The sequence below is a fragment of the Triturus cristatus genome, chromosome 7, assembly GCF_964204655.1.
Source record: "Triturus cristatus chromosome 7, aTriCri1.1, whole genome shotgun sequence".
Taxonomy (NCBI): domain Eukaryota; kingdom Metazoa; phylum Chordata; class Amphibia; order Caudata; family Salamandridae; genus Triturus; species Triturus cristatus.
The window spans coordinates 1,765,848,654-1,767,002,086 of record NC_140590.1 but is presented as its reverse complement, the minus strand read 5'-3'; the positions used below and the strand labels follow the sequence as shown (position 1 = coordinate 1,767,002,086).

Sequence of the window (1,153,433 nt, the reverse complement as noted above, 5' to 3'; positions counted from 1 at the left end):
AACCACCTACAAGAACGCCGTGACAGAATACCACCAACTCATCAGATCCACCAAAAGGACCTTCATTCGGAACAAAATACTCACCAACTCCAGCAACTCAAAAGAACTCTTCAACATCATCCAGGAATTCACTAAAACCCCCAGCGAAACCACGGACATCCAACCCTCCTAGGACCTCTGCAACAAGCTTGGCTCCTATTTCCTTTTGAAACTCAATGCCCTCTACAACAACTTTAGCGAACAGACTTCAGAAATCACCTCCTCCCCTAGCGACGACAGCCAGCCTACCATAGTCGCCTGGACCCCGGTCACCACCGAAATTACCGCCACGACCATGATGAGCACTCATCAGGAGCCCCCACGGACCCCTGCCCGCTGCACATCTTCCACAGAAGCGCCGCCACCATAGCGCTCGAGCTACGATACACCACCTTCGAATCCGGCACATTCCCCGATGACTGGAAATGCGCAGCAGTCAATTCCCTCATTAGGAAACCCTCTGCAGACCCAACGGACCTGAAAAACTACCGACCCATCTCTCACCTTCCCTTCGCGGCCAAAGTCACCGAGAAGATTGTCAACACCCAGCTGACTAACTTCATAGAGGAGAACGCCATCATTGACCCTTCCCAATCCTGATTCCTCAGCAACCACAGAACTGAGACCACCCTCCTCGCCACCACAGACGACATCCGCACGCTCCTCTACCAATGCCACACTGCAGCCCTCATCCTACTAGACCTCTCTGCATCAACTGCGGAGTACCCCAAGGATCGTTGCTCAGTTCCACTTTCTTCAACATCTACATGGCCCCCGTCGCCGCCATCGTCAGACAGCATGGAGTCAGCATAGTATCCTACTCTGACAACACCCAGCGTACGCTCTCCCTCACAAAGGAACGTTGCATCCTTGATAAGAAGCAGCTGTCTGAATCTCAACTCGGAGAAGACAGAAGTCTTCATCCTCAGACCCACCCCCTCAGCTTAGGAGAACACCTGGTGGCCCACGGCCCTCGGCAACCTCCCCACCCCCAAAGACCATGCCCGGAACCTCAGCATCATTCTCAACTCCTCCCTCACCACGGTCAGCCAAATCAACACCGTCACGTCTACCTGCTTCAACACCCTTGCATCCTTTGCAAGACCTTCAAATGGATCCCACCAAATCCAGAAAGACCATCACCCATGCACTCATAACAAGCAGACTGGACTACAGAAATTCCCTCTACGCTGGAATCAACAAATCCCTGCAACGCAAACTCCAGACCATCCAGAATACTGCGGCCAGAGTCATCCTTGCCATCCCATGACATGAAAACATCACCCAACACCTGCAAGACCTCCACTGGCTCCCCGTTGAGAAGAGAGTAACTTTCAAGCTACTCATCCACACCTACAACTCCCTCCACAATGCCGGACCCAAATACCTCAACGAAAGAGTCTACTTTCAACTAACCCATGAGAAATCTATGCTCTGCCGACCTCGACCTTGCAGAAACCCCACGCATATGGAGGACCAGAGCGGGTGGAAGAGCCTCCTCCTACTTTCTGGCAAAGGCCTGGAACGAGCTCCAGATCAACATCAGACGCTCCCCCACTCCACACACCTTCAGGAAGAGCCTCAAGACCTGGCTCTTCGGATGACCCGAAGCTGCACCCCTCTCAGCGCCTTGAGACCCTCTCGGGTGAGCAGCACACTTCACAATTCCCTGATTGATTGATTTATTACAGTAAAATGTGCTTATTATATCATGATTGAATTTGCATATTTTAGTCAGGCTTTTTGTGACGCACTAGCATGGTCATTCCAGAATAAAGTTGAATCTATTTCTAATAAATTCTCTATCAACTCAGTGAAAAATTCAAGTAGTAAGAACAAAGATGGTATGTCTTTTACTGAATTTGAGCAAGTCTCCGAGGAACAAGTTAAACAAGCCATCCTAAGCACTAAGTCAGCGTTTCCTGCGGCCCCGAGTCCCCCAACGATTATACAGCTCGTGCCTGCCCTAGTAGCCACCCAGTTAAAGATGAGCTTTAACACCATGTTTTGGTCAGGCTGTTTTCCTAATCAGTGGAAATCAGCATTAATTCTTCTCTTGTTGAAGAAACCTAACTTGAATCCGCTCGATCCAAGCAACCATCAACCAATATCGAGGCTGCCTTTTCCTGCCAAGCTTGTCGAAAGGTTCATGATCTTGCAGCTGTCTGCTTTTTTGTACAACAACCATCTGCTAGATGATACGCAATTTGGGTTTCGCAAAGGTCACAGTTGACAGGGTTGCTCCATGTCTGATTGCATATGGGGTGGAGTGGAGCAAGCCTGAAATAAAGAGGGTGGGACTAGAAGGGCAGAGCACTTTGTGATCTTGTGTACGCGTGTGCGTCTTCCTTCGCCCCTTGAACCTGCCTGTCACTTCCGGGTCCTGTTGGCAGGCGAAGTCAGCGTTCAGCTTTGGGTTGCTCCTCGTTGTGTTGTCTTCTTCCAGGAGGATTTCCATGTTGTGGCTAGCCTCTCTTCCCCTTCGTGTCCTCCCCAAACCTGAAATCAACAAAAGAACATTAAGACAACAGTTACAGAGCCGCATTTCTCATTTTTTACTCATCTGATGTATCTCCACCGTGTTGGAGATTCCGTTTTCTTTGTACACGACTGTTAGCTGTAAAACTAAAAACTAAAAGTGATATTCCTGTGGTGATAGGGGATTGTAAATACGCCCCTATATTTGGTATTCCCTAAAGGAACCGGATGTGAAAGCTTGTTGAATAAAATCATAATTGCGAAAAATACTGTAGTCTGCTATCATTTGAAAGGCAACTTAAATTGGTCAATATCTAAAAGGTAACCCTTTGAAAAGTATGGGATACAAGATATTACAGCAATGCAGGAGCTGTAATATGTGGTATTCCAACAGTAAACGATGTTGGAAAACACAGGGAAGGGTGATATTTAGCAGGAAAATACTGTGTTCACCCAGCCAACAGACGGCCATGTCAAACAGAAACATGCTAAGTTCTAACTTGAGAGACGTAGGGGATATAAAACCTTCTGGCTGTGGAGAGACTGCCACCCAGATCCTCCTCAATCTCTCCATAGTGTTCTACACTGTGTTCCACCACGCTCTCCTGCATGGTCTCCACCAAATGGGTATTCAAGGAAAAGCCCTTGAATGGTTTCTTCCTTCCTCTCCGTACCAACCTAAAGCGACTGCCTCCCACCTTTCACCTCAGGACCAAAAAACATAACCTGTGGCATCCCACAAGGAACCTCTCAAAGCCCGACCCTCTTCAACTCTTACATGGCACCTCTGGCCATCTTAGCCAGATCCCTCTGAATTAATATTTTCTCCTATGCGGATGACACTCAGCTCATCCTCTCACTCTTCTCAGACCAGCCTAACCCCAAATCCAACTTCCACAGGGTCATGACCAGCGTCTCAAGCTGGATGCAAAGTAGAGGCCTCAAACTCAACACAGACAAAACAGTAATTCTTATCTTCTGGGGCAACTACTCCCTGTGGGAAGACTCCTGGTGGCCAACAGAGCTCGGCTCTGCAACCACACCCACATAGCACGCAAAATAATAAGTGGTATATCCTTAGTAAAAGATGGTGCAATACTCAAAGATTCTGTTTGGCAGAAAAACTAATGTGTTCGCCCAATGAACATAGGGCTAGGTCTAATTGTTTCTTGGTAAGTTGCAGCCCTCGAAAAATAGGGGATAACAAATAATATAGGCCATACAGGCCATTATATGTGATATACTCCAAAGCAACCAGATGTGACAACTTGTGCAATTATATAAAAAATGCTAAACAAGTCTGTAAACGTCTAACAAATAAAAGGGCATTACACTGGTCAGTGGCTAAAAGTAAACCTTTGAAAAGTGTGTACTAAGATATATCAATGCATGAGCAGTTACGTTTGGTTTCCCCATACAAAAAGGGATTTGAAAACAGAGAATGGTGCACAATGTTAGAAACAAATATTGTGTTCACTTAACCAACATGAACTTGTTGGGTTACTTACCCATTTAAAAAAAATTCAGAATGTGAAATACAAAATGCTATAGAACAAGGGGAGCATGTGCTGTAACCGATGGCACCATAGTTTGGCTGCTGACACCTGGTATACTAACCAAACCAAGGAAAGGGTGTATCCATCACCAAAACCAAATAACATTTTGAAGCTAAGGATATTTTGTTGTTTTAAGTTTTTTTAAATTTGAAAGTGTTTCCTTGTATTTGGCATGCCATTCACTTGGCACCTGAAGCAAACACCTAGTACACTTATGTCTGTAACTATAAACCCTGACAGTAACTTTTATGTGTTAAAGTAAACTGTATGCTGCAGGTGCCGGAAAGTCTGGATTCTTTGTTAGTTGTTGACTAATGCACTATTGATTTCCACACAGCACTTTAGTGTTTCCAAGCAAGCTAGTCTTATCTTTTTAGTCACAAGAGCGTTTTGCTTGCTAATGTTTTTCATATTAAATAACAACAAGAGCACCCAGAAAAGGTCTACCAGGGACCCTGGGAATTAAGTATTTGCGAGCAACAATGGTCCCTAGAGAGAAAGGATTAGAAGTGTCGGTAAATAAGGACCCAATCAGTACTTATTTTATGAGACTTGTCCAGCCGGACAGAGGTCAGGAATTTTACTAGTGTATTCAAAATATCAGAATTTCAAAGATTTCATAAAGTGGGACACAAGCCTGTGTCCAGTACATACATCAAAGCACAGAAAACAAACAACAGAAGGTTCAGGCATGAAGCAAAGTTTGTTATACGTAATGATAAATGAAAAAACAAACAATTCAACCAATACCCTTATGTATCACAATTAATATTTTACAACATATAGGGTATTTGTAGGTGTCGACGGCGTTTGGTTCAGGCATGAAGCAAAGTTTGTTATACGTAATGAAACATGAAAAAACAAACAATTCAACCAATACCCTAATGTATCACAATTAATACTTTACAACATATAGGGTATTTGTAGGTGTCGACGGCGTTTCGATACTATTAGAGAAATGCATGAATCATCATCAGGACAGAGACAATAATGCCTGTAAGGTGTAACTTGAATAACCTTGGGGAGGAAGGGGAAGGAAGAGGTAGAAGATATTCAAGTTAGGACATAGGGGACTCATATGAGTGAGGATTTAAAAAGGGGGGGTGACAACTTAACCTATACTTAATTCACAAAATATGCAAAGTGCTAATAGTAATTTCAATGCCGGAGAAATAAAAGGCTGACAACCTAAAGCATGTGCATGAGAAATCAAGGAGGATTAGATGGTTGCAAAGGTTTTCCTGTAAATCAAGACTTAAATTTCTAAACAATGTAAATTCTATTACAGAATAGCTGTTTGCAACGAAGGTATTTTTAAAAAAATATTTCAAAAGCTTATCAATGTTGAATTGGAATCAGCCACATGCCAATATACCGGGTGTGTGAATATATTGTGATATATTAATGACAAGTAGTGTGCTATAGGACACATGCTGGTCATTGTGGACAGGGTTGCTGGGACGACGAGTGAAAGGTGCCTATAGCATGCTCGTGACAGCCTTAGAGCGGAGAGCAGTGAGAATTAACCACATAAGAAAACGGACCGTTTTGCTGACCGCAGCAGCGGTAGAGTCAAGGACAGTATCTGGAAGTGAACCAAGGGGTAAAATTAGAGCCAGGATGGGTTGATCGGTAAGAAAATTAACCGTGTAGGGAAAAAGGGGAAACTTACTGTAAAATGCAACCGTGTGGCATTGCAGATGGGAGAAGGCGTAAATTGCAGCGTCTTATTCCTTGAAAGTTACAAGAAGGAGGTCGGAGGAGACTCCTAGGATAATCTACAAGGGAGGGAATGGTGCATAAGTATTGGAGGGCGTGCGAGTAATTACCACAAAGCGAACCAAGAGTGGAAAAACTCACCAGTGTAGTTCAATAATGTAGATTTCCGGCAGTGCGGAGAGCAGTGTTCCGTTAGTACGGCAGCTAGCGAATGCCGACTAAGGTGGTGTGTTATGAAGTGGGAAAGCGCAATGGTGGGACGTGCACGGGCTGAATCATAGAGAGAGTAGAAGGACAAATTATGGGGAACATGGCGGCCATCTTAAGAAGGCGAATTATGCATTGTATAATTGGAAGAACAGTCATACTTAGATAGTTATGGCTTTATAATAGACAAAAGGCATAAAATAGCATAATTATAACATGTGTAGCAACTAATAAAGCAATGTGCGTATAATTATAATTATAACATGCTAAATGTGGTAACTGTGTTGTATGTTCATTGACTATTGAAGGTAAAGCGTTTGTATTTGGGAACATCAGAAATGAACTAAAAATGTTTTCCAACTGTAACTCTGCAAATGTCATCTATGCGATCGTTTGCCCATGTAACAAAATCTACATCAGTCAGACTACACAAAAGATCAGTTTGCGAATTTCTCAACACCGGAGTAGGATTAGATGCAAAATCCTCACAGCCCCCTTGGTGGAACATTTCTTAGAAAAGAAACACTCCGAGGACCAAATCCGCTGGACTGTGATCTCTGTTGTAAAACTACCACCAAGAGGTGGGGATATTACGAAAATTCTAATCAAAGAAGAACTCAAATGGATTCTGAAAACCGATAGCCTCAATACGGGACTGAACCGACTTGAGGATTGGACTACAATTATCTGATTCCCTAGGTACCTAATCCCTCTTCGTCTCTCTGAGCCATATGTGATTCCACCGTGCCTATCGTCTGTACAAATTATATGCTAATGTAATTTTAATTCTCATCCTTCCTCTGTCTTTTACTGTCTTTATCTCCCCCTTTTATACTATAATGCTTTAAAGTCAATTTTCCCTTCATTTATTATATCTTGTCTTATCACCCACCAGTATATGCTTAAGCATTATCACCCTTATTCCTTAACCTTGTCTTCATCTTCCCTGCCGTCTATACTATAATCCCTAGGAAGTTAACTCTTCCTCTTCGACCACTATACCACACTTTCCCACGTGCAGAGGCTTTTCTTCTATACCTTCATCACTCACTTTAACTTTAGAATCTACAGCTCATTTATCCTTTTCAGTAATTAAATTTCTATTATGTTCATTCCTTTTCCTTCATCCTCTGCAATTATAATTATACGCACATTGCTTTATTAGTTGCTACACATGTTATAATTATGCTATTTTATGCCTTTTGTCTATTATAAAGCCATAACTATCTAAGTATGACTGTTCTTCCAATTATACAATGCATAATTCGCCTTCTTAAGATGGCCGCCATGTTCCCCATAATTTGTCCTTCTACTCTCTCTATGATTCAGCCCGCGCACGTCCCACCATTGTGCTTTCCCACTTCATAACACACCACTTTAGTCGGCATTCGTTAGCTGCTGTACTAACGGAACACTGCTCTCCGCACTGCCGGAAATCTACATTATTGAACTACACTGGTGAGTTTTTCCTCCCTCGGTTCGCTTTGCAGTAATTACTCGCACGCCCTCCAATACTTATGCACCATTCCCTCCCTTGTAGATTATCCTAGGAGTCTCCTCCGACCTCCTTCTTGTAACTTTCAAGGAATAAGACGCGGCAATTTACGCCTTCTCCCATCTGCAACGCCACATGGTTGCATTTTACAGTAAGTTTCCCCTTTTTCCCTACACGGTTAATTTTCCTACCGATCAACCCGTCCTGGCTCTAATTTTACCCCTTGGTTCACTTCCAGATACTGTCCTTGACTCTACCGCTGCTGCGGTAAGCAAAACGGTCTGTTTTCTTATGTGGTTAATTCTCACTGCTCTCCGCTCTAAGGCTGTCACAAGCATGCTATAGGCATCTTTCACTCGTCGTCCCAGCAACCCTGTCCACAATGACCAGCATGTGTCCTATAGCACACTACTTGTCGTTAATATATCACTATATATTCACACGCCCAGTATATTGGCAAGTGGCTGATTCCAATTCAACATTGATAAGCTTTTGAAATATTTTTTTAAAAATACCTTCGTTACAAACAGCTATTCTGTAATAGAATTTACATTGTTTAGAAATTTAAGTCTTGATTTACAGGAAAACCTTTGCAACCATCTAATCCTCCTTGATTTCTCATGTACATGCTTTATGTTGTCAGCCTTTTATTTCTCCGGCATTGAAATTACTATTAGCACTTTGTATATTTTGCTTATTAAGTATAGGTTAAGTTGTCACCCCCCTTTTTAAATTCTCACTCATATGAGTCCTCTATGTCCTAACTTGAATATCTTCTACCTCTTCCTTCCCCTTCCTCCCCAAGGTTATTCAGGTTACACCTTACAGGCATTATTGTCTCTGTCCTGATGATGATCCTTGCATTTCTCTAATAGGATCGAAACGCCGTTGACACCAACAAATACCCTATATGTTGTAAAATATTAATTGTGATACATAAGGGTATTGGTTGAATTGGTTTTTTTTCATTTTTCATTACGTATAACAAACTTTGCTTCATGCCAGAACCTTCTGTTGTTTGTTTTCTGTGCTTTGATGTATGTACTGGACACAGGCTTGTGTCCCACTTTATGAAATCTTTGAAATTCTGATATTTTGAATACACTAGTAAAATTCCTGACCTCTGTCCGGCTGGACAAGTCTCATAAAATAAGTACTGATTGGGTCCTTATTTACCAACACTTCTAATCCTTTCTCTCTAGGGACCATTGTTGCTCGCAAATGCTACTGTTTTTCAGCCACACTGTCAATCTTAAAAGATAAACTACAAGTCCCAGAATGCTTGATTTAGAATAACAAGAGAAGATTGACATCTCTGATAATATAGAGCCACTTGACCCTGGGGTTGAACCAGAACAAAATACCATTTGGTTATGTCTCCTATTCTGAAACAGACAAAAGTTGGCATGTGAAAAGGTATTTGTGTGAAATGCCTTATATTCATGTGTAAGAATCATGTTTTCTATGAACAATCATTGTAGGAAATGACCATATTGTGTGTGGCTTCCCTCCAGATTATTTCCATATCTGCTTTGCTGGTTTTATTACTCTGTACATGTTACCCCAGCTAGAGGAGTGTGTGTGCTCCCTTTCAGATATGGTTCATTTGGCTTATTTCTCATTGGAACTGTAGTGTAGTTCCTATTTCCCTAATAGGCTCAGCGCATTGGAATAATATACACTATAGGTTTGGCATAGGACTGAGGTCAGTATGCCCTATCCAGTATATTAAACTTAATTACTTGTACCAGCTAAATCAGAGGCCACTAGAAACTCCTTGCAAGCAAGAAGGAAGTAGTTTCTGGCAACCGCATAAACATGACAACTTTGTTTCCCTTTAGAATCGGAACAGTCTCAGAATTGTGGAAACAATAGCTAATAGTTTCATTTAGTCAATCATGCATGCTTAGTTTCTTCAGAGTTACACAGAAATCATAGACAGGCTTTTCAATAAAAGGATTTATTGAACAGTCTTGTTTCTTGTGCAAGAGATATGTGCTGTTACAATCATAAGACAGGATGCGAGATATATTATGTACAGCGTAAGCAGTAGAAAGAAATAATACTGCTCTAGCATTGTTTTTTAGTTATGATTAATATTCATATACATAAATAACACAAGCTAAAATATGGATGCTCATAAGATGCTTCTCTATCTAGTTCTACCCCAGTGTACCTAACCTAAGTGTAGTACAAGGTAAGAAGTAGGTGCTGAATTCTGTAGTATAGTAGGCTATAGTATGGTATGGTATTCTATAGTCTAGCATACCAAGAGTATGACAAGAGTTTAGTATGCCAAGAGTCTCTCTAGGTTCTAGTCAGCTCCATACTTTACAATGAGAGAGGTGGGAATCTCTTTCCTGGTGTCTCTAACACCCCACGAAGGGAGTCAGAACACTGGAAGCTGGATTCTCTGCGAGCAGGGATGACAGCGTCTTGGTCAGTGGGTCAGGCCGGGTTACAAGTTCCTTACGTCTCCTCCGTTACTGGATCTTAGCTACCATCTCCGTACTTGCTTGAGCAAGGGAAGGTATATTTATACCTGGAGGGTGCTATGGAGAGTCGTACAGAGAAGACTTCAGGAAATAACACTAAGGGAACAGCGGTTTATGCATAATAAATGAGTTCTAGGAGAAATCAATAGTCCTGGGCTAGGGAAACTCCCAACACCTTAAGGTTCTGAATTCTTAGAACTCGTCGTGACGTTAGGGTGGACAGATGTATGTTGCCATGCCTGTATTTGGGTAGCATGGGTAATGCCTAGATAAGGAATGGGATTCTATGCCTATATATGGGCAATGCGAATTGTGCCTATATAAGGGTATGTTTCAGGGAACCTTATATATGGACACCTAAAACGGAATACAACACCCACTCCATCTTCAAATGAACATGTAAACACTAAATGCTAAACATGAAATGCTAAACATTATATGCTAAACATTAAAACTGAGTACGATACATTGCTAATAAAAGCAAAATAATAGCCGTTGTTTAAAATGAAACTTTTGCTAAACATGTAAAACATGTAAAAACATTTGTACTGTACATTCTAAAGCATTTTTGCATTCTAAGCATAAATTGAAAACGAATGCAAAGTAAATATATTACAAATATATACATATGATGAAATGGTAGACAATCAAAAAAACCTATGATGAAATGGTAGACAATCAAAAAAACGAAGCCATTTCATAACATGGTACTAAAAAGGTGTATGAATAGGGTGACAACGTGTCCCTGGAAGTATACAAAGAAGTCTGTTGAATAAGACTAGTTCTACTGTAAGTAGATTGAGATGCCACTTAATTTAGAATTTAGGAAAAAAAGTCAATTTGTAGGAAGAGTTACAAGTTTTCAGACTATTTTGAAAATATGAGCTGGACCCGGTACACTGTGAGTCAAATCAAAAGTCAGTGTATGGGTCTGGTGTAAACATGAAATCCTTTGTTCCTGTAGACAAAAAATCATCTACTGATGTAGGTGACAGGTCAAATACCTCATTCAGAAGGCTGACTGCACAGAGATGTGAAGCATCACTCTCAGCATGGAATGCAGTAGCAATGTTTGCGTCCGTTGTTACCTGTGTGCCTGTTGATCCATCTCGTACCTCAGCAGTAGCATGGTGCATCTGTGAGAGCTCAACGAATGCCGTCTTCAGGATTGGTAGCCTCTGGGGATAACACAGAGCATGGGCCATTATCGGGTCCAGCAGAGTATCGGTATCCGTTGGCATGACTGATAGGAGTGCTAGACAGATGTCTAGCACTCATTCTTCACCACAAAGCAGTCAGCATAGAACAGGTACGATGCAATCTTGCCAGATTGGTCTGAATGACAGAAACCAAGTTGTATTTAGTTCCCGCAGGCGAGGCATGCCAAAAAGTTGCACTATGCACTCACGGCACTTCCGTTCTAGGAGAGCTTTCTCCAAGTCGCTGGGAGTGACGCTGGTGGATAGGCTTGCCATAGCGTAGTAGCAGGAACAAAAAAAGGATTCCTGCAATGAGTACTAGAATTAAGGGTAGACCACCAAACACCAAATTCATGAAGTTTGGAATGATTCCGAGGACCACCTGAAAAGGTGTTAACAGTCCTGAACATATGGTCTTAAATACATGTACAATGCCGCGCGTATCAGACATGTTAAAGATAGGTCCCATCATTTCTGTGAAATGTATAGGGCAGTTTGTACTTAACAGCGCCTGTATCTCAGCAGAAGTCCTTGCAATTTGTAGATCATAGGTTTCTTTGGCAGAGATCAAAGGCACAGTCTGTTGCAAAAGCATGGCTTTCATTCTGCACTTGCCAATCATTTGAACCCCAGACAGATTTTGTGTCGATTGTGTCTTTCCAAAAGTCAAACCCTGTCTAGACAGTTGGGCAAGAAAGGCTGCAGAATTATTCTATTTCGTATTAGTTAACATATTTTTCTGTCTTGTTATATTTACATTCTTATAGTAAAAACTTTCTGGATCAGATGTATTGTATCCTGAAAAATATGGAAACTTATTTGCAAATGTTTTTGAGCTACCCTTTGGTGGCGTCGGACAATGTTCCCATTGGTTAAACATAAATACATTTCTAGGTGTTGCAGATTTATGCATGAAATGATGACCATAGTGGTTGTAACAATATAGCTGCTCATAGTCTGATGAGCCCTCTAAGTTTTTATTATTAGAAAATGCAGCAGACATTTCTAGATCAGATATCATGTTATTAACAGTTTCAAAGTCCCAATCATCAGAATAGGTACTAGAGGTAATAAAGTCACTTAATGAAATTTTAAATAAGTGTGGAATCTTCAAAAGTTCCGACGGGCCGAATATATTATAATCCGTTTTGTCCCAAACTATACCATCTTGGATAGGAACGGCTGTGATGTTCACTGCTGACAAGTCTCTTGCTTCATGATGGGATGATTTGTGTGGCTTTAAAAGTAAGTTCACATTATTACTTTCATTGTCCAAATTAATGCATCTGCCATTTCTCAGCACACTAGTAGTCTTTACTAAAGCTAGCCAAAGCAGAAAGAAGAATATTCTGGAGATTATCCATAGTTCAATCCATGGTGAAAGCAGATAAGTCTTTTTCAGAAAATGACAAAGTCTCGTACTGTTTGTTTGAAAGTTTTTAAAGCTGGCGTCATTTCAGGCTCACTTGGATCCTCAGAAAACATATCAAAGGTAATGAAATAGCCAGAAGCAGTTCGGTCAATTGTTGGAATTGCATCAGGATTCGTTGAAATCACTGGAACCAGTTGATCATGTGTTACATTGGTGTAGACAGGTGTATCTGGACGAACTGTTACTTGAGTTTCAAGAGGGACGAATTCCATAGCATTGTCGCTTAGTCCTTCATTCCTTACAGCTGAATTCTCGATGGTGATCAGTCTTTCAGTCCGAACCTCTTGAATAGTAGCGAGAGGAGTGCATCTGCTACTCGGTCAGAGTCCACGAGGCCTACTATTTAGTATCGGCCACATAGTGTGGTTTGATGAGGTTAATTCACACAAATCTTTTTTCCTTTTTACCAGCAAGGAGCGGCAGTAGTACTGTTCATGTACCGTGGACGGCTAGGACAGGTACTGGTTGTCTGCAGGAAGGTCGAAATTCCTTCTTGTCCGCAATCTTCTCACATTCCAAAACATAGTTTTTGGTCTGTTTCCTAATGCCGGGCCACCAATATCTTTGTTTTAGTAAAGATACTGTGGCGGAAACACCTGCATGGGCAGAGGCTATCCCTTCATGTGCTGCTAGGATTAGTCCTAATCTACGTTCCTTGTTTGGAATTACAGTATTCCCCACTCCAGGGATTGGAGCAAATGGAACGTTGTTCGCATCAATTACATATGAGTACTTGAGTGGAAATTTCTTAGGTAATGCTGCACCACTGCATTTGCTTGAAGAATTGACAGCCAACAATATCTCACTGTCTATTCCCGTTTTTGAATGAGTGATCGCAGCTATGGAAGCCGTTTGTACAGCCCCCTTCGTAGTTTCATCAGCCAATGAATTCCCTGCAACGTGAACGCCATCACGTTGATGACTCAGTGTGTTTATCACGTGAGTCTTTTGTAGTTCTTTTCTCAATTGAACTACTTGTTCGCAAAGCATTTTATGCTTTATTGTGCCACCCTTTGCATCTTTGAAACCGTTGTGAAGCCAGCTCTGCAAGTATTCATTATATGACTGAACACAGTAAAAAGAATCGCACACTATAAGTGTGGGGAATTCGTGATCCGTATTTTCGCTGAGCTGTACAATCTCCTAGAGATTGAGTTTCAGTGACCATTGGTCGGAATTTACCATCACGCATTCACCTATAACGATTGCGCATGCTGCGGGTTGTGCAGATCCGTCAGTATAAATTCTAAATACGTACTGATCGAGAGGCAGAATTTCAGAGGGCAGAGGACATTCATGTTCATATTGCAGGAATGCTTGTGTTTTTAGATAAGGATCAAAAACATATTCAACACCTGTTGCAGTAAGAGAATTAACCCATTGTATCAATCTTGGATGTAAAGATTTTGCATTTGGAATGCTCGCTTTTGTGACCGCCTCTAAGGCTGGTACTGGAGTCACGACAATATTGAGTTTCTCCTGAGCTAGAGCGCTTTCTTTTACTACAGCGGTTTGAACTGCTGTCAGAATTTTTTCGGTTGAAGTGAAGCGCATTTCTGCTTGTGTGTACAAATGTGATTTGTATGCAAATGGTACTTTTCACCTTCATTATATGTTAGATAAGTGAATCCGCATTGACCCGAAATTATTCAGGTAACTAAATTGCATTCATATACGCATGTTTGTAAGTGATTTGTTGCTAACATGTTAGCTTGGAGTGAATGCAGGATGTCTGTGTGTTCCTGTGTCCAATTATTTGTTGAAAAATCAGGTTTGATTAATTCGTAGATAGGTTTAAACCTTTCTGCGTAATTTAGAATGTATGTTCTTCCAAAATTTAGAAAACCTAGAATCAACGAAGTTTTTCAGCGTTTTTGGAGGTTGGAGCAGCACACATTTTTCTAAAAAGTTAGCTGCTAGGCTTTTGCCTTCACTTGAAAGTTCATATCCTAGGAAAAGGATGTTGGGATGAGCAATTCTGGATTTTTTAAAGTTGAATTCATAGCCCTCAGAGGCGAAGCACAATATAATGGTGTTCACCCTGTTCAAGTGCCTATCTAGGTCATCGTCAGTCAGACAGATGTCAATGCCTCGTCATCATAAATTTGTAGTAAGTCTGTTACTCTTGCTGAGAATAACCCCGGGCTGTTCTTGAAACCCTGTGAGAGTCGACAAAAGTGACGCTGGGTCCCCATTATTGAGAAAGCTGTCAAATACCTGCTTCAGGTGCTATGTTGTGACAAAAGAAACCATTTGAGATGTCTAATGTGGTTTTATATTTTTTACGCACAATGTTATTCATTAATGCTGTACTATGTGCATTTTGCACTGCAAATGTTTTAGAACAAGTGTTCAGGTGTCTGTAATCCAAAACTAGACGATATATATTGTCTGATTTGGATACAGGAAACAAAGGATTGTTCATTGAGGAGGTGCATGTTTCAATCACCCCTTGGTATTCAAGTTGATCTAAGATCTCCCAGACCTGTTTTTTTAGCTTCTTGCTTAATTGGTTACTGCCTTTGTGCAGTGGGTTGACATTTTAGTTGGATTTTATGGTGAAGTGAGTCCTCATCCCATCCCACATGATTTTTGTATAATGCTGGGGCCTGGGCAACTGGCCATTTCCTGCATAAGTATATTTCAAATTAATTGGAATATGGTCGGAGAAGGCTGGCATAATGATGTCTTCGCCATGTGGGCCCTCCCTGACAAATTGTGGTGGCCAGTCCTGTTCTGCTAGAAGTATATCATAGCCCTTTGAACGCTTCTCCCAAAAGAGTGCTTTCACTTTTCTTGGTATGTCTCCCTCCATCCAGAGTGTTATTTCATATAACCTTTGTGGAGTACTAACCCTGGCATCTACAGTCTGTACTGTGATGAACTCATTCAAGTCCACTATCTCCAGAATTCCCTTCAGGTTCTGGCGAGCTATTGTTACTTCTGCTGCACTGTCCAGCATTGTCTGAGCCCATTCTCTGTTCTTGAGTTGTGTTCTCAGTATCCCCGGCATGTCTGATCTTCAGACCTGCTACCTTCTTTTTTGAAAATTGAGGTTTTGATTTGTTTTTCTGAACGTGTTGATCGTCTCTGGACTTCACACGTTCTTCTTTGTGATCTGACCGTCCTCTTCTTTCGGATGTCTGTGAAGATATCTGAAAGGTACTAGAGGAACGTGTATCAGTATCCAGATACCTGTCAAGTTTTCTCAAATTATCCCCATTCCTGAGGTTGTACCTCCTTTCAGAGGGCTCCTTTTGCGGAGACCTACCTCGGAATTGAGAACATTTCTCTTTTTAATTTTGAGTAATAGTTTCCTGTACGAAGGTGGAATCTGACTATATGGTTGCCACCACTTTTTGCCTGGTGTTTTGCTGGTTTATGACTTAGTTGGACTGGGATCCTGCTATTCAGGGCCCCAGTCTATTTGCTTTCTCTGTAAAATGGTTTCCATGTACATTAGGTACATTTCTAATTGGATTCTGGAGTGCCTTATAAGCCCCTAGTATATGGTATACTATGTACCTAGGGCATAGGTACCTGAGAGGCCTACCAGGGGCTGAAGCATGTATTATTCCACGCCTGGGAAGCACTCCAAAATGACACCACAGGTCTGCTACTGCAGCCTGGGTAAGGTGGTGCTTGCACCCCTTACAGTGGTATAGGCTACCAATATCACTACCATTGCACACACATATAAAACCTACAAGTCATTCCTATGGCAGGCCTTGACAATACTGAAGGCAGAGTGCTTGGTTTTTATGCAAGAGGGTGCCCCTGCATGAGCAGAGCCCCTCTGCAGCGTTCGGAGTACCTCCTCTGCTGCTGTTTGTGGATCAGCCTGACCACATACTCTTAAGTGCATTATAACCTCACGGTAAATGCTAACTTTGGGATGGCTGCACGGAAACATGTCATGTTTGGTGTCAATCGCTTTGGAATACTACAACCCCTGCCAGTTCTGGCGGCGGGGGTTGCATTCCACCCTTCTAGAGGGAGAGACATGTTCCCACTGGTCTAACCCGGTAGGACTTTCTACAGCCCTGGCATCACAAAATGGATGCCACTGCAACAGACACGGGTCTGGCCTCCTGCTGCTGACCAAAACACCGTCAGGGGAGGCCTGGACAATAGGTTTCCTGTCCCAGGGAGGTGTAACCACCTCCCTAGACAGAAAGATGTGTATTGGGGCTGGGCGGGAGCACTCTCTGGTGCTTTGAAGTCCTGCACTGGGGCCACACTTGGTGTCCCTGTGCATAGTCCAGTTCAAACCGGTTGCAGGGGCTACCTGCCCCTGCTCTGGCGTGAAACTGGAAAAAGAAATGGGTGTAACCACCCCTCTTTCCAAACCCTCCCATAGGTGGGTCCCTAGAGTATGTCCAACCCCCAAACTTTGTATAAGTATGGGAACCCAGTCCTTGCGACTTTAGATTACCCTGGATGAAACTCTGCAATATATATCCTGGACCTTCGACGTTCTATTTCGACTAGAAGACTGAAGAAATCTCCCTTGAGGTCAAGGAGTGACTCCCCTGCATGGCAGGCACCAAAGAAGCAACTGTCCGGTCTGCAATTCTGAAACACTCGCCAGACGGCGAAGTCTCTGCATCCCCAGAGGGGGATTTCCAGACTTTCCCGAGGCTACCCTGAGTCCACAGGAAAGCTGAGGCCCGTGGCTATCGTGGGTGATGTGGAACTGTGACCCCTGGACACCGTGATCTTTTGCAGCAACATCACCTTCCTGATCTTCCTCGAAATTGTGCTTTGGGCTCTGAGTAGCCCCAGCCTTGAGCATTTCCTGCACCGAAGATTGCTGGCCTCCACTCCATGAGTGACCCGTGGGCAAGTTTCCAGTGCGACCGCTCGAGGCTCCTTCGCGATCGCTAGCCCGTTGGCTAGTAGGTCCCCACAAAGGCAACTCCTCTTTCAATTGGGCTTTCCTGGTTGCTCCAGATGTGCCCCAACTTACCCTTGCTGGGTGAGTCCCCCTGACCTTGATGGTCTGCACCGCCATCCTTTCTCTGATTCCAAGTGACTTGCCGTTGCCAAGGCTTGTTGGGTCCAATCTGGTTGCTGACACCGCAGCACTCGACAGATTTTGTGGGACAGCTCGAGTCCAGTTCGAAGGTTATCATCGGCACCTCCTGGACCTCGTGGTTGAAGAGTCAAGACACCCGTCAACTCACCTGAAGCACTCGACATCTGTGGGCATTGGTCAATCATGCACTTGGTCACTGATAAGTGACCCAGACTCTGTCCCCTCTGCTTTCAGGTTCCTTCCATCCTAGATCCAGGCTTGGATTGCTTCGGACACTTCTCTCCACGGCAGCAGCACTTCTTCGCCAGCTTCCACTGAAATCGACGACGCGACCCGACACCAAAAGACACCTATGCACCCGGCTTCCCTGGGTGAGGTAACATGAGTACTCTGGTGCTACCGTGGGTGCTAGCCCTAGAACTTCCTAAGTCCAAAAGGGTTTGGTCCTGACTCATTTCTAAGTGTCCCTAATCTTTAAATTTCCAACCGCGACATTGCCCATAGAAGTTAACGGGAACCCGTGGCTGTGTTTACACACTGCACACGGCCCCCGTGGGTCCCCTGTGTCACTACCTTGGGTGGTTCCTTGGGGTCCCAGCGATTCTACAGGCTCTAGGCCTTGTGTCTGTTTCAGTCGTGGTTCTTATACCACTTTATTGGTATATGGTTTAGTACGCCCCTAGGGCCCAACCGTGTATTTGTGCTTACTGATGATTGCTATCTTGCAAACTAAGTACTTCGAACTCCAGCCTCATAAAGAGACTAGAGGGGTGTGTTTTATCTTAAATACATATATTTTAAATATATACCTGGTGTGGTTGTCCTTTCATTTGATCATTCAAGAGATTATAGACTGGTAAAACAAGCTGCTTTACATTCCTTCAAGACTTAGCCTGAAGGCTGCTGTCCTTAGCTACCACTCGGACAGCTTTCAATAAAAGTTGTCTTTAACCTATCACCATAAGGGGTTGTTTGGACTGATACAAGGTGCCCACTATAATTAGTGGACAACATATATCAGACCAATTTCTCACATTTCCCACTTCTTTTTAGAAGATGTAGGATTTAGTTTAATAGAGTCCTTTTCAGGACCTTCAGACAGTTTTGGTTTTAATTGTTTTCCATCTAAACAGTCTCAGCCTAATTCAGCATAAGATTTTTATAATATTCCGGGTAGTTCTTGCTGATGTTCTGTTACATCAAATTCCCTTAAACGTTGGCGGATCGCCACTGATGCTGCCTCCCCTTTAATATTAGATAATATTATTGTTGAGACCGGGTCAAAATGTTTCAGTAATTTCATATCTAAATTCAGAGCAGGCTCTGCCCTGTATTCATTTTGAATTTGTTTCAAGACGTCAGGTATTGCCGCCATTGTCGGAACACCATGTGTTTTAGTATAGAGGGCAGCAAATACTGTGCCCCAAGTGGTGCAGTCTTCCAGTTGTGGTGTGATCCCTATCGGTAAACAGATTGTTAGTGTTCTGTGTTTCTCATAAGGGCTAGTATTAGGAAATGCTGCTTCGATGTGAGTAATTATTTGGGCTAACCAGAATGGAATTTTCTCACGTTTTGTGGGCATTTTACCGATGACTGCGTGTAAAGTCTGTGGAGTAATTTTTTGTGTATTACCCTGTTGAGGGGCATGAGTTGGAATGGTTAATGGTGGTTGGACTGTGAAAGTCCGCATGACATATTAGACTAATTGTCTGTAAATTTTTATTGACTCTTGTAGTTGAGTAAGTAATTCCTCATCGGACATTTCTTCAATGTCAGGATGAGGTGTGGAGCCAGCTAAAATCGGCCATGTTGCTCCTGGTCTACCTAGTGGACCGAGCCTGTTAAGGTTTTTGTGATGTTTTAAGGCGCCTTTAAACCAGAGATTATGCTCCTGGTATGTGAGTGGAATATCAATATCCTCTAAAGGAACATATTCGTCAGGTAGTTCATCTTCTTTAAAGAAGTTAAACACTTGTGTTACTGGATTTGATTCTGGGAATACAATCCATGAATAGCATACCTCTCTCTAAAAGGATTTATGTGCCTCTATCACGCAGACTGCTCTACCACGTCTAGGTGTTAGGCCATTTTTTATAAGTTTAAGAGTGATGACTCTCCTTAAATTTGGATGGATGTGTATGACCCTCCTCTGTTTCATTTAAACCTGTATTGTTTAAAGCTGGTATGACTGGGTCAACCTCAGCTTCAGTGTACCCGTTATTGGACATTGTGTTTGATAAAATGCAGAGCAAGTTTCAAGGAAACAAAGATAAGGTGCACAATATTTTGGAACACTGTATCCTTCAACGTTGAACAAACCAAACAGCTAATATATAGGATTGTCGTCCTATTCAGCTATGGCGGATATGAACCCTACCCACTCCAGACGTCTTAGAATCAGAACAGTCTCAGAATCGTGGAAACAATAGATAACAGTTTCACTCAGTCAATCGTGCATGCTTAGTTTCTTCAGAGTTACACAGAAAGCATAGATGGGCTTTTCAATAAAAGGATTTATTGAACAGTCTTGTTTCTTGTGCAAGAAATATGTGTTGTTACAATCATAAGACAGTATGCGCGATATATTATGTACAGCGTAAGCAGTAGAAATAAATAATACTCCGCTAGCATTGTCTTTTAGTTACGATGCATATTCATATACATAAATACCACAAGCTAAAATATGGATACTCATAAGATGCTTCTCTATCTATTTCTACCCCAGTGTACCTAACCTAATTGTAGTAAAGGGTAAGAAGCAGGTGCTGTATTCGGTAGTATAGTAGGCTATAGTATGGTATGGTATTCTATAGTCTAGTATACCAAGAGTCTAGTATGACGAGAGCTTAGTATGCCAAGAGTCTCTCTAGGTTCTAGTCAACGCCATACCTTAGAATGAGAGAGGTGGGAATCTCTTTCCTGGAGTCTCGAACTTAAACACCCCGCGAAGGGAGTCAGAACACTGGAAGCTGGATTCTCTGCGAGCAGGGATGGCAGCGTCTTGGTTCGTGCGTCAGGCCAGGGTACGGGTTCCTTACGTCTTCTCAGTTACCAGATCTCAGCTTCCATCTCCGTACTTGCTGGAGCAAGGGAAGGTATATTTATACCTGGAGGGTGCTTTGGAATGTTAGCATTGATGTAAAGTCAGGCAGAGAAGACGTCAGGAATGAACCCTAAGGGAATAGCGGTTCATGCATCATTAATGAGTTCTAGGAGAAATCAATAGTCCTGGGCTAGGGAAACACCCAACAGCTTAAGGGTCTGAATTCTAAGAACTCGTTGTGACGTTAGGGTGGACGGATGTATGTGACCATGCCTGTATTTGGGTAGCATGGCTAATGCGTAAAAAAGGACTGGGATTCTATGCCTATATATGGGCAATGCGAATTGTGCCTATATAAGGGTATGTTTCAGGGAACCTTATATACGGACACCTAAAACAGAATACAACAAAACATTTAACTTGCCTGGAAGTCCCTACTGTTGGTGTAGAAAGTGAACACAGAGTCTAGAAATTTAAAGGCACTAGATGACTGCAGTATCTATAGTGCCATCAAATACAGCAGCAGGGTAAACATGGCATCAGGCCTACCCTGTGTACCGTGACTATTGCACTGTAAAACCTACTGTGCAGTGTTTCAACATAACCTTTTTTGACAGGTAGAAACATTCCTTTTAAATATCAAAAAGTCACCCCTATGTAGGCCTTGTAGCCCACAAGGCAGTGTGCATGATATATACAAGCAGAACATTAGAAATGTAAAGTTAACATGCCCTATAGTCACTATCACCCAAAAACTATTTTCACTGTAATAAGGCTCTTGCTATCCCAAGGAGAAACACTGGGAAGTGATACTAAATATGAATGTTGGTATCTACGTTAGGGTCCAGCTAGAAAAATGAGGAAACAACTAGTTTTAATAGTAATTAAAATCCCAACACAAATGGTGCGATGTTGCACTTTTAATAATTATTAGGGCAAGGTATATTTTGGAAAGTTACCTTTTCCCTACTTGAAGCTGCTGGGGTCTAATTTGCAATCACTCTTAAGCAGTGGCACAGCCAGGAATTAGCTGTGATGAATTGTATGAGAACTGATCCCAAGCAAGTAAAATGGCTTGGGTGTCGGGAGGTGTTTTTCTCTTTCCCTGACAGGAAGACCAATGGAGTGGGCCCAGGAAATTAATTTACTTCAAAGTAATCAGCAAATGTTTGGGGACACATGGAAAGGCCCCGTCCTTTGTCCTCTAATCAGGATGGCACCAAACGTAGTGGCGGGAAAGCTGCCTCCAGAACTGGTTTAGGGTGACCTCAGAGAAGGATAGTGTTTATTACCTTGGTCACTTCTCTGGGTGGGTGGGTGTTGCACAAGCTTGGCACAAACAGAACAAGATTTCCCTCATTTTCAATTGAGGGGGCACTGTGGGATGGTTTAAAGAAGGGCAAACAGGAACAGTTTCAAAAGCAGGTAGTGTTACCACTGGAAACTTTTACCCATTCATTTTGGGAGGCGCCAGGAGTAATACACTACTTGGTGACAGGCATAAATATGGTAGCTCCAGACACCTTATTTCAGAACCCTTTATGGACCTGTGGAAGAAGAGAAGAGAATTGGGCCTGCTTCTCCTTGTAACCAGGAAAAAACAGTGGACTCTAATTGTCAGTTGGCTGACCTGTTGCTACATCACCACAACAAGCTGCAAGAGGTCTTTTCCTTGAAGTGTCCAGCTAACTAGTAACAACTTGACCTGACTTGAAACCTGTTGACGGCCTCTGCTGAAGTGAGGCTTGACACTCAAATGCTGTTCATCAGGTCCTGGAAACCTTGGCTGTGTCTAACTGCACTTGTCATGCCTCCTCTGAAAAGCTGAGACTTACAAACTTTTGGATTTTCAGACCTCTGGAGAACCAGCACAAACAAACCCAGTCTATCATCCAAGGCATGGCCTCGTTGGTTTGAAGAAAGACATTTCTTCCCATTGGCATTTCTCCGCAGCAGCAAATCAGTGGGCCCTGTGCAATAAGGTACCGGCCTCATGGAACACATCGTCAGACACAGCCTGGCGACTTGACCCACTGAAGGATTTTGACTTCAATTTCACAGACTGAATCACAAGGTAAAACTCTATTGTGACCATTGACTATTATTGGTGCGTAATCGTTTTCAGTGCTATTATCACTTTAATCTTTAGAAAATCATGTTTGGTTCCCCTTAATGGATTATACTTGGTTTGGTGTCATTTTACTTATAACATGTTTCTCTATTTTTCTAATTCAGTTTGGGATTTTTATTGCTCAGTGTTTTGACTTTATTACTGTTCTGACAGTGGATAAATATGTCACCCATTGCCCTAAGTGAAACCTGTATGCTCTGTGGCTTTGCTATCAGGGGATGGAGTGTACATTAAATATTGACTTTGAATGTTCAGCCTGTTTCAAGTTGTGATTATTCTTTGAGATGGACAGATGTCCACCCCAAATAATAATGCAATTTCTAATAATCATGAAAGAAATTGATATTGTTAAAGATTTTTTTGTCTTTCTTGTTTTCGGTTTATCTATTAAAAGGAATATATATATATATATATATATATATATATATATATATATCTATATATATAATGACATACACAAAAAAAAATGTATTCCCCGTTTTAATATCTTGCTTTTTCTCAGTGCCTATTTTTACCTTCACCCTTTATTCTATCGCCTTTTTGATATTTTAGCTCCTGTCGTTGTTTCTGTTCTCTTTCATTCTCTTCCTCATGCGTTTATTTCGATATGATTTCATGTGATCCAGCAAATATTTCCCTTGCTTTCACTATGTATATTAACTTAGTTGTCCTTTTTATCACGGTTAATTAATTATATTTATCGTGCTTTCTGTCTGGCTCTGCTCGTGCAGAATTGACCTGTTGGAGTAGCCGACAAGTTCCAGGTGATTATTCGGCAGAGCGGAGTTTGGCATCCAGTTGAATCGTGTATCCCCTAGCTCAGCCCGAGGAGAGATCGGCTGCTTCTGTCTGAATCTGCCTGGGATGAGTTTTGTTTCTGAGAAGTGGCGAAAAACAGGGGATACACAATAAGATGGGACACCAGAGATCACACAGCACTGTTGCTGAATCAAGCAATCTGAGTAAAACATGAGCTTCAATTGGAATTCCATAGAGCATATTACCAAGCCCATTATCGCCGTTTTAGCGGCAGTTTTCTGCTGCTAAAGCGGCGATAATTTTATCGCCTGTCTTGATAATATGCCCCCTAGATTTCAGTTTTTTAAGTTATGTATAACTTTTGTTAGGACTACATTGTTAACATACAGGAAGTTTCAAAATGACATGGCACAATCCTGTTGTGTACAAAACGTGCGTTGAAAAGTGTTTTAGGGTAAAAATCGTGAAGAATAATTAAAAACAGAAAGATAATTTAGGGGAAAAAAAATCTTTAATATGGACTTAAGTAGGTAATAAACTCGAGCCGCTGAAATCCACTCGACCCCACTCCTGGGATTTTCATTGAATCGATGGAAAACACATGTAACTGTTTTGATACTTTGATGGAGTCTATAAAGCAACAATATAAAATTAACGTACACATGAAAAGCAGCACACTTATTTCGACTTCCTTGAGTCTCATCAGCACAGTGCAACTTGTGAGAGATCCAACTGCTCTCCAAAGGCAGCTTTTGGGAGAGGCAGAGTCACAAATAACTGCGTATAAGTATTCATTTAAACTTTCTGTCAATGTCCCATGGTCAGTCATTAAAGTTAAGGATCTTTTTTGGCGCTTTTGTTCATATGCTCCAACTTTGGTGCAGATCCAGTTGCGTTTGCTGTAACACTCTCCACCCCTAAGGTCCTTGTAACTCAAGAAGGCGCATTCCGAGTGATCTTCTACTGGAAACCTACAACATAAAGAGAACAATTTCAGAATTAAATTTTCTGCAAGTCTCAGCTTGGTGTGGATTCAATGCTGCTAAAGGGCTTAAACACTGATATATTTTTGAAATACAATAGTATACAAGTGCACCAGCCTGGGGATAGGAGCCTGGCTGGACACACTCTAGACAGACACTTGATGGAGACGACTGAATGTACTGCTGGTGCCACGTGGGCTTCCAGGGAAACAAGTCTCAGTCTAGGCATCCTCTGGATTCATATGTAACATTGTGAGGCAGTGGACAAGAACTGCACGGCTACTTGATGGCACAAGCATCCGCAATGCCAACAGTTCTCTCCTACACGAGCTATTGACTTTAGCCATAGTTCTGTGCAGCATGGCTAAATATAATTTTTAAGAGTGCCATGACATGGCTATCACAGCTGGGGTAGCAAGCCGACAACAGAGGTTGGGTGGAAGAGGCTGTGGCCACAAGGTGACAATGGAGGAGGGACAGGAGGGAATGGAGCGGCGAGCTGACAATAGTAGGCAGATGGATGGGGCTGGGGAAGCAAGCTGACAGATGGGCAGGCCGGAGGGGTTGGGAAAAAAAATGGAGAAGGGGCTCTTGGGGAACATAAGAATAACAACTGAGAGAGGGCGTGAAAGAGGAACTTGGGTGAGATCGAAAAAAACAAACAAAAAAAGCATATGATTTTAACCATGACAATTTGCGAACAGCAAAGCGACAACTAAATGAAACCAGCATTGGCAAACCCAATAGGTCACACCTATGCAAGAGCTATAGGCTTTGGCAATGTGTTTTAGCCATCATGTACACCAGTGTGGCCAATGTTCAGCATGGCTAAAAGTTACTGTCGTGGAGTTGGGTGAAGTAGGCTGGAGAGGGGTAGACTGGAGTAGAGTGGAATGGGGTAGATTGGGGTAAAGTGGAATGGGGTAGATTGGCATAGAGTGGAGCGGATGTAGAGTGGGGTAGAATGGAGTGGAGTGGATTGGGGATGATTGGATTGGAGTGGATTTGAGGAAAGTGGAGTGGGGGAGTTGGGCAGATTAGCGTGGTAGATTGCACTGGGGTAGATTGCACTGGGGTAGATTGCACTGGGGTAGATTGCACTAGGGTAGATTGGGGTAGACTGAAGTGAAGTAGATTTGGGTATATTGAAGTGAGGTAGATTGGAGTGGGGTAGATTGGAGTGTAGTAGATTGGGGTAGTGAGGAATGGGATAAATTGGGGTATATTGGAGTGGAGTAGATTGGGAAAGAGTGGAGTGGGGGGTTTGGAGTAGATTGGAGTGGAGTGAGGTAGTCGGGAGAGTAGTTGATTGGGTGGCTTAGTAGGGTACAATGGAATTTCGACGGAATAGATTGGGGTAGCTTGGAACGGGGTAGATTGGTGTAGAGTGATGGGGAGGATTGGCGTGGGGTTGATTAGACTGGAGTGGGGTGGAGTAGAATGGGGTATACTGGAGTAGAGTGTGGTACAGTGGGGTAGAATGGATACACTGGAGTGGAACAGATTGGGGCAGATTGAACTGGGGAAGATTGGGGTGCAGTGGGGTAGACGAGTTGATTTGAGTGGAGTTGGATAGAGTGGTGTGGGGTAGATTGGGATGGGGTGGGGTAAATTGGGTTAGGGTGAGGTAGATTGTAGTGAAGTAGACTGGGATAGATTGGATTGGTATAGATTTAAGTGGGGTGGACTGAATGGGGTAGACTGGAGAAGGGTAGTTTGGGATCAAGTGTGGTAGGGTAGATTCCAGTAGCATGGAGTAGGGTGGAATGGGTTGGAGTGGGTTAGGTTGTATTGCAATGGGGTTGATTTGAATGTCATGTGGTAGACTGGAGTGAAGTGGCATAGGGTAGGGTAGAGTGGAATGGATTGTGATAAATTGGGGTTGAGTGGAGTGGGGTATATTGGGGTCGAGTGGAGTTGAGTAGATTGGGGTGGAGTTGGATAGATTGGAGTGGAGTTGAGACAAGAGTGAAGTGAAGTGAGATAAACTGGGAAAGACTGGAGTAGAGTGGGTATAGATTGGAGTGGAGAGTGGTGGGGTAGTTTAGGGTGGAATGTCGTAGGTTGGGTGAATTAAAGCACTGTAGATTGGTGAGGGGTAGTCTGCCGTGGAGTGGGGTAGATTGTGATGGGGAAGATTGGAGTAAGGTAGATTGGAGTTGGTTGGGGTAGTCTGGAGTGGGGTGGGGTGGGTTGGGCTGGATTTGGTGGCTTAGACTGGAGTATAGTGTAGTGAAGTAGATTTGAGTGGAGTGAGTAGATTGGAGTGAAGCGAATCTGGGTAGGTTTGGGTAGAGTAAAGTATGGTAGACTGGAGTGGAGTGGAATTGATTGTGGTAGATTGGAGTGGTGAGGTGGATAGATTAGAGTAGAGAGGAGTTGGATAGATTGCAGTGGAGTTAGGAGTGCAGTGGTGTAAATTAGAATGGGGTAAATTGGACTGGGTTATATTGAAGTGGGGTGCGGTAGACGAGAGTGGAGTAAGATAGATTGGAGTGGGTTGGATTAGGGGTTAATTGGAGTGGAGAGGAATGGGGTAGATTGAAGTAGTTTGGGATAGACTGGGGTAGATTGGAGCAGAGCTGGATAGATTTGACTGAAGGGTAGTAGATTGGGTTAGAATGGGGCAGATTGGAGTGAAGTGAGATAGATTGGAGTGGGATAGATTGTAGTGGAGTGGGGTAGATTGGACCGTAGTAGGGTAGACTAGATTAAAGTGGGGTAGACTGGGTTTGAGTGGGATAGATTGAAGTGGGGTAGATTGAGGTGGGATGGACTGGAGTGGGGTAGATTGCAGTGGGGTAGATTGGAGTGGGGTGGGAAAATTGGGGTGGGGTAGATTGGAGTGGAGAAGCATAGATTAGAGTGAATTGGGGCATAGTGGGTCAAATGGAGTGAGGTAGATTGGAGTGGGGTAGAGGAGAGTGGGGTAAGTGGTGTGGAGTGGCATAGGTTGGAATGGCATGGAGTTGAGTAGCATGGTGTGTTGTAGGGTGTCTTAGAGTGGAAGGGTGGAGTGGCATGTTGTAGTTTGGAGTGGAGTGTCGTAGAATGGAGTGGTGAGGCATAGAATGAAGTAGATTGAGGTAGTGTGGAGTATGCATCGTGTGGTTGTGCACTATTACAGACAACACGTTTTCAATTGAAATGACCATTACAGTTGCACAGAAATACGGATTTATACAAACAATAATGTGTGCAAGTCAACTCCCAGTTTGTTGATGAGTTTTGATGATATTCAAATATTTGTTTCAACCCCTCTTCAGGTTAACAAAAAGAATATGATTCATTTGTGATAATTCTAATATATTCTGAAACATCAGCACAGTTCACTTTTTTCATGTGCAAGAAAAATAAAAACATCCCACAGCCTCTCCTCTTACACAGATAATCAGCAGGATTGTCACATAAATGCTCTCACTTTGAAGTTAGAGAAAGAAAAGTGAACACCCCCTCTGTCTTTAAATGCATAACAAACGCGCAAAGATAAGAACAACATATAAAGGCCTGTTTACAGAAAGCTAATTTGTGGAAGACTACAGTAAACAAGGTTTGTGCAACGGGAGGGATTAAGTCAAGCTGGACAGCTAAAAGCACATAAAGCCAGCAAATAGCAAGTAAATGTGTTATAAACCACAAAGCCAATGGTAAACAATAGGCGGAATGGATTCATAGATCAGATTTCTGAATGCCCCCAAGATGTCTTTAGCAAAGCCGACAGTTGTAGGCTGTGACCCACAAAACAGGGGTCATCCTGTAAGGCAGACAAATACGTGAACCATTTTCATTCATAACCTTTACATTAACTCCTTAACCGCGGCGCAAATTCCGCCGCGGTGCAGGAGTTTTAAACAGTGGGCGGGGCTGCGTCAGCCAACGGACATACGCAGCACTAGCGAAGTAGTGCTCGCGATGGCCGTTGGCCGACAAGTGCACGGAACGGGTCAAAATAGAAAACCCTGTCTCGGGTCAATGTTAGTATTGATTTTCCCATGCTAGACACCTCTACTCTGTCAGGAAGTGATGAGGAGGAGAACAATGTCATGAATGCCAGATTATGGCACATTTCCTACATTTCATAGCACACAGATGTGAAGCACATTTGCATATATGTAGGAAATGCCACAATTAAGAGTAAGTCTGCGAAGCATTTTTGTCAATATAGATCACTAGTAATCCTCTTAATTGAGCCAGTGCATCCCACTAGGCCTAATAACTGCATCTTCAAAATATGGGAGCCAGAGTGCTGTGAATGAAAGCAATAATGTAGAAAACACACTTGACTCCAGCTGTCTGAGAGGCATCCTCCATGTTGCTCTTTAAAAAGGTGCCTATATAAAACAAGCATTGGCAAAGCCAATAGGTATCGCCCATGCAAGATCTATTGGCTTTGTCAATGTTCTGTTAGCTATGCAGATTTGTGGAGCGCACTGTCACCCAGGAGGGTATCCTGGCTAATGTGAAGATGTTGTTTGCTAAGGTAAGCAGACACTCAAATAGTGTTCTTTGGTTTTTGTTGCTGCAGAACTTCAGTAAACTTTTGAGGGTTGGAGAAACAAGTGCTTCAGTCACCTTTTGTTTGAAGGCGAGTGCTTCAGAAACTTTTACGTATCCTTAAACATTCTATCTTGGAAATATGGTGTAATAATAAGGGTTCACTGTTGGCATTTAGTGATCTACCGACAACATCAATTGATAGGCAGAACATAGGAAACTGGAAGAATATATCTTAATTTCAGTTCCTGATATCTGAGCCTAGACAGTGTTTATTCCTGTACACCAACAGTGTTAAAATTCATTAGAGTATGTATTCAATGCATTAAAGAGCGAATCTACTCGTTGGACCCTTTTGAGATTAAACATCAAACCTGTTGCCAACTTTTGCACTTTCATAAGAGGATAAATCTTGTACTTGGTACAGTCATGCTTGTGGACTGTCATCTCTGGAAACTAGGACCCTGCAGAGAAGGGAGGGAAAGAAGAGAGAGAGAGAGAGAGAGAGAGAGACAGAGAGAGAGAGAGAGAGAGAGAGAGACAGAGAGAGAGAGAGAGAGACAGAGAGAGAGAGAGAGAGAGAGAGAGAGAGATAGAGAGAGAGAGAGAGAGACAGAGAGAGATAGAGAGAGAGAGAGAGACAGAGAGAGAGAGAGAGAGAGAGACAGAGAGAGAGACAGAGAGAGAGAGAGAGACAGAGAGACAGAGAGAGAGAGAGAGAGAGACAGAGAGAGATAGAGAGAGAGAGAGAGAGACAGAGAGAGATAGAGAGAGAGAGAGAGAGAGACAGAGAGAGAGAGAGAGAGAGAGAGAGAGAGAGAGAGAGAGACAGAGAGAGATAGAGAGAGAGAGAGAGACAGAGAGAGAGAGAGAGAGAGAGAGAGACAGAGAGAGAGACAGAGAGAGAGAGACGAGAGAGAGAGACAGAGAGAGACAGACAGAGACAGAGAGAGAGGACACTGGACACCATGTCCTGCTCCCAGTGAAAGGGAGGACAGGAACAGGGACGAGTGAGGGAGAGCAGAGACAAGTTCCGGTCATGACTAGTATAGTATTAGTGAGGGAATTAAGAATATTTAGAAGTAACTCGTAGTGTGGCGTCTGGTATATACTTTATGACATGACTTCTGGAGATGAATGGGATATAAAACTCTGCGCTGCAGTCCCAAAGTCCAAATGTGGAGAAGCCTTGCAAGATGTGGGAGCCATCTTGGAGTCAAGCCCAAAAAACAGGCTAAAGAAAGCTCCACAATATACCAGTGCTCATTTCAACAGCCTGAAATAAAGGAAACACAAGTACACTAGTGATAAATAAATGCTGCACATTAATAAGTGAACAAAGCATAAAAAGGGGCCAGAGTCGATGTAGTAGTATAGACTGCATCACACAAAGGCAGAATGTGCACAAACTCAAACACACAATAGTGAGAAAACACTGCCCTGTTAACAAATACTTGAGCAAGTGTAGGAACAGATGAGAAGGCAGGGGGAGAAGAGGTTCAACAAGGACCTGGGACACACACGGCTATTCCAAATGCCTTCTTTCAAGCATCCGCATAAGGTTCAAAGCCTGGTAAAGGAGAAGTTAAAGGCATCATTCTGCTCAAAACTCTCCAAAGAATTGGCGAAAAGACTTCAGAAAAAAAAGTCCCAATAAAAATCCTTCAACTAAAGTGAACGAAAGGCAAAAATTGAGAAATCATATTACACACGGCGAGTCCCAAGCGGGAATTGGAACTAAAAAAAATGTAGCAAACAAAATGAACAGAGCACCCATCTCTTCTGAAGCCCAGTGAATTCAGTCGCGCTGTTTCAGAATGGAAGAACTCGGGAAGGGTTCACCTGCACTGGCACCGGGCGAAGGATTGAGTCTCATCAGAGCCCCAGGCACAAATACTCGAGGCAGTGATTGGGAAAAATGGAACTCTTACGTCCATCTTATCATGATATGAGTGTTAATGGGGGGAGGGGGGGTGCCCATTAGGGAAAACGCAGCTCTAATGTACATTTATTTCATCCTTTTGGAAATCAACAGAGTGGGAGGGGGTAGATGTTCGAAAACACTATTGAGAGCGGGAGGAGTTTGAAACAACTAGAGTGTGGGAGGGGGTAGGGGAGAGTACTTGAACACACTACAGAGAGGAGAAAGTAGGTGCTTGAAAACACTACAGAGAGCGAGTGGGGGGCTTAGGTGTTTGAAAACACTACAGAGAGTGGGAGGGGATGGGGTAGGAGTTTTAAAGCACTACAGAAAGCGGGAGGCGGTACGGACTTGATAACACTACAGAGAACGGGAGAGGGTAGTGTAGTGTCCTGCAGGACATGTTCTAGTGTTCAGCAGGCAGCTGTCTTCCCAGCCACTCCCTTGAGGGCTGGACACATTTGCAGCCCCACTCATCCATCCCGGGTGTCACGAGTGACGTGGCCCCACCAATAAAAGGGCCCGGATGCACGTGCTCGTGGCCAGTTACTGTACCATACCACCTGGTGTCCGTCTCAGTCATTGCCATCATGTGGGCCTGAGGCCCGACACCACATTGGCGACGAGGCAGGCAGCCAACCACGCATACCTGCTGCTCTGCGCTTCATCATCCCTCGTGGCGGAGAAAATGAGCCCGGCAGGCGGTAACTTCCACTGAGCTATCTACGGCCACCTGTGACGGCAGTGATGCTCGGACGTGATACCGATCTCCGCATCCAAGAGCAACGACTGGAGACCAGCCGTGCCTCATCCCCACTGGCGTCTGAGGTGGAGGAGAGGTCATGCAACCCTGGTGAGGGCGAGTGCCCTGCGATGCCAGCAATGCATCCGCTGCCAAGCTCACCGGCGATAAGGAGACGCTTAAGCCCCCGCCCTGCTCCCTCTTACCGTACAGTCTGAGGAGCTGGACGGTTCTTGCACACTGACGGCTGCGCAGTGCAGCGCAGAGGTGCCATGGAGGGAGGAGGAATCAATGTCCAAGGGAGGCCCTGCACCGGCTGCTCGCAGCGTGCCTCATAGCTCGCGAGTGCAAGGGAGGCCACCACAGCCGTTGAGGAGGAGATCGCCTTTCAGCAGCCCACCATGTGGTAAGCCAGAGAACTGTGCACAAGGGTGGGAGAGGCCACCCCACCATGAATGTGTGCCTCTACCGCCATCCCATGCCTTCATGACACTCACCCTGTGGGGGGCTGTGAGCGAGAAGCCGTGCATGCGGAGCCTTCAGTTCCTCTCTGCATCTGCTCCCGTGAGGCTCATGGGGACCGGACAACCCGCGACATCTGAGCAGCCACCGGAACGCTGAAGGAGAGGGCCCAGCAAACTCAGTGCCCACAGTGCAAGGCCCGTGGCGTCAGGAATGCTTTGGAGGCCTCCGTTCAACAAGGTAGTGCCACCTAGCGGTCAACTGTGGATACCGCACCCCCACGGTCGCATCAAGTCAAGCTGCCCAGCCAGCCTGCCTGCAGAAACGCAGAGGATGTCCTGAACCCGCATGGATGGCGTGCAGGAGGAGAAGCGTTTCTGAAGCCTATGGGGAACGCCCCTAGTGGCCGTATGCCTGCACTGCCGTTTGTGAACAGAGCACCAGCATTAGAGTCCCCAAAAATTGCCAGCATCCTCAGCACACTGTGAGGCCCGAAGCGCACCCTCTGTAGTGTCAAAGGCAAACGCCTACAGTAAGAAAACTCACCACACCTCAGCCCCAGCCCAAAGTTCAGCTCGACCGGAGGCCCCCTGAGAGGAGAACACGGGGGTATCAACACAATTTATCAGGAGCACAGGAAATCACAAAACAGAAGCAGAGCCCCAAGTGCCCCTGCTTACCTCGAAATGCCTGCACCAGCAAGAGCAGCCTTCTCTCTCTGCAAAGGAGAGCCTCCCGGCCGGAGTCTCAGGAATCAGCTGGGACCGGTGAAAAAGAACTGTGACAGTGCCACCTGGTGGCTAGTAGTTGCATCACACCCTGCCCAGGAAGCAGCACTCCGCGGGAAGCCCTGCAACAGAATGCAGTAACCACACTCCCAGCACAGACTCGCTAACAGGAGAGTGGTAGTTTTGAAATGTCTTCCAGCTCCCATGCTGCTGTCATGGTGGGAACTACCTAATTGAAATTAATTACAGCCAGCGCTGGAAGAGGGGAGCAGTAGCACCACGGCAAACGCAGCACTGCTGCTACACGCACTGGTAGCAGGACGGACACAGTAGCCAGGTCCGAGAGAAGAGAAACTTTACACCCCAGCAGGGCATAGTTTCATTTCGCCACCAGCGGAACTCAGGAGCCCCTGAACACTGACAAGATGCGTTAGTCAGTCTGCAAGGCCCCAAAGCAACAAGCCTAGGAAAGGGAGAAGAAGGCTTTGAGAGACACAGCCAGGACGGATGATAAGTTCACCACATGCCCCACTGGGCTGCCTAGATTTTCAAAGGAGAAAGACTGTTGCACGTCACCAAGGGCCACCAAGAAGCCCGAAGGCCCTCCAGCCCAGGCAAGCGCAGACGAAACACAAGCAGCAACACCCAAGACAGTTGCCACCAGCAAGGGTGGGCGACCAGCCAGACAACAAAATCTAAAGGTAGCTGTCCTCACCAACAGCACAAGAAAGACTGGTGCAGAGCGCACACTGCAAGCGGCTGCCCAACGCCAACGCCAGTAAGGAGATCACTACTCGCTCCTGCTGGTGTACAGACAACTGCAAGCTACAACACAGGGACACTTAGTGCCAGAAGAGAGCGCTCAAGAAGAGGACGGAGCGCACCAAGTCAGAGATGCGCAGAGGGCCGCGCCAGCGAATCTCACAGCACGGGCAGGCACCCGGGAGATAGAGACATCTCCATACAGAAGCACTGCTGAACGCAGCACAGAGAGAAACTACATCTCTACTGCTCCAGCGAAGCCCGGTAGTGTGCCAAAGACAACGCAGAGTGTCCTCCCTCACACTGCCTCAAGACGGAGTCGTCGGTGACCCAAGACAGGCAAGAACGGTGTCGCGCACTTCATGCTAGCAGGCCGCCACAGCAGCATGTGCTCCAAAGACAGGCGATACGTGACCAGACGTCACGTCGCACAGCATGCAAGGAGCATGTCACACAAAGTGACCAGTCCCGTCAAGCATACCAGACTGAAGGAAGAAGCAGGTGCCACGACAGTGCCGCTTCGAGGTCCAAGCGCAACGCCCTCGAGGGGAGAAGAGTGATAGCCCTGTCACCCCAAAGAACCGGATGAACACAGGTGCGCTGAACAGACCAACAAGAGGAGAAGACCGAGGACTCGCACCGCAAGCCAAGAGCACACCCAGACACACCAGACAGCCACCAAGGCGGACCGACGTCCCTGGACACAGCCTCACAGAAGAACCGAACATAAGCTGTAGCAAGCGCAAACCGAGTCTCTCCCCAATGCTTTCCCAGGCGGCCGTCCATCCCCGAGTGTCGGCAGTCTAAGTTAAACAGCATCCCTGCTCCTAACCGCAGATACCACGGGTGAAGATCAGCACCGAGTGTCCTTCCTCACACTGCCTAAAGATGGAGTCAGCAGTGGCTCACCAACATGCAAGAGAGGAGTCGCACACTCTCTGTGGCATGCCGCCACCGAAGATCAACCTCGGCAAGGCTGAGACACATGGCTGTTAAGTCCCTCCAGACATCCAACTCTACCAGCAAGTCACCACCACCTGTTATTCCAACTCAACATATGGCTGGCAACTGCCATCACGCCAGCCCTCATCACATGCGTCAAAAAAATACCATCCCCAGCGTACCGATGGACTGGAGTCCTACACTGTTGCCACATCAGCCGACAAAAGAAACCAGAGGCTACCTGCGAACCTGGCCTACACCTGAACCGCAGCAGCGAGAGCATGTCTTGACCAAGACTCATCTACCCTCGAGGGTTGTGTGTGCGACTAAGTATCGGTTCCTCTGTGGTCCTGCAGCTGCCCGCAGTCGGCACACAAGCGGCCCCAGTGCAGCCCTCCTGTAGTCCCGTAGCAATCCCAACAACGAGCCTCTACAGGCAGGAGAGTGAGAATAGACATTGCCCCCACGACAGGTTATCAGTTACAGGCATGGGGTTCAACAGAGACAATCGATCAGGCAACACCTCCGTGAACTCTCATCATGGACTCCATCCGTACTCATGACGCAGCCCATTGTATGAACTGTTAGACCTCACCACAGACCATCTTCGACATCAGCAGAGCGGAGCCACGCAAGACTGTAAGACATGTCATCATCAGTGAGCTGACGGTATGCAGGGGACGTCTCCAAGCCAGCGGTCGTGTCCTGAACCCCTCAGGTCTAACTACGAGTGCCCGCTGAGATGGTCCTGCTGCAGGCAGAGTCAGCAGCCCATGTCTGACGTCTTCCCGCCACCTGACTCGTAAGGCTGATGGACCCTGTGGTGTTTAGTTGACTGTTTGTCCCCACAGCTTGGACTAATGTTTGTTGTTGTTCTTCAATAAAGTTGGGGCGGATTGTAATGTCCTGCAGGACACGGTCTAGTTTTCAGCAGGCAGGTGTCTTCCCAGCCACTCCCTTGAGGGCTGGACACTTGCACCCCCACATATCCATCACGGGTGTCACGAGTGATGTGGCCCCGCCAATAAAAGGGCCCGGGTGCACATGCTCATGGCCAGTCACTGTACCAAACCACCTGGTGTCCGTGTCAGTCATTGCCATCATGTGGTCCTGAGGTCCGACACCACAGGTAGGTGTTTGAAAACACTACAGAGAGCGGGAGGGGTAGGTGTTTAAAAAACACTACAGAGAGCTGGAGAGGGTAGGTTTTTGAAAACACTACGGAGAGCGGGAGTGGGTGACGGAGGATGTTTGCAAACACTAGAGAGAGCGGGAGGGGATTCAGGAGGGTGATTGAAAACACTACAGCGCGGGGGAAGGTGCCTGAAAAAACATCAGAGAGCGGGTGGGGATGGGCTTAGATGTTCGAAAACACTTCAGAGAGTTGAAGGGGATGTGGTAGGTGTTTGAAAGAACTACAGCGAGCGGGAGGGGGTAGGTGTTTGAAAACACTACAGAGGGCCGGAGAGGGTAGGTGTTTGAAAAGACTGCAAAGAGCGGGAGGGGGTAGGTGTTTGAAAACACTACAGACAGCAGGAGGAGGGAGGTGCATGAAAACATTACAGAGGGCGGGAGAGGGTAGGTGTTGGAAAACACTGCAAAGAGTAGGAGGGGGTAGGTGTTTGAAAAATGTACAGAAAGCGGGAGGGGTAGGTGTTTGAAATGACTACAGGGGACAGGAGAGGGTAGGTATTTGAAAAATGTACAGAAAGCATGAGGGGTAGGTGTTTGAAAACACTACAGGGAGCAGGAGGGGTGGTGGAGGGTGTTTGAAAACATTGGGAGAGTGGGAGGGGGTGGAGGAGCATGATTGAAAACACTACAAAGAGAGGGAGGGGGTGGGGAAGGGTGTTTGCAAACACCATTGAGAGTGGGAGGGGGTAGGTGTTTGAAAATACTACAGAGAGCGGGAGAGGGTAGGTGTTTGAAAACACTATGGAGAGGGGTGTAGTGATCACTGTTCTAGTTGTTGCCAGCACCAGCCACTCCCTGAGGGCTGGCTTACACTCACCCCATACCTATCCAGCACAGGCATCACTGGACATTTGACCCTGGCAATAAAAGGGGCCAGGTGCACGTGCCCTGAGCCAGTTCTACCATGTAACCATCTGTGTCTGTGTCCAGTGATTCTAGAGTGCATGAGGGCATAGGGCCCTGCGCTAGACATTACATTGGGGATGAGCGGGCTAATCCCGCGTATGCAGCCGCCTTGTTTGGTGGTGAAAGGGGGAGAGTACTGCCAGGGTTGAGGGCACCCCCTGGAAGCCGGTGCAGTACACGCCGGCGGCCAGCGGGGCATAAGAAGAGCCCCGAGGTGAAAGAGGTGCTCAGGAGCCTACCCCACACCTGCGATGCCCGTGAAAATATAGCAGCATCCGCTCCGACCGCAGTGAGACTGGTGTGGGGGAAAGTGAGAGCCCTGTGCGGCGAGCCAAGGAGCGGGTGGCAACCCCCTGCCAGCAGCCTGATCGCCTGCAAGGCATGTGAGGAGCCTATTGCAAGAACCCTACCGCCTACGACTGAAGACCAAGAGGAGTGGGTGCCCACCCCGCATCAGCAGAGCCCGCCAAGGTTTGCGCAAGAGGTGAGCCTGTGAGTGTAGCCGAATGAGAGGAAGGGCCGACCAAGCTTCAGTACCCGAGTGCCGGAGTGACCCAGTCCCGAGGAAATACCTATCCACAGCCCCGACTGTCATTGTGTAATGGCTGAGGCAGAAAGGCAGCAGAGCGGAAAAGCAGCCCGCTGGTGGAGCAGAAACGGCACGCAGCTGGTAAAGAAGAGGTTGACCAGAGTAGGTGCCCGTGTGAGGAGAAACCGCCCGTGACCATCCTGCTGCAGACCGCAGGTGTGCTAGGTAGCCCGGCGATGTGAAGAGCCCTGGGGAGGAAGGAACATGGGGGCCGGAATACAGGAGAAGCGGCGTGGTCCGCAGCGTATGCGAAGCCACTGCGGCTGCCTGGAGCAACCTGATCCTCAAGTGTCCCCTCTGCCCTAGAGTAGGCGTGGTGTGAGGACTGCGTTTTCACTCACCTGCTGTAAAGACGGGCGCTGTACACCACGCGTGCACGCGTCGAAGAATGGAGAGTTCCAGTCAGCAAGTCTAGCCCCCTGTAGTGGCAGGGAATGAGGGAGTCGAGGCAGCGACACTGGATAGGAATGACTTTATTGGAAGTATAATTGCAAAGGCCCACGAGGAGCAGGCGGGGAGACAACCGCCCGTTACAATCTCCGCGCTCTTCTCCCGATCCTCTCCCCACCCCCTGACGTCACGGCCGCCCAAGATAGCTGATTGGCCACGACGTCAGGAGGCTTGACAAACACGGAGAAAAGACTACTCCCTTCTAGTGCGACACGAGTTACATTACACTCATGTACGACATCTCCCCCCTTAACAATACAAAGAATTAACAAAATTTCATCTCATAACAAAATCGTCGAATCTCTTGGGTGCTCTGATATGCCTTGCCGGCCTACTTGGGGTAACTTACTGAGGGTGTCCCACCCAGCCAGTGCCAGTATCACCTTGGCCAGAGCTTCGATCATTTTGACTGTCACCCCTCACATGTTTGGGGCTTGTTCCATTCCGCCCTTCGGCACCACCCGTGACACACCGCATACTCCCACTCTTATCTGCACTGCCACGTCCGGTCCACCCTTGGACGGGGGAATTATCCCCATTCTCATCATCGCACATACTTCCGTAAGCGACCTCATTATCCTGCCATTCAAGCACACTGTCATCGCCCACGGTCTCACGCACACGACCGCCCCTCATGATGATTTCCTCCTGACCAGTTTTGAGCTTGACTATGTCGTCCTTACTACGCCATCCACCTCCTTCCAGACATACTGCCCCTCTTGTCGCTTCTTGCACACGTACAGGGGTTTGAAACACTGATTCCCCCTTCATCACTTTGTGTGGCTTCTTCACCAGTACCCAATCTCCCTGCTCTATTTCTTTTGCTTTGGCTCTGTTCACCATATCAGCGTACCGATTGTTGCTCTCTTGCTTAGCCACAATTCGTTCCTTGACTCTCAACATCTCATCCTGTATAGTCTCAGTTTCATCCCCCATGTCATACTATTTGTTGAATTTGGGGGTAAGCTCGTTCATGCACCTTCTCCCTCTCATCAAATAGAACGGTGTGTGACCTGTGACTTCATTAGGCGTATTATGAAAGGTCTGTACTTTATCCGCTATAAACGCCTTCACATCCATGTGGGACGCAACTGCCTGTTGAAGACCCTCTTTGAGGAATCTATTCATCCGCTCAACCTGCCCATTACTCTTCGGGCTGTACAGTGGAGTCTTCTCCTGCTTGATTCCCAACTTGGCCAGGAACTCCGTCATCTGCCTGGACACCAGCTGAGTGCCATTGTCAGAAACCATGATCTTCGGCTGCCCCTCTAACGCAAAGACTTTCTTCAGCACCTTGATTACCCGCTCCGTGGTAACCTCCCGAACAAACTTGTAGTGAATCCACTTGGAGAAGTAATCGGTGAGAACTATGAGGTGTCTGCAGTCGTCCGATAGCAGGGCAAACGGACCCGCGAAATCAATAGCAATCTTGCTCCAGGAGCCGACCGGTATGTCCACCAGTTGCAGCTCCCCTTTGCCTGTCTTCCAATGTTTGTCGGCTCTCAAGCACTGCTCGCATCGATCTATAAAGCTGCATACGTCGCTGCACATCCCTGGCCACCAGTAGTATTGTTTAAGAAGATTTTTGGTAGAGGTGCTACCTGGGTGGCCCCTGTGGGCAATCCTGATTAGCTTGTCCCTGAGCCCTTCCGGAGGCACAAACAGCTCATGCCTCTTCAAGAAACCGTTTTCAAGAGTAAGTTCAGCGCTTATCTGCTGGAAACATCTGAGCGCTCCGTGCAAGTTCCAGACCGGAGGCCAATGAGATGTCATGTGGTCCATCACTCTGCAAATGGTCATGTCTTTTTCCTGGGTTGCCAGCCACTCTTCTTCAGAGATGGATCCTTCGCAAATGGCCGTTGCGTCCACCATAGCCACCACACATTCCGTGTCATCCAGGGAACAGCCCTCCTCTCCGTTCACTGGCATGCGCGATAGGCATTCCGCCCTGCTGTTGAGGCCGCCTTTGATGTGTCTGATGACAAAGTGGTACTCTTGCAGCTTGGACAGTAAGCGCAGGAGCCTCGAGCTGGCTTTCCCATTACCGCGGCCTTCACCATCCATCATGTATATCAGGGGTTTGTGATCCGTGACAATTTCGAACAACTTGCCCCACAGATAGTTCTTTAATTTTTCCACTGCCCAGTGCAAGCGAGCGTCTCACGCTCGATGGTGCTGTAGTGTTTCTCTGCATCGCTCAAAGACCGGGATATAAACGCTATGGTATTCTCCTTCTTCCCTTGGAATTGGCAGAACACAGAGCCGATACCTTTAGCGCTGGCGTCGACCGTGATCACATTCCGGAGGTCCTTGTTGTATGGTTGCAACACTGGAGCTGCAACAATGGCGCGCTTGACGGATTCGAAGGCTGCGCTTTGTTCCGATGCCCACACGTACTTTTCGTTCTTCCGCAGCAGTTTCCTCAGAGGTTCCACCGTGGCTGCGTATCCCTGCATGAACTTCGAATAATACTCGCTGAGCCCCAGAAACGATCGTAAGGCGTCCTTATCTCCGGGACATGGGGCATCTCGTATGGCCTTCACCAAGTCATCCTTGGGCGCAATACCATCCAGGGTCAGAACGTGCCCCAAGTATTCGATCTTGCTCTCCATGAACTTGCATTTGTCTTTGGAGACCGTCATCCCTTTCTCCCGCAAGACCTCCAGTACCTTGCCCAGCAGCGCCAGGTGCCCCTTCTCATCTTCCGTGTGGACCAGGATGTCGTCCTGGAACGCTTCGACACCCTCCATGTCGCAGAAGAGCAGATCCATCAGCTTCTGAAAGACGCCCGACGCCGATGCAAGGCCGAACGGAAGACGGACGTACCTGTACGCTCCGAACGGGGTGATGAAGGTCGTCAGTTTCTTGGAATCCTCCGTGAGGCACACCTGGTGGTACGCTGACTTCAGATCTATCAGAGTGAAGAACCTCGACCCTGATGTGGATGACAAAATCTCTTGAATGTTGGGTAGCGGATGACAGTTCACCAGGATATTTTTGTTCAAGGACCGCAGGTCCACACACAGCCGAATGTCCCCTGTCCTCTTCTTTTTGGACACTACGATCGCGGACACCCATTCCGATGCGCCTGCTTCCTCTATCACTCCTTCCTGTTTCAATCTATCTAGGACAGCCTTCAGCTCCCCCCTGACAGAGAGAGGAACTGTTCTAACCTTATGTTTTATCGGCACCGCACCTTCCTTCAACTGTATAGCGTGCACAAATCCTCTCACACACCCTACCTCGTTTTTAAAAACGGCATCGAATTTGTCAGTGACCTCAGACAACCCATCATGCACATCATCTGGCTGGATATAGTTGACCCAGTCGTCACGCAGAACTATGGGATCGGCAGCCCCAGGGACCAGGATCACACCCAACTTCGCTAGGTCCTTCCACCCCACAAGGTTCTTCCCTTTCTCAGCCACGTAAATTTTTGTCCTCACTGTCCGCCCTCTAAAGGTGAGGGTATCACAAAAGTACCCTTTCATCACTATGTCTTGTTCCCCAAAGGCCTTCGGATTCACATCCGTCTCACGCAATCGCACACCCTGCCACTTCACATCAAATGTCGTGTCGGAAATCAAGGTAATAGGGGAACCAGAATCAGCCGTAAACGGCAACTCTACAGCACCAATCAGGACGGAGCCGATGGACCCCTTCACTCTGCCATCCTCCGCATCAATGGACAGCACGATGTCCGCATTCGTATCCAAATCGCTATCGCTCACCGAGCTCACTCTCACACTCCCCCCAGTTTTCCTGGTTTTACACACTGCCGCGAAGTGGCCCACTTTCTTGCATTTGGTGCAGCTTTTGGTCAGAGCCGGGCAAGCCCTGCTGTCCGCCAAGTGATCCCGTGCCCCACACCTAAAGCAAGCGAGCGGTCTCCTGCCTCCCCCTCTATCGCTCGCCGCCTTGTCTGGAGTCTTAGGCGCACTTTTATGTTTGTCCTGCACGTAGAACACATTCGAAGCCTGGCTCGTGCTCGCAAGCTCCCTAGTGGACACCAAGGATCTTTCTATGGCCTTTGCAATGGCCACCACATCATTCAGTGAAGGGTTCCTACAAGCCAAAACCGTTCCTGCACCTTCTTAGAATGGCAGTAAAACACCACCTGGTCCCTGATGTATGTATCAGTCATCTCAGCAAATTCACAGTCTTGGGCCAAAACGCGTAAACATGCAATGTACTCTTCCATAGTCTCTCCCTCATCCTGTTTCCGCAACGCAAACTTGTGGCGCCCCACCATGATGTTACATTCCTCGGAAAACTGCAGTTCAAGCCGCTTAACCGCCTCCTGGTACTCATTCAGAGGAGCGAGGGCCCCCGGGGGGTTCACATATTCTGGTAAGCTGTCGAAAACCTCTTGGCCAGCCTTCCCCAGCAGTCTGAATAAGAGCGCCTTCTTGCGCTCGGCGTCATACTTCTTGCCGTCTATGGAAACTATATAGTTTTCAAAAGTGCGCAACCACCCCTTCCACTTCATGCACGGCTTACCAGGGGATTCGAGGAAGAGAGGAGGCATGCAGATATTGTTAGGCTGCGCCATCACCGGAGGAACAGGCACCACAAGCGGGAGCGGGGCCGCCGAGATCAGATTCAGCTGCAACCCTGGTCTTGCCACGGACTGCGCAATTGAACACCCCAGCACGAAGAAATGGGCCACACCACACCGATGCAGACGGCAGGCAAAGGCACTTCACCCACCGGGGCACACCAGCGTTGCGGGGTTACCTGGGCCTCGCGATGCACCGCCTGGGCTCCACGTGTCGATAGGATCAGCAGCGATACACAGGAGATCACAGCACCGTATTGGCAGCTCGCAGGGATAGTCGCACGTGGTCAGGCAGGGATGAGGCACACCATCGGGGACTGCAGGCAGCAGTCATCAGTAGCGGAAACCCGCCGGTAGGACTGGCAGCACACGGCATTCACTAGCAGGAAGGAGACGACGTCCGTGTGGAAGTCTCCGCAGGATCACAGGTGGGGACACATCCGCGCCCCACACCGCAGCGGGCATAAGAGCGCTTGGGGCGTCGGAACTCGCTCGTGGGCCGTAATTCAAGCTTTAACCCTCGTCGCCATTTGTAGTGGCAGGGAATGAGGGAGTCGAGGCAGCAACACTGGATAGGAATGACTTTATTGGAAGTATAATTGCAAAGGCCCACGAGGAGCAGGCGGGGAGACAACTGCCCGTTACAATCTCCGCGCTCTTCTCCCGATTCTCTCCCCACCCCCTGACGTCATGGCCGCCCACGATAGCTGATTGGCCATGACGTCAGGAAGCTTGACAAACACGGAGAAAAGACTACTCCCTTCTAGTGCGACACGAGTTACATTACACTCATGTACGACACCCCCGCGCAGCCCATGAAGCAAGAGGGCCTGCTGCGAGGGGCGGAGCACAGAAAGTGACTGTGCGGCTGGCACCACTAAGAAAAAAAAAAGTAACATAAACTGATGAGATGTTCGGCACGGCCCCAAAATAAAAATAAAATAAATACCTACCGCGGTGAAGGGGTAGTAGTCTTGCGGGATCTGGCTGCAGTTATGTGTTAAGGGCGGCAGCTATCAGGAAAGGTGCACTGCCCAGGAATGTGGGAGTCTTGTGAGCAATCCTGAATGGGGCTGGCGAGGAAGAGATGTGTGGAGGTGCTAGCGCTCCGCCATGCTGGCACCCCGCGCTGCACAACCGGGTGTAAATGAGACTGGTGATCGGCCCATAAGAAAGAGTTGAGCCTGCAGCGTGGCGAAGCTGCCGAGGCTACAGAAAGTTCTACTCTAGTTCGAACAGTGCCATCTAGCAGTACTACACCTAGCTAAATGGAGAAAAGGGTGACAGTAAAGGCTGTCTGGACATAGAAACAATGCTAAGAGTGTAGAAACAATACAAAGGTGCGCAGAAGGACAGTTTGCATGCATGCTGCCCCAGTCTGAAGGCCAAGGGAAGTAAAGGTGAAGGTAACTGGGCAACAGGAGGAAGTGAAACAGGAGAGACCTGGGGTGTCAAGTGACACAAGAAGGGAACCCCAGGAAGAAAGGCAGTGACACCGGTTGGCCATAGGTGGTCACTGCAGCAGTGAGGATAGCCCTGAGATACTAACGCTGAATGGCCAGGCGCAGCGGGGAAGCAGAGAATGCACGGTGTGTTGCCTGGAAGGAGAAGCGGTGAACAAACTGTGTTCCCTGGAAGGAAAAACACAAGTTAGCCAAGGCAGAGGTAAATATGCAGCAAGCAAGGACACTGGAAGTTTGCCACCAGGAGAGAAGGCGGCAAGGTCCTGGAGAACAGAGGAATTGCGCAGCATGTGTGCCCAGTGGCAAAAGGATGCCACCGCAAGCGGAGCAAGAAAGAGCGCAAGGAGAGAAGTTGCGCCGAAGATGTACCCCAGATACGGACGGTACAGGCTGGAGCCCGAGAGCAGTGAAGATGACCTACCAGAGGGTCGCAGAGAAGACGACCTGCCAGAGAGTCGCAGAGAAGATGACCTGCCAGAGGGTCGCAGAGAAGACGAGCTTCCAGAGGGTCGCAGAGAAGACGAGCTGCCAGAGGGTGGCAGAGAAGATGACCGGCCAGAAGGTCACATAGAAGATGACCTGTCAGCAGGTCACGGAGAAGATGACATCACCGAGAAGATGACCAGTCAGAAGGTGAAAGAGATGATGTCCGAGTGGTCTGACAAGATGACCAAGTACAGGTCCGTGGAGAGGACCGAAGAAGAGGTCAGAGACGAAAGACCTGGAATCCAAGAATGAAGACCGAGAATGAGTATTGACCCGGAAGGTCGCAACGACAGGTCTGGTCACCGAAGGGAAAGAATCCATTCTCCTAGGGGTAGGACAAGACCAAGGAGACACGTGTGGAGTGCACGTCACACGGAGAGACCTGGTCAGTGAAGACGAGCAAGAAGATGGGACTAGACCGCGTTGCGAAGAAAAGAACAAGAAGGAGGAAGTTGAGTGACATGACGCCACCGCAAAGAACATAGAAGAAATATCAACAAGAAGAAAGACGACGAGAGGGGTGTGTAATCTACCAACCCGCACCCCAGAAGGCGAAGGTGCCAAGTGCAAGAACATCGAAGCACAGTGCCTGGAGAAAATCGGTGGCACTTGGAGAAAATACCTATCTCCGAGTCTTCAGAACACCTGGTGATTGCAGAGGCAAGCAGGCTGGACCATTTGTGACACCCACCTTTGGAGTTGAATGGGAGACTGGATGGCGAGAGTGCTCGGACGTCCTGAAGAAGAGGAACTGACCACTCCACACCAGACCATGGATATCCAAGGGGCAAAGGTCTCAGGGACGCCGGTGGCAGCGTATCCCGACACGAGAGATGGATCCACAGCTGCTCTTCTGCAGGTCTCAGGAGGACGTAGATCTTGTGTGAGAGGACAGGAGCCAACAACAACCCTTCAGGTGGAGCTAAGGACCCAAATGTGGGACTCGTAGCGCTTCCTCCACACATCTGGAGGGTTGTATTGGAGCGACACGGTGAAAGGCACCTGTCCAGTGGAAACCTGGCAAGGAGGGCCTCCGGGACATCCCATGAGAGGGGAATACCTGCGAGAGGGGCATCTTAGTGAGAGGAATGTCTTGCAACTACTTCCCCATTTTGAAAGAGAAGCAAGGCTGCCCATGTGGTAATGCCACGACAACCAGGACTGATTGGTGGAAAGTTACATTTACCCGATCCACCATCACTCCACCTGCACCTTCACAGAGAACAGAACAGAAAGAGAGACTTTGGCATCCACTTCCACATTGTGAGTCCAAGGAGGACTAGATCTGGAGGGCACCCTTACACTTTGCCAAATAGAAAACACTACAAAGAGTGGGAAGGGGTGAGGGAGGGTGTTTGTAAAAAACTACAGAGAACGTGAGGGAGGTGGGAGTAGGTGTTTGAAAACTCTACTGGGCACGGGAGGAGTTAGGTGTTTCGAAACACTACGCAGAGACGGGTGGGCTTAGGTGTTTGAAAACAGAGAGTAGGAGGGTGTAGGTGTTTAAAAACCCTACCGAGAGCGGGAGGGAGAGTGTTTGAAAACACTTCAGCGAATGTGAGGGAGGTGGGGCTAGGTGTTGGAATCCTCTACTGAGTGTGGGATGGGGTAGGTGTTCGAAAACACTAAGGAGAGGGGGAGTGGGTGGGCTTAGGTGTTTGAAAACACTATGGAAAGGGGGAGGAGGTGGGGGGAAGGTGCTTGAAAAAACTGTGGAGGGCAGGAGTGGGTGTGCTTATGTATTTGAAAACAGTGGGAGGTATGGGGGAGGGTGTTTTAAAACACTACAAAGAGCAGGAGGGGGTAGGTGTATGAAAACAATACAGAGAGGGAAAGTGGGTAGGCCTAGGTGTTCGAAAACACTACAGAAAGTGGGAGGGGGTGAGGGAGGGTGTGTGAAAACACTACAGAGAGTGGGAGTGGGTGGGCTTAGGTATTGTAAAACATTACAGAGAGTGGGAGGGATGTGCGAGGGTGTTTGAAAACAGTTTGGAGAGTGGGAGTGGATGGGCTTTTGTTTCTGAAAACACTTCAGAGAGCAGGAGGGGGTAGATGTTTGAAAATACTACAGTGAGCGGGAGGGGGTAGGCATTTGAAAACACTGTGGAGAGTGGGAGGGTGGTGGGTATCGGAAAACACAACAGAGAGCATGTGGAGGGCGGATGGTGAGTTTCTAAACACAACTAGATTTGGATATGTTTCAAAACACAGAGTGGGCTGGGTAAGAACACAACGGAGAGCAGGAGGAGGTGGGGTGGATCATTAGCTTGCCTCATCTCCACAACGGCCCCCCACATTCGCCGGAGATGCCTGGTTTCACCTTGGAGATACCCTGGAGGTACCATCTCACAGCGATAGCCAGGACGGGTTCCCCAGCGGTCTACAGCGCCACGACGCCTCAGGGCAGCAGTGCGCTTTACAAGACGCATACATTTACATTCATTTACAAGTGTGTATTGTTATTACTACAGATTGGAAATTATTTAAATAAAATGTCACAAATTATGTTTGTATGGAATGATTTCGATTTTGGTTACCACCTCGAACAAGCCCTTTGGGGAGAAGATCTGCACTATAATTTGTGCTAAAATCTCTTATTAGCTGTCTGCCTGAATATTGCAACAAAACAAAATCATTAAATACAACCTCATGCATATCTATAAATGTATATCCATTGAGATACATAGCAGGCATGTGGGTGCACCCTTTTCTGCCATTGGTTTGTCGGAGTATCATTTACACTATGCTTCCTTGACAGAGAACTGCATGGGGTAATGGTTCATTTCTCGCCAGTCATTAGCTGTCTTACCCTGTGAATGACAGCAATTTATGATTATATGAAAATTAGTGCCCTTCGGTTTCAGAGCTGGTTGGACTGGACAGTCCTTTAGTTAAGAATTTGTTGATTCTAGTTCCTCTTTCATTTCTTTGCTTCTCCTCTTTTTATGTTAACCCCTTGGCAGCGGCGCAAATTCTGCCGCGGCGCTGGAGGAGTGTGGGGTGAGCACGGCGCCGCCATGCTCGTGACGGAACCACTCCGTCATGAGTCACGGGCAAGCTGTGCTCATGACGGAGTGGTTCCGTCACGACTCCGCCCACTCGTTAATTCGCCCGCACAGGCGGGGAATCAGCGACGCGTGGGCGGAGCGGCCGCAGCATGACGGAACCACTCCGTCATGAGCACACGCCGCCCGTGGCTCATGACGGAGTGGTTCCGTCATGGGCACGCAAGGGGTTAATGTTTAAAGGATGCCACAGCTCTCCAGGCATTGCTAACTGGTCACTTGCTTACTGCTAATTTTATCTGCAGTGCACTATCTGCCACATGCTCGGAACCAGAAGACCATTATGGACTGCTATTGTCCACAGGTTATCATTGTTTTACCATTCCAAGATGGACAACATTTTGGTTCTTAATGTGGCGGCTGTACTTTATCTTTAAAACAATGCTACACTAGTTACAATATCTTAGCAAGACGGACACCCACTGCTATTTTTAGTTGTATTATTGCAAGCATAGGCCCATTGGGTTTAGAAAGCAGCAGGTTTTATTTTTTGTACTTTTGAGTTTGAATGTGGTTTATTATGGTTGTGTCAGTGCGAAAATGCAAGAATGAATAAGTGAATGGATGCATGGATGTGTGAGTGAGAGCATGTATGTGGGCTTACTGAGTGTCTAAACCTATCAATAACACAAAAGACACGTTTGTTCATAAGCCAGATCTATTGCCACTGCCAATACTTCTTTCTCGTTTTAGAAAAAGACCAATTTCTCTAATGCTACATTTCACAAAGTCAAACAGGCACGCCAAGGCTTTTCTGAGGATTCCCATCTCTTAAGAATGGTGGCTGCCTAAATACTTTCTTTGTAATCAGCGTTGCATCCATTACAGTTGTAATTAAGTATATTACTGTGGCACTTCATCTGTTCTTATTTTAGTGTCCCTCTCATGTGTGAGTTTGGTTTGTGCTTGAGTGTATCTAGTTTAGTTTACTTAAGCAACTCAAATGTTATCTCAGGATAGCCTTGAGACAGTAACATATCAAACCGTCACAGGCAGTGCATAAAAACTACAATATAATATGAATTATACATGCAATCAGAATGCAAAATTTGAGATTCTCTAGCTTGTGTCTGTCTGCTTGTGAGTGAGTGTATGTGGGGAATGTTTTGTCTTCTTATGTAACCATTATATATAGCCATCTTTCATTCATCACTACACTAACACACTCTCAATACACACATTTGCCATGTCCCTCAAAACAATGTTCTTCAACAAACAAACAAGGAGACCACTCCTGATTAGTCTTCCATTGTTGCCTCTTGAACTGGAATCTTTAAATAATATGGTGGGTGGATATCAAGTTCTTTTAACCACCTTCTTCAGGACCTGTCACCCACAATTGTTCTACTTTGACCCAACACAACTAGTGGGGTAAATTACAATGTTGGTCCTACATTAAAACTTTATAGCAAGCTTTGAGTAGCGTTTTTTTCTGTATTACTAAATTACTCATCACTTGTCCAGTGAGTCGCAATATGTTCATGTTATGTTAATTAGTTTTCTAAAGCGCTCGATTACCCGAGGGTGACTTGGCACTGGCTATATGTGCAGTAGAGAGGAAACCTAGAAATAACAGAGACCCTAAACAGTCCTTACAAGTCATGTCTTAGAGGGAGAATAATTTCCCAAATCAGCAGAATATCTGCTCCACCTTCCCAATATGGCATTACTCGAATGCCATATTACACCAACAAAAATAGTTGCACCTCTTTCCCCTTTAGATTGTCACGATGAGTACATTGGATATCTTCCGAACCTGAAGACACCGGTCGGGAACACAGTTTAGAGCTATACATCAGCACCAGGAAGCTCAGTATACGTTTTGCTGGTTGTGACCATGACTGGGGACTAAGGGTCTGCCAGTCTCCCATGCAGGCTAAGGTGATGTTACCCCCGCGAGAATCAAGAACACCTGCCTGGAGCAGGAGCTAAAGCCTGACCCGACACCACAGAACCCTGCAAGAGGAAAATTGCCTGCTACCTAGAATAGTGGAAATCATGCTGAGTGAGACTTTGAGCAGAGTATGAGATTTTGGTCCATCAGGACAGCCACACTGATTGGCTCATCCAACCGTGTGCGTTGTTCATGATCGCCATTTGCCAGGTGGGGGCCACAGTAAATCTTAAGGGCTGTCATCCAGGTACAGCACTGGAGTGAAGATAGGAGAAACTCCCTGTGCAGTCCTGTGACCTGAAAAGGGATGCCACCATGAGTGAAGGGACATGACCCCTGTATGCCAGGAGGGGGGACGTGGAGGAAGCGGAGGGCAGTTGCCAGTGAACAATGTGCAACAATGAACTCATAACTTTGAAACTTGAGTAGTACTCTGGGTCTGCCATTGGAGACAGATAGTACTTACTGCAACAAAGGAAGAGCACCGTAGAGGTCGAGACCCCGTGCCACCTGCAACGAGTCTACCGATCATCGCTAGCACCGGCCAAATTAAACCATGACCCAGGACAGCTGAATGCTCCCCGGTCTTCTGTCTCATCTCCAGCAGAAGTGGGTAAGACTGCACCTCGAATCACAAAATCTTTGTGGGGGGAATCTGCTCTGACTAGAGCGCCAAAGGCACAGGAACACTTGACTTTGAATAGCCACTGTGGGACTTTTACAATTCGTATTCTCCAGCTGGGCCTAACCTGGTTGTTGCCGCAAGGCAACGCAGAAAAACCCTAATCTGCAGTTAAAAAAGCAAGGCACTGATGTCCGCACAGACATTGTTAGAATATAGATCTTATGAAGAGTATGTTATTATTTAGTGTGTACTGTATTTCACTTTTTGGACATAGAGGTATTGAGGTTGCTGAACGTACGTTCAGTTGTGAGCCTGTGTTCATGTTTCACTTACCTTATCCCCAACAAGCCTTGAGCTGCTCAGCGAATGGTACTACAGAGAGTCAAGTGCTGAAGGGGTACTTGGCCCAGTTGCTCAGGATCCATAGTGGGTCGAGCTCTGGGAAATCAGGAGTAAGAGGCCTCAATCACCATGGGAGTGCCAAGTAGCTCCTGCTTGCCCCATGAACCTCTGAAAAGGGTTCCGGCAATGACACCATTTACTTGGTTTTGCCATACCGTCATTGGTCCTGAGCATTAGGGGAGATAGATGGGTGCTTTGCGGCGCAAGCGCCACTGATGACCTCTGCCTTCTCCAGTCTTTATTAAGTCAATTTTGAATAAAAATGCAGCCCCAGTCTCTTTATTCAAGACAGATACTGGTCTCTTTCGTGCAGGCAGTCAACCTGGAACTGGTGACTCAGCCATCAGAAAGTACGCAATTTGAGTAAGTTGTTTCTGTGATCAGGTCATCATATGGCATTAGGGACTTAAACATGTCAGGCAGTGAGTTAAGGTAAAGACTGATTACTTGCCAGTTGCTGAATTCTGTGCCATTGACCCATTTCCACTGTTGATCAGTTTCCCTCTGCAGACCGATCCAGTGATCACGCTCCCCTTTGTAACGGAGCATTAAATCCTGTAAACAACAAAAAAAAGGAACATTCAGAAATGCCCAGATTAAAGTTCAACGCCGTTGTTTGTGGAGTTGCAGAGTGCAGACTGAGATTTCCAAAATGAATTAAGAATACATCTAGGAGACATTTGTGACTTCCGAAGAGAAAAACAAAACAGCAACCTGAATTTGAACATTCATTGTTTGACGCACTCATTTGGCCAACTTGATTCATACACAATATTAGTTGGTCACTGGAAAATTAGCCAATTTGATTCACATAACTGCCCTAGAGTGTTTATATTCCTCTGCAAAAGACTGGTTAACTAATTTGATATGGATTTGCATAGCAAACTGTCGAGAGGTAGCGGTAAAATTCAACGTTTATCTCTACACACATGTAGGACAGCCACTTTGCCCTGTAGCTGTAACAACCTATTACCACAAAAAAAGAAGATGTTGTGAATGCAATCGTAGAAAGGAACCACCACAGGCTGGCGTTACAAATAGATTTCAATGGCTGTCCATGGATACCTACGTTCCATGAACCACTACTTCTCTAGGCAAGCAGCCGTAGAATTTTTTTTCCTCTACTTTAGGAAATCATGGACTTGCTTATGTCCTGCTCAACACCGTTACCTGCCGTCAGAACATTGTAGGTGTTCTGTTCGCTGAATGACAAGTGAATTATAGTCACCACACTGCACATAATGGTGGACGGAACATAAGCCACATTGTCAAGGAGTACACAGTGAGGCAAAAACACAAAAGTCTTGACTAGTTTTTGAAAGGCTATTTAGTCAACTTATGTATAAAACACGAGGACCACCCTGATTGCCTACGAGAACCAGTGAAAGTGTAATAAGCCAAACAAATGTCCCATGGGACTCATTCACCAACACTTCTACTATTGCTTTAGAAGGGGTCAAACTCAAATATTAGCGTGTATCATAATCAATGTTATTGAAAAAGTGTACAGGACACAATATATTGTGTGATGATGATTTTCAAATTTTTAGTATAAGGACAATATACATACCATTATGTAACAATTTCTTTACCGCATCAGAATTGTCAGAGTAACTGAGCAGCTCGATATACATCGGCATCCTCTCCCTACGCGACTTTCAAAACATGTTATGGTTCACCAGGAGCCATCATATATGAACAGACAAGATCTCCGCTTATGTTGGACATAAAATCATATGCAACCTTGGAATCTGTTCAGTGTCTTGTTCTATGTTGTTGTATATATATTTGTCCACTGCCTGAGCACTGCGTTGTCAGCAATAATGTTGATACACAATTAAATGTATATTATCCTCATACTAAAAGTGTGAAAGGCATCAACGTACAAGATATTGTGTCCTGTTCCTTTTATTACTTTAGGGAACTTAGGCAATATTCCCCTTCTGTTTGCCTTAGTTTCAAAGATAGATATGCTCACTCAGTTCGAGGACTGTGTGCCTTGCAAAGCAGCCTTGGATATCATCAACTTGCAGCCACAAACTGTAAGGAGTTGCATTTAGCACAGTGAGTGCATTGAAGGCGCAAGAAAGGCACATTTTCTTGAGCTTCAAGTAGCTACCAACGGAAGGGGTTAGTAAAGGATCACTTAGCAAGTATACGGGATTAGTCAGTACTTTGAAGGAGAAAGATACATGAACTGGTAGGAAAAGCCTAGGCTAGGGGTGATTTTACAGGGTTATCACATAAGCAGAAGGTGGTTTGTCAAGGTAGTACCTTGCGGACACAGTGTGCAAGATGGGACCCAATGATGAAGCAGGTCACCTCGGTGAGTGAGGGCTCTCATCTTTATAAATATTTTTTCCATCATCTGAATCATTTTTTTAAACCCTTGTCTTTGCACTTACATTTAGGTATAGTGTACATACCATCCGGTTACTTGTTGTGAGATTGAGTACAGATACATGCCATCACTTCATCTTCACCAATGGACATAACCCTACTGACACCGCACTCGCCCCGATATCGAAGTACAACTGCAGCAATGCGTGACGTTAGCACTGACAGATACGTCAGGATTCCAGACGTATTTGCCATTAATTGCAACATGGAGCGCTGTACAGTGAATACAGCGCATCCATGGTGTTGCAAGAAGGGCTTAGTTAAAAGTGGTGCAACTCTTTTGTCGCAGCGATGCAACACTTTCCGTGAATGAGGCCCAGGAATGCGCCCTATCTTATTGATGGTGCGCATTCCTGCCCTGTAGTTTTGTCGCAGGGCAACACAGCAACATTCCTTGCAGCGCTGTCCAGCACCAAAACCTTCTGAAATGAGGCCCCACGTGTCTGCACCATTTTTAAGACCAGCTGTTTTTTGGTCTTAAAAATTGCCTCCAACTGCAGTTAGAGGCAGTTTTTTTGGTTTTGCACCATACAAAGGGTTCCTTATAAATATCGCGAAGTTGGGTTAGCGGCTGTTTTTGCACGGAAACGCCTAACTTGCATCTCATTTTCATTAACTCTCGCTAACAGAAGTGGCAATCTTAAAAATTCACGTTTTAGCCAGAAAACTGCTGCTAATTGAGGTTACCGGCAACTTGTAAATAAGGCGATAAAAAAAGCTGCCGTAACGTCAAAAACTTGATGCTACAGTGGCGTTAACTCCTTGTACATATGCCCCATTGTTCGTTTATACACTTTTTAACAGGATTATCAGATAAAAGGTGACGGTTAATGAAAGCACATTTGAGCACATTTCACCGAAATAAAATTCAGACACAGAAGATGTGACAGGACAAAGGAGGTGTGAGAGAGAAGGGATTTGAACAAAGGGAGGGAGGACAATTCATTGTTTCTTTTTTTTGCATATTTATATAGCGCGAACTCGACCCGAAGGTATTGGAGCGCTTTACATAGCACCATATTTACATTACACAATCAGGCACGGGGAGATTACGTGATTTGCCCAGAATCACAGGATGTGGACGCGACCTCGAGGCTCGAACGCTGGTTTCCTGCACCAGAGGAGGCAGCGCAGCCGACGGACCACATCCTCTCCACATCTTTCTTGGATAAAAGAAAGCAGGATAAGACAGTGAGAGTTTCACAGCTCTTACCAGTTCCTGCTGGGTGTCAATCAGAGCCAGGGAGGAGTCCAGTGCAGCGCACGAGTCTTTGGCCTCCGTCCAGTTTCCTTCAGCGTCAGAGAAATAGAAACACTTGTTCCGGTACCAGATCCAGCCGTCGTCACAAGGGGGCAGCACCTCACCGTCCTTTCCATCAGCAGCAGCGCTGCTTCGTGAGTCTTTTGCGTGGGGCTGTTCGGAGCACTGTCTTCCCTTTAGAACTGGCAAAAACAGAAATTGAAGTAATAAAAAATGTTCCTAAGACCCGTGGTAAGATACAGAGAGCCCGGCTATAAAACATGGGCAAGGATGCTGTACTCGAATAGTCTGGGTGTGGGCAGGGTCGGTCTGGCCTATCGGTCGGTCAGGCAGTGCAAGAAGGGCTAGTCCTGCATTCTGTGTGTGGGCCGTTTTTTTCGTCTGTTCGGGAGCTTGTTTTATGGTCTCCTGGGCTGGTTGGTACTGTTCATTTCCCAGATATTAAATTACACATTGCACCCAATAAGCGCAAATCCATGCAGTCTAACAGACCGTGCTAAACATTTATAAAGCATCTTTACAAGTTCAAAACGCTGGCTCGGGCTCGACCTAAAAAACACAACAATGTGATGTGAAATTAGACGTTTGCCGTGGTGGAAATGTAAATACTATTTCCATCAAAGGCGCAGTAAAGGTCGTGCGAATGGGTTACGTTCCGATCACAGTTCACAAGTATTTTCCTGCTCGTTCATATTCAAGGTAGGGTTTGCTTGGGATGTGAGGATAGCATACTATTATGACTTACTTTTTTGGAGGACGAGGCAGAAAAGGGGCGTTTTGCTATTATTTAAACACCAATTTAACAAAATATTGTGCACACGTCTGTAACAATATTTCCAGATATTTAAAGGAAACAGACGGTCTGTTTCCTTATGGAAATATTATCCAGGAACAATGTTCACACTTATATTCCATAAATTGAAAGCAAAGCCAGCAACGACCAGTAGGTGTCGCACGTCCTCCATCAACGATGTCCGCTTACCGGGGGCGAACCAAGAACTGAAGTGATGGATACTCACCTCCGATGTACACTGCGAGACCCGCTATGACGATGAGCAGAGCAGCTGCCAGCCCCAGCGCCGCCTGGAATCGGGACACTTTGTTCAGCGCTTTTCTCGCACCGCCGGGCCTCTCGTGATCTACAATAGAAACAGATGTTCATCCAGTTAACGCAACGCAATATCCAGTTTTCCCAGCCATTTTGCGGTGTGGCCTGAAGAGAGCTCGGAGCTGCCTGTTCTTTAAGACCTGGCCATGCTGTGTGGTCCACGCGCACACAAGACTGCCTTGATGGGATCGCAAGCACGCAGACAGGTGGGACATTAGTTATGAAACTTTCATGCTGCTAAGAGTACTGCGCCCGCGAGGACAAACAATCTACCCCCCAATATTTTGTCTACTCTTTGATTCAGCGATGTTGAGGTCTTCGGGCTAAACTCAGTGGCGCCCTTTTATTGGACTCGTTGGGCGCCAGCAAACGCGCTACATTAAATTACAATGTGCGAGTATAACACATGACGAGTCAAACATTTAAAAATGATCATACACAGTAGTTCATGCATGTTATACTTAGACATCTTTATGGACGTGTTGCACCTGCTTGTTCAGCATATATGAAAAGGCCACAGTTCACATCCTTCATGTCATTGATAAAATGCAGTTTCTAAATAATGTGCCCTGAGCTGCATAAAGAGTGAAAATACACCTTTTACCTCTACGGTTTGCCCCCGTAAGGCTGGCCCCGAGCTCCGGGTCTCCAGCGGGTGCGCGCTCTTCGGGTGGCGCCATGACCATGCAGAGCCTCTGACAACGGCGGCGGCGGCCTGTGAGGGACGGGCTGGAGCCCCCGCGCGGAGTGGGCGAGCTGCGGATCTGTGCCGTACCCTCTGCGGGGGCCACGCGGACCAACGGGTAAACAACAGCTCCAGAGTGCCCGCTCAGACTCTGTTTATATATAAATACGAGGGGGAAATCCAGGGCCCGTTACCAGGGGAGCACTCCGCACACGCCCTCCTCACCCTCCAACGCACGCGAGGCACGCGCGGGTCACGCCCGCCCCGTCTGCACGAGTCTGACCCGTGATTACACATCACGACATCTCCTGGCACGCACCGAAACAGAAAACAGAATCAATGGCCGCTATTTTCAACTCAAATAGGTGGCAACGCTAGGAACAAGCAAAGCCAATTGGTCTCGCCTATGGCACAGCTGTGCCAATGTGTTTTCTTTTCTTTAAGCCATGTTGTACACTCGAGTGGCTGCTGTACAGCATGGCTAAAAATGTGTGGGGCACAGGAGAGAGGGGTGGAGTGCAGCAGCATATAGGGGCGTAGCTTGGGCGGTATGAGGAGCGAAGAGTGTGTGGGGGGATTCAGGTTTCACAACAATCACGCTGAGACATCTTTTTAAAACACATTATATGAAAAGCAGGGCCACATGCGGGGTCTAAGTGGCAGTGGAAGGTAGAGTAGGGGGGATTGTAGGGGCACTTAAAACCCCATATTTTTCAAACGAATCAACATTGTTTGAGGCCTTCAAGACATAAATTAGAGAGTGTGTAGTTTTCTCAGTGTGAGCATTTGAAAATCCAAGGTGACATCTAACAGACACTTCACAATACCCGACTGAAAGCTCTTGTACCAAACTATTTAATACAGAATACATATTTTAGGGGGCTGTAATACCCCCAAACACCCCCTCCCCCCCCCAGAGCTACACCCCTGAGCATAGAGTAGCATAGAGTGGAGTGCCGTTTGAGATGCATACCAGTTGCACTGTGCACATCTCAACCAAGGCTGTCAAACTGTTTTATACCATTTTATCTCAAATCAACACGATATGTGGAAAGAAAACCTGCTTCTGGCCACACTAGCTCTGCTTTGAAGTGTTTTTCTTGGTTTGGAAGCTACCCTCACTTCTACTGGATGTAAAAGTAAGTGAATTGAGCATAATTACAGATGTGCTCCGTTTTCTCCAAAAGAAGTGGTACCATCCCCATAGGATATCCACACAAAATCGTCAACAACAGGCCTTCTGCCCTAACTTGACTTCACGTCATAAGCAGAGGTCTCCTGTCTAGCCAAGCCTACCACGAGGAACAGTTTAATCTTAATTTCAGGTCTGAGTTATAAACTGAAACCCCAGGTAAATAACAGACTGCAAAGTAGATGTTATAGCCTTATAGTCCGCCGTAGCGGGCTATACCGGCTATTAAAGGCCCGCTGCATTGTTAAAGGCCCGAGCCGTAGGCGAGGGACCTTAACAAGGTAGGGGGACTTTAATTGCCGGTATAGCCCTGCTACGAAGGGCTATAAGGCTATTAGAACATTCTGCCACTAGAGGGCAGAATGTTCTAACAAATAAAACAAACACTTCCGGGAGCGCGAGGGGATTGGAATCCCCTCAGGCTCCCTGAAGCCTTTGTTCACAGCCCAAGCTGTGAACAAAGAAGAATTGGAATGTTGGAGCTCCGGGCTTCTACCAGCCATTATAAGCCCGGAGCACTCCATTGTTTTCAATGTAGCTACCAACATTCCAATGTTCTAATTATCAATAATGCATATCAATGAGCACAACATAATGCAAAGAGGAAGTCTAAAGAGTCAAACCTTAAATCAAAAATGAAAAGTAATAAAAAGTAAAAATGTAAAAATACATGATCCATAGAAATTAGTGCAAAAGATAGAAAGGTGAGAAGAGATGGGATGTAAATGCCAGTACATGGATGAAAGCTTTTTTTAATTGTGCTAGTTCAGTGCTTAATTTGAGCTGGTGGTTTCTGGTGCTAAGAACGGGCACTTATTTGTCCGCATCAGCTCTTCTGATAGTCTGCCACAAGGTGGCTCTGTCTGTTTTATTTAGAAATTAGCCCAGTAGATAATTATCAATTCAATATACATTAAAAATTACTGTTACCTTCTGCCCAAGCCATTCATATAGCTTTGGGGGCCTGGAATACTTGGTTCGTAGGTGTGTTGTTACTATCATTGGCAGCAGTGGCAATGTGTGGTGCAAGCGGCAGTGGCATCCTGACGAGAGCTCTGGCACTTATTTTTTTTAAAAAGTAAGCACTGCGTTAGTTATCAAACATCATTGCAAATGTTTGCATGCCAGCAGTGCAAAATTATTCATATGATTTTTCTGAGAAGTGATCCGAGGCCCTAACATACCAGAAATTAAATAATGATTGATCACCATTTTGTTAACCGTAAGCAAGAGCAAAGAGCAGCAAGCTCATGAATACACAACCAGAAGATTAGCCCGCCGCCACTGAGCCCGGGCCTATTTTGGAACCAAATCCAACCCTGGTGCTACTCCCTTCATACCGCTTTTTAGGTCGAGCATTCGAGACCTTTTGTATGTACTTTAGTATATACTTATATGTGTAGTGTATGCACTTTGTGGGCTGTGGAGATCAGCCCTAGGACTTGTCTGATTCCGCTTAGGGACTTTTTTTTCTGTTCAACTGCCTCTATTTAACTGTTTAATAGAAAACGACCACTGGAGGTCAGTAAAATACCAGAATTGCTTTCAGCTTAGGGACTTTTTCTTTCTTTTTTTTCTGGCAACTGCCTCTATTTAACTTTCTTGATAGAAAACGACCAGCAGAGGTCAGTAAAATACCAGATTCACTTTAGCATTCTCTAGATTCCAGTCGAAAGTAGCAGTCTTCCACAAGCACCCGTAGACAATAATTTTTTTTTTCAAATCTTATATTTTCAGTGATATGACCACCGAAGGCCCTGATTTTATATTAAAAACAGAGTTTTGGACTATACCATTTCCTGCTGAAAGGCACTATTTCTCTCCATGTGTTCCCATACCTGGTGTGTCACACAGTTTGGTGCTTGCTTTCCCTCCATGTTAAAGAACAGTAGATGTTTCAGCACCCAGGCTAATGTGCTGCGGCTAATGTGCTGCATAGCTAAATACATAGAAGGTCTCACATGCGAGACCAATTGCATTGCAAATGCTTGGTTTCCTTTGTTATTTTCAGCTGGTTGCACATGCAGATACATTTATGCTTACCTGCAGCACAGAGCCATCCACCAGGGCTTGCAACAGTATGAAGATTCCTATTAGAGAAAGCATGCCGCAGCTGCACCGAGCATTACCTTTTCTCGTGCAACCCCTACCCTGTCCCAGGCAGTTCCTTACTCTGCATTTTAGCTGGGCGTCTGTGTCATGTACGCTGGACTTTGAGTGCCCCACTGATTTGTAAACTCTGATGAGGGGGCCTGTGAGGTGAATTTGATTTACGTGCAATAGCCAGCTGGGCATGCCGTCTGGATAATTAAGCATATTTAAACATTTTGCTGATAATGATCTTTTGATGCAGACAAATACCTAAATGTGCACCCCATAGGCGTTTGAGCACTCCTTATTGCATAAATAAACATGTTTGTCTTTGAGGTTTCTTTCAGGTTTCTGCCCTGAAAGATCTGTGCACCGTGTCCTTCATGCTGCAGTGTCCGCATCATCCATATCAATAGTGGTGGCTGGCTTGTACAGACGGTGTGGGGCGTGGGGGTTCACTTACCTTGAAGCGCGACGCCCTCCTTCCTTGGGTGTCTTCAGGGCCGGACTGGGAACAGCAACCAGCCCTCTGCTCAAATGGAGGAGCCGCCCCTGCCAATGCTAGATCTCTTGGCTTTTCCAATGCTTGTAATTCTAGGCTGTTGGCCCTTTGCTGGAGTTGTCAATCTTGTGTTCTCATGGTTTCATTTGTAGTGTTCAGAGGCTTCTGGATAGAAGGAAGTACAGGACACATCATAAAAAAAAATACAAACTAACTTCTTCACTGCACTGACTCGGTAAGCTGACCCTCCCACTCATTATTCTTTGATAGAATTAAGCACTTTGAGGCACTTACACTTACCAGTCTGGCTGTTTCAACAATTGTTAAGCTGGCCCTAGGCAGGTAGGTAATGATAAAGGCAGGGCTTTAAGTGGCCCGGGTCTTACCGGTGCTGAGCACCGGCAGTTTTTTAAAGGATGTCTCGAAACGGGTCTCTACCGGGCTCTGTTTTGTGCCCTAGCACAGGCGGTGCGTTTTTTTCTGGACTTCAGTGACAGCAGGCACATCGATGTGCGCTCCTCACGCTGCTCACCTCTCACTAGTGGAGAAGTTACGGCGTGACGTCATGCCAGGTGAGCGTTGTAGGAGATGGGAAATCCTGTAAAGAGAGTCATTTTCTCTCTGGATTTCCCTTCTCTTTTTGAAACTCAGAAGCAGCAACATCGTCGTGGTGTCACAGTGGAAGCTTTTTCAATATATATACTAGCCATAGTTGCTGCTTATTTATCTTATGCAAATAACAACCATTGACAAAGCCAATAGTCATGATTTGTTGTAGGTATGATGTTACTTGTTGTATCATATATCTGGATGCAATGACAGAAACCGCAATATACAAGTTGAGTGGCACACTATGCTAAGCACAGATATTTCACTTATGTGTTTTTAAGCCATGCCCTTAATTACATTGGCCACACCCCTTTGAGAGACCCCCCAGTTTTTTCATCCCACTTAAAGCCCTGGATAAAGGTATGGTTGGTTGGTGGAGAATGAAACCAGCCATAGAATGTAGACACACTGGTTAGCACCTGTCACTTTGAGAAATAACTTTACAAAAATCTACATTTTATTGCATATCTACAAGTAAATAAAAACAAACAGACTTAAGCAGAGAGACTCCTGAACAATAACTTGATTTTGAAGCTCCATACGGTCAGTTTCAGCTGTCAATGTCACAGGTCCTTGTACTGGACAAGAAAGTGTCTGTACAATTGAATTTTTCGATTGGGCCACAGAGTCGGTGTGATCTCTCAGTGCTGCACCTCCCACAGTTCATCATGATGATTCCATCTAGTAGCACACACGGTTTCCTTGGAGACACAAGGAAGAGTGTGGTAAGAAGAGGACCTTGGCCAGGGGGGTAAGAAGTGTCCTTCTCTGCTCAGGTACTTTGGTGGTGGGTGCGAGGACTTAAAGTGTGGGGGTAATAAAGGGGCTAGAGGGACTCTTGGAGATCTGTAACAATGGACCATGTGCACGCCGACCAGCAGGTCTAGGGGGAGGGAGAACTAGTAGGCCTGGAAGAGAAAGGGAAGGGATATAGGACAGGTACAGGAGCGGTAGGCCAGACATGCTGAGATTATGAAATGTTGGGGGATGGATGGGCGAGGAGGCCCTGCAGCATGTTGTGAGCTGTACACCCCCTGCGAATCAAGTATTCAAAGCAGGTCTGGGTGGTTTCCGGCCGCTTTCCAAGTAAAACAAGAAAGGAGAGCAGTGGTACAGGGAGGATTGAATTTGTCGCCCGACAATGAGAAATAACCCGATTCTGCCTCTCTGCATCACCGAATTTGTAAAAAGTATAAAAAATGTAGAGGTATGAATGCACAGGTGAGGGCCCCATTTGATGAGCAGGCACATGTAAGGGGCCCATCGTATGAGAATACATAGGGCCCATCAGAATGTGAATGCATAGGTAAGGGGCCCATCAGATGAGAATATACAGGTATGGGGCCCATCAGATGAGAATGTACAGGTAAGGGGACCATCTGATGAGAATGTACAGGTATGGGGCCCATCAGATGAGAATGTACAGGTAAGGGGACCATCTGATGAGAATGTACATGTATGGGGCCCATCAGATGAGAATGTACAGGTAAGGGGACCATCTGATGAGAATGTACGGGTATGGGGCCCATCAGATGAGAATGTACAGGTGAGGTGTCCCTTAAATGAGAATGCGCAGGTAAGGGGGCCCATCATATGAGAGTTCACAGATAAGGGTATATAGGATGAGAATATACAGGTAAGGGTCCCTCAGATGAGAATGCACTGATAAGGGGGCCATCGGATGAGAATGCACAAGCAAGAGGCTGATCGCATGAGTACGCACAGGTAAAAGCCCATAGGATGAGAATATACATGTAAGGGTCCATTGGATGAGAGCGCAGAGATAAGGGCTCCATCTGATGAGAATGCACAGGTAAAGGCCCATAGGATGAGAATATACATGTAAGGGTCCATCTGATGAGAACGCACAGATAAAGGCCCATAGGATGAGAATATACATGTAAGGGTCCATCTGATGAGAACGCACAGGTAAAGGCCCATAGGATGAGAATATACATGTAAGGGTCCATCTGATGAGAACGCACAGGTAAAGGCCCATAGGATGAGAATATACATGTAAGGGTCCATCTGATGAGAACGCACAGGTAAAGGCCCATAGGATGAGAATATACATGTAAGGGTCCATCTGATGAGAACGCACAGGTAAAGGCCCATAGGATGAGAATATACATGTAAGGGTCCATCTGATGAGAACGCACAGGTAAAGGCCGTTAGGATGAGATTATACATGTAAGGGTCCATCTGATGAGAACGCACAGGTAAAGGCCCATAGGATGAGATTATACATGTAAGGGTCCATCTGATGAGAACGCACAGGTAAAGGCCCATAGGATGAGAATATACATGTAAGGGTCCATCTGATGAGAATGCACAGGTAAAGGTCCATAGGATGAGAATATACATGTAAGGGTCCATTGGATGAGAGCGCAGAGATAAGGGTTCTATCTGACGACAACGCACAGGTAAGGGGGCCGATTGGATAAGAATGTACAGGTAATGGGCCCATCTGTTGAGAACGCACAGGTAAGGGGCCCTTCGGATGAGAATGCACAGGTAAGGGGTGCTTCGGATGAGAATGCACAGGTAAGGGGTGCTTCGGATGAGAATGCAAAGGTAAGAGAGTCATCAGTGAAGATCTGACGCATAGCAGCATTTGCATACCAAGCTCCGCTGTGTTTCAGTTACACAACCCTGAATTTATTTCCCAAGAACACTTTGTTTACCATCAAAGTCGTCAGAGCACCGGTAAACAGCCCCACAGGCTGGAACCATTGTTTGGCTGCAGGATATGAAGTAAGTGCCAGTTTGCTTTTCAAAACTCAGACAAGCTGGTACTTGCTCAGTGCGCACGGAAAGGGGCGGGGTCATCGCTAACAAAACAAACATTACAGGAGCCTTTGTTGGCAGAGCAAAACTACCAGAAGCAGCCGGGGTTCAAGTGACATTCCCTTCCTATAGCTACGACCTCTGCTTCACTTTCACTCTGAGGAGGTTTACTGATGCAACCTCTTGTAAGTTAGTTAATGTGTCACTAGGCACTTCCTGCCAAATAAAGAAAAGATGTTCTCTTGTGACCTCCTTGGAAGCACCTCTCTTTACTGTTACCTATTCTCCACCAGGCCTGAGGTGGATGGGATGCGATAAAGTCCTCCAGTAGACCCAGCGTGCTCTAGGTCCCACGCATACATTTGCTAATATAGGGGCATATCAACAACAACCGGCGATAATTATCGCTGAGCGCACTTAGTGCTCGGATAATTATCGCCGGCTAGCGCCGATTTTTATCGCTGGGATAGCGTGCTATTAGCAACACTTATCTCATCGGCGATAAAAATCCTAGCGCTAACTGGCTAACGTGAGATTATCGCTGGAAACCCAGCGATAATCTCACGTTAGCTAGTTGATAGGGACTCACAAACTTAGCCATGATATCCACCTTCCATAGGATATCATGGCTAAGTCAGTCCTGAAGCAGGTGTTAGGAAAGTAGCAATAACAGGTGTTATCGCTACTTTTCCTGACGCTATGCTTCATAGCGTGGGGCTTGATGATAGGAGAAATGTCGCTTAGCGACATTTCTCCTGTCATGTCAGGTCAGGAACGCCCACTTTGCATCTCATTAGAGATGCAAAGCTGGGCGTTAGAAATCCCCACGCTAGAGCAAGGTTTCACGCGTCAGCGTGACCTTGCTAATATAGCGATACAATTATCGCCGCTTTTTGGCCGAAAACGGCCGCTAAAGCGGCGATAATTCTTTATCGCCACGTTGTAAATATGCCCCATAGTCTTGAATATAAATTCTTTGTTATATTTGCCCTATTTTGGACTCGTGGGTGTTTTTTTCCAAAATGGCCGTGCATTATTTACCTGTCGAATGGCGCAATACTACAGCCAGAATATTGTCTATATCATGACAGAACATCGACTATAAAAAATATTGTCAAGGTAAGTGTGTAGCACTGTTAACTCAGCCGTGATATCTGCAGGTCCATATCCTGACGGCAATATTGCGATTGATATTGGCAGTGTTGTGGCCTGTGCTCAAAAAGATGTCCAGCTGTAATTTGTCCCAGCTGAAATGTGCCCGAGCTGTAATTTACCCCAGTAATTTTAGGTACATCAGGAATGATGTTTGATAATGGGAAGATGGATCCAGGCAGTGCATGAATCCTCATTTCTAATGGTGCAGTCAAGCGTATGTTTGCCATATGTTGTATCAAGTCTGTAACCACAGACCTGCTCCAAAAACAAAGTCTAGGGGGCGTATACGCCACCACACATCCTCCCAAAGTAAAGACCCAAAACACATAAAGGTAGTATGGCTCTGCAGTGCTATTTTTATCAGTGTTATGGTACAAATCACTGATGCATAAATGACCAAGATTCTGGCATGGATAGGGGTAAACACAGGAGGAGAAGCAAGACCAATCTTATTGGAAGAGGAAGCCTTCCTCACATGATGTGACAAGCGTCATCATTGGCAACCTCTCTCCACCCTGGTAGGATGATACCACTAGGAAATGATATTATTTAAGAACTCCCTCCATTAGGTTCACTAGGAGTTCGAGTCACCCTGATGGTATTGTTCCACATACCTGCTATTGAGAAGGCTGAATTCAATTATTTGGGGTCTCAGCTGGACCCTAGCAGGTGTCCTGTCAGTTCAAACCACCACTTGCCTCTGTCTCCACATGCTCTTCTGCATCTTTTTAAGATGGCCCACCTGCCTTCATTGAATCGGCTGGTACAGCACATGTGTTTGTACGCAGAGCAGAATGCTGGGCTGGAAACCATGTGTTTTTTTGCCCTACTCAACGTACGTTTTTCTTTTTCACAAAAAAATGTCCCAAAGTGAGACTTTGTGAAAAACAAAAATACTTATGTACTGATGTGTAGGATTTTTTTCTCCAAAATGTGTGGGTCACTGTGACATGGCAAATGCGGGCAGGGAAATCCAATGATGGTCACTCTGCCCTAAATACAGTGGGAGATAGTTACAGGGAGGCCTATTATCAGACTGGATGTTTGGCCAAGGGTTTCCGATGGTGGCAAAAGCTGAGGCTTCACCATAAGAAATCCTTCAGTTTCACTAGTTCCACATGGGTTAGGGTAGCCCTGACATCTAAAGACGGGGTATCTGCCTTTTTTGGGAAAAATGTACTATATCCACCAACCTCTAAATGAATGCCTTAACTTATTGTAGAAAAGGTTGCTCTGTATATGATAAGGAGAGGGTAAATTTGGGGACATCCGAGGCACATTACCTGATGATATGAGATTGGAGTAAGGAATGCCAGAAAAAATCCTAAAATTGGAGTTAGTGGTAAACCTTACTAGAGCACATTGATGTTTTAACTGGGTGATACTTTTGATGGTGCCAGTTGGTGGCTGCTCTCTGTAAGAAATTGGAGTATTATTTGAGGGGGGTGAGAACCTACCTCAAATATGAATTCCAATCCTTGTCAGGGTGAGCCACTGAAGTCACTAAATAAACCTGTGCTTATCCCTTTACTAGTTTGGCACAAAAAAGTCAGGCTTAACTTATCGGCAATATGTAAAGTATTCATGCAGCAGTCAACAGTAATAAAGTGACAACACAACACAAGAAAACCCCAAACCAATTTAAAAAATAGAGTAATTTTTAGTAAAAAAAATAAAACCAAAATGGCAAAAATCTCATAAGCAGAAGTGGAGATATGCATTTTAAAACTTAAAATAGTGCCTAAAAACACAAAGCGCCACCCGAAGTTATCTGGTCGCCCTACACCGGGTCAAAGTCGGAAGTTAAGGCTGATCTCGATGTAGCGAGAATCGAATACAGGGACCAGGTTCATCCTGGAGGAAAGTTTACATTCTAACTTAAAAACATTTATGGAGGAAAAGTCGTCATGGAGGAGTCGTCCATGGGGCAAGCTCGAACCACACAGGGCTCGACAACAGCGGCGGGTTGCTGTAGAGCTGGGTCCTGGTGTGGTCATGGACAAAGGTGGGAAAGCTCCTAGTTGGTGAAGTCCTGAGTCTGTGCACGGGAGTGCCTCAATGTCGATTGGATGCTGCACGGCGTCGTTCCCAATGACGCCCTCTATATTCAGAATGGAAGTCACATCTCCTTCAGCGAGGCAAACCTGCAAGCTGAGGCCAAGTAGCAAATCATCCTTGATGGCTGCAGCTATGACAGCAATCTCAGTCTCTGCCAGTTCTCCAGGCAGAAAGTTGGCAAAACGTTTCTGAGTCTTACTTCTTGCAGATTAGGGACAGGTGGAGTACACTCTAACACCAGCCAATGGTCCAGAACTTGGGAGGCATATCTTTGGGTTAGGACTCACTCCAGCAGAGGCAAGGTGCAGGGTCCAGAGCAGAACCAGTTGGAACTGGTCAATGGGGCAGTTGCAGGGAGAGTGGCCTCTGTAACTCATATGGGAGGTTAGTCACTGACCCTTAGAGTCACGTGTGCGGTCCTAGGTTCTAGGCAAGTGTGTGTCCTGACTTCCTTCAGGGTCTTTAGACTTCCTTCAGGGTCTCTAGACTGCAGGGCAGTTCTTCTGATACTTTATAAATCCAGGAGTGTTATATGGAAAAGTCTGTGGGGTCCACTTTTATGTCCAGTGCTACCCTGTGGGTAAAGAGCAAGTCTTGATCCACACACTAAACCAGTTCTAGTTAGTTCCCCACCTTCCACCGGTCTTGCTGCCAGCCTGATTAGATAGAGAAAGAGCAGGTAGGCCTTAGTATGAACTTCATCTGCTGTTGACATGGTAGGCATCCTTTAAAGCTCTTGAAGGGATAGGCGCCACCTCCCCTGGACCATCTTGCCAAAGAGAGGATTACCTCTCCCCCTTCCAGGGCTCTTTAACCACTGCCTGGACCAATATACATCTCACCACAGGGATCCACCAAGGGTCCGGTGACAGATGGACAGTGGCAAGAAAGCATTTTGGTGTTAGGCAGGAAAATTAAAATTTTCTGAAAGTGTCATTTTCAAAATAGTAATATAAAGTCTGACTTGACTATAACATTGAATTCTAAATTGCTGTTAAAATGAGCCCTCGAAGCATTTTTCTAGCTACTCCCAATCTGAATTTATAACTTATGAAAGGTAATAGTCTAACCTGTTGGAGAGTCAGCCTTGCCACAGGGAAAAACGACTTTGTGTTTTTTTTTACTGGCCGGACATGTAAAACATGAATTATACATGTACTACTTTTTAGAAACTATGCAACATAACTTTGGGCGTTCAGAGCCAACCTTAGGGGGAACTTACAAGTATAAACAAGCATTTGCAATGCAATAGGTCTCGCATTTGCGTGAGTTTTTGCTATTGGCATTGTAAATGACAATGCCTTTTATTTATGTGTTTTAAAACCTGCAAGTGGTGCATAAACACGCCCTTTGTACTTGTAGTTGTTGCTCCCAAGAAGGAAGGATGGCAGTAACCACGCCTCTTTTATTGCCAGCCTTGCTTCTTGTAAGCAAGGACTATAAAATGAATGAATAAATCAATAAATTAGTACTATAAGCACAAAGTGCATGTTTACTCACAGCTTGCAGTTTTTCAAAATGCATAAATAAAAGGCTTTGTCATTTAAAATGCAATACCCACACTCTTGCAAATGCAAGATGTATTGAATTGCAAATGCTTATATTACTGATGATGGACTGTGAGAATAACGGAACGGCATTGAAGAGACAATCAGCCGCTGCTAATAGGGGTCACCTGCTGAGAGCAATGAGGCGGCTGAAATACACAAAGTGCTTCAGTATTTGACCACCTCAATGGAGAGCTGAAGAAGTGCCAGGATTTCGCACGGGCAGAAAGACTTCCAAAGAGAAAGATGTGCACAATGCTGGGTTCTCTGCAGAGTCCACAAATTCGTACCTTGGTCACCGATGGCAGCTCGGTGTAGACTGATTATGTGCTCTCTCATTGCATAATGTAAAAAAAGCATCTATCAAGAGGGGGAATGGATGCATTAGGAAGGAAGGGTGTGCAAGAGTAAGGGCGGTAAACCCAGGTGTTGTAGAATAGAGGGATGGTGTGAATGTGAACTGGAAAGAATAGGAGTGCAGGGGAGGGAGGGCTCGTGTTACAGTGGAGGGGGAGGGACGCTGCAGGGATAGCACCAGCATCCAGCTGACAGACTTCAAATCCCGGCAGCGTGTGCTAACAGATGTCTCTGTACAGGATGGTGATGTGGTGATTGTGATGAGACCCGAGTAAGCCCCGCAGAGTAACCAGACACCACGGTGGGATAAGTGAACGAGTGGCGCACTCTGTGAGTGCAGGGAAGGGGGGGCTCGTATTACAGTGGAGGGGTTCTGCACGGATAGCACCACTGTCCAGCTGGCAGACTGCAAATCCCGGCAGCATGTGCTAACACTTATCCCACTGCTGTGTCTGGTTACTCCGCGGTGCTTGCTCGGCTCTCGCCCTCTACTGGCGTCAAGTGTCACTGTGGCTTGGCGTGCACTCAGCCATGAGCAGCCCCCTCGGGTAACTGGGGGCTCCAGTACTAATAACACAATACACCATCTCTTCTGGATACCCTAGTTCCTGACCAGGCTAAACACCAGACATCTCAAGCTTGTCCCTCGTTACTCTCTCCGCTTACTGGCACAGTAACCACAAAGCTACCCCTGTTACCCTGGTACATGTCCCTTCTAACCGGGCAAGGGCAGAGACTGGCAGATGCTAGGCAGATGACAGGATTCACATTAGTAACTGCTGGTGAATGCCCTGTCGTGTCCTCTCCAAAACCACCCTCTGTGCGCGCCCCGCTAATGGTGACTGGCCTGTGGTGCACTCTCCTGGCCGTCCGGAACAATCGTCCAGATACTTTAGAGTTCCCCTTTACTCTGCAAGTGTCGGGCTTTTCAAGCTGTTACATAAAGAGTCAGAGCCCCTCCCTTGTACTCTGCTGCTCACAGTTAACCGGTCCACGGCTCTAGCACTCACTGGCTCTTAAGGTGCCTCACGTCTCTTTAATTAGAAGCTCCCGGCAGTGATACTTTAGCGCTCACTGTTACTCTGCTCGCAGAGAGGTCTGCTTGGATTTTCGATGGGAGCCCATCCATAACACTCTATTGATTCTTTGTTCCTCAGGAGGGGGTCATCCTGACTGTTCCATTTAGTGTCAGCAACCTCTCTCAAAACTCTTGTGCTCCCTGTTACTCCGGTGGGTGCCGGTCAATAGCCTGGCTGTACCAGTACACGTCAGCGACAACCATCCCCAGATACTCAAGTGCACACTCCAGTGCGTACTGACAGATATCCTGGCAGTACCTTTACGTGTTAGAGCTCCCCACCCCTGATACTAGCTCACTCGTACTTGGTGGGTACCGGCAAGTACAGGCAAAGTCGCACCGCTGAATTCGAGGACATGGACACATCCAATCACGGATTGTGTATACAAATAACGCATGCCATTGTCCTGCGAGTGCTGGGGGTGGGAGAGGGGTGTTGTCTACTAACGTAAACAAGTCAAGAACAGAGAAATGAAAAGCGCGTCAGCCATTGTTGAAGGCAAACGGGGTAATACAAAATAAGAAGTACTTAGCAACTAATTAAGAGACACTGTCTCCCACCGCAAGTAAACGATCGAATCCCGGTGGGCGGGGCCAAAAGCAGACAGGGTGGCAACCCTCAGTGTAATGATTGCCTCCGGTGAAATCATTACACAGTGTTTTGCATCCTCCATGACGCAAAACGACGTGCACCAATCAAAATTGTAGGCGGACCAGCGACACGACTTCTGGAATCGTATCGATTCCAAGAAGCCCTCGCAATGTGCGCTGCTAACGCTAGTCGAGACCTAACAAGGAAGTTTTACATCTGGAAAAGGTTTGTTTTCCCTTATAGAAATGGCAGTTTAAAAAATGCACACACAGGCTGCCATGGCAGGTCTGGAGACATGTTTTACAGAGCTACTTTAGTGTTTGACAGAATAAGTGCTGTAGCCCACCAGTAGTAGCATTCTATTTACAGACCCAGGGTACAGGTAGTACCATATAGTTGGTACTTATAAGTAAAGTAAATGTTCCAATTATGTATATGCCAATTTTACCATGTTTAAAAGAGAGAGCACAAGCATCTTAGAGCTGGTTGGCAGGAGAAAAGTGTGCAGAGTCCTATAGCTAACAAAAACGGGTTCACCAAAAGAAGGAAATAAAGGGTTGTATGTTCCTATACAGCGCTCCCTAAAACAACCCTCCAACAACATCACCTCCTGATAACACCTATCAATGTATGAGCCAAGTATGTATGATATTTGTTCTCTCTCAGGGGATCGTCACTGATAGTCATAAGCACTGAATAGTCCCGCTCACATGCGGGGATCCCGGATCACTTCTTTGCAATATTCCATCTCAAGTGTAGATATTCACCTTTCTTCAGCACGTTTTGCAGCCCATAAGGAAGGCTACATTGGCCAATTGGTTCCGATTGCATTTAGAAAAGTGTAACATCTATATCAAACAATACAGGCAGTTAATTGGATTGTTAAATTTAGCGTTGGAGTCTCATTCATAAAACGTTTTATCTTTAAAGGAAAAAAACTGAAAGAGGAGAGGATAATGTAGCCCTATAGGATGCCATTATGTAAATATGAAAAGGGTGTCTGTGCCTTTAAAAGATCCCAGGCCACTAGTATCTCCTCATGCCCTACATTTATAGCAAAGAGACCTCCACCCATACAATTAACGGTCTGCTGATGAATGCACACAGAGGAGCGAAATACACATCCATAAATGCAAAATACACAAACATGGGACAAAATTCACAAAAGGGTCAGTAGACTGGACATATGGATGGGTAAAATACATGAAGGAATAAAATGTATCAAAGGGTGAGTAAATTGTAGAAGTAGTTGAGTATAATTCAAAAAGAAAAACCAATGAGTAAAATAGAAATTGGAGGAGCATAATACATGATTGGCTGAAGCAAAATCATTAAAAGAGGAGGAAACTACGTAAACGGATGAGTAAAATACACAAACAAATGTATCAAAATCATGAAAAGATGAGCACATTTTTGAAGGACATTCTTGGGCAAGGTGATCCACTCCACATCAGGAAACGCCTCATGCAGTGAGGCTTAGAGTGTCCTGGGACCTCTTTTTCCTATAGATACTGTTAAAGATGGGTCTAGAGAAAACATTCTGTAGAAAGTTAAACAAGTCACCCGGTAGACAATCCAGCAAACACCAGAGGACGGTATGCTTTATTCTCTCTATGAAGGCGTTGTGCGTTCGTCTTTATCATGTTGAACATTATGATGCGAAAATTAACATAAATGCTCCGAAGTCGAAGTGATGAAGTGCCAAAAGAGGTGACATTGTCCTGGAGTATAGATCACATTAGGTAAGTATCCACATCCCCTTACCAAATATTTCTTACTCTACAACATACGTAATCCACCACATTTACAATATTTTGATGCACGGCAGTGAACCAAGCATTCCTGCTGCGCTGCCATGCGTCAAAATGAAAGGGCAGGAATGAGCCGTATCTACAAGGTATGGCGCATTCCTGTCCTTTTCCTCTACGCTGGCACACAAACAGCACAGTAAAACATCGAAGCGTGGCTAGGTTGATCTTGCGCAAAATAAATGATTTTATGAGAAGAGCGGAAAAGATGCTCAAGGGAACAGAAAGGGAAACGGCCACCCACGTCCCAATACTCCTCCGGCACTGCAGGCACACAGAGGATAAGCACAAAGCAAGATCTTGTTCCTGAGCACAAACAGATAAGTATTAAACAAATAATATTTGTATTTCGAAGAAACTTCAGTCCATATATTCAGAAGATAATCTTCTTATTCATATTCTCTTATTCATTCCTCAGGATCTCCCCTTGTGGTCATAACACAATGGTTCGTGATAACAGGTAAACATAGATGTTGCAGCCAACACGTGTTTCGTCTTGGGTAAATGGCCCAACGAATTCCTCAGGGCTACAAAAATAATAAAAATTCTATTCAAAACAGTATATCATTTAAATTATAAAAATTATCATAAAAATGATACTTAGTACCAGAAGAGCAAACTAAATTTGTGTATCTAGCTTAAAAACCATCTCAAAAGAGGAACCCGAAATGCTCAGAGTAAAAAATAAATCAGATTTACACCCAGTGACAGGAGACACCAATTAAACAGTGCAACCAAAAAGTGAATGGAAAGAGAAAAACCAAACAAGAGTGAAGCAGAATGCCTCATCGAAGTAAATCAAAATAGAACAAAAATTAGGTTCTTTGTCTTGAGAAATCTATCCAGACAAGTCAAGGACAGTTGGATCTACAATTTTTAAGAAGTGTAGAAACACCACAGAAAGAACCAATATTGTTCAGTTGAGAACAGACATGCGACAGACTATCACTGCCAAAACTGCAGAAAAAACAGCCTATTCGTGCAAGATAAGAGAAACAAAGATAACATTCTTGATATGATTATTATTACTCACCAAAAGCAATCTTTAAAAGAACAACACGCCACACATTAGGTAAAACCTAAATGTGGTCCCATATAGTATGGGTTTAAATATAGATTGTATCCATCGTAAATCAAAAATGCAATATATGCACGTATCTAAAAGAAAAGCATGGAATGGCATTAACATATATATTTTTGCGAAGATGCCAGAATCCACAATTGATTAAATATATAACAATTGTCACGGAATAAATATCCCCACGTCTGATTAGGTGTGCCCCTTATTAACAACCTATAAGCGCACACCCACACACTTATAGTATACAGAAAGAACAAACTCGAAAAGAGCATAACGCCAGCCTTCATTTTAATACATTATACCATGAAAAGACCTCAACTCTCAAACCGTATTCTGTGAGCCAATATTAAAATAATTTCCCACATAAGTGAATATATTAAGGAGTTACCTCAGTCAACAAATTAATCTAGTCGGCGCATCTTGTGAAAGGTAAAATTGTATATCTAAAGTCAAAAAGATATACAGTGAAAAATCACCCCAATGTCCATTAAAACTGCAGACATCCTGAATATATGTCACAAGGAAGTAACTTGCATATTTTACATCATAAGCTAGGAGCATATCTCCAGCCATTCGTCAGATCCTCAGTTGAAACAAAATTATGTATACATAAACTTTATAAAGACGGCCTATACATTCTTTCAAGACTGAATCCAGCTCATTAAATAATTGCTAAATACTCGCTAAATATTCTCCTAATGTAGAAAAGTAAGGAAATACACAACATTAATAAATCCACGGGCGGGCAAATGGTGCCCCAATCTAATTACTAGCCTCCATATTAGTGGAACATGATAATAAAGTCAAGTTCAATAATAAGATAATAAAGCTCACAAGGACTCTTACCAGAAAATGGAGAGTACTCCGATCGTAATTGACGCCAAATATTTGTGTGAACCCGGGCGCCATTCATTTCCCGTATTTATACACCCATACGTAAGCGCTAACGTCTCTATTCAGTGGTTAGAAGAAGGACTCCGTATCGAGCTCAAGTGCAATCGCCGCCATCTTAGAGTGGTCAATACTAACAAAAACAGTCCTCATTATAGCATTTATCTAGAAATATCAATTGCAAACCACCGCAAACATTAGAACTATCGTAGAGGCCAATAAAAGTAAATTAAAAAAGGAATATATGTCCCAATTAAGAAACACAAGTAACCTATAAATATAAAGGTCTCATATTTACCACAGCCTCAAGGGGCATGTTTAAACCGCTCATACATATCGTTGTCATACAGTGAGTAGAAGCTTTGTAAAATATCGGCACTTGACCAACGTAGCGCTATTATTGTCTAATAAAGCGCTCGAGTTACTGATCCAACTAAATAGAGGCATTGTATCATAATTTCATTATTTAATTCTGATGTCTCAAAGCTAATCCGAACATATATAACTACCTTCAAGGCCCAGGTAGATTAGATTAGTAATTCGCAAAAAGCGCCAGTAAGACCTTACTTGAAAGAACACACCAGAGAACAAAAATTGTAGTAAATCATGCAAAGTAAAGAAATACTATATCCAATGGAATCATGACAAAAAGAGCCAAACGACCCAAATAGTATAAAACCATATCATTTAAATAATAAATGAATGAAGGTTTTTGAGTAGTTAATAAGCTAGATAAATGAGTTTCAAAAATGTGACGAGAAAACAAACCACAATCCACAAGCATAGATCTAGGAATTTACAAAACTCACAAAAAGCACAAATTCAATTTTCATAATAATGCAATGGAATTGCTAGAATGGTGAAAAAGAGAGAGATATTTAGTCTCCTCCAAAGAATTTGGGTAAATTTACAAAATTGCTTACATAATTCATATTTTCAATTCAGCAGAGTTCAAGAAAAATGAAGGGTTAACAATGGAATCTCAGACATACATGTAAAGACGCCACAGAGCAAAAGTGTAATCATCATAACATGATAGTTATTCAGACATCTAAGAAATAATGCAGTTCATGATCGACATTAATTCCAAATTCCACTGCCCGTAGTTTAGAAATCCAACGTGCCTCACTCTGTCGTAATCTTAACTCTCTATCCCCTCCTCTAGGTTCAATCTTAACAACTTCAATTCCATGAAATTGGAATCCAAGTGATGTTCCCTGTTCCTGACACATTATAGCATGGCTACCTATTGGGTATCTAGTATCCAGATTCTTCAGTGCACGAAAATGTTCAGCCATATGTTCTTTAAGTGGGCGAATGGTACTGCCCACATAAATGTACTTACACTTACACTGAATCACATAAACTATGAATTTTGTCAGGCAATCCATATGATCATAAATCTGGAATCTGAGTGAAACGTTATATTCAAAGTCTTTTGTCCCCGGCTTGGCAAACTTTCACATGCTACAATTGCCGCATGCATAGGATTCAATATTCAGTTGTCTAAGCCACGTCACTTTGGTTGGTGACTGTTTTGGATAGCTGGGACTAATAATGCTCTGATTGTTTTACCCCTCTTGTATGTGATACTTGGAGATTTGGAAATATATATTTCCAAAGATCTATCCGCAGTAAGTAGTGACCAATTATCTTTGAGTATCCCATAAAGTTTGTGTGACCATGGATGGTAGTGTGTCACCAGTCTTAAAGCAGGACTTTTTTCTTTATGCTTTTTGGGGGTATTTTTCAGAGTGTCAGAACGTTGAAGTCACATGGCTCTATCTTTTGCCTTACGGATCGTTTCCTCTGGGTAACCCCTAGCTAGAAACCTCATTTCAATATCTCTCAAATTTTTGTTGAAATCATCATCTCTGCTGCAATTCCTGCGGGCCCTCAGCATTTCGCCAAAGGGTATAGCATTAATCTGACTCTTCGGATGAGCACTACTTGCGTGTAATAAGGAATTACACGCCGTAGTTTTTTGATACATCTTAGTCTGTATCTTACCTCCATGATGAAACAATTCAAGATCGAGAAAGATGATCCTCTCCAGATCCGATGTCATAGTAAAAGACATATTATGAATATTAGTGTTCATATGTTCAAAAACGTCTGCAAGATCCCCACAACTGCCAGTCCAAATAAGCAGGCTGTCATCAATATATCGACCATAGTACAAGATATATTCGTGCCACCTGGCCCCTGATGGGCCCCAGATATGCTCCGCCTCGAAGCATCCCATAAAGAGACAGGCAAAAGACGGAGCAAACCTGGAACCCATCACCATGCCACAAATCTGTAAGTACCATTCCTCATTAAAGCTAAAGGCATTATTCTTGAGGATAAGAAGGGACATTTCGATCAACATCTCTGAATGCTCCAATAACTCAACCGGACGTCGATACAAAAAATGTTTCAGTGCCTGAATGCCATGTTCATGTAATATGTTGGTATAGAATGAGACAACGTCCATTGTAACAAATCTCATACCATGATCCCATGTAAGATCATTAAGAATGTTAAGTACATGTTTAGTATCCCTGATATAAGAGGGAAGGTTATTCACATATATTTGTAAGAATGTATCTACAAATTCTGCGATCTTCTCTGTATGGCCTCCAATACCAGATATTATGGGCCTACCTGAAGGGGTGGTAAAGTTTTTGTGAATTTTTGGAAGCGTATATATACAAAAATATCTAGGTTTCTCTGTCTTAAGAAATGAATATTCCTCAAGGGATAGAAGGCCCCGTTCACGCCATATAAGCAGTTCTGAATTAACCAATCTCACTATAGCAAACATAGGGTTATTGTCAAATTTTCTGTACCAAGTCTGATTGTTCAACTGTGATAAAATCTCCATGTCATATTTAGATTTGTCCATTACGACCATATTGCCTCCCTTGTCGGCTTTTCTTACTATAAGGTCCGTATTCTTAGCTAGGTCGTTAAGTGCCTCACGTTCCTTAAAAGTCAGATTATGTGATCTAGGTGTATATTTACTTGTTATCATGTGTTTGTCCCACTTATCAATCTCTATATTGACCATTTTATGAAAGAGGTCAATATTGATCCCACTAGTAAGTTGAGGGGTCCAGCGAGACTTATTCCTAAAAACACTATCTATACTCAGATTAGTATGATGGTCTAATTCAGAAGCCACATTAAGAACATTAACAGGTGCATCTGCGTCCTCATTCAGAGATAACAGCGTAGTCACATTATGTACATCATGAATTGACAAATACCCAAAAACGTGTTCACAAGCTTGAGGTACAGTAGGCTTGGCGTTGTTTGATTAATAACCAATATCCATTCCAGACCATAAATTCAACGTATCAGAACAATTATGCCCAGTCACAACAGAGGTTTAATATACCTACCTATAACCGTTTTTCGGTGCTGGGTGGCTTGGATAACATAGATTGACTTAATTTAGAACAGGTCCGTACACAAAATTCTATTGTGGGAATTCAAACCATCTCTAATGATATTATTCCCCCAAGTGAAAATATAGTTACACAAGGAATGGGAAGTAGCAATCTCTCCCCAGTTCCAACTTTAACATCAGCTAGAGGAGCCGATACCCCTACCCCTGGGAATAGCTGTAGTAATCAACCCATGCAGACGATCGATGAAGTGCAAAACCCCCCAGAGTATGTACCAGCAGTAGAGACAGCCTGTTTGAACAAATGTTCAGACTCTAGAAAGGATGACATCACAATACGAATTATGTCATGGAATATCGCAGGCTTACGAACCAAAGTAATGAACGGAAGTCTGCTGGATTTCACTCAAGATTACCATGTAATCTGTTTACAGGAGACATGGTCTACTAACGAGCAGCATATAACGGGATATAAAACCTATTTCTCAGCGGCAGTGGCAGCCCCTCATGGTAGGGCAAAGGGGGGTTTGATGGTATACATAAAAAATACAATATCTGGACTAAAAGTAACACCGCTTAGCCTATGCTCTAACTATCAGATATTGAAACTCTCATTTCCAAAGAACGGGACAATAGTTCTAGTGAACACATATGACAACGTCCCGGAGAGCGAGAGAGTAAATTTACTTGGAACTATTCGTAATAAGCTGTCCATCCTGACAAAAAAAATGCAAGGATCAGATGTCCCAAGCATTGTTTGGGGCGGTGATTTTAATCATCACCCCTGTGAAGTAAAAGATAGTAATATCTGTGGTATGGCTGAAGAATCAGATAAATATATGACCCACTTTTGTCACACTAAAGTGGGTGACTTACTTTAGTGTGTCAAGCTACATATTTAGGTAGAGGATGGGAGTCAACGATTGACTACATATTGGTCTCATTAACACTTGAAAATAAAGCTCAGAGCTTTAGACTGATAGTCAACACATTGAGCGATCATGCTGCATTGGCTTTTGATTTGGTCATTGATCAGGGACAATATACACTGCACCCGATAATGGCCACACTCACCCAGAACAATATTTATCTTACAAAAATAAATGGTTATACCATAGGGTGGGGAACGATAGACCCTGTGGCCATGACAAACAAGGTGGTCCACGCGGTATATCCAGCTATCATGAAGTGCCTTGACAACGATACCAGTGACGAAGACCTTTTATATAATTTTAGTTTAATCATGGAGAAGGCAAAAGACTTTTTAACTCGAAATATGAAAGGGAATAAGCCTAGGGTGTACTACGGCCCATAAATCCCTAAAAAAAGCACTGATGAAATCCGTAAGAGATCAGGAGGAAATACGTAGATTAAGGAGGTCCTATCGTCTAGCCTGCAAACTAAGAAAACAAGAATTGAAAAAAGCGCTCTGGGACCAACTATATGAGAGCTCCCGAAATCGAAATAGCGAGCAGTTCTGGAAGGTAGTAAAGACCCCCTTTTTGACAGATATCAGCGACATGCCAAGAGTAGAAGTAACGATTGAGGGCCCAACATGGGCAAACCATTTCTCCAAAGTTTTTGGCAAAGAAATAGGAGTAGATCTATTAGAGGAGAACAATCAGAGTCCACAAGAAAGTTTATTTCCGATACTTCTGGATTTTGAATTAAACGAAGTCACAAATGCGGTTAAAAAGAGCAAAAGCGGAAAAGCCCCTGGTCCAGACGGCGTACCAGTCGATTTTTTTAAGTCCAAACTAGACCTGTGGGCTCCAATTTTAAAAAAAGTGTTTGATGCAACAATGAAGTGTGGTCTAATTAAAACTTGGACCCAATCGATTATGGTTCCCATTTTCAAAAAGGGAAATAGAGAAGATGTGACCTGTTACCGGCCAATTTCATTATTGGACTCGCTTGGCAAAGCCCTGGGCAGAGTGGTCCTCCAGCGCCTACAGGACTGGGTAGATGACCGTAATATATTATCTGATATCCAGTTTGGCTTCCGAGAGGGTTTTGGAACAACTGAACAGGCTCTGAACCTAGCCCTATTAATGGGTAAATATGTTTCAGCAAAGCAAGGAAGGCTATACATGGCTTATGTTGACCTTTTCACGGCTTTCGACTGCGTCTCCCACTCGAAGCTGTGGTCAGTGCTCACTCATATGGGCATAGACTCAGCCCTTGCACACCTTCTTCGGGCACTATATTCCAATGCGTCATCTAGGGTCCGCTTCGGAATGCAGGGTGAATTATCTGACCCCTTTAATGTGGAGAGGGGAGTGAGGCAGGGGTGTGTCCTGGCCCCTTTTCTCTTCTCCCTTTATACTAACGGTCTCGAGGTTGAGATGTTGAAAGGGGCCCAGGACCTTTTAAGAGTGAAAAACCGCCCCGTCCCTGCCCTTCTCTACGCGGATGACGCAGTAATACTGGCACGTACTCTGCGAGAGTTGGAGAAAGCCTTAGATAGATATCCAAAATTCATGGGTAGCTTGGACCTCAAAATAAATATCAAAAAAACATACGTGATGGAGGCAGGCAAGGGGAAGAAAAGGGGTAGGTCTATCTATCTTGATAAAGAGAGAGTGGATCTGACTACACAATATCCATATCTTGGCATCATGATAGATGACAAACTTAACTGGAAAGCGGCCATTGAAGCACGCAAGCATCAACTCTTGCGAGCAATCATTGCCCTTATAAAATTCTCCCAGAAGCTTGGCAAGAGGCCACCAGTTGAGCTCCTCCGCATCTACAAAGCAAAGTGCCATTCCATTGCACTTTATGGGGCGGGATTGTGGGGACATAAAAACATCAATGTTCTCCAGGTAGCAGAGAATACATTTATGAGATTCCTACTGATGGCACCTAAGCGAGCATCTACCTTTGCTTGCCACTCAGAACTTGGCTTTCCCCATATTGAAGATTTGGCCAAAATCCAACCTCTTTTGTTGTGGCGCCGTATTTGGACGTCAACAAAAAACTCACTCACAAAAGAGATAGTGGCCGATTGCATGTCCTTGGAACATGCGGGGAAAATCGAGTGGCTGCGCTATGTGAAAAACCTCCTTAAAGATTTGGGGCTCAATAAATATTATGTCAACCCCGAACAAATTGCTGAAATCTCAAAGAAAGACCTAAAAATAAGGGCTCTCAGCCACATGGAAGAATTACGGTTGAGCAAGGAGATAAATAAAAAATCTGCTCAACACTCCTTGATAGTCATGACTACACTGGAAATAGAACCATATTTAACCTACGTCGAATCACAATTTGAGCGTTTTTTGCTGACACGATTTAGGTTGAATGTTTTCCATAGGCTTGTAGCCTTTCCAAAGAATCATGACTGGAAAGAGGGTTTAACGGGTTTCTGCAAATTCTACTCTATACACCGTAAACTATGGCTAAATCCATTGCTGAGAACTCTTGGTCTTAGAAGGTGTCGTCCCGCCATGTTGCATCTGCAATATTTGAATAATGTACTGACCACGAAATATGTTAGTACGTTTTTAAAATGTATTTTTAAACATAGAGTAAATCTTGACTGATTTAATTTTTGTCTTAAGGAGTTTTTCCGAAATGTGTATATTGTATTTAATGTGTTTTATATGTACTTTAATGGTTATTATTGTTTTTATAACCGAATAAAGATTTACTTATTTACAGTAGGCTTAGGGTATTGCTCAAAAAACTTTTTTAATTTCAATTGTCTCAAAAATTTAAATACATCAATCTTAACATCAGTAACATCATATATCCAAGTTGGACAATAATTCATCCCCTTTTGTAAAGCTGTAATTAAATCCTTAGATAGAGTTTTACTTGATAAATTGACTACCTATACCTCTTCCACCTGCTCAAAATTCATTATCTGTTCTTGTTCTATGATCTTGTATGTACCCTCTCTCTTTCCTTTGCTTCTTCTTCCACCCCTTTTCCCTCTCCTGGTTTCCTTTGGTATCCTGTCTTGGTCTCATCTTGTTCCCCTTGTTGCCCATTCTGATTCGTTGCACCTCCTTTAAAAAAGAATTGTCAGGTAGTGCCACCATTGGTCCGCTACTAGGGCCCTCGTCCCCACTACTGAATATATTGCCAGAAGAAATGGCACTAGTTCCACTCACTGTAGGTGTGTTATTACCTGATTCCGGTTGATCTTTCCTAATGATATCATCAATTTCTTTTTTGCAAAAGTGAATATCTTACCATTAGTATAATCAATCTCATCCCGCCTCAACTTACGGGCTTTACGTTGTTTGATATCCTCCTCATATCACAAACAGCATAGACACCCTTGCATCAGTTGCAACGGTGCCTGCGCTGAGGGGATGATTGTTTTTGTGAAGGAAGGGACACTTTCCTGCACAAAAACAATAATTAAGAATGCAGAATGCAGCGCACATTGAAAGAGGAAAAACTTGGAGAAATAAAAGTATTTGTCCTCATTGCGCCTCTTTATGCCTTACCTGGGAGGTGTAGGATTCCGGCGCATTCCCAGGTTTACAAAATGTTTTAAATCGGGAAATGCGTCAAGCTCCATAGATGTTGAGTGGGAACACCCACAGCAACTCAAACGGAAAGCCCCTTTCAATTAGAGTTATGCATGAAATGGAAACATATTTACAAGGCCATGAAAAGTAAGGCAGGGAGGCCTTAACGGCCTTGTAAATGTGAGCAGGGACACTTCGCCGTTGCTGCATCAATAAAAGTGACGCATCTGCGGTGCAATGAGCTTGTAAATAAGCCCCAATGTTCGTCTGAGTGTGAGTGCTCAACATCCCGAGGTGAAGTTCTTTTAAAATTGCTGAACCAAAGGTTACTAAGAGGAGACTGAGAGCAAGAGGGTTTTTTTGTACAGAAAAGTCGTGCTGGAGACAGCTTGATCCACTTGTTCTGTCTGAAGATAATGTGATTTTCTGTTCAGGAAAATAAGAGGAAGGAAAGTCCACCAGAATATTCAATGAAATATTAATTTGGCTTTTGAGCTCTATCATGTCTCAGTTTCAAGTTCTCTTATTTTACTTCCTGGTTTAGTTTATCCATAATGATTATTGGTATGTAATCTGCTGGTAGGGGTCACTTTTTTTGCCAGTTTTCCCATTTTTCCTCATATTCTGAATTTATAGCATCACCTTTTTCTGTCTGTATTACCTATTTTCACACACGTGCATGAGGCTACAACTTTGTATTTCTGTTATTTCGCGTTCATGGATTTTGATGCTCCTCTCTCAGCTCTATCCTTGACTCATCCCTTCTCTTGGGTCCGTCCTAGTGTCGCCGCCCCGTCATTGGTCACTTTCTGCACATTATGGTCCTTTGTAAGTTCCTGTCATTGTATTTCAGCTGATGTACCACATTCCTGCAAATTTAGACGTGCAAAATGGTCATAACAGTAGGAGGTTGAAAATAGTTTTTGTTGCTTTCGCTGTAATAGACATAGGAATTAAGAAAGTAACGTCGGAATTGACACCGATTAAAGGGCCTCTAGTGTACAGAAAAAAAAGTTTCTCTTGTCAAGTCCTGCAGCTGTCCACATCAGCAGGAATAGGCATACCAGCCTAGTTGGGCTTGGATGTGTTGTGACATCACTCGCCGGATGACCCCTTTAAGTGACTGCAGAGGTAAGTATTAAGTGTCCCATTAAAACCCACTGAATTGTATTGTCGCATTGTGTAGCACTACACAAACCTGGCAAAGCCGCGAAGAGCTCTGATTGGCACCAGTACCGGGGCATCTGTTCCCAGTGGATTCCTGATGGGTGTGGGATGCAGGTTGTCCTACAAGGGAGATGTTCTTTGAGGTGCTTGAGTGCTGGGTACATGCTACACATATGAGGCAGCCTTCATTAGCATCGCATGCATGTGTGTCTCATATTTGCCCCATTGCTGAAAGCTGTAGGTAGTGTCGGATGGCTGTCCTAATAGTGCAAATAATCAATGAATGTAATATTGACAGCAGTTGTTGATCATCAGCACTGTGTGAGGGGAATTTATTCCCCCCCCCCGCCCAGAAAAAAAGGTACAGGGTGCAGAATGCAGGTTCCTGGGCACCTTCCAGCACTCACCTTCTTTGCCAGGCCTTGTTAAAATCCTAGAGTACCGCCACCTAAATCTAGCATGGCAGGTGATTTTATCACTCATAATTAAGGCTCCCAGTTTACCGTTTTTACAGATTTTTACAGATAAATACAGACAGAAAACATCTATTTTCCTGTCTGTATTTATTTTTAAATGTGGATACAAATGGAAATTGGGTTGTTTTTGAGTGATTCTAAATTGCTGTCAATCATGACTGATAGGCCAATAGCTTTACAGATTGACAGACAAGGGGATTAAAAAAAAAATACTAAAATCCCTAAAGAGCCTTAAACAGCAGTAGATTTGCACAACCTTGATACTAAAAATTATATATTTTCTTACAAGTTCATTTTTTACCACCTGAGTGTGTATATATCATTGAAACCTCTAAGGCGTTCAGGCACGAGTGCATATTAACTAGTTAAACGCAGAAATATACACATTTCAGCTAAATTTTTTCGCAAAACCGAAAATAAATATGGATAAATACAGGTAAAACTTTCAAAAAATAAATATGGATAAATACAGACGAAAATGACAAAAATATAAATACCATTAAACCGGGAGCTCTACTCATAATTCACTTGTCAATTCTCTTGCCATATTTGTGAATGAATACCATGGAGGTGAAAGCAGAGAGTGGCGAGCCCACCATCTGCCCATTGTTCATAACAAGAGATTTACCTGTGCCAGAATTTATTGTATTACCCTTTTTAGTGCATTTTATTAAAAATCCAACTACCATGAGTAGTCTGATTTTTGTTTTATTTTATGACTGAGTAAACGTTTTAAGGTTAGAGCCTGGCTCTGATGTGATAGTATTTGTATAGTTTAAACTGCTCCTAGCACACGTGGAAAGTCATTTTAGTTTTCGTGCATTGACACTTTAACATAAACTCGGTGCAAACTATTGCATTGGTATTAAAGAAATGGGAGATGGTGCTTGAAAACACCATAGTTTTCATATTTTCTGTCTCCAAATAAGAGTGAGCCCATTCATTCTCATCCTGCCACAGTGCATGTTTTAGTATGTCCTAAGCGTGTGTTTTTTCGAATCTGTGCTTAGCTAAAAGTAGAAATGATTGGACCATATCAGCAGGCATATGTACAACAGCTCTGTCGTGGTTCGCTTCTTTATTACAAAACGATACCCACCAAGTCATCCTGGACCCATCGCTTCCAGAACAGCTGACATAGGACCTGAGTTAGACATTGGCGATGCGGTACTCCATCACAAACGTGATGGATATCCCGTCCACCGTATTGTAAGTGCCATAGGATATGGAGCACTTGCAATACAGCTCATGGGATATCCGTCACAATGGAGTATCCTATAAGCCAAAGTTTAAAACAGGCCCATAGTTTGTTGCCTCCCTCAGGGCTCAGCGGTGTCTCCACCGCCATTCAAGCTCTAGGAGGCTCACCGGTGGCCATCTTAGACTCTCACAAAATTGGATGAAGCTGCAGATGACACACACAAGCTTCAAGCTTAAAGATAAGCCTGGTGATCCTTGAAGCTTCTCTCACTCCCTTTCACAGGTGCATCAATGGATGCAGACTACAGTAATCAGCTCTGCCTAAAGGGTGAAAAACTGAAATCCTCCTACTGGCTTTATCAATGTAGTATATAGATATCTCTTGATTTGAGGGACTGGGGTACCCCCATGGATAGATCGCACAACTTGGGGGGCCTCTTTGGTAGTCACCTACCATTTAACCCTCCAATTAAATGTTGTCTCCCTCTATAACTACTGAGTGGGATCCTGACACTCCTCCTTTGCTCTCTGAATACCACCCTTATTTTCTCTGTGGCAACACCTTGCATGGTTTAGTGCAACAGCCTATAAACTGGTCTCCTCAGTGTATCTCACTAAAATCTCCAAAGAATACAAAACTGGGCAGCTCGCCTGCTGTTTGCTTGAAACAATACAATCACATTCTCCCCTCAATCCCAGGAAAAGAATAAACAACCTTTAAAACACTTTTCCCCAATATATGAGGCACACCATGGCTGCTGACAGAACTATATGGCTAATCTGCTTGTCTCTCAGCAACCGACAAGGAGGTTCACCAACTGATGCCTAGCGTTGGCCCAGCTCTTTAAATATAAGAAATATGTCAGTCAGTCTCCCAAAAACAGGGCTCAAACCCGTGGAATTACTTACCTCGAGATCCGACACCACGCATTAAAGAAGTTCCTTAAACACCCAACTCTCACTTGCATTTGCATAATTAGATCCTCTCTATAATCCTTATGTCTACTGGTCATGAACCTGAAGCTGACTTTCTTAACAGAGGGCCTCTGATTCTTTTGCAGCCCTTCAGGGCTCTGTCATCAAGTTTGGAACTTACTAAATGTTGGGTACCAGGCAATGCCCATCACGCCAGATGGCACTTCAGCTCTTCTGCATTGCAAATTTGCAGTTGCAATATATTGCAGCTCACATCACCATTCCCTCATGTATATCCCTGTTGGAAATGGGGGTCCCTAGTTGGCAGAGGTAGGTTACTTTGTCCAAATAGGGACCCTTGTGCCTAGTCAGGGTAAGGGGGATACGCACTTTAGATAACCCCTGCTCACCTCATGGGTAGCTTGGCACGATTAGACAGACTTATCCTGAAGGCAATGTGCAAAGTATTCGTACTCAAAGCACACAGTAATACAGTGATAACACCACAAATGGGCACCACACAAGTTTAGAAAAATAAAGTATCTTTATCTAAACGCACTAGACCAAAACGACAAAACTCCAACATGCAAGTAATAAGATATGACTTTAGTTCAGTTATTGCAAAAAGAAAGGGTGTAGAAAACAAATAGCTCCACCTGGGGCTATTGCAAAGTCGTGACAGCAATAAATCCAAAGTACGGCGCCGACCATGAGGAGCGCGGTGTGGGGCACGGAGTCACACGGACCCCAAAACAAACAGTACCTTGGAAACAAAGTCTATGACGATGCACGGCATCGTGGAGGTGAGGCGTCGTGTCCGCGAGGACAGGAGAAGGCAGCTGCGTCGGCCGAGAGGCGTCGGTTCCAGTGATGATGCAAAGTCAGCGAGTTCGTGGATTCTCCCTCGGTGGATATCAGCACCGCAATAACAGGATGCAGGCGCTGTGATGACGGAGTCGGTGCGAGTGTCGGCGTCGGGCACTGCCGATGACTGCAGCTATCGAAGGGCTTCAGAGCTGGGATGTTCCCACTCATCATCTATGGTGGTGCATCGTTTAATTCCCAAGCGGTGAGCGGTGCCCCGGGCCGAGTGCACCTTGTCACATGACCATCTCACATTGACTTGAATTGAATGAAATGCATATATAGTGGATCAAAACGTTTTAGCGCCCGGCTCCCACAGACCACTTTCTACCGTGAGACCTGTTCAGTTGCCTGGCTCCTACCTAGGCTCTGCTTATCATTATTACCACAGTAGTCATTCGCCCTAGGCTACAAGGCGCCTGTACACAGCTCACTGAAGAATGGCCGTACACTTCCAAGGCAACTCTGTTTTAAACAAAACAAACCCCGTCAACCAATGGTCAACAAAATGTGCTCTCAGAACAATGAAAGGCGGGGAAAACAATGTGTTTTGTCACCGTCAGCTGCTGGGCCACGTGACTAAGCACCAGCATGAATACTTTCAGTATGTTTGCAGCACACTTGCAGTGTCATGCTCATGTCTCAGGACAATAAGATAACCTCGGATTTGAATTTAGGGTCAGATTTAACAAAGTCTTGCAATGCAGCAAGACAACTTACGGCGCTGCCTGACAGAGAGAGAGCAGGTATGAGCGAATTGTACTAAGATATGGCGCATTCCTGCACTCTCCCTTCGCTGGTGCACTGTCTGCTGCCTTTAGTCAATGCAGCCACTATTCTGCCATGGTCTGCGTTAGAAGCCGGATTGTTTTTGTACAGAAAGGGAGACTTTCATACACAAAAATAATCCTTTTGCAGAATGCAGCACACGTAAAAAGAGGAAATAATGAGGAGAAATGAAGATATGTACGCCTCTGTTGGGAAGGCCTACCATTTTGACGCATTCCCAGGTTTACAAGTCTTAGTAAATCTGGGAATGCACCAAAATCTATTGTTGGATGCATGCGAATGTCCATGATCAACCCATGGAATGCCTTCCCAACACAGATTACTGCAAGACAGCGATTTGCACTACCTTGTGTTTCTCTGGATTTACTAAGCCACGCAGAGCCACGCAAGGTGCTTCCCATGGGAAAAGTTCCAGAAAACTGCATGCTAGATAAGTTTTGGCAGAAATTAATTGTCACTAACCTTCTCCCGTTGACTCTTAGTAGATGAAAATGTATATATTCTGTATATCCCGGATCAACTTGCACAAGTTCTAGCGCACTGCTCCAACTTACCACTTTCTAGCATGAGGCCTTGTCAGGAAATGACAATTGTCTTTGATATTCTTCTTTACGACACGCTGTTTTGTAATAAACGCTGTTTGGAGTTAGGGTTGTCTCCATGTTTCATTTCATATTTAACATTTTTATTCACAAACCTGACCGTATCTCTGTTCTATATGTAGCAGCCTTTGCATGTGTTTGCAATGTATGCAACTATTTTTTGTTTAATATCACACTTATGCTTACTCGTGAATGAGGTACAGGGGCTCCACAGAATAGTGACCCCTCCTGGAGGAGATATGCTGATTGCAGTGTTATACTTGCCACTGATTCAAGTATGTTATATCTGTTTGTCTGCCTCACTCCTTCTCATTGAATCTGCCTCTTTGAATCCGTCTGCAAGTGCTCTGGCTCTCTGTGTCTGCTTGTTTCTCTCTCAATCATGCTCCCTTTAATTCTGCATCTTTCTCTCATTCTCCCTTCACTATGTACCCTGTTTCCTCTGTCTCTACGTCTTTCTGTTCCCTCCCTGCTGTTTCTAGCTTATGTTTCCCTATCTCACACTCTGTCACTCAGCTTCTTTCCTCTTGTTCTCCTCCGCCCACTATTCCTGTCTCATCTGCTTCACTGTTTCTCTTCTTCTACTGTTACCGTCCCTCTCACGTCGACCCTTTTATTATACAATTTAATTTCACTCTTTCTGTCTTTCTTGCTCTATCCTCTGTCACCTGCTGTCTTTCTCTCTCTTACTACCCCCCTGCCTGTGTTCCCTTTCTTCATCTCTCTTGCAGTTTCATTCCCTCCTATCCCAAACCCCAGCTGCAGTTCTCCATCCCTAGCTGTTAGAGAGGCCCTTCTTAGGGGAATTTCCCCAATACTCTTTTCTTTTTGTCCTCCTGGTTTTTGATCACTTTCTTTTCCTGACCTTAGGAATCTAGGCACTTTCCCACTGTACTGTAGTTGAAAAGTGCGTACACCCCTCCTACACATGCCTGGACAGAGTGCTTACTTGATTGGTTTAGGTGTCATACCTGTAGGTGCCCAGAGAAAGGGTAAACCACATACCCAGGGAAGGGGCGACACAGGCTGATAAGGGGAACATAGCACTGATTGTGCCACCCCTGGGGTAGGTTGGGGGCTGAATAGGTGCATCTGCATGTGTACTGCTCTTGTTGGGACGAACCCCATTTAGCTTTTCCCTACCTAGGGGGTCGGCTGTCCCCATGGAGGACACATCTAGGGTTTGGCTGATGCCCTTGGTATGGTCATAAGGCCTAGGGCAGTTTCACATTGTCAAGGCAACATGGACGTGCTCACGCTCTTCCTACATGCATTAGGAAGGGGTGCTTGTCCACAGTTTCCAAACATAGATCAGATCAGTCAGGGCAGCCCGGTGTGTGTTAACACTGGCACCTAGGGTGGTGGTAATCCAGTGCCTAGTCTGGCAGTGCAGGCTGGTGTGCGCACTGGCCCATGTGATGTTGTAAAGCCTGTGTCCAGCCTGCCACTGCAGGCTGGGGGGTGCATGTGCATCGATGCTGTCCCTGACTATGTGGCAGGCCTGCCATTGCAGGCTGGGGTGGGTAGTTGCTCCGATGGTGTTGGTAAGTGTGTGTATAGCCTGCCATTGCAGTCTGAGGTGCACTGTTGCACCGAATGTGTCACAAAGAATTTTGCAGCTCACCATTTTGGGATTTGGTATGAAGTTTTCTACATGCGTGGCCAGCCTGCATTTGCAGACTGGTGTGCGCATTGCCCCGCTATTGTCTCTGAACACGTGTCCAGGCTGCCACTGCAGGCTGGGGTGCGCCTTGCACAGATGGTGCCCTTGCATACGTGACCGCCTGCCATCCCAGACTGGGGTGTGTGTGGCACCGCTGGTATTGCTAAATATGGGGCCAGCCTTCCAGAGTAGACTGGTGTGTGTGTTGTGCCGATGGTGTGCCTAAACCTGTGTCTAGCTTGCCATTGCAGGCTGATGGGCGCACTGGCAGCAATGGTGTCTCTGAATACATGTCCAGCCTGCCATTGCAGACTTGTACCCTGAGCTGCAACATTGGATTGCAGTGGGGCAGCCACATCATGTTTCCTATCATTGGATTCGGAGTGATAACCCCTTTGCAGTGGTAAAGCTGACTTTGTCATGATTTGCTTAGAAATGCCACTACTAATATTCTTTTGTTTTCCTTTGTGCTTGGCCCCATTCCACACTGGAGGTTGGGGGAGCACATCTGGGCTTTCCAGAGCAACAACTATAAAACACTGGGCAACAGGAACAACAAACCTCTGCCATTTGCGGGCCTAGATGTAGAGATCGGAGGGAGAGGTTTTGACACTTGGCATCTGGACTTAGCCCTATTAAAGATTAGGATCTGCATTCCACGGCCTCATGGCAGACAGGATTGAAATTTAGGGGAGACATCTGTAGTTCAATGGGAGACCCGTTGAACCACCCCCAACTTCAAAGACACACTGTATTCTAACTACTGGTCCCGCACTTCAGCAATGGGTGATATACGCTTCTGGGTGCCAGAGAACCTGGAACTACATGGTGCACACTGCCAGAGGAATCTGGGGTACACAAAGAGGATTACTGCCATTGAAAGGGACCGCGTGCCCTTCCTGAATAGTGGCTGGCTGGACCTACTACCTGCTGCTGTAAGGCACCCTGAAGTGTGCTCTCCAAGAGCTTGTCAAGCTTGCCCCCATCACCTACAAGGGACCCCCACCATCTACCTGTGACACCTGAAGAGCGGTGCCCTCTCAAGTCCCCACATCACCAGTTGGAATCTAACTGGTAGTGCGGCATGAGCGTAGAACTAAGAATAGTGTCTGGATACTGGATTGCCTCATGCGGAGCCCGAAGTCTTGCCCATGGGAGAGGCTAGAGGATCACACCTGGGTATCAGCCAAAGTGAAATGTGTATAAAAAGTTACCCCAGAGCCTCAGCCCTACTCTTTATGCTTCTCTTATCAGCCCCTTCTACGTCCTGAGAAGTACCTCTGACCCTTACTTGTGACCCAACTATGAATCAAACAGCAACCTTTGAAGTGTTCTCTAGAGTCTGTTTCTCTGTTCCTCTAGAGTGTCCTACCCAGCTTGCCACTTTTCAGCACCAGGTAAACTATGTTCTCACAGGGCTGGAAGAGTCATGTGTGTGGCATTCCTGGATTTCATTGTGGTGTTAAGAAATTCATGGCCGTATCACCTGAGACACCTACGGTTGGTGTTAGGATCCAGGAGACAAAACTGATCATCAAAGGGTCCAAGTGTCAGGTGGGGCTGTCCTCTACAGTCTACCTTAGGCATGAGGTGAGAAATGGGAACATTTGCCCTTTGGATGCCAAGCTTCAGTATGTGCTGGAGCAATACACACATATGTCTCTGAGGATTCGTCTACCTCCTCATGTTTCACCATGCAGCCATGTGTCTCCCAAAATGGACCACAGTGTCTTCCATGTGATATACCATTCACAGGCACACATACACCCAAAATGTACATATTACATACCGGCACTACACAGTACAGCATTACCTCTGCACTGTACTATTCACAAGTACACGTACGCCCAGCACATGGACTATGCACATGCACTGCGCAGCACTACACACCAACCTGAATTAGGCCAATGGTGAGTTAAGCACACAGCAGCAGAACTTCAGATGAGTGAGCCTGTAGGCTTCACTTAGGCGACACAGGTAAAAAAGGACCTGTTCACTCCTACTGATCAAACACGTTATGCTGCCATCACTACGCTGCTTAACTCCTGCTGAAAGCAGTAATCTTACACCCCTTTGAGGGTAGCGCTTTGAGCTCCCCTCCCGGTCCAGGAAGACTGCAAGCCGTGAGACAGGCCTATGCCATGGTGTGAACGCAATATCCATGTTTGTGCCCATGAAAAGAAAACTCGGCATTAAATATCCAGTCATGAAGGTCTCTCTAGTACAGCATTTTTTGTGCAAACAGAATAATTTTGTTTAACATTTTTTCACAAAATGTTACATTGTTGTTACGTTTCTCCTGAGAAGAAATCCACAACATGGCCAGTGGGAACTTAGAAATCATTTGTTCCTTCCAGATTCTTTTTATTTTAATAAAATGTGGTCAATTGAAATTAACAGCGTTAAGCAATGAATCAATTTTTTGTTGCTTCCTTTTATTGACTATAAGCCAGGTAACACTCAACATCTGGCAAGCTGTTCCTTATCACGTGTAACACACTCTTCCAGGCACAGCTTTTTAACCAACATTTGGAAGGAAGGTCGGACAGCTTACCTTGGAACCTTGTCATCTGTGCTACCACAAGTCTCTCAGAGCAGCTGCTCTACACTGACTCCCATCAGTGCTGGAGAAATGCCGAGCTGTAGAGGAATGTTCAAGCTGAAAAGCCATCATCAGGGTCTCGAAGCACAAATTGCGGTCCTAGAGCACCTATGGTTTCAGCCGACAGAGAAAGAAAAGAAACAGGACATACAAGTCTAACAGCATGTGAGATGGCTCAGCAGGGGTCCCGGGTCTCAGAAACTTTACTTCATGTAGTTGAGTCAGATCAACCTCTTCACATGTCGAGGTACAAATTAGTAGGGGTGGGCGGAATTTGCGGAAGCCACTTTCGCAAATTATCGCGAAAATGCTAAAAATCTCCGCAAACAAGCGGAAATATCGCGAAGATGCGGAAGTTTTTTTTTTCCAGTTCGCGATATTTTCTGCATGGTTGCGGGTCGCTAACTTACCCCTGCGGTTGCTCGCGGGCGCGGCCATCTTGTTTTCAGTTGTCTCGCGGTGCATGATCGCGAGAAGAAAGACGTGATCGCGCGACGCATGACGTCACTGCAGACGCGAACTGTCGCGAGACAGCGCAAATGGCTAAAACAATACAACATCTCATGGAGAACGCGACCGGATCGGGAAAACTTGTCGGCGAACGCGGGGATTCAGGTAAGGCGATCACGCGCGCGCGAGAATGTATTATTTTACAGCGCGAGCAAGAACCAAATTATCGCAAAGCTGCGGAATGCGGAAATTTTGACATTTCCGCGCTCTCCGCGGAACGCGGAAATGCCAAATTATCGCAAATTCCGCGAACGGAACGGAAATTTTGCCCAGGCCTACAAATTAGACTATCGCTCCCTTCCAGGACCGCAGTTGCCCAATGAATCTTACATGTCATAGAACAGGGCTACATGTTACCTTCACGCAGGTGCTTCTGGGGGGCTGACGTTATGCTCCAGTCCTAGCACAGGACACTTCAAGGGGGGGAGCTAGAGTAGATTGGACGTGGCTAGTCTCCTGATTGGCTAAATAAGGCAGGGAGGAAGGGAATGTCTGCAATACATCGAGACACGATAACAAACACTCTTTGAGACTGTCCTTGAGCTCTACTGACCTGTGATAAATTTAGACCTGGCAGCGATGCGGAGAATTTGACAGTATGCTGTAATCCAACCCGAGATGCGTGGTAATTGGTTGTGCTGCTGGCAGTCTTTGGTAGCTTTCATAGGCTGCACCTGCATGTTCGTGACTTCACCTTATCTAAAGCAGCTGTAACATGGGTTGCAGTGTTACAGCCGCGAGGGTAACCAGTCTGCTGGTGAGTCCCTGTGGCAGCTGCTATACCTCAAAAACTAGTCTCCACAGTGAATATCCCGATGTCATGAATGGCAAGTCTGGCCATAGGTTCTGGGTTTTTCTCTCAGTTTCAAACAACGGAAACTTTACATGTTACAGTTGTGAAACAGGATGTATGCACCTCTCTGTACCTCTTACTCTTCTCATGTGACATGCGTGAAGTGCACTGCCAACAGTCTAAAAAACCACCCAGTTGACCTCAACATTAAGACTAATTATTCTCAGTTTGACCCATTTAGGAGCTCTACAAATATGTATTTTTTTAAAGTTAGTAGGTATGATTTAGTTTGCAGTCTGTGATTTACCAAAAATATGAGCATTCCTGGTATCACTCTCCTAGACCTGCCATCCTTGCCATGGTTTTCCCTGGCTTTTTGCCTTCAGTCCTCCTGTTTTTGCTGACTTCGTTTTTCGCCGCCTTAGGATTTTGTGCCAGTTCTGCTAACCAGTGCTAAAGTGCATGTGCTCGCTCCTCTAAACATGGTAATACGGGCTTATCCACAATTGGCATATTTAATTTACTTATAAGTACCTAGTAAAGTGCACTACTAATTGTGCCACCCACTCAAAAATGTCTCAGGCCTGCCAATTCAGAGCCTGTGTGTGCAGTATCAAACTTCCCAGTAAATGCAACAGGAGGGAAAGTGCTGGTTAGCGGAGGGGGAAAAATGACTACTCCCACTAGGGAAAGTGTTGGATAGCGGAGCGGTTAAATTACTATTCTCACTCTATTGAGTGCAACAGTAGGGAAAGTGCTGGATAGCGGAAGGGTAAAAATTACTAACCAAACACACAAAAAAAATGTAATTAAAAAAATCATAAAAATAAATAAACAATATATAAAAAATGAAAAATATAATATATAAAATATATAAAAACAAAACATATTATAATATGAATTACATATAACAAAAACCTACAAATATTAATAAATAAATACATTAAACAAAATTATTATTTTAAACTAGAAAATATTTACAAAATAAAAATAATCAATACATAAATCTATTGATTTTATTTCCTATCCTGTAACACCACATCAAAAACAAAACACTGCAACATTTTAAATTAAATTTACTTCCATGTTATGTTATTTTATACGCACTTGTAGAGTGCATGGCTGCCCCAGCAACAGGGCATCCCAGCGCTAAATCTAACAGAGCAGACAGGCGAGGAAGCTAGAGGTTGGAGAAAAGCCATGTCTTGATCATTTTCCTGAAAGCCCAATGGTCTTGCATGCTGCGGGCAGCAAGAGGGATGGAATTACAAAGGGCAGGTGCCAGTTCCCTGAATGAGCGCCCCCCTGCTCTTGTCCTGTGCACCTGCAGGACACAGGCCAAATGCAGGTCCGCGGAGTGCAAGGCTCAGCCCGGGACATACAGCAAGAACAGCTCGCTCAAAATTTGTGGACCCAGGCCATACAGGATCTTGTGTGTCATACACAGAGCCTTAAAGTAGACTCTCTGCTCTATAGGCAGCCAGTGGAGCCAGTGAAGAAGGCCTGAGACATGGCAATACTTAGGTAGTGCAAAGAGCGTGCGGGCAACCTCATTCCAGGCCCATTTAAGGTTTTTGGTCACAGCTCCTGACTAGACATTGATGCCCCTTTTTCAGCAAGTAGCATGTTACTCCAGAGCTCAAGAATTTAGGAGGTTAGTCTAAATGATTTTTTTGTTTTTCTTGTGCATTACTTGTGTTATGTTTATGCTTTTGGTTTCTTATGTGTTTTGTAGAGTTGGAAGAGGGATATAATGATGGAGGTGTATTTGGAAAAGGGAAGTATTAATATTGTTTTTGTAAGTTGTGGTTGTGTGTGCCTTTTAGTTGTGTAACATGGCTAAGAAGCAGGGGTGAAAGTTTGAGAAGGAATTATGAGAGTGAGAGTTCACAGTAGACAGAACGTTTTGAGGTGAGTCAGACAGAGGAGGGATGGAAAGGACAAAAGTTATTTTTTTATAGCAAACTGTAAATAATTTATAGATAAAAATATACATACACATGATGTTTGTTAATGTTTTATTTGCATGATGAAACCTCTCTCTATATAAATACCCATATTTACGTTGAAGCAAAAATATTTACATGATCTCTTGTCCACATTTTTCATGCAGTGATTTTTTTAATGGTTTTAATAACTATGCACTAAACATGTTTCCTCCCCCTACAGCACACAGGGTTGTGAAATGGGTCAAGCTCCTTAAGCTAACTTCATTGTGAGTGACAGCATTATGCTTTTTCACAATCAGCACATACACACACAAAGTAGTTACCTTTATTGCCATGGACGTCTATGTGAATGTGTGTGTGTTTAGGACAAAACATTTTTTGGTATTGGCTAATTGTGTTATGTATTGGTGAAAGCCCAGCCCTTTCCCTAAAAAGACCGTTTTTCAAAAGCTATGATAAAACAATCACTGAGAAAGCAAAAATGTATTTTAATAAATACAAATCACTACAGCCTCATTGAGGAATACTTTCTAAATTAAAAATGTTTAATAAACATAGGGTGACCACATTTTGCTGGCCTCATTGTTTCCTATTTTCTTTCTGTGGCGCTTTCTTTCAATTAAAAATGAGAAAAAAAACTAACCATCTCACCAGCCAGCCACGGCCAAACCTATTGGCATTGCCAATGCTTATTATATGATGCTGACGCAACGGTAACAGCTGTCTCCAGAGTTGTCCCACATTTCATAACTGCTGCACTAGACAATGGATTGGGTGAATTGGATGAATGTTGTGTGTTTATCTTCATATACCCTATATGCAAAGTTGTTATTCAATATCATACAGATCCATGCAAATCAGTGATTGGTACAGGGGTATAACCCAAGCCCCTGCAAAGCCCAGGTCACTGGTGGGGGGGAACTTATCAGGATGGCCCCCATTCTGTCTGAGTCCTTTGAATGTCTGTGAGATATGGGAGTCTCAGGGGGCCCGCATCACATTTTGAGGTGCAGGGAGGCATTGTTTTGTTTTACGTCACTGGATTAATAGGAGCCTTTCTTGTTGCATGATCAGCAGACATTTCTGATAAAGGCACAGGGCAAGGCTTGCATAAATGATATGATAATCTTGGGGATGTGTTTGCTATTATTTGTTTATACTGTTATGATCCCCAATGTACCCCAATATAGGCCTAGGTAGCTGCACAACCTTTTACCTACATTTGTCCTACCTTGCCCTACATAACGGTTCTGGCACTGACCTTTTACATAGTCATGTGCTGAATAAACGTCATGTGGTTATCTTCTAAAACTTACCTGAGTTATTATGCATGAGGATTCTTAGTATCATATCTTAATCACCTGCCTAGGACATGCACAGCAGGATTACCATTTTATGTATAAACACTCTGTACAAATGTCACCACTTTCGTCATCCTTGAACGACCGACCCACAGTATCTTTACAAATCTAGGTAAAACCCCTGAGGTTACCCTTCAGGTATAAAAGAACAACATCTTCACTGGGCAATCAGAGGAGAAGCTTTCATGCTCACAATAGACGCTGAATTCCCAGCCTGCAGAAGTTCCAGCACGCAGTAGTCTGACATCCCTGCGGGGTGTCCAACTCGTGACCAAGACGGGGTTCTTTTTTCTCTCCCATCAGGTAATGGGGTTGGCTCTTTCCTAGGGGGATTCTTGGCTTTACAACTACATACATGCCAGGTACACTTAGACAGGGTTTGCATCTAATGAGTGCGCTTGAATACTGCCATGTATCGATATGCCTGCATATATTTACAGTATTAGCACCATGGTAGAATTCTACCTTTTATTTACTCTGTTGGTCCTTGTGATTTTATAGATCTGTTTTTGGCCAATGATTGTTGCAACAAACATGTTTTACACCTAAATGACGCTGGTTCAATAAATACTTTTTGAAAACGTCCCCATCGTGTATTCGGTATGCCTCTCTGAGACTAAGTGAGCACGATTGATTGAGCAAAAAGTACTGTACTGCTCCCACGATCCCTGAAGGATCAAGGGTTGTCATGTTCTATAGTTGTGAGACACTTTTCACTGCTTGGTAAGGTTAGGGGGCTTACGCTAGCTGGTCGAAAGACCGATATATCCTTTGGGCGTGTCTGGAATCAGTCTTTACACCAATCCCTTAGTTTATGTTGTCTAAATGCGCAGATCCTATATATTTTTGTAGGAACTACATGACAAAACAGCAACAAAAATCTACTTGATGATATATTTCTGAGAAATTATTCACTTACTCCAAATGCCAGATCCCACCACACTGAGTGAGTCAATCATCCACAGAGCAGGTCTTTGGAACCTTGTCAGTCAGCTGTATAATTAATGAAGTAATATTCCATCAATCATCCACAGATCTGCAACATTTCAACCACGGTCTTACGAAGATCTGGAGAATGCCAGCTACAGACATAGATATTGGGTCATCCATTAGTTCGTCACACTTGTATTACCACTTACCCATTTCTACACAGTTGGCAGTAAAGGCTAAATTCTGCTCTAGCAAAAGGTCTCTTAAAACTAATCTACGCTGATCTACTTCATAGGATAACAAAATCTATACTCTGAGCAATTGCTTTCCCTACAACCCAGCCTCCTTGTTAAATGCCATATTGTTTCAAGAGCTGCATATTATAAGCCATCTGCACAGGATCCGTGTATCGCTCATTCCATTGTTCCAGGTTCTAATCTAAGCGCGTGTGCACTTTTTGTGCTGGAATACATAGAAGATTACATCAACATTGTCAGTGGATATGTACCAAACGGTCCGTCCAGACTCTAGGGGCCATATTCTCAAGGAGTTATCGCCGCTTCAGCTGCACTTTTCTGCCGCTAATGCGGCAGTAATTTTATCACTCTATTACCAAGCTGTCGCTAACAGCCATTAGCAACAGTTTCTAGGCGAAAGCGACCGTTGTAAAGATCGCCAACTTCTGTTAGCGATAATAATATGCAGGAGAGGCGTTCCCATGCAAAAATGGCCGCAAACGGTGTTGTATTCTGTTCTATTCTGTTTCCTTGCTCCCTGCGGCTCAGCATGTGTGCGTGATGTAATCAGAATGTTCGTGAATGCATGGTTTGAATGAGTGGTCAGTTTGAGTGAGTGGGGCTGAGCAGTAGGACGCTGCTCCCGGTGGGGTCACCTTTACCGTTCTACTTGTAATGAATAAACCTACTTAATACAACTTTGGCTACTGGATTACTTACTTTCTTCGTTGTAAAAGTGGCGACGATCTGATGTGAACAACGTGTGCAGAGAAAAGAAATGAAATAAGAAACTTCAAAGATGATTGCCAGCCAAGCCTGATGATAAGTTTGTCAATGCCCTCGATGCCCCACCGGTGTCTTCTCCAACAGACAGCATCCAAAGGTATGTTTCGGGCGTTGGACATTGTGTGGCCTATTTGGCTTGAAACCTGCTGCCAACCTGTTGATATTTTGGATTACAGCCAACCTCCAGATACTTTGAATGCTTAGACCGTTGCTTTTTTCATGCTGTTATACTTTATGTGACCTAATTGTGGCCTGGCGTGAAGTTGTTGGGTTGCTTCGAAAACATAGGGGCATATCAACAAGGGCTTTCTCTCTGCTTTTTGGCTTTAAAAGCCAAAAAAGCAGAGATAAAACTATCGCCCTATCAACAACAGGGTGCTAACACGCAAATTCGCATGTTAGCACCCTTTTACTCTACGCTTCCCCTTGCACCGCTAATGAGATGCAAAGGAGGCGTTCCAGAGTAAAATAATAGGAGAAATGTTGCTAAGCGACATTTCTCCTATTATCAAGAATATCGCTAACCCTGTTAGAGACAAAAAAAGCAGCGCTAACCGCGGTTAACGCTGCTTTTTTACGTCTGGTATTTTTCTGACTTAGCCATGATATCCTATGGAAGGAGGATATCATGGCTAAGTTTGTCTGTCCCTATCAACAAGCTAACGTGAGATTATCGCTGGGTTTCCACCGATAATCTCACGTTAGCCACTTAGCGTGAGGATTTTTATCGCTATTGAGATAAGCGTTGCTAATAGCACGCTATCTCAGCGATAAAAATCCACGCTAGCCGGCGATAATTATCCTAGCGCAAAGTGCGCTTAGCGATAATTATCGCCGGTTGTTGTTGATATGCCCCAATGTATGACAGTTAAGATCAATTAAATTCAGTCCCAGTACGCGTTAAAAAGTTTTCAGTCTGTGTGAGCTCTACTTGGACTGGGAATGATTCCATGTTTGGAGTAATGGATTTTGTGTTTATTCTGCCTCAAGAGTTGTGCTCATTTCCCAAAAAATGACAATGTGTGCATCTATTTCAATTTGAAACTTACAATATGTGCCAAAGGATTGACTTTCGAAACCTCTTTCTATAAGGATTGGCCTTGTAGCCTGTATTTATGGCATGGCAATAATCAACAGTAAGCATTTTCTTTAATATTGGAGGCCTGCCTGGCACTTTCATGGATTAACGGTTTGGGTGGTAGTTTTCAAACCAGTCAAGCTCGAGCAGATTACCTCGAGCCTTGGAACCGCGTTGGAGACTGGATTCCTTTTCCTGGCACTCCATGTACCTTAGTGACGTCTTCTCCTGGTTACCTCACTTCGATTCTGTGTTCCATGTGCTGCGCACCAGCTTTGTTCTGGATATTGTGATGTTCCTTCCTGACCTTACCTGTGATGCGCAAGCTGCGGACGCGTCATTTCAACGCAACGTCGCTTTCCTGATGACGTACTTCTTTACACAGAAAGTGCAAGTGACTAGGACGATTATCTTTCACTGTTTGGACTGCATCTGACTCCTGCAAATTGTTTCCAACATTAGAAGCTTACCGGTACTTTTGTCTAACCTCATTCACCCTGTGACATTTGGCAATTTTCACATCGTTAATGGTGTGGTCACACGTTTCAATTTCAGATATGTGGTTTCTCTCCAATGGAAGTTACTCCTTGTTGTGCACTTTCATAGCGCATGGATTAACCCTGTTCCCATCTCAATCTTGAACAATCTGTGACGTGCTTGGAGGTATCGTATTAACCCTGTTCCTATCTCGTTCTTGAACAATCTGTTTCCAAGTCAATCTTGAAAAACGCATCTGAGCGGTGCCAAGGACGAATCTTACTGCGCTTTTGTGACAACAGTGTCTACTTTAATTATTTATGCTTATAATTCTGCCTGCCATGTGTTTTGCCTAAATTAATGAGCTGTTATCTGCAGTAAGGAGTTATTCACTTATATTTTGTTGATACAAAGACTAGCTTTCAACATGTTATGTGTACCATGTTTGCTGACTACTTGTAGTAATGAATTTACGCGCTTTGTTCAATTTGTTAGTGTTGGAAGGCGGGCCCCGAGGAGTCGGCGAGACCACCAAGGGGGGCCCTCACACTGCACGAAGTAGCCGAGCGCTGCCGAGAAGTCCCCTGAGAGATCCTTCTCCTATCACGTACTAGCACAGTAACACTACCACACAGGACTCAAGGAGGTTGTCTCAAGACAAGTAATTCTTTATCAGCAATAAAAAGGTTACGAGGTCAATATTTACACGAAGGGATCGAGGGATCCGCCAAAAGTCTCAGTGTCTCTTTGGAAGGGTTGGGGTAGCGGGACAGTCTTTGGCAGAGGTGCGGTACGAGGGTACCTGGGGCCCAGTTCTTATCCTCAAGCTGGAGGACCTCCGGATCTCGGAGGGGTCGAGCCGCGACAGCGTCAGCAGGGCTCCGGCGTACAGTTCGTGGAGAGCCGCGATCCAATCAGCAGGGCTCTCAAGATGGTTTCTGCTCAGCTCGTGCCGCGACGTCGTCAGCAGGGCTCCGAGGGAGGTTTCAGCGAGGTTGGGCCGCGACAGCGTCAGCAGGGCTCCGATGTTCCAGGTGGCTTCAAAGTGTTCACAAGAAGGAGCCGCGACGCAGTCCGCAGGGCTCGTGATGGTTCCGACAAAAGTTCTTCTCCGTAGGTCAGCCGCGATTCAATCAGCAGGGCTCTCGACTCCGGGATACAACTGCCGATCTGTGGCGGGGTCGCCCCAGATATAGGTCTTGAGCCCTTTGATGTCCGGACCCAGGCGCCCGAGGGGGGCGGAGCGGCCGGGTGGAGGTGGCCAGACACCCAGCAGGAGAGGCGCCAGGCCCAAGGGAGTTGCAGGGCGATCACACCTTGAGAGGGGAGGACAGTTGGGGGTCCCATCGATACTGTTCTCCGCCGGGGGTGATGAATGGTTCCTGCGGCACCCCCTGGCCAGTTCGTGGTGCCTCGATGTCGGGGCTTCGCTGGGGTCGAGGCTGGGTTGAGCGGGGTCGTGCTGGCCGGTGCCCAGAGTCACGTGGATGCCAACAAGATGGCGGGGCCACGAGGGGTATGCGACCTCGTGCAGCTCAGGATGAAGGGCCTCGGTGTAGTTCAGAAGGGTGGCCCGTGAAGGCCGGGGCGGGGAACGGGCACAATCCACGGGGGTAAGGACCACGCCACGAGGCCGGGTCCAACAGGCGTCCCCCCCAGCCGAAGGCATGGAGAGTCACCCATCTCCTTGGGGATTCTCCTCGTCAAGGCGGAAGAAGCGGGACAGGCCGTCGGCGTTGGCGTGGTCATTGCCGGGCCGGTGCTCAACGTCAAAGTCCATCCCTTGCAGCGAGATGGACCACCGCAGCAGCTTGGGGTTCTCGCCCCGCATTTGCATCAACCACCGCAGGGGCCGGTGGTCGGTCTGGACCCGGAAGTGGGTACCGAAGAGGTAGGCCCGGAGCTTCTTGAGGGCCCACACTACGGCGAAGGCCTCACTCTCGATGGTGCTCCATCGTTGCTCCCGGGGCAGTAGCCGTCGGCTGATGAAGGCCACTGGTCGGTCGAGACCCTTTTCATCGGCCTGGGACAGGACGGCCCGATCCCATACTCGGAGGCATCCGTCTGCACCACGAACTCCTCATTGTAGTCAGGGGCCTGCAGCACCGGGGCAGTACACATTGCTGTCTTTAGGGTGTCGAAGGCTACTTGGCAGCGGGGGGTCCAGTGCACTTTCTTGGGCTGCTTTTTGGACGTTAGTTCTGTGAGGGGGCCAACAATGCTCCCATAGTCCCGGATAAATCGCCGGTAGTATCCGGTGAGACCCAGGAAGGCCCGGACAGCGGTCTGGGTGGTGGGGGGTTCCCAAGCCTGGATGGCGTCTATCTTTGGTTGGAGAGGGGCCACCTGCCCGCTCCCCACTTGATGGCCCAGGTAGGTCACGGAGCCGTGGCCGATCTGGCATTTGCTGGCCTTGATTGTGAGCCCGGCCCGCTGGAGGGCGGCCAGGACGGCTTTAATGTGAAGGAGGTGCTGTGCCCAGTGGTTGCTGTACACGGCAATGTCATCTAGATAGGCCGCGCTGAAGGCCTCAAGCCCGGCCAAAACCTTGTTCACCAGTCTTTGGAAAGTGGCCGGGGCGTTCTTCATTCCGAAGGGCATCACCCGAAAGTGGTAATGCCCATCCGGGGTCGAAAAGGCGGATCTTTCTTGGGCGCCGGGGGTGAGCTGGATCTGCCAGTACCTGGCGGTGAGGTCCAGTGTGCTCAAGTAGCGAGCGGCCCCTAAGCGGTCGATGAGTTCGTCGGCCCGGGGTATAGGGTGGGCGTCTGTCTTGGTCACGGCATTCAGGGCTCGGTAGTCCACGCAGAAGCGCAACTCCGGGGGGTGGCCGGGAGCTGCGGCCTTTGGCACCAGGACGACAGGACTGGCCCACGGGCTGTCGGAGGGTTCGATGACCCCCAGGGCCAGCATCTTTGTTACTTCGGCCTGGATGCATGCCCGCACTCGGTCGGGTACCCAGTAGGCTCTGTGTCGCACGGGGGGGGGGGGCTCTCCCCGGTGTCGACGTCGTGGACGCACCAGTGGGTCACCCCCGGGGTGAGGGAGAAGAGGGCTGCGTAGTCCTGAAGCAGCTGCTGGCAGTCGTTGCGCTGTTCCGGAGTCAGGGAAGAGGCGAGTTGGACGCCTTTGATCGATCCATCATGGACGTTGGACTGCAAGAGGTCGGGCAGGGGCTCGAAGTCGTCCTCGCCCCCCTCGTCGGTCGCCAGTAGCAGGCTCAGTTCGGTCCGGGCGAAGTGGGGTTTTCGCCTGTTAGCATGTAGGACTCGGAGGGGGTTCCGGGGGGACTCCAGGTCGACCAGGTAGGTGACGGGACTTTTCTTCTCCACTACCTTGAAGGGCCCGGTCCACTTGTCCTGGAGGGCTCCGGGTTCAACCGGGGCCATGACCCATACTTTCTGTCCTGGTTCGAATTCTACGGTCGAGGAGTTCCGATCGTACCACCGCTTCATGTCCTCCTGGCTGGCCTCGAGGTTGGCTTCGGCCATGGCTCGGAACTTGCGGGTCTGGTTTCGGAGGGTCAGGAGGTATCGGTAGACGTCAGGAGGGGCGCCTTGGGGCTTCGTCTCCCAGCCCTCCTTGACCAGGCTGAGCGGTCCGCGGACCGGGTGTCCGTACAATAGTTCAAACGGGCTGAACCCCAGGGATTTCTGCGGGACCTCCCGATAGGCAAACAGGAGGCACGGCAGCAGGACATCCCATCTCCGCCTGAGGGGCTCCAGGCCCTGGATCCTCCCCTTTAATGTTCGGTTGAACCGCTCAACCAGTCCGTTCCCCTGATGGTGATAAGGGGTCGTGAACTTGTATGTGACCCCGCACTGCTGCCATAGGGACCGCATGTACTTGGAAATAAAGTTAGTGCCTCTGTCGCTCACCACTTCGCGGGGGAATCCCACTCGGGAGAAGATCCCCATTAGGGCCCGGCCTACCACGGGGGCCGTTATAGTTCTTAGCGGGACTGCCTCCGGGTACCTGGTGGCGTGGTCCACGAGGACCAGGATGAAGCGGTGGCCCAGGGCGGTCTGGGGGTCCAGGGGCCCCACGATATCGATTCCGACCCGTTCGAACGGGGTGCTGACGGCTGGAAAGGGTTGAAGGGGGGCCTTGACCCGACCCCCCGTCTTCCCGCTGGCTTGGCAGGTCTGGCAGGACCGGCAGTGGTTGTCCACGTCCCTCCGCATCCGGGGCCAGTAGAAGTGGGTCACCAGATGGCTGTACGTTTTGTCTTGTCCCAAGTGTCCGGCGAGGGGCACATCGTGTGCTAGGTTGAGCAGGAACCCCCGGAAGCGGAGGGGGACCACCAACACTCGGCTGGCCCCGAGTTCTGCCACTTTCTGCTCACTGTATAGCAGGCCCTCGGCCCAGTAGACCCAGTGGGTGCCGGTCTGGTCCCCGTTGGTTTGGGCGGATGCTTGTTGGCGGACCCCTTCGAGAGTGGGGCAGGACTGCTGCTCTTGTTGGAACTGCTCCCGGGTGGGGCCCCCTTCGTGTCGCCATTGGGTCAGTTCTGGTAGGGCGCACGGGGAAGCCATCTCCTCGGGGGAGGATTCACTAGGTTCAGGGTCGGTGTCCGCCTCCCCCTCGCTGATGGCGGGAGGGGGTGCGCGCCCCTCGGGCTGGGCGGCCCCGGAGTCCGAGGATGAGCTGGGGGCCCGGGCGGTCATGGACCGGGTGATGGCGCAGGCCCAGTCGGATAGTCCCAGCATTCGGAGGTGCTCTCGTCGCTCTACTTGAGCCCAGGGGGAACTCTCCAAGTCGTTCCCCAGGAGGCAGTCTACGGGGGCGTCGTCGCGTACCGTCACCTTCAGCAGGCCCGTCACCCCTCCCCATTCGAAGGGGACCAGGGCCATCTGGCACAGGCTTTCGCTGTTGTCGGCCGTCCGGACGGGGCACAGCACATTCGGTAGAATCTGTTCGGGGGTCACCAGGTGGCAGCGGACAGCGGTGATACTGGCACCGGTGTCACGAAGGGCTTCGGCCCGTTGTCCATTGACCGTGACCTGCTGCCGGTACTTCTGGGTGTTGCTTGGGATGGGGGTGCAGGGTACCATTTCTCGGCTACCCAGGCAGACCAGGGACATGGCTGCCGGCTCCCATTCAGTGGTCCCTCGGTCGAGGGTCTCCTCTTCCTCTTCTCCTTCTCCCAGGGCGGCGGCCGCCAGCTGTCGGGCGGGGGCTCGCCGGCCCCGTTTCTTCGGTTCAGAGGGCAGACCGGATCGCTGGCATAGTGTCCGGTTTGTTGGCAGCCGTAGCAGGTTACTGGTGGCCGTGGTCCGGGTCTGGCCGGGGGCGCCCCCCTTCGGGCCAGGCTCGGGGAGAGTTGTTGCTGCGGTGGCCCTCGAGGGGGGCTCGTGGGGGCCCTGGCGGGAGGGTCTCGGTTCCTGTTCGGCCCTCCCCCTCCACCGCGTTGGCGGGGGGTCCGGTGGGGTTCCTCTGGTACTCCCCCATTGAGTTCCGGGGGACCCGAGAGTTGACCCATCGATCGGCCTCGACGGCGAGTTTTCGCGGGTCGGTCATTTTGCTGTCGAGGAGGTGCTGTCTCAGTTCCACGAAGCAATTGTTGGAGAGATGTTCCCACACGATGAGGTCGACCAGCTGCCCGTAGGTTGTTACTTTGCTACCTTTGATCCATCCTTCTAGGGCCCGACTGAAAAAGTCCACATACTCCACCCAGGTGGTACCCGGGATTTTCTTGCAGTCTCTGAACCGCTGGTGGTACATTTCCGCTGTTAGCCCGTAGCGGGTGAGCAGGGCCTCCTTCATGTGATCGTAGGAGGTCATCACCTCCTCCGGCAGCTGGAGCTGTGTGTCTCGGCCCTCACTCAGGAACCGCCCCCACCGGCCCGCGCCCCAGTCTTTTCGGGGCACCCGATGAGAGGTCATGGCCACCTCATAGGCCTTGAACCATTGCTGGATGTCGTCATTCTTGTAGTACTCCTTGACGACCTCTTTCGGGATATGTACCTTGGTCTCGGAAGGCGGTAGGGTGTCTCTAGTACTGGAGGCGTTGGACCCTCCGTTCTTGGCCTTGATCTCGAGCTCCTTGAGACTGCGCTCGTGCTCAAGGGTCAGTTTCTTTTCCTCCAACTCCCGGTGTCGTCTCTTCTCCTCTATCTCCTCTTGCAGCCGTAGCTGCTCTAGGGCCAGTTTCTTTTCCGCCAGCTGGAGTTCGCTGTCCAGCCGCAGTCGTGCGAGCTCTAGCTCGTGGCTCCGGACCTTCTCCCGCTCTCGCATTTCTTCTTCGGAGAGGCCGATTTCTAGGCTCTTTCTTCCTCCGGTTGCCGGAGTCAGTGCGGTTGATGTGGTCTCAGTCAGGGGTAGGGGACCCTCTTCCTGGGAGGGGCCCACCGCGGCCTCCAGCCATGTCCTCAGAGCTTTCTGCATCTCCTCTTTGGTACCTAGGCCGGTGGTTGCAATGCCTTTGTCTTTGCAGAACTGTTTTAACTCTTTGTGCGTATATTCTTCCAGCCGTTCGGGCTGGAACTCCATTGTCGCGTTGTTTTCCTGGCTGCTCATGATTACTGTTCGTTTGGTTGGGTCGCAAGTGGGTACTGGCTGGTACGTACTGCGTTCGGCTCGGATCCCGTCGCTGGCCACCAAATGTTGGAAGGCGGACCCCGAGGAGTCGGCGAGACCACCAAAGGGGGCCCTCACACTGCACGAAGTAGCCGAGCGCTGCCGAGAAGTCCCCTGAGAGATCCTTCTCCTATCACGTACTAGCACAGTAACACCACCACACAGGACTCAAGGAGGTTGTCTCAAGACAAGTAATTCTTTATCAGCAATAAAAAGGTTACGAGGTCAATATTTACACGAAGGGATCGAGGGATCCGCCAAAAGTCTCAGTGTCTCTTTGGAAGGGTTGGGGTAGCGGGACAGTCTTTGGCAGAGGTGCGGTACGAGGGTACCTGGGGCCCAGTTCTTATCCTCAAGCTGGAGGACCTCCGGATCTCGGAGGGGTCGAGCCGCGACGGCGTCAGCAGGGCTCCGGCGTACAGTTCGTGGAGAGCCGTGATCCAATCAGCAGGGCTCTCAAGATGGTTTCTGCTCAGCTCGTGCCGCGACGTCGTCAGCAGGGCTCCGAGGGAGGTTTCAGCGAGGTTGGGCCGCGACAGCGTCAGCAGGGCTCCGATGTTCCAGGTGGCTTCAAAGTGTTCACAAGAAGGAGCCGCGACGCAGTCCGCAGGGCTCGTGATGGTTCCGACAAAAGTTCTTCTCCGTAGGTCAGCCGCGATTCAATCAGCAGGGCTCTCGACTCCGGGATACAACTGCCGATCTGTGGCGGGGTCGCCCCAGATATAGGTCTGGGGCCCTTTGATGTCTGGACCCAGGGGCCCGAGGGGGGCGGAGCGGCCGGGTGGAGGTGGCCAGACGCCCAGCAGGAGAGGCGCCAGGCCCAAGGGAGTTGCAGGGCAATCACACCTTGAGAGGGGAGGACAGTTGGGGGTCCCATCGATACTGTCCTCCGCCGGGGGCGATGAATGGTTCCTGCGGCACCCCCTGGCCAGTTCGTGGTGCCTCGATGTCGGGGCTTCGCTGGGGTCGAGGCTGGGTTGAGCGGGGTCGCGCTGGCCGGTGCCCAGAGTCACGTGGATGCCAACAAGATGGCGGGGCCACGAGGGGTATGCGACCTCGTGCAGCTCAGGATGAAGGGCCTCGGTGTAGTTCAGAAGGGTGGCCCGTGAAGGCCGGGGCGGGGAACGGGCACAATCCACGGGGGTAAGGACCACGCCGCGAGGCCGGGTCCAACAGTTAGCGTACGCATGTGCATTTTTGGGGGTCACATTCTCTGTGCTGTGTGTTTTACCTTGGTGTGCATTTCGGGGAGTCTTGTACCCCGTGTGCTGGGGAGTCATGTACCCCATGCTGTGTGTTTTACCTTGGTGTGCGTTTCGGGGAGTCATGTACCCCATGCGCTGGGGAGTCATGTACCCCGTGTTGTGTGTTTTACCTTGGTGTGCGTTTCGGGGAGTCATGTACCCTGTGCGCTGGGGAGTCATGTACCCCGTGCTGCATGTTGTCGCTTGATATGCGTTATACTGGGGAGTCATCTACCCCGTGTACTGCATTTCAGGAAATCATGTACCCGGTGCACTGGGAGTCATGTACCCCGTGCTGTGTGTTTTACCTTAGTGTGCATTTCGGGGAGTCATGTACCCCATGCGCTGGGTGTCACGTACCCTTTGCAGTGTGTTTTGCCTTGGTGTGTGCTTGAAGAGTTATGTATCCCGCGTGTTTTGGGGAGTTATGTACCCTGTGTTGTGTGTTTTGCCTTGGTGTGTGTTTTATAGGGAGTCATGCACCCCGTTCTGTATACCGTGTTGTTTTGCTGCGCTTCTGCGTTTGTGTTTCTGGGGGCGCCACTTTTAAGTTTTGGTTCTCTGTTTGTTGCTTTTCGTGCCAGTCTGGCCAACTGACATGATCTGTGACATTCGGGGTTTGGTTTGTGATGAAGGATGGTGGTTTATGTGTGGTACATTGTCAGGTGATATCTCTGTGATGTCTAACATTTTTCTTATATTTAGTACAAGTGCGAGTTGTGGTGTGATGGTGTATTGTTGGTGTCTCTGAGACGTCTGACATTTCTCTTATGTTTAGTGAGAGTGCGAGTTCTGGTGTGATGTTGATGTTTTTGTTATCTGTAAGTGTGATGTTTTATCATCATTCTGTTTTTATCTTCATTCTATTCTATTTTAACACAGTATTGTCACCGTACAATTTCCAGTCATTTTATTCTGCATTGTTTCAAAGCTGTTCTGATTTCTCTCCTTTGTTTATTCAGCTTACAGTTTAGATTTGTGATCATCCTATCCTGTACTACTCCATATTCACAAGGTGATCCTTGAACTTCTGAAGACCAAAACAACTGGCTCTAACTGCAGTTAGAGCCAGTTACTTAAGACCAGAAAATAGCTGGTCCTAAAAATGTGGATAACACTTGGGGCCACATCTCAGAAGGTTTTGGTGCTGGACAGCGCTGCCAGCAATGTTGCAGCGCTGCTCTGCGACGAAACTACAGTTAAGGAATGCGCACCATCAATAAGATAGTGTGCATTCCTGGGCTCTAGTCATGAAAAGTGTTGCAGCGCTGCAACAAGACAGTGTTGCAACACTTCTCACTACGACCTGCTTGCAACAGCATGGATGCGCTGTATTTACTGGACAGAGCTCCATGGCGCAAATATTGACAGATATGTCAGGAATCCTGACGTATCTGTCTGCGCTAAAGTCACGCATTACTGCAGTTGTGTCACAACCATGACGCAACTCCAGCAATGCATGGGGCCAGTCTATCCCTGTGGCACTGCGTCACCCTCACGCCTGTCATCAGGCAGGCGTAAGGTACTGACACAGTCCTGTCCATGAGGGGTGCTCGAATGCCGGAGCTGTTGGAGATCCATCGGTGGTGCTTGCGTGCTGCGGTGTCATCGTTTGGAAGCACTGGTGGAGTGTTGGTGTTTAGGGAGTTGATGAGACGTTCTTCTGTGGCCTTGATCCAGCTGAGAAGGGGTGCGATGATGGCGGTGGCGTCCGGTGGGTAAGGTGAAGACGAGATGTTACCAATGATGGTCGGTCCAGGCGAATCCGGTGTTGTGGCTGTAGTTGAAGTTCCTGCTGGCGGAGGTGACGCGCTTGACTGTGTGGCCTGCTATGTGGCTTGTTGAGGTGATTTGCTGCTTGCATCTGATGTAGGGGACCTTCCTCAGGAGGGTGTGGTGTTCTAGTCACTAGGGTTGTCCAGGTGGAATTTGAGTTCACCGAGTAGGATGTCATTCGTGGATGGGAGACCCGGGGGTGCAATGAGGTCTACAATGGTATTGGAGAATGGGGGGCCATGGCCCAGGGGGCCTGTTCATGAGGGTGCCGCAGAGGATGTGCTTGGGCTTGGTCTGGATCTGGGAGTTGAGGTGGTCCATGGTCACCCTGGGGTGATTAGAGTGCGTGGTCAGTCGGAGTGTGCTTCTCTAGGTGATGACAATGCCTCCTCCTTGCGTGTAATACTGCAGCCGTCAGTGATGGTGATGTCCTGTCCGGAGCAGAGGTTGGTCCTGGCAGGCGAGGCGGCATCCAGGTTTGATGGTGAGGAGGGTGTTGGCGTCGTAGCGGTGGAGTGTCCAAGAGGAGGTCTCCTTGGTGCTGAGCGCGGTCCAGGGGCAGACAGACACGAACGGTGTAGCCTATGGGTTGCCTTTGGCACGGAGACGACCATTACAATGCACGCAGTACATCGTTAACAACGAAACTCCGACAACGCAGGTGCCTTTACATCTCATTTGATTACAACGGATTGTGAGGTCAGTAATGATGTAATTTAAAGTATTTCGGTGGGTATGTATTTCAGATGTAAATTGGAGTGTGCCTTTGGGTCAAATTTGATTTTTAGGTGTGTTATGGGGGCTCAAAAAGGAATTCCAGGGTTCGCGGTTGGGTTTGGGGTGCAAAGGTTAGTTTTGGGTTGCAATCACGGAAGTGGGAATAGTGATATTAATGTCTCCACTATGCAACACCTACTCTACTGTTGCAATGTGCCTAGTATTAGTATGCATTGGAATGGAATGTGATGCATCACAACCACGTATGTGCCTTTGGCACACGGGTGGTACGCCCGCTGTGCATCGGCACACAGCGGCCCCCATTGAGAAGTGCTGGGGGGCTGGACATCTGTGAGGCGGTAAACGCTGTAAAGAACACGGGATGGGGCATGGATGCGGGATGTGTGTGTGAGCTGGTTTTGTAAATATGTTAGTAAGGGAAGACTTACCTCGAAGCCCGGTCCTGTGTCATCGTTGCTCCTGCTCTCCTGCATCTGCTTCCAGGAACAAGAAGTAGACAGCCAGGCTCCCTCCCCTGATCCAATCACAACGCTGTGATGCGGCGGTGGGATTGGTACTTTGCAATGGGACAAGGCATGCAGCCAGGGGTTGGAGGGGTAGGCATGTTCTCCATGCAGGCTGTAATGCAGCCTCCATTACGAACAGGGAAGTCAGCATGACTGGTTTAGACAGCCTAAGTGGGCTGACCAGTCATTGTGCACTTGAGTGGGTATGCCAATCTGCCCATGCCTTGCCCTGTGCTTGGAGCAGTCCTACCCACCCTCCCACCCGCAAAGGAAACATAGCATGGTTACATCAGTAAGTTAACATCATGTGATGATTGTTCCTCTTCTGCACTGCTTGAAAGCAGTGGAGCGACGCTCTTCCGCCGGATGAGCCGCCACAGGGGGTGCGTCATCTACATGTGCTAGGCCTCGGGGACTCCACCCCAGGCATTCTGCACTACGCGTTCCCCCTTCTCCTTACCCGGACAGTGACACCGTGGCGCAATCCGCTGCACTCTCTCCAAATCTGTGACTCAGCCAGCAGGTGCCTCAGCCAGGTGGGATTTCACAAGCCTGGGTACAACAGTGGCCGCCAAGTCCGCTGGTGAATCTCCCCATGCAGTTGATGCAGCAGGGCCCCCTTAGGCGTGAAGTTACAGTGCTCCCACCAAACAAGTTCAGCGCAGCTCACGGGCCTCACCCTCCACAGCGTCCGGCCAGCCCAACATCATCCAGCCTGTGATGCAGAGAGGTGGCACCCACCATTGGTAATCCCCTCCATGCACCCCGGTGTAGTGGTGGATCGTAGTATGCGATGTAGACCTCCCTACTTTGGGGCACAGAAGCGCCTCTACTATTAACAGCTCCAAGATGTGCAAGGCGATCTTCTCACACAGGTCAGCAAAGTCTCTCCATGAAACCTGCCAGACTCCATCACCAGGTACGGGCAATCGTCGCCCCTCAATGTCTACCGCCACGGCTCATCAACTTCACAGCTCCTCCGCATCCCACTCCACGCTCCAGATGCAGGTCCAGAGAGGCATCCAGGCTCCAAGCGCAGGTCCAGCGAGGCATCCAGGCTCCAGACACAGGTCCAGTGAGGCATCCAGGCTCCAGACACAGGTCCAGCGAGGCATGCAGGCTCCAGACACATGTCCAGTGAGGCATGTAGGCTCCAGGCCCAGGTCCAGCGAGGCATCCAGGCTCCAGGAATGGGTCCAGCAAGGCATCAAGGCTCTCATCCTGGTCATCCTGGATGTTGGCTGGCTTGCAGGGGTTGTTGATGTTGTAGGAGAGTAGGATCTGCTTCACATGGGTACCCCCACTTTTTGCTGGTGTTTCACTGTTTTTCGACCTTAGTCTGGCTGTGGCCCTGCTAATCAGGAAAACAGCCTTGCTGCTTCCTCTCTAAAATGGTTTCCATGTACATTAGGTACATCTCTAATTGGATTCTGGAGTGCCTTATAAGCCCCTAGTATATGGTATACTATGTACCTAGGGCATAGGTACCCCAGAGGTCTACCAGGGGCTGCAGCATATATTATGCCACCCCTGGGAAGCACTCCAAAATGACGCCACAGGTCTGCTACTGCAGCCTGGGTAAGGGTGTGCTTGCACCCCTTACTCTGGTATTGGCTACCTATATCACTACCCTATACAGACATATAAACCTATAAGCTACTCCTATGGCAGGCCTTGACAATCCTGAAGGCAGAGTGCTTGGTTTTATGTGAGAGGGTGCCCAAGCATGAGCTGAGCCCCCTGCAGCTTTCAGAAATACTTCCTTATGGCTGTTCTGTGATACAGACATACCATATACTCTTAAGTGCATTATAACCTTGCGGTAAATGCTAACTTTGGGATGGCTGCTTCAAAACATGTCGTGTTTGGTGTCAAACGCTTTGGAATACTACCCCCCCCCCCCCGCCAGTTCTGGTGGCGCGGGTAGCATTCCACCCTTCTAGAGGGAAAGACTTGTTCACACTGGCTAAACCCGGTAGGCCTTTCCTGAGCCCTAGCATCACAAAATGGATGCCTCTGCCACAGACACAGGTCTGGCCTCCTGCTGCTGACCAAATCTCCGGCAGGGGAGGCCTGGACAATAGGTTTCCTGTTGAGGGGAGTTGTCCCCACCTCCCCAGACAGGCTGATGTGTTTTGGGGCTGGGCGGGAGCACTCTCTGGTGGTTTGAAGTCCTGCACTGGGGGCACACTTGGTGTCCCTGTGCATACTCCAGTTCAAACCGGTTGCAGGGGCTGCCTGCCCCTGCTCTGGCGTGAAACTGGACAAAGGAAATGGGTGTAACCACCCCTCTTTCCTGGCCCACCCATAGGTGGGGCCTTAGAGTTAGTCCATCCCCTAAACTTAGTATAAGTATAGAAACCCTGTCCCTAGGACTTTAGATTACCCTGGACGAAACTCTGCAATGTACATACTGGACCTTCAATGTTCTATCCTGACTAGAAGACTGAAGAGATCTCCCTTGGGGTCAAGGAGTGACTCCTCTGCTTGGCAGGCACCAAAGAAGCAACTGATTGGTCTGCAATTCTGAAGCTCCTGCTGGACGCAGAAGTCTCTGCATCCCCAGAGGTGGATTCCCAGACTTCCCCAAGGCTACCCTGAGTCCACAGCCAAGCTGAGGCCCATGGCTATCGTGGGTGACGTGGAACCGTGACCCCTGGACACCGTAAACCTTTGCAGCAACACTATCTTCCTGGTCCTCCTCGAAGTTGTGCTTTGGGCTCCGAGTAGCCCCAGCCTTGAGCACCTCCTGCACTGAAGATTATTGGCCTCCACTCCACGAGTGACCCATGGGCCAGCTTCAAGTGCGATCACTTGAGGCTCCTTCGCAATCACTAGCCCGTTGGCTAGCAGGCCCCCACAAAGGCAACTCCTTTTCTGATTGGGTGTTCCAGGTTGCTCCAGAAGTTCCCTGACTTACCCTCGCTGGGTGAGTCCCTTTGACCTTGCTGGTCTGCACCGCAGTCCTTTCTCTGCATTCCTGTGACTTGCCGTTGCCAAGGCTTGTTGGGTCCATTCTGGTCGCTGACACCGCAGAACACGACAAACTTTGTGGGACAGCTCGAATCTGGCTCATTGACTTCGTCGACACCTCCTGTACCTCGTGGCTGAAGAGTCAAGACACCCATCAACTCACCTGAAGCACCCGACATCTGTGGGCATTGGTCCATCCTGCCCTAGGTCACTGGCAAGTGACCCAGACTCTGTCCCCTCTGCTTTCAGGTTCCTTACATCCCTGATCCAGGCTTGGATCTCTCCGGACATTTCTCCTCTTCACAGCAGCAGCAGTTCTTTGCAGGCTTCCATCGGAATCGACGACGCGACCCAACACCAAAAGACAACAATGCACCCGGCTTCCCTGGGTGAGGTAACTCGAGTACTCCAGTGCTCTCGTGGGTGCTAGCCCTAGAACTTCTTAAGTCCAAAAGGGTTTGGTCCTAACTCGATTAGAAGTGTCCCTAATCTTTAAAATTCCAACCGCGACATTGCCCATAGAAGATAATAGGAACCCGCGGTTGTGTTTTCACACTGCATACAGCTCCCTTGAGTCCCCTGTGTCACTACCTTGGGTGGTTTTTTGGGGTCCCAGCGATTCTAGAGGCAATAGGCCTAGTGCCTATTCCAGTTGTGGTTCTTATACCACTTTTTTGGTATATGGTTTGGTACGCCCCTCACTTGTAAACTAAGTACTTCGAACTCCAGTCTCACAAAGAGACTAGAGGGGTGTGTTTAATCCTAAATACATATATTTTGAATATATACCTGGTGTGGTTGTCTTTTCATTTGATCATTCAAGAGATTATAAACTGGTAAAACAAGCTGCTTTACATTCCTTCAAGACTTAGTCTGAAGGCTGCTCTCCATAGCTACCACTAGGATAGCTTTCACAGAAGGTTGTTTTTAACCATTCACCATAAGGGGTTGTTTGGACTGATACAAGGTGCCCACTAGAACTAGTGGACAGCATATATCAGGTCACCTTCTCATAAATGTGTGCTGCACTTTGCCCTGGCTGCTCCATTCTGCATTTTATTGGTTTTTATGCCTCTTTTATAATGGAGGTTGACTGATTGGCTATTTTTTGCATTAGAGACAAATAAAACTCATGTTAGGCTGACTAGCATGAGTTTTTTTGCCGCTAATGGGCCCATCGGGGATTATCGTCCACTAACGCCGGATTTCCTAGCGCCATCGCGGTCATGTTAGCCGCAGTTTTCACCGCTGATCCCTGATACTATCACCATGTAGCGACGGCTATAGTATTCAGGGTTAGGCGGCATTTTCTGGTGTCAACATGGGCTTCTATGGGAATTCACATCGGCATATTTTCAAGCCCATTATTGCCACTTTAGCGGCAGTTTTCTGCCGATAAAGAGGCGATAATTTTAACGCCGGACTTTGATAATATGCCCCCTAATCCTGCGGCACTTACCTGTGGATGTGAAATGGCTGAGTAGGTAGAACAATACTCCTCCTACTAAAGTTGATGGGATAAGTCGTAAAGAAAATGGGGCATATCATCGAGGAAGAGCGGTAAACATCGCTAAGTGCACTTAGCGCGATTCTGTTTATCGCCGTCTAACGCTGAATTACATCGCCGTGTTAGCGGCCTATTATCAACGCTTTGCGTACTGGCGATGTAATTCCAGCGATAGATGGCGAGAAACAGAAACATCGCCTGAAATCCAGCGATGATTATGGAGATGCATGCTGATAGGAGAGTGTGGTCGTAACATGGCGATCCACCTCTCATTATCAGCATAGCTAAGTAGAAGAAAAAGCAGACGTAAAATACATGCGAAAACCGCGGTTAGCGCGGTTTTTTTACGTCGCTAGGGCAGCATTGTTAATAGTGCGAAGGTCTGTCTGCCACCTAAATCATGCAGACATTGTGAGGAACGCCATTTTGCATGTTATTAGCGATAATAATCGCTGACATGCAAAATGGAGGGGAAACAGCTAATGCATCAAGGAAACACGCGTTAGCGTGTCCTTGAAAATAGAGAGATGTTTATTTCGCCGCTTTTCGGCCGAAATCGGCGGCTAAAGCGGCGAAAATATGCTTGTAAATATGCCCCAATTTTCTTTATTTTTTGCATGGGTCACGGTATATGTCCTTTTATGAAGTTGACTATCAGTTGTAGTTTGTGGCCCTTAGAATAGTCCATCGTATGCTCTGAAGTGGTCTCTTACAATCTTGTGCTATTCTAGTTGTTGTTTTTGAAATGTATTTTCCTTGCTATATTGTTATGGTTTTAAAGAACTGGAAATAATACATTTTATTTCCGTTTCCTGTCTCAAGGTTATGTGGGTTCCTGCGCCTCAGCCAGTTGGGCAAAGGGGAGATGACCCCGTCCTTCGTTGCTGTTGGTTACGTAGCCCTCGGCACGAGGCCTGTGAGGTGGTTCGAGGGTAAGGCGACCCGGGAGGAAGAAACAAACACCTTATCATATAATTATGCATCCAAATCCTGTGAAGTAGAAGGCCTAGAGGAGACCAATTCACCTGTTCCACTGATGCGCGTGCTGTCTCATTAAAAACCAGGAGGCGGCGCTGTTGTACCGCTTGTGGCCACCACTTCTCAAATTGAAGCAGCAGAAGTTGTATTAGGTCTTTGTGTGAAAAGTTCTCCACTTCAGACAGATTCTATCACCTGTAGGCGGATGTGGAACTCACTCGGTGAAGCGGGTTGGTTATTATTTCGGCGTGAGAGCTATACATGGCATTTTTCGTGCTTCGGGTGTCAAATAAACCACATTGCTTCCGGACAGTAAGAGTAGAACCAGTAAGTAATTTTATATCTGTCAACATGCACCAGACATTGTGGCTGGTTCTGTCAAAGTATATCTACTCCTTCTCTAGTGAGGAGGGGAATCCTTCTTTACTGTAGCAGTATATTACTCGGATGAAACTGTCAATTCGAACTAGCTGGCACATTTCCCAGGTCCATGTGTAATGTACTATTCCATTCCAGGTTTTTTTCCCTTTGGATTCTGGGACTTGTAGTCCTGTTTTGTAATGAACTGATCAAGGCTTCAGGTCCCATAGTTGAAGGAAAAAGCTGGCAGTATAGGGTTTGCGAGGCAAGGCCTACCAACTCATCAGGGCGAAATCCCTGCTTTTATCAACTCTGGACCAATGGATCTTTGTCCTTAGTTTAGATTAACCTAGAGCTGTTCACATTAATTTATCATCACAATTTCAACAGTACCTTCAGTCAATAATGAAAGTCGGTGTGAGCTTGAAAGCTTTATTATTCAGAACTTTTAGTACCTCATCTTTATTGAGTCAGCATTTGAATTCATCAATATTAGTCAGCAGTTTAATCAATGATCAAAAATAAGTAATCAATAATTTATAATCAATGCATAAAGCGTGTTCCATTAAGGAAATAATCCTTATACTAGGAATGAGGATGGTCAGAGTAAAAGGTGTCAGTCAGAACCAGAGTTACAATAAGAGAGGCCATAATCATAAAACTTCACTAATAATGTCAGTCCAGATGCAATAAGCAATCAAAGCAGAACTTCCCATAAGGAGAGGTTGAAGAGACTCAGGCGAGTCTCAGAATGTGCAACTTAGATATTATGGACAGGGGAAAGTATTAAATGCATGAGGTAACCTACTCTAGGAACATGCATCATTGTAGACAGCATAATCTAAGCTTTTGCAACATATTGCTTCTCCTTTCTTTAGTCGGCCACTCAGCTTTCAATGTCTTCATGGGACCCGGATCACTCCTTCCTCTTCTCACCAGGAATAGAATAGCCCATCAACAGCAACATCGAATAAAACATTTTAATCAAATACAAAGTATAGGTTTCTGTCCATTTTCACCGTTCATTTAGCTTTAGGAAATTGCATATCAAGTATTAGCGACTACATTACCTCACTAAAAGATAAGTTGTGTATTCTTTATTATTAAAGCTCCCAGTTTTCCATTTTTACAGATAAATACAGATAGAAATCAATGTTTCTTCTGTCTGTACACATTTTTCAAAGCAGACAAAATACAGAAAATGATGCTTCTTGTGTGTGACTCTCCCTGCTGTCTTTCGTGCTTGTCAGGACAGCAGCGGAGCAGATAGACAGCAAGAGAAGCTAATAAACCGGTTCACTTTTCCCTAAATACAGGCATATGTTAACATATGTGTGTATTATAATGCTGATATTTACCCGTGGGCTGTATTTGGTTGCTTCATTTGCTAAAATGCAGCAGATGGCAAAGTTTGAGTGTGTGGTTATCAGTTAAATAAATGTGTTACTATAACAATTTATGACTCCGTTTATTCTAAGAACACAAAATAAATATTGATAAATACCAATAAGGAGGTCAAAAAATGAATATGGATAAATACAGATGGAAATGTCAAAAAAATTAACACCATAAAACTGGAAGCCCTATTTATTATACAGTGTTCTATGCGTAAGTAGAAATATTTGCAGAGATAAAAGGAAGCATTTTAATTCAGCTATTGCACATTATGAAACATTTGCCTATGGGAAGGTCAGAAAACACAAAATTTCACATCTGTTATACCAGGTCCACTTGTTAGAAAATGCTGCTTCAGCTATTCAAGCATATGTAAATAGGGCAGCCTACTACATTTCTTTGCATTTTAAAGCACTTATTTTCTTTTTAGGCCTACACATTTATTCTGCATATTATTGTATTGATTTTCTCGACATTAAAAGTAATTCTGCAACTACAAGTCCCATAATTGAAGTAAAAAAAACAGCAGTATTGCGATGCGACTTTAGCAGTCAATGCAACCAACAGAATTAACTATATATAAACAAGTTATTCTAAATGTCTTAGTAATATAAGCTGTCAAGTGCAGAAAAGAGGGTTTTACAAAATACCAAAATAAGTAAAAATAGACATAATGATAAGGGCTTGTCTTATACATCACCCATCCAATAGCACAATGAACCAGACAATGCCCCAAAGAAGCCCCATGGAAAACTACACAGAAAATTAAAATAATCCCGACTTCACAGTTCACCAGCCAAGTAAAGCTCGTAAGGAGTCTAGAAACTGCCAATGACACAGCTTGTGGTTGACCACTGTCAACAGAAGATGCCTCAGTAAGTCAGTGCGTGATGCCAACCGCGCCTGGGCGTGATTCCAGGTACTGCCGAAGATAGCGCTCTGGGTGGATGAATCTGTAAGTTAGCAGAGCAGACCTTTGTATGAGCTCAGGAGCAACTCTGAGGGAAGTCTGCATCTTTCTTTTTAATGTTTTATGAAAGTAAACTGAAATCATTGGCTATAATATTTAACATGAACTAAACAATTTTGAAACTCAGTGAGTGCACTTTATCAAGATCAGAACACCTACTGAATGAATGATGTTGTCAAGAATGTAGCCCTTAATAACGGGTGCCTTTAGCAGGACTGATTTTAGTGACTCTGGGTTTGAAGCAGAACTAAGTGTATCTATGTATTATGAAAAGCCGAGCTCTGAGTTTCTCTGGTTCTCTCGAGAGCAGATGTCTGGCTTCTTTCAGACTGAGTATTCTCCAGAACATGGCTCTGAGTGATTTTGTATTCTCTAGGACAGACCTCTGAGTGAATGAGTATTCTCTAGGACAGAGCTCTGAGTGAATGAGTATTCTCTGGAACAGAGCTCTGAGTGATTGAGTATTCAGTAGAGCAGAGCTCTGAGTGTTTGAGTATTCAGGAGAGCAGAGCTCTGAGTGATTGAGTATTCTCTAGGACAGAGCTCTGGGTGAATGAGTATTCACTAGAACAGAGCTCTGAGTGATTGAGTATTCAGTAGAGCAGAGCTCTGAGTGATTGAGTATTCACTAGAACAGAGCTCTGATTGATTGAGTATTCAGTAGAGCAGAGCTCTGAGTGATTGAGTATTCAGTAGAGCAGAGCTCTGACTGAATGAGTATTCACTAGAACAGAGCTCTGAGTGAATGAGTATTCAGTAGAGCAGAGCTCTGAGTGAATGAGTATTCACTAGACCAGAGCTCTGATTGATTGAGTATTCAGTAGAGCAGAGCTCTGAGTGATTGAGTATTCAGTAGAGCAGAGCTCTGAGTGATTGAGTATTCACTAGAACAGAGCTCTGATTGATTGAGTATTCAGTAGAGCAGAGCTCTGAGTGAATGAGTATTCACTAGAACAGAGCTCTGATTGATTGAGTATTCAGTAGAGCAGAGCTCTGAGTGATTGAGTATTCAGTAGAGCAGAGCTCTGAGTGATTGAGTATTCACTAGAACAGAGCTCTGATTGATTGAGTATTCAGTAGAGCAGAGCTCTGAGTGAATGAGTATTCACTAGAACAGAGCTCTGAGTGAATGAGTATTCAGTAGAGCAGAGCTCTGAGTGAATGAGTATTCACTAGACCAGAGCTCTGAGTGATTGAGTATTCAGTAGAGCAGAGCTCTGAGTGATTGAGTATTCAGTAGAGCAGAGCTCTAAGTGATTGAGTATTAAGTAGAGCAGAGCTCTGAGTGATTGAGTATTCTTTAGGATAAAGGTCTGAGTGAATGAGTATTCACTAGAACAGAGCTCTGAGTGATTGAATATTCAGTAGAGCAGAGCTCTGAGTGATTGAGTATTCTGTAGAACTGAGGTTTGAGTGAGCCTGCACACTATCAAGAGAGCAGGTGTGTGAATGTATCTCAGTATTACCAAGCTATGAGCATCTCTGCATTGTCAAATCTGTGAAAAGTTTATGGCCATTATAAATGCATGGTACAAACCCTTGCAGAGTCTGTTACTTTTACTTCACCTTACATAAAAAAACAGACAAAAAGTTGTACAAAATATTACTTAACAACAGCCACTTATGAATATTAATCTCGATACTCACAGAAAACGTTAGACCTACTGTGATTTATGAAAAATATGGCTAAAAATGCATTATGCCATTTTATTACAAGGCCCATGAATATATTTGACTGTATATTGTAAGGTCATATTTTATAGCACAACATCCTTTAAGCCGAACTTGAGTCTGATATTATAAGTGGTCTTGTTCCATCCACAATATGCTGAAGAACATTATACCAATGCACAGCACTAATATAGGACATTGTCTTCAAAAGATGTGCACGGTCCTTCTTGTTGTTTTTATGCAGCACATATGATTGGTATTACTTTTTGGGTCGAGCATTCGAGTCCTTGGGTATGTACTTTAGTATATACTTCTTATATACTTTAGTATATACTGGGGTTACAGCTCGCCCATAGGCTTCCCATTTTCTGGCTCCATTGTCACTCTCATATTCTTTCTCCCCATTTGTCCATGGCATGTTTTTTGTCATGCCTCTTCATGTGATTAGCCGTCCCCCAAGAGCAGGGACTAAGTACAATATAAGTACACTGGTCACCATTTTAACATCTGTTCAGGAACTCCTTTCTTCTTTCTAGAAAAGTAATTCACAGGATTGGTCCCGTTTTTACTCGCTCACTCCATTTGTGCAAACAGGCCTGTAAAGCTTGTCGTCTAATCACATTTGCTGTGCATTAAAAGACTGAGGTCAAATGTCAGATGCTGTTTTCCAGCGCTTATTTTCTTTCTCTGAAGTTAAAGGATTTCCCAGACTTGCTTGCGTGTCCCTAAGCGCCTAGCCCGCCCTCCCCCTTCTGCGTGAGCCTCGCAGTGTTGCCTGTTTGTCCTTTGTCTCTGTCTATTTAGCCATGCCCTTCCGATCTCATCTCTCACTGCTCTGCTTTGAGTTAGAGCATCTATGGAAACAGCATGGTGTTGGGTCAGACACTCGCTGCCCCCAGGAAGCCAAACACATTTCCTCATTTTACAACTTGTGCCCTGGTCGCTTGTTTAGCTTTACGACTGACTGACTGTAGCTCTCCCGGCTCAGGCAATGCTTTCCTGTAACTGTAGTAAAAGTAAATGTAGATTACTAGGACCCTTAGCTGCGCTGGGACACAAGCGCTTCACATCGCGCCAGCCCTTGTGGATGAATGTCACAAGGGTAACTAAGTTAGTTATCCTTTGTGACATTCATCCACAAGCCTAGCTAACCTTTCACGAACAAAGAGGTGGTTTTGATGTAAATGATGCGCGGCACCGAGCATCGGGAGCCCTACTACTCCTGAGCATGCAGCTTTTGAACCTTCCCTGTAATACAGCCTGAGGTTTTCAGACACGCATTTTAAGTTTTATGGACTCTTCCTTTAAGATGCAATAAATCTCTCCTTTCCCTTCCTTTTGATTGTTGTAAAATGTCCATTTTTAATGGGAACATAAAAGCTCATTATAGCCCATGTCCTTCTTAATTGTTCATAAGCACGTTTTCGTGAGAGGCGTAGAAAGTAATTGTTTCTAGGTCGAGCCTAGCGCAGCGCGCATGCGCTACTCTAGGAGACGGCCTCTTGGAATCACTTAAGACTTCCAAGCGACTTCTCCGTGTGGGTCAACCCTCCTCCCAGCACATTCCATAGGCCTTTGCGTGTGGTTTTAAAAAATGAAAGCACGCAAATGGCCAACGGCGGGGGTAAGGCCTGTGTTTTCTGTGAACATTCACTCCCATGGCCTATGGTCTCGGGAGCAAGCGAAGCGAGCAGCGGCACACAGTGTACCAGCTGCATTCCTTAAAATCCTTGCAGCGCGCACCACTCGTGGGCTTGTTTACAAATGACTTTTCGCGTGGACTCACGCCAAATGGTTAAATTTGCCCCGGGGAAGTGGAGACAAAGGACAGCCACTCCCAAGGCAGGCACATCACCACATGTCAGTTCCCAGAATGCCTCTTGCCAAAGGGGCAATAAGTAGGTGAATTGTCTAACTCCGGCCTTTGCTCACAGATCAGTGCATCATCAAACTGGCGAGATCAGGCATTTTCTTTATTTTATTTTTTTATAAGGGAACACTTTCTATACATTGCTGTATTAAAAGTCGGCCTTTATATTGAAGTAAGGATTTGGGAAATTTGCATAATTTGCTTATCGCTATTATGCAAAATTTCAGGGAAATTAAGCTAAAATTATGGTTAAGTGCACAAAATGAAAAAATCTGGTAGTTTGAATGAGAGGATGCATTTCCAGCTTAGAAAAAAAGTGCCCGGCCAAAACATGTGTCTCGAAAAACAACCACTCACGTTTTGGTCCTTTGCATTACTCCCGCACCCCCAGGCTGGCTATAAGGTAGCTGTAACTGCGGCACCGGCAAGCGGAATCCCGCAACGGCGTAATTTCATGAATTTCGCATAACGGGCGTAATACAAAATGTCTGTTACTCAAATGTGCCATTCTAACTGAAATTTTGCCTCAGCTTAACTAAAACCATACTTAATTACTGGTTGCAAAAAGGTTCAATGATGTAACATGGAGCATAAATGCGGACTCCTATCGCAAGCAAATGGATGAGTGTCACCATCTTTTTCTACTGGTTCTTATATAGCACAATCTTGACCCAATTCAAGGGTGCCAAATCGCTTCATATAACTACAAAAACAAACTTTAAAAGCAGGATAAATCTATAGGCAGGTGCGTAGGAACACAATCTTGGGGCATATTATCAAGAAACGGCGTTACAATTATCGCACTGCCGCTAAAGCGGCGATAATGGGCTTGATAATATGCAGGAGAGAATTCCAATAGAAGCCCAGGTTCTGGTGTGAACATGGGCTTCTATTGGAATTCTGTGCGGCATATTATCAAGCTTATTATCGCCGCTTTAGCGGCAGATTTCTGCCGCTAAAGCAGCGATAATTGTAATGCCTTGCTTGATAATATGCCCCTAGGTTTCATTAGCAGACAATAGGCACAAAAACAAGAAGGAGAAAATGATCTTTAACGTGGCCGAGGGATTGCCAGTGGCTGAGATTTATTCAAGCATTCCTCCCATCACCTCGTTGTTTTTGCTGTTCATGCTACAGGGCACCTGCGACACTCACAACGTATCCCTGGACAAACAGAAGTCTAGCAAGTAAGGAGGGCCTTCAACTACACTACACTATAACAGTAGACTGCTACAAGTGGGTACTTACAGGACAATTTGCAATGTATTACTTATGGAGTCCTCATATTTAGCAAAACTACTTACACCTCCAAAAGCCAAGACCTATTGGCTATGCCAATGCTTGTTTATTATGCCTGCAATGTTGTGTGGTACAGAAGCAGTGTAACGTTCAAATTGTGGATTTTTTCCGTTTTGCTGACTTCTTTTGAAATTCAAGCAAACATTCTGAAACAAATGTGCCACCTAGTGGAGAAATATAGCACATATTAATATATTCTGTAAAGCGAGGTGAATGTGCCATTAAAATGGCTCTTGATGATCCTTGTTTATTATGCATTCGAATACTACCTTCTTTAAAAACCAGTCACATTTACAAAGATGAGCATTTAACAGGAAGACTGGTGTCACATCTTCCAAAGTATCCAGAGATGTCTGCCTAAATGAGATGACTTCCCCCAAAATAAGAGTTTTCCTGCTCGGAATAAGGTCTTTACTTTGGTGTGTGACCTACTTAATAAAATATAAGACCTGCCAGTTTAATGGAGCCAGTATTATACCAAGTTTGGTAGTTGGTCAACACTGACGCTTTCCTTTCATGTTGATTAATGCAGCCATCCAGGTTTGGCGCTTTTCACTTCTACCTATATTTGGTTTCAACTTTTGCCCTTTACATTGTCCTGTCCCTTTTATGAAAATTCAGCCTCTAGTTAATTTCCTCAATATTTGTTTGCTAACTATATTTTTTAGTCGGTGTGTTGTTACAAAGGAACATTCAACACAGAGGTAATCGCAAAGGTGTTATGGACTTTATTTCTCGTAGAGCTATTTAAATGGTCGGAGGTTTGAATCCCGACGAGTCAACTCATGAACCTTTCTAGGCTGATGTTAAGTACTATAAACCTCTTTTATTCAGCTTCAGGAACCCAGCGGTGATGTGCATTTTCAGAAATATACGTTAAGTCTGTCAGTATTACCTAATTATTTTTTTGTTTGCATATCAGTGATGTGAGGAATTAATAAAAACAAAATTCTCGGTGTAGCCGACATGTCAGAGAAACAGCCTGATATGGCCATAAGATACCCTATAATTTAAAATTTGAACACAAGAGAGAAGAACCCAATAAACCCATGAAGATTAACATGTTGCCATCTCTGCCTACGTAGACATTTTTGTTTTCATTTCAATAGCAAAACAGATCTTAACCCCCTTCAGTGCCCGCCCCTTTCCCCGCCCTGTGCCGGCCGTTTCATTAGCGGGCGGGGTTTATGACGAGCTGGTCTCGTCATGGGCACAGCGCAACCGCGGCCCATGACGAGACCAGCTCGTCACGGGCATTGAAGAGGTTAAGTTCAGCAGTTTTTGTATTTTTTTATACTAACGATGATACCAAATAGTGATAGTTGATAACTGAGATTTGGGATGAGATGTGCTGGTCACAGTGTACATGAAGAAGCATGGATAGCACTTTAGACTGCTTGAGGGACAGACATGCAGCATGTTTTGAAGCATGAAAAGATCTTTTATGGATCAGTCTCCGTGCAGCTATAGCCCTTGCTACTTTTGATTTGAATGAGCTTTTATGGAGGCAGTTCATAATGGGTAACCTAGATTTTACTGTTCTTCAAAAACAAGGCAGTAAGCAAAAGCCTTAAATATCATATGGATACTACTATTACTTTTGGAAAGACCTTAGAGATTGGGGTTCTCACACAATTACAGGTCTGCAGCGCAGCAAAACCCCATGGCCTACTAGTGACCATTGTGCAATCTTATGTGTGGAAACATTGACTTTGTAGCTTAATGAATAATGACGACTGGGCCCGATTCAGAAACATTCTGCTGTGACTTATGTTTTAGAGTACTTATGGCTTACTGTTGACTAAGCCAGGAGTACTCCTGACTTGCCCCTTCATTGCAGGAGAAAGTCAAGAGTACTTGCTACCAGGGCAAGTCATACCCACTACGCACAATCTTTATGGATCAAGTCTATTTAGTAGCTGAACAGTCAATGGAAATATAGGTCCGGCCTTGTGTGTCTTTTTCTGGTCTGATTTTGTCATTGAGTTATGTTGGTGGGTTCATAGTTGCCGGTCCTCATTGCTTTTTAGCGTTCCGTAGGTGCCAGGTCTCTGTCTGCTTTATATCGGTGCCAAATTTAGTGAAGTTGTATCTCCTTTGCGTAAAAGCAGTGTCCAGCCTTGAAATGGAATGTTTCCAATTGAGCATTTGGAAGATCAATAACCATTGGAATTCTGTACCGCCCTTCGCTTTGGCCTAGCTCAGTCTTTTTATAGCGGATGCTCCCACTCTTATAACATATTTATTAACGGTAGGAAAACACTTTCATTAATGATTGCAAATTTAATGTGTGCAGTTAGATGTACAAGACTGCCAACCAAGGCCCTTTTAAAAATATTCTGGATTCACTAACATAAGCAACCTCTTTGAAGGGTTTACACAGGCTTGTCATTCAAGTTTGTAAAGCAGGAGGTCATGTATGAACCATAAAGGTAGTACTGCTAAAACATAATAGAGCTTGTACTAAAACAGCTAAACACCCGTGAGGGTATCCAGGTGTGCTTCAGTACACGGTTCAATCTGTACAATATATATATATATATATACAACCACTTGACAAAAGAGCTTCCCTTGAGTTTAGCTTGCCACCAGTTGCCAATATATTTAACAAATGCTTAAGGTGTATGATGACTCCTCATTTGCTGTTCTAAGGGAAATCCATTTTCAGTGGTAGATTGTGTTTCCTTACAACTTATGGATGATGGTTTTTTTTAACTTTCTAGTCATCAGTCATGTGTCCATGGTTCAAAATTAGATTCAGTCTTGTAGCGCATACTCATTGGTTACATGTATCCTAGTTCTGCATCTGGAGGTAGCTCAGAAGGTGCTTCCATTTCTGAATCCCAAATGTTGTCAAGTTGTGGTGGGCCCTTCAGTGATTAAGTACCACTCAACAATGCTTGTAGCACTTTCCTGTGGTTATTTTTTCATGTAGTGAAATGAACAGGGTAAAGCAGCCTAATACTTCCTCCTAACCAAACACACTGGCTGAGAGCAGTAAAGTAGAAGGAAATTACATTTTAGGTCGAGCCTACTAGAGCACTGGCTATTGTGAGGCTTACCAAATATATGGAGGGGCTTGTAAGCTTACACATTGCTTGCCTTTGGTTGGCTTTCTAGTCACTTATTTGCCTGCTTCTTATGCGTGCCCCAGTCGTCAGTCTTGTATTTGTCCCTCCGGTGGTGCATTCCTGCTTTACCTTCTTTCCGATTGGCTAATCTCTGCTTTTAATTCAAACACTATTTGTTTCTTCTATTGAGTACTTCATGAGTGTTTTCAAGCTGTCTCCTTTGTCTACTTCTCTCCCTGTGCACTCTGTGTTTCTGTCTGTCGCTATAGTGCTTCACCCCACCCTTCAGTGTTGTTTTCTCCCCACCTGCGTCCTTCTTCTCCCCTCTTCATAGTACAACTCCCCTCCCACACACTGGTACTGCTTTACCCCAATACCCATTTTGTTTTCTACCTCTCCCATCCTCCCCGTGTGTTATTGGTCTAGCCCCCTCCCTCTATGTGTTGCTTTGGCATCCCCTTCACTCCATTGTATTAATTTGGTGTCCTCCCCCCACCCCACCCTCCATCATATTGCTTAGGCACCCCCTTGTGTTGCTTCTGTGTTTCCCTTCCTCCTCTGTGTTGCTTCTGCTGCCACCCCTACTATTTCCCTGAACCCGATCAACTCAAACTAAGTTCCTCTATTTGTACTCTGCTGTCCGAATAGTCCAAAGTGTGAGTGTTCTTCTGTCAGCTGTATGTGCTATAGACGCTGTTGTGAACTCACTGCTTGTCGTCATTATACCTTACTTCTAGTCCTTGGCACGTGTGGTACTTCTATTGATTTAATACGCTTGCCGCCACTTCACAGGTTGAACCAGACCAGAAATTACTTTTTCAAAAACTTTAGAAAAATCAAGCATTTAAAAGGAAAAATTAAGAATATGTCTGTGAAACTAGCATAATAATGTGGAACAGCTGAAATTAAAGGAAAGATATGTTGTGTTGTGTTTTCTAATTAATATAGGCCAAAAATTGCATGACTTTTTAGTACACTTTTTATGTAATGTAGTGACACAGTTTTCAAGTACGCCACAAAATCATTACATGCTCCAGGCAAATCCAGAAGCTAGCTGATGATTAGCAGACAGTTTTCATTGAATTATGTTGGGTTTTGTGATGCATTGAGTATTCTGATTTATTAATTAAGTACTCAATGGCACACTATGGTGTCGATTCCGATCCGGTAAAAAAAAAAAACGTACGTCGCACATCCGTACTTTTTTACGTATGAGTCGCACAAGTACCGTACAAACTGGCAAGTACGAATGGGACGTGAAAAATAACTACAAATAGTGTTGGTAAAAGTCTACGAGCGTGCGTCGGAAAGTGACCACGTCCGAATATCGACTGGAAAAGTGTACGAAAGTGATCCGGACAGTTCCACTTACAAATCGTAAAACACTAGTCCGAGCACGCAAGTACGATCCCGACCGCCCGTCCGAAAACCCAATCACACGGAAAAAGGCCCGTACGGAGCCAACGCTGAAGCACACAAGTACACGGGCAAATTCATGCCCGTGTACGAGCCGCACAGCCCCCCCCAATAGGTCTGCACCGTACACCACCCTGTCCGCACTGTACCCCCAGCCCCCCCACCGCATTAACTTGCCGTACACCAACCACGAACCCAGCACCCTCACACACCATCGTGAATGTACTGCGCCCACCAATGCGAAAATCACACATACAGAACCAGGACAGTGGAAAACAGCACAAGGAGGTCCTAAGCGACTCGCACAAACACACAAAACACGTTCACACTAAAAAACACAACTCAATGACTGACCTGCCACATCCAAACTGCCCAACAGAGGCCCGAAACACAACCACCTCTTATAACACACCCACCAAAATTCAAACACAGCCACACCCAACAATGGACCACACACACAAACCATGAGCCTTTGCAACAGACCTACTACGGACAGAGCACACACACAAACCAACCCACAGAACTCATACCTTTGCCACCCCACCACTCACACACCTTCACACAACCTCCCCCACAAACATCCCCCTCTTCACAGTCACACACACACACATTCACACCCACACACCCACAACCGCCCACACCCCACACCATGCCCACAGACAAGAATCCAAAGTTCACTACGGCGGAGCTGGAGCTCCTCGTCGACGAAGTCATCAGAGTCGAGCCACAGCTGTTTGGAACAATGGTCAGACAGACCAGCATATCTGAAAAATCTGACATGTGGCAGAGGATCGTCGACAAGGTGAATGCTGTTGCGCCCGTTCGAAGGACCAGGCATGAATGCCAAGCCAGGTGGTACGATCTACGCAGGGCGGTCAAGAGGAAGATGAATGAAGAACATGCCCAGGCCAACATCACTGGAGGTGGGCCGCCCCGCAGACGCGTACAGTACCATCCCTGGGAGGAGAAGGTGATGGCCATGCTACCGCCGTTGGGAGTACACGGAGTGGACGGAGTCGCAGAGCCTGGTGAGTACACAAACAACTCATGTAACTTGGGGGAATGGCACCCACACCCCAACCACCAGAGGCTCAACTATAGCAAAATTTCGGGGGAGGCCAAGAAAAATTGCCGTGGGGGGGATGCATCCTGTAAGCCATAGGCAGAGTGGAGCTGCAGGGGCTGTCAAAGGGGTGAAACAACCGCAAGGCCTCATTAACACGCAAATGGCCCCTGAAAGACCTGTGAAGTGTTCGGGTGCGGCTGTGAGTGCACCGGGAAGCTGTCTCATCCCGAGCTGCCACACACGACGGGGGTGGGGCTGATGCCCTGTGAGTCCAATGGGTGTTGCGCGCCTGCCAACGACAACAAATGCACGCACCCACCCCCAAGCACCCACCGCACACAACCACACGCAATAACCATGGCCATGCGACGAACGTCAACATTCACCCTTCACAAATCAAGGCAAGGCCATGTCCAAGGCCACAACAACCACAAACACAAGACAGGATGTCCGGGAGGCTGGGAGGGTGGGCCCCACACAACACATCATGAAAATGAGACGCAGACACCAATGTCCCAGCCCATATGGCAGAGGTACATACCCATGCACAATGCACAGGGACTGGCAAACTACTAACAAGGTCGCTGACACTGGGCCCTGCTGTATGCAGCACAAGGCCCTCCTGGGACCACTGTACACTCAAACACCAAATCCACAAGCACAGGCATCCAGCACAGGAACCCACAGACACTGTCATGCCAGCACACACCATGAGGGGACACACACATCACCTGGGAGACCCAATGACGACTCACACAACACTCCACAGCACGCCATGTCACCACCCCCCCCCCCACAAGCACACCCCCCCGGGGCAGGCAACTGATACACCCACTCCCACAATGGACATGTGCCACAACAAGACCAATCCGGAGCCAAGTAAGCATCAGAGCCAGGCGGGCAACTACAGCCAACTTCCGGGGGGGGCATTAAAAGATTGGGGGGGGGGCAAATCAACCAGCCCTAGGCAGAGTGGCTGTAAGAATGGGTGAAAACACAACAAAAGCAGAATGTCCGAGTAAATGGTCTACCATACACCTGTGAAGTCCTCGGATCCGGATGCAATTAGACGGACGCCAGCCCGCGAGGCTGCCTCAGCCGGGCTGACACACATGACGGGGGGGGGCTCAAGCCCGGTTAGCCCAATGGGTGTTGCGCGCCTGATCAGAGCCAACTATCTACAGGCCACAGACTCAGGAGAACATCCCAATCTGACCCCCGCAACATACCCATCCCAAAGTGGACACTGAGAGGAATGCCAGGGACATCCAAATACCTGGGGGAACTGTGTCAACTTGAATATGTATGAAACATGGATGTGGCATGAAACAGCATTAACATTGTCCCTCTCTCATACACAGGGCGACGTCGACGATCTCCCCCCAACACTGGGGGGGAAGATTCACAGTCCCAGGCACCGCGTGACGACGATCCCACCGGCAGAGACGACTCTCACCACTCTGTGGATGACTCTGACCAACCTGGCCCCTCTGGTGTACAAGCTCCTGCAGCACCTGCGTCAGGCACATCTGTGCCAACCACCACCCCTATTCCCGCCACATCCCAGGACACACCCAGGATCCCTGCTCGCACTGAACAACACAGCCAGTCTGACCGGGAGGGACAACGTTCCGCGGGCACCCAGGAGGAGGCAGACAACCCTGCCGATGCCATCCCTCAGGGGTCCCGTAGACCAGATGTGCCCACAACGGCAGGCCAGGCACGTGTGGGCAGGGGTGGTGGGAGTGGAGGCAGGCGGAGGCGCAAACCTGACCAGCCAGCTCAGGAGCCCGGTATGGCCCACCTACGCAACATCCTGGACTCATACCGGCGTGACACCAGAGGCATCGACCAGGTCGTGGTCATACTTTCCGGGATGCAGGGGACCCTCGATGAGATCAAGAACCTGCAGGTCGAGCATCATGCCAGTCACCAACAACTACAAGGACGGATGGAGGCAAGACAGGCTGAGCTCCTGGCGGTGCACAGGGACGTGAGCCAATCACTCCGTCAGATCGCCCAAAGTCTGGCAAACCCTCCCTGTGCCTCCAGGCGTAGACCAGCACCAGACACAGGGAGGGAGGAGGAGGAGGATTCATCTGACGGAGCGTCCCTAGCATCGTCAAGGCCTGCATCTGAGGGTCCCCGGAGGAAAGTGGGTCGTCCACGTAAGAGACCGTGAGAGGCGCAACAGCAGCACCTCACCCAATGACATTCTCTGCCACATGGACTTGCTGGTCCCAGTCTGACCAATGACGACCAACACTGTGGTCTGGACTCTGATGACTTCCAATGAACTTTGGATTCTATTCCCCCGACAGTGCACCTTAGCACATCTACCAAAAGACGCACCCCACCAAAAATAAAGTCACATTGTTCTGCACATGAGATGTTGCTGTCATTTTGCATTATTCTACGACATATGTGTGTGGAAATGTCTAACCATGCGTGAGTGTTGACCCAACTCCAGCCATCCATCCCCTGGGAACAGAGTCTGGTACAGGACACACATGGGTCACAAGTATCAGTCAATGTAGGCATGGAGCACAACACTCACCTGTGATGGCCCCTGGCTGCTGAGGGGGGGATTGCTAAATTGTGCGGACAGACCTATTTGGGAGATCATCATCAAGGCGTAGAGGTCATGGCCCATGTGGAGGTACCCTGGGAGGGAGTCCCAGGGATTTGTGGCCAGGTGGGAGAACTATGTCCTGTATGCTGGAGTATGGTGGATGAGAAGAACGGGGGACAGGGAAAGGTTGGATGCACGGAGATGGACCAACGGGATCTAGGATGTCAGACGTACGTACAAGGTTGGTGTGGGGTCGGGTTTGTGGACTGCCTCCTGAGTGTGGGTGGGGTGTGCGGAGGACATCCTGCAGCAGACAGTGATCCATTGCAGCCAGCTATGGTGGACGATGAGGTGGCTGGGGCGCAGGGCGTAGAAGCTGAGGTGTGCAGATGCCCCCTGGAAGTGGACCAGTGTCCTTGGAGTGTGGATGTACTTGCTCCGCAGAGGGCAGGGCAGTATATGAGATGGATGTCGTCATGGACCTGGGGGATGGCCTGTCGTAACATGGAGTGGATCCATCTGTGGATCATGTGCATGATGCAGAGTGCGTTGCAGCATGGGGTACAGATGCTGTGGACTAGCATGGCAAATGTGAGCAAGCAAAACATTATGCACAACGTCCTGTGAGTGTGCCCACTGTGTGCCTGTGCAGGGCCTGCAGCAGCAGGCGCCATCCCCCTGCCAAATGGCCCATCTTGCACACAAACACTAGGATGTCAGAAGGGCAACTGCAACAGGCGGGTGTGTAAAGTGAGGAATGTCCAGTGTCACATGGCACACCCAGAGACAATGCATGCCCAATCCCCAAAGAACCATTACACAGGATCAGGAAACTGAAGGTCGACCTGCGCACTGGAGACACACCCTCAGCAACTGGTGATGGCCCATTGTGTGTTTGACCTCGCTACAAACAAAAAAGAATAAAAAAAATAGACCATGTACTACATGCCCAATAGGGAGCCAAATCCATGAGCAACTGCATGCATGTCGCTAAACTACACAAGGTCTCCTATGCATTATCTATAGCAAGTATGCCAGAGATGCCGCATGCCAAGTGGCAAGAGACCAGCATTGACAGAGACGAGGCACCTTGAAATATGACGAACACCTTTATTACTCAGCCTCACACTAATGGAGTTGCATCCATTGGAACAGAATCACAGGTCATTCGGCTGAACATGTGTGACCCACACTGGACACCCCCTGCAACACACAGATGTGGTAAATCATACTGAGCTGGCACACAAGTGAAGGGGTTGATCTCACACCCCTTGCTGCACACGGCGAGTCTACAATTCCACATTAAGCCTCATATGGGGATGTCCCACACCATGGCCAGCATGACCATCCCGTATGTTCCTGAGGGACGTTAGACACACATTGATGCCTTCATCAGAATCCACAATCCATGACAGATGACTGCCAGGAAGGTTGACTATCAATTAATGGGGGCCATGCAACACGTCACGTGGCCAATGGTGAGTCGACATGTATGCATGGTAACACAACATGCACAGGAGCAGTACCCACATATCACAAACTCGTACCACCCACAAAAGGCCTTGCTGCACTCCTTACCAAAAACAGACTTCTCACCATCTCTTTGCATGTAACTCTGATCCAGTACATGTTGGAAAAATCATGAGGAATAGCAGGAGTGCAATGATGACATGAGCAGACGACAGCCGCAGGAACCTGGGGAGGACAGACACACAACAAGTCAGCGAGGAGCTAGTAATCCGCACACATGTACATGCACCCTACAGGATTGATGTTGTCACCATGGGAATAATGATTTATGTGCACCTGCACAAATATGGGGAATGACATTTGCACTTGTATGACACATCAGAACACACCTCCAAGTTACTTGGCACACAGTCAGCTCGACACACACATTGCAACAAATGCCACAAAAGGCACTAGGCGTGCACACTCAGACACCGGAACTCACCATTATGAGAAGAAGTTGCGGATCAGCTGACTCCGGATGTCCTCATCCTCATCCTCATCTTCATCCTCACTTGCCCCGTGCCCAAGCCCTACATCCTCCACGGGTGGATGATCTTGCTCATCAGGATCCAGGATGAGTGGCACGGCCTTCTCCACTGCCATGTTGTGCAGCATGCAGCACACAAGGAAGATTTTGCAGACCTTCACCGGGGCATATGGGAGGGCGCCGCTGGTCTTGTGGAGGCACCTGAATCTGCTCTTCAGGAGTCCAAACGTCCTCTCAATCACGCGCCTCGTCTGCCCATGGGTGTCGTTGTACCGGTGTTCTGCGGCTGTTCTGGGGTGGCGGAGAGGCGTCATCAGCCATGGCATGTTGGGATAGCCAGCGTCCCCTACATGGAAACATCATGGACAGAAGTGGGTCAGGAGAGGCAGTAAGACATGAAGAAACGGCTAAATACAGGACTAACAGATCATACCCACCAACAAGACATGCACGTTCGTTGCGCAGCTGCAGCATCATTTCGGGCACCCTGCTACGCCTCATGATGTAGGCATCGTGTGCTGATCCTGGAAAACGTGAACAGACATGGGATATCATCATGTTGGCAAGACATACCACAAGGGCATTGATGGAGTGGTAATGCTTGCGGTTACGGAAGGCTACCTCCTGTGCGTGTGGTGGCACCAAAGCCACATGTGTCCCATCAATGGCCCCAATGACATGGGGCATCCCTCCCAGGGCATAGAACTCATCCTTGACACCTGTCAACTGCTGACGAGTTGGAAAGGCAATGAATTCATCAAGGTGTACCAACATGGCCTCTAACACATCATGCAGGACACGGCTGAACATGGTCTGGGACATGCCACCTACATCAGCTATAGTCAATTGAAACGTACCGGTGGCAAAGAAATGTAGGGCTGCCATCACCTTCATCTTGGGTGTCAGTGCAGTAGGATACCTGTGTAGCGGTTGGAGGTGTGGCTCGAGCCTTGTGGTCAAGTCGTCAATCAACGGTTGGGTAAAGCGGTAGCGGCGTATACAGTCACGTTCCCTCATGGCAGCCAAGTCTGGCATTGGTCGGGGGAGAGGCGGTGCCCTGCAGAAATTTGAAGGAATGACGAAGATTGAGTACAGCAATACACCACTGTCAATGAACTGAGCACATGTTCAACAGCTAATACACATATGCTACATACAGAGTCTGTACTGTGCAATGCATCCAGGACACGTATGCCAGCCAGGTAACACCCCTAACAACAGTCAGCTACACACGTGGGTGCGCTAGGTCAACATTACATGACATGGAACTAGCTGTGGGCCAGTGTAAGTGAAGAGGCTGACGCAAAACAGGAGTGACAGACATCCACATATGTGCATTAGAAGGATGTATTATCACACAGACCGGTTGCGGGACACTAGAGGCACAGGTCGCATGTCCTTGAAACAGGACAGTCCACACACCATGGCAGGGAGGGGGACATGTCAGGTATGATGACACATACATTGAGACTACGCAGAATAGTCCTAGTCTCGCAAGTGCATGTGCGATGCACACATGCAGACGTTACGTCTGATTCCACATGTGGCCTGGTGTGCGTAATAGTGTGCCATGCCCATCGACACGCACACACCTGTTGGATGCAGCAAATGCAGATGCATGTCACGGAAGTCATACAGCTGGCTCATGAGATCACATGACACTCACATGACATAGTAACAACGTGCAACGCCGGTAGTAACATTTGAGGTGTCATTAACCGTGTCCCTGGCATCGGTGGACAGTTGCGGGTGTAGGTGACCGTGGCATGCCAGTGATGCAGTGCTCGACTGTCCCCAGTGAGTAGCACCTCTGTATCGATTTCGGAAAAGTAAATTTCTGTTGTGTCATGCTCTCCATTGTTTCCCAGTGGCATGGTGGGTAAACCAACTGTGTGGTGCAGGGCCTACTTATGTTAGTAGTTTTGTAGATGTCACCCATGTTGGCGTTAATCCTATGCGCTGTGTCCTATGTAGATTGGACTCATGGGTCATGTGTATACAGGTGTCTGGTCATTTCCTGTCTCTTCGCCTTGGCCACAGCATCGTCGGGGGTAACAGAGGGAGACACTGGCACGGACGTGGGGGAGGTAGCCAGCACCGGGGCCACCAGTGCTGGGGAGTCTGGCGCAGCATGTGGCACGGCGTCCGAGGGGAGTCAGGCGGAAGACCCGTCCAGTCCCAACACCGACTATGACGCTGACCGCGCTGGGGCTGATCCCCCAGAGGGGGCGGGGGCTGCCACCAGTGCTGAAGGCAGCACTCCAACCCTCGGCGCACCCTCCATTCTCATCACCGCCCCCCCAGTTGCTCGGGTCCCTTGAGTCCGTGCTAGGCGACAACAGGTGCGTGAGAGACGGCAAGGAGGTGTATTCAAGGGTTGAAGGGTGCACTTCCACTCCGGATCATTCTGTGGTGTGTAGGCACATTCAAGTGCATGGTGCATGTTACATGCACGCTCATGATGTAGCTTGTATTCTGTAAGGGATTCGTGTGCCTGTCATGACCCCTTCTTGTGCGCTGCTTGCTAACGGTAATTATGTGCTATTCAATGCAGTAGCTTGCTGTGGGATGCTTCCGGCAATTCCTAACATCGTGACTGTATCACTACGAGTGCTTTTCTGTCATTACGACCTTTTCCCACCCCCGCATGGCCGGCTGGATGTATCCATCTGGCCTCCATTCCAACCTTGAAAGCGGAGTACAACAAGATGAGCAGTGTAAGGGCTCCATTGTCTCAAAAACAAGTCGTGTTGACTTCATCCCGAGAAACATTTGGCCTTCACGTAGATCACACGCGCACAGAGGTGCTTGCGCTTTTTAACACTGATCTCCCACTACATATTTGGGACTCGGATTCAGACTATCTTTCATGCCTCGTCAACAAGTGGGCTGGCTGTTTTTTTTCGACATTGACCTCCTTCCAAACTCTGTTTGGTGTGATCCCCGAATTTCATCATTCAATTTTGGCTACCGTCTTCGGAGGTGTCCCTTTGCTTCTCGCCCTTGTAGCTGGGGTGCCATAATTGATCTGCGTACTACGCTGTGGCTTCACAACTTGCGTTGCAAGACAGCATGCACCGGCTGCTGCATCTTCGGAACATGATGCTTCAATTCTACGGCACTCTGCCGCTGGCGACCTTAAGCAGTGCCTATGGATTGTCCTTCCGGTTTCCCTTCTTTACCTGCGTGCAACCTGTCTTCCATTGCCTAGATTGTCCATTCAAATGGGCTCTGGATTTGTGCCTGTCTAACTCGGTGGCTCCTGAGCCGGATTTTGATTGACTGATGAGCCCCTTAGTGGCTCATGAGTTGGACTGTTCTGGCGTCAGTGTCATGGCCTGTGCTGCTGCACATGGAGTCCTGGGGAATTGGGACATCCGAACAGCAGCAAATGAGTTCTTAACCAGAAGTTATCTTGATGTCCCCACCTGTTGTCCACAAGTTGTGCTGGATGGCCCGATTGTTGAGGAACACGTGTGTTCTTTCCCCCTGCTTAACTGGATGGCAGACAATTTTTCGGAACGTGCAGATGATTTCCTCTTGGAAGCTGTTGCAACTTATAATGCCTATGCCTTGATGGATTGACTTTAGCCCTGCTCATTTCATGGTGCATCCGTCGATGTGATATTTTTCTCCCCTTTTACATGGTTAATTGCCCTTCAACATCGTTCATAATTGACATTTCTTTTCAGACTTTTTCGCTTCCCTTCTATGGACTTCCATTTCATGCCCTTGGTTCCGTTCTATCAAACTTGAACTCTGCGTTCTCGAATTGGCGCCCCTAATGGATGGAGGACTTTTGCAGGAGATGGGACTAGATGATCCTGTGATGTGATACCACTGAGCTGATCTGTGCGGGGGGGGGTCCCCCCTTCTAGCTTAGGGACCTGCTATTAGTCGAATGATACTACTATTAGTTTACTGGCGACAGGACGATTGCTGTTTCCACTGTCAGTTTCTTAAGATTGCTCCTATCAATGTCTATGATATTGCAACAATGCTGATGTTACTGGCCTTGACCATTTGTCTGCTTATGTTGACCACAGTCCTGCATCTTAGGACGCGAGGTTCATTGAGTGTACTCATTAAACTTTACCTTGTCTGTGTCTATTCTGTTGTGGACTGATCTGTGAAGCATGACGCACAGCTATGTCTGATTCACACCATTCATGGGGATGTTGTAAGTCGCTTGTTCTGGCTTGTCTATACATTGGGACTGCCGGGCCCAACCTCGGATATCGAATGGGACACTTGGCTTGTCGGATGTGGGGTTCTGGGTTATGAGGGGAGTTTGTGGTACGCCAAACATGTCTCCCCCTGTGGTGGGGTCGTCCGTCCCTGCAGCCACGACACCTACCCGTGCCCCTCCTGTCCCTGCGGTGTCTGGTTCTTCCCCCCACATGATGCCCCCACTTCTGTGGATAATATGGTACAGTGTACTGTGCAGGTGAGCCTGGGTAGACGCATCCCTACGTGTCCCCCCCCGGTGCTTCGCATCTGGTGTGGCCTATGGGCTTGTGGAATGGTGTACTGTGGCTACTTTGCTTCGAGATGCTGCATGTGGTTGTTATTTTCTCGTTTGCACACTATTTCTATTCTGCTGTTGCTGCTGGTGCTGCTGCTCCCTGGGTTGGGGTGGTGATGATGTGTTGGGTGTCTGGTAAATGTTGTTGTGTCCTGCTCACGGGGTGGACCCTGGTATCTGCATGCCGTCACATGGTGTCTGCATATATTCGTGGGTCACGTTGGCTCTTACTGCATGGTGACATTGTCCCAAGGTCTGTTCCTTCCTCTGTGGCACCTGTCATCTTCCCTGCATGGTGTTTCCCAATTGTTGTGCTGAGCTGTGTCAACATTGCCTCGGTGTGTGACACATCCCTTCGACTTTGGCCATGCATGCTCTGCAATGTCTCCACCTGCATCGTTTGTGGCATCCTTGCTGGTCACTGTACTTGTGTATGGCGTATGTTGACATGACTTCATGTGGACATTTTCCGTTTTCCGCACTTTGCATGTGTGTACTCCCTGCCTCACACACATGTGTTGCGTGTTCTGCAGAGTATTTGGGCGCCTGCCTGACATTTGTGGGCATTGTATCTGTGTGTACTCCACTCTTTCACTTCCATGGGGGCCAACTGCTTGTTGGCTGCCCCGGCACCTGTGCATTCCGCTCATTCGTGGACTGTGCGTGGCAGTGTGTGTTCCCTTTGGCTCGCATTGTTTAGTGGTGTTTGACATGAGGGTGCAGTCTTGTGGCAAAATCTCAGTGTGTGTATTGTGCTGCCTCCGCCAGGGGTGGGTATGCATGTATAATTTGTCCTCACACCCACATGTGGTGTGTCATGCAGTGGGGGTAGGCCGACCATCCTCCTGGGAGTGGGACACTGCTGTCAGTGATGTGTTGTTATGGCACTATCGTCATTGTCCTGAGTTGGGGATACGTACATTCACCCATGGAGCTGTGGTCATCTGATAATGATGTTGGCCCCCCATGTCTCTGTCCACTGCTGGGGCTCCTCGGCACCCACCCCTCATATGTCTGGGCACTGCTGGGAGTGATAGGCACACACCCCTATGTATCTGTCCACTGTCGTGGTATGTGCCGTAACCACGCGCTGTTGGCCTGGGTGGGGCCCGTGCCCCTAGGGCGCCCATACTTTGGGGGTGCGACCCGTACACATGCCTTTGGGACGTGGGTGCGGCTGTACCGGCGTGGTTCGTGTGACGTAGGGGTGGGCGTGGTATGTGCCGTAACCACGCGCAGATGGCCTGGGTGGGGCCCGTGCCTCTAGGGCACCCATACTTTGGGGGTGCGGCCCATACACATGCCTTAGGGACGTGGGTGCGGCCGTACTGGCGTGGTTCGTGTGACGTAGGGGTGGGCGTGGTATGTGCCGTAACCACGCGCAGATGGCCTGGGTGGGGCCCGTGCCCCTAGGGCGCCCATACTTTGGGGCTGCGGCCCGTACACATGCCTTTGGGACGTGGGTGCGGCCGTACCGGCATGGTTCGTGTGACGTAGGGCTGGGCGTGGTATGTGCCGTAACCACACGCAGATGGCCTGGGTGGGGCCCGTGCCCCTAGGGCGCCCATACTTTGGGGGTGCGGCCCGTACACATGCCTTTGGGATGTGGGTGCGGCCGTACCGGCGTGGTTCGTGTGACGTAGAGGTGGGCGTGGTATGTGCTGTAACCACGCGCAGATGGCCTGGGTGGGGCCCGTGCCCCTACGGCGCCCATACTTTGGGGGTGCGGCCCGTACACATGCCTTTGGGACGTGGGTGCGGCCGTACCGGCGTAGTTCGTGTGACATAGGGGTGGGCGTGGTATGTGCCGTGTCACCATTGTGGTGGTGACGGGTACGCGTCCACGTCCACTTCCGTTGTGGCGGGACGTGGGATTGGTGGACACGCACCCCGAAGTGACCAGTCCATGGTGGCAATTGCTGTGCATGCTGTTGTAGTTATTTGTGGGGTGTGGGTTATGATTCCTTTGCCCCTGGGGGTTGTTCTGACCTTCTGCGGCGTCTGCGGCGTCTGCGTCGGTTTCTGTATACGAGGTGGTAGGCTATGAGGGCCGGGACGACACGTAGGTTGGGGTCCATCGCTGTCCCTGGCGTGCCGGGGCTCCTTGTTCGCGGCGTCCTCACTTTCCCGGCAGTTTTTGGCTCCCGTAAAAACTGCAGCGTGCGGAGTGACGTCGGCACGATTGGTACTTGCTGGTCCGTGAAAAGCTGCCTGACTCCGTCCGGACGTCGCATGTGCGCCGTCCCAACAGTGATTCGTATGTACAATTTTTGCCGATCGGTGTTTTTTCCGACTCGGCGGTGATGGTATTTCTGTGCGAATGGTACTTGCGAGTTTGTAAGGTGTTTTTCCCGGGTACCATTCGGACGGGAAAAACGCTCTGTCCGACCATTCGTACCCGCTTTTTCCAGGATTGGAATCGGCACCTATACGTTGAAAAGATCACCTTTAGGCTCCATCTAGACACTGCACATTGTAAACCCTGGTTAATGACGACTATTAACCACAATGCGAAATTATAGTAAGCAGGTTGAAACTATAAAAATAAGACAAATTCATACCTCATTTACTTGCACATTTCAGAAAGAAGCTGCAAAAATAATCAAGCAACATGCATCATGTCACTCCTGCCATTAATCAATATATATGTTTTTTTATTGCATCACTGACCGGTGCAGTTACTAAAGGTATTACTTCAATAACATTACTTTTATTCATCATTTAATTTCTTTTAGGTTGCGGACTTGCCCTTTTTGGTCATGAATTGCATTCCCAGTGTTCATCAACTAGCACGAAAGCCCAAACTTTGGACTGTGTGGCCGTCCACTAGTGGCACATGAAGTAACAGTAGTTGTTTTAGTACCCAGGATAAAGTGCTGAATGGCTAAACACTATATAGGACCCAAAGGCGAGACCTATTGGCTATTCCAATGCTTGTTCACTTCAGCAGCTGTTCTACTTTTAAGCTACAATTCTCATGCAGGTTGTTCAGGTTCCTACTGGCCACATATTGGGGATTATTGTGAAGCCCATTGCACTGCCGGTGCGTCACTTTTGTCTGTTGGAGCCAAGACTGTCTCGCTCTCAACAATTCATCACAACCAAATGTCAATTTGTTTCTAACATTCCAAAAAGGTTTCACCAGGGGATCAATAGCCAACCATTTTCCATGTGATCTTTAAGTTTAAAAAAGACTCTATCATTTTCCTTACCGTTCTCCCACTCTTCCTTTGACAAAGCACATTCTCTCATCCAACATACTTTAATAATGTCATTTACTTCCCGAACATTCCTCCTTTCTACAGAGAACTTGGAAAAGCAGTCTGATGTTTTCTTAATAAGACCAGATAAGTATTGCAACTGGAAATAAATTCCTCTACTGCCTGAGTTGTGGGAATGATTGTTTATGTGCAGGTGTCCCTTCCTGCACATAAACAATCATGCATGACGTTTTGCTGTTTCTATGTGTGATGCACAATGCAGTACACATCGAAACAGCAAAAATGAGGAGAAATTAAGAATTTCTCCTCATTGCACCATGGTAAGACCACGGTCTGTTTGGTATTAATTTTGGCACTGCCCCATTTTTATTCCCCCCTTTTAAATAGGGGGCAGCGTCAAAATCAGTGGGTATTGCTGCGGAATGCCCACTTCAACACCGATTGCCCACCCCTTTCAGTCTAAGTATAGCGTGAAAGGGTGCCTTATTTACAAGGTGGCGTTAAGCCACGTTAAGTGAATTAACGCTGCCTTGTAAGTAAGGCAAAGGTGTCGTCAGAGGATTGTGAAAAAAAGTGACATTCCTGTAGCGATAGGGGCTTGTAAATATGCCCCTAATTATTTCATCATTTTTCTTTTCATCCTTATCAAAAAACAAAATATCTTCTTGGTAAAACAATGTGCGAGGAACACCCTCTAGTGCTGTCTTCCTAACCCTCTAAATGCATGCAGCAGCAAGCTCCGAGCCAAAAGGCATTATCACTAACCTGTATGATCCCAGAGGTGTTACAAAAGATGTTTGGGCTTCTCATGAAGCACCGCCTGATGACAGGCCGACAATAGGTCCATCACACTGAATATGTTTACCGCCAATCAGCATGGTGAGTTTCCCAGAAACATGTAGCTGAGGTTGACAATCTACCCATATACACTTATTTACATCCCGAAGGTCAACACACATGTTTATAGGCTAACCTCCATCCTAGGTGCTAGAACTACAGGTGTCAACCATTTAGAGGACTCTATCTCCTCAGTAAAATTCAGTTGCAGCAATCTATCCAACTCAGTCTTAAGTCTACGACCCCTCTTTAAAAACATCCTGGATGTGGGGAGAATTCCAAATTCCAGGACAGGATCTATTATTTCCCCTATTTACAAAAAAGGCAGAAAAAATCAGGCAAAGAATTATAGGTTAATAGCCCTTATTGACATAGATGCAAAATGTGTTGCAGGGCTCCTATTAGAAGAACTCTCCGAATGGGCCTCAGCAAAGGGATTAATTCCTATTCACCAAACAGGCTTTCAAAGAACCACAGGGACGACTACAAATATTCTAGCCCTTTCTCTATTAACAGACGCCTCAGTAAAGATCAAGAAACCACTATTCGCCTGTTTTATTGACTATACGTCTGCCTTCGATAGCATCAACAGGGGTAAACTCTGGTCCAAGCTATCAGGCTGGAAAATCGATCCGCAGCTTTTAACCCCTTGAGTGCCCATGACGAGATGGTCTCGTCATGGGCCGCGGTTGCGCTGTGCCCATGACGAGACTATCTCGTCATGAGCCCCGCCCGCTAATGAAACGCCCGGCACAGGGCGTGGAAAGGGCGGGGCACTCAAGGGGTTAAACCAACTAATTGCACTTTATTCTGACACATGGACCCAAATAAAACTAGGAACCGGTGACATCCTGTCGAGAAAAATAGTGACCACCAAGGGGCTGAAGCAGGGATGTGTCCTCGCCCCGACCTTGTTTACCTCTTCCTGTCTGAACTTTCAGCAGAGCTCGACAGCTGCGTCCACCATGCCCCAAATTTAGGAGGCCTATCATTATCAAACTTACTGTACGGGGAACGACTTGATACTGATCAGTGGAACTCCAGTTGCCCTTCAGCATCTTATAGATTCTACAAGCAGCTTCTCAGACAGAAACGAGCTAACAATAAACTTGGAGAAGTCAAAAGTGATGATCCTGAATCAAAGGAAATCAGGGCAACCTCAGTGGGTACTACAGGGCAAACAGTTGGAGGTAGTCGACGAGTATAGATATCTGGGCATCATTTTCGATCAAAAGGGATCCTTTGGACAACACAAAGCAACTATTAGAACAAGAGGAACTGCACTGGCAGTAGCACTAAAAAGAGTTAAGCAAAAAATATCAGGCCCTGACCTATCGCCTCTCTTAGAAGGCTTTCGAGCAAAATTGCTTCCAACGATCACCCACATAAGTGAATGCATGAGAGGAGGAGACGAGTTAGTTCTGGATAAAACAGTGTCGAAATCAATTTTTAACCTCCCTCAATACACTTCACCAGCCCAGCTAAAGCTAGAATTTGGCCTTCAAAAGCAACAAGTAGCTTGGAAGGGGGCCTTCATAAAATGCTGGTACAAAATAAATCGGCCTGGGCGAAAATTTCGTTCCGTTCGCGGAAATTGCGATAATTTGACATTTTCGCGTTCCGCAGAGAGCGCGAAAATGTCAAAAATTCCGGTTTCCGCAGCTTGGCGATAATTTGTTTCTTGCTCGCGCTGTAAAATAATACATTCTCGCGCGCGCTCGATCGCCTTACCTGAATCCCTGCGTTCGCCGACAAGTTTTCTTGATCCGGTCGCGTTCTCCATGAGATGTTGTATTGTTTTTAGCCATTTGCGCTGTCTCGCAACAGTTCGCGCCCGCAGTGACGTCATGCGTCACGCAATCACGTCTTTCTTCTCGCGATCATGCACCGCGAGACAACTCAAAACAAGATGGCCACGCCCGCAAGCAACCACATGGGTAAGTTGGCGACCCGCAACCATGCAGAAAATCTTGCGAACATGCCGGAAAAAAACTTCCACATCTTCGCGATATTTCCGCTTGTTTGCGATAATTTTAAACATTTTCGCGATAATTTGCGAAAGTTAATTTCGCAAATTCCGTCCACCCCTAAAAATAAAGGGAGCAGAGAACTGCTCTATGAATTCATATCTATGGAAAGAGCTGAACAAAAATAAAAACAATCCATCTGCGATCTATCTACAAATGGCACTAAACTATTTAGGATTACAAGAACTCTGGGAAATTAATGGCCCACAAAAAACTTTCAAACAAATAGTAAACAAAACAGTAAAGTTACTGTCTTTGGAAGAAGACAAATCTACCCTATCAAAAAGAGCACACGGGTGGTTTGTTATTCAAAGTTACATAAGAGCCGCCCCGCAAACCTATTTGGGAACAGGATTTTCAAAGATTGCAAAGGAAACATACCTGAAACTGAGAATGGGAGTTCTACCGGTTAACCAACATCTACCCCCTTGGCAAAGGCTAGATTCAATTACAAACAGTAAAATCTGTGGCGAATCCAAAGACGACATGCTCCATCTGCTGTGCAGCTGCAGAGGCTTAGACAAAGAACGCAAACTGCTATTAAAACCAGCCTGGAATGTGAGATTCGAACCCGCAGGCAAGCATTAAAATCCTGCTTTGATGGAAGAAACATTCAATTAGCATGCAGATTGGTTAAATGTGTTAATATTGCAAAAGCTATGTCAAATCTAACTGTAACTTAACAGAATAAACCATGAGATCCATTTTTAAAACAGCAGAAATCGCAAAACTGCTACTTACTGTTATAACCGGACATCAAAATCGGACACCAATGGAGCACAATGCAGAGTACTGCTCCTCAGACATAGACAAGAATTAAAATAGCTAAACCAGGATTTTTTTTTTTTATCTGATTTTAATCCAGTTAATTCTTCGATAAAATTTGTGATTTACAACTAATTATTCTTCTTGTAATATATATTGAGGTTTTTTTTAGTGTTTTTTTTTAACAAACGTATTGGTATATGTGACCTAATTTAATTGTGCTATCTTGCAAAGATTTTAATTAATCATGCAATAAAGATTTTACTTACTTGCTTACTTAACTCAGTCTTAAGAGGATCCAGCAACAAATTAGGAACCTTAAACAGCTTATGGACACTAGGTTTCACATTGTAGAGCAATTTTGTGCTCAAGGTTCTTCCACAAACACAGGTTATTTGTAAAATACTTAATGAAACTCTTGATAAAAATGTTCGCCATCACCTTCAACATCCACCAACAGCACTTGTTCAAGAGCATTAGAATTCAAATTCATACCCATATCTCTGTGGTGACCTCAACCCAACAAATTGTCTCCCTTTTTGACAACATACCACAACCTGTTGTAGTTCTGTCGTTATGAGAAAGTTTCATTACTACATAGTCACTGACCATGTCATGAATGATGTAATATGTGACGTCATCAGCAGTGCATTGCGGGGGCGTGAGTTATAGTTAGCTGAACTAACTATAATGGGGGAATATCTATGGTTTTGTATGAGTGAAATGTCCAACTAACTATAACGTCCCTATCGCCAGTTTTCCATCGATAGCTTCTCCTGAAAAAATTGTCACAAATGAGAGCGACACCTAACGCTAATGATATGCAGAGTAGGCGTTCCCGTGTAAAAAAACCCGAAAACACCACTTCCCCATATATTCAATGACCAGCCAGATCTGCGATGCGATCCAAAAACAGGCGATAAGCCACGTTAGCAGTAAGAATTTAACATCAGCCTTTTACTGGTGTAAAGCAGGACAACTACCTACAGTATACAAGGGAGCCCAGCGCAGAGCCACATCTAAAGACCAACATGTTATAGAGCTACTGATCATGCAACTCCGACACTCAAGAAGGCCATAACACCCACCGCCATCACCCATAGGACCTCCCCCCGGACCACACCACCACTACTACCACTGATGCAGTGCAGAACAGGACAGCGGATCTTCCCAAAACGACATGTCCCCTCAGCCACACAATAGCTGAATGTTGGTAGATGTGGGAACCAAGTATGTGTGAAGAATGCAAGTCACCCATCAACAACAATGCACACAATGCCAAGTGTAGCGGTGATGTGCTTGACAGACCTCGCTATGCACAGCACAGACCTCTCCATGTGTGCTTGCAGTGTTGTGGACAGTGGACGTAACCATGTTACCTCAGGCAATGGGGAAGGTCTCGATCATGTAGCTGTGTCGTTCCTCCCTGTAAGCGGAAGCGGAAGTGGAAGCGGAAGTGGAAGCGGAGTGGGCTGGTCCAACGTACGCCATTCCAGCGTAGGAGTGTGAATAAATAGGCCGGGATATGGGTGTGGTTTACCCTGCCATGAGGCCGCCGCCGTGACCGCTGGCCTCCTCGACACAAGCCCCCTGTGAACCCAGCGGCACAGCACCGCAGCGTTATGTCTGTACAGACTACTGCCTTCGATGTACACTGCGGACAGCAGGGCTCACAATTCAGATCGAGTCGCTATTGCAGATGATGCAGTCCAGTAGGGAAGAGACATTGCTCTCAGTGCGGCCTGCCCGGACTACCCCTCATTGCAGAGTGCCCACACACTAAGTGCTTCAGCTGCCACTAACTGTGCAGCTCAACTCAACGTCACGTGGCTGTGGGCCCTTGCTGACCACTGCCTCCGGCGTACACTGCGGATAGCAGGGCTCATAATTCAGATCTAGTCGCAATTGCAGATGACGCAGTCCAGAAGGCAACAGACATTGCTCCCATTGCGTCTCGCACGCACCACGCATCATCGCATGCTGCACACACGCTGAGTGCTTCAGGTGCCACTAACTCAGTGCACCACAAGTCATCACCACGTAGCCTTATTAAGGCAGAATTCATTAGACAAAACACATTACTACTAGTGCGGCCTGCCCGGACCACGCATCATCGCAGGGTGCGCACACGCTGAGTACTTCAGGTGCCACTAACTCAGTGCACCACAAGTCATCGCCACGTAGCCTTATTAAGGCAAAATTCATTACACAAAAGACATTGCTACCAGTGCGGCCCGCCCGGACCATGCATCATCGCAGGGTGCGCACATGCTGGTTGCTTCAAGTGCCACTAACTCAGTGCACCACAAGTCATCGCCACGTAGCCTTATTAAGGCAAAATTCATTACACAAAAGACATTGCTACCAGTGCGGCCCGCCCGGTCCATGCATCATCGCAGGGTGTGCACACGCTGAGTGCTTCAGGTGCCACTAACTCAGTGCACCACAAGTCATCGCCACGTAGCCTTATTAAGGCAGAATTAATTAGACAAAAGACATTGCTACCAGTGCAACCCGCCCGGAGCACGCATCATCTCAGGCTCCGCACATGCTGGTTGCTTCAGGTGCCACTAACTGTGCAGCTCAACTCAACGCCACGTGTCTGTGGGCCCTTGCTGAGCTCTGCCTCCTGCCTACACTGCGGTCATCAGGGCTCACAATTAAAATTGAGTCTTGATTCATTAATTGCAGAGTCCAGTAGGCAACTAAGTATAACATCCCTAAAACCTACATAATATCCTTTTAGTATCCTTGCTTCAAGAACTTGTTTTATATCAGATATAGCTTTACTACAATGACCAAATTCATCTTGCAAGTCCAAAGGAACACTGAATGGCAGTCTACACTGCAGACAGCAGAGCTCACAATTTGAACTATAACGTCCCTGAAACCTACATATTTCGACAATGTATTCCGTACATATTTCATGTTTTCTTCCATACGCCTACACTGCGGTCAGCTGAGCTCACAATTTGAATTCAGTCTTGATTTATTAATTGCAGAGAGAATTGTACTCTATGTCCTTGGATTTTGTTAAGAGGATGTGACAAAAAGCATTCCTCGATGTCTGTGCTGACTAGTACCTTCGATCTACATTGCGTACGGCAGGGCTCACAATTCAGATCCAGTCACTATTGCAGATGACGCAGTCCAGCAGACAAGAAACATTGCTCCCAGTGCGGCCCGCCTGGACCATGTATCATCGCTGGCTGTGCACACTCTGGATGCTTCTGATGCCCCAACCTCAGTGCACCACAACTCATGGACCCTTTAAGATATAATTTTGTGTGTATGATTTCAGATCTGCTGCCCCAACCTCAGTGCACCACAAGTCATGGACCCTTTAGAATAGAATCTTTTGTGTATTATTTCACATCTAGTGCCCCTATCTTAGTACAGCACAAGTCATAGACCCTTTATGATTGAATCTCTGTGAATGATCCGATAATTTCTGTTGTACTTGTTGCCAGCACCAACCATTCCCTGAAATCTGGCTTACACTCACTCCACACTCATCCAGCACAGAAGTCACTGGACATGTGACCCTGGTAATAAAAAGGGGGCGAGCACACGTACCCGTACCCAGTTCCACTATCTATCTAACCTTGTCCGCGTGTTCATTATGCATGCATGATGCTGCTCCTGGGCCCTACCACATTCCATTGTGCTGTGGATAGCGCACGCAACCATGTTACCTCTGGCAGTGGGGAAAACATCGGTTATCTAACTTTGTCTTGGTCATTCTATAAGTACATAGATAGAGACTGGATCATTGTAGTACTACAAGGAGAGTGTATAGTGAATGTATAAGTGCTTAGGGATTGGCGGAGTGATTGCATAAGTACATATGTTGGTGGAGCCTAACCCCCGAGCACAAGCTTGGCTCTAATTGGCTGCCCTTCATGTGCCAAAAACGGCAATTTGGGCTTTGCATGGCCCTGTATTGCTGCAGCTGCAACACTCCACTGAATGTGCAATAAACATTCATATCCACACAGATATCTCATATACATGATCTTTTATGTCTGGAAGTATGGATCAATGTAGGGTCAGTGATTCCCCCTACCTTCCATTTTGGCCATATTGTGGGACTTGTGTCACAGGGTGACACATTGACGCTTGCGGCCCACATGGCGGTAAGACTACAACAGAGACACCCGCATCAGTTGATGCCTCATACAGCCCAGGACGGAACCATGCCCACAGCTCCGGAGTCTACAGCCTCATGCAGAACTGGCATACGCCAGGCCAGCCCACTTGGCAAATGCTTACAGAGGGGAATGACAATGCTACATGTCCGAGGTCTTCCCTCTAGTGATCTGCTGATCAAAGGTCTAGTTTTCAGCATGCCACAGCCACTCCCTCACAGCTGGTTTACACCCACACCACACCCATGCAGCACAGGCATCACAGAACATGTGACCCTGCCAATAAAAAGGGCCGGGCGCATGTGCTGGAGGCCTTTTCTATTCTCTCCCATGACTTGAAGTACACAGAGGTGGTGGCAGCCGAGGCACTTTGACTGACACGGGGCACCTGCCACGTGGTGATGACTTGAGTTCCACTGAGTTAGTGCCACCAGAACTGAGCTGGTGTGCAGCCTGCGATGATGTGTGGCCTCTATATACCATCCTGGCAATCAAGACAGGATTTGAATTATGAGCTCGGCTCGACCGCATGTACGCCACGGCTGAGGAGATTGTTTTGGCACGTTGTGTGCCCTCTTCCACACACGCCGTTGGCGGAAGGTGAGCAGAGAGGCTTGTTTGTGCAACGGCGGGCAGTCACCTCTGGGCGGTAAGTGTGGATGGTGTGCAGAAGCCTGAGTGTGCAGTGGCGGGCAGACACCTCTGGGCGGCGGGAGTGGATGGGGTGCAGCAGCCTGGGTGCGCAGGGACGGGCAGAGACCTCTGGGCAGCGGGAGTGGATGGGGTGCAGCAGCCTGGGTGCACTGGGGAAGGCAGACACCTCTGGGCGGCGGGAGTGAAAGCCGTGCAGCAGCCTCGGTGCGCTGTGGTGGGACAGCGATTTAGGCGTGTGCAGTTCTATGTACTCTGCCAATACTAATTCTATACTATGTTTCAGATGAGTGAGCTTAAGGACTGCACTATGTCCAAGCACGTGGTTGGAGACACAACAGTGGTGGAAAGGTGAGCTGCGAGGGTTTTGTCCACAGTGTCAGCACTCACTCTCCCTCTTCATCTCTTCCTTTCTCTCTCTCACACTCTCTCTCTTCCTCTCTCTCTAACTCTTTCTCTATCTCTTCCTCTCTCTCACACTGGTTCCCTCTTTCTCTTTTCCTCTCTCTCACTCTTTCTCACTTTCTCTCTCTCTCTTCCTCTCTCTCTCACTTTCTCTCTGTCTTCATCTCTCACACTCTTTCTCTCTCTCCTCCTCTGAGGAAATGGAAAATTTGCGAGACCTATATGTCCCCTATGTCCCCCTCAAAAGCTTTATGTATACATACATGTAACTTATACATATCCCCTCCATGGCCTGTCTATCACCATGGCCTGTCTACCATGATGCTTATGTTATAAACGTGGCCTGTCACCATCCAGTCTCCCATGAGAGAAACGACAATTCTGTATTGAGGCCTACACGTTTTGCATCATGTTTTCCTGCACCACATTAAAACCCGTGTTTTGTGGCTCAGCCAGACCCGAAAAGAGGTTTCAGGCCTCAGACACTCAGAAAGCTGCAGCTGCGTATCCTTGGCCATGCACACTTGGGCCTCAGCCAAAGGGGCCCTGTCCGAGACAGTATTGAGCACGGTTATCTGCTTACTCCTACCGAGCCGCATTCCTGCCTGGTGAAGGAGGAATGAACGCAACCCATCTACAAGGAGGGAGCCCAGCCTTACTGTCTCTCTTTGTGAGATTGGAAAGCTCACATCAGTGAAAAGCCCATAGCCCCCATGTAAGGATTCTACAGTAAATGAAGAAATAGATGCCACATTGGCTCTTGGTGATGGGCAACCTATGTCACAAATCAGTCCCTGCTCCAGACATTAGATATCAGATAAAACAAGATGTGCTGGTCGTCCTGACACTGAAGGCCTCACTGAAGGCCTCACTTCCAGACTCCCCGGTTGCACAGCAACCCCTCCCCACGTCAGCTATACGTCATGCCCGAGTCGAGCACAAGTAAGGCAAGGTTCCAGTACAATTCCAGCAGATCACGCAACCCCCTCTAGGTATCCACCCACCTATGACAAATCACCTGCTATCATCAAGTGGACGCCCACATGGATGCCCACCTTCACGCCTACCTACACACCCACATGCTCTTATCTCATTCTCTCTTGCTCTTTTGCTTACGTATAATTGATAAATGTATATATACTGTACTCTGTGAATAATGTTTCGAGAATACTTTTGAGACCCTTCCAGATCCCTTTTGGTGATGGTAATATTCTCCCTATGACTCGAGTTATTGGAATAAAGCCCTTATTGAACCTGATACCACAGACTCAGCCTCTTGCTTTATGCATGATCGTATTGATATCAAGAAATTATGAGTGCGTAATATGTTATTTACGACATTAAATGGCGCCCGAACAGGGACAATTCTCTTTCCCCATGCGCCGGAGATGAAGGTCCAGTATTGCCCCCTTCCACAGCCGTGAAGGACTTCAAGTGTACACGTCGCGGGTTTTCCCGCCAACTCCCTCAGGCCAACGAAGGAGACGGACTGCGACCAGGCATCCATACGAGGCGGTGAGGAATGCAGATTGTCCCGACCCAGAGCCCACCCTGCGAGAGAGCTGTGTCCGAGGTTTCTGGAGATCCACCTAAGATACGCCCTCCCCTGCGCAGCGTCAAGTTTCAGAGGCCTTCAAGTTCAAGTTCAAGTTCAAGTTCTGCTTCCCGGTGAGTTTCTCATGGGGGTTGCAATAATGACGGGTTCATTTAATGAACACGGTAAAGACGTGTCTCACTTGTGAGACCGGTATGTTCAAGTGCATGCTTCAAGAGTTAAAGAAAATAGAGTTATCAAAGTATTCAAGGTGCACCGATATAACTGTATGAATGTCATTGTCCTAGTCAGGTTCAGTTAGGTTTGAATGTGTCAGGTTTTTATGTAAGTTTGTTTCATTATAGTTTTTGTTTTTATAGCACTATTGTGATTTTTGTTTTCGGTTACATTCCAACATGCCGTTATTTTCGAAACTGCGCAAGATATGTACCAGAAAAGGTGTACTAGAGGAACCAGTTAACATTCCGCCTAGGGACACACCTGGACATTTCATGTACTGTAAGCATGGTTTAGATGCCGTGTTGTTTTTAGAACTATGGGTGGATTACACGAAGGATTTAGAGACAAAATATAGATGGCCTATCACGGGAACGTGGGATGCGGAAAGCATTATGAAAGTAGAGGAAGAAATATGGAAGAGAAAATCTAGACCTGCTCAGAAGGATGCCATTGAGTTGTGGCGCAAGGAGTCACATAGGAGAACAGAAAAAGAGTTCCACAAAATAGAGAGAAGTAAAGAAGAATCTGAAAAAGCCAAAGAAAAGAAATTACGGGAGGAAGGGGAACGGGTAAAAAGAGAGCAGACTGAAAGAAAAAAGAATACTGTCGTTGCTGGTATTTACCCCGTCCTTTCAGAGGAACTAGCAAGAGTGACTCCAGTAGAAAGACCCATTAGAGAGCCTCCGCCAGTACCCCGAAAAATTAAACAAACAGCATCCGAAAGGTTTATTGACACCTATCTAGAGGAATCCCCACCAGCCTACGTGGACGGATCTTTCCCTGCACCCCCAACGCCAGAACAGCTCCAGGAGCTCGATGACGGCGGGGAGGGGGGATCCGGGACAGCGTCAGGAGGGGTGTCGACAGTAAAAGTAGACATCCCCGAATGTATATATGATCCAGATCCAGGAAAGGGCAAGATGCTCGTGTTTTCATTACAGCTTAGACGAGCAGTCACAGATTTGGAAAAATTACCAGATATGGATAAACATCTAAAGAAAATGTACACATTCATAAGAACAGGGGAAGGTCCTGAGAGCATAGCAGATGCTATTGTCAAGTTAATTATACCATCACGGAGAAGGAGTTGTTGGCCATCAAGGATGCCTTCAAGGACTGGAGACACTACTTAATGGGGGCCAGACACGTGGTAACCGTCTACACGGATCATCGAAATCTGAAATTCTTGAAGTCTGCGAGAACTTTGACACCAAGACAGTTGAGATGGTCATTATATTTTGCGGACTATGACTTCATAATTACTTACCGTCCAGGGGCTCAGAATGGTAAGGCGGATGCCCTATCTAGGAGGGGAACTGAAGAAGTCAAGGAGGAGGTTAAGGATCAGACCATCATCCCTTCCGAGAAAATAATTGGAGCAGTTTTGCGAGAATCACAGGACAAGAAGAAGCAATTCTCTATGACCAAAGAGGAATTGGAAGAATGGGTGAGAGAAGATTCTGGTCGAGAGGTTCGGGAAGGTTTACCATATCATCATGGGGTCCTTTACTTGCCGACAACCGAAATGCAGCAACAGGCCTTGAAGGAAAGTCACGATGATCTGTTGGCAGGCCATAAAGGAATAACTAAGACTGAAGATCTTGTGAGGCGACGTTTTTGGTGGCCCAGTTTGGCAAAGGATGTGCGACAATATGTGGCCACTTGTGACATTTGCGCTAGAGGAAAGCCGGAAAGACAAGCTCCGCAAGGGTTACTGCAACCTTTGCCTACACCACCACACCCATGGCACACGATAACCTTGGATTTAATAGTAGATTTACCATCCAGTAAAGGTTATGATACTATTTTGGTGTGTGTAGACGCATTTACTAAGATGGCACATTTTGTACCATTGAAGGGAGTACCCACGGCAGTAATTCTGGCGCATGCCTTTAGCCAACACATAGTTCGAGCCCATGGCATACCCAGGGTGGTGATATCCGATAGGGGATCCCAATTTTTATCCCATTTCTGGAAGGCCTTCACTAAAAAATTAAGTATTGACTCTAGGTACACGACTAGTTATCACCCAGAGACAGATGGCCAAACGGAGCGCACAAACCAAGAGTTAGAGCAGTATCTAAGACTCTGCTTATTAGAACAGGAAGGAGACTGGCCGGATTATCTGTGGGCAGCGGAGTTTGCCCACAATAATGCAAAAAACATGTCCACAGGAAGACATCCCCATCAAGCTGTAGATTTTCAAGAGGTAGATGTTCCAGCAGTAACAAATTTAGTTGATCACATGACGAGAGTGCATTCACTAGCCACAGACAATTTAACCAAGGCAAAGGCGACTTACAAATTCTATTCTGATAAAAGAAGAAGGAAGGAACCTGACTTACTAGTTGGAGAAAAGGTTTGGCTAAACACAAAGAACCTTAGGCTCAAGGGGGTTAGGAAGTTCCAACCCAGATTTGTAGGGTCATATGAGATTGAGAAAAAACTAAGTACTGTAAACTATCAGTTGAAGTTACCCAAAGGATTGCGGGTGCATCCCGTTTTTCATGTCTCCTTATTGAAAAAGGTTTCAAGAGGCCTACGAGTTAAAATACCCCCAAAACCAATCCAAACTGAATTGGGGGAAGAATTTGAGGTACAGCGAGTCTTGGATTCCAAGATACGAAATGGCCAAATGTACTATTTATTGGATTGGAAAGGTTATGGGCCCGAAGAAAGAGCGTGGGAAGTTTCTTCAAACATCCATGCTCCTCGTTTGATTAGGGAATTTCACAGGAGATTTCCTAATAAGCCCAGGGTGGGAGGACGCCCTTTGAGAGGGGGTACTGTCAGGACCAGCAGAGCAGGCGCTACAGTGATCCCCAAGCTAAAAGGAGTAAGACTGGAATCTAAGATGGCCGCCGCTGTTGGAACGCTTGAGCAGCAAGTTAGCGCTCCAGCGTTCCAGGACAATCAATAGGATCCAGGTGTCAGCCCGGTGGAGAGGCGCACTTCACCGGAGTCGTGAGGAGAGAGAGTCGTAGTTTGTGCCACTCGTCTGAGAAGAGAATTCGTCGTCAAGTTTGAGAGGAGAATAAGTCCAAGTTTCCAGAGCACTAAGTAAGACTGTTCCGTAACTCCCCTCGGAGTATATTAGTGAGAGTTACTTACCTACAAGAATGAACTTAGCGGAGAAAGACGAACTCATGTTTATCTCGTTATCCTAGAATAATCAGTATAGTATCAGTACCTGTTTCTGAAAAGAAGTTTGTGAGGAGAATTTTCAGTGACAACGAGAAATGTAATTCTTATGTACCTCAGTAAGAAATCCAGTCAGCAGTCTGAGAAGGAACCCGACTTTCAACCCACAGGGAATTGCCATTTGAACTGATATTACCTCAGGGTAGTGATAAAAGACTCCCAAGAAGCCTCTTAGGAATCCTTCCAGTTGAGCAGAAATAAGAGCAACTTCACGAGGAGGAAATAAAGAAAAGAAAAAACATGGTAGCTGTACTCAATAAGTAGAAGAAGAAGAAGTACTCCCAAACAGAATCCAGTTAGAGGCGCCGTCAGTGGTATCTAGGGTAAGCGAGTCTGTAGTAGCAAGAAATAAAAGCCAAGTAGAGGGAGAGAGTAGGATAACTAAGAAAGATCATTTGTATTGCAGAAAAGCTACACCACAAGGCGACACACCACCACACAACAGAAGAGGAGCATCGGTCACTAACGTTAGGGTGGGTATAACCTAAGAAAGGTCACTTAGGGCATAGTAGAGAAGAGAGTAGAGTAGGGCGCTAAATTAATTATTATTCTTTTCCTCACAGTACGTCCGCTTCTACCACAGCAGTGGAAGATAGGAAGAGCGACAACACTCAAGAAAGAAAAAGACGTAGTGACTGTCTCTTCTCTGTCCAATTCCCCTTTCCCCCCACCGGTTCACTTGGGCTTACTTGTATCAATCGGCGAGTGGCCCAGAGAGCTGGGAAGGGGCGTTGGGAACTTTCTGCTCCCGAGCGAAACCGAAGAGCACTGAACCTGACAGCTATACAAAATAGAAAGGTGGTTGTTAAGAACTATATCCTTCGCTTCCTAATTAATTGTCTGATCAGGGAAAAAGACGAAGGAAACGGGGATGTAGACCATCGTTATACTGGTTGGAGTGATCGCATAGATGCCGGACAGCATGATAAATCAGGACAGACAGACAACATGTTGACCAAAATCCGAAAGGCAATAATAGCGTCACACGATGCAGGACCACACGAAAAAGCTGCGTTATCATCTGATGATGAAGCAGGGGACCAAGATAAAATACAATATGTGGGCCATGCCCGACGATTCGAGAAGCCCAAGGGCCTGAATTACCATAAACAGGGAACGGCTATAAAAAAAAGATTTTCCCTTGAAAGTTTGTTCCAAATCACCGACAAAGCTGTGAATGAATGGTTAGGTAATGAACAGCCCTTAACACCGACCAAACTTGAATTAGCGCGATCAGCCACCCTGTGGGTATCCCAATACGATTTATATAATAATGATATCGTAGCACAGACGTTTTTGAGCCTTCCACCGAACGAACAGCGCTTAGCTGGTGTTTACATCGTCCAACATTTCATAACGTTATATGAAAGTCAGTACTCTGGTCCTGGTATATTGTATAGGTTGCTGGACGACATAATACTAGACAGATGGATGAACTTGGGTACTGAACTGATTAATGTCATCTTGGATCAGCGACACAAATATATAGTATATGTAACTAGATCCCTGCTTCCCGCTCCACCCCAGGTTAAGGGGCAGGCATACGACAAGCTGAACCCCCTACGAGAGGTACATCCTGTAAAGGATGCAAACAATGCACTGCAACGGGTGTATGTCTACACCCCTCTGTCAAAATTAGAGATACTGGAAATGAAAAAAATGTTGCCCTCCCATGATAAAGACCCGGGGGGTTTTCACAGAGAACTAAAAGACATTCTCCGCTTAGGGGAATATACATATGCGGACATTCTAAAGTTATTAAAAGTACTATTGCCTGCTGGTATTTACGAGAAGCTTAAAGAAAAAGACTGGGAGGTGGGAGAGAACAAGATTGGCTGGGATGTGTTGCAAGCAGAAGAAGACGCAAGAGGCCCGGGGGTTGGTCTGGGTCCCCGAGCTAAAGAATTACCTGAACTCCTTGTACAAGTTTTGCCAAGATTATTAATTACCAAGAAAGAAGACTGGGATGCTATTTCAGCTTGTAAACAGAAGCCAGACGAGGACACTAGCGATTTTTATTCTAGGTTTGAGAAATGTTTTACTATCAATAGTGGCCTTAAGCCCGGTAGTGATTCGTATCCCCATCTTTTTGTGAGCAAATTAGTAGAAAATTCCATACCTGAGGTAAAGTATAGAGTACTGAAGGTTGAAAGTACTTGGCAAGCAAGCAGCCCTTCCCAAATGTTACAGATGTTACAGTATCACCAGAATAGGATTAGAGAGGAACATGACCAAGAAAAGAGATGCATGAAAGACACAAAGATGAAGATGCTGGTGGCCCAATCGACACCGGCAAACACAAATGCAAACACGAACAAGAATAGCACGAAACAAAATAGTGGGACTTGTAATTATTGCAAGAAGCCAGGCCACTTCGTAAATGAGTGTGCAGTACTGAAACACAATATAGCGATAGGTAAAACAAAGCCTCGTCAGTATCCTCCCAAAGACAGTAACACACATCAGACATCAGATACGTTTCCACCGCCGCCACCGTCTGTCCATGCACCTGCACCAGCCCGAGCTACAACACAAATGTATGAGCACGCTCAAAATAACTATCCAGAATACCAGGCATATTCATGAAGCTGCCCAGAGAGGGAATTCGACCTGCCCCTTATTCCAGTTCCTGTGGACCAAGCAGGTCCCTATGTACATGCACGGTTACTGGGACAAAATAAAAAGTTTTTGATTGACACTGGGGCTAGTAGAACTACCATTAGTCATTCCGAGGTGCCCGGGGCACCCCTCTCGGGCTCAAAGAGTGTATCCCTGGGTTTTTCAGGTAGACCTATTGTTAATGAGGTCTCAGAACCAATATCCTTAGGAGTTGGTCCACTGATACATACTACAGACTTACTGCTTACTAAATCATGTCCAGAAAACTTGCTCGGTATAAAAACATTAAAAGAACTAGGAGCAGTTATCTGTTGCTCACCAGAAGGAGTGCGACTGTATTTACGTGATTTCAAGGGACATTTTGTAATGAAAGATATTGACATCAGGCTCCGAGACGTACCACAGCACCTATGGGCACAAGGCACGACTGACGTAGGTTTCATGAACATTACACCACACCAGGTCACCATAAAGGAAGGTGTAGTGCTGCCGCGGATTAGACAATACAAAATACCACCTGAGGCTGAAGTAGGTTTACTAAAAATAATAGATGACCTGATTGCACAAGGGGTGGTGATTGAGACTGATTCAAACATATGCAATTTGCCCGTCCTTCCTATTCTTAAAAGAACTGACCCCAATACACCACCTGTATATAGATTAGTTGTGGACCTGCGAGAATTAAACAAATGTGTGGTGCCACAGTACCCTGTGGTCCCGGACATCTCTTCGTTATTGACTGCCATTGATGCAAATGCTACGTTCTTTACAGTGATCGATCTGAAGAACGCATTTTTTAGTATTCCAATACATCCGGACAGCCAATATCTTTTCGGTTTCAGTTTAAAAGGTCGCAGCTTCAGATTCACAAGAGCACCACAGGGCTTCACGGAAAGTCCTAGCATTTATAGTCAGGCACTAAAAAGACAACTTAACCGTATTCATATGCCTAGCTCTACAGCACTGATACAGTATGTCGATGACATTCTCATCACTGCACGTTCGGACCATGATTGTGAAGATGCTTCCCTGATGGTTTTACACTTCCTGGCTGACAAGGGGCACAAAGTGTCCCCTTCGAAGTTACAATTCTGTGAACAGCAAGTGGCGTACCTTGGGCACTTGCTATCCAAGGAGGGTAGGAGACTGACACCTGAGCGTATACAATTGATTTCAGGCCTTTCACGGCCCAAGACACAAAAGGAGGTACGTGCATTCATTGGCCTCACTTCATATTGTAGACAGTGGATTCCCCAGTATGCTTACATAGCCAAACCCCCTCATACAGTTGACGACACAGGAGGCAGCTTCTACTAAAGTCCTCCCTTGGACACAAGAACACACTGTGGCATTTGAAGGATTAAAGAGAGCTTTATATCAAGCACCAGTTTTAGCAATCCCTGATTACAACAAATCTTTTATGCTTTTTGTGACAGAACGGGATGGAACAGCACTATCTGTCCTCACACAAGATCATGCAGGAAAACACAAGCCCTGTGCTTATTTTTCTAGTACATTGGACCCAGTAGCAAAGGCTTTGCCTGCGTGCTTAAAATCTGTTGCAGCAACGGCCTTGGCCATAAGACAAAGTGACTCGATAGTGCTGGGCCACCCTCTGACAGTACAAGTACCACACGCAGTGGAGGTTCTTTTGAACCGAACACAAACACAACACCTAACTGTAGCGAGACTGACAGGCTATGAGCTGACGTTATTTCAACCACACATAGAGATCAGACGATGCAACATACTGAATCCTGCTACTCTATTGCCCTCCAGTACAGAAAGCCTTTCTCCACATGACTGTGTAGAAGTAATACATACCGTGACTAAACCAAGACAAGACTTGACAGATGTTGCACTCCCAGACCCCGACCTAACACTATATGTTGACGGCTCATGCATGAGGAAGGGGGCGGGAGAATTAGTGGCAGCATATGCAGTGACTACTGATACTGAAATAATAGAGACTAAAAGAATAGACATACTGTCAGCACAAGCAGCAGAGCTCATCGCCCTAACACAAGCATGCATAAGAGCTGAGCACCTGAGAGTAAACATTTACACCGACTCCCAATATGCATATGGGGTAGTTCATGACTTCGGGGTGCTATGGCGAGAAAGAGGTTTCTTGACCTCTCATGGGGCCAAGATACAGCATGGCCCCCTTATTCAAGCCCTTCTGGAAGCGATACATTTACCAACAGCCATAGCTATCCTAAAATGCAAAGCACATACTAGAGCCACAGATACCATTTCTCAAGGCAATGATCTGGCAGACCGAACTGCTAAACAGACCGCTCAGACCCCACTAGACATGACAAAGTCGCAGGTACCATCAGTGTCCAAAGCCATGACAGTTAGGGACCCTTCCAAGGATGTACAAGACATACAGACACATGCCACTCTAGACGAATTAAAGAAATGGTCGGAACAAGGAGGGGTACTGACTGATCAGGGTTGGATGACTAAGGGCAAAACAACATGGTTTCTTCCTGATTCGATGGTACAAGTGATCATAAATACCGCACATAGTCCTGCACACTTAGGAGAGAAAGCAATGCTAGACAGCCTACAGAATATATGGTTCAACAAGCACCTGCGTGCAGCAGCGAAACAAAAGGTCAGAACATGTATGATCTGTTGCCACTTCAATCCAGGTAAAGGCATTCCGATGGAACAAGGTGGATTCCATCCACCTGACCATCCTTTTGAGGTCCTCCAACTGGATTATATCCAAATGGACAGATGTAGAGGTTACAAATATGTCCTGGTAGTAGTATGTTCACTATCAAGGTGGACCGAAGCCTATCCAGTCCCTGATTATACTGCTGTAACTACCGCCAAACAATTGGTACGAGAGTTTTTCCCACGTTATGGATTACCGCGTGTCGTATATTCCGACAACGGTCAGCCTTTCTCCTCTGAACTCATGAAACAAGTATCCCTTCTATTAGGGTATACATGGAAGTTCCATTGTGTACGACATCCTGAGGCAGCAGGCCTTGTAGAAAGACATATTCAGACCCTAAAAATAAAACTAGCAAAGATTTGCGCAGACAAAGGTGTAGATTGGATGGTAGCCCTGCCGGTTGCCCTCTTTTACATGCGAATGGTAGCACATTCCAGAACAGGCCTATCTCCCTATGAAGTGGTCTTTGGTAGACCACTGAATATGTGGGGCAGTCCAATACCTAAAAAGATTACTGATGTTGATAGTAACATGCTGACAGATTACCTGGCTTCCTTGATGTCTGCACTACTCTCTTGTCATTCGCAGGTTGCCGCCGCTTTCCCTGACCACACCCAGGTCAAAGAACACTCGATTGCTCCTGGGGATTATATACTCATAAGGAACTTTGACAGATCAAGCCCTCTTGAGCCGAGGTGGAAGTCACCGAAATTGGTGTTGTTGACCACAAGGACCGCCGTTAAAGTCGAAGGATGGAAAGGATGGGTACATCTTCATCATTGTAAACGCTACTTCGGGAATAACTGTACTTTCAAAAAGAACACTGACTGCTCGGACTTTGAGCCCCCTCTTTTAGAGGAGACTCCGCAGCAGAAATATAAAGCTAAACTTAGATCTCATAAGTCGGAACCCATTTGATCAATTAAGTCCACTAGGTGGTGAAGCGGTTGAACATGTATTCTGGCTTGCCTAAGATCTCGAACGAAACGAATGAGAGAAAGAGCAAGATGAAAAGCAAATACTGTAAAATATTACGTGGTAGATGTATAGTTACTTTGATTTTTCTATCTCTTCTGTGTATCACGATAATATGTATCAGCTTAATACTACATGCTATTTTTCCTCCTATTGCTTCACTCTTACACTCCTCCACTAATGATACCATAATACACACATTTAGTGATCTGCCATCCCATGAGTTATTGTATCGACTTGCTTTGCGCAACAATACCTTTATTCAGATGCTGCACCGTTCACATCAGACTAGTAATGCTACAGACTGTTGGGTCTGTGGCCGACTTCCCCCATATCAGAAGGTGAAGGGAGTGTTGCCTCTTTTCCCTTTTCCGTTCTCCCATAATGGATCTTGCGGAGCATGGTTTGCCTTAATGACATCCATCAACGGTGATGCCAACGAATGTCGAGACAAGGAGTGTAGGGGCAAGTGGGTATGGGGTAACTTGAATAAAGTCATGAATGAAGCATGTTTTCCAGATGAAGAAGGTCTTCCCCAAAGGAAAGGTACAGATCTAGAAAATGAAGAATATTTGCAAGGAAATGCAACCCTGGACTTTATAGTGTTGAATGTCAAGCCCATACACAAGTTAGGTCCATCCTCGATTACAGTCCTACCAGTAAAAGGGAACCTGTGTGTCAGAAAAGAAGGCTCAGTACAGTTGGGGCACAGCGAGTGTAATACCATAATAGTGTTTTAAGACAAAGGAAAGTCCTATTTCAGAGCATCACGACACACCTACTTTATTTGCGGCCAGACAGCCTGTGTGCAACTGCCCTTAGACTGGGGTGGTACGTGTTACATATCATTTCTTTTGCCACCCGTTTTCTTGGCCCCATCAAATTATCATCAGGACCTCCAACTAGCACTTGTCAGACACAGACGAGGGCTCGATGCCTCTGGCATTGACCAGACTGAGACAGCTTGGGAGCAATATACAGATTTCAACAAAGGATTCTTTATCTTCATAGGTCCCGTCCAGAATAGTAAACTCATCCGCAGACTAACAAGAATTCTAGAAACAGTTGCTAATGAGACTGCATCAGCCCTGGGGAACTTGACCCAGGAGCAGTCTGCTATGAGACTTGTCGTTCTTCAGAATCGACTTGTTCTTGACGTCATCCTGGCGGATAGGGGCGGGGCTTGTAGGTCATCGGTTCTAGCTGTTGCGTATTCATTCACGCACCGTCTGTATACAAAGCAATAACGAGGCTCCACAAGATTGCCCAAAACATACATCAAGACCCAGGCACGTGGACTTGGTCCGGTTGGCTCTGGGGATTAATATCGGCATGGGGATGGAAAGTGTTGACCATCTGTGGATTACTGCTACTAATGATATTCAGTTGTTGTCTATGTCTGCAGTGTGGCCCGGCCATTTGCGGCCTGTGTGCTACTGCATGTATTCCACATCCCCATTTACAAAGAATTGAAAACGGAAAAATAATGCTGCAAGAACAAATAGACTGTCTCATGAGAATAGATGTGACATGAAGAGTCCACTAGGGTACAAGGAGGGAATGAGGAAATGGAAAATTTGCGAGACCTATATGTCCCCTATGTCCCCCTCAAAAGCTTTATGTATACATACATGTAACTTATACATATCCCCTCCATGGCCTGTCTATCACCATGGCCTGTCTACCATGATGCTTATGTTATAAACGTGGCCTGTCACCATCCAGTCTCCCATTAGAGAAACGACAATTCTGTATTGAGGCCTACACGTTTTGCATCATGTTTTCCTGCACCACATGAAAACCCGTGTTTTGTGGCTCAGCCAGACCCGAAAAGAGGTTTCAGGCCTCAGACACTCAGAAAGCTGCAGCTGCGTATCCTTGGCCTTGCACACTTGGGCCTCAGCCAAAGGGGCCCTGTCCGAGACAGTATTGAGCACGGTTATCTGCTTACTCCTACCGAGCCGCATTCCTGCCTGGTGAAGGAGGAATGAACGCGACCCATCTGCAAGGAGGGAGCCCAGCCTTACTGTCTCTCTTTGTGAGATTGGAAAGCTCACATCAGTGAAAAGCCCATAGCCCCCATGTAAGGATTCTACAGTAAATGAAGAAATAGATGCCACATTGGCTCTTGGTGATGGGCAACCTATGTCACAAATCAGTCCCTGCTCCAGACATTAGATATCAGATAAAACAAGATGTGCTGGTCGTCCTGACACTGAAGGCCTCACTGAAGGCCTCACTTCCAGACTCCCCGGTTGCACAGCAACCCCTCCCCACGTCAGCTATACGTCATGCCCGAGTCGAGCACAAGTAAGGCAAGGTTCCAGTACAATTCCAGCAGATCACGCAACCCCCTCTAGGTATCCACCCACCTATGACAAATCACCTGCTATCATCAAGTGGACGCCCACATGGACGCCCACCTTCACGCCTACCTACACACCCACATGCTCTTATCTCATTCTCTCTTGCTCTTTTGCTTACGTATAATTGAGAAATGTATATATACTGTACTCTGTGAATAATGTTTCGAGAATACTTTTGAGACCCTTCCAGATCCCTTGTGGTGATGGTAATATTCTCCCTATGACTCGAGTTATTGGAATAAAGCCCTTATTGAACCTGATACCACAGACTCAGCCTCTTGCTTTATGCATGATCGTATTGATATCAAGAAATTATGAGTGCGTAATATGTTATTTACGACACCTCTCCTTCACTCTTCCTCTCTTTCTCTCTCTTTCTCTCCTTTGATGGGCGCATGACGCACAATCTTATTTTGCGTTTTGCCTAGCAGGCTGTTATTCACAAATGGTCCAGGGATGACACGCCATGGCTGTACCTAGTTTTATTTGTTGTTGTTTTGTTTAAATAAAATGTTTTATATGTAAATCCATACATGACTGTGATTCTCATTTGTCCAACCTCACATGCATCTTTTTTATTATAATTGTGCAACATCAGCCCATTTGCTACATTCCAGATTTCTTAAGGTTGCTGTCACATTTGTTTGTCTGGGGGGTTCAAGGGGGTGGCGGACACGGGGTTAGTGGCGGGGGTGTCCGGGCACTGTTGGGTGTCCGAGCTGCATGATCGTTGGGTCCATGGCATCTGTTGTCGTTCAGGTGTGGCTGTGTGCTGGGCTCCCTTTCATATTGCAGGTTGTAGTCCGACTGTACACCAGGTCAGAGCAGGTGTAAACTTCCTGCTGCTAACGCACCTTATCGCCTGTTTTGTATAATCTTTGCCGATCTTGCTGGTGGTTGAAAAAGTTGCGAAGTGGTGTGTTCGCTGCTTTTTGCGCGGGAACACCTAGTCTGCATCTCATTAGCGATATTTGCTGGGGTCATCAGTGACGATCTTTTTTGAGGCTGCTATCACTGGTAAACTGGTGCTATGGACTGTTTGCACCAGCTTGTGAATGGTGTGTTAAATTTATCACCATTTTTGCTGCGATAAAGTGCAGTTAACTCGGTGATGTGTCCATAAGAATATGCCCTTTGGTGTTTTAAAGCCCTGAGAAGTACTCGTGGGCCGTGCACCGAGCGCATTCACACTAGGGGGCCATGCTGAGAGCACCCTTCGTATTCACACCAAGGGTCCGAGCTGAGAGCCACGCACCCTTCGTGTTCACACAAGGGGGCCGCGCTGAAAGCCACTCTAGGGTTGCGACTCCAAACTTTCTTGAGAAATAAAAAGCGTTCACTTTCATTAATTTACATTCGCCTCGGGGACCCAGACCCCCGAGCCATGCCCACATCTACATATTTTTTTTTCTTCAAAGGGGAGGAGTGCCGTGTGTTGGGGACCGTGCGGGGAGCCCCAATGCCCCCACAGTCCCGCTGGCTCCCCGCCTCCTGTGGGAGCCGGCATTGCTTTTCTACACGGGGAGCTGCTGACATGCAGCTCCCCATGTGGAAAAGCAATAGGCTTTGGATTTTGGAAGAGAGAGCAGGTTTCCCTGCTCTCGCTTCCAAAATCCAAAGCAAGTTTGCTATGATCCCTGTCATAGCAAACAGCAGTGTCCCGGAGGTGGGCACCCCGGGACACTGCAGGAGCTGGCCCTGGGAGGTGGTGGTCCCCAGGGCCATCACGGGCTCCAGGAGGGGGGCCGCGCTGCCCCCCTCCCGACATGAGTGAAGCCCCGGGGAGGTGGTGGTCCCCGGGGCTGCGGAGGTCCCAGCGGGCCCCCACTATTATTTTTTAAGAACTGCCCCGGTACATACCCGACCCGGGGGCCTCATTAAAATAAAACGCGGGAACACTTAATTTTTATTTTTTTATTTTTGAGGGATTCGCGACCCCAGCGCGAATTGCGCCGAAATTTTAAAAAAAATAAATGCTTTTTTTGGCCCTTGGGGTCCTTCTGGGACCCCCTGAGCAGGCCTAGTGGGTCAGGGTGTTTCTACCCTGCCCCCTTCTCTTGTTTTATATCTTTGTTTCTCTGTTTTCTGGTGACTCGCTTCTACCCAGTGTTCTTTCGATCTTTTAGCGGACGGGCAATTACTTCTTTTATGTAACTGTAAGTTATTGTGGCTGTGTTAGGAGCAGTTACTTGGTTTAATAGCTTTTGGATATACAGTTACTTCTAGTACAAATGTGTGTGAGAGAGTCTGTGGTGGAAGTGTAAAGGAGGTTGAGCCGCTGCAAGGAGTGAGCAGTGATGTCAGAATACGCTGCGCTGGGATAGGTCAGTTGGTGTAACGCTGCGCTGGGATTGGTGGAAGTTCGTTCACAGTGGAATTTTGAACTTTGGGTTTGCAAATAATCAATTTTCACGATGAGATGTTTTAAGGTGTTGCGAGATTTGTGTAGAGGTGACACTGGGGTGGTGACTCGGATAGGAGAAGAAGCTCCGCCAGAGGATACACCGTCACATTAGATGGCAACAAATGTAGGACTCCACTCTATAGTGTGGCTTCAAAATTGACATAAAATTACTGAGAAAGAGGGAGAATTGGCTTTCACTTGGTATGGGTCATTTCCTATGAAGGTGCTGTACCAGCTGAGGGGAGTAATGTCTTCTCTGAAACCTCCGCCTAGACACACACAATTTGAGGCATTAGATGCCTGGATGAGAGCAGCACTAGAGAAGAGAGGCTTCACAGGGAAGAATGAAGAAAGCAATGAAGGCATATCAGGATGCCAGGTGGGATGCACAGCTGAAGAGATGGAGAGTAGACACCATAGAGGGAGAACGATTGTACCCATTTCGGTTGTTAGAAGGTGGATCTGAAGGAAAGAGTAAGACGGAAGGAAGTTATACAGATGACAGTTTTCTTGATAGACTCTTAGCAGAACGTCCTCCACCTTGTGACTCTAGGTCAGATACGGAGAGGACGCAGCAAACAGAAGAAACTCTAGGAGTGGGATGAATGGGTTCAGAGGAACAGACAACATGAGTAAGAGGGAGGATTTCAGTGGGAAGAAGAATCCCAGGAGGGTCTGAAGGAATAGGATACCCAAAGCCTGAGCCAGGAGAACCTGCATGTAACATGCAGTTACCAGAAGCTCTTATGGTACCAGTTACTATTGGACCAGTGGTTTTGATATATAACCCTAGAGGGAGAAAAAGTGGAAGTCAACAGCAAACAGGAGAAGGGGAAGAGACTATATCTGGAGCGAGTCTTACAATGAGTGGGACAGGCATGGCTCAGGTGCCAGTGGAAGCTAGTACTCCACTGCCAGCTGTGGCTGATCCATCGAGGATGGACAGTGGGTCGGGACGAAAACGGACAGGAGCTTTGGAAAATTCCAGGTCAGACATCAGAATGTGGGTTCCACCGGTGAGGGAGTGAATGATACACAGAGAGGAAATGGGGATGAGACTAGAAGCACCTAGGGTACTGTTCGAGCCACACTATGTGTGTGAGGGTAACCATTGGAGAAGTCGAAGCTGGGAGAGGGACAGTCGCCCAGTTTTGAGTATTGAGGAGAGTGGAAGTCCAAGGAGAACACAAAGTTGTGACAGGGAGGAATCAGGAAGTGAAATAAGTCAAAAGGTTTTACAGGTTGCAATGAAGGCACCATTGTTAGATATGGTAAGATTAAAAACAGAATTAGATGAGGTGATTGAAGGGAACCTGCCATTAGACAGAATAGAGACATATGACCCAAGCAAGTTGCTATTTGTAGCTAAGGATATTACTAGAAAGGCAAAGCGTGTTCATGATGCATTGTCAAAACTAGCACGAAGGTATGAAGTGGATTTGACAAAGACCAAAATGATGCAGGGACTCTGCAGATTGAATAATACGAATAAGGAACTGGATGTGAAGTGAACAATAGGACTAAAGGCGCATATTATAGAATTGGTGATAGGGATGCGAGCGTGGAAAGAATTAGACAGATGGGAAGAGAGATTGCCCAAAAAGAAAAGCGCCAGGAACAGGACAGGAAATACTCCGCTTCCGGGTGGAGGGATGGGAGCTGCAGGATTTCCATCTGAGGGAATCTCAGAATAGGGAGTATGTACATGTGCCATGGAGCAGGGGGGATTTGGCGGCATTCACTAATGATTTTCCTTGGCTGAGGGAGAAACCGGCCGAGTGGTACAAACAAATAGACCGGTTTGTCAAGATTTCGAAGGTGTTATGGATTGATTTGAACACCTTGTATGATATAGTGGTCCCAGGTGATTTATGGGCGGCATGTAAAGTTGCCATTGATTGGCCCGCTGCAGAACCAACTAGAGATCCAGTGAATCATGGTCCGTCACCCGAGGTAATGAAGAAATATGAGCAAATGATTACATGTTTACAATCCAAGCTAGCTCCTCAGACTGTTGATTGGCTTAAGAACAATCGTACTACTTAAGAGCCCAAGGAGACGGTCATGATTACTATGAGAGACTGTTATTGGCTTTTAAACAGCATAGTGGATTGGACACTATTGATCAGAAAGATATGGGGCAGTGTGTCTCGATATTTGTGTTGGGATTTAAATCTGATATTAATCTGATGATACAGTAACATTTGATATGTTGTCAAAATAAAACAGTGGACGAAATTCTGCTTTATGCGAAATACTGCAGTGATCAGGTGGAATCGGCACAGAAGAAAATGAAAGACAAGTTGATGTTGGTGTAGTTGAGGAATGCCGAAAGGCCCAATCTGATACAAGGAGTTGGAGGAGTGATGGGTTGAGGTAGAGGAAGTGGTAGAGGAATGGGTCAACAGATGGTGACCCAACCTGCACAGGGAAGAGGAAGGGGAATGGATGTAGGTATGGGGAGTGATAGGGTGGCAAATCAAAAGAAGGTAATTGCTTGTCATTATTATCACAAAATCAGGCATTGGAAGTGCGAGTGTCAATTGAATCCCGCAAATCAATTACAGAATGAGGGAGAGGGACAGATGTCCGAGACTTTGAACATCATGACTAGACCTAGGTCCATGTATGGGAGAGGATATGAGCCGCAAGTGCAGATACCTAAGCCTCCAAGAATACCTATGCATAATCAGGTGTTTCATCAGATGCCCTATTTTGAAATACAAGATAGATTTGACCAAACTGAGGATCCTCATGATTGTCAGAGGGGGGTACAGGAAGAATGCACTTTAGGCATGGCCCGGAAAGTAGATCAGAGTGGACTGTTTGTAGATACAGAGGTGAATGGATATCCTGTTACCTTCTTGTTAGACACTGGAGCTGAGTGCTCCACAGTAAGAACAGTAAGAACAGAAGTGGTTCCAAATGTATCCCTTTCAGGACAATCGATTCAAGTGGTGGGAGTTACCAATCAGAAAATGACAAACCCGTTGGTAAACAAATTACCTGTAAGAATTGGACCGATCCGAGATAGACATCAATTTGTAGTGTGCAATTCAAGTCGAGTCTGTCTATTAGGGTGAGACCTTTTGTGTAAACTAAATTGTACTATATCGTGCACTCCAAGAGGTGTGGAGTTGCAAACCCGTGATGACGATGACGATTTTAAAATGGCTAACACGAGCATGTGTGCAGAAATGTTCGTGGTTCTCACGATAGAGAAATTGCCACATGACTTGAGAGACTCGGTTTCTCCAAAAGTGTGGGATTTCATGGGTGAGCAGATAGGTCTGATCCGAGGGATTGAACCTGTTAAGATACAGGTCAAACCAAATGCTGAATTTCCATGAACCCTGCAGTATAAATTGACTCCAGAAACTGTGGCTGGAATAAGACCTGTAATTGAGTCTATGATTGCACAAGGCATTCTCAAAGAGATAAGAAGAAGTCCCTGCAACTCATCTATTATGGGACTGCAGAAGCCTAGTGGCAAGTACAGAATAGTGCAGGATTTGCACAGGGTTAATGAAATCGTAATTCCATGTTGTCATGTGGTACCGAATCCAGCTGTTATCTTATTTCAGATACCATGTGAGGCAGAATGTTTTACAGTCATAGATTTATGTCAGGCATTTTTCTCCATATCGTTACATGAGGACAGCCAATTTGTATTTGCATTTAGGATGGATGACTGTGTGTTAACATGGTGTCAAATCCCTCAAGGGTATACAGAAAGTCCCTCTTTCTTTAGTAAGAGTATGAAAAAGAATCTTGAAGGGGTGGCGATGCCTCAGAACTCATTCCTAGTCCAGTATATTGACAACCTTTTGGTAGCTTTGGAGACTGAGGATGTTTGTAGGATTGACACTGTGGCTTTGTTGAATCACCTGGCAGAGAATGGACACAAAGTGTCCCCAACCAAACTTCAGTATTGTTTGCCTGAAGCTCAGTATCTAGGTCACAGAAATGAGAAGGGAAAACGAAGACTGTCACCAGATCGCATAGAGACGATTCTGCAAATGGGAACTCCAAAAACACAAAAAGAAGTCTGCATGCTTTTGGGAATGGTCGGCTATTGTCGACAGTGGATCCCAAATGTTTCCTTGCAAGCAAAGCCACAGATTGACTCGAAAGGACATTAGTGATCCAGTACCATGGGATTGCTTGAGAGCCTTCCGCGAGCTGAGAGAGAGCCTATGTCTTGCTCCAGCTCTGGGAATGCCGGACTATAACAAAGCGTTTTCGCCATTCTGCTGTGAGAAGGAGGGATGTGTGTTAGCAGTCCTTGTACAGAAACATGGGGTGCCTGTAGACCAGTGGCTTACTTCTCAGCTACATTAGATCCAGTAGCTTCTGCATTACCCGGATGTCTCAGATCCATTGCAGCAACAGGTGTCAGCATTGAGAGATGTGAAAGCATAGTGATGGGTCACCCACTTATTGTTTATGTGCCACATTCAGTAAAACTGTTAATGACAAGAACCAAGACACAGTACTTAACGAATAACAGACTTCCAAAGCATGAGCAGGTTATACTGGCTTCTGAAAATGTTACTCTGAAATGCTGTACCACCTTGACCCCTGCCACATTGTTACCTCTCCTGCAAGAGGAAGACGAGGAGGATTGTGAAGAGCATGACTGCCTAGATGTTACTGAGCTAGCTACCAAACCCAGACCTGACATTGTTGATGTACCTCTGCCTGAATCTGATTTGATCCTTTTTGTTGATGGTTCATGTTTAAGAGAAAATGAAGGGTATTTGAGAGCAGCGTTTGATGTGTGCACCATCTTGGGAGTGGTAGAAGCTGCCTGTTTGAATAGAGTATACTCTGCTCAGGTGGCCAAGATTATTCCTCTAATACGTGCCTGGACCATCTCAAATGGAGTCCGAGTGACTATCTATACGAACAGCCAATACGGGTTTGGAGTGGTTCACGATTTCAGGCAGTTATGGTCACAGAGGGGATTTTTTGATGTCCTCAGGGTCCCCAATCCATAATGGAGAATTTGTGCGCCAATTGTTGGAAGCTTTGCAGAAACCTAAAGAGATCGCAGTAGTCAAATGTGCAGCCCATGGGAAGGGAGAGGATTTTGTTACAAAAGGAAACAACTACGCTGATGAAGTAGCCTGTTTTTGTGCTATTCATGCTTGTGTTTTCAATTGAGAATATATAGGAGAAAGCACAGAAGAGACCGAGTTCAGCATGATGTTAGCTGTAGCCGATACTTGGGATGAGGTGAAGCGGCTGCAGGATGAGGTCTCAGAGGAGGAAGCTGCATCATGGGTTAGAGCAGGCTGTGAGAAGAGAGACAATGACATTTGGGTGTCAACAGATGACAGAGCAGTACTATCCAACTGTCTATTGAGCCCAATGGCAAGACAGATTCACTGAGCAGTTCATCTTGGGAGAGATGCTGTGGTGCGAGTGTTTAGGCAAACTTGGTTTAACCCACATGTGTGTGCTGAAGCAGTCTGTCACAGGTAAACAAATGAATGTTGGAAAGAGAACTGTGGTTGCGATGAGTCATATTGAAAGATTAGGAGGTCCTATCAATAGAATACAATTGGACCTTATTGAAATGCCAAGGTGCAATAGGCTAAGAGATGTTTTGGTGGTGGTATGTATCTTTTCGCGTTGAGGCATATCCAACTAGACGATGTGACAGTCTCACAGTGGCAAAGCTGCTATTAAGGAAACTGAAACGGCGCTTTGGATTTCCGACCTCAGTGGAGATAGATAGAGGAACACACTGTTACGAAGTCACTCACCAGTGTTCCGGTTGTTTCCTTCTTGATGCTGCACGTTCCTAGTTCCTCCTTGATCCAATCAGATTAGCAAGGAAGAATAACTCTTGCCAACCTGACTCGTCCCTGGGGGAAAGGGGAGTTGGAATGAGAAAACAAGAAAACACTGGACTCGATCTCTAATCAGATGGGAGTCGTGTAGTTGTCTGTCTCTCAGGTTGAAGTGACTCTGGACCTTTCTTTCTTGTTCTTGGGAATTCAATCTGTATTCGAACTGCACATCTGTGAAATGATATTACACCCAAATAAAACAATGAATTCTTATGCGTCTTTCTGAACTTTCAAAATAAATATACTTTTAAAACTTTGAATTATTAACCTACCCCAATCCAGAAAGCCCATGCATACACTTCGTAAGTAATTATGTATCTCGGTTTCTCAATAATGGTTTTGATCACCTTAAAATACAAGAATCTGTATTAGTATATACATATATAAATATATACCTCTCTTTAGAAACCAGTTAGTTTGGTTAGTTTTTGCTTAAAACCTTTAGTATTGACTCATACCTTAGATCTCTTGAGAATCTTGCCCAAAAAGGCATTCTGAAAAACAATATAAAAAGAAAGAAATACAAATACACAGAACAATCGTGCTTGTAATTGCTCCAGCACACTATTTAAATAGGAAACCCTTCATCTAAAAGGGAATTCTTTGTACACACAGAAGCGATGATGAAACAATAATCAAATTGGTTTTTTTGCAAGTACAAGTATTGTAGAGTCCTCAAAAACGCTTATTACAATGACTTCCTTTAAGCGCTTTAAAGCAAGACAGATTTGTCCCTGTCTTTTAATGAGCTCCAGTTGTATGCTCGAGCCTTTCCCAGGCTTGGATTCTAAATTATAAAAGCCTTACCGGTTTATTAGCTTGGCAGAAAGAAATATTACCCATTGTGAGCTGGGGCTGGATTGCTAGGTAACGTAACCTTCTCTGTTTTCTTTTTCAGGAGTCGCCCGGAAGCTACGGAAGAAGGCGCCGGAACAGGAAGAAGGCAACTGGCTTCAGGAGGGGAACCGAAGATGACTGGAGCCCAAGAGGGAGATACGGGACAGGAAACCGGTCCGGAAACAGATCCAGAATTCAGGTAAGGGGGCAGCCTGTTTCTGAAAGCGGGTCCGGAGCACTAGCGGTGATGCTGTGAAGCGAAGCACCGTTAATCGAGTGGGTGGGGTTTTTATAGTTGCTGCACGCGGAACGTTACAGGTGCACGTTTCCGTACCCGTGTTCTTCTCAAAGTATCGCGCGTGGATTTGGCCTGACAGTTGAAAAGGTGTGTAGATCTAAAGCCCACGTGAGTCTAGCTTCGTGACATGATGTTCAATGAGCAACTCTAAAGAACAACAAGCACTGCTACCTTCAAATGCAGTAAGAACATAATACAGACAATGTTTTAAGAAATAGGAATACAGGGATTATACAGAGAAAATAATCATAAACATGAAATGAGCAGATGTTAGCTACTTCACTTTTTAAAATATGGACTAAATAATGTAATCAGAATGACATACATGATGCTGATCCTGTATTACCTCTAACACACACTTCCATAGTGAAATCATGAAACTGTTGCGTACCGCTTTGAACATTGATCAAAGATTGCATTGTAGCTACAGGCCTGAGGCATCTGGTCTTGTGGAGCAGATAAATGGCACAATCAAGATGAGGGTGTCAAAGGTTTGTTCGTCGACTTAATTGAAATGGCCAGATGTGCTGCCATTGGTATTGATGAGTCTGCGTAGTACTCCTGATAGGAGGACAGGGCTCTCTCCCCATGAGATATTGACAGAAAGAGCTATGCGATTGCCTATGGTGCCAGCTACAGCATTCATAAACATCACAGACGATTTGGTGTTGGATTATTGTAGGGGACTGACTGATGTAGTTAATTCTGTGTCCCACCAGGTCGAGGCTGTGACTGCATCCACTTCGAGAGACTTGCTGCATGATATTAACCCTGGTGACTGGGTGCTTGTTCGAAAGCAAGTGAGGAAGAGCTGCCTTGATGCTCGCTGGCGAGGACCATACCAGGTGATATTGGTCACAAGTACAGCTGTGAAGTGTGGAGGATTGCCAAACTGGATTCACGCTTCGCATACTCGCCGTTTTCCAGAGCCTGTGGAGGAAACGACTCCCCTTGTTCCGAGATGTGCAACTGAGAGTGCAACAGAAAACAAAGGAACAGGTCAAGTCGTAAGAATTCCTGATGCGACTGAACAATCAACTGAGCAAGAAAGAGGAGGACAAGCTGCTCCAGAGTTTTTTTTTTTTTTTTAATTAATTAATTTTTTCAGCAGCCGCATTTATTCTAACATTTTTTATTTTTTTATTTTATTTGTGCATTTTCAGAAGTAAAAAAAAGTAAATGTATACAATTCATAGCATTGGCATGTCATAGACACAATGTACAACATATTTGGCTTGCCTAAATAATACATAACTCGGCTTTACAGGCATTCGCAATCATGACAGTAATTAAAAAGTGCATTTCATGACAGTACAGGGCAAGGCATTCTCGTGAAAGTACAGGACATCAGACAGTAGTTACAGTCAGCAGATAAGCAGTAAGGGGACCCCGGATATCACGCGGTTTCGATAATGTGGGCAATTCCTCTGCATAACATGTGAACTGATCCCGACAGTAGATCAGGTCTTGCAACCATAGTTTAGTGGTGGGTGCAGGTCTGCCCCCAACCCATAGAGACTCTACGTTTGGCCATTAGTAATGCTATAGCCACAAACCTCCTATGGGATGCCTTAATATTAGTGACCAAGCCCAGCTGGCATAGTTGGGGAGTACAGGCTATGGGCATACCCACCATCAAGTATAGAATATGTGTGACTGACCCCCAATAAATGATACAAATCAGCATCAGACGCCCCACAGTGCCTACATTGTCAGCATCTTGCAATCCATATTTATATAGCTGAGCCAGTGTGTAATATAATTGATGTAAATATTTAAAGTGCACCAATCTAAGGTTACCATTTGCCGTCAACTGCCCCATCAGGCGGCAACATCCAAACCACTCGTCTTCTGAGATTGGGTCTGGAGAAATGGCATTCCATTTGGTTAGTGCAGACATGCCTAGTGCGACCTCATCCCTCTGCGAAGCCTGATATAGTCTTGTGACCAGCCTGGCTCGTGACGTATATAAAAGCTGCAGCGCCTCAAGTGCAGGCGGTTCTGTAGGAAATTGCGGATAGACCGCACGCATAGCGAAGCACAGCCTAGTGTAGACAAACAGCTGCATGGCAGTGACGCTGCCTCCGGCAACCATAGTCGCTGATGCTATAAATTGACCACCTGGAAACACATCCTCCATTTTTGTCATATCCATGTCTTTGAGGGCCTTTAGTGCACCGGGCTCTTCAGTAACAGAGAGTTCCGTATGGTATAGCAGCAGCATACTGGGCGCATATAGTGGCAGTTTCTGTGCCCGTTTCCCCAGTTCCTGCCAGGCTTTGGCTGTAGTTTGTAGAGTGTCAAACTCCCCTTTCTCAATTACTGTGTGTTTATTTACTATCATGGCTTTAAGCGGTATTGGGTGTACAGCGCCTACCTCTACTGCTACATGGGGAATATAAGCCGGGTCCTGCTGCCAGTAGTAGGCATAATGCGTCTGTGCACAAAGGTAGTATAGATGAAAATTGGGCGCTGTGAACCCCCCTTGGTCGTAAGGGAGAGTTAATGTTTCCCAGTGAAGCCGAGGTTTCTTATCTCTCCATGCCAGCGTAATTGAGAGGGAGCGGAGCGTATTAAAAAAGTGGCCTGTTAACTGTACAGGGATATTTAAAAATAAATACAGAAAGCGCGGATGAATTACCATCTTCATTAGCGCTATGCGATTATGCGAAGGACAAGGGCAACTTGATCCAGCTAGCTACTTGTCCTTCGAGGTGCGTGATAGCTGTGCCATAATTGGATTGTATGACAATCTGCGGATCTCTATGGAGCCATATTCCCAAGTATTTCACAGTGCCAGTACACCATTCTAGGGGATAATCCAGGCTAATTTGTGGCACGCTGTCTGTGAGAGGCAAGATGACCAATTTAGACCAATTTATTTCCAGTCCTGAGAACCATTCAAACCAGATATATTCCCTGATGAGTGGTGCCAGGTGTGTAGTGGGGTCACAAACGTACAACACCATGTCGTCTGCATACATAGAGACTGCTAGAGGGCGTTGGCACAATCGTAATGCAGCCTGCGCATAGCGCTGCCTAAGAATACAAGCTAGCGGTTCAAATATGAGTGTAAATAGCAAGGGTGATAGTGGACACCCTTGCCGTGTGCCGCACTGTATACGAAATTCCTCCGACAGCTGACCATTGACCCTCACACGCACAATGGGATTGTGTAAAGCAATTTAATCCAGTTGGTAAAAATGAATGGCACACCCATACGATGTAAAATTGCAAACATATATGACCAAGAGATAGAATCAAAGGCTTTTGCAGCGTCAAGGAGCACCGCAACTGCCAGCAGTGCAGGCTCAAGTATATGCATTACCGCAAAGAGTGTCCACAAATTATGGGACGTAGAACGAGTTGGGACAAACCCCGATTGATTAGGAAGTACCATAACTGGAAGGAGTAGCTTCAACCTAAGTTGCTAACATCTTTGCTAGAATTTTTACATCTGTATTTATTAATGATAGGGGCCGATAGGAATTACACCTGTCTGGAGGTTTCTCAGGTTTTAATAATGTGACCACAAGCGCCTCACGCAAGGTCGAAGGCAGACACTAAGTCTCATATGCTTCTACATATAACTGGAGGAGACAAGGAGCTAGTATATCTATATATTTCTTATTAAATTCTGCTGGCCTCCCGTATTTTGTCTAGAGTAATAGGATGCATTAGAAACTCTTGTTGTCCACGTGAGAGCCGTACTAGCGCTATATCATCAAGATATTGTGTTAGTTCTGCTTCATCTGCAGCTTGGCGATGGGCATACATTGCAGCATAATAATTTGCAAAGGTTTTAAGTATATTGGGTGTGTCATAATGCATTGTATCATCTGCAATAATTGCTTTAACTAGGTAGGCCTTGTCTCGGGGCTCCCTTATACGGCTGGCCAGTGCTCTACCAGGCCTGCCACCTTCACCATAGTACCGAGCTTTACTCTGCCGTGGCATATGTTGTATCTCCTGATCAGCCACGTCATTATATTCTGTGATTTTAGTTTTAATGAGTGCCAGTGTGGCGAGATCTGCCGTGTCACCATACCTACGCTCAAGGTCACTCATCTCTCGCTCAAGCGTAGCCATAGTGCCGCGTAACGATTTCAGAACCCCGCCTGAAGATCTATACAGGACCCCCGAATGGTCACTTTAAAAGCTTCCCAAAGCATCTCCACAGTCTGAACAGACCCAGTGTTATGTGAGAAATAGTCAGAGATAGCTTCACGAATCCTTTCACAAATACCTGGTCTAGTAAGGAGGAGGACTGCAGTCACCATTGAAATTGGGAGGGGATAAAAGATGGTAATGTCATGCTGAGAAATACAGGGGAGTGATCTGACAGTGTCCGAGGTAGGTGCCTAATCTGTACTGTCCATGTATTGACATCCTGTGTGACTAGCCAGTAGTCTATGCGGGACAATGTGTGACGTGCATACGAGTGACATGTACCTTCCCGAGAGCTCGGGTGTCGCAGTCGCCAGATATCCGTAAGCCCCAGTGTCAGCATGCCGTTGTGAACTGACGCTGCAGCCTTCTTGGGAGAGGGGTCAGCTGTAGATAACCTATCCATTACAGAGTCTAAAATAACATTAAAATCACCCCCGCATATAAGAGTTGAGGGAGGCATGTTATAAAGCCTTCCCCATAGCGTATCATAAAATGCAGGGTCGTCAACATTTGGTCCATATAAATTCACAATAACCATCTGCGTACCATATAGTGTTCCCTATACTATGATATATCTACCCCTTCATCCTCTTCTACGTGTATCGGTACAAAGGGGACCCGTTTCTTAATGAGAATCATCACTCCCCACGCATAGGAAGAGTAAGATCAGGCAACTGCACACCCGCCCACCTGGTGGCTATGGTTGAAATCGCCCACTTGGTGAGGTGAGTCTCTTGTACAAGAGCTATCTGAATATGATGGCAATCCAGGTACGAGAGTACCTGTCACACTTTTTTAGGGTTGTTAAGCCCTCTGATGTTCCAGCTTAACCACAAAATCATGGAGACTTTTGGTTCTGTCATATCTGATGGTGGCGATATACCTGACTGTGTTGCTGCTTATAAATGAGTGTTGTGTAAGCCGAGCTCGGCTGATGTGATGTGACCAATGCTATTGCAATGAAACACATCTCCTCAACATCCCTTCCCACCCACTTCAGCAATGGAAACTTGCTGTGACAACCTCCTCCCCCTTAACAAGAAAACAAATAGGCAGTTGCATACCTGAATCAGAGAAGAAAAAAGAAGAAAAAACAGGAATCAATACAACAAAGGCACCAAGAGGCGCCCTAACATAATGAAAATCTTTGTGGGGAATTGCCATACAGTGGGTCGCTAGTAGTCATTACCCCCCGATTGAAAAAGGGTGGGTCAAGACATAAAGTAACAGTCTAACCATTCATGGGCAAGGTGACAATTACCGAGCCCTAGTCCATAATATCTCATATATTCCATCGTGACATAACAGGCACTGTAAAGTAGTAGGAACGTGAGCAACATGCAGTTTACATAGGACATTCGTAACATATAGGAAAGTGCAAATAGGACCTAATATGGCGTAAGAACTGCATAACGTGTGGAGAATAGCAAGAGAAAAATATATGAGCGAGAACTGTAATCCAGAGTGCTCCGATCAATCAATCAGTGACACTTATAGAGCGCGCTACATACCCGTAGGGTCTCAAGGCGCTGGGGGGGGGGGTGCCGCTACTGCTCGAACAGCCAGGTCTTCAGCTTCTTTCTGAAGGAGAGGTGGTCTTGGGTCAGGCGCAGGTCGGACGGGAGGGAGTTCCAGGTCTTGGCGGCCAGGTAGGAGAAGGACCTTCCTCCTGTAGTCGCTCTTCGGATGCGGGGGACGGCGGCGAGGGCGTGGTTGGCTGATCGGAGGTGGCGTCTGGGAGCGTAGAAGTTGACTCGGCTGTTGAGGTAGCTCGGGCCTTGGTCGTGCAGGGCTTTGTGTGCGTGGGTGAGGAGGCGGAAGGTGATTCTCTTGTTGACGGGGAGCCAGTGAAGGTCTCTCAGATGTCCGGAGATGTAGCTGGATCGTGGGATGTCGAGGATGAGTCTGGCTGAGGCGTTTTGGATCCGCTGGAGTCTCTTCTGGAGCTTGGCGGTGGTACCGGCGTAGAGGGCGTTACCGTAGTCCAGTCGGCTGGTGACGAGGGCCTGGGTGACGGTCTTCCTGGTCTCTGTGGGGATCCACCAGAAGATCTTCCGTAGCATGCGTAGGATGTTGAAGCACGCCGAGGAGACGGTGTTGACTTGCCTGGTCATGGAGAGGGAGGAGTCCAGGATGAAGCCCAGGTTTCGTGCATGGTCTGTTGGTTTGGGTGCGGTGCCCAGGGCGGGAGGCCACCAGGAGTCGTCCCAGGCGGAGGGTGAGGAGCCCAGGATGAGGACCTCCGTCTTGTCCGAGTTCAGTTTCAGGCGGCTGGTCGTCATCCACTCAGCTACCTCTTTCATCCCTTCGTGCAGGTTGGCTCTGGCGGCGGTGGGGTCGTTGGTCAGGGAGAGGATCAGCTGGGTGTCGTCGGCGTAGGAGATTATGCTGAGGTGGTGTTTGCGTACGATGGCCGCGAGGGGGCTCATGTAGACGTTGAAGAGGGTGGGGCTCAGGGATGATCCTTGGGGGACGCCGCAGATGACTTCGGAGGCCTCTGACTTGTACGGTGGTAGGCGGACTCTCTGTGTTCTTCCGTCGAGGAAGGAGATGATCCATTCCAGCGCCTTGTCCTGGATTCCGATGTTGCAGAGGCGCCGTACTAGGGTGCGGTGGCAGACCGTGTCGAAAGCCGCGGAGAGGTCTAGGAGGATGAGGGCCGCTGTTTCTCCATTGTCCATCAGGGCTCGGATGTCATCGGTGGCGGCGATGAGGGCGGTCTCGGTGCTGTGTTTGGCTCGGAAGCCGGACTGTGAGGGGTCGAGGGATCCGTTCGTCTCGAGGAAGGCGGCCATCTGCTTGTTGACGGTCTTCTCGATGACTTTGGCTGGAAACGGGAGAAGCGAGATGGGGCGGTAATTCTTGAGGTTGGTGGGGTCCGCTGTAGGTTTCTTGAGTAGAGCGCTGAGTTCGGCGTGTTTCCAGCTCTCAGGGAAGATGGCGGTGTCGAAGGAGGTGTTGATGATGTCTTGCAGGTGGGGTGCGATGACAGCGTCGGCCCTGTTGAAGACGTGGTGAGGGCAGGGGTCGGTCGGTGATCCGGAGTGGATGGAGTTCATCGTGCGGATGGTGTCTTCGGTGCTGATCGGGGTCCAGGCGTGGAGGGTGGTGGTGGGGGGGGGTGGTTGGTCGGTCATGGTGTGCGTTGGTTGGTTGTTGAAACTGCTGTGTATGTCCGTGATCTTGTTGTGGAAGTATGAGGCGAGGGAGTTGCAGAGGTCTTGCGATGGGGTGATGTCGTTGTTTCCTGCGCTGGGGTTGGAAAGCTCTTTCACGATGTTGAAGAGTTCCTTGCAGTTGTGTGCGTTGTTGTCCAACCGGTCCTTGAATGCTGTTTTCTTGGCGGCGCGGATCAGCTGGTGGTGTTTCCGGGTGGCAAGTTTGTAGGAGGTCCTGTTGTCCGGTGTCGGTTCCCTTTTCCAGATTTTCTCGAGGGCTCGGCAGTTCTTCTTGGAGCTCTTGAGTTCGTCGGTGAACCATGGGGCCTTCTTGCTGCCGGGTCTGCTAGGCGGGGTCCTCAGCGGGGCGAGTTCGTCCGCGCAGTTGCTGATCCACTTCGTGAGGTTGTCGGCGGCCTGGCTGGGGTTCGCTGAGCTGGCAGGAGGGTGCTGGCTCAGGGAGGTGGCGAGCTGGTCTGCTGTGATCTTGTTCCAGCTTCTGCGGGCGGTCTGTTGCTGGTGATGGTGGGACGTCGTTCTCTTGAAGGTGAAGTGGACGCAGCTGTGGTCCGTCCATTGAAGCTCTGTGGCGTGGCTGAAGTCGATGTCTGTGCTGGATGAGAAGACGGCGTCGAGTGTGTGTCCGGCGAGGTGGGTGGGGGTGGACACCAGTTGCTTGAGTCCCAGGTTGGCGAGGTTGTCGAGCAGGGTGCTGGTGTTGTGGTCGTTGTTGTTCTCCAGATGGAAGTTGAGGTCTCCCAGGAGGATGTAGTCGGCGGAGGGGAGGGCATGCGGGCTGATAAAGTCGGCGATGTCCTCGCTGAATTGCGTGCGTGGTCCAGGGGGACGGTAGATCAGGGTGCCTCTGAGGGTGGTGTTCGGGTTGGTGTGGATCTGGAAATGTAGGTGTTCGGCGCTGGTCAGGGTGTTGTCGGTGCTGGTCGTGAGACGGATGGTGCTCCTGTGGATGATGGCGATGCCTCCTCCCATCTGGTTGGCGTTTCGGTCCCTCCGGACGATCTTGTAGCCCTCTGGGATGGCGATGGCGATGTCGGGAGCTGAAGAGGCGTTCATCCAGGTCTCCGTGAGGAAGGCAACGTCTGGAGCTGTGGTGTCAAGGAGGTTCCAGAGTTCGATGGCATGTCTGTGGACGGAGCGGGTGTTGATCAGGATGCACTTGAGGTGGGTGCTGCTGGTGTTCGGCTTGGCGGGTGCTGGTGCGAGGCAGGTCCGGATGCAGGTGAACTTGCAGGCGTGGCAGCTGAAGGGTCCGTGGGTGCGTCTTGGGGTGGCTTGGTGGCATTCTGGGAGTCGGCCGGTGTTGAGTGCGATGAGGGTGGCGGCGGAGTACGTCAGGCGGGTCGGTCGGGGTCTTCGGGGGCCAGGGGTCCTGGCGCTGGTCGCGATCCGGTCGCGGACGGGCGCAGACGGGCTTGCCTTTGGCGCGCCTTCGGCGCACAATCGGCGCGCCCGCTGCGCGTTACCGCTGCGCATTCGCACGGTCGCCATTTAAGGCGAAGTGCGCGGGTGGGCGGGGCAGCTGGGAGGCGGGAGCGGGGAGGGTTACAGAAGTCAAAAAGGGGCGGGGACAAGCGGCGGTGGCGGGAAGGGAGGGCGGGGGGCGACGAGGTAGGCGGACAACAAGGAAGGAGAGCAAACACGGAGAATACAATAAAACAGGCACAAATAAACGTTACAACAGGGGAAAAAAGAAGGTTAAACTAAGCAAGCACAATATACCGTCAAAACAAGGCAAAAAACACTCGCAGCGGCGGCAGCCGGCAAACGAGGCAGCAGCGAGGCAGAGGGCAGGCAGGGGGCACACGCAGCAGCTGGTGGCCGTGCGGCGCGGGGGTGTCCCACAAGTGGGTCACACTCACCTGCGTCGCACGGTCGCCATTTAAGGCCAAGTGCGCGGGTGGGCGGGGCAGCTGGGAGGCGGGAGCGGGGAGGGTTACAGAAGTCAAAGAGGGGCGGGGACAAGCGGCGGTGGCGGGAAGGGAGGGCGGGGGGCGATGAGGTAGGCGGACAACAAGGAAGGAGAGCAAACACGGAGAATACAATAAAACAGACACAAATAAACGTTACAACAGGGGAAAAAAAGAGGTTAAACTAAGCAAGCACAATATACCGTCAAAACAAGGCAAAAAACACTCGCAGCGGCGGCAGCCGGCAAACGAGGCAGCAGCGAGGCAGAGGGCAGGCAGGGGGCACACGCAGCAGCTGGTGGCCGTGCGGCGCGGGGGTGTCCCGAGCATTCCCCATCCCCGCAGCAGCAGATCGGGCAGGTGCAACAGCGCAGATGCCTCATCTCAGTACGCCCGATCGCGTAATGGCAGCCGAGCTTCCCGATGCAGGGGATGTGCGAGCGTGAAACCCAGTCCTTCGGCGGCACAGCGATGTTAATTTGGTTGCCGGGCAGTTCCACAACACCGGCCTGCCGCCACTAGCTCAGTCCACAACACCAGGGCAGGAGATACTCCCATTTGGAGAGTTTAGTGGCGATTTCCCACTGGGCCCGCCATCTTGCGCCGAGCGAGGTCCAGATGCAGAAAGGCGTTTACAGGCACTTTACAGCAAGACCAACGGCCCCAAAGTGTTCCTCTACAGTGCAGGAGTCAGAACACACTTGGTATAGCCATGGATGGTGCCGAAAAAGCAGGATAATAGGCGGATGGTGATCTCGACCAGCAGAGCAGCACTAAAGTGCGGCCATCTTGCTCCGGGCTCTCTAGCGCCCCCCAAGCTGCTCCAGAGTTGAGTTCAGATACTGAGATAGACGAAATTGCAGATGCGAACTTTGAACCAGACCAGAGTAAACGGCCTGGTGTAGAAGGATCAGACCAAGAGGAAGACAGAGGAGCAGGTGCTAGAGCAGAAAAGTGGCCAGCAAGAGAAGAAAGGCTGAACATAAGGCTTGCATCTGAGGAAAATCTCGCTCCGATTCCTGAAGCGTCTGAATCAGATCAAAGTGAAACTGTAGAGAGACCAGATGGTCTAAGATGATCCAGAAGAGAGAGGGTACTGTATCAAAAGTATGCATCTCCGTAGTGGATGTGCCTGGCTGCACATGCAGAGGCCAGCGAGATCTGGGAGGTTGGGGACCGGTATGGTGAGTTACGGAGGGGACACCCTCTCAATTGATATTCAGTTGCTGGTCCCTGTAGTTGAAGCCTTCGGCACCCTCACTCTGACAATCCCTAATCCACCAAGGTTGAGTGGGTTGCGATTTTCGATCATTAACCAGGTTGTTTTTCCTACCTTTGGTCGACAGCTCACTGCACAGGAACTAGGAGAAATTCATGCAGAGATTCTGCAGCTTGTTCTTACCATACTTGGATATAATATCATTACTGATGAAGCTTGAACTGTGAAAGAAGAACGCATTAGGCAGACCCCCCAGGATTTCGCGATTTCGCGATTTGCAAAAAAATCGCGAAATCGGCACTTTTGTAAAAATGCCGCGATTTTTACAAAAGTGCCCGCGAAATCCTGGCATCCTGGCGGCATCCCACCCCCATCCAGCAGCAGACAGCAGATCACGCGCCTCTCTTCCTCTTCTATTGTTCTATTGGGCCAGTGGCTCTTGCCACGGGTCCAATAGACCAATAGAAGGGGGTTAAGGGGGGGTCCTCACAGCAGGCAGTGCTGACGACTGGATGACGACGCGACTCACCTGGTCTGGAGCGGCGCTGCTGGTCTGGATCGTCATTGTATCGTTGTCTGGCTGGTGGTGGATCGTCGGATCGTCGTCGTCGTCGTCGTCTCGGGAGGCCCAGAGGCCCAGGTAAGCTGCTGTGAGCTGGGAGGCGTCTCTCGCCCTTAACATTTGCTTCCACAGGCAATAAAAGTGAAGGATCGACCCGTGCTGGCCGCCGCAGCAGAAGGGCTATAGATTGTATAATATAGTTATACGTTGCACTCTGATTCAGGGCCGGCTTTAGGGTGCTGGCTTCCTGGGGGCTCCGTCAATTAAAGTTTATTAAGCTTTTGAAGCACCTGCCATAGCGTTTTCTTTCCGCGGGCAATGGCCAGGCCTCACATAAATGTCAAGATAACTCCTGTGATTAATTATCTTCCTGGATAGAGATCAGCATTTTGTGTAGTTCAGGGTTTGACTTGGGTGAAGTTAGTGCAGAGGGTTAATGTGCCTGCTGCTAAGAACGTGTACCAAGTAGATTACAGAATGCGTAGGATGTAAACAGATCTGCAGGTTACTGCTTTCAAAAGAGACAGCCTTTTGTTACTTGCAATTTATAACTTAAAGTCCTAATATAGAACAGCGAGCTATTACCTTTCATCCCAGAACTGCATACACACCGCAAAGTATACATTATTAGAACATTGATTGATCCACTTATTTTAACTTTACAAATATCTTTAAAATATCTGTGTGTATATAAACATGGACCTGACCCATTAAGGCTACCTGACCAGCATGTAAACCCCCCACTTTTAATCAGCATCACCACAAAAGGCCCTAAGCCATGCCCATTTCTTATAGCCATTTACAAAAACCTAAGGCCTACCAACAGGTCTGGCTCGCTACGCACCTTTCGCTGAAGAGGCCCTATATCCTCTTGGCCTAGCCCTAAATGTCACTTTACCCTGCCCCGTCTTAAACCACAACCAATCAAACCCTGTTTTAATCTGGCACCCAGGGCCGGCTCTAGGGCGGTGCGAGCGGTGCTACCGCACCGGGTGCTGGCTTCCTGGGGGCACCATACTTGCAAGTTTATTATGTTTTTAAAGCACCTGCTGCCGGGTTCCTTTTCTCCGGCAATGACCAGGCCTCACAAAAATGTAAAGTTAACTCTTGTGATTAATGTTCTTCGTGGAGAGAGATTAAAGTTTTGTATAGTTAATGTTTTGACTTATGTGAAGGTAGTGCAGAGTGTTAATATGCCTGCTGCAGGAACGTGTACCATGTAGATTACAGAGTGCATATAATGTAAATAGATCAGCAGGTTTTCTGCTTTTAAAAGAGATGTCTTTTTGCTCTTTGCAATTGATAACTTAAAGTCCTAATATAGAACAACGAGGTATTAACTTTCATCAAAGAGCTGCATACACACTGCAAAGCAAACATACCAAACAATGCAGCCTTCTACCTAACAATATCTATTAATTTGTATACACCATTTGTTAAGAAACTGGAAGAGATGCATGGAATGGTTTCTTTGAGAGCATAAAACGAATCCCAATATAAGCAATGAATGGACTAACCGCTACATTTTGGATCTGGAGTAGCTTGGTACTTGCCGCAAAGCACTTAAATGCCTGGTATGGGGCAGTAAGCGCTGTATACATGCAATTTCAATTTCAAGGAGAAAAAATAATCAGGAAAGAGAGAAGCCGCCCTAAACGGGCTGCGCCTTTTCAAAACTTAAATTTTAATTAATACAGTATAATAAGACTAATGGCCCTCTTGCACCCTACGCTGACTTATGACTTCCATGAAGTTTCACTTGGCTTGTGTTTTTATGACCTGGGAGTGTTTTTGCCCTCTCTGACGCAGGTGCAAGAGACAGCGAAGAGCGAGTGAGGTCGTGTGAGAACAAAGACGGACAGAAGCAGCCGCAGGTGAGATGAGATGCGACCTCTTTTTAGAACATTTCAAATGATGACTAGTTTTTCTCTTTCCTATATTCATAATAAATCATGTTTATATATTTATGGGCTTATGCAGTTATGTATATAGATGTCAGTAAAAAGTCGCCAGTGGTCACGGGCAGTGGCGGCTGGTGACATTTGAAAGTGGTGTGGCGTAAAACAATTGTTGTATTTTATTGCGGCCAGCGAGAATAGCGAGCGCGCCTGACCCACCTAAGGAGGGCTGGGGGGGGAGAAGTGGGCATTTTTGTCGTTGGGGGCCCGCCGCCAACAAGGTGTGCGGCAGGTCCAGGTGCCATTCTTTTGAGGCCAGCTGGTTATGCGGGCCCAGGGGCACAAGGGGGTGCTGTGGTTTTCAGAGCAGCGTAGTGGGGGGTGTGCCATGGGAAGGGCTAGCAAATCCAGCTGTAACTCCCTTTTCTTCTTTTGTAGAGTCCCGGAGGCACGGAGCTGCTGGTTCAAGAGTCATTGGGCAGTCTGGCAACTAACATCTGCTTCCTGCTGCACAGAACTGGTAAGACTACGTTTTGGTTTCTGTATACTTCCGGGGAGATGCTCCTGCAACTAAACTTGTACAAATTTGTTTCGCGCGGTTAGGTTTCACTTTCTTTGCAGGTGGCTCCTTCCCCTTCTTCCCATTTTTGCCCAACAGTGATACTTATGTTTTTTATGTTTACCTCGCACCCCCACTGCCCTCCACAGACTAAAAGTTGCCGAGCGGGACCACACAAGTGTGCCATTTCCCTTCGAAGGACCTCTGCCTACCTGTATGTTAACGCGCCATGTATGCAACTTTGCTTCAGAGTCCCATGCATTTCTAACCACGTTTACCCTATGCTTGCTTAACTTTCCACCCAACAACTGCAATGTCGTTTTCCCCTTGGGGACACATCTAGTAACAACAAATATATTTGTAGGTGAGTAACGCGAGTGTGCCACAAGCCAGAGATCTTTTGCATTCCAAGCGGCCAGGAAGCCACCACAACAAAAGCCCGATGGAGAAGTTTATGCAGCCTTTGAAGAATGTGAAGCACCGATCACATCTACCCACCCATATAACTGCAGCAGATCGGGCCAAAGAGTACAGCGCTGTGATGCATGCGGATGGTGGTGTGCTGTTTTGCAGTGTGTGCAATGTGGCGGTGGATCACATCCGGAAACACACTGTTGATATGCATGTGAAGTCCCAAAAACACTTGAAGCGCTGTTCAGATGATCCAGACCCTCACTCTTCGCCTAAACGTGCCCGTCAGATGACTGTCAACGCACTTTTCACAAAGAGTACAGCTGCCGGTGCCTCAAACCAGGAAATTATAGGTGAGTGGGTCAATGTCTGCACAGCGCTGAACATTCCGCTGAGCAAAACCGACCACCCTGTGCTGCGCAAGTTTCTCCATGAGCGAGTGCGAAATGGTGGAGCAATACCTGGAAGTCATCAGCTTCAAGAACGTTATCTTCCAGAGAGATATATAGTAGCCAAGAACGAGCTGAAAGAACACTTGCAAGATCAGAAGATCAGTGTTATATTTGATGAAACACCTGATGTTGAAGGGCGGTGTGTATTGAATGTGTTATTTGCAGTGGTCTCTGCGCAGGGTGGCCGTAAGATCCACACCCACCTAGCAGACACAGTGTTCCTCTCACAGTGCAACCATGGGACTGTAGCGCAAGCAGTTGTGAAGGTGCTCACAGAGTACAACATAGCCTTTCAGGACGTTATTTCCTTTAACACTGACAATGCGGCATACATGCTCAAGGCATACAACACTGTTTTGAGAAATCTGTACACAAACTCCATACATATCACCTGCTTGGCACACATAATGAACCTTATTGGAGAGTCATTTAGGAAGCCTTTTGTGGAGCTAAATGCTTTCCTCCTGTACTTCTCGCGCATCTTTTACATGGCCGGGAGCAGAAAGAGAAGGTACCTGCACCATCTTGCTGAGAACCATGGGATGAAACCACGGATGGCACCTGATCCTTGCAGTACCCGGTGGAATTCTTGGTTTGCTGCTGTCCAGTACCATTGCAAGCATTTTGAGGCCTATGCTGGGTTTGTTGAGTCTGAGATGCAACTCAGCAAGTCCCCCCCAGATTCCCTTGAAAATCTGCAAAGGATTTTGAACAGCGACGAAAGAAACTGCATAAAAGTGCAATTGGACATTGTGGCCGAAAAATGCCAAAACATTTTGCATTTGATGGACTTATTCCAGAGTCAGACACCAGTGACAATGAAGGTGTATGATTATTTGGAGGACCTTCACATAGACCTAACAAACAATTCAGTCCTCACTTTGGAGTCACTACAACCATTTCTGCAGACTACTGCAGGGGCTAAATTAACTCTGACACAGAAAAAAAAGATAACAGCCCAGCTCAATGAAGCTTTTGAAAATTCTCTGGAAAAGGCGGGCAAATACATGGGGGAGGCCCAACCGGGCATTGGGTTCTTGAAGCAAGTGCGCCTTTTCAATCCTGCACGACTCTGCATCCTGCCTAAGGACAAGAGTGCATATTCTGCCATCCCTGGTTTCAGCGAAGTCCCCGATCAGGAGCTTTGCCTCTACTTTGAACATGTAGGCCCAGAAGCAGTACAGGCATCTGTTTCTGGGGTGATTGACACTGACCTTTTTTGGTGTGGGATGGCTGACCGCATTCCAGTCCTTTCACAGCTTGCAGCTGTGTACAAGGACTGTGTGACCAGTTCTGCAGATGCTGAAAGGAGCAACAGCATCTACAAAATTATTTTGTCAGCCAGACGACGGTCCCTCTCAGAGCAATCCATCCGGGCATTATTGTTCCTGCATTATAATCAGCAGCACAATATTGGGCTGCATTTGGACTGCTCAGAAGAACTGCAAGATTAACACGACAATCATACAGGTACCCTGGGCATTTATTCAGTAACAGGTTTATGTCCTATTTGTAGTCTTGAAGACAAACAAAGTCTCTACATTGTAAATAAACCAAATATACATAGCTTCATGGTGTTAAATAACTCAAAAAACAAAGAGATCTGTGTTTGTTGTAGGATAAACTGCCAAATAAAACGCCGCTAAATTGCCGCTAAATTCCCATATTTGTGCCGCTAAATTTCCATATTTGTGCCGCTAAATTTGCTAATCCATGCCGCTATATCCTGGGGGGTCTGTTAGGCCTTAGAAAGAAGATAACATAAGCCCAAGTGGTAGAAGATTTAAATTAGGGACTTTCAATAGAAGAAGAACTGAGGGCTAGGACTGACTACATCTCTACAATAGGTTTAGTTCTTTTGGACTGAATATTGCAATAATTGAATGGAAAAGGCAAAATAAAAAGACATTGTAAATAACAGGTTAAGGCAAAGAAAAGAAGAAAGCGACTTTGTTGATTTCATTTGCGCTTCAGAACCAAACCAAAACAGTGGAAAATATGGAATCTAGAAATTCAGGACGCAAGCAGAAGTGCATAATTGGTACTCTTGTTGTTGGGTTGCTTATTGTCATAGCTGTGGTGATTGTTACATCTTTGGTTGGGTCCCCCGATGCTGTAAATAATGGGGAACAGGTGACACTTACACCCCCTGCCACAGATTTAGAAGAGGGTGCATCCACAAAAGATAGAGCGATGATCAAGGAAACTAGTCGAAAGTTACACATAGATTTGTCAAAAGGTTATTTCCCGCTGAATGCATATGCTTGTTTGTTGTATGAGTATGTTGATACAATGGAAGCGAAAGACTGCTATGTGTGTATGCCACTGCCAGCATCATTTGCCTTTGACATATGGCATTACATGTAGTGTAATGTTGAGCATGTTTTATAGTAAGGCACACTTTGAGTACTACATCTCAAATTATGATGAAGTTCCAGTTCTCAAGTACATGAATAAATATGATTATTATAAGGAGGTAGAGCGGATGTCTACGTATTTTGTGCCTACTATTACCTTAGATACATCTTACGCCTATAGACACAATTTGACCTGCATGTTAACGACATCGAAAATAAGTTTGTGGACCAGATAAAAGATCGGCATAGGCAGACCTTATTTAGACCAGATCCAAAGCATAAGGTTATTCCATGGACGTAGGAAGAATTAGATCATAAGGCAAAGGGAAGTTCTGGACCAATAGCTTTAGCCTTGCAGCAGAAAGGGAAACTGTGCATAAGACACTCATCAACATGTTATGACAAGATATTTGTGGGTGAGAGTGATTGTGAACACATTTTCTTGATTGAAGAATCAATCAGAAAAGCGCTATTGGATAAATTAACCATAGTGCCAAATGTATATTTCGTGTGTGGAAAAAGTGCCTATGTGAAGTTGCCTACAAATTGGTATGGTACATGTTATATGGCTGTAGTATTTCCCAAAATCTTCCATGTGAATGATTTATGGTCCTTGGAAGGACAAAGACCTCACAGATGTAAAATGTCAAAATAGAAAGTTGGCAACGCTAGTCGATAAGCTCTCCGTGAATACGGCCCAAATTCTATTACTTTTTAATGGGTAGATGGTTTCGATAAGGGCTATGGTTATTCAAAATAGTCTTGCTTTAGATGTGTTACTAGCAAAAGCCAAAGGGATCTGTAAATTATTGAAAGTTCAACAGTGCTGTACCTATATTCCTGACAACAGTTGGGATATAAGGAAGTACATTAGTAACATTTCAGAAATACATCAAGATTTACGTGATCTGGACGCTGACGGACTCTGGAAACAAATTGGTAAGGGATTTGGAAAGATTGGAAGCTGGTACGGAAGTCTGGGGCAAGGAATAATGGGATACATCTTGAAACCTATCATAATAGCTGTCATTTGTATAATTGTATTATTGGCAGCCATCAAGGCTTACAAATGGCAAAGGGCACGACATCATGAGAATTCTTTGAAAAAGCAAGATCAGCAATTGGAACGACTGCAGGACAGTCATTATCAGCACCTTAAGGGGTTAGAAAGATTTAGACAGGGACGGCAAGCTACAACTTCTGTTTAGGTCGGTCTTTTCTACAAGAAGAAAACTGTAAGAGGTAGAATGTTGGTGTTATGACACCAGTCATAATGGGGAACTGATAGAGCGCTTACAGAACTCCATATCGTATGGGTGCACTATACTCATTGTTTAAACGCACTCACATGTATTCTTGTCATTTGAAGAGTTTTATGATTATTAAGATACATTTATTCTAATCGTTTTAACATTGCAATGTATTGAACACATTTAAGTAGGGCTTTGCACGTATTAGAATTTCTGTATGTGTAATGTGCAGGATGAAATTATATTCGTACAATGTAATTGTGTTTAGTTTAAGTTGCCTGAGTTGTAGGCCCAAATCGTAGGTTGCTTTGAGTTTCATTTCTCCTTGGTTGCTCAAGAATTAATTAAATAAATCCTTTTTGTGCTCGAAGACAGTGTGCTCTCATCCTACTGCAGGTGCAGGAATTCGACCTCGTTATTCTTAGATTTAAGGAGATACCTGGATGTCTTTGACGAAGGCTGGAAGGGGAGAAGGGAGGACGCCTTTCGTGTCTGGCCTATCTGGGAACCAAGGCCACTGGAAGAAGTGTTGAATTAATTAGAGCTTTTGTGGAAACTTACTGCATAAAGTTGCAATGGAAAAGTTTTAACAATGACGAAGTGTGGGTCGAACATTGTCTTTTTGTATGATGCGCAGGGACAGAGTCGAGAGACTTCTGCTAGCTTTCGGAGGAGAAGGAGCATCTTAGAGTGAGCTCCATAGATTTAATCTAACAGACCCATTTGACGTGAGTACATCTTAGGAAGTCAACACGTGCTGACACCTTTGGGATATGATGAAAGGGAGATAGGTAGGACCCTCATTTAGAACAGTGTAGGGAAAGCCATTTTGTTTCCTGCTCAATGAAAAGAGAACTCTGCGTCTATTCTTTGTTGCATTTTGATTTTGGAGTTCATCATATGATGCCTTCTGTGCCGAATGAACTATATTCGGAGAGTCTGCTCTGTATTGATTTTTATGTACCTATATACTCTGATTTTAAGGTTTATATTAAATTATTTTTGGCCTTATAATCAACAAAACTGAAGTTGGGGTCTGTGGTCCTTTAAAGCATGACTAAATTGAAAGTATAATCTTAAATTGTTTACTCCCCTCCACCACTTTTAGCAGGCAAATAAAAGACCATGGGGCATATTATCAAAAACGAGCGAGAAATATCGCTAAACGCGTCTAGCGCATTTTCATTATCGCCGTATATCGCCGGATCACATCGCCATGTTAGCAGCGTATTTTCAACGATTTGCTAACAGGCGATGTGAAATCCGGCGATATACGGCGATTTTCATCAACATTGCATGGAAACCAGCAATGTTTGAACAGCGCTTAGGAAAATGTTGTTAATAGGGAGAAGTGGATGTAACCTTACAATCCACCTCCCATTATGTACATGGCGAAGTCGAGAATTTAGCAGATGTTAACATTAGGCGATATCCGCGCTTAGCGCGGATTTTTACATCGCTAAGCATTTTCAAGGCCGGCTTGTAAATACAACGATGTGCGGTCAGCAATCATTTTCCTGTTGTTTCCTGAAGGTACGCCTACTTTGCATCTCATTAGCGATGCAAAGCGAGGCGTTACTAAAAAGGCAGCAAACATGCGCTAATGCATGTTTGCACTGCCTTGTTAATAGGGCGATGGCATAATCTCTGCGAAAAGTGTTTCTAAAGCGGAGATAAAGCCCTTGATAATATGCCCCTATCTGCGCTAAATCTAGTAGGGAAGACATAGAGTAATATTTAGCATATTCAACCCCGAGCGCATGCCCAGTCTGGCACAATCCGTATAATATCCTGACAGAAGCACAGCATCTGAAGCTGTAACAGGCACATACACAGCGGCAACATTAACCTTCACTCCAAGAAGCTGGGAGACAGTTTCAGGGTGCTACATGCCTAGAGGACTGCCCATCCCCCACCAGAAGATCTCCTGCATGTAACAGTTTATATCCAAGATTTACAACCACATCATCAAGGTACAGAAACTGAGGATATTGTAGCAAGTCAGCTGCCTGGAGCCTACATTGTCTCTAAGAAATGTCATCAACTTTCTTGAATTGAAGGTGTCATTGCGAAACACTGAAACACATGGACAGATTGAGAGTGAATAATGACCAGGGAGGCACCACAGGACAACTTGACTGGGACCCGGAAGCACAAGGAAATATGATAGAAGCCTCACACTGATAAATGGAAGGAGAGTAGGAGAAAACGACTCCACTGGAGAAATTTATAAACATTCTTGAAGCCATAACTGCCACCAGAAGGCGTTGGGGTTTATTTGATGATTGACACATCCTTACTGCCAGTTGAACAACGCAAACTGAAAGCCAGAGTAACAGAAGAGGAAGTAGAAAGAGCGGCAGTCATTTATTTGCCAAGCTGAGTAGTGTTTCTGTCAAACAACCCCGTACTTATTGAAAAACAACACGCCGTCACCATGCACGCCATCACACATAGGAAAGTCGTCATGGCAGCCGTACACAGAGGCACGTGCTGGACCCTGGGAGCCAGCATTGTCTGACAGAAGGAGGTGACTGACGTAAGCGCTAATTTGTTTGTCAGTAGGTGAAAACCGTTCGTGTGTTTTAACAGGAAGCTTTCTTCTTAACAGCAAAACGAAACCAACCCGGCGGGGGGCGCAAGTCATTTTCATCTCCCACAGGTACGAGCTCTGATCTACTGTCACTTTGAGATTTCCTGTTCCTTCCAACCAGAGGCGCAACTAGAGCCAAATTTCGGGGGGGGGCTCAGCAAAAATTTCGGGGGGGGCTGAACTTTAAGCAATAGGCAGAGTGGAGCTGCAGGGGCTCTTAGAAGGGGCGAAACAACAGCAAGGCCTCATTAACATGCAAATGGTCTTTTAAAGACCTGTGAAGTGCTCGGGTGCGGCTGCTTTTTTGCCCGGGAAGGTGTCTCAACCCGGGCTGCCACACGCGACGAAGGGGGGGGGGGGCTGAAGCCCTTTCAGTCCAATGGGTGTTGCGCGCCTGCTTCCAACCCACCTAAGTTAGGTAATGTGTCACCAGACACTTCCTCCAAATGATATAAGACGTTTTCCCTCTTGTGAGCACTTTGGAAGCATCTCTCTTTCACAGTTAGGTATCACCAGTGCTTAATTTGTAAAATATTAAGTGCAGGTGCTAAACTTTTTGTAGAAGGCCACACCCACTTCCCCAGCTCCACCCACTTCTTACACTGGCTCCACCCACTTACTATTTTGGCTCCACATCCGTCCTCAACTGGTACTGCTGAAGACATGCATGCATCCAAACAGGCGGTGGAAGGGGCAGGTAGGTATATTACTTGGCCATTCACAAGGGATATAAATTCAATAGCCCTGGCTCCGTCAAGTAAGTGCCGATGCTTTGCACCGGAAACCACCTGCACAAATTGAGCACTGTTCAAAAATGCTGAAAGGCCTGAAGTATTTCTTTCTTCTCTAAGTATACAGCTTGCACTCTCCATAAAGCACTGACCTGTGATCTCTTACTCTGCTCAACATTCAATTCCATTATTTTAGCTCTTCTGTCCCATTACTGAAAGCAGATGACCCGATGTGAGGCAGCCTCGGCCCTGCCTCCAAGAAGCAGTTCATCTTGACTTGTTGGCACATTAACTCGGCATAGGAAGGCAAGCGACCCCAGATGCCATGCCTTGTACCCCTAGATACAGTGAGCTCGGGCACCTTTCACCAAGGGAGACCCCGAGACATCTAACAAGTGACTAACTGAACTGCTGCAGCCGGCGCTTCTAAGCACTCGGAGGCAGATTTACAAGCCCCTTGCGCCACTTTTGCGTCACTTTTCCCCATGTTAAAAGTGACGCAAAAGTGGCGCAAGGGGCTTGTAAATCTGCCTCTCGGACTCTCCATTAGTGGCATTCCATGCATTTGTTTTTGAGCTTGGTTGTGCTGCTGCACACCAGTCTTGACCCAACCCCTAAAGATCAGTCACCCTAACCTTCAGGCGCAGAGGATATCTACATTAAAATGATCAATTTCATGAACGGCAGTAGGGATAGCGGCGTCACTATGGGGGTGCGGGGGGTGCGGACCGCACCGGGTGACACCCTCACATGGGGTGACACCAACAGGGCCGGTGTGCGCAGAGCAACCTAACCTTTTAGGAGGAGGAGGTGCCTGTGCGCAGTGCGCACTGTCTCCTCTCCTTTCTTTTATTTGCTTCCCCGTGAAATGGATCCAAAAAAGAAAATCCCTTTTGCTGGAAATCAATGTCGTATTTTTCTGACATTTAATTCCAAAATGCATCATCGGGAATAAAAGTTTAAAAATATGAAAAATAAATAACTAAATAAAGTAAGACAGAGTGGTAGCAAACTGTCCAGATTGATTTTATTCACACCCAAACACATTAGCGCCACTTTTACAGAGTTTGCCAGTGAAGCGCTATTTTTGTTGTCTTGGCTTTGTTTTCCCTGGGCTTGGAACTAGTGCACCAATCCTGGAGGTACTGCAATGTGAGGATTGAAAAACAAAATTTGTACTGCTGCTCTGTATCTAGGGATGTTGTCTTTTTTTACCATACTGCTTACGTTTTGTAAGGATATAAGCAATGGCCATTGAAATGGGTCCATTCAGGGCCCTGTTGTCATGTCCTTAACTTTTCAGGCAAAAGCACTCACTGATTTCTGAACAGTGAGTGTAAAAGCGTTAAGGTAACCATGTTGTTCCGCTTACATTTCACATGGTTTGCAAAATTTTGCATTCCATATGATTGTTTGCTTTTTCCAGGATACTGGCACTTTTTTTTGTAGGCCACATATTGCTCTTGCCCAGTGCGTAATTTAAATTGAGCCGCAGCCAGGTGTTTATAGCTGGCAACAATTGTGTTGTAGTTGAAGGCAGTCTGAGTTTTTCTCAGTGGGGCAGTATGGTGTTCAGTGGGGGAGAGGATGTGGCACTATGGTCAGAGCTGCTGAATTCGGAACTGGGGAACCAGGTTCAGCCTTAATAACCAGTCCGCCAGACCACTCTCCTGAGAGAGCACTATCTCATGCTAGACCTTAGAAGGCTTCACAAGACATTAGAAGCCCCGGTGTCGTAGCACCAGCAGGTGGACCCTAGCATGACAAGTGTAGGTTAACCTTCAAGGCTTGTCCACCACTATTCATACTGAAGTTCACCTCCAGTCTTGCGGGCAGGCCTATGAAGCAGTACACCCTAGAACAGTGACCCTGTCACTGAGATCACAGGACCCTTGAGAAGGGCCAGCTCTAGGGCGGTGCAACCGGTTTGACCGCACCAGGTGCTCACTTTAGGTGGAGGCATCATTTTGGCAAGTATATTATGGTTTTAAAAGCGCTTGCTGCCTCCTTCCTGGCCTCCAGTAATTTTCGGTAATAATAAAAATGTCATGATGACTCTGGTGATTAATGTTCTTCCTAGAGAGAGATCGGAAATTTGTCTAATGGAAGATTTGACTCATGGAAAGGTAGCTCAGAGGGTTAATGTACCTGCTGCAAAGAACATGTACCATGCAGATCACAAAGTGCACATAATGTAAATAGGCCAGTGGGCTACTGCTTTTGTCAGAGAGATCCTTTTGTTACTTGCAGTTTATAAGTTAAAATCCTAACATAGAACAGTGAGCTATTAACTGTCATCTACTCCACAGCAACACAAGTCACATTTTTTATTAACTTTTGATACGTTTGAGCTACAAACAATTTATTAGTTTAAATGGTCAGATCATGCTGCAGATCTTGCATTATGAGGCAAATATGGAAGAGGCATTATTATTTAGAAAACATTTGCAAACTAGGATTTTTAGCCATTCATGTTTGAACTGCTGTTTTGGAAAAGGGAGAAGTGCTGATGACAGAAACTCCATGGCTCGGAGACAAATGGCTTGTGCTTCCACATTTTATCGTATTTGGGGACATTCTGTGATTAGAAGCATATCCCACTTTGTGCACACATTTTACTGTCAATAGCTCATTATAACCTTAAATAATCATGTGTATCCATTGGTTGATAAAACTGGGCAGTGAAACCAAACAAATACAAAAAATTGGGATGTTTGCGCATTCTGGCCACGCCTCTGGCTCTGGCCACTGATCCAATCCTTGGGTTATTCCCGCCCTCTGATTCTCCGCCCACAGTTCCCCTACTTTTTTTCCCCCACTTCGACCACTGATATATCGTGTTGCTGGATAGTGGGAACACCACACCAGTAAAAAGTACCATACCTATGATATTATAAATTCCAATAAACTGGTAGCCCACTGTACAACCTGATTAATGAGTCATTATCACACTGTTGTTAACAGGCACATTTTGTAAATATAGGACCTACATTTACAAACGTTACTAAGGATTCTGTATGGTCCCGTTATTTGCCAACTGTGTCCACTGGTGGACTCGGGCGGAGGAGGTCCATGCGGTAAGTCGTGAGGGGGTGACACCATGAGTTACCCGCACCGGGTGACACCAACCCTAGTGACGCCACTGAGTAGGGACGCAGTAGTCATAGTAGGACGTGGGGAAGGAAAGCCGGATCTTCTGTCCTTGAAGGCCCCGAGCACCTCTGAATTTCCAGGAGCCGTGACCACTAGGACAGGACAAAGTTACGAAAATGGACTTAACTAATAAATAGAGTAACTTTCAAACTCCGCCTTGCTTATCAATGTCACACATTTGGGAAAGTTTGTTATCAAAATCACTGCGCAGACAAGTGTTACACAAACCTGTTGTTGCTGGACATATTTCCAATAAAAATTGATTTGAAGGAAAACTCACCCACAGCAAAGTGACAATGTATAATTTGTTCCCCTCACGCTAGCGCAGTCACCACTACACACCACTACAGCCTTCTAGGCACAGGCACTTAAAAGCAGCGTTGGTTTTTATGGCAACTAGGCTATGATGGCATATTGGCATTGCTAGTAGCAGCTACTAGTACAGTAAAGTAAACCTGTGGTGGGCCGGCCGGCAGGGACTCACTCGAGACAGCGGGAGGCGAGAGGCACACTCACACCGGCTGCACGTTTATGCACGGCCTTTTCTTTACTGATTTTAGGCCTGCCTGGTGTTGCTTAGTAATATTAATTACTCCCAGTCAGACACTGGTCCTGCACAGAACTCTAGTCTAGTGGACCGATGTGGCTGATCGATGCCCGCCTCAACGCCACACTGGGTCGTTGTCGGGTCGGGCGTGACAGGCCGACTTGACGCGATGACACTCTTGTGGTGAGCTGCCTGCTGCGCGCTGCGGCGGTTATGCTGGGGCGTGGCAGCAATGTGAAAAAAACTGCGCACGTTGTCGCACAGCCCGCCCCTAACCTACCAAAATCCAGCCCAAACCAGTGTCCTCCAGTGTCCTCCGACCCGCCCACCACAGGCAAGCAGCTAAGGCTGCCGCGGCGCGCAGTGCGCTGCCGCCATTAACAGTTATATGAATAATGATGATCATGTGAATCTACTCAATCTGGGGGCGGGGCTCAGGGCAGGTTAAGTGTCCCACATGGCAGCACTGTTAACCGCCGGCACCGGCTGACTCACTCGGAACTAGAGATGTGATGTCAAACACACGATGCGGCTACACGATCCTCGAGGAGTTAAGTAGTAGTACAGCTAGCAAGTGTACAGTACGTTAAATTGAAAAATGTGACGAGCACGATGTGCCTCATGCGAGCAGATGCATGTAAAATCAGAGTCAGACTGTAGACCCCGCCCTGTCAAGTAAGTGCTGGTGCTAAGCACCGGAAAGCACCGGCACAAATTAAGCCCTGGGTATCACGATGAGCTCCGCCGAGACAAATGCAAACAATTAACACAGCTCAGAAGTCTCAGAAGAGCCAGGAACATAAACGACTAACTCCACAGGCTTTAGAAAATGGCTCTCACCTGTAATGTTCTAACGCATTCAGGGGCAGATTTACAAGCCCCCTGCGCCGCCGTTGCATCACTTCTGTGATGCAGCGGTTGCGTAAACCATGCGCCACGTTGCACCCTATTTACAGTGTGACGCATCTAGGGAGATGCGTCACGTTGTAAAGCCCTGCGCCACATGAAACCTGCGTCAGGTTTCATGTGGGCGTTGCGGCGCATGGGGGGGGTGCGCTTCATCACAGGAACGCCTCAGAAAAGTGCCTGAGTGAAATCTACAAGATTTCACTCAGTCACTTTTAAGACACCGCTGCGTCAATACCTTGCGCCTGCTTGAAGCAGGCGTAAGGCGTGACGCACCATGTTGACGATAGGCCAGGTTGGAACAGTGCTGGAGTTGCGCCACGCCCGCTACACAACTCCAGCACTGCACCAACCTCACGCCGGCAGATGCGACACGCATCTGTTTATCCTTGCGCAATGATGTGCCGCATTTACAATGCGGCGTATCTGTGGTGGCGCAAGGGTAAACTTGCATCCCACATCTTTCCTGGCTCATCCCTGCTGATTAGCAGAGATGCGCCAGGAAACGTAAACCTGCCCCTAATTTTTTATGAGCTAATATATTCTTGTTTATAATGTATTACATTTTCCTTGATTTAGACCTGTGGGTATCTTCTATAAAGGCCCTCATTACCTAGCGGCTGTGTGACACAATACTGCAGTCAGGATATTGACTATATCATGACATAATGTCGACTAAAAAATATCGTCAAGGTGACCTTTGATGCATTAACTCGACATAGATATCTGCAGATCCATATTTTCAATGCAAAATTGTGATTGATATTCACAAGGTTCTTGCTTCTGCTGAATAAGATGTCCAGCTGAATTTGCAGTCAAAAATCAAAGGGGGATGGATCACTTGTGCCTGCCACCAGGGTCCATTATGTTCTATCCGTCAGTACTTCTGAAAGTACTTAAAAACCCTCATTCACGCAGGTAGGTCGTATAGCGGTATATCTTGATTCTCCGCCTTTGTTAGGTGCGTGACAGCATCATCATAGGGTCTCTTTTCATGCTTCCTCCAGCTGGAGGGAACCACTGGTTTTACAGTAGTGATCAGAAATCAAATAGTGAGTGAAAAGTGAGGTGTGGTGCTCTTTAAAAAGGTGATCCTCATACTGCTCAAAAATAACATTTTATTCTGTCTGGTGTATGGGAAGACTGTATAAAAACATTTTGATAATCGTGCAGCGATGGTCTAGTTATGAGTCCACCGCACTATGGTCGACATGTTTCAGTCCGTAGATTGCCCGCAAGGGGTTGTTGGGCTTTCTTCAGGACCTTAGAACTGTGTAGAAATTGAATATTTTTCAATTCAGGTAGTCAGAGTAAATACCCTGTAATAAAGGTCAATAGTACCTAAAAAAGAGACAGAAAAAGAAGAATTTTCGCGAGTGATAAATTGTGTAAAAAAGAAGAATATAGGTGATGCTCGTCATGGTTCAATTAATAATGAACATATAAAATAGACAAGGAGGAAGGAGAGGAGGCTCCTATATCTCATTGTGCAAACAATAAAAATGACATTGTCATGATTCAAACAGAGATTGTGTAAAACAAAGAGAATGTAAAACAAAGCAATCCTTTATCTCATTGGGCAAGTATTAAAAATTGCAATTCTTTAAATGCTGTTTCTTATAATTGTAGCAACATGTGTAATGTCTTTTAACACCCATTAAAATGGCAAATCTTTAAATGCTGTTATACCTATGGTTATGACAAGCTCTCTTCATGATACAAATTTGTATGGTCCAGCTAGCGCTTGTAGAACTTAAAGTTCAAAATGGTCGCAGTCTGTATGGGGCTCGCGAGGCAATGTACAGTATGTTTAACCATGAATAATTCACGGGGGCAGTATTACTTCCCAACTCCCAATTGTGTGAATCAATGGCTATAGTGTTTATCAAATGCGTATTATACCTCCATCGTGATGCTTGGTTTAAGGCATTGCGCGTTAAGTTAACACGAACCAGCGTTTTTACGGTGCACGTTACGTTATGCAGGGGGGGGCGTTCCAACGCATGTAAGCCTCATAGAAGTGACGCATCTTTCACTGCGTCACTTCTAGGACACAAATGCATCAATATCTTACTGCAGGTATAAGACTGACGCAGGCACATTTCACATGGGACTTTCCCATGTGTAATGAGCCATTGCTGGAGTTGCGTCACTTTTGTGACACACTCCAGCAATGCGTCATTTTTGCACCTACAGATACGTCAGAAATACTGACGTATCTGTAACTCCTTGCGACATGATGCGTCAGACTGTAAATATGACGCATCATTGGTGTCGCAAGGAGGGCGCAATGAAAAGTGACGCATCGCTGTTTTCTCGCAGCGATGCGTCACTTTTCATAAATGAGGTCCACAATCCATGTCTTTTGCACCCAGATAGACTATGTAAATTGGATAACAGGGCCAATGCTTCAGTTGCACAATGCTGTCTACCTCAAGTTTTTATTATGTGTATTTTAATACCTTCACACTACCAACTCCTGGCAGATCATTTCATTTTTAGATACATCAGTATGATGGGGGTGGGGGTAAACCCCCATTAGGCTGATGTAGCAGAAATTATGTTTGATAATGTGAAGAACAATCAATGAGGATTTATAAAGCATAGCAGATCAACCGTGAGGGTCTCAAGGCCTGGAGTTGATAGCTGCTTCAGGGTGAGAAAGGAGAAAGCACTCTGAGAAATGGTGAGAAAGGAAGGAGAAATCATTAAAAAAAATGAGGCAAAAGCAGGAGAAAGCACTCCGAAAAACAGGGGCAAAGGAAACAGAAAGCAGTAAAAAAGCAAAGCAAAACCACGAGAAAGCACTCAGAATAATGGGGGAAAGGATAGAGAAAGCAGTAAAAAGAGACAAAAGCAGGAGAAAGCACTCAAAGACAGGGAAAAGGAATGAGAAAGGAAAATGAGGCAACAGCTGGAGAAAGCACGCAGAAAGAAGGAGTAAGCAGTAGAATCAAGAAAAAAGCAGGAGAAAGCACTCAAAGATGGGGAAAAGGAATGAGACAGGGTTCAAAACGAGGCAAAAGCATTAGAAAGCAGGAAATAGCACTCAGAAAAAACAGGGGGAGGAAGGAGAAAGCAGTAAAACATGAGGCAAAAGCAGACAAAAGCACTCAAAAAAGAGGGGAAAGGAAGGAGACAGGAGTAAAAAAAAGAGACATAAACAGGAGAAAGCACTTAGAAAGAAGTAGGGGAAAGGAAGGAGAAAGCATTAAAAAAACAAGGGAAAAGCAGGAGCAAGCACTCAGACAAACAGAGGAAGCAGAGCGATGCAGCAGCACAGGGAGCTGGGCCTGAGATCTGCTCAATGCGGTCATACTGCGGCCTCCATTAAGTAGGTCTGGGGAGGAGGGCGGGGCACAGAGAGGTGGTGGTCAGGGCTAGACAAGTTGCGGGAAAACAGGCAGGAGAGGCAAATGAGTGAAAATGAGTGAAAAGCAGGAGAATTCACTCAGAAAAATGGGTGGAAGAAGGAGAAACCAGTAAAAAACGAGACAAAAACTGAAGAAAGCACCCAGAAAAAATGGGGGAAAGGAAGGAGATAGCCGTAAAAATCGAGGCCAAAGCAGGAGAAAGCACTCAAAAATTGGGGTAAAGAAAGGAAAATGAGGAAAAATGAGGCAAAAGCAGCAAAAGGCACTCAGGAAACAGGGAGGAAGCAGAGCGGTGCAGCAGCAGAGAAGAGCTGGGCCTGAGACATGCTCCATGGGGTCAAGGAGAACGCAGTAAAAAATGATGCAAAAGCAGGAAAAAACACTCAGAAAAACAGGGGGGGAGAAAGCAGTAAATAAGTGAGGCAAAAGCACAAGAAAGCACTCCGAAAAACAGGGGCAAAGGAAACAGAAAGCAGTAAAAAAGCAAAGCAAAAGCACGAGAAAGCACTCAGAATAATGGGGGAAACGATAGAGAAAGCAGTAAAAAGAGACAAAAGCAGGAGAAAGCACTCAAAGACAGGGAAAAGGAATGAGAAAGGAAAATGAGGCAACAGCTGGAGAAAGCACGCAGAAAAATAGGGGCGAAAGAAGGAGTAAGCAGTAGAATCAAGAAAAAAGCAGGAGAAAGCACTCAAAGATGGGGAAAAGTAATGAGAAAGGGTTCAAAACGAGGCAAAAGCTTTAGAAAGCAGGAGAGAGCACTCAGAAAAAACAGGGGGAGGAAGGAGAAAGCAGTAAAACATGAGGCAAAAGCAGACAAAAGCACTCAAAAAAGAGGGGAAAGGAAGGAGACAGGAGTAAAAAAAAAAGAGACATAAACAGGAGAAAGCACTTAGAAAGAAGTGGGGGAAAGGAAGGAGAAAGCATTAAAAAAACAAAGGAAAAGCAGGAGCAAGCACTCAGACAAACTGAGAGGAAGCAGAGCGATGCAGCAGCACAGGGAGCTGGGCCTGAGATCTGCTCAATGCGGTCATACTGCGGCCTCCATTAAGTAGGTCTGGGGAGGAGGGCGGGGCACAGAGAGGTGGTGGTCAGGGCTAGACAAGTTGCGGGGAAAACAGGCAGGAGAGGCAAATGAGTGAAAATGAGTGAAAAGCAGGAGAATTCACTCAGAAAAATGGGTGGAAGAAGGAGAAACCAGTAAAAAACGAGACAAAAACTGAAGAAAGCACCCAGAAAAAATGGGGGAAAGGAAGGAGATAGCCGTAAAAATCCAGGCCAAAGCAGGAGAAAGCACTCAAAAATTAGGGTAAAGGAAGGAAAATGAGGAAAAATGAGGCAAAAGCAGCAAAAGGCACTCAGGAAACAGGGAGGAAGCAGAGCGGTGCAGCAGCAGAGAAGAGCTGGGCCTGAGACATGCTCCATGGGGTCAAGGAGAACGCAGTAAAAAATGATGCAAAAGCAGGAAAAAACACTCAGAAAAACAGGGGGGGAGAAAGCAGTAAATAAGTGAGGCAAAAGCACAAGAAAGCACTCCGAAAAACAGGGGCAAAGGAAACAGAAAGCAGTAAAAAAGCAAAGCAAAAGCACGAGAAAGCACTCAGAATAATGGGGGAAACGATAGAGAAAGCAGTAAAAAGAGACAAAAGCAGGAGAAAGCACTCAAAGACAGGGAAAAGGAATGAGAAAGGAAAATGAGGCAACAGCTGGAGAAAGCACGCAGAAAAATAGGGGCAAAAGAAGGAGTAAGCAGTAGAATCAAGAAAAAAGCAGGAGAAAGCACTCAAAGATGGGGAAAAGGAATGAGAAAGGGTTCAAAACGAGGCAAAAGCATTAGAAAGCAGAAGAGAGCACTCAGAAAAATCAGGGGGAGGAAAGAGAAAGCAGTAAAACATGAGGCAAAAGCAGACAAAAGCACTCAAAAAAGAGGGGAAAGGAAGGAGACAGGATTAAAAAAAAAGAGACATAAACAGGAGAAAGCACTTAGAAAGAAGTGGGGGAAAGGAAGGAGAAAGCATTAAAAAAACAAGGGAAAAGCAGGAGCAAGCACTCAGACAAACTGAGAGGAAGCAGAGCGATGCAGCAGCACAGGGAGCTGGGCCTGAGATCTGCTCAATGCGGTCATACTGTGGCCTCCATTAAGTAGGTCTGGGGAGGAGGGCGGGGCACAGAGAGGTGGTGGTCAGGGCTAGACAAGTTGCGGGGAAAACAGGCAGGAGAGGCAAATGAGTGAAAATGAGTGAAAAGCAGGAGAATTCACTCAGAAAAATGGGTGGAAGAAGGAGAAACCAGTAAAAAACGAGACAAAAACTGAAGAAAGCACCCAGAAAAAATGGGGGAAAGGAAGGAGATAGCCGTAAAAATCGAGGCCAAAGCAGGAGAAAGCACTCAAAAATTGGGGTAAAGGAAGGAAAATGAGGAAAAATGAGGCAAAAGCAGCAAAAGGCACTCAGGAAACAGGGAGGAAGCAGAGCGGGGCAGCAGCAGAGAAGAGCTGGGCCTGAGACATGCTCCATGGGGTCAAGGAGAACGCAGTAAAAAATGATGCAAAAGCAGGAAAAAACACTCAGAAAAACAGGGGGGGAGAAAGCAGTAAATAAGTGAGGCAAAAGCACAAGAAAGCACTCCGAAAAACAGGGGCAAAGGAAACAGAAAGCAGTAAAAAAGCAAAGCAAAAGCACGAGAAAGCACTCAGAATAATGGGGGAAGCGATAGAGAAAGCAGTAAAAAGAGACAAAAGCAGGAGAAAGCACTCAAAGACAGGGAAAAGGAATGAGAAAGGAAAATGAGGCAACAGCTGGAGAAAGCACGCAGAAAAATAGGGGCGAAAGAAGGAGTAAGCAGTAGAATCAAGAAAAAAGCAGGAGAAAGCACTCAAAGATGGGGAAAAGGAATGAGAAAGGGTTCAAAACGAGGCAAAAGCATTAGAAAGCAGAAGAGAGCACTCAGAAAAAACAGGGGGAGGAAGGAGAAAGCAGTAAAACATGAGGCAAAAGCAGACAAAAGCACTCAAAAAAGAGGGGAAAGGAAGGAGACAGGAGTAAAAAAAAAGAGACATAAACAGGAGAAAGCACTTAGAAAGAAGTGGGGGAAAGGAAGGAGAAAGCATTAAAAAAACAAGGGAAAAGCAGGAGCAAGCACTCAGACAAACTGAGAGGAAGCAGAGCGATGCAGCAGCACAGGGAGCTGGGCCTGAGATCTGCTCAATGCGGTCATACTGTGGCCTCCATTAAGTAGGTCTGGGGAGGAGGGCGGGGCACAGAGAGGTGGTGGTCAGGGCTAGACAAGTTGCGGGAAAACAGGCAGGAGAGGCAAATGAGTGAAAATGAGTGAAAAGCAGGAAAATTCACTCAGAAAAATGGGTGGAAGAAGGAGAAACCAGTAAAAAACGAGACAAAAACTGAAGAAACCACCCCGAAAAAATGGGGGAAAGGAAGGAGATAGCTGTAAAAATCGAGGCCAAAGCAGGAGAAAGCACTCAAATATTGGGGTAAAGGAAGGAAAATGAGGACAAATGAGGCAAAAGCAGGAAAAGGCACTCAGGAAACAGGGAGGAAGCAGAGCGGTGCAGCAGCAGAGAAGAGCTGGGCCTGAGACATGCTCCATGGGGTCACACTGGGGCCTCCATTAAGTTGGTCCTGGGAGGGGCACTGGGAGGGGCTAGGCGGGAAGCAAGTAAACAGGTGGGAGCAGCAGATAAGGACAAAATAAGGTGAAGCAGTGAAAAACGAGGGTAAAACAGGAGAAAGCATTCAAAAAAATGGGGGGAAAAGAAGGTGAAAGCAGTAAAAGAAACGAGATGAGCAGGAGAAAGCACTCAGAAAAAAGGAAGGGAAAGGAAGGAGAACGCAGTAAAAAATGATGCAAAAGCAGGAAAAAACACTCAGAAAAACAGGGAGAAAGGAAGGAAAAAGTAAAATACACGGCAAAAGCACTCAAAATCGGGGGGAAAGGCAGGAGAAGGCTGTATATTACAAGGCAAAATCAGGAGAAAGCACTTAGAAAAACGGGGAGGAAGCATAGCGATGCAGCAGCACGGTAGAGCTGTGCCCGGGACCTGCTCAATGGAATCACGCTGCACCCTCCAACAAGTAGTTCCTGGGAGGAGGGATGGGTGCTGGGAGGCAGTGGGCGGGGCTAGACAGGAGGTAGGAAAACAAGCAGGAGCGGCAAATGAGGGAAAAACAAGGAGAAGCAGTGAAAATTGAGGGAAAATCGGTGGATTCACTGGCGTAACACACGCCCCCAAGCTCCAGGGGGGCCCCTCAGCACAATTCTCTGGCTGGAGAGCTCCTGATTGAGTCCCCCCTGCAAGGTACGTGGAGGGTCCCCCTCAAGTTTCGTTCCGCCAGTGAGCAGAGGAAAAAGCCGCAGAAAGCACTCAAAAAATGGGGATGAGAGAGGAAAGAGAAAACAGTAAAAAACAAAACAGAAGCAGGAGAAAGCACTCAGAAAAATGGGGGAAAGGAAGGAGAAAGCAGTAAAAAACGAGGTAAAAGGAGGAGAAAGCACTCAAAAATGCGAGGAAAGGAAGGAGAAAGCAGGTAAAATCGACACAAAAGCAGAAGAAAGCACTAAAGAATGCAATTAAAAGGAAGGAGAAAGCAGTAAAAATAGAGGCAAAAGCAGGAGAAAGCAATCAGAAAAACGTGGTGAAAGCAGAGCGGTGCAGCAGCACGGGAGAGATGGGCCTGAGACCTGCTTAATGGGGTCATGCTGCAGCCTCCAATAAGTAGTTGCTGGGAGGAGGGAGGGTCACTGGGAGGCAGTGGGCAGGGCTAGACAGGATGCGGGAAAATGGGTGGGACCTGAAAATGAGGAAAAAACAAGAAGCAGTTAAAAACGAGGGAAAAGCAGGAGAAAGCACTTAAACAAATGGGGGCAAAGAAGGAGAAAGCAGTAAAAAACAAAACAGAAGCAGGAGAAATCACTCTGAAAAACAATGGGAAAGGATGGCGAAAGCAGTAAAAAACAAGGCAAAAGCAGGAGAAAGCACTCAAAAAAGGGGGAATGGTAGAAAAAATCAGGTAAAAATGAGGAGAAAGCACTAAAAACGCAGGCAAAGAAAGGAGAAAGTAGTAAATAAAAGAGGCAAAAGCAGGAGAACACACTCAGAAAAAACTGAGGAAAGGAAGGAGAAAGTTGTAAAAAAATGAGGCAAAAACAGTAGAAAGTTCTGAGAAAAATGGGGAGGGAGCAGAGCAATGCAGCAGCATGGGAGGGCTGGTCCTCAGACCTGTTCAATGGGGTCTCCCTGCAAACTCCATTATGTAGGTCCTGGGAGGAGGGAGGGGTGCTGGGAGGTGTTGGTAGGGGCTAGGCGAAGGTGTGAAAAAGGGCAGCAGGCGGAAGTGGCAAGTGAGTACAAAATAATGAGAAGCAGTGAAAATGAGGCAAAGCAGGAGACAGCACTCAGAAAAACAGGGGAAAGGAAGGAGAAAGCAGTACAAAACGAGTCAAAAGCAGTAGAAAACACTCAAAAATTGGGAGAAAGGAAGGAGAAACAAGTCAATTAAAATGAGGCAAAAGCAGGAAGGCACTAAGAAAAAATGGGAGAAAGGAAGGAGAAAGAAGTAAAAAACGAGGCAAAAGAAGGATAAAGTACTCAGAAAAACAGGGAGGAAGGTGAGCAGTGCAGAACCATGGGAGAGCTGGTCCTGGGATGGAGCCAAGCAGTGCATGAATTCTGATTCCCAACGGCGCAGTCATGCTTATGTTTGTCATATTTTGGTTTGAGTCCTATCTCACAGACCTGCTATTCGGAAATCAGAATTGATTTATTTTGGGTCTCAGTTGGACCCTTGCAGGCGTCCTACCAGTTCACGCTGCCACTTGTCTCTGTACCCCCCACCCCCTGCTCCCTCGTTTCAAGATTCCCCATCTTCCTTCAAAGCAACCGTTGGTACAGAGCATGTGTTGTACACGGAGCAGGTTGCCAAGTTGGGCTAGATGTGTTTTTTATCCCTATCATTGTGCGTTTTTGTTTGACACAACAAATATCCCAAAGTGAAAGTTTGAATAAAACAAAAATATCAATATACTGGAGCCTCGGGACTACATGTGTGGGTCACAGTCAGATGGCAATTCCGGCCAGGGAATCCAATGATGGTCACCCTGCCCGAAAAAGGGAGGGAGACAGTGACCGGAAGGCCCATTAGGGGACAGGGTGTCTGGTCAAGGGTTTCCAATGGTGGCACCAGCCGAGGCTTCACCCTCAGAATTCCTTCAGTTTCAATTGTTCTACATGGGTTGAGGTAAACTGAGCTTTGTAGACAGGGTATCTACCTTTTCTGTGGTAGAAATTCTGCATCCACCAACCTCTAAATGAGGCCCTTAACTTCCTGTAGAAAATGATGTTCTGTATGTAATAAGGAGATGGTAAATTCTGTGACATCTACGCTCATTACTTGCCAATATGAGACTGGAATAAGGAATGTCAGACGACGCATTAAAATTGGAGTTAGAGGTAAACCTTACTCGGGTGCATTGATATTTCCAATGGGTGATTCTTGTGATGGTGACAGGTACTGCTCCCAGTAAGATATTGGAGTATTATTTGAGGGGGGTGAGAACACACCTCAAATAATAATAGCAGTCCTTGTCTGGGTGATCCACTAAAGTCAATAGGTTAAACCTGTGCTTAACTCTCTGGTAGTTTGGCACAAAACAGTCAGACTTAAATTATAGGCAATGTGTAAAGTTTGTATGTAGCACTCCAACAGTAACGAAGTGAAAACACAACACACAAAAAAACAATTTAATTGAGTAAATTAATAAATAAAATGACACAAAAATCCAATAAGTAGAACCAGAGAGATGACATTTTTTTTATAGATCTTTTTATTCAAAAGTTGCTCAGTATACAACAATACATGTCAAATATGAATTACAAAGCGCAGGTCAATTGTGGGTGTCACAGGCCACACCCAACTGCGGCGATGAGTGCCACGTATAATATAAGAAGCATATATTGCCGCAAGAGTGCATTTCAACCCAAGCAGATTTAGCCCACCCACATCAAGCCTCCCTGTATTGTTTCCATTTGCGCCATACTTTCTAATACTTGCACGGGCAACCCCGGCCCCGGTAGACCTCTTGCTCGGATAGTTGACACCAATCTAAATCCTTCTGCCAGTCCCCGATACCTGGAGTTCTATTCGCACCCCATGCTTTAGCAATGTTTCTTCAGCCATCCCCGCTTCCAGTGTCAAACACAATCTGATGTAACTGGGCCACTTCTCTTCCCCAGAAATATCCCAAATCAGCCATCTAACATCTAGTGATACCTCCAGGTCCGTAACTTCAGTCATGAACACCGTGACCCCTCTGCCAGCATCCTTGGATCACAGGGCATTCCCAAATTGTTAGTAAAGAAGGAACCCACTGTTCCGCAATCCCAAATAAACTGGGCCGCATCGTTGCGCCCCATATGGTGTATCCTGGATTGGGAATAATAAGATCTCTGTAATATACACATTTGTATAAGATGGAAGTGAGCCCTTATGTCAATTTTCCTAAGGCTTTGGGTGGCCTCTTCCCAGTCGTCGTATTCTATCAGCCCTAAATCACGCTTCCAAATGCCCGAAGCGAGTGTAGGAGATCCGGTAAATTGTTCATTATCTTCTGGTAGACCTTGGAGAGCGCTATGGCCGGCATTGGGTCTAACAACATTCGGTCCTCCATGGGTGATTATTCCGGGAGCTGTTCCCCTTCGGATAGGACATGTTTTACAGTGCTTCAAAGCATGCCGCAAGTGTAGATATTGGAATCTCTCCCCCTGTGCCATATCATATTCCGCATGCAGGTCCTCAAAGGTCAGAAGCTCCTCGCCACTTCCAGACATCCCCTAGTTTATCTATCCCTATCAGACCCCACCTGATAAGACTTCTCAGCTTCTTTACTTCACCAAGGAGATCACTGTCCCACAGTGGGGGGCATGGCGGTTAGCCTTCCATCCCACCCCAAGTACCTATTGGCATTGTGCCAAGCCGCCACCACCGCCAGAGTATGGCACAGAAGTGTACCTATCTTTTTCAGAATAGCAGGGTATCCCCGGTCGCCCCTCATCGTATCACGGTTCACCTTATAAGCTGGTTCCTCCCTATTCCAAAATACTCACTCATTGATCAACATCAACTGGGCGGCCCAATAATATGCGCGGAGGTCCGGGATCGTCAATCCTCCCTCGAACACTCCTCGCTGTAGCTTCCCGAGAGAAATGCGCGAGCTGCCTCCATTCCAGAGGAGAATTTCGAAGCTCGCTGTTAACCCTAATGAAGACATTTTCTATCACCTTTTACAGGGTATTTTGGAGGACATATAGTGTACGGGACAGGGCCATCATTTTAAACAGGACGGCCCTGCCCAACAAGGAGATCGGCAGTGCCCTCCAACGGGCAACGTCCACCTGGAGGCGCACCAACTGAACTCACAGGCTCTGTTGAAGGAAGTCTTCCACGGTCCTGGTGATAAAAATTCCTAGATAACGGAATCACCACGTCACCACGGGTGCGAGGCAACCCGGTGGAAGGGTAGGGGTCCCTCCCGTGAGCAGGAAGACCAGGGATTCATCCCAGTTGATTTGATACCCCAAGTAATTCCCGAAAAGGTCAAGGATGTGTATAAGTCTATGCACTGAGGATGGGGTCCGCGATACATACAGTAGGATGTCGTCTGCATAGAGAGAGATTCTTTCTTCCCATGCACTACCGTTGTGGATCCCTCAAATCAAAGGGTCTTGACGGATCCAGGCTGCCTAGTGGTTCAAGGCCAGGGTGAAGATCAGGTTTAGACGGGTGCTCCTGCGCTGCATGAAGCCGGACTGGTCCGGATAGACGAATGAGGCTATGACCCTCATCAGTCTATTCGCCATAGCTTTGGCCAACACCTTGGCCTCCATATATAGTAAAGATATAGACCGGTATGAGCTGCATACTGTGAGTGTTTTGCCTTTCGTGGGGAGAACTACTATTGTAGCCATCCACTGATCTTCCGGAAGGGCCCTGGCCTTCTGCACTACGTGAAACATATTAAGAAGTTGGGGTTCGATTTTGTGGGCTACACATTTAAATAATTCAATTGGTAGGCCATTAGGCCCCGCTGCCTTGCCTGACTGTAACCCCCAGATGGCCCCTTCTAGCTCTTCCACTGTCAGGCCTTGTTCCAGTGCCTCCCTGTCCTCTTCTGAGAGGATGCTCAACAGCATATCTTTCATAAAATCTGTACAGTCATCCCCGGTCCTGCGAGTCTCTGAGGAGTATATGCCCTAGTAGTATGTTGCAAATGTTTCTGCTATATATCGTTTCCCTTGACATGTAATCACCCCCTAGGGTCGTGTATCTCAGTGACCCAGTGTCTGTCCCTATCTCTCTTGTCCAACCACGCATTCAACTTGCTGGCCTTGTCGCCCACGCCATAAAGCCGTCTCTTCACTGCCAGGACATGTGCCTGTGCAGCATTTTCTGCAAGATCTCTAAACTCTTGCTCTCACAGTGGGAGACTATGAACTATTTCTGCATATGGGGTGTTCCCACCTGTTATTTCTTCCTTCAAGGATCTAATTTCCCTTTCGAGAGATGAATTTTTGGAGTTTGAATTCAAAATATTGCCAAAAAGCCGCAACCAGGTTTATCTGGTAATCCTAGACCAGGTCAAAGTAAAATGTTAAGGCTGACAGCAGTGCAGCGCAGACCAGATACAGGTACCAGATTCGTACCAGTTAAAAGATTACTTTTTCAGTTAAAATCATTTATGGAGTAAAAGTAATTGTTGAGAAGTCGTCAGTGAGGCTGGCTGCAAGCAGGATCTGATGCAGGGCCTCATGACGGCAGGTTGCTGAAGAGTAGGGTCCTGGTGGGATCATCAATGAAGGGGGAAATGCTCTGCGTGGGCGAAGTCAAAAGTCCAAACCCAAAATGTTTTGGGGAAGTCTGTTCTCCATTAGTGAGTCAAACTAGAAAGCTAGGCAGACCAGCGATTTGACATCGACTGCTACAGCTTTCACGATGATGCTGGTCTCTGTCTGTTCTCAAGGCAGAATATTGGCAAAAAGTTTCTAAGTCCCAGTTCTTTAAGTTTAGGAACTGATAAGTACATCTTGCCACCAGCCAGTGGTCCAAGACCTGGGCCCTCCCACTTAAGGATTAGGACTCATTCCAGCATAAGCAAGCAGAAGGGTCCAGGACAAGTCTAGTTGGAACTGTCAGCTGCAGGGAGGCAGGCCTCTGGAAGCTTGTTGTGTTCCTCTAGCTCAAACAAGAGCTTCCGTGGTGTCACTTGGTGTCACTTCTGCGGCCCTGGGTTGAAGGCAAGCTGGTTCAGTCTTCCTTCAGGGTCGTCAGACAGCAGGGAAGTTCTTCTTCTGATTCCTCACAGGCCCAGGAATGTTCTGAGGAGAGGTCCTGGTTACCACTTGTATGGCTAGTGCCAACCTGTGGGTTCCTCTTCTCCCACTGGGTTTGGTGCCAGATTGACTAGAGAGACAAAGAGGAGGCAGGCCTAGGTATGAGCTCCCTCTGATTGTAACAAGGTACGCATCCTTTGAAGCTCAGGAAAGGGCTTTGTGCAGCTCCCTCAGGCCATCCTGTCATGGGAGAGTCTTGTTTTCCACTCCCCTAGCTCTTTGTCCACTGTCTGGGACCAATACACATATCAGCAGAGGGGAGCCTTCAGGGATCAGGTGGACACTTGCAGGAAAGCCATTTAGGTTGAGTCAGGAAAAAGATTGTTTTTAAGTGTCTATTACAAAATTGCACTATCAAATCAGTTGTGATTATTATGTTGATTTTAAATTGCTATTAAAATTAGTCCTTGAACCATTTTTGTAGATACTCCCAAACCGAATGTGGCACTTATTAAAGGTAATAATGTAAACCAGTGTTGACCTGTGGGTGAGCCTGCCTTGTCACAGTGAAAAACGACTTTGTAGAATTTTCACTGCCAGGTGATGTAAAACATAAATAATTAATGTCCTACGTTTTAAATACCATGCAGCCTGCCTATGAACATTTAGGGCCAGATGTATTAAAGGGTTTTTACCCATTCTGTGTTTATGGGAAAATGTGTTCGTACATATGGCTCTTAGTTCCTACCTTAGAGGTGACTTTTAGGTATAAAAAAGAAAGATTTAGGCCTGGGAAAAGGTTTGTTTTGCCTGATAGAAATTGTAGTTTTAGAACTGCACAAGGATTGCAATTGCAGGCCTAGAGTCATGTTTTACAGTGCTTATTTAGTGGTTGGGGAAATCAGTGCTGCAGTCCACTTCTACCATTTAATTTACAAGCCCTAAATACATGCAGTGCCATATAATGGGGATTTATATAAATTAAATGTGCCAATTAGGTATATATCAATTTTACCAATCTTAAAAGCAAGAACGCAAACGCCTTACCCTTGATTAGCAGGCGTAAAGTGTGCAGAGTCCGATGGCCAAAAAAATGGGTTCAGCAAACGAAGGCAAAATTCTGGGGGGAAGGCCACACAAGCAGTTCTCATTTTCAACACTAACTGTTTCAATAAAGGGTTTTATGTTACTATGCAGACCTCCCTAACATAGCCCTCCTATTACCTCACCCTCAGATTACACCAATGTCTGACCCAGATATATATTAATATTATTTTGTTCTATTGCATCTCATTGCATTATATTGTTCCTGTACTGTAATATTAAGTTTATGTTCAGTTTTTAATTCCGTTTTTATTTGTTGTTTTATGTTCAATTCTAAAAGAAGTTACTAGTTATTAGTTTTGTTAATGTTTTTGACAGTTGTTGACATGTTACGTATTATTTTGGTCATTAGCCTTAGCTTGTACTGATATTTAAATAGTTATGTATGTGTGTGTGTGTACACCCACTGAAAAAAATACAGATAATGCGACATTATTGTTCTAAAGCCAAACCTGGAAACCACTGATATTCACCAGTTATAGTATGATAGGCAAACTATAACTTGCTTCTTGACAATGCACTGCTGATGACCTCAGAACTGACATCACTGATGATATCACAAATAATTGATGACTTTGCAAATTACTTTTTTTGTCCTCATATCGCCATAGCATCTGCAAATCACAGACCACTCTATCTGTCCACTCCACAGTCCATTGCATTCACACTTGGCCCCTCCGCTCTGAACCACCCAAGCGGGGATTTCACCTAGGGCGGTTCCTCGGTGTAATCATAGGAGCTCATTGTTCTATCTGGTATTCTTCCCTAAATTCCACTTCATCTAGAGAAGTCTGCCCATATCCTGAATGATCTTCCAGTCTTATATTCCGAATCCATAGGCCAAGCCCAGTTAGCCACTTTGGTCCAGTCTGCGACCTTCAGAGGTGATGGATCCATCCACCATTTACGGATGTCCCTCCTCGCTATAAGTATCAAGTAGAACAAGAGGCCACTCTGCTCCCTGCTCATTAGACTGTGTGTGGTTTTATCTACTCCCAACAGGACTAATAATGAATTTAAGGATATTGTTACCCGTAAAAAAAGTATTTTAGGATGGTTTTGATGTCACGCTAGAACGCTTATATCCTAGGGCATGAGAAGAAAATATGTTCATCATTAGCGCTAAAGAATCCACGCCTTCTGCACCTGGGGGTGGGTAATGATGTGAACCTGGCAACAAATTACTTTACTGATGAAGTTACTGTAGGGCTCAGATATGAAATTACTAAAGGCATGATCAATGTAGCAAATTTTTATCTGTATTCCTTTTGTCCATTCAGGATTAAACTCACTACATGGACCATTAGAGAGGGGCACGGATACATGGTCACAAGAATAGAAATACACATACAATGGGGCTTGGAGACTTCATGACAGGAATACCTCAGGACACTGAAACAGGCACATACCGACAGGGATAGGTGGATGATGTGTAGATAGACACTGGACTGGGGATTAACAGGAAATGAGACAGGGATGCTCACATTTTGGAACAGGATGGAATGGAGCCTTAGATACGAAACCAATGACATCTGGGCACATTGACATTTGAACTGGTATTGTAAGGTACTGGCACAGAAACAGTGATGCACCAGGCAGACAGAAAGTGACACAAGGAGAGAAACAGACATTGGGAAGACCAACAGGACCTTAGAAATCATATGCAATCCGTAGGAAATCCCACATCCACGTGGAAGAGCACTTCATAACCCACATGCTACAAGGCCATGACAGCGGCATAGGTGAACTAGATAGAAAATAATATAACAAACCATGTGATGCAGAACTCATGTATCATTGGGTAGCCTTTTGACAGATGAGAAACAGTGTCGCCCTTGTGCTTGAACATTTTTTTACCAATCATTACTTTGTATTTCAGTTGTTCAGGTGCAAAAACGTCTTAGGGTAGGGACACGAGTACCCTGGCCACACTCACCCGAATGCGTTAGTAGTCCTCAGACATGTAAGGCACTCCATGTTATCTCCATACCCATCAATGTGTGGAGGGCACTCATTCTTGAATTGTAGCAAGAAACATGCTCAAACAACAGGGTGCACTGCTCCTTAACACTGTTCACACACTCTGTGGCATGGGAGCTGATGCAAAGCTGTTATATTTTTCTGTACTTTGAAGTTGGAAATGTAAGTTTATAAGAGAATAAATGTGAGAGTAACACCATTCTTGGTTCCATGAATTATGGGAGCCAATTAGTGGTTATCAAGGGTCCCAACTCCTATTTCCACACACAGTCATAACTGATTTGGTTTTTCTGGTCACAGAGGAATTAGAAGAGGAAATTCCTTTTATCTTCTGTAGTTCATGTTGCTTGTTATCAACCAAGCCGCAAACAGAAGTCTCCTGTTTGTTGAATGGGTGCCTACAGAGGGGTATTGGGTGTGAACCTTTGTTCCTGTCCTCCCTGTTAGGTGAATGCAGTGTTTTTATTACGCAAGCAATATCTGGCCAGCATCAGAATTATTAGCCTATGTTCTTCACAAATGGTCTAAATTTCCCTACATTTCCAACCTGGCATATTGTTTTTTTACACAGACTGATAATATTTTCTTGTGAATGTTATTAGGGCTAAAAATGGTTTGTAAGTTTAAAATTGGTTTCCTTTTGAATTTGAAACACTTGCTGCCAATATTTTTATTCAACTTAAGGGAGGTTCAAATACCTTAAATTTAATGTGAAAACTCACAAACAGGGACGTGGTCAGGCAAGATGGTGGACCGCTACCCCCTGAGTGATCCGGCGGCATTCAGAGCCCCTGCAGTTCAAATCAGGTCAAAATACAAACCCCACAGTCGTGAGAACCCCGTGCATCCATTATGGGGGTTGGGGGTTTAGCAGTCTGTGGTGGCAGGATAATTTGACAATTGGGGCCAGGCCGCAAGGGGCTGGTATAAATATAGCGGCCCCAGGGTGACTGGTAGCTGTGGAGGGTGAGTGCACTGGATGGCAAGGCTCATTGGCCCAAGGCTTGCTAGGATACAACGGCAGAGGAGAGCTACCCCGTCGGAAGCTCTGAGCAGGAGAAACCTGGCTGAATCGGCAATGCAGGACCCCTTTTATTGGTGCTGGGCAATAATGGGAAGAACAGCAACAACAAGGGCCAGGGTGCCCGGGAGGCTGACTGAGATTTCATCCCCAGCGAGAACAGTGACGGGGGAGTCGGACTGCTGGTGAGTGGTAAAGATATAGTCTGCCCAGTGCTGCCTGCTGCAGGGGTCGAGCCCTGCTCCTAGCCCCCACTTTTTTTCTTTGATGGAAGGAAGTGGATGACGGTAGCCCTGCGATACTGCTGTTGTTAAGTTTTTGCCTGCAGTGTGCTTGTGGAACCTATTGTATTTAAATATATCTTAAAAGGGACTTACATCCCACCTTCACTTCTTATTGGTCCTTGTTCTTGTCACTTTACTTTTCCTCGTTACTGTTCATTCTAGGGGTTCTCAAGTTCTTCCATGTGTGTTTCTCTTATCAGTTTTCCATCGGCAAAGTACCGTGTTCATCCCCTTTGGTGGAACTTCTTTTAAGCGTTTCAAGCAACAATAGAGAAAACAAAATAAAATCTAACAAGAACTACACCCTTGCCTGGAAAGGCCTGGAAATATCCTTCTATGGCTGGCGGTGCCTGCTACGCACTGCCTTCATATTGGAGCCCCTGCTCTGCCCGGCAGGCAATCGTAACGATTGCCTGCCGGCGGAAAAGTGGCGGACGGACTTTCCATCCACAGCGATACCCACCGCCATCATAATATGCGGGAGTATTTCACGGTACAATGGTATTTCACATTACGATGGCGTAACGTTTGCCACCGCCAGTTCGGCGGTGGCAATCGTTACGCCATCGGAATGAGCCCCTTGGTTTGTATTCTCTACTGCTTCAACGACTCTTCATTTCTTGGAAGGCTGAGAGGTGGTCACGAGTGACCCGGGTGGCCCGATTCGGTTCACTTCCTTCATTAGTGAGGAAAACAATCGTGTGAGGAAAGATAAATAATAATACAAACAGCACCAATTTGTGTATCAGGATAAGTCTGTTGAAAAACTGTATGGGAAAGAAGAAAGAGGTTAGGTTGTGTTGGTATCCAGCCTAAACACACATTGTCATGCCAAGTTATGGTAAAACACATCACCTTCTTGGAAAAAATTTGATATATATTGCTAGCAGTAATAGTGACCACTTCTAGTGCTACCAGAACCGATTTTTTGCTTAGAAAATAATTAAACACACAAGAGGCGTAGACAAGACAAACTCACAATTAACATAAATTGTGATCTAAAAACACATTCATATTAGTTGCTTCCAATTTGCAACATGAGACCGTATGGGGGAAGGGACGCCTGAGGTCACACTCTGCCTAAAAGGATAAGATAGAAAAATGAACCCAAGTATGAGTTTTAGGAGGAGCGGGAACTGCAACAAGGGTAGCAATACCTGTACGGTCTTCGATTATCAGACCTTACGTGTTAGGAGATGCTTTGCTGTGCTTAGGGGCTGGGACCCGCTTGTGGCTACTTTGGTGCCTGCCAGTCATTTCTGCAAACTATTTAGGTGGAGCCGCTGTGCTGAGATTTTAGCGTCCTCGTGTTTTGGAAAAGAGTGGGATGCTGACTTAACAAAATGCAAAAACAATAATTGATGGACAGAATGCAGAACAATGTCATACATTCACCCCAGTACAGAGATCTGGGACTAAATCCATCGTTTTTTTGCTCACCATGCCGTTCCAGTTTGAACCCAGCCATATGCAAATCAGTCTTGACCCTGTACCTCATGGGAACAGTCCAGCCCGAACTGCCAAGCCAGGTTCTCCCTGGACTGGAACCAAGCATCCTAGGACCGGTTTCTGGCATTTCAGCCGTCTTCAGCCAGGCTTGCTTGATTTCCAGTGGCATGGAGAGCAAGGGACAAGGGTCAAGACTGATTTGCATATGGCCATGTCTAAACTGGGGTGGCGTAGTGGGCAAAAGAACGATGGATTTAACCCAGATCTCTTGACTGGGGGAGAATGTCTGCATTGTCAGCATTCCGTCCATCATTTGTTTGTTGTAACGACTTAACAAAATGGCCACCGTGAGTGGAACCACTTCCTCCATGGAAAGAATAGATCATACATGTAGCTTCTAACCAAGGTGAGCAAACTGTGGTTGTGTGTAGGCAGAAGCCAAAGAAATAAAATGGTGTATAAAAAATATATATTATATCATGTATAGAAAATAAATCAAAAACAAATTATATATAAAAAAGGTTTACGCCCTGATGAAGCGTGTTGGTGTGGTGTAGGTTATGGAAAAGGGGAGGAAGGTGTGTGTCACATCTCCTTTTGTCATAATAGGAGTCTGAACAGGAAAAAATGAGTAAAAAATAAGTCACTTGTTACTTAATAAACTGGCCCCAGGGAAAATTTTCATTCAGCGCACTGATATGTGTTTTTAGATGGAACACCCAACATTGCTCCCTCTCAAAACGTTGCGATTCTCGGTTCCCTCGTTCGAGAATGACCCAGAAGAAATCACTCATGGTGTGTTTCTGTTCTATGAAGTGAGATGACAGTTTGGTGGTGGCGCGTCTGCATCTTAAATTACTACTGTGTTCCCCAGTATGGCAGCGTCCGATGAGGCTGTTCAGGAGGTGGATACGAAGCTGCCCTGACGTCGATTGGTGACGGGGATGCCGCTCATAGCTGTTATGGTTCCTGTGGCTTCTCCTTTGCATTCTGAGAACAAAGCTGTTTTGTTGCTGTTTTGCCAGCATTGCAAGGTGACGCCGTTGACCGCTTGGTTGGTCTGGTTCATCCTCTTGTGGGAGGTTCTTGGGCTACATTGGGTACGGATGGTAGTCTACAACCCTCTCCTAATTTTAAGAGGTTATAAAGAGAGCTACGGATGTTTTGAAACTTCACTTTCATTCAGTGTCTTTGTCATCTAATCCCTTGTTGGATCTGCTTCAACAGGGTGTGACAGGTGTTGAATCCTTACTGCCCTCTGGAGAATCTCTGTATGATATTCTCCTGGGAACTTTGCCCAGGCCAGTGACCACAGTCTCTGTTGACCGTGTCATTTCCCATTGCCATCGTCCTGCTCCGAAAGGCCCTGTCTCTCTTTCTAGAAAGCCTAGTGCTAAGGGGTTGTTTCATGCAAGCTGCAACATCTTCACCAGTTCCACATGTTCCACATGTTTTTCCTTTACTTCCACCAGGTAGAGAATCTAGGTGGTTGGATCTGTGTGGCTGGAATATGTTTGCTTCCGCTAGTTCAGCCTTCAGATCATTAACATGTCTTGTGTCTTAGGCATGGCTGCATATGCTTCATGGGACACTGTCGCCCATCTGCTTCCTTTCCTTCCTGAAGGGATCAGGGCTGAACTCTTTCATCTTGCGCAAAATGGCCGTGAGATGGCAAAGTTTAATATTAGGTTGGCGATGGACACCACTGATTCTATTGGCAGATCCATGGCTTGGCCTGTCGCACTTGGCAGACAAGCTTGGTTGCATGAGTCGATATTCCCCGATAATGTTTGGTAGAGTTTGAAAGATATGACCTTTGACGGTGTCAGTTTGTTTGACACTCATGCAGATTCAGCGATACTGCGCCTCATGGCTGGTCAGTTGTTGTATGGCCTTTTCAGGTCTTGTGTTTTTCATTTATATGACCACAGTAGTGGATCTTTAGCCTTACGGATTTTAAAATCCTGCCTTTGCTGTTGTTGCACTTTGTGGTGTCGAAGTATTAAGCACTATTCTTTTTTACTGCAAGAATGTTTGACTCTGGATTTGACTATTTAATCTCCGGATTGTCTTTGCAGGTGTATAGCTGGTTAGTTCCTTTATTTTACTCTGATGAGGAGCTTAGTCTCAAGATTTCATACCCTTTTTTGTGGTATATGCCTTACTTTCCATGGAGTATTGGGTTGCTATTGTATAGCTTTTTTGGTGCACTACTTACTTAGTCTATTTGTTTGCTATTAAGTAGTTTCACTGAAAGCCTTGACTTATGAGGTCATCTCTCGGCTTTGCAGCTTAGTCCTTTCTTGGACTCTGTTATACGTTCTTTTAAGAGCTTTTATTGTGAGCTAATAGCTGTTCTTTTCCTCTTGTGATACCTTTTTTGGGGTTCTGATATGTTTACATACCCCTCTGCGTTTTGTTACCCAGGGTAATCAGGGCAGTTCATTTGTCTTCTTGAGCGGACTGCATATTTATTATAAATGCTTCAATTTTTGAAGAGTTGTGCATGGTAATTCAGAGTTTATGGTTGTATTCTGTGGTGGACTCCATCCTTTGTGGGAGCGTATAGGTAATTCCTTTGTTCAAATTTGGAACATGTTAGTTTGAACTCTGAGTCTTAAGCTGTCTAGTAGGGGGTGTCTGAACAGTTAAGGCTGTTTTCAGTTGTGCATTGCAGGGTAGGAGGGTTTTAGGCTTTGAAGAAGGCTTCTTACTGTCAGACTTACGATCATATTTTATTTTGTATCACAAGTGTGGTCGTATTTTTTGCACTGGAAGGTGTGATTCCTTTTTCAATTGTATTGTACAGTAATTTTGGACTGATTTCTCCGTTCTGTTTAACTTCTATGTATACAGTGGATACATGGCTGTGTGCAATATGTGCAACTCATATTTGGGCTTCAATATTTTAAAAAAAAGAGAAAGAAAAAGAGAACCGAAAGAGGTTTTAATGTAAAATATGGTTGCTTCTCTTTTCTCGTTAGCTTGGATGCCTCGAGCTTGTCCACAACTCCAAGTCATGTTCAGAGTGTCAGTTCATGGCAATGAAGGTCATGGGGGAGGGCAAGTTTTTTAGATCCTTGTGGTCCTGCAGTAGACTCTGGCTGACTAAATTCGATGGGTTGTCGGTTCACTCTGAGTTTCTGATATATATGTCCATGTATACATCTGCGTGGACACATTTGATGCAGCTGGTATAATTGATGAGTATACGAGATTCAAATCTGTTTGGTTTTATTTTAGCTTCTTTATAGTACATTATGTAATCTTCAAGTGGTCATTTTTTTCAAACAAAATTCTTTATACCATGGAGGTATTATTGTTCATCTTTCTTGGTGTGTTGATATTATTTCATCTTGGTATAATGGGAATGAGTGCTAAGAGTCCTTCTGTTTGGAGTTTATCAGGACAGTGCTTTCTCTGATATTTCTTTCTTGTTGTGAAGAATGCGGATTGGATGGCTTTTGTCGCACTCGGCGATTTTGGTCAACGAGTTCTCTTTCCCCGTTGGGGCTATAGATTAATTTGTAATAATTGTCAGATGGTTCTTTAGGGGTCGAACCCTTTATCCTCAGGGCCCAATTCTTTCGGGCCTGTAGGGTTGCTTATTAGTTACATGTTCAGTGACAGTGATCATGGATTATATTAAGAGCCAAGCTGTGCTATTCCTACATGCATGTGGTCAGTTGTTAATTATGACCGGCCAGTTCTCTATGAGAACTTTCATAGCGTTAGTTTGCAGACCCTCCTCAAGGGGGGTAAGCTATGGTATTTAATTCAAAAGATAAGGAATCTGTGGCTAGATGTCTCTATCAGATTTACAAGTCACTTACCTTCAGTAACGTAATATCTGGTAGAGAAAAAGTCTAGCCTCAGATTCCCTAATGCCCTGCCCATCCTGCCAACTCTACAAATGACCTATGAGGTAAAGGTTATACCCTTTTTCAGTAATGGTTTTATATACCGGTGATCACTGTCTCAACTAATGTTGGAATTCTACAGACCACTTGGTCTTGCCACATAGGTTTTTTTTAAATGTTGCCATACCATCTGTTTCCAATGGTGGGTGATCGGTAGATGGGCGGTTGTTTTCTCTTTTACATGGTAGTAAACACCAGTGAGCAGTGTTGAATAATTTGGTCCTTTCTTTGAAGGTCTTTATCTAGCATCATCATACCTTGTATTGGCACTGTCCTATGTGACGTAATAGTGTGATTCAACAAACAGCTTGGTGTTGTTTTTGTAGGTTTTGTTTTGCTATTACCATTCCATTCATTACCATTGATGAATGGCCTGTAGAGAGTAAGGTTTTTCCTTAGAGCGTAAGGTTTTTCCTTGCATGCAGGTTATTCACCAGGGTGCAGGGATTCACGTTGCCCTGTGTTTTGTTGATTTTTGAGGGGTTTTCTTTAGAGTCCTTGTCTGGTATTAAGAGACCATTTGATGTTTCTTCTTTATTATTGTTTCAAAGATTTTTGATCTTTTTGACACACTGTTTCAACAACCAGTTTCTATAGTGTCTACGTGTTCTGGCACAGAAGATTTCACAGAAGAAACTGAATATGACACTGCTGACATCACATCAGGAGACAACGTCATTGTGGAGCCGTACAGCACCGTCCCCCGGCCACAGAGGTACTGCTGAAAAATTTCTGGATCCAGTCTAACGCCTGAGCAGTATTTACAAGTTAATGAATCTACGGCTAGACTGTGTCTCTACCAGATATTACATTACCGAAGGTAAGTAACTTGTACTTTTAGGCTGGATACCATGACAACCGTTTTCTTTCACATACAGTTTTTCAACAGATTTATCCTGATAAAAACACCAATTGGTGCTGTATGTATATATAGTATTATTTATCTTTCCTCACAAAATTGCTTTCCTGACTAAGAGAAGACAAACGAGTGGTATCAGGCAGCATTGATTTTTGGTCCTGAAGAATAGCCTTGTAGTAGGGATAGAAACATGTTGACCAGCTGAACTGAGGCACATTGTCCCCTCTAAGTTCCTTAATCATTCCCCACATTTTTAATCATACCGGCTAGAGGTACAAGTAAAGAATCTTTTCCAACTAGCCGGGTATTTTGCATTTTTCGTTCCCCCCCCCCCCCCCTCATGTTCACCTTTAACTTCATCCAATACATTGTTTTACCAATGACAAGTGCTCCCAAGTAACAAGTATGTCGCAGCATGCCCTGTTCCTCAGCGGAACTGGAAGAACCCAATGATTAAGCATGCCACCAAGGGGAAACCCTGGTGGGGAATGTATGATGTTACAAAGCATGTCATCACAACGCATTTTTAGAAACTACATTAACAACGCATGTCACTACAACGCATACCATTACAAAGCATACCATTACAACTCATATTACTTTTAGGGCAACAGTAGGGTAAGTGTTGGATAGTGTAGGGGTAAAAAGTACTGTTCCCACTCCAGTGAGTGCAACAGTAGAGTAAGTGTTGGACAGTGTAGGGGTAAAAATTACTATTCCCACTCCAGGGAGTGCAACAGTAGGATAAGTGTTGGATAGTGAAGGGTTAAAAAAACTATTCCCCATTGCTTACCTTATAATGCATTGTAATGGCATGCGTTGTAGTGACATGCGTTGTAATGACATGCGTTGTAGTGACATGCGTTGTAATGCCTGCGTTGTAATGGCATGCAATGTAAAGAATGTTGAATTGTAATGACTGCGTTGTAAAGGTTGTTTCCCCTTGGCGGGTGAGGATTATTTAAGGAAAACCCACAATTTTCCTAACAAACATCAGAGTAGGCAGTAAACCCTTTATGTGGCAGAAGGCGTCTCTTTGATTATAATTAGGGCTCCCGGTTTAATGGTATTTATATTTTTGTAATTTCCGTCTGTATTTATCCATATTTATTTTTTGCAAATTTTACCTGTATTTATCCATATTTATTTTAGGTTTTGTGAAAAAATGAAGCTGAAATGTGCATATTTCTGCGTTTATTTAACTAGTTAATGTGCACTCGTACCTGAACACCTGACAGGTTTCAATGATATATACGTACTCAGGTGGTAAAATATGAACTTGTAAGAAAATATGTAAATTTTAGTATCAAGGTTGTGGAAACTTACTGCTATTTAAGGCTCTTTACTAAAATCCCTATTTTTTTAATCCCCTTGTCTGTCAATCTGTAAAACTATTGGCCTCGCAGTCATGATTGACAGCAATTTAGAATCACTCAAAAACAACCCAATTTCCATTTGTATCCACATTTAAAAATACATACAGACAGGAAAATAGATGTTTTTCAGTCTGTATTTATCTGTAAAAATCAGTAAAAACGGAAAACAGGGAGCCTCAATTATAATATATCTACCTGGAGGATGAGCCCCTTTACTCTTTTTCGTCTAGCTCCCCCCTTTTGAATAGAGATGTGGTAGATTTTGTGTTGGTAGACCACCATGTGAGCGATCAAATTCCCTGTTTTCTGGGGGACTGATTATGAGCTTCGCTAAAGGCATCTGTGACGCAAGCTTAGCCTTAGGTGGGTGGCAAAGGCTGTGTTGCATGTTACTTTCCAGTTTTTAGATGGCACCAGAAGACTCTGACAAAGTACGAAAATGCGCGACACTGATTAGGGTAGATCGAAACATAAGTACAATATTTTACCACAACCTAAAATAGATCTTTTGTGTGCGTTCTTGGGGGCATATTATCAAGAAACGGCGTTACAATTATCGCCGATTTAGCGGCAGAAAACTGCCACTAAAGCGGCGATAATGGGCTTGATAATATGCCCTTGAGAATTCCCATAGAAGCCCATGTTCTGGTGTCAACATGGGCTTCTCTTGGAATTCTCTGCGGCATATTATCAAGCCCATTATCGCCGCTTCAGTGGCAGTTTTTTGCCGCTAAGGCGGCGATAATTTTAACGCCGTGCTTGATAATATGCTTCTTGGTCTTCGGTTTACGTTGGCTCTTTGCACCACAGCCCCCGCACCCAAATTATCAAAGTCACCAACACCCTCTGCCTTCCCCTGCAGCGACCTCGAAATAGCAGCTGCTCTTGGAACCAGACCAGTTATGACTGCTCTCGCTGAGGTCCCTGTACATTGTAAGTCAGTTGCCTTATGGTGGCTGCTGTACTCACCTTTGAGAGGCCCATGGTAATGCATGCAGTCTAAACAAGATTAAACAAACATCTATTTGTTCAGCATATCTGAGGGGATAAAGGACATGGGAGGGGAGGAAAAACCAAAAGACAGTATTTTGAAGGGTTATATGTTGTAAACATAAGAATGTACAGCAGTCACCAATAAAGTGTATTAAAAAAAAATCTATTTGTTCAGCATGAGCCTAGTTTATCATCATTATGTTATGTTATGTTATGTTATTAATACTTTTAGAGCGCACAATTACCCTAAGGTGTCCTGGCGCTAAGCACTGATTACCTGAGATAACAATTTTATTTATTTATTTATTTTACTCACTTATATTGCGCAAAAACGAATCATCCCCAAGGGGATCTCTCGGCGCATGGGAGAGGAACCTAAGTAATTAAAAAAATAAAACCGGATGCTCAGAATAACCAAGTTTTAAGAAGCTTCCTAAAGCTGCTGTGATTCGTACAAGCTCGGAGCTCATCTGGCAGGGAGTTCCAATGTGTAGGAGCAAGATAGGAGAAAGCTCTACCTCCCATCCTGACCTTCTTGATTCTTGAGACACAAAGCAGATTTTTATTGCTTGATCTAAGCAGTCGCGTGGGATGATACCACTTGAGCTTCTTGGCCAGGTAGGAGGGACCTAGACCATAAAGAGACTTATGGACCAGGCATAATAGTTTAAAGATGGATCTCTTTTTCATGGAAAGCCAGTGAAGTTGGTGCAGGAGAGGTGATGAGGGGGTCTGGGCCAGTTTATTGAGAATAAGGCGGGCCGCCGTGTTCTGGACTACCTGTAATTTGGTGGCCAGATCTTCTCTCAACCCGACCAGCAATGTGTTCCCATAGTCCAGTCGACTAATCAAAAGTGACTGGACAAGGGTCTGTCTGGCCGTAAGCGGGATCCAGGGGAAGATCGTACTAAGCATACGCATAGTTCCGAAGCAGGCCCCAGCCACAGAATTTACCTGTTCATCCATAGCAAGGTTATTATCAATTTTTATGCCCAGATTCTTCGCCCATGCAGTAGTGGAAGGGGCATCTCCCAGTTCAGATGGCCACCAGTCCGGGGTCCATAACTCCTTTGCCTTCCCATATAGAATAATCTCAGTCTTTGAGGAATTGAGTTGAAGAAAGTTCTTCCTCATCCACTCTGCTATGGTAATCATGCATTTACGAAATTTGGACCTGGTTGCTGCAGGGCTCTCTTCAATAGGGACTATTATCTGGGTGTCATCTGCGTATGATATGCATTCGAACCCAGACTCACGTATAATACCGGCCAGGGGGGCTACATATAGGTTAAACAAAGTGGGGCTCAGAACTGAGCCCTGCGGTACCCCCTTATCAATGATAATGGTCTGAGAGCTAAAAGGCCCGAGCTGGACACTTTGAGATCTTTCCCCCAGAAAGTTCAAGAGCTATTTAAAGGCCCTGCCTCCGACACCAATCTCTCGCAACCGGGCTAGAAGTATTTGGTGGGAGATGGTGTCGAAGGCGGCAGACAGGTCCAGTAGGACCAGTATCACTGGGACGTCCCTGTCCAGGGACATCCGGATGGTATCTGTTACCTCTACCAGTGCAGCCTCAGTGCTGTGCGAAGCACGAAAACCCGACTGGGAAACATCCAATATGTTATTATGCTCTAGATATTGGTAGAGGTGCCGGTTTACCCAGGTCTCCAAGATTTTTGCACAACAAGGCAAAAGCGAGATGGGTCGAAAATTCTGGAGATTACTAGGATCAGCCAGCGCCTTCTTAAGGAGGGGGTTAATATGCGCCTCCTTCCACTTACGCGGAACAATAGAGGATCTTAACGAAATATTACAAACGGATGTAAGAGGCTCGGCAAGGGCCGGGGACAGTACTGACATAACGGCAGGAGGCATTAGGTCTGATGGCGAGCCGGATTTGGCTTTAGCCATTAGAGAACATATTTCTTCCCTCGTTATATTGGGGATTGATTCTAAAGAGGGCTTGCTCGAGGACTCTAAGAGCAAAGATTTGTCATATAAACTCTCTTCGGGATCAAAAGAACTATAAGTTTTATCAATTTTGTTTATGAAGTGACTGCCTAAGTCGTCACAGAGTTCCTGGGTGGGCGGGGGGAGAGGGTTGTTGGCTCTAGGGTTTGTGAACTCTTTTACTATAGTGAAGAGTTCCTGAGAAGAATTCTTGGCATTCATAATACGAGCACCCAGATGCATTCTTCTAGCGGAGTTGCAGTTGTTCATATACGCCCTGTGGGCGCCTCGGTAAAGCAATTCGTCCTGTTTAAGCTTGGTTCGTCTCCATCTTCTCTCCTTGGACCTACAAATAGCTTTCTCCTTTCTGAGGTCGTCTGAGTACCAGGGAGCAGGGGCGGCCCGGGTCTGAATGCTGACCTTCTTAGGAGGAGCTATGAAATCTAAGGCATTGGTTATTGCAACTTCAAAGCGGTCCAACGCCGAGTCGCCATCATCCGCCTCAGTAAAGATAGGACAAATAAAAGCCTTGCTAAACAAGGATCTAAAACTGGGAAAAGAACCATGTCTTAAGATTTTTCCTAAAAGAGATAAAATCAGAAGCATTTCTCAAAGTGAGGGGGAGTTCATTCCAGGCCTTGGAGGCACAATACACAAAGCTTCTACCTCCCCAGTTTGTTTTCTTAAAAGAGGGAGATTTCACTAGCTTAGCACCTGTGTTAATTCCTGTGTAGAAGGTATCTCTTCAGCAAATTATTTATTGTCCCTTCATGGAACACAGCGGTGGCACCAACGCCATGTTGGTGTATTTGGTGGCTTATTAGAAGTATAAAGTCGAGATGCCGCCTTGCTTAAACCCTGCTTTGTGTCCGAGACTTTATTTATTATTGGGCCAAAAATGAAACCCCCCATTCCCTGAGTTTTTTAATCTAATAGATTTATTGATTGTCTGGATAATCCAATGGAAGAGTGAAGGTAAGAAGTAGGCGCGAGTGTTTTAAGTTTGATGAGATCCAACCTTGCCATACAGAATATTTGAGTTTAACATGGATGCCAAGTGTGATTAATTCATAGCATTTACTAAACTAAGTTTATATCCTGTATAGCATATTTGTTGAAGGGCCCTACAATACTGTATAGGCTCCTCAAATCACAGATTCACATAAGGCACCTGGTTTTAGCTTTTACATACAGTGCCAACAGCTGCCGACTTTGGAACTAGAGAAGCGGGTTTGAGTGTCTGCATCCGCTCAACATCCGGTGATTTGGGGCACATCACTTAATCTCCCCTTAAAAATGAACCTAAGTGAGGCCTGATTTCATACACTTATCAGGTCTGGCAGCACTTTAACCCTCTGCCTCCTCACCCCTATCAACAGAAATTGTATATATATATATTGCAGAGGATGCGCCTTTGGAACAATGGGAACAGCTGTGCAGAGACATCCCCAATACCTACAGCAGCATCGCACAACAAGAGACTGCATATAAAGTTATGACCTATTGGTATTACACTCCACTCCACTCCGCCTCTAGAAAATGTTCCCCACCCACACATCCCTGTGTTGGCGCTATAAATCTGACACAGGTTCATTCATTCATATTTGGTGGTCTTGCCCAATGCTGACACTCTTCTGGAAGGAGGTGTTGAGTCACATCAAAGATGTAGTGGGGTACCCCATCCCGAGTTCGCCAAAGATAATGATCCTTGGGCTCCGACCTCAAACTCTCGAAGCTATGACCCATTTAGATTGGCGTTTGATCCTCCATATGCTAGGGTTGGCAAAGCAGGTCAGTGCTCTACATTGGAAAAAAGCCCTGACCCCGTCGCCTCTGGTGTGGCTCGCTCGCCTCTGGTACACAATGGCGATGGAGCTCCTGTCCAGTCACCTTGCAGACTCTGATACTAAGGGGCATATTTACAAGCTGGCACTAAATAATTATCGCCACTTTTGCGGCCGTTTTCGGCCGAAAAGCGGCAATAATTTTATCGCCTAATTAGCAAGGCCATGCTAACGTGTGAAACCTTGCTTTAGCGTGGGGATTCTTAACGCCCAGCTTTGCATCTCTAATGAGATGCAAAGTGGGCGTTCCTGACCTAACATGACAGAAGAAATGTCGCTAAGCGACATTTCTCCTATCATCAAGCCCCGCGCTATGAAGCATAGCGTCAGGAAAAGTAGCGATAACCCCTGTTATCGCTACTTTCCTTACGCCTGCTTCAGGACTGGCTTAGCCATGATATCCTATGGAAGGTGGATATCATGGCTAAGTTTGTGAGTTCCTATCAGCAAGCTAACGCCACATTTTGTGAGATTATCGCTGGGTTTCCAGCGATAATCTCACGTTAGGCAGTTAGCGTGAGGATTTTTATCCCTGAGGAAATGAGCGTTGCTAATAGCACGCTTTCTCAGCAATAAAAATCCACGTTACCCGGCGTTAATTATCCTCACGCTAAGAGCGCTGAGCGGTAATTATCGCCGGGTGTTGCTGATATGCCCCTAAATTCGCACAAATATGCCACACCTATCTAAACTGGAGCACTCCCACTCCCTCCCCCCTCGTCTACGGGCCCTTCGACTATTCAAAGACCCTTTACTTACGCGAGGGGCAGACCTCACGGATTGAAGTAGGGCGGACCATGGACATACCAATCCCCCCCCCCCCCCCCCCCCGCCACTAACACGGACGCACAGGACAAATCAGGGTTAGGGCGTGTCTCCTAGCGATGTCTTTATGGGAACACTCCCCCTTCAACCTTTCCCCCACCCTTTGTTGTTCCCAGTTTTTTTCCTGTTGCATTATGGCAAAACAGTTCTTGACAGAAGAAGACATTCTATTTACCGATGCCAGTTAATTATCCGAAGCATGTTCACCCACGATCGAATTTAACACCTTAAGGCTATTGGTCCTTTGAGCATAGATAGGCACCATATTTGAGAAGTCAGGATGTGATATGTTTGTAAGATTATTTACTTCAATGTCAATATAGATTTTATAACTTTGTACACAAAAGTGAAAATAATAAAATCGACTTCGAACAAAAAAATGAACCTAAAATGAATGTTACCTAATGTAACTGGTGATCGTGTAAAGAGCCCCAATACCGTCGGGTCAAGATTGTGCTCTCTGAAACTACCTTCAGAGTACTTAACTTTACACATCTGTTGCCTTCTTTAAATAATAGTTTTTATTTTTTAATTTGACAGATAAATGCTTTAATACCTTTCTGGGTGCTTGCTTGGGGAGAACTGACAGCTTGTGTAGGAACTGTGTGCTGTGAAGTGTAGGTTTAGCGAAGAATATACTAATTTTCTAATATTATTCTCCTGTCTCATTTAACTCATTCACCTTCCTCTACAATTCTTTATTTTAAAGAGGTAATCATAGATGCACAGCACACACAAAATGTCACAGTTACAAGCTACAACTTACAACAAAACAGTTTATTATTAATCGCATAGGCGAATCTTGATGCATGCACCAATGCTTTTGTCTTTTGGGGCTGCGAATAGGAGGAAATGAACTGAAAGAGCCTTTTGGAGACTGTCACAAAGGGACAGAGTGGGTACTATTCTGGCAGGCAGACCTGGGTGCAAGGGAGCCATAGGCTGCCAGGTTCTGGAACTTGGGATTGAAAGCATGTTTGATGCCAAAAGGCCCTGGGACATGGAGGATGCTGGCTGTTGCCTTGCGTTTTCTTTTTCTTACATTTCACTTTTTACCCAGCCTTTGTTGGAGATTGCTCAGGGTTTTTGGGGGGATCTGGGGGCACGGGTAGGCTGCTAACTTCAGCCGGTGTGGGATCTGTGACCTCATTGGCTTCCCTGTGTGCTGTACTGTATTGTTTATTGTTATCTGAGTGTTGGCCGACATGGAATGGTAGATTCTATACTGAGAGAGTCGGGGAGGGATATTTAATGGCATCTCACATGGTAAAGCTTGTTTGAGGAGTACACTCCAATGTTTACCTGGGCGTGAGGGGGGTAAAACCACTTTGGTTTTTTAGATATTCTTGGCTAGAATTCGTTTTTGGAAAGAGTGAGTTCACAGACACAAGAGACACAGTAAAAATTCTTATTTGGAATGTTAGAGGCCTTCTGGACTTCATGAAATGATACAGGGTCCATGCCGACCTTAGAAGGCTGTGAGTGGGAATTTGTACTCCTCCAGGAGACACACTTGGCAGACCCATTTTGGACGGAGACATGGACAGGCTCCCTCGTAAACATAAACCAAAACTGGGTATATCAGAGACGCTGAAGATGGCAATGGGAAGGGTGGACAATGTGGATGCATGGAGAGCGACACATCAGATTGGTAGGAAGTGCAGGTACCACTCAGAAACACATGGCACGAGCAGCAGGTTGGACAGAATCCTTATAACGAGCAAATTGGCTAACTGGGTAGCCGCAGTTGACCACCTGGTGCAGGTTCTGTCAGATCATGCTCCAGTGCTCTGGACATACTCGTGGAGACAAAATGTTCTGCCTGTTCTCATGCGGCATTTGCACCTGGAGACCCTGCAAGATAGTGCATTCTGAGCAGATATCCGTGAAGCCTTTGAGTGCTTACTGGGGTCCCACTGGCACCAGGGCTAATGAGTCAGATACCCTAAAAGCTGTGTTGTGCAGCAAATGTCTCTCTCGGTTATATGGCATAAGGCAACAGCTGGAGAGAAAGTTTAAAGACCAGGAGGATGCACTGGATAATGCCCAACAAGGGGATCAGGGGAGTCCGTTATTGCAGGGTAGACTGGTAGCGGCCCAGTGAGTGCTGGTGAAGACCTGGGCCAGGCCTGATAAATTTACACAGAAGGAATATAAGCAATTGCTGCATAAGCAGGTTGAAAGGCCTGACTGCCTCCTGGATTGGCTACTTCACAGGGAGAGGCTGAATTCCCTGATTCTTTCACTGTGGCTGATGAAGGCAAGATTTGTCACCACCCAAGCCGTGAATAATAAGGAGTAGCAGCAGTACGATGTGTGATTATATCGGTGTCGCAGAGACCTGGAAATGCTGGAAGTTCAGGAGTTTGTGGTGGGATTACACATGCCCATATTGGAGACCGGGCAACAGGAGATGTTGGATCTGGCCCAAGCCAAGGAGGAGTTTCAGGAGGTGATCAAGGTTATGTTGAGATATAAAGCTCCAGGCCCCGGTTGGTTACCCACTACATTCTGTGCTCCCTATCCCGACTCCGTCTGCTTGAGGTCTATAATGAGGCAGGTGAGAGGGGTACACTCCCCCAGTCCACTCCTCATTACGCTCCCTAAGCCACGGCTGACCTGGAGAAATTAAGCTCTTACTGTCCACGATCAATGTAGACATAAAAGTCCTTTAAGATTGTAGCTACTAGATTTTAAGGCGGGTCATTTGTCAGCTTGCACATGAAGAGCAATGCAGGTTCATCCCCCAGGGAAGCACCTTTTTGAACGTCACACACATCATGCATTCAATGCAGGCCACATGGACGGAGATGGCAGTGGTAGCACTGGATATAGAGAAGGCATTTAACATGGTTGTTTGGAAATACCTGTGGGTGGTGCTGTCCCATTTCGGTTTTAGGGCACAAGTGCTAAAATGGATAGCCCTGCTGTACTATGAACCTTCATCCAGGGTTCCTAACCCTTTACTGTTCGCACTGGCTGTGGACCCAGGTGGTGCTGTATCTAAGAGTCATGCTGCATGGCTCGGGGATACAGGTGGGGGACACCAAGCATGTTGTCTCCTTATAGGTGGATGATTCCTTGATGTACTTAAAGAACACGACGGGTGTGGTGCCGCTTCTACTGGATGCACTGCATACATTTAAGAAACTTTCAAGCTTAGAGTGAACATGACCAAGTGCCTAAACTTTCCTATTGAGCTACGGGATGGGGACATTTGAGGTCCACTCCCAGACCTGGGCCTGCGCTGGGAAATGGACAACTTTTGCTACCTGGGTATTCAAGTGACACGTGCAGCTGAGAAGCAGTGCAGATACAAGATGGGTAAAGTCCTGACGGGCCTCGAGGCCTCTGTAGACTTTTTTTTAATAAACTACTGATATCAGTTGAAGGTGATATGGTGATTGCCAAAATGGTGTTACTGCCCGCTGCCTGTATGTGCTGCACAACACGCAGTGCCCTGTAGCTCACTCAATGTTTAAAAAATTTGATAGCCTCTTGGTGGCCGTAGTGTGGGACGGTAAACACAGTCAAGTAGCCATCCGGGTCCATAAACTGGACATAGAGGAGGGGGGCTTGGATTGCTGGACATGGAATTATATTACACAGAGTTACACATGCACCATGATGCACAGTGCTGTGCTGAGGGTCCTAAATGGGAAAAGAGGCATCTGGCAGGCACGGTGGGAGCAGATGAACTGCCCTTCTGTCCCTTAGTGGGGCTCGGGTAGATAAACATTGCCCGTACATAGGGCAGTAGACCATGCGCACATGGGATTCAGTTATCCGTTGAGTATTGCGCCGGCCCTTGTTCTATGCCGGGTGGTGGTTGAAACCATTTTTCTAGATTAAGGAGGTCATGTCCATGACAGTGTGGATTGAGGAAGGTTGGGAAACATTGGGGGACTTGTACTTGGGGGAGAAGTGCATCACATTTGGGGAGGCACAAGACGCATTCAGTGTGGGACCTGGCCATTTTCTACACTTGGCCAAACTCACAAAAATGGCCAGTGCCATCTGGACTTGCTCTCCCCAGACTCCACGGCCTACACTCATGTTGGAGGTACTACTAGATGGTGGAGCAACCTGAGTGGTAGTCATTAGATTATATGGGGTGTTGTGACCCGCAGCCCAGATGATGGCTAGGCAAAGTTGGGATGGAGAACTGGGGGAACCCTTGACTGACTGAAAGAGACTGGATGAAGTCTTGCACACTAGTGAGAGGAATCTCCAGTAAAGCAAGATTCGGATTGACACACTTTTATGTCTTGCACAAGCCTACCTCTCACCAAACAGATTTCATGTAATATATAAGGCCAGATTGGATGCTAGTCAAATGAGCGCTGGGGCTGAAGAAGACTTCCTGCACATGGCGTGGGGGTGTCCGCACCTGACAGCTTGCTGGAGCATGATTACCCGTAGACTCAGAGAGGTGACTGACGTACATATTGAGTGCACGGTGCAACACATTTTGCTACATCTAATACCAAGCAGAATGTGAGTTTGCTTTGTTGGGGCTTGTGTTGGCTAATATAGGAATCACTATTAGATGTCTGTTTTCTTAGGGACCTACCTATGGGACCTATGCTCAGTGGAGTAGGGGTGTGAGGAATGGGCACTGGCGGAAGAACACCAGATGCAAGAGGTTAGGAGTGACAACAAGATGGAAGGGGACTGTTTTGAGTGGACGGGGATGTGTCAAGAGTTGTTGGCCCCGGTCCTGCATATTATGGTTGTTAGATCTGGGGGTCTCTAGTTGGCAGAGGTAGGTACCAATGTCCAAATAGGGACTCCTGCTTGTAGTCAGGGTAAGGGGGATACACTCTTTAGATAACCCCTGCTCACCCCCTTGGTAGCTTGGCACGAGCAGAGAGGCTTATCAAAGGCAATGGGTAAAGTATTTGTACCAACACTCACAGTAACACAGTGAAAATACCACAAATGGACTCCACACCAGTTTAGAAAAATAAAGTATTTTTAACTAGACTACACAAAACCAAAACGACAAAAATCCAACATACACTTTAAAAATATGACTTTCAAAAGATTTCAAGGGTTTGCACATTTTTAGATAATGTGTGACATTTTCAAGTTTTCTGTGTGTCCATGTGTGACATTGTCATCCCATATGTGTGACACTTAGGGCCCGATTCGGATTTCGGACAGAAGGGCTCCGAATGATGGTCGGAGCCCTTTTGCCCGAATCGTAACGTTCCGGCCGGATTCCTTTCCGACCGAGCCATTCCGATGGGCTCGGTCAGAAAGGAATCTGACTCGGATTTCCGGATGGCTTACGACGGGCTCGGAGAGCCCGTCCGCCGTCCGGAAATCCTTCAGTACTGCCCCGGCCGCCTCTTTACGACCGAGAGAGTACGATGGCAGTTTTCCACTACCTTTTTGTGCTGGTCTTTCCGGCACGAAAAGGCAGTCGGAAAATGTCTTTGGGGGCCCTGGGTGTGAAGCTGCCGAGTGGCGGCCTGAGGGCTCCTATGGTGCCCCTCTGTTGATCCCTGCTCCCGGTGGCAGGCACCTTGGGGTGCCGGCCACAGGGTGCAGGGATGAACTGCACCACTGCTTTTCACAATGCAAGCATGCATTCCGCTCGGAATGCATGCTTCCATTGTGAAGTAAACGAGTGCGACCGAACAGGGTTCGGTCACATCGTACTTGCAGGGCCGTAACCCACGACAGCAAATTATTTCCTGAGCCATTCTGCCTTCCTGCACAGGGCCGGCTTTAGCATTGGTGGTGCCTGGTGCGACACTGTTTTATTGGCACCCCTCATTCATGGTGGAGGTTGTGACCACCTTCACCACTGATTCCCCCACTACCAGCTTTTAACAGTGGCCCTCAAGTCTTTATAACCACTCTTTTTCAGATGCATTTAATTAGTTATATAGCACCATTCATACCAGCATAGGGTGTTAGAGCACTTTGCATCACACACACATTACACGGAGACAATCAATCATACGTGTGTAAAACAGTGTATAGGCAACGTCACATAAGCCAGAGGACTACAAGGTGTAGGAGTCACATGTCATCCATACTGGTTGACAGTATAGTTTAAGAGTGCTTGGTCTGGAGAAGTAGAGGCTCAGAATTGAAAATGGACACCATAGTTGGGGGTTCTCTTTAATAATAAGAATCGATTTCTACCCAAATGAACCCTTTTTACAACATTAATCTATGCTCTGATCTACACTTTGCAGTGTGCATGCAGTTCCTTGATGACAGTTAATAATTCACTGTTCTATATTAGGATTTTAATTTATAAACTGTAGGTAACAAAAGTATGTCTCTTTTAAAAGTAGTAGCCCACTAACCTATTTACATTAAATGCACTTTGTTAATGCATGCATTGCAGCAGGCATATTAAGCCTCTATGCTATTTTACAATCTGTCAAAATCTGAGCTGCACAACACTCAGATCTCTCTCCAGAAAGAACATTAATCACTGGAGTTATGTTGACATTTAAACTGTTGGCTGGAAATTGCTGGAGGCAAGGAACGTTGCAGCAAGTGCTTTTAAAACCAAAATGATCGTGCAAAAACTACCTCAATTCAAAATGAGATTTATGAATCTCTTGGAGGGCTGCTCCATGGTGAGAAACTTCGGCAGCAAACCAACAACTCACAACCAAAGAGGTCTGATCGAGACAAGAGCTAGAGGTATTAGTGATCATGGAAGCGAGATAGCAGCGGCATCTCAAAGCGTGACGCGTGCTTTCTTGATCACTAATGTATTTAAAAAGCCACGCAAGCCCCTGCAGCTGCACTCCTATTACTGAAGGATGCAGCAAGTGGTATGTGCTTCCACTTGCTGCTTGCCGTGGAAGAGGAAAGCCCACTTTCCGCTCGTGTACTCCTCTTCCACGGTGATCTCCTCCTCCCACGAGATCACTGCCACTGCTCCCTCGCAACAAGCAAATTACCGTTTTTGCACCGCTCGCATTTCGAAGACACTAGCACGAAAGATCTCTCGCTGAATGTGGTTTGCAGTGAGGAGTGTGCGCGCTTCACACTAGATGTTGCGCGTTTAGGGTAGCGTGGATGCGCGCATGTGCACCCTAAAGAGAACACAGATCAGGACATGTTAAACTTAAAAGTATATGTCCCACTTTTTAAATATACCTCTCCCAGACCTCCGGACTATCCAGGGCCCACCGTAGGGGTGACTTGTATGCCTTAAAAAGGAATGTTTGAGCCTGGCAAAAGATTTAATTTGCCAGGTCGACATGGCAGTTTAAAACTGCACACATGGACTGTAAAGTCAGGCCTGAGACATATTTAAAGGGCTACTTAAGTGCGTGGTACATTCAGTGCTGCAGGCCTACATTGACCATTTAATTTACAGGCCCTGGGTACCTATAGTACCACTTTACCACTTATAAGTAAATTGAATGTGCTGATTGGGTACGAGCCAATTTTATCATGTTTAGAGGAGGGAGCACGTGCACTGTCAGAAGAGGTAAAGTGTGCAGAGTCCTAAGACCAGCAAAAATGAGATCAGCAAAAAGGGGAGGAGGAATGCAAAAAGTCAGAGGGAAGGCCACCCTGACAGGTCTAACAGACTTTGTGGTGTTTGTAGCATCTAATCTGCTCCTAGCACAGGTGGAAAGTGATTTTAATTTTAATGTGGAAACACATTGGCACAAACATGGTGCAAACTATTGCATTGGTATTAAAGAAATGAGAGATGGTGCTTGATATCACAATAGTTTTCATATTTTCTGCCTCCCAAAAGTGTGAGCTCATTCCTTTCCATCCTGCCATGGTTCATATTTGAGTACATGCTTAGCAAAAATTAGAAATGATTGAACTAAGCGAAACGTTTACCATATTAGCAGGTATAGTGCAAGAGCTCTCCTATGGTTTGCTTCTTTATTACAAAACGATACCCACCAAGTCAACCTGGACCCACTGCTTCCAGAATAGCTGACACAGGATCTGAGTTAGACATTTGCGGATGGGATACTCCGTCAGAAACGTGACGGATATCCCGTCCACTGTATTTATTACAAGTGCCATAAGATATAACACACTTGCAATACCGCTCACGGGATATTTGTCCCATTTGTGATGAAGCATCCTATTCGCCAAAGTCTAAATCAGGCCAATAGTTTGTTGCCTCCCTCAGGGCTCAGGCGTGTCTCCACCGCCATTCAATCTCTAGAAGGCCCACGGGGGGTCATCTTAGACTCTCACAAAATTGGATAAAACTGCCGATGACACTCACAAGCTTCTTAAAGCTTCTCTCACTTCCTTTCACAGGTGCATCTATGGATGCAGACTAAAGTAATTGGCTCTGCCTAAAGGGTGAAAAAATGAAATCCTCCTCCTGGCTTCATCAATATAGTCCCTTTTGTATATCTTAACTTGAGGAACTGGAGTGCCCCATGGATTATCCACATAACATGGAAATTCTTTTTGATAGTTATGAACTATTTTACTCCCTAAATAAATGTCATCTCCATTACTGCACTCCACCATCGATATCTGCTGAATGGGATCCTGACACTCCTCCTTTGCTCTCAGAACACCACCCTTACTTTCACTGTGGTAACATCATGCCCATTTAATTGCGACAACCTATAAACTGGTCTCCCCAGTATATCTTTCTCAAATCTCAAAAAAAGTCAAAACTGGGAAGCTTGCCTGTTTAGTTAAAAAAACACAGTCAAACCCTCCCCCCTGATCCCAGTAAAAGAAAGAACATCCTTTAAAACACTTTGCCCTATGTATGAGGCACACCCTCGCTGCTCAATGAACTGTCTGGCTAATCTGTTTGTTCCTCAGCAACCGACCAGAAATCTTGAGGTGCCTATTGTTGGCTCAACTGTTCAAATACAAAAAATATGGCAGTTAGTCTCCCTGACAACAAGGCTGCAAGCTACAGAATTACTTGCCTCTAGCTCTGATGCCACAAAATGATTACTTTAAATTCACAAGATCCTGGAACACCCACATCTCATAAGCATGTGTATAATTACATCTTCTCCATAACAGTGCATTGAAATGAAACCCTAACTCTACTGGTCAGGAGCCTCAGACCCGCTCCTTAACCCAGGCTCTCAGCATTCTTACTGTACTTTTGGACTTTGTCATCATTTTTGGGACTTATGCAATTGTGGGCATCAAGCAAATGCCTATGCCACCAGATGATCCTCCAGCTTCACTATGACATTTCTCAGCTCACCGCTTGTATGATTCTATACCCAAAGTGCTCTGAGGCTTCCACAGGGAATCCCTCTTGGCTGAAATGAAAGTTTCCATTGGTATTTTTGCACAAGTTTATTCCATTTACAAGATAACCCCACGGAATAGAGAATGACTATGTAGATCTGGATTTACTGGATGTAAATGTGCATGGAATTCCCAATTATGTTGGGTTTAATGATTCCATGTACTACCTGATCAAAACAGGTGGTAAATCAGAAAAGGGCTTCTGTGCAGGGCAGGGATGGTGAAAGTTGTGTTTGGAGAGTAGAGGAGTAATAATAATAGTAAAACATATTAGTTTATTTAGACCATAGTCTGTAAAATCAAATAAATACATCACAACATATTAATTAAAACAATATAAAATCATCTAAGATAACATCCCTTAAGCAAGAAAGACCTTTAGGACCCTTCCCACTGCACGTTGCATCAAAGAACTAAAGGAGGAAAAGGAGGGAAAGTGCCCCCAGTCAATGCTGCATCTCATACTTTATAAAAATCGGTTTTAAAATTAAACACCCGGCGGCTAAAAAAATGTGGACAATTAAGCATCAAATGTACATTAAAGTTGTCACTCCATAAACCACATGTGTAATGGCTGACCGCATCCAATAGACCTTGAAATTTACTATAATTTAAACACAAAAGATGAAAAGCCACATCGAATTACGATAACAGTTAACGCAGGAGAGGGTTGGCTAAATTAGACAGATAATGCTACACAAGATTTGCTTGCCATGGTAGCAACATAAAACTCTTCAATCTCTCCATTGTCAAATAGTGTAAATCCATGAGCCTTGATTCCCTTTCAGTAAGGGAGGCTCTACCACTTTATAATTTCCAATATTCAGGTTTGACTTGATTATGACTAATCTGTCTCTGCCCTTTCCAGCCCTGGACAGTTCACTGTTGAATATTTCCATAGCACAGAGAGCTGAATGCCTTTGTTCATCCTCACAGCGGAGTTTGCCCCAAAACTGCGGGCTAGATTTCCAAGCCAGGAAGTTCCAGGACTGTAAACAGGCTTCTACTCTTATATAGGTGGTCATTACACCATGGGGTAACCGGAGTAGTTTCTTCAAACATTTGCCTTCGCACTTGCCCCAGTGTAAATAAGGCTTTCCGCCCCATACACGCATTGTGGGGGGCCCTATAGCCTTATAAGCTGTAAATACTGGAGACAGCAAAAAGCCCCCAAAGTATTTTTCAAATATAACTATCCCCCCTGCGGTAGATAATCTCCTGCTTCCCGGTTCATAGTCTAATTTAGTTTCTCAATTTAGTTTCTACCTAAATACTTATACGAGGTGGTCACCTCTACAGGCTTGTCCCCCACTACCCATGTGTAGGGTCTGAATTTCTTACTAAATTTAACAATGTTAGTTTTATCTATATTAATGGCTAAGTCATTAGCCACACAATACTTGCTAGACATCTTAAGATTTCTTTGAAGCCAAACCTGCATCAAGTCAGCAATTGTCAAATCATCAGCATATTAAAGGCACAATATATGTCTTCCTCCCATTTTGAGTGGGAAAGCCTTGGCTTCCATAAGGGTCTGTGGCAGGTCAGCGATGTACATGGGAAATAGCGTTGGGGCCAACACACAACCCTGTCTCAAACTATTCTCCAAAGGAGTTTGCCTTGATACAGACTCCTTCAAATCTAATTCTACCTTTGCCCAATTATCTGCATGGATTTCTTCTAAAATCGCCGAAAGACATTTAAGAAAACCCATAGACCTCAACTGAGATCACAAAACCTTACGATTATCTAAGTTGAATGCAGAAGGAAAATCTACAGAACAACAAAATATGTTGCTTGTAGTTTCAATCACCTTCTGTCCCACAGCTCATAAACTAATGCAGTGACCAATCAGAGAATGGCCCTGTCTAAATCCTCCTTCTTCAATAGGAACCGAGGTAATATACTCAATCCACTTTTTCATATACAAATAAAATAGCTTTGGTGTACAGGTTGGTCCCAACATCTATTTAAGTTTATCAAATGATAGTTACTCAAATCAGCGGGGTCAGGTTTTTTTAAGGATTGGTTTGATTACTGCCCCTTACTGGCTAACTCGAAACAGTACAGATTTAGTTATAGAAATAAACATGTTTGAAAAGAAGCTAGGCTAGCCCACCAAGTTATCCAGGCCTGCCACTCTTGCCAAGTTAAGGGAAGCTACTATGTTTCAATACTGTTTTCAACTAATTTTCACTTAGCAAATTTGTCAGACACTTCTCTGGGAGTACCCAAGCACTTCTATCTATGGGCTCAGATGCCTTATAAATGCTACTTAAAACAGTAACCATCTCATTTTCGTGAATCGTACATTTTATTGTACCAATTTTTAATATGTTTTCATATCTTTTGCAATTAAAACATTTGCCATTTTTTCACAGTTTGCTGTATCATAGCTGTGTTTCTTTGCCTTTACCAAGGCATCATACTCCAATTTAGACTTGCACAAATCTCTCTCCCTTGTACCATTTGGTAAACCGTTTTTTATGGCACACTTTCTGTAACCTCCTTTTTAATCATTGGCACTGATGATCAAACCAGGGTTTATTTATTTACCGAAAGGGACTCTGATCTTTTAGAGGTGACATTACACTTAACAATGAGTGGGGTCAGGCACAACACCCACTCCACGATGGCCTGACTATACAACTGTAACACGTCAGCGGCCTCTTCCCCTATCTTTTAAAAAGCTTTAACTGAATGAGAATGCGCCAAACATGCCATATACCTTTCATCTATTCGAGTTGTCAGTCGTTTCGTTAAAGAGGTTTCCAGAGGAATCACGGTTTGCCTTTGTAAAACCAGAGCGTAAAATGCAAACTTTAGTCCCCAGTGACCACTTCCCATAATTTCTACAAATATAAAAGTTATGCACAGCTTTAAAAACCATGGGGCTCATTACGATGGCGGGCGGACATGAGTCTGTCCGCCATCGTTGCGGTAGTAGGGACCGCCCACCCGCCAGTAATGCGGCAGTCCCACCACATATATTATGATGCGCCCGCCAGTATGGCGGACGCATCTCTGTCTATTAACATTGCGGATGGTGCTGCTGGATGCAGCACCGTTTGCAATGTCAAAATGGCATACACTGCATTTTCTTGCACGTGGTGCCTGCCACGCAGTGCAGTGAAATGTGGGGGGGTACCGTGGGTACCCCTCCCAGTTCAGCAACACTTCCCCCTGGACAAGGGGGGCCCGCAATGGGCCCCCAAACCCCATCCCCTTCAGCCTTTCCATGGCGCCATGGAAAGGCCCTGTCCACACAACATCCTGATTTGGTGGACGGTGCCTGCTAGGCACTGCCACCATTTGAGGCACCGCGCACCACCCTCCAGGCAATCAGCACGAATACCAAACTAATTTGTTATGACTCAAGCCAGCATGTTTATTTAAGAAAGAATTGTTCCCCAGCGGTAACACAGTTTCCTCCTTTGGCAAAACGTAAACCAGTTCTATTAATGTCGGGTTCAGCATTCTGAATTTAATTACCAACCAAATGTGATTAGAACACTGGAATGTTGGAGGCTCCATTGAAAACAATGGAGTGTTCCTGGCTTCTAATGACTGGTAAAATCCTGAAGCTCCAACATTCCAATGTTGTTCTTCACAGCTGTTGCTGTGAACAAAGATCGTGGAACCTGAGGGGATTTCAACCCCCTTGGGCTCCATGAGGACATAGTTTTATTTGTTAGAACATTCTGCCCTCTAGTGGCAGAATGTTTTGATAGCTTTATAGCCATCAGTACTTGAGCTAAACTGGCATTAAAGTCCCGCTCCCTTGTCAAAGGCTCTCATCTTTAGCTCAGGCCTTTAACGCTGGAGCAGGCCTTTAATGGTTGATATTGCTTGCTACGGCGGGCTGTAAGGTTATAGTTAAACAACAGTTTTTTAACTTCCCTACTTTTTAGACTTTTCCGAAAAGCAACTTGAATAATATCTCTAGACATGATATCACTTAGGGCACTACAATTTTTAAAGGCCCTCAGCAAGTTAGATATTTTTAGGGGTTTCAATTTATTCATTTACTTACCAACCCTTTGAGTATCTAAATATAGGATGCTAGTTTTCTGTCTCAACCTCTTAGAATTTAACAATCCCTGAAGATGATCTTAGTCGAGGATTCTAGCACTTGGGACCTGGCTAGGAGTGAGTTGTTGAATTCTCACAGACTTGGGACCACCTTTCTCTGATTTTCTACCCAGGTCTTAGCGCTGTCTTCCAAACGTTACCACTTTCCATTTTTAAACCTTTTAAGTTGGGTCATCTTAGACTTCGACCCTTACCTTTATGTTGGGCTTCCTTCGACTCCAAATCCTTCCAGGATCATGAATTTTTCTCTTGTGGCATATTCTCCCTTCCTTTATTGCCATTCATCACTGAAATTTTACTAGCTACTGAGACTCCCCCCTAGGTTTCTTTACCTTCCTTGAACTATGTACAGCGTTTGTAACCCCTTTCTTATATGCTTCCTCCCCCATTATACCTTCTGTGTACTAACATAAGCCTCCTGGGGCCATATTATGTAAAAGGTGCAAACAGGGAGAGTGTGCCCTATTACATGGAATGCACTTCCCTAGAGCTGCGCAACCTCACGCTGCCCTGGGTGCAGCACATTTACGTGAAAAATGGAGCGGCTGCTTTGGAGCCGCTCTGTGTTTTCACAGTGCAGGCGGCAACCCGCCTGCCCTTTTAAAGGGGATTAGAGGTCCCCTTGCAGGTGGGTGCAGTGAGTGACTGCACCGGTGTGAATAGGGATGTCTAGGGGGGATCCATGAGACCCCCTTCACCCTCTCCAGGGGGCTGCTATCAGGGAGCGCACTGACAGAGTGCCTCCTGACAGCTTCTTTGCCTCTGCACCCATGTTAGTAATGCATCGTGGGCTAAGAGGCAAAGGGATTCCTTTATTTGCATGGGGCCACACTGCCGTGCAAATGAGGGAATGTCCTCTTGAGAAAGGGATAGCACTGTATGTTTGCCAGCACTTTCAGTGTTACTGAAGGGGATGCACAAGCATCTGCAGCCCCTTCTGTAATACCAAAGTGCCCTGATCACACAAAGCGAGCACAAACACAAGTTGAACCACAAGGGCACTTCCGTAATATGGTCCCTGCTTACAGATACAGAAGCATAATCCAACCCCTCGCCTTTTTGACCAATTCTTCCACTGTATCTCCCAATTACAGCAGGGATACTGGCCTTATTTATGATGGCATTCAGGAGTTAATAAATTGTAGCTCATCCACAAACACCTTTAATAGGATTGCCTAGGATTTCAAGCAATCATTTAATGTACCAATTAATTCCAGGATGCCATATAAGGTTTTTTGTATTAGGAAAAGATCTTCCAGCATTGGAGAGTGCTCCGTAACTAATGATTCTGAGTTCAAGGATGACAGGTTAGGTTCTAGTTGTGCATCCTTTAAGGGATTCCCTTCTCTAAAGGAAACATAATTTGCTTGCATACTACTGGAGGAATCATAGAGAGCAGGAGAAAGATCCCATCTAAGTTCACCCCCACACCTTCCTCCCACTGGCCAAACCGTTCTCACCTTCTAAATGGCCAGGACTTAATAGGGACAATTGCGAAAAACACAGCAAGAAGGGTAAGTGCAGATGATTAGTCGCTATATCATCCAGCACTTCTAGTCCCTCCAGCTTCTGCACCAAATTGTCCCATCCATCTCCTGAAAGTCCACTTTGATTCACTTCAACAGCGCTAGTCCTTTCATCTACATGAAATCATTCTTGCCCAACGCAGAGCAACACAGTTGGGCAGGGGCATCCCTTCATCAACAAATTTGACTTCGGAAATAGCTCATACAATCTCATGCCCCCCCTTGCTTCCCCCCGCCAAACCACTTCAGCTGAACCACTGTGGCGATAAATCCAAACTATTTTCCACCTCTTCTGGTTTCAGCATACCAGACCAACCATTTGACAAAGGAATGTCCACATATCTATGCCTCTATATGTCCTCTTCCAGGGCCCATAATACAGCATTGGATGAAAAACAGCAGCATTAATGCAAATCCTGAAAACCCACCCCAATCTTAAATTGCGCTGGTAACAATCTGACCTTCATCCCCTGACATACCTTATTTCCCCGCCGTTCATCCCCTGTGCTCTGCTTCCCTCGGCATCCCAATCCGTACCAAACTCCTGAGCCTGGTATCCCACTGCACCCAAAGCCTTTCTCAACACCTGTGATGCCTTAAATGTGGCTCCATCCATGTGCCTAAAGGCTTTCCTTTCATCTGCACCTTGCCTCCACAATGGCATCCACCAATCTCATGGGCAGACCAGCGCATCCGTGTGGAACCTCATCTTAACCTGGACCTAGAAAGCCGAGCTTGCATCGCCATGGGAACCAACCTTACATCCTCCCAGCAGACCCCCATCGTGGCTTTTGAACTACCTCCTTGTTCCCAACTGCCCTGAAGAACAACCAAACCATGATCACCAAAGAACGCAGGGTCACAAAATTATCCATACAAATGTGCATTAGCATGAGTATTACCTTTTTCAAAATGTCCAGCGTAACTGGGTACCTCACTCTTACCCACTGCCACTCTCTCTTGTCCATCCCTCTAAAATCCATGTACCCATTTCCCAAGCTGATGGCTTACCCAGCCAAATTTCCCGCTATGGTGATAGCTGGCAAACCCTTCTCAATAAAAGACATAATGAAATGTATCACCTCTGCTTTTCTGACACTACTCCTTCGAATCCACTCCGTCACACCGCCCCAGACTGCAAGAATTCTTCCCATGCGAGCCCATATGTAGGTAGACTCCAACAGGGAACTGAGGATAAACTGCATCACCCGGCCCACAAATTAACCAGCATCGCTGTCTTCCTCTCATTGGCCCATGGTACAAGCCCACAGAACCTCCTTCACTGGAAATGAGAAAGAGCATCGGCAATTTCCTTGTGCACCTTTGCAATGTTCTGGGTCTTGTAATTCACATTCACTCGCAGACATTCCAGCACATACATTCTCAGAAACTGACAAACCTTTGGATCGCTGGCTGATTGTCGTTTAACAATGCTCCCAGAGATAAAATGTCTCCACCAGTAAGAAAAATTCCAGGAAGTTATGCTCCGCCTCCTGCTCTTTCACTCTTCTGGCAATTCCTCCTCACACCACCGACCTTGCCAAAAAATACCAAAACTGTGGCCGTCTGCTGCATCCGATATCAGCTCGACCAGCCACTGCACCTGCTCTCCCAATCCATCTATGGGAATCGCATTGCATTCGCTCAAAAACACTCACCAAACTTGCAAATCTTACTTCATCCCAGCCTTGTGGCAGACCCTGGGGTGTGAGAGTGATGTCCCTGCCAACGACTACCCCAAACACAGACAGAAAGTTCTGCCTGCCCTCACCACTCAGCAGGTGAAATTTAGATGGCCTAGGAGTACCTGAATATCCTTCATGTGCACCTTCGCCAACATCCTGTCCAACAATTTCAAACCCTTCTGCTTCTTGTCCTCTGTCTGTCAATCTTATCTTCATGCATATCAAGTCCAGCTCAGTGCCCTACAAAGTAACCACCTGCCCTGGCCCTACCACTTTCTCCTGTGCCAAAGGACCCCAACAACGTGCATCAATTCTTGACCCAACAACAAACCCTCCTGACATTCCTGTGATGCTGGGGCACACACCAAGAAAAAGTCATCTAACTAGTGCTTCATGACCTCTTTTCTCACTATGTGTGTGAACAACTTCAACAAAAATGAACTAGAGACCTCAAACAATGAACAGGAAATCCTACAGTTCATTGGCAAAGCTGTCTACAAAAATATGTGCCTGCAAATTGCAAGCCCAACATCTCGTAATCATCATGGTGAACCGTAAGCAGCCGAGTAGTTAATTTGAGATCACATTTTGCCATCAAGGTGCCTGGGCCATACTTGTTTACCAGCTGTATGGCCGTGTCTATAGAGGCATAGTACACTCTACTGCATGCCTTCAGGACGAAATCATTGACTGACAGGCCCTCCAGGCCATGACAAATATTGAATCAATTGGAACTTACCTGGCTCCTTCACGGGATCCACCTCGATTGGTGATACTCGAAGGTTGGCAAATGGCCAGTCCTCAAATGGACGCTCCATCTGCCTTTTTCGCCTTCTTCAACAGTTAGCTTCACACCAATTCTTCATGCCCCTTAAATGACTGCTAATGTTCCACCTATCACCACACCCTGAGCCCGTCATAAAAAAACAGCAATCGCACTCAAAACCATGCAACAACTTCCTCTCCCTGTTTGCCCTAAACTGCCAAAGTCAGTGGTGCAGCCTCTCGATTCTTACTGGTATACGCATCCTTTCCCATCGGATTCTGTCCCCCTCTCCCCCTGCCTCTGTCACTGCTGCCATGCCACTGACCTCCTGCACTACCCTGTTATCCAAATATGCTCCCTTCAGGCCCACACTGTGTGGGCATGTGCTACCCACCACATTTGGAGCATTCATGCCTATATTTACTGTATTTCTGCAATCACCTATGCACCCACTCCTGCCTGGGTGGGACGCCCTAAAAAAGACTTCTAAATATCACTGGCCACCCGCTCCCCTTGTTTGTAGATGGGGCTGACCGCGCGGGTGTCATCGCCTGAAGGAACAACTCATAGGGGTCGATTCCGATCCTGGGCGGACAGTTCTCAGAGAGCTGTTCGTAGCCTTACCTTGCGACCGACCCGTACCCGGAGCCGGTCTGTCCTGTTGATGAAGTACGATGCGCATAACTCCCAAAAATCCGACCGACACGTAGGCTGTGATTCAAGCTTCATTCTCCGTCCGAGCCATAACTCCGAATGCCGGACCGAGTTGCCCGGAAGCAGTATCCATAGCAGTTTCCGGCCGGACAAGTACGATGCGTACTTCCCACGCGCCGGACGGGTCGCCACGTACGGCATGTCACAGCATCCGGAAAAAAAGCATATCAGGTACAATTCGCGCCAGAACTCAATCCACAGCTACGAGACGGAGCAACAAGCAGTGTGTATGAGACGAACACATCATGAATCCCATCGCGCAGGTCATACCAGTCCTGTACATCTATGACCGGATCAGGAACAGAGGCAGACGGCGCAGACGGTAAGCTAGACACCCACCACACAAACAAACGACACATACCCACAAAATGTCACACACACACAGGGGATCCATATCCTGGCCACTAGCAACAGGCCACCATAGGGGTTGCATGGCCAGCACCACTACCACCCCACCCATAGGGCTTATGTTGCCCATCACTCCTGCCACCCCCATCCATAGGGGACCTGTTGCCCATCACTCCTGCCACCCCACCCATAGAGGACCTGTTGCCCATCACTCCTGCCACCCCCACTCATAGGGCTTATGTTGCCCATCACTACTGCCAACCCCACCCATAGGGGTTATGTTGCCCATCACTCCTGCCACCCCCATCCATAGTGACTATGTTGCCCATCACTACTGCCACCCCCACTCATAGGGCTTATGTTGCCCAACACTACTGCCACCCCCACCCATAGGGGACCTGTTGCCCATCACTCCTGCCACCCCCACTCATAGGGCTCATGCCGCCCATCACTCCTGCCACCCCCACTCATAGGGCTTATGTTGCCCATCACTACTGCCACCCCCCCCATAGTGGTTATGTTGCCCATCACTCCTGCCACCCCCACCCATAGGGGTTATGTTGCCCATCACTCCTGCCACCCCCACCCATAGGGGGCCTGTTGGCCATCCCTACTGCCACCCTCACTCATAGGATGGGTGTTGCACCACACATCCATCATACACCAACATTAGGTATGTCAGCAAAATACATCCCCCCTAACATCATGACAACAGTGTGTAGTCTGTGACAAATGCCCACAGCAGTGATTATGACTTCGAATATACAATGTAACTACCATCACATGTGTGACCAAAAACTGAGTGTGGCCTACACAAGGCAAGCATCACTAGAACTGTGTTAATGTAAAAATAACACCCCCTTACTGTGTAGAACCAAAGTGTGTGGTTCCAAACTGCAGCAAATGTTGAGCATTGTGGTGATGGGGTCCAAAACCTCCCTCTTCACAGTGACCAAATGGTAGGTGTCATCATGGTCAAAGCTGCAAATGCCAAACAGCATGTATGATTTCTGGTCCCAACACATGAAACACTTTTGGGGCAAAGTAGTGGTTGTGTCCCATACCCACAGAGATGTGGTTAGGCTAACAGTGCTGAGAAAACCTAACATACTCTCGGCCATGTGCAGACAAGCACCACCCATGGGGGCTGACAATGCATACAGTGTACAATGACACAAAAGCAGAAGTGACCATCGCAAGGCATGCACACATCTCGAAAATAGACACACAAATCAAAACAACCTGTGTAGACTGTAGGTGTCAGGTCACAAAAACCCATTCCATGCCAGCAATGGGACCTAACAACCAGGATGAATGTGCAGAATGATGTGACATGACTCACAGGGACAGCAGGGTAAATCACAAAAACAACATCCAGACAATGGGCCACAACAGCAATACCAATGCACTGGTGCAGATGCACAAACACAAACAGGCAACCTCACACTGCACATCTGACACAACATGTGTGTGTGTCTCAGTATCCCCAGGCAACTACACAACACATGAGGGAGGCTGAACCACAGTGAGACAGATGTGGACACAGTGCCATACAAAAGTACACCATCAATGGTTCCCCCTTAGTGGGCAATCAGGCATTGTGAGATGAGAGGGAGCACAACAGACACATGTGACACAAGCTGGAATGAACAGCAACTAACACAGCAAGAGACTGACACACAACAGCACTAACCCCAGGGACCAGACATTGGGGTGACACAAGCATGCATGGCACGTCCACTGTGATGACAAAGGTAGATGTCGTACAAACTGTGAACCCCAGCCATGTGTCCTGTGCCACAAACGTACATCACACATACACAAACACAAATCACTCAGCATGGCCCGTCATCCATGGACTAACGGGAGCTAGGGGACCATCCATGCAAACATTTACACCAGTCCACCCTCAACACCACACACCCTGAACTGCACCAATGGGCATCTGTGAAGCCCACATGGACAGGTGACATTGCACATGCACCCCTGACAAACACAGTAATGTTGGGCGGAACTAAGGTGCACAGACTCATCACACAAGGACAGTTTACAACTCTGGTGAATGACAGACATACTGCACAGTATGCAGCACATGGCCATGACGTCAAAGCTCACATAACCTTCCGAATACCTGCCACAGTCCCAGGAAAATGCAGAAGCCAAGGAGAACCACAAGGCACACATGCTGACACCTGCAAACATTGCAGCCCTGAACCGGACAAGTGGGAGCAGTCACACACACATACACATGTCTCAATCATTGAAAGGTACCACCTAGGAACAACGACATGATGTTGCGAACAAACAAGTGCCCTGGGGACCACTGACTGTGTCCCATATGCGTCTGACAACATCAGAACAGACAAATCCCAATGATGAAACACCAATTAACTGTAGTGTGTCATGCACCCACACATCTGGTAGCCCATGGCAAAGTTGTGGGATGAACACAGTACCACTCAGCCAGCATCAACAACAGGAACATATCAAGGGAACACTGCCTGTGTATGAAAAGGGATGTGGACACACACCCACATGCCCACACAACACACAACATGGGCCCAGGCAATGTCACGGGACAACACACTAACTTGAGGGGACTCAACTTCTGTGGAAGCTCAGCTGTGCCAAACATAGTCCCAGCAGGTCTCAGTCATGTCAGTAGAACACTTGATCAGTCAGCCATCAGTTACCACACAAGGAAGGCTCTGGTCACAACAACCTGGGTACGGCGGTGTCACTTAAGTCATCTGCACACACTCAATGCATATGTCCAGCAAGTTGCATAGAGGACCCAGTTGCTCCTACACCAATGATGCCCAAACTTACATGACCAGTAGAGATGCACCCACAGTAAGGGAAATAGACAAATTGGACAATGGGAAGCACATCATATGTGCATGTGTGCAAGCTACAGATGTGACCATGCAAATGAAATGTTTACAGAGTTTCCACAAATTGTTAATCATGACACACCCAGTTAGCAGCAAAGGATGATATGGATAACGACCAGAATAGGATACATATTTCATGGACCACATGGAGTACCTCACATCAACACCTCAGTATTCAACATTTGAAATCCAGCATTACAACTGCAAGGTCATGCTAAACATCATCAACATAATGTACAGCTAAATCAAATTCACAAGGATAAAGAAAAAACCTTTATTCAGCAAATGAAACATGCAAAGTCCATTCAAAACAAAGGCCAATGGCCAGTCCATATCCAAATGACAAGAAGTTAACTTGAGTGACAACTGCCACACGTTGCTTGCCTGCACTGGTAAGGACAGGGGACATCCCCTCGGAGGGGCATACATGGGGGCCGGCCAGGCACCGCAGGGACAGGATCAGGGCGCAGCAGAAGGAGGCAGTGAAGGGGTGGTGGATGCAGGAGAGTCACTGGCAACTGCAGTGGAGCTGACTGAAGTAGTGGGTGCAGTCACAACTGTGTGGCACAAGTCAGATGGGGTGTGTGCCAGCACAACTGCAGTGGGCAGGTCAGATGGAGTGGACTGGGTCCCCACTGCAGTGCCCAAGTCAGGCGGGGTGGTCGTGGACTCCACTGCAGTGCCTAACTCAATGGGAGCGGAATGGGGTTCATGCAAGGTTGGCAGGACAGAGGGGGGGACACGGTCCCCACATCGGTGGCACAAACTGTCTGACTGGGGTGGAAGAGCAAGTGGCGGGGGTGAGGTCTTGCTCTTCCGGCTCCGGGGGGACTTGTGGGTGGGGGCCTCAGTCTGACTGCACCTGGGGGAGGGTGTCCGGGTGTGAGGGGCACTCCCCTCCCTGTGTGGGGACTTCCTCTTCCTCTTGTAAGATGGATCTGCTGGGTCGGTGAGGAAGAGGCCAAGGTCACAGAGGAAGAGCTTCTGTGGAGATCGGGTTGCAGGTGAGACAAGGGAATGGGGCTGGGAGGGAGAGGTATCAGAGGACTGTGGAGTGGTTGTGGATGACTGTGTGTGTGTCTGCAAACCATCCCCTGTGAGTGTGGTATCAGTCCCCTGCGCTTGCTTGTGTGCACGTCTAGACCTTGGTTTGGGTGTTTGTGTGCTGCCCGTGTCTGTGGGTTTGTGTGAATGTGCAGGTGTGTGTGTGCTTGGGACAGGTAGGGTGCTAGGGACCGTGAATGATGCATGGGTAGGAGGGGTGCGGGACTGTTGGAGGAGGGACACTGCTGCCATCAGGGAGGAGGCCACGGACTGATTGGTCCTCTGTAGGGCAGACATGCCCGATAAAATGCCCTCTGTGAATGACACCAGTTGTGTCAACAGACTGGTGTGCGCATGGAGGACACTCAGCATTGATGTCTGCCCTACATGGATCTGTCAAAGCAAATCCACAGACTCCTGACTCAGGGCAGCAGGGAACACAGGGGCAGGGGGTGCGGTGCCTGGCACAAAGGCGACATGCTCCCGAACACGGGAGCCTCCACGGACCTCTGGGATGGGAGCCGATGGGAGGGTGGTGATGGTGGTGGTGGGGGCGGTGGCAGGGACAGCCTCACTAGCTGGGGTTTGGTGGCTGCTGACACCCGCCTCCACAAGGGAGTCATCCTCAGAGCTGCTGTGGCCCTCAGCTGGGGTGGATGGTGCTGAGGACTCCTCGGTGTGGCTCCACTCGCCCTCCGTGCCACTGGGTCCCTCCGACTCCATGCCTTCTGTCCCAGTCAGGCTCTGTGGCTCCTCCTGGTCAGTGGAGCTGTCCCCTCCTGTGGCCGTCGATGTATCTGGATAGAATTAGGAAAAAAGAGAACAACATCAGTCACCTGCACTGACTGCACACACCACAGTGAGTACATCACATCACAGGGCAAGCCCTGGCATCATCAGCTGAACACTGCTCAAAGTGCTCGCACTGTTTAGAATAAGCCAATTGTCAGTCTCACCATCAACCATTGCACTCATACCCCTCCTGGACTTGCACCCATATGTCTGTTGCATGTTGGATGCTAATACCCCAATGTGCCGGCATGCACCACCCACACATTTGTTGGACATGCACGTGAACATGTAGGAGTATGTCACTATACACACAGCACATCTCTTGCTATTGACTCAGTACAGGTGTCAGGATGAAGAGATGGGCAGAGTCTCATTTCACATGCTTGTGATGCATGCCGGCAACACACACTATGATGTTCTCATGTCCTGATAGTGAATGCCACAATGGGGTGCATGGACCACACTTGAACACAAAGCAGGATCACTCATAGCAAGTTAAATGCCATGGCACTGGCATGCCTGGAAAGTCAATCTACACTGTCTCCTGTCACAGGGGCAGGGCATCCAGACAACAACAGTATGCACTGTGTTACAATCACAGCTCAGAGGTAAAGCAAACTCTACAGCTGATAAGTGCACTTTCCCATCCCCTGCAAACAACATATCCCTGACCCAGAAGACCCCACATCATACAAATCAGACATATGAGTCTCTGCGAACACAACTCCCTGTACATGAGCACATCACAGTCTGCTGTGCATGTAACCCAGCTGCCTGAAGTGCATATTTGCATACACCATTGGGCACTGTCAAGTGATCACACACCTATATGTCACACAGGTATTGTCTCTCTTAGTCACATCTCAGATGTCCTGCTGACCCTCAAACTCATGAACACCCCAGTTGTACGTAAAAGGAAGCCACACCACAATGACACAGAGGCAGACACCTGAAGGCACATGTCACTAAGCACAACCTGTAAGTTGATACACAGGAGTGGGATTACATAGTGTTTCAAAATGCCCTTGAGTAGGCATGACTGCCCAGGTCTATGTGAAACAGTGTTTAGCCCTGGACAGTAGTCAGGTGGCTAAGCAAGCGTGACACACTTGATATACATACTCCTGAGGCACACAAATTGGAGTCCCCTGCTGCATGTGTTTGTTTGAAATACCCCAGCCACATGTGGCGAGTCAGACTAGCAATTGGAACACATATAAAGGGCACACACATATCACATGTCAGATCTCAGGCATTGTGTAAACAATTGACCCACCCATGAAACACACAACAGAGTCACGGTAACAGATGCTGTCCGGAACCTGAAGCATAGCTGAATGCAGGGACACAGTGCCCTAGTGACACAAGCAACAGACTGTGGGGTCCACACCTGTGGATCAGATGAGGATGGTGCATCACACAATTGAGGGACATGAGTATTGGACTACAAGACCTAAGTAATGTGGAAGTGTGACCAGGCCAAAAGACTGCAATTAGCATGTCAGACATAGTACACAGATTAGGCATGGAATTACCCCCTCCTTGCTGCTGTCTGGCCTTCAGCTGACCATCCAGGTCCGGGAAGACCACCACCAGTATCCGGAGCATGTGGGGGGTCAGGGTCCGGTGTCCGCCCCTCCTGCGAGGAGGCGACAGCTTCAGCTGGACCCTTGCGATCCTCCGGGTCCAGCCCCGAAGGTCCTGTCACCAATTCAGGCAGTTGCAGATCCGGCGCATGTAGACCCCCACCGATCGAACTGCCCGGGCGATGGTCAGCAATATCTCCTGCTTCTGGTGGGCATCAACCTGTGAGGATGACAAAGTTAAAAGTACATTAACACACATGCCCCATATTTGTGCTGCACACAGTTGGATATACATGTTGTCATCACAAAGGAAAATGAGTTACACAGGTAGTGCACCCATGGAAAAGGACAAATGCCCTGCATGTCTGACATGTTAACAATGCCTGGGAAGTTGAAGCTTGCACAAATTACCTTTATCTGCAGAACACCTGTTCATTACATGAACCTACACACTTTGGGGGATGAAAGTACTCAGTGAGTATGCTTGCCACTGGTGTACACACTGCTAGTACTGCTAGTCAGACAACATGCACAATTAGGAAGGCAGTGGACTGCACACTCACCTGCTCCCCTGGTTTCCCATACAGCTTGTTGTACTGTGGAAGGAGCCCGATCAGCAGGGCTGGTTCTCCTCATCAGTGAAGGCTGGGGCCCTCTCCAGAGTACGTGCCATAGCAGTAGCCAGAGGATGCAGAGACAGCAGCAGTGGTAGCAGGGATGTGGTCCAGTAGCATGTAGTGCAGGCAAGTGAGCTCTATGGGGGCCAGCCAGCCATATATCTGTGCTGCAGAGGCAGACTCTGTGCCATGTGTCCCAAGTGATAGGTCCAACACGGTTGCATTCTATGAATCTGGCCAATCCATGGAAATGTACGACTCGTACACGTCTTCCGCATCGTTCAAATCTTCACCTTCATAAAACCTTAGGAATTGCAACATTGTTGTAGGCATCCAACTGAATTTCCAGCGCACAACTAGTACAAGTTTTTAATCTGCATCCGTCTCCATGACAGTCCAGAGCCACTGGGTGCGCCCGGCTCGGTCAACACGTAGTTTGAAAATACACATGCACCCGTCTCCATGCGATTCAATGGCCAAGGCGTACGCCGGTCTAGAACCATGCCTGCCCGATGCATATGCATATGCATGATAGTCACCCGCGTCAGGCCTCATTGCAGTCAATGGCAAAGCATACGCGCGGCTCGATCCTGAACTGTGCAATGCGTACCCATTGTCACCCGCGTCGGGCCTCATTGCAGTTAATGGCAAAGCGTACGCGCTGCTCGGTCCTGAACAGTGCAATGCGTACGCATTGTCACCTGCGTCGGGCCTCATTGCAATCAATGTCAAAGCGTACGCGCGGCTCGGTCCTGAACTGGGCAATGCGTACGCATTGTCACCCGCGTCCGGCCTCATTGCAGTCAATGGCAAAGCATACGCACGGCTCGGTCATGAACTGTGCACTGCTTACGCATTGTCACCCGCGTCGGGCCTCATTTCAGTCAATGGCAAAGTGTACGCACGGCTCGGTCATGAACTGTGCAATGCTTATGGATTGTCACCCGCGTCGGGCCTCATTGCAGTCAATGGCAAAGCGTACGCACGGCTCGGTCATGAACTGTGCAATGCGTACGCATTGTCACCCGCGTCGGGCCTCATTGCAGTCAATGGCAAAGCGTACGCACGGCTCGGTCATGAACTGTGCAATGCGTACGCATTGTCACCCGCGTCAGGCCTCATTGCAGTCAATGGCAAAGCGTACGCACGGCTCGGTCATGAACTGTGCAATGGGATGTATGATGATACAACGCGTACCATCACAACGCGGCATGTTACATCGCGGTTTTGACAACGCAAGTCGTTACATCGACTTGCGTTGGAGGGCGCTGGATTTAGGAATAGTGTGAATTACTATTCCAACTCCAGTCTACATACAGTAGGGAAGGTGTTGGAATAGTAATTCACACTATTCCTTAGTCTAGAGCGCCCTCCAGTGCAAGTCGGTGTAACGACTTTCGTTGTTAAAACCACGATGTAACCATACCGCGTTGTAATGGTTTCGTGGTAAAGGATGTTTCCCGTGCAATGCGTACGCATTGTCACCCGCGTCGGGCCTCATTGCAGTCAATGAACTGTGCAATGCGTACGTATTGTCACCCGCGTCGGATCTCATTGGTGTGACTATTTGACGGCTTCAACACACAATTACTTGTCAGGGACTCAGGTGCACACCTACCACACAGACGAAAGTCAAAGAGAAAATTCCCCTTTTGGAACAACAGAGTATCTATCCACACATTCACAACTCTACCCAATCTCTCACCAGGATAAGGCACCAAAGATAATCCCCAAACCAATCTTCATGTGAAAAATTCAATGTTTTTTATTAAAAATTTATAGTCATATGACTACACACAGTCAAAAGTTCATATAACACAAAATTAAAACAGTTAAAAATCTCCAAATAATATACAATGTAATAGATGAACACAAAAAAACAGTACACACACAACAATGCAAAACAATGGGAGACACAGTAAGAAAAATTGTTGTTTTCTTATCCACAGGAATACGGAGACATATGATCAAGATCAGCTATTTTCCTAGTTGATGGTGTCAACATTCAGTAGTTCGGAAAACAGGTGTCAGTACAATCTATAATCTCCCTCCTATGTTTGCGTCGACGCGTTTCGGTGGAAATCAGGGAATAAACGACCACCTTCTTCAGGACAAATATTCTACTCTCCCATGCAACCAATGTACAATCTAAATCAAATAACAAAATATACATATTAAAAACATATACAACACTCTATTTGTTAAAAAAAAAAAAAAAAAAAATTCTATTCCCAGGAGTAAAGTCAAATTCAGACCCCACCCTATTCCATCGTTTAAGCTATACACCTAAATCTTCAAAACACAAAATTGATTCCTCACATACATAATAACACTTGCATAAAAATGCATTTACTAACAAGGTGTTGTTCTCCTGGTGATTTCCCATTGACTCATTCATTCACACTTCAACCAATATTATCTTACACTCCTCCTGCTTTTATAGTGTCAAATCCATCTCCATATCATACATTTTTATACCTTATATATAGGATGTGTTCGAATGATGGATACTACAGGGATCTTAACCTCCTCGTGGCACCTCATCAATGTCACTCAATGGAGTCACACACTGATCGATTGACCCATCAATCTAAAAAAACTTTTTTTAAGACACTTAAGTTTTAACTGAAAACTAGAGTATACGGCATTTGAGCATTCAAAACCACCTAAGATTACCTGTCATCCTGTGTGTTTATGGTCACTATGTTCAAGTTTTTGTAGTCAAAAAATCTAAAGAAAGAACAAAGTTCATAATACATATTGTTCTGCTTTTAGATAAGCTCGTTTATATTCGGTCTTAAAGAACTCGGACTTAATCATGCATAGGAATTACCTTTAATAGTTCGATGAATTGATTAATTCTTGTTCCTTAAACAGAGACGTAGTGTAGGGGAGACCCTTTTCTTCCCTCACATATTTTTTAGCACGATCATCATATTCCTGAGTGCTGGAAAGACATGAATATCAAATCCCATAGATCTTTAATCAAATAAAAAGTGCGAGACAGTACTCGCAGCAGTCACTACAATGGTCCTGCTTCCTAACGAGACTCCTAATCCAACTAAACCCCTTCATTCAAATCACCTATGTACAAAACTAAATTGACCCAACCGTCTCCTATTTATTCAGTGAGCAGAGAACTCCCTCAAGCGCTGATAAAGCCCTGGATAGTAACTATCAGTCCTGCCTATTTCTATACTCTAATGTACTTAAACTAACACTCTACGAAGCGTCTATCTTCCAAACGCGCCAAACAGCTGACCTACAGTCCTCGTTATGCTCACCTTTGCAAAGCGCGTGTACGTCGTGTACAGTCTCCGGGTCCCAACGTCTCGACACCACACTCGAAACTGACTAACCTTATATACTCAGTGTAATTGAGTCCAACTAAGTGATTAAGGCCAGCTGTTATTTGATTTCAGTCACATGCATAGACCGCTTCTGGTGTGGCGGCCATATTGGACTTTCCTGTCCCACGACTAACGGTAGTCTCCTGGCTCAAAAAGAGCACAACAAACTCTGAAGATAAAACGGAAACTATGGCGGCCATCTTAGAATGCCAGTACGTCCGCCTCAACACAATGTAATACCCGGGTTAATGACTGGGTATTAAACATCCCACATCGCAGAATTTTATTTGGACTCAATTATATTTCCTTTTATTCAAACCCAACATAATCACGACAATTAAAAAAAACTCTCGTGAGACATCTGTATTGAAATCCAACCGGTACGCAAACAATGTATAATAGTGGGCATTATTTGGGAAACATGGTAAAGGTAAACCTACCATGTTTCCCACCTCGTTGGTGCCACTCCTGAAGCACACAGCTTCCACCTATGCACATGGATCTTTGGAGAAATATCATTCTCGAGCCCGATGAGTAATCACCTGAACGTATCACCTTACATCCTAGGTGGTACAGTTGTATAATAAGCCCACAAAAAAAACACATATGAGATGCAAGCTATATACTATCTGACATGGGCACATAAGCGGGATCAGTCTACTTATCTTATGGTCCATTTCTTAAGGTGTTCAAACACACGTTGTATGGTACCCTAGAATAATGCTATAAAGAGTGAGGTAAAAGGTACCCATCTGAGACTAGTAATTGACACAACATATAATGGGAATATTATCATCTTATTAAACGTTCCCATTCCTCCTTCGAATTCAGACCATTCCGCACTGTGTTGAACAGGGAAATATACCACTGTTCTCTTGCTTTCCTTTTCTTTTCCATATTGCCACCACGGCCACCCATCCAGATTTTCTCTAATATAAACCACTGTATATCAGAATCATTGTGGCCAGCTTCAATGTAATGGGTGACTAGGGGGGCATTTGCTTTTCTAGTACGGATCGCTGAGCGATGCTCTTGCAGTCTGATACGCAACTCCCTGCCCGTTTCCCCAACGTATCCTTTCCCACATGGACAGCGAAGAAAGTACACAATGTTCTTGCTCCTACAATTGTTCAAAGATCTAGAGGAGACCTTATGTCCATTGTGTTCCAGGGCATCAGATTCCAAACACAGGGGGCAAACATTGCATGTGCCACATCTCACGTTCCCGAGAGCCCAAGTTCTGTCTAGCGTGCTCTGTACTTTACCTTGATTCTCTCTGTACGTGTGAACTAACTCAATCCTTAGGTTCTTGTTTCTTTTAAATGCAAAGATGGGTTTCTCTAACTTCTTGTCCTCATCATTATTTATAATATGCCAGTTGCTGTTAATCACATTTTTGATTCGATTGCTAATGTGTGAGAACTGGCTAACAAAGACAATCTTCTCGAAATCTTTTTTGTCTTTCTTCGTTTTAGTAAGCATAGCTTCTCTATTATAGAATCTCGCACGCTTGAATGAATGCGTTATCAGTTTTTTAGGATATCCTCTATCTTTAAATTTATTTTTCATTATCTCAGCATGCTTATAGAAATCGTCCAATATCTGAGCAATTTCTCCGAAGCCGGAGAAACTGGCTAAAAGGTATATTGTCCTGTTGCGATTTAGGGTGGAAACTCGAATAGTGCAGCAAGGTATTTTTGGCTGTGGGCTTAGTGAACAATTCCACTGCCAGACACCCTTCTACATCTTTAATTGTAATGTCTAGAAATTCCACCCTACAATTACTCCACTGAGATGTAAACTTAAGATTAGGGTCTCCAAGATTAAGCCAAATTAAAAATTCTTCTAAGGTTTGAACCGCGCCATCCCAAATAAAGAAAATGTCGTCTATATAACGATACCAGCCCACCACATTCTCAAAGAAGGGGGCTAGTTCGTTAAAGATATGTTTCCTCTCAAATTCACCGACATAGAGGCATGCCAAGCTCGGCGCACAGGTGGCCCCCATGCTCGTGCCCTTCTTTTGTTTGTAAAGCTGATCCTTGAATAAAAAGATATTATTCATTAGAACCATCCTTGCGCACTCCACTATAAAATTCCTCTCAGCTCCTTCTAAATCAATATTCTCGATAGCTCTACAAACCACCTCTACCGTTTCACTCTGAGGGATGTTCGTGTAAAGAGACTCAATGTCCAGGGTGACTAGACACTGAGGGCCCGATTCACAGAATTAACTTAAGACAAAATCCTAAACTTAGTACAATTTTGGTATTCACAGAATGCACTTACTACTTCTGGTATTCACAGAATGAACTTACTACTTTTGCGATTCACAGAATAAACTTACTACTTTTGCTATTCACAGAATGGATTTACGACTACTAACTTTACGTCCGCACTCGGGCCGGAAATTCTGGCCCGGGGGCGGAGTTTCCGGCCCGGAGGCAGAGCTTCCGGCCCGGAGGCGGGGCTTCCGGCCCGGAGGCGGAGCTTTTGGCCCGGAGGTGGGGATTCTGGCCAGTGGCGGAGATTTAGCCATAGCCAAAATCTCCACCTCTGGGCCGGAAGCTCCGCCTCCGGGCCGGAAGCTCCGCCTCTGGGCCGGAATTTCCAGCCCGAGTGCGGACGTAAAGTTAGTAGTCGTAAATCCATTCTGTGAATAGCAAAAGTAGTAAGTTTATTCTGTGAATCGCAAAAGTAGTAAATTCATTCTGTGAATACCAGAAGTAGTAAGTGCATTCTGTGAATACCAAAATGGTACTAAGTTTAGGATTTTGTCTTAAGTTTGTTCTGTGAATCGGGCCCTGAGTCTCCCCACAGAAAGGCTTACCCTCAAGGAGAGATATTATATGCGCAGAATACCTGACATATGACTTCAGACCCATGACGATGGGACGAAGAAAACGGGCCACATATTTGCTTAATGGCTCGGTGAGAGAGTTGATACTACTTACAATTGGTCTCATCGGTGGGTTATCATGGTCCTTGTGAATTTTGGGGAGACCATACAGTGCGGGAATCCTGGGTTCCTCATTATTTAAAAAGTTGAATTCTTCATCACAGATCCATTCTTTTTCTTTGGCTTCATTCAGAAGAGATCTACAGTCCTTTGTGAGATTGGCTAGTTGGTTTCTAGAGACAGGCTCATAATGTTCCCTCATAGCCAGCATATTCAGCATCTTCTGTTCATAAACTAAGGTATTAAATACCACTACACCACCACCTTTATCGGCAGGCTTTATAGTCACCGTGGTATCATCTTTGAGAAGTTTCAGTGCATGCCTTTCATCTCTACTGAAATTACTGTCAAATTGCTTGGGGTTCTCTAACAGGATACATTGTATTCCACTTTCTACAGATTTTTCAAAAATCTCATGATTTTTATTTACCATAGCCAAGGTAGGGGTAAAGCTAGATTTAGGTTTAAAACCAGACACATTTATATGATCCCTCACAGGGCTGTCTTCAAAGAATCTTTTAAGTCTAATTTTCCTAAAGAAGGCTCGTAAATCCTTTTCCAATTGGTATTTATTAATGTTAGAAGATGGAATAAAACTAAGCCCTTTACTAAGGACCCTAATCTCTATCGCCGTGAGGGTTCTGTCAGATAGATTAATTACTGGTGTTCCGTTTGACGCCAGTACCGTTGGTTCCTCGTCCTCAAGTATTCCTGTTGCGGAGGAGGAGGGCCCCGGAATTGTTGTCCTCTTCCCTGATCCGAATTGAATCTTAGGCCCCTCCTTGGTCTTTGATCTAAAAAAGAAGGGGGACCCGAATCACCAATGTTGCCTCTACTACTATCGTCATCTTTTCAGGCATTCTCGTCCTCGCTACTTGAGCCTGACGTATCAGAAAAAGTGACCTGTTTTCTGCCACCTCTCCTGTAAATGGGTCTATTGTTGGGTCTTTCCCACCCCTGATCTTGTTTTTGTTGATAGTATTTATCGTTTAAGTATGGATAGGCCAGTTCAGCACTAAATCTCTCAATATCTTTTTTCAATTTATTCGTCTTTTTATTGATCAGATACTCACTGTAGCCTTCAATATCTTTGTTAATCTCCTCTAATCTTTTCTTTGCGTCTTCAACCCCTGTACTATCTTTGAGCTCTCTCTCTAGCTTTTCTATGGATTCTTTTTCAATAATAATCAACTCCTGTGCTGTCTCAATAATGAGAAGCAACCAATCCCTACTGCACCTATTTGCAATCTGTGTCCATACTTCTAAGAACCTCTTGTTTTCTATAAAAAGACCAGGTTGATTACGAACCTGTAGGCCAATAGGGATTGTGCCCGCCTTTACATATTCTATGAGGAAATCAGCATGCGCTTCTGTGTGTGTCAGCTTCTTTTTTAGACTAACAAGCCTCCCCCAGTTTTCTCCTCTACCTGACACAACTGTGATTTTGTTACCATTTTTTGTGTTAATAATTTTGTTAAATTGGTCTTCACTAAACTATTAATTACTTTCCACCCCATCCCCCAATAAACACCAAAACACACACCTAAAAAATATTTACACAATTTATAAAACTAATTTTACATTATTAAATTACTATCAATTAACAACAAATCATTAATTCATTTTAAAAACATCCACTTTCCACCATTTACCACTATAAACCCCACAACTCACACATCAAAATTATTACACAATTGACAATTTTTTTTTAATTAATTAGCATCAGTTAACAAAGAATTAATTAATTAAAATTAATTTACCTCCCACCATATTCCACTTTAAATGCCACAACCAATTTCGTAAAAAATTACACAATTTACATAATTAATTTACAATGAATTAATTAATAACAATTAACAATCAAAATATAAATATTTATTAATTGATTAATTCACACAATTAATGCTATAAAAGAATAATCAATAAATATTATATACAAAATATTAATACACAATTAACATTAAATTACTTCCCACCCTACTCCCCTATCAACCCACAACCCACTCTCAAACAAACTGACACAATTAACATAATTACTAATTAATTAATTAAAATTACTAACAAATGAATGAATAAATATTAATACATTATTTCCCATAATTAACCATATCAAATATTTAATAAAGAAATATTATTTATGAAAAGATATCAATAATGTAATTATAATTACATTAATTCCCACCCTATTCTCCCATAAACCAACAACCCGCTCCTGAAACAATGACACAATGAACATATTTACTAATGAATCAATCAATAAAATTAACAGCCAATTATAAAATACATTAATGACCATAATTAACACTATTAAATCTAAATTAAATAAATACTAATAAATAAAAATTGATATTCAATTTATTATAAATAAATTATTTCCCAACCTATTCCCCTATAAACCCACAACCCGCTACGGAACTAAAATGCAAAATTTTGTTAAAATAAAATTAATATTCAATTTATTATAATTAAATTACTTCCCACCCTGTTCCCCTATAAACTCACAACCCGCTACGGAATTAAAACACAAATTTAATTAAAATAAAATTAATATGCAATTTATTATAATTATACTACTTCCCACCCTGTTCCCCTATAAACCCACAACCCGCTACGGAACTGAATTTTTTTTTTTATTGAAATAAAATGAATAACTTCTGAACATTTAACACATACATTAAAAAAATGCAATACTTAGACAAAACAATATAGCACATACATTTAAAATAGACACTAAAATACAAAACACTAACTAAAACAACAATATTTTTAACAACTATATTTTTGCAAACGATATTAATGACTTCGATATTTTGGAAAACTATATTTCTTACCTTAAACTTGATATTCTTGACCAAGATATTCTGGCAGTCGATATAACTCTATCACAATATTTTGCACTCGATTTTAGTGCAAGTCAACATTTCCTACTCGATATTCTGAATGTTTACCCAATGCCATGCTCTATTTTGGATATTTTTAGCAATAAATGCTAGAATAAATGAGAAAAGTCTTAACTGGCACCTTAGGCTGGTGGGACAGCTCATACTCCTCTTCCTTTGTTCTCTCTTTCACCTGTATCTCCCTATGTAACAACTTGGACATCTCAATGTACTCTCCCTTCCAAATACACTCCTTCATTGCCAGCATTAAATGAACCCTCAACTGCTCGGAGCCCCATATACAGGAGTTTCTTGCATGTTATCTCCTTGTTCTCCTTCTTGTCTCTCCCACCTTTCTACTCATGTTTGTTCCTGGTCTCCTGTCCCTTCTCCTGTGGCTTCTCACTAACCCCTTCCTTTCCCTTTTCACTCGCCATCGCCTGTGATCATGCTCTGGTCCTGCACATACTTACCATTCAATGAGCAAGCCAATTGATCCTTCACCTCAACCCCAATGGACTGCATTCCCACCTCACTAACCCCAGCAGTGCTTGCAGTGCAAGGCTTCTTACCAAGCCACAAGGTCGGGGCCCGCACAAACGTTGTCCTTCCTGACACCGTCCTTGCCTTAGTTTGAATGGAGACTGCACTCTTAGATGCCAAAACAGATAATGACTTCTGCAAAACACCAATACTAACCCTCCGGTTACACTGCGCCCATGAAGCACGTTGTGAGGCACCGTCCACTAGGTACTTTTGCACACTTCATCCTCCACAACTTGTCCTTCCTCAAGATCATCGTCATCGTAGTCCAACTCCAGATCATTCTCACAATCAGCACCACCATGACCGACACCAGTAACAGGCACTTTACAATCACCAACATCACCATCTCCAAATTGTTATAAAGTTCCTGATAAAAGTCCTATGCAGGCAAGGTGGACACAGATCCCCATCTGCTCCAATACGAGGTCAAAACACCATCCAAGACCCTGCCACAAAGACACAAGCTCTGTCTTTGGGCCAGGACAGCCAGGTCACTATAGACCTTGCCAGCTGTATGACACCTCCGCCGACGCTGACTCTGCCTCACCCACCTAGCTGGCGTAAAACTGTCCCAGACCTTCCTGTCTTGTCTCGCTATGAAGCGAATCAGGGAACACATCCCCCTTCCAGCTCTCCCCTCATTAGTCTCCCCCCCAACCTCACTGGCAGGACGCATTTGCTGTTCGAACACCCTCCCTTGCCCACTGCCAGGGGCTGACATCATCTTCCTAACTTGGCCAACAAAAACATTCCTGCCTCCTGCCCGAGCAGTGCCTGCTCATAGGAGTCCCCCAAACCTATCCCCAGGCCCATAAAGATCCTCCAAAGCCATCCCCTTCACTCCTGCGAGAGCAGGCTGGACTCTTCCCCTTCTTGCCTCAGCTCTTCTTTGCCAGAGCCCAAAACGGGCTCCATGCCCTGCCTCTCACCTCGCACCCTGCCCCTCTGTCTCCTCATCCACTGCCTGCCTGCACGGACTAGACATCAAACGGCTGGCTCTGTGACTCTTCAGCCCCACCCCCTGACATCTTGAGTGCCGCCTCCCCCCTGTGGGAAAGAGATGTCACTGCACTCTCCATACTGTCAGGCACCACGGCCCAAAAGTAAGCAATCCCTGCATTCCGGCTCCTCGTCCGCACCCTGGCCAATCTGCACTGCCCCCGGCCTCACCAAAACACCGGCATGCCTACCATGACCACCCCCGACGGCTGGATCCTCCGGACATCATTAACACACTCCCATGTGGGCGTGCTTACTCCCTCTGCCCCACCAGTGTCTCCAGCACATTGCCTGCATTTATTTATGCATTTTTATATAGCACACACTTTACCCAGAGGTGTCAGAGCGCTTTACAATAGAGTAAATTAAATTACATAGGAAATGAGATTAGCATGGAAGTAGGTAAAACTACTTACAAGTACAATAGTTACTGGTGGTGAAAGTCACAGATTACTAAATTACAGATTCAATCAAGATTACATTTTAAGAAAAGGTGAGCGATTTGGGTTATACATGTACAGAAACATATTTACAAAATTGAGATGGAGGGTCGTAGTAACTCTCGTAAGTGACATGTGGCAATCAGGGTCATGACCTGTGAGGAGGGTGTGTGTGCCTGGTGGAAAGCTGGGCGAGGGGATTTATTGATAAAAGTGTCTTTCGAAGAGCAGAGTTTTAAGATCTGTTTTGATAAAAAGAAAAAGGCAGTGGTCCAAAGGTTTGAAGGTAGCGAAGATGCTGGAGCAAGGTCACCACCGAGCAGCTCACCACCTCACTGAGCCAGAACCCTCCCGCCAACACGACGGACCCAAACGAAGCAGCCCTCAACCTCACTCAGCGGCTAACCAACTGTGCAGACACCCTCGCTCCACTGAAGATTCCTCCCAACAGACCCGGCAGCAAGAAAGCCTGGTGGTTAACCTATTGGCCTCAAAAATCCCAAGAAATCCTGCCGCAGACTCGAGAAAACCTGGCGCCACGACCAGTCAACAGTAAACATGACAGCCCTCAAGAATGCCATCCGCAAACACCACCAGCTGATCCGCACCACCAAAAGGACATCATTCAGAGAACGACTTGACAACAACACCCACAACAGCAAGGAACTCTTCTGCATCGTCAAGGAACTCTCCAACCCCAGCGCCAACAACATCTCGCCCTCGCAAGACCTCTGTGACTCACTCGCCTCAATCTTCCACAACAAGATCGCCGACATACACAACAGCTTCGGCACCCACTCCACGCACCCAACCAGGCACCCTACAACAGAACCTACGCCCCCTACCACCACCACCCTCTGCACCTGGACCCCCGTCAGCACAGATGACACCGCCCACACGATGAACACCATCCACTCCGGCTCCCCATCCGACCCATGCCCCACCACATCTTCAACAAGGCCGACTCCATCATCGCTCCCCAACTCCGGAACATCATCAACAACTCCTTCGCATCGGCCACCTTCCCAGAGACCTGGAAACACGCGGAGATTAGCGCCCTCCTGAAGAAACCGACCGCGGACCCCACGGACCTCAAGAACTTCCGCCCCATCTCGCTCCTCCCCTTCCCCGCTAAAGTCATCGAAAAAACCATCAACAAGCAACTGACCGCCTTCCTCGAGTCAAGCGGCTCACTCGACCCATCGCAGTCCGGCTTCCAAGCAAACCACAGCACGGAGACCGCCCTCATCGCAGCCACCGACGACATCCGGTCCCTGCTCGACAATGGGGAAACCGCCGCCCTCATCCTCCTCGACCTATCAGCAGCTTTCGACACAGTCTGCCACCGCACCCTAACAGCCCGCCTCCACCACGCCGGGATCCAAGGAGAAGCTCTGAAATGGATCACATCCTTCCTCTCAGACAGAACTCAGAGAGTCAGCCTCCCTCCCTTCCGCTCTGCAGCCACGGAGATCATCTGCCGCGTCCCCCAGGGCTCCTCACTCAGCCCCACCCTCTTCAACGTCTACATGAGCCCCCTCGCAGCCATCGCACGCCAACACAACCTCAACATCGTCTCCTACGCTGATGACACCCAGCTGATCCTCTCCCTCACCAACGACCCCGCCACCACCAGAGCCAGCCTCCAGGAAGGAATGAAAGACGTCGTGGAATGGATGATGCTCAGCCATCTGAAGCTGAACTCGGACAAGACAGAAGTCCTCATCCTCGGACCATCTCCCTCCGCCTGGGATGACTCCTGGTGGCCCCCGGCACTGGGCACCGCCCCCATCCCCACAGACCACGCACACAACCTGGGTTTCATCCTGGACTCCTGCCTCACGATGACCAAGCAAGTCAAGGCCATCTCGTCTTCATTGTTCAACACCCTACGCATGCTCCGTAAGATCTTCCGGTGGATCCCCACGGAAACCAGAAGGACGGTCACCCAGGCCCTTGTCACCAGCCGTCTGGACTACGGGAACGCTCTCTACGCGGGAACCACAGCCAAACTACAGAAAAGACTTCAACGCATACAGAACGCCTCTGCACGACTCATCCTGGACATCCCCCGTCGCAGCCACATCTCCGCCCACCTGAGAGACCTGCACTGGCTCCCCGTCAGAAAGAGAATCACATTCAGGATGCTCACCCACGCACACAAGGCTCTTCACGACATGGGCCCCACATACCTCAACAAACGCCTCACGTTCTACACACCCACCCGCCAGCTCCGATCCGCCAGCCTCGCCCTCGCCACCGTCCCACGGATTCGCAGAACCACCATCGGGGGAAGATCCTTCTCCTACCTGGCGGCCACAACATGGAACTCCCTCCCCACCCACCTAGGACTGACCCAGGACCATCTCGCCTTCAGGAAGCAGCTCAAGACGTGGCTGTTCGAGCAGTAGCAGCACCATTCCCCCCCACCCAGCGCCTTGAGACCCTCACGGGTGAGTAGCGTGCTCTACAAATGCGATTGATTGATTGATTGATTGATTGATTGATTGATTGATAGCGAGTTCCAAATTAAAGTCGTATTACCTGAGAAGGATTGTGCCATAAGTATTTCCCTTTTGAAAGTTGAAAGTTCGAGCAGTACATTTTCTGCATTCCTTGAAGGTATGGAGCTGCATGACTTCTTGAGTTCATTGGCCAGGTAGCGAGGGCTGGAAGTGTATGTGGCTTTATGGGTGAAGCAAGCAGTCATATATATTGACTTAGCTTCAATGGGAAGACAGCGAAGAGAAATCGGTATGTGTGCAATACCATCATTTCTTTTGGGCCCATGGACGAAACTTGTCACTGAATGGAGGATGGATCTTAGAGGAGATTTTGGGGAGGCCAGCAAGGAGAGAATTATGGTAGTCCAGTCTGGAGAGTACCAAAGATTGAACCAGAGTTTGAGGTTGAGAAAAGAAGCAATTCCGTTTTAGAGGGATTCAGAATTAGATGATGAGTCATCCATTCTTAGATGAAGTTAAAGGTGGTGGTGAGGATTGAAATGTCGTGTGTGGAGGACACCTTTAGGTAGTGTTGGGTATTGTCAGCATAGAGGTGATAGTGGATCCCTGACTTTATTTACAAGGTTTCCCAGTGGATTTGCAGTCCTCAAGAGGGATAGGATCAGTAACATGGTCAAGGAGCAATTTCACCTTTGCATCGCTTTCTTTTTTTTTTTTTTTTTTTTTTGTCCTCAGCTCACCTATAAACTATTTGCAGGGCATAACTGGTCAGTTTAATGATGGAGCGCCCTCCGACCACCTGCACTTGTTTAGGTTATCCAACCAATCCCCTTATATCATTCGGGATTTAGGTGTTAATCATAGGACCATGGTATTTATCGACCCTTAACATCGGCAACAGGGGATCAGCAGAGTCTCAATTCCTGACCCATACGTATGAAGGGTGCCCACAATGTAGGGGGCCAGAGCTGGTGCTCAAAGATTCTAATCGGGCCATAGCAAGTGCGGATTTTAACCAGTCCTCAATTTTCGGAGGGAGGGGGTCCTTCCATCTTAGACAGATCTCCCTTCGGGCCAACAAAATCAGACATAGTAACAGCCCTCTATCGGATTGAGCCATACTGGCAGTGGACACCTGATCATTAGCAAAGAAAATCAGAGAGCCGTTCAACAGAATGTCAATTCCAAAGGACATACATAAATATCTGCACACCCCTTCCCAGTATGATCCTAATTTGGGACAATCAAAAAAGATATGTATGTCATTGGCTTTAGGGCGCAAGCACCTGGGACACCTTGGTTCGGGATTGGGGGCGAATTTCGAGATCTTCTCCGGAGTATAGTAGATTCGATTGGTGACAAAAAAATGATTTTTCTTCAGACTAGCTGATTTGGTGTATTTATAAAGCAGGGTCACAGAGGGTTCCAAGAGATTCCCGATATCGGCTTCAAATGGAGAATTGATCCAAGCTGACACCTGTTGGGGGATACCGACATCATCTGCGTTGATCAGTAGCCTATACCATATGGAGATCTCCTTTTTCCGATGCTGAATGTTTTTTAATGCAGCTTCAACCTCTCAATTTCCCCTTAAATTCTCCTTTTCTGTTTCAAACCAGGATTTTAGTTGGATAAACTTAAATCTTGAAAACCCCATACCAATTCTTGCTTTCAATACCTCCCAAGGATGTATGCCATTTTCATCCCCCAACTCAGACCAGATCTCGACCCCAGCTCTTTTAATTGGAAGGGCCAAACTATCCTGGAGGCAGGGGAGGTCCCCGGGGAGTCCCAAATCGGTGCCTGATCGGAGAAATAGCCTATCCCACATCTAGAGCGAATGAAATACCAGACCTCCAAAGCATTTTTGATCACCTTCAACCTTACTCGTTTAAAAAATGTTGGTGAACCAAACTTGTAGAGAAACCCAACTCTATTTCCACGGCATTCTGAGTTAACCAACTCCCCCAACAGCCTACCCCAAGAACATGCAGTCGGTTCAACTAGGAGCATCCTAATGGCCTTGAACTGAAAGGCGACCAGGTAGCACTGTATATCTGGGAGAGCCAATCTCCCTTTGGCTAGGCGACGTCTCAGTTTTTTCCAGGAGAGCCTAACACCTTTCTCACCCCAGATAAAGCTCCCGATTTTACTTTGCGCCTTCGAGATAGAGTGTTTAGGAAAACCTAGAGGTATTGCATTAAACAGGTAGCTTAATTTCGGGAGGATTGTCATTTTGACTAGATTCACCTTCCCAAAGATGGTCAAAGGGAGGTTCCTCCACCTTGCAAATAACTGATCAATTTCCCTTATTGTTTTTTCTATATTGATAGATGGAATTTTTTCAAGGTCTTTTACGATGACAATACCAAGATATTTAAATTTATTGCTGGTGGCCCCACTCCACTGATCTATGTTCCAGCACATAACCTCCGTCTTCGCGGAGTTAGCTAAATATCCGGAGATTGCCCCAAACTCTTCCAGCAGAGCCCCAACCTTTGGCAGTAATATCTCAGGGTTATCTGTATAGATAATTATATCGTCCGCATATAATGCGATTTTAGAACGATATTGTTGAGTCTTGAACGGGGTTATAGTCTCATCTAGTCTTATAGCCTGAGCGAGAGGTTCAATGTAAAGATCGAACAATAAAGGGGAGATAGGACAGCCCTGCCTAATCCCTCTTTGGATATTAAAACTAGGGGTAAGTTCGCCGTTGATGAGAATTCTAGCTGAGGCATCCTGATAGCACCTTTTCAGAGTGTGTATAAAAATTGGACCAAATCCCATCTCCTCGAGCACCTCCCAAAGATAGGCCCAACATACCCTGTCGAAAGCCTTGGCGGCATCTAACGCGACCACCGCCAAGGGTTCGAGTCTAGAGATCGCCAGATCAATGTTCCCAATAAGTAGCTGGGTTTGTTCCTGAATGTATCTCCCAGTAATGAACCCTTTCTGATCTGCATTGACCAATCCCGGGGCTAATTTTCCCAATCTCCCTGCCAAAATGCCCATGAAGATTTTATAATCTGCATTTAGCAGGGAGATTGGGCGATAAGAATCCGCTCTGGCTGGATCCTTCCCTGGCTTAAGGATCAAAACAATGATAGCCTCCCTCCATGAATTAGGGACAAGGCCTGTCAAGCTGTAAATTGAATGGAACAAGGAACCCAGAACCGGAATGACTTCCTCGGAGAGGGATTTATACACTTCATTTGGGAGGGCATCGATACCGGAGGCTTTACCATTTTTGGAGATCTTTATTTGGGTTCTTATTTCCTGCAACGTGATTGGGGAATCAAGGAGGTCTTTATTAGCCTGTGTTAGCGCTTTCTTGGGAGGGTCGTCAAATTTGATGGTTGAGGAAGACTTGGTCAAAGAGTTTTTTAGGTCTGTTCTCCGCAGAGTCGAGGTGGGTTCTGTAGTGATTCTCTTTTTTACTAAAGATGTGTTTGTGATAGTGTGATCTTGCGTAACAGAGATTTGCATGATTAATGGTGGAAGGGGACTGTCTCCATTTCTTCTCCAGGTATCTCAGGTTTTTTCCTTCTTCATAGAGAGACTTATTGAACAATAGGGCAGAATGTGTGGGCCTTTTCTTTTTGCTTTGTAGTGGAGCAACACTGTCTATCAAGACGGAAAGACTGGTGATACACTGGGTGGTCAAATCATTGACGTCAGAGTTGGGGCTGAAGACTGGTACTTCATGGCGGTGTTTCAGAGAGTGTCTAGGTCGATATTTTTGGTGTTGCGAAACCTGGCATTTGCCCTTGTTGGTTGGCCAAGGGTTACAGAATGAGATAGGTGCATTGAGAAATAGATGAGGAAGTGGTCAGACCAGTCTACTGGTATAGGATCATCAACTGTTAGCAGGTCTTCTTTGGAAATAATAAGTTATAGTGTGGAGCCCTTGGAATGTGTTGGTTTGCGCTGTGCTGTAAAAGATCATTTCCTGAGAGAAATGTTGCAAGCTGGTTGGCAGCTGAATCTTCCAAAATGCCCCAGTGAAGGTTAAAGTCTCCTAGAAAGATCAACTTATCACTGTGTGAGAATTGGTCATTTGCAAAGTCAGTAAATTCCTCAGTGAAGGCAGGGCTGTGACCTGGTAGGTGATAAATGCATGAAACCTGAAAATGGAGCTGTGTCTGTACATGAAGTTCCAGAGAAAGGCATTTAAATGTGAAGAAAGAGCTACTGGAAAGTTCCTTGAATTGAAGGGAGTTTGTGAAGATAGTTGCGACTCCTCCCTCGACTTTACCTACCCTATCATTCCTGATAATGAAATAGGCTGGGGGGAGCAGAAGATTGAGAAGAGTGTGAGAGGCGTCATTGAACCAGGTCTCAGTGAGGAAAAGTAGATCAAGATTGTAGTGCGTCATATATAGGATGTATAGAAGTCTTCAGGTGAGTTTCTATTCAGTGTTTTATTCAGCTAACATCAGTTGCGACCACCTCTCATGCTGGCCAGGGAAACTGCCTAACATGGAACAGCAGTATCAAACAATGTGTGGAATTCCACACACGTGAAATTCCACCAGCCTTATTTAAAGCTGCATTGCAATTTATAACACATACACTTTCCTTCTTGACATAGCATACAAAATAAACAAAGGAAAGAAAAACTTAAAAAGGAAATACAAAAAACCTAGATAAGAAAAAAGTTGCAAAGAAAGCACACCAACATAGTTACATAAACCAAATGTACATTTAAACATATAAACCGTTTGCACAGCCGAACAACTCACTCTACGTAATCTTTAAGAAAGGCTTGTGGCCAGCATTCTCTTCCAGATCTGCACTCACCAGCAATGCCTTGAACACCCGAAGTATCAGAATGTGATCTCTAGAAATCTTCATCACTCATTACCATAAAACCATTTCCACTGTCATTGTTCTTAAAAGAACACTCACCAACCTTTTGATACCAAGTCACTCTATGACAATTGCACCTTTCACCATTCTCTAGCAAAACATGAAATCTATGCATCTGTTTGATCCTATATGGACCCCTGAATTTTGGCAAACCCTTCACAAACCTCCCTACTTTGACCCAATCACCTGCACTCAAGTTATGATTCACACCATTGGCAGCAAACACACTAACCTAACGGCTAGGGCGCTCGACCTCAGTCCTGGGGAACTGGGTTCGAGTCTCGGTAATGACGCCGAACATCCTGTGATTCTGGCCAAATCACTTAATCTCTCCGTGCCTAACAAAAAATGAATGTGTGTCCTCATGTAACGTAACTGGTGCTTGTAAAGCGCTCTGATACCTGATTGGATTCGGGTCTATTTCACGCTATATAAAACTCTGCAAAAAAAAATCCCCCCAAAAAATCTCTGGCTTGCCTAGCATGCACCACCACCTCTTTCATCCAAGAAGGTACCATTTTAGAGCTCAGCATTCTACCCCTCAGGACCTCAAAGGGAGATTTGGAAGTGTATTCCTGAACCGTTGTGCGGTATGCCCACATCATCTCCTTGACTTGTCTCTCCACATTCTCACCACTCTCAACAACTATTTGAATAACACCCTTCACCAAGTGATTAGCCCTTTCCATGAAACCAGTTCCCTGGGGATTATAGAACGAAGTGCAGTGTTGACTAATACCACACATTATTAATATTTTTTCATTTCATCTGAAAAAAGCTGAGTGCCATTACACCTAATTATTACAGAAGGCACACCTCCCTTAAGGTAAATACTACTTAGACATTAAATGGCACTTTTAGTAGTGATTTCTTTCATGAACTTCACACAAATCCACTTTGAAAATGCATCGACCAATTCTAATGCACAACTCAATTCATTTCACAACTCATTCATCAGATCAATAACATCAACACAAACAGTGAGCCAAGCTATTCCTGGATTTGCACTGTGCTCCCCATTAGATTGTGCACCTACTTTTAATCTTTGTTTGCCTTCTTTGCACACTGGACATTTCTCAACCCACTCAGATACTGGATTACTTGAATATCAAGTCCAGGCCACCAAAATTGAGCTTTGAGTCTCTTTTGCGCAATTGTTTGGCCCAAGTGCCCCTCATGGACTATTCTCACCAATCTGGATCTCAACCCAAAAGGTGGTATGAATCTGTCACCTCTCATAAGTAAATCATTCCCACACAATGTCAACTCATCCATCAACTTGATGAAAGGACGCATGGCCAGAGACACACAACTTTCTCTTCTAACTTCCAAACTCAGTATTTGTATAACTTCTTTGAGCACCTGATCCTTTTCCATCTCTAAATTCCACTCATCAGCTGAGAAAGCACCATCTGCAGATTCCACTGCATCAAAAATGGAAGCAACAGCAGCATCATCCTGAACATCAACAACCCCCTTCTCCAATGGTAACCTAGACAGGCAATCAACTTGAATATCTTTCTACCCCGGAATGTATTAAACCTCATATTTGTATCCTTGGAGTCTCGCTGTCAATCTGGCCAGTCTTGCTCACCCTTTGCCTGCCCCAGCTGGGAGGAGTACTTTGATAAGAGGCCTGTGATCTGACCTCAATGTGAATTTGACGCCCTAAATGTATGTGCAAAAATACTCAACTGCTCAAGCAACTAGAGTCTCCCAATAATGGAGTAATTCCTCTCAGCTGTCGAAAGTGTCCTAGATGCAAACGCCACTGTCTATTCCCCATCACTATGCTTCTGGAACTAGATTGCCCCCAAACCTGTAGCACTGGCATCGATAGTTACAATAGATCTGATTGTTATATCAAAAGTAGACAATACACCTGCCTCACACATATCTCTTTTTATCGTCACAATGCTCTCTTCCTGTGCATGTTCTAACTTAAGCTCTCTGTCTTGTCAGCAAACCCCCTCATAAAGTTAGAATTGTATTTAATGAGACCCATAATCTCAGTTGATCTTCATTGCAATGGTTGGGGGCCAATTCAAACACTTCTAATAAATTTGCTTTGGGCTTGGCACCATTCGACGTGATAGTGATAGTGTATCCCTAATACTTGACCTGCTGCTCCAAAAATGTACACTTCACTCTCTCAACTCTATGAGAGTTAACCCCATTTCTGCGATTCTTCGTAGCGCTTGTCTCAAGATCATATTATGTTGTTCCACAGTCTCACCAAAGATCAAAATGTCATCCTGAAAAATAGTATATCTTAATCTCCTTGAGCAATTCACTGACAATACGCTGAAATACATTGGCAGCTGATGACAAACCAAATGGCTTGTGAGTGAATTTAAATGTACCTTCCAACGTGATCAATGCAGTAAGGGACCTGGAATCTTTATGCAGCTTAATCTGGTGGTAAGCACTCTTGATATCTACCTCCTAAAAGTACTTACTAGCCTTCAACATTAGTACCATGTCGTTTATATTGGAAAGAGGGTACAAATCTGCTATAACATTTTGATTAAGGGACCTCAAGTCAACATAAAATCTAAGACGTCCGTCAGGTTTCTTGGTAATGACCACGAGTGAATTCCATCTAGACACCTCAACTGGTTCTATGATGCCTTCATCTAGCATGTCCTGAATATGTTTTTGGACCTCCTCCCATACTACCACTGGCACCCTCCTCACTTTGTGCTGTACAGTTATGTCTCCCTTCTTCAGCTCAATCTTGTGTGCATAACCTTTGAGTTCTCCTAGACTAGCTCTTAAAATGTGCTTAACCCCCTCCAAAATATCAGCGATAGACTCATAATCAACTACCATTATCTGCTTGGGTGCTTTTGGATTTATTATGATGTGCAGATTGTATTGGTGAATCCAACCCAATGTAGGTGGACCTCGGTCTGCTATGTACACTTTGCCACGAATACTCCTCCCACTGAACTTAATATCTGCATCCACATAACAAAAGATGGCTATTCACTCACCCTGATAGCCTCCAGGGGAAATGTCTTTGGGTAATAACGTTCTATTATGCCATTTATGGTCAAATATATTTCTAGGAATCATAGTATACATCAACCCTGTATCAACCATTAATTGTACATCCCGACCATCAATTTCAAGCATGGCTTTGGGTCGACTGATTCTCTTGCACTCACAGTCAACTTCACCTTCCACACGCAAAATCCTATCACCTTCATGGTCACATTTTTGCACTTCAGCAGAAACCATAGACACTTTGTCATGTCCTGTTGACCTGCACATTTTAGCAAAGCGACCAACCCGACCACATTGTCGATACTTTTGTTGTTGGCCCAATAATACTTTGCTTCACTTGTATGGCTCATACTCCCACATTTGTTACAACACTTTGGTTGCTTAAGCCGACCAATACCTTGGGTATTTCCTTTCATGTAAGTTATTTGGGGGTCTCACAGTGAAAACAGATGTGCCACTTGGACTCATAAGAACTTTCCTCCCAGCCTCGGGTCCCGCATGATGACAGTGTTTCTGCAGTGCAGTTGGTGAGACACGGCTCTCCTGGCATGGCTGGCAGTGTTGTTACATTTTTCCCTTCTCCAGAGGATGCTATCTTCGTCAAAAGGAGGGGGTGCCCACCCTGAAGTGATGGGAAGGCTGTCTCGGCAAGCACCATTAAACATCAGTGCCCAGGGCGCCTGGCGTGTGGAGCTCTGGGGGGTGCTCAGGTATTCTCTCAGGAACCTTTGGAGGTGTTGTTCTGGGTCGGCTTGTTTAGCCACTGCGATGCGAAGGGCTTTGTTGATGGTCCTCATAAAGCGCTTGATCTCGCCGTTGGCTTGAGACCACTGCGGGATGATTCAAAGTTGTATGATACCATGGCGTTGGAGGAACTCCTTCAACTCATGTCCTTGAAACAGAGGCCCGTTGATGCTCCTAAGTTCTTCTGGACATCCAAACATTGTGAATATCTCTTCCAGCACTGGGCCGACATGCGAGAAGACAGTTGAATTGACAACCTCCAAGATAGGGTACTTGGAGTAGCTGTCGATCAGGGCTATGGTGACTCAGCCATCCGGGAAGCTTCCGAAGTCCACACTCAACTTCTCCCAAAGACTTCTCGCTTGCTCTTCCATGTGGATTGGTGCAGGCCTCTCGGGCCACTCGTCACTTGGCAGGATGGGCATCTTCGGACTATCTCATCTATCCATGCACCCATCCCCGGGAACCAGACCTTTTCCCGCATGCGGGCTTTCATTTTCTCCACGCCTTGGTGTCCTCCTTGGGCGAGTTGGGTCGCTCGTAGCTGGAAAGACATGGGGATCACCATCCGGGACCCCCGTAGCAGGATCGCCCCCTGGGTAGCGCTCAATTCATCTCTGACTCTCCACATATGTATCAGGCTTTCTTTTTCGGGGCCGGACCGCGAGTTGGATGACTGTCGGAATTGACGCCATTGCCCTCCTTGAACGACCATTCGGACCTTGGCGAGGACTGGGTCTGCTCCAGCGGAGACCGCCACAACCTCAAGGGTCAGCGCTTGGGGGCACGTGAGAGCTGAGATCATGTTCAGATGTGCCTCCGTGGTGTCGGTACCTGGTTCCACCCTCATGTCTTCTCTTGTGAGCAGATGTCTTGAGAGAAAATCGGCTGGATTTTTGGCACCCGGCCGATAGGCCAAGTCCATGTCATAATGTTGGAGTCCAATGGCCCACCGTTCTATGCGTGGTGGTGGGTGGGGTGCCGAGCCTTTAAACAGCGGCACTAGGGGTTGATGGTCTGTGATGATCGTGAATGGGTGTCTGCACATGTACAGATGGAAATGCCTGCATGCCCAGCGGATGGCCAGGGCTTCCATCTCAATCTGAGCGTATCTCTTTTCGGTCAGAGAGAGTGCTTTGCTGGCATAGGCTAGGGCGGCCCATTGTCTAGGCTCTTGCTCTTAGGTGAGGACGGCCCGAGGTCTACTGGGCTGGCATCCACGAGGATCTCTGTCCGCTTGGCGGGATTGAAGTACACCAGCGTGGTATGGTCAAGGAGCGCGTGCTTCACGGCTTGGAAGGCGGCTTCTTCACTCCGACCCCATTGCCACATGGCATCAGTTCGGGTGAGATTCCGAAGTGGCTCTGTGATGGTGGCTAGGTCCGGGATGAACCGGCCACAGTATGTGGCCATTCTGAGGAAACTGCATACTTCCGAAACTGTTTGGGGTGCTGCTGCGTTCTTGATAGTCTGGGATTTCCTGGGGTCGACTTGGATCCCTTCCTGTGTGAAAGTGTAGCCGAAGAATTCTATGCATTGCTGGAATAGTAAACATTTCTTCCTGTGTAGGGTGACCCCGTGGTCCTGAAACCTTTTCAACGTGGCTTTCACGTGCCGATAGTGTTCGTCTGCCGTTTGTGAGTGGATGAGAATATTATCACTTACGTTTTGTAAGCCTGGGAGCCTGACCAAGATCTCCTTGACTGCATTCTGGAAGATTTCGGCTGCTGATGATATGCTGAAGTTTAGGCGCTTGTATCTTCTCAGTCTCAGATGCGTGTTGAACATGGTTATGTATTGGCTCTCTTTTGCCAGCACTAATTGGTGGTATCCAGCGTTCAGATCCAACTTCGACAACCATCTGGACCCATTCAGGTTGGCCACAATGTCATCCATGGTCGGCGTTATGTGGCGTTCCTGCCAAATGGCCTTGTTGGGGAGGCGCATGGCAATGCAAAGTTTTATTTTCCCTGGTTGGCGAGGTTTTTCCGCTATCACCATGGGAGACACCCAGGTTGTAGGTCCAGATACCTTTTTGAGGACTTCCTGATCCTCTAGCTGCTGCAGCCCTTATTCCACTAATGGTCGGACGAGGAAGGGAATCCTCCTGTGCCTCAGTGCCATTGGTGCAACTGTCGGGTCTATGTGTAGTTTGATTGGGGCTTTCTTGATCTGACCTAGCCCTTTGATCAGTTGCTCAAACTGACTGAGCAATTCTTTGGTCTGGTCCGCTTGTACGCTCCTGGCGAATTTTACCAGTCCTAGGTCTTCTGCCGCATGACTGCTCAATAGAGTGTCAGCCTCCTGGTTGATGACGTGAATATCAATTGTGATCTCGGTGCCTTCCGACCACACTGGTACGGTCATTTTACCTCAGAGGGGCAAAGGTGTATCGATCCCATAGGCGAAGATCTTGTGCTTTGACGGCTGGAGCTCAGGTTTTGGCTTTAATTTGTTGTATTGTTGTATCCCCGTGATGGTGACCGAGGCACCTGTGTCGATCACGGTGTTTACTTCTGATCCCGCTATGTGTAACGTGCATTGGGGCTGAGGACGTTGTCGCTTTTTCAAAGCCTGAGTGAAAGAGACTAGGTATGTCTCCCTTTCCTCATCCGACGACGAGTTGTCTGCGCAGTATACGGGTTGTTCTTTCCTTTTCCCCTCTGACGAGAATGACAGCGAGATGTTCAACAGTTAGCAGACCATCCTTCGTACTTGCTTGGGTCTATTCCCCTCATTCCGCTGTGCCTTTTTCCTGCACATTGAGGAGAAGTGTTTCGCGATACCACAGTTGGTGCAAGTCTTTCCTTGCGCCAAGCATGATTGTTGAGGGTGTTCCTCATACCCACAATACCCACACTGGCCTTTTGGGCGTGGCAGTGGGCGGTCTCTCGAGCGGTAGGTCTCATATAGCGTCCTTACCGCATCAGAGCGTTCAGTTTTGACGGTGACGCCCTTCACCGTGTTGCGCATCAGGGCGAGGACCATTTCCTCTGCTCGCGCGGCCGACAGGTTGTGGGATCGTGCAAGCACTAGTACATCGTTCATTGGTATATTCGGCTGTTTTAGGATGAGGCCTCGCAGGACTTTGTTGCAGATTGCAAGTATTAGCTGAGCTCTGATTTCCTCTGTGGCTCTGTCTCCCACAAAGTGAGTACTGGCCAGCTCCCTCAGTCTTGCATGAAATGAGTCAACTGATTCTCCTTCCCTGCCTCAATTTAAAATGCTCAAAGTCCGGATTCAGTTCAGGGTTGAAATGAGCGTTTAGAGCAGTTACTGCAGCCGCATAGTCCTCAGGGGGGCCGGTGTTGGGGAGAAGTATAAAAAGCAAGTATATCTCCTCTCCTGCATAGTGGGGGAGCAGGGAGCGCTTGATGGTGCCGTCTGTTTCTCGGGTGGCAATGAAGTAATTCTCTAGACAGCTTAGTCAGACCTTCCATCTTGGAGACGCCGCAGCGAGGTCCGCCGACTCACTGAAAGGAGGCAGGACTCCCGTCGGGGGGGGGTTTGTATTGAGGCCTTCACCGGGGCTGGAGCCCCTCCATTCTGATCACCCATGGCGCTGTCAGGCGTTGTGGTCTGACACGTATAAGCGCTCGCTGTGCGTAGGCAAGTGATCAGGCCTCACCGAGCGGATGTGCGCTATGGTTGTGCCACCAAGCCTTGTGTGCGACTCACCCGTAGAGATGAGTGTGTTGTAAGCTGGGGCGTGGCTCTGCCAGGAGCTGGGAGGTGAGACCTGCACTTTCTTGATGGTCTTGTGCCTTAGAAGACCTTCTGCTGTGTCGAAAGTCTAGCACTGGCCTGGTGACGTATCCAGCGGCCCCCTGCTGTGCCACCGGGTCTGCTGATCATGCAGCTTGCATGGGCACGGGTGTGCACAGCGGGCACTGTGTACCGGGTGTAGCGAAGGGTGGGGGTTGCTCCATCCCTCGTTACCAGTCTTACCTCCCCTGGGCCCTTTCACAGTGGGTGGGCCCTGCCGCGTTGCGCAATGTCACCGCAGCAAAGAACTGACACAGACACAGTGGCGTGCTGAGCGCGGACTGCCTTCTGCAGCTCCGCCAACATTTACTTATATACGCGCGCTCCACCTTACGGCGCGAGCGCAAGGGAAACCTTTCCAGAGCATGCGCTGGAAAACAACTAGAACGCTAACTGTCACAAATAGGGCAATAGTTGCTCCAAAACTGCATTGTTGCTCTTGAGCTGGAGGCACTGTCAAATGCAAGTAGATTAACTTGCTTGCCACACATTCAGGGTAAAACACGAATACCCTGATCTCCAACCAGAAAATAGAAGAGGTTCATTGTTGAGAGAAAGCATCACGAACAAACAGCATCTGCAGCCCACAAATCAGGAAGGGGATGCCAGACCAGAGGCAAGCACCCCAGCCCAGGGGCCCTTGGTGGCAAGATGGCGGCGGGCTCAAACAAACAAAGGCAAATAAGTGTCACAAATCAAGCAACTGCAGCGTTCACATCCTTTGGGTCCAGAGCAGTGCAGCGCGCAGTGTGGAGAAGGAGAACCACAGAGAACCCAGATCAGGTGACAGTTGCTGGGCTCAGTCATGTGCTCCAGCCCACATGCTGGTCGGGGAGATGGGGGACACCTCTCCACCAACAGTAGACCCCAGGCCCTTACGGGGAAGGGTGCCACTCCTCACAGCGAATGTTTCTGGAGGGACACAGGAGACCAAGACAGATCCCCCCCTCCCCAAAGCTCAGCTAACCATCAACCACCACGGCCATGGATCGGTCTCCTGAGGTCTGGAAGAGTCGAATTATGAGCCACTGGATGTCGAAAAGGCAAGGCAATCAGGAATCAGAGTGTCAGCAGATGAGCGAGGAGCAGCAGGTAAGTATGTTGAGTGAATGCAATCGAGGGATGGTGGCACAGGCCGGCCAATAGAGGGATATTCACAGAGAAGTGATCCCAAGCTAGCAGCCACCTTAGCGCGGCATGACCATCCGGTGACCCATCTGGGGTGCTACCCATCTTGGTGAGCTATTTTCCCCCGTGACGGCAGTGCGGCGATGAACATCGGCCCATGAAGGCCAGCCACGCTAGACTCTGCATTGCCCCCCTTTAAACCTACTGCCTTCCCCAAACGTTTACGTTTGGGGTTTGGGAAGGAGTAAGTCTGCACCGCTTCTGAATCCCCGCTGACCTCACCTCAGCCTCGCATCGTGGGGCACCCCCGCCAACTGCAGGGCCCAAAGCAACAGTAGAACAACCCTGCCTGCTTGTTGCAGCATGTGCATGGACTGCCTTACGCACTGATTCAGAGACATTTTTACTGCCTAAACTTAACGACAATTGTGCCTGTTAATTAAAGCCGGCTAATTAAAATGGCACCTAGGGCCACATGTAATGCCAATATACGTGTAAATCCCACGCACCCATCAGCTGTTGTGTTGTGGGCTCTAGGCCCACATATTGCTTAAGGAACGACACAGACACCGTAGTTGTGATCACTCAACTGGCCCCGAGCACATGCACTTGGGCCCTTTTATTAACAGGCTTACGTCACTCGTGACGCCTGTGAGGGATACATGTGGGGTGCAAGTGTGCCCACTCCCATAGGGGGAGTGGCTCTAAACTCTATGCCTGTAGAGACACTAGAACGTGTCTCGCAGGACATAACATTCCTCCCAAATTTTAATAAAACAAAAGCTCCATAGTTCAACCTCTAGGGATAAACAGTAACAAAGTATACACCACAGGGTCCATCAGTTTCTAGGGGCCGGCTTCAGGAAGACAGTTGGTAAGGGCTGGGGAGTTTGACTAAGGCAGGACACTCTCAGCGGGTATTCATCACTTAACCTGATCGGTTCAGGGTACGAACGCTTGCTTGAAGATATCATCTGCGCACTAGGAACGTACCAGGGTAAGCATGTCCTTTAGTTCCACGTGACTTCTGTCCGTCGACCTGGATGATGGTATGTATGATACATTTTTCTGCACTCCGGGGCATCCCCCAAAGAGGTGAGACTGCATGTATATTATACCTACCTGCCTTAATTTTTATTTGCTTTAATTTTTATCCCACATGTTGCTTGGACCTCAGACAGCGTGCACCTCCTATATAATGTAACCTCCTTGTATATTTTATCTACCTGCTTTAATTTTTATCCCACATGTAGCTTTGACTTTGGACTGCGTGCTCCTCCCATATAATGTATCCCTATCTCTCCCAATTTGATCCCTCACATCCTTATGCCTTGTATTCCTCCCCCTCAATCCTGTAAAGCGCTCTGATACCCTCACGGGTCTGGTTTGCGCTCTATAAAACTATAAAATAAAAATAAATAAATAAAATGTGGTGTGTAACAACAGTTCAATAACTGGGTGCGTCAAGATCATGGTGGGAGTCCATGGTGAAAGTTCACTGGATTACTTCTGTATTGCCTGAAGTCTCTATTAGGCTGTCTTGCTTTGTCCGGTGACCTGTCGGTGGGGTAATTTCTCTTTCCGCACTCCCTCCTGGGGAGGCCCTTCGTCGGGCTTGCCACAGGACTGCTGGTAGGCTGCGCTAGGGCTGCATGTTTGCTGGCTGGGGGCAGCTGCAAACCACCGAGGAGCCAGTAGCCAGTCTCTCGCACAAACCTCAAGGGTGTATGGATCTTGGTCAGGACATGCTCTCGATGCCACAGTTCAGGTGCAGACCAGGTTAGCAGGTAGCCTCTGAGTTTTCTTGTTGGCTCGTTTGGCAATATTGTAGGACTCCATTCCATGTGTATTTGAGATGGTGCCGATAGACGCACGTGATTGAGGACTGGCATGGTAGCATTGCCATCTGTGTGGGAAATTGGGACACACGGGTGACGACTTGCCCTGAATGGGTGTAGGCGTCTAGTCTGGAGTCGCTCACCTGAGGCAGGGACTGGCCAGGTACCTTCATGTTTTCTGGGGAGATACTTGCATTCGTGTACATGGACTTCTTGGGCTGTTGGTACTTTGATGACGGAGGATTGATGAACGCGCTGAGAAACGTACGACTTGAGACTCGGTTCGTGCAGGCTCTGTTGCTTGCTCTCGGACTCCCGCTGTGCGGTTGCCAGTTCCTCTTCAGGTTATCCCCCTCTTCCCTTGCTGTCGCTGTATCAGGACTCACTCCTTTTGTAGCTTGGGGTCTCGTCCGGCCCTGCCACTCACGACCTCTCCTTTTGACCTCAGCTGGTTGTCAAATTCTTGGTGTAGACCCTCCAGTTTCACTTCCACGTTTCTTGCTGAGTGTGGTGTCACGTACATGGCACTGATGATGTAGCTGCCATTTAGCCTGGATGACAGGTGGCGATGATTAACTAGGAGAGGAAGTTTTGGGATGGACGTCGTAGCCACGTGACCACCTCTTCTGGATCTTCTCTGGCACCTCTGGAATTTGCGGTCAAGAGCAGGGATGCTACTCGACTCCAACTGCCGACACTCGGGCTGGACGGTCTCACTGTGAAGCAACGGAAGCAACGTGGTTTGCGCTTGCTGCGGCATACGTGTGGTTCTCCCTTGGTGCTTGTGTCGCCAGGGCTGTCGGTCCGCCTTGGTGGCTGTCTGGTGTCTTTGGAGGTGTTCCCGGCTTGTGGTGCTACGAGTCCTAGCGCTTCTCCTCTCGTTGTCTTTGACACACCTGCGTTTGTCCAGCTCTTCTGGGTGACATGATCTCCACTCTTCTACTTCTTCTCCGGGTGCAGTGACATGCATCATGTTCTAACAAGGCCAACGGGCCTTTGAACTTCCATGGTCACTGGACCACTCAGGCAAAACTTCAGTTGCTCTTCTCGGCTGCATGGCGAGCAGCCACTCATCTTGGGTGTCGCGGCTACAAGGGTGAGTACCTTCAATGCCCAGACAACCAAATATCCTCGGGAGCGAAGAGAGAGTCTCACCCCTTCAGAAAGGTATAGACACCCTGAGATAAGTTCCCTCAGTCGGCATCAAATACCCCTTAGAAGAGGAGAGACCTGAAAGGAACCACCAGGAAGTCAGGCTGGGCAGCAGTTTAAGGGTCGGGATGCTTCTGTATGGAGAGAACAAAAGGACACATAAGGGCATAAAGAAAAACACTTCACTAACCAACTACTCGTAATACATATATGCTTTCCCAATCTTACCACGATCACCGTCACTGATGCTTCTTAAGGACTGCAACAGCAGTCGCAGTCAGAAATATGAAGGAGTGAATTCAAAGTTCGTAGAAACAATTTCCCCGAAAATAATAAGAAGGTCCTTTCAGCAGAGGCCAGTATGTAGCAAGTTCAAATGCCTCTAGATCTCTCCATGAAAAACATAAAAGGATGAAAACCATATATGTGGAGGAACCATCGGCTCTGGGAAGTGGCTTGTAGACGCAGCAACGTGTCAAGTAACAGTTCCGAACAACAGAGCAACTCAAAAGTCGTGTTTTGTCTTCACCTCCAAAGTTATTTGTGCAAGTTCTGCTCACGTTGATACTTCGTCGAAACGCAAGCCAAATACTATGAGGAATCTCAGATAAAAATATGTCGCTCTCACCGAGCGAAGCAATGCAGCCACCGCTCAAAAACAAAGAAACGTATTAACGCGTTAATCCGCTCACGCGTTACTAAACAATTGAAAATACAAAACAGAAAAAACAGTCTTTGGTCTCGGCGTCTTACTTGTCAGACGCGGAATCAATGTTGTTTCCCGATCAGCAGGGCTCAGGAAATCGCCGAGTAGTTCAGCAGGGTTCAGGAAATCGTCGGGTAGAGACAAGCAGGATAATCTACCACAGCTGCGACCGCCTCCAAGGAAGTGAAGCAATCTGTTGAAGTAGCAGAGTCCAAGGGTAACGCACAAGGGGCGTGGTTCAACAGAGGAAGAAAGCCAAGCACCCGAGACCAGGTGAGGGCGGGCTTTATACCCTGGAATAGTCAGCTGACCAGTAATCACCGCAAGATGGGAAAGCATACAGGGTGATAGCCATTACACAGCATTGTGGGAGTGGTAGTGTCTAGCAGTTTAGGTGATTGGGAAAGGGTGCAGGAAGCCTGGAGGTTAACATTGGGTGCTCCTTCTTCTGGCAACTGCTTGACGCTCCTGCTCCGGGTGTTCCCTCTCCAGGGAATGGCTTCCACAGGCAGTAGAGATCTGTTCAAAACTCTTACTCCGGGTGTTCCCTCTCCAGGAAATGGCTTCTCCGGGCAGTGGTGAGCTGTTCACTCGTAGTGTACAACTCTCCTCTCGTCAGCCTTGGGTCACTGACGACGCCTGCTTGCAGTAGTGTGAGGGAGGACACGACACTGTGCTGTGTTTGGCCCCTTCTGGGCTCCATTGCTGTTGCTGCTGTGAAGATGGATGGGATCTCTCTACTGTTTCCATCAGTGCTTCTTTTCTTTTCTTGGGAGAGGTCTCTTGTCTTCCTGGGTATTCGTGCTTCTGGTGGTCTGCGCAACCACTTCTTCGTCTTCCCTCTGGTTGCATCGCTTCGGCGCGCTTCTGACTGCGCATGCTTCATCTTTTCTTGGGCGCCCTCTTCTGGCACCGGGTGTGCCTGCTCTTCCTCCTTGCAGTGGTATTCGTTCACCACCAGGGGGCGTGTGGAGCGCTCTTCTCACTTGTGATTATGTTGGGCCGCCGCTGGTGGCGCACTCTCTGCACCAGTCATTGTTGCTTGCTGCGCATTTACGTTTGCCTTGGCTTGTTTGAGCTTCTCCTTCCACACAACACACAGGGTTTTCTCTGCTTCCCCTCGTGCACATGGCAGTTCATCGTCATAGTGTTCCAGGGCTCTTTGCTGCTGATTTTGGCCACTGCGATGCTGTGGTTCTGCAGTAACTCCGTGAGCACTCTTTGTACTGGCGCGTCTCTCCACCCTCTTACTTGTGGTTGCGTCAGACAGCCACTGGGGTTAGAGCACTCTGCTCACATCTTTGTCCTTTACTTGGGGATTGTGCTCTTTTCCCTGGTGCTTCCCCTTTACAACGGTGCCTGGGAGACAGGTGGCAGGTCAGTATGTCAATGGGCCAGCGTCTGCACATCTCTCCTTTTGCTACAGGTCAGCTTTCTGGGTTGCAGGGGTGGCAGTGTACACCAGGAGACACCAGGGTGCGCAGTCTGCCCGCACTGTGGGTTGTCTTTCCTTGGGGTGATGACCATCAGGGGCCTTCCTGTGCTTACTTTCGCCTGGGATAGGGCAGGGTTGGAGACGCCGGTGGAGGGTTTTCCTCAGTGCAGGCGCACTGTGTCCTCATGGCACTAGGTGGTGCTGCAGCCACTTTCCACACGTTGCAGGCCGGCTACAGCCTCTCACCAGCTGTGCTGTGGGAGGGAGTCCTTGTGTTCCTACTCCCAGGCCGGGCTGGATCAGTAGACATGGGGACAGAGATGAAGGGTCTCACCTCTCATGTGGGTGGAGTGCTGCACTTCTCTGTTGGCCTTCCTTCCTATCATGTATGTGTTTATCTGCGGAATGAGTGAGTCACGCTTGCCACATGTGACAGTGTGGGTCGTGCTTTCCTTTGTGTGCTGTGATGAGGTTAGCTGCAGTATCACTGGTGGCCCCTCTGTGGCAGTACAATCACTCCTTTTCCTTTTGGGGATGACCCTTTCGTCTTTGTGCTTTTTACCACCTCCGGGACACTTCTCACGTGTTGTACACTTGTGCAGCCCCTCTGGCCGAAGTCGGGTGCGTATAGGCCAATCTGCGCTGGCGCAGGGTACTTTACCCATGGAGGAGCAGCACGAATTCTCCTTCACTCCGAGGGCCGCTTGATGTCCAGGACAGCCTCTGCGTTTCTGCATGCAGTCCGGCTGCCCAGCCTGCCTTGACTTGGGGTGCGGCATCTACAGTTGACTGCTAGGTGGCACTGTCTTGTTGAACGGAGGCCTCTGCAGCGCTCCTGACGCCACGGGCCTCGCTCTGTGGGCACTGAGTTTGCTGGACCCTCTCTGTCAACGTTGCAGTGGCTGCTCGGATGCCGTGGGTTGTCTGACCCCCATGGGCCTCACGGGAGCAGCTGCGGAGAGGAACCGATGGCTCGGCAGGCACGGCTCCTTGCCCTCCACCGGGTGAGTGCGAAGATGCGGCCAATCTGTATTATCCAGCGTGTGGGGCACAGCGCTTGTATGTGCAGCAACGTCGCGTCGGACCTGACCTTCAGTCTCGGGGGATGATGGCTGGAACACTGGGGCACGAGCACCACGGCGCTGTTGGGAAGCACACGCAGCCACCCCAATACAGGTGCACACCAGGAACACGCATGCCTCAGGCTGTGCCGTAAGAGGGAGCAGGGTGGGAGCCGAAACGTCTCCTTCTCGCCGCCCGTTGCAGTTTACGGATCTCTTAAGTGCGGAGGCGGCAGTGTAAGCGCAGCAGCGGGCATATTGCAGGCATTGTAGCGGGGGGTCTGGGTGCCCTCCCGGAACACAGGCAGTTGCTGGGTCACCGGGCTCCGTGGACGTACTGGTGAGCTGGGCAGCGGATGTAATATTGGCATCGCGGGGCATTGGCTCTCACCAGGGTTGCATGTCTTCTCCTCCACCTCAGACGCCGGCGGGGATGAGGCACAGCTGATCTCTGATCGTTGCTTCGTGCAAGCGGAGATCACTGCAGTCATTTGTGACCGTGGATAGCTCAGTGAGAGGTGCCACCTGCCGAGCTCATTTCCTCCCCCATGAGGGACGATGCAGCGCAGAGCAGCGGGCACGCGGGGTTGACTTGTCGCCAATGTTGTGTTGTTGGCTCTAGGCCCACATATTGCTTAAGGAACGACACAGACACCGTGGTTGTGATCACTCAACTTGCCACAGGCACGTGCACTCGGGCCCTTTTATTAACAGGCTCACGTCACTCATGACGCCTGTGACGGATGCATGTGGGGTGCAAGTGTGCCCACTCCCTTAGGGGGAGTGGCTCTAAACTCTATGCCTGTTGAGACGTTTACAGCATCTCTGTCCTTTGTGTCGGAGTCCTTGCATGTGTTTGCAATGTATGCAACTATCTGTAGTTTAATATCACATGTATGCCTACACATAAATGATGTACGGGGGCTCCAAAGAATAGTGACCCCTCCTGGAGGAGAGATAATGATTGCAGTATTATAATTGTTACTGATTCAAGTTTCTCATGCCTGTTTGTTGAGTTTGTCTGCCTAACTCCTTCTCACTGAATCTGTCTCATTACATGTAGATGCAATTGCTCTAGCTCTCTGTGTCTGCTTGTTTCTGTCATTTTCCCTTCAATACTCCACCTGTCTCTCATTCTCCCCGCTATGTACCTTTTAGGTTGAGCCTAGACAACGCAAATGTGTTGTCTTTGAAAAGGTGTGTCCGGGCTAGAGTTTTAGTTTCAGTTTTTGGGAATAAATTCCAATTGCGACATGCAGATCCGGGTGAGATAAGTATTTTTTATTCTTTTTTGGGTAGCTGCAAGAAAAAGGATGGCACAGCCAACACGTGTTTCGCCCCCTAATCGGCCATCAGGCCTGGGGCTTCCTCAGGGCGGGTTGTTAGGTAATTCAGTATTTAGTGACAAGGGTTTGATAACCCGAAGATTTCTTAAGTCTCGGCTAATGCCAGGTATTGCAGTTTCCAAGGTCGTGATGATATCATCACGACCTTGGAAACTGCACCCGGATCTGCATGTCGCAATTGGAATTTATTCCCAAAAACTGAAACTAAAACTCTAGCCCGGACACACCTTTTCAAAACCAGTTTCATTTCAGGGGGAAAGGGGTATCTCCCCCTGTCTCTGGGCAAGAACCATTACTTGAAAGCTTCATGCTTATTAGATGATGAGTAAGGGATGAGGATCTCTTTCCCCTCACACTCTTTCAGCAAATGTGTTGTCTGCAAGACCTGCTGTATTCAATAATACAAGTTTATTTCCTCCTGCTACTTACCATTGGTTGACCCCAGTGTCACTCTTCTTTGCTGACTCCTAACTGGTTCCAATAGCAGCAGTCAAGTATAGTTTCCTTACACCTTCAGGGCCTCATTTATGAAAAGTGTAATATCGCTGCGTGAAAACAGTGATACAACACTTTTCAGTGCACCCTCCTTGTGACACCATGGATACGCTGTATTTACTGTACGTCGTTCCATGTCGCAAGGAGTCTACAGTTACATCAGTATTCCTGACGTATCTGTTGGTGCAGTAATGACACATTGCTGGAGTGGGTCTGAGAACAGACGCATCTCCAGCAATGTGTCTTTTCACTTGGGTCAAGTCCCATGTGAAAGGGCCTGAGTCAGTCTTACGCCTGCTGTGAGGCAGGCATAAGATTTTGACACACTGGCGTCCTAGAAATGTGGCAGTGAAATCTCATGGATTTTACTACGACCCTTTTTGCGGAGGATCGCCCACCCTGCATACATTATACCTGACGGCGATATAATGCAGCGCGGTGCTTTACAAAGTGATACATTTGCTTAGATGTGTCACTGTATTAATTTTGCAATGTGGCGCATTTATTACACCACCATAGCGTCACAAAAGGTGATGCAGCGGTAACCCAAAGGGCTCATAAATAACCACCCTGTGTTCATCTGCTCTTTTGGGGAAACTCTTTATCCTCTGCTGCCCTTCACCCCAGATCGGAGCCATTGAAACGTGTGTATTATTTATTACGATGGCATATGTTGGGTGAATGCGCCAGCCTACAACACCTCCCGAATCGCAGCTTTATGTTCCTTCCTGTGCATTATTATTTTGGTTTCCATGCACAAGTGGTCTTAATGACTGCACCGCATTCCTTTGCCCTCTATGTGCCAGTGCGATCCGTGTTATAATATTTTTTTCTGCCACATGAGTTGTGTGAACATGCCGGCACACAACCCCTCTCCTGAATTGCGCTTGTTTTATGTTATTCCTAAGCATTATCATTTTTTTTGTTTTGCATACCCAAGCGACCTTAATACCTTCACCACATTCCTTCACCCAATGGGTTCGGTTCAACACTTGTTAGATTATTTTTACTCTGGCGGTCTTTGAGAATGTACTCAAATAACACACTTTTAAATAACAGCTTAGTGGATTAAGTGGCAATATTTGCATCAATCCGAGGCGGACATGTTACTGTTCCAAAAGGGCAGCCACAGCAGAAGGAAAACAAGCATTGGCATAGCCAATAGGTCTCGCCTTTGGAAACTTATAAGTGTTTAGCCATGCAACAGTTGATGTTGCACCAAGGATATTGTGCTGGGTAACTAAACACATAAGGTCCTGAAGGCGAGACCTATTGGCTATGACATTGCTTGTTTAAATTTGTGCATTTCCCTATCTATCCATATTCAGTTCAGTTCAAACAATTTATTGTCAGAAGCAAATCGCTGTTGCAACATGCTTTGGTCTCCGAATTTTCTTGTAAATCCATATCGCTTCCATTGTGGTGGTTCAGTTCATGTGCATATGTGCATACATATTGTGTTAGTGGCATTTGCTCAGAAGCACCCTTTGGCATGACCCCACCGCACTGGGGGCATGCTGGGTCATTTTTGGCATGCTTCAAATCTTTTGCAGCATGAGGAAACATTTTGAGAGAGAGCTATTTGCCCATTTATATTGATGTCAGCAAGATTAGTATTGCCATTTGCTCTTGATTTTGGCATAGTGTTCCCGGATGCTTCTCTATACATGCTGGTAATGTCTATGCCTCCTCTTGTGTTAGGAGTACTCAAATCCATAGATCGCAAGCCCTTACTCTGTGGCAAGAGCGCAAGTGTGCACCTCTTTCCGAATTAGCCACCTTTCCTCAGATCTACACACCGACCTTTCCAACCACTCATTTTCAGGCTCTAGGTGCTGTGACCACCCAACATTGTGGGCGCAGTACAAGGCGGCTCCATCCTTGGTTCTTAATTATTCTCACTCTATACTCTGGGTGCTACCATCTCCTCATTCGGCTTCTCATATCAATTGTAAGTGAATGACCGGCAGATTATTTCCTTCACTTCACTACCGTCCCAATAGCCATCAATCATCGGACGGCCCTGTACTCGCTTATGCTCTGCTCAGAAAATTTCCTGCTTCAAACAACCTTCCCACTCTGAGACCCTTGCACTTTCCCCAGCCTCCTCTACAGGCACAATACAAATAGTTTTGTTTTTTTCAATTCCCAGTTGAAGTTGAACTCCCTTACCCCCACCACAGCCACATACTATCAGGAACAAAAAACAATCGGTCCCAACTTTCCATTCAATACTGGAAAAAAGCTCCTAAACATGCTGTTGTGGCTCCTGCAACAGCTTGTTCAAGGGCACAATAGCTATGCCTTCTCTTCCACCAAACTTTGCAACCCATAGACTCTTTGCTATGCAATGAAGCACCCACACACCAAAATGCCTAAAATTGTTATCGCCCAGAAGCAAAGTCCATTTTAGGTTTTCAGCGTTGGTCAGCAAATAAATCATGGCATGCCGATTTCCATTTTTTTTTTTAAAGCAAACACTTACCTACCTCAAATGGATCTCTGTGATCCCTCAAACCAATTGAAGGACCTCACCCAGACACCTCCTCCCCCCAGTTTCAGATAACACGTGTAAATATGTAAAGCCCTCGCCTGAATATCCATTCACCCTCCCACAAAGTTATCCACAGGCCATATCTCACCGTTTGCCGTATAACAACGACAACTGATTACAAAGCATGTGGAAATTGTTCACTTCTGCAGGCTGAAACGCTGTTCCTGCGAAAATAAATGCATCCAATGAAATGGAAGCAAGTATTGCAGAGCTGGTAAAAGTAGTATTTCCACCCCCTTCAACAGGAGTGAATCGCACGGCAGAAATGAATCCTGCACCGCGCTGTCTCAGCAACACCACATCCGCTCCGAACGCCTTCCCCATTTCCCTTGGCTCCCATCTGCGTGCATCGGTGCTACTGATGGCGTCACAGTTAAGAGGCAAACTTGAACCCTTCCCAATTGTCCCCTCCCCCACCACAACACATGCACACTTCCGTCCTCTGAAAACAGTACAACGCACCCGACACACAAAAAAGTTTCTCGCTGCCCCATTTCACCGCAGCTTAGAAATGACAACGTAGAAAATTATTTCAAAGGTTCCATGCACTTGCCACAATATATTTTAATGTTTAGAGTTTGTCCAGTGCTCCGACCACGTTTTACAGGTCAGCGAGGAACGCAGGAGCAGAGCGGAGGGTGAGCACCCATGAGCGTTGAGTTCTGCAAAACGCCGCCGCCGCTGCTGGAGGGGCAGCCGGAAAGCCGCAGATGGTGAGCCGGGACTGGCTCGGCCCCCCACCTGGCCCCCCACCTAGCCTGAGGCTACAGGACTCTCTGTGCCATGGCAGGTGTTGCCCGGCTGCCCGCCGCGTTTGGAGCCGCGAAAGTTTGTTTAACGCCGCAGGAGCCGCAGATTACGTGCAAAGCATGCCAGAAGCCCCGGGTTATTTTATAACGCGGCAGGAGACGCAAGGCCTTCGCCTGGCGTGGCAGGAGCCGCGAGTCACTCTTCGGCGCTGCGGCAGCACGGCAAAACCGTTGCTCAACGTGGGAGGAGGCGCGGAACATTTGCAGAGGCCGCGAGGCGTTCTTCAATGCGGCAGGAGCTGCAAAACCATTTAGAGAATAGATCACAGGTGAGCTGTGGGAGATCATGGGAAAGATCGTGTGGGTTTGATAAGGCTTGCAGCAAACCCCCAGCCACCCTCAGCAACTTAGCAACTGCACCAACCCCGGCAGCCACCGCAATTGAGTAAACCTCCACTATTTCCCATCATTGTCCCATCTAGCCCCAGACTGCCTTGGTTTTCCCGGAAGTGTCCTCCAGTACTGGAAATACGCAGGAAAGTTTTCACTTAATCCTCCAGCAACTTTACCAACTCTATGTTCTTATAGTAATTTGAACAATTTGAACAAAGTGACAACTAACCACAGCAAGCCCCAGTAAACACAGCACAGTGTCTCTGGCAGTAAGAGTGGCAGAAGCCAGAGCTAGCGATATTGTGGGTCAAGGGACAATTAAGGATCAGCAAAGATGGCAGCAGCAGCAACTGCTTCAACAGCGCTAATACAGAGGTAAGCACCGGGTAGTGAGCGCGGCAGCCATTAGTGGCTGACGATAAGTGAGGCCCGGCGAGGCTGCGGAAGCAGTCCAACTAGGCTGGACTTCGCTAGCAGCTCGCCAGTGTACCCTGCTCTGGTGCACCCAAGGGGAAATGAGCTAAACAACGTAAACAAACCAATACTGCAACAAGGAGCATGAGATCTGGGAAAGTTTGTCAGACGACTATAGGCAAAAATAAAAACAAAAATAAAAAACTTACAGAACAAGGGCCAGTAACAAGCCAAAAAAGAAAGGCCCCCAGATGGAGAGAGAGGCTAGTCTCAGTGCTGACGCCCGGAAATACCATCCCTCAGTCCTGATAACAACACTGGGAGCCAGAAATTCTTCTTTTTAAAGGACCCGATGGCTGCCATTTATGCACCAACCGTAGAGACAGTTCGGCTGCCATGTCCAATAGCACCAGACACAAGGGCTAATAAAGTACACGTTAATTCAGGAACGACTGACCAACAGGAAAAGTGCGCATCTATTGCCATTAAAACAAGCTCTACTTCTACACAGCAACAGCCAAATATCATTAATGCGCTAAAAGTAAATTCAGCTTTACAGAAATCAATCGATCATAGAAATTCCTGCAAGTAGGTTGGTAACTGTAACAGCCCAGGTACACCAGATCAATCTCTCAACAAACAAAAATAAAGTAATTGGAAGAGGCGTAAACGAGGACAATAAAAACGAGCGCTAGGAAGGAAAAACAAACAAATCAGTTGAACAGGTAGTTCTTCTAGACGATGCCTGGTCAAGCTCATTTTCACTATCCAATGACCCCAACCTGTTACAAATATAGGAAATCAATACACAAACGCAGGAAACACCGAACAAAGCAATTCAAGGGAATGCATCATCACTGGCTATTGGGAAGGGAGCACCGGGAGGAGCAGTAATGGTGGTATCTACCCCATCAAATCCGACCCATAGAATCGACCAACAGGCGAACGCACAGGAGGAAGGAAGTTTTTCAACGAAAATAAATCAATTAAACTTGTCATCTCCAATAACAATTTCATCTGTTAGTAGGATTGATTATGGGTTTAGGGCATCAGGAAATTCCCTCGACGAGTTGCATACTACACCATGGAGTAATACTCTGCTAAGCACATTGGAACAAGCAATGAGGGTACTGAATTTTCAATCAGACAAAATGGAAGTCCAGATAGACCTTATAAACTTAATTGCCAGTCATATTGCAGGCATAAATACCAAGCTGGACTCAATTTCCTCCCTTTTAACGTGCAGGGGAAACCCGAAGCCACAAACAAGCTATCCTCAACTGCAGCTCAATTGCGGCTGTGGCAAAATAAAAGACAAATTGGTAAATCTGCCTGAAATATTAAGGGATATCTTAGGGGCAGTTCAATTAATAACATAGTCCAAACAAACAATGGAAACTCAAAAGGACGCAGAAAAAAAGGTACCAGCCAAAGACAAAAATACAACCAATGGGACAAGCGTTATTGATAAGGGAGAAGTAGAACAAGTGGAAATTTAGGAGTTATGTCCTGAAACAAGGGACCATCAAATCGAAGTTACTCAGAGCACCATTGACACCTCAAAAATTGCAAAACCCACAACAAGGCAAAGAAAACGTGCCAGAAAGGGTAGGGCTAAACGTAACAATCAACCAACCACAAAATCAGATTTTTTTCTCTCAATTTTCACAAACCAAAATATACAAAGGAAAGAAAATAAATCATTGAAAGAAGTCACTTTGGAAGACTCAATAATGGGTGCAGACCAATCAAACCTTACAACGGACTCTAATGGATTTAATACAAAGAAAAATGCATTGAGCCCTCTGGTCATCATTTATCAAGAGAAGATGAACCAGGTTCTGCATACAACACCTAACCATCAGTCAACAGGAGAATCTGCGCTAACCACTAGAATTGAAAAAAGGCGATTAGAACAAATCCGACTTACTGAAAAGGGAGAAGGGGCAGAAAAAACATTGCAGGTCCAAGTAAGAATTATACCCAAGGACGATAGAGGTACCAGTCCAGATAACGGGGCGCAAACAGTTAGTAGGAAAGAGGAGGGCAAAAAACGAGAAAAAACAGAAAGTAGGGAAATAACACCAAGTAATAGGGCATACGACAAAATAGATAACAAAGAACAAAGTTGCCAGATTTCAATAAAAGTTATAATAAATAGAAAAGGTAGAACATGTAGGCTGCCCTTTACCGACCAGCAAATCGAGCCAAAATGGTCATTAACATGTATAGAAGCTGGAAAATTAGAGCAAGATTTAAAGGAAGTAAGCAAGCCGGCTACACCACAGGAAAAGGTCAGCAAAAAACAAAGGGGACAAGAAATATATATTGACATAGTGAGATAGTGAGTCAATCAAACTTCGAACACCATACAGGTGATAGCATGAATTGGTCTTGGGTGCCAAAAGTACCAAGTAACACGCTTACCAAAGAACAGTCAAGCTCAAATATGAATGACAAAACGTGAGGGCATCTAGTTCTTGCTAACAGGCAGAATTTAATAGAAGTCCCAAGGTATGACCGTGTCCTTATGGATGGGAGCCAGGACATGATAAAGATCTGTTCGTGGAATGTCCATGGTTTTAAAAATATGGGTCATGACCATGAAACTCTGTCTTTCTTTGAACAACAAGACCTAATACAACTCCAAGAAGCGTGGGACATGAACCCAGCATCAGTAGTGGATTATATAGAACATCACATCCTAGCAGAAAGATTCTCAATATTTGGTCACCCAAGAGGAGGCTTATCAACATATATACCACAAAAATATGGTTGGCAAACAGAAGAATTAGACGCCGGGGTAAACTGGTTGCAAGTTATAAAACTTACCGGAAAGCTTCATTCTAACAAATAAGATTAGCAACTAATACTAGTCAACGTATATGTTCATCCTGCAAAAAAAAGCAGAAGGAAAAATTCACAATACTAATGAATTTGATTAATGCGCTGTAAAAATCACACAAACTCTGCCCTTCGATCATTTCAGGAGACTGTAATAGTAACCTAATAAACAAACAGAACAAAGGAAAGAGACAGGAGGACTGGGGATTCCAAATAATAACGCGAGAGTTAGAAAGCCATGGTCTGTCAATCCTGAATGGCAACACAACAGGGGATATGCCCGCGGCGATAACCCACTCAAGTGGAAAAAGCCGATCTACAATAGATTTCACCATCACCAGCAGTAATCTTGTCCCAAGAATCGTCCCATTCCAAGTTCGCCCACGCATAGAAATTGACCACTTCCCGCATATTACAAACATCAACATAACCCTTGCCCAGGCCGAAAAAATAAACACGTTTATATACAACACGCAGACAAGTTTAACCAGCGGAAATTAAAATGGCTAAGATTAAATATGACGACCATAATGGACACACTTAAGGAATACATGAGTCAAATAGGTCCCCAGATAGAAGAAAACGTACTAAAGAGTTGGGAAGATTTGTGCCTCGTCCTCATCCGAAAATTTCCAGCCATTAACGGAAACAAAAAAAGAATAGACACCGGGAAGGAGACATGGTTTAACCTCTCGCTACGAGAAGAAAAGAGAAGGATTGCAAGAGAGGTGAGAATTCAATTCCTGGCAGCAAAAATGGGTAAGAAAACAGACAAGGGCAAACTGAAGGAATTATGGAATAAATACGAGAAGATGCTGAGGAAAGCAAAAACATCATATAAAGAAAAAATCTGGACAAAACTACTATGAGCAAGTAAATTGCCAAATAGTAGGGAATTCTGGGGCATCATAAATAATGTGACAAAGTGTTTAAAATTACAAAAAAAAGCAGGAATCGGCAAACATGTGGATACGGCTCATACAAAATAGGTACAGCAGTAAGAAGTACGATTAAGTGCGATATGGCGACAGTTGCCTCAGAATTACTGCAAGATCAAAGACCAGATGTAGAAGAAAACACCAAATTGCTCCAGCCAGAATATAAAGACCTAGAACAAGCCGCAAGTTGCAATGATCCAAATGATCTGATCGACACTAAGCAATTAAGAGGAATAATAAAACGATTAAAAACTGAGGGGGCGGCAGGGCCGAATGGGCTCCCCAATGCACTATTTAAACACGCCCTGGATTTTTGGTCTGACTGTCTCACGCCGTTTTTTAATCAGATCTACAGACAGAACTACGTTCCCAAATCTTGGAAAGGGAGCATCATTCATCCAATATTTAAACAGGGAGATCATAATAAGCCTGAAAACTACAGCTTAATATCAGTGATTGACGTAGAGGCCAAATTATATGGATAATGCCTATTACTTCACCTTCAAGATTGGATGGATGAATTTAGCATAATCCCCACATTTCAAATGGGCTTTAGACCAGGGATGGGCACCTTAACAAATCTGGCCACTTTGGCATTTTTAATTGAAAAAGCGTCAAAAAAGAAAACACGGTTGTTTGCATCTTTTGTCAACTTGAAAGCCGCATTTGACAGAGTAAGCAGAAATCGTCTCTGGGAGAAACTAAGATCCTGGGGGTTGCTGAGTAAATTACTGGACGCAATAATAGCCCTATACAGTGAAACCTGGGCAAGAGTGAAATTAGGCGATGGACGTAGTACCACCGCCAGTATTTACACACAGCAAGGCCTAAAACAAGGCTGTGTCCTGCCCCCGAGCCTATTCAACTTATTTATGGCAGACATTAAATACATGCAAGCAGCCGATTGCCATCCGCCAAATCTGTCCAAAGAGCCAATACTCTTCTTACAGTATGCAGATGATATTGTGGTGCTGAGTGAAAGCCCTATCGGGCTACAAAGAGCGATCAATAACATAGTAACCTATTTGGACCAAGATAAGCTGGAACTAAATAAAGAGAAAACCAAGGTTGTACGTCTAATGGACTCTAAAAAAACCAAGTTCAAATGGTTTGTAAAAGGGACAATAGTAGAAGAGCAAGCATTCTATAAATATCTCGGCTTAAAACTGGGGCAAGGCTCAACACATAAGGAACACAAAATGGACTTAAAAGCAAAAACGCAATCGTAAATTTGCGCATATATATTACTGTATAAAAAATTGGGTTTCCCGAACCATGCCCATCTTTTAAAAGTGATGGCAGCACAAATTCTTCCCACATTGTCGTATGCCCTAGTAGTCTGGTGCAGTAAAGAGGTTGAACTGTTAAATGAACTCCAGACGAAGGTTTATAAAGCTGTTTTCAACTTACCAAAGTCCGCCTCCCCAGCTCAGGTTCGGCTGAAATTCGGCCTTCAGAAATCAGAAATTCCGGAGCATGAGTGGCTTCGTGAAGCTATTCCATAAATTTCACGCATCTGACCGGGGTCATTGAATAGTCTATGCTGGAAAGAAATTAAAATCCAGATGGATCAGGACATTCCAAACTCACGGGGCGCCCATCTGAGAAAATCATTGGTGAACTGGAAATACAAATTACATGGGACAGCGTGGCAGACCGGGCAGTATTTGGCAAATCGGTAAATAATATAGCAAAGAAGAAGTCTTTCTTAGAAGATAAAATAACAACTTTGAAACGCCGGCATGGGTGGACTGTGATCAACTCTCACATATCAACAAAGCCTCAGGCTTACTTAGTAACTCATTTCAGCGCTGAGTTGAAAAAGAGCTTTATTGATTACCGGTTGAGTATGCATGACTCGAAAGACCTACAGCCTTCTTGGTAAAGCAAACAACAAGCAACACACTGTCGCCTATGCGGTTTTTGTAATGAAACACTAACTCACCTGCTGTGCGCTTGCCCCGCAGTCAAGGATTTAAGGAATCTACTTTTAAAACCCATTTTTAACGAAATTCCCACATGCAGGCAAGCTGTGATATGTTGGATGGAAGGGTCCTCAATAATATTGGCTTGCCGGGGCGTAACATACCTGGCAAAAGTAAGGAAACTTTTAATGCAAAACGATTTAGAGGAAACCAAAAAAGCATGAATAAGGTCGGCATTGCACCACTTCTCAAGCCCAGGTAATAATCGGACTAAAAGCCTAACCAATCATGGGATAATTTGAATAACAGATAAATGGTAGTTGATCACATTTTAATGTAAAGTTCTGCATCTTTTATAGGCACATTTTACCTTAACAGGACCTAGTTGATTGATTTTGTGGACAATTTCAGTCACCTGAGTTCATTGAAAAATCTTAATAATAGAACTTTTGTAGATTGTTCAAACTGTTAGTAACATCTTATGCACAATATTATTTTTGTTCGGATTTTAAAAATTGCAAAGCTCGTTGCTATTGAGTGGTATTTAGTCAGAGGTTCATGTCTAAATATTTTATATTGTAAATTGTAACAATTTTAAGTAATCTTATGCAATAAACTATTTGCTACATTTTAATTCATTGTCCGAAATCCCTGCCTAGGTTGAGTTTTATCTATGCACCAGTTAGAAACCTCCTATCCACCCAAGCATCAGCTAGATAGAAACCCCCTACCCAGCCATCCAAGCACACCTCATGTGTCATAAAAGATTCAAATGAAGTGCTACCCTCTGGGATAACGTGGGTCCTAACCTCAACCATATACATACATATTTCGATGTAATGTATTCCGCCCGTGGGCACCAGTTACTCTGTTACACAGTTAATTTTACACATAATCTATGTCCACTCCCACCTATGACACCACAAACACTCAAGCTGATCACACCCTTCAGGAAAGAGAAGCGAGTCAACAAAGCAGATTCAGGCTGCGCAGGACTAATGGGAGCTACTCAGCTCACAACCACGCCCCCTTTCTTTACTAAGGGTTTTTAGCCTCACGTAGTATATCTATGTTGTCAAAAATAAGGAAAGTGTTTCCTCCTCGACCCCTGTGCAGCCCTGTCTGAAGCCATCCAGGGTTTTTCAGAGGCTTCTGCACCAGTGTTTAGCGTGCCTGCATGCCCCGTCCCGCCCACCGCGAACAAAGAACACTCTGGTTTACTACAGAGCTGTGTTCTTCTGGGGGTGGTTTAGCTGCATTATTGTTTTCTTCCACTTAAAAATGCACCGTCAGAAGGCAACATATAATATTTCTATAATTTACATGATTTTTGGTGTAGTGGCAAAGGTGACTTTGATTTCTTGAAACGTCATTTCCTGAGTTGGAGCATCAAATAAAAAAAAAAAAATATATATATATATATATATATAGTTTATAGATCCAAACGTTCTTGTTTACTGGTCCCCAAAGCCTTTGCATGCTTACTGCGACTCAAGCAAGCACCCCAGGGGTGGCACGCTGGAACTATATAAATTGCCTAAACCAAGCGTTAAACAATGGCGCCAGGCGGGTCCGAGAAGCAACAATGCATTTCTGTCACAATCGCCACCCAAGAAAACAAACGAGGCGTTCAAGCAAAAATACAATTGCCGCACAACGCATGTCCAATTAAAACTTTGTGGCGGGAAGAAGAATTTTGGGGCACTATAGTTGGGGGTGACTGAAGAGGTGCCAAAGATGCTGCGTATAATGATCAGACTTGTTTCATTTTGTAGTAATTTATTAAAGAAACAAAAAAGGTTTCTTGAAAAGAACGACAACTACCCCGGCATGTAGTGTAGCTGTCCAGCTGAGAGGTAGGCCAGGGGCGGTAGGAACCCCTCCCTCTCTCAGAGCATTAGGGCCTCTTTTAGGTATTTGGAATAAAAGTATGGAAATGCACCCTTCTTATCTAAAGGTTATTAGCAGTAAAGTAACGCTTTTAAAAAGTCCAAGTAAAAAAATACGTATAGAAATCAACCACATTAAGTAAACGTGGAAAACAGTGCATAAAAGTGGGCTCCAGACAGAATCCTGGCTGTGCTCGCAGCGTCACGCGAGTGGTGCGGGCGCGCTTGTGTGAAATCTGACACATAACAGATGGCACACTGCACGTCGCTGCTCATAACCGCAAGCCGTAGGCCGCGGGCAGATACATTTCCTGGGAAAGGTGAGACATGCACCCGCCTTTGCCCAATTGCGTGCTGACTTTGCACGCAAAGCCCAATAGAAAAAAAGCTAAAAAAAAAAACACGTGTGAAAACACTAGAGTGATTCCAAGAGGTCGTTTACCTAGAGCAACGCATGCGCGCTGCGATAGGCTCGACCTAAAAACAACTACACAAAAGTCGGTGTCCGTCTTCTATCTTCACCACTGCCTCCTTCTATTGTCGTACTTTAAAATTTGGGACCGCGTAGGAGGCAGGGCCCTACCCCTGTCTATCCCGGTATTCGCGAACCGCGAATGGTCAATGCGGTAAGTACAAGTGCTTTGTGTAACGTTTTAGCTCTGAATGCACTATGTATACGTTATTATACATTGACTCCGTGGGTTCCATCTTGGAGCGGTAGCCATCTTATAGTTGCCCTCACATAGGCTACACTTTACTTTGACTTCTCTGTGACCTGTGCAAACTGACTCCACTGCCCGAGGTCAGCCCTGTCCGGCCGGTTCCTTTTACTGCGGCCAAATGGGATTAGCATCAGGGCCCGAGGCATCATAAATTCCTTCTTCCCACACGAACCCTGACTAATCTCTTTCACACCTGACTCTTCCTGCTTTATGGCTTGTTTTACAAACAGGAGGTGCCCGTGTTTATTGAGGCCTGCTGATATCTGATGAGGGATCTGAGCCTTGCTGGGTAAATAATTGCGGGCTGGCTGAACTGAAATGTGGGATTGTAATCATGACTCTGCTTGTTCTTTGAAGTAAAATATGTGAATGACCAACTGCAAGAGAAGGGCGGTGTTGCCCAGAGCGTAACATTCTCCATAAAAGAGGAGACTGGTTTCTGTTCTGGAGACTGCCTCATTCAGTTGCTAAGGCTTCTGTGTGACGTAGTCTCACTCATTTGAGTTTAATAAAGATCTCTTTTCATATTTCAGCTTCTGTTGCCAAGTTCTTTGATATATTATCAAGATATGCAGAATTTTATAATACCACATCAGGAAGTACTCGAAGTCATAGGGTGCTACCCCTAGCACCTCTGGGGTCTCAAAAATTGGAGTACTTCAGTTGGCGCCCACCAGCGCGGCCTCATCAGAGAAGTGACTTTCTGTGGGAGTGATCTTGTCAGGAGACTGAAATCTACTGAGGAGGACAGAATGGGATTCTACCAAGAAGGTACTCTGTGCACAGGGATTCTGGAGATTCTTTGATTGTGTAGCCCGGTATATTTCTGCTCTTCCTGATTTTGATCCTCCACATGATGTCACTCAAAAGGTGAGAAAAAGAACCCTTTTGGCGTGACTATTATAGAAGACGTTTGCTCATGTAGAACTTGACAATTAGAATTTGGATAACCTTTTGATTATTAAAAATAAGAATTAAGTATAAGTGGGTCGCTCCCAGTCCTTTGGTTCTTTGGGTCTTTAATTTGGTTATCGCAATTACCAAAGCCGAGGGGTTGGTTTCTTGGTTTCTGATTTGGTCATTGCAATTACCAAAATCGAGGGTCTCGCATATTTGCGAGTGTATTGGTAGAGATAACCCCTTGAAGTTTGAAGCTAGATTAGTGAGCTATAAGATGCCTGATCTTAGCAAATTTGGAAATGTAGCTTTTGGTTTGTATAGGTTTGGATATGCGAATTGCAATTTGTGTAGGCAGGTAATGAGGAGATATTTCTCCATTTGGTTTTGATTATAATACTTGCGTTTTCCGCAGTATTTTTGGCATGCCTGTTTGTAAGCTCACATGGAAAAATGTGTTGCCTTTTGTTTTGAAAGGTACCATAGTGTGGGAAATATCTAAATAGGTTAAATTTAAAAACATATTTCTTCCTTGGTGATTTTGTATCCCCAGGGAATTAAAATATGACATAATACAAAACAAGGATCCTTCGTTCTGCGCAGTTTCATGAATGAAGATATGCAGAACGATTTTGTGTGGTGTTCTGCTAGGCAAAGCTAGTGAATTGAGCGCATTCACTACTTCTTGGACATGCATCTGTCTGTGGGGCTGTTTATGCAGCCTTTTGGAACACTATTGAAAAGCGTTGCTTGTAAATATGACCTACAACTAGTATTTGCAAATGGTTTGTTTAAAGTATAGTCTGTGAGCTGTTCTTTCTTTCTGTCATGCGTATTGATTTGTAAGTCAACTGTGTGTTTAAATGTCTGTGGTTTTTTTTTCATTAGTGCAACTTCTGTAAGTAAATTGCGACGGCGCTATTTATGAAAAATGGCTAAAGCACGCTGTATTGTCTGTTTAACCCCTTTCTGTTTATGTCTGAAATGAGCTCAATATGTGTTTGTGGGTCTTCTGATGTTTCCAGTCTGTTAAGTAAATTGTTGGTTAATTAATATCAAGTAGAAACTTAAAAAAGAAATCCAGAAACGAACCATGTGACGTGCTAAAATAGCTATATGGTGCTCTTTAATTTATAGAATGAGCAATTGTGCACATATACAAAACTGCCGTTAAATGCTTAAAGGATAAAATTAGAAACACATTCAATAGATATAAATCAGGCCCCAAAAACGAAATTATCTATTTTTGCAAAAGTAAATAAATGTACAGCATTTTCCTTAGATGCATTGTATTAGATGTTCACAGGCAAACTTTTCAGCTGCAGTATATTTGATAGAAATGTTCATTCAGCCAGCACCTTCCCAGTTGAACACGGGTGGAATTTTGCAGAACCGTCCTTTTAAATGAAAGTGGCGCAAAAATGTGACGCGTTTCAAGTTGGGCTTATGCGCTTAGGCGTATGAGTTAATGTGTCCAAAATGATAGGCAAGAGATGCAGCTTGTTTTGTATACATGGAATTATCACAAAAACGAATAATTGGGATTTTTTTTAAAGAAAATTATTAATCATGGAAAAATTATTTTAAAAAATAAGTGCTTTTCAAAATCGTTTTTTGATATTTATAAAGCTTAATACTCATACTATGACCTCCTAGCATTAAAATTTGATTTAAGTTGTGTTGCATCACTAAAATGACAAGCATTCGCGTGTACAATTTTCCCTTGGCGGAGGCGCAAACAAGCTCATTTTTATAAAGTATAAGTTAATATTTCCAATGCCTGACTCATGGGTTATGTAATAAACATTCTGGTAATGCATATTATGCAAAAAAATTGTAGGATATTCATTTTTTAATGCCAAAAAAATGAAAGTCGAATTTGGGTAGAAAACACTGTTTAAACTGCATTTTCTTCCATTCAGAGTACTTTTTAAAGTGTCTCAGACTTCAGTAAATGCATACGTTTAGGTTTGATATATATTTACAGGTTGTGCCTTCTTATGATTCAATGAGTCAATGTGCCAGTACAAAGGCTTGTTTTAATATCAGGGTTGAAGGTTCTAACTTTAGCTGTGTCTGTCACGATACTACTGAACACGCTATGAAAAACAGGACCTTTTTAAAACTTGGAGAAATTAAATAAAATATGGTGTCGCAACCCGCAACTATTTGATGTTAATAAAAACGGCCTTAATGGAGTTAGCACCCACATAGAGAAAGAGAAATGGAGAATTCTTTTTTGATGAAGGAAAAAGAGGATGTTTGTGAGCATGTACGTGATGAAGTCAGTAATGATAGAGGGGTGGAGAAATGTAGAATTACGGTTATAGGAACTAGGTAATACGTAGGAAGGAGAAGAACAATTGGGAATATAGAATGCCGTGGAGGGAAGAGAGATGATGAAGGGGAGTAATAAAGACATGAAGAGTAGCGTGAGGAAGGTTGTATTGACGAAGGGAATAAAAAGGAATGTGGTATCGGTTTGAGTAAGTAGGAGGGGAAAGATGAGATTGCAAGTTCTAGCAGTAGGGGTGAAAATATTGTAATTACCTAACGGGAGGCACTGAGTTTCATATGCTAATATGAAAGCGACGAACAGAGCTTGAATAAAGGCAAGTGACTAAATGATGAAGAAAATATCAAAACTCATTGCGAATGCAATTCGCAGTGCCAGTGGACTGGGGCAGAAAGCGGTCCCAATTGCTGGAGTTCAGTCTAACTTTAGCTGGCCTACTGAGACGTTCATTTATTTAAGGTTGTTGAAATGTGTACCATTACATAGGATTGTAACAAGGATTTATTCTAAAAAGTGGTATGTGTGTTATTAAGTTTATTGCAAGTTAGGAGGAATTAGGAAGGCCTTCTGGCTTTGACAAATTCAGAGTGGCAGAAGCCGGGGGCTAAGGAGAGCTGCAGAGGCTGGCTCAAGTTACGCTGCTGAGATGCTATCTTTGGTTTTCCCGTTGACCTTTTAAATTAGGGCCTTGCCTCTGTGGAATGCAGAATGACCTTGCTACACGGGCCTCTGAAGGTGGGGTTTCTGGTTTCTCCACATGAACATCAATAAAACTAAAGAACTTAATTCCAAAGGGAAAATATAGAAAAAGGGGTTTCTTTAAAAGCCCAAACATCGTGTTAAATACTTTGCAGAACTGATACATTTGTGTCTCGCTCTAAAATAAATGAAACTAAAATAATGTCTGCTAGTTACTGTTATTTAACAGAAAACGAAGTGTTGCATTAAGTCTTAGACAGACAATAAAATGCAGCCCCTTTTCTAAACATTTTGAAAGCTACATGCCTCAGTTAGAGCGATTTTACTAATCAAGAATTATTTTTCACAGTGGAAATTGTAGGTGCCAAATTAATATGAAGTGTCAGTTTAAAGATTTTTACTTTTAGAAAGGTAAAACTTAAGTGGCTGGATGTTGCAAGGACTGACAAGGGGGTACAGGTAAGTAATGGCAATTTATTTTTGTGCATTTGGTCCTATCATGAATTGTTCTTGCTGGTCCTGTATGTTAGAAGAGAGACAGTAACGTTATATTTGACAGCAGATTTCCATTGCCTGGTGATCTACTGTCAAAAAGGAGGGTAAGGATTTTAAACCTGACAAATTAAACAGGCCCAAATATTGGGTTTTGGGCTGCAGGTTTACAGTGCATAAAAGTACATGACATGGTGTTGTGTGTCACCGCTTATTTACATATGCTATTGTTTTGTCTATGCTTTTTGTGCTTGATATACAGCAAGTATATCTGATGGCTTGACGTTTTGTGCGTTTTTATTATTTTTTGCATGTTTTCGTTGTTTTTGTTGCTGCTTTTTGATACTATTACAAGTTTACCTGTGTTGTGAGGGGATGGTCATGACGATGCCCATCGCTACGCAACAGTTGGTTGAACTTGTTCTGGTTACTAAATTCCACAGCTAATGATATTTCATGCTGTGAACATGAGAGACAACACTTCACCAGTGCATGTCTAAATTGGCTATAATGGTATTACAGAAAACTAAAAGAGATCTACAGGATCAAAGTGTGTCACCTGCAGTTAGTCACTTACTGCCCTTTCCCTTAATGGAACAGGCAGCTTTACATTTATGTATCCTTGATTGGACCTAAGGATGAAATTATAGATCTGTGACTCAAGGTGGCCTAATTTCTATATTACATTAGTTAATGATGTTTTGCTTCCTAAGTAGCCTATGGCTTTTGTTCCTTAAAAGAAAACTCGGTTTTCATTTTTCCCTGAAGAAGGAACTGGAACATTACCTAAGATTACCGTATATGGTGTAGTCACCAGCGGTAGAGTTAAAATGTATGTAACTTTGGCCTTTTGTGTATCACCCGTACTCTTGGTGTAGTGTCACATGCCTGACTATCACCCAAGTAAATTCTTGTCCTTCCTATAGATTTTTATTTTTTTATTGCTTTTGTTGCTTCTTCCCTGACCGATGTCGCATCATGCTTAGTTATTGGGGATTTTAGTTGTGTCCTAGTTCCAATTCCCTTTTCCGTATTCCTTTCACCAGTCAGCCCATTTATTATTGTAGGTGTATTGTTCAGGTACACACTTCCAGACTGCAGTGATGCACCAGGAACCTCCATATTATGTATAATCCCCTCTTGTATGACCAGACTGGTTTTCAAGAATTGTCCCTAGGCCTGCTTCAATGTTTTCCAGCCTGACTGTCAAGTATATTATATTATAGTAAGACAAGTTTTCCATCCCGATAGGAGATAACTTACGTTTACCTTTTTTTTTTTGAACATGACGAATTTTCAATGTCTATTTTTTAATGTGGTTTTTACCCTTTTTGTTCCTGCTGCTTTAATTTTCGGTGGGATCAGAAGTTTCTAATCATGCAAATATCAGGACCCTGTAGTTCTTGTCTTTTGTTTTCATATCTGACTATTAGCCTGTGTATTGCCTAGTGCACCTGATGTGAAAGGTTTCTACATGCCTATGATAATCTGTACCATGTGATTTCTCTATTGAGATGTCCTAGATAAGGAATTTAGAAACACTTATATGTAATCATTGAGAAAAAAAAATGTGTTTGCCCTATTAGACAATGCCACCATATGTGCTCGTGTAGTTATCTACCCTTAGATGATGGAGGCTCTCACACGGAAACCCAATTGAAAAGCTTAGAGGCACTGTTTTGCCTACTGCCTTTATATTTGTATTGCTTCCTGAGAAAGACAGTGTATTCTAGACGAAAATTGTCCCATGGCGTGTGGCCACTCCTTTGAAAATCACAGGCCACCTGTTTACAGTCCCCTTGTTATACAACGAACTGTTTAAAGCATCACACTTGCTTCATCAGAAGGCGTTCAACATCAGAAAAGAAGGAGGAGCTGGTTTTGCCACAGAACCAGAATTCCAGTGCAAAAGAGCGCCTGTCATGTGCTGGTAACCTCTGACAGTGTGCAGTCCCTTGAGCCCCTTGGCCTGAGTTTTTGGCCACACACACCCCCTCTTTTCCTTTGCCTCAATGGAAGTGCAGTGCACCGGCGGATCCAAGATTGACAGAAGGCACTACATTCCAGTGCCCATGGAAGAGCAGCCTGAGCGTCCTCTGACACTGAATGACGAGTGTTGGAGTCTGAGAATGGTCCCGAATCTGCACGAGATGACCTGTGCCTTTGATCAATGGAGAGCACACTACCTGTAGTGCCTGCCGCAAAGGAAAGATACTGGCGCACTGCCTTGAGACATTGAGACTTTTTCGAGTGAGCTGTGGGTGTTTGCCAGGAGGGCACTCCAACTAAGCAGTACTTTTCTCATGAAAGGCTTGAATGAAGAGGCCCAGGCAAAAGAAAACAACAGAAGAAGATTTGATGGACAATAGAAGCCTGCCGGAGAGGCTTTTTGAACGGACTCTGGGCATAGGTGGTTTCACAAGAGGTTTCCGTGTGATTGTATAGACTAGGTGTTAGAAGACTGTTTGTTTTGCTGGCATTGTCTAGTATAAGCAGAATAAAATCCATTTTCTGTGGAAGAGTACCCCCTTTTCACCTCAGAGCATTGATGAGGGTCACCACTGTTTCACCTGAACATACAAAATGTATAGGAGCCCTAAAATGTTACTAAATAATTTTAGGATTTGCTTTTTGCTCAGGGTTGTAGACAATTATTATTTCATTTGTAATAGTGGTCGCTACTTTCTCCCGTTGTCTATATATTCTTAATAACGTGTTTTCTAGTGTTTTTTTAAACATGACGTTGTCATTTATGGGTGGGATTGATTTTCTCTACTCAATTGACTTCTGCACCCTCTTCCCAACCTATGTCTTCCCCTACCACTGTTTCTTTGCACTCTTTTCACCCTTTTCCTGAACATGAGCAGGTTAAAAGATCAGAATTCGTAAGCAATTCTTTTGTACAGCTTCTGCATCGACACTAGTTAGTAGTAAACATCACTAATTGTTGGGGGTGTGATCTTATGCCACCTAGATAGAGGTATTCTTTATTTTGTCCTGCCATATGTGGCCTTTGTGCTACTACATGTGTAAGGAGACGTGTCCCGTGAGAGTCGCTAAGTAATAGGATGATGCTACAGCAACATCTCCATGACTTCACGTCTGTAGACCTGGACTCGGATTGATGAGAGTAAAGTTATTGCCTATGTAAGGGCAAAAGGAGGGTCTGTCGTACTTTAAAATTTGGGACCGCGTAGGAGGCAGGGCCCTACCCCTGTCTATCCCGGTATTAGCGAACCGCGAATGGTCAATGCGGTAAGTACAAGTGCTTTGTGTAACGTTTTAGCTATGAATGCACTATGTATACGTTATTATACATTGACTCCGTGGGTTCCATCTTGGAGCGGTGGCCATCTTATAGTTGCCCTCACATAGGCTACACTTTACTTTGACTTCTCTGTGACCTGTGCAAACTGACTCCACTGCCCGAGGTCAGCCCTGTCCGGCCGGTTCCTTTTACTGCGGCCAAATGGGATTAGCATCAGGGCCCGAGGCATCATAAATTCCTTCTTTCCACACGAACCCTGACTAATCTCTTTCACACCTGACTCTTCCTGCTTTATGGCTTGTTTTACAAACAGGAGGTGCCCGTGTTTATTGGGGCCTGCTGATATCTGATGAGGGATCTGAGCCTTGCTGGGTAAATAATTGCGGGCTGGCTGAACTGAAATGTGGGATTGTAATCATGACTCTGCTTGTTCTTTGAAGTAAAATATGTGAATGACCAACTGCAAGAGAAGGGCGGTGTTGCCCAGAGCGTAACATTCTCCATAAAAGAGGAGACTGGTTTCTGTTCTGGAGACTGCCTCATTCAGTTGCTAAGGCTTCTGTGCGACGTAGTCTCACTCATTTGAGTTTAATAAAGATGTCTTTTCATATTTCAGCTTCTGTTGCCAAGTTGCACATACAAGAAACTCACATCTCTGGCATCTGGTGCTGCTGTAAAAACACGTTTTTCGTCTATTTCTACGCCGACCATACAATGGCAAACATGGCAAGTTATAGGCTTCCAACTTAAACTTTGATTAAAAACACTAATGAATCCTATTTTTCAGTTAATTGAAGAGAAATACCACTTTTTGTCTCGCTCACAATAGAAATACAAGCTTAAAAGCATTTTTCTTGCATTCATCTCATTAGTGGCCTGGGTGCAACCCGATGCTAAATCATCAAAAGGAAAATGTTGACTGAGAAAATAAGCACTTGCAATGCAATAGGTCTTGCATTTGCAAAAGTTTGAGCTATTGGCATTGTAAATTACAATGCCTTTTATTTATGCGTTTTGAAAACATCCAAGTGGTGCGTGGACACTTATTGTTGTGGCTTATGAAAAGCAAGGCTGGCAGTAACTGCACCTTTTTTACTGCCAGCCTTGCTTCTCATAAGCAAGGAGTGTAATTACAAAGTGCATGTTTGCATATCGCTTGCAGGTTTTCAAAATGCATAAATAAAAGGCATTGTCATTAGAAAATGCCAATAGCTCACACTCTGGCAAATGCAAGACCTATCGCATTGCAAATGCTTGTTCCCTCTTGTCGCTACCTCTTTTTCCTCCCTCTCTGCTGCTCTTATCTTGTTTTCCTATCACACGCTCATTCTCAAGCTCTCTCACTCTCTAGCTTCTGTCCTGTTGTTCTCCTCTGCCCACCTTTCCTGTTTCACCTGCTTCACTGTGTCTCTTCTCCTGCTATTACTAGCGCTCTCTCACCCAACTCACCCTTTAATGTTACAATGATATTTCTTTCTTATTCTTCCTGTCTTTTTCCATCCTTCTGCCACCATCTCTCTATCTCACTTTTCTGCTTTCTCACTGCTGTCTTTGCCTTTCTTCAACTCACTTGCACTGTCATTTCCTCCTAGATTTGGGCGAGCCACTAAAAGCTTGACCCAGGCTCAAGCATGGCTCTGGCTCAGCTCGAGATCCTGTTGGAACCTCGAGCCCATAATCAGCTGATCTTTCATTTGGCTTGTGCCTCCCTCCTTCTACCTGGGATGTGGTGTTACAGTGACTGTGGAACTCGGGAACCAGGTTTGAGTCTCGGCGTCGGCTGAACATCCTGTGATTCTGGGCAAATCATTTAATCTCCCCGTGCGTATAAACACTGCATTTGACCTTAATGTAATTGGTGTTCACGTAAGGTGCTCCAATGCCTTGAGATCCAGTTCTCACTGTATTTTAGAAACTGAAGACAAATGCACTAAGAGATCAAAACAAAGACCCAGATTTATCAAACTCTCACGCAGAACAACACAGCAACCACCTTGCTGCACCGCCTGAAAGGGCAGGATTTCGGCATATTTAGCATTATACTGTCCTTTCCTTGCGCTGGCGCACAATGTGTTGCCTTGCCCCAATGCAGGCACCCTTGTTTCATGGTGCAAGGGCACTTGCGTTCTAGACAGGGTTGTTTTTGTGCAGAAAGGGACACCTTTCTGCACAGAACCATTCCTCAGAAGCATTTTCTCTTTCTATGTGTGCTGCAGAATGCGGCACATGTAGAAAGAGGAGAAAACAAGGCAAAATAAAGATATTTCTCCTCTGGGGAGGCATAGCATTATGGCACATTCCCAGGTTTACCATTAATGGTAAATCTGGGATTGCACCAACATCCATAGTTGGATGCATGTGTCGGAACATCCATGCTCCCCATGTAACGCCTCCCTAGGGCAGAGAAAACCAAGGCAGCAATTTGTCATTTCACCCCTCCACTCTGCAGCCTACTGCTTTTTAAGCTGGGAAATTTGAGATTCAAACCCCTGAAACCCTGCTGACCAAACTACGCTCCTGCCCTAAGCACAAAGTAAGAGCCCGGTTTTAAAAGCCCTTGCTTCACGCAAAGCACCGAAAGGGGTTAAGTGAGATTTACTAAGACACGCAAAGCCACCTTCCATGGCTCTCAGTGGCTTGGTAAATTCACTGTGATGCAAGGGCACACATTGTGGCCTTGCATTACTTTGTGTTGGGAAGAAGTTCCATGGATGGAGCACGGGCATTCCCATGCATCCGCCCATGGATTTGGCGTATTCTCAGATTTATTTGGAAGTGTAAACCTGGGAATGCATCAAAATGGGACGCCTTTCTAACAGAGGCATAACGAGGAGAAATATCTTAATTTCTTCTCATTGTTTCCTTCTGCAGCACAACTAGAAAGAGGAAAATGCCTCTAAGGATTGTTTTTATGCAGGAACGTGTCCCTTCCTGCACTAATCAATCCTACTTCTAATGCAGATACCCTTGCCCCATGGTGCGCTGAGTGTGCCAGTGCAAGGAGAGAGCAGACGTGCCATATCTTACTATATACGGCGCATTCCTGCTCTCTCCCTGTCACTCAGAGCTACAAGTAGTCTTGTGTGGTTATTTGTTAAATCTGTCCCTAAATTCAAACTCTAGGTTATCTTATTGTCCAGAGACATGAGCATGACACTGCAAGTGTGCTGCAAACATACTGAAAGTATTCATGCTGGTGCTTAGTCACGTGGCCCAGCAGCTGATCGTGACAAAACACATTGTTTTGCCTGCCTTTCATTGTTCTGATTTTGTTGATCATCCGTTGACAGAGTTTGTTTTGTTTAAAACAGAGCTGCCTTGGTAGTAAATGGCCATTCTTCAGTGAGCTGTGAGCAGGCGCGTTGAGGTGCCAATGACCACTGTGTTAATAATGATAAACAGAGTCTCCCCTGCAGCGTTCATTGTTTGGCAGCCTAGGTGTCCCTGGTGGGGGGTGAGAGCCCAGGCAGGGGAGGGCAGGGCTAGGGATGGGGATGGGGAACCACCACCTGTGGAGCAAAAGAGAAGAGAGACAGGAGGAATTAGAGGTGGGACAGCCAACGCATTTTAAGGAAGAGCCGACCCAAGGGTCTGGCTTGGATCTTAGAGCCTGTGCATGTGCTTATCTCTGAAAATATGTTATATAAATCATACAACAACCACGCAAAACATGTTAAAGTCTCTTCAAAGTTAAAATAAAAATGCTTTTATATGTGGAAGCTTCAACATCAATAGGGTACATTATAGCACTGCATTGAAAAGAACTTATCAAAAGTACAATTGGTAGTCTGAATTCAAATATTCGAAAGTGCTTTCTTATGTGATAATGAATGAAAAAGAGTTGTGTTGAAATAACATATATGCCTAAGATCACACAATTTAAGCGCAGAAGCTGCGATTTATCCAGATTTTCTGGTTTAACTCCGTACGAATCAGTCAGAAAATGGGTAACTATATATCTTTCTTTATGTAAAGGCTTTAGCCCATATTTATCAGAGTAGTGTGTCGCCCTTGTGCCACACCAGGGGAGCACAAAGCCGACAACACTTAAGTTGGATTTATCAAGCTACGTAAAGCCATCTTGCGTGGCCCTTCATGGCTTGATAAATCTAGAGTAACGCAAGGCAGGGGGACGTGCAGATAACATTTCCTCTAAAATATCATCCCCTGAATAGCTATCTGTCTCATTTTCTTTTTCATCTTTCTCTTTTCCCTGTATCTTCGTCTTCTTCCCTTTCTCTGGTAATTCTGTGGAAATAGCTGGATACAGTGAAGTCCCTTTAACTATGGCTTTCCTCCATCTCTGATGGCATTCATCCCTTTGAGCATGTGCATAATTACACTATGCTCTTTTTGTCTTTTTCTGATATTTTTCCCTTCCCTTCTCTTGTGCAACTTTTTCCAAAATATTCAAAGCTTTATATTGTGTGGGTCTAGAGGGTAGTTTCATTTCGTACTATTTTTCTTTTAATTTCCCAATAATTCTACTCTCAAAGGTACTGTATTTTGGATATATTAATGGACCTTCCTTTTCAGCAAACCTGCACCATTGACGAAGCCATAAAAATGTATGTAATACCAATTAATTTGTGATGTACTGTGCGGGCGTACTCTCAAGAGGTGCCTCTTCCCTTTCTGTATCAAAATTGTAATATTGGGGGGCGTGGCCAGGCAAGATGGGGGGGTGGGTGGCAAGGCAGGATGGCCGGGCGGACGTAACCTCACCTTGGCTCCGTTTTTTCCCTTGGCTGTCTCCGGTGCTATTAGCAGCCAATTTGTACCCAGGCACACTTGAGCATGGGGAACGAGTCGCGGAACATCTAGTGACTGAGAAATCCGGAGTCGTGGGCTGCTCTCCATCCTCCGGAGAGTGAAAAGAATGCCGCTGCCCGCGTCCCACGCAGAGGGACATCAGCAGGGCAGCCTTCTAGTGGCCGCCCGTCGGAGCCTCCCCCCCCCCCCGCTCCGCCTCGCTAGCGAGGCCGCACCTCGGGGAGGGGAGGCCCCCAATGGGTTTGCCTTAGGGAGGCGTGCCAATAGGGTGGGCGAAGCTAGACCCCCCTTTTTAGGCGCCTCACCCCCTCAGTTCTTCCTCTGCTTCCTGCGCCGCTCCTCCTGGCCACGCGAATTCGGGAGGTCGTCGTCCTCGTGTGCGCGAGATGTGCTCCCGTTCGCCTTGCGGTGTGTCGTCGTCGGGTCCGGCTGTTTGCGGTGAGTACGGGCCATTGCCGAGTGCTGCCTTCCTCACTCTTGGTGCTCCCACTTTGGCCGGGCCCGGCGTGGCGATCCGGGTGTTTCCGTTTTGGGGTTCGAGAGCGGGTCTCGTTGCCGGCTCGCCACGTGGTTCTGGACGTGTCCTGCCTCTGCTGTTGGAGGGGGGGGGTTGGTGGGGCAGTGTTTTGCGGCGTGGTTTGTGCCGTGTTGCGAGGCGTGGAGCCTCTCCTTTGATTTTGGGAGCGGGCCGTGGGGGTAGGTACGGATGGTCAGATTTGCTTTATTAGCATTTTGGCATTTTAACTTACTAGTGGCTTACATGTGGTTGTTTCGGCCTCACTCGCTGAAAGCTCGCCGACTGGTTTGCCAGCCTTCGTAGGACCGCAGCGCAAGCCCGCCTTACCCCCCTCCCCCCACCTGGTCCCTGCTGTTTTTATGCGGTAAATACGGGGATGCAGAGTTGCGATGCCACTGAGTTTTCTCTGTTCCCTATGCCCTGCGCACCGGTTCTGGCACACTAGGCTGCGGGCCTGAGCTACGCGCTCCGAGCCCCGAGCCTTCTTCGCCGCACTTCTCTCAGTCACATCTTACGTAGCACGTCGTCTCAAGTGTATCTATAATTGGTCCGAAACTCAACAGGACAACAAAACTGAGGCATGCAGTCACTAATCTACCAGAAATTATGTTGGTTAGTAACGAATGATACATCCAAGCAAAGCTTTGTGTGGTTCGTTCCCTGTGATTTTAAATGTATTTTAATCCTGCATTTCACACTGCTCGCTGATTTTTTAATTGGTGTCTATACCCTGGCTCTTAGTTGTTTGCTATGTCCCTTACCTCCTAATCTTTTGTTTACGAGGAGATTTATCAGGGGTGTCACTTGCTCCTTTCAGGGCCCGCTTTGAATTTGAATGTGCCCTGAATTTGAATTGTTGTTGCAGTTTCATGTAACCGAACTCGACTGGAAGTTATTGGAGCGCTTTACTTAAGCACCAGTTACACAACAGAGGCACTCCCCACATGGTCGCTCCACCTGAATCCATTGTCTTCATGGAGAGCGAGCGGGATTTGTATATTTGAGGTGGAGTTCGGGCAGAGGGTTAATGGGCGGTATCCTCGGGCAGGCTGGGTGCAGACATGCCGCTGCGAGCAGCAGGCTCAGTGCAGCAGACATGATTGGTTTCCATGGCACAGAACTGGCGACTGCCGTTTGTTTCTCAGCGTTTCCCAATCATTACTTTGATGAGTTGTTTGGCAGTGTGATTGCTCTCGGGCTCGTTTGGAGCCATATTGGTATAATGTGGTTTTCTTTTGTGCCTCTAGTATGGAAGGATGGTGCTGTTGCTGCAGATGAATGCTCCAACGTTGAATGGTTATGCTACACCACACATTTGGTTTCTATCAAAAAAAAAAAAAAAGGCGTTTACCAGAAGGTGCATTAGGAGTGCATCGGGACTTCTACATTGATAGTTGTGTGGCGTCAGAAAGTGCGAGGAAGCAAACGAGGAGCGTTGTTGTGTGGTTGTCCCCAGTGCTGCACCGGGTTTCTGGTGCCAGACTTTCCTTTTGCAGACGGCTGTGGTCCGGAACTTCGGCCCAGCGTGGGAATGCATGGTTGCTGAACGAGGGGCTAGGAGAAGGGGTGAAACCAGGGAATTGGCGCCCATCTACTCGCGAGACGGACGGGCGGAGGTGTCGGGAGGCACGAGATGCATGTGGGTCGGCGGTGTGCTGTCTTCAAAAGAGGCATCCTTCTTGTTACTTGCAATTTATAACGGGGAGTCTGGATATTCCAGAACTGCATGCACTCCGCTAGCAGACATTATTATAACGTTCCAGTTGTTGATCTGCATTGTAGTTCCACATCGCTACACAATTGCTCTTGCCACGTGATGGAAAAGGGAGCATCCGCATAGTAACTGTATTTGCAATAGGTAATGTAGCTGTGGGCAAAAATGTTATGGCCCTAGTTCCTCCGTCACTTACCAACCCTTTTATTCGGCTTACTATTAGTTCAGGATGTAGAGCATAAACAAAAATGACGCTTGGCTCTTAATATAGCTGCTTTGTTTCGCAACGTGAGGGTACTAATGTTATTGGCCTTTGAATAATGAAGTACAAACCCTGCCGAGATTACGTTCGTTATGAGGGTGCGGGGGGGGTAGGAACCAGTCATTATCGTAGAAAGGGTTGTGTCTTCTAGCTCATGGTCATACGTCACTGCCCCGGTGCCGCTGAGTGTACCTTACTCTAATATGTCCACCCTTCCATAACGTTACTGCTAACTCCCCTACACTGTTCGGACAGGATCCATTCGAGGGCAGGCTGCACACTGCCCTTCACGCCCAGCAGGCGCTGCTCTCATAAGACAGTTATTCCTTTCAGGGTCACCACCGATCTCTGTTTTCTTGACATGCCACCATGTTCAGCTATCTTGTCCCCCGTCGCGGTTCCCTGCCGTCTCCTCCTGGCGGGTTTTTGAAGTTTATAATGCTTAAGCACCGGATGCTGCGTTTCTTCCCGTGACAATTCCAGGCCTCACATTAATGTCTAGATAACTCGGGGGATTCGTTATCTTCTTGGAGAGAGATCAGGAATTTGTATAGTGGGGGGGTTTTGACTTCGGTGTAGTTAGGGCAGAGGGTTTATATGCCGGCTGCAAAGAACGTGTGCCAAGTAGATTTCAGAGTGCGTATGATTTAAATAGGTCAGCGGGTTACTGTGTTCAAAAGAGGCATCCTTTTGTTACTTGCAAGGTATATCTTAAAGCCCTAATAGTCAACAGTGAGCTACGAACGCTCATCCTAGGGCTGCACACACACCGCAAAACATTCATTATTAGAACATTGATTAATGTTGCAAAGAGGGTTATTTTGGCTAGAAATCGCCTGAGCTTGTGCTTCTCCACACCAAGCAACCTTAAACTATACTGGGTGATCTATGATGAGTCTGTACTCATTACGGTTGATGGTGAGCGTTTTGAGAAACATAGGGCTAGCTAGGGCTGCAGGCAGACGGCATTTCTCGTCCTAGAGCATTTCCAGTGTGCATCTCCTGTGCAATTCTTCCTTGTGGGTGGCCAGGAACATTCAGGCAATGTGGTGGGGCTCTCGCATAATTATACAGTGAATGGCGGCCGCTTTCTAACGTCTGCTGTTGCAATTTAGGCATGACAAGCGTTGGGAAGCACAATGGGTCTAGTTTTACTAGCTTTAGCCAATGGTAGTTTTCGTTAGCCAGCTTCGGAATAGATGACATGGCAGGACACTAGAAGTGGATGTTGGTATGTCCAAGTTGGGGAAGGTTTCTTGTGATACAGGCAAGCTTGCATTGTGGTGCACCCGGCAGCATTGTGCATAGGCACAATTTTAATAGAAATAAAAACCCACATTGCTTATGCCCTTATGCAGTGTCTTATGCAGACGCCTGCGCCGCTGGCAATACAGCAGCTTTTCCGTAGGTACACATGTAGGGCTTCATCTTTGTGTTGTCAGTTAAAATAAATTTTGAGGGCCAGTCATACCTGCGCTGCACGGTCACAAAAGTCGTGAGGCCGCTTCACTCAGCCATGTCTCTGGAACCATGCCATGCCGTGGCTCATTTTGTATATCCTTGGGCCGGCCACATATTCCTTCATCTCCAGCATGCTTTGCTGATTATTGGTTTAAATGAGTAAAGTCGCATGTTCTAGGTCAAACAGAGCAACAGTTTCTAATCGCAATGACATGGGTTCACATGCACTGGAGACCCCCTTTGCATTTATTCCCTGGTATCTTTGTCCAAAAATCCAGGATTTATTAGGGTTATCAGGTACTAGGGGGGAATCTCTGTGGCATTAGTTCCATGCCTGTAGGTACGAAGGGACGAAGTTATGTGTCCCAAGTGGTGCAACAGGATAAGGGAGGGTATATATATACATAGATATGTTACCTTGTTCCACAGGGAGGCCAGGGAAAGCACAGAGTGACATGGTTTACCGAGACTTAGCCTGGCTTGCCGCTTCTGCGACCTTGTGATGTTTGTTTATGTATTGTTGGAAGGTGACAGATGCGTTCACTGTTGTTTGATAGGCTCAGTGCCAGATGACATTTAAGTGCATTGTGTGCTGGAAACTAAGGAGCGGGTCCATTTAGTAAGCACAAGGAGCACGGGGGCGTTTCTAGCTCTAATAGGAAAGTTGAGACAACCGAGTTAAGTTCCAGTGCAAGGCCACATTTGGTAGGGCAATTCCAGGCGTAAAGCATTAAGCCAGCCAGCCCAGGGAATTAGGCAGGCGTACGATTAGCTGGAAGGGGCATCTTCTTCGACCTGTGTCGAACTGGGACTGAGTAAGGCGGGCTCGATAACTCTTTATTCTACCTGCGTTTGCACATCTTGTCAGGAGTGATTGCCAAAGGTTCTGCCTTCAGCCAGTCTAGGTTAACACCCATCCACTCCAAGCTAATTGTTCATGGTGATATTGGGCCGCATATACACAGCCCAGCAGCAGGCCCCTGGGGTTGTCAGTGTCGTGAATTACTAAATTCTACTGCACTGGAGGTGTGACCGGGTTTTACACTAGCAGAAGTTTGGGAGTGCAAGCCTCCACCTAGGGGGGTGGCTGGCTGAATTGATGAACTACTTCAAACATTTCACAGCACTGCACGTGGGAGAGTGTCAACCAGACACCCCAGAATGAGTGTCAATTACCTGTGCATACTTCAACCTGACACCCCGAATGGCAGGCCCTCATCCACATGGTAATAATTGAGAGTGCAGAGAGCGACCATACCTCTTGAATTTTGCACTTAAACTTTCTAGTAATGGAAAGGGCTTCACACCTTCTGAAATGAGCATGACCAGAGATGTGCTGCCTTCCACTGACATTTGACAGGTTAATGGGCAAGGCTAGCGGAAAAGCCAGATGTATTGTCATCATTAAAGGCAGACGTGACCCAGGTATTGGCAAGATAGAGACACTGCCAACTATGAAGATGTGAACGAAATCATAACTGGGGCTCACAACATATTATTTGATAAAATAAGAAGTTTCTTTTTCAAGCCACTATGTCGGTGCCACGAATTACCTATAGCACAGCAACACCGGTATAACAAGGACTGTAGGCAAACCTATTAGCTCCTTTCAGCAGCAATAAAGTCTAAAAGCTAGCTTCTATTCAACAAGCAAGGAAATTGGATACGCTGTCCCAGTGGAGAGCAAGAAAAGATTGGGATGAACAGCGGGACGAGTATAAGACTCTATCGTCCAATTTAATGTATCTTGATTTACAAGTAGAAAGGCTAAAACGAGGAGATGTTGCTAAGACATGGGTCAGTTTGTAGTAAACAATAGGATAATACAATGTGAAAGGAAGCAAACTTAGGGAGTCAAGGGCCGAAAAGGTAAACATGGCAGTTAGCAGTTTTATCGATTGTTCATTTATTTGGACTGGCATGCTGTAGGAAGGTGGTATTGTCTCAGCGAATCACTTGCCAACAATGCTGTCACCAGCTAAGGTTTGTAGCAGTAACCATTCAGAGACAGTGACATGAAGCAGCCAGGGACAGTGAGCTTATGTTTCCCGTGTGCTGGGTGAGAGCACATAGACAGAGGCTGTTGCCCCTATACTTTCTGATGCTCACAGCTTTTAAGGGCCCATCCCCTCATTAGATACCCGTGATGTCAGCTTGTGTTTATATACGTAGGGAAAGCGGTGAACTCACACGTTACCTTCACCCTGCTTATTGTGCTGTAGCTGTTGGGAACACATTCTAAGCCAGGAAGGCCCCATATTTGGCCAATTGAAAATTCTTAACAGGATTGCAGGTCCATAAGCGCCTAGTTCACCAATGCCTTGTTACCGGTGCCATATTTTCCAGCCTGAGAAACAGATTTAGGTGATGCTCTTCTCGCTCAGCCTTTCCTTGGAGCCAGGGAGTTGGGAAACGTTCACAAATTTGGGTCCTCGAGCTGAGAGATATATTCTTCGGCAGCTCAGTCAGTCATATTGGCTTTATCGGGAGTCATGATAAAAGGCGCCCATATAGCAGTTACGTTCAATGTTTTGCCCTGGCGAGAAATCATGCAATCTTCGCAGCAGCAGCAGCATTTCGGGAACCATGACGCTATCAATACATCACCTTTGTAGACGAAGTGGAAATTAAAACTTTCTTTGTGCTAGGATATGATGGGAATCGATGGAATGAAGAATTTCAGCTATGGTTCAATTCTGGCTCCATATGTAGGTGCCAGATCTTCCCATAATTACGTTAGGAAGATCTGCAGTGGCATCGCTAAGAAAGTTAGGAACACCATTCACGTCTAAGCTGAATGGCAGTGGGGCCAAAAGACATCCTTTGTTAGTCTGCCCTGGGCTTCTGAGTAATGTTGCAAATTAATGCCGTCATTTACGGGTTACAGAACAGGACCCATAATTTAGCCCACTAAAGCTGGCTCGTAGGGGCAGGGCACCTATAACAGCGAAGGGAGGAAGGGGGGCTCTGGCAGCGACGGAAGCCTCCCCAGAGCTGTGGCGGAGTTACAGGGCGATCTGGAGGCAGAAGGGTACAGTAAGGGTACCTCTGCGACAGGTGGTACAGTAAGGGTGCCCGAGCCAAGGTCCGGGAGCCGAAGGAGGTTCTGGGAAGACCGCGACGGCACCCTGTTAGTCCTTCGGGCGGTTGGGGGTCCTGACCGACCGGGGGTGTGCCACAACACGCTCCGCCCCCGTCAAAAGGGGCGGGAGTAGTAAACAGATCACGTGATCCAGTGGATGATCTGAAAATATGTGCCGCACTGCCGGGCATCGACCCACCGTGCGTGCTGGCTCGCCAGGCGGGCGGAGCAGCGAGGGGCTGCTTGCCCTGGATCGCCCGTAAAATAACCCACTTATCGTCATACTTAGGTTGTATGAAATAAACCTGCAGCAGTTCTTCACCCACAATGAAAGTGTCAGTGTAATCCTTGGGTGACGTCTGTGCATGCTGTGAGAAGTTGGCCTGATGTATGATGTCACTAGTTATAGTGTACACCTTATATCAGTCCAAATACCCTTATGGTGATTGGTTGTAAAGTCAACCTTATAGACCAGCTATCCTAGTGGTAGCATGGACAAGAGCAGTCTTAGGCTAAACTCTGAATGGCATGTGAAGCCAGCTGTGATACCATATATAATCCCTTGAATACCAAATGAAAGGACACCACAACAGATATATATATAAAATAAAGTGTATTTATTCTAAGCAAACCCTCAGCACTCTTTATGAGATTAGAGGTAAGTACAACACAGTCTTATTAATGCATACAGTAAGTCACACAGGTAAGTAATACAGTTAGGCCCTAGGGGCCACGCAAACCATATACTAAATAAGTGGTATAAGAACCACTGTCACGGAAATAGAATAGGCCTAGGCCTAGGGAATCGCTGGGGCTACACTACACTAGCGTTAGTTAGGAAGTGGGAGGCCCACGGGATTCGTGTGCAGAGTGGAAACACTCACGCGTAATGCGTAAAAGTCAATAGCAATGTTACAGTTTAGAAATAGATAGATTTAGGACACTTCCGGAGTAGCTAGGAAGTTGAGACTTGAAAACTAGACACTAGGATAGTCACTATCCTGATGAGCACCGGAGTACCCAAGTTACCTAGCCCACAGGCTGCGGGTGCATAGGGGTGAAGATGCGTCGTTTTCGTCGTCGACTCCTATGGATGCCTGAAGAAAGATGCTGACAGGCAGTCAGTGAAGAGTGTCCGGTGGATCCCAAGGCTGGGATCAAGAAGAGAAGAAACCTGCAAGCAGAGGGGACAGAGTCAAGGTCACTAGCCAGTGACCACGTGGAACCAGGAAGGAACCAGGCGATGTCGTGAAGAGTTGCAGGTGAAGGTGAAGCTTGTCGCTGCAGCCAGGAGGACCAGGAAGCGTCGAGGACGACCAGGACCAGGAGGCGAGCTGTCCCACGAAGGCTCTTGCTGTCGGCGGCGTCGAAGTTGGACTAGGACTCACCAAGCCTTGGCAAGCGGAACCCACGAAGAACAAGGGACTTGCTTCTGGTGCAGACCAGGAAGGTCTGGGGTGCTTCTTCTTGGCAGAGAAGCGGGAGCCAGTCTGGAGGAGCCAAACCAGCGCAGAAGATTTCAGGGAGCGTCGTCACAAAGGCCACTAGCCAGCGGGCAAGCAACCGGACAGACGCGGCAAGCAGGAAAATGCTGAAGGGCCCCACGCAGGACTCGTGGAGTGTGGGGGGCTGGTCTTCGGTGCAGATGGTGCTTGGGGTTGGGGCTTCTCAATCCCCGGTGCACAACTTCGAGGGTACCTCAGAAGCTGCGCTGTAAGTTACTAGCCACTTTTCCCAGGTAGCCGGTCCCACGTCGCTCGTCGCCTCCACGGATCTCAGCTCTGCTGCAGATGTGGATGAGGGTCGGAGAAGTCTGGAAATCAAGGCTCTGGTCGGGCTCTGCAGTCGGTTCCTCGTCGAACGTTTCACAAAGCAAAGGGTAGTCTCTTGATGGTGCCTGTTTGCACAGGGTAGCCACTCCTTGGCTACAAGGGAGATTCTTCAGTCTTCTTCTTTCGTCGAATGTCGAAGGTCCAGAGTTTCTGTTCAGTTTTGCAGGTTCAGGATAATCTAAAGTCTTGAGGCCCAACTCCCACTCTTATACTAATCTAGGGGGCTGGGATACCTGCTAGGTCACGCCTTATGGGTGGGACCTGGGAGGGGGTGGTTACACCCACTTCCCTTTGTCCAGTTTCGCGCCAGAGCTGGGGCTGGAGTGCCCCAGCGCCGGTTTGAACTGGACTATGCAAGGAACACCTTGTGTGCCCCAGGCATGTCTCATTCCTTTCAGCCCACCCTGCCCCAATACACTAAAGGCTGTCTGGGGAGGTGCTAGCACCTCCCCAAGCAGGAAACCTATTGTCCAGGCCTCCCTGGCTGGGATCACTCCCAGCTGCAGGAGGTCAGACTTGTGTCATGGCAGCAGCATCCATTTTGTGATGCTGAGGCTTTGGTCAGAGGCTAACAGTTGAAGTATGATTTTAACATGTCTTTCCCTCTAGAAGGGGGGAATAATATTCTCATGTCCAGAAATGGCATGGGGGTATTATTCCCGAGTGTTAGACACCTTACACGACATGTTTTGATAAAGCCAGACCATAGTTACCATAACCGTCTAAGATTATAAGGCACTTTAAGAGTATATGGTAGGCTATATCATAGAACAGCTATAAGGACAAGGTTCCGAAAGCTGCAGACAGGCTCAGCTCATGCTAGAGCACCATCTCACATGTTACCAAGCACTCTGCCTCCAGGATTGTCAAGGCCTGCCATAGGAGTGACTGATAGGTACACACGTGTCTATATGTAAGTTAGGTATAGGAATACTACACCTAAGCAAGGGGTGATTACACGACCTTGCCCCAGCTGAGTGATCAGCCAGTTGTGTCAAAATGGAAGGCCAGGCCAGGGGTGGCACAATACATGCTGCAGCCCCTGGTAGGCCTAGGGTACACCTATGCCCTGGGTACCTAGGGTACACTGTACAGGGGCCAATAAGGTGATCCTATCCAAATGGGTTATGCACCTAAAGTACATAGTATTAATTTAGAGAGAGAACAGCAGGGCTGTGGGTCTGATTAGCAGGCCCACAGCCACATCTAAGTCGAAAACCAGTAAAGCAAAAGCAAAAAGTGGGGGTGAACATAGAAAGCAGACCCTACTCTCCTACACATGCGAGTTGAGTGGAGCGGATGACGGTGTGGTCACTATGAGGGAGGAGCTTAAAATGGCTTCAGCCCTCGGAACTCTCGTGTGGCCCTAGAGCAAGCACTAGCGGGGCCACGAGGCTGGCCAATGAGTGTGGCTGCACCCGCAGACGAGACCCTGAGGCGGCGGTAACATTGTGCGAGAGGCAGCGGACGGATTGTGGCCAGAAGACAGGATGAGACACCCGGCCACAAGATCGGTGGCCACTTCTGTCATCCGCCTCACGGAGACTCATGGTAGGAGGCTTCTGATTTTGGTGGATGGGGACCCCCATTGGCATCGAGGGTCCCCCTAGTACAGAAAGTGAATCCCCCTCGAGGTGCCCCGCTTATTAAGGATGCAACTCGGGGCCGGCCAGGAAATTGGTGCCTGACCCTAAGATGGCGGCCATCGCTGCCGTACATTACATGCTGAAGGAGCGAGAATGTGAAGGAGCACAGTGGGAAGCAAGAGATGCTCTGCCCTATTAGAGATGCCTAGAGAGGTATCAAGAAAGCAGCCTGCAACGCGGGAAGACACCACCTAGAGCAGTAGCTGCTCATATTCTTTTAAGGTGCCCAGGGGTACTTGCGGGAGCCAGAGGGGAAGCCGGATGCCCCAGTAGTGAGGAGTCTTTTGGTTGAGCGTTTTATAAGGGGCACGCAACGCCTCGGGGAACCCCACATTTTTTGGATGAGATGTGCCTGCTGGGAGTACTACTACTGAACAGAATTTGAACAGAAGTGGACCACCCGTGGACAGAGGGGGTGGTCGGATAGCACCTATGCCACCGAAAAAGGGCCCAGCTAAGGTATCCAGCTACTTCTCTACGGCAGAGAAGAAGCAATCGCAGAAACAGGTGCAAACGCGGTCACTTTGGCTCTCACTAAAGAGGATCTCATGCCATCCCTTAGGGATTTCAAATCAGAAGTCCGCGCAGAATTAAAAGTGGACATTAAGACATCCCTGGATCAACTGGAAGATGATCTGACTGAGCGGATGACGGCACTCCAAGATGTGGATTCTGTGGGCACACATGTTCTAGAGGTGGAATCCCAGGCCCAGGGTCTGGAGAAAAGAACAGCCGCTACGCAGGACAGCATACAGGAGTTACAAGCCCAGCTACATACGGCTCTGTTAAAGAAAGAGGACTTGGAAAACAGATCAAGACATGATAACATTAGAATCAAGGACCTTGAGGAGGGAACGGAAGGACCAGACTTGGAGGCGTTCATTGAGGGGCTTTTTGCAGAAGTCCTAGGGTCCAGCCAAACAAAGCTCAAGATTGAGAGAGTGTACTGCGTGGGGGCCCAGGAGGGAGGAGAACGGCAATGCACCTGCGATGTTCTTATTAAAATGCACTCCTTTAAAGTTAAAGAGGCAATTCTACAAGCTGCTAGAAAGACAAGCATTTACAATGCAAACAGTCTCGGCTTTGGGACCTTATATGTATTGAGCTTTGCAGCACCTTATGCGCTGCCTGCCCCAATTGTGCTTTTGAAAGTTAAGTATATGATAAAAAGGAAACGTTAGACTTACAAAAGTGTCCAGTAACCCCATTAGACAAAGCTCTTAAGGACAAACAATACGTTAATGCTGATTAAATATAAGAGAGATAAATTTACAGGGCTGACCAGAAAGTGACTCCCTAGATAAACAGAGGACAGACAGGTTCGTCCTCGAGTTTTATTTAGAGTTCACAAAAAAAAGCTTGTAACTTAAACGGGTGCACTGTGGTAATTACAGAGCCTGGCAATCTGGGAACTGGATGCAGGCTGCAAAGGGAAAGGCAAGCTGGCAGCTTGAGGGAGCCAGCCAGCGACTGGTAATAAGGCGCAGGAAACAGGGCTCCATTATTTTATGTTACATACAGGTGCATGAAATTCCATGCATTGAAAAATAATTAAGATGAAACGATGTGCGGCAACGTTTCGATAGCATCACATAAAACCTATTGGAACACGCAGTATACTATTTAAAGGTGGGTACTGTGTATGCTGGATGCATGTACTTGAGCATGGAGCAGGTTGTGGGCTGTTGGGTCTCTGGAGTCTCTCTTTGGGGCAGCATCATTGTTCCATCGCATCTTGCACCCTCCATTGGAGCATGTGTGGTGTTCGGGCAGTGCTCAGTGCAGGGTAAGCTTCACCTGTCTGCACAGGGATGTTTTGAACAGTGAGGGGATGGGGAAGATTTAGGGGAGAGAGTCTGGCTAGCAGAATGTGCACGTGGCGGGGTAGAGCAGCCCTGGGTGACCCTGAGGTGAGCTGTCCCAGAGGTGAATCTGCGGATGTCACTGGCAGCAACACACAAAGGGGTGCAGGACATTTACAGGTGGTGCACCGTCCCCATTAGCGCCCACCCCCTTCCATCGCCTCCATTGTATAAAAGCAGTCGCTCTGAGTCAGATGTTTAGCGCTTCACATCTCCCTAAATTACGCTACTCGTTGATTCCCGGCCTGCCGAAGATCACACAGATCACCCTACAGACAGGAGGACAATTCCCAGGTGACACCGTGAGGAGAAAAGTCAGACAGAATGCACAGTGTGGCTCGTTAATTTCTGCAGAAGGGGTGTGTGCAAAGGGACAGACGGCAACTATCTGTGCGACATCAGGAGTTGTTTGGGGGCATTTGGAGCCAGTGCGGTCTTCACAGAAACAAAGTACGCAACAGAGTACTGATATGAGAGATAAAGTGAAAAGTTTTTTCCATTTTTGTAAGAGGGAGCCGCTGAACTGAATCATTTTACGCCGCGTTTGTTTTGCTTTCAGATTTGCGGTCTGACAGCAGGGTGACTGTACTCTAGTTTAATGAGCTTTATTTTACACAGCTAATTTCCAGCGCGCGGGAATCTGCTTGAGTTTTTATGGTGGAACAGTTGTTTCCTTTTTCAGCAGTTTCTCATAATGATATAGTAATTGTCTTATAGTGCTGGAGGCCGGTGGTATACCTTCTCTGCACTCTGGGGAGGGCTCCTGTCCATCATCAAATTCGTTGAAAAGACTCTTGGCTGACTCTGTTATTTTCCTTCGTATTTCACTCATATTGAAAAGATGTAAAATATTTTCCAATCCTTAAAAATGAGCCATCTACCATCTTTGAGCAGGAAAGTACAGAGGGAAAAAGAAAAATCTAAATTGGGAAATTCCAAAGTCGTGCTCCGTGGTAACAATGCCCCTGGAGTATTCCGCCGCAATTATATGTAGGTGATAGCTTTAACTCAATGGATACAGAGCCCCGTGAGCAGTAACACCAGCGAGTAAACCAGGTCAGGCTCCCCCCACGCCCTCCTAAGCGTTAGTACCCAAACTTGTCACACTTGCCGTCTCACACTCACGTTCTCCGTGACAAGATACCTTCAGTTAGCCATCCGATAATCTCTCAGATTGCAGACAAATAATCATTTGTCTGCATGCCGTGACAAAGATCGGGCTCACATTGATGTCAGAAATCAGCACTCCTGCAGCAGCCCGACCATGTCCACCTGACGGGATCAGTGCAAGTTCACGGGTGCAGGACCCGTATTTATATTCACAAGAAAAGGAATCCACATGTCAAATATTACCAGAAAGAATTCGCACACCACGGCTCCAATTCCCAGCACGCAGCATTTATGATTGCGGCCAATCACAAAGATAGGCGGAAAGTGGGCGGAGCTTCCCCCACTATTCTGTATACAGCATCTCTCGACGAGACAGCGCATGCGCTGCCTAGCCGAGACCTAAAAAACAAGATATCCTTTCAGGGCTTTCGCCGCAGCCTCTTTCAGGACCTGGCACCGACGACTCTACTAAGACGGCAGCAGTTTAGACCCATCACAACGAAGCTACGAGCAGACAACATCATGTATAGATGGACATAGCCCTTTGGTCTGGCATTTTTAAGTGAACAACAAAACAAAACATATCATAGATCTGAAACAAGGTTTGAGTCTTCTGGGTCTTCCTCCCAGCACAGAGGACCACGTTGGGTCTGCCTCAAGAGGCAAAGAGAGCGATAATGCCTCACGGTGCATGTGAGTGTAGGCGGCCATCCCTCGAGCGACTAGAGACTGCAGCTCAATAGGAATTATAGCTACAAAATACTTTTGCGCTATGCAGGAGCTCCATCCAACACGGGAGATGCAATAGGGGAAAGACTTGCACCGAGGGTCCTATGCCAAAGGGGAGCATGGACATTTCTTGGCCACTCTCAACCCCACACCATGCGGTGCTACTAGCTGTTTTGGTGAAAGAAAACTATTTGGAAAAGTTACCCCACACCATGAACTTCTTCTTCCACAATGCTATGGCCGGGGGTGTCGGAGCGCATCGGCAAAGGTTTTGTTTGTATAATTGTTTTCAATGTTGGGGGGGCTTTACAGGAGGTGGAAATTTATCAAGTAGAGGCTATGACTACGTACTTATAATGGCTCAGAACTCGCGTCCGTACATCGATCAGGCTGGTAGTTTCCTTCTATCAGATGACAATAGCAGGAGAAAGATGGGCTTCAAACAGAATCTTATGTTGAGGGGGATGGTTGTAATAGAATCACGCCAGTATCTGTAGCTTCTTGGAATGTAAAGGGGCTGAATTCGCCCCTTAAAAGGCAGAAAATTTAGAAATATCTGTTAGACCATGAATTTGAGGTGGTGGCCTTACAGGTAACACACCTAACAACTGAGGAGCTTCGGCTGCGCCATAAAAACTATGCATTAATCAATAGGTCCTCAGTGACCACCAAACACAGAGGGTTGGCTCTACTGTTTCATAATTGCCTGAAATTCCAGCCTGAAGCTATAAAGTCCAATAAGGGGGGTAGGATTATTATGGTGAAAGGGAAAGTAAGAGGGAGGCTCTGCACATTCATATCTGCGTATGCTACTGGCACAGGTCAGTCGATATTTCTATCAGCTTTGCTTGTTATGATCGGGGGTTTGTGGAGGGCCCAGTGATACTGATGGGGGATTTCAACCTCACATGGCATGTAGATATGGATAGTACCCACCCTCACAGGTCACCTACAGGTAGTTTTCCCAGGAGTGTTAAACAGTTAACACAAGCGTTAGACCTTTTAGATTCATGGCGGCATCTATATCCCGACACGCAAGAAAAAGAACACGTAGTAGTGTTTCCTATAAGGGAAATAACCGCACATCCAATAAGTAAACGTATTTCAAAATATCAGTGAATGACGTGAGAAATCATGTAAATGTTGCTATATTGGCAACCGGGTGCTAAGTCAGCTTCAAACACCTACTACCTAGAGGTGCTACCTGCACATTAAAGACTAACATGTATATCAATAAATACAACAAAAAAAGCTATTACAGCACACCCTTAGCACCTAGATACATTAAATATCCAGAAACAATACTGGTCATAAATTAAATAGATTTCATAATCAAATTTGTATCTGCACGATGAGGACGATGAAAGAGAACCAATAATGTTTATGGTATTCAAAACAATCCAATAAGATCATCAGTAGTGGTTTCTTGTCTCCTTTCTTGATGTCCAAAAATTAAAATTCTCAGCACACAGTTAGCCGACATGTGTTACGTATGTACTCAGATTTTCTCAAGGCGAAAATTGGGAAAATTGGCAGACGGGTAACACCGGTGCTTTTCTTAGCTCTGTTTTTTTGGGATCCCGTGATTTCGCTGGGTGTCAGGTGTCGCACAGTAGCATATTACTCTGCTTTGACTATTACACAATACGACATCCTCATTTGGACTCTGGAATTTACTACTGGATGCGCTGCGGGGACGGACTCGTTCTCTGATTAGTCTGCCAATATTCCCAATTTTTACCTTGAAAAAGTCTGAGTACAGACGAAACACGTGTCGGCTAATCATGTGCTGGGAATAAAAAATTTTGGAGAATAATAAAGGAGACAAGAAACCACTACTGATGATCTTATTGGATTATTTTGAATACCATATATATTATTGGTTCTCTTTCATCATCCTTATCGTGCAGATACAAATTTGATTATGTAATCTATTTAATTTATGACCAGTGTTGTTTCTGGATATTTCATGTATCTAGGCGATAAGGGTGTGCTCTAATAGCTTCTTTTGTTGTATTTATATCCCGACACTAAGGACTACACATTTTTTCCCCACATTCACCAAACGTACTCAAGACTCGATTATATTTTTATAAGTCAAGGTCTTCTGGGGTCTCTTCAGGAAGCAAAAATCCTCCCGATCTCTTTCTCAGATCACAGCTTAGTTACGATTTGTCTTACTTGGGAGGGGGGCGCCCCTAAGGCTCCAAGATGGTATTTCCCAACATCTCTGATGAGATATAGGTTACTAATAGAGGAACTCTGATGGGCCATCGCAGAGTTCTTTCGCTTAAATCAGCCACAGGACACCTCACCCCTGACTAATTGGGATGCTTTTAAAGCTGTTATCAGGGGAAAGTGTAGAGAACTCGATTATGGCTTAAATAAACAGAGGGCCAAGGAGAGGGAAGATTTGGAAGAGTCTCTGAGGGATATTGAAAGGGAACACAAAAAGAATCCTTCCCGCATGGTACTGCGTCAGATGAGGGCAGTCAAAGGGAAACTCACAGCGACATACTCTAATAGGGAGGAACATAACATTCTACGCTTGCGCCACATTTTGTGTGCGCAGGGAAATAAGATTGGCTCGAACCTAGCTAGACAGCTATGGGAGAAGAGGGAGAAAGAAGTTACTGGGGCCATAGTGGATGCAACGGGGCACACCTCCCATGAAGATACCGATAAGGCAAATGCATTTGGGGCTTTCTATACAAATATATATGCTAAGGATTACCTACAGCCTGCAGCTCAACACCAGTACTTACAGGCATTAGAACTTCCACAGGTCTCGCTAGACTGGAATGAAAAACTAAACGCTCCCATCTCGGGGGAGGAGGTGGGGAGGGTAATCACGGCTCTCAAATCTAATAAGTCACCGGGACCCGATGGCCTGACAGCCCATTTTTATAAAACCTTTGCTCCAGATATCACCCCACACCTAACAAATCTCTTCAATGTGATAGCGGAGAGCCAGGCCGTCTCCCACTCAGTGGCGGAGGCCGTTATCACGATTATTTACAAACCCAGGAAAAATCCTGAGAATGTGCCTCTTACAGGCCTATCGTGCTTATGAATCTGGATGCCGATCCTCAATTTTGACGATGCGATTGTAGGACCTGATGCCAAACCTAATCCACCCTGATCAATCGGGCTTCATAAAAGGCAGAGAGACCCACGATAATATTCAAAGAATCATTCACCTGATTGAGAAGGCAACCAAATTCAAGTCTGCAGTTCTGGTAGGCCTGAATAACGAAAAGGCTTTTAACAGGTTGGATTGGGCGTTCCTCTTTAGCACGCTTGAACACTTTGGGTTTGGCAAACTTTATAGACATGATTAAAGCTAACTACGCACACCCGCATTCTAGAGTCCAGGTCAACGGGTCCAGCTCAGCCCTATTTTCCCTAGAGAGAGGCACAAGGCAGTGTTGTCTGCTCTCGCCATTACTTTTTGCTTTAAGCATTGAGCCGCTGGCCCTGCGGATTAAAAAAGCAGCAGGAATCTGGGGCATTCCATTTGGGGAGGAGGAGCATAAAATATCGCTTTTCGTTGATGATGTGCTGTTATCCCTCACCTCTCCCAAACAGTCACTGCGGGTACTGCAAGATGGACTGAGGGCTTTTGAAAAAGTTGCATGTTTTAAAGTAAATCTTACGAAATGTTTTATTCTGAATCTCACACAGTCAAGGGAAGCCATCTGCAGATTTCTTGAATATACCCCACTTCAATGGGCTAAACATACACTCAAATACTTGGGTATTAACCTGACCCCCATGTTGGAGGGCCTGTTTAAGGCTAACTACCCACCATTGCTGCTCCAAATCCAGCAGGATCTCAAATGCTGGAAGACTCTCTTTATCTCATGGTTGGGGCGCATTCACGCGATACAAATGACTGTTTTCCCTAAATTTTTATATCTGTTCCAAGCCCTACTGATAGACCTGGACAGGGACTACCTGCCTAAATTGCGGACTTTCTTTACTCGTCATATTTGGCAGAATGATAGAACGCGGCTTCCCTTTCACACTCTACATTGGGCAAGATGTAAGGGAGGGGTGGCGCTACCGGACCGTCACATATATTTTAAAGCAGCCCAGCTCCGTATCTTGACAGAGTGGTCCAAGAGAGAATCAGAAAACATTAGCTGCATATGGACAGAGCGGTTGTGGGGAGAACAATATGGGATCTGATATGGAAACCTAAGAAAGACAGGCCACCAAACACGTACATTAGCATTCCCACGCACTCCACACTTAAAGTTTGAGATGAGATGTCCAGGTGGTTGGAGTGGTCTACGTTCCCTTTGCCCTACACACCTATTCACTTTAATCCTGAATTCCCCCGGCACTGCACGAGGGTCCATTCGATCTATGGAGGGAAGGGGGCTGCTTGATGCTATCAGATCGATTTCATAATTACGACATTCTCACCTTTGCCAGCTGTCAAACAGATTTCAAAGTCCTGTCCAGCGAACACTTCCATTATCTTCAACTCAAGCATTGGGCTCTCCAGCCGCAGGTCAGAGCGGCAGCTACATGAAAGAAGACGTCAATACAAAAATGTGTACAGCGGGTGGGGTCCATGAGAGGGGTGATCTCTTTTCTTTATAATCTTCTTCTCTCCACTTCACATACACCAAGACCCTGATACATGCAGGCATGGGAACAGTGGGCAACGAGAGATTTCCGGTACAGAATGGAAGCATTTTTTGAGGGATATCGCTAAGGATAACCATTCCCTAGAACTCAGGGAGGCACACTATAAGATTCTTTTTGATTTGCACCTGTACCCAACAAAACTTAGAAAGATTTTCCCAGAGACCTCTGATCTGTGTTGGAGAGGATGTGGCCTTTTAGGGGACTTTAGTCTCTTTTAGTGGACTGTCCCTCGATACGACTTTTTTGGGAGGAGATTTTGTCTCACTTGAAATATATTCTTGGTTACCCTATACCTACCACCAAGGAAGGAGCCCTTCTAGGACTGAGAGATCCGGAGCTAGAACAGCAAACAAAAGCAGACAGGGCCATAATGTGGACTTGCTTTGGGGCTGCCAAATTAGTGATCGCAGCAGCATGGAAGAAAAAAGCAGCATTGGTGCTTTCACAATGGCATTCTCGTCTTTGGAAAATATTGTCTATGGAAAGGATGGCTGATATTTTTAGAGATGACTATAAAAATTTCGAATAGAAATGGGGTTCTCTTGTCACCTACCTCACAAGTGGCCTCCCCATGGTGGTTTACCCTCCCTCATTGTGTGCTATGCACCTATTTCAGTTTTAGAGGACGGACACTTAGCCACCTTGAGAAACCAGCCTGACATCGAAGCGTACATAATGTTGACAGCCATAGACTCGTCCGGAGCTAGAGTCCAGTGTAAGCTTCATTTATGGACCGCCTTCTGGTTGGTAAGTTATCTTGTTGGGGTAGGGTCGGGGGGAGAAAGGGGAGGGAGGTTTAAAGTTCTAGGCCTCCTGAGATGTACCATTTGGGCCAAATGGGGTGTGCTGTCAGGAGTGAAATGTGGCAACGTACATTCCTATTCTTATTGAAACTGTAACCTCGATAGATAATTTGTCAGATGGGGGAATTGTTGCGGCATTTTTCCGTATGTGATGTACAGCCATTCTGTGAAATGCCGATGTGCCTAGAAAAAGAAGTTTGAGAAAAAAACTTGGAACATCACCCTTCTTTAAAGCATTTCATGATTCTCACAAAATCGTAAAGTAAATCAATCACAATTAAATTTTTTGATTCTGTTCCGTAAATGTCAGATTACTTTTAACCAAATCCTATCAAAGGTGTTATTTATTGAAATCCTATTAACAAATCCCTATGCGTTATTCACACAACCACTGACCTAGCACAGCACACACCCTGACCTCACTAACCAATCGCAGCATGAAAGTACATCAACCAGTCAATCTCAGGGCGAAACACTCTGACATATGATCTCACTCCTTGCAGCCGTTCACCCTCCTTTACAAGTTTTGAATCTATCTACATAACTACTTGGAAATGACACTGTTTGTCATAAAGTTAAATGTGATTGCCTAGATGTCACAGATTTATGCACAAAGCCTAGGCCTGATATTGAGGATGAAGCCCTGAATGAGCCTGATTATGTAATTTTTGTGGATGACTCATGTCTGAGAAACAATGAGGGTACCCTAAAAGTAGCTTATGCTGTGTGTACCAGTAATGATGTCATTGCAACTTCATGGCTTCAAGGTGTTACCTCAGAGCAAGTTGCATAATTGATTGCCATTACCAGAGCATGCAGTCTAACTGCTCAAATGAAAGTGACTATATTTACAGTATAGTCTGTACGGCTTTGGCGTTCTCTATGAACGTTCTCTATGATTTTAGGCAATTATGGTAACCAAGAGGCTTCATGACCTCTTCAGGAACCCTCATTAGAAATGGGGTAAACGTAAGTAATTTGTTGGAAGCTCTCTAGTTGCCTGCAGAGATTACAGTTGTTAAATTAATAGACAATCAAAATGGTAATGGCTACATTGGCATGGAAAGTGGGTATGCTGATTCAGTTGCACAGGATTGTGCTCTGCTGGCCTGCATATTTAATGGGAATTTCACAAGTGAGATGAGGAGGACACTTCTTTTTCTATTTTGATAAGAGTAACAGATACTTGGGATGAATTGAAGAGAGTACAAGAAAATGTTTCAGAAACAGAACAACAAAGTTGGATCAGGGCAGGTTGTGAGAAAAATGCAAATGACATATGAATATCAGCTGATGGGAGGCCAGTGTTACCTGACAGTTTGTTGTTTCCAATGACACAATGCTTCCGCAGATACACACATTTTGGGAGAGATGCCATGACAAGTCTCCTTAGGCAAAATTGGTTTAATAACAGGTTTGGGATGATTGTAGAAGTGTGTCATCTCTGTGTGGTATCTCAACAAATGGATGCAGGGAAAAGGACACATGTTACACTGAGTCACATATGGAAATCAGGTTGTCTTTTCAACAGAATTCATATGGACTTCAGCAAGCTGTCTGTCTGCCATGAGCTGCCATATGTCCTGGTCAAAGTATGTATCTTCTCTAGATGGGTGGAAGCCTACCCAACCAGAAGAAACGAAAGTCTCCCTATGCAAAACTGTCATTGTGAGAATTAAAACCTAGGTACAGAGTGCCCGTTACTCCAGATTCAGATAGAGGGACCAACTTTAACAATGAGGTCATGAAGATCATTTGCACAGCATTACAGATCGAGCACATCTGCACTGCAGCTATCGACCTGAGGCTTCAGGTATAGTTGAGCAACTCAAAATGGGACTATAAAATCTCAACTAGCTAAAGTTTGTGCTCCAACATCGCTGAAATGGCCAGATGCTTTACTTTTGGGTCTGATGAGTATTCAAGGTATCCCTGATTAAAAAAAAATCTGGTCTATCACCTCATGAAATCCCAATGGGCATGTAAAGACGCTACCTGCTGTACCTGCAAATGCATTTGTAAACATCACAGATGATCTGATACTCGATTTCTACAAAGGACTGGCTTATGTGGTACGTTCTGTTTATTACCAGGTTGCAGCCGCCACTAAATATCCACATCAAGAACAGTGCCATGACCTCAATCCTGGTGATTGGGTTGTGATCAAGAAGTACGTTTGGAAGAGTTGTCTGCAACCTAGATAGTTAATAAGATGACCTGGAAGGGGCCTTTCCTACACTGCTGTTAAATGTGCTGGAGTTCCATACTGGGTGCTTACTTCACACACAAAGACAGTAAGAAATCCTTAAGAAGAAATTGTGTTCTTTTAACCCGAACGGAGAGCATTGGTGGCTGCACCACCACTAGCTGAGAGACCGCAAAGAGCAGTAATAATGAGATCACAACAGCAGCAACAAGAAGAAAGGGGTGAAGATTTTCAGACTTCAACATCATCCAAGTGCCCCTCGTTTCACAAAATGGCATTGAAGTCTCTAACAAAGGAGAAGCAGATTCTGACTCTCAACTTGGAAGTGTTACTGAGTCAACATCAGTACAGCCAAAGGATCCCCGTGAGGAAGCTAGCACTGAAACAAGAAGAGTCACCCGTAGAGTTTATTGGCCACAAAATGTTAATCAAGGAAGACTTTGAAAGAGCAAATCAGTTGATCGGATTCCATCAACTATCCCTGAGGAGACAGTCAAGTGATGAAAGTGATACAGAATGAGATCAACATCAGCTGAGAAAATTGAGAAAGGGCAAGAATGCCTTCCTGAAGGTATTCAGTGCCTGAGTGGTCTTGCTATGTGGACAAAGTACTAAATGTCGCAGCAGATGAGTTGTGTGATGTGAAATCCGAGCTGTTTGAGCCTCCATGACATCACCACATTGTTGGATAAAGTTACTTGACATGAACGTACTCTGCAATTATAACAAGACATTGAAAAATCTAAAAAGTTGTTTGAGAAATATAAAAGAGACTGATTCTAACTAATTGAATTTTTTTATTTTAAAGAGTAATTACCTAGGACCGAGTATGCAGTAGAAGAGTAGGGGTAACAATTTTAGCAGAACACTGAGTAGGGTTAAGGATTGTCTATATGAAGATTGTTTTACCGAAAGCTGATCATCTTAAAAAGCTACTTACAGAGTTCTGAGCTGAACTTTTGAACTTGGCTCTATATAATCTGGTTCTAGACAAACGCGTTGCCTTAGAAATAAGTATTAATATATTATGTGTTTTTTCGTAAGAACAATAATAATGATTACAATAGTGCTAGCATGGTTTCATTTGACACCCGAGAAAGACTTTAGATCTGCAACTGTAACTTAAACACACACATACATGAATGATCAAGAGCAATTGAAAGCTTCATTTGCCTAATATCATAGAAATGACTGCACAACAAACACTTATTCTAGGTGAGTATAGGCTACACACTCCAAGGGAGATCATTTACCATCATCAGCAACAGAAGAAGTCACATATTATCGCATACCATTTTTATATGCAATTTCCTGTAGCATACTTCTTTCACTTGTATGTAGGCGAGAACATTATGGATTTTTCTATTCCAACTATGATTTAATACTTTCTAGAGTGCCTCTAATAGAAAGCATGAATTTACAACTGCAAGCAAAAGAAATGGACAGAGATTGGTACTACTTTATGCCATATATAGACCTATAGATAGTGTTAAGGCTTATCAAAACAAGTGAACCTGCTTAATGAAACCACTAGAGAAAGTTTTCATTATGGCTCTAGAAAGAAACACTTAGATAACATCAAGTAAAGATAAACATAGTGATGTTTTGAAAAATGTTTGGAGAAAAGAAGAAGATGAATTTAGAAAGAAAATGATGTAACCAAAATTAAGATTAGTCAGTATAAACAAAAGAAATGTGTTTATAAAAGAAAACATCTAGATGAACCAAGCTTGCATAGATTAGTAGTTGTGAACATATTGTTATTAATAAAATTAATGGGAGGATCATAACAAATTAGACAGGTAGAAGAATCTGCAATTCCAGGAGTTTATTTTGTCTGTGGATAGGATGCTGATTTCCAGCTGCCTGCTGATTGGGAGGGTATTTGCTATTTAGCTGTACAATTTCCTTAAATTTACCATGTGCATAGAATGGATGCATTAACAATGATATCAGCTCACAGACATACTTGTAGTACAGAAAATTGATTTCAATTAGTGGGAGCCATATTTGGTGCAATCATTCCAACTGTAGGAGTCATATTATATGACGACAAGATAGGAAACTGTCAACTATTGTTGACAAGTTGACAACCAGTACTTTTGGAGCTTTATTAGTAGTGAAAACTGAGCTTGTAGCGTTTAGTTCCATGGTTTAGTGGGATTGCTTAGCATTAGACATTTTACTCACAGAAAAATTAACCCACTGTTGTACATACATACCCGATGAAAGAAAGAAATTTGAGGAATAGCCAAAAAACATTTCAGAGTTTAAAAATTTGAGGACTAGCCAAAAAACATTTCAGATTTGAAACCCGTATTAGAAGAGTTAGAAACACCAAGCATTTTAGAAAATTTTGGAAAAGGGATTTGTACAATTGGAAATTGGATTATAACAGCAGGAGGAGGTCTTTTGAAAGCTATACTGATACGAATACTAATCATAGGACCTGTTTACTATTTTTATTTGCTTTATTCAAAGGCCGTAGGTATTACTTACACAAGAGAAAGGACAGAGAAAAAAATAAGATTTAAAAAAGAATTATAATCAAATAATTTCATGAATGATGATTACAGAAAGCCGTTTAAAGTGTAAAAGAAAAATGAGCAGATTCAGCAGACAATGAAAGTACCCTTTGAGCAGAACTCACATTTGGGATAAAGATAGTGTGTTGGTTATTCATGGGCATCCAGGTAAGTTTAGATTTTCTATATATAACTCCACATATATGTATCTATGCTATGCTTATATATTCAAGATACATAGTTGTAGAGTGAGGAATAGTAAATCTATGATCCCTATATGCACTTAACTTTAAATATTTTGTCTCTCGATATTCTTTCCATGATATTCTTGCACCACGATATTCTGGGTGTCAATATCCAGTAGTACAATCCACAGTAAGGTCTTCAAGTATACAACAAGCATTTGCAATGCTATAGGTCTCGCATTAGTGAAAGTTTGAGCTATTGGCATTGCGAATGAAAAAGTACTAGTACTGCACATTAAATGTCACACTTATATGACATGCTTGCAAATAAGCACTAAGACTGTACACTAAATAATAAATTCCTGTAAAGAAGCACTAACACTGCAAATTAAGGAAGCACAGTGGACAATGGTTTCTTCTGGAATGGGAGGTATTGGTGTTCCAGGTGACATGAGATTGAACGTTTGTCTGGTGGCGGTGCAGCACATTTTCTCTCATACTGCTCCACTATTATGTCAATTTAACACTATTAGGGTTAACGTTTAACATCATTATTATCAGTTTAAGGTGACCAGTTAAGGATTGCAAAGGGCCTATCACTTCGGGCTAGACACGTGGTACTGCTTTTAATAGTTTTTCATGTATCATAACTAGGAAGTATTTTATTGAAATTTGTAAACGGTGCAGCGGGGGAGGAATTATGTGGCAAATTTTTAATGAAGTGGAAAATTACGCAACATTGCATAAATATTAAATATTATACCCCTGACCATAACTATGCACGGCACCCTAAGACAAGAGCACCTGCCAGGTCACTCCTACATAACACCAAAGCTATTTGCATACAGCAGCAATAGAAATAGAACACTATCCCAGCCTCGTACTGCTTCATGGTGCAACTTGCTACCCATCCAAAACCTGATTTGATGGCCCACATACAGAGATGTGTAGATTCAAATATAAATATATATAAGATCCCACAGGTGCCATAACATATTATAGCTTTTCGGGGCCCGTCTGGTTGTCATGGACATTGTGCTGGTGGGAACAATTTATGAATGGACACCACAAAGTATTCTTCTCTGTCCTTGCTGAAAGAATACGTTTGTGTTTGATGAAACAATAAGCTTGCTTAGAGAGAAAACAAGAAATTTGTCCCTCATTGCTAAACAAAATGAGCAGATTTGAATTTAAAATGCTGCAATGGCCTCGCATTTCGGATTGGAAAATGTATGTTGCTCTGTTTCAGCATTTGCCATGCTAATTTACAATTGTGTTTTTTTAAATCTGACATTTTAAATCATGCATGATCACCTTGCAAACTGTTGCCTAACTCACCTGAAATTGTTCTTTTCTAGAGTAATCATGTGCCTTTTTATGGATGGAATTCTTTTACAATTCTGAGAAATTATTTATAGCACCTACTTTACTTGCCTCTAGGCTCTGCCTCATACTAATTCAGTGCAATTTGTAGAGTTTAGCGTCATTCAAATTCCCAGTTATATTTTAAGTGGTAAACTTCCATAAATAACTATTATAATGCAGCTTTGTGTGAACACATTAGTTAGAATTATTTTAAGGAAAGTTTGGCAGAAAATCTATTTGGAAGAACTTTATTTGAAGAAGAACTGGAAACACGAGCCAACCCAACGCGCAAAAAGAACAGAAAATGCCCACATCTGTAAAGAATTGTCTAGAACAAGATTAACTAATGGGAGGAATGTCATCTAGAACAAGAATAATTAATGGGAGTAATGTCTTCGAGTGTTTCTTGGAATTGGGTCTGTAACATGGTCTGCATTTTTAGAACACGAGCGATCCCTCCTGGTGCCTAGTAAACTCCTATGGATGCAAAGTGAAGCAAGCAGACCTACCTTTCAGAAGAAGAGGGTGGGGGAGGAGTGCAAAGGGGGACTATCAGTTGAGAGGGGAACAGAGGACCTTTAAATGCCTCTAGCTTTAGGGAAGACATTAAAACAGATACACAAAAAAACACCAAAACTGAGTTTTCCGATAATTGTTCTGTTTGGTAATTACTACAAACACATGACTTCCTTCATCTAAGCACTGCAGAACAAATGTACAATAGGGTAAACTTCACACCCTGCTTTTACTCTCTGTGCTTTGGCTGGACATTAGAAAGCGCTCAGATGCTCAGCAGTTTGCACATCTGCTGTATGTTTTGTCTTTATGAGGGCGCTGCCTGTTTTAGAAAAAAAATGCGACGTAACACTTTGGTATCAGCACACTACTGTATTCCTCCACAGTAATCGAAAGACCCAGGGCCTACAGTTTTCATAATATCCCTCCACTTTATTGTTGCAGGTCGTGGTCACATGCAGATTGAGAATTAGCAAGTACATTCACCCAAGATGGCTGTGCCAGATTTGCATATCAGTTTGCACTGTGCCGCACGACACCTGCGTGCGTGAAATGCAATAGGTCTTTATGGTAAACACGGCGCCATGCTGAAACCTAAAGCGTGACCCCGTGTTGCATACGTGAAAGCGGGCGCCGTTCTAAAACAAAGCGCAGTGCCCGTGTATATCAATTGTTATGCGCTTGGCAGCCGACAAAGCGGCGCCAAGGTGATAAAAAAGGGAAAGGCTGCACCGTGCTATACCATGAAGCACGACGTCCGTGTATATAAAAGTTATGCGCACAACGAGGGGAATTACTAGCAAGCAGTAAATAAAACAAGTAATCCCTAAAGAAACAGATAACCTCTTGTAGCATAAGTTAATTGTAGTTGACCTGTGCTCCTCAGCATAAACCAGAAATTAAGTATTGGGAGCACCAACCAATAGGAATAAAGGAAAGAAGAGCAATGCAGGAATTAACCAATCGAAAGCAGCAGGCAGGGTTACATTTGGTGGAGTGATTACAGCAGGTCTTCCAGACAGTGCATGCGCTGCCAAGGCTCGACCTAAAAATTTACTTTTTGTGTGATTTCCAGGAAAGGTGGTCACTGGCGAACATTCTCTCCATGCCAAAAATTTCCTTTTATCAGTAATCGTCACAAGCACACCAGAAGAAACAAGCTATTGCCCCTTTCCAGAGATAAGAGCACAGTATACCCTTTCCTTTTGGTGGGCTAAAGCGGAAGCTGGAACCAGCACCAAACCATTTATTTTACTGCTACCAAAGACAGAAAGATGTCCTCCAACTGGATAAAAACAACAAGCCACCATATGTGCTAAGCCCACTTAACTCTATGAGAAACATTCTAAGGGAACAATTAAAACACTCTCTGCATGATAGCTATAACCCTGAAAGACTGGGGGTCTGGTGGACAGTAAATTTGCGCATATCCGACAAACTCCATGAGCAGTGGACCTGGGAACTGAAGTATATCAGAGACAACCAATAGCTTAATCAAGTGCCATGCATGTGTAGGAAATGAGTAAGTGCAAATTAGGAAAGCAAACACAACACTAACAGCATATGGCACACATCTAGATGAAGGAGCTGTAAGATAGACACTGCAAAATGGACACATGTCCAAGCAGAACTCGACAAAGGTATGGAAAGTTGACACCCTCCATGTGTGGATACACGCACATCTAACTTCAACACACCTAACACATATCCAACAGACATCATAGGGAGAAGTGCAAGCTAAAGGACTTTGACAGTGGTCAGGCCAACCAGAAATATTTACCATTTAACATGTCACCCAATGCAATGTCTGCAATGTTTGGATGTCATCCCACATAGACATCCATCCAACATTTTCCCTTGTCCTGTGTAACTCCATTACTGGCTCCAAGGTCACAACATACTAACTACTTCAATTAGATCAGCTATCAGGGATGAAACTAACACAACTGTACTCACACCTCACTAACTATACAATAGCATCAAATCGTCAGAAAAGTAATGGCAGGACCAATGTCTTCAAAAGTAGGAAAATATACAGTATGTCACAACAAGAGTATAAACAACGGCCAATGGCCAGTCCATGGTATTAATCTATGGCACAGCACAAGGCTGTGCCACCAAATTTGCCCTTACTGACACTGCCAGGGAACCTTCTCAGAAAGGGGCATCCATTGGGCATAGTAGGTACCCCGATGATGGTACTTGGGAAGGGGCGGACAGAAGTTTAGGCAGGGGTGGGTTTGGGGTTTTTTGGGCTGGGTTTAGTTTTAGGAGTTGTTTTTTATTCTTATTTGGGCTGGGTTCAGTGGTGTGGGAGGCTGTTTTTCAGTGGTGGATTGGGAAGTAGATGGAATGGGTTTGGATGTGGGAGGGGTTTTGTGGACTTTGGGAGGGGTGGCAGGTTTCAGAGGTATAAGGGCAAGGGCAAACAGGACATCCTCATGGTGAAAATGGGTAGGGTGTTTGGGATGGAGTTCAGATTGGGAGGGAGAGGGAGTGGAAGTGGAAGTGAGGTCTGCTGCCTGCATAGTGTGTTTTGTTGGCGTCTGTTGTTCGGGTAACTGAGTATTTGTGTTTTTTTGGTGTGAATGATGTGGATTTGCTGGGTGTTGTGTAGGGGTCAGTGTGTGTTGCTGTTATGTCTGCTGGTATGGTTGTATCTGTGGAGGGGTCAGTGTGTGTTGGTATGAAATCTGAGGGTATGGGTATGTCTGTGGAGGGGTCAGTGTGTGTTGGTGTGGTGTCTGCAGGTATGGTTGTGACTGTGGAGGGGCCAGTGTGTTGCTGTGATGTCTGCGGGTATGGTTGTGTCTGTGGAGGGGCCAGTGTGTGTTGCTGTGATGTCTGCATGTACGGGTGTGTCTGTGGAGGGCTCTCTATTTGTTGCTGTGGTGCCTGGGAGTATGCTCGTAGTAGTGGGGGTGGTGAGCGTCTGCTGTATGTTTGAGTTTCCTGGGCATCTTGTGTTTCTGTGTGATGCTTGTGTCTGATGAAGTTTGCGCATGCTTAGATGTGCCTGTGCTTGGAATAGGATTGGAAATAGAGAATGTGGATGTCGAAGGGGCGGGGGTGGAAGGATGGGATGGGTGGAGGGCTACCATGAGGGAGGAGGCTAGAGCCTGAAAAGATCTCTGTAGGGCAGATATGGCAGTGTAAATGCCTTCCAGGTAGGCAACTTTCTGGGTCAGCTGGGTGCTTTGCCCCTAGATGGAATTCAGGACTGCAGTCTAACCCACAGAGATGGTCCTCAGGAGGGCAATAGCCTCCTCACTCTGGGCAGCGGGGCTAACTGGGGCTGGGGCTGAGGTGCCTAGAGTGAAGGAAACTGCTCCCTTCTCAGGGGAGCGGGAACAGCCAACTTGTGGGGGACAACAGGGAGGGTGGCGATGGAAATGGGGGTGGAGGACAAGGATGAAGGTTTATTGCAAATGCATTTCCACACCTGACCATCACAAATCACCACAAAACATTGAAGAAGTCCACATATCATACTATCTTCATGGTTCACTCCATAGTCTTCAAATTTAGCATGACCACATGCATGCTTGCTATATAACGTGCAAACAATTGGGTCCACTAATGTCATAACCCCAGACAGGCCTAAATACATTGATGGAATTGTCTACACTACATCCTTATGTCCATATTAGGATAGTTGATCACCTTGCATGGTTTGGAAATTGTGGTATACCATTGTAAAGAGATGCAATCAAATAGGATTTATTCAAGTGTGAGATTTACACAATGCTGGAACAAGGCCCAAAATCAAACAAATCTAACTATTACTCATAACAAATCATGATGTCATTAATTTCGAGTTGAACACCAATGTACCATCAATTACTGTTGTAGCAGACCTCATGTCCCATGCAAATGCTCATTGCACACTGGTGACACTTTGCACTCCAAATTACATCACATGTCCACTCTCTGAAAAGTCAAAAGAAAGCTGGATACATGTAGTTTAGCTATGTATCACAAGTAACAGATAAAAATCCCTTAAAACATTGAGGTCCAAACATTTGGGGGATTGATACTCTCAATTCACAAGGCACACCACTCCCTATAGCCTTATTAGCATCCCCAATCCTGCTTGGCACAGGTGATGACACGAATTATAGATTGTATATCCACAAGCCAATATGCCTTTGAAGGTTTTGGGTGTCCCTGAACATCTATGACACGAAGATGTGGGATCACTAGAGTCCCAATAGGCAGGCACATCACAGCACTCTTTGGTATTGCAAACTCAGATTGCCTCGTAAAGGTCAGCGAAGACACTCACATAGGAACCCCACAGTCTAAATCTCACTCTCCCATGCATGTTACCAGTCAGGGAATAAGTGTATTGAAACCCTATTGCAGATGAACCATCAACTGCCAAATGCACACTGGCCAACATGTAGGCACTAATGCTGATGGCACCAGTGACGTTTGCACTCTCATTTCACTGTATAACCAGTACTTACCAATGGAAACCGTTGTGCAGACACTGCATGTACTGTGAACTCTGTCATGTCACATGCAATAGGGCCACCATCACATGAACAACAGTAGTGAGAGTACATCACTGCTCACACAAGCAAGACCAGTTGCCTGTGTGGTACAGTTGTCACCCTCTGGACTGGACTCTGCTGTCTTCCCGGTTAGAAAGACAATAGGCATAGCACAGCAGCATGCAACTACTACCACACAAACTAACAATGTCTCATCTTGTGTGTGACACATGGACCACCCCCAATATGGTTCGTGAAATTCCTGTCTGTAACACTCAAAGTTGACAATATGACATGTATAACTCTGGCCCGGACTCACCCCCTTGTTGCTGTTGTTGGGCCCTCAACTGCCCATCAAAGTCCGGATAGGCCACTGCCAGTATGCAGGCCATAAGAGAGAGGGCAGGGTCCAGGGCATGCCTCTTCCAAGTTGGGAGAGCTTCCCCAGCTGGACCGCCATGATCTTCCGGGTTCAGCACCGCAGGTCCTCGGACCTCTTCCTGCAGTGGGCACTACGCCGGTCGTAGACCCCAGGGTCCGATCCTTCTGGGCAATGGCTATCCAAATGGCCTTTTTCTGCTGGGCTTTGACCTGTATGGATGCAATAGATGTCAGCTTGATATACATTACATTGACATCTAGCACAAACCTTCATAAAGAGTGAACATATTACATGTGTCCGTGTCACATGCTACGCACAACTAAAGCATGGATACACATTTTTGTGGTCATCCGATGACTAACCTCAACTCTTGTCATGACCTACACTGACTTAGCCAGCCCACTAACATCATGTAGGCTAGGCCCATCCTACATGAAATGTGATGTGACGTACCATGACACACAACACACCACTTTGACCTTTTGAAGGGCAAACTACCTCTGCTTGACTGTCCAGCCACCTTTCCTGCCAGGCCTATTGCATTGATGCATATGGTCCATAGAGGCAAGTACCATAGTATACACAACATCCTACGACTAAGGTTTCACGGTAAGGGCTGGCACGTGTGACACTGAGAACTACTTCTCTACTGGCTGTGTGGACATGTTGACTACTTATTTGAGTATCCTAGTAAATCAACATAAGTTTGTGTTGTTTGTACTGCAAACACAGGACACCCCTTTTACCACATGAGGTACTGTAACAGTGATAACCATTGTATGTGTTGTGTGATAGGGAATATGGTAGCCAAGTAGATGATTCACATTTCTAAATCTATTCAAATGTAACCCACAATCTACACTATTCATGTCTCAGATGTGCAATAGACTTGTACAGTGGAAGCAACATTATTAGAAAATGTGTCAACAGACCTGTGTGAGTAAAGGCACAGTCATTAGTGACAGACACACATTGACATTGTGGGTCAATGGAAAGAAGTATCAGGTCAGGGGGTATCCTTACTAACCATTCCTCACTTATCCCAATAACAGCTATCAGGGCTACTAGTGTGACAGATAACTCTTTCTGGGAATATCCATGGATCATACAGTCAAAAACAAAGAGGACATTGTTCCTAAGGAGGCGCGTATAATGTCGCACACAGCCTAAAAAAAGAGAGGGGAAAGTAGGAAGGGAGGGGGTTGGGGGGCCTAGGTTTAGGTCTTGCAAGTGACAAGGAAGAACAAGTCTTATTCCTTGCTGCCCTCACACACCCGAGGGATGTCATGCTTCATCATTGGGCTGTTGCTCCTCGTCAGGCCGGCGCTGCAATGCCCTACGGGTCCCCCGAAGTGCGACTTTGGCGGAGATCTTCTGCGAACTGCTGTATGGTACATGCGGGTGTGCTGGGAGAATCCTAGGTAAGTAGTGAGAGAGTGTGTGTGGTTTAAAATTGACCAAGGGTTACCAGAAGAGTGCAATTTTAAGATGGCGGTACCCTTGCCAAAGTAAAAAACCCGTAGGTTTGTGGTTACCCTACAGAGCGTAATGTGCCTGGGTAACTAGAAAAGGTCAACATGCTTCGCGCCTCTAAGGTCCAATCGGATCCGTGGCGCTTCTTCAGGTCCAGGTGAGTATTGTGTGGTGTCTAGTGCATGTGAGAAGTGAAAATACACTAACAAACAAATAAATAAGTAAAGGGTCAATCACCCTCTTGGAGATCAGTGCAGGGCCAAACCTGTGAGTACTATGGGTAGGCTACAACTCAATAGCTGAAACTTGCTTTCTGATTGTGGGCCTATGTATCATCGGAGCAGTACTCCAAGGGCTATGGCCGTGAGGTGCCAGGCATCTTATTTGGACAATAACTCAGGTGCCATCTCTTCTCCACCTACCCAGTTCTCACATCTGCCCGAACAGACGTGAGGAAAATGTCCTCTTGTTTTTGACTGTATATTGACTACTGGAGCACATGCACTGGACCTTTGTTTAGCTCCTGGTCCCCCCTCTCTCTCTTTTTTGACATAAAGGTGCCGATTACGATCCGGTAGAAAATGTCCCCGTGCGACTCGTATCCGGTCTTTTTACCGTACGAATCGTACAAGTGCCGTACGAACTGGCAATCACGATTCGCATGGTAAAAAGTCCATACGAACCGCATTCGGAATCATTCCCCACACGTCCTCGGGTCGGAAAATGTGTCCGACACGTCCTCGGACGATTTACCGTACAAACGTGAAAAGTCAAGTCCGACCGAGGAATCATGATCCCACCCGTGCGTCCGAACTCACAACCGTATGGTAAAAACACCGTCCGCACCGAACTCCCAATGCAACCATGGAGATATGTGCCCGCATACGCGCCAAACACTCCCCCCAGCACCCATACGTTCGAGTCGTACTCCCCGTTAATGTACACCCCCCTGTATGTACACCCGTGTACGTGTCGAACCCCCACCCGTCTATGTACACCCCAGTACGTTCGAGTCGAACCCCCACCCCTGTACGTGTCATACCCCCGTGTACCTACACCCCAGTACGTTCGAGTCGTACCCCCACCCCTGTACGTGTCATACCCCTGTGTACCTACACCCCAGTACGTTCGAGTCGTACCCCCACCCCTGTACGTGTCGTACCACCGTGTACCCACACCCCAGTACGTTCGAGTCATACCCCCACCCCTGTACGTGTCGTACCACCGTCTAAGTACACCCCAGTACGTTCGAGTCGAACCCCCACCCCTGTACGTGTCCGACCCCCATGTACCTACACCCCAGTACGTTCGAGTCGTACCCCCACCCCTGTACGTGTCGTACCACCGTCTAAGTACACCCCAGTACGTTCGAGTCGTACCCCCACCCCTGTACGTGTCATACCCCTGTGTACCTACACCCCAGTACGTTCGAGTCGTACCCCCACCCCTGTACGTGTCATACCCCCGTGTACCTACACCCCAGTACGTTCGAGTCATACCCCCACCCCTGTACGTGTCGTACCACCATCTAAGTACACCCCAGTACGTTCGAGTCGTACCCCCACCCCTGTACGTGTCATACCCCAGTGTACCTACACCCCAGTACGTTCGAGTCATACCCCCACCCCTGTACGTGTCGTACCACCGTCTAAGTACACCCCAGTACGTTTGAGTCGTACCCCCACCCCTGTACGTGTCATACCCCCGTGTACCTACACCTCAGTACGTTCGAGTCGTACCACCACCCCTGTACGTGTCATAACCCCGTGTACCTACACCCCAGTACGTTCGAGTCGTACCCCCACCCCTGTACGTGTCGTACCACCGTCTCAGTACACCCCAGTACGTTCGAGTCGTACCCCCACCCCTGTACGTGTCATACCCCCGTGTACCTACACCCCAGTATGTTCGAGTCATACCCCCACCCCTGTACGTGTCGTATCACTGTCTAAGTACACCCCAGTACGTTCGAGTCGTACCCCCACCCCTGTACGTGTCGTACCACCGTCTAAGTACACCCCAGTACGTTCGAGTCGTACCCCCACCCCTGTACGTGTCGTACCACCGTCTAAGTACACCCCAGTACGTTCGAGTCATACCCCCACCCCTGTACGTGTCATACCCCCGTGTACCTACACCCCAGTACATTCGAGTCGTACCCCCACCCCTGTACGTGTCATACCCCCGTGTACCTACACCCCAGTACGTTCGAGTCGTATCCCCACCCCTGTACGTGTCGTACCACCGTCTAAGTACACCCCAGTACGTTCGAGTCGTACCCCCACCCCTGTACGTGTCATACCCCCGTGTACCTACACCCCAGTACGTTCGAGTCATACCCCCACCCCTGTACGTGTCGTACCACCGTCTAAGTACACCCCAGTACGTTCGAGTCGTACCCCCACCCCTGTACGTGTCGTACCACCGTCTAAGTACACCCCAGTACGTTCGAGTCGTACCCCCACCCCTGTACGTGTCATACCCCCGTGTACCTACACCCCAGTACGTTCGAGTCGTACCCCCACCCCTGTACGTGTCGTACCACCGTCTAAGTACACCCCAGTACGTTCGAGTCGTACCCCCACCCTTGTACGTGTCCGACCCCCATGTATGTACACCCCAGTACGTTCGAGTCGTACCCCCACCCCTGTACGTGTCGTACCACCGTGTACCCACACCCCAGTACGTTCCAGTCGCACCCCCACCACAACCTCCTAAGTACGGAGCGCACCCCATGCCCCAACATCACAACTGCATGTACGAGTCGTGCCAAGCCACACACAAGGACAGCACCGTACAACCAAATGGCCCATCTACACACCGTACACACGCTCAAAACGCACGTACACAACCAGGACTAAACAAAACAACACAAGAATACACTATTCGAATGGCACAAAGCCACTAAACATGGCCAACAAACACTAAAAAAACACATACACTGACCTGCAACTGCCAAAAACAAACAGAGGCCCTAAACACCACCACTCATTATAACACACCCACCCAAACTTCAAACACAGCCACACCCACCAATGGACCAATAAAAAGGGCCCACACACACAAACCATGAGCCTTTGCAACAGACTCACTGCTGCCAGACACCACAGACAACTTACAGCACCTTACTACAAGCTTCACCACACCTTACACTTGCACATCTCCACACAACCACCTTCACAAACACACCCTCATCACATTCACACACACACCTGCACAACCACACCCACACACCCACAACCATCCACACCCCCCCCACCATCCACACCCCCCCCCATCCACACCCACACCCCTCACCATGCCCACTACCAAGAATCCATAGTTCAGTAACCGAGAGTTGGAGGTTCTTGTCGATGAAATCCTCAGTCGAGCCACAGCTCTTTGGAACATTGGTCAGAAACACCAGCATGACAGCAAAAACAGCCATGTGGCAGACCATCGTCGATGCTGTGAATGCTGTTGCGGACACCAGAAGGACCAGGCAGGAATGCCAGAACAGGTGGTACGATCTGCGGAGGAGGGTCCGAGCCAAGAGGCAGGAGGAACACGACCACGCCAACGCCACTGGAGGAGGGCCCTCCCGCAGACCCGTACACTACCAGCCCTGGGAGGAGAGGGTGATGGCCATACTGCCGGTGGAGGCAGTCGAAGGATTAGAAGGACTCCGAGACCCGGGTGAGTACACAAACAACGCACCTCACATGGGGGGAACGGCATCCACAACCAAAATCACTAACAGGCACACAACCACCCCAAGCCATCGCATGACTCAACCACACTCCATGAGCACGCACATGCCACTGCTGCCACCATGCCCCATGCACCCAGCTGGACAATGTCAAGTCACAGGCCACAGAAGACACCAACACATGACAAGCTAACCCGGATGGCGGGAGGCTGGGCCCCAAAAATCACATAGTGCAACTCAGAAGCAGACAACAATGCCCTCTGCCCATATGGCCTAGGTCACAGCCAGACAAACAGTGTGTCCCAACACAGGAATGACTTGCCAGCAAATGGCGGACGCCTTGCATCAACACATGGGGGTGAAGGCACTGTTTTGCACATGACAGCAGCTGATGAACAGCCAACATTGTGAAAGAGTGGCAGCACACACCACCACAGCAGCAGCGCAGAGACACACACTACACCCAATGGGTGCCTGGAGATCAGAAACAAAGTCACATCAACAAGCCAAGGGCCACTCAAAGATCTGCTAACAGTGTGTGCCCAGGAAGCTGGGCTGAGGTGACAGAGGGTGACACACAGAGGGAGGGAGAGGGGGACAGAGAGGGAGGGAGAGGGGGACAGAGAGGGAGCGAGACACAGGGAGAGCAAATCAGCCGTGTGGCGTGTGCGAATGTCTGCTCGTCAGCAGGTAGACTGCGTGCATGTAGACAAGGGTGGCCAGTCCCAGAACCCCCCCTCTTCCCCATGGCAAAAACAGGGCCATGTCACAACCTGTTCACGAGCACAACGACAGCTACCTGGATCATATAAGTGTGTGGATCCACTCCATGTGCACATGTACAGTGCTACACGGAAGGCGCCAATGCATGGCTCGCCACACCTGCCCACTCCACTGCTGACTGCAGTCACACTTGACGCAGCAAGTAAGACCGTGCCACACATAGTTAAAGGGGCCAAAGTGGTGCCCAAGGGACACACCCATGCACAAGTGCACTGTGAGTGGAATGCAAGACAGATCCCAATTCCAAGAGGAAATGTCCCAACTTTGAAACAGATGAAACATGGATGTTGCATGGACCGAAATTAACATTGTCTCTCTCACACACAGGTCAACGTCGTGGTTCACCCCCCAACACTGGGGGGGAAGACTCACAGGACCCGGATCTGCGGGAGCCCGATCCCACCGGCAGCGACCACTCTCACCACTCTGTGGACGACCCCGACCGACCTGGCCCCTCTGGTGTCCAACCACCTGCAGCACCTGCGTCAGGTACAACTGTGCCAACCACCACCCCCACTCCTGCCACATCCCAGGAGACACCCAGGATCCCTGCCCCAACACCACAATGCAGCCAGGCTGGCCAGGAGGGACACGGTGTCCCGGGCACCCAGGAGGAGGCAGGCGACAACGCCAATGCCACCCCTCAGGGGTCCCGGAGACCCGATGTACCCACAAGGGCAGGCCAGGTGCAAGTGGGCAGGGGTGGTGGGAGTGGAGGACGGCGGAGGCGCAAGCCTGACCAGTTGGCTGGGGAACCGGTATTTGCCCATGTCCGAAACATCATGGACACATACCGGCAGGACACCACGGGCATGGCCCAGGTTGTGTCCACCCTCAATGAGATGAAGGGGACCCTCGATGAGATAAAGACCCAGCAGGCCCAGCAACATGCGGAGCAACATGCATGTCTACTGCAACACCAACGGAGGATGGAGGACAGACAGGCTGAGCAAGTGACGGCGTTCCAGGGGATTCACGATACACTCCGTCGGATGGCCGACAACATGGCCGACCCTCCCTGTGCCAGAAGGCGGAGAACATCACCACCCACAGGGAGGGATCAGGAGGAGATAGAGGAAACATCCGATGGAGCATCCCAGACGTCGTCACGGCCTGCTGCTGAGGGTCCCCGCAGGAGGCCGGGTCGTCCACGGAAAGGACTGTGAGGGTCGGCGCTACATCACCATCTCCCAGGACACCTGGCCTGGCACCTGGGCCACTGGAGCAACAGCATCACGAGACATTCTCTGCCACATGGCCGTGCTGGTCACTGTCTGACCAATGTTGACAAAGACTGTGGCATGGACTCTGAGGATTTCAAATGGCAAGGACACCAACTCCCCTACTGAACTTTGGATTCCAAACTCCCGGAAAGCCCCTCACTTTGTCCCCCCCGCCCCCAATAATAAATCACACTATGAAGAGTAGATGCCTGCTGGTTGCATTATTACCTAACATGTGTCTTGTAAAGTCTAAACATTAAGGGTGGGCGTAGTGGGCGTAGTGGGGCTACGTGAAGCAGCACGTAGTGTGCCCAAATCTACGCACACTACGCGCTTCGCGTAGCCCCACTACGCGCCACCCGCCACCCACCCACCCTACTTTTAAACGATTAAATTAATGTGTAATAAAGCAAATTAAAGGCACTTACCTGACGCGCGGCGTCTCCCGGGGCTCCCTCTTCCTGTTTTTCAATTTTCCTGACAAATGCGCATGCGCGGACGCCCGCGCATGCGCATTTCTTGCGAGAAATGCGCATGCGCGGGCGTCCGCGCATGCGCATTAGTCAGGAAAATTGAAAAAGAGGAAGAGGGAGCCCCGGGAGACGCCGCGCGTCAGGTAAGTGCCTAATTTCCTTTATTACAAATTAATTTTTTCTTTTAAAAGTACGGCGGGCGGGAGGCGGGTGGTGGGCGGCAGGCAGCTACGCTTCGCCCACGTAGTGTGCGTAGGCGCTGCCTGCTTCGCCTACTTCGAAAACTGCGAAGCAGGCAGCGCTACGTACACTACGTGGGCGAAGCGTAGTGTCGCGCCCAGGGTTACTAAACATGCCTGAGTCATCTTTTGTCTTCAACCATCCACACCCTGGGGCCTGAGTCTGGCACAGGACACATGGGTCACAGTGTATTAGGCAAGACAGACATGGAGCACCAGACACACCCGTGATGGGCCCAACCAGCTGAGGGGGTGGCCGCACAACCGTGCTGACAGACACATTGAGTACAGCAACAGACATGCGCAGAGGTCAGGGATCATGTCGAGTGTCCTGGGGGGCACCCAGGTATGTGTAGACAGGTGGCAGAACCATGTCCTGCAAGCTTCAGTCCGGTGGATGCAGAGAATGGGGGCCTGGCCAACGTTGGATGCATGGGGATGGCACATGTCACAATACCCACACAGTCATGGACATCATGCCCACTACACAGTGTCAGCCCACACACACAGCTTGCAGCTTGCTACTCGACACATTGACACATAGCCACAATCAGGGAATACCATGCCAGACATGCTGGATGCACCGTGGCAACACACCAGCATTGACTGAGAAGAGGCACCTTGGAGGCATAGGGACACCTTTATTAGTCATGTTTTCGGGATTGCAGAGGCAACTTGAAGTACACATGAACAGTTCATGTGGAATAACATGTGGGTCCAACACTGGCACCCCCCTTCTGCAGCACAAATGCATGTTCGCCATGGAACTGGCACACAAGCGTCGGCTAACAGCTAAACACCCACAGCTGCTCACGGAGAGCCTGCCATACACCATAGATCCGCTGATGTGGAAGTCCCACACCATGTCAAGCCAATGCTAACCGTATGTGTCCGAGGGCAGTGTCACACACATTGATGCCATCATCACAATCCCCTATCCCATCACTGATGACTGTCAACCAGGCAGACCATCTATTCAGGTGTACACAGCTGCATGTCGTGTCCCATGGTGATGCTACATGGCTGCAGAGGAACCAAACATCGACAGGGGCAGTGTGCATACATCGTGAACAACTGCCACACCCAATACACCCCAGATGCATCCCTTACCCTATGGAGACTTCCAAACATGTCCGTGCCTGTAACGCTGAGTCAGCCCACGATGTCATGCCCATGAGGAATAGCAGTGCCACAACAATGCAAGCAGCAGACGGCATGCGCAAGTACCTGGGGAAGAGAGACACACAAGAAGTCAGCCACAAAAAGCACAGCCACTTGCATGTGCATTTACTCGACACATGTATGGATGACAACATGCTAGGTCACAATTATGACTGGGGAAATACAACCATCACTGGCACCATCACTCCAGTGACACACCCACACACACCTCTGACTCACGTGCCATACATGCAGGTGGACACACACATCACAACACATGCCACACGGGGACCAATGCGTGCACACTCAGACACTGGTACTCACCACTAAGCAAAGAAGTCGCGTATGAGCCGAGTCCGGATGTCCTCTTGCAGCTCCACATCCTCCACATCACTAGCCCCATTGCCAAGCCCTTCGTCCTCCACGGGTGGATGGTCCTCGTCATCTTGATCCAGGATGAGTGGCACAGCTCTTTCAACTGCCATGTTGTGCAGCATGCAGCAGACCATGAAGATCTTGCAGACCTTCGCCGGGGCATATGGGAGTGCGCCGCCGGTCTTGTGTAGGCACCTGAATCGGCTCTTCAGCAGGCCAAACGTCCTCTCTATCACTCGCCTTGTCCGGCCATGGGCGGTGTTGTAGCGGAGCTGGGCCGGCGTGATGGGGTTGCGGAGAGGTGTGAGCAGCCAAGGCATGTTGGGATAGCCAGCGTCCCCTACATGGGAAGCACATGGACATCGTTAGAAGTGGTGAAGCGGTCGTGCTGGTAGGCTATGCAAAATACAGGACAGACAGACTGTACCCACCAACAACACATGCTCGTTCGTTGCGCAGCTGCATCATCATTTCAGGCATCCTGCTACGCCTCATGATGTAGGCATCGTGTGCTGATCCTGGAAAACGAGCACAGACATGTGAAATCACCATGTTGGACTGACACACCACAAGGGCATTGATGGAGTGGTAGTGCTTTCGATTGCGGTACGCCACCTCCCGTGCGTGTGGTGGTACCAAAGCTACATGTGTCCCATCTATGGACCCAATGACATGGGGCATCCCTCCCAGGGCATAGAATCCACGCTTGACCGCAGTCATCTGTTCAGGGGTTGGGAACTTGATGAAGTCATCCAGGTGAATCAACATGGCCTCTAAGAAATCATGCAGCACACGGCAGAACATGCTCTGGGACATGCCACCAACATGAGCTATGGTATTTTGAAAGGTACCCGTGGCAAGAAAATGTAGGGCAGCCATTACCTTCAGCTGGGGTGTCAGTGCCGTAGGATACCTGTGCTGCGGTTGCAGGTGTGGTGCCAGTCTCGCCGTCAACTCCAGAATCAACGGTTGGGTGAAGCGGTAGAGCCGGATGCTGTCATTCTCCTGCATGGCAGCCAAGTCCGGAATTGGTCGGGCAAGAGGCGGCGTTCTGCAGTAATTTGGAAGTGACAAGGAAGAGTGAGTGCACTATGACGACAAATCATATGTACTGAGCACATGTTAATCTGTCAATACACATATGCTACATAGGGAGTCAGGTATGTGCTACATGCCCAGGACACGTATGGATGCAAGGTGACACTCCTACCAAGACCCAGCTACACACGGAGATTGAGAACCTCCCCATGCCACGCCATGGGAATAGCTGTGTCCCAGTGCAAGTGAACAGCCAGACGCAAGACAGGAGTGACATACGCCCACACATCAGCAGCAGTAGGATGCCGATTGCAGAGACTGGTAGCGGAACACTGGAGCCACAGGTCACATGACATTACACTAGGCCAGCCCACACACCTTGCCATGAAGGTGCACATGTCATGACTCACCACACATTCCTTGTGAGGATGCTGACATGTCCTTGTCACGCTACTCCGTGTCCCATGCATACATGTGCACCTCACATCCGATACCACATGTGGCATGGTGTGCGGAACAGTGTGCAATGACAATCTACACATAGACACATGTTGGTTGGTGCAACGGCTGCAGCTTTTGAGGGTGCTCCAACATCAACCTGATGGGAAGCCCCCACACATACATGACATAGTCACATTGTGCACCGTGGGTAGTGACAAGTCAGGTGTGATAACCCCTGTACCGGGCATCAGGGGACACTTCCGTGTGTTGGTGTCCGTGCCATGCCAGTGACGCTCACCCCAAGTGTGCAGTACGACATGCACACATGTCAAAGGAGTCAAGGGCATGCCTGGCACACATTGCACCATCACACAGTACATCTGTACACATCTCATCATACATCTGGTGCCTTCTCGACTCAGGAGTAATGTTCCACATCACAGGCCGTCACACCTGTGCCCCACACATGTAGTAATGCACAGATGATGCCTTGATGTCAATTAATGGACAAGTATGTCCATTCATGGACAAGTATGTCCATCCATGGACAAGTATGTCCATCCATGGACAAGTATGTCCGCCCTATCCCTACCTGTGTGCCGCCTGTCACCACAGTGATGTGTGAAAACTGCTGTACTGCTGCGAAGAGGGCCTGTGTATGTTCCCATATCACTATGGGAGTGCTGCCGTATGTGTACCCATCGTGATGGCGAGCGTACAGGCATGTGTACGGCCCGTACCACTACGTGTACGCATACGCAAGAACACCCATAGTGATAGGGAGCGTACAGGCGTGTGTACGGCCCGTACCACTGCGAGTACGCATATGCGAGGCCACCCATAGTGATAGGGAGCGTACAGGCGTGTGTACGGCCCGTACCACTACGAGTACGCATACGCGAGGCCACCCATAGTGATAGGGAGCGTACAGGCGTGTGTACGGCCCGTACCACTATGTGTACGCATACGCAAGAACACCCATAGTGGTATGGGCCGTACACACGCCTGTACGCTCCCTATCACTATGGGTGGCCTCGCGTATGCGTACTCGTAGTGGTACGGGCCGTACACACGCCTGTACGCTCCCTATCACTACGTGTACGCATACGCGAGGCCACCCATAGTAATAGGGAGCGTACAGGCGTGTGTACGGGCCGTACCACTACGTGTACGCATACGCGAGGTCACCCATAGTGATAGGGAGCGTACAGGCGTGTGTACGGCCCGTACCACTATGTGTACGCATACGCAAGAACACCCATAGTGGTACGGGCCGTACACACGCCTGTACGCTCCCTATCACTATGGATGGCCTCGCGTATGCGTACTCGTAGTGGTACGGGCCGTACACACGCCTGTACGCTCCCTATCACTACGTGTACGCATACGCGAGGCCACCCATAGTAATAGGGAGCGTACAGGCGTGTGTACGGGCCGTACCACTACGTGTACGCATACGCGAGGTCACCCATAGTGATAGGGAGCGTACAGGCGTGTGTACGGGCCGTACCACTACGTCTACGCATACGCGAGGCCACCCATAGTGATAGGGAGCGTACAGGCGTGTGTACGGCCCGTACCACTACGTGTACGCATACGCAAGAACACCCATAGTGGTACGTGCCATACACACGCCTGTACGCTCCCTATCACTATGGGTGGCCTCGCGTATGCGTACTCGTAGTGGTACGGGCCGTACACACGCCTGTACGCTCCCTATCACTACGTGTACGCATACGCGAGGCCACCCATAGTGATAGGGAGCGTACAGGGGTGTGTACGGGCCGTACCACTACGTGTACGCATACGCGAGGCCACCCATAGTGATAGGGAGCGTACAGGCGTGTGTACGGGCCGTACCACTACGTGTACGCATACGCGAGGCCACCCATAGTGATAGGGAGCGTACAGGCGTGTGTACGGCCCGTACCACTACGTGTACGCATACACAAGAACACCCATAGTGGTACGGGCCGTACACACGCCTGTACGCTCCCTATCACTATGAGTGGCCTCGCGTATGCGTACTCGTAGTGATAGGGAGCGTACAGGCGTGTGTACGGCCCATACCACTACGACTATGCATACGCGAGGACACCCATAGTGATAGTGAACGTAGGCACGCGTGTACGGTCCGTTGCAATGCATTTGGGGTGCCCTAGGGCCCCGGAACGCACCGTACCTGTGTGTGGAGCTCCAAATTACATAGGGGACTCATGAGGGACAAGTATTAAGGCCTACATGCATGCTGGTTGTCATGGAGACCAAGTTCAAAATTTGAATGTGTTCTGGAAGGTGCACAGCAGTAGTCAGTTGGAAATCTTCTACTTTGTTGCAATGTGTTTGTGGGGCTGACATCATGCAGGAGAATGAAACCGATAGAGAACCCACAGACTGCTAGGTTTGAAGGGATTGGAGGAAACATAGGATGCAAATGTGAGTGACCAATCACTCTGTACTCCTGTGCATGAGATGGGCCAGCAAGGCAGATATAAGGCAGCCAGGTCCCATGAGGGAGCACTTGCCTGCACATCTCTGTATTCCACGACCCAGCTGCTGCTACTGATTCCCTGGAACCATGTCAAGGGCTGTGGAGAGGTCGCAGCCATTCACCCTGGAGGAGAACATGGCTTTGGTGGAGGTGATCCTCCCATGGTACCCCATGCTGTATGGGCGACCAGGTTATCAGGTGAGTTCAGTGTCCACTGGCACAGACTGTGTCCCTTTTTAGTGACTGTGACTTCTGCCATTGTGTCCAGGTGTGACACACATGCTTTGTACTGTAGGGGGGGTACCAGGGGGGGGAATGCCTGATGTCTCCCAGCAGTGCCCTGAGACAGGAGGGGTGGGTGCCTATCACTCCCAGCAGTGCCCTGAGACAGGAGGGGTGGGTGCCTATCACTACCAGCAGTGCCCTGAGACAGGAGGGGTGGGTGTGATGCACAGTGTGAGCCTGGATCATTGATTGTGTAGTTGCCCTCATTCCACCTGTGTCCTTTCAATGGCACGTACTGCTTTTGGCCTTCCCCCACAGGATCATGTCCCTATGACAAAGTTGCAATGCGTTGGATGCATACTATGCCTTGTTGTGAACTGCAAATGTGTTCTAATCTGTGTCCCCGTGATATGTGCAAGGTGTATTGATGTAGTGTCACTTGTTCATCCTCACAGGTAGACGCCTCTGCCAAGGAGCAGATATGGCTGGACGCCGTCAGCGCCGTGAGGAGTGCGGATGGTCGGAGGCGGCACCTGTCCCAGGTGAGGAAACGCTGGCAGGATATCCGGTGCTGGACGCGGAGGATCGCACGGGTCCTGCTGGGGGACTCACCTGAGAGCCACAAGAACCGCGGGCGCCGCCGTCTCTCCCACATCCAGAAATGTGTGCTGGCGGTGGTCTTTCCTGACTTGGACAGGCGTCTACAGGACATGCAGCAGCCGGAAGGGGGTAGGTACATGTGTGTGTTTGTTGTGTTTCACCAGCATTTGTAAGTGCACTGTTCCATGAATACACTTCCAGGGTTTATGGTGTTGTGACGATCCTGTTACCCACAGTGTTGCAGGCCTCACCTGCCTCCCTTCCCCACCTTGCAATGTGTTCCCTGGTCTCTGTGTAGTCACTCCATCACAAAGTAATGTAGCCTGACACCTTCTCCAAGTGTACAATGCCTGCAGCGTCATGTGTGGGGGTGGTGTGTAAGAGGTTTAGTGACCTTGCCTGTGCCCTGTCCAGTTCTGGACTTGTGGGTTCCATGTCAGTTGGCACTAATGCTGATTTCAGACATGGGAGTTAATCTCTTGAGTGCGAGGCCTTCCAGCAGGCATGTCCCATGTGGTAGCCTGTGACATGATGTGCATGAGTGTGCGTTACGCATAGTGCAGGGATGTTAGCGTGTGTTGCAATCATTTCCATTCAGGAGCATGGAGTTGTGTGGCCACTACTGTCCCCAGGGGCATCTTTTCCTAGGTATCATGTGTGTAATCCGAGAATGCCGACAATCTCTGTGTCTACAGCATCGCTTGTGCTCTGTGCCATTGTCCCCTGGCACCATGTTTATTGACGTGAGATGTATTACAAGTGTCCACTGTCCAGCCTGACATGATTTTCCAAGTTCATACTCACGGTGGCCATTGCCTGTGTGTCTTGTAGCAATCATCTGATGATGCCCATTTGTACATGATTCTTTGGACAGCCGCACCTTGGGTATTTGGTGTGCAATCTTCAATTATTGCATCCCATGTGTATTTCACCCAGACTAAGAGATGTAAGTGCTTCCTGTGTCTCCACATATGTGTCTCATGTAGGGGGTGGGTGGGGCGGCCATGGCCTACATGTCAAGACCTGTCATCTCCTTGCTCGGACTGGCCAGTGGTGATGTTTGTCTGGACATACACTCAAGGTGCAGCGTGCCAGTCAGGGTGGGCATGTTCTCAGTATTACCTATGCTGCATGTGCCTCTAGTTCCTGGATTTGGTCCCTGCTCATCCCAATTTCCTGCCACGCTGTGTGGTGCAGATGCAGTGCTGTATTGTCCCCAGGGCCTTGCTCCTCAGTCAGAATGCCATGTCATCTCATTTGCTATTGTGTAATGCTCTCCATAGTTTTTCCATGCCATGGTGGGTCACACAACTGTGTCTTGCAGGGCCTACGTATGTACCTTGTTTTGTAGTTGTAACTCATCCTTTGTTTCAGGCTATGCACTGTAACCTACGTAGATTGTACTCATGTGACATATGTATACAGGTGTATGATTAATTTCTGTCTCTTCACCCTGCCCACAGCATCGTCGGGGGACACGGAGGGAGACATGGACACAGACGGCGCGGAGGGACCGAGCACCAGTGCCAGCGGTGACATCGGGGCTGGCACTTCGAGTGGGACTGAGGCGGAGGAGAGTGAACCCGGGGACCTGTCGACTGGCACAACAGAGTATGAAGCTGACGGGTCCGAGGATGATCTCTCCGAGTGGGCGGTGGCTGCACCACCATCTGACAGCAGCCCTACATCTGGCACCGCCCCCTCCATTGGCATCAGCCGCCTCCCACGTGCTCGTGTCCCTTCCCAACGTGCCCGGTCACCACATGTCTCCTTCCTGCCAGGCACCGCACCCCCTGCCCCTGTCTCCACTGCTGCCGCCAATGCTGAGTCTGTGGACATCCAGCGGCAGTTGCAGATTGGTCAGACTGCGATCCTTAATGTCCTCCATGGCCACAGCCAGGTCCTCAACAACATGGAGGCATACTTGGAGGGCATTCATTCATCGCAGGCTGACCAACGCAACTTGCTGAGGTCCATAGACTCCACACTGACTGCAGCAGTGGGTCTCCTGCAGCGCTACGTCCCACCCCCTACCCCTGCTCCTTCCACACTTCCCACTCCCATGCCGGTCCCACATACACCCAGATGTAAGCATGCACCCACCACAACAGACACAGGTACCACACCAGCAGGGAAGGTCCGCCGCACACCTCCTGAGACGCACACACAGGGTGCAGTAGGCACACCCACTGGGTCGGGGGGCAAACGAGTGACACGCAGCCAGAGTGGGAGTCCGCATTCCACCCAATCCACTCCCTCCAAATCCCCTCCCCTCAGCTCTCCTGGCCACATCTCCCCCAAAGACTCCTTCATGGCCGCTCTGTCCCTGAGCCCCACAGTGACACCACCCCGCAAGCGGTCCAGGAGGTCCCCGGTCAGGGTGCTTGAGTCCCCCCCCCCTGTCCACACCCTCCCCCAGTGGCGCTGCGACCCATCCCTCTGACCCCCCCCCCTCCTTGGGGCCTGTGGTTCCTTCGGGTGCAGGGGAGTCCCTGGAGGACCTTGCTAAGGTGTGCAGCGAGATCCTGGCCTCCGCCTTTGGCCCTGCCCCACCCCCTGTGGTGGAGTCCTCCATCCCTGCACCCACGACACCTACCCTTCACCCTCCTGTCCCTGCGGTGCCTGTTTCTTCCCCCCATATGATGCCCTGACCCCTGTGGAAGACGACGGATTGTAACTGTGCAGGCAAGCTAGGGGACACGCATCCCACTGTGTCCCCCATCCAGTTGGGACTCCTGGACTGCCCTATGGCCTTTGTTGAACTTGGACTCACGTCATACTAGTTTTTTTCTCATGCTGAATAAAGCTATTTATTTTTGCCCTTGGAACACTCCTGCATTGCTGGCCTTGCTGTTGGTGGGGCTGCTACATGGTTGTGGGTGTTGGTCATGTGTTGGGTGTGTGGGAAATGTAGTAGTGTGCTGCACATAGGGGGGACCCTGGGATCTGTGTGCCATCACACGGTGTTAGCTACCTTTCTCCATTCATATATGCAGTTGCTGCATGTTGCAATTGTCCCAAGGTGTATTCCTTCCTCTGTGTACCCTGACTTCTTCCCTGCAGGGTGTCCCCTGACTTTGGCACAGAGCTGTGTGTCCTTAAGCTGGGTGTGTGACGTAGTCCTTCACCTTTGCACATGCATGCTGAGCGATGTCTCCACCTGCGTCATTCGTGGCATCCTTGGTAGTCATTGTACTTGTGTATGTGGCCTATTGACATGACTTCATGTGTACATGTTTTCTTTTCTGCGCTATGCATGCGTATACTCCCAGCCTCGAACACATGTGGTACATGTACTGCAGGGTCTTTGTGCACCTGACTGACATTTGTGGGCATGGTATCTGTGACTACTCCACCCTTTGCGTTCCATGGGCACTGCTGGGAGTGATAGGCACCCACCCCTCCTGTCTCAGGGCACTGCTGGGAGTGATAGGCACCCACCCCTCCTGTCTCAGGGCACTGCTGGGAGTGATAGGCACCCACCCCTCCTGTCTCAGGGCACTGCTGGGAGTGATAGGCACCCACCCCTCCTGTCTCAGGGCACTGCTGGGAGTGATAGGCCCCCACCCCTCCTGTCTCAGGGCACTGCTGGGAGTGGTAGGCACCCACCCCTCCTGTCTCAGGGCACTGCTGGGAGTGATAGGCACCCACCCCTCCTGTCTCAGGGCACTGCTGGGAGTGATAGGCCCCCACCCCTCCTGTCTCAGGGCACTGCTGGGAGGACTCTGCAACCACCCCTCCTGTGTCTGGGCACTGCTGGGGGTACTCTGCACACACCCCTCCTGTCTCAGGGCACTGCTGGGAGGACTTTGCACCCACCCCTCCTGTCTCAGGGCACTGCTGGGAGGACTTTGCACCCACCCCTCCTGTCTCAGGGCACTGCTGGGAGGACTCTGCACACACCCCTCCTGTGTCTGGGCACTGCTGGGAGGACTCTGCACCCACCCCTCCTGTCTCAGGGCACTGCTGGGAGTGATAGGCACCCACCCCTCCTGTCTCAGGGCACTGCTGGGAGTGATAGGCACCCACGCCTCCTGTCTCAGGGCACTGCTGGGAGTGATAGGCCCCCACCCCTCCTGTCTCAGGGCACTGCTGGGAGTGATAGGCCCCCACCCCTCCTGTCTCAGGGCACTGCTGGGAGTGATAGGCACCCACCCCTCCTGTCTCAGGGCACTGCTGGGAGTGATAGGCACCCACCCCTCCTGTCTCAGGGCACTGCTGGGAGTGATAGGCCCCCACCCCTCCTGTCTCAGGGCACTGCTGGGAGTGATAGGCACCCACCCCTCCTGTCTCAGGGCACTGCTGGGAGGACTCTGCACCCACCCCTCCTGTGTCTGGGCACTGCTGGGAGGACTCTGCACACACCCCTCCTGTCTCAGGGCACTGCTGGGAGGACTTTGCACCCACCCCTCCTGTCTCAGGGCACTGCTGGGAGGACTTTGCACCCACCCCTCCTGTCTCAGGGCACTGCTGGGAGGACTCTGCACACACCCCTCCTGTGTCTGGGCACTGCTGGGAGTGATAGGCACCCACCCCTCCTGTCTCAGGGCACTGCTGGGAGTGATAGGCACCCACCCCTCCTGTCTCAGGGCACTGCTGGGAGTGATAGGCACCCACCCCTCCTGTTTCAGGGCACTGCTGGGAGTGATAGGCACCCACCCCTCCTGTCTCAGGGCACTGCTGGGAGTGATAGGTGTTGGACAGGCCACACAGAGGGCTTGCTCCCCCCCCGCACGACAGGGCCCGAGCTCCGGCCCACCCGGCATACCCCCGTGACAAGCCCCTGTACTCCGTCTCCCGACGGACCCTCTGCCCTCGGACCCCTACTCATCACGGGGTCCAGCCCCACCGGCTTCCCCGGCCGGGTCAAGCCGCCATCTTGGGCCCTGCACCACGCGGCCGCGTGGCCTCACCTCGACCCTAACCCCGGGCCTGGCCGGCCCCGACATCCCGGCACCACCATCCACCCAGGAGGTGAGCGGACCACTTGGCAGGTCAATGGGAGAACGAAGCGTCAAGAGCTCTTCCCCCGCCAGGTGCCGATCGCCTCCAGCAGCCCCCAGGCGCTGGCTCCGCCCCCTGCTGGGTGTCTGGACACCTTCATCCCGGACCCTCCGACCTCCAAGTGCGAGGGTCCGGACATCAAAGGGCACCAGCCCTATAACTAAGACAGCTCCGGAGCAGGAAGGCAGTTGTATCCTGGAGTCGAGAGACACCGAGTGAACTCAACCCTGACGGTCTACTGGCGCTGCCGTAGCCCGCTCTTGTGAACCATCGTCCTGCCTGCTGGCGCTGCCGCGGCCTTCTGCTACCTTCATCTTCCTGGGACCTGCTGGCGCTGCCGCGGCCCGTTGTAACGACCATCCTCACCGGGACCTGCTGGCGCTGCCGCGGACCGTCATCTTCCTGGGACCTGCTGGCGCTGCCGCGGCCCGTTGTAACGACCATCCTCACCGGGACCTGCTGGCGCTGCCGCGGACCGTACATCTTCCGGGGACCTGCTGGCGCTGCCGCGGCCCGTTGTATCAACCATCCTTACCGGGACCTGCTGGCGCTGCCGCGGACCGTACCACCTAAACACCAAGCTCGAGGATTGTGAGCTCATCATCATCTCATCCGAACTACCTGATTGGTAAATAGACTGACCCGCTACCCCCTTCCCTACCTTACGAGACTCTAATCGAGGGGACCCCGGCGTCCAGACCTCCTTGTACCATTCTACCGTATCATAACTAAGTACCTATAAAGAACACTGAACCTTATCCGTGTGTGATTCCTGTCTGTGGGGGGGAAGTTACTTGTCTGTACGATCGCTGGAGACGGCTCTCCCCGGAGACCTCTCCCCCGGACCCCGGCCGCCCTCCCGGTCCGTCTACCTTTTCTAACATTGGTGGCCAGCGGCGCGATCCGAATCAACGCGTAAGCGTACAGAGAGTAGCTCACCCCACGACAAAAACACGATGTCGACCAAAGATAGCAGCTCCACCGAGAAATTCCAAATGGAGAAATTAGAAGAATACAACCACCGCGAACTGAGACAATTTTGCATAGAACTTGGCATTGCTACCACCGGCCTGAGTACCAAGGATGATCTAAAGCGCGCTCTGGAGTCATGGACAGAAACGGGGGTCACAGGACCCTCCGACCAAAGCAGCGTCACCCCAGACCAAACCAGCATCACACCAGAGGGGAACGCCACGGCTCCCGAGGAGCGGGGAACGGGCCTTCCGCAAGAGGAGATCCGAGAAAGAGACAGAGTCAGATTACACGAGTTGGAGATGGCACGACTCAAGATGGATGGGGAACTCAAGTTAGCTGAACAGAAACTTAACCTCGAGCATATGCGGCTTCGAGAGGAACGAGAAGAAAAGCAGAGACAGAGAGAGCTGGAAGAGAAAAAAATAACGCTCGAGCACGAGCGCCGACTAGCGGAAATAGAACTGCGCAAACAGAATAAGGAACTGGGGGTGCCTGAGCGACCACACACCCCGGGGCCAAGTGAGAAAAAAGTTCACATCCCCAAGGATGTTGTCCGCGAATATGTCCGAGAAGACGACATACAACAGTGGTTTAAAGCCTATGAGATCGCAATGACCTCCCACCGAATCGACCGGAGTGATTGGGGAGCCGGACTTTGGGGGAGATTTATCAACGAGGGTCGCGATGCCCTGCTGCAGCTCCCCGATCACCAAATGTCGTCCTACGACCACATGAAGGCTGCCCTCCTCACCCGCTACGGCCTCACGCCCGAGATGTACCGCCAGAGGTTCAGAGATTGCACCAGGATCCCAGGTACAACGTGGGTAGAATACGTGAACTATTTCAGCCGGGCATTCGAAGGGTGGATCAAGGGAAGTCAGGTCACCACTTACGAACAACTCTTCAACCTTATGGTATGGGAGCACCTGTCAAACAACTGTTTCGTCGAGCTCCGGCAGCACCTACTCGACAGTAAGCTGACCGACCCCCGGCAGCTCGCCGCCGAAGCTGACCGGTGGGAAAGCACCCGAGTGGGCCGGAGAGGGCCCCACGACCAGAACAGAGGCAACCAAGGCCAGCACCGTCCTCGGGGAGGAGGAGGGGGCCAGGGGCGAGGGAGAGACGCCTTACCAACAACACCCGTGGCCAGCACCCCGCCTCCGGCCGGCCGGGGCAACCCCCCGTTGCGGCCTGGGTACCGAGCCAACGTCACGTGCCACCGGTGCCAGCGACTAGGCCACTACGCCAATGACCCGAACTGCCCGCTAAATCAAACACCCAAGCCCCGCCAGGTAGCGGCCGCTGCCCTAGGGGAAGAGCAATCCTCGGAGGGACCCGAAGAGTACGAGCCGGCCCAGCAAGGGTGGGAACCGGCCGCCATGGTCCTGGCATGCCTAGGGGGAAGAGACATGGTTCCGCGGGCTCCCCTACCCGCCAACACCAGAAAATACGGTCAGTGGGTGACCATTAATGGACAGAGAGCCGAGGCCTTGCGTGACACCGGCGCCAGCGTGACGGCCGTCCGCTGTCATCTGGTGAAGCCCGAGCAGATCCTGCCGAACATTCTCTGCCCCGTCCGCTCGGCAGATAACTCTGAGAGTATGTGTAAGATGGCCTGCGTCCCGTTTGAATGGGGAGGGGTCTCCGGCCTACTGAAGGTGACGGTCCGGGACGATGCCCCCGTGGACTGCCTCCTGGGGAATGACCTCGAGAGTTCCCCGTGGGCCACCGTCGAGAAAAGAGAGCACCTGGGGATGCTGGGCCTCCCGGACTGGGCCTGCATAACCACCCGATCCATGGCCGCCCGGGCCACCCCCCGATCAGAAGAAACCGAATGGCCGGCACCTCCGCCCCCGGTTGCCCCCGTCGAGGACAACAGCGAGGCCGACCTCCCGGACCCGACTATCGAAGCAGACGCACAACACCAGGACCTTCCGGATCTGGCTCAGTGGCGTCAAGAGGGGGGGCCCACCCAAGAACAGTTCCGCCAGGAACAAAAGACCTGTCCCTCCGTCGAGGGACTCCGCCAACAAGCCGATACCCAAAACGCAGGGGACACCACCGGAACCCACTGGGTCTACTGGGACAACGACCTGCTCTACAGCGAGCAAAGAATCGCCGAGCTGGGGGCCGGTCGAGTTCTGGTGGTACCGCTCCGCTTCCGAGACTTTCTGCTCAACCTGGCCCACGATGTCCCCCTGGCTGGACACCTGGGCCAGGACAAAACATACAGTCGCCTGGTGACCCACTTTTTCTGGCCAAAAATGAGGAATGACGTCCTGAACCACTGCCGATCTTGCCCCACGTGCCAAGCCAGCGGGAAGAGTGGTCGGAAGCTGAAGGCCCCTCTGCAACCCTTCCCGGTGGTCACCACCCCGTTCGAGAGGGTGGGGATAGACATTGTGGGGCCTCTGGACCCCCGCACGGCACAAGGACACAGGTTCATCTTGGTACTAGTGGACCATGCCACCCGCTACCCCGAGGCGGTGCCCCTACGGACAGTGACAGCTCCGGTGGTTGGCCGGGCCCTGATGGGGATCTTCTCCAGGGTAGGCTTCCCCCGAGAAGTCGTCAGCGACCGAGGTACGAATTTCATATCTAAATACATGAAGTCCCTCTGGCAACAATGCGGGGTCACCTACAGATTCACGACCCCCTATCACCCCCAAGGGAACGGACTAGTGGAGCGTTTTAACCGCACTCTCAAGGGGATGATTGGGGGATTGGAAGAGCCTCTCCGTCGCCAGTGGGATGTGCTGCTCCCGTGCCTCCTCTTCGCCTACCGAGAAGTCCCCCAGAAGTCCCTCGGCTTTAGCCCTTTCGAACTCTTGTACGGGCACCCTGTGCGAGGGCCCCTCAGCCTAGTCAAGGAAGGTTGGGAGATGGCCCCCTTAACGACCCCTCCCGACGTCTTCAAATACATCCTGGCCCTACGAAACCAGACCCGGCGCTTCAGGGAGATGGCCAAGGCGAACCTCGAGGCCAGTCAGGAGGACATGAAAAGGTGGTATGATCACAATGCCTCCTCCGTTGAGTTCGAGCCTGGGCAGCAAGTATGGGTGATGTCCCCCACCGAACCATGTGCCCTGCAAGACAAGTGGACGGGGCCCTTCAAAGTGGTCGAGCGTAAAACCCCGTCACTTACCTCATCGACATGGGGTCCACCCGGAACCCCCTGCGGGTCCTCCACACCAACCGGCTCAAACCACACTTTGTGCGCTCCGAACTAAGCCTCCTGATGGCGACCGACAGTGGTACAGAAGAAGACTCCGAGCCCCTCCCGGATCTCTTAAAGACTCAGGAGAAGGACGGCTCCGTGGATGGGGTCCGGCTCTCCGACGCCCTCACTTCGGAGCAACGCCAGGACTGCCGGGACCTCCTGCTGCAGTTCGCTGCCCTGTTCTCCCTCACCCCCGGGGTCACCCCTTGGTGTTTGCACGACGTAGACACCGGGGACAGTCCCCCTGTCCGGCACCGGGCCTACCGCGTACCAGATCGGGTACGGGCCTGCATACAGGAGGAAGTGGCCAAGATGCTCACGATCGGGGTCATCGAGCCCTCGGACAGTCCCTGGGCCAGTCCGGTGGTATTAGTTCCCAAGGCCGCTGCCCCCGGCACCGCCCCTGAACTGAGATTCTGCGTCGACTACCGGGGCTTGAACGCTGTCACCCGGACCGACGCTCATCCCATCCCCCGAGCAGACGAGCTGATCGACCGGCTGGGGGCCGCCCGCTACCTTAGTATCTTCGACCTAACGCGGGCTACTGGCAGATCGGCCTCACACCCAGGGCTCAGGAACGGTCAGCCTTCTCCACCCCCGATGGCCACTATCAATTTAAGGTCATGCCCTTTGGCATGAAGAATGCCCCCGCCACATTCCAACGTCTTGTGAACCAGGTCTTGGCAGGGCTCGAAGAATTCAGCGCTGCCTACCTGGACGATATCGCTGTATACAGCCGCCACTGGTCCGACCACCTCCGTCACCTCCAAGAGGTCCTCCAAGCCCTCCAGCGGGCCGGCCTCACCATTAAAGCCGGCAAGTGCCAAATTGGCCAAGGGTCTGTGACCTACCTTGGGCACCAAGTGGGAAGCGGGCTGGTGGCCCCACTACAACTTAAGATTGCTGCCATCCAGTCCTGGCAGCCCCCCGTCACCCAGACCGAGGTCCGAGCCTTCTTGGGGCTCACCGGCTACTACCGGCGGTTCGTGAAGGACTACGGCAGCATCGTGGGGCCCCTCACGGGACTCACATCCAAGAATCAACCGAAGCGGGTCCACTGGACTCCTGATTGTCAAGCGGCCTTCGAGGAGCTGAAGGCCGCCCTGTGCACCGCCCCGGTGCTCCAGGCCCCCGATTACAGTCGGGAATTTGTAGTGCAGACCGACGCCTCCGACCACGGCATCGGGGCCGTCCTCTCTCAGCTGAACCCCGAAGGTCATGACCAGCCGGTGGCCTTCATCAGTCGACGTCTCCTGGCCCGAGAACAGCGTTGGAGCACAATCGAGAGGGAGGCATTTGCAGTAGTGTGGGCCCTCAAAAAGCTCCGACCCTATCTCTTCGGTACCCACTTCCGGGTACAAACCGACCATCGACCCCTGCAATGGCTGATGCAGATGCGGGGGGAGAACCCAAAACTCTTGCGCTGGTCCATTTCCCTGCAAGGAATGGACTTCACTGTGGAGCACCGGCCAGGCCAAGACCACGCCAACGCGGACGGCCTGTCCCGCTTTTTCCGCCTCGACGAAGAGAGTCCCCAAGGAGATGGGTGACTCTCCCCGCCTTCAGCTGGGGGGGACGCATGTTGGACAGGCCACACAGAGGGCTTGCTCCCCCCCCGCACGACAGGGCCCGAGCTCCGGCCCACCCGGCATACCCCCGTGACAAGCCCCTGTACTCCGTCTCCCGACGGACCCTCTGCCCTCGGACCCCTACTCATCACGGGGTCCAGCCCCACCGGCTTCCCCGGCCGGGTCAAGCCGCCATCTTGGGCCCTGCACCACGCGGCCGCGTGGCCTCACCTCGACCCTAACCCCGGGCCTGGCCGGCCCCGACATCCCGGCACCACCATCCACCCAGGAGGTGAGCGGACCACTTGGCAGGTCAATGGGAGAACGAAGCGTCAAGAGCTCTTCCCCCGCCAGGTGCCGATCGCCTCCAGCAGCCCCCAGGCGCTGGCTCCGCCCCCTGCTGGGTGTCTGGACACCTTCATCCCGGACCCTCCGACCTCCAAGTGCGAGGGTCCGGACATCAAAGGGCACCAGCCCTATAACTAAGACAGCTCCGGAGCAGGAAGGCAGTTGTATCCTGGAGTCGAGAGACACCGAGTGAACTCAACCCTGACGGTCTACTGGCGCTGCCGTAGCCCGCTCTTGTGAACCATCGTCCTGCCTGCTGGCGCTGCCGCGGCCTTCTGCTACCTTCATCTTCCTGGGACCTGCTGGCGCTGCCGCGGCCCGTTGTAACGACCATCCTCACCGGGACCTGCTGGCGCTGCCGCGGACCGTCATCTTCCTGGGACCTGCTGGCGCTGCCGCGGCCCGTTGTAACGACCATCCTCACCGGGACCTGCTGGCGCTGCCGCGGACCGTACATCTTCCGGGGACCTGCTGGCGCTGCCGCGGCCCGTTGTATCAACCATCCTTACCGGGACCTGCTGGCGCTGCCGCGGACCGTACCACCTAAACACCAAGCTCGAGGATTGTGAGCTCATCATCATCTCATCCGAACTACCTGATTGGTAAATAGACTGACCCGCTACCCCCTTCCCTACCTTACGAGACTCTAATCGAGGGGACCCCGGCGTCCAGACCTCCTTGTACCATTCTACCGTATCATAACTAAGTACCTATAAAGAACACTGAACCTTATCCGTGTGTGATTCCTGTCTGTGGGGGGGAAGTTACTTGTCTGTACGATCGCTGGAGACGGCTCTCCCCGGAGACCTCTCCCCCGGACCCCGGCCGGCCCTCCCGGTCCGTCTACCTTTTCTAACAATAGGCCCCCACCCCTCCTGTCTCAGGGCACTGCTGGGAGTGATAGGCACCCACCCCTCCTGTCTCAGGGCACTGCTGGGAGTGATAGGCCCCCACCCCTCCTGTCTCAGGGCACTGCTGGGAGTGATAGGCACCCACCCCTCCTGTCTCAGGGCACTGCTGGGAGGACTCTGCACCCACCCCTCCTGTGTCTGGGCACTGCTGGGAGGACTCTGCACACACCCCTCCTGTCTCAGGGCACTGCTGGGAGGACTCTGCACCCACCTCTCCAATTTCACAATATGTACGCTCATGACATACACGGATGTGGGTACGCTCCATGCATTCGAGGTGGGGGTACGTGTCGTACTTACACTGTTGGGGTGGGGCTACGCTCCATCCATTCGAGGTGAGGGTACGTGTCTTACTTACACTGTTGGGGTGGGGGTACGCTCCATACGTACGCGGGTGGGTACGGGTCGTACTTACACTGTTGGGGTGGGGGTACGCTCCATACGTACGCGGGTGTGGGTACGGGTCGTACTTACACTGTTGGGGTGGGGGTACGCTCCATATGTACGCGGGTGTGGGTACGGGTCGTACTTACACTGTTGGGGTGGGGGTACGCTCCATACGTACGCGGGTGTGGGTACGGGTCGTACTTACACTGTTGGGGTGGGGGTACGCTCCATACGTACGCGGGTGGGTACGGGTCGTACTTACACTGTTGGGGTGGGGGTACGCTCCATACGTACGCGGGTGTGGGTACGGGTCGTACTTACACTGTTGGGGTGGGGGTACGCTCCATACGTACGCGGGTGTGGGTACGGGTCGTACTTACACTGTTGGGGTGGGGGTACGCTCCATACGTACGCGGGTGTGGGTACGGGTCGTACTTACACTGTTGGGGTGGGGGTACGCTCCATATGTATGCGGGTGGGTACGGGTCGTACTTACACTGTTGGGGTGGGGGTACGCTCCATGCATACGGGTGGGGGTAGGGTCCGTACATATCCGTCCCCACGCTATGTGATGCTTGTGCGTGCCATACCCAGGCCTTTGCCACGTGGGTACGAGCCGTCCCGCCATTGTTGGGGTGACGTGGGTGTGGGCGTGGTTCGACTCGTACCCACGCTCTTCAGGCGTGGGTACGGGACGTACCTGTCTGGTTGTGTTGCCTGTTCGCGTCGTGACGGACTTCCGTTGTGGCGGTCGCTGGCTTATCTGGACACGCCCCCACCCCCTCGTAGTGACCAGGGCATGGGAGTCAGGTATGTCCAGGGCATGTGTGCTGTGTGACTTTGGTGGGGGGTTTGTGGCCTGCCCTGGTCCTGCCACCCCCACCCCACCCCACTTTCCCCCCTCCCTTAGTTGTTCTGACCTTCTGCGGCGTCTGCTTCCGAACCTGTAGAGGAGGTCGACTGCTATGAGGGCCGGGATGACTCGTAGGTTCGGGTCCATGTCTGTCCGTCGCGTACTGGTCCTCCTTGTTCGCGTCGTCCTGTCGCGTACTGGTCCTCCTTGTTCGCGTCGTCCTGTCTGTCCGTCGCGTACTGGTCCTCCTTGTTCGCGTCATCCTGTCTGTCCGTCGCGTACTGGTAGTCCTTGTTCGCGTTGTCCTGATTTCCCGGCAGTTTTTGGCTGCCGGAAAATATTCACCGTGCGGGATGACGTCGGTGCGAATCGTAATTCCTGGTTCGTGAATGGCAGGCTGCGTGCGTCCCGACGTCAGGTGGGCGCTTTCCCGGTTCGCATTTGTGTGTTTATTGTGTTCGGTCGGGGTTTTTTACGATTCGTACGGAAATGGTGTTCCCTTGCGAATCGTAATTCCATGTTTGTATTATTGTACGACCGGGTACACGTCGGACGGAGAATATGCTCCATCCGACGGTTCGTACCCGGTTTTTACAGGATCGTAATCGGCACCACAATATCCATGGATCAGCAGGTCTACAGGGACATTACTCTGTGCATCAGTTCTCCTACCACAGTAACTCAAGCCTAGGCTGGACCATGACCCAGACTGCCCACATATATTGGACATGCTCTCTGCAGGCTGAGGCTAATTATCCCACATGAATCTCACATTTCCACCAATTCAATGCAGAAAAGTCAAACTTCTGGCCATTTCATATGTGAACATATTGTTGTTTAGGACTCTGAAGGGATCTGTGAAGTATAGATACCTCCCAGACAGCTGTTTTTTCCAATTCCTATGTGGTCTGAGTGATCAGTGGGATGGTACACTTGGCTAACATCATCTTCAAATGCTTCTAACAGTATACCTACTTGGCTCATGGTGTGAACTCTATACATAACCATGTACGTATACCATGATGTGATTTGAGAACTCATTGTAGCTACTATGAACTGGAGCCCTGCAGAGAGATATGCATATTATACAAGTAAAAATCACCCTTAACACACATTCCAATGGTGACCTTCTCTCCACAAAGTCCGGGTCCCATAATCCATTACACGTGTGCCCTATGTAGGGGCCACACAATGCATGCAAGCAACATAATGCTTACACTCTGACACTCAGAGGCACACTGTAGACCAACGGGAATAGAAAGGAAGCAGTGAAAGTGAATTAAATATGCATTTGAAATACGTACCTGTTCTTCTGGTGAGCCATGTTAGCGGTTGGGAAAATTGTACATGGGCAAAATGTGCTCGGCACACTGAACGGCACGGTTGGCAGTATTTTCACATGACATGTTATCCTACCCGCACTATAAAGCAATTTAAATTCTCTAAATTGATGATGTGCACAGTTCTGTTACAGACCTGTGAAGGCCAACTTGGGAATGAAAGGTGAATGGTCTTATATCTGACAATGATGATGTAAAATGTGTACTGGTTCATGACGCATTGATGTTCAGACACATGACTTTTGTCTTACTCTTCACATGTTACTCTGCACTCTTCGACCAAAATATATATTTTTGGTAATTCTCACATGGATACCCTGGGAGATGGAGAAGACGCCACCCTCCAGTGTACCGCCCACTTCCAGACCTACACACCATATCATCCAGAATTTACATTCGCATAGGCAAACAATCCTTGATTTATGTCATAAATTGGAGCCTGACCTCCTAGCTCACATCAATAATCCTGCATCAATATCACCACTAGATAAACTCATGTCTGTTTTGCATTTTTTGGACACAGATTCATTTAAATTCACTGTTGCTATTTCTGGTGGAATGTCACAATCTATGTTCCGTCGGGTACTCACAGAGGTGCTAGCAGCACTTTAGAGACACGAGAACAGGTACATCCAGTTCTACAGACGTGATGATTTAGCCATTCTAAATGTAGATTTCTATTGATTTGGTCACATCCCAAATGTAATTGGATCTATTGATGGCACCCATATTGCCTTAGTACCACCAAACGACAGGAAGCAAGTCTACCGGAACAGGAAGCACTTCCATTCTGTCAACGTGCAGGTTGCTTACCGGATTTGTACATCTCAAATGTCTGTGCCCGGTTTCCAGAATTTGTGCATGATTCTGTGTACTGCAGTACAGTACCATACCCCAGCTGATAACTCAACTACTACCAGAGAGGGCCTGGTTGTAGGTAAGTGTGATCTGTCCTAACTTTGTGTGGGAAATGTAAGGTAGTGTGATCTGAAAGTGTGTAGCTAAATGTTGCCCTTCTGTCTATCTTTCATCTAGGAGACTCAGCATATCCCATCTGGCCATGGTTGTTGACATCGCTGGGGAATCCTACAATGCCAGGGGAAGTCTGCTTCAATGAGGCCCATGGAAGAACACGGCAGATTGTGGAGCATGCTTTTGGACTCCTGAAAGCCAGATTCATATGTCTGGACAGAACTGGGGGAGTCCTCCTCTACTCATCCAGGAAGATGTGTAATATCACCGTGGCCTGTTACATACTCCATACAATTGCCCTGGTTCGAAACATTCCTTACATAGCAGAGGATGCAGTTCATGTGGACCTACCGGGTAGGGACCCTGAAATGCCAAATGAAAATGATGATAGTGATGAAGAGGAAGGAGCTCACTTGCATCAAGATCTCATCCAAAACTACTTCCTGAGTTTAAGTATGGTGTGAGATGTGATGACTTTGACTATTCTTGTAACTCTTGTAGTGATGTTGTGAGGAGAATGTTAAAACTACATACTAGGAATATATGGGTCTGGAAATATCTGGGGAAAGGTGTCTGTACTGGTGAGCAGTCTATATATCGACTTTTTAATATCGAGGGACAGAAATATCGAGTCAAAAATATCGAATGTACAAAATATCGAAATAGATAATATCGATGTGAAAAATATCGTGTTTTTTTTACTTATATGTCAATGTAAGTAATATCATTAGTAATAATATCGACATGTGAAAATATCGTCATTGTATGTTTAGTAAATATTTTGAAGTTGTTTGTATAAATAGTTAAAATGTATATAATATGAGAAATATTTATATTGTTTTAGGGGCGGGATGTTGGGTTATAGGGGATAAGGGTGGGGAGTGTTTTAAAAAAGTTAATTATTTTTTTAAATATATTGTAAAATTTAATTAGTAAATTTTATTTAAAATGTGAAATGTATATTTAATTTTAGGAGCGGGATGTTGGTTTATAGGGGATAAGGGTGGGAAGTGTTTTAAAAATGTTTATATATTGTTTAATTTAAAAAAAAAAAATTTAGAAATTGTAAATTAAATTTAGAATTTTACAAATAATTTTAGGAGCAGGATGTTGGTTTATAGGGGATAAGGGTGGGAAATGTTTTAAAAATGTTTATATATTTGTTAATTTAAAAAAAAATATATTTAGAAATTGTAAATTAAATTTAGAATTGTACAAAAATTTTTAGGAGCGGGATGTTGGTTCATAGGGGATAAGGGTGGGAAGTGTTTTAAAAATGTTTATATATTGTTAAAAAATTTTAAAAATTTATTTAGAAATTGTTAATGAAATTTAAAATTTTACAAATAATTTTAGGAGCGGGATGTTGGTTTATAGGGGATAAGGGTGGGAAGTGTTTAAAAAATGTTTATATATTTGTTAATTTTGTATTAAAATTATTTAGAAATTGTAAATTAAATTTCGAATTTTACAAATATTTTTAGGAGCGGGATGTTGGTTTATAGGGGATAAGGGTGGGAAGTGTTTTAAAAATGTTTATATATTGTTTAATGTTTTTAAAAATTTATTTAGAAATTGTAAATTAAATTTCGAATTTTACAAATATTTTTAGGAGCGGGATGTTGGTTTATAGGGGATAAGGGTGGGAAGTGTTTTAAAAATGTTTATATATTGTATAATGTTTGTAAAAATTTATTTAGAAATTGTAAATTAAATTTCGAAATTTACAAATAATTTTAGGAGCGGGATGTTGGTTGATAGGGGATAAGGGTGGGAAGTGTTTTAAAAATGTTTATATATTTGTTAATTTTTTATAAAAATTATTTAGAAATTGTAAATTAAATTTAGAATTTTACAAATAATTTTAGGAGCGGAATGTTGGGTTATAGGGGATAAGGTTGGGAAGTTAATTTAAAATGTTTATATATTTTTTAATTTAAAAAATTAATTATTTAGAAAATTTAAATATAATTTAGAATTTTACAAATCCCATAATTAAATATAGATTTCAGTCAGAATAGTAAATTAATTAAGTTCAGTGTCCAGCACTTATCTTAATTAAATATAGACTGGAGTGGGAATAGTAAATTAATTAAGTTCATTGTCCAGCACCTACTGTAATTTAATATAGTTTGGAGTGAGAATAGTAAATTAATTAAGTTCAGTGTCCAGCACTTATCTTAATTAAATATAGATTGGAGTGGGAATAGTAAATTAATTAAGTTCTGTGTCCAGCACATACTCTAATAAAATATAGGTTGGAGTGAGAATAGTAAATTAATTAAGTTCAGTGTCCAGCAGTTATCTTAATTAAATATAGAGAGGAGTGGGAATAGTAAATTAATTAATTTCAGTGTCCAGCACCTACTCTAATTTAATATAGGTTGGAGTGAGAATAGTAAATTAATTATGTTCAGTGTCCAGCACTTATCTTAATTAAATATAGACTAGAGTGGGAATAGTAAATTAATTAAGTTCAGTGTCCAGCATCTACCCTAATTAAATATAGATTGGAGTGAGAATAGTAAATTAATTAAGTTCAGTGTCCAGCACTTATCTTAATTAAATATAGATTGGAGTGGGAATAGTAAATGAATTAAGTTCTGTGTCCAGCACATACTCTAATAAAATATAGGTTGGAGTGAGAATAGTAAATTAATTAAGTTCAGTGTCCAGCACTTATTTTAATTAAATATAGACTGGAGTGGGATTAGTTAATTAATTAAGTTCAGTGTCCAGCACCTACTCTAATGTAATATAGGTTGGAGTGAGAATAGTAAATTAATGAAGTTCAGTGTCCAGCACTTATCTTAATTAAATATAGACTGGAGTGGGAATAGTAAATTAATTCAGTTCAGTGTCCAGCACATACTCTAATTAAATATAGGTTGGAGTGAGAATAGTAAATTTATTAAGTTCAGTGTCCAGCACTTATCTTAATTTAATATAGACTGGAGTGGGAATAGTAAATTATTTTAGTTCAGTGTCCAGCACCTACCCTAATTTAATATAGGTTGGAGTGAGAATAGTAAATTAATTAAGTTCAGTGTCCAGCTGTTATCTTAATTAAATATAGACTGGAGTGGGAATAGTAAATTAATTAAGTTCAGTGTCCAGCACCTACTCTAATTTAATATAGGTTGGAGTGAGAATAGTAAATTAATTATGTGCAGTGTCCAGCACTTATCTTAATTAAATATAGACTAGAGTGGGAATAGTAAATTAATTAAGTTCAGTGTCCAGCTTCTACCCTAATTAAATATAGATTGGAGTAGGAATAGTAAATTAATTCAGTTCAGTGTCCAGCACATACTATAATTAAATATAGGTTGGAGTGAAAATAGGAAATTAATTAAGTTCAGTGTCCAGCACTTATTTTAATTTAATATAGACTGGAGTGGGAATAGTAAATTAATTTAGTTCAGTGTCCAGCACCTACCCTAATTTAATATAGGTTGGAGTGAGAATAGTAAATTAATTAAGTTCAGTGTCCAGCAGTTATCTTAATTAAATATAGAGTGGAGTGGGAATAGTAAATTAATTAAGTTCAGTGTCCAGCACCTACTCTAATTTAATATAGGTTGGAGTGAGAATAGTAAATTAATTATGTTCAGTGTCCAGCACTTATCTTAATTAAATATAGACTAGAGTGGGAATAGTAAATTAATTAAGTTCAGTGTCCAGCATCTACCCTAATTAAATATAGATTGGAGTGAGAATAGTAAATTAATTAAGTTCAGTGTCCAGCAGTTATCTTAATTAAATATAGATTGGAGTGGGAATAGTAAATTAATTAAGTTCTGTGTCCAGCACATACTCTAATAAAATATAGGTTAGAGTGAGAATAGTAAATTAATTAAGTTCAGTGTCCAGCAGTTATATTAATTAAATATAGAGGTGCCGATTACGATCCGGTAGAAAAATTCCCCGTGCGACTCGTATCCGGTCTTTTTACCGTACGAATCGTACAAGTGCCGTACGAACTGGCAATCACGATTCGCATGGTAAAAAGTCCATACGAACCGCATTTGAAATCATTCCCCACACGTCCTCGGGTCGGAAAATGTGTCCGACACGTCCTCGGACGATTTACCGTACAAACGTGAAAAGTCAAGTCCGACCGAGGAATCATGATCCCACCCGTGCGTCCGAACTCACAACCGTATGGTAAAAACACCGTCCGCACCGAACTCCCATTGCAACCATGGAGATATGTGCCCGCATACGCGCCAAACACTCCCCCCAGCACCCATACGTTCGAGTCGTACTCCCCGTTAATGTACACCCCCCTGTATGTACACCCGTGTACGTGTCGAACCCCCACCCGTGTATGTACACCCCAGTACGTTCGAGTCGTACCCCCACCCCTGTACGTGTCGTACCACCGTCTAAGTACACCCCAGTACGTTCGAGTCGTACCTCCACCTCTGTACGTGTCGTACCCCCGTGTACCTACACCCCAGTACGTTCGAGTCGTACCCCCACCCCTGTACGTGTCGTACCACCGTGTACCCACACCCCAGTACGTTCAAGTCGTACCCCCACCCCTGTACGTGTCATACCCCCGTGTACCTACACCCCAGTACGTTCGAGTCGTACCCCCACCCCTGTACGTGTCGTACCACCGTCTAAGTACACCCCAGTACGTTCGAGTCGTACCCCCACCCCTGTACGTGTCGTACCCCCGTATACCTACACCCCAGTATGTTCGAGTCGTACCCCCACCCCTGTACGTGTCGTACCACCGTCTAAGTACACCCCAGTACGTTCGAGTCGTACCCCCACCCCTGTATGTGTCGTACCCCCGTGTACCTACACCCCAGTACGTTCGAGTTGTACCCCCACCCCTGTACGTGTCATACCCCCGTGTACCTACACCCCAGTATGTTCGAGTCGTACCCCCACCCCTGTACGTGTCGTACCACCGTCTAAGTACACCCCAGTACGTTCGAGTCGTACCCCCACCCCTGTACGTGTCGTACCCCCGTGTACCTACACCCCAGTACGTTCGAGTTGTACCCCCACCCCTAAACGTGTCGTACCACCGTCTAAGTACACCCCAGTACGTTCGAGTCGTACCCCCACCCCTGTACGTGTCATACCCCCGTGTACCTACACCCCAGTACGTTCGAGTCGTACCCCCACCCCTGTACGTGTCGTACCACCGTATACCTACACCCCAGTACGTTCGAGTCATACCCCCACCCCTGTACGTGTCGTACCCCCGTGTACCTACACCCCAGTACGTTCGAGTCGTACCCCCACCCCTGTACGTGTCGTACCACCGTGTACCCACACCCCAGTACGTTCGAGTCGTACCCCCACCAGTGTACGTGTCGTACCACCGTGTACCTACACCCCAGTACGTTCGAGTCGTACCCCCACCCCTGTGCGTGTCGTACCCCCGTGTACCTACACCCCAGTACGTTCGAGTCGTACCCCCACCCCTGGACGTGTCGTACCACCGTGTACCCACACCCCAGTACGTTCGAGTCGTACCCCCACCCCTGTACGTGTCATACCCCCGTGTACCTACACCCCAGTACGTTCGAGTCGTACCCCCACCCCTGTACGTGTCGTACCACCGTCTAAGTACACCCCAGTACATTCGAGTCGTACCCCCACCCCTGTACGTGTCGTACCCCTGTGTACCTACACCCCAGTACGTTCGAGTCGTACCCCCACCCCTGTACGTGTCGTACCACCGTGTACCCACACCCCAGTACGTTCGAGTCGTACCCCCACCCCTGTACGTGTCATACCCCCGTGTACCTACACCCCAGTACGTTTGAGTCATACCCCCACCCCTGTACGTGTCGTATCACCGTCTAAGTACACCCCAGTACGTTCGAGTCATACCCCCACCCCTGTACGTGTCGTACCCCCGTGTACCTACACCCCAGTACATTCGAGTCGTACCCCCACCCCTGTACGTGTCGTACCACCGTCTAAGTACACCCCAGTACGTTCGAGTCGTACCCCCACCCCTGTACGTGTCGTACCCCCGTGTACCTACACCCCAGTACGTACGAGTCATACCCCCACCCCTGTACGTGTCATACCCCCGTGTACCTACACCCCAGTACGTTCGAGTCCTACCCCCACCCCTGTACGTGTCGTACCACCGTCTAAGTACACCCCAGTACGTTCGAGTCGTACCCCCACCCCTGTACGTGTCGTACCCCCGTGTACCTACACCCCAGTACGTTCGAGTCGTACCCCCACCCCTGTACGTGTCGTACCACCGTCTAAGTACACCCCAGTACGTTCGAGTCGTACCCCCACCCCTGTACGTGTCGTACCCCCGTGTACCTACACCCCAGTACGTTTGAGTCGTACCCCCACCCCTGTACGTGTCGTACCACCGTGTACCTACACCCCAGTACGTTCGAGTCGTACCCCCACCCCTGTACGTGTCGTACCCCCGTGTACCTACACCCCAGTATGTTCGAGTCGTACCCCCACCCCTGTACGTGTCGTACCACCGTGTACCCACACCCCAGTACGTTCGAGTCGTACCCCCACCCCTGTACGTGTCGAACCCCCGGGAACCTACACCCCAGTACGTTCGAGTCGTACCCCCACCCCTGTACGTGTCATACCCCCGTGTACCTACACCCCAGTACGTTCGAGTCGTACCCCCACCCCTGTACGTGTCATACCCCCGTGTACCTACACCCCAGTACGTTTGAGTCGTACCCCCACCCCTGTACGTGTCGTACCACCGTCTAAGTACACCCCAGTACGTTTGAGTCGTACCCCCACCCCTGTACGTGTCGTACCCCCGTGTACCTACACCCCAGTACGTTCGAGTCGTACCCCCACCCCTGTACGTGTCGTACCACCGTCTAAGTACACCCCAGTACGTTCGAGTCATACCCCCACCCCTGTACGTGTCGTAACCCCGTGTACCTACACCCCAGTACATTCGAGTCGTACCCCCACCCCTGTACGTGTCGTACCACCGTGTACCCACACCCCAGTACGTTCCAGTCGCACCCCCACAACAACCTCCTAAGTACGGAGCGCACCCCATGCCCCAACATCACAACCGCATTTACGAGTCGTGCCAAGCCACACACAAGGACAGCACCGTACAACCAAATGGACCATCTACACACCGTACACACGCTCAAAACGCACGTACACAACCAGGACAAAACAAAACAACACAAGAATACACTATTCGAATGGCACAAAGCCACTAAACATGGCCAACAAACACTAAAAAAACACATACACTGACCTGCAACTGCCAAAAACAAACAGAGGCCCTAAACACCACCACTCCTTATAACACACCCACCCAAACTTCAAACACAGCCACACCCACCAATGGACCAATAAAAAGGGCCCACACACACAAACCATGAGCCTTTGCAACAGACTCACTGCTGCCAGACACCACAGACAACTTACAGCACCTTACTACAAGCTTCACCACACCTTACACTTGCACATCTCCACACAACCACCTTCACAAACACACCCTCATCACATTCACACACACACCTGCACAACCACACCCACACACCCACAACCATCCACACCCCCCCCCCACCATCCACACCCCCCCCCCCACCATCCACACCCACACCCCTCACCATGGCCACTACCAAGAATCCAAAGTTCTGTAACCGAGAGTTGGAGGTTCTTGTCGATGAAATCCTCAGAGTCGAGCCACAGCTCTTTGGAACATTGGTCAGAAACACCAGCATGGCAGCAAAAACAGCCATGTGGCAGACCATCGTCGATGCTGTGAATGCTGTTGCGGACACCAGAAGGACCAGGCAGGAATGCCAGAACAGGTGGTACGATCTGCGGAGGAGGGTCCGAGCCAAGAGGCAGGAGGAACACAACCAGGCCAACGCCACTGGAGGAGGGCCCTCCCGCAGACCCGTACACTACCAGCCCTGGGAGGAGAGGGTGATGGCCATACTGCCGGTGGAGGCAGTCGAAGGATTAGAAGGACTCCGAGACCCGGGTGAGTAGACAAACAACGCACCTCACATGGGGGGAACGGCATCCACAACCAAAATCACTAACAGGCACGCAACCACCCCAAGCCATCGCATGACTCAACCACACTCCATGAGCACGCACATGCCACTGCTGCCACCATGCCCCATGCACCCAGCTGGACAATGTCAAGTCACAGGCCACAGAAGACACCAACACATGACACGGTAACCCGGATGGCGGGAGGCTGGGCCCCAAAAATCACATAGTGCAACTCCGAAGCAGACAACAATGCCCTCTGCCCATATGGCCTAGGTCACAGCCAGACAAACAGTGTGTCCCAACACAGGAATGACTTGCCAGCAAATGGCGGATGCCTTGCATCAACACATGGGGGTGAAGGCACTGTTTTGCACATGACAGCAGCTGATGAACAGCCAACATTGTGAAAGAGTGGCAGCACACACCACCACAGCAGCAGCGCAGAGACACACACTACACCCAATGGGTGCCTGGAGATCAGAAACAAACTCACATCAACAAGCCAAGGGCCACTCAAAGATCTGCTAACAGTGTGTGCCCAGGAAGCTGGGCTGAGGTGACAGAGGGTGACACACAGAGGGAGGGAGAGGGGGACAGAGAGGGAGGGAGACACAGGGAGACGGACAGAGGGAGGAGGCTGACACACAGATGGAGGGAGAGGGGGACACAGAGGGAGGGAGACACAGGGAGACGGACAGAGGGAGGAGGCTGACACACGGAGGGAGGGAAAGGGGGACAGAGAGGGAGGGAGACGGACAGAGGGAGGAGGCTGACACACGGAGGGAGGGAGAGGGGGACAGAGAGGGAGGGAGAGGGGGACAGAGAGGGAGGGAGAGGGGGACAGAGAGGGAGCGAGACACAGGGAGAGCAAATCAGCCGTGTGGCGTGTGCGAATGTCTGCTCGTCAGCAGGTAGACTGTGTGCATGTAGACAAGGGTGGCCAGTCCCAGAACCCCCCCTCTTCCCCATGGCAAAACACAGGGCCATGTCACAACCTGTTCACGAGCACAACGACAGCTACCTGGATCATATAAGTGTATGGATTCACTCCATGTGCACATGTACAGTGCTACACGGAAGGCGCCAATGCATGGCTCGCCACACCTGCCCACTCCACTGCTGACTGCAGTCACACTTGATGCAGCAAGTAAGACCGTGCCACACATAGTTAAAGGGGCCAAAGTGGTGCCCAAGGGACACACCCATGCACAAGTGCACTGTGAGTGGAATGCAAGACAGATCCCAATTCCAAGAGGAAATGTCACAACTTTGAAACAGATGAAACATGGATGTTGCATGGACCAAAATTAACATTGTCTCTCTCACACACAGGTCAACGTCGTGGTTCACCCCCCAACACTGGGGGGGAAGACTCACAGGACCCGGATCTGCGGGAGCCCGATCCCACCGGCAGCGACCACTCTCACCACTCTGTGGACGACCCCGACCGACCTGGCCCCTCTGGTGTCCAACCACCTGCAGCACCTGCGTCAGGTACAACTGTGCCAACCACCACCCCCACTCCTGCCACATCCCAGGAGACACCCAGGATCCCTGCCCCAACACCACAATGCAGCCAGGCTGGCCAGGAGGGACACGGTGTCCCGGGCACCCAGGAGGAGGCAGGCGACAACGCCAATGCCACCCCTCAGGGGTCCCGGAGACCCGATGTACCCACAAGGGCAGGCCAGGTGCAAGTGGGCAGGGGTGGTGGGAGTGGAGGACGGCGGAGGCGCGAGCCTGACCAGTTGGCTGGGGAACCGGTATTTGCCCATGTCCGTAACATCATGGATACATACCGGCAGGACACCACGGGCATGGCCCAGGTTGTGTCCACCCTCAATGAGATCAAGGGGACCCTCGATGAGATAAAGACCCAGCAGGCCCAGCAACATGCCTGTCTACTGCAACACCAACGGAGGATGGAGGACAGACAGGCTGAGCAAGTGACGGTGTTCCAGGGGATTCACGATACACTCCGTCGGATGGCCGACAACATGGCCGACCCTCCCTGTGCAAGAAGGCGGAGAACATCACCACCCACAGGGAGGGATCAGGAGGAGGAGGAGGAGACATCCGACGGAGCATCCCAGACGTCGTCACGGCCTGCTTCTGAGGGTCCCCGCAGGAGGGCGGGTCGTCCACGGAAAAGACCGTGAGGGTCGGCGCAACATCACCATCTCCCAGGACACCTGGCCCGGCACCTGGCCCACTGGAGCAACAGCATCAAGAGACATTCTCTGCCACATGGCCCTGCTGGTCACTGTCTGACCAATGTTGACAAAGACTGTGGCATGGACTATGAGGATTTCCAATGGCAAGGACACAAACTCCCCTACTGAACTTTGGATTCCAAACTCCCGTAAAGCACTTCACTTTGTCCCCCCCCCCAATAATAAATCACACTATGAAGAGTAGATGCCTGCTGGTTGCATTATTACCTAACATGTGTCTTGTAAAGTCTAAACATGCCTGAGTTATCTTTTGACTTCAACCATCCACACCCTGGGGCCTGAGTCAGGCACAGGACACACGGGTCACAGTGTATTAGGCAAGACAGACATGGAGCACCATACACACCCGTGATGGGCCCAACCAGCTGAGGGGGTGGCCGAACAACCGTGCTGACAGACACATTGAGTACAACAACAGTCATGCGCAGAGGTCAGGGATCCAGTCCAGTGTCCTGGGGGGCACCCAGGTATGTGTAGACAGGTGGCAGAACCATGTCCTGCAAGCTTGAGTCCGGTGGATGCAGAGAATGGGATCCTGGCCAACGTTGGATGCATGGGGATGGCACATGTCACAATACCCACACAGTCATGGACATCATGCCCAATACACAGTCTCAGCCCACACACACAGCTTGCATCTTGCTACTCCACACATTGACACATAGCCACAATCAGGGAATACCATGCCAGACATGCTGGATGCACCGTGGCAACACACCAGCATTGACTGAGAAGAGGCACCTTGGAAGCATAGGGACACCTTTATTAGTCATGTTTTCGGGATTGCAGAGGCAACTTGAAGTACACATGCACACATCTTGTGGAGTAACATGTGGGTCCAACACTGGCACCCCCCTTCTGCAGCACAAATGCGTGTTCGCCATGGAACTGGCACACAAGCGTCGGCTAACAGCTAAACACCCACAGCTGCTCACGGAGAGCCTGCCATACACCATAGATCCGCTGATGTGGAAGTCCCACACCATGTCAAGCCAATGCTAACCGTATGTGTCCGAGGGCAGTGTCACACACATTGATGCCATCATCACAATCCCCTATCCCATCACTGATGACTGTCAACCAGGCAGACCATCTATTCAGGTGTACACAGCTGCATGTCGTGTCCCATGGTGATGCTACATGGCTGCAGAGGAACCAAACATCGACAGGGGCAGTGTGCATACATCGTGAACAACTGCCACACCCAATACACCCCAGATGCATCCCTTACCCTATGGAGACTTCCAAACGTGTCCGTGCCTGTAACGCTGAGTCAGCCCACGATGTCATGTCCATGAGGAATAGCAGTGCCACAACAATGCAAGCAGCAGACCACATGCGCAAGTACCTGGGGAAGAGAGACACACAAGAAGTCAGCCACAGAAAGCACAGCCACTTGCATGTGCATTTACTCGACACATGTATGGATGACAACATGCTAGGTCACAATTATGACTGGGGTAATACAACCATCACTGCCACCATCACTCCAGTGACACACCCACACACACCTCTGACTCACGTGCCATACATGCAGGTGGACACACACATCACAACACATGCCACACGGGGACCAATGCGTGCACACTCAGACACTGGTACTCACCACTAAGCAAAGAAGTCACGTATGAGCCGAGTCTGGATGTCCTCTTGCGGCTCCACATCCTCCACATCACTAGCCCCATTGCCAAGCCCTTCGTCCTCCACGGGTGGATGGTCCTCGTCATGTTGATCCAGGATGAGTGGCACAGCTCTTTCAACTGCCATGTTGTGCAGCATGCAGCAGACCATGAAGATCTTGCAGACCTTCGCCGGGGCATATGGGAGTGCGCCGCCGGTCTTGTGTAGGCACCTGAATTGGCTCTTCAGCAGGCCAAACGTCCTCTCTATCACTCGCCTTGGTCCGGCCATGGGCGGTGTTGTAGCAGAGCTGGGCCGGCGTGATGGGGTTGCGGAGAGGTGTGAGCAGCCAAGGCATGTTGGGATAGCCAGCGTCCCCTACATGGGAAGCACATGGACATTGTTAGAAGTGGTGAAGCGGTCGTGCTGGTAGGCTATGCAAAATACAGGACAGACAGACTGTACCCACCAACAACACATGCTCGTTCGTTGCGCAGCTGCATCATCATTTCAGGCATCCTGCTACGCCTCATGATGTAGGCATCGTGTGCTGATCCTGGAAAACGAGCACAGACATGTGAAATCACCATGTTGGACTGACACACCACAAGGGCATTGATGGAGTGGTAGTGCTTTCGATTGCGGTACGCCACCTCCCGTGCGTGTGGTGGTACCAAAGCTACATGTGTCCCATCTATGGACCCAATGACATGGGGCATCCCTCCCAGGGCATAGAATCCACGCTTGACCGCAGTCATCTGTTCAGGGGTTGGGAACTTGATGAAGTCATCCAGGTGAATCAACATGGCCTCTAAGAAATCATGCAGCACACGGCAGAACATGCTCTGGGACATGCCACCAACATGAGCTATGGTATTTTGAAAGGTACCCGTGGCAAGAAAATGTAGGGCAGCCATTACCTTCAGCTGGGGTGTCAGTGCCGTAGGATACCTGTGCTGCGGTTGCAGGTGTGGTGCCAGTCTCGCCGTCAACTCCAGAATCAACGGTTGGGTGAAGCGGTAGAGCCGGATGCTGTCATTCTCCTGCATGGCAGCCAAGTCCGGAATTGGTCGGGCAAGAGGCGGCGCTCTGCAGTAATTTGGAAGTGACAAGGAAGAGTGAGTGCACTACGACAACAAATCATATGTACTGAGCACATGTTAATCTGTCAATACACATATGCTACATAGGGAGTCAGGTATGTGCTACATGCCCAGGACACGTATGGATGCAAGGTGACACTCCTACCAAGACCCAGCTACACACGGAGATTGAGAGCCTCCCCATGCCACGCCATGGGAATAGCTGTGTCCCAGTGCAAGTGAACAGCCAGACGCAAGACAGGAGTGACATACGCCCACACATCAGCAGCAGTAGGATGCCGATTGCAGAGACTGGTAGCGGAACACTGGAGCCACAGGTCACATGACATTAGACTAGGACAGCCCACACACCTTGCCATGAAGGTGCACATGTCATGACTCACCACACATTCCTTGTGAGGATGCTGACATGTCCTTGTCACGCTACTCCGTGTCCCATGCATACATGTGCACCTCACATCCGATACCACATGTGGCATGGTGTGCGGAACAGTGTGCAATGACAATCTACACACAGACACATGTTGGTTGGTGCAACGGCTGCAGCTTTTGAGGGTGCTCCAACATCAACCTGATGGGAAGCCCCCACACATACATGACATAGTCACATTGTGCACCGTGGGTAGTGACAAGTCAGGTGTGATAACCCCTGTACCGGGCATCAGGGGACACTTCCGTGTGTTGGTGTCCGTGCCATGCCAGTGACGCTCACCCCAAGTGTGCAGTACGACATGCACACATGTCAAAGGAGTCAAGGGCATGCCTGGCACACATTGCACCATCACACAGTACATCTGTACACATCTCATCATACATCTGGTGCCTTCTCGACTCAGGAGTAATGTTCCACATCACAGGCCATCACACCTGTGCCCCACACATGTAGTAATGCACAGACGATGCCTTGATGTCAATTAATGGACAAGTATGTCCATTCATGGACAAGTATGTCCATCCATGGACAAGTATGTCCATCCATGGACAAGTATGTCCGCCCTATCCCTACCTGTGTGCCGCCTGTCACCACTGTGATGTGTGAAAACCGCTGTACTGCTGCGAAGAGGGCCTGTGTACGTTCCCATATCACTATGGGAGTGCTGCCGTATGTGTACCCATCGTGATGGCGAGCGTACAGGCATGTGTACGGCCCGTACCACTACGAGTAGGCATACGCAAGAACACCCATAGTGGTACGGGCCGTACACACGCCTGTACGCTCCCTATCACTATGGGTGGCCTCGCGTATGCGTACTCGTAGTGGTACGGGCCGTACACACGCCTGTACGCTCCCTATCACTATGGGTGGCCTCGCGTATGCGTACTCGTAGTGGTACGGGCCGTACACACGCCTGTACGCTCCCTATCACAATGGGTGGCCTCGCGTTTGCGTACTCGTAGTGATAGGGAGCATACAGGCGTGTGTACGCCCGTTGCAATGCATTTGGGGTGCCCTAGGGCCCCGGAACGCATTGTACCTGTGTGTGGAGCTCCAAATTACATAGGGGACACATGAGGGACAAGTATTAAGGCCTACATGCATGCTGGTTGTCATGGAGACCAAGTTCAAAATTTGAATGTGTTCTGGAAGGTGCACAGCAGTAGTCAGTTGGAATGAATCTACTTTGTTGCAATGTGTTTGTGGGGCTGACATCATGCAGGAGAATGAAACCGATAGAGATCCCACAGACTGCTAGGTTTGAAGGGATTGGAGGAAACATAGGATGCAAATGTGAGTGACCAATCACTCTGTACTCATGTGCATGAGATGGGCCAGCAAGGCAGATATAAGGCAGATATAAGGCAGCCAGGTCCCATGAGGGAGCACTTGCCTGCACATCTCTGTATTCCATGACCCAGCTGCTGCTACTGATTCCCTGGAACCAAGTCAAGGGCTGTGGAGAGGTCACAGCCATTCACCCTGGAGGAGAACATGGCTTTGGTGGATGTGATCCTCCCACGGTACCCCATGCTGTATGGGCGACCAGGTTATCAGGTGAGTTCAGTGTCCACTGGCACAGACTGTGTCCCTTTTTAGTGACTGTGACTTCTGCCATTGTGTCCAGGTGTGACACACATGCTTTGTACTGTAGGGGGGGTCCCAGGGGGGGGAATGCCTGATGTCTCCCAGCAGTGCCCCGAGACAGGAGGGGTGGGGGCCTATCACTCCCAGCAGTGCCCTGAGACAGGAGGGGTGTGTGCAGAGTCCTCCCAGCAGTCCCCTGAGACAGGAGGGGTGGGGGCCTATCACTCCCAGCAGTGCCCTGAGACAGGAGGGGTGGGGGCCTATCACTCCCAGCAGTGCCCTGAGACAGGAGGGGTGGGGGCCTATCACTCCCAGCAGTGCCCTGAGACAGGAGGGGTGGGTGTGATGCACAGTGTGAGCCTGGATCATTGATTGTGTAGTTGCCCTCATTCCACCTGTGTCCTTTCAATGGCACGTACTGCTTTTGGCCTTCCCCCACAGGATCATGTCCCTATGACAAAGTTGCAATGCATTGGATGCATACTATGCCTTGTTGTAAACTACAAATGTGTTCTAATCTGTGTCCCCGTGACATGTGCAAGGTGTATTGATGTAGTGTCACTTGTTCATCCTCACAGGTAGACGCCTCTGCCAAGGAGCAGATATGGCTGAACGCCGTCAGCGCCGTGAGGAGTGCGGATGGTCGGAGGCGGCACCTGTCCCAGGTGAGGAAACGCTGGCAGGATATCCGGTACTGGACGCGGAGGATCGCATGGGTCCTGCTGGGGGACTCACCTGAGAGCCACAAGAACCGCGGGCGCCGCCGTCTCTCCCACATCCAGAAACGTGTGCTGGCGGTGGTCTTTCCTGACTTGGACAGGCGTCTACAGGACATGCAGCAGCCGGAAGGGGGTAGGTACATGTGTGTGTTTGTTGTGTTTCACCAGCATTTGTAAGTGCACTGTTCCATGGATACACTTCCAGGGTTTATGGTGTTGTGACGATCCTGTTACCCACAGTGTTGCAGGCCTCACCTGCCTCCCTTCCCCACCTTGCAATGTGTTCCCTGGTCTCTGTGTAGTCACTCCATTACAAAGTAATGTAGCCTGACACCTTCTCCAAGTGTACAATGCCTGCAGCGTCATGTGTGGGGGTGGTGTGTAAGAGGTTTAGTGACCTTGCCTGTGCCCTGTCCAGTTCTGGACTTGTGGGTTCCATGTCAGTTGGCACTAATGCTGATTTCAGACATGGGAGTTAATCTCTTGAGTGCGAGGCCTTCCAGCAGGCATGTCCCATGTGGTGGCCTGTGACATGATGTGCATGAGTGTGCGTTACGCATAGTGCAGGGATGTTAGCGTGTGTTGCAGTCATTTCCATTCAGGAGCATGGAGTTGTGTGGCCACTACTGTCCCCAGGGGCATCTTTTCCTAGGTATCATGTGTGTAATCCGAGAATGCCGACAATCTCTGTGTCTACAGCATCGCTTGTGCTCTGTGCCATTGTCCCCTGGCACCATGTTTATTGACGTGAGATGTATTACAAGTGTCCACTGTCCAGCCTGACATGATTTTCCAAGTTCATACTCACGGTGGCCATTGCCTGTGTGTCTTGTAGCAATCATCTGATGCTGCCCATTTGTACATGATTCTTTGGACAGCCGCACCTTGGGTATTTGGTGTGCAATCTTGAATTATTGCATCCCATGTGTATTTCACCCAGACTAAGAGATGTAAGTGCTTCCTGTGTCTCCACTAGGGGTGGGCGGAATTCGCGTACCCGCGTTACGCAAATCTCCGCGAAACGGTAAAAAATCTCCGCGAACACGCAGAAATTCCGCGAACACGCGGAATTGCTTGTTCGCGATACTTTTTTCCTGTTCGCGATCGCTGTTTGCATGCTCGGGGTGAAATATCTCGCGAACAAGCATATTGAGAACGCGAACAAGCAAAAAATTTCGCGAAGTCGCGGAACGCAGATTTTTGAGCAATTCCGCGTTCTCCGCGGAACGCAAAATTACCCAAATTCCACAAATTCCGCGAACGGAACGGAATTTACCGCCCAGGCCTAGTCTCCACAGATGTGTCTCATGTAGGGGGTGGGTGGGGCGGCCATGGCCTACATGTCAAGACCTGTCATCTCCTTGCTCGGACTGGCCAGTGTGTGATGTTTGTCTGGACATACACTCAAGGTGCAGCGTGCCAGTCAGGGTGGGCATGTTCTCAGTATTACCTATGCTGCATGTGCCTCTAGTTCCTGGATTTGGTCCCTGCTCATCCCAATTTCCTGCCACGCTGTGTGGTGCAGATGCAGTGCTGTATTGTCCACAGGGCCTTGCTCCTCAGTCAGAATGCCATGTCATCTCATTTGCTATTGTGTCATGCTCTCCATAGTTTTTCCATGCCATGGTGGGTCACACAACTGTGTCTTGCAGGGCCTACGTATGTACCTTGTTTTGTAGTTGTAACTCATCCTTTGTTTCAGGCTATGCACTGTAACCTACGTAGATTGTACTCATGTGACATATGTATACAGGTGTATGATTACTTTCTGTCTCTTCACCCTGCCCACTTCATCGTCGGGGGACACGGTGGGAGACATGGACACAGACGGCGCGGAGGGACGGAGCACCAGTGCCAGCGGTGACATCGGGGCTGGCACTTCGAGTGGGACAGAGGCGGTGGAGAGTGACCCCGGGGACCTGTCGACTGGCACAACAGACTATGAAGCAGACGGGTCCGAGGATGATCACTCCGAGTGGGCGGTGGCTGCACCACCATCTGACAGCAGCCCTACATCTGGCACCGCCCCCTCCATTGGCATCAGCCGCCTCCCACGTGCTCGTGTCCCTTCCCAACGTGCCCGGTCACCACATGTCTCCTTCCTGCCAGGCACCGCACCCCCTGCCCCTGTCTCCACTGCTGCCGCCAATGCTGAGTCTGTGGACATCCAGCGGCAGTTGCAGATTGGTCAGACTGCGATTCTTAATGTCCTCCATGGCCACAGCCAGGTCCTCAACAACATGGAGGCATACTTGTAGGTGCATTCATTTATCGCAGGCTGACCAACGCAACTTGCTGAGGTCCATAGACTCCACACTGACTGCAGCAGTGGGTCTCCTGCAGCGCTACGTCCCACCCCCTACCCCTGCTCCTTCCACACTTCCCACTCCCATGCCTGTCCAACATACACCCAGACGTAAGCATGCACCCACCACAACAGACACAGGCACCACACCAGCAGGGAAGGTCCGCCGCACACCTCCTGACACGCACACACAGGGTGCAGTAGGCACACCCACTGGGTCGGGGGGCAAACGTGTGACACGCAGCCAGAGTGGGAGTCCGCATTCCACCCATTCCACTCCCTCCAAATCCCCTCCCCTCAGCTCTCCTGGCCACATCTCCCCCAAAGACTCCTTCATGGCCGCTCTGTCCCTGAGCCCCACAGTGACACTACCCCGCAAGCGGTCAAGGAGGTCCCCGGTCATGGTGCTTGATTCCCCCCCCCTGTCCACACCCTCCCACAGTGGCGCTGCGACCCATCCCTCTGACCCCCCCCTCCTTGGGGCCTGTGGTTTCTTCGGGTGCAGGGGAGTCCCTGGATGACCTTGCTAAGGTGTGCAGCGAGATCCTGGCCTCCGCCTTTGGCCCTGCCCCACCCCCTGTGGTGGAGTCCTCCATCCCTGCACCCACGACACCTACCCTTCACCCTCCTGTCCCTGCGGTGCCTGTTTCTTCCCCCCCACATGATGCCCTGACCCCTGTGGAAGACGACGGATTGTAACTGTGCAGGCAAGCTAGGGGACACGCATCCCACTGTGTCCCCCATCCAGTTGGGACTCCTGGACTGCCCTATGGCCTTTGTTGAAATTGGACTCACGTCATACTAGTTTTTTTCTCATGCTGAATAAAGCTATTTATTTTTGCCCTTGGAACACTCCTGCATTGCTGGCCTTGCTGTTGGTGGGGCTGCTACATGGTTGTGGGTGTTGGTCATGTGTTGGGTGTGTGGGAAATGTAGTAGTGTGCTGCTCATAGGGGGGACCCTGGGATCTGTGTGCCATCACACGGTGTTAGCTACCTTTCTCCATTCATGTATGCAGTTGCTGCATGTTGCAATTGTCCCAAGGTGTATTCCTTCCTCTGTGTACCCTGACTTCTTCCCTGCAGGGTGTCCCCTGACTTTGGCACAGAGCTGTGTGTCCATTAGCTGGGTGTGTGACGTAGTCCTTCACCTTTGCACATGCATGCTGAGCGATGTCTCCACCTGCGTCATTCGTGGCATCCTTGGTAGTCATTGTACTTGTGTATGTGGCCTATTGACGTGACTTCATGTGTACATGTTTTCTTTTCTGCGGTATGCATGCGTATACTCCCAGCCTCGAACACATGTGGTACATGTACTGCAGGGTCTTTGTGCACCTGACTGACATTTGTGGGCATGGTATCTGTGACTACTCCACCCTTTGCGTTCCATGGGCACTGCTGGGAGTGATAGGCACCCACCCCTCCTGTCTCAGGGCACTGCTGGGAGGACTCTGCACACACCCCTCCTGTCTCAGGGCACTGCTGGGAGGACTCTGCACACACCTCCTGTGTCTGGGCACTGCTGGGAGTGATAGGCACCCACCCCTCCTGTGTCTGGGCACTGATGGGAGGACTTTGCACCCACCCCTCCTGTCTCAGGGCACTGCTGGGAGGACTCTGCACACACCCCTCCTGTCTCAGGGCACTGCTGGGAGGACTCTGCACACACCCCTCCTGTCTCAGGGCACTGCTGGGAGTGATAGGCACCCACCCCTCCTGTCTCAGGGCACTGCTGAGAGGACTCTGCACCCACCCCTCCTGTGTCTGGGCACTGCTGGGAGGACTCTGCACACACCCCTCCTGTCTCAGGGCACTGCTGGGAGTGATAGGCACCCACCCCTCCTGTCTCAGGGCACTGCTGGGAGGACTCTGCACACACCCCTCCTGTGTCTGGGCACTGCTGGGAGTGATAGGCACCCACCCCTCCTGTGTCTGGGCACTGATGGGAGGACTTTGCACCCACCCCTCCTGTCTCAGGGCACTGCTCGGAGGACTCTGCACACACCCCTCCTGTGTCAGGGCACTGCTGGGAGGACTCTGCACACACCCCTCCTGTGTCTGGGCACTGCTGGGAGTGATAGGCACCCACCCCTCCTGTGTCTGGGCACTGATTGGAGGACTTTGCACCCACCCCTCCTGTCTCAGGGCACTGCTGGGAGGACTCTGCACCCACCCCTCCTGTGTCTGGGCACTGCTGGGAGGACTCTGCACACACCCCTCCTGTCTCAGGGCACTGCTGGGAGGACTTTGCACCCACCCCTCCTGTCTCAGGGCACTGCTGGGAGGACTCTGCACACACCCCTCCTGTGTCTGGGCACTGCTGGGAGTGATAGGCACCCACCCCTCCTGTGTCTGGGCACTGATGGGAGGACTTTGCACCCACCCCTCCTCTCTCAGGGCACTGCTGGGAGGACTCTGCACACACCCCTCCTGTCTCAGGGCACTGCTGGGAGGACTTTGCACCCACCCCTCCTGTCTCAGGGCACTGCGGGGAGGACTCTGCACACACCCCTCCTGTGTCTGGGCACTGCTGGGAGTGATAGGCACCCACCCCTCCTGTGTCTGGGCACTGATGGGAGGACTTTGCACCCACCCCTCCTCTCTCAGGGCACTGCTGGGAGGACTCTGCACACACCCCTCCTGTCTCAGGGCACTGCTGGGAGGACTTTGCACCCACCCCTCCTGTGTCTGGGCACTGCGGGGAGGACTCTGCACACACCCCTCCTGTCTCAGGGCACTGCTGGGAGGACTTTGCACCCACCCCTCCTGTCTCAGGGCACTGCTGGGAGGACTCTGCACACACCCCTCCTGTCTCAGGGCACTGCTGGGAGGACTCTGCACCAACCTCTCCAATTTCACAATATGTACGCTCATGACATACACGGATGTGGGTACGCTCCATGCATTCGAGGTGGGGGTACGTGTCGTACTTACACTGTTGGGGTGGGGCTACGCTCCATGCATTCGAGGTGAGGGTACGTGTCTTACTTACACTGTTGGGGTGGGGCTACGCTCCATGCATTCGAGGTGGGGGTACGGGTCGTACTTACACTGTTGGGGTGGGGCTACGCTCCATGCATTCGAGGTGAGGGTACGTGTCTTACTTACACTGTTGGGGTGGGGCTACGCTCCATGCATTCGAGGTGAGGGTACGTGTCTTACTTACACTGTTGGGGTGGGGCTACGCTCCATACGTACGCGGGTGGGTACGGGTCGTACTTACACTGTTGGGGTGGGGGTACGCTCCATACGTACGCGGGTGTGGGTACGGGTCGTACTTACACTGTTGGGGTGGGGGTACGCTCCATACGTACGCAGGTGTGGGTACGGGTCGTACTTACACTGTTGGGGTGGGGGTACGCTCCATACGTACGCGGGTGTGGGTACGGGTCGTACTTACACTGTTGGGGTGGGGGTACGCTCCATGTGTACGCGGGTGGGTACGGGTCGTACTTACACTGTTGGGGTGGGGGTACGCTCCATACGTACGCCGGTGTGGGTACGGGTCGTACTTACACTGTTGGGGTGGGGGTACGCTCCATATGTACGCGGGTGTGGGTACGGGTCGTACTTACACTGTTGGGGTGGGGGTACGCTCCATACGTACGCGGGTGGGTACGGGTCGTACTTACACTGTTGGGGTGGGGGTACGCTCCATACGTACGCGGGTGTGGGTACGGGTCGTACTTACACTGTTGGGGTGGGGGTACGCTCCATACGTACGCGGGTGGGTACGGGTCGTACTTACGCTGTTGGGGTGGGGGTACGCCCCATACGTACGCGGGTGGGTACGGGTCGTACTTACACTGTTGGGGTGGGGGTACGCTCCATACGTACGCGGGTGTGGGTACGGGTCGTACTTACACTGTTGGGGTGGGGGTACGCTCCATACGTACGCGGGTGTGGGTACGAGTCGTACTTACACTGTTGGGGTGGGGGTACGCTCCATACGTACGCGGGTGGGGGTACGGGTCGTAGTTATACTGTTGGGGTGGGGGTACGCTCCATACGTACGCGGGTGTGGGTACGGGTCGTACTTACACTGTTGGGGTGGGGGTACGCTCCATGCATACGGGGTGGGGGTAGGGTCCGTACATATCCGTCCCCACGCTATGTGATGCTTGTGCGGGGCGTACCCAGGCCTTTGCCACGTGGGTACGAGCCGTCCCGCCATTGTTGGGGTGACGTGGGTGTGGGCGTGGTACGACTCGTACCCACGATCTTTAGGCGTGGGTACGGGACGTACCTGTCTGGTTGTGTTGCCTGTTCGCGTCGTGACGGACTTCCGTTGTGGCGGTCGCTGGCTTATCTGGACACGCCCCCACCCCCTCGTAGTGACCAGGGCATGGGAGTCAGGTATGTCCAGGGCATGTGTGCTGTGTGACTTTGGTGGGGGGTTTGTGGCCTGCCCTGGTCCTGCCACCCCCACCCCACCCCACTTTCCCCCCTCCCTTAGTTGTTCTGACCTTCTGCGGCGTTTGCGTCCGAACCTGTAGAGGAGGTCGACTGCTATGAGGGCCGGGATGACTCGTAGGTTCGGGTCTATGTCTGTCCGTCGCGTACTGGTCCTCCTTGTTCGCGTCATCCTGTCGCGTACTGGTCCTCCTTGTTCGCGTCATCCTGTCTGTCCGTCGCATACTGGTACTCCTTTTTCGCGTCGTCCTGTCGCGTACTGGTCCTCCTTGTTCGCGTCGTCCTGTCTGTCCGTCGCGTACTGGTAGTCCTGATTTCCCGGCAGTTTTTGGCTGCCGGAAAATATTCACCGTGCGGGATGACGCCGGTGCGAATCGTAATTCCTGGTTCGTGAATGGCAGGCTGCGTGCGTCCCGACGTCAGGTCGGCGCTTTCCCGGTTCGCATTTGTATGTTTATTTTGTTCGGTCAGGGTTTTTTACGATTCGTACGGAAATGGTGTTCCCGTGCGAATCGTAATTCCATGTTTGTATTTTTGTACGACCGGGTACGCGTCGGACGGAGAATATGCTCCGTCCGACGGTTCGTACCCGGTTTTTACAGGATCGTAATCGGCACCATAGTGGAGTGGGAATAGTAAATTAATTAAGTTCAGTGTCCAGCACCTACTCTAATTTAATATAGGTTGGAGTGAGAATAGTAAATTAATTATGTTCAGTGTCCAGCACTTATCTTAATTAAATATAGATTAGAGTGGGAATAGTAAATTAATTAAGTTCAGTGTCCAGCATCTACCCTAATTAAATATAGATTGGAGTGAGAATAGTAAATTAATTAAGTTCAGTGTCCAGCACTTATCTTAATTAAATATAGATTGGAGTGGGAATAGTAAATTCATTAAGTTCTGTGTCCAGCACATACTCAAATTAAATATAGGTTGGAGTGAGAATAGTAAATTTATTAAGTTCAGTGTCCGCACTTATCTTCATTTAATATAGACTGGAGTGGGAATAGTAAATTATTTTAGTTCAGTGTCCAGCACTTATCTTAATTTAATATAGACTGGAGTGGGAATAGTAAATTATTTTAGTTCAGTGTCCAGCACCTACCCTAATTTAATATAGGTTGGAGTGAGAATAGTAAATTAATTAAGTTCAGTGTCCAGCAGTTATCTTAATTAAATATAGACTGGAGTGGGAATAGTAAATTAATTAATTTCAGTGTCCAGCACCTACTCTAATTTAATATAGGTTGGAGTGAGAATAGTAAATTAATTATGTTCAGTGTCCAGCACTTATCTTAATTAAATATAGACTAGAGTGGGAATAGTAAATTAATTAAGTTCAGTGTCCAGCATCTACACTAATTAAATATAGATTGGAGTGAGAATAGTAAATTAATTAAGTTCAGTGTCCAGCACTTATCTTAATTAAATATAGACTGGAGTGGGAATAGTAAATTAATTTAGTTCAGTGTCCAGCACCTACTATAATTTAATATAGGTTGGAGTGAGAATAGTAAATTAATTAAGTTCAGTCTGTAGTGGGAGTAGTATGTTAATTAAGTTTGGTAAATAGCAAATATTAGAATTAAATATAGAGTTGAATAGGAACAGTTAAATTAATTTGTTTTAATTTACAAAAAATCTGTAGATTTTAGTTTTGGTTGGATAAAAGATAGAAGTTATATCAGAATGCAAATTCCAATTTTTTTATAAAATAGTAGAAAGGAAAATAAGATTTGTTTTATAGTTGTTGGAATGTATATTCATTAGAGAGAAAATATTGTTTATTATTACGCATACTCTAATAATTAAATCATTGAAATAAACATGTAATAAAATTATTAATATTTAACATTTGTATTATAGTCATAATTTTTTTATAATGAATATATATTTGTTTAATGTATATTTTGGACATGAATATATGAACACACAAAATAATTAAAAATAAAAAAATCTGATTTTTATAGCTGTTTAATATTTATAAATTTATATTGTGTACTCTCAAATTTTTTTGCCTTTATTTGAATTTATAAGAAATTGTATGTTTTGAAATATATGATTAATATATTTTAATTATTAATATTTATATTACATAATTAATATTGAAATTGTTTACATTTTAGAATATGTATTTTTTTATTTTTTTTTGGTATGTTGTAGATACAATATATTAATTATATCATGTTCATCTATTTATTTTGGTAATATATACAGTTTTATTGATATATTAATAAAAATATTTTATTTATTATATTTATTTTAATACGTTAAATAATTTTCACATAGATAAAAAATAGGTATTCTTTTTGAATATTTTATTCTAATGTTTTACTAATTTTTAAAGTAATGTGTAATGTTAAATAAATAGTTAGGGCATTTATTGGTATTTTTTTAGTTGTTATGTTTGTTTGGGTCTTTTATTTTGTAACCGCTCGCTGTTGTTTTGGGTTATTTTGGTCGAATCCAGGTCGCGGTCGGGAGCTGTTTCGCGTTTGAGAAGGTAAGAGTTATTTTCTTTATTATTAAATAGTTTTAAGTGTTTTGTGGAAGTAGTAATGTTGTAATAAGTGTGTATGGATTGATGTTTTAGAAGTTAGGGTGTTAGTAATAGTTTGTATACGGTTTTATAATTTACGTTGTGTTCCGTGTTTGTGGCTTTGTTAGTGTTTTGTTATTTCGGTGTGTTAAAGTTTTATAGTGTTTGAATTACGTTTGTAGTGATGTTTTTAGGTGCCTTATGTGTGTTTGTGTGTGGGTGGGAATGTTTGTTTATCTTTTGTAGGTTTTACGGAGAAGATATTTTCGTCGGTTTCAAACACCTTATTTTTTTTAAAGGAAGTGTGTATTAGTTGTGTTTACTAATCTTTATTTTACACTTCCTTTATTGTTCGGGTTTCCAGGAGCGGTTATTTACCTTTTTAATATTTTTCGGGATTTTTATGGTTAATGGATAGTCGTTTTTTTGCAAAGACGTTGTTTTCGATAAACAGTTGTATTTTTACATTTTATTTGGATTTGTTTTGGATACCTATGGATTTTGAACTACCTGGATTTATGTGGAAGGAATGTTATTATCCCATTGGAGCAACTACACAGGTAAGTTCATTTAAATATTTTAATTGTTGGTGGCCAAACCTTATATATTTAATATTGTTGTTGTGTACTTGGTTTGTTTAATTATGTTGTCTAAATATATGTCGATATAATTGATTTATATATTTTAGACCACATAATTAAATATGTGATATAATAAAGTGGTTTGTTTATGTTGTGATAGTTGTTTTAGTAGAATTGTGGGTTAATATTTAGGAAAGGGTTTAGAAGAGAGTTTGAGCTATTATATTTAAGTACTCAAGTCCTCTTGTGGATGGGTATAGCTGTACCTGTTGTTGTAGGTAATTATACATTTGAGTAGTTTGTCTAGATTGTTTTGGTTTTAATTGTAGGACAGATTGTTGCATTCTCAATTCTTGGAAACTTTGTTCCTTTTGTATGGCAATTAGTAGTTTTTGTAGTGTTGGAGTTGTTCTCCCAGTAGAAGTTAGGAATGCATTATGCCAGCCCTCGACGGCGTTGTTAGTTTTGGCTTGTTGGTTGAGTGTACTTACATATACATTCCACCAAGGTATTTGGAACTTGGGCTGACATCTATGGCCTGATCTGTGTAGTCTCCCCACCCAGGTATCCTCAAAATAATCTAAGAGGGGAGATAACTTTACTTCATTTTGTTTGTAGAATGGACTTTCTAATAAAAGATTGTAATGTTCTGCAACATCTGTGGTTGGTACATAAGCTAGGGCTGTTAGAAGTTTTATTTGATGTGCAAAACTTATGTTAGTGGCATATTCTACACTTAGTGAAGATTTTTGTAAATGTCTCCATATACATTGGTTTAGATGGAAGTAACATCCTTGGATAGCTGTATGGGGGTACAGTTTTAGAATGCAATTTATCATGGCTTGCTCAAAGTCTATGATAATTCTTTGAGGGTAAAAATCATTTGATTCTTGTTTTAGTTTTCCTAGCATTTCATTATATGTTGTGTTTTGTTTGTTAGGTAATAGTGCATAAATTAAAGGTATGGAAGTGTTGTGATATTGACCGTGTATTGTGTAAAGCTGGTAGAATGGTTTTGGGCATATTTTAAAGGTGCCATCCATCATCCATGTTTGGCATTGTTGCAGTTTAGTTATATTGTTTGCAGTAGCAAACATTATGATTCTTTTTTCTGTGCTTTTGTTATAAAAAAAAATAAAAGGTTCATTATTGTGGGTGATAGTTAATTCTGGTGGAATGATGATCTCTTGAAAAGTTTTAGGGGATGGTATAGTTGTCGTGGTTGCTTTTTTGGTCCTAGCAATAGTTCTTTTTATAGAAGCAATTGATGGTAATTGGCCTCTTGCTTCTTTGGGCACTCTAGGTAATAGTTCTTTTAGGATTACACTTGTAGCAGTTTGTGAACCAGTGCTTAATTCTTTGATATTTTCAAGGGTTGATCTGACTTCTATTTCAGAGAGATTGGGTGGATGGTTATGCTCTCTTGTATATAGTACAGTTGTTTCTCTTGTTGTTGCTCGTCCGTAGCATTTGTTAGAATCATATTTAGTACACTTCCAGTTCACTTTTCGGTCCGTCTGCTTTTCTTGGGTGTATGTGTAACCCATGTAACACAATAGGAATTTTCCTTTCTGCGAAGTTATAAATTGGGCTTCTTCTGTCATCGTGATGTGTTAGAAATCTGGAAAAAATGTATATGAAAATATATGTAATAGTACTTTATATATTTAAATGAAAATAGCAAAAAAGCATTTTTTTTATATATACTTACCAAGTGTTTTTGGTTGTATTTGAATGATGATGTTGTTTGTAGACAAAATGCTGTTTAGTTGATGTAGTCTCTGAAAGTTAAAGAACATATATTGTTTTGGTTGGTTTAGTTTTTTAAGTGGGGTGGTATTGCTGTTTGGTATAGACTATATTTTTTTTGTTGAAACGTATTTTATTGTTTTACAAATCAACAACTGAAAAAACATTCCCCCGCTTTCACCTCTCCCGGAAGTACCACACATTTATCATCAAGACCAATTATTCAGGAGAAGGAACAACCTTCCCACCCAGTTCTCTACCCCCCCCTCCCCCACCACATGTCAATGTACCCCCGTCCTCTACCCCTCTTACTATGTGCCCCTCCTCCCTAATAAATAAGATGGAGTAGCCCATTCTCTCCCTAAGCAAACAGAGCCTTCCCTCATGCCCAGTGGTATAGACTATAGGTGTTAATTTATACAGGTTTTTTAAAACTTAAAAAAGAGAACATGGATTTGTTTAGGGGTTTAGGATGTTTTGGGGTTTGAGTAGGATTTAATTAATATTTTATAAAGTATTTTGATAGTATACTTACTTTTTAGTGAGTCTTTTCTGGCAATCTTCAATATTTTCTTTAGCTGTTTGGAGTAATATCTGTAGTGGAAACATAAAGAGATGGAATATATACGTTAGTTATTTATTTGAGTAAAGATAAATTAGTGTTTTAGTTTAATTTGGCAGTTTAGTTAGAAAAGAATATTTACTTACGTTTTTATAATAGTAGTAGGATGTAGGTTTCTTCTGTTTAGCAGAGTTTCTTCTTCGTTCAATGCTTTGGTTTAAGGCACAGTAGAAGACTTGTTTTAATTGGTTTATATAGTGGTTTTAAATTGTTTCTTGAATGTTATTGGTTGTTTTCTGTATGTGGCCTTTCTATTGGATGGTTTGATTTTTTTTTAGTTAATTGGTTTCCTTTTATGGAAAATGCTAAGTAAGAGTATATTTAGTTTTAAAGGAGGAGAGTTTTATAAATCATTATATATAAAAAGATTGTTTATAATGTGTAGTGAATTTTTTTAAATGTGTTCGAAATGCCAATGTGATAATTATTTCAGTGTTTTTTTATTATGTTGTTAAATATTGAGATCGCTATAAATGTTATGTTTATGTTTAAGTAGAATCTCATTTGAAAAATGTATGTTTTGGGAAAATATTGTCTTTATGTTGTTTAAAGTATTGGTTTTATTAGTATTAGAATTGTCGATATATTTAAAAAAAACGATATTATTGATGTCTATATTTTGGTTATCGATATTTGTGACATGTGTCATATTTATTTACTCATGTCGATATTTAGTATTGCGATATTTATGTGTGCGATTTTTGTGTGATCGATATAATTGTATTACGATATTGTAGTGTCGATATTAGTGTCGTTTTTTAAATAAGTATACAATGTCGATATTTTTGATGTCGATATATTTGATGCGATATTTGTGTAGTTCGATAATGTGTCTGTCGATAATATGTCAGAGATCCGTCTGTACTGTAAGTGTAGCTTTGTTCAGCAGTAAATGTTGTCTTGGACTGTGTTCTCTAAAAGTTTACAATGTGATGTGTGTCATATGTATGTTTTCTTAGCTAATCTCTCTGTGTTGGTCTGTTTTAGGTGCCTTCACCATGTCATCTTCATTTGGACATTTCACAGTTGTGACATTAACAGGTATATGATGCTGTTCAGACGTACAAAGTGGACATGAATTGGTCCTGGGAGAGTCTGTTACAGAGTTTGGGTATACAAAGCCAGTACCAAGACAGCGTGTACAGTATTAGAATAGAAGCTACCTGGCTTCCATTAGACTAGTTCCTTGTAATATGTTGGTCGTAATGCAATATGTGTTGCCATCATGTGATCCTATACAATGTTGTTTTGTGCCCAATTTATGCTATCCTACCTTGACACTGGCTAATTCTTCATTGTCTATGACCTGGATGTAGCTGTTGATGTGTCTTCTCATTGTAGGCCAAGGTGTTTGTTGCACATCACTGACATTTGTTTGTGACATTCCACCAGATGCAAGCAACACTGTATTGAAATGACCCTGTGGTCAGAAACTGTTGTATTGACATGTGTCTGTTTATTTATATGATGTACGATTCCTTTTGTGAGGTAAGCAATATGGCTCCAGTTGATGATGTAGACCTAATTTATTGTTGCTTATTGTGTGGGATATTGACAGATGTGTCCCCTCCTTCTGCGTTGTGAAAGTCTGCAAGTGATTATGTGATCACTGAGCCAGAATAACTGAGTCATGTCTTTTTTGCAATGTGTCTGACATCAGGTCAGTCTATGATTTGAACAATGGAATAAAGATGCTCTCCGCCTAGACACTTGTATGTATGTGTTGTTGTGACATGGTAGTGATTCGGAGTTGAACATTGTTTACATACAATGCATCCATGCTTCCAGAAGCCCCTAATTTTGACATAGCAAAGTTCACATGGTAGTACATTCATTCACATTGTTATATGAGAGAATTACAACTGAAGACAATGCTTTGGTGATGTGTGTTTTTAATGAAGTGAACAAGTATAAGATAAATAAATTAACTTAAAATTCAACAGTGCAAACAAAAAGTGAAGTCTTTAGCAGTCATAGTGGAGGAAATCATTGTAGTAGAGACCAAATGGGCAGGAATACAAAGTCCAACATACTCCTCCCATCAAATATGCAAAAGTGGGCAGGACTAGTCCAACAAAGTGAATGCATAGAACACACTGGAGGACATTAGGGGGCAAGGTTTCTTGCTGGTGGTGGTAGTTGTCTTGCCATCCTGAGCTCCTGGATTTCTGGGTAGATGTCCCCTCTTTTTACCTCTTTTTACCAGAGGGGGAATCCAGAGCTGTTGAGACAGGGGCACATGCAGGCGTGGGTAACTCTGACAGGGCTTCCCTTCCTGTGGCTGTGGCAGATTTCTATGGTATGGATGTGTTAGACCTGATACCATTTGGCGTGAGTCCCCCTTCCATTTTTTCTGATTGCCTCCTTTGTTTTTGATATGTTTTGGTGGTTTAGATGCTTTGAGCACTGTGCCACTGTTATTCAGTGCCACAGTGCAAGTGCTCCCTATGTTAAATTGATGTATTGATTAGTGACTCCATGATTGGGTTATTTGATTTAGTTGTCAGACCCTTGTACAGTGCACCATGTGTGCCCAGGGCTTGTAGATCAAATGCTGCTGGTGGGCTTGCAGCACTGGTTATGCCACCCACAGAAGCAGCTTGTAAAGTGTGTCTCATGCCTACCATTGCAGAGCCTGTGTGCAGTCTCTGACTGCCATGTCGACTCGGCAAGTGCACCCACTTGCCAGTCCCTAAACCTTCCCTTATCTTCATATCAAACAACCCTAAGATAGGCCCAAGGGCAGGGTGCATTGGAAGTATAAGGTAGGACATGCCCTGGTGTGTGTGGCATGTCCTAATAGTGAATTACAGCCATTTTCGTTTTTCACTATTGCAAGGCTACCTGTTCCCCATAGGCCAGAATAGGCAGTTTGATTATTACATCTAATAATCCTAAACTGACTCAGGGAACTAGGTAGAAATTCGGGTTTAGTATGCCTGAACTCAGAATGATAAAATACATCTTTCAGTGAAGTTGGTTTTAACATTCTGTGTTTGAAAATACCACTTTTAGAAAGTAGGTATTTTCCTGCTTAACTGTCCAAACCTGCCCCTGCTAGGTTGTGTATTGTGTGTCTGGTTTTGTGAGTGACAGGGGCTGGGGGATTCCAGGAGAGAGAATGAGTCAGCACAGGGCTGAATAGAGAGATCTGCATGTAGATGGGTGGAGGAGCTGCACCTGGGACCTGAATAGGGCTGTGCCTTCCCTCCACAATGCTGGCTCAACCTCCTGTGGTGCGTCTGATGTCCCTGGCCTGCACTGTGAAAGGAAAGAAGGAGTCTTGTCAACAAAGTGCTCAAGGACTGACCAAAACTGGTTTGGCTAGGCAAAGGCCTTCTGTCTTCGGAGAACAAAGAGAAAAGTAGTATAAATATAGGGACCCTGACCCCAAGACTTTAGATCACTTCTGGAACAACAAGACAAACCTCTGCGAAGGAGAAGAACCAAGGGAAGCTGTAGGAGTCGTACTGCCCCCCTGCCAGTGTGATGTGTTGCTGGGTTGGCCTACAGTGGTGCCTTCAGTGCCAAGGCGAGGAGAAGGAACTTTCAAAGGACTTTCATCTTGCAGAATATTTCTCCAAGTGCTTGAACTTATGATGCCTCCTGCTGAAGTCTCAGGGACAAAAGACTTCACCACCAGCTCCCCCCTGAATTTCCTTGCTGGGATTTCTATCTGCAGAAGACTGTGTGTTGCTGGGGGCTGAAGCGTGTCTTCGTCGCAGCTATCTGCTGTCGCATCACCGGAGAAGCATGTCGCCACCGTGAGAGTCGCCATCGCATCACCGGAGAAGCGTGTTGCAGGGCCTGTTGCGGCTCCAAAGTACAGAGTCACCGCAAGGGTGGCAGGGCGTGTACGCATTGTCTTCACATCGCCACATCAAGGGCGCCATCTTATCACATCGCACCGGATTGTCGCATCGCACCGAGGCGCCATCTTGTCGCATCGCAACCGGGCTGCAGCACGAGAATCTACGCATCACCTCCTCTCTGGTAAGGATCAAGACGCATCCCCTACTCTGCGCAAGCATTGAGGTACGACGCATCGTCTCCCCCAAAGCAAGGAACCAATGCATCTCCAACGCTGCGAGCTTTTTGTTTATTTTGCGTTACGCATCCAGGTACTTTTGTGAGAACTGTGTCGCATTTACCATCAACTTGAACTAAGTTAATTCTACCGTCTTTAAGTCAATTTTGGGTACAGTATTGTGGATTTTTGTCTTTTGTGGTCTTGTGTTAAGTCTATATAAAGAATATTTATTTTTATAAAACCTGTGTGGTGTCCATCTGTAGTGTTTTCACTGTATGTGTTCACAAATGCTTAACGCACTGCCTCTGAGATAAGCCTGTCTGCTCGTGCCAAGCTACTAAGGGGGTGAGCAGGGGTTATCCAATAGTGTAATACCCTTTCCTTGACTTAGAAGCAAGGATCCCTATTTGGTCCAAGGTACCTACCTCTCCCAACTAGAAACCCCAGTTCTAACAGGATGTACTTGGACCACAGCAAGGGGTAGATGCAGGTGGAAAAGCGCTGCAGAGCTTGGTGTTGATGTCCCACAGCACACAACCAGGGTGGCTATCTCAGTGTGGATGCCGGCCACCTTGTTGTGGATGCTGACCACCCCGGAGTGAATGGCAGCAACCTCCTGGTATGTTTCCCTCTGCAGCTCCTTAATTTCATGGATTTCAGTCAATACCTGGCATATGACACTTTGGGAGTCCTGGTAGACTCCCAGGACATGGGTGATGGCTGCCTGGGACCGTGGCCTCAGTGGGCTTATTCTGCGGGCCCACAGTTACCCTCCCGCTGCACCTACCCCCATGGCCCTGTGCCCTTGGTACAGACTGCACCCTCCCACTGGTTCCTGGTTCCTCTATAACTGAGGTGGTGTTAGCCGTTTCAGAATCCAGGACTGGGGGCACAGGATGGGATTGATTGCACTAAGTTTAAGTTCATTGTTTAGTTAATTAAAACCTTAACAATTGTAACACAGGGTAAAACAAATAATAAAAATAATTATCGAGTAAAAACAGTTGACTTCACAACCAGCAAAATATTCACAGGGTGCATGAACCAATATAACATAATTTTGCTAAAAATGAATTCATACTGCTAACAAGCTATAATTACAAATAAAGACCACCTATTATTCCTAGTGCTCTCCCATGTATAATCCTTATACAAAGGTTAAATTGCTCCATGTGAACGAACAGAGATAGTTATTCCTATTACACCCTCCCTGTAAAAATTATTGATCCTTGTACAAAGGGTAACTTAATCCATGTAAAAGAGCAGGGATAACCTGGGTTCCAGTAATTATCAAAGAAACTAAAGTGCTTTTATACGATGCATAGTTATTTCTTGTTAGTTATTTAGTTATATCCACTACAGAACCTGATAAAACATTTACAATCGTATTTAAGACATTGCTCGGGCCTTAAACCGATTGTACCATGTATTTTGCTCAAAGATGACCTGAGTTTGGTGCCTTTTAAAGTGCACGTGCTGTCTGAAATTGCCACAGGAATCTGACGTCCTTACTTAGCAGACATTCATAAGAAGTAGGTCTTTATTTGACTACTAGAAAGACTAAAGAGCATTACAGTATAGCTTGATTACTGTTCCCTTGCAGAGCTTGCTAACGATTCTTGGGCGATTATTCAGCCTATATATCTAGTTCTAGCCCTTAGAGGTGTCTGCGCCTCCTACATGTTCAGTCATGTGGTTCACCTACCTCTTCCAGAAGAGGAATGCTGAGCGTACAATTGAATGCTCATGTGGTTCTGAGGTGCCCTGTGCATTGAATAATTAATTGTGCCATGCCAATGGTCCTGGTTATTTAACTTGTGGCCTCCTACAAGCCACACTAAGACTTATAAGACTTTGTTTGAACCTTAAAGCTGTTTGTGCCTCATGTTCGGCTCAATGATGGCCTGGGATTGCATGATTATAAAGTGCATTTTGCTGTCTGAGGTTTCCACAGGGAGTCAGATATTCTTTCTTTAAAAAAAAACTCCTGGGAAACTAAAGTGCCTCAGTGCATTATATTATCATTTAGTTACTAGTCCCTTACAGGACCTAACAAAACTGCATGATCGATTGAAGACCTGTAAAACTAGTTCAGCCCTTAAAATCTGTTTATACCTCTTGTTCTGTTTGGACATGTTATCCCCTAGCTCATGGATAAAAACGGTGCTAATGAAATATAGTAAAGTGCTGATGTTTTTCCGAAGCGCCTTGTGCATTAAATAAATAGTCGATTGCAGATCTCCCGAGGCTTCGCCGGGAGCAACGGTGTTTCTTTTATTTTTTTAACTGACCTGTGCGCCCAGCGCTCAGGAAACAGCGCCAGCAACTTCCTGCCTGCCCCTTCGCCTGCTTCCACGACAGCCAGACCGCCTCCGCTGATCGCCCCCTCCTTGCCTCGCGTGGGGAGTGGGACGGCCGGCCAGTACACCTTGGGCGGGTCTGGGCTGGGCGTGCACTACTCTGGCTCCTCCCCCCCTGGCTATCGGCATAAAAGGCGGACACTGGACTACCTGCAGTGATTGCAGATCTCCCGAGGCTTCGCCGGGAGCAACGGTGTTTCTTTTATTTTTTTAACTGACCTGTGCGCCCAGCGCTCAGGAAACAGCGCCAGCAACTTCCTGCCTGCCCCTTCGCCTGCTTCCACGACAGCCAGACCGCCTCCGCTGATCGCCCCCTCCTTGCCTCGCGTGGGGAGTGGGACGGCCGGCCAGTACACCTTGGGCGGGCCTGGGCTGGGCGTGCACTACTCTGGCTCCTCCCCCCCTGGCTATCGGCATAAAAGGCGGACACTGGACTACCTGCAGTGATTGCAGATCTCCCGAGGCTTCGCCGGGAGCAACGGTGTTTCTTTTATTTTTTTAACTGACCTGTGCGCCCAGCGCTCAGGAAACAGCGCCAGCAACTTCCTGCCTGCCCCTTCGCCTGCTTCCACGACAGCCAGACCGCCTCCGCTGATCGCCCCCTCCTTGCCTCGCGTGGGGAGTGGGACGGCCGGCCAGTACACCTTGGGCGGGTCTGGGCTGGGCGTGCACTACTCTGGCTCCTCCCCCCCTGGCTATCGGCATAAAAGGCGGACACTGGACTACCTGCAGTGATTGCAGATCTCCCGAGGCTTCGCCGGGAGCAACGGTGTTTCTTTTATTTTTTTAACTGACCTGTGCGCCCAGCGCTCAGGAAACAGCACCAGCAACTTCCTGCCTGCCCCTTCGCCTGCTTCCACGACAGCCAGACCGCCTCCGCTGATCGCCCCCTCCTTGCCTCGCGTGGGGAGTGGGACGGCCGGCCAGTACACCTTGGGTGGGTCTGGGCTGGGCGTGCACTACTCTGGCTCCTCCACCCCCTGCCACGCCCCACTCAAAACTCCCCCCACATGTGTCCCTATATCATCACTTCCCCTCACTGACGGCGCAGCGGGCGGGCGCAGCGGGCGCGACGAAGGCGCGCCGAAGTTGCGCCCAAGTTAAGCCCGTCTGCGCCCGTCCGCGGCCGACCGGGGCTAGGGGCACAATACCCTGCCCAAATCATTTCTTACACTCCTTCCCAGCTTCACTGGCTACAGGGTCCATGGGTTCTATCTGCCTCCACACACTCACGGATATCCCAGCTAGATTTATCCCCTCCTTCTCACTGTTCCTGTTCATTCACTTCTCCTATCCCGGTCCCCCTTTCCACAGAAGCCGCCAATACTGCCCCAGTTAAGACCCTTAAGGCGTATTATTTGAATACCAGATCGGCGGTGGCTCATTCACACGAACTTTCAGTGTTGCTTGATCACCATGCACCAGATCTTCTCCTTTTAACCGAGACATGGTTCTGTGATGACTCCCTATCCACCTTGCTAGCTACATTGCCCGCCCCCTACTATGCACTTCGTGCCGATCGTTCTTCCGGCAGAACGGGGGGTGGCGTTGCGGTCATTGCCCGCTCCGATCTTCCATTTCAACTACTTTCTCTCCCCGATATTGCCACCACAGAGTATCTCGCTATTCGAACCACGTCTACATCCCCCCCCCTCACCTGTATTCTCATTTATCGTCCTCCCCAGTCGCCCCTACGATTTCTCTCGGATTTCCAGGAGGTGTTAGCCACCCTCTCTGTTAATAACTCTTCAGTGTTATTACTGGGTGATTTTAATTTTTGGCCCTCCGACCCAGCAGAGTGTTCTTCTTCTAGAGAGTTTTCAGACACACTGTCATCCCTTAATTTTGTTTCTCACGTATCTTCCCCAACTCACGTCAAGGGGCATATCTTGGACCAGATTTGGTCCTTGAACTGCCCTGTCGACTCCCTTCTTATTTCTCCTTGCACTTGGTCTGATCATCACCTGATTTCTTTTGTTCTTCCTATCAGTTCTCCAGTCAGGGCCCCCCTTCCTAATAATGTCTGGGTCCGCTCGTGGAGTAGAGTTGACCCGGCTAACTTATCAGCTCTTTTAAGTGCGTCCTATCCCGTCTTACACGGGCTTTCCACTTCGGCTCAGGTTAATAGCATTGAACAATGGCTTTCCTCAGCCAGCGAGTCCATTGCCCCCTTGAAACGTCTGACGTCCAAGCGAGAGAAAGATGCCAACCTATGGTTTACCGATGACTTGAAAACTATCAAGTTATCGGTACGCCGTGCTGAGAGGGCTTGGAGGAGAAACTATTGTCCCATCTTAAGAGCCGATTTTACCACCCTTTTAGCTCAATATAAGAATGCCATCTTGGCCGCTAAAACGGCCTATTTCTCCTCCAAGATCCTCACAGCCGAGAACCAATCTAGGGAAATTTTCTCGATTGTTCAGAACCTAGCCTTTTCAGATCGTACCACGCTTAAGCCCTCTCCTTCCCTTGCCCTCTGTCACTCTCTGAATAGCTTTTTCATTGACAAAATTGCTGCCATTAAAGCTAATATCCCTGCACCTTCCCCGTCTTTTGTTGATCCCCAGTGTCCTCCTTCCCAAGGACAACTAAACTCTCTCCCTCTTCTGACTAAGGAATCCTCCAGATCCTTAATTCCCCTTGTAAAATCTGGCTCTCCCCTTGACACCTGTCCCGCTCATATACTACGTCACATTTACATCTCTTGCCCCGATCCTCCCCTTCACTTACTGAACAGTTCACTTTCTCAGGGGGTTGTTCCCAACCCCTTGAAATCGGCTATCATCTTACCCATCTTAAAAAAACCTGGCGCAGACCCCTCGATCCCAGCCAACTTTCGCCCCATTTCTCTCCTACCATTTTTGGCTAAGGTGCTCGAGCGCCATGTCACCAGGTCTCTGAGCACCTTTGTGGAAGAAAATGGGGTATTGGCTGCCCGCCAGGCTGGTTTTCGCCCCGCACACTCTACGGAGTCCGTAGTTCTGTCGGTCCTTGACAACCTCAGGGAGGGGAGGGACACCAATCAATTCCAGGCATTGGTCCTCCTCGATCTCTCTGCCGCCTTCGACACGGTGGACCATACCATCTTACTCTCCCGTGTCGCGGCGGCGGGGATCGGGGGTACGGCCCTGATTTGGTTGTCCTCCTTCCTGAGGGACCGCACCCAGGCAGTTCGCCTGGGTGACTTTACTGCGGACTCTCGGAAAGTTCTGTGCGGGGTCCCCCAAGGCTCCTCCCTTTTACCTCTTCTGTTTAATCTTTACATTTCTCCCCTCATTTTTTCTTTACAACAAATGGAGGTCTCCGTATATAATTATGCGGATGACCTCCAACTTGTTTTCAATCTGTCCTCTTCTTCTGATTCTATCTCTAATTTCCAGTCTACTATGATTTTCATCAGGGACTGGATGGATTTCAACCACCTGAAACTCAACCCTGATAAGACCGAGCTGGTGTTGACGGGTGGTTGTTCCAGTCCCTGGTCTTCACTTTTTTGGCCCCCTTCCCTTGGTCCCTCCCCGGTCCCCTCTACTTCGGTCAAAACCCTTGGTATTAAACTCAACTCTCACCTTACCCTTCACTCCCAGGTTAGTTCTGTGGTTTCTTCCTCTTTTCTGTCTCTTCGTACCATCCGCAGGGTCTCTCGATTTTTCACCTTTGAGGCCTTGAAGTTGATCGTCCTTGCGATGGTCATCTCCCGCCTGGATTATGGCAACGCCCTTTATGCAGGTATACCTGCATATAGTCTCAGGCGGTTGCAGATGATCCAAAACCAGGCGGCTCGGCTGGTCTTTAACCTTCCTAAATCCTCACATGTCACTCCCCTGCTGAAACTTTTACATTGGCTTCCAGTTCGGGAACGCATCCAATTCAAGCTTGCATCTATCACTTACCAGGCTCGATTGGGTACGGCCCCTGCATTCATTTCCTCGGAGATTATCCCCTACTTGCCAACTAGGGAGCTCCGATCTTCTTCCCAATCCCTCCTGACAGTTCCCCGGTTTCGCCGGAAAAAGTGGGGGGGCTCAAAATTTTCGACTCTTGCCCCAATCCTTTGGAACTCATTGCCCCTGGATCTCAGATCCCTAACCCTATACTCCCAGTTTCGAAAGAAACTTAAAGCCTACTTCTTTAGCAAAATCTTCATTTAATCCCTGTTACCCGACCTCCCTTCCTTGTCTAGAGGAGATCTGCCAGTTTACAGCGCCATGAAACCGCTGGTGTAAGAGCGCTATATAAGAATTTTTAAACTCAAACTCAAACTCAAACTCATGTTTTGCCAGTGTTCCTAATCCACTAGTTTCAAGTCCCTTGCATCCTATTAAAAATTCACAGTCAGTTTTAAAGCCTTACTTAGCAGATAAACTTTTGTGAACTATTGAGTTAGCTAAATAGTACAGCGTTTCCGGTTTTGGATGGTGTGCCCATCTAGTTTTTATGTCTCGGCTAGCGAAGGCTGCGCTTGCGCAGTCTCGCTCGCGAGATTTAATGACTTGGAGAAGAGGGGCTTGAACCCGCCCCTCTTCTCCCCTCTTCTCCATTGGCTGGCCTCTTGAATGCTGGCCAGCCATTGGAGAAGAGGTCCGTCACTCCGAACAGGCCCCGTCCTTTTCGGATTCGGGGGCGTGTTTTTTCCAACATATCTAATTATCTCCTCCAGCCAATGGCAAGAGGAGAACACGCCCCCGAATCCAAAAGCGCTGCTGCCTTTCTCCGAGGCATTTCTGCTTCGCCTCGGAGAAAGGCAGTGGTGTGCTCGTCCTCTCCCCCTGCTCTATATATATAAACATGCACTAATGATGTAAAACTGCACTACACTCATCCAGGCATACTGGTCTACTGCCCCTCTATGTTTTCTAACGAGATTGCTACCCGCCCTGCCTGTGTTTACTGCCCGCCTCCTACATGTCTTTATTTGTTCCTGCTTCTTGCCCCCTCACCTCTCTTGACTTTAAGCTGCATCTCTTGCTCCTGCATGGCTGCTCCGGGATGTGGAGATAAAAGCTGACACCGTGCACTGGATGCAGTGTCCACTGATGGGAGAAGGAGCTGCTACAGCACTAACAGCCTTGATGAAACGTCACTTAGCGCGCGGAGGGAGGCGCCGCCGCCATCTTTGAACGGAGCAGTGTCCGCGGAAATAGTGCGAAAATTCAGTAACAAGACAAAGGTTTTCGAGTGCTCGTTATTTGTATTATTTTGAAAAGAAACGGAATTCTGTGTACTAATGCGTCAGTTAAACAAAAATACCTGTTTAGCAAATAGACGCTTTTTAATCACTAGCATTTTTTAGTTATTTAGACTATTTATTTGGTAAACAGTGGCGTGTGAGCTTAGGTTTCTGTTTCAGTCTTACGTTGTAGCTCCGTTCGAGGCAAAATCCACGCCTTCTCGCTGTTGTTTACATGACCCTTTCCCATTCTAAGATGGGTGGTAGGACACGGCGGTCCAAGCAGGTGACTTCGGTTATCGGCAGCCTCCGCCTGAGGCAGGCAGCCATCTTGAAATGGGCATTCTTAAGGGTTTTCTCTTATAGGGCCTTATGTAGGTGGCCTAACATTTACCACTTCATAAATACCGAATTTTACCGATTCGGTATTTATGAAGTGGTAAATGCTATGTAGGTAATCAGTCGGTAAAAAATACCGAATCGGAATTGGTCGGTAATTTAGAATCGGTATTTACCGATTCGGTAATGGTAACTGGCTTCCCATTGATTCCTATGGGCCAGGAGGCCCATAGGAATCAATGGGAAGCCAGTTACCATTACCGAATCGGTAAATACCGATTCGGTAATGGGGGGAGCACAATCAAGGGTGGCAGGGTGTCACAGTGACACCCTGTTGCACCCCTGATTCCTGCATGTGTGCACATGTGGCACACATACATGCCCTAAGTGCCAAAAAATGCTTTTTCAAAGCCATTCGTCATTTACCACCAACTTTTATTTGGTGGTAAATAACGAATCCACACAACACCCACACACTCCCCCTACATCTCATTTCAGGATTCGGTATTTACCGAATCGGTAAAATTACCGATTCGGTAATTTTACCGATTCGGTAAATTACCGAATCCTGAAATGTCCCCCCTACATACCAAAAGCCTGAATACCGGTCGGTAACAGGATTTTTACCGAAAATCGTCCGTTACCGACCGGTATTAGGCTACCTACATGTGGCCCATAGTGCGAACTTCTGTCTACAGCAGTCGTTCTTGCCTGGTCAACGCTTATATTTATGTCCTTTAGAACTTTGCTGCAACCCGACATAGCTATCTATAGTGCAGCAGGTTCAGTGGCACCAGGGTGCACTCCGCAGCGGGCTTGTTTGGGGCTTCTTTCGGCAGGAGGTGGGTCTAGTTGCTCCTCTGGCCATGCGCTGCTGTTCCTCCCATCACACCCCTTGCGCTGTGGCTGGCTGCAGTGATTCCAGGATTTCTGCCATGTTTGGAGAGGGAAAACGACAACAGGAGGATTTGACGGTGGCCAGGCTTGTTTTTTGGGAAGTTTGGAGAGAGTTTCGGGTCCCGGAATCTTGCGCCTGGACGGACCACGGAAGGGAGAATGCGGCCGAATAGGATTTGGGGGTGAGTACCGGGATCCGCCGCTGGTGTCATGTAACCAACAAGCATTTACAATGCAACGGTCTCGCCATTGTTAAAGTTAGAGCTATTGGCATTGCTCATGACAATGGCGTTTCTTTAAATGTTTTAAAAACAAAAACATAAACAAAAATAATGTCATGAGCAATGCCAATAGCTCTAACTTTACCAATGCCGAGACCATTGCATTGTAAATGCTTGTTTACAAAGGGGACGGGCAAAAGACGTGATTAAAGTCCAACTTTGCTCCCGCTGTATCACCTTTGATTTTGCTTGATGGTGCAGATATCTCACTGTACTCGCGTATCTGGCACATCTCCCCAGTACTAACGAATACCAGCTGTTAAAGCAAATAAAAGATGGCTGCGTACAAGTCCATACTCTGTCTGCCTGAAAAACTGGTTTTAGCAAAAGTATCCATTCAATATCTAATGTGAGGCAGCAACACAACAAGTGAGCCCATGTTTTTTGTCCTTTGAGGCATAACCTACAGGCTTTGCTGATGCCCATTCCAGGCCACAGTGGGTGAAAGTCCAGATTAGGAAGAGCAAGTGATCTCATGTAAAGAATCTGCGCCCAAGTCGCGGCATTGATTGAGTCCAAGAAATAGGGATCTTGTTTCCCCACTAGGGTGCCAATTCCGATCCGGTAAAAACCGGGTACGAACCGTCGGACGGAGCCTTTTCTCCGTCCGACTCGTACCCGGTGCGAAATCCATCCGAAAATGCAAGTACGAATCATACGGAAACACCATTTCCGTACGATTCGAACAAAACACCGACCGAACAGAAACTAAACACAATTCCGATCCTGAAAGGAGCCGACGTGACGTCGGTACGCATCCAGCCTACGTTTCACGAACCAGGAAGTACGATTCGAACCGACGTCATCCCGCACGGAAAATATTTACCGGCTGCCAAAAACTGCCGGGAAATCAGGACGACACACGCAAGGAGCAGCTGGACGCGACGAACAGACATGGACCCGAACCTACGTGCCATCCCTGCCCTCCTAGCAGTCCACCTGGCGTACAGGAACCGACGCAGACGCCGCAGAAGGTCAGCACAACAACCAGGGGCAAAGGGGGGGGCAGGGGCAGGACACACAACACCAACACATGGTACCAAATCACACATGGCCTGGACATACCTGACCATCAGGGCCTGGTCACTTCCAGGGGGTGGGGGCAAGGCCAGCAACGCAAGCGTCCGCCACAACGGAAGTGGATGGTCACGCGAACCGGTACGTACCCTACCCAGGCCGCAAGAGCGTGGGTACGGAACGTACCACGCGTCCCCCTACGTCACTCCAACAATAGCGGTACGGCCCGTACCCACGTCAGAAAGGCCTTGGTACAGCTCGTACCAGCATTGCTGGGGTCATGTAGGGGTACGCGTGGTACGACCCGTAGCCACGCCCCCAAGGCCTGTGTACGGTGCGGACCCCACGGCCCGCAACAATGGTGGGACGCACCGTACCCACACACCAAAGGCATGGGTACGGCCCGTACCCAGGCACGCAGAGCGTGGGCAGGGGTATGTACGGACCGTACCCCCACCCGTGGAAGTACGGCCCGTACCCCCACCCGTGCATGTACGCCCCGAACCCCCACTCGTGTATGTACGCCCCGAACCCCCACCCGTGTATGTACGCCCCGAACCGCCACCCGTGTATGTACGCACCCAAGCGCCACCCGTGTATGTACGCCCCGAACCCCCACCCCACCCTGGTATGTACGCCCCGAACCCCCACCCGTGTATGTACGCACCCAAGCGCCACCCGTGCATGTACGCCCCGAACCCCCACCCCACCCTGGTATGTACGCCCCGAACCCCCAGCCGTGTATGTACGCACCAAACCCCCACCCGTGTATGTACGCACCAAACCACCACACCAGCCGTGTATGTACGCACCAAACCCCCACCCCAGCCGTGTATGTACGCACCGAACCACCACCCGTGTATGTACGCCCCCTAACCCCCCCCAGCCGTGTATGTACGCACCGAACCACCAGCCGTGTATGTACGCCCCCGAACCCCCCCCCAGCCGTGTATGTACGCACCAAACCCCCACCCGTGTATGTACGCACCTAACACCCACCCCAGCCGTGTATGTACGCACCGAACCACCACCCGTGTATGTACGCACCAAACGCCCACCCGTGTATGTACGCCCCCGAACCCCCCCCCAGCCGTGTATGTACGCACCGAACCACCAGCCGTGTATGTACGCACCAAACCCCCACCCCAGCCGTGTATGTACGCACCGAACCACCACCCGTGTATGTACGCACCGAACCACCACCCGTGTATGTACGCCCCCGAACCCCCCCCAGCCGTGTATGTACGCACCAAACCCCCACCCGTGTATGTACGCACCTAACACCCACCCCAGCCGTGTATGTACGCACCAAACCACCACCCGTGTATGTACGCACCAAACGCCCACCCGTGTATGTACGCACCAAACCCCCACCCCAGCCGTGTATGTACGCACCGAACCACCACCCGTGTATGTACGCACCGAACCACCACCCGTGTATGTACGCACCTAACACCCACCCCAGCCGTGTATGTACGCCCCGAACCCCCACCCGTGTATGTACGCACCTAACACCCACCCCAGCCGTGTATGTACGCCCCGAACCCCCACCCGTGTATGTACGCACCTAACACCCACCCCAGCCGTGTATGTACGCCCCGAACCACCACCCGTGTATGTACGCCCCCGAACCCCCCCCAGCCGTGTATGTACGCCCCGAACCCCCACCCGTGTATGTACGCACCTAACACCCACCCCAGCCGTGTATGTACGCACCGAACCACCACCCGTGTATGTACGCACCAAACGCCCACCCGTGTATGTACGCACCAAACCACCACACCAGCAGAGTATGTACGCCCCGAACCCCCACCCGTGTATGTACGGACCGAACCCCCACCCCAGCCGTGTATGTACGCACCAAACCACCACCCGTGTATGTACGCACCAAACCACCACACCAGCCGTGTATGTACGCACCAAACCCCCACCCCAGCCGTGTATGTACGCACCGAACCACCACCCGTGTATGTACGCACCGAACCCCCCCCCAGCCGTGTATGTACGCACCGAACCACCACACGTGTATGTACGCACCAAACCACCACCCCAGCCGTGTATGTACGCACCAAACCACCACCCGTGTATGTACGCACCAAACCCCCCCCCAGCCGTGTATGTACGCACCGAACCACCACCCGTGTATGTACGCACCAAACCACCACCCCAGCCGTGTATGTACGCACCAAACCACCACCCGTGTATGTACGCACCAAACGCCCACCCGTGTATGTACGCACCAAACCCCCACCCCAGCCGTGTATGTACGCACCGAACCACCACCCGTGTATGTACGCACCGAACCACCACCCGTGTATGTACGCCCCCGAACCCCCCCCAGCCGTGTATGTACGCACCAAACCCCCACCCGTGTATGTACGCACCTAACACCCACCCCAGCCGTGTATGTACGCACCGAACCACCAGCCGTGTATGTACGCACCAAACCACCACCCCAGCCGTGTATGTACGCACCAAACCACCACCCGTGTATGTACGCACCAAACCCCCCCCCAGCCGTGTATGTACGCACCGAACCACCACCCGTGTATGTACGCACCAAACCACCACCCCAGCCGTGTATGTACGCACCAAACCACCACCCGTGTATGTACGCACCAAACGCCCACCCGTGTATGTACGCACCAAACCCCCACCCCAGCCGTGTATGTACGCACCGAACCACCACCCGTGTATGTACGCACCGAACCACCACCCGTGTATGTACGCCCCCGAACCCCCCCCAGCCGTGTATGTACGCACCAAACCCCCACCCGTGTATGTACGCACCTAACACCCACCCCAGCCGTGTATGTACGCACCGAACCACCACCCGTGTATGTACGCACCGAACCACCACCCGTGTATGTACGCCCCCGAACCCCCCCCAGCCGTGTATGTACGCACCAAACCACCAGCCGTGTATGTACGCACCAAACCACCACCCCAGCCGTGTATGTACGCACCAAACCACCACCCGTGTATGTACGCACCAAACCCCCCCCCAGCCGTGTATGTACGCACCGAACCACCACCCGTGTATGTACGCACCAAACCACCACCCCAGCCGTGTATGTACGCACCAAACCACCACCCGTGTATGTACGCACCAAACGCCCACCCGTGTATGTACGCACCAAACCCCCACCCCAGCCGTGTATGTACGCACCGAACCACCACCCGTGTATGTACGCACCGAACCACCACCCGTGTATGTACGCCCCCGAACCCCCCCCAGCCGTGTATGTACGCACCAAACCCCCACCCGTGTATGTACGCACCTAACACCCACCCCAGCCGTGTATGTACGCACCGAACCACCACCCGTGTATGTACGCACCGAACCACCACCCGTGTATGTACGCCCCCGAACCCCCCCCAGCCGTGTATGTACGCACCAAACCCCCACCCGTGTATGTACGCACCTAACACCCACCCCAGCCGTGTATGTACGCACCAAACACCCACCCGTGTATGTACGCCCCCGAACCCCCCCCCAGCCGTGTATGTACGCACCGAACCACCACCCGTGTATGTACGCACCAAACCACCACCCCAGCCGTGTATGTACGCACCAAACCACCACCCGTGTATGTACGCACCAAACGCCCACCCGTGTATGTACGCACCAAACCACCACACCAGCCGTGTATGTACGCACCAAACCCCCACCCCACCCGTGCATGTACGCACCGAACCTGCTATAAGAATGGGGTGTGCAAAACACCCCCAGCAGTGCCCAGACACAGGAGGGGTGGGTGCAGGGTCCTCCCAGCAGTGCCCAGACACAGGAGGGGTGTGTGCCTATCACTCCCAGCAGTGCCCAGACACAGGAGGGGTGTGTACCTATCACTCCCAGCAGTGCCCAGACATCGGACAATATACCCCATCAACAAGTTCAGTGACCTACAAGGGTGATACCCCAGATGCAGGCGGAGACATCGCTGAGCCAGCATGGCTATATTGAAAGGCAACCCTCACACATCCAGGAAATGTAGACACAGCACAGCACAGCATTTGGGAGACACCCTGCAGGAAAAATGGGCTGGGCCACAGAGGACGGAACACACCTTGGGACAATGTCACCATACAGTGAGAGCAAACATGACCAAATACCATTTGCAGAGACCTTTGTGATGGCACGCAGATGGCAGGGTACACCCCATGAGCAGCACACTCCAACATTTCACAGACCCCTAACACATTATCACCACCCCAACGCAGGGAGCACCAGCACCAACAGCAAGTCCAGGAAAGCATCAGTGTGCAAAACAAAAAGAAAAGGCTTTATTCAGCAGGAAAATATATCAGAGAAAATGTCCACTATGTACAAGGGCCATGGGCCAGCCCAGCAGCAATGTCCGGGGGGGGGGTACACATCGGGACGTGTGTCCCCTAGCTTGGCTGCACAGTTCACAAGTCCATTTCATCCACAGAAGAGGGGGCATCAGGGGGGAGGGTGGAAACAGGCACCGCAGGGACAGGAGGGGAAAGGGTAGGTGTTGTGGGTGCAGGGAGGGATGAATCTGCCACAGGGGGGGTGCCAGCGCCAAAGGTGGAGGACAGAATGGCGCTGCACACGTCGGCAAGTTCCCCCAGCGACTCCCCCGTACCCAATCCAACCACAGGCCCCAAGGAGGGGGGGGGGGCAAAGGGATGGGTCGCAGCGCCACTGGGGGAGGGTGTGGACAGGGTGGGGGACTCAACTCCCCTGGCCGGGTCCCGCCTCCACCGCTTGCGGGGTGGTGTCATCCTGGGGCTGGGGGGCACACTCGCAGTGGATGATGCTGTCACTGACTGTTGGCCAGGAGAGCTAAGGGGAGTGGATTTGGAGGGAGTGGGTTGTGTGGAATGCGGACTCCCACTGTGGCTGCGTGTTCTACGTTTCCCCCCCGACCCAGTGGGTGTGCCTTCCTCACCCTGTGTGTGCGTGACAGGAGGTGTGCGCTTCGACTTCCCTGGTGGTGTGGTGCCTGTGTCTGTTGGGGTGCGTGCACGCTGACGTCTGGATGTGCGTGGGACAGGCACGGGAGTGGGAATTGGGGATGGGGCAGGGGTAGGGGGTGTTACGCAGCGCTGCAGGAGATCCAGTGCTGCAGTCAGTGTGGAGTCTATGGACCTCAGCAACTGCCGTTGGTCAGACTGCGCAGCCGACATGCCCTCCATGTATGCCTCCATCTGGGTCAGCACCTGGGTGTGGGCATGGAGGACATTTAGCATCGCAGTCTGACCAACCTGCAACTGCCTCAGGATGTCCACAGACTCCGCACTCACCGCAGCAGTGGTGACAGGGGCAGGGGGTGCGGTGCCTGGCAGGAAGGAGACATGTGGGGACCGAGCACGGAGGGAAGGGCCACGAGCATGTGGGAGGCCGGTGATGGAACCTGAGGTGGCGGGGGGATGTGGAGGGCTGCCATCAGCTGGGGGGGCAGACTCCGCCACCTCTGGGAGCTCAGCCTCGGACCCGTCTGCGTCATAGTCTGTGTTGGCAGTCAACAGGTCCTCCGCCTCACTCCCTTCGGCCTCCGTGCCACTCCATGTGCCAGACAGGACAGCACTGCTGGTACTGGTGCTCAATCTCTCCTCCCGGTCCGTGCTAGTGTCTCCTTCCGTGTCCCCCGGCGATGCTGTGGGCAAGGTGAAGAGACAGGAGAAAATCAGACACCTGTACACATATGTCACATGAGTCAAATATACATAGGTCACATTGCATAGCCTGAAAAGCAACAGGAGTAACACCTACAAAACAATGTACACATGTAGGCCATGGAACACACAGTTTTTCTACCCACCATGCCACTGAGACACAATGGAGATCATGACACAACAGCAAATCACTGCACCTGAAATTTTAGAGAGGAGTCAGCCTCTGGGGACAAATGTGCACAGCACCTGCACCACACTGCGTCGTCAAAAAGGGATGAGCATGAATCATATCCATTTACTCTTGCCGCATGCTGCAAAGGCAATACATGAAACCAGGCCACACATGACAGGGTCACTGCACCTTGAGCGTATGTCCAGTCAAACATCACACACAGGCTAAACCCAGCAAGGAGGATGAAGCTTCTGACATGTAGGCCTTGTACGCACAAACCACCCACACCTGAGACAATCTCATTGAGACGGAGAAAGTATGTACACCTCTTACTCTGGGATGGAAACACATGGCCTCCACTAATTCATGACTGTAAACACACAGCCCCTGGTGGCCATGTCCACACATCATTGACAGGCAAACATCATCAGATTGTCTCAACAACACACACAGGTAATGCCCACTGTGAGTATGCACAAGCAAAATGGGTCCCCCTGTACAGTGGACACATGTAGCAACCTGTAGGTCCTAACAGTTGAGCCCAGGGTACAATGCCACCCTACGCAACCCATGGCAAAGACACAGTGAATGGCCATATTGTTGGATGACGCACATGATACCTAGGAAGAGGTGCCCCAGGGCACAGTAGTGCCCACACTCCTCCATGGTCCAGGATGGACATGACTGCAAATTAAGCAACCGTCCCTGCACTTAGCAGGCCTCCCACTCAGGCACATCATGTCAGAGGGCACACAATTGGACATGCATGCTGGAAGGCTGTACATTTTGGAGACACACCCCTATGTCGTGATTCACAATCAGTGCCAAGTGACATGGACACCACAATGACTGAAATTGGCCATGGCACACGCAAGGTCCCCATACCTGTGGCACATCACCCCCACACATGATGCTGATAGCATAGGGCACCTGCATGAACTGCCTGCATAAATAACCTTGTGCAAGAGTGGCGACAGACCAGGGAACACATTGCAAGGAGGGGAAGGGAGGGAGTGAGAACAGCACTGTGCTACTTTGTGGAGAAGTTGACGCACTGCACAATCAAACCCTGGCAGTGTATCCATGCAACTGCACACTTACATTGGCTGGGGACACACAACTGACACACATGTACCTACCCCCTTCCTGCTGCTGCCTCTCCTGTAGGCGCCTGTCCATATCGGGGAAGACCACCGCCAGCACACGCTTCTGGATGTGGGTCAGACGACGGCGGCCACGGTTCTTACGGCTCTCAGGTGAGTCCCCCAGCAGGAGCCGTGCAATCCTCCTCGTCCAGCACCGGATGTCCTGCCAGCGTTTCCTCACCTGAGACAGGCTCCGCCTCCGACCCTCTGTACCCCTCACGGCACTGACGGCTTCCCTCCAGATCTCCCCCTTGGCAATGGCGCCTACCTGTGAGGATGCAAAAGAGAGAATACATTAATCCACATGAGCAAAGACACAGAGACACACATATAGAACAATCCTCATTATGAACAGGCCATGGTATGCATGCAACTAATTGCACCTTTGTCATAGGGACATTATCCACTGTGGAAGGCCAAATGCACTACGTGCCAGTGGAAGCACACGGGTGGCATGAGGGGTACCACACACTCACTGACCAGGGATCACACTGTGCCTCACAGGCTACACCAGGATTATGTACAGCACCTCACAGCAGTCACCTGCCCCAGCACACTGATGCTACCTCAGCAGAGTACACAGACACACACAGGTACAGGACAATCACATGGCATTGCCAACTGCGGGTACACACCTCACTCTGCCCATGTGCCAGTAGACGGGGGTGTCACAGGTGTGGGGCTGGCTCAGCACGGCATGCACACAGCACTGCTCCCTGCTCACATCCGATGGCCAGGCCATATCCATCCCTCATGCTGCTTGTGTGCAACACTCCCCATATGCACTCACCCACATGACAGGGGACTAACACACACACCAATGTGCAGGGGACGAACACGGCCTTTGGACACTCACAGCACAGGTACACTGAACAAACACACATCCATGGGTACTGACACCTGTCACACTGGGGGGAACACAGGATCACATCAGGACTGTGGAAACAACATCCCCAGGAGGAGTATGCAGGCAGAATGTGGCATGCACCTTGCATTCATTGTCACAGTAGGCACTATGCAAGTGAGGAGTGCACACAGGAAACACAGCATGCTCTGCATGGGTGACATGAGGCCTTCCACACCCTGGGACCCACTCCAAACAACAGTGCATGTCTGTCACACATGGACACAATGCCAGAAGTCACTGTCACACAAAAGGGGCACAGTCTAAGCTAGTGGAGTCTGCACTCACCTGAACCCCTGGTCGACCATACAGGCTCTGGAACTGTGGGAGGATCACATCTATCAGGGCAAGGTTCTCCTCCTGGGTGAATGGCTGTGACCTCTCCACAGTCCTGGACATGGTGCCAGAGGAATCACTATCAGCAGCAGTGGTAATGGATGAATGGATGTGCAGGCAAGTGCTCTCTCATGGGACCTGGCTGCCTTATATATGCCTGGCTGGCCTGTTCATGTATAGGAGTACAGATTGATTGGTCAGTCACATTAGCATCCTACGTTTCATCCAATCCCTTCAAACCTACCCCAGTGTGTGGCTTTGCATGGTTTCAGTTTTGATAATGATGTCAAGTCAACATCCACATTGCAACAATGTAGATTCTTTCAAACTGACTTCTGCTGTGCACCTGGTGCTCAAAATCAAAAATTTAACTCAGTCTCCATGGCAACCATCAGGCATTTAGGCCCTTATACTTGTCCCTCATGTGTCCCCTATGTGTTTTCATACATTTACACACAGGTACGGTGCGTTCCACGCCCTAGGGCACCCCACAAGCAGTGATACCGACCGTACATGCGCTTGTACGGTCCGGATCACAATATGGGCGCTGGCGTATGCGTACGCCACAGTAGTACGGACTGTACACGCGCTTGTACGGTCCGGATCACAATATGGGCGCTGGCGTATGCGTACGCCACAGTAGTACGGACTGTACACGCGCTTGTACGGTCCGGATCACAATAAGGGCGCTGGCGTATGCGTACGCCACAGTAGTACGGACCGTACAAGCGCGTGTACAGTCCGTACTACTGTGGCGTACGCATACGCCAGCGCCCATATTGTGATCCGGACCGTACAAGCGCGTGTACAGTCCGTACTACTGTGGCGTACGCATACGCCAGCGCCCATATTGTGATCCGGACCGTACAAGCGCGTGTACAGTCCGTACTACTGTGGCGTACGCATACGCCAGCGCCCATATTGTGATCCGGACCGCACAAGCGCGTGTACAGTCCGTACTACTGTGGCGTACGCATACGCCAGCGGCAATATTGGCCCAGGGACCCTATACACGCGCTCCGAGCGTATGTACGGTGCGTATTACAACTGTCAGTGGTGACAGGCGGCACACAGACAGGAATGGAGCGGACAGGTATTGCCAAGGGTGGACACCAATGCATTGTCTGTGCAATACCACCTGTGTGTGACACAGGTGTGTCAGGATGTGATGTGGCACTTTACCCCTGAGGTGTGGGCAAAGCACATGTACGATGAGCTGTGTACACATGTCGTGTGTGATGGTGCGCATTGTACCACACATCCCCTGCACTCCTTTGACATGTGTGCATGTCGTACACACTAGTGGAGCCATGAGTCACTTGCATGTCCCAGTCACGGACACCCGCACCTGTCCCCTGATGCCAGGTACACGGAATATTACATATGACACGTGTATGGCTGCGTTGCATGCTGCAACCATGTCATGTGTGTGGCATGTCTTTCCATGATTTTGCTGTAGGTGTGTGATTCAATGTGTCAGCAGTTGCTGCTGCCAACATGTGTCTGTGTGTCGATGGGCATGGCACACTGTTCCGCACACCAGCCCACATATGTGATTTGCCATGAGGTGTGTATGTATGCAACTACACGGAGTATCAACACAAGTACATATCCACATGCTCCCTATGTATGTTCTGTCTCGACATGTACTCCTCAAAGGCAATGTGTGTGGCCTGTCCTATTCCTATGACATGTGACCAGTGCATATCGCATCCAACTACCTGTCTGTACCATACGCATACTACTTCTGCACATGTGTGGATGTCTGTGAATCCTGTGATGCGTGTGCATGTTCACTTACACTGGCCCACAGCTAGTGTCATGCCATGTCATCGTGATCTTGCCCCCCTCCGTTAGTGGCTGTCCCTTGGTAGGAGTGTAACCTGACTGGCGTTCGTGTCCAGGAACTGTGGCACAGACCTGACTCACAACGTGGCATATGTGTATTGGCTGTGTAACATGTGCTCAGTGCATTGACGATGTTGTTGTACAGTGCTCACTCTTAGGTGTTCCTTCCATTTCACTGCAGGGCTCCGCCTCTCCCTCGACGTATGCCAGACATTGCTGCCCTGCATGAACGGGACTGTATACGCCGCTACAGATTCAGCCAACGGTTGATTGATGAGTTGACTGGCCGGCTGGAAGCACAACTCCTCCCGCGCCACAGGTATCCAAGTGCACTGACACCCAAGTTGAAGGTGATGGCAGCCCTACATTTCCTTGCCACGGGTACGTTCCAACATACCATTGCTGATGTCGGGGGCATGTCCCAGACGATGTTCAGCCGTGTTCTGCATGATTTCTTAGAGGCCATGTTGTTTCACCTGGATGAGTACATTAAATTCCCAAATCGTGAGCAGTTGACAGATGTCAAGCGTGAGTTCTATGCCCTGGGAGGGATGCCCCATGTCATTGGGTCCATAGATGGGACACATGTTGCGTTGGTACCACCACAGGCACAGGAGGTGGTGTATAGGAATCGCAAACATTATCACTCCATTAATGCCCTTGTGGTGTGTCTGTCCAACATGGTGATTTCACATGTCTGTGTTCGCTTTCCAGGATCAGCACACGATGCCTTCATCATGAGGCGTAGCAGGGTGCCAGAAATGATGCTGCAGCTGCGGAACGAGCGAGCATGTATTGTTGGTGGGTAGACTCTGGCAGTTCAGTGTTTGGCGTCATCTTCCAATCTCACTGCCTGTGCTGACACACTTCTGTCCATGATGTTTCCTTGTAGGGGACGCTGGCTATCCCAACATGCCATGGCTGATGACGCCTGTCCGCAACCCCAGCACGGCTGCCGAGCACCTCTACAACAACGCACATGGGCGGACCAGGAGAGTCATTGAGAGGACGTTTGGACTTCTGAAGAGCCGATTCCGGTGCCTCCACAAGACCGGCGGAGCACTCCCATATGCCCCGGTGAAGGTGTGCAAGATCATCATCGTCTGCTGCATGCTGCACAACATGGCAGTGGAGGAAGCTGTTCCACTCATACTGGATCAAGATGACCAGGACCATCCACCCGTGGAGGATGAAGGGCTTGGTGACGGGGCAAGTGATGTGGAGGAGGAGGAGGCTGTGGAGGACATGCGGAGTCGGCTCATACGCAACTTCTTTGCTTAGTGGTGAGTTCCAGTGTCTGAGTGTGCACGCATTGGGCCGTGTGTGGCATGTGTTGCAATGTGTGTGTCCATCTGCATGTCTGCCAAGTGAGTCAGTGGTGTGTATTGAAGTGTCACTCAAGTGATGGCGCAATGGAAGGATGTTGTCTGAGGGTCATCATTGTCACCTGTCATGTTAACAACATGATACGTGTTAAGTACATGCTTGCGGATGTGCTCCTTTGTGCTGAATCCTTGTGTGTCTCTCTTCCACAGGTCCATGTGCATGCTGTCTGCTGGTGGCATTGTTGTGCTCCTGCTACTCCTCATGAACACAGCGACATGTGCTGATTCAGCGTCACATGCACGGGCAAGTGTTGAAATCTCCTCAGGGTAAGGGATGCCTCACGTCGTTTTGGGTGTGTGAATTGTTTGTAGTCTGTGTGCACTTCTCCGGTTCATGTGTGTTCCATTTGCATACATGGTGATCCTACATGGGGAACATGACATGGGGCAGGCTTCACCTGGAGCCATGGTCAGACTTGGTGACTGTCATGTGGCAGGGGATTGGGGATTGTGATGAGGCCATCATTGTGTGTAACACTGGCCTCGGAAACATACAGGTTGCACCGGGTTGACATGGTGTGTGATTGCCCCATCAGGGCCTCAATGGTGTATAGCGGCCTCTCCGTGGCAGCAGGGGGTGTTTAGCTGTTATCCGTCACTTGTGTGCCAGGTCAATGGGATGCCAGCATCTGTGTTGCAATGGGGGGTGCCAGTGTTGCTCCCACATGTACATCCACATGACCTGTGTATGTGTTGACAGAGTATCATTGTCATTCCAACACACATGACTAATAAATTTGTCCCTCTGTCTCCAAGGTGCCTCTTCCCTGTCAATGGTGCCCTGTTGCCACTGTGCGTGCCGCAGGTCTGGCATAGTTTTCATAGGTGGTGCATATGTGTCTATGTGTAGAGTGACAAGATGCTAGGGGTTTGTCAGGGAGTGGGAACTGTATTATGCACAAGATGCACAGTTCCATCCACCTCAAGGCAAGAGAGACCATCCCCCAGGGAAACTACAACATCTGTGTAGAATCCTACCCTGCAGTCTACGGACATGTGCCTCACGACTCCCATGGTACTTGTCCATATCCGGAGTGCATCTGCACAGCTCTGCTACTGCGTCGGGCAACCAGGCCACATCAACGTCCTAACGGGATGGGGGGAATGTTTCACAGCCAGCTGCAGGATGACCTTCTAGATCCACGCCCACACTCATGATGCAGCCCACAACCCCAACACAACCATGTGGCACAGTGATCCTAAACTGCATTCTGGCATCTCCATGCATCCAACCTTGGCCTAGCCACCATTCTCAACATCCGCCTGACGCAAGCATGCTGCACATTGTAGGGACACATGTCTAGACATACCTGGGAGCGGCAAGCCAGGTCACTCCACATGATCCCTGACCTCTGCGCATGACTGTTGCTCCCCTGAATGTGTCTGTTGCCACAGTTGTGCGGGAACCACTCAGCTGGTTGGGCCCAGCACAGGTGAGTTTGGTACTCCATGTCTGTATCAGATGAGACATTGGGACCCATGTGTGTCCTGGGCAAGACTGCGACCCCACGGTTTGGATGGTTGGAGTTAATTCTGAGATCAGGCATGCTTTGACTGTACGACACACACATGTATTGTAATAATGTAGAATCACGGCATCATCTTGTAAGTGTGATTCATTTATTTGTGGTGGGGTACGGGTTTGTGGGGATGACAAGAGGTGCACAGCGGGAGTGTAGAATCCAGAGTTCACTGGGGGAGTTGGTATCCTTGTCGTAGCAAAATGTCAGAGTCCATGCCACAGTCTTCGTCAACATAGGTCAGACAGTGACCAGCAAGTCCATGTGGCAGAGAATGTCATGTGCTGCTATTGGGCCAGAGGGCCAGGTGCCAGGCCAGGTGACCTGGGAGATGGTGATGTTCTGCTGACTCTCACAGTCTTTTTCGTGGACGACCCACCTTCCTGCGGGGACCCTCGGAAGCAGTCCGTGACGATGTCTGTGACGCTCCGTCGGATGAATCCTCCTCCTCCTGATCCCTCCCTGTGTCTGGTAATGGCCTTCGCCTGGTGCCACAGGGAGGGTTGCCCATGTTGTCGGCAATCCGACGGAGTACACCGGTCATTTGGGTTTGCACCGCCACGAGCTCAGCCTGTCTATCCTCCATCCTTCCTTGGTGTTGCAGTTGACAGGCATGTTGCTGGGACTGCAGGGTCTTCATCTCCTGGAGGGTCCCCTTGATGTCATTGAGGGTGGACGCAATCTGGTCCATGCCCCTGGTGTCACGCCGGTATGTATCCAGGATGTTGCTGACCTGGGACACTACCGGGTCCTGAGCTGCCTGGTCAGGTTCGCGCCTCCGCCGTCCTCCACTCCCGCCACCCCTGCCCACGTGCACCTGGCCTGCCGTTGTGGGTGCATCGGGTCTCCGGGACCCCTGAGGGATGGCATCTGCGTTGCCGCCTGCCTCCTCCTGGGTGCCCGGAGGACCGTGTCCCTCCTGGGCAGACTGGCTGGGTGGTCGTGTGCGGGCAGGGCTCCTGGACGTCTCCTGGGATGTGGCAGGAATGGGGGTGGTGGTTGGCACAGTTGTACCTGACGCAGGTGCTGCAGGTGGTTGGACACCAGAGGGGCCAGGTTGGTCTGGGTCATCCACGGAGTGGTGAGAGTCATCGCTGGCGGTGGGGTCATCATCCCGCGGAGCCTGGTCCTGTGTGACTTCCCCCCCAGTGTTGGGGGGTGTTCGTCGACGTTGACCTGTGTGTGAGAGAGACAATGTTAACAGTGTCACATGTGGCATCCATGTTGCATGCATTTCTGATTTGGCACTCTTCCTCTGGGTAGTTGGATCTGTCCTGCATTCCTCTCACAGTGCACTTGTGCATGGCTATGTCCCTTGGCCACAGCTGTCAGGGCTTTACGCATGTGTGAGACACAATCTTAGTTGATGCATCTATTTGGGTACACAGTCAGCAGTGTGGTGTGCGGGCGTAGCGAGCCATGCAGAGGCGCCTTACGTGTTGCACTGTACGTGGCCAAATGGTGTTTTGGCAAGGCAATTTGATGTTGCAGGTAGGGGACTGAAGCATTTGTGACAGGGTTCTTACCGACACGGTGGGTGGGTATACTGGGTGTGTGGTTAGGTCTGTGCCTGCAGCACGGATGGACTCGTGCACAGATTGACACATGGACCGGTCTTCATCTACGGAAGGGGGGGTTGAGGCACTGCCAGACCTGGTCTGCATGCACACAGTCCACCGGCTGACGAGTGGACATGGCCACACCACCCAAGGGTGATTTAGTCTCCCTGTGTCTCCCTTCCTCCCTCCCTCTGTCACCCTCCTCCCTCCCTCTGTCGGTCTCCCTCTGTCACCCTACTCCCTCCCTCTGTCTGTCTCCCTGTGTCCCCCCTCTGTCTCCTTCCCTCTCATTCCCCCTCTCCCTCCCTCTCTTTGTCACTCTCTGTCACCTCAGGCCAGCTTCCTGGGCACACACAGTTAGCCGGTCTTTGAATGGCCATTGGCTTGTTCATGTGAGTTAGTCCCTGTTCTCCGGGCACCCATTGGGCAGTGTGTCTGAGTGTAGGCTGCTGCTGTGGCGGTGTGTGCTGAGACTCTATCAGAGCGATGCATCTTCATTGTCTGCTGTTATGTGCAAATTGTGCCTTCAGACCCATGGCATCCTGCATGGCAGCCATCATTTGCAGGCAAGACAGTACTGTGTGGGTACACACAGTTTGTATGGCTGTGCCCTGGGCCATATGGGCTGAGGGCATTGTTGTGTGCTTGTGAGTTGCTCAATGTTAGTTTTGCTGCCCCCACTCCCAGCATCGACCACATCCTGTGTTGTGTTGGTGTTTTGTGTGGCCTGTGACTTGGCATGGCCCTGATTGATGCATGGGGCATGGAGGTGCCAGTGGCATGTGTGTGTTTGTGGAGTGTTGTTGTGTCCGGTGGTGGCTTGGGGGGGGTGGCATGCATGATTGATTGTGTATGGCATCCCCCCCATGTGAGGTGAGTTGTTTGTGTACTCACCAGGGTCTGGGAGTCCTGGCAGTCCGTGTAGTCCCTCCACCGCCAGCGTGGACATCACCTTCTCCTCCCAGGGATGGTATAGTACCGGTCTGGGGGGCGGCCCTCCTCCAGTGATGTTCCCCTGGTTGTGATTGTCAGTCATCTTCCTCTTGACCGTCCTCCGCAGATCGTACCACCTGGATTGGCACTCGTGCCTGGTCCTTCTGGTTGTCCCAACAGCATTCACAGAATCGACGATCCTCTGCCACATGGCGGTTTTTTCGGATATGCTGGTCTGTCTGACCAATGTCCCAAAGAGCTGTGGCTCGACTCTGAGGATTTCGTCGACAAGGATCTCCAGCTCCTCCTTTGTGAACTTTGGATTCTTGGTGGTGGACATGGCGTGGGGTGTGGTTGTGGGGGTGTGGGTGTGGATGGCTGTGGGTGTGTGGGTGTGGTAGTGGAGGTGTGTGTGTGAATGTGATGAGGGGGTGTTTGTGTAGGTGGTTGTGTGAAGGTATGCAAGTGTGAGGTTCAAGTATGGTGGTGTGGGTCGTCTGTGGGCTCTGGCAGCAGTGGGTCTGTTGCAAAGGCTCATGGTTTGTGTGTGTGGTCCATTTTTATTGGTCCATTTGTGGGTGTGGCTGTGTTTGAAATTTGTGTGGGTGTGTTATGAGGAGTGATTGAGTTTTGGGCCTCTGTTTGGCAGTTTGGCAGTTGCAGGTGAGTGTATGTGATGTTTGTGGGGTTGTTGGGCCTGTTTGGTGGTGTGGGGAAACTCTACTTGACTCTCCTTGTGTAAATATGGTTTGTCCGGGTTCAGTACGTGTTTTTTTGGCGTCAGTACGGTCCGTACATGCACTGGTGGGGGTGCGGTCCGTACATTCCCTGGTGGGGTGGTGGTTAGGTGCGTAAATACACGGCTGGGGTGGGGGTTTGGTGCGTACATACACGGCTGGTGGTTCGGTGCGTACATACACGGCTGGGGGGGGTTCGGGGGCGTACATACACGGCTGGTGGTTCGGTGCGTACATACACGGCTGGTGGTTCGGTGCGTACATACACGGCTGGGGGGGGGTTCGGGGGCGTACATACACGGGTGGGTGTTTGGTGCGTACATACACGGCTGGTGGTTCGGTGCGTACATACACGGCTGGGGTGGGGGTTTGGTGCGTACATACACGGCTGGTGGTTCGGTGCGTACATACACGGCTGGGGGGGGTTCGGGGGCGTACATACACGGGTGGGTGTTTGGTGCGTACATACACGGCTGGTGGTTCGGTGCGTACATACACGGCTGGGGTGGGGGTTTGGTGCGTACATACACGGCTGGTGGTTCGGTGCGTACATACACGGCTGGGGGGGGGTTCGGGGGCGTACATACACGGCTGGTGGTTCGGTGCGTACATACACGGCTGGGGGGGGTTCGGGGGCGTACATACACGGGTGGGTGTTTGGTGCGTACATACACGGCTGGTGGTTCGGTGCGTACATACACGGCTGGGGGGGGGATTCGGGGGCGTACATACACGGGTGGGTGTTTGGTGCGTACATACACGGCTGGTGGTTCGGTGCGTACATACACGGCTGGGGTGGGGGTTTGGTGCGTACATACACGGCTGGTGGTTCGGTGCGTACATACACGGCTGGGGGGGGGTTCGGGGGCGTACATACACGGCTGGTGGTTCGGTGCGTACATACACGGCTGGGGGGGGGATTCGGGGGCGTACATACACGGGTGGGTGTTTGGTGCGTACATACACGGCTGGTGGTTCGGTGCGTACATACACGGCTGGGGTGGGGGTTTGGTGCGTACATACACGGCTGGTGGTTCGGTGCGTACATACACGGCTGGGGGGGGGTTCGGGGGCGTACATACACGGCTGGTGGTTCGGTGCGTACATACACGGCTGGGGGGGGTTCGGGGGCGTACATACACGGGTGGGTGTTTGGTGCGTACATACACGGCTGGTGGTTCGGTGCGTACATACACGGCTGGGGGGGGGATTCGGGGGCGTACATACACGGGTGGGTGTTTGGTGCGTACATACACGGCTGGTGGTTCGGTGCGTACATACACGGCTGGGGTGGGGGTTTGGTGCGTACATACACGGCTGGTGGTTCGGTGCGTACATACACGGCTGGGGGGGGGTTCGGGGGCGTACATACACGGCTGGTGGTTCGGTGCGTACATACACGGCTGGGGGGGGGTTCGGGGGCGTACATACACGGGTGGGTGTTTGGTGCGTACATACACGGCTGGTGGTTCGTTGCGTACATACACGGCTGGGGGGGGTTCGGGGGCGTACATACACGGGTGGGTGTTTGGTGCGTACATACACGGCTGGTGGTTCGGTCCGTACATACACGGCTGGGGGGGGTTCGGGGGCGTACATACACGGCTGGTGGTTCGGTGCGTACATACACGGCTGGGGGGGGGTTCGGGGGCGTACATACACGGGTGGGTGTTTGGTGCGTACATACACGGCTGGTGGTTCGGTGCGTACATACACGGCTGGGGGGGGGTTCGGGGGCGTACATACACGGCTGGTGGTTCGGTGCGTACATACACGGCTGGGGGGGGTTCGGGGGCGTACATACACGGGTGGGTGTTTGGTGCGTACATACACGGCTGGTGGTTCGGTGCGTACATACACGGCTGGGGGGGGGATTCGGGGGCGTACATACACGGGTGGGTGTTTGGTGCGTACATACACGGCTGGTGGTTCGGTGCGTACATACACGGCTGGGGTGGGGGTTTGGTGCGTACATACACGGCTGGTGGTTCGGTGCGTACATACACGGCTGGGGGGGGGTTCGGGGGCGTACATACACGGCTGGTGGTTCGGTGCGTACATACACGGCTGGGGGGGGGTTCGGGGGCGTACATACACGGGTGGGTGTTTGGTGCGTACATACACGGCTGGTGGTTCGGTGCGTACATACACGGCTGGGGGGGGTTCGGGGGCGTACATACACGGGTGGGTGTTTGGTGCGTACATACACGGCTGGTGGTTCGGTCCGTACATACACGGCTGGGGGGGGTTCGGGGGCGTACATACACGGCTGGTGGTTCGGTGCGTACATACACGGCTGGGGGGGGGTTCGGGGGCGTACATACACGGGTGGGTGTTTGGTGCGTACATACACGGCTGGTGGTTCGGTGCGTACATACACGGCTGGGGTGGGTGTTAGGTGCGTACATACACGGCTGGTGGTTCGGTGCGTACATACACGGCTGGGGGGGGTTCGGGGGCGTACATACACGGCTGGTGGTTCGGTGCGTACATACACGGCTGGGGGGGGTTCGGGGGCGTACATACACGGGTGGGTGTTTGGTGCGTACATACACGGGTGGGGGTTCGGGGCGTACATACGCGGGCGGGGGGTGGTGGGGTGTTCGGCGCGTATGCGGGCACATGTCTCCATGGTTGCTATGGGAGTTCGGTTCGGACGGTGTTTTTTGCGTACGGTTGTGAAATGGGGAGGACGGGAGGGATCGTACTTGCGCAGTCGGACTTTATTTTTCCGCACGGTGGGTTTCTCGCCCGGGGACGTGTCGGTGACTTTTCCCGACCCGAGGACGTGTGGGGAAATCTTCCCAATGCGATTCGTATGGACTTTTTTCCGTTCGAATCGTACTTGGCAGTTTGTACGCTACTTTGACGATTCGGACGGAAAAAAATCCGGATACGAGTCGGACGGGGAATTTTTTTACCGGATCGGAATTGGCACCTTTGTTGGAGTCCTGGAATGGCTGTCTCACCATGGAACTATTCGCATCTTGCTTCCATGATATTAGTTTTACTTGTCTGTTGATTGCTGTCTTCCCAGTGGAGCAGGGAATATCACCCTTTCCTATTGTAGCTTCTTCGATGTTAAGTAATAAGATTGCTTCATATAGTTGGTCAAACCACGGGTTGCTGGGTCTTTCATAAATATTTTTAAAGACACTTTTGATGGTGTTCATTGGTGCCTATCCTACACTTAATGTAGTATTTTAGCAAGGATGCCTTACACTCTGGAGATTGTGTTGCTAGTCCCAACTCCAGTCTCAATCTGGAACGAAGGGTGTATCGAGGTTGTTGTAATATTTTCTTGTAAGCTCCTCTGCAGCATAGTTCCAGGGTGGCGTTGAGTGCCCCTGGATAGGCATGATGTCCATACTGTAAGGTTGGAGTTAGTACTGCCTTCATTACTTTTACAATGTGGGCCGCCGAGGCACTGCTTAGCACTCAGTTTAGTTAACCAATCCCATGCGTAATGGCGGGCGCATTTTTTTTTAAATTGTTTTTTTTGGAGCTGGCTAAACTATTTTTGCCAAACCATACCCCTAAGTACTTATAGTGCCTAGCTGTACTAATGCTCTTGCCACCCAGACGCCATGTTGCCGTCTTCTTTCACCTGTAGCTTCCAAATATTAAAACTTTAGTTTTGGCCTGGTTCACCAGTAGATGATTATCCTTGTTAAATCTGCTCAGTGCATCCAAAGCCCCTTGTAGTCCAGGGAGGAACTCTGTTTGGTTTCCAACCTCTGTGCAAGTGCAGTGTCGAATCGACCTGTTGAGAGATAAAGAACATTGTTTATGGGGGAAGTGAGGTATCTACATCCACGTTGTTTGTGTCAAGGTAATTGGGTACCTAAGTTGGTTACTAAACATTTGTTGACATTAAATAGATGTAGTAGCTTTCATCAGCTCATTAGATGTGCAGATATGTGGCATTTTGGCTCTAGGAATAGACTTGCATCTCCCAAACTCTGCTACTAACAAAATGTACAATAAGTCAATCAATCAGGGTTTGTATAGCACGGCTACTCACCCATGAGGGTCTCAAAGTGTGAGGAAGGGGGCTGCTGATCCGTCTGGGCACTAGGATTCAGTCGAAGAGCCAGATATTGAGATCCCTCCTGAATTGGGTCAGCGATATGAATTGCCTGAGCTGAAGAAGCAGGGTGTTCCATGTCTTGGTGGCAAGGTGGGAGAAGGATCTTCCTCCGGTCCTAGTCTTGTGGATCCGTGGGACTGTGGTCAGGGCCAGTTGGGTGAAGCAAAGGTGTCTGGTGGGTATGTGGATTGAGAGGCTGTTGTTCAAATATGCTGGTTCTGCATCATGGAGGACTTTGTAGGCATGTGTGAGGAGCTTGAAAATGAATATTTTGACTGGGAGCCAGCAGAGTTCTCGCAGGTGTTCAGTGATGTGGCTGCGGTGGGGGATTTTGAGGACCAGTCTGGCTGCAGTATTTTGAATGTTCTGTAGTTTCCTGAGGAGGTTCTGGGTGACGCCAGCACAGAGTGCATTGCCGTAGTCGAGTCTGCTGCTGATGAGTACGTGGATGACCGTCTTTTTGGATTCGGTGGGGATCTATATGAAGCTCTTTTAAAGTAGGCAAAGCCTGTGGAAGCATGATGAGGAAACAGTGTTGATCTGGTGGTTCATTGTGAGCGAGGAGTCTGTTATGATGCTGACGTTTCATGCATGGTCTGTGGGGGTGGTTCCTAGTGTTATGGGCCATCAGGAGTTGTCCCAAGCTGAGGGGTTGAGGCCCAGGATAAGGGCTTCGGTCTTGTCTGAATTGAGTTTGTGGCAACTGTCTCTCATCCGGGGGGCGACGCCTTCATCCCGTTGTGGAGGTTGTTTCTGGTGACTGTGAGTTCGTAGGTGAGGGAGAAGATCAGCTAGGTGTCGTCGGCGTAGGAGACAATGTTGAGTCCATGGTTCCTGACAATGGCTGCGAGTGGGGCCATGTAGACGTTGAAGAGGGTGGGGCTTAGGGACGAGGCCTGTGGGGCTCAACAGCTGATCTGATGGTTTCTGAGAGGAACAGTAGTAGTCCGACTCGCTGAGTTCGACTGGTGACGAAGGAGTGGATCCAGTCCATGGCCTTGTAGCGGATGCCGGTGTCCTCGAGTCTCATGATTAGGGTATAGTGAGAGATGGTGTCGAAGTTTGAGGTCCAGAAGGATGAGGGCTGCTGTTTTGCCCCAGTCGAGGATGAAATGGCTGTCTTCGGTGGCAGTGAGGAGGGCGGTCTCGGTGCTCTGGTTGCTTCAGAAGCCAGATTGGGTGATGTCCACGACATGGTTACCTTGAAGGAACTCGGAGAGTTGGGCGTTGATACCCTTCGCGATGACCTTAGCTGGGAATGGGAGCAGGGAGATGGGTCTGAAATTCTTGAGGTCTGTAGGGTCGACGTGTTAAAGATTGCAGGAATCTGTTAGCATGAGCTGAAAGCCATTTTGTACTTGGCAGCCATCTTAGTTAGCCATGTGCTTGCCATGTGCTTTCTCCCTCTTCCAGAGCCTTGCACATGCTCAGAGGGGACTAGCTATTAGAATGCACCTGCTCCTAGAATAGAACTGCCAGGCTATTCTTGCTGATGTAAGGAGAAATATCTCTCCTCCCACTTTGTTGAGCAAGCAAATTTTGTATACCCATATTAGTCATTTTGCATGCTGGTATGTGCCAGGACCTCCCCTTGGTTTTATGCTGACTATGTAACCTATGCATATATAAGGCCCCTGTTCTCTGTACTCCTTAGAATGCTTCCTACAGTGGCCTGAGGGTACCGTATGATGCAGTCTCCCTCATCTGAGGTTAATAAACATGTTCTTTTTATATTAGAGCTTCTGTGCCAGTCTCTTCTTTGTTGGTTAAAAGAACCAGGTGTATCAGTGAACCCCTATAGGAGGTTTATATTTCTTCAGACGGATGGCTTCTTCGGCAGGGGGTTGATCTTGGCGTGTTTCCAGTTGTCGGGAAAGGTGGCGGACTCAATGGAGTAGTTGATGGTGTGACGTAGCTCGGGGATGATGGAGGTGGAGACTCTATGAAAGATGTTGTGCGGGGAGGTGTCCAAGGGGCTCTGTAGTGGATGCTGTTCATGGTCTTCAGTGGGCCATCCGTGGTGAGCGGAGCCCATTTGAGCAGGGTCTGCTGGGGGGGGGCGGCGTCGTTGGGTGCGGTGGTGGTGGGTGTGGTGGGAGGGTATTGGGTATCACAGCTGTTGTAGATCTGCCTCATCTTGTGGTGGAAAAATATGCCAAATTTGTTGCAGAGGTCTTGGGATGGTGGGGCGTCTGTCGTCTTGCTGTTGGGTCTGGCAAACACCTTGACAATGGCGAAGAGTTCTTTGCTGTTTTGTGCATTGCCGTTGATTCTGTCTTGGAGGGACGTTTTCGTAGTAGTTTTGAGGAGGAAGAGGTATGTGGTGATGGCGGCTTTGAAGGCTTCGTGGGCTTCCGGTTTTGTTGTCCTCAATCTCTTCCTGAGCCGTCTACAGTTGCCTCTGGACTCATGAAGGGCGGAAGTGAACCAGCTGGCTTTCTTGAAATGTTGCTTGCCAGGGGCTTTCCTGAGAGGTGCCAGAGTGTTGGAACAGTTGGAAATCCATCAATGGAGGTTACATGCTGGGGTGTTGGCGTCTGTGGATATCGGCGGTGGAGTTGTGCTAGGGAGGCTGTGAGATGTTCTTCGGTGACCTTGTTTCAGCTTCTGCTGGGGAGGCAGAGGGTTCAGTGGTGTACGGTGGGTTTGGAGAAAGCAAAATGGACTCAGTGGTGGGCAGTTCAGAGGAGTTCAGAAGTGTGTCTGAAGGTGACGTTTTGCTGGCAGAGAAGACCGGGTTGAGTGCATGGCCTGCTGAGTGGGTAGGAGAGGTGACTAGCTGCTTGAGTCCTATACAGGTGAGGTTCTCTAGAAGGGATGCAGTGTTCAGGTCGTTGGGGTTCTCCAGGTGAAAATTGAGGTCATTAAGTAGAATGAAGTTGGTGGATGCAAGAGCCTGGGGTACGATGAGGTCGATGATTGTGCCGGTAGAGGGCGGGTGGGGGCCCTGCTGTCTGTAGATGGGGGTGCCAAGGAGCGGGGTGTTGGGGTTGGTCTGGACATGGAATTGGAGGTGTTCCATGCTTGTGGTTGGATCGTCTGAGTGGGTGGTCAGGCAGAGGATGTTTTTGTGGTTGATGGCGATGTCGGTGGGGTACCTCTAGATGATCTTGTATCTGGCGTGGAAGGCGGTGGCGATGTCCGGGGCTGAGGTTGGATTCATCCAGTTTTCCAGTCGGGAGAGATTGAGGCGAGGAGGTCCCAGATTTCTGGGGACTGTTTGTGGAGGGAGTGAGTGTTGAGGAGGATGCAGGTGAGATGGTTGAGTATGCTGTGGGTCGATATAGCAGTGGGAGGAGCTGGATTGCGGAGGTGGGTGCAGTGGCAGTGGTGACAAGTGAGGGGGCCATGGGTGTCATGAGGCGTCGCGAAGCAGCAAGTGGTGTTGCATCAGGGGTTGAGAGCATGGTGGGTGCAGGAGTTGTAATGGTGTTAGGTCCGGGGACCAGGGTCTGTGGCCCTGGGCACTTTCCAGGTGCAGATTGGTGCAGACAGGCTTGCCTTTTGGTGCGCCAGTGATGAGCCTGCTGTGCGCCTCTGCTCAGCAGCTACAGTTAAGTAGTGTGGGGGGGCTGGACAGCTGGGAGGTGGGAAACATGGGGAAGTGGCACTGGAGGGGGCGGAGCCTCGGGGTTCGTGGTGGCTGGGGCAAAAGCAGTAAAAAAGGTGCAAAAAGGAAAAGAAAAGAAAAAAATGCAAAAAAGGGTGAAAGGACAGAAATGAATTAGAGACAGGCAGAAAAGAGACAGAGGGCAGCCCAGTAGCAGAGCTGAGATGCTCTACCACTAGACCACCAGGGATGAGGCACAGGTGGGAGCCTGCTGATAGAGGAGGGCCTCGAACCACTGACCAGAGGGCTAGATGGTCAGCAAAAGGGAACTCGGGAAGCAGCTACCAGGTGGAGCTGTACAAGGAAGAGAGCAGTCCGCTGATAAGATCATTTGATTGCGGGAATGTAGTCATAACATGTCTTTGCCCATTCCAAGGCCTAGTTGTGTCTAATACAGGCAAACACCCAGTTTGGTTGTACATTTAGCATTGTTCATCATATGAGAAGTGCAGATCAACTGCGACTGCTTATCAGCTAAGTTTTCTTCATGGCTCACATATAATAGGGGTACACCATTGTTATGGTGTCACTCATGCCATCAATAGTTTCAGTTGATGGGTAAAGGACACCATCAAGCAAATTATTAAGACATATATCTAAGTGGAGCATTGTCTGTATATTGCACAGTCCATGATGAGTGAAGATCAATAGTAACATTGCAGACAAGTGAGAAGGGGCAAAAGGAGTGTAGCATCTTGGTTAGAGTTGCTGTCACAGGGCCTCATGGTAGTAGTGGTAGCTTTTCTATCTGAAGTTACCAAGACCTGACGAATGGTAACCTGCATGACTAGTGAATATCAGTAGTAACATGGCAGACAAGTGAGAAGGAGCAAAAAGAGTGTAGCATCTTGGTTAGAGTTGTACTGATAAGGCCTCATGGAAGTTGTTGTCACTTCAATCTCACTTTACTTGAGAAATGGTAACCTGCATGACTAGAGAAGATCAGTAATAACATGGCAGACAAGTGAGAAGGGGCAAAAGGAGAATAGCATCTTGGTTAGAGCTGGAGTCAGAGGGCATCATGGTAGTTGTAGTCCCTTCAAGCTCACTTTACCAACATTTGATAAATGGTTAGTGTACCATAGCTATTGGCAACATGCATTTTGGATGGACCAGACATTTACATTTTAACACATATAATGGGTCCTGGATTGATATTTTGATGGTAATGCATCTACAGACAGCATTGCAAAAATGTGGCATGTCATGGAATTGGATACATGTGCTCTTCTATGCAGCAATACACGATGCCACAGACAAACCAACATCTCAGATACTTTGAGTATTGCATGTTAGCAAAGCAGATAGAGAACACAATAGCAGAACTGTGAGCAAACAGGACATTGTGATATTGTGGCAGTTATTGAAGTGTAACTTACCAGAGTCCACTCTCCCCTTTAGTCCTGTCAAGCACTCAGAATGCAGGATGGCCAAGACCCTCTCCTCCCAGGGAAAGAGTTGTAAGGATGCGCTGGAAGGGCCACCGCCAGTCTTCTGAGCCTCCAGGTGGTGGTTGTTGTACTTGGTACATACCCTCAGCCTAATGTTGTTCCACCTCTTCTTAATGTTGCCTTAATGGTACCAATAGCATTCACTCTGTTGAGAATCCTGTTCCACATTTCCGTTTTACTACTGAGAGGAGTAAGCTGGACTTGGGCCCCAAACATGTGTTGCTCTACTCTAATGATTTTACCCACCATGACTGTCAATTCTTGCTCAGTGAAGCATGTTTTTTCCCCCAGGCATGGTGAAAAAATGAAATGTGCGTGAGTATATGAATGAAAAACAAACAATTGATAGAGGTAAAAAGGTGCAAAACAAAAATTACAGGTGGTGGAGAGTGCTAAATGGGAAGATATAAAAGAGGTGCCTTATCTCAAAATGCAGAAAATGCTTTTGCCAGTCTTGTGGGCTGCAGTTTCAAAGCAAAGGATCCTGGTCAGGGATGGGGTGTGTTTATATTGTCATTTGCAGGTGTGTCCACTTGCCTAAGCACATCAGGTTTGTAGTTTTTAAATCCATCCATTGGTCACTGCTGAGTTGTATTTTTCCACGCATACCACGGCGGTCAACCACCGTTGGGTAACCGCCATTTGTTAACCATTGCTGGGAGACTGCGAGTACGGCTGTGTAGTCGTAATACACTCGGCGGGTAGACCGCGGACCTTATGGCATTGGCGGACAAAACACCGACATTGCAGACCGCGGTCCCACTGGGTAGATTGCAGTGGATGCGGTCGGTGTTTCAGACTGCACAACTCACAATACGGCGGCGGGAGATTGCCGGCGTAGTGGTGTAGTGATGGCGCAGTGTTCAGGCGGTCGGTCGGACCGCCAAGCTGGTAATTGGGTATTTATCCATTTAACAGTTGTAAACGAAACATAAAGCAGTCACTGAGATAGGCTACATACTCAGAGGTGTTCTCTTGATAAAACTGTGTGTACTTCTGAACAGTCAATGCGGAGTGAGTTCTTTTGCACTGCCTCCAGCATGCACTCTGCATAACCCAAACATGCCAAAAGTTCAGTATTGCCAAAAAATAAATTTTAGGAGAGACTTGCACGTGTTGTAGCAAGAAAAACACAAATGATGGCCTCTCGCTTCTGGGCTGCTGCAGCCTCATTCTTGCATTGACCCTACTGTGCACTGACACCCTGGCCTTGCATTCGTCTCTGCTGAGCTAATATCGCAGGTCCATGGCACTCAAACATCCCTCTCTAGGTGGTGACTTTGCTGCAGAGCATGAGGCTTCACATCAGAGCGGAGATCCATCAGATGAAAGACTTCCAGCTGAAATGCATTATCTGCTCATTTGTACAGCTTTAGATCACTAGATGATTGTTAGACTCTTAAATGGACTGGATACAATAATAATACATGCAAACAGCATGTAAAGGAGTACAATGAAAAATTACATCAGGCTAAACATTCGATCTACACAATTATCTGTTAGAGCTCCAATAGGTAGTTATTTAACATTGAGAGGTTGTAGTTCTTCCTTTTCGTTGTGACGAACACAAGCTATTACATTTGTAGAAGAAGTAGAGACAGAGAAATGCACGAACATGGCTATCATTGAAACAAACCCAATCCAATTGTCAACTTCTGTAGGTTTAAGGTCCAGAATGAAGAATTGTGTATTGGACAGCTGAAAAAAAACAATATAATAATATTTTCTGAATCGAAAAAATAGAAGGGACGATTATAAAATACAAGATATCTGTAAGGGGAGGGAATTCTAGGAAAGATTTATAATATAAAGTGAACTATTATAAATGACGTGTCCTAAATACTTATATGTTTTTATAAATACACGGAGGAGGAATAATACTTACCTTTGTGCCATGTCTTTAATTAAACTAGGAATTCCACTATTAATACATGGAAAATCTGCATTATATTAGGTAGGTTGAATGCACATTGATTATAGAAAAAGAAGCATGATGAATAGGCTTGCAGTAAAAAGATTTGAGTTTTGGAGACGAAGGCTAATTGATTGCTCTCGACATAACCTCAAATCTTCCACCTGCTGTGAAAGCCTTGGAGGCTGAGATATGAGATACATCAATCCCACTTAAAACCATTTGGTTAGAGTTGCAGTAGAGACTGAGGTCGGTTTGGTTTAATGATTTTAGTAACTTAAATGGTGAAGACCCAAGAGCAACTGTCTGTCCTTGTATTCTTTTAAGCAACAAACCACTCAGAGCTTAGGATGAAGAGGAATGCAAGGATACTCCTGAGAGAGATAAAGGTTTTCGTTCTTCTATGAATTGAGAGAAATGACCCCACTTACAGCAGGGCCGGACAGATAAACGAAACTGGCCCTGTCAAACTGCTCGGCCGGCCACGAGCTGTTTGCTACGGCCGGTTTCGGATGATTTTGTTACAGGGGGCCAATATTGCCGGCCCCCTGTTACAAAACCGTCCCCCACCCTAGCGGCCCACCGGGGAAATGCCCAGTGCCCGCTACAGCCAGTCCGGCCCTCTGTACTGTCTGTCCATCAGGTCCAAAGTTTTAATGTCTGAAACACTTTTGAAAGATATAAAACATTGTAGCATTGTTGGTTTACTTGCAAGACATTATGGCCCTAATTAGGATTCGGTCGGTAAGCCTAAGACCGCTTTTCGGCGGCTTACCGACTGACATCCTTGGTTTGAATTCCGACCGCCGTATTACGATTACGGAGGTTGGGATTCAAACCGGCCATTCAATCCAGCTGGCTTCGAACAGGGTAAAGGAGCCCGTCTGCCAGTTGAACAGGCTATCGAAGTCAGGATTTCTGACAGGGAAAGCCTGTCGGAAAGTGACCTTGGGGGCCCCTACCATGGCCCCCTTCTTCGGCGGTCTCCGGTTGAAGGCCAGAGGGCACCATATCCTTTAAATCCCTGCACCATGTGGTAGGCACTGTGAGGTGTAGTAATTTACAGTGACTCCCATTTCTCTATGGGAGCTTGTGGTGCAGCTGGTTTCCGACCGCCGCACAAGCTCTCATAGGGAAATGGGAATCAGTGACCGCACCATGTGCGGTCGTATTGCAATTGTGGTTTTGGACCGATGACCCGAGGTCAGTCGGTTTCGAAATGGCAGGGTTGTCTGTCAGAGGAAACTCCGACCAACATCCTAATTAGGGCCTCCGAGATGTTAGTTTGTTGTTTGGCCATTGATTTAAAAATTCCCAAACAATATTTACAACCCATAAAAAGGTATATTTCATAAATAAAGGATATGCATCCTTATTCCCCAAAGTCTGCAGATAATGGGAAGTTCGCCATGTGTATTCACCGTCTGATAAAACTTATCAGAGAGGCACCGGAGGAAAAGAGATTGTTTTTTGATCCAAAACACCAGCTGGACCATGTTGATCGGTGTAACTTACATGTCCTGGGAGCGAATGCACAATTTGTGAGTCCGATAGACTATTCTAAAAGAGCTGCTGTAAAATAGTTTATTTCTATTTCATTAGTTGCACATATACAGTCTTCAGTTTAATACTGAGGAATTTGGTTGTTGAGTCTGAACACAACAATACCTATTGCATAAGGACCCCAGTGGGATTAAATTTTATGGGAACAAAAGAAGGATGCAATTTCCAGCTGCTGTAATCTTTAAGGTGATGGGAATGTCATTGCACCATGTTCTTGAGGTGACCAGGAAGAAAGATACTTCATCATCATCAAAACCTAATGAGCAAGATAAAACTTTCAAAACTGCTTGCCTAAAGTTCAAACAAATACCTCTCAAGTAATTTATGCACGGCACTGCTGTAAAATTGTCAATTTGAAAAATGACTGAACAGCAGACATAATTTTGGTGAGCAAGAAATTATGAAAAAGATATGTGCATACAGGACCCCTTCTTTTGTTCGAAGCAATGAGATGTTTTAGGCACCGAAGGGTTTCTTCTTTTGTCTTCAAATGCAAATGAATAAATAAATTAGATATGAGTAATGAGACCATATCTAGAATGGCAAATTAATAATCCTGGAGGGGCTCGATAAGTGAGAGAGCCTGGAAACATTATGTGAAATGAAGAAGACGAAAGGCCTTATATTCTCACCAGATGATGAAGGGAAATTTGGAACAGAGTCAGGAATAAGAGAGCTCTTCCCCTAAAAAAAGCACATTTACAATTGGTTGGGGTCAAAATAGACTTTCTCTTGTTTATTATGACACTGAGAGAGAGATAGTGACCTGAAGATGCAAAAAGGATTTTATTACAATGTGGACCAGAACATTCAATGTCCTCATTCCCTGAGATCTTAGATGGGACATTGGAGTTTTAGGTGTTTGGTAATTTAAATTGAATAGCTATGTCTTCTTACGTGAACTGAAGACATTTCTTGTGTGAGTGATGAATAGGTAGGGAAAGATATGCATCTTTGAGATTCAGGCAGGTCAACCAATCCCAAGGTTCACTGCAATCTCGGTGATGCTGAATAGTGTCAATTTTGAAGTGGCTTTGCAACACAAATCAATTGACTTGACACAGATAAATGACCAGATATGATTTTTTTGTCCTTCTTTTTGATTAAAAAGATGTTGCTTGAGAAACCCTGTTATTGTAGGACGGGTACTTATATCGCCCCCTTGATAGTTTATCTTGATTTCTTGGTGGATTACCTTGTAATCTGTATATACAAAGATGAAGGATTTTGGGAGTAGGCATTGTATTGGAAGAAAACCTAATTCTGTTCGATAGCCCAGGGACACCTTCCTGTACATAAAGAAACCATGGCATTTTGCTTTTGCCATGTGTGCTGCCTTGTGCAGCACACATGGAAAAAACAAAAACCAGGGGAAATAATGCATTTCTCCTTGTTTTGCCAAATTAGGACCAGGATTTACCTGGTCTTAATTTTGGTGCTACCTCCTATGTACGCCACCCTTGTACATAGGGGCAGTGTCAAAATGAATGGGTGTTGCGGTGAAACACCCACCGCAACACCCACTGTGCACCCCTTTCACCCTAACCATAGTGTGAGAGGGGGCTTTATGTTCAAGGCAGCGTTAAGCCACGTTAAGTGGCTTAACGCTGCCTTGTACATAAGGCGCAGCTCCTATCGCCACCACAACCTCTGTAAAAGTGATGTTTTGGTGGCGATAGGGGCTTGTACATATGCCCCCTAGTATGATCTACGACCTGTCCTGGCCAGAGAGTGCTGCAGTGAATATTTCATTGCTGTTGAGGATGCACCAGTTGAAAGTGCTTTTACTTTAATAAGGTGCTATGGAGTGGAGGCTTGAGGAAAACATCTAATGCTAGGTCAGCTTTTAGGCTTTAACCATTCACCTAGATGATTTTGAGTTATTGGGTTTGAAGTTCAATGGGATAGTGGACAGGATGTTACTGATGGGTTGTTCAGTTTCTTTGACTGAAATGTACAGCAGCATTTTGCAATTTCTTTTTCATCTTATCGAACAGGTTTCATGGAAGTGACATGTTACCTGGATGATTTTTTATTCATGTGTAAGATAGGGCATGAATATTGTAAGGGAGCGTTACAAGCTTCCCACTTGGTGATGCGTTTCTTAGGTTTGCCTTATGCACCAGGGAAAGCTGAAGGGCCATCCACGCCTTTTTAGGCATTGAGATGGGCTCAGAAGGGAAGTTAGGCTGTCTGCCACACATGAATTCTAAGCTGTTAGCTCTTATGAATACAACTGTGGGGACTAGGAAGATAGAATTGGGGAAGGTCCAAGCACTGGTGGTTATGATTTCCTGTCTCAGACATGACTCTGCCTCATCAGGAAGCCTGGTTTGAATTCTCGGACTCCAAGTGAGATAGTGTAGGTTTCTTTTTTACAAGGTTTAGATATATTTTTTTCAAGGTTTTGATGATGTGAAGATTTACAGGCACATGCATCAAACAAAAATCAGCTCGCAAAAATTGCGAATCGCAAAATAGGCCCGTTTGCGAGCGCACTTCACTCCAATCTAATGCATGAGCACAAAATCTGCAAAAACACAGAATTTCGCAAATATAAGGAATCGCAAATAAATCTGAGGTAGAATCTGTGAATCCACATTTGCGATTACTCTATTAGCGAATCTCAATTAGCGATTCTCAATTAAGGAATCGCAATCAAATGCATGAAAATTCTCAAATAGCGTTTTTACAGAAAATCAAAATTTAGCAAGTGCAATTTAAGAAGGATCCCAATTAGGTGGTAACCATGAGTGAAAATTCTATACAGCTGAAATTCAACAGAAACCTACTTAAACCCATCCAGAATGCATAAGAACCATTCACAATGGCAGCGCTTTACCTGACTGCGAGAAGGATGAGGCTCCAGGCAGCAGCACACAGAATGAGGAGAACACAGGAGCGCATCTTCAGAGTCCGCATTACATTGCTGGGACAAACAGATGAGGAAATATACGACAAGTATAGGCTTAATGGTGCCATGATCCTTGAATTCATTGAAGAATTGTATCCCATATTGCGGCGTCAGACTCGTAGGACCAATGCAATACCCACTCATGTGCAGGTCCTATGTTGCCTACACCTACTTGCGTCAGGCAGTTTCCAGGGGGTAGTAGCAGGAGCTGGAGGTGTGTCTCAAAGCACACTTTCACTTTTGTTCTAAACAATCCTACATGCCATGATGTCAAGGATCAACTACCACATCAGCTTCCCCACAACCACACATGAACTGAATAACACCAAACAGGAATTCTATCAGCTAGCCCGCTTCCCACATGTATTAGGTTGCATTGATTGTACCCATGTAGCAATCTGTCCACCAGTAGTCAATGAATATATATTTAGGAATCGGAAATACTTCCATTCGCTAAACATACAGGTAGTCTGCAATGCAAAATATATCATAACTAACATTGTGGCCCAATACCCGGGAAGTGCCCATAATTCCTACATATTTCACCAGAGTGGCATACACACTCGTCTGCTCAGGGGTGAATTCGGAGAGGGAAATCTGCTTGGTAAACATGTGTTATGATTTCACACAGACATTGTACGTATGCCAATGCATTACCGACACTGACCCTTTGCTTTCTTCACTGTAGGTGACAGAGCATATGCCGTGCATAAGTACATCTTGATGCCATATCTCAATCCAACAACCCCCAATGAGTAGAGGTACAATGCTGTGCACATCTCCACCCAGAACATAATTGAGCGCACCTTTGGGCTGTTAAAGAGCCGCTTCAGATGCCTACACAAGACAGGATGCGCATTGCAGTACAAACCCAACCAATGCTGCAGGATTGTAGAAGTATGTGCCATGTTACTCAACATCGCCACAAGGAGAGGCATTCCCATTGAGGTGTCTGACAGCGAGTCCGACGACGACAACCAGGAAGTGGCATAACAACATGCAACACATGGGGCAAGTGCAGCAGAAGGGCGCAGGAGACGTACAGAAATCACACAAAATTATTTCTGATGTGAGTAATGAAGAGACAACACATTGCTTTCTTTACTTAACTATATTTTTCTCAAATGAATTATCTTGTAGTGTTGATGCACACATATCAGGTGCACAGTAGCACATGGATAGCATTACTGACAAATTAAACAAAGACATACATAACCTATTTACATATCACAACACATATATACATAACAAATGAACATATATTCAAGACAAAACATTTAGACACAGTGTGAGAAAAAATGAAACTCAGAATCGATCTATTTTCACTTCACGTTATGTTTCAATAAGTGTAAATACACATCATATGTCTGTGTGTGCATATATATGTCCTGTTCTCAATGCTTTGAGTGCAAAGTTTTCACCAAATTGGTTATAAAGTCACATAATAATTCAGAGGTACATGTGTTTTTTGGGGCCTTATTTTGATTTCCTGCGTGTAGTTGGAGGACGGGCTGTTGTCTGTGGGACCACAGGTGTGTCTATTTAATCCACAGCTGTAGTATCCTGGCTGTCCATGCAGTCACTCTCGTCAGCCTCTCCTTCTTCTGCATCTGTGATGTTAAGCAGTGCAAATCTTAATTATTTCTGTGTGTAATGTCATGTCACATTATGCATAATTGTGCTCATAATAAATTATTGCCTGTCACACATTGTTCACGTGTTCTGACCTCTCATTGTGTGTTTGCCTACTAACCTGCCTAACCTGCCTGTGTCTCCCATAATGCACTTGGTTGTGGCTGCAAAATGTGCACTGGAGTTTATTGTGCTGAACAGAGGTGATGTGCTAATTTTAATATGTCTCTTGTAATGGTCACTTGCATGCATCTTACCTTGAGATGTGTTGGCTGCTCTAGATGTGTCCAGCTGCGTCACTCCCACCACAGGTTCAGGCTGGAGTGTGGACTCCACCAGGTCCTCGATGGGCGTGTTCCCAGGCTGTGTTTGTGGTCCCCCTCTGGTCTTGTTGGCTTCCTTTAGCCTCTCAGCAATCCTTTCTTTTGCCCGGCTGCGCAGGTCGTACCACCGCTTCTTCAATTCATCAATTGAGTGGGGTGTGACCCCCACAGCATTTACTTTGTTCTGGATCCTGAGCCAGATTTGTCTTTTTTGTGCCTCTGGGACCTTCAGTGAAAGTTTTCCAAAGAGCTTGTCATGGCTCATGACTACATCCTCTATGAGTGTATCAATTCCCTTTTCACTGAAATTTAGTTTGCGTTTTCTGCCTGCTGTACTCTCCCCTGGTGTGCTTGGATCAATTTTTGGCAAGGGACAGGTCTGCAAACAGAGTTTTGTGATGTACTGTCCTGCTCCTGCACTCAGCTTCCTCCTCTCACAGCAACTGAGCAGTGAATGAAGCATGGGCTGGTTGACTTCCTGGTAGTGATGTCATCACTATGCATCGAAAAGTGTCCTGGCAAATAGCGATTTCACAAATAGCGATTTCGCAATTAGTGATTTTGCTATTTGCATGATCGCTATTAGGTTTTCTGTATTTGCGAGTTTTTTGGCTCATGTCGCAATTAGCGATTGTGATTATTAGCGAATCGCTGTTTTATCGCTATTGCATTCATGCATTGAAGATAGCAATTCTTTATTTGCGATTCCTTAAATTTTGCAAATAAGGAATCGCTATTTTCAAGTTTGATGCATGTGCCTGATAGTCTCTGCAGGATTAATGGTTTGTGCATGGTCAAATATTTTCCTATGCAGTAAGCACGCTGAGCTTAAGTCTGTTCTTAGATGGAAGATTGTCCGTAAAATGGTGGCTAGAGAAGTGATTTAAAAAACTAGCTTTTCTGGATTTTTTTCAGTTTGGGGTAGCATTGGTGCTGTGGGACAGGGAGTTATCCAATAGGAGAGTGATTTTTAGTGATGAAAATGAGAGTGTTGTTACTTTAGTGAGGAATCAGAAAGGTGTGGATAAAAAGGTTTTAAAACTGCTGTGTATTTTTTTGTTGGTTTGTTTGAAGTGGTTCACTGACAAAATATTGAAACCGCAAATATTGTGGTTTATAAATTCCATGTCAAAAATATCAAGCACAAAATATAGTTTTCCTATACTTATAATGTAAATGATAAAAATATATTTCTTAAAATACCGTTGTCCACTAATATCAATTACAAAAATATATTTTTTTAACATATCTATAGGTAAACATAGTAAACATTAGGGGGCTAATTATGATGGCAGTCAAAAAGCCTTTGACTACTGGTCGGAGGCTTTCCAACCGATATCCCTGGTTTGACTTCTGACCGCTGTATTACAATTACGATGGTCAGAATGCAAACCGACCAATCAGGCTGACTTCAGATGGGCTCAAGTAGCCCATCGGCCAGTCAGAAGGGCCGCATAATCCCGTGAGGAAGGCGTTTCCACCTTTGTGATTACGATGGCACTTTCAGGGAGCAAATCCATGTAGGAAAGTGCATTAAGGGGCCCCTAGCAGGGCCCCATTTCCCCCTGGCCCTCTGGTTGGGGGCTTGGGAGTACAGGTACTTAAACAGGCTTCCATTCCTAAATAGGAGCTTGTGCTATGGCCGGTTTACGGCTGCAGCACAAGCTCCCATAGAGAAATGGGAGTATGCAACTGCACCATGTGTGGTCGATTGCAATTGCGGTGTCGGGACCGCCGACCGGAGGTCCGGAGACCGTAACAGAGTCGGGCGGACTCATAACCATGCCCTAAATGTATTAAAATTTAGCAGTAATATCTTGTAAATTAAATATATTAAAATAATTTAAAAATATATATAAATGTTATATTTGTTTTAAAAAGCACACATATATATGTATCTGACAATGTTTATTTAAACATATATAATTTACAACTATAATTAAAATACTGTTTTAAGTTATATTATAATTTACACATTTTTTAAAGTTTTAAAATATATAAAATAAATACACATATGTGAATATATATATATATATATTTCAACTGAAAAACGCCCAACAATTGAGGTGCCTCACAAAATATATATATTCCCAAAAAGAAAAGACACCTTGCTTGAGAACGCCAACACAGTTAGAGGTAAGTCCCTTCTTTATTGCGGGTATGCCAAACAGCGCGTTACTCCTACATGACAAAAAAGCGCCATACGCGTTTCGGGCATCTGCCCTTGATCACTGGCATGCACACAGGCCCCCACAGCTGCTCATACTTATAGCATAGTCTCCGCCCTCAATAGCCAGTGCATTATGGGTTAGGGAGTTCTTTACCATATTGGAGTCATTTTCTTCCGAAGCGGTAGCAGCCGGTGCTGTGTGCATTTAAACAATATATCCCAAGTGGGCTGGCATGGAGGAAAACTGCAAAGTCTCGCAAAATATCCACGCCCACAATAGATGGACCTCAAACTCCACGAGACCCCACTAACGGGTCCGCGGCCAGCAGGATATGCGGGGGCATTCTCGCGATGAGGAGCGCCGCATTTTTAATTCCCAAAAAGAAAAGTCACCTTGCTTGAGAACGCCAACACAGTTAGAGGTAAGTCCCTTCTTTATTGCAGGTATGCTAAACAGCGCATTACTCCTCCATGACAAAAAAGCACCATACGCGTTTCGGGCATCTGCCCTTGATCACTGGCATGCACACAGGCCCCCACAGCTGCTCATACTTATAGCATAGTCTCCGCCCTCAATAGCCAGTGCATTATGGGTTAGGGAGTTCTTTACCATATTGGAGTCATTTTCTTCCGAAATGGTAGCAGCCGGTGCTGTGTGCATTTAAACAATATATCCCAAGTGGGCTGGCATGGAGGAAAACTGCAAAGTCTCGCAAAATATCCACGCCCACAATAGATGGACCTCAAACTCCACGAGACCCCAATAACTGGTCGGCGGCCAGCAGGATATGCGGCGACCACCAGTAGATTATATATATATATATATATAAAATTCACTTAAAAAACCATAGGTTTCACACATGTTATAGTTAGCTGGACATTTCACTCATAAAAAACCAATGAAATTCCCCCGTTATAGTTACTGCAGGCAACTATAACTCACGCGACCGCAATCCTCTGCTGATGACGTCAGATATTACATCACTGTATTTAGACACTTATTTACCCATGTCTTCTTCCATTAATCTTTAGCTATACATATATTACAAATATTTATTTTTCAGAAAGACACATATGTCATCACTGATGTAATATCTGACGTCATCAGCAGAGGATTGCGGTCGCGTGAGTTATAGTTGCCTGCAGTAACTATAACGGGGGAATTTCATTGGTTTTTTATGAGTGAAATGTCCAGCTAACTATAACATGTGTGAAACCTATGGTTTTTTAAGTGAATTTGCAAGGTTTTTTAAATGCTAATTCCTAACTATAACGTGTGTGAAACCTATGGTTTTTTCAGTGAATTTGTACGGTTTTTTAAATGCTAATTTATTTATGTATTATTTTTTTTATATATTTATTTTACAATAAACTACGTATTAAAAATTATGATTATTTTTTTTTTGGTTTTCACCCTGCAATTTTTTTTTTTTTTTTTAAATACATTTTTTGGGGGGGTTTTCAGGGTGCGCGCACTGTGCGCGCACCCCCGCGATTTAAAAAAAAATAAATTTTTTTTTGCCTTCGGGGTCCTTCAGGGACCCCCTGACAAAGGCTAGGGGGTCAGGAACTCTCTACCCTAACCCCTTTTCACGTTCGCCACCTTCCTTTTTCACTCTCGCACTGAAAACAAACAAAATGGCGGCCGACACTTCCTGATTTCGACCGATTCGAACGTTGACTAACATGTAACCACCAATCAGAATTCGCTCGCGCACGTTAGGGTGCTCGCACGGTGCTCGCACGGTGCGCGCACCCTGCGCGCGTATAGATATATATATGCTTTTAAATGCTATTTTCTCCGGAAATACTGAACAGATTTACACCAGACCTGCAAAAGGCACTTCCTTGACCTTATGGCTACCTCTCTGCCAAATTTCAAGTAATTCTGTTCAGCCGTTCGGGCTGTAGCAGCGACTAAAGGTCCTATGGAAAAATGCATGGGGAAAACGTGTTTTGGGACCCCCCTTTTTCTCGGCCCCCGCTTGACAAATCACCCCGAGACTTTCAGGGTAGGAGGTGAACGGAGCGCCCCATTAGTTTTGAAAATTTCGCGAGGATTCGTCAACCGGCGCCAAAGTTATTCAAAATAGAATTTTGAGATTTCCTATGGAAACACGGTCCTAACTATAACTATCTACTGGCGACCGCCAGTAGATAATATATATATATATATATATATATATATATATATATATATATATATATATCACCACCAATCCCGCTTCCACTTAAAGAAACAGGTCTGACACTGCTGGGGTCTCGTTTCACCAGGACTTTAATTTCCACCATACAGCACAATTTTCCAGCGTATTTTCATCAGTCTTGCACCTGGGACGCGTTTCGGCGACTGCCTTCTTCTTTGCCAGTGCTGCGCTCGACTGTCAGTGATTTTAAAATTTCGCGGGGTTTTTTTGTTATCACACGGAGGCTTCTCATTGGAGCATCATTATTGGCATAGAAAGAGGACATTGAAAGTTCATCAAGTAAGTACTTTGCCTCTTTCTCTTCCTCGTTGCACCCCATTGTGCCGATCCTGCACGTAGAAAGTTGCAGATAGGTCACACTTGTAGGCTAAGTTTCAATACCCTGCCCAAGCTTCTGATAGAGCTACGACTTCGTCGTCCATGAAATGCCGGCCTCTTTCCCATGCAGGATACTTGGTGGATATGTCCTGCTGCTCACTGACCCCTTAGCGGTAATCCACTGCTCTCTCCCCAATGCCTAATCGCAATTCAGGCCGGGGGGGCGCCGCGTTATGCTTTCCAGCATCCTACCAACAGTTGTCGGCAACCACGGAGCTCCTGACCGAGAGGCGTGCCAGGAATACGGAGCCGACCTCCGCCAAACATCACCACCAATCCCGCTTCCACTTAAAGAAACAGGTCTGACACTGCTGGGGTCTCGTTTCACCAGGACTTTAATTTCCACCATACAGCACAATTTTCCAGCGTATTTTCATCAGTCTTGCACCTGGGACGCGTTTCGGCGACTGCCTTCTTCTTTGCCAGTGCTGCGCTCGACTGTCAGTGATTTTAAAATTTCGCGGGGTTTTTTTGTTATCACACGGAGGCTTCTCATTGGAGCATCATTATTGGCATAGAAAGAGGACATTGAAAGTTCATCAAGTAAGTACTTTGCCTCTTTCTCTTCCTCGTTGCACCCCATTGTGCCGATCCTGCACGTAGAAAGTTGCAGATAGGTCACACTTGTAGGCTAAGTTTCAATACCCTGCCCAAGCTTCTGATAGAGCTACGACTTCGTCGTCCATGAAATGCCGGCCTCTTTCCCATGCAGGATACTTGGTGGATATGTCCTGCTGCTCACTGACCCCTTAGCGGTAATCCACTGCTCTCTCCCCAATGCCTAATCGCAATTCAGGCCGGGGGGGCGCCGCGTTATGCTTTCCAGCATCCTACCAACAGTTGTCGGCAACCACGGAGCTCCTGACCGAGAGGCGTGCCAGGAATACGGAGCCGACCTCCGCCAAACATCACCACCAATCCCGCTTCCACTTAAAGAAACAGGTCTGACACTGCTGGGGTCTCGTTTCACCAGGACTTTAATTTCCACCATACAGCACAATTTTCCAGCGTATTTTCATCAGTCTTGCACCTGGGACGCGTTTCGGCGACTGCCTTCTTCTTTGCCAGTGCTGCGCTCGACTGTCAGTGATTTTAAAATTTCGCGGGGTTTTATATATATATATATGTTCACTGAAAAAACCATAGGTTTCACACATGTTATAGTTAGCTGGGCATTTCCCTCGTAAATAACCAATGAAATTCCCCCGTTATAGTTAGTGCAGGCAACTATAACTCACGCGATCGCAATCCTCTGCGATTGACGTCAGATATTACATCACTGTATTTAGACACTTATTTACCCATGTCTTCTTCCATTCATCTTTAGCTATACATATATTACATTTTTTTTTTTTCAGAAAGACACATATGTCATCAGTGATGTAATATCTGACGTCATCAGCAGAGGATTGCGGTCGCGTGAGTTATAGTTGCCTGCACTAACTATAACGGGGGAATTTCATTGGTTTTTTACGAGGGAAATGCCCAGCTAACTATAACATGTGTGAAACCTATGTTTTTTTCAGTGAATTTGCAAGGTTTTTTAAATGCTAATTCCTAACTATAACGTGTGTGAAACCTGTGGTTTTTTCAGTGAATTTGTACGGTTTTTTAAATGCTAAGTTATGTGTTTATTAATATATTTTTTTTAACAAAATGTTTTCACGGCGCGCGCACCGTGCGCTTCGCGCACCGTGCGCGCGCGTTGGGCACGCGGGGCGCTTCGCGCACCACGCGCCCACTATATGCAGTTCGTGCCGTGCGTGCACGGAGCGCTTCGCGCCCAAGGGCCAAATACATTTTTTTTTCGATAAATCGCGGAGTGCGCTCACGCTGCGCGAACTTCGCAGAATTTTTTCCGTTTGGGGGGTGCGCGCAGGGTGTGCGCACTCGGCGATTTTTAGAAAAACGCCACTCTATCACAAGGATGATGTCATCAGTGATGTCAAGGGTGATGCCACTGACCATGTCATGAGTGATGTAATATGTGACGTCATGAGCACAGGATTGCGGGCGCGCGAGTTATAGTTATCTGAAGTAACTATAGCAGGGGAATTTCATTGGTTTTTTATGAGTGAAATATCCACCTAACTATAACATGTGTGAAACCTATAGTTTTTTAAGTGAATATATATATATATATATATATATATATATATATATATATGTGTGTATTTCTATGATTCTATTATGTGTGATAGCACCAGCAAAAGGTAGAGACTCATGTTTTCATATTTTCTATAATATGGTGAGACTTATAACGGTAACATTGCAAAGATTGCTGTTTTGCATTTCTAGAGTTCTCTTGGTTCTTTCTGGACTTCTCTTCACTGTTTTAGCACCTCTTTTGCTTCTTTCTTCATTTATTTTGACTCTTTCTGCACCTGTCTTATCTCTTTGTGTCTCTCTGTTGATTCGTTCTGCACTTCTCTTGTTTCTTTCAGCACCTCTTTTGCTTCTTTTTGTAACCCTCTAATGTCTATCTGCATCGGTCTTTTCTCTTTCGGTACCTCTCTTATCTGTTTGTGCAGCTTTCTTGCCTCTTTTTGCACGTCTCTTAAGTCTTTCCTCATCTTCTTTTACCTTATTCGGTACCTCTCTTATCAATTTGAGCAGCACTCTTCCTTCTTTTTGTCTATGTTTTCTTTGTTTTTGCACTTCTGTTACTTTTTTCTATACCTCTTTGACTCTATGTCCACCTATCTCGCCTTTTTCTGTACCTCTGTTGCTTCTTTTAGCATTCCTCTTGTGTCTGTCCCTATTGTTCTTTCCTCTTTGTGTACCTCTGTAGCTTGTTTGTGCACCTCTGTTGCTTGTTGTGCACCTCTCTTGCCTCAATCTGCATTCCTTTTGCCCCTTTTTTGCACCTGTTTACTTTTTTTTGCACCTCTTCTGTCTTTTTTAACTGTTCTTTTCTGTCTTTCTGCACTTGTCTTGCGTGTTTCTTGCTTCTTTCTGTACTTTTGTTGCTTGTTTCTCTTCTTTGTTTGTCTCTTTCTGCACCTCTTTCTCACATTTTTCAGCAGCTGTGTTGCTGTTTGTGCATTTCTTTTTGCTGTTTCTAAACCTTTCTTTTTTCTGTCTTTCTTTCTCTGTCAGCACCTTTTCGTATCTTTCTGCATTTGTCTTGCTTGTTTTTACACTTTTTTTATTTGTTATAAATGTAATAGCACTGTAATTGTAATTATTTGCTTGCTAGATATTTTCAATATTGAGATGTTATTAATTTAAAATTGTTAATTGATGTAACAAACTATTCAAACTACTCTTTGTTTTTTCAAAAATTATTTTGTTTGGTTTATAAATTGAAGATGACAAGAAAACATGAAAAGAGAAGAGAACAAAGAAAACAAAAGTACTTAAAGAAAACTAAAAAGAGTACACTGGAAAAAGTCCAAAATATAACTGAGGATAAAGTCTGTTCTGGTAAGAATACTAAACACTTTATTAAAACAGTTGTAGAGACATTAAAGAAAGACAATGGTAATGATAGGAAAAAGGAAATTTTACAACAAAGCACAAGCAAATAAAGAGATGTAATGGAAAAAAAAATATTCATTTTTTTAGAAAGAACACGTCACAAAAAGACAAAAGCAATTTAAAGAGATAGGTGTGCAAGTGTTTCGAAGTAGAGTAATTAAAAATGTATTAAAAGATTGTAAAAAGTATCAAAGAAGATCAGCAGCGTATAAGAAGAAGCAGCACATTGAAAGTGTAGTAGATACTGCTTTTGAATCGAAACAAAAATTATTTATATTAGTATTAAAGCGAATGAAAACATTGAATAAAACAATGATGTTTATGAAGGACAAAAGAAAAAGATTAGTTAATAGAAGTAACATTTGTAAAACCTTCACTGGTGAATGGAAGCACACTTCTAGTACTGAGCCTTTTTTAATGAAGAAAGCTTTTTTCAACAGAACACATTAGTTCATGCAGTTGATACTAGTGGTCGATGCTATGAGATGAAAGATGGTTGTCCCATTCCAAAAGAAAAGAGGGTTCCTAGGGTTATTCTCTGGCTTATCCTTTGAGAAAAGTGTGTCAAAGTACTTTTCATCATTTAAGAATGGCAGCAGTACACCACTCAGAAATGTGGAAGTTAGTAAGGAGACTCTACTATTTAAAAAGTCCTGCATTATATTTAAGTGAAATGAACATAGCTATTTTGCAAGGTTTAGTATAAGATGCAAAAAAAAGTTTATGATGATCGTTTTTTTTGGTTCGCAAGAGGAGTGCAGAGAAAGTGAAAGCTTGATAAGTGTAGGCATTAGAGAAGAGGTGGAAGATATTAGTATTGACGAGTTTGCAGAAGAAATTACACAGTTCAAGATAGTTTCATCTGAAAAACCAAACTATGGGGCTGATTAGGATGGCGGTCGTAGGCAAAATGTCCTTTTCCGCACTCCATCGGCGGTCCTCGCGTCTGCCATATTACAATGGGCAAAGATATCCCATTTTCCGTTCACTGCAGAGTTTCGGGAACCGCCAGAAATTTTCTTCTGCAACGTGGCGGGAGGGAGCCAATAGAGAAACACCGCCGTGTAGAATGACGTCCTGACTGCCGGACAAATCACAACCTCAAATAGCCCATGACAACACAGCGGAGAAACCAGTGACCCATAGATGGCGGAAGCACTACTGTGGAGAGCGAAACCAGAATCCCCGTCATCTCCACGCGTTCTGGACTGCTTTAGATCCGGCTCTTCAAGCCCTTCCACTGCTGTACCTGATCCACTACCAGCGGATACGATGTTGCCGTGGACAGGTATGTAAACAACACATCTCTGCATACAACCACAACACAAAACTCCTGTGCTGAAATACGGTTCCTGTACACATCAGACACTCTGGTGGGGACTGGAACATATCCCCCAGTGTACTCACACATGTCCTGCCTGCTAGAAAACCACACCTCCGCATCCGTGTCACCCATCATCAGCGAAATCACTACAATGTCCTGGGCATGTCGCTGCTGCAGTGAAGACACGGGAAAACCTGCGCACAATGCTGTAGGTAGGGCCGGCAACAGGCATGGGCATTCTGGGCAGCTTCTCAGGGCTCCTCCTTCATCCTACCCACAGTGCACTTCACACACCAATTTGGGCACATGCTGTGAGCCCTCCTGTGCCCCCCCAACCCCCTGCACATTTTATCAGCCAGGTGTGGCTAGACCTCGCACCTCACACATCAAAGGGTAAGGTAGATTGACTGGGAAGGTGGGGGTGAAGATAAACACCCTGCACAGAAAGTCAGAGGCTGGACAACCCTCCTCTTCCTCACACCTACCTTCCACTCATGTGAATCAGAGTATAATTAAGAAATAAAGTCTCACACTGCACATGAACAACCACTGAACTGTTGACACTGCTTGTCAAGTCTCTCAGAAAGATACCACACTGACACTCTGCCACATACACATACCATAGGTCAGCAGCAATGTAGGACAATAAATGGGCCAGCCCAAATTGAAGTGCACAGTGCTGGAAAGCCATGGAGCAAGCCACATAACATGTGTAGATTACATGCAAGAGAAGGAACATATCACACTACCCTTAGGCCCTCAAATCAGAAATGGGTGGCACAGTGAGTGAGATTAAACCACTGTGACTTCTGTGCAATATCTCTGGGATACAGCAATGCAAGCTATGCATAGGCACAGGAATGATAGGAAGTGTCAGAAGCCATGCAGTGACCAGCCACACATCTGTGTCAACTTACTTGACATGTGTATGCCACCAGCACAACACACATGGCTCATTGTCACACTCCTTGACTGTCAAATTCAAGTAGGCCCTTCACACATACCCCTCATCAATCCATCTCACACCTGCAACACTCAACACCTGGGTAAAACACACATAAAGGTCCAAATAGGATGGTGTGAGTTTACTCACAAGCAATCACACACCCTGGGGTGCATCTACAGATCTCTGAACCAATGCTGACTCAAAAACAATAGCCAAACACAAATCTCACAAACAACATCCAAAGAAGTCCAACAAGCCCAGCCATGTGCAGCCAAACAGTGGAAAGGCAATGTGACCCTGGACAGAACAGGAATACACAACATTGTCCCTCTGGAGCAATGTACAGATACCATACCCCAACACAAACAAGAGTTGCATCATCAAAAGCCAATCATGAACACTGACTGGGATCAAGGGGACAAACAGCAAACACAGATATACACATCACACCAGTCAACATGATGTCTTAGTGTACCACGCGCATGCACATGCACACTCCTGACAAGTGACAGGCCCATAATAGGAGGACAGACAACCATTGTGCACTCAAAACAAGCTCAAGAACTAGACTTCACCTTGCTGCATGTGACATACACACAAGAAATGCACACTACACATGCAACACACATCTGAATGTATCACAATGCACAAACTACTCACATACAATGTCATGCAGATAGAACATCACACACACATTGCACCTGTCTGTAGAAAGAGCCAACACAGCCCAAACACTGAATCCATCTACAACAAAACACAACAGATGTACATACCAATCCATCACATAGCAAACTGATCTGGACATCAGGGGAATGCACACCAGGCAAGTACAAGGCAACATACACTGACAGCACTGCATGCACACCAAGCTTTGTGTGCACATCAACCAAACATATCTGAGTGCCCCACCTTGAACTCTCACAACACAAATCATCACAGTAAACAGATAACATCACACTCAGGATGGGGAGCGGTACCTCAGCAAACACATATACAGCTTAGCCATCACCCACAGATACACAACTCAGGGAAGCCCAGATGCAAACAACATGACTAAAGGACTGTGCTGCTCAAATATATGCACTGCACATGAGCAACCATGACTGCAAACTAGTAGAAGAAAATAACATGTAACTAATTGTGAAACTGTCACATTGGTCCTGTACACAGATCATCCTCCCACAGTACTGTGTCACACTGTGAAGTAGCGGGGAGGCTCACACACTGGCAAGCCATGGGGTGAAAGACATGAGATTGAAGTGGTATGTACATCAGTGGTGGACAGGTGAGGAGTGTACAGTCCACAAGCACATAGAGGAGTAACTCACAATGTGTAGCCATCAGAAGCACCTATAGGGGATGGTATGACTCCTCATACCACATACCATACTGGAGCCAAAAATGTGTCAAGTGATATCAATGCATGAGAAAATTCACAAATAATGTCAGTGTGGCTGAGCAGCTCAGCACAGTGAGCACAAACTTGAACAAGACACACGGCTGATCACCAAAATACATCACAGACTTTGCAGTGACACACTCTGCATACTCACACCTGACAGTGACAACAAGTAGGTGTCCACTAGGAGTTCAGGACACACCAACACACGGCACAGTGCCCAACCTACAACTCCTACAGGTGCCCACAATCTGAAGCACGTCTGACAATGTGATTAAACAAACACTCATTACCTGGATCATACATGTGTATAGTTGGCATGTGCAGGGGCACATACACATCAACACCACTGGCAATGACAGGCCAATCCCACTGCATGACTACTCAAGTGCACACATTCCAATGTACCCATGTGACTATGAAGACTGGCCCACACAAGATGACTACACGCCAACACTGCTGTGCACACATCAAGAAAGAGCCCACAGAAATTCCGGACCCTGGCCACCCTGCAAGTAATCCTGTGGATAGCATTAACCTCTGTTCTGGTATTGCATCCTAACATGACATGTGTACAATTTAGCAAACCTGTGCACAGAATGATTAGAAGAGTAGATCATCACAAACAACCATCATCGCACCCTCAAGCCTCAGACTCAAGAAGAAAAAAAGTACCTGTTACCTATGGAATGCTCTGAAAAAGTAAACCAAGCAATTGGCAATGTTAAAATGGCATACAGAGCATGTGTCATATGAACCGATACATGCATAAAACCTTTTATTTAGCAAGGACATTGACAAAGCAGACAACAGGAGTAACAGTCTTTATTACATAATACCCAGAGAGGCATCAAAAGTACAAAACCGCAAGGCCATTGGCCAGTACAAATTCAAAGCATCCACATGTGTGCATGAGACTCTGCACAGGTAATGGGCATCCAAAGTGACAAACAGCAAGGCCATTGGCCAGTCCATAGTTCCAGTCCGCACCTGTGTGCATGAGAAACTGCACCGGGAATGGGCATCCAAAGTGACAAACAGCAAGGCCATTGGCCAGTCCATAGTTCCAGTGTGCACATGTGTGAATGAGAAACTGCACAGGGAATGGACATCCAAAGTGACAAACAGCAAGGCTATTGGCCAGTACAAATTCAAAGTATGCACATGTGTGCATGAGAAACTGCACTGGGAATGGGTAACACAGTCCACTGCCATGGGAATCACCCCAGCTCAGGGGATACAAATGGGCAGTCCAGGTACCGCTGTGGGAGAAATGGTGTGGGAGGGGGACTTTGCCTCAACTTTGGCTTTCAGTTGAACTGGGAGGTGGCTGATTGTCATGGCCAGTTGGAGGACTGGATTTGGGAGAGAGAGGACCGGCTGAGGTAGAGGCATCAGTGGCTGTGTGAGCCTGAGGGCTGCTTGGACCGGGTGGTGTGGTGGCACAGGGAGGTAGAGACATGCTGCCGGGAGGCACAGTGTGTGAGGGTGAATGTTGAGGGCTTGGTCTCAACTTCTTGGGGATTTGATAGCCCACAACCTTCTTGGCCAGAGTGGGAAGTGAGGTGGGCACAACAGCCTCTCTCTCTACCAAAGGTGTATCAGGTGCAGGTGGCTCTCCCTGTAGAGATTTGCTGGATCTGATGGCACAATTGGAATGGCCTTGCCTTTTTCCCTGTATCCCCTGTTGTCCAGGTAAACCCCCCACTTTGCTCTCCTATCCCAGCTTCACAGAGGTGTGTGTGGGAGTTGATGTTGTGGATGAATCTGCCTTAGAGAAGTGTGGCACCAGGTTCCCAGCAGACAGGGCAACTGTCTGTTTGTCTCTGGGAGCAGGTGTGGGGATGGGAGTGCCCTTGGATGGGGTGATTTTGATGAATGTGATGTTGATGCCTGCTTCTTGGCCTGATGCCCATGAGTGTTATGTGATGGGCGTTTGGTTTTGTGCTCTTGTGTGTCAGTTTTGTGTTGTGGGGATGGTGTCTGTGGTCTGGTCTGGCCGCACAGGTCGTTGTAGCAGGGGTCAGTGCTGTTGTTGTAGTGGTGGTGGTGGTAGTGGTGGGGACAATGAGGGCCTGAGACGTGGTGCGCCCTGGCAGTTCAGAGGGGCCAGGTTGTTGCTCCTCATCTGAGTAACGTAGTCTGCATCTGAGAGTTCGTGTTCCGGGGGGGAGAAGGAGACAGTCTCTGCAGGTTGGTGGCGTTTCCTGCAGCAGTTGCTTGTGTATCTCCTGTTGAACAGAGGTTAAATGGTCATTGAAGTGCACTCCACGATCTCGGTGTTAGACTTTTGGATGTTACATCTAATACACCACACACTTTACATTGCAATAACGTGATATGGCAGCAAGATACTGAGCATCATGACATGATGTTGAGGTATATACATTACTTGTCCATGGTGTGACATGTAAATTGAAACCATGTGCCACGTACAGATTGTGATGACTGCAAACTAGTAGAAGAAAATAACATGTAACTAATTGTGAAACTGTCCTGAGTGGCACATTGGTCCTGTACACAGATCATCCTCCGACAGTACTGTGTCACACTATGAAGTAGCGGGGAGGCTCACACACTGGCAAGCCATGGGGTGAAAGACATGAGATTGAAGTGGTATGTCCATCAGTGGTGGACAGGTGAGGAGTGTACAGTCCACAAGCACATAGAGGAGTAACTCACAATGTGTAGCCATCAGAAGCACCTATAGGGGATGGTATGACTCCTCATACCACATACCATACTGGAGCCAAAAATGTGTCAAGTGATATCAATGCATGAGAAAATTCACAAATAACGTCAGTGTGGCTGAGCAGCTCAGCACAGTGAGCACAAACTTGAACAAGACACATGGCTGATCACCAAAACACATCACAGACTTTGCAGTGACACACTCTGCATACTCACACCTGACAGTGACAACAAGTAGGTGTCCACTAGGAGTGCAGGACACACCAACACACGGCACAGTGCCCAACCTACAACTCCTACAGGTGCCCACAATCTGAAGCACGTCTGACAATGTGATTAAGCAAACACTCATTACCTGGATCATACATGTGTATAGTTGGCATGTGCAGGGGCAAATACACATCAACACCACTGGCAATGACAGGCCAATCCCACTGTATGACTACTCAAGTGCACACATTCCAATGTACCCATGTGACTATGAAGACTGGCCCACACAAGATGACTACACGCCAACACTGCTGTGCACACATCAAGAAAGAGCCCACAGAAATTCCGGACCCTGGCCACCCTGCAAGTAATCCTGTGGATAGCATTCACCTCTGTTCTGGTATTGCATCCTAACATGACATGTGTACAATTTAGCAAACCTGTGCACAGAATGATTAGGAGAAGAGTAGATCATCACAAACAACCATCATCGCACCCTCAAGCCTCAGACTCAAGAAGAAAAAAAGTGCCTGTTACCTCGGGAAAGCTCTGAAAAAGTAAAACAAGCAATTGCCAATGTTAAAATGGCATACAGAGCATGTGTCATATGAACCGATACATTTTTAAAACCTTTTATTTAGCAAGGACATTGACAAAGCAGACAACAGGAGTAACAGTCTTTATTACATAATACCCAGAGAGGCATCAAAAGTACAAAACAGCAAGGCCATTGGCCAGTACAAATTCAAAGCATCCACATGTGTGCATGAGAAACTGCACAGGCAATGGGCATCCAAAGTGACAAACAGCAAGGCCATTGGCCAGTCCATAGTTCCAGTCTGCACATGTGTGAATGAGAAACTGCACAGGGAATGTACACCCAAAGTGACAAACAGCAAGGCTATTGGCCAGTACAAATTCAAAGTATGCACATGTGTGCATGAGAAACTGCACTGGGAATGGGTAACACAGTCCACTGCCATGGGAATCACCCCAGCTCAGGGGATACAAATGGGCAGTCCAGGTACCTCTGTGGGAGACATGGTGTGGGAGGGGGACTTTGCCTCAACTTTGGCTTTCAGTTGAACTGGGAGGTGGCTGATTGTCGTGGCCAGTTGGAGGACTGGATCTGGGAGAGAGAGGACCGGCTGAGGTAGAGGCATCAGTGGCTGTGTGAGCCTGAGGGCTGCTTGGACCGGGTGGTGTGGTGGCACAGGAAGGTAGAGACATGCTGCCGGGAGGCACAGTGCGTGAGGGTGAATGTTGAGGGCTTGGTCTCAACTTCTTGGGAATTTGATAGCCAACAACCTTCTTGGCCAGAGTGGGAAGTGAGGTGGGCACAACAGCCTCTCTCTCTACCAAAGGTGTATCAGGTGCAGGTGGCTCTCCCTGTAGAGATTTGCTGGATCTGATGGCACAATTGGAATGGCCTTGCCTTTTTCCCTGCATCCCCTGTTGTCCAGGTAAACCCCCCACTTTGCTCTCCTATCCCAGCTTCACAGAGGTGTGTGTGGGAGTTGATGTTGTGGATGAATCTGCCTTAGAGAAGTGTGGCACCAGGTTCCCAGCAGACAGGGCAACTGTCTGTTTGTCTCTGGGAGCAGGTGTGGGGATGGGAGTGCCCTTGGATGGGGTGAATTTGATGAATGTGATGTTGATGCCTGCTTCTTGGCCTGATGCCCATGAGTGTTATGTGATGGGCGTTTGGTTTTGTGCTCTTGTGTGTCAGTTTTGTGTTGTGGGGATGGTGTCTGTGGTCTGGTCTGGCCGCACAGGTCATTGTAGCAGGGGTCAGTGCTGTTGTTGTAGTGGTGGTGGTGGTGGTGGTAGAGGTGGGGACATTGAGGGCCTGAGACGTGGTGCGCCCTGGCAGTTCAAAGGGGCCAGGTTGTTGCTCCTCATCTGAGAAACGTAGTCTGCATCTGAGAGTTCGTGTTCCGGGGGGGAGAAGGAGACAGTCTCTGCAGGTTGGTGGTGTTTCCTGCAGCAGTTGCTTGTGGATCTCCTGTTGAACAGAGGTTAAATGGTCATTGAAGTGCACTCCACAATCTTGGTGTTAGACTTTTGGATGTTACATCTAATACACCACACACTTTACATTGCAATAACGTGATATGGCAGCAAGATACTGAGCATCATGACATGATGTTGAGGTATATACATTACTTGTCCATGGTGTGACATGTAAATTGAAACCATGTGCCACGTACAGATTGTGTGATTACATCATCTACTAACTTGCGGCACATCTATATTTGATAGAGCGTATTATTTTTCTTCATGGAATCAATTTCAGCTGAACAAGAACTAGCCTTTGCAATGATATACATACCTTTTTCATATCATGTACTTTACTTTGTTTATCTGAATGATCATGCATGTTTTGTGTTCATATGGGAATTCATGCTCTGACACCATGGCACTTACACATTGCATTCTGTGCTGTGCATGATTGTGCCATGAATTACTTTCACATGTGACTTGGTGAGTCAAAGTTTAATTTATGTGACAGTTACGTGCGCTTAGCTGTCTGCACACTGGATGTGGATTTTGGATCTATGCCAAGTTGTGTGACATGTGAGTGCTGGTGTGCTTATCTGGCTCCATGCGTTTTGAGGATGATGGCAGGGTGCATGCACTGACTACCTACCTGTTTGGTGACACAGTGGAGTGAAATGGCTGTCACATGGGTCTGTGTGGGGGGAGTGTTCCATCCTGCTGAGCTGTGGGACAAGTGGGCCTGGTGGGGGTTGTGGTGCATGCTTCCCACATGCAAGCACCCCTCCCTGTTCAGAAGTCTACCTACCTGTTCCGTGAAGGTGAGCAATGCAATGGCTGCCACATGGTTCTGGGTGGGGGGAGTGCTCCATCTTGCTCAGCTGTGGGACAAGGGGGCCTGGTGGGAGTTGTGGTGCAGGCTTCCCACCCACAAGCACCCCTCCCTGTTCAGAAGGCTACCTACCTGTTAGGTGAAGGTGAGCAATGCAATGGCTGCCACATGGTTCTGGGTGGGGGGAGTGCTCCATCTTGCTCAGCTGTTGGACAAGGGGGCCTGGTGGGAGTTGTGGTGCAAGCTTCCAATCCATAACCCCCCTCCCTGTTAAGATGGCTACCTACATGTAAGTCTGATGAGAACAATGAAATGGCTGCCACATGGTTATGGGTGTGAGGAGTGTTCCATCTTGCTGAGCTGTGGGACAAGGAGGCCTGGTAGGAGTTGTGGTACAGGCTTCCCACCCACAAACACCCCTCCCTGTTCAGAAGGCTACCTACCTGTTAGGTGAAGGTGAGCAATGCAATGGCTGCCACATGCTTCTGGATGGGGGGAGTGCTCCATCTTGCTCAGTTGTGGGACAAGGGGGGCTGGTGGGAGTTGTAGTGCAAGCTTCCAATTCACAACCCCCCTCCCTGTTAAGATGGCTACCTACATGTAAGTCTGATAAGAACATGAATTGGCTGCCACATGGTTCTGGCTGTGAGGAGTGTTCCATCCTGGTGAGCTGTGGGACAAGGGGGCCTGGTAGAAGTTGTGGTTCAGGCTTCTCCCTGTTAAGAAGGCTACCTACCTGTTAGGTGAAGGTGAGCAATGCAATGGCTGCCACATGCTTCTGGATGGGGGAAGTGCTCCATCTTGCTCAGCTGTGGGACAAGGGGGGCTGGTGAGAGTTATATTGCAGCCTTCCAATCCACAAACCCCCCTCCCTGTTACGATGGCTACCTACCTGTAAATCTGATAAGAACAATGAAATGGCTGCCACATGGTTCTGGGTGTGGGGAGTGTTCCATCCTGCTGAGCTGTAGGACAAGGAGGCCTGGAGGGAGTTGTAGTGCATGCTTCCCACCCACAAACACCCCTCCCTGCTCAGAAAGGTACCTACATGTTAGGTGAAGGTGAGCAATGCAATGGCTCCCACATGGTTCTGGGTAAGGGGAGCGCTCCACCTTGCTTATCTGTGGGACAATGGGGGGCTGGTAGCAGTTGTAGTGCAGGCTTCCCACCCACAAACACCTATCCCTGTTAAGATGGCTACCTACCTGTAAGTCTGATGAGAACAATGACATGGCTGCCACATGGCTCTGGGTGTGGGGAGTGTTCCATCCTGCTCAGCTGTGGGACAAGGGGGCCTGGTGGGACTTGTAGTGCTGGCTGCCTGTACACATACCCCCATGGAAATATTGCTAGCTACATCTGAGGTGATTCAGAGGAAGGAAATGTTAGATATGTGAGACATGTGTTGGGAAGAGTGTGATGAACGTAAGTGCATTTAGGTCTTAGAAGTGTAGCTTTCTAGTTGTGCAAGACAATACACCGCTTCTTGGGCAAAATTTGAGATTTCATCACAATGTCCAGCCTGTGCCCACCCGAGGGAGTGTGATCTGCACGTAATATTTTTTGCCCAGCATATAGAAGAGCTAGAAAATATTGGCTTGTTCCAATACTTAAAAACTTGGGCTCCAGGGGCTATCTTCCGGCATATAGGATTTTAAAAAGAGATCTCTCGGCACCAATTGTATTTGCAGTTTCAAGATTTTTAACGGCAATGTGGCACAGTCGTAGTCAATGTATTAAGTCATCATTACTTGTATGATTGTTTTATATTCTGGTCAATTGTCTGCAAATTATTATGTATTTTATTTAGTTCAAAAGTTTTTATGCTGTACTCTTTTATGGTCACAGAGACCGAAATAAAGATCAAGAATGAATACAGAGCAGTGTAAAGGGAGACATTTGTTGGTACTTACCAGCTTCTGCTCCCCCCTCGATTCCTGTGAGACACTCCGGATGCAGTAGGGCAAGCACCTTCTCCTCCCATTTGTTGAATGTTAGTGGTGGAATGGGAGGTCCATCACCAGTCCTCTGAGCCAGCTCATGGTACTTGTTGGCATGCTCTTTCACCCTGGTCTTGAGGTCAAGCCACCTCTTCCTGATTTCCTTCAGGGTGCGTGGGATCATCCCTATAGCATTGACTTTGCTGACTATCCTTACCCACAATTGATTTTTTGTGGCTAATGGTGTTTGTTGGACCATGCTTCCAAACAAATGTTGTTCTACTCTGATTATCTCATCTACCATCACTCACAACTCATTGTCAGTGAATTTGGGCATCTTCTTCTGTGACATGGTATGTGATGTGCAAAAGGGTTAGAGGTGCAGATGTGAAGGTGGTAGTGGTGGTGCTGTGTGTGGTTGTGATGGTGTGATGTTTGCTGATTTGCCTCTCTTTTGTACTGTGGGGTTGGGCCTTCAGTTCTGGAGTTATGCAAAGGACTCTGTGCAGGGAAGGGGCTGGTTTTATACTAAGCTATGTGGGTGAGTCAAAATGGAATATTCATGTCAGGTGTGTTGTGTGTGGTTGACCTGGGATTTGTATTTTTTACTTGCCATGGGGATGTGTAATTGGGGTGTGTTATGTGTTTTTCGAGGCTGAGCCTGATTTGTAGCCACATTTGGTAGCCTTGTTGTGTGGTTGCTTTCAATAGCCATTACTCTCCTCGAGCAACCGCAGCGGTCGGACTACAACAGCCCTTCCGCCAGCTCTCCCATTCAACAATTGTTGTGATCGTGGCGGTCGGAAACAACTGATATTTCCGCTGGCACTGCAATCGTATCCTAATTTCACGTACGGTCAATCCGTTGTTCAAACGGTGGTTTGGGGTCTTTCTGCAGAAAATCCGACCGCTGCGGATGGCTTTTTACCTGCTCCGGACGGTCTCGGCTCAGTTTCGTGGAACCCGGTCGGATTTTTCTGGCGGTTCATCCTAATCTGACCGCCGGTTTTCCCGTGGAACATGCGGACGGTTAATGTCCGCTACCACGGAGGTCGGAATCCTTTCCTAACCGCCATCCTAATCGACCCCTGTGTTTGTATTTGTTGTTGACTTACTCACTATAGAAGTCAAACTCGGAATGTTGATTTATATTTAAAAAGTGAAAAGGAAAATAATTATAAGTGGCAGCAATTTGGTGCTTATTAGTTGGTAGAAGGTCGGTTTGAGTTGGCTACTGATCAACGTATTTGTAAATATTGTTACAACAAATTAGAAGAGAACAAAATGCCAGCTAGAGCAGTACATAACAACTTAGAGTTGGTAGCTATGCCTCTGAAACTGGCAGATTTTAATACATATGAGTCCATTCTTATTCAATCTGTGTACCCATTTCAGGCTATAGTTCGTATGGAGCCTAAAACAGGTAAGCTGCCTCCAACAGATTTGCAAAGAGGTCTGAATGGAAGAGTTGTGTACTTACCTTTAGATTTTAAGTAGAATATTGAAACTGTTGGTATAGACAGCGAGGAAAATGTGCCAGAGTTATTCTAGTTAATGGTTTACCAACAAAGAGTCAAAAAATATGGCAAGGGTTTGTAGATGTTAATAGACTTCGATAGGCTACATAATATCTGGTACAGAATAATATTTCTTAGAAGAACGTAAATGTTGATGACCAGGAAATATGCTATACATATACAAAAGAAAGTGATAGGAAACAGTATTGAATTATTTCAAATGAAGGAAGCAAAGGGAACTCCCATGAGTGAATGGGAAAAAGTTTAGAAGCTCGTTGTTTTCCACAGCTGTTCCCCACTGGAGAAGGTGGAAGATTTGATGAGAGAACTGCACAGATTCCAGCTTCAGAATACTGCTCGACAAGATTGTACTCTTAAGAGCCAAGATTTCAACAGTGCATTCCATATATATTACATCTTTTGTTTGAAAGTGATTTGTCTGCACTTTCGTATGCAGTGAACCACATATTAAAAACAGGAGTTAATTTTCAACATGTTTCTGCAAAAGAATTCATGGACAAAGTTCAACAAAGAAATGAAAATTTAGAATCACAGTTAATTAATTTGATGGAATTTCAACGTGGTACCAATGAATATTGGTTTCGTCGTCACTGTGAACTTAAATGTATGTTATCAAACTTAGGCACCCCTACATGGTTTGTAACACTTAGCTGTGCTGAATATGCATGGGACAATGTATTCAAATTTCTACGAAAAAATAAATTAAAATCTAAAACATATTGAATTAAAGACACCTGGAGAACTCTGTTCCTTGGATCCTGTAAATGTCTGCAGGTGTTTTAACCATAGGTTTCAAAGTAAGATGTCATTTATCTGCAATAAAAATATTCCTCCTCTTGGAGAAGTTACTGATTTCTTTTGGCAAAAAGAATACCAAGCCAGAGGTGCTCCTCATATACACATGTTATTATGGATCAAGAATGCTCCAAAATCTGGAACTGATACTGATGAAAGTGTTTTGTCTTTCATCGAACAATATGTTACCTGTGCCATTCCATGAGAAGAAGGAGGAAAGAGCTTCAGACAGCAAGTTTTACGGTTTCATCGATGTGGAAAATACTGTCGACAAAAATACAAGTTCAAAGGGAAATTTTATACAAAATGTTGTTTTGGATTCCCACATCCAATAATTTCTAAAGTTTAATGTCAGAAGCCAGGCATACAAAAACTCGGAAATCTCCTAAGAATATATACAACTTAAAAAGAACTGAAGATTCAAAGTATATGAATGACTACAATCCAGTGATTTTGAAAATGTGGAATACAAACATTGATATTGAATATGTTGCAGATAATTCAATTGCTGTTGCTCACTATGTTACATCATATATAACCAAATCTTGAAACATAGAGATAAAAGAAATGTGGAAGAAATTTCACAAGAAAAGAGTCTTAGCAAGAAATTGTACAGCTTTAGCTTCAAAATGCTTTCCCATCGAGAGATTGGATCCTATAAATGTTTGGATTGCTTGAGCTCTGCCAGTTTATATTCAAAGCCAAGAGGAACCATTTGGGTACGTTTAGGTCTTCCCTCTGCACGAAATAGAGCCTTGAAAACATTACAAGAATTCGAATACTTGGCACTGAATGAACCAGAAAATACAGATATTGTCAAAACTAATATGTTGGATACATACTATCCCAAAAGGAGTCAAAATCTGGAAAACCTGTCTGTATTAAATACTTCAACATTACAGCTTTAAAATAAATGTTACAGAAAATATAAAAGAAGAAAGATATGCAGTAATTGGATGTGACGGATGTTTGGTAAAACATGCCAAAAGAAATCCTATTAATTACAGAAAACTCAGTTGCGAAAGTCCAGATAAGAGTTCATTTTTCTATTTAGCACTTCTGTATCTGTTCAAGCCTTGGCGTAGTGAAACAAAATTACATGGATATTTTGACTGCTATGAAGATTCTTTTAATACATGTAAAGATAGCATTCAATGCACAATTTTCCCTACATATCTACAAATGTTTAATGATGAGATTGAACAAGAAAGTACTATTGCAGCTGAAATAGCTATAGGCAGTTCTCAAGATAGTCAAAGCTCTGCTCCACTACAACCAATTATAAATATTGAACAGAAAGAAATATATCTACAAGTGAAAGAACAGATACAACATAGTTTGCTGCACAAAAAAAGAATGCCAATATTCATCATTCAAACCTTTTCTAATGTACACCAGCGGTGAAGCTGGAACAGGAAAAAGTTTCTTAATTAAAGTTTTGACCAGTTATCAACACAAAACTACAGAATCATCAGGGAGAACATGGCGGCCGCCAGCTGAGCTGCCGCTTGCCTCTGGAGGCACCTACGTCCCACGCTTAATGCATAGGCAAGGTTGAGACCCGCGATCCTGCTCTCCCGCAGCTGTCTCTGTCTGCGGATTTATTCACCTTTTTTGTACGCGGGCCGTGGATTTTTCTCTTTGAGAAGGATGTGCATTGGCGCACCCGTTGGCTTGCCGCATTGGTCTGCTGCCATCCTGGAGTTGAGGAAGCAGCGCTTCACAGACTCCTCTGGGCTGATACCGGCAGAGGCAGCACAGGGCGACTTCTTTCCACCCTGGAGAGGGCTGCTCATTCAAAGCAGACGGGCGGGCCCCTGATTCCTGAGGGTAGTAGGCTCTTGCCATTCCTCCCGCAGCTGCAGCAACAACAATTGGAACAGGTACAAGGGGCCAGGAGGGGGGGCCTCCCACTGCATCTTCTGCCAGTTACTAAGGGCGGTAAACTTGTGTCATTCTCTGCACAGTCGCAGGATAAACAACTGGAGCTGGTACTGGGGGGCCATGTGGGGGGGGTCATTCCTAGCTCAGCACTTGCTAATAACCCAGCGCTTACTAGGAAAGGTGTAAGGTGAGGCAAGAAACGTGGTAGGGCGGCGCAGAGGTCGGCAAAGGTGAAATCTGATGGGAAAAATATCAAGCAGCCCCTGGATGGAAAATCTGTCACAAATAACAGTGCAATTCAGGGGAAGGGAAGTGCCACCCCGGGCACAGTTGCTGATAGTAGCTGTTCAACTTTTCAGCGATGCGAGGTCAAGGGCAAGAGCTTCAAAGCAGGCAGAGATAAAAGTAACCCTATGGATTTGAAGATAAGGATTACTCCTTCTTTGCGGTCATACTTTAAAGTTCAACCACTGGTGCTGGATGTGTTCAAACAGGGGGAGGCCCTTAGAAAGAGCTCTGTAGGGCAGTTGGAGCTAAGACCCTTCTTGGAGAGGATGGAGGCGGCTGGTAGCCCCCTCCCTGCTACACTAACTTTACCTGCAACTTTACCTGTACCTGTAACTCCTGGACTGGCTCCAATAATGGCTTCAGATAAATACAGTGATTTCCCAGGAGGGGAAAACTTAGCCTGTCAAGGTATGGCGGCTAACGGCAGCACGGAGGTGGGAAAAGTCTCTGAGGAACGTGAAATCGGGGGGTCCTCAGTGGCATCTCTCGAGGCTCTTTTTTCCACCCTTTTATTAGATATCAGGAAGGGTTTCTGAGGCAAACCAAGGGGAGATCAGGCTCTTCTGTGAGTTGCTAGAGAAGAAAGTTGATCTCCTAAATTCCAGGACAGTGAAATTGGAAAATTCAGGGGTAGATCTTAGGGATGACTTGGGAGCGGCTAAAGCAGACATAACATCACTCAAGAGGGAAGAAGTGGTGCTTCGGGACAGGCTCAAGATGTTAGAAAACAATTCTCGGAGAAATAAGTTGCTTCTTCTGAACGTTCCCAAGGGGAGAGAGGGGGAAGTTCTCAAGTCCTTCATCGTTACACGTATAAAAGAATCAGTTCAGATTGAAGAATTCAAGGAGGACTTGAAGAAAGATATACAGAGGGTCCACAGGGACCCCCACAGGGAACATCCCAACTGGACAAAACCCAGGAAGATTCTCATATATTTCCTTACTTTCTCCTTGTAGGAAAAGATCCTCAACAGTGCCTTAAAGCAGAAATCTCTGAAACCCAGAGATTTGTCTTATGAAACCCGCTCTGATTTGGCCCGAGTCACCCTGGACAGGCAATGGGAGCTGGGCAGGAAGCTGCATGACTTTAAGAAGCTAGGTGCAGATAATGTTTGGCATATCTAGTGAGATAACGGGCCCTGTGAGGGAGTTCTTTTTTTATGCAATCTTGTTGGCTAGGAGGATAAGCTGCAAAAGATGGGTAGAAGTCGCACCCTCTACACATTCGGAGTGGCTGTCCTCTTTAATCAAAACATCCAGGACAGATTTGGGTAGATTGCAGAATAGTACGAAGAAAGCATTATGGGACTGCTTATTAAACTGGTCTAAGCTTTAGTTTTTTTCAGGATTATAATTTAGGGCTTTGAGTTGTCACATTTAAAATAATTTGGATCCTATGAATAGACCTCTTTGAAACTCTCTGACTGTGTTGGGCCCCCCCAGTTCCCTCACTCTGTAGGACAACATTAACGGTCACTGGGCTACATCTAAACCGGAGGAGAGTGTGACCACCCTTTTCCAACATTACAGTAACGACGCCCTATTCTGTCAACTGGGGTCTGTGACAAACAAGGATTAAAAAAAAAAACCTACAGAATCACATTTATTTTGTGTTGTAACAGATCCAACTGAATTAGCAGCTCACAACATTAAAGGGATTACTTTACATAGATTAGTTAGCAACCATGCGATAGTTTAGCAACCTTTTTTCACAAAAAAATCAGTAATATCATCATGGGGCTTAAAAATAACACCTCCGGGGGGGTAGGAAGTTTGATTCCTAAAGTAGCTACCTCAATTGATAGTGTGGGCGGAGTGCCCCATGTAGGTATACAGACTGGGGAAGGGACCGGTAAACTGAGTCTCTTGGACCATTTTGACATCCTCTAGGAGGAGGAATTCAGTAAGCTTGCCATGGGTGTCTCCTCAGGTTCCCCCTTGGACCCCTCCCACATAAAATTTGGAAGGAATTTGCCTCAGAACTTTTTCCCAGGCTTCGACAGATTTGCAATCAGTCACTTTCCAGTGGAGTGGTACCATCTGGCTGGAAACGGGCTGTAGTAACGCCACTTTTGAAGAAGGCCACTCTTGACACAACCTGCCCGGGTAACTATCGGCCCATCTCTCTCCTCCACTACCCAGTAAAAATTCTCTAACGCATGGTCAGCAAATCTCTGTCAGCATTTTTAGAACATACTAGTTGCCTGGCAGATGTACAATTTGGCTTCCATCCAGAACACGGAACTGAGTCAGCTCTGGTGACCGTGATGGATGATCTACGTCAGTTGGCAGACAGGGGACAATCAGCAATATTTATTTTGCTTGACCTGTCTGCCGCTTTCGACACAGTCAACCATGATATTTTGATGACCCGTTTAGAGGAGGTGGTAGTAGTGGGCACTACCCTAAATTGGTTTTGATCATATTTATCAAGCAGATGTCAGACTGTGGCTCTTCGACCATTCCAGTCAGCCTTCACTAATATCTGTCATGGTGTTCCACAAGGATCTGCCATCAGCCCAATTTTATTCAACATTTATTTGAGCCCATTGATTAATACCATTCTGGCTCATAATGTAAAATTGGTAAAATATGCTGATGACACCCAGATCATTCTATCTCTTGATGGAACCCAACCTAATGCCCTGGAGGAGTTTCATGCATGCATGCATGATACTGCACAGTGGCTACAAAATAATTCTTTACAATTTCATTCGGATAAGACCAAAATTCTGCACTGCACAGTTGGGAAGGTTCCTTTGCCTCTTCCTGGTAACTTCTGGCCTCTCGGCACTTCCACTCCCCTGGCACCGTCTAAGAAACCTGGGAGTCATGTTCAATGCAAACCTGTCATTGGAGACGCAAGTGAACAAGACGGTAGGGTGCTGTTTCGGTCTTATGAGAGCTTTAAGAAAGATCCTCCCATTGTTTCCAGTCTCGGCTAGGGCGTTGATTGTCCAAGGCGCCATCTTAAGTAGACTTGACTACTGTAACGCCTTATTGTTGGAGTCCCCCAAATATTTAATCCAGAGATTACAACGTGTTCAGAACACAGCAGCAAAACTAGTTCTGTCCAGACCACGAGGCTCTTCTGCCTCAATGTGCCTGGCCGAGCTACATTGGCTTCCTGTGCAGCAAAGGATATATTTTAAATTCCTTTGCTTTGGGTTCAGGGCGCTGCATGGACTGGGCCCTAAGCCACTGCAAAAGAAACAGGTTTGGTACACTCCTGCCCGGAGTCTCCGTTCCTATTCTGCCTGTCTGGCAAAGGTACCCAGGTTCTACAGGGCCAGACTGGGAGGAAGATCTTTTAGCTATGCTGCTGCGAAACTCTGGAATGAACTGCCACTTGCAATCAGACAAGTTAGTACCTTGTCCCTGTTTAGGAAAAGGATCAAAACGTGTCTGTTTCCTAGAAACTGATCCTGTTATCTCTGAGTAATGCTCATTTTAGGCTCTATTTTATTTTTCTCTCTTCCTGTTTCTTGTTGGTCCTTGCTCACGTATCTTCAGCGCCGGGATACCCGTAGGGTGTTTGTCGCGCTCTATAAATACTATATACATACAAACTTATACTACCAGTTGAACATGATAATAAATTGGAATATCAGAAGCTATCTGGAGAAGCTTGTTATGAAGTGTCAAGAGTATTGAAGAAAATGAAACTTTTAATCATTGTGGTGAGCATGGTCTCAAACGTAATGCTTGCCTTTGCACATTTAAGAATGCAACAGATTTTAAAAACAGAATACGATGTTCTGTTCGGAGGAAAACATTTAATTGTATTTAGAGATCTACTACAACTAACTCCTGTAAAAGGACAACCTGTTTTTAAAACACTTGTTCATGAAGACACTAGGAAATCTTTGGGAAGTATTGGAAATGTGAACATTTGGATACCTTTTGAGTATAAAGAACGTATTAAGAATATGCCACAAGCAAGTGATGAAGATTATGGAAATATTCTTCAAGATATAAGAATTGGTGTGTTGACAAAACATGTTAAACAAGCTTTAGAAAGTCAGCTACTAAGGAACTTGTTTACAACTGGAAACACAGCGGCTCAAATAATGTACAATAAGCTTGCAGAAATGAAGTCTATAGTTTGCCTAATGCCTACACTGCAAGTGTGTCCTACATTTAATCAAGAACCTAAGAAACTAGAAAAACAACAAATAGTGGAAATTGGAGCTATTGATAACATTGAACACCAGGCAGGGATTATATTTTTCTCACAGAGAAACTACAGGCTAAATTACTTTCTTTGGAAAAGATTGTATCTAAAACTGGATGCTTAGAAAAGACTTTACATGTATGTATAAACTGTAGGGTAATTCTACAGAGGAATTTGAATGCAGAAGAAGATTTAGTAAATGGAGCTATGAGCAAAGTTGTAGATTTTGTAAAATTTCAGAACAGAGATGGAATAGAATTTTTGATTATACGATTTGATAAGATTAGAGAGGTAAGACAGATTGGTGTTGTGTTGTACGCTTTCCGCTTGTAAAAGATTTGTATGTTTGCCGAAAACAGTTTCCTTTCTTTAGAATATGCAGTAACTTTTCATAAATCTCAAGGTTTAAATATAGACAATGCTTTTGCAAATCTTGGAAGTACAGGGTTCAAAGAGAGAATAGCATATGTTGCATTATCTGGAGTAAGAATATTGTCTGGTTTATATTTGATAGATTTCAATGAGAAAAAGGTTACTGCTGATGCAAATTGTGTAAGAGAGTATAATCTTTTAAGAAGACATTATACACCTGATATAGGTGAATATCCCATATATGAAAAACGTGTAGTGTGTCCAAAATGGAAATATGTCAAACATTCAACTGATGTTTAAAAAAAGGAAACAAATGAAGAGAAACATGAAGGAGTAACGAAAAACAAAATGGAAATTGTTGATGACATTATAGGATACCAGTTGGAAAATAGCTCAGGTATCAACTGTCATGCTAATGTGATTCTGAATGTTGTGTTTTATTTATAAGATCTTCATCATGAAATCATGGGAAGGAAAATCCATACTGCTTCTGGCATTCGGCACCTTTTGTATATATGTACTCTTTCTTTGACATTTACTCTTAATATACAAGATGCACAAGAATGTCTAATCCTTATGCTTGGAGTATTAGAGCACAAATGATTACAGATTGCAAATGTATTTGGACTAAGTTACTGATGGGACCATAAATGTGAAGAGTGTTCATTTACTACCACCACTGAAATACGAACAGAACGATTCATATACTTGACGATACCAGACTGCAAATCAGTACCTTTAACAAATTGATTAAAACAGCAAATCAGGGCATGGGATGTTCGCATTCTAGATCAGAGATGTTCTCTACCATTACATATAGAAAGATTTGGAAAAGATCTCATTTTAATGCTACAATATTGCAGAACAAATGGAAGAAAATTGGAAACGAAAATTCTAAATTTTAATGCAAGTCAAATATCTATTTCAGGTAGAACCTTTATGGCAGTGGCTATTATTTTCCATTATGGGCTTACTATAACATCTGGACACTACACTGTGTATTTAAAGAGTAATAAAGGATGGACACATTGCAATGATGCCCACTTGGAATTCAAACCTAGATTGCCTTATGAATTGCCAAATTCATATTTGTTATTTTTGAAGCCAAACTTTTGAGTACATTTTTCGGCCAATTGGGAAGATGTGAATAGAAAGTAGACAGGAATGCAAACTATTTGTATTTGTAATTAGTGTTTGGATTATTATTTGCGGTAATTGATATTGCATTTGGAAAATTCTGTTTAAAAGGAAATAGTTTATATATTTGTTGTCTATATTGTACCAGTTGTAAATGAGAGTCCATATTTTGGCAAATGTATTTGAGATAAATAATAGAGCTTATGTAGATGAAGAAAGTAATTAACACAGTGTAGATAGAAAAGCACATAGCTACACATATCGAAAATTATGCTTTACAATGATTTTTTTTTCTACAATCAATTTGATTGTTTTTCCCCCGCTGTTTAATAATGATACCACATTAAAGTCTCTGTGTCTGGAGAATTTAAGTGTAATCTGAGAACAGCAAAAAAGGGAATCTGAAAATGTTATGAATTCTAAATTTATGTTGTGTTGCTAAAAATATATTATTATAATTTCAGTAATATATTATCATTAAATAACAGTTTTTCTTCTTCGTCTTTATAGTAGGTACTGTTGGAGTTTGAGAAGTGTTTTAATGCTGCTTAGGACAATACTTCTACTGAGTAATGTATCTAAATTACTTAAAAGGTAAGTATAGTTAATATAATATGAATGATAACATGAACAAATGTTTAAAGTTCAATTATATGTTTTTGTTTCTAATATAAATAATGTGGATCCTTTAGACTACTTGAAAATTAACATTATGTTGCTCATGTAATCAGTCATCCTTTCTTGTAGACACTATCCATGCATTTATCCATTCTTTGAAGTACAAGTTTTGCACTAATAGGAAAACACAGTCATTACCCTTGCATTCTTTCTATTACACAGGTACTACCCATGCAGTCATCCAATTACCCAGGCAGTAGCGATGCACTTATGCAATCATCCAGGCACTACTCATGCACTTGTGCAATTACCCAAATACTACTCTTCCACTCAACCATTCACTCAGGCACTACCAATGCACTCATCCATTCACTCAGGCACTACCCATGCACTCATTCAATGACCCAGAAATTACCCTTGCACTCAACCATTCACTCAGTCACTAACCATGCACTCATCCATTCTCTCAGGTTCTACCCACACACTCATTCAATGATCCAGGCATTACCCTTTCACTCATACTTTGACACAGGTACTTCTAATGCACTCATTAAATCACCGAAACACTACCCCTGCACTCATGCAATCACCAAGGCACTACCCATGCACTCATGCAATCACTCAGGCACTACTCTTCCACTCAACCATTCACTCAGGCACTACCCATGCACTCATCCATTTTCCCAAGCACTACCCATGCACTGAGTCAATTACCCAGGCACTACTCCTACACTCATGTAATCACCCAGGCAATATCTTGCACTGAACTATTCACTCAGGTACTACCTATGCCCTCATCTATTCTCCAAGGCACTCCCCACGCACTCATCCAATGACCCAGGCATTACCCTTGAACTCAACCTTTTACTCAGGAACTACCCATGCACTGATCCAACCACCCAGGCAGGACCCCTGCACTCATGAAATCACCCAGGCACTACCCATGCACTCATGCAATCACCCAGGCACTACTCTTATACTCAACCATTCACTCAGGCACTACCCATGCATTCATTCATTCTCCCAGGCACTACCCATGCACTCACCCAATGTCGAAAGCACTACTCTTGCATTCAACTATTCACTTAGGCACTAGCCATGCACTCATCCATTCTCTCATGTACTACCCATACACTCATCCAATGACCCAGGCATTACCCTTGCACTCACCTTTCACTCTGACACTACCCATAAACTCATCCAATCACCCAGGCACTACCCCTGCACTCAGGCATTCACCCAGGCACTACCCATGTACTTATGTAATCACTCAAGCACTATTCTTGAATTCAACCATTGACTCAGGAACTACACATGCACTCATCCATTCTCTCAGGTGCTACACTTGCACTCATCCAGTTGTCATGCACTCATCCAATCACTCAGGCACTACCCATGCACTCATTCATTCCCCTGGGCACTACCCTTATACCCATCCATTCACTCAGGCACTACCCATGCACCCACGCAATCACCCAGGCAGTTCCCCTGCACTCATGCAATCACCCAGGCAGTACCTTTGCACTCATGCAATTACCCAGGCTATACCCATGCACTTATGCCATCACTCAGGCACTACTCTTGCACTCATCCATTCACTCAAGCACTACCAATACACTCATGCAAAGGCACTACTCTTGCACTCAACCATTCACTCAGACACCACCCATGCACTCATCCATTTTTCCAGGCATTACCCATGCACTCATCCAATGACCTAGGCATTACCCTTGCACTCATCCTTTCACTCAAGCACTACCCATGTGCTCATCCTTTCATTGAGGCACTACCCAAGCACACATCCAATTACCCAGTCACTACCTTTGCACTCATCCATTCAGTCAGACACTGAGCATACAGTCATCCATTCACTCAGGCAGGACCCATTCACTCATCCAATCACTCAGTCACTACCCATGTACTCATCCTTTCACTCAGGCACTACTCATGTACTCATCCATTCACCCAGGCACTACCTATGCACTCATACGATCAACCAGGCAGTACCCCTGCACTCTTGCAATCACCCAGGCACTACCCATGCACTCATGCAATCACTCAGGCACTACTCTTGCACTCAGCCATTCACTCAGGCCCCACCCAAGGACTCATCCATTCTCCAAGGCACTACCGATGTACTCATCCAATGACCCTGGCACTAGAGTTGGACTAATCCATTCACGCAGACACTACCCATGGACTCACCCATTCACTCAAGCACTACCCATACACTCATGCAAAGAGCTACTCTTGCACTCATCCATTCACTCAGATACCACCCATGCACTCATCCATTCTTCCAGGTGCTACCCATGCACTCATCCAATGACCCAGGCATTACCCTTGCACTCATCCTTCCACACAGGCACTACCCATGCACTCATCCATTCAGTCAGACACTATGCATACGGTCATCCATTCACACAGGCACTACCCATGCACTCATTCAATCACCCATACACTACCTTCACACTCATCCATTCACTTGGGCACCACCCACACACTCATGCAATCACCCCGGCAGTACACCTGCACTATTGCAATCAGCCATGCTTTGGATTTCAACTACTATCTGGAGGCACTTAACGAACCAGATACAGCGACCCTTATTGACATGCTGAATAGCGTCGACCTCAGGCAGCACGTAATAGGCTGTACACATGTGGCAGAGCACACTCTGGATGGTATCTTTTCCCACCACTGCTGCCTCCTGTTCACTGGTTTGCTGCCTATCATTTGGACAGACCATGTCACTGTTCGATTCGAGTTGGCACTTACGAACCAATACGTGGGTGGAGAACGCCCTAAGAGGCAGATAGAAATCAGAGCCTCGAACAAAGTTGGGGGCACAGCTTTAGAAGAGCTCCTCACCACAATGGCGGGCTGAATGCCATCAGGAGTGAAGGAGGCTACCACCGCATACACAAACTAGGTGGAGTTAGCCTGTAATAAACCAGTCCCAGTAAAAACTATCTTTCCTAAAAGATCACAACGCTCTGCCCATGGTTTACGGAGGACCTCCGGAACCAAAAACTTATATGCAAGCGCCTTGAGCAGAGCTGGAGGAAAGACTATAAAGAAACATTGAAAAAGTTATACAAAACAACCTCCAAATTTATAGACAACTCCTTTTCACTGCAAAACAAAAGTTCTTTGCAAACCGAATTGACTTAGCAAACAATTTGGCTAAAGAACTTTTTAGAACGGTATCCATCCTGGCCTCCCCGTGCCTAGCTAAAATTCAGTCGAGCCAGGATCTATGCTAAGATATCGCTAAGTTCTTTCTGAACAAAGTGGAGATCATCTTTTTGATGTTTAACGGCCCAAGTGCAGCAGGGATGGCCATCGCAACGGAGGAACATAAGTCAGTTGAGGGTTCCCCCTTACCTTTGACAGGTTTGTGCTATTATCCATGAGTGAAACTCATAGGCTCCTCATGGCAGCAAAATCAGGCTCTCCTTACGATCCCTGTCCAGTCTCCGTGGTCAAACTGGCCCCGGGTCCAGTTGCTCTATCACTTACATCCATTTACAATGCTATGTTTGAAACAGGGCAGTTTCCTAAACACTAGAATAATGCCTCGATACTGCCACTACTAAAGAAGCCCACGTTGGACCCTAAGGACCGAAATTATTTTCACCCAATTTCGCGCCTTCATCTCCCAGCAAAACTTATTGAGAAAACAATTCATCTACAACTTAGCGCCTTTCTATGCGAAACTCAAGCCTTGGATCCCACCCAATATGGCTTCAGGGAAGGACATAGTACAGAGTCCGCTCTCATAAAAGCCACAGAAGAGATTAGGGAAGCAGTGGATCGGGGTGGAAAGGCCGCCCTAATCTTACAGGATCTATCCACGGCCTTTGATACGATCCATCATGACCTGTTCATGGATCGTGGAATCCAGGCTAAAAGCATGGGAGCTATTGAAATTCTTCTTAAGAGACAGATTTCAAATTGTGTCTATGTGCGAATACTACTCCAAACCTTTTGTTCTGCCCTGTGGAGCCCCGCAGGGGTCCTCTTTAAGCCCTACACATTTTAATGTGTATGTTTCATCCTTGGCCCCCCTCATTAGCTCCTTTGGTTTTGGTCTCAACTCATATGCAGATGACACTCAAATTGTGCTGTCTCTGCTACCAGGACAGGAAGTGGCAATAGACAAACGCTTCCAAGACTGCATGGAAGCAGTCAGGAGGTGGATGTCGGAAAATTGCCTAAAGCTCAATTGAAGCAAAACGAAGGTTATCCTATTTGGATACGAGCCCAATTTCTGGACCCCAAACTGGTGGCCGGACTCTATGGGCACTCTTCCTATGCCCACCAAAAAAAGTTAAAAACTTAGGAGCAATAGTGGACGACAGACTTAACTTTGGTGACCAAGTAAATGCAGTGGCATTGACCACTGTGTACGTTCTCAGAACGATCAAGAAAATACTGGCATTTGTACCAGCTGATAGTCGGCGAACAGTGGTTACAGCACTTGTCTTGTCAATGCTGGATTATGTTATTGTCTTTACTTAAACATTCAAGATCGTTTCATGAATAAACTCCAAATGCTGCAAAATGCGGATGCCAGATTGCTTACTGGCATGTCCAAGTTTACTTCAATTTCCTGAGAAATTAAAAGACTGCACTGGCTCCATGTGAGGAATCAGGTGTGCTTTAAATCGGCTGCACCGTTCACAAAGCCCTTCAAGGAATAGGACCTGACCATTTGAAACAACAGTTTCAATGGTACACACCAAAAAGAACTCTTCACTCGCTTTGAGCCAAATTGGTGACAGTACCACCCACAAAAAAGCTACGTGGAGTGGGAGAAGCTTTGTTGCCTGCGTGGCTAGAGCCTGAAATGACCTCCCCTTCCACTTGAGAAATGCCACCAATCTCTTGGCATTTAGGAAGGGACTAAAAACCTGGCTTTTTGACAAGTAAGATTTATCCATAACGCTCATTGCTCAAAGGACAAGTAACTAGCACCAGGACACCCTTGGGTAACTGTTGCGCTTTAGAAATATTTATAACATAATTTAAAACTCACATATACTGCCTTTCACATATGTAGTCACTAACACATATACCACTGAGACATCCATTCACTCACCAACATAGCCATACACACACTCACTCACCCATACAGCCCCTCACAGATGCACTCATTAACCCATACACCTAGTGAATCACCCACTCACACGTCCATGCAGAGAGTCACACATCCTCGCACCCACCCACACAGACACTCAGGCACCCATAAGGGTACTCTGACAACCAATCATTAACCCACATAGATTCTCATGTAGCTACTCACCAACCCATGCAGCCACTTACACACCAATTGACAGACTGATACAGACATTCAAACAGATTAGTCATTCACCCATGCATTCACAAAGACACATTTAATCACTCACTTATACAGTCAATCATGCACCCACTAAATCATCCATTCAGACACTCGTATACCCAATCATTCTTCAATACACCTTGCTGTAGACATATATATATATATATATATATATATATATATATATATATATATATATATATATATATATATATATTTCAGTGAATATATATATATATACCATAGGTTTCGGGGGCGGTATATAGTTAGCTGGACTTTTCACTCGTACAAAACCATTGAAATTCCCCTGTTATAGTTAGTTCAGCTAACTATAACTCGCGCGCACGCAATGCACTGCTGATGACGTCACATATTACATCACTCATGACATGGTCAGTGACATCACTCATGACATCACTGATGACATCTCAAATGACATCACTGATGACATCATCCTTGTGATAGAGTGCAGACCTCCTCTCCCCCTAATATAACCTTTGATACACACATTCAAAAATAGAAACTAAAATTTTCAAAATAATGGACATACCAATATCAGTTACAACAACCTATTCAGTAATTCTAAGATCCACATACACATCCACTCATTCACCAACAGTCCTATACAGTCACTCATACATGTACTCACTCATCATATGTACTCATACACCTGTACATCCTGTTACACAATGCCACTCATCCATAGAGTTACTCACACACATAGTCACTCATGCTAATAAACAATCAAACATCCATTTACTTGCATATACAGTTATACACACACCACCACACTTATTTCTACAGAAACTTATACATACTTAGACTTTTAAACAATCACTTATAAAAACACATACTTATTCATACAGGAACTCTTCCAATCTCTCACTCTCACATATACTCACTTATATACACCAATAGTCACATATACTAGTTTAAAACATATGTAGTTACTCATAAAGTCACTATTGAGACAGTCATTCAGTCACTAACACACCCATGCACACACTCATCCACCCATACAGTCCTGTACACATGCTGTCTTCAACACATACAAACAGTGAGTCACTCATTCATGCACCTATGCACTACGTAATACCCCCCACCGAACCATACAGACACTCAGACACTCAAAAAACCAACTAATAACCTATATAGACACTCATGTAGCTACTCACCAACCCATGCAGCCACTTACACAAAGTGAGAGACTGATACAGATATTTACATATTTAAACATTACTCACTAAGCCATGTATTCACTAAGATACACTTAATCAGTCAGTTATACAATCAATTTTTCAAAAAACAAAATCATCCATTTAGACACTTATATACCCATTTATTCTTCCATCGACCTTGAGATATACATATATAAAACATATGTAATTTTCAGAAAAACACACATTCACTTGATGATGTCATCAGTGATGTCATGAGTGATGTCACTGACCATGTCATGAGTGATGTAATATGTGACGTCATCAGCAGTGCAATGCGTGCGCGCGAGTTATAGTTAGCTGAACTAACTATAACGGGGGAATTTCAATGGTTTTGTACAAGTGAAAAGTCCAGCTAACTATAACGCCCCTGAAACCTATGGTTTTTTCAGTGAATTTCTAAGGTTTTTTAAATGCTAATTCCTAACTATAACGTGCCTGAAACCTATGTTTTTTCAGTGAATTTCAAAGGTTTTTTAAATGCTAATTTCTAACTATGCCTACAGATATAGGACATGTGAAGAAAGAAGAAAAAACGCACAGAAATAAAAAAAAGAAATGCAGAAAGAAGCAACAGAAGTCCTCAAAGACGAAGAAAAGTGCAGGAAGAAGGATAACGTGCAGAAAGAACAAACAGAAGAGCAGAAAGAAGCCTTGTTGCAAACTCATCCTGTACCCTCAACTTTATCAGACGGATACTGGTGGTAACTGAGTCTGACTAACCAGTCCTAGAGCCAGTGCTATGTTAAAAGACACTCAGAATACAGTGAAAACACCTACTTACACTAGGGAACACTATGCGTTGGGGTCCCCCTGTGATCAGCAGGACCTCCTCTGTAAGCCCCTAGTATATAATAGTGCAGGGGATTAAAACTACCTCTTAAAATGCGCCACAGGGCGTGTTTGCACACCTCACCTCAGGCCCTGTCCCCTCACTTCCCCACTGTGTAAACACGCCCTGTAGCCATTTTAACTTGGGAGATTAAGTCTCCTTGAATCCTGAGGGTCCCTAGGGTCCAACTAGACCACTAGGTACCTCCAGTAAGCGCCACAGAGCTGCGTTGCAGAGAGGTGTAAAAAGTGGCATGGCCTGGACCACCTCTCTGCAACGCAGCTCAGTGGCGCTTACTGGAAGCACCTGGTTGGCTAGTTAGCCCCCAGGGGCCCTCAGGATTGAAGGGGAATTATTTCCCCAACTTAAAACGCGCCATAGGGTGTGTTTGCACACGTCACCTCAGGTCCCGTCCCCTCCCTTCCCCACTGTGTAAACACGCCTTGTTGCCGTTTTTTAAGTTGGGAGATTAAGTCCCCTTGAATCCTGAGGATCCCTAGGGGCAAAATAGCCCACTAGGTACGTCCAGTAAGCGCCATTGCAGAGAGGTGTAAAAAGGGGCACGGCCTGCACCACCTCTCTGCAACGCAGAGCAGTGGCACTTACTGGAAGCACCTGGTGGGCTAGTTGGCCACCAGGGTCCCTCAGGATTGAAAGGGAATTATTTCCCCAATTTAAAACGTGCCACAGGGCGTGTTTGCAGACGTCACCTCAGGCCCGTCCCCTCCCTTCACCACTGTGTAAACGCACCCTGTGGCCGTTCTAAGTTGAGAGATTAAGTCCCCTTGAATCCTAAGGGTCCCTAGGGTCAAACTAGCCCACTAGGTACCTCCAGTAAGCGCCACAGAGCTGCGTTGCATAGAGGTGTAAAAAGGGGCGTGGCCTCAGAACACCTGTCTGCAACACAGCTCCCTGGCGCATACTGGAGATACCTGTTGGGCTAGTTGACCCTCAAGGACCCTCAGTATTGAAGGGGAATTAATTCCCCAACTTACAACTGGCCAGGGGGCGCGTTTGCAGAGTGCTGCACGGAGGGGGCGTGGCCTCCGGCACGATGCCAGTCTTTTATTTATTTTATTTTTTTAAGAAGGAGGGCTGTGTGGCCCCCCTTCTTTTTCTAATTTACTGGCCCTGGGGACCCCATCCCCCAGGGCCTGCACCCTAATTTTTTTTGTTGAAAAAAATTAATTTGGCCCTCCCAAGGCCTTAATCGGCCCCGGGGACCCCAACCCCCGGGTCATGGCCTTTTTTTTTTTATTCTTTAGGAGGGGGCTGCGTTGCCCCCCTCCTCAGGCCACTTATGGCCCCGGGGATCCCATCCCCCAGGGCCGGCCTTTGTTTTTTATTATTTTTTTTATAAATATATTTATAGAAAAACCTAGGACATGCTGGACAAACCGTATGTACCTATCACCATGACGATTTGCGTGATATTCATTAAAAGGCGACTATGCATAGAATGAATCCACATGGAATGTATTTACACCGCTAGTGAAGCTCTGACGTGTCTGATGCCCTACCGTGCCTAATCCCGGCGCCCCCGCCGGTGGGTACTCTCCAAGTAGACACCCTTGTCATTTATTTATACAAACATGGGTAGCTATTGATGGGCACATTTAATACACACGCACACCAAGCCATTCAAAGCGGATTCGACAAAAATTCGACCAAACTATGCAAGAAACCCCCCTCACGGTTAATAAAACACACATCCACCGCCGGATGTGTAATACTTTTTATTTTACTCTCTGGAAAGGAGACAAACCTCACTTGAGAGTCACAGCGTGCTCCTGGCTGAGCCCAATGCTGTGTTACACCCACCAGTGCCCGCCGAGTGCCTCACACCTCTGTGTTGTATTCCACCAGCTAGTGCGTATGCTATGACACTCTCTAGCCCATGTGCACTGTAACACCACCCCGTGAATATGTCATGCCACACTTGCCTTCGCACGGGTTATATTGCCCCATCTAACGTGCCTTCCTCGATGCTTATGGTATAACGCACAGCGCTATGCCATACATATTACAATCTGGGATCCATATCTTTGTCACAGTGCAAATGCAACGTTACACTCCCCAGCATATATTTTATATTACAACTTTAGAGACTAGTTATGTTACACAACACTACCCTGTGCATATTACACTCCAAGGCGCATATCGTATAGCACGCGCTGGTGCCTGTGCTATCTCGCGCTCTCCAATGAATCTGTCATTGCGCACAATGTATTGCATATTATATTTCACGCCCCGGTTCATCTTATATCACACTTTTTGGTGCATAGTTTATACCATATACTATATCTAGTTTTCATTTTCAATCGTGCTCTCAGGACTATGTTCTATATAACACTGCGTCCACCTACCCTTTTCACGGGCATTACATTTTGCGATGGGGGTGGAGGGTCAGGGGGTGTTTCTGCCAAGTGAATCCGGAGTCACAGTCACAAACGTCCTCTTCTTCCTGAATAAAAGTGAGATTATGCTGCATACTTGTTTATATTTTAAGTAGTTCGCACAGACACACATTTTAAAAATAATAAAGTTCCTAATACACACCTTCTCTGAACAGTTAGCCTGCTGCCCCATCCACCTCCTCCCTATCCTCTGTTGTCTGAATCCATGGACTAGCCTCCTCCCTCCTGCCATGCATGGTCTGATGTGCTGCCACTGCCCTCCATTTAGCATGATGTACCAGTCCACTCCTCCTGCACTCCATTGCCCAATTCTATGGCCCATCGTTGACCTCCTGCTTAGCCTCTGTGTTTAGCTTGCTGCCCCTATTCTCCTTCCCCCTGCCCTCCGATGTCTTGGTGCATGCCCCTGCTCCATCTTTTTTGCCCACCATGTTCCATGGACCTGCCACTCCTATCTAATCTGAGTGTTCTGTTGAGCTGCCACTCCCCTCCCACCTGCCTAGCATTGTCAGATGACTGTAACCTGTCCCTGCCACCTCCACACTGCCTGTCCACATGCCATGCCCCTATCCCCTTCCTCCTGTCCTCCATGGTCCATTTTACTGCCACACCCTTCTGCCCTCCCTGGTCTATGTGCTGCAACTGCTCCTCCTGCCTGCCCTGCGCGGTCTGTTGTGAGGCCCCTTCCCCTGAACTTTCTTGTCTGTGTCCAGGTCCTGACCCTCCCTTCTATCCTCCATGGTCCTTTGTGCATGCCCCTGCACCCTCCTTCTTGCCCATCATAGCCATTGTGCTGCCACTAACCCTCCCGCTTGCCATGCATGGTCTTCTGTGCTGCCATGGCCCCTCCCACCTTCCCTGTGTGGTCAGCTAACTGCCCCTGACCCCCTCCCACCTTCCCTCCATGGTCTGTGTGTATGCCATCATATTCTCATTGTTGCTCTCCATGGTGTGTCTTGTTTCTAGTGCGCATCCTGCCTGACCTCCATGGTCATCTTGCTGCTCCTGCCCTGCCCCCTTGCCCCCAGCCCTCTTTTTCCATGTGCAGACCCCTATTCCCTCCCTCCTGGCTTGTCTGTTCCATTGTAATGCCCCTGATCCGTCCCTACTGCCCTTAATGGTCTGTTATGCTGCAGCTTTCACTCCTGTCTGTCCGTTATGGTCAGCTAGCTACCATTGCCTCTTTCCCCTCTGTTCTCTGTTGTCCATGTACATGGTCCTGTCCCCTCCCTATTGCTTTCTATGGATTGTTGTGCTGCACTCCCGTCCTGCATGCGCTGTGTGGTGTATTGTGCTGCTGCAAACCCTGATGCCTGCCCTGTAGGGTCAGTTTGGTGCAGCTCTCCATGTCCCTCCTGTCCTCTGTTATCCGAGTCCATGTCCCTACCCCAATTCCTCCTGCCTACCATGATCCAATGTACCATGCTTGAGAACATTTTGAACTTGGTAAGAGGGAGATTTTGAAAAAAAACTGGGGTATTGATTTTCCCCTTTGAGTTACATTGAAAAAGAGGAGATTGTAGATAGGAGACAGATCAAATAAAGCCCATTTGAGCTTAAAAACATTGGACGTTTCCTGGCTGAAACGGGTCTGTTGGCATGTATGGTTGTACTACCACTGCCTCTTCCTTCTGCCCACAATGGTCTATTATATTGCCACAGCCTCTCTTGCCAGTCCTGTATTGTTGGTTTGTTGCCCCTGCCCCCCTTTCCACTGCCCTCCATAGTCTGTTGTGCTGCCACTGCCCTTCCTGCCTGCCCAGTGTGGTCAAATTGTTGCATCTGCACTCTCCTACCTGCCTTCAATTTTCAGAGTCCGTGCCCCTGGCCTCTGCCTCTCAACAGTATCCCAATGAACAACTAGATTGCTAACATTCTATATTTATTACAAAAGTGTGGAACGCCTGACGTCATCTTGATGTAATCAAAACTGTAATACCTAGAGTATTTCCTTTATAAATTACATATATGAGAGGGTCTTATTTGCTTCAAAATTATGGTTAGTGCTCTAAAAAACTAAAATGAGGACATATTTTCTGAGTTTTCAAATATCGACAAAGAACTTTTAAATTATTTGTAATCTTTATGTTTTTTTATCCAGTTGACCACTTGATTAAATGTTGCACCTAGGGGAGAGGATGTGGTGTTACTTCCAGAGCTACAGACTTTGCAACTGGGAAACCAGGTTGGAGTTTCTGCTTCAGCTCAACATTCTGTGATTCTGGTCAAATCACTTAATCTCCCCATGTCTACAACCAAAATTAATTTGATCTTGTGTGATGTAACCAATGCTCATGTAAAGCACTCCAATACCTGACAAGTCTGCACTATATAAAACTGCAAATACACAACAAATAAGTGTTTTTGCACACTTCTGTCATTGGGCTATACTTGGGCTACATCTGGGTGATATTTGGGCTACATTTGGGCTCTTTTGTCTCTGGTGGCCATCTTGGGAGATTTATTGTTATGAAGTTTCCTAATTTCCTCATTTACTGCAGTCTCCTCAGTGGGAATACTTTCAGTTTTTAATTTTGGTTCCATCAAGAAGGCATTCAGATGTGTCACACATTTGCCATAAATTCTGAATGTTAGCACTCTAGTTGCTCATTAGATCACTGTAGTAAAACTACTGCTCACCAGGGAAGTCTGCTGCTGGTATTCAAAGTGCATGTTTCAGTCTGCATGTCAGATTTTTTTTTATGAAATAGAAGAAGATTTGAGAAGTCAAAATGTGCCCTAATTTTTCTTTCTGCAGAACTAATCATAATTTCTATGGCAAAATGAACCCCCTCATTTTGTTCCTTTGTAAATTAAATGTTTTAAGTGTTACCACTTTATTGCAATCAAGATGGCTTCAGGTGTGCCATACTTTTGTCATAAGTAAGACTATTAGCGCTCTAGTTGTTCGTTAGAACACTCTGGGACATTCTGTCATTGGACTATACTTGGGCTACATCTGGGTGATATTTGGGCTACATTTGGGCTCTTCTGTCTCTGGTGGCCATCTTGGGAGATTTATTTGTTATGAAGTTTCCTAATTTCCTCATTTACTGCAGTTTCCTCAGTAGGAAATACTTTCAGTTTTTTACTTTGGTTCCATCAAGAAGGCATTCAGATGTGTCACACATTTGCCATAAATTCTGAATGTTAGCACTCTAGTTGCTCATTAGATCACTGTAGTAAAGCTACTGCTCACCAGGGAAGTCGACTGCTGGTATTCAAAGTGCATGTTTCAGTCTGCATGTCAGAATCTTTTTATGAAATAGAAGAGGATTTGAGAAGTCAAAATGTGCCCTAATTTTTCTTTATGCAGCACTAATCATAATTTCTATGGCAAAATGAACCCCCTCATTTTGTTCCTTTGTAAATTAAATGTTTTAAGTGTTACCACTTTATTCCAATCAAGATGGCTTCAGGTGTGCTATACTTTTGTCATAAGTAAGACTGTTAGCGCTATAGTTGTTCGTTAGAACACTCTGGGACATTCTGTCATTGGGCTATACTTGGGCTACATCTGGGTGATATTTGGGCTACATTTGGGCTCTTTTGTCTCTGGTGGCCATTTTGGGAGACTTATTTGTTATGATGTTTCCTAATTTCCTCATTTACTACAGTCTCCTCAGTAGAAAATACTTTCAGTTTTTTACTTTGATTCCATCAAGAAGGCATTCAGATGTGTCACACATTTGCCATAAATTCAGAATGTTAGCACTCTAGTTGCTTATTAGATCACTGTAGTAAAGCTACTGCTCACCAGGGAAGTCTGCTGCTGGTATTGAAAGTGCATGTTTCAGTCTGCATGTCAGAATTTTTTAATGAAATAGAAGAGGATTTGAGAAGTCACTCAAAATGTGCTCTAAATTTTCTTTCTGCAACACTAATCCTACTTTCTATGGCAAAATGAACCCCCTAAATATGTTCCTTTTTAAATTAAATGTTTTAAGAGTTACCACTTTGTTCCAACCAAGATGGCTTCAGGTGTGCCATACGTTTGTCATAAGTAGGACTGTTAGCGCTCTAGTTGTTCTTTAGAACACTCTGGGAAGCTGCAGTAGAACACATAGGAATCAACTGACAGTCTCTGCCCTTGTTGGATGTACATGTTTTACTGAGAATGTCAGACTTCATTCTCACATGACTGAGAAAGATAATGTGAATTTACAGAAAATATGCTCTCAGTTTAGCTTATAGATCACCTTCCAAACCTCTGTGGGAAAAGCATGAGAAAATAGTTTACTCTCAAACATGATTCATGATATCCCAGCAGAAGGCTTTTTCACATGGTAAAACACTTAGAACACACCACAATTCCTAAAATGGGTATGGTACCATCAACAAAGGATTTATAATGTAACTAAAGTCTTAAAACCTTCTATTAACCGCTATGCTTTTTAATGAGGTGCTATCATGTATATTGGTCCCAAGATGGCTGCCAACACTTCTTGGATGAAGTGCTGACAGCCAATCAGATCTCATGATGAGATGTGTGGTTAGGCTCCGCCCAGATATATATGTGATTTTACTTTTGATTTTCTCAGGAACTACTGAACGGACTTACACCATTTAAGCAAAAGGCACGAGTGTGAACCAAGGGCTACCTTTTTGCCAAATTTGGTGTAATTCCGTTCAGCCGTTCGGGCTGTACCTTCGACTAATGGTCCGACGGGAAAATGCATGGGGAAAACGTGTTTTGGGACCCCCTTTTTTCTCAGCCCCCGTTTGACGAATCACCCCGAGACTTTCAGGGTAGGAGCTGAGCGGAGCGCCCCATTAGTTTTGAAAATTTCACGAAGATAAGTCAACCGGCGCCAAAGTTATTCAAAATAGAATTTTCAGATTTCCTATGGGAACTCGGTCCTAACTATAACTATCTACTGGCGACCGCCAGTAGGTAATATATATATATATATATATATATATATATATATATATATATATCTATAACATTCTTAAACTTTTGATGTCCCTGACCATGTCATGAGTGTTGTAATATGTGACGTCATCAGCAGTGCATTGTGGGTGCGTGAGTTATAGTTAGCTCAGCTAACTATAATTGTCAAATTTCTCTGGTTTTGTATGAGGGAAAATGTCAGACTAACTATAACGTCCTTGAAACCTGTATTTTTCAGTGAATATATATATATATATTCACTTAAAAAACCATAGGTTTCACAAACGTTATAGTTAGGAATTAGCATTTAAAAAACCTTGCAAATTCACTAGCTATAACATGTGTGAAACCTATGGTTTTTTCAGTGAATTTGCAAGGTTTTTTAAATGCTAATTCCTAACTATAACGTGTGTGAAACCTATGGTTTTTTAAGTGAACTTGCAAGGTTTTTTAAATGCTAATTTATGAATGTATTATTATATTTTTTAAATATTTATTTTACAATAAGCTACCTATGTATATAGTTATAGATTGACTTTATCCTGTAATATGGAATGGCTCAGCTCTTTTTTTTTTTTTTTATTTGGATAAAGTTGAACAGCATAGTTAATATCTTCTATAAACTTATAAACACTTTTAATTATTATTTTTTTTTGTTTAAGCGTTTTTGACCGTGCGCGCATGCGTACGTGCTCCGTGTGCGCATGCGTACGTGCTCCACGTGCGCATGCGTATGTCGCGCATGCTCTGCATGCGCACGTGCTCCGTGCGCGCATGCATGCGTGCTCCGAGCTCGCACGTGCACGTACGGTGCGCGCGCGGCAAGTCATGTGATTTAGAAACAACACTTTTCATTGGTTTATAGTAGTTTCAGTTCCAGAAACTTCCAACACCACACCCACTCCCCTCATTATTTCTTCTGATTCCCTGGGAGAAGGAGCTGAGCTGCTTTTCCAGTACTCCAGTACTTGAGAATGGCAGAGCTGCAGTCATCTTCTGGGAGTGAGCAGGAGACCCTTGTGAGATAGAGGAAACAGAAAGATTCTTTTATCTGGCAATTTTTTAGATTTCCAGAGGGGCAGAAGAAGGTGAATGCTCCAAAAGTCACCTCCACTATTTGTGGTGTTGTCTTATCAAGAGGAGATCCTAAAAAGAAATACTCTTTTAGTATCTTCACTATGATCAGGCACGTTAAAGGAGTACATCCTGTGGCTTTTGCTCGAGCTGCTAGAAACAACCCTCCAGCAGCTCAGCCGAGCACATCCGCAGCAGCTTAGCCGAGCACATCATCGGCAGCTCAGCCGAGCACTTCATCTGCGGCGGCAGCTTCACCTGCTTCTGTTCCTCTGGATATACACCCTCTTTTCAAGAGGGTGCATATACGGTGCAATGCGTGCAATGCTCTTCTCTCTTATGGGGACACCAGCATTCCCCTAATAGAGAGCAAGATACAGCAGCACACATGTGACACCCTATAATTTTTTTCATTTTTTTGTTCCTCTGTTCCTCAATTAACATAACGGCTCTTTTTAGAGCCACCTAACATCTAAACACTTAAATTTGATTTTTAATTCTATTTTTTTATGATTTTTTTTCCGCCGTGCGCGCACCTCGCTACGGTGCGCGCACGGTGTGCGCACGGTGCGCGCACCCCGCGATTTTTTAACAAAAAATAAAATGTTTTTTTCACCCTTCAGTGTCCTTCAGGGACCCCCTGACAAAAGCTAGGGGGTCAGGAACTCTGTACCCTGCCCCCTTTTCACGTTCTCCACCTTTCTTTTTTACTGTCACACACAAAATGGCGGCCGACACTTCCTGATTTCGACCGATTTGAATGTTGACTGACATGTAACCACCAATCAGAATTACGTTCGCGCACGGCACGGTGCGCGCACGGTGCGCGCATATAGATATTTATGTGCTTTTAAATGCAATTTTCTCAGGAACTACTGAACAGATTGACACCATATATGCAAAAGGCACATGCCTGACCTGAGGACTACCTCTTTGCCAAATTTCAAGTAATTCTGTTCAGCCGTTCGGGCTGTACCTTCGACTAAAGGTCCTATGGGAAAATGCATGGGGAAAATGCGTTTTGGGACCCCCCTTTTTTCTCAGCCCCCGCTTGACGAATCACCCCGAGACTTTCAGGGTAGGAGCTCAGCGGAGCGCCCCATTAGTTTTGAAAATTTCGTGAGGATTTGTCAAACGGCGCCAAAGTTATTCAAAATAGAATTTTGAGATTTCCTATGGAAACTCGGTCCTATCTATAAGGAGTATAAGAGATTAAGAAGAACCTATGCTCCTCATTTAGGACAGTATCCTGTGATTGAAAAACATGTTGTTTCTCGGAAAAGGAAATTTGAAAATATCTGTAATGTGGATGAACAGAAAAAAAAAAAAAGGACATTGATGTGATAGCAAGGAAAAAGAAAAAGGACAGTGTTGAAGAGGTTGTTGGTTGCCATTTTGAAAATAGCTCTGGTGTCAACTGCTATGCAAATGTAGTGCTGAATGTTGTATTTTATCTTGAAAAGTTGCTAGAACAGATAATAGTAAATCATGGAAAAAGATTGTGTTCTCTGCTGAGTCTCCTTTATGAGAAGCTGAGTAATGATAAAACTGAAATAGAAAGTGCTACTGATGTTAGAAATCTTTTAGATGTATGTTGTGGTTCTACACAGTTTAAAGAAAATGTCCAGCAAGATGCACAGGAATTCTTAATATATATTTTGAGTGTACTTGAAGATGAAGGAGTAGAAGTAGAAAACTTATTTGGTGTCTCTTACAAATGGGAACATTGCTGTGAAAACTGTATGAACACATGTAGTAGTAATGTTGATTCAGAAAGGTTCATATTTTTACCATTACCACAAAGTAAATCAGTGACTTTTAGTAAATTAGTTAAAGATGCCAATCACAACATGGAATGTTCTGAATGTAAATCTGACATGTTTTCCACGTTATTTTTACAGAAATATGGTCAGTATGTAATTTTAATGATGCAACGTTGTAGAGCTGATGGTTCAAAATTGGATACTTTAATAAAGAAGTTTACAGGACAACAATTATCAATTTCTGGAAAAACTTTTGTTACGGTTGCAATAATTTTTCATGAAGGACCTACTGTAACTTCTGGACATTACACAGTTTATCTTAAATGTGAAAAAGGCTGGACACTGTGTAATGATTCCCAATTGATTTTCAAGCAACGTTTGCCTTATGATTTACCCAATTCTTATTTAATTTTTCTGAAACCTAAATTTTGAAAACTAAAAACTGCATCTGAAGAAAGCATTTTTTGTAATTTTAAAGGATTATAATTGAAGATATCACTTAAAAAGGATTTTGAAATTACTATTTGGCCTAAAGGAAAAGTAATAAAAACAATTGTGGACTCCTTTGACAGAAATTATTTTGGCATGTGTGCTTTTGCGACAAGGTTTAAAGACAGTTTATCTAGAAAATTTTTATTCATCTAGAAAAGTACTTGTAATATGTATGTAATATTTCTAACAAGGTATATTTTAGTGAGGATAGTTTTTGGGCTTTTTTTAAACAATCTTTCAGATTGTTTTTTTTTTGCCCGCTGTTAAATGATGAATACAATTGTTTTCACTATTTTAAGTGAAAATTAAAAAAATCTGAAAACAGCAAAAAAAGGGCAAAAAATTGCTTTATAAAATATGTAAAAACATGTAATGCTTTTTGTAATGTATGATTGAATATTAATACTTTTTTTCTTTTTTTGCAGAACTAGAAATAAAAAATAAAAAAAGAAATTCTGTTCCCTTGCAAAATACTAAAAAAAATTCTCAAAATAATTTATTTTTTTTAAAAAATAAGTGAAAAATATTTGTATTTCTCAATCCTCCCTTGTCATGCTTCCATTTCTTCACCTCTTTTTGTACATAATTTTTTTTTTTTTTTTAATTTTTTTTAAAAAACATCCTTGGGTGCGCGCACCCAAAAAAAAAAAAATCCCCCAAAAAATTTTGGGGGTTTAGTTTTTAAGTGGCTCTTAAAAGAGCCCTTGAGGTAATGGAGGGAAACAGGAAGAGATAAAGAAGTTTACAGGACAACAATTATCAATTTCTGGAAAAACTTTTGTTACGGTTGCAATAATTTTTCATGAAGGACCTACTGTAACTTCTGGACATTACACAGTTTATCTTAAATGTGAAAGAGGCTGGACACTGTGTAATGATTCCCAATTGATTTTCAAGCAACGTTTGCCTTATGATTTACCCAATTCTTATTTAATTTTTCTGAAACCTAAATTTTGAAAACTAAAAACTGCATCTGAAGAAAGCATTTTTTGTAATTTTAAAGGATTATAATTGAAGATATCACTTAAAAAGGATTTTGAAATTACTATTTGGCCTAAAGGAAAAGTAATAAAAACAATTGTGGACTCCTTTGACAGAAATTATTTTGGCATGTGTGCTTTTGCGACAAGGTTTAAAGACAGTTTATCTAGAAAATTTTTATTCATCTAGAAAAGTACTTGTAATATGTATGTAATATTTCTAACAAGGTATATTTTAGTGAGGATAGTTTTTGGGCTTTTTTTAAACAATCTTTCAGATTGTTTTTTTTTTGCCCGCTGTTAAATGATGAATACAATTGTTTTCACTATTTTAAGTGAAAATTAAAAAAATCTGAAAACAGCAAAAAAAGGGCAAAAAATTGCTTTATAAAATATGTAAAAACATGTAATGCTTTTTGTAATGTATGATTGAATATTAATACTTTTTTTCTTTTTTTGCAGAACTAGAAATAAAAAATAAAAAAAGAAATTCTGTTCCCTTGCAAAATACTAAAAAAAAATTCTCAAAATAATTTATTTTTTTTAAAAAATAAGTGAAAAATATTTGTATTTCTCAATCCTCCCTTGTCATGCTTCCATTTCTTCACCTCTTTTTGTACATAATTTTTTTTTTTTTTTTTTTAATTTTTTTTAAAAAACATCCTTGGGTGCGCGCACCCAAAAAAAAAAAATCCCCCAAAAAATTTTGGGGGTTTAGTTTTTAAGTGGCTCTTAAAAGAGCCCTTGAGGTAATGGAGGGAAACAGGAAGAGAAAAATGAAAAAAAAGAAAAAACATCTATGGCCTACTGCACTCATGCGCATCAAATTTTCTCTGAATTTGATCAAGACTGGTCTCACACACAGAAATAAGTCGACCACAATCAGTGCAGCGTGTCGACAACCTCGCAAAACAAGGTGGTCCAAAAAGAGGTGTGGAAGAAGGCAAAGGCACCACTGCAGAAGAAGTGCTCACCTGAGCTGCCGAAGATGTGCTCGGCTGAGCTGCTGCAGATGTCGTCGGATGAGCAGGTGGAGGGTTTGCTCCAGAAGCTCGACGAAAAGATACTGGATGCATTGCCTCAACATGCCTCATCATTTTGTGTATGCTAAAAGAATATTTCTTGTTAGCATTCCCACGTGATAAGACTTTTTGACACAATGTACAAGTAACTTTCGGTGCATTTACCTTTTTTTGTCCCTCTGGGAAAGTAAAAAACTGCCATATAAAACTGTCTTTCTGCTTCCTGTTCCTCTGCCTCTCAAGAGTGTCCTGCTCAGTGTCTGAAGATGGTTGCTGTTCAGCCATTGTCTCTCAACAACAGAATAGCTCCTTCTCCAAAGAAATCAGAACTAATAATGAGGGGAGTAGGTGTGGTTTGGGTTCAATCTGGAACTGAAAGTACTTCAAACCAATCAAAAGTGATAATTCATGATCACATGACTTGCCATGAGGGGATTGGGTGTGGTGTTGAAACAATCAGAAACTGAAAGTAATGATAACCAATTAGAAGTGTTGTTTTATTAAGCATATAACCCGAGGTGCACGCACTGCGCAAGCTCCGAACGCGCACCTTGTGATTACGCATGCGCGAACGCGAAGGAGCGCATGTGCATACGTCATATGCGCGTACGTAACGCGCATACGTTGAACACGCGTATACGCGAATGTTATTGCGCATAATTTAAGCGTATGCGGAAGTGAACCGCGTGGAGCGCGTACGACGCACGCACGCATGCGTACGTACGTACGCATGCGTACTGGGTGCGCGCTCCCAGCGCGCACTACAACGTATATATGCGTACGTAAATAACGTACGACGGTATTCATAAAAAACTTACGAAAACGTACTAGGAGCGCGCTCAGAGCGCGCACCCCAAGAATTTATATTAAAAAAAAGTGGAGAAAAATTAATTGCAAAAATTAAATAAACTGTTCAACTTTATCCTAATTGAAATTTAAAAAAAAACAAATAAAAGGATACAGATAATATATAAATGAATACATAGGAATTTTATTATAAAAAAAATATTTAATTAAATAATTCAAAAATTAGCATTTAAAAAACCGTACAAATTCACTGAAAAAACCAAAGGTTTCACACATGTTATAGTTAGGAATTAGCATTTAAAAAACCTTGCAAATTCACTGAAAAAACCATAGGTTTCACACATGATAGTTAGCTGGACATTTCTCTCATACAAAACCAATGAAATTCCCCCGTTATAGTTAGTTCAGCTAACTATAACTCGCGCGCCCGCAATGCACTGCTGATGACGTCACATATTACATCACTCATGACATGGTCAGTGACATCACTCTTGACATCACTGATGACATCTCAAATGACATCACTCATGACATCACTGATGACATCATCCAGTGAATGTCTGTGTTTCTGAAAATTAAATATGTTTTATATATGTATATCTCAAGGTCGATGGAAGAATAAATGGGTATATAAGTGTCTAAATGGATGATTTGTTTTTGAAAAATTGATTGTGTAACTGACTGATTAAGTGTATCCTAGTGAATTCATGGCTTAGTGAGTAATGTTTAAATATGTAAATATCTGTATCAGTCTCTCACTTTGTGTATAAGTGGCTGCAGCGATCATTATGAAGCATTATTTCAGATGCACCGCCATCTCTTCGTCCTGGTTTAATCCCCCGGGGTGTTTGGTCTGAAAATCCACGATGTATTTGGATTCTCTCTGTCCCAGTTTTAAGACTCTGTCACCACCCCTGGGATTATTAAGAATTTGTTCTAAAATGAAAAATCTCAGAAGACCAGGATTGGAGAAATGCCTTTCATTAAAATGGCGAGCCACAGCATTTTTGTCATCGGAGTGTGTAATGGCACGGTAATGCTCCAACACCCGCTTCTTCGCCATGAGGCTAGTGCTACCAATGTACCACAGCTTGCAGGGACACTCAATCCCATAGATCACAAAAGTGGAGCTGCAGGTGAGAAATTGTGTGATTTCCTTATAAACCCCATTACAGTTGACCTTCTTACAGAAATAGCTGTTTCTACAGGCCTTACAGAGGCCGCATGGTAAAAATCCTTGCAGACCATGTTCCTGTCTCTGGGGGTACCTGGTAACATCATTGTGCAATAGATGATCCCTAAAATTCCTCCCCTTTCTGTAAGTAACACTGGGTCTGTTGGGAATGAGATCACCAATGATAGTATCTGCTCTAAGGATATCCCAGTTCTTGTTGAGAATGCCTTGTATCTTACGAGAATCAGCACTATATGTCAGAATAATCCTGGTCTCAGTGTCATCTGTCGCTGTGGTAGGGGTTACATTGGAAAGGATGGCATCCCTATCTACCATATCAGCTCTGTCTTTAGCTTTGTTCAATACCCAATTGGGATAGCCTCTGGCTCTGAAGTGTTCCAACATACACGCACTCTCCAGCTGATAAGCTGTTTCAGTATTGCAGTTCCTTTTTGCTCTGAGCAGCTCACCGTAGGGGATGCTCCACTTGAGAGTGTCCGGGTGGCTGCTCAGAGCATGTAGGATACTGTTGCCAGCTGTGGCTTTTCTGTGTAGTGTGGTCAGTATAGATTTGCCCTCAATATTGAGTTTGACATCGACATACTCTGCCGAACTGTTGCTGATAGTACTAGTAAGGACAATGTTACAGTTGTTAGTGTTGAGGTGGTCAATAAATTCCAGGGCTTCAGTTTCCGTGCCTTTCCAAATAAGAAACAAATCATCGATATATCTCAGCCACGTTACTGTTTGTTCTAAGTATTTGATAAGGATAGGATTAGTGAATATCTCTTCTTCCCACTGGCCCATGAATAAATTCGCGAAACTTGGCGCAAAGCAGGAACCCATCGCGGTACCCGTAGTCTGTCTATAAAGGGTACCGTCAAAGAGAAAGATGTTATTTGTCAGACAAAAGCCGATCATACCCAAAATCATCTTATTGTGTTCTCTATAATGGAGGGGCCTGGTGTTCAGAAAGTGTTCACATGCCGCAAGGCCTTGTTTATGATCGATGATTGTATATAGGGATTGTACGTCTAAGGTAATAAGTAGACATTTGTCATCTAACTGCAGATTGTTGATCTTACCTAGAAAGTTCTTCGTATCCCTGACATAACTAGGCAAGTTGATGACAAAACCCCTAAGGAAATGATCAACATATTTCGACACATGTTCGGTTACACTGCCCCTAGATGACACAATGGGTCGCCCTGGTGGTTTTGTGCGATTTTTGTGTACCTTGGGTAACAGATACAGGACAGGTAAAATGGGGTGATCGTTCTTGAGAAAACAATACTCCTCCCATTCTAAAATACCCTTGTCTCGCCAGGTGGTTAGCATGTCCCAGATGGTAGTGATGCTGTTGTTATAAGTAGCAGTATCAATGGGTATGTAGTATCTGGTGTCAGATAGTTGTCTCTGTGCCTCAGCTATGTAATCCTCTCTGTCCATGATCACCACATTCCCTCCCTTGTCAGCTGGACGTATGATGATATTGGTATCATCACCAAGTGACTTAAGTAGTGATCTTTGTTGGAATGACAGATTGGGTTTAAAGTGACGGTTCTTTTTATGTCTGTATGTGCATAAGGTCTTGCTAACCACATCCTGGAAAGTGTCAATGTTATCGTGGGGCAACATAGGCAAAAATGTGGATTTGGGTTTAAAACCCGAATGCGCTGAAGAGTCAGTGACAAGGTCCAAACCCTCTAAGGTTTGGGTGGTAGTGAGACTGACTTCAGTGGATGTGGTGTTGTGTAGGTGTTGGTGATTGGTGTTGGTATCAACATTCATATCAGTTTCATTATTGAGTTCCAACATGGTAATGAGAGTATCAATATCACCAACATTTATATCATCATTGCTCATAGAATTCTCCCTAGTGCGTTTGTTAGAATGGTCCAATCTTTTGAGTCTATGCCACTTTTTTAATTTTAGCTTTCTGGAGAATTTGAATAGATCAATCCTAGTACCTGTATAGTCAAATTGTTTAGAGGGGCAAAAAGAAAGTCCTAAACATAAGGTATGTTTTTCAATCTCAGATAAAGATCTATTGGAGAGATTAATAATAGTTTTGTTCACCATCTCTAGATCCATTAGTGCATCTTCCTCGGGCGTGATCTCCTGTTTCCCATTGCGCCCCTTGACCTGCCTCTTCTTCCATCGTTGGAATACCCTGATTCTTCTGTTCCTTCATTTACGTTTCCTCTGCCGCGACCTCGGCCCTGTCCCCGACCCCTCTGACGTCGTGTTGTCGATAATGGGGTAGTTTGTATAGTCCTTTGGCTTCGCCGGATGTGCTGGTACTCCTCTAAAAAATTGACTTGGCGAGAGGTTTGATTAGTTGGAATATTGGTGTCTACTGAGACATCGGATTCTGTGTCGCTGGTCAAAGAGGTGGTTGGTACTTGTATTTCACAGAGATTGTCAGTACTGGTAGGTGTTGTTTGTTCGGAATTGTACAAATGGTCATACTTTCGACTGAAAGTTAGGATCCTGCCGCTCTCGTAATCCCATAATCCCAATCGAGTTTCCTCTCCTTCCGAGCTTTGATGTCCTCCTCGTATTTCCTGAGGCGTTCCTTTATGGTATTCATGGTAGACCCCAATTTGTCTGCATCCATTGTTTTATTAAGTTCTGCCAGGATGTCCTGTATTTCTTTCATGATTGTGTCTCTATCAATCCATGCATATTTAACCAGGATTTCCAACATCCTTTTGGAACTTAATGCAGAGTTCTTGGACCATTCGGCTAACATCTCAGGGTTCGGAGTTTCGTATGTGGGGGTAGTAAAGATTTGTAGACCACTAGGTATCATGTCTTGATCTATATAATTCTGTAGGGAAATCGCTTCCCACCACTTGGAGATTTCTAGTCTTTTGAGCTTCTCCAGCTTACGCAATTTGTCATCTGCTGGCTGTTTGATGCCCCTCCCGTGACAGCCTTGGGTTGCCTCTTGGCGAACATAGCCTGAGCAGCTGCTCTCCTTTCCTCCTCCTCCTCCATATTTTTAGTACACCCCTAGAGCGATAGTTCGTATCAAACAGAACTGGAGATTCCTTGGTGCCCCTGCTAGAATAGCAGGTTCCTCTTGCCCCGTGAGCGCTTGAGAACTGTCAAAGACTAGTTTAATGAAGTGATAGGGTGGGCTGGCGAACAGGTATAATCAGAGAATATTATGTACTACCCGTTCCTGCACAGCCCAATGATCCCAAACGGCCACCCAGCTCGGTGTACGGCAGCCCTCGGGCCCCCGCTGCTTCCCAGGGAAAGGATCGGAGCCCCCACACAGGGAAACCCACCCTCGCCCCTAAGGGGCAGATAGACCGGGCAGCAGGGCTTACCTTCACCAAAGCTGTTGTCCGTGTCCGTATACAGCGCTGTAACTCGGGCCGGTCAGCTTGCAATCCTCGTTGACTATACGACCAGTGTAACATATTATGTTGTCCCTTGTTACTTTTTACCCCTCCAAAAAACTTTATCCATTGTTTACTCACCTTTGTTTCCTTACGTGATCAAGACTCTGCAACGAGTTGAAACGCGTTGTGAGGAATAAACACCTCTTTTTGAACATTTTCCGGATTCTGGTGTTTCTTGGTGACTGAGAGCGCATCATTGGATTTTGTGGGGACATATATATATATATATATATATATATATATATATTACCTACTGGCGGTCGCCAGTAGGTAGTTATAGTTAGGACCACGTTTCCATAGGAAATCTGCAACATTCTATTTTGAATAACTTTGGCGCCGGTCGACGAATCCTCGCGAATTTTTCAAAATAGGTGGGGCGCTACGCTCCGCTCCTACCCTGAAAGTCTCGGGGGATTCGTCAAGCGGGGGCTGAGATAAAAGGGGGGTCCCAAAACGCGTTTTTCCCATGCATTTTTCCATAGGACCTTTAGACAGGGCTACAGCCCGAACGGCTGAACAGAATCACTAGAAATTTGGCAGAGAGGTAGTCCTCAGGTCAAGGAAGTGCCTTTTGTAGGTTTGGTGTAAATCTGTTCAGTAGATTCTGAGAAAATAGCCTTTAAATCAATATATATATCTGAGCCAGCTTACGGTGCGCTTACGGTACGCTTACCGTACGCGTACGGTGGCGTGCGCGAGCGCGATTCTGATTGGCTCTTAGATCTTAGTAAACATTCGAATCGGCCGAAACCAGGAAGCGGCGGCCGCCATTTTCTCTCTCGCACTGAGAGTCATGTTTAAAATATAAAGCACAAAAACATGTAAAGGGGCTGTTTAGACAGCTCCCACACACATAGCCATGTTGAGGGAGTCCCCAAAGGTCCCCCAAGGCCAAAAACGGAATTTTAATTTTTTCGCTAATTTCGCCGATTACGCTTACCGTACGCTTACGGTAAAAAAATTATAAAAAAAAAAAAATTATCCACACTCTCCCCACCCCGTGTGCAATTGGTGCCCGAAGGGCACCAATTGTGCATGTCTTATTAATTTTCACATAAACTAAAATATTTTAAAAAAAAAATAATCAAAAAAAAAATTATCCACACTCTCTCCACCCCGTGTGCAAATGGTGCCCGAAGGGGACCATTTGTGCATGGCTTATAACATATACGAAAAATTAAAATATTACCTTTCGAAACGAAGTGCATCATATGTCCTCCATGGGCGCACGGTGCGCGAAGCGCATCGTGCGTACATGGCCCATCTAGCGTAACGTGGGCACGCAGTGCGCGTAGCGCACCGCGTGCCCACCGTGCGTGCACGGCACTAACTGCGTAAAGTGGGCGCACGGTGCGCGAAGCGCACCGGGTGCTCACTGTGCGCGCACGGTGCGCGAAGCGCACCGTGCGCGCACGGAACAAACTGCGTTAAGTGGGCGCGCACGCCACGAATGGCGTAAAGTAACTTAGCATTTAAAAAACCGTACAAATTCACTGAAAAAACCATAGGTTTCACACATGTTATAGTTAGGAATTAGCATTTAAAAAACCTTGCAAATTCACTGAAAACACCATAGGTTTCACACATGTTATAGTTAGCGGAAATTTTACTGATAAAAAACCAATGAAATTCCCCCGTTATAGTTAGTGCAGGCAACTATAACTCACGCGACCGCAATCTTCTGCTGATGACATATGTGTCTTTATGAAAAAAAAATATTTGTAATATATGTATAGCTAAAAATGTATGGAAGAAGACATGGGCAAATAAGTGTCTAAATACAGTATTAGCATCAGCAGAGGATTGCGGTCGCGTGAGTTATAGTTGCCTGCACTAACTATAACGGGGAAATTTCATTGGTTTTTTATCAGTAAAATTTCCGCTAACTATAACATGTGTGAAACCTATGGTGTTTTCAGTGAATATATATATATATATATATATATATATATATATATAAAATGATATTTTGGTGTTTTTTTTAACAATATTAGTATGAAACAATATTTTTTTATATTTTTGTACTTGCCATTACAATTATTAGGAAACAATATTTTTGTAATCGATTTTTGACACAATATTTCAGCATCATGATATCACTGTGATAGATATTATGTCAGTGATGAATTTTTAAAGCCAACTTTTTGTGACATGCCTGCTGGAAACTGCGGCCCATGGCCTATAAAATGTCCTAAGTCTATTGTAAAGGGAAAATTATTGTATTTCTCAGTACAGATTCAGATGACATTATTGTCCAAATTCCAAGTTAGGCAAATGCAAACAAATCTTGGGAAGTGTAGATGCAAAACATTTCCGTCAGCCAAGCAAATATCTTCTGCTGGAATTTCTTGTTTTGCATCTCCAGCAATCACAAAAATGTTCTGTATCTGTGCTACAAGCTAAAATCTTATTGCAGGTGACACAGTTGTGCCGGGGTAGCCCTCAATAAATAAGCTTTGACAAAGCCAGCAGGTATCACCTTAGCCAGTGTGTTTTACCGATTGCGGGATGGGAGTGGGGCATGGGTCTTTAGGGAGCAGGCGTGGGGAAAAGAGGATTGGGAAGGTCAGAAACACATGCTGAAAATAAAACAAAGAGTACTCTCAAGCTAGCAGTGGAACGATGCAATTCATCCAATCGGAACACTGTGAGGGGGAAATGTTCCTGGGCTGCACAAATACGAGGATAGGGAGGAAAGCCACTGAATCCATAAAAAATATGAGCGATAAGTGAAAGACTGGGTGGGTGGTCAAAGGCCCTTCAAATGATATGGTCTGTATCCAAAACATTAGGTCTGCAGCCAACACCTAAAATGACTGGATTGGTGATAATGCGAGTGTACTTTATTCAGTGTGGGCGTTTCCAGCAATCAGAGGATTTAAACTCTATTCTCCTACATTTATATGTTTATTGCATCTGTGTAGTTCTGTTGGACGCATGTTGATGACATTTGAAATTTGGCAAAACAAATGGGTGGCAGCCAAAGGTTGCAATTAATAACTAGCACTGCACTAAAACTATTTACTTATATATATACTTGCACTGGCGATATTTCTGTTGCCTATTTTTTTGCTGCAATATTTCTACTGCACTATATAACACAAAAACTTAGTATTCAGTACATTACCATTATGTTATTGTATGTGGTACAGAGCGCAATGTACAAAGAACAGGTACAAAAACCAGTCAGTGTTTTTGCAAGCTAGCTGCTCCTGATCTGCCTTTCAGTTTACAATGCTACTGATGTACTAATTACTACCACTGTAAAAGATACATATACAAGAGGGCACAAAAGATCAATATTGTACATGAGGAGGCAGGAGGCGACATGCAATTCCCTGTGCAGGCCTGTGAATACAAGGATGGAGGGCTGTGATAGTTACCACATATTCTTCTATGCATTTCTATTCTCGGTCTGCCAACAGTTTGTTAAAGCTGTATATGTCCCTTAGAAAAAGGCTGGCAGCTAGGGGAAGACAATTTGGTAGTTTCCATTGTGTCCACCCTGCCCCAATGGTGGCCTGTCACAGTTCATCAGATGGGCGCTGTCCCAAGAGGATAACGTCCCCTTTGTGAATGAGCATCCATTCCATGTCGCTAATGTTCTTGCATCCCAGTGATACATTTCATTGAAAATCTCAGAGAGGCTGGGGTACCTGTCATGGCCCTCGTATTGGTGTCTTGGAAAGAGGTAGCAAAAGCTCTTAGCTAGGCAGAAACATTTCTGTGAATCACAAAGTACCAATCGTACATTCTGACTTGTGCTTTTGTGGACGTCAAGCCCTAGGTTCCTCTTAATGAATATTGTGCCCACACACTCCTGACTCCATACATAAACTGAGCTCTCTTTGTAGCTCCTTGAAACTGCTATGTCTTGTCATTTCTATTTTTCAGACTTGTCTCCATTCCAGCACGGCTGGGAAAGGGATGTTTTTCCTTCATGAATTCCTCTTTTCTACCTTGTCCCACAACCTACAAGTTCTCTGTCCTCTTTCCTTCAATCTCTACATGTGACCTTCTTCTACCATCCTCTGCTGTCTTGGGTATTAGTTTTTAACACTTCCTTTAGGCATATACCAAAAGGCACTATTGGTAGTGTTAGACCTGGCATCTTTGGTGTGCTTTCCCCTTACGTATTACCTACTGACCTCCTGTTTTTCTGACTTCATTTTTGCAGGCTTTAGGATTTTGGGCCCTTTACCAATGCCAACCAGAGCTAAAGTGCATTTGCTCTGTACTCCAAACATAGTAACTTTGGCATAACAACGACTGGCTTATTTAATTTAATTTACTTTTAAGTCACTAGTGAAGTGGACTATGTGTGCCCAGGGCCTATAAATCAAATGCAGCACTGGTTGTGTCACCCACTTTAGAAGCCCTGTAAACATGTCTCAGGCCTTCTGTTTTAAACTGCCTTTTCGATCTAGCAAGGTAAACTACTTGCTAGGCCCAATCCTTCCCTTTATTACATATAAGACACCCCTAATTTAGGCCCTAGGCAGCCCTATGGGCAGGGTGCAGTGTATTTAAAAGGTATGAGTTTTACACGTACTGGTAGTGAAAAGCTATTGCATTAGTTTTTCACTACTGTAAGGCCTATCTCTCCCAAAGGTTAACATTCTGATTGCCCCAAAAACATCTCTTAAGTGTCATTTCCAATTGGGGAAACATTGAAATTTGAAGTTTGGTGTCTCTGGACTCACAATTTTAAATCACAACTTATGGTGAAGTCAGATTTTAAATTATGTATGAAAATGTCACTTTCATTAGGTTGGCATTTTCTCACTTTAACCATTCCGGACCTCTGCATGTCTCTGAATATATGTATGGGTTTGGTGATAGCTGGGCTTTGTGCACTCCCTCTAGACAGTCACACACAAAGGGAGCTGGGGTGTGACATCCATATCCTGAGGGCCCATCACCAGACTGATGGCTGTTCCTGAGCTAGATTGGGAGGGAGGAGCTTACAATTGCACCTGGATAGGGATGTACCTGTCACCATACAAAGAGCTGCATCCCCCCTGTACTGAGTCTGGAGACAGGGATGGATGGGCAGGGACCTTGCGATCTTCACAGGCCTCTTTGAAGTCTCCCCTGCTTCAAAGTCTCAACTGGGTATAAGTACTAGACCCCTGGCACCATCAACTCAGTATACTTCTGGATCTGAGGACATTCTGCCAGGAAGAAATACTGCTGTGCTGCCCGGAGGGACTGCAACTCTGCTGAACTGATTTGCTCTGTTGGCCTGCTGCCTCATGCCTGGGAGTGAGAAGGACTGGACCTGACTCTCTACATCATCTAAGAAATTAAGTGACTCCAATGGCGTGCTGGTTTGCCTCCTGTTCTGAAGTCTCACGGCCATCAACGACTTCTGTCAACTGTGCTTCAGCTGCTGGACTCTGCCACCTATAAGCCCTGCTATGCCAACAGTGGTCAATCCATTCATGGGTCTTGAAAATCGGTGTGTTCTGCACTGTTTTTCCATCAAAATTGATGCAGGGACAACTTTGCACCAATCAGAAGCAATGCAGTGACCTCCGATGCTGAGCAACGCTGATCCAAAGACATCCCTGCATGGCTCGACAGTGACACAGGTCCCGACTGTGAGGCTTCACAATGACTCATCACTGTTTCATGGACATCCTTGCACCATTCGACGACAACGCAGCGCCAGCATCATAAGAGATTTGACTGTTGCTCGGATATGAATTTACCTTAAAAAATTACAAGACATTAGGTGTTTGGTAAAACAGGAACAAGTTGGTTTAATTAAACTTGGCGGCTGGGAGAGCAGTGACCGAGGCATGTCTGAAAACTGTATTGATGTATAGAGGTTTTGGCCAGCATTATGTACAGTTTGTGAAGTACAACAAACCAATTACACATTATTGTAGAGCACATTAATCTGGGCCTGGTCATGAACCATAAATTCAACCATCTGATAAGAGCACTGGTGGCTCTCGACTTTGTGGAAAACTAACGTGGGTCAGTGTGTGTCCAGAGATGCCCCACATGGAGAGCGCGTGAGCACTGCGTGTAGTGTGCATGCTGTGTTTTTTTATGATATGTCCTGCCAGCAAAGAAAAGTACCATGGAAATATTAAAATCTGATTACAAGAACACACACATCCTATTCCAAACCTCATATCCAATATTTGCAAATGATTTGATTCTAATTAATACATTAATCTGTGATAAGATCACAATTAAAACTCACCATTTATTATATGCTGACAACTATGCAACCTTTATGACTCAGATGCAACCTGAAAACCCAAGAAACACTATTAATTGTTTTTTTCCGCATTATCTACTTAACCAGGGGTAACATGTAAATTGATCTCTGAGAGCAAATGATAAAATTCCTCAAATTGAGATTGGATTATAACTGGGCGGAGCTTGCGGATTTTGACTCCCCGGAATTTCGCGGATTGATACACGAACTCCAAGAGATTCTGCACAGTACCATCCCCAAGCGGAGCTACAGAACTGAGAACAGTCTGTTTCCCATCTATGCAGAAGGCTATTGGCTTTGTGACAAGACACCCCCAAGGAGACTTAAAACATGATGCTTGGTCACCAAACGCCTGGGTTTAACGTCGTCATTTACTGAAGAGAAGGGATTGGGGAGGAAGGGTGTCCATGCAGCAGGGGGAGGGATCCCCGGTGTGCACCAAAATATGCTCTAAAACCTCCTTAATATGAAAAGGAGCTGACAGTAGGTGTTTAGTAGCTAACAGGTGACTCGATGTTCATATAGGTGCAGTAGACAGTGACAAGAAAAAGCAGGTAATATATTTGTTTATTCCAGGTTCAGGAACAAGGAAACATAACATGAGAAATGTTGTGTGATTTACTAATGACAGCTCGTCTGACGTTATTCAAAGGAAATGATGAGACACGACAGTCATCTCTTACAGAGGAATATGTGAGTGAAATGAATGAGAAGTACTTTGGAGGAGTTTTTTCAGTCACTTGAAACCAGAGTAAGGCCTAATACAGCACAGATAAATTCTATTAATGAAAATATGAATTATTAATAATGGTGTGCGCTAGTTGACAACATATAAAGAAATTTAGACTACTGTTGTTTATATTTCAAACTAATATTAAAATTAACAACTTACCCTGACAAAAAACATTCTTTAGGTGTGCATGTTAAATGCTCACTCAAACTTCCATATCTAGTGAATACACAAAAGGGTACAGCTTGCAGAAATAAAGCTATTGTGGCTGGATGGGTCAGGAAGAGTTGTTTAATGAACTAACCCATGCCTTTTCACACCTGTGGTTAATAGGAATCTCAGAGGAACAGATCACTGTATGACTGCAGCTTTTGGAAAGACCTGAAATTGTGCAGTGCCAGTGACCACACCATAAAACGCAGAAGTGTGGTCTGCAGACCAGTCCTCCTCAATCGACTGTAGTTCATACTTTCTAAGTAATCCTTGCAATGAGCATCAGCAGCATATTGTATATAAATAATGTCTTGTTACTTACCGGTAATCTTCATTACCCCGATTAGGGTCCTCCCCGTCCCAGTCCTTACTATGTGAGGCAGTACTGCCTCCACCCAGCCAATCACAACGCCAGAATTTAAAGTTTACATAAGCCCCATCCACTTTCCACCATGCCTGTTCTCAACAAGACTGCGACACAAACACAGCGGGAAGGAGGGAGGGTAGAGGACTGGGACGGGGAGGATCCTAATCGTGGTAATGAAGATTACCGGTAAGTAACAAGACATTACCCTCTCATGGGTCCTCCCCATCCCAGTCCTTACTAAGTGAGGAACTCACAAGCAGAGAACCAAGAAGAAAAAAGGCAGGACACCAGGGATCCATGCAAAAGTACAAAACTTTAATCAATAAATTATCAACGAACAGCAGTGTTCAAGACGCCAACAGAAAAACTGTCAGCAGAGGCATGTAAGACATCAAGCTGATAATGTCGCACAAATGTGTGATGGGACTTCCAGGTGGCTGCCCTACAAATCTCCTAGATAGAGACCCCTGCCACCTCAGCCCAGGAAGCAGACACAGAACGCGTCAAACGACCCTGCACATGAGAAGGAGGCAGTAGATCCAAAGACTTAAAGGATTGGCAGACCGCCAAATGCACCCACTGACTGATTGAAGAAGTGGAAACCTTCTTCCCCTTAGCCACACCTCCACAGGAGACAAATAGGGCAGGAAAAACTTGAAACTCCAGGGAACGTTGGAGGTAAATCTGGAGAGCTATGCAAACATCCAAAGAAGGGGAAACCAGGGAACCACCCTAAGCAGGCGAATCAGGAAGAATCACCTCCTGCTGCAAATGGAAATGGGAAGAAACCTTGGGAAGAAAGGCCGGATCAAACTACAAAAAACCCGATCCTGCAAGAACTGCAAATAGGGAAAAGAAATGAGCAAGGCACCCAACTCCCCCAACCTACCAGCGGAGGTGATGGCCAGCAAAAAAGCCACCTTAGAGGACAACCACAACAAGTCCGCTTCCAACAAGGGCTCAAAAGGGGGCAACTGCAGACCCAGCAAAACAGTAGGCAAATCCCAAGAAGGAACAACAACAGGAGAGACTGGCCAACGAAGCTGAAAGCTCTGAAGAAGCTGATTCACCAAAGGGGCAAGAACCTCCAAAGACGGCCCCGGACCCCGCCAAGCATGAACCGCCACCCACTGAGCAGACAAAGGGGAAAGGCCCTTCATAAAACCATCCCTGAGAAAATCCAACACAGGAGCAGGATCCCCCAGCACAGGATCCACCCCATGGGAAGAACACCAAGAGACAAAAGAACCCCAATGACAACCATAGCACTTAATGGTTGAAGGCCGACGTGACAACTGGATGTCACGAGCCACCACAGAGGGACAGGCCAAAGACTCCAACGTGAACCGCGCAAGAGCCAAGTCGTCAGCTGCAAACCACGAAGACAAGGCAGAGACAGGTGCGGAAACTGAAGAGGAGCCGAACTCAAAGGAAGCCGTAAAAAGCGACCATCTGCAAGCCACACCAGGAGAGGAAACCAAAAGCGGCAATGCCAGAAAGGAGCAATCAACAGGACCGATACTCTCTCCCCCCGAATCTTCTGCAGCACGCTTGGGAGGAGGAAAATAAGAAGGAATGCATACAGAAGGCCCGAAGGCCAGGGAATCGACAGAGCATCCATGGCCCAAGCCTGAGGACACAGCACCTCTGAACAAAACCGGGGTAGAAGAGAGTTGTGAGGGGAGGCAAAAAGATCAATCCAGTGAGTCCTGAAGACAAAGGGACTGGAACAGAGGAAGAGAGAGATGGTACAGAACAGAGGAAGGAAGATTGCGGCTCAAAGCGTCCACATGAAAATTCAACTGTGCCAGAATGTACACCGACCTCAAGGCCAACAAATGAGAATCCGCCCAAGCACAAATCATGGGGGCCATCAGGTTCAGAGACGCGCACTTGGTCCCCCTCTGACGGTTCAAGTAACAACACGCCACCTGATTTTCGGTACAAACCAACAGATTCGTCCCATGGAGATGAACCTGAAAGAACTGCACCAACTCCCGTACGGCCGCCAACTCCCGTCAGTTCAAGGGCCGGGCGCGGTCCCACCAAAACCACTGATCCTTTGCTTCCAAGGACCCCAACGTGGCCCCCCAACCGCAAAGAATGGCATCCGTTGTCGAAAAACCACACCCCTTCTCCAGATTGGGAGTGTAAAGCCACCAGTCCAAGTCCTGAATTAGAGCAGGTGAGAGAGGAACCAGAGTCATCCGCCCGGGAGCGGTCCCATTGAGCCAACAGATGAGCCACTAATGGCTTGAGATAGAGGCTAGCCCAAGGAACCACAGAAGTGGTCGCAGCCATCAATCCCTGGACCCTCAACCTAATACCAAACACGAGCCGGAGCAGAGGGACGAGCCAACAGATCCTGCAACAGAGACTGCAGGGAAAGGATCCGAACAGGAGAAAAACCGCCCCCAGAGAGGTGTCGAACAGACCCCCGATGATCTGAAGTCTCTGAACAGGATCCAGATGAGACTTTGCCAGATTCACCTAGATACCCAGATCCTGGTACAGGGACAACGTGGCCTCCACTGCCAGAAGAGCCTTAGGAAAGGAGAAAGCAGATATCAAACAATCATCAATATAGGGGAACACAGAGAAACCCTGTCACTGCAAAACCCCCTCAGCAGTAACCAATACCTTGGTAAAATTCCTGGGAGCACTGGAAAGGCCGAACGGCAGAGCCTGAAACTGGAAATGAATCCCTTGCACCGCAAACATCAGGATCCGCTGACTGGCGGGAGGCACTGGAACATGAAAATAGGTGTCTTCCAAGTGCAGAGAAGCCAAAAAATCGCCCTCCTGGATAAGGGGAATGACAGACTTCAAGGTGAGCATCCAAAAATGATCCAACCGCACCAGCTTATTCAGGGAATGGAGATTCAGTATTAGGCAGAAGGAACATTCTGGCTTTGGCACCAGAAACAGATGGGAATAGAACCCCTGGCCCACTTCCTCCACTGGAACCGGCACAACTGCCCCTTTCTGCAATAACCTGGCGACGCCGGACAGCGTGGCAGACTGCTGCACGCGATCTCTTGACAACGGGGTAACCAGTAAACATTCCAGAGGGGAGGGCCCCAGAAGGGTATCCGGTAACCCATCCTGATGACAGACAACACCCACTGGTCAGAAACCAGAGCTGACCAACGGTCCAGAAACAAATTGAGGCGAGCCCCTACAATGGCATAGTCACTTCTGTCCCACACCAGAGGGTTTCTGCTGCTGCAGAGGCCGGGGCTTATAATGCAACGCGGCCCCCATACCATGGGCCCGACCACAAAAGGGCTGAGAAAACAAAGCCCCCTGAAAACCCTGCTTCTGGAAAAAGGACTTTTTCTTAGGTGTAGGCTTAAAAGGTTTCAACAACTTCTCATTCGCAGAGCGCTGTACCATCGCATTCAAAGCATCCCCAAAGAGACGGGGACCCTCAAAAGGCAGCTGATGGACCAAAGCCTTCTGCGCAGCCTCAAGACGTCAGGGTTTAGTCCAGAGAGACCTCTTACCAGCCACTGCTGCCCCAACAGCCGAAGAGAAAGCCCACAAAGAATCAAAAGTGACATCTGAGAGGAACTGCGCCAAGACTTCTATCTGAGCCAACACAGGAGTAGGGTCCCCCTGATCCTGAAGACCGTCAAACAGCTTCTCAAAATCCTTCAGTGGGACCTGAAAGGCATGGGCCGCATAAGTGCTAGCACGAACCCCAAAGTGAGAAGCGGCGTAAGAACATTTGAGAGCAGACTCCACCTTACGCTCCACCGGATCTGTCAGGGAAGCCTCCTCCGAGGACAAAGAGAAGGAGGAGGCAGAAGCCATAGATGACAAAAGAGAATTAACCTTCGGAATCGCAGGAAAATGGGAGTCAGATGATACCGCTTTCCCCAGAAAATGCGGAACACCCTGCTTATCCACCTCAAGCCACTCTTTAGTCAGGATATCCTTCAGGACATCATGGAAGGGTACGTCACCCACCACAGAGGAACTGTACTGTGAGTACAACCCCTCATCAGCCAGAGTTTTTGGGGTCAAAACCAAGCACCTCTCGAATATGGACCAGCATATCAGAGAAAGCCTTGCCCTGGACATACTTCCCCTTAGGGGAAATGTCCATGTCCTCCTCATCATCCTTGGCCCTCTTCACCGCAGGCCCCAGCAGCGCAGACTGGACATCTGAATTTATCAACTCTTGTAAATCAGCCCTAGAAATCTGCAAAATGTAATCCTCCTGTAGACCCAGGACATTATGCTGCTTGGAAACAGTCTTAGCAGGCACAGGTGAAGAAGCCCCCTCACTCAGGGTGAGCACACCGGAGTAAACCAAACAGGAATTCACGACACAACAAAGGAAGTGCCCAGCAACCTCCATTAAATACTGCTCCCAAACACCAAGTCTCATAACGTGAGACCGTAAAATGACAATAAAAAAAGGCAGCCCAGTAGTCTCCACCCAGAGCGATATAACAGAACATTACCGCGGGGGCCGGATGCTGCACTAAAGCACCAGCGCCGAAATGACTCGGGCCAGGACACCAGGAGAGCTCCCCGCACCAGCCCAGCACATGACCGGGGAGCGGTTTGACCCCAGAACAGGAGCGCGGCCGACAGGAGGACCGGAGCGGCCGCGTCGTGCAAAATTACATTAAAATAAAGATGCACAAGTAAGATGAAAAAGAAAACATTCACGGCACCACCAAAACCAAAAGATACAGGAAGCAGACACAGGAACCAGGAGCACCAGCGTTCCGACCGCCGTTGGAGCAGGAAGAAAATAGGCGGTAGGTGGGAGGGGCTTATGTAAACTTTAAATTCTGGCGTTGTGATTGGCTGGGTGGAGGCAGGACTGCCTCACGTAGTAAGGACTGGGACGGGGAGGACCCATGAGGGGGTAATATAATATCCCCAGAGAGTTATTGTGAAACTACGGATCACAGCTTAAATTACTGAAGTAGCCGCTATGATGCTGAATGATTTAAGTTAACACGAACCCGTGGAACCACACGTAAAGCAACTTTCATGTCCAGGACAATGGGCAGTGCTTATTCCCTATTTGAGATTGTCAGCCAAGCCCAGCCATGTTAGCTTCTCCCTCCTTTGTAAGCCTAGGCAGCACACTATGACACTCATAAACACTCCGACATACCCCAGCAGCTGAACGCTATAAGGTGGGAGACAGACAAGTGGGTACTCATGAGCAACAAGAGCACCAGCCTCTTCGCCCTACAGCCCTCACTCCAGCAGTGGCAGAAAGGAGCCATAATGCTGCTGCCATATATAAACATGCATGCAAACTCCCAAAGAAAGCACTGACTGAATAGGCGTGCCAAGGCGTGACATGCCGTGAATTGTAGTTCTCTTCCAGAATTCATTGCATTGTGTTACATAGGCATGGGAGTACAAAGGAACTACCAGAATTAGGCTGTGCACTTTGATAGGTTTTGTAAAAAGGGATGGAAAAAGGGGTGGGGGCGATAAACTCCGCTCCGCGGCTGCTAGCGGAGTTTTACAAAACGGAGTGGAGTTGTTGCCCACCCGTAGATCCAGCAACATCTGGTATTGTACTGGACAGCCTGAAAGCTTATGTTTGAGACATTACTCAATCATACTGATCCTGGATTTAATAGCAATACCAGATAGAAGAACACAAGTTAAGAGAAAGCCTCAAACAACTAATTATGCTACACTGGCAGCAATTTACAGATATTGTTTCCAAAGCGCATGCCACCAATTTCAAATCATTGCAATTCAAGGAAGAATTAAGGCTGCTCGTGTTGCCAAAGGAACCAAAAAAACGTTCTTTCCAATTTCAAAGTCTTTGATATAGGGGAAGAGTCGGGCAAACCTCTTACTTCCATGCAAAGGCAATCCAAAGTTTCTAATATTATTTTCTCCTTAAGAGATGATAAAAGCAGAATATATCATAGCCATATAGAAATTCTTTCTAAGTTCATGCATTAGATGGCATGAACCCTGTACCTATGAGGTCGTAAGTATTTCGGCATACCTAGCTTAGACTGCCGTTACAAATATATGCTCGTGATCCCTCTGCTACCTATGCTCGATTTGCAAAACAACATTAATTGATTTTGAAATTTGATACTTGTAAACGAGAACAGTACTTACTAATGTATGAAAATCATCATTTGGGACTAAATAGTGAACCCTTCATGCCAAATTGAAATAAATTATTAAAACATTCTCTGATGCCTGAAAGATGACACCGATGCCGGACTTAAGAGTTTGTAAGCATATCGGCATAATCAGCAAAGACTGACAGTATCAACACGTGCTCATGTTTGTCTCCTTTAACCTCCCACACTCCTCTTGCACCTCGGTATTCACCCACTTAAAAGTCGATGTTTTAATACAAAATCAGAATGTACTAATGGTTCAAGAGGGAACTTAATTTCTCCCGACTTATTTTAAAAGATTGCATGAATTTAGATAATGCAATGGCGGTCCCCTGGTTACGCTATGTTAAACAAACTTTTTATATGATAGGATTAGAAGATTTTATTGATAAGCCTGAGTGTATACCGCCAAACATGAAAATGTCCATAAAAGAAGCTTTTGGATTTGAGCTGAGTATATCGTCTAGGCTTACAGATAGACCGGATCCCCCTTTCTTAAAACAGCACCAATTTTATTTGTCTTTTAGCTTGCAGGGCAATGCACGTTTTTTAATGACAAGATTTCGCTTGGGCACACTGCACTTTCTTGTGGCCTTTCCAAAACAGGTGGGGTGGTGTGAGAGGCTACCCCCCTGTCCTTGTAATAACACAGCCCAACAAAATACCATGCACCTTATGCTATTTTGAACATTATATAAAGACCCTCAAACCAATTTTAAAAGAAAAATGTTTCCGCTCCCATAAAGAGGGTTTTAATTATTTACACTCCTTAGTAAATGCTTCCATTTGTAGCTCTGTGCTTAGTTTTATAAAAATTGTTTTGATAATAAGGAAACAATATGCAATGTAAAAGTATACAACTAGGTGTTTAATTGTCTCTGAAGATATTTTTTATGTTCTTTTGTTCATATTGTCGTTTTTTATGATTGTTTGTTTTCTTTGTGAACTTTTATGACTCATCTGGAATCGAGTAAAGGTTTTTGACTGGCGTTCAAGCTGTTATAACAGCACAGCATTTCTGCAACATTATGTGAAATGTGATTTAATTAAGTGCGATCTACAAAGCCTGTATCTTCGCATATTAACTACCTGAATCTAAAACTAGATGTGCTGCTTCTTAGCTCTAATGTATATATTGAATGTTCCATTTGTTTGCTTCCATTCACATACTTTGTTTATACGCGCTTCGTTTCATGCTCAATATTTCGTCAAATGTTATGCAACAAGATCAATTCTGACTGTACAGATTATATAAGGTATTTATAAAAATCCTGGCATACCCTTGTGTCTATACAGTACATAAGGTATAATGTGTAACACAGATTTGTTTACCAAAGGAGGAAGAAAGTGATCACACAGTGTGAAGGAGCACAAAACCAGCAGGTGGCTTGATACACCTCAGAACCGTTAATGCACCCACATTTAGTCCTGCACAAATAATGGCTAGTGACTGCTAAGCCTTTTTTGATAAAAGCCTAGAAGTGGTCAAAGGTTTCAGATACACAACACAAGGTCACTTGGTTATTATGCGCAGTATGTCTCTGCCATCCCATTCCATCACACTGGCTACACTAGGATAATATTTGCAAAGGGAGAGTAAATAAATGGAGGGCCACTTAGTTTGAGGTCTGAAATGTTTATTAAACGAATGAGTCATTTAATTGCTTGTACAATATACATATATATGTTCTATTAAAGGCCCACAAACCATTTTGCTCTCTCAAACTTGTGTCTGACGTGTATGTTCATTGTGCACATAATGTAATGGAAGACACGCATATGCAAACGACATATGCATGAACATGCAAGCGTGATCCAATGTGGAAATGTACACGAGGCTTATTAAATCTCGGGCCACAATTATAGAGATAAAAACAGATTTGTTCTGGGAAGGACTCGTTAGTTCTCTAGCTAAGACGGAATGTGAGAGCAAGCAACATTGGTCTAGACAAGACAAGGAACATCTCTGGAAGAAGAGAGGAGAAAAGCAGGAACTGGGCTGAGAAGAATGATAAACTGTACAAAGAAGCTGGACTGGTCTGGGAAGGACTGATAAATCTCTGTGGCAAAGGAAAAGCAAGAAACATGACTATGCTGGGCAGATCTGATAAACACTCTGGCCTGAACTATGCACAACTGCTTAATGAGTACTGTTTGGAAATATAGATTCTGGCACACTAGTACACCCGTGCTTGAACCAGCTTAGCTCTGGCATGACACAGCGATGCTACCCACCTCAAGCAAATAAACCCAGTCCACTAAGCCCAGTTTCACCCACTCAGAAACACACATTCTGCCTGCCCTTTCCACTCCTGTCCAGCACCCAAGCCTCCTCTGCACTAAATCTCTCATCCATCCAGCTCTATTCAAACCTTCAGTGTCGTGCAGTTACTCTGACCTCCAGGGACTCCGAATCTGCGGGCAGCTTCTCTGGAGGAGTGTAACTCACCAAGGAAGTTCACTTGCTGCGAGGAGAATGTCTTGCATGAACCTTAACATTATGATTTTACAATAGGTTCACATATACCGGCACTTCACACTTCAGGGGTGAATGAGCAGCTCATCCCAAAGGACCATGGAATAGTGTGACAACAAGGCGTCAATACAGCAATGCAGGTACAATTACTAATTTGTGTCATTCTAACCCCATATGCGTGATGCTTGACGGAGCTGCAGTGTCCAGCATACAATAGTAGATTGGATGATGGGCAGACTGCTGTAACAGATACATGGGGAGGCCAGATTGGGGGTGATACGTGGAGCTTTCAGGCATGGCAATGTGTCTGAATCTTCCTGGTCATTTCCGTAGGTCTCTGGGAAGTCAATTTTATGCCTTAGGACTGTTTACCACACAGTGGTCAGTGGGTTTTATGTATCATCTAGACCATTGGTAGGCATCTCTTCCACTCTCCTCATCCAAGAAGTAGCTGTGTATGCTATGATATGTTATACAATGATGATATGTATTACCGTGAACTGGTGACATCTGCAGTGTGTATGTTCACATTACATTTGGTTGTGTCTTGGTATATGTTAGAGTGTACACTTTGACCAAAATCCAAATGTGTGTACCCTCCTAACATAGGTACCCTGACAGAGGGCGGAGACAACAGCCTCCTGTGTGCCAACTATTTACAGACTTACAAACTGTGGAAGAAAGGAACGTTATCAGGAGGTTTCATCTTAATAGACAGACAATCTCAAAATCTTTGTGAGCAGTTGCTGTCTCATTAATATACTCTAAGGAACTATCCTGCATCACTGACACCAATGGTGAAAATCATGGCAACACTGCATTTCCTGGCCACCAGTTCTTTTCAGTACACTGTGGCCAAAGCTGGTGGAATATCACAACCTACATCCAGTGGTGTTCTACATGATGTGCTGGCAGCATTAGTGAGACACATGAACAGCTACATTCATTGGCCAATGTGAAGGGGGACTTTTATGGTTTAGGTCGCATCCCACATGTAGTTGGAGCTATTGATGCCACACATATTACATTACTACCACCACAAGTCAGCTATCAGGTATATATGAACAGAAACGTGCAAGCGATGTGTTTACAGTATTTATACATCTCACACTTCTATGCCACATTCCCAGGATCTGCTCATGATTCCTTTATAGTCCAGAACGGTACTGTACCCCAGTTGATGTCTCAACTACTACCGGAGAGAGCCTGGCTTGTTGGTGAGTATGATATGTCCAGTCCTTTGTGTGTGTGTGATGTCAGGTTGTATGTTGTACAAATACAAAAGTGTGACTGATAAATTTAAATATATGTTTCTTCCATCTAGGAGACTTAACGTATCCCAACAGACCATGGTTGTTGACTCACCTGAGGAATCCAACAACGACACTGAAAGTTCGCTTCTTTGAGGCCCATGAGAGAACAAGGTGGCCAGTGGATCGTGGTTTTGAGATCCTGAAGGCCCGATTCAGATGTCTGGACAAGACTTGGGAGCCCTCCTCTACTAACTCGGAGAGGTTTGTCTGCGGCATGCATCGGAACCTTGCCTTGAGGCAGATCATCCCTCTCATTGCAAAGGATAAGACCAGCAGGAGCCACCGGGTGAGGATCCTGAAATGACAAATAATGATGACAGTGGGGAAGAGGAAGATGTTGACATTCGACAAGAGCTCATCAACAAATTCTTCTCTTGAGTGTAAATATGCTGTGAGATGTCATGACTTTTACTGTTCCATTGACTGTTTTGTGATGCTGTGAGGCAGAGGTTAATAGATACATGTTAGGTATGTACCGCTGTGTCAAAGTCTCTGCACAGCTGTTTGTGTAGTTAGGCTTGGAGACATGCACACATAGTTTATGTAGCTTTGTGTATGTGGCATGTTTCAAAGTACTGTGCACTCCAGAAGTTGACTGTGATTGGTATCTGATGTATGGCTTCCTGCCTAATCTTAGTATTGGTATGTTGTAGATTCCTTTGCAATGTCATCTTCATTTGGACATTTCAGAGGTGCGACATCAGCAGGTATATGATGCTGTTTTTAAGTATGAAGTAGACATGGATTATTCCTGGGAATATCTGGTACAGACTTTGTGTGTACTACCCCGGGATCAAGCCAGCTTGCACAGTGATTGGAAGGAAGTTGCTAAGACTCTATTGGACTTCTGCCCTGCCGTATGGTGGTTATATTGCAATCAGTGTGACATTGTGTTCTTCATCACAATGTCATTGTTGGGTACACTCATGCTTGTCTACATTCACATTGGCTAAGTCCTCAATGTGTATGAACTGGATATAGCTGTTGATGTGTCTCCTCATTGTCTGCTACACTCACCACTGACATATGTTTGTGATATTATACCAGATGCAACAAACTGGATTGGAATGAACCTGTGCTCAGAAACTGTAGTACTGCCATGTTTTGGTTTATTTTATCAAATGATGTGGGTTACATTTTGTGAGGTTGTTGATGTAGTTCCAGCTCATGACATGAACCAATTGTCAGTTGCCTATTCTATTTGGCATTGTCAGATGTGTCTCATCCTACAATGTATTTTTAAGTATGCACATGACATTTTTGCACGCTGACACAGATAGCTTTTGCGATGTCTTGTTTTGCTCGATTATTGACATTATGCCAGCCTAAGGTTGAGACTATGGAATAAAGTTGTCCTGAGACAGTACATTTGTATGTCTGTCTTTTGGAGGCATATTTGCGATGGTCTGTTACACAATGTTGTCTCTACACATGTATATGCTTACCTAAGTAGTTTACACTTTCATCTGAGGGATCACATGGAAATTAAAACATAAATAATTGGTAGCTGAAAATGATACTACATGAGCTAGTGTTATTGTGAGAAGTGAATTTATTGCAGTGCACATGGTGACAACAAGATCCTGGAGTCCAAAGTCCAACACACTCCTCCCATCAGAAGTGGGAAAATGCACAGGATTAGTCACCCAAGTGAAAGGATTGCACACAAAGAAGGAAATCAGGGGCACCATTTCTTGCTGGCAGTGGTGGGTGTCTTGCCATCCGACCCTCCTGAATATTTCCTTGGATGTCCCACAGTACATCAGGCGGGGGATCCACAACTGCAGGTTCTGGGATGTCTGAGGAGTCTCTCCCTGACAAGGCGTCCCTTCCTGTGGCTGCCGCAGTTGTTGAAGGGACAGATGTAGTTGTTACACAGGGAGGGGTAGGTGTAGAAGTTAAAGGCCTGCTGAGAGTGGTATTAATGTCCCTCAGCACCCCAATGATCTGGTCCATTTGGTCGTTATGCCTATCCAGTCTCTGGTCTAGGGACCTCTGTCATTGCTTAACGTCCTGAAGTTCCTCAAGCACCAGAGGTCGAGGTAGAGGGCCTGATGGTAGTTGTTTTCATTTCAAAGACTCCTTCCCCCACTTGACGAATGGTCAACTGCCTGTGAGGTGAGCCTCATAAGTGATAAATGAGTATGTGGAAACCATACAGGGGCCTCTTGTTCAGAGATCGAGGTAGAGGGCCTGTCGGTAGTTGTATTAATTTTAAACACTCCTCCCCCCCACATGACGAATGGTTAACTGAATGTGAGGTGAACCTCAGTAGTGACATGGCTGAGAAGGGAATAAGGAGAAACAACACAGGTGCCTCTCATTCAGAGTTAGAAGTACAGGACCTCATGATAGCTGTAGTCCTTTCAATTTTCACTTCTCACTACTTGCAAAACTGGTTTGTGTTACATACCTGTTAGCTAAAAACAGTTCTGGTGGGCCATACTATTGGATCATAGCACATATTATTGTTCATGGAAAGATGATTTGATGGTAATGCACTTACAGCTAGCATTTCTACATGTAAAAATGCAATTGCTATTGATATTTGCAATCAGAGCTACTGATTGTCACTGTCAATAACACATCTCAGATACTTTGGCTACTGCATATTGGACCAATAGATGTACAACACTTTGGCAAGAACTGTGATGCGTGCTAAGGGAGCATGGATATGTTATGACAGTTGTTGTGGTGTAACTTACGAGACTCCAGTACCCCAGGTATTTCTATCAAGCCTTCCAAATGCAAGATAGCATGCACCTTCTCCTCCCAGGCTGACAGCCACTTGTAATGGTGTACTGGGAGTACCACCGCCAGTCTTCTGGGTGGACAGGTGGTACCTGTTGGCTGGGGCCTTGACCCTGGCATTCAGGTTGTGGTGCCTCTTCCTGATGTCCTCCTTTGTCTGCAGCGTGGCACCTACAATATTCACTTTGTTGACTATCCTGTCCTACATCTCATTCTTCCTAGTGATAGGAGTTTGTTGGACTTGGGCTCCATAATCAGTGGCTCTACTCTAATGATTTCATCCACAATCACTGACAACTCGTTGTCAAAAAACGTGGATAATTTTTTTTCTGACATTGTGTGAACTACAGTGCTGTGGCAGAAAAGAAAGGGGGTTTAAAGCAAATACTCAACATAATATATGCAGTGAATCGGGGAAGCATCACGGAGCCGCTGTTGGTCCTGGGCAGGTAACGCTGCCTGCAACGTGCAACACACCTACCCGGTTCCACTGTCGCCACCACCACAGAGCCTGCAGTCCTGGTCGCACCCGCCGCCGTGTTTGTCATCTCGCGGCCGCGGAGCGGTGCGGACCACAAGTCCCAGCTCGCCCTGAGTCTCCGCCCACTGCCAGAATCCCGCGCCGGAGGAGCTTCAAAAGAGGGCTGCTCCCACTGGGGAGCGGGGGAAGCATCACGGAGCCGCTGTTGGTCCTGGGCAGGTAACGCTGCCTGCAACGTGCAACACACCTACCCGGTTCCACTGTCGCCACCACCACAGAGCCTGCAGTCCTGGTCGCACCCGCCGCCGTGTTTGTCATCTCGCGGCCGCGGAGCGGTGCGGACCACAAGTCCCAGCTCGCCCTGAGTCTCCGCCCACTGCCAGAATCCCGCGCCGGAGGAGCTTCAAAAGATGGCTGCTCCCACTGGGGAGCGGGGGAAGCATCACGGAGCCGCTGTTGGTCCTGGGCAGGTAACGCTGCCTGCAACGTGCAACACACCTACCCGGTTCCACTGTCGCCACCACCACAGAGCCTGCAGTCCTGGTCGCACCCGCCGCCGTGTTTGTCATCTCGCGGCCGCAGAGCGGTGCGGACCACAAGTCCCAGCTCGCCCTGAGTCTCCGCCCACTGCCAGAATCCCGCGCCGGAGGAGCTTCAAAAGAGGGCTGCTCCCTCCGCCTCGCGGACGCGCGCTGGCGGCGCCGGGCTGAGCCCGGGCAGAGGGCGGGCCGTCTGTGGCCGTCAGGGGCCAGAGGAGGCCGGGCTGGGCCACCCCATTGATCATTCGCCCGGGACATCGCAACGTGAGTAATATCAATCGAGACTTTGTGAACATTGTTGGTCATACTATAGCCCTTATCACTGTGACTCTCACAGCGCCCGGAGTGTGGCAGCAGGACTTGCTACTATTAAGGGAGACCTACTGTTCGTATAAGTGTCCGACCTATACTATGGCCAGTAAAAGCCAGACACGGTCATTAAGACCGAAGCGTTGTACTACCAATGCCTCCCAGGTTCAGAAAGAAGCTAATAGCTCGGTTTTTCCAGTTATAATGCAGCCCACGGCTATTGATCGTATGTTAAAAAGAGCGCTGGGGGCCGTATCTAGTGAAATCGAGCGAACCGAGAGGCGTCTCTCCTTAACCCCTGATACCGTCCCTGACCCTGTCGAAAGCTCACGAGACCAGGAACAGGAGATTTTACTCATCTCACCCTCTAGTACTCTAGACACCAGCGAGAGGGATTTCCCATGTGCTCAACCCACGTCCACTAGCAAGAAAAAGGAGGCAGGGTATATTAAACGCACTACTACACGTACAAAAAATAAGTGCGCCCCTAAAAAGCGCAAGATTACTAAGAAGGTAGCCCCCCCCACAAATCCACCTAATAGATACCCCTGTGGGATAGAGCGTGCCACCCAAACATGCCCCCAGACAGAGGCTCCTATCTGGTTAAACAAGATCATGTCAGACCTTCAGGCCCAGATTGAATTACTGATTGTTAACCTATTGAAGCCGGTCACTAGTAAATTAGATAAAATACTAAGTGAGCTAAAAAACAGAATGACGAAAGACCCCCTGGTCGGTGTCCCGAGCGCCCACACTAGCCCCCGGGCGACCCACTTAGTCACTAAAAAGGCGACTAACACTAATGAGAATAGAAACACACACACAATCTTAGCGCAAATTCATGAGCCCCCAATCCCTCACGGACATGCGGCTAGTAGTGACACTGCTAGGGTGAGCAGTGGGCGCCCGGACAAAGGTCCAGGAACACAGTGCGCAGATGCACAGTCTGAGACATCGGCCGGTCCCATAAATGATGTAGCATCCTCTGAAAAGAGCCCCTCCCTTACATATAAGCAATTCCCCACGATTAACCTTCCTCCCGAGGCTTGTCCGTTGGTCGTTGTGTTTGCAGGGGTCCCAGAACTCAAAGAAACACAGCAAGAATCCCAAGAGGAGCTAAAAAATAAACTCATCTACTGGCTTAACCAGAACAAACCCATTACCAACAACCAGGTGGGGGAAATTCTTTTGGTTAGAAGAGTGAATTGGGTAGGGAGGAGCCCGAAAAGTATTGAGGGCAACTGCATCATTGCTAATTTTAGAGACAGTAGGGTGGTGGAGCAAATTTTGAGGTCGGGACCTTCGAGTAGCATGACAAGTATAAGGCCCCTGTCACTTAGCTTCTTTTATTTAAACCAACAGGCATTGAAGGAAGGACCGCATCATGGTTGGAGACAGGCCGAGGGACGACACCCTGGATTAGATAGAGGCTTGAATTTCGCTCATCAAGCAACGGGGATTTGGGATAGAGGACATCAATCCTGGGTAAACAGGTTCGCCCCGTTAAGGACACTTGAGGAGATTGACTGACTGTGTAATCCCCACCCCTCTTTAGTACAGGTTGACACGGATTACATAGGCCGGCCAGATGTGGTCTCTATGGGACATGGTTCATCCAGGGAAAATGGGCACTCAGCAGTTGGGGGGGAGAGGCCCAGGACCCTAGTAAATACCCAAGGAGCTTTAGCTACTAAGAGCATGGGTCATGCACATATACCCCCAGTGGCAGTCACGTTAGCGACTAAGAGAAGAAACCAAGCTAGCGACTCACAGCGCCAATTACTTGGAAAGGATACCGGGGGGGGACTAATTATTAATCAAGAATCGGCAGTGGTAGGGCCCGTTATCACTGAAAAAGAGGGCTTGAGAATTATCTCGTGGAATATTGCAGGTATTGCAGGAAAATTTAACAACAAGGAATGGCAGCAGTTCATGTCGCCTTTCCATATCATCTGTCTGCAGGAAACCTGGGCCACTGATAACACTCACTACCAATTAGCTGGTTACAAATGCTTCTTTGTACCCGCCCAGAAAACCCTTTCAGGCAGGGCCAAGGGCGGCCTGCTTACATATATCGACCTAAATATAGAAGGCAAATGGTCCAAGGTAGACTGGTTCACATGGAAAATACAGGCCCTCAGGTTCAGAAACAAAGGGCTGGGCCTCGTCCTGTTCAACGTGTACAACGCCATTGCCTCGGAAAGCGATCTTTCCTCTCTGAAGGAGTTGGAAGATAGGATGAAATATGAACTTGGCATCGCACAGGGTGCCTTGGCCCCCCAGTTATTAGTAATGGGTGACTTAAATTGCCACCCATGTCCTGGCCTGTTCCCCTTTAATACCAACTGGTCCAAATGCCCCATAGTAAAGGGACCCCATTTTAGCCACTCGTTAACTGGACCGGAATGGGGTAAGCTGATCCACTCCTTTGATCTCGAGCATACAGTTGACAGGATCACCCCGGGCCCGGATGGAACTATCCCCCCGACCTTTAAGGGGCGAGGGTGCTCGTCCTATATAGACTATATTCTTGTCTCGAGAGGACTAAAAAGCCGTGTCACCAAGGTAGATATCGAGTGGAGCGCTTTTAGCGATCACAATCCGCTGGTAATGGAGCTTCTGCTCCAAGGTCAGCAAAAAACTAAGCCAGTGGAGGGCACCTTTATGGAAACTGTGACGGCACAGGGCAGAAGGCTTAAGTGGGCAAAAATAGATGGGCCTAGATTCTACAACACCTTGATGGAAAAAGGCAAGTCTTTCATCGACGAGTGCTTAGACCCACTGGTGGATGGGGCTTGCCTCATAAAAGCGTTTGACCAAATAACGCGTTTGGTGAACGAACTATTGGTGGCCAAGGCCCCTAAGAAACCTCATTTAGATTCGCCAAAATGGTTTGACAGGGGTTGTACACGAGCACTGAAGAATCTAAAAATGGCCCTGAGTTGCACACCGAGGGACCAGGATGTAGTGAAAACATGTAGGCTAACTTACAAGAAGGAGCTAAAAAGACGGAAAGTTACGCTCCAGGTGGAAGCCTGGGCGGCTCTCAGAGAGGCTTCTGAAAACAGGGACATCACCGAATTCTGGAGATTAATAAACTCTCCCTGTTTTCACGACAATAATGCCCCGGAGATTGCAGCAAATATCCTCCCGGAACAATGGATCGCCCATTTTGAGGGGCTATACAACCATGGGAAAGACACCCCTTCACAGGAGAGGGGGACGACCACTGCGTGTAACCTAGTGGTATTCTCTTTGGAAGAGATTAGATTGGGTATTGAGGGTCTTACCAAGAATAAAGCACCAGGCCCTGATGGGATCCCTCCCGACTTATTTTTAAGTCAGGTGGATCTGTGGACCCCTATAGTTACCAGAGTGCTGAATGCTGCTCTTATGACATCTTTGCCACGTTCATGGTCAACGGCCATCATAGTCCCTATTTTTAAAAAAGGGAGTAAGGATGACCCTCAATGTTATCGGCCTATCTCTTTGATAGATGTTACTGCTAAAATTCTGGGTAGGGTAGTCTTGACCCGATTATCTGAATGGGCTGAGGACAATAACATAATCTCAGATGTCCAGTACGGATTCAGGACTGGCAGGTCAACCAGCGACCAATGCCTGAACCTATATATGCTGGTAGCAAAATACACCAAGTCCAGCAACGAAGCCATGTACTTGGGGTTCATGGACTTGGCCGCTGCATTTGACCATGTCAATAGGAAGAAGTTATGGGCCATGATGAGCCAGCTCGGAATTGATTCGGGGTTAATACACATTTTAAGTGAACTACATAGTGATACCTCGGCCAGGGTCCGGTACAACAAAGATGGGGGTTTGACCGAACCTTTTGGATGCACAAGTGGAGTGAGGCAGAGATGTATCCTTGCCCCGTTTTTGTTCTCACTGTATATTAACAATCTGGAACATTCCCTTAATAATTTAAAAGCAGATTGTCCAAGGGTTGGGACCCGTAACATCCCAGTACTGCTGTATGCAGACGATGCGGTTCTGCTGGCACGGACCCCTAAGAGTCTGCAGATCCTCATCGATGGGTTCGTTAAATTCATGGAGACAATTGACCTGTCTGTCAATTTAAAAAAATCATATGTTATGACAGCAGGCCATAGGCCATTGACCGGCTTCACTTATAGGATTGGTACTCATATTCTTGAAAGGGTGCAAACATTTTCTTATTTAGGGGTGTTATTTGATGATTCTTTAAAATTCACATCCCTTGCACACGAAAGAAGTGGAAAACTGGTCGCATCTTTTGGTGCAATCTCCGGTTACGGGAGAAAAGTTGCACGCTGGAGCCCTGAACAAACAACTAATTTATATGGTTCTGTGTGTTGCCCAAAAACTATGTATGGCTCAGAAGTTTGGGGTTTCATAAATTTGGACGGGATACAAAGGGAAGAAAACAAAATATTTCGTTCGATATTGAATGTCCCCAACAGTACGCCAGCTGTTATTGCCCACAAAGAACTGGGAAGACCTTATATAGAGGATCTGATCAAGTTCAGACCAATTTTGGCCTGGCTGAAACTCTGGACGAATCCTGAAGCAGCACTGAGTAGGATGATCATGCAAGACTGCCAGGGAAGAGACAAATATCTGAAGATCCCATGGATTAGCTATATCAAGAACACCTTGGATATCATGGGTTTTCCAGAGTTGTTCCTCAACCCCTTCTTGATCACAGTACAGGACATGTTAAAACTAAAGAGAACTTTCCTGGAGCTTAGAGCAGCAGATAGGAGCATATCAGAAGAGATTAAACCCTCGGTGAGCGCCCACAACTTGCTTGTAACGACTAGTGGGTTGGAACCATATCTGTGCGTACTTTATAATGCTCAAGAGAGGTTTTTAATAGCACGTTTTAGGCTCAATTTTTTACCTTATTTATTGGCTGAACCAGCTGGTTTTAATAGTTCGATTGAGCAGAAGGGTCCCTGCGGCTGCGACAATAGGTCTCCGCAGGATACCCTTCATTTTGTACTTTTATGCCCTATGTATAGCCTTCCTAGACGTAGATTTTTGATAGGCATTTTAAAAAAGGAAAGATTCACTCGGGCTAAGGAGGCCTTGACCTTTCTACAAAGGGTTAGTGACCCATTGACTCTATGTGCTGTGGTGAGTTTTCTAAAATTTGCATTTAGACTCAGAGTCTCTAGAGGGTAGCTCCATCCAGGTAGCTAGATGAATTGGCATCACGTTAATTTTAGGCAATCCATTTCTTTGATTGGTATGTGATCACTGATACATTTGCACATATTTAGTCTCATTCAATGTTCTAAGAACTGATTTAATATTGTCTTAAATGTATAATTGTATATTCTTTTATGATGTTTTTTAATCATCGAATAAAGAACTATTGAATTGAATTGAATTGAATCGTGCAATGAAGGTGTGTGAAGTGTGAATGTGTGGAAAGGGCTGCATGTTCAGATAAAAAAAGAAACAGTCAGTCCTGCTGTGCTGAAGGGTGGTGGCAAAGGATCATGGTCTGGGACAAGGTGTGTTTTATAGTATGAATAGTAGGTGTGTCCACTTGGTCAAGTGACATCAGCTGTGTTGTTTTTTTCTACTCATGCAATAGGTAGTGTTGTGGTGCTTCGTGGTAGCAATACCACTGTGGTCTTACGATGAGGTGTAAAAACCAACGTGGAACCGCAAAGTTATCGGAAGTAATGGATTTCGCTCGACAGTGTACCCACAGCCATGACAGCGTCGAAATCCCTATCGCTATCTTTTCCGACCACCGTGATCCATGCGAAGTCAACTCTGACCGCTGCAGTCTGCATTTCGACCGACATAGTTCATATTACAGTGGGGGTGAAAGCCTTGGAGGTCGGAATCTAACCGCGGCCACAGCAGTCGGACGGTTGATCCTACCGGCATCGTAATCAGCCTCATAGATATTTTTAGGTTGAGCCTAGACAGCGCATGCGCCGTCTGTAAGACCTGTAGTAATGAATAAAACTACTTTATTCCCGCCCACTGCTCGCGATTAGCTCACTCCAGCATCGCTCTTGTATGCTCCTTCCTTACTGGTTTTGAAGCTGATACCTCACTTCTGTTCAGCGCACAAGAGCACCGGCCAAGTACAGTCTTTGTACAATTACAGTGCTTCTCTGTTGTTTGGGTGGACTCTTTTTCCTTTGTAGCCCTTCACCCCATATCAGAGACATTTTCGTGCACCCCGTCGGTTCGGCAATCTTGAACAGCTGTTGTTTTTTACCATCTTTTAAACATAGCAGTCCAGGCTGACACACACGACGAGGGTGGGGGGCTAAAGCCCTTTGAGCCCTATGGGCATTGCGCACCTGCTGTATATGCATGCTTCACTAATATGCGCGCTCCGGCCTCTCTATAAGGAAGAGTTTGCCTTAGTTTTTCCAGTTGCTACTGCTGTGTGTTGTGTACGTTTTCTTTCTTGTACCAGCCCGCCTCACAAGCTAAAATGGCCAGAAGGAAGGAAGCACCTCACACTTTGTTATCTGTTACAACTTCCTGGATTATGCCTGCCACTGAATGAATACTAGTATTGCTAGTTTTGGCTTCCCCCTCTAGCTCCGGCATGGCCTCTAGAGTGATGTTTCACATCGTACAGCCTCGTCCACTGTCCCTGGCTTATGCCTCAGAGAATGACCAGCCCTGCACATACCGCATCCTACTGTTGAGTGAGCCTGGCTCGGATTAAGTGTTTGGCACTGCCCTTGCCCTGTAGGACTTCTGAGGCATTGCGGAGCCGATCTCGGATACTGCTTGGCCTCCTCTTCCCTTCATAATACTGATTTGATTAGAGAAGATGTAGTGTTCTGCTAATGAAATAACAGTAGGCAGGTATGTTATGCTATGACTGAAGTCTAGTCAGAAATATGATTTTTCTCAATCCGCTTCCATTTACACAGGGAAGAGGTGTGGCGCCGCGGCCAGGGCGACTGACTCCGGAATCTGGGGATCACGGTTCAATCCCGGCGCCGGCGGCAGATTAGCCCAGCACCATGTGACTCTGGGCAATAGCTTGCTTAATCTTCCTGACGGCCCCCAGCGCCTAGAGACCCTTATGGGTGATTGTTTGCGCTTTACAAATGTGGATATTATTATTACATTGTCTTTTATATGCTCAATGAGATTCTGCCCTTTGTTTGGTTTATTTATTATATGAATTTGATTTGCTTAAATAAAACTCTGGGCTTACATAATGTTTTTTTTAGTTGAGGTGGCCGTTAATGTTGCCACATAGAGTGCTCTGCCCTATACTTAAATATGTAATGTGGACATCAACACTGGTGCAGGTTTAGTATGTATAGTTAGCTGGATTGTTTTTTTTCAAGTTTCAATATTCATTCTGTTTTACCTTTCTGTATTTATACATATTTCTTAATTAGTGACTGATTGATTTGTCATACATTTTATATGTTGACTTTATTAAATAGTGTTCACTTGTTTTGTTCTCGATACCTGGGAACTGTGCTGGGGATTCAAATGGGTTGTTTGATTATATCCAGGGGAGTACTCTATACCCTGTTGTAAGATCTTACCACTTGATTTAAAAATAGAATAACAAACCCTGGGGTGCTGCACGGATTTAGAAGAGATTTCCGAGGCCTTCTGAAGCTTTCTTAGCTTTGTTCCAGGTCCTCCATAGCCTCTTTCCAGCCCTTTTTGTTAAGGAAGGCTGACCTTTGGAACCAACACATGGGACCGTAGAATTAGACTTGACTACCCTCAGAATGACAATTTCTATTAGAGTGAGAGTATCGTCTTTTTCTATTATTAGCCCCAAATCTCGTTCTAACTTCCTAGTATGCCCAGGTATACACTCACTGCTGAACCCATTGGGGATGGCGTAGGTGAGTCTGCCATTGGTAGTCTGGTAGTTCTTTTTACTTCGTCAATAAGAGATCCTAGCAGTAGCGGCTCCTGGAGGGAGTGCTGCAGGGCAGTGAGGCAGGGTGGGGGGTAGTAAAGCCGAAAGGAGTTCAGTAACTAAATAAATTAATACAAACGAATTACATTGCGCGCTGCATCCTGGGACCGGTTTCTGGCTAATCAGCTGTCATCAGCCAGGCTACCTTGAATCCAGTGGCAAAGTGAGCAAGGGACTCAAGTCGGGGCATACCCTGCCAACTTAGGGCGAACAAAGCAAAACCAACACCTTTGGAACCAACACATAGGACCGTAGAATTAGACTTGACTACCCTCGGAATTGACAATTTCTATTAGAATGGGACTATCATCTTTTTCTATTTCCAGCACCAAATCTCGTTCTAACGTCCTAGTATCCCAAGGTATACACTCACTGCTGAACCCGTTGGGGGTGGCGTAGGTGAGTCTGCCATTGGTAGTCTGGTAGTTCTTTTTATTTCGTCAATAAGAGATCCAACTATATTTGGAAGTTCCGATACATTATCTAAAATATGTGAACACATGCACTTGATTAGTTGGTGTTAACATCAGACTGGCCTTTTACCAAACAATTAGTTAAATTATGCAGTTTAGTCTCTATCACAGCCACATACAGAGCTAAGGTATTTAATAACTCCACCTGGATTTAAAGTTTATCAGAGGGGAAGTTTAACACTGTTGGTAATATATCCATTGTCCCCAACAAATTTCTTCATACTCTAATATGTTTGGGAGATCCTACTTCCATTGCCGTGAGTACATCATATTTATCCAGGAACGAGAGATGAGCAGAATTTTATGAATTATCTGTTTGATCAACCTTCATAAGCCCCTGGCCTGGCCCACTAGAGTGAATTTTTGAGGGGTTAGAGTTGGCTGTGAAGCAGAGTATTGACCAATCTCCTGAGATGCAGGGCTAAACAGATCCATACCAATATTTTCAATTCATTTTCCATTTAATGGCTGGTTTATAGGATTTCCTGAACTCAGCTTTTGATGGTAACTGTCACAGCCCTTTAAATTCTTGTTAGGTGGCTTAGATAAACGTTGATACAATTGCATGACATCCAAACATAAGACAGAAATGCCACAGTCACTAGGAACACTGTGCCGGCTTACCCCAGCCTTGTGCTACATCTTCCACCTTTGAAAGCTGGTCTGTTGCACAGGCGTCGCTGTTTGACCCGGCGATGCATTTGACACTAATACAAATGAAGCACAGAGCTCAGGGTCCCAATGTACTTGGGCCTTAACTATTATTAACTGCGACCCAACTCCTTTAAATGGAGCAGCAATTTTAAACAGGTATCATCATCATTGGGCTGTGACAGACAATCACCCATCACAGCACCCTGGGATAACACACCATCACACACTACCATAGCTATCGCTGATGGACATAAGGCTTCTGGAGCTGTTATAGGTAAAGACAAATCACCCTCACATTGTACTTTATCTGTCTGTTTAAAATAATCCATATTATATGAAAGAGGGAGCTGGGCCCGGTAATTGTTTGCAATCTCGATTGCTTATCCAGAAACACTCTTAGCCGGATCCATCCTAGATGGACCTGCAGATCAACAGAATCCATCTCTTTAATGGCTTCTATAATCTTTTAGGCTTTCTTGACAACTCTCCTTCTTTTTTGTGACTGTAAATACCCTCATAGGAGCCCAGACCTCATATTATAATGCCTTCTATCAGGGCGTAGCAAATACAATTTAAAAAAATTAAAAATAGCAGCAACAAATAGAGGTCAGTGCCTCCTCCCACACAGAGTGAACCACCAACACGTCCGAGGAGGCACAAATATGCCGGCAGGGATCACAAAGCCTTAGGCAGAGTCTTTGTACATCATGGAGCTTACCCCACATACCTCACAGTCAATGAAATAGCATTGATAGAATGGAGGGTTTACTTAATCTGTATTCCTTGTAGGGCAGTGCTGCCTTCCCTGCACATGGCATATAACATTAGGCACCTTACGGGGGCACACCCAATCCAGATAAAAAAATTAAAATGTATATATATAATTTTTCATGTTTTCCGAATTAAAAGAAAAGGCAAAGAGCGAAGTCAGCCACTATTATGTGGACGTGCTGGCCCCTAGCTATGGAGCAAGCTGCACCAGCTTATCGCAGGCTGGTTCCCTGCCACTACCAGGGGAACCAAGGCCTAGAGCTAGCACACGGTTGTCTCTAATATGACCAATGTGAGAAGTTGGCCTGCTATATGCTGTTCACTAGTTAAAGTGGACACCTTGCACCAGTACAATTCGACTCTTATGGTAGTAGGTGTAAGACAACCTTTTAAAGAAAGCTATCCTAGTGGTAGCTGTGGAGAGCAGCCTTCAGGCTAAGTCTTTAGAGGAATGTAAAGCAGCTTGTTTTACCTTATAATCTCTTCGATTACTAAATGAAAGGACACCACACAGGTATATATATCAAATATATATGTATTTATTACTAGAAACACTCTACTAATCTCTCTATGAGATTAGAAGTCTGGAACATATGCATAAATCAACATTTCACAATAAGTTAAGCACAAATATGGCTGGGGCCCTAGGGGCGTACCAGACCATATACTAAAAAAGAGACTTCGAGATAACAACTTGAGAGGAGACAAAGCCTAGGGCCTTCAGAAGCACTGGGGCCTCACTAATCCACCCAAGGCAGGTAAGTAAAGGACCCACGGGAGACGCATGCAGTGTGAGAACACAGTCGCGGATCCCAATTGACTTCTATGGAGCAAGTCGCGGTTGGAAATTTAAGGTTTAAGGAGTCTACAAGCAAGTCACTTACAGGGTAAGTAGTTCTAGAGCCAACACCCACAGGAGCACTGTAGTGCTGGAGTTACCTCACCCAGGGAAGCCGGGTGCATAGGTGTCTTTTGGTGTCGGGTCGCGGCGTCGTTTTCAATGGGAGCCAAAGAAGACTTGCTGCTTGTGAAGACAGGAGAAGTGTCCGGTGGAATCCAAGGCTGGATTCAGAAGAAGGAAGACCTGAAAGCAGAAGGGACAGTGTTCAAAGTCACTTGGCAGTAACCCGGGGCAAGGAAGCTGGATGCCCACAGTCGTCGGGTGATTTCAGGTGATCATGGGTGTCTTGACTCTTCAGCCACGAAGTCCAGGAGGCATCAATGACAACCAGGAGCTGGATTCGGCGTGTCCCACAAAGTCTGCAGCTTACTGCGGTGGCGGTGACCAGATTGAAGCCAACAAGCCTTGGTAACAGCAAGTCTCATGGAAAGGATAAAAAGTCAGCGGTGCAGACCAAGCAAGGTCTGAGGGACTCACCCAGCGAAGGTAACTCAGGGCAGGCCTAGAGCAATCAGGGGAGCCCTATGAAACTGTAGAAAAGTCTTCTGGGGACTCACCAGCCAACTGGCAAGGGATCGCGAAGACGCCTTGGGAGGTTTCACTCAACAGGGGCCCACGGTCACTCGGGACGGGGTAGGCCTCTGATCTTCGGTAGAAATCCTGCTGAAGGCTTGGACCACACGTGGTCCAATGCACAAGTTCGTAGAGCGTCGTGAAGGGGTTGCACTCGAAAATAGTGCACGATACCTAGGGATTGCGGTTCCTCATCACTCGTGGGGTCCACTTGCCTCAGCATCACTGGGGACTCACGATGGCCTTGGAGAAGTCATGAACTCCTCTTCCTGCGCTGCAGGGACTTCGGACTCCGGCAGGAGGGGGAAAGTTTGCGACCATTGATTACAAAGTTTGGTGCCTGCCAAGCAGGGGAGTCACTCCTTGACTCCAAGGGAGATTCTTCCGTCTTCCAGAGGTAATGGAACGTCGAAGGTCCAGAATTCTTCTTCAGAGCGTCATACAGGGATATCTAGTTTGCAATGGCAAGGGTTCCCTAACTTATACTAGAAGGAAGGGAGGGACTAGCTCTATGACCCCACCTATGGGAGGGTCAGGGGAGTGGGTGGCTACACCCACTTCCCTTTGTCCAATTTCACGCCAGAGCAGGGGCAGGTAGCCCCTGAGCAGGTTTGAACTGGTGTAAGCACAGAGGAGACTACTGCTCCCCCAGTGCAGGACTTCAAAGCACTCTAGGAGTGCACCCACCCAGCCCCAATACACTAAAACCTGTCTGGGAGGTGATCACACCTCCCTGTGACAGGATGCCTATTTTTGGGCCTCCTCCACTGCGAGTTTCGGTCATCAGCAGGAGGGCAGCCCAGTGTCTGTGACTGGTGGCATCCATTTTGTGATGCCAGGGCTCTTCAGGATTCTACCTTGTTTCCACAGTAGGTACATGTCTATCCGTCTAGAAGGGTGGGATCATACTCACACACCAGTTACTGGTGTGGGGGTATGATTCCAAAGCGTTTGACACCAAACATGATATGTTTTGATGCAGCCATTCCAAAGTTAGCATTAACCGCGAGGTTATAATGCACTTAAGAGTATATGGTTTGACCGCATTCACAAACAGACAAAGAGAATAGACTATCAGAGCTGCAGAGGGGCCCTGCTCAGGCAGAGACACCCCCTCACATGGAAACCAAGCACCCTGCCCTTAGGGGTGACTGATAGGTTTATATGTTTGTGCAGGGTGAGATATAGTGAACCTATATCTCTGTGACGAGTGCTAACACTACCTCACCCAGGCTGCAGTAGCAGGCCTGTGGTGTCAGATTTAGTCTGCTTCCCAGGGGTGGCATAATACATGCTTCAGCCCCCTGGTAGGCCTGTGAAGTACCTATGCCCTTGGTACCTAAGGTACCATATACTAGGGACTCATAAGGCACCACAGTATCCAATCACTAGTGCATCTAATATGCACTCCAAGTTGTTTAGAGAGAACAGAGAGACTGGGGCCCTGATTAGCAGGGTCCCAGCCAGACTATAGCCAGAAACCAGTGTAAACATCAGAAAAAAAGTGGGGGCAACATAAGAGGCAGATCCTACTCTCCTACAACCAATATCCAGGTCTTCAAATTTTCTGTAGCCTAAGAAAACTGAGATGATAAAGGAGGCGGTGTTAGGTGTGCGGGCACAGGCATGAGTGGGGCAAGCTGGCACGGGAACAGGCGCCACTTCGCACCTCTAACCAAACAAAACCGAGTTACCTGTTTTTCTTGGACCTGGTTACCACCGGGAAGAGCAAAAACGCCAGCCAAACCCAGTGCGAACACTATAGCCTGCCTTGCATCATCCTGCCTGATTTTGCATCCTACTCCTCTCTGTGGCCGGCTGCCACATGGGGGCCACCAGAAACAAAGTCCTGGCCCGACCCCTCTACTAGCCGGTTGAAAATAGCTCCAGGACTCCATGACTGGGAGCCCAGGGTGAGGTCCGTGTGGCTCGGCGGATTGGGGACTCGAGGGCACAGGACGGGCACAGGGGCAAGGCCGGCCATTCACTACCTTCTCTCCACTTGCCCACACTTCTCCGCTGAATCTGGCGTCTGACATCAGCAAGTCACGTGAGCAATGTGATAGATGTATATGCTTTGCTTCATTTACACCCATCTTACCACCAACCCCTCCCTCCCCCAAAACACCAACCACTCTCTTTTGGCATCAATTCTGCCCTCTCCAGGGCACAAGTCCTAAAAAAAGAAGTGGGGGGACGCTGACGTCATGACTGGAAGTGACGTCATGAAAGGTGGCTGGCACCATCAGACTCAAAGCCTCCCCTCGCTCACCCCTGAGATGACAATGCATCAGAGAAGCCAGCGCATGAGCAGCATTCTGAATGGGCTCCGATCTCGCCCCAGAGAGGCCAAAGAGTGAATGTGTGGCTCCATTTTCTCCAGTTATGGAGCTCCCGGTAAAATAAGTGGGGGACGCTGTCCACCCGCGTGGTACCACGACTCGAGCCCTGGCCATCTCTAACATCAGAGATCTAAGTTTTTGACCCTGGGGAAATATTTGAGAGTACCTAATAAGATAAATGATGCAATGTAAAAACAGCAAACCTGGTTTCAAACAAAATGTATCTTCTTTACAAACTTTGCGCCACCCTATTTCACTGAGCTTCTTTTTCTATTATCATCACAATTAAGAGTACCTTTAAAAAAATCTCTATTTAGGATGTGCCCGCTACAAAATACTCTCTTGTATATGTTTCAATGGACTTTAATATGACTCCATATATTATAAAAACCTAAGAAACGTTACTTGGCAACTGACTTCCTTCTTGGTTCACTAATAGTATAGTCATCGCCGTCAGGAATGTTTCAATGTTTACAGTTAGAAGCTATGACTTCTGATACATTTCAATCAATGCAGAAATTCATTCTAGTGCAATGAAGTAAAATGCTTCCAAGTTAAAGAAATATATCTTTTGAAACTGGAGTTTTTAGCAAATGTTTATATGACGAATTAAACAGAGGCATACCTCGGTCAGTGTGATTCAGGGGATGTGTAAATCTCAAATTTCCCAACTCAAAAAGCTGTAGACCGCAGGGTGGAGGGGTGAGATGGCCAGGGTTCTGGATGTGCTGCTCCTATGAGAAGTAGGATCCAAACTAATTGCATTAGGTGGACTCTGTCAAGGGGGTACAGTGGGAGGGTACAAAGACAAATTAGTAAGGTAAGCCGATCCATGGATCTGGTGTGACTCTAAGGGGTCTATTAGGATGGCGGGCGGAAAACACCCCCGACCGCCATTTTAACAGTAAAAGACCGCCTGCAAGGACTGCGGCATAACCGCCCGTCCAATTATGATGCTCCTCAGTTGAAATCCAACCGCGGCGTTGGCATTCTGGCCACTAACATCGCGGCGGTAGCTGCTGCCAGCAGCACCGCCGCGATGGGAAAAGGAGCATGTCCTGCATCTCCCTGCACTGTCACCTGGCACAGGGTAGTGCACCCACACCCCCCTAACCCATTGGGGGCCCGCAATGGACCCCCGGAACATGTCTCCGCATGTCTTTCCATGGCAATTCCACCGCCGCAGAAAGGCTGGCTACCACCGGCATCATAATCGTGCCGGCGGTGCTTGGCCCTGATCCGCCACAATTGTAGCGGTCCATCTCCGCCCGCCAGGCAAGCGGGCAGACCCGCAACCGGCGGAAAAGTGGCGGGCGGAAAATCACACTGCCGCGGTCACGACCGCGATGCTAATCAGACCGGCGGTTATCCGGGTTTCGACAGCGGGCGTATGGTGCCTGCCATCCTAATAGACCCTAAGAGTCTGCGCAGAAGCCAAGCCATGAAAACCTTTACCATTTATATTGTGTAACAAACCTTATAGAAAAATGTGACAGTCTCGTTAAAATTCTAAAAATTTATGTTTTTAATCTGCAAAGGGTTTCACCTTAGAACATCAGATCATATCTCTGCATAGACACACATTTGTTAAAAAAGATACTTTTTATACATGGACTTAGAAACATTAATGGCTCTTCTCCAACAACAATGCCATTAGTAAACCAAGTGCTAAGTCATGTAAACCCTAAATCTGGCCTACCCTCATCTTACAGATGAAGCAGCATTATAGTATTTTAATTGAAACATAAGAGGTGCTTTGTACAGTGCACATCCCGAAATCAAGTATTTAAAAGCACTGTCATGTGATATTATAAAAAACAAGCAGTGGTAAAGCCAACAGGTTTCACCTATGAAAAATCTATTTCTTTTGCCAATACATGTGGCACAAAAGATGACCTGCTGTGGAACATGGCTTACAGTAAAAAAAAAAGTAAGTGCTATGATGCTGTCAATGCTGGCAGCATTATTCCTTTTTTTTTTTTTACTTTAAGCGATGTTGCCAGCATCTGAACTGCTATTGCACATCGGGTGACCAACCGTCCGTAAGTTTCACAGACCGTCCGTAATTTGGACCTCACGTCCGTTGTCCGTGGTGATCCCTGTTACAGATGCCTTTTGTCCATAATTTTGGGCCTTGCAGGGAGCAGAGCTGTTCCCCTGCCAGGCGCCTCAGCTCCCTGATGGGGCCACCTCATGCTCATCCTTGCAGCACAAGAGCAGCCCTACCCTACCCATTGTCATTCTGTATGCTGGCTGCTTGCCACATACAGGATGTCAATGGCCCAGTTTGGGCTCTTACAGCATGTGGTGGCCTCCTCCTGCCCGGTCTAGGGCAGGGCATTCTGTTAGGGTTAGATGGAAGAAACGTACAAAACAAATGTACAAAGTTAAAAAGAAGAGGTTTTAGTTCTTACACAGTCTCATCATTTCAGAGCTGAACTAAGCATTTTTAATATTATGTACAACTAAGCCATAGTTGCTGTAATTTTATTTTTTCAATGCAACTAACATCCATTCACAAAGTCAATAGTCATGGCTTGTTGCAGGTTTAATGTTACTGGATGCAATGATAGAAACAGCAAAATACCAGTCGGGCGGCACATTATGCTCAGCACATATTTTTAGCTTAGGTGTTTTAAGCCACGCCCTTTATTACATCAGACACACCCCTTAGAGAGACACCCAGTTTTCTCATCCCACTTAAAGCCATGGAAATAACACCATGTCACAGTCACCTCACGTCCTGGCATTGTACATCATGCATGACTCATGGCTTCCAAGTTTTCAGATTACCTATGTGCAGGGGCATAGTGAACCTCACCACCCCACTCCTTGCTTTAGGAACTACAACAAGGGTGAAGTTCTTGATGGGCCACTTCTCTCTGCAACTCAGTAGACAAAGGCTCAGCTCATAATTAATGTGAAAAGGTGGGTGAGTGAGTAACTGAAGAAATGGGTAAATGGCTGGATGGATTAGTGAAAGGATGAATGGATGTGTGAAAGGGTGAATGGATGGATAATGAGAGAAAGGGTTGATAGATGAGTGAGTGGAAGGATGGATGAGGGTAAATAGATGGATGTATGGGTGGAAGGGTAGATGGATGGGTAAAAGGGTGGATGGATCAGTGAACGGATGTTTGGATGAGTGAAAGGGTGGATAAATAGAAAGAAATGATGGATGGATTGATGAATTGATAAGTGAAAGGGTGAAGGAATGGATGGATGAGTGAAAGGGTGGATGTAAGGATGGACAAGTACGTGAAAGAGAGGGTAGATAGACACAAGGATGGATAGATGAGTGAAATGGTGGCTGTATGAGAGAAAGGATGGATAAGTGAAAGGATGGATGAGTGATAGGGTCAATGGATGGACTAAGGAGTGAATGAGTAAATGGATGAGTAGGTGGATGGATTGATGGATGAATGAAAGCATGGATGAAAAATTGGCAGACTGGATGAGCGAATGGGTGTATGGATGAGTGAAAAGAAGAATGTAAAGATGGATGAGTGAAAGAATGCATACATGAGTGAAAGGGAGGGTGGAGAGCTGGAAGAAAGGATGGCTGGATGGATGAGTGAAAGGTAGAATGGGTGGAAGGATGAGTGATTGGGTGGATGGATGAGTAAGTGAAAGAATGGCTGGATGGGTGAAAGGGTAAATGGTTGGATGGATGAGTGAATGGATGGGTGGAAGAGTGGATGTATGAGTGAAAGGATAGATTGGGTGGAAGAGTGGGTGGATGGATGAGCGAAAGGGTGGATGGAGGGATGGATGAGTGAAATAATGGATGGAAGGATAGATGATGGATAGGTTTGAAAATGGTCGAAAGGTTTGTATAAGGATGGGCACACTGATGGAAGGACAGAATGAATGGTGAAAGACTGAATGATGGGTGAAAGAATTAATGAATGACAAAATGTAAATTTCAAGTGGTGGATATCAGGGGTTTGGTGGAAGGATGAATGGCTAGATCCTTCAACAAGAGAGCTCTTCTGGGGAGGGCTGTGATGACTTACTTTGCTTTCTTGGTGTGATAAGAGATTTAGTTCAAAGTAGGAGCTATTTACATTTTCTGGCTACTCCCTTGCCTCTGTGTTACTATTCTGTATTTGCTGTGTGCCCATGTGTGGGATCTATACATCATATATATGACATTTTGAGTGACACCCAACTGCTACTTGAATGTTACACTAGTAATTGTAAATGTTTGCATGTTTTGATTTAGGTGTAAGATTTTAGGGAGAGCCTCAAAGTGCCATGAGCTGTGCTTGAGATGTATATTGTGTTTTTAACAACAGGGAAGGCGTCAAAAAGAAACTACATAACAGTGTATCGACAGTGTCTTCTTTAAGAAAGCTGCAGGGAGAAGCACCTCTGTGACTTCCGTCAGCTAGTGCAACTCTCTGCGAAGCCCCCATAAGGAAAGTCAGATTCCATATTTCAAGTTCCGCTTGCTGAAACTCCCATAATTCGTTCCCTATGGTAGGTTCATCACAGCAATCCTCCCTTTAGTCCACCTATGCTTACTTCTTTACATCTCACAATGGCACTCTGATATGAGATGCTAGTAACAAAGTCTATCCGAGCAGATCTTCCTGACCACTTCTCTCACCAAACAGCCTGCTCAGGACCATGAGTTGTAAACAAAATATCAGACTGGACAACCCAGTGCTGTAACCATATAAATAATTATTATGATATGAAATACCACAAAAAGACCTGCACAGTTGCTCAACGCTGTGCGCATACCGAAAAACCGTGAAGTACATGATTGTCTCAACCTAATAAACTTATTTTGACTTGTACTCAAGTGGTTGTCTATTTACTTACTTTTATACTATCGCGCAACTTCCTCTGATGTGTCTGTAAAACTTACCTTTTGTCCTGAATTTTGACCTTCTGTCATGAATGATTGTCCTGAATTTTGACCCCTTGTCCTGAACTTTTACACTTACCGTCCTGAATTTGCACCCATGCCAGCTGGTCATAACACCCACATTGTGCCCATTCCAGGAACCGTACCATACTTGTGTACCTGCATTACTACACACAGCCAACAGTCATTGTATTTTGTGGTGGTTGTTGGCCGCAGTTTTATTACTCATTACATACATCATATTTGTACAAATCCCCTGGACACCTTCTTGGGGACTGGGGTCATAAATCATTATCATACATGATCACAAAATTGGTTATCACTCAGTGTCCTTTGGACATCATAAATCATGATTCATAAATCATTGGGTATCATAAATCATTCTGCCGCAATCGGCCATTATTCAGTCATCATAAATCACTCTGCCTGAGCATCATAAATCAGTGGTCATAAATCATGGTTATAAATCATCGGGATGTCATAAATCATTCTGTCACAAATCTGTCATCATTTTGTTGTCATAAATCATTCTGCATGGGCATCATAAATCATCAGCTGGCCATAAATCACTGGTTTGTCTTTTGCTCATTTTCATCTCCTATGCTTCGTAAATCACCCTGACAGCTCATAGATTGTTCTTTGTTGTTTTCCATGCCTCTTGCGTGTGGGAGGTAGCCTTTTCCCGGGGTTAGGCCCCAACTCGCTACCTTGCTGGTCTCTTTTGTGCCCTGCCGTCTGGCGGGGGCTAGGCTGCGAGTGACGTCTCCGTTTGCTACCCCCGATTTTTGTCAGGCGTACTCACCCAGCCGTGAGGCATCCCAGAGTGAGTAGCTCTCCTTCTACACACCGCCCTGTCGGTGTGTTTCCATAACCAAACCAATACACCTTTTGTTTCCGCCGCGCTGCCAGGGAGGCTTCCGTCTTCCTGTGGACTCCCCAAACCTATGTCATCCCTTTGCGCCTCCCTCTGCTCCTTCTGTGGTTGGCAGTTCGGGCTGGACTGTTCCCATGAGGCACAGGGTCAGACTGATTTGCATATGGCCATGTCTGAACTGGGGTGGCAGAGTGGGCTAAAGAACGGTGATGGATCAAACCCAGATCTGTTGACTGGGTGTGAGTGTTTGATTGGTTCTGATGCTCCGTCCATCACCACCCCCTTTTGTACCGCTTTGTTCGCCATAAGTTGGCAGGGTATGCTCAGACGTTGAGTCCCTTGCTCACTTTGCCAATGGATTCAAGCAAGCCTGGCTGAAGACAGCTGAAATGCCAGAAACCGGTCCTAGGAAGCTTGTTTCCGGTCCAGGGAAGGCATGGCTTGGCAGTTCGGGCTGGACTGTTCCCATGAGGCACAGGGTCAGACTGATTTGCATATGGCCATGTCTGAACTGGGGTGGCAGAGTGGGCTAAAGAACGGTGATGGATCAAACCCAGATCTGTTGACTGGGTGTGAGTGTTTGATTGGTTCTGATGCTCCGTCCATCACCACCCCCTTTTGTACTGCTTTGTTCGCCATAAGTTGGCAGGGTATGCTCAGACGTGAGTCCCTTGCTCACTTTGCCACTGGATTCAAGCAAGCCTGGCTGAAGACTGCTGAAATGCCAGAAACCGGTCCTAGGAAGCTTGTTTCCGGTCCAGGGAAGGCATGGCTTGGCAGTTCGGGCTGGACTGTTCCCATGAGGCACAGGGTCAGACTGATTTGCATATGGCCATGTCTGAACTGGGGTGGCAGAGTGGACTAAAGAACGGTGATGGATCAAACCCAGATCTGTTGACTGGGTGTGAGTGTTTGATTGGTTCTGATGCTCCGTCCATCACCACCCCCTTTTGTACCTATTTAATAGGCAGCCTGAAAACTTTCTCAACCTGGGTTCGTCTTGGATCTGAACCCGGACCTCTTGCACCCAACGCGAGAATCATACCCCTAGACCAGGGAGATGAAGTGATTTGCCCAGAATCACAGGATGTTTGAGCGTCCTGTCCCCGCTGAGACTAGAACCCTGTTTCGGATTTGTCTACTGTCTGAGGGTCGCTTGTGCGTGAGTGTGTCCTCATGTATATTCGCAGCACGATTGATGTGGGAATTTGCCTCCAAATTAAACATCTAATGCCATTTGGAAATGAACATTGGTGCCAGCCCTGGTGGCGACTTGCTTTGTCCTTTACGTAAACCAAAACACTATGGTGCACAACCAACCATATAATTGTTTGATTGATAGAACAGTGGTTCCCTCACACTGACATTACAGTGCATATGCATTTGCATTTTAATTTTTTGTTACCTCGAGTTCTTATCTAAATCTCTTATACAAACGGTTCACACATAAAAAGTACCATCTCTGCACTTACTCTGCCCGTTTGCCTCTATAGCCCAGGCCGCCCAAAGGGTTGGGATGAGTCACTTTGGGTCTGCACACCCAAGGCTACAGGCTGAAGCACGCTTGCTGGGCTCAGAAACAAAATTGCACCACACTTTGGTCATTCCGTTTACAACCGTGCTCCCCGGCAACTATTTATGAAGCATCATCTTACACATTTATTACACTAAGTCAACACCATTTGAGTCTGGATTGGGGGTCTGATTCCATGGCCCTCGTGACACTTGTGTATTTTGCCAGCTTTATGGGCCTGTACTTATGCAACAGCCCAACTCCCTTCAACCACTTGGTCATTGCCACCCCTTTTGTCATCATTTTGCTGCACTTTCGCCCATGGTAGCGCTTTATACCGCATTCTCAGAGTCCGCCCTGAAAGGAGCGCTGCCGCTCCTAATGAGACAAGGGTGGGTGGGGCGTAATAATTAGTTGGCTGAGAAAATTGAGTTTGTGCACAGAAAGTTGTTTCAGATAGCACGTAAAAGATAACCCTTCCTTTCTCTGTGAAGAGCAGCGAATTTCTGTGTGTCTTATTCGCATAAACTCATAAACTAAACCATTTGAAAATGATGTGAGTAACAGTTTCAGGCCATGGCATGGCGGGATTCAAAACCCGTGTCAGTGACTTTCTCCCGCCTCGCTGCAGCTAGCGCTTAAAGCGCCTTCGTACTGTGACGCCTGGTGAGCTGGGAGGGGGGTGGGGGGTCCTGCCTCGAGACTCCGGTTCCCTCTTGCCGTGCCCTGATGTAAGGGTGCCTTCTAAGCTCCGGTAGGTCCGTGCCGCTTCATGGTAGCTGGATGCCTGCTGGTCCGGGTCACTCTGCACCACGTCGTCGTCTCTTCAGAATGCGCCGATGCAAACTTTGAATCTGAATGCAGCCAGGGGCGGCTCTAGGCTCATGGTGGCCCTGTGCAGGGAGCGTAGGTAGGGGGCCCCGGAAGAGGGGGTCCGGGCAGGGTAGAGCTCAGGAAGGTGTTTTAATAAAACGTCCAGAAAAGGCGTTAGATAACCAGTACCTGCGGCTGCTTCTACCCTTCCAAATTTGTCTCGGAACGATAAAATGTAGGAGGAGGGCATTGTGACACACGACGTGAGGGACTGGCACAGACGGCTGCAGGGCCATGACAGGGGGGCCCCGGACCCACAGCCCTCCCCCCCACAGAGACATGGTCTTGTGTATGCAACGTTCTGTAAGCTGCAATGTCTAGAGAAACAAGTCTGGAACGTGAGTCACTAGGGGAGGGGTAGGCGGTGTGCAGCCACTGATCCATGTGCTACACAACACCAATCAAGGTGTTTTGGTGGGGAGGTTGTGGCTCCCTGTCCCCGCTCCAACCCGTTGTACATTGAAGTATGCCACAATTAACACCTGGAGCGGTTCGACGCAGTTTAAACTTAAGTATTAAGGAGTTTTAAGCACTATAATCTATGGATGAACAACAGTTTCAGATGGTATCAGTAGATAAGCTTCAGTAGCGCTTGATAAGTTAGAATAAACATTCAATACACTGGTGGTGCACATCCAGGCCCGAAGACCTGGACACCTCGAGTGTTCAAGTGTCCTCATGTCAACTACTAATAACTACTAATAACAAAACAAAACACAAATAGATCGTTCAGTTTTACACTACAATAGCCATAAGGACACAGCCCCAGCCCGGTGCGAGAAAAAGACTCGAATCTGGATGAATATAAAATCACGGCTAATCATGCTTTAAATAAATCACTCACACAAAGAAGGTATTTAACAGAGGGACTGATCCCAACACGATTAGTTTATCAAAACGTGAATGGATTGCCCCTTACGACGTTACAGAAATCAGACTCAAACACACCCCTCGCACTGAAGTCAGGGATGAGCCAGAATTGAAAAACACGAGGACTAATAAATAACTTAGCGACTTTACCGGTAACTGCTTAACTAGGAAGTGGGACACGCACTGTAGCCGATTAATCGATTCCTGGATGTTTCCAATTCTGAATGCCAATTTAGATGGCAGGTAATCGTATTCCGCTAGCTGCCTTAGACTCTAACCTTTATAATAATAGAAAAAATGCCCACGAAAAATAACCCGTTCCCGTTCCCCCCATTTATCCCTTGAACCCACATGACAGCGACTTTTCTGCAAGTTTGACGCGCAAAATCACGGCCGTTCACATTTCTTTAGAGGCACTGCTGTGGTAGCAAAATACAAAAGTTACGTACCCATACAGTTTGCACCAAACGCGGTTATTATTTTCCTACTACAATAAAGATAATAAGGCATTTACAATGCATCAAATAATACGTGCCGCCTCTGCTTAACAGAGGTTATCATAATATCCTATTAATGGGCATGGTTATCAGACCGGCCCGCAGCCCGGGGCCTACTCACCGTGCCGCGCTGAGACTAGGGAGTCCGCAACGCGCTGCTGCGGCCGCCGCCGAACTGCAGAGGCGCGAGAGCTGCAGGAGGGAATGCGGTGGTCGCCAATCATCTTGGGCTGCTGCGCGCCTGTTCCCCCGCCCGCGCACACCAGGCATGCGCCCGGCCCGCCCTCGCACAAGTGACGAGCCTCAGTGAGTAAGCACAGAAACCTCGGGCACCGTCTGCAAAGACCCTCACCCGGAGGCCGCCCAATCCCTGCCAGGGGCCGCCACGAATATGTATCCGATTCCTCGTCTCGTCGTGGCGGCCCCTGGGGTTTGGCGGCCCTGTGCAGGTGCACAGCTTGCACATGCCTAAAGCCGGCCCTGATGCAGCGCGTTGGCTCAGAGCCGGGCCGATCAGCCGGCCTCGCCCTTCCGCTGCCTACGTTGTTCCATGGGCCTGGAGGAATGCTGTTTGATGAACCTTTCGGGCGGCAGCACAAGTAGGGGATGGCACGTTCCCTGGCACCTGTGAAGGGTAACGCCGCGATGCCTGGTAAGCACACCAGCCCCACGATCGGCTGGATTCGAAAATCGCTGGCGCCGCTCCCCCAGCTCCCAGATGTAAAGGTGAGCTGCCCACGGGGAGTGTCGCCTTATATCCCCTCCCCCCTTCCTGTCTTCCCTTAGTTCTTGGAAGGGGGAGAGGGCCTCTGGCGCGTTTCGCTGGGCAGCGCAAACTAGCGCAACCGGATCAGTTCCTTGGCTCTGTCGGCTGTTATGGCGCCGGCCCTCTAGGCTCCCTTCGGAGGTGGCCTTTGCTACTCTAGTTGTACAGCAGCTCAACTGCTGTGCAACATGTAAACAAGCATTTACAATGCAATGGTCTCGGCAATATTATAGGTAGAGCTATTGGTATTGCTCATTTTTTTTTCATTTTTGTATCCTAAATAAATGGCATTGTCATTTCTATTGGCATTAGCTTTTTTTTTGCATATGTGATACCTATTGCATTAGCAGAGAGAGAGTGAGGTAGTGAGATAGAGAGAGTGAGGTATTGAAATAGAGAGTGGGGTAGTGAGAGAGAGTGAGGTAGATAGAGAGTGAGTGAGGTAGATAGAGAGTGAGGTAGTGAGATAGAGAGTGAGGTAGATAGAGAGTGAGGGACGTGCAAAGCGGTCCATGCAGGAACGAAGAAGCATCTGTGGAGCCAGGACAGGGAAAAAGTAGTATCTGTGAAGACAGGGTAGGGAAAGGGGCATCTGTGGAGCCAGGGTAGGGAAAGGGGCATTTGTGGGGGTAGGAAAAGGGGCATTTGTGGAGCTAGGGTAGGGAAAGGGGCATTTGTGGAGCTAAGGGGCATCTGTGGAGTCAGGGTATGGAAAGGGGCATCAGTGGAACCAGGAACGGGGGCTCTGGGGGGCCAGGGTAGGGTATTTGTGGAGCCAGGGTAGGGAAATGGGCCTCTGTGCAGTCAGTTCTCTGTTGGACCGGTCGGAGGGATGGAGCCTCCTAGAGATAGAGGCATGGCACGGGTCACTCACAGAGACAGAGGCAGGCTGTGCCGGAGTCCATTCATTTTGTTTCTCCACCCACAATATGTAGTGAACCTGGCTGCATTTTCGAGTCTCGTTACCTGGATATTTGTATTTGAGCTCTGAGTTATTGAATTCATAAACAAATGTATACAATTTAGACAGCGTTTTTTGCGGATTTCCCTGTATATGTGGATCCCTGAATCCCACACGTCTGTGTTCTACGTGTTTGCAAGACTACTACTCCTACTACACACACACACACACACACACACACACACACAGAAATGCATAACATAACACAGATTCCCCACACCCAAAGTTGCACATAAATAATACAAAGCCATATGTATGTACAACACACAAAACACACATGCACACATAACACACACAATACACCTTACTCGCAAAGCAGTGACGCACAATGACACCACTTATACACCATACAAACACCACATATCACTTACACATACAAAAACATAGAAACACACATTCACGCACATCCAATGGTCTCAAGATGTAGTACTTGTTATCGACAATTTAGCGAGATTGATAGAAGACACACGCACTGCATTCGCATCAGAAGAATCACAAGCCAAAATAACAGAGAGCAATAAACAACATCATTCTTTTCGTTTGGAGTTTTTTGTATATTAAAAGTATTGTGTGAATTGAGTCTTTTTTATTCGGTTTCTTTCGCCTTGTCGATGCATTCTTTGCATGTTTCTGCAACACTGTTTGATTAAAAGTGTCCCTTTTTATTTTCTGAGCACCTCTGGTCTTCAGGTAAGGCAGAGAGACTATCGCTTCCTCCGACGCCGCCTGAATGTGCTGCGCCTACCCTCGTCAGAAAAGGCGTAGGCGCAGCAGAGTGGAGTCTATGCAACCGGGCCTTTTTAAACAGTCAGCATAGTTATGGTAAAACTGCATTATACTCAGGCTCCAGTCCCGAGGTTAGGAAAGTGGGCGAAGTTTCTGCGATTTTTACAAGACGGCTGCAGCGCGTGCCCTTGGTAGAGATGTTGGCGCATAAGAGAGTCCCAGAAAGCGTATCTGTTTGGGATCATGGGTTTATAATTCAGTTGTAATACTCTAATTCATGTAAGATATATACCCTGCGTTATTCATTTACATATACCCTGCGTTAAACTGGCATTTTGTTTCTCCACCCACAATATGTAGTGAACCTGGCTGCATTTTCAAGTCTCGTGACCTGGATATTTGTATTTGAGCTCTGAGTTATTGAATTCATAAATAAATGTATACAATTTAGACAGCGTTTTTTGCGGATTTCCCTGTATATGTGGATCCCTGAATCCCACAAGTCTGTGTTCTACGTGTTTGCAAGACTACTACTCCTACTACACACACACACAGAAATGCATAACATAACACAGAAACCACGCAAAGCACGAAGGGTGCCGATAAACATACATTAAAACGTTCTGCGAACTACTAAGAACTGCACTGGTCTGTCTACAAATGTTTTTAAACACGGAACCGGTTAAGTACATCATTGGACGTGCGCAGCACATCCAGCGACACCCCAACTTTTTTGAGGGAGACTTCCTCTCCGGCTGGTGAAACATGTAATGGCATCTCACTGCCAAGTAGTGTGCGCGCAACGATGCAAAACTCATTGGGGCATTGGAAAGCGACCCTTCTAAACTAACGTCTTAAGCGACGGTGGCAAGAGCTCTCCACAGCGTTTTCCGGAGTCGTCGTAGTTTTGAAAAGGGGAAACGTTTGGCGAAAATTGTCACATCTCGAATATCCAAAATGTGTGGGAGATAAAAGGAAACGTGTACAAGATGGTTTCGTTTCATCTCCATTTTATCCACCCAATCTACAAGTGTCGGTAGCTTGTATTACTCACGTTTTGGCAGAGAAAGCCCATGTTAAAACTGCTAAGGAAATCACAGAAAATGTGTCACAAAAACAGCGTCTACATCTTGAATATCAGCCCGGAGGGGCGGGTTCATTGAATGGCTTGCATCGTTCTGGGTCAGGGTAGATTCGCAGTGGACAGCTCCCGCTCCCAGCACGCAGCACTTCACCTTCGGTTTGAAAGAGTCACCCCCAGGGGCTGAAGGAATTGGAGCACCCTGAACAGATTAGGAGGCGTGCGGGGAGGGGAGAGTTAAAGTCGCCGACGGAGCCTTGTCCCTCCTCCTGCCAGACCCACGGTCCGTGCTTCCTGTTTGCTGCTGGCGGTAAGGACAGGCGTGTCTCGGACTCTCGCGGGTTAGGGCTGGGGAAGTACAAACCCGAGCACAAAATCATTGTAATTCGTTCTCAAGCAGGATAAACGAGTGTTAACAATATAGAATACAATTACAAACAAGATGGCTTACCTTACTCCTGCACAACAGCAAGAAGATCCTCACGGCCAGACGAGACAACAGCAAAAAAATGGCGGATGGAAGCTCCGAAACTTTTTCGGATTCGGGGCGTGTTCCTGCTGTTCGAAAAAGGGCGTGGCTAAAAAGTGGAAAGAACAGCAAGGAACACGCCCCCCGAATCTGAAACAGACGGAGCCTATTTGGAGGGACGGCTCTCTCCTCCAATGGCTGGCCTCCGTTTAGGAAGCCAGCCAATGGAGGAGAGGCAAAAAGAGAGGCTGGCTAAATAGCCACTCTAGGAAACATTAAATCTCCGACTTCCGGTTCTGCCTTCGGCAGACCGGTAGTCCTCGACCTAAAAAGACACACCCTGAATGATATGCCACACAGAGCATTAGCTGGTCTCGGCACTTGCTGTTAATTTGCTGCACCCGCCTTAGCATTGTCCCTGCGATCCATTCTCCCAGTGTGAGGTGCCAAGGTGAGCGGTAGCAAAGAAAATACCCAATTGGCGTTGCGCCTAGTTCTGGCGTACACATGGGGCAGGTCGGTGACAGCCGGTGACACCAGTGATAGAACCTCGGCCTCATCGATTGGTGGAACGTGGAGGGTTGCTGTGGTGTTCCTTGGTATATTTATCTTCCTTTACCCCCTTCTACTTTACATTTATGGCGACGAGGTAAACTGGACGACACACCGCAGAACCCACGAGATTTACGGTGGAAAAAAGAAACAAAGAGGAAGTTGAAGTATATGAAGCCAGGAAGCGGACGTTCGGAAAAAATAAAAATAATTAATGAGCAGTGAGAAGAAAATGGATCATCGGAACACATCGCAACAAAGAACTGGCATTAATGAAAGGCAAGTCGTGTGAATGTGCAGATGATCGAGGAAATATTTAAAAAGAGAATTGAAGGAACTGCGAGAAAGGCAGACTACTGATTATCAGCAAGAAAGCTTAAGAAACGACAAGAGTAAAATTTGAGTATGCAAAGTTGTATGAGGCGGCTCACCGGCATCAAAAGGAATCTCCTCAGAAGCTGTGGCGCATTTGAGTCGGTGCGTATATGACGTAAGACGCGAGCTGCGCCATCTTAAGAAAATGAGGTTGACGGTCTAGTCTTTTTCTTCACGCACAGGAAGCGTGCGTGCCGCCATTTTAGAACAGTAAACAAAGACGGAAATTGACCGCTTTCAATGCCGGAAAGGAGAAAATAATCGACTTTGACACACGCAGGAGGAACAAGTCAACTATATTGTCAATGCTATAAGAATGAGAGCATTTTGAGTCACGCACAGGTGAGGAGTGTGAATTACATTGGGAAAAAAAAGTACTTTGAGACAAACTAAGGGAAATATAAACTGTGACATTAGATAACAGAAAAGAGTGATTGAACAGTATTTCAATATGGATTCAGGGAATATACACAATTTGCATCCTCCAGAAGCATTTTTGAAGGGTGCAGGAGTACCACAGGTAAAATGGGAAAAATGGAAGGAGTACTTTTGCAACTACATATCTACATTTGATAAGGCTGATGCACCACTACCACCAGAGGAAAATAAAAAAATACTTTTACACTGTTTGGGGGCGGGTGGTTTAAAGGTGTACAACAACATCACAAAAAAGGTGCGAGAAGGAGGAGAGAGGAATGTTTTTACTGAAGCCATGGAGGATTTAGATGGGTATTACAAACCAACGGTCTGTGTTGCTGTACACAGATATACATTTCTTAGAAGGAAACAAGGTAAGGAGAAGAGTATAGAGGACTATGTTTCAACCTTGAAGAACTTAGCACTCTCGTGAAAATTTGAAAACATGCACGATGATTTCATTAGGGATCAAATAGTAATGTGTGCCGCAAATTCAAACATACAAGACGTACTATGGGCTAAAGGTGAGAAACCCCTTTAACAAGTAATTGATATTGTTAAGAAAGGCAAATTGACTGGTAGATGTGCTAAGGAAGTAATCAATGAGAACAAAAATAAAACAGAAGAAGCGAGTGTAGTGGCAAAAATAAGCGGAAACAAGAAGAAGGTTATGGCTTATAAGAGCAAAGACACCGAAGGGTCAAGATTCAAAGGAGGGGTGAATAGTTTTGAGCAATTGAAATGTTACCGCTGTCGTAGCAATAAGCATTTGGCCAACGACTGGAAATGTCCAGCTAGGAATAATAAATGTACACAATGTGGACTAGTGGGGCATTTTCAAAAAGCATGTAAAAGGAAAATGAAAGAGAATGTAAAATATGTAGAGGATGAGGATGAAGATGATCAAAACTCTTTGGATGACTCTGAGTACAACTTGTGTGTACTAAATGTGATGGAGGAAACAGGAAGTGAGGAGAAAGAGAAATGCAAAAAGAAGAAACCCATGTGCATGGTGGACATAGGAGGAGTGAATAGTGAGATAGTCGCGGACTCAGGTTCATCCTGCACTAAAATCAACTGTGAGGTGTGGAGAGACAAATTCCAAGAAAATTTAGGAATGCATATGGAAGCATCTGATATTACACTTAAAACATTCACGGATGAACCAATTGAGCTGATGGGTTTCAGAGAACTTACTTTTACATTTAAGGAGAGAGAAACTAGCAGCAAGTTGTACGTCGCTGCCACTGGTCCTTCCGTGCTTGGATGGAAAGACCAGGGAAGATTGGGGATAACACTAAACCCAAACAGCTCAGAACCCGTGCTAGTCATGCAGCAGGATATGATAAAGGGTAGTAACTTGGTTGACAAGTTCCCTAAAGTATTCAATGGCAAAATAGGAAAATTGAAGGGATTTCAATACAAAACGAAACTGAAAGATAACGCTGTTCCCTGCTTACACAAGGTAAGACACATTCCGTTAACAATCAGGGAGGAGGTTAAAACAGAAATTAACAAACTGCTTGATGCAGACATCATTGAGCCGACAGAATCTTCTGAATGGGTTGCACCTCTGGTTGTCGCAAGGAAACCTAATGGTAAATTGAGGTTATGCATGGACTTGCGCGACCTCAATAAAAATATCCTTATCGACCAATACCCACTTCCTAGAATTAATGAGATGCTATCTCTCACTAAAGACATGACAGTTTTCTCTACCATTGACCTAGCCGCTGCTTACCACCAGGTACTGTTGCATCCTGAAAGCAGACACCTTACCACCTTTATTTCACCATTTGGGTGTTACAGGTTCAAAAGAGTTCCTTTCGGTTTGGCGTCGGCAGCAGCGTTATTCCAAAGACTTATGCAGGAAATTTTTAAAGGGGTCAAGAAGTTGCTCATCGTTCAGGATGATATTCTTGTGATGGGAAAAGATCAGAATGACCATGACATTAGACTGTTACAGGTGTTAAAAATCTTGGAAAATCACGGAATGACAGCAGAGTACAAGAAAAGCAGATTCAGTAACAAAACGGTCACCTATCTGGGTCATGAAATAACACATGAGGGAATAAAACCCAAGAAAGAACTACTCAAAGCTATTAAAGATGCTCCAGTTCCACAGAACAAGGAGGAACTGAGAGCATTTTTAGGACTTGCGGAGTACTACTCTAACTTGTAAGGAACTTTTCGGCAAAAACTTATAACATAAGAACACTCTTGAAGTCTAAAAACAAGTTTGAGTGATCACAATGTTGCGAAGAAAATTTTAAGGGCCTTAAAAAAGATATTTGTGATGCTCCACCCCTGCAAGGGTTTGATACCAATCTGAACTGTGAGGTCACTACAGATGCCAGTGGTAGGGGTATAGGAGCAGTCCTCACACAAATTGAAGGCAATGGTAAGGAGGTCACCATCGCATTTGCATCTCGCTCATTAACTCCCACTGAGGAAATATACTCAGCTATTGAGCAAGAAGCTTTGGCTTGCGTGTGGGGGCTGGAACACTTCCGCCAGTACATTTGGGGTAAAAGGGTCATATTATGTTGTGACCACAAACCAATGACCAAAGTACTCACAGTAAAAGGATTGTAAAACGCGTCACCAAGATTGGTACGTTTATCGATAAGACTTTTGGATTACAATTATGACGTATAATACTTGCCAGGAGCCAAAAATGTGGTCGCAGATTTCCTTAGCAGTCTACCCTTACAAAACATGGAGAGAGGAGTTAAGGAAGAAGAACTCTGCGTGGCAAACATAAACGAGGAATTCCCAGGCATACAGAAAGAAGATTGGCAAAATAAGTACATGAAAGATGGAACGTTACAAGAAGTTCATAAACTCATTGTAGAAGGATGGCCTAGAAAGAAATGTATAAAGAGTGAGTTAAGACCTTTCTGGGAACTGAGAAACGAATTGTCCGTGGAAGACAACCTCATCTTAAGACAAGGCAAAGTGATACCACCGGTCACATTAAGAGAGAAAATAGTCAACATTTGCCATGAGGGACACTTAGGCATTAACAAAACTAAACAGAGAATTAAGAGTTGGTATTGGTGGCCAGGATGTGATATTGAGATAGAAAGAGCGGTAAGGAACTGCATACAATGTGAGAATTCAGATAAAACTCAGATAACTCTCAGACCCCTTCTACAACCGTTAATCTGCCCCAACATGCCATGGGAGAGAGTGGGTATTGATATAATGGGACCCATAAGATTACAGGAGGAACAAGTGCACATGCTGGTCTTGGTAGACCACTTCTCTAAGTGGCCCGAAATAAAAGTTTGCAGGAAAGTTGAGACACGCGTCCTTGTCACATTCATGGACAACGTATTAACAAGAGAAGGTATGCCTAAGACCATTGTAAGCGATAATGGAAGTCAGTTCACTTCGGACATTTAAAAGAAATTCCTAGACAGGAATGGTATTACCCACAAAACCACTTCCGTGTACCACCCTGCGGGCAACGGTGCCGTGGAAAGATTTAATAGGGTAATAAAAGGCACCATTCAATTAGCGAACAACAATGGTATGTGTTGGAGGAAGGAAGTAAACAAAATGATTTGGGCGTACAGGATAACACCAGGGAAGAAAACACAAGTCAGCCCATTTGAAATGATCAGAGGCAGAACACCTATATCCAAGGACAATATAGGATGGCTCAAGACAGCTAGGAAAACAGAATGGTCGGGGGAAATGGTCAGGAAAAGAATCCAAGATGCGCAAAAAGTGTGCAAAGAGAAATTTGACAGTAAGCATAACTGCAAAGAAATCAACATCAAAGAAGGAGATAGAGTGAGTGTAAAAAGGAGTGGACACATTGCAAAAGGTCAGAATAGATTTCAGCGCCGTTAATAGTGGAAAAAGTATTTTGTAACTCAGCACTGCTCAGCGATGAGAGGGTGTGGCATGCCTCTGCGATTTCTGTTTGTTCCAGATCAGATGTTTGCAACAGCGAACAGAGTATCAATCAAGACATTACAAAACTTAAGCTCAGGGACGAGGGTAATGATGTGGGGGGGTTATGGAAACTACAGATGGTTGTGCCATGAAGCATCAGAATCTGATGGAGAAGGAGATAGCACACTCATCCTGTCTGGCAGTAATAGATCAAGTGACGGTCAGGACCTTGGACTCATTGGTTTCTATTGGGGAATACAGAGACCTTAGCACTGGTACCTCTGAGGTATCTTCTGGCGCTTGTAGCATCACCATACCGGAGGAAGAACAGGATGCGTTGGAACTTTTGGATGAGAAGAGAGACCTTATCATTAGTGAGACTGTTAGCCTCCTAGGTTCGGGAGGTAGCCATACGTCAGAACCTGAAATTATTCCAGAAAGAGACACTATGGAAGAAGCAGACTGCACCAGTAGATTTGGTCGCAGCTTGGTTAAACCAAGCAAATATAAAGACTTTGTTTGAGATTAGTTAGTTCTTCTTTTAACCGTTTATTCTGTAGCTTCTAGGTTCCATCTTTAGTGTTCCTCAAGGAAAGGAGATGTGTTGTGTTCCTTGGTATATTTATCTGCCTTTCCCCCCTTATTGCATTTCCCCCCCTTCCACGCCCTAGGCCCTCACGTCATCATTTGGAATGTTGACAGCTGAGACATTCCACAGTGACAGTTCGTTATGACAGTTACAGTTGACAGTTATTTTAGTTCCTGTCTGTGATTGACACCGAGCTCTCCTGTCCGTTGTGTTTTGTCCTCGTAACTTGAATAAATAACTTATTCCACCAAGCTGGTTCTCTAGTTTACAGTTGCTATGTTGCCTTCGCGACTGACTCGTTGATGTTAAAGTGGTCAGAGAAGCTAGAAGCGTGCAGCACCTCGACTCGGCGCTCCACAAAACGGACGCTACCACTGCTCAGTATCAGCGTAGGCGAGTCTTCCAGTTTAGGGCTTGTGTGAGGAGTAAAGTTCAATAATTGTCCCCCCATTCTGGAAGTGTCCGTAGGGAGTGAGGCGCTGTAATCGGACGGGTCTACGGAGGAGTTTCGTCTCCCTTCGCCCGCCGTCACCTCGTCCGTGATGATGGGATGCTGGAAAGCCTGACACGGGGCTCCTCCCCATGGAGCTCTCACAGTCTGAAGAGCCGACGCTCACGCCCGCGGGGAAAGGGCTGTACATTTTGCGGGGGCACACTGCAAGGACCCTCCGCGCTCTACCAGGTGAGTCAACGTCCCTCTGCGCAGCACATAATGCCGACCCTCTCCCCCCCCCCCCCCCCCCCCACACACACACGTGCGCAGACACCCACCGCAGAGCCCCGCATGGCACACTTTACATGATTTATCATTAATAATAGGAACACTCCTCGCCAAGCTCCCCACCAGGCATGGCCCTCGCATATTAATGGAATGACCCTGACTGTTACATGAAACGTTCGAGGGCTATAAGGACCTTTCGCTCCAACTCTGTAAATATGTAATGTGTATTTATGTAACACTTATTGCTTTAACTTTCCTAATATGTAATTTGTTATTATTATGTAATTTTTAAATGCGTAACTCCCACCATGAGTACCCGTAGTAGCTATATGTATAGTCACCTGCTACTATGTGACTCTAAATTGCACATGTAACCTTTTTTCGCTCTATTGTAAGGCGCTTTGACACCTCTGGGTAATGTGCGCGCTATATAAAACCACTTACATAATAAATTGGGGATCCACACTTTACTCTCGGGGCCCCTGGAGACTTCAGGCAGCTCTCCCTTAAAACATCCAAGAGACTGGGTAGCAAGTAAACGGAAGTCGGTGAAAGAGACTCCATGCATAGACCGAATATAGCGCCTCAAAGCAGTGCAAGTGGGCGCAAAGGTAGAAATAAGTGGAAGCAAAGCCTGACTGCTTTTTAAAAGTGGGCGTGGCTTTTGATCAGTGGTCGAAGTGCATTAAAAAAATATGGCAACTGCGATACTGCATGCAATAGGGGGCAGTGAACGTGGGGGGCAGGGTCAAAGACGTGGCTGAAAATAAAATATCCTGTACGTTTTTTGGGTAGTTCACGGTCAGTTAGGTAACTACGTATAAAATATCATGCAGCTGAAATGAAAAATAAAAACAGATGTTACTCTGCAGGAAATGCACTGTTGTACGTTAGGAAATCTCTATTAGTTAATGTACTGCAGGGGTCTGTGTGTAACTGTCATGTCCTTTAGGCTAGTCCTGTCATGTATGCCCCCTTTTTGCATACAATGTGCCATCCACACGACAGTAGCGGTCCTGAATAGGTGACCTTTTACCTAGTAGTTTGCTCCTGTCTCTTCGACACCAGGCTCTTAGTAGTTTATCATAATCCCTGTACCTGACGCACGTAAACATGTCCTCAGCCACTGCATAATTGTTCTGTATAAGTGTCACCACTTTTTTTCATCCCTGGCCAACAGGCCTGCTGTGCATGATTGCATTGTTTTAGAAAAAACATTTATGATTGCTTTAGAAACATGTATGATTGTTTTCAAAATATATCGCTTCAAGAAGAAACCCTGGAGTGACCACTCTAGTATATATGACCCTTGTTCCCCCTAAAAATTAGAGGAGATATCCTTCCACGCTGATGCAGGGTCCTGCATGCTGAATCTTCGACATGCAGCGGTCTGACATCCCTTGTGGGGTGTCATCCTCGAAGCCGAGACGGGGTCCTTCAGTCTCTACCATCAGGTGAGGGGGTTGGTTCTTCCCTAGGGGATTCTTGGCTATTTACATATTTAAATATATCTATACACATATACATGCTACACCTACATATCTAGGCTAGGTATATTTAGGCAAATTTTGTAGGGTGCGCATTATAGAAGTATGAAAGTGCTACTTTCTTAACTGAACTGTATATGTTCATCTTCGTAGTACTATGATAGAAATGTATCTACTGTTTACTATATTAGACTTTTGTCTCCTGATTGTCGCAGCAGCTGTGTTTTACACAAGATGCTGGACCAATAAATACTTATTGACACGTCCTAACCAACATCCTGTGTAATTTCTGAGAATAAGTAAGCACGAGTGACTGAGAGAAAAGTAGTGTACTATTTTCCATGATCCCTGAGGAATCGGGATTGTCTTTTTCAGTGGTTGCCAGAAACTACCTACACCACTGTAAGATACAGGGGGGCTGGTAGTGGTAATGTAAAGCTAGCTGGTCTAACGGCTGACATATCGTGTTGGGGTGTCCAGATTGGTTTGGACACCAAACCCTCGGTTTAGGTCATCCAAAATGCGCAGGTCCTGGGGATTCCTAGAAACTACACAACATAACCAAAGAGCCACATAATTAAATCTTTATTGGTGCAGTGAAGAATAGTGGCTTGTGTATTTTCAGTGCTATGAGGTCACAGCCTGTGGCAGAAAGCTCAGTGAATATGTAAGTCATTATTTTAAACTTGCATTACACACAGTATAAGATAGACTGCTATAAAAGGCGCACAAATGTTTAAGATAAAGGGGTGCTTCCAAAATATAGATTTTAATAATACGCAGGCTGTACATAATGCAATTATTTACATAAATGTCCCTTCAACACCTTGTCAGGAGTAGTATGCAATGTAAAATTACAATTAAAAGCACGCACTTCACAGCTTTGTTGTTAACTCTTTGCACTACCACTGAAAAATAATAAATATTTGTATTCACTTTGAGTGATTTGATCAAGTAAAGCAATACTGGCTCCCATGCATCCTTCACATTTGCACATTACCTTTTATATTGAGCAGATCAACTTGTTGCATACATTTGCATTTCTGGCAGGCAGGCAGTCTGCAAGACTTGTTTAGCTGTCTGCACCTAGCTCATTTTCACAGCACATGAGACTCACTGAATGACACTCCAGCTGAAGCATTTAAATTATCAGAATTAACCATCCCGGGATGGTTGTCTTTTTGCAGAATGTAGGGGAACGTTTTTTCATAAATCAAAAAACTATTGGCACGTGGTGCCCCTACGATCCGATCTTGGTCACTACTTTTGATGAGAATGAAAGCAGATAACGGTGGAATGCAGCTCTAAAATTTAAATTTGTTCTCACATAGTTCTCATTAACATTGCCCACCTGATGTAGAGTAAAAAAGTGTATTTTTAGGTCGAAGCCTACTATTTGGTTGCGAAAGACATCTTGGGGACATTTTGAAATATTCCCACTCAGAACTAGGGGTGGGCGGAATTTGCGAAATCAACTTTCGCAAATTATCGCGAAAATGTTTAAAATTATCGCAAACAAGCGGAAATATCACGAAGATGCGGAAGTTTTTTTCCGGCATGTTCGCGAGATTATCTGCATGGTTGCGGGTCGCCTCCTGCTTCGAAACGCTCCACCTGCTTCGAAAGATCTTCTAGTGAATCCCCACTGAGTCCAGGAGAATGAGCACCCATCTGCTCGTCAGCAGCAGACTCAACTACGGCAATGCGCTCAATGCCGGCACCACCGAAAATTCCTAAAGAACCTGCAGAACATCCTGAACGGCTCCACCAGACTTGTCCTGAACATCCTCGGTCACCTGAGACCTTCACTGGCTACCTATCAACAAAAGAATTACCTTCAAGCTCCTCACGCATTCCTACAAGGCCCTCCACAACGCCGGATTTGCTTACCTTAACCACTGCCTCTCCTTATACACTCCCACCAGACATCTCCGCTCCACCCAACTGGCCCTGGCCACTATTCCATGGATTTGCAGGACCACGGCTGGAGGAAGATCCTTCTTGTGTCTTGCTACAAAGACCTGGAACGCCCTCCCTCTACATCTCAGGCAATCACAGTTGCTGCCTTCATTCAGGAAGAGACTCAAGACCTGGCTCTTAGACTAAACCACAGATCCACCCCCCCCCCCGCCCATTCACCGCCGTGAGACCCTTATGGGTGAGTCGTCGCGTGTGTCAAATTCGGTTCTGCGATCTCCTCAAGAGCAGATGAACAAGCCCCCAATTCCATCAAACCGCTGCCAGCAACAGGCTTTCTCCCACTGTCACAGACTTCAGCCCGGGGCAAATGGGAAAGGGAAGGTAAACAAGAGAGACTGCCTCAGGTTCTGGTCCTCCTTCTGTAATTCATCTAAGGACCTGCAAAACAAGCATAAACATTTACATCCTCCCTAGCGCTATACTCTAGTCATTGAATCCCTATTACATTCTTGTTACCTGCATCTACGCTGAGGTGTTGCCTCTCTCTATGTATTATTAAATCATCTGACCGATTGGTAGTACGGTAAGCAATATCAGCGCAATTACAGTCTTTGAGATGAGTGCGCATTCAATTTTGATTCAAAAAAATGTATTGACTCTTATACTTTCTTATTTAGAGTCTTCCAGAAGTTTTTTGAGTAATTAGCCTGAACACACACAAAAAATTAGTTCTTGCTTTTACAGTCTTTTCCTTTAGAATTAAACTCCTCAAAAATATGGATTGTCACAGCTATTTTAATTTTACCCTGAAGTTGATAAGCTATTGTTGCGCATTACTCAGGATATTCAGCAAGTCTTTTAGCGCCTTCTAATATACAGAAACAAATAATAGTCTTTGCGCTACAAATTATCTCTGCTGTGCTCAGCGCTACTAATAATTTCTGCTGTACTCTGCGCGACAGTTGCGCTTTTAATTTGCACGATTGCACGCCTTTTCACTCTTACTTGAAACACGGAAAATGCTTCTGTTCACAGAAGCATTCTCCAACTCTGAAACTGGAGCTCCCACGACGAAGGACCTCTGACAGCTGACTGAACTCCCAGCACCGTGGAAAAACTCGAAAGCGGCTCCGGAGAGAACAAAAAACAAAAATGACAGCCTTTTCACACAGGAAATGCGTTTTCGCTCATGGCGCTTGACTCTACAAGCCTACTAAATACAAAAGGCTTCAAAACTAGATTAAGATAGGCCGTTAATATAAACTCTATGAAGAGCGCTCGAGAACGCAGCTTCTCCACAGAAGAATTCAGTTGAAGTGTGCCACGCGTTGCTCGCGCAGGCACATTGTGGTCGCTTGGAAGTCGTGAGACTCAACAGCTAGACAGAGAACCCAAGCAGGAAATGAGCACAAGCGTATCCTTATCTCTGCTGCATGATGTACTCAGTTTGAACAGTAAGGTTTGTAAGGAAGCCTTCCAGCTCGGGCTAAGCCATCTCCAATGCGAATATTTTACTGTACAATGCTGTGCCAAAGCCTTTTTCAAATAAGCACTAGAACATGAAAGAGTGTTCTTGACAGCGCATTACAAGGAACTTGATTGATGGAAACCCCTGGAAATGCATTCCCCCCATTGCTCACTTTTGGCTTTGTGGTTTGTAACTCACATTTGGTTGCTTTCTGTTTGCTGGCTTTATTTGTTTTAGCTGTCCAGCATGTCTGTGTCCCTCCAGTGGGGCATAGTCTGTTTACCAACTCTCTGAACGCTTGTATGAGTGCTCACTTTCTGGGAATTTGTCTTCTTCATCGTAAGGCAGCTCAAGGCGTAGATATGTTTTCAGTTGTCTCCTGTATGCTAGTTCACATCAGTAAACTGCTGTATTTCTTTGGAAATGTTTCCTGTCTCTTATTTTTCTGCTTGTCTCATTCTTGTGAGGAAGAGGTGTGGTGCACAGGCCAGGGTGCCTGACTCCCGACCACGGGGTTCACGGTTCGATCCTCTGTACCGGTGTGGAAATGTGGATTTTCCTGGTCAGTTATGTCCCCTATCTTGGACCCCAACGGTTCTATATGCATGTTACAAGTACATGTATGTTCCCTCCAGTTCCAGTTTCTAAGACGCAAACATATGTGTGTCTACCGTCGACATGTTCTCTGTCAGATCCGCCATCTATGGGCTGGATATTCGAGTCCTAAGTATGAAAGGCCACCGACTTTATATGGCTAAGTTACCATATTTTTACAGTTCAGACAAGTAGGCCCGATTCTGTCCTCAAAGCCTTTCCCTGCTCCCAGCCTCTGACAGCTTCAGCTTGAGCTCGCATCTGTATCCATGAACTTTGTCCTACTCCCTGTGCAGCTAACGGTGCCTGCCTCGGCCAGTTTTCGCCTGTCTGCCAAGAAGTTGTATTTCACCTTCGAATTATCTATTTTGCTCTTCAGCCGATGCATTCCTGTCCAGTGATTTAGGTAAACATTTCCTTTAGCTCACAAGCAGAGGACTCAGCCTTTCCGTCCTCCTGCAAGTGATTCATAGCCCTGTTGCCATGGAAAGTTTTCTGCCCCTCGCATCTCATATAGACACTTAGACGCTTGTACACGCACATAGTCAGTATAGAATAGATTCTGTCCGAGAGTCCTTCTTTATGGATAAACTAGTTCTCTAAACATAGGATGGTAGATATGATTTGGGATTAGGTTGACTTGACCCTCCAGACTTCTCGTCTCCACATGTAGAGCTAAATGTCAAGTCCCCTTCACCCCCTAGTTACACGTCAATCACACGTCATGCTGCCGCGCGCGCATCTATGCCAAGTATTATCTTATAGATCCACCTATGTCTGATAATTCTAACCAATCATGTTTCTTTTATTCCTTATTACGCCTAGTTTCGATTATGTCACTGTCATGTCACTTTTCTTATCAAATGTTACGCCTTCTACATTCGTTTCATTGTAAAGCACTTATTATAAAAATACATGTCTGTCAATAAAATATTGTACTTCACTTCCTGAACTCTCGTGGTGACGGAACCTGAAGGCCGCCACTCGAGTCGGCCATTTTGAATGGAATAAAGCCCATTAGAAAACCTCTTATACCACGGATTCTGCCTCTTGTTATTTTGAGCTATTTTACTTTATTTTAAGACTCCGTACGAAATTCAGTCAGGTAATATTTATTTTATTTACCACATAATGGCGCCCGAACAGGGACACTTTCTCATCTCACGCGCCGGCGGTGCGTTGCAGGCCCGGTCTCCTGCCACAGCTGGACGGACCATAAACGCGTACCAGCAGGATTTCCTGTAAGCTCCCTCCGGTCAAGCGGGGGCGACTGAGGCTGCGATCAACCCAGACGAGGCGGTGAGAAGTGCGAAGTATCCCGACCAGAGCCTAGCTGAGAGAGCAAGATCCGAGGTATACAGAGGCCCACCAGGTTTTCCGAAATTCCGATGTGTAGAGGGTCCGATGTCCGCAGTCGTCGAGTCCTGTCCATTCTCTGAGGCCTTCCGTTTCAAGGAGCTACTCGGTGAGTACCATCGCCGGGGAGGCGTGTTGACGTGCACATAGGTTGTGCCGGTCAAGACGGATTTGGGTACACAAATCCGGTCTGCACTGTTTAGCAGTGTATATGTACTGTTTAGCAGTATATCAAGTATTCCGAAGTATTCAGTTATTGTCAAGAATTCAGCGTGGTGATTAGTTAAGCAGACTGTCATCATTGTCGATCATTATTAAATGTTTAATGTTTAATGTTTAAAGTATTCAGAAAATGTCTTGCATATTGTGGTATGAATGACTGTTCATTGTTCACTGTTCATTATTGTGTTTCTCGTATTAAGTAAGTTCAAGAGTAAGTATCAGATCAGTTGTCAATATGCCGCTCTTCTCGAAGTTAAGACAGATTACTACCAGAAAAGGGGTGCTTGAAGAAGCAGTTCCTATTCCTCCTAGAGACACTCCAGGACATTTCATGTACCATAAACATGGCATAGATGCCATATTGTTTCTTGATCTATGGGTAGATTATACCAAGGGATTACCGGAAAGTCAAAGGTGGCCCGCAGCGGGAACCTGGGATGCAGAGTGCATCATGAAAGTGGAGGAAGAGTTATGGAAAAGAAAGGTCAGACAGTCACAGAAAGACGCTGTTGAGTTATGGCGTAAAGAATCTCATAGACGAACAGAAAAAGCACGTAGACAAGAAGAGAGGAGTAAAGAAAGTTCAAATAAAGTTCAAGAAAATCTATTAATTGAGGAAGGTATCCGAGTGAAATCAGAACAAGTAAATAGACAAAGTAATGCTCTTATGAATGGTATGTATCCCCTTCTAGCCGAAGGACTACCTAAGGCTGCTCCAGAGGTGCCAAAAGACTTGCCACCCCCATTATTTCCAATTAAGGTACATCCAAAAGGGCATCCCAGAACCGCAGAAGATGTTTTTCTTTCCTCATATCTAGATGATGCAGCCCCCGAGTATGCTAACGCCACACCACATAGACCGTCTGGCGGAGGGGTTCAACGTCAGGATCAGGTATCTGTCCCCGTGCAACAGCAAGTCCCGACGCAAGTTTCGGCAAGCACATCTGTTTCCGCATCTGTCTCCGCAGTCGACTCTACAGGGGTATCAACACCCATAGTTGCTGTATCACGTTCAACGAACCCATTCACACCCGACGCCCCAGATGGGGCCACGGGAGGTGCTAGCAGTACTTTTACACCACCTAGAATAAATAAACTTGTTTTTCAAGGGTCAGCACATTCACGTACACCTAAGTTCGTAAGTGAACGTGCGCTTAAGGAACTCCTTGTAAATTGTAGATATGACCCGGTGGTTGGTAAAGAGGATGAAATGGTTCTGGCATCATTACGTATCAGACGAGCCGCAGAGTATTTAGCGAGGTTACCAGGGATGATTACGCATCTGGATAACATATATCATTTTGTTCAAACAGGACGAGATCCAGGATGTATTAACAGAGCTATGGAATTCCAGAAAGTAGAGATACAGGGGGAACTGTTACGTTTTTTCATAAACTGTGTGATCAGAAATCAAGATCGTCCGGGGGTAGACCCGAATGCAATGCTTACTCTTACAAGATGGAGTCAGAATATATCAGAAGGGAGACACGATAAGCAAAATTGTATAATAGCCATGTGCCGAAAAATCCGTAAAGAAATAGAACGTATTCATGAAGAGAGATTGGGAACAGACGAGTTTGAGCAAGATGAAGTGTCCGAATCAGAGAATTCCGCAAGACAGTCAGAAACCATAGCCTATGTAGGCAGAGGAAGATCCTGTGAAAATACTAGATGTTTTTCTGATCCCATACACTCTGTATGTCCAAATAATAGCAGAACGTATCCGACGCCTGTAATAAATCCGAAGTCTCCTGAACATTCGTTTCAAGCCGCAGATAAAATACTACGAGAACGAAGGGGTTACCACCTCCTCGATTCCATGGATGAGCAAGAATTAGCCAGATCAGCCGTTCACTGGATCGTTAGTCCTGAAAAATACGGTGATGAGACCGTAGCACACACGTTTCTCAATCTCAGTACAGATGAACAACGTTTAGCTGGAATCTATATGATTCAGCAACTCCTCATATTATATAAGAGCCAACATGCTGATCCTGGTCCTTTACCTGATATATTAACGGAACTACTCACAAACAGATGGAGAGGTTCTAGTAACAAGTTAATTAAAGAGATATTAGTGTCACGTAAACAGTATGTCCTTTTTGTAAGTCCGGATTCTCTCTCGCTGCCCCATAGAGAAAGAACGCCGTACTATATGGATAGACAAAATCCTTTACGAGAAGTGCACCCAATAAAAGGCGAAGACAATGAGTTTCACCGAGTATTTGTTTACACACCCATATCAAAAATGGAATTATTAGAAATGAAGAAAGTAGTACCTAGCCATGATAAAGACCCAGCGGGTTTCCACCGAGAAATTAAGGACATGTTACTAATGGGAGAATACACCTTTCCTGATATTATGACGATATTAAAGGTGCTTTTGCCTGCTGGCATTTATGAAAAACTGAAAGAAAAAGAGTGGGAAGTGGGAGACCAAAAGATAGACTGGACAGCATTAGCAGAGGAAGAAAGGGGCCGAACTGCAGGTTCAGGGCTCGGGGATAAAGTTAAACTGTTACCAGGTTTATTAGTACAGGTACTGCCACGTTTATTAACTACAAAAAAGGAAGATTGGGGTGCAATCACAGCCTGCAAACAAAAGCAAGATGAAGACACAAGCGATTATTATGCTCGATTTGAAAAATGTTTTGGTATAAATAGTGGTATAAAAGCAAGTAGTGATTCATACCCACATTTATTTGTGACAAAATTAGTGGAAAATGCACTACCTCCAGTAAAGAATAGAATATTGAAATTCGAGAGTACCTGGCAAAGTAACACTCCGTCGCAAATGCTACAAATGTTACAGTATCATCACAATAGAATTAGGGATGAACAAGAACACGAGCATAGACGCATGAAGGATACAAAAATGAAAATGCTAGTTTCTCAGACAGTACCAGCAGATGGTCACAAAAAGGGTGTGACACACTCTGGTGATTCTGCTGTTCCTGTAAAGGGAACTTGCAATTATTGTAAACAACTGGGCCATCATGTACACGATTGTCCAGTCCTGAAACGTAATATAGCTACAGGCATTACAAAGGAGAGACCACGATTAGTTAGACAAGATCAGAATGAACAAGGAGCTATGCAGCATGGACAGTCCATGCCAGCCTCACAGCAACCTATACAGTTTGTGCCAGCTGCACCACCGTTGCCTGCTACTGCCACACAAACCGCAACACGACAACTGTATCAGACTGCACAGTATGAATACCCTGAATATCAGCGTTACGCATGAACCAGCCTAGAGAGGGAAGTTGACTTACCCCTTATCGAGATTCCTGTAGATCAAGAAGGACCTTATGTACATAGTGAATTATTAGGTCAAGATAGAAAATTCTTACTCGATACAGGGGCAAGTCGAACAACTATAAAACGTAGTGAAGTTCCAGGGGCACCCCTCTCAGGCTCTCAAAATGTTTCCCTTGGTTTTTCGGGAAAGCCTATTGTTAATGAAGTATCAAAGCCTCTACCACTTACGATAGGACCTTTGACACGAACTACAGATTTATTGCTTACTAAATCATGCCCAGAAAATCTGTTAGGAATTAAAACTCTGAAAGCACTAGGAGCCATTATATGTTGTTCGCCGGAAGGAGTAAGGTTGTTTTTACGTGATTTTAAAGGTCACTATGTGTCTAGAGACATGGATCCCCGACTACAGACTTTACCAGTACATCTATGGGCACAAGGCCCTACGGATGTTGGTTGCATGAACATTACACCCTATCGAGTCACACTGAAAGCAGGAGTGGTACTACCACGAATGCGACAATACAAGTTACCGCATGATGCTGTAGTGGCTTTGCTGAAAATCATTGATGAACTGATTGCCCAGGGAGTAGTTGTAGAAACAGACTCCAATGTATGTAATTCACCGATAATTCCGATTCTTAAACGAACTGATCCTACTGCCCCACCAGTGTACCGATTGGTTATTGATTTGCGTGAACTAAACAAGTGTATTGTACCACAATTCCCTGTGGTCCCTGATATATCATCATTATTGACAGCGATTGATTCCGAAGCAACATTCTTTACTGTAATTGATCTCAAGAATGCCTTTTTCAGCGTCCCAATAGATCCGGAAAGCCAATACTTGTTCGGATTCAGTTTAAATGGGCGCAGTTTTAAATTCTCACGCGCTCCCCAAGGATTTACAGAAAGCCCCAGCATCTACAGTCAAGCACTGAAACGAGAACTTGACAGTATCCACATGCCAGTAAATACTGCACTGCTTCAATATGTCGATGATCTGCTGATCACCGCGAGAAGCGAGCCAGAATGTGAAAAAGCTTCTCTGACAGTTTTACATTTCCTAGCAGACAAGGGGCACAAGGTGTCCCCTTCTAAGCTGCAATTCTGTGTTCAGCGAGTTATTTATCTTGGTCACTCGCTGTCCAAGGAGGGAAGGCAGCTTACACCAGATCGCATCCAGTTAATTGCTAATATGTCAATACCCCAGACACAAAAGGAGGTGCGGGCTTTCATAGGCCTCACTTCATATTGTAGGCAGTGGATCCCTCAGTACGCATTTCTAGCAAAACCACTCATTCAGTTAACCACACAGGAGGCAGCCACATCGACTGTTCTCCCTTGGACTCAGGAACATACACAAGCTTTTGAAAGCCTAAAGGAAGCTTTATGTCAAGCACCTGTTTTAGCAACACCATGTTATAGCAAACATTTTACACTCTTTGTTACAGAACGCGAAGGTACTGCCTTGTCAGTACTCACTCAGGATCAAGCAGGATCACGCAAGCCATGTGCTTATTTTTCCAGTACATTAGATCCCGTAGCTCAGGCTTTGCCTGCATGCCTGAAATCAGTGGCAGCGACAGCTTTAGCAATCAGACAAAGCGATACCATAGTATTAGGACACCCATTGACAGTACAAGTACCACATGCAGTAGAGGTTCTTGTGAACCGAACACAAACACAACACTTGACCATAGCAAGACTTACTGGTTATGAATTGACATTGTTTCAACCACACATAGAGATCCGACGGTGTAATACATTGAATCCTGCTACACTATTACCTGTAATTGGAACAGACCCACTAGCTCATGATTGTGTTGAAATCATTGAAATAAAGACGAAACCTAGACAAGACTTGACAGACGTTCCATTGTTAGATCCAGACCTGACGTTGTATGTAGACGGATCGTGCATGAGAACAAATACAGGAGATTTAGTGGCCGCGTATGCAGTCACAACAGACACTGAAGTTATTGAGACACATTGTATAGATACTCTGTCAGCCCAAGCAGCAGAACTTATTGCTCTAACACAAGCTTGTATTCAAGCCACGAATAAGAAAGTTAATGTATACACTGACTCACGTTATGCATTCGGAGTTGTACACGACTTCGGCGTGCTGTGGCGAGAGAGAGGTTATTTAACTTCCCATGGTGCCCACATTCAGCACGGACCCCTCATTCATGCCTTGTTAGACGCAATACATCTACCCACTGCTATATCAATTATGAAATGTAAAGCACACACGAAGGTTACTGATACCATTTCTCAAGGCAATGATTTAGCTGACAAAACAGCTAAACAGACTGCTCAGAATCGCACATTAGACATGACAAAGCCAATAGTTCAGACACCAACACAGTGTATGACAATTAAGGATCCCGCACTTGACGTAATTGACATACAGACACATGCCACAGCAGAAGAAATAAAGAAGTGGACTGAACTAGGAGGGATCCAGACAGATCAAGGATGGATGACGAAGGAGAAATCTGTATGGTTTCTCCCTGATTCCATGGTTCAAGCCATTATAGCTACAGTTCACAGTCCAGCACATTTAGGAGAGAAGGCTATGCTAGACAGCATTCAGCACATTTGGTTCAACAAACATTTACGAGCAGCAGCTAAACAAAAAGTTCGTACCTGTATGATATGTTGTCAGTTTAATCCAGGAAAGAGTGTTCCCGTAGAGCAGGGTGGATTTCAGCCTCCTGACCATCCTTTTGAAGTCCTCCAGATGGATTATATTCAGATGGAACGTTGTCGAGGATTCAAATATGTTCTTGTAGTTGTCTGCGCTCTCTCCCGTTGGACAGAGGCGTATCCCGTATCAGATTACACTGCCCCGACTACTGCCAAGCAGCTAGTTCGAGAATTCTTCCCACGGTACGGTTTACCACGTGTTGTATATTCAGATAACGGCCAGCCTTTCTCATCCGAATTAATGAAACATGTCTCACTTTTGTTGGGATATCAGTGGAAATTCCACTGTGTCCGACACCCCGAGGCAGCAGGTCTCGTGGAACGACATAATCAACTTTTAAAAATCAGACTGTCTAAAATATGTCAGGAAAAAGGTGTGGACTGGATAGTAGCCTTACCAGTTGCGCTATTTTACATGAGAATGGTAGCACACTCTCGAACAGGGCTATCCCCGTATGAGGTGATCTTTGGTAGACCACCGAATATGTGGGGGACGCCTATACCCCGTAAAATAACTGATGTTGACTGTAATATGCTGACAGATTACCTGGCTTCCTTGATGTCTGCACTACAATCTTCTCGTTCACAGGTGGTCGCAGCTTTTCCTGACAACACTGAGGTGAAACCCCATGACGTGGTCCCCGGGGACTTTGTCCTGGTTCGGAATTTTGATAGGAAAAGCCAATTGGATCCTAGGTGGAAGTTGCCTAAGCAGGTCCTGCTGACGACCAGAACAGCTGTGAAGATCGAAGGACGGAAAGGATGGGTGCATTCCACCCATATAAAAAAATTTCATGGACTTCCTCCTGACACAAACAGTACTTCCCGTGTGTCTTCCCCCATTGACTCAAAGCTACCTTTGGCTGAGGCCAGTAGCACCGAACTCTATAAACAGAAACTCAGGTCCAGATCTAAACTGTCGGACGATTTGATTGTTTAAGTCCTCTCCAAGGTGAAGCGGTTGAATCTGTCCCGACATGTATCCCTTAGGTCTGAATCATGTAGAGTCCAGAATCATAATGAAACGACATGCTTATTGTAAATTACTGCGTAACCACTGTATTGTGACTTTATTAATTTTGTTTTTCTTGAGTTTTTTAGTAGTTACTACAAGTATATTGTTGCATATGTATTATCCTGTTTCTAAACGTGTTTTCAATATAACTGATGAACATTCTTTTAGTGATCTACCGCCACATGAGTTGTCCTATAGACTTGCGCTGCGCAATAACACATTCATTAGTATGTTACATCATTCCCATCAGACTAGTAATGCCACCAATTGTTGGGTGTGTGGCCGACTCCCTCCCTATCAGAATAACAAAGGAGTTCTGCCTTTCTTTCCACATCCATTCACACACAATGGCTCCTGTGGAGCATGGTTTAGTTTATTAAATTCCATAGACCCAGACACAGCAGTTTTTCAACAACATTGGATATGGGGAAATCTGAATCTAGTTTTATTCAAAGTCTGTCACCCTAATAAGGAGGGTCACCCCAGTAGAACAGGAACTGATTTAGAAAATGAAGTGTATAAATTAGGTAATTTTACGCCTAATCTTATGATTTTGAATGTCAAATCCGAAGTTGAATTAATTCTGCCCACTATGTCAGTATTTCCAGTTAAGGGTGAATTATGTGTGAGAAAAGTTGGTTCCATACATATGGGCCATAGCCAATGTGTTACTACAGTAGAATATAGTGATCAAGGTAAATCTTCATTTAGAGCTTCTCGCCATTCTTACTTCATATGTGGTCAGACGGCATATATGCGTCTGCCTCTAGATTGGGATGGTACCTGTTATATAGCATTCCTTCTGCCACCTGTTTTCCTAGCTCCTCCTGATTATTATCGAAATGTTCATTTAGTACACAATAGAGAGCGGAGAGATCTCCCAGTTGTCGATTATACTGAGACGGCATGGGACAAGTATGTAGATTTCAATAAAGGTATCTTTCCCTATATAGGTACAATATCAAATAGTAAGCTGATACGCAGACTCACCAAGACTCTTGAAGCTGTAGTAAACGAGACTATAGCCGCCCTAGGCAATCTGACAGAGGAACAATCAGTGATGAGAATTGTTGTTCTCCAGAATCGTCTTGTCCTTGACGTCATCCTGGCCGATAGGGGCGGAGCTTGCAGGGTCATCGGATCCAGCTGCTGCATATTCATACCAGAAAATTCGCCATCTGTATATAAAGCTATAACACGACTTCATAAGATTGTAAGCCAGATACACGAGAATCCAGGCACTTGGACGTGGTCCGGGTGGTTTTGGAATGTGATATCAGCCTGGGGATGGAGAGTTCTATCCTTCCTAGGTATTGGCCTTCTTATGCTCTTCAGTTGTTGTTTATGTCTGCAATGTGGACCAGCGATTTGTGGTCTGTGTGCCACATCGTGTATTCCACATCAAGGTTTTGGCTCAAGATCCCGGAAGAAGAAAGAAGAAGAAATGATGCTCCATGAGCAAATCGATGGAATGATGAAGATTGATATCTCTTGAAGGGCAAGAAGGGGACAAGGAGGGAATGTGGAAATGTGGATTTTCCTGGTCAGTTATGTCCCCTATCTTGGACCCCAACGGTTCTATATGCATGTTACAAGTACATGTATGTTCCCTCCAGTTCCAGTTTCTAAGACGCAAACATATGTGTGTCTACCGTCGACATGTTCTCTGTCAGATCCGCCATCTATGGGCTGGATATTCGAGTCCTAAGTATGAAAGGCCACCGACTTTATATGGCTAAGTTACCATATTTTTACAGTTCAGACAAGTAGGCCCGATTCTGTCCTCAAAGCCTTTCCCTGCTCCCAGCCTCTGACAGCTTCAGCTTGAGCTCGCATCTGTATCCATGAACTTTGTCCTACTCCCTGTGCAGCTAACGGTGCCTGCCTCGGCCAGTTTTCGCCTGTCTGCCAAGAAGTTGTATTTCACCTTCGAATTATCTATTTTGCTCTTCAGCCGATGCATTCCTGTCCAGTGATTTAGGTAAACATTTCCTTTAGCTCACAAGCAGAGGACTCAGCCTTTCCGTCCTCCTGCAAGTGATTCATAGCCCTGTTGCCATGGAAAGTTTTCTGCCCCTCGCATCTCATATAGACACTTAGACGCTTGTACACGCACATAGTCAGTATAGAATAGATTCTGTCCGAGAGTCCTTCTTTATGGATAAACTAGTTCTCTAAACATAGGATGGTAGATATGATTTGGGATTAGGTTGACTTGACCCTCCAGACTTCTCGTCTCCACATGTAGAGCTAAATGTCAAGTCCCCTTCACCCCCTAGTTACACGTCAATCACACGTCATGCTGCCGCGCGCGCATCTATGCCAAGTATTATCTTATAGATCCACCTATGTCTGATAATTCTAACCAATCATGTTTCTTTTATTCCTTATTACGCCTAGTTTCGATTATGTCACTGTCATGTCACTTTTCTTATCAAATGTTACGCCTTCTACATTCGTTTCATTGTAAAGCACTTATTATAAAAATACATGTCTGTCAATAAAATATTGTACTTCACTTCCTGAACTCTCGTGGTGACGGAACCTGAAGGCCGCCACTCGAGTCGGCCATTTTGAATGGAATAAAGCCCATTAGAAAACCTCTTATACCACGGATTCTGCCTCTTGTTATTTTGAGCTATTTTACTTTATTTTAAGACTCCGTACGAAATTCAGTCAGGTAATATTTATTTTATTTACCACACCGGTGGCAGGTTAGCCCAGCACTTTGTGTCTCTGGGCAATAGCTCGCTTAATCTTCCCGATGGCCCCCAGTGCCGGGACAGCTCTCTGGAGAGGTAGCTGTGTGCTTTACAAATGCTGGTATTTCATTTCATTTGTCTCTGCCACTCAAGTTCATCAATCTCGCATGTCTGTGAGGATCAATGCTGATTCTACATGCTTTACTGTGGACAGAGCTCTTTATTAATAGGATAACTTAAACAATTCTCTTCCTCAATTTCACACCCGTGCCATAAGCACTGTTAGTAGGAAATTGGAGAGTTGCAGAAACACCCCCAAAATCACCATGCTGGAGTTCAGCAGTGAAAGAGCAATAAACAGGCATTTAAACTCTGGGGGAATTCATGAGAGCTTTGCATCATGCTTGCATGCTTGCACCACGCAACGTGGTACATGCATGATGCAAACCTCTAAGTCAGATTTTCGAAGCTACCTTCCATGGCTTATAATGGCTTCAAAACTCTGAAGTAATGCAACGCATCACAAATCAATGCAATATATTACTGTTCATACTCTTCACAAGGGCAATGTTCCATGGGCATTACATGGAGGTTCCCACGCAACTCCCAATGGTTTTCACATTCCCAGATTGACCAGACCTGGTAAACCTGGGAGCGCGACAAAAAGATACACCTCCACAGAAGAGGCGTAACAAGGAGAAATGTCTTTATTTCTCCTCGTTACTTCCTCTTTCTGTGTATGCTGAATTCTGCAGCATACATAGAGGAGTATGCCTCGTAGAATTTGTTTGTGCAGGAGGGTTCCCCTTTTTGCACAAAAGAAATCATTAATGCAACCCAGGCACCATGGTCCAAGGGTGCCTGCCAGTTTTTAGTTTGTCAAATAATAGGTCCTAGAGCCCTTGTCAGGAGGTCACTGAAGTTTGCAGTCCCATTGCCCCTGCCAATGACAGTAGCAAAACAACTACTAACCATCACACACCTACAAGTGTGACAATTCAAACTATTCCAGGCACCCCAAAGCTGAAAGAATGACTTTGGCGGCAAATATTAGTCATTTTTAATATGTATTGAATTAATGAACAATTTTTGTTGTGCTCATCTCTAAACTAGACACAAAGGGCCTCATGTAGGTAAATAAATTTTACCGGTTCTTAAATACCGAGCCGTACCGAATCGGTAAATTAGAATCGGTAAGTTACATGTAGGTAAAAATTCGGTAACAGTTACCGATTCGGTAACATTCGGTAATCACGAATCGGAATTCACCGAATCGGTAAATACCGAGGTGGTATTTACCGATTCGGAAAATACCGAGGTGGTATTTACCGAATCGGAAAATACCGAGGTGGTATTTACCGATTCGGAAAATACCGATTCGGTATGTACGGATTCGGTAAATAAAATCACATGACTTGACGAAACAGCTAATCCTGTGCAACGACAGCCCACCCAACCAGGAAGTGCCCACACCCAGGCAGGTGTACATAATTAGCCGAAGTGGCCACACCCAGGCAGGTGTACATAATTAGCCGACCCTGGAGAGGCTTGGAGTGCAGAGGAGAGGCAGGGAGCCGTTGCATGTGCGAGCGGGTAAACGAACAGCATGTCCAGCCAGAGAACACAGAAAGACGGAGGGGAAAGGAGGAGGAAGCTGAAATTTAGCCCCAAGGAACTCCAGGTGCTGGTGGAGGAGGTGGTGAAGCAGCACCACAAGCTGTTTGGAAGGCAATCCCTGCAAGTGCCTGAGGTGGAAAAGCGCAACATATGGCTGGCCATCCAGGCGCAGGTCAATGCTGTGGGAGTGACCCACAGGGACATTGAGGTCCTCAAAAAGTGCTGGTATGACCTCAGGATTGTAACCAAGAGGAAGATGGGCGACATCCAGAAGGAGGCCAGCCAGACCGGAGGTGGAACCAACAGGGCACCTGCCCTCACCGAACTGGAGGAGCTGGTGGCGGCCACAATCGAGCAAGAGAGCGTCGTGGGTCTTGGGGACGCCGACAGCTCTGCCAGAGCCGCAACACACCAAGGTAAGACGAAAGCACAGCAATGTAGCCCCCCCTACCCCTATCCCACATCCCCCATTGTGAAACGAGAATCACACTGCAGTCCACACGTGTCAGTGCAGACAGGCAATGCATTCCGGGAGATGTAGTCAGGGTAACACTAACCATGACGTCAATGTTACAGGGCAACATGGCATGTCACGCACTCGAGGCACAAGGAGACAGAGGACAAATTGGAATGTGAAATGATTTATTGTGACGCTTGCAATGCAGCCCTTCGGGGACACTGAGCCAATGTTGTATTTCTGTCCACAGATGTGACATCATGCAGGACAGGGCATGCTGCAGGAGAGACGGCACACCGGCCACAAATATCACCTCTAGCCAGCACAAGTTCAGACCAGGAAGCAGGCCCACTGGCAGCCGCACCACCAACACAGCCAGCCTCGCCGCTCCCAGAGCCAGCATCACCTCACCGAGAGCCAGCATCACCTCACCGAGAGCCAGCATCAACACAACCAGAGCCAGCATCGCCACTCATGTTCGATTCACCGGCCACATCTCCGCTTGCAGGTGTGAGAATGAGGAGGCGTCCAGCAGCCAGGCTACGAGACACCTCGTCAGACGACAGCATGGGCCCAGAAGACCGCACCGGGCCCCAGGAAGGGAGCCATGCCACTGTGCCCCACACCTCACAGGCAGCACAGACGGGAGCAAGAGGGCGCCGCAGGTCGCGTGTCCAGAGTCCACCAGCACCCACTGACGGCCATGGTGTCTTCTTGGGGCTCGAGGGCCAAATGTTGAAACAACAGCGCCTGCAATCAAAGGCAGTCATGTCAGTCCAGAGGCACATGCGGGTGATGACGACAACATTAGTCAACATGGACAATAACATTAGCGGCATGGCTGCGGGCATTCGGGACATGTCCCAGTCAATCCAGCAGTTGTGCAGCAAATTAGATGCTGACATCGAAGCACGGCGCCGGGAACGCCAGAGAAGGGACACTACCAGCAGGGCACTCAACCGTCTGGCAACTGCGACTTCTCTACTGTGCCGGCGCTCTGTGACGATGCAGGAGGGCCTAACACAGTGCTGCAGCGACCTGTCTCGGGGGATGGTGCAGGTGACAAGTGCACTAGGGGTGCTATTGACTAGTCAGGCGTCGACAACTGCTGCAGGGGATGCTGCGGAGAGCATCGACACCAGCAGCAGCATCACACCCCCCGTCCCAGAAGCACGCAGGAGCAGCAGGCGGCTTGGGGTTGGCTCTAGTGAGGATGCACAGGCCGTGCAATCCACCACTGCAGCGCGTATGCGCAAACATTGATGTAGCCCTGCTTAGCCACTTCCCATTGGGTGACGTAACCCTGGACATACTCCTTGTATAGATGGTATATTGCCAGATTGGCCTGTTCATGTGTTCATGGCGTGGTGCCACATTAAAACTACGTCATGACTTCTCACAACTCGCTGTGTCCCCTCACTTACTCAGAAATAGTTGCATGTGATCTCTGCCCGTCTCTCTCTCCCATCGATTGCAGTTGGCACTCTAGCAGCGTTGCCCTGTGGCTGGCCTGACTCATCCTCGTTGTCCTCAAAATATGTTAGTTCCACATCTGTACCTTTTTTCGTGGCAAGGTTGTGCAGCATTGCACAAGTGGCAATTATCTTGCAGCAGGTGATGGGTTTGTACTGGCGTGCGCCTCCGCTCTTGTGCAGGCAGCGGAACCTGCTCTTCAGTAGTCCAAACGTGCGCTCCACCACATTGCGTGTTGTTTTGTGTGCCACGTTGTATCGTCTCTCACTCTGGGTTGCTGGGTGTAGGTAGGGAGTGAGGATGAATGACCGGCATGCATATGCACTGTCGCCTGGATGGTAAAAGGGAACCATCAGTAACATGCCTCTATACACTATGATTTGCAGGTTTCAAGGGGCGTCACTGTTACTTACCTAGCAGGTATCCCTCTCCGAATTCTCCGGCACTCAGTCGTGTGTAGATCCCACTATTCTGGAAGATGTAAGAGTCGTGGGTGCTCCCAGGAAACTTTGCAACAATATCTGTGATGATGTTCCCTGCATCACAGATCACCTGCACATTGATGGAGTGGGTGGACTTCCTGTTCCTGTAGATGTGCTCTGTATCAGCTGGTGGACAGATTGGGATGTGTGTACCATCAATACAGCCGATGACATGGGGGAACTGTGCCATGTGATAAAAGTCAGTTTTGGTTTTCTGCAGTGCAGCCTGTGTGTTTGGGAAGCTTATGTAGTGGTGCATTCTCTGCATCATGGCATCCAGGAACTTCCTGAAGAAACGTGACAGGCAACTCTGGGATACCCCACCCACCGCAGCTATCACCACCTGATAACTGCCGGATGCCAACAGATGTAGGCTGCAGAGCACCTGCACATGTGGGGGTATGGCGTGCGCCCTTCTTATTGGATGGTCCAGGAGTGGGTGTAGGTCCCTGATTAAGTCCATGATGATTTCGGGGTCTGGCCTGTACCTCTCATGTATCTCTGCATCAGTCAGCTGGAATAGTGTGATGCGCTGTCTGTAGATTTGTTCCTCCCGTCGCCACACCCTCAGTCCTGCTGCCTGTAGACGTAGGCGCCTTGCAATGACGTACATAGCGGCCATGTTGTCCACGCTGTTGCATTTTGGGTTTGCGTATATGCATTGTTGATGGTTACCACCTGCTTTCAATCCGTGTTAATTACCGACTCTTATTTACCGATTTTCCTGGATTTCTTAATTACCGAGTGCTCCTACATGTCATTTTCAATTTTACCACTTCGTATTTACCACTTCATGTTTACCGATTCGTTAATTATGTCTTCGGTAAATATGAATCGGTATTTTAGAATTCGGTAAATATGATTCGGTATTTACCGCCTCATATTTACCGAAAAGTGGTTTTTGGACTCCTACATCTCACTTGTCTGAATACCGGTCGGTAACGGCATATTTACCGAATTTCGGCCGTTACCGACCGGTATTTGGCTACCTACATGAGGCCCAAAGTGCCACCATGTGGCCCACTATCATAAGTGCCAGTGTTGACAATTAAGTGATGGTGCTGATCATCGGAAACCACTGGCTCAAATTAGGCACTGGTGCCTGCATTGGCTCTAGGCAGCCCATTGTGAGCCAGCGCAGCGGGAATGGACAGGAATGCACCATATGCCTTGAATATGGAACATTCCTGCACTTCCCAGTGACTCATTGCAGCACAGCAAGGTGACTTGCTGTGCTGCACTGTGCCACTTTTCAATAAATATGGCCCTTTGGTTTTCTTATCCCACTGGCTGTGCATTCACAGATAGAACTCAGGTGTTAGGCTTGTATCCCAGGGAGTTTAGGGTTTACTTTTCTTTCTCAACTGTAAAGTGAGAGGATTTATGTGACAATCTTGCCGGGTACAGGGAAAGAATATTTTTTTTCTAGCACACCACAAAATGTAAATGAACTGTACAAATGTATCAGAATTAGGGAAGCACAAATGAAGCCCAGTTTTGTAATTCTCAAGTGAGGTAGAAATAAATATTGTAATAGGATCAAAGCAAATCAATACACCAGATGATGCTGATTTACACACATTATCTTTTGTGTGCTGTATAGTTTTATCAGTAAAACTGTCTGTGCAAATGTAATGATCATTTTAATTGAAAATATTTTTGCTATAATAGCATTGCACTACTCCGTCAAGCATACTCCACTTCAATCTACTCTACTCTACCCCCTTCACTCTATGGCACTCCTCTCTATGCCACTTCACTCTAACCCACTTCACTCTAATCAACTTTAGCCCACTCCTTTCTACTATAGCCCACTCCTTTCTACTCCACTATACAACATTATTCCACTCTACTTCACTGTATACAGCTTCACTCTTCAACACTCTACTGACACCCTGACATTCTACTCTACATGGTTCCACTGTATGCCACTGTACACCTCTCTATGCCACTGTACTCCACAATACTCCACTCTATGAAACTCCACTCCCTTCTACGACAGTCCATTCCACTCTATGCCACTTCACTATCGCCACTTTATTTTTGAGTTTTATATAGCGCTTACAAGACCCAAAGGGTATCAGAGAGCTTTACAGTAGCATAACATGAATGGAAACATAGACATTAGCGCAGCATAACATGAATAGAAACCTAGACATTAGAGTACATCGACTAGTATCTAGAGTACCGGAGGTAATGTCTCTTGAAGATCGTGAAGGAGGGATTAGTCCTGATGTGGGTAGGGAGAGAGTTCCAGATTTTTGGGGCATTCCCAGAGAAAGAGCGGGAGAGGGATTTTTGTTTATGTCTTCTTGGGGGGATTAAGAGGAGCGAGTTGGAGCTTCTTAGGTTTCTTGATTGACCTGCTTTTGTGAGTTTGGCTGCGAGGTAGTCCGGTTTGCCTGTGTGTAGGGATTTATGGGTGAGACAGGCAGTTTTGAAAGTGCAGCGAGCTTCGATTGGAAGCCATTTTAGGTTCTGTTATGCAGGGGTGAAGTGGTCGAATTTCTTGGTCCCAGTGACCATTCTTGCAGCTGCGTTTAGGGTGGATCTCATGGGGGCCATGTGTGTTTTAGCTGTCTCAGTTAGTGTGGTATTTCCATAGTCCAGTCTGGAGAGAACTAGAGATTGGGTTGCGATTTTTAGGTAACTGAGGGGAATGAAAGGTTTAATTTTGTTGAGGAGTCTTAGGTTGTAGAGGGCGCCTTTTGCTGTGGAGTTAATGTGGGAGCTCATGTTGAGACTTGAGTCTAGAGAGATCCCTAGGGATTTGGCTGATATTGCTGGAGTAAGTTTACAGTTTAGAGAGTCAAGGTTGTTTATCCATTCTTGGATTTGAGGGGGTTCTTCGTGATTGGAGAAAACAAGGATTTTGTTTTTTTCTTGGTTGAGTTTAAGGTGGTTGAGTGTTAGCCAATTTTCTACTTTTGATAGTGTGGAGTTGAGTCGTAGGATGTCATTGAGGTAGGAGAGCTCGAGGTATAGCTGGGTGTCGTCAGCATAGAGGTGATAGTCGATGTTTGTTTGCTTGTTTTAGAATGGTAGTGAGCAGTCTCATGTAAATGTTGAAGAGTGTGGGGGAGAGGACTGAGCCTTGAGGGACACCTCGAGTTGAGGGGGAGGTGTCGGACATCGTATTCTTGATTTTGATGAATTGGTAGCGGTTATGTAGAAAATAGGAAAACCTTTTTAGGACATTACCATCTGCTCTGATGCGTTTTTGTAGGGCATCTAAGAGTAGTTTGTGGTCTACCGTGTCAAAGGCAGCTGATAGGTTGAGGAGGATAAGTAGGCAACATCTGTTTGAGTCAAGGGAGTTATGAATGTCATCAGTTATGTTCAGTATCGCGGTTTCAGTGCTGCATCCCTTTCTGAATCCGGATTGGTGTGAGTCAAGTAGGTTGTTGGATTCCATGTGTTGGTTCAGTTGGGCGAGAACTAGGGGTGGGCGGAATTTGCGGAATTAACCTTCGCAAATTATCGCGAGAATGTTTAAAATTATCGCAAACAAGCAGAAATATCGCAAAGATGCGGAAGTTTTTTTCCGGCATGTTCGCGAGATTTTCTGCATGGTTGCGGGTCGCCAACTTACCCATGTGGTTGCTTGCGGGCGCGGCCATCTTGTTTTGAGTTGTTCTCGCGGTGCATGATCGCGAGAAGAAAGACGTGATCGCGCGACGCATGACGTCACTGCGGGCGCGAACTGTCGCGAGACAGCGCAAATGGCTAAAAACAATACAACATCTCATGGAGAACGCGACCGGATCAAGAAAACTTGTCGGCGAACGCAGGGATTCAGGTAAGGCGATCGCGCGCGCGCGAGAATGTATCATTTTACAGCGCGAGCAAGAAACAAATTATCGCCAAGCTGCGGAAACCGGAATTTTTGACATTTTCGCGCTCTCCGCGGAACGCAAAAATGTCAAATTATCGCAATTTCCGCGAACGGAACGAAATTTTTGCCCAGGCCTAGCGAGAACACATTTCTCCAGGATTTTGGCTAGGAAAGGAAGGTTGGTGATTGGACTGACGTTTTTGAGGTCATTTGGGTCGGCATCTGGTTTTTGTAGAAGGGTGTGACTTGGCCTTGTTTGAGGCAGTCGGGCATCAGTCCGTTGCTTAGGGAGCTGTTGATGATCTTTGTCCACAGTGGGGTTAGGGTGAGATTGAGGTTCTGAGCCAGGGAGGCGGGTAGAGGGTCAGCATAGCGGTTGGAGGGTTTGGAGTTGGTAATCACATTGGAGATGTCCTCTTCGGAGAGAGGTTTGAAGTATTTCCAACACTTGGGGGAAGATGGGGATTTAGTGTAAAGGTTTATTTTGGTGGTTGACGGAGGAGGGGTCTCATCTTCTGGGAGTATGTCATAAACTAGGGTTGCGTTAGGTTTGGTTGTGGGTCAGGATTTGCTGTGTTGGGATTGAGGGTGCTGGTCAAGGGAGAGCCTGATATTGGTGATTTTGTCATCGAAGAAATTAGCCAGGTTGTCACACTGAAGATTGGAGGCAGGGGGGTTTGCTTTGGTGGGCTTGGAAGTCTGTTTCTGGATGATGTTGAAAAGTTCTTTGGGTTTTTTTTTGGCTCTGTCTAGTGAACTCCGGAAGAAGGAGGCTTTTTCCTTGATTATGTGTTTTTTGTAATTGCTGCATTCTTTTCTGGGCTGGGAGAGGTTGGTTGTGGATGGGTCCCCTCTCCCGAGTCTCTCAGCGGCTCCCAACTTTCTTCTTTCGGAGTTCAGTTCTTTGTTGAACCAGGCTCTGGAGGGGGTGTCTCTGACCCTTTTCAGTTTCAGGGGGGCTAGTTGGTCAAGAGCAGTTGTCATTGTCCTGTTGTACAGTGTCGTGAGCTCAACCGTGTTGAGGTTGTCTTTGGAGGGAGGGAGAAGTGAGGTTATTGTTTCTTCGAGGACAAGGAGGGGGATGCCATTGAGGTTTCTGCTCCTTTGATAGGTAATTTGAGTTTTGGCTGGAGGACTAGCAGTTTGATTGATGTGGAATATGATGATGTGATGGTCTGACCAGTCAAGTAGGATGTTATTGATGGTTATTGGTTCGTTTTTGGCTATGATTGCATCAAGGCTAGAGCCCTTGTTGTGGATTTGACCCTTGCAGTGTCGGGTAAACTCAATTGTGAGAAGGAGTTCATTTAGAGACTGAATGACAGTGTCCATTTTGTCATTCCAGGGGAGGTTGAAGTCACCCAGGATGATGTTGTCGGGGTTAGCTGGGGAGCAGTGTGTGAGTAGGTCTGATATTTGTTCTCCGAATGCAGGAGAGTTTCCTGGGGGCTGGTAGATGAGATAGCATTTTGTTACTTTGTTGTTTTGACGAGTTATGATGTGTGTTTCGAGGTATTCAAAGGTAGAGAAGGAGTGGGTTTTGACTTCAACTAGATTGATGTTGTTCTTATGGGTGATGTCAATGCCACCACCTCGTTGGTCAATTCTTTCTTTTTTGAAGATTGAGAAACCAGGGGGGACTAGAAGGTCAAGGAGCGGATTGGATGTTTTATTTAGCCTGGTTTCGATGAGGAACGCAATGTCAATGTCATGATTGAGGATGGCATCAGCCAGCTCTATTGCATGCTTGACTGCGGATCTGCACTTTATAGGCATGCAGTTTGTCTTTCCGCTGTTAGAAAGGTTTTGGGAGGAGGGGGGAGCTTGGGGAATGGTTGATCGTTGGGGAGGAAGTCTTGTGGATCTAAGTTGTTTGTTGGCTCTACCTATTCCGGTGATTACCTGTATGTTGGAGGGACAGGTTTGGGTAGTTGTGTGGTCGTAGGTATTAGCGATGGTCGCTGCCTCTTTCAAAGACCTCTCAGGAACTGCTCTTCTTGGTCTGAGAGATTGGTTGATTCTGGGGGTGGAGGGCCAGCTGGTCGTCTGGTGCTTGGGTAGTTGAAGTGGCTTGTTGATGTTTATGAGGGATGGGGGTATTGGGTGTTGGGCAGGGAGGGGGGGCTTTGGTGTTGAGAAGGATTGTGTTCATGCTCTGCGAGATCGTGTTGATTTGGCTATGGAGAAGGGATAGGTTTTCAGTTATAGTGATGAGGTGCTTGGAGGTCATTGGGAAGAGGGTGTTGAGTTGTGTTACAATGCGTGTGAGGCGTTCAGTTAATTCTGCCATGGACTCTAGGTTTGGGGTAGTGGAAGAGGAGGGGTTGGGGGGACGAACAGACTGAGGGTGACGGTTGGGGCAGGAGGGTTGGGGGTTGGTAGGGTTAGGGGGAAGGGGAGGAGTTGGGGAGGGGTGCAGCTGAGGGTGTAGGTTTGGACAGGAGGGTTGGGGGCTGGTAGGTCTAGGGGGAGGGGAGGTGTTGGGGGAGAGGTTCAGCTGAGGGTGTAGGATGGGACAGGGGGGTCGAGGGGAGGTATTAGGGGGAGGAGAGCGGTTGGAGGGCAAATTCGGCTGGGGGTATGAGTTTGGACAGGTGGGTCAGAGGATGGTAGGATTAGGGGAAGTGGGGAGATATGCGTCTCCCGATGGGAGGTGGTGGGGGGGTTTTGGAGGGTGTGTCTCGAGTGTATTGGTGTCGTAATGTCTGAGGGTTGGTCATCGGTTAGGCAGGTGATCGGAATGACGCAGGTAGGGGGATTGGGGTAGATGTATTAAGTGGGGTAGGTGGGTGGCTCAGGGCATGAAGTCTCAGGGTGGGAGGTGTGGTTGGGGGATGGAAGTGGGGGTAGAGAGGGGTCTGGTGTGGGGGTAGGGTGGAGGTCTGAGGTGTACGGTTGTTGAGGGCTTGTGTCAGGTTTCATGGGCGTTCTGTCTTGGGTTGGGTTCTGGGGAGTGTGTTGGGAAGGGGTGGGGTGGTTGGACGGGACGGAGATGAAGTAACACAGCTTGGGGAAGGCGAGTTCAAATTGGCGCAGGTTGAAGTCGTTGGCTTGGACCATGACTTTGCCATTTCTGTATATTGTTATGGTGGCATTGATTTTGAAGGAAGAGGACTTGGAGATAATCAGTGATACAGTACTCCACTCTACAACACACTCTTCCTTTCTACAACACAGTACTCCAGTGTACGAGGCAAAACTCCACTTTACAGCACTCCACTCTATGCCAATCCACATAACTCCACTCTACTCTACTCTCTACTCTATACCACTCCTTTCTATGACACTCTACGCCACTCTGCTACTGTTTACTCCACACTGTGCCACTCCAATCTACTGTATGCCACACCACTCTTTGCTCCTCCACTCTACAGCACCATTGCACTCTACACGATGCCACATTTCCATTCTACTTCTCTCTTTGCCACTTTACACCCCTCCACTCTACACCACTGTATGACACTACATTCTAAAAAAATACTGCACTTTACATCGCTCCATTCTATGCCCCTCCACTCTATGACACTCTACATCCCTTCACTTTACACCACACCACTGTACTCTACTTCACACCACTCCTCTTTGACACTTTATTTCACTCTATTCGGCTCCACTCTACTCCACTATACCACACTCCACTTGAGTACTCTGTGCCACTCTACTCCTTTCCAGTCTACACCACTCTAATCCACTCCACTCTATGCTGCTCCACTCATCGCCACTTTACACCACTCAGACCTACGACACTCTACGCCAATCTGCATCATTCCACTCTAAGACACTCTACTCCACTCTACAACACTCTACTTCACTCTGTGCCACAACACTCAATGTCATGATACTCTATGCCACTCGACTCTCCTCCTCTCTACCCCACTCTACTTTACTACACTTCACTCTACTCCGCTCTGCAACACTCTGTCATACCTCAGTCTATGATACTCTACTTTCCTATATGTCATTAACTTTTAGCCATGCTGAAAAAGTTGTCCAACATGACTAACACATATTGGCAAAGTCATCCTTTTTGGCTTTGCCATTGCTTGTTCTTATTGAATGTAGCCTAAGGCACAATATTTCATGAACCACATTTTATCATTTTAGTTAAGAAAAACATGTTTAACCTATCAGAATTGTACATATGCTAAACAATGCCAGTGAAAAAAATATTATATATTTTTGCAAGGGATTAGCCAGGAAAAAACCTATCTCGGAACCATATCACAAATGACAATAAGCAAGTGAGTGCAATGTGCAAGGTCAGCAGTCGTTCACTGTATTGCTCTCCCAGAGGGAATTTTAAAGTCTAATCCATTCCCCCCACCCTTCTTTGTTCCTTCTTGTTGGAAATTGGGTTTCTGGTTGGCAGACGTATGCACCCTGACTTAGCAGGAACTACAGTCCTAGTCAGGGTAAGTCAGATACACACCCCAAATTAACCTGTGCTCACCCCCTGGTAGCTTGGCACAGAGCAAGCAGGATTAACCGAAGAGGCAATGTTCAAAGTATTTGTGTAACACTTCAAACAGTAACACAGTAAAAGTGCCACAAAAGCTACACACCAAGGTAGAATAATGGAGCCTAAGTTAATAAATAAAACAACAAAAATCCAATAAGTAGATCCTGAGATAGGCAATTTTGAAGATAAGGTGAAAATAGTGCATAGGTGCGCAAAGCGCCAACTGTGGTTATCTGATTGCACCGTACCGGGACATGGTCAAAAGTTCAGGTCGACCGTGATGGAGTGCGGGCCGACTACAAAACCCACTTGGGACTGCGGAACACAGTACCTTAAATCCTGGTGTGCGGTCTGCTTGGTGTTGATTTATGAGGCTTCGCATCAACTGGCGTCAGTTCCTAGAAGCTATGAGGGTAGGCTTTGTGGGGCTTTGCATCGCTTTGCACTGGTCCCAAGGAGCTGTGTGGCAAGACTTTGCTGGGCTTGGTGTTGCTCACGGGAGCTGTGCAGCGAGGCTTTACAGGGCTTGGCATCGCTGTGCATCGATTCTGATGGACTGGCAGCTGCACGGCGAGGCTTTGTGTGGTTTCACGCTGCCCGGCGTTGATTCTGGAGTGACGGGCAGCTGTGCGCCGATGCTTTGCAGGACTTTGCAATGGTTCTGGTGAGGTCCACGGAGGACAAAGAACTATAGGCCCACTTCCAATGGTCCAGAACTTGGGTGGCACCACTTTTTTTTTTGGGGGGGGGGGGGGGAGTTTTATGTAGCGCAAACTAGACACAGAGGTATCAGATCGCTTTACATGAGCACCAGTTACATTACAAACGGACACATTGATTATGTTAGGCACAGGGAGATTGAGTGATTTGCCCAGAATCACAGAATGTTGAGCGTTCCTGCCGAGACTGGAACCTGTTTCCCCCAGCTCCGAGGTCAACCGCCCTAGCCGTTTGGCCACATTTTCTAAACAAGGTAGACTCACAGATGACAGAGTCCAGCTTCTTTAGCTGGCGTGTTGAAAGTGTTTTGTGTCTCTGAGACTTCAGAAAATAAGAGGTAAGCCAGCAAGTCCTTGGAGTAACTCTGGGTTTAAGTGAGATTGGTCCAGTCCTTCCTCGGCAGGGCAGAGGGCAGCAGGCAGAAGAGTAGCCCAACAGGAAAGTAGTTCTTTCCTAGCAGAAGTCCAGTGGCAGTTCTTGTAGCAGCCTAGCAGTTCTTCGGTGTAATGAGTTAGTAGGGTCAGAAGTCCAGTACTTATACCCAGTTGAGCTTTTGAAGTGGAGATGACTTCAAAGAAGGGTCTTTGTAGAGCACAGAGGTCCTTTCTTCCTGCTGTGGCTCTAGACTCTAGGGTATCCAGGCACTTGCAGGTCCCGGAGGCTTATTCGAACAGTCGGGAAGTGTGGTGATGGTCTGGAGGTGGGTGGGGAGGCTGTTATAGGTCTTTGCTGTGATGTGGGAGAAGGAGCCTCCTTCACTTCTGCTTCGGTAGATGCAGGGAATATGGGCAAGTGAAAGAGAGGCGGAGTGTAGTCTTATCAATGGTTGGTGGTTGTTTAGGCAGTGGTTAATGTAGGCGGGTCCTTGGTTGTCTAGAGCCTTGTGTGCATGGGTTAGCATCTTGAATTCGCATCTCTTCTGTATGGGGAGCCAGTGGAGGTTCCTGAGGTGGGGTGTAACCTGATATTCCTACTCCTTCTCAATTAGGAATTGCAGCATAATAAATGTAATAGGTAATTTCCAATGTTAACCTATAAGATGGGTAGGCCTCATACTAGTAAAAAGCCAATTTGAGAGTTTTTCACTACCAGAACATGTAAAACTTAAAAGTATATGTTCTGCCTTTTAATTACGCAGCACCCGGCCCTATGGGCTACCTAGTGCTTACCCTAGTGGTGACCTATATGTAATAAAAGGGTAATTTAAGGCTTGGCAAAAGATTTAAAATGGCAAATAGACATGGCAGTGTAACTGCCCCCACAGGTTATGCAAATGCAGGCCCTAGACATGTTAAAAGGCTATTTGAGTTGGTGGCAAAAGCTGTGCTGCAGTCTAACTAGTATAACTGCAACAAATGATGGACGGAATGCTGAATGATTCAAACATTCTCCCCCAATCAAAAGATCTGGGTTACATCCATTGTTCTTTTGCCCACTACGCCACCTAAGTTTGGAGCCAGCCATATGCAAATCAGTCTTGAACCTGTCCCTCATGGGAACAGTCCAGACCGAACTGCAAACCAGGTGCTCCCTGGACCAGAAACAAGCATCCTGGGACCGGTTTTGTGGTATGTCACCCTTCATCAACCAGGCTAGCTTGAATCCAGTGGCACAGTGAGCAAGAGACCCACGTCTGGGCATACCTATCCCACTAAGGGCGAAAAGTGGAACTGCAACAAATGATGGACGGAATGCTGAATGATTCAAACATTCTCCCCCAGTCAAGGGTTCTGGGTTAAATTCTTTGTTCTTTGTCAACTATGCCACCCCAGTTTGGCCCCAGCCATATGCAAAACAGTCTTGACCCTGTGCCACATGGGAACAGTCCAGACCGAACTGCCAAGGGAGGTCCTCCCTGGACCAGAAACAAGCATCCTGGGACTGGTTTCGGGTTATGTCACCCTTCATCAGCCAGGCTAGCTTGAATCCAGTGGCACAGTGAGCAAGGGACCCACGTCTGGACATACCCATCCCACTTAGAACGAAAAGTGTAACTGCAACAAATGATGGACGGAATGCTGAATGATTCAAACATTTTCCCCCAATCAAGAGATCTGGGTTAAATCCATTTTTCTTTTGCCCACTACACCACCCCAGTTTGGACCCAGCCCTAAGTGGGAAGGGTATGCCCAGAAGTGGGTCCCGTGCTCATTACACCACTGGATTCAAGCTAGCCTGGCTGATGAAGGGTGATGCCCTGAAACCGGTCCCAGGATGCTTGTTTCCAGTCCAGGGAGTACCTGGCTTGGCAGTTCGGGCTGGATTGTTCCCACAAGGAAGAGGGTCAAGACTGATTTGCATATGGCTGGGTCCAAACTGGGGTGGTGTAGTGAGCAAAAGAATGATGGATTTAACCCAGATCCTTGTGACTGGAGCAAATGCTTGCATTGTCCAGCAATCCGTCCATCAATTGTTTCTTTTGCAGCAGTCCCACTAGTAGCATTTAATTTACAGGCACTGGGCACATGTAATGCACTTTACTAGGGACTTATGCCAATTGTGGATATACCAATCAAACCATGTTTAAGGGAGACAGCAAATGTACTTTGGCACTCTACAGCAGAAGGTGAAGTGCACAGAGTCCTAAGGCCAACAAAAAGAATTCAGCAAAGAAATGTGAGGCAAACAGGCAAAAGGTTTGAGGGAAAACCACCCTAAGGCTGTCAGATCTAAGCTTTTTTCTCACCATCCTCTCATATTTCTTTGTCATTTATCACTCAGCGCCTGGATATTTTTACATGTGACAAGCAGCGCTCTATAAATCCACCTTAAATTATATTACACTACATGTCCCATCGGGTGCATTCATATGGCACTGTTCTATGAGGTTTCAGAAGTATTGTCCTGTTTGCATGCTTCAGATCACATCTAGGCAATCTTATGTTTATAGGTGCCTACAAATGCAGGCAAAACAATATAGGTCTTTGACAGATAAAAGTGGTCTACATGCAATACCTCAAAATGGATGAAAAAGCTTAGAATTTTGCGCTGCATCATCTTGAAAGACCTCTGTTTCTTTTTTAGATCCTGAGTGGAGAAGATTCAGAGTTGTGTTCTCCTTAGTAGCTGTTTTGCTCATCCTTATATCGACTCTCATACTGCGCTTTGTAGGTGAGTTGCTACCACTTTATTGCAGTTTTTCCCAAACTGAAGGTTGCAAGGTGATTTCTGGTGGATTGCGAAGCATTTGAATAATAAATAAAGATGCCTTTAAATTTTATGGTTAACTTGTCATATTGTGAGAAATCACATTGAGGGGAGGCAGAAGCTTTGAATTAACCCTGGGTGTAGTACTACGCTACGCTCGCGTAGTTTGCGCTACTACGCTCTAAGCGAATTGCACGTAGCATGGTGCAAAATGCATAGCCGGCATTGTTTGCGTGCTCGCGGTCCTCAACGTCAAGTTGGCGACTGCGAGCGAGCAAAATGACATCCCGGCGAGACTTTTTCCTCGTTCGGAGCAACATCAAGTTGCCGATTGCGAGCATGGAAAATAAATCTCCCGGCGAGATTCTCAACGCGGGGAGGTCAGGTTTCTCAATGCGAGTGGTCTCCTATGCTCGCGACCGCTTGTAATGAGAAACTACCAGTCGGCGTTGAGAAAGCTGCTGCTCGAGTACAAATCTATTCGAGCGGCAGAAAACGACCGCTTGCACTGTGCAAGATGCCGTTTGCAATGATTGCACAGTGTGGACAAGAATCCGGCACTGTGCAATCAGTGCGAACAGTATTTCTTTACCGCACTATGCAGTTCGTGTAGCTACGCGTAGCTTGTGAAGTGCACTTCGCATGGCGTAGCGCTACTACACAAACTACGCCCAGGGTTACTCTGAACGTTCACTCCAACTCCAAGGATAGATACAGAATTAAGCAAAGGAGAGTGAAACCACACTATTCAAGTTCCAGAGTCTCACAGAAAAGTATTTGGAGACCTCATCAACTAGTTTTTGCCAAGGGTATAAATCATCTCCACTGGTGTATCCTAGTGGTTTACTTCATCATCAGGGCTCCTACTTGGACATGGGAAATGCCTTGAAAGGTAACACCTCCACCAGGAGAAAGAGTTTCTGGATATAGAATTAGGTGGGATCTGTGCAGAAGTGATTAAAATGACCTCTTCTGGAAAATCATCTTTAACCCCTTCGGTGCTCATGACGGAACGGTTCCGTCATGAGCCACGGTTGAGCTGTGCTCATGACGGAACCGTTCCGTCATGACCACGCCCGCGCAAGAAACCGTCAGCACAGCGGCGGAATTCGCGCAGCATGGAAGGGGTTAATATGCATTGGGTTAGAGATAAGGTTAAAAATAGAAAAATGCATGGGAATGAACTAAGAATCATTCACATCTCACATCAGTGGTATACATGTTTCAGCCATTTGCCCTATTTTGGCCAACTGGCTTTCGTCAGAACCTCACTGCAATAGATCCCATAATCAGGTATAAGGTCCATGCCCCTTAATTCTCTAAAACGACTGCAGTAAACGCATTCACTCACGGTTCGTCAAGGATGTTGCCTGTGACCCATGTTCTTGGGGAGAAGAACCAAACAGCTGAGAAAATAAAACTGTAAATATAACCTCATAAGTGGACATATTACATTCTACCTTCTGTGCACCATATTGATTTGGCATTAAATGATAATCACAAGTAGTGAAATGATCAAGCTACTGTATGTGTCTCAAAAACATTCATTTTGCAGTATAGAGACTATATTAGGTGGGTGGGAGATTCTGTCATGCACACAGTTTTGTGCTAGGGTGAAATCGCTGCTGTTGTGAGTGGTACCTGTTGTTTCTCATACTCCCATGGAATGATATTCTAAATATGTGGCTATGGGAACAGTGTCACTTAGTTTAACTTGATTAGGCCATGGTACTGTGTCACGGGACAGTGCAATGGCCTTGATAAATTGTCGAGTGTCCGTTCTATGTGAAGATAGATGAGGGAGCCGATAGTCAGAAAGAGTGAGCACAGCTTTAACGTTATACAGACTAAATGCTAAGACTGTCTCAAAGTGAGATTATCAAGTTTTAACTATACATGTTGGGGCTATCGCATCGACTTCCAGAGATTGACCGGGACTAGAGAAAATCTGAAGCCGGCGAACCCTCACCGGATCCGGCTAAATGAGGAGCATCGAGAGACCCTGCGAGAAAAAGCTCCAGCAAAGTTTCTAAGTCCGCTCGTAGAAAAGTCGAGCGGGAGCAACCGCGAGAGCCAAGCTGCCTGTCTTCCATCGCGTCTGGGCCTGGATTCCTGGGTTGCCCCGCTGAAGCAAACTTGAAATATTTTCTAAGTCCGCTCCAGGGAAGTTGACCAGGACCTCATCACAAGTCAAGTCGGCGAACCCTCACCGGATCCGGTCTGGCTGGGAGCTTCGAGGGGCCCGAGAGAAAAAGCTCCAGAAAAGTTTCTAAGTGTGAAAGTAGAAATTCTAACCGGGAGCTGTATCCGCTCAGGGCTCCATCGCGCCCGGCCAGAAACTTTGACTTTGTCCTGGTCTATCGCGAGCAAGTATCACAATATGGTGCTATAATCTTCTAAGTGCTATATTTGATTAAAACTTAGGGATTACTCGCAGGAAGATACAAACCTGAATAGGGGACAATAAGAGCAATATCAGATGCAAGAAAATAAAAATAATGACACACATGAGTAATCATTACTTGACAGCCAAACACACTGCAAATGAGCTACAATGGATGATCCCCGGAGACACTGGACCACAAACAGTAATACAGAAAGTATCCTTTTGCAAGAAGAGCAACTTTGGGTTTACCACTTGCAAACTTTAACAAGCATTGGCACAGCCAGTAGATTTCGCCGATCTGAATTCTATTGACTGTCAATTTTATTTACTTACTACAGAGTAGTTGATCTGATGTGCTATGACACTGGCAATGTTGACCACTTCATAGAGCTTTTTAAAAACATTTTAAGCTATGTTGCACAGCAGCTCAACTGCTGTGCAACATGTAAAAAAACATTGTCAAAGTCAAAGAAAAAGAGGACTTTAAATTGTGTTCTTTCTCTCATGGGCACTCAGAGGCATTTTAAGGACTGGTCAGAAGTGGTCCTACCTGCTTAGGTCCAGTGTGACTTTTGTACCCTACAGTTTCTCATTTTTGCATGGTGGCTTGTAGACTTACTTTGGGCACTTTGAACCGTTGAATGCGCGCATGTACATAACTTGCATGCAATTGTTTCATTAGAAACTATGGTGTAAAATACCCCAATCAGAGTCACTCTTGTGCAAGCTTTGAAAGGCATGCAAACACAAACATGCACAAGTGCATTTATGTATGATTGTGCTGGAATTAATAACTTTAAAGCCAGACCTATTGACATTGTAAATGCAAGGTGAAGGAGCAGTGTATGAGTGCAGAGAGAATGGTGTGAATGCTCCCTATGCAGGGTGAGTGGTGCATTAATGCATGTTGAGAAGCGTGTGACTGCAGGGTGAAAGTGCCACACTACAGGTTGATCGATGTGTGTTCAGTGCAGGGTGAGAGAAGTTACCCTCTACAAGGTAAGAGGAGTGTGAGTGTAGGGTGAGTGGTATATCAATAGTATATGTAAAGGATGAGCGGTTTGAATTCAGGGTGAGATGTGTGGGTGTAGGGTGAGAGGAATGAGAGTGTTGGTGAGAGGTATGTCAGTGGTTTGTGAGTGAAGAGTCAGCACTGTGTGAGTGCTGGGTGAGCAGTATCTGACTGCCAGCGCAATGCCAGGGCCACTGTGCAGAGTGAATGGTGGGTGAGTGTGAAGGGTGAGCTGAGTGCGGGTGAAAGGTATGTAAGTTTTGTAAAGACATGTCAGCAGCTCATGTGTATGAATTGTGTGGATGAGCAGTGTTAGTGTGCAGGCAGAGTAGTGTGTGAGTAGAAAGTAAGCTTTGTGCGCAGTGAGTAGTGTGTGTATGTGCTGGGTGAGCAGTGTGTGTGCATTGTCTTTGTGCAGGGAGTGTTGTGTGCAGGGAGAGTTGTGTGGGAGAAGTGTAAGAATAGTGTGCGAGAGCAGGGCGAGTGGTTTGCAAGTGCAGGGTGAGTGGTTCATGAATCTAGTATGAAAGGTAAGTGAGTGCAGTGTGAGTGGTGACTGAGAGCAGGGTGAATGATGGATTATCTGTGAGCAAGTGTTGGATGAGAGATGTATGAGCGGTGTGTGGATGCAGGCTGAAGGATGTTTGACGAAACCATGCAAGTCATTACAACGCATGGCTTTACAATGTGGTCTTTACATTGACCACTTTGCCTTAGGAGAAGCGTTAGACTTTAGAGAGATATACATTTCTACTCCAACTCCTCTCTATGCTGCAGTTGGGAACCCTTTGGACTTTAAAGTCCAACTCCGATTCCTCTATGGAAAATAGTGGTAAAGGCTTGCATGGTAAAGCAATACAGTGGTAACGATGGGTCATTGTTCAGACCATGTTGTAAAGGTAGTGCACCGGTTTAGACTTTGTGGTAAATTATTTTCCACTAGTTGAGGGATGTGAGCACAGGGGAACAGTTTCTGAGCTTAGGGTGAGTGGTGTATGAGTGCAAGGTGAGGGGTGTTATTGCATGGTGGGCAATGTTGGAGTTCAGGGTAGGTGTGGAGATTGAGAGTGTCTGAGGGCATGGTGAGAGGTGTCTCATGTCTCAGTGAGAGTAAGTGGTGTTTGAGTGACGGGTGAGTTGTACAGAGTCAGTGCAGAGAATGAGGGCAAGGTGAGAGGCGTCTGGATGAGGGTGGAAGTTTCTGATTACCCGGTGAGTCGTGCTTGACTGAAGGGTGGGTGTGGAGAATGAGGATGCCTGAGGGCAAGGTGAGACGCATCTCAGCAAGGGTGAGTGGTGCTTGAGTGAAGGGTGTCAGAGCCCAGGGTAGCTGTGGGGAATGAGGGTGTCACAAGGCAAGGTGAAAGGTGTCTCAAGGGTGAGTGGTCCTTGAGCGAAGGATTCGTAGTGTCAGAGTGAGAGTAGAGTGGGGGATGTATAAATGGGCAGGGTGAGTGGTGCATGAGTAGAGGGTGAGTAATGTAAGTGTGCAAGGCGAACAGCATGTTGGTCTGGTACATGTGTGAGGGGTGAGTGGTTTGTCAGTGCAGGGTGCGAGGTGTTTGAGAGTGCAAGGAAAGATGTGGGAGGGTCGATGTTGAGCAGTCAGCGTGAGTAGCATTTTAGTGGTTTGTGAGTGCATAAATTACATATGTTCAGAAAGGTCTTCCTTGTCTAGTTATGTGGTGCCAGGCATACATTATATTGTCCTGATGATCATCCTTACATTTATGTGGATCGAAACGTCATCGACTATAGTATGCTGACCCTTCTGAACATATGTTATTTATAATTAGGTGAAGTAGTGTTGTGTTCTAAAGAAGCTCTGACTAATTGTATATGGTTTTGTCACTCTTTTTCCTTTTGCTTGCATATGTTACTTACCTGTACAGTTGTGCCCTTGTAAGGGTACTATCCTTCTGTTTCACTTTGTGTATACATACATTGATATTTTTATAAAGCTAATTGAACAATCCCTGGTTTATATTTATATCCCCAGTGCATTGCATACCTACTTAACCCCTGCTTAGGGACCCATGTTCCTCATAGCACATTATTACTGTCAGGAACCGTTTACACCGTTAGATAGTTACTGACCTCAGAATGTCAACCAGCGGGAACGATGGTACGATGCACAGTCCTCAATTCCCTTCAGTGTGAGCGTCCACAGTGTATCAAAATATCGCTCTGAGAGAACACACTCCGGGGAAAGGGGGATAGGTATAAAACAATAAACGATGCTACAAGGTCCGACTTCCTCACTGGAGCAGGTTGCCAAAAGGTAGGGATCTCTTCTGAAGGCACACCACCCAACTCTGAGTCACTGCAGGGGAAGAAATAAAGAGACGTGATGCATAGGATATTAAACCCCCTTCACACGACAACACAAACACACAGAGTAGGTCTTCCTGGAACTCACATCAGACACTTGTAGAAACGCCTCTTATCCACAGCGACAAGGCACTCCGAAGGAGCACTGATCAGTAATAGACTGGAAGCAAAATAAAGGCAAGAAAACAAGTCACTGTCCCCGCAAGGAGTTCCTCCAACACTAAATACCTAAAAAGGCGGTAGATCTCTTGTTCCACTGAAAGGAAGGAACTAGCAAGGGACGAGGAATCAGGGAAGTCATGAACGCTGTTGATATCACAGCAAAATGGAGTCTTGTGGGAAAAGGAAAGGCTCATAGTGCCAATATCGGCAACAGTTATCACAACACACATAAGTACATAAATAAAACACACGACACTGAATGTAAGTGGAGAAATATTGCTGCAGGTTTATTAGCATAAGCAATATGCAAACATGGTGGGTTATCTTACGGGCGATCCCAGGGCAGGCCAGCCCCTATGCCGCCTGCCCGTCTGATAAGCCTAGAGTCACCATGGCAACGCCAATTGGTGTATACCTAATGTTGGGAGGGTCCCCCCCTCCCACCTGTGGACCACCAGTCCACTTGCTACACACGCCCCCCCGTGATGGGTGGGCGGAGCATACATGGCAGCCCCCGGTTGCTCAGACCCACAACCGCCTGTCGGATAGCGGGGCGCCGTCGGTCTTCCAGTGGACACGCTAAAGATCCCTGGGTATCCTGGCTTAGCACCACACGGTGCTGCTGCATGCTATACCCCTTGGTATGTGCAGACCCTGGATCGCCCTGTAACTCCTCCTGCAACACAAAGTGAGAATTGTTAGAAAACCTGGCCCCCCCATTGTCCCTCCGGACGCCGGGTAAGCGGATGGGCGGGCAAGGCGAACGAGCGGACAAGAGGGCGAGGAGGGGGCGGAGACAGAATATGTACCCCCCTGGCTCCTCCCCGCCGGAAGCAGCTATCTGCTGGGGTCTCCCTTGGTCCATCCCAGGGACACGACCTCCCACCCCTGTGCCTTCCTGTGGCACTAAGGCGGCCGCCCTCAAAGGGGCGGGCCGCTGCGCAACCCCCCCCCGGGCAGCCTTACATAGTGCCAATATCGGCAACAGTTATCACAACACACATAAGTACATAAATAAAACACACGACACTGAATGTAAGTGGAGAAATATTGCTGCAGGTTTATTAGCATAAGCAATATGCAAACATGGTGGGTTATCTTACGGGCGATCCCAGGGCAGGCCAGCCCCTATGCCGCCTGCCCGTCTGATAAGCCTAGAGTCACCATGGCAACGCCAATTGGTGTATACCTAATGTTGGGAGGGTCCCCCCCTCCCACCTGTGGACCACCAGTCCACTTGCTACACACGCCCCCCCGTGATGGGTGGGCGGAGCATACATGGCAGCCCCCGGTTGCTCAGACCCACAACCGCCTGTCGGATAGCGGGGCGCCGTCGGTCTTCCAGTGGACACGCTAAAGATCCCTGGGTATCCTGGCTTAGCACCACACGGTGCTGCTGCATGCTATACCCCTTGGTATGTGCAGACCCTGGATCGCCCTGTAACTCCTCCACAGCCTTGGGAGTGGCCACCGTCACTACCAGGGCCCCCCACCAAGGTAGACCTATTTCCTTACAACCTGCTGCAGCCAAAGCTTCCCCTAGGTCCAGTAGGAAAAGAACCGGCCTAAACTAGAGAGGTGCACCCCATCTCCCTCCCGGCACCCTGTGGACTTGGCGTGTATAAGACCATGCCTGATGAAGCCCAAACCTCTTTGCTCTGCGCAACTGCGCATGGCTCCAGGTAGACCTTTTTACCTACAGCAACTGATACCGGGCTTCTCCCAGGTCCAGCCAAGACAATCTACGCCCAACCGAACCGGCGGGCGGCATGCCCCTCAGGACAGGTGCCCTCATCCTTTCTAACTCCCCCGTGGATTTTGACTGAAATGACCGTAAACCTAAAACTAGGCGTTGGTCCAATGAAGCCTTTGAATGGCTGAAGAACAATCCCCTTGACAAGACACTCCTGCCTGGCCGTGCCAATGCGGGAGGGGTAAGAGTTGACAAGCCCGCCTTACCTCCTCCTTCACTCAGTTGGAGTATGTCCATCGCATTCCATCAGCCACCACCAAATGAGAAGCCTTGCCCTCCCAAACTTTTGCTAGTATACCAGGGAGAGACAGGACTGAGTGACCACAAAGGAGGACCAACGTGTAAAATTCTTCACTATCTTGGATACTGGGTAAGCCAGTTGTTCTCCTGCTAATTGGTAGCCCAAAAGCATTACCCCGGGGTTTCCCTCAATCATGTGGACCATATCGCCCCCGAGGAAGGCCACTTCCACAACCTGCATAGCTGCCAGCCAGTGCTGAAGGGCAGGATACGTTACCCGGTACCGATACTCGCATCCATGGTACCTGTTTCGTCGAACTCAAGGACGGGCTACTAAGTGAGCAACCAGGCTCGGCCCACTCATGCCTGGCCGTGCCCCTGCGGGAGGAGGTGAGGGTTGACCAGCCTGCCTTCCTTCCTCTTACACTCCGTTGGAGTACGCCCATCGTATTCCATCAGTCACCGCCAAATGTGAAGCCTTGCCCTCCCAAACTTCTGCTATTATACCAGGGAGAGACAGGACAGAGTGACCACAGAGGAGAACAACGTGTAACATGCTTCTCTATTTGAAAACTGGGAAAGCCAAATTGTTCTCCTGCAGATTTGTAGCCCAAAGTGTTACCCCGGTGCTTCCCTTAATCCGCCCTTTAACCAGAGGTCAGACCCAGGCCCCTCTAAGTCCTGCTGCTTCACCTGCCCGTTAACACGAATAACTGGAGCAACTGAAACACTTCTCGCCGTGTACATGTCCTCTTGGACAGGTGCACGGGCACCTGTCCAAGCATCCAAACGCACCCCGAAAGTGATAATATCACAGATCTAATCTGAGATATGTCTACGCTACCTCTGGGATCTATCTCATGATTCGCCTATCTGTCAGACAGCAATCACTCATCCTGTGCTTAGTGTGATCTTGGCCCACATTGGTGTGAGCAGATCCCTGTGAAGTATTTCTTGGCTTGTAGGCCGATAATGCACAAGTGGTAGGTGAAAGATAAAATCATACTTGCCGAGCCCAGGCCAAAACCGACAACCATTTTACCATTTGTCAACAGTAGAACATACCTCAATAAGACATTCATAAGGTAACTACGCCACAATTAACGCGACGTTGCATGCCCAGCGAGGGCCCGCCGCCTCCATCCCTCGCTGGCAAGGTTTCATATTGCTATGTAAGACATTTTATAATGACAGCGCCACTGTGGTTGACACTCCAAAACTATAAATGCTCCCTCCCAACAGGCAGCCCTAACCAGGCAGCCTGCCCCGTCTTGGCACTGGCACACTCCCGCCCCAGCTGCCCTAGAGTGCCTGCTCGCGTGTAGCCACAACCTTACGTATTCTCCTGAGGTGTGCGGGCATATAAGAGCAGAACCTAACCGTGCCTAAGCATGGGACCCAGAGTACAACTGAGACCTGTCGAATATGCGTGGTGCACTGTCGCACAGCTAGATCCCTCAGCCGCATCCTGGCCTGGAAGCAAGCCCTTGCTGGGCCCTCAGCTCCTAGCCGAGTACGCCTCACCCCGGGGGTTCCCTTACTAACGGAGCAATCGTCCTACTGCTAGCCGGCTTACCGCTCAGTACCCAGGACATGAAATGCTAAAACCCACACCTAATCTACGTTCCCCGCCCGCAAGCGGAAGGATACTGTGTTCAACAACAAATGTAAACTAAGCTTGCAGGCAGCACTCGTCTGGAGACAAACCTCCTCTGTAGAGAAACGCAGCAGCGTGGCAATCAAGGTATTGTAGTCCCGTACCCTGGGGCATTGTCTTTTGTTCCACACCAAGTTACTGGTCCCCTGCTCATTTACCCTGTAAAAGTCTAACAGTAACCTCATACGTTAGGATGATAGGTCACTGAGAGTGGACCCTGTGGTTGGAACCACCACCACATCCAGCCGGTGAGCGTTCCAGATTCTTTAGCTTGACCCCTCCTATGAGCTCCCTGTTGTAAGTGGCGAGCCGGACCTGCCAGTACTATCTACCCTTCAACTCATTGCCGCATGGCGGCACTACCCATTGCAACCCTTGTCAACCAGCTGGCAATGTGGGTTAACCTCCCATTAGGGTGGCGGCAGAGCATCTAGCATGTGTCCTAGATGCCCAATCTATGTGACGTTGTGCCGGGGTAGTGGAAACCTTACACTGATAACTGTGCATCGCACCCTCAGACAATCGTAAAATTACTTGCTATTTAATAAAGCTGTGAATTGCAATGTGTAACTGTTACTACTTTTATCACACTCCAGGAGTGAGAGGCAGAGCTAGCTACTGATGCACTGCCCATTATACATGGGGTTAACAGCAGGCACATCCCCTGGTGGGCTATCTTGTTTGGAAAGGATCCTTGAGCTGAGGATTACACCGCGATCTCCCTGCCAAGTGCAAGTACACCTAAGAAATGTGCCAGTTTCATACCCGAGACCTGTAAATAAATCCCCGTAGACCGGCTACCTAACATGACCATAATGCGTGCTACCGCCTCAGAGTTTGCCTGCAAAATAACTGCTGTGATTCCAGGCTGATATGAAAAACTCATGCATGTAGGCAAGAAGTATTGATGGAAGGATCGTGATGTGGCCAAAATTGCAGTCACTGCACCCCCAGTGTGTTGACCCCTACCCCGCCCATCCTACTTACTTGCTGAGTCCTATCCCAAGTACCTTACCTGCTGACCTACAGTGGCCCTTGGTGCTGAACAAACTATGCCCCGGTATGCTTAGTATCCCCCGGAGTTGCTAGCCTCCCACAGGAAGAGGTGGAACTGGGCCTGCCTGTATCTAGGAGTACTGGAGGATGTATGTAATTTGCCCTCCTTGGGATAAAACCTGCCCTTACCTACACATGCATAGATTCGTGTGCTGAACTACAGCAAGGAGCATGCCCAAGTAACTTGCCCTTCTATGAGACCTGGGCAGGAGAGGACCTGCGACATACCCCACTATGGTTGACCTACGCAGATCCCAGCTGTGCCCACACACAAGGGAGATTAAGCGATTTGCCCAGAATCACAGGATGTTTTAGCGTCATTGCCGAGACGCCCACCCAGTTCCCCATGTCCAAGGCCCAGCGCCCTAGCCGACAGGGTAACTCATCTCCCCAGCTCTCCATCTTGGCAGCCCGATCTGTACTCCTGTGACGCTGAACATACCAAAGCTAATAGTACTGGCTTGGCCATGCCTCTTTGTTGCATAAGATCAATGAGTCATAATTGCGGCAAGCAGGCATATCATTTGGAAAATGCCTCGGTTCAGGCATGGTGAGGCAGGGTCACCAAACACTACGACAAAATACATTTAAAACATACAAATGTCTGTGTATGTGAGCGCAAAGGCGATGACACGATAAACCTGATTTCCCGGAACCTGACATACTGCGCACATATCCTCGCATCTCTATATATACAAAGCGAGGAGCACTACTTACACCAAGCCCATCTATTGGCTGCTCAGTGCTTATGATTGCATATAGTGAAATAAGTACCCCTCCTAGCTCAATTGCAAGGCCCACCGAGAGCTATTCTACCCTCATGTCAGCCTGCCTGCGAATACGACAGCTGGGCTGTCCCTCCACACCAGTAAAACGCCAATTCTCCATGAAAGACACCAACAGAGCCAGGTGCGCCCTGCGCCAGCTTCAAGTATGGAATAAAAGTAAAAACAACTGGTCTGCAGGGCTCCCTAACTAGCTGAGGCAATGACTAGGGAGTGAGGATGCATGCCTACCGGGATTGACTTCTCCACAGGATGTAATGCAGCAGAAAAACACCAACACGTAGTCAGGCCAGGCCCAGCCTGCAACTCCCAAAATCATATATGTCACCCAAGGAATGTGATATGTCACAAAAGCATATCTCAGAGCAATCACCACCTCTCATTGTGTAAAACTACTTAAACACAATATAGCGCGTCTCCACCTTCAGGGACGGGAGTGTAAGCGACATGCACGCAATCCAATTGTGCGTACGCGACCCCGAGGCTCAAAAACATGGTGCCATTGCCAGCCTGGGGCCTCATACATGCGAAACATGCGCCCACCGAGCAGTACTGTTCTTTTTAGCCACTGCTGCCGGATGGAAAGCTGAGGGCCGCACAATGGATTAAAGCCCGTAACCTGCAGATGCCACAGCATAGCCCACGTGCCCCCCGTGCGCATGCATACCTCTCCGTGTCGCCACTACTGAGGAGATAAAAATTATAGTGCGACTCTACCTGCCGGAAAAGGAGCGCTTACACGAGCACCGTGTTTCCATTGCACATTCAGGCACGGGAGATACAGTGACTTGGCCCGAGTCACCGGATGTGGCACGACCCCGAGGCTCGACCCATATATTTCAAGCCCCAAGGTCGGCAGTCTAGCAAGCGGACCACCTCCTACCCCCAATACTCCCCGGCTGCGACCCGATCTGAGGCCCGAACCCTGGTTACCCGCACAGAAAAAGGGCAATATCACGTAGGCGCACGAAGCTACCCGAAGGTATAGAAGCGCACGGCCTTGCCCCATGGTGCATCACACCTTCCATCCCGGAAGAAGTGGTTTGTCCCGGGGGAGTTGAAGGGATATACATACCCGTATTCACACACCAACTCTGGTTACCGCACCTCGTCGCAGCGTAGCCGGAGGGCCACCTACTCTCCCAGACAAATAAGTAACATATGAGGGTTAGATTCCTATTGCTGACGACAAACCCCGGGGATCGAACCCCGCTCGTCTATTCACCCTGATTGTATTGACGTGCTACACTAATCCCACTCACTGGTAGGCGACCCCGAGAGGGGGTGCCACAGATCGCTGCGCCGCGCCCTCCCCCAGGGATACCCGTGCCGCTCCGTGCGTGGGGGGGGGGGGGGCTAACAGTGCCCCTGCAAGGGATCAAAGGATGTTGAGTGTTCCTGCCGAGACTCGACCCCGGTTCCGCAGCTTCGAGGTCGGCCGCTTTAGCCGTTAGGCCACATCCTCTTCAAAACCTGATTCCACAGACTCATTAGGCCGTCCTGCCCGCTAAGGCACAGCCTCTGCGTCGAGCGCTAGAAGCCATAGGCCCTGGAGAGAAATGATGCCCGCTACTGTGAGGCCACCGCGACCCCCGGGCAGCCCGAAATTGACATTATACCGCAACGCTCTCTGACTGGCACACGTTTCCAATCGGTGCGCGCTAGTTCCAGCCTTCCTTTTAACACCTAGCTGAGTCGAGAGCCTGGTTTTTACAAACGTTCCCACTCACGCGTGGCAGGAGTCCAACCCATGCCTGCGGACTCTGGGGGCACCGGCCCGAACCACTGTGCTAATGGCATTGCTTCTGGTATACAACGCAAATAACTGCCATTAGTACCAATTATTACACAGCTGTCACTACATGCTAATACTGTTCAGGAAATGCCGTTCCGTTCGAATAGTCATGCACTTCCCGGGATCTTTCCCCTGCAGTATCCGTGGTGTTCGATGCAGTTTCGGAGAACTGGCAATGGTAATCATATCCCACTGCCTATTCATATTATGGTAGCAAGGGCCACGCCCGAACCGAAGACTGTCCGGCCTCTGCACACCGAGACAGCCTCACCGCTGTCCGCTGCGTCCCCGTCTGCTGCCTTATTAATTGAGCTCTTCTAGATTGTATCGTCCCCGTAGCAGCGCGCTAACAACCGCACCACAGCATAATTCCCGTGTTCCCAGCCCCAAAATATCAGCTATGCAGTGCAGTGCCAGCTTCTTTCGCTCTCAGTCCAACAAGTTCGAGCTGAGAGACAATAATATTAAGTCAATGAAATACGTTTTTGGGTTCTGAACAGTGGCACAATAAACCTGAATGGGATCGCCCCCAAAGCATTGCGCCACCAACGCACCACCAAGACGGATCTGCGCCACACCGAATGCCTTTAACAATGTAAGAAGCCGTGGCCACGCCCCCACCAAAAGGCGTGCGAACAGACGCAATATGTATCCATGCGGTTGCCATTAATGGAGTACAAAAAACAAAAGAGAAGCTGCCAACTTGATTCCAGGGATCAAACCAACATGCACTATGAGATCAATAGCTGAAATTAGCCTCTCTTATGGTCCAGGCTCGTTGCATGACCTGCGAAAACGTGCCCCAACAGCCCCTCGCAAACAATGTGCCCCAGAACTTTTTACGGAGAACTTGTTCCCAGCTAGTCCCAGGCATATCCCCCTGCCTCCAAACTAATTCCACAACCAACACCGGTCAAACCCCCGACCGCGGCATGCCCGGACCCCATGGGATCCTTCGCACCCGACATGTGGACGACACTCCTCGCCGCCAGACCAGGGGCCCCCAGTGCGTGAGGCAGTGGGCCCGACTCACCGTCATACCGAAGAGGCCGGCCATCAACCACGCGACAGGGCAATCCCGCACGACGCATGACCACAAGGCGAGACGAGCGGACAAGAGGGCGAGGAGGGGGCGGAGACAGAATATGTACCCCCCTGGCTCCTCCCCGCCGGAAGCAGCTATCTGCTGGGGTCTCCCTTGGTCCATCCCAGGGACACGACCTCCCACCCCTGTGCCTTCCTGTGGCACTAAGGCGGCCGCCCTCAAAGGGGCGGGCCGCTGCGCAACCCCCCCCCGGGCAGCCTTACAATGTCTCAGTACGGGCGCGATGTTGACTCACACCGCGCGCGCACACCGAAACCTTTGTGCACAAAAAACACTGCAGAAACAAAAACAGTAGACGGAAAGTGCCCCAAATGGGGGAGAGCGAATCCTTCTCTCCTTTCCCAAGTGCGAGCATGATACCTCTTAGGCGAAGATGCCGTTTCTCCAAGGCTGCACCCTTGAAAGCGGTCATGTTCACAGGAATCCAGGAAACGGAAGGAAAAAATTGTCAAGCCCCAAACTCGGGCAAGGACGGGGCTTTTATAGTGGAGTTCCATCCAGGTACAGTCCGGGTCTTCCGTTTCGCCCAACAGGCAAAGGGTATCTGGGACTTGTAGTCCCTCGGCAGGCTCCCAACACGCGGGCTGTCCCACAACATTCTCACTCCAGTCACACTGTCATAGCATACCAGGGAGATGGAGCGGGACATGGCGTAGAGTACCCCTTTACCCCTAACACCGGTTGCGTATCCATGACAATTACCCTTGGTCCCTATATATCCTTGGGTTTCCCTTGTTTCTTTCAAACAAACTATAAGTAATATAACACTTGTCTACTCCCACAAAAAGTAAATAATTTCTTACACCAAAAGCACTTTAATTTCAAATGAGTCAGTGCATCATCTCTGACATGTTCTTTGTCAACCACCTAAGAGTAGCGTCAGGCTTCTTTGCTGTTCAAGCACATGCAGATTTAATGAAAAAAGTGCCTTTTGTATCTGACAGTTAAAGAGCCTGAAACTTGCCACAATCCTACAGAGAACCCATTTACAACACTACATGTTAATAGCTGTGTGTTTGGCAAAATGTTAATGGCTGCCCCTTGAGCACTCTGAAGAACCTGTCTGCATGTACTGGAGCTACACAGAAACAACTATTTCAATAGTAAATAAACAAAATACTTAAAATCAGCCTGGTTGTATTGCATGCTCCAGAAATAATCCATATATGCGTCTCCTAGGCTTGTCTGACATTACACAGCATTTACCAGACCCAGTGGTTCTCCATGTTACAGAGGGCACTGATTACTGGGTTCCTCGATCAATCAGCAGCTCCTGTCAGCCCCTGGCTCCTCAGTGTGAATGCAGATGAGGCCGGGGACCGAGATTAGGTGAGGCTGTGCTGCGTGTCACTGGCTTAACCTTTCTCTGACTGGAAAGACATCTTGCAGTGATAAATGTTGAGTCCCTTTTGTGCCTCTGCACAAAGGACTTAATCTTCATTCCTGTAGCCTGAAGGGAAAAATGAGGTTATTAGATGGGGCGAATTATGTCAAAAAGATGGGAGCTGTATCTGTGGAAACAGAAATAAATAAAACGAGAAAGGAAGGTGTGACCCAGGAGAGGGCTGCAAGACCATGGGAAGTAAAGAGACGGCCTGCAGATGCACTTGTAAGTAGTGCTTGTTAGGAAATGCAAACAAGCAAAACAAATGAAAATGAAAAGTGCTAGGTGAGCTTCTGGAGGGAATTCTGTGCTCTTCACTCTGTTTCAAATTTCTTCGAAATTTTGAAACAACAATCGAACAAACTTGCCAAATCTGCAACCATAACAACGACTTCACAGCTAAGTAGTGAAGAATTCTCCTCATTCTTCACAACAAAAACAAATTCCCTCCAACTTGAACTTAGAACGGCGTATATCAACTTAGCCACCTCAAAGATCACTCAAGCCACTAACCAGACTCAACATAAGCTAAATCTGCCCAAAAATAACTCTCACTGGTCTACCTTCAAACTTTACGAGCTCAATGACATCACAAAAATTATACACACTACCAAACTCAATAACCACTTCAATAACCCTGTCCCAGCTAATTGCCTACCTCACCTCTACCATATCATCTCCCTTCTCTGGACCAAAATCATCAACGCCTCACTAACACAAGGTCACATCCCAGACTGCCTAAAAACTGGCCAAGTCACCCCTATCCTAAAAAACCCGACAGCTAACACCTCCGACCCCAACAACTTCCGACCAATAACCAACATCCCCATGCTAGCTAAGGTCTTGGAAAAATGTGTTCAGCAACAACTGAATCAACACATCGCAAACTTCAATCTATTAAACATCCACCAATCGGGTTTCAGACCTGGCCACAGCACAGAAACAGCCATCCTACTTATAGTAGACAACGCCCTCTTAGCTCTTGACCGCAATGAAACCTGCCTACTAGTTCTGCTTGACCTCTCATCAGCCTTCGATACTGTCAATCACAACAAACTTCTAAGAAGACTAGAAAACAGGATGGGTCTATCTGGCACAGTCCTTCGTTGGTTCAAATCCTTTCTGGAAAACAGAACGCAATCGTTCATGACCGACAAGATTCTTTCTCTCTCCTCACCTAACCTACTGGAAGTACCACAAGGCTCTACCCTATCCCCCACTCTATTCAACCTATATGTCGAACCACTTACCGACCTACTTCAGCAGGCGAACATCTCCTACCATATGTACGCGGACGACACCCAACTTTACATTAAGATTACCTCCATGGAAGAGATAATGACAATGAATCTAGCTCTCGAAAAAAACGTCCAATGGTTAACAACCAACTTCCTCAAGCTAATCTCACAAAAAATTGAATTTCTCTTAATCTCTCCCCCCAATAACTCCCAGGAAATAAAGGAGTGGCCCAAATTATTACTGCTGTGAACTGCACACCAATGTTGGTGGACTCCACAATATCACTTGGACTCACACTGGATAAGAACCTTAACATGCAAGCTCACATCAACTTGATGGCTAAAAATGCCCGCTTTCACCTCTGCTACCTCAGAAAAATGAAGCCATTCATCGAGAACCCAGACCTCAAAACGGCAGTTCAATCCTTAGTTATATCAAGGCTGGAATACGGATGCTCTACCCTCTCAGGGCTTCCCAAAATCTGTACCGCCCCTCTAAAAGCCTGTCTTAACGCCGCAGCTAGACTCCTAACTGGATCTAGTAAATTTGACCACATATCGCCACACCTAAAGGCACTCAACTGGCTACCCTATGAAGCTCGTATTCAATTAAAGAGGGCTTGCATCACTCACAAGGTGTTATACCACAACACCCCCCAATACCTAGCCCAAAAACGTACACTATCGGGAGGAAACAGACATTCTAGGAGCGCAGATAATCTACTCCTGAAACCCTCACGTTTCAACAAGACTAAAACCTCCAACAGAGCTTTTTCTGGAGCAGCGCCAAGAATTTGGAACTCGCTTCCGCCATCCATCAGAAAAATCACCTCAACACCCCTCTTCAAAAAGGAAGCAAAATCTTTCTTGATGAGCAAACTCCTACCTTAAGTCTACACAACACCACGCCAGCTTATAACCTCTAACTTGACTATAATCTCCGTACGCTCATATTTCGAAGCCAATCTCGAACTGACTTTCTTTGCTCAAAACAGCTCTATACCTTGCTCTACCCTCCGAACTCTGTTATACTATGTTGTTACTTTGTATGCTTTGGTTTTATTTTTCTGTATGCTATGTTTGTACTAATTGTGCTACTCTTACCCTGATCACTATGTAAAGTGCTCTGTTACCCTACTTTGGGTCTGGTTCACGCTATATAAAACTCTAAAAATAAACACTAAAGAGATGAGGGAAGGATGTGGTGTAGCAGACCACGGTTCACCTCGCGGTGTCGACTCAGCATCCTGTGCTTCTGGGTAAATCATTTAATCTGCCCGTGACTACAAAAAATGACTGTGTAATGTAACTGGTGCTCATGTAAAGCGCAAAGTATATTTTAATAAACTGCAAGCATTATTATGTATTAAGTCATACTTACATTGTCCGTTGCTACATTTTAGCACAAGTGCAGTATACAGCACCCCACCTCTTTTTCTCCAAATGTTTCTCCATGAGAATTTAACACATTCTAAATGCATAACAATTATGCCTCCCTCAAACGACAAACCACAGAATACGTGGTAAAATCATATTACTTGCTGTAGGCTGTAAATTAGGTTTTTTAAACCACAACAGGCTGTTTGTGGAGTTTTGCAGCAGTATATTTTGGTTTTTGGTGCTGTGTAACATCTCAGGTGGACTGGTTAAACAGTAAATGGTTTGGAAGAGGTGTGACTTGGTACGAAGGAGTGCTGCTTGATAAAGGTGTAAAGCAGCTTTCCTTGGCACTCTCAGCAAGATCCTGCCACTGCTGAAAGCAAATCTGCCAAAAGAGTTGAGTTACTCTTGGAAGGAGGGGGAGTGGAGGCCATGGAGGGGTCAGAGTGAGAGGAGCACAAGCACCAACGATGAGGAAGCAAAGACGACGGGGAACGCAAAAAGAAAATGCCCTTGCTGATGGATGCTGCTCGCACAAAGTGCATTTCAAAAGGGGACAACGCTGTAAACTCATTTTCCCAAATTCACATGACGTCAAAACTCCAAGTTTCTAAAAGTCACTACCGAGAGCCATGGCTAAAGCCATTGTAGAAGTCTTGAGGATAGATGTTATTAACGCCTTTGAGTAATTGAAAATAAAATAATGTTTACTAGTTAGGCAATTGGTTTGGAAATTTGCAAATCCACTGAAATGAAAGGGTGTCCTACAATGCAGTCGAACGGAGTGTATTTAGGGCATATGACATCCTTGCTACACCTCTGCTTGATTTGCTTAAAGCGCTCTCCATTCAGACAGGTGAAGAAAGCAGGGCACTGAGAGAAGGGAGAGGATGTGGCGTTGTGGACAGATCTGCCCACTTTTGAGCTGGGAAACGAGGTTCGAGACTATGTGTTAGCGTAATATTCTGTAAGCAAATCACGTAATCTTCCCGTGCCTCCAAATATAAAAATATGTGAAGAACTCACACCAAATAAAATTAATTATAAATTTAAATTGCGTAAGGAGCACATTCACCTAGAAATTATTCAAAGAAAGTGGCATGTTCGCTCGTAATTAAAATGGCAAAGGAGTAGTACTTCGACCATGAAGAAGAAACAGAGAAAAGGAAATGGTATGCTACTACCAATCGAAACGAAGGAAAGGTAAGTGGATAACACACGAATGAATGAAAAGTAAGGGAGGGATGTAAGCCCTTTATAAGGTTTATATTAAATACAATAGGTTTGGTGAAACCTAAAGTTGGCCTCAATGACAAAATCCCATGGTTGGCCTTCTCCTCTTAGTTACTACGGACTGTTTTAAGGGGTCTGGGGGTATCTTTGTTTACCTTCCATCATTTTCCATCATATGCTATAAGGACTCGCCACATGTAGATCCTATTAAAGCCAAACATCACTTACCTGCATGTCAATACTGTACCCTTTGTACTAAGATACTTAAAGATTCTTGAGCATGCCAACCCTCTAGTGCCACAAGTTAGTTCCCCCTCAATAGGAGTTTATACAACATACTGGTTCCCTTTTAGGGTATATTTGCGGGATGTAAACCTTGTAGAATGCACAATTTTTGTGATACTTATGAAACTTTCTTTACATAAAGCTGATGCTAGTTATCTCATCACAGTATTCCACTGTAATGATTAATACCACAAGAGAACACCACTTTTTGTGGTCTCTCGGTATACCAGCAACATACTGATGCTTGACCACAAACTAGTCTCATTGCTGTAGAACATTACTTTGAATTAACTGAATCACCTGGTATTCCGTAAACAACACACAATTTTAAGGTTGTCCCAATCAAATAGTTCTAAGCAGAGCACAAAAGTCTTTTAACAATTTCCACCTCTGGTGAGATGCTTAGTCCGCTGTCTCTGTTCACTACTGTGTACCAGTCTCAGCCCACACAACACCTAACGCCCCTTGCGCCGGATGGAGTAGCTGTGTATTAAGTAATTAAGGGTCTGCAGCTGCACAAACGCTGGGCAGGGACTTTGACGAAGTGAGTGTGAGGCCCTAGGGGATGGCATATTCATACTTTCAAACAGACAAACGTTTGACTGCACTGTATGATACATGCTTTTTTAAACCCTTCAGTGTGTGACAATAAGACTGCCTGCCGCGTTTCGCACAGTATGGGGCAAGGCTAAGCCAATGTTAAGGTATGCATTGCCCTTATGCATAGTATAGCTGTTAGATTTGGGGGTCTCTAGTTGGCAGAGGTAGGTACCTTTGACCAAATAGGGACCCTTGAGTCTAGTCAGGGTAGGGGGCTACACTCCTAAAACAACCCCTGCTCACCCCCTTCGTAGCTTGGAATGAGCAGGCAGGCTTATCTCTGTGGCAGTGTGTAAAGCATTTGTGAGCACATACAGTAATAGAGTGACAATACTACAGACGGACACCACACAGGTTGTGTTATAAAAATAAGTCTTTTTATATAGTCTTAACACAAGATCCAAACAACAAAAATCCACAATACAGTACTTAAAATATGCTGAAAAATAGGTTGTTCACTTAAATGCAGTCTCTACCAACAAATAACTCCACCTTGAGTTATTATGACGTCGTGACAGAAGAAATCCCAACGTATTGCACTGACCACGAGGTGCACGGCGTCCGGCCCAGAGTCAAACAGACCCCCAAAGAACAGTACCTTGGAAAAGTGATGAAAACAAAGACAGCGGACGGCATCTGAGAGGTGCGGCTTTATTGGCGCTGTGCGGCGTCTGTTCCTTACGACCCCAGGGAAGGTGTAGACTCGGTTCCTTACTGCAGTGCAGGGGAGGTGAGATGACGGTTCCTTACTGCGTCTGGGAGGTGACGTCATGATGGCACCGAGGCCACGGTTCCTTACAATGTTGCGTTGTTGATGGATTCTTGGTCACCTACGTCGAGGCTCTGCGATGACGATGTCGGCTTGGGAGTCGATGCAGCACAGCAGCAGGCGTCGGACCCAGGGCACAAGTTGGAGCAGCGTTCACGGCTTTGGGGAGGTTACAGCGTTGTTCGCTGGCGTTGATGAGGCATGGCCACCGACGTCGGGTCTACTTTGCAAGTCGGAGCAGCGCTCACAGCTTAGGTGCAGATTACGGTGTCGCTCGCCGGCGTCGGTGTTGCAATTTCCTTCTGTAGCAGCTAAAACCTCAGTTCTAGATGCAGGCGAACAGAAGGGGTGAAGTCTTGTATCCCTGAGACTTCAGGCAGGAGGCAAGCTTAATTTCAAGCCCTTGGAGATCTTCCTCAAGATGATGAAAGCACACTCAGTCCTTTTCTCCTTTTTTTGGCAATAAAAAAACTACTGTAGGCCAACCCCTACAACACGCAGCATAGGGGTAGTCTCCTCCATCAGTTTCTTGGTTCTCCTCCTCAGCCAAGGTTCGTCTTGATTCCCAGAAGTAATCTAAAGTTCTGGGGTCTAGGTCCCCTTTTTATACACACAAATCCATTGTCACTGAAGGCAGAGAGTGTCTGTACCTAGTCCAAACCAGTTCTGGGTGCATTCTGCCAGTGCACAACTTCTTCCTTTGTCCGTGTGGCCCAGGGTCATCAGACGCACTACAGGAGCTGGAGCCAGCATTGTGGAAGGCAGGCACAGCCCTATTCAGCCCAGGTGCTACTCCTCCCACCACTCCTAATGCAGATAGGTCTATTCAGCCTAGTGCTGACTCACCCTGTCTCCTGGAGCCCCCCAGCCCCTGTCACTCACAAACCAGACATGGAATACACAACCTAGCAGAGGCAGGCTTTGATGGTTAGGCAAGATAGTACCTACTTTTTAAAAGTGGTATTTTCAAACACAGAATGTTAAAACCAACTTCACTAAAAGATGTATTTTATCATTCTGAGTTCAGGCATACTAAACTCAAATTTCTACCTTGTTCCCTGGGTTGGTTAGGATTATAAGATGTTATAATTAAACTGCCCATTCTGGCCTATGGGAGCAGGTAGCCTTGCAATAGTGAAAAACTAAAATGGCTGTAATTCACTAACAGGACATGCCACAAACATCAGGGCATGTCCTAACTTTCACATACAATGCACCCTGCCCATGGGCCTACCTTAGGGGTGGCTAACATGTAGAAAAGGGAAGGTTTGGGGACTAGCAAGTGTGTGCACTTGCCAAGTCGACATGGCAGTATCAGACTGCACACAGGCTCTGCATTGGTAGGCCTGAGCCATAGTTTACAAGCTACTCCGGTGGGTGGCACAATCAGTGCTGCATGCCCACCAGCAGCATTTGATTTACAAGCCCTGGGCATACATGGTGCACTGTACTAGGGTCTGACAAGTAAATCAACTAAGCCAATTATGGAGTCACTAATCCATCACATCACTTTACAATAGGGAGCACTTGCAATGTGGCACTGGAAAGCAGTGGCACAGCGACGAAAGAATCTAAACCAGCAAAACATATAAAAAAATACAGAAGGCAACAGCAATAAAAATGGAAGGGAGACCCACGCCAATGGTGCCAGGTCTAACAATAGCCCAACAAATACAACCCTTATTTGATAACCTCACTTTCAGGCTTTCCTTAAGATCAGATTGGGTAACGCTAAAGCTATGATCACTCTTTCTAATGATAGGTTTTATCACTCATGTTGACAAAGTACGGACGCTCAACTACAAATAAGTTTTGTTGTCTTCCAACAGTCTACCTCCTCCCTGACCCAATGTAACATTGCTAAGCACATTTTCAGTTATGCATGGCGCTTAATGTGCAGCGTAGCCCTGACATGTATAGATACAACTCAATAATCTCACTTTGAGACTTAGCATTTAGTCTGTATAACATTAAAGCCGTGCTCACTCTTTACAATGATCAGGCATCCTCCTCTATGTTCACTTAGAATGCACAACTGACCATTTATCAAGGTCATCTCGCTGTCCTGTGACACAGTAGCTTGTCATAATCTAGACAAAACTAAGTGACATTGTTTCTTTGGCCACATTTTTAGAATCACATTCCCTGTGGGTACTAGAATTAACAGTAACCACTAACAACCACAGAGAATTCACCCTAGCACAAACCTGTGGGCATGACACAATTGCCTAACCCCCTTTTGTAGTCTCTGTACTGAAAAAAGTGGCCCGCTCAGGGTCACCCAGGTCACTCAAGACCACCTCTCAGCCTTCCATACCAAATGAAGAGTCTGTCAGACAGTAGAGAATGCAAACCAAAATATATTTATTCAGGTACACTGGAGCGGAGCGCGGTCTTTCCAGTCTCTTAGGGGTGCTGCTGAGGGACTGGCATCAGCAAGCATTGAGATACATTATGTACATTTCAGAACCCATAAACACAGACCCACAATGGAATTTTCCAGGCAGATGCAGCTCAAACAAAGGGGTACAGAAGGATACATTTCGATTCTGAGGCCGGGCAAACTCTATCTCTTTCTGAAGGTCATTCTGTCCGTGCCCGTCGCTAGATTGGTGGGAGAAGGCCTCTATATAGTAACAGTGTATTCATTGGCAAGCAAGGCCCAACCTTGGAGAAATAAAAAAGTACCAGTTTCTCAAAAAGGCAAATATTAGTTTCGATCATGGTTTAAAATGGCAGCCAAATATAAAATGGTGCCACGAACGCTAACTTTACATAGGACAGTGCGTAAGCAATGAGAATAAAACATTTTGATTTCAACAGACCATTCTTTTAGCAGAAGCTAACTATTTTATATTAATATCAAAGAGAATATAATATTCGAGAACAAAGAACATCAGTTTTAGGAGCTGTTCATACATTCAGTAGCAGTAATGGAGGCTGCACGGGAAGATGTATCCTCAAAAATACCTTCATCAATCTGCATCAAAGCATCAACATCTTATTGGGATGTATGTGTGTGCCTGTGTATGGTACATACCATGGAGGCCTGTGGAAGCCCATGGCCTGTAGAGGCTTGTGGAGTTGAGAAGTGCAATCCCAGAGAAAAGATATGGATTGCTGACATTCCTGGGGTGTGGGGTGGGAATATACACCCTGGAAGAAGGAGAGCAGGGAATCCTCTATGCACATGAAGATACCTGGAAGAGTTAGGCTACTTGTCAGGGACATTGTGTGACTGATAATGTTGCCCTGTAGATCTCGGAATTTTGATTGAGATCAAGTCCTAGTTCTTTGAATATTTTTGGGGCATATGTCAGCTGTGGCCGGCAGACTGAACCCCTTTACTCCCCTGGTCTGTGTTGGGAGTCAGCCAGAACTTGAGACTCTTCTGCCATGGCAGACTGTCCCTCCGACAAATGGCAGTGCTGAGGGTGGAGAACTGCAAAGGAGCTGACAACCACAACCTAAATTTGAAAGATTAGGTACTAAATTGCACAAGTGGCAGGATTTGGACTGTAAAAGTTGGAGCCCGATTCCCCCTGCTTGTTCAACAGCACTGTTCATCAAGAGAAAGAAGGTTGCCAATACTTCAAGCTGCTGCAACCGGGATTGAAAACCCAGGTCTGCCTGCCTCCCATCAGGGTGAGAGGCCATCACCCAGGATCCAAGAACACTTACCCTGTGCCTGGTACATCAGCCTTCTCCCTGCCTGCGAGGACCAGTTTGCAACTTGAGACTGATGAGAGAGCCTTGAGGGACTGAGTCAGGGATGCTGGCATGTGAATCGTGATGAGCAGAGTGTAAGGTGCACTTACCAGTGGGAACCAGTCTTGTGAGAGAGCAGTCTGCTCTCTTGGCGAAGTAGGCAGTCCTCTTGGTGCTGTTGTGAAGCTGCAGCTTTTACCTGGTGTCAATGATCTCATTTGGGCTGTCACCTGTGTCTCTGAATCCTGTATGCAAGGAGGGGGCCACTGAGACTGATGTGGACATGCTTGTTGCCAACTGAGACGTTTGGGGCAGTTGCCTGTGTCTATGACCCTAGCATGCCAGGAAGAGGCCGCTAGGACTGCTGGACCCTCTACCAGCGGGAAGTCTTGAGAACAAGACCAAATGCTGCCCTGCAACATCACCACTGTTTCACCACATTATTGATGAGAACTACAAAGGAGGAGCTGCTACACTAGAAATATGTTGCAGTCTGTGACAGTCTCAGGACGCTGACAACAGGAGGATGTGGGGTGAGCTGCTCATTGTTAGAGTGCGGGGGAGACGCACCCTGGCTTCCGGATACTTCTGAAGGCTGCAGTGAGGTATGACTGAAGAAGGGCTGCTGACCCTTTCGTGACTTGTATGAGCTTGATGGTTTACCGCCTGGTGAGCTGTCCTTCCAAGGACAAAGGAAGACTTTTAAGCACACCTCTAGTGAAGTCACCCACTGTAATCTGCCAGGGATACAGTGGTTAGCCTGGAGGAGAAAGAGGGGGAGAGGACCCTGAGGGGGAGACTCTGGTCCTGATTAGCACAAGGGCTCTAAGCATGAAAGGAGACTGATTTATTTGTTGTATTGTGTTTGTGTTAGACCTGGCATAGCATGGCGTGATTACCCCTGACTTTTTGCCTTTGCCTCCTGTGAAGTTAGATGCTGTAGGTACTGGTCACTGCTAATCAGTGTGCAAGTATAGATGTTCCCTGTATAAATTGTAGTGGTGTTTGGTTGTCTCTGATTGGTATGTTTGCCTTACTAGCAAGATCCCTAAGTGATGTGCACTGTACTAGTACTAAAAGAAATGCGCAGAGAGGGAAAACAGGTCTTCAATGTAGGGCCTGCACGCATTATGCTAATTTAGCATGTTGTCCTGACAAGTGCTACCACCTTTCAGGCTTACTTTCCCTTTTGCATACACATGGGGCACCCCTGTAGGACGTCCTGGGTAACACCTAGGCAGGGTGTAGTGTAGGTAAAAGGCAGGACCTGTGCCAGTGTGGGTGCTAGGCACTGACAGTGGAAAATACTCCATTTCATTTTCCCTGGTGAAAAGCCATCCTGCCCAAAGGACAGAATGGGGAGGCTGGGTGTAGTATTGTTAACTTAGTTTCCCAAGAATTAGAAATGGAACAGTGAAGTTTGGTATGTCTGAACTCACAGCATCATAATTAATCTTTTTGGGTAAATGGTTTTGTTGCTGTGTACCCAGAAAGCGCTGTTTGAGAAAATGGCTGAGTTTGTGCTTTAGACCTTTTTGCGTGTCTCAGCAGAATGTGAATTGCCTGCCTGGATCTGGGTGAGGCGAGAAAGGGGTGGAGACGGCGCCAGGCTGTCTTGCACCTGGTGCGGGGAGAAGGAGAGGACTTGCGAGGTGAAGAGGCCTGGTGCAGAGCCATAAAACAATAGACCCATCTCCCTCTGAGTGATTAAAGATCCAGGCCCCCAGTATCAAAGAGAGGACGGTGACACTGGAGGGGGAGATACGCAAGACTGATTTAGGGAGGGGTCGGGGACCCCTGAGCATAAGGAAACTTCAAAGACAAGGAGGGGAATAACTGTAAGATCTGTAACCCCAAGATTTTGGTTAGGTAATGTTGGTGATGCTAACGTTGTCGTTGAGAACGGTCTCGGTATCATTCAGAGAAGTGCTGGGAGTGCATTGAAGACTCCGTGGACTGGTCAAGTCTCTGGTGGCTCTGACGTGTCCACGATCGGGAAGAAAACCTCTGCCTCAGGAAGAGTTGCTGAGTAGGCTGCCTTAGACACTTGACTCTTGCTTTGTGATCTGGGGCTTTTTAGCAGTTTGTAGCTCTTGACCGAGGATAGAATGAAGGGGCGCTGCAGTGGGTCATACCCTCCCTTCTTCCTGAGCAGGACTTTGCTGTGTGCTGCATCTTGTACCCCAAGGGCTTGAGGTGAGCTGGCTCTCTGTTCGGAAACACAGGAACATAAAAGTTTCCAGGAAGTCTCAAGTGGCGCGGTGTTGGGACCGTGTCGTGGCAGCCTGAGACCTCTGAAGTGGGTGCCTAAGGTGATCGTGGGCACCCGGAGCGAATCAAGACTCTGATGCACAGGGTGCGTGTCTTGGTGCGGCTACAGATGTTGGAGCGCCTGTGGATTGTGGACATCGTGGAAGAGAGCAGAGATTCGGGACGCGCACAGGGTGCGTGTAGCAGTGCAGTCCAAGCACAAGTGAAGAGTGCCGGGACATCGTGGGCACTAAGGAGTGAGTCTCCAACATCCGGGTCGGCGTGTGGTGATGCAGCCAGGGCGTTAGTGGAGAGTGCCTGGTACCTCGTGTGCACCAGGAGGAGAGGTGAGACTCAGACGCACAGTGTTAGTGTAATGGTGCGACCCGGGCGTTAGTGGAGAGCGCCTGAAGATCGTGTGCACCAGGAGACGGAGTGAGTCTCGGACATGCTGGGGGTGCGTGTCAAAGGGTGCTGGTGAGGAGTACCAGGGAGTGGTGAGCACCGAGGAGCGAGGCAGTCCTAACAGCGCTAGAGAGGAGGGCTAAGTGATAGGGCCCTCGAAGGCAACAGGAGGTAACACCAGCGTCAGCTGGAAGGCTTTGGGGAAGGCGTTTGTGCTGAGCGTTGGCAGCCCTGACCGGCAGCCCCACAAGAGCTGAACTACCAACCCGAGCGCGCCTTCCCCGTGGTGACAAGGTTTTGGAGTGAGGCCAAGCCGCTGCTGCAGGAAAGGAGAGTGGGGTCGCGCCCCCCCAGGTAAAGTGCATCATCGCCTGCAGCAGGGTGCGGGCCCGGAGGGACACTGTCGGCGTCTCGCTGCTGGTAGCTATGTGCGCCTATTGCATCGGCCCAGATCTCGGCCAGTGCTAATCCCGGACGGGGCAGTACAGGGGCCAGGACCCGGAGTGGAACTTGGGTGTCATTGTTGATCCGTGTTGGGGGCAACAGGGCACACAACTTCTACAACAGTCATATAGCACTTTGCATATTTGCTGCTAACGAACTATCGAACTATTGGACAACGTCTGACACTAGAGGTGCTTAACGAACTCGGGTTAGTGCGCTACGCACTGCGTTATGTTTCTCTTGCAGGATACAGGATCATAGCATTGCGCACTGCATTGTTTGTTTACTGCACTGTACTAAATTGCACTGTGACGCATTACCTTATTCCTTCCTTGCACAGGGAATGCTGGGGGAGATATGCATTGCATTGTCTTCCTATCGCACTGTACGTAATTGCAGCGTGACAAATTGCTATATTTCTACCTTGAACAGGGCATGATGGTAGCGAACCAAGTTGCATTCGCTTATGTTGACTCAGTACATGATCTTGACGCTACGCATTACATTGTTTCACTGTGGCACTGTACAGGAACCCATCGTTAAGTAGTGCAGTATTCCTTGTAATTTTGCACTTGTGTGAATCTAGTGATGCGACGTACCTAACTTGTTGAGAACGGTTAAAAGTCAGCGTAACTGTTGGTTAGAAGTGGTGGTTGGGGATCAGGACCGCCCAACCCACCGGAAACAATATTACCCAGTGTATATGTGGAAGTTGTATCGTGTGGTCCTTTCGTATATCTTTTTATATAAAGTATACTCGTTTTATACAAACTCGTGTGGAGTCCATTTGTGGTGACATCTTTGGGATTGCTGTAGGCATGGTTGCTCATTCTGAACACTCGTGCCTTGGAGATAAGCCTGGCTGCTCGTGTCAAGCTACTAAGGGGGTGAGCAGGGCTGTCTCGGGCGGTGTCCTTTCTTGGCCTAACGTGGGAGCAGGGAGATCCGGGTAGCGCACTTGACAACAACGGTGCGCGCGGGAACGCCGGCTTCTAACAGTTTGTAAGTACTGCTGTATTTCAGAAAGTTATTATTGGATTGAACAATCAACTTATTAGTGTCACTGTGGATATTTTGAGTTATGATGTTGCATATAACCCTTCTAGTTATGCACAAACCAAGGAGAGGATGATCGGTAAAAAGTAGCGGATGCGTCCTTTTTCTACAGTAACCTCCACAAGGTATTGCACATTTAGCTGTTGGACAGTACACATGAAGAGAAACTAAATGCACAATGTTTGGACATAACAATGTATTGTTAGATTGATCTCAGCCCCCTCTTTTGATGTCATGCTTCATCATCTGATCACGTCCCGGTCCCTAAAAACCAGTATAGGCTCAAACATGTTCCAAAGAGCACTTATGATAATTTTCCTGCAGAGGTCTTCAGATAGAAAATACCTCAAAACAGCAAGGTATCCCTTTTATTCAAAGTGTTCCTGGAATTATTAAAATAATAAAAAGGCGGTCTCTATGGAAACAATGGTCCTACGCCCTATGTATAAACACCAACATGATTCAGCCCTATGTCAAAGTGGCCTTAGGGACCACAGCTTTCGCAAGGCTCAGAAACTATGCCCTGGAGTAACTTCTTAATATCAAAAAATACAAGAGAGGGGTCCTATATATATTTTGAATATACATATGTGTTTTTTTTAAAGAAACAAAAACATTTTCGATTAAATCTATAAAGATCCTAAGAATAAAACATTTATAGAATTTATATTCGGTTTTTGGTCTCTATTTGGTGCTAACTAAGGAGTTGTTTAAGTATGTTTGAGAATTATGTTGGTATGCTATAAGTAAAAGAGTCCAAAGGGATTCTTTTTTGACAGAATTAACTTCTTAATATATCAGGCAAACCTAATTATGGGCCTAATAATGATGCGACCGCCATCCTGTCGGGAATGGGACCTCCTGACTAGCTGACAATGTGAATATTTTGAATTGCAGCGTGTGCTGCAGGTGGCTGCACACGCAGCAATACAAAAAAAAAACATTTTCCATACCACTGCATTACGTGGCAGGCACCTTGTGGTGCCTGCCACATGGTTTTGGGATATGTAGGGGGCAGCATAGGTGCCCCCCCAGGGCCCATATCAGGGGGCCAGGGGAATAAGGGGGCCCGCTATGAGCCCCAAAGTCACTTTACTCCTGCCTTTTTATCTCGGGTTAACCGACATGAAGCGCTGGCGGAAACGGACATTGTAACCCATCATAATGTGGCAGACGGTCAAGCAGAGTCCAATGGGGGTCCGCCACCAACAGTCTGATGGTGGTGGTCCCACCCCCATCATAATCAGGCCCTATATTTGGTAAAGACAAAACCTGAACTTGCAACATAAATCTGGCATGAAAGAAGGACAATAGTGCCCATGTTCAGATTGGGTTCCCTTTTTGGATTCTGTTACAAAACAAGCATTTGCAATGCAATAGGGCTTGCATTTGCTGGAGTTGGAGCTATTGGCATTGTAAATGGCAATGCCTTTTATTTATGTGTTTTGAAAACCTGCAAGCGATGCGTAAACACACACTTTGTATTTATAGTCCTTGATTACCAGTAAAAGAGGTCCAGTTACTGCCAACTGCAATAGGTCTTGCATTTTTAAAGTTAATGCATTTTCAAAGTTAATGTTATTTGTGTTCTAAATGGCAATGTCTTTTCCCCATGTGTTTTGGTTTGGAGTGTGGTGGATGTATGAACAGAGACACAGCTGCAGTACTGTCTAGAGAACTTAGAATGAGGAATTACCACTGGCACCAGAGAAGCAGCTGCAGCACTGTCTAGAGTATTTACAATGAGGAATTATCAATGAGATCAGAGAAGTAAGTAGCAGCACTGTGTAAAGGACTCAAAATGAGGAATTACCGATGGGACCTGAGAATCAGCTAGCAGCACTGGCTAGAGGACTTTGAATGAGGAATTAGTGACAGAACCAAAGATGCAGCTGAAGCACTGACTAGAGGACTTAGAATGAGGAATTACTGATGAGACCAGAGAAGCAGCTATCAGCACTGTATAGAGGACTTAGAATGGGCAATTACCACTGGGAACAACAGAGACACAGCTGCAGCGCTGCCTAGAGGACATAGAATGCAGAATTACCAACGGGACCAGAGTAGCTCCTCTATGTGAAAATGTGAACACCCTGGTCAGACAGTTGGAGGAGTGAGACAGTAAGATTTTAAGTAGAGGCTAGTCAGTAGAAAGATGTATGTGTTGCCCGGACAAACACCCACTCCTCTCCCTGGTCAGTAATGGATGAACACGGCCCCTGGATGCCAATGGACAGCCGTCTGTCGTCCCCACCATTCGAGGCCGCGGCAGGAAGCTGAGCAATGCACAGAATCTCTGTAAACTCCTGGACACAACGTGTTAATGTTCTGCCAGTTCAGGAGAAAACAAACTGTGTGATGATAAGGACACTATTCATAAACCAACAGAAGAAATACACCGATGTGAAAGTAGCGTCTTTAACTTTAGCTTCTGGGGCTTAAAGGATTTAGTGGCAGCAGAGTGTGAGGTTTTTATTGAAGTATTGTTATAACACCATCCAAGCCCAACCTCTCAGCGAGTCTTATAAGGTTTCACAGGTCAACACTTGATTATTACTGTTGATTAGTACTGACTGATATTTCCGTCCATTTCTTTGTGATGCATATATTAATTGGCCAGGAAAAATTGGTAAACCAAACTTGAGCCAGTCTAAATTCTGGGGTACTGCAAATGTAGCCCCGTCCTACAGAATCATAGTAATGTGTGGAACACAGAAGAGACAAAAAACACAGCTCCTCAGCACTGCTCACATATCATAATGCATATGTGGATTTATGAAACTGAGTTCTGGTGAAAGCCAACCCTTTGCCTATCCACAGTATTTGCAAACTCTGGGCCCATGTGCTTGGCACCATGTTGTAACTTATTTCTCTGTTGCAGATGAAAGAGACAAGCAGTCGAAAGAAAAACAAATTACAGGAAAGAAAAAGTGGACAGCAAAGTATTGCAAGAGATGAAAGCCCTGTGAATGTGGCTCCAGGCAGACAGGAAACATGACGTACACCAGGCACAGAACCATAAACAAAATAACATTGGGACAGAAAAGATATAGCAGCCAGACAGGGGGAAAAGAAAATTTGTGAAAGAGGCTGCCAAACATCCCCTGAGAGATCTGATAATTTCATTTAGTTCTCACTTTTTGGTAGAGCGTAGGTTTCAAAATTGTAAATTATGGGCTCAAAAATCAAAGTGTAGCCAGGAAGCCAAGGTGACAATCTAGAGTGGCGAGTTGTCATTTATGAATAACTTATAATGGATGGCTCTGTAAGATTTGTAGAGCAGCCTCCCCTCAAGAGCCTTTCCCTCTGCTGAACAGCTACAGTGTGGCTTTTCAGATATGTTAGTTCGTTTTAGTGTATATGCCACAGGATAAAAGAAACCATTTGCCACACTCCTTGGGTGCTTTTTGACTGCAGCATAATCTATCAGGTGCAGATTTCTGGTGTGACTAATTCTGAAATGATTCTGGCGCATTTCTGTACTACCTGCAGTCACAATGTATTATTTTATTTTACTACATCATGTTGTAGCTTATCTTAGTCGTTAGCGCTAATTTAGGAAAATGGAGTAAGGGACCTGAGGCACAAAAAGTGGAAGTGATTCTCCAAGGATCACGCAATGGTGTAAAATGATTGAACCAGATTAAAATACATGTCACACAGTTCTGCAGATAGGCACTTAAATGCTAAATTAAATAAAACTTTTATACGGGGCAAAAGGGGAACAGAATCAATTTAGCCCATTTTAGGTATGTGATATGAAATGGAGCACACAGGATTTGCCTCGCAGTAAAGGATTGTGCCACAGTAAACAAATGTTTCCTAATGATTTTGAACTTTTTTGCTATAGTTACTTTGTAAGAAATGGCGGGCATGCATCATTTATTTTCGTTTTCAATCAAGTAAGGGGATACAATAAGACAAAACATTTTGCACCATTTTTAGCAAAGGATTGGCTTTTCTTGTAAAAAGATATATTATTATGATTCGTGTAAACTGCTTATAGGCATTGAATGCATCCTCTCTTCTTTTGGCAGTAGTTTCCCCATCTGAGCATGCATGTGAACATTGTGAATGGGTCTTGATTCCAGCTGTGTAGCGGAAAAATATATTGAGGTAGAGCTATGCTTTAGGGAACTGACAACAGCAGGGAAATGGCAAACATGCTGCTTTTCGCCCAAATCCAGCATAGCAAAACAAATAAGGGCAGAATGAGGTCTCCCTCTCCGCGGGCTCACTGAGGATGTGCATTACAGAATCTAGTTGGCAGTGCGATGGGCGGCTACAGTGCTCGCGCAATAAACAGACCACACCGTGTCTTTAGCGTAACAGGCCATTTATTAGGACCAGGCAGCACAACATTAAACAATAACCAAACATTATCTGAATAAAACTTTCCCACAACACTCTACCATCCTTCACTCCTTTCACCCACTCCACACTCCCCTTTTGTACCACTCCATGCCCCTTCCGTTCCTCACCATTCCACAAACCTCCTTGCATCCTCCCGGCTCTCCTCGGCCATTTCACTCATGCCTCCAATACCCCCACCTCGTTCACTCTTCCCCCCCCCGAGGGATGGGTGTGCCCGCTAATGACTCCCCCCCACCCCTCCAAAGTACCGCCAACCAGGTAGCCCCCTGCAGGGCGGATGCCCCACCCCCTAGGTCAGGACCCCTCACACATCCCTGCAACACCAGATCGCCTCATTCCAGAGCTTGCTGACCACAACCATCATCTCCATCATATAGTAGGCGTTCCCCAGTCTAGACAGATGCACCCTGTCATCCCGAAATAACAGTGGTTCCTCCAGTCGTAGTCCCGGGTGACTGATCACCTTAATGTCTTTCTCCCCACAAAAAACTCGCATAGCTCTGTTCAGTTTCCGTCGCGCCTTTTCAATTGCCCCATGCTTAACAGCTCCCCTCCAGATCCTCCTCGGAACAAACTCAGTCCAGGCAATGCAAGCCCCTGCCAGTCTGTGCTTTGGTACCTCCAAGTCTCTCTGCATCAGCTGTAAGAGCGCCAAACCCGACAGCCGAACCAAATCATTCTCCCCCAAGTGTATAATCAACAGATCCGGGCAACCCTTCTGTGGGACCATCTTCGCGAGCCAGGGCAGAAGTGCCCCCCATCGCATTCCCCCTTTACCCCATCAGTGCACTTCGTGATGTTGTCCTTTGAGTCCCAGGTTACGGCCGTACACCTGTTGCTCCGCGTATTTTGACGCCCAGTGCACAAAGGAATGCCCCACGATCCATGTGACCGTCTTGGCCCCAGGGCCTCCCACGCAACCTAAGAGAGAAACATAGGTTAGAGACACACAAAGAAAGCCACTCCCATCCCCATCCGACCCCCCACGCCCTGCACCCCCCCTATCACTTCCGCACATACCGCTCACAACACCTTGACCTCCATCTCCCAATCTGCCGGATCCTATCCCAGGACCACCCCAGCCGGGCTGCCGCTGTCGCCGCCCCAATCCGAAATGAGTGAGTTCCAAAACCCGCCGGCTCCAAACCCACACGCACCAAAGCCATGCGCAACACCGCCAACAACTGGCCAGCCGTCACCCGTGCCCCTGACCTGTGACAAAATATTTCCCCTACCCCAAGCTGCATCACACTCACAAACGCCCGCCACTCAGCCACCGGGCACACACCCCCTCCCTGCATCTCATTCAACCAAACCCACTTACCCCGGCCCAACTGGTCTGTCTTCGACCGACCGAGCCAAATCCCCAGACGCCCCGCATCCAATCTGATTTCCTCATACCTCCGCCCCTCCCCTGCACGCGTGCCCAGCAATTCAGAAACCCGAAATACCCCAAAAAACATCCAGACCATACACAAGCGAAAAATCCGAACCTCAAACTCATTATAACAACAGAGCGGCAACGCCGCAACCAACCGGACCAACACCTCAAACGTTATGGCCTCCCTCGGCACAGTGCCCCCCGCCCTCTCCCTGCCCCAACCCCGCAACACCCTACTAACTATCACACTTTTTGTAGGGTCAAAACCAAAAAACAAACAGCAATAAAAGGACACCCCTGCCAACTTTCCTGAAATGGTTGCAGCAGACAACCCCTTATCCACGCAGTGCAGTACAAACTGTAACACTCCACGCTCCACCACCACCTGTTCCCCAGCCTCAGAAACCCCGCTCCAACCCATAAAGGCGACAAACTCTGCCCACGCCAGTCTGTAGGTCCGCCTGGTGGTAACAGCCACAGAATTCTCCACTAGGCCTACCACCCTCACTCCCCCAGGGCCCACATGCCATCCGGCAGCCCCGTCTTGCACAGATCTGCTCCAGGTGCCAGTCGCCGGAATCGCTGCCACTGCGAACAAGACAAAGCATCCGCAATGTCATTATTCGCCCCCGGAACATGCCTGGCTCGAAAAATCACATTCAGACGCAAACACTTCAGCATGAAACTTCTCAACAAACGCAACACCCTCAGGTCCCTTGCCCTCTGCCGGTTGACCAACTCGACCACCGTCATGTTGTCCACATGGAACAACACCGCCCTGTTTTGAAACTCAGAACCCCACACTTCCAGCGCCACCAACAAAGGAAAGAATTCCAAAAATGCAATGCTCCTCCCCTGCTTCCTCCAGTGCTCCGGCCAGGTCTCTGCGCACCACCTCCTGTCCCAGAAAATACCAAAGCCATCCGCCCCAGCTGCATCAGAGTAAATTTGGATTTGCCAAACCGTGTTTTCCTCCACAAAGTCCAAGGAGACCCCATTGAAATCCATCAAGAACACCCACCATGTCCGCAGGTCCGCCCTCACTCCCATGGAGATCCTGACCCTGTGGTGTGGAAGCACTGCCCCAGACATGGCCATGCCGAGCCGTCTGCAGAACGTCCGCCCCGCCCTGACCACCCTGCACGCAAAGTTCAAGAACCCCAGCAGCCGCTGCACCGCCCGCAACGCGATCCGTTTCTCACCAATCGCCCATTGGAGGCACTCCTGAATTTCCACTACCTTCGCGACCGGGATCCTCGCTGTCCATTGGATGGAATCCAGCTCAATGCCCAAGAATGTCAAAACGCAACCCGGCCCACTCGTCTTTTCGGGCGCCAAAGGAACCCCAAATCCCTCCGCCAACTCCTGGAACCCTGACAGAGCCCTGCCACAGTCCCCCGAACCTGCCCTCCCAAGGAAGAGGAAATCGTCCAGATAGTGCGTGACATCCCGGTGCCCACTCCGCTGCGTGAAGGCCCACTGCAGGAAGGTGCTAAACATCTCAAACAAGGCGCACGAAATCGCACACCCCATGGGCAGGACTTTGTCCACGAAGATGGCCCCCCCGAACTGCATCCCGAGGAGCGCAAAATCCGCCGGGTGTATAGGCAGCAAGCGGAAAGCCGACTTCACGTCACATTTCGCCAATTCCGCCCCCGGCCCACACACCCGCACAAGGCGGATCGCATCATCCACCGACGCATACAGCACCCGGGAATCCTCCTCCGCGATGAAATCATTCACTGACTGTCCCTCCGGCCACGATAGGTGATGCAAAACTCACCCTCCTCCACAAGTGGAGAAATGATAAAGTCCTCCATCGGCCAGTCATAAAAGGGGCCCGCAGTCCTCCCCTCCTCCACCTCCTTCAAGAGTTTGGCCGCCACCACCCCCGGCAATTCGTTCGCCGATTTGAGATTGTCGGCCCATCTCCGTGATCTGGGACCTTGATACCCGACCCGAAAACCTTCCGTAAAGCCCCATTGAATCTTTAAGGCAGCCTCCCTGTCCGGGTAACGGGAGAGCTACGGGGCCATCGCCTCCACCTTAACCGGTGTAGGGGCCCTTCTGTCCAGCCTGCCCCCTCCCCTTGGAATTCCGCCATTGCTCGGAAGGAGTTGCAAGCGTGAGACATTGCGTAAGGGCGCACTTCCCCCCGCACTTAGAACACTTGTGCTTGAACTTGCACGGGTATCTGGAACAATATACCCGACTGTAACTCCAACAGGCCCCGGTATTGTAAGTGCCGGGCTTGCTAGCCTGTCCGGCCCCACTTGTAGCTGCTGTGGACCCCCCCGCCCCAGTGTGGGCGGGACGCGACTGAAAAGACCGGTACGTGACCGGTAAACCACTCGCCGTGTGAGTCGATGCGGAGGAATGCGTGGACGCCATCCATTGCATCCATAATTCCTGGTCTACCTCACCCCAGTGCTTCTCGGGGTTTGCACTGACCCGTGCCCTGAATTCCTCATCGTAACTCAGCCAGGCGAAACCCCCAAACTGCATCTGAGCCTTCCTGATTATGTCCATATATTTCAACAATGCGATTGCCCTGTCGGGATGCTTCTCGCAATATATACTCGCATAAATGAGAAAGGCCGAGGTCCAATTCTCCATGGTCACCGGTACCCTCGGCCGCCTAGTCAGCTCCCACTCCGCCTCCTTGGAGTCCTCCTTCGCCTGCACCTCCCTATGGAGTAGTTTAAACACGTCCACGTACTCATGTTTCCAGATCTTCCCCTTAATTTTTTCCGACAAGTGCGACCCCAACGGCATAGCCAGGCCCATGTAGGGCAGCTTTTTCAGGAGCTTACTCCCTGACGCCTCCTCTTTGCCCCCATCCTTCTCCGTCTGTACCCCCGCTGAAGTCACTGCTTTGCTCCCGACCGATTTATCCTCACTCGTGAGCCCGCCCTTTGGAGCCACAACCACTTCCCTCACGGAACCCTCTCCCACCCCTACCAACGTACAAGCTTTCTTCCTCCCACCCTTGGGACCCCCGTCCCACACCGACCACCACGCCTGCTCACCTGTCAAAGTCGGATGTCGCTCGCTGAGCCGTCCTCCGGAGGGGGCCGCCCGTCGCGTCGCTACCGTCTCTTTGTCCACCGGTCTCTGGGGCACCTGTAACACACCAACCTCTCTGTTGTCCTCGCCTGCGCCCGTCCTGTCACCGTCATCCCGCACCTCCCCCTCCTCAAGCTCATCACTGTCCGCCTCATAATCCAACTCCACATCTGCCTCCACACTGTCAAGCACCCACAGCACCTCTCTCACCGCTCTCTTCACACCCTTGCCACTCACAGCGCCAGACATGCGTGACCCCTTCCCCCCGCGCTGCCGATGCCCACTCCCGCGCTGGAGGGATGGCCGCCACGGATCGCCCTACTGCTTCGTGACGGCGGCAAGGGGCCGTCTTGCGCCCCACCGTACTTCCCCGAATTCTGCCGACAGCCGCCGGCTTGGATCCCCCCCGACCCCCCAGGTCGCTTGAACCTGAGTGGGCCCCGGCACCATCGGGCCTCAAAGCCGTCCTGGCCGTCCCTGCCTGCTTCCGCGATCCCCTGGCAGCCCCCCCCGCCCGCGACCTCACCTCCTCCACCCTCGCTAACTCCTCTTGCTCCGCCCACCTCTCCTCCTCCGACGTGGGCGACGGGGGCCCCACAGCCACGGCCTCCCACACCGCCCCCGCCCTCTGCCCTCCGCCCGTCCTACTCTGCCCGCCTCGCGTCAGCCATGAGCGCCAAAATGCGCTGTTCCCGGAGCCTGTCCTCCCACGTCCAAGCGCCCCAACCCGGAAGCGGAGGGGGGGGGCAGGAGCCCAAAACCCCCCCGTCAGGTGGCCCAAAACCAACATGGGTGGACCCCACCAGAAGTGGAACCCCCCCGGACGGACCTGCGACCACCCCCCTCCCTGCCCCCCCATGCCTAAACCTGCCACGCCTGGGGTAGAAGCCCGAGACCCCCGGGACAAATCAAGGAGCACATCAACCGCCGCCCCCACCGCCCCCCCCCCTCCGCACCAACCAATGTGCCCTCCGCCCCTCCCGGAGCCCCCGACCCCCCTCTCCCCCCACCTCCCCAGCCGCAGGCTCCCCGCCCACTCCAGCAACCAGCAGGCCCTCCCCGGGCCCCCCCGCTCCCAGGCCCGCCGCACCCACCGAATCGCCAGCCCGCCCAGCCTCCGGCAAAGCCCCCGGGAGCCGCTCCTCCGCGGACCCAGCCAAGGACACGCCTCCTTCAGCCTCGTGGGCCTGGAAGGTCAGTGGGGGGAAACGAAGACGCGGAGGCAGGATCCTGCGCCGGCCTCCGCGCACCTGACTCGCTCGGCCCGTGCCCCGCCCCCTCCCACGCAGACCCAAGGGAACCAGCGGTGGCGGCGGCTCCTCCTGACATGCCACTACCGCCGTCGCCACCCCCGCCGAGGCCGCCCGCGGGGCCCTCTCGAAGCCCACCCACGCCTCTCCCAGCACACCGGGCCGCAGAAGATCCTCCCTCCCGGCCCGCCCCAGAACCAACAACGCCCGCCTCACCTCCTCAGAGGTCGCCACACCGTCGCCTCCGTCACGCTCCATAACCGCGATGACCGCCGGACCCCAGCAACAGCTAACCCCACGGAAACTCTGCCCAGGCCTAGCCCTACACTACGCTACACACACTCCCCTTTGCTAAACCCTCCCGATGGTGCCGAGCGCAGGAAGAGGAAGTCGCCTTCCTCCCCTGCGCTCATATACCCACCCCCTAACTCCACCCCTTGACCCTACCTGGTCCTACCCTCGCGCGAATGACCCCGGGGGAAGACTAGTTTGCGACTCTGCTTCCCCCGGGGCCCGGCATTCCCGCTAGCGCGTAACTTCAGTGATGCTCCTCCCCCTCACGGTAATGGCGACTCTGCGGGTCAGGTGTGGAGAACGCTGATGTCGGACGCTGCAGCTTGATCTCTTCTTCGCTTTGGCTCTGCTTCACGGCATTTTTCGAGTGCCGTTCACTAACCACTTTTGGAGCTGGATCTGTCAGGCATTGGGGAAAACGGAGTCACTCAATGTTTTTTCTTCACCTCTTGGGAGGCAACGGTTCCATTTTGCGGTTGTCTTTAGTTTATCCCTGTGGACACCGCTAAACCATTATATCTACCTTGTGTGTGGGACCACGGCTGGCCGCTGCAGTTCTGTGCTTCATTCCGACCTTCCTTTTTTGGGCATTTTGCGAGTCTTCTGAATGCCGTTTTCATCGAGTCTTCCATTGGAATATACTTTGTCATGAAACCCGGTTAAAAAAAACAAAAAAACGGAGGCATCTGCTTTAGTGCAAATGGAAAAAATATTTTTTTTTAAAAAGAGACCGGTGAATGAAGGCGGCATTGTGCTGGCTAAATCGGCGGCTTTTCAACTTAATCAGGAGGTGAACACTGGGAGTGTGGCATATATATAGCTGCTTTTACCGGATTAATCTTTGAGAGAGACTGATTAGTTCTGGCTTTCGACTTGTGCTGAAGGTGCTAAGCTGTGAACAATTGTGGAAATTGGGAACTTCTTTTTTTTAGGAAATATACTTCTGGAGCTGGGAGGCTGGAAAAGGAGCTAATTTAAAACTGTGTTGAGTAGTAGTAGGAGGAGGAGGGCGGGAAAGCGGGATCAGTATCCTCGGTGATAAGAATTTAGAATTTGGATGGCAGAGTTAATCTTATGAATTACACAATGAGGAAACAGCTCAAGCTGGCGGCTGCAGCAGCGAAAGTGGATGTCGCGTTTGCTGAAAAAAATAAAGCGCGTTCAGCAAAAGCCAAGCTGAACCAGTCCAAGGGAGGAAACACATTGCATCATGCTGAGTCCTCCGTTAGCTCTCAAAGTTCAGAGATTGATGATCCCCCTTTAAAAGAGATAAGACCGAAGGAGTCTGCAGAAGTTCCTCCCAGGGACCAAAACTTGACTATTTCAACTGGGATTACTAATGCTTGGGTAAATCAGGAGCAGAAAAATGCTAGAGACTTTCCTCTCTTTGTTAAGAAGGTGCTACTTCCCATTACTTTGACTGATAAACCGAGAAGTGATTCTTTCGAACAGGGTACTTTAGGGGCAACAGGGGATTCTAAAACCGGAGCCACACATATGGATTCAGTACCTTCTTCAGGGTCACTCTCCTCTCCATCTCCAGGGTTGCCTCTTCTAGGAGGACATTCCTTACAGGCACAGGTACCATCTACAGGCCCATCGACTCTACCTTTACGTAATGCTTCCATCGAGGTGATGGCCATTACGACTCCACTTCTTCAGTCTCCGCCCGCTCTTCTCCATACCAGTTTAAATGACCTTCAACCGCAATCAAACAGCATCATCTTGGCCCAAGCTCAGGGCCAGCCAGATAAGCAAGTTCAGCATGCTCCGTCAGAACAGCAAGGGCTCCTAGCTCCTCCGGGTACTAACATCTCACTGGAAAGTAGCTCTATGTTATTAGATCCTGGGTTTGATTTAGATATTAGTGGTTCACAGCAAGGAAGCAAAAAATCAGATTTCATATTCCAGGAAGGGGCTGCCTCATGTCAGATGGATATTAAAACGATGTTAAATATGATTCTCGAGGAAATTCGAGACATGGAGAAAATACAGCAGTTAGAAATTTTATAGATTCAGCAGCGACTGGGAAAAATAGAGGAAGCAGTTGCTAGTCTTCCGGGCCGTGTTCATGAGGCTGAATCCATGATTTCATTTTTAGAAGACCAAATGAATAGTGTTCTTCAACAAGCGGATTTAGTTTCTCGTGAAAAAGTAATTATGGAGAACAAGATTGAGGAGCTTGAGAATTTTTCACGCCGCTCTAATATTCTCAAGTGGGTTGAGACATTTATAAAGAAGGCTGTGATTCCTGAATTTTTGGGGGACTTAACTTTAACAAGGGCTCATCGGGTCCCTGCTCATCTTGCTCCTAATGAGAAGTACCCCCGTACGATACTGGTCAACTTTGCGGATTACCGCATTAAGGAAAAAGTACTGACAAAGGCAATCCAGATGATACAGTTTGAAACTGAAAATGGAGTGAAATGCAGAATATTCTCTGACATGTCAGCAGCGGCGGCTAGAAGACGTAAAGAATTTGTCAAGTTACTTTATTTGTTTAAAGCTAAAGGGGCACAAGCTTTGATTGCACAACAATCCAAACTTAAAGTTCTAGTTCACGGAAAGTTTCATCTATTTACCCGTTTAGAAGACGCACAGGAGGCAATTTCAGTTGGAAGATAACTTGCTGGATGTTTTTCTGCTGTTTTTGTCTCTCTTAAGAATTCTTTCTTGGGCACAGTTGCTTTAAGGATTTGCAGAGTCTTGAGCTTAAAGAATAGTTTTTGTTTTAGGGATGGGGGGGGAGGTCACTCTTTGGTGCAATATCAGGGCACCAGTACGGGCACAGGGGGGTTGGAGTATGTGGATAGCGGGGTTAACCACATTTCCTAAGGGGAGGAGGGTTTTTGTTGAGGGAGGGTTAGGGTGGTTGGGATTAATAGGAAAAATGAGCAGGTGCTAACAGGAAGGCGTTAAATGGTGCAGGAATCAATCTAGAATAGTTTGGCAGTATAGTGAGTTTTTTATATTTTGCTTTTTTTCTTTGTTTATCTGATAGAATGAGTCTATCCAGTATATGTCAAATTCTTTCTGCTAATGTCAAAGGAATACTGAATAGATGTAAATGCGGTGGCTTAATAAGGTGGTTAGTTACTTTAAAACCTCAAATTCTTTTTTTACAGGAAACTCATCTGAAAACTAATACCCCAAAATGTTATATTCCAGGAATGTTTTCAAGGTGTTTTTTTGCTTCAGCGGGTGTTGCAATGCGGGGGGTCGCTATTTATTTTTCTCGTGAATTTGACTGGGAGTTTCTACAGAAACAAAGGGATCCCCAGGGGAGGTGGATCTGGATACAGGTGTCACTGAATGGTCAGCTTTTGAATCTTGTTCGCTATTATGGCCCAATATCTGATGAATTTGCATTACGTACACTCTATAAACTTTTGATTGGGGTCTCGGGGCAAATTGTGTTTGGAGGCGATTTTAATTACGTTCAGGATTTGAAAATTGATACTTCAAATAGAGGGAAAAAACAACTGAAACCTAAAACTAAGAAGCTTTTCGACGCTTTGGTAGAAGATCTTCAGTTAATTGACGCATGGCGTTTTCTTAATCAAACTGTTTGTCAATATACCTGCTCTTCATGCCAACATCAAACTGCATCTCGAATCGATTTTTTTATTGGTTTCACGTTCATTGATTTTGAGAGATGCAGATATTGGTATTAATGTTTTTTCCGATCATGCTTATATTCAAGTATCTATAGAAATGAGTTTCTCCAAAAAACGAACGTCCAAGTGGCAGATGGACCGCCTTCTCCTTCAAAATCCAGTATGGCTTGAAGACTTTAGACGCTGGATAAAAGATTTTTTTTCCATTAATGAAGGGACTGCTGATATTTTTTGTTTGGGGGGGTTTTAAGGCCGCTGCCCGCGGGCAGATGATTGCCGCCTCCGCTAAGAAAACTAGGGAAAGTTCAGATAAAATAGCACAGCTTCAGCAGTCATTGGTCCATGCTTCTAAACCGGTAGGTTCCTTAAATCGGACTCAGTTGGATCAGGCTAGGAAGGCATTAAGAGATTTTTTCATCTTAGAAGAAAAAAAAGCTCCCAGACATACTCGCAGAAAGTCTATGAAGAAAGTCAAATGGTGGGTAAGATGCTAGCTTGGTCAATCAGGGCTCGACAAGAATCCGCTTGCATCATAGAAATAATAGATCCCCAAACAAATATATTAGTTACTGACAGAGCTGATATTCCTCGAAATTTTATTAATCATTTCCAACAAATATATACTACTAAATATCCAGTTAATTTGGAGATGATTCAGGTGTATTTTGCTCCACTTCAAATACCGACAATATCTCAGCATCTAGTGACGATGCTACAGATGAGAATTACAGAAGCCGAGATATCGGCAGTTATCAAGTCTTTGGCCGGAGCTAAGGCTTGTGGCGAGGATGGTATCCCGAGCAAATTTTATAAATGTTTTGTGAAGGAGCTGACCCCTTTTTTTGAAAAATTATTCGATCATATTAAAACGGGTGGGTCGGTTTCTTCTGAATTTAAAAAAGCGATAGTAATTAGCTTTGTAAAAAAGGGTAAACCGGCCAATAATTTGAATTCTTATCGACCCATTAGTTTATTAAACACCGATTATAAAATTTTTATGAAGATCTGGGCCGTATGATGACGACTAATACCCGCTTTTTGATTCAAGCCCTAGTTTACTTTAATATTAATAAGACACCTGCCTGCATTATGATGGTCGATGCAGAAAAGGCCTTTGATTTAGTTAATTGGGATTCATTATTTTATGCACTTTTTAGGTTTCGATTCCCTTCTGTAGTAATAAATATGATTAAAAAATATCTATTTGGGTGCACAGGCACAGATAATAGTCAACGGCGATCCGGCAGGGTTAATAGAGATAAATCGTGGGACCAGGCAAGGCTGCCCTTTATCCCCCCTTTTGTTTACTTTCTTTATTGAACCCTTAGCTATCAGATTACGAGCCAATAGGAATATTAGATCCCCAATCGTTGGAATGCCAAAATTGAAACTTTTTGCTGATGACGCTATTTTATATCTAGATCCAGAAAAATTTAAATTGCATTCAACAATGGTAGAATTTAAGAAATTTGAACAAATAGGGGGTCATAAAATTAATCCCTCTAAAACTGAAATTTTAATGTTAAATTCTGGGTCAGCATGCCTCCCAGAAGAACTAAAACAACAGGCAGGGAAAACCGATCCCATACGGTATTTGGGAATTTATGTTACAGGTTATTATGGGGAATTGGTCAAGAATAATTATGAAGCCACCAGTATAAAGATCCAGAAACTGTTGGATAAATGGTCTAATCTTCCTTTAACTTTGATAGGACGTGTGGCATTGATTAAGATGTCTATTTTACTTCTTTTGATTTTTTTGTTTACTAACATTCCGGTAAAGATTAACGTTAGTTATTTCAAAGGGATTGATTCTATGATTCGGCAATTTGTGTGGAATAAAAAGAAAGCTTGAGTTCAGCTGCCAATTTAGCAATTGGATACTCAGCTGGGTGGGTTGGCACTTCCAAATATTCGTTCATATTATGATGCATCATTTTTTGATTATGTAGCATGTTTATTGTCTAATCCGCATCGAGTTGACAACTTTTTTTTCATCAAAATGATCCAAGAGGCTGGAACCCAACTTCCTACTTTTTTTAAGACATCTAAACTCCCAAAGAGAACAAGATACAAAATGCCAAAAGATTTTTCAAATAGACTTGACATTATTTTTAAACAAAAAGATTTTTCTGGCTTTTTTTCATTAAATCTAACTGAATATCGAGATCTAGGTTTATATATTCATTCTACTCAATTAAAAAACTGGAATGATGCTGGCTTGGGGATTGTGAATCAATTGGGTATTCAGGGTAGGTTGATTTCTTGGGATGAAGTACAGGTTAGAAGTTTGGGTCCCAATAAACCTTCCTTTTTTGAATTTATTCAAATTATTAATTTCTTGAAAAAATATAATTTTATATTTAACATCCCCCCAGGTAGAATTGCTTCTGCATTATATACTTCGAGATTATTTGGAGTGGGCAATTGGTACCGTTTATTGAACTCTCAAGATGAATCCCCTTTGGTGTTAAAGATGCTGGAGAAAGTTGAAGCTCATACACAATGTGTTTTTTCTTATCAAGAATGGCAAAAGATTTCAACTTTAGGTAATAAGGCTTTGAGAGCAGCTAACTATAAAAGAATGGCTTTCCTTGCCCAATGGCTGGCATACTATACTCCAGAAGCATTAACTAAAATATATCCAGAAGTGGTAAATAGTTGCTTTCTTTGTGGTACCCTAGCAGAAGGGGGATGGCGACATACTTTTTTTTCTTGCCCCAAGTTAAAAAATTTCTGGGAAAATATTTTTGCTTATTTTAGTAGGGCAATTAAGAAAATGTATGAACCCTCAGCAGAAGCTGCTTTGTTCTGGTTAGGTATTAGGGAGGCTGTACTTTCGAAAGATGAGGGATGTTTTCTTGCAATTGCCATGTTGGTTGCCCGTTCATTGATTTTACAAAATTGGAGATCATTAGAAATACCTTTATTTGAGAAATGGTTGATTAAGATGAAAAGGACAATGTCTTTTGAAGAAACTTATGCCAAACGGGTGGGGGCAACTAAGAAATTTTCGAGGGTTTGGGATTCTTTTATTTTATTGTTAATTTTGCTCCGGCCCATTTTAGTATCTCGCAATTATCTACTGGAACCCACTCTGGTCAGATGGAACTTTTTACTTGCCCAATAGCGTGGAGGGAAAAAACACAATTATCACAATTACTGTCCACAATTTGCCATAATCAAGGACTCGAGACTTAATCTCTTGGCTCTCGGGTTTTTATTATCAACATAAAGATTTGAAGATACAAAGTCCTCAATACGAGGCACAACAAGTACATAGGCACTAACACAAATGCTACTCTACGAAGGATCCGCATACGGCTAAAAATAACTAAAAGTACAATCTCTAAAAGCATGAGGTAGAACACTACCAAGCAAATGTCGATACTAGGGACACTGAACCATACCATCTCTGTCCCTACTCTGCACTAGGTGACATCCCTACATAGCAATCCCTTGAGACCCTCATCAGATAAAGGTGTCAGAGCGAAACTTCCTAAGAAGTCTTCACTTAGAGAGCTTGGTCTAAGTTGCCCCCTCTAACCCTTCGCCTAGCCGTCCTCTGCTTTGGGCTGCTCAGCTCTGCTCTGCCTCCACCCTCGGGGCGCTGTCCCTAATACAGAACCCCAAGTCTCAGAACACGCCCTTTGCGCCTCCTCTTCTCCGGGGTCGACTTTCAGTACTTTTCCACAGAGCGCTGTCCAGTTCCATCGTCCATCGCTTGGCCTTGAGTCCCAGACGCCATCCGCACTAGGAGTTACGATTGGCACATTCCAATACACTCCCATGTCTGGCTTTTACTACATAATTCAAAGTGCGAACAAAGAGCTTCTCTACTAACGAGCAACTGTCCTTGCACCTGGGGTGAGATCATGCAAAGCAGACATTCTTCACATCTTTTAAGTTGCAATTTACTACAGCCTGAAAACCTCTACTGAGATAAATCCCTTTTGGCCTATTGCCCTTGGCCAACATAAGAAAATACCAGGCCTTTCGCCTCAACGATATATGCGAATTCTGGCCACTACTTCGGTTACACAAGCATGTTTAAATCACAGTATTGACATTTACGTCTTTCTTTCATGTGTGGTCAAACTAAACAAACTACAGACACGAAGTCTAGGATACACATTTCTAACACCACATTACATTTCACGTAGCTAAACTCTATACATTTCTCTAATACGTTTACCATGTGCTTGTACATAGCTAGCACTTCTATTTTAAAATCGATATAGGTTATACAATTCGTAATACATTGCACACAAAATCCCTGAGTACACATTTGGTTATATGCGGGTGCCGACTAACAGTGAATATAACGCACCCCTACAATTTTCAAACTTTTAAGCGCTACATCAGTTCCCCCCTTTGATGACATCCGTCATCACACCATTACATTTCCCTTCTTTAGGACTGATTTAAACCGCGCTGGTCATAACATTTCCATGTCGAACTCCCTCCAGTTTCTTAAGACTCTCATATTGCTGCTCCTGGAGCTTCGCCATCCTCTTCTCGTTTGCCTTAAGAGCTCTTTCAACCTTGCCTCCTTGATACCACTTCCATGCCTTCACGCATCCCCACAAACAAATCACGCAAACCACAGCAATGATGATTGGCTTCAACACTGATCCCAGAAATCCCCTTCCCAGATTCGCAAACCAAGTTCCCACTCTTCCAAATCCTAATCCAATCTTCTCCCACACATTCACCTCCGTCAAATCCATAATCTCCTTGTGAATAGTCGTGATGTTGTCTATGTACTTCCCTATCTCCTTCGAGTTGTCTGGAATATATGTGCAGCATTCCTGAACCTTCAATAATTTGCAGACTCCGCCTTCTTTGGCTAATTGTACGTCTAAAGCAAGGCGATTCTGCATAACCATATTCCGGATCGACAACATCTCTCCAGCCACCAATATCAAAGATCTCGCCGTGTTCATAGACAACTCATCAACTACAGTCGCCAACCTCCTGATCTTCACGTCATTCAACACCACACCCATACTAGGTATCATTGCTCCGTATATGTCCCCAATCACTGCACCGGCGTTTGTAGCCCTACGTTTCCTAGACTGTCGCTTCGTCTCTAACAACTCCAAATCCTCTGTGTGATAAATCTTCGGGAATATGATAGCCAAATAGCATACGCCATACCAATTGTCGGGTAGCCTGACATAAGCATTCGTCCCACATACATAATACACTGTCGGAATTACCTCTACTGGACCTTGCATAAAATTCTTAGCATAAGCTTCCATTGTAAAAGTCTGAGAACAAGTGCTATGTCCTTCTGCGACCTTCTCCGTCTTGGATTGAGGCCGTGCAATACACAAATTCCCTCTCTGTGCTTCATCCAACGCTATTGGTCCATAACTTCCCTTGGATCTGTGAGCTCTCTCCTCGTCCGTCCAATCTACTGGGCTATCTCCGGTGTGTCGTGTCTCGGTCAACTTTCTATACCTGTCCTCTACTTGGTCTATGAATTTCTTCTCTATCTCAGATAATGCACATGTCAGGTTATTCCTGTGAGCATGCGCCGTATCCAGTTTCATAGTCGGTTTAAAGTATTTCAGGAGTCTGTCCTCTTTCTTATCCAGATCATATCTATTCAAATGCTTAATTGCTGGCACCTCGGGAAGTACCGTGTCAAAATTTGAGAAGAAATACTCGAACTGTCTCCTGTCATAAAATAAACTGAGCAATAAACTACAAGAAATCCCATAAGTCAATGGGAGATGATGATACTTGATACCTTCATCCACTGAAGCAGGCAACTGCATGCACACATAACAATCCTTCACATCCATCGCATCAACATACTCATACAGCAACCTTGCATACGCGTTAAGCTTAAAATCACCCTTTGACAAATCCATGTGAAGTCTGCGAACATCTCTCAACTCCGATAATTCCTGTTCTCTAATACTGACACCACTCTGCCCTGGGGTAATAGGTGTGGGTGCTCCCTGAACCTTCCCCTCTTGCCTGTGAGCCACCATGCATGAACTGATCACTACCGCAAATATGGTGACTACTACAACCCCTATCAATGTGCCTATTATCAGTTTAGCCCTACGATGTGGGTTTACAGGATCTGCCATCTTCGGAATATGCTCAATGTCCAATACAGTCTCTGAAAGGATAAGTCTCTTTCTCATTAATGTCTCTTTTCGTGAACTTAGGCAAACCTCCCTAACTTTTCTTCGTTCTACAACGGAAAAATCCCTAATTTTGTTCTTCTTCCGCTCGGCTCTAGGTTATCTTCTTCTCTGCTTGCAACCTTCTCAAATCAATCTAACATAAGTGCTGGTCCCAACAGTTCCAGGACTCCCTGCAATATTTCGAGCTTAAGGATAATCAGTTCTTGCGGATCTGGCAATGCTGTGAACGTCGGGAACTCTAAATTGTCCAGGATCATACCTCGAATGACACTCAGGAATGGCGGACTGGGGATATGAATCGTCAAAATTCCTTCGATCTCCAATCCCGGAACTTTCAGCAACACTTCCACCCTCTGGAGCGGGACACTGTTGACCAATGTCATCGACCTCAATCTTCCCGTGCTCGGTAACCCTGGCATCAGTCACTTGGTATGCCCACTCTGGTGAAGCGTACTTCCGACTTGGCACTCGAGTTCTCTTGGACCTTCTTACACCACCTTGAGGATTTTCCTCGTCTCCTGATTCTTCTTCTGGTTCTTCTGAAACTGGTGCAAGGTCTGTGTCTGGGGCCAACCTCAGGTTTACCCGGTGCTGCTTTGCGGGCCAAACCCTTTCCGCTTCGGTGGCACCTCCGGTCTTCTCTCCGATACCCTGTGCACTGACTTCCTCTTCTTCGGCAGAACTTGATTCTGTACTACCCGCTGCACCTCTTGCTCCTTCGCCGGTTTCTGGGTCAGTACTTCTTTCACGTTCTCCCCCAACTCTATTCCGTGCACCATCAGCTGCGTCAGCAACCCTTACAGCTTGACTGGCCCTCTCAGGAGGCTCTGTCGGCTCACTGGGATCTTGGTTCTCGAGAGGGGCTGTATCTTCCAAGGGTGCTGGAACTCTACGGGTATGAGAAGCATGCACCCAGTTCGGTAAACCTCCACACTTGACGGCTGTGTTCGTGACAAGAATCACTTGGAAAGGGCCACGCCACCTAGCATCCAAACAACTCTTCCTCACGTGCTTTCGGACTAGGACCCAATCGCCTGGGTCCAAGTCGTGGCACCTGTCACTCGCAGCTGGAACCGCTGCTGTCTGCACCTGCTGAGACACAGAACGGACCACGTCAGCAAGGCCTTTACAATAGTCCAGGATCATATCATCAGTGATATTTATCAGAGCAGTAGCAGGTATTGCAGGCAAACGCATCGCTCTTCCCATGAGGATTTCATGGGGTGACAACCCAGTTCTTCTATCAGGCACACTTCGAAGGCTCATAAGGACCAAAGGTAATGCATCAGGCCATTTCAGAGACGTAGACGAACACACTTTCGCCATCCGAGCCTTTAGAGTTCCATTCACCTGCTCCACTATCCCTGAAGCTTCTGGTCTATAGCTACAGTGTAACTTCTGATCTATATTCAAAGCAGCGCAAAGCAATTTCATAACTTCGCTGTGGAAATGAGTTCCTCTGTCCGATTCAAAGGACGTCGGGAACCCGTACCTAGGAATGAGTTCTCTCAATAATAGTTTCGCTACTGTGAGTGTGTCGCATCTGCGTGTAGGATATGCCTCCACCCACCTGGAAAAGACACACACTATCACTAATATGTACCTCAACCCATTACACTTCGGCATTTCGACAAAATCCAACTGCATCCTATTGAAAGGTCCCCCTGACCTCCCTATGTGGCTCAATGTCACAGCAGTTCTTTTCCCTACATTCATCTGTTGACAAGTGACACACCTCTGGCACACCGTTTCGGCCACTGCACGAAACTTCGGATTGTACCAAGTCTGACGAAACACTCTCATCATGGCATCCCTACCCAGATGTACAGCACCATGTATCAACCTTGCCATGGGATTCAACAAACTTTCCGGCAACACTGCTCGTCCATCATTCGAAACCCATATATCCACATCTCCCTTCTCACATCCCGCTCGTATCCAGCTGTCCCGTTCCTGATCCGAGACCCCTTCCTGAAGCTGTTTCAGTTCCTCCCATGAGTCAGCCATTGCTAGCATCTGACCGTACACCACCTCCTCCCCGGTTTCCTCAATGTGGGTCTCAGTAAAATTGCATCCCTGTTCTGCACAAAATCGAGCTACTTCATCTGCATAATTATTTCCCAACGAGACAAAGTCACTTCCCTTCGTGTGTGCTGCACACTTAACGACAGCAATTTCATCAGGACCTTGCAATGCTTTTAACAGTTTCCGCACATGATCACCATTTCTTATGGGAGAACCTGAAGACGTCATAAACCCTCTCTGGGACCATAGCTGTCCGAAGTCATGAACCACACCAAACCCATACTGGCTGTCTGTGTAAATAGTTACACGGATTTTCTCAGCTGCCAAACAGGCACGAGTCAAGGCAATGAGCTCAGCCACCTGCGCGGAGTGTACTCCTTCTAAACAAGCGGCTTCAACCACACCCGTGATGGTGCATACAGCAAACGCTGCTCTCAATCGACCGACACTGTCCCTTAAACATGAACCGTCCACAAAGAAAATCTCATCTGACACTGGGAGCGGTTCATCGACAATGTCGGGTCTCGGTTTGGTGCATAGTTCAGTCACATCGAGACAATCATGGTCCTCACAATCTTCATTATCATCTATTTTTAGAACAGGTAATAATGTAGCAGGATTTAAAACAGCACACCTCTTCAATGTCACATTATCGGCTGCAAGGATAACTTGCTCATAACGAGTCAGCCTATTATTCGTGAGGTGCTGTGTTTTAGTCCTAGTCATCAACAATTCAACAGAATGTGGCACATGTACAGTAAGTGGATGACCCATCACAATGCTCTCACATCTCTCGATGCTGACACCTGTTGCCGCAACGGATCTGAGACATCCGGGCAACGCAGAAGCTACTGGATCTAAAGTAGCTGAGAAATAAGCAACTGGTCTACGGACACCTCCATGATTCTGGGTTAACACTGCTAATGCGCAACCTTCTCTTTCGCAGCAGAACAATGCGAATGCCTTGTTATAATCCGGCATTCCCAACGCAGGAGCGCTACATAAGGCTTCTCTCAGCCTCAGAAATGATTTCAAACAGTCGTCGTCCCATGGTACCGGATCATTTACATCCTTTCGCGTCAGCCGCTGTAAAGGCTTCGCTTCAAAGGAAAAGTTTGGGATCCACTGGCGGCAATAGCCCACCATTCCCAAAAACATTCTAACTTCCCTCTGCGTCGAGGGAACTGGCATTCTCAGAATCGCATCAATGCGATCTGGAGACACCTTCCTTTTACCCTTCTCGATTCTGTGCCCCAAATACTGTACCTCAGGTAAACAGTATTGCAGCTTATTTGGAGACACCTTGTGACCGTTCTCTCCCAGGAAATTCAACAACGCAATGGTATCGATCCTGCAAGCGTCTTCTGTCTCTGACGCGACAAGCAGGTCATCAATGTATTGCACCAAAACAGAGTTTTTCGGCAACACAAGACCTTCCAGATTCTTCTTTAAGAGCTGATTGAAAATCGATGGGCTCTCCGTATACCCCTGTGGGATACGACACCACGTTAATATACGATTCTCTAGCCTAAATGCAAAAAGAAATCTACTCTCTTCATGTAGGGGAATCGAAAAGAATGCCTGACATAAGTCAATCACTGTGAACCATCCAGCTTCGCATGGGATCTGGAACAGTATCACAGATGGATTCGGTACCACTGGACAACATGGAACAACTATGTCGTTTATTTTCCGCAGGTCTTGCACTATCCTGAACTTCCCACTTGGTTTCTGCAGTCCCATAATGGGTGAATTACATGGACTACCCATGATCTCCACCAGTATTCCCTGCCTAATCATAGACTCGATCACAGGTTTGATCCCAGCAATCGTCTCAGGCGACAGTTTATACTGAGGGGTTCTCGGGAATTCCGCGTTTGGCTTAACCTGTATCCTCACTGGTTCCACTCCCCTAACTAAGCCGATCTCCTCTCCGCTTAGATCCCACACATCGGTCGCTACTGACTCCCTCAAGTCCTGTGGAAGCTCCTCCACTGTCAGAGCCGGATACACTTCCACGCACACCTGCTGATTTGCAACCTTAAAGGTCGCGTCGTCATCTCTGGTCTGTACCTCTACTCCCCTCGGGGTACAGTAAATTGTACAATTGAGCTTACACAATAAATCCCTCCCCAACAAACAAACTGGACTAGAATCGCACACCACGAACTGATGTCGATCCCTAAAGTTTCCTATCCTGACGGGAATCGGTTCTGTCAAGGGGCTAACTAGTCTCTTATTCGCCACTCCAACCACTTGTATGCTTTCTCCAGAGAGGGCTACCCCCGGAACTACTGCTGATCTTATGGTTGACCTGGTAGCCCCCGTATCTACCAAAAAGGTAGTAGGGCGTCCATCGAGTTCTGCTTCCACAAAGGGTCCTTTCTGATCTACCTCTAGTATGGCCCTAAGTAGGCAATCATCGTCCTGACCCAAACTTAACTGCGCCAGCAAATCTGCATCCTTCTCCTCTTCCACTTCGAACATGGGCATCTGCAAATAAGTCCGAGCTCCCTGCTGTATGTTCTGCATCCTGGGTGGCTGGGGAACCTGCACCTGCGAGACGCCGGTCCCCCCTTGCATCGTTCTCGGTACAGTCACCGTCTGTACCTGCTCCGCCCCAGGGACCTGACCCATTCCTCCCTCCATCTGCGGCTGATTATAGGGGTTCAAGGGACACTCGCGCCTCCAGTGTCCCACCTGGTGACACTGGTGACAGGCAGTCGTCTTTTTCAAGATCGCTACATCTATACCTGTTCTAGGGTCGACGGGCCTCGGCCTTCCCTGCCCCTGCATATTCTGATTCCCTGTCTGATAATTTCCCTGTCTCCGCACCACTGGACCCCCATTCGGCGGTCCCTGAGCCGCTTGCATCTGAATGAGCAATAAGTTATCCTTCATCTTCTTGTGCTTTGACTCAATCTCATCCGTGCAGTACCTGGCGTACCGCAAGATCTCATCTACGGGCTTATTCTGCCAACAGATCAAATGCTGCTGTATCATGAGACTGACCTCGGGCTTCAAACCCAGCACGAACTTAGACACAAACTGTCCCATGTCCTTTGTTTCCAGCTCATCTAACCCACTGTACTGCTTAAAAGCCTTCAAAAGTCTCTCATAGAATTCATGTACTGTCTCCTTTGGCTCCTGCACCGTCCTATCTATCTTCACCCAATCAATGTCTTGGGGTGAAACCTTCGATTTCAACCAGGTAATGACTTTGTCGTACAGCCTCATCACAGCTGGCGACGGACCATTCGTAACCATGTTCCTATCAGGCTCATAGTCCGGCCAATCAACAGCAATTTTACATGCGCTCCACAGATCTCCCGGAACCACGATATCGAATAAGGTGTTCAGATCTATCCACAACACCTTCGAAATCTTAACGAAACGCTCAACTTGCTTGTACCACTCTGCAGGCTTCTCCCTGAGCCTGGGAAAATCATTCGTAAATGATGCCAAATCCCCCCTGCTCCATGGTACATGCACGTATCCTCCATTCGCCACCTCTCTCAAGGGAAGAATCTTTACCTCCTGCAAATCCCCTTCAGAGCTCCCTCCTTTTGCTCGCCTAGAATTCTTTTTCCTAGCCCATTTCTCTTGCCATTTGTCAAGCATCAGCCATATTCTCATAGCTACAATCAGCTCCTTAGTATGTGACCTTAGACCAACAACTCTTTTCTCTTCCAATTCCCGCTCGGTACAATGCATCCTATGGTTCCCTTGTAATGCTCTAGTCTTGGATAGATCCACCCCATATTCTCTAGCCAAACCCGCCAGTTTCTCATGTGCCACTCGTGCTTTACGAGTCACATCCTTTGCCACAAAAAGCAATTCATCTGGAGTATATGTCAATACTCTCTCAAGAGGTAGATTCCCATATATTATTTCATCCGCCTCTGCTTTAAGTCTTACTACATCTATCATTCCTGCCTTCAAGGCCCCTTTCAACACCTGACAACTTGCTCCACGTCCCTCATCATACTCGCATTCCGATTCCTGCTCTCTCCTTTCTTCTGGTGGTTCTATGGGAGCAGAATGGCTCGTAAAGGCAACTGGGGTTGTCCCCGCTCGGCCCATATTCCAGCTCATTTGCTTCTTTGGCGGTACCCATGACCCTAAATCTGGTCTCGACTCCATCAGAGTCCTCGGCCTCACCGGTCTCTCGTCCTCTTCGCCCCTAGATGTGTCTGACACCGCTGCTAATGGTGTACTCCATTGTACAGGGCTTGGAGGTCGGGCCGTTGCCCCTTCCAACTCACTTTCCCCACTTTCTCGCCTAGTTCTCTCTGCCTCTCGTTCAGACCTCTCTCTCGCCTCTGATTCCGGGCTGTATATAGACACAATCGGTCCAATGGTGACCGGTACCCTCAAGGCATCCGGTAACCTCATCTCTCCTTCAATCCTTCGGCTGGTCCCCGACTGACCCTGTGAACTCGCTGTTTCAAACGAGACCAACCCTTCCACTCGGGTCTCGGGCTGGATCGTTACCCTTCTAGTTTCCTCTCTCTCGCTCCACCTATCATCTGCCTCATCCGGGTTATAAGGGGGTGGTCTCTCGTCTAGCAATCTTTGCAATACATCATCATCAGAATCACTATCCTCTTTCTGTGCTTTCCCATGCCTTATCCCCGTCTCCTCCATTATCGCGGGATACAGTTTCGCTTCCTCAATTGTCTGCACTCTCCATCTTTTCTCCGCTGCGTCCCACTTGGCATCCTGAAATGCCCTAATCGACTTCCTCATCCTCTCCTGACTTCTTCCCTTTTCCTTATCATGCGCTGCTCTAATCCACGCATGTAATGCTTCAAACTGTGCTGGTCTTGGCAAGGGTTTTAAGGACCCCATCACCGTCTTCAGTTGGTACAGCACCGCTAGTCTAAATGAGCCGTACCTCGGGAAAGCTAATTCCCCTTCACCTTGTGTAACCTTGTGCCAATTCTCGATCCAAACTATAGTATGTAACCCCACATTCTGTGCCATGTAATGTGCCGGGGTATCCTCGGGAGGGGCTTCTTCTCCCCCGCGGACAACCACATGCCTATCACCTCTACACAACTCCCGCAAAGCCCTAAGACACTTCATGATGAGCAAATTCGATCTCGCGCTCTATTTACTTCTTGTTCTCAAATCCTCCAATAACAGCGCGACTCACACCAACCGGCCTATCACAGCGCGACACCCTCTGACGTCACCTTCCTTCGTTCGCAGCAGTTCCCTTCTCCAAACTCGTTTCACGCTTACTCACGTCCCATTCATACACTGAAATAACCAATTAAGTTATTTCTCTGGCTGTCCGTCCACAGCCTCTGACTGTCCGTCCACAGTCTCTCGACCTTGTTGACCTCGATTGGCGCCCGTCTGTCCCCGTCCGGCCAGACAGATCGCCTCTGATAGGTTACTAACACTCCGATCTGCACACTACAACCCACGACCAGCGTTAAGTTGCCATACACACACGCATTCGCTCCCCCTATCTCGGTCCAGGTGATCGATGGTACCTCACGATCTCCTTTGGGTGGTCAACAAAATCTATCTCAGGTGTCTTCTACACCACAATTCCCGGGCTGCGCGTGCTCACAGCCTGATCTCACAATCACACGACATACACAACAACTCCGCAAGACATCACACAACAAATCAACACCGCAATCTACAACATCTCATTATGTTCATACTCACTCCTGGAACTGCTGCTTTCTGCCGCGCTGCTACTCGCCGTCGATGCTCATCCGCTGCCGTCTGCTGCTCGCCATCTGATGATTCAGCATCACTTATCGTCTCTTGGGCCTCAAGGGTCACTTATCCTTATCTAATCTTCCCTCGCTATCAGTAAGAAACCATCCTCGTTTGCTACCAACTGCTCCGGCCCATTTTAGTATCTCGCAATTATCTACTGGAACCCACTCTGGTCAGATGGAACTTTTTACTTGCCCAATAGCGTGGAGGGAAAAAACACAATTATCACAATTACTGTCCACAATTTGCCATAATCAAGGACTCGAGACTTAATCTCTTGGCTCTCGGGTTTTTATTATCAACATAAAGATTTGAAGATACAAAGTCCTCAATACGAGGCACAACAAGTACATAGGCACTAACACAAATGCTACTCTACGAAGGATCCGCATACGGCTAAAAATAACTAAAAGTACAATCTCTAAAAGCATGAGGTAGAACACTACCAAGCAAATGTCGATACTAGGGACACTGAACCATACCATCTCTGTCCCTACTCTGCACTAGGTGACATCCCTACATAGCAATCCCTTGAGACCCTCATCAGATAAAGGTGTCAGAGCGAAACTTCCTAAGAAGTCTTCACTTAGAGAGCTTGGTCTAAGTTGCCCCCTCTAACCCTTCGCCTAGCCGTCCTCTGCTTTGGGCTGCTCAGCTCTGCTCTGCCTCCACCCTCGGGGTGCTGTCCCTAATAGAGAACCCCAAGTCTCAGAACACGCCCTTTGCGCCTCCTCTTCTCCGGGGTCGACTTTCAGTACTTTTCCACAGAGCGCTGTCCAGTTCCATCGTCCATCGCTTGGCCTTGAGTCCCAGACGCCATCCGCACTAGGAGTTACGATTGGCACATTCCAATACACTCCCATGTCTGGCTTTTACTACATAATTCAAAGTGCGAACAAAGAGCTTCTCTACTAACGAGCAACTGTCCTTGCACCTGGGGTGAGATCATGCAAAGCAGACATTCTTCACATCTTTTAAGTTGCAATTTACTACAGCCTGAAAACCTCTACTGAGATAAATCCCTTTTGGCCTATTGCCCTTGGCCAACATAAGAAAATACCAGGCCTTTCGCCTCAACGATATATGCGAATTCTGGCCACTACTTCGGTTACACAAGCATGTTTAAATCACAGTATTGACATTTACGTCTTTCTTTCATGTGTGGTCAAACTAAACAAACTACAGACACGAAGTCTAGGATACACATTTCTAACACCACATTACATTTCACGTAGCTAAACTCTATACATTTCTCTAATACGTTTACCATGTGCTTGTACATAGCTAGCACTTCTATTTTAAAATCGATATAGGTTATACAATTCGTAATACATTGCACACAAAATCCCTGAGTACACATTTGGTTATATGCGGGTGCCGACTAACAGTGAATATAACGCACCCCTACAATTTTCAAACTTTTAAGCGCTACATCAATTTGATGACGGTATTTTCTTTTTTGGTTGTTATGTGTAATTATTAATGAGTGAACATGGAATTGTGATGTTTTCAGTTCAAGTTGTTTTTCTCTCTTTTTTCTTTTTTCTTTTTTATCTGTAAATAATGGTTGCTTCCTGATGGCTCTGCTCAATAAAAAAAAAAAAAAGAGGATGTGCATTACACAAAATTAAAAGCTCTGATAAAAACGTTTGTTTTTTGCCCGAAACTCAAGAGTTATGAATACACTCAAAGACAAAAGAAGATAGGGAACAGTTGCTTGAAAGTAGAAATGTACAAAAATTACTTGTTAAAAGCTTCAAAAAGATTGTGTTATGGGTTTACACATCGAGAGGCAGAGGTCATTTCAATAGTTGTTTTCAATCTCGGCCTTTTATCACAAAAAAGGCTGCTTAACGCCAGCCAACTCAGACCAAAGATTTATTATGCAGTAGTATTATAGAAGTATAGCACTTCCATACCCCTTGTGAGCCCTAAGCACTTTACGGATTTTTGAGTAAGTAGATACTCTGGATGTAGGCACATAAGCTAGACATTGATTTTACATCATATCCAGGGAAAGGGAGGATACATTTGTTATATATGGCTAGAAGTTAGTAAACAAGGCACAGCGGAAACTGGAGGTGGAGAAACCGCAACGAAGCAGGAGGGATTAGCAAAGTAGGTTCATGGAAGCAGTGCTTGTGTGCAAGGGACGGGGATGGAATGTGGCGTAATATCCAGAGTTGCCAACTTTAAAGCTGGGGAACGTGTTCCGAGTCTGGCGAGAGTAGCAACCATTCCATTATTTTGGGAAATCAATTACTCACCGTGCACCTAAAAATGAATGTGTCCATCTGTAATGCTGCTCATGTTGTAAATCAACCTGATACCTTCCGGTCAAGTTCGCGCTTTATAAAACTACAAACAAAAAAAACACTGCTGGGCGGAGGGGGGTTAGGGGGGTCGGGTGACCAAAGCACATGGGGGCATATTATGAAGCCAGGCGATAATATTGTCGCCGCTTTAGCGGCAGAAAACTGCAGCTAAAACGACGATAATGGGCTTGATAATATGCTCTATGGAATTCCAATTGAAGCTCAGGTTAGATGTCCTTCACATCTAACATGGGCTTCAATTGGAATTCCACATAGAGCATATTATCAAGCCCATTATCGCCGTTTTAAAGCGGCAATAATTTTATCGCCTGGCTTGATAATATGCCCCAAAGTGCGTCACACGCCCAGTAGTGAAGGTGTGATCCGTGATCTGCATATAGCGCCCCGTGCAGTGAAAGTGTGATTGTGATCAGTGAATCGCTGTATCGCTAAGTGCAGTGAAAGTGTGATCATGTGATCTGCATACAGCGCTGAGTGCACCACGGGCTTAGGAGTGAAGTGTGATGATGCCATTAGTGGTCCACATATAGCACTAAGGGACATATTATCAAGAAATAGAGTTACAATTATCGCCGCTTTAGCGGCAGAAAACTTCCGCTAAAGCGGCGATAATGGGCTTGATAATATGCCCTTGAGAATTCCCATAGAAGCCCATGTTTTGGTGACAACCTGGGCTTCTATTGGAATTCTCTGCTGCATATTATCAAGCCCATTATCCCACTTTAGCGGCAGTTGGTGCACAATCATTCCCATTGGTGATCATAATTCTTCACATGAATATTTTTAATTGGGGTATCATAATTAAAGGATGGATATGTGAGAACCACTAATCCAAGGACATTTAATTGCCTGGTAGGGGAGAGTTAATTGACTTCCCATTATAAGGAGTTGATTTGGGACCATGGGGTGTCCTCATTGAGTCTTATAGGTGGGTGTGTTTTCCAAACACTCACTCAGTTGCTCTTGCTTTAGTAGTACTTGAGCACGTTAGGCTTTATAAAAATCATTTCAATGACTGCCCACTACAGCTCATTCTCTGAGTCTTTCCTCGCTACATAATGTGATGTGAGACGAGTTGTAGTGTGTTGGCACCGAATCTTGCTGCAGTGTTTTCCTATACGAATCTCAAAGGCATTGAAACAAACGGGCAAAAGTGATTTATTAGTTGCAATTCCCTCTCAATTCGAGTACCGTGATATAAGCCAAAAGAGAGGTGCTCTATCACTATAACACACCTGTTGCCACGATGTGTAGACTAGGCCTGGGCGAAGCACTACGCTACGCTCGCGTAGTTTGCGAAGTTCGCGCTACTTCGCACTACGCGAACTGCACGTAGCACAGTGCGAACACGCGTAGCATAGTGTTGCGGTCATTTTTTGCTTGCTCGCGGTCCTCAACGTCAAGTTGGCGACCGCGAGCAAGCAAAATGACATCCCGGCGAGACTTTTTCCTTGTTCGCGATCGCGAGCATGGAAAATAAACCTCCCGGCGAGATTCCCAACGCGAGGAGGTCAGGTTTCTCATTGCGAGGGGTCGCGTATGCTCGCGACTGCTCGCGATGAGAAACTACCAGTTCGCGTTGAGAAAGCTGCCGCTCGAGTAAAAATCTATTCGAGCAGCAGAAAACTACAGCTCGCACTGTGCAAGATGCCCTTTTCAATGATTGTACTGTACCGGTTGCTTGTCCGCACTGTGCAATCATTGAAAATAACATCTTGCACAGTGCGAACATGTTACTACGCAGTTCGCGAAGTGCTACGCGTAGCTCGCGTAGTGCGAACTTCACTTTGCGTAGCTTCGCGAAGTGCTACTTTGCGAACTACGCCCACCCTTAGTGTAGACCTGAACTCGAGAAAATCCCAATGCCGTGATCACCAAAAATACAGAATTGCAGAGCACTCGTTATGTATGTACAACTTCAACCATAACTGTTTAAGTCCCTTTGTATATCCATTGATACGTCATAATATATACAACGCTCATAATACTGTTGTAGTATAGAAACAGGAAGTATGATATATTTTCGGTTTACTTCAAATCAGTATGACAGAAATAACACATCATGGGCCATATAATGTATTAGGGCGCACGTTCCCTGTTTGTGCCAGGTGCACCTTAAAACAGGTGCGCCAGATGCACACAGAGAAAGTGTGCCCTATTACATAGAATGTATTGCCCTGAGGGCAACCGGACCTCCTGCTGCCCTGGGGGCAGCTCATTCTAGTGAGATACAGAGCGCTTTGAAGCAGTCCCTCTGCGTTTCACTGTGCAAAGTGTGCATGCGGCAAACCCGCCTGCACTTTTCAAGGGGGATTAGAGATCCCCTTGGAGGCGGTTGCTCTCGTCTGCACACCCTTTACCCCCTCCAAAGGGCGGTTCTCAAGGTGCTAATGCCCCCATGCAAATGAGGGAATTCCCCCTGCAGATAGCACTGACGCTTTATGTGCGCCACCGGTATTACAGAAGGGGCCGCACAAGTTTCTGTAATACCAAATGTGCAATAGTTGTGTAAATGATATGTCAGACCATCAGATGATATTCTGATAGCCACCATTGGCATGTGACCACCTTGTTCACGGAGTGTTTGGACCCAGTATTAGAGTTTACTTGTGCTGAGTGTTGTTCCGTTGCAGTGACACAGGCTTCGGGGTGTCACACGGTATCAGCCTGCCATCTATGGGGAGTGTGGCTCTGTCCTATGCCAGACAGTTCGAGCATGTGTCATTGGACACGCCACGTGCTCTTTTTCAGCGCTTGTGGTATTGTTTGGTTCTTATCACAAATAATTCTAGTGTCCTGATTTTCAGTTTAACTTCTGCTTTAACAGATCTAAAGAAAGACCCATGTTCTGAGGGGCAGGTCTTAAATCAATGTGATTTACACAAAGGAGCTAAGGGGGTCTCAGAGACAGGTCGCCCCCCACTCAATAACAAATGCACAACAAAGGGCCTGTCTCTGGCGTCAAACTGGATTTCTACTTTTCTAAGCGCGAAGACTGATAGATGTTTTCTATTCTACTTGTAAGCTATAGGTGCAGTACGATATCCTGTAGCTAATAATACTAAAAATAGTAATGTAAACAATTCTATGGTCTCGAGCTCAGCCAATACTTGTGAACTAAGTGACTTTAATAAAGGTACCCCTAGAAGCCTATGTGGCCCCCCCTATATATGTAGAGAAGGAAGGAAAGGCGGAACAAGAGAAAGCTTAAACAATAAGACCTTCCACCCCCAATGCTTGTTATCTATTTCGATGCCACAGAGGAGAGATATAGATAAAGTGAAAAAAGTGAAAAAAATGAAAAAAATGAAAAAAATGAAAAAAATGTGAGGGCGGCAATACCTCACGGACGTAACCCCCACGAGGTGTAAGCGGACAGGTACTCGTCCGTTACCTCACTTTATCATCATTGGTTACTGCCGTCCCCAGTGAAAAACACAAAAGTGACACAACAGGTATGGCGTTTGTCTCTAATGCCTATTGTGGAAAAAACTAATAACTTAACTTTGTGAGTGTGCAACCAAAAACAATGAGTGTCGACCCTAAGACTAGGGAAGGTGAGTCTGATCAGGACCCAACTATTCCCAATTTAAAACCGGGTAGCCCACACTGGCTAACGATACTTTTTATTCAAGCTGTGTGGCTATCCCCTTAAAAAACCAACATGTTTCGTTGCCTGTATGGATTGGCGGCAACTTCATCAGGGCTAGGGTCGACTAGCCTCTTAACTTTGTTAATGCTGGCCAATATGGTTTGTCAGCACCTAGGGGAAACATAAAAAATAGACATATACAGGTTCAGTGCATACCACAACTATACCCCAGCAGGGTAGACACACATTCATCCAGGCAATAGGCTTACTGCCCGATACAATCACAGCAGGTATATTTACCGTAAGGGTGTCCCTCTTACTGCGTACCTCACCCCCACTGATTTCAGTGGTCAGCGTTATCTCAGACACGTCTGGATAGCATAACCGCAACCTGCGGATTCTTATCTCTAAGATATATGGAAAAGGTTGAAAGGTTAGTGCCGCATGTGTTAAAAATGGCATCGAGCATTCCGTTATGAACACTAACATCCACGATGTACAAACCAGATACTTAGTACTTAGGGGTCTGTCAGTATCCCTTCTTATTCCCTGCACTCGAGGTCTGCTTACTCAGTGCCTGGCCTCGTGTGTGGTTACTCTTATGCTGACTTAGTATCGCTGTGTGTATCATTTCCACTCATCAACTTGACCCTCCTTCACTCTCAGTGCCCGCATCATTGTTGTATCATGTTGTCTGGGTCGTCTATGTATCGGGTCAACTATGCTGTGCACCCGCCAGTCTAGCTGTATACATGGATCCTATACAGGCACCCACTGGCTCCCCGTCCCTATCAGGGCTTAGTTCAGTATTTTGCTGACCCAACCACTACTCGTACCGGTTCTCACCTCGTCAGGGTTGCATTGCGTCTTAAAATCAGCCTTCATTACGAGTTCTGCTTTCCTAGACCGATTAAGTACCCCGCACCACGTGATGTTATGTGGGTGTGGTCTTAATCGGACGACTGCCGCGGCCATATTGTGTAAACCGCACCGGGCTTTCCTATTGGCGGGAAACCACATCCCCTTCCGGGCATGCGCAAATGCGCAATGAGGGTAGCGGGGGCCATCTTGTGTCTACTTGAACTCGTCAACTCAAAATTATATTGAAATACACTTCTGAGATGAGATGTCCTATACTGATGGTATTATAATCGTTCTGAAAGATTCACCATCTAGGCTCGTCTATCATTTATCCATTGGTATGATTAACAATGGATAGTATGTATAGGTATCATTGTCCCCAGTGAACCTCCATTGCCTACACCCACCTGTCACTGGATTTGTAAGGCCCTGTAAGTGTGTTATCACGTTATGACCTGGTTCCATTCTATACAGTCATTCAAGCCCTGTCTGTCTGCTCCCTCTTGGTAAATCCAACGTGCTTCTTTGGTAGTTAGCCTGGTGTTCATATTATGGCTATCACCCCACACTCGTTCCAGTACCACCCATCGTAATTCACGGGGGCCATGTCTAGCCGTTCTAAAATGCTGGACTAGCTTAGTTGTTAGTTTGCCTGTGCGGATTGTACTCAGATGTTCTTGTATGCGCACCTTCACTTTCCGTGTGGTTAATCCGATATAGTGAAGGCCGCATGGGCACGGTAAATATACCTGCTGTGATTGTATCGGGCAGTAAGCCTATTGCCTGGATGAATGTGTGTCTACCCTGCTGGGGTATAGTTGTGGTATGCACTGAACCTGTATATGTCTATTTTTTATGTTTCCCCTAGGTGCTGACAAACCATATTGGCCAGCATTAACAAAGTTAAGAGGCTAGTCGACCCTAGCCCTGATGAAGTTGCCGCCAATCCATACAGGCAACGAAACATGTTGGTTTTTTAAGGGGATAGCCACACAGCTTGAATAAAAAGTATCGTTAGCCAGTGTGGGCTACCCGGTTTTAAATTGGGAATAGTTGGGTCCTGATCAGACTCACCTTCCCTAGTCTTAGGGTCGACACTCATTGTTTTTGGTTGCACACTCACAAAGTTAAGTTATTAGTTTTTTCCACAATAGGCATTAGAGACAAACGCCATACCTGTTGTGTCACTTTTGTGTTTTTCACTGGGGACGGCAGTAACCAATGATGATAAAGTGAGGTAACGGACGAGTACCTGTCCGCTTACACCTCGTGGGGGTTACGTCCGTGAGGTATTGCCGCCCTCACATTTTTTTTTTCATTTTTTTCATTTTTTTCATTTTTTTCACTTTCTTCACTTTATCTATATCTCTCCTCTGTGGCATCGAAATAGATAACAAGCATTGGGGGTGGAAGGTCTTATTGTTTAAGCTTTCTCTTGTTCCGCCTTTCCTTCCTTCTCTACATATATAGGGGGGGCCACATAGGCTTCTAGGGGTACCTTTATTAAAGTCACTTAGTTCACAAGTATTGGCTGAGCTCGAGACCATAGAATTGTTTACATTACTATTTTTAGTATTATTAGCTACAGGATATCGTACTGCACCTATAGCTTACAAGTAGAATAGAAAACATCTATCAGTCTTCGCGCTTAGAAAAGTAGAAATCCAGTTTGTCTTAAATCAATGTGTACAAAGTAGCGCTGGAGCTGGAAAGGACGGTGAAGTGCTGCCTCCTTGTGGGGATGATTGGATCTGGTACTGGAACAAGTGTTTCTATTTCGCTGAAACTGAAGGAAACTGGACGGAGGCCAAAGACTCCTGCGCTGCACTCAACTCCTCCCTGGCTCTGATTGACACCCAGAAGGAACTGGTAAGAGAAGTGAACGGCGGTGTTCAGTGTGTTTTTTAAAGTCTCTTGTATGTGTTAATGAACTGTCCGCCCTGTGTCTTCACATCCCGCACCCTCCACCTCCATCTTTCTGCCTGGATCATAAAACTTAGAATGGTGCATAAACGCGCTGTCGTAAATTATCGCCTTTCATTAATATACTCCTGAAAAGGTGTTGTCAAGCACTCCATGGCACACATTTTTAACAGCTGTTCTTGTGTTGGAAGCACATTAATATGTTATCCATAGGGAACTGCTAGGAGGTAGTTGCAGCTCAGTATAAATCCCCGAGTTCCAAGGATGTACATTTCATTATACAAAGCCTCTAGTTTAGAGGCCCTTTTTAGTTTGTTTACTAGTGTTTCGGTCTTATTCGTATCTCAGTCCGCTAACACGTGTTTTGTAACTATTGTAATTTCTTCAGAACTGTATAAAAAGTATTTTTTTGTCAAAAATGTGTTTATTAGCATTGTATCACACATCTCAATACAAGCTGACAATTGATGCATCAGAATAATTGCAGACGGCGTGGCATGCGAAGAAAACTAAAAATGTAAGTACTCCACTGGCTGTATACCCCCCCGCCGGTATCCCAGAGACCTAAGAGTATAATCGCAGCTTCTTCACCTGCAAAGGCGGGGACTAGGCCTATACCAACGTAAAATATACCACTCTTCCGTCTTTCTTTTGTGACGGTGCTAACCCAAAGCCTTCCAAAGGGGAGGGTATGCTCCTAAGGGAGAGAGTCCCTAAAATAGAACTCCCAGGATTTTAAGAACATACAAAAGAAGCCCCCCGCCCCTCCCTCCCACCCTACCCCGTATTGGTGGCAGCTATCCAACTACAGCTTGGATTTGAGTCACGGTATCCTCAAGTAGGTTGAAATGGAAAAAGATGCATATCTCTGACTGATCCTGGGCAGACTGCTAGCGGTAATCCCCTTGTAAGGAAGGTGACCAGTGGGCCCCATCGATATTCAAAGATTTTATAATCATCCCTGAATATATTGGCCGTCCTTTCAAGGGACAATAACCTCCATAGCCTGGAGTGCCATAATGAGATGGTGGGGGCCTCCTTCTTCTTTCATGCCGCCGCTATCTCTACCTTCGCAGCCCCAATGCAGGTCCACATAATCGCCTTATCTGCTTTGGTCTGGTGTTTGAGTGAGGGGTCACGAAGGCCCAGGAGAGAGTCTACCATAGTGGTCAGAATAGGGTATCCCAACTTATCCTTAATTTGTGCGAGAATTTCCTCCCAGAAGGGTCGTATCACAGGACAATCCCACCCAATATGCTGAAAGTCATCCAGCAGCCCACAGCCCCTCCAACACATATCTGATGAATTGGGAAATATTTTCCTGATCTTAGTAGGGTACAGGTACCAGTCCATCATATTTTCGAGGCGGGCCCCCCGTAGCTCTTTAGAATGATTGAATTTCGTGATGTCCGACCATAACCCTAACCGTTCGCTATCTTGGATATCGCGCTGTAAGATTCCCACCCACATGTTCATATAGCGGGGTCTCGGAGTGTGCATAGAAGTAAGAAGATAGTTATACAAATAGGAAATCACTCCTTTCATAGAATCTACAGTCTGTATCTAGGCTTCAAATTTCGTGAGGGGGCGAGTGGCCGCCTCGGAAATGTGAGGAGTAAGAGCCCAGTGTTTCAATTGAAGATAATGAAAGTATTCGGTAGGCTCCAACCCATAATCCCTCTTGCAGCTGTCAAAGTGAGAATGTCATAATTATGGAATAGGTGCGTCAGCAAGTCCCCTCCCTCCACTGGTCAAAGGGTCCCTTCTGTAGGGCCGGGGAAAGGCTGGATTAAAATGGATTTGTGTATAAATGTGGTCCAATGATCATTGTCCGATATAGTGTCCCACACCTTTAGGGTAGTCTGAGTAGGTGTGCTGAGATAGGCATTCTTATGTCTCTCCCTCTTGGGCCTCCATATGAGGTCACAGATCGTCCTTCCTGCAATAGCTCTATCCATATGGAGCCAGTGTGTTCTCCGATTCCCTCTTGGCCCACTCGGTCACCACCCGAAGCTGAGCTGCTTTATCATAAAGAACAAAGTACGGGAGGCCCACCCCCCCCTCCCTTCTCAGTCTCCTCAGTATTGAGAAGGAGCAACGTGCTCGCCCTCCTTGCCAAATGAACCGTAGAACCATGGATTTTATTTTAGGAAGAAAGTCTTTGTCAAGACACATGGGGAGTGCCAGAAAAAGGTACAAGAGTTTAGGGAGTACTGTCATTTTAAACGCATGTATGCGGCCAAGCTATGATATAAAGAGCGGTTTCCAGCGTACAAGGTCCACCTGGAGTCTTAAGATGGGGGTGGGAAGTAAGCTCTATAAAGCTCCCCCACCCTAGGCGTCAATTGAACCCCTAAGTACTGGAGAGGACGGGAAGTCCATTGTAGTTGGGTGCATGTCCGAAGTTCCCTGATTTCGGCATCTGGAATTGTGAGATTAAGAATGTAGTATTTGTCTGTATTAACCTTAAAGCCAGCTACTGCTCGAAGTGTGTGAGTTCCATTTGAATCGTGGGAAGAGAGGTGGCCGGATCCGTAAGGGATAGGAGCACATCGTCCGCGAAAAGGGATATCTTATGCATTTCCCCGCTAAAAGGAATGCTCTTTATCTCCTGTGCTGCGCGGATGGTGATGTCCAGCGACTCAATACTGAGGGCGAACAGCAGAGGTGACAAAAGGCACCCCTGGCGGGTACCCCTAGTCAGGGGTAAGGTAGCCGATAAAACCCCATTAACCTGTACTCTCAAGTGAGGTTGGACTTAGTTAGCCCGGATCATGTTAATAAACTTATCATCAAATCCAAAGTGTGCGAGCGTGGTAAAGAGGAATGTCCAGTCTTCCCTGTCGAATGCCTTCTCGGCATCTAATCCCACCAGTACTGCCGAGATCTTTTTCTTGTTAGATTTCTCAATTAGGTGGATTATACATCTAGTGTTGTCATGAGTCTGGCGGCCTTTAATAAACCCAGACTGATCCGGGTGGATGAGATCCGGCATAAGATCGTTCCGTCGGGTTGCGAGAATAGCTGAATATAATTTTGCATCTAGGTTGAGAAGCGCGATAGGGCGATATGAAGCGCACATCTGTGGATTTTTCCATTGCTTCTGTATAACTGTGATCACAGCTTCTTCCATTGACAGGGTGACTTCACCAGTCTCTGCCATTGTATTAAAAAGGTGGGTAAGATGGGGCAAAAGGTCCGGGAACAAAGGTTTTGGTAGAATTGGGCCATAAAACCATTGGTGCCTTGGGCTTTCTGCGGTTTGAGAGATTTGATGGCTAAGGCCACCTTCCCCAAGGTTATAAGTGCCGTAAGCCGGTCATTCCAATCTTGGGAGACTTGGGGGATCTGCAGGGCCCGTAGGTAGCTACTTTGCACGTCTATATCCCGTGATTCCCTTGTATATAGGTTGCCATAGAAGGTACCTAAAATATCGTCTTTTTCTGCGTCCTTATGGGTGAGCCCACCCCGCCCATCCTGTATGCCGCCTATCTATTCCCGTTCCCACTTTTCCTTCAACTGTCGAGCTAAGTGTAGTGTAGTTCCTATATCCCTGAGAGGCTCTGTGCATTGGAATAATATACACTATAGTTTTAGCATAGGACTAAGGTCAGTATGCTCCTATCGAGTATATTAAACTTAATTACTTTTGTGTGCCAGCTAACTCAGAGGTCACTAGAAACTTCTCGACTGATCAAGAAGGGATTAGTCCCTGACAACCGCATAAACATGACAACTTTGTTTCTCTTAGAATCGGAACAGTTCTTAGAGTTGTGGAAACAATAAATTACAGTTTCACTCAGTCAATCGTGCATGCTTAGTTTCTGCAGAGTTACACAGAAATAACAGACGGGCGTTTCAATAAAAGGATTTATTGAACAGTTTTAGTTCTCTTATAAAGAGATATGAGTTGTTACAATTGTTAGACAGTATGGAAGATATAAGATGTACAGCACAAGCAGTAAAAAAAAGGAATACTGCAATAGCATTATCTTTAGCTATGACATATACATACATAAATAACATAGCCTAAAATGTGAATACTGGTCTGGTGCTTCTAAATAGTTCTACCCCAGTGTACCTAACCTAAGTGTAGTACGAGGGAAGAAGTAGGTGTTGCCTTCTACAGTTTAGTTTATCTATAGTTGGTATGCCTAGAGTTTTAGCATGCAAAGAGTCCAAATGAGAGCGGTTGGAACCTCTTTCTGGATCTTGAATTCTTAACACCCCACAAGGGGAGTCAGAACACTGGAAGCTGGAATCTCTGCGAGGAGGATGACAGCATCTGGTCAGTGAATCTGGCGGGAACTCCTTCCAAACTTGCCGTGGTGAGCTGCATGGAGCTGTATAGCCGAGCCGTGGTTTGCCATGGTAAGTGAAGGTATATTTATACCTGGAAGGTGTCTAGGAATTCCAGCATTGACGTAAAGTTGGGCAGAGAAACACGTCATGAACGAGCCCCTAAGGAATAGATGTTCGTGCATAATAACTGAGTTCTTGGAGAAATCAATAATCCAAGCAGGGAAAGTCCCAATGGATTAAGGGTCTGGTTTCCAAGAACTCGTTGTTACGTGGGATAGACGGATGTAGGTGACCATGCCTGTATTTGGTGCGCATGGCTAATGCCTAAATAAGGACCGTTAATCTATGCATAAATAAGGACAATGTGAGTTGTGCCTATATAAGGGCATGAATCGGGACACCTATGTATGGGTATCTAAACAGAATACAACATAAGTGGTTACCGATCTTGTTGCCCTGGGAGTAGGAAAGCTGATGGAGTTTCAGGAGAGTGTATTCCGCCCTATTGTTGTATATGGCTCTAAGTTTCCCCCTTAATGCGGTGAGCGTGTCGTACTTTGCTCTTCAGGACCGCGTAGGGGACAAGGCCCTACCCCTGTCTATCTTGGTATTAGCGAACCGCAAATGGTAAATGCGGCATGTACGAGTGCTTTACTCGTCGTTCTAGCCCTGAATGCACTGCGTACACGTTATTCTGCTGTACTACGCGGGTTCCATTTTGGAAGCAGTGGCCATCTTGTCATTGCCCTCACATAGGCTATAATGGAGCAAATACGGGCCTCTCAGTACATGTGCTTTCCCGTGACTTCTCTGTGACCTGGGCAGCTGGCTCTGCTGCCCCGGGTCAAACTGGTCTCACGAGCTCCCCTTCCTCCGTCCACCTGTGATTAGCATCAGGGCTCGACCCATCATAAAACCCTTCTCATCCTACACAAACCCCCGGCTAATCTCTTCCACACCTGCTTGTTCCTGCTTTATGACTTGTTTCCCAAAACAGGAGATGCTCATGTTTATTGGGGGGTCTGCTTACATCAAATGTGGGATCGCAACCTTATTGTGTAAATCATTGTGAGTTGGCCGAACTGGAATGTGGGATGGTCATCATGACTCTGCCTTTTCTTTGTAATGTACCCTTTTATATTGCCGTTTCATAAACTCAGGAATGTATGCTTGAGGCCGAAAAAGGCCTATTTAATGCGAAGTCCGTTTCCATGATTTTCAGCAGTCTCCTGAGAACATACACGCTGTTGTACTTCTAGGATACCTGTCATTGGTCTGCAGCCAATAAACGATTCTTTGACTTCACCCAGAAGACTCTGTGTTTCTGTAGGTCCGGAACAGGGTGAAACCCAGAAGTCATAGGGTGTGTGCCCCTGCACCGCTGGATCTAAAATACCCAGTACTTCAGTTTGGCGCCCAACTCGGGCCGATTTCAGCGGTACCAGTCCAAGCCAGAGGTTCGTGAGGAGCTTCGTGTGGAAATTCCGGAGGAAGGCCGCCACTTCATCGACCCCTGCATGTCGACGTGGTCCGAAAGTCTTTTCTGCGAGGTTCTCCGCGTCCCGACGGCTACGAAGGACTGCTGCCCTGATTAATCGACCTGTTTTGGACCCTTGACGAGTCTGAGAGAGCGAAACAATTGAGAGAGTCTTCTGGTGACGTCATCGATCAGCAATATTCAGTTAAGTATAAGTGGAGCGTCTCCCATTTGTTTTGGTATCCCTCGGGATCGTTTGGTTTGATTTGGTAATTGGTGATTTGGTGTTTGCAAACCCCAAAGCCAGAGGATTCGTGTATTCACGAGACTATCGTAATCGATAATCCTTTGACGTTTGGATCTAGACTAGTGAGCGAAGATGCCTGGTTCTAGAATACTTGGTAGGTTATTCTGTTTGGGTTGCGGAAAAGATTTCCAGCTGGAAGAATCATGTCCGGTTCCTCCGGTTGGAACTCCAACTTATGAGCTCTATGTAAAACATGGCGTAGGCCCTATTGCATATAACGAAGTGTGGATCCACTACACTAGGAAAGACGGTGTTTTAAAATGGCCCCAAAATGGTAGTTTCGATACCGATATTCTAGATAATTTGGAAATTAAATTGTTTAAGAAGAAAGCCCGGCCGTCGATGTTTGACTCTTTCCGCTTATGGCGAAAGGAAGCCAAACAGAAAGAAATTAAGCTAGCGAAGAAGAATAAAAGAGAGAGAGGTATGTCAGTAATGCAAGCAGCTGTACAATTTAGAGACAATGAGGAGGAGCAGATGAGCGAGCAATTGCACAGGCAGCGTAAGTTAGGGATCGACAAATGTTACCCGGCTTTACCACACTCTAAGCAAAATGAGCCCGAAGACAAGGAGAAAGATCCCCTAATGTCACACTTGTTGAGTTCGCCACCCCCATATGCGCAAAATGCCACGGCGCCTCCTCAGCTTGTGAATATGCCACCTCCAGTTAATGTATTGCAGGCTTTGCCGCAACCACCAGCTGCCGCACAACCGGCTTTCATTAATGTAACGCAGCCCTCTCAAGGGCCGCCAGTTGTGCTTCCAACTGCCCCCGTACTTCCTGCGACTTTGCCTAATTTAGCAGTTACCTCTCCCAACACCTTTCCTTGCACCACTTCGGTACCTGTTTCTACGTCCTCTTTTCTTCCCTCTGTTTTCCCCCCTGTTTCTGCCTCAGCTTCTCCTTCAGCGCGACAGCGTTTAGCTAATGTGGTTACTTCATTAATGTCGCCTCTCTTTGAGTTGTCTGGTGCGACTCCTGGTTTGCAGCGTAAGCAATTGCGTAGTCAGTTGCCTACCCCGGATGAGAAGAACGTAATAGATAGCATGGCGCGCAGATGGATTGTTTTCCCTTCATTGTATGATGTGGAATCGGTTGTTAATGTCTTCCATCAGTGGGATGCCCCGAAGCAGAGATATGTGTTTGAGAAGATGTGCGAAATTCTCTGTGAAGAATTGGAGGATAGTGGTAGAAATCCGAGGCCACGAGAATTGTGTAGAGTGAGGTCCGATTTTGGAGCTGGTATGATTGTAGACCGCGATATAGATAAAGCAGTTGCGGTTGTGTTGTCCTTTAGGAATGATGATTGTCAACAGTCATTGTTCGAAAAGGATGTTGTTGTGGGGAAAAAGGAAAATGCGCGACAATACCCTATGAGAGAAGTTCCCCCGGTGTGGAAGGAAGCGGTTGCAGCTGTCGGTAATAACCCCGCTGCGCCAGCACATTTTCAGCGTGTTTGGGTGCATGTTCCATGGAAGCGTTCTGAGGTGTTAGCGCTTAAACAGTCCTTACCTGATCCCCGTAAAAATCCGGTGGGTTATTATAAAGAGTTGTCACAAACGGCAGGATCATGTATTATGAATCTGGCCGACATAGACATGTTGTTTGGTAATGTTGTTCCACAGCCCCTCTGGGGGTCAATCCGTAATGCGGATCATGACCAAGAACTAGGGGATACATGGGCTAACATTATTGCTGCCGATGCAAGACAAACTGGTGGCGCGAAACCTGAGCCTTTAGTAGCTGAACTGCCTGATAGAATCATCACGTATATGAAGACACTGATGCCTGCAATGCGCGTAAATTGGGATAAGTTATCTGCCTGCAAGCAGAAAAAGGATGTGACAGTGTCAGACTTCTTTACTAGGTTTGAGGAAACGTTTATTGATCACAGTGGGCAGGATATGAGTACTGAGGGTGGCCAACGGTTATTTGTGGATAAGTTTGTGCAGAATTTACTCCCTGACCTGTGTAAAAAGTTGAAAGATTCGGAGAGTTCTTGGGCTGTTTCCTCTTCAGCACAAATACTGGCTACCGCACAGTATTATGAAAACAGAGATAAAGACGAGAAAGATAGAACAGAGAAGAAAACGAAGGAATTAAAGACAAAGGTCCTTTTACAGCAGGCCTATCCGCCACGTGGAGGTCAGAATAATTATAGGCAGTCCCCAGGTGTTTATCACCAGCCCCAACAGTTCCAGAACAATCAGCAAATGAACGGGTATTATCAGCCACGTGTCCCTGTAGGTCCCAACCAATGTTCATACTGCAAGGAGGAAGGTCATTTTAAATATAGTTGCCCTAAATTAATGCAGCGGAATGGTAATATGTATGGCGCAAGAGGTAGAGGTGGTCAGCAAGCTCCTAGAGGTAGAGGGCGTGGAAATGTTCCCCAAAACGCGCGTCCTCTGCCGCCTCAAAATACCATTAATAGCTTTGATCAGCAAGCTAATGCGACTAGTAATACGGCGCAGTAGTACACTAATGATTATTATGCGGAGGATGGCGATGCAGAGAATAATGATTACTAGGACAGCCATAGACAGAGAGAGGGAGTTGTTTCAGTGCCAGTGGATCAGAGCGGACCGTATGTTGAGGTGACTACAGCAAATGTAACAGAGCCTTTTCTGCTAGACACTGGTGCTGCAAAGAGTTCAATTATGCATTCCAAACTCCCTGGCGCACCTTTGTCTGGCGACATAAATGTTTCCGTAGGTTTTTCTGGCGCCCCTGTTAGGAACCCGATTTCTAGTCCCATATCACTTTCTGTTGGACCTTGCGAGCTGAAGGCACCTCTGATCCTAACGACAGGTTGTGGTGAGAATTTGCTGGGACTGGATTTGTTGAAAAGATTGCACGCCACATTGTACTGTTCTCCTTCAGGAGTACAACTTACATTAGGCAAGAGAGTAATTTCCCCAATGTACTTGTCCAAAAATACAATGCCGCCTGAATTGTCATCCCTTCCGGATGCCCTGTGGGCTACTGGTCCCAATGATGTGGGCCTCTTGGAAATACCGCCATACGTGGTGACTTTAAAGGCTAATGTCAGACTGCCACGTATTCCCCAGTACAAGATCTCTAATGAAGGCCAGAAAGCATTGTTAGACATTGTCCACGACTTCATTGATAAGGGTGTGATTGAAGAAACAAGAGGCAACGTTTGCAATAGCCCGATTTTACCTGTCTTAAAACGAACGGACCCTTCACAGCCACCTGTTTACAGATTTGTGATTGATCTTAGAGAGGTTAATAAGATTGTTGTGCCACAGTTTCCAGTTGTCCCTGATATAACTGCCTTGTTAACGATGATTCCAGCCTCTGCCGAATGGTTTTCAGTGATCGATCTGAAGAATGCTTTCTTTAGTATCCCAATTGCAGAGGAGAGCAGAGACATTTTTGGGTTTAGTCTGGGAGGCCGAAGCTTCCGCTTCAAACGCGCTCCCCAAGGCTACTGTGAGAGTCCATCCATATACAGTCAAGCTTTGAAAGCACAGCTTGATGCACTTGTTTTACCTAGTGGCGCTATCCTGATTCAGTACGTGGACGATTTACTAATCGCTGCGGATACTGAAAAGATCTGTAAAGAAGCCACATTGTCACTGTTGCGTCATTTATCTGTTTCCCATCACAAAGTGTCTCTCTCTAAGCTGCAATATTGTCGACAAGAGGTGACCTACTTAGGTCATCTCTTATCGAAGGAGGGAAGGAGATTGACCCCAGAGAGAATTCAAGCCATTGCACAGTTGAGTGTGCCAAAGACACAGAGAGAAGTATGTGCTTTCTTGGGCATTACCTCATACTGTAGGCATTGGATCCCTAGCTTCTCCTTGCTGGCGAAACCTTTGTTAGCCTTAACATGTAAAGACACACCGAATCCTATCCCATGGTCTGAAGAGTGCCAGAAAAGTTTTGTGGAATTGCGTAATGCATTATGTTCAGCTCCTGTGTTGGGTACTCCTGACTATAGCAAGCCTTTTACATTGTATGTTCACGAGAAAGATGGGTGTGCGTTGTCAGTATTAACACAGCCTTTTGGCGACAGACCGCGCCCATGCGCGTATTTTTCATCCACTTTGGACCCTGTAGCAAGGGCATTGCCAAGCTGTCTGAGAGCGACAGCTGCTGCAGCGATGTCTATCCGACAATCTGCTGGTTTGGTAATGGACAACACATTGATCGTTATGGTTCCACATGCTGTAGACACATTATTGAATAGAACCAAGACACAACACCTGACTAGTGCACGCTTATCGGGCTACGAACTTACACTGTTAGCGAATCATATACACATAAAACGATGCAATACGTTGAATCCAGCTACGTTGTTGCCGATTCCAGCAGACTCAGATGAGATTGAGCAGCATGACTGCCTGTTCAGAACGGAAGAAGAAACGAAAGGAAGAGTGGATCTGAAAGATACTCCCCTGACTGAGTGTGATGGTACCTTATGGGTAGATGGTTCATGCTTTAAGCTCCCTAATGGTGACACGACTGCTGCATATGCTATCACGACTTTACAAACGGTTGTGGAAACTGCCCGAGTACCACATAATTCGGCCCAAGCAGCAGAATTAATCGCCCTCACGAGAGCATGCGTGTTATCTGAAGGAATGAGAGTGAATATATATACAGATAGCCAGTACGCCTTTGGCGTGGCTCATAATTTTGGACGACTGTGGAAAGAGCGTGGGTTCCTGACGTCACATGGAGCTAAAATTCAGAATGGCAAGTTGGTGAATGATCTCCTTGAGTCACTGACCCTACCGTTGCAAGTCGCGATCATGAAATGCAGTGCGCATAGGAAAGTTACAGACGATGTTGGTCGTGGGAATGCGTTTGCTGATGAGACCGCAAGAGAAACCGCACAGAATGTGAAGACTAGAATGTATGTTGCAGGCCCCGCGAGATGGGTTAATGATGTAGGAATGTGCGAGAACACAATAGAGAGTGTGAAGTCGCTTCAGGCTGAAGCCACGGAGGAAGAGTTGAGCAAGTGGAGAAAGAGTATGGGTAAGTTGGATGAGAATGGTTGTTGGACTGATCTAACAGAACATAGGCGATGGTTGTTGCCTGACGCGTATGTGCTTCCAGTAGTTACTATGGCGCATGGAATGGCACACATCAGTACGAAAGGAATTTGTAAGTTGTTGGCTCCAGTATGGCAGAATGCTGGGATTCCCAAGTGTGCAGAGAATGTGGTCAAGAATTGTATGGTATGTTTTAAGTACAACCCTGGTAGGGGAACCCCAACTCCAGTCGGTCACTTTGCGCCCCCATCATGTCCATTCGAAGTTTTGCAGCTGGACTTTATTCACATGGAAAGATGCAACAACCTGAAATATGTACTAGTGGTTGTTTGTGCTTTCTCAAGATGGTTAGAGGCTTATCCTCTAAAAGATAACACTGCCCTGTCCACAGCCAAAGCCCTTGTGAAAGAGTTCTTCCCCAGGTTTGGAATGCCGAGAGTGGTATGGTGTGATAATGGGAGTGAGTTCGTGGGTAAAGTGATGAAGAATGTGTGTGAAGGTTTAGGCATCCAGCAGAAGTTTCACGCTGCAAATAACCCCCAATCAGCTGGATTGGTAGAGCGCTACAATGGAGCCTTAAAGCTCAAGTTGGCTAAAATTCAGGCGAGCACTGGTCTTAAATGGCCTGATGCCCTGCCTTTAGCACTCCTGTCCACCAGAATGACGATACACTCACGAGTGGGACTTAGTCCCTACGAGGTGGTCTTTGGCCGCCCGGCTAATGTATGGGGTGTGCCAAGGCCCACGAAATTCAGTGAGATAGAGCATCCAGTGCTGCTCGATTACCTGTATGATTTGACTGTTAAACTGCGTGTTTTGCACCAACAGGTACATGATACTCTCCCTCAAGCCTCTGAAACTCCTGGACACCCTATCAACCCTGGTACGTGGGTGCTAGTCCGGAACTTCCAGCGCAAGAGTAACGACGAGCCCCGCTGGTTTGGCCCTCATCTTGTTCTACTATCAACAAGGTCAGCAGTGCGAGTGAAAGGGAAGAAGCACTGGGTTCATGGTACCCACTGCAAGGTAGTCCCCTTGCCTCTGCCATATGACCGGTGGGTCAAGGAGGGTATCACCGACTCAGAGACAGACACTGTACTCCGTTTCATACCGTTCAGTGATGCACGCCTAAGAGACACAGCTTCAGACCAAGAGAGTGACAACATTCTACAGGAAGCTGTGCCACCATCGAGTCGACTGGACACCACTGAGCCTGAACTTTTGTTTCGAGACCAAACGGCACCTGGCCGTCTACGTTATGATTTGAGACCTAGGCCCATGGACAAATAAAGATTTCCTCTGTATTTCCTTTTTTGACATTTTTTACTCTCCCATCTGAAAGACTTTCTTGACTTTTTGTTTTTCGAACCACCATCCGGGTTCTGCCGCAGGGTCGCGGTGTCAAGACTTTGGGGTACAGGCCGAAGACGTTAGGTCGACGGTTCTGGTTGGTCTAGGGCGTTTCCCTGGACTGACAGGCGTACTCCTCAGCAGAAGAAACTCACCCGCCGCGAGCGGCCCGAGTAGAGGATGGAGTTTTTTAAGATGGAGAGACCGATCGAGGAAATGAACTTTAAAGCCAGGATGTGTAGAATTGTAAAAAGTAAATGTTTTGTCTTTTTGTGCCTTTTTATACTGTGTAGTATCATGATGTTTATTGTAGGACTTGTGTTTTTCTCTGCTCAAAAGCCTATTGCACCCACTCAACAGCCTACCCCTCTTTCTACTGCCTCCTCTCACTCTTTTCACCCCCTGCCTGAGCACGAACAGACCAGACGATCAGAGTTCGTAAATAACTCGTTCATCCAGCTCTTGCACCAGCACCAGCTAGTAGTGAATACGACCAATTGCTGGGTCTGTGGGTTAATGCCACATACCATTAACAAGGGTATTCCCTACCTGGTGTTGCCGTATAGTTCAAATGGATCGTCATGGGCATTCCAGACCATGTTTCTCTATGCTCTGGAGACGTACTCCCCTCGCCAACCGCGTTCCATCAGACCCATCACCAATAATAAGGCTTTGATGAAAGGAGTTGCCGATATGAGTAGGGATATTAATGCATACTCATCCATTCCTAAAGAAGAGCTGAGACCTTATGTAGGATGGAACGCGACGGGGTATAGTATTAGTCTGGGTGAAAGACAGCGACAAATCTCATCTCCAATCTGGGTCGTACCCCACATGGGTCGGTTCTGCTTACAGGGTAATGGTCAGAACCCTAGGGCTCAACTGGGTAGAAGTGACTGTACCGAAACGTACACTTTCCCGTCACAGTTTTCCCCTGCCTTTTTAGCTGCTAAGGGCACCTATTTCATCTGTAATGACCGAGCATATACATGGTTGCCCCCTGATTTCTCGGGCACATGTTATATTGCGAATCTGCTACCGCCTACATTCACTGCTGCCTCAGACTATCACAAGACAAGAGTTGTGAGAGGTGTGATAAGTAAGGAGGACACTGCCGGTCAGGAAGCAGGAGACTTCTTCCTGGGTTTCCTGCCGTTTTGGGGACCTATGGTCAATAGTAGGAACCTGAGACAGCTGACACGTGTGGTTGAATCCACTATAAATGTAACGGCTGGTGCCCTTAGTAATCTGACAGCTGAGCTCCAAGCGGACCGCCTTATGACTTTACAGAACCGCATGGTCCTAGACGTTATTCTTGCAGACCGCGGTGGGGTATGCAAGGTCATCCAATCCAGTTGCTGCATTTTCATACCAGACAATGCTCCAACGGTGTATCAAGCCATCTCCAAACTCCACAAAATATCTGAAGCCATACACGTGGATAAGGGAGATTGGTCACTGATGGGATGGTTCTGGGAACTGATATCTGCCTGGGGTTGGAAAGTTCTAATGGTCATTGGAATGATTTTAGCCATTCTTTTCCTGTTCTGTCTGTGCATACAGTGTGCTCCTGCGATATGTGGCCTCTGTGCTACCTTATGTGTAAGGAAACCTGTATCTAGAGACGAGCTAAGTAATAGGATGATGCTACAGCAACATCTCCATGACTTTGCGAACATCGACCTGGACTCGGATTAAGATGAGTATGGTGATTGCCTATGTAAGGGCAAAAGGAGGGTCTGTCGTACTTTGCTCTTCAGGACCGCGTAGGGGACAAGGCCCTACCCCTGTCTATCTTGGTATTAGCGAACCGCAAATGGTAAATGCGGCATGTACGAGTGCTTTACTCGTCGTTCTAGCCCTGAATGCACTGCGTACACGTTATTCTGCTGTACTACGCGGGTTCCATTTTGGAAGCAGTGGCCATCTTGTCATTGCCCTCACATAGGCTATAATGGAGCAAATACGGGCCTCTCAGTACATGTGCTTTCCCGTGACTTCTCTGTGACCTGGGCAGCTGGCTCTGCTGCCCCGGGTCAAACTGGTCTCACGAGCTCCCCTTCCTCCGTCCACCTGTGATTAGCATCAGGGCTCGACCCATCATAAAACCCTTCTCATCCTACACAAACCCCCGGCTAATCTCTTCCACACCTGCTTGTTCCTGCTTTATGACTTGTTTCCCAAAACAGGAGATGCTCATGTTTATTGGGGGGTCTGCTTACATCAAATGTGGGATCGCAACCTTATTGTGTAAATCATTGTGAGTTGGCCGAACTGGAATGTGGGATGGTCATCATGACTCTGCCTTTTCTTTGTAATGTACCCTTTTATATTGCCGTTTCATAAAACTCAGGAATGTATGCTTGAGGCCGAAAAAGGCCTATTTAATGCGAAGTCCGTTTCCATGATTTTCAGCAGTCTCCTGAGAACATACACGCTGTTGTACTTCTAGGATACCTGTCATTGGTCTGCAGCCAATAAACGATTCTTTGACTTCACCCAGAAGACTCTGTGTTTCTGTAGGTCCGGAACAGGGTGAAACCCAGAAGTCATAGGGTGTGTGCCCCTGCACCGCTGGGTCTAAAATACCCAGTACTTCAAGCGTGCGCAGAGACTCTCTCGTGGGTTTGTGTTTATGGGTAGTTTCTGCTAATGTCAATTTGGCTTCTAGATCTACTCTTTCTTTTGTCCGGCGTTTATTCAATGCGGAGTTAAGTGCTATACATCAGCCTTTAAAGGCGTCCCAGTTATTGAACACTGAGGTACCTGCGGGTACATTCCTGTTAAAGAAGTCTGTGATCGTGTCTCTCAGTTCTGTACAGAGTACCCTATCTCTCGTGAGGGAAGCCAGGAAGTACCATTTGGGAGAGGTAGATGCCAGAGTGCCCCAGGACAATCAGATCAAGACTAGACAATGGTCCGACACAGAAAGTGGGAAAACTTTAGCCTCTCAGAGGGCTCCCATTAAGTTTTGGCTAATGACTATATAATCGAGCCTAGAGTATGTGCGGTGTACATGCGAATAAAAGGTATAGTCTTGTGTCTGGGGATAGAGGGTCCACCAGGCCTCTCTAAGGCCCATATTGTGCATTTGTTGTTTAGCCTCTGTGAAAAAGGAGCTAGACTGCTGTCTATGGGAATGGGTGCTATTGTGATCTGCCTGCCAAGTTAGGTTAAAATCCCCCAGTAGGAGTGTCGGTCCTTCCGAAAAATCTTGTATTTTCCTTAGGAGCAACTGAAGGAAGGCTGTCTGCCCTGTGTTGTGTGCATATGTCGAGATAAATGTGCAGAGTCTACCCTGCAGGACGCCTTTAACCATTACCCAGCCTCCCTCCTTGTCGGATTTAGTATCAGTGGGCTGAAACTTCGTAGAGGTGTGAAAGAGGATTGCGGTCCCCTGGTGTTTAGTAAGTACAGATGCCCTGTAAATCAAGGGATAGGGTAGATGAGTCTCTTGTAGTGCTACTATATCCAGGTGGTGGTCAGAAATATATTTCCAGACTTTTTGCCTTTTTTGAGGCGAGTTAAGGCCTTTCACATTCCAGGAGCCTACCATATGTACCGTTTGTTCCACAAAATACCCCTCCGCTCTCTCACGAACCTGTGTGCCAATCACCTATTCTCTGCAGTAAGGCCCCTATGTGGCATGTAACCAGGGTGTGTCTGCTGTTTAGAGCCCAACCAAGTCAAAGCGCATCTGCATGTAGAACCTTTAAAAAATCACCACCAGTCTCCCTCTCCCAACCCCAAAACCAAGAACCTCGAAACATAACAGAAGTAACATCATCAAGTGTCGGATCAGTGGTAAGTCTCCAACAGTGGGTTAGGGAACCCACCCAGTCTTGATGGAGGGACAAAGTGACCCAAGGTCCCAGCTCGCTCCTCCTCTGGATGCTCTAGTAAGTTCGAGTCACCCAACACGTTCAGTCTGGTGGACTCACTAGTGCTACATGCTTCCGTCCCCCTATGAGCAAAAGAAGGCCAAGCGTGCAGGTTCATGCAGCAAGTATCAGTTTGCTGTGTAGCAAAAGTCGCGTCTTCCCACAACATTGGTCTAGATAGGCGCCCGTTTTTGTCCATAGGCCTACATTGTGTCTCCATCTCCAAGTGGCAAAGACCTGAAGAACCAGCTGGCAGTAGCATGGTCCCCGGGGTGGCATTGGGGTCGACCATCGTGCTCCGAACCTGGGGCTCGTAGTCCCCTCTCATCTGGATGGCCTCTATGTCTGAGTCAGGGTCGTCCCCCGTGGTCCACATACTGGATACTGGTCAGGGGCCGATTTTTGTGGATAGTCATTTGTGGTTTCCTTGTGAGCTTGTGGATCACTGCAATTTGGGGGAACTAGCACATTGCGTACCTCATGCTGTGCTCTGTGGGAGAGCAGTGTCCTCTAAGGAGAGACCCAGTAGATCCAGCCCCTCCTTTATATCTACCACATGTCTCTGTTTGTTATGGTATTCAAAACTCAAGCCAAATGGATAGGTCCATTAGTATCTGATCTTGTCATCGCGGAGTTTGGAGGTAATGAGCCGGAATTGTTGTCGTCTAGCCAAAGTAGCAGGCGCCAGGGCTTGGTAAAAGGCGCAGGAAGGAATGATCCTGGAAGTAAACCTTGCCTTTCTTTCGATCCGCCAGAAGTATCACCTCCTTCATCTTGTAGGAGTGGAATTTTGCAAGGACATCTCTCGGTCTCGGCCATCGATAGGTTTCCAACTCGGTGCACTCTCTGGAGCTTGATCTTGAGGGTCTGTGGGCTAATTATCTCCTCCAAAAGACCCTCCAGGAAGGCCTCTAGATCTGGCCCCTTCCTCTAGGTCTCGGATCCGTATATTCTCCAGTCTAGCTCTGTTTTCTAAGTCTTCCCTTTTAACTGGGTTTGGCGGAGCTGGTCTTGGAGAGTGAGCACTGTATCATGTAACTCAGATGTGCGTTTGTCCGCTTCCTGGGTGTGTGCTTCTAGGTCCACCATTAGCATTTAAAAAACCTTTGAAATTCACTGAAAAAACCTTAGGTTTCAGGGACGTTATAGTTAGTTGCACATTTCACTCATACAAAACTATAGAAATTCGGACGTTATAGTTAGTAGAGCTAACTATAACTCACGCCCCCGCAATGCACTGCTGATGACGTCACATATTACATCACTCATGACATGGTCAGTGACATCACTGATGACATCTCAAATGACATCACTGATGACATCATCCAGTGAATGTGTGTTTTTGTAAACTTTAAATATATTTTGTATATGTTAATGCCAAGGTGTATTGAAGAATGAGTTGATGTATAAGTGTCTGGATGGAGGATTTAATAGGTGCCTGACTGACTGTATAATTTAGTGATTAAATGTCTCTTACTGAATGCATGGCTTACTGACTAAACTGTGTGAATGTCTGTATCAGTCTCTCAGTTGTGGTATAAGCTGCTGCATGGGTTGATGATTAGGTACATGACTGTCTATATGGCTTACTTATTAGTAGCATAAGTATTACTATGGGTGGCTCAGTGTTTGTGTGTGTGTGTGTGGGTGGGCGGGTGGTGTGTAACTTTCTGCCAACATGTGTGACTGGCTAATTTACTAGGTGTATGGGTTCAATAGTGCATGTGGAAATAGCTGTTTTGGTGAGTGTGTGTGTATCACTGTGTTGAAGAGTGAATGTATATCTCACTGGTATATGTGTGAGTAACTACATATGTGAAAGGCAGTATATATGAGTGTTGGAGTATATTAATGACTCTATGTGATAGTGATTCCTCGTAGCATTCACTTATAGAGTATATCTATAACATTTAAGCCTTTAGCTAATTCCATGGCTTTCGCATAGAGACAGTGGTGGGACTCACCGGAAGATCTTTCATTATTGAGTTTGTAACCTAGAAATCCATCTTCTTTAAATGTGCAAAATAGTGATGTTCATGATAAAACCCTATAAATTAAAACCTAAACATTAATGATACATATTTATACAATTTGTCCATAACCTGAAATTATGAATGGCTAATTATAACTTACACCATATATTCAAAAAGATGAATTTCACTCTCATATGCAGCTTGATTGTCCTCTTAGCTACATACAACATTAATGGTATGCAGTACTATGCCTACCTTTAATTATGCTGACGTTTTCCCGAAATCCATTGTTATCCACATTATGTCGAGAGGAAAGTATCACTACGTTATTTCAAGATTCATTTCATGAATCAAATTGTATGGTAACTAATAGGCACATTCTTATATAATCATTAGAAAATATCTTTATTATCATAACATATATAGATTATGTACAACAGATATGGGTGGTCTTGTTAGACCGGGCCCTTTTGACAGGTTTTTCCCCAAACCTTTTGCCTTTGCATCCTATTGTTCTGACCCTGTTTTCATTGGCTAAAGGATTCTGCTGCTCAATGCTAAAGTGCATATGCTCTCTGCATAAATTATGATATGATTGGTTATCCATGATTGCATATTTGATTTACTGGTATGTCCCTAGTAAAGTGCACGGTGTGTGACAGGGTCTGTAAATCAAATGCTACTAGTGGGCTTGGAGCACTGGTTGTGCCACTCACATGAGTAGCCCTGTAAATATGTCTCAGACCTGTGTCTTCAGTTGTAAAACCACTTTCCAGGCCCAAACCTTCTCATTCCTTACATTTAAAGCACCCCTAAGGTAGGCCCAAGGTACCCCCATGGGCAGGGTGCAGGATATGTGAAAAGTAGGACATGAATTGGTGTGTGACATGTCCTGAAAGTGAAATACTGTGTATTTCATTGTTCATTATTGAAAGGCTATCTGTTCCATAGGCTTATCATTGGGGTTGCACTGTACCATTTGTACATGTGTAACATGCAATAGGAAAAAGATAGGAAAATTGAGTTTAGGCTCTCTGAACTCAAAATCTATTAACACAACTTTCGGTGAACAAATAATACTCTTCACAGCGGCTGACCAGAGGTTCAGCACATCTATCCCTGTCTGTGCAAATTAAGAGCCCTGTGCATTCACTTCCGGAACCCGCCGTAGTTGAGCTCCACATTCTTATATAATCATTAGAAAATATCTTTATTATCATAACATATATAGATTATGTACAACAGATATGGGTGGACGTGTTAGACCGGGCCCTTTTGACAGGTTTATCCCCAAACATTTTGCCCTTTGCATCCTATTTTTCTGACCCTGTTTTCATTGGCTAAAGGATTCTGGGGCACTCTCCCACTGCTGCTCAATACTAAAGTGCATATGCTCTCTGTATAAATTATGATATGATTGGTTATCCATGATTGCATATTTGATTTACTGGTAAGTCCCTAGTAAAGTGCACGGTGTGTGACAGGGTCTGTAAATCAAATGCTACTAGTGGGCTTGCAGCACTGGTTGTGCCACTCACATGAGTAGCCCTGTAAATATGTCTCAGACCTGTGCGTTCAGTTGTAACCCCACTTTCCAGGCCCAAACCTTCTCATTCCTTACATTTAAAGCACCCCTACGGTAGGCCCAAGGTACCCCCATGGGCAGGGTGCAGTATATGTGAAAGGTAGGACATGTATTGGTATGTGAAATGTCATGATAGTGAAGTACTGTGTATTTCATTGTTCACTATTGAAAGGCTATCTGTTCCATAGGCTTATGATTGGGGTTGCACTGTACCATTTGTACATGTGTAACATGCAATAGGAAAAAGATAGGAAAATTGAGTTTAGGCTCTCTGAACTCAAAATCTATTAACACGACTTTCGGTGAACAAAAAATACTCTTCACAGCGGCTGACTAGAGGTTCAGCACATCTATCCCTGTCTGTGCAAATTAAGAGTCCTGTGCATTCGCTTCCGGAACCCGCTGTATTTGAGCTCCACTGGAATCCAGAAAAAAACTATTTTTAGAAGATGGAAGGTGCACCAGGAATGGAGTCAAAGCCATATGAATGAGATCATAATGATCACTGACCAACAAAAATAACATGCATATACTTGAAGAATGTTCAAACAAATTCAGGAATACACAAATAGAAAAATGACATATATTACTAAATTGAAAATAACACACAATGACATCATAAGACAGCCAACAATGGACATAGATTACTCACAATTATAATGCATATATACACACTTATAAAATCCAGATAATAAAATCAAGATATGTGAGCCCCATATACATACATATTAGAACCACAATTAATAAACATACAGTGCTGATAGCACTCATTCATAGCATATTATTGACTTAATGCCCAAGTGAGAATGCAAAAAATGTAGAATCCTAATACAAAAAGCCACTGTGAAGAGTATTTTTTGTGTATCTATATTGTGGACTGTTTTCGCACATCCATTAGTTATAATCTGTTACAACATGCCTACATTTAATGATGGTCATGAGGAGATGGTACAAAATGTATGTGGAACAGGTGTTTCTAAGCAACCAGTGACTCAGGAGGCATCCCATAAGGCTAGCCTCAAAACGTTGTTCCGTAGATTAGAACGTCTTAAGAAGCAAGAGTTAGTCATTGGTGGGATAGTGTAACGCTCCAACAATACATGGATAATCTGAAAATACCCAGGGGTTTACGAATTCTTATCTTTCCCATCTTCGAGGATCTAAGTGAAAGTCTGTTGAAAGAATGGGAAAGTAATTTAGAGGGAGCATCACAAACTATGATGCAAATTTTAGTGAAACATGCTATGGAAAAGGGGGAGAAGCTTCAGGAAGAGATAGAAGCAATTGAGAAGGAAATCAATGAGATGGAGAAGAAAGACTTAATAGAAAAATCTACACAATTCTGAGACAAGGTATGGAGAGTTACCAGTCTTATCTTAAGAACAAAAAATTTAGAAAAATCAAGAGATGATAGAGATTACCGCGATGGGTGGATATATACCTTTGCGAAGAAATTTGACAGTGTACAAGGAATGGATGAGAACAAATGAAATAGGGAGGAGAGGGATTAGTGTGATGACACTCGCTCAGTGAGCAATATCTCTGCTCATCACAGAGTAGCACCGTATCCGACACAACTAGACAGGAGATCCCTTTAGGGGAAGCTACCTTCTCCTTCCAAAAGAAACTCGCAAAGTTGCGTATAAGCAACAGATTACAACAGAAAAGAGACCAGTCAAATTCAGGAGGGGAGGGAGGAGGTCAAAAGGAAGGTTTCAAAGGAGGGACAGTGGGCAAGGCAGATTTTGTGACATGGTCCAAGAAGGCGCACACAACTCAATAGGTGATGTCAACAATTAATGTTGTAATAAATGAAAACCAGGACTTGAAAATTGTTAATCTGTCCAATAAAACTCTTGATAAACATGAAATCGAATTGCTACGTATGGGTCTTAGTTTGTGCCCTACTCAAAGTGCGGATTTTTTAAACATGCATATAGATCTTTACAAGTTCACAAGAACACTTAATCTGAAAGATTATTACTCAAACAGGGCCTTGGAGCCTGGGGGATTAGCTATGGTTCAGGAGACTGGAACACATACAATTGCCGATGTCCCCAATGTACAATGTCTGTTGTCACTTAGTGAGAATGAGGCATATGATATTCCATCCTTATTGGAAGATTTTAACATCCCACAGGACCTTAATATGGACAGTGGACTACGACCAAAGTCCAAATTTGTACCTACTGGTGCCTACCATCCCAATATTGATGTTCTCCATAAAAACGTTTCAGAGGACTTATACAATTTGGAAACTCCTAGTAAATTTGGACCTAAGACCCGCCAGAACATTTCCCCGTCAGAGAGACAAGCACTTCAACGACTGAGTAGTGATAAAGTATTGTAATCCGAGAGGCCGACAAATGTGGAAAGGTTGTGGTTATGAATCGCCTTGATTACATGAATGAGATTGGTCGACAGTTGAGCAACAATCTTTGTTACAGGGAGATTGCTGGTAATCCCATTCCTAATCTTGTGGTTATGATCAATGCAAGACTTAATGAATGGAAAGATACCTGTCTACTTACTGAGGACGAATTTCGACACCTGAGGGTGGATTGCCCTACCTTTCCCTGTATATATATATTTTACCAAAAATTCACAAGGGTGGACAATTCCCCCCCAGGGAGACCTATCATCTTGGGGGTGGGCTTACCCACCGAAAAACTGTCTGAATTTGTAGATTTGCAAACGTATGTCCTCAATCTACCATCATATGTTAGGGATAGCAAATATATCCTGGTGTAATTCAAAGACTTTTGGTGGTCGGAGGAACTAATGTTTGTTACCTTTGATGTCGAGAGCATTTGTACCTGTATTGAGAAGAAATATGGACTCATGGCTGTACATTCCTTCCTGGATAGGGAGGGTGCGGAGTTATACAAATATAATGAGATGGTTGCTGAAATGATTGATATTATACCGATGAACAACTACTTCCTGCATGACAATCGCTGGTTCCAACAGATACAGGGGACCGCGATGGGATCCAGGTTCGCTCCCTCTTATGCCTGCCTCTTCATGTGGCTCCCCCTGTACAGAATTTATTGTGTTCTGGGGGAGGTACATAGACAAGGTCATCTGTCTTTGGTCAGGCTCTGTTGATCAGTTGCAACAATAATTCTCCTTCCTTAATAACAATGCATTTAATGTCAAACTGACTATGTCCTTTCATGAGGAGAATATACATTTTTTGGACATTAAATTATATATCCAACATGGCACTATACAAAGTACATTGAATAGAAAGGAGACAGCATGCAACGGAGTCCTGCATGATTCTAGTGCAAATTTGAGGTCTCTTCATTAGAAAAATCCCCTTTGGAGAAATGACATGCATTAGGAGAAACTGTAGCGAAGATGAAACCTTTCTGGCAAACATTTTTGACTAAAAGAAAAGATTTCTGAGAAGAGGATATGATGGTAGCATTTTGGAAAAAGCTGAATCTAGAATATATCGAACAGAAAGGAAATGCACACTGAAAGGTAAACCCATGGCCAAGAAGGATTCCGACATGAGGGGGTAAAGCTAGGTTTGTCACCCAATACACAATGCACAGCGTCAAGATATTTAATATCTTTAGAAAAAACTGGCATCTTTTGACTGAAATTCCTGGTCTTAAGAACTCTATTAACAACAAGCCCTCAATCACATATAGAAGGGGGGTTTAGTTAAGCAACCACCTATGCCCGAGTTATGTGACTACACCTACAAATAGTGAGACTTGGTTGCCACCTAAACCCAAAGTTTTTTTTTACCTGTGGCACATGTAACATTTTCCCATTGGGTAAAAACAGAACAAATACCTTTTTACATAACCGCTCTAAAAAGCATACTGTTGATCACTTCATGAATTGTAATACCACCCATGTAGTGTATGTACTTGGATGTAAATGCGGAACAATATACGTCGGCAGCCCGAAACGCTGCCTAAAATCTCGTATACAAGAGCCCCGCAGGGCACTGAGAAATAAAGATGATAGATACCCAACGACATCACTAAAATAGTGAACACACTGATGATGTTACCTTCTGGTTTCATGGTATTGATCATGTCCCTATAAGTAAGAAAGGAGGAAATAGGGAGCTATTACTCAGTGTTGGAAGGCGGACCCCGGGGGAGTCGGAGAGCCCACCCAGGGGGGCCCCCACACTGTACGAAGTAGCCGAGCGCTGCTGAGAAGCCTCCTAGGAGAGGTCCTTCTATACCGTACCAGCACAGTAACACCACCACACAGGACTCGAGGCTGTTTATCACGATGAGCAATTCTTTATCAGCATTTAGGAGGTTACGGTTATCGATATATACAAGGGGGGGATCGAGGGATCCGCAAGAGTCTCAAAGTCTTTGGTAGGGACGGGGTAGCGGGACAGTCTTTGGTAGTAGCGGGGTACGAGGGTACCTTAGGCCCAGTTCTTGTTCCTCAAGCTGGAGGGACTCCGTGTCCCGGAGTGGTCGAGCCGCGACGGCGTCAGCAGGGCTCTAGTGATCAGTTCGTGGAGCTTGAGCCGCGACCAGGTCAGCAGGGCTCTTCAGGTGGTTCAGTTCAGCTCGAGCCGCGACGACGTCAGCAGGGCTCTGGGGGAGGCTTCAGCGAGGTTGGGCCGCGAGGGCGTCAGCAGGGCCCCGATGTTCCGTGAGGTTTCTTGTCTCAATAAGGTGGAGCCGCGACGCAGTCAGCTGGGCTCGTGGTACAGGGTCAAGCAAGAGTTCTTCTCCGTAGGGTCAGCCGTGATTCCATCAGCAGGGCTCTTGACTCCGGGATACAACTGCCGTTCCCTTGCGGGATTGCCCCAGATATAGGTCTGGAGCTCTTTGATGTCCGGACCCTCGCGCCTGGGGGAGGGCGGAGAGGCTGGGCTGGGAGAGGCCAGACACCCAGCGGGGGAGGCGCCAGGCCCGGGGAAGCCGGAGGACGATTGCACCTAGGTGTGGGGGGACGGCGGGGGTCCCATCGAAACTCTCCTCCTCCGGGAGAGGTGAAGTGGCCACGTGGTGCGTTCTGGCCAGATCTTGGTGCCTCGATGTCGGGGCTTCGCTGGGGCCGCGGCCGGGGGGAGCCGGGTTGCGTGGCCTGGTGTGTGGAGCAAGCATGGGGGGAACCCCGAAGAGATGAGGGGTTCCTGTGCGGCCTGGAAAAGGGGGCCGCTGAGGCGGGTGTAGGCAAAGGGATACAATCCAAGGGGGGACCTCGAAGGGAGGAGAGGTCCCTGGTGGCCTGAAAGGGCGGCCCGTGTAGGCCGGTGCGGGGGGACGAGCACAAACCACGAGGGTTAAGACCACGCCACGAGGCCGGGTCCAACACTCAGGGAAACAGAATCAAAGTGGATTTGTCGTTTGACGGCTACAAGTCTTGGTCATAATACAGATAGGGAGATGCATTACTTTTTACAGTAAACTGGTTTATGATGTTTTTATTATGATAACTGGTAGAATCAACTCTTGTAATGCAATGCCATTGTAACGCCTATGACTGATCTGGGTCTGTGGTTCAAAACTAAATATGTGTTAACTCTGGACCTGCATTCATGTACTTATCTTCTTTTCCCCTCATCTGGAGGTGTATCTGTCTATTTTTTCCTTCCTTTCATTTAATTTTCAATATCCTGTATCGACGATTGGAGATAATCCTATGACTCTGGACCCGGTGGGTCCTAGGTCATGTGTGATACCTCACCCTGTCCCTACCCGGCTTGGATTTGGTTGATATTTGTCTGGTGGCGAGATCACCACTTCAGATATTTTTACCGATCAAGATCCTATGTGCCCAAGGTTACTTAGAATACCACTTGACTGGATTTGGCAGATTTTTAGGTAGAGGCCATTTATAAGATACCCACGCAAGGTATTGACTATTGTACTCAGATTAAGGGATGTGTGCTGATGACTAGTTTAACATACACACACATACATATATATATATATATATATATATATATATATATATATATATATATATATATATTACCTACTGGCGGTCGCCAGTAGGTAGTTATAGTTAGGACCACGTTTCCATAGGAAAACCTCAACATTCTATTTTGAATAACTTTGGCGCCGGTCGATGAATCCTCGCGAATTTCTCAAAATAGGTGGGGCGCTACGCTCCGCTCCTACCCTGAAAGTCTCGGGGGGATCCGTCAAGCGGGGGCTGAGATAAAAGGGGGGTCCCAAAACGCGTTTTTCCCATGCATTTTTCCATAGGACCTTTAGAACGAGCTACAGCCCGAACGGCTGAACAGAATTACTCAAAATTTGGCAGAGAGGTAGTCCCTAGGTCAAGGAAGTGCCTTTTGTAGGTTTGGTGTAAATCTGTTCAGTAGATTCTGAGAAAATAGCCTTTAAATCAATATATATATCTGAGCCCGCTTACGGTACGCTTACCGTACGCTTACGGTAAGCGTACGGTGGCGTGCGCGAGCGCGATTCTGATTGGCTCTTAGATCTTAGTAAACATTCGAATCGGTCGAAACCAGGAAGCGGCGGCCGCCATTTTGTGTATTTCACTCTGAAAAAAAAGAGTGAAAACAAGGAAAGGGGGCAATGAGGAGAGTTACAGACCCCCTAACATTTGTAAGGGGGTCAAAGAAGGACAGAAAAGTACAAAAAAAACATTTATTGATTTTAAAAAAAATCACGGGGTACGCGTACGGTAAGCTTACGGTAAGCGTACGGTAAAAAAAATTAAAATAAATAAATGAAAAGCAGATTTAAGAGTTTAGATATTAGGGGGCTCTAAAAAGAGCCGTTGTGTTTATGAAGTGATTTTTTAGTGGTACCTACAAGTAAGTACCGATGCAGAGTCTAAGGTTCAAGAGGAAGACTCTGTTCCCTTCATCATTGAAGTGCACACCATCACCTCTATAAATGTCTTGCATGTCATAACGCAAGTTGTTGTGGTAAATGGCACCCATACCATAGTCACGGAGGAAAGCAGAAACAGATTTGTTGACGTGCTTTCTTGCTTTGTCAATCTGTGGACAGAAATGATTGGACCAGTTCCATTTTTGCCTTTGGCATATGTTGGAAAACACAAAGGCAGTTTTAGGGAAAAGTGTAAACAGTTGTGCAAAGGTGTCCTTCATAAGCATTTCCAGACCTACCCCAGTCAAAGTGCCTAGGTCATTGCCACCACAGTGCACTATTATGAGGTCAGGGTGTTGGATTTGAATGAAGGATTTCACCAATGGCATCAATTGGTGCCACTTTAACCCTCTCTGACCAATCCATTTAATGTCTACATTTGGCAAAGCAAGGTCTCTCACCATACCTGTTTTCTCTGCAAACTTTTCACTCCAGAAGACATAGCTGTGCCCTACAATCCACACTGTGAACATCTTCAAAGGAGAACTGGATGCACTCAGGAGGTGTCTTTCAGTAGAATGGCAATATGAAAAGAAAGACAGTTTGGAAATGGAGGCATACATATTTTTTACAAAACAAAAAGAACTGATTGGCTGTTTCATACCATTCTAGAATAAAAACTAGGCTGTATGTGTAAATTAATAGAAGCATGTTTTGTATTGGTAAAAAAAAATGTGTAACCAAAGAACAGTACTATGGATTTGCTGTTAGGTTTGAAAAGTCAAGCACTCTTGCTTTGTGGAATTGAAACATTGTTTGGCGAACTTCTGACCTAACTCAACACAGCAGTGTTCCATGAGCTGTTGCTATGGTAGCAGGCAGAAGTCAAGTTGGGGGAAGGGTACTAGGCAGAAGTCAAGTTGGGGGAAGGGTACTTTTGGAAAAGGGTTGGTTTTCAACCAATAGAAATGTGTGATTACATTTGAAAAAAAGGGGGAAGCACTGAGATTTGAAACTTACAAGTATATGTGTGGAAAAATAGAGGGAAAGTTTGCCATTATCTGGTTCTGCTGAGAGGAGAGAGGTGAACACAACAGAGATCCTGGCTCTGATAATCTGCTGTTTGAGTGTCACATTTCTTTCACAACTAACTAATTTTAAAGGTGAGTTTACAGTTTGAGAGGGGATGTATGTGGTAACTTAAGAAATGAATAATAGAAATGGAAATTGTTTTTGTTGTAGTTACACATGGTGGTTTCATAATGTGTCAGTCTGTAAAAGTGATTTTCACTTGCCCCGAAAAAAAAAAGAGCAGTAAGTGTGCTTTCAAATTGGCAAAGAAATTTCGTTTTGGGACTAATGTGAAAACATGACTCTGTGTGCAGAGAGGAATTATAGGCAGAGGTTTATTGCGTCTTGCTCTGGTGATTTCACAGTTGCATTAGATGGAAAGGGGGAGCGAATTTTTGGGGGAAGAAGCAGAGTCTTAGCACACACCCATGTGCTTGCCATGTATAGTCATGCACAGTATTTACAAGCGAGTGGGGTTTTCAGGTTTCAGTCTGTAATGCAAATACATTCAGCATCACTAAGGCTGGTTGCCCTTGCTGGAGTGTAGGCAGTCACCGAGAATACACATGGTGGTGGTCTGAAAAAACAGTTTGGACATGTGCATTTAAATAAATCAAAAAAAGTGGTTTCATAATGTGTCAGTCTGTAAAAGTGATTTTCACTTGCCCCGAAAAAAAAAAGAGCAGTAAGTGTGCTTTCAAATTGGCAAAGAAATTTCGTTTTGGGACTAATGTGAAAACATGACTCTGTGTGCAGAGAGGAATTATAGGCAGAGATTTATTGCGTCTTGCTCTGGTGATTTCACAGTTGCATTAGATGGAAAGGGGGAGCGAATTTTTGGGGGAAGAAGCAGAGTCTTAGCACACACCCATGTGCTTGCCATGTATAGTCATGCACAGTATTTACAAGCGAGTGGGGTTTTCAGGTTTCAGTCTGTAATGCAAATACATTCAGCATCACTAAGGCTGGTTGCCCTTGCTGTAGTGTAGCAGTCTGGACATGGGCTTTTTAAAAAATCTGAAAAGTGGTTTCATAATGTGACAGTTTGTAAAAGTGATTTTCACTTGCCCAAAAAAAAGAGCAGTTAGTGTGCATTCAAATTGGCATAGAAATTTCGTTTTGTGACTATTGTGAAAAGAAATGTAGTAATATATTTAAATACAATAAAGGAATTGTTACAGAGAATCGGTGAGATCTGTACAAATAAAACTTTAGAATTTTATTGGATTACCATTGGAAATTTAATCAAAAAAGAATTTTAAAATTACTATTTGGTCTAAAGGAAATGAAATCAGATGTATTTTGGAGTTATTTGAGATATAATATTGTGATTATACTTCTGAAACAAACATATCAGATGGTATTTTAAAGAAATAAGTATTGGTATTAGATGATATTTTTTTAGAATATTATGCATTTCTATAATGTTAAGTTTAAGTAAAAAAAGAATCAGGGCTTTTTTAATACAATCTTTGTGATTGTTATTTTTTTTTGCCCGCTGTAAAATGATGAATGCAATTGCTTTCACAATTTATAGTGAAATGCAATATATTTTGAAAACAGCAAAAATAAGGCAAAAAAATTTTATGGAAAAAAATGTAAATATGTGTACTGTATTATAAAATGTTTTAAAAATATTAATACTTTTTTCTTTTTTTCCAGATAGATATAGAAAATTTTCGAAAACTACAAACATTTTTAAAACTATTTTTTAAAAAAACAAATGAATAAATATTTTTTCAGTGAGTATGGTAAGTCAATAATAATAATTGTAGTCTCTCAAGGACCTTGTAATGTGTTTATTGATTTTTAGTGTTTTTTAAAAAAAAAAAAAAAAAAGTACGCGCACCGTACGCGTACGGTAAAAAAAAAATAAAAAAAAGTTTTTAAAAACATATGTAAAAAAAAGATGAAAGATAAGGTTGGCTCTTAAAAGAACCGTTGTGTTCATGCAGGAACAGAGGAAAGGAAGCATGGGAAAATTATTCAAAGCGACAAATGTGTTGATCTATTTTGTTGTTCACTAGGGAAACACTGGTCTCCCTATAGCAAATTAGATCTTGACAAAATGTGCATCGAATATCAACCTTCCGAAATCGAGGGTTGATTTCCAGAGGGCCAGCAAAAGGAGATTCTCCCCCCACAGATGAAGAGCTCACCTGACCTGCAGAAGAAGGAGTCAGCCCTTCAGATGATGGTTCAGGCTGAGCTGCTGTGGATGTACTGGCTTGTCTTTCTGAAGAGTTACCTCCAAAAAGATGACCATGTGTCCTTCTGTGTACATCCTGGAGGTGTCTCTTCATGGTGTGATTCCCAAAGGAATACTTCCTGTTAGGATTACCTCTAGAAAGTACACGCTTACACAGCTTACAAGTCACTAAGGGTGCATTTACCTTTTGCTGGCCTTCAGGAAAAGTAAAATAATCCCATACATAAGAGGGCTTTTGTTTCCTCGATCTCTGCCTCAAGACAGTGCTGCTAGTGCTAGCCTCACTCTCAGAAGAGCTCTGCTGTTCTGCCATCGTATCCCAAAGACAAACCAGCTCCTTCTCCCAAGGGATCACAAGCAGAAATGAGGGGAATGGGTGTGGTGTAGGAGAGTTCTAGAACTGAAAGTAGTTTCAACCAATCAAAAGTTGTGTTTCATGATCACATGACCTACCGTACGCTTACGGTACGCTTACGGTACGCTTACGGCAAAAGTGCGCATGCGCGTAAAAAAGACACGCGCTTGCGCGCATGCGCATAACAGTGACTCCCGGGACTTCCGCGTAACGTGCGCGTGTAGCGTACACGCGTACGCGTCCCACGCGGAGTACGCGCGGCTACGCAAATTGCGTAACTATACGCAAGCAGCGTAGGAAAATTACGGACGTTGCGTAAACCGTACGCTTACCGTGAGCTTACGGTACGCGTACTAAAAAAATTAAAAAAAAATTAGAAAAAAAGTACTGCAAATAAATTTTACATGTTTATTTTAAAAAATATATTAAAAAAAACATATTTAAGAATTTTAAAAATTTAATCATAGTCTTTATAAAAGGTAAGAAAATTAAAATAAAAATATGTTAGAAAAAATAGAAGAAAAAAAAAATTAGCATTTAAAAAACCTTGCAAATTCACTGAAAAAACCATGGGTTTCACACACGTTATAGTTAGGAATTAGCATTTAAAAAACCTTGCAAATTCACTGAAAAAACCATGGGTTTCACACACGTTATAGTTAGGAATTAGCATTTAAAAAACCTTAGAAATTCAGTGAAAAAACCATAGGTTTCACACACGTTATAGTTAGGAATTAGCATATAAAAAACCTTAGAAATTCAGTGAAAAAACCATAGGTTTCACACATGTTATAGTTAGCTGGACATTTTACTCGTAAAAAACCAATGAAATTGCCCCGTTATAGTTAGTTCAGCTAACTATAACTCGCGCGCCCGCAATGAACTGCTGATGACGTCACATATTACATCACTCATGACATGGTCAGTGACATCACTCATGACATCACTGATGACATCTCAAATGACATCACTGATGACCTCACTGATGACATCATCCTTGTGATAGAGTGGCAGACCTCCTCTTCCCCTAATAAAACCTTTGATACACACATTCAAAAATAGAGACTAAAATTTACAAAACAATGGACATACCAATAACAGTTACAACAACCTCTTCAGTAATTCTAAGATCCACATACACATCCACTCATTCACCAACAGTCCAATACAGTCACTCATACATGTACTCACTTTTCATATGTACTCATACACCTATACATCCTGTAACACAATGCCACTCATCCATAGAGCTACTCACACACATAGTCACTCATGCTAATAAAGAATCAAACATACATTTACTTGCATATACAGTTATACACACACCACCACACTTACTTCTACGGAAACTTACACATACTTAGTCTTTTAAACAATCACTTATGGAAATACATACTTATTCATACAGGAACTCTTTCAATCTCTCACTCTCACATATACTCACATATATAAACCAATAGTCACATATACTAGTTTTAAACATATGTAGTTACTCATAAAGACACTATTGAGACAGTCATTCACTCACTAACACACCCATACATACACTCATCCACCCATGCAGTCCTGCACACATGCTCTGTTCAACACATACAAACAGTGAGTCACTCATTCATGCACCTATGCACTACGTCATACCCCCCACCGAACCATGCAGACACTCAGACTGATACTCAAAAAACCAACTAATAACCTATATAGACACCCATGTAGCTACTCACCAACCCATGCAGCCACTTATACACAAAGTGAAAAAATGATACAGATATTTACATATTTAAACATTACTCACTAAGCCATGTATTCACTATGATACACTTAATCAGTCAGTTACATAATCAATTTTTCAAAAAGAAATCATCCATTTAGACAGTAATATACCCATTTATTCTTCCATCAACCTTGAGATATACATATATAAAACATATTTAATTTTCAGAAAAACACACATTCACTGGATGATGTCATCAGTGAGGTCATCAGTGATGTCATTTGAGATGTCATCAGTGATGTCATGAGTGATGTCACTGACCATGTCATGAGTGATGTAATATGTGACGTCATCAGCAGTTCATTGCGGGCGCGCGAGTTATAGTTAGCTGAACTAACTATAACGGGGCAATTTCATTGGTTTTTTACGAGTAAAATGTCCAGCTAACTATAACATGTGTGAAACCTATGGTTTTTTCACTGAATTTCTAAGGTTTTTTATATGCTAATTCCTAACTATAACGTGTGTGAAACCTATGGTTTTTTCACTGAATTTCTAAGGTTTTTTAAATGCTAATTCCTAACTATAACGTGTGTGAAACCCATGGTTTTTTCAGTGAATATATATATATATCAATAGACAAACGAAGCACCCAATTCGGAGGCCCACATGCAGCGTGTTCTGCATACTTTATTTCCACAGGAGACAAAGCTTTTTCACCTTCCTCGACATAGACCAATACGCCAATAAAGTTCCAACGCGTTTCGGGCATCCTTCCGCCCTTCTTCTCGGGAAATGGCACACTTGGAGAGGCAGCTCCGCAAGTAAGTTAAGTATTACGTCTTGGGGCGTGGCAGCGCAATGCAGCATGATATATGTAGTTTTAATCACAAATGTCTCTTTAGTAGAAGCTGCTGCCGTTTCTCCTTTATAGAAATAAAAAAGCCACAGTGGGCTGTTATGTCAGTCCGTATGAATTGCCTTGCCTTTTTATCCTGGGAAAACAACACGTTGCTCCTTTGGTGCAATTCAAAGTAATAGCACCGGACCCGCTCTTCTGCGGTGGGGGCTCTCTGCGACCTGGGCAGGCCGCTATATATCAATAGACAAACGAAGCACCCAATTCGTAATACTTAACTTACTTGCGGAGCAGCCTCTCCATTAGAACCAAACAATCACTCACATCTGGGTTTGATCCATCACCGTTCTTTAGCCCACTCTGCCACTCCAGTTCAGACATGGCCATATGCAAATCAGTCTGACCCTGTGCCTCATGGGAACAGTGGTACAAAAGCGGTACAAAAGGAGTAAAGAACGGTGATGGATCAAACCCAGATCTGTTGACTGGGTGTGAGTGTTTGATTGGTTCTGATGCTCCGTCCATCACCACCCCCTTTTGTACCGCTTTGTTCGCCATAAGTAGGCAGGGTATGCTCAGACGTGAGTCCCTTGCTCCCTTTGCCACTGGATTCAAGCAAGCCTGGCTGAAGACTGCTGAAATGCCAGAAACCGGTCCTAGGAAGCTTGTTTCCGGTCCAGGGAAGGCATGTCTTGGCAGTTCGGGCTGGACTGTTCCCATGAGGCACAGGGTCAGACTGATTTGCATATGGCCATGTCTGAACTGGGGTGGCAGAGTGGGCTAAAGAACGGTGATGGATCAAACCCAGATCTGTTGACTGGGTGTGAGTGTTTGATTGGTTCTGATGCTCCGTCCATCACCACCCCCTTTAGTACCGCTTTGTTCACCATAAGTTGGCAGGGTATGCTCAGATGTGAGTCCCTTGCTCACTGTGCCACTGGATTCAAGCAAGCCTGGCTGAAGACGGCTGAAATGCCAGAAACCGGTCCTAGGAAGCTTGTTTCCGGTCCAGGGAAGGCATGTCTTGGCAGTTCGGGCTGGACTGTTCCCATGAGGCACAGGGTCAGACTGATTTGCATATGGCCATGTCTGAACTGGGGTGGCAGAGTGGGCTAAAGAACGGTGATGGATCAAACCCAGATCTGTTGACTGGGTGTGAGTGTTTGATTGGTTCTGATGCTCCGTCCATCACCACCCCCTTTTGTACCGCTCCCCACGAAAAATCAGCAGATGTACTATTCTGCCAGATTTGTGCATTAAGAGGTGGGGGAAATAGAGGGCTTTCGGTATTGGAGTCTCAGATAGCACCACTGTTGAAAAACCTTGACCTGACAACCCATCTAGTACAGAGCCTTCAGGTCACAGTGCCTGTCGCCCTTATGTATTTAGGACGGAGCAACAGTTGATCATTACCTCCCCTTCTTTCGTTCCTCGTCCCATTTCTTACTGATGGACTGAGTGTGCTCATTCACTCCTTAGCACTACCAACTTTAAAGCAGTTTTAACCTTTCAATGAAAGTGTCAAAGGATAGATCTATAAAACCCATCCCCTTCCTCCAACTCATTCGGTTTTTAGGTCAAGTTTTAGTGGCAGCGCGCATGCGCTGCTTGCTCTGCGAGGCATGCAGTAGTTGAGTATGGGGAGACAAACCCTCACTCTCTTCCCATATTTTTCATTGGCTTCTGTGTTTGTCCTTCTTAATTCTGTCTTCTGATTGATAATGAGGCTTGTTAGTCCCGCCTTTTAATGCTATGTCGTCATTTGTATCCTTCCGTGGCTACTGGACCCTTTACTTCGAGTGTTACACTGTACCGTACGAAGCACTATTTTTTTCCCACTCTCCTGCCCGCACTCCATTGTCCTTGCCTTCTTGCACCTCTCCATCCTCCCTCCCGCTGTCCGTGCCTTCTCACCCTCTGCCCCTATCCACACTCCCGTTTGCAATGCAATAGGTCTCACGTAAATTGTCTGTGTTTTTTGATTTATTCACGCAAGCTATGCTTTCTTGCAGAGATTATATTACTTATGGTAAATGAGTTCCTTGTGAACACTGTTTTTTTGCTTATTTGCATGGTGTGTATGGCATATACATGTAGGTGTCTGTTTTAAAAACACTCAAATCCATGAAGAGAGATGAAAAAATGTTGAGTTCTCCCAAACTCGGATTGCACTCATGAAATAACTGCTGCTCTGCAATACCGATGTAAACATTTATTTCCATGATTAGCAAAAAAATATATTTTATGACAAAAAGGGATGTGTGATTCTATTTTGTTCAATTTAGCTTGTTTTTGTTTCCCATTGCAGACAATTAACCTCCACCCACCCCAGTCCATTGATTGGGTATACACCTTTTGAACAAAATTCTCATGCCTTTAATTTCTGAAATCACCAATCAGAAGGCGAAAGCTGTCCAGGTAATCTTTGCTTGTTCGTAAGCTCATCTGCACCTTTTGGAGACATTTTTACCAACTTTTTCTGGTTTGAGCTAGAAAGAAGGTATAAGTTGACATTTACCAATTATACATCAGACAGTGGATAAAGTGGCAAGCATTGCCAATCCAAAATTTTGAGGGAATACTCTGCAGCCGTGAAATCGCATAATTCCAGTGGCCATATTTAAAGTGGCCCAGACCAAAAACGTAACAGTCAGAAATGTTTTCTAGACAGATCTAGTAACTGTCTCCAAGCAATGCCGCACAAAGTGACTCAATCAGGAGACACAATTTAGCTTAGCCCCCTTGTCAGACCCCTCAACTACTTTGTTGAAGAGCTCTGGTTCAACATAACCTTTTTAGGTCGAGCTTTAGCGGCAGCGTGCATGCGCTGCTCGCTCTTCGAGGCATGCAGTAGTCGAGTATGGAGAGACAAGCTGCCCTCATTCTCCACCCATATTTTTCATTAGCTTCTGTGTTTGTCTCTCGTAAATTATGTCTTCTGATTGATAATGAGGGTTGTTAGTCTTGTCTTATAATGCCATGTCGTCATTTGTATCCTTCTGTGGCCCCTTTACTTTGAGTGTTACACTGTACCATACGAAGCACTATTTGTTCCTGCTCCCCTGCCCGCACTCCATTGTCCTTGCCTTCTTGCACCCCAGTGCCTTCCTCCCGCTGTCCATGCCTTCTCGCACCCCTGCCCCCACCCGCACTCCCGTTTGCAATGCAATAGGTCTCGCGTAAATGTGAGTCCTATTGTATTGCAAATGCTTGTTTGCAATCTGCTACCCCACTGTGCTGCTCAGTGCCTCTGCGTGCAAAAGATTCTATGATATCTGGATTAGTCCAAATATTCTGCTTTTAAATGCCACTCTGTAGTAACCAATACTCTCAATGCACATTTAGTGCAACTTTGTCTCATTCTGTGCCACCTTACACAATTATGTGGTATGAATTGTGAAACATCTCATGCTATTTTGTACTGTCTGTTGCCTTTTGTGCTTCCTATGGCCATTTTTTTATCTTATGTATTTTGATTTTGTGTTGTTGGCGTCCGTGCCCAAATGTGAACATCATTGTCATTCTGTGATTCCTAGAACCTCCATGCGCTATCTAGAGTTAGTCTGTGATACCGAATGGTTCTCAATGCTTCTAGTGCTTTTTAGGTCGAGCCCTGAGCCAGCGCGCAAACGCTGCTCTGGGGTTGATCTGTGGTAGTTCAGTACGTGAGGGAAGCCACGCCCACTCCCTCACCCATCTTTTTCATTGACTTGTATCTTTGACCTTCCTAAATGCTGCCTTCCAATTGTTTTATAGGCTTGCTAGTCCCACCTTATGACGGCAATGTCGTCATTTGTATCCTTCCATGGTTACTGACCCCTTTACTTCGAGTGTTGCACAGTATGTGTGATTTAGATTGTGAGCACTATTTTCTTTAATAAGGTCCTCTTGCCTTCTCCCCCTCCTGCAGTCCATGCCTTCTCGTCCCCCCCGCACTCCCGTTGTTCATGCCCTCAGGCCCCCCTGCCCCCCGCCCGCACTCCCGTTTGCAATGCAATAGGTCTTGCGTAAATGCGAGTCCTATTGCATTGCAAATGCTTGTTTGTTGTGTGGCCTGTCTACTGTATTGTAAGGCTGCAGGGAGTTGCATGGGCGCCCGCCTGGATTTCCAGGTATGTGCACTCTCTGTTTCTTTGTACGTTTCAGGGTTATTTGCCTTGTGAGAATCGTGGCTGTTGGGGCCCTGCTTTCTAATTTGCAGTGCTGTTTTACTTCAGGCCTGCGTCTTTCTTATCCAGATTGAGTGTTCGGGCACTAAATTATCTCTTGCAGAGTGGTTGCTTGTGCGCTGTGTGCTCTCCTCAGTGCAGCTGCCATCTGGTTACTGCGCTCTATTGACTGTAGCGGTTGCTCAGGTGCTGCTTCTTTGTTCCATTTTGATGCGGCTGCCCAGGCGCCACACTATTTTATTTCATAGCTGCTGCAATGGCGCCGCAGGTTTTTGTTTGTTTTGCAGGTGGCCTCTTCTGCTCAGCATTTGTGTGTTCCCTGATGAGTGGCTTTTTTTACCCGTATATTGTTTTCCTCAGGATTGTGATTGCTTCTGCCTATGGAGTCCCTGCAGGTGTTAAGGGTGAGAAAATCCTCCTTATTTTTCTTCCTATATCATAAGTTACCTTACCTTTTGTAGTCAGAGGAGCAGGGGTTACAGAAGCTCTGCCACTCCTTAACTTTCTATTTTTCTGTGCTGGAAATGTCTCTAAGGGCACTCTTTTGATTGTATCCCTGTGGGTCCTTTCTTTTTTCTTTGTTGGGGGTCGAGCAGTGGGAGGTGGGCGGGTCCCTGTAAAGACCTGTTTACTATGTACACACAGTGCCTTCCCCAGTTGTCCCTGTGCTCCTTGAGCACAGGGACAACTGTTAAAAACCACTCCTAAATCTCATCATGCATCTCCTGACGGGCACCCTCAAAGTCCTGTGAAGGGGATATTAAACACTCTTCTCCTTCTGCCTTGGTAACTCCTCCAGGAAATGGTAAAAAAGCGGAGTGAGGCATATGATAAGCATCATGGCAGAAGTTCTTCCCCTATTTCTCCTGCATCTTCAGCAGGTTCATATTGGGCTGTTTCTTCTCCTTCACCTGTGCCCTCTTGGGTGTCTCTGGACTACAATGAGGAGTAGACGGGTTTTCCCCCTAATATTTAATTCATAGGGAAATACATATTGAAGGAGGACTTGGAAACCATTATCTGTCTTCCAACCTTCAGTTTCCCCTGGATGAGGTTTAGCCCAGTATTATAATGGTTCAGACAATTCTAGAGGCTGTCAGTTCATTATACCTTTATACTCTTTATACAATTCATTATACCTTTTGTATACAGTTCTTTATACCTCTATTCTCTTTACACTCTTTATACAGTTCATTATACCTTCTATTCAGGGTTGTTTAAAGCGAGACGGGAGAGACCTGGAGAGTTACGTTGCCCCAGTTTATGGGGAGGCTGTACCCTCTATCTAAAGGCGAGACAGAGTTACCCCAGATGCCCCTGATTACCATCCCCATGGTGAACCTTCTCTTCTGACTGAGGATGCCATCTTGACTGACCTGGTAGATAGAAAGGTGGAGGCTGCCTTAAAAAGAGCTCATACTGGCTTTTCCTTAAGATCAGAGATATATGGAGTGTCTACATCTCAGTCTTTAGTCAAACATTGTCTTCTGCTTATCAAGTTGGTGAAGAATTTTCTGAGTCTTTTGGGTTGCAAAAAGGTGCAGGCTTAATTCCATTCAGAAATGGCTTTGGATAATCTTTGTGCATCTGCAAAGGCCTCTGCTAGTTTCTTAACTGCGAGACGACATTTGCACGTACGAGGTTGGAAAGTGGGGGGAGGCACAAAAGAATTGTTTGTCATGAATGCCTTTTGAGGACAGCAAGTTTTTTAGTGATGACTTAGAAAAGGCTCTTAAAAATCATTCAAGAGCCAAAAACATGTTCAACCATTCGATTACAAGCAGAAGTCTTGAGGAAGCAGCAAAAGGAGGACTGGTCAGTATAGTAAGAGGAGAACTGATTTTCAACAAAGCCGATTCAGATTTTAGTGTAAGACTTCTCAACCAGGGGGTGCCACTTGGCAGAATGGTAGCAAGAGAGTTTCAAGGCAGACTTCCTCACTAGGCCGCCCCACTATCCCTCCTGTGTGGAGTCATCTATTGCAGTTCCAGGAAGTGTGCAAATGTTGGGTCTTCGACAGCTGAGACCTTCAAGTTGTTTCCCAAGGTTACCTTTTGGAAGTCTCCTCAGAGTTCCAAGACACTCACTTTGTGCAGACCCAGTGCCCAAGGGATACAATCAAAAGAGTGCCCTTAGAAGAGAGCATATACTCTCTAGTATACAAATGAGCCATAGTGGAAGTCCCCTCTTGGAAGAGAGGTCGCGGGTGTTATTCTCATGTATTCATAGTCGCAAAATACTCAGGTGATTATCGAATGAGCATAGACCTTTGGTTCATGCACAGATTTATTTTGACAGTCCATTTCAAAATGAATACCTTACAGCAAGTAATGCCTTTGGTTTTGCCAAGAGTTTTTCTCACAAAGAGCAATCTCCAGGATGCATATCTCCATGTACCAGTGGCTCCAGTATTACAGCAGTTCCTCGGATTTATGGTGGGGACACAATATTGGCAATTCAGGATACTACTGTATAGACTCAAGACCTACCCTTGGGTCTTCACGAAAATTCTTGCTTCTGATAGGTCTCCTGCACTCTTGAGAGAAAATTTGTATTTTCTTATTTAGGCAATCTGTTCATTCAAGTACCCTCCTAGACCGAGACCCTAGAGGGCACAGCTGGAATTGAGAAAACTCTGGAGGATTTTGACTTCCTTGTCAACTTATTGAAGTCCCTTTTGGTGCCTTCACAGAGCATGGAATATGCAGGTCTGGTCTTTGACACTGTGCAGGGAACAGTCTTTCTTCTCGAGGCCAAACACTCCAAGTGGAGGACGCTAGTTTTGAACATACTTCAGACTCGGGAAGCTGTATCAAAAAACTGGTTATGGCTCCAGTTGAATATGGCAAGCTGATTACTTGACCATTTCTTTTTGATGGGGTCCTTTTACAGGTGTACAGTGTTTTCTGTCTTTCCTTTTTAGGCAGTGACACTGGGCCTTGTACCGTGGTCTCGTCTTCACTTGGGATGCATAGTTCACCATTTCTTACCCTCTGAAGTCCAGCCCAGGAGGACTGCGATAGGATGATTCCGGTATTCCGGTAGCAGCGTTGATCCAACATGAACTCTCTTGTGGTTGAGTCCACCTTCATTGGAGAGGGAACCCCGCTACTGTCATGATCATAAACACCGATGACCGTTTCATGTCTGGTTACATGTGCAAGCCAAGTAAAATGAAAGGAAAGACCCTTTCATCTTTTAAAAGGACTACGAGTACCATGATCCTTGCAATGACTATGCTGGGCGTCTCTGATTCATAAGGAGGACGCACCCAGTCTCCAGTGCTTGCCATTCTAATCCCTATCAGGAGACGAGGGGAAGAGTTTCTCCCTTGAGTTTTACTGCCACAGATACTGTGGAGTCGAGGAAGGAGAATCTTGGCTTCCCACAGTGAGAGCTCCAGTGGAATTCACCTTGGACATAACTTGCGAGTAAAGGAGCCCTTTGCTTCAGGTTTTGGTGCAATAAGCACGCGCTGTGGAAAGCCTGTTCAACTGAAGAAACAATTATCTGAAAATAGAGCAACTGACGTTTGTGTTTATAGAAGCATGTGAACTGGAAGCCTGTGGAAAGTGTTTAACTGAAGAAACAATTATCTAAAAATAGAGCAATTGACTGGTTTTAGAAACGCGAGAAATAGGCTTGTGAACTGAACAATGAGGAAGCGCGCTCAATTTGAAAGTATTTTTTTGTTTTCAACACAAGACAACTCACCTTGTTTCCTAGTAAGTGCGAGGGGAGTACAATTATCAACATTTTGAAACTGAGCTTCATGAACTATTCGTCCAATTAGCATTTTGATTCTTCAACAAAAGTGTTATTGATCTTGTTTTGGTTAAATACCCCCCAAGGAAGCACGTTTAATTTTATCGGTAAAGCTGGCTCTAAGGAAAGCGCAAGTCAGTTCACTTCAATATAACTTTATTCGGTCTAAAAAACAAGAGGCCATAAAAGTACATGGAAATATTGCACATAGATATAATCACACATAAAAATTGAAAATGATCGTACGTTAAAAACGTTTAAAAAAAAATAAGTGCATAAAAGACGTTTAGGGTTAACAACAGATCAAGTAATACTTTAAATAACCATGCTTCAAATGAGCAGAAAAGTGCAAGTCAAAATCAGATTTCACTGCTCCATTACAGTAATAATGGCAGTAGATGCACTTAAAAGAACATGAATAGGAAATATAGAGAGAACAAAAACCTCAAATAGGGTCCTCCATGCCCTCCTACTATCCCCCAGGCGTAAACCCAACATCGCTGTCAACTCTATATACTGAGCCACACTGCACATAAAATTCTGACAAACTAGCCGTTCATAGTGTGTCTAGCTCTAAGTGCTGCTTTCAAAAAGGCGCAGACGGTGAAAATATTTTTGGGTGAACACAAGGGTTTTAAATGGAGGAGAGCTGGTCTACAGCAATGGAGGCCTAGTCTCTGTAACAGTCTCAGAAAATGCTTTCGTGCTAGGCTGTGCAATTTACAGAAGAACATAAAGTGCAATAGTGATTGTGCGGAATGATTATCACAGGGGCTGGCGGAGACTATATTCCCCTCTAGGTTTAAAAAGCATTTGAAAAATAGAGACCAATAAATTGGCCCTGCTCTGAAACGGAAAAGAACTGACCGCTCCCATCTTGCTAGGCCCAGTGACAGATACAAAGGGATTCATCTGTATATAAAAGACTGTAATAATGCAACACAGAGGATTTTGATAGCCTAATGTTTGCACGATGGTTCATAAATGTTTTCACCTCCATCTTGGCATTTTTGGGGATACAACAGGGTTCGGTAAACCACCAGGATATACAGAGGAAACCAAGTGTAATGAAGACACCAAACAGGAAGGCTCAAGTTGATAGGTTTATTCCATAGAAAGACCCCATCCACATAAACAGGTCTTGCAGGGATGAAAGCTAGGCAGCAACTGTTCTCTAGAGATTACATCATCAGACTCATAGAGATGATAACATTCTACAGTGCCTAGCAACATAGATGACACCTCAAGATGCCACACATCCCCATCCTTTATAACAGAAACAAATGAGCCTACAGCTAAACAGTAAACATGAAATAATAACAATAGAGATGACCTATTTTACAAAATCACTCAAAAACTTGGGTGGAGAAGAGATTCTTGAAGACTTGCGAATAGCAAAATGGCTAGGTTTAGCTTCTGCAGAACTTGAATTACATTGGCCAGCTACAAAATCTTTCCTAACCACCACCACCCTGTTTAAATTCCAAATACGATGATCCGCAGTCTTTATAGCGTTGTTGAAAATTTTGATTACTTGGATGGGTTTCAAAAACCCCGACATGGATTTCTTCTTTGAGGGATTCTTTATAAGAACCCAATCCCCAACCTTGACTAAAGTTTTCCTAATGGACTTTCTTAAATCATGGATTTTTTTCCTGGCTTCTACACTTTTCGACTCATGCAGTTTCCAACTTTTATTTTCATTCTCACCCAGTAAACCAGGTTGCATATTGTTTACCCAGGGAGGGGCAATCAGAGTGTTTGGGCATCTAGACCTAAACAATTCAAAGGGAGTTCTACTCGTCACAGAGTGAGGAGACACTCTGTATGCCTCCACCTTTTTCCAGATCTGAGTACGCCAATCCAGACTATTCGCCCGTGCCATGCTGATGGTTTCTTTAAGCACACGGTTAAATCTCTCAACCATCCCATTCGTTTCTGGATGGTACAGAGAAGACCTTTTATGTTTAATACCACGTGCTTCCAAAAATAATTGCATTTCCTTAGATACAAACTGTACCCCATTGTCAGTTAGAATACTATCAGGCAATCCTTCCCTAGCGAATATTTTTTCCAGAAAATTTATGACGTGCCTAGTTACAATTCCTCTAGAGATTCCAATCTGAGGCCACCTAGAGAAAAAATCTATTAGTACAAACACATACCATTTGGTACCAGAAAACTGTATTGGACCAAGAATGTCTAAACCCACTTCTTTCCAAGGAGCATCTGGTCTATCTCTTATGGTCATGGGTTGCGTTTTAGGTTTGGCTACCCTCTCACTAAGGGTACACTCTACGCAATCTCTTATCACACGTTCAACCTATAGATCCATGCCTTGTGGTAAATAAAATAAATATTACCTGACTGAATTTCGTACGGAGTCTTAAAATAAAGTAAAATAGCTCAAAATAACAAGAGGCAGAATCCGTGGTATAAGAGGTTCTCTAATGGGCTTTATTCCATTCAAAATGGCCGACTCGAGTGGCGGCCTTCAGGTTCCGTCACCACGAGGGTTCAGGAAGTGAAGTACAATAATTTATTGATAGACATGTATTTTTATAATAAGTACATTACAATGAAACGAATGTAGAAGGCGTAACATTTGATAAGAAAAATGACGTAACAGTGACATAATCGAAACTAGGCGTAATAAGGAATAAAAGAAACATGATTGGTTAGGATTATCAGACATAGGTGGATCTATAAGATAATACTTGGCATAGATGCGCGCGCAGCAGCATGACGTGTGATTGACGTGTAACTAGGGGGTGAAGGGGACTTGACATTTAGCTCTACATGTGGAGACGAGAAGTCTGGGGTTATGTCAACCTAATCCCAAATCATATCTAACATCCTATGTTTAAAGAACTATGTTATCCACAAGGAAGAGACTCTCGGACAGAATCTATTCTATACTGACTATGTGCGTGTACAAGCGTCTAAGTGTCTATATGAGATGCGAGGGCCAGAAAACTTTCCATAGCAACAGGGCTATGAATCACTTGCAGGAGGACGGAGAAGCCTGGCCTTTTGCTTGGTAACTGGAAGAATGTTTACTTAAACTACTAGGCAGGAATGCATCGGCTGAGGGGCAAAATAGATAATTCGAAGGTGAAATACAGTTTCTTGGCAGGCATGCGAAAACTGGCCGAGGCAGGCACCGTTAGCTGCACAGGGAGTAGGACAAAGTTCATGGATACAGATGCGAGCTCAAGCTGAAGCTGTCAGAGACAGAGAGCAGGGAAAGGCTTTGAGGACAGAATCGGGCCTACTCGCCTGAACTGTAAAAATGGAGTAACTTAGCCATGTAAAGTCGGTGGCCTTTCATACCTAGGAATCGAATATCCAGCCCATAGATGGCGGATCTGACAGAGAACATGTTGACGGTAGACACACATATGTTTGCGTCTTAGAAACTGGAACTGGAGGGAACATACATGTACTTGTAACATGCATATAGAACCGTTGGGGTCCAAGATAGGGGACATAACTGACCAGGAAAATCCACATTTCCACATTCCCTCCTTGTCCCCTTCTTGCCCTTCAAGAGATATCAATCTTCATCATTCCATCGATTTGCTCATGGAGCATCATTTCTTCTTCTTTCTTCTTCCGGGATCTTGAGCCAAAACCTTGATGTGGAATACACGATGTGGCACACAGACCACAAATCGCTGGTCCACATTGCAGGCATAGACAACAACTGAAGAGCATAAGAAGGCCAATACCTAGGAAGGATAGAACTCTCCATCCCCAGGCTGATATCACATTCCAAAACCACCCGGACCACGTCCAAGTGCCTGGATTTTCGTGTATCTGGCTTACAATCTTATGAAGGCGTGTTATAGCTTTATATACAGATGGCGAATTTTCTGGTATGAAAATGCAGCAGCTGGATCCGATGACCCTGCAAGCTCCGCCCCTATCGGCCAGGATGACGTCAAGGACAAGACGATTCTGGAGAACAACAATTCTCATCACTGATTGTTCCTCTGTCAGATTGCCTAGGGCGGCTATAGTCTCGTTTACTACAGCTTCAAGAGTCTTGGTGAGTCTGCGTATCAGCTTACTATTTGATATCGTACCTATATAGGGAAAGATACCTTTATTGAAATCTACATACTTGTCCCATGCCGTCTCAGTATAATCGACAACTGGGAGATCTCTTCGCTCTCTATTGTGTACTAAATGAACATTTCGATAATAATCAGGGGGAGCTAGGAAAACAGGTGGCAGAAGGAATGCTATGTAACAGGTACCATCCCAATCTAGAGGCAGACGCATATATGCCGTCTGACCACATATAAAGTAAGAATGGCGAGAAGCTCTAAATGAAGATTTGCCTTGATCACTATATTCTACTGTAGTAACGCATTGGCTATGGCCCATATGTATGGAACCAACTTTTCTCACACATAATTCACCCTTAACTGAAAATACTGACATAGTGGGCAGAATTAGTTCAACTTCGGATTTGACATTCAAAATCATAAGATTAGGCGTAAAATTACCTAATTTATACACTTCATTTTCTAAATCAGTTCCTGTTCTACTGGGGTGACCCTCCTTATTAGGGTGACAGACTTTGAATAAAACTAGATTCAGATTTCCCCATATCCAATGTTGTTGATAAACTGCTGTGTCTGGGTCTATGGAATTTAATAAACTAAACCATGCTCCACAGGAGCCATTGCGTGTAAATGGATGTGGAAAGAAAGGCAGAACTCCTTTGTTATTCTGATAGGGAGGGAGTCGGCCACACACCCAACAATTGGTGGCATTACTAGTCTGATGGGAATGATGTAACATACTAATGAATGTGTTATTACGCAGCGCAAGTCTATAGGACAACTCATGTGGCGGTAGGTCACTAAAAGAATGTTCATCAGTTATATTGAGAACACGTTTAGAAACAGGATAATACATATGCAACAATATACTTGCAATAACTATTAAAAAACTTAAGGAAAACAAAATTAATAAAGTCACAATACAGTGGTTACGCAGTAATTTACAATAAGCATGTCGTTTCATTATGATTCTGGACTCTACATCATTCAGACCTAAGGGATACATGTCGGGACAGATTCAACCGCTTCACCTTGGAGAGGACTTAAACAATCAAATCGTCCGACAGTTTAGATCTGGACCTGAGTTTCTGTTTATAGAGTTCGGTGCTACTGGCCTCAGCCAAAGGTAGCTTTGAGTCAATGGGGGAAGACACACGGGAAGTACTGTTTGTGTCAGGAGGAAGTCCATGAAATTTTTTTATATGGGTGGAATGCACCCATCCTTTCCGTCCTTCGATCTTCACAGCTGTTCTGGTCGTCAGCAGGACCTGCTTAGGCAACTTCCACCTAGGATCCAATTGGCTTTTCCTATCAAAATTCCGAACCAGGACAAAGTCCCCGGGGACCACGTCATGGGGTTTCACCTCAGTGTTGTCAGGAAAAGCTGCGACCACCTGTGAACGAGAAGATTGTAGTGCAGACATCAAGGAAGCCAGGTAATCTGTCAGCATATTACAGTCAACATCAGTTATTTTACGGGGTATAGGCGTCCCCCACATATTCGGTGGTCTACCAAAGATCACCTCATACGGGGATAGCCCTGTTCGAGAGTGTGCTACCATTCTCATGTAGAATAGCGCAACTGGTAAGGCTACTATCCAGTCCACACCTTTTTCCTGACATATTTTAGACAATCTGATTTTTAAAAGTTGATTATGTCGTTCCACGAGACCTGCTGCCTCGGGGTGTCGGACACAGTGGAATTTCCACTGATATCCCAACAAAAGTGAGACATGTTTCATTAATTCGGATGAGAAAGGCTGGCCGTTATCTGAATATACAACACGTGGTAAACCGTACCGTGGGAAGAATTCTCGAACTAGCTGCTTGGCAGTAGTCGGGGCAGTGTAATCTGATACGGGATACGCCTCTGTCCAACGGGAGAGAGCGCAGACAACTACGAGGACATATTTGAATCCTCGACAACGTTCCATCTGAATATAATCCATCTGGAGGACTTCAAAAGGATGGTCAGGAGGCTGAAATCCACCCTGCTCTACGGGAACACTCTTTCCTGGATTAAACTGACAACATATCATACAGGTACGAACTTTTTGTTTAGCTGCTGCTCGTAAATGTTTGTTGAACCAAATGTGCTGAATGCTGTCTAGCATAGCCTTCTCTCCTAAATGTGCTGGACTGTGAACTGTAGCTATAATGGCTTGAACCATGGAATCAGGGAGAAACCATACAGATTTCTCCTTCGTCATCCATCCTTGATCTGTCTGGATCCCTCCTAGTTCAGTCCACTTCTTTATTTCTTCTGCTGTGGCATGTGTCTGTATGTCAATTACGTCAAGTGCGGGATCCTTAATTGTCATACACTGTGTTGGTGTCTGAACTATTGGCTTTGTCATGTCTAATGTGCGATTCTGAGCAGTCTGTTTAGCTGTTCTGTCAGCTAAGTCATTGCCTTGAGAAATGGTATCAGTAACCTTCGTGTGTGCTTTACATTTCATAATTGATATAGCAGTGGGTAGATGTATTGCGTCTAACAAGGCATGAATGAGGGGTCCGTGCTGAATGTGGGCACCATGGGAAGTTAAATAACCTCTCTCTCGCCATAGTACGCCGAAGTCGTGTACAACTCCGAATGCATAACGTGAGTCAGTGTATACATTAACTTTCTTATTTGTGGCTTGAATACAGGCTTGTGTTAGAGCAATAAGTTCTGCTGCTTGGGCTGACAAAGTATCTATACAATTTGTCTCAATAACTTCAGTGTCTGTTGTGACTGCATACGCGGCCACTAAATCTCCTGTATTTGTTCTCATGCACGATCCGTCTACATACAACGTCAGGTCTGGATCTAACAATGGAACGTCTGTCAAGTCTTGTCTAGGTTTCGTCTTTATTTCAATGATTTCAACACAATCATGAGCTAGTGGGTCTGTTCCAATTACAGGTAATAGTGTAGCAGGATTCAATGTATTACACCGTCGGATCTCTATGTGTGGTTGAAACAATGTCAGTTCATAACCAGTAAGTCTTGCTATGGTCAAGTGTTGTGTTTGTGTTCGGTTCACAAGAACCTCTACTGCATGTGGTACTTGTACTGTCAATGGGTGTCCTAAAACTATGGCATCGCTTTGTCTGATTGCTAAAGCTGTCGCTGCCACTGATTTCAGGCATGCAGGCAAAGCCTGAGCTACGGGATCTAATGTACTGGAAAAATAAGCACATGGCTTGCGTGATCCTGCTTGATCCTGAGTGAGTACTGATAAGGCAGTACCTTCGCGTTCTGTAACAAAGAGTGTAAAATGTTTGCTATAACATGGTGTTGCTAAAACAGGTGCTTGACATAAAGCTTCCTTTAGGCTTTCAAAAGCTTGTGTATGTTCCTGAGTCCAAGGGAGAACAGTCGATGTGGCTGCCTCCTGTGTGGTTAACTGAATGAGTGGTTTTGCTAGAAATGCGTACTGAGGGATCCACTGTCTACAATATGAAGTGAGGCCTATGAAAGCCCGCACCTCCTTTTGTGTCTGGGGTATTGACATGTTAGCAATTAACTGGATGCGATCTGGTGTAAGCTGCCTTCCCTCCTTGGACAGCGAGTGACCAAGATAAATAACTCGCTGAACACAGAATTGCAGCTTAGAAGGGGACACCTTGTGCCCCTTGTCGGCTAGGAAATGTAAAACTGTCAGAGAAGCTTTTTCACATTCTGGCTCGCTTCTCGCGGTGATCAGCAGATCATCGACATATTGAAGCAGTGCAGTATTGACTGGCATGTGGATACTGTCAAGTTCTCGTTTCAGTGCTTGGCTGTAGATGCTGGGGCTTTCTGTAAATCCTTGAGGAGCGCGTGAGAATTTAAAGCTGCGCCCATTTAAACTGAATCCGAACAAGTATTGGCTTTCCGGATCTATTGGGACGCTGAAAAAGGCATTCTTGAGATCAATTACAGTAAAGAATGTTGCTTCGGAATCAATTGCTGTCAATAATGATGATATATCAGGGACCACAGGGAATTGTGGTACAATACACTTGTTTAGTTCACGCAAATCAATAACCAATCGGTACACTGGTGGGGCAGTAGGATCAGTTCGTTTAAGAATCGGAATTATCGGTGAATTACATACATTGGAGTCTGTTTCTACAACTACTCCCTGGGCAATTAGCTCATCAATGATTTTCAGCAAAGCCACTACAGCATCATGCGGTAACTTGTATTGTCGCATTCGTGGTAGTACCACTCCTGCTTTCAGTGTGACTCGATAGGGTGTAATGTTCATGCAGCCAACATCCGTAGGGCCTTGTGCCCATAGATGTACTGGTAAAGTCTGTAGTCGGGGATCCATGTCTCTAGACACATAGTGACCTTTAAAATCACGTAAAAACAACCTTACTCCTTCCGGAGAACAACATATTATGGCTCCTAGTGCTTTCAGAGTTTTAATTCCTAACAAATTTTCTGGGCATGATTTAGTAAGCAATAAATCTGTAGTTCGTGTCAAAGGTCCTATTGTAAGTGGTAGAGGCTTTGATACTTCATTAACAATAGGTTTTCCTGAAAAACCAAGGGAAACATTTTGAGAGCCTGAGAGGGGTGCCCCTGGAACTTCGCTACGTTTTATAGTTGTTCGACTTGCCCCTGTATCGAGTAAGAATTTTCTATCTTGACCTAATAATTCACTATGTACATAAGGTCCTTCTTGATCTACAGGAATCTCGATAAGTGGTAAGTCAACTTCCCTCTCTAGGCTGGTTCATGCGTAACGCTGGTATTCAGGGTATTCATACTGTGCAGTCTGATACAGTTGTCGTGTTGCGGTTTGTGTGGCAGTAGCAGGCAACGGTGGTGCAGCTGGCACAAACTGTATGGGTTGCTGTGAGGCTGGCATGGACTGTCCATGCTGCATAGCTCCTTGTTCATTCTGATCTTGTCTAACTAATCGTGGTCTCTCCTTTGTAATGCCTGTAGCTATATTACGTTTCAGGACTGGACAATCGTGTACATGATGGCCCAGTTGTTTACAGTAATTGCAGGTTCCTTTTACAGGAACTGCAGAATCACCAGAATGTGTCACACCCTTTTTGTGACCATCTGCTGGTACTGTCTGAGAAACTAGCATTTTCATTTTTGTATCCTTCATGCGTCTATGCTCGTGTTCTTGTTCATCCCTAATTCTATTGTGATGATACTGTAACATTTGTAGCATTTGCGACGGAGTGTTACTTTGCCAGGTACTCTCGAATTTCAATATTCTATTCTTTACTGGAGGTAATGCATTTTCCACTAATTTTGTCACAAATAAATGTGGATATGAGTCACTACTTGCTTTTATACCACTATTTATACCAAAACATTTTTCAAATCGAGCATAATAATCGCTTGTGTCTTCATCTTGCTTTTGTTTGCAGGCTGTGATTGCACCCCAATCTTCCTTTTTTGTAGTTAATAAACGTGGCAGTACCTGTACTAGTAAACCTGGTAACAGTTTAACTTTATCCCCGAGCCCCGAACCTGCAGTTCGGCCCCTTTCTTCCTCTGCTAATGCTGTCCAGTCTATCTTTTGGTCTCCCACTTCCCACTCTTTTTCTTTCAGTTTTTCATAAATGCCAGCAGGCAAAAGCACCTTTAATATCGTCATAATATCAGGAAAGGTGTACTCTCCCATCAGTAACATGTCTTTAATTTCTCGGTGGAAACCCGCTGGGTCTTTATCATGGCTAGGTACTACTTTCTTCATTTCTAATAATTCCATTTTTGATATAGGTGTGTAAACAAATACACGGTGAAACTCATTATCTTCGCCTTTTATTGGGTGCACTTCTCGTAAAGGATTTTGTCTATCCATATAGTACGGCGTTCTTTCTCTATGGGGCAGCGAGAGAGAATCCGGACTTACAAAAAGGACATACTGTTTACGTGACACTAATATCTCTTTAATTAACTTGTTACTAGAACCTCTCCATCTGTACGTGAGTAGTTCCGTTAATATATCAGGTAAGGGACCAGGATCAGCATGTTGGCTCTTATATAATATAAGGAGTTGCTGAATCATATAGATTCCAGCTAAACGTTGTTCATCTGTACTGAGGTTGAGAAACGTGTGTGCTACGGTCTCATCACCGTATTTTTCAGGACTAACAATCCAGTGCACGGCTGATCTGGCTAATTCTTGCTCATCCATGGAATCGAGGAGGTGGTAACCCCTTCGTTCTCGTAGTATTTTATCTGCGGCTTGAAACGAATGTTCAGGAGACTTCAGATTTATTACAGGCGTTGGATACGTTCTGCTATTATTTGGACATACAGAATGTATGGGATCAGAAAAACATCTAGTATTTTCACAGGATCTTCCTCTGCCTACATAGGCTATGGTTTCTGACTGTCTTGCGGAATTCTCTGATTCGGACACTTCATCTTGCTCAAACTCGTCTGTTCCCAATCTCTCTTCATGAATACGTTCTATTTCTTTACGGATTTTTCGGCACATGGCTATTATACAATTTTGCTTATCGTGTCTCCCTTCTGATATATTCTGACTCCATCTTGTAAGAGTAAGCATTGCATTCGGGCCTACCCCCGGACGATCTTGATTTCTGATCACACAGTTTATGAGAAAACGCAACAGTTCCCCCTGTATCTCTACTTTCTGGAATTCCATAGCTCTGTTAATACATCCTGGATCTCGTCCTGTTTGAACAAAATGATATATGTTATCCAGATGCGTAATCATCCCTGGTAACCTTGCTAAATACTCTGCGGCTCGCCTGATACGTAATGATGCCAGAACCATTTCATCCTCTTTACCAACCACCGGGTCATATCTACAATTTACAAGGAGTTCCTTAAGCGCACGTTCACTTACGAACTTAGGTGTACGTGAATGTGCTGACTCTTGAAAGACAAGTTTATTTATTCTAGGTGGTGTAAAAGTACTGCTAGCACCTCCCGTGGCCCCATCTGGGGCGTCGGGTGTGAATGGGTTCGTTGAACGTGACACAGCAACTATGGGTGTTGTTACCCCTGTAGAGTCAACTGCGGAGACAGATGCGGAAACAGATGTGCTTGCCGAAGCTTGCGTCGGGACTTGCTGTTGCACGGGGACAGATACCTGATCCTGACGTTGAACCCCTCCGCCAGACGGTCTATGTGGTGTGGCGTTAGCATACTCGGGGGCTGCATCATCTAGATATGAGGAAAGAAAAACGTCTTCTGCGGTTCTGGGATGCCCTTTTGGATGTACCTTAATTGGAAATAATGGGGGTGGCAAGTCTTTTGGCATCTCTGGAGCAGCCTTAGGTAGTCCTTCGGCTAGAAGGGGATACATACCATTCATAAGAGCATTACTTTGTCTATTTACTTGTTCTGATTTCACTCGGATACCTTCCTCAATTAATAGATTTTCTTGAACTTTATTTGAACTTTCTTTACTCCTCTCTTCTTGTCTACGTGCTTTTTCTGTTCGTCTATGAGATTCTTTACGCCATAACTCGATAGCGTCTTTCTGTGACTGTCTGACCTTTCTTTTCCATAACTCTTCCTCCACTTTCATGATGCACTCTGCATCCCAGGTTCCCGTTGCGGGCCACCTTTGACTTTCCGGTAATCCCTTGGTATAATCTACCCATAGATCAAGAAACAATATGGCATCTAAGCCATGTTTATGGTACATGAAATGTCCTGGAGTGTCTCTAGGAGGAATAGGAACTGCTTCTTCAAGCACCCCTTTTCTGGTGGTAATCTGTCTTAACTTCGAGAAGAGCGGCATATTAACAACTGATCTGATACTTACTCTTGAACTTACTTAATACGAGAAACACAATAATGAACAGTGAACAATGAACAGCCATTCATACCACAATATGCAAGACATTTTCTGAATACTTTAAACATTAAACATTAAACATTTAATAATGGTCGACAATGATGACAGTCTGCTTAACTAATCACCACGCTGAATTCTTGACAATAACTGAATACTTCGGAATACTTGATATACTGCTAAACAGTACATATACACTGCTAAACAGTGCAGACCGGATTTGTGTACCCAAATCCGTCTTGACCGGCACAACCTATGTGCACGTCAACACGCCTCCCCGGCGATGGTACTCACCGAGTAGCTCCTTGAAACGGAAGGCCTCAGAGAATGGACAGGACTCGACGACTGTGGACATCGGACCCTCTGCACATCGGGATTTCGGAAAACCTGGTGGGCCTCTGTATACCTCGGATCTTGCTCTCTCAGCTAGGCTCTGGTCGGGATACTTCGCACTTCTCACCGCCTCGTCTGGGTTGATCGCAGCCTCAGTCGCCCCCGCTTGACCGGAGGGAGCTTACAGGAAATCCTGCTGGTACGCGTTTATGGTCCGTCCAGCTGTGGCAGGAGACCGGGCCTGCAACGCACCGCCGGCGCGTGAGATGAGAAAGTGTCCCTGTTCGGGCGCCATTATGTGGTAAATAAAATAAATATTACCTGACTGAATTTCGTACGGAGTCTTAAAATAAAGTAAAATAGCTCAAAATAACAAGAGGCAGAATCCGTGGTATAAGAGGTTCTCTAATGGGCTTTATTCCATTCAAAATGGCCGACTCGAGTGGCGGCCTTCAGGTTCCGTCACCACGAGGGTTCAGGAAGTGAAGTACAATAATTTATTGATAGACATGTATTTTTATAATAAGTACATTACAATGAAACGAATGTAGAAGGCGTAACATTTGATAAGAAAAATGACGTAACAGTGACATAATCGAAACTAGGCGTAATAAGGAATAAAAGAAACATGATTGGTTAGGATTATCAGACATAGGTGGATCTATAAGATAATACTTGGCATAGATGCGCGCGCAGCAGCATGACGTGTGATTGACGTGTAACTAGGGGGTGAAGGGGACTTGACATTTAGCTCTACATGTGGAGACGAGAAGTCTGGGGTTATGTCAACCTAATCCCAAATCATATCTAACATCCTATGTTTAAAGAACTATGTTATCCACAAGGAAGAGACTCTCGGACAGAATCTATTCTATACTGACTATGTGCGTGTACAAGCGTCTAAGTGTCTATATGAGATGCGAGGGCCAGAAAACTTTCCATAGCAACAGGGCTATGAATCACTTGCAGGAGGACGGAGAAGCCTGGCCTTTTGCTTGGTAACTGGAAGAATGTTTACTTAAACTACTAGGCAGGAATGCATCGGCTGAGGGGCAAAATAGATAATTCGAAGGTGAAATACAGTTTCTTGGCAGGCATGCGAAAACTGGCCGAGGCAGGCACCGTTAGCTGCACAGGGAGTAGGACAAAGTTCATGGATACAGATGCGAGCTCAAGCTGAAGCTGTCAGAGACAGAGAGCAGGGAAAGGCTTTGAGGACAGAATCGGGCCTACTCGCCTGAACTGTAAAAATGGAGTAACTTAGCCATGTAAAGTCGGTGGCCTTTCATACCTAGGAATCGAATATCCAGCCCATAGATGGCGGATCTGACAGAGAACATGTTGACGGTAGACACACATATGTTTGCGTCTTAGAAACTGGAACTGGAGGGAACATACATGTACTTGTAACATGCATATAGAACCGTTGGGGTCCAAGATAGGGGACATAACTGACCAGGAAAATCCACATTTCCACAGCCTGGCCACCAATAATTTAATCTAAGTCTTTCCTTCGTCTTAGAAACACCCTGATGGGTCATATGTGCCAACGATATAAGCTCTGTTCTAACAGAATTGGGAGGGATGAGCCTTAAACCTCTAAAAAGGAGTCCATCGTGTTGAGACAGTTGATCCCGCACATGCCAATATTTTGCCAAGCTTGCATCCCCCTTGTGTTTTAATTCCCAACCCTTGTTAATTATCTCCGACACTTTAATTAGCTCTATATCTTGTTGTAAAGCTTCCTGCCATTTACATTTGTCAATTATTTTCTCTTCAATGAGACAAACCATATCATCATCCTGTTCACACTCATCAGAATTCTGGTCATTCTCAACAACCAGTCTGGACAACGCGTCGGCTACTTTATTTTCCACCCCAGGCAAGTACTTCACCTCAAATTTATAATCTTGTAGACCCACGATCCACTTGGTTATCCTGCTTGAAACTGCATCAATACCTTTATTCCTAAAGATCTTGCACAACGGTTTATGGTCAGACCTGACTTCAAACTCACCACCCCAAAGGAAATTCTTTAATTTTCATATAGACCAATAAACAGCCAGCGCTTCTCTCTCAACTACGGAGTAGCGCAACTCAGCGCCCCTCAAACTCCTTGACAAGAAGAGAATCACTTGTTCCTGAGAACGCCCTTCTTGTAGTAAGACAGCTCCCAACCCCTTTAAACTTGCGTCCGTGACTAAAATAGATTTCTTTTCCAGATCAAAACTACACAGTTTAGGAGCAGTTTTCAATTTCTCTTTGATTGCACAGAACTCTTTTTCACAGCTATTATCCCAATGAAATTCAGAACCTTTGCGGAGCAACGCTCTCATGTGAACACATAAGGATGCAAATCCACTTACAAATTTACTATAATACTCGGCCATACCGAGGAAGCTCATAAGTTCTTCTTTATTCTTTGGGGAGGCTAGATTTTGTATAGCAGTAATTAAACGTTCTTTTGGTAAAACACCACCCTTAGATATAGTGTGTCCTAAATACTCAATGGAGTCTCTTCTAAATTTACATTTCTCAATCTTTACTGTCAGGTTGAACTCTTGTAACCTATTCAACACCATGTACAGTCTATCATCATGCTCGTTAGTATCACCTCCAAAGATCAATATGTCATCTTGGTAAACCCTAACGCCCGTAAGGCCTTTCAGAACATTTCCAGCGCTCTTTGGAAGACTGAGGCTGCTGATACAAGGCCAAAAGGGAGTCTTGAAAAACGAAATGTACCAAAAGGAGTGACAAATGCCGTTAAATCTTTCGAAACCTCATCTAATCTAATTTGATGATAAGCCGACCTTAGGTCAATGGTGCTGAACACCTTTGCCCCTTTTAACAGCATTAACATGTCATTAATCTTAGGCAGCGGATAACGGTCAACAACAACACTCCTGTTTAATTCGCGAAGGTCCACACACAAACGAAGAGATCCATCCCCCTTCTTTGCGGTGACCACCGGAGCAACCCATTGTGTAGCTTCTACCTCTTCAATCACACCTTCCGATTTTAAGCGTTCCAGTTCTATTTTGACCATTTCTCTTACTGCAATTGGTACATTCCTAACTTTGCAGCAAATAGGTTTTGCATTCTCAACCATACGAATATGATGAAGATACCCTTTGAGGCACCCTAATTTATCTGAAAACACATTTGGGAATTTCGTTTTCAAACTCTCACAAAATCCTTTATCTACAGTATTCTGACTAACTGAAACTAAATTGGACTTGTAATCTTTTTTAAGTATGATGGGGGGTGAGGAATTTGGATCCAACATAACGCCCAAATCCCTCTGGTGGAACCAGCTCAAAATGCTGTCTCCTTTTTGTGAAATATAAATTTTAGCGCTTGTTAGCCTGCTTTTATAGGCAATTAAGCCCCAGAAATAGCCAAACAATTTAATGGGCTCCCCTCCGTATGCAAACGGTTTTATGTCAGGGCGAAAGACTTTTACCTTTCCACAAACTTCTCTGGTATAGAAATCTTTTGAGATAATGCTAATCTTTGCACCCGAGTCAAACAGAACTTTAGTGGGTCTTCCTTCCACTAAAATTTCATCTACAGGACATTTTTTCCCTTCCTCACTCTGCACGCTTGAACCTGTATTTGGCCACAGTCTACCTCATCTTGACATTGATAAGCATCATCCACATCATAGTACACTTCACTTATTTTGCCTCTGTAGTTCCTTCCTTTGCACATGACAGAGAAATGACCCTTCTTTTTGCATTTACTGCACGTAACCTTCCACCCTGGGCATTGTCTGTCATTTGCAAAGTGTCCTGTTTTTCGAAAACACTTCACACTAGATAAATCAAATTGCTTTCCTATTTCTTTAGAATTTTCAACCTTCTCATTACCCTTGTTACCTGTTGTCGCGCTAGGTTTAGTGGCAACAGCTTGAATGGAATTTTTCTCTTTGCTTTCACCATTTTTCTTTATGACCAACACATTTTAATGAGTGTTCTATTCTTTTTGCAATTACAATTACATCCTCCAAAGTTGGCTCATCTTTTTGCCATAATTCTTCCCTAACGCGTTCAATGCTGCAACCCAGCATGAACTGATCTCTTATCCTCTCATCAAGCGTACCCTTAAATTTACATGACGAAGCCAATTTCCTAAGAGATGTAACATAATTTTCTATACTTTCGTCTTCTAATTGATTTCTCCTCCCAAAATGGTATCTCTCTAGAATGGTACTGACTTTGGGAAAGTAATGTTTGTCAAGTTTAGCAATGCAAATTTCGTATTCGTTAAGGTTACGATCATGAAGTTCAGGAAGGTGATCAAAAACCTCCTGTCCTTCGGATCCCAAACAATGTAAGAGTAGTGCGGTTTTCCTATCTGCACTTAGGGATGAGCCACACACTCTTGCATACCTTTCAAAAACCTTTCGCCATTTCTGCCATATAATGGGGGTATCACCTGGCGTTGACAAAAAAAACGGGGGTGCAGTAACGTTCTGCATTGTTTTCCCCGTCCCTCAAATACTACCTTTAGAGAAAAAAAGGATAGAAAACTATTACCCTCTTTTAAAAAAAAAAAAAATCTAGAACTTCAGTTAATTAATTAAAACAATTAACCATAGCAACATAAAGAAACTATTCCCTTTTTTTTTCAAATTTGTGATACACAAGAGTGTGTGTATCACTGTTGTATAGTCAAAATTTGAAGAAAGTGTGTGTATCACTGTTATGATACACTTCAAATTTCCCTTCAACCTGTTGAAACGAATAAATAGCTGAAATGAGAAAATCAAATGATAAATACAGGGTTTTGTCTCCTTAACGCAAGCGCTGAGTGCTGGAGGCGGTCATATTTCTTTCATGTATGTGTTTCCTCGTTCTCGCCGGCGCGTTTAACGCGGAAAAGAGAGTTTTGTTTCGTTGCTAAGCAACCATGCGTCACGTGCAGGGACGTCGGTGTGTCTATGCGCGCTTGCCGTAGAAGAGTTCCGTGTGAAGACGCAGGCTGTCGGGGTGACGGAGTGTTGAAGGCTGTGTTCCAGGGAAGGAACAGAACTCACGGGGCACTAAACACCGCTGGACTCGAACACACGTCCACGAGGTGAGTGCGTGCAGTATTTTTTCAAACATAAACTTTCCGCCCTCTTTCCTCGAGCATACGCTGACGCGGCGAAACTTCCCAGAGTCAAATCAGCGAAAATACCACTCAAATAAAGTCAGCAGTGGGGCACAACACGCCAACAGAGATTTGCCCAGTCCAGAGGGAATCGGAGGTGGGGCAGAACACGCTCACTGTCCCAAAAGTGCCACGTCTCGTCGAGGAGAAGGAAAGTTCCAATTGATAGTGGGCAGCACCCTTTCCAGGCACAGATGCAAACCCTGAGTGACAATGCAGCCTCCTTTCACCCAAACAAAGCGTCTGTGCCTAAGGCAAAGTCCAAACAGGCAACGCTGTGTACCTCAAAATATAAAAAAAATATCGATCCACAAAGGGGTACCGGCGGAGCAATCCAGAGAGGCACCTGTGTAGGGGATAACACGCCAATTCTAATCCACAATAAAATCAAGTAGAAAAAAAACGTGAAGAATAGGTTTCACCAGCAGTTTCTCAGCTTTGATGAAGATGAAATGTTGAGATCTTTCCATTAGTAGAAATAATCCTTTAAAGTGTAGGAATCAATGCCTTCAGGTGTATCCCATCCTCAGTCGCCAAATGTAATGAAGACACCAAACAGGAAGGCTTAAGTTGATAGGTTTATTCCATAGAAACAGGTCTTGCAGGGATGAAAGCTAGGCAGCAACTGTTCTCTAGAGATTACATCATCAGACTCATCCAGATGATAACATTCTACAGTGCCTAGCAACATAGATGACATCTCAAGATGCCACACCAAGAGTATCCTGTATAATACTCAGCCAGGGTATGGAGCGTTCTTTATCCAGATATAATGTCCTTACAGATTTTAGCAGCTGGGTTCAATCAAATACTTACCCATAATAAAAGTGGCGCCTGCTGAATCTTATCCTTGATAAAATCCTGGTTTAACTCAAAGTGGGTAATGAAACTGGAAGTGGAAAGCGGTGTACTTACTAACTGTCGTAAAAAGTGGTTTTCCCCAGCCTGAAGAGAACAGCATCTACTGAAACCCCATACTCCAGCTCCATAAGTGGCTACACTAATGCATTGCGAATTGTAAAGTTTCACTGGTGGAATCACAGTCCTCCTAATTTGTGGTCTAATGAGGTTGTAGACTGTACCCGCGGTTTTATTTAATTTCACACTGGTCTGAGCAAGATGGGACTTCAATGATCCTGTTGAACTGAAATGTAATCCTAGATAACAAAAGTTCTCAACATGCCCCTTAATACTAATACTAATTTTGTTTAGCCTTAATTTGCCTGGGCCACAGGACATGATGTGCGACTTTGAATAATTTGTATTTACATTCAGATTTAGAGGAAACAAAACGAAAAACAAAACAGCGGACAGATTACTGTCACTGAATAATTCTCACAGCTCTGAGCACACTTGACACGTACCTGTAGTTGGATGTATTTGGCACGGCTAATTACGATGTCAAGAGTCCTGCCCTGCCGGAAAACCTAGTAGGTGTGGGTCCCTGGGCTTTTCGCAACTGTGAAGCTGGGGAGAGACGTTTTTAAAGATCCATATTGGCACGCGGTGAGAGGATAGAGAATCCAACCCACCCGAGTATTACGTCACTACCTCAATGTGTATGTACTACGTGGCACGTAGTGCGTGACCCAAGTGTGCTGGGAAAGGTAGTTCGCAGTGGGAATTGTAGTTGGTGCTAGTGTGAATGCCCAGCTGAAAGTGCCGATATAAACGGAAGAAGTGAAGTGACCTAAGGAGGTTTTCTTTTTTTTTTGGTATATGTTTATTGAGAAGTACATGTCAGTTTATAAACAATACATAAAAAAGGGAGTATAAACAAATCAAATTATGCCCACACAATAAATTACTATGAAATGTTACCTTCTCAGATTTTTAAATATAAAAAGGATAATACAGATATCAAAATATACAATAGTTGAGGTATTCATAAAACCTGGAAAGGAAGAAATAGGAAAGGTGGACTAGGGAGAAGATGATAAAGATAGTATACAGTATGTAGTAAACCATGTATTATAGATAGTTGGAAGATAGTAGCGATAATATCATACAAATATATTATTTCAAGTCAAGATATTCCCACTAACTCAACAATTTCAAATAGGTGAACAGTAAGTCCTAATTCAAATAACAGTGTTCGTGGCTACAGCATCAACAGGCCTAATGATAACATCAACAGCATGAATATAAATAATGATGGTAATTAATTAATAAGGAAATGAAAACAGAAGTAATTCACTTATTGCAGTTCTTAACTAGAAGAAAAATCTGAAATATTACCAGAAATAGAACATTTATTAGCTAGAAAGGGGTTCCAAATTTGGATGAAAGTTGCAACATTGTCCTGCAATCTATAAATGAGTTTTTCATATGATGCTATTTTATACATTTCAATAAGCCATTCGTCATATGTAGGGCATTGTGGTGTTCTCCAATGTCTTAATATACAAATTTTTCCTACAGTGAGTGCAATAGCTATCAATCGTCTTGTATGGTTTGTGAGATTTGGGAGATCAGTAACATCATGTAATAGAACTAATTTTTCTGTTAAAGGCTAAGGAGGTTTTCATGTGCTTCTAACCGACCCCGGATTCAAAAGTGGTTTAAAAATATGTGCATACATTTAATGTACATCCATCTTACTGTGTTTAGGACTTTGATATTAATGTCATTCTAACCAGAGCGATGGAACCTGTAGTTCCCCCGCAGTATACGTTAATCCATTTGTTACAACATATTTTCATTGTTAGAAACTGGGAGTGTGGGTTACAGAGGGAATTGTCTAAAAACCCATGCTTGTAAGACAAACGTACTGGCAGTTATAAATAAAGTACTATTTATTCATAGTATACACATCTCTGAATGGTATGGGAAATAGGTGGTAGTATATGTCATACCATCTGAACAAGGTAATAAGGCTGTACATCACAATAATATTTTTCACACTATGAATGATCAGTTGTGTCACAGGATACAAGGTTTTGGGATGTATGAAAAGACCTATCGTGGGGATTAGTCGTCAATCTCTCTAACTGCAACCTGAGTACAGAAGAGATTTCCATTCTGGATAAGGGGCTTGGAATTGTACCTACAGCATACCTAGACAAATTCCAACTATGCTGTGAATTAAGCAAGTTTTTCTGCAAAATCTGGATAAAAACCTTCTTTTTAGACAAAGAAAAACCAGAGGAGGAAAACACCCACACGATGGTATGCCCAAAATCCAACTTCTTCCCGCCAACAGCCTTAATGCCCAGGAGGTGATTGCCTTTGAGGAAGGCATTTCAAAAGAAGTAGAGCAACTACAACCCAAGAGGGGCACTTACAACAACCTTAGCAAAAAAGAGAGGGTGGCCCTTAAAAACCTGAGTACAAGAACAGATATCGTCATCAAGCCAGCTGACAAGGGGGGGCCACTGTCGTCCAGAGCACCTCGGCATACAGATCATCATGTATGAACCTGTTTGCAGACACTAAATAATATTTTTTTTAAATCAACAGAGACCCAACGGCAAGGGTAACAATGACGATTAGCACATTGACAACCAATGCCTGGGATCGAAATTGGATCACAAAAAAGGAACATAAATTCCTCAACCCTGATGACATCCGGACACCTTTGTTTTATACATTACCCAAAATTCACAAAGGAAAGGTTCCTCCTCCAGGTAGATCCATCGTGTCTGGTATAGGATCACTTTTGAAACCCTTGTCTAAGTACAACGACTGGTTTCTACGTCCCCTAGTAACTCAGATCAGGTCATATGTCCAAGATACAAAACATTTGCCCAATCTTTTGACAGATGTCACATATGATCCAGAACAGCATGGTATGCTTAGATGTGGAAGCACTATATACGAGCATTCCACAGGAGAGCATCTGTGTAATAGAGAACCGTCTAAAACAGGGAGATTGGAATTGGGATGCCCCGGTCAGCTGGGTCATCACACTGATGCGCCTGGCTCTGACTGAAAATGTCTTCAGTTTTGAGGATCAGTTATACTTCCAAGTCCATGAACATCAATGGGCAGCACCTTTGCACCGTGCATAGCGTGTTTGTATGTAGGCCAACTGGAAGACCAATACTTCTGGCCCACCAACCCTTACTCTGACAACATGCGCCGGTGGTTTAGATACATCGATGATATCCTTATAATCTGGCAAGGAGATCACATCAGTCTTACCAACTTCTTTGGATGGATCAACCATTTAAATCCGCATTACCGTTTCACCATGAGTTCCAACAATGAGCAGGTCACGTTCCTTGATGTAAAACTCAATGCGAAAGGTGGAAGACTCGTTAGATCTCTGTTCACAAAACCAACAGACAAGAAGTCTGTTACATTTTGACAGCGCTCATCCCAGCGCACTCAGAGAGAATTTACCAGTGGGTCAGTTTCTCCGGATACGAAGAAATTGCGCCGACTTGAAAGACTACAAAAATGAAGCAGAAATCCTGTCCAAAAAAATTGGAACAGAGGGCTATCCAAAAAGGATTATTGAGATAGCCAAGAGAAGATCGCAAAATACACCACAAGAGGCACTTCTTGACTCCCATCCGAAAGAAGTAAAGGACACACTAATATGTGTCGCAACATAAAATTCCTCGTCAAACGAGATAAAAAAAATCATCAATAAAAAGTGGTCTGGGCTAACATCTAACAAATTAACCTTTGCAAAACCAATGTTCTCGTTTAGGAGAAATCAAAATCTAAGGGACACATTAATACATACCAATACACAGAAAACAAAAAACACTCACCAACTCACACTATGGAACAATCTTCCAGTTACGGGGCATTACCCGTGTGGATCCTGTGTGGCATGCCCCCTGACTACACAAACCAAAGAGATAGATTTGGGGATGCACCACAAGTGGGAACAACGATCAAACACTAAATGTAATAGTGATAACATGATTTACATGATCAAATGTCCATGTCAGCTCATGTATATTGGCATGACCGGAAGAAAAGTCAAAGTGCATAAAAGTGTGCACAGAAGCACAGCGAGAAGAGCTATTTCTGCCACCAAACTGACGGCTCAGTATCTGGAGAAAAACCATACTGATGATGACATAAAATAGACAGTGATTGAAAAGGTGAAGGGCATGGGTGGGTTTACCAACTGAAAACTCACATAATTGAGCTGAACGATTCCATACCCTGGAATCAACTTAAAAGAGTTTGACTGTGAATATTCTGGAATAGGTCTTTTCATACATCCCAAAACCTTGTATCCTGTGACACAACTGATCATTCATAGAGTGAAAAACATAACTGTGACGTACGGCCTTATTACCTTGATCACAAGGTATGACATATACTACCACCTATTTCCCGTAACATTCAGAGGTGTGTATACTACGAATAATTAGTACTTTATATATAACTGCCTGTAAGTTTTTCTTACAAAAATGGGGTTTTAGCCAATTCCCTCTGTAACCCACAATCCCAGTTTCTAACAACGAAAATATGTTGGAACAAATGGATTAACGTATACTGCGCGGAACTACAGGTTCCATGGTACATTGCTCGAAGTATCCGCTCTCTGGTTAAAATGACATTAATATCAAAGTCCTAAACACAGTAGGATTGATGTACATTAAAATTATGCGCATATTCTTTAAACCACTTTTGAATCCGGGTTCGGTTAGAAGCACATGATAACCTTAGGTCATTTCACTTCTTCCGTTTATATCTGCACTTTCAGCAGGGCATTCACACTAGCACCAACTACAATTCCCAGTGCGTACTACCTATCCCAGCACACTTGGGTTGCGCACTACGTGCCACGTAGTGCTTAAACGTTGAGGTAGTGAAGTAATACCCAAGTGGGTAGGATCTCTATCCTCTCACCGCATGCCAAAATGGATCTTTATAAACGTCTCTCCCTAGCTTCACCGTTGCGAAAAGCCCAGGGACCCACACCTATTAGGTTTTCCAGCGGGGCAGGACTCTTGACGTCGTAATTAACCTTGCCAAATGCATCCGACCACAGGTACGTGTCAATTGTGCTCAGAGCTGTGAGAATTATTCAGTGACAGTAATTGGTCCAGTGTTTTGTTTTTCGTTTTGTTTCCTCTACATATATTTTCTCATCTGATTGGGCTACTACCAAATACCAAACAACAGTGTGTGACTACAGAGCTACCCCTTTTTATGTGAGGTCTCTCGTGAGCACTTCTCCGCTCATACTGGGGTAAGGTTTATAAGTGCATGGAGAGAATATAAGCAAAAACACGAGTGATAGCGGAAATTTGCAGGTTGTAGCGAGTGACACGGTGTGCATCACAATGATTTTTTGTTCACAATAAGGTGGATACGGACAGTATGCGACAGATGTCGCCACTTCACTAGCTGCAGCCACCTAGCTGAGTGTGATAAAACTTAAACTATATTATCTTACACACACCAGACAGATATGTTGGATGATATGATGTTGTGACCCACCTGCCTATATTCCACAGGTTTCTCAACAGGCACATCTCGCATGGGAAGTAAAAAATCAAGTAATTTTTGTTATCAATGAAACACTATGTCTGGTTTAATTTTTTCTTCTCTTACAGATGGAGTAACTGACATAAAAAAATATTTGTGTTGGGAAAAGGAGCAGCTATCTGCCCTTTTTTAATAATAGTATAGGGAAATCCCCAGTATTGTATTTTTGGTCCAGGGAGGATTTTCCTTTGCCCTGAAGAAAGTCCAGCACCCTACCGGGGCATAAATGGACTGAAACATGTTGGCACTAGGGTCTTAGGACCATAATACCCTGATTGACCCTATCACTTCCATTTTGAATATCCCGGACAGATCCAAGAATAAAGGGAAACTGGGAACTGCCCGTGGATTTTTAATCTTTAACTCCCCCTGACCAATCTCTTCACTAAGTGCTTCCTAGAATATGGCCGAGCCCGCCCTGACTTTTAGGCGTCAGGGTGATCCGATGATGAAGCATGACACCACTAGGGTGTGTGAGGTTAAATAAATCAAAAGGATTGATTTCCTTTCCCACTTCATAGTGGGTTACCGCCCACAGCTTCACATAGGGACTCTCCATGATTGATGTAACAGGGTCCATCTGCAGTAAATCGTGGACACGATTTACGTTCTGGAGGAGTACTTGTTGTGGTTGAGTGTTATTACATGGGAGGGCGTACTCCCTCTTGAGAGTTCCTCTTGGCCCTTAGGGTATAGAGGAAGGTTTTGTGCTCTATATACCGATTTGTGCATCCTGACAAACATAGTCTATTAGGTAAGCTCCCCCTATGAATGACGTCAACATGTTGCATGCTCCCCCTTGGTTTTCAAGTAAGTCAGCCAGGCCGTGGGCAGTAAGATATTTAAAAAGCTCTGCAACCCTTGCATCTTGCATAATGCAATGCCCATTCATGTCAGAGTCTTATGGCCAGAGACCTCCATTCGCTTTATCGGTAACGTTACCACAGAGAAAAAAGTGAACTTGAGAAGCACGGTCATCAACCTTAGATTTTAGTAGGGAAATAAAATTAAATAAACTGTTATAGTGTGTGCAACTAGCGTTAATAAAAACATTATAACAATGTATCAAGTAAAAAGCCATATTAGTCTTTGGTACCCGAATTATCAAAGCTAAAAAGGAAGAGGAAATAGATTTAATTTGTGATACCTCTACCTGAAGGCTTAGGCTAACCCAGGTAGTTAACCCACAGGCCGCACAGCCGTGAGTGTAGGGAGTAACCGGACTTGAATATCAGGCATAGCCTTCAAAGTGTGATGCAACAGTGAGGCCAAGCCTCCTGCAGCAGCATTAAATCAAACTTGGAAATGAATGCTCTCCAATCTTCATTATTAATCTTCCCTTTGAGGCCTGCCACGTTACAGCTAAGGACAGAAAGAGTTCTGTAATGTGTATGCAAAGTGTGAGTTGCAACTACCATTGTCCCATTGTCCTTAAAGGGGGGGGTAACAGACGTTGTCACTGGAATTGTTATTCAAAGATGTAGTACAAGGAGTAACAGTTGTTAAAACTACTTTTGGGCCTGTGAGTCATTCCAAACCAGAGTACGCGTCGAGATGTGGGTAAAGGGCACGAGACAGGAGAAGCACTCTCTAAGTCCAGAGCGACTGGCTGATCATTAGGGAGTGGTTGACTAACTGTGACTATCTGTGGTGTATTGTCTAGGTGTGTGTTGACGTCCCTGTGGCAGTTGGATGTAGTTACAGCATGTGCACTACAGATTGAAGCTAAGTTGGGTGGACACTGCCTGTGATCAAAGGGACGGTCTAGAGAAAAAATCTTAAAGAACCAAGGAGATGGAATTAATGGCACGATTACTGGGTCTAGCATTAAATAACAGATAATGAGCCAGCTCTGGAAGACTGAAAAAAATCACAATACAATTTCCATGCAAGTCTGGCCGATTTAGCCCAATCCATGCACGTCTCCTTACGTGCAGGATGTCCTTAGTATGCCGAAATGGCATGCCTCTATATCATGCCAGCCAGTCTATGGTCTTGTTTAAGAGCTGCTCATAGGATTCACGTTGGTCCAAACACAATGGGGGTACTCCTCTCAAGAATGCCACGTAGGGGCAAGCAGCAGTGGGAAGATTAATAACTGGTAGTTGTGACTGCGTCTGGGTGTGGATTGGAGCCACTCTGCCCTCTGAATCTCTTGTGTTCATAGTGGGAATGGGAAGTGAAAGTAGGTAACTGAACTGCTTTCTGACCGGTGAGGAGATTTTTATTACGTGAGTGATCAGCGTGGACTAGCAAATTGCTAGGACTAGGCAGAGCCTGTGTTGCTGGAGAACGCTTTTCAGTAGAACAATCAGGATTCCTATTCGAGAGATACCGTACCTGGTGGGAGTACATTGGCAGAGTCTGAGAGATTGATACCAAGCACAACCAGATTGGACTCAATAGTAGCCGGACGTGAAACCAGAGGAGAAAGTACAGTGTTAATCGTTGAGCACAGTTTTTCTGAGAAAGTGTTTAGGTGGCTAGCCTGAAGGTTGTTGAAAGAATCAATGAGATAACACTTATCAAGCTGTGAAAGTTGGATTGATGTTGAATGTGGAGCCTATGGGGCTTCTGTACTTGGTACTAGAAGAGGCCATGGCTTGGACTCGGCACTGATACTCGTCAAGTTTTGAAAGGGGATAAAAGAGGGCTAGTCACCTGATTACATGCCTTGCCACATTTAGCGCTCTTTGGTATTGTTGCAGGCTATGACTTTTTGTTTGCACCTTTGGAAAAAATGGAGGGTGTAGCAGTTGGAGGAGCTGGTGCACGATTCGTTGTGGATCCTTGTATGGTGGGTGAATCAGCACTGCTTTGGGGTAAAACTATTGGCGTGTCTGAAGGAAGGCAAGAAGACAGGCCAGGTAGGTAGATCCCCATTAAGACCATCCAAATTGATGGAAAGCCTCCGTTCAGTTCTGGTGATTTCATTACTAATGGCGCTGATGGCTTGTTCAAGCATCCGGTCAGTTGAAATAGGCTTTGAGGTAGGCTTTACTAGAGGAGATAAGATGGAACCACAGCCAACCGGTTTTCTTTTGCCTATAGTCCCGTCAAATGATCAAACGATTGATGGGAGACTGTAGAAACTTTGAAAAGCCAGCGCAGACTGTGAGCCTGGGGTAGGGAGGAGGCCACTATTAACAGGGTTGCAAAGGGGAAAAAGTTCCTCTCGGAAGATAGTGACTCAATTTCCTGGTGGTGACTTTGCGGCTTAGACAGCTTCACACTCAGATTAGAGGCACTAAGACAGAGGCCTCAGAGAGTGGGCCCAGCCCAGCCTTGATCCACTGCGGACCGGCACAGATGGGCCCACACTTGGCCCGAGGGCATCCTGCGCTTCGGGAGTGCTGCTACGCCTTTGTGGCACCAGGTGGGTTGGCTCTGCCTCCCTGTCCCGGTGTAGAATGCTGGGGGACAGCCCCTTTGAAGATCCTATGCTGTGGGAGTGCTGCAATGACTTTGTGGCACCGGGAGGGCTGGCTCCGCCTCCCTGCACCTGTGGAGAACGCCAGTGGACCGAGCCCCCCCAGCCGACTGCCGCCAAGTACAGGTGAGTGCCTGGGCCTCAGATGGCCCCTTTGAAGATTCCCAAAAGTGCAAGTCATTTTTGGGGGTGAGAAAACATTGTGTACATTCTATGGTATAAAGCATTCTCTCTTGGTTGAGGAAGTATGTGGATTAGGTGCTGTGAAAATTTAGCTCAACATTCTCGTCCTGAATTTCTTGTCATCTCACCAGCTGCAAGGAAAAGGTTACATAAGAAAAAGTCAATACATTTATGAGCTGGGAATCATAGCATGTGCAGGAATTTAATTGATGGTGTTTTATTCTCCAAGATACCCACACCCTTTATGTAGGACTAAAGACTCCTAAAGGGATTAGATTCATACATCCCTTCTAATCCAGGTAGGCGTAAATGAAGTGTGAATGAGATGTATCACATTTATAGGAGGTGTGGTATAGATTTATAGTATTAATTCCTCCCATGTCTTCTTTTTTCAGAGCTCTTTCCCAGCAGCCCCTCCCTCAATTCCTTCCCCTCACCTGGCATCCTTAGGGTCCTGTGTTGGCTATTAGCGCACTCACTTGTGCCTGGAGGTGGGTCCCTTCGAGCATTGCGCCATTCCCGAGAAGTGGAAACATCCCAAACCTGATACCTTCTCTTTACAGACCCCAAGATTTTAACAATGAATGCCAGCAGTCTGAGTTAAGGTGCTGTTTTGGAGAACAACACTGCTCAGGGTCTGCACTGTGGTGGACAGCAAACAGTCATTGAACTGGAGCGAGCTGAGAGTAGTTCTGAATGCTCTGCTATTCTTCTCGGAGCCCTTGAAGCTTCTCTATGTGACAGTCTGCATTGACAACCATGTGGCAATGCCGTATGTCAGTCACAAGTTTGGTACAGGTTCCTCATTCTTCAACAGATTAGCTTGCCTCATCTGTTCCTGGGCTGAGTCTAATCATCTGGATCTGAAAGCCAGTCATCTCAATGGGCTGTTGAATTCTCAGGTGGATCAATTAACCTGAATTTTTCAAACCTCATAGACGTTTGTCCTAGATTTCAAGGTATTCAACAGAATATGCAATAAGTAGGGAACTCCAGTTGGGGACCTCTTTGCCTCCCCCATAAACTCCAAACTGCGTCAGTTTTTGACAAGTTTCCAAACCCACGGCACTTTAGGTACTGATGCTCTAATGGGTCCTTGGCCTTCTATCTGCCTTTCCAGCAATATCATCATTCCTGAGTTTCCTATTACCACTCCTCAAGAAGCCAGCAGAGGTGATTTGGTTCTTCCTTTGTGATTCTAGAGACCTTGGTTCCCTCTCCTCAAAGCTCTAGAACAGGAATGACTCTCCATTGACAGGTCTCCCCTGTCCAGTCCTGTTCTTACAGCCTTGTAAGGCCCGAAGGATCCAATCATCTGTGGCCCTTTGTTTTCTACTGACAAGGGAGAGGGCTGAACGCCCTGCCTCCATAAGATTTGTTAGGCCCTAGTGACCCCATCCCCCAGGGCCATTTCTACAAATAATGGGGAGAGTGGCCATGTGGCCCCCTCTCCCTGAGCCTGTATGGGCCCAAAGACTCCATCCCCGGGCCACTTTTTTAAATAAAAAGGAGAGGGGGCCACACGGCCATCCCTACCCAGGCCTTGTTGGGCCCTGTGGACACAATCCCCCAGGTCCATTTCTAAAAATAAAAGGAGGGACCGCGTGGTTCTCCACCCCGAGCTGTTATCGGCCCGCGACCCCATCCCCTGGGGCTACTTATTTAAATAAAGGGTAGTGGGTGCTTTGCCCCCCTCTCTGAGCCGTGTTATGCCCTGGGCACCCCATCCCCCATGGCCACTCTTAAATAAATGGGAGGGGGGCATGCAGTCCCGCCAGGGCAAATTTCAGCCCCAAGAACCCCAGCCCCAGGGCCCTGCATAATTTTCAGGGTTGGTGCGGGGACTCGGCTTCGGTGACTCCCATCTCCCAGGCCCGATCTCATTTTAATGGGGAAGGGAGCACACAACCCCCCTCCCTGGAACAACTTCAACCCAGGGACCACATCAACCGGGGCACTTCACAACTAAAGGTGGGTGCCCACCCAGGGCACCCACCATACTCTGGGGCTGCATGGGGAGCCCAAAGGCCCCAGCATTTCCAGCTGACTTCCGGCATACAGCGGGAGCCAGAATAACTCCCAACCAAATGGAGCAGCTCCTCATGCTGCTCAGTCCGGGAGGGAGGAATCTTTTGATCTGTTTCCCTGCCTGCTTCAGTGCAGGCAGAGAAGTAGTTCAAATGTCAGTTCCTAGCAGGCAGGTGCATTTTTAAAGCTTCTGACAGCTGGGGGCAGACTTGTTGTTTGCTCCTGCTTGGTGGGATATTAGAAAAATACTGCGACCAAGCGAGAGAAACCACAGGTTTCTTTGCCCACACCAGTGTGGGCAGGAAAACCACTATGTCCTGGGGGTGGACGCCCCGGGACATAGCTGCAAGAACATTAATTGTTCTCCAGGACCCTTTTGAGGCTCAGGAGGGGGGCAACGTGGCCCCCCTCCCAATATAAAGACATTTCAGCCCTGGAGGTGGGCTCCCTGGAGCCTCTGGAAGCTTGTGGGGGAGGCCCCACTTTCCCATATATTCTATTTTCGGCAGAGGAGCTCCCCGGGGACTCTGCAGGCTTGGAGAGGGGGACCACGCAGCCCCTGTCCCCTTTCTGAACACGGTCATGTGGGTGGGCACCCCAGGACATAAGGTTCTTAAATGCAGCCCGGCCACTATTTTTTTTTGGTGGTGGCCTTTTGTGCCCTTTTTTCTTTTTTTTTTTTTTGGGGGGGGCCCCTGAGGGTCCCTCCTGCCCTTTTATATTATTCTAATATTTATTTTACTTCAGTATACGGGACTATGTTTCTGAGTCCTGCAATGACTGGCTGCCACCAACATGAGAAAATTGTTTCTGCCAATCTGAGCGCTCGTTAGACTCCCAAGGGAATGAGATGGCCCAAGGACTCTGGAGGTCCCAACCGTCCAAACATACAGTTATTTTTGTCCTTTAATTAGTTAAAATCTACTGAACGGATTTACACCAGATCACAAAAAACACAATCTGCGGACCAAGATCTAACTTCCTGTCAAATTTTGTGTAATTCCGTTTAGCAGTTTTTGTTGTAGCCTTGGCTAAAGACGTCCATGGAAAAAGCATGGGAATTTTGCTTTTTGGGATCCCGCCCCCTTTTTGGGGGAAAGTCTTCTGAAGTTTTGTCAAATGAGTCCAAAATTATTAGCAATCCAAATAACGCTCTTTCTGTGGAAAAGCAGACCTAAATATAACTACCTAGTGGCGACCGCCACTAGGTAATATATATCTCTGACAACACCTTCACCAAGGTGAAAAACAACCAGCTTTTATGAGTACTGTGACACCAGAAATGTTATTCAAGGATTGCGCATTTCAGCGTGCTCCTCCTTCAGATCACCAACCATAGTAGAAATTTAAGTTCAAACAATTCATAAAGACTAAACATAGACTTTCATAAACAATCCATGTTATGTTCTCAAGGGCAAATTCATGTTCGGTTTCCTGTTATACCAATTATATATTCCAATTGATAAATGTTAACATAAAATCCTAATACAAGGCCCAACATTTCCTCCAGGGAACTGGTTCAAAAGAAAAAACATGTAACTTTATGTGTTGCAACGATAATAAAATGTCAGAGTGTCTTTTACCTTGTTCCTTCAGCACTACCATAATCTACTTTCAATAATGGGAAAAGTATTCACAAGATAATAATAAAAAACACATAATTTATTGTTACACAGTTATTAATCTCTAAACAGTGAATTGTGTTAGTGTTTGACCCATATGTTCATCCCAGCCCCATTGGGCAGCTTCTCAGTTGTAGCGCATAAAAAGGGTCCTAAACAGACACCCAACCTAATCTGCTGATATGAACCGAAATTACTTGGACTGTTTATCACAAATTACTGGGAAAGTGGAAACAAACTAAAATCATAAATTCATAGGTATGAAGGAGGAAGTTGACATTAGGAGCTGAAATCAAAAATGTTTGAAGGGAAATAAGGACAAATATTTTCACATTCCTACTACCCCCCCTTGTTTGTGCCATAATTGCAGTAAAAAGCAGACACATTATGATACAGTATGCTCAGTCCTCCAGATGTCATGTCAATTTCTTATCTTTAAGACCATGAGGCTCCTTGGTACCCTGTTGAATGATGTATCATCACAGTCTTTAGTAGAAAGTTGACTCCGTCTCTTCCTCTTTACCGTGCTGCAATCCTATCAATTCTAAAAATGGAGAGCAAATTTAGATTTCATTCATGCTGTAAATCAAAATGCCTTTAAACAAAGGAGAGGGGGCTCTCACACTAAAGGGATGGAGCACCCAGTAACTGATAAGTTAAAAAGAGTTTTCCCTTTGGATGAATCATGCACTGTCCATTCCTCATTCATACATACATATCCAACTGTGGGTTATATAGTATACACAGACAATTGATAATTGAGGCACTTATCGACCAACCACACTCTCATAAAAAATATCAATTTTCTTTAATCGGAAATATATCCATATAAAGTACTCATATGAGTTCATTCACATTTAAAATCATTAAAAATAGACAAGCATTAGCTAAATAAAACATATATTGCGAAAAAGGATTTTTCACAATTACAAATAAAATACAAAAACAATATCATACAATATAAGGCAATATAGAATGAGGAAGAATACAAAAAGAGACAATATACTATGTCATTTACAGCGTTAATTTGGACATTTGCATAGGCAGCAACAAGCATAGGTATAGATCCCCTGTCTTAAACTGTTTGCTGACTTGACCAAATTTAATCGCGTATGTAGGCGTCGACGCGTTTCGATGGTGTAGTATCAATAAAGACCACCTTCTTCAGGACAATATTTTTAGTCTTCCTCAATGGTTAAAATGACCACATCACATATGGGCCTAAATGAAAATTACATAAATTAGAAAGGAAACAACAATTTATCATTCTAACATGTTTGTCATCTGCGCACAAATAAATTTTAAAAAACCTTAACCATCTAGTTCGGAAGCCATAAGTGCGACAATCATCTGCCTTATCAATGGAAACCATTCATTCAGAACATTCACTTATTCATATTCTCAACGTTTAGTTTAAGAAGGGACTTATACAAGTCTCATAGGTGCATCTGCGCTAATTTAGAGTGTATTTAATCACTCTCTTAGCTATGATTCAATAATCATCTTCTTTCTATCTGCACCATCAAGCCCTCAATATTGGCTTTGTGTGCCCCAACTACAAATGGATAACTTAATATGCACTTAATCAAGAAAGTACCTTTATAAATTCATTCCTTATATAGGTATCAGAGTATTGGAGTCAATTTCACAGTAGGCCACTTCTTATACAGGCCGTTGTTCTAAAACAGAGGAGAAAAGTAGACTACTCAATCTTTGTTTACCAAACTAATTTTTCTAGGGTGTGGCAGAAGACAGCATTCTCACCTGTGTTTTGTTTCCAAAGTGCGAACCGTAATGCAGTTCGCTTTATTTGAGTCACGTGCTCCGCCCCTTTGACGGATAGTATGTTTCACGCGTAGATCTTTTCTATTAGATCGCTTGCTCGTGGCTAATAGAATGTAAAAAAGACAAGGAATACCTATTTAGATCCATATAAATTATTTATTATTTGCTAAGGTCAAATAGTAATCCTGCTTGCCTACGTCCTATTCTGGTTTTTCAAATAGTTATCCTGCTTACCTACGTCCTATTCTGATTTTTCAAATTCGGTTATAAATACGGGCTGTGGGTGTTTATTTTGTACTACCATTTTCACTGGGAGTGCGTAATATTTATATTCTAGCTAGCGGTATGAGTTAAAGGATCAACCCTGTATTTAGCTCCTCCACGCAATGTATAATTTAGAATTTGCTACTCCTAGTACAGTACAACCTCTTCGTGGGGCTTACTAAAGCCTCAGCTACGTCGGTCTTGAATAACTCACTTTTTTCTCCGGCGAGGTCAGCTCTTCACCAGTGTTCACCGCGTCTACCGTCCGCGTTCTATTGGCCGCGTCTACCGTCCGCGTCCTCAGCAATGAATTGTGTGGTAACAGTTCTTTATATAGTCATTCAGAATCGGTGGCTCAATTAGACGTTTTTTTGGGAAATACGAAGCCCAAACTTTATTAAACTCTTAGGCTGCTTGTACATGGCGGTCACATCAGTTTGGTCGCCATCTTGGACTGGTTCGTATATTATCAGACTAGCCCATTCGTGCTCTGTTAAATCAAGTAGGTTCTTTACAGTGAATCACAACATGATATATCATTACGAGTTTTGTCTTTTATTCATTACTAGCAGTAGAATTATACACGAAACCGACAGACAAGAATACATTGCTCCATTATCAGAGCTATCACCCACAGTCCCAGAGAGACAATATCCCGTTTGGACAGTTCCTGCGGTTGCGCAGGAACTGTTCAGACATTGAGGATTTTTATAAACACTCTGAATCATTGACAAATAAACTACGAGACAGGGGTTACCCGAGAAAATTGATTAAACGGTCCTTCAAGCGAGCCCGGTTCTACAACCGTGAAAGCATGTTGATCCCAGATGAAACTAGAATACAAGAAAGGAAAGATGCTACCAAAAATAAACTAGTATTTGTCAGTCAGTTCTCAAATATTAGTAATAGGCTCAAAAATGTAATTAACTCTAATTGGAGTATTCTAAATGATGACGATGACATTAAACTCCCAAAACCGCTGTGCGCCTTCAAGCGAAACGACAATATTCGAAAGAATATTGTCCATACATACAGGGACAGTAACCCCATGAGACAAAGAAATCTAGATGGCGAGACAGCACGAGGTAACAACATATGTAGCCATTGCTCAATCTGTAAGAATTGCATTGTGGCTAAATCATTAACATATAATGGTTATACTATTGAGACAAAGAGTTTGAACAACTGTAGGAGCTGTAATGTCGTCTACCTATTGCGCTGCCCGTGTGGATTAGCGTACATAGGCGAAACAGGACGTGAACTTAGGGTCAGACTTTTAGAACATAGGTCGGCCCTAAAGACAGGCAAACTAAATGCGCCCTTGGTTGACCATTATAACAAGATGAAACATGGCCATACTGATTTTGAATGGTTCGTAGTGGAAAGAATAACTTTGAGCAAAAGGGGAGGAGACTCAGAAAGAAAGAGAAAAAACAGGGAACAATGGTACATCTCTACATTGGATACAATAGGAAGAGGCCTTAACATAAAAGAGGATTGGATGAGAATTGTAGCATAAGTATCTGATAACTAGGTGACAGACACATTGATCTCATGTAGAGAGACCTCTGATAGGTCCTCAGGTCTTGGTAGCTAATTGCAGATTATAGAGAAGGTATACGGCAATAAGGTATCTATGTACAAAACGCACCGTCTTGAATGAAATTTAGGATTACATTCTAAGAATCAAAAAAAGGATGAGCCGGCGGTTCGTAGATAAACAAAATGATAACCCAATCCAAAATGGCGATCGCGATTGGAATATGACGAACATGGTTTTTACTATAAGTTTTACGAAATAGAGAAACTACTCCGTAATGAATAAAAGACAAAACTCGTAATGATATATCATGTTGTGATTCACTGTAAAGAACCTACTTGATTTAACAGAGCACGAATGGGCTAGTCTGATAATATACGAACCAGTCCAAGATGGCGACCAAACTGATGATGTGACCGCCATGTACAAGCAGCCTAAGAGTTTAATAAAGTTTGGGCTTCGTATTTCCCAAAAAAACGTCTAATTGAGCCACCGATTCTGAATGACTATATAAAGAACTGTTACCACACAATTCATTGCTCAGGACGCGGACGGTAGACGCGGCCAATAGAACGCGGACGGTAGACGCGGTGAACACTGGTGAAGAGCTGACCTCGCCGGAGAAAAAAGTGAGTTATTCAAGACCGATGTAGCTGAGGCTTTAGTAAGCCCCACGAAGAGGTTGTACTGTACTAGGAGTAGCAAATTCTAAATTATACATTGCGTGGAGGAGCTAAATACAGGGTTGATCCTATAACTCATACCGCTAGCTAGAATATAAATATTACGCACTCCCAGTGAAAATGGTAGTACAAAATAAACACCCACAGCCTGTATTTATAACCGAATTTGAAAAATCAGAATAGGACGTAGGTAAGCAGGATAACTATTTGAAAAACCAGAATAGGACGTAGGCAAGCAGGATTACTATTTGACCATAGCAAATAATAAATAATTTATATGGATCTAAATAGGTATTCCTTGTCTTTTTTACATTCTATTAGCCACGAGCAAGCGATCTAATAGAAAAGATCTACGCGTGAAACATACTATCCGTCAAAGGGGCGGAGCACGTGACTCAAATAAAGCGAACTGCATTACAGTTCGCACTTTGGAAACAAAACACAGGTGAGAATGCTGTCTTCTGCCACACCCTAGAAAAATTAGTTTGGTAAACAAAGATTGAGTAGTATACTTTTCTCCTCTGTTTTAGAACAACGGCCTGTATAAGAAGTGGCCTACTGTGAAATTGACTCCAATACTCTGATACCTATATAAGGAATGAATTTATAAAGGTACTTTCTTGATTAAGTGCATATTAAGTTATCCATTTGGAGTTGGGGCACACAAAGCCAATATTGAGGGCTTGATGGTGCAGATAGAAAGAAGATGATTATTGAATCATAGCTAAGAGAGTGATTAAATACACTCTAAATTAGCGCAGATGCACCTATGAGACTTGTATAAGTCCCTTCTTAAACTAAACTTTGAGAATATGAATAAGTGAATGTTCTGAATGAATGGTTTCCATTGATAAGGCAGATGATTGTCGCACTTATGGCTTCCGAACTAGATGTTTAAGGTTTTTTAAAATGTATTTGTGCGCAGATGACAAACATGTTAGAATGATAAATTGTTGTTTCCTTTCTAATTTATGTAATTTTCATTTAGGCCCATATGTGATGTGGTCATTTTAACCATTGAGGAAGACTAAAAATATAGTCCTGAAGAAGATGGTCTTTATTGATACTACACCATCGAAACGCGTCGACGCCTACATACGCGATTAAATTTGGTCAAGTCAGCAAACAGTTTAAGACAGGGTATCTATACCTATGCTTGTTGCTGCCTATGCAAATGTCCAAATTAACGCTGTAAATGACATAGTATATTGTCTCTTTTTGTATTCTTCCTCATTCTATATTGCCTTATATTGTATGATATTGTTTTTGTATTTTATTTGTAATTGTGAAAAATCCTTTTTCGCAATATATGTTTTATTTAGCTAATGCTTGTCTATTTTTAATGATTTTAAATGTGAATGAACTCATATGAGTACTTTATATGGATATATTTCCGATTAAAGAAAATTGATATTTTTTATGAGAGTGTGGTTGGTCGATAAGTGCCTCAATTATCAATTGTCTGTGTATACTATATAACCCACAGTTGGATATGTATGTATGAATGAGGAATGGACAGTGCATGATTCATCCAAAGGGAAAACTCTTTTTAACTTATCAGTTACTGGGTGCTCCATCCCTTTGGTGTGAGAGCCCCCTCTCCTTTGTTTAAAGGTTTTTTGGCACAGCCACGTGGCTGGAGAGTGTTGTTGTAGAAGGACCGACTATCTGTAACGGCCTAAACAAACAAATTCAATATTCCTCTACTCTAAGGTAAATAGAGTTACATAAATAGAGAATACCAGATGGACCCATTTAAAACTTTTGGGTTCACAGAGGACCAATTTAATAAAATCATTGGTACCTCATCCAAAAATGGTAACAAAATTGTGGTAATAACAGGGAACAATGACAAATGGGGGAAAGCGCTAAATTTAAAGAAAAAGCTGATCCGCACTGACTTACATGCGGAGTTCCTCATCGAATATATTAAAGCAGGCGTAATTCCAATTGGCCTACAAGTCCGCAATGAACCAGGACTTTTTGTGGAAAATAAAAAAGTTTTAGAATTATGGACCCATATCGCAAATAGATGTAGTAGGGATTGGATTTTACTAATTATAGAAACTGCACAGGAGATGGTAATCCTAGAGAAACAAGAAATAGAGGAACTAGAATTAGCACTAAAAGAAATGTCAGCTTTGGAGGATGCTAAAAAAAGATTAGATGAACTTAACCAAGAGGTGAGTGGTTATAGAGATTACCTAATAAATAAAAAAACAACAAAACTAAAGAAAGATATTAATAAATTTAATCTTGATTTAGTTTATCCCTACACAACCAAGGATTACTTCCAACAACCCAGAGACCAGAGGTCTGAAAGATCTTACGAACCCAGACCCGTATACTCCCGAGGAGGTAGAAAGGGAGTCACATTCTCGGATACCTCCGGGTCGAGCAGTGATGATGAAGGCCAAGTAAATAATGAACAGAGTGGTCCATTACAGAGTGGTCCCTCACATATGTACAACGGTTTTTTTAGATCAGCGCCCGAGGAGAGGGATGAGGACAAATCCAAACCAGAACCAAGGCAGGGGCCAATACCAACGGCCTCAACCTCAGGAATATCTCAATACAAGGAACAAGAAGTATTGGAGATAAACACATGCAGTGACAAATTCACTATCATTAACTTGTCCACACATACACTAACCAAAATGGAAATTGAGGTGTTAGAGAGGGGGCTCACATTCGCACCCACTGCCAATGTGAATAAGTTCAATTTAGAAAAAGATCTTAAATCGTTCTTCCGTAAAATAAGACTTAGAAGATTTTTCCAAAATAATGAATATAGAGGACCAGAAAACATTTCGGGTCTGAAAGCGAAATCTACATTTACCCCAACTATATCTCAGGTGAATAAAAGCGTTGATGTTTTCGAGCAAGTGATAGAATCTAAAATAAAAAAAATTATCAGTGAAGCACACCCAGACACCAACAATTTGTCCCGTGATCACAGGACAGCGATGGTGGCACTAAAAAATAATCTTAGCCTAACAATCAAACCCGCCGATAAGGGTGGCGGTCTTGTTGTGTTTAACACGGAGGATTACAACAGGAGTATGCTGAAACTACTGGAAGTTAGAGATCATTACATCAAAGTTCCCCACTCAAGATTAGATAAACTGGATAAAGAAGTACAGGCAACTATCTCTAGGGCATTAGACAAAGGGTGGATCTGTAGAGAGGAATATAAATTTCTAAATAACCAAAACGCGATTACACCTGCGATATACGGCCTACCAAAGATACACAAAAATTTAGATAATCCCCCCATGAGACCGATAGTAAGCTGTATAGGGTCCCGTCTGGAACCACTAAGCCAATACGTGGACACTTTTCTCAAACCACTAGTCCAAAAGCAAGCCTCATATGTAAGGGATTCAGCTCATATCATCTCTATGATAGAGGGTGTCGCCTTTAATACATGTAATCAAATAATGGTGACACTCGATATTGAGGCGCTGTATACAAATATACCCCAAGATGACACAATCAAGGTCATCCAGGATAATATTTGTGAAGAGGACCTGAGAGGTGCCAACAAAGACTTTGTCTTGGAATGTATCTCCCTGGTACTTAAAAACAATATGTTCCTATTCAATGAAGATCTATACCTCCAGCGTAAGGGCACCAGCATGGGGGCTACCTGTGCTCCAAGTCTGGCTTGCCTTTACGTAGGTGAGTTTGAAAGTAGACATGTCTTCAATGAGGCGGCGCCATTTACTGAAAACATCTTGTTATGGCGTCGTTTCATTGATGACATCTTCTTTATCTGGGAAGGTGAAGAATCTATCCTCATGGAATTCCTTGAGTGGTTGAACCTGGGTGATCCTAACCTAAAATTCACCGCATCATACGCCAAAACCTCAGTGAACTTCCTTGATATATCAATACAGAACAGGGAAGGAACACTAGCAGTAGAATTATACACGAAACCGACAGACAAGAATACATTGCTCCATTATCAGAGCTATCACCCACAGTCCCAGAGAGACAATATCCCGTTTGGACAGTTCCTGCAGTTGCGCAGGAACTGTTCAGACATTGAGGATTTTTATAAACACTCTGAATCATTGACAAATAAACTACGAGACAGGGGTTACCCGAGAAAATTGATTAAACGGTCCTTCAAGCGAGCCCGGTTCTACAACCGTGAAAGCATGTTGATCCCAGATGAAACTGTAATACAAGAAAAGAAAGATGCTACCAAAAATAAACTAGTATTTGTCAGTCAGTGCTCAAATATTAGTAATAGGCTCAAAAATGTAATTAACTCTAATTGGAGTATTCTAAATGATGACGATGACATTAAACTCCCAAAACCGCTGTTCGCCTTCAAGCGAAACGACAATATTCGAAAGAATATTGTCCATACATACAGGGACAGAAACCCCATGAGACAAAGAAATCTAGATGGCGAGACAGCACGAGGTAACAACATATGTAGCCATTGCTCAATCTGTAAGAATTGCATTGTGGCTAAATCATTAACATATAATGGTTATACTATTGAGACAAAGAGTTTGAACAACTGTAGGAGCTGTAATGTCGTCTACCTATTGCGCTGCCCGTGTGGATTAGCGTACATAGGCGAAACAGGACGTGAACTTAGGGTCAGAATTTTAGAACATAAGTCGGCCCTAAAGACAGGCAAACTAAATGCGCCCTTGGTTGACCATTATAACAAGATGAAACATGGCCATACTGATTTTGAATGGTTCGTAGTGGAAAGAATAACTTTGAGCAAAAGGGGAGGAGACTCAGAAAGAAAGAGAAAAAACAGGGAACAATGGTACATCTCTACATTGGATACAATAGGAAGAGGCCTTAACACAAAAGAGGATTGGATGAGAATTGTAGCATAAGTATCTGATAACTAGGTGACAGACACATTGATCTCATGTAGAGAGACCTCTGATAGGTCCTCAGGTCTTGGTAGCTAATTGCAGATTATAGAGAAGGTATACGGCAATAAGGTATCTATGTGCAAAACGCACCGTCTTGAATGAAATTTAGGATTACATTCTAAGAATCAAAAAAAGGGTGAGCCGGCGGTTCGTAGATAAACAAAATGATAACCCAATCCAAAATGGCGATCGCGATTGGAATATGACGAACATGGTTTTTACTATAAGTTTTACGAAATAGAGAAATTACTCCGTAATGAATAAAAGACAAAACTCGTAATGATATATCATGTTGTGATTCACTGTAAAGAACCTACTTGATTTAACAGAGCACGAATGGGCTAGTCTGATAATATACGAACCAGTCCAAGATGGCGACCAAACTGATGATGTGACCGCCATGTACAAGCAGCCTAAGAGTTTAATAAAGTTTGGGCTTCGTATTTCCAAAAAAAACGTCTAATTGAGCCACCGATTCTGAATGACTATATAAAGAACTGTTACCACACAATTCATTGCTCAGGACGCGGACGGTAGACGCGGCCAATAGAACGCGGACGGTAGACGCGGTGAACACTGATGAAGAGCTGAACTCGCCGGAGAAAAAAGTGAGTTATTCAAGACCGACGTAGCTGAGGCTTTAGTAAGCCCCACGAAGAGGTTGTACTGTACTAGGAGTAGTAAATTCTAAATTATACATTGCGTGGAGGAGCTAAATACAGGGTTGATCCTTTAACTCATACCGCTAGCTAGAATATAAATATTACGCACTCCCAGTGAAAATGGTAGTACAAAATAAACACCCACAGCCCGTATTTATAACCGAATTTGAAAAATCAGAATAGGACGTAGGTAAGCAGGATAACTATTTGAAAAACCAGAATAGGACGTAGGCAAGCAGGATTACTATTTGACCATAGCAAATAATAAATAATTTATATGGATCTAAATAGGTATTCCTTGTCTTTTTTACATTCTATTAGCCACGAGCAAGCGATCTAATAGAAAAGATTTATGCGTGAAACATACTATCCGTCAAAGGGGCGGAGCACGTGACTCAAATAAAGCGAACTGCATTACGGTTCGCACTTTGGAAACAAAACACAGGTGAGAATGCTGTCTTCTGCCACACCCTAGAAAAATTAGTTTGGTAAACAAAGATTGAGTAGTATACTTTTCTCCTCTGTTTTAGAACAACGGCCTGTATAAGAAGTGGCCTACTGTGAAATTGACTCCAATACTCTGATACCTATATAAGGAATGAATTTATAAAGGTACTTTCTTGATTAAGTACATATTAAGTTATCCATTTGGAGTTGGGGCAGACAAAGCCAATATTGAGGGCTTGATGGTGCAGATAGAAAGAAGATGATTATTGAATCATAGCTAAGAGAGTGATTAAATACACTCTAAATTAGCGCAGATGCACCTATGAGACTTGTATAAGTCCCTTCTTAAACTAAACGTTGAGAATATGAATAAGTGAATGTTCTGAATGAATGGTTTCCATTGATAAGGCAGATGATTGTCGCACTTATGGCTTCCGAACTAGATGGTTAAGGTTTTTTAAAATTTATTTGTGCGCAGATGACAAACATGTTAGAATGATAAATTGTTGTTTCCTTTCTAATTTATGTAATTTTCATTTAGGCCCATATGTGATGTGGTCATTTTAACCATTGAGGAAGACTAAAAATATTGTCCTGAAGAAGGTGGTCTTTATTGATACTACACCATCGAAACGCGTCGACGCCTACATACGCGATTAAATTTGGTCAAGTCAGCAAACAGTTTAAGACAGGGGATCTATACCTATGCTTGTTGCTGCCTATGCAAATGTCCAAATTAACGCTGTAAATGACATAGTATATTGTCTCTTTTTGTATTCTTCCTCATTCTATATTGCCTTATATTGTATGATATTGTTTTGTATTTTATTTGTAATTGTGAAAAATCCTTTTTCGCAATATATGTTTTATTTAGCTAATGCTTGTCTATTTTTAATGATTTTAAATGTGAATGAACTCATATGAGTACTTTATATGGATATATTTCCGATTAAAGAAAATTGATATTTTTTATGAGAGTGTGGTTGGTCGATAAGTGCCTCAATTATCAATTGTCTGTGTATACTATATAACCCACAGTTGGATATGTATGTATGAATGAGGAATGGACAGTGCATGATTCATCCAAAGGGAAAACTCTTTTTAACTTATCAGTAAATCAAAATGCCAAGCCACTGGGTACGATTGATCCGCCTTAATAATTGCTCTTATAAGGCCCGATTCAGAAACGTAATCTGAGACGAAATCCTAACTTTACGACTTTCGGTATTCACAAAGGGCATTTAGGAGTAGTAAAGTTAGGATTTTGTCTCAATTAAACTTAAATTTTGGTCTTAAGTTTAACTTAAGTAAAACTTAAGTTTAACGGAGACAAAATCCTAATTGTACTACTCCTAAATGCCCTTTGTGAATACCGAAAGTCGTAAAGTTAGGATTTTGTCTCGGATTATTTTTGTGAATCGGGCCCCTGTATTCTAATATCATTTTCTTCAGTAGGAAAATGGTAGTGCCCACATGTCTAAGACTACCGGGGCACTTTACTACATATATGCAATATTCTGGTGTGCAAGAAAGCCTCTGCCATATTCCCTGACCAAATTGTGTGGTGCATAGTTTCACAAGGGTGGAATGTTTGCAGGCTATACATTGACCACACTTACACGTGTTTTTTTTTTATCCAACCAGTTTATTTCACCACTGTGTGTCGTGTCACTAAATATCAGTAAACCCCAAAGTGATTTACATACATTTACACTTGCTTTGGGCGTAATCTCCCTTCTAACAATGCTATAATTGTTCAACAACTCCCAATGTTTGTTGACATTTCAGCGTATTTCCAGCAGAAATGTGAACGTCTTTCCTATAGAAGGTCCCTCTCCAGCTTGATACTCTTCGCACCTTTGCTCGGGAAAGTCTTCTACCTTCAGACTTTCTTAGAGCTTGGAGTATGCCAGCAGGGCAAGGCTGCAATGTGTAGCTGAATAGGGCTTCATGAGAACGAATAGTTTCTCATGATATCCCACTGTATTGGACATGCTGCTGCTGAGAAGAATGTTGCAGAAGCAACCTGGAACTTTGGCCCAGTGATGATGCACCTTCATTGGATCAGCTTGCCAGGTTGGTTTCAGTCCCACATTGCTTCTCATAAACATTTGGCTACAAGTTTCTAAGTCTCGGGTTTCAGGAAATGTCAGGAAGTGTTCACTTTGACCCCAGCAAAAGACCCTGGACCTTAAGGACAGCAGTTGGGGGTTGGGGAGGTTGGAGGTCAAGACTCACTCCAGCAGAGGCCAGCAGCAGGGCCCTGGGCAGATCCAGTTGGTAGTGGCCAGCTACGCAGTTCTAAGAAAAGGGCGTCTGGGAGCTTGTGGTGTCCCTGTAGCTGAAACTGAAAATTGGTCAACTGACCCTTGGAAGTAGTCTGGGGTCCTGGGTTCAAAGCACACAGGTCCAGTTATCTTCAGGCTCTGCATGCCGTCTGATCTTATTAGGTTAAGGAGTGTTCAAATGATAGATAGTGGGGATGCTTCTTTGTGGTGACACAATGAAACACCAGACAAATTGTCATTGTTAACAGTAAAGGTTTATTGGCCACAGTCTGGGCAGGCTCACCAACAACTAGCAGAAATATAATTTTGCCTTAAGCAGCCCCTTCACACTACATTGCACATTCCCGGAGAAAGGACCTGAAATGTGGTATGCAATGAGACAAGCACATTACCACACGCTTTTATGCCAAGTTCCAGCCTCGCCACTTCCTAACCAATTGTGTAAAAGTTCCTGTGGGTGACCCTACCTACCCTACTTTTGTAGCACTTCATGTGTGTTTAGCTGTCAGCTATCTGACAGTACCCCTCTCTATCTAAATCCAATATATCTGAACCTTTCTTCCATTATGCAGAATTCCCTTTGCCCACCCAGAGGTGTGGCTATGCTAATGGATACACCCTTCCTTGTCAGTCAGCCAGTCTGGCAGCCCCTAACCTACTGGTATTGGTGCATGGCTGGCTAGCAGGACAATGGTGTGCAGGTCTAGTTGTGAACCACATGCTCTTCTGACAGGATAGGCACCTTTTAGAAGTTTAAGTTCCTGGGCACAGCCCACATGGCAATGCTGTCAGGGGGGAAAAAAAGCCCTTTGTGCACTGTCAGGAAGAAATACACATCTCATCCCAGGAGAGCCGTTAACAGTCAGGTGTCACTGAATGCTCCCATAAAGGCACATTTGGCTTGGGCAGGAAAATACCAAGTAAATTCCAATCGTGCCATTGTGTTGGATTTCTATTTAATGTTAAAATGAGCCTTTGAATAATTTTTCTAACTACTAACTGAAGTTATGCATTATACGGTATTTTAAGAAATTGGGTTGTGGTAAAGCAACAGCCACAATCCCTTGCAGAGTGAAACACAAAAAGTCACTAAATTAACTTGTGCTTAACCCTGGGTAACTTGGCATAGAAAGCAGTCAGGCTTAACTTAGAGACAATGTGTAAAGTATTTATGCAGCAAACAGTAATAAAGTAACAGCAAAACACAAGAAAAATCCCAAACCAATTTAGAAAAATGTTGTAAATTTTAATATATTATTTGATGCCAAAATGACAATCATTCAATCAATAGAAATGGAATTATGCATTTTTTTAAATGTTTTTAGTGAAAACTAGTGCCTAAAAGATCAAAGCACCAATAGTGTACAACTAGTCACCCGAGACAGGGGTAAAATTCACAAAATATATCAGACTGCGATGGAGCATGATTTGGATACAAGAAGTGGATTTGGCCCGTCAGCGTTTACCTTCAGTCCTAAAGAAAGTCTTGAGGAAAAAGTGTCTGAGAAGGTAAGGTCCAGCGGATCTAGGCTGCAGGAGGTGTCTGAGGAGGGACTGTCATCGTCAGATAGACTTAAGTCGAAGCTGTGGTGAAGGTTTCTACTTTGTACTACTGAAATGGAAGTTAAAACTCTCCAGCGGGATGAGGCTGTAGCCGAAGACAGTTCCAAGAGGCTGGATACCCCTTTGGCAAAAAACCATTGAACAGGATTTGCTGCTGCTCTGAAGAATGTAGCGGGAGAAGTTGCAAAGTCGATTCGACCGGCGAAGTACATCAGGCGGATAGGTAAGCAGGTTGATCCCTGTCTCCTCCTGGCTCCAGTTTCTGGCCGAAATGTTTATAAGTCTCACTTTTGGGATTCAGCTATCTGGGCACCTTTAGCACCACAACCAAGGGTCCAAGACTTGGGGTTCAGGACTCACACAGTCTTGGTCCAGGTGTGGGTTCAAATGGTGGGAGACTTTTGTGTTCCTATGGCTCTGAACGGTAGGCCAGCAAAGCAGAATATTTTTTACAATCGTATCATCATTTTCCCACTGGACTGCTTCTATAAACATCTTTTTGTTAACCGGTTGCTTCTATATGCATCTTTCTTGTTAACCGGTTGCCAAACCCCTACTGCCTCCTTAAATTTGTAAAGCAGTTAACCGTCAATGTATCCCTACAATCAACTCATTCACCCTCCCCCCGGGTGGGCATAGAAGATATAGATTGATTGCCTAAAGATTGCTCTTTGCACATAGTAGCAGTGAGTCCAGCTTGTAACCTTTAAGTATTGGGTCGAAAGGAGGTTCCTCCTGGGTCCCTCAAACCAATTTTGTTGTGGAATTGGGCTGTCAAATTGTTTTATGTCATGGAAATAGTAAGAAACAGGGCAGCTCATATTCTGAATGACTTTAACATGATCATCGGGGGTGATTTTAATGCAAAGTTAGGCAACAGTATAACTAGGTGTGGCCCTTTTTTGGCATTAAATAACTGAATGGCCAGATGGCACATCAGAGAGGCCAAGGATTGTTATGTAATCACCACTGTTACCGCCCTGTGATGATGGTGATGGGGTACTAATTCCCCTTATCTCCACAATTGATTGTGTCATGTCTAGCGAACAAACTGTTCTAGGATGCCACATTGGTTTTTAACACACTTATATCACAGATCCATTCTTTATTAGAAGTGCCTCCCTAACTCCAAGTGTAGGCCCGCTCCTCATCAAACGGAAGTTTTGGAGAGCGAGAATTGTCCTATGATGAAGAATGACACCTGGTGGTGTGTGAGGACAATCCGTAAAAAAAGAATTGAATACCCAACACTTGTACTGAGTAGCGTTGGGAGGGATACATCACATATCTCTATAATTGCAAAATTCTTGGGGAGCTTATTTTGTGTACATAGGCTGCAAATATTACCACCTTGTTGATGGTCTCTGTAAGGAATAACCTTGGCCCGATCCTTAATCACCACTTAATAGATAATTACCCTTTATATGGTACATTTGAAAATCTACAATCATTTATTGTCTTCCTTAACTGGCCTGCTAAAAATGTCAAATGTCCTCAGTTAGGCTGGTTTGACATGGAATATAGAGTAGCCAATCCACTCTAGCCCTTAACCATACCCCAAGGGACAATGCTGTCATAACTAAAACAAGGGCAGGTTTTAAAATGGCCCTAAAAAAAAACGGGAACTCAAGGAGGAAACATGGGAAAGCCTGATTAGAACCTGCAAAGAAAAGGAAAAGCGGCTTTCAGAATATTGTGAATGGAAACAGGTCAAAGACCATTGAAAGTAATGGATTAAGGACTAACATCAGTGCAGACAGCTGGATTAACCAATTCAAACAAATTGATAATTTTGAAAATACCAGCAATCAATCACAGATTTATAAAGCATGGCTAATCACCCAATAAGAATTTGTTGGATGTTAACCCTACCCCCATTGTCCCCTTGACATAAATGTTGACCTCGAAGAGGTAATAATAGCTTTATCCACAAGCCCTTTTAGAAAGGCACGCAGCCTTCACGGGTTTCCCATGAATCGCTACAGGAACATTATTGCTTTGTGAGCCCCTGTCATCACTAGCTGTTTGAATGCTGTGGAATTCTGCAAGATCTCTGCCTCTTGGCAGGCAGCAATTATGGTCCAGATTTATAAGAAAGGTAATCGACTGATATCTTTGTTGGAATCTGTGGTCAAAGTCCTAGTATTAACCAGGCCTGATCAATCTAGCATCATTAGCAAAGTGCAATATAGCTTTAGAGAGGGAATGGGGATGCAGGAACAATGTCTAAACCTTAATCTAATGATAGGTTCATGAATGCAAGGGAAAGAGTCCTTTTTAGAAATTGTGTATATACATAGGTAGTGCTTTCGATTGTGTGAATCTTTGCAAATTATGGCTTGTTCTTACCCACATAGGTTTGCCCAAGACTTTGGTTGACTTCCTACATGCACTACATTGTGAGGTATCGGCGACTGTTAAGTATGGCACAGAGGGAGTGCACTGATACATTTAGGTTATCTCAAGGCATGCACAAAGTCTGTGTCTTGGCACTGATCTTGACTCTCCTATATATAAACGAATTGCATTATTTTCTTATAGCTCAGGAGAAAGATCTACCCAAGGTGAACTCTATACCAGTACCAGCGTTGCTTTATGCCGATGATGCTTCACACACATCTAATGGTTTACGACGCCTCATTGAGAATTTTGTCTCATTTATGGCTAGTTTGAACCTCGGAACCAATACAACTAAAACCAATTACATGGTGTGTGGTCCCCAAACCTGCAAACTTAGACCCATTTTCATCAACGGTAAAATGTTTCTTAAGGGTGAGCGAATTTTCCTACCATGGGGTAACTTTTTACACTTATGGTAGCTGGTTGCCTTGCCTTTCCATTTGTTGCCTCCATTTCAACCACGCACTTGGGGAATTGTATGGATTGTCCATAAAATTGAGTAGCAAATCATTATTGCCCTTGTTAGAAATCTACAAGCAGAAATGTTTACCTGTGTTGACGTATGGGGCTTTAAAAACTGCACTAGGTTACAGCAAGAGGAAACCAGATTCTGCTGGCCCCTGTTGGTATTAGGCCCATGCCGTCCCGAATATTTTATACACAAGGAGCTGGGCCTAGCCTATGTGGATGACCACATCAGGCTTGCCTCACGCCTTTTTAGGTCTCGCCTAGGCTGAGCGCATGCGCTGCTCTAGGAGGGCCTTTAACCATCGGTCTGCTCCTTTTCAAGCACGCTTGTGCTGGCATCCACCTTGCGGGAGCGAGCAGCAGCGCACGTTTCTAATTGAACACATATAGGTTTGGCTCCAGCACAAGCACGAGTGTGCTTTATAACAGCTGCTGCTTGTTTGCGTTCCAACATTAGTCATTCACAGTGATTAAACACAGCACGGGCCACGCTTTTATTTTCATTCCCCCTCACTCTTTTGCTCGCACTCTGTTTCGCTCTCTCTTTGTCGCAGGTTGCATGTCGCACAGAGACAGCAATTCGTCTTACAATGTTCTTTGTAACAACAATTAACAAAAGCCTCAATATAAGGCAGACACTACTGAGCCATAAAATATCACATTAAAAAGTTTCCCTCGTGCAAGGCTCTCTCTCCAAAGTGTCCCATCACATTCCATTTTACTGCATTGCATTATGTTTGCATGCCACTTTCCTACTACCGGCTGCGGGGCCTAAAATGCTTAAATAACTCAAGTAGTGGCAGTACTTTATGTGCTGTGATTTCAAAATAACAATCAACAATTGCTTCCATTTATGGAGGAAAGATACCATAGAGCCAACCACAGAGAAATTACCAGGGCTCGTCCACGTCCACAACCACCACGACCACCACCACGTCCTCCCCTCCACCCCACCACGTCCTGCACCCCCACCACGTCCTCCATCTCCACCACGTCCTCCACTCCCACCACATCTCCCACCACATCTCCCACCACGTCCACCACCACCAGGTCCACCAACACCATGTCCACCACCACCACGTGCATTATGTTTGCATGTCACTTTCCTACTACCGGCTGCGGGGCCTAAACTGCTTGAATTACTCAAGTAGTGGCAGTACTTGATCACAAATGTTATCGTTGGTCTTCCATCCAAGCTGATGGGCTTTGTTTTTGATTAGTTCTAATCCTACCTCATGTTCATTCAAAGACAAAAAATGTGTAACTCCTCTTCAAAACCTACCGGTCATCATGCTACCAGGCTTCATATTACCCCATCCTTTTTAACCTTAAGGTTGAGCCACTAGTGGAACTCTTGCAAAACCATGGTGTCTCTTTTCATTAATAGCAGACGGCATCTAGATATACATGAAAGTGACCAGGCCAAGCAGCCTCCTAAAACTAACCACTACCTATCCAAACAAGCATTTGTAATGCAATCAGTCTTGCCTTTGGGACCTTATAAGTATTTGGCCATGCAGCATATTATACTGGGAAGTGCAACATCTACTGTTCTTTAAGATGGAATTCTTCCCAAAGTTGGGGGTTGCCTTAAGCAACATATTTAAGGGGAGAATGAAGAATGGAAAAAGGTATTGTTTTTTTTCGCTTGTTCAAAATATTGAGGGTCACCGGTGATGGAATGTATCAGATAGGGCAAGCTAGTAGTGTGCGTGAGAGAGCTTTAGCGAGAGTGTGTGTCTGTGAGGGTAAAACTGTGTGAAAGAAGGGAGGGGTGTCTGAAAGCATGTGCAAGAGAAATGTGTGTTTGAGTAGAACTTGGGTGCATGTGTTTGAGAGAAAATGTGTGCATGAGAATGTGTTGATAGAGAAGTTAAGAAACATTATATTTACGTCCCTTTAAAAGCCCAGTTTGCTTTAACAGAGACCTGAAGGTTTCTGAAATGTGGCAGCCTGTTTTTCGGATATTCCACATCCAAGGTTAGCAGCCCCTACTATAAATCTAGGAGACCCAAAATAAATCCTCTATGAATTTTCAGATATAAAGTTGGCAAGTTATTGGAAGAGGAGGGGGCCAAGGACTCAGCTTTGAAGAAATGGAATGCTTTGAACATCAAGGTCAAGAAATCAGGCGAATGGCCAGCGCGAAACTGCAATTTACAGACTCTAAGGCCGGAAGTCCAGATTTCATTAAATAAAGGTGGCTGTGAGACAAATGAACCCTCCGAAGAGCGCAGATGAATGCAGCAAACAGATGTGTACAGGACACTAAGGGTACAAGGCAGGCCGAACACCTCCCTACAGGATGTGCACATTCATAACAGTACCGTGACACCCCCGCCCCAATATGCCTCAACAGCCACTGCGTTTAATAACTGCTAACCCATATGAGTGGAGACATAAGTCTCATGGTGTGTGCGTATAAAAACACACTAAACACGCTAATTTTCAGAATATTATTCCGGACCGAGGCGCTACACGGATGGCACTACAATCATAAGAGAAGTGTGGCTCAATGATTAGAGCGGCAGACCCTGATGCAGAGGTCTAGCCCGGGACCAGGGTTCAATTCCCCGCCTCGGCGGGTCTTGGGCTCAAAGATTCCACGGACCTGATAATTCTCCCCTCGGTGCCATTCCAATCATGGAGTCCCACTCTGCAACTCTGGGCAATAGCTTGCTTAATCTCCACAACGGCCCCCACAACGCTAAGGATGCCTGGCCTCCACCTTGGGGGTGCCCAGGAGTGGACGCCTCACAGGGAAAGCCAGGATGGGTTCCACAGCGGTATTCGTACAAGCGCCTTGAGACCCTTGCGGGTGAGTAGTGCGCTATACAAGTATCAATTTACATAAGCAGCAATCTCGATGGGGGTATAGGAAGCAAAGGAAAGAAGGTAGTAAAGTTAGAAAAGAGAAGGGAAAGGAGAAAGGAGAAAAAAAGGGACAACAAATGAAGCACAGAGATGCAAAAATGCCATTGTGTTTAAGAGAAAAGTAATCCTGGCGCTGAGCATTCTGCGTGTTAGTGTTATACGAACAATGGCAGCACTGGCATTTGCCAAAAACGTTCCCTTTACGGAAACAGCAATAGTGAGGTACAAACAGAAATGACGGGGTAGATGGGGTACGTGAAATAGAAGTGTGAGATTTGACATACATGGATGGAAGAGAACAGGATGGAACGCACGCAAGGTGGCTTCATTGAGTGTGGAAGGGAGAAAGAAACAGGAGAAAGGCCTAGGGCAAAATGGATTATATTATACTCAATATATCTCTCCACCGGCCTTTGATTTCTTGAGTCGTCTGAGCAGCTCTTCCTGAAAGCTTCCACGCTAAAGTATATACTGCATGTCTCAACGAGACAGCGCACGTGTTGCCTAGGCAAGACCTAAGAACTGACAAACTGACAGGAATAACAAATATGGCGATAAAGCTCAGATCTCAGACAGAATTCCTCATAATTGCTCTGAAAAGAGACTGCATGTTGCTATCCTTATAGATCGAACATGTGTTAAACAAGCATTTGCAATATAATCAGTCTCGCATTTACGATTGGCATTGTAAACGACAATGCCATTTATTTATGTATTGTTTTTAAAACCTAAATAAAAGGCATTGTCATTTACAATGCCAATAGCTTAAACTCTCTCAAATGCGAGACCTATTGCATTGCAAATGTGCATTTGCAACAAAAGGCATTTCTGACAGAAAAAAAGATAGTATAGATAATTCCTCATTAAAGAAGGTATCAGTTCTTTCAAAATGTTAAAATCATTTCAAGAACAAATATTGGGGGTCAGAGAAAAACAAGTTCAGTCGAAACTTTTTCTCTAGGCCGGTACACTTGTTAAAGATTACAGGAATCTGTTAGCATGAGCTGAAAGCCATTTTGTACTTGGCAGCCATTTTAGTTAGCTATGTGCTGGCCATTGGCTGTTCCCTCATTCAGAGCCTTGCACATGCTCAGAAGGGCCTAGCAAGTAGAATGCACCTGCTCCTAGTAGAACTGTCAGGCTGTTCTAACTGATGTCAGCAACTTATTACTCCTCCTACTTGTTTGACTGTGCATTTTCTGTATGACCATCTATGTGTGTAACTCTTCTTTTGAGCCCCTGTGTGGGTATATAAGGCCCCTGTTCTCTGTACTCCTTAGAATGCCTCCTACAGTGATTTGAGATTACTGTGTGACGCAATTCTCCCTCTTCTGAGGTTAATAAAAAATATGTCTTTTATATTACAGCTTCTGTGCCAATCTCTTCTTTACTGTTGGTTTAAAAGGACCAGGTGTATCAGTGAAGCCCCTGAGAAGGTTTTGATTTCTTCACACTCACAATTTCCAGGCAGACATCGACAACAACAGAGTTCTTATTTCTAGAGACAAAACAATGGACTCTTGGAGTGCGAATGAATGGACCCTATAAAACAAATGATTATCAGAGGCATACAATCCCGGCCCTCTAATAGAGGTGATAAAACTGCTTAGACATAGCTCGACAGAAAGGAAACAAAAAAGTCTTAAACCAAAAAGTACTTCAAGAGTCAATATAGGCAAGACCCAATTTAGGGAGGGGGATCGTTTAGAAGCTGTTCTAAAGCAGTGTTTCCCAAACTGAGTTGCGACCCACTGGTGGGTCCCAAGATGACTTTTAGCGAGTTGTGAAAGTCTAAGTAATAAAAAATTATGTCTTTAATTTCTGTATTTATCTTGTCACATTTGTAGTGCTTCAATAACAAAGGTCAAATGTCAGGATATATGTCTTCTGACAAATTGCTGCTTATTTTTTGTTTTTTAACATGTGAGATTGTTGTTTTCAAACTTCTTATACTTTGCAGTTTGAGAAAAAAAGTAAATTGAACTATGTGACAATCTTGGCCGGAAAGTCTGTAGGGTGTCTTTTTTTAAAACAGCGATCAAATGTCAAGCTATGTCTTCTGGTAAATTGCTGCTAATTTTTTTAACGTGGATTGGTGTTCATATTTCTTTATCTGACTGCAAAGTGAGAGGTTTTTAAAGTGAATTACATTACAATATTGTTTCAGTGCAGGGGGTGTGAATGGAAAGGCAAAAGGATGTTGTATTGCAACACACAACAAAATGAAAATATCTGTAGATGAACTTGACACATTTTTCTCAGAAAAATAATGTTCGAGTTCAAGTAACCTTTTGGCAAACTAGCGAGACAATGAGTGTTCGGCATCAGTGCATCGTTACATCAAATTCATATTCACCAAAGGGAATATTGCCTTTATGTGGCCAACTCGACGACATTAATAAATAATAGACTTTCAGTAGCCATTGAAACCCAAGAGTACCTGACAAGGACGTGGAAAGAGGGTGGGTACCTGGCAAAATGCATGGAGCCGGAGTGTCTAAAAGGCAAGATGGAAAGCGGTGCACAATCAGGTGTACCTGGCATGGATACGATATATAACGAGTGTAGCAAGTGCGTAGGTAGGGTTACTTGAAATAGCCCATTGTAGCGGTACTTTGCAGAAGTAAAAGTCTAATAAACAGTATAGGAACACGGAATCTTGGAATACAGATTGTGCCACACAGTGGTACACAAGAGTGGTTTGACTGGGGTAAAGTTCTGGGACAGGTGTGGTATAGGCGAAAAATACACGACAAAAACGGAATATGTCTATCCACCTGAAGGCCCTACACTGGCTTTCAGTACCTAAGAGGATCCAATTCAAAACGCTGGTCCTGGCTTTTCATGCCTTTCATGGCACAGGGGCAGTGTATCTTAGGAAAAGGTTCCAACCTTACGTGCCAGAACGGGCCCTGAGGTCCTCTGGCCAGTCACTAATGCACATACCCAAGTTTTCCCGCTCTCGTATAGGCGGTTGTTCGTTTCAAGTGCTGGCCGCCTGCTCATGGAACGGACTGCCTCCTCATCTTAGGCAAGTGCAGGACCTGTTGAGTTTAAGAAGACCGCTTAAAACCTGGCTTTTTTAGCTGTAATTATTCGAGCGATCGTGGCCTGTTTGTAAGCTTTGTTTCTGTCTTGCGGTGGGTCCATTGTCGACGCCGGGACACTCTGTGGAGTAGCTGTGCTCTTTACAATTACCTATTTTCATTTCATTTTCATTTCAGGGCTAAGCACACACTGAACGCATAAGTGGTGCTCTGCAGGTCACAATCTGAGTCCACAAGGAGCATTCTAAGGTCAATAACCTGAGAACCATTCAGCAAAACAATATTAAAAGTTATGTACAGCGCTCAAAAAGGCAAAAACGAGATCTTATAGAGCTGAAAATAGGGACAGATGGGATTGCTATGGTAATGACATATCATAAGTTATTTGGCACCTAACAAAGGTATGGTGCTCGTAGTGGGTAAAAGTATGGTGACTGGGAGCCAGGTTCATGTCAGAGGTGTAGTGCTGGGCTGGGGTGAATGGCACAGATATGGCCAGATGCTCATGGCAAAGGAATGAAGAAGAGGATGGAAGGGCTGGATGCACATTAGAACTATGCTACATAGAGCAGCAGTCATAGGTAGCCTGTGGGGAGTGAGGAACGGGGATCCGGTGATAGACGTGATCCTAACAGAGGCTTGTTCATCTGGTCTGCGGTAGAAATATATATACTGCGTCCGGAGTAACTACTTTACCGGACACTAAACCCCGCCCTTTCCATCTTTCTGACAGTTTAAGGCTTCAAAACGAAAGGAGAACAACGTGAACGACCTCATGTCCAATTTCTTAAAACCGCCATATTAAAAAGAAAATAATTCACCAGTGGAAATTTGTTCCCATTGTGAGAAGGTGGCCCGATATATGTTGTCCACTAGTTCTAGTGGGCACCTTGTATCAGTCCAAACAACCCCTTATGGTGATAGGTCGAAAACAACCTTTATTGAAAGCTATCCTAGAGATAGCTATGGAGAGAAGCCTTCAGGCTAAGTTTTGAAGGAATGTAAAGCAGCTTGTTTTACCAGTCTATAATCTCTTGAATGATTAAATGAAACGACAACCACACCAGGTATATACTTAAAATATATGTATTTAGGTTAACGCACTCCCCTCTAGTCTCTTTATGAGACTGGAGTTCTAAGTACTTAAGTTACAAGATAGCAATCATCATTAATAGCACAAATACACGTTTGGGCCCTAGGGGTGTACCAAACCATATACCAAAATAGTGGTATAAGAACCATGAATGAACTAGACACAAGGCCTAGAGCCAGTAGAATCTCTGGGACCCCAAGGAACCACCCAAGGTAGTGACACAGGTGACCCACGGGGACTGTATGCAGTGTGTAAACACAACCGCGGGTGCCCGTTATCTTCTATGGGCAATGACGCGGTTAGAAATGTAAGATTAGGGACACTTAGAATTGAGTCAGGACCAAACCCTTTTGGACTTAAGAAGTTCTAGGGCTAGCACCCACGGGAACACCGGTGTACTCGAGTTACCTCACCCAGGGAAGCCGGGTGCATAGGAAGCCTGCAAAGAACTGCTGCTGCAGTGAAGAGGAGAAGTGTCCGAAGAGATCCAAGCCTGGATCTAGGATGGAAGGAACCTGAAAGCAGAGGGGACAGAGTCTGGGTCACTAGCTAGTGACCGAGGACAGGAAGGACCAATGCCCACAGATGTCGGGTGCTTCAGGTGAGTTGATGGGTGTCTTGACTCTTCAGCCACGAGGTCCAGGAGGCGTCGACAAAGTCCACAAGCCGGATTCGAGCTGTCCCACAAGGTCTGTTGAGTGCTGCGGTGTCAGCGACCAGAATGGACCCAACAAGCCTTGGCAATGGCAAGTCACAGGAATTCAGAGAAAGGACTGCGGTGCAGACCAGCAAGGTCTGAGGGACTCACCCAGCAAGGGTAAATCATGGCACGTCTGGAGCAACCAGGAAAGCCCAAGCAGAAAAGGAGTTGCCTTCGCGGTGACCTGCTAGCCAACGGGCTAGTGATCGCGAACGAGCCTCGAGCGGTCGCACTTGAAACTGGCCCACGGGTCACTCGTGGAGTGGAGGCCAGCAATCTTTGGTGCAGGAGGTGCTCAAGGCTGGGGCTCCTCGGAACCCAAAGCACAACTTCGAGGAAGACCAAGAAGATGCTGTTGCTGCAAAAGATCATGGTGTCCAGGGGTCACGGTTCCATGTCACCCACGATAGCCACGGGCCTCAACTTTGCTGTGAAGTCAGGGTAGCCTCAGGGAAGTCTGGAATCTACCTCTGGTGATGCAAAGACATCAGCGTCCTGCAGGAGCTTCAGTGATGCAGACCAGTCAGTTGCTTCTTTGGTGCCTGCCATGCAGGGGAGTCACTCCTTGACCCCAAGGGAGATTTCTTCCGTCTTCTAGTCGCGATAGAAAGTCGAAGGTCCAGGATATATGTTGCAGAGTTTCGTCCAGGGTAATCTAAAGTCCTAGGGACTGGATTCCTATACTTATACTAAGTTTAGGGATGGACTAACTCTAAGGCCCCACCTATGGGTGGGCTTGGAAAGAGGGGTGGTTACACCCATTTCCTTTGTCCAGTTTCACGCCAGAGCAGGGGCAGGTAGCCCCTGCAACCGGTTTGAACTGGACTATGCACAGGGACACCAAGTGTGCCCCCAGTGCAGGACTTCAAAGCACCAGAGAGAGCTCCTGCCCAGCACCATTACACATCTGCCTGTCTGGGGAGATGGCTACACCTCCCTGTGACAGGAAACCTATTGTCCAGGCCTCCCCTGCCGGAGTTTCGGTCAGCAGCAGGAGACCAGACCCATGTCTGTGGCAGAGGCATCCATTTTGTGATGCCAGGGCTCAGGAAAGACCTACCGGGTTTGACCAGTGTGAGCATGTCTCTCCCTCTAGAAGGGTGGAATGCTACCCCCCCCGCCAGAATTGGCGGGGGGGGGGGTAGTATTCCAAAGCGTTTGACACCAAACACAACATGTTTTGATGGAGCCATTCCAAAGTTAGCATTTACCGCGAGGTTATAATGCACTTACGAGTATATGGTATGGCTGTATCACAGAACAGCCATAAGGAAGTATTTCCGAAAGCTGCAGAGGGGCTCAGCTCATGCTTGGGCACCCTCTCACACAAAACCAAGCACTCTGCCTTCAGGATTGTTAAGGTCTGCCATAGGAGTGACTTATAGGTTTATATGTGTCTGTGTATATATGTGGATATAGGTAGCCTATACCACTGTAAGAGGTGCAAGCACACCCTTACCCAGGCTGCAGTAGCAGACCTGTGGTGCCATTTTGGAGTGCTTCCCAGGGGTGGCATAATACATGCTTCAGCCCCTGGTAGGCCTCTGGGGTACATATGCCCTAGGTACATAGCATACCATATACTAGGGGCTTATAAGGCACTCCAGAATCCAATTAGATATGTACCTAATGTACATGCAAACCATTTTAGAGAGGAAGCAGCTAGGCTGTGGTCCTGATTAACAGGGCCACAGCCAGACTAAGGTCGAAAAACAGTGAAACACCAGCAAAAAGTGGGGGTACCCATGTGAAGCAGATCCTACTCTCCTACACCCAGGTGCAATGAAATGTAAGAATCACAAGTATTGTTAATAATGTGTTTCTATTGAATGTACATAGCGCTTGCTACCCCCAGCCCTCCTGCTAAATGTTTGTTTGCCACTAGGGGCTGGAATAACGCTTTCTGGGATTATTCCCCATATTACCGCAATGTTTCAAAATGCTCACGCAAATTAGATAGCTCTGCTGATAGTATGTATTTCTGATTTGCCATTCCGATTGCAGATTGAAAGGTTGTGCAGCATCCTGGGACCATGTATGACTCCTCCTGCTACTTTCCAGCAGCCAATGGAGAGTGCTATTTGAGACACATAATGGCCCATCTACCGAGGCAGTGTCCGAGATTCTAATTGGATCCCAGGAGGCTCGATTTCATCCCCTGGACTCTGATTGGTGCAATCTTCTCTGGCTGTCTGCCTCCGAAGCCTCATGTGCAGGGCCGGACCCGGGCAATCCCCCGGTGCGCTGCACGGGTGGGGGCCGGTTTTGGGCCCCTGGGGGCCGATTTTGTTACAGGGCCGTTTTTGCAGCATAGCTGCAAAATCGGCCCTGTAACCAAATCGGCCGAAAACCGGCCCTGGCAAAGAGCTCGGCGGCACCCCCAAGCCCTGGGGGTGCCGGCCGAGTACTTTGCCAGGGCCGGTTTTGGTTCCCAGTCCAGCCCTGCTCATGTGTAGTAGTGCTGCTCACCACACTGAAAGTCTCTAGAAATTTGGCACTCACTCAGGGTAAGAAGAGAGACTTTCCTAGACTTGGATCTGTGTTCCCAGCTGGTGGCTGAGATGTGTGTAGCACGCATGTTCGCGCTCAATCACTCAGCTGTCATCAGATTTACAGATTTCTCACTCTCTTCAATACCTCTTGATAAACTAGAGTAGTTAACAGCGGCCGGGGTACAGGCATGAAGGAAAGACATAAGCAGCACGCAGGGAGGAGAACTTTGCCCAGAAAAGTGATCGGTGTCGAGAGCGCAGGGGGCAAGTGTAGGAACTCAATAAAGAAAATAGAATAAGTACGGTGTAACAACCAAGTAAAGGGGCCAGTAGCCATTGGAGGTTACAAATGACGACCTGGCCATACTAAGGAGGGACTAACAAGCCTTTTAAGGAATCAGACGCCAGCAGTTACGAAGGTCAAAGACACAAGCCAATGACAAATATGGGCGTGTAGTGGGCGGGGCTTCTCCTCCATACCCTAACTACAACAGATGGCCAGAGCAGTGCTTGTGCGCTGGCTCAGGCTCGACCTAAAAAGGGTTATTACACGTAAAACAATCTCAGAAACACAACTCTAGGGTATCATCCTGGATTCTAAAGTTACCTGGGGAATCCAGGTCAATGATATTGTAAAGAGCACCAGTCACCGTTTAAGAATTATAAGAACCATCAATCTAATCTTGATCTTTGTTCAAGCCACGATAATATTAAGACTTGAGTATGACTATTCTTTATTACCCCCCATCCTCCCGAGGTCCGACTGGCACCACTAAAAGCAGCCCTTCACTTTGCTACTTGACCCTTCCGCCCAAAACGATGACATTTGATCATACTCGATCTGGCATTAAACTTGATGCCTCTAGTGTCATGTTTTACCTACAAGAACACCTTTTATAGTTTAAAAGGGTTACTTGTGAATGCTTTTGAATTATCAGACACAGAAACAATTGTATCTGGAGGTAATGAACCTAACTTATTTTGTGCTTTTCTAAAAGACATCGTCTCCATATAACATTGTGAAGTAGTTATGAGTAAGTTTTAACTGACACTACATGATCTCTTTCTAAGATCACACTTATGACCTCTTTTCTGCACCCTCCTGCTGCTTCTTTCTAGCAATGGAGCTGCACTATTAGCGGGTCTGAATTTCTGGGTCTTGGAATGCACCACCGCTTATACACAGGCCTGTTGTATCAAGTGCTTAGGAAATGTGTTGCCCAGCATCTTTCAGGTAACGAAATAACTGCAGAATAAATATGAATCGACTACGGACACGTGTGTTATTTACCGTAACCTGCAAAAATTGTCTATGAATCTAATTGTTAAAATGAATGCATCAAACAAAGAATTGTAAAATTCACATACTATGCCTTAAGTTCCCATTCTACATCACCACTGTCCTTAAGGGTGTTATTAATTCATTTTGAAAGCTCTTCGAAGATCTGTCTACTGATTCCGTTGGACCAATCTCAGTGACCACATTTCAGGATGTCCCCTTTACCTTCTTTAAAGGATTTCATGCTGCGTTACAAAGGGGATCACGATCACTGGATCGGCTTGAAGAGGAGGGATCCTGAGCAGCCATGGATATGGGTCAACAGCACCAGATTCAACCACTGGTAAGTCCTCGTTGCTTTGCTCATCTCACTGTCAGACATTTTCAGCAGGTAATCCTATTGTAAAGCTAATCACACACCAAGACTGCTGTCTTTGTCGGCCTTGAAAGAGACTCAAAGAAGAAAACCTTTATAGTAGTATAGGAGCCTTAGGTTACTATCAGGAGCATAACACAACCCTCTGCAGCACAGGGTGACCCACAAACCTTTCAGGGCACCCATTCAGCCCAATGAATATCGGTGGCTAAGTTCCCCCTATTCACATTATGCAGGGGGGCAACATCATTTTGTGTTACTCAGCTGGTTACTGTGCACCACCTGCAAGTAAAACATGTTAGTAACAGCCCTACATCAGAAGCATAGGGCTGCTGCTTTTATCAAGACTGAATAGACCAGGGACCTGTGACCCTTTTACAGCAAAGCATCCAACTCACCTGGTCCCCTGGTCCAATGAGCCTCTAGCTGGATCATATAGAGATTGTCACCAGGTTCAGTCCATCTAACTGTGGCTTATCTTCCATTGACTAAAATATTGTTGGTCTGGGCAAATCACCTTATGCCCAAGTGCTTAGGTTGTAACTCCTTTTAATGTCATTCTGCAATGTGCGGTTCAGAAAAAAACGCTATTACATAGTGTGGCAATCACATGTTCCTTCTCAAATCATGCTTTCTGCTCTGATTTTAACCACCTTCAATCTCTCTTTCTGCTGTTTCATCTGCATCACCTTATTTTTGAGATAACCCTTTCATGATAAAATGGTTGTGTAAAAAGCTCTCTGCTGTGCCTTAAAGCTTGGTTGGTGCAATGTCAAAAGCAGCATAGGAAAAACTATTGTGTGGCCTTTGCAAACTGTTTGTGGTTTACTTATTATATTTTTGCAAGACAAATTAAAAGAATAAAAGGAACAAAAAGTGCTAAAATATAATCGTAGACATCACGTGTGTGTAATAAAATAATGAGTTAAGCGTTTAACAGAGCAAAAGGTGGCCTTTTTGAAACTGGATTGTGCATAGTTTTATTGTTCTAATAAGGCCAAGCACCTTAATGCCCTCAACTAAATGCTATAATTAAAATTACAAATAGGTACACATTTAAGCTAAGTAATGTTTTGTTGAAAATGAAAGTGAATAGTAAAAAATGGTACATAGTAAAATACATATTCCAAGTACTATAGATGTGTGAGGTAAACAAGAAAATATATGATCATATTGAACTTGCAGCATATATCAACACATGAATGCAAAATACATTGTATATTATATAAAGCTGAGACAATGTACTATTAAATTTATAACATTCAAAGAAATTTTGGATAGAAAAGGGAAAAGGAAACAAAAAAAGGGAAAGAGAAGAAAAAGAAAAGCAAAATTGAATAAGTACTCAAAAATGCAGAACTATACAATCAGAAAGTAATACCTATAGCAACCAAATAATAGTAACGAGCATCAAGGGGGTTCGAAAGTGGCATTGTTAATTAAGGGGGTAGCATTTTGTCTAGATAAGAAAGATGTGAGCGGCAACCATAAAATATCTCTTTTGATCATCATTGGAGTCGGGTTGGCATTAGAGTTATCTAATCTTTGATTGTGACAAAGTAAATTCCACTAGCCTATAATTTACATTTTAGTGATATCTTTTGAGTTCGAAGTGATAATTTGTAATGCGAATGTGATAAGTAAATTAACAAGTTTGCCAACCATAACTTAAGACTTCTATAGAGTGGAGGAGCCTCCTACAAAAGTGTGTTGTGAAAAGGTATATCCTAGACAAAATATTGTTTATTTTATTCCAGATTAGTAACCAAATAGTTTTAATGTGAGGATGTTAAAAAAAAACATGTGTAGGTGAAATCACTATCTTCTTGAGAGCAAGACCAGCCTTCTGTATCTTTAGACAATTGAAACTGCTTGAGAGACTTAGAGTGTAAAAAAAGAGCATGTTGTAAAAATAAAATATTGTTTGAGTTGTACTACCTGAACGAGATGTAGTATGTACCTCAAACCAGACTTTCCTCCAAGTATGTACTGAGAAAACTTGATGTAGGACTGTTTCTCATTGTAATTCAACCTTAGACTGAAGTCTATCAATAAGGAATTATTGAGAGTTTTGTAGATAAAAGATGCCTTTACCTGTGAGGAAAAGTCATAAGAGGGAGAAGAGGATTGCTTATTGGAGTGTGAGATTGAGAATTGAGAGAAAAGTTGAAGGAGTATGGTTTCAAGATGTTGATATTTGCGGCGTATTTAAACAATATGCCAAATTATTGTTAAATATTCTGATATTCAAAAAGGTCTTTATCAGAGGCTATAAGGCCCATGGTTATAACCCCTTTATATATCCATTCTTTCCATGAGATGACTGTTATTCACGTTTATGTTTTTATTGTACCAATTAAGAGTATGTTCAAAAGTGTCTATGGGAGATGTAAATTGGGTGAGAAAAGGTTTAGGAACAGAGATAAAATGGTTGAGTATTGGTGAAAGGAAAGATTTCGGAGGTTGTGAAATGTAAATACCTAGATGCATTTGGAATTTCAACTGTCTTTAAATAACTAATGAAAACAATGTTTGTTCAAGGGTAGAACTTCTTATTTGTCTATATTGAGTGTATAGCCCAATACCATGGAATATTCATTTAATAGACAACATAATTTGGGGGTTGAATTTTTAGAGTCTGAGACACAAGGCAAAAAGTCATCTGCATATACTGTAAATTTAGCCTCTGCCTTTGTGTTTTAAACTGGGAAACAAAGGGTATCTACAATGTTTTTCCAAAAGGGTTCTAAGGATAATATAAATGAAAGGGCAGAAAATGAAAAGCCTGCCTAGTACCTCTTTGTGAGGAAAAATACTGTGACTGCTTGCTGTTAACCAAAATGGAGGTGGAAGGAGCAGAGTGTAGTAAACAAATGTACTTGAGAACATGGGGGCTAAAACTGTGCCATTTCAATGCTCCAAAGATGAAATGCCAATTTACACAGTCAAAGGCTTTATCTGCGTCTAAAGGTTTAGCTGCCATAGGAGTAGTGAGCTTAGAAGCCATGCGTATAATATTAACGAAAGTTCTAGAGTAATCAGAGATATACCTTTCCCTCACAAAGTCCAGCTGTTGGTTACTGATAAGATCAGGTGTGAGTTGATTAAGACGTAAAGCAAGTACTTTGCAAAAATCTTGCTGTCAGTATTTATAAGGAAAATAGGTCTATGATTACCACATGTGGATAGATCCTTGCCTGTTTTGGGAAGTGAGCATAACATAGCTTCAGAAAAGGTACCAAATGCTTGGTTTTCAGCTTGAAAAAACAGAATTAAGTAAAGTAATAATCGGTAAATTTAAAGATGGGCTAATTTAGAATAAAACTCGACTCCAAATCCATCAGGTCCAGGAGCCTTGTCTTTGGGAAGTTTTTCTCTGTTTCGGATATTGTGGTGTCCAAAAGAGAGAAATCTACCTTTTGATTAGCTGATTTAGGGTAAAAACCATCTATATCTTCTGCAGTGGTAGAAGTCTCTGGCGCATATAATTTAGTGCAGTAATAAGGTAAAACACAAAAATATTTTTAATCACTAGTGTGTCTGGCCCCATGTTTATTAGTAATGACAGTTATCTTATATTTTAACTTCTTTACTTTTAGATAATTTGTCTATAGTTTTCCAGCTTTGTCCTGCCTCCATAAAATTGTGTGTTAACTTTGAGCAGGGTGCCACATGCACCTTCTCAGGATTGTTTATTATATTGTAGTTTAGCCTAAATGAAACTGGATAGGGTGTTTGTTTAACCCCCTTCGCTGCTAGGCCTTTTCCCCACTGTGCGAAGCCTTTTTTGGCTATTTGGGGTAGTTCGCACTTAGGCCCCTGTAACTTTTTGACCTGACAAGGTATCCACGACAAATTTGTGTCTTTTTCTTCCAACATCATGGGGATTTTAAAGGTACCGAGGGTTTGTTGAATCCCCTGGAGAGGACCCAGAAATGAGCCAAATTACAGCCATTTCTTTTACTGGGTAAAAAGTGCTGCAGAAGAAAGCGTCTGTTTTTTTTCCCTGCAAATGGTATCAACAAAGGGTTTGTGTTGCTGAAATCGCCATCTTCCCAGCTTTAAGGGACTGACAGACCTTTGTCAGAAAACCAAAATCTTTTACACAGTTTTGGCATTTTACTGGGACATAGCCTATTTTATGTGCTTCCAATCTCCTTCCAGTTAGTGGTAGATATGGGTATGAAAGCAATAATGGATCCTGGAAAACTATTAATTTGAATTATAGGAAATTTTTCAAAATGACTTCTTTTTTACAAATTGTCTTACAATTGGAAGGTAGAAATGCATTGAAAGTCAAGAGGTAATAACAGTTGCTCTACAATTCTGTGATTCGCTAAGTCTCCCAATAAAAATGGTACCTCACTTGTGTGCGCAAGCCTAGTGCCCGCGGCAGGAAACTGGCCAAAATGCAACGTGGACACAACACATTTTTCATGTGAAAACTGACCCTATTTTCAGAGGGCCTAGCTGTGGATTTTGAACCCTAGCTCTGCCGGTACCTAGGGAAACCTAACAAACCTATAAATTCTTTTAAACTAGACACCCAGGGAAATCCAGGATGGGGTGACTTGTGTGGCTCTCACCAGTTGTGTTACCCAGAATCCCTTGCAAACCTCTAACTTTGAAAAAACAAAACATATTTTCCTCACATTTATGTGACGGAAAGTACTGGAATCTGCATGGATCCACAAAACTCCACCCACCCCAAATTCCCCAAAGTCTTCCAATAAAAATTGTACCTCACTTGTGTGGGTAGGCTTAGTGCCCGTGACAGGAAGCGTCCCAAAACACAACGTTGACACACCAAATGTTTCCAGTAAAAACTGACCATTATTTTTGCAAAGTGCCTTGGTCTGGATTTTGAACCCTAGCTCTGCCAGCACTTAGGAAAACATAGCAAACCTATGAATTCTTGAAAACTAGTCACCCAGGGGAATCCAGGAGTTGGTGACTTGTCTGGCTCTCACCATGTTCTGTTACCAAGAATCCCTTGCAAACCTCAAGCTTTGTGAAAAAAGAAATGTCCCCACATTTCTTTGTGGGAAAGTTGTGGAATCACTGGGCTGACACAAATTAACTACCACCCCGTGTTCCCCCAGGTCTCCCGATAAACATGGTACCTCACTCGTGTCGGTGGCCCAAGTACCCACGGCCCAAAACATATTGAGGAGACATCAAAATGACCTGGTTTTGCAAGGGGGGCACCTGGGTTTTCGGCCCCGGGCTTGGTGGCCAAATAGGGAAACATATCAAATTCAAATATTTTGGAAAACTAGACACCCAAGGGAGTCCAGGGAGGTATGGCTTGCATGGACTTCCCAAAGGTTTCTTACCCAGAATTCCCTGCAAACCTCAAATGTAACTTTTTTCTCATACTTCTGTGTGAGAAAGTTGTGGGATCATGGGACTGACACAAATTTCCTACCACCCAGCGTTCCCTCATGTCTCCCGATAAAAATGGTACCTCATTCATGTGGGTGGGTCAAGTACTTGCGACAGGCAAGGGCCCAAAACGTATTGTGGAGACTTCACAGCTAGCAGTTCCTCACTATGCAACGCACTGCACTGTCCCCTCTGAAGCTTTTTGCAAACAAGCTCAGTTGGGTAACCTTTACGGTTAGAGCGGATTGTGCCACAAGCAAGAGTGTCCACTTTGAACGATTCCTTAAACAATTGCATAGCAGTGTAGAAGTTATCAAGGTACAAATGGTGACCTGTGTTAAACAGTCCTCTAGCAAGTTCCCTCACAATTTTCTCTGAAACTCCTAAAGTGGACAGACCACCAGGGGGGCCAATAGTAGAATCCCTACCAGTGTACACCCGGAAACTATACACATATCCTGCCCTACTCTCAGACAACACATACATCTTAATTCCATAACATGCCCTCTTGCTAGGAATGTAATGTACAAATGGCCCTTGAACAGGACCAAAGACTCATCAACAGCTATTTATTTCCCTGGAGTATAGATCTCTGAAAATTGATCTACAAAGTGTTCAAGAACAGGCCAAATCTTAAAAAGACGGTCACAGTCAGGGTGATCTTGTGTCAACACGGTACAAAAGGGGGTGGTGATGGACAGAGCATCAGAACCAATCAAACACTCACTCCCAGTCAACAGATCTGGGTTTGATCCATCACCGTTCTTTAGCCCACTCTGCCACCCCAGTTCAGACATGGCCATATGCAAATCAGTCTGACCCTGTGCCTCATGGGAACAGTCCAGCCCGAACTGCCAAGCCATGCCTTCCCTGGACCGGAAACAAGCTTCCTAGGACCGGTTTCTGGCATTTCAGCCGTCTTCAGCCAGGCTTGCTTGAATCCAGTGGCAAAGTGAGCAAGGGACTCACGTCTGAGCATACCCTGCCAACTTATGGCGAACAAAGCGGTACAAAAGGGGTTGGTGATGGACGGAGCATCAGAACCAATCAAACACTCACTCCCAGTCAACAGATCTGGGTTTGATCCATCACCGTTCTTTAGCCCACTCTGCCACCCCAGTTCAGACATGGCCATATGCAATTCAGTCTGACCCTGCGCCTCATGGGAACAGTCCAGCCCGAACTGCCAAGCCATGCCTTCCCTGGACCGGAAACTAGCTTCCTAGGACCGGTTTCTGGCATTTCAGCCGTCTTCAGCCAGGCTTGCTTGAATCCAGTGGCAAAGTGAGCAAGGGACTCACGTCTGAGCATACCCTGACAACTTATGGCGAACAAAGCGGTACAAAAGCCAAAGTAAATACTGATCATGACTCATAATTGCAGGAAATATGGCTGTTGCCATCAATGGACTGGTAGACCAATATGAAGCCAGGGACGGCTTCCGTATCTAGCCCATCAAAAAAGCCAAATCCAAAAACGTCTTCATCTCATCCAGATTTGTGAGAGTCGACCGGGTAGCTCTAGAGCGGGGCCTAAGTTTAGCACTATTGTCCCTCAAAAACTGTTCAGCATACAAATTAGTCTGCTCAACAATCTCAGCCAAAAATACATCATCCATAAACAACTAAAAAAACTGTATAGGCAAAACTTTTTACAATCTACTCTACACCCTGCATCACCCCTAAAGGCAGGCAACACCGGTTGCACAATGTTTAGATCAACCCAGAGTAGGAAGCCTTGCAGCCCAGGCTGCAATCCAACTGCCTCTTGCTGCACCATCGACACATTAGTGTCCTCCTCTAAAACAGGCACTTCATCCGCACTGAGAGTAGCTTTATCCGCACTGAGAGTAGCTTCATCATCAGATGATTCCTCCTGGTCTGAATACTCACTGCCAGAGTCTTGCACTTCCTCTTCTCTCTCAGATGCACTGTCAGTCTCATAATCATGGTCAGATGAAGATTCAAAAAGCATGCCAACCACCTGCTGAGCAGTAATTCTGCAGGTAGCCATAATCCTTACTAATAAACGTAAACTATCAACAACAACGAACACTTTGTAAAATAAGTAATAAACAAAATGTGGCTTTATCACAAAGACCTATATACTCTAACACTATACCACTCACTTTCCAGAAACAGCTAGACCCACCACCTACTCTGCACAGACATAGTAAGGACAAACAATATCCCATTAAAAAAGAAAAGAAAATTACACATAGGACAACACAAATCACATCTCAAAGAATTTCATGCTCAAAACACTAACTACATATGCTGCTATTATGACACCACTTACAAAAAATTCATTCATGCATGAATATTAATTTAGAGTAAACACAACAAAAAAAAATCTTACCAAATGAATGCAACTATGCAAAACTGCAGATCAACCACTGCCGAAACTGCAAACGAGAATCAAAAGCTTTGCACTAGAATAAAAAGGAGAAGTAAAACATTACAATCACATATGCAAATAATGCACTAGTCCACACACAATCCGCCAGCCACGCTGGGGGGGCAGGTGGGCCTAAAAGCATAAGGCTGATCTGCCCCCAAGGGAGGCAGAAACAGCCAAAAAATTCACCACCATTAAAGGGGAGTGTCCCTTGCCCAAGGGTTCACTCCCCAATACCAACATTTAAAAAACCCTGGTGTCAAATGGGTTCTGCTCCCCTTGGGGGCAGATTGGCCTAAAGACATAAGGCCGATCTGCCCCCAAGGGGGTCAGAAATGGCCAAACAAATTGCTCTTCAAAGGGCAGCGACCCTTGCCCAAGGGGCAGCTCCCCAACACGAAGGGCATTTAAAAAAAAATCCCAGGTGTCTAGGTGGCTTTCCTGCTGCATGATTGCGCCCCATGCGCAATCATGCAGCAGTAATGGTGAAAGGACATCGGTGGAAAGGAAAACTCTTTCCTTTCATCTGATTCCTCTTTTAAAACACCCACCCCACCAGAGAAGAAAGCAAATGGCTTCCAGTGCATCCGGTTTCACCTAATGACGTGGAGGGAGGGCGAAGGGACAGCATGAAGGGCGGCCCATGGGGGGAGCGCCAGCGCTTCCCCGTGTGTCGGGGCTAGGACGGCTGGGAGCCGTCCGAAGCACCTGCCCACATTGACGACGGACAGCTCCCTGCCGTCCGACACAGGCAAAGGGTTAAGGAAAAGTATTTGTGTGCAAGGGTTTTCATTTGGTTGAGCAATTTTGAGGAGTCTTTCAGGGCTTTTGTCTTTTCGATTGCGACACGTTCTGTGATAAAGCACCTAGCGGCAGCTTTAAAGGCGTCCCATAAAAAGTTCATCTGTGTGTCTGAAGGCAGATTTTTGGAAATTAATTAATACAATTTGAAAATTGTTCAATAATTAACTCCACCTATCAGAAAGAGGTGTGTTGGTTGGAAAGTCTAAAAGGGTCCATTAGTTCATTACAATAACCTCCTACTCTGAGGGTGTCCAATGGAAACAGTGATAATGTGGAGGAGAAACAATCCTTAAACTGTGGGTCAAGTCCTGTAAGACTGTAAACATTACATATAAAGAGCTGGGTATCGTTAATTTTTATGGTCCGTATAATCCATCTGCCTGCTTCGTCTTTAACTTCACTTGCAATCTGAATATGTAAGGATTTGTAAAACAAGATTATTACTCCATTCCACGGGAGAACAGAAAACTTGTCCCACCCAATGACATCGTAAACAATCAATGTCATGTTCTTCAAGGTGTGTTTCCTGCAAAATAGCAATTTTGTAATTCAATTTTGAAAGATGAGTAAGGACCCTAAGTTTTTTAACTAGATTACGTAGTCCTTTCACATTTCAAGAGACTATACGTAAACTATTAATTCAGGAGGCGTAGGGAACTTATGCTGTGGACAATATAAAATTTAGGGTAATTTATTGGATTCCTCTGAATTACCATAAGACGGTCAACCAGGCCCTCGTTTTAAGTCGACTGGACTACGGAAATGCACTTTATGTGGGCATGTCCAACTACCTTTTTTCTCGCCTACAAGTAGTCCAAAACGCTGCTGCCAGACTGATCTGGAATAAAACTAGATACAGCTCAGCATCTGGTAGCATGAAGGAACTACATTGGCTATTGGTGTGACAAAAAGCCAAATTCAAGCTCCTCTGCTATGCTCACAGAAGCCTGCATAATATAGGCCCACACATCCTGCAAGACAAAATGGCATTCCACGCCCCTTCATGTAACCTGAGATCGCGTCATCAGGCCCTGTCAAAAGATAAACGCACAACCAGAGCCACGATGGGAGATCAGTCCTTTTCTAAGTCAGCTGCCGTCTTGTGGAATAACCTCCCACTTGACCTATGTCTGACAGACGATACCCTGCTTTTCGGAAAGAAGCTAAAAACTTTCTTGTTCCCCAGATACTGAGCTGATTATTCTTTAATATCAACAACCTATGACACAATAAAATACCCAGTCTCTTACGCCGCATGGCATGCTTCCCAGCGCCGTGGAGTCCTCCGGGACTTTACAAATACAAATACAAAATAGGTTGAAGACTGGTGGTCCTATAACAAGACAAGGTTGCATATTCATAAGTAAACTGCATTAAAGTATATACAAGAAAATGAAGGCTGAAAGAAGGGTTAAAGAAAAAAGAGGAATCATGGGAAAGACAACTAAGTAAGGACATGATAAGGCTCCTCATTGATAGAACAAATAAAAGAATGACAAAGTTCAATCACTTTAGTCATGAATGTCAATGAAGAAATAGGTAATTTTTGATAAGGGTGGGGGATGGAGCGAGAATTGAAGGTCAACCAGAAACAAAACCCCTGAGGGTGAAAAGGTAATAGTAAACTTGAGGGAGGAAACGCATTGGAAAATGGATATAAATAACCAAAAACTAACATTTGGACCTACCAATAAGAAAATGAACAATGAAATGCTAACACAAGAACATGAAGACACAACATCAAGATCCAGTATGTCAGGGAGATCTTGGGGCCTGCAAAAAATAAAACAAAGTGAAGGTTAAGGGGCTCAGTCAAGATGTTTTAAGTTCCTAGCTTCTCCTTTGTGGGTATATATGAAATGTTTAATATCCTTTGGGTTTTGGAACGTAATTCTTTTGTATTTATATGCAACCTTAAAGAAATATGGATGAATATGGCCATATTGAGCGTTCATAGTGCCTAAGGCTGGTCACAAGTCCAAAATTTCTTTCCTCGAGGGGGCAGGGGGGTCACTCTGGCGACATCTTTACTAATGAGCTTGTGACCAGACCATAGAATTTGTTTATGTTGAGCTTCTGGCAGGACTTACATTAGGTGAGAAAACTGTATAAAAAGGGCAATAATCCCTCTTGGTCTGGTAGAAGTAAAAGCTTTGTGATGAACAAATACGGTGTGCCCTTTTAATATTGAGGTCGGTCGAGTCATGTAAGCCAACAATTTTGGGAATATGGGTTTTTAGAAACACAATCTTATCTTGCCCTTCAGATCCTTCCAGAATGCCGTAAATGTGAAGGTTGTTTCGCCTGTTAAAATTTTCTAAATGTTCAGATTGTTTTTTGAGCAAACTGACATCTCTATTCAAGGTTTCAACTTAAGCCATAACGTCTTGGTTCCTCCTCAGTGAGCCTAGAGTCAAGATGAGACCACCTCTCTTTAATTCTTTGCAGGGCCGCATTTGTCACTCTAAAATGGTTTCATTGGCTTACGTTTGTCCATTATGTCGTCTAACATTAAAGGAAGTAGTTATTTGGTGGGGGAAATTGGGTCCTTCTTGACTTCCCACCTATTCTTTACACCCATTGGTGTTGGAAGCCGATGAAGTAAGGGCCTTTGGCGATTGCGAAACATCCATTTTGTTTCTGCAGTGGACCCACCAAGGACTTGACCAAAAAGCCAGTTAAAATATCAACCGAGTGCCCTAGGCCAATAATGAATACTATAGTGAAGAATTGAAATGTGAAAACTTAAGAGATTAGAAGTATTTATTCCAAGCATAAAAGCACTATGCTGAGAACAGCTGAGGCAGTGAGGTAACGTGTCCTATACATATGAAAAATTGTTGAGCAGAAACCACCGAAGATGGTACATGAGGCTCTTCCATAATGGTGAGGAAAACAGCACTGGAGAAATAAAAGTTTCAGTTGCCAGCAACTTGTTATGAATTTCCTGGTTGCAAGCATGGGGCTCAATGCTGAGAAAAAAAGAAACGTGTCTAGGGCACCTGAAATGGTAGCCGCAACGGAGCAATGATGGGAGCAGTGGGCTTAAAACTGAAAAAAGCTATGTACAGACCATATTTATGTCTGTAAACACATCGCTATGAACAAGGGAGAGAGCAAGGAAAATGAAGGAGTACGTCCTCTTAACAACTTGGACGAACCCGTAGGTTTATATTTGAAATACTTCCGATTTTATATGAAGTACTAGAGTGCAGAAAACCATTAAGGTTGTTAGAAGAACCCTCACCCACCAACATGGTTGGTGTCATGCTTCATCATAGGGTTCCCGGCTGGGCTGCCGAATGCAACCCAGCTGTGCTACAATGCCTGATTAAAGCGGAGCGGGATTTTGGTGATGGTGTGACTGTGAAAAAGTGTTTTCAAAGCAGTGGTGTAGTTAAACATGTCTCTAAAGTGCCCAAATGAGTAGTGATTTATTTATAGGGCCTTAGGACACATTAAAATCAAGGTGAGATATTGTGAAGATAAAAATTATCTTCAATATCTCTAGCTAAAAAAGGTGTTTGACATCTTTCAGCCTCTCTGTAATTAAATGAGACTTTCTTCTTGACCGCGAGAGTATAAACCGTGATATGGCAGAATGTTTTTTTTTATGTCACATGAGTGAATGGGTGATTTTCATCACACACGCTAAAGTGTGCTGTGGATGTAGGTGAAATTACCGTACTTACGGACCCACAAGCTGGTAACAATCTGTAAGGAAAAAAGGGACTTCCAACATAAAATGACAAACATTACAAATAGAGTGGAATGCCATACCATTTGCTTGGCTCTACCATTCATTTGTATGTCTCGTGCTCACAGAAGCACTCTTATACTCGTATGTGATTCGAACAGTAATGTGAGGTGTCTCAATATACCGTCATATGTATACAGGCATACTGTGGACACCCCGATAAGTCCAATTTCGTGCACAGTATGGTGGTAGCATGCAAGATAATTTATGCATAAACACCTTGCGTAGTCACAAATATGCGCATTAGTGACACAATGTGAACTAGGTGACCTTTCACTGTCATGTGTCGATAACCAATGTGTAAAATAAGATATATAATTCTTATGAGAATCGGTCTACAGACGTGATACTCATTAGTATAGTTTGTAGATAAAGTCAAATAGACAGCACACTAATACTACTTATAGGCGCTACTCTAATCAGATTCCAATGCAGGTCCTGGTGTCACAGGTGATTCATAAACAAGGGCAGAATACAGGATGATATTAAAGTAAAAGAAAATTATTTCTTACATTGGTCGTTACCAAAATAAGATCAAACGGATCACTGAGGCAGGGGGCTCCTGTAGTCAAACACTACAAAACATCAGTGTAGAAAAGAGGTGTGGTATGCCATTAAATGCCGCTAAGGGTTAAATGCTGGCTAAGACGCATTCAGACACTTATTTCATCAAGGAGAACCTCCCTATTTAAACCTACTTCTGGCTTCTAGGGATCCCACCGACGCCAGCCTCTGTCTATGTTTAGATTTTAAAAGGAAGTGCCGGTAACGTATGGGCCTGGCTACGTCAGATGACGTGGTCGCGGGGAGTGATAGTGTCATCAGGAAGTGTCATCCGTTTAGACGCTGACAACTGGGAAGGAGCTGGGTCCATGGGTGTGTAGATAATCAACTAGATATATGCTGGCACAAGCATGCGACATGTGGATATATTCATTACTTTACCAATAGCTGAATCTAACGAAAGGTTGCATTGTACCTTACGTTAAAGAGTTTATCAGAAGAGTTCCCAAGAGAAAGGGAATAATATATATATATTGCCTACTTAGGCAGTGTGCACAGGAGTTTATCGGGAGCTACGGCGGTGGGGTGAAGGACCCAGGACAGTGCTATCCCGCTCATTTCCATATCGAAGCCTTCACGAACTAGGCGGCCATGGGGAAACGGGAGCAGACACCGCCCACTGGGGCAAGTACTTACTCTGATGTCTGCTCAGCTTGGACCTGGACTCCTGGGTTTGGCTCTTCCCGGTGGCATGACGACAGCGCTGCCTCAACCAATCGTAATGAGGCAAGCAGCTTAAAAGGAGGGCGGGAGAACCGTGAAATTGTTTGGCAGCATTTGAGAAAGCTATTGTAGCGAAACGCGTCATGCAAAGCCAATTGGAGAATTAAAAGCACTTTGAACTGGAGTCCTGTGTGTGCTCTGCTTCCTTCGGTTGAGGGGAGAATTGGTGGATGTTTTTGGTGCGAGCCACGAGCACTTCAAGAGTACCAACCCCTAAGTGTCCGGCGGTTTTTGTGGCAAAACCTTGGTGTAACTACAGACTTTGTGGTAGACGCCGGAACACCGCTTACCTGATCAGTACTTGACTGTCAATGATGGACCGCGACTTCGCAGGGGACGCATTGCCTACTTAGGCAGTGTGCACAGGAGTTTATCGGGAGCTACGGCGGTGGGGTGAAGGACCCAGGACAGTGCTATCCCGCTCATTTCCATATCGAAGCCTTCACGAACTAGGCGGCCATGGGGAAACGGGAGCAGACACCGCCCACTGGGGCAAGTACTTACTCTGATGTCTGCTCAGCTTGGACCTGGACTCCTGGGTTCGGCTCTTCCCGGTGGCATGACGACAGCGCTGCCTCAACCAATCGTAATGAGGCAAGCAGCTTAAAAGGAGGGCGGGAGAACCGTGAAATTGTTTGGCAGCATTTGAGAAAGCTATTGTAGCGAAACGCGTCATGCAAAGCCAATTGGAGAATTAAAAGCACTTTGAACTGGAGTCCTGTGTGTGCTCTGCTTCCTTCGGTTGAGGGGAGAATTGGTGGATGTTTTTGGTGCGAGCCACGAGCACTTCAAGAGTACCAACCCCTAAGTGTCCGGCGGTTTTTGTGGCAAAACCTTGGTGTAACTACAGACTTTGTGGTAGACGCCGGAACACCGCTTACCTGATCAGTACTTGGCTGTCAATGATGGACCGCGACTTCGCAGGGGACGCATTGCCTACTTAGGCAGTGTGCACAGGAGTTTATCGGGAGCTACGGCGGTGGGGTGAAGGACCCAGGACAGTGCTATCCCGCTCATTTCCATATCGAAGCCTTCACGAACTAGGCGGCCATGGGGAAACGGGAGCAGACACCGCCCACTGGGGCAAGTACTTACTCTGATGTCTGCTCAGCTTGGACCTGGACTCCTGGGTTCGGCTCTTCCCGGTGGCATGACGACAGCGCTGCCTCAACCAATCGTAATGAGGCAAGCAGCTTAAAAGGAGGTCGGGAGAACCGTGAAATTGTTTGGCAGCATTTGAGAAAGCTATTGTAGCGAAACGCGTCATGCAAAGCCAATTGGAGAATTAAAAGCACTTTGAACTGGAGTCCTGTGTGTGCTCTGCTTCCTTCGGTTGAGGGGAGAATTGGTGGATGTTTTTGGTGCGAGCCACGAGCACTTCAAGAGTACCAACCCCTAAGTGTCCGGCGGTTTTTGTGGCAAAACCTTGGTGTAACTACAGACTTTGTGGTAGACGCCGGAACACCGCTTACCTGATCAGTACTTGGCTGTCAATGATGGACCGCGACTTCGCAGGGGACGCATTGCCTACTTAGGCAGTGTGCACAGGAGTTTATCGGGAGCTACGGCGGTGGGGTGAAGGACCCAGGACAGTGCTATCCCGCTCATTTCCATATCGAAGCCTTCACGAACTAGGCGGCCATGGGGAAACGGGAGCAGACACCGCCCACTGGGGCAAGTACTTACTCTGATGTCTGCTCAGCTTGGACCTGGACTCCTGGGTTCGGCTCTTCCCGGTGGCATGACGACAGCGCTGCCTCAACCAATCGTAATGAGGCAAGCAGCTTAAAAGGAGGTCGGGAGAACCGTGAAATTGTTTGGCAGCATTTGAGAAAGCTATTGTAGCGAAACGCGTCATGCAAAGCCAATTGGAGAATTAAAAGCACTTTGAACTGGAGTCCTGTGTGTGCTCTGCTTCCTTCGGTTGAGGGGAGAATTGGTGGATGTTTTTGGTGCGAGCCACGAGCACTTCAAGAGTACCAACCCCTAAGTGTCCGGCGGTTTTTGTGGCAAAACCTTGGTGTAACTACAGACTTTGTGGTAGACGCCGGAACACCGCTTACCTGATCAGTACTTGGCTGTCAATGATGGACCGCGACTTCGCAGGGGACGCATTGCCTACTTAGGCAGTGTGCACAGGAGTTTATCGGGAGCTACGGCGGTGGGGTGAAGGACCCAGGACAGTGCTATCCCGCTCATTTCCATATCGAAGCCTTCACGAACTAGGCGGCCATGGGGAAACGGGAGCAGACACCGCCCACTGGGGCAAGTACTTACTCTGATGTCTGCTCAGCTTGGACCTGGACTCCTGGGTTCGGCTCTTCCCGGTGGCATGACGACAGCGCTGCCTCAACCAATCGTAATGAGGCAAGCAGCTTAAAAGGAGGGCGGGAGAACCGTGAAATTGTTTGGCAGCATTTGAGAAAGCTATTGTAGCGAAACGCGTCATGCAAAGCCAATTGGAGAATTAAAAGCACTTTGAACTGGAGTCCTGTGTGTGCTCTGCTTCCTTCGGTTGAGGGGAGAATTGGTGGATGTTTTTGGTGCGAGCCACGAGCACTTCAAGAGTACCAACCCCTAAGTGTCTGGCGGTTTTTGTGGCAAAACCTTGGTGTAACTACAGACTTTGTGGTAGACGCCGGAACACCGCTTACCTGATCAGTACTTGGCTGTCAATGATGGACCGCGACTTCGCAGGGGACGCATTGCCTACTTAGGCAGTGTGCACAGGAGTTTATCGGGAGCTACGGCGGTGGGGTGAAGGACCCAGGACAGTGCTATCCCGCTCATTTCCATATCGAAGCCTTCACGAACTAGGCGGCCATGGGGAAACGGGAGCAGACACCGCCCACTGGGGCAAGTACTTACTCTGATGTCTGCTCAGCTTGGACCTGGACTCCTGGGTTCGGCTCTTCCCGGTGGCATGACGACAGCGCTGCCTCAACCAATCGTAATGAGGCAAGCAGCTTAAAAGGAGGGCGGGAGAACCGTGAAATTGTTTGGCAGCATTTGAGAAAGCTATTGTAGCGAAACGCGTCATGCAAAGCCAATTGGAGAATTAAAAGCACTTTGAACTGGAGTCCTGTGTGTGCTCTGCTTCCTTCGGTTGAGGGGAGAATTGGTGGATATATATATATATATATATATATATTACATCCAATACAGAACTCACAATAGGGAAACACGTACAGAGCCGAAAACAGTCTTAGCATGCATTGTAGCAGTATGACGTTTCATACATACTATCTCCATCATTTTCTGAAAAATCATTGGTACCAAGAGATGACAATTTGGCAAAGGGGTAAATATAATAACAGGTGCCTTAAAGGTAATAGGTAAAGCGGCGCACCGACAATCATTATCATGCAATGTGTAGTGTGGTATTTCATATATACTATCTGAAAGATATTAGGAGGAATTTCTGTTACTTAGGAGATCAGTGGTGCCTAAGAAAACGACAATAAAGAGGGGGGAATTAATATAGACCCAGTCAGTACTATATTTGCATAACTTGTCTAGCCAGACAGAGGTCAAATATTTAATATTTTAAATTCAGATAGGAACAATACAGAGAAAACACTTTTGTAAGTGGACACAAGCCTGCATCCAACTAAACCAAGAGGGACAAACACAGAAGGCTCAGGCAAATATGTAGGTTTGTTAAACACAACATTTCTCAATGTAACAAACAAATTGCTTTACACATTAAATAAACATTTAGAGCAGTGTATAAGGTGTATTGGGTATCGACGGCGTTTCGATCCATATAAACAATAAATGTATCATCGTTCGTGGAACATGGGGGCTACAAGTCAGTAGTTGTTCGCTCCCGGAGCTCCCGCTCCAGCCACTGAACGCACCAATTGAGACACGAGTTAACTTAACCGGAGACCAGCATTACCTTTCAGCGTGTGCCTTTCTGCTTACCCTGCCTTCCTTTTGCCGTTTCTTCCCGAGGCTGTTTTGCTTTTCTCTCTGCGGAGTGGGCGTTGTCGGCTTTGCTAATCTGGTATGGCCTGGGATGTGCAGAGGTGGGGTGGGTCGACGTCTATCTGCGCCACCCCGCTGGTCGGAAGCCGCCCTGGAGCTCCATAGGGGTTGCAAGGTGGCTGCGCGAGGCCATCTCTGGGGGAACGATGGCAGATCCAGCATCAGCAGCTTTTTTCGAACAGCTAAACAGAGGACCCAGCGGGAAGGTCGCGGTAAGATTTTGGAGGACTCTGCCGTTACACTGGAGCCAGGCGCCGGGGGAGAGACTGTGACTGGGGGTCCAGCTCATCAATTTCCGCAGCATTTTCAGGAGGTTTTGGCCCCTGAGGGTCAAATCCTCCAGACACTTAAATCCATGCAGGAAGGCTCTCTTCCCCCAGAGACAACACCACAATTAGCCACTATTGCTAGAAGGGGCTATAAGAAGCAGAGGAAAGGTACTGTGGGGAGCTGCGGACGGGTTAAGGCAATTACAAAAAATTATCTCGTTAGTACAGATAGCTCTAGTAAGGGTTCTGAGCTGTCCCAAGATCCGAGTATTGACAAGGTCGCCCCCGGGGGGGCCAGAGTTCCCCTCTGTCGTCGCCGCATCAGCTTCAAGTAGCAGCTCTGCTTTCCAGATATACCAGGTTAAGGGGAGATCTATAAAACCCAAGAGACAAAAAAGTAATTCCGCAAATATCTTAGTTAGGGTCACTCCGTCGCTGCGTTCCTATTTTAGAGTCGAACCAGAGGTTTTAGATATTACTGCACAAGCCGGATCCCTCAAGCTGTGCTCAGCAAGCTTAAATACCGCCATAACATCGGCAATCTTCTACAACGATATTTGATAGCAACATGGAGTCAGCATTAGATCTGGCCACTCACCAGGGTTATACAGGGGTGCCTTTGGACCCCCAGGAGCCCATGAGCGGCATGAACATTGACTCCTTAGCTTGCTCACAGATCCAGACTCAGTTACAGCCACAGCCACATTCGGTATCTCTACCATTATCTTCACCCTCAGGCTTGGAAGCTCTTTTTACCACATTATCTGAAGATCTAAAAAAGGGCTTTGCAGTATCTGTAGCTAACCGAGGAGAAATCTGAAATTTCTGTGAAACCTTGGGAAAAAAGTGGACCTCTTAAACTCCAGGACTATAGCTCTCGAGAGTAGTGTTGGTGAACTAAAAGAAGATGTTGGGCGAGCGGAGTCGGACATTCAATTGCTAAAGGCAGAATGTATAGATCTTAGCGACCGACTGGAAAAGTTAGAGAATAACGCACGTAAGAACCACTTGCGCTTACTGAATGTTCCAGAAGGCAGTGAAGGATCCGACATTAGACCTTACATTGTTTCTTTACTCCAGGCCTCCCTACAGCTCGAGGATTCCGAAGAAGCACTAAGTTAGGATATACAGAGAGTGCACAGGGATCCCTTTCAAAGAAATCCCAATAGATCCAAACCTAGGAAAATTCTTATTAATTTTCTTACCTTTGCTTTAAAAGAGAAAATCCTTAACGCAGCATTGAAATTGAAAACAGTCAGGGCAAATGAGTTTTAATTTGAGATCTCGAGGTCCACTTTGGACAGGCAGTGGGAGTTGGGTAGGAAGTTGGAGGATTTAAAAAAACTAGGTGCAGTAGCCCAACTAAAATTTCCGGCCTTCGTAAAAGTGATGCACAATAATAAAATGCATGATTTAAGAACAGTTCAGGAGGCGGATGAGCTGCTAGACAGTGTCAGCAATGGGTGATCATAAGGGATAGTTTTAGCTGAGGATGTGCTTGGCCGGGGTAGTAGTGGTATCATTAAGTGAGGGTTCAGCCTTCTCTTTCTTTTTATGTGCTGAAGAGTTAGCATAATAAGTGATTATAGGTGGGAGGGGCCCATATTAAAAGTAAACAATAATATTAAATTGAGGAATAAAAGCGTATACCTTATTGTTTGGTCCCGACAGCCTCGTAAGGTCGAAAAGGTCCTTCCTTGAATTTTTTTCTTTTTTTTTCCACTTTATTGTAAGTGGTTGGGGGGGCATTTCCGGGATGCAATTGCATGGACTCCATTTGTCCAGATAATTGAGGCAAGGGTTCTCCATGGGTGGGGGGAGGGATGGGGGGGCACAGGGGTAGAGGTAGGGGGGGCACAGCAGAGTAAAAAAAACAAAAACATTCGTCATTCTCCCTTTTTTGACTGTACTTACCTCATTTTTCAAGTAATGGCTTTGGAACTATGTCAGTTTAAGTGCTGGAGATAGTCGTTCAAAATTCCTTTTTTAATGTTAGGTTTCTGGGTTGACCCACCATGAGTCTTATACAGATCTTGTCCTGGAACGTTAACGGTCTGCGAACTAGACCGCGGAGAGATAAGATCGTACAGTATCTCCAGGATTCTCCAGCTCAGGTCATCGTTCTTCAGGAAACGCATCTCCTTAATGAAGAGATAGTCTCTCTTTAAAAATAAAGGATGGATGGGTTCATACGTCTGCACTAGTCAGTCAGAAAATATTAGAGGGGTTTTAATTCTATTTAAGAAGTCAGCTAAGGCGCATATTTTACTGCAGCTAGTTGACCCAGGTGGCAGATCGGCTATCACTAAAGTTACGATAATGGGGACTTTCTTCACCTTGGTTGGATATTATGGACCCAATCAAGATGACCCCTCCTGTCTTAAGACTATCTTCTCTCATTTGTTGGACTTTCCGGAACCGATAATCCTAGCTGGGGACTTTAATATCATCTTGAACCCAGTATTGGATAAAACTCCAACAATAGAGTCATGGTCCCTTCCGAATCTCGGGACTTCTTGTTAGAGGCAATGACTCAATTAGCCTTTTCAGATATTTGGAGGGAAATATCAGGTCAGCAGCCAGGCGTCTCATTTCGAAATTACAAATATCGGCACCAATCTAGGATAGATTATGTGCTGATAAGTAATTCTCTAAGAGTCAGAGTCAAAAAAATCTCATACCTGGTTAACCATCTCTCAGATCACTCTGGTATTTTTGGGGGTCTAGAATGTCCACTACCTGGCCCTACTAGGACATGGTCGTTCGACCGCTCTTTACTTCTGGAGGAAGAGGAGGTTTCTTTCTTATTACAAGAAACAGAATGGTTTCTGAAAACAAATTTAGGGTCGACTCCTATAACAAATGTATGGGACTCTCTCAAAGCTTTTCTGCGAGGGCAAATCACCAGTAGGTCTTGCTACAGAAACAAAAGATACAAAGAAGAGATCTCATCTATTGAAGAAAAGCTGAAGGCTGCAGAGGCCGACCTAATTTGTCAAACCTCCCCTGAAATCCATCAAATATGTAAGGCTAAGTTGGGCGGTCTAAAGGGCCAGTTAGAGAACATCTTGCACTCTAGGCTTACTCGAAGATGGGAGGCAAGTATATTGCCCACTTTGAGTATGGGGAAGGGGCAGGGAAACTCATTGCGTGGAAGTCTAAAGCAGACCAGGCGAGGAACCGTATTAAGGAAATTATCAGTGGTAATGAAACCTTTTCTTCAGATGGGGAAATTAGTCAGGCTTTCCAGACTTATTTTCAGGACATCTACTGCGAAGATAAAAGGCTGGATACTCTCAGTGCCCAAAGCTGGCTGGGAGGCATCCCTCTTCCCTCCCTGAAGTCTGATCAACAACAACACTTAGACCGGGCTTTCACCCAGACTGAGGTCAGGGAAGCCATTCAACGTTGTAAGAACGGTAAAGCATCTGGCCCTGAGGGGCTCCCAGCAGAGATCTATAAGATGTTGGAGGAAAAGATTGTCCCCACCCTGACGTTGCTTCTCAATCAGGTATTAGAGGAGGGCCTAAGGCTCCCAGCTTCGTGGAATGATGCCACAATAATTCTGATTTTGAAACCAGGGAAAGTTCCATCAAGCTGTGGGTCATATAGGCCCATATCACTCTTGAATGCCGATTATAAAATCTTTACCTCAATATTGGCAGCGAGATTGGGTCTCGTGGTGGGAGATATCCTTCACTTAGATCAGAAGGGTTTCGTCAGGGGCCGGCAGCTCTCAGACCTCACCTATGATTTTATCAGCGCAATTGATCTGGCTTCCGCATACTCCCTTCCATTAGCAGCCATGACTTTAGACGCCACCAAGGCCTTCGACAGAGTGAATTGGATCTACCTGTTGGAGGTCTTGAGGAAATTCAACCTAGGGGAAAATGTATTTCGTATGGTTCAGTTGATTTCTCAGAATCCAACTACCAGACTCCGTGTTAATGGCAACATTACTGACTCCTTTAAGATCTCAAGGGGGACAAGACAGGGCTGCCCACTCTCTTATCTCCTTTTCGATCTATATATTGAGCCATTTGCTCAACGGCTTAGAGATGATCCTAATATCCAGCCATTTAAACATGGGGAGTGGGAGAGGAAGGTAGCCCTGTATGCTGATGATAGCTTGTTTTTTTCTGCTAATTTACAATCAGCTTTTCCAGCCATCATTAGTCTTGCCCAGGAGTTCGGTTTGGTCTCAGGCTATGAAATCAGTGCCTCGAAAAGGGAAATCATGACTTGGAATCTTGGAGGGACTCCGCACCAGATTAGTTCCAAAATGAGTTACTTGGGAGTTAATGTTCTCCAAGACATCACTAAGATCGCTGAGACTAACATGGCTATGGTGGCAAGGGAGTGTCAGAGGCTAATGAAATCTTGGGCCCTACTCCCCCTATCTATTATAGGCAGGGTCAACCTGATCAAGATGTCAATACTCCCTAAGATCACTTTCCTCTTTAACTGTATTCCCCTTCACTTTGTAAAAGCCACTATCGACAAGTTACAGAGGGAAAACAACTCATTTGTTTGGGCATATAAATCACCCAGGATTGCCTGGAAAAAGTTGAGGCGGAGGAGAGAAAAGGGAGGCCTTGCTTTACCAGATCTCCAGCCTTATGCCTGGGCTTTCCAACTTTCACATTCAAGAATGCTGTTGCGAATGCCTGTCAACAATGGTGCAGGGGGAATGTTTCTGGCTATGCTTAGAGGTGCCAAAATATCAGAGGAGGGTTTCCTGTTCAAATTCGGAGACCCAGAGTTTTTTAAAAAGATCAAGTTGAAGGTTCTACAGGGACTAGCCAAAACTTGGGCTAAACTGAGGGGCTCAGTGGCGCTTGGTTATTTTTCCAGCTTGGCTCCCCGGGGGCTCCAGAGTGTTTGAAGGACAGGCTGGCAATACCTTTGAGCGAAGCTGGGTTTGCGGTCTGGGGGGCCGGCTCCCTGGTGGGACCCTTGTTTCATGGGAACAAATAAAGGACAAGGTTGGTGCAGGTCTCTCCAGATTTAAATATCTTCAACTGGAAAGTTGGGCCCAATCTCACCCACAACTAAATTGTAAGAATGCAGCGGGTTGTGGTAGCTTCCTAGAACGCCAGCTTGTGACCAAGCCCCCTGGGAAGAAGGACATTTAGTTTTGGTGTACGGCTCTGCTTGATGCTGTGGATGGCGAATTCAATCTTGCTGAGGAATTGTAGGGGGGCTCCTTACCTACACAGGATTGCGTTCAATTGTGGCAGAACTCTTGTAAAACCGTAAATGAAGTAGTGAAACCGGCCTGGTTAAAAAGGAACAACCTGTTCAATATTCATAGGGCCTATTTTTCTCCTTATAAACTGTCAAAAATTATTAAAGGGCTACCGGTGAGTTGCAGGAAATGTGGGCAGGACTCTGCCTCTAACATCCACATGTTCAAAGAATGTCCAGCCCTTGCTTCCTTTTGGGATAGTGTTGGAAACTTCTTGGCAAGCACCCTGGGATGTCCTATTAACATCGATTTATCCTTAATTATATTTGGTTCTGCAGATAAAGTCACCGGCCCTGCTGGAGTTCTACTTTTCTATGCTATCCTCCTAGCCAGGAGGCAGATCTACATAAGATGGACAGAATCAACTTCCCCCTCCTTCTTACATTAGCAGACTTCAGTTTTGGCGGCTTTTAAGCTAGATCTTGCCAGATCAGGCAGTAAGAAGAAGAGAAGATTTTGGAACCTCTTGCAACTTAGACGGGGCTCGGAGGCGATCGACTGAGGTTTCCCCCCCCCCCCCCCCCTCCATTGAGTCCTATGATTATGCCGCCTTAATACTCTTCGGGCTAAGTCAGCTACCTCCAGTTCTCCTGGCAGTTTTACGACGAGAGCCATCTAGCTCTTGGAGCCTGTGGAAGAGTTATCAATTGCCTACGTTCCTCAGTCAGTTGAGTGTGGGTACAGACATCTAGGGTGTGATTTGAAGTGAGGTTGGTTGTGTACGAGGATTTTAAAAAAAATGAAAAAAATGGATCATCATCAGGACATTTAGAATAAGCATGCCTGTGTGTAATTTACTGTAATGACTGAGTTACAATTGGGAGAAGGAAAAGGGGGGGAAAAGAAAGTACAAATAATTAGAAAGGAGCACCGATTCAGGTACCAACATTAGAATAAAATACGGACTAGTATGTTTCATGTTACAAGGTTTGGGGGCAACTCTTATATAGATTACAATTGAACATTTGCCCTAATGAAAAGATCTAAGGTAAGGGAGACCGTGTGAGTAGAGATAAAAACATGGAAGGAAGAAAAATGCATACCCGTTCTACGCTTGACCGCGTGAAAGTGCCTAAGAGATATGAAAAAGGCAAGTGATTACGCTGTGAGCTGGGAAGAGGGAGCATTTGCGCCTTTCGTAAGCTTAGCCGTGCATAAACAATTATAGGGAAACACATATGTGTTGGCAATTCCTGCATCGAAAGTAACCAATATATAGCTGAAGGTGCAGATGGTGAACAGCCATACCTGAAGAGGAAAATAGAAAAGCTGTAGTGAGGGGGGGGAAAAGAGTTAAGATAGATGCCAGATGATGGGCAGGCAGGTGCTTGCCAAGAAAAATAAAATCAGAGGTATGGGGGAACCGGACCGGCTAGGGCCTCATAGGCAAGGGAGCGGTATTAATGTAGAGTGACCTGTACAAACAATGGTAATAAGGAAATTGTAAGAAGCGTGCTGAGCAACCGCTCAAAAACAGAAATTAGTGAGTAATGGGAATTGAGGGCTTACCCATCCAGTGATGGGAAGGGGAAGGCACAATGGCTTATATGTCCAGATGGAGGAGGGAGCCGCAGCTGCGTGCTCCTGATTCCAGATAAGGGGTTATTCTGTAAGGACAGAATGAGGTCAAGTTTGGAGAATGGTGGTGTCTTCAAGCGTTGTGAAAGGTCGTGGGTGGGGGAGAGTGCTTACCTAGGTCCATGTTCCTGGGTGGCAGACAGTGTGTGCTGGCTTCTGAAATGCGGGAGAGAGAGAGTCCCAGGCCAGCTGAGTTTAAGTAGCGTGTGGATGATCCAAACTCTACAGAGCATGTGCAGATATTATCCCAGTGACTGATTATAAAATACGACACACATGGGAAGAAGATTTAGGATCCCCAATCTCGGATAAGCCATGGTCTTTCTGCTGCTCAGTCACTAATACAGTCTCCATCAACAGTGGCCATAAATTAATACATTTCAAGTTTCTACGTAGAGCATGCATGACTCCAGCTAGAGTCCACAGAATTGACCCATCTAGATCCCATCGCTTCCCGAAATGCAATGCCCCCGGTGCAGACTTTGCCCATTTGGCATGGACCTGTCCACGCATATCAGCATTTTGGATGCTAGTGCACTATATTATAAGTAAAATGGTGAATGTACACATGATACCCCTACCTAAAATTGCTTTGTTAGGTTATGTGGCGCAATTTCCTCCTAAGATCCGTAGATTTGTCGCTATGAGCTTATTGTTAGCTAAAAGAGAAGTGGCCATACATTGGGGTGGAAAGAAAGCTCCTACCGTAAAAGGGTGGTTGACTAGTCTAGCCTCATGTTCCATGAACAGTGAGTTGTATGTGGCCACGACCCCTCTGGCTTTCCGTCCCAAAGATATATGGGCTCCGTATAGACGCTACCTGAATGCACAACAGGCTGACCCTAACACACAGCAGCAACAAGGTATCGTACCTGCAGGTATTGGGTAAACTGTGACGACATGCATGCTGACCCCTCTTGTTTACACTGTACTGGTTATCTTATCGGGTCATTGATCGCGTATGGGGATACATGGTTGCATATGGTGGGGAATGTCATAATGTGATACGTTGCTACTAAGAACTGAATGTGAGGCAGATATCGATATGATAGTAATTTAATTTTATACTTTATTTTATAAGTCCTTCTTGAACTGACTGTTCTATATTGACTATCCATGCAGAATGCATATGATAATTTCTCTTTGTGCAGCTGGCTATTTACTCATGTTACATGACGATGTTAGAGTTACTGAAGAAATTGCTAAATAAAGTTTAAAAAAAAAAGTAGCGTGTGGATGTGCGCAATTGGACAGAAATGGTCATGTGGTCTATGAATGGAAATGGAAGAGAGACTAGGGAAAGAAAGAATGGTGTTGGCCATCTTTAAGCAGGTAGGGAAATGGCCGAGTAGTGGAGTGTTGAATGCACCTTATATGGCGAGAGCATTTAGAGAAGATAGGTCACGGAGGAGAAAGTAAAAGAGAAATGATATCCAGAGTTTCAGAAAGAGTGAGAACGGGGTGCCCACTGGTGAAATTCTATATAGTTACCAGTGTCCGGCGCTTACGTGATTAAATGGTCAGAGTTAGGTACGGTCGTCCAGAGGCAAGTGGAACGCTGTCTATAAAGCAAGTTGAGTTCATTAAATACGAATTGATATAAAGAGGGACAGTAGAAGGTTGGTGGAACAAAAACATGTAAGTAATAAGCGGGCATGATCACAATGCTAAATATACATGGGTGTCGAGATAGTAATACTGCCATGAAAGGTTACAGGTATTCTACAATTCAACCATAATTGTGTTACGCTTTATATAAGTGTGGTCCAGTCTTCAAGCCGGTTCAGACCTGTGTGTATGCTGTTAGTCTTCAGGATCCATTTTAATTCTACCTTGTTGAGTAGTTTGGAGATGTCCCCGCCTCTTGGGGGTGGCTTAACCACACAAATGACAGTCCAGCGTATGTCATTGTCAGTATGACCGGTTTCTTCAAAATGTTCAACAAGGGGACCATTTTGTGTCTTACAACGTACTCTGCTGCGATGTTGGCAGATCCTGATGGGTATCTTTTGGGTGGTTTGCCCTATGTAGATTTTATTACATGGACATAAAATAGCATTGTGTGTATTGCAATTAGAGAATGATTTTAGTACGATTTTAGTATTTTCAAAAACAAATTCTTTACATTCAATGGCGAAGTCGCATACACTGCAGTTTCCACACTTTACGTGCCCAGTAAGAGGTGCAAGACCCCAGTGATCATTGAGGGTGCTCGAGGGTTTGGTATTGTGTAAGGCTGCCCGCACGAGATGGTCTTTTATATTTGGTTCTTCTTGAAAGCTAACATCGGACGTTCAATATTAAGTGTGCCGGCATTTAGGACGCCCCCAATTCTTAATGATAGTTTTGCGTATAATGTTATAGACCGGGGAAAAGGTAGTAACGCAGACAAGGCGATTTTGGGAGGGTTTTTCCCTTGGTTCAAGGAGGACATCTCTAGGACAATACCAGGCTTTTTTCATGGCATTGGGGACTCGCCTACGTGGGTAACCTCTGCTTGTCAGTTTGTTGTTCAGCACTTTGGCTTCATGGAAATAATCTTCTTTGAGTGAGCCGTTCCTCCTAATCCGGAGGAACTGAAAGTACAGTAAAGAGTCTGAGTGCGCGGGATGGTGGCTGTTGTATCTAAATAGTGTGTTGCGCTCTGTAGGTTTGCGGAAAAGGCTGGTAATTAGTATCCCTTCTTTATGGAGGATATTGAGATCAAGGAATGGAATGGAAGCTTTGTCCTACGTCAATATGAATTTGAGGCCTTCGCAATTGTTATTAAGCCAGTGGAGAAATGAATGCAGGGTTGTTTCAGTATCTTGCCAGATCAGAAAAATATCATCTATGTATCTTTTCCACTTAATGCCATCCTGGAATGGATTACAAGGTGACAAAATGCAGTTTTTCTCAAGAGAATCCATGTACAATATCTCTAGGTTTGGGGCAAAAGGGCCCCCATTGATATGCACTTCTCCTGTTAATAAAACTGCTCATTGAATAGGAAAAATGTCCTGGTGAGGCAGATCTCTAGAAGTTGCAGTATGAAGACTGTGGGGATAGCATGGGAACGTGAACGGTTATTGAGAATGGTCTCCATCACTAAAAAGTAGTGAATTTGGGGGATATTTGTGTACAAAGACTCCAAGTCCAAAGTACACAAAGTATACATATTGGGATTGAAGGGGTGGTTGTCTATGTTGTTAATCATGGCCATGCTGTCACGGATATAGAATTCGATGTGAGGGACAAAGTCCTTAATAAAAAAATCGAAGTATTGTCCAAGTGGCTCTAAAATTGAGCCTCAACCAGAAACTATTGGGCGGCCAGGGGGTTATCCTGACTCTTATGTACTTTGAGAAGAGTGTAGATAACTGGGGTGTGAGGAGATTTGGTGTTTAAAAACTGATGTTCATGTTTGCTCAGGAACCCCTGCACGAGACCTTCGTTAGTGACTTGTAAAATCAGTTTCTGCAGTTCTTTGGTGGGATTGGTTAGTAGTTTGCAATAATGGTCAGTATTGCCCAACTGTCTATTATTTTAATTTTTCTACACTCTGTTTGATGGTCCTACTTATTTTGTACAACAATGCCACCTCCTTTGTCTGCCGGTTTGATTATGATGGTATCGTTAGATCTGAATGCCTGTATTGCTTCATATTCTGCACTACTTGTGTTTTTGAATGTTGTACACTCATTAGTAACTTCAATTTCCTAGTTCAAAAGTCACAAGTTCAACCGGTACAGTGTGAGGAGGAGGCATAAAGGATGATTTAAGTTTCAGGTTGGTATCCCCTTGGTCTTCTGTTGAATTTGTTATTGGCATGGTTTTGAAAGTAAGCTTTTAATTTCAGTTTCCAAAAGAATTCAGCCGATTCGCAGGGCAGTTTATATTTGTCCAGTTTTGCTGTAGGCACAAACCCTAATCCTTTGTTCAGAACATTTTCTTCAGCCTCCGTCAAGGTAAGGGAGGAAAGGTTAGTGATTAGTTTCTGTGAGTGCTGGGGCCCGCTTGTTGTTCTCTGGACTTGCTGTGGATATGAGCCCCTGGATTCTGGTCCTCTTCCCAGTGGGCCTGGCTCTGTGTGCGTCTTCTGCTGCGACCTCTGCAGCCATTTCCTAAAAAAGGGAACCTGGAATTTTGGTTCATAAATGGCATCTGTGGTTGAGCAAATGCTGGATTCCATCCATATTGCATATGGGGATTCATTGGAGGATATTTGGGATAATGCATCGGGCCCCCTTGTGGAATCTGGGGCCAAGGTTGTTGCCAGTTGGTATTGTAACCTCTCTATTTGTTGCAATAGCTGCCCCCATTGGAGCCGCTGGTTATTGATGAATCATCATCAGAAGAGGCAGCCTGACTTACACGTGTCATGGGCTTATAGTCAGGATCTGCATAAGGGAGGGTTTTGGTGTACGTACATTTTTTAAGGTCCTGATATTTTTGTATTTTAGATTGAGTCAGATCTTCCTTGTATTCGGCCATTTCTCTATTTACTTCATCTAGTCATTTCTTGAAAGACGTCAATGTGGTCTTAAAATGATTTTCAGTGGCCTGCATATCGATGAGGATTGCATTTGATAAACATTTGGCTGTCTGGATTATTAGAATAATCCAGTCCCTCGTACAATGCCAGGCAATTTGCGCCCAAGCTTTTTGGAATGCTGCATCGTATCAAAAGATGCGGGGAGCATTGGTGACTATCAATCCTTTGGGCGCTGTATTATTCCTTAGATATTCTATTAGGATCACACCTTGTAAGATGGTTCTAACACGGTTTCTTTTCTTTTCAGTTAGATTTTTCCAGGCGGCGCTTTGCGCTATAGCTTGTGCAACATTTAGATCTGCCATCAAAGGGGGGGCAGACAAGATAGCATTTACGTCCTCTTCAGTAAAGGTTAGTCCTGGATTTTCTGCCATGTTCACGAAAGTGTAACACTGTGGGGACAAGCAAAAGAGAGTGAAACGCTCTCACAGTTGTGCGCTGACTAGTATGCTATGGACAAGGGAGAGAGCAAGGAAGATGAGGGAGTACGTCCTCTTCCCCACACTATAAATTAATTTAAAAACTAGGATGGACCCGTAGGTTTATCTTTGAAATACTTCCGATTTGATATGAAGTACTAGAGTGCAGAAAACCATTATTGTTGTGAGAAGAACCCTCACTCACCAACCTGGTTGGTGGCATGCTTCAGCATAGGGTTCCCAGCTGGGCTGCTGAATGCAACCCAGCTGTGCTACAACACCTGATTACAGCAGAGCAGGATTCTGCTGACAGCGTGAGTGTGAAAAAGTGTCTTCAAAGCAGTGGTGTAGTTAAAAAGGTCTCTAAAGTGCCCAAATGAGTAGTGATTTATTTATAGGGCCTTAGGACACATTAAAATCAAGGTGAGATATTGTGAAGATAAAAATTATCTTCTATATCTCTAGCTAAAAAAAGGTGGTCGACATGTTTCAGCCTCTCTGTAATTAAATGAGGCTTTCTTCAGGACTGTGAGAGTATGAACCGGGATATGGCCGAATTTTGTTTTTGAAGCCACATGAGTGAATGTGTGATTTTCAGCACTCATGCTAAGGTGTGCTGTGCATGTGAGTGAAATGACTGTACTTATGGACCCACAAGCTGGTCTGTCATATGTGTGCAGACATACTGTGGACACCCTGATAAGTCCAATTTTGTGCATGGTGTGGTGGTAGCATGCAAGCTAATTGATTGGTGCATAAACACCTTGCATAGTCACAAGTATGCGCATTAGTGACACAATGTGACCTAGGTGACCTTTCACTGTTCTGTGTCGATAACCAATGTGTGAAATAAGATGTATTAATCTTATAGGAAGCGGTCTACAGACGTGATACTCATTAGTATAGTTTGTAAACAAACTCATCGCACCAATTCCCAAAGCTTCCGATGCCTTTTTCCATTGTCGAAACAGGGCAATGCTTTAAATATAACTTTCCTTCGACATGAAGTTCTAATGCGTCTGAGGATTGCTAGCTGGCAGCCATATTATTTCGCTCCTGTGCGGCTTCCCCCTAGGCACTAATTTAGGGTCGGCAAAACAATATACAACCCCTCTTAAAAGGACTACAAGGATTATCACTGCTTAATTTCTTCCCTCATGGTAAGTCAGGGGAATACAACCCAGCGGCGTCACTAGGGTTGGTGTCACCCAGTGCGTTAACTTATGGTGTCACCCCCCTAGTGGCGCCACTGACGCAGCATAACCGATAGGGGTCGACCTTAAAAACGTAAACATGGCTGTTCAATTTAATAAAGGATAATCCGAATTCTTCACACCTTTCGGGATAATTGTAACATAGACAGGCATCTAATTATGCAAATCAATCCATTATCCCATTACAAGAGCCCCCCCACCTCTAGAGAGGCCACACCCTGCAGCCCAGGCGCTATCTCCCACGGCAGCAATTCCCACCTTCCACGAGAAGCGGACACGTCGCCAATGATAACCGACTCACTGTAAGCGAGAGTTTATTTCTGATTTCCATTTTGCTTTCTGCTGCAGAATACATTCTCTTTAATCCAACATAGGTTAGCTGATTAAAACGTTTTTAGCTGAAATGCGCCATTTTAGCAGCTCTCCCGAGATGGATTTTGCTCTTTGAATAGCGCGCTCCCACATATTTCCCGGGTATTATTATTTTTTACAGTACTTATCCAGCACTTGTATTCGATTTCTTTTACGGACCGAGTGTTCTTTGTAGAGAAAAAAAAGAATTAGCTTCTTACAACTTCCTATTTTATCATAGCCAGATGTAACAACGTGAGAGTGCGGGTCTAAGAATGAAGCCTGTAACTGAAACAGGATTTATTATTACTAATGGGGTTGAATAACTTAACCAAATAGCCGCGCGAGACTGGAACCAATGCAGTCATGGCGGTGTCACCCCATGTGATGGTGTCACCCCATGTGATGCTGTCACCCGGTGCGGTCTGCACCCCCCGCACCCCCCTAGTGACGCCACTGATACAACCAAATCCCTTGTCTAAGACGCAAACCTGAGGGATTTCCTAGGGTATCTATACTTGACAGCACATGTGGTCTTTTGCCTCCCATTGTACGCTCATGCGGAGTTACCGATTTCGCATGTGCGCGCAATGGTTTTCTGTTGTATTTAAAGAAAACCATATTCCTAATGAAGAATGCAATTTTCTTGTGGTTTTCAAATGCGCACATTGTGTTGTCAGATAACCTCCACCATACACGCTGTGCTTATGCATTTTATTTATTATTTTCTCTTTTGTGCTTGGCGCACAAAAGGAGAAAACGTAAACTTGTGTCCTCCCTTCAGTTTGCGCCTGTTCTTTGTGAAGTGAAAGCCATCAATCTGTTTTAGTGCCAAAACGCTACCAATGACGGCCCTTTTTAATAACCATATTGACCTGCCCCACCCGATCCAGGCAATAAAAACAATTCTGCAGCCTGGAGTGACTGCTGCTCATGGTGCTCTGGACAGGATCAGTGATGGGCCGAGAGCACTACATGGCGCTGGACGCCTCGATCTTTCACTGCCGTCCCACATAAGGGGCCTCATGTAGGTAAATACATTTTACCGCTTCTTAAATACCGAGCCGTACCGAATCGGTATTTAAGAATCGGTAAGTTACATGTAGGTAAAAAGTCGGTAACAATTACCGAATCGGTAACATTCGGTAATCAAGAATCGGAAATCACCGAATCGGTAAAAACCGAGGTGGTATTGACCGAATCGGTAAATACCGAGGTGGTATTTACCGAATCGTTAAATACCGAATCGGTATTTACGGAATCGGTAAATAAAATCACATGACTTGATGAAATAGCTAATCCTGTGCAACCACACCCCACTCAACCAGGAAGTGGCCACACCCAGGCAGGTGTACATAATTAGCAGACCCTGGAGAGGCTTGGAGTGCAGAGGAGAGGCAGGGAGCCAGTGCCTGTGCGAGCGGAAAAAATAACATCATGTCCAGCCAGAGGACACAGAGAGATGGAGGGGAAAGGAGGAGGAAGCTGAAATTCAGCCCCAAGGAACTCCAGGTGCTGGTGGAGGAGGTGGTGAAGCAGCACCAGAAGCTGTTTGGGAGGCAATCCCTGCAAGTGCCTGAGGCTGAAAAGCGCAACATTTGGCTGGCCATCCAGGCGCAGGTCAATGCTGTGGGAGTGACCCACAGGGACATAGAGGTGCTCAAAAAGCGCTGGTATGACCTGAGGATTGTAACCAAGAGGAAGATGGGCAACATCCAGAAGGAGGCCAGCCAGACTGGAGGTGGAACCAACAGGGCACCTGCCCTCACCGAACTGGAGGAGCTGGTGGGGGCCACAATCGAGCAAGAGAGCGTCGTGGGTCTTGGGGATGCCGACAGCTCTGCCAGAGCCGCCACCCAACAAGGTAAGACGAAAGCACAGCAATGTAGCCCCCCCTACCCCTATCCCACATCCCCCATTGTGAAACGAGAATCCCACTCCAGTCCACATGTGTGAGTGCAGACAGGCAATGCATTCTGGGAGATGTAGTCAGGGAAACACCAAGCATGAAGTAAATGGCACAGGGCAACAAGGCATGTCACACACATGAGGCACAAGGAGGCAGAGGACATTTTGGAATGTGAAATGATTTATTGTGATGCTTGCAATGCAGCCCTTCGGGGACACTGAGCCGATGTTGCATTTCTGTCCACAGATGTGACATCACGCAGGACAGGGCATGCGGCAGGAGAGAGGGCACACCGGCCACAAAGATCACCTCTGGCCAGCACAAGTTCAGCCCAGGGAGCAGTGCCACAGGCAGCCGCACCACCAACACAGGCAGCCTCGCCTCACCCAGAGCCAGCCTCGCCTCACCCAGAGCCAGCATCACCGCACCCAGAGCCAGCATCACCGCACCCAGAGCCAGCATCACCTCAACCGGAGCCAGCATCACCTCACCCAGAGCCAGCATCGCCACTCATGTTTGAGTCACCGGCCACGTCACCGCCTGCAGGTGTGAGAATGAGGAGGCGTCCTGCAGCCAGGCTGCGAGCCTTAGACACCTCGTCTGACGACAGCAGGGGCCCTGAAGAACTCACCATGCCCCAGGATGGGAGCCATGCCACTGTGCCCTACACCTCACAGGCAGCACAGACGGGAGCAAGAGGGCGCCGCAGGTCGCGTGTCCAGAGTCCACCAGCAACCATTGACAGCCATGGTGTCTTCTCGCGGCTCGAGGGCCAAATGTTAAAACAACAGCGCCTGCAAACAAAGGCAGTCATGTCAGTCCAGAGGCACATGCGGGTCATGAAATCTACATTAGTCAACATGGACAATAACATCAGCGCGATGGCAGCGGGCATTCGGGACATGTCCCAGTCAATCCAGCAGTTGTGCAGCAAATTAGATGCTGACATAGATGCACGGCGCCGGGAACGGCAGAGGAGGAACACTACCACCAGGGCACTCAACCGTATGGCAACTGCCACTTCTCTACTCTGCCGGCGCACTGTGTCGATGCAGGAGGGCCTGACACACTGCTGCAGCGACGTGTCTCGGGGGATGGTGCAGGTGACAAGTGCACTAGAGGTGCTATTAACTAGTCAGGCGTCGACAACTGCTGCAGGGGATGCTGCGGAGAGCATCGACACCAGCAGCAGGAGCAGCATCACACCCCCTGTTCCAGAAGGACGCAGGAGCAGCAGGCGGCTTGGGGTTGGCTCTAGTGAGGATGCACAAGCCGTGTCATCCAACACTGCAGCGCGTATGCGCAAACATTGATGCAGCCCTGCTTAGCCACTTCCCAATGGGTGACGTAACCCTGGACTTACTCCTTGTATATATGCTATGTTGCCAGATTGGCTTGATCTTGTGTTCATGGCGTGGTGCCGCATTAAAACTATGTCATGACATACCACAACTGGCTGTGTCCCCTTACTTACTCAGAAATAGTTGCATGTGATCTCTGCCCGTCTCTCTCTCCCATCTATTGCAGTTGGCACTCTAGCTGCGTTGCCCTCTGGCTGGCCTGACTCATCCTCGTTGTCCTCAAAATATGTTAGTTCCACATCTGTACCTTTCTTCGTGGCAAGGTTGTGCAGCATTGCACAAGTGGCAATGATCTTGCAGCAGTTGATGGGTGTGTACTGGCGGGCGCCTCCGCTCTTGTGGAGGCAGCGGAACCTGCTCTTCAGTAGTCCAAAAGTGCGCTCCACCACATTGCGTGTTGTTTTATGTGCCACGTTGTATCGTCTCTCACTCTGAGTTGATGGGTGTAGGTAGGGAGTGAGGATGAATGACCGGCAGGCATATGCACTGTCGCCTAGGTGAGTAAAAGGGACACATCAGTCACTTGCCTCTATACACTATGATTAGCAGGTTTCAAGGGGCGTCACTGTTACTTACCTAGCAGGTATCCCTCTCCAAATTCTCCGGCACTCAGTCGTGTGTAGATCCCACTGTTCTGGAAGATGTAGGAGTCGTGGGTGCTCCCAGGAAACTTCGCTACTATATCAGTGATGATGTTCCCTGCATCACAGATCACCTGCACATTGATGGAGTGGGTGGACTTTCTGTTCCTGTAGATGTGCTCAGTGTCAGTTGGTGGGCAGATTGGGATGTGTGTGCCATCAATACAGCCAATGACATGGGGGAACTGTGCCATGTGATAAAAGTCTGTTTTGGTTTTCTGCAGTGCAGCCTGTGTGTTTGGGAAGCTGATGTAGTGGTGCATTCTCTGCATCATGGCATCCAGGAACTTCCTGAAGAAACGGGACAGGCAACTCTGGGATACACCACCCACCGCAGCTATCACCACCTGATAACTGCCGGATGCCAGTAGATGTAGGCTGCAGAGCACCTGCACATGTGGTGGTATGGCATGCGCCCTTCTTGTTGGCTGGTCCAGGAGTGGGTGCAGGTCCCTTATCAGGTCCATGATGGTTTGGGGGTGTAGCCTGTACCTTTCATGTATCTCTGCATCAGTCAGTTGGAAGAGTGTGATGCGCTGTCTGTATATGCGTTCCTCCTGTCTCCAAATCCTCAGACCTGCTGCCTGTAGACGTAGGCGCCTTGCAATGACATACAGAGCGGCCATGTTGTCCACGCTGTTGCATTTTGGGATTGCTTATATGCACTGTTGATGGTTACCACCTGCTTTCAATCCGTGTTAACTACCGACTCTTAATTACCGATTTTCATGGATTTCTTAATTACCGATTGGTCCTACATGTCATTTTCATTTTTACCACTTCATATTTACCACTTCATATTTACCGATTCGTTAAATATGTATTCGGTAAATATGAATCGGTATTTTAGGATTCGGTAATTATGATTCGGTATTTACCGCCTCATATTTACCGAAAAGTTGTTTTTGGACTCCTACATCTCACTTGTCTAAATACCGGTCGGTAATGGCATATTTACCGAAAATCGGCCGTTACCGACCGGTATTTGGCGACCTACATGAGGCCCAAGGTGAGGAGGAGACTAGCCTGTTGTGTTCTGCGAGACACGTTCTAGTGTCTCGACAGGCACAGAGGTAGTAGCCACTCCCCTATGGGAGTGGACACATTTGCACCCCACATGCATCCCTCACAGGCGTCACGAGTGACGTGAGCCTGCTAATAAAAAGACCCGGGTGCACGTGCTCATGGCCAGTTGAATAGTAATCACCACGGTGTCTGTGTCGGTCATTGATTAGCATGTGGGCCGAGGGCCCACAACACAACACTAGCCCTTCTCTGTGTGTACCTTATGGCAGCAAGAACTTTAGGACATGGGAAGCTCTATAACAACCAAATGAAATCATTACCAGTACAGCCTCTGTGCCCAGATCATTGTTTCCGCCAAGTCAAATTAAGCGGATTAAAAATGTGGTTAGTTTGCTTCATGGAAGACCTTGGATCTTGCATTAATAGGCAGTAAGAGGTTATGGTGCGGAGAAACAGCGGAGACATTTGCCAATCGTTTCCCCTCACATTAACTTCACTTTTTTACAAATATTTTTTGGAGCAAAAAGAACACATTCATCGCTTGTGCCGAGTGACTGAGAATATGAGGAAAACCTGTGAATTACTACTACATTTTTTCCTCATTCTCCATCACTTATCCACCAAAAAGCAAACCGTAAATGAGGGAAACGGACTTTAACTCAGTTGATTATTATGTGGGATGGGCGGACACCCAGATTAAACAGCAATAACAAGGATTTGTCATGGTAAACCCCAACATTCACTAAATTAACCTGAGCTCAGCCCTCGGTAGCCATGGCACACAGCAGACACCCTACCTTGTTATTTACAAGGTTTACTTGGAGATGGCTTACTAGTATTTAAAAGCACGGTTTTTGACCTGTTAAAAATTTTATTTTGATAGGTTTCTGCAGTCAAGCTACACAGGGTAGGCCTGAAGCCATGTTTTAGAGGCTAAATCTGGGTTGCACAATAGGTGCTGCAGTCCATAGGTGGCATTTAACTTTGAAGCCTAGGATGAATTTTCTAAACCATATAACTGGGATTTATAGGCAGTTTAAAAATATCAATCTGAGGTAATCCAAATTAACCATGTGTAAAGAGGAAGCACATGCACTTTACATCTGTTTATCGGGGTAGAGTGGATAGAGTTCTAAGCCCCATGAAACCATTAGGGCAAGGAATTAGGGGTTAGGGAGATAATCATGCCAAAAAAGGTAATTTCCTACACCAGTGTAAAAATAGTCTACCTTTAAGTTTGTATTGCCCTTGACATCTAGCATTACTTTTCCCGGTGAAAATGTCAGATCCACTGCTTTTATCATGGCCTTGTCAGCAGCCTGCCCTGCTCTATGCTACTTGCATTCGTTTTTCCTGCAAGGCATATTTCATGCATACAGTGTTTGTCATCAGATTTTCCTTGGGTATATATCAGGTATATAAAAAAGAGAAAATGAAGCACACTCGTTTTCAGACGGATGTGCATGTAATCAAGTAAAATGCTACTCGGTTGCAATAGATCAAATGACTTCCACTTTTGGGGTGGAAGCGAAATGTGAACACATTCGAACAGACCAGTGGCTGAAGAGGGCTTGCCCAATGTCTCAGTGTAAATCTTTTTTTTCAATTGTCTTAATGGAATAGCCTGCCAAATGGCTGAAACGGTTGAGTCGGACAGGCACCATGATAGCCCCCTCTCCCTTTGTCCTCTAAATGCTTTTCATGTGCAATAGAAAACCAAGGAGAACAAAGATGCCATCCCAACAATATTAACCAAGTACAATCTGGGTTAGTGGTGAGTAAATTGCATATACAAATAAGGTTGTTGTGTGTTGGATTCTGATAGATTCTTAAACTATAACTTGCCAATCCGAATAAGATAGTCCAATGAAAGCCTCTTCCAAAAGTCGAGGCTATTGCATTTTCAGAACTGACCTAGTAGCTAGAAAAGGTTCGGAGGCTGCTCTGCAGAGAAGCAGACCGTGGTAAGTGGTAGCCAATAACTGTCCCCAACCAAAGCATAAATGTCACTGGGTGGTGGCCAGATGGGAAAATTGAGTTTCCACTGTATCCCCTTCTCAGTTGTACGCAGCTGCTCCCCGCACCCTGGTAGTTCTTCCATGACTAGCACTGAAAAATGCCCATATCAATTCAAGCAAATGACTTGGATATTTCTGAAAGGTCTTCCCACTTTGACATTTGGTTCTGACCTGGTGGCTACATTTGCATAGGTCATGCCCTCTGCAAAGGTGACTACCCTTACAAGTGACACTGAGTGGCAACATATGCTGGCCGGCGAAACCTGCAAGGAGCATACACCCTCGACTCAGCTTTACCAGATGTAATGAACCAAATGCAACTGCCACCTTTATGGTGCACGCCTATGATGTGTATTGAGATGCGGTCCCACGTGCTCACTTGTCAGTGACGGTTAGATTGGAAGTTCTACATGAATTCCAGCATTCCTCCATTCCTTCCCCAAACCCTTGTCACATTGTTTAGTTCCTTGAGGGCTGGATACAGCCTAGATTTTCAGACTTTTCGGGACCTACGTTGATTTTCCCTGATTTAGATATTTTGAGGTCAGCCACCAAGAGATTTTTGACATTTTAGGCCTGACACCTCGTTCTTTGTTGCTGCTCAAAGTTCCTTTGGTATTAATGTGTGACTACCTGGCTGACCCACCTTACACCATTGTTACCACTCAAGGAAATCACGTCATTTGTTTTAACTTCCTCTATTGATGAATTCCAGTAGTTGTAGAATGGCTGTCCAGTGCTGCACAATGATACATATGAAAGCTTAGACTATCACTAATATGAGACCTGGTTTCTAGAAAGCCAACTCGTCACATTTCCCAGCAGAGCATAAGCCCCCTAAATTACTAAGGCTGTGTCTATCCTACCAGGATCTTGTTCTTAGGCAGTTGAACTTATATAATAGTTTTCCCCACTATGTGGTATATAAAAACTTTACTGACTTTGGTAATATTTAGTTGATACTTAATAGAAATTTCCAGAAAATCCCTGAAACTGTTTTTTTCTTGTTGCAGGTTCACAGTAGAAGATTATGCGGAATGTGCTTACCTAAATCATGGCAAAGTAAAAAGTGCGGAATGTTACAGCAAACGCAAATGGAGCTGTTCAAAAATGGCCATGTATGAAAGAGCGCTCTAAGAAAGATCATTCATTGTACATAATTTTAGTTAGTGGCATTGAGAGAATATATAGCACACACTTATTAACAGTTAACTGTGGAACTGATCAATGTGCCTACTGCTTCCCAAAATCCCTTTTGAGAGTGGGTGAATTTCACACAAGTTGCACTGTGCTGATGAGACTCAAAATGGTCGAAATAAGTGTATAATTCTAAGTAAATGCATTGATAAGTGCCAAAACTTTATAGAAAAGTTTCTAAGCGTCAAGTTCATAGAATTTTCCAATGCTTGTCTGCGGTTAAGTGATAAAGTGCGTATTTACTGTACCTATAACTATATACAGGTACCTGGACGCGGGTAAAAATAGGGGACGGCTCAAGTCTAACAAAGAAAATAGACACTCACAATGGATTAAAACAGGGCTGTGTGCTATCCCCCAGCCTTTTCAACGTATATTTATCCAACCTTGAAGATGCTCTCGGGGAAACCAATAGCCATCCACCATCATTTGACAATGAGGAACTTGGGTGCCTCCAGTATGCCGACGATATTGTGCCATTAAGCCAATTGGATTGCAACGTGGAATGAGCGCATTAGCCAAGTACATAGAAGAGCAAGGGCTAGAATTAAATTTATCAATAACAAAGGTAGTGCGGCTAGTGGATGCCAAATACAAGAAATATACATGGCACTTGGATGGATAAAAAGTAGTCAGTTGCTTCATATAAATATCTCGGATTCAAGGTCGAACAAAGAATGAGTTAGAAATCACAGCTCACCGCAATGCGGTCCAAAACCCAAAAAGTTATATATGGATTCAAACTGCTAAAAAAAGAAATTAAGCTGTCAATCCCACTGCAACCTACTATCTGGTATGCTTGCACAGCTAATGCCAACAGTGACCTATGGAACAGAAATAATGAGGGTGATGGAGGACCTGGGTGCTCAAAACATCTGGAACTCCAGCATTGGGAGAAAGGCCTTGTAACAAATTAATCAATTCAACAATAAAACTTCTGTCGCATTCAACAGATGAGAACATTTTATTACAAAGATGTCACACCTGGACGGTGATCAGATCATACGGTACAAGGAAGCCTCAGGAATATTTATCAGCTTATTTCTCATTGGCTTTAAAACATCAATTTGAGATTACGTTTTGGCATGTGGGAAACAAAGGATCTCATCCCTTCATGGAAAGATCAAAGGCACAGCCGAGATTGCAGACTGTGTGCACAAAAGGAGAAAGCGTAGCCTTGCGTCCTCACTTCAGTTTGCGCCTGTTGTTTGTGTAGTGAAAGCCATCAATCTGTTGTAGTGCCAAAACGCTACCAATGACGGCCCTTTTTAATAACCATATTGACCTGCCCCACCCGAGCCCAGCAATAAAAACTATTTGGCAGCCTGGAGTGACTGCTGCTCATGGTGCTCTGGACAGGATCAGTGATGGGCCGAGAGCACTACGTGGCACTGGACTCCTCGATCTTTCACTGCCATCCCACATAAGGTGAGAAGGAGACTAGCCCTCTCTGTGTGTACCTTATGGCAGCAAGAACATGACAGATAAAAGGTTGAAAGGTTGGTTGGAGTAAACCTTGATGCCCTGTCCTTATCACAGTTGAGGGGACTATGTTGGGATAGAGAGCAAAGGGCTACAGGAACAAGAACAGTTGGGTCCTTGTGAGTAACATTGCAGGCCAGATAGAGATACTAGAGGAGAGGGAAGGAATCGTGATGGACTCCGGGATTCCATTTGAGACTTGGATTCATGGTGCATCGCAAGATTGGAATGACTGGATGATGGAGACCAAGGATTATCATGCCCTTAACCAGTTGATGGTGATAGAGAGACTCACAGAGTACTCTATCCCTACTTAGGCAATACCAGTCAAATCTGGCAGAGGAATCTGGAGAAACAGGCATTGTTGGCTGCTCAGTAGTTAGTCAACAGTGTCAACAAAGGGCTGAAATTGCATGGGGGAGAAGAACTATCAAGAGACTGGTTCCAAACCAGAGGGCAAGGGCCACAGCAATTCCAAAGGGGAACAGAAAGGGAAAGTGATTTGGGATCTATGTCAGGAACAATGTTGGGAAAAGGTAGGACAGGAAGGTCCCACGCCCAAAGTGATCACTTGCTGTTACAAGGACAGACATTACAAGAGAGGCTTTCAAGTGAAACACCCTTTACCAGCTGCACCCATTATAGCTTGTGTGTTGTCTAAGGGACGGGAGAGGGCCCTATTGCACTTAATCTAGTTGCTATGGACATTTGCGAGGGGGTCCTGCCTTTAAGCGCATTCACCTAAACACGATTGGGATTGTGTTGGAAGATAGTATCAATGAGAGGACAGTTCCTTCCCTGAGGGATAAAGACTTTCATAGAACTAATTTTGAGAGGAAGGATCTAAAATGTGAGGAGATTTTCCCTGGCTCCAATAATGTAGATTTAGTAGCCAGAAGAGAGTACTTGGAGTAATCAATTGCACGGATTGAGGTGAAAATCAATGGCATGTCGGCCATGGGTGGTAAAGGGATGAGAGAGAAAGCAAGGTGCTGAATGTCTCTATGGAAGTGATTTGCCAGCTCCTAGTTTAGTAACAGGACCTGAATTCTACATGGTTCGGACAACTCCAATTGTGTTGACCAGAGCACAAGCTGCAGTCTCAGGAGGAGACTGGGGCCATCCCAGATTTTCAATGACCAGAAGATGGTGGTAAGTTGATCAGGGCAGACTATCAGAAGCCACATGCCATGGGATCCGTTGTAAATGCTCCAGAAAGAGAGGAGAAGGAGATAACGAAAACGAGAGAGGAGTTGCAGTCTGGGCCACTGTCAGAGCTCCAATGGTTGCTAGCTGTTGGAACACCTGCCTGGGGGAATTCTGCAAGGTACAAGTTGAGTGTGCTGGGCTGGTGGAACTTTAGAAGGGAGCCCTGTAACTGGTCAGCAAAGGAGTGATTGGGAGGCACTATATAGGCTGGAAGGATGAACTGCTGTACAGTGAGCCAAATAACCCCGAGCCAGGTGCTAGCTAGAGATTCCACTACTGCACAGGAGCTACCAGTTGTCACTAGCCACGAAGTGCACATGCGCATTAGAAAGACCACATGATGTGTTAGAACGTCTGTTCTACTAGCCAAGGACATGCAGAGAAACTGAGAGGTTATGTCTCACATGCCAACTGAGTGGTAAGTTAGGAGATGAGAACAATTTCATTTCCTCTTACATGAGAGATGTGGGAGCAAGCTGGTGACATACCACTTAATCACTGTGTACTTCCCACAATCCAGAGGGTTAGTGCAGGAGTGCATCCTTAGGAGCATGATGAGAGCTCTGCCAGAGAACCAAGAGATATAGAGAGAAGGAAGGATTTTCTCCTGCCATATCTTTTTTTTTTTAACAGTGTTTTATATAGCGGGAACTTAACCTGAATCGGGTATCAGAGCGATTTACATAGCACCAGTTGCATTACATGAGGACACATTCATTTTTGTTAGGCACAGGGAGATTACGTGATTTGTATAGAATCACATGATGTTCAGCTGTCATTGCCGAGTCTCGAACCCAGTTCTCCAGATTCGAAGGCAACAGCCCTAGCCGTTAGGCCAACTCCTCTCCCCTCTTACTAGGATTGCCACAAAAGGGAGTGGGTTTCAGGCCCTTTGAACTTCTGTTTGGCACCCAGTGCTTGGCCCACTCACCTTTATCAGAAAAGGGTGGGAAGTCACTTTTAAATCACCGCAGAAGGATGTGTTGGACTATGTGATTGGTATCAGGAAATTGATGGAGAAGATCCCACCCAGATGCCAGCCTCAGGGATATGTACACCAAAAGGTTACAAACGGCCCCAGCCCTACTTATAAGCCCTATCTCCTTGCTGAAATGAGTCCAGACCCCTAGGATCAATGACCTCTTTCAGAAAAAAAGAACCATTTGAAGAGTACTGAAGAGCCTGGCTCTTCCTTCATCTAGTTTGTGTCCCACCCAGCACTCAGGAATGCAATCTACAAATCGGTCTGGGTGGATCCTGTACTGCAACGTGTTGCTCCAGCAAGTTCTAATGCATACTTAGCACACCACACAAACACTTACGTAGCCCTCCACATACTGTACCACTATTGGGTACACATATATAGAAGTGTAATGTCTATAAACACGCTTGTGCTGCCTTCATGTACTGTAGCACTTACCAGCTCACATACACACCTGCATGGTGCACTGAAGCATGCACAGTTTGTCTCCATGTACTAAAGTGCAAACTAGCTCAGGTACATATGATCGCAGTGCGCTCAAACATGCATACACTGTTTCCATGTACTGTAGGCAGGGACTGGCTCACAAACATACCAGCAAGGTGCACTAAAGCATGCATTTACTGTCTCCCACATCTATCCTGATGTTGGCTAAGATTGAGCTGAGAATACAGCAGTGGAAATTTATATGAGTGGGCTAATAGGCCTCACTCTTAAGACACAGGTCAGAAGACGTGGCCATATTACTTAATATAAATATGGTAAATTGCCACTGCTGCGCTCGTGCTTGTTAGCTCTTGGTTATGGCGGCAGCCCTGGTAACTAGACACAATATCGGAAACAAAATATAGAATGGACAAAATATTGAATGGACATAATATAGTGGTCAATAATATCGAAATGCAGGTAAGTAATATCGACTGTCAAAATATCGAAGTACATAATATAGGCATTAAAATGTATCGAATTTTTAATAATATCGAATTTTTTAAAGTGTTTTGTATGTTAGTATATGTGTTAAAAGTGTATATTAGTTTTTGTAATGTATGTTTAATTTTTTTTAAGTAATGAATATTATGTTATTTAATTTTTGCATAATATAATTCCATAGCGGGTTGTGGTTTAATTATAGTAAATTAAATATACATTTTTAGGAATTAGTAATTATTTTTAATTTAATTTTGCGTTTTAGTTCTGTAGCGGGTTGTGGGTTTATAGGGGAATAGGGTGGGAAGTAATTTAATTGTAATTAAGTAAATATTTATTTCTATTTATTGGTATTGATAATTAATGTATTAATTAATTATTAATTGGTAATTAATTTTTATTAATTTATTAATTGATAATTATGTTAGTTGTATTAATGTATTATTTGTAGCGGGTTGTGGGTTTATAGGGGAACATGGTGGGAAGTAATTTAATTGTAATTAATTAATTATTGAAATTATTGTGTATTGATAATTAATTTACTGTTAATTAATTATTAATTGGTATTTTTTGTATTATTTATAAATTTTTGGTATTGAAAATTAATTGGTTGTTAGTTAATTATTAATAGGTAATTAATTGTTTATAAATAATATTTATTGGTATTTATAATTAATTTAATATTACATATTTTATAATTGGTAATTAATTTTACTAATTTTTGTATTGGTATTGATAATTAATTTATTTTTATTAAAATATTATATTATTACTTTCCCTACTGTTGCACTCACAGGAGTGGGAATAGTAATTTTCACCCCTACGCTAGTCAACGCTTTCCCTACTGTTGCACTCACTGGAGTGGGAATAGTAATTATTACCCTCCCGCTATCCAACGCTTTCACTACTGTTGCACTCTCTGGAGTGGGAATAGTAATTTTAACCCCTAGGCTATCCAATGCTTTCCTTACTGTTGCACTCTCTGGAGTGTGAATAGTAATTTTTACCCCTACCCTATCCAACACTTTCCCTACTGTTGCACTCTCTGGAGTGGGAATAGTAATTATTACCCCTACGCTATCCAACTGTTTCCCTACTGTTGCACTCTCTGGAGTGGGAATACTAATTTTAACCCCTACGTTATCCAACGCTTTCCCTACTGTTGCACTCTCTGGAGTGGGAATAGTCATTTTTACCCTCCCGCTATCCAACGCTTTCCCTACTGTTGCACTCACTGGAGTGGTAATAGTACATTTTACCCTCCCACTATCCTACGCCTAAAATATTGATTTTTTTAAAATTAATATTACTTTAATATATATATATCCCACACATAACAGATTCCAAGTATTTGAATCCATGGAGGACATTAATTGACATAATCCTGGCAAGGGCACTGTTTATGACCATAATTCCTCCCCTCACATAATGAATGAAGTTCTTAAAACTGTAAGAGGAGAGAAGGTTTATCAAGACATTTCCTATACATCCATAACTGTAGAAGCCGTTCAGTTACCCACCACCCCCGAACTAACTTCGGTAGTTGTTGATAAAGGAACTTTCTGGACTAACAGGAATAATAATACTGATGTTATCTCATCCAACCTGGCAACTGATGAAGAAACAGTTGATGGCATTTTAACTCCCGAACCTAATTTGGACGGTGGCCTCAGAATAATCACATGGAATATAGCTGGCCTTAATAAAAAATTGGACACTCCCTTCTGGAAAGACTTCATTAACACAGGACATGACATAATATGCCTTCAAGAGACTTGGAGTGAGGAGTCTATTTTTATTGAGGGTTATTGTGCTTATTGTTTGAATGCAGTGAGTTCCATTTCTGGCAGAGCAAAGGGAGGCCTTCTTGTGCTGATATCAACCAAACTTTATTCTTGTAAAATCAGAAGCTGTGTGTCAGTGGGTGTCCACGCTCAGGTATTATGTCTCGAGTTTGAGGGAGGAAAAAACCTAGTTTTGATTAATTATTACAACAACATATTTTCCAAAGAGAGAGATAAGATTCTGACACCTCTGGACGCGGAATTAGAGAGGGTACTGGAACTTCCGGGTAATCAATCAGTCATTCTATGGGCGGGTGATTTTAATATCAGCCCGTGTATGTTTGCTATGAATGATCTTTGTGGGTTACGCAGGGAGAGCGGAAACACACAGGATGGCGATTATTTACATTTCTCACACTGTACGTATGGCATGGCCTTAAACCAGATGTTAGCAAAATATGATTTGGATTTGTTAAGTTGCACTAAAAATAGAGATAATGTTAGCTGCCCTACTTTTACTGGTAGAGATGCCAATACTTTTATTGACCATTTCTTACTTTCAAACAACACTGTTTTCTCTACTTTATGGGTTAACGAACAAGCTTTGAGTGATCACAATAGCATTTCCATTTCACTGCATTGTTGGGGTGATGAATTGAGGAATGCTAGTAACTGTATTAACTCTGCCGAAGCTGTAAGACCAAATGGTATGAGGATAAGATGGTCAAGGATTATCCCACATGAATTATTAAAGGAATTGTTGGCTAAACGCAGCAAAGAAATAGAGTACTGCCTAGGCGAGCATATTTCATCTTCTATTATACTTAATAGTGTTTCTATGATTAACGAAACAATAGACAGTTTATTGACCAGGAAATTCAAGAGGGGAAATAAAATGAATTCTGGTTGGTTTGATAATAATTGTACTCGCGCTTTACATGAGCTAAAAATAGCCCTGAGCTCTAAACCACGAAACCCCTCAATTATTAAGAACTGTAGAATTATGTACAAACAATCACTCGCCAATAGGAAAAAAGAACTCCAAGAGGAGGCTTGGTATAATCTCAGCCTGGCCGCAGACACAAAAAATAGCAAATTATACTGGGAGACTATTAATAGTACCTTTTTAAAGAATGACAGCGCCCCAGAGTTAACTTCACACGTTAATTGTAATTCATGGATGGAACATTTTTTAAACATTTTTAATCCAGATGGGATTGTTTTAGATCTTTTATTGGATAATGACCCTTCCTGGCCTAGGTTACCACTAAACATAACCCTCGATGAGGTCTTTGAAGGATTGAATAATAGTAAGGGAGGAAAAGCTCCTGGCCCAGATGGGGTCCCGCTCGACCTCTATAAAACCGAAAAGAATTTGTGGGCCCCTCTTTTAACCAGATTTTTTTATGCAACTGCAGAGGGTCAACTACCCACATCATGGGGCCAGTCTTTAATAATTCCTCTTTTTAAAAAAGGCTCTAAGTCGGAGGCAAGAAATTACCGTCCTATTTCTTTATTAGATTCCTCCATTAAAATTCTGAGCAGAATTTTGTTAAATAGACTTGAAAATTGGGCCACAGATAATTCAATCCTATCAAAGGCACAATACGGCTTCAGGAAAGGCCTGGGTACCCTGGAGCAGTGTGTAAATCTTGATCTTTTGATCAATAAATACACTGTTGCTAAGGAGGGTAATTTATTTCTTTGTTTTGCTGATTTGAGCAGCGCTTTTGATCTTGTGGATCATCAAATTTTATGGGACGTTTTACTAGAACTAAATGCTCCAAAGGAGTGCGTCTATTTTCTGGCGCGGCTCTATTCTCAGTTATCTTGCAAGGTTCGTTATGGCCCCCAGGGCGAATGCACACCTTTTTTTAATGTCGCAAGAGGCATCCGTCAGGGTTGTGTTTTAGCACAGTTTTTATTTTCACTTTTTATTAATCAGATCGACTCAATTTTATGTAAACTACCCTCGGATGCTCCTATTATCAATGGGAATGTAACCCCAATTTTATTGTACGCTGATGATGCGGTACTTATGTCAAGAACACAGGTTGGGCTACAACGTCTTATGGACAGATTTGTGACATTCATTAAAGAAAGAAAATTGGTAGTCAACAAGTCTAAGACATTTGCAATGGCATGCGGGAGGAAAGCTAAATCAACCACCACCTCCTTTTATATTGATAAAGCCAAGATTGAAACTGTCAAATGGTTCTGTTATCTAGGAATAACATTTTCAGGAGATGGGAAATGGAACCAAGAAGATGAAAATGTTAGATCCAAGATGATCAGAAATACTACTAGTATTTTTAGATTTGCTGCCAAATTGGGTCAAAGGAGAATAAAAGAAATGATGACAATTTATAATGCTAGATGTATTTCTGCTGCATTATACGGGGCAGGCGTGTGGGGACACCATAGTGTAAATGCACTACAGAATGATGAAAACAGGTTCTTAAAAAAACTTTTATGTGTTCCCCCATCAGCTTCTACCCTGTTGATTCACAAGGAAGTAGGTATTGATTATGTTGCGGACCTAGCTTCTTTACGCCCATTATTACTCTGGCGATCTATTTGGTCTAAAACAGAAACGATCTTTACACAATCAATTATCAAAGATTGTTTGAGGCTTGATAACTCATCATGTATACCCTGGCTGAATTACATCTGTTATTGGTTCGATCTTTTATTCAAATGTAATGTCCGCCTGAACCCTGAGGCTTCAGGATTGATATCTAAGAAAGACCTAAAATTGAAGTTTCTCTCACACAAGAATGCAACCAGAGAGAAGCAATCTAGAAATCTAACAACTATTGTACAGTATAATGATTTGAACCTAAGTAAAGGCTTCCAGGCCTACCTTTCCTGTGTCACACGCACTTCCCACCGTTTTGTGCTAACGCGTTTAAGATTGGGGATAGCCCATCACTTAGTCTCTTTTCCACATATGAAAATTAGATCTGATAAGATGTGCCCTTGCGACAATGTCTCAAAACAAAGCTGCTGTCATTTTTTATTGTTTTGTAAATTTTATACCCATTTTAGGAGATTTTATCTAAAACCCATCTTTTTAAAATATAATGTTCGGTCCACTAAATCTGCACTGAAATTATTAACTACTCTGGATAGCCCTGACATTTGCTTTTTTACTGCAACATATATGATAAAATGTGTTTTTATAAGGAAGTATATAGTCATTCCAGTATAATTTTTGTTGTTCTGCGTATTTTGCACTTCTGTTTAGTACTGTTTGTAATTTTCTATGCACTATAATAGTTTGAGGTCTGTATGAGCTGCACCTGCACTTTTGGCCCTTACTGCTTTTATAACATTTTATGCACGGCACTTTGCTACTTTATGTGTATTTGCACTTTCTTTGAAGGTCCTTCTATTTTTACCATGCAAATCTGTTTATACTTATGTATAAAATATAGTGTATTTTATGTAACAGGTCCTCTTATATAACATGTAAATTTTAAAAATTGTTTTATGTGTTTGTGTGCTTATATGGTTGTACTTTTCCAACCGAATAAAGCTTTTTGAATTTGAATATATATATATATATGTATTAAAAAATACAAATGTGTTTATTTTATTTTTTTACTTACATTAATTAGTTATTAATTTTAAGGTTATTTAAGTATTAAGTATGTTTTAGTAAATTATATTTATTTCATTAATTTTACATTACTTTTAAGACATTTAAAAAATTTGATATTTTGACTACCTGTATTTTTTACAACGATATTTTTGATTCAATATTTTTGTACTTACCTGTTTCTAGATAGGAATTCGATATTTTGGCATTTTATATTTTTTCCTCGATATTTTGTCAGGTCGATATTTTCCTCCTCGATATTTTGTCAGTGATCCGGCAGCCCTCCCTACACTATGAGGGAAATACATGGTACCCCCTCAATCCGTTCTAACCAGACAGCAATGCAGGAAGCAGGCCTGGGTCTTGGCACACATGCATAATCCGTGTTTACTCGTGACCACAAATTTGTTATCAATGATCCAGATATAACTGCAGCTGGGGAACCCAGGGCAGGGGTTCATGTCTTCTACCATGTAAGGGACCTTTCTGTACCAACACAGACACACTCAATCATAGTACACTGGAATATAAAATATGTTGAAAATCAGTGTTTTTAAATTCAATTTTGTCCAAATTACTGCCTTTATTTAAGTGCTGTGATTACTTATTGGGCTTTTTACATTGCAGAGGATACTGAAAATCGTTTCCTAGAATTTTAGTCCAAATCGATTAACCACACGTCCTGCTGGGCTTTCCCTGATGCAAAAGTCTTTGACTCCAGGTTTACACCCTGGAGCTGCAGCTCTCCGCTTCCTTCTGGCAGATCCAGGATAAACTGTTGACGCAACGTGAGGATGTAATGGAGCCGCTGTTCACCGTTCCACACCGGTCTCCATCAACAGCGTCTGTGACAGGGAACCTGTAGAAACAGGGACATTAATATGAGCTGACTGCATATGCCAGAAGATATATAAAGATGACCCAGTGATCTCATGGTGCCCCCTTGAAAAATTCCTACTTCAGATCTGAAATCCTTCCTTCTGGCTGAACTAGTTCTCTAGAATACACACAATGATGAAACTATATCCTACGTTACCTGTAAGTACATGATATATGGAATGCTAATTACTTAGAGGGTAAAACAGGGCAGCGACTGAAGTCCATCAAATATATTCTTACACAATTTGTACAAAATGTCATATTTTTATCTTTTCTGTTTGTTTTTTTAACAAGAAGCTATCGAGGATTTTACTGCACTTTCCGTATTTTCACTGTGTTAATATCAATAATCAAGGACTGTCGGAGGCCAAGTGCAAGCGTTTGTTTGCCCACATCAAAATGTAAAAGTGGCCAAAAGGCATTTGGAAAACAAGGTGGGCTAGAAACAAGCTGGTTCAATATTGGTGCGCGAGACTGGCCAATTTCTACTCTCTCTCATGGAGTCAAAGAGTACCCCTCAAATACTGCATAGCATTGTACCTTTAGCTCTGAATCCATACCCTTGAAATTCACTAGCTGAATACTTGAGAGGAGCCTCTTGGTTTTTACTCTGCTATACCGCTGAACAGAACATGCCGCTCATATTCTTTCCTTGTAGTCTGTTCTTTCATCAGCATAATTGCAGATTAGAACAACTGCCTCACATGGAAGATTGAAATATAAGCCATGAACTATTCAGACCTGAAGAAGCTGATTTATTCTATTTTGCTACACGTGCTACCAGTCCCATAAAACTTTGGCTGTCTTCTAAACTTCTATTCTGATGAGAATAAGAAAACATTCCCACTCTGTTAGGACTACTGTGCAAGAGTTGATAAGATCATTTTCATGGATCAAAAACAGGCATACAAATCCTCTTCTTTTGTACCCACTCTTGATGGGCTATATTCCTACGTCTGTTAGTTGTCCAGTCTATATATATCATTGTACAATTCATGCTTATTACCTAGGCTATTACAGTACTGAAAAGCACAACATTACTGTGCATGACTTGCTTTTGCCACTGAGCGGGGTGAAGCGAGGCACCAGTTATTGCTGCGTACGGTGTCAAGGGCTGGGAGTTCGACAGAGGAGTACCTCCGGGTGGTCGGTGGGCCAGGGTTCCTCGCGCTAGGCACAGTCCAGGCATGGACGGGCGCAGACAAGCTTGCCTATGGCACACCTTCTCCACCTGTAACCTGGCCTTTTAACCTACGCCAATATTTTTCTACAGTTCTTTGCTTCCACAAAAAAATATAATTGTTCCAATGGTATTTATTTGTAATGCTTTACCCTAAAATACAACCAGTATACCTTGCATATTACCCTTACAGTGGGTTTTTACAAGTTCAAAACTAATCAGATTTTCAAATGTGGACACTATTTAAGCTATGTGGTTTTCTAAGGGAGGCTCTATCACTTTCTTTCCAAAAGTTTCTATAGATATATTGGTGCTGGGCAATTAATGTTTGTGAGCTTTCTTTTAGAGTGCTTATCCCCTGCTTATGTGGTGCTTCATCCATTCTTGTACAAAAATTGGAGCGGAATACGTAAATAATTTCTGTTTTACCAGGAGATGCTGGAATATATTGCAGCTGGGTAGAAGGATTGAAAATGCTTACTGCATGGACACTCAAAGCTTTTCTATAATCAAGATAAAAGTCAGTGATTTTATGGAGCAAGTTAAGGAATCACTATTAGGAAATCGCAAATTACATACATTCCACTTTGCGATTCGCAAATAGTGATTTCTATGGATTTGCTATTTAGGAATCAAAAAATCGGAATTTTGTACATTTGGGCCTCTCTTAACCCCTTCCATGCTGCGCAGATTCCGCCGCTGTGCTGACGGAATCTTGCGCGGGCGGGGTCATGACGGAACGGTTCCGTCATGAGCACAGCTCAACCGTGGCTCATGACGGAACCGTTCCGTCATGAGCACCGAAGGGGTTAAGGACCACCGGGCCTCCTGTACCGCAGGACTGAAGTCCAGGTAAATGGGGATTTGGGACCCTTCAAATTGCAAATCAGGAGTTTCTCTATTCAAACTTAGTAGGGTGTCCCTATTGCTGTAAATAAGCAATCATGCAATGATTAGTTGTGGGTAATGGCCCAGCTTAGGTTAGGGCGCCAGAGTGCGAGGCACCCTTTCAACAGTAAATACAGACAAGAACTTGCTGCACCCAAAATAAATATCCAGGAGATCTTCCACAAAGCTTTCCATATTGATTCCAGTGGCCGCTTCTGTCACCCCCATTATCCGAATATTATTCCTGCAAGACCTCCCCTCCAGTTCCTCATTTTTGGCTTTGACTGCTTTCAATCCACGCTTAGCAATGGTTGGATCATGGCTGATTCCGTTTTGCCAGTCTTTAAACTCTGAGATGCAGGCCTCAGCGTACTTCAGTCGTGTATCCTGTTTATCAACACAATCTTGAAACCTGTCAAATTTTGTAGTGAGCTAGTCCATTTTGCAGTCAATAGCCCAAAGACTTTCCTGCAGTTCTCTAAACATGGCTGCTACATTTTCAGCCGATGTGTCGAAACAAGCCGCTGCATGCTGATCTCCTTGTGCCAAGGATTGTATCGTATCAAATCGCAGTTTGGCCTGGCGAAGGACAGTCTAATCCATTGTGAGGAAAAGTGTGATGCCCAGCCTTAGAATAAGTATGAGATAGAAAACTGTATGGTATGCATGGCTATTGGGATGCTGCAATGTGCCACCGCAGCAGGTTCACAGGGCAAAAACAGTGCAGCAAGACAGACCAGGGGTAAAATCAAATGTGCCTAATAGAAGGGCTCTGCTGGATAGCCCGAATCACTGTTCCATTCAGGAAACTGGAAAAGCAGCTGGAAGGCCACTCTTTGCATGAAGAGATCCCAAAGGTGTCATCTCACTGCTCAGCTTGTGTTGGACCCGGCTTCATGGCGTGGTCTTAACCCTCTTGGATTGTGCTCGTCCCCCGCACCGGCCTACACGGGCCGCCCTTTCAGGCCGCCAGGGACCCCTCCTCCCTTCGAGGCCCCCTTTGGATTGTACCAGTTTTCCTACACCTGCCTCAGCGGCCCCCTTTTCCAGGCCGCACAGGGACCCCTCATCCCTTCGGGGTCCCCCCCCATGCTTGCTCCACGCACCAGCCCATGCAGCCCGGCTCCCTCCGGCCTCGGCCCCAGCGAAGCCCCGACATCGAGGCACCAAGATCTGGCCAGGGGGGCACCGCATGGCCACTTCACCACTCCCGGAGGAGGAGAGTTTCGATGGGACCCCCCACCGTCCCTCAACACCTAGGTGCGATCGTCCTCCGACCTCCCCGGGCCTGGCGCCTCTCCCGCTGGGCGTCTGGCCTCTCCCAGCCCGGCCTCTCCGTCCCCCCACGGCGCAAGGGTCTGGACATCAAAGGGCTCCAGACCTATATCTGGGGCAACCCCGCAATGGGACAGTAGTTGTATCCCGGAGTCAAGAGCCCTGCTGATGGAATCGCGGCTGACCCTACGGAGAAGAACTCTTGCTTGAGACTATACCATGAGCCCTGCTGACTGCGTCGCGGCTCCACCTTATTGAGACAAGGAACCTCACGGAACATCGGGGCCCTGCTGACGCTGTCGCGGCCCAACCTCGCTGAAACCTCCCTCGGAGCCCTGCTGACGTCGTCGCGGCTCGAGCTGAACTGAAACACCTTAAGAGCCCTGCTGACCTGGTCGCGGCTCGAACTCCACGAACTGATCGCCAGAGCCCTGCTGACGCCGTCGCGGCTCGACCACTTCGAGATCCGGAGTCCCTCCAGCTTGAGGATCAAGAACTGGGCCCAAGGTACTCTCGTACCAAGCTGCTACTAAAGACTGTCCCGCTACCCCGTCCCTACCCAAGACTTTGAGACTCTTGTGGATCCCTCGATCCCCCCTTGTACATATCGATAACCGTAACTTCTTAGATGCTGATAAAGAACTGCTCGTCTTGATAAACATCCTCGAGTACTGTGTGGTGGTGTTACTGTGCTAGTACGTTATAGGAGAAAGACCTCTCCTAGGAGGCTTCTCAGCAGCGCTCGGCTACTTCGTGCAGTGTGGGGGCCCCTCTGGGTGGTCTCTCTGGCTCCCCCGAGGTCCGCCTTCCAACATTTGGTGGCCAGCGACGGGATCCGAGCCGAACGCAGATCGTACAAGCAGGTAACCCACTCGCTATCCATCCAGACGAACAGAGACCATGGAGTTCCAACCAGAACGATTGGAAGAGTACACGCACAAAGAGTTAAAACAGTTCTGCAAGGACAAGGGCATTACGACCACCGGCCTAGGTACCAAGGAAGAGATGCAGAAAGCCCTGAGAACCTGGATAGAGTCCGAGGCGGGTCCCTCCCAGAGTGAAGGTCCCCTGCCCCTGAATGCAGCCACGCCACCAGCACCGACCCCAGCGAATGGAGGGAGAAACAGCCTGGAAACCGGCCTCTCCGCGGAAGAAATACGAGAGCGGGAGAAGGTCCGGACCCATGAGCTAGAGCTCGCACGACTTCGGCTGGATGGCGAAATCCTGCTGGCCGAAAAGAAATTGGCCATGGAACAGCTACGGCTACAAGAGGAGATAGAGGAGAAGAAGCGGCATCGAGAGCTGGAGGAGAAAAGGCTGACCCTCGAACACGAGCGGGGCCTCAAAGAACTCAAACTCAAGGCCCAGAAGGGGGAGACCGGCACCCCCAGCAATAGAGACGCTCTGCCGCCCACCGAAGCCAAGGTCCATATTCCCAAGGATGTCGTCAAGGAGTACTATAAAAACGACGACATCCAGCAGTGGTTCAAGGCGTACGAGGTGGCCATAACCTCCCATCGGGTACCCCGGAAGGATTGGGGTGCCGGCCTACGGGGTCGGTTCCTTAGCGAGGGCCGAGACACCCTGCTCCAGCTCCCGGAAGAGGTGATGACCTCGTACGAACATATGAAGGAGGCCCTGCTCACCCGCTACGGACTAACCGCGGAAATGTACCGCCAGCGTTTCAGAGACTGCAAGAAAATCCCCGGTACCACGTGGGTAGAGTATGTTGACTTCTTCAGCAGGGCCCTAGAAGGTTGGATCAAGGGTAGCAAGGTCACCACCTACGGGCAGCTGGTCGACCTCATTATTTGGGAACACCTCTCCAACAACTGCTTCGTGGAGCCAAGACAACACCTCCTCGACAGCAAGCTGACTGAGCCGCGGAAGCTCGCCGCCGAGGCCGATCGATGGGTCAACACCCGAGTCCCCCGGAACCCAATGGGGGAGTACCAGCGAAACCACACCGGACCCCCCCGCCAGCGCGGCGGAGGAGGAGGGTCGAACCGGAATCGGGACATCCCAGCCGGGCCGCCCCGGAGTCCGCCTCGGGGGCCGCCTCAGCAACACCCCTCCCCGAGCCTAGCCCGAAGAGGGACGACGCCAGCCAAAACCGGCCCCCGGCCCCCGATAACCTGCTACGGCTGCCAACAAACAGGACACTATGCCAGCGACCCTGCCTGCCCCATGAACCGACGAGGTGGGACCAGCGGGCCCCCGCCCCGACAACTGGCGGCTGCCGCCCTGGGAGAAGGGGAGGAAGAGGAAGAACCCCTCGACGGGGGGTCCACTGAGTGGGAGCCGGCAGCCATGTCCCTGGTCTGCCTGGGCAGCCGAGAAATGGTGCCCCGAACACCCATCCCGAGCAACACCCAGAAGTACCAACAGTGGGTCACTATCAATGGACGACGGGCCGAAGCCCTCCGTGACACCGGAGCCAGTGTCACCGCTGTCCGCTGCCACCTGGTGACCCCCGAACAGATCCTGCCAAATGTGCTATGCCCCGTCCGGACGGCCGACAAAAGCGAAAGCATGTGCCAGATGGCCCAGATCCCCTTCGAATGGGGAGGGGTGATGGGCATGCTGAAGGTGACTGTCCGCGACGACGCTCCAGTGGACTGCCTCCTGGGGAACGACCTAGAGAGTTCCCCCTGGGCTCAAGTGGAGCGGCGAGAGCATCTCCGAATGTTGGGACTACCCGAATGGGTCTGCGCCACCACCTGGTCCATGGCCGCCCAGGCCCCCCGCTCGTCCATGACAGCCGACACCGTCGAGCCCGAGGGGCCCGTGCCACCACCTGCCTCCAGCGAGGAAGAAGCGGGCACCGATGCTTGGCCCACGGAACCCTCCCCGGGCGAGATCGCCTCTCTCGGCGCCCTCCCGGAGCTTGCCCAATGGCGCCACGACGGGGGCCCCACCAGAGAACAGTTCCAGCAGGAACAGAAGACCTGCCCCTCCCTTGAAGGAGTCCGGCAGCAAGCGGCCTCGCAGGCCAACGGTGACCAGACTGGAACACACTGGGTCTATTGGGCCGAAGGACTACTGTACAGCGAGCAGAAGATTGCAGAACTGGGGGCCAGTCACGTGCTGGTGGTCCCCCTCCGATTCCGGGAGTTCCTCCTCAACCTGGCACATGATGTGCCCCTCGCCGGGCACCTGGGGCAGGACAAAACCTACAGCCGCCTGGTGACCCACTTCTACTGGCCCCGGATGCGGAGGGACGTGGACAACCACTGCCGGTCCTGCCAGACCTGCCAAGCCAGCGGCAAGACGGGGGGACGGGTCAAAGCCCCTCTCCAGCCCTTCCCAGCAGTCAACACCCCGTTCGAACGGGTCGGAATAGACATCGTAGGGTCCCTGGACCCCCGGACCGCCCTGGGTCACCGCTTCATCCTGGTCCTCGTAGACCACGCAACCAGGTACCCTGAGGCCATCCCGCTTCGAACTGTGACAGCCCCCGTAGTGGGCCGGGCCTTAATGGGGATCTTCTCGAGAGTAGGGTTCCCCCGAGAAGTGGTGAGCGACCGAGGTACGAACTTCATCTCTAAATACATGCGGTCCCTGTGGCAGCAGTGCGGGGTCACGTACAAGTTCACCACCCCATACCACCCTCAGGGGAACGGACTGGTCGAGCGGTTCAACAGAACCTTAAAAGGCATGATCAAGGGCCTGGAAGAACCCCTACGGCGGAGATGGGATGTCCTGCTGCCGTGCCTCCTGTTTGCCTATCAGGAGGTCCCGCAGAAGTCCCTGGGGTTCAGCCCTTTCGAATTGTTGTACGGGCATCCAGTCCGAGGACCCCTCAGCCTGGTCAAGGAGGGCTGGGAGACGAAGCCCCGAGATGCCCCTCCCGACGTCTACAGATACCTCCTGACCCTACGAAACCAGACACGAAGATTCCGAGCCCTGGCCGAAGCCAACCTCGAGGCCAGCCAAGAGGACATGAAAAGATGGTACGATCAAAACGCCTCTACCATCGAGTTTGAGCCGGGCCAGCAAGTCTGGGTCATGTCACCGGTTGACGCCTGCGCCCTCCAGGACAAATGGACCGGGCCCTTCAAGGTGGTGGAGAAGAAGAGCCCTGTCACCTACCTGATCGACATGGAGTCTCCCCGGAACCCCCTCCGGGTTCTACACGCTAACCGGCTCAAACCCCACTTTGCCCGGACCGAACTAAGCCTACTGCTAGCGACCGACGACGGGGGCGAAGGCGACTCCGAGCCCCTACCCGACCTCCTGCAGACCAGCGACCACGACGGGACCATCAAAGGCGTCCGACTCGCCTCCTCCCTGACCCCAGAACAGCACCACGACTGTCAGCAACTGTTGCAGCCCTTTGCGGCCCTCTTCTCCCTCACTCCGGGGTGACTCCATGGTGTGTCCACGACGTCGACACTGGGAACAGTCCCCCCGTGCGACACAGAGCCTACCGAGTACCCGACCGGGTGCGGGCCTGCATCAGGCTGAGGTGGCGAAGATGCTGGCCCTCGGGGTCATCGAGCCCTCCGACAGCCCGTGGGCCAGTCCCGTCGTCCTGGTGCCAAAGGCCGCCGCCCCAGGCACCCCCCCGGAGCTACGATTTTGTGTGGACTACCGGGCCCTGAACGCTGTTACCAAGACCGATGCCCATCCTCTTCCCCGGGCCGACGAGCTCATCGACCGCTTAGGAGCAGCCCGCTACCTGAGCACTTTTGACCTCACCGCCGGGTACTGGCAGATCCAGCTCACCCCCGGTGCCCAAGAGAGATCCGCTTTCTCCACCCCTGATGGGCACTACCACTTTCGGGTGATGCCCTTCGGCATGAAGAACGCCCCGGCCACCTTCCAGAGACTAGTGAACAAGGTCCTGGCCGGGCTAGAGGCCTTCAGCGCGGCTTATTTAGATGACATTGCCGTATACAGCAGCCACTGGGCTGAGCACCTGGGGCACCTCAAAGCAGTCCTGGCCGCCCTCCAAAGGGCCGGGCTCACGATCAAGGCCAGCAAATGCCAGATAGGCCAAGGATCGGTGACCTATCTGGGCCATCAAGTAGGGAGCGGTCAGGTGGCTCCCCTCCGACCGAAAGTTGATGCCATCCAGGCGTGGGAACCCCCCACCACCCAGACAGCTGTCCGGGCCTTCCTGGGCCTCACCGGGTACTACCGGCGATTCATCAGAGACTATGGGAGCATTGTCGGCCCCCTCACAGAGCTCACGTCAAAACAGCAGCCCCAGAAGGTACACTGGACCCCCCGCTGCCAGACGGCCTTCGAGACTCTCAAAACGGCGATGTGCACTGCCCCCGTGCTACAGGCCCCTGACTACAGCAAGGAGTTCGTGGTGCAGACGGACGCCTCCGAATATGGAATTGGGGCCGTCCTGTCCCAGGTGGATTCGGAGGGACTCGACAGACCCGTGGCCTTCATCAGCCGACGGCTGCTGCCCCGGGAGCAGAGGTGGAGCACCATCGAGCGGGAGGCCTTCGCTGTAGTGTGGGCCCTCAAAAATCTCCGGCCCTATCTCTTCGGCACCAACTTCCGGGTCCAGACCGACCACCGGCCCTTGCGGTGGTTAATGCAAATGAGGGGCGAGAACCCCAAGCTGCTGCAATGGTCCATCTCGCTGCAAGGGATGGACTTCTCTGTTGAACACCGGCCCGGCAATGACCACGCCAACGCCGACGGCCTGTCCCGCTTCTTCCGCCTCGACGAGGAGAACCCCCAAGGAAATGGGTGACTCTCCCTGCCTTCGGCTGGGGGGGACACCTGTTGGACCTGGCTTCGTGGCGTGGTCTTAACCCTCTTGGATTGTGCTCGTCCCCCGCACCGGCCGCCAGGGACCCCTCCTCCCTTCGAGGCCCCCTTTGGATTGTACCCGTTTTCCTACACCCGCCTCAGCGGCCCCCTTTTCCAGGCCGCAGAGGGACCCCTCATCACTCGTCCCCCCCCCCCATGCTTGCTCCACACACCAGCCCACGCAGCCCGGCTCCCTCCGGCCTTGGCCCCAGCGAAGCCCCGACATCGAGGCACCAAGATCTGGCCAGGGGGGCACCGCATGGCCACTTCACCACTCCCGGAGGAGGAGAGTTTCGATGGGACCCCCACCGTCCCTCAACACCTAGGTGCGATCGTCCTCCGGCCTCCCCGGGCCTGGCGCCTCTCCCGCTGGGCGTCTGGCCTCTCCCAGCCCGGCCTCTCTGCCCCCCCCAAGCGCAAGGGTCCGGACATCAAAGGGCTCCAGACCTATATCTGGGGCAACCCCGCAATGGGACAGTAGTTGTATCCCGGAGTCAAGAGCCCTGCTGATGGAATCGCGGCTGACCCTACGGTGAAGAGCTCTTGCTTGAGACTATACCACGAGCCCTGCTGACTGCGTCGCGGCTCCACCTTATTGAGACAAGGAACCTCATGGAACATCGGGGCCCTGCTGACGCTGTCGCGGCCCAACCTCGCTGAAACCTCCCTCGGAGCCCTGCTGACGTCGTCGCGGCTCGAGCTGAACTGAAACACCTTAAGAGCCCTGCTGACCTGGTCGCGGCTCGAACTCCACGAACTGATCGCCAGAGCCCTGCTGACGCCGTCGCGGCTCGACCACTCCGAGATCCGGAGTCCCTCCAGCGTGAGGATCAAGAACTGGGCCCAAGGTACTCTCGTACCAAGCTGCTACTAAAGACTGTCCCGCTACCCCGTCCCTACCCAAGACTTTGAGACTCTTGTGGATCCCTCGATCCCCCCTTGTACATATCGATAACCGTAACTTCTTAGATGCTGATAATGAACTGCTCGTCTTGATAAACATCCTCGAGTCCTGTGTGGTGGTGTTACTGTGCTAGTACGTTATAGGAGAAGGACCTCTCCTAGGAGGCTTCTCAGCAGCGCTCGGCTACTTCGTGCAGTGTGGGGGCCCCTCTGGGTGGTCTCTCTGGCTCCCCCGAGGTCCGCCTTCCAACAGCTTGTAATCTCTGTGGCACCTTTCTGCAGCAGGGGACCTTGTACAATCTCATCCGGACTCTCAGCAGCGTCCAGCTAGCCATGCGACAGCGGTACAAGGCCCCGACAGACCCTAGGTTTTAACACTTGATGGCTCCCCCGCTATACAGGACAGATACAGGTCCTTTCTTCATGGCTTCACAGGGAGACTGTGTTGGTGAAGGAGGGGAGCATGATGAGCTATGGCAGAGCGCCCAGAGATGGGTCAACCAAACGCCAAAAGTGGTAGCCAGGTAGCACTTGTGATAGCTGTACTAGGCCCCAAAAGGCCCTAGCCTCAGGCACATGATGGTTTACCCTCAATGCAGGATAGGTACAGGGTCTTCCCTTAAGAAAACATATGGTGGACTGTGCCGCTAGAGAGGAGGAATGCAAAGAACTCTAGCAGAGCCCCCCCAATAATGGTTCACTCAAGTAGGGAGCAGCATTAGCCTAGGGCCCCCTGGTGAAACTGGCTAGCCACCCAACAGCAGTGTAAGGTCCCAACAAGCCCCAGCCTGGCCAACACAATGTCTGCTGGCAGACAAGCACTGGTTCACTTACCCTGCCAATCGCAGTGCCGGACCCTCACCCTTGACCTGCTGTTGGCGATGGGACTCTGCCCCATATGCTGCCCTACCTGCCCCAAACCCCACATCAGCAGCACCTTGTGGCTGCCGAGTCTCCTCTGCATCAATGAGCAGCAGTGGGGCCACACAAGCCTCCCAAAGGGGGGCATGCCGGCGTGAGACTCCACCTTCCATATCGACCGTGGACAGAAACTGCCAGCCTCAGCCCCCCATGAAGCATTGGGTCGGCTGCACAGCACCAAGGTAGTCGGCTGCCGCAACACAGCGTCAGACCGGCAGGCAGCCGGAGAAGGTCGTGCAGCACTCTTCTCAGCCCCGCAGCTTAACCACCACAACTCTTGCTCAGTCTCTGGGTCTCATGGCCAAAAACAATTGCAGAGTCCCCTCAGGCTGACATGTGTCCCATTTAGGCCTGAAGGGAACACTGCCATTTTACATGTACTCGGGTATCTTCCTAAAGTTGCCTTCACTCTCACTCAAGGACTTTTGCCACACATTTGCAACCGTGAACATGGGGATTACTTCCTAGGAAACTGTACTTGCTTACAAACGAACTTCGCAAGAACACTATCATGCTACTTTGACACCATGTACAAGATTTATACATACGTTGTGCAAATGTACTTGTTGTTTATGTATATATGGCAACATAGCTATCTATAATAGACAAATAATGGCTGTCTGATCAAGATCTCGGCCCAAGGCAAGGATGCCTTTTGTAATAAATAAAAATCCATTTTCGGGTGTTGGCAAAGGCACGCTTTGCTGTTATTGGTGAGGTCTCTGCCTGCTGATGCTTTGGCCCAGCAGCCTGCTGATATCTCTGCAAGGGGTTTGCAGCTTGTGACCATGACAGGGAACTACATTCTTTCCCTTTAGGTAACGGGGTTTGGATTATCCAGTACGGGGATTCTTGGTAGACTACGCACACTTGCCTTATACACCTAGGTTAGGGGACCCACAGTAGGAGTACACCAGATTCCTATATTTTATATGCTTGCATATATACATTGTTTTAGAACAATGGGGGATCTTTTATTCTGTTCACTGTCATAACACTTCTAATAACTTTTATCTGCTTCTGTCTGATGATCATTCCAGGACATACATTTTATACAAGATTCACATTGGTTCAATAAACATAGAAAAACGTCCCACTGTGTATTTCTTGTATATTGCCCTGAAAGAAAGAGTGCATTTGTGACTGAAAAAAAGGGTTCTAGATTTGTTACTGTGATTCCCGAGGAATCCAGGTTGTCATGTTCGGTGGTTACCAGAACTATTTGCTACCTGTCCAGGTCTAGAGGTGCTTATGAAGGTACTGTGAGCTAGCTGGCTTATATGATGACCTACCCTGAGAGGGTTCATGGAATTAGTCTGGCACCATCCCAACAGTTATGCTGTTCACAAAAGTGCAGTTCTTACTGTAGGGTGGAAACTGCATGACATGGTGCTGGACATGTTCTTATTTTTATGAATCGGCTGACAAATTACATTTTGCCTTCTCAGTGAGCCCTACACACCTATTCAGCTAAGTAGGTATAACATATGTATTGGTCCGCCATGACCTCTCCACCAAGCCTTCAGTACTGACATCACTTCTACATATCTTGTGCTGTCTGTGCGTGTTCTCCTTGCATAACTGCGGTTGATCAACCTCCATTGATGCATGATAATGTTTCATAATGGGCCGGCGCCTGCTGTGTTGTCGCTGTGCCCTCGTGGTGTACACTAAATTCTCGTTATTTGGATTGTTTTTTTTTTTTTGTGTTGCACTTTTGTGATTCACTGGATACCTTATGATCTAGTGTGGTCAGGGTTTGGGGTTCTAGGGTTTGATTTAAGTTTCTGCTTAAAGATAGGATAAAATGTATAGAGCACAATAAAACCCGAAGGTGTCAATGCACTATAGCGGAACACATCAGTCAGCAGGAACAGCGCTGCTAAGATCAAGGATTCTAAGATGACAAGAGGCAGATGTTCAGATGTTTCTTAAAGTACAAAAAAGATCCCACTTCTGAAATATAGGAAGGCAGATTGTTCATAGTTTGGTGACTGCTACCAAAAAGCAGGGTCCACCCCATCTAGTCTTCGGAAATCTGGGGATCCTATGTTTTATACAGCATGAGGATCTAAGTGGTCTGCCAGGAGTATACCTATGAAAAAGGGAATTCATTTGAATGGGCCCCTTGTGATGAGGAGTCTTAAAAACTAGGCACAATGCCTTGAAGGAACTATGCCTCCTGACAGGGAGCCAATGAAGGGAACTGTTTAATTATGCTTTTTTGCTGTAGCGCATCCCATGGCGCCTACACTTCTATTCCTCATGTGTCCTCTTCAATTCCTCCCATGCTACTGCCATGCCACCCACCCATGCTAGTAGGACAATTGACCTCACCTTCATTATCTGGAATATTCGTGTGAACTGACACTGCGTTAAAATCACCTTTTTGCAAGAGACCCATTTGCCCCCCACTGCTGACTGCTTGTATACTAAACCCTGGGGAATGGATCAATATTTCTCTTGTTACAACTTGTACTCCAGGGTCACTTTCATTCTCATACATGAAAGCGTTCCTTTCACTCTCAAATCTAGTCATTTTGGCCCGGACGGCTGGCATGAACTCCTTCAGGGCATTCTTGCAGACAAACTGGTAGGTACTATTGTTAAATATTTATGCTCCTAATGTAGATGACCCTGACCTTTTTCATGACCTCTTGGCACACATGGGACATTTAGATATAGATAGTGTGATACTGGGTGAGGATCTCAACATGCTGCTGGGCACCCAAACTGCCTCCACCAGTACACCCTCCGTAGTAAGCCCTGGGCACAGGACGTGTTCCAGCACATCGCAGACACCTACGTGCTCTACTATGTCTGGCGCTCCCGCCATCCCTCCACCCCAGGATTCACTTTCTATTCTGCCCCCCACTCTGTCTGGACCAGGCTGGACTTTTGGTCAAGCCTGTGACAAAAACTCATGTTACCACCTTGCAAAACCAGGTAATTATCGGATACATAGGGGGCATGTGCATTTTAGGGCCCTTGGTCGGCAGCCATCTAGGGAAGCCTACTAAACCCACACATTTCTGAAAACTAGAGACCCGGGGGGAGGTCCAGGGAGGTACGATTTGTGTGGATCCCCCAAAGTTTCCTTACCCAGAATCCCCTGCAAACCAAACATTTTGATGAAAAATCAAATTTTTCTCAAATTTCTGTGTGGGAAACTTGTAGGATCACCAGGCTGACACAAATTTCCTACTACCCAGTGTTCCTACAGGTCTCCCGATACAAAAGTGGTGCCTTTTTCCATACATTTTTGCATGGGATCACCATGCCAGCACAAATATCCTACCACCCAGAATTCCCCTTGTTCTCCCGAGTAAAATGAAACCTCACTTGTGTGGGGGGCCAAAGGCCTGTGACTGGGAAGAGCCAAAACATAGGGATTAAAGGTATAGCACCGCAAATTCTAAGCGCTACATTTTTTTGCAGATTCTGCATTAGACAGCCACACAAAAGAGGTATCATTTTACTTCGGAGACCAAGGGGAAGGCTAGGTGTTAGGAATTTGTGCCTGCACAGTAATCCCACAAAAAAATATGTCGGAAAATCGATTTTTATAGCTAAATTTGAGGTTTGCAGGGGATTCTGGGTAAAAAAACGTTGGGGGATCCATGCAAGCCATACCTCACTAGACTCCCCAGAGTGAATAGTTTGCAGAAATGTGTGGGTTTGGTAGGTTTCCCTAGATGGCCGCGAGCCCGGGGCCAAAAAACCAGGTGCCCCACTGCAAAACCAGGTAGTTTTATGATAGGGAATTTTAAAGTCTCCACAGTACGATTTGGGCCATTTCCTGTTGCAGCCACTATGCCTACCCACACAAGTGAGGTCCCATTTTTATTGGGAGACCTTGGGAATGCTAGGTGGTAGGAAATTTGTGTCAGCCCAGTGATCCCACAACATTCCCACACAGAAAAGTGAGGAAAATCTGAATTTTTTTTCCAGCTTAATTTGAGGTTTGCAGGGGATTCTGGGTAGGGAAAAGTTAGGGGATCCATGCAAGCTATATCTCAGTAGACTCCACAGTGTGTCTAGTTTTTAGAAATGTGGGGGTTTGGTAGGTTTCCCTAGATGGCCGAGAGCCCGGGGCCAAAACACCAGGTGCCCCCCGCAAAACCAGGTTGTTTTATGATAGGGAATGTTGAAGTCTCCACAGTACGATTTGGGCCATTTCCTGTTGCAGCCACTATGCCTACCCACACAAGTGAGGAACCATTTTTTTCAGGAGACCTGTGGGAACACTAGGTGGTACGAAATTGGTGTCAGCCCGGTGATCCTACAACATTCCCACACAGATAAGTAAGGAAAATTAGTTTTTTTTCAGCAGAATTCGAAGTTTGCAGGGGATACTGGGTGGGGAAACATTGGGGGATCTGCACGAGCTATACCTCCCTGGACTCCCCAGGGTGTCTACTTTTCAGAAATGTTTGGGTTTGGTAGGTATCCCTAGATGGCCGCTAAGCCCGGGGCCAAAAACCCAGGTGCCACCCTTGCAAAACCAGGTCATTTTGTGATAGATGATTTTGTTGTCTCCACAATATGTTTTGGGCCCTTGCCTGTTGCAGGTACTTGACCCACCCACACGAGTGAGGTATCCTCGTTATCAGAAGACTTTGGGGAATGCGGGATGGGCGAAATTTTGGGGATCTAGGCAGATTCCAGAACTTTCCATCACAGAAATATGAGGAAAATATGTTTTTTTTTTTTACAAAGTTTGAAGTTTGCAACGGATTCTGGGTAAGAGAACCTGGTGAGAGCCACACAAGTCATCTTGGATTCCCCTGGGTGTCTATTTTTAAAAAATGTACTGGTTTGCTTGGATTCCCTAGGTGCCGGCAGATCTGGGGTTAAAAATCTACAGCTAGGCACTTTGCAAAAAATTGGGTCTGTTTCTACTGTAAAAATGTGGTATGTCCAGGTTGCATTTTGGGTTGTTTCCTGTCGAGGGCACTAGGCCTACCCATACAAGTGAGGTACCATTTTTATCAGGAGACTTAGGGGAACACATAATTGTAGAGCAACTGTTATTAACCATTGACTTTTGATGCATTTCTGCCTTCCAAATGGAAGACAATGTGTAAAAAAGAAATCACTTTGAAAAATGTCCTATAATTCACATGCTAGTATAGGTACTCACAATTTCGGATATGTGCAAATAGCTACTGTTTCAAAACTTTATATTTTCTTCCCATTTCAGAAATACATAGGTGTCTTTTATACCGATTTTTCACTGTTTATATTTTCACAAATTAATTGCTATATACCCGGGACACAATAAAAAAACATTGCAAGAAGCTGGTCAGTTATTGGCTCTCCTTATACGTGGATAACATCTTGCTCTTTATTTGTCATCCGTCTGAGAACGTGTCTCCCTTGATGCAGGAGATAGTTTTCTTCGGCAATTTGTCCAGGCTCCGAATTAACTACCAAATCAGAACTCTTTCCTCTGACAGATGCTGCACGACCTACGCCTGCTAATTATTCATTCACATAGGCTGTGGATGGTGCTAAATACTTGAGCATGTGGCTGCAAAGAGATAGGGATCAAGTGCTGCAACTTAACTAGGAACCAGTGATGGCAGAACTCGCCACCCAAGTCGACCGCTGGATTAAGCTCCACCTCTCAATGGTTGGTTGCGTGGCCATCATTAAAATGGTCATACTTCCTCGCTCCCTTTACCTATTCTCAAACATTCCTATTCGTTTGCCCCAGACCTTTTCTGCTCCTTGCGCGGCCTTCTTTTGCATCTCCTGTGGACCGGAGGATGTCTGTGCAATCCCTGGGACATGTTTACTCTCCCTTATGAGCCTGTTAGACTTGAGGTCCCGGACCTCTTCTTATATTATCTTGATGCATAATGCCAGCATTCTTATCACTGGGATGCCTGCATTCTCTATCTGAGACCAGAATGGGACCACCTAGTTGACCTGCCACACTCTTTAATCTAACCGAAGGGCATCCCACTGGATGCCACTGACATCAAAATGGTGTCCATGACCTGCTGGGTGTGACGCAGGCAGAGGCAGGTGCTGAGCAGGGGTCTCCTATATTCCCCTGCTCTTCCATTACATGATAATCCCTGGCTACTGTTTAACCGAGAAAATCTGGTACAATATACACTTCACCATCACTATCTACTCAGACGGCAATGTTATACAAAGACTGTGGAATCTCACTCATGTGACCTGCCCTTTATGGATCAATTTATTATTCACAGACTCCATAACACATTACAGTCCCTGATCCTCACCTACTCACTGTCTGCTGAAGATTTCTCTCCCTTGACACTTGACGTGGCTGATGCGGATGACGACCGACTAGTCTCACGATTGTACCATAGTTGCATTACACTCAAACTTGATACCACTGCAAGTGTGAGGGGAGTGAGGGTGGAGGAATTGGCAGTACTCTTCACAGATAAAACATGGTCGTAATGCTCTTCACAAATTAAAAGCATTTTGAGCAACCACGGACATAAATTGTTACATTTTAAATTCATTCACCATATTTATCTCTCACCTTCAGACGTGACTAATTTCGACCCCACTAGACTTGATTTATGTATTAAATGTTCTGCCCCAGGTGTGGATTTTGCACATTTAACGTGGACTTGATCAGTGATACATGCATACTGGGCCACACATGTCTCTGCCATGACAAATATAGAGCTAACCCCAGACTCTCTCCTTGCACTTTTGGAATACACAAGAGACATACCATGCTCTCCACACCACTTCGTCTCCATGTGTTTCCTCTTAGCCATGCAGAGATAGCATTCCACTGGGGCAGAACTAAACCTTCCTCTCCCTCTAATTGGCTTAAATGCACGTCATATTGCAAAAATGTCAGCAAAGTTTATGCTTCCTACAGTCCCCCTTATGCCACCCCAGGTATATCTGGGGGCCCGTGCGTGACTATCTTTGCACGTGGGACCCCGGCACCACACCTTAAGCCTCTCTTCTTTTTCCTTTCAGTGTGGCTTTATCCCTGTCTTCTCCTCTCCAGCTCCTTCACAATTTGATTAATTGATTTGACTGATCCAAGTTTTTTCCTTTCATTTTCTCTCACACATTTTGATTATGTTATTGTGCTATAGTACAGTTATCATCTTGGAGATGTGTTTTGCAGAAGTGCATTACTGTTGATTTGTTTTGTTACTTGAAAATCAATAAAGACATTTAAAAACAAAAATAATTCTAAACAATTTCCATGGTGGGTGAGGGTTGTAGAGGAGTTTGTGAATGACCACAGACCGGGTGTTCATACACTTCCAAGGTTTACAACTTCTTAAAAACCCCAGCTCTTCAACTCTTTACTCGGACTTGCTCCCTGGAAAATTACACATGTGCGGCGTAATATTCTGTGGAAGTAAGATGATTTAACCAGCACATTGTATATTCCTCACAATTCAAATGACTATGTGAATAAGGGCAATTATTCAGAAAAAGGGCCACTACCCTTGTGTCTCATACATTTTTGTACCCATATTGCCACTTAGTCAGTACATGTTTTACAGATTAACATTACATCTATTGCCATAATATGCGCTGGATAAACAGGAACATTTGCCCCGTTTTTCTTCTTGGTTAAAATGTAGGGACCTGTGATAGATCAGCGCTGGTGTGCACTTGTTAGCAGTAACACGACAGCGTCCCCCAGGGGAGACGTCCCCTCAGTGCACAGCAATGTCTCCAAATGAGTGGAGGGAGTAATTACATTCAAAACGATTTCACGTGTATGGATTTCATCAATAGAATTTCTTAGTTTGTTGTAAGCAAACTTGTTTTGATTCCACAGATGAAAAAATTATTTACTGAATAACTAATTGTTTGGTTCCCAATTGGTCAGTCCCAATGCATTTCGGGCTCTAGAGGCCCTTCATCAGGGAAAATTCAGAATCTGTGTGTGTGAAGAGAAAAAAGGGCTGGGTTACCAACAATGTATAAATATGGTCTATATTGTGTGCTAGTCGTTGTGCAGAAAAACCTGTTTCACACGTGTGATGACAGACATGCACCCATGTGCACAGGAAAAAACGAGCAAGCAATTACTCAACCCAACTCAACAAAAAAGTGAAGTTAAAACGGAAATGCCTCCCATTCATGCAGTGAGATAGGAGTAGGAGTGGAGCTATCTTGGTGGCGACGCAGTATAGAGTCTCTCGACGCATGATGATGGTTGCACGTTCAAGCTGAAACATGCCGTTCAATTAATAAACTGTTTTGCTGTAATCTAGGATGAGCAGGTCCATTAAATGTGAATGTTTATCACCATGCTGTATGTTTCCAGTAAACCGAGACCCAAGCAGTCTATCCCCCCATACAGTGTCTATGACAGAGCTCCGGGACAAGTGAAAGAAAAGAACTGGAAAAAGGGCAAAAAAGTGGAAAAACAATAATCATTAAACCGGTTGAGACATGCTGCGTGTGCTTTCAGTGACTAAGTACCCATGCTGACGGCGAGCAAATGGAACATTAAGCTGAGATAGTAACCCGCGTATCATGACCTAGAGTGTCCAAAATGGAACATGCAAGAAACCTATATACACAGAATAGAACACTTATACACAGAATAGAGCAAACGCTCACCTCGTGGTTAAACACCAAAGATTCACAAGGTTACCATAGTCTAAATCAACTGGCTGTGAGAATGCCATTGTTCAAAATATCTCAGTTAAGACGCAGCGTCAAAAATAGAGAGAGAAGGCGGACTTCGTCAGGTGACCGGAAATTCGCATAGGGCGACCTCCGTGCCATCTTAGAGTGGGAAATGGTAGAACTCAATGGGCAAAGTGTATATTTAACAAGCTCACAAGGTTAATTAAAGATGGAAAGAAAGTCAGACCAAATTCAACAATGAACAAAAAATAAAACAATAACTGTTAGACGAACCGGGAGGGTCGGCCGAGGACAGGGGGAGAGGTCTCCGGGGAGAGCCGTCTCCAGCGATCGTACAGACAAGTAACTTCCCCCCCACAGATAGATACCACACAAGAAGAAGATTTAGCGATCTTTATAAGCACTTCTTAAGGTACGATGGAATGGTACAAGGAGGTCTGGACTCAGGGGTCCCCTCGATTCAAGTCTCTCAAGGTAGGAAAAGGGGGTAGCGGGACAGTCTGGTTACCAGTCTGGTAGTTGAGATGGTCTGGTGGGTAGCTCACAATCCTCGAGCTTGGTGGTTTAGCCGGTACGGGCCGCGGCAGCGCCAGCAGGTCCCGGTAGAGATGGTCGATACACGGTCCGCGGCAGCGCCAGCAGGTCCCGGTGAAGATGATTGATGTACGGTCCGCGGCAGCGCCAGCAGGTCCCGGTGAAGATGGTCGATACAACGGGCCGCGGCAGCGCCAGCAGGTCCCGACGAGGATGGATGTTGCAGAAGGCCGCGGCAGCGCCAGCAGGCAGGTCGATAGTTCGCCAGATAGGGCTACGGCAGCGCCAGTAGTCCGTCAAGGCTGAGTTCTCTCGGTGTCTCTCGACTCCAGGATACAACTGCCTTCCTGCTCCGGAGCTGCTCCAGTTATAGGGCAGGCGCCCTTTGATGTCCGGACCCTCGCACTTGGAGGTCGGAGGGTCCGGGATGAAGGTGTCCAGACACCCAGCAGGGGGTGGAGCCGGGGCCTGGGGGAGCTGGAGGCGATCGACACCTGGCGGGGGAGAGTCCTTGGCGCTTCGTTCTCCCATTGACCTGCCAAGTGGTCCGCTCACCTCCTGGGTGGATGGTGGTGCCAGGATGTCGGGGCCGGCCAGGCCCAGGGTTAGGGTCGGGTGGAGGCCACGCGGCCTCGTGGCGCAGGGCCCAAGATGGCGGCTTGACCCGGCCGGGGGAGCCGGTGGTGGCTGGAGCCCGTGATACCTGGAGGTCCGAGGGCAGGAGTTCCGTCGGGAGACGGGGTGCGGGTGATTTTCGTGGGTCACGCCTGGCGGGCCGGGGCTTGGGCCCTGTCATGCGGGGAGGAAGCAAGCCCTTCGTGTGGCCTGTCCAACATGCGTCCCCCCCAGCTGAAGGCGGGGAGAGTCACCCATCTTCTTGGGGACTCTCCTCGTCGAGGCGGAAAAAGCGTGACAGGCCATCTGCGTTGGCGTGGTCTTGGCCCGGTCGGTGCTCCACGGTGAAGTTCATTCCCTGCAGGGAGATGGACCAGCGCAATAGTTTTGGGTTCTCCCCCCGCATCTGCATCAGCCACTGCAGGGGTCGATGGTCGGTTTGTACCCGGAAGTGGGTACCGAAGAGATAGGGCTGAAGCTTTTTGAGGGCCCACACCACTGCGAAGGCCTCCCTCTCGATTGTGCTCCAGCGCTGTTCTCGGGCCAGGAGACGTCGGCTGATGAAGGCCACCGGCTGGTCATGACCTTCGGGGTTCAATTGGGAAAGAACCGCTCCGATGCCGTGGTCGGAGGCGTCTGTCTGTACCATGAATTCCCGACTGTAATCGGGGGCCTGGAGCACAGGGGCGGTGCACAGGGCGGCCTTCAGCTTCTCGAAGGCCGCTTGACAATCGGGGGTCCAGTTAATCCGCTTCGGTTGGTTTTTGGACGTGAGACCCGTGAGGGGCCCCACGATGCTGCCGTAGTCCTTCACGAACCGCCGGTAGTAGCCGGTGAGCCCCAAGAAGGCTCGGACCTCGGTCTGGGTGACGGGGGGCTGCCAGGACTGGATGGCAGCAATCTTAAGTTGCAGCGGGGCCACCAGCCCGCTTCCCACCTGGTGCCCAAGGTAGGTCACGGACCCTTGACCAATTTGGCATTTGCCGGCCTTAATCGTGAGGCCGGCCCGTTGGAGGGCCTGTAGGACCTCTTGGAGGTGGAGGAGGTGGTCGGACCAGTGGCGGCTGTATACAGCGATATCGTCCAGGTAGGCAGCGCTGAACTCTTCGAGCCCCGCCAAGACCTGGTTCACAAGACGTTGAAACGTGGCGGGGGCGTTCTTCATGCCGAAGGGCATGACCTTGAATTGGTAGTGGCCATCGGGAGTAGAGAAGGCTGACCGTTCTTGAGCCCGGGGGGTGAGACCGATCTGCCAGTAGCCCGCTGTTAGGTCGAAGATACTGAGGTAGCGGGCGGCCCCCAGCCGGTCGATCAATTCGTCCGCTCGGGGGATAGGATGAGCGTCGGTCCGGGTGACAGCGTTCAAGCCCCGGTAGTCGACGCAGAATCTCAGTTCAGGTGTGGTGCCGGGGTCAGCGGCTTTGGGGACTAATACAACCGGGCTGGCCCAGGGACTGTCCGAGGGCTCGATGACCCCGATTGTGAGCATTTTGGCCACTTCCTCTTGTATGCAGGCCCGTACCCGGTCTGGTACGTGGTAGGCCCGGTGTCGGATAGGGGGACTGTCCCCGGTGTCCACGTCGTGCAAACACCAAGGGGTGACCCGGGGGGTGAGGGAGAACAGGGTAGCGAACCGCAGCAGGAGGTCCCGGCAGCCCTGGCGTTGCTCCGGGGTGAGGGCATCAGAGAGCCGGACCCCGTCCACGGAACCGTCATTCTCCTGAGTCTTCAGGAGATCCGGGAGGGGTTCGGAGTCCTCCTCTGCCCCACTGTCCGTAGCCATCAGGAGGCTGAGTTCTGAGCGCACAAAGTGTGGTTTGAGTCTGTTGGTGTGGAGGACCCGAAGGGGGTTCCGGGGGGTCCCCATGTCGATGAGGTAAGTGACGGGGCTTTTGCGCTCGACCACTTTGAAGGGCCCCGTCCACTTATCTTGCAAGGCACATGGTTCGGTGGGGGACATCACCCATACTTGTTGACCAGGCTCGAACTCGACGGAGGAGGCATTGTGATCATACCATCTCTTCATGTCTTCCTGGCTGGCCTCGAGGTTCGCCTTGGCCATCTCCCTGAAGCGCCGGGTCTGATTGCGTAAGGCCAGGAGGTACTTGAAGACGTCTGGAGGGGTCTTTAGGGGGGCCATCTCCCAACCTTCCTTGACTAGGCTGAGGGGCCCTCGCACAGGGTGCCCGTACAGGAGTTCGAAAGGGCTAAAACCGAGGGACTTCTGGGGAACTTCTCGGTAGGCGAAGAGGAGGCACGGGAGTAGTACATCCCACTGGCGACGGAGGGGCTCTTCCAATCCCCCAATCATCCCCTTGAGAGTGCGGTTGAATCGCTCCACTAGTCCGTTCCCTTGGGGGTGATAGGGGGTCGTGAATCTGTAGGTGACCCCGCATTGTTGCCAGAGGGACTTCATGTATTTGGAGATGAAGTTCGTGCCTCGGTCGCTGACGACTTCTCCGGGGAAGCCCACCCGGGAGAAGATCCCCATTAGGGCCCGGCCAACCACGGGAGCTGTCACAGTTCGTAGGGGCACCGCCTCGGGGTAGCGGGTGGCGTGGTCCACCAGTACCAGGATGAACCTGTGTCCTTGTGCCGTGCGGGGGTCCAGGGGCCCCACAATGTCTATTCCTACCCTCTCGAACGGGGTGGTGACCACTGGGAAGGGTTGCAGAGGGGCTTTCAGCTTACGGCCACTCTTCCCGCTGGCTTGGCACGTGGGGCAGGACCGGCAGTGGTTCAGGACGTCGTTCCTCATCTTCGGCCAGCAAAAGTGGGTCACTAGGCGACTGTAAGTTTTGTCCTGGCCCAGGTGTCCAGCCAGGGGGACATCGTGGGCCAGGTTGAGCAGGAAGTCTCTGAAGCGGAGAGGTACCACCAGCACTCGACCGGCTCCTAGCTCTGCGATTCTTTGTTCGCTGTATAGCAGGTCGTTATCCCAGTAGACCCAGTGAGATCCGGTGGAGTCCCCTGCGCTCTGGGTGCTGGCTTGTTTGCGGAGTCCCTCGAGGGAGGGGCAGGTCTTTTGTTCTTGGCGGAACTGTTCTTGGGTGGGCCCCCCTTCTTGACGCCACTGAGCCAGGCCGGGAAAGTCCGGGGGTTGCGCGTCCCCTTCGGTCGTCGGTTCTGTGGGGTTGGCCTCGTCGTTGTCCCCTACTGGGGCGACCGGGGGCGGAGGTGCTGGCCATTCCGGTTCTTCTGATCGGGGGACGGCACGGGCGGCCATGGACCGGGTGGTTATGCAGGCCCAGTCCGGGAGGCCCAGCATCCCCAGGTGCTCTCTTCTCTCGACGGTGGCCCACGGGGAACTCTCAAGGTCATTTCCCAGGAGGCAGTCCACAGGGGCATCATCCCGGACCGTCACTTTCAACAGGCCGGAGACCCCTCCCCATTCGAATGGGACGCAGGCCGTTTGACACAGACTTTCAGAATTGTCGGCTGAGCGGACGGGGCAGAGAATGTTCGGCAGGATCTGCTCGGGCTTCACCAGGTGACAGCGGACGGCCGTCACACTGGCGCCTGTGTCCCGCAAGGCCTCGGCCCGATGTCCATTAATGGTCACCCACTGCCCGTATTTCCTGGTGTTAGCGGGTAGGGGAGCCCGCGGGACCATGTCTTTTCCCCCTAGGCACGCCAGAACCATGGCGGCCGGTTCCCACTCTTGCTGGGCCGGCTCATACTCCTCCTGTTCCTCTGATAGTCGCTCTTCCCCCAGGGCGGCGGCAGCTACCTGGCGGGGCTTGGGCGTTTGGTTCTGCGGGCAGCTCGGGTCATTGGCGTAGTGGCCGACTCGCTGGCATCGGTGGCACGTGACGTTGGCTCGGAACCCAGGACGCATCGGGGGGTTGCCCCGGCCGGCCGGAGGCGGGGTGCTGGCCACGGGTGTTGCCGGTAGGGGGTCTCTCCCTCGCCCCTGGCCTCCTCCTCCTCCCCGAGGACGGTGCTGGCCTTGGTTGCTTCGGTTTTGCTCGTGTGGCCCTCTCCGGCCCACTCGGGTGCTTTCCCATCGGTCAGCTTCGGCGGCGAGCTGCCGGGGGTCAGTCAATTTACTGTCGAGGAGGTGCTGCCTGAGCTCGACGAAACAGTTGTTTGACAGGTGTTCCCATACCATCAGGTTAAAGAGTTGTTCGTAGGTCGTTACATGGCTCCCCTTGATCCAACCCTCGAAGGCTTGGCTGAAATAGTTAACATACTCCACCCAAGTTGTACCCGGGATCCGGGTGCAATCTCTGAACCGCTGGCGTTACATCTCGGGTGTGAGGCCGTAGCGGGTGAGGAGGGCAGCCTTCATGTGGTCGTAGGACGACATTTGGTGATCTGGGAGTTGCAACAGGGCATCGCGACCTTCGTTGACGAACCTCCCCCATAGTCCGGCTCCCCAATCACTCCGGTCGATCCGGTGGGAGGTCATGGCGATCTCGTAGGCTTTGAACCACTGTTGTATGTCGTCTTCTCGGACATACTCTCGGACAACATCCTTGGGGATGTGGACTTTTTTCTCGGTTGGCCCCGGGGTGTGCGGTCGCTCAGGCACCCCCGGTTCTTTATTCTGTTTCCGAAGTTCTATTTCCGCCAGTTTGCGCTCGTGTTCGAGTGTTATTCTTTTTTCCTCAAGCTCTCTCTGTCTCTGCTTTTCTTCTCGTTCCTCTCGGAGCCGCATACGCTCTAGATTTAGTTTCTGCTCGGCTAATTTTAGTTCACCGTCCATCTTGAGTCGTGCCATTTCCAACTCGTGTAATCTGGTTCTTTCTCTTTCTTGGATCTCCTCCTGCGAGAGGCCCGTTCCCCGCTCCTCGGGAGCCGTGGCGTTCCCCTCTGGTGCGACACTGTTTTGGTCGGAGGATCCGGCGATCCCAGTTTCTGCCCACGACTCAAGGGCGCGCTTCAAATCGTCTTTGGTACTCAGGCCGGTGGTAGCAATGCCTAGTTCCATACAGAATTGTTTAAGTTCGCGGTGGCTATATTCTTCCAACTTATCCATTTGGAACTTTTCAGTGGAACCGCTATCTTTGGCTGACATCGTGGTTTTGTCGTGGGTTGAGCTACTCTCTGTACGATTACGCGTTGATTCGGATCGCGCCGCTGGCCACCAATGTTAGACGAACCGGGAGGGTCGGCCGAGGACAGGGGGAGAGGTCTCCGGGGAGAGCCGTCTCCAGCGATCGTACAGACAAGTAACTTCCCCCCCACAGATAGATACCACACAAGAAGAAGATTTAGCGATCTTTATAAGCACTTCTTAAGGTACGATGGAATGGTACAAGGAGGTCTGGACTCAGGGGTCCCCTCGATTCAAGTCTCTCAAGGTAGGAAAAGGGGGTAGCGGGACAGTCTGGTTACCAGTCTGGTAGTTGAGATGGTCTGGTGGGTAGCTCACAATCCTCGAGCTTGGTGGTTTCGCCAGTACGGGCCGCGGCAGCGCCAGCAGGTCCCGGTAGAGATGGTCGATACACGGTCCGCGGCAGCGCCAGCAGGTCCCGGTGAAGATGATTGATGTACGGTCCGCGGCAGCGCCAGCAGGTCCCGGTGAAGATGGTCGATACAACGGGCCGCGGCAGCGCCAGCAGGTCCCGACGAGGATGGATGTTGCAGAAGGCCGCGGCAGCGCCAGCAGGCAGGTCGATAGTTCGCCAGATAGGGCTACGGCAGCGCCAGTAGTCCGTCAAGGCTGAGTTCTCTCGGTGTCTCTCGACTCCAGGATACAACTGCCTTCCTGCTCCGGAGCTGCTCCAGTTATAGGGCAGGCGCCCTTTGATGTCCGGACCCTCGCACTTGGAGGTCGGAGGGTCCGGGATGAAGGTGTCCAGACACCCAGCAGGGGGTGGAGCCGGGGCCTGGGGGAGCTGGAGGCGATCGACACCTGGCGGGGGAGAGTCCTTGGCGCTTCGTTCTCCCATTGACCTGCCAAGTGGTCCGCTCACCTCCTGGGTGGATGGTGGTGCCAGGATGTCGGGGCCGGCCAGGCCCAGGGTTAGGGTCGGGTGGAGGCCACGCGGCCTCGTGGCGCAGAGCCCAAGATGGCGGCTTGACCCGGCCGGGGGAGCCGGTGGTGGCTGGAGCCCGTGATACCTGGAGGTCCGAGGGCAGGAGTTCCGACGGGAGACGGGGTGCGGGTGATTTTCGTGGGTCACGCCTGGCGGGCCGGGGCTTGGGCCCTGTCATGCGGGGAGGAAGCAAGCCCTTCGTGTGGCCTGTCCAACAATAACAAAAAAAAAAAAAAAGGATTGTCATGCAACCCTACATGAATGGTATGATAGATGAAACGGGTGCTGTCACAATAGTAAATATGAAGACGTGAGAACAACAGTAAAAAAGTGCGACGCTTAGGAAAAGAGGTTGAAAGACCCGGGTGTGAAGTGCTAATTTCCAAAAGTAAACATCTTCAGGCATTCCAAACAGTGCTAATGAGTCTTGTAGAAATCAATACCCATACTGTCATAAAAATATAAATGAAAATGATTCACTGTTCAAGCTTGTGTCCAAAAAAGCAAATAGAGTCAGATTACAAAAACAACTGTATTCCATGTGGTCATTAAGTCCATTTGGATGTAAAGTGTCTAGTAATTTAATCCAATAAATTTCCCTTTGTAAGAGAGACTTAGTGATGTTCTTGCCCTCTTGGGGTACCATGGACTCCAAAACCAAAAAAAAGCAATTGGCTCGCATTGTGGTTGTGCGTCTGAAAGTGCATGGTTACACACGATTTCTGATTAAATGTGCATATATTACTTTTATGTTCATTTGTCCTGCCTTTAATTTTCCGGTCAGTCTTGCCTATATAAGCTAAGCAGCATGGGCATTTTTCCAAGTAGATGACATTCATAGTGTCGCACGTTGCAGAAGTCCCTTAAGTGCACAGCAATGTCTCCAAATGTCTTCAAATGAGTGGAGTAATCATTTTTTCATCCGTGGAATCAAAACAAGTTTTCTTACAATAAACTAAGAAAACGGAATTTCTGGAAAACAATAAATTCTATTGATGAAATCCATACACGTGAAAGCGTTTTGAAAGTAATTGTCCACTCATTTGGAGACATTGCTGTGCACTGAGGGGATGTCTTCCCTGGTGGGATGCTGTCGTGTTTTATAGAGACGCTTGTGGACCAGTGAGCGATACCCAATCTGGATGCAGAACTTTGTGTATTTGATGAAGTTCCATTTTCAAACATAGGAGTGCATGTAGCACCATTTACTGGATTTACTTCACTTGTTAGCAGTACAACTGGCTAGTATTGACAGGACACTGGTGTGCCGCTATGCACAGATTGGGAACCTCTGGGTTAGCCTAAAAAGATTCTTTTTTGTTACATAGATTATTATTCTCCTATTGTTATTATTGTTAGCGTACATGAGGAAGGGTATAGTGGTTAGACTATCTGGAATGTTTATGTCTTGTATTCTGTTTAGGAGCAGAAGGGTTTCTGCTGTAGACTTTCTGGTACATTCTATTGATCTTTTTAAATTTGGGATCCCAGGCAGCTGCCCTGCTGTATACTCAAGAACTTTTCGTAATACTTTTGTATCAATGGTTTCTGTAAGTTCCTAGGAACTTGTGCTTGCTTCTCCAAGGTCCGAAAAACATTTCTCACTTCTGTTTCTGTCACATTTTGGGGTAACTAGCTCTCTAAAATATATCGCAATATAATTTTTAGTAGTATGCCACCCATAAAAAGCATAGCCAATAATATTTTCTACATTTCCAATGTACATTTTCCATGCTTGTGCTCTCATTGAGTTTGGTGTATGGAAAGTGGTGTTTCTGTTTTGCAGGTAGGCTTTTTCGTATTGGGTGTTATATTGTCAACTACAGTTTGGCAACATAAAAAATGCTTGAGGTTGTTGCTAAGTTTAAAGTTAAGCAGTTAACATAATTTAGTTTTAAATTAGTTTGTTTATCTTACTTTTTTAAGTGGACTGTAGATATTTTGAATGTTGGGTCTTTGGTTTTTCTCTTTGGTAACCAGCAGAGTGGAATGCGGGTGAAGATTTGTACTTTTGGCTGCAAAATTATGCTGGTTTTGTGCTAAATTTATAGTGGTAATTTAAATATTAAAGTATTTCTTAGGGGTGGGCGGAATTTGCGGAATTAACCTCCGCAAATTATCGCGAGAATGCAGAAAATCTCCGCAAACACGCCGGAAATATCGCGAAGATGCGGAAGTTTTTTGCCGCCTGTTCGCGGTATTTTTTGCGTGTTCGCGGGTCGCCAATTTACCCATGCGGTCGCTCACGGGCGCGGCCATCTTGTTTTCACTTGTCCCGCCCTCTGGCGTTGTTTACTTCCTGTTCCGGGTCGCGCAATGCATGTTCGCGGTCGATATTTCCTGTTCGCGATCGCTTTTACTTGATCGCGTTGCTTTTTGCTTGCTCAGGGAGAAAATATCGCGCGAACTTGCGCACGTGGTCGCAACGGGCGCGGCCATCTTGTTTTCCACTCTATTGCATGGTTCTGGGGCCTGATTTTCAATCCTCCCTAAATCTTTTCAATCCTTTGTTTATAGCCACTTTTTTCGGATCTTTATTACTTATTATTTCTCTAACTATTTTCCTGCCTCTATATTTTTTGTTTTTGTGTACCTTTTTTTTTGTTTTTTAGCTACTTTTTCTCTTTGTATTGCCTGCTATTTATTTCCTTTACTCCTTTATTTATTTTACCTTTTCTTTCCCGCCCCGTCCCCAGAACCATGTCCAAGGGCAGGGCTGTTCGCCGGCGCAGCCAGAGCCGCGACCGCCTTCCTTGCGGAAGGCGGCGCCCACAAGGGGTGCATGCACGGGCCTTATTTGGGGAGGCGGAGTTGGCTGCACTAATTTTCTTTGTGCAGCGCCACCTCCCCTCAACCCTGGCAGCAGGTGGCAGGCCTGGGTCCGGGTACGGCCTCCGGGAGCGTCGGCAGCGGTGGGGGAAGGTGCGCCGGGCAGTGTCTCGCATCTCTGGGGTCCGGCGCACCCAGGCACAGCTGACGCACCGGTGGTCCGACATCCTGGACCGTGAGCAGGACCTGCTGGACCTGCTAGGAGTGGAGGTCCCGGGGCTTGGTGAGTACCTATTTAATTATTACAACTTTGTGTCTGTTCTTCTGCTCTATGTTATATATTGCGAATATCTTTTTTTCCTTCCAACCAGATAGAATGTTGCTGCTTGCAATACATTCCAGGTTAATAATGTTTAAAAGTCTTCTGTGATTATGACACAGGTGCTCTTCTGCGCTACTACTAATCTTACTTGTTTGCAGCTTTGCGTTTGCGCTTGCTTAGCGTGATTCTTTACGAGTTTATTTTAGAGAAATTAAGTTACGTAATGCTACAGTGACTCATGTCCACTCCTTACTTTGTCCTGTCACTAATAGATAGGGGCGGATTGATACATAGGTTTAGGTACTTTGTATGAGCTTCTAATTGGTTAGTGGTATGCGTGATGCCCCCTCACTCAGTTACGTGACGTGCTGCTAGTACGCCAGTCTTTAGAACCTTTCTAGTTTGTTCAATGAGTGGAGGTAGGCTTTGCAGTTACTTAGCAGTAGCAGATGAGCATCAATCAAACCAAAATTGTGTATATACAAAAAATGTAGTCATGTTAATGTGTCCTCCATGATTGGATCATACACATTGTTGAGGAATACAGTCGAAATGCATACTTAATGTACAATTGGCATGCCTGGAATAGGTGGGCTAGGTTGGGTGGTAGGTTGTACTAATACTTAGGCTTACTTGTAACTTAGTTTTCTGGAATCAGAATGGAAGAATGGATTACTGTTGATAAATAGTAACTTAAGTAGTCGAACTGCGAATCCCCCGATATTACATGTTGACCAGATGAGATCGGTCAATGTAGTTATTGCAATTGTTTACATAAGTGTTTTTTGACCGTTGTTGAAAAAAATTGTATTTGCTTAAGTTGACACCATCCATCAATGTTTGTCTTTCTTATATCTTTCCTGTTCATCAGCACCCAGGGGCAGACGGGCAGGGACTGGGCAGTCGGCGGGACAGGAACACCACGAGGAGGACACCGCTGAGGGCTCCTCTGCTGGCCCCAGTAAGTCTTCTTGTTTTTAATAATATTTCTTATTCCATAACTTTTACTGCCCCATTTCTCCCGAACTATAGTGTGTTTCCAAATGCTATTTTTTTACCACCAATTATCCTTCGATCTGTACGGTTTCAAAAAGCTTATCCCTGCCTCCGCTATGATGACTGAGTACTACTACATACTATCAGTCTGTCTGTCTGTACTGTAGTAGCTAGTCTTGCCCAGTGCCACTCTTTGTGAAAGGTTGTAATATAAAACTCATATTCACCAGTAGCTCGTACAATCCGTTGGGTCGTTGTCTTGTACTACTTTTTACTCTTGTTGATGTTTAGGCTTTGAAAATTCACAGCAACAGCCCTACCAGATTTCTTAATATTTTGATATGATACCCTATAGGACATACAACTGTTGTAGGGATCTTGCACATACATTTGCACCAGAAAATAGGATGTTGGTGATGGTAGGTTGGACCTTCCTTGCACACCTCAATCAGAAATTCCGCACCCACCACAATTCCACTGCTTGACTATAGTACTGTCTTGTCATACCTATTAGGTCTCGGAACCCTCCCCCCAAGACAACCAACAAGTAGACAACCCAGAACATTAACACACCCAACCTCTGTCGTGGAAGCAATTCACATGCACACCCTTACTTTAATTTGCTCAATCGTGTAAGTTAGTCCACTCCACACCAAATACCACAAAGTCTATGTAAGTTTAAAATTTTTATTTCAATTTGAGAAGGTCTGTACACTGTTATCTTAGCAGCACCAACCGGCAAATCAATAACATTAAAACAAAATACATTGTTACACTAATACAGTTGGGAATTAAATCATGATAACTGAAGTGGTGGAAGGCAGCACCACCATCCCATAGCAATTTAGTTTATATACATTTATAAATGAAGATGTGAGTGAAGGGACCCCTCACCTCAGAAGAACCTAGTACTGGTAGTTGGTGCATCGTTCAGAAGCTCTGGTTCGTAGAAGCGAATCTTGCGTCTGTAATGCGAAAAAAGGAAATGGTGTGCGTTAGTATATTGCAACTTGCAAGCATTTCTCAGCCGTGCCAAAAAGTGTAGCATCTATGGATAAGCAATATGGACTAACAGTAACAGTAGTACACCAGTTCTTCCTAAAAAAGTGGCTTGTTAATGTTTGTTGACCGCCTGTACGCAGCGCGTAGACTAGACAGTAGCAGTGTGATTCAGGTCATGTGGGCTCAAAGGTGTCTTAAGAAGCTGCAAGGTAAAGGTAACGTCACATGTGCATGGCTAGGGCTAATCAAGCAAATGCTACAATGATCATATAACTTAGTGTCTACTCTACTACTACCTGATTTGTACTAGTGATTTATGTTAGTATTAACTCATTTTTCAACCTTGCTACTGATCAATAGGGGGGAGGTGTATATGTTGCCTAATAAATGTGTAATGTTTTCTAGGCGCACTACCGACCACCATTGCTGGGGCCAGCGAAGGCGACGCAGAGGGCGAGGATGCGGCAGTTGCAGATAGCAACGGAGGGGGAGTGGCAGCACCAGTGGCAGGCGGTGGTAAGTTAGATTCATAATCTTTAACTATTGTTGAACTTGACAGCACACTCACTGCAAAGGTGTACTGTATGTATATGTATACTGTAAAGTTGTGAATTAGGGCCCCATTAGGATGGTGGGCGTATTGCCCCCGCCGGGCTGGCTGGAATTCACTGCCGTCACAGCAGGGGCAAACCTCCCGCCATCCCTGTAGAAAATATTCAGACATGTCTAGGCGGAAAAGGGTTCAATATGGCGGTGGTGTCTCTCTCACCACACCGGCAGCCATATAATCTGCATTTTGGAATGCCTTTGCGTGGCGGCATTACCGTCCGCCACGGAAAGGCATGCACACATTGCAGAGTATGCTTGGGGGCCCCCATGGAGGGTACCTACCGATGCTATGGTACCCCCCGACTTTCAAAGCAAAACGTGACAGGCTCCGTGCGAGGCCCGTCATGTTGTGCTTGGAAAAGCAGCACAACATTTTAGCATTGCTTTCAGCAAAGCCAACCAGAATTTAAATTTAAAATAACAGGGTGCGCCCGCCACTGTGCCGGGCGCATCATCCTAATTAATTGTCCCCACGGGACCCCCACCCTTTTTAGCAGTCGGATGGCGGGCGGACAAAGTCCGCCCGCTATCCGATGTCGTAAGTAAGTATGAGTTCTTGGGGACGTTTGAAGAGTGAACTAGAAGACTAGAATTCCCTTTAATTGGTATAGGACTAGGAGCCAGAGTATTGAGTAACCAATGGCCTCATCTATCTGATTTCAACTCCGCTTTGAAAGTTTTATGGAGAAGAGCACCTGGTGCACTGTTCAACTAAAAAGTGTAAGACAGGTGGAAGGAAGAAGGACGGGCGACATTTAAAATGTTATGTACTACTGTGCTTTATTTTATAGTGCTACTCTACCATGCCACTATGTGTATAAATAATTACCTTGTCCTACTGTTTTATTAAGACTATATTTTACAATTGTCTTGTTTTTTTCTTTTTGATACACAGCTACTCCGAAAATCAACCGCAAGGAGTTGGCCGCCAAGGCACGGCGCCGGAAGCTGGAGGCAATCCAGCAGGAATACCGGCGGCTGGTGGTCCTAGCCGAGGAGGAGGAGGAGAGTGCAGCAGCAATTGAAGCCTCCTCCAGTGCCCCGGGCCCCAGCCACCGCCCTCCAGCGGTACGGCGCCACCGTCTGGCGGCTGCCCGCCGCCACCGTGCCATCTCCGGTGCCCCCCCCCCACTGTGGTTGCAACTGCCGCGGCCTTAGACGCCGCGTCGCCCATTTAGAGGACCAGATTCGTGTCCTCCTCCAGTCCCGCCCCACCAGTTAGTCCCTGTCACTGCCCCTTTTTTAATTCCTGTTTGTTTCCTCACTCGTTTGGGCGTTCTCTATTTCTATGGACAGTCGTTGGGGTTAGGGAGGGGGGTGGGTCAGCTTTTGTGGGTTTAGTTTATTTGTTAGGGTCAATTAAATATATTTTTCTATGTTACATGCAATGTTGTTAATGTTTTGTAGGTGGGGTAACTGTTTTACATCACACTGTTTCTTTGCTGGTGCATGGCCGCCCATAGCGTGTGTTTGATTTCAATAATTTGCTGACTGTATAAGACACAAACAGATAGATGCGACACACCTCACTCATTGACTGGTCCTACTATGCATTCTTTGGAGTGGTGTTTGAAACTGACATCATTGACAACATGTCCATTATTGATTCTGCCTCCCCCAAACTTCTCTCTTACCGGTGCTTGATGTTTATGTCCAACTGTGGCACAGCACTGGCTGCATGGTGAAGATGGTTTCCTTTTTCATACATGCCATGATTGGGGTGGTGGTGGTAGTATAGTAGTAGTATACACTGGCAGGGTAGCAGCATTTCCAAAAAAAGAAAAGGAGATAGTCAATCGCCTTTGAGAGACTGTTAGAGGAGTAGTTGAATGAAGTACATCACAGAATTTACCGAGCAACAATTATATGTTCAAATATTTGACAAAAAAAATGAATGCTGGATATTATGAGGATAGCCTACTAGACAGAGTTACAAACTATAGTTTTGTCGACTTGGCTATGCCTACAGTCTAACAGTTAGTGCTGTATATGAGGAATGACAACAAACAAATCAAATCAATGCCGGCAATTCATGCTGAGGTATATGTTCCTTTGTTAAATAAAATAACCTGTGAAATATCCTACTCATGGGTGGGCAAGCAGAAGAAGATCATCGCTCTGCATTGAAATTGAAGTAGTGTTGCTTTCACCACATCCGCCCCAGCAAGTGTGTGATTAAGTATTGGTGTACTTTTAATTTAGTTACACCTCGACAATAAGTCACACAGCCCGGGGGAAGAGGGTTAGGGTCCGTTGATTGGATGGGAAGGGGGATTTTGGGAAAGGTTTGACATAGAAAAACAGTATGCATACATAGACAAACAAACGACAATCATTGAAGACTACCATACCATATCCATTCCATATGTTAAGGTATAAAAAAGGAAATGCATGCATGATGAGACCCGGATTACATACACTTCTATTTCTTGTTCTGTTTCGGCCTTAAAACTTTAACAGATAGCAAATAGAAATTTTAAATATTGGTAGTGAAGAATCGTAAACACAGAGCAAACGTAATGATGATTGATAATAACAACTCCAAGAACACACTGTTGTAAAGAATGTATACAAGATATTAATCAAATTATTTAAAAGAAGTGAAAAGTGGATACTGTTACTGTCTTATCCTGGTCAAATATGTGGACTGGTTTTTTGCATCTCGGCATTCCTCTTGCTCCTCTCGTCCATCAATCTTGGGTGTGTCGCCTCACCACTCGCCACTGCCCGGCTGGAATAAAAAGGTGATTGATTGGTAAGGTAATTAATATGCATTGTAATGTTTTACAAAGTTTTGGACAAGGCCCGGCCTGTAATTTTAGATTGAAAACCAAAGGGGATATTCAGAAAGAAAGTGAAAACAAATGCACAAGTGATGGTGTAGTGCAACAAGAACACTTTCCGAGGTGGCATGTATGCATATGCATCATCTCTACTGTAGTCTGTTTCCAGCATAGACCTTCAACAGTAACAGGAGAGATCAGGCCCACAGTGCTTACCATTAGCACATCCTACGTTAACACTTTAGAGTCCTTTTTTTTTCTCTCAAAGAGTTGGACAAACGCAAAGCACATTATCCATTCCAGACATAGCATTTTACAGTTAAAGTTAGTAAAATCAATGCACTGCAGTCATCCCACCGCTACACTCTATTCAACTTCTACACAGACATTTGGGTGTGCTGTGGTTGTGGTTCACGTGTTTACCTTTAGGCTTTTCCGTTTTATGCCACTCATGAAACATCCTCCTGACTTCATCATCAGCTCTGATACTTCTACTGACTGAAGATCGGCCTGCAGTACAAGTGTAATTTTTAGAACACAACAAGAGTAGAAATATAAATATTACTGACTTGAGTCATTCTTTATTGTGTACAGAAAGATAGATTAACACTAGTACACTTTGACATCATTCACTTTGTGCACAACAAACAACGCCAACACAAAGATCAATAGCTCAGAGTCAGGTGTCCAATGCATGCCATTAATTATCATCATTTATTACCTGTTACTTCTCATCTTAAGTTAACGGGCCGTCTCTTTCGCCATCATCATGACGGACGGTGCTGTTTATTAAGTCACAGTCATTTGCATTGCGCAGCAGATTGAGTGAGTCCCCTTCCTGTATTGAATTAAAAGCAATGTATCACCAAGATGCAGGAGAAGTACACATTTCTTGTTTGCCAGAAGAGGAAAATTAGTAATTACTAGTGTGTTCTGTAGAAAGTTGATTAGTGGCAGTGCACAATTACATCAATTCATGCGAAACACACCACAAAATCTACATCATTCAGTCTGCTATTCTGCGGCCAATGCATGGCATCAATCATTACCTGTTGCATCTCATCTCGTTAACGCTGCAGGCCGTCTCTTTCGCCATCATCATGATGGACGGTGCTGTTAAGTCACAGTCATTTGCATTGCGCAGATTGAGTGAGTGCCCTTCCTGTATTGAATTAAAAGCAATGTATCACCAAGATGCAGGAGAGAAGTACACATTTCTTGTTTGCCAGAAGAGGAAAATTAGTAATTACTAGTGTGTTCTGTAGAAAGTTGATTAGTGGCAGTGCACAATTACATCAATTCATGCGAAACACACCACAAAATCTACATCATTCAGTCTGCTATTCTGCGGCCAATGCATGGCATCAATCATTACCTGTTGCATCTCATCTCGTTAACGCTGCAGGCCGTCTCTTTCGCCATCATCATGATGGACGGTGCTGTTAAGTCACAGTCATTTGCATTGCGCAGATTGAGTGAGTGCCCTTCCTGTATTGAATTAAAAGCAATGTATCACCAAGATGCAGGAGAGAAGTACACATTTCTTGTTTGCCAGAAGAGGAAAATTAGTAATTACTAGTGTGTTCTGTAGAAAGTTGATTAGTGGCAGTGCACAATTACATCAATTCATGCGAAACACACCACAAAATCTACATCATTCAGTCTGCTATTCTGCGGCCAATGCATGGCATCAATCATTACCTGTTGCATCTCATCTCGTTAACGCTGCAGGCCGTCTCTTTCGCCATCATCATGATGGACGGTGCTGTTAAGTCACAGTCATTTGCATTGCGCAGATTGAGTGAGTGCCCTTCCTGTATTGAATTAAAAGCAATGTATCACCAAGATGCAGGAGAGAAGTACACATTTCTTGTTTGCCAGAAGAGGAAAATTAGTAATTACTAGTGTGTTCTGTAGAAAGTTGATTAGTGGCAGTGCACAATTACATCAATTCATTCATGCGCAACACACACAACAAAATCTACATCACTCAGTCTGCTTTTCTGCGGACAATGCATGGCATCAATCATTACCTGTTGCATCGTATTTTCAGTTAATGGCCAGTCTCTCTCGGCTCTGAAGGAGGATAGCTATAGAAGTCATCAGATTCATGGTCCACTTGTTTTGGAAGGACGAGGAAAGTTTGAATTTGTTGTTACCATCATCCAATCATCATTCATGAGGGAAATGGAATTGACCAGGAGATGCAGTATGATCGAGCGGAGGAGCTGGATTCTGAGGACTGTAGTGTCAAATGGCAGACACCTGAAACTTGTATCTTAAATTAGAAGATTAGAAGACGGTGATAATGCATTGGTTGCGATTCACAAGTTTATAACCGGAACAACAGACACAAACAAAGGGGGAAAAAAGGGAGGAAGACAGTAAGTGCGAGCCTAATTGTCAGGGAAGTATAGCTCGTCCTCAAACTCTGGGGGATCGTCCAGTAGTAGGTAATCATCTGACACAATACTTCCGTCACCTGAGCCGCTGTCCTCATCTTCCTCTGTTGATTCATGCATTGTGTAATTCGGTGGTATGAAGTGCTGATTCATTTTGATCATTGTTAACCTCTCCACGTTTTTGGGAGATAGACTGGTCCTTCTCAAGGTTACAATGGAACCAGCAGCACTGAAAACACGTTCGGAAGAGACACTTGCGACAGGGCAAGCCAGATAGCTTATCGCCAGCCTGCTGAGCTGTGGCCATTCAGACCTTTTCCTATACCAATACTGCACTGGGTTTTGATCAACGTACACCTCTGTTTGGTCGTCCAGATAGGCCTGGACCATCCGCTCAATGTTCAGGGTTGCTGCTGGTAAGCTTTTGTGCTGTTTTTTCTGTGCATCAGCACTGTGCTTAAGGCCCATCTTTACATACCAATCTGATAATGATTGTACTCGGCCGAATGATCCAGTTATTGTTTTTGTAGTCGATGGTGATGGTGAGTGTTGCGATTGTGAGCCAACCGCACTGCCCTCAGCCGACGAAGTTGCACTTGATTCTGCATGGCCTGCTTCAGTATCAGTACTTGTTGTGGGTTGATGTGGCGGGCTTTTAATTAGCAGCCATTCGTTTTCAAACTTGATGGCTGCTTCAGCTATACAACTTTTGTAGCGGGCAACATCAGTGTCGGAAAAAGAACGGAATAGTCCTAATTTTGCACGTGGATCCAGAATTGTGGCACAAATGTAATGGTCTTGTGACAAAATTTTATTTTGTATCCTTACATTTTCTGATAAGCGCCTGGATAAGCTCTCCACCAAGTCATGGGCTTGCCTTCTGTCCTCTACACCTTTGTAGGATTCAGACACATTATTCAGCTCATGCTCTAGCATTTGCAACAATGGGATCGCTTGGCCCATTGTACAGTCCTCCTTGCTGACTTCACGTGTGAAGACCTCAAAAGGAGACAGCATCTCAGTCAGGCATTGAATTAGGGTCCATTGCTCCCTCTGAAGGGTCATGCCTTTAACACTAGCATCACTGCTTCTGTACCAGACATAATCATTGAGTGACCTGTGCTGTTCGTACAGACGATCAAGCATGTAATACGTTGAGTTCCAACGTGTTGCCACCTCCTGGATGAGTGCCTTGACTGGCACCCTACGGTCACGTTGGATGATCCTCAGCTGCTTCCGAGCTTTAAAAGAATGGCTGAAATGAGTGCATATTCTTCGGCAGATGGACAGTAAATTGCTTACTATGGGTTCTTTTTTCAGAAAGTCTTGCACTATAATGTTTATGCAGTGTGCCAAACACGGAACCCTGAAATAGGAACCAAGTTCCATGGCCTTAAGTACATTACTGCCATTGTCTGTGGCAACAAAACCAATACCAAGCCCTCTGGGCTGCAGCCATTCCAAAACCTTGGTGCGAAACTCTTCTAAAATGTTTTCAGCCGTATGAGATTTCTCCATGGCGAACATGGCTACAGTTGCATGTTTCCGAGTACCTTCAAAAATCGCAGCTGTGTCAACAACACCTCGTGCAGATAGTTGATCTTTAACCCCCACAAAAGAGATCCAGTGTGCAGTGATACACATGTAATCTATGGCTTGGCAACTGGTCCACATGTCTGTTGTCAGGTGGATATTGTGCACAGCACTCTTCTGCAAAGCTTGTCCAACCAATTCCAGCACATCATGATGTAGTGCCGGAACAGCAATTCTTGCGAAATAGGACCGGCTTGGAACTTTCCATTTCGGGCAGATGGCAGACACAAATTCAAGGAAACCCACCCCTTCCACAAATGAAAAAGGAAGAAGGTCCAGCGCTAACATTTTAGCCAGCTTCGCATTGTACAATCGTGCCGTTGGGTGGTTGCGTTGGAACTGCCCCTCCAACCTAAACATGCTGTCAATGGTAGGCTGGCTTACTTTCCTTAGTGGTGCCATTAACCCACTAAGGCTCAACGACACAGATTGTCTCATTGAGGTACTCGCCGCCGGTCGCCTTGGTGTCTCACCCACACTCTGAGTATGGCTCTTACTGCGGTGCCACTCTGATGTTACTGAGGAGGATGTGGGCGTTACCACTGCAGTGACTGCACTACTGGAGACAGGGCTAGAAATGCCTCCCTGTTCTTCACCTGCCACCACAATAATATCGCTCCCTGATTCCTGACCAACTTCAAAGGGTTTAGTTTTCCTACTTTCTTTTAACTTAAGTAGGTGATCCTCCCACACAATAGTGTGGTGTATTCTGAGATGACTTGCTTGTCCTCCGGTACCATAGTTTGTACCAAGCTTACCACGCCGAACACCTTGCCGACAAATTGCGCATATAGCAATGTTCTCCTCCTTGGCGCTAACAGAAAAGAAGTCCCAAACTGGGGAGGAGAACTTTCTGGCACTGCTGGATGTGCCACTTTCAACACCAGATGAACTTGAGGGGGTCCTTGAAAATATGTGACCCTGTCCACCTACACTGTGACTTTTACTACCACTTCCTACTGAGGTGGTTGAGCTGGATGTAGGTCCCTGCCGGGCCTTGGAAAATATGGCAGCTGGAGGTAGTGGTGGTGTAACCTGTGTTGGTGAGATCCGTGCTGCATCCCACTCAGTAGCAGCCTTTCTGGATAGGGTTAGAATGTCGGTCTCCAATCCCTTTGGGGCGGGAGTAATGTGCGTGATGACTGGCTCGTCTTCATCAACATCATCACCCCCCTCTTCTACATCTACCTCCATAACTCTAAGTTTTTCTGGGACCTTCCTTTTCAGAAGCAATGTCTTGTGGCGTACTTCACTCTCAGACCGAGCTGGTGGGACCCAAGTGTCATCACGATCATCAGAAGCGGGGCTTGAAGAAGAAGATGATGGACTAAGCCTCCTTTTCCTTGCTGGTGGTCTGGAAGACAATAGATGTTCTGAAACAGTGGTTTGACTTCGCTCCGCTTTGTCTGCAGGAAGCTCGATTTCCTGAAATGCCCCTACGTCAGGAGCAACAACTACTATGGTGGGCTGTTGTGGCGGCTGCTGCTGTTCTGGTTGCGGCGGCTGCTGCTGCTGTTCTGGTTGCGGCGGCTGCTGCTGCTGGTCTGGTTGCGGCGGCTGCTGCTGTTCTGGTTGCGGCGGCTGCTGCTGCTGTTCTGGTTGCGGCGGCTGCTGCTGCTGTTCTGGTTGCGCCGGCTGCTGCTGCTGTTCTGGTTGCGCCGGCTGCTGCTGCTGTTCTGGTTGCGCCGGCTGCTGCTGCTGTTCTGGTTGCGCCGGCTGCTGCTGCTGTTCTGGTTGCGCCGGCTGCTGCTGCTGTTCTTGTTGCGGCGGCTGCACACTGATCTGCTGAGTTTGCGCCTGCGTTGAACTTGATTGTGTACTACTTTGCGGTAATGACATTTCTTCAACATCGCTGCCCGTTAGTAGACTGGCTACCTCTGCGACAGTAAAGCCCTTGGGCCTAGGTTGGTGGGGTTGCTGGACCGCTGTGCTGCTCCCAGCTTGGTTCCCGGACAACGCTTTGGTGCCAAAAAAAACCTTGGCCGGCACACCACCAGTCGTGGTTAATGGCACTTCCTTTTTCTGTTCCTTCTTCTCACCAGCAACTTTCTTGGTACTGGACCTGGTACCTTTCTTTGGGGCCATCTTATTCCGACGTCAGGCAGGAGGCAGATGCACAACAAGTTCTGGTCACACGTGGGCGTGATGCGCAGCAGGACTTCTGTCTGGCTGGCAGTACAACGGGTAGCCAGGTGATGCCGATGACACCTCCTACTCTGTCTTTTGTGCACCTAAAAGCAAAGAAGACAGGAGAAGAACATCAGTGAAATGTTGCATTTGTTTTTGTGGTTCAGTTACTTAGTACTGTACTAGTGCAAACAAAAGATAGTCTAGCCATTTATGAATTTTTTTTAACTAGAGCTATGTTATACTACTGGTACTGTGTACAGCCACACTACACTCTCAGGAAGGTGATGTCTAAAAATTCAACAGATCACATAGAAAACACTTGATCAATAAAGCTGTGGCTACCTGCTCTGGTAGCAGTCGATGAAAGCAGGCCTGCTGGCAGACAAGGCCAGGCAAGCTTGCAGGCCTAGGCCTCAAAATGGCCACCAGCCACATGTCCAGGCCCAACAACATCAGCAAGGCCACCCCAAAAAACACACTTCCCCAACTCAATCCAATGCCATCCATGCCCAAAATGATGTCTAAATTCAACAGAGCACACAGAAAACAGTAGATTACTAAAGCTGTGGCTACCTGCTCTGGTAGAAGTGGATGAAAGCAGGCCTGCTGGCAGACAAGGCCAGGCAAGCTTGCAGGCCTAGGCCTCAAAATGGCCACCAGCCACATGGCGAGCCCCAACAGCATCAGCAAGGCCACCCCAAAATACACACTTCCCCAACTCAATCCAATGCCATCCATGCCCAAAATGATGTCTAAAATCAACAGAACACACAGAAAACAGTAGATTACTAAAGCTGTGGCTACCTGCTCTGGTAGCAGTGGATGAAAGCAGGCCTGTTGGCAGACAAGGCCAGGCAAGCTTGCAGGCCTAGGCCTCAAAATGGCCACCAGCCACATGGAGAGCCCCAACAACATCAGCAAGGCCACCCCAAAATACACACTTCCCCAACTCAATCCAATGCCATCCATGCCCAAAATGATGTCTAAATTCAACAGAGCACACAGAAAACAGTAGATTACTAAAGCTGTGGCTACCTGCTCTGGTAGTAGTGGATGAAAGCAGGCCTGCTGGCAGACAAGGCCAGGCAAGCTTGCAGGCCTAGGCCTCAAAATGGCCACCAGCCACATGGCGAGCCCCAACAGCATCAGCAAGGCCACCCAAAAAAACACACTTCCCCAACTCAATCCAATGCCATCCATGCCCAAAATGATGTCTAAAATCAACAGAACACACAGAAAACAGTAGATTACTAAAGCTGTGGCTACCTGCTCTGGTAGTAGTGGATGAAAGCAGGCCTGCTGGCAGACAAGGCCAGGCAAGCTTGCAGGCCTAGGCCTCAAAATGGCCACCAGCCACATGTCCAGGCCCAACAACATCAGCAAGGCCACCCCAAAAAACACACTTCCCCAACTCAATCCAATGCCATCCATGCCCAAAATGATGTCTAAAATCAACAGAACACACCGAAAACAGTAGATTACTAAAGCTGTGGCTACCTGCTCTGGTAGCAGTGGATGAAAGCAGGCCTGTTGGCAGACAAGGCCAGGCAAGCTTGCAGGCCTAGGCCTCAAAATGGCCACCAGCCACATGGCGAGCCCCAACAGCATCAGCAAGGCCACCCCAAAAAACACACTTCCCCAACTCAATCCAATGCCATCCATGCCCAAAATGATGTCTAAAATCAACAGAACACACCGAAAACAGTAGATTACTAAAGCTGTGGCTACCTGCTCTGGTAGCAGTGGATGAAAGCAGGCCTGCTGGCAGACAAGGCCAGGCAAGCTTGCAGGCCTAGGCCTCAAAATGGCCACCAGCCACATGTCCAGGCCCAACAACATCAGCAAGGCCACCCCAAAAAACACACTTCCCCAACTCAATCCAATGCCATCCATGCCCAAAATGATGTCTAAATTCAACAGAGCACACAGAAAACAGTAGATTACTAAAGCTGTGGCTACCTGCTCTGGTAGTAGTGGATGAAAGCAGGCCTGCTGGCAGACAAGGCCAGGCAAGCTTGCAGGCCTAGGCCTCAAAATGGCCACCAGCCACATGGCGAGCCCCAACAGCATCAGCAAGGCCACCCCAAAAAACACACTTCCCCAACTCAATCCAATGCCATCCATGCCCAAAATGATGTCTAAAATCAACAGAACACACAGAAAACAGTAGATTACTAAAGCTGTGGCTACCTGCTCTGGTAGTAGTGGATGAAAGCAGGCCTGCTGGCAGACAAGGCCAGGCAAGCTTGCAGGCCTAGGCCTCAAAATGGCCACCAGCCACATGGCGAGCCCCAACAGCATCAGCAAGGCCACCCCAAAAAACACACTTCCCCAACTCAATCCAATGCCATCCATGCCCAAAATGATGTCTAAAATCAACAGAACACACAGAAAACAGTAGATTACTAAAGCTGTGGCTACCTGCTCTGGTAGTAGTGGATGAAAGCAGGCCTGCTGGCAGACAAGGCCAGGCAAGCTTGCAGGCCTAGGCCTCAAAATGGCCACCAGCCACATGTCCAGGCCCAACAACATCAGCAAGGCCACCCCAAAAAACACACTTCCCCAACTCAATCCAATGCCATCCATGCCCAAAATGATGTCTAAAATCAACAGAACACACCGAAAACAGTAGATTACTAAAGCTGTGGCTACCTGCTCTGGTAGCAGTGGATGAAAGCAGGCCTGTTGGCAGACAAGGCCAGGCAAGCTTGCAGGCCTAGGCCTCAAAATGGCCACCAGCCACATGGCGAGCCCCAACAGCATCAGCAAGGCCACCCCAAAAAACACACTTCCCCAACTCAATCCAATGCCATCCATGCCCAAAATGATGTCTAAAATCAACAGAACACACAGAAAACAGTAGATTACTAAAGCTGTGGCTACCTGCTCTGGTAGTAGTGGATGAAAGCAGGCCTGCTGGCAGACAAGGCCAGGCAAGCTTGCAGGCCTAGGCCTCAAAATGGCCACCAGCCACATGGCGAGCCCCAACAGCATCAGCAAGGCCACCCCAAAAAACACACTTCCCCAACTCAATCCAATGCCATCCATGCCCAAAATGATGTCTAAAATCAACAGAACACACAGAAAACAGTAGATTACTAAAGCTGTGGCTACCTGCTCTGGTAGTAGTGGATGAAAGCAGGCCTGCTGGCAGACAAGGCCAGGCAAGCTTGCAGGCCTAGGCCTCAAAATGGCCACCAGCCACATGGCGAGCCCCAACAGCATCAGCAAGGCCACCCCAAAAAACACACTTCCCCAACTCAATCCAATGCCATCCATGCCCAAAATGATGTCTAAAATCAACAGAACACACAGAAAACAGTAGATTACTAAAGCTGTGGCTACCTGCTCTGGTAGTAGTGGATGAAAGCAGGCCTGCTGGCAGACAAGGCCAGGCAAGCTTGCAGGCCTAGGCCTCAAAATGGCCACCAGCCACATGGGGAGCCCCAACAGCATCAGCAAGGCCACCCCAAAATACACACTTCCCCAACTCAATCCAATGCCATCCATGCCCAAAATGATGTCTAAAATCAACAGAACACACAGAAAACAGTAGATTACTAAAGCTGTGGCTACCTGCTCTGGTAGCAGTGGATGAAAGCAGGCCTGTTGGCAGACAAGGCCAGGCAAGCTTGCAGGCCTAGGCCTCAAAATGGCCACCAGCCACATGGAGAGCCCCAACAACATCAGCAAGGCCACCCCAAAATACACACTTCCCCAACTCAATCCAATGCCATCCATGCCCAAAATGATGTCTAAATTCAACAGAGCACACAGAAAACAGTAGATTACTAAAGCTGTGGCTACCTGCTCTGGTAGCAGTGGATGAAAGCAGGCCTGCTGGCAGACAAGGCCAGTCAAGCTTGCAGGCCTAGGCCTCAAAATGGCCACCAGCCACATGTCCAGGCCCAACAACATCAGCAAGGCCACCCCAAAAAACACACTTCCCCAACTCAATCCAATGCCATCCATGCCCTAAATGTGATTGAAAATGAAATATATTCAAAAAACAAAAGGAAATATATTCAAAAAACAAAAGGAACAGTTGCTTCATCATGCACACACACACCCATGAGGCCATGCCCATGGCTAGCTCGGGCCTACTACTACAACCCACAAAATTAAAATAAATTAAAAAAAAAAAAAAGGAATGATGATAATTAATTATCAAAAATAAATTGTAGTTACACAACAACTGCAATGCCCACAATCAAACACAACAACCACTTACTTGTAAAATATCCTATTCCAAAAATCCTGAAATCCAATTGCAATGATGCAGCAGACAAAAAGAGAGATCTTTCCAGCTCCAAATCCAAAGGCAGAATGAGCAGGAGATGGACAAAGCACTGGGAGGAGCCTGCTGGACAGGAACAGGAAGTTGGAGAATCTGTGTCACTTCCTCCCTCTCTCCACTTTGTAAAAAAAAAATGACTCCTGGAGTCCTTGCACAAAAAAGGAAAGCCAAATGTGAATGTAAGGAGTTCTTTTCATCCAAAATCAGTATTTGCAGATGGTTTCATGCTGCTAGAGCCGATATTCCTCTCCAAATTGTAAATTTTACGTTGTTGAGTTCTCCAGCTTCACATTACTTCCGCCGGCGTGTCGAAAACGATATGATCGCGTTCTCTTCTTTGTCCCTGTCGCGTTGGATATGACGTGTTCGCGGTCTCTTTCTCCTGTTCGCGTTCGATTTCATGTGCCCGCGTCCTCATTCTCTGGCTCGCGATGTAGAATGACATGTTCGAGATCTCAATCTTCTCATACTCGCGCGGTGCATGATCGCGAGAAGAAAGACCTGATCGCGCGACAAATGACGTGATCGCGTGAAAAATGACTTGAATGCGGCCGCGAACTCTCGCGAGACAGCGCAAAATGGCTACCAAAATCCAACATCTCGTGGAGAACGCGACCGGGTCAAGAAAACTTGTCGGAGAACGCAGGGATTCAGGTAAGGCGATCGCGCACGCGCGAGAATGTATTGTTTTACAGCGCGAGCAAGAAAAAAATTATCGCTAAGCTGCGGAATGCGGAAATTTTGACATTTTCGCGCTTTCCGCGGAACGCGAGAATGCCAAAATATTGCAACTTCCGCGAACGGAACGGAATTTTGGCCCAGGCCTAGTATTTCTATTAGGTATTTTCATTAAAGATACATTTTATTGGTTGTTTTGTGTGCTGTTTGAATGTTTTCCTGTTTATTCATTATGGTGAATGATAATTTGTGTTAGTTTCAACATTAGGGTGCCGATTCCAATCATGTAAAACCCGGGTACAAATGGTCGTACGGAGCGTTTTCTCCGTACGACTTGTACCCGTGAATTCCACCGTACAAACCAGCAAGTACGATTCGTACAGAAATACCATTTCCGTACGAATTGTAAAAAACACCGTACGGCTAAAAAATACATACAATTCCGATCCTGGACAGCGCGTACGCGACGTCCGCACGGAGTCAGGCAGCGTTTTACGGACCAGCAAGAACGATTCGTACCCACAGCACTCCGCACGGCTATATATTTACGGGAGCCAAAAAGTGCCATAAAAGCTAAGTATGCCGCAATGCACGAGGAAAAGGGGGCCCGCTATGCGACGTACACGCCATCACCCACATCGTACGTGTCATCATGTATGGTGCATACCCCAACATTGCATATGTACGGACCGTACCCCCCACCCCCGTATGTACGGACCGTACCCCTCGTATGTACGGACCGTACACCCCACCCCCGTATGTATGGACTGTACCCCAGGCATACCCCCCACCCGTGTATGTCCGCACCGTACCCCAGGCATACCCCACCCGCGTATGCCCTCACCATACCCCAGGCGTACCCCACCCATGTATGTCCGCACCAGACCCCAGGCGTACTCCAATCCTCGCGTATGTACGGTCCGTACATACGCGAGGATTGGGGTATGCCTGGGGTACGGTGCGGACATACGCGGGTGGGGGGTATGCCTGGGGTACGGTGCAGACACACGCGGGTGGGGGTATGCCTGGGGTACGGTGCGGACATATGGGGGGTGGGGGTACGGTGCGGACGTACGCGGGAGGGGTGGGAGGCTGGGGGGGCCATACGACTCATACCCCGGGCACAAGTGTACTCGGGGTAGGGCTCGTACAAAGTTCGCTCCGTACGGAGCCTTTTCCATGCGCTTGTGTTTTCGGGCGGTACGGATCGTCATTGCGCGCTCGGACTTCAGTTTTACGATTTGTATGTAAAACTGTCCGGGGACGTCTCGTAGACTTTTCCCGAGGCGATTCGTATGTATTTTTCACGTACTAATCGTACTTCGCCCTTTGTACGGGACTTGTACGATTCGTACGTAAAAAAATACGGATACGAGTCGTACGGGAAAAAAAAATCCAGGATCGGAATCGACCCCTAAGTACACGTGTATTTATAAAATATATAGTTTAAACATTTCTATAATCAAATGTAATGTTTTGTTTCAAAATATTTTGTGAATCATTTATTCATTATTTTAATTATATTCTTTAACTTTCTGGTGCCGATTCTGATCCGGTAAAAAAAAATTGCGTACGACTCGAATCCGTATATTTTCACGTACGAATCGTAAAAGTACCTTACAAACAGCGAAGTACGATTCGTATGTGAAAAATACGTACGAATAGCGTCGGGAAAAGGGTACGAGAGGGAGCCGGAAAATTTCACGTCCGAATAGCGTTGGGAAAAGTGTACGATAGGGAGCCGGAAATTTTTACGTGCAAATCGTAAAACACAAGTCCGAGCGCGCAAGTACGATCCGTACCGCCCGTCCGAATACCCAACCGCATGTAAAAGGCCCCGTACGGAGCGAACGCTGCAGCACACATGTACACGGGTAAACCTGTGCCCGGAGACGAGTCGTACAGCCCCCCCTCACCCCGCATATGTCAGCACCGTACCCCCGTATGTCAGCACCGTACTGCCCCTCCGCACAGTACCCCAGGACCGTACCCCAGCCCCGCACCTGCACGCACCGTACCCCACCACCGTAGCTCAGCCCCGCACCTGTACGCACCGTACCCCAACACCGTAGCTCAGCCCCACACCTGTATGCACCGTACCCCAACACCGTAGCTCAGCCCCGCACCTGTATGCACCGTACCCCAACACCGTAGCCCAGCCCCGCACCCGTACGCACCGTACCCCAACCCCGTAGCACAGCCCCGCACCTGTATGCACCGCACCGCAACACCGTAGCACAGCGCCGCACCCGTACGCACTGCACCCCAACACCGTAGCACAGCCCCGCACCCGTATGCACCGTACCCCAACACCGTAGCACAGCCCCATACCCGTACGCACCCATACGCACCGTACCCCAACACCATAGCACAGCCCCGCACCTGTAAGCATCGTACCCCAACACCGTAGCACAGCCTCGCACCCGTACGCACCGTAGCCCAACACCGTAGCACAGCACCCTCACCCAGCGTCGCATATGTACGGACCTTACCTAGGCAAAAAATACTCGTACAGAACCAGGACACTGTAAAATAGCACAAGGAGGGTCAATTCAACTCGCACAACACCACAAAACACGTCTACATGACAAAATACATCTCTATGACTGACCTGGCATGTCCAAACAGGCAAACAGAGGCCCAAACCACAACCACCTCTTATAACACACCCACCACAAATTCAAAGCCAGCCACACCCACAAAAGGACCAATAAAAAGGGCCCACACACACAACCCATGAGCCTTTGCAACAGACCCACTGATGACAGACCCCACAGACAAACAACTGCACCTTACTCACACCTCAACTACACCTTAACTCACACACCTTCACACAACCTCCTTCACAAACACCCCCTCTTCACCTTCACACACACACCGTCACATTCACACCCACAAACATCCACACCCACACCCCACACCATGCCCACAGACAAGAATCCAAAGTTCACAACGGCGGAGCTGGAGCTCCTTGTCAACGAAGTCATCAGAGTCGAGCCGCAGCTGTTTGCAACATTGGTCAGACAGACCAGCATAGCCCAAGAAACCAGCCTGTGGCAAAGGATCGTCGATAAGGTGAATGCAGTTGCGCCCCATCCGAAGGACCAGGCATGAATGCTAAGCCAGGTGGTACGATCTGCGCAGGGCAATCAAGAGGAAAATGAACGAGGAATACGCCCAGAGTAACATCACTGGAGGTAGGCTGCCCCGCAGACCCGTACATTACCATCCCTGGTAGGAGAAGGTGATGTCCACTCTTCCGCCAGTGGGAGTACACGGAGTCGAAGGAGTCGCAGAGCCTGGTGAGTACACAAACAACTCACGTAACATTTGGGGAATGGCATCCACACCACAAATACACCAAATGCACGCAACTTACCCCAAGCCCTCACCGCACACAACCACACTCAAAAACCACGCTCATGCCACTAACGGCTCCATGCCCCATTCACAAATAAAGGCAATGCCATGTCCCAGGCCACACCAACTACAAACCCAAGACTGGAAGTCCGGGATGCTGGGAGGGTGGGGCTCACACAACACATTGTGCAACTCAGAAGCAGACACCAATGCCCACAGCCCATATGGCCTAGGTACATACCCATGCACCATGCCCAATGCACAGGGACTGGCAAAGTACTGACAAGGTAGCTGACACTTGGCCCTGCTGTAGGCAGCACAAGGCCCTCCTGTGACCACTGTACACTCAAACACCAACTCCACAAGCTCACATACCTAGCACAGGAACTCACACACACTGTCATGCCAGCATGCACCATAAGGGGACAGACACATCACCTGGGAGACCCAATGACAAATCACACTACACCCAACAGCAGGCCTGGTCACACACCCCCCTCAGACAAGCACACACCCCCGGGGCAGGCAACGGATTTACCCACTCTCACAATGGACATGTGACACAACAAGACCAATCCATAGCCAAATAAGCATCCCAGCCAAAAAAAATCTACTGGTCAAACACTCAGGAGCACATACCAATCTGTCCCCCGCAACATACCCATCCCCAAGTGTACATTGAGAGGAATGCTAGGCACATCCAACCACCTGGCGAAACTGTGACTACTTGAATATGTATGAAACATGGATGTGGCATGAAACAGCATTAACATTGTCTCTCTCTCACACACAGGGCAACGTCATTGACCTCCCCCCAACAATGGGGGGGAACAATCACAGTCCCAGGCTCAGTGTGAAGATGATCCCACCGGCAGCGACGACTCCCACCACTCCGTGGATGACCCCGACCAACCTGGCCCCTCTGGTGCCCAAGCCCCTGCAGCACCTGCGTCAGGTACATCTGTGCCAACCACCACCCCCATTCCTGCCACATCCCAGGAGACACCCAGGAGCCCTGCTCGCACTGAACAACACAGCCAGTCTGACCAGAAGGGACAAGGTTCTCCGGGCACCCAGGAGGAGGCAGACGACCACGCTAATGCCATCCCTCAGGGGTCCCGTAGACCTGTTGTGCCCACAACGGCAGGCCAGGCTCGTGTGGGCAGGGGTGGTGGGAGTGAGGGCAGGCGGAGGCGAGAACCTGACCAGCCAGCTGAGGGAACCGGTATGGCACACATACGCCACATCCTGGACACATACCAGCGTGACACCAGGGCATCAGCCAGGTAGTGTCGAGCCTCACAGACATCAAGGGGACCCTCGACGAGATGAAGAACCTGCAGGCCGAGCAACATGCCAGTCAACAAAAACACCAAGGGCGGATGGAGGCAAGACTGGCTGAGTTCCTGGCGGTGCAAACGGACATGAGCCGTTCACTCCGTCGGATCGCCGACAACATGGGCAACCCTCCCTGTGCCACCAAGCGAAGACCACCACCAGCCACAGGGAGGGAGGAGGAGGAGGATTCGTCCGACGGAGCATCACAGACATCGTCAAGACCTGCATCTGAGGGTCCCGCGAGGAAGGTGGGTCGTCCACGGAAAAGACCGTGAGAGTCAGCGGACCATCCACATCTCCCAGGTTACCTGGCCTGGCACCTGGACCTCTGGCGCAACAGCAGCACCTCACCCAATGACATTCTCTGCCACATGGACTTGCTGGTCACAGTCTGACCAATGATGACCAACACTGTGGTCTGGACTCTGATGACTCCAACTGACAAGGATGCCATCTCCCCCTGTGAACTTTGGATTCTATGCGCCCGGTAGAGCACCTTAGTACATCTACCAAAAGACTCACCCCACCAAAAATAAATTCTTTTTTTCTTGTCATGAGATGTTGCTGTCATTTGGCATTAGTCCACAACATATGTGTGAGTAAATGTCTAACTATGCCTGAGTGTTGAACCAACTCCACCCATCCATACCCTGGGATCTGAGTCTGGTACAGGACACACATGGGTCACAAGTTATCATTCAATGCAGACATGGAGCACAATACTCACCTGTGATGGCCTCAAGCTGCTGAGGGGGTGCTAGGGAAACTGTGCAGACACACGTATTTGGAAGAGAAACATTAAGGCGTAGAGGTCATGCCTCATTTGGAGGTTCCCGGGGAGGGAGTCCCAGGTATGTGTTCCCAGGTGGGAGAACTATGTCCTGCATGCTGGAGTACGGTGGATCTGAAGAATGGTGGCCAGGTCAACGTTGGATGCACGGAGATGGCACTACGGGGTCTCGGATGACAGTGGTACAAGGTTGGTTTTGGGTCAGGGTTGTGGCCTGCCTCCTGAGTGTGGGTGAGGAGTCTGAAGGTCATCCTGCAGCACACAGTGATCCATTGCAGCTATCTCTGCTGGACGGTGATGTGGCTGGGGCGCTGGATGTTGAAGCTGAGGTGTGCAGATGCAGCCTGGATGTGGCAAGTGTCCCTGGAGTTTGGATGTGGCTGCTCCGCAGAGGGCAGGGCAGTATTTGACACGGATGTTGTCGTGGACTTGGGGGATGGTCCGTCTTTCCTTGGAGTGGATCTATCTGGGGATCATGTGCATAATGCTGAGGGTGTTGCAGTGTGAGGTACAGATGCTGGTGATTACCATGGAAAATGTGAGCAAGCAATCCATGATGCACAACATCTTGTGTGCGTGGACACTGGGTGCCTGTGCGGGGCTACTGTGGGTGGGACACAAGCAGTTGACCCAGCTGTAAGGGGACAATCCTCAGATGTTGACCTCAGTCCTGTACAAGTCCAGCCTCAGGTGGCTGCTGTTCTGCCATTCATCTATGGATCCCATGCAATCTTGAATATTGGAACTGGAAATGTCTGCGTCCTTGGTGAGGGTGAGGAGCGCCTGGCTGTCAATGGCATACGAGTTGATGATGAGGTTGTGTGCGCATGTGATGGTGGATAGGGGGGTCCTGGACACATTGTAGATTGACAAGCTGAGAGATGATACCTGTGCCATGTGCCTCACGACGACAGCATACTACATGCAGAAGCCTTGAGTCCCACTCCCATGGCCTTGCAGGGGTTCAGAGCCGGTGGGGAGTAGGAGGGACATGACCTGGTGAGTGTGACAGGGCCTGGAAGGCGTGGCAGCGCTGTGTAGGCAGTCAGAGTTGCACACTCATCATGCAAAGGTGTTGTGTGTGCGCTCAGTGCATGCCTGAGAGCAGGCGGGAGATGTGTGGATGGACCTTGCTTGGAGGGTGGCTGCAACATCAGACTGTAGTGTGATGTGGGTCATGCAAGGACCTGAGGGTCGTGCAATGTGCACGTTGCATGTGCAGACGGTCCAGCCTTTGGTACCGCGTGGACGCAACTGTGGCACAGACAAGCTGATGACAGCCAAATGAATGTGTTGAGGGAGGAAGGGAGGAGCATCTTTGATGTGTGTGTGTTGCCAAATCTGGAAACTATGTGTGCCCTTGCTGCAGTGGCTGCAACAGCAGGCCGCATGTCCTGGGAACTATGCCACAATATCCACACAAAGACTAGGATGTCAGAAAGGACTACTGCAACAGGTGTATGTCAAGGAAGGAGTTACCGGTTTCCAATGGCACATCCAGAGACAAAGGATGCACAATCACCAAAGATGACTGACACCGGATCATGAAACTGAAGGCCGACCTGCGCACAGGAAACACACCCCAGAAGGTGTTGACGGCCCGTGGGGGGGACTGACATGCCAAAACACATACACAGCCATGGACATCATGCACAATAGAGAATCAAATACATGAAGAACAGCATGCAGGTTGATAATCTACACATAGACTCATATGCACAATCCTTGACAACCATGCCAGAGATGCCGCATGCACAGTGGCAAGAGACCTGCATTGACAGAGATGAGGCACCTTGGAGGCTGAGGAACACCTTTATTACTCAGGCTCACACCTATGCAAAAGCATCAACATTAACAGACTCACAGGTCTATTGGATTAACATGTGGGACCTACACTGGACACCCCCTTTGCACCACAGATGCTGTAAATCCATTGGAGTGGCACACAAGTGAAGGGGTTGAGCCAAACATCCCCTGCTGCACACGGAGAGGCTGCAATTCCCCATTGAGCCTCTTATGGGTAAGTCCCGCAATATGTCCACCCGTAGCCTCCCGTATGTCTCCGAGGGAAGTTGTACACACATTGAGGCCTTCATCAAAATCCACAATACCATTACAGATGACTGTCACGAAGTGTGACTATCAATTCATGTGAGTCATGCTACATGTCATGTGCTCCATGTTGAGTCCACATGTATGCATAGTAACAAAACCTGCACAGGGGCAGTGCCCACACATTCCAAATAACTACCACACCCAAAATGCCTTGCTGCATTCCTTACCCAAAGGAGACTTTTCACCTGTCCGTGCATGTAACGCTGATTCAGCACACGTTGCAATACTCATGAGGAATAGCAGGAGCACAACGATGCCACGAGCAGACAGCATGCACCACTACCTGGGGATGAGAGACACACAAGAAGTCAGGAAAAACATAGTCATCCGCATGCATGGTCATGTACTCTACATGACTAAGGTTGACACCATGCTAGTTGTCAAATGGGTGTGGCAGCTGAAATGTGTGGAATTACATCAGCACTCGAGTTGCCACATCAGAAGACACCTCAAAGTCACTTAGCATACAGTCAGCTGGACACACACATTGCAACACATGCCACACTAGGCTCCAAACGTGCACACTCAGACACAGGGACTCACCATTATGAGAAGAAGTTGCGTATGAGCTGACTCCGGATGTCCTCCTCCTCCTCCTCCTCCTCCTCACTAGCCACGTGACCAAGGCCGTCATCCTCCACGGGTGGATGTTCCTGCTCATCGGGATCCAGGATGAGTGGCACAGCTTTCTCCACTGCCATGTTGTGCAGCATGCAGCACATGAGGAAGATTTTGCAGACATTCACCGGTGCATATGGGAGGGACCCGTCTGTTTTGTGGAGGCAACGGAAGCGGCTCTTCAGGAGGCAAAACGTCCTCTCAATCACTCGCCTGGTCTGCCCGTGGGCGTTGTTGTAATGGTGATCTGTAGCTGCGGAGAGGCGTCACCAGCCATGGCATGTTGGGATAGCCAGAGTCCCCTACATGGAAACATCATGTAAAGAAGTGGGTCAGGAGATGCCGTCACATACAAAGATACCGCTAAATACTGGACAAACAGAGTATACCCACCAACAAGACATGCTTGTTTGCTGTGCAGCTGCAGCATCATTTCTGGCACCCTGCTTCGCCTCATGATGTAGGCATCGTGTGCTGACCCTGGAAAACGTGCACAGACATGGGAAATCAGCATGTTAGCAAGACACACCACAAGGGCATTAATGGAGTGATAATGTTTTCTGTTGCGATAGGCTACCTCCTGTGCCTGTGGTGCTACCAAAGCCACATGTGTCCCATCAATGGACCCAATTACATGGGGCATCCCTCCCAGGGCATAGAACTCACCCTTGATACCTGTCAACTGCTCACGAGTTGGAAAATGGATGAATTCATCCAGGTGCTCCAACATGGCTTCTAAAACATCATGCAGGACACGGCTGAACATGGTCTGGGACATGCCACCCACATCAGCTATGGTGAACTCAAACGTACTGGTGGCAAAGAAATGTAGGGCTGCCATCACCTTCATCTTGGGGGTCAGCGCTGTTGGATAACTGTGACGCGGTTGGAGGTGTGGTGCCAGCCTGTTTGTCAGGTCCTCAATTAACTGTTGGGGGAATCTGTAGCGGTGTATGCAGTCACGTTCCCTTATGGCACCCAAGTCTGGCATTGGTCGGGGGAGAGGCGGTGCCCTGCAGAAATTTGGAAGGAATAACGAAGATTGAGTACATTACTACACCAATGTCAATGCACTGAGCACATGTTCAACAGCTAATACACATATGCTACATACAGAGTCTGTACTGTGCAATACAACCTGCACACGTATGCCAGCAAGGTGATACTCCTACCAAGAGCCAGCTTCAAACGTGGATTGGCAAGGTCTACATGACATGCCATGAAAGTAGCTGTGGGCCAGTGTGAGTGAACAGCCAGACAAATTACAGGAGTGACATACATCCACATATGTGCATTTGAAGGATGTCATCTCATACAGACAGCTGCTGGCAAGCTAGACGCACAGGTCACATGTAATGGAAAAAAGGACAGACCACACACCTTGCCATGAAGGGGTACATGTCAAAAATGATCACACAGACGTTGAGACTATGCAGATATGTCCTAAGCTCGCAAGTCCCTGTTCGATGCATACAGACACACGTTACGTGTCATTCCACATGTGTCCTGGTGTGCGTAATAGTGTGACATGGGCATCTACACACAGACACATGTTGGATGCAGCTACAGCAGATGCCGTTGACGGAACACCAACAGCAAGATCATGGGAACACATGACACACACATGACATAGTCACATCGTGGCACGCTGGTAGTGAGATGTCAGGTGTCATCATCCGTGTACCTGGCATCAGGGGACAGTTGCGGGTGTTGGTGACTGTGCCATTCCAGTGATGCAGTGCTTGACAAGTTAGAACTACATGCACACATGTAAAAGGTGTGAAGGGGAAGTGCGCCACATAGTGCCCCACATAGTGCCCCATCACACATGACATGTGTACACAGGTCATCACACAACTATTGGGTTAAAACATGAGGAGACATGTGCCACATCACTGCCTGACACACGTAGGCCCTACACATGAAGGACTGCACTGACAATGACTTGATGTCTATCCTTGTGCGAGTCAGACACCTCCATTCCTTTCCTGTGCGCCTCCTATCACCAGTGTAAGCTGTGAAACGCACCGTACACACGCTCTGAGGGCGTGGGTACGGTCGTATCACTATATGGTGTTTGGGTAGGAGTACCCGCGTGTGTACGGCCCGTAGCACTATGGCGTAGTGCTACGGGCCATACACACACGGGTACGGCCCGTAGCACTATGGCATACGCCTACGGCAACCCTACCATAGTGCTACGAGCCGTACACACGCGGGTACGGCCCGTAGCACTATGGCGTACGCCTACGGCAACCCTACCATAGTGCTACGGGCCGTACACACGCGGGTACGGCCCGTAGCACTATGGTAGGGTTGCCGTAGGTGTATGCCATAGTGCTACGGGCCGTACACACGCGGGTACGGCCCGTAGCACTAGAGTAGTGGTGCCCTAGGGGTACGTGTGAAACGCACCGTAACTGTGTGGGGATTTGAAATTTACAATGGGGACACATAAGGGACAAGTATTAGGGCCTACATGCATGCTGGTTGTCATGGATACCCAGTTTAAAGATCACATTTTTCCATCATGTGGCCTGGAAAAAGCAGTTGGCCACATTATACATTGTTGCAAAGTGGTTGTTGACTTGACATGATGCTGCAAATTTGAAAAAATGCTCATGCTGTCACTGGTGTATGTTTAAAGGGATTGGAGGAAACGTAGGATGCAAATGAAATGAAATGAAATGAAACGCTGATTTATAAAGCGCGAATTGCTGCCCTGAGGCGTCCAAGCGCTACCTGAAGAGTATGATTGTCAGAGACGGTCAGCAGGAGTTAGTGTTGGGAGTTAAAGAGGAAGTTGTTTACGAAAAGAGAGCAAGTTAGGGTTAGATCTAAGCTGAAGGGGAAGGAGGTTCCACAACTTGGCGGCGTTGTACGAGAACATCCTGCCACCTGCTCTCGCTCTCCTGATCCTGGGAACTGTTGCTAGGAAGGCCTGGCCGGAGCGAAGGTGTTTCCTAGGGTGGTACTGTGTAATCAGTTCACGACAGATTGCCGGTCCTTTGTCCCAGAAGACTTGATGGGAGATACACATTGCCTCAAAGGTAATTATTTGCCGGACCGGCAGCCAGTGCAAGCTCCTCAGTCCAGGTTTGGCTGATAGTCTCCGTGGCAGCTGTAGCAATGTGCGAGCTGCTCAATTTTGGACAATCTGCAACTTACGAAGTGTGTAGTCGGGGGCACCGAGGTACAGGGAGTTGCTAAAGTCCAGTCGAGACTGGATCAGGCCATGAACAGCAACTTGCTTGGCCTCCATAGGTAGAAGTGGGAGCACTTTTCTCAGCATCCTGAGGAGGCCAAAGTAGGTCGCAGACAGCCTGGTGGCCTGGGTGTCAAAGGTTAAGGCTTTGTCCAGCCATACCCCTAGGCTTTTTATGTTGTCCTTAGGTGCAGGCGGGATGCCCAGGCATGGAGGCCAGAGGGAATCAAAAAGCGTTGGAGCAGCGGGGCCCATGAGCATCAGCTCAGTTTTGTCCCCATTAAGTTTGAGGGAGGATCTCGTCATCCAACCTTTCACTTCCTCCAGACATTGCCTTAGTCCCATTTGTGTAGATCTGCCGTCCTCCTGTCCCAAGGATACCACCAGCTGAGTGTCGTCCGCATAAGAGATGATCTTAATGCCGAACGGACGAACAATCTCAGCCAGTGGTCTCATATAGATGTTAAATAGCGCAGGGCTTAACAAGTAACCAATCACTCTGTACTCCTGTTCATGAAATAGCCCAGCAAGGCAGATATAAGTCAGCCAGAACCCATGAGAGGGCACTTGCCTGCACAACCTTTGATTCAACTACACTGCTGCTGCTTGTGATTCCTCTGGCACCATGTCGCGGACTGTGGTGAGGGCCCAGCCATTCACACAGGAAGAGAATGAGGTGTTGCTGGACGTCATCCTCCCACAGTTCCCCAGCCTGTATGGTAGACCAGGGGTGCAAGTGAGTGCTGTCTCGGCTACCTTTGACTGTGCCCCTTCTTTTTGTGACTGGCACTTCTGGCATTGTGTCCAGGTGTGACAGACATGAAATGTTGTTTAGAGTGGGTCCGAGGGGGGGGGGATGGCTCATGTCTGTCATGCAGAGCATGATGTGGTTCATGTGTGCACCCCTCACTTGCATTGTGCTTACTGTGACTATCACTGCATGCTGCATGGCACATTCAGCATAGCTAATCCTCTTGGCCCTTCTTGTTCTATAGTCCTAAGGTGATTCAGTGTTCCCCCCGTGTGACAGGTGACTGTACCCACAGATGTGCGTGAGTTGAGTGGAGCTGTGGTGAGAGTGTCCAAATGAACTGGAGATTGATGTGTGTGTATGTTCCTTGTCATGTGGGTGAGTGTCTATGTGGAGTGTTGCACCACAGCTGCATGGAGGAGGAAACAGCTCTACCCATCTGATGTGAGAAGTGATCCATGCTGTGTGTCTGACTTGCTGAGCTAGCCCCACGCCTGTGACACCCCCCGGGAAAGTGGCAGGTTTGTATCGGCTGTTGCCACTGGCAGGTGAATGATCTGTGCCTGTGTGTGTCTGTGTAGTCTGCTGATGTTGGGTCAGTGGCCTGGGGCATGTGACTGCTTGGAGGTGCTGGCCATCAGCTTTGTGTTGCTTGTGATGTACAGTGTGTGCCATGATCAGGGAGTGTGTCACACCCCTCATGCCACCTGTGTACCCCAATGCCATGTAGTGCATTGGGCCTTACACAGAGGACAAAGTCCCTATGACCAAGGTGCGATTATTTTGCTGCATACTATGCCCTGTTCAACAAATCAAAGATGTTCTAATGTGTGTCTCTGTGACATGGAGCAGGTGTAGTGATCCATTCTCACTTTGGCATCCTCACAGGTAACCGCCTACGAGAAGGGGAAGATATGGAAGCGGGCCGTCAGGGCCGTGATCTCCGTGGAGGGTCGCAGTCGGCGACTGGCACAGGTGAGGAAACGCTGGCAGGACATCCGGTGCTGGACCAGGAGGATTGCCCGAGTCCTGCTGGGGGACTCACCAGAAGGCAAGAACCGCGGGCGCCTGACCCACCAAATGAAGCGTGTCCTGGCGGTGGTCTTCCCTGACATGGATAGGCAGTTACAGGAGAAGCAGCAGCAGCAAGGGGGTAGGTACATGTGTGTTTGTTGTGTGTCACCAGCTTTGGGAAGTGTTCAGTTGCATGGATACACTGCCAGGGTTAATATGTGCATTGCATTTTCTGTTCCCCAAAGTCATCCGCTGCTGTTCTTCCTCGTTTCCCCTCCTTGACATGTGTTCCCTGGTCTGTGTGTAATCACTATTGCACATGGTCATCTAGGCTGGCAGTTAATCCAAGTGCACATTGCTGTCTGCATCATGTGGGGGTGGGGTTGGAGACATGTGTTGTTACCTTGCCTGTGCCCTGTCCTGTTCAGTCATTTGGGGGTCCATATCAGTTGGCACTGGTGCTGAGTCTCAACATAGGAAAGTGAGTTTACAAATGAACAGACTTGCAGCATGCATGACCGATGTTGTGGCCTCAGACATGATGTGCATGAGTGGGAGATATGCATAGTGCCGGGACGGTAGCTCATGTTACAGTCAGATAATTCCAGGACCATGGAGCAGTGTACCCACTACAGTACCCTAAGACACCCTTGCCTCGGTATCATGTGTGTCATCCAACACTGTGCCCATTCTCAATGTGTTCAGCATAGTTTTGCCTCTGTGGCATTGTTCCCTGGCCTCATTTGTATTTATCTGAAGTGTGCTACATGTGCCCATTGTACAGGCTGACCCCAGTTTGCTTGTGCATCCTCACACTGGCCAGTGCCTGTGTGTCTATGTACAACAATCTGTTGAGGTTTTTTGTCACAAATATGTGTTGGCAGCCTCACGAGGTGATGTGGAGTACATTTAGGATTTCCTGATGCACTTTTTAGTAAACCCAGATTGAGAGGTGTCACATCTTGCACTGTCTCAATCACATTGTCTCAGGTATGGGGTGTTTGTGCGGGCAAGGACTACATGTCCAAACCTTATGTCTCCTTGCCAGGTCTGACCAGTGTGTGATGATTGTCTGGACAGGCACTCAACGTGCAGTGACCCAGGCATGTTGTGCAGGGTGTCATGTTTGTGCTTTGCAGCATGTGTCACAAGTTAAAAAACATGTTTCCTGCTCATCCATTATTGGCACGGGTGTGTGCTCCAGATGCTATGTGGTTTGGTCTGTGTGTGCTGACATCTGTGTGGACATTCTTCTTTCACATCAGGGTGTCTCCTCAGTGCAGGTGCTCCTTATTCCAACACAATTTCAGGGCCATTAGCTAATGCATTGTCCTGTGTCTGGACATGTGTGCCAATCCACATGACAGGTAGTGTGTCAGATGTGTTGCCAACTGTGTCATCATGGTACGGATGGCCATGTGACAGGTGGCATGTTTTAAGTTGTTACTCAACAAGTCATGTGCCCTAGCACTCACTACACTTGCCAACATGTCCCAATAGTTTATATGCTTCACTTTGATATTTGTGAAGGACAATGATGTGCCTGCATGACAGATCTCTCCCAAGGGAGTGCACAAGTACCACTTTTACACTTTTGTGGAACACGCTGTCACTATTAGAACATGGGCACATTTCTGTCCAAATTTTGTTTAGGAATTATACATATCCATGTTCCCACAGTGTGTCATCATTTGGGTTAGTCCTTGGTTGTTGCTGATGCCAACCTTCCGGTGTCAAGTCATCCCGACCACCGTGGTGCCATGTATATGTACATCCTGATACCACATTTTTTCTAAACATTGGTTTCTTGGCATTAGGCGGGCAGCTCATACAATGACTGTGTAAATGTAGTTTTGTGTGCACCTCCTTGTGTGACTTCTGATATTCATGCACATGTGTGTTCTGTTCCACAAGTGGAACATTCACACATTCCAAACATGTCAATAGTGTTAAGTTTGGTGCTTCCCAATGGATCAGAAAGTATTACTTTTTCTTTTCTACAGTACTCACAGGTCTATGAGTGTGGGGACCCCTTCAGCATTGGCGTCTGTTATTTGGCATTGGGTGCAGCAATACTATTTTGTTCACAGTGACCAGGAGGTGGCATGCCATCATGGTCTGCCTGTGCTCCACTGTTCAGACACTAGCTTCTCTGTATAATTGGATCTCCAGTTATTTACTGTGTTGTCCTGATTTTCATTATTTCAGGGGGCATTTTGGGTGAACCAACTGCGGAGTGCAGGACTTACATATGTGCTGGGTATTCTAGATGTTCCTCAGGGGAACAACATTTACAACGCAACTTTTACAACGCACTACACTTACAACGCATTTTTTACAACGCAACATCCATTACAACGCATTCCATTACATAGCATGACACTACAACGCATTTTTAAAAACTACCTTTACAACACATTCCATTACATCGCATACTACCTTTACAACGCATACCATTACAACGCATAATATTACACTACACTATCCAACACTTACCCTACTGTTGCACCCCCTGGAGTTAGAATAGTAATTTTTACCCCTATACTATCCAACACTTACCCTACTGTTGCACCCCCTGGAGTTAGAATAGTAATTTTTACCCCTATACTATCCAACACTTACCCTACTGTTGCACCCCCTGGAGTTAGAATAGTAATTGTTACCCCTATACTATCCAACACTTACCCTACTGTTGCACCCCCTGGAGTTAGAATAGTAATTTTTACCCCTATACTATCCAACACTTACCCTACTGTTGCACCCCCTGGAGTTAGAATAGTAATTTTTACCCCTATACTATCCAACACTTTCCCTACTGTTGCACCCCCTGGAGTTAGAATAGTAATTTTTACCCCTATACTATCCAACACTTACCCTACTGTTGCACCCCCTGGAGTTAGAATAGTAATTTTTACCCCTATACTATCCAACACTTACCCTACTGTTGCACCCCCTGGAGTTAGAATAGTAATTTTTACCCCTATACTATCCAACACTTACCCTACTGTTGCACCCCCTGGAGTTAGAATAGTAATTTTTACCCCTATACTATCCAACACTTTCCCTACTGTTGCACCCCCTGGAGTTAGAATAGTAATTTTTACCCCTATACTATCCAACACTTACCCTACTGTTGCACCCCCTGGAGTTAGAAAAGTAATTTTTACCCCTATACTATCTAATACTTACCTTAAATGCAATTTAATATTATGCGTTGTAATGGTATGCGTTGTAAAGGTAGTATGCGATGTAATGGAATGCGTTGTAAAGGTAGTTTTTAAAAATGCGTTGTAGTGTCATGCTATGTAATGGAATGCGTTGTAATGGATGTTGCGTTGTAAAAAATGCGTTGTAAGTGCATGCGTTGTAAAAGTGTGCGTTGTAACGACATACATCCTGTTCCTCATGATGCTTTTCATGATATGCACTGTGACCTATTTAGATTGGACTCATGTGTCAGATGTACACAGGTGACTGATTATTTCCTGTCTCTTCACCTTGCCCACAGCATCATCGGGGGACCCTGAGGAAGACACCTGCACGGACGTGGAGGAGGGATCCAGCACCAGTGCCACCACTCCTGGCGAGTCGGCAGCATCAAGTGGCACGGAGGGCGAGGGGAGTGCGGCGGAGGACCTGGGTAGTACGACCACCGACTACGACGCAGACGGGTCCGAGGCTGAACTCCCTGAGGGGGCGGAGGCTGCTCCAACAGCTGGCAGCAGCACTACAACTGTCACTGCCCCCTCCATTCCCATCACCGCCCTCCCAGTTGCTCTGGTCCCTTCTGTCCGTGTAGGGCAACAACGTGTCTCCTTCGTGCCAGGCACCGCACCCCCTGCCCCTGTCTCCCCTGCTGCCCTCACTGCCGAGTCTGTGGACATTCAGCGGCAGTTGCAGGTTGGGCAGACATCGATCCTGACTGTCCTCCATGGCCACACCAGACTGCTGACACAGATGGTGTCGTACACGGAGGGCATGTCATCAGCGATGTCTGACCAACGGATGTTGCTGAGGTCCATGGACTCGTCACTGACGGCAGCAGTGAGTGTCCTGCAGCGCTTGGTCCCCCCACCTACCCCTGCACCATCCACACTTCCCACTCCCATTCCTGTCCCAAGCACACACACACACTCCCAGGCAGGCACCACACTAGACACAGGCAGCACACCAACAGGGAAGGGCAAACGCACGCCTCCAGTCACGCACACTCAGGGGGAAGAAGGCACACCCACTGGGACTAGGGCACATAGGCAGACACGCAGCCACAGTCGGAGTCCGCATGCCTCACTCCCCAGTCCCTCCAATGTCACTCCCCTCGGCTCCCCTGCCCCACAGTCTGAGAAGGAGACCTACTTGGCTGTGCTGGGCCTCAGCCCCACTGTTTCACCTGCGTGCAAACGGGCAAGGCACTCCACGGGTAGGGAAGTTGAGTCCCCCCCCTGTCCACCACCTCCCCCAGTAGCGCTGCAACCCATCCCTCCAACCCCCCACCCCTCCTTGGGGCCTGTGGTTCCTTCGGGTGCAGGGGACACGCTGGAAGACCTTGCGGATGTGTGCAGTGCAATACTGACCTCCACCTTTGGCGCTGCCCCACCCCCTGTTGTGGAGTCGTCCGTCCCTGCACCCCCAACACCTGCCCTACCCCCTCCTGTCCCTGCGGTGCCTGGTCCTTCCCCACATGATGCCCCCACCCCAGTCGATCAACCAGAGGTGTCAAATGTGCAGGCAAGCTAGGGGAGACACGTGGCCATGTGTCCCCCCCCCCCCCCCCAGGACTTCATATCTGGACTGGCCTATGGCCTTTGTAAATAGTGTCCTTTTCTAGTTTTTGTTTTCATGCTGAATAAGGCATTTTGTTTTTCCTTTGCACACGATTGCTTTTCAGGTGTTGATGTTGGTGCTGATGCTCCATGGGTTGGGGTGGTGATCATGTGTTGGGTATCTGGGAAATGTAGGAGTCTGCTGCTCATGGGGTGGACCCTGGTATCTGCGTGGCGTCACAAGGTCTCTGCAATGATTCTTTGGTCGTGTATGCTCTTTGTGATTGAAGACATTGTCCCAAGGAGTGTTCCTTCCTCTGTAGCACCTGACAACTTCCCTGCAGGGAGTTGCACCATTGTTGTGCTGACCTGTGTCTACATTCCCTTGGTGGCTGATGGATCCCTTCAACTATGTCCATGCCTGCTCAGCAATGTGTCCGGCTGCATCGTCTGTGCCATCCTTGGTAGTCACTGTACTTGTGTATAGAGTATGTTGCCATGCCTCCATGGGGAAATGGTCCCTTTTCTGCACTATGCATGTGTGTACTCCCAGCCTAGCACACATATGGTACTTGTTCTGCAGGGTATTTGGTCACCTGACTGACAATTGTGGTCATTGTATCTGTGGGAAGTCCACCCTATTCCTTCCATGGGAGACAACAACTTGGTGGCTGTGCCAGCACCTGTACATTCCTATCAGTCCTGGAATGTGTGTGACAGTGTGTGTTCCCTTTGGCTCTCTTAGTTTAGTATGCAGTGACATGACTATACAGTCTTGTGACATGATCTCAGTGTGTGTATTGTGCTGCATCCGCCAGGGGTGGGTATGCATGTGTCATTTGTCATCGCACCCACTTGTGGTGTGTCATGCAGTGGGGGAATGACATCCATCCTCATGGGAGTGGGATACTGCTGTCAGTGATGTGTTGATATTGCACTCTCAACATAGTCGCACATTGGGGATGCGTTCATGGACCCATGGAGTTGTGCTCATCTGAGGATGATGCACACACCCCTCATATGTCAGGCCACTGCTGGGAGGCCTCTGCACCCACCCCTGATATGTCTGGGCACTGCTGGGAGTGATATGCACCCACCCCTCATATGTCAGGTCACTGCTGGGAGTGATATGCACCCACCCCTCATATGTCTGGGCACTGCTGGGAGTCCTGGGCACCCACCCCCATGTCTCTGTCCACTGCTTGGAGTGATATGCACCCACTCCTCATATGTCTGGGCACTGCTGGGAGTGATATGCACCCACCCCTCATATGTCTGGGGACTGCTGGGAGGCCTCTGCACCCACCCCTCATATGTCTGGGCACTGCTGGGAGTGATATGCACGCACCCCTCATATGTCTGGGCACTGCTGGGAGGCCTCTGCACCCACCCCTCATATGTCTGGGTACTGCTGGGAGTGATATGCACCCACCCCTCATATGTCTGGGCACTGCTGGGAGGCCTCTGCACCTACCCCTCATATGTCCGGGCACTGCTGGGAGTGATATGCACCCACCCCTCATGTGTCTGGGCACTGCTGGGAGTCCTGGGCACCCACCCCCATGTCTCTGTCCACTGCTGGGAGTGCTATGCACCCACCCCTCATATGTCTGGGCACTGCTGGGAGTGATATGCACCCACCCCTCATATGTCTGGGCACTGCTGGGAGGCCTCTGCACCCACCCCTCATATGCCTGGGCACTGCTCGGAGTGATATGCACCCACCCCTCATATGTCTGGGCACTGCTGGGAGTCCTGGGCACCCACCCCCATGTCTCTGTCCACTGCTGGGAGTGATATGCACCCACCCCTCATATGTCTGGGCACTGCTGGGAGTGATATGCACCCACCCCTCATATGTCTGGGCACTGCTGGGAGGCCTCTGCACCCACCCCTCATATGTCTGGGCACTGCTGGGAGTGATATGCACCCACCACTCACATGTCTGGGCACTGCTGGGAGGCCTCTGCACCCACCCCTCATATGTCTGGGCACTGCTGGGAGTGATATGCACCCACCCCTCATATGTCTGGGCACTGCTGGGAGTCCTGGGCACCCACTCCCATGTCTCTGTCCACTGCTGGGAGTGATATGCACCCACCCCTCATATGTCTGGGCACTGCTGGGAGTGATATGCACCCACCCTCTCATATGTCTGGGCACTGCTGGGAGGCCTCTGCACCCACCCCTCATATGTCTGGGCACTGCTGGGAGTGATATGCACCCACCCCTCATATGTCTGGGCACTGCTGGGAGGCCTCTGCACCCACTCCTCATATGTCTGGGCACTGCTGGGAGGCCTCTGCACCCTCCCCCATGTCTCTGTCCACTGCTGGGAGTCCTGGGCACCCACCCCCATGTCTCTGTCCACTGCCGGGAGTCCTCTGCAGCCACCCATCCACCCGCCCCTTTGGTGCAGTACACTGCTGTCCTGTGCATGCACACACACCATTATACTGCTTGTATGCTGCACCAGGCCCTATGCCAACATTCGTGGCGTGTGTACGCCTTGTGTCCATTCTGTACTGGTGCCGTAGGGGTATGGGTGGGACGGACCCTAACCCCGCATTCATGGGGTGTACGGGCCGTACCCAGGCTCTGAGGGCGTAGGTACGGCGCGTACTCCTCCATCACCACTCCAATGGTGGTACGGGCCGTACCCATGCTGTGGGGGCGTGGGTGCGGCCCGTACCACCATTGTTGTGGTGATGGAGGTGTACGCGCCGTACCCATGCCCTCAGAGCGTGTGTACAGCGCGTACCCCTCCATCACCACAACAATGGTGGTACGGGCCGTACCCACTCCCCCACAGCGTGGGTACGGCCCGTACCACCATTGGAGTGGTGATGGAGGGGTACGCGCCGTACCCACGCTGTGGGGGCGTGGGTACGGCCCGTACCACCATTGTTGTGGTGATGGAGGGGTGCGCGCCGTACACACGCACTCAGAGAGTGGGTACGGCGCGTACCCCTCCATCACCACTCCAATGGTGGTACGGGCCATACCCACACTCTGAGGGCGTGGGTACGGCGTGTACCCCTCCATCACCACTCCAATGGTGGTACGGGCCGTACACACGCTCTGAGGGCGTGGGTACGGCGTGTATCCCTCAATCACCACTCCAATGGTGGTACGGGCCGTACCCACGCTGTGGGGGCGTGGGTACGGTCCGTACCACCATTGTCGTGGTGACGGGTACGCGTCCACGTCCACTTCCGTTGTGACGGTACGTAGGGAGTGGTGGACACGCCCCCCGAAGTGACCAGAGCCAGGAGGTCATGTATGTACAGGACATATTTGCAATTTCACTTGGGTGGAGGTTATGTTTCCTTCCCCTGCCCCCCCCCCCCCCCTTTGCCCCTGGGTGTTGTTCTGACCTTCTGCGGCGTCTGCGTCGGTTTCTGTGCACCAGGTCGTAGGCTAGGAGGGCCGGGATGACACGTAGGATGGGGTCCATGGCTGTCCGTCCCGTACCGGTGCTCCTTGTTCGCTTCGTCCTCAATTTCCCAGCAGTTTTTGGCTGCCGTAAAAAATGGTCCGTGCGGAGTGACGTAGGCACGATTCGTACTTGTTGGTCCGTAAAACGCTGCCTGATTCCGTCCGGACATCACGTACACGATGTCCCGGATCGGAATTGTGGGTATTTTTTCGCCGCACGTACTTTTGTACGAATCGTACGGAAATGGTATTTTGGTACGATTCGCACTTGCGGCTTTGTAAGGTGGATTTCCCGGGTACGAGTCGTACGGGGAATACGCTCCGTACGACCATTCGTACCCGGGTTATCCAGGATCGGAATCAGCACCTCTGTGTTATAATGGTGCATATTTATTTAAGTTTTATTGTGAGTAGGTAGCACTCTGTTTTGTTAATTTCCGTATTTTTAAAAGTACTTCTTTATTGTAGTTAGATAATATTTATTATTATATTTATCTTAGATAATATTGTTGTCAATATTGTTGTTGTTAATATTTAGGGTTTGTTGCATTTATATAATGGCGTAACAATATTTTGTTTCGTGTTCCTTTATTTTTGTTTTTGACATTATGGTATATTAGATATAGAGTACATATTTTTGTAGTGCATATTTGTGTTTTTCTTCGTTTAGTATAGGGTAACAATACTATAATAGTCAATATTTTGTGGCGATATTAGTTTACTTTAAAATTTGAGAGGCCGATATGGTGTCATACAACCAAAATTTGGCATAACTGTGCATGGCAAGGGTCAATCATGGAAGTTAGAGTTACCTTAGGGCACGAGTTATATTTATTTGAGTTAACTATAACTGGTGAATTTCAGTGGTTTTATTAGTTTAAAACAATACTTTGTCATGAGGTTTTCCCCTAACTATAATGTTACTTTAACCTTTACTTTTTAAGTACATTTCTACAGTTTATTTTTAATGTACAGTAAGATATTAGTGCAATTCCTAATTACAACTCCAATTTAACCTTTGTTTTTTTCACTGTATTTCTACAGTTTTTTTTTTACTTCATATTTCTTACCATATGTAAAGCCAACCCCCACCACGCACTCACAGGCAAGCAACCCCATTCTGCAAGTGCATGGCATGGGGTTGACTGTAGAGCCTGACCTGCACCCAGGCCCTGCATCCAACTTCCCCGCGGTTAGCCAACCTGCAGCCAGGCACTGCGCCCCATCCCTTACAAGTGACCAACCTCTATAATCTTTCTCCCAAAATCACCAAATCTTAATTTAATGTTTATTTTAGTAATTAACACAATGCAATTGTTATTTAAAGTGGTTATAAGGAAAATGTTTAATAAAGTTTTATTAAAAAATGTCTTTGAGTCTTCTTTTTAACATACTGTTTAATTCTGCATTTTGTAGGCTGAAAAATGTTAAAAGAAAGACCTAGAAACATTGGGTTTTTTTCAACATTTTTCAGCCCATCAAATGCAATCATAAAACAACCACAAAAGAACCTTGTACTCCAGCTGAAGAGCATAGAATTTCAGCTAGGAGTGCTTTAAAAAAAATATGGTAAGTTCTCCTGGGTCAAGGTTTTAATGACCCAGGAGACTTATTGTTTTTCAAATGTTGCTGGGGGCTGCAACACTCTCTGCATCCCCCCACAACATTAAAAAAGGCTTGGTGGGGCTCCTCCCTTTTCTAGGGGCACTACCAAGCTTAAAAAAATAAAAAAACAAAGAGTCTTTGCAAGGCATTATGGGGTGCATCTAGAAAGAGCAGTGAATAATAAATGAGCGGTTCTTGCTGCTCATTTATTATTCATTATGGTATCCCAGTGCCCACACGGAACACTCTATTTGTTTCCAATTATTGAGGCAAGGCATGCACAGTCCCCTCTCTCAGAGCCTTTCTAGCTCCAGGGACCACATCCCCAGGGGCCTTTCTTCTTTTTAAGGGGAGGGGGCGCATGCCCCACCAAGCCACTTTGGGACTCCAGGATTCCAGACCCTGGGACCTTTCTTTTTAATTTGGGGATCAAGGTGCATAGACCCCCCTACCTGACCACTTTAGGCTCCAGAGTGTTTTTGTTTTTAAGGGGAGGTGGCATTTGGCCCCAAACTCCGAGCCACTTTGGGCCCAAGCCACTTTGTGCCCCGGGCACCCCACCCCCAGGGCCTTTCTTGGGGTGCCATTGTGACATAATTGCACAATAAAACTTGGACAGTGGCTTCCCCACCCCTTCCAAACTTTCCTGTCTCTGCTCCTTATATCATATCCTCTTTTTTTCATGTTCCACTTTCATTGATCCTGTTGTTATTTATTTATTTTTTTGTCAGGGCCCACATTGTTTTTTACCAGCAATGTGTTGTTTTTTTAAGTCAGTGCAGCTTGATTGTGAGCCGTGGGAGACCCACTTCCCCGAGCAACCATTGGGCCCATGGACCCCATCGCCTGGGGCTGATGATTTCAAATATAGGGAGGAAGTCATGTAGCACCTGTCCCCAAGCCAGTTTTAGACCCCTGAGACCCCATCCCTCAAGGCCACATGAACTACAGAAGGGGAGGGGGCTAACAATAGTCATGCGTTGCTGAATATGTAATTTTGCTAATTGTTCATCTTTATAATGTGTTATTGAACCCCTGGTTTTGGAGGTGAGGTTGACTTTTCTTTTCCTTTCAAGACTCTATTCGATATATTTGAGTTTTTCTTTTCCCTTAAGATGCTGCCAGTGCACCTTGTCTATAATTTTCTATATTTTTTTAGAGAGTTTATTGCTTATTAGGATCTTAAATGTTAATTTAAAAGAATTCCGTACTCTGTATCTGAGCCTTTATTGCATTTACTGCATTTCTCTGTATTGCCTATTCTGTGATTTTTATGATAAAACTCTTTGACTTTTATCGATCTAGAATTCAGTTATTGAGTGGTCCCAGTCCCTATTTTATTTTACTCTGCTACATTGTTGTGGAAGGTAGTGACTCTTATAGCAAGATCAAGAGTGCTGGAGCCGAACCATCTCAGGTCAATTTTGGGGTCTCAATATATTGGGGTGAAGTGAATTATTGGCATTCCTTCTCCACAGCACCAAGGAGGTTGGTTGGGAGGTAGACATAACAAGGAACAAACCATGCCAAAGAGACACCCAACCCAAATATGGTGAAGCAGAGAAGGGAAAGGGGGTAGCTTTGGAATTCAGTGCGGAGCAGACCTGGGAGTGGAGGAAGGAAACACTATTAGAGAAAGGAACAGGACATACACTCAAATGGAGCCAGATTCTTACTGAATCATGGCAGTGTTATTGTTAAAATAGCACTTCCTAGTGGGACTCAAATTGATCTACTTGATGAATATTATTGAGGTAAGACACAACCTGTTACCTACTAGGATTCACAGACATCACTGGGATGATGGCCTGCTGGGGGTCAGGTATGTGGTTTGTTCTTTTTTTAATAATGCAATATATTTTTTTTTTATGCAGCCCATTTTCCTTAAAGAAAAACGGGATGCATTTCAAAAAAGAAAATGAAATGTTTAAGTCTAATTTTTTTTTTAATTAGGCAGTGGTCTGTGGACCCCTGCCAGCTCTTAAGAAATATTTTCGTTTAACATTCTCAAATGGGGAAGGGGTGTCAGTTGTGAGTGGATTACCACTAATGTTGTTTTGGTGGTAAAGTATTACTGTTTCGCTACCGGAATTCAGTTTCACAACATTTAACACATACCACTGGTATTTGGAAGAGAAGCCCTAATCATGCCCTTTCAAAATAAAGAATGTTGATTGGGTCACAAACACAAATTGTGATTCTGTAAAAAGTTACTGGATCACATTTTGCCTCTTGCACATTGGAAAAAAAGGTTTTTTGCTGCTGCAAAGGGCCGTATTCTACAAATTGGGCTGTTTGCGGTCACAAAAAATTAAACAAAAATAGAGTAGATACATGACATTAGCAGTGTGAAGATACACTCGAGACAGTCAAAGCAAGGGTAAAAGAGCTATGTGACAAACACAGATTCGAAGGAAAGCCACAAATAAAAAGAACAGAAGAAAAACATCCAGTCATGGTCAAGAGTTGTCTCCCTGGTTTATTGCATATATTGTTGTTTGTGACAAGGCTGCCTGTAGCGAGAATGCAAAAGCAGTAATCCTGGATCCCAAGTTTGCAGTCAGACAAACAAATATTTGCAGTACTGAGAAGTGGTGAACGTGAATACTATTTTGCCTGGGATATTATTTACTGTTGCAAACAATTCCGCCGTAGGTACACCGTGAAGGGTGTGAATATTTCAAGAAGGCCCCTTCAGAATGGCTTTCCAAACCTCTAGCTTTTTAGCCAATGTCTTTGGAAAATGTTATGTTTAAGATGCACCATTTCATTTGCAGCCTGCTTTTCAACATTTTAGGTGGAGATCCCTCGTCCCCAGGCCATCCTTGGAAGAGGTATGCTTGCTTGCGTCTGTTGCTTGCTCACTACAATTCCGGCAGGTCTACACGATACAGCACTTTAAAATATCAGTAGCAGCTGCTTATTGTGTGGAAAATGATGTTAGTATCATCATAACAATTAACACTGTTTAAACAATAATGAGCCTAGTACATTGTCTCAGTCATACATTCACACAAGTGAACGGATATTGTTAAGGAGAGTCACTATTTCATTTAGATGAGAAAATCAGCCAATCAAAGGGGAGAAGTATCAGTCTAAGGGTTATGATTCACTCTTTGAGAGTAAGTGTAACATGTTACAAGGTCCCCTTACATATTCTTCCAAAACATTACCCTTCGTAAGAAAACCAGAAACACTTACACATTTCCATTCAAGATCGATCCATTGACCCAGGTCCAGCGCCCTCCACCGGGAGCATTGAAAAGTCCAATCCAAGCTTGGGTGGTCATTTTGGAACTAACATAATCCTGCACAAAAAATACGCAAATACATCTTGGGTACAAGCAAATTTTCCTCTGATGCAAATAAAAACACACAACAATGTTAATATGCGGAACAGATTGCTGCTGACGCACTATATGAACCCTACAAACACATACGTCAAGAGTTAAACTGCATCCCCCAGTGCCCAGCTGGAGCCCCACATATGCATGGTTCACAATACTTCAATAAGTGTTCCAATTTATGTGGTCAGCTTCATGATGTTCAATTTGTATGTTTGTTCAGATTATAGATTAAATTCAATATAACAATTAAAAGGCTGCCCAGTGCTTTTCATAAAGGACTGCTTCACTCAAGGGGCGTTAATTACAATCGTTAGTCAGTCATGCCTGAAATAAACTATAAGGGGAGTGCCTACATTTAGGGTGGATCTTCACTGCAGACTACATTGACGCTGTGTGTAAGTGGTCAGCCAGTGTTCCTGCACTGCCACTCACAGATGCTTTGCTTAGGAGTTGTCAGCGCCTGGACTTCGAAGATGATGTCTTCGTCAGAGGGTCCTTTGGCCAAAGACACATGGCATGTGTATGCATCAGACCTGTGGGCAGGGGTGGATTCTCCATTAGGCTTCTGGGGCTGCGCCCCCTGAAATTATTTCCTTCACAATCCTGCTGAGGCTGCCTGCCCCGCCTCACTCTCAAGCAGGAAACAGAAGCTAAGCAGTAAATCAACTTTCTGAACTGTGACACATGACGCAGTGCTGTTCCACGCTGTAAAATCAGAGTGAACGGCACCACGTGGCGCACTATAGGGCACTGCTTCTTTCTCCCACTTGAGTACATTTTCTACTCGAGTGGCAGCTTTCTCAATGCGAATGGGAGTGACCTGCTGCAACCGCCCATGTTCAGAAATTTTACCAGGTGGTGCTCTAGCGCTAAAAATACACGCTAGAGGATGCAGATTCTCGCTTAAGCTCGGCAGCTTAACGCTTGAAAGCCGCATGCAAGTAAAAACCACCACACAGCAGTTGACGGAGTTTTGCCGGAACTCCACACTCCATGCGGAGCATGGAGTGGGAAAAACTCTGCGAACTCTGCTGGCGGAGTGGAATTTTTCACCCAACCTAAGTACAGACCTTAATTTTGTAACGTGGATCATGTACACAAACCACTCCCTGTAACAATATTTAGGTTCCCCAAAAGGTTTTTAGGTTTCTATCCATGCAGTGGTCTTCTGTCCATATGCGCAAATATCCTTCTGGCTTTTGGAGATCTGGCAGCACATACAGGAGCAAGATCTTTACATGCAGGATGGAGGCTTGGAAGACAGGGCTGAGTATTATATCTGTTACATCAAACAAGGAATTACATACACAAAAAGAACTTCGGCCATTTTCTAGTCATGCAGAGCCACCCTAGCAAAACAATAACATCCCCCTTCAGCCTACTGCTCATTGGACAATCCAAAACCCCCAACATAGCTGAGGGACAAGATGACAGGGCCCCCAGCTTGTCGAATGAAGAGCTCAAGAGTATTAGTGAAGGGGTCCTTTAAAGATATTCTCATCTCTGCGGGGTCCAGATGCCCAGCTGAGCAATGCTGCATGGGCCCTGATTTGGGGGGACATCAGCACGTGCTGCCATGCAGTGGGTGTTCACACACAGTGCGGTAGAGTGTGACACCACCGGAAGGGCCTTCATTGCTGGGCCATTACTAAAGCTGAAGATATTCCAAGTGTGTCCTTCCAGCCACAGTCTCTGTACCTCCGCATGACATAATTTTACAAGAGGGCTTTGGAGCAGCCTGGTCTACCCACCACGCTCAGCTGGACGAGTATGAGCTGCAGACAGGCAATACATTTTTTGTTTTTATAAACATCTTAAAAGCAAATGCAAAGTGACATTGTTTTTCAGTCAAGCGTCCAGTCTGTTTTTGTCATAGGCCTGTTCTGTTTGTTCTCCTTTATAGACACCTTTTTCATGTACTCTGCTTTGCACAGTTAAAAGTTTATTTTTCCTGCTGACCTCTAGGTTGCCTCTAATGCTTTTTGTTGTTTATTCGTTCAACCGCCCTGCAATCTAATTAAAATCCCTCATTTGCTGACTCTGTTTCCTGCCAGAGACAGCCTTCTAATTGACAGGAAAAACTTAGAGTCTTATTTTTATCTCAGTGAATGTTGACGGATATCCCATCTGCTGTATTAAGATCTCTGAGGGTTATAATGGGATTGTAATAGAGCGGACAGGATATCCTTCACGTTTGTGACAGAGTAATCTCCACCACCAAAAGCTAAATAAGGCCCTTAGTAATCTTCAGGAAGGCTCCAGTACCGAATGTGTTTGTTTACACAACCTTCTATTTCCTGCCTCAGTCTCCTGCCAGAGATAACCTTCTAACTGATAAGAAATGCTCAGTAATCATCTAGAAGGCTTCAGATTAACACTTGCAAGGCAGGTTATTAATACTGCTTGTAAAGACAGCCCCCTTACTTGATCAATTGGCTCGATCTGTCTGAAGAGAGAGCTAGTCTCCCATCAGTTCCATCTTTGGGTTCCATGCCCTGTTGCCTGTAACAAGAGTGACCTGGACACCTTTGCTTGAAATTTGTGGGCCAACTGTCCCTCTTGGAACTCCATCCCTTTGTGATACGTTCCAACAAGTTGGAACTGTGGAACCTGGTCATTTAACCGGGACCACCGTGCCCTCATCACCTTCGCTTACGAACATTATCTTCACCACCGTAGATAAAGATTTCTGAATCATCTAAGCAGAGATAAAAGAATATGCACTCAGGATTCAGACCGGGGGCCACTGCTCAAAAGTCCTTCACATGAAGCCAAATTACTTATAGTAATTCTTGTTTTGTATGCTTCATTAGGGAATCGCACCTCAGGCTGATTACAAAGTATTCATGTAGGTGTGAGGGACCCTTTTCCCCGAACCCCAAACCCTCCCGTGTACCACCCGGATTACCTCCTTTACGGAGTTCTCCCTTCCCGGACACGCCAAACAACATGATCTCCAAAGAGTCCGTGACAACGAAGACCCCGCCCTTCTCTCTCTTACAGGGTCCAATCCGATGTGACGACAGACCGGAAGGATTCGACCAGTACCCCGGAAGTCCCTCCCCCTCCCAGGTGGACGACAACAGAAAAGGCGGAATTGAGACGAATGAAGGCGTCGGAAGATCGTGGCAGGAACTCTCGACTGGCGATACGGAGGAAGGAGAAGACGGAAGTGGAGACCTCGAGGAATGGTCGGAAGACTGGTGGAGTCCTCCGGAGGTAGCTGAAGAGCGGCCGTAACTCAAAGGAGAGTTACGGCGGAGCGAGTGAGTACCTTCCCCCATATTCTAGCTCATTAGTCACGCTGTGTAAAACCATAAGCCCCCTTGTATATAGACTCCCTCACTTCTACAGTCCCGTCCAACCACCTTGTAAATACTATACAGCACTGTTTACACTATATAAGTCCTGTTTTCTCTCAACCCTTTCAGAGCACCCTTTCCAGCCCTAAGTCTTGCCCTTTCCCTCCTCGACCCGTTTCTGTCCCCCCCCCTCACGGTCCATTTCCTCTTCATCACATTGTGGGTCTCGGGGGACGGTATCTTCCGCAGAGTCCCTGCAGGACTGACGGCTCCTCTGTTTGTTTCTCTTTCGGTCCTCCGAGGAACACCTATCCCGGTCTACCACCACCGAAGAGCGCCAAGAGCGGGAAGCGTACCAGAAGCACCGACAGCGACGACCGAGACGAGAACCAGCACCCCATTTCCCGTGACTCCCAACCCTATATTGGAACTTGTATATATTAAAGAAACGCACTATAGCCCACTATATCTGGACTCCTCGTCTGTTATTCCAGCCCGCCACAACCCCACGACCACAGGTGGTGTCAGAAGTGGGATCCGCTGGAGACATGGAGGCCGTAATGCAGAGGATGGCTGCCTCCCAAGAACAACTCGGGAACCTGATGGAGCGCTTCCTAAAAACTGCCGAAGACGACCGAGGGCAGCTCCATGACGTCCTGAAAGGCCAGGGAAACACCCACGAACAGGCACTGGGTAAACTGACCACGGTTTTGGAGCAACAGAGACCAACGGCCTCCCTACCTTCGGTGGTCCTCCAAAAGTTCGTACCGGGGGAAGACCCGGATTTCTTCTTCACAAACTTTGAACGGTTAGCCCAGGCCGCCTCATGGCCTATAGACCGTTGGGGACATTACCTAGGGCCCTTACTCACTGGCGAATTACAGGCAGCATATCAGCAAGCGAACGTACAAGGCACCACTCCGTATGCGGACATCAAAACCTGTATTTTGGAACGATTGGGCATTGATGCCGAGACCTACCGGGTGAAGCTACGACAGGTCAAGGAACGACCACAGGAAACTCCCCGAGCCTTATCGTTTCGGATCAAGGACCTGACCACGCGGTGGCTCAAACCGGAGACAGCCACTAAAGAGGAGATATTAGAGAAAATACATTTAGAACAATTCCTGTCCTCTCTCCCTCCCAGCACCCAACGGTGGGTACGTCAGCATGCCCGTCTCTCTCTGGAAACAGCGGTAGAAATAGCAAGCGCACACAGTCGGGCCCAAGAGAACCTACGAGTCAAAGAGGACCATCCCCAGAGACACCCTCCCGCTACAGGGAACAGACCTCTCCGCCCTCTTCTACCCAAAAGACCCGTACTGACCCCTCTGATGCCTTCCCCGATACCCCTACGCCCTACCAACCCGGGACCTCAATGTTACGGTTGTGGGGGTTTTGGACATATCGCTCGAATGTGCCCCCACAAGGAAGAACCCATGGAGATTGGTATGGCCCGAAACTATGTTTGTTCCGTTCCCAGTACCGGACCGCCCTCGTTTCATCGTCCAGTGACAATAAACGGACAAACCCTCACCGCTCTGGCAGACTCTGGGTGTAGACAGAGTGTTCTCAGGCCCCAGGTCATGCAGAGCCCTGTCGACCCCCCCTCAGGGATGGTCGCCATTCAATGTGTTCACGGCGACACGAAGAAATATCCGACCACCCAAGTCCAGGTCCAACATCCCAAGGATCCGGGAACCACCCTCACAGTAGGTCTCGTTCCCTCCCTTCCAGAAGAAGCCATCTTGGGGAGCGACTATCCCGGTCTGCCCGGTCTACTCCAGGACACAACTGATGCCCTAAACACTTGGTGGGAAGAAGCCCCCTTTCCCCAGGGGCTCTCCTCGCCCATAAGCCAACCCAAACTCCCGAAAACCAAAGCACAGAAGAAAAAAGAGAAAAGAGACTTTGCAGACGTCTTCCCAGCTATCCCGGACGAACATCCCTGGCAGATAGACCAAGAATTCCGAGCGGCTCAACAAGAGGATCCCGTTCTACAGGAAGCATGGGCTACGGCGTTAGAGCAAGAAGACCCACTTACCGTAGGTCCCTACTTTTACAAAAAACAGGGGTTGTTGTACCGTAAGAGAGGGGCACAACAAAAGCCTCAACTACTGATTCCCGGCCCTTTCCGTGACAAGGTCCTGTTTCTCGCCCATAGCCATCTCTTGGGCGGACATTTTGGCGATGAAAAAACAAGCCAAACCATTCTGGAAAGATTCTACTGGCCCGGGGTCCCCCAACAAGTGAAAACATACTGCAGGGAATGCCCGGTATGCCAAAAAAACAGTAGATATCGACCCCCTAGGGTGCCCTTTTTGCCTCTCCCTATCATTGATGTCCCGTTTAGCAGAGTAGGGATGGACATTATAGGCCCCTTGTTACCCTCTCGTAGCGGTTGTCGCTATGCCCTAGTCATCGTGGACTATGCCACTCGCTTCCCAGAGGCGATACCCCTGCGACAACCGACTACCCAGAACATAGCTAAATCCCTCATCTCAGTGTTCTCTCGGGTAGGATTTCCCCGGGAGATTCTAACCGAGCAGGGCACACCTTTTGTATCCGCCCTGATGAAACAGGTCTGCTCACAACTGGGGATCAAACAGATCCGGACCTCCGCATACCACCCTCAAACCAATGGGCTGGTGGAGCGTTATAACGCAACGCTGAAACAAATGCTTAAGAAACTGTTGGGGTTGGAAGCAAAAAGGTGGGAGGATATGCTACCCCTAGCGTTGTTTGCTATTCGGTGCAAAACCCAGAGCAGTACCGGCTATTCACCTTATGAGCTACTATACGGACGACCCCCACGTACCCTGTTGGATATGGCTCAAGAAGCCTGGGAAGCGGAACCCAACCGTACTCGCCCCCTCCCGGAATACATATCCAACCTGAAAACCCATTTGGCCCTAATGAGAGACATTGTACACCAGAACCTGGAGAATGCCCAAAACAAACAAAAAGTTAAATACGACAAGGGAACAAAAACCCGAAACTTCTCCGTGGGGGACTTGGTTCTGTTAATGATGCCGTCGTCTGACCATAAACTCCTGGGGCAGTGGCAAGGCCCATATTCCGTGATTCGACAGGTAACCCCTGTCACTTATGAGTTGGAACTGGACCCAACACGAGCCACCAAGCAGATCTTCCATGTGAATCTGCTGAAAAAGTGGGAAGGCCCACGTCCCGTCCTCACTAACACCTTGGAGCCGGTACCCCTCTCCTTTGCTGCCTGTATAGATTCGGGGCTCCCATCCCACCAAAGTCACGACCTTATGACACATCTATACCCCTTACGTCAGGTGTTTTCCTCGGTACCCGGTCATACGACCATCACCGAACACGCTATTCACACAGAACCTGGAAAGGTGGTCAGACAAAGGCCATATCGAGTCCCTGAAGCCCGTCGGACTGTCATAAAACAAGAGATAGAACAGATGCTGAAAATGGGCATAATAGAACCCTCATCGAGCGATTGGAACTCACCGATCGTCCTGGTTCCCAAACCTGACGGGTCCGTCAGGTTTTGCATTGACTTCAGGGAAGTCAACAAGATATCCTCATTTGACACATACCCCCTTCCGCGTATCGATGAGATGATCGAACGCATAGGGAAGGCCCAGTTCATCTCCACTCTGGACCTCTGTAAAGGCTATTGGCAGATACCCCTCAGGAAAGAGGATAGGAAGAAAACAGCGTTTTCCACTCCTGAGGGGTTATACCAGTTCCTGGTCCTCCCTTTCGGCCTACACGGTGCTCCCGCCACCTTCCAACGAGCCATGAACCACATCCTACGACCCCATACCCAGTACGCGGGGGCGTATCTAGACGACATCGTCATCTATAGCGATAACTGGAAACAACACTTGGACCACCTTCACAAAGTCATCTCCTCTCTTGGGTCATACGGATTTACGATCAATCCCGCTAAAACCACCCTAGCTGCTCAAACAGTCCACTACTTGGGGTACCTTCTAGGTGAGGGCCTCATACGACCCCAACATACCAAAACTGAAGCCATCCGTTCCCTCCCCTTTCCTGCAACGAAAAAAGACCTCCGTGCCTTCCTAGGCCTCTTAGGGTATTATCGGAGGTTCGTGCCCAACTTTTCTCAAAGGGCAGCACCGCTCACCGACTTACTGAAAAAAACCACAGACACTGAGACCCTACTCCGACACCCCGCCCCCTTGTTACTACAGGCTTTTTCCGATCTTAAGCATGCGTTGACCTCAGATCCCGTGCTAGTGAGTCCTGATTATACACGAGCCTTCCTTTTGCAGACGGACGCCTCGGAACAGGGGTTGGGGGCGGTGTTGTCGCAAAAAGACCCGTATGGAAACGAAAATCCCATTCTCTACCTCAGCAGGAAGTTATTTCCCAGAGAGAGAAATTATGCTGTGGTAGAAAAAGAAGCTCTGGCTATTAAGTGGGCGGTGGAAAGTCTCCGTTACTACTTAGAAGGTCGGGAATTCACCATTTACACCGACCACGCCCCCCCTGGAGTGGATGGCTCGAAACAAAGGTCATAACGACCGGGTCCTTCGCTGGTTCCTTGCACTACAACCATACAGGTTCACCACAATCCACCGAAAGGGGGTGGAACAAGGAAATGCAGATTACCTATCACGGTATCCCATGTCCTCACCCCGTACACGAAAGACACCTAGGGAAAGGGGATGTGAGGGACCCTTTTCCCCGAACCCCAAACCCTCCCGTGTACCACCCGGATTACCTCCTTTACGGAGTTCTCCCTTCCCGGACACGCCAAACAACATGATCTCCAAAGAGTCCGTGACAACGAAGACCCCGCCCTTCTCTCTCTTACAGGGTCCAATCCGATGTGACGACAGACCGGAAAGATTCGACCAGTACCCCGGAAGTCCCTCCCCCTCCCAGGTGGACGACAACAGAAAAGGCGGAATTGAGACGAATGAAGGCGTCGGAAGATCGTGGCAGGAACTCTCGACTGGCGATACGGAGGAAGGAGAAGACGGAAGTGGAGACCTCGAGGAATGGTCGGAAGACTGGTGGAGTCCTCCGGAGGTAGCTGAAGAGCGGCCGTAACTCAAAGGAGAGTTACGGCGGAGCGAGTGAGTACCTTCCCGCATATTCTAGCTCATTAGTCACGCTGTGTAAAACCATAAGCCCCCTTGTATATAGACTCCCTCACTTCTACAGTCCCGTCCAACCACCTTGTAAATACTATACAGCACTGTTTACACTATATAAGTCCTGTTTTCTCTCAACCCTTTCAGAGCACCCTTTCCAGCCCTAAGTCTTGCCCTTTCCCTCCTCGACCCGTTTCTGTCCCCCCCCTCACGGTCCATTTCCTCTTCATCATATTGTGGGTTTCGGGGGACGGTATCTTCCGCAGAGTCCCTGCAGGACTGACGGCTCCTCTGTTTGTTTCTCTTTCGGTCCTCCGAGGAACACCTATCCCGGTCTACCACCACCGAAGAGCGCCAAGAGCGGGAAGCGTACCAGAAGCACCGACAGCGACGACCGAGACGAGAACCAGCACCCCATTTCCCGTGACTCTCAACCCTATATTGGAACTTGTATATATTAAAGAAACGCACTATAGCCCACTATATCTGGCCTCCTCGTCTGTTATTCCAGCCCGCCACAACCCCACGACCACAGTAGGGTTGTCTGATGTAATTGTACTCTTGTTGCAGAGTACCTCTCCTTACTGAAGGAGTTGACTTTGCCACTAGAACACGAGGGGTCCTGCTCAGAAGGATTAGCATACCCACCCGCTAACCTTTTCACAAGGTGCTCCAGGTACCCCAGAACCAATAATCTCTCTCTCTATCTCTCTCCAACCCTCATTCCCCCAAGATTATATTTAGGTATCAGTCAACTCTCTGAGAGGAGGTGGTGGAGGATCATCGCTTCTGGATCTTCTGAATTCAGCCCTCAGTGTGACAGCTTTTTTTAACATTCCATGTGGTCAGCAACTTGTGTTAGTTTTTTTTTTTTATTCAGGAAACTAATACATTTTTTCACACACAAAAATGTATTTAAAATTCAAATTTTGGTTTAATGACACAATGGAAATGCTTTCCAAGTTTCCTAATTCATATCAACATAAGATTTGAAACATTTGTATATGTCACATTTTCATTTTTGTCAGAGTATGTTTATGTAGGGCTGACACTGTAACTTTAACTTACTTTCAAATAGCCAAAATTATTTTTGTTGATATAATAATTAAAACATCTTTTTCGGTCTCTCCTCCTAAATAGAAGAAGCTGTCAGTTTGTGAGACATATTATCTGCTTACTTTTCCCCTCAGTACTCCACATTATTCTCTCTTTGTTTCATGTTGCTATAATATTTTTTTAGTCATGCTGCACAGAATAGGTAGATTCTGTGTGCTAAAAATCATTTGCAAAGTCAATATCACCAACAATGGACATGACCTATTGGCTTTGTCAATATATATTTTTTTAAAACACTAAGGAGTGGGAAGCCAACACTATAAGACATAGTGCACCGGCCCACAGACAAACAAGCTGCTTGACAAAACAAAAACACTCTAGGTAAAAGCTGTAGACTCAGCCATTGGGTTGAAGGTCTTGGACAGATACTGGGGCTCCTCCTTGCCGTGGACCCTAAAAACTCCTTACCACCCACAAACTGCACCATCCCTGAACTCAAAAAGCTAATTAGTAGTCCACATTACCATCCCTGAACCCTAAAAACTACTTAATACCCCTAACTACTACCCATCCCTGAACCCTAAAGAAAATCACATTTACATATTTTGCAATAAAAATTAATCTGTAACTTTAAAAAACTAGAACCATATAGCCATATATCACAGGGCTTACCTAACCCCAGTCAAACTCCTTCAGTACTTTGGAGGCTCCCAGTCACCGTGCCCTCGGTGTGGAGAGGAGGGGGCTGATTTTGGCCATATGTTTTGGTCTTGTGTGGGACTGAGCTCTTATTGGGCGGATGTGGTAGAGTGCCTGAACCAAGTGACTGAGCGAGAGCTAGAGGTGGAGATGGGGACTTGCCTGTTGTTGTGGTTTCCGCACACATCCAAAACCAAGATTACAAGCAAGTTTTGCGATCTAGGATTGATAATGGCAAAAAGGGAGCTCACTATGCATTGGAAAGCTAGATCTGGGCCGAGTTTTAGGAGATGGAAGGCGAGCTTCCTGTCCTGGGCGAGGAGCGAGGGGACGCTGCGCTTGCAGATGGCCAGTCGCGCGTCTAATGACAAAGCGCTGGAGGCGGCACGGGCTTGGGGGGCTCTGGTGGAAGGGCTTAAAGCCTCGGAGGAGTCACGTGTGGAGGATAGGGATCCAGGGGACGGGGATAGGCATGTGGCGCCCGGGGTGGGGCCCTCTGGGACGACTGGGGAGCCCGCACTGAATGAAGTCACCTAGGCACGCTTGGGGAGGTCTCAGCGTTTGCACAATGTATGGGTAACTGTTGAATAGTCGTGGTGGCTGGAGGGGGTCTGGATGGATGGCGGGGAGGGGGGGTTTCCAGTATCTTGAGAATAGTGGCCATGCCCTCGGGGTTACCTCGGGCTCGGACTTCTCGGACCCCGGTCCCTCCCAGCGGAAGAGAACAAGGGGTTGATGCGGACACACTGACAGGGGGGGTGGGGGTAGAGAGGGTGGAGGGTTGGGGGTTTAGGGGGGAAGCAAGGGAAGAACGGATTTCTCCTGATGTGTCCACTGAGGATTGGATCCTTTTGTTTTTCTCTGTAGTTGGCTTCATTGCGTTGTTTGAAAAACTTTAATAAAAATATTTTTAAAAAAAACAAAAAAAACATATAGCCATATATGAAACTATATATATTTACAATAGTACAATACATTTATGTTTAAAATTAATTACTATCCTTTTATTTGAATCTATTTTAAATATTAATTACTTACAATTTAATACTTTATTAAGGTTTGAAACTCAAAATGAGGTTCACTTCAAAATTCCAGGAATAATCACAAGATGAAGCAGAATTTTACATTATATATATAAAACCTATACCATAAAATGTTATTCATAAAAATACCAAAAGGCAAATCACTACATATTTTAGAGAGAAAAGAATGCAGCAGTATTTCATGAAAATTCAAATTCGTACAGACAAAATCTCAGCCATGAGAGCAGCAAAGAATGTACCTTAAAGTAAAAAAATAAAGAACATATACAATTACAATGGGGACTTCATTCAACCTAGCAGCAACAATTGAGTGCAAAATTCTGCAGGTTGCATAAAGATACTAAAGGGGCCATTATTACAAAAGATGAAGACAATAATTGTAATGAAGTGAAATTCTGAAATACAGTTAAAAATCCTTTACCACAAAAGGTAAAAGGAATTCATTATGCACGCCATTTCATAGTGATACAAGGATAAAATGGCTGACATAAAATCGAATTAGTCAAACCCGCAAGTAAAAGAAACTTCTTTCAATCTAGCAGCAACAGTTAAGTGCAAACTTCTAAGCAATATAGGAATATGAGAATAGACAACAGAAAAAAGATAAAGACAGATAATGCAATGAAAAATGGATACAAAAATATTTCCTTTACCGCAGCAAATTAATATAATTATTTATGTATATAATTTCATAAAAATACAAGAGAAAAGTGAGTGACATAATAATGATTGATCTAGCCTGCAAGTAGGAATGAGAAATGTGACTGAAGGATAGAGCCTAGACCCCCTAGCTAGAGCAAAGGTGTTAAATAACGATTTAGAAAGGGATATGAAAAAATAAAATGAATGTCCTGCCTCCTGCCATTAGAACCTCCTATCTAAGGTGGGTAATTAATATAAATGGTTTATAATACTGTTATAAGGCTCTGAACTTTAAAACAAATGTAAAAACAACTTAACAAACTTGAATATTTTAAAACAAACTAAGTCATTCTTTAGTAAAAGGAGGAACTCATGAGCTGTTACTACAGACGTAACAGAAGTAGGCGATATGGTAGTAAGGCTGGGCATACAAACAGAATATGATGAAAGTTCTGGACGCCAAGATTACACAAATTCCAGTACCTTCCTGTGCTGCGGCGGGGGGGTGGGCGATTTGCCGTTAAGCCATTTCAGGGTAAAAAGTTCATATGGTATAAGATCAACAAACGGCGAACCCCGTGATCGAGATTCCAGGATAGATATTTCTGGGCAACTCTTGTGCTACAGGAATTACCTATTGTCTTCAATCTTTCCTTCAGTATGCAATACTTGAGATCTCTTTGATAACTAATAGTGGCGCTAGTGCTTTTTATGAAAGCTTTGAGTTTCAAAGGTGAGAGAGAGAGCATAAGCTCCTCTTGTGTGCCCAAAAAATGTAATGCTGTAGTGAAGTCACGTCCAAACAAATATTTGTCTGCCTTTGCACCGAAGATCTCTCGACTATTTTAAATACTAATTACTTACATTTTAATTGTTTAAAATCAAACTAATTTTTATCTTGTAGAACATAACATTAAATTTAGTTTAATTTTAGCATATCACTATTAAAAATTAAAGACCCAAATCTATCAATGTGTGTATATATATATATATATAAGGAGTGTGCGTGATAATACAGCAAATACCATTTTGGCAGTTTACTGTGATTAGCCACCTACATTTATCCATATATCAGGACACCATGGCCGCCGACGCTTTGAAAAGCCGCGAAGAAGCGGCAGCTGAAATGTTTGACGATTTACCAATTACTGAAACAGCACAGGATACTTCTCCAAGGTTGGCTAAGACTGGGAATATAGATCTAAAAGATTTGTTTAAACAATTAGAAAAATGCATGCGCACAGAACAATCGAAATGGTGGGAGCATAAGTCACTTTCACGTTATTTGGAGGTAGGACGAATTCCACGTGGGCTCCGCATTATGTTAGCCCCGAGCTACGAAAATCCTGATCCCAACATGTTAGCGGAATGGGCTGAATGTAATTTAGACGCTTCAGGCAGACTAGTCAAGATCTTGATCAAGTACGCGGAAAGTGATCAAGCTTCCCTACAAATCAAAATTAATGAACTCAATGATGCAATATCTAAAATTGGTGCAACAGAGCTAGAAAAAAGGTATCGTGATGAAATGCATGTGTGATTAAGAGGAAGAAATAATTAAAAAGCGGTAGGTATATAAGTTTCAGAGAGACAAATTGGATTTCCAAAATGGGCACATTTTTACATTTGCAAGAAAATTCGATTCTTTTAAGAAGGCCAAAACAGGGGCTTGTACACCGATAGAACGATCCAACATGGAGGACACAGTTCAAGCATCTACCTCTATATCTGATCTGAGTTCTGCCCCTGAGAGCGAGGCTGAGGGTGATCGGGCTAGCTCAAGTTTGGGGTTTACAAAATTTACCCTGGTGCAGGAGGTGGATTACCTGTGCCAGGATCACAGACAGACTTTAAGACCTCGCGCACAAAGTCAGAGACAGCCCAAAGAATTAACCGTAAACGCCGTCAGCGCAGGCAATGCTACAAAAACAGATGTCAGCGCCAAGCCACAACACAAGAAATATCAAAAGAAATGGAATTGCAAGTAATATGCCCTAACAATGACTCTCTCTCCATAATCAATTTAACTGACATGCATCTCACCAACAAAGAAAAATAAATTCTGTCTCTTGGCCTGTCTTACTGCCCGCCCAATGACTTTAATTATGCACAAACTCGCATCGACCTGTATAAATACACCCGTAAATTAAAATTGAGAAAATTTTACTCACTCAATAAAAACAAACAGACAACTCAAGAAGCTAGGCCGAGTGATAGTGTTAGTCCATCTTTGTTCACGGTCAAGGATTATGAGTTATTCAGTGATTTACAGGAATTGCATAAGGAAGGGACATTGGACAATACCAGCACAACCATTTGCTGCAAGCCAAGATTGAACATGCCGGGCCTAACAGGATTCAAACCGAAATCGACTTTTAACCCAATAATGTTGCACGATAACATTGACACTTACAATGAATTAGTGACAACTGAGTTGAAGAAACTACATATTTCTACTACACAGGCGCAACGTAATAAACATAAACGAAACAACTGTTATGGCAGCCTCATGAAAAAATTGCAAGGCAACGACAGTGTGATCATCCGCCAATCAGATAAGGGAGGTAATATTGTTCTCTGGCCAAAGAAAATGTATATAAACGAGGCTTTCCAACATCTCAATGACCGCCAATATTATAGGCGGGCAAATTGGGAAATGGTAAAAACGGCATGGAACAGCAAATTACTTTCATGGAAGAGTGCTGGGTTGCTTAGCAACGATGAGTTCAAATTTCTTAAAGTTAACCATCCAGTTATTCCTGCCTTTTACCTAATCCCAAAAATTCACAAGAACTCTGATAATCCTCCTGGTAGGCTGATAATTTCAGCCAAAAACAGCATGATGGAGAACACTTCCCGGTATATTGATTTCTTCCTACAGGAACAAGTTAAAAGGTTACCCTCATATTTGCAAGATACGGGGGATTTCCTCAGGAAGATCAAGACTGTAGCTTGGCAGGAGGATTATTTACTGGTTACCCTCGATGTCACTGCTCTCTATACCAGTATACATCACATGGATGGGAGCAGAGCGATGGAACACTTTTTAAGGACTAAACCGATGTACATGTTACAACATAACAAAATGCTGCTTGACATGGTGATGACTTGTCTGAATAATAATTACTTTCTATTTCAGAATCAAATATTCCAACAGTTGAGAGGAGTAGCGATGGGGGCCTGCTTCTCGCCCAGTTACGCATGTTTACACATGGGACTGTGGGAGGAGCAGGTCCTCAGAGTGAAGTTTGGCAATGTCATGAACGACCACATTATAGCGTGGTATCACTATATTGATGATCTTTTTCTTATTTGGAAGGGACCTGAAACAGCAGCCAGCTCCTTCATCAAAGAGTTGAATGTAAACAATCTCAACTTGGAGTTTACATCACATATCAGTGGAATTTCCGTTAACTTTCTGGATGTAGAAGTGTATATTCATAATAGCCAAATGCACACTAGACTGCACCGCAAATTAACGGCGGGCAACACTGTGCTGCACGCTTCCAACCACCACACTGATCATCTGATACGCAGCATCCCATATGGGGAGATGTTGCGTATCAGACGCATTTGCAGCACAGATGAGGACTGTAGTAAAGCCCAACAAGAAAGTAAGCTAAGATTTCTGGATAGAAGGTATCAGACCAATTTGTTGGACAGTGCAATTAAAAGAGCTAATACCATTTCACGTGATAATGCATTGTGTATTAAAAATAGTCCCAATGGCCAACACACTAAACACAATGACACCTCGGATTCTCCGAGATTGATCACGACATATAGCCGCCAGCACAACAAACTCCGCATGATCCTGAACAAGCATTGGGGAGTTATTCAGGGTGACATGGTCATCGGGGAGACCCTCCCCAAGGCCCCTGTGTTAACCTTTCGCAGAGCACGCTCAATGAGCGACATGCTTGTCAGTAGTAGCCCGGAGATCAGGTCCAATAGTTCTTGGCTGCAATCAACCAAAGGGTTTATCAAATGGGCCTCCTGTAAAGCTTGTAAATTTGGCAAAAACAAAACTACATACAGAACCCCATTTAATGATGTTCCTGTGACCATCTCCAAAAAACTAACCTGTAAGACTGATTTTGCCGTCTATGTGCTGGTGTGCACATGTGGCCTGCAATATATTGGGAGTACCAAATTGCAGGTGCACAAGCCTGTACTCCAGCACATGAGAGCTATCAGTAATCAGGATGTTACTTACCCTGTGGCCCGACATTTTAAAGAGACACATAATAGTTGTCTGGATCATCTGTGCTATTATGTGGTGGATGCGGTTCTTCCACTCCGCCGGGGTGGTGACCGCGAATCCTTGCTGAGAAGACTTGAAACCAAATACATCATTGAATTTGATTCCAAAACCCCAAATGGTCTCAATTCAAGCGAGGATTTTTACACTTGGCTTTGACTGCTCTACCACATTAGCTAATCTTTTAGTCACCAGCTTATCAATGGACAAGATTGAACTATAAATCTAATCCCATTTATCTGTCCTTTATGTACTGAACCTCTTTGGTTGGGGAATAGTTCAAGCTAGGGGGAGGACAGCTTGTGATATTTTATCACACATAATAAAAAAAATTTCAGTAACAAAACTTTTTTGTAACACCAGTAAATTGGTAAGGTCTGTCTTTTACATTTTCACTTCTTCTTCTTCACCTTTTTACCTTTATTTTGTAATTACACTTGATAAAACGTGTTTTAAGAGGGCATTGTAGTAGGAAATACTTGAGTAGCGGAGGCTTGTGTCACCTGACAATATAAAATTCTCCTCTCAGAGATGTAATGCAACAACCCTTCAATGGATTTGCACCTATACATCTAGGGTCTACATGGGCACAAGGAGGACAGAGCAAGGGCGATTAAGAGGTCCTACGCATTGTTTTTTCAAAGGCTAATACCCCCCTCTTTGAAAGGGATTAGCAGATGATTATTGCACTAACAAGATTGTGCCTGTTGGCATATAGCTTGCAATTGTTGATCTTATATAATTCCTACCAATCCAGTACACCTTGTTTTCGACGATTAGGTCAAGTAGGTTTTTAATATTTTAATATTTCGACAATGTCCCTTAAAATGTCACATGGTACTTATAACAACAATGTTCCAGTCCCAGAGGGGGCTTGTTTTATAAATAATGTAACCCCAGATTTCTGTTTATGCCAAAAATGTGCACTATTGCGAGATTTGCACATAAATATGTTTACATTCTTTATATTAACCATTGCTAATAAGGAGTCGCTGAATATTGGCTTAAATTGTCCATATGGAATTTTCGAACATACTTGAGTACCCACTGGGGGTCCTAACCAATTGTACTGTATTGTTTAAGCTGCTATATTTGCCTCGATTTGCACGTTTGCGTAATTTGCACATAAAATAACATTATGTTGTAAACATCGACCGCCTTCAACAATGAGTGGTTAATACGTTATCTTTTGCCAAAACCTTATGTCATATTAATTTTAGCACGGTTTATTTAAGTCACCGCCTGGGACCTTTGAGAGTAGCAAACCAGATGAAAATGTGTTAAATTGCACGACATGCCGCGCTGCTATGTGAATATTTTTTCCATGTCTATTGGCCCCTCTATCACGTGATAATCACTATGTTTGTTTCACTTTAAAATCCAGTGGTTTTTTGCTATAGCGTCATGTGATCAAGGCCTTCCTGAGGCCGAAACGCGTCATGGCGGTGTGTGGGATTCCTATGGAATAAAGAATACTTTGCACAACAGTCTGGGTCCGTCTTCGTCCTTCCTGACAACTGGATGCATGAGGCGGAGTTCTTTGGATATATATATATATATATATATATATATATATATATATATATATATATATATATATATATATATATATATATATATATATATATATATATATATATATATATATATATATATATATATATATATATATATATATATATATATATATATATATATATATATATATATATTCACTGAAAAAACCATAGGTTTCACACATGTTATAGTTAGCTGGACATTTTACTGATAAAAAAACCAATGAAATTCCCCCGTTATAGTTACTGTAGGCAACTATAACTCACGCGACCGCAATCCTCTGCTGATGCTAATACTGTATTTAGACACTTATTTGCCCATGTCTTCTTCCATTAAATTTTAGCTATACATATATTACAAATATTTTTTTTTCATAAAGACACATATGTCATCAGCAGAGGATTACGGTCGCGTGAGTTATAGTTGCCTACAGTAACTATAACGGGGGAATTTCATTGGTTTATGATCAGTAAAATGTCCAGCTAACTATAACATGTGTGAAACCTATGGTTTTTTCAGTGAATTTGCAAGACTTTTTAAATGCTAATTCCTAACTATAACGTGAGTGAAACCTATGTTTTTTTCAGTGAATTTGTACGTTTTTTTAAATGCTAAGTTACTTTACGCCATTTGTGGCGTGCGCGCCCACTTAACGCAGTTCGTTCCGTGCCCACGTTACGCTACATGGGCCATGAACGCACGATGCGCTTCGCGCACCGTGTGCACATGGAGGACATATGATGAGCATCGCTGTGATAGGTAAAATATATGTTAGGTTTACATCTGCAACGCGTACGGTAAGCTTACGGTAAGCGCGCGGTAAGCGCACCGTAAGCTGCCACAGATATATATATTGATTTAAAGGCTATTTTCTCAGAATCTACTGAACAGATTTACACCAAACCTACAAAAGGCACTTCCTTGACCTGAGGACTACCTCTCTGCCAAATTTCAAGTAATTCTGTTCAGCCGTTCGGGCTGTAGCTGTGTCTAAAGGTCCTATGGAAAAATGCATGGGAAAAATGCGTTTTGGGACCCCCCTTTTATCTCAGCCCCCGCTTGACGAACCCCCCGAGGCTTTCAGGGTAGGAGCGGAGCGTAGCGCCCCACCTATTTTGAAAAATTCGCGAGGATTCGTCAACCGGCGCCAAAGTTATTCAAAATAGAATGTTGCGGATTTCCTATGGAAACGTGGTCCTAACTATAACTATCTACTGGCGACCGCCAGTAGATAATATATATATATATTTAGGTGTGTGTGCACACACACGCACACATACACACTGTTGGACCTGGTCCACTCTGCAGGGTCATCCCCAAACCTTGTGCCTTTCATCCTCTACGTTTTTCTAAATTGTTTTTTGTTGGCCTTAGGACTCTGCACACTTTACCACTGCTAATCAGTGCTAGCATGCATGTGCTCTGTCCTTACACCATGTTAAAATTGGCCTATACCCAATTGGCATATTTAATTGACTTGTAAGCCCCAAGGAAAGTGTCACTACATGTGCCCATGGGCTGTAAATTAAATGATGCTAATGGGCCTGTAGCACTGCTTGTGCCATCCACTCAAGTATCCCTTTAAACATTGCAGTCTGTGTGTGCAGTTTTAAACTCCTATGCCGACCCGGTAAAATTAATCTTTTGCCAGACCCAAACCTTTCCTTTTTCTACGTATAAGTCACCCATAGGGTAGGCCCTGGGCAGCCCAGAGAGCAGGGTGGGTGCAATGTATGTAAAAAGCAGGACATGTACTTTTAAGTTTTACATGTTCTGGTAGTGAAAAACTCTTAACATCGTTTTTCACTACTGCAAGGCCTATATCTCTTATAGGATAACATTGGGATTACCTTATTACATTTTATATGTGTAATTTCCAAATGGGAAGGTATCACTTGTTCAAGTTTGATATCTCTAGAATTCTCATTTAAAATCCTAATTCATGGTGAAGGTGGATTCTAATTTACAATTCTGAAAATGACACTTTTAGAAAGTGTAGGAAAGTGCCCCTTTTTGGCATGGTTACCTCCTAACTTTTTGCCAGATACCTGATGCCAACTTGACGGTGTGTGTGCCGGGACCCTGCTAACCAGGTCCCAGTACCAGTGTTCTTTCCTAAAACTGTACCTTTGTCGCCACACTTGGTACTCCTCTGGGTCACATGTAAGTACCTTGTAAAAGGTACCCCGGGTACCAAGACCCTTGTGACAAGAGACAGCCTCCAAAAGCTGCAGCATGTATTGTGCCACCCTCAAAAACCCCTCCCCTTAACACCCACACACTGCCATTGGAGGCCTTGTGTTTTGGTGCAGTCCAAACTAAAGAGTTGTCCTGGCACACATCCCTGTGTGCCATGCCCACCAACACTGCCTATTGCATGGAAAAGTCACCCATCTAGCAGGCCTTACACCCTTAAAGCAGTGCACCATACCACAGGTGAGGACATAGCTGCATGAGCAAGATGCCCGTACAGTGTTTGTGCCATTCACAGACATTGTAAGTGCAGGGAAGCCATTTTGAGTGCATGAGCTGGGAGTTTGTCATTACCAACTCCACAGTTCAATGATGGCTTTACTGAAAACTGGGAAGTATGGTACCAAACTTCTCAGTATAATAAACCCACACTGATGCCAGAGATGGATTTATTATAACATGCACTCAGAGGGCATCTTAGAGATGCCCCCTGAAAAACGACCAACTTCTAGTGTATTGGCTGACTTTCCCCCACCAGCCAGCCACCAGACAGGTTTCTGACCTCATGTAGTGAGAGATTGTGTTCTCTGAGTCAGGAACAAAGCTCCAACTAGTGAAGATGCCCCTCCCGTCCTGGCCCCACCTTTGGTGGCAGGACAGGCAGGAAAATTAGTAAGCAAAGTAGGAGTGTTCACCTCAGTCTGGAACACCCCTAAGGTCACCAGGAGCTGAGGTGAACCCCTCTCTAAGAAATTTGCCATCTAGATTTGAAAAAATTAGGCCTAATAGGAACAGTGATGTGCTCCTCTCCCCATAGGGAGGGGGCACCCAAAGGGTGTAGTCACCGTAGGTGACAGTAGCCATTGGCTACTACCCTCCAACCTTAGTAACACATTTCAATTTAGTACTTTAGGACTCCCCTGAACCTTTCTCCTCAGTTTCTATGGACCAAAGAAGAAGACAGGAGAAAAACGCTGTTGGACCAGTAACCGAACCACTGCAGACAAAATTTGGCAAGAACCCCGCCACCTGCTCCCAGTTTGACCAATGGACCTGCTGTTCTTCCAGAAACCCTGCCCGGCCTCCAAGAAACCCCAGAGACCACACGACCTTCACCAAAGTGCCAAGAACCTTTCTCCGGACTAGAGGCTCTTGTCCCCGGTGCCCGCTTGTACAAGACCTACAAGAACCACCACAGGGAGGACTGACACTTGCATAGACATGACTCCCTGCTACAAGAGAACTCCAAGAACCGCCATAGTTGAGGACCAACACTCCTGTCGACGTGACTTACTGCTACCCGACACCCCCAAAGGCCACAGTGGTAGAGGACCGGCACGACTCTGGCCTGCCAAAAGAAAGACCACAGCTGGACAGCTGCCACTTCCTTGAGGGATTCTCCCGGACCCACAACAGTGGCTGTTCACAGGCCCTTGCACGAGAGCCCCTACCGTCTTGCCAGTGGCCCTGTCAGCCCCCTCCTGCACTGCCTGCCCAACCGCAACCACACCAGAATTGTCCGATGATGGCAGAAACCCAACCGATCTACAGTAACCGACCGCCAGCAACCGCAACGGTACTTGTGTTGGCTGCCAGCTGAAACTTAGCCTGCTCATTGGCCCCGTCGGCTGCGAGGGTAAATATCATTGCCGGTATGCACAGTCTCTGAACTGATACTGAATTCTGCACCTTTTGAGGGGTCACAGCCCCCCACGACCGACACTGTGCTCAGTGGTGGCCGGTGTACAATGTATCTTCTACTAGATTCAAACATGTTTCATGTACGTGAAAAGTATTGGTTGATGCTATATAAACCTATTGTCAAGAATATTGAAAATATTGCATAATTTTAAAGACTACTTGCCTGTAACTGAGTTCACTTGGTTCCTAAAATAAAATTAAATAAAGTAATAGTTTTACCACCATTGGCCTGGAGTTAAGTCATTAAGTGTTTGTTCCTGTCTTGCATGAGTATGTACAACAAATGCATTCACACTACGCTCTGATAGGCCTAACTTCTCAACCATACTACTACAAATAGAGCTGTTGGTATTCTCTATTTAAACCTCTGCCATACCTTCGGGACTCAATGGACTCTGTGCACACCATACCTCTTTTTGGTAAAGTGTATATAGGGCCGGCTTCCTACATTGGTGGATCCGCGATGGGGTCTATGACTTTGCATTTATTGGACTAGTTAGCCAACACCTGATCACATGACAAAAAGTCCTAAATTGTCTTTAGATTCTGATTTTCCAAATTGACAAATTTTCTGCATTATTAAAATTCTATTAGAGTCTTGGTTAAGTCCCTTTAGCATTTCTTTTAGATGACAACTTATTGTAGTCGGGTATAAAAGTATTTCAGACGTTTTCTTAGACCTCTTGTACAAGGTCCCACTATTAGTGAAATAATGAGTGAGTTAAGGTCTCTGTGTAGACTTAAAAAGATTTCCATGGGGTCCTGTGCCCACAAGGTCAAGCTCCAGGAGCTCTTGGTAGAGTATGCGAAGGACCAAACTTCTGAGGGGAGAGATCCTGACTCAAGAGATGAGGATGTTTGTGAAGTAAAGGACAACCCCCAAACTCCCTCACTAAATAGGGAGGACAGGTGTAGGAAGGTGGAATCTGACTATAGGGTTGCCCCTACTTTTTGCCTGGTGTCTTGCTGGTTTATGACTTAGTTGGACTGGGACCCTGCTATTCAGGGCCCCAGTCTATCTGCTTTCTCTGTAAAATGGTTTCCATGTACATTAGGTACATCTCTAATTGGATTCTGGAGTGCCTTATAAGCCCCTAGTATATGGTATACTATGTACCTAGGGCATAGGTACCCCAGAGGCCTACCAGGGGCTGAAGCATGTATTATGCCACCCCTGGGAAGCACTCCAAATGGCACCACAGGTCTGCTACTGCAGCCTGGGTAAGGTGGTGCTTGCACCCCTTACAGTGGTATAGGCTACCTATATCACTACCATTGCACACACATATAAAACCTATAAGTCACTCCTATGGCAGGCCTTAACAATCCTGAAGGCAGAGTGCTTGGTTTTTATGTGAGAGGGTGCCCCTGCATGAGCAGAGCCCCTCTGCAGCATTCAGAGTACCTCCTCTGATGCTGTTTGTGGTGCAGCCTGACCATATACTCTTAAGTGCATTATAACCTCGCGGTAAATGCTATCTTTGGGATGGCTGCATGGAAACATGTGGTGTTTGATGTCAAATGCTTTGGAATACTACCCCCACCAGTTCTGGCGGTGGGGGTAGCATTCCACCCTGCTAGAGGGAGAGAAATGTTCACACTGGTCTAACCCGGTAGGACTTTCTACAGCTCTGGCATCACAAAATGGATGCCTCTGCCACAGACACGGGTCTGGCCTTGTGCTGCTGACAGAAACTACGGCAGGGGAGCCCTGGACAAAAGGTTTCCTGTCCCAGGGAGGTGTAACCACCTGCCCAGACAGGCAGATGTGTATTGTGGCTGGGCGGGAGCACTCTCTTGTGCTTTGAAGTCTTGCACTGGGGGCACACTTGGTGTCCCTGTGCATAGTCCAGTTCAAACCGGTTGCAGGGGCTACCTGCCCCTGCTATGGCGTGAAACTGGACGAAGGAAATGGGTGTAACCACCCCTCTTTCCAAACCCTCCCATAGGTGGGTCCCTAGAGTATGTCCAACCCCCAAACTTAGTATAAGTATGGGAACCTAGTCCTTGCAACTTTAGATTACCCTGGACGAAACTCTGCAATATATATCCTGGACCTTCGATGTTCTAATTCGACTAGAAGACTGAAGAAATCTCCCTTGGGGTCAAGGAGTGACTCCCCTGCTTGGCAGGCACCAAAGAAGCAACTGCCCGGTCTGCAATTCTGAAGCTCCCGCCGGACGCTGAAGTTTCCACATCCCCAGAGGTGGATTTCCAGACTTCCCCGAGGCTACCCTGAGTCCACAGCAAAGCTGAGGCCCGTGGCTATCGTGGGTGACGTGGAACCATGACCCCTGGACACTGTGAACCTTTGCAGCAACATCACCTTCCTGGCCTTCCTTGAAGTTGTGCTTTGGGCTCCAAGTAGCCCCAGCCTTGAGCATCTCCTGCACCAAACGATTGCTGGCCTCCACTCCACGAGTGACCCGTGGGCCAGTTTACAGTGCAACCGCTCGAGGCTCCTTCGCGATCGCTAGCCCGTTGGCTAGTAGGTCCCCACGAAGGCAACTCCTCTTCTGATTGGGCTTTCCTGGTTGCTCCAGACATGCCCCTACTTACCGTCGCTGTGTGAGTCCCCCAGACCTTGCCGGTCTGTACCTCCGTCCTTTCTCTGATTCCAAGAGACTTGCCGTTGCGAAGGCTTGTTGGGTCCAATCGGGTCGCCGACACCGCAGCACTCGGCAGACTTCGTGGGACAGCTGTAATCCAGCTCCTGGTTGTCATCGGCACCACCTGGACATCGTGACTTAAGAGTCAAGACACCCGTCAACTCAACTGAAGCAACCAACATCTATGGGCATTGGTCAATCGTGCCCTTGTTCACTGGTAAGTGACCCAGACCCTGTTCCCTCTGCTTTCAGGTTCCTTTCATCCTAGATCGAGGCTTGGATTGCTTCGGACACTTCTCCTCTTCACGGCAGCAGCACTTCTTCGCCAGATACTTGTTTCCAGTCCAGGGAGGACCTGGCTTGGCAGTTCGGGCTGGACTGTTCCCATGGGGCACAGGGTCAAGACTGATTTGCATATGGCTGGGTTCACACTGGAATGGCATGGTGAGCAAAAAAACGATGGATTTAGGCCCAGATCTCTGTACTGGGGTGAATGTATGACATTGTTCTGCATTCTGTCCATCAATTGTTGTTTTTGCATTTGTCACCCCGAGTGGGAAGGGTATGCTCAGACGTGAGGCCCGTGCTCTCCATGCCACTGGAATCAAGCTATCCTGGCTGATGAGGGCTGAAAGCCCGAAACCGGTCCTAGGATGCTTGTTTCCAGTCCAGGGAGGACCTGGCTTGGCAGTTTGGGCTGGACTGTTCCCATGGGGCACAGGGTCAAGACTGATTTGCATATGGCTGGGTTCAAACTGGAATGGCATGGTGAGCAAAAAAACAATGGATTTAGGCCCAGATCTCTGTACTGGGGTGAATGTATGACATTGTTCTACATTCTGTCCATCAATTGTTGTTTTTGCACTATAATTAGTGGACAGCAGATATCAGGCAAACTTCTCACAACAGGGTCCCTGTGCCCCTGACTCCAAGGGTAGTACTCACAGCAACTAGATCCCACACAGGTGAGTCAGGTCCCGATGAGATCATTGAGAACAATATCAATGAAGAGGACATCCTTCTAGTAAGGTTGACCAAAAGAATAGATCTAGATTCCGGAATCCTGGCTCTAGAAAAAGAGAGAGCAGAGATGGTTTAACTCCCATCCATGGTGGCAGCAAGCCAAATAGGGAACTAGAGCAATCTTATGCCCCTAAAATCCCCAATGGGATTGTCCCAAAATATGAGGAAGGTGATGATATCACCAAATGGTTCACAGCCTTTGAGAGGGCCTGTGGATTGAGAAAAGTGAAGAAGTCACACTGGGGAGCATTACTTTTGGAACTGTTCACTGGTAATTGCAGGGACAGATTTCTGACCCATAGTGGGGCAGATGCTGAGTCCTACGACATTATGAATGGCATCCTGATTGAGCGCTTTGGACTCACAACTGAGGAGTATAGGATTAGAGGGGCTGGGAAAAACCCTGAGCCAGTCCCAGGTTGACTTCATAGTCTACTAAATAAATACACTAGATGGTTAGTTAACTAGAAGTGTAGTGCACAACTACGTTGGGCTTTATAATCTGTTGATGAAAGAACACGTTAAGTAACTGCACAAATGAAAAGTTGCATCAGTATTTGGTGGAGTTAGGTCTAATTTCTTCCCAAGAATTGGGAAAGAAGGCAGACCATTGGGGCAAGACTAGAGTGACCAAAACGTCCACTTGGGTGACCAAAATAAAGGTGTTACAAAACCTCCCCAGGGGAAAGGGGGTGATCCCCCCCCCCAATGATAAAACCCAGAAGTCTTCTAAAGCCCACCAACAACCTGTTAATGAGGGTGGGCCCCAGAAGTCTTCCCAGTCCCCTGGTGGGTGTAAGGGTGCACATTGTGATCCCCTAAAGGCCTGGTGTTGCACCTGTAGGAAGGTAGGACACCAAACTGGAGATTATTGTCCTAACAGGAATGCCCCTAGTCCTCCTCCAGCTAGAACTGGTGTGACAAATCTGATGGGATTACCAGTGTACCCAGAACAAATCCAGGTCCACATTGAAGCTGTTCTGGCGTCTGAAGGGGAGGGAGAGTTAGCCACTTTAGCTGTCTGGCCCCCTAACTTAAAGTACTTATAGTACACCTGAATGGATGTGACTAGAGTAGAAGCCCTGCGGGATACAGGTGGCAGTGTCCCAATTGGGAAAGATACACTGGTTTCCCAAAGACAATTCCTGACTGCAAAAACCTATCCAGGCACCAACACTGACAGTGTTACTTCATGTTACTTCAGACCATTCCATGGCTATAGTGACATTAGACTAGGGAGCAGGGGCTAACTGGCCTGAAACAGGTAGTGGTCTCGCCAAAACTTCCAGCTGCCTGTCTGCTTGGAAACAACATGGAGACGTCAGCATGGGCTGAGGTAGAGGGGAAAACCCATGCAGCCATGGTGCAAATCCCTGAGATAGTGTTAATGAAGACAAGAGCACAGCACTGAGTGCAGGGTAAACAAGAGGTTTTGGAGCCTGAGAAGATGGCCCAGCCTTCCATGGGGAAAGGTAAGAAGACTGGGGGGACCAGCTTCTGAACAGCAAAAAGCTCAGGACCCCTCTCCTCAGAGAGAGAACTTGTCAACCCAAGAGGGAACTGAGCCCATGGAACTTGGACCTTACCAGGTTGAGCTCCCGGGCCCAGAGGGACCCTCTACGGAACAGCTGTGCCCTGGGCAGCAGGTCTGTCCCACTCTTGAAATCACAGGACAAGGGAGAGGTCAGTGGCTCCCATATAACCTACTGGGAGGGGGGACTCCTGTATACTGAGGCCAGAGACCCCAAAGCTGGTGCCACCAGGAGAGTGGTAGTTCATCAGCTGTACATAGAGTTTCCACTCACATTGGCCCGTGGCATCCCCCTAGCTGGGCACCTGGGCCAGACTAAAATATGGGAATGGCTTGTCAGTCATTTCTACCGGCCCCAGATGTCAAAGAAAGTAAAGGAGTTTGTCAACTCTTGTGTAACCTGCCAGGCCAGTGGCAAAACAGATAGACACCCAAAAGCCCCCTTAATTCCACTCCCAGTTTTTGGGGTCCCCTTTGAAATGGATGGTGTGGACATAGTGGATACACTTGAGCCACTCACAGCATCAGTAAACCCATTCACACTGGTAGTAGAGGATCATGCTACCAGGTATCACGAGGAAATTCCCCTTAGGACTACTACAGCCCCTGCAGTAGCAAAAGCCCTCATTGGTATTGATATCTTTACCAGGGTAGGGTTTTCGGAAGTGGTGTCAGGCAGAGGTACCAATGTCATATCTGCATTCCTGAAACACATGTGGGATGACTGTTGAGTGAACTACAAACACATTACACCTTATCACTCACAAACTAATGGTCTTGTTGAGAGATTCAATAAGACATTGAAAGGCATGATCATGGGGCTCCCTGAAAAACTAAAGAGGAGCTGGGATGTTCTCTTGCCATGCCTGCTCTTTACTTACAGAGAAGTGCCTCAGAAAGGAATGGGCGTTCCCCCTTTGAACTTCTGTTTGGTCATCCAGTGAGGGAACTTCTTGCTCTTGTAAAAGAAGGTTGGGAGAGGCCTCTCCATGACCATAAACAAGATGTGGTAGACTATGTACTAGGCCTCCGCTCCAGGATGGAAGAGTGCTTCCAAAAATCTTGAGGCCAGTCAACAGCTTCAGAAGCTGTGGTATGATTAAAAGGCTGCACTGGTGGAGTTCTAACCAGGGCAACAGGTGTGGTTTTTGGAGCTTGTGGCTCCAAGGGTCCTACAGGACAAATGGAGTGGCCCTTACCTTATCCTGGAAAAGAAAAGTGAGGTCAGCTACTTAGTAGACCTGGGCACTAGCAGGCACCCCAAGAGGGTGATCCATGTGAACCTCCTGAAGCTTTTCTGTGTCAGGGCTAATGTGTCCTTGTTGTTGGTCACAGATGAGGATACGGAGACAGAGAGTGAACCTCTCAGTGGCTTCCTCTCTTGTAGTCTAAAAGATGGGTTGGTTGATGTTATCTACTCAGAAACCCTCACTGCCCAACAGCAAGCTGGATGTAGGCATGTCCTACAACAGTATGCTGGGCTATTTTCCTGAACCCATGGCCAGACGCACTGGTGTACCCATGATGTAGACACTGGGGACAGCTTGCCTATCAAAACAAAGATCCAGCAGCAGTCTGACCACGTTAAGGAGAGCATCAAAGCTGAAGTAAGCAAGATGCTGGAGTTTGGGGTTACTAAGCCCCTAAACGTTCTTGGGCCAGCTCAGTGGTCCTATTCCCCAAATCTCACCCCGAGGGTGGAAAAAGGGAGAGGCTCTGTGTGGACAATTGAGGTCTCAATACTTTCACTAAGACAGATGCTCACCCCATACCAAGGGCTGATGAGTTGATAGATAAGCTAGCGGGCGCCAAATTTCTCAGCACCTTTAACTTCACTGCAGAGTACTGGCAGATTGGCATGGCCCCAGGCAGCAAAGAGAAAACAGCAGTCTCCATGCCAGTTGGGCATTATCAGTTTACTATTATGCCCTTTGGTTTAAAGAATGCTCCTGCCACCTTCCAAAGGTTTGTGAATCAAGTCCTTGCTGGATTGGAGACCTTTAGTGCAGCATATCTTGATGAAATTTGGGTCTTTAGCTCATCCTGGCAGGATAACCTGGTCCACATAGGGAAGGCTTTACATGCTCTGCAGTCTGAAGGCCTGACTATCAAGACATCCAAGTGCCAGATACTTCAGGGTCCTGTTGTATACTTGGGCCACCTTGTAGGTGGAGGCCAAGTGCAACCATTACAACCCAAAATCCAGACAACTCTGGACTGGGGAGCTCCAACAACCCAGACCCAAGTCAGGGCATTCCTTGGCTCGACTGGGTATTACAAGTGTTTTACGAAGGGGTATGGATCCATTGTGACACCCCTCACTGAACTCACCTCCAAGAACATGCTACATATAGTGAACTAGACATTCAGTTTTCAAAAGACGTTTGACACCCTGAAAGAGGCAATGTATTCTGCACCTATTCTCAAAGCTCCAGACTACTCCAAGCAGTTCACTGTCCAGACTGATGCCTCTGAGCTATGTATAGGAGTGGTCCTATCCCAGTGTGATATCGCCGTATCACATACATACTGCTGACTCTTGTTAAAAGTAAATCTTCTTTATTTAGTAGAAGTCAACGGACCCGCAGAGACAGCTGTTGCTCAGAGGAGATGAGTCAGAAAGAATACACACAAAGAGTTCCAGAACACAAAGAAGAAGAAGAGAGAGAACAGAAAGACTAGAGTAGAATGTTACATATCTTCCCCTTTATAGGAGAAACAAATCTTACAAAATAAAACAAAACTTACAAAAAATATTACACAATTAACTTTTTGACATTTCACAAAATAATTATCAATGTACTAACAATTCAAATATTGTAACATGTATGTAAATACTTTTTTTTCCTATGACATAATGAAATCCTTAAAATGAGCAGGTAATTTACAAATCCTTCTAGAAGCCAAATTGGAATGACAACAAGAAGGACTTGTTGAGGAACTGAGATTGACAATGTTGTCCTGTGGAACAGAAATAGAGATATCACTTTGAGGAACTAAAGTGGAACTGTTAGAAGAAGACACAGGAGTTTCAAACAAAATGTAATCCTCTGAATAAGGAGTAACAGCAGTTTTGAAATGAATGTTGGCTTGTTCTTCTGATATGGAGACAAGTCTATTCTTGTTCCACCATTTCCCATCTTGGAGAAGACAAGAACTAATACCAACCTTCAAAATCTTGTAAGGAGAGGTAAAAGAGGATTCACCTTTCTTGACATTAAAAGGTTTTTTTAATTAAAACCCATGAATTCGGAATAAAATCATTAAATTGAGAATGTTTCCGAACATCAAAATGAAATTTTTGTTTACTTTGTGCCAAAGTGACATTTTGGCGTATATCTACATTTTTATTTGAATCATTACTACTGTCATGAGAAGAAGAATACTTCTCTAACCAGGAGGGTAAGAGTAAGGTGCGACATTTCCTGCCTCCTAACAAATCAAAAGGTGTGAAACCAGTTGTAGAGTGACACGAAATGTGGTAAGAGTTAACTTTTTCTTTAAGAAAAAGATTCACGTCTAAACCAGACGAAAGAGCAGTTTGAACTCCCTCTTTGAGAAAACGATTGGCCCTTTCCACAAGACCATTAGCTGCAGGACTGTATAAAGCCACTTGAATATGTTTAACATCCATAGATTTAAAAAAATCCTTCATAGCGTGTGAAACAAAATGGGCCCCATTATCGGTCACCAACTCTTTCGGAGGACCTTTAAGTGAAAAAACAGATTTGAGAAATAGCAATACAAAATGAGTTGAAGCTGATTCTACAAAGGAAAAATAGATCCATTTTGAAAAATAGTCAATTAAAACTAATAAAAATCTTGAAGAGTTTGGTAATAGACAAAAGGGACCTGCAAAATCTAAAGCAATTTTCGACCAGGGACAGTCTGGAAGGGAAACTGGACGAAGAGGATTCTGAGTAGTCTGCCAATGCTTGTCTGAGATGACACATTGAGGACAAACATCTATGAAAGAGGAGACATGAGCATTCAACGAAGGCCACCAATAATTCTCTCTGATTTTTTTACAAGTGGCTGTAACACCAAGGTGTCCTGCATGTGCAATATAAATAATTCTATTCCTAATAGAACAAGGAGGAATGAAACAACCATTCCTAGTGCAAATGTCATTTTCCAAAGTAAATTCTGATGTCACTTGAGCATAAGAACGTAAATCATGAGGAATATTGCGAATTGGAGGCCAACCTTTAGTGATGAAGTTAGCAACCTTTTTAAGAGTCGGATCAGTGGAAGAGGCTTCAATCCAATCTTTTTCTGAAATGGTACCATTGTAAACAGAAGAAGCATCAATGGATGCAACAACACAGTCAAATTCATCAATGGTATCGTCAACTAATGGTAAAGGAAGACGAGAAAGGCAGAAACGTAGATCCCTTTTTAAGAAGAGATCTTAATGGTTGAACATAAGAAGAATAGTCTGGCACTAAACGAGCATAGTACTCACAAAGACCTAGAAAAGATCTTAGAGTATCTTTATCAGTTGGAGGTGGGGCTTTAAGAATGGCCTCAACATTGCAAAATTTTGGTTTAATACCTTCCGGCGTGATTGTATGGCCTAAATAATCAATTTGTTCGGCTAAAATAGAAAACACTTTATGTAAAGTATCTATATGTGATTCTCTACTTTCAGTATAAACAAGAATATCATCCTGGAAGGCCTGAACATTTCCAACATCTTTAAATAAGACATCCATAACTTTTTGAAACACTGGGGCTGCTGAGGCTAAGCCAAAGGGAAGCCTCAAGTATTTATAAGCTCCAAAAGGGGTGACAAAGGTAGTAAGTTCTTGGGAATCAACATGTAACGGAATTTGATAATATGCCGAGTGTAGGTCAATTGTTGAAAAATACTTAGCATGACCAATATTAGCAAGCATCTGTTGAATATGAGTTAGGGGATGACGATCAACTATAATGTTGCGATTTAAGGACCTGAGGTCCACACAAAGACGAAGATTCCCATTTTTCTTCTTAGCAAGAACAATGGGAGAAACCCACTCAGACGAATCCGTAGGTGTGATGATACCCTCAGCAGAGAGTTTCTCCAATTGTAATTTAAGATCATTTCTGACGCTAATAGGAACTGGCCTGACTTTGTGCGTTACAGGTATGGCATCTCTCTTAAGTCTGATAATATGCTCAAAACCTTTGATATTACCAATTTTATCATTGAAAACAGAAGGGAATTCCTTTTTTAAAATGTTGATTGAATATGTATTTTCAACACAGTTGTCAATAGACAGTAAAGGAAAATCTCCTAATACAATAGGATTCTTGTGACCAGGTTTAAGAATAATACCTAGCTTGGCTAAGTCTTTCCAACCTACAAGATCTCTGCCTCTGACTGCAACATATACCCTAGTATTGGTAGATCTCCCAAGAATTTCTAGGGAACCAATAAAAAATCCAAGTAAATCAATATCCTTTTCACCAAAAGCTTTTGGAGAAATGTCAGGAGCTTTAAGTGTAATGGAATGTCCCCAGGTATTAAAGAAAGTAGTATCCGCCAAAACTGTGATATGGGCTCCAGAATCAGCCATAACTTGTAAAGATTTGTTATTTATTAAGGCTTGGCAGAGGGGACGTTCAAAATCTGTGGAATTAAGTGGTTCATCGATAGAGAGCATGAGATTGGAAAAGGTATTAGTACAGTCAGAGACAGAAGATGCAGTTGATGATGAAGAATTATTGCGTAATTCAACATTATAAATTTTGACTACAGGAAATGAACGTCGAGATCTGCAAAATTCTTGGAAATGACCAGTTTTCTTACATTTGCCACATTTTTTCCCTAAAGCTGGACACGATGGACAATTTGCAATGTGATTTTTGTTACCACAATGAAAACAAAAAGATCTTTTATATTCTTTGTTAATTTTGATGGCAGAGACAGTAGAGAATTCTGTATTGTCGGAGACATATGAAATAGGAGAGTGACCTTCATGACCTGATAGCGCTTGTGAAGATACTATAGAACGCTCAATACTTTTACCAATGTCAATGACTTCGGATAAAGATGGATTGCGACAAGTTTAAAGACGTTCTTGCATTTTTTTTGAATAACAATTAAAACCAAATTGATCTCTAATAGAAATGTCTGTATAGTTGTCGAATTCACAAATAGAGGCGAGAACTCGAAGAGCAGCTACGTATTCTTCGACTGATTCCAAAAGAACGTTTGGATCATCTGAAAATTGTTTCTTAAGCTTTCCAATTGCTTCAATGTAAATGTTCCAGGTTCCATCACCGGAGGGTCTTGGAAAAGGAGGTAGATTGTCAAAAATCTCCCAGATGATTATAAAGAAGCGCATGTTTTCTTTCTGCAGAATATTCTTTTCCGTCAATGGCAACTCAATAGTTCTCAAAATATGAATCCATTGTTTCCATTCAATCTCTGGTTTTCCCGGCCTTTGTAGAAATGGTGGAGGATGCAATGCATTATCCGAAGAAGACATCGTTTGAAAAGATTTGTATTGTTTGTAAAATAAATTAAAATGTGAAAGTTTTTTTTTTTTTTTTTTAAATAAAGTTATTATTTATTCCACTCTTCCAAGAGTCTCACTCAGTTATTTATTTTTTATTTTTTTAATTATTCTTAAATAATGGAGTTGAAAAGTCAACTTGTTAAGGCAGAACAATAAAATCTTCAAAGTAGAATGGTTATAGTGCTGAAAGATGGGTTCCAATGAATAATTCCTTCAAAAATGGAATACGAGTTGTTAATTACCCTTTGTTGAAAAGCTTTTAAGAGGCTGGAAGGTTTCAAAGGCGAGCATTCACTTGAAACAATGAAAAAATCTAAGACGCGAGGTTTGTGCTGATTGGAATGCAGGAATAATGAGTTGCTAAGATACGCGTATACACAACGCGTCATAAATCAACATCGCTCGCGCTGGCTCAGAGACGAAGAATCCATCATTGTGAAAGGCACGCACATGCAGCGCGAGATAAATGGAACGAAGCTTGCTTGAAAACGCGGTCCGTTGCCAAGACACGCATATTTTAAATATAGCACATTTCTTCTTGCCTCGCGCTACTGCCAAGGTTCAGTCTCGCGCAACGCGCTACTGTTAAAGTTCAGATTACGGCAGGCCAGCGAAAAATAAATTGTAAATCCAACCTGGTAGACGCTTTCTGCGGGTCCGTAGTGGTAGCTCCGTAGAGGCAACAAAGTATCAATCGAGGGAACGTTCTCTCGAGGACAATCTTGTAACACAGGGCAGTGGGAGGACGAGACCTTTCTTAACCCCACTCCTGGTATCAAATTATGTGATATCGCCGTATCACATAAATACTGCTGACTCTTGTTAAAAGTAAATCTTCTTTATTTAGTAGAAGTCAACGGACCCGCAGAGACAGCTGTTGCTCAGAGGAGATGAGTCAGAAAGAATACACACAAAGAGTTCCAGAACACAAAGAAGAAGAAGAGAGAGAAAAGAAAGACTAGAGTAGAATGTTACACCCAGACCAATGATGAAGGCAAAGATTAACCTGTTGCTCTTATAAGCAAGAGGCTACCCCCCAGGGAACAATGTTGGAGTGCCTTTGAGAGGGAGGCCTTTGTTGTGGTTTGGACCTGAAGAAGCTGAGACCCTACCTGTTTGGGACTCCCTTCCTAATCCAAACTGACCACAGACCTCTCAGATGGCTAATGCAGATTAAAGGTGAAAATCCCAAATTGTTAAGGTAGTCCATCTCCCTACAGGGAATCGACTTTACAGTGGAACATAGACCTGGGACTGCCCATGCCAATGTAGATGTACTTTCCAGGTTGTTCCACTTAGACAATGAATACTCTCTTGGGAAAGGTTAGTCTCATCCTTTTTCATTTGGGGGGAATGTGTAGGAAAGTGCCCTATTTTTACATGGCTTTTTGCCAGATACCAGATGTTAACTTGACCGAGTGTGTGCTGGCACCCTGCTAACCAGGCTCCAGCACTAGTGTTTTTTTCCCAAAACTCTACCTTTGTCTCCACAATTGGCACACACCTCTGGGCCACATGTAAGTCCCTTGTAAAAGGTACCCCAGGTACCAAGGGCCTTGTGACAAGAGAGGGCCTCTGAGGGCTGCAGCATGTATTGTGCCACCTCCAGAAACCCCTCACCTAAAGACCCACACACTGACATTGCAGGCTGCTTGTTTTGATGCAGACAAAACTGAAGAGTCGACCTGGCACACATCCCTGTGTACCATGCTCACCAAAACTGCCTATGGCATGGGTAAGTCAACCCTCTAGCAGGCCTTACAGCCCTAAGGCAGAGTGCACCATACTGCAAGTAAGGCCATAGTTGCATGAGCAATATGCCCTACAGTGTATGTGCTATTCACAGATATTATAAGTGCACGGAAGCCATTTTGAGTATACAGCTCCATGATGGCTTTAGTGAAAACTGGGAAGTTTAGTACCAAACGTCTCAGCATAATAAACCCACACTACTCTGCCCTGCCAAAAGAAAGCAGCACAGCGGGACTGCTTTCATGACCTCAAGGGATCCTCCCGGCCCAGGACCGTAGCTATTCACTGCCCTGTGCCTGAGAGCCTGTACCCTCCTGCCAGTGGCCCTGCCGACCCCCTCCTGCACTAACTGCAACTGCCCCAGGATGGTCCGACGATGGCACTTACCCAACCGATCTACAGAAACCGACTGCCAGCAACTGCAACAGTACTTGTGCTGGCCGCCTGCTGAAAACTTATCCCGCTCATTTCCCCTGCCGACCACGAGGGTCAATATCCTTGCGAGTATCGATCACCTCAGCACTGATCTCGAATTCCCCCACAACTGACACTCCGCTCAGTGGTGGCCTGTGCTCAAAGTATCATCTACTAGACTAAAACGTGTTTCATGTATGTGAAAAGTATTGGTTGATGCTATACAAACCTATTGCCAAGAATATAAAAAATATTGCATAATTGGAAATTCTACTTGTGTATAACTGAGTTCAATTGGTTCCTAAAATAAAAGTAACTAAAGTAATATTTTTACAACCATTGACATGGAGGTGTCATTGGGTGTGTGTTCCAACCTTGTATGAGTATGTACAACAAATGCATTCAAACTACCCTCTAATAAGCCGAACTGCTCGACCACACTACCACAAATAGATCTGCTGGTATTATCTATTTAAGCCTCTGCCATACCTTTGGGACTCACTGGACTCTGTGCACACCATACCTCTTTTTGGTAGAGTATAGACAGAGCCGGCTTCCTACAGAAAGTTGGCATTTTTTGCCCTAACCACTTGATGCCTGCAGCCAGTCTCTAGTCACGTGACTCTGTGATTTTGGCATTTGGACTTTGTGTATTCCTCCTAGACAGCCACACACAACAGGTGCTTAGGTGTGATGAGTGGGCCATCACTGGCAGGATGGGAGGGAGGAGCTGGGTCCAGCATCACTTACACTTGAATTGGCTGTGTCCTGTTTCCACACAAAGGGCTGCATACCCTCTGTGGTAAGTCTGGAGCCAGTGCAGGGAAGGCAGGGTATTTGTGCACTTCAAAGGCATTCCGTTAGAAACCTCTCCCCACTTTAAAGGCACAACTGTGTATAAAAGAAGGACCGCAGATAACACCACTTCAGCACACTTCTGGACCGGTGGATACTCTGCCAGGAAGAAAGACTGCTGTACTGTTGAAGAACTGCCACTCTGCTGGACTGCGCTCTACTGGACTCCTGCTTTGCCTCCTGACCTGAGGCCTGTTGCCCTCTTGCCTGGATGAGAAGGGCTGGACCTGCATCTCTTGAACCCAGAATGCTTCCAAGGGCTAGTTGGCTGGCCTCCTGATCTGAAGCCTCAGTGACATAACAGGCTTCCAACCTCCTTGCACCTGGACTCTGCCATCTGTAAGCCAACCCTTTCAAGTTGTGCCACCCAGTCCTTGCCTCTTGGAAGTGGGCCTAAGGTGCTTACCAGCAGAACCGGCAATGATGAAACAGGACAGCATAACAGAGCCTTCCTGCATCCCGAAACTAATGCATTGCTTTAGCTTCAAGGGTCATGTTTTCGACGTGGAACCATGCAACGCGCTGCACCCAGTACTTAAGGTACTCTGTTCAGTGGGCCTAACTGGGTTCCTGTAGCCGGCCCGAGCTCCATTGTGGTTGGCTTGAACTTGTAACTTTGTCTTGGTATGGTGCTGTCTTGGTAGCGCTTTGTGGTTTTTGGCACTATTTGTGCTAAAAACTCCAAAATTCAATATCTCCGGTCCTGCTGATTAGATTTTTGTCATTTGGGTTATGTTTTATTTATTAAAAGTACTCTATTTGTTCTGAGCCTGTTGTGGGCACCTTTTGTGGTGTATTCTCACTGTATTATTGTTTGAAGTGTTGCACAAATACTTTACACATTGCCTCTGAGTTGAGCCTGATTGCTATGTGCCAAGCTACCTAGGAGGTGAGCACAGGTTAACTAGGTAGTTGCTTGTGCCTTACACTGACATGGATTGTGGCTGAAGCTTGACCAGGGCTCACACGCCAGTCAACCAACAGCCCAATTTCTTTCACCACTAATTATCCTTATGTATTTATTTTAACAGTTTATATTTGGGGAAAACCTTGAGGGATCTACAGAAATGACGCTTTGCTGAATCTCATATTTGTCTACTTTTCAAACGTGTGCAGCGTTCGGGAATCCCCCATGGGTTTTGCACCTGTTTCCATCACAAACTGCAAAAAGGTTAAAACCACCTAAAATTTGGACAACTGGCCCACCACTTTGAAAAATGAAAAAAGTGTGATGAAAAAATGTTTTAGATGCAACTGTCCAACATCCACTTTTTTCCCATTAGGACTAGGAAAGTCTTAGCTTTCCAAAGTCAACATTTTCCTTACTGTTGTTTATTCTGGAGTGTGAATAAGAGCTCTAACTCATCCAAAATCCAACACTTTCTCTACCGTTGCATATGTTGGAGTGGAAATAGTAAATCTGACCCCTTAAAATCCAAAACTTTTCTTACTGTTGCTTGCATCAGAGTGGAAATAGGAAATCTAACCCATCCAAAGCCCGCAACTTTCTCTACAGTTGATTACATCGGAGTGGGAATACTAAGTCTGCCCCTCAAAACTCCAATCCCTTCCCTACTGTTGCTAAGGTTGTAGTGGAATAGTAAATCTGACACTCCTAAGACCAACACTTTCCCTACTATTGATTACGTCAGAGTGGGAATAGTAAATCTAACCCCTTCAAAGTACAAAACTACCTACTGTTGCTTACCTTGGAGTGGACATAGTAAATCAGTCCACTTCAAAGTCAAGCACGTTCCATGCTGTTGATCAGGTTGGAGCAGGAGTAGTAGTGAATGACCCCTCCAAATCTATTTGTTTTTATCTGATATTTTTTTAATTGTTTTAATATTTATTTTTAAAACTTAGTTTATTGTAAATGATTGATTATTGGGAATTTTTGTAGTATTGTTATTTTCATTATTTTATTATTTTATTTTAATGTTGTGATTGTAGAAGTTGGTATGCATTTTTAATATCTAGGGTTTGCAATTATAACTATTATAAAATAAATACATTTTTCTTTTTATTTATGTTGAAATAATAATGTAATTTCTTAAATCTTTATTTTGAAGTATTTTTATTCTTGTAAGTTATAGATTTTTACATGATTTTTGATATAACTATATATTTTTTAACTGTAACATTTTTAATGTTACAATATGTGTTAGATTTCTTATAATGTATAGTAGTTTCTTATATTTCTCCTTTTAATGACAATATTAGGGCCTTGGATATTTTTGTAGTTGACATTTCTTACTTTACATACAAAGTACATAAAGTTGATATTTGTGTCCTAAATATTTTTTGGTGGTATTTTTGTCACCACAGTTTTTTTTTTTGGGTGCTATTTCATCATACAACCGTTTCCTTGGTTGACAGTAGTCAAGACTGCTTTGGCTCCCTTTCTCCCTTTGCCACTGCTACTTATCAGAAATCTTCATTCTCTCTCTAACCTGTACTTTATACTTTATTCTGACCTTTTGTCTCCAAGTAACACGCACCTCCATTGGCAAACAAGGTAGATCTATCCTTCTGGTGGGGAGATTACTGGGTCAAGAGATCACGATAGGCTGCCTATATGCGCGCAATAAAGATCAAATGGCATATATGACTTCTCTCTTGGCTCGTATAGCTCGTATAGCTGACATTAAAATGGGGCAGATGATTTTAGGGTGGACTTCAATTGTGTGGCTCACCCTCCCCTCTCAGGGGCACAGGCCCATAGGACAGCGGCAGGGTTGCGGGAGTAGATGGCCCATTGGGAACTACAAGACATCTGGAGACTTCAACATGTGGAGGAAAGGGAATACTCCTTCTACTCCCACATACACCAACTCCACACAAGATTAGGTGCATTTTGGTGCTCCCCAAGTATCAGCGGTTCTATTAGACATACGAAATACCTGGGTAGGACATTCTCGGACCATAGTCCCCTGTTGCTCTTGTACCAACCCTGCAGGCAAAGACCTCCGAGCCCACTTGGAGACCTGTCCCCTGTCATTGGAGGACGTACTGTTTGTGGAATCTTTGCAATCCCTAGTAGATACATATTTTGTTGATACCGCACACTCGTCGTCCTCGGCTCTGATGTAATGGGAGGCCTTTAAGGTGGTAGTGAGAGGGCACTGTATGGGACAGACAATTGGGGTACAGAGGGAAGTACATGGGGAACTACTGGCCATAGAGGGGAACTGCGTGCACCAGATGATACACAAGGAATGGGGGTACAGGCACATACCCGACTACTTCCCACACAAAAACTATATGATGAGGACCTTGAGCGGCTTCGATCGCACAACTACAGGGCATACATGGGCAGAGTGAAGAGGGGAAGGCCGGTCGCCTTCTAGCGTGGCTCATAAAACCAGAGACCCAAGGTTCCTCTATTACCCACATTAAGACTGTATCAGACACAACTGAATAAGGCCCTGGTAAGATTAATGGCCTCTTCCAGAAGTACTATGAATGAACAGTTATATACTGTCCCCAGGAGACTTCCTGGGAGGCGCTTCGTGCTTTCTTGGCCCTGCTGTGCCTCCACGACTGACTGCCCTTTTATCGGTTGACCTGGAAAAGGTGTTTGATACTGTGTGTTGGGGCTACTTACTTGAGGTCATGCAGAGACTGGGACTAGGACCGGGATGGGTGAAGTAGGTCAGGCTGTTGCACAACCGCCCTAGGGCATGAGTCTAGACGGGTACGATTATCTCCCCTCGATATGTGATAACACGTGGTACACACCAGGAATGTACCTTGTCTCCGCTGCTTTTCGCATTGGCGATGGACCCGTTAGCTGCGCTCTTCAGCAAGGGGGGGAAGGGCCTGGGCTTGACATTAGGCGAGAGAACTCATACTATTTCCTTATATGTGGATGACTTATTGATCGACCTGGTGTTATATGGCCCTTAGATATATTGTCGACATTGCTAAGTTAGCATGAGTCTGCTTGCCTTATGCTGCTGCTTTTACGCACACGCTTGTTTTCGCGACACTTTGCCTCTGCTCTATACATGATAACAGATTCTTTTTCAGTTCAATTGTAAAAACTTTATTTCGATCAATTTGATCATAAAAGCATTTGAAGAACATCTGACAATTCATTTTTAGTAAACAAGATTAAATTCTATGGTAATCTATGGTATTGTAACTGCTTATGGTGCTTTCCTTATGCATTTTGCTGCTATTAGTGGTTTGCATGCTGTTTTTTGAATCACTATAGTCAAAATAAACATTTTGAACTTATTTAGTGACTTTGATTGGGCAAGCACCCACAGAATAAGGATGAATTTCCTTATTGGTTTGCCGAGAAATTTGGACAGATAGAAGCTGTCTTTCCAAATACCAATCCTGTGGAATAACACAGGATCTTAACTATAAGTTTACCTAAAGATTTAATTCCCAAATTGGCTGATTGTGACACTTGGGGAGGGTGTTTGCAGCAGTATATTCTATGTGTTTTGGCTCTCCCTCCATGACCGTCCTCCCTTCTGTGATTAAACGTGTCCCAGATGAACAGGGAGCAGATGCGGCCGTTGAACTGGGCATGAGATTGGTAGGGGTGTTCAACGTGGTTGCTGATTTTATCCTTGCGAATGGCAAGAGCGATGATGTTAGCTTTCAAGTACGAAACCGCTTAGAGGCGGTTTCGGAGGCTGACAAACCATGAGAATTACCAAAATAATTACAAAGGCTTATAAAACGATAGGCCGTAATAGTTTGGGCAATAAGCCTACAACTCAAACCCAAATGCAGTCTCAAAATAAACAGAAAGCCCAACCTGATAAGAATGGGGGCCCTTTCTTTCCTAAAAAGAATTGGCAAAGAAATAAAAAACAAGGTACTCGACAACAGAAGCAGGGCTCGAGTGCAAGTTCACCGACCCCATAAGCTTCTGAGTGTACTTATGACTTGCGCGACCGCGCTACAATTAAGTCTCCTGATAGATTTCAGGTTACTGATCAGTGTTCTCCTCATTCCTTACAGGAAACATTAGGCTCACAAGCCAGTGGAGGTGATTGCCAGGATCGGAGTAGGAGTCAACCTGCGTCACAAAGTCGTGAACAGCCTCGACAGTTTGAAGTCAAGGACAATCAGGGCGATTTCCCTTGTACCCGACCTACTTTTCAAAAGAAAAAAGTTGCCGATTTAACAGCGAGATATGCCACAGACGGTCAGAACGTGACTCCTGGATTGGACATGGGCAGTGACTCTGCTCTACAGCGCGGCAGAAGTTACCATAGTCAGGGAGGCTCTGCGTCCCCGTCTGAATGCAACAGCAACTGACACGTTTGTTGCCATTGAGACTGCAGATACCCGGGTTGCCCCCCGGATAGACTTTATGAAGTCCTCTTCCTAATTTAAGGTGATATACTTCATCCTATTAAGGCGGTTTTCTGAGAGAATCTGACCGCTTCATATGACGTTTTGTTAGCGGAGAAAGATTGGCCTCTACCCTTTGTGTAATTCTCTTCTCGAGGGTAAGATGTGATTCTTCAGAGTTTTTCATGTTGTGTCCCTGAGAAACAAGCGCAGTCTTTTGCAGAAAACTGGGCTTTGGCCTTAGCCCTAGCAGTGTATCGCAATCAGGTGGGTTGGGATGTTGACTTACCCGCTCATGAAAAACCTTTGCGCTCTATGCCACAACCTCAACCTCAATATCCGATCAAGCGTGAGGTGAAAGCTTCTGTTTGTGACATCCTCAGACAACTGGAGTATCAGGGGGTAATTGAGTCATGTACATCACTTATGAATAATTTTCTTTTTACTGTCCCTAAACCTGATGGTTTGTTTCGGATTGTGTTGGATTATAGAAATTTGAACAGCCATTGCCGCACCTTTGCGGTACAAAACACACACAGCTCAGTGCTGATGAACAATCTTGTTCGTAAAAAATCCAAAACAACACTTGACATTTCCAATGGCTTCTACAGTCACAATCTCGACCGTGCGAGTAGTGACTTGACAGTTTTCAGTGCCGTCGGAAATCAGAAAACATTTATACAGTTGCCTATGGGGTATAAGAATAGCCCCAGGGCATTTGCGGCATGAATAGTGTCTTTGTTGCATGACATTGACCCTGAGGCCTTGTCGTACGCTGATGAAATTTATTTGACTGATGACAAACTAAAGCCACATCTTGACCGAGTCGACCACATAACATCGTCTTTTGTCGACTATGGTTATAAATTAAATTTTGCAAAGTCACACATTGCCCATTTGGCAGTGCTCTTTTCGGGCTATGAGCTCAATAACGAAGGGAAGGGTTGAGCCCCTCACTTCCTGGAGAAATGTGCACATTTGCAACCACCTTCATCATTGGAAAAACTACAATCCCTGCTGGGTTTTTTGAATTTCGGGAGGACTTGCATTCCAGATTATGCCCAGCGTATCAAACTGCTTTATGTGTTGAAACAACCTAAATTTTCATCTGCCTCCTGGCTTCGGGAACATACTTCTGTCCTGCAGTCTTTGCAGGCGGATTTGCTTGCAACTAACTTCTTAATGCCTTGTGATAACACCACCAACCTGGTGATACGCATATTTTCAGGAACAGTGGTTTTCACATACTTAACATTCAATGAAGGAGACACAATACCTATTGCATACAAGTCACACTTATACACCGCGGCTGTTTTTCCTCTGTTGAAAAAATCTTGACAGCAGTACAGATGGTGATTCTAAACGAACGCTCACTGGCGCAGGGCAAACACATTTTTATGGTCACACCCTTCCCTGCTTTGGAAGCGGTTACTAAAGCAAGTGTACCTAACTAGAAGCCCCGTTGGATTCAATGTGTTACTTCCTTGACATCTTCGGATGTCACGTTTATCTTTGATCCTTCTCTTCAGACTCAGGAATTTTTACAGTATGAATTTGTTCATTCTCCTCCTTTGTCGCTTCTTCCTTTGCTTGAATACAAATGCATCATTTATACCAATGGCTCGGGGCAACAGGCCACGGATTCCAAACATGCTTACTCAGCAACTTGCGCTACTGTCGCTGGCTGCATGGTAGATGGGGAGTTTAAGTCTTCCATTGTGCACACTCAGTCACTAGGTGACTGAACCACCCAATTGGCTGAGCTGCGTGCTCTTGTCTTGCTCTCGAGTTTGCTGATCCTCTTGTGACAACCCTTATTGTGTGCGATTCTTACTATTGTGTCCAGTCATTCAATGACCAATTATTCTTTTGGTCTCAAAATGATTACTGCGAATCTAAAGGCAGCACAATTAAGCATAAAACGCTTTGGGTTCGAGTGGCAGATCCTAAAGAAAAACTGCCACTCACACATGTTATTCACACTCTTGGCAACCAGTGTGTCGGAACGCACGCTCTTGGTAATTCTTTGGCTGATGAAGCAGCCAAATCTGCAGTAGCCACGTGTTCCGTAGCAGCAGTTACAAGATCCATGACTAAAATAGATAATGAGATTCTGGCAGCAGTCGCTGCAACTAGGGAGGGAAGTAATTGTCCTTCAGGTTTCCCTTCTAAGTACTCTTATCATGTAACTCCCGAACAGGTTACTTATACTACCGTTCCTTCAGTTGGGGATCAGCTGATTCCCAACTCAGACCGCAGACACGCTTTGATCAAGGCCGCACACAAAGGCATTGCTTTGGCACATGCTGGTGTGTCGGCAACCGTCTCTATTCTTCAGCAATTTTACTGGTTGTGTGGTTTATATAAACAGACTTGTAACTATGTTCTTTGCTATGATGTTTGTCAACAAATCAAGCCTTCTATGGTCACACGTCTGCCACAAACTCAGCTGTGTATTTTCAATAGACCTTTTGGCTGTGTTTATCTTGATCACTGCAGTCCTCTGATACTGCATTCAAGTTTATCTTGGTTGCGGTTGATTCGTGCACTAGATTCCTGTGGGTTTGGCCACAACGTAGTGCTGACGCTCAAAATGTCAACAGGGATTTGCGTGTCTTTGTCGGAATGTTTGCCTGTGGTACCTTCCATTCTGACCAAGGTCCAGCGTTTGCCTCTAAGGCATACAAGGATGCGTTGAAGTCATTGGGGTTCCAGGTGCAGTTTTCGTCTCCATACCGGCCCCAGGGCAATTCAGTTGTGGAGCGAATGAACCATGCCTTAAAGCAATCCTTGACAGCTAGAGTCTTAGGTACTGGCAGGAACTGGCTTACCCACTTGTATGGGGTCCAACGTGCACTTAATAATCTCCCTAGAAGATCTCTGGGTTGGCGAACACCTTACGAAATGCTCTTTGGCTTTCACATGTTTGTTCTTGACCTTGATGGTCTGGACATTGTGGCAGCTGCTTCTAAGTTTGACGTAGATAATCATTCTGCTATGTTACAGGATCTTCAAAAGAAACGTGATACCCTGACAACTGAGCATTTACCCTCTTCGACTGCGGATGCACTACTGATTCCTGTTACCGGTTGGCTTCCTAAAACTGAGGATCTGGTGCGAGAGAAGATTGAGAACAAAAAAGAATTTGGTCCTTCTTATCGTGCTCCCATTTCAGTACTCGGACTAAAGGGTACTCGTACAGTCATTCTACCACCAGTGCCAGGTCGCAAAGACAACAGATACATCTCAGTGGACAATGTCAAGATTCTGAATAGTGTAACACCTACAGTTTCGTGCAACCAATTTCTTTAGCACCATTGACTTTCTCATCATCTGCTGCTGCACGGATGTCTGCTCATATGATGGCCACCGTAATTGACCATCAACCCATGCGACAATCCTCTTCTGCAATGGAAATTGGGTGCCCTTTTCTGGCTATTGATTCCGTGAGTGAGATGCCATCTAGCCCACGAGTACGGATGGATGATTCGGCGCTTTCACCTTTGCTTGCAAGTCCAGTGGGTTTCTGCGATGTGGCACCAGCACACCATTCTTTTGTCTCATCCTCTTCATCATCCAGTTTGCCTGATGCACCAACATCTAAGTTGTGTATTTTCTCCTCTTGGTTCAAAAAGACATACCTCATTCCCCCATTTGGTTGGTTCTCATCCTGATTTTCCTCTTCATGTCAATTGGATTTGTGACAGTGTTCTTTTTGCTCATAAATGGCCATTATCTCCCTGAACGCTCTGCAGTAAAAATGGTCGATGGAACTCTTGCTCCACACACATCGTCCCATATCATGAAACGTGACCAGTCTCTTGTGAACATTTCAGCATTTGCAGTTCCAGATGGCATCGTTTGGGACAAAGTAGCTTACGAAGTACTTGGTCCGACTGAGGTCATTCGAGTTCCATACGTGTTTCGCATCTCATTAGGAGATGTGGTGACACAGGACATACATTCGGATGATTGGGATGTACAAGCAGTTCATGCATTGTTTTCAGATTTAAAATATCATGCCGCCTTTGAAGCTGAAGATCTGTATGTAAATTCTGCCAATTATGGAAATCTATTTTGCTTTCAACATTATGGGCATCATTTTTTACACAAAACAACACGTTGAGAACCGTTTTTAATTTTACACAATGGGAATATTGTCCGACTCCCTTAGAGGGAAGTTCTAAAACTCTTAGAAATAAGTTCACCTATTTTTCTAGTCATGATTTGATTAATCCTGAATCTTATTATTTTAAAGTTCCCAAATACATTGAATCAAAGTTCCTACTATCCCACACTAAACTGATTTACGCCAACCTGTTAAGAACAGAGTTGGCTACACACAGTTATGACCATTGGAAACAGACTATAGATTTAAAATCAATCTCAGGCACAAAGGAATGGCATTACATCGTGCCTGCCTGAACTCGACTCAAATGTTATTTTTGAATGATACTGATCCAGCGGTTCAACAACAACAGACACTCCACAATCATATACTCACCTGGGCCCATAAACTCACAGTGCGTAAAACCGCTGGGGTCAAGTTTGTAATTTTCAGAATGTTTAGGATGAGTTATTTCCTATTCCTAACTAACCTTTCACTGATCAAAAAGTTCTTTCCTCTTGTTAATGGACCATTAGTTGAACTAGTTGATGGTGATAATTAACTCTAACTCTAACTTATTCATTTGAAGTAAATAACCACAGACTCAGGAAGTTTTAAATCTTTATATAAATTAAATGTATGTGAACCATTCCAAAATACAGTGCAGTCACGGACATTCATAGGAGAGAAAATTCAATTCATGAACACCAAGCATATACTTTGGATTCATACAATAATCAATGCTTAGAAAGGGAGATGACAGAGAGAAAAGAACATCTGCAAATAACGAGAAATTATAATTACCAAGAATGGTGTGAAAAACCAACCCCTTGGCCAAAGGGCTGGTAGGGTCCCCAAGATAGGTCAGGGGATAACGACTTCAGGACAGGATTCAGTAAAGGATAGATGACCTCTCTAGAATACCGACGATTGCGTCACACCCCTCTCTGACATTCTCTTCCTCCTCGAGATTCTTCTGTGATCTTCTGATCTAACCCAAATTAATTTAGGATAGAAAGTTCTTCATTCGGCTCTTCATCAGCATCTCACAGCACCTCTCCCAGCAAAAACAGCATCCACACCTCACAGCATCTGTGTCCATCGATGTCTAACTGTCTTAATTATGCCTTTTGTTCTTCATGTTCCACCCACTAAAGTTTCAATATCATAAAAATACGAAATACGATTGGTTAGCCAAGGGGGAAGCTCTATCATACCATGCTTACATGTCATTAAAATCAGTTCAACCATGGTTCGCAAACCTAGCCCCTTAATTTTTATACATAAATTGGGTTCTCATGTGCCTTCACACTTCACTTTGAAACAATTTAGTAACAATTTCAATAAGAGTCTTCTTCGTTGAACTATTCACTGTTCGTTCCCATAGTGTAACACTCAATTTTGGCTCCCTTTCAACTGTGCAATCATGGCCTTCATGGCTTCACTCAGTGGGCATGCGCAGACTTCGCATTACTCCATTCAATCTGGTTATACAAAAGAGGCCCAAATACACACTGGTGATAAAGTCAGAAAGACAAATATTAATTTCACAAATAAAGTGGTCGCACTGTATACCACCCATCTGCACTCTATTCCCCTTTATTTATTAATACTTTTCCACATTAGCATTAGTAAAATAGCTTGTTTTTGTTTCAAGTTAGCAGATAACATGCACGCGTGTCTTCAAGACTACATTTTAGTGTCTTCTGCTCATGTGCCAGAAATTCCCTCCAAGCATTAACACGTCATACTACGTAGATGCAGTTGATGCATGCGCACAACAGTTCCCCGTTTAAAGAGATATTAGTCATTGTTATCCACATTAGTATACACATAAGCAAGCTTCAATAACCTGCGTGTTCATGTGGTGCGTATTAGTTTTCACGAACATAATTAATATTTTTGTTAGTAAGTTAAACAAGTGGATTGCATCCGAGCAAGTTTCTTTTCTATGAAAGCTTGCTCCATCAATTCCCTCTCTGATTGCATTTTTGAGCCATCACAAAATTACCCATCACTTCACAGATGCCAACTTTAGCATATCTCAGCTCCTTTTCCTTCCCTCTGATCTTTGACAGTTTCTCCCTCTCCTTTCAAATTTTTCATCTTTTTATATAGTGTTCCTTTTATTTCTTCTAACTGAATTTCTTCATATTCCCTCTTTCGTTTCTTTCTTCTCTTCCCTATCCGTACGTATCCTTCTTTTTCCCTTGCTTCTACAACACTTGCAAGTGATCATTACTATCAATAACTATTGTCGTTATCACAACTACTGGTAATATTAGCTGACCTAGAAAACTCTTCCCAAAAATAGCAAACCATTGCCTTATTGATTGTTATGCTCTTTGTTAATCTTCCCCATACACCGTCAACCTCCAGTTGGGTCAAATATTCATGCATTCTTGTAATATTTTCAATGTACCCTTTAATTTCTTTACTTTTGTCAGGAATGTACGTGCAGCTATGTTGAATTTTCAACATACCACAGACACCGCCCTCTTTTGGCAATAAGATATCAAGAGCAAGACAATTTTGTAAAACCATAGACCTTATTGCAACCATTTCTGTATTAATCATCAAGAGACCTCCAGCCGTATCTGTAGAAAGGCAATCAAATATTGTTGACAGTTTGCAAATTTTATGCAAGTTTAGAATGACTCCAACTGAGGGTATCAATGCACTAAATATATTGCCTACATTTTCAGAAAAACTAGCCCTTCTTATCCGTGTTAGTCCATTAGATATTTCATTGATTCAATTAATTCTATCCACATGATAAATCTTTGGAAAAACTATCCCAAAATAACTGCTCCCATACCATCTTGCAGGTAACCTATATCAAGGTATTATTCCCGCATACATAATAAACTCCTGGAAATACAGGATCGGTTCCCCCTTTTAGTCCCCATCCCCCTACAATTAGGAAGTTATGTTCACACTCACTGGAACCAATTAAAATGTTATTATCATCTGTCTTTAACCTATGAAGGCAGAATTGTCCCCCTTTCACAAAGTCTATGGACATCTTAGCATGAGCCTCGCCCTTTGCATACATTTCCTCTTTCTCAGCCCATGAAGGTACATGAGATTTCTGTTCAGCAGCTTTCTTTGTTAAATCCTGTCTTCTTTTTTCTACAAAATTCAAAAACTCTTTTTCTTCTTCACGTAATATATATTGTTAGGTTAATTCACCCATAAACTGTGCATCTTTACTACTAAGTACTGGGTTCATATAATTTCTAATAGGTAGTTCTGAAAACACTACATCTAAGCTTGAATAAAAATACTGAAGCATCCCGGTTACATAAAATAAAGTTGATAAAACACTACATCCTAAGATTGGCTGCTGACGCAACTGGCCTCAACGAGGATGTTCCGTGGAGCATGCTTACTTGATTTAGGTTACTGCCTCCTATAACTCTAGCTGTATTCAGTAAACTTGCACCCCACATTAATAATCAGAGTCGCTGAATTTGTTCTAGTGCGCCTCACAATGATTGTCAGTTCATGGAAATACTGATTATATTAATTTTACTATGGGAGCCCTCTGCTGAGCCGTCTGCCTTAATACTAATAGATTGCCGGTACTTTTACCATCACTCGAGCGACAGGGTTGATCTCCCCGCGCACGAGTTACCATAACTACCACGCACGCGTCCCTCCCGACTTACACCCATTGAGGTTAGCGGCCTAGTGGTTGCTGCGTGGACACGCCTCCCTCCACCGGATGTTACCGCCTCCCACGCACTCGCGCTGTAACCCGACCTGCTCTCATTACTAGGAGCGAGTCGGGCGTACAAACACCAGACTGCAGTGGCTGGCGAGGTTCTAGGTACACGGTAATTCCTCTAATACGGAATCGTGAGTATTGAGCTTTATATTTCTCCTACCACCAGGATGTACCCGCAGAACCGATTTATAATCTACGGAGCTCTGACCAACAGAGGCTGCTCGTATACGTAATTTATATGCGTTAGGTCTGTATGTTACCTTAATGCCTCAATTATCTGCGACAAGACCTGATCGCATATATTTTTCTCTGCTATATGAATGTGCTGACGTGCAGTATGACTGGTTTATGCTGGCAATGTGTCATTTACTGTATCGTCACAGACATATGCATATTAACTCCCTTTGATATTGCGTTTTCTACCACTCGAGTTACTTTTTGCCCTCGTGTGGCTCAGGTATAGATTGTTTTCCTCTGTGCCCAAATATATCATGAGGCCTCATGCTACATAGGTTTCAATAACTTACAATGGTTGCTCTTCATTTTTTCTCACTTGTCTGTTGTTTATCTACCCTCCTCCTTCTAGGACACTAAAATATAGTGCTCACCTACCCTGGCCTCATATTCTACACAGCCTATGAGGGTGAGTTCGTGCGATACTACTCTTGATAATTTGACGCAGCCTTTCTTGGGTTGGTCTTTGAGGTGGTCTATAATTAATTTACTGCTGATAGCCATGAGTAAATCCTACAAACAATTGCTCAGAATCGACGCATGTCACGGTTTCAATTTTGACATCACCTATTGTCTTAAGTTAACCTGATGCCTCGGATTGGTTTTTATGACAATGCTTTTATTTGTAACTTTCTGTTTCTTCCACAGGTTGTGTGTTCTCGTTACTCACGGTACCACACATTTTTAGGGTGCTGTACGTGTGTCCACCATTGATACCTCTTAGAGGTTGTGGCCACCACCAAAAAGGTGCAGGAAGCCGTATATTTTTGTTTATTGGTCCTGAAGAATTGCCATTTAATATAATACAAGGCAAGAAACATGTCGACCCTTTGATCCTTTTAGCACGTTTACTCACACACCTACAGGTGAGAGATGTGCGGATTATTTTGATTTTAATCAGGATGGTGACCATGCTTTATTAAAATTGTTTGAAGTGGATCACCTACCCCTGTTTTAGTACACTTACCTTTCACCTCACATGCACCTACACCAATTATTATAACTAACTTTTCCCCCCCACACACCTCACTCATCGGCGTTGGAAATAAAGATCTCCGATAGGAAGGCCCCATTGGGTGCCTGATCGGGCATTGCACCGCCGGCCCGATAAGGAGCAAAGACCCAGTGATGAAGCAAGACACCCGCTTGTTGGGTGTGTGAGGGTCTTCTTTTCCAGAAGGAGTAACCTCCACTCCTGCCCATTTCATCAATTTCACAGTATCACCCTGGTACCTGTAGTGATTCTAACACACATTGCGTTAACTGCATACCCCTTTGTTTTCTCAAAAACACTACATGACACACCATATGTTAGAGGTATATGGTGATAAGTCACCCCTTCTGATACGGAAGACAGCAATTTCATACAGACATAACAATAACTAATCTTCATTGTATTAACGTACTGAAATAACAATTTTGTAAACACATTTAAAGAAAAATCATTGTCTGATTCATTATGATAATAGTTTATCTCATCTTCTATCCATATTGCTATTTTAGTTCCCTTAATTTTACCTACTTTCTCATTAGTTGTTGTATTATTCTTTTTACTTTTGTCCATTAACAAAGGTACTCCCACTGTTAGAAATAACCACACTAATGCTACTAGTAGAATAATACATAAGTAAAATCCTAAACACTTTTGCTTTATACTTCGTTTCGGTCGTTCAGTAACTTCAACTTCTTGTTTGTTGATCTGAAAAAATGTATTTTCTCTTTTTCTTTCCTTACTCAAAATACAGCCTCCTTATTTCTAAGGTGGCCTTAATCTGTTGTTGTTAATCTGTGCAGCATGAGCTTTCTCAGATTCCTCACATAAATCTAAATTTTCAAATTCTTCTAGAATCACATAGGTCCACTCAGGGGCCTTGTATTTTCTGTTCAGAATCCTCAGTCTTGGACTTCTTCATGTGAGTTTTACTATTGGTTGTTTGGATATAGTTTGACTTGAAACTTCATTTACTTGTTCTGGTGGCTTCTCTGACTTTCTTAAGTAATATCTTAATCTTTTTACTCCACCTGGCCAATTATCACCTTTTCTAACTCTTTGGACCTGAGCTGCACTTTCACCTTCTTTGTCGTTTTCTAAAGTTCTTTTATTTTCACCTTGTCTGTGCACAGTCTGTTTTTGTTCCACTTCCCTTTCTAATTGTCTTTGTTCTGTATTGTCTGTATTTGGGTCTTCTTCTACTTGTACCTGTTCAGGTCTTATTGTGTTGTGTTCCTCTTCTGCCTGAACCTGTTCTTCTAGATCTATCTGGTCCTGTTCAGGTCTTATTTCAATTTGCTCTTCTCGTGCCTGAAGTTGTTCTTCTAGATCTATCTTACCCTGCTTAGGTTTCTGGATTTCTTTGTTTATTTATACCTGAGTGTGTACTTCTTTCCCTGTCTTTTCCTCTCTACCTTCCTGTCTCTCTAATCTATTTATTCTTCTTGTTTTGATAAAAGCTTCAGGTATTTCAGACACTGGTATCCACCCTTCTTGGCTTGTGCTTGGTTGATCATCATCAAATTGTATTTCAGAATCTGTCATTCCAGATTTTTCGACTTCACAACCTTCAGCGTCTGCCGTTTCAGCTTGTTCGGTCAGTTTCTGCTCTTGTTTTTCCAGTGGGCTTGTAATATTTCTGGTATGGCTAGCATGAATCCAATAGGGTAAACCTGCACACTTCACTGTTGTGGTAGTGACCAGTATGACTTGACGTGGTTTATCCCACCTGGATGCTAAACACGATTTCCTAGCATGTTTCTTCACTAACACCCAATCTCCAGGATTCAAATCATGCACTTGGTCTGGCTGCCTTGCAACTGTGTCTTCTCCAACCTGATGAGAGACAGAACACACCATTTCAGCAAATCCTTTGAAATAGTCCAATACCAGCTCATCAGTTATATTCATCAATTTATTTCCAGGAATAAATGCTTTTCTCATTGCTCTTCCCATAATCGCTTCATGTGGACTAAGTCCCGTTTTCCTGTCAGGAATAGTTTTGAGACCCATTAGTACAAGAGGCAATGCATCTGGCCATTTTAGCATTGTGGATGCACACACTTTCCATAGTCTTGACTTGATTGTGCCGTTAAGCTGTTCAACTATTCCAGAAGCCTCTGGACGATAAGCACAGTGCAGTTTTTGTTCAATGTCAAATGCAGCACAGATTAATCGAATTATCTCATTATTAAAATGAGGTCCTCTATCTGATTACAAAGTGACTGAAAAACCGAAACTAGGGATCAACTCTCTTAACAGTAATTTAGCAACTGTGAGACTTTCATTTCTTCTTGTGCCTCTACCCATCTTGAGAACAGGCACACTATGACAATTACATACTTCAATCCATTGCACGGAGGCAACTCAATGAAGTCTAATTGCAGTCTGGTGAAGTGTCCTTCAGCCTTACCAATCTTTACCCAGCCAAACACTGTTTTCCAGCCTGGGTTTTGCTGCTGACAGATCAAGCATCTTTGGCAAAGGCTCTCTGCCACTACCCTAAACTTTGGATTGTACCAACTCTGTCTGAATAATCTGATCATTGAATCCGTGCCAATATGTGTCGCCCCATGGTATACTCTTGCCATTTGAGAGAGTAAGCAATCTGGCATGACTGGTCTGCCATCTAAGTACACCCACACTTCATCTTGTGTCCTTTTATTACAACCTGACTTCATCCAGATTTCCTTTCCCTTTCCTCAGATTCTTCCTGCAACTGTCTAACCTCCTCCCATGTTTCTGGAAATGAGTAAAACATACGTTGGCAGCTGGTTTCACCTGTTTCCACTTCTGTTAAGTGCCATTTGTTTCTTGCACAGTATTGAGCAATTTGGTCTGCATACTTATTACCTGCCGATACATTGTCATTTCCTGACTGATGTGCAGCGCATTTTACAACCGCTGTTTCTTTTGGCAATTGTAATGCTTCCAACAAATCCTTTACATTTTTACTATTTCGGATAGGAGATCCTGAAGATCCTGAAGTGAGAAGTCCCCTCTGCATCCAGAGCTGGGCGAAGTCGTGCACAACCCTGAAACCATATTGACTATCCGTAAATATGGTTACTCTCCAATTTTTCCCGATTTTGCATGCCTTTGTTAAGGCCACCAATTCGGCTACTTGTAGAGACTTGACTCCTGGTAAACAGGATGCTTCAATAACTCCTGATAGCTTACATACAGCATATGCAGCACTTAGCCCTTCTTCTTCAGTTCTCAGACATGACCCATTTACAAACAATTCATGATCAGGTTCCTTCAAGGGAGTTTCCTTTATATCTGGTCGGGGCTTAGTACATAATTCAGTCCCATCCAAACAATCATGATCAATCTCATCTTTCTCTTCCTCACACCGTGGATCAGGCAATAACGTGGCAGGATTCATTACTGGACATCTTATCAATGTCACATTTTCTGCTCCCAAAATCACTCTTTCATACTTAGTCAACCAACTAGGAGAGAGGTGCTGTGTTCATGTTCTTGTCAAAAGAATCTCAACTGAGTGATGGAAACATACTTTTATTGGATGTCCCATCACAATTGACTCACTTTGCTCCAGACTCATACAGTTAGCAGCCAGGTAATGCTGAAGCCACTGGATCCAAAGTGGCGGAGAAATATGCAACTGGACGTCGGCTCAATCCATGTCTCTGTGTTGAGACTGAAAGTGCACAATTTTCTCTCTCACAACAAAACAATGCAAATTATTTTGAATAATCAGGCATGCCCAAAGCAGGGGCCTCACACAATTTTGCAATTTTACAAATGCCTCCAAACATTCGTCATTCCACTTAGTTGGATCTTTCGCTCTTTTCCGGGTCAATTGTATCAATGGTTTCGCTAGCAAGGAGACGCTATTGATCCACTGCTTACAGTACCCAACCACTCCAAGAAACATTCTCATCTTTGCGTCTGAGGTAGTTGAATTTTTTTGATTATTTTGATTCTTTCTGGGGTCACTTTTCTAACTCCTCTTCCTATTTTATGCCCTAAATATCTAACTTCTTGTTGACAGAATTGCAATTTTTCTGGAGACACTTGTGTGTCCTCCTTTGGCCAAATGGTTCGTGTCTTTGATGCCACCAATAGGTCAACGTACTGAAACAGAACTAAGTTCCCAGGCATTACTAATGACTCTCGACACTTTTTCAAGATTTGATTGAAAATTGAGGAACTCTCTGTGTACCCTTGAGGAACTCGGCACCATGCCAAAATATGATTTTCAAACTGGAAGGCAAAAACATACTGGCTGTCTAGGTGTGAAGGAATGGAAAAGAATGCCTGACACAAATCAATCACTGTCAACCAACCTGCATTCCAGGGTATTTGATAAAGAATCACTGCTGGATTTGGCACCACTGGGCAACAAGGCACTACTAATTTGTTTATTTTTCGCAAAACCTGCACTATCCTATACTTTCCCCTAGGATTTTTAAGTACCATGATTGGCGAATTACAAGGACTGCTCATTATTTCTTTCAAAATTCCTTGTTTAATCATTTGATCAATTACTGGAGCAACTCCTGCTTTTATTTCTGGACTCATTTTGTATTGTCATGTGTTTGGATAGACAGCACCCTCTTTTACCATTACTTTCACGGAGTCTACATTCGCCATTTGCCCTACATCCTTTCCTGTAAAATCCCACACCTCTGGATTTACGGTGTCTCTCAATTCTTCTGGTAATTCACTTTCAGTTACTAATGAAAACATTTCATCCACTTCTGTACCTTGCTTAGCTAGCATCATTTTGTACACAACATCTTCATCTGAGGTTTTGGAAAGCAACACCATCCGGTGTAAAGTAGATCGTGCAATTCATTTTGCACAGTAAGTCTCTCACTAATAGATTTACTGGACTTGAGTCACAAACTACAAACCGATGCATGTCCTTAAAATTTCCAATATGCACTTCCATTGGTTTTGTAACTGGGGTTCTAATCTGTTTATTTGACACTCGTACAACTTGGATAGTTTCTCCCGAGAGGGGTAGGTTTGGGATGTCTGCTGTTCTCACAGTAGACCGGCTAGCACCAGTGTCCAATAGAAAAGTGATGTCACTACTTTCAACTTTGATATCAATAAATGGACCTGTCTGATCAACCGGCAAGGATGCGCCAAGCACGCACTCCTCTTCCTCCCCCCTCAGGCACCATCATTGCACATAGTCCGATTCGTCATTGTTCTGCAAAAATACAGTGGAACCACAAGGTTATTCTTACCTCTTTCTTGGTGAAATCCGGGATTCACACTGTATTTTTGAATGTTCGCATGGTTTGGCATAGGAGATTGTAGCACCTGATACTGTGGAGTAACTACCTGCTGCTGCTGTTTCACAACCACTTCATTCTGCATCTGCGGATTTTAATTTTGATTTGGCCCATTAATATTCTGGACATGTTTACACTCGTTCTTCCAATGTCCAAGCTTTCCGCATGCATGACAAGGAAATTTCTTCCTTGCTTCCTCTCTATTCATTCGTCCTCATCCTTTACTACCATTCAACACTTGGTGTTTCTCGTGGTGATCAATTACCACGTATATATAAAGCACGGATATGGCCACTCAACTGTCCTCGACACAGCCTACTCTGCGCCGGCCGTTATTATCGAGTCCGTCGGGAGCCTACTACAGCCGGATTTGGGTAAGGTTGCTCTCTAGAGCTATTTTTTCGTTATAAGTATGATCAGAGGGTATTTTCAATCGCCTCGAAAAATTACTTATCAAACAAGTTTTTTTGCTCATAGGTCTTTTTGAGACCTTGCCGATTTTTATAAATATGTAAATTCATGTAAATAGATATTCCCGTTTCTTACGGGAAACACAGTGTATGCCATTAGAATTTACCTATTTGCTGAGACATCAGTATGCTCTGCTACCATCTCATTATAAGAGGGGCTTAATAGTCTATTTTACCAACTTGTTACCTTTAGACTTGTGAGTGGAATTAATTATTTATAAACCTGACTGACAGGGCAATTCTGCCTTGGTTGCTTTTTTCACCTCATGTTGGAAATTTATTATCAAGGTTCGAGTGGGAAGCCACGTTTATGGACCAGTTTTGGTTTAGAATATTTATTTTTATCGGGACGCCTAGGTGGTAGGTTCATGTTACGGGTAAACTATCTTCATGACAAGCTTACACACAACGGCATCACATGCATTCTACTTTTTGTCTTAGACTGTAAAGACTGCACCTTCTTGCGAATATCAAGAATACACTTGAATAATTCTGGAAAGATCAACACGATCATCTCTCATTTACACCTCATAGTGACTGTATAAGAATTTCTTTCCCATTTGTAAGTATATAACTTTGGGGTTTCTTTGTGACATTATAGACATATACTGTTACTCGAAATATATGTTTTGTGTCTATCATATTTTTCTTTCAATTCTAGATAGTATATATTCTGATAAAGAATTTGGGGATTTCGACCACGGTCATCTTTGCACCATCAGTGCTCCTTTCAGTGCAGTTTAAGACTTAAGGTCTAGTGCTACCTTTTATATGGTGGGTATTGGTTGTCCTTGCCGTTACGTTTTTGGCTGCAAAGCATAAGATTGATCAGGGATTGCATATGATCCAAGATTCGGACATGTTAGCAACTGTGACTATTTATTTGCCTGTTGTTGTTGGCACCGACGATAAGATTTGTGACCTTATCTGTTTGTACTCTCTCTCCTTGGTTTGGGAAATGTTATAATTGGATTCCCTCTCCCATCCCTATTTCCCTGCTCAGATCACAGCATCTCTTCATATATCTTAACTCTTTTAGATACAACAATACAGCGCTGTATATGTTGTAATAAGACAAAGTGTTCTACATGGAATGTATTTATTGAATGTTTAGGAATAATACCATAATGGTAGTTGAAACATGCTGATAATTTCGCAACTAGAGAAACAAAAAAGAAGAAAAAAATCAAATAACGGAAAGTAACAGAAAATAATCACCAGATTAGTTTGTAGCACACATAGGTGTGGGTTGTATATATATATTTGTATATTGTGTACAGTTTGTTTCTTATGTATGCTTATGTATATTTATATGTTTGTGTCCTAACAGCCCTGAAGAAGTCCGCTTCAAGGACGAAACGCGTCGGCTGTATTTTCAAGAACAGATTGTATTTATACTCCAGTGTTTTTTAAAAAAAGAAAGAGATTAATTATAAGTGTTGTAAATAAAAAATGACCTTTTCAAAATTATATTCACGCTGGGAATGAATTATATTATTATCTTCCCCTCTTTTCTTAAAGTGTGGTGCACCTGTGCTTTTGAATTAAGTTTGTTAGGTCCGTTTGGACTGGCATTGTTTCAGTGGGTGCGATTCAGTGTGCACACTTAACCCTAGCAAGAATATAGGGATCGACATATAGAAGGGATAGCAGCCTAGGTGCTGGCATATAGAGGGCTCCACTGATTTGGTATGACTCATACCTCATTTGTTTAACTACCATTCAACACTTGTTCACCTTGATTCTGGTCTTTTATCTCATTATCAGTCTGTGAAATTTATTTTGCTTCCTGCTGTTCTGCCAATTTCACCTGTGACACATCATTTTCTCTTTTAGCTTTCTATGTTTTGCCTCAATGTCATCATCGCAGTACTTTGCATATTTCAATATTTCATCTATGCTCTTGCTTTGCCAACACAACATGTGCTGTTGAATCATCGGACTAATCGCTGGTTTCAAACCATACACAAACCGATATACAAAATGTCCCATATCCTTATCTCCAAAGTTCTCAAATCCACTATACTGCTTGAATACCTGCAACAACCTTTCATAGTATGCATGCACCGATTCCTTTGGCTCCTGAGTTGTTCTATCTATCTTAACCCAATCTCTCTCTTTAGGAGGAATTTTCCCTTTCAAAAACGTAATCACCTGATGATACTTCTTTATTACCTCCTCTGATGGCACTCCTGTTTTGGAATCCCTTGGATATTCCTCATTTGGCCAATCAACTGTAATCTTACATTCTGTCCATTAATCAGCTGGTACCACAATATCGAACAAACCATCCAAATCCTTCAACAAAACTTTTGAAACTTTCACAAATATTTCTACCTGTTTGTACCATTCAACTGGTTTTTCTCTTAACCTAGGAAAATCATTCGTAAATGATAAAATATCCTGTCTGCTCCAAGGAACATGAACATATCCACCACCAGAAACGTCTCTCATTGGACATATTCCCTCAACCTTATCTGATTCTCTTACTGGAAATGCAGATGACGCTTCTTTCGCTTGTACTTCCTCTTTCTTTCTTGTCCACCTAATCCTCCATTTGTCAATGTCTCCCCAATTTCGCAAAATGTTCATCAACACTTTTATCTGCAATCTTTTGCCAGAAGCATTCACGCTTTCTAAATCCTTTTCAGTAAACTCCACTCAATATGGGTTTCGCAATAATTTCGATTTCCCTATGTCTATTCCAATCTCTGAGGCAACTTCTGCTAATTTCTCATGAAATACCTTGGCTCTTCTGGTTATACTCTGGTTATACACTTGCATAACTCCTCATCATTGTAAATGTTCAGTCTGTCTGTACTCTTTCAAATACTTTATTCAACAATTAAGTCGTAAAAGTGACATATAATAGCCATTTATAAAACAAAAACATCAGCATACAGTAATCAATACAAAATAGCAAGGAATTATAAACCGTCATTACACATATATGCAACAATAAACCGTCCACATTTTAGAACAGACCAATCAAACCTAACCTAATCTGACCTAATCTAATCGAGCGCCTAGTCGCAGGTCACTATAGCATTGATCAGTCTAGACCGAATTACCCAGGCCCACTTAATATATTTTGACATTGCTATTGAGATTGTCGGGCTTGAGTCTGTAGACAAGATTCTCATAGCCTCTACATATCTTCGGGTTCCCATTAGTCGACAAACGGGTAATACCCATTTTTTACGTGGGATGATATAAAGAGGACAAAAAAGCACAAAGTGATTCATGGATTCATTCTCATCACGACACTTTGGGCATTTGTCTTGGGACCCTGTCGCCCATTTAGATGTGAATGATCGTATCGGGAGGGTACCTATCCTGAACTGAAAAAAAAGTTTACGATCAGACGGTACTTCAATTAAACCCCAATACGATTCCAGTCAGGCGCAAGTCTTGAATTCCAGAAATCTACCTGAAATAAGGGATGAACACCCCTTGGTAAATAATTCGGATCCAATCATCTCCCAGTATCTGGTTTTCACAAGTTCTTTTGAAGGGTAAACCGCATTGTGAGGGTCGTCCCAGAGGTCTTTCAATCCCATGCGATAGAGAAACAGTTTTACAGACCTTAACCAGTCTAATTTGTGGAATGAATCCTTTTCTATAATTTCCTTTAAACCCGAGGCGTAGTGGCTAAGCTCCTTAGTTGAACAAATCCTACACCAGTACAACAAAGGACGTAAATAAGCTGTATCTTGTAAGGATTTCAGGCCAAGGTCCCAAAAAAGGGGTAACAAGGGAGTACTTTGCGGGACGCCAACGACTTTCCGAATAAACTCTTTCTCCATGACATTCAGTCTTTGTGGGTTTTTGCCATGCCCCCATAGCTCAGACCCATACAGAGACGAGCTACGGATATTCATCGTATAGATCTCTAAAAGTGGCTCTATTGGCTGGGACTGCGAATTTTTAAATCGTTTCAATAGTATGCCAGTCTGTTGTTGATATTTCAGTAAAGCGAGATCTATATGGCTATTCCAACACATATTTTTTTGTAAGGTAACTCCTAGGTATGTGAATGCATCTACCTGTTCTAGGGGAGATCCATCCATAAGAATTGTACCCTTGAATGGTCTGTAGATTTTATTAGGTCTGGGGCCATTGAGGACCATGAACTTTGTCTTGGCGACATTAATTTCCAGTCCACGCAATAGGCAAAACTCCTCAAAGCGCCGCAGGGTAAGCTGGAGGCCACTCGGAGTTTTCGAAATCAGCAGAGTGTCATCCGCAAACCCCGTTGACGAAGAGCGAGAACAGGGTAGGTGCCAAAACACAGCCCTGTCTCACTTCCCTCTCCACGGGGAAGGTATCCGTAACCTCTCCCGGCCGACCCCAACGCACCCGAGCAAAATTGTCCTCATGTAAGCGGATAACCAGTGCCAACAACTCCAGTGCCATCCCCAGTCCCTGAAGTACTCGCCACAGCTTGCCACGCGGGACTAGATCGAATGCCGCTCGCAGGTCAACAAACACTGCGTATAAAATGCCTTTTTCTAATACGACTGTCCTCCAATAGAGTATCAGAAACCTAAAGACCTGATCAATGGTGCTGGTCTTGGGACGAAACCCAGCCTGCAGAGGGCTCAAGATGTTACCATCCTCCATCCAAGTCTGGATTTTGCCCAAGACCAGTCGACCCATTACTTTTTGGATAGCATCGATTAGGCTGATAGGTCTATAGTTGCTAGCCAAAGATTTGTCCCCTTTTTTTATATATCGGGACAATTTCTGCGCCTTTCCAGGACTGAGGGATTATCATTCCTTGTGCGATAGCATTTGCTAAATGGGTGATATATAGGCACCATCTTTGTCTATCATAAACAAATACATCAGCAGGAATAGAATCCATTCCAGGTGCACGGCCCTGGGTTAATGTGTCAAGCGCCCTATCGACCTCCTTACTACTAAAAGCTGGCTCTTTATAAAAGCCCCATTCGTGATAGGGCAAACTAATATCCTCTACATCTTTTGCATATTGACTCCTGAAGAAGTCTATCCAGGAGTCCTGGGGAACGCAGTTGTGTGGACTTTCAGTTATTTCTCCCCTTTTCCATTTAAAAATATCCCAGAAGTTTTTCTGGTTTTTGCCACTACATGCTGCCTTGAGATCTTGCCACTCGCTCTCTTCCCATTCCTTCTTGGCTTTCCATTGTATCCTTTTGTAATCACTACGAGCTGACTTTATCTTAGTCGAATCTTTGGACTTAAGTGCAGATCCTAGCTCTTCCCGAGCTTGTTTGCAGGAGGCATTAAACCAATTCTCCTGCTTCCTTCTATAAACTCGTTTTGCTAGAGATGGTCTGCAGAAGTAGGTTTTAAGCTTGGCAGAGAGTGTACTATGTATATTCTCTACTACTGAGAAAGGCTGACTATTGATACAAGCAGCCCTCATTGATGTCAACGCCTCATCAAGGTTAGTTTTTATATTATCCATAGTATCAGGGTGTTCTGCAACATTTTCCCATTTGAGATGACGTTCGTCATTAGATAACCGACCAATCGGATCTTTCATGACGATTATCCCACCTGATCCCACCCTAGCCCAGATTTAAAAAAGCTACTAGTGGGTTATGATCGCTTTCGATCCGGGGTTTAACCACTATATCCTTGAGGCTGTGCCACATCCCAATGTGAACCAAAATGTAGTCTATGGTACTAGACCTGGCGCCATTATCATAGGTTTTACTCCGTGCCCTGTCAGAAGGGGTTCTGCCATTGGCTGCCCTCAATTGGTTGGCCAGGCAAAACCCCTTCAGATGCAGGGCAGCCTCTGTCCATTTACTTGCTGGCAATGTCTCAAGCTGTGGAATACCCCACCTGAGGTCCTCCTCCTCCGTTAGGGACAGGTCATGATTGCCTAATGGCTCAAAGGTCGTGTTGAAATCACCTGCTACAAGTGGAAACACATTGGTTAGCCTAGACTCAACAAGGGAATCTAATGTTGATACCACCTCTGATTTTTTGCCGCCTGGTAAACCCCTGGCATAGACATTGTATACGTCTATGTGCAAATTTGGTGGGAGGTTTAGTCTGATTCCTAGGATATCAATGCTCTGCGTTGGAATGAGTTGAATATTACACTTTAAGCATTGTTTGATCCAGATAACCAGACCTCCGACTGACCGACCCTTTGGCATTTTTGTTGCTGGGACAAAAAAATTCAAATAGCCTAGCTTAAATACGGGCTCTGTTGTCCATGTCTCCTGGAAAAGGCAGATATCATGGTCAGCAATAAAATCTGACCATAGGGGTGACGCTAATTTGGATCCCAGACCCGCCACATTCCAGGATAAAAGCGTTGAACAACCAACAATATTGGTTGTTCCTTTAAATTGTCCTATATTTAAAATAGAAGAAATGACAGTGTCCTGGGAAACAGTTAAGTTACCATCCTTATTTAATTAACTTTATCCAGCCTCGGGACAGAGACCTTGCTCCACATCCCTATTAATGTATATTAGTGCAGGCAACACATTTTCAGCACTCCCACCACTAGGATTGATTGTTGTAGGCATCCCACCCTGGATTTTGGTCTTCTCTGACTCAGAAACTATATATGCCGTTTAGGGAGTAGGACATCCACTACTATACTTCTGTCAATCGCAGTCAGTCAGCCCAGATAACACATCGAAACGATTAAAAGACCTTATGTCCCCCATTGGGTAACCCATTTTCTGAAATCCCCCTCCATTTAACCCAATCAAAGGCATGGGGGCCGGCACATAGAAGTAAGACAGTGGCATGGTACGGATTAAAGTTGGGGAGCCGTCATCATGGGACCATCCACAGATATGTTCGACACAACGTCTGTCCCTAAAATTAATGATGACGCAGTCCCCCTTTAATTTCTTAGGTTTCCTACCCACCCAATTTACTCTCCTGGCGTACAGGATTTCAGCTCGCATATTGGCCGGCAAGGGACGTTTAGCATTAAGCCAAAATGTACATTTGTTCTTTAAATCCCAGTATGTTTCCCTAGACCCGGTCGCTAACGGTGGGACCACGGTTAGAACCACCACATATGGGGCAGCCTCTGGGGGGAGATGTATATCAATCAGACCCAGAGATGCCTGTTGCAGGGGTTGTACAAATACAGGCTGTTCACCATTTCTGGCTATGTCGGGCCCTGTTCTCTTGGATCCATCCCGATCTGGGAAAGTTTTTTCACTGGGCTGAGTATCAATCGCCGCAATGCCATGTGGATCGTTAAGAGCTGGCAGGTTGATATTTGCAACAGTGTTGGTTTGAGCATTAGTGGTGTGTTTGGGCTTACTACATTGAACCTGCTCGTTATTACGTTCTTGTTCGGGGCCTGGTCCCCTCCCACCACCCCGTGGCTGTGCCTTTGCCATCGAGAGTTCTATACACACAAGTCTACTTTCGATGGAACCCAGTCTTTCATAGATGGGAGCACATGCGTTTTTTAGGACACAATCCAACTTTCTCCAGAACGCTGTGTCCTCCTGTTTCGCAAGGTCATTTCCCACGGGAAGTGCAACTTTTGCCCTTTCTTCGGTTGTGGTGGTTTGGGGACATAAGGCTAGATCTTTCCCTGAACCAGGGGCTGGGCCGGGTTTTGCATTTAACCCCACCAATGACTTTTGACCACCCCTGCGTTTTTTTTTACAAGTTAAGCCTGTATACTGTTGGGCAGGGCCCCCCTTGATAGTGCTAGTAGAATGGGTCTTGATAGTTGATAGAGACTTAAATTGCGGGGCAGTATTGTCTATAGGAAGGCTTTCTGCTATTACATCCTGCATATCAGGCAAGGGGGAAATACAAGTTATAATGACATTATCACACTCCTCTGTCGTAGAATTCACTGGCCCCACAATGCCCGATATAGCGGACTTATGACGCAGGGGTGATCTAGCATTAACAATATTTCCCAAGGAAGACCTCTTATCGCATAGGATATCTAACGATAATCTTTTTTCTGTTAGTTCTATATCCTTTGCTAATACTGATTGGACACGGACAAGGAAGTTGTCTAAAGTTCCCATGAGGGCTCCTCCAGATGACAACGAGGGTATCCCATCTCTATTCCCAGGCTTATCCATTATTAATAATACAGGAGCAAGAGTCTATTGACCCTATTTGTTACAGGCGAGAGCCACTCCTTCAAGCTAATCCTTACGATACAAGTCCTGCACTGCAGATGTTAATGGGTATGCCCGGCCCGGTCTCTATCGGTCTCGGACGGGCTCAGACGGGCCCGCCCGGCGCGCGCCCGCATGCGTCCCGCGAAGCGGGGGCCGGGAGTCGTTTTATGGCGTCTGGGCGTGGCGGGAAGAGGACACAGCTGATGGTGATTACGGGGCTGCTGGTCCTCGCAGTCCCGTCGTTGATGCCTTCCCAGCGGCAGCGTGCAGGGTTCGAACACTCCCGTAGCAAGTAGAAAGGTCAGTGTTACCAACACCAGGGTTTAAAATTGTTCGTGGTTGAAAGGCTCGGACACTCTGGATCACCCTTTATGAACGGTTCCCGCGAAGCGGGGGCCGGGAGTCGTTTTATGGCGTCTGGGCATGGCGGGAAGAGGACACAGCTGATGGTGATTACGGGGCTGCTGGTCCTCGCAGTCCCGTCGTTGATGCCTTCCCAGCGGCAGCGTGCAGGGTTCGAACACTCCCGTAGCAAGTAGAAAGGTCAGTGTTACCAACACCAGGGTTTAAGATTGTTCGTGGTTGAAAGGCTCGGACACTCTGGATCACCCTTTACGAACAGCACCCGCAAAGCGGGGGCCAGGAGTCGTTTTATGGCGTCTGGGCATGGCGGGAAGAGGACACAGCTGATGGTGATTACGGGGCTGGTGGTCCTCGCAGTCCCGTCGTTGATGCCTTCCCAGCGGCAGCGTGCAGGGTTCGAACAGTCCCGTAGCAAGTAGAAAGGTCAGTGTTACCAACACCAGGGTTTAAAATTGTTCATGGTTGAAAGGCTCGGACACTCTGGATCACCCTTTCTGTACTCACATTACTAGCTATCATTTCTTCAAACTTTCCACTTTCAATATGCTGATATCTAAAATCTTTAATTTTGAGCTTCGTGTTTCTATTCCCTGTGCCCATCTCTCTAAATCTTCGGGAGTAACTGTTGCTGCACCCCCTGTTCCTTTAGGGACCATAGACCCTTTTTCGCTCAAGTTTTCGGATGAAACTCTCTTTGGAGTTTCTGCTAAAGGTTCCATTCTTGGGAGATCCATTAATGAAATGACTGAATCACTCTCACTAGCCTGAGCATCAGACATCACTATTCTTTTCTAGGATTGCTCATAGGAATTGTCACAACTTGAGGTTTTGGGCAAACCTTTTTATCTCCATATATCGGAATAACAGGACAAATAGTCACTGGTACTGTCCAGCCTTTGGCATTTAAACGGTTATTTCCTGAACTAATTCTTCCCTAGTTTTAAGTCTTCTCTCTCATTATCTTGCAACACTCTATTAACTGACACATCATGTAAAATTTGTGGGGTTAAAGGCGTTCCTATCATCGGTGCACTTGGGGTAACCCTACTAGGTTCTTCTAGGTACGGTGGAGGGTTTTTAATAAAAATATTGTCCAATAATTCATGATCTGATTCTCCATATCCGGTCTTATTCATGTGTTTCGTCTTTTCTTTACACTTGTCTCCTGCTTGCTCTTCAGCCATTAATACTGGATACAAACCCTCTGTCACTACAGCTCTTCTCCAACGCTTCATTTGATCTTCACTTGACTCATACGGATGTCTGGGCAAACATCCTCTAAATCTCTGACGGCTTCTGAATTTTTCATGATTAAATGCCTCAATCTCCCATTCTTCCAAAGCTTCATACTGTGTCATTCTAGGATTTAGTTCTAACATATTCATTCTATCTCTCAAATTCTGAAGTATCTTTAGATTAAATGTACCATGCTCCGGAAAAGCCAAAACACCATCACCTTTCGTACACTCCACCCAATTCTCCAACAATACACAGGTGTGATATCCCTTCTCCATCATCATAAATGAAGCAGGTGTCTTAGGTGGCGGAATAGGAATTCCCTCTCTAGTCATTACAGGTTTGTCTTTCTTAAAGAAAGTTTTAATTTTCTTCATTAACGTCATTTTCTTTCGTCCTCCAAACATTTCAGATGTACGATATAGGAAAGAGTCTTCCGTATATCTTCTAGCTCCATTACCTACGTCAAGTCCTATATCAGCACGGCTCACACCTGCAGTCAAATCAGGACTCAACATACAATTCTTTTCCTACCAATCCCAGCACGGCTTCTACCTATCAACCATTCAGATTCAGGCTCGCGCTCGTAGTCTGACCAACGCCAGCCCGGGCTTTTGTGACGTCAGTATTACTCCTCACTACTGACCCTCCCTTTACAATCTGTTCCTTTCTCACGCTCGCTGTTCCAACCAATCCCAGTGCGGTTCCTTGTGACGTCAGTTCCACTGCTGCGACTGACCCTCCCTTCACAAGGTAATACGAAACTTATTTCGTTAACTTTTCTAAAATAAAACTTTGTTAGTAACAACATAAAACATTCCCTACTCTGTCGATTTCACTAAATCAGAATAGATTGCAACTTATTCAAGAATTCTTTTACTTCAAGTAAAATCCTTGTTTACCCTTCATTCAAGCTCAAGAGAAAGTGTTACTTCTTCAGTGTCACCCGTATTGGTAAATGAGACCAAAGTTTCACCAGCGAACCCCAATTGCTATCACTCGCACTCTGCTTTTACATGATATAATCCCTAATACAACACTGCCAGTCCTCCGTAGCTTCTCAGTGTTATGACAACAGACGTCTAACCTCCTGCAGTATGGCTTCTATCACCACCGGCTATTCCATTCCCGGGATGCCCAGGCAACCTCTGTACCTGTGCTTCTAGACAACATAAAACAAGACACTAACTCTTTTGTTAAACATAAATCAATAATTAATAACAATATTTATCACCAAACTAGTCACTAATAACCAAAACTCTGCTACCAGAAAACTGGTCCAGCGGTTCAACAACAATAGACACTCTACTATCATATACTCACATGGGCCCATAAACTCACAGTGCGTGAAACCGCTGGGGTCAAGTTTGTAATTTTCACAATGTTTATGATTAGTTATTTCATACTCCTAACTAACCTTTCACTGATCAAAAAGTTCTTTCCTCTGGTCAATGGACCATTAGTTGAACTAGTTGATGGTGATAATTAACTCTAACTTATTCATTTAAAGTAAATAACCACAGACTCAGGAAGTTTTAAACCTTCATCGAAATTAAATGTATGTGAACCTTTCCAAAATACAGTGCAGTCACCGGCATTCATTGGAGAGAAAATTCAATTCATGAACACCAAGCATATACTTCAGACTCATAAAATAATCAATGCCTAGAAAGGGAGAGGACAGAGAGAAAAGAACATCTGCAAATAACGAGAAATTATAATTACCAAGAATGGTGTGAAAGACCAACCCCCTGGCCAAAGGCCTGGTAAGGGTCCCCAGGATAGGTCAGGAGACAAAGACTTCAGGACAGGGTTCATTCAGGACAGGATAGATGATATCTCTATAATGCCATCGATTGCGTCACACTCCTCTCTGACACTCTCTTCCTCCTCGAGATTCTTCCGCAGTCTTCTGATCTAACCCAAATTAATTTAGGATAGAACGTTCTGCATTCGGCTCTTCATCAGCATCTCCCAGCATATCTTCCAGCAAAAACAACATCCACGCCTCACAGCATCTGTGTCCATCGATGTCTAACTAACTAACTAAAACTATCTTAATTATACTTTTCGTTCTTCATGTTCCACCCACTAAAGTTTCAATATCGTAAAAATGCGAAATATGATTGGTCAGGCAAGGGGGAAGATCTATCACACCATGCTTAGATGTCATTTAAATCAGTTCAACTGTTGTTCGCAAACCCATCCCCTTAATTTTGTATTCATAAATTGGGTTCTCATGCACCTTCACACTTCACTTTGAAACAATGTAATAACAATTTCAATGAAAGTCTTCTTCGTTGAACTCTTCACCGTCCATTCCCATAGTGTAACACTCAATCTTGGCTCCCTTTCAACTGTGCAGTCATTGCCTTCATGGCTTCACTCAGTAGGCATGCGCAGACTTCGCATTACTCCATTCAATCCAGTTATACAAAAGAGGCCCAAATACGCACTGGTGATAAAGTCAGAAAGACAAATATTAATTTCATAAATAAAGTGGTCCCACTGTATACCACCCACCTCTACTCTATTTCCCTTTATTTATTAATACTTTTCCCGCATTAGCATTAGTAAAATAGCTTGTTTTTGTTTCAAGTTAGCAGATGCCATGCACGCGAGTCTGGAAGACTCCATTTTAGTGTCTTCTGCTCATGCGCCAAGCATTAACACGTCATACTACGTAGCTGCAGTTGACGCATGTGCACAACAGTTCTCCGTTTAAAGCGATATTAGTCCTTCTTCATTGTTATCCGCATTAGTACACACATAAGCAAGCTTCATATGGTGCGTATTAGTTTTCACGAACATAATTAATAACTTCGTTAGTAAGTAAAACGAGTTGATTGCATCCAAGCAAGTTTCTTTTCTACGAAACCTTGCTCCATCAATACTATTTACCAGACATCCTGTTTTGGCTTTGCAACTGTCAAAAATGTGAATACCTCCTCCATTCATTTCTTAGCTCATTATGACAATTGGCGGTTACATAATAACTACACCATTGAGGCTTTGCAAGCTTTGCTTAGAAATACCTTCTTCAATATTTCTGAAATTGACTCGTCCGATGGTTGGTGTGGCCATCTAATACAAATGCATGCCAGTTGCGTTTCTATAATCTTACGCCTGGTATCGAATGATATTGATTTGGCTGATTTTCTCCTAGGCCTTCGTAATCCAAGAGCCATATTTATGCGGCTTACATTGAAGTTTGGAAACTTTTGCAGATGGAAGCAGCCTTCCGTCTGTGTTAAATTGACCAGGGTAATTTGGAAAAAGTCCTTGCTGTAGTCGACAATAGCATTAACACACTTTCTTCATGCATTTACACCTTAGACAATATTGTTTCTTCTGTAATAGACATTGTTCAAAGTGATGTTTCTGTGTTATATCATGGTCAGAATCAGTTAAGGTCATTCATGCAGTTTGCTTGGACATTACAGATGCCGGAAATGGGTAAAGTACCTTGGGATTATTTAAATTCCACTGCTTTATTTTGCCTTTTAACCTGACAGATAAACAGAGGTTTATGTCCATGAAAGATGCCGTATACACACTGTTACATATTGAACAATTAGAGCCTTTGCCTTTCTCCGTGGTGGAAACAGACTCTGCTGTGTGGTTAATTCATGGGGTTATCGCTTTGCCCTTTTTGCTTTTTCAATTTCAATCATGTATGCAACACTTTCCTGTTGGCCATTTTGACCATTTGGTAGTGCTTTTCTGCATGAATTATGGGCCCTGCCCTTTGCTTATTGGTGTCTGAGGGAGGATAAAGAAGTTTTCCTTACAGGGGAGGAGTGCGATTCGACGGTGGGACACTCCCTGGTGTGCAAACACGTTAAATTGCACAGTGCGTGTAACGTGTCAGCGCCGAATCTTGCTTTCTTTTTGAGAGGGAACTCAGTGCCATCTATAACTCCTGTCTTCACATAGCTTACTAACAGCAGCTGTCTTATTTTAAATAATCAAGAATGCTGTGGTTTGTGAGCGGGAGACCCATACTTAGTTGCAGTTTCCCAGCACGTAACTTGCTATAGCAATGTTCTTTACCCGCCCCTGCAAGGGAGTTTGGATTCTTCATTTTGGCCTTCCATTCTGACTTTGAAAACAGAGTTTAACAAGTTGAGAAGTCTCAAAGCCCTGTTGTTCCAACAGGAGGTGGCTCTTACTTCTGCCAAGAGACCTTCCAGTTACAGGTGGCACGGACAACGAGTGAGATACAGTCCCTTTTGAACACTAACCTCCCACTTCATTTTGGGGAGTTAATTCACCAATATTTAATGCGTCTGACACTACAGGCCTTGCACATGTTTTTTAAATGTGTGGGATCTGGCCTTGTGTCTACCTTTCAGACTATATTCGGAGTGATATCAGCTTTTGTTCATTCTATATTTTCCAGCGTTTTTGGAGGTTTTCCTTTAATATTGGCACTAGCAGCTGGTATCCTCTTCTACTAATATTGCTTTGAAATGGCTGCTTGCCTTGTGGCACTACACAGGCCGGCCCGGCTGCAACTGTACCGTGACCGCCTGTACGAGGCTTTTGGATGCTTGCCTTTAGCTACACTTAGCGTCACTTATGACTTCACATTTCACTTTGCCTATCATACATGCGTGCAACCAGTGCTTCATTGCAAAATATGTCCTTTCTCCTGGGCTATGGATCTTTGCCTATTGAACATGCGGTGTCCAATCCCTGATTTTGGCCAGTTGATGGGTCCCTCAGAGGCGCATGACGAGGCTTGTTGTGTGGATGGTCAAATGACGCATGCCGCTTTACTTGGAATCTTGGCCGAATGGGATATCTGTGCGGCTGCGCAGAATTTCCTACAATGTAGTTTCATTGAATATCACACAAGTTTTCCACTTCTGCTTCTAGAAGCTCCTGCTTATGAGGTTTACTTAATTGGATGTCATCACTTTTTTCTACCAATGACAAGGATAAACTATTGGAGGGAATTGCATTTCTTTGCACATACACCTTCATGGATTGACTACTTTGGTCGTCATAAATCTGCTGTCTGTGTTTACTCTTTTTTCAAGCTCATTGTGCTTTTTGACAAACTTCCACCTTTTTCTTCGATTTGGTTTTTTAGAAAGTTATTCACCATTATTTTGAATGCTGCTTGACTCTTGAACTCTGTTTTGTTCTTCTGTCTATGCCCTAATGACTTACCAGGGGGAGGGTGTTATATGGACCTTAGATACATTGTCAACATTGTTAAGTTAGCATGAGTCTGCTTGCCCTATGCTGCTGCTTTTCCGCACACCTCTGCTAGAGCTTGTTTTTGGGGATACTTTGCCTCTGCCCTATACATGATAACAGATTGTTTTTCACGTTCTCAGCTTTCCCTTCAATTCTGTCCGAACATAATGTGCAAGGTCGATCAACAATGTCTCTTGTTATTCTGTTCTAGTCAGTCCCTATTACCTAGACAAAACATATTACAAACAGCTGCAATGCAGAAGAATCGTGCTTTGATATAGCATTGCTGCATGTTTTTAAAATGCACTTGAAGAAAGTCGTTCCATGGAGCTGAGCTCTGCTGTTCCTATGTAAACCTCTGCGTTTAGGCTTTCAGGTAGGGGGTCTGCTAACAACGCCTAGAGATCTTCTGTTATATAAAATAACTTCTTACTGCCGAGGGGAGGGGATTAGGCCTCGTGATTTTGCCTTTTTTCATAGTCTTTATAAAATGACAACTCCCTTTGTATTCTATGGTATTGTAACAATGCTTATGGTCCTTTCCTTATGCATTTTGCTGCTAGTCGTGGTTCACATACTGTTTTATGAATCACTGTAGTCAAAATAAAAAGTTTGAACTTATTTAGTGACTCTGATCATTCTTATTGTGGACAAGTACGAGAGAGCGAAAGAGTGTTCTGTTCCCGCGAATCTGAGGTGAGTTGGGGGTGCTCGTGTTCTGGGTTGTCTAAGCATTCGTAGCTTCTTGGTATTTATAGGAGACCGAATGAGACACTATAGCTAGTCGGTTGGGATTTTGGGTACTAATGTGGTAGGTGGCACACCCCTATTAACTGAGGTCCTGTTTTCTTGTGCATAGTTCTGTGTATGAGCAGAATCCCTGCAACACTGGGAGACTCTGTGAGAGGAGTGGAAACTGCCTCCAAGCTATTGGAGACCTTCGGAGCATTATCAGGCCTCCAGGTTAACCTGCACAAAACGTATCTGTTCCTTGTAGCCGGCCCTCTTCCTGGACACCAGGAGCTCCCTATGGAGCATAATTGGACCCCCGATACATTTAAATATCTGGGTATTCGGATTTTCCACTCACCAGAAGATTTGAAGAAGGGCAACATAGATAGGACTCTTCGATCGCTCTGCTCTAGTGTCATTTCTTGGAGCTCCCTGAGGCTTCCCCTGATGGCCACAGTTTCCCTGACCAAGATGGTCATGCTACCTCGCCTCTTGTATTTTTTTGACTAATCTGCCAGTGCTTATGACTGCGAGATGGTTCCGTCCACTGAATGCACTGGTCCGAGATCTTATTTGGAGGGGAAAGGCAAAGGGCGGCGTTACAAATCTTACAGCACCCTACGAGTCTGGGGGCATGGGGGTGCCAGACTTTAAATGTTATCAATTGGAAGCGCAACTGCAGTGGGTGACCCAATGGTTAGAGGGAGTAAACCAGGAAGGGACCTACCTGATAGAACCAGGGTAGCACCCACGTCATTTACTGGCAAAACTCCTGAAGTGGTCCACTAAGGTCCCATATGCCTCGACGCTTCAAACTACGGCACTGCAGAGTTGGAGGCGCTGCATGATGTGCTTACCGAAGGTGCCGCGATACTCCCCTGCGCTGCCCCTGGCGGGGCTGCCCTATGGAGAGCCGCAGTCGATCTTGGGGGTAGAGCAGTTGGCTCCCCGGCAAATGTAGGGGTGGCGACGGTTGGGTATTGCTACCAGGAAAACTTTTGCTCCCCTTTGCAGAACTGGTTGATAGGAGCGAACTTTCACCAGGACAGCTTATATATAAGGTGCTAGTATGAACGTTTGAAAGGTTGTGGGGTATGAATAGGGACAAACCGGAATCACATCTGGTGCCCCACTTCCTAGTCACATTGGGGACAGCAGGTCACCAAATCAGATGGTTCTATGCATCCCTTCTTGAAATGTCCTTAACCCCCTTACTGAAATTAAGGGGTAACAGAGAGAGTCTATTGGACAGAGAATTTACTGATGCAGAATGGAGTAGAGTGCTAGGATCCCCGGGGAAACTATCTTGTAATGCCCGCCTAAAATACATTCAATTTAATTATATCCATATGTTCTACATGACCCCTCACCGTCTTTATGCAGCCTTTGGAGGAGAACCGAGGAGCTGCCTGAAATGTAGTCAATTAGACGTAGATTTCCTTCACATGACTTGGAGCTGTGAGAGACTAAGGGGCTTCTGGCAAGCAGTGCTTCATAATATTAATGCCATGCTAGGACGTACACTAAATCTAAGAGTAGAGGTCTGCTTACATGGCCTATTCCCTAGACCACATAACCGCAAGATGGTGAATAGATTTATAGACCTGGCCTTGGCGCAGATGATGACAGTGGGTCCTCTGAGGACTGGGACATTGAAAATAGTGGAGATAGGACGTGACGGTCTACGGTAGCCAGCGGCATCAAGGATAACTACCATGCCGCCCTTTCTCCCCCTACTTTCCCCCTTCCCCTAGCTGTGTGCCGTGGTATGGCCAAGATGGTGGGTTGGACTTCTCCTGGCCCAGAAACATCCCATGGCTCTGCCTGCCCCTGCAACGCTTCTATTTCACTATATCACATGCCTTGGTTCCCCTAACCTGCGTTACTTTGAGTTCTTTTTTGGTTTATGTTTATTTGGTTATACACCTGCAATGCCTTAGCAAGCAGGCCCATTAAATGGCAATATAGTAGCTCCCACTTAACTGTAAGAACCCCAGAGCAAATGGGACACTACATATATTACAGTATCTAATAATGCAGAATACACAAGCTGTAAGGACCGGCAGCCCCTCAGGGTCAAATATGTGGGAGTCACTGGCCAATGGATATGGCCCCTCTTGTCCCTATTTTACCATATACCTACAACATCCACATCCATTGTATATGGTTGAGAAATACTGCATGTTTCCATCGAAAATGTAACAAGAAATATCACTTATTCACTATGCAATGTAATGTACAATAACAAAAGGCCAATAAAGATATCTTTAAAAAAAAAAAGAAATTTTAGAATTTGCTCATAATGATCAAATAGATTAAGTGGTCAAAATCGATGGGAAAATGCCTACAAAGAGCAAAGAAAGGTACTTAGGCATGAATGGGAAGTGCCACAACTGTTCTGCTTTAGACAACAACGTCATAAAAAGCAAGCATTCTTGCATACTGTAAAAGCTGTCTGCCTTTTCCAGGGGAAGATATCTTATCTTGACAGCGAATTGGGCTTAAACAGTGTGAACAGCTTTAGTAGAAGATAAGTATTGTAAATGCTGGCAGCCAGCGGAAGCTAACAAAAAAAAAGTTCCAAACAAAAGTGGTTGAACACAGTAATTCAGCTGTGGGAACTGAGTTACCTTTTAAGATATATTAAATACAAGATATTTCACAGCACAAGAGCGTGCAGGCGAAACCTAAAAAACAATGGTACCTTTTCTTGGTACGAATAAGAATCATATTTTCCAGTAAAGTGCATTAAAACTGAAACCCGGTTCTAAGTACACATGCCCACTACTAAAATTGTATGGGATAGTTTTGTTTTTAAAATAAATGTTTACAGCAAGCATATAGTTAAGACGATAGGCTGTGTGTTCGTTCCTTTTTATTAGTTTTGTTTCATAATCTTGCATTAAAAAATAAAAGAGACAAGCATTAAAAATGCAATAGGTCTCGCCTTTAATTAAGTTAAAGCCATTTGCTTTGCTATATAATACCATTAGCAAAGCAAATGTCTTTAAAACGTAATCAAAGGCGAGACCTATTGCATTTTCAATGCTTGTTTTCCTGACTGCTTGAGGCAAACCCCATTTCTTAACAAAAAGATCACACTTCGTATGGGAGAAATGAAGTCCAAGAACACACATTTTGGAGGTCCTCACGGATTTCTTTATACTACAAATAGTACAGAGCACCACACAAAATAAGGTCCCCTCTGGGAATGGTCCAGAAAAATAAGTGAACTCATCTGTAGCTAGAATTCTCCCGCACAATGTGCAACAAAAAAAATAATTGATGTAGTTCTCAGGGAATGTCCAGAAAACAAATTTGGAGTGCTGGTAAATTTCAGATTCACGTGCCTGAACTGGTCCCAGTAGTCAGTCTAGGAAGGATTTTCAGACCAATTGCCCCCCTACACCTTATACAAATGAATAAATCAATTAAAGGTCCAAGAGTGGAGGCTTCCGATTTAAATTTGAAGGAATGATCAAGGATTTCGACCACGAGGCCTCACTAGCACATTAAAGAACATTCTGGACAAGACTGACGAGACAATATCAATGTTTAGATAGCAAGGAGGCATGCAGACATGCTACCGTAAAAAGCCATGGAAATACAAGACTCGAAAGGTAAACTGTTATATTGTATTTCACCTAGGTTTTTAGGGACAGACATTAAAGCAATACATTCACAGTTACCACACAATCTGCAAGCTTTCCCCATTTTCCCCATTTTCCTTCAGCTTTCTTCTGTTGTTTCAGAGCTTAAGCCTCCAATAAACAGTTTGCGAAACTGTTCCTTTTCTCTCGAAAGATTATATACAAAAAAAATGCATTAGGGTGGCAAACACCCAGCACTGGAAATTGTTCATTGTATTTTTTTTTTTTTAATCTAGCAGCAGTCAAATGAGTTTAAGCCTCGATCTGCATGTTAGTTTTAGGTGTAGGAAGAACTGCTTAATACGAGAGTTGAAAGTCAAGTCCTAAGCACAATGATGGCAGACGGATTTTTTTTTCTGCACACCTAAAATGAAGTTCATTCATTCACGTTTTGCCTGATGGGGAGAGTCAAAGACGAAACTATGATGCCACGCTGATAAAAATGGAGCGTTTGAATACACGGTGCTGGGCGCATATAAGCGGTGTCTGAAAGTACAATATGATGCCCTAAAGCCGCAGGGGGCCTCCATTGGAGACGCGTTTGGATAGCGACAGACATTTCAGCGAGGGTCTGCCATTTTGTATTTCAATAGCAGACAGAACTCGGTAAGTAGCCTGTATAAGTAGGAAATAGTGGGCGAGACCTGTTGGCAGTAAAACTAATATATATAAACTCCCTGAACGCTGGCAGCACCCTGGATCAAAATAGTTGTCAATGTGTTCCTCCTCTCTACAAACCAGCTCACTTTGTGACAGCTTCCCAGTAGCAAGGATAAACACTACAGACGAACTGGAATTTAGGAAGCATTATAAAGCCGTCTCTCCCCTACCGAATCATGAAGGGCCCCCACAAGGAGCCGATTAACAATTTGCATTACAATTAATAAATTGCAGCAGCACGGCTAAAGCTCAACCCAATGAAACAGTACTGTGTTTTTTTTTAAGCAAGATAGAATTGCTTACAACATTGGCCACTCCCATCAACAGTACAATTCAAAACCACGCCGGCTATACGGAAGAGCCTGCTGCGCATGCGCACAGCACTTCGGGGCCAGGACATCAATCATACACGCTTTATAAATAAGCTTAGAACATACATGGTAGTTGGTAATCTGAGATTTTACCACAAGGGCAGAGATACCGGATGACCCCGATTTAATTCAGTTTCGGTAGATTAACCACATGAACCCCTGTTGCGCCACACCCAGGTCCCTATTTTCGGTCCCCAAGTCCCCAGTATTCAACTGTATTAGTACAAGCGGTTTAATTGAATGCATGCCTTAACTTCGAGAAAGTATTTGTCATGCTAACCCAAAAGATTGGAAACAGACCATCCCAACATAACAGAATCCCTAACACATTCTTGAAGACTCTGTAGGTAGAGAGATGACCGCTAACCCCAAGAACATGAACGTTCGTTTCTCCTGATACCTTCGTAATCATATCATAATTAAACCCACATCTCCGCACCGCACACCTCTCTGTAGGACTAGGAGTACGGAAAAGTATCATTAGGCCAAGCCGAGACGCCGTAACACCTAGCCAAAGAGGCGGAGCATGCGAGATATGCACACTTTATCAAATATGGCTGCCTTCGCGGATTGCTGTCAGGAGAAACCGGCTAAATGTTTTAGCAAATCCGCCGCACACGTCAAAACAATAACTTATGGATCAGAAATAAGAGGCGAAGAAGTAAGCACAAAATATCTTGAACATATGTAAGTTTTCCTATTTTTTAATCCTGTGTATCTTCAGGCTGAAAGATCTCCTTTGGATAGTAACAGCCGACACGTGTTTCGTCGCAAAAGGGCAATATCCCGCGATGTTTTCAAGGGATCACTGACATAATATCGACTACAAAAATATAGACTTACAAAAATATCGATGCCAAAATATAGAATGCCAAAATATCGACTCCCTATCTCCAAACAGGAAACTACAAAAATATAGAATCCAAAATATCGTTGTAAATAATATAGTTAGTCAAAATATCGAATTTTTTAAATGTTTTAAAAGTAATGTAAAATTAATGAAATAATACATATAATTAACTGACACATACTTAAAAATACTTAAATAGCATTAAAATTAATAAATAATTAATGTAAGTTAAAAAAAAATTAATACATATATATTAACGTAATATTTATTAAAAATATTCAATATTTTCTGCGTAGGATAGCGGGCGGGTAAAATTTACTATTACCACTCCAGTAAGTGCAATAGTAGGGAAAGCGTTGGATAGCGGGAGGGTAAAAATTACTATTCCCACTCCAGAGAATGCAACAGTAGAGAAAGCGTTGGATAGCGGGAGAGTAAAAATTACTATTCCGACTCCAAAGAGTGCAACAGTAGGGAAAGCGTTGGATAGCGTAGGGGTAAAAATTACTATTCCCACTCCAGAGAGTGCAAACGTAGGGAAAGCATTGGATAGCGGGAGGATAAAATTTACTATTCCCACTCCAGTGAGTGCAACAGTAGAGAAAGCGTTGGATAGCGTAGGGGTAAAAATTACTATTCCCACTTCAGAGAGTACAACAGTAGGGAAAGCGTTGGATAGCGGGAGGGTAAAATTTACTATTCCCACTCCAGTGAGTGCAACAGTAGGGAAAGCGTTGGATAGCGTAGGGGTAAAAATTACTATTCCCACTCCAGTGAGTGCAACAGCAGGGAAAGCATTGGATAGCGTAGGGGTAAAAATTACTATTCCCACTCCAGAGAGTGCAACAGTAGAGAAAGCGTTGGATAGCGGGAGGGTAAAAATTACTATTCCCACTCCAGAGAGTGCAACAGTAGGGAAAGCGTTGGATAGCGGGAGGGTAAAAATTACTATTCCCACTCCAGAGAGTGCAACAGTAGGGAAAGCATTGGATAGCGTAGGGATAAAAATTACTATTCCCACTCCAGAGAGTGCAACAGTAGGGAAAGCGTTGGATAGCGGGAGGGTAAAATTTACTATTCCCACTCCAGTGAGTGCAACAGTAGGGAAAGCGTTGGATAGCGTAGGGGTAAAAATAACTATTCCCACTCCAGTGAGTGCAACAGTAGGGAAAGCATTGGATAGCGTAGGGGTAAAAATTACTATTCCCACTCCAGAGAGTGCAACAGTAGGGAAAGCGTCGGATAGCGTAGGGATAAAAATTACTATTCCCACTCCAGAGAGTGCAACAGTAGGGAAAGCGTTGGATAGCGGGAGGGTAAAATTTACTATTCCCACTCCAGCGAGTGCAACAGTAGGGAAAGCGTTGGATAGCGTAGGGGTAAAAATTACTATTCCCACTCCAGAGAGTGCAACAGTAGGGAAAGCATTGGATAGCGTAGGGATACAAATTACTATTCCCACTCCAGAGAGTGCAACAGTAGGGAAAGCGTTGCAAAGCAGTAGGGTAAAAATTACTATTACCACTCAAGTAAGTGCAAAAGTAGGGAAAATAATAAATTAATATTTTGTTAACAATTAAATAATTATTAATACCAAAACAAGTATTACAATTAATTACCAATCACACAAGATTTAATAATTGATTATTTATAAATACCAATATATTTTTGTTTAATTAATTACCTATTAATAATTAATTAACAACCAATTGTTTTTCAATTACAAACATTAATAAATGCTAATAATACCAATTAATCATTAATTAATAATATATTGATTAACGATATACACAAATTATTTAAATAATTAATTTTTTACAATTATATTACTTCCCACCATATTCCCCTATAAACACACTACCCACTACAAATATTAAATAAATACAATTAATATAATTATCAATTAAACAATTAATACAAATTAATTACCAATTAATACAAATTATTTACCAATAAATAATTATTCAACCACCAATTAATTTTCAATCCCAATTAATAATTAACTAATAACATTTAAATTACTTCCCACCCTATTCCCCTATAAACCCACAACCCGCTACAGAAGTTAAACGCTAAATTAAATTAATGATATATTAATTAACAATATACACACATCAATTAAATAATTAATTATTTACAATTATATTACTTCCCACCATATTCCCCTATAAACACACTACCCACTACAATTATTAAATAAATACAATTAACATAATTATCAATTAAACAATTAATACAAATTAATTACCAATTAATACTAATTATTTACCAATTAATAATTAATCAACAACCAATTAATTTTCAATACCAATTAATAATTAACTAATAACAATTAAATTACTTCCCACCCTATTCCCCTATAAACCCACAACCCGCTACAGAAGTAAAACGCAAAATTAAATTAAAAATTATTAATAATTCAAAAAAATTATTATTTAATGTATTATAATTAAATTACTTCCCACCCTACTCCCCTATAAACCCACAACCCGCTACGGAATTAAATTACACAAAAATAAAATAACATAAAATTCATTACTTTAAAAATATTCTAACATACATTACAATATTAATACATACTTTTAACACATATACTAACACTTAAAACACTATAAAAAAATCGATATTTTTAACAACTATATTATTGCAATCGATATTTCTTACCTGTTTTTCGATATTCTTCACCACTATATTTTTGCAAGTCGATATTCTGTCCATTCGATATTTAAAACTCGATATTCTTGCTACTCGATATTTTTTTTTCGATATTATGTCTAGTTACCGTTTTCAAGGCTGCAATATACAAATAAACCAATGTATCCCCTTACAACATCGGGAGAACATAGTCTACAACATTTGTAAATTCAAAGACATAACGTCTGAGAGGCCAGCATACAAGTATGGAGAATTAAAAGCATATAATACATCATAAAGATTATCTTAAGTGGGACTAACAAGGCCCCAAGTAGAGATGGAGAATAATAGAAGAGATAGACAGAAATGTGTACACAGGTGATAAGTGATGAACGTGAGTAGAGATCTATTTCAGATTGGAAAACGTGCTTGAAATAGGCAGTTAGAGGCGGGGGTTACTGTCCCTTTGCTGCTCGGTATCTGAAATGGTGAGTAGGTGGCACGCGGTGTGGGGGGTAGTAGCTGTCTCTTGCTGTCTCCTTGCTTGACATTGCTTGGCTTGGGCAGTAGGTGGCAGGAAGGGTTGCTGCACTTGTTGCTCTGCACGCGGTGTGGGGAGTAGTGGTTGTCTCTTGCTGTCCACTTGCTTGTCTATGCCTGGCTTGGACAGTGAGGTAGAGAACGGGCCTGACTTCCCCTGCTGGTCTGATCTCTGGCTGGATACAAATAGCATCAGGGGTGGATATGGCCTTCCTCCCCTGTGCTGGTATAGGAAGGGGCTACTCTTCCAACTACCCCAGACAAGTCAGACACAGACAGAAAGAGAGCCAGCCCTTCAACCTCCCTCTGCCCAAGCACAGAGCACCCCGGCGCGGACCCAGCTCCTCCCTCCTTCGAGCTGATGGCAGGTGGAGGATTAAACAGCAATGTGAAAGCTGCCATCTGGCACATCTCACCCCGCGCCCAACAGTCCGGAAAATAATTATTAATCACCAGTCTTCCCAAAGCATGAATACCAATTCTCAACCTGCTTCTAGGTGCTCCTAAATGTCAGCCATGTGAACCGAGGCTCGTGCTGATGACGTATTTCTTAGAATCACAACACGTTGTCGAGTGAGACACCACAAATTATAATTTAGGTGACAGTCTAGTGCTGCCCGAAGCTCTCACAATAGAGCTTGTTTTCAGCCATGGTGTGTTTTAAGACATAGCGCTAGCTCACCATATTGCAATCTCGCAGCACTGCAGTGTAGGTTCAACTTAATAATACTCATGGTATCAGCTCCAGATGAAGGTTCAGTGACTAAATATCGAGGGACATAATATAGAATGCCGAAAATATCGACGCCAAAATATAGAAGGACAGAATATCGACTCCCTATCTACAAACAGTTAAGTACTAAAATATCGATTCCAAAATATAGAATGTTAAAATATAGATAGCTAAAATATCGAATTTTTTAAATGTATTAAAAATAATATAAAAGTAATTAAATATTAAAAACAATTAAATAGAACATACATAATATAATATAAAAAAGCTTAAAATGTAAACATAATAAAAGAAATGTAAAAAAAGTAGAGCTTTTGTTGGATAGTGAGAGCGTAAAAATTACTATTCCCACTCCAGTGAGTGCAACAGTAGGGAAAGTGTTGGATAGTGTAGGGGTAAAAAATACTATTCCCACTCCAGTGAGTGCAACAGTAGGGAAAACGTTGGATAGCGTAGGGGTAAAAATTGCTATTCCCACTCCAAAGAGTGCAACAGTAAAGAAAGCATTGGATAGCGGGAGAGTTAAAATTACTATTCCCACTCCAGAGAGTGCAACAGTAGGGAAATCGTTGGATAGCGGGAAGGGAAAAATTACTATTCCCATTCCAGTGACTCCAACAGTAGGGAAAGCATTGGATAGCGTAGGGGTAAACATTACTATTCCCACTCCAGAGAGTGCAATAGTACAGAAAGCATTGGATAGCAGGAAGAGAAAAATTACTATTCACACCCCAATGAGTGCAACAGTAGGGAAAGCGTTGGATAGTGTAGGGGTAAAAATTACTATTCCCAATCCAGTGAGTGCAACAGTAGGGAAAGCGTTGGATAGCGTAGGGGTACAAATTACTATTCCCACTCCAGTGAATGCAACAGTAGGGAAAACGCTGGATAGTGTAGGGGTAAAAATTACTATTCCCACTCCAAAGAGTGTAACAGTAGGGAAAGCGTTGGATAGCAGGAGGGTAAAGATTACTATTCCCACTCCAGTGAGTGCAACAGTAGGGAAAGAGTTGGATAGCGGAGGGTAAAAAATACTATTCCCACTCCTGAGAGTGCAAAAGTTGGGAAAGTAATGATTTAAATTTAAAATAAGATTACATTAATTATCAATACCAATAAAAAGTTAAGTAAAAATAATTACCAATTAATAACAATTAATTACCATTGAAAAATATTAATTAGCAATTAATAAAAAATTAATTACCAATTAATACAAATTAATACCAATTAATAATTAATTATCAATTATCAATACACATAAATAAAAATATTAATATTTACTTTATTACAATGAATTTACTTCCCACCCAATTCCCCTATAAATCCACAACCCACTCCCAATAATAAAAAATACAATTAATATTATTATCAATTAATCAATTAATAAAAATAATTTTGCAATTAATAAAAATTAATTAGCAATTCATACAAACTATTTACACATTAATACAAATTAATTACCAATTAATAATTAATTATCAATTAATTATCAATACACATATATAAAAAATTATTTACTTTATTACAATTAAATTACTTCCCACCCAATTCCCCTACAAACCCACAACCCGCTCCTAATAATAAAAAATACAATTAACATAATTATCAATTAATCAATTAATATAAATTAATTACCAATTAATAAAAATTATTTACCAATTAATTATCAATCAATTAATTATTAAAACATATAAATATAATTAATATTTAATTAACCATAATTAAATTACTTCTCACCCTATTCCCCTATAAACCCACAACCCGCTACGGAATTAAATTACACAAAAATTAAATTACATAACATTCATTAGTTTAAATAAATTAAACATACATTACAAAAATAATACATAATTTTAACACATATACTACCATACATAACACAAAAAAATTCGATATTAAAGATATCTATATTTTTATAATCGATATTATGGTAATCTATATTTTAAAAATCGATATTATGGAATTCTAGAGTTTAAATTCTATATTATGGAAATCGATATTTTGTACCCCAATTTCGATATTCTGACCTATCTGTATTTTGATAATTCGATATTCTGTCCACTCTATATTTTAACTTCGATATTCTGGGCAGTCGATATTTTGGAATCGATATTTAGAGTTTTCACCCCAGATGAATCCACAGGGGGTGCAAACTTCTTACCGCCATGAACTGCATTAATCGGCCCATTGAGGTGTCTTATTTTACCTTCGCTGCTCAGTTTCTGGCTGCACACCGGAGTGCCCACATTCTGCAGCTTGTCTATTCTTTCTGCCCCATGTCACCTCGGACCCAGCAGGCCTCATGCCACAGGGGAAGGGGGGCACAGCCTAGGGAGGTAGCGCAACACCTGTGTCTTTTCTGTGCTCTTCTACTCAGTACTGCATTTCTGGGTGTCACGGCATCACTGCAGATTTACTGATTCTCCTGTGCACATGGAGCATCAGCGCTTCTGTACTCGGTCCACTCAATGCCTTCCCTGTACTCCATCGACCCTCGCCTATGTCCAGTAGATCACCTGTCCGTCTCCTGTTCTCCTGTCAACCAAAGTGTCTCTGTTGTGCTCCTTCAAGCCTCGGTACTCTCAGATTTTCCTGTACTCCGAAAGTAGTACACATCAGTTTCTCTCCTGTACCCCTCCCAGCCCTCGTGGCTCAGATGTGCTCCTAGAAGACTTGGCGCTTCTCATGGTGTTCTCAGTAGCCCATGGACGTACTCAGTGCAGTCACTGGGTTTTCCTGTACACGGTCCATCTCCTGTACAACTTTCAGTGCCAGTAGACGCTTCGGTGCCTCTCCTGTACCCCAAGCATTTGCAGTGCAATAGGTCCGATTGCATTGCAAATGCTTAAGTTTAAAGATGAGCGCGGCGCCGCTTCACGGACACCACGCTGGGTTTCTTTATATATCTCTTAACATTAACACTGATCGCGGTGTCCTTGAAGCGGGCACTGCGCTTAGTGTTAAAATTAAGATATATATAAATAATCCGATCGCGTGTCTGTGAAGGTGCGCCCTGCTCAGTTTCAAAGATAATTCAAAAACAAACAAACACAAACAGAGCGCGGTGCACTCCTATTAGTATCGCGCTGAAAATGAAAACAAAAGAGTGCTTAGTGAGTAATAAAACAGGACATGTAACTCTGCCAGTAAACTATCCAATTCCGGTGGGCAGGGCTAAAAAGTGACAGGGTGGCAACAATCGGCGAGTGACATGCCTTCAGTGCAATCATCGCACTGCCTTTGGCATAATTTGTGACGCAAAACGACGCACACAAATCAAAAGTTAAGGCGGAGCTGGGACGAGGCTTCTGGAAACGTATCGATTCCAAAAAGCCTCTGCATGGCAGAGCAGCGCATGCGCTGCTTTCTCCAGGCCGAGACCTAAAAGAACAATCACACCAGTATGCCAAGGCCAGGTTTGGTAATGCTGTAGAAGGAGTACACTAGTAATGGTAATGAACACCTTTACAGGGTGCTGTACAACTGGTGCCTAATTTGAGCCAGTATCAGCAGTGGGGACAACCAGCACTCATTTAGGGGAACCAGCACTTATTTTTCCTTCTCAGACATTTACAGAGAGAATGAGTGGGACAAATACACAAAGGGGAAAGAAGGAGGAAGATAGTGGAGAAAAGGTGCCACAAAAGGAAAACGCAGAAATCTATAAGCTTAAAATAAAGGCAGGGGAGTAGCTTCATCAGTAAGACTGAGGGGGCGGGAGGGTGAGCTTCAGATTTTCCAACAATCCCGTTAGCATATAATGTGAAAAAACATTAAGCGAGAAGCAGAGTGCGTGAGAGGGGCCCAAGGGGTTGGGGAAAGGGAGAGGAATGCAATTGGCAGGGGTAGTAAGCGAGAGAAAACACAATCATTTGTAAAATCACAACAACAAAAAATTAGGACTTTCAAAACAGAAAGAAGAATAGAGTTTGTGCGTGTTTGTTTGTGAAGTAAAAATTCCTGATGAAATCCACCAGACACTTCACCATACACAAATGAAAGTCCCTGCACACTAATCTTTATCTGAAAATACATTTATGGGGGCTGTAACACCCCAAGCACCCACCCTGAAGCCATGCCCCATGACAATGGGCAGGAAGTGCAATAGGCGCACAGACATTTATTAACAAGGGCTTCTGAGCAGTCTTTTCGGTACTGCCTCTCATTATTTTATAAATTTAGCACTGTCTATAACATGAACGTTACTGCTGTCGGAACCGAATGTTAACATTGTAAATCTTTCAGGCACAATTTGTTGTCTGATTGCTGAAAAGCTGTTGTTTAAGGATTCAAAACCAGTTTGCAGCTGCTTAAACCAATGAGATTTGTTCCCACGCTCACAAGCTTAGGATCTATACCAAGGAGACGGGTTGAGGTATACTGGATTTCACATAGTAGTATTTAAAGAGTAAATCGGACGTCTACTGCCTTCCTCCTTTATACTTTGCCCCTATGTGCCAGCATCCTGCTCCAAACAGAAGTGTATGAAAGTGCAGGGCAGTATGGCGAGTAGGTAGAAAGCATTCCACATGCCATAGAATATTATTCAGTGACAAATGTTCAATTTAGAAGCCAGAGCACACCTCTGCTGCTTGCCCAAGCGCACTCAGCTTTCAACTGTGAGCCAAGACACATGCTGGGGTCAGTATATATCGTGCAAAGGCTGTCTGCGTTCCTATGATGTTAAGGAGACATTGTGGGGCTTATTTACAAGCCCCGTGAGCTGCCAGTACATCACTTTTTCCCATTTTAAAAGTGATGCACCGGTGGCGCAAGTGCTTGTAAATAAGCTTCTGGATGTCTCTCTAAATGGCCTGGACCTAGGAGGTAATTAAGGCCTCAGTCACAGGACAAAAAAATACACCAGACCCTCCAGGGTGTTTGCTTGACATATACGTGGGTAGAGTACGGGTGGTACTCTACAGTCTCGCCCTAAAGGACTCTATCAAGGGATGGGGAGGGCTTGGCCAAATGAGCCATATAACTCGGGCCTGTGGTAGAGGAAAACAAAATGCCCTCTGACTATCCAAAATGCCCTCTGACTATCCAAAATGTCCTCTGACTATCCTCCAGCCACCTTGTGGGCTGCAGCCTGTCACAGCACTGCCACACATTGGTATTGCATTGAATACATTCCTTTAAAGGAAAAAAAATGTATGGTCTGTTTCAAAACAATAGCTTACAGTTCAAAAAGCACTCTGCTGTACAGTTTCATATTCTACTCTAAACAAAATTGTTTCTTACCAATTTATGATTGCCATCAGTGGCTTCTGGAAATCAGATGCTAAAGTGAAAGCAGAATTTACAGCATCTTCTTAGTCTCCCCGAAGCGTGACAAGAGGGTATTGTTAAAGTTTGACTGCACACGTGCTCGCTGATGAATCACTGACCCACATCTCACCATAATGCATAAAATCATAAACCCTTCTAGTGCCATATCTGTAACAGGAGTATTTTGCACAACATAAGAATTTGTTTTTTTATGGAGCATATATTTTCGTATTTAGATCGCCATTTACAGCAACCTCAAACCGCTACCGGACCCAACAGACCTCACCAAAAGCCTCCTGATATCATCCAATGCTAACCACATGGCCCATCATTACCCCAGAAGAAACTGCTAACACCATGAAGTCCATCCGCTCAGGGGCCCTATCAGACATCTCCACCCACCATGCCTTCTCCAAAGGACTGGATCCAATCAGTGCCATGCACACACCCATTCTGAATGTCTCTTCCACGACCTTCCCAGATGCTTGGGAACATGCAACTGTTCTACAATGGCTGAAGAAACCCTCCGCCGACTCTTTAACATTCACCAACTATGGACCAATCTCCTCTTGTACGGCTTATGCTATCCCAAGTAAAACTGTGCATTTGTTGGACAACATAAACGTCAGAACTGTGCAAGACTGATTCTGAGAACACCATCAGGATATGTTGGCCTAAGTCCTTTTATGTGCCTGGGTTAGGCCTACGTTACGCGGCTGCACATTTTCTTTCATTGTCCTAATTTTTCACAATAACATTTCTGCTGTGACTTTTTGCACTTATTTGTCTGCGCACCAATGTTGGATTAGTTTCTCTGAAACTACTTTCTTTACACATCTAGCTTTGCATAATATTATCATGATGCCTCGAACACCAGGTACAAGGCCTTTTTACGCTTTATGTACAAATGAAGATCTATCTTCATCCATGGGGCGGCAGGGCTATCCACATATCCATACATTTCTTTCTGGAAGCTGAGTCTGGTGGTGAGGGGTTCCTTGGTGAGGGAGAGGGTGAGCTGGGTGTCGTCATTGTAGGATATTATGCTGAGTCCATGCTGTCTGACGATGGTGGTGAGGAGGTCCATGTAGCTGTTGAAGAGTGTGGGGCTGAGCGATGATCCTTGGGTTACTCCAGAGCTGATCACTGTGGGTTCAGAGAGAAAGGGAGGAAGTCTGATTCTTTGGGTTCTGCCGGCGAGGAAGGAGCGGAGCCAGTTGAGGGCCGTCCCCTGTATGCCAGCTTCGTGGAGTCTGGCAGTGAGAGTGCGGTGGGAGATGGTGTTGAAGGCTGCAGAGAGGTCGACCAGGATCAGGGCCGCGGTGTGTCCTTGGTCGAGGAGCATGCAGATGTCGTCTGTGGCGGTGAGTAGGGCAGTCTCGGTGCTGTGGTTGCTGCAGAATCTGGATTGGGAGAGGTCGAGGATGGAGTTCTCTTCTGTGACCATCTGTACTCCTAACCTGACAAGGTAATAGATGGATTGCCAAATTAAACTAAACATACAAAGCATGGGTGAGAAGAAACCAAGGAAAGGGACAATTAAGGAGTTAGCCGACTAAATTCCTGAGGCCAAATCTGTAAACAAGAAAGCTGCAAAGGACGTTTGAGAGTAAACTTGCATAGGCGCGCAATACCCTGAGTAATGAATCTGTACTTCTGAATGTTTCAGATGCGCCTGAGGATTTGAAGGCTGCATCTGGGCATGGTTTAACATTGCAGATTGTCTCTTGGCATTTATGGCTGTTCTTGGGCACTTGATAGCAGTGTCTACTGCGAAAAGGGTGTAACAACTAGGTCCTGAGTTTACCCAAGGCAGATCATGGCAGAAGACTAATTAACATACCAATGACAACTAAAGTTAGCATTATTATCTGCCTTAGTATTTTGTATTAGTATTATTATTATTATTGTAGTTAGTTTCATTTCATTGATGCCCCTTCTTGTGTGTCAAGAGAAAAAAGCAACACAATGTCACTTGCTATGATTTCATCAAGGTCAAAGGTCATGCACTAGCAGTTACCATAATAACAGTGAGTTGTCAAAGGCCATGCGATTCTACTACCGCTGTTCCCGACATTTCGGTAAATTGGCATCCTTGCCCTAAAATCTCAGAACCGTTTTAGTCTATATTTAAATCTGGATATGATATTCATTAAAATATCACTTTAACAGAATAAAACCCGGTTTAAGTATCAATTTTCCATCTTTGCATATCCTTTACCACAAATGCCCTGTGCAGCGTTACCTTTCCCAATAAGAAATTGAGTCGCATCTGTCCATGTTTCAGTATTGCTTTGTTAGCTCTACCTGCACCTCTGTCACTAAAGCCTTGCTCGCTCCGCCGGGTTCTATGTCACTGACACCTTATGAGCCTTGCCAAGTCCTCTATCACTAACGCCTTGCCAGCTCTACTTGCTCCTGTATCTCTATCATCTTACAAGCTCTGGCTTTTTCTTTCATGTCTACTTGGCCCTTTGAACATCCTTGGTGCAATATCCATGTCACATCCTCTGCCTCAAGTTTTATTCAGACTGGTCATGTATGTTTTCCAGTGCAGGAGACTCGCGTATACATCTCCTAACACATGCTCCACTTGTTTTTGGATGTTATTCATCACGGGATGCTAGACTCTGTTGGGCAGTAAGAGTACACCCAATGCGGAACTCTTTCATCATGGATGGCATCCACCCGCACGAGCAGATCACGACACACCAGTTGGTGGTATCCAGGATGCAACCATTTTACCTGCACCCCTGTGGGGAGACTGCCTTCCAGCTCTATTTTTGCCCACAAATGTGGTTTCTTATGTCATGATTGAGCTCTTGAATCCCCTAATTGTATGGAGGCTGAATAGGAGTGCTTGGAAATATATAACGGTACTCAAGTTGGGCATCTCCAGATTGATTCTATCTCCACTTCTCGCTGCTGCTACATCAATGCTGACCACAGGTTTCCCACTCACTTCTGACTATGTAAATCAAAGTGGTATCTAGCTGTGAATTGACATCATTTGAATGGAGCAGGGCAGTAGGCTTTAGGTTTACTATTCTTGGGCCAACTGAGTTCTAGAAGATCAGCTGGCGACTTGACATCATCTGCAACTTATGTCCTCTTCTGATGATAAAGCTAAAGCCCAGCACCAGTACCTGATTGACTTCTACAGGTGGCCTGGAAGTCAATACTCACCTCAAAATGACAGTTCCTCTGAAGATGGTTGCCATGGAACTGTGGCACACATAAGAGTAAAATGTACTTTGACACAAAGGACTTTGCTGAATGTTTAGAGCGACACTGCTGGCTCTAAGTGCACCTTCATTCAGATTGTGCTGAGCTGCTTCCTTAAGTGAGGATAGAGGATTGAATGATCCCGTCTCTCCCCCAATGATCCCTGCCCACAGAAGTAAAAACCTTTACCAGCGCTATTGGTTCACGTGGTATCTTTACTGATGGCAAGTTATCAAGTCAAAAATACCCACGAACCTTGTCACCACACACAAATAGGAGCCATGCAGCGGAAACAACGATGCTGCATGATGTGTCATGTCATAGGTTAGCCAAAAAATAATATTAAAAAAAGTGAAAGCAAAGAATGTTACATTATATGGGTACAAAAAAAGGCTTTCTAAGATAGCGTTAAGAAAACATTTGTGATGACATGTATATCCTGTGTTGATCCTATTTTAGATAGGTAAGGAAACAAACATCTCTATTCAACTTGTCATATGTAATGTATTGTACTTATGTAATTTAATATCTGTAATTAATCTTCCAATGACCATTGAGACAACAAGCACAGAAGTAAAAGATTGAACTAAACTTGTAATTATTCATTAGGACAGAAAATGCTGTTTTGATGCACAACTCCACTTTTAAGGAGTGTCACGTGTTGCTACAAGTTACCAAATAACTACGCGAACATACATTTCCTCTTATTCATTCCAATCCTTTAAAACTGAGGTACTCCACCTGGTGAATAGAATATTAATATTTTTTCCACAAACCAACCAACTATGTCCCTCCCTGCAGAGGGGGTGTGGGGTAAATACCACCACTCCACCAAATAATCAGTATGCGAATACACTAGCATGTCATGGTGCATGAAAGAGTAGTACAACTTGATATGTTGGGTAGGAGCAACTTCTTTCCTGGAGTGGTGTACTCAGATCAACAGTTCCCGGCATTTAAAATCTAAAACATCTCAAACCTTCATTAGATACTCAGGTCTCTATACACTTTGTCCACAATATTCTGGATCTGAAGGTAGAATAGGAAATAAGCCCATTGGATTATTTTGAGTAATGTTGCACTTTCCCCAAATATTTTAGGACTATAAATAAAATAGTAAATTTGCTTTTCTACCACATCAACACCTCTGTTACCATGGATCCCCAGCACAAAAGAAGGCATGGTTAGGCTTTTGTTTCATGTGACTTCAATAAGGCTCGTTTGCTTACTCTGCTGAAGGGGTTTTCTTGGGGTTAAGAACTCATTTTCATTCCTATACAGCCTGCATGAAGTCTAGGTCCTGTGCGGGGTGGCTGACTATAACAGTCGAATGCAATCGGTCCATGCTTATTATTCTAGCAGTTTCCCCTTCCATAGAATAACAAGCACAGGAGAAAGCTTTGCCCTAAATAAGGTACTCTTCTCTCACGTTTCTTCTCATAATCATCTTCTGTAGCGTTCTGTTCCACAGCAGTTTTGGACCAGAGTTCTAGCTCAAGCAGTGACTGTTTCCAGATTTAGAGTTAGGGGATTGATAGATATCAGGCAATATCAATAGCAGAGGATAGCAACCTTGAGGTCACATAATCTTCTTGTTGCTACATCTGACATGAGCAATGGAGTAGAACTTGGTGCGTATAGTGAAAACATCACTCTCTAATATTGTTCCCTTTTTGATGCAATCACGGCCCTTCATACATACAAAAATTGAAAAATTGCTCCCAATTAGAAGTTCTGAATGAGCCTGCCTAGTACCTAAAGATGCTGGCCAATGCTTAATTTGTGAAAAGGTAAGTGCTGGGGCCCTTGGCAGGAGGCCACTGCAGCTTGCACCACACATTGCTCCTGCCAAAGCTATAAGAATGGCTTGGGAAACAGGTGGTGGTAATTTTGGAAGTATATTGAAGTAACAAACAAGTTTACTTGTGCTCATCTCTAAATTTGACAAACACCACCATGTGGAAGACTATCATAAGTGCCTGTGTGGACAATTAAGTGCTGGTACCGAGCACCGGTAAAAACGGGCTCAAATTAATCACTGGTGCTCATGCCCCATGATAAAGAGTGGCACCTCGTTTGAGCGAGGTTTTGCATTCTTGTATAAAAATACTTCCTAGAGACCGACACTTCTAATATAAAACCCTGTAAAAGGAACATAAAGAGCTATCAAATAAAGAATGCAATTTTCTTTACTAAAGCCTGTCAGCCTACTTTGGTTACATAACTTGCACACTAGCCCAGAACCCCCTGCTGCAGTGGCCATTGCAACTAATCTCTCTCTAAAGTCCTATTCTCAAATCCAGCCTTTGAAATCCCTGATAGGAAGACGGATCAATAAACCTTTTGATGCCCAGCCAGAGTGCCTTTCAAACCTGTGAACTTGGGAGGTGGTGGCACCCAGATACTCCATCAAGTTATCAGATTTCTCCCAATCTTCAGGCATAATACAGACTCCACTTCCATGCAATCTGGAGCTATTATGGGCTCTGTTGAGGAGAGTCAGGGACATGATGGAGAAGTATACAGTCATTTAGATATCTGCTCAAAAACAGTATTTTTTCTTGCCTTTTTAGTGTTAGGGGATTATCATTCCATAATAGACCTGAAGAAGAGTATTAGTTTTGTCTGGGAACTGTTCTTCATTGGTGGATCAACTGACTCGCTGTCCTCCTCGACATTTCTCTTGTCTGTTGACTTGAAGGAATCCAACTTACTTTTCCCCATTAGGAAGAGACACCAGTAGTTTCTCTGGTTTGCGGTGGTGAGCCAGCATCTTAGTGCCAGGTCTTCTGTTAGGACTCCTATTAGCCACATTAGTTTTCACCAAGTCTTGTCCTTAAGTGAGAGGCTTCCTGCATATAAGAGACATCCAGGTGCATCTTTACATGAGTGACTGCTTTGTACATGTGCCATCTTACCAAGTGGCCATGAAACACAAGCCCAACATTTGTTCATTCTGTGATCATTTCAACAGAAGGCAACAGTCCCGGCTGTACCCAGGTGCTCCAATTCATAGCATTAATATTCAGAGCAGAGCATGGAATGAGTCTTTCTTCTCCCACAGGCAGCACTGCAGTCCCATGCACATCTGCACTCTTTAATCTGGCCCGTTTCATTTACACTGACACACGCAGGGCTTAAAAATAATAAGGGAGTGGCTCTCTGTTTGATAGGTAATATTGACCTCTAAGTACAGGGTCTTTTCCACAAATCCTACTTACTTTTTCTGTCAAAACAAAGGTTGAGGTCAAGTACAACAGACTGTTGAAGGTGAATGTTCAGATTTCATTACAAGAACGGAGGCTGACATTATGCATTATTCTTTTAATGCAGTCCAAGCAGCCACATACATCACCATATTAAAAGGTTCCAGAATAGAACATTAGCAACACATAAAAGGCATGAGCCATCAACAATCTGCCTCAATTTTTCTCATTACTACTAATCGCTTTTTATCTCTATTTTCAATTACCCCGTGTGAGGCTTAACCCCACCCCCCTTACCACTACCTACATACCGATCTCCAATTTACAGAGATCTCCTTTTCCCTTGTCCCATCCTTGCATGGGTGCTCTCACCCCCCCCCCCTCGCCTCCCTAGCGGTGTCCAGATTAATCAATTTGTGCTCGTTCAACACATTTAATATATACTTTACCTTTGAATATTTCCAGGAATTTCGCCCATTTTAAGCTTTTACAATGCTTGCTTACTAAGTTTAATTTCTCGCTTACTTGCTCTTTTATTTATGTTCGCCGTGTCCAGCCCTAACGCAGTATTTCCTTGCCTCTGAAGTCCCCGCTAACTCCTCTCTTCCCCGATGAAGGCTGCGAACTCTGCACTGCTCTGTATCGCTTCCAGGATTAGAGGAACGCTCCTTGGCAACGGGGACGCAAAGTCCACCCGTTGCCAGGAGCCTTTCTTCATAACGCTGCTTCCCGGCCACCAGCTGATCGCTTACGCGATCGCGGTCGAGGCTGGATTACACCGTGGAAACCTAGCAGCAGCAGATCGCGTGTAAGCGAGTTGTCAGTTGCTGGTCGTGATCGCGATCAGCTGCTGCTCCCAATTACCGCAAGTGCTCCTTGCCAATTCAAAAACAAAAAAAGTGAGGATTAAAAAAGGAAGAATAGCTCCTCTTCACTGTTTTTTGTTTTTTAACCTGATATACATAGCCTTTCAAATGGCATTTCCTTACCCTATTTAAAAGGAAATCTTCTTTACTCTGGCATTTCCTCACCCTCATATCGTTTAGTTTAATCCTCATATCGTTTAGTTTAATAACATTACTATTAATTTCAAGGGAAATCCTACCTTAACTTTATTAACCTTTGAGGGACGCTTTTACTGAAATTCAAAATAACCTTTTTATATGCTCCATGTCTGACTCCGACTCAGATGACGCTTCCGCCCCTACTCCTAACATGGATAATGAAGCCCTCAAAAAAATCCTTGATAAGGAAATGAGGTCCTGCATGATGGAAACCTTGAGCCAGGTCATGTCCTCAAAAAGGTCACTCCCTGAGGAGGACGTGATCACAGAAATTTTGAACCCCCACTGCTCTGATGATATCACCGAATTAAGGGGTAAAAGACTAAAGAAAACAACAAATATTGATAAGAAAAATATGGGAGGTCCTAGCACCTCATCAAATCAGGGACGTCTTAGCACCTCAACTACTGCTGGAGGTCCCCGCACCTCGATCCCCCTGGGTGTCCCTAGCGCCACGACTTATCCGGGTGTCCCTGGCGGCACAATACATCTGGGTGTCCATAGCGGCACAAAATATCATGGTGCTCTTTACAATATGGGAGATACCGAATTTAATGGTGTTGAATCCTCTGCCATACCTGATGAGTATGTCCTTGATCTTGATGAGGACGATCATGAATTTTACAGTCCGGAAGAGGAACTCCCATCATCCTCTAAGGACATTATCTTTGACCCCTTGGGAGAAGAAATGTTTTCACCTTTAAACCTCAAGCACCCAAGAAGTTCCGAGTGGTGCCCACAAGTCCACGTTGCAAAATTCATTAAAAAATGGGTGAGAAACCTCTTAGAGAGGAACACTTGTGACATCCTTAGAGCCGAATGCTCTAGACCCTCTTTTGAGGACAAGACCTTTTATACCCCTAACTTAGATCCCGAACTGATTAAATTCCGCTTCAAACTTGGACACGATCCAAGGGAAGGGATGGACAGATCCCTCAAAGGGTGCCAGGACCGTCTTCTCGATGTACTGGGTCCATTAGCCAGAATGTTAGATTCCACTGAAGATAGCCCCATCAATGGCACTCCTCTCAACACCAATCTGATCAGGGGCTGGAGCCAGAGGGCAGTAATACTACTGGGAAATGCCAACACTAGCATGAACGCAGAAAGTCGAAGAGTCTACTAAAATAAATCCAAACTAAGTGATATGGCGGATGGAGAACCCTCCCATAACCCAAAACGATTACTCTTTGTAGAAGATCTCATTAAATCCTTGGGGAAATACGTCTTCACTTTTACTGCCTTGGATAAGGCGCAACAAAATATACGCAGAGTGTTTAACCCTAACCTTTTTGGGAGGGCCGGAAGACGGGGCCTCACTTCTGGCCGCTTTAATCAAAGGCCCTATTCAAGATCCCTGGTTATGGAAGAAGGTACCAGCAATACAACGTACCTAAGAGAGGAAGAGGACAACGCAGCAGAGGATTTAGATCCAGCAGAAGTTCCAACTCCAACATCCCTACAAGTGAGTACTCTCCCCCCTCTTCCTTCCCCTTCTTTCCCCCCAAAAGTGGGTGGCAGACTCAAATTCTTCCTTCACAATTGGAGATTGATCACTCAAGATCCTTGGGTCTTAAACACCGTCAAGGGGTTTATGATAGACTTTACTCATATACCTTCTCAAACTTCTTTCCCGAGAGACAAGCCTCTCTCTCTATATCAAGAAAAAATAGCAGAGGAGGAGATCTCCTCTATGCCTTAGAAAGGAGCTGTAATAGAGGTCCCCTTAGAAGCATTAAGGTTCATAAGCACACTATTTCTTGTAAAAAAGAAGGACAAGGGTTAGGGACCTGTCATAAACTTAAGAGAACTAAACAAATGTTTGATCTACAGACACTTCAAGATGGAGGGCTTCCACCTCCTGAGGGACTTACTTTTAGAGGGAGACTGGCTAGTCAAACTGGACCTAAAGGATGCTTACTTCACAATTCCTATGGCCGAATCCCACCTACCCTTTCTTCAATTTCTCTGGAAAAATCATATATACCAATTCCAGGCTCTCCCTTTTAGACTATCTTCTGCCCCTTGGTGTTTCACCAGGGTCATGAGAGCAATCGCCTTGTCCCTAAGAGAAAGAGGTATTCGCATGATCATTTATCTAGACAACATTCTTATAATGTCGCAAAACCTTCACAATTAGTCCTAGATCTGAAGACTGTGATGGATCTCCTACAAAGCTTAGGTTTCATCATAAACAAAGAAAAATCAATACTCACTCCTTCCAGAACTCTAGAGTTCCTAGGTTTCACAGTAGATACATTGAGATGTCTCCTTTTACTCCCTTCCCAAAAAATTGCCAAAATCAGGAAGGAAATAAGACATGTCCGGAAACAACAGGATTTATCTCTGAGGTAGCTAGCCAGATTACTGGTTCTCCAAGCCATCTTTCCCGGTCCCCTAAACCATGGGTTCCCAAACTGTGCGCAGGGACTCCTTGGTGCGCTGTTAGGAGTTGCCAGGGGCACTGCGTACCACGTGGGAAAGAGCTTGTGCCGAGGAAGCTTGTAATCGTGTGGGAATGTAAGCAATTAAAAAATGATGCGTCTTTTGATGCACTACCCTACTGTCAGCCTGAAGGCAGCAAGCAGAGCTTATTTAAATTACACACGGGTGATACAAATGCCACCTGTATGATCATGAATTATGGTTTGACCCAAGAGCACATGGCCGCCATACGCACATCTACGTGCTTTCACGTAGCCTCTGCCTATATTCGCAGCAATGAATGTTGAGCGTGTTCTGTCGTGCCTCTGGGGACCCTCTTCTCAAGAGACAAGTAGGGTGGTTTCACACTAATACTCCCTGCTTTAAGTTACTTGTTACTTTCATGTAAAGAAGGGGAACATGTCAAACTCGTGACCCCAAAGCAGCCCGTGTATTTATATGCTGGCTGCGGTTCCTGCACTTTGTTTGTGTGAGGAAACACTGTGCCAGATTTTACAAGTCAGAAATTTCAGTGGGCAAACTTCCTGTGGAAATAGGCCTCATTGCAAACAGGATTAGTTTCCCGGCTCAAGTGTGACCCTCAGCAAGGCCCAGCAGGAAGCATGTAATAACCCGTCACTGTAATAACCTGTTTCTTTCTCAGCCTCCATGAAAGTTCCTCATTCTTCCCTCCGTATGTTTCTCAATGTTAGTGACAAGAAGAGTAAGCCCTCTCAAATTAAAGGAGTAAGTATTATAAAACCATTAATAAGGTCTCTGGAATTGTATTGTAATTGCATCGATAAAGCGCTTACTACCTCGGATGAAACATCGCAGCTCAGACTGCAGCAACCTGGGCATCGGACAGGCTGTTAAATCACCCCAGACGTGTGTTTTATTTCTGGGATGAGAGAAATACAGGAAACTAAAAGTGACACCAAGACTTTCAGTCTGAGAAAGTAAGGGCAACCAGCAGGTGGAAGAAGGAATACACGGGGGTAGAACAAAGTGTGAAAGAATCAAAGGGGGAGAGAAGGAAAGCAGGACATAAAAGCAGAAAAAGGGGAGAAAAAGAATGTCTGAAGAGGAAAGGCAGCAAAAAGAGGTTGAGAAAAAAAAAGATGAGGGAATAGAAGACGCTTTCGCTTTTTCATAATTGAAAATTTCTCAAAACGTCATTAACTGACCATAAACAAATACAGCAGGGGTTGCAACAATGCAGGCTTCCTTTAATGCACAGAACAGACACGCCTACGGCTGCTCTTTGGCTCTTTTTAGCGTTTAAGACAGTGCATTCTGGGCCTTGTAGTTTGTCTTTTTTACATTATGATGAATATTATCTCACAACTCATAGTAAGCGAGAGCATTGTATCATTTCTCACTTAACCAATTATAGTTTTATTAAACGACTGTTATATTTTAATTTTGTTACAAATATGATTATAATACCTTCATCGGCTTCATCCCAATTCATTTCAGGGAGAAAACTGGAAGTACTCCCAAGGTAGGCCTTACATCCCCCCACAGGAAAAAAAAGTGACATGATGGGGAGCCCTGGCCATCTGCCAATTAGGTCAAGGGAGCCACAGGTCCTAAAAGTTTGGGAACCACTGCCCTAAACTATCGAGCCCTCCAAAGGGTAAAAGCGAGAGCCCTAAGATCTGGCCACTGGTACGGAGATCGGATCTGTCTGGATCAAGAAGCCCAATCGGAACTATCTTGGTGGCTCGAGAACCTAGAAAAGCAATCTTTGGGTCAAAACCAGAGTTTGTTTTAGAATCAGATGCGAGCCTTCATGGCTGGGGAGCTTGCCTTCTCAATCAGAACACTGGTGGTATCTGGTCGCAAGAGGAATCCTCTCACCACATAAAGTATTTGGAACTAACAGCTGGCCTTTTCGCCTTGATGAGCTTCAAACACTCTCTCCAGGGCAGGTCAGTCATTCTAAAGGTGAACAACATTTCCACGGTAGCCCATATAAATTGTCTGCGAGGCACCAAATCTGCAGACCTCTTGAATCTAGCAAAGAAACTATGGATGTTCTGTCTGGAACACAAGATCGCTCTCAAAGCGGAATACCTCCCAGGGAAATCGAACATTTCTGCAGACTGAAACTCAAGATTCCTGTTAGATCACAGTGATTAGAAACTCAATATTTCCGTATTCAGTACCCTGAACAAGATCTGGGGTCCCCTAGAGATAGACTGATTCGCTAGCAGACTAACATTTCAACTGGAGAACTACTTCAGCTGGATTCCTGACCCGGGTGCTCTGGCAGTAAACGCCTTCCTACAATCTTGGAAAGTGAGACAGGATCAGTGCTTCCTCGTCCTAATAACTCCCTTTTGGCCATCTCAGGCATGGTTCCCCACCACTCTAGAACTAGCTGGCAACCCCCCTTTTTAATTCCTACCCTAGAGAATCTTCTTGCAGACATAAACGGAGGAGGTCACCCCTTAATTCAGAGCAGGCGTTTATCCCTTCTTGCCTGGAGAGTCTCAGGAGATCCAATGAAATCTCAGGACTTTCGGCAACAGCTGCAACTCTCCTCGGAGAGTCGTCGGCCCCAGGCACTCACTACAGATATAACAACATATAGAGAATCTGGGTACCTTGGTGCCTGGAAAGGAACCTGGATTCCTTGGAGGCACCTATTGTTGACATAGTTAACTTCCTTGTAGAACAATTTCAAAGAGGTCTCAGCTATAGGACGACTATCAATTGCTATAGATCTGCTGTTTATGCTGGTCATGTCCTTGTCAACTGTAAAACGGTAGGTAAAAATGTCATTGTTTGCAGAATAATTTAAAAGCATTTGTTTAAGAAGGCCTCCTAAACCTAAATATGAAAGTCTCTGGGATGTCAAGCTAATCCTTGATCTTTTCAATAACTGGCCTATTAATACTCTCCTAAATGGATAAAACCTTTCCACTAAGCTGGCTACTTTTCTTTGCCTAATTTCATGCAGAAGGGTCTCCGATGTCAAAGCCCTGGAGATTACAAATTGATCTTATAACATGTTTGGTGTCAAATTTGAGATTTATAGAAGAACAAAGACTATGTCTGATTCAATCTTTTATCCACGTTTTGATTTATGCCCAAAACTTTGCGTAGTGGACTGCATGAGAGAGTATGATCGCAGAATGTTTCCTATTTGCCCCCAGGATGCGAACCAACTACTTATATAGCCTTATAACACGCCGTAGCGGGCTATACCGGCTGTTAAAGGCCCGCTGCAGCGTTAAAGGCCCGAGCCGAAGGCGAGGGACTTTAACAACAGCAGCGGGACTTTAAAAGCCGGTATAGCCCTGCTACGAAGGGCTATAAGGCTATTAGAACATTCTGCCACTAGAGGGCAGAATGTTCTAACAAAGCGAAGCCTTCAGGGAGCGCGAGGGGATTCAAATCCCCTCCGGCTCCCTGAAGTCTTTGTTCACAGCCAGAGCTGTGAACAAAGACACATTGGAATGTTGGCGCTCCGGGCTTATACCAGCCATTATAAGCCCGGAGCACTCCATTGTTTTCAATGAAGCTCCCAACATTCCAATGTTCTAATATCCTTTGTTAGACCGCACAAAGGTATATCCTCGATATCTATTGTTAGATGGGTTAAGACTGTTATGAGTAAATTTCAAGCTCACTCCCTTAGAGGTGCTATGGGCAGTAAATCTCGCTGGTCTGGAGGTAAGTTGGATGACATTCTCAAAGCGGCTGACTGGTCAAATTTTAGCACCTTTGCACGTCACTACTGCAATCCTATTGAACATATGTCTGACGTAGTTTTACAAAGCTACCAACATGCATAATGTAGCCTCTGTTCTTGTAATGAAATTGCGATTCTCCTATTATCATGACTAGAGAATCTGGATTTCATTAAAGACACGGAGGCTGACATTATCCCTCCCACCCAACACCTCAGTGGTCTTACTATGAATTCATGTTCTTTTTATTACAGTGAATTATTGTACTTTTTAGTAAGAATGAATGTTCTTTTTATTACAGTGAATTAATGTACTTTTATTAACAGTACCTGTATCATCCCTTCCTTCTTGCTTTAGCTTGTTAAGTTTTACACTTTTTGTTATGTCCAGGAGGTATTTACTTCTTTCTCTTTTCAGGTAACCCTTCTTAACTGCGAGTTGTGTGGCATTTGGATTTACCTTCCTTCTCACTCCTCCTTCCTCTTGTTCATCAGTAGATCGTTTTGAAGTTTAGAAGTTTTAAGTTTCATGAACGTATTTTCCTCCACATTTAAGAGAGGCACATTGTTGATGTGTTGCTAATGCTCTATTCTGGAACCTTTTAATATTGTGAGGTGTGCGGCTGCTTGGACTGCATTAGAAGAATAATGCATAATGTCAGCCTCCGTGTCTTTAATGAAATCCAAATTATCTAGTCATGGTAATAGGAGAATCGCAATTTCTTTGTATTATAAGAAAACATGTTAACTGAAACAAGTGTGTTACTCGGCGGGCATTGGAGAGGAGATCATAATTATACCTGATGGGAATGTGATACTCTGGTACTCGCATCTTATGATGCAAACTAGGAAACTCTGTATTTGGACAGCCAATGTATGCAGGTTAAATGACAGCACTGATAGGGGGAATGTCGCAGAGGTGTTCAGAACTATGGGGGTTGACATTATTTGCGAACAAGAGACACATATAGCATGGTAAAAGAGAGATCAATAATATATCGGAATGGGTTGAGAACACATTTGGAGTGGGGCACCGGCTAAGCCAGGAAGAAAGATGTGGCGTTATATCTAGCCACTAATGTGTTAGCACATTATGATAGTAGCTCAATGGATAATCCAACTAAATGGCTTGTGTCAGGATGAATTGAACAAGTAATTAGAATCTGGGACAGATATATCGATGAACTGTATTAGAGGCTAGTAAAGAATACTAAGATTAAATGTATTTTTACATTGGGCATACACTAAGGGGCCGGTTACAATACTGTCTTCAGGGCCGCATTGTAATATGCCGGTCGGATTCCTTTCCGACTGCCTCATTTTGATGAAGGCGGTCGGAAAGAAATCCGACTGTCCACCAGTTGGAATGCGGCCTGTAATCTCAAGGGTGGCTCTTTCCGCCCTTGAGATTACAATACTTGGTTTCCAACATGGATTCTATGCCAGTCTGTCCGACATTGAAACCATGTCGGAAAGCGTGTTAGGGGGACCCCAGCAGGATCCTTTTTGGTGCCCGGCCTCTGGTTGGAGGCCGAGGGGGCACCTAGGGTGCCACCCTGTTGTTCCTTGCACCTTGATGTGCCTGCCAGGGTTACAGGGATGAACTGCACCTCACATTTCAATATAGAAGCATGCATTACGGCCAGTTTATGGGCGTAATGCATGCTCCTATAGTGAAACATAGGAATGCGACCAACCTAATTGGCCGGTCTCGACCGACGACTGGGTGTCGGTCCCACCACCGATGCAGTGTCATGCCAAAGTGATTCCTCACGACATCGTACTGAGCCCCTATATGTGTTGTAAGTATGGGTTGTGAATGTTTTTTACAGATAACCGTTGTTGGTAGCCATTTATATGTGGATGAATTTATATGACTTCTTCACTCCATAATAAAAATATTTTTTTTTTTAAAAAGAGGTCAACGTTAAAAAGAGGAAATGTTCTTTCACACAGTTCAAGTCGTATACTAATTTCTTTATTCAGTTGTGACTTCTGTTTAGTTGAATCAGGGCAAAATGGGGTGATTGAAACAAACTGTTTACCTATCTCAAACCAGCAGAGTTTCAGAAATGATAGTCTATTTTCCTGGTCACAATTTTGTGTGCGGTTGGGGAATGATAACTCTGCACCCCAGGGAGTTTTGATGACTGGCGCACAAGCATACACTCCAGTCAACTAAATACCATATCGCCCTTATGAAGCAACTTTAAAATTATACATGTGATGACGATTTTGTCTTATGTATGAGATTCTGCACCTGTTCCTCAACAAAGCAGCAGTCACAAATTAAATAAATGAGTTATTGTGTATCTTTAACTGCGAGAAAGAACATGTATAGTTATATATGATCACGACCAAGATAGCTGTGACTACCAAAATGCGTTGATGAGACCACTTCAGCCACTAATAAATTGGTGAATCAAATAGCACCCTGAGTGCCGTGCTCCTTCGTGATTGAGGTGGAGATTGATGGAATATATATATATATTATCTACTGGCGGTCGCCAGTGGATAGTTATAGTTAGGACCGTGTTTCCATAGGAAATCCGCAACATTCTATTTGGAATAACTTTGGCGCCGGTCGACGAATCCTCGCGAAATTTTCAAAACTAATGGGGCGCTACGCTCCGCTGCTACCCTGAAAGTCTCGGGGGGATTCGTCAAGCAGGAGCTGAGAAAAAAGGGGGGTCCCAAAACGCGTTTTCCCCATGCATTTTCCCATAGGACCTTTAGTCCGAGCTACAGCCCGAACGGCTGAACAGAATTACTTGAAATTTGGCAGAGAGGTAGTCCTCAGGTCAAGGATGTGCCTTTTGTACGTCTGGTGTAAATCTGTTCAGTAGGTCCTGAGAAAATAGCATTTAAATCAATATATATATCTGTAAGCGCGCACCGTGCGCGCAGGGTGTGCGCATAGTGAGAAACCAGAAAAAAAAAAAATAAATAAATACATAACTTAGCATTTAAAAAACCGTACAAATTCACTGAAAAAACCATAGGTTTCACACACGTTATAGTTAGGAATTATCATTTACAAAACCTTGCAAATTCACTTAAAAAACCATAGGTTTCACACATGTTATAGTTAGCTGTACATTTCACTCGTAAAAAACCAATGAAATTCCACGTTATAGTTAGATCAGGTAACTATAACTTGCGCGACCGCAATCCACAATGTGTAATTTCAGATGTCAACATTGATGTCATGAGTGATGTCACTGACCATGTCATGAGTGATGTAATATGTGACGTCATCAGCAGTTTATTGTGGGCGCGCAAGTTATAGTTACCTGATCTAACTATAACGTGAAATTTCATTGGTTTTTTACGAGTGAAATGTACAGCTAACTATAACATGTGTGAAACCTATGGTTTTTTAAGTGAATATATATATATATATATATATATATAGAGATAGATAGATAGATAGATAGATAGATAGACAGACAGATAGATAGATAGATAGATAGATAGATAGATAGATAGATAGATAGATAGATAGATAGATAGATAGATAGATAGATAGATAGATAGATAGATAGATAGATAGATAGATAGATAGATAGATAGATAGATAGATAGATAGATAGATAGATAGATAGATAGATAGATAGATAGATAGATAGATCTCTGTAGTCACAGCAACCTTGGTCGCAATCATACTATAACTATAAATTTTCTTTCCCTCAGTTAAGGATACACACTAACTCATTTATTTAGTTTATGTATATCTATCTCTCTCTATCTCTCTCTCTATATATATATATATATATATTACCTACTGGCGGTCGCCAGTAGGTAGTTATAGTTAGGACCACGTTTCCATAGGAAATCCTCAACGTTCTATTTTGAATAACTTTGGTGCCGGTCGACGAATCCTCGCGAATTTTTCAAAATAGGTGGGGCGCTACGCTCCGCTCCTACCCTGAAAGTCTCGGGGGGATTCGTCAAGCGGGGGCTGAGATAAAAGGGGGGTCCCAAAACGCGTTTTTCCCATGCATTTTTCCATAGGACCTTTAGACAGGGCTACAGCCCGAACGGCTGAACAGAATTACTAGAAATTTGGCAGAGAGGTAGTCCTCAGGTCAAGGAAGTGCCTTTTGTAGGTTTGGTGTAAATCTGTTCAGTAGATTCTGAGAAAATAGCCTTTAAATCAATATATATATCTGAGCCAGCTTACGGTGCGCTTACGGTACGCTTACCGTACGCGTACGGTGGCGTGCGCGAGCGCGATTCTGATTGGCTCTTAGATCTTAGTAAACATTCGAATCGGCCGAAACCAGGAAGCGGCGGCCGCCATTTTCTCTCTCGCACTGAGAGTTAGGTTGTAAAATAAAGCCAAAAAACATGTAAAGGGGCTGTTTAGACAGCTCCCACACAATTAGCCATGTTGAGGGAGTCCCCAAAGGCCCCCCCAGGCCAAAAATGCAATTTTTATTTTTTCGCTAATTTCGCCGATTACGCTTACCGTACGCGTACGGAAAAAAATTATAACAAAAAAAAACCTATCCACACTCTCCCCACCCTGTGTGCAATTGGTGGCCGCAGACCACCAATTGTGCATGGCGTATAAGAGGTGAGATAAACTAGAATATTTTAAACAAAAATAATAAAAGAAAAAATTATCCACACTCTCTCCACCCCGTGTGCAAATGGTGCCCGAAGTGCACCATTTGTGCATGGCTTATAAAAATTACGAAAAATTAAAATATTACCTTTCAAAACGAAGTGCATCATATGTCCTCCATGTGCGCACAGTGCGCGAAGCGCATCGTGCGTACATGGCCCATCTAGCGTAACGTGGGCACGCGGTGCGCGTAGCGCACCGCGTGCCCACCGTGCGTGCACGGCACTAACTGCGTAAAGTGCTGCGTAAAGCTTACTGTGCGCGCACGGTGCGCGAAGCGCACCGTGCGCGCACGGAACGAACTGCGTTAAGTGGGCGCGCACGCCACGAATGGCGTAAAGTAACTTAGCATTTAAAAAACCGTACAAATTCACTGAAAAAACCATAGGTTTCACACACGTTATAGTTAGGAATTAGCATTTAAAAAACCTTGCAAATTCACTGAAAAAACCATAGGTTTCACACATGTTATAGTTAGCGGAAATTTTACTGATAAAAAACCAGTGAAATTCCCCCGTTATAGTTAGTGCAGGCAACTATAACTCACGCGACCGCAATCTTCTGCTGATGACATATGTGTCTTTATGAAAAAAAAATATTTGTAATATATGTATAGCTAAAAATGTATGGAAGAAGACATGGGCAAATAAGTGTCTAAATACAGTATTAGCATCAGCAGAGGATTGCGGTCGCGTGAGTTATAGTTGCCTGCACTAACTATAACGGGGGAATTTCACTGTTTTTTTATCAGTAAAATTTCCACTAACTATAACATGTGTGAAACCTATGGTTTTTTCAGTGAATTTTATATATATATATATATATATATATATATATATATATATATATATATATATATATATATATATATATATATATATATATATATATATATATATATATCACCACTAACTCTCCCTTTTAAAGATAGAAACGGCACTCTGAGATGGAGGAATATCACCACAGTTTTAATCCATTTAAAACACTCCGGACAGAACGCATTTTGGTTGTAAAACAACCGTTGTCACCTAAAGAGCGCCATTTTAAACACACTATATATACTTTTCTTTCTTAATAGACATAGACAAAATAATGTTTGTTTTACTGACTGCAACTCTGTCTAATCCACAACACTCAGAGCAAAAGCCAATTTTCATGTAAAGCTAGTGCAACCAAATACGGACATGCAAATACACTTCTGTAAGTGAACATTAATTGCAATAATTAAAGCATACTAATGCAAAAGAATAGCTTTCTTAAATGTTTCTAATTTTTCTTGCTTTGATGTTTAGAAATCGGGGCCTTGCCGTATATGCACAATACATTCAAATCCATTGTCATGGCTGGTTATGCCGATTATCTAATAACTCTTTACCAATAGTCCTTATCAGATCCACCTGGCACTCTATCAAAAATGCCTAACTAGCTCTGCCTTATTCTGTATCACAAATGCCTTACCAGGTTTCGCTTGTTCTTTATCACAAGTACCTTAACAGCACCGCCTTGCCCTCTGCCACCAACACCTTACCAGCTGTCAGCTCTAGCGTGTCTTGTATTAAGGTCTTATCAGTTCTTTGTGGCCCTTGTCTTGCATCAGCTATGTCATACTCGCCACTCCCTATCCTATATCACAAATGCATTTCCAGTTCTATGTGTTCCTGTGTAACTTCAACATTACCAACACTGTCTGTTCCTGATTCACTGATGCCTTACTAGAGCTGCCTGCTCTTGTAGAACTATTGCTTTACCAGCTCTGTCGGAGCATGTATCACTGACACCTTACCAGCTCTTCCTGGTCCTGCATCACTGATTCCTTACCAGTTCTGCCTGCTCCTGTATCACTGATGCCTTACCAGCTCTCCCTGCTCCTATGTCACTGATGCCTTGCCAACTCTGTCTGCTTCTGTATCACTGATGACTTACTAGCTCTGCGTGCTTCTGTAGAACTATTGCCTTACGAGCTCTATCTGCTCCTGTATCACTGATGCCTAGGCTTTCCTCTTTTCAGTTTCTATTTTTGGTAAATTCTGGTGGGGTTTTTTCAGTGTTTTCAAGTGATTTCAATACCTAAAAAAACAGTGGTTATCAGTGGTTACACATTTTCGCACCATTAAAAACTACAGAAACAGTGTTTTTCCGGTGTTTATGGAACGTTTTGCTTTAATTATTGCTTGCTTTCAGCACTGATAGCGCATGGTATATAGACAATATTAGAATAGTGTATATGAGGTCCAAATAGATTTTTGCAAATTAAACTTATTGTAGTACACTATACAATACTTCTTCAGTGAGTCTTTGGTCATGTACGTTCACTCTTTCCTTCCCATGTAAACTTCTGTGAAAAGGCCCTCTCAACATTGGCACTGGAGATGGGCAACACCATAACGGCCAGTGTTCAATTTGGTAACTCTGGATACTGACATAGCATTCCATGCCAATACTGGTTCACTTGAAGATTGCGATTCTCAGGGCAGGTTCAGCAACATTTACGCAAATCTGGGCGCTTATGCCCTCAGAGTTATTGAAGCGGTCAAAAATGAAGCAGCACTTTTGAAACTACGGAGGAAATTCCCCTTTACGGAAGGGATCTAGAACAGAGTACCACAGAGAGGTTTCATTGACTTCAAATGCCATTGGTGGTGAAGGGACATTTCTATACATCATTGCAAGCCATTTCTCATACATTGTAAAATAAAAGTTCCTGAATTGCTCTTCACCCTTGCTTTGCTTACCAAGCCGCAAGCACTCTAGCATGGAACATGTTGTAGTGCCAGTCACTAAAGGTGTCGCCCAGCCTACTCTCAAGGAGATGTTTCACATCTACACCAAATATGCTGAACACTTGTCAGCCAAGGGTGTTTTGAAACTCTTGTTTTTTTATTATGTCCACTTCAGCAGTTATGTTTTCCTGTAAAAATCTAAGAATGTAGTAGAGTGTACTTTTTTCAAATCACTATCAATATGTGACCAAAGATCCTCACATTTCGCGTCTTTGGCATCATCACTCAGCAAATATTCTGTAAATGGTTACCACATGGATAATATAGCATTCATAGCCCTTTGGACTGAGAACCATCAGCTAAGGGACACAGTTGAGATGACTCTTTCTTTGATGCCACACAAAGCACAAAATGATAAATATTTGTGTTTTAGTTCCTGTGCATGGGAAAACAAAATGGACTAAAAAGTCAATAGCATTCCTCATTAACTCCAAAGATTGTAAAGATGCTTTCAGCATACCATCTTACAAGTGGCAAGGATTTCTTACAGGGAAGCACTTCAGCTCAGGTATTAATTTTGTCAGGTCATCACACAACTTTTTCATATACGTAGATGAATCACTGCAAATACAAACAATATCACTCTAATCTTTGTTGAACTTGGAAAGAACCTTTTTTGCAGAACATTCCAAGTGACACTGCGTTCTATGATTTCCAAAAGTCTGGTGTCATGTTTTAACCTCTATCCCAGATGCTTGGTGATAGCACTCTTTTCACATATACTTGTCACTATACCTTGCATTAAATTTTTTAAAGCCTGAGGTGTTGGCAATTCGCCTACTATCAATACTGACGCACTAGAAACTGGGGGCTGATGTATTAAAGGTTTTTACCATTCTCTGTGGGCAAGTGTGATGACACATATTAGGAAAGATTTTTATGAAACCAGCCATTTTACCTATTAGTGAAAGAATCGAACGCAGCCAAAATATCAAATATGATTTTGATATTTCCTGATTCTATATAGTTTATAAAATAATTAAATACGACCTAAAACATGCATCTAAACCCTGCATCTTTAGACCAAAGACCACAAAACTGAAAAAACAAAAGGGAGAAGAAACAATATTATAGGGGCATCCCTAAACAACAAAACTCAAGCAGAATAATGTTAGCCCAGACTTTCTTACTGCTAGCATGTGCAACAAAGTTACATTGTATTGGCCCCTTTAGGAAGAAAAAAAGGACTATTTTACTCTCTTTTTCCTTTCTTTGAATGGAATTTAATTTGTGATTGTGCAGGTGTTTTTTCAGTGTTTATATGTTTTCACTGGTGAGGGCTATTTCTCTTTCAGTGGGGTTTTATCAGTTATTATAGGTTTAAACCTAAAACCGGACAGCCTACTGATGCCTTACCAGCTCTTCCTGGTCCAGCATCACTGCATCCTTACCAGCTATGCCTGCTCCTGTATCACTGGTGCCTTACCAGCTCTGCCTGCTCCGGTCACTGATGCCTTACCAGCTCTCCCTTCTCCTGTGTCATTGATGCTTTCACAGCTCTGTCTGCTCCTGTATCACTGATGCCTTACCAACTCTGCCAGCTCCTGTAGAATCACTCCTGTAGCATCACTGAATCCTTGTCAGCTCAGCCTACTCCTGTTTTACTAATGCCTCATAATTCTATCTTGTTCTGTATCACTGATGCCTTACCAGCTCAGCCTTGTCCTCTATCACTGCCAGGCGGGAGCCGCTGGAGGAGCAGTCTTCATGGGTCGCGCTCCAGTTCTTCTGATTTGTTTTATTTGGAAAGTAATAGCACTTCCGTCCATGCAGCTGCCAGTCCCGAGGACAAGATGGTGTATTATGGACTTCTTCTGGAAGAAGATTGGAATGACTTGTTAATAGGGTTATAAAATATTGAATTAAAAAGATAAGCAGAATGCCCCATCAGGTAGCTCTGCTGGTAAAATGGATTGGAAATGTAAGTGATTGATGCTGACATTTCTGTCCCAATTTCAGGTCACAGGTCTGACTAAGAGCAGGAAGAGTGTGCTATTAGATGGGGGAATATTAGTGGCATCCCCTAGTTACAGCATTGTGAAACATCAACATTACGGTAAGGTAATAGTGTCATATGAAAGAGAATTTATTTTTAACGCTTTGAGCCACTGCAGCAAAAGTAAAGAAGCAGAAATGTGCAACTCTTAGTATTTTCAGGTTCAACTTGCTGAGTAAATTTTATTTAGGGTTTCATGTATTTGAACTCTTAATATATTACTATGCCCTAAATAGTGTGAAATATGTAACCTGGCCCCATTCTCAGTTAGTCACGGTTATATAAAAGTTCATTTAAGAATCTCAGATATGTTCAAATAGAAAATAAAAGGAGGTGTGTATGGAACATGTCCATTATAATGGCACCAGATTACGGTCCGATTTAGAGTTTGGTGGACAGAGTAAAGATAGTTAAGGTGGTGGACTTTACGTCTACTACACTGCCTTTACTGTGCCCCCAAATGTATGGTGAACTTCACCGGTTTGTATGAATTGTCATTAAAGTGATTCATACAAAACTATCATTGGCGACGGATGCTTACACCAAACTTTTAAAAGTCTTTACTTTTTCAACACAAAGGGGTCTATTACGATGCGCCACCGTAATGGCAAAAGGGACTGCCCACCATATGTGAGGCGGTCCCGCAATGCAAATTAGGATGCGCCCACCACACTGGCAGGCGCGTCCCGCTTTTTTTATATTGAGGTGGGTGGTGCTGTCAGCAGCACCCACCCCACTGTAAAAAAGGCATGTTGTGCATTTGCATGCACAATGTGGTAGGCACGGCGCAGTGCCTGCCACCTTGTGCATGCAAATGCAGGGGGGTACCATAGGTACCGAGAGTCTGGTGGAGAGGGTACTCGATTGCTGTTGTCACAGAGTACACTGTCCACCAAACTCTAAATAGGGCCATTTCATACATTATCATCACACAGATAGATGGGCATTCTTGTGACACTGCTAAATCCTATCTCCCTTTTCTTTGTAAAAAATACCGCTAGCAGATGTGGGCAGGCATGTAGAATGCATTGCCAGAGCGGGAAGATGAGTGGCAAACTAAAGAAAATATCTTGGGTGCTATTGGTCCGAGTGCTTGACAGGGGTCTGTAGGAAGTTGATCAGATGTAATGACAAATAGCATATGAGTAAGCATTATGCATTAGTGGAGACATGGTAGTATTCAATGGCTAATTTATAGAACATTGTGAGACTTTAACCACATTACACCAATCAGATAACACTCAATATGAGAGCTAGCTTTCTCATGAAGCATTGTATAAGAAGGTACTACAATGGGAACACACTACAGAAAAACTGAGGGCCTTATTTATGGGGATTTGGCGTAGGGCAGGGCAGCAAGCCACCCTGCTGCGCAGCCCTATGTCAAAGTGAAAGGGCAGGAATGCACCATATTGATCCAATACCGAGCATTCCTGTACTTTCCCCCTGTGCCTGCGCTGGTGCAGTTTTGGCAGCCCAATGCAAATGCAGGCACCGTTGCACCATGGTGCAAGGGTGCCTGTGTTGTCGTCAGGATTGTTTTTGTGCAGGAAGGGACATCCTGTGAGAATTGCTGCCCTTTTTATGTGTGCTGCAGAATGCCACCCGCGGGGCTTTTTAAAACAAAAATACCTGTGTAAGCCCCCCACACGCCCCGGGGACCACCACCTCCCCGGGGCACTAATTATTCAAATTCGGGGGTCCGAGGCTGTGTAGATGTCGGGAGGGGGACCGCGCTGCCCCCCTCCTGGAGCCAATGATGGCCAAGCGAAATTCCAGGTATGAGCAGTAAGAAAACCAGTAAAAGTTCTATCTGGCCACAAACCAAACACGTTTCAAGTTTCCCTCTTTTTCAGTGGAGTGCAGCCAAAAGTGCTGAAGTGGCTCCACCTGCCAACTATATATGCACAATCGCTTGCCTCAATAGGTAACTCTAAATGAGGAGGCGTAGCATTATCGGAGGTGGAGTCCTTTATTCAAGCATGAATTGCAGCGCTCACAATAAATAGCAATAAAAGGCTCGATATGTGTCCCGGTTCATGCTTACTGTTCTTATCCTCCTTCGCTGCCCCATATTACAGCTTACACATCCACAGGCTGTATGGCCTCCTTTATAAGGGGTGGTGCGGTTCAGCGGCAGGACTGCCGCTAGAAACATCAAGCTCAGTAGGGAGTGTCCCTCAGGCGAACCGCACTCAAGCAGCAAAGCGCTTCCCCAGAGCGAAATTCCAGATATGAGCAGTAAGAAAACCAGCAAAAGTTCCATCCGGACACAAACCAAGCACGTTTCAAGTTTCCCTCTTTTTCAACGGAGTGCAGCCAAAAGCGCTGAAGTGGCTCCACCTGCCAACTATATATGCACAATCGCCTGCCTGAATAGGCAACTCTAAATTAGGAGGTGTAGCATTATGGGAGATGGAGTCCTTTATTCAAGCATGAATTGCAGCGCTCACAATAAATGGCAATAAAAGGCTCGATATGAGTCCCGGTTGATGCTTACTGTTCTTATCCTCCTTCATTGCCCCATATTACAGCTTAAACATCCACAGGCTGTATGGCCTCCTTTATAAGCAGTGGTGCGGTTCAGCAGCATGCTTGAATAAAGGACTCAATCTACCATAATGCTACGTCTCCTCATTTAGAGTTGCCTATTCAGGTAGGCGATTGTGCATATATAGTTGGCAGGTGGAGCCATTTCAGCGCTTTTGGCTGCACTTTTTTTTTTAATCGCGGATCTGGCTGAAATTTTTTTTAAAACCTGGCCCCTGGGTGGGCCAGGTCCCGGCAGCATGCAAAAAAATGTGTGGGGGCCCAATCCCCCCACACTGCCCCGGGGACTGCTACCCCCCGGGGCTTTGCATGAATATTTGCGGGGGGACACAAGCCCCCCAGCAGACCCAGGGACCGCCACCCACCGGGGCTTGTTAATATACCTGTGGGGATGCCTTGGAGGCCCCCTGCTGCCCCGGGGACCGCCACCCCTGGGGCTTTTTTTTTAAAAAAACCACCTGTGTGGGGGGGGCTCGCCCCCCCCACATGCCTGGGGATCACCACCTCCCCGGGGCACTAATTATTCAAATTCGGGGGTCCGTAACGGACCCCCGAGCACCGGGGACCTCCACCCCGGCACTGTGTAGATGTCGGGAGGGGGGCCGTGCGGCCCCCCCCCTGGAGCCAATGATGGCCCTGGGGACCGCCAGCCCCCAGGGCCGGCTCCAGCAGTGTCCCGGGGTGTGCACCTCAACTCACTTCTACATCACAAAGAAAACACCTCAAATGATCAAAGCCACTGGCCAAACATCACAATGGCAATAACCAAAACTCAATACATCACCTGGTGCAAAACACTGCATCTCAGACTGGGGAAGTAAACAGACATGGTTTGAGAGCCTCAGCAACCAGGGTCCACGCTCCGAGATAGACGTGTCCGTCCTCGCTCGGATTACAAACTCCTGGTTTCTAAGTCCACAACCCTCAGCTTTAAACACACTAGAAGGTTCGAAAAAGACCTCCCCCTGGGCCAGAGGAATCTTACCAGAACTGGCCAGGTTCCAAGCAAGCATTCCCACGGCAGGAAGGAGCTCTCACGTCCCCTTCTCTGAATCTCGCATGTTCCAGCCTCCATCTTGACGAAGCTCACAGTACATAAACAATCCCTCACAAAAACAGAGAGACCTTGAACGTGAATAACCCAAACAACTTGCAAGCACTGCTGTGCACGCAGAAAAGTTAAAGCAAGGCAAAGCCAGGAAAAAAGGATGACATGAGGCCAATGCAAAGCCAATAGTAAGCACTTCATAATTCTCATTAATGTACAACACAATGCACAACTGAGATTCAGAAACTTCATCTCTCAATGTACAACACCGAGCACATGTGTGCATCATTGCCCACAACACTGCACTTCGAGACCAAAGAGTACATTACACAACTCTCTCTCCCACTCATGCTTTCAAATGCACATCCCACACACTCTGCTCTTGGCAAGACTATCCTACTCCGTGACAGCTCCCACTGAAAGACAGCAAGATTACAAGAAAGAAGAGAAGCAAGGCATATGCAGGACCGTCGTACATCCAGGCTAGGATGAAATAACACACTAAAGCCAGTTAAAATAATTGTAGTCAAAGGTCATCACAGGGTCTCAAACCACAAGAGTGCCTCTAGCACTACATCTGGTTCTCTTGAAAGATGTAGTAGTACCTTTAAAGACGTCATTCTTAGTGAAAAGAAATCCTGACCTAAGTTAAAAATTACATAGCAATCACCAAAGGCAAACATTTTTAGGACACAAAATTTGTTTTGGAGAATATATTTTTTAAACGATTAATGCATTTTTCAATTATGCGTATCAAAAAAGTTAAATGAATCAATAGTTATACTTCATTTTTATCTCTAAAAATATGCATATATTTCTGCAACATAAAGTTAAAATTAATTTAACATTAGTTCCTACGTGGTGTGGCTTAATTCCCCGCCTCTAATATTTTCAATAGCTGTGTGTTGCAGTGCATGTTTAGTGCTTGGCTTGCTCTAATGCTGGGCTGGAGTTTATTTGAGCCCATTTTGAATCTTTTGATCTTTTTAGCTTTTTTTGGCTCCACCCATTTTGAAACAATATTTTCACACCATTCACACAGTTCATCCAATTGTCATTACAAAATAGTATTCTTGAGAGTGTGACGATAAACACCTCAAGGTAGAGATCTCTGCACAGAAAAGATATTAGGCGATGCATAGGTAGAGGCTTGCAAATTGTATATTGTTGTAAGTGAATAGTACTACAGTAGAACTTCTTTATATTCTCCAAAATTCAGTTTGTGGACCAGACTCTGTGTTCTGGTTATCTTGAAAGAACTAGAACTACCTTCAAAAACTCCATTATTATTGAAAAGGAATCAACAATTACATAGTGTAGGAGAGTAGGATCTGCACTTATGTTGCCCCCACTTTTTTTCTGATGTATACACTGGTTTCTGGATATAGTCTGGCTGGGTCCCTGCTAATCAGGGCCCCAGTCTCTCTGTTCTCTCTAAACGACTTGGTGTGCATATTAGATGCACTAGTGGTTGGGTACTGTGGTACCTTATGAGCCCCTAGTATATGGTACCTTAGGTACCTAGGGCATAGGCACTTCACAGGCCTACCAGGGGCTGCAGCATGTATTATGCCACCCCTGGGAAGCATTCTCAATCTGACACCACAGGCCTGCTACTGCAGCCTGTGTGAGGTAGTGTTAGCACTTCTCACAAAGATATAGGTTCCTATATCTCACCATACACACACATATAAACCTATCAGCCACCCCATGGCAGGCCCTATCAATCCTGAGGGCAGGGTGCGTGGTTTACAATGTGAGGGGGTGCCTCTGCGTGAGCAGGACCCCTCTGCAGCTACTAGAGTCTATTCTCTATGGCTGTTTGTGGATGCGGTTAAACCATATACTCTTAAGTGCATTAAAATGCTAACTTTGGAATGACTGCATCAAAACATGTCGTGTTTGGTGTCAAACAACTTGGAATCATACCCCCACATCAGTCCATGATGTGGGAGCATGATCCCACCCTTCTAGAGGGGACGACATGTAAAACGATAGAAATCCTATAGAGCCCTGGCATCACAAAATGGATGCCACCAGCACAGACACTGGGCTGCCCTCCTGCTGCTGACTGAAACTCGCAGTGGAGGAAGCCCAACAAAAGGCATCCTGTCACAGGAAGGTGTCACCACCTTCCAGACAGGATTTAGTGTATTGGAGCTGGGTGGGTGCACTCCTAGAGTGCTTTGAAGTCCTGCACTGGGGGAGCAGTAGGCTCCTCTGTGCATATGCCAGCTCAAACCGGTTCAGGGGCTACCTGTCCCTGCTCTGGCGCGAAACTGGACAAAGGGAAGTGGGAGTAACCACCCCCTACCCTGACCCTCCCAGAGGAGTGGTCATAGAGCTAGTCCCGCCCCTATCTTCACTATAAGATAGCAAACTTTGCCATTGTAGATCAGATAACCCTGGACGATGCTCTACAAAGAAGAATCCTGGCCCTTCGACGTTCCACTACCTTTGGAAGACAGAAGAATCTCCCTTGGAGTCAAGGAGTGACTTACCTGCTTGGCAGGCACCAAAAACCTTAATCAACGGTTGCAAACTTTCCCACTCCCGCCAGAGTTCGAAGTCCATGCTGCCCCAGAAGTATATTTCCTGACTTCTCGATGGCCATTGTGAGTCCCCAGCAAAGCTGTGGCGAGTGGACCCCACGAGTGACGAGGAACAGCAATACCCGGGGACCATGCACTATTGTCGAGTGCAATCCATTCATGATGTTCTACGAACTTGTACATTGGAACATTTGTGGCCCAGGCCTCCAGCAGGCTTTGTAGCAAACATCAGAGGCCTACCCCATCCCGAGTGACCGTGGGATCCTGTGAAGCATTTCCTGAAGAGGCATCTTTGCGATCACTTGCCCGTTGGCTAGTGGGTCCCCCGAAGACTTTCCTATCAACTCAGAGGGCTCCCCTGGTTGCTCCAGGCCTGCCCTCACTTACCCTTGCTGGGTGAGTCTCTCAGACCTTGCTGGTCTGCACCACTGACTTTCTTCAGTCTACATGAGACTTGCAGTTGCCAAGGCTTGTTGGCTCCAATCTGGTTGCCAACATGGCAGTCAGCTGCAGACATTGTGGGACACTCCGAATCCAGCTGCTGGTCATCGTCGATCCCTCCTGGACCTTGTGAGCGAAGATTCAAAACACCATCGACGACCTGAAATCACCCAACATCTGTGGTCATCCATCTTCCTGGCCACCGGTCACTGGCATGTGACTTTGAACACTGTCCCTTCAATTTTCAGGTCTTCTGCATCTTGAATCCAACCTTGGATTCCACCGAACACTTCGTCAGTCGACGCAAGCAGCAAGTCTTCTTTGGTCTCCATAGAAAACAGCGATGCTACCCGACACCAAAAGACACCTATGCACCCGGCTTCCCTGGGTGAGGTATCTCGTACACTCCGGTGCCCTAGTGTGTGTTGGCCCTCGAAGTACTTATCTTGTAAGTGGCTTGCTTGAAGACTTCCTCAAAGTACCCTAAAACTTTAAAAATCAAACCGCGACTTGCACCATTATAATCAATAGGGAACCCGCGGCTGTGTTCACACACTGCACGCGTCTCCCGTGGGCTTGTTACTTACCTGCTAACACTGCAGTAGTGAAGCCCCAGCGATTCCCCAGGCCCATACCTTGTCATTTTGCAAGTCGGCATTCTTATACCATTTTTTTAGTATATGGTCTGGTACGCCCCTAGGGCTCCAGCCATATTTGTGCTTAATTTATTGTGAAACGTTGACATTTGAATGTGTATCTGGCTTCTAATCTCATTAAGAGATTAGTAGAGTGTGTCTAGTAATAAATACATATATATGTGATATATATACCTGGGTGGTTTCCTTTATTTGGTAATTCAAGAGATTATAAGGTAAAACAAGTTACTTTACATTCCTCTGAGACTTAGCCTGAAGGCTGCTCTCCACAGCTACCACTAGGATAGCTTTCTTTAAAAGGGTGTCTTAAACCTATCTACCAAGAGTCGAATTCGACAGGTGCAAGGTGGCCACTATAACTAGTGACCAGCATATGCCAGTCCAACTTCTCACACATAGTAAACAGCAAAGGCAATCATTTTTTAGGCCACTATATGTTTGCCAGAGAATATTTTCACATACAATATTCTGGAATACAACCCCTCAAGGACAGAAGATTGGCATCACAGTCAGTTGAGATGCATGTGTCTCCGTGCTCTTCAGTGGTGATAGAAAAGTTTCACAGTAGAGGTGCCATCCACCTCACATAACTAAAGCCATGTAAGCTATGTGAAATTATTGGAGTGCTACTTAAAGACTAAGGCCCTGATTTAGAGTTTGGTAGTCATGGTACTCTATTGCAAATGCAACAGACTACCCTGTCTGCTAAACCCTTGGGTCGACCACCTCGTTTAGAGAAGAGCAGACCTTAACAACACATTCCCGGTCTGTTCCGTCAATGTGATACTTACTCTGTCGGTAGATGGAGTAGGAGCTGTAGAATGAAAGACACTACACTGACTACCCTACTTTGGGTAGCCTGTGCAATGTTTTTTTCATGTTTATCACTGCCAGGAAAAAACTGGCGGTGACGGACAGGAAAAAAATGAAATTATCCCCACGCCCTGGGAGAAAACTCACAATAGGTGGTGGTCATTATGCTTTGTTTTTCAAAAACAACTCCAACTTTTGCAGTTTGTTTTTTGAAAACTAAAAAAAGTGAAACATTTGATGGACAGCCTTCAAATCTGACAGTATCTATCCGGTGTCAGGGTTATTGACCGCCACTATACTGAAAGACTGTGCTCTGCTTGCTAAACTTTAAATCAGGTCCTAAGTGCACCATGAGTCAAACCCAGCTTCCTGAAGTAGTTATATTTTAATTGTGCATTTTCTACTAACACATTGCTAAAATATGGTACAGGCTTGTCATATGTATCTGTTGGTCAGAAGGCTATACCATCTGAACCAAACAATGTCAACGTGTTTGTTCCATTCTGCACATCATTAAAATCACTATCAGTGAGCTTTCCCTTTCATTACCAATCCCTAAAGTGTGTCGAAATAATGTTTGCAATTGATGGTGCTCTCAAATTGTTTCGCAAATACAAAGCTCATGCAAATTGTTTGTTGCACAGCCTTATTTAACAAGCATTGGCAAAGATAATAGGTCTCGCTATGGTCAAGCCGTGCTTTATTTAAAAGATGACAGACACAAACAACAACAAAACAAATGATACTGTTTTGTGCACAGTGAAAAAGATTGTCACTAAACATCATACTCACATGTAAAGTGTGGTCTACAGTAGCGCAAGCTTCACTAACACAAAGAACTCCTACATGGCAATGCAGCAGTTTAAGTTTCCTCACCAATGCAAAACAAGTGCTAAACTCTAGCAGTAGTGCAAGCTTCTATTAGGTGCACAGTGCTGCACAGACATACACACAAAATCAGTACATGTTTTCGTGCCACATACAGAATGGATACTGAAAATGAAGTATGCTTCCTCAAGCGCACATATCAGAAACAGCAGCAGTCCAAGTTTCCTTACATGCACATCACAGGCAGCCCCAGTGCAAGCTTCCCTCCACTTGTGAACTGCATATGATTGCATATGATGGTGAGCGAGGAATTGTGAGGTGTATTAGAGTGAAGTGTGTGGCAAGGAAAAGATCACATTTGAGACATGGTGCAAATCACAAGGTGAAGGGATGGTGTATATGGGTTGGTGAGTGATGAAACTACTTGCACGAGGGAAGAGACAGGGAGACATGGATAAGCAAAGGGGGGGTGAGAAGGTGGCAGGGCATGAGCATCAAAGAAAGGGAGAGGCAGTATCCTCGCTCCTGACTTCTAGCTTGACAGTTGCCTGTTGTAGCCTATCCAGCATCTACGTAAGTGAAATAGACCCCACTGCTTCCTTACGTTTTGTGGCCCGGCTTTTTGCCCAACCTACCCCATCTCTCCCTCCAAATGACTGACACTTCCCAAGACTACCATGGGTTGCCATCCTGGTCACCTGTCTTCCACTCCCAAATACCCTACTTCCCCATCAGCTGAGGTCTCCTCGAAGTCTCACCTGCATGGAGTCAGCACTGAGAATTGTGCCCCCCCCGCAGGGCCCTCCCCAGCTGCAGACCCAAGCAGTACTTGCCAGTGCCAGTGCCTGTGGCCCGAGAATCACCACAAGTCAGCGGGCACCTATGTCTTCACCCAAGGAAACCGGAAGACTTCCAGTTGCTATAATGGGTATGCGCATAGTAAGGGACACATCCAACTCACAAGAGACGCTTTAGTGCCATGTGTTCTTGGTGGCCATCTTAGAATGGAGATGGCCCTTCAGGATTAAACTAGACGAGAGGAAAATGCTACATTTTCAAATATTTATACGTGAAATGAAAAAGAGTGCAGATGGCTAGCAACATCCTGTATTTTACTAATAGTGAAGGATGAGGAGTATTAGCCCTTTTTAAAACACTTCCTAGATTTTTCCAAATGCGCCTGGGGAATAATTGTTCTCAAACCAGGTTTTCCAAGTGTTGGTGGGTGTTTGAAGTTTGAAGTTGGGCCTAAAGTTGTTCCATGAATAAGAGTTTATGCATAATCTCCAGTATTTTTTTTAACATGTTAATTAAACTAAAACAGGTAAAAATGTCCATGTAGCAACTCAGTTCATAGGGGAAAAAAGTTAGAAAAGCTGGGTCTAAAGGTTAAAAAATGATACTTAACGTAAATAGGAAGTCAGGAGGTGGTGAGTGGGATCGAAGAGAGAATGCACCTGCCCTCACCGAGCAGCAGAGCTCTCTGTCGCAGCAGCTCTGATCAGAACACAACTGATTGTCTTTTCCGGCTTTGGCCGAAGCAAAATAAAGAAGTGTGAGTTAAAGACATGAGGGTTGTTAAAGGGGCAGTCTTTGTATAACAGGAAATGCGACTAAATAATAAAGAACGAGTGACAAAAAAAACAGGCAAAAGCAAACAGGGGCAGGAAAGTAAAAAACCTAGTCCCCCAAACAACAGATTGACAACCAAAGCATAATGATACCGTAATGATACAGTACTTGGTCCCTGCTGTGTGGAAGGAATGAAAGAGAAAAATAAGGGACAGAGGCAGCACTGAACACTATGTTAGCAAGGGATTTTAAAGAACACTGAAACAAACAAATTAAAAGTAAGAGGTTGGCTTTAAGCCCACAAGAGAAGTATATACTACACTACTATACTTGCCTCAAGTTAGGCTGTAAGCTAACAGACTTGTTGTTCAATGTGAAGAAGTTCATTGTCTGTCTCTGCTTTGGCCAGCTGACTCCGAAGTGTTAGCCTTTGACCTTCACAAAGAGTGTCCCTTCTACTTATCTGTACCCAGTTTAAATTCAAATTTCTAATCATTTAGAAAATGGCAGGCTTAACTATAAACAATGTCAAATACAAGAATTAACATATTAAAATTGTTGCACTTTTACTTGAATGTACAAGTACCTGTTGGCTCTGTCAAAGGAGTACTTCCTCCAATGGTCTAATCGCGTAGGGAACAGAGGAATGAAATTACACCACTGGCCCAAATTAGGATGGACTGTGTAATGTCTTTATTTGTCCGTCATCACAACGAAAAACCTGGTGGTGAGGGATGGAAAATTCTGTAATGACTAGGCCATGGGTAAAAACACTCAGGGTCTGCGGGACACTGTCTACTTGTTTTTCAAAAACAAACTCCCCTTTGGGAGTTCGAAAAAAACATAATGTTTGGTGAAAAGCTGTCAAAACTGACAGCGGCCATCCAAAAACCTTTTAGTACATTGACAACAGTTCTTTTCACTGTACAAAGATAATCGTAGAGCTGGCTGTCCTCTCTAAATTTGACAGGTGGAATTGGCCCGAGTGGCAGAGGTGAAATCTTCTGCCACCCTTATGGACTTTAGCCCGTCTCCCAAAACCTAAATCAGGTCTTAAGTCCAAAAAAACTTTAAAAGCAAAAGGTACATAGTCTCAGCATTTTAGAACATGCTTAACATTGTACCAACCTGTCTTAATATGCATGGCTTGTCCAATAAAGCACATGCAAAATCTTTAACGTGTACTGTCCAAATTGTCAGGGAAATGTGATTGTATCATAGCGTGGAAATTAGCATATGCTGGAAGTTTTCGAGGGTTGGCTTGAGAGAGGGAGAAAAGCTCTGGTAGCTGGAGTTCAGTGATATAACGGAGAGTCAGGTATACTATTACTGATTTTATCCCAATCACTCCTACTCAAGCCCTAACATGCAATTACCACCCTTTATAAGAAAAGGTCCTTTATGCTACTCCCAAGCTTTCTCCATCTCATCACATGTCTTTTTCTCTCTTGCTGTAGTACTACTCAGTTGTTATGTTCCCTAAGCTAGGCCCAAATAGTAAAGCAACCTTTTACCTACATGGTCCTACTTGTCCCTGAATAACAGTTCTAGCAATGGCGTTTTACCCAGTTACGTGCTGAACAAATGTTGATTAGTTTCTCTGAAACTAGCCTCATTTATTATGCATGAGGATTCCTACAATCACATCTTAAATCCGTTGCACATGACATACAGGATTTACATACTCTGTACGAAAGTCATCGCAATCTTCATCCACAGGCGATAGAATTATTTTGCAAAATTACAATTATTGATATAGGTGCATTTACATAATCGCAAACATAACATATCGATTGTGGTAAAACTCTGCGGCTACCTTTTGGGTATTAAAGTACCACACCTTCACTAAGTAGCCAGAGGAGACGGTTCCACGCTGACACTGAGGTCTTGCATGCTGAAGCTTCGACACACAGCGGTCTGACATCCCTTGCGGGGTGTCCAACTTGTGACCAAGATGGGGGCCTTCATTCTCTCCCATCAGGTAATGAGGTTGTCTCATTACTAGGGGATTTTTGGCTTTGCACCCACATACATGCTAGGTACATTGAGGTACACTTAGGTAGGGTACACATTGTAGGAGTACTCCTGATTACTGTCATGTTTATATGCCTGCATATATTCACTGTTTTAGCACCATGGTGGAATTCTACAATCTATTCACTCTATTGGTGCTTGTAATCTTTTACATTTGCTTCTGTCTATTCTTTATCACAGCAAACATGTTTCATACTAGAATGACGCTGGATCAATAAATCCTTATTGAAAACGTACCCAACGTTTATTCTGTGTATCTCTCTGAGACTAAGTGAGCACGAGTGACTGAGTGAAAAGTACTGTGCTGTTCCCACGATCCCTGAAGGGTCATGGGTTGTCATGTTCAGAGGTTGCCAGAACCTATTCACTCCTTGGTAAGGGTAGGGGGCTTATGGTGGAAATGTGAGCTAGCTGGTCTACAGGCTAACATATCCTGTGGGGGGATCCGGAATCAGGCTAGGCACCAAGCCCTTAGTCTATCTTATGAGAGCAATTCACAGACCCTGCAGAGTTGTAGGAACTACACAACAGTAAGTACACTAGGCAATACAAATACATAGCAGAGAGAGAGAGAGGTAGAAGGCACACTGATTACTGCCATCCACTGGGTAAGTAGGCTAAAGTAGGCACTGGGTCAGTAGGAAGAATAGATGTTAATTTTGTCAATGATTACAGATATTATGTGATCCATCACATTTTGTAAGATAAGAAGGGTGAAGATGAAGTCCTGGAAATCTACACAAAACATGTGTTTCTGACTTTTGGTGGGTTTTATTGTTTGCAAGTTAGGAGATGAATAGTTGCAGGACTATGTCTATGAAGCCCATACATGTTTCCAGGTTGATGATCAGTGATTGATGGTCAGTTCAACCACGTCAAAGTGTGAAAGGTGTTTGGGTGGGATTATGAGGCAGCGTAAAGTGGGAAGTTGTCCTGGTATGAATATTAGAGGAGGAGTGGTGTTAAATTGTCTTGGATACGTGTAAGATATCAATCAATGCAAACCTAATGAGAGCACAGTACGTCTTCCTCAATAGGCTATATAATAACCCTAAAAACTACAAGATAGGAGGAGTTCCTGCAGTTTTGAAGAGGACACATGGTAGACTCCTTCAGCACCAAAAGGAATACACACATAATGTACTCCTGTCAGAAAGAAGGAGACCTAGCAAATCTATTGCATCTCTTGTTTTAATTAATTATGTTATTTTAGATAAAGAGTGTTAGGAGTCAGCCAAAACCTGCAACACAATCTCTCTTCTGCAGAGGATATTATAAATACATTTCCACCACTGTTCCCAGTAGCAGTAGACACACACATAGACCCAGACTTACAAACATTTTGCTCTTTGTTTAGTCACAGAACTGATGCAGACCTGTGCAAAATGTTTATTTTGGATATATTTTCCAGCGCAAAATGTGTTGGATAGGTTAGCTGAAAGTAATGCAAACAAACGCTTCACGCTGCTTTCCTTTACTTCTTATCAAGGGGGAGGGGTCAATAGGTGGTATATCAGCACTCCCATGCAACCACCCACAATTTTTTTAAATCAAAACTAACAATAGTCAACAGGGTTTTGCAACAAAAAATGATTGTCTCTTTGAAGCAGGCATTAAAAGGAGATTTGTTTTTTCTTCTAAGTTTTCCACTTCACGTGTGCTGCACAGCAGTGGCTCCCCCATTAGGGCAGATGAGTGTTGCCCCCCTGTTGTCAGTGCAGCAAACGTGAAAAATAAAATGGCTACATATAATAAATTGCCATTTTATTTTTCACTTCTCCCAGCCAGAGCAATGTTTGAGGGCGGGGCATTGTTGCTGACTGGCAGCAGGGGAGTGGTGCTCACTCCACCAGTTTACACTATGCATGTCTCTTTGGACGCTGTCTTGTGATGGCCAGCGTGACATGTAAAGTGTAAACCTCTAAACCAAGCTGTCTTGGACAGCTGGATGGAGAACAGGCGCAGGCCTCCCGCCCCTGCTGGAGCGTTGAGGCAGCCCGCTCCAGCCAATCCTGGCGCTGCTCTCGTGCTGCTCATCTGCAGCATTAAAGTAGCATCGGGATTTGGAGGGGGGGCTGGCTGAGGCTGAAAGAGGATTCACACTCACTGCAATCAAGAAAAAGGAAGGTTTATTTTTCATTTTATTTTTACCTTTTTTGCCCTCTGACAAGCAGTGTGAGAAACTTGCATTGCCTTCAGCCTTAATTCCAGTGTTCTCAGTCATGGCCCATTATAAAGTCTGTTAACAAGCCAATGTGAGCCTAACGGCATTGTGATTTATCCCAGCACCTGCTGCTGGGTTTGACACTGGCTCGATGACCCTCCACTTTTGAGGGTCACGGACGGCCACTCGTGCTGCACTGAACAGCACACATTGGAAATGGAAACTTTTTAAAGTTAGTATAAGCATAATATTTTGTACTGGAAGGGTCCACTATAAAACCTTTGCTAGACATGATGTAACACCACTGCACTATGGTTCGAAGGTGCATATGTGGTGGTAGGCAGCCTGATTTTCTGCCAGCACTCTAGAAGCAGCAGGACAGTGCCCTATGTTAGTAGATATGGGGCGTTCCTGCTCTCTTTCTTGAGCAGCGCAGCAACTTTGTTTAGTACACTCTGCGTTGTGTGACATCTCTGTAAATCTCAGCAAAGGTTTGGTATTTTATTATCCATGACTATTTGTTGTGTATAATTTGTGTATAAAGCATATATATCACAATAATAGTAATTCTAGGCAGAAGGCAGCAGTTATCACAATGATCGGAGCAAATGCTACAAATGCTCTTAACATATTTACACACACATCCCTACTATTCTAAACCCTACCTAATTCATATAGAATGTTACTAGTTATATACCTAGATGGCTGCATGTGATAGCTAAGCTTTATTATGCCAAGTCATGCAAGTTTCTCCACAGGCCTTATGTCGCTGCTGGGTCTGGAGTCAGAGTTTGGTCATTCAGCATGTCCCCTCAGCATCTGGTCCATTTGTTCAACCTCTCTCTAATTTGAAAATTTCTTTATACCTTTGTCACCCATGATTTCTTATAGAGAGGGGATGGGGCACTCCTCTCCGGGTGCTACTTAGGTATGCTAACCATGCTGCTTTTGCAGAGAGGAAGAGCACAGGATAATTTAGGATGTGTTGTGATTTACCTGTCTAGGATTGTAGTTCCTGCTTGGGCAGTGGGCATACCTCTGCAAACCTGAAACCCAGGGGTATATCTACAAGCCCCTATCACTACCGGAACGTCACTTTTTAGGACATTCCTATGGTGATAGGGGCTCTGCCTTATTTACAAGGCAGAGTTAAGCCACTTAACTTGGCTCAACGTATAGGCCCCCCTTTTACGCTATGCTTAGCGTGAAAGGGGAGGGCAATGGGTGTTGCTGTGGGCATTTCACCACAACACCTATTGATTCTGACGCTACCTCCTATTTACAAGGGGGGCGTAAATAGGAGGCAGTGCCAGAATTAAGACCAGGGAAAACCTGTTCTTACCCTGGCGCAACGAGGAGAAATGTTTCATTTCTCCTCGTTTTTCCTGTTTTCTTGTGTGCTGCGTTGTGCAGCACACATGAAAACAGCAAAAGGCCAATGATTGTTTATGTACAGGAAGGTCCCCCTTCCTGCACATAAACAACAATTTTTAGGACCAGCCTAGGCAGCGCGCATGTGCTGTCTGGAAGACCTGGTGTAATCCCTAACCTGAGGGTAATCCTGCCTGCTGCTTGTCATTGGGTCTTTCTGGCGTTACGCTGCTTTCCTGTTTCCTCATTGGCTGGCGCTCTCCAGGCGTCACTTCCCTTTAATATCAGGCAGTACCGACCAACTACAGTTAAGTTACGCTGCAGGGCTGTATCTTTTCATTTGGGACTACTTTGTTGTTTTTTGCCATGGCGCCTGGTTCACGGGACGCCATGTGCATACGTTTATTATGCACGGCCGCTTTCAATATTACTTTTGCATTACCATGGCGGCCATGCGCCTAATGTTTATGTGCACAGCCGCACACATGTTTTTTTTTTACATTTACTGTTCATTTTACCTGCTCGTAACTCAAAGCGCTGCCACGCGCTCCGCTTTTATTTCACCCGTTTCCCATGTTGCCTTTAGCCCCACCCTCCCCTCCTCATGCTGTACCAGTTTAAAATTCCCTGCTCCACTCCTCTCCTGTTGTTATTGTGAAGCACTGTTAGTGCCTCGGGCAAGTGAAACATGAGGCGGCATCTTGGCGCCCACTCCCTGCCTCCCACTCTTCCCTCGTCATAGTAAAGCATGTCCGTGCCTCGGGGAAGCTCAACATGAGGTGACATCACGGCCACAGACATCGGTCGCTTTAAGTGCACAGTGATAAAATGTGCAGTACACAGGCACCACTCTTCATTTTGAAACACGATTACTGCTTATGTCGTTGTTGCTTACGCACCCCTTCCTTCCAGCGTTGCTTCAACTTCCCATTCGCCCCTCCCTGTTATGTACTGGGCCCTAGGCCCACATAGTGTATGGATGAAGACACAGACACTGGAATGCTGTACTAGGAACTAGCCACAAGCACGTGCACTCGGGCCCTTTTATTAGCGGGGTCACCTGACTGGTGACGTCCGTGTTGGATGGGTGAGGGGGTGTGTGTGTGGGCCAGCCCTCGGGGGAGTGGCTGGCAGAAAGACTAGACTGTGTCCAGCAGGACACAACATTCCTCCCAAATTTTAATAAAACGAAAAACAACAAACAAAAGTCCAACCTATGGGAAGGAATGAGAAAAACAACTAAAATAATGGAAGTCCCACAGTTCAGAGATGTAGTTCGCAGGACAGTGGTGGACAGGTGCAGCTGGGAGCACCCGGACGTCTTTGCACATGTCCATACTTTAACCAGGTATATCTGGGGATGAACACGATGCTGCTGAAATCCGGACCTTTCAGCTTCGCTTCAGTTGAGGGATGGTCCACCTACGTGATGTTCATCGGTCCAGCGTACTCTTGCTGTGAGGCAATCAGTGTCTTATTGTTCAACCTGGGTGCATCAGGAGCGTATAGATGAGTCCACTGTAACACACCAGACAATTGTGTTGCTTGATCCTTTGACGACAGTCTTGGCCTTCTGTGACCTGTTGAAATTCTCGGTTGAATGGCCTGGGTACTTCCTGGAATCCATTGGTGGGGCACAGTACAAACCATCTCTCACGCTCTGGGAGGCCCCTTGGATGAGTTGCCCCGGGACTGCATATGGGCTCTGACTCTGGAGCCACTGCCTCGCCACTCGTGCAAACTTCAGGGGTGGATGTGTCTTGGCCAGAAACATGCTCTCGCTACCAGGATCAGGACATGCGCTGGTTCAACAGATGGTCACTGTATTTTCGGATCGTCGCTGGTTCTGGCAAATGGTGTGGGACTCCAGTTATTGTTCTTGATGCTCCAAGGATGGCAGTGATGCACATGACAGATGATGGAGTGGATGCCATGAGACGACTCGCACCACATCTGGCGATAGCTGGCAGTGAGTAGGGATGACTGGCGAATCTTTGCAGTCATGATACTCGTCGGACACTTGGTGCAGCTCTTCTGATTTGGCATTTGTGTAAGGAGAACAGGGATGCTCTTTTCTTTACGCAGCCGGCGACAGCTGGCTGACGGTCACTGAGAAAAATGACGTCCCCGCACCCCAGTGGCTGGCGTGTGTTAGAAGGTGCACTCTGGTGAACTACGTCCCTTTGTTGACTTCCACTGCGCACCAGTTGTCGTCTGCTTTCTTGTCCTAGGACTGTTACCGTCCTATATTTCTCCACTCCGTATCTTTTCTGAAAAATGTGGCGAGAAGGCCAGGCAAACTTGTACAGATCTCCTGTTCACTCCGTTGTGTTCTCTGAGCTTTGCATTTGCTCCCGCCCCCAACCTCTCACCGATCCAGTCCTGTCAGAGAGGACGGAGCGTCTTCTCAGGTGCGTCCGCCAATTTCAGGGACGGTAGTGAAAGTAGGCGTGTTTTGAGGGATCCGTATATTATGGCTGTAATTTAGGGTTGCTATGGAAGGTAAGTATCTCCCTTTTCTTGCGTCAGTAGTGGTGACGCGCCACTCGGAGTGCTGGACTCTCCTCCTGCCTGCACCGGACTGTTGCACACCACAGTCTTAAGGCAGTATTGGGGGCACTCCCTGAATAATGGTTGGTGCAGGTGGGGTGATTACGATCTCACTTCCTCCTGCTTTCGGGCCACACAGGGCCCCTCTCCCTTCTGAGAATTTCCTTGGTGCTTTGCAGATGGCGGGTAATCGCCCTTCCGACTCCTCTTTTCCTTGCCGCTGCTCTGGCAGCAGTGGCGCTGTATACTTGCTTTTCTTGCTGTGTTGGTCACTTGCCACAAATAGTGTATATACTTGTCTATCACTTTTTCTGAGAAATATCAGCCAGGTTCTCTTTACTGCGATGGGACCATTCACCGCAAGTTGGCGTGCAAATGCTCGCATTTCTCATTAGAGCTTGTCACTGTTGCGTGGCTTCTTCTCTCGGTTCACTACACTTTCAGCTTTCCAGGGTAGGTAATTCTCTGACTGAAGACATTGGTAGGGGCATCAGGGTGGCTCTGTGTGCATGGCAGCAGGGTGTCTCTCTCTCTCCTGGTCGGGGGTCTCTCTCTCTCCACCGGCCTGGGGACTCTTCTCTCTCCACCGGCCTGGGGGTCTCTTCTCTCTCCACCGGCCTGGGGGTCTCTTCGTCTCTCTCCACCGGCCTGGGGGGTCTCTTCTTCTCTCCACCAGCCTGGGTGGTCTCTTCTTCTCTCTCCACCAGCCTGGGGGGTCTCTCACTCACTCCACTGGCCTGGGGGGTCTCTCACTCTCTCCACCGGCCTGGGGGGTCTCTTATTCTCCCTCTACCAGCCTGGGGGGTCTCTCACTCTCTCCACCCACCTGGGGGTCTCTTCTTCTCTCCACTGGCCTGGGAGGGTCTCCCTCTCTCTCCACCGGCCTGGGGGTCTCTTCTTCTCTCCAGCGGCCTGGGGGTCTTTTCCTGTGTGCCGTGTCTTCATGGGCTTTATTGTTTCTCAGCTCAAGCAGTAATGGGGCTGGTAGCTAGTCCTCATGGGTGCTGTCTGCTTGTGCCCTGTGTGTTTGCACTGTCTTGTAGTGATGACGTCCTGCTACCAGGAGCGTGAATGCTCTCTTTTCCTCTTTTAGGAGAAATTCCGTACGTTTTCTCTTCACTGCCAGGATAGAGTTCTTGCCTGGTGCAGCTTTAGCCTCAGGAGTCCTTCGTGAGAGTTAGCAGTCTCTGTGGGCACTATAAGTGAGCTCATTTGCACTGCCTCTTATCACAGTCTGGGCTCTCTCACTCTCTTAGTCAAAAACAGGCTCTTCCCCTCTAGGGGACAAACTGAAATCTTTATCTTCCTCCTACATGGTGCCTTTGCTCTTGGCAGGGTTGCAGTGCAGCGCTTGGTGCAATTACCATAGACAGTATCTTCTGGCAAGCTTGTGACTCAGGCAGTCCTCTCTTTACCTCTCCTTGCGTGGCAGCAGACGCGTCGCTACAGGCACCTATGCAGCGCTGGTGTACCACAGGCCTGGTGCCATGTTTGGCCTTCAATGTCCTAATCAAGTACTGTGATTGGGTTTTCTACTCCTTTCGCGGGTGCGATAGCGCTAAATGGCCACTAGGTGGCGCTACAGTCACTCACCAGTGCCAAGGCAGCTTTTCTAACGCTGGTGGCCGTGTTGTAAAGATGGGTGCAGATTAGGGTGTAGCCACGACCTTCTCTCCTGCCAGCGGGTGATCAGGACGCCGCTTGTCAGTTTCCAGCATATCACGTCCGGTGAGCAGCTCCTGTTTGCGATGCCTCTGTTCTTTTTTACTGAGCGTGGTTTGCTCAGAGCAGTCTTTCTATGTACAGCGGGCCGGCCATTCATGTTCTGATTCCTAAGGCAGTCCTTTCAGGGACAGGACCATCATGTTATGCCTTCAACCTGATCCGCTGTGTAGGGTCAAAATCGCAGGGGCAGTGGCAGCCAGTTTTCTTTAAATCCAGCAATTTCGCACCAGTTACCAGGGGACGTTTCACTAAGGTCGTGGAAGGTTTATTTTATGCTGCGGAGCCGTCACCTTATGCCCGCGCTGATTAGGCATCAATAGGGGTGTGAGGGACGCCTAATTCTGGCTTCAAAAATGCCTGGCCACCCTCCTTTACAGTCACATTCGGGGCCAGGGGCGTAGGAGACACTAAAATTCTGGGGGGGACAGGGACAACCTTGTGCACTTTCCAGTGACCCTATACAAATCACCACCCGTTAAACAAATATAATTGCATACTTTCGAAGTGAAATATTGAGAAAAGCAGGCATGTAGTCACAGTTTGCATGTATGCTTTATTGTTATTTACATTCATAAAGTAATGAGACCAAATGTTTAAAAAAAACATATATATGAATCTTGCATCTTAATGCACAAAGCAAACAAAGGCCGCTGACTTAGGGTGGGGGCGTCGTGTTTGCAAGTGCATTATGGTTTGAAATGTACCTGCTGCTGCATTCCTGGGGGCAGATTTATGACGTCTGGCGCATCTCTGCTAATCAGCAGAGATGCGCCAGAAGAGTTGCGACGCATATGCCCACCCGTGCGCCACCATTGATGCGCCGCATTTACAATGCGGCGCACCGTGGCACTCGGATGGGCAGATGCATGACGCATCTCCTGTCGGAAAGGCGGCGCATTGCTGGAGTTGCGTCGCAAGCGCGACGCAGCTCCAGCAAAGCTCGGGGGTGCCCTATCCCTTACATGCTGCGTCAATCCTTACGCTTGTTTCAAGCAGGCGCAGGGTTGACGCAGCATGGCCTTAAAAGTGGCTGAGTGAAATCTTGTAGATTTCACTCAGCCACTTTTAGGAGGCGTTCCTGCGTCGGAATGCCCCCCCCCCCCTGCTCCAGAACGCCTACATGTGGCACAGGGCTTTACAACGTGACGCATCTGCCAGATGCGTCACGTTGTAAATACCCCGCAGCATGGCGCAGGATTTGCGCCGCCGCTGCGTCACAAAAGTGACGCAACGGCGGCGTAAATGAGGCGCAAGGGGCTCATAAATCTGCCCCCAGGTCTCCAGCAATTTTCAGGCAACAATAAAAATGTGAAGATAACTTTGGTGATTAATGTTCTTTTTTTGAGAGAGATCGAAGGCTTGTCTAGTGAAAGTTTTAATTCAAAAGGTCAGTGAGTTACTGCTTTTGTCTGAAATATTCTTTTGGTATTTGAAGTTTATAAGTTAAAATCCTAACATTGAACAGTGAGCTATTAACCGTCATCAAAGAGCTGCATAAAAACTTCAGTGTATAGATTAGAACGTTATGATTTTTCCCCAGTCTTTCCCTATCCTAATGTTGGAAAATGGGTTCATTAGGAGAGAAATCAATTCTGATTATTGAAGAGAACCCCCCAACCATGGTGTTATGTTTCACATTCTGAGTTTGTGTTTCTCTAGTGTTGCAACGCCGCCCTGGGCACTCCCCAACTTTTTGCTGACTGGTACTGGTGGTACCTGACTGACTGACCCTGGCCTCTGCCTAAACAGCCAGTGCTATTCTGAAAGAGGCACTTAAAAATACAGTGAAAACACCTACATACACTAGGGTGCACTATGGGTTAGGGTACCCCTATGATTGGCATGACCTCTCCTATAAGGCCCTAGTACATAATAGGGCAGGGGGATTAGAACTACTTTTAAGTCCCTAGAATATAATAAGGCATGGCAGTTTAGAGGCCAGAAGCCCTTTCTGCGCTTGCATGTGTGCACTGCTAAAGCCTGAGGTCAGTTTAAAAGTAGCCCTGTGTTATAGGGCTGCTTTTAAAATGCAAATTGTGCCCAAACTCGACTTTTGGGTTTGGGGAACTTACAAATTGATCAACTACAATGTTGGGGCAAAATTAAGTGGAAAAATGTTTTCCACTTAACTATGGCTGTATCATATTTGCCACATAATACATCATCTGCTGCATAATCTAACGATTTCCTCCAAAACAATTTTGTAGCTCAAACGGATCCCAAATTACTAAAAGAAATGTGACTTGTGTTGCTGTGAAGTTTAGGGCCCTTTGCAAAGGTTAGTAAAGAAAACAATTCCTAAGAAAACAATTGGTCCCAGACACTCCTAATGACACTCAAATTAATACCTGTAGGAGAGTGTAGTATGCAATCAATTCATACAACCGAAAATGTATAATGTAAAGGCACATTCAACAGGGAAATCTCATAGATAAGAGGCCAACCAAAGTCAATTAAATTGCAAACATCAATTTATTTCCCTCTGAATCATATTCATAAAATGCAAACTTAGGGGCTGACTACGATGGCAGGTGGACTTCAGTACCACCGCCATCGAATCGGGGAATGGGACCGCTGGCCTTCAAGGTGGAGGCCCCACGATAGGCATTACAATGCGACTGCCACTACGGTGTTCGCAGTGCCTATCTTTTACATTGCAGCAGGTGCTGCTGGCTGCATCATCCGCTGCAAAGTAAAAAAAAAAGGAACATGTTAAATATATCGGTGCCTGCCACATGGTGCAGTGATATGTTGTGGGGCATCATAGATGCCCCCCAGGACCCATGTCTGGGGGCCAGGGGTAAAGGGGCCTGCTACGGGCCCCCAATGTCCCTTTCACCAGCATTTCCATGGCAGGTGAACCGCCATTGATAAGCTGGCGGGTAAGGGACATCGTAATCCCTGCTGCGGTGCATGGTAGGCACCACCAGCATTGTAGGAACCACGAGCCCCTCCACCACACCGGCGGGCTCAAGAAGCCCGTCGGGTGCGTGGTGGTTGGTCTTTCCGACCGCCAGGTAACCACCCGCCATTGTAATATGGCGGGCTGTGATGTAGTCACCAATGGCGGTGGGACCGCCACCGACGGGGTGACGTGGCGGTCCCACTGCCATTATAATCACCCCCTAAGTTTGGTGTGCATGCAAATCCTACATTGCCAACCCCTGGCAAGTTGCACTGCTAGTGCTGGAAAAAGGCCAATGGAGGTACCAATGGGTGAGGTGGACTGGTCTCAAGGGTCTTGTGACCTCAGTGACAGATTCACTGTCGATCTAGGATGTGCTTCTTCATATGCCTGCCCGTAAGACTGGAAGTGAACTGCAGTATGGATTGTGGTGGACAGGTCCACCTGTGGGTGCTAAGACACCTGGGCTTCTAAGGTCTATCGGGCCTTCTAAGGTGCAGCATCGGAATAAGCTCTGTCAGGAGTGTGGTATGGTGAACTGGTCATGAAGGTCCGAAAATGGTTCTCCAGTTCCAAATTCAGCAGCTCTGGCCAGAGTGCCACATTCTCTCCCACACTGAACACCATACTGCCCCACTGAGAGAAACTCGCACTGCCTTCAGCACAACTCAATTGTGCTGCGACTAAATTCAAATTATGCACTAGACAACAGTAAAATGCTGCCTGAAAAAAATGAATAACACCCTGGAAAAAGCAAACACTCATAGGGAATGCAAGAATAAGCAAAGCATGTGAACTGTAATCAGAAAAAAACATGGTTACCTTAACGGTTTTAAACTCATTATTCAGAAATCAGTAAGTGATTTTGCCTGAAAAGTTCAAGACATGGCTACAGGACCAGGAAGGGACCCCTTTCAATGTCCATTGCTTATATCCTTTCAAAATGTATGCAGTTTGGTTTAAAAAAGACCACATCCCCAAACACAGAGCCGCATTTTATAAGCTAAAATAATTAAAAAGTTAAAAACGATCATATTAAACGTTTCCACTCTACCCATCAACCAGGTATTGCAGACCCTTTAGGAATGGCGCACTTACCCACCCTGGGAAAACAATGTTGTTCAAAGAAAGAAGATAAAAAGAAAGTAGCGCTTTCACTGGCAAACTCTGTAAAGTGGCGCTAATGTGTGTGGGTGTAAATAACAGTCTGGCCTGTCTGCTGTCCACTCTGTATTGCTTTATTCAGGTATTTCACTATTTTTTCTCTCCATTCCGAGGTTTTTCTTTTCAATAGAAAACGGTCAGAAAATGAGGACATTTACAGCCAAAGTGTTCAGCCTTTTTTGGATCAATTTCACAGGGGAACAAATAAAGAAAAGGAGAGGCAAAAGAGAGTACCTTAAGAGCTGCCTCTTGAAATCAGCACGTAAGCAGGAGCGAGACAGAGACAGAAAGAGATGGAGGAATAAAGAGAGGAGGGCAGCCGCCAGAGGCAGATCAGGAGTAGTGGACACGGTCATTGCCATGAAGGAAAAGAGACAGCGTTTATTTTTCTCCGTTCTCTGCCCTTCCCAGAACGGCTGAGCCTTCCTGCAGCATAACAAAAGGCAGAGGGCGGGTGGCCTCTGACTCCAGGCAGGTCAAGTGCAGGGCCATTAGGTAGCGCTTTCGCGTGCTAATGACCCTGCGATAACAGAAGGGAGAGGGGAAATTCCTTTGTCCCCTCGTCCCCCCCACCCTTGTCCCCCGTGTCCCCCCCACTCCAAAATCTGGGGGGGATATATCCCCCGCGTCCCCCACTTTTCCTACGCTCATGTTCGGGGCCGTAGATCGGTGCATTTATTTATAGCCATGCGGGTCCACTCCTCACAGGCCACGGCAAAGGCTTTAAGTGTGGACCTTCTACGCTCACAGGGGACGCCGGCACAGGGCTTCCGTATATACTGATGCAGGGCTGTAGGCTAACTCGCACACTCCGTGTGGGGCATCCGGGTACTCTCTGCTTGCGATAGAGACCGCCTGGGCCTAACGGCGGCACACGCTTGTTACAGGCATAACGGGGGCTCTCGATCTCACCGGTGTTAGGCAGCTGCTGCAACTTGCCTCTGGGATGCCGTTTGGGTGTTTATCCTCTCCTCCTTTTTCTGCTCACTTAGGCACTGCGGGGGCAGGTGAGGCTTCATGCAGAAAAAGTCGGCAGCAATGAGGCGCCTTGAGGCTGAGCGTGGCGCTACCTACAACACTTCCCATTTTTGTCACCGCTCTTTGCCGGGCAGAAGGTGCACGGTGCCCTTGCCATGGGCTACACTTCTCCTTATCCTCCACGGTCTCTCGGCCGGCAGGACTCAGCTCGCTCGTTCCAGTTTAACTCTGGGGGATAATGTCCGGTCTGCAGCTGCGTTCTCGCCACTGGTGGGGGTTGCCCTCTCCATGGGCTAGCCTCCTCCCCTCTACCACCTTCAACAAGGCGGCAGCACACGCAGGCAACATCCCGCTCATCGCCAGTGTTATGTACTGGGCCCTAGGCCCACATAGTGTATGGATGAAGACACAGACACGGGAATGCTGTACTAGGAACTAGCCACGAGCACGTGCACTCGGGCCCTTTTATTAGCGGGGTCACCTGACTGGTGACGTCCGTGTTGGATGGGTGAGGGTGTGTGTGTGTGGGCCAGCCCTCGGGGGAGTGGCTGGCAGAAAGACTAGACTGTGTCCAGCAGGACACAACACTCCCCTCATTTCTATGGGGCTAGTCTGACTCCCTCTGAGCACAATCACAGACTCCCTCTGAGCACAATCACACTCTGTCCCCTTATGTGTATAGGAGAGTGCAACAGGAATGCGACATGTTTATTCCTGAGAAAAGCACAATAAGTTCAGATGATTCAAAATACTATGTTTTGATTTGAAACTGCGCCTGGACCTGCCTTCTTCAATTACACCAGTTTACATTGTATATTTAGGTGAGTTGATTCCCTCATGTTCACCCTCTTACATTCTCCTCGCAGTCTAAGCTGGGTATTGTAATATTGTGGGTGACTGGGCCCACACTGTAAATGACCACGCAGTACACAGGTGTGGCATCGGTGGTTAGTTAGGAACTCACTCCCGCCCAGAGCCCTGGGCTTTTTATTATCTTACTCACGTGGTCTCAACCTCCATCGAGCCCACTTACACAATCTTATTCTGGGGGGTGTTTGCTGACAGACCTTCCCCCTATCGTAGCGAGAGGCGTGGGCTGACCCACCGTCTCTCGCGATTGTACAGGTTTATTAAATGCCGCTGAAGAGGATCTGTAATCCACGCTGACTGCAGGCCTGGCGTATTCAATTACCTGCAGGAGTTGTAATAAACGGTGACAACGTGAGCACCTGCTGTCCCCAAGTACCGTTTCCCTGTTTATCTGGTAAGTGCAGGCTGGCAGCGTGCTACAATTTTTATGGAAATCAGTTGTCTTACCAGGATCCTGAGGATAATGGAAAAGCCACCTGTAGCACCTCTGTGTCTGTCCTGATAGGAGTTGCAACTGGCGGTAGACACTTCTCTTTTAAAACGTTAACTTCTCGTTCAATCTCTGAAAATAGCATTCTACTTATTTATAGGACCGCTATGCTCAGGCCCGGTTCTAGAGGGTGGGCCGGGTGGGCCAGGCCCACCCAAACATAAGCCTGGCCTACCCAAACAGATGCCTTGGCCCTCGCAGTGAGGGCTTGAAGGCAGGCGCGCAACACCATTGGGCTCAAAGTGCTTCAAACCCCCGAATACACCCTCCAACCCCCCCCCCCCCTCTCCCCCTCGTGTGTGTCAGCCCGGCTGAGACAGCTTCCCGGCGCGGGCACACACACAGACAGTTTTAGAGATTATCGCAGTCGCACCCGAGTACTTCACAGGTCTTTAAAAGACCATTTACATGTTAACGAGGCTTTGTTTATTTTTTCACCCCATCATCTCCACATGGTGAAGGGGACAAATCCTTTCTTTGACAACAGTAACCTTTGCCTACTGTTCTGCTGCGTGGATATTTCTTTTTCTATGCAGCAGAGAAAATACATTTGTTTATTCCTATTCACCTTTCCTGACCCCTGCTTATCACATCAGGCTGTGACACAAAGTTTGACTAATGGAGTAGGTAAGAGAATGCGTTACTATTCTTTTTAAAATCTGCACAGGCCCAGCAGGACACAAACTTCGTGTGTGCTTCATTTAAACAGTTTTTATCATTATCATGGCCATGCAGGACAACAATAAGGCAATACAAAATGCCCAGATAACGCTGGTGATTAGTGATCCTGCTGGAGAGCAATCATTTGTCTGTTAGTAGTTTTTAAGTGCAGATGAACTGTATTTTATGTGGAAGCTCAGTGGGTTACTGCCTTTGTCACAGAGATCCTTGTGTTACTTGCGGTTCAGAAGTTACAATCCTAACATAGGACAGTGACCAATGAACTGTCATCAAAGCACTGCATACAAACATGAATTTTATAGTTAGAACTTCGCTTTTTTTGTTTTGTGATATAGTTAGAACTTCCCCAGGCTTTCATTATTCTAATGTTGCTAAAATGAGTATGTTTGGGCAGATATACATTTTTATCACTAAAGCTGACCCCCACGGAATACTCTTTAAATCCTAAGGTTGTGTTTCCCCAGACCAAACCTTCTTAAAATATACTGCCCACCAGTATGGATGACATGTGATTCATACACCTTGTAATCCTCACTGGTTTATGTGACATTCCCTGTAGACTGATATACATACTCTGACAGAATGTATTCTCATTGAGCAGCCGAGCGGCTGTTTTAGGGGCTGCTGTTGCTGGCGCTGAATGGTTTTTAATCATCTCTTTACTGTTTTTGTTTATACAGCCGGGTTCTGGGCACTTGAATATCTTTGTTGCCGGACCCGGTTCGTGTGTTGATTGTGTTCGTATTTTAATGTGTGGCTAGGGCGCTCTATCTCCAGTCCCACCAACCCTCATACTTGCACTTAAAAACATTTTATCACTCACCTGCTGTTCCCTTGCTGCTTGGGAGCCATCTTGGGACGGCCGTGGAGGCGCGGGGCAGGCGCCATATTGGTAGGGGCGACAACCTAACGGGGGAATCGCCTATAAAAATGAACAGTACGCAAGCGCGCAACCTACTCTGACCGAATGTATTCTCATTGAGCAGCTGAGCGGCTGTTTTAGGGGCTGCTGTTGCTGGCGCTGAATGGTTTTTAATCATCTCTTTACTGTTTTTGTTTATGCAGCTGGGTTCTGGGCACTTGAATATCTTTGTTGCTGGACCCGGTTCATGTGTTGATTGTGTTCGTATTTTAATGTGTGGCTAGGGCGCTCTATCTCCAGTCCCACCAACCCTCATACTCGCACTTAAAAACATTTTATCACTCACCTGCTGCTTGAGCAGGATCCCCTCCCGTTCCCTCGCTGCTTGGGAGCCATCTCGGGACGGGCGTGGAGGCGCGGGGCAGGCGCCATATTGGTAGGGGCGACAACCTCACGGGGGGATCGCCTATAAAAATGAAGAGTATGCGCGCGCAGCGCGCGCGTGCAGGGGGTGCGCCGCTGGCGCGCCAGAGGCAAGCCCGTCGGTAAGGTATGCCGCAGGTATTCGTGGTATCAGCTCTTAGAGATAGGGGGCAGGATGGGCTACAGTGCTCCCAGTCAGATTAAGTCTGCTATGCAATTCTCCAGTCTGGGAGCCAGGGCAGGCAACAGACGCCCGAGGGAGCTGAGTACCTTTAATTGCGCGTTGTTGAATTGTAGATCCCTAGTTAAGCATCATACAGAAATCGCACTACTAATAGAAGACCTGTCGCTGGATGTGCTTTTCCTTACAGAAACCTGGGCAAGGGCAGACACAGCAGTGGAGGTCGGCTCCGCATGCCCTGAGGGTTTTAAGTTTTTACATAAACCCAGGCAAGGGGGCAAGGGGGGAGGGGTGGGACTAATCAACAGGGAGGAATTTCGTCCTATCCTGCTACAAACTGAGGAGCTGGCGGGAATCGAGGCAATGGCCTTCTCGCTACATAGCAGCAGAGGGAATTTACTTACAGGCTTGCTCTGTTATCGCCCTCCAGGGCTGTATACTCCATTGCAACCCCTCCTGAATGCTATTACTAACCTGGCACTCACACACTCCAAAATGACGGTTCTTGGTGATTTCAACTGGTGGGAGAACACCAGCACAAAGAGCCAGCTGCGAGACTTGACGTCTACCTGCAGCGGCCTTGGACTTCACCAACTAGTCACCTCTCCCACTCATCAAAGAGGTCACATTTTGGATCTTTTGTTTGTCAGCAAGGCAGAGGCTGAACTTATAAATGTTCTGCCATTAATCTGGACAGATCACTATTGTATCCAGTTTAATCTACTGCTAAAAGCCACTTGCACCCAAGCAAAAGCCGCGGCAGTGTATAGAGAAGGTAGAAACTGGATCAAACTGGCCAAGACGGGCTCTTTACTTTCCCCGCCCATAGCCAGCCTTTTTCAGGCCTCTAGGTCTGTGGAAGCAAACTACAACGCCTACCACAAATTCATCACTAAAGAGCTGGACCTCCTAATTCCGAACAAAAAGATAAGAGTCAGGAGCAGGCCATCTGCGCCTTGGCATGATGACGATCTGCGACTGCTAAGACAGCATTGCAGGCAGGCCGAAAGAAAATGGAGGAAGGGATTCCTCGCCAGGGACAAGATGGCGCTGAGATCCGCACAGAGCAGGTACAAGCAGCGCATTACGGAACGTAAGGCCAGCTTCTACACTAGCTCTATAGTGCATGCCCCAAACGGTGCAAAGGAATTGTTCAGAATTGTGAAATCTCTATCGGCCCCTAGCTGCCTTGAAAATAAAGTCGTTCCATCAAAGAAATTATGCGATGAGATAGCCACCTACTTTAAGGACAAGGTGACCAAGATAACCGATCTCTTTAGGGGTATGGACAGAGTGGTTGAGGACCCTGGTGATGAGATGGCTTTCGAGAGTCCGGGCAGGTCTTGTTCTTTGACCTCTTTTCCATCCTTCTCGGAAGTGTCGTTCGTCACAGCAGCAAATAGCATTTCATCCGGTTCTCCTCTCGATCCTCTGCCCCAGAGGGCGTGGAAGTTATTTGGCCATCCGACTTTTCCCTGGTTGTGCCAAATTTGCAACCAATCGCTGGAAGAGGGCATGGTCCCGGACAGCTGGAAACAGGCCGTTGTCTCACCCCTCATTAAAAAACCAACTCTGGATCCTACTGCTCCTGCTAGCTTTCGGCCCATCTCTCTCCTCCCGTTCCCTATCAAAATCCTAGAGAAGGCGGTGAGTGGGTCCCTCTCAAACTATCTAGAGGTCAATTCTTTGCTGGACAAGGACCAGTTTGGTTTCCGCCCCTGCCACGGAACCGAGTCAGCATTAGTTACCATGCTGGACTCGATGCGTATGCGGGCTGACACTGGGAGCACCTCTGTCTTGGTGCTCCTGGACTTATCAGCCGTGTTCGACACCGTGAGCCATAAAATATTGCTGGGACGGCTGATGGACATTGAAGTGGGCGGCCAGGCTCTACAGTGGCGCCGCTCCTATCTAGCGGGGAGACACCAAAGGGTGACCATAGGTCCCTTCTCCTCAGAAAATACCCCTGTGGACTTTGGCGTTCCACAGGGCTCCAGCATCAGCCCCATCCTGTTCAATATATATCTGCAACCGCTATTTTCTATCATCAACGAGTTCGAGGTGGAGCTGATTAACTATGCAGATGACACACAACTGGCCTTCTCCCTGGAAGGTAACAAGGCGGTCTCTCTGGAGCAGTTCTAAAGCTGCATGAGGCAGACTACGGACTGGCTACAGAGAAACTGCCTGCAATTCAACGGAGACAAAACCGAGCTGCTGCACTTTGCGCCAACAAGACGGACTCAACATCTACCAGTGGATTTTAGGCTCGCTCCGGACGCGGCCCCACTGGTCCAAGCTGGCACAGTACGGATTCTCGGGGTGCTATTCGATGATAACCTCCAGTTGGACTCACAGACAAATAAAACATCCAGTACCTGCTATGGACTGCTGCGTCTTTTACGTCGGATTCTTCCGCTGCTGCCTGTTGACTCCCGCAGCACAATTGTTAGGAGCACAATACTTAGCAGATTGGACTACTGTAACTCGCTGTATCTAGGAGCCCCCCAATACATCTTGCAGGGGCTACAGAGAGTACAGTCAGCCGCTGCTAAGCTGGCACTGGGTCACAGGTATGACTCTTCCTCTACTCAGGCACTTAGGGACCTTCACTGGTTGCCTGTTAGAGAGAGGGTCCTCTTTAAGTCCCTCTGCCTGGTTCATAAGGTAATTCATGGAACAGGGCCGGTCCCACTCCAGGAGAGATTCGCAAGGTACTCCCCCGCAAGGCAGTTGCGGTCATTCAATGCCAGCTTGCTGGCCCAGCCCAGGTTCAAACGGGCAAGATTGGGGGGGGAGGGCCTTCGGTGTGGTCGGAGCCCGAAGCTGGAACGAACTTAAACCTGAACTCAGACAGCTGCAATCACTGATGGAATTCAGGAGGAGCCTTAAGACCTGGCTCTTCCCAGTAGCATGATGCCCCCTACTCTGCCCCCCTCAGCATTAAAACATCTTGTTTGGTTGGAGCGCTTGGATACCTGAAGGGTCACAGTGCGCTATAGATATATTTATACAATACAATACAATACATGATTCATTGTCTCTGTATAATGTGTACGTGGTGTAAAGTACTGACACACTACACTGATATGAGTAGCGCTATACAACAAATGAAATGCATATGAGAGAGGGGCTACGTAAAGATGAGGGGCACTGTTGGAGATTGGCAGTAAGGGAATCTGAGGAGGAGGTCATGTGTGGGAGGGGCCACAGAGAGATGAGGGGCACTGGTGGAGGGTGGCATTGAGGGAATCCGAGGCGGAGGTCATGAGGGGGAGGGGCTATGGGTAGATGAGGGGCACGTGTGGCAGTGAGGGAATCTGAGGAGGAGGTCAATAGGGGGGCCATGAAGGGATGAGGGGCACTGGTGGAAGTGGTAGTAAAGGTATTTACGGAGAAAGAGGTGATTGGTGCGGCGCCTAAAAAGACTTTTGCATCAGCGCTGAAGTTGGCCCTGTCATTGCCTTTCTGTTTTTGTTTATTTAATTAGCAGTCGGGTCATAAGGGCTACTGTGGAACATACTTTAAAGTGCATGCTAATTATATTTACTGCTATATTCAATGTTTTAAGTTTGAAGGTGATTTTACTAATGTTTTACCGGGAAAAATGAAAGTGGAGCCTGATGGTGCCTGATATGGGGCTGGGGCCCAAGGTCAGCTGTGAGATAAGGTGCACTGGAGAGGAGTAGTGGATAATCAAGCCTGTAAGGGAGTGCGTTGCAGAGTACGGGGTCCGGCGGAGGTAGTAATGAAGTGGGACTCTCCCTGAAGGCTCGCACAGAGGGAGCCTGTATGGGAGTGCGTTGCAGAGTCTGCGGTCAGGTGGAGGTAGTAATGAAGTGGGACTCTCCCTGAAGGCTCGCACAGAGGGAGCCTGTATGGGAGTGCGTTGCAGAGTCTGCGGTCAGGTGGAGGTAGTAATGAAGAGGGATTCTCCCTGAAGACTCGCACAGAGGGAGCCTGAGAAGTGTCACTTGCCTGATACGCCCACCTCAGAAACCTCCTCTTCCCATCAAAGGAACATTACATGGAAAAAACACTTTTTGAGAGTGATAATATTTAGAAAGAGATTTGGAAAAGAGTGCCTTTTACTGGCCCTTGTAAGACTAAGAAGAGTTAAAGGAGGGCCCGGAACCCGGCCTGGCTAGACATATAAGAGACAAATCGAGCCCGCAGTGGCCCACCCAAATGCACCTTTGGCTCAGCCAAATAAAAATTCCTGGAGAGGGGCCTGGCTATGCTACTGCTGCCGCCCTTTCTCTTTCTTCGATTTCTCATAGCTACGCCCCTTCCTCTTTCCCCATCGACTATCAGACTCACTACGGTTTGACTCAGCTCCTGTGACCTCCCCCTCTCACTACCACCCCACCCCTGAATTCCACCTATGCTGCCATCCTGCCGTGCCATCACCTGCGCACGCGCCGGGATTACTTCAAGAGCAAAGAAGTCAGTAGTAGGAGAAGTCAGGAGTTTGTTTGCATTCATTTGTCTTGTAACAGCAGTCATTGTAATCTTCCTGTGTTAATAAAAACGAACAGGTTTCTTAGCAATGTGTTAAAAACACATTGTGTTCAAAACGCACACTTTAAAAACAATCTTGTTACAGCTACATTGAACAGGCTTTCCGAACACAGTGTTCACAGGATGGAAGTATTTCTAAAATAAACTAACAAGAAGGATTGCTGTGTCGCTTCTAAGAACAAATGAAAAGGCTTTTAACCAACATGAAATGCATTTCAACGAAGCATTGTCATTTGAACTTACAAAGCAAACGCTGTTACTTTATGTGCTGAGTGTCAGTTGGAGTACGCAGGCTGAGCAGCAGGGAGGCTGCTCCCGGTGGGGCTATCTGCTATCTACCATCTTCTACTTACTTACCTGAAACTTACCCTGTAACTAAGCGTAAAATGAACCAACCTTATATTATACACCTCGGCTAATTGGACTTTTAATTACAACAGTTTAGTATATGTTTGAAAAAAAAATCCCGTTGGGTCAACATGTTTTCAGAAAACGACTTAAATGCCGCTCTAACAAGATTATTAATGAAGTGCCTGCCCTCCTCCAATGTCCACAGCATCCAGCAGCATCTGGTTAGGGTGTGTTACCGGGGACAAGAGAGTTATGCCCAAGGGCTTGTCTCTGCTGATGAATAGCACACCTCACACCCCTCCCTTCTCTGAAGCTGGTACAGGCTATTTTCAGCGCTAATCGAGTTCACCTTGAACTCTCTTTGGGGCATATCAGCAAGGGCCGGCGAAAATTATCGTTCAGCGCGCTTAGCGCGAGGATAATTATCGCTGGCTGACGCTGAATTTTATCGCTGAGATAGCGTGCTATCAGCAACGCTTATCTCAACAGCGATAAAATTCCAGGCGCAAGCTGCCATATGTGCGATTGTCATTGGAAATCCAGCGATATTTGCACAACATTTGGCGATAGCTTGTTGATAGGGCAGGGTGGACTTAGCCATTATATCCACCTTCCATTCGGATATAATGGCTAAGTCAACCTGAAAGCATGCGTAAGGAAAGTAGCGATAGCCAAGGTTAGCGCTACTTTTCTTATTGCTATGCTTGTTAACGTGCCCATTGATAATTGGAGATATATCGGTTATGGAAATTTCTCCAGTTATTTTGGGACGGAACGCCCACTTTGCATTTCATTAGAGATGCAAAGCTGGGCGTTAAGGGAAAGGGCGCTAAGGCAAGGATTCACACGATAGTGTGACCTTGCTGATAAAGCGATAAAATTATCACAGCTTTTTGGCCGAAAACGTCCGCAAAAGCGGCGATAATTTCATAGCGTCACTTGATGATATGCCCCTTTATCTTCCAATTTCAGTGTAGTATTCTTTTTCTCATCTTTTATTGTGTTCATTTTAGTCTGTTGTGCTCTTGTCTGCAATAACCCCAGTGGCTGAAAGTGGCAGAGTCTTTCTAAAAGGCATGATCCCTTCCGTTTATGGCCGTTTTATCGGCACCCTGCACATCTCCTCCCACTGTTTATCAATGCCCCCTACCTCCGCCCTACTCCCCCATCCCTTTTTCCCCATGCCCACGTAATTCCTATGCACAACATACCACCTCATCCCACTACAAACCACATGCATCCACTCCACTATGAAACACATACATAAAAAACATTAACATTTACAAGGTTAATAGCTCCAACTCTTGCAAATGCGAGACATATTGCATTGCAAATGCTTGTTAAAAAATGCTGTTTTGCAACTTCTGAGTGTGCTGCATTAAGCAGCAAACATAGAATTTACAAAGCAGCATTTAAAGATTATTTATGTGCAGGAAGGGACACCTTCCTGCACATAAGCAATCTTCCCCTGAACGCAAACACCCTTGCACTATGGTGCAAGGTTGCCTGCATTGGGACTAGGCTGCTAAACTTAGCGTCAGCGCAGGGGGAAATGCAAGGCTGCACCATATTCTTGTAAAAATGGTGCAGTCCTGCGTTTCAGAAGTGGCGGAGCATGTCGTTAAGCCAAGGAGGCTAACGACACACTCCGTCACTTCTTTGTACATATGCCCCTCCATTTCTAAAAAACGGCCACTACTTGGTTAAATAATGAATCTGTTGTGGGTTAGCTCAGGTTCTTCTATATATGTTAACTGTTTAAAAATAGTAACATGTTGCAAAATTACATTTTATCCTCCCCATGAGGACTTCTGAAAGTGCTTCATGACCAAAAGCGGATATAATAAATATGTACGTTGATAAATTAAACAAGTTCAGGTGCAGTTTCTCTTAGAAAGAAGTACCTTTAGCCTATGTGGCTGAAACATTTGCCCTTCAAACAGCCCACTTTGCATCCTAGATTCAGCGACTTTTGCAAACTCAATTTCACAACATTTTGCTGATCTACTGCACACTGTGTTTCAAGTATCAAACACGACTGGCATCACTCAAACTTGTAAAACTAAGGGCTTTAGCACAATATTTCGATTAATTCCTTCCTTTTTCACTTATTTGTTTTTAGTTATTTGTTTGATTTGGTGCAGTGTCAATAACTCTTCACATAGTGAAGTGTGCTGTTCTTATTTTCGCCTGCTGAAGAAATAAAATTAACATCATCCTCTTGGATCTCTCCGTCGCCTTCGACACCATCTGCCACCGCACACTACGCACACGCCTCCACGACGCAGGGATCCGTGACAAGGCCTTGGACTGGACCACCTCCTTCCTCACCGGCAGAACTCAGAAATTCTGCCTCTCCCGTTCCGATCCGAAGCCTCCAAGATCATCTGCGGTGACCCACAGGGATCCTCCCTCAGCCCGACGCTGTTCAACGTCTACATGGCACCACTAGCACGCATCGCCTGACAGCACGACCTCAACATAATCTCCTATGCCGACGACACACAGCTGATCCTCTCCCTCACCAAAGACCCCCTCACCGCCAAATCCAACCTCCACCAGGGATTGAAGGCCGTCGCCGACTGGATGAAGGAAAGCCGTCTTAAACTGAACTCAGACAAGACGGAGATCCTCTTCCTCGGGCCCAACCCCTCAGCATGGGACGACTCCTGGTGGCCCGCATCACTGGGGACACCCCCGGCCCCTACCAACCACGCACGCAACCTAGAAGTCATCCTCGACTCAAAACTCACCATGACCAAACAAGTCAATGCAGTCTCCTCCACCTGCTTCAACACCCTCTGCATGCTCCGCAAGATCTAAAGATGGATCCTGACAAACACGAGGAAAACAGTCACCCAGGCCCTAGTCAGCAGCAGACTCGACTTCGGAAACGGCCTCTATGCCGGAGCCTCATCCAAGCTCATCAACAGAATGCAAAGAATCCAGAACGCATCTGCACGCATAATCCTCGACGTCCCGCCCTGCGACCACATCGCCCCCCACCTGAGGAACCTGCACTGGCTCCCCGTCGACAGAAGAATCTCCTTCAAGCTCCTGGTCCACGCACACAAGGCACTCCACAAAACCGGCCCAGCCTATCTCAACAGTCGACTCTCCTTCTACGTACTCAACAGGAAACTCCGCTCCGCTGACCACCCCCTGGCAACGGTCCCGTGCATCCACAGAACCACATCCGGAGGCAGGTCCTTCTCCCACCGCACCGCCAAGACCTGGAACACCCTCCCCCTCCACCTACGACAAACCGAAGACATGCTGACCTTCAGAAGATGACTCAAGACCTGGCTTTTCGACCAGTAGCAGCAGCACCCCCCCCCCAGCGCCTTGAAACCCATACGGGTAAGTAGTGCACTTTACAAATGATTTGATTGATTGATTGAACATTAATGGAAGCGTGTCCTACCCAACTGAATATCAGAGCCACAAACTGCTTGCTGAGTTGGGTGCTTTTGCAGTAGTCAACCTCCACATGTGTACCCTGCATTCCACTATTATAAGTATTTGCAAACTGTTTGAACATTCTTTTGAAAAAGAAAATTTACTTCCTATTGATTGTCTGAAATTAACTAACCCAGTCAGAGAACATCAAGGGACATATTAACAAGGAACAGGGAAAATTAAAGCTAACGCCCGCTATCGCTGGATATCACCAATATTAACAACGCTAATCGCCTAGGCGATAAAAAATCCAGCGATAGCGGCATTTTGGGAGGTTATCGCTGGTAATGCAGCGATAAAACTAGAAGGATAGGGATATCCTTGTTGATAGCCCATGGTGGATTTAGCCATGTAATCCACCTCCCTTTGGATTACATGGCTAAATCTGAAAATTAGCAGACGTAAAAAAGCAGCGTTAACCGTGGTTAGCGCTGCTTTTTTTTTCTCTAACAGGGTTAGCGTGAAGCTTGATAATAGGAGAAATGTTGCTTAGCGACATTTCTCCTATTATTTTGCTCTGGAACGCCCACTTTGCATCTCATTAGAGATGCAAAGGGAAGCGTAGTGAAAAAGGGTGCTAACATGCGATTTTGCATGTTAGCACCCTGTTGTTGATAGGGCGATATTTTTATCTCCGCTTCTTTGGCTTTTAAAGCCAAAAAAGCGGAGATAAAGCCCTTGTTAATATGCCCCTAAGTGTTCTGCAATGCGATGCAAATACCTATCGCAGGTCTGCTGCGTATGCGTTACACCTGCTCTCACACCTGTGCCGGCAAGCATGGGACTGACAATCTCACACTTCTCAAACACCTTCATTGTCACTAGATAAAGTGCTTTAATGGATATAGCTGTTTTAACTCGGTTGCATATGATTTAAAAATCTTTAATCACACCCTGGCTTCATCATCAACAATTGCTGAGAACCAGTTTCACCACCATTAATTTTAATGGTTTGAATTTTTTTGTTACAAGTGGGATAGCTACAAATGTTTCCATTTTCAAAGACACAAACTCTGTAAAATACATAAGAGAAAGACAATCAGAAGCTAATTCTGTTTGCCCATATAGCCATAGTAAGCCAGCTTTTTGCTTTTAATATCTTTTTGATTAATTTTAGGTTTGTGAACCTTCATAAGGAGAGCCCAGACCCTCCCCACATCCCATACACACACCCATCAACTGTCATCTGAGAAGTCTGAAAGGGGAGGACAACCCCTCACCACACCCTACTACGTATACTCATCATCTGAAAGAGAGGTCTCAAAGAACAAGCCAGCGCATCCAATCACCCTACCATGCACACTTGTTATCTGAAATAGAGCTCTCAAAGGAGGAGCCAATCCACAGTAGCAGCTCACCGAGGGCGTGCTGCGGGGTGGTGGGCGGGCCACCACTGCTAGTCCATGCACACACTCTACTAATCAAATCTGTCGTCTGAGAGAGAGGTCTGAAAGGAGAGGCCAGTCAATCCACACACCCTACTATGCACACAAGTAATTTGATAGGGAGGTATTAAATGAGAGAGCAGTCCCTCCCCACTCAATACTATGCACATCCGTCATTTCAGAGAAAGGTCTGAAAGGAGAGGCCAGTCCCTCCCCACTCACTGTTGTGCACACCCGTCAGTTGAGAGAGAAGTCTGAGCGGAGAGGCAAGTCCCTCCCAACACCCCAGTATGCACACCCGTCATCCAAGAGAGGGGTTGGATAACGGGTTTGGATCCCGGGAGGAGAAGCCAGTCAATCCACACACCCTACTATGCACACACATCATTTGAAAGAGAGGTATGAAAGGAGAGTGCAGTCCCTCCCCACTCACTACTATGCACACCCGTTATTTAGGAGATAGTTCTGAAAGGAGAGGCTAGTCCATCCACACTTGTAATATGAGGGAGATGTCTCAAAGGAGAGGCAAGTCCCTCCCCACTCACCACTATGCACACCCATCAGATGAGAGAGAAGTCTGAGTGGAGAGGCCAGTCCCTCCCCACACCCTACTGTTCATACCCATCATCCAAGAGAGGGGTTGGATGATGGCTGTGCATCCTGGGAGGAGAGGCCAGACCATCCACACACCCTACTATGCACACATCTCATTTAAGAGAGAAGTCTGAGCGGAGAGGCCAGTCCCTCCACACACCCTAATATGCATACATGTCATCCAAGAAAGAGGTTTGAAAGAAGAGGGCGGTCTCTCCTTACACCCTAACATGCTCACTCATTATGCAAGAGAGGGTTGTTCAAGAGAGAAAGGCCATGCGCAGCGTGGAGCTGGCTGTATGGAGGGGGCTTTGGATGCAGGGTCTGGGGGGGTTACATTTATTCATGGTAATTAATTAGTACTTTGTATTGAAAAAACCCTAGCATTTCCCTGGAAAAACTAAAGGTTAAAGTGACTTTATCGTTAGGTGCGATAAAAAGATCTGTTTTTGTTTAAAGAAAACCTTAGAAATTCACTGAAAAACACAAATGTTAAAGTAACGTTATGGTTAGGTGAATTTGTAAATGACAACATTAACGTTTTGAACAAAAAAAAACTCAGAAATTCACCAGTTACAGTTAGAAATATTAACTATAACTTGCGCCCCACCATACACTGCTTATGACCTCACATATGACATCACTTATGACACGTTCTATGACATCATTTATGACATCGCTGATGACATCTAAAATGACATAATTGATAACATAACTGATGAGATCATCCAATGAGTGTGCTAGTTTGTTTAATAGTTTACATAGTGGTGGGTAAGTACCATGTTACTTGTTTACCTAATTTTGTACAGCATGGGTCCAGTTAACCTCTTCAGTGCCCCGCCCTTTCCACGCCCTGTGCCAGGCGTTTCATTAGCGGGCGGGGTTCATGACGAGATAGTCTCGTCATGGGCACAGCGCAACCGCGCTCCATGACGAGACTATCTCGTCATGGGCACTGAAGGGGTTAATGGGTGTAAGTGTTTACAAAACACATCTGCTCCTAATGCACCATAGGTGTTTAGAGGCATTGAACATGCTATAAATCTTTGTATTTTAAAGTAACTCTGTGAGCAGGTGACAATTGACTTACGTTCATTATGTTTCAAACATGTTTCTTGGTCCTGCAGTAAAAAGAGTAAGATTCTATGCAGTAGATACTAACATTTGTAAGCAGCTTTGAGGAATTAGACAGAATCTTGTCAGCATAACAATTTCTACATATCTGAGAAGACTGTGTGCACCAGGTATTAGCCTATATACATGTGGATGTTTTGCTTGAGAAGATGGGCTATCTGTAAGGCTTTCACAACAGTATAAAGAATGCAGGTAGTAGGATGTTTAGTACCTTCAAATCTTCGTTATTTTTTTAGCAAATAGTGTTTTTTGACAGCTGTTGCATAGAGTGTACACTGTTTTTAGTAGATACGTTTACATTTTTCTTATGAAAGTTTTACTGTTTGCAAACAGTATGGTACTGTATAGTTTACTCTTTCCATAGTGTAAGCACTGTAACAGTACTCAAGTCTATGCTGATATCAATGTAATCTCTCAAAGTGCGTTCAGTGAGTTTCATGTGCTTGATACAGATAGAAGCTATCCTTAGTAAGTCATTTGTTTTTGAACTGACATTCAGTATTTTTAGGACATTGGCTTCTCTGAACATACAGACTGAACACCGTATTTAATGAGTCTTTCCTATATATCTGTGGTTGATTGTTATTATGATCTATGCTAGCTGTAAGGTGTATGGTATAGGGTCAATGTTGCACATAATACATGCTTTCTACAACTAAGGAATTTGTGTCTGTGATGACAATAATGATGGGTACTATTCTCTTGAGCTATTTTGTACTTACTGTCAGGCCACTAATGCCATAGTAATTTATAGACCAATATGCAGGAAAATGTAGCTTCTGTATGTCATCAGTGATGCCATCAATGATGTCACAGAAAATAGCCAGTTATAGTTAGCAGTCATAGCTATGACTTTACAAATGACATCACACATGGCGTTTTCTATGACATACATTTATAACATCACTGATGACATCTCAAATGACATTTCAAATGCCATCATAATAATATTAGCTTTTTTCTGCAATTGCCATAAAAGCAAACACAATGACTTAAAACTGAATGATCATTCAATAATTCAATGCTTAAAAACATGACATGTCAAATAGTTAAAATATCCACAATTTTAAAATGCAAAGCTAAAGTTCATCCAACAACTCCTATACTTGTTATTTACTGTTGCACGTGCTTTAAGAAACCATAAAAAACTGAGAAATGCAACTCGAACACACAAGAATCTCAGGTGCTAAGTACTAGACAACAACAGGGCAGTCTTTTTCGTCTATGTCTCCACATAGATGCAAAAAAAACAGGAGACAAATTGGTTGAGCTGTGTCTGCCCTGAATACCCAGGTTGCAATTTTGTAGTCTCTAATGCCCAGATTGTGGCACAACGGCAGGATCCATTTCCTCCTATGTTCATAATACTGAGGACAAAAGTACAGGACATGGTCTACAGACAACTTAGGTCAGTTTTAGCATCTGCAAGGGGGCTCTGACACTTCACTGTAAATGATCGAAGCGGCAAGGTACAACTCGCAGCTTAATGCAGAGGATCTTAGCAGCCGAAGGCTCAATTGTGTCCATATACATTTCCAAATGATAGGAGTCTTTAAAATTCCAGGAAGGTAGAGAGAGGTTAGAGTGCCTTCCCCTCCCCCCCCAGACCTGTGGAGTCTACCATCTACATATCTCCAGTAGTGCTCCTTGAACATAGACTTGGAAATGCCACTTGACATTTCTGCACCCAATCTCCTAAAGTGAATGCTTAATATATCCCAAACGTAGAATTCTGGTGGCCCGGGGGAGTTTCATGATTTCTTCCAAGCCCAGCCGATAAGATAGTAGATCTGAAGATCTGATCCTCCTACAGTACATCAAGGGTCTGAGTTTTACTCTGTGAGTGAGTAAACAAATGGAGTACTAGGGGGAAGATTAGTGAGGAGCCGGAGGAAATGATTTCCCATCAGTTCCAACTCATTGATATTAGCATGTCCCCAAAGCTCCCCACCATATAGGGTCTCCCTAAGGCTTGTAAGTTATACATTTACAATACAGGTGTCATTGGACAAATGCTGGAACCCTTCAAGGCACTCAGAAGGCCACCACAATAATATACTAGTCTGAGTTTTGACTTGTGAATCTGAGGTGACCAGCCAAGGTGTTCATTGAGAGTAAGCCCCAGATATTCATAGGTGCGAACCTTCTCCAGTTGGGTACCATTGCGATCTGGCAGTGTATTTGTATTGAACTCCAGCCCTCTCTGTCTGCTAAAGACTCTGAACCAGTCCAGAAGATCATTGGGGATCTTGATACCAGTAGCATGTCATCTGCAAATAGAAGGGCCAGGACCTGCCTGTTGGCCAGACGCAGGGCATCATGCTTGCACTGCTTGTACCGCTTTAGCATGTTTGCCAAATTGTTAATGTCATGTCTCACGCTTCTTACCTGATGATGAAGTATTAAGAACAGTGAATAAAGAGCCTTGAGTAGCATTCCCCCAACGCCCTTTTTTTTAATTCATTTTGCTTCATTTCGCTATTTAACCTTAGCAGGGTTATCTCTGTGTGGCAATGCCTCTCACCTCATTTTCCTTTGGTAGCACTGCAGCCAAAGTTGGGGGGGGGGGGAGGCGTTCCCCGATGTCACGTGGAAATCTGTATATAAATGGCCATACAACCTGACTTGGTTCTTGGCTTCAATTATTCCCTTCTTTGCCTTGGACCATGCCCCTTGTTGTTCGTATCAACTTCCGCACAGAGCTTCAGTCTATTCCCGTGCAGTCTAGCTGATGGACATCGATTTCTTGTTCCGGTTCCTGCTTCCGTTGGGTAGCGTTTCAGATGGGCGCCCGAGAACGCAGATGTTAGTTGTTCTCGGGATTTGATTAAACTTCTCTCACGCTATTCATCTGTGTTTCCAATTGGAAGAACCAGTGACTACGCACCATCCTCCAGGCTGGTGATATGCTGAATTAAAGGTCAGTGCATTGACGAAAACGAGTTCTTTTGTTACACAGGATTACAATTTCCTTTTTTGCTCTTTTTTCTTTAAAAGTTGCAGACAAGGAAATATTGACCGAGCTATTTTAACTTTGTTTGGCGATTAATGTGGCGAACGAATCATTCCTGGAGGAATAGACTTATTGCAAGAGTGATTATTAACTCATATTCTGCTTTGGGAATCATGCACCTAAAACTAGTGACTCCTGAGTGAAAGGGGGTTATCACTTAGCGAATAATAGTGGGAGAGGGCGGAATGAGCCTAAATATATAATCTCAGGGCCATATTCTCAAGGACCTATCTCAGAGTTAACGGATCACTAGAGCAGCCAAAGTCGTGATAAATCTACCACCCCATTCACAAGCTGGTGCTAACAGCTTATATCACCAGTTTTCTGGCGATAGCATCCTCAAAAAACATCACCACACGTGACCCCGGCAACTATCGCTAATGAGATGCAGAGTAGGCGTTCCCGAGCAAAAAGCAGCGATAACACCACTCCACAACATTTTCAACAACCAGCCACATCGGCGATAAGGCGCGTTAGCAAGATAATACAAAAATTGAGAGACGCATTGTTATAAAAGTAACAAATTGTTTGCAGGGTTCAAATCCCACAGATGTTGGAGAACGGCGATGACAGAAATGGCCAGTCTTTCAACTAGATGATTTTGCAGTTTTTTTTATTCATCAGTGAATGCAAAGCAGCCAACGCGTTTCACCCTTGTGGGCTTCTTTAGGGCAATTCAGTTGTTTCACGCTGTCAAACACGGTGTCCAGAAAGAAATGGCCCAGTTCGGTCTGCACTCTTTTATAAAAGTTAAGCTTCGGTCGTAGAATCTGAAAAAGTATAGTCCAATGTGTGAAAATCCGTCATGACTAATCCCCTTCATGGACATAGGTGTATATCGCGCTCAATCGCCAGCCTCTTCACACGGTCATCGTGGAGACTCGTGTCGCGTCCAAAGTTACAATTAGCACCAAGAAACTAACACCTGATCAGACCTGGTGAAAAGTCCGACCAGAGCCTGCACCACAAAAGCGAGCCCAGCCCAGAGCCACACCTGAAGAACAACAGATACACCCGGGCAACTGAGCATGCAGCCCGGAGCCCCATTAGGGCAACAACACCCACCGCCACCACCCCAGGACCCCCCCTCCCCAACACCCCCCTCAACCCTAGACATGCCACATCAACTACACTTAAACATGTACCAAATAATCCACATAATGTCGCACAATCACATCTGGTGACATGCATGTGTCATCACAAAAATGAGCATCACACATTCACCTTCGAAGCAACAAATGAAAATGTATTAAAATAAACTGTGAACAGAAATGAAGACACATGGCCGCTCCCCTCGGGACAATCTGTAGGCCACAGCCTGCAAGACAAAAATCATGATGTGAAGGTGTGTCCTGCGTACATCAAGGGACAAAGAGAGAGCGAAGGAGAGAGAGAGGGAGAGAGGGATAGATGGTCTGAGAGGGGGAGAAAGAGAGAGAGAGAAGAAGAGAAGGGGAGAGAGAGAAAGAAGAAGAGGGGGAGAGAGAGAGAGAGAAATAGAGAGGGAGAGAGAGATTGCCGACACTGCGCACCCAGGCCACACTGCTCACCTGCTGCCACCGGTGTGTCTCCAACCACGTGCCGGTATGTATTGCAATTCACCAGGTCAAACATCTGAGACAGTCCCGTCATCTGAAACAGAGTTGAGATACATGAATGGCACAGTACACTAAATTGCATAAGACATCATCACCTGCCCGCCCCTGCCCACCCAGGCAGAGGCACCCCAGCCCCTCCCGCCATCCATCAGAGCATGCCCGCCCCAGTGCACCCAGGCAGAGGCACCCCAGCCCCTCCCACCACCCATCGGAGCCTGCCTGCCCCTGCGCACCCAGGCAGAGGCACCCCAGCCCCTCCCGCTGCCCATCGGAGCATGCCCACCCCTGTGCACCCAGGCCTCACTGCTCACCTTCCCCCAACAGCATGTAGAAAAGATGTCCCACCACGTGCCGCTGAAAGCCACAAGCCCGTGGAAATGGCACCCTCCACATCATGCAGCCCCGCTCCGCAGGCCACCAGGTCTCACATTTGATGCTGGGTCTTCATTTCGACACGGCAGAGGACATACCAGTGCACAGGGCATCATTGCAGGCTGCACACCCACTCAGCCCTTGAGGTGCCACTAACTCTGTGATCCGGGATGCGACGCCACGTGGCGGTAGGCCTGCGCTCCCCGCTGGCTCTGGCCTACACTACGGTCCAGCAGCGCACACAAAACCTGAGCAGTCCGGACCACCGGGACGGGGCATCATCGCGGACTGCACACCCACTCAGCCCTTAAGGTGCCCCAACCTCAGTGCACCAAAATTGGCGGTGTGCCTGTGCCGGTTGCAGTGTATCCGGTGCCACCAAGTCTGTGCCCCGCAGACATGGACCCTCTATTAGTGGCTATCGTATTGCGGCCGCCATCATGTCACCTCCGGGCCTGCGGAATGTGATGTCACAGGCCCCAGGGCCCCCATGCCTACATGCACACCACACAGATACACCCTGGAAATGGCATCGAGCACGTGCGCCCGGCCCTTTTTATTAGCAACCATGTTCGTGGCACGGTGAGCCCATTTTTTGATGACATCACTGATGACATCATCCAATATGTGTTCAAGTTTGTTTTACAGCTCACATAGTGGCGAGTATCTAGCATATTACTATTCTATTTAATAGTGGTCTGCTTGGGTACAGCTAATGAGTGTAAAGGCATGTGCTCCTAATGTACGATAGCTGCGATGATAATCAACATGTTATAAATGTTTGCATTCATGAGAAACTCTGTGTGGAAGCAACAGTTTACTTGTATTCAATATGCTCAACACAACGTTTTGGTTCTGCACAAAAAGTTTCCAAACATGCTTAAGATTATACATAGTAGATAATAATTTTTGTAAGCAGACTTGAGTTATTAGAGAGATTTGTGTCACCATGATAATTTATACTTAACGTGGAAGTGTGTGTGCAGTAGGTACTAACCTATGTGTGCATGCTTGTTTTGGTTTAGAAGAAGTGCTATCTGTAAAGTTTTCCCCAAAGTAAGTAGGGTGCAGGTAGTATGATCTTTTGCAACATCAGATCTTGTTTATTTTTATAAAATAGCGTCTTCTTGACAACTGTGGCATAGAATGTACACTTTTTTAGTAGATTCTTTCGAATACTATGTGGCGTATTTCTCATGAGAGTTTCACTGTTTACAAACAGTATTTTAGAGGATGTATTCTTTCCATAGAATAAACACTGTGTACAGTACTCGGTTATCTACTGATATCTTCATTACGTATCGTAGGTACGGTGTGTGCCAGTGGTTTGATACAGATAAAAGCTGTCCATAGTAGGGCATTTGTTTTGGAATTGGCATTCACTATTTTGGCTTTCTCTGAACAGTTGATTGACCACCATACACAAGGGTTTCCCATATATCAGTGGTTGATTGTTAATGTGAACTATGCTACGTGTAAAGCCATAGCAATTTACACAGCAATTTGTGGGAAAACGAAGCTTGGATGATGCCATCAGTGATGTAATTTGCGATGTAATATGAGATGTCATCAGTGATGCATAAATGATGTCATAGAACATGTCATGAGGGATATCATAAGTGATGTCATAAGCAGTGCATGAAGGGGGCACAAGGTATAGTTAGCACTGGTAACTATAACTGGTGAATTTCTGTTTTGTTTTTTTAGTACAAAACGTTAATGTTGACACTGACAATTTGACCTAACTATAACATTTGATTTTTTCAGTGATTTTTTTTAAAGGAAAACAGAACTTTGTATCACACCTAGCTATAATGTTATTTTAACCTTTGCTTTTTCAGTGAATTTCTAGGGTTTTTTAACTGTACATATGGTAGAATAACTTGATGATATATTCTGTGTGTTGACATTATTTGCATGTGTTTTTACATTAACGTCATAATCATAATTCAGAAAGAGAGCAATCGGTTTTTTAATACTGTATAATAATTGATTTCATTATAATAATCTATTTCTTGAATGTGTGTTATTACTCACAAGAGTTCTATATTTTGTTTTAATCTATCGTCTAGAATTCTTTTTCATGTGTTTAATCATTATTTAATACTTTAATATTAATTTTTTATTTTTTTTTAAAGGTGGTGAATGTTTTGAGAAGCTTGTGGGAGTCGAACAGACAATCCCCTGTGTGGACTCTGAGGGAGAAGTACTTCTTGGTCGGGTCTCATGATCCTCTCGCAAGATCGTAATTTTGGGATTAATTTGAGAACAGTGTTCCTCTGTTATTCTGAACACAGCAATTACAGAAATTGGCTATGATTTGTTCCATGGAATATATAAAGCAATAATATTTTTACGATCTTGTGAGAAGCTCGTCAGAGGTAAACACACAATCCCCTGTGTGCACTCAGAGGGTATTGTACTTCCTGTTCGGCTGTCATGATTTACCTGCGAGATTGTGTCTTTGGAATTAGGATAATAACAGTGCTTTCTTGTAATTCTGAACAAATTAAAATATTAGAGATGTTGATTAGCTTGGAAAAATTGATTAAGGATCGTTCCATGAAATAAATAAAGCAATAATATTTTTACGATCTTGCGAGATGCTCACTGAAGTCTCGGGAGAGGAACCACACCCTAAAGAAGGATTGTGATTATTTCAAATGGATGTCTTCATTTTTGCTTTATTTCATTATTGGATTTTGGTGAGAGTAGAAATATTTGGCTTGCTCTCCTATCTTGTTTCCCTTTGAGCAGAAAGATGTCTACCTCTAATTCAGATGAACAGCCACTGGCTTCTGCACCACCTCAGCACCACAGCCACCCAAGGAATCTTTGGTGTGACAATTTGTAAAAAAGAGGTCAGGTGGCAGCAAGGCATCTGTGAAATTTGTGACCTGCAAACGTTGCAGCAAAGACTTCAGATGGGGGACCAGACATAAGCAATATAGTATAAATACCACAGGAAAGTGGAGACACCCGAGATCTATGCATCTACAAAGGCTTGCACGGGCAGAGTTGACTCATGCTGTGGAGACAGACAACTCTACTTGGGCTTCAATATCTTTTGCACAAGGAGATACTGTGCCCCCACAGGTTCTTACTGCACAGACGGCCAATAACCCAGCTTTTTTCTTTTTAAATAAAACACTATTTTGCTGCTTATGCAAGCAAATATTTTTTTCCTTTTGAGACAAGCAGGTCTGCTCAGGACAAACTTGTTCAGCAGCACAAGTGCCCCCAAGCAGTAGTTTCTTTTGTTTTTTAATCATTTGTTTTTAAGGTTTTCTACTTTTTGTTTTTAAGGAGATGCTGTTTGTGTATTTTTATGTGTTTGCCCTACCTTAAAAAAAATTAAAATACCCCAAAATCATTAAAAATGTTTGAAAACACAAAAAGGTTTTTATAGTTGTTCAAAACAGTTTACAACAACCCTACCGTTTCATGATCTATGTTGTTTCTACTGTGTTTCACCTTTTTTCCCTCTCCAAAGCTCTCACAAGACTCTTGCTAGAGCCAGGCAGGCAATCCCTTGTATGCAGTCCAAGGGGGAAATACTCCTCAGTTTGGTCTTTGGAGCCCCCTTTCGCGCAATCGTACTTTTAATAATGGACTTTGCATTTACTCTGAATATATTCTGATGTAGAATGTATAATTTATACACACCAGAATAGTAAACAGTGTGTTTATTTAAAAAAATAAAAAATTCAATCCATTTTATAATTATGGAGAAAATTATATCACTTAGCTTTATGGAAAAGCCCCACTTGTTTTATCTGCATGAGATCAACATTGGTACGTAGCACACATTGATACTCATTTATTTACTAAGTGCATTTATTATTATTAGAAAAAGTTAAAACACTACTTTTTACGAACCCTGGAGAGTCTTGTGAGACTGTTAATTGTTTTTAAAGGAAGAATTTACACTATCCGTTATTACAGTACTTATGCCTTATAGTACATATTAGTAGGGGGTAGGGAGAAAGCAGACTCTCCAATTAGGCCTGTTCGCAGTATAACAGTGCACAGTAGGGTATAAGGAGACACTTGTATCTCACTGGCACCTCTAAACAGCCTAACAACTGTGTATAGTAGACTATGGGGAGAGACTTGGCTCTCCAGTGAGACCTTGCAAGAAGGTAACCATTGTGCAGAGTAGGGTGTAAAGAGACACTGCCTCTCCACTCACACCTTTCCCCAGGCTCAGCAGTATGCATAGTAGCGTGGGGATGGTACTCACCTCACATGTAATATGTTACTATTCCATAATAAGTATAACAAATACGTTCCTCTCCACTGAAACCTCTATCCAGGAAAAAAAAATATATCTATTAGGATGTGGGAATTCATTTGACTGTCCAGTCACAGTTCTCCCTGGATGACAGCCATATACAGTAGTGTGTAGGGAAACATTTTCCTCTCCACTAACACCTATCTCCAGAACAACATGGATGTGCAATATGGTGCTGGCAAGGAATGATCAAAAAATCAAAGGGGGGAGTGAAGAGGAAAAAGTAGGATCGTCCTCCTCGTGATATCGTAATTCAACAAGGAATGACCTTTCTGCAGATACATCTACCTAGACCAACAGGATTACACAGTGGTATATTGGAATACAGTGACCTGTCTGCTAACCCATCTTACCGGGATGCGAGGTGGTTGTAGTAGGATTTCAAAAAAAGTTATCTCTCTGCTCATACCTCTTCTCATGCTGTCTGATATGCATAGTAGACTATGGGGAGGAAGTGCCCTGCTCACTGGTGCATCTCTATTGCTTGATAAGTCTTTCTAGCACAGTATGGGCGGAGACTGGCCCCTCTCCATTGACCTGTGTCTTCGATGCTGCGTTTGCAAATTAGGGTGTGAAAAGAGGCATATCTCACTGGTGACAGCTCTCCCAAGATAACAGATGTACAGTTAAGACGTAGGGATGAAGTCACCTATAAAATGGAGCACCCTGTCTGTTGAAAACTGCCAGTTTTAAAGAATATTGCAATGCGATATTATAATTGAATTTTATTATAGGTGCGATAAAATAAATCAAAAATCGCCTTAAACATCAACCACATGAACAAACAGAACAACTAACTTTACTAATTTAGAAAGCTTTTATCACATTATGATGAGCAGCCTGGTGTAGCTGTACCACCCCAGCCACCTCAACCTGGAAAATTATTTGGAATGGCAGTTTTTAGTTTTTAGGCCTCCTAGCAAAAAAGTCTCTGCAACGTTTCTCATGCGTACAGCTTTTTAAAAGGACTTCACAAAGGCTAGCTCGGGCAGAGTTTGCTTGTGATGCTGAACTACAGAACTCTTTATGTACTTCCACATCTTTTCAACCTATATACACGGTGCCTGCTCAGATACTCACTGCTGAAAAATACAAAAATCCTGCTTGTCTTAACAAGGCTCTTTGTTCCTGCTTATGTAAGCAGATAATATTTTCCACAGAAACAAGTTTCCATTTTCCTCCTAAAAAAAGTCAAAATAACCAAAAAGATAAAATGTCTATACTTATCTATAATTGACAACACGGATACATCACTATACTGCCTAAGCTTTACTAAATTCTTCACCCACATTGACATATTTATATCGAGTTCAGCAGTAAATTATTATTCCTTTCGTCGGAAAAATTCCCCACCCTTAATCACTCTATTTTCAAAATTAAATTATAACATGCCAAGAATTCTGCTTTTACAACAGTTTATAAAGTTACACATTCACCTTCACACACCTTTGCTAACACTCACCACAGTGTTTCACACTAGAAATAGCAATACCCCCACTCAAACAACTCATAGGGCTAAAGTATATGTACAGAGAGGTTCATAAAAACACTAAAGCTTGTGTTAACAGATTCCACAATCTTTTTTTATTTGGAGAAACACTGCTTCCTTTACTTACAAGTACATATAGTTAGAACATTTAATTTTCTAACACAATCATCATGATCATCAACTTTATTAAGTCATTATGACCATCAAAGTGCATAGGCATACAGTACAATATAATCGATAATACAAGAAATTGATATGTTACATTTGAAAGCCTATAATGATGACAGTGAAAAATAGCAGCTCACTTACTAAAATCAAAATTGTCATCAGGAAATGAGCTGATAAAAGGATTCTCATAAAATAAAACCAGATGGAGGTACATACAAATACCCTTGCCTGTAGATTAAAAAACACAAAGTACATATAAAATTGATTTAAAATTTAGAATAACACTGGGCTCCTTTATCTTTGGAATGAGTCCATCAGTCAAAGTCTCAGTCTAAAACAGCAAATCATGATAAGTAATATTTTTAGTGAAATCTTGAGACCTACAGATGGAAACCACTAAGGGGAAAATACCTTGAAGGGTGTCTAAAGTGCTAGTGCATAATGTGCAAAATACAGGAAAACATATGTTTCTGTATATACAGTTTAGGTATTGTTTAGAATTTATAACTTGTATACTCTATTATTGCGCTACAAAACCTTCAAGTATAGTCAGCACTCAGAACAATGTATTGTAGTATAACATAGTTCATTAATCATGAATCACCTAGGCTGAAACCATAAGGAATACAATACATGGGTGACATTGACAGGATCACATTAATTTAAGCATAAATCCTGTGTTTATTTTATATTTAAAAACTCAAATTGGATTAGTGGCTAGTGGAGGTAAGATTGAAATATTATCTAGGGATCTACTTTAATCATTTTTTTTTTACCAGGCTCCTAATGAACCTCATTTCCCCCAAACCTTTAGCCACTGTGCATACTACTACTGGCTTTGTGTCTGTTCTAAAATTAAAGCCCCAGTTGTTTTCTTCTGCTGGAGGATATGCTTGGAGACATGCTGTTTCCATGTTAATTTCTCTGTGACAGTTACACCGAGATACTCAAAAGAATCCACCCTTTCCAATGGGATCCCACCCAGTAGCAGTTTCCCTCTAAATTATTTATGGGGGTTTATTAACAAGAGTTTTGTCTTCGAGATGTTGACTTCCAAACCTCTCATTCCACAGAACAACATGAAATGATCAAGTAGCAGTTGGAGTCCACCACAGTAAGGTGGTTATTTTTACACTTCCAGAGTAGGAGCATCTACATGGACTTTCGCTAGATGATTCACCACCCCATTTATAAAAAGCGAGAATAGGTTGGGGGCCAAAACGCAACCTTGTCATACCCCTCCTATGACCTTTATTGGATCCGACCTTTGACCTTGATCCCCCATCTTACTCTTGCATAGCTTCCCTTGTGCAACCTTACTAGAAATACCAAGATGTCGTGCGGGAGCCCCAGATCTTGCAGGAATTTCCAGAGTTTGGCCCTGGGGATGAGATCGAAGGCTGACTTTAGATCAATGAAAGCAGTGTAAAGACTGCCCAGTTCTATTGTTAAAGTCTTCAAGGCCAGTAGGGAGAAACAAAAGACTTGGTCAACGGTGCTGATTTTCTTCCTGAACCCTGCTTTCTAGGGGGATAGTATATTATTTTCCTCCATCCAATCGGTAATTTTGGTTAGTAGAGCATGGGAGAGAACCTTCTGCACCCCGTCAAGTAAGCTAATCGGCCTGTAATTGGAAGGCAGCGAGCGGTCCCCCTTCTTAAAGACTGAAATTACATTTGCTCCTTGCCATGATGGAGGTATAGGGGCCCCGGCGGCAATACCATTTGCTAGAGTCCGGATGTAGATAGACCAATTTGTAATGTTGTAATGTCAAGTAGAAAGACATCTCCTGGTGCACCGTCTGGACCTGCAGCTTTATTTTTAAGTATAGAATGAATGCTTTGAATCATGGCAGCTGAGGAGAATAAATCATTATCAGGCTGCGTAATGGTTTATTCCTTAGAGAGGCCTTCAATTGCCGTCCCATCCGATCCTGAGTAAACTGCGGAGAAATGAAAAACCAAGCCACCTCTGTGATGTTATTGGTCGGTGGCCGAGGTCTATCAGCAACTCCCCTTGTTACAAGCAACCAGAACTGCTGGGAATCTTTCCTTAGACAGGCCTCACAAATCTGTAGCTATCGGTCCTCAACCCACTCCTTTTTTGCTTCCCTCTGAGCTTTTTTGTACAATCTCCTAGCTTGTCCTATGTTTATTGATTTCTTGGTTTTAATCTCGTCTGCCAAATGTAGCCGTGCTTCTGGTTGAACCAGGAGTGCTGGGAGTTCATTATTGGCTTCTTATGATGGGATCTCAGGCAGATGAAGAGGGAAGCTAGCTGTTTAAAAAAGGACGTGTGAGTGTCTGTGACCAATGCAAGCTCTTCATGCTGCTCGACTCTGTTTTGAAGCTTATTGAAGTTTTCCTTGAGAGTTTTTCTTATGATTTCAATCTTATTAGTGTCCATTGCTACATGCGCCCACTTTAGTCGTCTATGTTATCATTCGTGGGATATAGTTTCTTGGACGTGAGCATGGCACCCAGTTTAGCGTTATTTTTGCTCCAGGGCGAAGTCATGGCAAGCTCAAGTGGGTTATGGTTGCTGTCTCTAGTTTTTCCGACCACAATATCCTGCACTTCCAGCCACAGCCTCAGGTCTATCAGTACATAGTCGATTCGGCTCGTACTGGTAGTTCTGTTGAAGGTATTGGCTCCCATTTTGTCAGAGTTGGTAGGGCCAATAGCTGCCCTGAGCCCATACTCAAGAGTTCTAGCCAGAGCAAAGCAGTTTGAGTCCATCTTCTGATCGGTGGTAGATGAAGGGGGGGGGAACGTGCCATTGTGCCTCTATCGGGTCGCTGTGAGATGGATTTATCAGGTCCAGTGGCTCGAATATAGTGTTAAAATCTCCTGCTACTAATAGGGGCGAGGACGACTCTCTCTCCTCAAGAATATTTCCTAGCACTTGTAGAGTTGATGAACATGTGCCTGCCTTGGCTCCCCGTGCGTGGACATTAATAATGGCCATCGACCTACCATTTCTGCCCCTGAGGCTTATTGCAAGTATATCGGGGCTATTGGTCTTGTACTCTTTGATAGTGCATAGCAGGTCCATCTTGACTCAGGTCATCAGTACCCCCGCAGGTCTACCTGGTTGACTAGTAACTGCCGGTTGGCACACCGTGACATACTCAGGAATAAAAATAGGTGCAAACGCACAAGTTTCTTGTAGAATGCAGACATCAAATTGTTCAATGTATTCAATCCAGTGCGGAAGGGCCACCTTAGGTCGTAACCCAGCCACATTCCACGTCAGTATACAAAGTGTGGTTGTCAAATCTTCTAATCCTAAGTGGATTGAGTGATGATGTTCCTCTGTGGAAGGCCTGTGAAGATGGAAAATATACTTGCTGATCTGTGCTTGCCATTAGTAAAAGTTTGGTGGTATACTGCGGTGGGATAAAGGACTCAGAGCAGAGAGTCTGCAGCATGGATGTAGAAGTTGTTGGTAGCTCTCCTGTCATCGGTACCTCCAGCACAGGATGGTTGGTCTTTTCAGGAAAGCTGGAGGTCTAGTGGAATGTGGTGTTGGGGCTCATCAGTCAATCATTCAAGCCTAAAGATGACTCGTCCCCCATCAGGGCACCAACTCTTCTATGTTCATGCAACTGTGATAGAATAAAAGGGTTGTATTTCAACTGAATGTTGGTGGTTATGGAAGGACAGGTTCTTGCCTCCAGGGCTATAAGATTGTGAACTAAGCCCTCATCTCTTAAATGAAGTCTGATGGAATCTGTGAGGGAGGCACTGTGAGTCAATCTTTTTGTTCAGAAGATGTAATCCCTGATTATTGACCTGCACCCCCTTATTTTGCTAATCCAATGGATAGATTTATTAAGCAATGAATGATGATCCTCTTGTTTGCCTTTCTGCTAGACTTTAGGCACGTTTATCACAAAAATACTCTTAGAGGAACGTTAATCCTGAGTCTGCTTTGGGGTGAAATGGCATTGGTTCTCATCCAGCTTTATTCTGGTGTAACTTGTATTACCATTTGCTATTGGGCAACGAGTTGGAATAGACATTAGGGGGACTATATTACTCATGGGCTTAATGATTGTGCCATTGTCTATTGATGAAACGTGACTTGGTAGAGAACTAGTGGGAGGTTCAGCTATGTAAACTCTAGATAGCTCCTTATTCACGAGAAGCTTCACTTGGTTTGTAAGCCCTAGGATCATTGATTTTAGTGAACTACCTTCTTCCCTGAGTTCAGCAATAGTCCTACAAGTATCTCTCTCTTCAGTTAGATACTGTACGTGGGAGACCACCCCCCATCTGATGCCTCATTTTGGGTATTCATACGTACTACAACTTGGTTTGGGGGCTGGGTAGCCCTCATTACCTCTACCTGCCTTCCCAGCATTTGTTCAGGCTGATCTTGAAGTGGGAAAAATCGATTTGATAGAGGATAGTAGTGGTGGTAGTGCTGTCAATCCTACCATTGCCTACACTAGTGTCTACCCCTCCATTTGCAGGGGGGAGGCCCCAATTCCCCTATCATGCTCCACTAGGATACATTGCATAATAGTAGTATGCCTTGTAGCTTTGGACACAGTGCTTCGTGTAGTGCGCCTGGTAAATATGGACGTTATTCGCGGAACTTTGTTAGCTTAATTGGATTTTATACCAAATAAAGATGCTAGTTCTGTAGTGAAGTGCTCGTTAGCTGGTGAGAATGAGAGTGTAGTGGGAGGGCTGGATGGTGAGGCTAGAATGTCATGACAATCTACTAAAAAGTCATCGATGCGATCCAGAACACAATTGTTTGCAGCCGACTTACGTGTCTTTTTTGCTTTACTAGCTTTCCTACGTCCCCCCTCAGACATCCCACTCTCATTGTTGTCATTCTCGATAGCTTTTCTTTTCCCCCATATAAAAAGATAACTATAAGATTGAAAACAAGAGCTTCAGCTACCCCAAACAACCAGGAAACCCACAACAGTAGAATAATATTAACAACAAAAAGGACTTCAATGAGGCTGGCCTTGTTATAAAAGAGACTCCCAGTTTCTGGTGGTAACAGTCCAAAGGTCCCACAGAGTGCCGCCAAAATCAAATAAAACAGCGAGCCAAGGGAGGTGGCACTGTCTGTTCCTGCCAGTGACGGGCAAGGATGGGCCCGCCCTTGGCCCGAGCTTAGCCGGGCACGGCCCACGTGCATCCCTTGCAGGAGGGCCTCTTGCTGGGAGATAAGTGCCTCCGGGCATGTGGCACTGGCATCAGGGCTGGTGCGCCTACTGAGCCTCATGGAAGTTGTAGGCTGTAACCACCAGACTCTTGTGGCATGATGCTGTAACGAGGTCCTGAGCAGCAGGGCCTCTCGCTGGGAGATAAGCCCCTCTGGGCGAGTGGCACTGGCATCAGGGCTGGTGCACCTACTGAGCCTCACGGGAGTTGTAGGCTGTAACCCCCGGGCTCGTTGGCGTGATGCTGGCAGTCGCAGCTTTAACGAGGTCCCGCGCAGTGGGGCCTCTCACTGGGAGATAAGCGCCTCCGGGCACGTGGCACTGGCTTCAGGGCTGGTGCACCTGGTGAGCCTCACGGATGTTGTAGGCTGTAACTCCACAGGCTCGTGTGGGGTGATGCTAGCTGACGCGGCTGTAATGAGGTCCTGCGCAGCAGGGCCTCTCGCTGAGAGATAAGCGCCTCCGGGCGCGTGGCACTGGCGTCAGGGCTGGTGCACCTGTTGAGCCTCACGGGAGTTGTAGGCTGTAGTCACCGGGGTCTTGTAGCATGATGCTGGCTGTTGCGGCTGTACCTAGGTCATTTAATTTTCTAACACAATCTGCAATGCTTGCTGATATCTCGCTAATTCTAATGTCTACCTCTACATAGCTATATTAAGAGATCTACACCTCCCCAAACAGCGTTTCACTCTGTAAGCATGGTGTAAAACAGTTTAACCAACATTATCACACTTACTGACACTTTACAGCAAAGTTGATAACATATAATACTAAATACCTGAACTTTAAATTGCTTCTTTAATCTAGATGAAGACACCAATCTCTTTCAGCTCCACATAAATTCACTTCAGCTGAGCACAACAGAAACAGAGATCCTTCTCCTCCAAAGCACCAAGGACAAACTGAGCTATCTCTGGATATACACCTAATCACATCACAGCATTTCTTCAACTATGTAAAAACAATGGTAACTATTGGTTGAGCCTTTGCCCTTTTTTTACTTCTTCCCATACATTCTCACGAGACTCTCACAAGATCGTAAAACATCTTGTGGCAGGCCTACAAATGTTCCGTGTGGGTCTCTTGAGATACTTGCAAGATCGAATGAACCCCATGCAGCAAGCTTCATTCTCTGAAGCGTGTACCCGACTCTTGCGGATCACAAAATATTTGTAGGCAAACAGTAGTCTGTGGGAGGGAATACCCTCCTCACTGAGAACCCTTTCTTGGATAATGTGTGTGCATATTAGGGTGTGAGAAGAGACTGCCCTCTCCTTTTAAATCTCTCACTCAAATGACAAGGATGCATAGTGGGGTCAACAAAGGGACTAGCTTCTCCTCTGTGACCCCTCTCTTGGATGTCGCACATGCATAGTAGGGTGTGTGGAGGGACGTCCCTCTCCAATGAGACCTCTTGGTCAGATCATAGATATGCAGAGTACGGTGTGTGGTAGAACTTGACTCTGCTCAGAACTCTCACTCAGACGACGGGTGTGCAAAGTAGAGTGTGGGCCTCTCACAAATGATGGTTGGGTGTAGTAGAACATGGGGAGGGACTGGCCTCTCTTTTCAGACCTCTCTCTCAGACGACTGCTGTGCACAGTAGGGAGTAGACAGGGACTCTCCTTTTAGACCTTTCTCTTGGATGACAGGTGTGCATAGAAGGGTATGTGGAGGGACTGGCCTCCCCGGTGAGACCTCTCTCTCTAATGATGGGTATGCATAGTAGGGTGTGGAAAGGGACTGGCCTTTCCTTTTAGACCTCCCTTTTTCAGATGATTGGTATGCATAATAGGGTGTGGGGAGGGACTGACCTCTCTTTTCAGAGCTGTCTCTCAGATGAGGAGTTTGCAGATTAGGGTGTGTTGAGGGACTGGCCTCTCTTCTTAGACCTCACTGTGAATGATAGGTGTGCATAGTAGTGTGTAATGAGGGACTGGGCTTTCAGGCGTTCTATCCCAGATGATTGTAATGCATAGTAGGGAGTTTGGATGAGGCATATCTCTACTCAGAACTCTTCTCAAACCAATGAGCGTAAATGGTAGAGTCTGATAAACACCATCTCCAGTGAGACTCCTTCATGCAGTTACAAGTGTGCATAGCAGAATGTATTCAAACATCATCTACTCCTTCCTACTTTTCTCGATCCCTTTAAGAGTTTCGCAAGATCGTAAACATTTTTTAAAACAAAAGATTTATCCTTCTAATCTTCACAGTACTTATCTCTTACACACTTCCTCTTAAAATCAATGACAACAATATGCATTCCTACTAATAGGGAGTGATGATAGCTCATCTACTCCTTTTTTACCATTCATGATCCCTGGAGAATCTTGTGAGATCATAAAAATCTGGTAAAAACATAATACATTTTTTACTTCACAGTATTCATCCCTTAAACACTTCCTCATTAAATCTAGGGGGAGAGCATGCCTTTGTGCCACCCCTTATATTGCTTTTACAGCCAGCCAATCAGAGCTCTCACAAGAACTCGCAGAAGCCTCTCACTGCTGCGAGAATGTGAAGGCTCATGGGAAAAATGGGCCTCTCACCCAATTACAGGGCTCCATTTTTGTTTTTGCGCTCTCACGGGACACCTGGGGGACTCTTGCAATCCCAACTGCCAAAATATACAGTTATTTTATTTTTGACCCTTACTATCGCAAAAGCTACTGAACAGACTTACTAATCACAAAAAGCACAAACTGCGGACCAAGAACTAGCTTCCTGACGAATTTGGTGTAAATCCGTTTTGCAGTTTTTGAAATTACTTGTCTTAAAGAAGTCTATGTAAAATTCATGGGGATAATACATTTTTGACCCCCCTTTTTTCTTAGCCTTTGCTGGACAGATCACCCTGAAACTTTCCAAGCAGGAGCTGAGGTGGATGAACTTTTTTTTTAAAGATTTTCTAAATGGTACCCAAGTTAATAGCAAACAAAAAAACATTATGTCTATGGACAAGCAGTCTCAACTATAACTACCTAGAGGCGACCGCCGCTAGGTAATATATACATACATATATGTTTATATATAGCTGGTTGTTTTGGTTTTTTACTGGAAAAAAAAGATTAAAGTATTGTTACAGTTAGATGAAAATGTAACATTTTAAACTGTAAAAAACACAGAAATTCGTCAGTTATGGTTATCTCAAACAACTATAACTCAAGCTCAAAGGCATGGGTACTCATAAACAAAGTTTGGTCTATTTATTTTAAAGTCTTGTGAAGCGCCCAAATCACCCCATGGAGGGTATCTCCGCACTGTGGGAGTGCTATAGCAGGACAAGAAGAGGAGTTCAAAAGAGCTCAGTTTTCAAAATCTTGCGGAATCGGAGATAGTCGGTACATTTCCGAAGGTGGCTAGGAAGAAGATTCCATTGGGAGGGAGCCAGATGGTAGAAAACCTTGCTGCCTATATGGGATTTCTTAACCCGGGGCACCGAGAGAAGTGATTTAGAGCCTGATCGAAGACTTCTAGAGGGTTGATATTGGATGAGTCTGTCGGCTAATTTGCTAGGGTAATCGCCATGTATCGCCTTGTATACTATGCAGCAGAACTTGAATTGGATCCGCTTGTGGATAGGCAACCAGTGCAGTCAATGGAGAAGCGGCAAAGAGGCAGACCTGGCAGGTGAGTTGGAAACTAAACGGGCTGCAGTGTTTTGGACCACCTGAAGTCTGTTAAGAGAGGATTCATTGACTGAGATCAGGAGGGTGTTACAATAGTCTAAGTGACTTATTACCAAAGCATGCAAGAGAGTTTTGCGGACTGTCATGGGGAGAAAAGGGAAAACCCTTCTCCAGAGGCTTAATGCATGGAAGCAGAACCCACAGTGGCCATAACTTGCTCCATTGTTATTGGGCAGCACCCAGGTCAATGGGCCACCAATCTGGGGACCAGAGAAGGGGAGCCTCTCCAAATAGCATAATCTCTGTTTTGCTGGCATTAAGCTGTAAGAAATTATTCCTCATCCTAGCCGAGATGGCTAACATGCCTTCGGAGAAGGTTGACTGGGTATTGGGAGAATTTTTATCAAATGACAGTTGGAGCTGGGTATCGTCAGCATATGAAATTGGGATAAAACCCAGTTCCCTTAGTAAATTCACTAAGGGAGCCACATAAATATTAAATAGAGTGGGACTAAGGCAGGATCTCTGAGGCACAGCTTTCGTCAGCTCAGACGTTTGTGAGCAGAAGGTACCAAGGTCGATGGATTGGGTGCGGTGAGTTAGGAAACTTGACAGCCACTGGAAGGCAAGGCGGTGGACTCCCACATTTCTTAATCTATTTAGAAGGATGGAGTGAGGTATTGTGTCAAATGCAGCTGACAGATCCAGCAGCACTAGTAAGGCTGCTTGTCCATTGTCCAGTGAGTGCCTGAGGTTGTTTTTAACTGCAATCAGTGCTGACTCCGTACTAAACTTGGGTCTGAACCCGGACTGAGAGGGGTCAAGGCAACCTGTTGCTTCAATGTACTCTGAAAGGTGCTTGGTAATGTTTTTTCAAGAAGTTTGCACAAATAAGTTAACAGGAAAATAGGACGGTAGTTGGACAGATCATCTTGAGGGGCAGTAGGTTTCTTCCGAATGGTGTGACCGAGGGCCGCACTGATGCCAGCGGGGGGTGTAAAGTGGGCGTAGGGGAAGCAAAGCATGCATATCTAGTGGCTCTCTTAAAAAATGGAGGTGTTCCTAAACTTAAGGACCTAGTTACTTCCTTTCCCTAACTGCAATTAACCTTTAAATAAGTATTTGCTGTGTATTTAACTTTTTTTAATGTTTGTGCTGAATCGAGTAAACGGCAGCCCAGTGCTGCTGCTGCCCAGGGGGCTGCATTTATAGGTCAGAAGGGCCACATGCACCCGGGCTGTACTTTGAGTATCACTGCTCTAAGGTAACTATCACTCGTACCACCAGCTTGCACACGTTTCTCCTAAATATTTTCACCACAAATGTTGCCGTGATATTGTTAATGATGTCATAGAAGACAGTGGCTGTTGATGACTGTTTGTTTACATGTTGCAAATTCAATAAATAGATTTAATATTTTTTTAAGAAAAATATGTAGTAGAAGATGTCTGAAGTGATTACATATGTGGGGTAATTAACAGTGCATGGTGAGGGCATGAGTTATTGTTACCTTCAGGCATGAATTATAGTTAATTGAGATAACTATAACTGGTGGATTTCTAGAGTTTAAAATGCTATGGGCCTCACTACAATGTTGGTCAGAAAGGCTCCGAAAGGCATTCAGATTTTCCTAACCCGTGTCGGAACCTATGCTTCCGACCGACTCGGAAACATTTCCAGCTGACCGATTACGACGGGACGGTAACGGTTCGGTCATTCCAACTCATTTCCGACCGGCATTAGGAGACTGTGAGTCGGTCGGAGCCGAATCGTACAGGTCTATGGAACCACCATTTTGTCCGATGTATTACCATGTTGGATTCGGTCAGCCTTTCTGAATTGGTCCGTACGACATGAAACGGCTGTCGGAAACTGACTTTGGGGGCCTATAGCAGTCCCCTACACCCAGAGGTCTCCGGTTGGAGCCCGAGGGGATACCCATGGCACCCCTGTGTCTAACCATGCAGGGTGCAAGGTTTTCTGCAACCACCCCTTTTTTTCAATGGTAGCCTGTGTTGTCGGTCGGAACACAGGCTCCCATTGAAGTCAATGAGAGCTCGACCGAACGGTGTTCGGAATCATCGTAATTGGTCGGTCAGACTCCCCGAACCCGAGTTGGTCAGAAACGATTCCGACGAGGTGTCGATCGGAATGCTTTCCGACTGACATCGTAATGAGGCTTATTGTTTCACCTAACTATAAAGTTAATTTAACCTTTGCCTTTTTTCAGTGGAATAGGGTTTTTTTTAACATATAATATTATTTTGTGCAGCGGGCGTTGACCACAGGTCCTGGCAATATTTTTGTGCAGGCACCTATCTGCACAAAAACAATCCTGAAAAGTGTTTTCATCTCTCTATGTGTGCAATGCAGCACACATAGAAAGGGGAAACAATTAGGAGAAATAATTATATTTCTCCTCGTTACAACTCAACTCAAGAGGCATACGATTTTGACACATTACTGGGTTTACAAGTACTTGTAAATCTGGGATTGCTTCAAAAACCATAACATTTGAATGGGAACACCCACTGCAATGCCCATGAAATGTGCAGAGTAAGGCGATGCCATGATTTGCGCTGATTTGCCATTCTTAGGATTTATGAGGGGTCTCAAAGCCATGCAAGGTGGCTTTGCTTGGATTCATAAATCTGACTTAGAGCCTTGCATCAAGCATGTACACTTTGAATGGTGCAAACATGACGCAAGGCTTTCATAAATAAGCCCCCATATATAAAGCAGATCTATCATCTTTCTCTGAAAAATGTGCAATCATCTTCAAAATGTATAATTCAATAATACACACAATGCAATAACTATTACTATTGATTATTTAAAAAACTATTTTCACAAGTTTTAGTGAATTACATGTCTGTCATTTTTGGTTTTTTACATAGTTTTTATTATTACATTTGTAGGGTGAAAAGTTTGAAAATAGGTAGTCAAAGACATATTAGTTCCCCCCAAAGAAATATATATAATATAATATATACATATATATATATATATATATATATATTTTTTTTTTTTTTTTACTTCTACTTTTTAAGATTTTTCACTCCCAAAAATTAAAGAAATTAAGAAAACATCTACAGGCTTTGTAGTTTATGAGATACGCACATGAACTGCAGCCATACAAACAGCCGCTAGGTGGCCCTGCAATCCCTGCAATCGCAGCTGTACAGCAAAAGCTCCAGCATAGGAAATGCTTTAAAATGATATGATAAGTTCTCCTGGTGTCATGCTTTCAATTTTTGCAGGGGATTTAACTTTTTTTTTTAGCAGTGCTGGGGGGCTGCAGTCCTCTCTACAGCCCCAACACATTAAAAAAAATATGATGATATCTCTACCCCTTCTAGGGACTTCACCAAAACAAAGTATATGTATTTGTAAATAGCCCCCCCAGGGCTTTATGGATCGCAACGTCAATGAGCAGTGAATAATAACTGAGCAGCTTTGGCTACTCTTTTATTATTCACTTTAAAAAAAAATGTGTTTGTGACACCCACTGATTTCTTATTTTGTAAAGGGGCAGTGGGGGAGCACCTGGGCCCCCGCGGCCCCAATGGCTATTTGCTCCTGCAGGAGCGGCATGTTTTTCCATAAAGTGGAATGCCCGATGCTCACCTGGGGCATGCAACAACTAGTCCATATTTTTTGTTTTCGCCTGCACCAGCCCTGGGGAATGGGGTTCCCCACTCCCCACATCCTTGTGCAGGCTTTGGGAAGGGGGCCATGAAGCCCTCTCCCCCTTAAATTCATACCGCACCTTCCTCCCCCGTTCTTTACCTACCAGGGGGGTCATTTTTCAATTTGCAGTAAAATTGGAAAATAAATTATTTTGGACCCAGGCGAGATCCCTATGGGACACCACTACTAGGCCTAAGGGGTCGGGGTATCCCTAACCTGTCACCTTATGTCTTTGTTTTAATTGTTTTAGGACTTGGGACTGAGCCCCAAGACCTAAGATGGCTGCCACCACTTCCTGAGGGTGGCAGCCAATCAGATCTCATCTTGTGATCTTTGGGGTTCCGCGGAGGCTTTGTGTCCCTTGATATATAAAATGTTTGAGCATTAATTGCTCAAAAACTACTGAACAGATTTACACCACAACACAAAAAGCACTCTTTCTTGACCAAGATCGTGCTTCCTGTCAAATGTGGGGTAAATCCAAGTTCCTGTGGGAAAATGTAACGTGTTTTGTGACCTTCTTTTTCTCAGCCCGCTCTACCAATCACCTCGAAACTTTCCATGTACAAACTAGTCAAAAAGTAGCATTCTTGGAAAGTTTTGTGGAGCTTTGTCAAATGGGGCCAACACAAAAAATTAATTTTGTATGAAAACACGATCCTAACTATAACTACCTAAAATTACCTACTAGTGGTCAATAGTAGGTAGTTTTAGTTAGAGCCTAGTTTCCATAGGAAAACAGTTTTTTGCTTTGCCAATACATTTTCCACCATTGGACGAATTTTCACAAAGTTTTCAAAACTAGTACGCACCTGAGTTCAGCAGCAGCTGTGTGGAAAGGTTTCGTCAAGCTCCTGCAAAGCAAGAACAAACAGTAATTCCGCTCCCAGCAGGCGTGAACAGGCAAACTGCTCCCGCCCACTAGGAGCATACTTTCCTCTGTTTCCACAAAACAGATGAAAGAATTGCTCCAGTATGCAGGGAACAGCAGTTTTTGCTGCTCCCTGCGTGCAGGAGGTATGCCAGCTCCTGCTGGATGGTAGGAAGCTGGCATAGACCACAGATGCATTCAGGCTCCCCCCCGTGGCACCCCAGAGTGCACACTGGGTGCTCTGAGTGAGGCCAGGACACCCAGCATGAAGATGGCAGTCCCTGTGGGGTGGGGTCCCTGGGGCCAAAAACAGACCAGGAAGGTGGGACATGCAGCCCCCTTCCGCCTTGCACTAATTGGCCAGGCCCAGAGGGATGGGTTCCTGGGGCAGAAATCAGCCTGGGGAGGGGTGGTGCGTGCCCCCCTTCCTGTGTAGTAATTTCCCAGGCCTGTTGGCCAAATCCTACCGCCCATGGCCAAAGTCCTGCATACTGCTTAGTTGGGTGCCTACGGGGTTTTGTTGCAGACCCTGCGGACAACCCCCACCACACACAGCCGAAGGCCATGTGTGCCACGTGGTTGTGTACCTATGGGGTTAAATTTACATAAGGTATTTAAATATTACTTAACATTTAAAAAAGACCTAGAAATTCATTGAAAAAAACAAAGGTTACAGGGACATTTAAGTTAGGAAATAGAATTTTAAAAACCCTAGAAATTCGCTAAAAACAAACAAAGGTTAGAGCAGGGGTCTCCAATCATTTCTGTAATGAGAGCTACTTCAGATCAATGAAAATTGTTGTGAATTACTGAAGGGCAAGTAACTTGTGCATTGTTACCAGATGGGAAACAGTCTTTACTGCACAGTTTTTACTTTGTATACCATTTACCACACTTTTTTTACATCGTAAAGACTGTTGGCATGCAAGTCTTTACAACACAAGAATTTACCATGCATTTTAACAGTAGTTGGCATTGTTGCACCTTATTCTTTTAAATAGACAAACAAAAGTAATCATGCGTGATGCTAATGTCATACAACCTATTAAATGTGCCAAAACACTATGTAATCCTGAGCAACAGTGACACCTACGATAAGGGAAAATTATATGGATAGCCAAAAGGACTTAAATTGCTTTTGTCACTCGGCAGGTTGCCCAAACTGCTATTATGTTCAGGATGTGATTTGCTCCAATGCCTAGGGGATGGAATGGACCAGGATGTTGATTATGCCGCGACATAGAAGGACACAAGAAGGACAGTCAGTGTAACACACATGCAAGCCATAATGGAAAATGCCAACATTTGGGGGGATCAGGCTCTGGGACAGTCTCCTTGGGAAGAAAAATATCAATTATATGGAGCAAGTGTTTTTTTTTACGTCAGCTGTCAAGTAGGTACATAATGACCTTAGAGCAAACTCTTTTGCCCAGCCTTCAAGTCTGTTAACTTAAAGCTCAAAACAGAGAAAGGTTCCGTCATATTTACCCTAAGAGCTGCACTGCAGAGTACTAGCAGTGACTGCAAAGAATAGTTTGTTTTCGCTTCCAATTAATATTCCAGGATGTACACGGTTGAACCCCTCTTTTTATAGAACATAGAACTCTATGGAGCAGGATGGTCGATCAGAACAGAGAGTGATGCATGCAGGTAAGTTTAATTTACTTTCTATAATAAATTCTGTACATTAACAGCAAAGAGAGAGAAATTGTATGTGTGGGGAAAGTGTGCTTGCTTGTTGTTTGCATGGTAAGAGTACTTGTAATGTTAATGGATGTACAAGTGTGGTAATGGTATGGGTGTGTATAAATGTGATGTAAAGACTTGCGTGGTAAACCCACGCGTGGTAATGTCATACAACCTTACCAGACACCCCCTCGCCCAGCTTCATTGACTTTAAAGCTAATGTTCACAGAGCCAGATACTATGGTTTAAACAACATACTGTGACTAAGGGTACCATGAAAGGGCTACCATGTGTATCAATGAGTGTATGGTCTGTGGGGATGTAAGAACATGTGTGTGAATGAATGGGATATATGTGTATGATTGACTGAGAGACTGTGTCATATGTACTTGTGGCACAGGACACACCTTCTGCCATATGTGGCACCGTTACATGTATAATGCAAACATATAACCATTTTTTTTTTTAAATGGGAAAAATTAAAAGTACTGAAAAAGTTCTTTGAAAATGTGCATAAAAAGGAACATTTGTCTGCACTTGATTGAACATTTGTCTTCACTTTATATTTCTCCCATTAAAAGAAAATGAGTGTATTTTTCAGTTATAAATATGGCAGTGTGTCTACCAGCCACTGGGAGCAAGTTGCCTGCTGTGACACTTTGAAAAGGGAGAAAATTAAAATGAAGAGTTAGCTTAATTATCAAGTTATCTATTCTTTGTATTTTTCTCTCATTTCAAAGCATTCAGAAAGATCATTTTGTTCTGATGATCCAATATTGAGTTAAGAAGGACTGTTAGTTAAGAGATGAACATCTCAGTGCTTCACTTCCGAACCTCTGTAACCCACATGGGTCATAAATCTGACCATAAAATAAACATAGCCTTTCCTTAACTTTGAAAGGAAAACACTACACTTATTGAAGTTCATAGTTAAAAATGAACCCAAGGCAGTGAGCTATAGAACTATAACTCATGCCTAACCCTGGGCATAAAGCTATGCTCCACTTGCGGAGTTCGCAGATTTTTGGCAACTCCCTAGTTCTGCATAGAATGTTGTTTGCACGCCCGAAATGCTTTTTTGCGCACATGGTAACAACATACCGGGTGCTTGTGATCGCTGATGAGATTTCCCAAGCCGTTCGAGAGCACCACAAGATTTGTTGGTGGCTGCACGGTCCCGCAAGAGTTTGCGATCGTGAGCACATCATTCAGACACGCCATCGGACTTCCGGTGGAAATTTTGTTAATAATGTGATCCAGAACACGCAGAATCTGCAATCTGGAGAAGGTTATATCCTGAGCAGCATCAAAACCTTCTCCAAAAGACAATTTGGATTAAAAAACTCATCAGATTGACATTTGGCTGTACTTTTTTATGCAAGAAGTCCTTTTTTTAAACTTTTTTTTTTAAAAAAGGAAGAAGTGCCCCAGAGTCTCCAACTTTCCGTTTCTGTCCAGCAGGCTCATCCCAGTGCTTTGTCCATTTCCTGATCACGTTTCATTTGGATTTGGAGCTGGACAGATCACTCTTTGTGGCCGCTGCATCATATATCATTGGATTTGAGGACATTTGAATTTGAGATTTCACAAGTAAGTTGGGAAATTGGTGTTGTTTGTTTGATTGAGGCCATACACCAATATTTATTTGTACTTTTCATCTTTTTTTTTAATGTATTGTGGTGGGTGGCCTGTAGTTTCAGTAGGGGCCTAGTTGTTTCATTGTAAGTAATTGTTCTTCTTTTAGAAAGGAAACATGCTGCACAGTTCACTAAATTTTTTCCAACTTTTGAAGTCATCAATTTGTAATATTTATTTAATTCACTATGTAGACCAGTGGTCTGCCAATATGCCATTCAGCCAGTAGGCCCAGGGCTACTCATGGGTGCATGAAACAACTGTTTATGTGGTGTCTGTTGAATTGAAACATAATTTAGGTTATTTCACTTTTTTCATGTGCCTTTGTTGGATGTGTGTGGTTGTAATAACTTGCAAACCTTTTTTTAACCCTGTGGATTTTCATTTTTGGCATTGTTGCATTAAAGATGTTTTGTTAGCATGCCTCTTTTGTCTGTCCAGTGTGTGAGTATGTTTGTTTGTGATAGTGGGCCATCATTTGTCTTGGCTGAGCCTCCCCATGTGTCCAGGGGGCATTTTGTAAAGTCTGTGTCCATATAGGCCTGCTTGCGTTCATTGTTTATTTGTTTTCCCAGGCCTCCTGCTTGTTGTTGTGACTTTCTGATCATGTGGCTGGTGCCATTTTATGGAGGCAGTTAGTGTGCTTGTGTCATAGGCCTGCATGTATTTCCTTAATTCCTCTTGGCTTATTGCTTCTTGTTGTGGTAGCCTGGCCATTTTGTGAAGGCAGCCAGTGTGCTTTTGCCATAGGGCTGCATTGTCTGTCTTCCCTTACTTGTTGTTGTGGCCTGGCTGTGTCGCTGGCAGCCATTTTGTGAAGGCAGCCAGTGTGCTTTTGCCATAGGCCTGCATTGTCTGTCTTACCATTCTTGTTGTTGTGGCTCGGCCATTTGGCTGGCGGTCATTTTGTGAAGGGGCAGCCAGTGTGCTTTTGCCATAGGCCTGCATTATCTATCTTCCCTTTCTTGTTGTTGTGGCCTGGCCGTGTGGCTGGCTGTCATTTTGTGAAGACAGCCAGTGTGCTTTTGCCTTAGGCCTGCATTGTCTGTCTTCCCTTTCCTGTTGTTGTGGCCATTTTGTGAAGAGGTAGCCAGTGTGCTTCTGCATTAGGCCTGCTTGCCTTATTTGCGGTGGCCATGCCTTCTTGCTGGTTGGTGTTTTGTATGCAATTTATTCTTCTTTTATCCAGCAAAAAATGTTCACTACATTTTCTAATAAATTTGCAATATTATTGATTTAAATTGATTCACTATGTGGCCTAGTCTGCCAATGTGTTTTTCTAACCAATAGGCCCAGAGCTACTCATGGGTGCATGAAACAACTGTTTCTGTGGTGTCTGTTGAATTTAAACATCATTTAGGGCATAGATGGCATTGGATTGAAATGCAAAATGTATTTTTTTGGGGTATTTCATTTTTTTTCATGTGTGTTAAATAAATGCCTTTGTTGGATGTGTGTGATTTTGCAACTTGAAAACCATTTTTTAGCCCTGTGGATTTTCGTTTTTGACACTGTTGCATTAAAGATGTGTTGTTTAGCATTCCTCCTTTATCTGACCAGTGTGTGAGTGTGTTTGTAATAGTAGACCAGCTTTTGCCTTGGCTGAGCCTCCCTATGTGGCCAGGGGCCATTTTGTTAAGTCTGTGGCCATTAAGGCCTTCTTGAGTTTATTGTTTTCCAGGCCTCCTGCTTGTTGTTGTTGTTGTGAGTGACCATGTGGCTGGCAGCCAATCTGTGGTAGCAGTTAGTGTGCTTTTGCCATAGGCCTGCATGTCTTTCCATTGCTCCTCTTGACTTATTGCTTCCATCCATTGTCATCATTTGTCAGCTGCAGCTCCTTGAATGCTGCATCCCACGTGATGCACAATGCCAAACCGTTACAGTTGTTTTTTTGTTGCTCTTTTTCTTCTTTACTATCCTTACTGAGTGTACTGTACATACAGTACATCATGAAAGCCCTTGTTGTTGTTAAAGTCTCACAAATGGCTACATTGTATTGTTAATTGTTTTAATAACTGAGGTAATAAATATAATAGTAACATTATTAACACTAACAAGTGTGACCACACACTGAGTTATATTACATTTCTTTGTTCTAGTAATTGAACCACAACAAAGAATGCCACGTTTCACTGATGTTCTTCTTGCTTCTTTGATTTTCGGTGCAGAAAAGAGGAGGAGACAACATCACCCATTGTACTGCCAGATAGAAGTCCTGCTGCCACGGCGTCACGTGAAGTGTGACCACTAACATTTCTTCAACTTGTGCCACAGTGTGCTGCTGACATCTTCAAGATGGCCTCAAAGAATGGTACCAGGTCCAGTACAAAGAAATTTGCCAGCGAGAAGAAGGCACTGCCACTTACTACCACCTGTATGTCACCCAAGACCTTTTTTGGGAAACTAAAAGTTGTGCCTGCAGCCGCGGTGTCCAGGGAGCAAGCTGGGACCAGCACCCCTGCATCAGTAGACCCACCCCACCAACCTAGGCCCAAGTCCATGTCCGTCGCACAGGCAGTCAGTCTAATCACGAGTCCAACGCAGATGAGCAGTGATGTTAAAATTGACTTATCGTTATCGCAAAGTAGTACCCAATCAATGCAGGACCTCACATAAGTGGGCAACAACAGCTGCAACCACTCGCAATAGTAGTTGTTCCTCCCGAAGTAAGGGGAGTTCAGGAGATCGAGCTTCCTTCAGAGGAAGAAGAAGAGCAAGTCACTCTTTCAGAAGATCCATTGTCTTCCAGATCCCCAGCAAGGAAAAGGAGGGTTAGTCCATCAACTTCTGTTGCAAGCCCCTCTCCTGATGATCTAGATGCCACTCAGAAGCTACCTCAGTCTGAGAGTGAGACACGCCACAAGATAAGGCTAGGGAAAAGGAAGGTTCCAGAAAGCCTTAGAGTTATGGAGGTAGATGTAGAAGAGGAGGATGATGACGAGCAGTCATCATGGACATTAGTCCCGTCCCAGTAGAGACCGATATTACCCCATCCCAAATTGCTGTGAGGGATGTAGCATGGATACCACCTCCAGTTTCCATAATTACAAAGGCTCAGCAGTGACCTACATCCACCACAGCCACATTAGTAGAAGTAGGCACTGCAGAGAGTCATGCCCACCTACCAGTTCATCTGACATTGCAAGTGGTACCAGCAGCACCAGAAAATAGACCTCCCCAGTTTGGGACTTCTTTTCGGTTAACATGAAGGAGGTGAACATTGCTATATGCTCCATTTGTGGACAAGATGTTAGTCAGGGTAAGCTTGATGCAAACTATGGTACCAGAGGCGAAACAACCCATCTTAAAAAACACAGTTTGATCCAGTGGGAGGCGCACCTTAGCAGTCAATAAACTGCATGTGTTGTTTGTGGAGGGGATGATGAAGAAGAAGATCCGATCATGGTGGAAGATGAACAAGAGGGAGACATTTTTGCTGTTACACAAAGCAGCCATGTCCCTAGCAGTGCAGTGGTACCACCCACAAAATCATCAGCAACATACCAATGGCACAAGAGTCAGGCTGAAGCACCAAGGGGTCCAAGGCAAGAGAGTACCGCAGTGAAAAAACTTGCATTGAGCCTAACATCTGGCATCAAGAAGTCACCTGCATCAGTAGCACCAGAAAAGAAAAAAATCCAGGCTACCATTCTCAGCATGTTTAGGTCGGAGGGGCAGTACGAATGCAACCATCCAGCGGCACGTTTATACAACGTGAAGCTGTCTAAAATGTTAGAGATGGACCTCCTCCTTTTTCTTTTGAGGAAGGGGTGGGTTTTCTTGAATTTGTGGCAGCCATCTGCCCGTAATGGAAGGTTCCCAGACGGTCCTATTTCGCCAGAGTTGATGTTCCAGCACTACATCGTGACGTGCTGGAATTGCTTGGACAAACTTACTGACCACCTGCAGAAGAATCTGCACACATTTCAGCCATTATTTTAAAGCCCAGAAGCAGCTGAGGATCATTCAACGTGATAATAGAATTCCAGTTAAAGCACTCATCCAGGAGGTGCCAACAGGTTGGAACTCAACTTATTACATGCTTGAACATCTGTTTGAATAGTACAGACCAATCAATGAATATGTCATGCAAAGAGGGGATGCTACTGTGAAAAGCATGATCATTGAGATGGACCAATGGGGCCTTGTTAAATGCTTGACATGAATGCTACTTCCTTGCGAGGTCTTCACACGTGAAGTCAGCAAGGAGGACTGTACCATTGGCCAAGCTATCCCATTGTTGCACATGCTACAGGAACAGCTGAAGGGGGTGTCTGCAATGTATGCAGGTGTGGAGAAAAAAGACGCATATGCGTTTTGTGGAGAGCTTAACCCTTCGCTTATCTGAAAATACAAGGGTGCAAAGAGGCATTGTGTCATCCAACCATTACATTTGTGCCACCATTCTTGATCCATTGTACAAACCATTACTGCACACTTTCATTCCTTATTCAGACGCTGCCAGCTACAAAACTTGGATAGCTGTGCAAGCCAGTCTGCTAGAAAAAGAATGGCCGGGAATTAGAGGCCCGCTCCTCCAGGGCATAACAAGAACTGCAGGCCAGCCTTCAAGTTCAACTTCAGAGCCTGAGGGCAGTGCGGTTGGCTCACAACAGCCAAAGCCACCAACAGCAACAAGAACAGGAGCATCAGCCCCAATCAGGAATGGTTTCTACAGGCAGGGCTTGAATCCAATGCTGAGGCAAAGGTAAAAGAGGCCGAGCAAAGCGGAGCATCCATGGGCATTGTGCGGATTGTCCAGGCCTATCTGGATGACCCAACAGAGATCTACTTTGATCAAAACCAATTGCTGCATTGGTATGGGAAAAGGTGCCAATGGCTAGTGCTCAGCAGGCTGGCGATAAACTATCTGGCTGGCCCTGTCACAAGTGTTTCTTCCGAGCATGTTTTCAGTGCTGCTGATGCCATTCTGACGGTGAGAAGGACCAGTTTTTTTACCCAAAACGTGGAGGGGTAAAACATGATCAAAATGAATCAGCACTTTATACCACCAGATTACACCATACCTGAAGTACCACAGCAGGAAGATGATGACGGCAACTCAGGTCATGGAATTAGTGTATTAGGTAACCTCCTTCTGGGTGAACCACCAGAGTTTGAGGACGAGCTCTACTTCCCTGACAACTAGGGTTTTGAGTTACTTTCTTTCTTCCTTTGACACCCAAAAAAAGCCCCCAAAAAGATATAGCTAAGGAATATTATTCACTTTATTATTTGTGTGTGTCACTGTATTTCTGGTTCGAATCACAACAAATCCATCACCATTGTCTTACTCTTTCATTGCCGGATTGGAGTTGCAACTGTGTGCAGTTAGTAAAGAAGTAAGTCCATTCCTCTGACTCGCCCTAAATCCATTTCCCTCAAGCCAGACATTGGATGGTGAATACACATACAACAAATGTGAAATGTGTGCCCGTCTCGAGTCCAAACCTAACTATATATCTATCCTTTCCAAGCCTAGAGAGACTGCCCCAGAAGAACAGGTAAATGATGGCATGCATTGCACTCTGTGATTGGTGTTTGTTGTTAATGATGTCTACTAGTATCCTACACTCAAAAAAGTCAATCTTTCGCTTCTTGTTGTTCAATAACAAAATTGTACTACTTTTTTTTTTTGTTTTATATAGTGCGAACTAGACCCCAGGATATCAGGTACCAGAGCACTTTACATGAGCACCAGTTTCGTTACAGAAGGACACATTCATTTTTTTAGGCACAGGGAGATTAAGTGATTTGCCCAGAATCACAGGATGTTGAGCATCGTTGCACAGACTCGAACCCGGTTCCCCAACTTCGAGGTCGACCGCTCTAGCCGTAAGGCTACATCCTCTCCCCTGCAGGCCGATCCACTGCATTTTGAGTCTAGACCCACTCAGGACACTTTTGATACAGAGTTGGACACCATGACAATACCATACTCACAGTCAGTCAGTAGGATCGGAGATGATTGATGGAATAACTTGGGCATTTCATGAAGTGGCCTAAAAGGTAAACAACAACACCAGACTTATATGTCTGTATAGTGGTGGAGGCGAGCAGGATGGTGTGGCTGACAGCGGTGCATTAATTTTGTTACTTCATTTGGAAAATGCTATGTTGATGTGTGTATATGTGTATTCAGTGCTGTCTGCGTCACATTCTGAGCTAAGTGGAGGTTTGGTGGGGGACCTGCTCCTGCTGTTGGAGGTAACTGCTGGAAACAAACATGATTTAGCCATGCCGCCTCTGAAAGTCTTCTTGTTGCACTCTTCCTTAATTTATGCAGTTTAACTTTTCTCCTTGATTTTTTAATATCCTTTTTGTTTTTCCAACTACAGGCCAGCATTTACCCTGCGCTATACTGGGAAAACTACTCACACTTACCTTACCAAACCGCATCCGCCAGGCAGGCACCCAAAGGACCAAGAGGAATGCGGAGATGCAACTCCCAATTTGCCAATAATTATAGTATCATTTTATTTGATTATTTTTTTCTCTTCAATCATTACGACTTTGTGTGTTGTTGTCTATGTTTGCTTATATTTGACTCCTACAGATATTTTTTAAATTTTCTTTGCTATCTTTCAAAGGAAGCCCGCTACTCCAGAACATAAAATGAATGTAACTTGGGTCTCTCTGGGGACAGACAGGGAAGGCAATTGTATAATAATTAATAATATACTGCCCTGTACTAGTCTCGTTCTACTCATCAAGTCATCATAATGCATGCATTTTCTTTTTCTCCATTAACAGAATTATGATGTTCGGCTGCCAAGATTATGTGTGTTGTCCATGTGTAGAGTTTGTCTTTGTCAAACCTTTCCCTCAAATCCCCCTTCCAAACTTCCTAACCATTCATCAAACCCTAACCCTCTTTCCCCGGATTGTGTAATTTATATTGAGGTGTGACTAAATTTACACCAATTATTGATCACACACTTTTTGGGGCAGATGTGGTGAAAGCAACACTAAAATCAAGGCATGGCAAGGATATTCTTCTGCTCTAAGTATATACACTATTGCCCACACTGGCAATATAGAGAGATTAGATTGCCCACCCATGAATAGTATTCGATATTCAAATTAATATAATTGCCATCACCGAGTCATGAATCATCCTAGTTCCAGCACTAAAGGTTACAAAGCCACTTGCCCGCTTCATAGCTCGATTCGACATCAGTTTGTAACTTTTACTAGGCTAGCCCTCCAGGCATTCTGGTTTATTTTACTTTAGCATTGCTTATCATCATCATGGTTTCTTGTTTGGAAGTCTTCTTGTGTACTGTACTTCTACTACTCGTTCCCTAGTCTCCCTAAGGTGACTGACTGTCTCATTTTCTTTTTTTTCAAATGCTACTGTCAGTGTCTACTACTACTACCACCACCATGGCACCTTGGGAAACCAAACCATCATCATGCAGCCATCGCTTTGCCTAAGTATAAACATCAATCCCAGGTAAGAGAAGAAGTTTGGGGGAGGCATAATGTATACTCTATGGAAATTAATTAATTCACACACCCACACCCTTCCGAGTCCATAGGGGCTTTAGTTGCAGACACCATAGACTAGGACTAGAGACTGACAGTACTAGTAGGACAAGTGAGGGTACTGCATCTATCTGTTGGTGTGTTACACTATCGACAGATTTCAAAACTGGCTGCAGTCCTGCGTCAAAGGAAACAGTGTGAAGTAAAAGAGTAACCCCCCACAAAAGACTAACATCATATTGTAAACTATATACAATTTATTTCCCTAACAAAGAAACTAACTAGAATGGGAAAAAAAACAATACCTGACCCTTCCCTCTCCCTAACCCCAACCAATGTCCATCATTAAGTCCAATTGTCCAATGTCCACAAATGAAAATGTCCATTAAAATAAAACAAGTTTTCCCAATCGCCCAATTCCCACCCACCAAAAAAAAGATTAAAAAAGAGGCAAGGTGACGTAGGTCTAGTGGGCGCTTCCCGGATCTTCCTCTCTAGGGTATTTATCTGTTCCTCTAGGTGCGCCATCCGGAGGAGCATGGGATGCTGAAATGTCTTGCATGAACAGGGGTGGGCAGCAGTGTTTGAATAAGTGCCGCGGGCGGCTGCCAGATCATGGTGCTGTACCACCGGAGGCAAGAGGGGGCCTGGCAGGGGCCCAGGGTATTGGAGGAGGCAGCAGCTGCTGCCGCCTCCTCCTCCACCAGGACCACCAGCTGCCGATATTCATCCTGGAACGTGTCCAGCTTCCGTTGCAGGGCACTGGCTGCTAACTCCTGCCTGGTGGGTTGTTGTTTCGGTTGGGGAGGAGTAGCTATATCAAGAAAGAAAAAAGACAATTGTAACCAATTCTCTTAGCAAAACAGTAACACAAAATTAATTATACACATAAAATGATAGTGTCACAGTAGCACTAGCAAGCACAGTACATAACATTTGTGGTATCCTCCCACTTCCTCGGCCTCTAAAATTTATGGGAGTTTCAGGCATTACTAGGCACTATGGAGTAGACAAGTCTTCTTCTCTCTCTTGTTTAGCTAAACTAACCTTGTAGGCATGCCAGCTCAGTCAGCTTGCACCCTAGACAGACATACTTGTGTCGCAGTCGTAGACTCACGTTACTTTACAACTGTTCGCAAATGGGGCAGCCGTGGTCTACAACTACATAATTATCTATTTTTCTATTATGGCCATACTCTATTAAATCAATCGCAACTGCTCAATTTCACTTTCACCCTGACTACTACAACAAGGCACATAATATCTGATATGAATGGTTATATACAAGACAACGTGAGGTACTACTATTGTTTGATTGTGTAACCATGCAGCCGATAGGCCACCCATGGCTGACAAGGTCAAAATGACATAGGTAGGAAGTGGGCCTCGGAGTTGGAGGGAGGCGATTGATAATGGGTGGGTATGGGTTCATACATACACAATATATATGTTGTGCTTGCAAACAACTGTGAGTCAAGGGAGTAGTCTGAAATACAACCTTGAATCAAAAACCTTGAAAAAAAACAGCCCTTGTTTCTTTCCAGTGATTTTTCCATTTATCATTGTATTGCTCTTCTAGCATTAGTTATTTATTCTTAATCTTATTCTTATCTTTACCTTTGGCTTTGCTACTCTGGCACAGTTTATTTTTCTTTTACATTCTCTTCATCCAGTGACAGTCTCCACCTATGCTATGATTGAATACCATCCAGGCATCCATCCATTGAAAGTAAACATGGCTAACATTCTTCTTACTCTCTTTGCAAACCTTTTATCTACAACATACATTTGTCATTTTTTTAAACCACCACCCATGTGTCCTTGCTTGCCTTTGAGTTTGACCCATCAAATTCCCCGGAGGATTCCTTTCACCCATACAGTTTCACTCACCCAAGCACCCATCCTCCAACCACCCATGCATCCTATCAGCCAGCTATGCATTCCAGGCCCCCTTCCTTCACCCACACATCCTTCCCTGCCAGTCATATACTACATGTCACCCGTCCTTCCTTCTGCCATCCTTCTTTCCCTTTTCGTTCAACCCATTCATCAAGGTCGTCTGACTGTTAGTCTTCTTCATAAAACTTTCCCAGCCAAGTTGAAGTCAGATAGAAGAGGCCATTAGTTACTCAACTCCCGCAGCTAATGCTATTGCTAATGCTAAGTAAAAGGTGCCTTCTTCAACTGTTGTTCACAACAACTTAGGGGTATATATACAAGGAATTAACGCCGCCGTAGCATTAATGTTTTGACGTTACGGCGTTTTTTTTATCGCCGTATATACAAGTTACCGCTAACCGAGGTTAGCTGCAGTTTTCCAGCGGATACTTGCATTTTACAGTTTGCCACTTCTGTTAGCGATAGGTAACAGAAATGAGATGCAAGATAGGCGTTCCCATGCATAAACGGCCGCTAACCCCACTTCGCGATAATTACAATTATTTCCTGGTCCGACTATGGCACGTTAGCGGCTGGTTATTAGGACCAGAGAAAAGCTGGTGCTAAAATAAGGGAGCCTACCCCAGACCCTCATTTGCTTACCTACCGATGCCATGGAGGTACTACTCTTGCAGCTCGAAGCCCCAAAAAGACCACAACCACCACCGCCATTGCCTCCAGGACCACCACAGAGGCTGCGCCAAAGAAGAGAGCGGGTCTACTGCCAACGCATCACCCTGATTGACCTCACGCCAGAGGATGTGATAGCCCACTACAGGCCGAAAAGGACCTCCATCCTCCGCACACTGACCCAGATAGCCCCCAGGCTGCAGGCACCATCACAGCATAGCACCAACATCCCTCCGCAGACAACGCTACTATCAGTGCTGCACATGTTGGCCTCTAGTACATTCCAAACAACTACTGCCAGAGTTGGTGGAGTCTCCCAGTCATCCTTCTCAAGATTCTTGTCTTGGATGCTATTATCAGCCTGATGCCACAGCACCTACACTTCCCCAACACTGCGCAAGAACAACTTGACACCAAGCAAGGCTTCTATGCCATTGCTGGCTATCCACATGTGTTGGGGGCAATTGACTGCACCCATGGTCTACTTGCGCCTCCTACGGACACTGCACATATCTACAGGAACAGGAAGCAAACACACTCAATGAATGTGCAGGCAAGCGTGGATCACCGTGGCTTGTTTATCAATGTTGCAAAGTTTCCAGGGAGTGTGCATGACTCCTACATCTTTTGACAATCCATCATCAATCAGCGGTTTTGAGAATGGCACATATGGAAATGGACTGATTGTTGTTAAGTACTAACTGAACACACCACACACCTCAAGTCCACAATCATGCAGCTCAATTATGTGATAATGCACATGTAGCAAATGTAATACGAGATACCTTGTAACAGGTCCACCCACATTATTGTACATATGGTGCAGCCTTGTGTTTCAGAAGTAGATGAGCGAGGCACAAGACCAGGAGGGCTAATGCCTCTCTCCTCCAATCCTTGTACATGTCCCCCTCAGTCAGGGTATGTGACAGCACCATCATTTGGCACTGACAATCTCATTGTGTTGTGTCACTACATGTCACATGCCATGCACTGTCATGTCAGTGTCACCATCATGTTGTAACTGATCCTTAATTCAACATTGCATTGTCCATGTCACTTTTGAACTTCACAATCTTTTGTTAGAGTGTAGGCTCCCATGTTTTACTGACCTTGCGTTTCAGAGTTAAATGGAGAACATTGACATAGTCATCTGGACTCACATGTTGTTATTTCTCCAATTTTACAGACAACATGTCGCCAGAGCAGGCACACGCTTTTCAGGTCAAGAAGGAGCGATATCTGTACATACGCAAGGTGGCCAAGTGATATTGTACCATGGCTAGGAGGTACAGAGCTGGCTGTGCAGCTGGGAGATGGAAGTCTCTACCAGAAGTTGCACTGCAAAGGTTGCAGAAGAACACACAGGCCATACCTGGCCCTTCTGACGACAGCGTGGTTCCAGACATGACCAAAGATCTGCCCATCAGACACAGACACCACACATCCAACCTGCTGCCACAGGTTCCAGCACATAAGCAGGTGCCTCCTCACAGCAAAGCGGACAAGGGACTGCCACACTGCCATCTGCAGCACTGACACATGCTGTGGGAATCACTATCAGGGACCATCGGTGCATGATGGACATGAATGTCAGACTTGCCCGTATTGAAAGGGAATTGTCGGATCAGAGCACTCACCTCCAGGACATCAAGGCTGCCCTGGGTCTCCCCTATTGACATGGACAAGCAGTGACCCTCCCCTTTTTTGCCAGTCCTCCAATATTTTTTCAATTAATAATTTGTAATTGGTTAGGTTTATAAGTGTTGGGTAGTGCAGTTGTAGTGTAGGACTATGTAGTGTAATATTTTAACATTTTGTAGATTTTTTAGTATCTTAATGTAGTATTCGGGGCTAAGTTTCCTTTTCCGTTGGGTGGAGGGATTTATTTATTTATTGTTATATAACAAAAAAAAAATATATATATATATATATATATATATATATATATATATATATATATATATATATATATATATATATATATATATATATATATATAGTTGTGTAGGATAAATGTGTAGTTAGTTCAGGTTTAGCTAAGATGTATTTGTCCTGTGTGCTGATGTGCTGATAGGGTGGGAGGGGGGTTGATGTCTCAGATATGTTGTTGCGTGTTTAGTATTAGTTAAGGTAGATAGTTTAGAGTAGCATTCAATTAGTTTCCAGTTAGGTAAAATTAGGTTAGTTGTAGTGCTTAGTGTTAGTTTAGGGCAGTTAATTTTGTTAAGTACTAATAAATGGTTACTGTTTTTGAATTTTGGTTGCACTTATGTCAGAAGTAAATTGGTCGTGCGCTGTTTTATACCTTGTATACAAGTTATATCTATCACAGAACAATCATTTGGATGTGTACTTGTGGTCATGATAAGTAATTTAGCTGGACGGATAGTGTCAGGATCCAGTTGATTTGTGCATTGGAATCTTGCACTTAGCAGATAAAATGTGCACGGCACAAGCCAGAACACAGTTCTACAGCAAATAGGAGGGGACAGGAAGCATTGCTCTCTATAGTGCCAGTGTCATGCCCACTTTTCCCAGCTGTTACTTTGGGCATTGCCTCATAGTAAAGCCAGACTTTAAATGGTGGTACAGCATCTGACTATATGCTAATTGTAGTGCACTACACACCACTAGACACATTGCCCTCCCCTTTCACAGTGAGCACAGCCTGAGAGGTTTCATTAGTTCCAAGGCTTTGTTAAGCCACAGGAAGTGGCATACTGATGAGTTGCACTTTAGGATAACTCCCTATTGCCAACATTACTTCACTGAAACAGACGTGGTTCCAATAGCAGGTGGTAGATAGGTGCCATTAAGAATCATCATCTATGTGAATATGGTATGTGCTCTAGCTTGAAATGTGACATGACACAACCACCATTACAACAAGCTTTGTCCACCCAGTTGAGTGTGAGCAGATCTTCCAAGTGAGACTTGTTAGAAGTGCTAAATAAAGACACTACTTGTGGCATGAGACTGACTTGAACTTTTTTCCGCACATGCCTATTCCCATCATGTACGTAGGGCAACATTTGTCTCCACTGTTCATCCGTCTTGGTGTTTTCTGACCATGGACAGAAAACACCAGGACGGACGTACAAAGACGCCGCCGGTTTTCAGCCTTTAAACAAAAAGAGTCTGACATTGTAAAATAAAAGTTGAAGTGGAATTATAAATCAGTGCGGGTTTTCCAGATGAACAGTGGAGACAAAGAAAGCGGGTATAAGAGTGTCCATTATAAATAGAGGAAATATACCCAACTTAATATAGGAACCTTACCTCTACCAAAAAGGGCGCAAGCGGAGGCTGGGACTTTCAAATCAAGGCCAGGTTGCCGCTATAGACCAGGTGCCAAGTGACACACTACAAAAAGTGTGAGATAAAAAATGGAATAATTGGGACTCACAGCATTGAGGAGATCATTACAACTTAGGGGCAGTTCTCTCGCCTCAAATTTTAAAAGAACGGGAGTCACAAAAATTACAGTCTTGAAAAAGAAGGCGTTATATGATTAATAATTCGAAACGCGTTGACGCTCTCAACATAGCCACAAATTCGTCTGTGTACAAAATGATTGTAGACACCTATGACTGATAAAAATACAGGACTAAGGTGGTGTAATTTCCTGACTTGATTGTGGCAACTGATTACAAATGTTATTGTCTGTCTCTCTTTTTTTAAAAAGAAACTCTCGTGCAATGATTTTGGTATTTTTATGATGAACCGTTTTTAATATTGAATGTTATGCAAATGTTTTATTGTGATCTTCTTGATCAAAATGTTTTTTGATTAAATATACTATTTGTAATAAACTTCAGCCATCAATCCATCTATTACTGATTTTTGTGCCAATACGCAATTGAGTGTGAGGGGCCCATTTGAGTGGACCTGAGTGAATGTTACGTATATTATGAATGTGAATTGAGGTAGGGATATCTCATCTTTCTCAGAGGACAACTTTATATAAAATTTCCTGTGTGAACCCCAGTCCTTTGTGTAACCAAGGGTTCCTCTCTTTGTTTATATACTCTCTTCGGTTGTGACAGTGGTGCAGGTTGTACCACATTGTTGTCAATGTTGATTACCTCAGATTTATGTGTCTGTGCATTGCATTGTGGGAGAGTCGCCACTACTCAGTACACCCCGATATTTTTTTGAGGGGCGGATTACATGGTGCCACATCTTGCTGTTGGCAATGCAACATGATTGTTGTTGTGCCATGATTAGGGCTATCCCACTGTTGTGATCTGGGTAAATGTGATGTGCTACATGATATGGGCAGGGAGGAAGGCTTGATTTGCCAATTCACACGGTGTAGATACTTGTTCATTTTTATTAAGTCAAAGGGAGTAATGACTTCTTAATGCATGCATGTTGATCTGCAGGTGTGGTACAGCTTTTGTTTTACTGCCCCTTATCCCTTTCACCCAGTGACCCTCTCACTTATCAGCATTTCCAATGGTGAGATGTTGCATGCTTAAGGAAATATGGGTCTTAGACACAGTTGTGACACTTATGCATTGTTGGGAAGCAGATGTCTTTCTTCCATCAGGGGTTGTATGACCACGAGGAAGTGACAGAGTGAGACCTGGTCCTTTGCAGATGAACTCCACACTCAGCCACTTCAGAGACCGGGACCTTCACCATGTTAACATGTTTATGGTGCTGGCATGCATTTCATCATGCACTGTCACTTGCCTTGTCAGTGTGGCACACAGACAGGCAGCTTTGCTGGGTAGTGCACATGTGCATGGGTTCCGGGGCGAGAATGTTTATGTGTGAGGAGGGACCTCTTCAGGCATATTGGCAATGATGGACTCATAGCTGTATCTATGTGTGGTGCACAATGCAGTACACATGTACATCCAATTTGCTTTGGCTATTGTTATTTTTCTTGTATGCATGTCATTGGCCATGTTTTTCCTTGCATGCAGTGTTACTGCCCTCATGTTGGCTTAACCATTGTGAGTATAGTGCAGCGTGACTTTCTATGGTTGTTGCAGGGTGAACAGACAGAATCAACACCCATTACCCTCAATGTTGACAACATGTGTAGTGTGTGAGTGGGCCTAGATTTCAGGGCTGTGGATTTCCAAATGGTTATTAGTGGTGCTCAGGCCCTATCACCACCCCCCAATATCACATCAGGTGCAATTGGCAGGGGGATGTGAGTTTCGGAATATGCCACACAGATGGTCACATGGATGATACATGCTGTTTTGTAAAAGATTATTGGATGCCGGTGTTTGTGTGCAGATGTTAACATACATGACTGCATATTTGTTAACTAACACTGTCGACTTTCCCGAAATACTTGTTTCCATGCACATCAAGGTGTAATGGGCAACTCACACCAGGACTACTGTAGAATACTGTTTTCTGTATGGCACATGTGTACACCTGAGATTAGAGGAGTACATTTTGACCTAAGGGGTAATGGTGACATTTAGCAAGTTGACATGCTTAGGTGCTAAATTGCTCTTCTTGCTTGGTGTCATACTTAACTTGTCATACTTCTTTACATGGACTTTTTAGTTCTGTGAGTATGGTACACAGACAAGACATGTAGTTAAAATTATGATGACACATTTCTGATATGTGTAGTCTATGCATTGTACTGTTGTAGGCATACTGCCCTGCTCATACTATGAAATCACATTATGACTCAATTGTGCTGAATGTGTGCATTGTGTGATATTTACCTTTGAGACAGAAGGCTGCATTATTACTATGTTGTGACAATGCATGTGTTTATGGTATTCAGACTCACTACATGCTTTCTCACTTAGTGTACACAGGGCTGCATCTCATGAACAAACAAAGGGACACATTGACCGGAGATGCGGCAGGGTGTCAAAATTTCCCCCTTGCCTCAACTCATCTCTTTGACAACAATATGAGGATGCATCGTGAACAAGACTGATTATGGGCAGAAGTAAGCATGCCACCACCGATGGCAGCACAGATGCACCATTGTGCAAGGGTGTCTGAGTTGATTTGAAGATTGTACATGTGCATGAAGGGGGACATTACTGCACATACACATTCTTGCACACCACTTAGACACCCGTTGAGGCAAGGGGGATATTTTGACACCCTGCCGCATCTCCGGTCAATGTGCCCCTTTGCTCATTCATGTTTTGGATTGATTTTATGTGCAGATTTCAAAGTCTTGAAATATATTAATTGACTAGGGTGATATATGTCTATTCCCCCAGGGACAAGAGTATCTGGGACAAGATCTGCAGTCATTGTGGGTGTGCACTGAGAGATATTTATTTGGGCATGAGTGACATTGGGCCCATCCACCCCCGTCCCCCCAGTCCCTGGTTGTTATTCATCCTGTTGCTAATGTAGCTGGTCATGTTCAGCACTATCCAGTCTCTTGACTGCAACCACGACTCTTCACAGATGACTGCAGACTCAAGTTCCTCCAAGGCATCCATCTTCTCCTGTGGCGCTGGACTTCCACCTCCGGGCTGCAGTACTGCCTTGCGATTGTTTGACTGTTTCTCCTTGGTCTTGCACTTATCAACATGCCAGTGCTTCTTGCAGTCATTTACTGTCCTCCTCACCTCTGCGACAGCATTCACCATGGCTGCAATGGACTGCCATATTGCATTTTTAGTCCCCAATGACACAATGGAGTTGAGAAAGAGCTGGTGTTATTTCTCTGTCACCTCCTCAATCAGGATCTGATTTTCCTACTGGCTGAACCTGGCTTTCCTCTACCTCATTCCCTTTCCCTGGGTCTCTGGCTGGTCCTCCTGGCTGTTTGTGGTGTCAGAGTGGTTGTTCTCTCCTGCAGTACTTGGTCCAGATTCCTCCATGGCTCTTCCATTTTTTGGGGGGGCGTGTTTGTGATACTTCACGGGCGTTTTGTAGTCGATATTTCCTCCTGACATGAAAAAAACTGGATTCAAGCAAGCCGGGCTGAAGACGGCTGAAATGCCAGAAACCGGTCCTAGGAAGCTTGTTTCCGGTCCAGGGAAGACATGGCTTGGCAGTTCGGCCTGGACTGTTCCCATGAGGCACAGGGTCAGACTGATTTGCATATGGCCATGTCTGAACTGGGGTGGCAGAGTGGGCTAAAGAACGGTCATGGATTAAACCCAGATCAGTTGACTGGGGGTGAGTGCTTGCAATGTTCAACACTCCGTCCATCATTTCCTTTGGTTTTTGCTTTGTTCACCATAAGTTGGCAGGGTATGCTCAGACGTGAGTCCCTTGCTCACTTTGCCACTGGATTCAAGCAAGCCTGGCTGAAGACGGCTGAAATGCCAGAAACCGGTCCTAGGAAGCTTGTTTCCGGTCCAGGGAAGACATGGCTTGGCAGTTCGGGCTGGACTGTTCCCATGAGGCACAGGGTCAGACTGATTTGCATATGGCCATGTCTGAACTGGGGTGGCAGAGTGGGCTAAAGAACGGTGATGGATTAAACCCAGATCAGTTGACAGGGGGTGAGTGCTTGCAATGTTCAACACTCCGTCCATCATTTCCTTTGGTTTTTGCTTTGTTCGCCATAAGTTGGCAGGGTATGCTGAGACGTGAGTCCCTTGCTCACTTTGCCGCTGGATTCAAGCAAGCCTGGCTGAAGACGGCTGAAATGCCAGAAACCGGTCCTAGGAAGCTTGTTTCCGGTCCAGGGAAGACATTGCTTGGCAGTTCGGGCTGGACTGTTCCCATGAGGCACAGGGTCAGACTGATTTGCATATGGCCATGTCTGAACTGGGGTGGCAGAGTGGGCTAATGAACGGTGATGGATTAAACCCAGATCAGTTGACTGGGGGTGAGTGCTTGCAATGTTCAACACTCCGTCCATCATTTCCTTTGGTTTTTGCTTTGTTCGCCATAAGTTGGCAGGGTATGCTCAGACGTGAGTCCCTTGCTCACTTTGCCACTGGATTCAAGCAAGCCTGGCTGAAGACGGCTGAAATGCCAGAAACCGGTCCTAGGAAGCCTGTTTCCGGTCCAGGGAAGACATGGCTTGGCAGTTCGGGCTGGACTGTTCCCATGAGGCACAGGGTCAGACTGATTTGCATATGGCCATGTCTGAACTGGGGTGGCAGAGTGGGCTAAAGAACGGTGATGGATTAAACCCAGATCAGTTGACTGGGGGTGAGTGCTTGCAATGTTCCACACTCTGTCCATCATTTCCTTTGGTTTTTGCTATGAAAAAAAGTGCCGTCACGCTGATTTACGTGCAGTTCCTGGCCGCTGACTGGCCTGCCACCACGTTTTGCACGTTAGCGGCAAGATTTTTATCCCTGTATCACTGTTGTTAATGTGGACAAATATAGTTGCGATGAAAAACTATTGCCATGTAGCGACGTATTGTAAATATGTCGGTACCATGGCATTAGTTTTCAGTGGTACGCGGAGGTACATAAATTGCCGCTAAACAGACTTAGCGTTAGTTAGCGGCAGTTCTTATACATAACCCCCTTAGTCTCTCTCAACAGTAAAGTGTACAGCCTTGCAGCGAGTGTATTGTCAATAAGTAAGGAATATAACTTACCACAGCCTGCCACTGCTGCTGGCTCACCCCCTGCTGCTGCCGTATCTACTGCTCCCTCCTTATTGGCGTCACCTTCGCCGCTGGCACCAGCACTGGTGGTCGGTTCGCCTAGAAAAAACATTGCAATTTGTTTAGATGCCATATACGCCTCCCCCTATTTTTTTTCACTAGCAAGATTCACTAGTACAATATGGTACTAGAGTAGAGTTCACAGTATGTTCCCAGTATGTTCCATCCTACCAAAAAAAGTAAACAATCTAGATGGGCATTTTGTTGGTGGCAATTTCTGAAAAGCCTATCAAGAAGAGGACAACTCAAAGGACTGGACTCAGTGGCTAGAGCTATTGGTGAATCTGAGTTGTAAAACCTTTTAAAAAGAAAAAGTGTCGCCAACTGGGCAGACAATCGGACATAAGGTCCTCTCTCTTGGTTTGAAAATATAATTGTGCCCTCCTCTTCCTCATACTTCCTTTTAACCATGGCGCACAGTCATCATTTGTTCACAATGAACTGCTGCTAATAATAATAGTACTCGGCCTAGACGAGAAAAAGTCAAAATACACCACTTTGGGGTGTCCAACGTGACCATCATTTTATTTACTGATTGAGCATGAAAAGGAAAGTAAAAGAAAGCCTTCTAATCTCACCAAATATGCGTAGAATACCTCAGTTGGGCATACAATCTGCACAGCAGAGTAGTAGTACTAGAAGTAGTAAAGGACCAATGTGTTCTCTGAGTCTTACAGTAGTACCACCACTAGGCAGTCCACAAAATATAAGGGGAGAGGGAAAGCTGACTGAAAAAACAGAATAAATTATAAAGCCAGCTACTGACAGACTAATAGTACAGAGTAAGAGGCAGTTAGATTAATGTAAAGAAAACAAACAGACACTAGAAATATAAATAAGTAAGTTAGTAGGTAATGCAGGGATAGCTAGAATTAAGTAAAAGATAGATCAAAGAAGATTTGGTAAAAATAGAAATAGGAAGAGGAAATAATAGTTTGAAAGAAATAGGGTGCAGTAAAAGTTAGAGAAATATAATTATTCATATTAACAACAGGAGGCCTTAGTTGGGCCAGCAGCAGAGCCATCTGTAGAGCAGCGATCCTGAAAGGCACCTCCAGCCGCCGCCTCAGCAGACCCCGTCTTCTCCTTGCCCCTGGATGCTGATCTTGTAAGACATATTAAAGAGACAAAAATTGATTCATATGAAATAATAAATATTACAAAAATCACTCCAAAAAGATTTTTTGATAGGAAACGGCAATTGCAATAAAATTGACCTACCTAATCAGATCGATCTAGTAGTAGTAGACTAGTATCGCAAACCGTCCTATCTCTTTATTATTCCATTCCAATTCCAGAATCCTAAACCTAAGTACTACTTATCCCGCCTATTCCAAAGACTTTGGAATGAATTACCAAAAATTATATTTGCTTCTTCTAAGTTTCAATCTCATTTGCAATCATCAATCAACCCTCTTTGACGGGCCAATTCACTAAGTCTGCATTTATTTTAGTCCTCAAAAATGCATAGATGGACGCATGAATATTGCATACACCAAATTATTGGATGGTTTCTGATGCTGAGTTGCTCACTAACAAACTACAAAAGGTTCTACTAAGGAGCTAGTAGCACGTGGCAGAAGACGCGTCACACAGACCTCTAAAAAATTACCAACTAATACTAAGTAACTAACTATAACTACCTGCCACTATCTTAGTGACAGGATAAAGGAAAGGAGTCTCTCTAGTCTGCATTACCTAAGTTAAGTTCTCTAACCTCTCTTACATAATCAGCCCAAGCAAGCGCAAACTTGCAAACAAGTAAGATTAGTAGCGCCTTTCACCTGTCTAGAATAACAATCACAGACATAAAATGAGATTTTTGAACATAACTTACCAGCATGTAAGGAGCAGCAGCATTCTTGCTATTTGGGAAAAAAAGTTTTTTCACAACAACACAGGACACAACACACAATAGTAATAAATTAGCTACTCACCAAGTTCCACAACCTCAATACCAGGCAAGTCCAGCAGGTCGTGCTCCCTGTCCAGAATGCCGAACCACCGCTGAGTCAGTAGGTGGTGGGTTCACTGGACCTCAGAGCAGCGAAACACTACCCAGCGCAACTTGACCCACTGGTGGTGACGCTCCTGGATCCTGTACCCGGAACCAGGCCTGTCGCCTGCTGCCAAGGTTAGGGAGAGGTGGCCCTGCACACAAAAAATGAGTGCAGCTACCGCTACCTCGGAGAGTAAAGCCCGGGGCTGTACCCTTTCTGGGTGCCGCCTTCTGCAAGGAAGGCAGCTCCACCTGTTATTGTTTACCCAGGAACTGGAGGACGCACTAGTCTTGGCCATGGTTCTAGGGGGCAGGGGGCGAAAAAGAAAATGTAGGAGTAAAATAAGTCAGGAGAAAATGAAGGGGAAAAAAAGCAAGTAATAGAAAAACAATACAAAACGCAGTAAAACACACAAAAAGTAAGAAAAAACACAAAATATACACTTTGGAAGAGAGAGGGGTAGATATTAAATCAAAAAGATATGAAAACAATTTTAGGGAGAAAGGATTGGAAAGATTTAGGAAGGATTGAAAAACTGCCCCAGAACCATAACCAGACAACAAAAAACAAGTTGGCCGCGCCCATCGGCAACCGTGTGGTGAAATTTGTGCAATATTTCCCCTGAACATGCAATCCGCGTTGCCAAATGTCAGAAACATCTTGCGAGCATGCGTGAGCATGCTGAACAAGCAACTCCGCATGCTCGCGGAACTCCGCGTAGCGTTGCAGTTTTTTTTACTGCTTTGCAGAGGTCCGCGCAGTGCGGCTACACGAACTCCACCCGGGCTTACTCATGCCCTAAGGTAATTATATATCGCGCCATCACCATGCACTGCTACTTACCCTACATATTACATCAGCATTGACATCTTCTAGGACACCATTCTTAATATAAGTGTGACATTTGCAATAAAATTATTGATGTGAAAACTGCATGGTGTTGGCCTGAGTTATAGTTACCTAAGGGCACAAGTTATAGTTTCTTGAGATAAGTATATCTATAACTGTTGAATTTTTATGGTTTTGTGCATGTAAATCTGAAACTAGCTATAACACCCCTCTAACCTTGAATTTTGTAGTGAAGATATATATATATATATGCCTGCTGACAGTCACCAGTAGGTAATTTTCAGTTGCCTATAACTTTGGCCCCGGTTGATGAATCTTCATGAAATTTTCCCGAAAATGTGCCCAGTACTTCAAATGGTGCCTGGGAAGTTTCATGGTGTTTTGCGTAGTGGGGGCTGAGAAAAAGGGGGGATCCGAAAACATGTTTTTCCCATGTTAATACCCATTGGACCTTTATATACTACCACAGCCAGAACGGCTGGATGGAATTACACCAAATTTGGCAGTAAGCTAGATCTTGGTACGCAGATTTATCTTGTGATTTGCTGTCAATCCATTCAGCAGTTTGGGATATATTCACTGGAAAACAAATTTGTATATATAGGGAGGCAGATCCTCCGTGGAACCAACAGTCCCATGTTGAAATCTGATCGGAAGTGTTGGCAGCCTTTCGGGACTTGGCTTGAGCTGAGTCCCATAAACAATGTAAAATATTAGCAAGGGGGGGGCAGGGTAGGACTACCCTGAATCCCTAGAACTCATAGTGGGGTCCTACAGAGACCCCGCTGGGGGTTAAACACTTTTGGGGAGCAATTTTACCACGCATTTGCCGGTGGAAAATAAGAAACCCATTCTCCAGTGCTTCTTTTCAAGGAAGCTCCTTAGTAGACCAAATCTCGTGGGCACTGTTTTTTTAATTATGCGAGGGGTACCCAAGTGGCACCCCCTGCATCCCAGGAACCGCCACCTCCCCAGTCGACCGTTTTATAAATAATATGGGGGGGCTTTGTGGCACCCCAGCACCCAAGGTGAACGCCTCGTCCCAGGGGCAAAGAATGCTAAATTAATGTGGGGGCCTGTAAGGACCCTCTGCAACACCAGGGACTGCCACCTCCCTGGGACAAACAATGGTAACATTGCGGGGACCAACCTGACCACCCCGCAACCCAGGAAACCACCACCTCTCATGGTCTTTGTGAAATTGAATGTGGGCGGCCATGCGGACCATCCCACAGTCCAGGGACCACCACCCCCAGCGGGTATAATTGTTTGACCTAGGTAGGACCAGGGCACCCAGATTAAAGAGGCTGGGCCCCGGAGGGAGAGCCCATGAGGCCCAAATAAGCACTGGGAGGGGGGCCACGTGACCCCCCTTCCCCAGAACTATATATAAAATTAAAAGAAGGCCTGGCACTGGGGGATGAGTCCCCGGGGCTGTAATCAACCTAAGGAGGGGGCTGCATGGTCCCCTCCCATATTACAAGTAAGCTGGGTCCTAAGGATGGGCCCTCGGGGTTAAATCAGCCAGGGAGGTGGGCAGCGGGGCCCCCTCCAAAAAGGCCTGACCCCCTTCTCTAATAATTTCTTGTAAGAAAGGCAAGCCGGAAACTTGTAGGAGACCCAGTCACCATTCACCACCACTCTGCAATTGTGCTTCCTAGCGCACAACTGGTTGAGGGATGAAGTCCCCTTGCCTCTTGAAGGTCCTTGGGGGGCCAACGACCCCTCCTGTTACCTCCAGTACATCTCACACAGTGGGATTGCTGAGAGGTCTTCAGAGACCACGCCCCCTTTCTCCACCACTCTGCAATTGCACCTCTTGGTGCATTACTTGTTGGAGGATCCTCCTTGCAGAGCGTCCTTGGGGGCCAAGAACCCCCTTGTTACCTTCCTTTAGTCCCACACAGTGGGACTGCTAAGAGCTGGGCAGAGGCCCCGCCCCCGTTCACCCACCACACTACTGTTTAGGGGTTGAAGTCCCATTGGCTCCTTAGGGACCTTGGGGCCAGGAATTCCTCCTGTTACCTCCAGTAAGTCCCACACAGCGAGATTGCTGAGAGGTCTTCGGATGCCACTCACTCTTTCTTCACCACTCTGCAAATGCACCTCCTGGCAAACTACTGATTGGGGCATGAAATTCCCTTGGATGCTGAGGGTCCTTGGGGACCAACAATCCATCCTGTTACCTTCTGTAAATCCCACACAGCGGGATTGCTAAGAGCTGGTCGAAGGCCCCGCCCCTTTCTCCACCATGCTGCTAATGTGGCTACTAGTCAAAAAAACATTGAAATTCCCTTAAAAAACAAAAGATAACAGGGACATTAAAGTTAGGAAATAGAATTTAAAAAACCTTGGAAATTCACGTAAAATAACATAGATCACAGGGACGTTATAGTTGGGAAATAGAATTTAAAAAACCTTGCAAATTCACTATGCAATATGTGGGATCATTAGCAGTGCATTGCGGGGGTGTAAGTTATAGTTAGTCAAGCTAACTATAACTGCTGGATTTCTCTGGTTTTGTGTGAGTAAAACGTCAGCCTAACTATAATGTATCTATAACCTGTGTTTGTTTCAGTGAATTTCGAGCGTTTTTTTAATTCTACTTCCTAACCATAACATCCCTGTAACTTTTAATTTTTAAATGAAAAAAAATCTATATATTTATATATATTCACACAAAAAACAAAGGTTACAGGGAAGTTATAGCTTCATGTTATACTAAAAGGATATCAAATTGACCTATCCTTTCTCCTAATGTATAAGTCACCATGGTTGAATTCATATGTATTATATACAAACTTAATTATAATTGCTAATCAAAATGACTCATACTGATCTCTAAACATCTTGTGTAAAAGCACAACATTATTTTATAAGACATTTATAAACAAAGTTACCCGAGTTTTTCTTAGAGTTATACTTTTTGCTTATTTACTTGCAACAGAGAGAGGATGATCGTTTATTCGACTTTTTTTTACTGAAGCCAATGTGTTTGCAATAAATAATTAACAGAAGAAGATTCTCACCTCAGTGCTATCTGACTGTTTTGAATATGTTTTTTTTTCAATATTTCACATCTATGAATCCAGTACCACTTATGAATTAAATCTACTGGTGGATAAGTACATAATATGATTGAAATCTGGACATATATTCTCACTTTGTTATATACATTTAGAACTGAAAGTTGCACCAAACATATCTAGGTCTGATCTGAAATTTGTGAAACAGAAATAATAATAACAAATAACTTTCTATAGCCACTGAATTGGGATTAACCTAAACAAATCTAAGTCAGAATTTAAATTTATGAAACAAAAATGTATTTAGAGTTTCAGAAAACTGACATCTGCTAACATAGTTTTGGATACTGAATCAGGACACTCATGAAGGAAAAAAGATAATATCCCCTATAGGGAGTTCCTAAGAGGAACTGAGAATACAGAAAAAGAAAAGTTCATACTAAGACATTTTTGCAGAGAGGCTAAAGGGCTCAAGTATTGGAGAATGCTAATGTTAGAGCCAAACATATTTCTAGATTGACTGAATTTATTTAAAACCATTACGAAATCAATAGAGAATTAAACCAAGAAAGTTAGATTTGATACAATGTACAGTGTTGGCAATTAGTATATATTTAACTTTTTGGAGAAACATTGTAAGGTACTAAATTTAGGTGATGACTTGAGAAAATATATAACAGAAATCCTATTAATAACCTACTCTCAAGCTCCAATTTTAAAATCAATCTTATGTCCAAGTAATACTATCAGATAACTTACGAAAAGGAAAAAAGATCAATTGATAAGTACACAAGAGCTCTCCAATGTCCCTAAAGAACATTACAAGTGTGATGGGTGCAATTGTTGTAAATTTGTGATAGCTGGAGCCAAATAATTTTCATGTAGTAAGATTGGAATGAAACATGAAATCACATCCTTTATAAATTGCAATTCTAAAAACAGCATATATTAAATCAAATTCACATGCAACCTACATTATGTTTGCTCCACAGTAACAAAACTAAAAGAAAGATGGAGTGAGTATATGAGAACCATGAAAAATATTGGCAGAAAATATCGTATAGAAACACACGTAGAGAATGTACATGAAACATCAACCACCACTTATATTAAGGTTATGGGGATAGTACAGATAAAAGGGAACAGATTGGTGGTGATATGGAGCTTAGGCTAAGAACAGGGGAGACTCTCTTGGTAGAGAAACTTAAAACTATGTGAACGGGGCTAAACATAGACTGATGATTCTATACATTACTATTACAATTGGTTTGGAATCGGAATTAATGTAAATCCTATATACTATAGTGAGAAGACTAAACTGTTATTTTGTTCTCCCCCAATAAAACAAATATATAGATACTCGGTTGAGATAACTGGATTGTTATATTGTTTTGTTTATGCTCCATCATGAAATTGAATTGTTCACATATAAGATGCGGAAACTCACATCCTAGTTGCAGTCATCATCAACCTAAGGATTAATCGGAGACTAAGAGAATTTATGGATTTATATAATTTCATTGAGTGGAAAATAGGCACTGTTTGTATTTGATAGATATGTGTAATTTGTACTGTTTGTAAAAAACAATAACATACAGCACAGTCTTAAGACTGCGGAACATAAAATGTAGATGGGGTAGTTTGAGATTGTATTAATCAGAAAATGACTATGGAAATCTATTGTTGTAATTAATTCTCAATCATTTTACTTATTAATATCAGAATGAAGAGTTGTTTATCTTCTGATGTGAAACATTAGCAATGAGATATTTACAGCAATACATAACTTACAACTAGTAGGTGAACAACTTGTTAAGGTAGGGATTCACTGCAAATTATCCATACTTATTTATGTGTAGTGAAGATGAACTGGTGAATCCATATTAATAGGGTGAATAGGAAATAAATGTCTTATGTAGATACACATTATCCTCCACCTTATCCTTGCATTACTTGGTATTTGTTTGGTTTCACTCAAATATAAGTAAAATTGGCACTTCCTAAAACCACAGGAAAACATGTAGTACAATTATAAGATGAGATCTGAAGGTGGAGAGTTCAATACTACACTAAGAAATAGAATAATGTATATACATGCCATCTTCACAAATATTTTAGTCTTAAAAATTATCTAATTCTTCTCTTGGTGAACAAATATGAAATTAAAAGAATTTTTTTTGGTCCTATTATGAAGAAAGACCGCAAGTTACGAATTTTAGATATAACAAATATCATGATTATGTTCAATGTATGAGGGTGACTAAAGATACATTATCCCACCAATTTGACTTTAATACTATTGTTGTCACATTTAAAAGATCGGCCTAATCTGCTTTGCCAAAACACAATAAGAAAATGTTGATGGACAGAATGCAGAACAATGTCAGACATTCACCCCAGTACAGAGATGTGGGCCTAAATCCATCATTTTTTTGCTCATCATGCCATTGCAGTTTGAACCCAGCCATATGCAAATCAGTCTTGACCCTGTGCCTCATGAAAACAGTCCAGCCCGAACTGCCAAGCCAGGTCTTCCCTGGACTGGAAACAGGCATCCTGGAACCGGTTTCGGGGTTTCACCCCTCTGCAGCCAGGATGGCTTGCCCCTGTGACCAACTCTTAAGGCCACGGTGAAGGGGGGTCCGGCGCGGACCGCCGAGGTCTGCTTCCCGGTACGTTCACCTGTCGGAGGCTCCGACTCGAACTGGCTGTCCGAATCGTGCATCGTACTGGCTTGGTCGGAAATCGCCTCCATTGCATGGCACAGTTTGCTTATGGACGAGACGTACTGAGCGGTTCGGACCCGGAAACGAGTCGGTTGCCGATTTTGCGCTTCTCTCATCTCACTTGCTCGCTCGTACAGCTGTACGAGTCGGTCAGTAAACACGCGGACGGGTCATACTTTTTCTGGCCGGATCACGTTCGGAGCCCTTCCGAGCTAGAACGGAATTGGCCCCTAAGTGTCCAACATTGAAATGTAGTTACTACATATATGGTATGATTCAATCTGAAATCCTCATTTATAACATTGCGCAACTGATACACCACAAAAGAGAGTATGCATATAATTGGATTATCGCATTGTCACATCCTTTAAATATGCCAATAAGGACATTCCTTAGAATTATATGGAAGCACATTATCACAGAGAAGGATTATTAGAAAAGAAATAGTGAACTTAATTAAGAAGATCTCGATAGATGTACATGAATTTTTATATCCGAAGTTTAAAATTTTACTTTGATTTGTTTAAATCAACCCCAGTTAAGTGGATTTAGATAGTAACATCAACTTTCTGTTTCAGGAATTTAAGGTCAGATCTAGATCTGTATGGTAAACTTTATATTCTAAGTGTACATATGAAAGTGATAATATGTGTCCAGTTTTAAAACATATTGAATACTTATCCAACCATAGATTTTATTGATAAGAGGTATTGGTTTCATAGAAGTGTAATATTGAAAGCACAATGTATCCAGAACAATCACATAACACTGAAGTGAACATCTTCTTTTATTAATTATTTATTGCTATTACTTTGGATTTAGTAAAAAGCAAAACACAAGTCAATACTCTCTCTGTTAGAGAAAATGTAGATTCTTCAGACAGGTCAGTTTGACATCACTTTTGTATAGGAACAAGTTAAGAAATATGTATATGTATTTATGGGTATATATGTAAATATTTATATAATATATTTTAATAGGAATTCTAAGATGTATTTGTATGTATCTTTTTATAGTCTTGACAAAGAGGGTTACCTCCAAACACTTGCTGGCTGCTTGGATATTGTATCATACGATAATACCAGAGTAAGACATTTTTTATGTAGAATTGACTGAGCTTGAGTTTTTTTTAAAGAGATCTCCTATACGGTTTGATTGATATCAGACACACCTTTGGGGTGGTATTGTGGGTGAAGGAGTCAGGCAACGTTTCTTAAACCCTAATTTTGAAGTACTGGGGAGAAAAGAAATCTTCAATTCCCTGAGAGATTCTTTGATCGAGCAGGCAGAAGCTGTAAACACATTTAGCCCAGCCCTGTGCCCTTGCTGAGATGCCACAGCTAGTTAGGTAAGACATGCAATAACCTTTGTCACATTGAACAAAGTTGTTAGGCGAGAGGCCATCTTAGAAACTTGCACAAAGCCTTTTTGTGCTAAGATAGCTTAGCTAGGGGCAGGAAGGAAGGAATAGAGAGTAAAGATGGACTCCATCTTTTCATGCAGACAATTTCTGAATTGTAGTTGCAATTCTTTTTAGTATCTGTAGTAATCTTTTCTATTTCTTCAGTGGCATCTGTGATGTCATTGTCATGACAATGGAATGTACATGTTTGAATGTCAGGAGCCTGTCAGTTCCTGGGAGCTGTGGAGGTTAACGGTCAATAAAGATGAAGTCTCTTCACCTACCTGCCTCAGTGTGATCACTTCAATTTGGCTACAAGGATGACTGAACGTTAAGTACCTCCACCCACATGTGTAGCTCCTGTTCCTGTTCTGCCTGTCAGTTCTCTGCTTGCTGCCATTCTCTGCGAGGTGCCCTTCTCTCTGCTCATCCAGTTTCACTGCTACACAGATGGGATCTCGTATCTCTGTGTTTTCTGACGGACTTTGCTGATCTGTGAAGTGTAGGTGCTTTTCTGCCATCACATACACTGTGACTGTGACCAGCTGTGGGAAGACTCTATGCAACCGTGAGTTACACCCTTGTTTCTGGTTTTTCTCCTCTGGTGTGGTTGGTGGCATCTAGCGGCATCTGTGTGTGCCGGCATCTGACTCTTTGCAGTCCGGCGGTGGTCTTTGAGTCTGGCGGCATCTGAGGGCGATGGTTTCTGAGTCCCTGTGAGTCCCTGTGACCTCCTTCTGTCCTGTTGGTGTTCATGAGCACGGAGTTCCTTTTGCCTTCTTGACTGCCACCTTCTGATGATGTGGTAGAACATGCAGGCAGAGCCAGAGAAGACGAGTCTACGTCACTGTGTTGTGCGCTGGCACCATTGTGCAAGCATGCGTTCCACGTCCTCGCAACACTCAACATCCCGCAAGCGTGCGTTTCATCTCCTCGCACATCGTCATACTCTGTAGAGCTGCGTTTCAAAGCCACGCATACGCTTCACGGAGTAATTGTATTCACTTCTTGTTTAAGCGACAACAGGAGGAGCGTTGAGTCATGAGGCAGTAAGGCAGTTTATGAAGCGAAGAAGCCATAGGAGCGGTTCTTCACGGAGCAGTGAGGGAACTCTTCGGATAACGGAAACGGTGAAGAGTATTTTAAGTACATTGGCTAACATTTGTAGTGTGACAAGCTAGAAGGTGCTTATTAAAAAGTGACAAATGTACTGCAAGTAAGCAGGAAGGCGTTTTTCAAAAGTGACACGTGTACTGCAAGGAAGCGAGAAGGTGCTTATTAAAAAGTGACAAATGTACTGCAAGTAAGCAGGAAGGCGTTTTTCAAAAGTGACACGTGTACTGCAAGGAAGCGAGAAGGCGTTTTTCAAGAGTCACTGCATCTAAGTTTTCTTTTGAAGTAAAAGAAGCAGTGTTAGTCGTTTTTCTATTTTGGAAATTCGTTTTTACTAGTAACTCTTGCATTGCAGTTGGACTTTCACTTTGGAACTCGTTTTTTCTAATAATTCTTGCATTGCAGGTGGACTTTCAGTCTGTGGACTTAAAGTATTTGTTCATTGTTCATTTAAAAACAACTAATTTTAATTTTGCAGCTGGATTTTCAACTTTGTGTCTATTTTAAGTTTTAAGCATGCAAAATGTACAACCTCCTCCCCCCTTTTTACAGCTTCCGGTGATCCACCAGTTAGGTGGAAGGTTTGATACAGAGCGTTTGAAAAAAAATTCGGCGCCATGGGGGGTAGCAGATTTAGTGCACAGAGAAAGCGTTTCATTTTAGAACATAATTTGGGGTTTGAGGGGCAAGCTGTGTTAGACCATCTTCCTCCTTTGGAAGTAGTTCCAGGAGAAGAGGAACTAGATGAGTTTGAACAAGCAGTTAGTATGTTGTAGAAGCAATTTCATGTGGGAAGCAGCCTTGTTGTAGCTAGGCATACATTTTTCACAAGGGTACAAGAAAATGATGAGAGCACTGTGTCCTATGTAGCAGCCCTACGCATACTTGCGTCAGTGTGTGAGTTTCATCCTTTCACGTCTCAACTCATTCGTGACCAGATTGTTGTTCACTGTAGTGATAAAAAAGTCCAAGAAAAATGAATTACTCTTAAGAATCCTTCTCTACAAGAAACGATATCCATAGTTAAGAGTATTGAGCTCTCTCAAAAAGCATCGCGAGAATTCGAACCAGAAAAAAATGGTGTAGGTGTTATCAAGGATGGTAAAGATAAAATTGAGAAAGCACACATGAATAAAGACAAAACTCAATCTGATCAAAAAGGGGTTAGATATATCACAACAAAAATGAGAAGAGAAGCGGGTACTCAAAAAATGTTTGTACAAAATGTGGTTTTCCTCCTCATTTTCCAAATTCCAAGATTTGTTCCGTAGAATGCATCCTACCGTAAGTGTGGCAAAAAAGGTCACTTTGCCAAGATGTGTGGTTTTCGTGGCAGTGTGAGTGTGGTGTAAGCTGAAGAAGATAAGTTTAATCCAGTGTGTGAAGTTGTTAGTTTAGTAACAGATTTAGTAGTAGTTGTAAAAGATGATTCTGAGGATTGTGTTGATCCTGTTGTTGAGGTTGTAGTTGATGGTCAACCTCTTGAGTTGTTGGTCGATTCAGGTGAGCGCATGACAATGATCACTGATGAATTATTTGAAAAGACGTGGGGGGACAGGTTTCTCAATCCTTCTGACAGAAGTCCTGTTTCCTATGAAGGCAGGAAAATTGAGTTATCTGTTTTTTTCAAAACATCTCTTGTATTTAAAGACAGATACATCAGTGGGAAGGTGTATGTGGCTAAGAAAGGTCTCAACATTCTTGGGTGGTACCATCAAGGCTTATTTGGCAAGACACTTTGACCTGGCACTTCGGAGCAAGTTTTGGTTGTGAATGAACATCATCAAAGGGAAACTTTAATATCTTGGTCCAAAAGATTTCCTAAGGTTTTTGGTGACAGTTTGGGATGCGTTCAAGGTTTTAAGTATCTTATTAAGGTCTAAGAAGGTGCCATCCCAATCAAACACAAGTTACGTAATGTGCCGTTTAGTGTCAGAGATGACCCTTCAGCTGAACTTAGGAGAATGTGTGAGTCAGGAGTCATCGAACCTATTGAATCCTCCCTCTGGTTGTCCCCCCTTGTAGTAGCGTGGAAAAAAATGGGAGTCTCCGAGTTTGCATAGACTTGCGCAGCTTAAACAGGGAGATTTGGGTGGACTCACATCCCCTCCCCAGTATTGATGATATTCTGTCCAAGTTTGCTGGTGCAAGATACTTTTCTAAAATCGATCTTGCATCAGCGTATCATCATATTGAAATTGACCCTGCCACTAAACATTTGGCTGCTTTTGTGTCTCCCATAGGGACATTTCAGTGTAGGAGGATGCCTTTCGGATTAGCCTCGGCGGCTTTAGTTTTTCAACGTATCATGGAAAAAGTATTGGAAGGTGTCACTAACACAGCAGTTTTTCAAGACGACATTTTGGTGGCTGGTAACTGCAAAGAATCTTACGACAAAAATCTTGCAACTGTTTTAGAGAAATTAGAGGCTAAGGTTATTGAGGTTAACAAACTTAAATGTGTTTTTGGTGTAGAATCCATTGAGTATTTGGGGCATCGTATTTCTGGAGAAGGAATTGTTCCTAGACAAGGTTTCATCAAGGCCATTGTGAATGCTTCTTGTCCCTCTTCCAAAGAGTTAGTGTCTTCATTTTGGGAATGTGTGAATTCTATACAAAATCTATTCCCAACTCTGCGGCCAAGACTGTACACATGAGAGAATTACTTAAGAAAAAGGTCAAGTTTGCCTGGGATGATGTCTGCATGGATGAGTTTACTCAGATCAAGAAAGAATTAGGGTCTTGCAAGATCCTTACACCTTTTGATCCCAATTATCAGTGTACTGTGTCTGTTGACGCCAGTTTATATGGTCTGGGTGGCATGATTTCTCAAGTTAAACTGGGAAAAGAATTCACTGTAGGATTTGCGTCACGGGCTGTATGCCCAAGTGAAAAGAATTACTCCGTTATCGAACGGGAGCTGTTGGCGCTCTGTTGCGCAGTGGAGAGGTATAAATGTTTTCTGTGGAGTAAGACTTATAGTCTTCTGACCGATCATAAACTACTCATTCCTATTCTTGAAGGACAAATTGTAAAAGATCATACTACTAGGATTGCCAGACTAAGTTCTAAACTTTTACAATATAATTTTGAGGTTGCGCATGTTTCTGGGGGGGAAAGCACCAGAGCAGATTTTCTCTCAAGGTTTCCTCTTCCTTTGCATAAACAAGAACTTGATGAAGATGCTGATGAGGAGTGTCATATTGCTGCTGTGGATGCTTGCTGCTTGAGTTGTTTTTCAGAACAAGAGTGGTTTCATGCTATGGAGTCTGATTATGTACTCAAGAAAGTTAAAGAGTTCATTGTTTTGGGGTGGCCCAAAGAGAAACATCCAAAAGGACATCTTCACCCTTTTGCAAAAATTGCAGATGAACTTACTTTGGAGGGTGGAGAAATGATCATGCGGGGGGGGAAATGTATCCCTCCAGAGTCTTTGAGAAGTCATATTATTGCCTATGGCCATTAGGGCCATCTTGGTCAAACTAATATAAAAAGAAGGATCCGAGCTGTCTATTGGTGGCCTTCCATGGACCGACAAATTACTGATGTTGTTGAAGGCTGTGTGACATGTTGTTCCAGTGACAAAGTTATAAAAATTGTCTCTCCTCCTGTACAAGAGGTTATGGTTCCCAATGGTCCTTGGTTGAAGCTTGCCATTGATTTTGTGGGGCCATTTAACATTCTACCTAAAAAATATAAATTTGCTTTAGTTGTGGCTGATTGTTTTAGTAAATGGTGGGAGGTGCAATTTATGACTGATACCAATTCACAAGAAGTCATCAAGTTTCTTCAGGCTCTCTTAGCAAGAGAGGGTTTTCCCAAAGAGATTGTCTCCGACAATGAACTATAATTTACTTCAAAAGAAATGTCTGATTTTTTTAGCCAGTCGGCTATGGCTCATAAGCGTGTGGCACTCTATCATCCACAGGCTAATGAGTTTATTGAGCGTACCAACCATATTCTAGTTGAATGTGTTCAATGGGCTGTCTCTTCTAGGATTGATATTAAAGAAGCTGTTCACTGTATGCTCTGGGCACATCGTACCACTCCCAGCTCAATCACAAGTTCCAGTCCCTTCAAACTTCTCAGAGGAAGAGAAGCTTCTTTTCACATGTGCCCTGCTTGGAGGAAGAAATGGGGGTCTCTGTCTAAGTGTGGAGAATCTCATGATAAGGATCACTCGATCAGGGTGTTCTTCCAAATTGTAAGAATTTTGAAACTAATGTTTCTGTGGGAGATTGGGTGAGAGTTAAATCCCCTCTTAATGTTCCTAAGGGCCTTTCAAAGTTTGGTCCTCCCTTTAGGGTTGATGCTGTTTCATGATTTGCTGTTTATGTCAATGGGAAGAATTGGTGGAACTTATCTAGGATCTACAAGATTCCTAAGAGGGCAGTCTTGCAACAAGATCTTGAGTCAGGAGATGTGACAGATACTGTAGCAATGCCGTTCAAACAAACCCAGAAAGTGAGTTCTGATTTTGGTGAGTTGTCTATTAAATATGTCCCGCCACGTAGGAGTGGTAGGATTAGTCTTCCACCTAATCATATTTGTCAACTATATGCTTGTCTAATGTATTTTAGTTCAAATTGTTGGTATCATATTATCTGCATTTATATCTTTTATTTTTTTTATATATCTCTTCCTAGCTTATTTGTTTCTCGTAATTTCATCTTTGTCTGCTTTTTCTTTCTTTTGCACTGTGTTAGGTTGTTATTGGGAAGAGAGGAGATGTTGTAGTAATCTCTTCTATTTCTTCAGTGGCATCTGTGATATCATTGTCATGACAATGGAATGTACATGTTTGAATGTCAGGAGCCTGTCAGTTCCTGGGAGCTGTGGAGGTTAACGGTCAATAAACATGAAGTCTCTTCACCTACCTGCCTCAGCGTGATCACTTCAGTATCTTGTTTTTTCATTATTCTTATTGATACTGTTCTATTAATCTTTATAGTTACAACTATTTACATTTTATGCTCAAGGATAGGACATTGATTTTAATAGAGTCATAAAATATATCCTGGTAGTGAAGGCTTGAGTGTGTCTATTCATAATGAAAATAGGCTTGACACCTATTCACAAACAAATACTCCTGTGTAGTCTCACATGACTGATTGTTTCACAGAAAGCACCATGTTTAGGGGGTGTGTGGGCAATATTCCACCAGTTTTCCTGCTCCAGTTGGTGAGCCGGCATTGAGCCTGTTTTACGGAGGTTTTATAGAGTATATGTTCTAGGCCATATGCTAAATGAGTTTCAGAAAAGGTATCAGTTGGGCCAGCTAAAGTTTGGAGTTAATTTATTTTGGGGCGGACCAGCCATGGAAAGGCTGGCAGGCTTTAGAGAAAAGGTATGGTGACACTGTCATTTTCGGAAAAACCTCTCAACATGTTATAGAAATCACACATAAGGACACTAAAAATTGATCCCAACTTTAAGGGATTATATCCAGGGCTCACTTTTGATGGTGGAAAGTCCACCATTTGACAGAGGCATCTGAGGAATCTCCCCTTGAATTTTCACTTTCATAGTAGTTCCTTCCATGATGAAGATTCCACATAGGTGATAAAACTAAACTTCACAGGTAGAGAACCGTAAATGAGACAGATTCTACACCAACTGTGTGACAGAGAAGCTTAGTCTGTCAAAATAAAGGAAGGGAAATCTGGCATAAAGATGTTTAATTGGGCCTGGTGAACACTGGGTCAACAATGAGAACGAATGACATGCTTTTCACATTTCCAGTTATACATTTTGCAATATTTTATACACAAGGCAATCCGAAAAAATCTTGCAGAACATGCATATAGCTCAGAATGCAGGAAATACCATGAATTGATCTTGAGGTAAAAATGTAATGAATAGCTGCTCTGTCATAATTTAGTTAAAATAATGTCAAGTAGCTGCCGGATTTACCTCTGAAATACAACCCCCAAGTTTGGGTGGTTCCAGGGCAATGAGGTCTTAATGTAAAAACTCATCAGTGTGGTTGGCAAAGGCAGCTGAGAATTGAAATGACAGTTGGGCTCATGCATGTATGAAGGTCTGCAATGACTAGAAAAAGTATATGAAGGCCTTGGCCAAGAGGGAAAAGATGGGACTTGGGTTCTGGAGATTGGAAATTACCATTGGACTCGGCGTTTAGCCCAAGGCAACATGACAACTCAACCTTGACAGAACAACCAAACTCTCCTAATACAAGATATTGGCATTTCCGCTTTCAGGTCAAAGAAGGAAGTAGGAATGATGGCGACAATATTTAAGGACTCTCTGTATTTGCTGCAACACATGGCAATGGTGCATTGTTGGTAGGCGTCTTCTGTATGCAGAGTTTGCACTCAATTTCCATAGTGGCACCACCTTTATTTAGGTTCTCTTATCTCTCTTACTTTGCAAATACGATAGAGTTTGATTCAGCCACTTTAGAGTTAGTCAGTACGCGGTCGCATAATGCCACTCTACATATCGTATATGGCTGTATCACTGGCAACCGGGGAAAATGGACTCCGTAGGCTGCAGGGGTGTCCTGCTCATGAGTGGCACCCTCTCCCTTAGAACCAGGCACACTTCCTTCAGGATTGTTAAGGCCTGCTATAGGGGTGAATATAGGTTGTAAGTGCAGTGACCCTTGGATATAGTAAACCTATATCTAAAGTAAGTGGTGCATGCACCATCTTATACAGGCTGCAATGCCAGGCCTGTAGTTCCATTTTGCATGACTTCTCAGGGGTGGCATTATACAGGCTGCAGCCGATGAGAGGCCTCTGGCGTACCTATGCCCTGGGTACATTTGTACCATATATTAGGGAATGACAAGGGTCCCCAAGTGTCCAATCTGGAGTGTACCTAAGTACATACTATAACAGTTTTAGGGAGAAAGCAGATAAACTGGGGTCCTGATTAGCAGGATCCCAGTCAGGCTAGTCAAAAACCAGCTTAGCACCAGGAAAAAAGTGGGGGTACACATCCAAAAGGATCCTACCTTGCTACAGCCTAGACAATCATTTTTTTATTCTTGTTCCATTCAGGAGTTGGTGCCCATTTCCGAGACAACTTGGGGCAACCTGTGGAATCTTTGTGTGGACTCATGACAGTTACTGCTCTCTCGCTGTCAGAATTGGTATCGTACTACCATTGGTGTCTGGACCAGCATACCATTGCACCCCAAAAAAAGATAACCAAGTACTCCCCTTTAACACTTGATGCCTACTATAATGACGCAAAGCGGGCAAGGCTTACTCAAGCATGTGGAGGTGGCCAAAAACTCCAAACACAGTAAAACAGCAGAATATCCATTAATACATCAATATACAGTCAGTGATTTTACTCTGTAAAAATTAATGTACTTTAATGCATAGAAAACATAGAGCTAGACGTTCGAACACTGTTAAAAAAATACAGGTAGGGACTAGTATTTTTGTGACCTATTTACCAATGGATCAGATTGCAAAATTCTGTATCAGAGTGGGGGGCAATTAGACCTAACTTATTAATATTCAAGAGGTAGGTCTCAAATTGCAACTCACTCTGATTGGATGCCTTTACAGGGAGTATGACCAGCTGAGGTCAGTGACCACCATATCTGTAATAACATTTAAATAAAGTAAATGTTTTATTTTTTTACATGTAGTTCATTTTTCATAAAGGAAGCAGGGCTGCATTAAAGAAAATAATGTTATTTTGTAAAAGGTTTGCTTGAGTGTTGGCAGTAGTTTCCTTTCATTCACAAAGGGGAAGTGGTTCTTTGGGGACCTCTTCCCTTTTGCAAATGGCTCTTCACCCCAAATTGAGAGTGTTACATTTTTTAATGATTTGCAACCAGATTTCGGTCACAAAACCTTGATATATCTCCTGCAGAATCAATATTTGGAAGGAACACTTGCATCATACCCCTTCCAAATAGTGATTGCTCATAAAACTGCAAACCCATTTTAGGAGTCGGTAAAAATTTACAGACTCCTAAAATGCGGTTTGTATATTGTAAAGATAATTTTACAGTCACAACCAGTGATTCAGACTGTTTGCTATCGTAAAAATGTTTTATTAATCTGGCCCTAATTGTTAAACTTTGAAAGGAGATCAACATAGAAACACAGACCTGCTTACCTTCCTAGCCAGCAGTATGAGCCCTACCAATATTTTAGCTTTTTAGGTGATACACACGAAATTTTTCACAATGTTTACGCAACAGCACTTTTTTAATTAGTGATTGCAAACCCACTTCATCTGGTCCAAACACACTCCTTGGATGTAACAGTTAAAATTCATACTGCAAGCTTAGATCTTACTATATATAGTTTAGTGCCCACCAGCTCCTGTAACACTGCCTTAGGAAGAAATATATCCATTTATTTGACCTAACTGGGGAATCACAAACCACTTCATAGACCTATGAGCTTTCATACAAAAACTGAGCAGGGCCAAACCAATAGCCACCTCCCAGACTTTCCAATGATGAAAAGATTACACAACTGGCAGGGGAAGAGCAATACAGTCAGTGACTCTAATGGCCAAGGAAATGGTAATCCACAATGTTGAAGAAGATGAATAAGGTGCCCAGAGTCTAGAATCCCAAAACTTTTGGATGAGTTTGTAGAAAGTGCTTATCCTATGGGAGGAATTTTCCAGCACAGAGATTGCCACTGCCCTCGATACATGGATACCTGTGGCAGGACCTATTCCTAAACTGCAATTTGTAAGATGTTCAATTGTGAAATAATAGTACTTGTACAAATTTATAATCACAACCATGCAGGTGGAAAAATCTGCCTCTGTCTCTCTTATCTTTTCAATGTGGGAATGCCCAGTGGCCCGCTACGAGCGAAATTTGCTTCCCCCCCTCCAGCGTTTGAAGGAGGATGTCGCGCGCTGGAGGCGCTTGCCACTTTCGCCGCTCGGCCGGGCGGCTTTGTTCAAGATGATGTCACTGCCGCGCTTCCTGTACGCTCTCCAGAACACCATGGACCTGGTCCCAGCGCGCTACTTCCGTGAAGTGGAGGGTCTACAGCGCCGCTTGTTCTGGGACGGGAGGCCGCGTATAGCCCTGGCAAAGTTGACGCTCCCGTGGTACGACGGAGGGATTGCCCTCCCGGATATTAAACGGTATTACTGGGCCTCCCAGTTAGCTGCAATTAATCACGGCCTCTATGGGCCCGCCCTAAACCCGGCATTTGAAATGGACAAGATGCTCCTGCCCGGTGGCGACTACAATCGAGCGCTCTACGCTAGTGTGCCCGATTCCCGCTTGACGGGACCCACGCGTGTTATGGTGCGAGTATGGCACGCGGCTAGTGCAGCTATGGGCTGGAAGGACCGTTTGACCCGGGCGTCACCGCTGTATGCGTCCGAGAGGTTGGGCTCTCTGTGGACCTCAAGGGGCTTTGCGCAGTGGGACACTATAGGCATCAGTACAGTGGGGGATCTCTGGACGAGGGGAGGATTTAAAACATTTGAGACGTTGCAGGCGGAGTTTCAGCTGCGGGGCAGTGAATACTTTCGGTACCTGCAGGTCCGTCACGCACTGGGCTCCGTCTTCCCAGACGCGGCCTCCATCCCGGAGTCCTCCCCCCTGGAGGATCGAGTGCTAGATGGCCATGTTCCGGACAGCACGATCTCCCTCATTTACAAGAAATTGATAAATGATCGCTCGGGCTTACTGACTGGCCTCCGCGAGGCCTGGGTTGCCGATGGGCTGGAGTTGGACGACGAGGACTGGATTTCCGCGGTGGCCTCTCCGAAGGAGGTGGCCATCCCGGCTCGCCTTCGTTTCGTCCAGCTTAAGATACTCCACCGGGTGTACATGACGGGGCCAAGGCTTCTGCGTATGGGCTATGCCGAGGACGGACTGTGTAAGCGTGGATGTGGTGCCTCAGCGACCTTTCTACACATTTTGTGGGAATGCCCGAGGGTGGAGCGATTCTGGCGTGGTGTGCATGAGGTCCTGCGAGCGGTTACGCATGTCGCGCTGTTGCCTGAAGCGAGGAGATGTCTGCTGAATGTGTGGGAACCGACCGATTACTCAGTTCCGCAGCCGCGATGGGTGACTCTGGGTTATATGGTGGCTAAGCGGGACGTTGCACAGCTGTGGGGATCCCAGAGGTCCCCGGCGGTATCGGCCTGGAAAGAACACATGGATTGGTGCATGTTCCGAGAAAAGGTGGTGTATGTGGCGCGGGGTAAGCCTGGTGCATGGGTGAAGATATGGGGCCCCTGGAACGCCTTCCGCGGGGATATCTGCGAGCCGCCGTTGTTGCCTCCCGCCTCACCAGCTCCATCCCCTTAGTTTTCTCCCTTCCCTAGCTCCAAGCATAGTGTTCCCCCAGTCCTGGACTTGTTTCCCTTCCCCTCTTGGGGGTTTTCAGTGGATGGTTTGGGGTCCCCCATTTGAGGAGCACGTGCTGTCACTCTCGATCGTGGGTTGCCTTGCGGGTGTGTGTTTACTTATGTTGTTGTGTTGTAGAAAATGAAACCGTATTGCGGGCTCTGAGCCATATGGCCTGCGTTGTTGATACCTCCTGCCTTAGTGTCTATGCAAAGCTAAGTGCCTCATTGTATGTTTCTCATTTGTTATCGTCACTTTAGCGGCCGGCCGGAAGGTTGTAGGCCCATACCTGTATATATTTGAGATTGCAATAAACGGTTTCAAAAAAAAAAAAAAATAAAAAAAAAAAATAATGTGAAGTGTCTGTTGGGACCTCAGGCAAGATACAGTTAAGTACGGATGGCTATTTCCGCCATGTCTACCGATGTTTCCAGGTTTGGGTTTTCATTTAACAAAATTCTGGATTTTGCAGCTGTGGTCTTTCATTCAATCAATCAATCAATCAAGTAATTTGTAAAGCGCACTACATACCCGTGAGGGTTTCAAGGCGCTGGGGGGGGGCGGGGTGCAGCTGCTATTGGTCGAAGAGCCAGGTCTTGAGTTGTCTTCTGAAGGTCAGCAGGTCTTCGGTTTGTCGTAGGTAGAGGGGAAGGGTGTTTGTTATAAAGGTCTTGATCCGCTTTGATGACCAAATGGTAGTTTATTCGCAAATACAGCGAGATCGGTAAAGCAGCACCAACCGTTCAATCCTTGTCTCTTTCTCCTTGGAATGAGTGATGCATCATACAATGCATCACTCCATTCCATGACATGGAGAAGATTCCACAGTGCACACTCATTCCCACCAGTATAAATCATAACACATCCCCTTCCCACCCAAAGAAAAGAATGCATAAAACATTAATAAAACTCATTCCTATGGAAGCATAAAACAGCCTCATAAGGAAAAACTAATAAGAAAACAGCATCAAATAAACATTCAAAATAAATGTAAGCACTAGTATAGTACCAGACTAAATATAACATTAGTACAATACATAGTCCTTCATTTTAACAGGCACCCTCCTACCCCTGGAAGGATACTGATTGGATTCCCTTCCGTCCACCATATCCTCCCCATTTGAATGATTACCACCCAGCAAGGAAGGTCCAGAACTCTCCACATTCTGGAAACCACCAGTGTGTCTGACCAACCTAGACATACTCCACCAGCAGCCCGTGTTAACCTTTACCACATTCTTCTTGATGGCTACAATGGTAAAGGGACCCAGAAAACCCGTTCTACCTTTGAAAGTATGTCTAGGGTTCTTCACCAGCACTTGGTCACCAACACACCATTTCTTGTATTTAACATTCATCCTGGAATCATAATTAGACTTGTACTTGTCTTGATAATCAGAAATCCTAGCTCGTCTCATTTCAGCAGACATCTCCTTTCCAAAACTAGAAGGTAGCCAACTAGGATTTAATTTGGAAGAAGCTTTCCTCCCTCTCAAAACTTCAAAAGGAGACCTTAAAGTAACAGCATTCGGTGTGGTGCGTTGAGCCCACCAAGTATCTCTCAAAACAGTGCTGAAAGGTATCTTCAAATCAAGGGCCCGTTGAGCACAACCCTTGACCACTCTGTTCATCCTTTCAGCTAACCCATTGGCCTGAGGAAAATATAAGGCTGTCTTCTGATGGACAATTTTAAAGTCTTTAAGAAAACTGCACATTTCATGGGAAACAAACTGTACCCCATTATCAGTGACTAAAAACATAGGAACCCCCTCAGACACAAATACATCCTTAAGAAAGTCTATTACTGTCCTTGTATTGGCCACTGACACACATTTGGTGACCACCCACTTAGAGGTATAGTCCACAAGGACCAGAACAAACCTTTCAAAAGAAGGTAAGAGTTCAAACGGCCCAACTGTGTCCAAACCTAATTTCGACCACACTTTGTCAGGAACCTCAACTGGGGACAAAGGAGCATTGCTAGGAATGTGAGACTTGTCATTGGAAGCACAAGACAAACAATCTTTAACCACACCCTCAATCATCCGATCCATACCAGGCCACCAGTACTTTTCCCTCACCCTGGCTTTCGTCAGACTTCTGCCCAAATGTCCCCATGAGCAAGGTTGATTATTTTGTCCCTGAACACACTAGGAGGAATCACTCTATCACCTCTCATGAAGTTATCACAACAAAACGACAACTCTTCTTTCACAGCCCAATAGGATTTCATATCTTGATCCAAGTCCTTGTAATCAGGCCAACCATGACTCACCCACTTTTTAAGAAAAACTAAATCTTTGTCACTACTTACACCCTCCAACCACTCTTCAGATGAAAAGGCAGGCTCCGCAATCCAAGATATACACTCAACTTCACTACAATCTGAGGATTGACCGACTGGCAAACGAGAAAGGCAATCCGCAGATTTGTTGTTCAAACCAGGTATATACCGAACAACAAAGTTATATTCCTGGAGACCCTCACTCCAGCGTTTGAGCCTGGGTGTAATGTTCTCATTATGCCTGCACGAGAACACTTGCACCAAAGGACGATGATCCGTTCGGACCACAAAAGGAATTCCCCAAAGGTAAAATCTAAAATGTTGTACAGCCCAGAACACACTCAAGGCTTCTCTCTCAATACAAGAATAATTTGCTTCTGCATCCTTAAGAGCTCTAGAGGCAAAAGCAATTGCCCTGTCTTCTCCTCCACAACTTGTGAAAGCACAGCCCCTAAACCTTTAAGACTGGCATCAGTTGTCAGAATGGTTTTGCGATGAACATCGAAATGTCCTAGAGTAGGCATTTTACCTATTCCAGCCTTTATACAATCAAAAGCTTTTTGACACTCGTCAGACCAGGTAAACTGTGTACCCTTTTTAAGCAGGACCCTGATCGGCTCAGCAACACTTGCAAACCCATGTATAAATTTAGAGTAAAACTCTGCGAGTCCCAAAAACGACCTCACCTGGTCCTTATCTTGAGGAACAGGAGCTTTCACCACACTCTCCGCTAGCTCCAACTTAGGTTGTATGCCATTTCCTGAGATTACATGACCCAAGTATGTCACTGAACTCACTCCTACACAGCACTTTTGTCTCTTAACCATGAGTCCCGCATCCCTCAGCTTTCCCAACACCGCATAAAGGGTTGTACAATGTTCTCTTTCATCTTTCCCATATACCAAGATATCATCTTGAAAGAACATTACATTAGGTATTTTTCCTAACACCATCTTCATGACCCTCTGGAAACATGCTGCAGCAGACGCCAAACCAAAGGGCATTCGCAAAAAACGGTAAGCCCCTATAGGTGTCACAAAAGACGTAAGATGTCTTGAGTCCTTATGCAACATGACTTGATGGTAGGCCGAGGATAGATCCAACACGCTAAACTTTTGGCCCCAGAAAGAACACTAAGAGACTCGGCTATATTGGGCAAGGGTTGGCGGTCCACCCAAATCCACTCATTCAGCCCTCTCAAGTCCACACACATTCTGACACTTGCCCCCCCATCCTTGGGGGCAAGAACAATGGGGGCAAGCCACTCCGAAGCTTCGATCTCCTCAATAGCTCCCAAATTAAGCAATCTCTGTAGCTCAACCTTGAGTGGTTCAACCATCATGTTTGGTACCCTTCTTACCTTGTGTACACAAGGGATGGTTTTTTCTTTAAGGACAATGCAATGCTCAAACCCCTTAAGACAGCCTAGGGCGTCTGAAAATACTTCTGGGAACTTCTCAAAGCACTCACAGCTTGAATCCCAAGAATCCACCAACATAACTTGATCTTTAGGATCTTTAGCACAAGGGTTAAGCATGATCCCAAGGTCACGCTGATGCCTCCATCCAAGCAAATTGTCCCCTCTTTCCGCCCCATAGACTTTACCCATTGTACATCTGTCTTTAAATTGGATAGATGCTTGAATATAACCAAGGACGTTGATCTTGGAACCCCCATAGCTGACAGGATTGATATCTGGCCTCGACAAGATCACATTGTCAAGGCCCACACACTCATCCCACTGCTTGTTACCAATCATGGTAAAAGGCGAACCTGAATCAGCCAAAACAGAAAAATCAAACCCATCAACCATAATCTTACACTCAGGCATTATTATACTGTCGGCATCTATTTTCCCATCATCAGCTCTAACACTCAAAAGGATGGTGCGTACTATTTCCACATTTTTCTGAGTGTTACGAACTTTGTCAGAAGTTTTGCAGACTCTAGCATAATGCCCCTTAACACCACACTTGTTACACACCGCCTCCCTAGCAACAATGCGGGTAATTAGAGAAGTGTGAAAAACTTCCACACCTCATACATTTAGGTTTAGTACCCGTAGATGCGGCCTTGTCAGGAGAATTACTACTCCCATCAGCGGGATGACTGTTACGTTCCACCCTGCTTTGAACCCCCATGCGCGTGTCCTTCTCAACAGTCTTGCTATTGTTAGAAACAGAAATCTTCGCCAAACTATTGCAAGTCTCGAAGTTTTCTTCCTCTTCTATGGCATGCACCTCACTAGGTTTCTGACCTTTTTCTTCTTTGTTTTTCCTGATTTCTTTAACCCACTTGGAAGTGTTCTCCATTCCCTCCACAATGGCCACAGCTTCGATTAAAGAAGGATTTTTCGATAAAAGTTTTTCCTGGACTCGAACACTGTTAGTGCACCTCACTAATTGATCTCTCACTAGCGAATCCGAAAGGTCACCAAACTCACATGTGTGCGCTAGAGTTTTCAAAGCTGCCACATAGCTGCCTACACACTCCACGGGACCCTGGATCCTAGCGAAAAATGTATGTCTCTCCAGAACCACGTTGATACGGGGACCAAAATACTTCTCCAGCATAATCAAAGACATCTCATATACATCACCAGGAGAACCATCACCATCACCCACCGGAATGATGTCCATGCTGTCATAGGTATTCCTTACCTCCACGCCCAAGTTATGAAGAAGGATAGCTTGTTTCCTGACAGCCGAAAACTTCCCTCCACCAATGGCCACTATATAGGAGTCAAAAAGGTTTTTCCACCTCTTCCAGGGAAGAATGGGATCACCCTCTTCTGACAAAAAAGGTGGTGGCTGTGACATGCTAGAGGACGAAGCTAACGCCATTTTTATTGAGTAAAACTGAAGGAAAACACTTGAAAACAGTTGAAACGGCTTGGTATGGATAGTGTCAAAATTTACTGTGCAACTGTTCACTTTAAAAATAGTCTAAAGATTTATTGTGCATTTGTTTGCTTTAAAATCCCATCTATAAACACAACTGCTTAAATGTTCATTGTGGGTACTCCTCTGTAACGTTTATTCACATACATAATTGTACTTACAATATGCCAATTGTAAGTACAAATGCCCAAAAGTTCATTGTTGACACTCTCCAGCAACGTTTTATCAGCCTAAAGTTTTGTTTGTTGAAAAAACGCTTCGCCCGTAACTTCGCTTGTAGCGTTGCCAAGGTAACACTACGGAATGACGAGGCGCGCAGGAACGTGCGTTTCAGGACATGCGTTCCAGACGTCGTAAGCAAGGCAGCAGCACGCGAAGACCAGCTCGTGAGGAATAACGGTAACGGTACGTTACTTCTAATACTTTCAAGTTCGTCTTGTAACTCACAGAAAATTACACGATCATCCGCTGCTGCCCTTGAATCTCTGATACTCCGACAGGATTTAAAGGAGAGACGTTAAAAGTCCAAATTTCGAAAGAACGTCACCGTCGTAGGGGAATTGGTGCTTAGCCGTGTTACCTGTCCCCAATCAGGCAAAGTCTACTCGTCGCCAGTGTAATAAAGGTCTTGATCCGCTTTGATGACCAAATGGTAGTTTATTCGCAAATACAGCGAGATCGGTAAAGCAGCACCAACCGTTCAATCCTTGTCTCTTTCTCCATGGAATGAGTGATGCATCATACAATGCATCACTCCATTCCATGACATGGAGAAGATTCCACAGTGCACACTCAATCCCACCGGTATAAATCATAACAGTGTTCCAGGTCCTGGCGGCGCGATGGGAGAAGGATCTGCCTCCGGAAGTAGCTCTACGGATGCGCAGGACCGTGGCCAGGGCGTGGTCAGCAGAGCAGAGTTTCCTGTTGGGTATGTAGAAGGAGAGCCGATTGTTGAGATAGGCTGGTCCGGTCTTATGGAGTGCCTTGTGTGCGTGGATCAGGAGCTTGAAGGAGATTCTCCGGTCGACAGGGAGCCAGTGCAGGTACCTCAGGTGGGGGGTGATGTGGTAGCGGCGCGGGACGTGGAGGATCAGGCTTTCAGAGGCGTTCTGGATTCTCTGCAGTCTATTGATGAGCTTGGACGAGGCTCCGGCGTAGAGGGCATTTCCGTAGTTGAGTCTGCTGCTGACTAGGGCCTGGGTGACTGTTTTCCTCGTGTTTGTCGGGATCCATCTTTAGATCATGCGGAGCATGCAGAGGGTGTTGAAGTAGGGGGAGGAGACTACGTTGACTTGTTTGTTCATGGTGAGTTTCGATTCAAGGGTGACTCCCAGGTTGTGTGCGTGGTCGGTGGGGGCCAGGGGGGTCACCAGAGACGTGGGCCACCAGGAGTCGTCCCATGCCGAGGGGTTGGACCCAAGGATGAAGATCTCCGTCTTGTCTGTGTTCAGTTTAAGGCAGCTATCCTCCATCCAGTCTGCGACGGCCTTCATTCCTTGGTGGAGGTTGGATTTGGCGGTGAGAGGGTCCTTGGTGAGGGAGAGGATCAGCTGAGTGTCGTCGGCGTAGGAGATTATGTTGAGGTCGTGCTGTCGGGCGATGCGTGCTAGTGGTGCCATGTAGACGTTGAACAGCGTCTTTGTTTCAATTAAACACATTAAGCTAATGTGCTTTATATCACAGAAGTTTAAAAAATAGTATAATCTTAGGAAAATTATAGCTGAAAACATGGAGTAATCAGACAACCCCACAGGCAACTGTCAGCCCAGGGTGCTCTCTGACAGCTCAAAAAAATTAGATGCAAAGAGGGACGCTGTACAAATTCTGTGATGAAACTCAGCATCGCTTGAACAAATGATGTGGTCAAACAATCTAAAGGACATTCATTTGTCAAACTGGAATTGACAGTGCAGCACTTCAAAGAAATCTTAGAACTGAGCTCAAATGGTGCCAAATCTGGATCCACGCTGTGGGAATGACTGGTTTTCCGCTTACTATTTTGTGTGAGGTACTGGCATGATGAAATGGCTGTATTGCATTATGCTGTGCACCATATTATAAAAAAGCCATTCTGCATAACGCACACAAATTCCTGAAGGCAAAAACAAATACTGTTCCTCATGTATTTATTAAAACTCTTCCTGAAAATGGTGTTAACAAGTGGTAAGAGATGAATACAAATGTTCCTGAGAGTGAGTTGGTAAAAATGATCATAGCCAACAGCTACTGTAGGTGTGGGAGGAAGAGGGTCAGGGTTGCGTGGAAGCTAGAGGACCAGTCAGGGAGGCACAGGCTGATGGCCAGGAGGCAGTGAGCTTCTCCTGAAAATCAGAATCTCCTTGGCTACAGACAGGCTCAATTCACACTTTGCTGCTACTGTTTTCCCCTGCAGGTAGGCCCGAATCTATCCCAACAAAAATCTTGCTTTTTGCACACTTAAGCAAATCACTTTTCCTAGCCAATAATGAGGGCTACATACTCTTTCCAAACACAGTTTAAACCATAAATCAGATTGATGGCAGGACCTCGGGGTGGGGGTGGAGGGGGGGGGGATGTCCCTGCACATCTAAAGGCAGTACAGGGGAAACTAGGACACAAATTTAAACAGTCATCAATAGAAAAACAGCAGTTTTAACAGTACCAATGCACAGAAAACAAGAGTACAATTTAAACAGTTGCAAGTAGAAAAACAGCAGTTTTAAAGTTTCGACAAAACACAGCACAAGTCTGTGTTCATATCACCTTCTATGTTGCGTGTTTGTACGTGTTTAACATGTAAAACAAACCGAGCTGATTACAAGTGGTCCATCCGCAGGCTTGTGATCTCGATTTAATCTGAGATTTGATGATGAAATGGAGTGGACGCCTAGGTTTCTTTAAGAAGCAAAAGCTTTGTTTTATATGCTGTACCCCTGACGAAGGGACGAAGATTGTCCCGAAATGCATTCAGGTGATGTCATCGTGGTTAAACAAAGAATTTTGGGGCACATGCATCAAGCAAAATACTGTTTCACAGAATCGGCCCCTTTGCGACTTGCATTTTGTTATTTGGGATGCATCAAGACAAAAGCCAGTGGTCCATGGATGTCTGCCTCTCCAACGTAACGGTAGCTGACCTGGATTACGATGTGTGTGTGCACCCCCTGTTGGACCACTACCAGGAGTGTCACTGTGATGCCCATTTATGGCATGCATGTATGTTTGGCATGCAGACTGGAAACTGGACATGGGAGATTGCACGAGTCGTCGTGTGCAGTGAGCACATTGAGCCACTACCCGATTGGGCTTTGGTGCACATTGGGTCCAGTGGTTGGAGTCAGCACATCTGTCTGGGTCAGCTGATGGATTACGTCAACGACATGTCAGATGTGGTGGACAACGATCACTCATTGGAGATGTAGGCCTACGCAGCTGCACTCGCGTTCATGGACGAGTGACAAGGTACCTGCAGCCACAACTGGATGTGACCCATTGCACGTGTCCCGACGCCCGGTTGCATGTTGGGAATCTGGTCACATTTCCCAAGACGACAGTGGACATGGCTGCATTTTCCTGGACTCCTGAACCAGTCGCAGACAACCAACCTGGGTTGGCACTGACTGGTGTTGGTGATGGAGTCCCCGGATGTGGACATGGGCGCTTTCCTACATTCCTCATTCAGACATGCTGCTGCATTGGTCTGCATTTCATGGCACTTCTCTAGGCCGTACTGTCACGCACTTGTTGATAAAGTTTCAGCACTTTCACTTGTCCCCAACTCTGTTGTGTCTTGATTTGTATGCCAATGTGTGTGTCACGAACTCTCTGGCTCCCTGCCATACGTGCGTTGCTACCCCATCAGGACTGTGGGTTTGTACATGTGCATTTTCATGTCCCTGTTTCGTGCTTAGCCAGATGCGTATGGCCGTTTACCGGCCACATGCGGGTGCACTTGTGTCCTGTGTTCGGTTGTGCAGATGTTGGTGTTTGTACCACATTGTGTTCAATGTTGGGGTGCTCTGCTTCTTATGTGTGTGTACTGCATTGTGTGGGAGATGTCCTTTCAGCTCTGATTTGTCTCACCCTTCTCCCTTTCAGGCAGTGTGGTTTTCACTTCTGTGCTTGTTCAGTGGTGTGATGTTGCCAGGTTGCGTAACTTGTGCTCCTGGTTGGTGTTGTAACTCTTGGGCATGGTATGTCTGCAGTTGTGCTGTGCTACATTATGCATGTGTGCCATTGTGCCCATCTCCCCCCGTCCCCCCAGTCCCTGCTGGTTCCTCTCCCTGTTGCTGTTGTGTCTGCTGTTTTGGGCAGCTTCCGGTCCCCGAGTCCTGCCACCATCTCCAGACTGATGCGGTGGACACCATTTCCTCCATGTCATCCAGCTCCTGGTGTGGCTCTGGACTTCCACCTCACGTGTGCATTGCTGCCTTCTTGTTGTTGGCGTTTCTGCTTGTTTGTGCGTTTCGCATCATTCCTGATGTTCTGGTTTTCTGCCATTATCCTCCTCTGCTCTCAGGCTGCATTCATCTTGTCCAAGATGGCCTGCCATGTACAATGTTTTGTTGCCAATGGGGCTGGTGGGGTGGTCTGCTGGCTTGGGTGGCCTCCATTGTGCTTGGCTGTTGTTTTCTATTTGGTTTGACTTTTTTTTCAGGCTTTTGTTGTGCTTATTCCCGCCTGCCGTGTGTATTGCAGGCCTGACTGTGCTTATCCCTGCTTTCCTCATCGCGAATGAGCTCATCGCACGTTTTTTGTGTGTTGTGGTTTGTGTTTTTATCTCTGTCATGGTGGTTGTATCGCAGACGTTGGCCGCGGTTTCGGCAGACTATCGCATTATACTGCCGCGTTTTGAATTCCACGTTGATACGGGGTTATTTTGCTGCGATGGGCTGCTATGTGTAAAGTTGCGTTAGCATTTTTTGGTGCTGTTTAGTACACGTTCTTGTGAATATACCCCTTAAAATTAAGTCGTCTAAAGTATGTCAAGATGAGCTTGAAACATACAGTGGCGTAGAAAGGTCAGGTGGTACCCGGTGCGGAAAATTTCTTGTCAACCCCGGCTTGAAAAAATGGCAAAGATATGTGTTTAATACACATATTTTGCAATTTTGCCCCCCCCCCCCCCCCCCCCCTCCCTCAGTGATGACACACGGGGCGGCCCGCACCCACCGCAACCCCCTTCCTACGCCGCTGCACTGGAAAAATGGCAATCTGAGCGTCCCAAATGCTGCTGCAGTGCCTTTCGTCTGTGGGGGCTGCACCGCTGACTCCAGCCCCAGCCCTTACATCACACACTGCGAGTAGCTTCCTGGTGTGTGGTGCAAGGCGATGATGGCTAAAGTTGACCTTTATGCCTCGTGGTACTTGCCACTTCCTGAAGTGGACTCGTGAGAGGAGGCAACACACCATCAGTCAGGTGACTGACACCAAACACCAAAGCGCTGCCCTGTGGGCTGCTTATACTAACCCTGAGCGGGGCTTTGTCTCGCGTGCAGTCATTGTGTTTCCATCGCACGAGAGCTGTGGTTCGACGCTTCCGTGACTGGGGTTGCTAATGTCTGTAGCTATGCACTGGTCTGGTCAGCAGGGTTTCCATGTCTGTGTCATGCAGATATTAAGGCCCCGTTATCTCTTAGTGGATTCGGCCCCCATTAAATAAACATCGAAGGGGTTAAATCAATGACTCTGTTAAGTAAATTACATCAAAATAAGTTAAAACGTGTTACCCCTGCTCCTAGGCGATGTGTTCGATTCGCATTTACATGCAGGGCTCGTCCCATGGAACCTGAAGGCGACTGCAAGAGAAGCACCGAGTTAGAAGAGCAGGCAGGAAAAAATACAGCATAAAGCGATTTTGACACTGACAAAGTGGTACAACTATAGGGAGGCATTCTTCATTTTAAGCTGCACACTAAATGTGACTTATGCAGTAACTGAGACACCGCATCTTCTTACGCTTGTTACGTTGTGATTTAGAACTTACCCAGATGACCTCAAAACATCAGTTGCCAGAGTCTGAAAGTGTTTTTTTATTGTTTGTTTTGGTTTAGTGATTAAATACTTTGGCCAAAGTGACGACCTGCGGATACAGAGGGCATTTCTCTATAGACACAGGTCTGCGCCTACTCCCGGTGCCCCAGATTCCTCTGCCCAGGGCTGGCCATGCCCTGCACTGACCTGCGCTTCCAGGCAGTAATGAGAATGACATGGGCACTCAATGCAGGTGAAATGGGTGGAGTGCATGGCCCAGTGCCAGCCTGGAACCCACTGTTGGCAGAGCTCGAAATATCAACGCACTGGTAACTCTAAGGAGAGAAGGGCTTTGTGTACGGAAATATCAACGCACTGGGAACTCTAAGGAGAGAAGGGCTTTGTGTAGGAGGCTTTTACTTTGGCAAGAAAACAAATGTTATCAAAAACTATACAGTTCACTGAAAACGTTGTTAAAGGGAACTTAAATGTATTTCCTCAGATGTCAAAATGAAATTTGGTTGGAAAAAAACAGAAAACATTCCCAATAAAGACCAAATGAGGAAGAGACATTCTGGTTAGGGTTTAAAAGAAAAAACAGTGAGGCTCACTCACAGAAGCATTTGTGAGTACAGGAAACAGCGTTACGATAGAACTCTTTCACACATTCTGTTTCGAAATGTACTTCGTACTTTCACGTCTTTGTGAATTGGCCCCAGATCACATAGGGGGCATACCCGGTAAATACTCAATATTCGTGCACACTTAGGGGCAGATTTACAAGCCCCTTGCGCCACTTTTGCGTCACTTTTCCCATGTTAAAAGTGACGCAAAAGTGGCGCAATGGGCTTGTAAATCTGCCCCTTAGTACACATAAAAATGAGGCGCCCTCCTTGCACTCATACTAACGTACCCACCTATAGTGCGAGTGCAAAGATGGCACATTCCTTTCAATTTGTACTAAATGCTCGTGTATATTGTCTGAATACTCACACTGTTAACCCATTATAGATGTTTCGAGGTCCCTCCACACAGGCATTTAAAAGACCCTAAAAGAGTACCACAGGAGTATTTCTTTACATACTCCAAAATGAGTAAAAAGGTTCCACAGATATCTGCTGGTTTTGGGAGACTGCACATGCGTTACTCCACAAATGCACTGCTCCTGACCTCACACGTTGTGCCACAGACGGCATCACAATGACATTATAAGCGGCAGCACCAGTGAAACCATATATTACATTACCATCAACATCATCAATTGCAGTGTGATAAACCAACACCCAGGCATAAAAGATTCCAATGTATGTGACCTGTGCTGTTTTCACATAGATTCTTGCAGGGGTCTGGCTTCCGGTCACACCTCGAGCACTCTAAAGACGCCCCCCAGAGTTCATGACCACGAAGCAAGCTGAGATCTATCTTAGTTTAAAACATTTATTAATCATCACTAACATTGTTAGCAATCGAATTATTCCCCTCACTATCCCTGGATAGATTTAATTCGTAGCTGCACATCCCCTACAAACCTACTCCCTCATTTAAGTCTCAGTGAGGGGAACATACACTCACCCCTAACGTTCAATTGTGTTAAAAACAATAAACAATATGAACACGGCTCAGTGTTCAGTGTGCACGTATGAGGAGCATGCTCATCCCCAAGTATAACTTTTATCTCTCATATGTGAAACCTATCATAGAACCTCCTGCTGATGTCATGTGGATGCAGACCACAAAGTCCTTCTAAAGGGTGGTTAGTGACTTCAAACATATGGGCATTGTGGGGGCCCCTCATCATGCCTTGCAAGGGGGCCCCTAAGGTTTGATTACGCCTCTGGGTCTTATTCCTCAGGTAGTCTGGCAGTGGCATTTGCCTTTGGTTACCTCAGATGGGTTCAAGGAATGAGGGCCAGGTTTTCAAAAACTAAGCATGCTCACCACAAATATTTACAGTCAATTAAAGTAGCTATTAATGTCCTTACTAAGACTGCAATTGCTATGGCAGTAATTTAACTGTCTGATGTATAAGGTCTACTTTAGGGAGTTACATTTGCTTTTCATGATTGTCATTCAATGTGAAACTGTTAGCATTTCTTTTATGTGTCAAAAGCATAGTCCACCAATGCCCAAACGCTTCCTGAGTTTTGTGTTTTTAAAATCTTTAAACAAATTCAACTGCTTTTGGGGCATTTACAATTAGGGCTTCAGTGTCTCTTTCATTGACCCTCTTCATTGGTGTTGACTGCATGTTCACTGGCTGATGGCTTTACTGCCCATCTGCCCATGAATCTTTGCCTTAAAGTTTCCACCAGTGACATTCAAGATTGAATCTTGTATCTGTTTTCCCATTGTGTAACAACAATGGAATCACTCTAAGTTTCTAATATAGTTGTCATAAATGGACCCCACAAGGCAGCACTTGGAAGTCTAGAAATCAGATGCAGGCTTAACTCTGCACACACCTAACCGATGCAGACAAGGCCCTGGGGTAAATCAATCCAGAAGACTTAACTGCCCCTCCATTGTAGATGTTCCCTGTTGATGACATCTAATGACCCCTACATTAAGTGAAGTATATGAATCGAAAGCACATTTAAGTCAAGTGGCTGGAGGTTGCTTTCTGTCCTGATTACTATTCAAAAACTTGTTTGGAAGCTAGATATCAGACATGTGAGTACTCATGTAGTATAATTATGTGCCCCGGCTAGTGGACAAAATAGTGTGCTGTACTGGGCTATCATGTGGGAATCTTCCATTCAGGGTCTTCAGTCTCCTTCATTGAAGACATCGTGAATGATCTTCATACTCAGACATGATCTTTGTGGATACTTTAATTGAGATAGCATGGAGAACAACTCATTCCTGTCCTGTAAAGATGATCCCCTTTCCCTTCTCCGAAGAGGTAGGCATTAACGCAACCAGTACCCAAAAATATCCTTTTCGATAGAGCTAGGTAAAAGGGCCCGAAGATTTTCTTGCTTTAGGGTGATGATGATCATCAAACGCTATTATTTTCCTAAAGTCAAATTAATGATGTGTGAACTGCAGTTCAATTACCAATAGTGTTTTTGAGTTGATATGTCAGGATTAATTGACATCCGATGGGATGTCTGTTCATTTTTCTTTATGATTAGGGGGATCACAAAAAGTAAAACTACAGATCATTTGTGCATCAGTATCCTAAGGGCCTCATTTAAGGGGAACTGGGGTAGGGCAGTGCTCCAAATCTTCTTGCGGTGCTGCACTACTCTAACATAAAAGGGCAGTAAAGCACTGTATTTATGCAATACAGTGCATTCCTGTCCTTTTCCCCAGCGCTGGCACACAATGTGTTGCCTTGCGTCAAATCAAGCACATTTCCCCCATGGTGCAAGGGAGTCTGCATTGCATTCAGGATTCTTTTTGTGCAGGAAGAGATACCTTCATGCAAAAAAACAAGCCAGAGAGGGGTTTTCCTCTTTTTATGTGTGCTGCAGAATGAGGACAAATCAAAGTACTTCTCCTCGTTGCGCTTGTTCTGGGGAGGTTTTGGTGCTTCCTCAAGTTTACATGATTAACCCCTTCAGCACGGCGCGGATTACCGCGCTGTGCTGAAGGGTTCGTGCGCGGGCGGGGCCGTGACGGAGTGGTTCCGTCATCCGCACAGCGCGACCGACGCGCATGACGGAACCACTCCGTCACGCGCATCGAAGGGGTTAAGTACAGTGGGGCAGCGTCAAAACTCACGGGTGTTGCTTGAGAAAACCCACTGAAACACCCACGGAACACCTCCCTGGTAAGACAACGCAGTGAATTGCACTGCTTTGTCCTACTTCATATCGATGAGGCAATTCAAAGCCATGCAAAGTGGCTTTGCAGGGCCTCATAGATGTGGTTAGAGATTTGCACCATCGGAGCATCTGAAAAAGTGACTGCCCCATGACGTAAGGCTCTCATAAATGAGCCCATCCATTAATTGTAAGCAAATGATCTGATACTTGTTCCGAAAATGTCATTGATCATTCCTAAAGGTAATAGATGCCTTTTGAGTAGGGCTTTATTACATTATGCAAATTGTAATTAAATGTTTCTAGGAACTAAGGTAGAATGTCTATAGTGATTGCGGGGAGATTGGTTAGGAATGGCACTTTGGTGTAAAGACTAAGAATTTGATAGTTCAAGCCATTTTCCATGCCCAATCGCCTTTGATGATATGGGTTGTTTTCTAATAAGCAGCGTGCTCTTTCACCCGCTTTTTAGTGTAGTTAGAAGATTTTCTATATCATTAGATTTTGGAATACAGGAGACGAACAAGCATTGCATCGAATTGTAGATAATTTGGTTGAAAAGTCAAAATATCCAAAATCTCCTTCCGTTTACTAGATTTCTTGTATTTGTCATGTAGCATCAACATGTTTTGACTGTCATAGTTTATTGTAGGTGGATAAAATTGTCTTGATTTTACATATAATTCTTCTCTCTGGGGCTCCTTTACTAGGATCCCAAATGTACAGACTGTCATTTATTCTACAGGATAAATATCATTGAATAGAATGTGAACATTCAAATCCTTTGCTTTGTGCTTCTATGGCAATATCATTGTACCTAAGGGCTACCAAACATCTAAACATATTTTGAGTCGTTGTATTTTCGGAGGCCTTTTCACAAACTGCATATTGTAGTTTACAGTGCATTTGGTAGTACTATAATGGTAATGCAAACATACTACAAACTGGAATTCACAAACAAAAGTGCTGAGCTTCTGCCTCCACCTCTTCTTTTTCTGTGAGTCTAGATCTTGACTGCAGAGTGTCTGTATAGATTAGCAACCATTTTACCAGTAAATGTGAGACGGACAAAAGGGAGTGGCTGAAAAAAGGGGATATATACGACTAAATGGGAGAGGATTAATGAGGTTTAAGGAGGGGTTTGTGGAGGGATTTAGGGAGGGACGTTCACCCACCCAGAAAAGAGAAAGCCCATTGTTATTCACAATTGTACTTCTAAAGTTACTACAGCCAAAACAGTTGTAAATTACGTCAGCACAGAGCCTGGCTAACTCCATCACCATACGTAGCCAACCACTGGTACTGCAATATCCTCCCATAGAAAATGATGGAGGTAGGGACATAAAATAAATACCCAATGGAAATAATGTTCAATTATTATTTTCTTTTACTTATTAATAATTCAATATATTTAGATGAATTAAAAATTTAATTCAAAATCAGGTCACCAATGCGATGGCATTTTTTCTTTTGTTCTACATTTAAAATAAATGCATACATTAAATTACAATTCTTCTAAAATACCAATTATAAATTAAACAGTAAAACAATTAGTTTTTTATTAAGCATTACTAATTATTATAGGTGATTTGTAGAGGTAATTTAAAGTGATTAATAATTTTTTATAATTAAATAATAAACATATACAATATTTAGATTTTTGTAAACATTAAGGTGCCGATTCCGATCCTGTAAAACCCGGGTACAAATGGTCGTAAGGAGCGTTTTCTCCGTCCGACTCGTACCTGGGAAAAACATCTTACAAACTCGCAAGTACGATTCGCACAGAAATACCATTTCCGTACGAGTCGTACAAAAGACCGACCGGCAAAAAAATACATACAAATCTGAATCTGGACAGTTCGTACGCGACGTCCGGACGGAGTCAGGAAGCGTTTTATGGACCAGCAAGTACGATACGTGCCTACGTCACTCCGCACCGCTATTTTTTTACGGCAGCCAAAAACTCCCGGGAAATTGAGGATGACGCGAAGAAGGAGCAACGGTACACGACGGACAGCGATGGATCCCAACCTACGCGTCATCCCGGCCCTCATAGCCTACGACCTCGTGTTCAGAAACCGACGCAGACGCCGCAGAAGGTCAGAACAACACCCAGGGGCAAAGGGGGGTGTGGGGGCTGGGGCAGGAAACATAACGCCCACCCAATTACAAATATACAAATGTCCTGCACAGAAATGACCTCCAGGCTCTGGTAACTGGGGGGGTATCGACCAATCCCTACCTACCTCCACAATGGAAGTGGACGTCAACTTGTACCCATCACCACTACAATGGTGGTACGGCCCGTACCCACGCCCCCAGAGCATGGGTACAGGCCGTACCACGCATACCCCTACGTCACTGCCACAATGGTGGTACGGCCCGTACCCACGCTCTGGGGGGCGTGGGTATGGGCCGTACCACGCGTACCCCTATGTCACTGCCACAATGGTGGTACAGCCCGTACCCATGCTCTGGGGGCGTGGGTACGGGCCGTACCACCATTGTGGCGGTGACGTAGGGGTACGCGTGGTACGGCCTGTACCCATGCTCTGGGGGCGTGGGTACGGGCCGTACCACCGTAGTGGCGGTGACGTAGGGGTACACATGGTACGGCCCGTACCCACGCCCCCAGAGCGTGGGTACGGGCCGTACCACCATAGTGGCGGTGACGTAGGGGTACGCGTGGTACAACCCGTACCCATGCTCTGAGGGGTGTGGGTACGGGCCGTACCACGCGTACCCCTACGTCACCGCCACTATGGTGGTACGGCCCGTACCCTCGCCCCCAGAGCATGGGTACGGGCCGTACCACGCGTACCCCTATGTCACCGCCACAATGGTGGTACGGCCCGTACCCACGCCCCCTGAGCATGGGTACGGGCCGTACCACCCGTACCCCTACAGCCCCATTACATGATGGATACAAGGCGTACACACGCCACGGATGTAGGTGTACGGATTAGGGCAGCACATCAGCTGTAAATTGGGGGTGGTGTATGCCCAGGACAGCAGTGTACCACAGCAAGGGCGCAAGTGGGTGGGTGGGTGGGTGCAGAAGAATACCAGCAGTGGACAGGGACATGGGGGTGGGTGCAGAGGAATACCAGCAGTGGACAGGGACATGTGAGGAGTGTGTGCCCATCACTCCCAGCAGTGGACAGAGACATGGGGGTGGGTGCAGAGGAATACCAGCAGTGGACACAGACATGGGGGTGGGTGCAGAGGAATACCAGCAGTGGACAGGGACATGTGAGGGGTGTGTGCCCATTACTCCCAGCAGTGGACAGAGACATGGGGGTGGGTGCAGAGGAATACCAGCAGTGGACAGGGACATGTGAGGGGCGTGTGCCCATCACTCCCAGCAGTGGACAGAGACATGGGGGTGGGTGCAGAGGAATACCAGCAGTGGACACAGACATGGGGGTGGGTGCAGAGGAATACCAGCAGTGGACAGGGACATGTGAGGGGTGGGTGCCCATCACTCCCAGCAGTGGACAGAGACATGGGGGTGGGTGCAGAGGAATACCAGCAGTGGACACAGACATGTGGGTGGGTACATCATTATCAGATGATCCCAACTCCATGGGTGTATGTACGCATCCCGACATTTGGACTATGTCGATAGTGCCATAACAACAAATCACTGACAGCAGTGTCCCACTCCCATGAGGATGGACGTCTTTCCCCCACTGCATGACACACCACATGTGGGTGTGAGGACAAATCACACATGCATACCCACCCCTGGCAGATGCAGCACAATACACACACAGAGATCATGCCACAAGACTGTATGGTCATGTCAATGCCTACTGAACTAAGAGAGCCAAAGGGAACACACACTGTCACGCACATCCCAGGACTGATAGGAATGTACAGGTGCCGGGACAGCCACCAAGATGTTGTCTCTCATGGAAGAAATAGGGTGGAGTTCCCACAGATAAAATGCCCACAATTGTGAGTCAGGTGCCCAAATACCCTGCAGAACAAGTACCATATGTGTGCTAGGCTGGGATTACACACATGCATTGTGCGGAAAAGGGAGAATGTCTCCATTAAGGCATTGCAACATACTCAATACACAAGTACAGTGAGTAGCAAGGATGGCACAGACGATGCAGCCGGAGACATTGCTGAGCAGGCATGGCCAGAGTTGAAGGGATCCATCACCAACAAAGGAAATGTAGACACAGGTCAACACAACAATTGTGCAACTCTCTGCAGGGAAGATGTCAGGTGCCACAGAGGAAGGAACACTCCTTGGGACAATGTCTCCAAACACAAAGAGCATACATGACAAAGAATCTTTGCAGAGACCTTGTGATGGCACGCAGATACCAGGTTCCACCCCATGAGCAGCAGACTACAACATTTCCCTGAAACATAGCACATGCCCACAACCCCAACTCCTGTAGCATCAGCATCAACATCAATACCTGAAATGCAAGACTTTTCTAACAAAAATAGAAAATGCTTTATTAAGCATGAAAATAATAATGTGTAAACAAGACTATTCACAAAGGCCAATGGCCAGTCCATATCATCAGTCCTTGGAGGGGACACATGGCCATGCGTCTCCCCTAGCTTGTCTGCACATCAGAAGACTCTGTGTCGTCGACTGGGGGGGGGGGCATCATGTGGGGAAGGACCAGGCACCGCAGGGACAGGAGGGGGAAGGGTAGGTGTGGTGGGTGCAGGGACGGACGACTCCACCACAGGGGGTGGGGCAGCGCCAAAGGTGGAGGTGAGCTTGGCGCTGCACACTTCTGCCAGTTCTTCAAGCGTCTCCCCTGCACCCAGGGAAACAACAGGCCCCAAGGAGGGGGGGGTCGGAGGGATGGGTTGCAGCACTACTGGGGGAGGTGGTGGACAGGCTGGGGGACTTAACTCCCCTACCCGTGGAGTGCCTTGACCGTTTCCGGCCAGGTGAAATAGTGGGGCTGAGGCCCAGCCCAGCAAAGTAGGCCTCCTTCTCCGAATCTGGGGCAGGGGAGCCAAGGGGAGTGACATCGGAGGGACTGGGGAGTGAGTCATGTGGACGAGGACTGTGGCTGCGAGCCTGCCTGTGTGCCCCAGACCCAGTGGGTGTGCCTGCTTCCCCCTGAGTGTGTGTGTCAGGAGGTGTGCACTTGCCCTTACGTGGTGGTGTGCTGCTTGTGTCTGGTGGGGTGCGTGTGTGTGGATGTCTTGGTGTGCTTGGGACAGGCATGGGTGTGGGACTTGTGGATGGGGCAGGGGTAGGGGGGAATGCAGCGCTGCAGGTGACTCACTATTGCCGTCAGTAACAAGTCCATGGACCTCAGCAACATCCGTTGGTCAGACATCGCTGATGACATGCCCTCCATGTACGACACCATCTGGGTCAGCAGTCTGGGGTGGCCATGGAGGACAGTCAGGATTGATGTCTGCCCAACTTGCAACTGCCGCTGAATGTCCACAGACTCAACAGTGAGGGCAGCAGGGGGGACAGGGGCAGGGGGTGCGGTGCCTGGCACGAAGGAGACAGGGTGTGGCCTAGCATGGACAGAAGGGACCTGAGCAAGTGGGAGGGCGTTGATGGGAATGGAGGGGGCGGGTACGGATGGAGTGCTGCTGCCAGCTGTTGGAGCAGCCTCCGCCCCCTCAGGGAGTTCAGCCTCAGACCCGTCAGCCTCGTAGTCAGTGTTGGTACTGGGCAGGTCCTCCGCCTCACTCCCCTCGCCCTCGGTGCCACTTGAGTCCACCGACTCCTCAGCAGTGGTGGCACCACTGCTCGATCCCTCCTCCACGTCCGTACCGGTGTCTCCCTCGGTGTCCTCCGATGATGCTGTGGGCAAGGTGAAGAGACAGGAAAAAATCAGTCACCTGTATACATCTGACACATGAGTCCAAACAAAATAGGCAACAGTGCATATCAGGAAAGGCATCATGAGTAACATCTAGAATACTCCCCACATATGTAAGCCCTGCACTCCCCAGTTGGTTGACCCACCATGCCACTTGGAAACAATGAAAATTAGGACACAACAGCAAATAACTTGAAATCACAAGATCATGAGAAGCTAGTGTCTGGGATCAGTTGAGCACAGCAAGACTATGAAGGCATGCCACCTCTTGTTCACTGTGAACCAAACAGTATTGTCGCACCAAAGGCCAAATACCACATGCCAATGCAGAAGGTGTCCCCACACTCAGTGACCTGTGAGTACTTTTGAAACCCCAAAGAAATACATTGTGACTCCTGGAGAATCACAACCCTTTACACAATGGACATGTCTAGAATGTGTGAATGTGGCACTCTGTGAACACAACACACATGTGTCTGTATAGCAGAAGTCACACAAGGAGGTGCACACAAAACTACATGTACACAGTTATTGTCTGAGCTGCCAGACTCATTCAAATCAGCCACTGTTAGGCATAAATGGCGTATCAGAAAGTACATATACATGGCACCACGATGGTCTGGATGACTTGACACTCGTAAGTTGGTATCAGCAACAACTAAGGACTAACCCAAATGCTACCACACTGTGGGAACATGTATATGTATGAACTCCAAACAAGTTTTGTTCAAACTGTGCCTTACTTTAAAATGTGCCAGTGTGTCCCTGGAAAGTGTAAAGGTGGTGTCTTGTGCACTTCCTTGGGAGACATCTGTCATGCAGGCACATCATTGTCCTTCCGTCACCTGATCACACAGTTGGCTACACATATGACCTACTGACTGTCATCTGGAGTGGCACACATGTCCACACCCAGGACAATGCATAAGCTAATGGGCCTGCAATTGTTTAGCAAAAAAGCCTAGCTGTACTGTGGGTTCCCCCTCATGGCAAGCCAGAATGTACACACAGATGTCAGCACTCAAAGTCACAACTGTGTAGCATCTGAACCACACACAGGTGCCAAAAATGTAAAAGCAGGATACATGATTGTCAAAAACTGACACAGGCTATGAAGCACGAACATTAAGCACTGGCCAACATCACGGGGGCGCTGCACGGTGACTTTCTGTACTGCGAATCATCACACACAAGTCAGAACTGGCAATGAAACATCAGGGTTGAACATGTACGCCCCTCCCGCACACACCCACCCATACCTGAGTCACTGTGACTGATACCGATCAAGAAGTGACACCTCTTATTCAGGGTTACAATAACTGTGCTTGAAAACTAGCTTCATTAACACAACATCACCTTGTAGGGCTGCCAAAACATATTGGTCACAAACAAACATCAACAGATTGTTGTGAATAGCCACACAGGCACTGCCCAGTGTGAGTATGCACAAGCAAACTGGTGTATCCCTGTCCAGTGGACAAATGTATCACACATGTGAAAAATACTACCTAGGCCAGGGAACAATGCCACAGAGGCAGAGCCATGCTCTTTATGGCCCCTCTGGCGGCATTGGTGGAGGCTTTTGGGGCCCAGATTGAATCCTACGCAGATGACACTCAACTGCTCTTCACATGCGGGAAAGATCAGGCATTCGATGGAGAGTGTATTCGGGGCTGTCTGGGGATGGTCTTTGACTGGTTCCAGCGGAACAGCCGTAAGGCCAACTCCAGCAAGTCAGAGATCCTGTTCTTCGGATGCACTGCCGACCCTGAATGGCAGGTCTGGTGGCCTATGGATATGTGTCCCCCTGCTCAGTCTTCTTTGGTCACCAAAAACCTGGGAGTTAAGCTGGACAACAAGCTTACGTTAAGATCACATATCCTTGGTTTGGTCAGCACCTGTTTTGGCATTTTGAAGATGCTCCGCAAATTTCTACCATTGCTCTCTGAGGAGCACAGGCGGATCACTGTTCAGGCTCTAATAGGCTCCAGACTGGACTACGCCAATGCCCTCTTTCTGGGGCTCCCGGACTACTTGGCCCAGCGCTTGCAGGTGGCGCAGAACGCTGCGGCTCGCGCTATTTTTGGACTCCATAGGCGAGCGGGAGCTTCGGGGCTGGTGCAGGCGCTGCATTGGCTGCCTATCCGGAAACGGATCATGTTTAAAACCTTGACCCTGATGCATAAAGCTCTGTTTGGCACAGGGGCAAAGTACTTGCAGCGGAGGTTGACTTTTTATCGCCCAGCCCGCTCTCTACGATCAGAAGCTCTATACCTGGCCTTGGTGCCACGTGTAAGGAAAGCCCGTACTGGGGGGCGTTCTTTTAGTTTGAAAGCCCCCCAGCTTTGGAACTCGCTGCCTCTGGTTCTACGGAGCACGTCTAATTTGCTTCTGTTTAGGAAGAGCCTTAAGACCTGGCTTTTTAATCTTTAGGGTTTTTTCTTCTGATTTTTTCCGTTTTGTTTCCATGTTGTTATGTTATTCTCTCTGAGCTGCAAGTGAAAAGCGCCGGGACACTCTGTCGGAGTAGCCGTGCGCTATAGAAATTCTATATAACATAACATAACATAACATAACATAACATATATAACATAACATGCTGAACCCACAGTGAATGTGCACAGTGTTGGATGACACACATGAGTAGGAGGGCAGGCTGTTGCAGGGGACTGTAGTGGGCACACTGCTCCATGGTCCTGGAATGAGCTGACTGTAACAGGAGCAACCGTCCCGGCACTATGCATATATCCCACTCATGCACATCATGTCTGAGGCCACAACATTGGTAATGCATGCTGCATGTCTGTTCATTTGAAACCTCACACTCCTATGTTGAGACTCAGCATCCGTGCCAACAATTATGCACCCCCAAATGACTGAACAGGACAGGGCACAGGCAGACCACCCCCACACATGATGCTGAAAGCAGTGTGCACCTTGATTAACTGGCAGCCTAGATGACCATGTGCAATAGTGATAACACACAGACCAGGTAACACATGTCAAGGAGGGGAAGGGAGGAAGAACAGCACAGGTTGACTTGGGGGAACAGGATATGCACTGCACATATATACCCTGGCAGTGTATCCAGGCGACTGAGCAGCTACAAAAGCTGGCGATACACAACAAACACACATGTACCTACCCCTTTCCTGCTGCTGTAACTCCTGTATCTGCCTATCCAGGTCAGGGAAGACCACCGCCAGGACACGCTTCATCTGGTGGGTCAGGCGCCGGCGCCCGCCATGCTTGCGAGGAGCCTCCTCCTTCAGCATGACCCGGGCGATCCTCCGGGTCCAGCACCGGATGTCCTGACATTTCTTCCCCACTTGTGGCAGGCGCCGACTGCGACCCTCCACCGATTGCACGGCCTTGACGGCATCCTTCCAGATCTTCCCCTTGTGGTAGGCGGTTACCTGTGTGGATGACAAAGTGGGACAACATCACTACACCTGCACCATGTCACAGAGACACACATTTGAACATCTTTGATTTGTTGAACAGGGCAGCGAATGTCACAGTAAGCACAATGCAAGTGAGGAGTGCACACATGAACTACATCAAGCCCTGCATGAGAGACATAAGCCATCCACCCCCCCCTGGGACCCACTCCAACCAACATTGCATGTCTGTCACACCTGGACACAATGCCAGAAGTGACAGACACAAAAAAGGTGCACAGGCAAAGGTAGTGGAGTCAGCACTCACCTGCTCCCCTGGTCGACCATACAGCATGGGGTACCGTGGGAGGATAACATCCAGCAGGGCCTCATTCTCCTCCTGGGTGAAAGGCTGGGCCCTCTCCACAGTCCTTGACATGGTGCCAGAGGGAGACAATACAGCAGCAGTGGTATCGACTGACATGTTGTGCAGGCAAGTGCCCTCTCATGGGTTCTGCCTGCCTTATATCTGCCTTGCTCGCCTATTTCATTTACAGGAGTACAGAGTGATTGGTCAGACTCATTTGCATCCAACGTTTCCTCCAATCCCTTTAAACATACACCAGTGACAGCCTTAGCATTTTTTGAATTTGCAGCAGCATGTCAAGTCAACAACCACTTTGCAACAATGTATAATGTAGCCAACTGCTTTTTCCAGACCACATGATGTTAAATTTTGAACTTGAAACTCGGTATCCATGACAACCAGCATGCATTTAGGCCCTAATACTTGTCCCTCATGTGTCCCCATTGTAATTCTTAAATCCCCACACAGGTACGGCGCGTTTCACGCGTACCCCTAGGGCACCATCACTACAGTGATACGGGCCGTACTCACGCGTATACGTGCCGTACACGCGTGAGTACGTGTCGTATCACTAGGGCCTACGGCAACGCAACTATAGTGATAGGCACGTACTCACGCGTGTACGGGCCGTACACGTGTGAGTACGTGCCGTATCACTAGGACCTACAGTAACACAACTATAGTGATAGGCACGTACTCACGCGTGTACGGGCCGTATCACTAGGACCTACAGTAACACATCTATAGTGATACGGCCCGTACTCACGCGTGAGTACGGGCCGTATCACTAGGGCCTACGGTACCCCAACTATAGTGATAGGCACGTACGCACGTGTGTACGGCCCGTACACGCGTGAGTACGTGCCATACACGCGTGAGTACGTGCCGTATCACTAGGGCCTACGGTACCCCAACTATAGTGATAGGCACGTACTCACGCGTGTACGGGCCGTACACGCGTGAGTACGTGCCGTATCACTAGGGCCTACAGTAACACAACTATAGTGATAGGCACGTACTCACGCGTGTACGGCCCGTACTCATGCTTGAGTACGGGCCGTATCACTAGGGCCTATGGTACCCCAACTATAGTGATAGGCACGTACTCACGCATGTACGAGTCGTACACACGTGAGTACGGGCCGTACACGCGTGAGTACGTGCCTATCACTATAGTTGTGTTACCGTAGGCCCTAGTGATATGCCACGTACTCACGCGTTTATGGGTCGTACACGCGTGAGTGCGTGCCGTATCACTAGGACCTACAGTAACACAACTATAGTGATACGGCCCGTACTCACATGTGTACGGCACGTACTCACGCGTGAGTATGAGCCGTATCACTAGGGCCTACGGTACCCCAACTATAGTGATAGGCACAAACTCACACGTGTACGGCCCGTACACACGTGAGTACGGCCCGTACACAAGCCCTCAGAGCGCGTGTACTGCGTTTCACAGCTTACACTGGTGATAGGAGGCGCACACGAAAGGAATGGAGGTGTCACACTCGCACAAGGCTGGACATCAAGTCATTGTCAGTGCAGTCCTTCATGTGCAGGGCCTAGGTGTGTCAGACAGTGATGTGGCACATGTCTCCTCATGTTGTGGCACAATAGATGTGTGATGAGCTGTTTACACATGTCATGTGTGATGGGGCACTACGTGGCACACTTCCCCTTCACACTTTGCACATGTGTGCATGTAGGACACACGTGTCAAGCACTGCATCACTGGTATGGCACAGTCACCAACATCCGCAACTGTCCCCTGATGCCAGGTACACGGATAATTACACCTGACATGTGACTACCAGCATGCCACGATGTGACTATGTCATGTGTGTGTCATGTGTTCCCATGAGCTTGCCGTTGGTGTTCCGTCAACTCCATCTGCTGTTGCAGCATTCAACATGTGTCTGTGTGCATATGTGCATGACACACATATACGCACACCATGCCACATGTGGACTCACACGTTACATGTGTCATGATGGTTCGAAGATGACTTCCTGACATGAGGCAATATCTGCGTTGTCTCAATGTCTGTGTCATCAGGTTCTGACATGTACCCCTTCATGGAAATGTGTGTTATCTGTCCTTTTTCAGATGACATGTGACCTGTGCGTCTAGACTCCCGCCAGCTGTCTGTATGAGATAACATCCTTCAAATGCTGATATGTGGATGTCTGTCACTCATGTAATGTGTCTGGCTGGTCACTTACACTGGCCCACAGCTATTTTAATGGCATGTCACGTCAACATTGCCATGCAACTATTGTGGCTGGCTCTTCGTAGGAGTATCACCTGGCTAGCCTACGTGTCCTGGATGTATTGCACAGACCAGACTCTGTATTAAGCAGATGTGTATTAGCTGTTGAACATGTGCTCACCTCAGTGACATTGGTGTGGTAATGTACTCACTCTTCGTTATTCCTTCCAAATCTCTGCAGGGCACCGCCTCTCCCCAGACGAATGCCAGACCTGGATGCCATGCGTGAACACAACTGCATACGCAGATACCGTTTCTCGCAAGCGTTGATAGAGAACTTGACCTGCCGGCTTGAACCACACCTCCAACCACAAAACAGGTATCCTACAGCTCTGACCCCCAAGATGAAGGTGATGGCAGCCCTAAATTTTTTTGCCACCGGCACATTTCAATTGACCATAGCTGATGTTGGTGGCATGTCCCAGACAATGCTCAGCCGTGTCCTGCATGATGTTTTAGAAGCCATGTTGGTGCACCTGGATGAATTCATCCATTTTCCCACTCGTGAGCAGTTGACACGTGTCAAGGGTGAGTTCTATGCCCTGGGAGGGATGCCTCACGTAATTGGGGCCATTGATGGGACACATGTGGCTTTGGTACCACCACAGGCACAGGAGGTAGCCTTTCGAACCGCAAACATTATCACTCTATCAATGCCCTTGTGGTGTGTCTGCCTAACATGTCCATTTCCCATGTCTGTTCCTTTTTTCCAGGGTCCGCACACGATGCCTACATCATGAGGCGTAGCAGGGTGCCAGAAATGATGCTGCAGCTGCACGCGGAACGAGCATGTCTTGTTGGTGGATATACTCTGTTAGTCCTGTGTTTCGCGCTATCTTTGTATCTTACGGCATCTCCTGACCCACTTCTTCACATGATGTTTCCATGTAGGGGACTTTGGCTATCCCAACATGCCATGGCTGATGACGCCTCTCCGCAACCCCAGAACAGCCGCAGAACACCGGTACAATGACACCCATGGGCAGACGAGGCGCGTGATTGAGAGGACGTTTGGACTCCTGAAGAGCAGATTCCGGTGCCTCCACAAGACCGGCGGCGCCCTCCCATATGCCCCGGTGAAGGTCTGCAAAATCTTCCTTGTGTGCTGCATGCTACACAACATGGCAGTGGAGAAGGCTGTGCCACTCATCCTTGATTCGGATGAGCAGGATCATCCACCCATGGAGGATGAAGGGCTTGGGCACGGGGCAAGTGAGGATGAGGATGAGGACATCCGGAGTAAGCTTATCCGCAACTTCTTCTCATAATGGTGAGTCCCTGTGTCTGAGTGTACACGCTTTGAGTCTTGTGTGGCATGTGTTGCAATGTGTGTGTCCAGCTGACTGTGTGCTAAGTGACTTGGAGGTGTGTTCTGATATGTCATTCAAGTGATGATATCATTCCACACATTTTATCTGGGACACTAAATTTTTTAAGACCATGGTGACAACATCATTCCTGTAGAGTACATGTCCATGTCTGCGGATTACTAGCTCTTCGCTGACTTGTTGTGTGTCTGTCCTCTCCAGGTTCTTGTGGCTGTCGTCTGCTCATGTCATCATTGCCCTCCTGCTATTCCACATGAGTATTGCAACGTGTGCTGGATCAGAGTTACATGCACGGACATGGTGAAAAGTCATTTTGGGTAAGGAGTGCAGCAAGGCTTTTTGTGGGTGGTACGTGTTTGTGATATGTGGGGACTGCTCCTGTGCATGTTGTTACCATGCATACATGTAGACTCACCATGGGGCACATGACGTGTTGCATGGCTCCCATGAATTGATAGTCACCCTTCCTGACAGTCATCTGTAATGGTTTGTGGATTCTGATGAAGGCATCAATGTGTGTATAACGTCCCTCAGGAACATACGGGATGCTAATGGTGGACATAGTGTGGGACATTCCCATATGAGGCTCAATGGGGAATTGCACACTCTCTGTGTGCAGCAAGGGGTGTTAGGCTCAACCCCTTCACTTGTGTGCCAGCTCAGTAGGATTTACCACATCTGTGTGTTGAAGGGGGTGTCCAGTGTAGGTCACACATGGTCAGCCAAATGACCTGTGAGTCTGTTCCAATTGATGCATTTCCCTTAGTGTGAGGCTGAGTAATAAAGGTGTTCGTCACACTCCAAGGTGCCTCATCTCTGTCAATGCAGGTCTCTTGCCACTTTGCATGCGGCATATCTGGCATAGTTGTGGAAGATTATGCATAGGAGTCCATGTGTAGTTTAGCAACATGCATGCAGTTGCTCATGGATTAGGCTCCCTATTGGGCATGAAGTACATGGTCGTGTATGTTTTTTGGCATGTTGGTCCACACAATGGGCCATCAACACCTGCTGAGGGTGTGTCTCCTGTGCACAGGTCGGCCTTCAGTTTCCTGATCCGGTGTCATGCTTCTTTGGTGATTGTGCATGCATTGTCTCTGGGTGTGCCATGTGACACTGGACACTCCTTACTTTACACACGTGCATGTTGCAGTTGTCCTTCTGACATCCTAGTCTTTGTGTGCAAATTCTGGCATTTTGCAAGGAGATGCCGCCTGCTGCTGCGGCCCCTGCAGCAAGGGCCCGCAGAGTATCCAGATTTGGCAACACACACGCCTCCAAGATGCTCCTCACTTCCTCCCTCCACCCATTCATTTGGCTGTCCTCAGCTTGTCTATGCCACTGTTGCCGCCACGCGGTGGCAAAGGCTGGACAATCAGCACATGCAAAGTGCACATTGCACCACCATCCTGTCCTTGCATAACCCACATCACACTACAGTCTGATGTAGCAGCCACACTCTGAGCTATGTCCATCCGCACATCTAACGCCTGCTGTCAGACATACCCTGGGCACGCACACGACACCTTTGCATGCTGAGTGTGCAACTCCAACTGCCTACACTGCGCTGCCCCGCCTTCCAGGCCCTGTCACACCAACCAGGTCACGTCCCTAATACTCCCCACCGGCTCTGTGGCCCAGCAAGGGCATGGGAGTGGGACTCAAGGTTTCAGCATGTATTATGGTGTCATCGTCTGGCACATGGCACAGGTATCATCTCTCAGCATGTCAATCTACAGAGTGTCCAGGACCCCCCTCTCCACCATCACATGCGCACAGCACCTCATCATCAGCTCGTATGCCATTGACAGCCAGGTGCTCCTCACCCTCAACAAAGACACAGACACTGGCAGTTCCATCATTCAAGTATGGATGAGATCCATTGATGAATGGCTGAACACGAGCCACGCGAGGCTGGACTTGTACAGGACTGAGGTGATCATCTGAGGATTGTCCCCTTCCAGCTGGGTCAAGTGCTTGTGTCCCACCCGCAAGAGCCCTGCACAAGCACCCAGTGGCCACACACACAAGATGGTGTGCATCATGTTTGGCTCACTCATATTTGCCATGCTAGTCCACAGCATCTGTACCTCATGCTGCAACGCCCTCTGCATTATGCACATGATCCACAGATAGATCCACCCCAAGAAAAGACAGACCATCCCCCATGTCCATGACAACATCTGTGTCAAATACTGCCCTGCCCTCTACGGAGCAAGTACATCCAAACTCCAAGGAAACTTGTCCACATCCAGGGTGCATCTGCACACCTCAGCTTCAACACCCTGTGCCCCAGCCACCTCACCGTCCACCATAGATAGCTGCAATGGATCACTGTCTGCTGCAGGATGACCTCCACACTCCCCACCCACACTCAGGAGGCATTCCACAACCCCGACCCCAAACCAACCTTGTATGTCTGTCATCCTAGATCCCGTTGGCCCATCTCCGTGCATCCAACCTTGCCCTGGCCACCGTTCTTCACATCCACCGTACTCCAGCATACAGGACATTGTTCTCCCACCTGGCCACACATACCTGGGACTCCCTCCCCGGGAACCTCCACATGAGCCATGAACTCTACGCCTTGATGATAATCTCCCAAATAGGTCTGTCCGCACAGTTTAGCAAGCCCCCCCCTCAGCAGCCAGAGGCCATCACAGGTGAGTGTTGTGCTCCATGCCTACATTGAATGATACCTTGTGACCCATGTGTGTCCTGTACCAGACTCTGATCCCAGGGTATGGATGTCTGGAGTTAGTTCAACACTCATGCATAGTTTGACATTTCCACACACATATGTTGTTGAATAATGCAAAATGACAGGAACGTCTCATGACCAATGTAATATATTTATTTGCGGTGGGGTACGTGTTTTGGTAGATGAAATTAGGTGCTCTACCGGGGGAATAGAATCCAAAGTTCACAGGGGGAGATGGTATCCTTGGCATTGGAAGTCATCAGAGTCCAGGGCACAGTGTTGGTCATCATTGGTCAGACTGTGACCAGCAAGTCCATGTGGCAGAGAATGTCATTGGATGAGCTGCTGCTGTTGCGCCAGAGGGCCAGGTGCCAGGCCAGGTGACCTGGGAGATGTGGATGGTCCGCTGACTCTCACGGTCTTTTCCGTGGACGACCCACCTTCCTCCGGGGACCCTCAGATGCAGGCCTTGACGATGTTTGGGACGCTCCGTCAGACAAATCCTCCTCCTCCCTCCCTGTGTCTGGTGCTGGTCTACGCCTGGTGGCACAGGGGGGGTTGCCCATGCTTTGGGCGATCTGACGGAGTGATTGGCTCATGTCCCTGTGCATCTGCCTCCAACCGTCCTTGGTGTTGTTGATGACTGGCATGATGCTCGACCTGCAGGTTCTTTATCTCATCGAGGGTCCCCTGCATCTCTGAGAGTCTCGACACGACCTGGTTGATGCCTCTGGTGTCACGCCGGTATGTGTCCAGGATGTTGCGTATGTGTGACATATCAGTGTCCTGAGCTGGCTGGTCAGGTTCGCGCCTCCGCCTGCCTCCACTCCCACCACCCCTGCCAACTTGAGCCTGGCCTACCCTTGTGGGCACATCGGGTCTACGGGACCCCTGAGGGATGGCATTTGCAGGGTTGCCTGCCTCCTCCTGGGTGCCCGGAGAACCTTGTCCCTCCTGGTCAGACTGGCTCTGTTGTTCAGTGCAAGCAGGGCTCCTGGAGTGTCCTGGGATGTGGCAGGAATGGGGGGGGTTGGTTGGCACAGATGTACCTGACGCAGGTGCTGCAGGGGCTTGGGCACCAGAGGGTCCAGGTTGGTCGGGGTCCTCCATAGAGTGGTGAGAGTCGTCGCTGCGGGTGGGATCATCTTCACGCGGAGCCTGGGACTGTGATTCTTCCCCCCAGTGTTGGGGGGAGATCGGCAACGTTGCCCTGTGTGTGAGAGAGAGACAATGTTAATGGTGTTTCATGCGACATCTATGTTTCATACATATTCAAGTTGACACAGTTCCTCCAGGTAGTTGGATGTGCCTAGCATTCCTCTCAATGTCCACTTGGGGATGGGTATGTTGCGGGGGACAGATTGGGATGTTCTCCTGAGTGTTTGACCTGTAGATTGTTGGCTATGATGCTTATTTGGCTATGGATTGGTCTTGTTGTGTCACATGTCCATTGTGGGAGTGTGTAAATTTGTTGCCTGCCCCGGGGGTGTGTGCTTGTGTTAGGGGGGGGTGTGACCAGGCCTGCTGTTGTGTGTTGTGTGAGTTGTCATTGGGTCTCCCAGGTGATGTGTCTGTCCCCTCATGGTGCATGCTGGCATGACAGTGAGTGTGAGTTCCTGTGCTAGATACCTGTGCTTGTGGAGTTGGTGTTTGAGTGTACAGTGATCCGAGGAGGGCCTTGTGCTGCATACAGCAGGGCCAAGTGTCAGCTACCTTGTCAGTTTTTTGCCAGTCCCTGTGCATTGTGCATGGGTATGTACCTATGCCATATGGGCTGAGGGCATTGGTGTCTGCGTCTCATTTTCACAATGTGTTGTGTGGGGCCCACCCTCCCAGCCTCCCGGACATCCAGTCTTGTGTTGGTGGTTGTTGTAGCCTTGGACATGGCCTTGCCTTGATTTGTGAAAGGGGCATGGAGACGTTAGTGGCATGAGCGTGGTTTTTGAGTGTGGTTGTGTGCGGTGAGTGCTTGGGGGAAGTTGCGTGCATTTGGTGTATATGTGGTGTGGACCCCATTGCCCCCATGGTACGTAAGTTGTTTGTGTACTCACCAGGCTCTGTGACTCCTTCGACACTGTGTACTCCCACCGGCGGTAGCAGGGCCATCACCTTCTCCTCCCAGGGATGGTAGTGTACAGGTCTGCGGGTGGCCCACCTCCAGTGATGTTACTCTGGGCATATTCTTTGTTCATTTTCCTCTTGACCGCCCTGCGCAGATCGTACCACCTGGCTTGGCATTCATGCCTGGTCCTTCGGATGGGCGCAACAGCATTCACCTTATCGACAATCCTCTGCCACATGGCAGATTTTTCAGCTATGCTTGTCTGTCTGACCAATGTTCCAAACAGCTGTGGCTCGACTCTGATGACTTCGCTGACAAGGAGGTCCAGCTCCGCAGTTGTGAACTTTGGATTCTTGTCTGTGGGCATGGTGTGGGGTGTGGGTGTGGGTGTGGATGGTTGTGGGTATGTGGGGGTGAATGTGACGGTGTGTGTGTGAATGTGAAGAGGGGGATGTTTGTGAAGGAGGTTGTGTGAAGGTGTGTGAGTTAAGGTGTAGTGAAGGTATAAGTAATGCAGAGTTGTTTCTCTGTGGGGTCTGGCAGCAGTGGGTCTGTTGAAAAGGCTCATGGGTTGTGTGTGTGGGCCCTTTTTATTGGTCCATTTTTGGGTGTGGCTGTGTTTGAATTTTGGTGGGTGTGTTATAAGAGGTGGTTGTGATTTAGGGCCTCTGTTTGCCTGTTTGGATGTGCCAGGTCAGTCATTGAGATGTATTTTGTCATTTAAACGTGTTTTGTGGTGTTGTGCGAGTCGAATTGACCCTCCTTGTGCTGTTTTACAGTGTCCTGGTTCTGTAAGAGTCTTTTTCGCGTAGGTACGGTCCCTACATACCCGATGCTGGGTGAGGGTGCTGGGGTACGGTGTTGGAGTGCGGCGCGTACATGCGGTGGGGGTACGGTGCGTACACGTGTGGGCCTGAGGTACGGCTCGTACATGCGGGGGTAAGGCGCATACATGGGGGGTACGGCGCATACAGGTGCGGGCCTGGGGTACAGCGTGTACATGCGGAGGTACGGCGCGTTCATGCGGGGGTAAGGCGCGTACATGGGGGATACGGCGCGTATAGGTGCGGGCCTGGGGTACGGCGCGTACATGTGGAGGTACGGCGCGTACTTGCGGGGGTACGGCGCGTACATGGGGGGGTACGGCGTGTACATGGGGGGGTACGGCGCGTACAGGTGCAGGGCTGGGGTACAGTGCGGACAGGGGGGGTAAGGCACGTACATGGGGGGTATGGCACGTACATGGGGGGGGTATGGCGCGTAGAGGTGCGTGGCTGGGCTACAGTGCGGACAGGGTGGTGTACGGTGCTGACATATTGGGGGGTGGGGGGTCTGTACGGCTCGTACACGGGCATAAGTTTACCCGTGTACATGTGTGCTACTGCGTTGGCTCCGTACGGGCCATTTTACGTGCGATTGTGTATTCGGACGGACGGTCGGGATTGTACTTGCGCGCTCGGACTTGTGTTTTACGATTTGCATGTAAAAATGTCCGGCTCACTCTCGTACACTTTTCCCGACGATATTCGGACTTAAAAACTTTCCGACGCCCTCTCGTACACTTTTCCCGACGCTGTTCGCAGTTATTTTTCACGTACGAATCGTACTTGGCCGTTTGTACGGTACTTGTACGACTCATACATAAAAAAATACGGATACGGGTCGTACGCAAATTATTTGTAACGGATCGGAATCGACACCTAAATGAATCTATTTACACTGTTATCTATTTTAAATATTGTAATTTAATTTAGTATTATTTCCTTTGTGGTTTTATATTAAGTTCCTACCTATGTTATTTATTGAAGTACCTTTGCAATGTTAATGTGTAGTGCTGGACTTACTGCTGTTTCTTTTCTGGCAATTGTAACATGTAAATTTAATTCTACCCCCTTTTTCTGGAGGTGGAGACATGTACAATTACACGTTTGAGCAACTTTACCTTGAATTTTGTGGAAAGCCAAAAGTAGTAAATTTAATCAAAAGGGTAAGAGTAACTTATACATCATTTACTCACAAATGTAACTTACTTTGTGAATAGAGCCATTAATTGCTTTTTTAAGATTAGTTTTTATTTGTTAGCCTGTGCTTAAGCTGCATGCAATATAATTGTTCCTGGTTTGAAACCTAAAGTATTGGGTTTAACTCCAAAAACACAAAAACAACACTTTGTTGTACCTGCTATTAAGGTCTCCCACATGTAACGTTTTTCAGTTTCATACATGTCAGCACTTACCCCAAACACCACATCCTATGAAAGTCAGGACCGCAATTATAAGCAGAACTCCACTGACCCATAGCATACGTCTGTGCCATTGGGGACACTGGGAAGCAGCTGTAGAGTTTAAAGATGGGGAAAATAAGAATATATAATTAATCACTGAATATGCATCAAGAATAATCTTAGGTTGTTACTTTAGGAACAGGTACATCTAAGATGCCGGCTCTGTGGAAACTGAAAATGACAGAGATGGAGCCTCTGATTGACCATACCACACCTGTAACTATTATGCTACTGTATTTAGCATCAGCAGCATTCTGCACATTCCCTCAGGTATTGGCTGGTGGGTCCACGGACCAAAGAGCAGAAGATCATTAAAGAAGGTTCCCTCATTTAGCACCAATGTCCAACTAAGCTGGGTGTTTAAAGCTTTTCAAGTTTGAAGTTTTTTTTATTATAGTGTTTAGTCTTTTAAAAACCATTACACTAAAAACATTCATAAAAACTTCTGTGCACTTATTTTACGAATTTTTTAAAATAAGTATAAATATAAAAGAAAATTCATAATGTCATCTCATTAAAATACCTAATATAGTTCACATCTCTCTCATGCAACAGAATATTCACAAGAGATGTTTCTTTACAGTCAGAACAAGATATTAAAAGACTCCTGCTTTCTTTCAAAATTTGTGTATAAAATGGGATTAATTTATTCCGTCATGGTCATCGTTTGTGACTAATTGTAGTATGGGTGCTACTTATAATAAATGTGAATAGGACTCAGAGAGGTTATGCATTGCCCCATTTACCTTATTATATCCTTCTCTGTGTGAGTAGACAAAGGCAATGGACAAACTTGATTTCTTGGGAGGGTTGGGAGCTTGAATAGTTGTTGTTGACTTTATTCTTAGTGGATCCAGAAATAGACCTAGATGGCGTCTATTGTCAATGCGAAAGCTGGAGGTTAGGATTCCTATCAAGCACATCATAAGTGGGGATAGAGCCATCTATACTGTGTACTACATCAAATGAAGGAATTGCTCTATTTTAATTCAGCCATCCACAGCATAAATACGTTTTATAAAAGTTCTCAAAAATCTGTGTTTTAGAACTGCGAAGTGACATATGGTATGTGGCACACAAAGAAAGTTCTTTAAAGCAATTGACTGTTATTGAATCCCTAAATAATACCTGACTGTGAAGAGCACCTCAGAAATAACATTCAAAACACTGCATGTATCAGAACTAAAGATTCGTCCTTGGCTGAGTAAGAGAAACATTTTCTTTTTCAATATCCTCAGTGCAGCAATAGTCCATCCATCTCTGTCCAAGACAGAACTACTGCAATCAGCTGTAATGGTGGTAATTAAAAGACAGCTCACACAAGTCTACTGTCTGGAACACTTTTACAATGCACACAAAAAAAGATACTCATTTCAGTATTAGCCCAAGCACACAAGAACAAAGCAACTGTGGTACTGCGATAGAGGAAACATTTTGAGCTGGTGCATTGAAAACTCTTGTTACCCTATTCCGATTCAGAGGTTCTACCAGAATCATCTGTGTACCTTTGATTCTAATGAAAAAGTAGTTGATGACAGCTGCCCCACAGAGGACCATTTCTCAAAAAAATCGTGTTCCCTTAATGAAGGGGGTGTATTTAACCTCAAATGTAGATAAAGTCAAGTGTTTTCTAAGATCCCCTTTTCTTCAAATTGTAAAGATCCTTTAGCACTGTTTTTAAGTAACTGGTAGCTGCCTTCATTTTCTTAAGGAACTTAGAGCTTCATTTAGTGCTTTGTGGTCCAAGCCATTGCTACTGTGAAAGCTAGAATCCATCAATGCAGCTTGAGACAAACTGTTAATGTGAGCTGGGCTGCCATATCATGAAACAAGGTATCATTGTATTGTTTTGCAGAAACAATTTGCCAAATCAGGTGTTTGTTTTAAAAAAAACAAAAATGAAAAGTGCCTGATATGCTGGTAGTTTTCTTATTGCACATGGCTGAAGTTTCTCCTTCTATTCCTGTTTTTGATAACCATAGCTTATTTGGCTGCCGAGAACAGGAAAATTAAGTGTCAGGAGGAAACACCTTAACCGGTTAACCTTCTGACACTGTTGAGTTGGTGGGCCTGTGGCGGATGGTCCAGTGGCAAAGAGTTTGCTATGGCAGAACCTGCAGAGGAAATTAAGAGGTTCTTCTGCTATTGAAATAAGGTGAGTTGGCCATCAGTAGCAGAGGGGGTGTCCATGGATTTTCGGCAGAAGCTCTGCTAACATGGCAATCTAAATTAGGCCATTAATCAGCAGGGAATTGGTGAACCTTCAACCTGCATCTGTATATTGTGTTGAGTGCAAAACTCACTAACCAGGAAGGGTAGATATGGGCAAGTTGCTTTGTGATCTAGGTTTTGTCATCTTTACGAAGATAACCCTCAGTTGCCTTATTTAATATACTGTACCAGAAGAACACTAACAAACAGAAAGAGGTGACACACGTTGTCAAATTAAAAAAAAAAAATACTTCATTTAGTGCTTTATGTGGTTTGCCAGATATAATATTGACTTGGGTTGCAACAAAAATCTTCTCGCTTTGAAACTTCTTATGTGTGAGCTTAATAGAAAGCTAAGAAGTGAAGGTAGCCAAGCAGAGGAAATTCATATAGAAGAGATGGTTAGGGTTTTTGCCTATGTTTCAGTCTTTTGATTATAAGGATATAGCAGAGAAATTAATTCGTGAAATTGCATCATTACGCAGCATGAAATGCTTAAATCCATAGACACCTTGTGCCTCTCAGGCCAGGCATTCTATTGTAAGAAAGAATAGTGTAAGTCTGGTTAACTATATGTTTATAAACTATGAATACTTGTGGCTAGTCAAACAATTGTATTGTAAGAAATATCTTGCCCCAAAAATCCTATTGCCTTAGTTGTTTGGCTCAGGGCCAGAATAAAATGTAAATCATCAGTGCCCACAATTGGGATGTACAAATCTCTATTTTAGGCCTTATTTAACCTTTAGTTGGCATCAGCCTTCCTTGCAGGTGGGCAAGGTTGGAGATAATAATTTGCCAGGTGAGATATTTCTGCTGTGAAAGGAGCTAGAGAGCTGCTGCTATGGAGGCTTCCTTCACAGCAGTGAAGTTTGCAGAGGGCAAATGTTTAAAGCGCTTACTCTGCATACTTTTTTGTTCAGAGAAACAAACTACCTGACAAATCTATCAACTGAGTTTGTTTTCTCTGAACAAAAATAATTCAGAAAGCTGCTATTTCATATCATTGAGAGGATAAAGCAGCTGACTGTATAATATTTTTAGATGCTTAGAGAGTGTTTGATTTGGTGAAGATGTGGGAAGTTCACAAGAAAATAAAAATCTTAACCACTTTTTCAGGTCAATTTCGCATCTATACACGGAGTGCAGATCCAATTAAAGATGAGTAGCATGAAAGGAGAAGTGATGGAAGTTAGCTGCACAATGGAACAGGGGTGTCCCCTTTCTCTTCTATTGTTTGTTTTGCATATTGAACCATTCACATTATAAATGTGCGCAAAGAAGGTGGTGCTGAGTTGTCTTCCTTCGGGCTGATAGATAATATTATTTGCAGGCCATGTAGTTTTACATTTGGATCCCAGGCAAAGTATCTGGGAATAAAATAAATTATACTCAAATTGAGCTACTCTCATTTGGTCCTATGGATCGCACATTATCAGCACCATTAAACACAATCCAGGTTAATAAAGATGTTAGGTATTTAGGAATCCAGATAATTGACGATGTAAGTAATTTTATGAATTCATCGGTGGCCTCAATGAAGATTATGAGACAGGTACAAAGAAGGGATCAAAAATGTTTCATTAACTGAAAAGATTATCTTATTGAAGATGTCTATTCGTCCTCAAAGTATATTTGTTTTTCCAAACATTGACTTATGAGTTAACAAATAGTTTTAATAAGCTGAATAGAATCATTTATAGATTTATTTGGCCTAATAAAAACAGCAAGGTAAGCCATATAAAATGATGATAATACTCTGTGGAGGCTGAGTGGTTTATAGAGAAGTACTCAAAAGCAGCTGTCTTAGGGTACCGTAAACAATTAGTAATACCATTTGGAACATGAAAGATAAAATATTCTAGAAGCTATAGTATGACATGACTCAATAGAAGGCCATCTTTTTAAACTTGGCCATCTGATATATTTTCAGAAACGACACTCAAGAATTATTAATTGGAGCTACCTTATTACATTTAATAGGCTGTAACTTCTAATTGGGAGCAGGTAGACAGATCAAGTTTGGTGTCTGAAAAATTGAAATTAAAAGCCCTCTTTAATGGTAAAATCAGATTTTTTTTATCACAATTCTGACATGACACTTTTGAAAATATGCCATTTTCTTGTCCCTCCCATTTGGTTGCTACTGCCTGTATCCTGGGTCACATGACTAGGTATAGTTGGAAGTTGGTATTTGTGTATTGCTCCTAGACAGTGAGACAGAGCGAACCTAGGTGTTGGCAGAATGGCTCATTCTGAGATAGTGAGAGAAAGGAGCTGTCACCTATCAAATTAGCACATCGCCAAGGCCCTGCCTGGGCACTCTCACAAAAGGGTTTGACACTAGTCTATTGTGACCCCAGACACTCTGGGGCCAAAGCAGGGAGGCAGAAGATTCCAAGCCCCTCTGGGGATAGAAACCTCTGGAAGCTTTTCCAACTTTAAAAAGGAGGCACCAGTTATAATTATTGGACCTCAGACTCTAATTCGTCTGTACACTTCTGGACCTGTGAACCCTGCCAGAGAGAAGGACTGATGTGCTGATGCCCTGGACTGCTGCCCTGCTGTGCTGACCAGCTGCCCTTCTGCCCTCTTGCCTGGGTGAGAAGGACTGGACCTGCAACTTTGAACCAAAGACCCCAGAGCGACCTCAAGGGCTAGTTGGCTGGCCTCCTGATCAGAGGCATCAGGAACATAAGCTTCCAACAACCTTGAACCCAGCACCAGGACTCTCATCTGTGATCCCTACCCTGCCACGCGGTGTCTCCCCAGTCCTGGACCCTCGGATTATTGGCCTGACAGTGCTATGTCAGCCTATCTGTGGACCCAGCAGAGCTGACACATTTCAGCTGCTGCCAGTGCAACCCCAAGCAGAACCAATGCATCACCTCTGCTGCACAGATTTCCCCAATGCCCTTTGCATCGCCCTCACAACCTCAGTAGAACCTCTGCTGTGTGATGCATCACTGACTCAGGAACTTACATTGCAAGCTGCTTGTTGCCAATGATGCAGGACTCCTCATAGCAAGCCCTACAGCTTCTTCGGAACTAGCCTGTGTGTGATGCATCCTCAACACAGGAATTTGTATCAGAATCCCCTTTCATTGATGGTCTCCTTGAGAACAATGCAGGACCTCGTATCACAGACTCGCAGCTACTCGAAACTGATGCTGCGTGATGCATCAACCAAGATTGAAGGTACTGTTGTTCAACGGGCCTAACTGTGTTCCTGTAGCTGGCCCACGCTCCATCGCAGTCAGCCTGAACTTGTGACTTTGTCCCAGTCCAGCACAGCCAGTCGACACTTTTGCTTTTTGTCGCTATTTTCACTTAAATCTTTAAAAAGTGCATACCTCTGGTTCTACTGATTGGATTTGTGTTGTTTTGGTCTTAAATTATTTATTACTATTTACTCAATTTCTTTTCATTGGTGTGGGGTTTGTCTTGTTTTGTGTTTTCACTTTAATACTGTTTGAAGTCCTGCATAAATACTTTACACATTGGTTTTAAGTTTAACCTGACTGCTCTGTGCCAAACTATTAGAGGGTTGAGCACAGGTTAATTGGGATTTGTTTGTGACTTCACGCTGACAAGGGTTGTGGTTGCTGCTTGTGTAAGGTTTTACCCCCTCCAACAGGAACCCAATCTCTTACAATGTTGCATGCATTGAAGATGTTCTCCAGAGGGATCATAAATGCATTGAGGAGGGTGGGGCAGAATGACAAACCCTCAGGCAGTCTGCAGAAGAGTTTGCAGGCTTTCGAGTGGTAAGGTGCCAAGTTGAGAGCTTGTGTTCTATATGAGGTCCAGGAGAACGAGGACTGCCATGTCTCCTCTGTCAGTTGCCTTTTAAAGGCCCTTTCTTTTGGTTAATTGTTTGTGAACAAACAAACGTATGTTTGGTATTATTGGAATACTCAGAAGATTGATGGATTTATATAAAATGGTGCACATCTCCTTGGTGCACAAAAGAAATTCATAAGAAATGGTCTAAAGTTAAAACAGAACTGAGAGTTGGGTTAAGGTGATAATAAAAGATATTGCTTCATTTAAGGTTCAAATTTCCAATGTATAATATACTTCACTTTATTTAGGTTCTACGTCACTCCACAGAATATTCAGCCCTACTTCCTAGATCCAAAATGTCCTTGTAACAAAGGTGCAGCTTGGAAATATATGTTCACTAATTGTTCTAAATCCCTAGAAATCTGGGAGAATGTTCACAATAAATGATCTATGTTAAGTATGATAAATGTAGAGATTGGGAATTAAACTGTATTAACTGGCCACCCTACCAATTATTTATCTTAGTGGAGGCCCATATACTGTATACATACTGTATATGTAGGGACCCTTGCAGATGCAAAATGGAAGGTTAATACACCACTTGAATTTGGGGAGGGGAAGGGATTGTTAAATGAACTGTGGAGTTGGGGAGTTGTATATTATAAGTGAGCAGGAATAAACAAGAGGAATCAAAATCTTTGTGGGCCTCTCTTGCAGGACGTTCCTAAATAGAAAAAGCAGGACTGGAGTGGTTAGTACACAGAATGAAGAACTTGGACATATAATGGGATAACGCATTGAGTTTTGTTGACATACTTTAATTTATTTATTTTTTTATTTCTAACATTTAAATTAGCTAGGTGTTTACTCCCTAACAATTATAGAGAAATGAAATTAAATGCATTTACTGTGAATATATATTAAAAAATATGGATTTTGTTTTGTATCATTGGCAAGAGAACAGAATAGGTTTGATTTAACTAATTTTCTCCAATCTCAAAAATGGCCACCACCCCCTGGCAGGTCAGTGGGATCCCCCCCTCACCCTCTCCCCAAAGCCTAAATAAGTTATTTAATTTTAAGGAGAGCTTCTTTCATCATAGATAGTTACACATATGATGTTATCTGTCTTTCATCATAGATCGTACGATACATCAATGTTATATCTTACAATGAGCATTATAAATTCATATATTAACTTGTAAATAGCAGATTATGGAGACCCTTATCCAGATTTAATTTCCAATTCTACATTTCTAGAGCTAGAAAGTTGATGAAATGAGCAACGATGATTGAATTGACTCTTGTGGTCTTTATTTAGAAACTGGTATTCGAAGCGTTGGACTATCTCATTATTGCTATGCACATGTGGTTTAAAATTAAAATATAATAAACTTTACTTTTTCTACTTCTGTTCACTATATCAGAGGGTTTAGAAGAATACTTGCTTTCCATATTATGACTCTCCAGTAGGAAAGCTGGGGCAGAAACATGTCAACCACTGAGAAGTATTGAGGGTGAACCCATAATTTACCACATTTCTATCATGCTAGTTTTCATTTTGTGCTGGTGAGATACTAAATTAGCAAACCTATGAGGTAGTGTCAGCAGATGCATTTTTAAGTAGGGGACAAGGGTAGAACATACACATCAAACTGTGCTCAATAAATACACATCTAAGTACTTTGGACGAGCCCACAGAGGGACTTGTTTGCTGGAGAGGAGCGACCTCTATGATAACGCATGTTACCTATTGTGCTTCCTTTTTAAAAAAAATTTGATTCATGAATTTGTTACAGTCCATTCCATTTTACAAGATAATTTTACACCTGGAATGCGTAAGTCTAGGTTTGTGCATTTTGGGAGGGAGAACTGTACAGTTTCCTTTCCTAGCACCCCAAGCCCGATTCCGTTTTGCTGAACTATTATGTAATGGTTCACATGTAATTAAAATTACTTATCAACTATGGTACGTAATCCCATATTTCAGACGATGTAGCTTATATCTTTTATTAAGCCTTCATAACACAAAAAAAATGAAGAATTGAGGTGAAAGATTTTACCCGACCACATAAAACCATTGCACTCTTTGCCAGATGTACAAAGAGACTTTGGGTTCTCAAAGCCTTTACTTCTTAAATTGACAAGACTTGTGTTTTCAAAAACCACATCCCAATGTAGAAATATGATGTTGCAAGTTGCAATTGTGTTTGAAGCTTAAAAGTTAAGCAATGAGGCTCTATGCAGGCAATATAGGGTCTCCTCCTTTTTAAAGTATATCTATCAATAGTTTACAGTAACACCTGCTGTTTCAAAGCATTGAAGGTACACCAAGAGCAGTGGGTGAAGGACAGTTTCCACTGTGTGAGATGTAGGATGTAGTCATGGGCATCAGAGGCAGCAGAATGCAAATCAATGGTCCACTTTATGCGGTTTCCAATGCTTCTCTTACAATATACTAAGGGGCACATTCACGAGGAAGTGGTGGTGAAAGGTGTTAGCCTCCTTGGCTTAACGCCTCTCACCGCCACTTCGGAAACGCCAGGCTGCACCCTGTTGTCAAGAATGTGGTTTAGCCTGGCGTTTCCCCCTGCGACGGCGCTAAGTTTCACGACTTAACGCAAACACAGGCACCATTGCACCCGAGTGCAAGGGTGTCTGCGAGCAGGGAGGTTTGTTTATGTACAGGAAGGTGTCCCTTCCTGCACATAAACAAACCTAAAATGCCGTTTAGTAACTTACATGCGTGCTGCTTCATGCAGCACACATGTAAGTTACAAAACACCATTTTTTTAAAAGGTTTGTTTACGTACAGGAAGGGACACCTTCCAGTACATAAACAGACCATGGCATTTTGCTATTTCCATGTGTGCGGCACAAGGCAGCACACATGGAAATAGCAAAAACAAGGAGAAATTAAGCATTTCTCCTTGTTTCGTCACCTTAAGACCAGGATTTTTCTGGTCTTAAGTTGGGCGCTGGCACCTATTATCGCTGCCCTTGATAATAGGTGGCAGCGTCGATTTCAATGGGTGTTGCGGTGATACGCCCACCGCAACACCCACTGCACGCCCCCTTTTAAACTAAGTTTAGCGTGAAAGGGGCCCTTTTCTCAAGGCAGCGTTAAGTCAATTAACATGGCTTTAAGCCACGTTAAGTGGGTTAGCGCTGCCTTGAGAATAGGGCGCTGGCCCTATCGCCATGGGAAAGTCAAGAAAAGTAATGTTCCTGTGGCGATAGGGGCTTGAGAATATGCCCCTATGTTTCTTTGGTATTGCAGCCTCCAATTATTTTAGGCAGAAGGACTGCATGAAGACACATTTTAAATTCAAATCTAGATGTGGTGATCTACAATCCCTTGTAGACATCTATTTCTGCATTTGGAGATATTCCCAACGATTTTCAGAGGAAGGTTTACATAACAAAACCTTTGATTACATAACGCAAAGGATGGATATGCTATATTGATCTGCACATCATCAAATGTACATGTGTCGTAGAAATTCAATTATAACAATCTAAACAATAGTATTTGGTGCTGATACAGTGCTGAATACTTATCCATCACCAGTATTGTAATTTCTTTGTGACTACAATGTAGTCCAAAAAATTTAATTAATCCAATAGGCACAGCATCACACCAGAGTGAAGTCATACAATTCGTAGTGCCAATTCATATAGTGAGCTTCCACTTGATAAGAATAAGTCCATTTGACTGTGTCAAATACGACAGAAAATTAAAAATAATGATCCAATTCCATGTTGAGATGTCAATGATAGAATTTTTTTATTCCAAAATCACGTAACAGCCGATGCGCATTTCGCCCGCAGGGCTTTTTCAAGGCTGTACAAATTACATAAAATAATCAACAACATTTACCTAATTGTTATTTAAAAATATCATACAAAAAGTTCACCTGTAACTTAATTTACTTATTAATAGATATAATATCACTTTAGAACACCTGTGTCAAAGATCATCACCATAGAAAGACAAACTCACAAATATATAAAGAAAGAAGAGTTAAACTTAAATATACCTCTTCTAAATACACCGACAATTGTGACAAAAATGATCAACCAATCACCAAAAGAGTTTATTAGATATAGTGCACTGACCCTTAAAAACGAAATAAATAGAATGTGCTTCCAATAGTAATTATATAGGGTGAGATAGTCAAATCTCACCTCCAAAGTCAATTTCTCTTTTATGTATATATCATCCCTTATGAAGAAAATAATCTCTTCAATGTAATCCTGTCTCACGGATTCTGCAACATAATCCACATATATACATATAAAGACAAGGAAATCTCAACCACTGTTTCCCAATGGAACCCAACAAAGGAGCGCAAATCTAAAACCCATAAGTCAATGTGTATTATACATTGTAAAAAATATAAATCTTACCCAATGTAAGCTATCAAAGGCGTGGTAGTGAATCCAAACACCATCAGTCTGGACTTTAAAATTCCAAATTGTATATTATGTCAGGGACCATAATACGTCCTCATTTTCTAAAATACAAACAAAGTACTAGTCTATGAACATTTGGAGTGCAATGTATGGTTATCAGTCAGACATTCCTATAAATACAACCCAAAACGAGGGAAATCCAGCCACCATCACCATGCCGATTAGAACACCATAAGGTATAATGAATTCTGTGATTCATAAGAAGTTTTAGAATCATTTGATTGCCCTCCTTCAGACCAAGAAGACATTGTGTCCAACGGTCGGGAAAAGAAACTACCACAATGTATTCAGTAACGTACTAAAGCGAGTCACATAGTCCTATAAAAGCGCATCTGTATAAGGATCGTATATCACGTGTTTGATTGTTTATATTTCACCACACTGGCACTCACACTAAAGCTTCAATCAAAAAGAACCAATACAGTAGCGCTAAGATATCAGCTAACACTCACCCGCTGTCCTGTATTCCGACAGCTATTCTCCCTATAAACTTTGCGTTCGCGTCTTCTCATCCCGCCATAGTGTTTATGAAGATGCTCGTAGGGCAATAGTAATCGAGGTAGGACTTACAATAGCTCACCATCGAATTTCTGAAAGTATGGCGGCCATTATTGTGTGTCTGACTGAAACACCCATATAACATTTCCCCATGTTAGTTATTGATTTATTAAGTCAAGATTGCCACTAAAGGAGATAGTTTTCCCACTATAGCGTCTTCTTATTGAATTCCCAGTAGAATTTTTTTTTTATATTTATAATCCGGTCCCGAACGTATTAGGGTCATTGTAGTTTATTTGTGATCTATTTTCCCATTTATTGAGGAACATATATTTGTGAGTTTGTCTTTCTATGGTGATGATCTTTGACACGGGTGTTCTAAAGTGAGATTATCTCTATTAATAAGTAAATTAAGTTACAGGTGAACTTTTTGTATGATATTTTTAAATAACAATTAGGTAAATGTTGTTGATTATTTTATGTAATTTTTACAGCCTTGAAAAAGCCCTGAGGGCGAAACGTGTGGTATTTGACACAGTCAAATGAAGTTAATCTTATCAAGTGGAAGTTTGCTATATGAATTGGGACTACGAATTGTATGACTTCACTCTGGTGTGCTGCTGTGCCTATTGGATTATTATCACAAAACCTTTCTCAGACAATTGTCTGTCAAGAAATAGGCCAAAGGATTAAAACAAATTCACAAATCTGACAAATGTTAGTATCTGCTAGGTCTCCTGGTCTGCAGATAGGGGTGAAGGAAGTTTGCAACCAGGGACTAAATTCTTGTGACCCTGGTTGGATTAACATTTATGCGTACGCATCTACAATACCAAGACTAAGACACCATTTACATTCATACTTGAACAGTTGCTGATGTACATTGAGAGGTGGAATGCTGACACCCTGACATTTCTTTATTATTGGATACATCTAACACTATAGGCAGCTTTATTATACACAATTGAATGCACAGACCAATATATGGGGAGATATGTAACACTGAACCAGTTGTGTGATTGCTGATAAAAGACAGTTTACAATACTAGAATTAGAACTCTGAATTTGTGCGACCAGTCTCTGATAATGCTGTGTTAACTCTGCACTGCTAGTTCATGTGACAGAATCCCCAATGTCAGGGAGTCTTAGAATGACCTGTCTAATTAATAATTACACAGGTCGTTATTTTTGATCCCCTGTCATTTGCTGCAAACACAGAGATGGAGACCTGCAAGTAACAGCAGTCACCATTCTTGTGTTTGCAGTCCTAAAAAGGAGACTTTTTAATTTTTTAAGCAGCTGGCGTTCTTTAAAGTAACAACCGTTTCAAGTTTGAGAACATATGGGGGGTCTAGGTGTAGCGGAGTTGGCAGCTCCTCAAAATGACGCCAAACACAATTCTCAAAAGGTAAGGGGACCCCAAGTAATTTCTATTGCGATGTCTCAGTAACTGGAGAGTTTTCCCATGCGAAACTTCAGTGTAACCACTGTGTGAAGAAAGCACAAGGATTTATTGCAATGTTCTTCCTGCTCGAGAGAGGCAAGGTAAGATATTTAGGATTCAAAATATTGTAACTGCTGTGATGGTGCGTTCAGCGAAGAGGAATGTTCCAAGGGTCACGACTTGTCTGCGGTTAGTAAGAAAGGATTTAATCCATTCAAATACGGTGCCAGCAAAGCCGCTGAATTTGAGCCTTTCCTGAAGGATGCTTGTGAGATGGTATCGAATGCGGCCGACTAGTCGAGTAAGATCATGACCGCCTTCCTGCCTTTATCAGCTATAATTTTTCAGTTAATTCCAGGAGTGCCGACTCTGTGCAATGCTTTGGGCGGAAACCAGATTGCTGAGGGTGAAGGATATTGGCGGCCTCAATTAATTTAGTGAGTTCTTTGTGAACTCATTTTTCAGTAATTTTGCCCAATAGTGGAAGCAGTGATATAGGGCAAAGATTCGAGAGCATCGATGGGTCAACGTTTTGCTTCTTTTTCAATGGTTTTACCAATGCTACCTTTCAATCATCTGTCACTATACCTGAACTTAATGAGGAGTTAACTATCTGGTTTATTATTGGGTTAACCATGTCTATAATTTAGCGGAGAATCATGGGAGGGCAGGCATCCAAAGGGAACCTTTGTAACCTCCTTCACTAAAATCGACTGAGTGACCAGGCTCTCTCATATTCACCCGCAAATTTATTCCAAGGCATTCAAGGACAGACTCCCTTGTAAATTAACAGATGTAAAAATATCTGTGTAATTATATAATGTAGGCAAGATTTTACAATCAATTATTGGTGGGGGTGAGCATCATTTGTAAAAGGGCGGGGGCACATAATTAGTAAATTGCGTCCTTTGGGCTCGAGGGAGCCTGCATTGTCATTGGCGGAGTGGAATGCAGCGTCATGAGTATTTTTGTTTTTAAAAAGTTCTGCTTGCTTAGGGGTTGTTGTCACATTCCGCAGCACGTGCCCCCACTCGTGAAAACATCAGTAGCAGCAAATCACGCCATATCAGATGGCCGACTCTTATCATTCTGCCATCTAACTTAAGAATGCACCTAGATATAGTTAATCTGGTTTAAATTTCGGTACCTTTCTGCTAGATCACCAGTCACCAGGAAATGTACACCATGCCTGAGGAATTCTCTAATTTAGCAGTAGTTTCCAGGGTAGCACAGGACGCTATAGATTGCGGTCAGGCGGTAAACCCCCAGTAGGTGTTAGACTCTGATGCCCCTTCGCAGCGCCTAAAGAAAAGTACAAATAAATATCTACTCACAGCGCCCACCTGCTGCTCTCCGCTCTTTGGTGCACAAGGACCCCTCAGGAAACTTGAGATCTGCGTATATAACATCCCCCGCCATGTCAAGCGCTGACGGACGAGCTCTGAGGAGCGGGGGCCGCGATGCATCGAGTCTCGGCTCCTGGAGTCACAGAGAAGAGCGGCTTTAGTGCGCAGCTCTGAGTGACAGGTGACAAATGACGCCCGTGACGTAAATTCCTCAAGACGATTCCACTTCCTCAGTGAATCCACTCGCTACGGTGACTGGCTGCAGTAGTGCATTTGAGGGCTGCAGGGAGCGAAACCCATGATGCTGGTGCAGATGTTACATTCGTACTTTATTTTAACATTTGTACACAGTGCGTGCCCGTGCAGAATCGGAGCACTCTGTGCATTAAAGCACCGCCCACCCACCCACTCCCAAACAACAAAAGAAGCAGCGCTACTACAAGTCATACAAACTGCAATAAGAAGTAGAACGAATTAGTCCGAACATCTTTGGAACGATGAGACATTTGTAAAGGCGCACAACTCTTCAAATATTCACGACTTTTAATCTAAAATCTGGTTGCCCCGTTAGTGGACCTTTCTCCTTCTGCTATGATCTAAATTACTTCTCATGAAATAGAAGCTGAACTGCTGAGTTCCCTGCCCTGTGTGTGAGCCAGAGTAATACTTTTCACAGTGCTTAATTTGTGAAAAAGCACAAGTGCCAGGGCTATGA

At 45.8% G+C, this 1,153,433-nt stretch overlaps 3 protein-coding genes across 9 annotated transcripts; 1 reads left to right on the top strand and 2 right to left on the bottom strand.

The window, feature by feature from the left end:
• Positions 1-24,089: 24,089 nt before the first annotated feature.
• On the bottom strand, positions 24,090-55,822 carry LOC146813025 (uncharacterized). Its single transcript, XM_085614672.1, has 5 exons — positions 55,631-55,822; positions 54,938-55,057; positions 53,871-54,100; positions 50,709-50,812; positions 24,090-24,562 (listed from the first exon to the last, which is right to left on the bottom strand). The coding sequence occupies exons 1-5, from the start codon at positions 55,710-55,712 to the stop codon at positions 24,103-24,105; spliced, it is 996 nt and encodes a 331-aa protein (XP_085470798.1). The 5' UTR covers positions 55,713-55,822; the 3' UTR covers positions 24,090-24,102.
• A 507,447-nt stretch (positions 55,823-563,269) lies between these two features.
• Positions 563,270-813,550, top strand: LOC146813024 (C-type lectin domain family 2 member B-like). Of its 3 annotated transcripts, XM_085620048.1 has the most exons (7): positions 563,278-563,755; positions 596,599-596,685; positions 658,835-658,882; positions 662,148-662,329; positions 763,026-763,132; positions 802,367-802,471; positions 813,163-813,550. In XM_085620048.1, exons 1-7 carry the CDS (start codon positions 563,656-563,658, stop codon positions 813,170-813,172), a joined length of 639 nt encoding a protein of 212 aa, XP_085476174.1. In that variant the 5' UTR covers positions 563,278-563,655; the 3' UTR covers positions 813,173-813,550. The 3 variants fall into 3 exon arrangements, with proteins under 3 accessions (XP_085476172.1, XP_085476174.1, XP_085476173.1); XM_085620047.1 differs by lacking the exon at positions 813,163-813,550 and having other exon boundaries at positions 563,280-563,755; positions 802,367-803,028; XM_085620046.1 differs by lacking the exons at positions 763,026-763,132; positions 802,367-802,471; positions 813,163-813,550 and adding an exon at positions 674,329-674,906 and having other exon boundaries at positions 563,270-563,755.
• Positions 813,099-1,152,865, bottom strand: LOC146813023 (killer cell lectin-like receptor subfamily B member 1B allele A). Of its 5 annotated transcripts, none has more exons than XM_085620052.1 (6): positions 1,152,716-1,152,865; positions 1,138,910-1,139,008; positions 1,114,722-1,114,790; positions 995,467-995,627; positions 885,894-886,000; positions 813,099-813,394 (listed from the first exon to the last, which is right to left on the bottom strand). In XM_085620052.1, exons 1-6 carry the CDS (start codon positions 1,152,789-1,152,791, stop codon positions 813,259-813,261), a joined length of 648 nt encoding a protein of 215 aa, XP_085476178.1. In that variant the 5' UTR covers positions 1,152,792-1,152,865; the 3' UTR covers positions 813,099-813,258. The 5 variants fall into 5 exon arrangements, with proteins under 5 accessions (XP_085476178.1, XP_085476175.1, XP_085476177.1 ...); XM_085620049.1 differs by having other exon boundaries at positions 813,123-813,394; positions 995,467-995,630; positions 1,152,707-1,152,865; XM_085620051.1 differs by having other exon boundaries at positions 813,123-813,394; positions 1,152,707-1,152,865.
• Between the last annotated feature and the right edge of the window lie 568 nt (positions 1,152,866-1,153,433).

Bases quoted from the DNA above. Each gene is read 5' to 3' on its own strand.
- LOC146813025 (XM_085614672.1), bottom strand. From the start codon at position 55,712: ATGGTCATGGCGCCACCCGAAGAGCGCGCACCCGCTGGAGACCCGGAG. The intron at 55,058-55,630 runs GTAAAAGGTGTA...TTTCTATTGTAG, and splicing joins TACGGGGGCAAACCGTAGAG to ATCACGAGAGGCCCGGCGGT. The intron at 54,101-54,937 runs GTGAGTATCCAT...TGTTTTTGCCAG, and splicing joins TCTCGCAGTGTACATCGGAG to TTCTAAAGGGAAGACAGTGC.
- LOC146813024 (XM_085620046.1), top strand. From the start codon at position 563,656: ATGGAGCTCTCACAGTCTGAAGAGCCGACGCTCACGCCCGCGGGGAAA. The intron at 658,883-662,147 runs ATTTACACAAAG...TAAATCAATGTG, and splicing joins GCAGGTCTTAAATCAATGTG to TACAAAGTAGCGCTGGAGCT. The intron at 662,330-674,328 runs GTAAGAGAAGTG...TTGCACCAACAG, and splicing joins TTGACACCCAGAAGGAACTG to GTACATGATACTCTCCCTCA.
- LOC146813023 (XM_085620049.1), bottom strand. From the start codon at position 1,152,791: ATGGCGGGGGATGTTATATACGCAGATCTCAAGTTTCCTGAGGGGTCC. The intron at 1,139,009-1,152,706 runs GTGAGTAGATAT...TAAACTCTACAG, and splicing joins GAGAGCAGCAGGTGGGCGCT to CTGCTTCCCAGTGTCCCCAA. The intron at 886,001-995,466 runs GTAAGGCATCAG...TTTTTTGTGCAG, and splicing joins TAGAGGACAAGGCTGAGCTG to GATTATGTTAGTTCCAAAAT.